This window comes from Bos javanicus, chromosome 22, assembly GCF_032452875.1.
Source record: "Bos javanicus breed banteng chromosome 22, ARS-OSU_banteng_1.0, whole genome shotgun sequence".
NCBI classification, from domain to species: domain Eukaryota; kingdom Metazoa; phylum Chordata; class Mammalia; order Artiodactyla; family Bovidae; genus Bos; species Bos javanicus.
The window spans coordinates 43,636,576-44,555,665 of NC_083889.1; the positions used below are offsets into that span (position 1 = coordinate 43,636,576).

A 919,090-nucleotide genomic window follows, 5' to 3' on the forward strand; every position below is an offset into this window, starting at 1 on the left:
AGTTGCCGCGGCTGCCTCGTGACGTGGCACAGCCGAAGATTTAACGCCGGAGCCGGAGCTGCCCCGCCAGTCCTGGAGCAGGTCCTCATCCCGCTGTCCGGGAGCTTTTTCGGACACGCCGGCTAGCGAACCGTCCTCGCAGCCGTCTTTCTTCCTCAGCAGCTCTTTCCTCGCTGAGTTTTCTGGGAGCGTAAAAGGAGAAGGCCCGGGGACGCCCCAAACCCCTTTTGCTCCTGCCCATTGCAAGTGCCACTACCGCCATGGGCCTCACCATCTCCTCCCTCTTCTCCCGCCTCTTCGGCAAGAAGCAGATGCGCATTTTGATGGGTGAGTAAGGGCCTGAGGAAGGAGAAAAGGCCCGGGTGGGGCGGACGGGTCTCTAAGCTCGGGGTGGCCTCGGGGCCTGTTTTTTTTTTTTCCCGGTCCTCTGTGGTGGGGGAGGGGCAGTGAGCTGGGGGTCGGGAGGAATTCCTAAAGGGGAACAATGGGGTGAAGGGTGGGGTGAAGGGTGGGCTGTCGCCGCAAATGTGTTGAAGAGGATGGAAGTGGGCCGCGGGCAAGGTTTCCTCTTTCTGAGTTTGGCGTTTTTCTGCTTGTTTTATTGAAAGCCCGACACAATTGGGCGGAGATGTGAGGGTAGCGAACTCTCGGATCTTCCGAGCCCGGAAGAGGCTGGCGAGGCCCATTCTGAGAGAGCGATCTGGCTCCCTTCTTCCCGGGTGTGGGCAGCGGTCGGGAAGGAGGGGGAGGCCCGGCGACTCCAGCCTTCCTCCTCCCCCTTTCCGCCCCGTGTACACACTCTGCACACTCCCAACGCTGTGTAAGCGAGCAGTCGCCGACTGCCCTGAGCCGGCCCGGGCAGGAAGTGGCCAGGCCCAGTGCGGTGGCCCGGGAGCACCTAGCTTTCCGTGGAGTCCGGAATCCTCAGCGCGCTGTCTCTTCGCTAAACTTTGCTTCGCTCTGGATTCTGCCTCATATATATGTATACATATTCTTTTCCTTATTAATGTCCTTGAAAACTTGAGATTATCATGAATGTTTCTTTTGGCCAGTCTCAAGGGCTAAATATATTTGGTTTACCAGAGAGTTTTCAAAGTACGTAATTTTTATTCATCTGGCTAAAGTTTAATGGGGTGGGGGAGAAGGCTTAGAAACTTTTTTTTTAAGCTGGTGACAAGTTTTCAGTAAGTGAACATCATGACGCATAATTTTAGGGAGACCTTGTTAAGTAGTAATTACACGAGTGTTTTAAAAAAATCTTATGGAAGGTGGGCTTTTAAGAAATTGCTCTTTAGGGTCGGTGTTTTGCTCTGCTGAGGGAGCAGGGGCTTGTCACTTGAGTGATGTAAGCAGCGTCTCCCCGATGGTACTGTGAGTAGTTTTTACATCACAACTTACGTCTGTGAACCTAAATAATGCTATGAGGAGCCTCGCTTAATTTAAACATTGAGTTTTGTTGGTTCATTAGCTTGTTTTCTAGAGAAGTGGAGTTAAGGGGAGGTTTTATTTGAAAGTTCCCGGAAGCAAGGTTCAAGATACACCACGGTTAAGGGTATGCACATTTGGTTCTTTTTTCACTTAACTCTAATTCCAGCTTACTCACAATCCCTGAAACAGTTGTTGATAATTTATTCTCAGAGATAAGTGAAAGTGTTTTCTCTTTCAAAGTTTATCAGATTTCAGTTATGAAAAAATTATTTTTAGGAGGGTAAGTAAGCATAATGTTTGAGCTTTAAAAGTACCTGAAAATCGACAGTCCGAAGTATTTGAAGTCAATGGGAGACCTTTGGACTGTCATAAATGAATTTCCAGCGTGTTCTTTAAAGAGATTACCTAGTATGTGTTTCTGTTCTTGGAAAGTGTAGTGTGTTATATTTGATAAGATTTCTTCTAACTTTTTGTTTTTCTTTTCTTTGGTCTTTTGTAATGACTGAAAGTTTCAGAAAAGAAAGGTAGAATTATGTATGGTCTAAGCACTTTCAAATATTGATATGTATTAGGGGAGCATTTCTCTCCCTTACTCCCCAGAAATGAAAGAAAGTGGAAGAAGAAAAATAACCGTGTCTTTGTGCAGGGAATAGAAGTCATGATTTGAAATTATTTAAATCATTTGATGTTAAATTTTCTACTAGGTTTGCTATTCTTGTTTTGCACTTTAATTCATGATAATTAGGTTTCCTTGATTAAATATAGTGAAATCACAAGGTCAACTTTTACGATAACTCATCAAACGAAGCATTAACCATATGGGGAGTATGTGTATGGATAGTGAAATAGGTGATTTGGAAGTTTGATCACTCATAGATTTTTATATCTAGCTTTATGAGTGATAGCATAAATAATCTTAATGTGTCTGCCCCATCCAAGTTTAGAATTACCAATTAAAGATTATTTTTCCATTATTAATGTTCTCTGACAGGCATATGTTCTTCCTTTTCCTTTATATGGCTTAGATAAAATTCATGCTTTCTTGAAGAGTCAGTGACTTTTTCAGATTTTACCATTTTAAAGTATTATTGAAAGATAGCAGGTAGCTAATGAATCTGGTTTGCCAAATTACTGTGGAGTTTTACATTTTATTCGTACACATGCTTTCCTGAAAGCTAAAGTAATTTTAAAAGATGTTTGAAGTTGCACTTTATGTTAACTAATTAAAAAATTTTAAATAACACAGTGTATTGAATGTAACATCAAACTATAGATTGATAGAAATTATTTAATTTGTCTCCAAAGGGAAAAATCACATGTGATTGAGCTTAAATTCAAAGTCAGTTACCACCTTAGATTTTTCATGTAGTTCCTTTATTATCCTGTGTTCAGTATGATCTCCATATTTTAATTTGTGATGAGATGTAATTTTGGTAAATGACTCCCTAAATGTTGTTTATATTTGAAAACAATATGTTATGTAGAGGAGTTATTAATTCTTCTCTCTTTAAACTTGCAAGTTATTGCCTGTTGAAAAGCTGAAAAAGTGTTGGCTTTCAAAAAATTGCTAATCCAGTGTAGATTTGTGTTATTTTACATGTGATTGGCTTTTTTGGACCATATATTTACTATGTAACTTAAAAATTTTGGTCTTGATTCTAAAAATAAGGTCCTTTTTGTTAAATTTAGAAGATGTGAAAAAGAATATTGGTATCTTATAATTCCACCATTCCACTCTATTTGTTATATTTACTTTTAGCCTTTAAGAAAAAGTTTTTGTTTCTCTAGAATTGTAGTTGTGGTATATAGCCTTGTGTTCTTTTTGACTTAGTTTATTATGACTTTTTCCTTAGGTCATTAACTGAAAACATAATTGCCAGCCTTTAAAAAAGGGGGGAGGTCTTCTGATTAGTTATATGATGGAGGGAAATGATAGAAGAGGCAAAAATCCTTAGCTTTATGCCATTAGATGTTGATGAAGCCACCCTTAGGTGCACCCTCATGTATTATTATGAGGTATTTCTATCAGAGACTGATAATTTGCTACTAATTAATAGCACAGTAATCAAAGTGCTGACATCCCTGAGCTGTTGGGTAGAAGCAAAACCCAAGCTCATTATAATTTTCCTGTACACCTGTTCGCATCAGTGTCAGTTTTGATAACTGAACCTCTGAGGAATTAGATAAAATATTAATGTACTCTGGGTCCACCAAGCAAACCTGAGGGAAGAATGTTGATATATGAGTACTCTGGCATCAGACCTAAGATTGTTTTTAATTAAAAAAAAATTGAGATGTAGTTCACATAATACTCATTGATTTAAAGTGTATAATTCAGTGATTTTTAGTATATTCACAAAGTTGTATAACCATTAACACCACCTTTTTTTTGTTTGTTTTTTTTGGTGGCTGTGGGATCTTATTTCTCTGAGAGGGGATCTAACCTGGACCATTGCAGTGAAAGCCCCAAAAACTAACCGTTAGGCCACCAGGGAACTCCTACCACTGTGTTAATTCTAAATCATTTCATCAGCCCAGAAAGAAACGCCACCACTTTAGCAGTCACTCCTGCTCCTCATCGCTCCATCTTGCAACAAACCATTTTTCTGCTTTCTGTTGCTGTGGTCTTGTTTGTTCAGGATATATGTGGACTTCAGTGTCTGCCTTCTTTCACTGAACATGTTTCCAAGGTTCATTATACTGACACATTATAGCTTGTATCAGTACTCCATTTCCTTTTTATGGCCCAATAGTAATTCCATTGTATGGATATATTCCACAGTTTGTTTATCATTCATCAGTTGATGGAAATGTAGTTTTCACATTTTGGTTCTTACAAATTATGCTACTATGAACATTCATGCAGTTTTTGTGGAGGCATATATTTTTAATTCTTGTGGGTAAATTAGCTAGGAATGGGACTGTTGGGTTATTCTTAATTATGTTTACATATTGAGGAACTGACAAACTTTTTCAAAAGCAGCTATACCTTTTCACATTCCTGCAGCTATGTATGGATCTAGTTTCTCGAAAAGATCTTGTGTTTTAAAATCTGTTTTACTACTCCTGTGACTCTGAGAACATTTCTGAATTTCAAAAATGGAGAGTTATTGTGAGGGTTAAATTACAAAATGTATGCAGTCACCTGGTATTGTGTTTGGAACACAATAAGGACTTGATTTTTAATTATTTAAAAATTATTATGAAGTTTATTTTAAGCTTCCTTGTAGAAAATCTGAAAGAAAAACAAAACATGAAGAAAAATATCCTAACTGAAACCTGACTTACTGAAAATATACTTGTTTCTTTTCAGTCTTTTTTCTTTTTTGCATTTGGTTTTTTCCCAAGTTGAGGTAATTGCAATCTATTTTCTTTGACTTAAAGTATTTCTAATGATTGCCAAAAGATTTGGGGGACAGTTTTGCTGCTTTTGACTGTTCCGTCGAAGTGTAGGTCCAGTCAAGGAGAACAAGTAATTCCAGTATATCTTTCAAAACAGTGACTTGTTTATGAGGGTGAGAGGGAGGGGGAGGACATTACTGGCCTGTACAGATTAGAGTCTTATCTTGGCTAGTTGAGGATTGGTTATAGCTTCATTTCGTGGAGAAATCTCATTGCCAAATATTGCAACATTAAGAAAATACATACTTAAGAAATCACTAAAGTGGCACAGAATTGTTATACTAACATTTTTTTGAATATAGAACTATATAATGAGTGATGATATACATTAATGCATCTTAAACTTCATGATAAAAATACCTCAAAACTTATGGCTTGCATTTATACACACTTATTTTAGATGCAACTCAAAAAAGATAATCTTTGTGATTTTAGAGTCTTGTATATGGCTGTGAGTCACTTAACTCTTGTCTTAAAATTTTAAAAATAGCTTACAGATGCTTAAAAAAACTTTATGGATGCACTATTTTTGTAAATGCTTTCCTCTTTTTTCAATTAAAATAAACATATAAAATATTGTCTCTTAAGCAGTCATCCTGATGAGTTTTCACTAGTCCCAACAGTTTTTAGTAAAGGAAAGACATTACTTGGGAAATATTTTCTTTTTAATGAAATCAATACATGTTTATTGTGTAAAAAGGCTCTATACTCTGTATAGAGTAGAAAGATATTAATTATGCATACAAACAGGTATAAATTGTCATTTAAAGAAAAGTTTAATTACCTGAATGTTTTGTATAACCTAAAGTAGTTATGTAATCATTATTTGTTCTGGATTTCTTTCATTCCTTGTCAATATTTTTGGACTAACATTGTTTTTAAACTAAGACTTGAGGTCCAGTTGGACCTCCAGTGAGGACAGGTGTATACATGAGTTCTCCAAACTAAACACAAATTAAAAAAAAATTTTTTTTTTGTTAATTAATTTTTGGCTGTGCTGGGTGTTCACTGCTGCCCGTGGGCTTTCTCTAGTTGTGAGTGGGGGCTACTCTCTAGTTGTGGTGCACATTGCAGTGGCTTCTTGTTGCAGAATATGGGCTCAGTAGTTGTGGTGCACGGTTTTAGTTGCCCTCTGGCATGTTGGATCTTAGTTCCTGGACCAGGGATCAAACCCCTGTCCCCTGGGTTGGGAGGCGGATTCTTAACCACTGGACCATCAGGGAGTCTCCCTACAAGTGTTTTTTCTAATCAGCATTTGTTTCAGTTCTTCTGACTTGGGCTAATGGTATTTGGACTTAGCTAAAGGTGAATTTTGCTTTATTTTAAAATTTGATAAAAACTGCCTGAAGAGGATTTAGACTCAAGATACTTAAAGCTTTTTCCACCAATGAAAAGATACTGTTGTTCATCCCTTCGTCCTCTGTATTTTTATTGAGAATGCTAAACTAACGTAGCTGCTTGTGTTTCCTTGTGTATCTTTTTAAAGTTATGTTTTCTGATATGTTTGCTACTGTTCCATAGTTAAAAAATAAAACAGGGGCTTCCCTGGTAGTCCAGTGGTTAAGACTCTGCCCTTGCTCTGCGGAGTAACACGGGTTCGATCCATCCCTAGGTGAGAATAAAGCAGTTCCTGTTAATGGTTTGTTTTTCTTATGTCCATAAGTGAGGGCTTAGAGTGTGGCTCTGAACTTTAAGTGTCAATAATATTTTGCATAGAATAAACAGTTTCAGTATGAAGAAGTGGGGAACAGTGATTAGAGGATACAGGAGTAAGACAGCATAAAATGCCTGCATCTCCATGGAGATTGTTTTTTAAACTGCCTTTTATTTAATATGTAGTTGTCTTTTACCTGGCTTCCCTGGTGGCTCAGATGGTAAAGAATCTATCTGCAATGTGGGAGACTCCAGTTCAAACCCTTTCTTTTTTTTATCTTCTACCAGTGCTCTTTATTTCTCCATATGGATTCACATTATTATCTAGAGTCCTTTCACGTAAGTTTGAAACTCCGTTTAGTATTTTTTTGTAGGATAGTTTTACTAGTAACAAATTATCTTAGTTTTTATTTGGAAACGTCTTACTTTCTCATTTTTGAAGGATAGTTTTGCTGGACGTAGGATTCTTGATGGATGTTCTTTCTTCCATTACTTTGAATATAACATCCTGCTGCCTTCTGGCTTCCATAGTTTCTGATGAGAAATCAGCATTTAATCTTATTGAGAGTCTTCTGTACATGATGAATCATTTTCTCTCTTGCTGCTTTCAAGATTCTTTCTTTCTCTAGCTTGCAGCACTTTGTTTACAATCTAAGTGTTAATTTTTTTTGTAGTTCATCCTACTTCGAGTTTTTTGGCTTTTGGGGTGTGTAGATATTAGTGTTTTTCATTAACTTTGGGAAGTTTTCAGTCACTGTTTCTTCAGATATTCTTTCTCTTTCCTTTTCTGGGGCTCTCATTATGCATATTTTGGTATCCCTGATGGTGTCCCTCTGGTCTCTGATACTCCGTTTACTTCATTATTTTTTTTTCCTTTTCCTCAGTGTGAATAGTCTCAGTTGACCTATCTCAAAGCTCATTGATTACTTTTTTTTCCAGCTCAGATATGCTGTTGAACTCTTAGTGGTGTTTTTCCATTTCGATATTGTACTTTTTAACTCCAGAGTTTCTGTTTGATTGTTTTTAATAGTTTTCATATCTCTTTAATGACATACTTTCTCATACTTTCCTGTAGCCCTTTTTTCTTTTTAAAATTTTATTATGTTTTATTAATAAAATAATAAAATATTATATTAATTTTGGGGGAGTATAATTGCCTTGCAATTCCAAGGAGATCTTAAAGCTCTCCCCATTGTAGGATACAGAACAGATAGGATTGTTATATAGGTAGAAGGAATTTGAATAGCCTACTGTAGTCTTTGATTTCATTTTGGACTAACTGATAAAAGTTAAACTACTTACACAGGAATGTAAATTAGATACATTAGGTGATTTCAGTTTTTTTTTTTTTTTTAACAGCATGGGTTTCCTTTGTTAAGTCATGCTCTGAAGTAAAATATCCTTGCTTAAGTCAATACTTAGTTGAATTGATTTTAAAATCTGTGATAGTGTTCATGTAGGTGACCAAATGTGATTGCTTAGATGAAGAATCCATTCAATGAGGTTATTAGGTATTGACCTTCCATTTTTGAAGGCTTTAGCAAATAATGTAGTATGTGCAGATTTTCAAAGATTCATGCTTTTCTCAGAAGCAAGTACATTCCTCCCTACCTATATCCACCTGCCTCAAAGGAATTTTAAGAATTTAGGCATTACTTACATTGGAGATGAGCATGACAGGGCAGTTTTAACAACCCAAATTAACCAGTCTTTTGTATCACTTCTGCATATTTGATGTTGAAATGGATTAAGATACGGGTAAAGTTGGCCTCATCTTTATAATTTAAGAAGGGCATAGTTATATACAGTTTTTCCTCTAACATTAAGACCTTTACTTAAAATTTTCTTGTTATATTAAAGGGAATTGACTTTGTCAGTCTTAAAGATTGCTCTTAATTTGTTCTTATGTGTTCTCTGATCCCATTTCTAATTTGTGTTTTTTAAAATGGTAGTATTTCATAGAATTAATGAGGACTTGAAAGAGATCTTAGATTACTTGATCAGGTCCCTTTATTTTATAGCTAATTTCTCTGACCTCTTTTCCTTAAGTGACCCCATGCTATCTCTCTAGGTCTAGAAAGGAAAATGGAAATGGCTTTTTTAGGAAGTGTAGTCTTCGTGAGCTAGAAATGAGGTGATTTCATTTCTAATTCATTAGTGCCTTGACGAGTCAACTTTTGCTTTCAAACTAAAAATTTGTTGTAAAATTGTATCTTGGTGTGTCCTTTTGGTCCAGATTTAAAATCTGTAATGTCTTTTTCTAGTTGGATTGGACGCTGCTGGCAAGACGACCATTCTGTATAAACTGAAGTTAGGGGAGATAGTCACCACCATTCCTACCATTGGTAAGAAGGTTTACAGTGACTTTTATTTATATCACAGTAATGTATTATAAAGTGAAATAGAATACAGTGTAATTTTGACTTTTTTTAAGAGTAGTTTTTGGTTCACAAAAAAATTGAAAGGAAACTACAGAGATTTCCCGAATGTCCTCTTCCTCTGCACATGCATTGCCCTCTCCATCATCAATATCACTTATTTTATCAATTAATAAACATACATTAACACATCGTAATCATCTGAAGTCCATATACTTAAGGTTTGGTACATTGTGTGGGTTTGGACAAATGTACCATTAATAACATATATGCATCATTGTATCTGTCTTGGGTTTTTACCTTTGTTGATTATGTATTCAGTCAGTTCAGTTGCTCAGTCATGTCCGACTCTTTGCGACCCAATGAATCGCAGCATGCCAGGCCTCCCTGTCCATCACTAACTCCCGGAGTTCACTGAGACTCAGGTCCATCGAGTTGGTGATGCCATCCAGCCATCTCATCCTCTGTCATCCCCTTCTCCTCCTGCCCCCAATCCCTCCCATCATCAGAGTCTTTTCCAATGAGTCAACTCTTCGCATGAGGTGGCCAGTACTGGAGTTTCAGCTTTAGCATCATTCCTTCCAAAGAAATCCCAGGGCTGATCTCCTTCAGAATGGACTGGCTGGATCTCCTTGCAGTCCAAGGGACTCTCAAGAGTCTTCTCCAACACCACAGTTCAAAAGCATCAATTCTTCGGTGCTCAGCTTTCTTCACAGTCCAACTCTCACATCCATACATGACCACTGGAAAAACCATAGTCTTGACTAGACGGACCTTTGTTGGCAAAGTAATGTCTTTGCTTTTTAATATGCTGTATTAGGACTTAAAAAAAACCAAAAACCAATTCTGAGGGAATTCCACAATCAAAAGGGTTGTTTTCTGAATGACACTGTGCACAATGGTCTTCTCTTTTTTTCTTTTATGTAGGTTTTAATGTGGAAACAGTAGAATATAAGAACATTTGTTTCACAGTATGGGATGTTGGTGGTCAAGATAAAATTAGGCCTCTCTGGAGGCATTACTTTCAAAATACCCAGGTAAGTAAGGAATGCTATACATTTTATAACTTCTCTTTATATGTTTCATGTTATAAAGTTTAATAAATACTGTTTATTTGGATATTCGTGTTCACTCTGTGAGTTGGCATTCTTATCAGTGCTTCCGTGTTCTTCAGTGGACTCTCTCCTTCGTGCCTTTGTAGACTAAATTACCTAGGGTAGAAAAGTTAAATAATTATCATAGTAATATTTTGGAAGGTGAATTGGGATGGCTCTCAAGATTGAATTAGATGTCTTATCAGTAGTTCTGTTGGTTTCATTCTTAGTGTAGAATCTTAGAAGTAAGATCTTTCTTCTAAAAGTATAGCTTTCTGTCTTTGTAGTTTTTAATGAATGTACTGCAGTGAGGGCACTAAGGCTTCACCAAGTACACGAGCTCCAAGTAAATATAATATGCCCAGTCGCTGTTAACGGACAAGGCAATGGCACCACACTCCAGTACTCTTGCCTGGAAAATCCCATGGACGGAGGGCCTGGTGGGCTGTAGTCCATGGGGTCGCAAAGAGTCGGACACGACTGAGCAACTTCACTTTCACTTTCATTTAACTCAGTGAAGAGTTTATTAAGATACATGAGGAAAAAATATAGAAGCTCTAACTTCTCTGTTGATTTGTGAAGTATTTTTGTATTATCATGTAGTATGTATGATACTAACATGGAAGAGACTTTAGTGATCCTATGGAGCAGGAATTCTGCAATTTGATTGCATATTAAAGTCACCTGGAGAATATTAAAAGCCTCAAAAACCTAAGCATAATACCTGACCACTTGATTCAGAATCTCTGGCAACATAAACTAGACATCAGTAGTGTTTCTCAAACTTTAACCTGCCTATGAATCACCTGGGTATTTGTTAAAATATAGGTCAGTTCAGTGGGACCTGGCTGAGTAAGGCTTGAGATTCTTCATTCCTAGCATATTCTCACATGATGGTGCTAATGCTGCTGGTTTGGGACCTTAGGCTCCAATCCTGGGTTTTTCAGCAGTAGCATTTTTGACATTTCAGGATGGTTAATTCTTTGTTAATGAGTATAGAGAGGGCTCTCCTTTGCATTCATTGTAGAGTGGTTGGCAGCATTATTGGCCTTTATCCACTAGTTGTAATCTACCCAGTCATAGTCTCCCCTGCCCAGTCCAGTTGCAACAACCAAAAATGTCTCCACGTATTGCAAAATATTTCCTGGAGACAAAATTGCTCCCTCTTAAGAACCACTGTGGTAGTCTTAACTCTTATATATGAGGAAACTGAAGCTTGGAATGACAATTAAGACTGGAGAGCTGGTTCTTGTTTTACATTTTCAGTTAAGTAGGTCCCAACTCTGGTGATTTCTACCACATGAGGGGTTTCTTACTAGTTTTTGTTTACTACTGGAGTTGATAAAGGTTTGTAAAAAACAGTAATGTGTGATGTTACAAGCACTTCCTATGTTTACCATGTGCAAATGTCATATTTGATTCCACTTCTTATAACATTGTATACAAGTGAGGTTTATTGCCACCAGGTAGCAGTGAATACTCCAGGTGAATGGCTGAAACAATCAGGTTTAAGTAGCACGTCATGTTAAGTAAATGACATACTTTTATTAAAAAATAAAAGTATTTCTGTTCATTAACATGAAAGTGAAAGTATCAGTTGCCCAGTTGTGTCTGACTCTTTCTGACACCAGGCACTGTAACCTACCAGGCTCCTCTGTCCATGAGCTTCTCCAAATAAGAATACTGGAGTGGGTTGCCAGTCCCTTCTCCAAGGGGAATCTTTGTGATCCAGGGATCAAACCTGGTTCTCCCACATTGCATGCTGATTCTTTACCATCTGAGCCACAGGGAGGCCTATTCATTAACATAGCTGTGGTTAGAAAATGTTTTAACGTGAGTTATATTTTAAAACTTTGTTGTGGAAGTTTTCAAATATATACAAATGTAAAGAATAGCATAATACTCCCACATATGTATTACTCAACTTCAGTTATTAGGATATGGACAGTATTGTTTAATTGATATTCCTTTATTATATATTCTGCCTTCTGGATTGTTTTAAAGTAAGTCATAGGCATTTTTTAGAGAACACACTTTTGAAATAAATTTGGTATGATATAAAACTGGTAATCCTAAACCTTTAACTCTTTCTAACTTAATTTTTATAATTTTATTGAAGTATAATTGATTTATAGTGTTTTAATTTCTGCTGTACAGCAAAGTGACTTAGTTATATAGACATATATTCTTTTACATGTTCTTTTCCATTATGGTTTGCCACGAGGCATTGAATATAGTTACCTGTGCTATACAATAAGACCTTGTTTATCCATTCTATATATACTGGTTTGCATCTGTTAATTCCAGGCTCCCAGTCACCCCCATCTATCAACCACAAGTCTGTTCTCTATGTCTGTGAGCCTGTTTCTGTTTTGTAGATAACGTTTGTTTATGTTCTATTTTAGATTCCACATGTAAGTGGTGTCGTATGGTATTTGTCTTTCTTTTTCTTGACTTCCTTCACTTAATATGACCTGTAGGTCCTCCATGTTGCTGCAAATGGCATTATTTTATTCTTTTTTACAGCTGAGGAATATTCTGTTGTATATATGTGCTACATCTTCTTTAATCCTTTCATCTGTTGATGGACGTAGAGATTGTTTCCATGTTTTTAAGCCTTTAACTCTCGACCAAAGGTAATCCTGGTCGTATTCCTTGACTTGTTTAGACTGCTATTTAATTTTCTTTTAACTTGTAATTAGACTCATTCCTGGCCTCTCTGGACCACCCTAGAATTGAAAGTTCAAGTACTTCTTCCCAGGGACCTCCAGGCTGCTGGAGAAAGCTTTATGATTACCTGATGTAATCACCACTATCCTTTTAAAGCTATCTTTTGCAACATTCATGATAAGTTCTTTTAGAAGCTAATTATTCCATTTAACTATACTTTCTCTAACTTATATTAACAATCCATGACACGTTGTTTATTGCAGTAAATTCCTCTTTGTATAATTGAAATTATTTTCCTATTCTAAACAAATAAGTAAATATTTGGCTTTTTAAGTAGTCTTTTCTTAGACTAGCCATTTTTAGAATCCTAACTTTTCTAGCCTGTTGATTCTGTGCTGTCTCAGGAAGTGAATAACTTAAACTTATTTCTAAAATAACCTTCCCTCTCAAGGTTATGTTGGGACTGACAGTGTTATTTGCATTTTAAACAATAAAAATAGATTGTTAGTAGTCCAGATAAAATTAGATCCGTTTAGAGGCATTACCTCTTCTAGAGAAGTAGGTTCTAAAAAGGACTAACTTTCGGGATAGGAGGAAAAGGAGACAGTTACTAAATGCCTGTGATATGCCAAATACAAATGTTAGATTCTTTTATACCTCTGTGATTATGTTTAATCTTTAATAGGCTTAAAAAGTTAGTATTTTATTTTATAGAATAGGAGGCATGTTCAAAGACTAGGTAATTTATATAATTAATAACCAGTGCTTGGATTTGAATTTGTTATTTTTCCACTATGCCATTGTTGTTTGAGTTGCTAAGCCATGTCCAAGTCTTTGTGACCCCATGGACTGCAGAACACCAGGCTTCCCTGTCCTTCACTATCTCCTGTAGTTTTCTCAGACTTAGGTCCATTGAGTCTATGATGCCATCCAACCATCTCATTTTCTGTTGCCCCCTTTTCCTCCTGTCCTCAATCTTTCTCAGCATTAGGGCCTTTTCCACTGAGTCAGCTCCTCACATCAGATGGCCAAAGAATTGGAGCTATAGCTTCAGCTTCAGCATCAGTCCTTCCAGTGAATATTCAGGGTTGATTTCCTTTAGGACTGACTGGTTAGATCTCCTTCAGTCCAGGGGACTCTCAAGAGTCTTCTCCAACACCACACTTCAAAAGCATCAATTCTTCGGTCCTCAGCCTCTTTGTGGTTCGCCTCTCACATCTGTACATGACTACTGGAAAAACCCATAGCTTTGACCATATATGGACCTTCGTCAGCTAAAGTGATGTTGCTGGTTTTTAACATGCTGTCTAGGTTTGTCATAGCTTTTCTTCCAAAGAGCAAGCATCTTAATTTTTGGCTGCAGTCACCACAGAGATTTTGGAGCCCAAAAAAATAAAATCTATCCACTACGATATACTGGCTCTCAAAGCACCAAAATTTTTTTCAAAGGGTAGAGTGTTTAAAATGATTTCCTGCAGAGATAAAGGAAATGGGCTTGAAGTTTTCTAGACCAAAAGAAGGTATGTGTCATTTAATGTCCGTAGCCTGAAATACTTATTGGCATGGTGCTTAGCAAGCTTTATGATAATACCGAGAGGATTAATCCCTCAGTGAATTTAATGTGATGACTTACACAAATAATAGCACAAGACAGTTTGTGATAAAGTGACAGAAGATTAAAAATACTTGGGTCAGGTTGTGGGGAGAATAATAATACTTGGTACAATAGGGATATATTTTAACAAATCTGCCCTGTCTCTCTCTACCCTAAAATTGTATACTTTTCCATTTGAAAGTTTTTGGAAGAATCTTAATTCAGCTAATTCCTTCCCAATTAGTATAAAATTCTAATTCTTTTGTAGTATAAATTTCTAATATATGACTATCTTTTAAGAATGGCTACTGTCTTCTTTTTTGTTAAGAATTTATTACTTGATCAAGTCATTCTTGAATTTTTCTTGATATAGTTCGCTTAAAACTTTCTTGCCCTGATTCTGGAACTGGCAGGCAGCATTCTAGAGTAAGACTTTCTTTTTATATGAACCATATAAAAACTACTGAAGTGCCCTCCTTCCTCTTTTTTTAGTTTCATTTTGTGCATGCCTTCGAGTAAGCTAATTCAGTTAGTAAATTGAATCTTTAGGATTGTCCTTTGATCTAAATTGGATTGTCCTTCCTTTATACTTCTGTGCCCACTTTGTGGCCATTTTGTTACTAATACTTACCTGCACTTAAACTTGCAAGGGCAGGGGAAAGGGATAAAGTTTATTCTTTAGTGTGGTTGGAAAAAGAGTAAGGGTTTGTTTTTTTTGGAAATAGCATTGATAAGTTAAAAATCACAAATAGTGCTCAAATCTGTTTTTAGTTTTTATTGCTCTGTGTTTTCTTTTTTTTTTTTAAGTAAGAAAACTTTCTTCCTAGCACTTAACTCTTGATATAGTCTTGCTGCCTGTATATTTAGGTTTCATGTTTATTTTGTGTTTTAAATTTAACTTATAATTTATTTAAACAATTTTTCTTCAGGGTCTTATTTTTGTGGTAGATAGCAATGATCGTGAAAGAATTCAGGAAGGAGCAGAAGAGCTGCAGAAAATGGTGAGAATATTTTTTAAATTTATCATTTATAAGATAACGTTATTTTCTGAGTGACAGTGGTGATATTAGTGGTCAGTACATTTTTACTGTAATCTGATTACATTAGTGAGCTTAGAAAGAACCTTGAGGAACTATATTCACAGGTTCTTAAGACTGCACATGAAAATTTATACTCATGAATGAGTGACTGCTTCAGCAAATTGGGAGGAAAGCCCAGTGTGTAGAATGCTCTGTGGATGACTCTCCCATTTTGAAGTGTTTGTGACCTTGGAATCCTTGTTCCCAAGGTCATTGGGTTCAGTTTTCTCTATACTGTACCTATAATATATAACTTCAAAATGTTTTGTAATATCAACCATGATAAAAAATTCCAGCTAAAGGATATAGCATTTTGGTTGATGGTGGCATTTTGGCCTTGCCATATATTAGATTAATATTTTCGTATATTCATATTGTTAAAAATCCTGGGGGGGCGATTGTTGAGGAACTTTGCCATGGTTTCAGACTTACAGCTGTGAAATATTTACTGAAATATTATCATTCATTGCTCCTAAGAATGTTGAGTGAAGTTTATAAAACCCTAGTGCTGTTTTATGTGTAACTGGTGCTTTTTATGTCTCAGTCAAATATTACCCCTTCTACTCTTTTTTTTTTCCCCATCTTTTTTTGGTAAAGTTTTATTGATATAATTCACATACCATAACTTCACTCATTTGATATATAGAAGTCAATGGTTTCTAGTATATAAAATTGTATAATCATTACCACAGTTGAATTTTAGAACATTTTCATCACCTCCAAAAGAAATCCTATAAAGATTAGCATTCGTCCCCCATACCTTCCCTCCACTCCACACTCCCCTGTATATATGCATATGGTCTTTTGTTAACGTTTTAAAAGGTTCTTTCACTTTGTACTTAGCATAAGTTTCCGAGTTTTGTCTCATATCAGTATTTGATTCCTACCAGCTTCAGCTTTTGGTATTATTCTTATATTTTTCATGATACTACTATGCCCTAATCACTATATTATTTTCCCACTGTTTGATCCAGCTGACTAGAAAGTATAAAAGTCCAGAAAGACTCACCATGTAAATAAGTTTACAATTAAATACCATAAAGTTCTCCCATAAATGTTTATACCTATGTGTGTTTCTTGTCCTTGCCAGTCCTCGTCCTCTGTGGGTAACTGTCAAGACTGAATGAATTATTTACCTTAACAAAGTATAGGATGATTTACTTAAGAGAATAGTTTTGTTATACTTGTAGGTGTATGATTATTGGTTCGATGTTTGATAATGTATGTAATGTTGAATAAATGATGTATATATGTAGGAAGACAGTGTTTTACCTAGTTTGTACAACAATTGAATTTTGATTTGATAGTTGTTAAAGTCTTAGTTTTCATTTTTAGCTTCAGGAAGATGAGTTGCGAGATGCAGTGTTGCTGCTTTTTGCAAACAAACAGGACTTGCCGAATGCTATGGCCATTAGTGAAATGACAGATAAATTAGGTCTTCAGTCCCTTCGTAACAGAACAGTAAGTATTTGGAGTTTCAATTATTAGGATAATTTTTTAAGCTAGTATTTAGTTTAAATATTTATAACTTACTTGTCCTCTTTGAAACGGGTAGTGAGCACATCTTTTTAAAAGCTACAGGGACTCCCCTGGCAGTCCAGTGGTTAAGACGCCACTCTTCACTGCAGGGAGCATGGGTTCAAACCCTGGTTGGGGAAACTAAGATCCCTCATGCCTTGCAGTGCAGCCAAAAAAAACCTATAAGAGACTCTTATATAAAAATGAGCTCTTTTAGGCTTTATTTTAAACCTATCTTTTATATAACTCTGCAGTACATATTTTGTGGTTAGGTTTTCTTTTTAAAACTCCTATATTTATGAGCTATATTTTAAATACTATTTGGAACTGTTTTCATGGTAGCACTAAACTTGTGCAGGGACTATAACTATGATATTAAACAAGTTTTGAGTTTTGAATTATAACAAATATTTATTTTCTCTCCAATAGCTTATCATTTTAGATCAGTTATTTAAGTATCAGCAAAATACAATATACTATTTTATATATAAAAATATCACAAACTGTTTTTGTAGTTTGTGCTTTACAATAGTTTTTCATTAACTTGTCAACAAGGCAAATACTGTGGTATGACAATAACTGTATTCACGGTTTAACATGCCCCAGGCTAATTTAAATAGGACAGACTAAACGATGCCAGTTTTTCACGCTGCTGCTGCTGCTAAGTCGCTTCAGTCGTGTCCGACTCTGTGTGACCCCATAGACGGCAGCCCACCAGGCTCCCCCGTCCCTGAGATTCTCCAGGCAAGAACACTGGAGTGGGTTGCCATTGCCTTCTCCAATGCGTGAAAGTGAAAAGTGAAAGTGGAGTCGCTCAGTCGTGTCTGACCCTCAGCAACCCCATGGACTGCAGCCTACCAGGCTCCTCCGTCCGTGGGATTTTCCAGGCAAGAGTACTGGAGTGGGGTGCCACTGCGTTCTCTGTTCCATGCTGAGGAGATATGAATTCATGCTTTTTCCCAGCCTTCTAGGTTATTAGGGTCTTTGGTGTTCAAGTAATAATTGGCAGCATATGGTAGACTTGAAGTGACTTTGCAACATTAAAAGAAGGTCTTTATTTTAAGCAAAATAAAACTGGTCAATAAAGAAAATTAATAAATCATCCCATAAAGATAATTAAATTACTTTCTAGGTCTTCTTCTTGGTATTTGTAAATTTTCATGGCATTTGATATAGTTACTGAAGATAACATTCGTAGACATTTTAAAGAGTGGAACTTTTGGGGTGCATGAGACTAAAGACAGTGAAATTCTTGGAAAAGCTTGCCTCTGAAATATCAGCAATCCCTACTCTTTGAAAATTTTGCTTCCTCTACTCTGAACTTAGTTTTATGAGAAACAAGGACCAACTGGGTATTATTAGTTATTAATACAAATCTTCCTGTGAACATTCAGATAATGTAGTAGTTGGTTAAATGTAATGAATGAGTAGCAGAACTTCTTTTCCTCTGCCCATTATTGATTCCTAGCTTCCATCAGCCTAGCTTACCTTGGTGGGTTTGGATATGATAGCTAATTAGTTCTGTGCTAGATGTAAAGAGTGCATATGCAGATGATTTATGATTTTTAACCCTCAGCAGTTACATGCTTTTTATATTTTATTGGATATAAAATTAGTCATTTGTGAGATATAATAATACTTTACCTCACTGACAACTTTAGTTCCTATGACTTTATATATTTTATCCCTTTTTTTCTATTTATTTATGGTACCTACTAATTCCCCTGAAAAATAATTTTCTGAATAAGAAATTTTAAACATTGATTATATAATCAAGCATTTTCTTGTTGTCCTTTCTTTACAGTGGTATGTTCAAGCCACTTGTGCTACACAAGGAACCGGTCTGTATGAGGGACTTGACTGGCTGTCAAATGAGCTTTCAAAACGTTAAATGAAGCTGGATATCTAACCAAGGACATGTTTGATAGAATTGGTCTAGGCTTGTTACAACAAAATTAGTTTGCATCTTGGTTATTAAACAGTATCTGGGACTGGTTTGGGCAGAATATTACTGCGTTTAAACTTATTTTGTTGCCAATTATTGTTTACCAAGTGTAATGTTGCCATTTAGCAATATGCTTGGTTTTAAAGAGATTCTCCTTAACTTGGGAAAAAAAAAGTGTCCTCTTTTAATTTTACTTCCCTTAAGCCTAAATGCCTGGACTTAGCTAATGTGACACCTTTTAAATAAATCCATTTTGAATGTTTTTTTTTTTTTGAGCCCACAGGAATAATGTTTTAAAGTTACCCCTTGCTACTTTAATGATACCTTTATCATTCCTGGGACAGTCTGCTGATTTAAAAAAATGTAGCATTCCATTTGTATTTATTTTCCCCCCTTGCCAAAAAGATTTTTTAATACTGCTTGTACCAGCCAGGGAAATGCTCCAAAACACTATTCAGATCTTGCACTGAGGAACTTCTATTTTTACCCCCATTGTTATTGACTCCTGGCTTCCATCAGCCAAGCTTACCTTGGTGTGGTTTAGATTTGATAATTAATTCTGTGCTAGATAAAAAGAGTGCATATGGAGATGATTTTTAATCCTCAGCAGATTGTCTTCCTTTATATTGTATCTTTTTTATGTTGCATGTTGCTTTTGGTATCAGCCTGACTCTTTGCCCAGTATATGATAGTTCTGCTGATGTTTTATTGTTTATTGGTGAACATATCTTCATTAAGAGTTTTTGGAAAACTCATCAAACTCAATGAATAAGTTTTCTTCATAACCCATTTGGAATTATTCCTAATAAAATGATAAAAACATTTAATGGTGTTTGTTTTTCCTGAGTCTTGAAGATGTTTGAAATGGATTTTTCTTATTTAGCAGAGTTGATTTGCATTTATTACATACTGTGAACAGTCATACAGATCCCACTGAGTTTATTGTTTGAATTGGAAGTAAAATACGGGTTGCTAAACATGTGTATAACAGAGTGGGGAGCAGCTTCAAAAATTTAGTGTTCTTTGATAAAATGCCATTTTGATGCTGTACATTTCTAAAGTCAGATCAAGAGTAAAAAGCTGTAATAAAATGAACTACCCCCAAAGTATATATGCACGTATTTGTTTCACAGCTCACATTAGTTAAAAAACATCCAAGTGTTGTTTGCATGGCGTAATACATAGGTTGTTAGTGATGCTGCTCCCCTATGTAGGAGAACAAAGTTCACAAGCACTTTTCTTTTTTAGTTGTCACAAATTTCAGAACTTCTGCAGAAAGTGACTAATTCTTTGCCATAAGGTATGTACCTCATGAACTTAATCTGTGAAGTTACTAAGAACTCAACTTGGTAACCTAATGAGTAACTTGGTTTTTGACTATATATATTTTATAGACCTTGCATTTATGATTATTAATGGCTTAGATAAATATATGTATTGGAATCTTACTTTCAAAACCAAATACATGCTTGTAAAATAATGTGTATTTTTGAATTGTAAAAAAAAAAAAAAAACCTGGACAAAGTGAAAGAAAATTTAAAAAGTTGTCCAACGGGTTGCCGGGAGAAAAATGTATGCTAAACTTGGGTTATTTAAGTTTAACTTCTCTTAACTTATTCCCTCTGAATAAGAAAGGTCTTATTTCTTGAATAAAACTTGGATAGGGTAAATAGTGTGAGTGGTTTTATGGGCCTCGACTAGGAAATGCAAAACTATGGTAGGTTTAGTGATGGGATCATAGTTAAATTAACACTGTTGTATTAATTAAAAAAAACTAAACCAAGTTAAGTCAAGGGTGCTTTCATGAACTCTGAAGACAGAATAAAGAGAATCCATAAAATCTTACTTTCAGCATATGGCAGCTCTTACTACACCATTGTTGGAAATGACTGCACTAGGAATGTAAAATCGCCTAGTTTTCACTAAATGGGCTTTATAAAGATTTGCATGATGGCTTATTCTTATTTATTTTACTTTTTGACTGTGCTACTTAGCATGTGGGGTCATAGCTCCCTGAACAGGGCCAGTCTGAACCTGCACCCCCTGTGTTGGAAGTGTGGCGCCTTAACCACTGGACCATCAGGGAAGTCCCCTTTTTTTTTTCAAAGAAAGCATTAAGTTGCCAACTTGGCGTATTTTTACCTCAAGAAGTACTGTTTTTCTTCAGTCTTGTGGTAGTTTCTTGGTTTTGTTTTTAAATTAAATTGAGAAGTTTTTTTTTCCCCCCCCACCACGTAGAAGTGAGTAAATAATTGGGAAGAAGTGTAAATTGAAAGAATCCCTAAAATGCCTTTCACTGTGCTAACATTTTTTGAAAACAATGCAGACTTACAAAATCAGACTTACAAAATGCAGACTTACTTTTCACTGTCGTGGTTTACTGACATGATCAGTACCTATATTCAGTGCTTACTGTTTATATAGATTTTAAACTTAGTGTTGATCGATCAAAAAGAGGTCTTTGTGACCCTCATACAGAACAGTTGATAATTCTGTCTAGTAATTGTTAAGTATGTTAACAGAGAAACTGAAGAGGAATTGTGGTTCTTTTAAAAGCTGGCTAGCTGCATTAGTTGAGGATAGAACCATTTTCTCTGTCCATAATATTCCCCATTGTCTTTTATCTTAACCTGTCATTCACTTGCTTTTCTGTGGTGATATTGTTATTTTGTTGCAGATTTATTTCCATGGATTTCCCCCCTTTATGTATTCTTCATGGAAAATAGTGAACATTTAAATTTTCCAGATTATCAGTGTCTCATTTACTGAGACTTCATTTTATTTAGTGTATATACAGAATTATCTCATATGTAGTAATTATTTCCAGGTACTTGCTGGGAAGTAATGACCACACTTTGATTTCTGATAGGTAATATGTCCGTCTCAGTCTGGCTAGAAAATTAACAATTTTATTCATCTTTTCAAAGAACCAGCTTTTGGTATAGTTTTTCTGTCCACTGACTTCTTGTTTCTAATGTCATTGGTGTCTGTGTTGTTTGTTTTGGGCTGCACCATGTGTGTCATGTGGGATCCTAGTTGTCCAGTCAGAGATGAAGCCATGCCCCTTGCAGAGGAAGCAAGGAGCCCTAACCACTGCATCTCCAGGGAATTCCCTAGCTTAACATTTTTAATCTCATTAAAGTAATTAAAGATACGTTACTTTAAAGTCTACATTAATATGAACATTAATAATTGATTAGTTAGGACTTAGTGTTAAAATTTAGCCCTGAGAATTATTTAAGCTCAGACATTTATTTGATAAATTTCTTCTAGCATATACATTGTGACATTGTATTTAGGTACAGAAGTTACTATAGTGGAAAGTTACTTGGCTGCTTTTGTTTCTCACTGTGTTACTTTTGGACAAATATCCCTTTATCTTAGTTATTTCCACAAACTATATAAAATGCTATATTCTAGTAACAAAGATTGTGGGAAATCAGTAGCAGAAGCAATAATCTGAACTCTTTGTAAAAAAATAAGCCAGCTGTATGAGTTAGTTGATGCCTGTGTGGGGTTTTTGCCTGTACTGGGTCTTCATTGCTGGGACTGTTCTCCATTTGTGGTGGCTTCTGTACACCGTGGGCTCTAGGGGTGCACAGGCGTCAGTAGTTGTGGCTCCTGGGCTCTAGAGCACAGACTCAATAGTTGGGGTACTGAGGCGTAGGGCTTAGTTGGCTCTGTAGCATGTGGGATCTTCCTGGATCAGGGATCGAACAAATTCCTGTCTCCTGCATTGGCAGAATTCTTTACTACTGAGTCACCAGGGAAGTCCTTGCCTGTGTGTTTTAAAAGGACAGTGGAGGCAGGTACCTTCTTGTCAGGGATTTCTGTGCTGTTCTCGTGGTATGCTTTTTCTGTTAGAATAGACTGGTGTCGTGGGGCTTAGCACTGCCATTTGCAGGCTGGGAGCTAGCTCTCAGGAACTGACCAGGTACCTTGATGGCAGTATTTCTCTTTAAGCTGAGTTGAGTGCCATTCTACTAACAGGGATATATTAAGCACAGACTGAGCAAGGTATGCCTTCTGTATAGGCCTTGAGAAGTGAGATACGATTTTTTTTTTTTTTAAAGAAGGATGATCAACAGAAAATCAATTCTTGAAAATGGGCTCCAAAGACAAAAAAATGGCCAGTAAACACATAAAATGATGCTCAACATTATTAGCCATTAGTGAAATGCAAATCATAATCACAATAACATGCCACTCACTTAGGATAGCTGTTAATACCAGTGATGATGTGGAAAAATTGAAATCCTCTTGCATTGCTGGTGAAAATACAAAATGTTGCAACTGCTTTGGATAGCAGTCTGACAGTTCTTCAAAATGTTAAAACACTTCATAGGATCCAGCAGATCCCCTTCTAGATATATGTCCAAGAGAAATGAAAACATGTCCATTCAGAAACTTGAATACAAATGTACAGTATTACTCATAGAAGCCAAGATGTAGAAGCAATCCAAATATCCATTAGCTGATGAATAGATAAAATGTGGTTATGTCCATTCAAAGCAAAAAGTAAATGAAGTACTGATAAATATTACAACTTGAAAGAACCTTGAAAATAAGTGAAGCCAGTTAAAAAAAGACACCTGTTATTTCATCTATGTGGAATGTATAGCATAGGCAAATCCGAAGAGACAGAAAGCAAAGTGCTTGCCAGGACCGGAGGGGATGGGGATTGGGAATGTCTGCTGATGAGTATGGGGTTTCATTTTGTAGCCAGTCCTTGTCGATTGACTTGACGTGCAGTGACCAAAAACTCTTCAAGAGAAAAAGATCACTTTTGTATTGGAAGAGCAAAGCATTGTGGGATTCTTTCGTTTAGGATGAAAAAAAGGGACCCAAGGCAGGATGCAAAAAGCCAGATTTCTTTAGGTATGTAATGATATAAAAAGGGGTAATATAATTACATTATTTACAGTACTTAAAAATTCTACAGCTTTAGCAGGAATATTCTTTGCCTTATTTAAAACACCACACTTAAAGCTGGTTTTCCTCCAAAAAGTGGGGTTATTTCTAAATGATTTTATCCCTGATACACTGTTTCTTCAAATTTGCTTTGCTAAGTCACTTCAGTCGTGTCTGACTCTGTGCAACCCCATAGACGGCAGCCCACCAGGCTCCGCTGTCCCTGGGATTCTCCAGGCAAGAACACTGGAGTGTGTTGCCATTTCCTTCTCCAATGCATGAAAGTGAAAAGCGAAAGTGAAGTCACTCAGTTGTGTCCGACTCTTGGCAACCCAAGGGACTACAGCCAACCAGGCTCCTTGGTCCATAGGATTTGCCAGGCAAGAGTACTGGAGTGGGGTGCCATTGCCTGTTTCTTCAAATTACTCTATAGGAAAAATAAAGTTTAAATGCAATATATTATTTTAGAAGTATGTATACTGTTCATTCAGTACAAGAAAGCCAACTAAGTAAAGCCTATCCAATTCCCTATTGAACCATGTTCAGTTATAAAAGAATACAAATGAAACCAGCAAAAATGCCAACTAGAAATAATTAAGTACCTTAGGGAAATATACAACAGTAGTGTAACATCATTAAAGTGAGTTACTGGGCAAAGAATGGATTACATTATATAAAACCTTTGACCTACAATCAACACAAAATGGGCAGAAGATGGAGATTAGTGATTCAGCTTATTTTCTAGTGAAGTTTCTTAAGCAAACTGAAAATTGTGAGTAAAAGCTTAACACAATGTTAACATCAATTTTGAATGACCTAGAGTTTCATAGAATGAATTCAGCTGGCAATTGCTGTTATTTTGAGGGTGGCATCAGCCAATAAGCTGAAAGATACAGTATTTTTAAGGCCTACATTTTAAAGATTATATGTAAAATACTATTTTATCATCTGGCTTCAATATGATTCAATACACTGAAGATGGCCAACTTGCAAAGTAGATTTTTGCATATAATTTTCAGTGTCATATTAGCTCAGTGTCTTTTTTATTGTGTGTTTAAAGCTTACCTTGAATTTAAGGTTTTCTTTTCAAAACTTGAGATTTTTTAATAAGAGTTTTTTAATGACTATATATTATAAACTTGGTAAATTACATTTAGCAATGGCTATCCCAGTTTCTCAGGAATTGATATTTAGACATTATTGCTATCTACTACTGTGAACCAAAACTGGGATTTAAACAGCAGTAGGTAACAGTGGAGCATGGCTAAACCATTTAAATGACAACATGAGAAAGTCAGTTCATTCTCTGAACTTACTGAAGTAGACTCATTTCTCAAGTGAATTTTTTTTTTTTGGTCATCTTAGGCTTCTTTTTTCTAATTTATGTATACTCCAGACTTTTTTTTTTAATGTTTTTCCAAATTTCTTCAAAAGAAATAATGAGATTGATCTTGCTTGCTTGACCCAAGCTTGTAAGTAAAAAGTTCAAGATGAGTCCTCTGGGAAAAAATTAGATTGGGTAATACACTTGTGATTAGTTTATGACTGAAACATCATCATTAGACTAAAGTTAAAAATGGTAGAGATACCAATTCACATCCACTTGCATGACTAAAAAGTGAAATAGGTTGATGAATGTGGAGAAACTGAAATTTGTGTATTGCTGGTGGGAATGTAAAAAACATTGCAGCTGCTCTGGAAATCATTTTGGCATTTTCTCAAAGTTTCTAAGTAGAACCTCCATATGGCCCAGCAGTCTACTCATAGGAATATAACCCAAAGAACTGAAATAGCTGTTGAAACAAAACTTCTACACAAATGTTTATAAGCCTTATTCACAATAGCCAAAATGTAGAAATAACCAAAATGTCCATTTGTACAGACAAAATATGGTGTACCCATACAATGAAATATTATTCCACTATACAAAGGAATGAAATGTTGATGCATACAACATGGAGGAACACAGGCTAACTGAAAGAAGCCAGACAAAAAGTCATGTAGTGTATGATTCCATTTATGTGAAATACCCAGAATAGGGAAGTCCAGTGAGGCAGAAAGCAGATTAGGCCAGGGGTTGGAGGGTAAGAGTAAATTAATTGGTATGGAATTTCTTTTGGGGGTGATGAAAATGTTTTGAAAGTAGTTAACAGACGGTAGCCATACAACATCCTGAATGTACTCAATGCAATGGAATTATATACTTTAAAATGGTTAGTCTTACATGAATTTCACCTGTTTAAAAAATGTTTTGGTATCATCTCAGAATATAGTATTGTAATTCTGAAGTTAGTGCCTAAAAAAAATCACCCAAGTTAATAACAGCTCTTAAACCTTCAATGTTAAAAGCATGTACTTTCTAAAAAAGTGGGACAACAGAATTTGAATATTACCAAAATCAGTTAATCCTCTTAATATTGTTTCCCTTTCCAAAATGGAATCTAAATTGCATTTCCTTAGTATTACATTGAGCAAAATGTTAAAATTTTCAAAACTTTCAAATTTTTTCTTTTTGTTGTCTGGCTTGTGAGATTTTAGTTCCCTGACCAGGGTTAGAACCCAGGCCCTCAAGCAGTGAAAACCCAGAATCCTAACCACTGGACCACCAGCAAATCCCCATGCTCAAACGTGGGGATTTAAATTTTGTATTACGTTTGGAAAACTAGTTGGCTCTTACTTTAGAGAAAAGATTTTCCCTGTTTAGTTGTCATGTGGGTCTTGACAATAAACTAATAGTGCAATTCTGTCCTTCATTATATATGGGTTTTGCTTTTGTCTCAAACTAGTTTGTAAGGAATTTCTGCTTGCATTTCATAGCTGGAAAATCTAAAGCTATCCGTTTCTCCCAGGGAGATTTCCCCACAGTAGCATTCTTTGGACTTCTCTACCTTGAGTTATATTCCTCAGAGATCCACCTTGAGCTGAAACTACATTTTGATGACTCAAATCACGGATGAGTAAAATTCTTAAAAATTTTAACTGAGTTTATAGAATTTAAAGAACATCACATGATAGTCAGAAATGGTTTGTTTGCTAATGAATTATAAACTACCAGTTTGTATGTCTGAGTGGCAACTGTTTAAGAATTCATTTAACAGGAATAATGTATTCTATAGTGTTCTTAAGTATTATAGTTTGTAATCAATAATATAAAATTTCAAAACATTAATTCCTATAGCAAAACAAGTTCTTGCTAGTACATTGTACTTTGCTGGTTACATAGTACAATCTGATTCACCAGAATCGCTCGACTTGCCATATTTAATTACATATACTGCTGCTGCTGCTGCTAAGTTGCTTCAGTCGTGTCCGACTCTGTGCGACCCCATAGACAGCAGCCCACCAGGCTCCCCCGTCCCTGGGATTCTCCAGGCAAGAACACTGGAGTGGGTTGCCATTTCCTTCTCCAGTGCATGAAAGTGAAAAGTGAAAGTGAAGTCGCTCAGTCGTGTCCAACTCCTAGCGACCCCATGGACTGCGGCTCACCAGGCTCCTCTGTCCATGGGATTTTCGAGGCAAGAGTATTGGAGTGGGTTGCAAAAACTCAAATGTAATAGAAAAATTCAATCACAGAGATGGCTTTTAAACACTTAAAACTTTCTGAAATAACACTTTATTCTAACTCACATACAAGGACATTTTGGTATGCTATTTACAGTTTTCATGAAAGTGAAAGTGAAGTTGCTCAGTCGTGTCTGACTCTTTGTGACCCCATGGACTGTAGCCTACAACGCTCCTCTGTCCATGGGATTTTCCGGGCAAGAGTACGGGAGTGGGGTGCCATTGCCTTCTCCAGGGGATCTTCCCCACCCAGGGATTGAAACCGGGTCTCCCGCATTGTAGGCAGACGCTTTACTGTCTCAGCCAGTTTTCTTAGTGTTTCCTAACTTTGGGCTTCCCAGGTGGCACAGTGGTAAAGAACCCACCTGCCAATGAAGGAGATGCAGGTTTGATCCCTGGGCCAGGAAGATACCCTGGAAAGGAAATGGAAGTCCAATCCAGTATTTGTGCCTGGAAAATTCCATGGACAGAGGAGCCTGGTGGGGTACAGTCCATGGGGGTCAGAGTGGGACATGACAGTGACAGCACAACTTTGGACAAACTGTGTGAACGTAGCCGTGTACTAGAGATCTGACCAGAGTATATGGCACTTCAAAATAATACTCTATATTCTAATATTCTGAAATGCCTGTGTGATCATTGTCTAGTCAGCAAACACCAAATTTGAAGAGTCAGGATGTGGATGTTTAACAAGTATGTAGAATTTTTGTGACCAGAGTTCAATATAGCTAGCTGTAGTGTTATTAATAATACAGGACTTGTATGTTTTTCTCATGGGCACGAGGAAGTCATATTACACTTTGTTTCTCAGCTTTTTGTTTTCTCAGCTTACTGTCAAAGTGTCAATATGTATGAAACGAAATCAAAACCAGATTTTAAATGGAAAAAAAAATTGCAAAAGAATCAGATTCTGGCTTCAATATATTTTGTATCTGTAAACTGATGTTAAAATGCTTTTAAAATGCTATTTAGGAAGGCACAATTTGGTAGCTTCAATTTTTCATTTATAGCTTTTAGATCCCAAAAAACTGCCACCTTTTTTTTGCTTCAAGTACTTTTAAGCACTTCAAAGTTCAATCTGAAGTGCAGGTAAAACCCTCTCATTTTCAAAATTACTAAGAGTAAACAATACACTGGATAGTGAGCAGAATATGAAAATAAATGCAGGCTACTTCATCAAAAGAGAAAAGTTCTTACCAGGCTTAGAGATTAAAGAAGATGGAACAAAGGGCTTCATGACTGGAAAATCAGAGCTCTGGTTGAAGTGAGCTCTAGCTATCTAAGCTAGAAGTTAAATGCAGAAATACAAGATGACATTATGGTTATCCTGAACATGAGGCTGCAGCTAAAGCATTACAAATAAAGTATGGTGATAACTGAGTTAGAAAACCTTAGTCACTAATCAGCTAGACCTAATCAGTAAAACTATAATTTGTAATTTTCAAGAATTTGGCTTCATATTTTTTAAAAATTTTAGTGTATAAATTACATATACAATGTTTTCCTATAACTCAAGCTATAATATAATGTTCAAGTCTATAAGTTTATTCCAGAGATGCTCAGAAACCCCATTACTACTCTCCCTTTCTCCTATTTAGAAAAACTAACAATTTCAAAAATACTTGCAGCACAGAAATACTCCATGGTTCATCCACTATTTCAAGCCCGTATCAGTAGGCAGTCTTTCAAAAGTAATGCATTGTGCTATTCTCCTAATACCTAATACTACAGGGTCAAATACCCTGTTGATTTATGAACATTTTCCATGGGCAAGAGTGTTACAGACAATAGGATCAAGTTGACAATGTTACTGTTCACTTTGAATACTAAATTGTGCTTGCATCCTTAAAGTTAAGATGAGCTGCAGTAAGGATGGGACCATAAATATGTCCATTTATGCCATACACTAAAAATTAAATCCTAAAAATAAGACGGTGAAAATACCTTATGTTAATTGAAAATTAAAAGATGAAAACCAATAGGAATTGGTAATGGTGTACTTTTTTGTTAAAGCTCTGAAGTTGTATGAAATTGCCATCCACACTGAGGTAGAGACAGGCCCTAATGTTATTCCTTCCTTGTGTTAGAACTTAAGTCCTCTCACTTCCAACTTGTATGTGCTCTCCCCCTAATTACATATACATCATTTAATTTGAAGTGTGTTATGATAGAAAAATTACAAGACCATTCAGGTTTTTTTTTTCTTTACAAAATTCTTAATTAGCAAAAAAAAAAAGTACTTATAAAATGTACACAGTGTTCTTCCTGCCAGTCATAAATATTTTTGTTTTTCCTCCAAGTATAGAAAAAAAGGGTAGAGAAACTGTATTATGCAAACATTATGACAGTCATGTAATGAAGACACTAGAGCATAACTAACAGATAAGAATATTTTACCTTAGTGTCTAATTATCCTCTTTGAAAGTTATACATAAACTCTGATTCATATTAAATCTCCTACTAAAGCAGATTTAAATTCTATTAGACACAAATCTACTTCCATTTTAAATCACATACAAGTGCTATGTGGTCAGAGGGATGGGAAACACTAGGTAAGGCTTGGTGGGTGGTAACTTCTTCATGACTAGGTAATGGAATCACTTGTTCAACTTCTAAAGCATGTAAGTCAATGAAAATATAATCCAGACATCCATGAAAGCCACCAACGTAATTTGTGTAAGCAGGTTCACCACAAGCACTTTTCAGTTTGAAGAAATGGCTAAGAGACATGTTGCATCGTTCCTCTTCCCCATTGGAGGTCCAGTCTTCATGATCCTCAGCAATGCTGCCATTGATGACAAAGTGATACATTCCTGTGGATGGGGTACTATTAAAGTCCCCACAAAATATAACTGGTATGCCGGGATACAGATCACAAGAGACATGTCTAATGTGAGCCAAGGCTACTGCCATTTGAATGAGACGAATGTACCCACCTAGGAATATAAAAAACATTAATGTTAACCTGCCTTAAAAAAAAATTAAAAACCCACAAATTATAGTATCTGGGTAGCATTCAGGATATTTATTTGTATGTGTGGGGAGGAACTGGAGGAAGGTGGTTAAACATAAAATTTCAAGTTTCAAGATTAATGATATTGGGTAATTAATACACAACATGATGGCTATAGTTAATAGCGCTGTATCTGGGTGAACTCCGGGAGTTGATGATGGACAGGGAGGCCTGGTGTGCTGCAATTCATGGGGTCGCAAAGAGTCGGACAGGACTGAGCGACTGAGTTGAACTGAACTGAAGGGAGTAAATCCCAGAAGTTCTCATCACAAGGAAAAAAAAATTTTGGGGGTGTTATATGAAATTATGGATGTTAACTTATTGTGATAATCACTTTGCAATATACATAAGTCATTATGCCATATACCTTAAATTGTACAGCACTGTGTTATAAACTATATTTTGACAAAACAAAGAAAAAATGTATTTGTGTAAAACAGCTTTTACCAACTTTAAGTTACCATGTTTAAGCCACTTGTGAAAATCAACAAAACCTACCTTTGGGGTGCCAGTAGAGATGGGTATTAGCAACACATATCTTTTTAGAAGAGTCCTTTGTAGACTGAAGAACAGAAACCTAAGATAAACAGAAAATGCTGACTTCAGTTTCTATTTCCCGTTCTGAAAAAAAATTTTTTTTAAATCTAACACTATATGATGAACTGACATTTTATTCCAAAACCTTCCCTGCTGATGAAGTATGATAGAAATTATGCAACTTAACTTTTAAATTTTGGAGTATACATGAATGGGATTCAGCGTAATATTTTAATAACAACCTAACATATAGAGGAAGATGAATACAGTTCAGATGGTAACACTAAGGTTGGAGATGGTGTTTTTAAGTGGTAAGTATAGGCATAGGAGTCAGGCAGAAGTAGCTTTGAATACCCACTGTACCATTTATAGCAGTGTGACCTGGAAAGTGACATTTCTTTTTCCTAAACCAGCTTCATCATGAGTGAAAAAGAAGCAATATCATCCACTTCAAAGAGAAAATTTAATTGTGTGAATTAAATGAGCTTACTCAGAGGTGCATGATACACAGTAGGTGCTCAAAAAAATGGAAGCTAATTTTTTTAATATGAACAAAATCAGTTACCTAAAAAATGGACAGAGTTTTAGAGTAACATCTATAAAACGGGAACTGCAGGATTACTATGAGCCAAAATTAAAAGCTAATATTTATGGAGCACAAAGATGCTGGAGGCTTAAATTTGAAGTTTTTCAAAATGTGTCACCAGTGTTTGGTAAGTAATAATAAAATATTAACTACTAAATTTTCTTATTTAGCTAAATACACGAAATCGTAAGCACGTCTTTTTTCAAGGTAACCTGAAGCGTACAGGGCGCATTTCAGGTACTCAGTATTTGCTCAATGAATGAATGAAGGCTAAATGACGTGCTTAAGATTCAAGAGTAAACACTTTTCAGTAGAGTCTGGTCTTCATCTTTACTATAAGCACCCCCACCCCTGGCACCCCTTCCAGAACGAGTATGTACAGAGACTGGCGAAGTCACTTTACCTGAACGACAGAAGACCTCTGGAGCACCCTTTCTTGCGCTGATGGATACAAAGCTAGTTTCTCCAGCAGTTCTTTGTGAAGTGGGTCGGACTGCAGGGCTTCATGGAAAGCAATGTCATGCTGGCTTAGGAGGCTGAACTTGGACTTTCGGTAGAAAGTGGCCAGGCCTTCATGCTGCTTGATTCGAAACACGCCCTCCAGCCCAAAGGCCTCGAGGGCCGGCATCAAGCTGTCTGTAAACACGCAGCGGTCAACTTCCTGCAAACAGATGAGGTCGGCGTTGTAGCCCGTGAGCTCCTTTTGGATAAGGTTCTGGCGGTAGTCGAGTTCCAGAGCGTAAGGGGCACAGTATGGGTACAGGACCGTCCGCGAGAACTCAGTCTGGGCGTATGTGTCAGCCAGAATGTTGTAGGAGACTGTGCGGATGAGAGCGTCATCCGTCACCTTCTTTGTGTACAGATGCCGGTGGTCAAAGGTGCAGGTGCCGGGCCCAGCCTCCACTGGACACACACTTTCCAACTCCCGGCTTGGCCCGAAGCGCTGCCCATTGCCCGGAGTGCAATGTAGCTTGAGCCGTAGCCCGATGTCGGCATTAGACGGGGTGTAGACGCGCTCGTCTACACCCGTCTCGGTCCAACCAGGAGAGGGCGAAGAGGGAGACGATGACGAGGGGCCTCCGCCCTCTGGCTCCGCCGCTCTGGGTTTGGTTTCCTTGTACCAGCGAAAGAGGGAGCCGGTGGGATCCCCAAATTCGACGCCGAGCTTGGGGCATACCGGGAAGCCGGCCATGATGTAGCGCGGCAACTGTAGCTCGGTGAAGGCGGGTGGGTTACGCTCCACCTTGTACTTGACATCACCAATCTGCAGCACCGCACCGTCCTGCCAGGCATCCACATTGAGCACGTCTTCAGCTACTGCCTCCTCTCGGTAGTACAGCTTCACCACGGGCTCACAGGCTGCAGCCGGCTCAGGCCCAGGCCCAGCACAAGCCACACCACTGCCTGCGTTTGGCCGGTTCTTCCTGCTTTTCTTGGCGGCAGCGACTTTAGCGTGGCCTTTAAGGGCATTGGTAGCGATCCGGCTGAGAGCCCGACCCAACGGCTCGCTCTGGTCGCGCTGCATGTTCTTGTGGCTGCCGTCGGCCAGGGCAAATGAAAGGCTTAGCTTAGGCTCGGAAGGCACACAGCGCACTACAGCGCGCTCCATCGCGCCCACCGAGGTCTCAGACGCCGCCTCGGTCCGACTGCGCCGCTCCACCGCCGTGCGGACCCCACGAAGCGCGGCGCGGACGCCTGGGAGCCTCCACATGAACTTGGTGGCCCAGTAGCTGTCAAGACCTGGGGCTGACCTGGGGCTGAGCAACCGCCAAGTGTCAAGTAGAGACAGAGACACCGCAGCCGCCGGTTCCGGGATCCATTCAGTCCCTCAACTTCCGGCCGGCGAAGAGAAAGTGCACTGAGCTACCGCCACGCACTTTCGCCAGGCAGCTCACCTACTCCTTTTCTCCATAGCCACGCTTTTTTCGAATCCATCTGGCTTAATTTTATCTTTAACAAGAGTCATAAGGCTGGAAAAAGAGAAGAAAATATAGAGGTTCCAGAAGGAAATATTAGACTCCACGATTTTAACGAAAGTGCAGTTGGCGGGCAGAAGAGAAGGCGAGCTCAAACCGGAAGTGATGGGGGTGATGTCACGGGTTTCGCTTCTTCGAAGGAGATAGACGTGGTGCCTGGGTTTTAAGCGCTTGCCTTCTGTTGCTGCCTTGTGCTAGGGCGTAGGGAACTCTACCCAGATTGCCAGCCTTTGTGCAGGTGTGGAAAGTGTTTCTTAGTTGTCAGCATTATTCCCAACGTTGCTCACCTTCCTCTGAGGTGTGGGTTCACCTCTGGCCGAGCCAGCGCCGACGCGCGAAGCAGAGCTTTTGTGGTAGTAACTACGAACGATATATCGTGAAGTCGCTCAGTCGTGTCCGAGCTCTTTGTGACCCCATGGACTGTAGCCCACCAGGCTCCTCCATCCATGGAATTTTCTAGGCAAGAGTACTGGAGTGGGTTGCCATTTCCTTATAATAGCTCCCAATTAGGGAGCAGTGACTGTGCTGAAAACATACAAATATGAGGTCCAAAGAGATTAAGTTACGTGCTCGAGGCCAAACAGACGTGGCTGAATGAATGACAGGAGACAGAATAGTCAATGAGTAAAAGGAAATGAGAAATGCAGTTTCTTTGAAAACCACATGAAAAATATTGCAAGGGACAAATTTTGTGTTAAATATAATTAAGTGATTAACTGAAGAAAAAAAAAAAAACAACTCTTGAAGTTTCAAAGAAGAAATTGAGAATTCTCTCGTCACGGCAAAGGATTTGTTTGCATCTACTTTCCCGTCTCCTACAACTAGAATGTTTACTGAGTGTCTAATAATAAGCCATACTGTTTTCCCCTGGCTTACAGTGAGGAAAAAACAAAACTTTTTTTCTAAAAGAAGGATGAATTTTGCAGTCGTTTGAAATTTATATTCTTGTCCTCCCCTTTCCCAAGGCAGCAAGCATTTGCCGAGGTGACTGGATACCTGATGGTATGTAATGTGGGGCTACACTGAAGGGATAAAAGTCATTACATTATATCAGCTGACTGCCTGAAGAGAGTCTCAGTACTCCAGTTCATAGCACCCACATTAGCAAATATAAACTTTGAACTGGCATTTTTGTTCATACAACTTTGCAGAACTCAATCTTAAAGAAAGATGTTTAAAGAATGTCAAGTCTATTTAAAGAAAGCTAAGAGCCCTGTTAGAAAATATGGGAATTCCCTGGCAGTCCAGTGGTTAGGAGTCCACACTTTAACTGTTGGAAGTGAAAGTGAAGTCGCTCAGTCGTGTCCGACTTTTTGCGACCCCATGGACTGTAGCCTACCAGGGTCCTCCGTCAATGGGATTTTCCAGGCAAGAATACTGGAGTGGATTGCCATTTCCTTCTCCAGGAGATCTTCCCGACCCAGGGATTGAACCCGCCTCATAGACAGACGCTTTACCGTCTGAACCACCGGGGAAGTCCTTAACTGCTGAGGGCCTGAATTCAGTCCCTGGTGGGGGAACTAAGGTCTTGCAAGCTGGGAGGTGCGCAAAAAACAACAACAAAAATAACCCTGAAACAAAAACCCTATTAGAAAATGGGACTTTCTTTAGAGTAATCTGATCTACTTTAACTCTGTAGCAGAGTCTTAATCCCAGTTTGAGACAGATACTTTGAACTGTCATACTTTCAGGGGTTTTTTTGGCTTTTGAGTTAAAAAAAATTTTTTTTCATGGAGTAAAAACATATCCGCAGTGAAAAATGGTAATATTCCCACTCTGACTCCTATACATATGCAAACATTTATGAATTTATACCCTTTCCCCCACTTTTTTTACACAAAAGTAGTATACCCATCGTTCTGTATCTTTGCTTTTCATTATCTGCTGTTATTTCTTTCAAGAGAAAGTTTCTGCAAGTTTCCTGTGTCTCAAATTCACATGGAAAGTTTAATTTGAACTCAAAAGACTTGAAAATAATAAGTGGTGTGTTTGAAGCTAAATTTTTATGAGGCTAAATGGTAGCACAGTTATAATTACATAATTGAAATTTGAGATTGGAAGACTGAACCAATACTTTGTTTTCCCTGATACCAAAAGAAATGTAAAAAATAACATTTTATTCATGCATTCTCAATTCATACCAAGAAACACAAGCTAACTTTTACTAATCAAAAGCTATGGTTGATGGAATTATTTTTGTTACTTATAAATATATCTGCAGAGATTAGCATGTGAAGACAGTTTCTGGTAATTACCTTCAGTTAATAAATTGGCATAGATCATTAATATACTTCCATTTTTTATAAATTTGAGGTCAACATGAAACTGTAGTTTTGAGTGATAGCACTCAGAAATTTTGAGTGGTACTTGGTGATAATCACTACAGGGTAATTTATTTTCTTATATATTCAAATTTTAATAATTTCTATTTGTTTTCTAACAGATCAGTTTCTATTTGTTTAAAATTTTTTTGAGTTTTATTGAGATATAATTGATGTATAAGATGGTATTAGTCCAAGATGTACAACCTAATGATTTGACATATGTATATATTGCTGAATGATTACCACAGTAAGTTTAATTAACATTCATTTCCTCAGTAGTTACAATTTTTTTCTTGTAATGAGAACTTTTAAGGTCTATTCTTTTATAATTTTCACATATAGTGTAGTCACCATGCTGTACAGTCCATTCCATTCCAGAACTTGCTTATCTTACAACTGGAACTTTTTACCTTTTTGATCACACATTTTCTTCATCCAACACCCTCCATCTGTTCTCTGTATCTGCGAATCAGATTTTTTTAGATTCCACATATAATTGAAATCATACAGTATTTGTCTTTGTTTGACTTATTTCTCTCAGCATAATGCCCTAGAAGTCTATCCTTTGTTGTCACAATGGCAGGATTTCCTTTTTTATGGTTGAAAAATATTCCATTATGTATCTGTTAAATATATCTCTACATCAGTATCATATATACATATCTTGCATTTCCTTTACCCACTCATCCATTAATGTACAGTTAACATTTAGGTTGTTTCCATGTGTTGGCTATCATGAATAATGCTGCGGGCATGCGTGCTAAGTTGATTAAGTCATGTCCAACTCTTTTCAACTCTATGGACTGTAGCTTGCCTGACTCCTCTGTCCATGGGAATTCCCCAGGCGAGAATACTGGAGTGGGTTGCTACACTCTCCTCCAGGGGATCTTCCTGACTTAGGGATTGAACCCGAGTCTCTTATGTCTCCTGCATTGGCAGGTGGGTTCTTTACTACTAGCGCCGCCTGGTCAGCCCAAATAATGCTGCACTAGACGATAAACATGCAGGTAACTTTTTAGGATATTGATTTTGTTTCCGGCAGTGGCAACCCACTCCAGTACTCTTTCCTGGAGAATCGCATGGACAGAGGAGCCTGGTGGGCTGCTGTCTATGGGGTCGCATAGAGTTGGACACGACTGAACGACTTCACTTTCACTTTTCATGCATTGGAGAAGGAAATGGCAACCCACTCCAGTGTTCTTGACTGGAGAATCCCAGGGACAGGGAGCCTGGTGGGTTGCCGTCTATGGGGTCACGCAGAGTCGGACATGACTGAAGCGACTTAGCAGCATAACTGGAAGTGGAATGCTGAATTGGTAGTTCTTTTAATTTTTTGAGTAACTTTTATTTCTGTACTGTTTTCTAGAGTGGCTGCATCATTTTCAGATCAGATCAGATCAGTCGCTCAGTCGTGTCCGACTCTTTGCAACCCCATGAATCGCAGCACCCCAGGCCTCCCTGTCCATCACCAACTCCCGGAGTTCACTCAGACTCACGTCCATCGAGTCAGTGATGCCATCCAGCCATCTCATCCTCTGTCTTCCCCTTCTCCTCTTGCCCCCAATCCCTCCCAGCATCAGAGTCTTTTCCAATGAGTCAACTCTTCGCATGAGGTGGCCAGTACTGGAGTTTCAGCTTTAGCATCATTCCTTCCAAAGAAATCCCAGGGCTGATCTCCTTCAGAATGGACTGGTTGGATCTCCTTGCAGTCCAAGGGACTCTCAAGAGTCTTCTCCAACACCACAGTTCAAAAGCATCAATTCTTCAGCGCTCAGCCTTCTTCACAGTCCAACTCTCACATCCATACATGACCACAGGAAAAACCATAGCCTTGACTAGATGGACCTTTGTTGGCAAAGTAATGTCTCTGCTTTTCAATATGCTATCTAGGTTGGTCATAACTTTCCTTCCAAGGAGTAAGCGTCTTTTAATTTCATAGCTGCAGTCACCATCTGCAGTGATCTTGGAGCCCAGAAAAATAAAGTCTGACACTGTTTCCACTGTTTCCCCATCTATTTCCCATGAAGTGATGGGACCAGATGCTATGATCTTCGTTTTCTGAATGTTGAGCTTTAAGCCAACTTTTTCACTCTCCACTTTCATCAAGAGGCTTTTGAGTTCCTCTTCACTTTCTGCTATAAGGGTGGTGTCATCTGCATATCTGAGGTTATTGATATTTCTCCCGTCAGTTTTGATTCCAGCTTGTGTTTCTTCCAGTCCAGCGTTTCTCATGAGGTACTCTGCATAGAAGTTAAATAAACAGGGTGACAATATACAGCCTTGACGTACTCCTCTTCCTATTTGGAACCAGTCTGTTGTTCCATGTCCAGTTCTAACTGTTGCTTCCTGACCTGCATACAAATTTCTCAAGAGGCAGGTCAGGTGGTCTGGTACTCCCATCTCTTTTAGAATTTTCCACAGTTTATTGCAATCCACACAGTCAAAGGCTTTGGCTTTTCCTATTTGGAACCAGTCTGTTGCTCCATGTCCAGTTCTAACTGTTGCTTCCTGACCTGCATACAGGTTTCTCAAGAGGCAGGTCAGGTGGTCTGGTATTCCCATCTCTTTCAGAATTTTCCACAGTTTATTGGGATCCACACAGTCAAAGGCTTTGGCATGGTCAATAAAGCAGAAATAGATGTTTTTCTGGAACTCTCTTGCTTTTTCCATGATCCAGCGGATGTTGGCAATTTGATCTCTGGTTCCTCTGCCTTTTCTAAAACCAGCTTGAACATCTGGAAGTTCACGGTTCACATATTGCTGAAGCCTGGCTTGGAGAATTTTGAGCATTACTTTACTAGCGTGTGAGATGAGTGCAATTGTGCGGTAGTTTGAGCATTCTTTGGCATTGCCTTTCTTTGGGATTGGAATGAAAACTGACCTTTTCCAGTCCTGTGGCCACTGCTGAGTTTCCACATTTGCTGGCATAGTGAGTGCAGCACTATCACAGCATCATCTTTCAGGATTTGGAATAGCTCAACTGGAATTCTATCACCTCCACTAGCTTTGTTCGTAGTGATGCTTTTTAAGGCCCACTTGACTTCACATTCCAGGATGTCTGTCTCTAGGTCAGTGATCACACCATCGTGAATATCTACCAATGCTATTTTTTTATTTTAAAATATTTATTGTAACTTATAATGATTATATTATATATTAATAATACTATACAGCATAGTATGTATAATACATAATACAGTTGTATCATTTTTTTCAGTTTTAAAATTGAGATGCAGCTATATCAATTAATGTAAGTATAGTGAAAGTGATAGTCACTCGGTTGTGCTTGCTTCTTTGAGACCCCACAGACTATAGTCCGCCAGACTCCTCTGTTCATGGAATTCTCCAGGCAAGAATATTAGGATGGGTAGTCATTCCCTTTGGAGAGGGTAATGGCACCCCACTCCAGTACTCTTGCCGGGAAAATCCCATGGACGGAGGAGCCTGGTGGGCTGCAGTCCACTTTCATGCATTGGAGAAGGAAATGGCAACCCACTCCAGTGTTCTTGCCTGGAGTATCCCAGGGATGGGGGAGCCTGGTGGGCTGCCGTCTATGGGGTCGCACAGAGTCGGACACGACTGAAGCGACTTAGCAGCAGCAGCAGCAGTCATTCCCTTCCCCAGGGGATCTTCCCACCCAGGGATCAAACTTGGGTCTTCCATGTTGCAGGCAGATTCTTTACTGTCTGAGCCACCAGGGAGCCCCTAATATAAGTATAATTAATCTTAATGTAACAGTAAAGAAAAACTTATTTTGAAGGGAAAAATCAAAGAACTTACATAAAACATAACACAGTTTAGCTCCATAAAGAACTCTTCAGCATATAAGTTCTTTTCTTTTTCCTGCACACCCATTTTAAATTTTGAAATGAACAATACATAGTTTAAAGCATAGTACGTTAGTTTCATATGTTCTCTTAGCATCATTAACATTTCCATTAAGAAATAGAAAACAATTTTTTTGTATAGTATTAGAGAATCACATTTTAGTGTCATTACACTGGTGCTTTTAAATAATTAAGGTTTTGTGAAATATAATTATCTGGTTATAAATAATATTTCTAACCCCTAGACTCAGAAATAGAGCCTTTAAAGGAAGCATTTTAAGCTGCAAATTAAATATGTTTAGATATTTTTTCCTTTCTTTCAAAGCAAAATAGGTAATAAAATTCCAGATGTATCTTTTGCAAAAATTGATAGGCTGATCTTAAATTTTATATGGAAATGCAAAGTATCTAGAAGAGTCCAAATGACTACTTTTTATAAAAGAAGAACAAAGTTGGAAGACTAACACTACTCAAATTTAAAACTATAGTTGACCCCTAAACAACATGTGGAATTAAGGGCATCAGTCCCCCTCCCTACCCCATTACAGATGAAAATCCATGTATAACTTTATAGTCGGTTCTCCAGATCCAGTGTTTAGCATCTGCTGATTCAGCCAACCGACAATCGTGCATAGTACTGTAACATACGTTTAGTGAAAAAAATCTGTATATAAACTGGATAGTTCAAAACTGTCTTGTTTAAGAGTCAACTGTATAACCGTTTTTCCAAGACACTGTAGTACTGGAATAAAGATAGACACACAGATCAAAGGAACAGAATTGATTGTCCAGAAATAAACCTTTATATTACGGTAAATTGATTTTTCAATAGAGGTGTCAAGGTGATTCAGTGAGAAAAGGACAGCGTTTTCAACAAAGGGTACTCGAACAACTGTGTATATATATATATATGCAAAAAAATAAACTTGAATCGGCATCTCTTACCACATACAGAAATTGACTCTAAATGTATCATAGACCTAAGTGTAAAACCAAAAAGTAGAGGACACAGAAAATCTTCATGATCTTACCTATCTTTCATAGATAACAACCTTAAAATCATAATCTATTAAAGAAAAAATACCTTGTTTGACTTTATACAAATGAAAAAATTTTACTCTTCAAAAGACATGATTAAGAAAATGAAAAGACAATCTACAGACCAAGAGAATATATTTGCAAATTATCTGATAATGTGTATCCAGAATATAAAGAACTCTTACAGCTTCATGATCAAAAGCTAAATAGTCCAACTTAAAAATGGATAAAGATTTAAATAGACATTTCATTAAAAAATATGTTAATGGATAATAAGCACACGAAAAGACATTCAACATTATTTGTGTTTAGGAAATGTAAATTAAAGCCATAATAAGATACCACTGTATGCCCATTCCAATACTTGTAATAGACAATATCAAATGTTGACAAGGAATGTGGAGGAATTAGAATCATTGTATTGTTTTTTTTTTGATAAGTAAAATCTTTCAGCCACTTTGGAAAACAGTTTGACATTTTCTTAAAAGATCAAATAATCTTATTATTTATCCCAGCAATTCCTACCAATGAGAAATAAAAGTGTTCATCCAAAGATTTGTTCACAAATGTTCATGGGAGGATTATTCATAGTAGCCCTAAAGAGGAAACCATCCAAATGTCCATCAGCTTCTGAATGAATAAACCAAATGTGATATCTTCATTTAATGGAAGACTGTTGTTGTTTGGCTAGTTGTTAAGTTGTGTCCAACTCTTTTTTGACTCCATGGACTATATAGCCCACTAGTCTCCCGTGTCCATGGGATTTCCCAGGCAAGAATTCTGGAGTGGGTTGCCATTTTCCTCCTCCAGGTAATGGAAGACTATTCAGCAATAAAAAGGAGTGAATTTCTGTCACATATTATGTATGGATGAACCTCAAGCACATCATTAAGTGAGAAAAGCCAGACACAAAAGACCACATAATATAAGATTCCATATATATGAAAATTTTCAGAAATTGTAAACCTATAGAAACCAAAAGCAAATCAGTGGTTGCCTAGGACTGGAAGTGGGAGTGAGGATTGACTGCATATAAGCTGAAGGGAATTTTTGCAGTGATAGAAATGTTCTAGAACTGGATCCTGTTAATGGTTGCACAACTATAAATACACTAAAGTACCCATTGAATTATATACTTCAAAATGGTGAATTTTATAGTATTTAAATTATACCTATAAGAAGCTGTTTGACAAAAGATATGCATTGTATTAGTCAAGATTTAATGAGGGAGGCAAAACTCTTTTAGTCTTTGCCCAGCTTCATTCCATATTCCAAGGCCAAATTTGCCTGTTACTCTAGGTGTTTCTTGACTTCCTACTTTTGCATTCCAGTCCCCTAAAATGAAAAGGACATATTTTTTGGGTGTTAGTTCTAAAAGGCCTTGTAGGTCTTGATAGAACCGTTCAACTTCAGCTTCTTCAGCATTACTGGTTGGGGCATAGACTTGGATTACTGTGATATTGAATGGTTTGCCTTGGAAACAAACAGAGATCATTCTGTCGTTTTTGAGATTGCATCCAAGTACTGCATTTCGGACTCTCTGTCGACTATGATGGCTACTCCATTTCTTCTAGGGATTCCTGCCCACAGTAGTAGATGTAATGGTCATCTGAGTTAAATTCACCCATTCCAGTCCATTTTAGTTCGCTGATTCCTAGAGTGTCGACGTTCACTCTTGCCATCTCTTGTTTGACCACTTCCAATTTGCCTTGATTCATGGACCTAATATTCCAGGTTCCTATGCAATATTGCTCTTTACAGCATCGGACCTTGCTTCTATCACCAGTCACATCCACAACTGGGTATTATTTTTGCTTTGGCCCCATCCCTTCATTCTTTCTGGAGTTATTTCTCCACTGATCTCCAGTAGCATATTGGGCACCTATTGACCTGGGGAGTTCCTCTTTCAGTATCCTATCATTTTGCCTTTTCATACTGTTCATGGGGTTCTCAAGGCAACACAAGAGAAGATTCTACACATAGACATCACCAGATGGTCAACACCGAAATCAGATTGATTATATTCTTTGCAGCCAAAGATGGAGAAGCTCTGTACAGTCAACAAAAACAAGACCAGGAGCTGACTGTGGCTCAGATCATGAACTCCTTATTGCCAAATTCAGACTTAAATTGAAGAAAGTGTGGAAAACCACTAGACCATTCAGGTATGACCTAAATCAAATCCCTTATGATTATACAATGGAAGTGAGAAATAGATTTAAGGTCCTAGATCTGATAGATAGAGTGCCTGATGAACTATGGACTGAGGTTCATGACATTGTACAGGAGACAGGGATCAAGATCATCCTCATGGAAAAGAAATGCAAAAAAGCAAAATGGCTGTCTTGGGAGGCCTTACAAATAGCTGTGAAAAGAAGAGAAGCGAAAAGCAAAGGAGAAAAGGAAAGATATAAGCATCTGAATGCAGAGTTCCAAAGAATAGCAAGAAGAGATAAGAAAGCCTTCTTCAGCGATCAATGCAAGGAAATAGAGGAAAACAACAGAATGGGAAAGACTAGAGATCTCTTCAAGAAAATTAGAGATACCAAGGGAACATTTCATGCAAAGGTGGGCTCAATAAAGGACAGAAATGGTAATGGACCTAACAGAAGCAGGAGATATTAAGAAGAGGTGGCAAGAATACACAGAAGAACTGTACAAAAAAGGTCTTCACAACCCAGATAATCACGATGGTGTGATCACTCACCTAGACCCAGACATCCTGGAATGTGAAGTCAGGTGGGCCTTAGAAAGCCTCATTACGAACAAAGCTAGTGGAGGTGATGGAATTCCAGTAGAGCTATTTCAAATCCTGAAAGATGATGCTGTGAAAGTGTTGCACTCAATATGCCAGCAAATGTGGAAAAGTCAGCAGTGGACACAGGACTGGAAAAGGTCAGTTTTCATTCCAATCCCAAAGAAAGGCAATGCAAAAGAATGCTCAAACTACCGCACAATTGCACTCATCTCACACGCTAGTAAAGTAATGCTCAAAATTCTCCAAGCCAGGCTTCAACAATACGTGAACCGTGAACTTCCTGATGTTCAAGCTGATTTTAGAAAAGGCAGAGGAACCAGAGATCAAATTGCCAACATCCGCTGGATCATGGAAAAAGCAAGAGAGTTCCAGAAAAACATCTATTTCTGCTTTATTGACTATGCCAAAGCCTTTGACTGTGTGGATCACAATAAACTGTGGGAAATTCTTCAAGAGATGGGAATACCAGACCACCTGACCTGCCTCTTGAGAAATTTGTATGCAGGTCAGGAAGCAACAGTTAGAACTGGACATGGAGCAACAGACTGGTTCCAAATAGGAAGAGGAGTACGTCAAGGCTGTATATTGTCACCCTGCTTATTTAACTTCTATGCAGAGTACATCATGAGAAACGCTGGGCTGGAAGAAGCACAAGCTGGAATCAAGATTGCTGGGAGAAATATCAATAACCTCAGATATGCAGATGACACCACCCTTATGGCAGAAAGTGAAGAGGAACTCAAAAGCCTCTTGATGAAAGTGGAGAGTGAAAAAGTTGGCTTAAAGCTCAACATTCAGAAAACGAAGATCATGGAATCTGGTCCCATCATTTCATGGGAAATAGATGGGGAAACAGTAGAAACAGCTGACTTTATTTTCCTGGGCTCCAAAATCACTGCAGATGGTGACTGCAGCCATGAAATTAAAAGACGCTTACTCCTTGGAAGGAAAGTTATGACCAACCTAGATAGCATATTGAAAAGCAGAGACATTACTTTGCCAACAAAGGTCCGTCTAGTCAAGGCTATGGTTTTTCCAGTGGTCATGTATGGATGTGAGAGTTGGACTGTGAAGAGAGCTGAGCACTGAAGAATTGATGCTTTTGAACTGTGGTGTTGGAGAAGACTCTTGAGAGTCCCTTGGACTGCAAGGAGATCCAACCAGTCCATTCTGAAGGAGATCAGCCCTGGGATTTCTTTGGAAGGAATGATGCTAAAGCTGAAACTCCAGTACTTTGGCCACCTCATGCGAACAGTTGACTCATTGGAAAAGACTCTGATGCTGGGAGGGATTGGAGGCAGGAGGAGAAGGGGACGAAAGAGGATGAGATGGTTGGATGCCATCACCGACTCGATAGACGTGAGCCCGAGTGAACTCCGGGAGATGATGATGGACAGGGAGGCCTGGGGTGCTGCGATTCATGGGGTCACAAAGAGTCGGACATGACTGAGCGACTGAACTGAAGTGAATGAGGAAGGCAGAACAAGTAGATTATATATATGCCTTATACATATCTAGTATTTGTATGTTTATATATATGATTTATTACAGGAAACTAACTGGCTTATGCAACTTAGGGGGCTAGTGAATCAAGTCTAAGATCTGTAGGGATAGGCTATCAGGAAGGGGAGAGCCAGAGAGGGGAGAGTGATGGTAGACCAAGCTGCTGTTTGGAGTCTAACTCAGGGCATGTCTAAAACTTTTAAAAAGTTCTTCCACTGATTGAATGAAGCCCTCATAATCTCCGTAGTGTAACATCAGGGCCTTGAATTACATCTGGAAAATCTCTTCATCACAGCAGTAGATTAGTGTTTGAATAACTGGATGAAGGTGTGTGCAGAATATAAAAAGCTACTCTTCTCCTTTCAGTCCCTAACCAGATTGACATGTTTAAAAACCATCACAGAGGGGACTTTCTTGATGGTCCGATGGCTAAGACTCTGTGCTCCCAATGCAAGGGGAGTGGGTTTGATCCCTGGTCAGAGAACTAGATCCCGCATGCTGCAACTAAAAATCCTGCATGCCGCAACTAAGACCCTGAGCAGCCAAATTAAGAATGAATGTAAAAACAATACTGATAAAACAAAAAGTCTTTCCCAACTAAAAAAACCACATGAAATTAACCAGGTTTTTGTTTAAAAAAATACATATATCATATGATAGTGCTTGTATGTGGAATCTGAAAGATGACACAAACGAACTTAGCAAAATATAAATAGACTCACAGATACAGAAAACAAACTTATGCTTACCAAAAGGTAAAGTGGGAGGATGAATTAGGAGTTTGATTAAAATATTCACATTTACTATATATAAAATAGACAACCAAAAAGGACCTACTGTATAGCACAGGAAACTGTACTCTTTATCTTTTAATAACCTATAATGGAAAAATATCTAAAAAAAGAATATATACAGATATATAACTGAATCAGTTTGCTGTACACTTGAAACTAACACAACATTGTAAATCAACTATATTTCATTATAAAATTTTTAAAAAGACTGTGACAAAAAAAAAAAAAACAAGTGTTTTGTTTTCTACAAAAAGATAGGCTGCTTTTACAAGGTCTGAGGAATTTCAGTTTGTTCATTCACTGACTCAAATGATGTTTTTTAGAGGAACTATTGTGTGCCAGGATAGGCTGTACTCTCATTTAAAAAAATTCTACATACTCACTGGCACATAGAAGATGCTCAAATATTTATTGAATGACTATGCCATCAATGCACCACTAGATTTTATTCATCTGCTGATTTTATTTATGCATATGGTATTTGTGTAGGCCATCATCACTTAGATGGAGTATCCATTGTGCAGTCTCAAACAGCAACGTTTCAAGTTTCTTTCTCCAAGCATATTCAAAGCATGTACACACTTAACTTTTTCTGCCAAGAATTTCCTGAAGGAAATATGCAGTCGAAACAAATAGCAAGTAGAGAAACAAGATAAATTAAATTCTTGATTGGTTATAATATTTACAGGGAAGTCGCTAGGGGACACTTGAAGACTTGATCTGCCTTGACAGTGAGTGTTTTACATGAATCTGTTTCCAGCAATTCCACCGTCCTCATTCACCCACCCTCCATTTACTAGAGTAATGAATATTATTGTTATGATAATCCTAATCTGTCGCAGCTCAGCAACTGCCTCTCCAGGCAACATTTACTGTTCTATCCAGTTGCGACCGCGACGGTTTCCATGGCGACAACTTTGTTTCTACGCGGCGACCGCCCAGCTCGGCAGGAACCTGTGGGGTTCCGGATGTTTCCCCATCGTTTTCTTTTTGCCTTTCACCACTGGAGTTCTCTGAACGTTTCCCTCTTATCCGAGCAGCCGGAAAGAAGTGAAAGCAATCAGACAGGTACTTTCTTGTCCTCAACTCTTCTCTTTACCCCTCTCCCAGGGCAGGAGATTTTGAATTGGATACCCGCCCAAATCGTCTCTTTTTCGAGGCACGATTCCCCGAGTTTTGTGGGCATCCGCGGCAAATGCAGTTGCTATTACAGTTCATTGTTCAGTACTTATATGACATTTCAGATTTCTTAGGCATTTAGTATGCCTATGTTTTGCTTGATCTTAGTGTTGCTTTCCAGGAAGCTGGAAAAGCTAAGATAAAATACTGATGTTTAAAAATATTAGCGATGTAAAGTATCAGCTTTTGGGGGAAAGGGATTATACCTCGACAGCTGGATTATGTTGTTGTGATTTGCATTTTAGGGAAAATTTGAACTCAAAATTTCAGAACTGTGAGGGTATTTAGAGAGCATCTAATCCAGTTTCATAATTTCATCCATGAGGAAGCCCTCACTCACAGGCAAGTGACAGCTTCATTTCTTTACAGCAGTGAATGGTGGGACTCCTAACAGGAATCCCTATCCATTTATCTCAACTACCATTCTTGGGAGGAAGATATAAAGAGACCTAGAACTTTTGATATTGATATGTAAGATACATTATAAATATATTGAGACTAGCTTTTACAATAATGGCTTTATGGACTTTTTCTCTTCACAGTACAGAGAATTTTAATCTTTAGGGGACCAAGATGTCAGATCCAAACAAAGCTGCTATTGCAGCAGAAAAAGAGGCCCTGAACTTGAAGTTACCTCCCATTGTTCGTCCCCCTGAAGACATAGGTGTTGACACACCAGCACAGAGTAAGTTGCTGAGTTACAGACGATCCAAGGAGCAGCAGAAGACAATTAATCAGTTAGTGTAAGTAGCATATTAGTAAATAATCCTTGTTTGGAATTTGAGTGAAATAATCAGTGTTTTCACACATAAAATGTCTTATCTATTTTGGTTGTTCATGAGCAAAATACCATCTTCAAATTCACTTAGGAAAACAATTGAAAAAGTAATAGTAATGAGAATAAATGTTGTACAGTGCTTACAGTGTTTATTCTAAGCATTGTTTTTATTGTTTTACGTATACTTCTCACAACAGCCCTATAAGATGGGTACTGTTGTTACTGCTATTTGTAGATGAGTGAACCGAGGTGCAGAGAAGTAACTTGCCTGAAGTTCTCACAACTTGGATTTGGACCCAGACAGTCTAGTCCTAGAGTTCACATACTTTGAACACCACACTATTCCTCCTTATGATATATGATAACCATACTGGTCCCTGAAAGTAAAAGCAAGTAACTGCGCCTCTTAATTGTCCTTGAGCAAACACTTAGTAAAAAATGTTGAAACTACTTGTACTTAAAATTTTTTTCTGTACAGAAGAAAATAGAGTCTAACATCCTGCCCTTTCCCTTCCAATTTAGTGGAAATTAAAACTAATTTAGGGACTTCCCTGGTCTTCCAGTGGTTGAGAATTTGCCTGCCAATGCAGGGGACATGGGTTTGATCCCTAGTCTGGGAAGATTTCACATGTTGCAGGGCAACTAGGCCTGTGCGCCACAAGTACTAAGCCCGCTCACCAAAACTACTGAAGCCAAAAAACAAATGAACAGAAAAACACAGATAATGTAGGCACCAGCTACCAAAGGCTGTGATAAGGATGGTTCAGTCAATTCAGCATTTACTGGGATTTCCCTAGGTACCTGACTCTGCTGGGCTATGGGAATAAATAAGAAAAAGACATTGAGCTCACCTGTCAGATTTGAACTTAACACTTAACTACAAACAGGGAATTTCTCTCTGGTGGATTTCTGCTTATCCTTCTGCATTCTCTTTCCCTTTTTGGTCTGCCTCCTTTATATATATTTTCACAACTGACTACATTTTTCTCTCTGTTATATTGTTATGATCATTTTGTTGCTAGTTAAAATAAGTTAGGGGCTTCCCTGACGGCTCAACAGATAAAGAATCTGCCTGCAGCATAGGAGACACAGAAGACTCGAGTTTGATCCCTGGGTCTGGAAGATCCCCTGGAGGAGGGCATGGCAACTTACTCCAGTATTCTTGCCAGGAAAATCCCATGGACAGAGGAGCCTGGTGGGTTACAGTCCATGGTGCAAGAGTGGGCTACAGTCCATGGTACAAAAGTTGAACACAACTTTTCAACTAAACCATCACCGCCATTAATCACATAACTTCTTTAGAATTACATTTTTATTAGTCAATCTTCTAATCATTTAAATCCAAATGTATAAGGTATATTAATGGTAGTATAGATATTGTTAGATACCTTTACCCCTTTCATTTCTAAGACTCTGATCAATGTTTCAGTAGACTTAGACTAGAGAAAAAAGGAGTTCCTCAAATAATCTCAAGAGTGTCATATTGAACTACTTGAAGTTCCATGAATATATTATATTTTTTACATTTAGTGAAAAAGGAATTTCACAGTTGTTTCCTCACATTTTATTCACTGGAGATTATTTTTCTGCCTGAATACTTATACTGTTTATTCAAGGCTTAGGTTTTGAATCACCTTCTCTGGAAATCCTTATCCTAATCCCTTTTGTGCAGCTTTAACCCTTTCTATAATACATATTTCTCTTACATCTGTTTAACAGATATTAAGTATCTACTGTTTCACAGACACTGCTTGTTACTAGAAAGACCATAGAGAACACAACATAAAGGACTGTAGTCTTCTCAGAAGCTTATATTCTGGTGGGAGGAGGCAGATAGTAAACACAATAAAAATGAAAAATAAAAAGATTATATTAATCCTTTAGATGGTAATAGATACTGTGAAGAAATAAAACAGTGGGATAGTGAAAGTGTTTCTAGGAACATTGCAGGTAAGTCTTGTGGACATTATATTTAGAGATTTAAAGAGTAAGAAGCTTGTCATTTAAATAAACACAGGAACACCACTCCAGCAAAGGGGGTAGCAAGCATGAAAGCCCTGAAATGGGAATGCTTTCAGTGTGTTTTAGGAACTGACAAATAGTCAGTGCCACTAGAGTATCAGGGACCTGGGGAAGAGTAGAATCAGGTGAGGTCTGTGGATAGAGTTCCAGGAATAAAGTGGGATATAAGGAGTCCTGGGCAGAACTGGGCCCCCTGCTGGGAGCAGGTCCTGGGAACACTTGACTGAGCAAAAATAGAAAATTATTCTGTCGCTTTTCAGATTTCCAGGGATGAGCCACTTCTTCCTTGGCCACTGCCTACCTCTTGATTCAGACCAACATTTCTCTTCTTTACCACATGTAGTCTCTCACACAGTCCTTTGAAATTATCCAGTTTTATTTATCTGCTTTTGATTGTTAACACAAAGAGGAAAAACAGGGAGTGAAAAGGCTCCTTCTTATATTCTTCTCAGCTCTTTTTTAAATTGATTATTTATAGCAGAAGGAGAAAACATACTCCAGAAAATTATTGCTATATTAAAGAGTGGTATTTATATATAAAGAGCTCAAGGAAGTTAGACATATTTATGTTGGGATTGTTACAGTGCAAGGTAGCCTGTGCCAACTGGCATACCAAAGGATAAGGCAAAGTCCTTGAAAGTATTGATTACTGAGAGCAAGGCTGCTTAGGGAGATAGTGGCAGATAAAGGGAAGTCTGGCCTGGCCTGACAATTAACAAAGAAAATAGGAAGAAAGATATTCCAAGTATGTTTTCTACTCCATGTGAGAAAGCCTTTGGAATTTAATTTAGTCAGGCTTCATAAGACTCAACAGGGAAATGAAGCTACTCAATAAATCTAATTCAGTCTTATACTGTTTTAATAAATGAAGAATGTCTAGAATGTGGAAGAGAAAATTTTTCACTCTGCACTGGTTAAGCAACATCTGGAATTCTTGGCTTATATTTTAAGAGGGACACTGATAAACCATTATAGCTACTGAGGAGAGTGAGAAGTCTTGAAACTGCTTAATTTGAAGAGAACTGACTTGTTTAATGGGGAAGAGTATAGACTCTGGCATTACAGGCCTGCATTCATATTCCATCTCTGCAGCTTATTAGCAATGTAAATTTGGCAAGTCATGTAACTTTACTTATCTTATTCTTCCTATCTGTAAGATGGGAATATAGTGGTTGTCTTGTAGGGTTTCTATGAGAGTTAAACGAGATCCACTCTTATAAAGATCTTAAGTCAGGGCCTGTTGTTGCTGTTCAGTCGCTAGGTTGTGTCCAACTTTTTGTGTCCCCATGGACTGCAGCATGCCAGGCTTCCCTGTCCTTCACTGTCTCTGAGTTTGCTCAAATTCATGAGTCGGTGATGCTATTTAACCATCTCATCCTCTGCCACCCTCTTCTCCTTTTGCCTTCAATCTTTCCCAGCATCAGAGTCTTTTCCAATGAGTCGGCTCTTCACATGAGGTGGCCAAAGTATTGGAGCTTCAGCTTCAGCATCAGCCCTTCCAATGAATGATCAGGGTTGATTGCATTTAGGATTGACTGGTTTGAACTCCTTTCTGTCCAAGGAACTCTCAGGAGTCTTCTCCAGCACCAAAATTCTAAAGCATCAATTCTTCAGCACACAGTCTTCTTTATGGTCCAACTGTCACATCTGTACATGACTACTGGAAAAACCATAGCTTTGACTATACAGACCTCTGTCGGTAAAGTGATACCTCTGCTTTTTAATATGCTGTCTAGGTTTGTCATGGCTTTTTTTCCAAGGAGCAAGTGTCTTTTAATTTCATGGCTGCAGTCACTGTCTGCAGTGATTTTGGAGCCCAAGAAAATGAAATCTGCCACTGTTTCTACTTTTTCCCCATCTATTTGCCATGAAGCAATGGGACTGGATGCCATGATATTAGTTTTCTTAATGTGTTGAATTTTAAGCCATCTTTTTCACTCACCTCTTTCACCCTCATCAAGAGGCTCTTTAGTTCCTCTTCACTTTCTGCCATGAGAGTAGTATCATATGCATATCTGAGGTTGTTGATATTTCTCCCAGAAGTCTTGGTTCCAGCTTGTGATTTATCCAGCCTGGCATTTCACATGATATACTCTGTATATAAGTTAAATAATTAGGGTGATGATATACAGCCCTGATGTACTCCTTTCCCAGTTTTGAACTCCTTTCCCAGTCCTTTGTTCCATGTCCAGTTCTAACTGTTGCTTCTTGACCTGTATACAGGTTTCTCAGGAGGCAGGTAAGGTGGTCTGGTATTCCCATCTCTTTAAGAATTTTCCACAGTTAGTTGTGATCCACACAGTTAATGGCTTTAGCATAGTCAATGAAGCCAATGCCTAGGATGTGATAGTCATCATAAATGGTAACTTATTGACAGGAATGGTCAATGGAACTGAATAGATATCACTAAGTTTTAGAGAGGGGTAATATAGAAGAGGAATGTGATTTTTTTTTTGTATATATAGCTCCAGAGTATAGAAATTAAAAGCATACAGCTCAATATAAGAAATTTGTTTCTAAGAATATGGCAATAAGTTGGGCTACCTCAGAAAATGATGAGTATCATCTCTCCTCAGTCATCCTGGGGTACAGATTGATATTTTTGAGAGTATTCACACAGCAAATAAGGTACTGAACTAGACATGCAGAATCTTTACCAAATCCACTATTCTGATCATCCGTTCTACAGATATTTATTGACCTTGATGGACACTAAGTGGTATGGATAGAGCAGTGAGCATAACAGATATTTATCTATGGCGTTTACTAGTTTAGGCTTATGTGGTTCTGGTGGTCGTCCTTTCCTTCGATTTCCAGATCTCCTTTTGCCTCTGACCATGACTGCTTTGCCTCCTTCAATTGTTCTTCATCATTCCTGTCATGCTTGGCATCCTCCAGTCTTCTTTTTTGGGTCTCTTTTCTTTTCCTTGTATAATTTCTGCTTTGGCCCTCTCTTCTAGTGTATTTAGCCTTTATAAACTGGTAAATTTGTCTTCCTAAATATGTTCAGATGCTTTTAAAAAAATCTCAGTAACTCCCCATTGTCTACTAAATTAAAAAGCTTGCTATTTGATACTCTTAGCTAGATATTCCAATCCACTTCTGCAAACTCATCTCCATCTGTTCCATAACTTCTGGGCAGATTGGACAACTCCTTATTCTCAGTTTTTGCTTTTGATTGATGCCTTGTCTCCCTGTTTCTTAGGGTCTTTTTTGTTCAGATCTGTCTGCCCAAGAAAACTGCATCACCTATGACCCTCTTCTTCATTTCAAGCTTATAGCAGATGCTAACTTGTTCACGTAGCCCTCATAGATGCCTTCTGGTAGAGTGAACTTGTCCCTCCTCTGAACCATCAGTGTCTCATACTTCCCCCAGCCCATACTTTTTATATGGTGTCCTGATCTTATCCTTCTACCCTTTCAGTTTATAAATTCCTTGAAATTTCTCACTGCAATATTTTAATAAAGCCTAGTAGGATATATTGCATATATAAACATTCAGTAAGTATTTATTTGATGACAGATGAATGGATTATATGATAATATAATTTCATTTAAAGAAGTTATATTTTATGGATAATAAATTGTTACATTCAAAACTATTTATTGAGAACCTATTATGTGCCAGGGATCAAGACCATCTCCAAGAAAAAGAAACGCAAAAAGGCAAAATGGTTGTCTGAGGAGGGCTTACAAATAGCTGTGAAAAGAGAAGCAAAGCACTCAAATAAATAAATAAATAAATTTAACAACAACAACAAAAAAAGGGCAAAGGAGATAAGGAAAGATATACCCATTTGAATGCAGAGTTCCAAAGAATAGCAAGGAGAGATAAGAAAGCCTTCCTCAGTGATCAGTGCAAAGAAATAGAGGAAAACAATAGAATGGGAAAGACTAGAGCTCTCTTCAAGAAAATTAGAGATACAAAGGGAACGTTCCATGCAAAGATGGGCACAATGAAGAAATGGTATGGACCTAACAGAAGCAGAAGATATTAAGAAGAGGTGGTAAGAATACACAGAAGAACTATACAAAAAAGATCTTCATGACCCAGATAATCACGATGGTATGATCACTCACTTAGAACCAGACATCCTGGAATGCGAAGTCAAGTGGGCCTTAGAAAGCATCACTCCAAACAAAGCTAGTGGAGGTGATGGAATTCCAATTGAGCTATTTCAAATCCTAAAAGATGATGCTGTGAAAGTGTTGCACTCAATATGCCAGCAAATTTGGAAAACTCAGCAGTGGCCACCGGACTGGAAAAAGTCAGTTTTCATTCCAATCCCAAAGAAAGGCAATGCCAAAGAATGTTCAAACTACTGCACAATTGCACTTACCTCACATGCTAGCAAAATAATGCTCAAAATTCTCCAAGCGAGGCTTCAGCAATACATGAACCATGAACTTCCAGATATTCAAGCTGGATTTAGAAAAAGCAGAGGAATCAGAGATCAAATTGCCAACATCCGTTGAATCATTGAAAAAGCAAGAGAGTTCCAGAAAAGCATCTACTTCTGTTTTATTGACTCTACCAAAGCCTTTGACTTTGTGGATCACAACAAACTGGAAAATTCTTCAAGAGATGGGAATACCAGACCTGCGTCCTGAGGAATCTGTATGGAGGTCAGGAAGCAACAGTTAGAACTGGACATGAAACAACAGACTGATTCCGAATAGGGAAATGCGTACGTCAAGGCTGTATATTGTTACCCTGCTTATTTAATGTATGCAGAGTACATCATGAGAAACAGTGGGCTGGATGAAGCACAAGCTGGAATCAAGATTGCCAGGAGAAATATCAATAACTTCAGATATGCAAATGACACCACCCTTATGGCAGAAAGCAAAGAAAAACTAAAGAGACTCTTGATGAAAGTAAAAGAGGAGAGTGAAAAAGTTGGCTTAAAGCTCAACATTCAGAAAACTGGCATCTGGTCCCATCACTTCATGACAAATAGATGGGAAAATAGTGACAGACTATTTTTTAGGCTCCAAAATCACTGCAGATGGTGACTGCAGCCATGAAATTAAAAGACGCTTGCTCCTTGGAAGAAAAGTTATGACTAACCTAGACAGCATATTAAAAAGCAGAAACATTATTTTGCCAACAAAGGTCTGTCTAGTCAAAGCTATGGTTTTTCCAGTAGTCATGTATGGATGCGAGAGTTGGACTGTGAAGAAAGCTGAGCACTGAAGAATTGATACTTTTGAACTGTGGTGTTAGAGAAGACTCTTGAGAGTCCCTTGGACTGCAAGGAGATCCAACCAGTCAAATATAAAGGGAATCAGTCCTGAATATTCATTGAAAGGACTGATGCTGAAGCTGAAACTCCAATACTTTGACCACCTGATGCGAAGAACTGACTCATTTGAAAAGACCCTGATGCTGGGAAAGATTGAAGGTGGGAGGAGAAGGGGATGACAGAGGATGAGATGGTTGGGTGGCATCACCGACTCAATGGACATGAGTTTGAGTAAACTCCGGGAGTTGGTGATGGGACAGGGAGGCCCAGCGTATTGCAGTCCATGGGATCGCAAAGAGTTGGATATGACTGAGTGGCTGAACTGACTGATAATGTGCCAGATACTATTCTGGGTATTGAGGATAAGGCAATGAATAAAATGGTTTACAACACCTAGTATGTCAAATGGTGCTAAGTAGTACGAAGCAAGGAAAGTGAGGATAAAATGGATGGATAGTGAAGGACGTGCTACTTAGTATAAAGGGTAAGGGAAATCTCTGACAGGTTGACGTTTGAATAGAGATAATACATATAAGGGCCCATATCAGATTAACTTAAAAATTGTGATGTTGTTGAAGTCGCTCAGTCGTGTCTGACTCTTAGCGACCCAATGGACTGCAGCCTACCAGGCTCCTCGGTCCATGGGATTTGCCAGGCAAGAGTATTGGAGTGGGCTGCCATTGCCTTCTCCTAATTGAAAATTATGGGCTATTATTTATAGTCTCCTTTTATATTACACATGAATAATATGAAAATTAAGGACTCATTGATAATGGTAATTGAGATTTATTTTTTATAGAAAATTAAGTAAGATGAACCCTTGAATATCTCAAGTATAATTGAAAAAATATTCAAATAATAATGTTTTAATATATCTTAATGTTATATTCAAGAGAGTCATACATTTTTCTAACTGTAAATTTCAGAATTGAAGGAGCCAAAAGGAATTTAGACAGAACACTGGGTAAAAGAACACCTTCATCACCAGAGCCAGATTATCCTCCAACTGTAGGTTTATATTTTCTCTTTAAAAACTGTAATGATATACTATTTTAACTATTGTTTTAAGTCAATCTCAATATAAGTAGTATTTTTAAAGAATAATGCATATATTTAAAACTATTTATGCTTTTATTAAAAATGGTAAAATTACTTTAAAACTTTCTTGATTTAATTATATCTTATTTGTTTGCTTTTGACAGATGACCAGTGAAATTAAAAAGAAAGCAGTGAGTTGAATTTTTATATTTCTTGTTTTGAAAATGTTCAAACTGTTGCAAAGTAGTTCCTTCTAAGACCACCTGCTATATTCCATCCTAGAGAAGAAATTTAGAAGCAGATTATTTCCTCTGCCTAAGGGAACAAGCATGTCATGATGACAATGCAGGTTTTACAAGTTACATTCTTGTTGCCATTCATTATTTGAGGATTAATTGTAAATATTTTCTGTTCTTATCCCAAATAAAAAAATATTCAAAGTGGTAGTTATAAAGGAAATGCATTTCCGTTTTTATTGTGCTGATATTGATGTAATGATGACTGCTTATTTAGAATCTGTTGTGTGCTACTCACATGCTAGATGATAGAAATTAAAAAAAAAAAGACACTGAGTGCATGGGTGACAAAGTGGAACCGTGACGTGCTTGTTGCAAAGATGATAACATGTAAAATTTATTTAGCAGTAAAGGATATGGAAAGTTATGGAGCTGGTAACACAAAAGAGAAATATATGAAGCATATTCCCAAATGGGGCTACAGGCTTCCTAAATCCCTTAAATATCCCTCTCAGGGTAGAGGACTAAGGGTACCTTCCTACCGACTGCATATCTTTGGAAGAACCTCATTTTAGCTATTTCAAGTTTTTCTGTCTTTTAAAGTTTTCTTCTCCTCCCTCTGCCTCCCAACTTTTCTAGAGACTTTGGTTGTGGATTTGTCCCTTTACTAGGTGTAAGAACCCTAGTAAAAACAACTCCAAAACATTTATAAATATTTAATGTGGGGCTGGGTGAATGGCAAGTTATTTTTGGGTGTATGTGTTTAACATCCTCATTTTTTCATCTACAGTTTTTGCCTTTAGTGTCTTACAATCCGAAGTAGGTAGCTGGGTATAAAATAATCATTCACGCTTAAAGCCACTGCTCTTGGCAATCTGGCTTCTAGGAACTTCACCACTTCATCACTAATTTCACTAATGACCACTAGTTGCCAAACCGAAAGGATGTTTTCCAATATTTCTCTCCCTAGACCTCCAGGTAACTTTTAAAAACCTTTTATTTTTACATAATTGAATACTTGTTATCAATGTAACAGAATAGATGACTCAGAAATAGACCCACACAGCTATAAACAGTTGTTTCTGACAGAAGTGCAAAAAATCAGTTCAATGGAAAAAGGATAATCTTTTCAACAAATGGAGTGGAGCAATTGGACACTCATTAAAAAAGAAAACAAGGAAAGAAATAAACAACAAAAACCTTCAAACCTCAGCCTAAACTTTGCACCTTGAACAAAAGTTAACTAAAAATTGATCATAGATTTAAATGTAAAACAAAACTATTAAAAAAACTTTTAGAAGAATATCTAGGAATAGGCAAAGAATTCTTAGACATGACATCAAAAGCACAATTCATATTAAGGCCCTAAATGTAAGACTGGAAACCATAAAACTCCTAGAAGATAATATAGGCAGAACACTCATTCATATAAATAACAGCAATATTTTTTAGGATCTGTCTCTTAAGGCAAAGAAAGCAAAAGCAAAAATAAATAGGTCCTAGTTAAACTTAAAAACTTTTGCACGGCAAAACCATCAACAAAATGAAAATATTCCTACTGAATGGGAGAAAATATTTGCAAATTATGTGACTGATAATGCATATAAACAGCTCATACAACTCGATATCAAAAAAATAAACAGCCTGGCACTTCCCTGCTGGTCCAGTGGTTAAGAATCTGCTTTCCAATGCAGGGAACACGAGTTCAGTCCCTGGGCTGAGAACTAAGAGCCCGCACGCAGTGGGGCAACTAAGCCCGCATGCCACAACTAAGACCTGATGCCACCAAATAAATAACTATTTTTAAAGACCTGATTAAAAAATGGGCAGAAGACCTGAATGGACGTTTTTCCAAAGAAGACATACAGATGGCCAATAGGCACATGAAAACATGCTCAATATTTGTTCACTCATCAGAGAAATATAAATGAAAACCACAATGAGATAGCATGCCATACCTGTCAGAATGGCTGTCATTAAAAAGACCACAAACAACCAGTGTTGGTGAGGATGTAGAGAAAGGGAACATTTGTACACTGCTGGTGGGAACATAAATTTGCGTGGCCACTATGGGAAGCTGTGGCGGTTCTCCAAAAAACTAAAAATAGAACTACCATGTGACCCAGCAATTCCATTTCTGGGTATATGTCCTAAGGAAACAAAAACACTAAGTCAAAAAGATAAATGCACTCTAATGTTGATAGTAGTATTATTTACGATAGCCATGTAAAAGAATGAAAAATTTCCATTTACAACACCAAGTGAAATGAGTCAAGCAGAGAAAGATAAATATTGTATGTTTTCACTTATATGTGGAATCTAAAAAAATAAACGAAGGAACATAGCAAAACAGAAACAGAGTCACAGATACAGAGAACGAACTAGTGGTTGCCAGTGGGGAGAGGAAAGGGAGGAGGAGCAAGACAGGGGTAGAGGATTAAGAGGTACAAACTACTGTATATAAAAAAGCTATAAGGATACATTGTACAGCACAGGGAATATTGCTAATATTTTATAAAAACTTTATATGGAGTGTAGTCTATAAACATTTTTAATCATTATGTTGTACATCTGAAATTAATATATATTGTAAATCAACTATATCTCAATTTTAAATAGCACAATCCATGGAAAAAGCACTAAATTATATGTCATCATGGAGAAGAAAATGGCAACCCACTCCATTATTCTTGCCTGGAGAATTCCATGGACAGAGGAACCTGGCAGGCTACAATCCATGGGGTTGCAAAGTAGAACGTGACTTAGTGACTAAAACAACAACAATATGTGTCATCAAAATTAAAAACTATTCTATGTGAAAGACTCTGTTAAGAAGATGAAAAAACATGCTACATATTGCAGTAACTTTTTGACAAATCACATATCCAACAAACGATTTGAATTTAAAATATTTAAGAACTCTCAAAACAGTATAAAAGTAATCCAATTAGAAAATGAGTAAAAGACATGGAGAGACATTCTACCAAAGACGATATATGGATGGCAAATAAGCACACCAAGTGCTCAATGTCATTAACTATTGGGGAAATGTAAATTAAAGTTATGACAAGTTAATCACTACGTACCAGTTAGAATGGCTAAAAAAGAAATAGTGACAATTCTAGCTGACTTTTTGACACTGCTGAATATTCATTTCTTTTAAATGCCCTTATACTTATTTTTCTGGTTCTCTAAATATTGTTTCCCTGTCGTCTTCATGGATTTCTCTTCCTTGTCTCTCTGTGGCTTGCTATTCTTTCCTTGAATCTTCCTGGATGATTCTCTTCTTATTTCAAGTACCTTTCATATTTTGATGACTCCCATAGATTTTGATGCACAAATACCTCAAATTCAACATGTCAGAAAAAATGAACTTACCAGTTTCTTCCATAAGGCTTCTATTCCCCTTTATTCTTTATTCTAATTATCACTATTTATCCATTCACTCATGACTGAAGCACCAGTGTCTTAACTTCTTTTTCCCCCTTTCCCACTGCTCACCTGCCATATAGTTAGTCCCTGAATGCTATGAATATTTTTCCAATTAGTCCTCTTCTTGCCCTAGCCTTAGATTGGGCCTTCATCTTTTGCCTTGACTATAGCAACCATCATTGGCTTCCCGTAACCATAGAATTAAATCTTAATGTGCATGTAAAGCTTTCTGTAATGTGACTCCTACCTATTCTCTTGCCTCTCCTCTTGCCACTCTCTCTATCATATCTTATGCTTCACCAACACAGACTGGCTTATTCATCCTTGAGGAAATATATCATTTCTCACCACACTGCTTTTGCCTGGCACATCCTCTCACCATCCATGCTTCCTTTTACCTGGCTGTATCTACTTCAGCTCAGTTATCATCCCCAGGAAGTCTACCTATTCCAATGAGTTTGGATAGATGACTTCTGATTTGCTCCTATTATGTTAATACTCTGCTTATTTTTGTTATTTTACTTAGCACATTGTTTCAGGTATTCCCTTGATCTTTTTATGTATTACAGTGATCTATTTTCTAGTTTTGAGGCTAGGAATTGCTTCTGTTTGAACATCTTTGTGTCTTTAACAACTATGTTATTGAGTACCAATAGTGAATACTCAATAAATGCTTATTGAATTAAAAAATATAAATAATTATGTTCAATTAAATACAACAGGTATTTTGACAGAAGTATGAAGAGACTACAGTGGGGACCTAAAGTAGGAAGTTTTCAAAAGAAACTTTGAAACACGTGGTTTCACTTAGAAAAATCGGATATCTTTTTGCTGAAGGAAGAATGTATATTCCAGTTGTAAGCATCAAATATATATTTGAAAACTGAGTTTCTGATCTGTTTTCTAATCTGATTAGAAACTAGGAGATGAAGGGATGTCTTTTGGCTATTCTGAGTATTTCAGAAAGAACTGAATTCTAGAGATAAAGATTTAGAACACATCAATATATACAGTTTATATTTATGGTCATGAGACTAGGTGAAGTCACCTAGGGAGAGAGGAAAGAGAAAGAGTGAGGAGAAGATCAGTTTCATAACTAGACAGAGTCAGTCTGTTAAGAGATTGGGGACCACTGCAAGACTTTTAAGATCAAGCAGCGTATTAGTGGAATAGACATAGAAAATAACTCTCTAGAAAAATTTTGAGCAAGCAACTAATTGAAAAATAATTTAAATTAGGTGAAAAAATGTCCAACCAGGCCATTCCTTAAAAACTTCTTATTTTGAAATAATTTCAGACTTATAAAAAATTGTAAAAAGAGTACAAAGTATTCTCCTGTATATTCACTTGTTCTCATAATAGTAACATTCTTGCCTGCAACAATGATTTCTATGGTGGTTGCCAGATAGTAATTTTCTCACCATTCTTTGTATATTTTTTAGTTGGAATTTTGTATTAAGGAAGAACTTGGTCTTTTTTCTTTCTTCACTCATTCATTTATATATCAGTATATGGGCTATGGTTTCCCAGGTGGAGCTAATGGTAAAGAACCTGCCTGCCAATGCAGGGGATGTAAGAGACGTGGGTTCAGTACTTGGGTTGGGAGGATCTCCTGGAGAAGGGAATGACTACCCACTTCAGTATTCTTGCCTGGAGAATTCCATGGATAGAGGAGCCTTGTGGGCTACAGTCCAAAGGGTCGAAAATAGTTGGACACAACTGAAGCAACTTAGTATGTGTGCACTATGGAGTCTTATTTTAGCTATTGAATTAATGTGTTGTTATTGTGGTCTATTTTGATGTTCAGCTGCCCCAGATTTGGCCACTGGGAGCACATCAAGTTGCCTCTTATGTTCTTTTTAGCTTATCCCATCAACACAATAAGATGTTCTGGCCTTATACAGTACTTTTCCTGTTCTAATCCTGAAATCGTCATTTCTCCAAGGATTCTTGGATCTTTTTTAGTAGAGAATGGCATTTAGAAATTGGGGCATAAGTGTAAACTATGTAACTGAGATGTGGTTGCTTCTTGGTTCCTTCAACAGAAAGAGCCAGGAAATTATCTATCTTCCTATCTACCCATCCATCCTTCCCTCTGTCATCTATCTTGAAAGCCTTGAATTTATGCTGATGCCTCCTATTCCAATTCAAAATCACAGAGTTCTGGCCTTCCCTCTTTGCATGTTTGTTACTCCCTTTTCTCACATCCAGAAACATGAATTTTATGAACCATAATATATTTACTTATTTTACTAAATTCTATAACACAGGTAAACAGTTTTTTTTTTTTTAATGATTAATTGATTTATTTGAACAATAGGACAATATAGACATCATTGTCAGACTTAATATGAGATGTTAAATGTTCGATCCAATTTTCCTTCCTGGATAAGTTTTTCTTTCCTATCTCTGTCAGTTTTGAAAACATAATACTAGAAGATGAGGGGCCCAATTCCAAACAGAGCTCCTAAGAGGGAGGTCTTGGTATTGGGTCTGAAATTAGGATAGATATTTGCTGATCTTGCCTAGGTCCAACGAACCAAGGCAGGATCTTCGATAACCCCTCGGCGACTAGGGTCGTAGTACTGAAGCTGGTACTCCTGTTTAAGCCGGGATCTTATGGCCAACCGTTCAGCTTGTGCTTTCCGGGTTTCAGAAGATATGTCGTATTCAGCTGGGTCGAGGGTAGTAGGTAGGCTGGCCAAGCGCGATGGCTTGTACTTGGGGAACGACATCTTGATGACCCGGCACCTAAACAGTTTTTAAATTGCTAACTCATGTGAGAAATCTACTCACTGTAGTTCAATATTTGTCTATAGTTTTATGTACTTAGCTTGAAGGCATATATCAAAATACTGTGTTCAAAAATTAGTTTGGTTAGTTCTATACTCCTTTCAATGTGGCTGTGTTTTTAATTTGAAATCCACTTAGGTTCATTTGTTTCTTTTTCATTTTGGCTTTTTCCTCTCATCCTTACTAATTTTCTTTATTCATGTTTTTGAGTATGTGAAACAATAGCATATTTTAAAGTCAGAACTGCATCCAAATCTATACTCAAAGACGCATCCTTCATCCTTCTACCCTGTTCCTCCCCCCAGTACTTTCTCTCTGTTACAACCTACTCCCTTTAAAATAACTGATGATGTTGATTTCTGGTTTATCCTTTCTGTGTTTAATATTTCATGAAGAAACAGATAAATGTTCTTGTTTTCCTTTTTATCTTACACAAAATGCATCATACTATATTCTTTTGCATTTTAACTTCACAGTACACCCCAGAAATCCCCCCATATACATTTATAGATCTACATTTTCTCCCAGCTTTATTGAGATGTAATCGACACGTAACATTGTGTAAGTTTAAGGCTTAAGATGTGCTACTTGATTTCCTCATTCATTTTTATTGCTGCACAGAACACACCAGTGTGTTATTTATTCAGCCGCTCTCAAATATTTCTAGCATTCTGTTGCAATGAATAACCTTGTGTAAGTGTGTTTTCATATTGTTGGATGTGTATTTTCAATTTCTAGAAGTGGGACTTCTGGATCAATATGTAGTTTAGTTAGAAACTGCAAAATTTCTCTCAAGAAGGTTTGTGCCGGTTTGTGTTCCTACTTGCAGCTTGTGAGAATGCTTGATTCACCATAGTCTTACCACAGAATATAGGGGTCATATTTTTTATTTTGTGTCAGTCCTAAAGGTGACAAATGGTATCTCAATGTAGTTTAAATTTGCTTTCTCTAATTATGAAGATCAAACACCTTTTCGTATGGTTAAGAGCCATTTTTGTTAATATTTTTATTGTGAAATTGTGGTTCATATCTTCCTATTTATTTTTCTATGTATTTTACCCTAACTTTTATTTAAAACTTTAAAAAATTGTAATAAAATACGCATACCACACAATTGCACTCATTTCACATGCTAGTAAAGTAATGCTCAAAATTCTCCAAGCCAGGCTTTAGCAATATGTGAACCGTGAACTTCCTGATGTTCAAGCTGGTTTTAGAAAAGGCAGAGGAACCAGAGATCAAATTGCCAACATCCTCTGGATCATAGAAAAAGCAAGAGAGTTCCTGAAAAATATCTATTTCTGCTTTATTGACTATGCCAAAGCCTTTGACTGTGTGGATCACAATAAACTGTGGAAAATTCTTCGAGAGATGGGAATAGCAGACCACCTGATCTGCCTCTTGAGAAATTTGTATGCAGGTCAGGAAGCAACAGTCAGACCTGGACATGGAACAACAGACTGGTTCCAAATAGGAAAAGGAGTACGTCAAGGCTGTATATTGTCACCCTGTTTATTTAACTTATATGCAGAGTACATCATGAGAAACGCTGGACTGGAAGAAACACAAGCTGGAATCAAGATTGCCGGGAGAAATATCAATAACCTCAGATATGCAGATGACACTACCCTTATGGCAGAAAGTGAAGAGGAACTCAAAAGCCTCTTGATGAAAGTGAAAGAGGAGAGTGAAAAAGTTGGCTTAAAGCTCAACATTCAGAAAACGAAGATCATGGCATCCGGTCCCACCACTTCATGGGAAATAGATGGGGAAATAGTGGAAACCATGTCAGACTTTATTTTCCTGGGCTCCAAAATCACTGCAGATGGTGACTGCAGCCATGAAATTAAAATACGCTTACTCCTTGGAAGGAAAGTTATGACCAACCTAGATAGCATATTGAAAAGCAGAGACATTACTTTGCCAACAAAGGTTCGTCTAGTCAAGGCTATGGTTTTCCTGTGGTCATGTATGGATATGAGAGTTGGACTGTGAAGAAGGCGGAGTGCCGAAGAATTGCTGCTTTTGAACTGTGGTGTTGGAGAAGACTCTTGAGAGTCCCTTGGACTGCAAGGAGATCCAACCAGTCCATACTGAAGGAGATCAGCCCTGGGATTTCTTTGGAAGGAATGATGCTAAAGCTGAAGCTCCAGTACTTTGGCCACCTCATGTGAAGAGTTGACTCATTGGAAAAGACTCTGATGCTGGGAGGGATTGAGGGCAGGAGGAGAAGGGGACGACAGAGGATGAGATGGCTGGATGGCATCACTGACTCAATAGATGTGAGTCTGAGTGAACTCTGGGAGTTGGTGATGGACAGGGAGGCCTGACGTGCTGGGATTCATGGGGTCGCAAAGAGTTGGACACGACTGAGCGACTGATCTGATCTGAACATAAAATTTACCATCTTAACTATTTTAAAGTATACTGTTCTGTGGTATTAAGTATTTTCACACTGTTGTGCAACCAATCTCCAGAATATTTTCATCTTGCAAAACTGAAACTCTACACTCATTAAACACTCCCCATTTCCTTCTCCCCCTAGTCCCTGCCAAGTACCATTCTATTTTTTGTTTTATGTATTTGACTACTCTAAATACCTCATATAATTGAAATCATAAGGTATTTTTTTTTATTTTATTTTTAAACTTTACAATATTGTATTAGTTTTGCCAAATATCGAAATGAATCCGCCACAGGTATACCCGCGTTCCCCATCCTGAACCCTCCTCCCTCCTCCCTCCCCTACCCTCCCTCTGGGTCGTCCCAGTGCACCAGCCCCAAGCATCCAGTACCGTGCATCGAACCTGGACTGGTGACTTGTTTCATACATGATATTATACATGTTTCAATGCTATTCTCCCAAATCTCCCCACCCTCTCCCTCTCCCACAGAGTCCATAAGACTGATCTATACATCGGTGTCTCTTTTGCTGTCTTGTACACAGGGTTATTGTTACCATCTTTCTAAATTCCATATATATGTGTTAGTATACTGTATTGGTGTTTTTCTTTCTAAAGATCTAAACGTAAGACCAGAAACTATAAAACTCCTAGAGGAGAACATAGGCAAAACACTCTCTGACATACATCACAGCAGGATCCTCTATGACCCACCTCCCAGAATATTGGAAATAAAAGCAAAAATAAACAAATGGGACCTAATTAAACTTAAAAGCTTCTGCACAACAAAGGAAACTATTAGCAAGGTGAAAAGGCAGCCTTCAGAATGGGAGAAAATAATAGCAAATGAAGCAACGGACAAACAACTAATCTCAAAAATATACAAGCAACTCCTACAGCTCAACTCCAGAAAAATAAATGACCCAATCAAAAAATGGGCCAAAGAACTAAATAGACATTTCTCCAAAGAAGACATACAGATGGCTAACAAACACATGAAAAGATGCTCAACATCACTCATTATCAGAGAAATGCAAATCAAAACCACTATGAGGTACCATTTCACGCCAGTCAGAATGGCTGCGATCCAAAAGTCTACAAGCAATAAATGCTGGAGAGGGTGTGGAGAAAAGGGAACTCTCTTACACTGTTGGTGGGAATGCAAACTAGTACAGCCACTATGGAGAACAGTGTGGAGATTCCTTAAAAAACTGGAAATAGAACTGCCTTATGATCCAGCAATCCCACTGCTGGGCATACACACTGAGGAAACCAGAAGGGAAAGAGACACGTGTACCCCAGTGTTCATCGCAGCACTGTTTATAATAGCCAGGACATGGAAGCAACCTAGATGCCCATAAGGTATTTTTTGTCATTGCCTTATTTCATTTAGCATAATGTCCTCAAGTTTTACTCATCTCCTAGATTTTTAAGCATTCTTTCCATTTTATTTGAGATATATGTTGCAAATATTTTCTCCCAGATTGTCAGCTATCTTTTGACCTATTTTATTATGATGGGTTTTTGTCATGAAAGCATTTTAATTTTATGCAGTCAGAATTTGTTAATTATTTTTTTCTTTTCTATACCTGGAATTTGAATCATAGTTATGAAGTTTTCCCCTACACTCAAATGTAGAAGAATTTTATCAATTTTTTCTAGGCCTTATATAGTTTTATTGTTTCAGTTAATTCCTAATCTATGTGGAATTTATTCTTCTGTATATCTGTTAATCTTTTTCCAAATGGCTGACCAGTTGTTCCAGAAATATTTATTAAAATCATCTTTGCTTCAGTGATTTGGGGTGCTACATTTATTATACGCTACATTTTCCTGTGTGTTGTATCTATTTCTGGACTTTCTTTTTTTTTTTTTCCAGTGGTCTATTCATGTGCCTATATCACACTATTCTCATTAGGGAGACTTTATAGTATGTTTTAATGTCTCCTAAGACAGGTTCTTCTTTGTAAATTTTCTTTCTCAGGGATTTCTTTGCTATTCTCACATGTTTATTTTTCTACTTGAACTTTAGGCTCAACTTGTCCAGTTCCTTAAAAATGTGTGTAGATACTTTTATTGGTATTGCATTAAATTGGGGAACAAATTAAAATTTTTGTGATGTTAAAACATCTTTACCAAGCTCAGGTACTATCTTTCCATTTGTTTATGTCTGTTTTTGTCAGACAACTCTTTCTTATGGGAGAATTTATGAAATTATATTATGATGCTATTGTACCAGAATATTATCTCCAAGAGATTGGGGCTTTGTTTACTACTATATCCTGAGCATTTGGAACAATACCTTTATATTTGTTGAATTAATGAATATTTGTTAAATGAAGGAATAGTAAGTTAGACAAAGGATCTTTGTTTTGCCTTGAAAAGTGAAGAGTATACTAAAAACATTAGTTTGGAGAGAACTCATCATAAATAAATATATAACATAGTTTCTTTGTAGGTCGTACTTTGGGGTAAAATATTTTTATTCTAAAAGCATGTTATTTTTTATAATATTTTTATTCCAAAGTGCTACATTTGCACATATATCATTGAAAGGGTACGCCACTTAGAACATTTATGTTTTTCTTATTATATTCTCAGTTCAACTATATTTATTTGAAGCAATGTGTAGAGAGTAGTCCGATAGTACCTATTCAGCAGGAATGGCTGGATCACATGTTAATGCTGGTACCTGAGTCTTTGAAGGAAGGGAAAGAACAAGAAGAACTTGTTCAAAGTCTCATAAACGAGGTGTCACGTGATTTTGAAAAAAGCATGAAGAGATATTTGGGTAAGTAGCATTTAACACACACCAAGCTTACTTGTTCCCCTGCCTATCCCAATCAAAAGCAGAAATATGTATAATAAACATATGTTTAGCTGAATGTATTTTTAGAGTTTTAATTTTGAGCCTATAATCTAATCAAATCTTTGTAATTCATGGGCACCGTTTTTAAGGGCACTTTTTGTGTTCCCTCGTGGCTCAGATGGTAAAGCGTCTGTCTGCAATGCAGGAGACCCGGGTTCGATCCCTGGATTGGGAAGATTCCCCTGGAGAAGGAAATGGCAGCCCACTCCAGTATTCTTGCCTGGAAAATCCCATGGACAGTGGAGCCTGGTAGGCTACCGTCCATGGGGTCACAAAGAGTAGGACATGACTGAGTGACTTCAGTTTTTTGTGTGTGATTTTTAATGTGCTTATTAACTAATAGTTTTTTAACTTTTTACTTTGTCTTTATGGTTGTAGTTTTGCTACTTATAGGATTGTAAGAAATTATTAGTGTGTTTGGGGAGATTTATTAGAGAAATAACCTTTGAAATTTTTAATTGGATTTATTTTTTAAGTTATGCCAGTGACCTTGGTATAGATAAGATGAAAATAGTTGAGGACTTATTAAAGCTTTACTGTATTTAAATTCACATTCAAAGTAGGGCCAAAATACCAAAAGCTTAATTTTGTTTCAAACAAGGGACTTTTTTCTTATACTCATTTTGATGTATATTAAACTATACTACTCATTATCAAAAGTTGAAACTTTGATTTCAGTAGGTCTTGCAAAGATTTTCAAGAAGTATTTATCTATCTATAAAATACTGTTTTTCTTTTTTTTTAGTGAGAAGTGTTCTTGTGAGACCTGATATTAATTGGCTTGAAGATGAAGGTGGCCCTATACCTGAATCCCCTGTGTGAGTAAATCTTTTAAAAAACAGTTACTGCATCTAGGTTTTGATAACAGACTGAAAATAAACTGATCAATCTTACATTCAAGGCTAAAATTATGAAGCTCAAAAGTGTTTTGAAAACATGTAAAAGAACTGTAATACTGTTTTTCCCTCCCCTAAATATATCCTCTACATTGGACTTACCTAGTTGTTGATGATACACTTATGAGAACCTTTATAGGTGTATAACTCAACTTGGTCTTTCATAAGTAAACCTTGGAGTATGCCAGACAGATTTCTCCATCTCATCTCCCCAATTCTAAGGACCAAGTTTGTTTATGTAGGGTGACTGAGCCAGAGCGCAGTGGAAGTTAAGGAACTCATGCATGGCCCATCAGCCTTCCTTAGGCACCAATGATCTCTTTATTCTCTCTGAAGATAATGAACTCTCAAGACCTTGATCATGCTTATCTACTAAGTTTCCCATTGCTGACCCCATTTCTCTCTTCTCAATCCCCTCTTCTCACTTTGATACTAATTCTATGCCATAAGTATTACTTACTAAAATTTAGAATGTGTCATTTGAATTCTGTTTGATACAGTGTTTTGTTTTTCCAGAGGCCTGGATTATTCTAAGCCTTGGCATTCTAACTATCTGCAGACAAGAAACCAAATATTAGCTAATTTGCACATTGTTCATCCAACCATGAAAATGTTACTGGACCTTGGTTATACAACATTTGCCAATACAGTTTTGCTAGACTTAACTGGAATTAGGTAAAAGCCCATATTTATTAATTAACATTTAAAATTTGAATGTCTTCTGCTTGAGTCTTTATATTTTTGACTATATAAGTTTTATAACTGATAAATATTTAGGAGTTTTTACATTTAAAAAGTTTTTAGCTTATCTTACTTGCTTCACTCATTTTGTATCATGACCAGTTTGTTTGCTTTAAATCATTTTTTTTTCTCATAAATAGAGGTAAAGGCCCCATTGATTGTGAATCACTAAGAAATGATTTATCAATACAAGCTAGAAAGGCAGAAGAGAAGATAATGAACACTTGGTATCCAAAGGTTATAAATCTCTTTACCAAGAAGGAGGCACTAGAAGGCATTAAACCTGAGAAACTGGATGCATTTTATAACTGCGTTTCCACACTTATGTCAAATCAGGTAAATAGATTATGTATATTTTAAATGATAATGTTATTAAAGTTAATTTAGCATTTTATGAGGTATAGTGCTATATAATTATTTTGAAATAAAGTAAGAGAGACTTTTACTAGTTTAACTAAACAATACTTCATTTCTGGAAGCAGTGTAAAATGAGAGGTAACTCTAGAAGTATGTGTCAATATTATAAGTGATTACTGGACTCATGTTTAAAGGCTATAAGCTAATTATCTATAGCTTTATTAAAGAAAATTAATAAAAGGATTATCCTAGAGAATGTATTTTTGAACTTATGAAATTCTAGGTTAATTTATTATCATTTTGTTCTTAATAAAATCTTGATTTGAAATGTTATTGATCATTTTTAAATGACAGAGGATATGAATTTTATACAATTATTTTATTGGCTCCTTGAATTTTTACTATTGTAAAAATATAACCCTAGAAAAATAGTTTTTAATAAAAAGTTTTCCTTTTTGTAAAGATCTCCAAAGATTCCATAAATTTTGCCTTTTTAAAGGCATATATATACATGTATACACATATATATATATGAATCTGGTATGTAACACTGTAATGAATATACATGATTTCCTTTTTACCTTTATCCTCTTAAGAGGACTATGATTAAATGATAAGAAGTTAAGAGATGAAAAATGTTGTGAAGGTTATTTAAATCTATGTTTGTCTACTTTGTTTACATTTCTAATAATTGGTTATATATAAGAAAGTATTATTCATCCTTTAGTAACTTATAGTGCACATTTCTAAGTTCCAGTGGCTTCAGTCTCAAGTAATGGTATGCTGGAAATCTGATGCTCCAGGAGAAGAACCCCTGATTTGTAGTGTTTGCCAATTTCCATGGTATAAATATTCCTACCATGGTGATTTTCAGGCATCCAAGAGTTTAGTATCTGGCTCACAGAATTCTTGAATGTTTAACAATTAGCTCTTGTAATTGTAGGAGCTAGCATTAGTACGTCACTCTCACTTGCCCCAAATACATATCTCATGAAAGTAAAAGTGAAAAGTGAAAGTTGCTCAGTCGTGTCTGATTCTTTGTGACCCCATGGACTATATAGTCCATGGAATTCTCCAGGCCAGAATACTGGAGTGGGTAGCTTTTCCCTTCTGCAGGGGATCTTCCCAACCCAGGGATGGAACCCAGGTCTCCTGCATTGCAGACAGATTCTCTACAAGCTGAGCCACAAGGGAAGCCCATCACCTCATGACACTCCCCAAAGTGGGTTTTAGGCCCCTCCACCCCTCAGTCTTTACCATGCTGTTGGGTCTTCTGGAACTTTTTTTGTACCAGGGACAAAATTACTGAAGAATGTGGAAGATTCTAAGTTGCCATTTTAAGACTGTTGATATTCTATAGAAAAATTAAAGTTTTCATATATTGTTCTATTTTAAACTGTATTAAGAACATATTGTGCTGAATGAAGATAATTTTCAGGACTAAATGGATTGGTAAAATGAATTAATTATAGGCAATTGCTCACTGGTTTAAACTTTTAGTTAAAGGTTTGTACTTTCTGAAGTAGTAATAACTTATGGTATCATGCAGCTAAAAGATCTCTTAAAGAGAACTGTAGAAGGATTTGTAAAACTCTTTGACCCAGAAGATCAACGAAGGCTGCCCATATTTAAGATGGAATTGACTCTTGATGATGATAAAATGGAATTTTATCCTACTTTTCAAGATTTGGAAGATGTTGTCTTTGGTTTGGTTGAGCGAATAGCTGAAGCTCTGCAGGTAAGTCTTTATCCTTATTCATTGGGTTTCTTTTTAAAAAAATGTTTTATTGGAGTATAGTTGATTTACAATGTTGTTAGTTTCAAATGTACAGCAAAATGAATCAGTTATACATATACGTATATGCACTTTTTTTTTTTAAGATTATTTCTCCATGTGTATCATTACAGAGTACTGAGTAGAGTTCCCTGTGCTATACAGAGGTCCTCATTAGTTATCTATTATATATAAATATATGCATATACATACATATTTGTATTAGTGTGTATATGTCAATCCCAACCTCTTACTTTATCCCTCCTTACCCTCTAATAGCCAAAAGCTTTTTTCCTACATCTGTGACTCTACTCATCAGATTTCTTTCAGTTCAGTTCAGTTGCTCAGCCGTGTCCAACTTTTTGCAACCTGGTGGACTGCAGCACACCAGACTTCCCTGTCCATCACCAACTACCAGAGCTTGCTCAAGCTCACGTCCATCGAGTTGGTGATGCCATCCAACCATCTCATCCTTCATTGTCCCCTTCTCCTCCTGCCTTCAGTCTTCCCCAGCATTAGGGTCTTTTCCAGTGAGCCAGTTCTTCGCATCAGGTAGCCAAAGTATTGGAGCTTCAGCTTCAGCATCAGTGCTTCCAATGAATATTCAGGACTGATTTCCTTTAGAAGTGACTGGTTAGATCTTCTTGCAGTCCAAGGGACTCTCAAGAGTCTTCTTCAACACTTCAGTTCAAAAACATCAATTCTTCAGCACTCAGCCTTCACAGTCCAACTCTCACATCCATACATGACTACTGGAAAAACCATACCTTTGACTAGATGGACCTTTGTTGGCAAACTAATGTCTCTTCTTTTAAATGTGCTGTCTAGGTGGTGGCTCAGACAGTAAAGTGTCTGCCTACAATGTGGGAGACCCAGGTTAATCCCTGGGTCAGGAAGATCTCCTGGAGAAGGAAATGGCAACCCACTCCAGTATTCTTGCTGGAAAATCCCATGGATGGTGGAACCTGGTAGGCTACAGTCCATGGGGTCACAAAGAGTCAGACATGACTGAGCAACTTCACAGGTTAGTCATAGCTTTTCTTCCAAGGAGCAAGTATCTTTTAATTTCATGGCTGTAGTCACCATCTGCAGTGATTTTGGAGCCCAAAACAGTAAAGTCTGTCACTGTTTCCATTGTTTCTCCCATCTATTTGCCATGAAGTGATGGGACCGGATGCCATGATCTTAGTTTTTTGAATATTGAGTTTTAAGCCAGCTTTTTCACTCTCCTCTTTCACTTTCATCAAGAGGCTTTTTAGTTCTTCTTTGCTTTCTGCCATAAAGGTGATGTCATATGGCTCTTCTTAAAACTTTTTAGTTGAATATAAGCTCTATAAACTGTATATGTACATAACTTGTTGTTTTCTTTTAATCCTCCAAATTTTTGTAAGTTAAAAGTGCTTTCTCTTTGAGAAAGTTTCCTGGCTTGAGATGACATTTTTCTTTTTAGAACTTATTGTAGTTATGAATTAATATATATATATTAATTTTTATGTTGTAGTATGAATATATACATATTTACAAATCGATATTTTATGTGTTTCATGTTCCCTATTGAGTTGTGAACTTCTTAAGGACAAGATCCAAGTGATGTGTGTTCTTTCTAGAGCTTTCTAATATAATCACTTCAACATTATAATTCCTTATAGAGATTTGGTGAATGATAAAAAACTAAGTCAACTAAGGTTTTATATTTTAAATCATTATTTTGCATCAAGTTATCTTTTCCTGGACCATTGAAACCTGAAATTAATTTAAGTATAATATAAGTGAAGAGGAACTAAAAAGCCTCTTGAGGAAAGTGAAAGTGGAGAGTGAAAAAGTTGGCTTAAAGCTCAACATTCAGAAAACGAAGATCATGGCATCCGGTCCCACCACTTCATGGGAAATAGATGGGGAAACAGTGGAAACAGTGTCAGACTTTATTTTTCTGGGCTCCAAAATCACTGCAGATGGTGACTGCAATCATGAAATTAAAAGACGCTTACTCCTTGGAAGGAAAGTTATGACCAACCTAGATAGCATATTGAAAAGCAGAGACATTACTTTGCCAACAAAGGTTCGTCTAGTCAAGGCTATGGTTTTTCCTGTGGTCATGTATGGATGTGAGAGTTGGACTGTGAAGAAGGCTGAGCACCGAAGAATTGATGCTTTTGAACTGTGGTGTTGGAGAAGACTCTTGAGAGTCCCTTGGACTGCAAGGAGATCCAACCAGTCCATTCTGAAGGAGATCAGCCCTGGAATTTCTTTGGAAGGAATGATGCTAAAGCTGAAACTCCAGTACTTTGGCCACCTCATGCGAAGAGTTGACTCATTGGAAAAGACTCTGATGCTGGGAGGGATTGGGGGCAGGAGAAGAAGGGGACGACAGAGAATGAGATGGCTGGATAGCATCACTGACTTGATGGACGTGAGTCTGAGTGAACTCCGGGAGTTGGTGATGGACAGGGAGGCCTGGCGTGCTGCGACTCATGGGCTCGCAAAGAGTCAGACACGACTGAGCGACTGATCTGATCTGATAAGATCTACATATAGATCAACTGTACAGATATTTATTTCATGAATTGTCATTTTTATATCTGTTAGAATGTCCAAACAGTACCCTCTTGGCTATCGGGAACTTCAACACCTGTGAATCTTGACACAGAACTTCCTGAACATGTGTTACAATGGGCTCTTGATAAGCTGAAGGTGGCGGTGCATTGTAACTTAGAAGGCGCAAGAAAACATTATGAGACATACGGTATATATGACACAAATATTATATCTCTTTTTTTGTGATAAAAAAATGCCATTTTATTTTTACTAGAATTTTGTCAGATATTTGGTTGTCTGGATCTGTTATGAAAGACCAGAGAGAGCAAGAAGTAAGCATAGGCATGGTTTCTGACAGAGTCATGGATCAAACGCAAGAAACTTGAATTCTGTTATTCAGTCCAAAGGGTGAATATTAACTGGAGCAGAGTCATAAAGTCAAAACATAGAGAGAAAGGATGTTGATATAAGCAGAAAGTTAAATCAAGGGCAAAAGCAAGGTGCTGCTAAGTCACTTCAGTCGTGTCCGACTCTGTGCGACCCCATAGACGGCAGCCCACCAGGCTCCCTCATCACTGGGATTCTCCAGGCAAGAACACTGGAGTGGGTTGCCATTTCCTTCTCCAGTGCATGAAAGTGAAAAGTGAAAGTGAAGTCGCTCAGTCGTGTCTGACTCTTAGCGACCCCATGGACTGCAGCCTACCAGGCTCCTCCATTCATGGGATTTTCCAGGCAAGAGTACTGGAGTAGGGTGCCATTGCCTTCTCCAAAAGCAAGGTAATTTCTAACAATTTCAGCTTAATCATCTCAAGTATGTTATGGGGTCAGTATGTTATGGTGTCAAGATAAATAGTTGTTATTTGACATTCTATTAACCAGAACCTTTTATTAACTGGCTTATCTGTGAAAGTGTTAGTCACTCAGTCACGTCCGACTCTTTGCAAGCCCATGAACTGTAGCTCTCCAGGCTCCTCTGTCCAGGGAATTCTCCAGGCAAGAAAAATGAAGTGGGTTGCCATTTTTTACTCCAGGGAATCTTCCTGACCCAGGGATTGAACCTGCATCTCCTGCATTGGCAGGCAGATTCTTAACTACTGCACCATCTGGGAAGCCCTTAAAAGCATTAGTTCAGAGTAGTGTTGAAAAATGTTATTCACTCAGTTGTGTGCGACTCTTTGTGACCCCATGGACTGTAGCCCACCAGGCTCAGGCTTCTTTGTTTATGGAATTCTCCAGGCAAGAATACTGGAGTAGGTAGTCATTCCCTTCTCCAAGGGATCTTCCCAACCCAAGGATTGAACTCAGGTCTCCCATATTACAGGCAGATTCTTTATTGTCTGAGTCACCAAGGAAGCTTTATCTGTACCTCTAAGTTATTTTATATAAACTATTATTTTTATTTTAAAAGTCTACTTTTAATCTGGTTTGCTTGTTAGGTTTATTTTATGTTATTACATCTATTCATGTTAATGTATGTTATTAGTCTATTAATAATATTTAATTAAGTAGGCTACTTTAGTCTATGACTATATAAAAAGTACTTTATCTTTTTAAAAGAGTGTAACTGAGATTTAAATTAGATTATTAATTTTCAGTTGAAAAGTACAGTTGGCTCATTGATGGGACTGCTGTTAAGCTGATAGAGACTTTTCAGGCAGAGGATCATACTTTTGATGAATACACAAAGGTATGTGTTAATTCATTAATGCTTTTTTGAATTTATTTTTAAAGTTAAGATTTTTTATTCTAAAAAATAAATGCATCGGTCTGAGTTAATAGGATTTCTTATTCAAAACATCATTCTAGTAAACTCATATGTTCATCTAATAATTCCCTTATTCATTTAGCTCATTCATTGATTCAACAAAAATACTTTTCATCACATTCAGACATACAGCAATATTTTGGTTATGCAAAAATAAATAATATATAAACATTATCCTCAAGAGCTTATATTGAACATGGAAACCAGACATAGAAATAACAACTGTGAAAGTGAAAGTTGCTTAGTCGTGTCCGACTCTGCCACCCCATGGACTATACAGTCCATGGAATTCTCCAATCCAGAATATCAGCCTTTCCCTTCTCCAGGGGATCTTCCCAATTCAGAGATTGAACCCAGGTCTCCCCTCATTGCAGGCGGATTCTTTATGAGATGAGCCACAAGGGAAGCCCAAGAATACTGTAGTGGTAGCCTATCCCTTCTCCAGGGGATCTTCTCGATCCAGTAATTGAACTGGGGTCTCCTACATTGCAAGAGGATTCTTTACTAACTGCGCTACCAGGGAAGCCCAACTGTAATATATTGAAATTAGTACTAGAATGGAGATAGGGACAAAATGGTATGGAACCTCAGAAGAAGGAATGGCTACTTTTGCGTCAGTAAATTGATGAAGATTTCTAGAAAAAGTGAAAAGTGGGCTGGGCTTTGAAATAGTTTATAGGTGAAGAAGAGAGGAAATGTAACATACTGCTACTGCTACTGCTAAGTCACTTCAGTCGTGTCCGACTCTGTGCGACCCCATAGACAGCAGCCCACCAGGCTCCCCCGTCCCTGAGATTCTCCAGGCAAGAACACTGGAGTGGGTTGCCATTGCCTTCTCCAATGCGTGAAAGTGAAGTCCCTCAGTTGTATCCGACTCTTCTCGACCCCATGGACTGCAGCCTACCAGCCTCCTCCGCCCATGGGATTTTCCAGGCAAGAGTACTGGAGTGGGGTGCTGTTGCCCTCTCCAATGTAACATAAGACAGGGCCAAAAGTATTTAGAGGTGTTCAGAGAACGTTGAATAAACCCCAAATGGCTGAAGAATGAATAGAGGAGCCTGGTGGGGCTACATTTCATGGGCTGGGAAAGAGTTGGACACAACTGAGTGACTGAGTACACATGTACAGCTGAAGAATAGGTAGTTAGGAATACAATATCTAGGTATTTTGTGTTTCTGTACAAATTTTAGAATAATTGTGTTCTAGTTCTGTGAAAAATTCCATTAATATTTTTACAAAATATTTATTTTTATTTATTTATTTGGCTGCTTTGGGTCTTAGCTGTGGCACATGGGATCTTCAACCATCCTGTGGGAATCTTTCATGGCCTCTACATTGGAAACTCAGGTCTTAACCACTGGAACGCTAAGTCCCTGACTGTGTTTTTTTATTTTGTTTTGTTTTACCAATGTATGGGTCCTGCTTTCTTGTTTCTTTGTATATCTCATAATTTTCTGTTGGAATCCGGACATTTTAGGTAATATACTGTAGCAACTCCAGGCACTGGTCTCTCTTCCAGTTTGCTATTTTTATTAGCTTGTTTATTTGTTAAGAGACTGGGCAAATTATTTTAGTGAAGTCTGTTTTGCTCCCCACAACCTCTAAAGTACCAAGTGTTGCTCCTCAGGGAGCCACAGTGTTGGGTATGCCGAAAGTCATCCTGGAAAGGCTATGGTTTCAAATGTCTTTCTTCTCTCTTTCTCTGGCTATACATAGCTGTTAGTCTTCACATACTGCTGGTTAATTGCTGTATTGTTTTCAACAATTCCATAGAGGTATAACTTGCTCTACTGTAATCAAATTCAGACTCCCTTGAAAAAGCAGTTGCCAGAGTCAGTGTTTGGTGGTTATTCTATCCCAGGAGGGATCGTACCAACAGTCTCCTTCCCTGGCTCTTTCTCTCAAACAAACTAGCTGGTGTATGATTTAGCCGGAATCTTCACCAAATCACTGAACCTTCCTCACAGTTGCTCCTTGCCACAACCTCCACTGTTTTTGAGGGCACAGTTAGGCTTGAATTTTTCCATGTTCTATTGCAACTGAAGTCAATTCCTTTGGGAAAAGATTAGGAGCTATCTATTTTATGACATGCTTCTCCTTCACTTCCAGGCAAAATATCTGAGCCAAGGCCTTGGAGCTGGGAATGGGGATAGTGATAGGCTTCTCTCAGTGACAATCCCACTGAAGAAGTCGAGCACTTAATGGAGTGTGTGCATTCTAAGTCACTTCAGTCATGTCTGACTCTTTGAGACCCTGTGGACTGTAGTCTGCCAGGCTCCTCTGTCCATGGGATTTTACAGGCAAGAATATTGGAGTGGGTTGCCATGATGTTCTCCAGGGCATCTTCCCAACCCAGGGAACTGAACTCGAATTTCCGGTGTCTCCTGTATTGGAGGCAGGTTCTTTACCACTAGTGCCATCTGGGAAGCCCAGACTCAGTGGAGTAGAGAGTACTAACCTGAGGTTAGCCTTGTCTCTTTTCTGCTATGGAGCTGCCACCTTCCCAGCGAGGGCAAGTGTGATTGGTGTCTCAGTATTCTCAGTGGTACCATGACCAAGATCGACCCTCCCTTCCATGAGTGGTATTTGTGTGGTACAAGGGAGTTCCCACCTTCCAATTACTTTCACCAAGAACCTAGCTTTAACAAAACCAGTTAAGCCATCCAACTGAAACCTGGGTGGTGAGGGAGCCCTCTGTTCTTGACTGCACTTGTCTGGAGTGGAGTTTCCACATTCTGAGCTGGCAGCAGGGTGGGAGGGAGAAATCCAGGTTTAAATACCACAGATTCTCACTTTTCCTTCTAAATTTTCATAAAGTTTCACCAATAGATGTTTGTTCATTTTCTGTATACTCTTATGACCATTTTCAGTGGTTTAAAATTAAATCTTTGTTTTTAAAATAATGTGTTAGTCACTCAGTTGCGTCCGACTCTTTGCAATCTCATGGACTGTAGCCCGCTAGGCTCTTGTCCATGGAATTCTGCAGGCCAGAATACTAGAGGGGATAGCCATTCCCTTCTCCAGAGGCTCTTCCCTGGTGACCCAGACAGAAAAGAATCTGCCTGAAATGCAAGAGTCTTGGGTTTGATCCCTGAGTCAGGAAGATCCCCTGGAGAAGGGAAGAGCAATCCACTCCAGTATTCTGGCCTGGAGAATTCCATGGACAGAGGAGCCTGGCGGGCTACAGTCCATGAGATTGCAAAGAGTCGGATGCAACTGAGCAACTAACGCACTTTAATATTCACCACTTTCACTGGGGACCATGTCCACAGAACTCCTCACGTTGTCATGTTGGAAGTCTTCTCTGGGTTTCTTTCTGTAATTTTAAAAATATGACTTCTTTTAAGATTTTCTCTTTTTTGTTGCTTCTCAGCTATTAGATTGTGAAGTGCTTTTTTGTTGTTTCTTTTATATTCCTTCCTGTTGAGAAGATTGAGATCCTTAGATCTGTATAGTTGTTATCAAACTTGGAAAATATTCACACATTATTGCTTCATTTTAAAAAATTTGTCTCCTTCCTTCAATTCTGGAATTCTAGTTTTATGTATTTTAGACTGTTTAGTATTACTGCAAAGGTTACTGAACTCTGTTCAGACATTTGCATTGTTTCCAATGTGTCATATTTTCTTTGATCCAGACCTTTTATTTTCCGTATCTGTTAATTACATCCCAGGAAAAAATGGGTGATGGCCTTTGAGGATAAAGGGCCATCTGTTCTCCTTATTCTGGTGCTGTCAGTTCAACTGACTATTTGGTATATTTTTAACCAAGACTACTCAGTGTAGCCTTTGAACCAATTCATTAATACCTTCAGTTCCCTTAAACATTGAAAATTTTAAGCACAGTCAACTAAATACTGGAGACTAGAAAAATAAAGTAGCCTTCAGAGCGAGGAAAATGAAGAAAAAGTCTCCTTAGGGGAGAATAAAAGGAATATGAGGCATTTTGGTGGGGGGTGGAGGTGAGGTGAGGAGGAAGGTAAAGAGGCAACATTAAAGATGGATTGTGAAATTAAGTCGAAGTTGACAGGTATGTTTCACTTTCCATAAAGCTTGTCAAAATATAACGTGTCAGGTTTTCTTCCACACTACTTTGCTTAAATAAAAAAAAATTACCCCAGTATGTCTAGGTATTAAGAATTTGTATAAAGTGCAATATCTTGGAACTTTAGTAACAGCAGGGCACAATGTTTCTCTCCTGGATTATTTTGACCAATACCAAAAAGTTTCTTATATTTATTTTCCTGAAGATTGAACTAGAATTTTCAGTGAGGCATTAGTAATGGCAAGCAAGTATTAGTGAGCTACACAAATCGTCACATGATAAAGATTTGCTTTTAAACTGAGAGATAGGTGGCTTTGATCATGTTCTTTTTAATAGTTACTGAGGGGAATTTCACCTTGTGATATGTTCAGATATTTTTGATGCTATAAATGGCATTGTATTGGATGTTTACTGTTAAATTGGTAAATTCCTTAATGAAAGGACAGGGGGGAAAAAGTTGGTGCAACAATGGAAAGAAATTTAATCCCTTAGCAAAAATAAATGGATTTATACTTATAGCATATAATTAAGAATTTCACCATAATACTGTACTGTCAAATCAGAGGTTAATTTGAAAATTCTAACCATTTTTGTTTTAAATCCTTTTTTAAAGTTTATAGGAAAATTTTTCAATCTTGCTTCAGAAATAATGCTTTTGCCTCAGTGGGTTCATTTCCCTATGGTGCGTTTGGATTGTGAAGATTTGAAGACAGGCCTAACAAACAAAGCAAGAACCTTTGCAAACATGTTGCTAAATGATATAGCTTCAAAACATAGGAAAGAAAATGAAAAGTAAGTAGAATCAGTTGCCAAACTCAGAATTTTAGAGTAAAAGAGATATTGGGTTGTCAAAAAATAAAAAATTCCACTGGCCTTCTTACAGGAAAACCCAAATGAATTTTTGGCCAACCAGATAGTTTGCTAATAGCAATTCTTGTTTAAAAATATAAGATTAAAATATAAGTGCTTACAATGTTTTTTCTCCAACTTCAATAAGGATTAAAGCTAATATTTATATAAAGCACTTAGCACAGTGCCTAGAACATGGTACTCAAGAAACATTAGCTGTTTATTTTCCCAGAAGCAATATGAGAAAATTATATGCTTTGAAATCAGAGAGACTTGGATTTGAATCCTGGCTCTACCATGAAAATGACATGAAATGACTCTAGGCGAGTTATTTAATTTCCCTGAGCCTCAATTTCCTGCTGTGCCAGTTATGAAAAATAATACCTTGCCTTGCAGAACTGATGTTTGGATCACAGATAACATTTGTAAAGGATTTAGCACCATGCTTGACAGAGAATAGGTACCCAAGAAAGGGAGCTATCACATCAATAAATATTTTCAAGTCAATAAAAAAATATGACTGTCAGAAAGTTACGTATTGGTTAGCCATCTTTTGTACAAAATTTTATTACACAATGATATGGTAAAGTATTAGACACTTCCTTTCAACAATCCCATTGAGTAATAGCAATGACAATACCATAGTTAATTTTAAAAATGATTTATGTTTGACACGACTTTTTGGTGTTTACTTTTGTAATATTGGTCACTTTTCTGGAAAATTCTACTACTTTCAACAAGCAACTGTCTTATTATAAACTCATGGCAGAAGAGCAGTTGAAAAGTTGTCCATTGTCCTCTGCCTCGTTCATGCTTTGGTTTCTTCCTAAGTTCCTTATGTGAATTAGGTAACATCAAAAGAAGGAAATGGGAACTTCCCTGGTGGTGCAGTTGCTAAGACTCTCTATTCCCAATGCAGGGGGCCCAGGTTCGATCCCTGGTCAAGGGTGCTAGATCCCACATGCCACAAATGAAAGATCCCGCATGCCACGACTAAGACCTGGTGTAGCCAAATAAATAAATAAATAGTCTTCTTTAAAAGGAGGAAATGTGTACCACTATGTTAAGCATAATTTATTAAATAAATTAATAATAAAGAGCAATTTTCTTTTTTTTTTTTTTAGTTCTACCAGTTTATTGCTACCAACCTGTCACCCTCCACCCTCATGCACATATGCTCAGTCATGTAATCCCATGGACTGCAGCCCACCAGGCTCCTCTGTCCATGGAATTCTTCCAGGCAAGAATACTGGAGTGGGTTGCCATTTCCTTCTCCAGCAATTCTCTTACTTCACAGTTTGGTTTAGTATCTGCTTGGGCAAACTTGCTCTCTCTAATCTTATTTGCCCTCTTTCCTTTTCTGTTTTGTTTTGCTTTTGGCCGTGCCACAGAGTATGGGGGATCTTAGTTCCCTGACCAGGGATCGAGCCTGTGCCTCCTGCAGTGGAAGCATGCAGTCCTAGCCATTGGACCGCCATGGAACTTCTACCTCCTTTTCTTTTAATTGTATTGTTGCTCCAAAGGGACTCAGATTCTGCTCTAATAAGAAGAAAGCACCCACAGTAGAATCATCTGCTTATTTTTTGCATTATCAACATTAATATATCCTTCTAAAAAACTTTTTCTAAATAATTTTAAAGATTTATTTATTAATATTTATTTTTGGCTGTGCTGAGTCTTTGTTGCTGTGCACAGGCTTTCTAAACTGCAGCAAGAGGGTACTATTCTTCTTTGCAGGGAGCAGGCTTCTTACTGTGGTAGCTTCTCTTGTTGCAGAGCACAGGCTCTAGAGCTCAGGCTCAGTAGTGGTGGCACATTGGCTTAGTCGCCACCTGGCATGTGGGATCTTCCTGGACCAGGGATCGAACTTGCGTCCTCTGCATTGGCAGGTGGACTCCCAACATCTAGACCACCAGGGAAGCCACTCTTAAAATATTGATAATCAAAAATTAACCGTTGAACTTCCGTGGCGATCCAATGGTTAAGAATTTGCCTTCTCATGCAGGGGGTGTAGGTTGGATTCTTGCTGAGGGAGCTAAGATCCTACATGCCTCATGGCCAAAAAACCAAAAAGTGAAGCAGAAGTAATATTGTAACAAAGTCAATAAAGACTTTAAAAATTATTCAGAACAACAACAAAAAAGCTTTAAAAAAATACTGTCAAGCCCTATGTGATCTGATTTCTGTTCATCTCTACAACTTCATGTTCTATCCTCTTTTTTGCACTCACACTGCTCTGCTTGCCATTCCCAAACTATCTGAAGCTTTTTGCTACCTCAGGCTTTTATCTTTGTTATTTTTCTTCCTTGAAAGCTTTTCCCCTGACATTTGTATGACTCTTCTTTTTCTTTCTCTCATTTTAAATTATCACCTCTCTTGAGAGATCATTCCTGGTCACTTTAAATAAAATACTGGTTCCTTTTCTATACTCCATTATTCTTTATCCCTTTACTGATTTTTTTTCTTCATAGAACTTTTTACTACCTAACACTGTGTTACGTATTTATGTATTTTTTGTCTCTCTCATCAACTTGAATGTAAGCTTTATGATGATAGGGACTTGATCTATTTGGTGTTATATCTCCAATGCTTAGAACTTTGCTTAGCACACTGTGGGTATTCAGTTATTTATTAAATGAATGAATAAGTATAATTACATAGTATAAATGAAATACCTGCATGAACTAAAATTTATTTTAAAAATCACTTACCTTTTTTGTACTTTGTTTTTGCAAGGAGTTTTTCTGATATTTCTAGCAATGGCATGACAATACTGATACTGCAAAGCATAGGGAAAAAATTCTATGAAATATATCTTAGTTAAATAATGGGTATAGATATAGGGTATCTATTAATAGATTCATACATACATAGACTTTCTGAAAGAATCAAGGATTTTAAAAATGTATGCAGAGATTTGATCTTTTCAGTTGCCATGTTTCACAAGGGACATTATTACTACTAACAATAATTAAGCTGATGATTATACTAACACCATAGTTACCAGTAATTGAGAGTGTACTATGCACTGGGCTCTTTTGCATTCATTATTCATTATTGTATTACAACAATCCCACAAGATGAATTTAATAACTTCATTTAATTCACAAATATTCAAAGCTAGTAGCAGCTGAGGCAGGATTTAGATATAGAGCCGCCTGATAGATCCAAAGCGTTCTCTATTTCACACTGAAAATGTTGCCTTAATTTTATAGATTTTATAAATCTATGGTGTATCCTGAGTTGTGTCAGTTAAGTTATACTTAAATATTTTAAGATGCATAACTGATTGTTTTTAGGATCACAGTGCCTATTTTATAGTAATTATAATTGAGTGTAATATAGCATTAATTACTGTACCTATAATAAAACAAGGTATTATGTCAGTATTTGCAGTGAATTTGAAGCAGTTAAAGAGCATGCATTAAAAGTTCCTGAGACAACAGAGGAAATGATGGAGCTTATATCTTATGTAGAAAAAGCCCGAACTGTAGGAATTCAGGAGTTGGTTTCACGGATCAAGGTAGGAATTTTTTAATCTACATATTAAAAAAATTTTTTTTCATTGTGAAATATGGTACACATATTGAAAATGAATAACACATATGGTTAAACACAGTTATAAAGTGAACACCTATGTTGCCACCACCCAGGTGAAGAAGTAGGATATTGCCAGCACCCTAGAAATCCTTTGCATATGACTTTCTGACCATAATTACTTCCCTTTCTGCACCTCCTAGCGGTGTCAACCTGGTTTCTACAGTAATCATTTTTTTCCTTTAGTTCTTCCATATGTGCATCCTTAACAAAGGTTTAAAAGATATTTTCTTTTATAGTTTCTACATTTAGTAGTACATATGCTTGTGCCTTCCCCTACACAAGGTTATATACCTATTCACCTATATTATACTCTAATTTTTGTTTAAAAATATGAGATGCAGGGGGCCTCCCTGGTGATCCAGTGGTATAGAGACTTGCTATACACAGGAGACTAACACAACATTATAAATCAACTATACTCCAATAAAAATTAATTTAAAAACATTATTATGATTGGATGTTGAATTTTATTTTTTGCACCTATTGGTATGATCTTATGCATTTTCTCCTTTAATCTATTAATACAGCTAGTTATATGAATCAGGTTTTATTGGGTTAATTTCTATGTGCAATATAATACATATATAATGCATTCTGAACATTATGTATATTATATACATATACATCCTATGTGTATCTCAAACAAAAACTCTTAAATTAGCCTTTGAATCTGTATTTCAGTTCTTAAAAATTACAGCACTGCATACAGAGCAATGCAGGTTATAAGGGGTAAAGATATTTAATGTCTTATTCAGGTAAATCTCTTGGTTTTAAAGATTTTTTTTTTTTTGCCAGTCACTTCTAAACTCTTTCTGGACAATTGCTATATGCTAATGGTAGGACTTCCCTGGTGACTCAGACAGTAAAGCGTCTGTCTACAATTCGAGAGACCCGGGTTCAATCCCTGGGTGGGGAAGATCCCCTGGAGAAGGAAATGGCAATCCACTCCAGTACTATTGCCTGGAAAATCCTACGGACGGAGGAACCTGGTAGCCTACAGTCCATGGGGTCGCAAAGAATCGGACACGATTGAACGAGTTCACTTTCACTTTCAATGGTAGTCAAAAGAAGTGGTACTGTTATTGAAGATGCAAAACAAAATAAAAGATGTTAAAATCTTTGTCACCAAAGATTAAAAAATTAAATATATAAGAATAAAACTGTAAAATCCTTTAAAAAAAAAAACAACAGAGTTGCTGGAAAAACGCATGTTTGATCACCATTTTCAGCCATATACATGGATAATCAAGTACTTTTATCTTAAGTCAATTGCAAGTGAAAACTATTAAAAAGCTTTAATTTTGGTATGTGTTTGTGTGTGTTAGTCCTCCATTCGTGTCCGACTCTTTGTGACCCCATGGACAGTAGCTTGCCAGGCTCCTCTGTCCATTGTATTCTCTAGGCAAGAATACTGGAGTGGGTTGCCATTCCCTTTTTCAGGGATCTTCCCAATCCAGGGATCAAATCTGGATCTCCTGCATTGCAGGCAGATTGTTTACCATCTGAGCCACCAGGGAGCAAACTAAATGCTCTTACTATAAAAGTCTTCAATTGTGTGCTATGAAGCCAGATAAATAATCCTATAGTTATTCAAATACCCATGTGATTTGGGTGATATGAAATATCAGTTAATAATCTGAGTCAGATTGAAATTTGAAAAAGTATTAGAAATTGTTGTTTCTCTTTTTCATAATGCTTTAGGGCTTCCCTTGTGGCTCAGCTGGTAAAGAATCCACCTGCAGTGCGGGAGACCTGGGTTCCATCCCTGGGTTGGGAAGATCCCCTGGAGAAGGGAATGGCTACCCACTCCAGTATTCTGGCCTAGAGAATTCCATGGACTTTATAGTCCATGGGGTCGCAATGAGTTGGACTTGACTGAGTGACTTTCACTTCCATTCTACATGGTTTAACATATCTGGAATTTCTTCTGTAGGAATCCAAACGCCGGATGAGTTACTTTTTAGATGTATTTCTATTTCCTCCAGAAGACTTAGCTTTAAATTCAGCTGTCCTTATGTGGCCTTGGAAAATTAATCCCATCTTTGATGAAAATGATGAGGTAAATATATTTTTCCTTATATATTTTTGTATTCTGATGTTTTAAGTTCAATGTTCATTGAATTTTCATACATACTTGCCATCTCCTGTTTTTTTTTTTTTTTTGACGTTACACACTGCTGTATTTGTTTATTTGTTTCTGGCTGCATGTGGGCTTTCTCTAGTTGCAGAAAGTGGGGGCTGCTCTCTAGCTGTGGTGGCTTCTCCTTGGGTGGCTTCTCTTGTCGTGGAGCACAGTCTGTAGGGCTCACAGGCTTCAGTCGTGTGGCACAGGATTAGTTGCTCTGAGGTGTGCAGAATCTTCCCAGACTGGGAATCAAACCCACATCTCCTGGCAGGTAAATTCCCATCCACTGTGCTACCAGGGGAGTAGTCCCTTGCCATCTACTTTTAAAAAGTAACTTCATGTGTCAGTATGAGTTTGGGATTAGCAACATTTATGGCCCTGCAGGCTTAAGACAGGCTTAATCCACAAGGTTTTAAAAAGTGGGACTGACATTAAAAAGTTAGAACTATTATCAAATTAATAACAGGGGGGGTTCCTGGTCATCCAGTGGCTAGGCTTCATGCTCCCAATGCGGGGGACTGCGGTTTGATCCCTGGCCATAACTAAGAGTTCTCAAGCTACAACTAAGAAGTTTGCATGCCCCACTGAAGATCCCTTGAGCCACAGTGAGGACCCAACACAGCCAAAATAAATAAATTAAAAAAAAGGAAATTACTAAAAGACTAATAATCATAAGCACTGTGCTCAGTACTCTCCATTTATTAAATCATTTAATACTGACAAAAATCCAGGTGCTTCTATTTCCCCCATTTCATAGCTGAGAAAAATGTGTCTCAGAGAAGTTAAGCAACTTTCTCAGGAGGAAGTTGCAGATTCAGGATTTTATATTAATACTGAATATAGTTCAAATTTTGTAAAAGTCCTAATTTAAGCTAGCTTTCCCTAAATTGGGAAGTGAGATAGTATAGTAATGGAAAGCATAGACTTCAGTCAGATAAGCCCGAATTCTAATCCAGATTTTGACTTTCATGATCTTGTGACATTGGACATGCCTCTGAATCTCTATACGCTTAAATTTCTTCATCTCTGAAATGAGGATATAATACTTGTGGTAACGTAGGTAAAGTGTTTAATAATTCTTGACATAAGAAATGCTCGATATATGGTAGGCTTTATTATTTCCCCAGAATCTGTTAAACAGTTAAACTATGTACTTAAAATAAGAATTATTATGGTCACTTTGGAGATACAGAAAATTTTTTCTGTGTAATTTATTATTCTTTTCCTTTCATATCAGTCAATGTTTTATTTTTATACAGTGTTTTACTTTTACTTTGCTGATGTGTTTTGTTACTGTACAGAGCATTCAGATTTCTCATTTGATCATTCTTTGCTTTGTAGCAAAATAATTAACATGATTAAATTGTTTTCTTTTAAAGCTCATTGAGAATGCTAAACATAGAAAAGAAAATGAACTAATAGCAAAGAGAGAGAAACTGATTTTGGAAGTAGAAAAGGAATCACGGCGCATGGAAGAGTTTGCAGAATTTGCAGAATTGGACCGCATGCAACAGGTCTGATAAACATAGACAGTAGCTGTGGCAGGCTGGTAGATGAGTATAGGACGTGTCTGTATAGGGCTTCCCAGGTGGCTCCAGTGGTAAAGAGCCTGCCTGCCAGTGCAGGAGACAGAAGAGATGCGGGTCTGATCCCTGGGTCAGGAAGATCCTCTGGAGGAGGGCATGGCAACCCACTCCAGTCTACTTGTCTGGAGAATCTCATGGACAGAGGAGCCTGGCAGGGTACAGTCCACAGAGTCGCTAAGAGTGAAACACGACTGAGGCAACTTAGCACGCTAGCAGGCATGTTTGTATAATATAGAAAAGCATGTGCTTACTAAGGCAAAAAGGGGCCTGGAACTTCTGCTAATTATGTAACCTTTTTTGTGGGTTAGTTTTCTTTTTGTAAGTAGACATAGCCATTTTTTGCTTTCTGTCATAATATTGCTGTGCAGTTGATATATAAAGCCGCTATATATATATATATATATATATATATATATATATATATATGAAGTATTGTTTAATCTTATTTTTATAACATTACTTGGGTATTTCTTGAAATGAAAAATGCTTTGCTTTCAGTATGTGACAGATGTAAGACAACTACAAAAACGTATTCAGGAATCTGAAGAAGCAGTTCAGTTTATTAATAAAGAAGAGGAACTTTTCAAATGGGAACTGACAAAATATCCTGAACTGGATAAATTAAAAGTTAACATTGAGCCCTATCAGAAGTTTTTTAATTTAGTTTTGAAGTGGCAACGAACAGAAAAACGGTAATTTCTGGTAATGTAATAAACAGTTCAGCAAAGATATAAAAAGATTTATAAAACATACATTGATTTTTATTGCTGTTGTTGTTGGCTAAGTGTTTAAAAGTAGGACTTACCAGTCCATTTGATAGAAAAACCAAATATCATATAGGAGAAGCGTGAAATGTTGCTAGGGTACCACCTAACCTTATTAATATAATATCTAATTAAGTCTCATTTGGGTTTTCCAGATTTGATTCCATTTTTAATGCAGTTAGTTGATTTGACTCATGCTTAACACCAAAAATTAGAAGTATAGAGTCAAATCAGCATTTTATTTGGGTACCATTAATTGTCCATTGACAATCTGATTCATATTTTAGCACATGCAGCATAGCTTAAGTGGTGGATTTAGTATTATCTTTGTCATAGCTCTGTGTGACTGAGAAAAATGGTTAGTTAACTGCTCTTGCTCAGGATGCTTGGGGCTGGTGCACTGGGATGACCCAGAGGGATGGTACGGGGAGGGAGGTGGGAGGGGGGTTCAGGATAGGGAACACGTGTATACCCGTGGCGGATTCATGTTGATGTATGGCAAAACCAATACAATATTGTAAAGTGATTAGCCTCCAATTAAAATAAATAAGTTTATATTAAAAAAAAACACAAAATGAAGGACCTAGCCTAAGGCCTCTTAACACACCAAAAGTCTCTGAGTTTAATATTATTTTTTCTTTCAGGTGGATGGATGGAGGGTTTTTGGACCTTAATGGCGAAGCCATGGAAACTGATGTAGAGGAATTTTCCCGGGAAATTTTTAAGACTCTGAAATTTTTCCAAACAAAGCAAAAGAAGGAATTACAAGAAAAAAGAAAAGCAGCAAAAAGACGATCTCTGGAAGAAGAGAAACTTGAAGAGGAACCAAAACAGAATCCTACCATTACTATGTGCACTACAGTAATGGAGCAGATAAAAGTTTTTAAGGTACGAACACATGTAATGACATTTTAGAAAGCCCTGCTGGAACTGTTTGCAGCAAGTGCTAATGGAGAGAAATGGAACAACTGGAAAGCAAAACCAAAGCCGACTCCAGAAAACTTGATCTATTTCTTAATATATACTTATTTCTGTCCTGAGGAAGTCCTCATAATCAGTCCCTTCACAGAACATGCGAGAACATGCTTGACAAATAGAAAAGACTATAATGACCAGGTACACTGATATGAAGAGGATAAAAAAATTACTGAATAAACAAGTTAGCCTATACTATGAGCAGCAGCACAGAGTCCCAGTTACCTGAGAAAGCTTTGAAGTCATACTACCTAAGTTTATATCACAATTCTGTGCTTAGTAATGGCAATATGCCCCTTGTGTAAGATATTTAACCTCTCATGTCTCAGTCACCTCATTTATAAAGAGAGGATAGTAACAGTTTTTGTGGCAGTAAATAATGCATCCAGCTTCCCAAGGCAGTGGTGGCAGTGGTTCCTACGAGTGGTAGAGCCACGTTTCCACTGTCAGCATGCTCAGAGTGCAAACTCTGATGGGATTTTCAGCACTGTTCCAGCCCATGTCTAGCACTCTCAGAGATTCTGTGAGCTGCCTGAAAAAAATTTTCTTTAAATTATTTTTAATCTTTAATAAATATCATGGCTTAAAAATATTAAAAAGATACACCTGAACAATCTCCTTGCTATGTTATTACTTTCTTTTGTATACTTAAGATTTTTTTTTAACACATATAACAATATGATTATATTTTCTAAACCTACTATCTTTTTACATAAAATTAACATACTGTATGTATTATTTCCCCCATTGTTTTGGTTAATTTATCTTAGAAATCTTTTCTTGTTGTATATAGAGTTTTTTCATTTTTTTACACCTATAAATATTATATATTAGTGTAAAAATTTCTAAGTATGAAGTGGGAACTGCAAGGTAAATTGCCAAAGAGTAAATTTCAGGTTCAAGTCTATAGTTGAATTACCTTCTGTATGGGTTTTACCAATATATATTTACACCAACCTTGACAACAGAGTGTCATCATTCTTGGGTTTTTGGAAATCTACTAGTAGAATTTCATTTTTCTTATTACATAAAGTGTTAAGCATAAATTAATATATTTAAGAATATTTTGTATTTCTTTGCTTGTGAACTATTTGGTCTTATCATTTTCTATTTTTTTATTTAATAGTTGGTCTTTTTCTTACTGATTTACAGGACATAAATAGTTCTGGAAACAGGACTAGGAAGACTAGACTTTGTATGTTAATATTTTATTGAGGATTTTTGAGGTTATATTCAGGAGAGATGTTGGTCTTAATTTTCTTGTAATATATTTGTCAAATTTTGTTATCAGGATTATGTTGACCTTATGAAACAAACAGGAAATTCTATCTCTATTTTCCAAAAGAGATTTGAGTGAAATTGTTATTATTTCTTTAAAAAATATTTTAGAGAAACATTTGCCAGTGATACCATTGACTTGGAACTTTATGGGAAGGATTTTGAAAGCAGTTTTATTTTTTCAAAATAGATATAGGAATATTCAGGTTTTGTGTTAATTTTATGTCAGTTTTAGTAAAGTGTAATTTTCAAGGAAATCTTCCATTTTTGAAAACTTAAATTTATTGCCATAAAGTTGCTCATAACATTTATTTATTATCTTTTAATGTTTGTGGAATCTTTAGGAGTAACTCCTTTTTCATTCCAAATATTAGTAATTTTTATTTTCTTTCTTTTTTTTTCAGCTAGAGATTTAGTTATAGTTTATTGTTAGCATTTAAGCCTTTGGTTATGTTTTAAATTTATCCAGATGATACTCCTCTTTTCCTTTCTTATCAGCAACATCCATTATTCCTGTCTTCATAGCAGTGCACCATCATAATCTTTGAAAGTCATCTTGAGATGGAAGATAAACTGTCCCATACCACTAGTAGTATCAGTAATTTTTTTCCCTGCTATTTTCTTTCTTTATTTTTGGCTGGGGCACGTGTGATCTTAGTTCTTCAACCAGGAATCAAACTCGCGCTCCCTGTTGTCACTGCTGCTAAGTCACTTCAGTCGTGTCCGACTCTGTGCGACCCCATAGACGGAAGCCCACCAGGCTCCCCCGTCCCTAGGATTCTCCAGGCAAGAACACTGGAGTGGGTTGCCATTTCCTTCTCCAGTGCATGAAAGTGAAAAGTGAAAGTGAAGTCGCTCAGTCGTGTCCAACTCTTAGCGACCCCGTGGACTACAGCCCACCAGGGTCCTTCATCCATGGGATTTTCCAGGCAAGAGTACTGGAGTGGGGTGCCATTGCCTTCTCCTCCTGTTGTCACCAGGACTTCTAATACTATATTGAATAAAAATGGTTAGAGAAAGCAACTTTGTCTTGTTCCTGAACTTAGAGGAAATGTTTTCAGCTCTTCACCATTGAGTTTGATGATAGCTGTGGGCTTGTCATATATGGCCTTTAATGCATTGAGGTATGATCCCTCTATACTCACTTTGTTGAGAGGTGTTTTTTTTTTTTTTATTATAAATGGATATTGAATTTTGTCAGAAGCTTTTTTTGTATCTATTGAGATGGTCATATGATTTTTATTCTTTAAAATGGTTAAAATTGATTACTTTGCAGATATTGAATCATCCATGTATCCCAAGTGGGATCAAGTGGGATAAATCTCACTTGATCATGATATATGATTCTTTTAATTAATTGTTGAATTTAGTTTGTTCGTATTTTGTTGAGGATTTTTAAATCTATGTTCATCAGTGATGTTTGCCTGTAATTTTCTTTTTTGTGTGTTTTCTTTGGTTTTGGTATCCAGGTGGTAATGGTCTTGTAGAATAAATTTGGAAGCATTCCTTTCTCTGTAGTGTTTTGGAATAGTTTCAGGAAAAGTGTTAACCCTTCTTTAATTGTTTGGCAGAATTCACCTGTGAGGCCATCTGGCCTGGGCTTTTCTTTGTTAGGCATTTTTTATTAATAATGCAATTTCATTACTGATAGTCTGTTCATATTTTCTATTTCTTCCTTATTCAGTCTTGGAAGATTTTACATTTCTTGGGATTTATTAACTTTTTCCAGGTTGTCTATTTTATGGTGTATAATTGTTTGCAGTAGCTTCTTATGATCCTTTGTATTTCTGTGGTGTCAGTTGTAACCTCTTTTATTTCTGATTTTATTTATTTGGGCTCTCTTTTTTTTTCTTAATGAGCCTGGTTAAAAGTTTATCAATTTTATCTTTTAAAAGAACTAGCTCTTAGCTTCATTGATCTTTTTCTTTTTTATTTTTAGTTTCTATTTTATTTATTTCCACTCTGGTCTTCATTATTTCCTTCCTTCTACTATCTTTGGGTTTTGTTTTTTCTCCTTTTCCTAGTTCCATCAGGTTAAGTTTAGACTGAGAATTTTCTTATTTCCTGAGGTGGACTTGTTTGCTGTAAAATTTCCTCTTAGAACTGCTTTTACTGTGTCCCATGGATTTTGGAATATTATGTTTTCATTTTCATTTGTCTCATGGTATTTTAAAATTTCCTATTTGAGGTTTTCAGTGATGCATTGACTCTCTCTTTTTGTGGTAATGTTACATGGTTTTGGTTTGTGGTTACCAAGAGGTTCATTTATAACAACCTATTATAGATGTCTATTTTAAGTGGATAATTTCTTAAGTTTGAATACCTTACATTTTCACTAACCTCCCCAAATGTTTTATCCTTTTTACATCTGTTAATTTTTGCCTAAACTGCAATTGCAGATAGAGGTGATTTTTACTGCTTTTGTATTTTAACTTTCCTCCTAGCTTTATGAGTGGTTAATTAACTACTTTTTCTCCAGGTTTGCCTTGACCAGTGAGATTTTTCCTTTTACAATTTTGTTTATTTATACTTGTTATTTCTTTTAACGTTTGTTGTAAGATGTTTTTGGTGGTGATAAACTCTTTTAGCTTTTTGCTTGTCTGTGAAAGTCTTTGTCTCTTCTTCAGAGATAAAGATAAATCTGAAAAATAACCTTGCCAGGTAAAGTTTTCTTGGTTGTAGTTTTTTCCTTTCATCATTTTGAATATATTGTTCCACTTCCTTCTGCAGAGTTCCTGCTGAAAAATCTGCTTAAGGTCTTATGGGAGTTCCCTTGTATAATACATAACTAGTTGCTTTTCTCTTGCTGCTTTTAAGATTCTCTCTTTATCTTTAATTATTGTCATTTTAATTTTAATGTGTCTTGGTGTGGACCTGTTTGGGTTCATCTTGTTTGAGATTCTCTGTGCTTCCTAGAGGAGGGTATTTATTTCCTTCTCTAGGTTAGGGAAGTTTTCAGCTAATATTTCCTCAAAGAAGTCTCTCCTCCTTTCTCTCAATTTTCTCCTTCTGGAGCCCCTATAACATGAAAGTGAGTACACTTGATGTTGTCTCAGAAGTCTCTTAAACTATTGTTGTTTTTTAAAATCCTTTTTTTCTTTTTTCCTGCTTAGCTTGGGTGATGTCTGCTACTCTGTCTTCCAAATCACTGATCTGTCCTTCTGTATTATCCTATCTACTGTTGATACTTTCTAGCAGTTTTTCATTTCAGTTAGTATATTCTTCACTTCTGACTGGTTCTTCTTTATATTTTCTAACTCTTAGTTGAAATTCTGTGTTTGTCCATTCTTCTTCTGAGTTCATTGAGCATCTATATATTACCTTGAACTCTATATTGGGTAGATTGCTTATTTGCATTTAATATAGTTCTTCTGAGGTTTTGTCTTGTTCCTTTGTTTGGAACATATTCCTCTTGTCTCCTCATTTTGCCTAATTCCCTGTGGTCACGTTTGTATATTGAATAGGACTGTTAGGTCTCTTGATCTTGGAGAAGTGACATTATATAGGAGACATCCTGTATGGCCCAGCAGCACACTAGTTCTGGCACTAGACGTGTCTGCTCTAGGGGTGTCCCCTATTCATACCACAGGTTCCTTATGTTGTGCAAGGGCTAACTGTTGAAGGTATAAGTGGGGCTGGCCCTTGGCCTATCTGGCTGCAGTGCCGTGACTCATGCAGTTGCTGTCAGTGCCCTGGTGGGCATGGCAGTCTCCTGGTGAGGCTGGCGTGCGGCTGGGCAGTGCTGCTTCAGGCTCATTGTGGGTGGGGCAGCCTCTCTCTGTGTTTGACTGTGGGCCCTCCAATGGCAGGGCAAGCCCCCAGCACTAACAGGCCAGAGGGAGAATTCCTAAATGGTACTTGCTGGTGATCCTCACAATGGCTGCCACCAGCATCTCTGTCCCCAGGGTGCATCCCAGAGGCCTCCTGCCTCTCTGATAGGCTCTCCAAAACCAGCAAGCGGGTCTGACACAGGTGCCTGTCAGACTTCTGCCTCTTTGCTGGAACTTGGACCATGTGAGCTTCTGCCTGTACCCTTTAAGGGTGTAGTCTTTGTTTCTTGTAACCCTCTGTCTCTCCTGAATGGAAGCCCAACTGGCTTTCAAAGCCAAACATTCTGGAGGCTTGTCTTCCCAGTGCAAGACCTCCAGGCAGGGGAGGCCAGAGTGGGTCTTAGACCCGGTGCTCCTTGGAGAGGAACTCTGCAGTTGTAACGTTCTTTCCATTTGTGTGTCACTGACCTCAGGGTTTGGTTTCTGACTAGATTGCATCTCCACCCCTTCTACCTGTTTCATTGTCGTTCCTTCTTTGGCCATCGGAGGAGGTGAGTTCAGGGTCTTCCTACACTGCCATCTTGATCCACCCCTCCTCCATAGCTTTTATTTATTTATATTACCTCCGTGGCTGGAGACTCAATACAGTGTTGATTAGAAATATTATGGGTGTGCTTATGTTGTTCCTGATTGTAAAGGAGATGTTTTAATATCAGTATCAAAAGCAATGAATTAAGTGTTCTTGTTGAATATTTTTTTATTTCCAGATGGTTATATTTTGGTATTTTGGAGCAGGCTTTTTTCCCGTTTATGCTATGTATGTGTGTATATAGCTATATATTATGTTATACTATGTATTTCTCCATTTAATTATAGAATAAACATGACTTTGTATTTCTATAATACTGTGACAGTTTTAATTATTGTAGTTCTAGCATATACTTTAATATCTTATAGAACATTTTCCATCACCCCTCCTTTTTTCACTGTTTTAGTTTTCTTGGTTATTTCTACATGTTTATTTGTGCAGATGAACTTTAGAATAATTTTGTTAGTTTCTCTCCCCTCCTGAATCTAACTCATTAAATATTAAATGGGCTTATTAAATATATTACATAATTTCAAGTGTATGGGTATGAAAGTCAAGTGAGTGACTCATTTTTTCCATTTTCATCATTAGGATTACATCCCTACTGTCTCTATCCTTTGTAATCCAGGAATGAGAGCACGTCATTGGAAGCAGTTATCAGAAATTGTAGGCTATGACTTAACTCCAGACTCTGGAACTACACTGAGGAAAATTTTAAAATTAAACCTTGCACCATACTTGGACAAATTTGAAGTGATAAGTGCAGGTGCAAGCAAGGTAAATATGCAGATCTACTGAAATACCTTATTTGATGAGCTTGTTAATTAAATAACCATAGTTTTAGTTGTGGTTGAATGTATAGTTTGGGATAGAAGTGGGAGAAACTGGGGAAAAGTGGCAGAAGGCCACTCGTATTTTTCCCCCACAAAGTCTATACTTCTGTATGATTCCCTTGTCCTGAATCCAGAGTACAGATGGTTCCTTTGACCTCTTCTTAATTCTGCCACACTGATATGCATGGGTGATATGCTGGTTTTGAGATGTATTTTTTTCTATTAAGAATGGAAATGGATGCCTGTGTATGTGGCATGTGATGTGTATGTATTCTAGGCAGAGTAAGTATGGCCCTGTAGTCTTCTTGAATACACTGAAAACATCTTCAGGCTGTAGACTGCAAAAAGGCACCTCAGGGAAAATCCAGCAGGTCTTTCATACTGTTGTCTGTTTTGATACTGACAGCTTTGACAACAAGTGAATTTTTAAAAACTACATTGTCATTCACCATAGGAATTATGTAGTTGTTTAAAACCTTTTCTAACTTAAAGACAGTTGCAGAATATCTTACAAAAATGCACCAAATGCTTACTAAATTTATTAGGGAAAGTCCATACGTATAGTAAATAAGATTCCTTATTCATCATCCCATTCTTTCTTTTTTATCCTGTGTAGGAATTTTCATTAGAGAAAGCCATGCATACAATGATGGGAACTTGGGATGATATTGCTTTTCATATAAGTTTATATCGTGATACTGGAGTCTGTATTCTTTCTTCAGTAGACGAAATTCAGGCTCTCCTTGATGATCAAATTATAAAAACTCAGACAATGAGAGGCTCACCATTCATCAAACCATTTGAAAAGGAGATCAAGGTTTGTTAAATATGATAATCAACTCCTGGTCATTTATAAAGATTGACATTTATTACATATTTACTCTTGTGGGAATAAGTAAGTTTGTTGGATAGCTTTGTTGAAATACAGAAACAGATATCTACCTTAAAATTAATGTGAAAATGTATAGAACAGATGAGACACTAACTCTAATGATTTTGAAAAGAACAAGTGATGTTTTAGTAAGAAAAATCTTCTCCAATGACAGTGACAGATTTGGAAGGAAAACAGTTGGTATTATTTAATCTAACTGTAGATGCCTAGGCCCTGTTTCATAGTATATTCTTGTAACTTGTAGTGAGGTTCTATATACTGTACTTTATATTTGAGAACTAGCTTGAGAACCCTTTAGAATAATTAATGAATTATTTTCCACTTAAGAAAACAAGTGATATTTGAGACTGTAAGATTATTTAATGTCATGACCTTATAGTTGATGTGGGTAAATACAGAAAGCAAATAATTTATAATAATGAGGCGCTTTAGTATCAGTATTCTAACTGGAGACTATATAAAGTGGAAAAAAGATAAACAACAACTGGATTTTCTCCCTAGTATTTATTGACTTCTAAATATGTGCCAGATACTACTGTAGGAGTTTTACATTTACTAACTCATTTAATCCTCAAAGCAGACAACCAGGATAGGCAGATTATTATCAGCATTCATAGATAAGGAAACCAAGGATAGAAAATTTACCAAGTGCACACAGCTAACAATGACAAGCTGAAATTCAAAATAAAGCAGTCTGGTTTTAATTTAAGCATAGTGTTGTTATGGGGCACCTTAGCTTTGAATATTTGGAGAAGACAAAGAGTTATGTTCTTCTAAAAGGACATAACGCTGCACATCTTGCCTTGAGTCAGGCTGACTTAACCCTTTCCTGATAAGATGTATTTTGCAAGTACTTCTTTGACAAAGGAGAATTTCTAAGACAAATTTGAAAGCTCTCTTAGAGGTTTTCAAACAAAAATGTGAGGCCAATCTCTTGATATATAGGATCTCAGGCCATAGATTTAAGAATCAAAGAGAGATTATATACATGATCCTTGGCTAATGAAATATCTAATGGATTCTTGGAGATGTGTGGTAATAAGATTCCCCCCTCCAAATTGTGTTGACGTAGAGCAAATTGTGTTGACATTTCTCAACGTGGCACTAATGACGTTTTGGGGTAAATAATTCTTTGTTGTGGGAGTTGTCCTCTACTTAGCAGCATCCATGACCTTTGTCCATTTGATATAAGTAGAACCCTCACCCCACTTGTTGTGACAAATGAAAATGCCTCCAGACATTGTGAAATGTCCTTTAAGGTGAGGGCAAAATAGCCCCTAGGTTGATAACCACTGGTGTGGGGCAGGATATATTCCTGGATGCTTTTTAAACTTGAGACAGTTCACCTAGGGAGTAGGAAATTGGTCTAAATAACTACAGTCATTTACAGCTGTGAGTTTTAATGATTTAGGAAAACTTCAGACCTCCTAGTTTTTCAAAGCGAGTGTGAGACACCCACGAGTGACTTTGAGCTGTTTTGTGCTGATTCAAAAATAACAGTGAATTTAAAACGTGTAGCCTTTGTTATAATTTATAGGGTTCCTTTAATAACTGGAATTCAGTATAATATGCTTTCCATTAAGGCGTGGGAGGACCGTTTGATTCGAATACAAGAAACGATTGATGAATGGTTAAAGGTACAAGCTCACTGGCTATACTTGGAGCCCATTTTTTGCTCTGAGGATATCATGCAACAGATGCCAGAAGAAGGGCGTCAGTTTCAGACAGTAGACAGACACTGGAGGGATATCATGAAGTTTTGTGCAAAAGATCCAAAGGTGAAGTATTTGTTTTCTCTCTTTCAAATAAAGGGGAAACCTTTATTTCTGGCTATTACAAAAGGCATTTCACTTTTTTTCAACTACAGAAATAAAACCTACTCATTGTATACAAACTGGAAAGCTCAGGGAAATAAAAGGAAGCATAAATAATTTTACTTTTCCGTTCTTAAGATACACTATTCATAACCCTTTAATATGTATAGTGGAGCTGCTTCAAATGTGCATTTAACTTACTTGGCTTCTAGAATGTATACTCCATGCTTCCTCTTGTAAAGTAAACAGTAAAGGGGACTTCCCCGGTGGTCCAGTGGCTAGGACTCCATACTTCCAATGCAGGGGGCCTGAGTTCGATCCCAGGCCAGGGAACTAGATCACACACACCACGACTAAGACCCAGTACAGCCAAATAAAGAAATGAAAATAAATATTTAGAAAAAAATAAATAGTAAAATAAAGTGAAGGAAGCCAGAGGGTGGGGGAGAGAGAGGGAAAGAGAGAGAGAGAATGAATATGAATGAATATGAGTCATGCAGGTGACTCACCTGACATTCTACTCGGTGACTCTGTATGCTTGGGGTGATGGGAAAAAGAGTCAGCAGTTCTCGCAGCTGGTCTCACTTGCTCTGTGTCTCTCCTAGTGAGTATAGCACCCTGTTGAATGTAATTTTAATGTTGAAAGGCAGGCCATGTATTTTTTATACACATAGATATATATGCACTTAAAAAAAATCTGGTACTCAACTTAATAAATAACAATCTATTTCAATGCTGGATGAAAAAGTAGCTGTGCTGGACTGTTGAGAATCAATAGTACTAAAATTTATGTTTGAAAGACTTCCCTTACTTGTTGATTTTAGAACCTTTTTAAGACAGTATTTCTTAGAGAACTGAAATCAGAAGTTTTTTTTTTTCTGCAAAGGGCTGCATGGTAAATACATGATAAATACTTTATGAGACCTACTGTGTTTTTTATAACTACTCAATTCTGCTATTGTAGCAAGAAAGTGGCCAAAGACAATATGTAACTGAATGGATGTGTCCATACAATAATGTAACTGTTTATGGACACTGACATTTTCATGTGCCATGAGATGGTTTTCTTCTTTTAATTTATTGAACCTTTTAAAAGTGTAAAAATAGACTGTTTATAGTTGACAGTTGTAAATATAAAAATTAAATCACAAACAAAACTAGCATATTCTTCTCCTATCATTCAAAAGAATACAGGAAAAATGAAAATATATATGACAATGATAATTTCTCACAACTATCAACTTTGGGTAAGAATACTTATGATTTACTTAGTTTTACATTACAAAAAACTTCCTGACAATTTTCATAAGTCTTTTGACATCTTAACATTTTTAATGTATAAGTTAATGTTGAGATCTTATCATTATATCTGGTCTATAAGTTCTGACCTGAATGAATGGGTCTCTTTTAGGTTCTTGCTGCTACTTCTTTAACAGGTTTACTGGAAAAACTGCAGAACTGCAATGAACTTTTGGAGAAAATTATGAAAGGCCTTAACGCATATCTTGAAAAAAAAAGACTTTTCTTCCCTCGGTATGATGAATAATCAATTGTGCTATCATTAAAGCATTTTCTGAGGTGCAATGAATTATAACTAAAGCTTTTGTATTTGTATGGTTTTCCCTAGTTTTTTCTTCTTATCTAATGATGAAATGCTAGAGATTCTGTCAGAGACCAAAGATCCACTTAGAGTTCAGCCTCACTTGAAAAAATGCTTTGAAGGCATCGCCAAATTGGAGTTCCTTCCCAATTTGGATATTAAGGCCATGTATAGCTCTGAAGGTGAGCGAGTGGAGCTGATTGCACTAATTTCCACATCTGCAGCTCGAGGTGCCGTGGAAAAGTGGCTCATTCAAGTAGAAGATTTGATGCTTCGAAGTATTCATGACGTGATCGCGGCAGCCAGGCTGGTGTGTTTCCTAGAATTTAATGTATATCCTATATTCTGTAAATGCCTTTTTTTTTAAAGGAGATTTTTGAATGAGTACCAGTAAATTCACACTTAAGGGTCTTACTCTTTTAAGCCATTTATTATTATTTTTTACTCCATTCCTAACATTATTATTAAAGTAATAATGGTAGTAAGAATTTATAATAATGTGCGATTAGGTACTCCAAAAAAAAAAAAAAAGGTGCTGTAAGAAAGAATAATAAGGTGTATCTAATTTGGAGTGAGGAAGGTAGGTTGCTAGTGATAGGCTCTTAGAGAAAGTAAAATTGAAACCAAGACCCAAAGGGTAAGTAGGAATTAACCAAATAGAGAGCAAATGGAAGACCATCTAGGGTATCCTGTATGAAGGCCATGGGGTCAGAAAGAATCTCAGACATGGGTGTTAAATGTGTGATACGGTTTACTTATTGCTGTTTACACTCAAACAATTACTTAAAAACTCATAATGAGATAAACATTAAAGGAGGATCTATAATATTTGAGAGAAATATAACACGTAGGCACTACATGTATCTCACTTAGGCTAATTCAATAAACCTGATCTTGAACGATAATAAATTTCAGTATATTTCTTCCTCTAGGACCACAAAGGAAGAGTTGTATAGTAAAAATATCATTTTAAAAGGCATTGCAGTCTTCCCTTGTGGATCAATGGCTAAGACTCTGAGCTCCTAGTCCAGGGGCCCTGGGTTTAATCCCTGGTCAGGGAACTAGATCCCACATGCAGTCTTACATGCTGCAACTTAAGTCCTGGCTCAGTCAAATAAATATATGTTTAAAAAAAAAAAAAGGCATTGCAGCCTTATATCCAGCAACTCACTTTGAGTAAGAATCCTTTTTCCTTTTTCCTTCACAAAGAGCCCTATGAGAATCATCTTGCAGTGTCTATTCTGTTCAGTTTCAAAGTTCCTGCAGATAAATCTTGACTTTTTCTCTCCATTTTCCATCTATGGTTCCAAAGCACAAAGGAAAGAATCAACATTATCCGTGAAAGTATTTCCTTAATCCATATAGAAATTTACCTTCTGTGTACCTAGCAATGGCTCATCCATTCTTTGAAACTTAGCCTTCTTTGAAACCTAGGTTAGTTTGTTACTTGCATTTATTCATAAATATTTATAAATATTATAAATGTTTGATATTTTTAAAATGTCATGGACTGTCCTAGTGTGGCGCAGACAGTAAAGAATGACCTGGTTCAGTCTCTGGGTTGGGAAGATTCCCTGGAGAAGAGCATGACTACCCACTCCAATATTCTTGGTTGGAGAATTCCATGGAGAGAGAAGCCTAATGGGCTACAGTCCATGGTATCACAAAGAGTCAGACAAGACTGAGCTACTAACACTTTCACTTTTTCCATAAATATTACTAAAAATGAATTTTAATAATTAATATTTATATCCTTATGCTTCCTTTGTGGCTCAGCTGGTAAAGAATCTGCTGCAGTGTGGGAGACCTGGGTTCAATCCCTTGGTTGGAAAGATCCCCTGGAGGAGGAAATGGCAACCCACTCCAGAATTCTGGCCTGGAGAATTCCATGGTCTGTGTAGTCCATGGGGTCACAAAGAATCGGACACAACTGAGCGACTTCACTTTCACTTTCATCCTTATGCTTAATATTCTTATATCCAAGATGGTGTCATTGTATTAAAAATATAGTTTCCAGGGAATTCCCTGGTGGTCCAGAGGTTAGGACTTGGTGCTTTCACTGCCATGCCCTGGGTTCAATCCTTGGTCAAGGAACTAAGATCCCACAAGCTATGCAACACAGCCAATAAATAGATAAATATGTGTATACATATAGATATAAATTCCATTAGTATCAGCTTTATACTTTGCTCTGCATTTTTTTTTCAGCTTTTAATTTAGTTCTATTATCATTTACTTTAGCAACAAGTTATTTTAAAATTTTTATTTATTTTTATTTTTTAATTGGTGGAAAATTGCCTTAAAATCTGTTGGTTTGTGCTGTACGACAACATGAATCAGTCATAATTATATTTATATCTCCTTCCTCTTGAGCCTCTCTCCCCTCCTCCCATCCCACTGGTCTAGGTCATCACAGAGCACCAGGTGGCAACAAGTTATTTTTAAAAAGGTTACCTCTCCAATAAATCCATTTAAATGCATTTTGAGCATAAAAAATTTTAGAAGAAATGAAAGTATACTTTGAACTCATAGCATAGATTGTTCAATTGTGTATAACTGGACAAATATATAATTGTTCAAATTATATACACTGGTCATACAAGTTTTTAGAAATAATACAAGGGTTCTAGCTACTAAGTCAGTCTAGCTACAAGATGGTGTAGTCTTCTTTTCAGTTAAATCTTGGCATCAATATATGTAAATTGCTAGACTGATTTATTTTTTAACTTTAATAAACCTTCATATCTCATTATAATAGAAGTAATGTGTATATTATTCAGAAAATTGACAACTCCCCACAGCAAAGAAACATAAAAATCCTATGGAAAATAGCTTTCCAAAGAATCAACAATCATATTCTTCCAGAGATAACTGATTATTGAAATATGGGTGCTCATCTTTCTATTCTTTTATCAATAAACAAATATTTTAAAAATATAGCTTGTAAAAAAATTTCAGATCTTTTAAATAGTCATCTGAAATTTTTCATGAATATATTCTAGCCTACAAATGTAACCAATATCGTACTTACTTATTGTTAATCGTTAAGCTTTTTTCCTCTTGTCACCTTTTAAACTTAGAAATACACTTCAATTATTCAGGCTTATCCAGAATCTGCAAGAAGAGACTGGGTTCGAGAGTGGCCTGGCCAGGTGGTACTTTGTGTTTCTCAAATGTTCTGGACCTCTGAGACACAGGAAGTTATAAGTGGTGGAACAGAGGTAAAGTGTATTTTAAGTAACATTCTTTTCTACATGCTATATATATATATATATTTTTTTTAGTTAGCTTATTTATCATTTTCAAGGGCAATCTTCCCCCACTTTCTACATATAGCATGAAAATCGCACAATTATTTAAAAATTTGTTCTTAATTTTTATTATGCATAGACAAAAGTTATTCTGTTCTAGAATTCATTTTTATACTGAACTACATTGTGAAGTTCAGAATCATTTTGTTAAAGAGTGAACGTATAAAATGCACAATTTGGCTAATGTTAATTTAATTGCTTTTTTATTTTGTAGGGATTAAAGAAGTACTATAAGGAACTTCAGAATCAACTAAATGATATTGTGGAGCTGGTAAGAGGAAAACTATCAAAGCAGACCAGGATTACTCTGGGGGCTTTGGTTACTATCGATGTCCATGCTAGAGATGTGGTCATGGACATGATTGATATGGGTATGTGACTTCTTTTTCATATTGAAGATAAAATATTGATAGTTTCTAGAAACAAGAACTTGTACTATATGTCTTTTTCTGTCTCAGCAGAATTTATTTTATATGATCTTTTCTATAAATTAGAAAATGTGAATTATTTTAATGTTAATACTTTTGTAAACAATGATAAAATATCTAGTTTTCAAATTATTTCCATTTCAGGATTATGTGTCTTGTTTTACTTTATTCCTTCCAGGTGTCTCACATGATACAGATTTCCAGTGGCTTGCTCAGCTTCGTTATTATTGGGAATATGACAACGCTCGAGTTCGTATCATTAATTGCAATGTAAAATATGCTTATGAATATCTTGGTAACTCACCTCGACTTGTCATTACTCCTCTAACTGACAGATGTTACAGAACATTGGTATGTGTTTAAGTTATTTTAATTTACACATTAAAGATTACTATTTGATTTGGTGTCATATTTTCTTGTCCAAATTTAACATGGCTATCCTCATTTCATTCTCTTATCTGTATAGTTGACTATAGAAAGGAAGGATAGCTTCCTTTTCTAATCCCAAATTCCCTTTATGTGAAGTTATAATAATGAATATTTACTTCTGAGTGCTTTAGTAGAATATGAGTGTGTTTGAATTCTAATGTTTGAAAATCATGAGCCACTCCCTTTGGGGATAATTAGAAAAAGTAAGGTACTGGAGATTTAAAGAAAAAGCCAGAGCTTCAGAAAATGACATCAGTTTTTTCAGTGGAGTTCTGGGAGAGATGACGAGATGAAGGAAGTACATTTGAGCCTTAGAACTCCAAGTTAGTGTTGTTGAATGGGAGAGGGAGAGCTGAAGTGTAAGCAGGTGATGCTGAGGGCTGCCCTTGGTGGGAAGCTATGGAAGATAAAGCCATGACTACAAAACAAACAAACAAAACACACCTGGGAATAGTGTTGTCAGATAAAATACAAGACTTTCAGGTTAATTTGAATTTCAAATCAACAGTGAAAAATTTGTTAGTAGAAGTATGTCCTAATTATTACATGGACATACTTATACTAACAATTATCCATTGTTTATCTGATTTTCAAATGTAACTGGGCATCCTGTATTTTTATTTGCTAAATCTGGCAAGAAACAACCTAGAGGGGCAGGATGGGATGGGAGGTGTGAGGGAGGTTCAGGAGGGAAGGGATATATGTAAACCTATGGCTGATTCATGTTGGTGTATGGCAGAAACCAACAAAATATTATAAAGCAATTATCCTTCCATTAAAAAAAAAAAACAACAATCCACTTGTACTAAGTAAGTTAAAGTGTCTTTGAGTTGTCTGTAAGCAGAGATAAAACAGGGATTATTGGGCAAATGATTGTCTAGGGAATGTTCTCAGTAAAAGCCTGTAAGAAAATGGAGAAAGCAGAGGGGGAAGCTAAGCAAGGATGTGGTTTCTGTGGATGTAGGGCCTAACCTGATCTCACAGGGAGCTTTGGAGCATGAATGGCATCACAGACATACTTCACTTTAAGGCAAAGAGGTCTAACTTTTCTATCCCTTCATTGTCACTGGCTATGGGTCCCTCCTGAGGCTAGGGGTGTGAATAAGCATTCAGATGTTTGTGAATGAGGGAGCTCCTGACTGAGGGCAAATCTCAGGAGACGGGACAGTTGTGAGCTATTTGTAGATGACACCCACAGCAATCGGAAGGACGGAAGCAATGACCAGTAAGAGAATCTGAGTAAGATTGTAGTGCATCTATGATAAAATATTTCACCAAATCCTCATTCTCAAGAAGCTACCTGAAGGCCAGACTGTGTCTGTCTTATCCTCTACTCTAGTGATAGACAAGTAGATAAGTTACTCCCTAGGATTTGTTGAGTAAATGAATCTCAAGCTGCTGTGTGCTATCTCAGAGCTCACTGAAGTGAGCTGTGAATATTTGTAAGGTGGACCCTAGCAACTTTGAGGTATAAAGTCAAAATCACATTAAATACTTGTATAAAACACTAAACACTGGAAAAATCTCCTACTGTAGTTAATATCCATAATAAAGAGAACACATTTATAAGCATTTTTTGAAAATTTTTACAAAGAAAGGAGAGACTGAGGTTTCTAGTAGTCACATTAATGGACATTAACAGTATAGCATTTACTACAAATTTATGATGGGTAAAGTATCATTGATATTGCATGTATTTAATAAGCTGTCTCTGTTATTTGATTTTATTAAAGGTGAAAATATTTAAGGTTTTCATAGGTTTATTCATTATTTTTAAAAATGTTTAAAAAATTTTTAGTTTCTTAGAGCAGTTTTAGGTTCACAGAAAAATTAAGTAGAAGGTCTATTCCTTCTATTGAGAATTCTCTATTGAGTTCCTGTATACTCCCTGGCCTGCCATATGTACAGTCTTGGCCCTTTAATCCTATTTTATCTAAAAGCAGTTAAGTTTCACAAACTCTCATAGAGTTTTTCATGAAACAAACTTCATAGTTAGAGTTGACTGTAACTTGTATGCTTCTAAAAATTTCCAGCCATTGTTATAGTCTCTGTGCAGACTCAGAAAGAATTCAGATACTGCTGATGTTACTCTTAAGGAACTTAAAAACTAATTGGGAGGGGGAAAAATGTACTTAGTTAACTGTAATGTAAGTGTTATTGAACTACGTTCATTTGCCTAACTCATCACAGCAAGCCAAACGCTGAAATGCTGAGGTTTGCAGCAGAGAGTGTTTATTCACAGAGCAGCCAAGCAAGGAGACAGGAAAACAAGTTAGAGCTCCCTCCTTGAAGGCGAAGGGCTCAGGGTATTCATGGGATAAAGCTGAAGTATGGGAAGCATGGGGAGGCTGTTGTCACTCTGCTCTCATGCAGCCAGGCCACAGGCTTTTTTTACATTTGCTTCTTCTCAGAAGGCAATGGCACCCCACTCCAGTACTCTTGCCTGGAAAATCCCATGGACGGAGGAGCCTGGTAGGCTGCTGTCTATGGGGTCGAACAGAGTTGGACATGACTGAGCGACTTCACTTTCACTTTTCACTTTCATGCATTGGAGAAGGAAATGGCAGCCCACTCCAGTGTTCTTGCCTGGAGAATCCCAGGGACGGGGGAGCCTGGTGGGCTGCTGTCTATGGGGTCGCACAGAGTTGGACCCGACGGAATCGACTTAGCAGCAGCTTCTCAGCAAAGCTCAGAAAGGAGTGGAGTTAGCTTGCTTTGAGGGTGGAGTTTTTGGCCTCTGACATCAAAAGGTCACTGAGCTGACACTTGCCCCTGTGCAGATGGAGGATCGGTGGTCTTAACCCTCTTAATCAGCTCAAGCTTGATTTGACACAGAAGACTCCAAATCTGTAAAAGACAACTTGGGCAACCACCCCAGTGCCCAGGCTACGCTTGGAGGATACGCCAGCTTATATAAAAACAATAAAAGTGGAGTCCAGTAGGCAAAGACAGGTAGCAGTTTGCCATGCATCAGTGAATAACTGGTAACTGGTTTCACAATGAAGGTGATACTACTGGTAAGAGAATACAGAGCGGTGCTATGGGGATGGAGAAAATGAAGAACATACCAAGAGTGGAATGCGACAGCCAGGGTGAATCACAGACCAAAGTATATAGTAGGGCATCTCTTTCCCACTAACGGGCCTCCATGTATTACCCTCAGTTTTTGGTGTGTTCTCTCTTTGCAGCTAGCTATCAAGATTGTCATAACTGGTCTCTACAAACATTTCTGTAAGCACTTTTTTTTTTTAAGTGACATGTTATTTTTAATGTTTATTACTTTATTTTTGGTGTGCTGCACAGGCTTTTTTTCTAGTTGTGGCAAGTGGGGGCTACTCTCTAGTTGCGGTGGTGACATGTTATTTTTAATGTTTATTACTTTATTTTTGGTGTGCTGCACAGGCTTTTTTTCTAGTTGTGGCAAGCGGGGGCTACTCTCTAGTTGCGGTGCACGAGCTTCCCACTGGTGTTGGCTTCTCTTGTTGCAGAGCAGAGGCTCGAGGGCACTCAGGCTTCAGAAGCTGAGGCTCCTGAGCTCTAGAACACAGGCTGTAGTTGTGGTGCATGAGCTTACTTGCTCTGAAGCATGCGGAATTTTGCCAGATCAGGAATCACCCCTGTGCCTCCTGCATTAGCAGGCAGATTCTTTACCATTGAGCCACCAGGGAAGCCCTCCATAACCACTTTTAATTAAACATTTCTGGTCAAATGTTAACACTTCAAGGCTGGATTCTCTTTGTTTTTAAAAAGGCAAATGGAATACATATGAAGTATTAGACGATAAGGAGATTTTCATACATTTTAACTTTTTTTAGATCCTTTAAACCACTTTTTCTTGTTGCAGCTACAGAAATGAGTTCTAAAAATCAATGATGTATGTAATTGCATTACTGTCTCTGAAGCTACAAATAAGACTGAGTCCATTTTATTAATATAAGCAATTGTCCTATTATAGAGTTTTTGTTTGTTTTCAGTTAAGCATGGATTTCTTTTCACATTTATTTTTCTTTTCAGATAGGTGCCTTCTATTTAAACCTTGGAGGTGCTCCAGAAGGGCCAGCAGGCACAGGAAAAACGGAAACCACCAAAGACTTGGCTAAAGCTCTTGCTGTACAGTGCGTGGTGTTCAACTGTTCAGATGGGCTCGATTATCTAGCAATGGGAAAGGTAAAGTTACATATTAAATATTACAAGTAGTTTATAGTTAGGGCTAACTGGATAAGCTGAAGCAAATTCATATTTAAAACACTGATTGTGGTTTATGCATTATTTGAGCTCTTTTTTTTAAATGGGTAAAGCCATTGTTTTTATCCCTTTGGGGTTTTTATTGAGCTTAACTTACAATTTTGACTTAAAAGGTTCGCAGGTTTCTCACACGGTAAAGAATCTTCCTGAAATGTGGGAGACCAGAGTTCGATCCCTGGGTCTGGAAGATCCCCTGGGGATGGAAATGGCAACGCTGTCCTGTGTTCTTGCCCGGAGTACTCCATGGACAGTATAGTCGACTCGCAAAGAGTCAGACATAACTGAGCAACTAACACACACACTTCAGTTTTGACTTAAAAGGTTAAATATTTGTTTTAACAAAAGATGCCCTTTCCTACGAAAATCATCGTTTTTCTTGTCCTTAGTTTTTTAAAGGATTGGCTTCTTCTGGTGCTTGGGCTTGCTTTGATGAATTTAATCGAATTGAGTTGGAAGTGCTGTCAGTGGTAGCTCAACAGATCCTTTGCATTCAGAGAGCCATTCAACAGAAGCTGGAAGTGTTTACTTTTGAAGGGACAGAACTTAAGCTCAATCCAAACTGTTTCGTAGCTATTACCATGAACCCTGGCTATGCAGGACGTTCTGAATTACCAGATAATCTTAAGGTAATATATATTTTTTAAAGAGTGTAAATTTGGTAATCAGCATAATCTACTCAAAATGGTACACTTTTCTCACATGTATTTGTAATCTCCCTTTTACCTTTTCCATTTGCTGTAAGGTTAACCTGTAAAGACTTTTTTTAATGGCTAAAAAAATATTGGAATATTAGAGTACATAAAACTGCTAAAATGCTTCTGAACAAATTAAAGAGTTAGTGAAAAGGTGCTGCGCTGGGGAGTAAACTTGAATATCAGCCCGTTGTCTTTGGGTGCTTATGCTCAGCTTTAAAACCTGTTTCCTTTATGTAAATAAAATGTTTCACTTGTTTTATGCTTCAGGTGCTTTTCAGAACAGTGGCTATGATGGTTCCAAACTATGCCCTCATAGCAGAAATCTCCCTCTACTCCTACGGATTTCTGAATGCAAAACCTCTGTCTGTGAAGATAGTAATGACCTATAGGCTCTGCTCAGAGCAGCTCTCATCACAGTTTCATTATGACTATGGAATGCGAGCAGTAAAAGCAGTTTTAATAGCTGCTGGAAACCTAAAACTAAAATTTCCAAATGAAAATGAAGATATCCTTGTAAGTATTAAATATATATGTTGTGAAAGTTTCCATTAAAAGATAATTTTTTTTAGCAAGGTTGATTGTGAACTATAGATAGGCAGATAAGAGTTGTAGCTTTGAGCCTTTTTATGTGGGGTTGAAATGACAGTTTTGAGGTTCTGGTTTTCATTATAATTTGTAGGAATCCAAGGATCTTTCTGTTTGATAAGTGTAGTATTGGCTTTTTAGTATAGAGATTCCATGAAATATAAAACAAACTTTGACTTTGGTGAGGTGGGGGCAAGAGGAGGGCCAATACTGGCAATTAATCTGTATTGCACTTTTTGATTGATTTTTAGCTTCTTCGATCAATTAAAGATGTAAATGAACCAAAGTTTTTATCACATGATATACCCTTATTTAATGGAATAACTAGTGACTTATTTCCTGGTGTTAAACTTCCTGAAGCTGACTATCATGTAAGTAAACCTCTGAGAGTGACTTGTTCTTCAAATAAATTCATCTGGTGACTCAGTAGTTTTTTGAGTTTTATTAAATGAGTGAATTATTCTATTAGGAATATAAACCTCTATTTTGGCCACTCTGATTAATAAAGAAGAGTAAATTTTAGTGTGTGTGCTCAGTTGTTCGGTCGTGTCTGACTCTTTGCAATCCCATGGACTATAGCGTACCACGCTCCTCTGTCCATGGGATTTCCCAGGCAACAGTACTAGAGTAGGATGCCATGCCCTTATCCAGGGAAATTTTAGTACTTTATTATGATACCAGGATTAACAAGTTTCAGGTCAAAGATAATGTTACCTATAAAAGAAACACATTTTATTTCCTGTATTCTTATCTTGTGATTTATAATATTTACTACTAAATATACCTCCCTGGTGGCTTAGATTGTAAAGAATCTGCCTGCAATGCAGGAAACCCAGGTTCGATCCCTGGGTCAGGAAGATTCCCTGGAGAAGGGAATGGCTCCCCACTCCAGTATTCTTGTCTGGAGAATTCTATGGACAGAGGAACCTGTAGGGTTACAGTCCATGGGTTTGTGAAGAATTGGACACGACTGAGCGATTAACAGAATGTCAATCTCAACCTGATAAATGTGTCTCTTAGTTTTTCAGGGTTCTCTGAGAAACTGCCAGATTTCTCCTTGTAGGTTTCTAGGTCCCCCAGTGAGAAGGGGGCATGCACTCCCGTGTTCCCTCTGTTCCCATCAGTTACCTCCCGGAGAGGATAAAAGCCTGGTTGGGCAAAAGTGGGGGCTAACTTTGCACCTGATTGGAGCACCACTGGGGAAAGCAATGGTGCTTGTTAACCCTGGTATCATATAACATAAAGTACTAAAATTTCCCTGGAGAAGGGCATGGCATCCTACTGGGGTAACTGATTTGGGGGTTTCTATTTTGACAGGGTAAGGTGAGGGGACAAAAGCTGAAGAAGATGGTGAGAGGAAGAAACGGAGTTTGAAAGAGGGAGTCCATGAGAAGATGTAGCTCCAAATCTTTTGGGGGCAACACAGAAATAGAGGCTTAACACAAACAAGACTGACTCAGACTTTTTTCTTCCGTAATTTAATTTTATACTGGAGTATAGTTGATTTACACTGTTGTGTTAGGTTCAGGTCTACAGCTAGGGCTTTCCACGTGCTGCTAGTGGCAAAGAACCCCCCTGCCAGTGCAGGAGACACAGGAGATGCAGGTTCGATTCCTGGGTCTGGAAGGTCCCCTGGAGAAGGAAATGCCAACCCACTCCAGTATTCTTGCCTGGAGAATCCCATGGACAGAGGAGCCTGGCAGACCACAGTCCATAGGGTCGCAAGGAGTCTGACGCAACTGAAGAAACTTAGCATGCATATGTACAGCTAAGTGATTCAGTTATATATGGATACGTATATCCGTTCTTTTTCAGAGTCACTTCCCATATACTTTATTACAGAATATTGAGGAGAGATCCCTGTCTACATATTAGTTGGTCCCTCTTGCTCATCTATTTTATATAAAGTAGTGTCTAAAGTTAATCACAAATCCTAAATGATCCCTCACTTCCACGTGTCTCTCTCACTTGCCCCTTGAAACCACAAGTCTACTTTCCAAGTCTGTGACTCTGTTGTTATTTTGCAAAGAAGTTCATTTCTATCATGCATTTTTTTTGAAGGATCCACATAAAAGAGATATCACATGATATTTGCCATTCTCTGTCTGATATTTGCCATTCTCCTTCACCTAGTGTGACCATCTCTATATCCTTCCATCTTGGGGCAATGACATGATTTCATTCTTTTTTAAGGCCAAATAATATTCCATTAAATATATGGACCACATCTTTATCCATTCAGAGTTTGGTAGACATTTAAGATGCTTCGGTGTCTTGGTTATTCTACATAATGTTGCAGTGAGTTTTGGGGTGTGTGTACCTTTTTGAACTATGGTTTTCTCAGGGTATTCTCCCAGAATTGGGATTGCCAGATCAAATGATACCTTTGTTTTTCCTTCTTGAAGGAACCAAAATACTGTACTTCACAGCACTACCAATTTGCATTCCTTCCAGCAGTGTACAAAGGTTGCATATTCTCCGTGCCCTCGCCAGCATTTGCTGTTTGGAAACTTTCTGATGGCCATTCTAACTGGAGTCAGTTGATAACTCGTTGCAGATTTTAATTTGCAATTGTCTAATAATTGGCTTTTCATTGGCTTTTTTCATAACAACAGTATAAATAAAATATACCTCTTGAATTTTCTTCTTGAAAGCCAGCCCATTCAAAAATTCTTTTTCCATGATCTTTGTGAGGACATTTCTTCAGGGGCAGGTATTATTTCTTTGCAGCAATGCAAATCTTGTGGATGTTAACTATGATAGCAACAGGGAGTCAAGTTGCTATTATGAGAAACGGCCACAAGATGGGAGTACTTCCCCATTCCCAATCTGGAAAATAGACTGAGCCTTTTAGACAAAGTCATGTTCCTGATGGTAAATGAGAACGGAGCGGGGGCGGGAGAGGGGGGAGGAGAACAAAGACTCAAGGGCTTGTGTCTCTTTACCTCTGCCCCTCTTCCTTACCTATTCGCCTCCTCCCACCCCTCTCAGCCAAAGCCCAAGCCCTGAAAAAGCATTTTGCCAAGAGTATTAGGGTCAGTAGGTAGGGTGACTCTAAGCAAACTGGCTTTACCTGGGACCACACCACGAGGAGCTCTGGAGGGCCAAGGTTCTGAGAGATCTTCCTGGCATGCTGCTCCACTGTCCTTTGGAGGCATGAGTCTTGGCTTACCTGAAAAGGGCCCACCTGCATGCCGAAGCAGTGGTTTTATTCAGAGGGACCCGGCACTTTTGGTAGAAGTGGGGATCATTTGCTGGCATGACCTCCTGAGCAGCCTCAAACTCACACCACTCCTGCTTTGGGAGCCGAGTCTACTTAGGTCTAAGAAACCAGCCTGGGTGACTCAGGTCCAGGAGAATAGAATAGACATTTTTTGCTCTTATGACTGTTTTGTTTGTTTGGATGGTCTGTTGCAGTGGAGTTGACATGCATCGTTCTCTTTGAGTTCTTCACCTCCTTGATTCACTTCTACATAGGCCTGTACCTATAATTTTCAGATTCTCATCCCATGATGGTATTGCAGAGTGTTGAGTTAAATTTCCTGGGCCCTTCTGTGGGTCTTCGGCTATGATATATTTTTATGTGCATTTCCAGTAGTTTGGGGCCTCCTCATTGATCCTGCTCCCTGCTTCCCCCTGCCAACCTCCCCATCTATGCCTTGGCAATGGTATGTTTCATGTGTAAGCCCGTGAGCCTGATTTTTGTGTGGGACACTAATGGGTTTCGATCATGTTTTAGATATCACCTGTAAGTGAAATCAGTCATACTTGTGTTCTGTCTGCCTCACTGGACTTGGTGTGAGCCTCTTCTGGTCCATTGAGTTGCTTAAAACAGCACAATTTTCATTGTGTTTCTGGGCTGAGTGACTGTCCACTGAGTATGGGTGGCATGCTTTCTTTCTCTGTTCATCTGTCCTCAGACACTTGGGTTGTTTCTCTGCCTTGGCTATTGTAAATAATGCAGACACGACCATTACAGTGCCTGTGACTTTTGCAAGGATGTTTTTCGCTGGGTATCCTTCCGGGAAGAGATACACGATCTTGTGGTAGCTCCGTTTTTCTTTTCTTAAATAAACATCCACACTGTTCTCCAGAGTGACTGTTGCCAGTTTACAGTCCCACCTCAGCATTGGAGAGTTCCCTATTCTTTCCCAACTCCACTCCCCAGACCCGGGGAGCCTTTTTCGAAGTGTTGATTTTGTAATGATTGCTGCCAGAGGATGCCTGGGTGTCTTTGTCTTGGGGTCTTTCTCCTCCTTAGAGATCCTGAGCATTTTCATTCAGGTGATTTTTCTCTGTGACAAAGAGAATGTGGCTGTTGAAATATGCATGTGGAGGGTCAGCTCTGTTTTGAGTTAGGTTTTCATTAGGTGCCTCATTAGGACCTTTCTTGGTGGGGGAGGTCATCTGCATCCCCAATCCTGTGAACCTGAAGTACTCTGAGGCCATGTCTTCTCATTGCAGTTCCAGAAAATGTCCACAAGGCGGCAGCACTTCTTCATGCCCCACTTTGTTCACTGGGCCATCCTTCCTGGGTTGTCAAGGAGAGTGGAAGGTGCCCAAGGGCTTGTGTCTCTTTACCTCTGACCCTCTTCCTCTACCCCTTCGCCTCCTCCCGACCACCTCAGTCAAACCCCAAGCCCTGCAAAAGTGTTATGCTGAGGGTCCTGAGTGTCAGTTGGTGGGGCGACTGTAAGCAAGCTGGCTGTAATCAGGGACCAGAGCCCCCCTGGAGCCCTGGAGCCCTACGCCTCTCAGAGCTCTTCCAGGCACGCCTCTCCACGTCCTTTGGCGGCTTGAGGCTCGGCTTAGGTGAAAAGGCCCCACCTGCATCCTGCGGTGGTGGTTTCATTCAGAGGGCACGCCCCGCCAAGTTCTGATGGAAGCGGGGCTCATTTGCTGGCACGTCCTCCTGAGCAGCCTCAATCCCACTCCAGTCCTGCTTTGGGAGCGGACTCTGCTCAAGTCTAGGGTTGGTCCAGGTCCCAGGGGAATTGCTATGGTTAGACGTCCACTATTTTTTCTTATTTGTGTCTGCTGAATGTACTGTGTTCTTTCTCCTTTGGTTGCTTTAAATGTTTTCTCTGTTTCCGTTCTTGACTCTGTGCCAAGTTTTGTTCATTTTGTACTTATCCTGCTTGGTATTTGCTGCACTTCTGCTATCTGTGTATTACTTTCTTTCTCCAGAAAATTCTTATTGTCTTTTAAAGTATTTGTTCTACCCAATTTTCTCTCCCCTGGGGCTCTAGTTACATGAATTAATATTTTTGACTATTTTATATTGTCTCACATGTCTCTTACAATCTATTTCTGTTTTTTCATTGCTTTTATTATCTGTGCTTTAGTTTGGATACTTTTATTGACTTGTCTTTAAGATTCATGATCCTTTCTTTGCCTTTGTTCAGTCTACCAATAAGCCTCTCCAATGGACCATTAATTTTATCAATTTTATTTTTTTCAGCTTTATTTTATCCAGTTTGACTTTATTAAAAGATCTCATTTCTTTGCTTAAATTCTTCATCTTTTCATCTATTTTTGTAATATTGTCTATGTTCTTTTATACATTTATAAAAGTCATTTTATTTTTTTGTCAGCTAATTACGACACCTGAGTAATCTGTGAGTTATTTTATTTACTATGTTTTTTCCCCCTACTGATCAACAGCTATTTTTTCTTATGACTGTTGAAAATTGAGTAGAAAGTAAGAGGGTGAACTGGTAGTATTTTCCTGTAGGAAAACCATGTTTTTTTCCTTTGTAAGATAGCTAGGTTGAGCTGCTGATCTTTTCAACCAAGAGTTGACCTGAGCCAGAGTCTTATTGCACAAGTATTGATCATTAGTCTATCTCTGATTTCAAACGTCTTTAGAGTGAGAATTGTCCTAGTCTATGATAGGATCCTTCCTCTAGCAGCATTTTGGGATAAAAACATCCGAAGACTAAGAAAATCTCTTTCTGTGGGGGGTTTGTAGCTAAGTCCTTGATTTCTTGTGTCAGTTCACACTCAGCAAAAGCATAGGCAGTGGAAAAACCAGCTTTATATTTGAAGCTCCTCCAGATTTATACGTCACAGGAGCCTACATGGTCATTAAAATATCTGTCAATTTCTCCTTACTTCAGCAAACTCCCTCTGCAGTATAGCAGGTCAGACCAATGCCTACCTGTCTGTACTTGCTTCTAGAAGTAAAACTAGCAGCTGGTCTGTGTGAAAGGCTCATCCCTTTCTGAAATTTAGTTCCTTTAGACTTGTGCTCAGTGCTCAGCTGCTCAGTCGTGGCCAACTCTTTGCAACCCCTTGGACTGTAGCCCACCAGGCTTCTCTGTCAGTGGAATTTTCTAGGCAGGAATATTGGAATGGTTTGCCATTTCTGAAATTTAGTTCCTTTAGACTTACGTGTATCTAAAATGCTCCTGTGTGTTTACAGTTTTTATAATTTTTGTAACCTCTGTGCGTTTCTGTTTACCATAGTGTGAAGGATTGTTTGGCATGTCCTTCTATATCCTAATCAAAAGTGAAATTCTGGAAAAACTAATAAGACAAGTTGTTTTCATGAAGCATACACCCAATGCTATGATGCCATGATCATTGATAACTTATAATGGGGAACACTAATTTTTTAAAGTATTTTAATTCTACTTTTTCCTTTCTTAAGTAAAAAAAGATTTAAGAAATAGTTTACAAATATAAGAAGATACAATTTTATTATTTCTAAATGAAAAATCTATATTTATAAGACATGAATGATATGACTTATAATAGCATTTTGTAGAAATGCATTCCATTTTTCTTTTCTTTTAGGAATTTTTGGAATGTGCTCATGAAGCCTGCAAAGTACATAATCTTCAGCCTGTTAAATTTTTTCTTGAAAAAATGATTCAGACATATGAGATGATGATTGTTAGACACGGGTAAGATTATAGATAGTTAGATGCCATAGTTAGCTGTTATTTTTTAAGTTAAACTATTAAAACAACTAAAATTTGTAAACCAAAAGAGTCAGCAGATCTTGCTAGGTGCAGTAGGGAGCAACCCTCTACCCCCACTCTACCCCAGCCAGTCTCCATTCCAGTAACTTAAAAACAACGCTGTATTTCTCTCTCATGCCACATGTCTTAAAAAGATTGGAAAGGAGTGCTCATTCAGTCAGTGATGTAGCACTAATGACCCTCCACAATTTTCCCCTTTGATCATCAAATATGTTATTTGTTCTACTTCATGAATATTAAATACACTTTTACTTTCCCAGGGAGGCAACCTGAAAGTTCCAATCAATGAACCAGACTCAAAGTCTGGAATCTCTAGATGATGTGTGATAGTCTCTGTATCAGATTTGGAAGCTGTTCCTCTTGCTCCAGAGATCTAAAAATAGAAAAACAAGTATCTGCCCTGCACACATCCAGTATTAGAATAGTGGGTTTACCAGAACATGATTACCACAGCAAATACTCACATTCAGAAACTGAACAGACAAAGCCAATATTTGGCAGTAGCAGTTCTGAAATTCAGTAAGGCATGTTGGACCCTAATCCCAGAGATAGACTGACTGTGAGAGTACTTCAGTAGTTTGTACTGAAGGCCCTTCCAGGGAATCAGAATCATTTTATACATAATTTATTGTAAAGGGTATCACTAAGTGGCTCTGGCCATTTTGTATCCATAATTACATATATATATATATATATATATATTTTTTTTTTTTCCTCCTGAGACAGCCTCTCCTACCAATTGTATAAACTGAGATCCCCATAAAACCTGGGTATACTTCTGTTTGGCTTTGCTCCCCAAGAGGGGTTTTCTGGGAACCTGTCCTCTGTGGACTTTGGTTCAACCTTGTGAGGGGTCTCCCATCTCCATTTTCTTCCCTGGTCACATGTGAGGTGGATAATAGAGAAAATTTCCTTGAGAGCTGAAAAATGTTTTCAGCCAGCTCTCTACCTATAGAAAGGTCAAAGATCAAAGGTCTCAAAGGTCATGATTTTTTAAAGGCAGATTTTTTTTTAAAAGCTCTTTGTATTATATAAATTTTCACATATGTAAAAATAGAGGGAATTAGTACAGTCAACCCTCATGCATTCAGTAACTAAGAGTCTTTTTTACATCTTAAACATTCAAATTGTTTTTTAGCCTAGACTCACGGTTTCTTTGTCCGTCAACTCTCTCAGAAATTTAATAAGCTTTTTTTTCCATTTGATTCCAGGTGTGCCAGGAGCCACCAGAGTGGTCCTTATTAAGTCATACCTTTCTAAACGTCCTTGTAGTATCCTCGAACCTATCTGACTTAGTTGGTGGGCCCACATCCTTAATCTGTTTTCCCTAAATTATTTCACCATCCGGAAATGATTGCTGGGAACCATATTAACCTTTCGTATCTTATAATGAAGTGATACAATGGCCCTGCTCTTGATTTGGTCTTTGATACTAGGCTAAGTTGATCTTTGTTGTTCAAAGATTTTCTCAACTTATCTCTTACTAGTTGCAGATGAGAATAAATCACCTCATTCAGTCTCTCAAGTCTCTTTTCTCAGCTTTTCTCTACTTTCATACCAGCTTGCAAACTGGCCATATTTTCCTGAGCTCATTTCCTTTTGTAGTTCCTTGTTAAATGCATCCCTCAGCTGCCAATATATACTAATAATTTTCTGTTTACTATCTTTCCCCCCTAAAACCACAATTTCAACAGATTTATTTATCTATCTCCCAGATTATCTCAGGGGATAAATTTACCAAATGTTTGATCATTCAGTTCAGTTCAGTCGCTCAGTCGTGTCCGACTCTTTGTGACCCCATGAACTGCAGCACGCCAGGCCTCCCTGTCCATCACCAACTCCCAGAGTTTACGCAACTTCATGTCCATTGAGTCAGTGATGCCATCCAACCATCTCATCCTCTGTCGTCCCCTTCTCCTCCTGCCCTCAATCTTTCCCAGCATCAGGGTCTTTTCAAATGAGTCAGCTCTTTGCATAAGGTGGCCAAAGTATTGGAGTTTCAGCTTCAACATCAGTCCTTCCAATGAACACCCAGGACTGATCTCTTTTAGGATGGACTGGTTGGATCTCCCTGAAGTCCAAGGGACTCTCAAGAGTCGTCTCCAACACCACAGTTCAAAAGCATCAATTCTTCGGTGCTCAGCATTCTTTATAGTCCAACTCTCACATCCATACATGACCACTGGAAAAACTATAGCCTTGACTAGACGGACCTTTGTTGACAAAGTAATGTCTCTGCTTTTAAATATGCTGTCTAGGTTGGTCATAACTTTCCTTCCAAGGAGTAAGCGTCTTTTAATTTCATGGCTGTAGTCACCATCTGCGGTGATTCTGGAGCCCCAAAAATAAAGTCAACCACTGTTTCCCCATCTATTTGCCATGAAGTGATGGGACTGGATGCCATGATCTTAGTTTTCTGAATGTTGAGCTTTAAGCCAACTTTTTTTTTTTTTTTAAACCAACTTTTTCACTCTCCTCTTTTACTTTCATCAAGAAGCTCTTTAGTTCTTCTTCACTTTCTGCCATAAGGGTGGTGTCATCTGCATATCTTAGGTTATTGATATTTCTGCCAGCAATCTTGATTCCAGCTTGTGCTTCCTCCAGTCCAGCGTTTCTCATGATGTGGTCTGCATACAAGTTAAATAAGCAGGGTGACAATATACAGCCTTGATGTATTCCTTTCCTATTTGGAACCAGTCTGTTGTTCCATGTCCAGTTCTAACTGTTGCTTCCTGACCTGCATACAGATTTCTCGAGAGGCAGGTCAGGTGGTCTGGTATTCCTATCTCTTTCAGAATTTTCCACAGCATAGCATTAATTCCCAGTCGTTAGCCTCTGTTAACAGTTAATTTGCCACCCACAACTTAGCCTGTAAGCCAGTGCCCCTTATTTTAGTCTCTCTCTCTCTTTTTTTTTTTTTTTATCATGGCAAGAATACCTTTCTCCCTTCTAGGTACCAATTTCTATCAGTAAGGATGGACTACAGAGAAACAATCTGTACCCAAATCTTAGTGACTTGAGAACAAAGGTGTATTTCTCTATCATACTGTTTTCAGTATAATTTAACAGGGAGGTTCTGCTCATCATAATTATTTAGTTCCCAGGATGTTGGAGCAGCCAACGTCTCAACATTGTGGGTCACAGATTGCTAGAGGGAAAAGAGAGAGCTCTGTAGGGTCCCTTATGGGCAGTTATCTCTCCTCTACCAAGTAACACTCATCATTTCCATTTATTACACCTTAGTCACCTAGTAGTCCTAAAAGAGAGCAAGGAAGCCTACTATGTGCCAGCAGAGAGGAGAGTCAGAGGTATTTGACAAAGAGCACTGTAGCAAGTGAAAATGAGGAAAAGTGAATCCTCTCCATCTCCCTGCTTAGGAAACCTCAAGTCATTAAATTTTTTTTCTTAAGTATGCAGTTGTTTCCATTTTCATTTGGAAAATTTTTATTCTCTTTTGTAGATAAAGGTATTAATATTGAGAACTTGATTTAGAGATCAGTTAAATATAACCACCTTATATCTAAGCCAAAGTAATATAATTTCAAAAATTATATGTAGTAATTATAGGGTGAAAATTTATATACAAATATATAGGTAAATAATTTAACTTACCATTATTTTTGATATAATGACTTCTTTTCCTTCATAGTTTTATGTTAGTAGGAGAGCCTTTTGCTGGTAAAACAAAAGTTCTGCATATGCTGGCTGATACTCTAACTCTTATGAATGAACGTGGCTGTGGAGAGGAAGAAAAAGTCATTTATAGGACTGTAAACCCCAAATCCATTACTATGGGCCAACTTTTTGGACAATTTGACCCAGTGTCCCATGAGGTAATCCACAGTAGAAACATTCTCTACTCTTACTGACAATGCACATTAAGCCAAGAAATTTGAAATATTTTTATGTTATCACTTTATAGTTTTTTAAGGGAAGCTTTCCAACTCTTCCTTTTTTTCCTCCTCAGTGGACTGATGGTATTGTGGCTAACACTTTTAGAGAATTTGCCTTATCAGAAACACCTGACCGGAAATGGGTTGTATTTGATGGTCCCATTGACACTTTGTGGATAGAGAGCATGAACACAGTACTGGACGATAATAAAAAGGTAAGCCATCACGATTAAAAGTGAAACAGATGCACAGTGTGAGTATACTTAACGCTGCTGTTAAGTCATGTCAGGCTACTGAGCGGTAAACCTAAAATGGTTAACATGGTAAATTTATGTGTGTTTTTTTTTTTTTTACCACAATTAGAAAAAACAAAGCAGATACAGACATGGTTAAGCATGTTATATGTCCAACAACTAAATCCCAAAATTTTAAAATGAAGGATGCAGCAAATTGAAAAAGTTTATAAGTTATCTTTTCAATGAAAACTATGCTGTGGTAAATTCTTTGCTTAGTTTTTTTTTTTTTTTAATTAGAATACAAGTATATTAAAACTACTACATTAGCAGGAAGGCATGGTAATGTAATGGGTGATAATAAGTTATGTGACTATAGTCTTAAGGCTTCTTATAGAACTTTAATGTTTTCAGTTCAGTTCAGTTCAGTTCAGTCGCTCAGTCGTGTCCAACTCTTTGCAACCCCATGAATCGCAGCACACCAGGCCTCCCTGTCCATCACTAACTCCCGGAGTTCACTCAGACTCACATCCATCGAGTCAGTTTAATATTTTAGAAGGAAACAAAAACCCTTCTTTTTTGAAAACATAGACTGCTTCAGTGTTTATATGTGGTACATAACCTTAGAACCTGTGAGATTTAAAAAAAATAAGAAAATGGAAGTCTTATATTTAACTGAGAGATAACATATATAATGTGTAAAATGAATACCAAAGTTTAGAATCTATGATTTTTTTTACATACGCCTACACCCAGATGACCATAATATAAATAAAAATACCTTAAATTTATTGCTCCCTACAAGGTTCACTTAAGTCCCTATGCAATCTGTACATCTTCCCAAAAGCACAATCATTATTCTAACTTGTGCTGTGATAACCTAGTTTTGCCAGTTCTTGAACTTCATGTAAATAGAATCACACCATATAATATTTTCTTTCTTTTGGTCAATACAACAATCTATGATATTAATATTGTAGTTCCATTTTATTTCTTTATTATTCTTTTAATATCTGTATTAGTATTCTACTGTATCAATATACCACAATTTATTTTTATATCTAAATGAAATAATTATACTACTAAGTAAGCAAACTAGTTTAATTAACATTCAAACATATACTCCAGTACTTTATTATAGGTGGTTAGTCATTTGTTTATTATTCAGTCATATTGATTGGACTAACCGGGAAAGCAAAAAGACAAGAAATAGTGATGATTCAGAAGAGAGGGTTAATCAGTTTAGTTGAATCCAAGGTAAGAGAAACCCCAGTAAGACGGTAGGCACTGAGAGAGGGCGTCAGAGGGCAGACAGACTGAAACCATAATCACAGACAACTAGCCAATCTGATCACACTTGTCTAACTCAATGAAACTAAGCCATGCCATGTAGGGCCACCCAAGATGGACAGGTCATGGTGGAGAGTTCTGACAAAATGTGGTCCACTGGAGAAGGGAATGGTAAACCACTGCAGTATTCTTGCCTTGAGAACCGCATGAACAGAATGAAAAGGGAAAAAGATAGGACACTGAAAGATGAACTCCCCAGGTCAGTAGGTGCCCAACATGCTACTGGAGATCAGTGGAGAAATAACTCCAGGAAGAATGAAGAGACAGTGCCAAAGCAAAAACAACACCCAGTTGTGGATGTGACTGGTGATGAAAGTAAAGTCCAATGCTGTAAAGAGCAATATTGCATAGGAACCTGGAATGTTAGGTCCATGAATCAAGACAAATGGGAAGTGGTCAAACAGGAGATGGCAAGAGTGAACGTTGACATTTTAGGAATCAGCGAACTAAATGGGTGAATTTAACTCAGATGACCATTATTTCTACTACTGTGGGCAAGAATCTCTTAGAAGAAATGGACTAGCCATCATAGTTAACAAAACAGTCTGAAATGCAGTACTTGGATGCAATCTCAAAAACGACAGAATGATCTCTGTTCGTTTCCAAGGCAAACCATTCAGTATCACAGTAATCCAAGTCTATGCCCCAACCAGTAATGTTGAAGAAGCTGAAGTTGAATGGTTCTATGAAGACCTGCAAGACCTTTTGGAACTAACACCCAAAAAAGATGTCCTTTTCATTATGGGAGAATGGAATGCAAAAGTAGGAAGTCAAGAAATACCTGGAGTAACAGGCAAATTTGGCTTTCGAGTACAGAATGAAGCAGGGCAAAGGTTGATAGAGTTTTGCCAAGAGAATGCACTGGTCATAGAAAACACACTCTTCCAACAACACAAGAGATTCTACACATGGACATCACCAGATGGTCAACATCGAAATCAGATTGATTATATTCTTTGCAGTCAAAGATGGAGAAGCTCTATACAGTCAGCAAAAATAAGACTGGGAGCTGACTGTGGCTCAGATCATGAACTCCTTATTGCCAAATTCAGACTTAAATTGAAGAAAGTAGGGAAAACTACTACACCATTCAGGTATGACCTAAATCAAATCCCTTATGATTATACAGTGGAAGTGAGAAATAGATTTAAGGGACTAGATCTGATAGACAGAGTGCTTGATGAACTATGGACTGAGGTTCGTGACATTGTACAGGAGTCAGGGATCAAGACCATCCCCATGAAAAAGAAATGCAAAAAGTAAAATGGCTGTCTGAGGAGGCCTTACAAATAGCTGTGAAAAGAAGAGAAGCAAAAAGCAAAGGAGAAAAGGAAAGATATACCCATTTGAATGCAGAGTTGCAAAGAATAGCAAGGAGAGATAAGAAAGCCTTCCTCAGAGATCAGTACAAAGAAATAGAGGAAAACAACAGAATGGGAAAGACTAGAGATCTCTTCAAGAAAATTAGAGATACCAAGGGAACATTTCATGCAAAAATGGGCTTAATAAAGGACAGAAACGGTATGGACCTAACAGAAGCAGAAGATATTAAGAAGAGGTGGCAAGAATACACAGAAGAACTGTACAAAAAGATCTTCACAACCCAGATAATCACGATGGTGTGATCACTCACCTACAGCCAGACATCTTGGAGTGTGAAGTCAAGTGGGCCTTAGAAAGCATCACTACGAACAAAGCTAGTGGAGGTGATGGAATTCCAGTTGAGCTATTCCAAATCCTGAAAGATGATGCTGTGAAAGTGCTGCACTCACTATGCCAGCAAATTTGGAAAACTCAGCAGTGGCCACAGGACTGGAAAAGGTCAGTTTTCATTCCAATCCCAAAGAAAGGCAATGCCAAAGAATGCTCAAACTACCACACAATTGCACTCATCTCACACACTAGTAAAGTAATGCTCAAAATTCTCCAAGCCAGGCTTCAGCAATATGTGAACCGTGAACTTCCTGATGTTCAAGCTGGTTTTAGAAAAGGCAGAGGAACCAGAGATCAAATTGCCAACATCCGCTGGATCATGGAAAAAGCAAGAGAGTTCCAGAAGAGCATCTATTTCTGCTTTATTGACTATGCCAAAGCCTTTGACTGTGTGGATCACAATAAACTGTGGAAAATTCTTCAAGAGATGGGAATAGCAGACCACCTGACCTGCCTCTTGAGAAATTGTATACAGGTCAGGAAGCAACAGTTAGAACTAGACATGGAGCAACAGACCGGTTCCAAATCAGAAAAGGAGTATGTCAAGGCTGTATATTGTCACCTTGCTTATTTAACTTGTATGCAGAGTACATCTTGAGAAACACTGGACTGGAGGAAGCACAAGCTGGAATCAAGATTGCTGGCAGAAATATCAATAACCTCAGATATGCAAATAACACCACCCTTATGGCAGAAAGTGAAGAGGAACTAAAAAGCCTCTTGATAAAAGTGAAAGAGGAGAGTGAAAAAGTTGGCTTAAAGCTCAACATTCAGAAAACTAAGATCATAGCATCCAGTCTCATCACTTCATGGCAAATAGATGGATAAACAGTGGAAACAGTGGCTGACTTTATTTTTGGGGCTCCAGAATCACTGCAGATGGTGACTGCAGCCATGAAATTAAAAGACGCTTACTCCTTGGAAGGAAAGTTATGACCAACCTAGACGGTATATTAAAAAGCAGAGACATTACTTTGCCAACAAAGGTCCGTCTAGTCAAGGCTATGGTTTTTCCAGTGGTCATGTATGGATGTGAGAGTTGGACTATAAAGAAAGCTAAGTGCTGAAGAATTGATGCTTTTGAATTGTGGTGTTGGAGAAGACTCTTGAGAGTCTCTTGGACTGCAAGGAGATTCAACCAGTCCATTCTGAAGGAGATCAGTCCTGGGTGTTCATCAGAAGGACTGATGTTGAAGCTGAAACTCCAATACTTTGGCCACCTGATGTGAAGAGCTGACTCATTTGAAAAGATCCTGATGCTGGGAAAGATTGAAGGCAGAGCAGGAGAAGGGGACAACAGAGGATGAGATGGTTTGATGGCATCACCTACTCAATGGACATGAGTTTTCATAAACTCCAAGAGTTGGTGATGGACAGGGAGGCCTGGTGTGCTGCAGTCCATGAGGTTGCAAAGTCAGACAGGACTGAGTGACTGAACTGAACTGAAGGACTCAGAGCCTGGTGGAAGGATTGTTTCATATCAGATGAGAGGGGAGCAGGAAAGGTGAATGTGTGGCTTTAATAGTGGAAATTTTGAAGGCAAATTATTTTTTTCTCGATGTCCTCATGGAGTGATTTATTAGGATTCCATCTCAAGGCAGTGGGTGGGTGGCAGGGACTCCAAGCCCCTAACGAACCGTTTGCATGTGGAGCATGCCAACAGTGCACCTGGTCAAGGGCAGACATGGTGCTATAGAGGCGACCTGGACACAGAACGTGGGGCAAGGAATGAGGCTCGGGTGATGGATCCGTAAACAGGGGCCTAGTCTCCCCAACCCTCGTAGGCAGAGGAGGAAAAATAAGGCTCATACTTTTCATAAAACACCCATTTGCTGGGTACTTTCTTTCTCCTTATCTTGAAAAATAATAAAAACACGGGGGAAAAAAATCTCAAAAGAAAAGAAAGGAATAAAACGGTAAGAAGGTGAGAGATGGGAGGCCAGGGGGAGCCTGACCACGGTAGGGCTAGGGCGTCTGCCCACTGCGCCTCAGCCTCCTCCCTTCTTGGCCCCGGGGCCTGGCTCCCAAAGCCCCACCAGTGGGTCCCTGAGAGAAGGTGCGGGGCCTCGGCGGAGTCTCCGGGGGCCAGAGGCAAGAGGCCCACTGGCCTGCTGCTGGGTTCAGCTCGGGTTTGGGCCCAGCGAGTGGGGGCGCTGGCTGTGCGGTCTATCTGGGTTCAGCCCCCACAGGTCTGGGCCCCAGCAGACGCCGGCAGTCCCAGGTGCAGCTCGTGGGTTTGATGCGCTCCCGCTGCTCTCGGAAATGCGGGAAGGACGGCCGTGCGAGGGCGTCCGGGTGCCCGCAGTGCATCATGGCCTCGTATGGACGGGCGGGCGGCCGTCGGGGGCGTCTGTCAGTCTGGTAGCCCTTTCCAGCCGCGGGGCCACGTCCTTCAGGGATGGATTCTTGGGTAAGACACTCGGCCGGAAGAGTAGATTTTTCCCAGAGAAGGATCTCGAAACGCCACACGTCCGACTCGGTGGAGAACTTCCTCTCTGTCAGGGCCTCGGGGGCCTCCCTCTGGATCGGCAGCTTGCGGGTGTCCTGGGTGCTGGAGGCCGCCTCGGTGAGGCCGGAGCCGCTGACCTGGGCCACGTGGTCCCTCGGACACCAGCACCTCCAGGTGTCCCACGGCCTCGCTGACGTCTAGGAAGAACTCGAGGAGATAGTCTCCTCCCAGTACCGACCGAGCCCTCACAGGTAGTCCCCCAGGACCCCTCAGCCGTGTTCTCGGCGACGATGTAGACCCGCCTTCCTCCTCTCCGGTCAGGCCCAGGAGCTGCACCAGGTGTACGCTGAAGTTGCGTCAGGACCCAGGCTTCAGCCCGGAAGGCCCGGACAGGAGCGTCATTCTTAACGGCGACCTTGTTCGTTCCCTCGGTAGTTGCCCAGCATCACGCCTCCAAACTCTCGGTTCCCAGTGGTCTGCACCAGCTTCAGACCCTTCCTGTTTAGCGCCTCCGTGACGTCTGGCCTGTCCCTCTGATCTGAGGTGCAGTGCTCCTCCAGCTGCCTGAGGTCCTCGTGGGTGCTGAGTTTGCTGGCTTGGTCCAGGATGCGGTGGCGTGCCTGGGGCTAGCTGGTGGTCTCCCGCATCAGGACAGGCCTGTCTGGTGGGCACAGTGGCTCCTCTGCCTGCTCCGCACGGTCTGGCCGTGGAACCAGGCCGTGAAGCTGAGTTCCATGCCTCTGCCTTCATGCCCTCCAGCTTCGGGACGTGGTTGTCTGGGGCGATGCCCTTGTGGCTCGCCTTATTCTTGGCTTTGTACCAATTGGGGTCCTTGGTGACAGCCACTTGCTGAGCACGTCTTCTTTGCCTAAGGGAGGGTCTTTCTTGGTAGCGCAGTGAAAGTTGTACTTGGCAATATAGTCTGTATGAGAGGGCCAGGCAACCTGAGTTGCTGACATCTTCTCATTACATCTGGCGTTCCCCCAGTCACAGGAAGGTGGACCTGTCACTTGGTACCATAAGAGCGCTGCCGTCCCGGCCCCCTCATTGCGGGCAGCATCAGTGGCCTGTGGAACAGTCCATAGTGTGGGGAGGGGCACAGGGGTCCTGGGGGCTGCGGTACAAAGAAGTCTGTGTGCGAAAGAAAGGGGAGGAGAGACAGCCAGACAGAGGCAGGGGGATGGCTCTGTGCCCTGGTGGAGGAGGGAAGAGAGGTGCGGGGGTGGGGACGGGGGTTGGGAGGGAGTTCGGGTTAGTAAACAATGTAGCTGGGCCGCAAACCACAGTGGTTGGACTTGGGGACATCGCTCTGGCAGCCCAGGGCTGCCCCCGGCATCTGGATGAGGGCCAAGGGGCCCAGCCGCCATAGGCTGGCTGGGATGTGGTAGACAGGAAGCCCGGGTGTGGCCCTGACACCGCGGCAACCTGAATTGCCGACGTCTTGGAAGATTTGACAAATCCTTTGGACGATTTATTTTTTTCTTTGTGAAGCGGTAGACCGTGGTTCTTTGTACACTGGAGAAAGGGGAAGATTTAAATTAGCCATCAAGGAAAATGGAAAAGAGAGCTGCCTAGGAAAACGAAGACGCATATCTGGGTGTTATGGAGAACCCGATAGACTTAAGACCATGAATTCTAAGTTTAGTGCTGACATCTGCCTCTGTGAGATTTTCTCTACCAATCTAAGCACTTTAGATGTAGGTGTAGTTCAAGTTGCTAGACTGGAAATACAGAAAGACTTTAAATATATTGACAGGAGAATGCTAGAAATGCTGACCATAGAACAGAAGCTACCTAATGAAAGAAGTGAAAACAACAGGGGAATGAAAATCTCTGAAAATAAAGAGCAAATTTAGTAGGAGTCAACGAGTGAGAGAGCTGTATAGATGGGAGACATTATTAAAAGTTAATGACAATAACAAACATGGAAGCCAAGGAGACTGAGAAAATAGAATAGCTTTAATAATAATGAATAAGATAGTTATTTGGCAGAAAAGACACAGTTGATAAATTCAGTTTTTTACATATTTGACTAAAGAGGAATGTTTTAGATTAAAAGAGACCCAGAAGTGAAGTGAAGTCGCTCAGTTGTGTCCGACTCTTTGCGACCCCATAGACGGTAGCCTACCAGGCTCCGCGGTCCATGGGATTTTCCAGGCAAGAATACTGGAGTGGGCTGCCATTTCCTTCTCCAGGGGAATCTTCCCAACCCAGGGATCGAACCCAGGTCTCCTGCATTGCAGACAGACGCTTTACTATCTGAGCCACTAGGGAAGCTATCAGATCAGATCAGATCAGATCAGTCGCTCAGTCTTGTCCGACTCTTTGCGACCCCATGAATCGCAGCACGCCAGGCCTCCCTGTCCATCACCAACTCCCGGAGTTCACTCAGACTCATGTCCATCAAGTCAGTGATGCCATCCAGCCATCTCATCCTCTGACGTCCCCTTCTCCTCCTGCCCCCAATCCCTCCCAACATCAGAGTCTTTTCCAACGAGTCAACTCTTTGCATGAGGTGCCCAAAGTACTGGAGTTTCAGCTTTAGCATCATTCCTTCCAAAGAAATCCCAGGGCTGATCTCCTTCAGAATGGACTGGTTGGATCTCCTTGCAGTCCAAGGGACTCTCAAGAGTCTTCTCCAACACCACAGTTCAAAAGCATCAATTCTTCCGTGCTCAGCCTTCTTCACAGTCCAACTCTCACATCCATACATGACCACAGGAAAAACCATAGCCTTGACTAGACGAACCTTTGTTGGCAAAGTAATGTCTCTGCTTTTCAATATGCTATCTAGGTTGGTCATAACTTTCCTTCCAAGGAGTAAGCATCTTTTAATTTCATGGTTGCAGTCACCATCTGTAGTGATTTTGGAGCCCAGAAAAATAAAGTCTGACACTGTTTCCACTGTTTCCCCATCTATTTCCCATGAAGTGGTGGGACCGGATGCCATGATCTTTGTTTTCTGAATGTTGAGCTTTAAGCCAACTTTTTCACTCTCCTCTTTCACTTTCATCAAGAAGCTCTTTAGTTCCTCTTCACTTTCTGCCATAAGGGTGGTGTCATCTGCATATCTGAGGTTACTGATATTTCTCCCGGCAATCTTGATTCGTTTGTGTTTCTTCCAGTCCAGCGTTTCTCATGATGTACTCTGCATATAAGTTAAATAAACAGGGTGACGATATACAGCCTTGACGAACTCCTTTTCCTGTTTGGAACCAGTCTGTTGTTCCATGTCCAGTTCTAACTGTTGCTTCCTGACCTGCGTACAAAGTTTATACAAAGGCCGGGCAAGTTCCCCATAACCCTGAATCCAAATGCAACAGTAACCTGTGATTCCCTAAAATCTTCTCAATTGTCTTAAAGTCATAGGTAGGGGATGATTTAGTATAGGTTTAATTCTCTCAGGGCCTATGGCCCTAGTTCCTTCTGATATGATTAGGTCCAGATATAGGTGTAGTTCAGGTTGCTAGACTGGAAATACAGAAAGACTTTAAATATATTGACAGGAGGATGCTAGAAATGCTGGACCATAGAACAGAAGCTACCTAATGAAAGAAGTGAAAACAACAGGGGACTGAAAATCTCTGAAAATAAAGAGCAAATTTAGTAGGAGTCAACGAGTGAGAGAGCTGTATAGATAGGAGACATTATTAAAAGTTAATGACAATTATAAACGGGGAAGCCAAGGTCTCTCTATAAAGAGACCCAGAGGAGACTGCAAATCCAATGCACGGTCCTTGATTCAATTTTGGTCTGAATAAATCAGTTGAAAAGACATTCCTGACACAACTGAGAACATTTGAGTATTGGCTAAGTATTAGATGATATTAAGGAATCATTGGTAATTGTGTTAGATGTGATAATGTTATTGTGGTTATACAGGAAAATCCTTATTTTAAAAGATTAATATTGACTTATTTGGATGTGAAATGCCATGATATTTGTAATGATCTTTAAAATACTTTTTAAAAAGACAAAGCAAATATGGCAAAATGTTACCATTGGTTAACTCTACAAGATGAGTATATGAATATTCATAGTATTCTCTACTTTTTATATTTCTCTTTTATTAATAAAAAGTCTTACAACTATAAAATCTGTAGTATTTCATGTAATTTTTAATAACAAAAACTGACATTAGTATAGGATTTTGTAGTTTTTTCAATATATCATGTAGTTCCCGTCTCCCCTCCTCATATGAGAGAAGACAGAGCTAGACTTAGAATTTAGATTTAAGATTTTTCTGGCTTCCATCCTAAGACTTCCATCCTAAGACTTCCTCCTAGGGTTATATCCTAGGAGGTACTTTAATAAGTAGAATAAACTTCTATCTGAGAAGTTTTAGATTTTTTAAAATAAACTTTTGAAAAATCATTGCCTTCAGCTTTGCCTTATGAGTGGAGAAATCATTCAGATGTCCCCTCAAATGAGCCTCATCTTTGAAACAATGGACCTTTCCCAGGCTTCAGTAAGTTCATAATTTATTATAATACTAGTTTATTCGTTTGTTCACTGAGTCATAAGTCTTTTGTTCTGTATTGTTTCTTTATTAAATCGTAAAAAATTATTGGAGTGTAGTTGATTTACAGTGTTGTGTTAGTTTCAGGAATAAATCGTTTTTATTATGTGTCAGAAAGTGAGTTAGGCACAAAAAATACAAAGATGAATAAGACAGTGTATGCTCATTTAGAGAGGATGAGAAGCATGCTAATATATTATATATATATATATCTCCTGATATAGAGGTACATGTTAGTGCTCTAAGAATAAGGAGGGGGCAAGTGCCCAAGCGAGGAATGGGTAGAGGAAGAGGATGTGGGACAATGTTTGAGCGTTTGATCCAGTTTTGAGGGGTAAGACTTCTCTGTGGAGATTGGTTGGGGCTTGGCACTCCAAATCATGACAAGATGTCTTGAAAGACTTGGAGCCATGACATATCTGGGGATCTGTAACTGCAGAGAGTTTCATCTAGTGTATGTGATGCTATAGAGGAAGACAGGAGCCAGATCATGAAGGACCTTATAAGTGATGCAAAGAATTGTTTAATAACTTCCAGATTGGAAAATGAAAACTTGTCTGTTTTCCTGTAGCCTGCCACTGTAAGCCGCTGTGGCATGATTTATTTGGAGCCCTCACAGTTGGGATGGAAACCACTTGTGTCTTCATGGTTGAATTCACTGAAAGGACCTCTACAGGAACCAGATCACCAAGCTCTTCTGAGAGGACTTTTTGACTGGTTAATAAAGCCCACTTTAAAGCTCCGTAAGAAAAAATGCAAGGTAACATTATAATTCTCTTATCTACTCTAATTTCTTTACTTTCCATTCAACTCGACTAAGTTTAAAGTCAGGATGGTAGGATAAATAAATCTTTTCTACTTAGACATATAATATCCACTTTTTTAAAAAATCAAAAGATTTATTATGAACATCCATGATTCATATGCAGTTGTAAGAAATAATACAGAGAGATCCCACATACACTTCACCTGATTTTCCCCCATGGCAACATTTTGCAAGACTGTATTATAATATCACAACAAGGATATTGACATTGATAACACCTGCTGATCTTATTTACATTTCCCTAGTTATCCTTGTACTCATGTGTCTCTGTGTGTGTATGTGTCTCTATTCATGTGCATGCGTTTATCCAGCATTTATGTGTTTTTAATTTTAATATGTATGCTTAAAGTGTACAAGATGATTTGATATACATACATGTAGTGAAATGAATGGGCTTCCCTGGTAGCTCAGCTGGTAAAGAATCCGCCTGTAATGCAGGAGACCCTGGTTTGATTCCTGGATTGGGAAGATCCCCTGGAGAAAGGAATGGCTACCCACTCCAGTATTCTTGCCTGGAGAGTGAAATGATTATCACAGTCAGGATAATTACCATACCTCCTCAAATAGTTAACACATTTGTGTGTATGTGTGTGTGATGAGAGCAGCTAAATCTGCTGTCATAGCAAATCTTCAGTATTGATACATATTGTACAGTATTACTAACTGTAGTTATCACACTGTATATTAGATCTCTCAGACTTATTCATCCTGCATAACTGTAACTTTGTACTGTTTGCCCATCGCCCCATTTCTCCCACCTCCTTCCCACTTGTAACCTCTGTTTTACTCTGCTTCTTTTTATGTATTCAACTTTTAGATCATGCATATAAGGGAGATCATGCAGTTTTTTCCTTTCTGTATCTGGCTTATTTCTCTTAGCATAATGTCCTCAAGTTTTGTCTATGTTGTTGCAAATGGCAGGATTTTCTTTTTTAAGAATGAATATTATTCTATTATATATCTACCACAATATCTTTATCCATTCATCCACCAGTGGACAGTTAGGTGTTTCCATATCTTGGCTGTTGTGAATAATGCTTCAGTGAATATGGGAGCACAGATATCTCCTTGAGGTACTTATTTTATTTCCTTTGAGTGTATACCTAGAAGAGGGGTTGCTGGATCATACGGTAGTTCTATTTTTAGTTTTTTGAGGCCCCTCCATACCTTTGCACTAATAATGACTGGACTAATTTACCTTTCCACAGCCAGTGTGCAAGGGTTGTTTTTCTCCACATTCTCACCAACTCTAGTTATCTTTTATCTTTTTTATAATATCCATCCTAACAGGTGTGAGGTGATATATCATTGTGGTTTTGATTTGCATTTCCTTATTGATTAGTGAGGTTAACTGACTTTTCATATACCTCTGGACCATTAGTATGTTGTCTTTAATTTCAGTATCACTTCTTTGCAGAGATAATTTGTTTTATTTTCATATCTCCTAGCTCAATATACAGGTAGACTGTATTTTTGATAAATGTTTGTTGAATAAATAGATGAATAAATAACTGTTATAAACTTCATTTCTACTGTCTCTAGAGCACTGTTTATTCTCTTACTAATTTTCATTTCTCAGAGAATTCAGAAGAAGAATATGTTTCACACAATTGCGTAACGTATTATGCTAGACTAAAATATTTCAGAGGCTTTTTTTATCATGGCTGCAATTTAAATTCTTTAACTTTTATAGAGACTGTGAAAAGTATGTTTTTTAAAGTGAAACACTTATTTTCTTTTATTATGTATATAAGATGAAAGTAAAGTATCTTATCCTTTTCACTTTGAAGGAACTGATTCCAACAAGCGATAGCAATGTGGTTGTCTCTCTCACACGCCTCTTTGAAGTACTGCTCTGCAACGCGGTGGAGAACGATCCTACCAGCAAGCATATTCGTGTTTGGATTATGGTTGGTTTATATTTATTGTGTTTTTTAAGTTATAGAATAAAAGGTGCCTCTGGCAAATGTTGCTTGTCTTGAGAAAGACATTACAAGACCCAGAGCTATTTTTTGATAAGCACCAAAAGAATACCAGAAGACATTAAAGTTGCCTTGATCTGGTATTCTAATTTATAAGACAATTTAGAGAAAGTAAAATATGTCAGAATAAATCAAAATGCCCTATTATTTATGAAATATCATAATTTGATAGACAGTAGAGTGACTTAATATTAAACCAATATGGCCTTTAGGTGAATTGATCTTGTCTCAATGTTAAGCTAGAGTGTAAGCTATAACAAAGTGACGACAAAAGACTAGGAGCAGGCATCCAACCAGCTGGGTGGCGCATTGCAGGCCGAATCCAGAGAGCATGTAGGTAGGAAGGAGTCAGTGGTCCAGGTTAGTTAATGTCTAGAGAGCAGAGAATGGCAGAGAATCAGGCTCTCAGGGAGCCAAACGAAAGAGGTGTTCTATTCTCTCCCCTGGCCTACGCTACTTTCCTGCCCACCACCAATTCTCAGATTCCTTAACCTCCTCTATGCAATCCATCTACTCTTCTACCCTGTGATAATAGCAGTTCTCTCTCATTGTTTTCCCTTTACTTTGTTGCCACAGAAAATTTTCTCTTAAAACGTATTTGATAGACTTTTCTATCTAGATAAGGCATGTACCTAGAGCAAAAATCAAGACAAAAGTAGGTTTTCCATCCACACCAGTCCCCCAGCCACCCTCCAGCAGCCACCATTACCAGTGCCTCATGTAGCCTGCTAGAGACATTTGGTACATGTCCTCTTTTACATTGGCTCAGATGGTAAATAGTCTGCCTGCAATGCAAAAGACCCAGGTTTGATCCCTGGGTTAGGAAGACCCCCTAGAGAAGGGAATGGCTATCCATTCCAGTATTCTTGCCTGGAGAATTCCATGAACAGAGGAGCCTGGTGGGCTACAGTCCATGGGGTCACAAAGAGTCAGACACGACTGCGACTAACACACACACACTATTTTATACGTGTTAACATACTATGCATACTGATTTGCATTTTTTCTCACTATGTATTTTGGAGATCATTCCATATTAATATTGTGGTACCTTTTTTCCCTAAACAGCTATACATATTCCAGTGTATATAGCTTATTCCAGTTAAGTTGATCTCTATTTGAGTTGCTTCAAATATTTTGCTACCGCAAACAGTGCTGCAGTAAATATTCTTGTACATTTATCATTTTAACCAGCAAGAATATATTTAAAGATAAACCCACTAAAAGAGAAACCCCTAGGTTATATGGCATGAGCATTTTAAATTTAGACACATTGCCAGAGTAATGATTTTTTATGTAGCTGAGATGTGCTCCATTCCACATTATTTGTAAATCTGATCTTTTCCAAGTAGGTTAACTAGAACTCAATATATTAAATTTTAATCTGTTAAAAGTCTCTTTTAAATAATTAGTTTAAATTAAACTTTTTCCTTTTTAAACCAACAGGCTTGCTTTATATTTTCTTTAATTTGGTCCATTGGAGGAAGCTGTGATACAGATGGTCGCATTGTTTTTGATGTTTACATACGAATAGTCTTAATGGGAAAAGATGAAAACAACCCAATACCTGATTCTGTGGGTAAATGGGAATGCAACTTTGATGAAAAAGGCCTAGTCTATGACTACATGTATGAGGTATGATGTAAGATGCTTGTTATGATAAACCATAGAACACAAGGTCTTAGATCAGTGGTCAAAACTGGGTTCCCATCCTAGAGTTCTCTGACTCCTGTGGTTAGCTTTTAGTCCCTTCTCTTTCGTTTCTCCTCCTATAACTTCTTCCCCAGTGGCTTCCCCAGTGGCTCGGAGAGTAAAGAATCTGCCTGCAATGCAGGAGACCTGGGTTCGATTCCTGGGTTGGGAAAATCCCCTGGAGAAGGAAATGGCAACCCACTCCAGTATTCTTACCTAGAAAATCCCATGGACAGAGGAGCCTGTAGGGCTCCTGTAGCGGGCTACAGTACATGGGGTTGTAAAGAGTTGGACACGACTGAGCAACTAACACACCAACTGATAACTCGTGGACAGTATAGATCCACTTGTTTGAAGAATATTTTATAATTTCAGATTTATGTTAAATCTGTTTTCTCTAATTTAAAAAAGAATTCACAAAAATATCCTTTTAAACAGCAAGCATTTACATAATCATTGATTCATGCAGATTTTACTTCACAAAGCCATAAGGTCTGGATAGAGCCTTATTACAATTTTACCTGAATCTCAAAGTCTGTAGATGAAAAAGCAAACCTAGAAAGGCTACTGGCTAGCACAGCCAGGACTTGAACCCAATTCTCCTGATTGCCAGTGTAGAAAGGTCTCTCTAAAACCCTGCTAACACAGAATTTTAAGAATAAGACCAAAAGGATAGTTTCATTCACATTAGTCACACTGAGAAGTCAATAAAATATCGCCTGAAACTGAAAAATCAAGAGATGATAACCCAAGCATATTCTTTAACAGTTGAAGGTAAAAAAAGAAAAATAGAGTTGAAGGTAAATATCAAAATATCTAGCTGAAAGAGGCAAAGGTAAGTTGCTGTTGGAGAGGAGAAAATGAGTGGGAAACTGATCTTTTTCCTTACCTTATAAACTTGGGCTCTAAAATATGTACACATATAGCTTTGATAAAAATAAAAGATAAAACCTCAGAAATTAAGAACATGAATTACTAAAGAATCATTTACCCAGACTTGCAAAATTACCATAATCCAGACACAAACCATATACATATACAATTTGTTAGAAAATATTAAAAAATTCTTAGATGCTCGCCATAGCCCTGGAGTGGGCCCAAGAAATCTCCTTCTTTGCCAGGTGTTAACTCTTTTGTTGCTTGATGAAGGTGAAAAGTCAGTAAGAGACATTTAGGATCTCCAGGGAAGTGCAGGACAACCTGGAGAGGAGGGGAGGGTGGATTCCCTAATCAGGATCACTCAGGGTGTTAAGAGAGCAGATCTTCATTCAACCCATGGTTCAGAAGAAGTTCAATAATGTGTCAATCGGTTCCGCCTTTCTAATATGTCCTGGTTGAATATCAGCCTGGATCAATATGCCAAACAGAATAATTTTAGAGAAACAAATATAATGAGTTTATTTTATATTTTGTTTCTCTTGAGATTATTGCCCATTTCCTTTAAAATATGAAAACAGTATGGGGAGGGAGGAGGGAGGAGGGTTCAGGATGGGGAACACATGTATACCTGTGGCGGATCCATTTCGATATTTGGCAAAACTAATACAATATTGTAAAGTTTAAAAATAAAATAAAATTAAAAAAAAAGAATCACTAACTTTTAACTTTAATTAAATAAAATGTTATTCTCCACAAAACAAAACAAAAAAAAAATAAATAAAATATGAAAACATCAAGCCAAAGTCCTATTAATTGTAACTTCAGCCACATCAGAGTGGCTCTCAAATAAATTCTTGATATATGCACAAGGACATCTTCAAGGCATTTTGCAAAAATTAGAGTGTTAAGAGGACATAGAGGCAAAAATATCTGAAATTTTATATATGTTGAATTTGTGATAACTAGGTTTCATTAAGTTCATCAGGTTACCGTTGAAAAGCAAAACTAAAACTAAATGCGTTATTTCTTACATTGGATGGTGGATTCATGGGTGCTTGTCAGTCAGAATTAAATACATTGTATACATTATTTTGGATGAATCTAGTATTTCACAACAAAAAGGAGGAAAAGACTAAATACAGTTTTAAAAAGCATATATGATTGCTATGTTAAAAACAGCCTGTTAGATAGCAAGTGCATGGTTATAATGTTTTAAAATTTATGTTCTCTTATAGTTGAAAAACCGAGGTCGCTGGATCCACTGGAATGAACTAATTAAAAGTACTAGTTTAGGAAATAGACGTGTCAAGATTCAAGATATCATAGTCCCTACCATGGATACAATTAGATATACATTTCTAATGGATTTGAGTATTACCTATGCAAAGTAAGAAACGGTTATAACATGCATTTTAAATATTGCAGTACCTTTCTTATAGGATCATAGGATTTTTAAAGTGAACCTCAGAAACCATTTTCAGATAACTGAGACACTGAGCCACCCACTAACATTTCCATAGTGACGTCTGATACTCTTAGTAAACCTGAAATCCAGACTTCCTGTCGCCCACTCCAAATCTTTGCCATCCTACTTTGTTGTCTTATAAGCCATCTTTTATTTCTCTTATTTGTAATAGTGGACTAAAAGTCAATTACAATGTTACTGTTAAAAATCTAGACATTTTACTCACAGGCTCACCATACTCCTTAGGAATCAGACTAACAATGATTCTCTCATTTGGTATTATTCAAATACATCCTGTACCAGTTCTTCATCATTTAAGATGAACATAAAAGAATCAGACTTAACTCAGAAGAGCCCATCAAAAAAGATGAACAGCCTAGCACATACCATAGGCATATCCATACCAATTTTCTTAATAACACTTTCATAGTTATTTTTCTCTTAAAACATTAGCACAATTTATCATTAATTTTATAATGTTTAAGTTAGACAAGTTTACATAATATGCATGATGTCATGGTTTGTTTGTTTTTGATGAAGAACCTATTTCTGAGTGGATTTTGTCACAGTTTTATCTTACGTTATTAAAAAAAAAGAGAGAGAGAGAGAGCGCTTATGAGGGAGCATAGTTGTTCAGTTGCTAAGTTGTGTCCAACTCTTGGCAACCCATGAACTATACCACCGAAAGTCCTCTGTCTTCCACTGTCTTCCAGAGTTTGCTCAAATTCATGTCTGTTGAATCAATGATGCTATCTAACCATCTCATCTTCAGCTACCTCCTCCTCCTTTTGCCTTTAATCTTTTCCAGCATCAGGGTCTTTTTCAATGAGTCATCTCTTCGCATCAGGTGGCCAAAATATTGGAGGTTCAGCTTCATCAACAGTCCTTCCAATGACTATTCAGGGTTGATTTCCTTCAGGTTGACTGGTCTGTCTCCTTGCAGTCCCTTGGACCATGATTCGAAAGCATCAATTCTTTGGCACTTAGTCTTCTTTATGGACCAACTGTCAACTTTAGGAATGAAATAGGGAGGAACATTATTTTGTCTGTATTTTGTCCCATGGTTGCATTTTTGCATTTAGAGGCTAATATTAAAATCTTAAAATATTAACAGCACCAAAGAATAGATGCTTTTGAAGTGTGGTGTTGGAGAAGACTCTTGAGAGTCCCTTGGACAGCAAGGAGATCGAACCAGTCAATCTTAAAGGAGATCAGTCCTAAATATTCATTGGAAGGACTGGTACTGGAGGTTGAAACTCCAATACTTTGGCTACCTGATGTGAAGAACTGACTCATTTGAAAAGACCCTTATGCTGGGAAAGATTGAAGGCAGGAGGAGAAGGGGATAACAGAGGATGAAGTGGTTGGAGGGCATCATTGACTCAATGGACATGAGTTTGAGCAAGCTCCAGGAGTTGGTGATGAACAGGGAAGCCTGGTGTGCTGCGGTCCATGGGTCACAGAGAGTCAGATACAGCTGAGCGACTGAACTGAACTGATTAAAGTCTTCCTTAGACACGTTGGGCTTCCCTGGCAGTTCAGCTGGTAAAGAATCCACCTGCAATGTGGAGACCCCAGTTTGATTCCTGGGTCGGGAAGATCTGCTGGCGAAGGGATAGGCTACCCACTCCAGTATTCTGGCCTGGAGAATTCCATGGACTATATAGTCCATGGGGTCACAAAGAGCTGGACACAACTGAGCGACTTTCTCTTTCACTTTAGGCATGTTAGGTATTTGTCAATTCTCAGGAGTTCCTAGTATAGGAATTCTTTTATTCCATGAACGATTTGTCAGAATAATGCTTTCAAATGAATAAGTAAAAACATAGGATTACAAAGGAAACCACATATTAAAATACATTTATTAACATTTTGAAAAATTTGAGCTCCAGTAGCAATATGTGTGCTTCTTTGTTAACATGTTAAATAATAAGATCTAGCAGTGAGTCTGATGATGATCATAATTTTGAAGAAGTAATAGGCATAAGTGATATTTTTGAGATATCTAACAATTATATTTGGAGAAGGCAGTGGCAACCCACTCCAGTACTCTTGCCTGGAAAATCCCATGGGCAGAGGAGCCTGGTAGGCTGCAGTCCATGGGGTCGCTAAGAGTTGGACGTGACTGAGTGACTTCACTTTGACTTTTCACTTTCATGCATTGGAGAAGGAAATGGCAACCCACTCCAGTGTTCTTGCCTGGAGAATCCCAGGGACGGCGCAGCCTGGTGGGCTGCCGTCTATGGGGTCGCACAGAGTCGGACACGACTGAAGCGACTTAGCAGCAGCAGCAACAATTATATTTAGTATAACATCTGTGATGTCTGTTGATGACAAGCACACAGGTACTATTATAAGTTGCTCCATTTTCGTAAAGGGTAATGAAAGTAAAGATACAGCCTTTATGTCCTCTAAGTTCTGAATACTGTAAGAATTTCTTCAGTTTGGCTCACGGACCCTAAGTCAAGAAAGGTTTTTTATTTTGTAAATTATTTTAATAAGTAGTTTTTCAGAAGATGAGTGTTACTCAGACTGAAAAGTGTAGATGAATTCTCAGGTATCACTGTAATTCTAAATGATTTGTGTTTTGTTTGTAGTATTGATTTCATGTTTATACTTCAATGATAATTTTTAAAATTAATATTATCATAATTTGGGTCATATAGATTACTTTCTGTATACTGAATACTGCTGTTCAGTTTTAATGCCAGGCTTTGTGTTTGTCTCCATGTAGTGCATGGTGCCAAGTTATCACTTAAAGTGATCGTATTTAATTTTTATTTCAGTGTGTCTCAAACTGGAGTTCTCCAGGTTTCTGTGAACATAAACTCAGGAGTTTTTTCCCTTTAAATTAGTTCAGACTACTCAAAAATGAGAAACTCTACTTGAAGCTATTAGAGAATTCCTTAGAGTTGGCTTTTAGACCGGTATTTTCGGTTAGTATCAGTGACTTGATTTAAAGATGCTATTGATGGGTAGATACAGCTGTTACTTTTTAGAATTCATTGCCATTTACTTTCTTATAGAAAGAAACCTTGTGGTATTGAGATAACTGCACAACAGCGTCAACCTCTGTTTTTGTCATCATCCTAATATTCCATACTCACCTGTATCTCTATCTAAAATATAGCACTTTCTGAGGAGACAAATGCTGGCTTTATTTTTTTTCTGAAAAGTTAAGCATGTGATTACTTGTTTTAGCATATAACAATGTTACATCTGTCCAAATAATAGTGTGTCACTATTTAAGTTTTGAAAGTAAGCAGAAATGTGTGCTAGTTGTTACTTTTATCAGTCTTTTATGAAATGACAATGATAAATTAAAATGTGAGTTTTTGGGTGAAGATGATTTGATTATTATTTATGTTTTCAACTAACTCCAGCTTTCTCTAGTTGAACTGTATTCTGACTTTTTCTCCTTCTGATGATATGTTCATTGTTTCATTAAGGCCACTACTTTTTGTGGGTCCAACGGGTACAGGAAAATCAGTGTATGTGAAGGATAAGCTGATGAATCACTTGGAAAAGGACCTGTACTTTCCTTTTTATGTTAATTTCTCTGCACGGACCAGTGCCAACCAGGTTCAGGTTAGTTAGAAGTTAGAAATACTGGATGCTTGGGGCTGGTGCACTGGGATGACCCAGAGGGAGGGTATGGGGAGGGAGGAGGGAGAAGGGTTCAGGATGGGGAGCATGGGTATACCAGTGGCGGATTCATTTCGATGTTGGGCAAAACTAATACAATATTGTAAAGTTTAAAAATAAAATTAAATTAAAATAAATAATTAATTTAAAAAAAGTTAGAAATATGGATCTATCATTTAAAATTTTTTTACTTATTTGATTAGCATTTAAAACTCTTTTTTTCTGTATAAACAGCTTGCTAGTTTTAAAATTTTTTATTGGTGTATAGTTGATTTATGGTGTTGTGTTAATTTTAGGTGTACAGCAAGGTGAATAATAAAACTATATTTTAGTAAATCTTCTATGAATTTAAATAAAACTTCAAACATTTTATTTTTGGCTTTAAAGTAATTTTTAAAAATTAAATTTTAAGGACAAATTTCAAGAGAACATTTTTGCATTAATACTGAATTGTTGAGCTTTGTCAGCTTTTTTTCTCTGCAAGCCCAAGAAGCAACAGTTGATTTCTTAACTGGAGAAGTATGAAGTATAAGAAAAGGGAGGGAGGGACGGAAGTAGAGAGAGAGGTTTTTTACTTGTTCTTTCAATACTCTCCCAGATGGTCCTTATAGGCATTTGCTGCTTACCGAAGTTCTGTCAGTGAAAGATCTTTCAAACCATGGACTTTTTATTGTGTGATCTACCTTTTACTCCTAGAGGTGCCAAGATGGAAGTACTGCATGAGATATTTTCTAATTACCATTTTTATCTTCCATTCCTAGAATTATATCTATCCAATCTCTTCTGACCTGTGGTGCTCATTTTCTTTGCTATAAGCTTATATAATTCTCTAATTTCAAAATACTACAAGTATAGATTAGTGCTTTTAAATATTAAGTTAAATTAAGTTAATAGATATGTTGGGGTATCTATTGCAGAAAAAGTTTTGTGTGTGTGTGTGTACCATGTAAATATATAAATAGGTGTGTACATAAGAATTCTGAGCACATAAAAGGGTTTCAATATATGCTCTTTGAATGATGTTGAATATGAAGTTTGGTATAACCCTAATGAATAAATTTAAATGAATAACATGGTAATGTTTGACATTATTACCTTACGTAATTAGACTGTTAATTTTTTTCTGGTGTTAAGTATGGCTTTAAATATACTACACTTTCTTCTTTATGTTTTAGAACATTATTATGGCTAGACTGGATAAAAGACGCAAAGGAGTTTTTGGGCCACCTATGGGAAAGAAGTGTATAATTTTTATAGATGACATGAATATGCCTGCATTGGAGAAATATGGAGCTCAACCTCCTATTGAATTATTACGACAATTTTTTGACTGTGGGAATTGGTAAGTATTTACCTGAAGTCTTAAGTAGCCGCGTTGAAGTAACTTCTTGTTCTCTTTTTCTGTTTTTATTTTTTCACATCAAAATAATACATTTTTGCAAATTAATTAATGGGAGAAAATGGTTGTTCAGATTTTCTTATATGGAAAATTTTGGAATACCTTCCTATACTTTTTTATATCATGGAAGAATAATCCACAAATATATTTATTTAATAATATATTAGTTTTTGCCCTTTTAAGCTACTACTTTCAGTTATTAAAAATAACTTACCAATTATATCTTTTACTATCACCCAGCACTGAAAATTTATGGATAGTCTCCAACCTAAGTAACCATAACCAGCACCCTATGTTTCCACCATTTTAAATTCCTTATATTATCTATGATTATTTGGGACTACCATATCTTTGAGATGGCTTAGTTTTGACACCAATTTCGTGAATAACTCTTCCACTCCTTCCACCTTATTTTACAATAATATGATTAGTTTCTAACACAAATGACATTGTATATTTTAGTTAGGATTAATAATTCTGCATTTCCTCTTATTAAAATATTTCCCTAATCCCTAATATGCTATGATTTTTATCTCAAGGCAAAGATAGATTACTTATGAAACTAAATGATATTTTGGGATTATATATTTTTTTGTTATTGCATGCCCTGAAATCTTGCTTTCAGGTGATAACCACTGTTGATAGTGTATTCTCTATTCTTCCAAGGTTATTTTTCTATATAAATATATTTTTATTTTAAAAAAGACCCATGTTGCACATAATGTTTTATAACTTATTTGCGCTTAATATATTTAACTATATTATTTAAATGTTTCATTCACCTATCCATATTATTGGGCTTCCCTAGTAGCTCAGATGGTAAAGCATCTGCCTACAATGCAGGAGACCCGGGTTCAATCCCTGGGTTGGGAAGATCCCCTGGAGAAGGAAATGGCAACCCACTCCAGCATTCTTGCCTGGAGAATTCCATGGACAGAGGAGCCTGGCGGCCTATGCTTTGCTGCTGCTACTGCTGCTAAGTTGCTTCAGTCGTGTCCGACTCTGTGCGACCCCATAGAGGGCAGCCCACCAGGCTCCCCCGTCCCTGGGATTCTCCAGGCAAGAACACTGGAGTGGGTTGCCATTTCCTTCTCCAATGCATCAAAGTGAAACGTGAAAGTGAAGTCACTCAGTTGTGTCTGACTCTTAGCGACCCCATGGATTGCAGCCCACCAGGCTCCTCCATCCATGGGATTTTCCAGGCAAGAGTACTGGAGTGGGGTGCCATTGCCTTCTCCAGGCCTATGCTTTATGGGGTCACAAAGAGTCAGACACGACTGAGCGACTAACACACACACATAAGCATCCATATTATTTGTCTATCTCATTTATTTTATTGGCTTTTGATACTCTTTAGTTTTGTGAATCTTATATAATTTATTTAAACAGTCCCTTATTGGCAGTTATTAGAGTTGCCAAAAACCAGGTCATATTTTCATACTTTCTATGGTGCTTTTTGGAGAAGGCAATGGCACCCCACTCCAGTACTCTTGCCTGGAAAATCCCATGGATGGAGGAGCCTGGTAGGCTGCAGTCCATGGGGTCGCTAAGAGTCGGACACAACTGAGCGACTTCACTTTCACTTTTCACTTTCTTGCATTGGAGAAGGAAATGGCACCCCACTCCAGTGTTCTTGCTTGGAGAATCCCAGGGACAGGAGCCTGGTGGGCTGCCGTCTGCGGGGTTGCACAGAGTCGGACACGACTAAAGCGACTTAGCAGCAGCAGCATGGTGCTTTTAGACTAAAGACTGGCTGTATAGATTTCTCTCACCATCACCCCCCTTTGTTGCAAGAACTTCAGTGTTAAAGGACTTTATAATTTATTTGAAATAGGCACCGTTTCATTCTGAGCAGTTCCAACTAAACTGAGTCATTTTCATACCCTTTTTTATATTCCCTAATGGGTATCTTTTTATGTAACAAGAATGTATAGGTTCTCTTTATATATCCTTCTGTGCTCTGAAGATAAGATTTGAGATGAGAAAAAGGAATCAGAACTTAGCTGTAAGTAGAGTAAGTAAGTAGCTTATTGTCTAAATAAGGACATTTCTGAGAGAAAAGGGAAGCTGTTAATAGTTACTACAAGACAGGCACAAACCAGAATTTTCTAAGACAAAGTGGGACATATAGTCATCTTACCTATAACCAAGATTGATCTCTCATCCATACATCTGGATTTGGAGTGTAAGACACAAAGCAGAGAGTTAAATGGAAAGAAGAATTGGAAAAAAGAAAGGCAAGAACAAGAGGAAGGGACATTCTGGACACCCAGAATCTGGACAGCGTTATCAGTGTCAGTGAAAGGAAAAGTAGAGTGCTGCTTTAAAACAAGTTTTCTCCACAGATTATTGGTTGCCTGAAGTGGGGCGGAACGAAATAGGTAAAGGGGGTAAAGTAAGTCAGGGGGCTGCAATGTACATCATGTTGACTGTAGTTTAATAAAACTGTATCACATATTTGAAAATGGCTCAGAGGATGAATCCTGAAAGTTATCACAAGAAAAAAAAAATTTTGTAGCTGTATCTGGTGACAGATGTTAACTGAACTTATTGTGGTGAACATCTTGCAGTATATGCAAGTATCAGATCATTATGTAGTACATGGAAACTAATGTTATGTCAATTATACCTCAATAAAAAAAAGAAGTAAAAATTATATGAATCCTTAAAAACAAACTTCTCTTTTACTCCAAGTAATATCTAATCTTCTTCCTTTTAGAAAAGCTAAAATCAGATAAAGTTTCAAAGGAGCTCTACTTTTCAGTCCATCTTGTTGGCTTTATTACTGACTGTTTTGGGATTTTTATGTGCTTTCAAGGTATGACCTGAAGGACACAAGTAAAATCGCATTGGTTGACATACAGTTGATTGCTGCCATGGGCCCTCCAGGTGGTGGAAGAAATCCAGTTACTCCCCGTTTTATTCGGCATTTCAACATCTGCACCATTAATACTTTCAGTGATGAAACTATGGTCCGAATCTTCTCATCAATTGTAGCATTCTACCTTAGGACTCATGACTTTCCTCCTGAATACTTTTTAGTTGGGAACCAGATTGTCAGTGGGACTATGGAGGTGAGCAAAGAATGCAGAACAAAGTCTTTAATATTATATATATCTGCATTTGATCCTTCGGTTTTTGTATTTTTTTCTTCTTTTCCCCCCTAGCCATCCACTTTTTGTCTTCACTGTCAGAGAAGCTGTGAGGAAGGTTTGAAAACAGGAAGATTGTAGGCTTTGAAATTGGGGAATCTAGCTGGATTTGAGTCTTGACTGCTATTTGTTAGCTACCTAGCCTTGTGCAAGCAACTTAACCGTAGTTTTTTAATCACTAAAATGGGAGCTAATGTCTATTTCACAAAGGTTGTTACAAGGAAATCATCCAGAACCAGTATCTGCCACATTGTAGGTGTTGCCTTAATTGTTTGGTTCCTACTCTAGTATTTATTAAATTTCGCTTCTCTCTCTCTCTTTCTTCATGTTTATGTAAAAGAAAAAAAAAAAAAACTTAAGCAGCTTATGAATCCCTTATTTTTGCCAGACTGCATAACTTAGCTGTGGAAGTGAAAAAAAAAAAGGTGGGACACAGGGGTGGGACTAGAAAACAAGACTGTCCTATGGCCAAAGACTAGCGCTTAACTTACTCATTGTGTGTTACCTACCTCTGCTCAGAGACCAGAGCCAGCCTCATAGCCAATGGTAAAAGGGGGAAAAAATGTATTTAAGGTAGTTTAGTGATAATCTCATTGAACTAGGCTTTCTGGAGGTTGAGATCACTGCAACCAGCAGCAAAAAGCCCCCGAGAATCATTCCATCAGTTCCAAAAGCATTGGGTCTTTCTAAAGTTCTTCTGCCCCTGTTCTGGTGGAATGGTGTGTTGTTAAAATAGAGAAACTAAAATAACAAAGAGATAGTCTGTTGTAATCACTATACTTATTCTGATACAGAAAAGTGCTTCTCTTTGTAAACTATATTTGTATTTCTATTTATAAAATATGATCTTTTTATTATGTATTTATATATCCTGGAAAGAGAACAGAGTTGGTTAGGCAGAATAGAATACAGAAAGGATTCTCTGGGTTTGTTTTTTTTTTCTGTCTTTGATACACTTGATAATACCTACCATGTGTGGAGATTAGGGGCAGGAGATAAATTAGAAAAGATGTAAATTAAATAAATTTATAAATTAAAAAATAATTTTATTTGGATCTTTTTCTATATTATCAAAGGTTTAATTTATCTTTCTTCAAGAGCATAAGCTTAATGAATTCAGCATTTAGTAAAAATAAATAATTCATTTTGATATTATAGCCAATTAAGATAGAAGGAATAGAAGGGAGAGAGAAAACAAGAGAGAGAAGGGAAGGGAGAGAATATGTTGATTTGAAGTCAGTGGTGGTCAAAGAAAATTGTTTCATCATCTTCTTCATTTCAAATGCTTCAGAATACATTGTCTGATTTCACTTTCTATTGAAGTTTTTGTTCACTGTTTAATCCCAGGTCATTCACCTTTAAGTGGAACAATTATAATTACTGGGAAATAAAAGCATTGTCACTTTTTGGGCATGGATGGAATCAGATGATATTAAGTTCCCTCAACTCAATAATTCCTGATGAAGTTCTGTAAAGCAAAATAAATAGATATATGCCATGCTAGACTCAGAACTATACAATTTTCCAAGCCAATATAATCTGATAGGATAAATAAAATATTTTATATAATATACTCTTCGTTACAGCATATTATATTGTTGTTGACTTTATAGTACAGTGTTGTTGGCTTTGCTGATTATAAGCATTTGACTTTTTGCTTTGTTGCTTTTTTCATATTCAGATATATAAACAGTCCATGGAAAATCTTTTGCCCACTCCCACAAAATCTCATTACACTTTCAACCTGCGAGATTTTTCACGTGTCATCCAGGGCTGTTTGCTGATTGAAAGAGATGCTGTGGAGGGCAAGCACACGATGATCCGTCTGTTTGTGCATGAGGTTCTCCGAGTGTTTTATGATCGCCTCATTAACGACAGTGACCGATTCTGGCTGTTCACTTTAACCAAAAATGTTGTAAAGGACCATTTTAAAGAATCATTTGATAGTATCTTTTCACATTTGAGGAAGGGGAATGCACCAGTGAGTATATTTAGTGTTTAAAAGCAAGTCAAAACAGTCTAATAGCAGGAATTATTACAGTCAACTTATCTTTAAAAGAATGCTATTACTCCTTCATGATCACATTCTTTTTAACTTTCCTTATATATCGATATTTAGCTTGAGAAGATTTGATTTCAGAATAGTTATATATACATAACATAGAAGTTATATGTTAGGGATTGAATGATAGTAGTAGATATAAGGTGCTTAGCATGGTGACTATCCCTTAGTAACTACTCACTAAGTGGGTGCTTAAAATGACTTTTCCAGCTTCCAGTAGAGGGGGGAAAGGGGGAAACTTCTATGACAGAAAAAAGCTCTTTTCATTTCCTCAGGATATAATGTAGTTGCAGGTGTTAATTATACAACTATATTAGTTATTACCCGGATGTTTAAAAGAATTGTTTATTTTAGAAAAAATTTTAACTTTTGTAATTTGTTGATTTCCATTTTATAGATATCTGAAGAGGAGCTAAGAAATCTCATGTTTGGTGATTATTTGAATCCTGACCTTGAAGGAGATGACAGAGTTTATATTGAAATTCCAAATATTCATCATTTTAGTGATGTTGTGGACCAATGTTTAGATGAGTATAATCAAACTCACAAAACAAGAATGAATCTTGTCATTTTTAGGTACCTGTATTTGGTGTTGATGCTTAAAATTACTATTTGTAAAATTTTATTGTGAAATGTTTAGAATGTAAAAAAAGATTTTTTAAATTTGAATTTATTTGAATATTTATTTAAATTAATTTATTTGAAATCTCTAGCAATTTATTTGAAATCTCTTGTGTAGCCAACCCTCCTTCACTGCATTCCCATTGTTCCTTGCAGGGGTAAAAAGAAACTCATGTGTTTCTTTAGATTTTAACTACATGTGTGTGCTCCTAAGTGCTTCCCAGGTTGCTCAGTGGTAAAGAATCCACCTACTAATGCAGGAAGCACAAGTTCAATCCCTGGGTTGAGAAGGTCCCCTGGAGGAGGAAATGGCAACCCTCTCCAGTATTCTTGCCTGGGGAATCCCATGGACAGAGGAGCCTGGTGGGCTACAGCCCATGGAGTCACAAAGAGTCGGACAGTTAGTGACTGAGCATGCCCACATGTATGTTCCTAAACATACAGGCAGTCTTATTTTGCATGTTTAAAAATCATATAAGTGGTATCATACTGTGCATATTCCTTTGCAAGTTGGTTTATTCCAGACCGTGAAATTCACAAAAAACAAAGTTTTACTACTGTATTGCATTCCAATGTATAATTTTAACACAGTGGAATCATTCTTCTGAGATAGACTTCTGTTTCAGATACTAAGGACTGTAACTAGGTAACTTCTAGTTTTTGTAATTATGAAAAAGGTTTGAATATTCATGTCTCCTTGGTTACATGTGTAAGGATTTCTCTAGGCTATATTCTTAGAAGTGGAATTATTAAATTTGGAAAACTCAGCAGTGGCCACAGGACTGGAAAAGGTCAGTTTTCATTCCAATCCCAAAGAAAGGCAATGCCAAAGAATGCTCAAACTACCGCACAATTGCACTCATCTCACATGCTAGTAAAGTAATGCTCAAAATTCTCCAAGCCAGGCTTCAGCAATATGTGAACCTTGAACTTCCTGATGTTCAAGCTGGTTTTAGAAAAGGCAGAGGAACCAGAGATCAAATTGCCAACATCCACTGGATCATGGAAAAAGCAAGAGAGTTCCAGAAGAGCATCTATGCCTTTGACTGTGTGGATCCCAATAAACTGTGGAAAATTCTGAAAGAGATGGGAATACCAGACCACCTGACCTGCCTCTTGAGAAACCTATATGCAGGTCAGGAAGCAACAGTTAGAACTGGACATGGAACAACAGACTGGTTCCAAATAGGAAAAGGAGTTTGTCAAGGCTGTATATTGTCACACTGTTTATTTAACTTATATGCAGAGTACATCATGAGAAACTCTGGACTGGAAGAAACACAAGCTGGAATCAAGATTGTCGGGAGAAATATCAATAACCTCAGATATGCAGATGACACCACACTTATGGCAGAAAGTGAAGAGGAACTAAAAAGCCTCTTGATGAAAGTGAAAGTGGAGAGTGAAAAAGTTGGCTTAAAGCTCAACAATCAGAAAATGAAGATCATGGCATCTGGTCCCACCACTTCATGGGAAATAGATGGGGAAACAGTGGAAACAGTGTCAGACTTTATTTTTCTGGGCTCCAAAATCACTACAGATGGTGACTGCAGCCATGGAATTAAAAGACGCTTATTCCTTGGAAGGAAAGTTATGACCAACCTAGATAGCATATTCAAGAGCAGAGACATTACTTTGCCAACAAAGGTTCATCTAGTCAAGGCTATGGTTTTTCCAGTGGTCATGTATGGATGTGAGAGTTGGACTGTGAAGAAGGCTGAGCGCCGAAGAATTGATGCTTTTGAAGTGTGGTGTTGGAGAAGACTCTTGAGAGTCCCTTGGACTGCAAGGAGATCCAACCAGTCCATTCTGAAGGAGATCAGCCCTGGGATTTCTTTGGAAGGAATGATGCTAAAGCTGAAACTCCAGTACTTTGGGCACCTCATGCGAAGAGTTGACTCACTGGAAAAGACTCTGATGCTGGGAGGGATTGGGGGCAAGAGGAGAAGGGGACGACAGAGGATGAGATGGCTGGATGGCATCACTGACTCGATGGACGTGAGTCTGAGTGAACTCCGGGAATTGGTGATGGACAGGGAGGCCTGGCGTGCTGCGATTCATGGGGTCGCAAAGAGTTGGACACGACTAAGCGACTGATCTGATCTGATATGTTAGCATCTTCTATTTTACTAAGTTTTGCCAAAGTATCTTCAGAAATGATCATTGTTTTTAAGAACTCCCATTGTTTCTCACCCTTGCCAACACTTAGGATTGCCAGATTTGGTTAGTTTTGTCAGTATCACACTGTGTCTTTAGTTTTAATTTCCCTAATTACTAGCGTGGATACCTTTCCTGGATGTATTATTTTGTATATAACTGACTTTCTAGTTCTCACATAGAAATCCTAGTATTAAAATGTTGAATACACTTTTTCTTTTTCTTTTACCATGCTTGTGATATCTTAGCTCTCTGACCAGGGATTGAACCCTGGCCCTTGGCAGTGAAAGTCCAGAGTCCTAACTAGTGGACCACCAGAGAATTTCTGAAGAAATCTTTTAGATAAAAATAATATGCTCCAGTACAAATAGTTAACAATTTCATTTTATTTTTGTAGCTTACATATATTACATTTCCTGAATTTGTACTTCAAATAGTTTTCCTTTACATCAAATGGTTGAATTGTAACTGCGTTTGAAATATCACACTTATTCATGATTACCTCTTTAAAATTGAGATAGTAACATATGGGACAGCAAAGTCCATCCTTCTAGGAAAGTAAAGCAATAGTTATGGGTAAATAAACATTTACATTCGTATTTTGAAGTATAATAATATCTATATATCATAGGTATGTTTTGGAACATTTATCACGAATATGTCGGATTCTGAAGCAGTCTGGTGGAAACGCTTTGCTTGTCGGACTTGGAGGAAGTGGTCGTCAATCTTTAACCCGTCTGGCTACATCTATGGCAAAAATGCAGATTTTCCAACCAGAAATTTCAAAGAGTTATGGTATGAATGAGTGGAGAGAGGACCTGAAGGTAAAATCATGAGGAAATCTAGTGTCTAAAATAACATCTGTGCATTCTTTTATCTCTAAAGAGAGAGCCAACCTGTATAGCTAGCTGTGTGCTGAATGCAATGGTGATAATAATACTATCCCTAGGCAGTTACTGCATGTGCTGAGCACTGTTTGAAGTGCTTTACATATGTGCTTTCTTTCTACAAGTATGACAATTCAGTGTAGCAGGTATGGTTGTCTCTGTGTTTTACTGATAGGGAAACTGAAGTTGAGAATAGGTATGCACAGCAGAGTGGGATTTATAACTTAAGTCTTATCCACTGTGTTCTTACCATGTTGCTGCTGATTCTATCTTTATTCTAGTTCAGAAAGGCCTTATTTCAGACAAATGTGTTTTTTCAGTAGACTGTTAGATATAAACCTCAGTGGTGATGACGATGTCATCAAAGCTGTCAAATCTTAATAGTTTCTTTAGAGCTGCGCTGCTCTTCCAGTAACCAATAGAATAGTGGAGGGCATAGCTGGGGCTTCATACACACGTGCCTGTGGTTCTGCTGGCCCTGGAAGACAGATGACCCAAAGTGGAAAAAAACAAGAGAGACTTTGCTGGACTTTTTAAACTTTTTCTGACTTTCATGTACTAAATAAGTCTACATCTTAAAAGTGAGTGTGGAGAACTGGCTTTTATATCTCCATTCTTAGATGAACAGATTCTTTCTCTTTTCAAATCCATCTTAGTTCCTGAAGTGAGACTGTGAATGGGCCCTCTTAAATCATAAGCCCACCTCTGAATCAATGACTGTGCCTTGGGGCTTGGAAAACTGGCCAGATGGAGTCTCCCACTGGAGGGATGGGTAAAATGGAGGCCCAGATCGACAGTGCCACCAGAATGGGAGAAGTGAAAGTGAAAGTTGCTTAGTCATGTCTGAATCTTTGTGACCCCATGGACTATAGTCCATGGTATTCTCCAGGCCAGAATACTGAAGTGGGTAGCTGTTCCCTTCTTCAGGGGATCTTCCCAACCCAGGGATCAAACCCAGGTCTCCTGCATTGCAGGTGGATTCTTTACCAGCTGAGCCACAAGGGAAGCCCCAGTGGGAGAGGTATTAAAAATTGAGATTTTTTTTTTCATCCAAAACATGTTTTTTGGGATGGTTTTCCGTTCATCTTGATACAGGGTACTTTCAGTGCTGCTTCTGTTTGAAAGAGCATCCTTTTGTAAGTCTTGCTTTTCCTCCTGTATGGTGGCAGAGGACAGTAGAGCAGCCAATACACAAAACTACTGTTGTGCATGGCTAAAGATGGTGGTGATCTTATAGCAACCTGGGCGTTTTGCATTCATGAAATAGGAACTGGGGCTCTGCACCAGGTGCTTCTTCTTGTGTTTCCTCTTCTCTTCTGGAGAGGGATGAAGAAGATCCTTTGCAAGAGGCATGTTCTTGTGAGGAGATTGACACCGCCAGAAAGGGCGGGATGTTGTTATCAAAAGAAAGGAAAGGGGAAGGAAAGCAAAAAAAACACGATTTCCACCAGATTCTGATTCTAAGTACATTTTTATTTTAAGGCCCTTTTAAGGAACGTGGGCATGAAGGGCCAGAAGACAGTCTTTCTAATCACGGACACTCAGATTAAAGAGGAAGCTTTTCTAGAGGATATCGACAGTGTGCTCAATACTGGAGAAGTACCTAATATTTTTGCATCAGATGAAAAACAAGAAGTGATGGAGGTAAATGCTTTTCAGGGAGTGCTGCTCCCAACTCAGAAATGTTACCTTGAAACTTTTCTGTTCTTCAGTATAAATATGGCTTGTGCAGAGAATTTTGGTAATCAAAAACTTAATGTATATTTTAATACTTTTTTTGGTGAATTTTAAATAGTTATAACTGTAAAAGTATAGTTATGAGACAGAATTTTAATTATTTTAACCCAGCTTTTTCCATAATGATGACAGTGTTTCATCCATTTGATCTTATTTAGCATGTTTTATGAATGATTAGAGATTTAAAATCATGTCTTTTTTCCTTACCTGGAGAGTAGGTGCTTTACACTGCTGTGTCAGTCTCTGCTGTACAGCAAAGTCAGTCAGCCATACATATACATATACATGTATTCCCTCTTTTTTGAATTTCCTTCTCATTTAAGTCATCTCAGAGCATGGAGTAGAGTTCCCTTTGCTATACAGTAGGTTCTCATTGTACAGAGTAGTGTGTATATGTCAAAAAATAAAATAATGTCTTATGGTTATAGTGATATGAGAAAATATAGCTTTAAAACACTACTTGATTCACTTTTATAGTTTGCCGCTAGTTAGTAAAATTTCAGTTTAATAAAACTACTTGTATTGATTCTGGTACATCTGGGAATCATGCTTTGTGATTTAGTTGACAAAGAAAAAAATATATTTTGTGATGCACCTCTACCTCAGATGTCCTGACCTTCGACCACCATTTTTCAGATCTTCCCATACAAGATTTCAGCTAGTAGTTTCCCCTTTCCTGTTATCATAACTACTTTTACCCACAGAATACATCACTCATATCAGGATGCTTCATTCCAGCCTCCAGTGATAGCATCTGGAGTAAAATGGATCCCCCCTGGTAGTTCAAGCACCCTGCTTTTCTCATCTATGGAACGGAAGTATTATATACACAAAATAGTTCCTCCTATACAGCATCATCAAATGAAATAAGGTAGTTATGGAATGTCAGGCACTTAGAAAGCCCTCAGTAAATGTGATGCACCACCAGTTCATGGCCTGGAGTGGGGAAGGAGAAAGGAAAAAAAAAATTCCAAGTTCTCTGTTTGTATCTGGGTAGCATCAAGGTTGTGGCTAAAAGTTCCTAAGAATGGTGATTCTCCTAATCCATAGGAAAAATATATTCCCTACACTCCTTTCCAGGGAATGAGACCCTTTGGGGAATGGGATTTTCTAAACTTTGCAAGGCTTTTCCGCTCACTTTAGTGGTTGTTTATCTTTTTCCTCTTATCACTTTGCTACAAAAGCTTTTCCATGGCTTTACTATTTTATGGTATGATCCAAGAATAGCCTGAAGAACTTATTTCCTTCATATTCCACCCAAACCTAGGAACACCATATCAATTTATCCACCAGGAAATAGCCATGGTCAGAACTCACATGTACCAAAGTGCATCCTTTTATTTTTTTGCTTGCTTTATACCAATATTTAAAAATATAAAAGATATATAAGATAAATTATATTAATTTCTTTGCATACCCTGCACTTTGAAGACCAGGTCTTGGACTTTGCTTATTTCATCCATCTGACACAGATCACTGATAACTGATCTATAGAGCTTGGGCCTGGTCCTGCCTACTGATCACCTCTTATAGACTCAGCACAGTCTCTGATGTCAGCATTACAATTGTAGCTTCAGCCTTCCATTTCCAGGCTACTTTTCCACTGTTCTGTTCACACTCCTTGCAGAATTAAATTGCTGCAAAGTTTGTCTCAATTTTGCAGTGACTTATTTACCGTATTTAGTGATATTTTCTCAGTTCTCTTTTAAAATTATCATTCATCTCTGAAATAACTCATCATTCCTCTTTTAAAATATGTTTTTCTTTGACTGCTGTGAAAGTTCCCTCAGTTTGTTTCCTTTCTCCTTCAATATCTACTCTTTTTTTTGCTCCCAGAATCAGTTGTGCTCCCAAAGTATTAGTATTTCTATGTGCATGTAGATGTTACTCCCTACTTCTACTCTAGAAACATTGACCTTTGTTATTGTTGTTTAGTTGCTGAGTCATGTCCGACTCTTTGTGACCCCATAAACTATAGCCCACCAGGCTCCTCTGTCCATGGGATTTCCCAGGCAAGAATACTGGAGTGGGTTGTCATTTCATCCTTCAGGAGATCTTCCTGACCCAGAGGTCGAGCCCACATCTCCTGCATCAGCATGTGGACTCTTTACCAGTGAGCCATAAGGGAAGATCACGTTAACTATTATTTCTGTGTAAATAATGCCTATATTTATATCAATATCTTGGCCCTTTCTTGAACTCTTGTTCTACAGTTACAACCATGTAACTGTATATACCATGTAGCTTTCTATATCTGAATGTCCCCCTGTTAACTCAAGAGTTAATGGAGGTAGACAACCTGAACATAATTTCCCAGATTGACACTGATCATAATAATCTTAATATGAGAATTACTGTCAGGGTGAATAAACAAAGTTGATTTACAGTTTCCCATAGATCTATATCTGTCACATATCTAGAGTAGAGAGGCCATCTAGAAATAAATTCACTATCATCATATTGGAAATTGTATGATCATTGTGATCACTTCCTAAATTTGCTATTAAAAAATGTAAATCTACCTTTTACAATTTTATTTTCTTTTAAAAATCTGTTTATAAGATAATTTATTGAGTATGAGACCTTTTCTACTTTGAAGGAGAAAGTTAGGATATTAAAAAGCTGAAAAGTACTTACCTGTGAGACAAGAACTGTTTTAAGTGTTCACATGTAATAACTCTTTGATCACTCAACAACCCCTTGATATATTGATAAGTACTCTTGCCCCCATTTTATGGATAAGGAAACTAAGTAACAGAGAGATTAAGTAACTTGCCTCAAGGTCACATAGATAATCAGCTGCAAGCTGGAATTTGAACTCAAGAAGTTTGATTCTAAAGCCATTATGCCAGACCTCACGTAAGAAGCCTTTTTCATATAGAGATATTAATAGGTTGACCAAAAAGTTCATTTGGGTTTTTTGTACACGGTTATGGAAAAGCCTGAAAGAACGTTTGATCAATCCAACATAAGGAAAAAAATTAGAAGTAATGTATAATCTCATTGGGCTTCACTGGTGGCTAAAGAATTGGTAAAGAGTCGACCTACCAATGAAGGATATGTATTGGGTTCAATACCTGGGTTGGGAAGATCGCCTGGAGAAGGAAATAGTTACCCACTCCAGTATTCTCCTCTGGAGAATTCCATAGACAGAGGAACCTGGCAGGCACAGTCCATGGGGTCACAAAGCGTCATACATGACTGAGTGAATAATCTCATTACCAAACTCTATTATCATTTCAAAAAATACAAACATTATAAGAATAAAGTCAGATAGTTCAAACAGCGGAAGAATGTCCAAAATGAAAAAAATTATATAAGCCAAGAAGAATATACAAAATAAACATAAAATCCCCTTTCATTCTCCTTTAAGTCCATCTCACCCAAAGGAACCACTGTTAATAGTTCTTTGTGTTTGCTTCCATAAAAAAGTATATGTTTACACATATGCACCTATGTATTTTTTAATTTAACAAAAAGGATCATATTATGCATACTCTTGCACAATTTGACCTTATATTTATTTTTTCTTGCTCATCTTGCCATAGCACATGTTGATGCATCTCATTATCTTTAACAGTTGTTTAAAATTACAGTGTATGGATGTTTTATAATGTTTTTAACTGGATGCTTTAGTTGTTTCAATTTTTTCCTCTTAAAACCAGTGTTGAATTATATAATGTCCCATATGTTTATCTTGGTGAACTTTTTGTGACTATTTTTATAAGTTAAATCTTTGACAGATACTTATTTTTAAATTATAGAATTATGGAATTGAAAGTAGTCTTCTAAGTGCAGACTATATCAAAGCCATTATATTGATATAAAAACAAAAATTTTAAGATATTTATAAGAGGAGTAATACAAATTCTTAATATTTTAATATCTACTAATCTTTTATCAGCTTATGTGTTTCTATTTACGAGGCTTTTTCTGGTATTCCCTAGGGTGTTCGTCCTGTGGCTCAGGCTGGCAATAAACACGGTGAACTCAGTCCCTTAGCCCTGTTTGCTTTCTTTGTGAATCGCTGCAAAGAAAATCTTCATGTTGTAGTGGCCTTTAGCCCCATTGGAGATGCCTTCCGAAATCGCTTGAGGCAGTTCCCATCCCTCATCAATTGCTGTACCATTGACTGGTTTCAGGTTTGTAATTCGCAGTGTGTGTGTGCGTGTGTGTGTGTGTTAATTGCTCAGTTATATCTGACTCTTTGCAACCCCATGGGTGGTATCCCACCAGGCTCCTCTGTCCATGTGATTCTCCAGGCAAGAATACTGGAGTGGGTTGCCATTCCCTTCTCCAGCAGCTCTTCCCAACCCAGGAATCAAACCTGGGTGTTGGTGCATTGCAGGCAGATTCTTTACCATCTGGGCCATCAGAGATAATTAAATCTTTTGGACTGTTACAGAAATCTTACTCAACTTCTATTAATATGCATGTATCAAGTGCTTTTTGGTTACTCACTCTAATGGCAGCGCCAGGGACTTGGAAAACTCCATGATCCCCAAAATGATCTCATATACTAGACTGGAAGACAAAAAAGACAGCTAGCAAATGAGCAGTCAGTTACATAAAAGAGCCATAGTCTCGACGTGCAAAGGTGCGCTTATTAAGACAGTGTCTCTCTGAAGCATGAAAATGAATCCATTATATAGAGGAGGGTTGTATAAGGAACCAGAAGAATGTATCTTTTATATATATATATGATCTTTTATATATATATATATTTATATATACATATATATCATATATATATGATCTTTTATATATATATATGATACATTCTACTGGTTCCTTATATATATACATATATGTACATACATATATATGTATGTACATGTATGCTGCTACTGCTCCTAAATCGCTTAGTTGTGTCCGACTCTGTGCAACCCCATAGACAGCAGCCCACCAGGCTCTCCCATCCCTGGGATTCTCCAGGCAAGAACACTGGAGTGGGTTGCCATGTCCTTCTCCAACGCATGAAAATGAAAAGTGAAAGTGAAGTTGCTCAGTTGTGTCCGACTCTTAGCGACCCCATGGACTGAAGCCTACCAGGCTCCTCCGTCCATGGGATTCTCCAGGCAAGAGTACTGGAGTTGGGTGCCATCGCCTTCTCCTGTGTGTATATATATGTACATGTATATATATACACATCCATCAGATAAGATTAGATCAGATCAGTCGCTCAGTCGTGTCCAACTCTTTGCGACCCCATGAATCGCAGCACGCCAGGCCTCCCTGTCCATCACCAGCTCCCGGAGTTCACTCAGACTCACGTCCATCGAGTCAGTGATGCCATCCAGCCATCTCATCCTCTGTCATCCCCTTCTCCTCCTGCCCCCAATCCCTCCCAGCATCAGAGTCTTTTCCAATGAGTCAACTCTTCGCATGAGGTGCCCAAAGTACTGGAGTTTCAGCTTTAGCATCATTCCTTCCAAAGAAATCCCAGGGCTGATCTCCTTCAGAATGGACTGGTTGGATCTCCTTGCAGTCCAAGGGACTCTCAAGAGTCTTCTCCAACACCACAGTTCAAAAGCATCAATTCTTCGGGGCTCAGCTTTCTTCACAGTCCAACTCTCACATCCATACATGACCACTGGAAAAACCATAGCCTTGACTAGACGAACCTTTGTTGACAAAGTAATGTCTCTGCTTTTGAATATGCTATCTAGGTTGGTCATAACTTTCCTTCCAAGGAGTAAGCGTCTTTTAATTTCATGATTGCAGTCCCCATCTGTAGTGATTTTGGAGCCCAGAAAAATAAAGTCTGACACTGTTTCCACTGTTTCCCCATCTATTTCCCATGAAGTGGTGGGACCGGATGCCATGATCTTCGTTTTCTGAATGTTGAGCTTTAAGCCAACTTTTTCACTCTCCACTTTCACTTTTATCAAGAGGCTTTTTAGTTCCTCTTCACTTTCTGCCATAAGGGTGGTGTCATCTGCATATCTGAGGTTATTGATATTTCTCCCGGCAATCTTGATTCCAGCTAGTGTTTCTTCCAGTCCAGCATTTCTCATGATGTACTCTGCATAAAGATATATTTAGAGATAGATATATCTTTATCTATTTATACATATATTTATTATAAGGAGTTGGCTCACATCTTTATGAAGGCTGATGATTTTCAAGATTTGCAGTTGGCAAGCTGGAGACCCATGAGAGCTGATGGTGTCATTCCAGTTTGAAAGCCAGCAGGATTGAGACCTAGGAAAAGGTGTTATGCTTGAATTCAAAGTCAGGAAAAAAACTAATGTCCTCACTCGAAGGCCATCATGCAGGAGGAATTCTCCCTTATTTGAGGGAGGTTCAGCCTTTTTGTTCTATTCAGGCCTTCAACTGATTGGATGAGGCCCACTTACATTAGGGAGAGCAATCTGCTTTATTCAGTCTATTCATTTAAATGTTGAACCCATCCAAAATGCACCTCACAGAAACAACTAGAATAATGTTGGACCAAATATATAGGCACACATAAAATTAACCATCATAAGAGGATAGCACATGCAGAGGTGCGACAGTGGGGAAAGTGTGGCTCATTTGGGCAAATAGTTAAATAGTTTGGTGTGGCTGACTGGCAATGAGGGCAACAGGAGTTAAGTTGGAGCTTTGAGTGGGTGCCAGGCTATAAATGAATGTGTAAATGTGTCTAGGAATTTGGTTTTATACCAAAGACATTTAAAGGCAATTAACATGTATATAGCTAATCTACATTTTAGGAATAACCCACAACTCTTGGAAGCTTTATGGTGGATGATTTGGAATTGGGCAAAACAAGAGACAGGAAGACTAGCTGGGTGACAGTTTCAGTCATGCCAGCAGCGAATGATACAGGCTATCACTTCATTTAAACAGGGTAAATCATCACTGCCTGAGTAAAACCATTCAGTATTTATGTTTATGAGAAGGGTAGCTCATGGTGCCTTCTGTTTATTTGTTTTATGCCTAGTAAAGTTATGACCAACCTAGATAACATATTGAAAAGCAGACACATTACTTTGCCAACAAAGGTCTGTCTAGTCAAGGCTATGGTTTTTCCAGTGGTCATGTATGGATGCCAGAGTTGGGCTGTGTAGAAAGCTGAGCGCCGAAGAATTGATACTTTTGAACTGTGGTGTTGGAGAAGACTCTTGAGAATCCCTTGGACTGCAAGGAGATCCAACCAGTCCATTCTAAAGGAGTCAGCCCTGGGTGTTCTTTGGAAGGAATGATGCTAAAGCTGAAACTCTAGTACTTTGGCAACCTCATGCGAAGAGTTGACTCATTGGAAAAGACTGATGCTGGGAGGGATTGGGGGCAGGAGGAAAAGGGGACGACAGAGGATGAGATGGCTGGATGGCATCACCGACTCGATGGATGTGAGTTTTAGTGAACTCCGGGAGTTGGTGATGGACAGGGAGGCCTGGCGTGCTGCGATTCATGGGGTCGCAAAGAGTCGGACATGACTGAGCAACTGAACTGAACTGAATGTATTGTGGACTATAGCTTGACCCCGGATAGTTTCTTTTAAAACTAATTTTCTAATACTAATGCATTTTGTTCTCTTTCATCTTTATCAATTGCATGTTTGAAAAACAGTAATTCTTCCCTTTTGAGGACTGTAGTGTGTTTCAGCTATTGGATGTTTTAGAATTTATACAACAATAAAAGTCATGTGAAACAGTTTTCCTTTATGCAAACTGTATCTTAATATTGCTTTCATTAAGTAGCCCCAAACCAAAACCAAACAAACAAAGCCTATCCAGTTAAAAGTTTTCTTTTGTGAGATCTTATAAGTACAATTCTATTTCTGAATATGTTTTTTATAACCATGAGACTTTCTGTTCTATTGTATGTGATTCATACTTATTGGGGGAAATTTAAGAAAGAAAGAACTAGGAGGTGCAAATGGATAAGGGAAGTTAAGTGGATAACAGAGAGGAACCGATATTTTACAGTGAAACAGTGGGGATACAGAAACTGTGTCGGGGTACTGATGGCTTTGTTTGAGGCCTGAGTCTTTTGAGGATGGAAGTGAGTGTGAACTACTGTGTGTCACATAGCTGAGAAGTCACTGACTTTTTGGATAGATTTCTGTTCTCCAAAATAGGGTGTAAACTTACCAGAGGTGCCAAAACAGTTCAGAAGATAAGGGTAGAATTTACTGAAATACTCACTTGTGTATGAAATATCTCATGTGAATTGACATTGCTTCTCTGGTGGCTTAGGTGGTAAATAATCTGCCTGCAATGCAGGACACCCAGGTTTGATGCCTGGGTTGGGAAGATCCCCTGGAGAAGGGAATGGCAACCCATTCCACAATTCTTGGCTGGAGAATTCCGTGGACAGAGAAGCCTGGCGGTCTACAGTCCATGGAGTTACAAAGAGTTGGACACAACTGAGCAGCTTGCACTTTTACTTTCACTTTCCCACTCAGTTTGTATGTCAGATGGACATATGTCATAGATAGTGTGCAAGGGACCCTAAGGGAGTCTTGCAATGAACTGAAAATTGAAGATGGACAATGCGGTTATAAGTGGACAGTAAAAAACTGTCATAAAACTAGCAGGAGCTAGCTCAAGCCCTGTGTCACCTACATTTTAAGACCAAAAACAATGACAGTTTAACAAGATCTGGTGAGACATTGGTTAAAACCCTGGAGGCTCAGATCTACCTGCAGTGTGGGAGACCTGCCTTCAATCCCTATGTCAGGAACATCCCCTGGAGAAGGAAATGGCAACCCACTTCAGTATCCTTGCCTGGAAAATTCCATGGATGGAGGAGCCTGGCAGGCTACAGTCCATGGAGTTGCAAAGATTTGGACATGACTGGGTGACTTCCCTTTCACTTGGAATATGGATTTATATCAACTGTTTAAATAATAAAGGTTATTCCCAGGGTGTGTCATGACTTTGCAGCATTAGCTTATGATGTCATGGTTACCTCTCAACAGCCATTTTCTACCCACTTCATCTTTGCTAACAGAATTCTGATTTTGTTTGGGAAATTGCTACCCAAGTAGGCAAAGTCTAATAGGGATTCATTCCTGGTTGGCCTAAGTCAGCATTGGTGCTCTCACTCCTCTTATTGTTGACTGTTTACACATGAGCCTTTTCGTGATGTGTTTCTTACCAGTGGATCTGGATTTAAAAATCTGCCAGGGAGCTTTGGGGAGAAGCTTTTCAAAATAAAAAGAGTTACATGATCGGAAAATGGTGCTTATCTTGACATTTTACAAAAATTCGTTTATGTTAATAATCTTTAAAGGCCTTTTTTTGGGTTTAAAAATATATTAGTACAGTAATACCATATGAATATAATTAATAAATATGTATATACTGGTAATGGTTGCCTAACACTTTTTTTAATAATTAATGGAGTATTTGATCAAAAAGCTTGATTTTTACTAGAGTAGAGGGCCAAACAGAATGGGAAAGACTAGAGATCTCTTCAAGAAAATTAGAGATACCAAGGCAACATTTCATGCAAAGATGGGCTCGATAAAGGACAGAAATGGTATGGACCTCACAGAAGCAGAAGATATTAAGAAGAGGTGGCAAGAATACACAGAAGAACTGTACAAAAAATATCTTCATGACCCAGATAATCACGGTGGTGTGATCACTGACCTAGAGCCAGACAGCCTGGAATGTGAAGTCAAGTGGGCCTTAGAAAGCATCACTACGAACAAAGCTAGTGGAGGTGATGGAATTCCAGCTGAGCTCTTTCAAATCCTGAAAGATGATGCTGTGAAAGTGCTGCACTCAATATGCCAGCAAAGTTGGAAAACTCAGCAGTGGCCACAGGACTGGAAAAGGTCAGTTTTCACTCCAATCCCAAAGAAAGGCAATGCCAAAGAATGCTCAAACTACCACACAATTGCACTCATCTCACACGCTAGTAAAGTAATGCTCAAAATTCTCCAAGCCAGGCTTCAGCAATATGTGAACCGTGAACTTCCTGATGTTCAAGCTGGTTTTCGAAAAGGCAGAGGAACCAGAGATCAAATTGCAACATCTGCTGGATCATGGAAAAAGCAAGAGAGTTCCAGAAAAACATCTAGTTTTGCTTTATTGACTATGCCAAAGCCTTTGACTGTGTGGATCCCAATAAACTGTGGAAAATTCTGAAAGAGATGGGAATACCAGACCACCTGACCTGCCTCTTGAGAAACCTATATGCAGGTCAGGAAGCAACAGTTAGAACTGGACATGGAACAACAGACTGGTTCCAAATAGGAAAAGGAGTACGTCAAGGCTGTATATTGTCACCCTGCTTATTTAACTTATATACAGAGTACATCATGAGAAACGCTGGACTGGAAGAAACACAAGCTGGAATCAAGATTGTCGGGAGAAATATCAATAACCTCAGATAGGCAGATGACACCACCCTTATGGCAGAAAGTGAAGAGGAACTAAAAAGCCTCTTGATGAAAGTGAAAGTGGAGAGTGAAAAAGTTGGCTTAAAGCTCAACATTCAGAAAACGAAGATCATGGCATCTGGACCCATCACTTCATGGGAAATAGGTGGGGAAACAGTGGAAACAGCGTCAGACTTTATTTTTCTGGGCTCCAAAATCACTACAGATGGTGACTGCAGCCATGAAATTAAAAGACGCTTATTCCTTGGAAGGAAAGTTATGACCAACCTAGATAGCATATTCAAAAGCAGGGACATTACTTTGCCAACAAAAGTTCGTCTAGTCAAGGCTATGGTTTTTCCTGTGGTCATGTATGGATGTGAGAGTTGGACTGTGAAGAAGGCTGAGCGCCGAAGAATTGATGCTTTTGAACTGTGGTGTTGGAGAAGACTCTTTAGAATCCCTTGGACTGCAAGGAGATCTAACCAGTCCATTCTGAAGGAGATCAGCCCTGGGATTTCTTTGGAAGGAATGATGCTAAAGCTGAAGCTCCAGTACTTTGGCCACCTCATGTGAAGAGTTGACTCATTGGAAAAGACTCTGATGCTGGGAGGGATTGGGGGCAGGAGGAGAAGGGGACGACAGAGGATGAGATGGCTGGATGGCATCACTGACTCGATGGATGTGAGTCTGAGTGAACTCTGGGAGCTGGTGATGGACAGGGAGGCCTGGCGTGCTGTGATTCATGGGGTTGCAAGGAATCGGACAAGACTGAACGACTGAACTGACTGAACTGAGAGGGCCAAACACTGAAAAAATTGATCTTAAAATGCATATTGTCTACTATAAAGGAAAAACATGACAAGCATCTTGTTGAATCTAAATGGAATGAAGTTTGGAATACTGTATTGAGCAAGTGAAGATTAAGTACTCATTTAACATAAATTATTTCATTGAGTAAATATTTCAAATATTTAGCAACAAGAGCTGTTTAAGCACTGACGGTAACAGTAGTGAGGTAAGAGTCCTTGCTTTTGTGGTTTTTGTATTTTAGTGGTGAGTCGGTGAGACAGACAAAAACAAATGAATAAATATATGTCAGATATTGCTAAGTGCTAAGAAAAAGTTCAAGATAAGGGAACGAGTAATGAGGGAAAGAATGCTGTTTTAGAAAGAGTGAGTGCTTTGGGCAGACCTCCCTGGTAGGTTTGCGTTTGCACAGAGGTGTGAGGGAGTTGAACCACATGGAGATCTAGATTAGGAGGGTTCCAGTCAGAGGAACAGCAAATCCAAGACCCAGGGCCAGAAGCACCCTTGGTGTATTCTAGGAAAAGCAAAGGAACCATCTCACTGAGGTGGGGAGTACTGGAGGGAAAGTGAATCTGTGGGGAAGAAAATCAAATGTTCAACTTTGGATGTTGTAGCAAGTAGGAATTATGACGAGCTGCTGGTAACAGAAAGTGAAAGTCGCTCAGTCATGCCCAACTCTTTGCGACTCCATGGACTATACAATCCATGGAATTCTCCAGGCCAGAATACTGGAGTGGGTAGCCTTTCCCTTCTCCAGGGGATCTTCCCAACCCAGAGATCGAACCCAGGTCTCCCGCACTGCAGGTGGATTCTTTACCAGCTGAGCCACAAGGGAAGCCCGCTAGTAACAGAAACCTAAACTAAACACATAAGGGTTTTTTTCCTCTCTTATATAGAAGAAAAATCTGAAGACCTGGACTTTGTGACTTAACAAAGTCATCAGAATCCCATATTCTTTCTTCTTTATTATCCTCAGCATGTAGTTTCCATCTTCAGAGTCATCATATGGCCTAATGTAGCTGCTAGAACTCCAACTTTCACATATGTGTTCCAGGCAAGAAGTAGAATAATAGAAAGTAAGGCACAAAGAGCCATGCCAGCTCTGTGTAACTCTCTAGAGAGCTTTCTCTGATGTCTCCACCCAATAGATGCTCATATGTCATTATCCACTCTGAATTGCAAAGTCTAGGAAATGTAGTATTGTAGCTGGGATATTGCTATCTAGAATAAAATTGGAGTCTTAAGGAAAGGGGGCTGATAGGTATTAAGAGGGCAACAAAGCAGCCTGTACCATTATCATACTACATTTGGGATGCCTACTAGACATCCAAGTGGAAGAGATAGGAAAATGGTACGCTATATCTTTGATATGTAAAGTATTATTGACCTTTCCTATATTGAGTTATCTTTAATTTTAATGTATAAAATACTTATATCTTTCGTAGACTTACTTGTGACCTTAGTCCCTCTAATTCTATTTTCCCTACTAAGATTTTAATTTTCTCAATCCCAAGTTCTTCTCTCATAGGAAGACAATTTATATAATTTGAGTGTAACTAATCATTTTAAATTTCACTTGTTTTTCTTTTTCTTATTTTTAGCCATGGCCTGAAGATGCTCTTGAACGTGTAGCTGTGAAATTCTTAGAAACACTGGAGCTCACTGACGTTGAACGACGAGAGATAGTTCCAATATGCAAACACTTTCACACTTCCATTATGGAACTTTCAGAAAGGTTAATATTAATAAATTTTTAAATGACAGTAATGCCTTGTATGTTAAAGCATCTCTTTTAGGAGAAACTGCAAATTTTAGTATGATTTCTAAGTCTTATAATTCTCTTTACTCATTTAATTAGTTATGGCTTTTAAGTATTAGAAAGCTACTTGATCTAGGTTTAACAAAGAGCAGGGTATCTTAAGGGAAAGAATATAGCTGCATCTTAGAAATCACTAGAAGCAGGAGTTAAGAAGCCACCAGAAACCCAGAAATTCTTTTTCCCTATTTCTTATTCCTGTTTCTCTGTGGCGTCTGCTTTCTCATCTTTTCTCTTTGAGGCTGAATTTTCTGCTTTCCAGTGTATATGGAGGAAAACTATCAGCCTCTCAATTCTCAAGTTTACTTCTTGCAATTCTAGCTGATTAGCTCTTTCCAGCTTTCTAGTCCAAGTTCGTTCCAAAATGTGATTTAGCTTTCTTTGTGTCTAGTGCCCAGTCCTGGCCTGAACTGCTGTGTATAGTGTGGCAGGTTTCATAGAACAAGCATTGCTGCTGGGGCACTTGTTGGAAGTCCTTAGACAAGAAGGAAGATGGTTGGTAGGCTGTGGATACCTTAAAAGTACCAGTTTTACATCTGTTCATCTTCATGTCATACATGCTCATTGTATATTGCCTATCCAGAGTTTGACAGCCAGCTAGCATGTTTGGCTTGGGCAGGAACACCACGAAGGGGGCTCTAGTCTACATACTCAGCATGAAACATCATTGCATCCATTGTTTTTATGTGTATGAGTAGTAGTCTTATATTTGTGGCCGAGCTCCATTTAACCAACATGTGACACATGTGCAAGGAATGACGACTTTTTCTTGCTGTCCTGTCTGTAGTCCTCTTTCCTTGTGTACAGTCTCTTGGGTCTGCTACAGGATTAGATCCTCCTGGCATATGAAACATATAAAAAGGCCTCTATCGTTCTTGCATAGTTCTCTCTTGAGACAAATCTTTGTTGATTTGTGCTTTTTTACTACATCATTGCTATTTGATACTAATATTTTGCAGACTAGAAATTAGGACGTGGTTCTGTGTAAAGTTAAGTACTCAGCAGCTTCTGAGTAAAATCAACCTTTATTCTTAAACATTTGTTGTTAATGCTATGTTGAATTTACTTCTTGCTTTGTAAAACCCATTATTTATAGTAATACTGTCTGCCTCTCTTTTAGGTTCTTGCAAGAGTTAGGACGACATAACTATGTTACTGCTACTTCTTACCTTGAACTCATTGCCTCATTTCGACAACTGTTGACTAAGAGACGACAAGCTATAATGGAAGCAAAACAGCGCTATGTGAATGGACTTGACAAATTAGCTTTTGCTGGGTCTCAGGTAAATTTGAGGAGCTGCTCAAGTGGAAATATAAGAGATACAATTTATTGAGAATGCAGGTACTATGTTATGTACTTCATTTGCATTAGTTATGTACTTCATTTGCATTACTCTAATTGTTCCTCATGATAACTCCATAAGGTAGACGCTTTTATGATCCTCATATTACAGATGAGTAAAGTGAATTTTAGAATTTTAGAGAAGTTCATTCAGACTGCGCAGACTCAAATACATCCAGTTTTATTCTTAAGTTTTTGGCATTTGGAGAAAGTACAGTGTCAGGGTTGACTTTTTATTATAATAACTGGTTAAATATAAGACTTTTCTTCAAATGAGTCAAGTAATACTTATTAGCATTATTTCAACATAAGCAGCAGAGTGGGTGGTCTGAATGAATTGTACACCATACACATAATATAATAGGGATACCCAGAGCTGCTACCATTTTTCTATCTGACTTTTCTTCCATGACAACTGCATTCTTCCATTGCCCTGTCATACTCAAGAAAGATAAAGTCTTTTGTGAAGAAAACTGGCCACACTCTCATGGCTTTGTTCATCATGTAAAGAACTGGAAAAAAAGTTAAGCTTTTCTGGTCCTGATTTTAAGTTTCAGTTTTCTCTGCTTGGCTTCTATAGCTATTGTAGTTATGAAAACTAATGACAAATTGTCTATTTAGGTTGGTGAGATGAAAACAGAGCTTGTCCAATTGCAGCCCAAATTAGAGGAAGCAAAAGTTGAAAATGCAAATATGATGCAGGTAAAGTGTCCTGAATTTTTTAAAAATTGATGACAAAAGACAATTGAAATACATAAATTCAGCTTTGATAATAAGCCTTAATTCATTTGCGACAGGATCTTTGGGACGTTACTCTTTTCAGTTGATTCACTGGGTTCCTTGTGGGTTCTGTTGTTTTTGAAGAAAGATGAGAAGCCCATCACTAAATTAGGTCTCATATATTTACATTTCTCCTCATTTTATCCTTTAAAATTATATGTTTGGTGTCCTACTTTTCAAATATTCTTTTGTCTCTAGGATAGAGAAAACAGTTGGATGTTTAAGCATGTTTAAGATGTCTTTATTTTTTTCTCTCTTTTGCTTAGCTTATCGAGATAGAATCTGCACAAGTGGAAGCAAAAAGAAAATTTGTGAAATTTGATGAAGAGATAGCCAGTGGAAAAGCTGAGGAAGCCCAAACTCTGAAGAATGAATGTGAAAGTGATCTAGCTGAGGCAATTCCAGCCTTGGAAGCAGCCCTGTCTGCACTGGATACACTAAAGGCAAGTGTTGGAATGAGCTTGTGTTTTATCAGCAACTGTAACTGTGTAACAGACTTGGTTAATTCCGTGTTGATCATTTTCAGTGGGTGCTATTATATTGTTATCATCCAGTCAAATTAAATTTGACTCTTAACAGTTCCTCTTTGATATATTGTTATCTTATGTTTTTGCTTTTGTATATTTATTTATAATTTTCATTCAGGACATTCCAGTAGGAATGGAACAATCTCCAAGAGGCCAAAGTGGTTCTGTACATGAGCCAGGAGGCATTTGTTAAATAGAATATGGAGTCACCTCTCTGCAGCCTTCTGGTCATGCATGTACAGAAAAACCTAAAGATCATTCCTAATGTAGATGTGGGTTGCACTTGTCTGCATTAGACTGTTGCTTATTTCTCTTTACAGGGTCTTTAGGCAAAACCAGAATAATCTCACCAAACAGGTCAGAGAGATGAGCTTCTATTAGCTAGGGAGGCCCAGTGTAGTATGGGAGTTCAGGATATCCAGTCCCCACTCTATGCCTTTTTTCCTAATCAGTGCCCTGACTTTCATGTAAAATATCTGACAAAATGGTAAGCTCAGCCTGTCAGTAGTTAAGCATCTTGCAGGATCACTGAAATGATCTGATGGTAGAACCTAATGACCTCCTGCAGCTCCAGCTGCGTAGGAAACTAAGATCTATTGTTGTTAGCTTTCCAGCAATTGCAAGGGAAGTCAGAGGATATTGGAGAGGATAGTAAATAAATGGATCTGTTGTGTCTGTCATAACAATATATGCCTTTTTAGAAAATAAACTTGGAATTGGAAACTACCTCTTCTTTCATTTTTGGTGGGTAAAACTAATATGTAAGCAAAGGTGGAATTAAGCCTTTATCTAAATTAGGGTTCTTAAGATGGATTTAATGCTTGGTATATCGTTGTATAAAAATTTTGTGTATGTGTGCAAAAATATTTTATTAGAAATGTTCTTAGTTGACACCATGTTCTCATAAGGATCTGTGAACTCTCAAACACTTGGGAAACATTAATTTACTGGCTTCAATTTTTTTGTTACCTTTTTTATAACCACACAGAGCAAAAAACAATTACAGTTTCAGATGAAAATCAGTGCTGTTATTACTCTCCAGCATTATAAAATAACTGTCATTATTTACAAATAGGCTGTCCTAAAGGCATCCTGTTTTCTTTTGATTTAGCCAGCTGACATTACGATTGTGAAGTCAATGAAGAATCCTCCATCTGGTGTTAAACTAGTTATGGCTGCTGTTTGTGTTATGAAAGATATAAAACCAGAAAAAATTTCGGATCCTTCAGGAACTGGAGGCAAGGTAATAACTAGACACAGATTTATATTACGTTCATGAATGTCCAGAACACTTTACAACAACTATTATCAAATTAAATGTCAATAGTACCCAGTCCAAGGAAGACACATTGTATATGTACTCCAGGGTAAAGTGAAGGCAGTATGCTGTGCTGTGTTGAGTCACTTAATCGTGTCTGACTCTTTGCAACCCCATGGACTATAGACCACCAGGTTCCTCTGTCCGTGAGGATTCTCCAGGTAAGAATACTGGAGTGGGTTACTTCTCCCTCCCCCAGGGGATCTTCCCAACCCAGGGATTGAACCCAGGTCTCCCACATTGCTGGTGGATTCTTTACCTTCTGAGCCACCACAGAAGCCCGAGGGCAGTATAGTATCAGAGAAATGTAGTCCCAGTGGTTTCCACCTCCTTTTCTGGCTATGCAGGATTTGCCACTCTATTGGGGTGAATGAACAGGGAGATAGCTGTGATTTTCTTGCTAAGAGCCTCAAGAATGTGACATGGTTATACAGGTGTTGTTTCCAAGCATTCAAGAAATTCTGCTGAGGTAACTTGTACTATGATGTCGTTAAAACTATGTGCTTGGGAGCCAGAATGTCTGTATTCAGAAATCCTGACCCTCCCAGCAGTGTGACCCTGGGGAAGATGCTTAACCTCTGTGGAACTCTGTAAAAGGAGCATTGTCAAAGTACTTTCGTGACAAAGTTAACGTGAGGATTGGGTTAGTTACTACATACCAATCTCTTAACATATAAGGCCTTTCACACAGTAAGCTGTCTGTGATAATAAATGCTACACATTTATTAGTAAACGTTAGCTGTTATTATTGCAATTGTTATTCAAAGGTATATCCCTTAAAAAGAAAGGTATAACATCTATCCTAAACTAAATTTATAGACTTATTTTCTTTTCAGGGTTTTTTTCTTTTTCTTTTCAAGTTTTTACAATACCTAGGTTTGAATCCTTGAATTGGAGAATTGGGATTTTTGTGGGGGGCCCATTCTGTCCTCCCTTGAGATAATAAAGATAAAAAATAGGCTCTTACCTTATCAAGTTATTCTCACACACACACACACACACCATGCTCACACACCCCTATCAAGCTTCTGAAATTAAGAATGTTCAGCTAGTTATTTAACATATTTTATTTTATGAGCGTGAGCACCATGTGCTTTATCTTATAACTGACTGAGCAGTGTATAATCTTTGTCTTACCGCTTTCTTTTCTGTATTCCACTTGGGAAAATCTAGGTAGGTGAGGGGATTTTCTGTAAGAAAAATGTTTGCTACCCGTCCTAGTCCATTTGGGCTACTCTAACAAATTGCTTATGAACAAACATTTATTGCTCACACTTCTAGAGGCTGGTAAGTCCAAAGTCAAGCCTGCAGTAGATCCAGTGTCTGGTGAGGGTCCAGTCCTGGTTTATAGAATACTGTCTGCTTGCGGTGTTCTCATGGTGGAATGAGAGGGAGCCCCCTGCCCTCTGTTTTATAAGGGGACTGATTACATCCATGCCTTAATCACGTTCCTAAAACCCTACCTCCAAATACTATTATACTGGGAAGTAGGTTTTAGCATAGGAATTTGGGGAGAGGACACAGACTTTCATTTTATAGCACTACCTTTATGATTTGAAAGTCAAGATTAAAGAAAAATAAAAGTTGAAATAATAAAAATATTTTGCTTAGATGAAATTTGGATGTTATTTGTACTAGCTGCTTTTCTTAGTTTTCTAAAAAGAAATGATCATATTTTTTGCCTGTCGATGTGTTTTTTTTATTAAACTTTTAAAAAATTTCCTCATTTTTTGGACTGTGCTGGGTCTTTGTTGCTATGCACAGCTTTTCTCTAGTTCTGGTGCACAGGCTTCTCATTGCAGTGGCTTTTCTTGTTGTGGAACAAGGGCTTCAGAGTGCAGGCTCAGTACCTGTGACGTGGTACATGGTCTTAGTTGTTCTGTGGCATGTGGGATCCTCCCGAACCAGGGATCTAACCCCTGTTCTCTGCATTGCAAGATGGACTCTTAACCACTGGACCACCAGGGAAACCCTCAATATTTAATTTTTAATAATAAGTTAAATATGTAAATTAATATGCATATTTAAAATATTTGATATACTTACCTTGTTCTCAGAGAGAGGAGTCTCTTTATTTCATTTCCAAGGACATATAAGTAGGTATTTTGAAAGTTCAGTGTATAGTTTCTCTGGATTAGTATACCTTAAACCTCAAGAAGAAAAGTTTTATATCAAACATATTTAACTGTACATATAATGTTTCTGTAAATTTTATTTATAGATATTAGATTACTGGGGACCTAGCAAAAAACTTCTGGGAGATATGAATTTCTTAAGAGATTTGAGAGAATATGACAAGGACAATATTCCGGTGAGTTTCATTGGACTTTTTTCTATAAATGTAATTTTGCCAAGATATATAAAATCTTTAACATTTTTCAATATTATATAAAATGTAAGCAAATAGAGTGTCAGTAGAATTAAAATAGTAAAGGAATATTTATTAATGACTATATTATGAATTCTCATAATGCATAAAACCACTTCTCTTTCAGACCATCCAAAGTCATTGAATAAATTAACTGTTTTAGTGTATTACTGACATGCAAGAGTTCTCGAAGTGTCTTCTTAAAATAGTTTATTTCTTAACAAGTTGGATACACAAATTTCTGAGATTAAAAGTATATACTTTTTCGTCCAAACTTCTATTTATTTATGTTTAGTTGTTCTTTTTCCTTGTTTACACATGTTTTCCCAAACTGCAAAGGTCTTTTTAAATTTTTTTAGAAGACATATCTTGTCTACCTGTAATAAATTTGCTGCAATTATGCTTATTTTAAAAATATCTCAAAGTACTGACTTTGGCTTTTAAAGACAACACAACTGTTTTATATACTCTTTTTTAAACTATATATGATCAATTTTTCATCTAATGATTGTGTGGTACATGTTGAAATTTTAAGATCTAAATCTTTGTTTCTCAGGTGACTGTTATGCAGAAGATTCGTGGTGAATACTTAACAAACCCTGAATTTGATCCTCCTAAGGTTGCTAAAGCTTCCTCTGCAGCTGAGGGTCTGTGTAAGTGGATCATGGCTATGGAAGTGTATGACAGAGTTGCAAAGGTATTTTGAGGATCAGCACATCCATTTTCTATTGAAATATTCCCATAAATTAAAATCTATGCCTTTGAAATGGAGAAGGAAATGACAACCTGCTCCAGTATTCTTTCCTGGAGAATCCCTTGGGCAGAGGAGCCTGGCAGATTACCGTCCATGGGGTCATAAGAGTAGGACACAACTTAGGAACTAAACCAACCAATGCCTTTGAAAACTCTAAGGTTAGCTTCTGTTGAGTTCAGCCTAACTCATTTCCCCTCATATTTAATAAAAATGTTTGTGATTTTTAATCTGTCATTTTAGGATTGAGGTTCTTCAACTGAAAAAAAAGTGGTGTTTTGAATTCACTGTATTAACAAATATTTGGTGAAGAAAGGAAAATTGAAATAAATTTGTTCATAATAAAAGATCTATGCCCTTATTTACTAGTTCAGAAGTTTCTAAAAGTGATCCCACAGAGAATTTGTCCTGCTCCAGCATAATCAGTTCAGTTCAGTCACTCAGTCTTGTCCGACTCTTTGCCACCCCATGGACAGCATAATCAGACGTTAATTGAGTGTCTAGTGGATGAAGAGAATGCTTACGTATGACATAACCTGTTGGGACCAGTATACATGAGAGCAGGGAGATCAACAGAACTGGCCAGACTGACCTATAGTTACAGGGACCTGGGGCAAAAGAGAATTAAGTTTTATGGGAGACAGCAGAAGCAAAGAAAAATCCAAAACATCAAAGGCCAAGTGGCAGATGAAAATCTTGATGCAGAGGTCAGAAGTAAGAAATTCCAGTCGGGTTAAGAGGAGAAGGATGGACTCAAGCAGTGATAGGGAGTTTTTTTGGAGACTCCCTGGGGCCAAATTACAGGAGAGCAGAGAATGGTTAAGAGCATTTTGTATGGGGTAGGAGAAAGCTTCAAGAGAGAGGGGACATATGTATACCTATGGCTGATTCATATTGATATATGGCAGAAACCAATATTATAAAACAATTATCCTTCAATTAAAAATAAATAAATTTTTAAAAAGAGCACTTTGCAAATTTGACTAGCAAAGGACCAAGGAAGCACTGGTCTTGCCCTCTGTAACTTGCAAAATTCTACCAAGGGGAGCAGAAAATATAAATAAAAATGCCCATGGAAATACATGATATTATGTGTTTAGAAAAACCTTAGAGTACAGAATGAGTAATCAGGCTGTAACAATTGAAAAGATATTCCTAATGAGGCATACATGCTTGTAGAGAGGTATGGATTTTGTTCATTTCAGAGGAGTAGACCAGTATACACCTGGTATAAATAAAATTAATTCTGTCTGAATGTTCTTCCATTTGAACATCTTGTCCCTCCCCATAGTAATCCCAGCAGGTCTGCAAGCTGTCAACTCAGCCTGTTTCTACATAACCCACAAGACAGGTGGAATATTCTGGATTCTTTCTATAAAGCAGAGAATCTAAGGTATTCAGGTTCTTTTCTGACTTCCCACCCTGTTCAGTTCAGTTCAGTCACTCAGTCGTGTCTGACTCTTTGTGACCGCATAAATTGCAGCACGCCAGGCCTCCCTGTCCATCACCAACTCCAGGAGTCTACTCAGACTCATGTCCATCGAGTCGGTGAAGCCATCCAACCATCTCATCCTCTGTCGTCCCCTTCTCCTCCTGCCCCTAATCCCTCTCAGCATCAGGGTCTTTTCCAATGAGTCAACTCTTCACACGAGGTGGCCAAAGTATTGGAGTTTCAGCCTCAGCATCAGTCCTTCCAATGAACACCCAGGACCAATCTCCTTTAGGATGGACTGGTTGGATCTCCTTGCAGTCCAAGGGACTCTCAAGAGTCTTCTCCAACACCACATTTCAAAAGCATCAATTCTTCGGCTCTCAGCTTTCTTCACAGTCTAACTCTCACATCCATGCATGACCACTGGAAAAACAATAGCCTTGACTAGACGGACCTTTGTTGACAAAGTAATGTCTCTACTTTTGAATATGCTATGTAGGTTGGTCAAAACTTTCCTTCCAAGGAGTAAGCCCTGTACCTCCACATTATTTTAATTCCAATGTACCTGCCTCGTGTTGTTATAGAAAGGTCGAAGGGAGATATCCAGCAAACTCTTCTCTAAAGTCCAAAGTAGGAAGAAAAGCTTCCTAATTTCTGTTTAACACATTCTGCCTTCAGGATTTCTGCCCTGAGGAGAGAAAGCAGGTCAATCGTATCTGATTCTTTGCTTCAGTCTTCCTCTTAGCCTTCAGCTCACTCATGGCAATGTGTCAGTAGACTTAGGTCTCCCTTCTTTCAAATGGACATATACTCTCTTTGGTCATTTTGTAAGTTCCTTATACTGGTGTCTTACAGTATACTCTAACCAAGTTGGCCATACCCCATTCTTCATATACTTATGAGCATAATAAAATAAAAACTTTAGGAAATCGTTTTTCTCTCAATAAAGCATCACTTTTCACAATTTGTTGAGGAAAATTCAATTTTGATAGTGAAGCTAAATACCAAGTCTTTATTTCTCTTTGTATTACTGCTACTGTCTTAATCTCCTCAAGACAAATGTAATCCTCAACTGACTGGGAAGGAAATCAAAAGCTTGGAAATGCTAAAAAAAAAAAAAAAAAGGCAGCACATTCATGTATTTTTAAGCGTTTGTCATTTCTGTTGCATGTTTTTCTGTTTTGCGACAGTTCAAAGGCAACTCCTGATTGTATTGAGATGTTTTGCTACATATTATGCTGTTGTGCTACATATTGTGACATATTATTAGAGTAACTTGCCTATTTATAGATGAAGTTTGCTGGTCCAGGATGATTTTATATATTTTATAAGATAAAATATATTTTACTTTATTTGCATATGAAAATATAAGATTTAAGGCATTTAAAATTTGCATGGTTTATTTTTATAAGTAATAAGTGTATTTATAATCATAAATAAACATTTAAAATTCACGATATCTTAAAGGATTATGTTGATTGTCAGTGTTATATATAGTACATGTTATAGCTGTGTGTACTGTTCCCAAACAGGTAGTGGCTCCTAAGAAAGCCCGCTTAACAGAAGCTCAGAAGTCCTTAGCTGAGACAATGGAGCTTTTGAATCAGAAGAGAGAAGAACTAGCAGAAGTAGAACATCATTTGGAAAATTTAGAAAGAATATTTCTTGAGAAAACTGAGGAAAAAGCTCGTTTAGAAGACCAGGTGGAACTTTGTGCTAAGAAACTTGAAAGAGCCTCAAAACTAATTGGAGGACTAGGTGGAGAAAAATCGAGGTCAGATTTCTCCTCATTTTAACAATGTTTTAAAATGTCTGGCTTGACTGTGCAGCTCTCTTTGGGTATTATGATTGCCATGCCATGCCATGCTCAGTCACTTCAGTCGTATCTGACTCTTTGTGACCTCATAGACTGTAGCCTGCCAGGCTTCTCTGTCCATGGTATTTTTCCAGGCAAGAATACAGGAGTGAGTTGTTTATTTTGATTACTGATTTTTAAATGGCTAGTTGAGAATATGGGACTTTCTATAAAGCACCTGGCTAGGCTTCTCCTAACAGAATTTCAGTGTCAAGGATGGTGTTTGCAACTTGCTTTCAAATGTTAAAAGAGAGAGAGAAAGAGAAAGAGGCAAATAAGGCTTAAGACAAGTTTTAATCTTAGTGGTGAGTATGTGGATGATCACTGTGCAGTTCTTTCCAATTTTGTGTTCAAATGTTTTGTAATAAAGTGGAAGGGAGTAGTGAATATATGGTTTATTTTGTTAAATTTATTTTAAATAACTGACTTGATGTAACAAAGCCAGTTAGCTTTATTCTAATCTATTTATACTAGTCAGCCAACTATCATAGCTATTAATTGTATTTGTTGAACGAATAGCATGATAAAGTAACATTCTTTTGACAATACTTCATAGTGCAGATCAGATGGTTTTGAAATGCACTTTTTATGATAAAAGTTTCATTAAATGGAAAAAGATACCAACCTTAGCTATAGTATGCCAACTGCTATACAACTTAAAAGTAATTTTTGGTAATGAATTACAAATGTTCCTGTGTTTTTCAGAAACAAATAGCAGGGCCACTGGGCCAAATCATCCTGAATAAAATTATTAGACAAAATTCTGGTGATTTTTTTTGTTTGTTTCTGTTTTCCTATCCTGAAAGAACAAGTCCTATAAGAAATGCATAATATTCTAATAATGAATAGTGAATTATTGTTTATAAAACATAAATGTATATTATAGCACATTAGAGCTAGAAGGGACCTAACCTCCTCATTTTATAGATAAGCAAGTACCCAACTTTTCATGGCATTTTGTTATAGAATTTGGACTAGAAACCCCTGGCTGTTTCATTACTGCCTTAAATCATTCTCTTTGGTGAGGCTATTTTGCCTTTGATTGGTCTCCTAGATGGTCTCAAGCTGCAGATGACCTTCAGATAGTATATGAAAATTTGACTGGTGATGTCTTAATATCAGCAGGAGTAATAGCCTACCTTGGTGCTTTCACTTCTGGCTTTCGACAAACATGTACAGAAGATTGGAGCATGTTGTGCAAGGTAATGGTTTTGTATTTTCTTAAGAGTTTATTTTTAGAACATTTAAAATATATGTTGGGGTATTTGGGGGGAAAGGTTGATAATAAAAATAGAGAAGGAAAGAAATGACTGAAAATATGAAGTTTTTTTTCTTATTTGATCAGTAAAATATTTCCATAGTCTAACTTTTCATTCAGTTTTTTCAGTTGTTAAGAATTATTAAATACTGTCTAACAACAAATAATATATTAATTAAAAAGATTTTAATCAACAAGATAAGAGAAAATGTCAAAAATAAATATGTGTATTTCTAACAGGAGAAAAAAATCCCGTGTTCAGAGGAGTTCTCACTGAGTAAGACCCTGGGTGATCCAGTAACAATCAGAGCCTGGAATATTGCTGGATTGCCTACAGATACTTTCTCCGTAGACAATGGAGTGATTGTTAACAACTCCAGGCGCTGGTAAGGAAGATAAAGTGTTTATTTTTCAATTATTTTATTTGAAACTTTTTGAACATAGAGAAAAATTGAAAAGATTTCAGAGTCAGCACCCATATAGCTACTACTCCTAGATCCTGCAGTTAACATTTCATTATTCTTGTCCATCCCTCTATCCATCCATCAACTCATCCTTTTTTATGTATTTCTACATATGTTGCAGACATGGACGTACTTCCTCCCATATACTTCAGCATGCATATCATTAAGTAAAGTTCAATATTTTTTTTCTTTTGAGGTAAAATTTACATACGATGAAATATATACAATTTAATACAAATACACAAAAATACACAAACCTGTGAGTTCTAACAAAAGTATGCACTTGTGCAGCTCAAACCTCAGGGTTTGAGTCAGGGTATAACACAGTCTTTTTTGTCCCGTCCCAGTAAATCCCCTCGTTCACTGCATAGGAAATTATTATTCTGATTATTTTCCATCACAGGTTAGTTTTGCCTATTCTAGAACTTCATATAAATGGAATTGTACTGTATGCTGTCTTTTGTGTAAGGCTTTTTCCACACAGCATAGTCTTACTAATTTTTATTGCTGAGTATTATTCAGTTACATGACTCTGTAATTGTTTATGTGTTTTCCTGTTGTTGGACACTTGGGCTGTTTCCAGTTCTTAGCTATTCAGTGTATTGATTTTAGCTAGGTATCTACTTATTTTCATGATACTGTAACAGTAATTTATGCAATTTCATGTAAATCTTTTATAGCTGCTATCATAGTGTGATAACTGTATGAGCTTTGCAGATGGTTTTTATTATCTTTTTATTTATATTACTTTTTGAAACTTGGGAAATTATTCTCATCTGAAAGATATTTTCTTGTAAATAGTTACTAGTCATATTGCCATCTAATATAAAATTCTTGACCTTATGTCAAACAAACTATGATGGATAATACTGAGTTCTTATATTCATGAGATACTATTTTAATACCTTATATTCTCACAAATTCCTATGAGTGAGTTCTTCTTATTATTCCATTTTATAAATGAGACAGCTGAGGCCCAGAATAAATTAGTAGTTTGAAATTTAGTGAGATAACTGAGCTAATAAATGGTGTAATCAGAATTTGAACCCAGACAACTTAACTTCCAAATCCTAATTCTTACTTACTATGTTAAGTGAAATGTGAAATAGGATATCACATTTAACTACCTTTAAAACTGTAATGGAAGTTTCAGTCTTCTTTTGGGATATAAGATATGGTAAAGATACAAAGAAATCTTATATTCTGAAAGTTTGAGGTATTGTTTGTTTATATTCTTTGGAAACCTTACTAGATACTTCAAGACATCTAAGTCTCCTTTATATTGATAGTATTTTTTACTTGAGAGTGAACATCCTTAGGTTGAAATGTCTAGGCAATTGGTAAAATCCCTGGTAGCTCAGTGGTAAAGAATCTGCCTGCCAATGCAAGAGACATAAGAGATGTGGGTTCGATCCCTGGGTAGTGAAGTTCCCCTGGAGGAGGGCATGGCAACCCAATCCAGTATTCTCGCCTGGAAAATTCCACGGACAGAGGAGCCTGGCAGACTACAGTCCATGTGTTGCAAAGAGTTGGACACAACTGAAGTGACTTAGCAGCAGCATTATAATCTGAGGAAGTATAATTAGCTATTCCCAAAAATGTGTTCTCTTGTGGAGCAGGGAATGTTCTAATTAACAGAATATTAGACCCTAAGTATTAATTTTGTTTTAGAACTCTTTTTTATGCATTTGGTGCCATTTTGATTTTTAAAATAGCAGTTTAAAATGTTAGCAGAATGTCTATTAGGCTTAATGGAAATCCAGAGAAACCAGAAGTTTCAGAGTTGTATGTAAATTGAAGAAAACAATCTGTCATTTTCTGGCAGAAAGATAACTCTTCTAATAAAGTAATCTTTCAGTGGTGTCACTACTTTGTACCTGATATTTTTGGGCTGGCTGATCAACAGGTCATGGATTGTGTCAGTTTTGAAGGATAAGTCTCCATCCTTATAGACCAGACTTCACTTCTTGGCAGTTGGGACCAAAGTGGTCATCTATGGCCATCATCATTCTTGACATTAGGCTGAGTGATGACAGAGGCTTAATCTCCTCTCCCTACCTCCTGACAGCAGAATCCAGTAATGTAACTTATGTTCACTCTTTTGGTTACTCACTTTTGAGTATCTTAAGTATGAAAAGTGTGTGTGAAAGTATTACTTGCTCAGTCGTGTCTTACTCTTTGTGACTCTATGGACTGTAGCCCTCCAGGTTCCTCTGTCCATGGAATTATCCAGGGAAGAATACTGGAGTGGGTTGCCATTTCCCCTTCCAGAGAATCTTCTTAACCCAGGAATTGAACCTTTGCCTGCTGCATTTCAGGCAGATTCTTTACTATCTGTGCCACCAGGGAAGCCCATCTTAGGTGTACCTCAGAGAAAAGCTGGGCTATCAGACTTTTGTAATGTGAAAATTGGTATCTCTCTCAATCATTCTCTCTCTCTCTCCCTCTCTTACTGTCTCTCTCAGGCTGTAGGACCTACCTTCCTTGTTTTTCTCCACTGCTTCATTAATCTGTCTCTGATTATTTGCTGACTCTGTTCTTCTGTACACATGGCCATTCCTTAATGAAGCCTTAGTTCCTAAGTTCACTAAACACATCTGTTGAATAATATACAAAAACCCAAATCATTAAGTACAACTGCAAATCCCATGAGAGAAAAATCTGATTAGTCTGGCATGGGACAAATATCCACCCTAGTCTTATCACCTATGGCTGGGGGCCGAGCCATTATGGTTAAACACATTGGTATAGGTCAGGAATATAAAAGTGAGACAACGAAAAAGTGAAAGTGTTAGTCACTCAGTTATGTCCAACTTTTTGCGACTCCATGGACTGTAGCCCACCAGGCTCCTCTGTCCTTGGAATTCTCCAGGCAAGAATACTGGAGTGGGTGGCTATTTTCTTCTCCAGATCTTCCCGACCCAAGGATTGAACCTGGGTCTCCTGCATTGCAAGCACTTTCTTTACCATCTGAAGAGTCATAAACTGGGAAAGCAGTTTAACAATAGGACCCTATTACATTTATTGTATCTTTGGATGTGATGAAAGGTAAGGATCTAATTTTAATTATTTTATAATGATAACCATTTACCCTAGCGGTGTTTATGGAGTTATCCTTCCTTTCCTCACTGATTTGTAATGCTGTCTTTGTCCTTTAGTCTTTCTTGTGCACTGGTCTGAAAATGTCTTTTTTTCCTCTATTTTTTCTTTAATTTTATGTCGGGCTTATTGAGGCTTATTGCATATAATATATGCAATAAAATTCAACCTTTTTAGAGCACTTTTATGAAGTTTGACTCACTCCAGTACTCTTGCCTGAAAAATCCCATGGACGGAGGAGCCTGGTAGGCTGCAGTCCATGGGGTTGCGAAGAGTCAACACAACTGAGCAACTTCACTTTCACTTTTCACTCTCATGCACTGGAGAAGGAAATGGCAACCCACTCCAGTGTTCTTGCCTGGAGAATCCCAGGGACGGGGAAGCCTGGTGGGCTGCCATCTATGGAGTCGCGCAGAGTCAGACACAGCTGACACGGCTTAGCAGCAGCAGCAGCAGCATGAAGTTTGACTAAAGCCTGTGGTCATATGATCCCTGTGACAATCAAGATGCAGAATATTACCAACCATCTGAAGCTTTTATGTATTTATTTTTGGTTGTATTGGGTCTCATGGCTGCACCGTTTTTTCTCTAGGTGGGACGAGTGGAGGCTGCTCTGTAGCTGTGGAGCACAGGCTGTAGGGCTCAAGGGCTTCAGTAGTTGCAGTTCCCAGCTCTAGAGCAGAGGCTGGCTAGTTGTGGCCCACAAGCTTAGTTGCTCCATGGCATGTGGGATCTTGCTGGATTCGCACCTGTGTCTCCAGTGCTGGCAAGTGGATTCTTTACCACTGAGCCACTAGGGAATACCCGTTTGAAGCTATTAAATGGGAGGGATCATATGACTCTTTTCCCCCTATTTTTTAAAATAGAGATTATAATTGACATAATTTTCACTTGTAATCAAAGTATTTTGATTATTTGTACTTAAATGGAATTATTGATACATTTAGATTTAAATCTGCCATCTTGCTAGTTCTTTTCTGTTTATCTCATCTGTTATTTTTTCCTTTTATCTTCTTTTTTTCACCTGGCTTTGGATTAATTGAGTTTTTTATGATTCCATTTTATCTCCACTACTTGCTTACTGGTTATACATTCCTTACTTTTAATGTTTGCTCTAGAGTTTATAATCAGTTCAGTTCAGTTCAGTTGCTCAGTTGTGTCCGACTCTTTGTGACCCCATGCCAGGCTTCCCTGTTCATCACCAACCCCTGGAGCTTACTCAAACTCATGTCCATTGAGTCAGTGATGCCATCCAACTATCTCATCCTCTGCTGTGCCCTTCTCCTCCTGTTTTCAATCTTTCCCAGCATCAGGGTCTTTTCCAACAAGTCAGTTCTTCACATCAGGTGGCCAGAATATTGGAGATAATTTACAGAAATCATTACTTTTTGTAGGGGAATGAACAAATACCATATTTTTTTCCAATAATAAAGTTATGTCAATGTATGGCAAAAATCACTACAGTATTGTAAGTAATTAGCCTAATTTTTAAAAAATATATAAATAATAAAACTAAAAAATTTTTTTAAAAAGGAGGGGAAAAAATGTTCCTTTAAACAGGACTTTGAAAGGTACTAAAAGCATCTAGTCTAACTACTAGCAACTTTTAAACAGTTGTATGCAAAATAACTTTCTCATTTCTAGAACACTTTTTATCTGTTTGCTGTGATAGCAAAGTAAATTTTAACTGGTATCTGAACTTCTTGTGTTTTCAATAGGATTTCAGCACAATTTGAGTGGAGAAAGAAGACAACCATACAGCTGTTGTTGAACTGTTTTGTCTTTTGGAAAGGAAAGAAAATAAAAGAACAGAGTTATCTGGGATTAGTTGATTAAAGAGCTTATTTTTAGGCTAAGGGAAAGGGGATTTTTATCCCTAGAAATTGTTGAAATAGAAGGAGAATGTCTGGGAAAGCCAAAGTAACATGAAGTGAAAATTCCCCTTTCTGTGTTAATATTAATATTTTAAAAAATAATTTAATGCATTGTACCGAATACAAAAGGAACTCAGGACAGTCAGTATCATCACGGAGAAGGAGGAAAGCACCTCATATATTGATTCTCTGAAACTACGAATTGTATGTTCTTGAACACAAAGTCTTTTACCATACTTACATAGAAAAAATTTCCTAAATAGATCTCAAATATATACGAGACTAAACTTGGAAACTTAGTTTATGTTTCTACTCATAACTTAAGGAAATCCATTATAGGCCAGTAGATCTTTTATTTTAAATTCTTATCCGATACATAGGATTATTTTTCATATTATGTTAACAGATGATATGTGTTATAATTACTATGAAGACCATGTGTTACATTGGAAAGAGCACAGCTTACATATTCATAAGATCCTACTTCTGACATTAAACTAGTTTCTTAACCTTAAAACCTTGGGCAAAGTACTTAATTTCTTCATTTCAAAAATAAATGAGAATGAAACTCGTTTTTCCTTTTCCTCACAGAACTTTTGTGAAGATTTATCCTGATAATGTATGTGAATATTTATTATTTAAATTATATAATTTTAGATAAATCTCAACATCTATTTAGTCCCCTGAAATTTTTTCTTATTGTATTTTAGGCCTTTAATGATTGACCCCCAGGGTCAAGCCAATAAGTGGATCAAAAACTCTGAGAAAGAAAATCAACTTAGTGTTATTAAGCTATCAGATGCAGACTATATGAGAACACTGGAAAACTGTATTCAATTTGGAACTCCACTTCTATTAGAAAATGTTGGTGAAGAACTGGATCCATCCTTGGAACCTTTACTACTTAGACAAACTTTTAAACAAGGTAGAAGTTGATTGGTATTAGTTGCTAAAACTGAAAGATGATTGGATTATCTTTGAGGCTTATCTTTGAGGGAAGAAAACTACTACATAATTTTTTTTTTCTAATTTTATTTTATTTTTAAACTTTACATAATTGTATTAGTTTTGCCAAATATCAAAATGAATCTGCCACAGGTATACATGTGTTCCCCAACCTGAACCCTTCCTCCCTCCTCCCTCCCCATACCATCCCTCTGGGTCGTCCCAGTGCACTAGCCCCAAGCATCCAGTATCGTGCATCGAACCTGGACTGGCAACTCGTTTCTTACATGATATTTTACATGTTTCAATGCCATTCTCCCAAATCTTCCCACCCTCTCCCTCTCCCACAGAGTCCATAAGACTGTTCTATACATCAGTGTCTCTTTTGCTGTCTCGTACACAGGGTTATTGTTACCATCTTTCTAAATTCCATATATATGCGTTAGTATACTGTATTTATGTTTTTCCTTCTGGCTTACTTCACTCTGTATAATAGGCTCCAGTTTCATCCACCTCATTAGAACTGATTCAAATGTATTCTTTTTAATGGCTGAGTAATATCTTAATAATGCAAAACTTCTGTGTCATTGTTATGCATGAAAGGAAATTTGAACAAGTATCAGATATTCTAAAATAAATACCTTGCCTTCCTTTGATTGCCTTAGTCACTGTTATTTAGATTGTTGTTCTCTAGAAAACACACTTAAGTTGAATCCAGCCTGAAATTTCTTTATCTTATGACCAAGGGCCCCACAAAGTCCATTACTATGAATAGCAATGGTTAATGTGGACCAGAGTTGACTTTAGGTAAACATTGTCCACCTTGTATATCTTTCTGCTTTTAAATTTTTTCTCTGTCAAACTCTAGTACTTTTAAGAGCTTTAGTCATTTATAAATAATTTTGGAACCATTATTGAAAATTAATAGAGGAAGTAAGATCAAAAGGAATCTTAATTTAGAAGGCTCCATGACAACCAGAAAAGACATCTTATATTACCCCAGAATTAATGATTCATGCTATATAATTGCTTACTTGCCTCTGTGTCTTTGGCTTTTGCAACACTTGTATTCTATTTGAAATTACTTTATGACATTTTACTTATAACCTAGGATGGGTTTTAACAGAAGGGGAAAGGCTATGTAACTTTGGCTTATTTATTATGCATTTGTCTCTGAAATACAGGTGGCATTGATTGCATCAGACTTGGTGAGGTCATTATTGAGTATTCCTTTGATTTCAAGTTTTATATCACCACAAAGTTGAGAAATCCACATTATATGCCAGAGCTGGCTACAAAGGTATCTTTGCTCAATTTCATGATAACTCCAGAAGGACTTGAAGATCAATTACTTGGTATTGTTGTTGCAAAGGAGAGGTATGTATTTTCTTAGATACTTTCAGATAGTCTAGAAAAGAATATTTGTAGGCCATAAAGTTGGCTTGAGGCTCAACATTCAGAAAACTAAGATCATGGCATCTTTGCTGATCATGACAAAGATGATCATCATGGCAACTTTGGCCACCTGATGTGAAGAACTGACTCCTTGGAAAAGCCCTGATGCTGGGAAGGATTGAAGGCGGGAGGAGAAGGGGACAACCGAGGATGAGATGGCTGGATGGTGTCTCCGACTCAACGGACATGAGTTTGAGTAAACTCCAGGAGTTGGCGATGGACAGGGAGGCCTGGCGTGCTGCAGTCCATGGGGTCTCAAAGAGTTGGACACGGCTGAGCGACTGAACTGAACTGAATACTTCTGTTATGTGATTATTCTGAAACCTTGTCTAAATTTTATTGTTGTTCATTCGCTAAGTTGTGTCCCACTCTTCGCGATCCTGTGAACTGCAGCACGCCAGGCTTGCCTGTCCTTCACTATCTCCTGGAGTTTGCTCAAATTCATGTCCACTGAGTCAGTGATGCTATCTAACTAACTCATTCTCCTCTGCCCTCTTCTCCTTTGCCTTCAGTCTTTCCCAGCACCAGGGTCTTTTCTAATGAGTTGGCTCTTCACATCTGGTGGCCAAAGTACTGGAACTTTAGCCTCAGTATCAGTCCTTCCAGTGAATATTCAGGATTGATTTCCTTTAGGATGGACTGGTTTGATCTCCTTTGTCATTATAAATTAAATAAATACAGAATTCTTTAAAACAATCATTCTATAACAAATAAGTTATAAGCCAACCATGTTATATTTATGGGTAATAGGATTTAGGTGATGTGCCATGACTTTTGACTTGTATCTGATTGTTTGAAACAAAAATTTTTGTTTCTTGAAATGTATGTTTTGGACAAAATCAGAAATGTGTTCAAAGACATATACATAATATTAATGAAATAAAATACTTAGGACAAGAATGAAAAAGCAGGATACAAAACTATATATGATAGGGATAATTTGTTTTTCAAAGTTAATACATGAATGGATATCCATATATATGAAAAAAAGATTGAGAAAGAATACACCAGAATATTAATAGTGATAATCCTTAGGAGTAGTAAGATTATGGATAACTCATTATTTTTCCATTACTAGCATGTGTTTTTTTTTTTTTTTAATGAGAAAAAATATTATGATCCCTGGAAGGGCTACTAGTAAAGAATTGCTTCCTGGGATTTCCTTTAAAGTGGCTAAGACTGTAAGCTCCCAATGCAGGCCCATCTTTTATTCCTGGTCAGGGAACTAGATCCCACATGCCACAACTAAGACCTAGCACAGCCAAATAAATAACTATTTTTTAAAAAAGAATTGCTTCCTGAAGGAAATCTTTGACTCAGCTTTAAGCTTAATATAATACTATCAAGTAGTCAATTAAATGAAATCAATTTATAAGTGAAAATATGTACCATGAGGTACTTTAGTTATTTTCAGTATTTATCCCACTTGCATAATATCTAAGACAGAACTATGTCATAACATATTCTATAACATGAATTATGTTATTTGAAGTTTCATACCATCTTTGTTAAGGTATTAAGTGCCAATTCTATCTTTTCCTTTGAGCCAGTTGTATAAGTCATCTTTTCTGTGTCTGCTATTATAGAAGAAATGTTGAAAATGAGACTGAATATGATTAAGCCAAGGAATAGAAGTTTCATATTCTGAGTGTCTTTTCCAGTTCTTATTCTCACACAATGAGCTAAGCCAATGGGTAAACTTAACATATTTTTAGACTTAACATAGTATATATTATTGCTGCATTTTACATATTTATAATTAATGCTTTTTTTTTGCTTGAATTTCTCAAATTATCATTTTCATGGAAATGTTTTTTCCTTAAGTTAAAGAGGTTAATCATCTTAATTTGTGTTACATGTCTACAAAATTGTTATATTTAAATGCCTACAAAATGGTGATGTCTAATATTTAGATAAAATACTACAAATTTAGATCAAATGTTTTTATCTTTTTAGACCAGAGTTAGAAGAGGAACGAAATGCTCTTATTCTTCAGTCTGCAGCTAATAAGAAACAGCTGAAAGATATAGAGAAAAAAATTTTAGAAACATTATCATCTTCAGAAGGAAACATTTTAGAAGATGAAAGTGCGATTAAAATCTTGGACTCTGCTAAATTGATGTCCAATGAGATAACCAAGAAACAACAGGTAAAAAAAGAATCCTAGAAATTTTTTTGATTCTTTGGAGTCCAGTTTGCTCCCACTTCCTAAGTAAAGTGCTGTAATAGGCTTATGGGAAGAGGAAAATAATTCATAAAATACCACAGCATATAAACTAGTTTTAAACTTATAAGAATATCTCTTACTGTTGAATCATTCAAAACCCGTGTCATCTATGTGGTACCTATAAATAGAAGAAATAAATTTGGAGTGAAAAAAAGTTTTAGTATAATTTTTGTTGTTCCATAGGTAGGGTAAGCGAGTCAGGTTCTTTCAAGTTTTGATTGACTCCTCAACTAAAACTTCAGTTTGAGAACTTGGAACTTAAGATGTATGAGGTCATTGCTGGTTATTTGGACAGTACGTGGTTCTAGGAGCTAATGAGGATGTTCTTCTGGTGTTGCCTCGTCATCTGTCTGAGAGGGAGGAGGTATGAGAGTTGGGAGCGGCAGGTGGAGGAAGAAGACTCACACAACAGCATACTTGGCTGCAAATTAATCTAATGCAGCCAAATGGTATTTAAAAAATTTTTTCAAATGGTATTTTTATATTGTCTTAAAAAAATATAATCCTAGTGTTACAGGTTAAAGGGGCCTTAGCTATTAGTCATTTTAGCATTTCATAGTTGAGAAGAGCAGGGCCCAGAAAAAATAGTTAAGCCCCAAGTTTACACAATGAAATGATAATACAGATTGACTTCAGTAGGCTTACTTTAATGATTTTCAGACCCTTCTATCCTCTTTAGCCCACCCAATGAACTAAACATATCTTTAGTATTGGGATAATTAAAAAATAAGGAGAATCCTAAGTAGAAATTTCACTAATTGCTTGGCATCCTTCTGTTTGCACCCTACCTCACTCACCCGTTTTTGGGGGAGAGGACTTCCCTTTGGGATGGGTTTAGTTTATGTGAATGTGAGGGAAACGACTCTCTCTGGGTGTACTGTTTTGTTTTGTGCTTGTGTTTTTCATTTCAGGAGAGCCAAAAGGAGTAGTGTCTCAGAGTAGCCTCTCATCTGGGGTCCATGGCTGAGATATTCGATAATGTCTACCTTCCCAATTACTGTCTATCAAAACAGATCCCATTCCTCACTCTCCTCTCACCACATGTTTTTTCAAAGTGAAAGAAAAGACAGGAAGCATTTATCAGCTTATTTTCTATTAGGCTCAAAGAGGAAAGTAGATGTCAATATTTATTTGTTCAAATACTTTATCTTACAAAGAGAGAGAAATTTAATCTTGTCTTTTTGACTGGGTCTCGTTGATCTTTACAAACATAATTTAGAAATCTCTATATATTTTGATTCAAAACTTGCTCTGTATATGGCCATGACTTCTGTTCCACCCACTCAACGTCAGAAAACACATCTTCACAGCAAGTCTTTGCACGTAGTCTAAAACCCACCTTCCTTTTTGTCCCAAACCATAAGATTAAACAAACACAAGTGAAACTTTAAGGATTTGTTCTATAGGTTCCAGAGGTTTCCCCCCAACAAAAGTTGTCATGACTAAAATACATTCTAGTGGATTCTAGGGAAGTATAATATATATAAATATAAAATATATAAATATTACTGTATAAATATATAATATATATAAATATCAGGAAATTTTTACAGATAATAAATTCTCCTCCTAGTGAATTTCACACTTCAATTTTTTAACATCATATGCTCACAATGTTTATTTGTTAGAAAATAACAAATTGTTTGATTTTAGGTAATTAATAATAATTAATAAAAAATCTCTATGTGTTCATACTAAGGGTTCAAGTATATGTAAATGTAATGCTATTTATAAATATACTATAGAGCAAGCCTTGGAACCTGAGTTAAATTATTATTTACTCTTCTTACTGTTAATGGTAAATGTAATGTAAATTAACATTTACCATTTACAGTAAGCAAACTGAACTGAACTGAACTGAATGGTAAATGGTTCGGTTCAGTTCAGTTCAGTTCAGTTCGGTAGCTCAGTCATGTCTGACTCTTTGCCACCTCATGGACTGTAGCATGCCAGGCCTCCCTGTCCGTCGCCAACTCCCGGAGTTTACTCAAACTCATGTCCATTGAGTCGGAGATGCCATCCAGCCATCTCATCCTCTGTTGTACCCTTCTCCTCCTGTTTTCAATCTTTCCCAGCATCAGGGTCTTTTCCAGTGAGTCAGTTCTTCCCATCAGGTGGCCAAAGTATTGGAGTTTTAGTTTCAGCATCAGTCCTTCGAATAAATATTCAGGACAGATTTCCTTTAGGATGGACAGGTTGGATCTCCTTGCAGTCCAAGGGACTCTCAAGAGTCTTCTCCAACACCACAGTTCAAAAGCATCAATTCTTCGGTGCTCAGCTTTGTTTATAGTCCAACTCTCACATCCATACATAAGTACTGGAAAAACTATAGCTTTGACTAGACAGACCTTTGTTGGCAAAGTAATGTCTCTGCTTTTTAATATGTTGTCTAGGTTGGTGATAACTTCCCTTCTAAGGAGCAAGCATCTTTTAATTTCATGGCTGCAGTCACCATATGCAGTGATTTTGGAGCCCAAGAAAATAAAGACTCTCGCTGTTTCCATCTATTTGCCATGAAGTGATGGGACTGAATGCCATGATCTTTGTTTTTTAAATGTTGAGTTTTCAGTTCATTTCAGTTCAGTTCAGTTGCTCAGTTGTGTCTGACTCTTCACGACCCCACGAGCTGCAGCACGCCAGACCTCCCTGTCCAGCATCAACTCCCAGAGCCTACCCAAACTCATGTCCATTCAGTCAGTGATGCCATCTAACCGTCTCATCCTCTGTTGTCCCTCTTCCTCCTGTCCTCAATCTTTCCCCCATCAGGGTCTTTTCAAATGAGTCAGCTCATTTGAGTTTTAAGCCATCTTTTCACTCTCCTCTTCCACTTTCTTTTAATGTTTTTAAAATTTTATTTTATTTTTAAACTTTACAATATTGTATTAGTTTTGCCAAATATCGAAATGAATCCGCCACAGGTATACCCATGCTCCCCATCCTGAACCCTCCTCCCTCCCCATACCCTCCCTCTGGGTCGTCCCAGTGCACCAGCCCCAAGCATCCAGTATCCTGCATTGAACCTGGACTGGTGACTCGTTTCATACATGATATTATACATGTTTCAATGCCATTCTCCAAAATCTCCCCACCCTCTCCCTCTCCCACAGAGTCCATAAGACTGATCTATACATCAGTGTCTCTATTTCTGTCTCGTACACAGGGTTTTTGTTACCATCTTTCTAAATTCCATATATATGTGTTAGTATACTGTATTGGTGTTTTTCTTTCTGGCTTACTTCACTCTGTATAATAGGTTCCAGTTTCATCCACCTCATTAGAACTGATTCAAATGTGTTCTTTTTAATGGCTGAGTAATACTCCATTGTGTATATATGTACCACAGCTTTCTTATCCATTCATCTGCTGATGGGCATCTAGGTTGCTTCCATGTCCTGGCTATTATAAACAGTGCTGCGATGATCATTGTGGGTACACGTGTCTTTTTCCCTTCTGGTTTCCTCAGTGTGTATGCCCAGCAGTGGGATTGCTGGATCATAAGGCAATTCTATTTCCAGTTTTTTAAGGAATCTCCACACTGTTCTCCATAGTGGCTGTACTAGTTTGCATTCCCAGTCTTTAGTTCCTCTTCACTTTCTGTCATAAGGGTGGTGTCATCTGCGTATCTGAGGTTATTGATATTTCTTCCTGCAGTCTTGATTCCAGCTTATGCTTCATCCAGTCCAGTACATTTCATATGATGTACTCTGCATATAAGTTAAATAAGCAGGGTGACAATATACAGCCTTGATGTACTCCTTTCCCTATTTGGAACCAGTCTGTTGTTCCATGTCCATTTCTAACTGTTACTTTCTGACCTGCGTACAGATTTCTCAAGAGGCAGGTCAGGCAGTCTGGTATTCCCATCTCTTTAGGAATTTTCTGCATTTTGTTGTGATCCACACAATCAAAGGCTTTGGCATAGTCAAGGAGATGTCTTTCTGGAACTCTCTTGCTTTTTTGATGATCCAACAGATGTTGGCATTTTGATCTCTGGTTCCTTTGTCTTTTCTAAATCCAGCTTGAGCATCTGGAAGTTCTTAATTCACATACTGTTGAAGCCTGGCTTGGAGAATTTTGAGCATTACTTTGCTAGCGTGTGAGATGAGTGCAATTGTGCAGTAGTTTGAACATTGTTTGGCATTGCCTTTAGTTTGAACATTGTTTGGCATTGCCTTTCTTTGAAATTGGAATGAAAACTTATCTCTTCCAATCGTATTGCCACTGTTGAGTTTTCCAAATTTGCTGGCGTATTGAGTGCAGCACTTTAACAGTATCATCTTTCAGGACTTGAAATAGCTTACCTGGAATTCCATGACCTCCACTAGCTTTGTTTGTAGTGATGCTTTCTAAAGTCCACTTGAATTCAAACTCCAGGATGACTGGTTCTAGGCGAGTAATCACACCATTGTGGTCCTCTGGATCATGAAGTTCTTTTTTGTATAGTTCTTGCTACCTCTCCTTAGTATCTTCTGCTTCTGTTAGGTCCATCCCATTTCTGTCCTTTATTGTGCCCATCTTTGCATGAAATGTTCCTTTGGTATCTCTAATTTTCTTGAAGAGATCTCTAGTCTCTCCCATTCTGTTGTTTTCCTCTATTTTTTTGCACTGATCACTGAAAAGTAATCATTTTTTTGCATTGATGACTATAAAGTAATCATTTATTTGCATTGATCACTGCAGTGGTAAATAGTACTTGGCTGAAAAATTAAGGGTTAAATAACAGAAGATTTAAATGAGAATACTAAAATCATACTTTCTTTTGTAAAGGTGTCATTCATTTCCATTGTTGATAACTTTGTTTTAGTTATAGTCAAGGTGGAGCTTCAAAACTTACTTTTAATTGTAGTTATACTGTAATTTGGGGGAAAGTTTGCTTGTAAGGAACACAAACCCACTCAAATTGGGGATATTTTATTTTCCCCAGTGTAGGAAGTACATGTAGGCCTCAGGAATGAAGGGAAAGTGTTAAATTTCTATGCTCTTTGTCTCTCCTTTTCTCTAAGGTTGTATGGTCCTCATACATGCTTCATTCTGCTCCATCTGGAGACCAAGTTCTTTTCTGTAAAACTTCTGTACTGTTACTTTGTACTTTTATCTTGCACATATAAACCAACTCTGATACCATTACCTTTTAGCTCTAAGGCTGAGCACCACCTGATTTCAGTTTTTGATGCTCCTGAAGATCTAATTCTCTGGAGGGAAAATGTATTAGCTAATATTGGGTCCGGTTCTGTCCCTACCACCTGATTGAATCAGCTTAAAACAGGATCATTAAGTATAAATGTGGCTACATAGGCAACTTATTCAGCAGAGTTTGTGGACAGCATGTCCAAAGAAGGGAGAGTGGGTTGGAAAAGTGCTCTATACGTTTTTCCTATAGAATATCACCCTAGCATACTGAGTTGTCATTGGAATGACTATTGTCTTGAAGAAATTTTTTTTTCTTTTGGAGGTTGAATATCTATCTATCTATACCCCTCTTAGAAAAAAGTTAAAATTATGAGAATCTCACTGAAAAAAAAAGATGTTCTTAATGTAACAAGAACAACAAATAAAAAGCCAACAAATACTTCCAGATTCTTGATTTGCTAGACTTTGTGCTGGGTTCTGGTAACATGTTGGTGCCTTAAACTATACACATATACACACTTTCTCTCTCTCTCCTTCTCCCTCTGTCTCTGACCTATTAAAAGAGGGTGTTCAGTCACTAAGTCATGTTGGACTCTTTGCAACCACATAGACTGTAGCACACCATGCTTGCCTGTCATTCCCTATCTCCCTGAGTTTGCTCAAACTCATGTCCATTGAGTTGGCGATGCCATTCAACCATCTCATCCTCTGTCACCCTCTTCTCCCGTCCTCAATCTTTCACAGCATCAGGGTCTTTTCTAATGAGTCAGCTCTTCACATCAGATGGCCTAAGCACTGGGGCTTCAGCTTCAACATCAGTCCTTCCAATGATTCAGGGTTGATTTCCTTTAGGATTGACAGATTTGATCTCCTAGCTGTCAAAGGGACTCTCAAGAATCTTCTCCAGCACCACAATTTGAAAGCATCAGTTCTTCCGCACTCAGCCTTCTTTACGGTCCACCTCTCCCACACTTATGTGATTACTAGAAAAATCATAGCTTTGACTATACGGAACTTTGTTGGCAAAGTGATGTCTCTGCTTTTTAGTATGCTGTCTAGGTTTGAAAGAGGGTGAGTGACAATAGTAGATACATGTCAGATTAAGGCAAAGAATAAGCAGAGATTGACAGCTTTGTCGTCGTCAAATAAGAAAGAGATAATTGATGGGTAGTTACACCTTTGATCTGTAAAGATATTTTTCTTTCTTTTACCTTCCTTCTTTCCACTCTCTCTTTGTTCTCTTCCCTGTCTCCCTAGTTCTTTACTTCCTTTCTTTCCCTTTCTTTCTTTATAGATGTTTGCATAATAAAGCCCTTTCATGTAATCCATGCCCGTATAATTTTGTCATTAACTTAGGGGATATTTTTAATATAAATTTCATTGTATGAAATATATATAATTAAAACACATCTCCTATTTCTTCATCTTGATTTTTCTCTTCTTCCAGATTGCAGAAAAAACAGAACTCAAAATAGCAGAGTCTCGAGAAGGTTATAGACCTATTGCTAAACATTCATCAGTGTTATTCTTCAGCATTGCAGACCTGGCTAACATTGATCCCATGTACCAGTACTCTCTCATCTGGTTTGTGAACCTTTATATCAACTCTATTCATGACAGGTAAACATTCTCTAGCATCATTCATTCTCCCTAGGTTGTATTTTCACCATCCTTTCTATTTAAAATATATAGCTTTTCTTATTATTTATATATAATACATATTCATTATTGATTACAAAATATGGGAAAGTGAAGGAATGAAGGAAGAAGTGAAGGAAGGAAGGATGGGAAAGAAGGGAGGAAGAAAGGGAGGAAGGGAGGGAGCAAGGAAGGAAAGGAAGAAGGAGAAAGCAAGCAAGCAGACCTCTCTTCTATTCTAAGTTTTATTTCACTCCTACTCAAGATTTAAGCATAGAGGGATTAGCTTTAGTCCTTTCCCCACCTTTCTTTTAAATATTTTGCTAAGGCAATAACCTATCTTTGCTAGCAACTCCAGTTTATCTTCCTCCAGCCTTGAGGTCCCTAAGTTTCAGCTCCACATTTCTAATCATTTGCTAGATGTTTTCACTTTAATCAATTAATGAATGTACACAGATCTTGGAATTAGACTGGAGTAAGGGATTAAATTTCAGTTCTTCCAAGGGAGTAAATTTCAGTTTAACTGAAGTTTAATTTCAATTAAATAGCTACATGAATATAGGCAAGACAGTTAACTTTTCTGTAATTGCCTCAATTTTCCTTATCTGTAAAATAGGGATAATAATAGTACCTACCTTTAAGAGTTCTTTTGAGAATTAAAAGATAATATTTGTAAAGTATTTTTAACAATGTCTGGTATTAAGTAACTTGTTAAGTAGGAAAAAAATATGATTTGAGCCTAGCATATGTGTTCTACATGGGCTCTTGGTGGATCAGTCTTTCCTGAGTGATTGAAATCCCTAAGCTTTCCCAGCTGGGATTTGGAATTTGAATTAACTCACCGTACATGATGGAGGATATTCAAGCTGAAGAATTGACATAAATGTCAATAGCAAGTCGACGAGGATGTGAATGGAACCCTCGTAATATAGTGCATCCACTTTGGAAACACTTTTAGAAGTGTATATATCTGAATTACTGTGCTGTACTTCAACTATACTTCAGTTAGGAAAACAATAATGCTGTAGTAAACATAGGGGTACACATATCTTTTGAGTTTGTGTTTTTTGGAGTTTTTTAGGGGTAAATACTCAGAAGTGGAATTGCTGGATTGTATGGTAGTTTTATTTTTAATTTTTTTGAGAAACCTCTGTGCTGTTTTTCATGATGGCTGTATCAATTTACATTTCCACCAATAGTGCACGCGGGTTCCCTTCCAACGATAACTTCTTCTATAACTATATACAGTATCACAACCAGAAAATTTATATTGGTACAATCCAGAGAGCTTATTCAGATTTCACCATTTTTTAATATGCACTCATGTGTATGTGTGTGTATGTGTGTGTGTGTAGTTTCATGTTTTTAACAGTGGTTATTTTGATAAAATAAAATGTGTATGTTAATTCATGTGTAACTTATTTTTTCTTAGATTTACTTGACTCAATATATTTTCTTTTTTTTAACATTTCAGTAACAAATCCAAAATTTTGGAAAAGCGCCTAAGATATTTAAATGACCACTTTACATACAACTTATATTGTAATATATGCCGGTCACTGTTTGAGAAGGACAAGCTATTGTTTTCCTTTTTATTGTGTGCCAACCTCCTTTTGTAAGTTACTTGCTTTTTCTTTATTTTAAAAACCTACCCTGAAAACCTAATCAGTGGCTTCTCACAGAAGGATATCATGTTTTTTTACTCTGTTTTTCAGTCGTGAATTTATGTTCGACTTTTAAAATTTGGGTTATACAAAAGAACTCAAAAAATGTTCAACAGTCTAGTAAATTCCTACAAAGCAAAAAATCTGTGTAACTACCATTCATATAAGGAAATAGTTTTTTTTTCAGGGAATTCCCTGGCATTCCAGTGGTTAGGACTTGGCACTTTCACTGCTGGGCCTGGTCAGAGAACTAAGATACCACCGTGCGGTGTGTGGCATGGCCAAAAGAAAAAAAAATAGGGTTTTTAGATTGGCTTCTTTCACTTAATATGCATTTAAGCTTCTCTGTGTATTTTCATGGCTTGATGATTCATTTCTTTTTAGCACTGAGTAACATTTCATTGTCTGCATATACTACAGTTTATCTGTTCACCTACTGAAGGACATCTTGGTTGCTTACAAGTTTTGAAAAGTATGAATAAAACTGCTGAAACCATTTGTGTGCAGGTTTTTGGATATATGTATGTTTTAGCTTATTTAGTTAAATACTAAGTGTGATTGCTGGATCATGAATAAGTGTATTAAGTTTTTTTAAAATTATTTTTTAATTGAAGGGTAATTATTTTACAGAATTTTGTTCTTTTCTCTCAAACATCAGTATGAATCAGCCATAGGTATACATATGTCCCCCCCCTTCTTGAATCTCCCTCCCATTTCTCTTCCCATCCCAGCCCTCTAGGTTGATATAGAGCCCCTTTTGAGTTCCATGAGTGTGGAGACAGTAACATGGAAACTTACATTACCATGTGTAAAATAGATAGCAGATGGGAATTTGCTATATTTGGTTTCGTAAGAGACTGTCTTCCAAGATATTCCATGTGGCACCTCAGCTTTTTAGGAATCTTGGCTTGTGGTCCTTGGGATCCTGAATGTTGATACTGACCCACATTCTGGAAGAAGCAGGAACTCAGAAGCCAGCACATATTGAGCAGAATAAAGTGCTGGAGGAGTAATTTACTTTCTTACTTATGGGACCATTAAATTATTAAAAGATTTTCCTTCTTGATTCATATTTTCTCTGTGAAAATTACTTTGAAAATGGGTCCTAAGTGGAAGTTTAAACCCGTTTTACATAACAGGTCCCAGAAGAGACCCAACAAGCATATAGTGCACATCTCATAATCCATTGCGTTCTATCAGCAGTGAATGAGATTTCCTGTTACTTCACAACCTTGCTAGCATTTGGTCTTGTCAGTGTTCTGGATTTCACCAAATAGATGTGGAGTGTTGTTTTAATTTTCAATTCAATGATAATGATATATCATTATCATTTTCACTAATGATATATGATAATGAAGTTTGCTTATTTGTTATCTTTTTGGTGAGGTATTTGTAAGGGCTTTTGTCCATTTATTAATTGGTTTGATTGTTCATTTTTTATTGTTGAGTTGGATGACAGTCCTTTATCAGATACATCTTTGGGAAATATTTTCTCCCAGTGTGTGGCTTGCTTTCTCATGCTTTTGACAGTGTCTTTCATAGAGCAGATGTTGTAAAGTTTAATGAAGTCCATCTTATCAATTCTTTCTTTCATGGATCATGCCTTTTGTATCGTATCTAGAAAGTTATTGCCATACCTAAAGCCTCCTAGATTTTTTCCTATGTTCTAGGAATTTCATAGGTTTGCATTTTACATTTACGTCTATGATCCATTTCAAATAAATTTTTGTGAAGGGTATGTATATATCTGTATCTAAATATCTGTTTATATAATTTGTATATGGTTTTCTACACAAAGGGAATACACTGTTAATGTTCTTTTGCACCTTTTTCTATTAATGTAGATGGAAGTTACTCAATAGAGATATCCTTTTGTTCTTTCAGCTTTATTAGATATAATTGACATATCATGCAGTCTCCCCATTGTAAGAATACAGGTAGATGATTTTTTTGTACACTTATACAATTGTGCAGCCATCACCAAAATCCAGTTTTAGGATACTTCTATCATCCCGAGAAGTTTCCTTGTGGCAATTTAGTCAATTCTTGCTCCTACTACCAGCCCCAGTAACACTCATCTGCTTTCTGTCTCCATAGTTATTCCTATTCCAGAAATTTTATGAATGAGATATTAGATGGCCCAGAATATGATCTATCTTTGTCAATGTTCTATGTGCTCTTGAAAAGACTGTAATTTTGCTGTTCTTGGGTGGAATGTTCTAAAACAGTCAAGAAGGTTAAGATGGTCCATATATCTTCTATATTCTTGTTGCTTTTCTATTTGTTCAATTATTGAGAGAGATCTGGAATCTCTGCAGAGATTTCTCCTGCAGTTCCATCAATACTACTTTGTGTTTTGACGTTTTGTTATTAGATGTGTAAATGATTAGGACTGTTATATTGATCTGATAAATCTATTTGACCTTTTAAAATCCCTGGTAATACCATTGCTCTGAAATCTACTTTCTATGATATTACTGTAGCCCCTCCGGCTTTCTTTTGAGTACTGTTAGCATCGTATATATTTTTCCATACTTTTAACCTATTTGTTTTATATTTAAACTAGATTTGTAGATAGCATGTAGTAGGGGCTTACTTATCCAATCTGATAATCACTGCCTTTAATAAAATCATTTAGACTATATATATTTAATGAGATAATTGAGTTATATTTAAATCTACTGTCTTATGATTTTATTTTCTGTTTTGCCAATCTGTTCTTTATTGCATTTCCTCATTTTCTGTTTTTCTTTGACTATTTTTGTGATTCCAGTTTATCTCCTTTGTTCATTTATTAGCTATAATTTTATGTTTTATTATTTTAGTGATTTGTTAGGGTTATAGTATATCTTTTGATTTGCATATATATATGACAGGTATAAGGTAAAAGGTATAAGGGGAGAGAGAAAAGTATATATATATATGTATATATATTTTTGTGTGTATGTATATATATATTATATATATATATTATATATATATATAAGACCTTAAAACAATATACTCTCATCTCTCCCTTGTAGCTTTTGTTTTATTGTTTTATATTTCACTTGTACATATGTTATAAAGCCTGCAGCACATTGCTCTTTTGCTCTAAATAGTCAATTATTTTTTAAAGAGACAAATTATAGGACAATACTTTTTATGTTTATCTTCTAGTTAACCATTCCTGATGCTCTTTATTCTTTTTTGTTGATTCAAATTTGCATCTCCTTGAAGCTTCCTTTAACATTTCTTATAGTATAAGTCTTCTGGTAATGGATCAGATCAGATCAGTCGCTCAGTCGTGTCCGACTCTTTGCGACCCCATGAATCGCAGGACTCCAGGCCTCCCTGTCCATCACAAACTCCCAGAGTTCACTGAGACTCACGTCCATCGAGTCAGTGATGCCATCCAGCCATCTCATCCTCTGTCGTCCCCTTCTCCTCTTGCCCCCAATCCCTCCCAGCATCAGAGTCTTTTCCAGTGAGTCAACTCTTCGCATGAGGTAGCCAAAGTACTGGAGTTTCAGCTTTAGCATCATTCCTTCCAAAGAAATCCCAGGGCTGATCTTCTTCAGAATGGACCGGTTGGATCTCCTTGCAGTCCAAGGGACTCTCAAGAGTCTTCTTCAGCACCACACTTCAAAAGCATCAGTTCTTCGGCGCTCAGCCTTCTTCACAGTCCAACTCTCACATCCATACATGACCACAGGAAAAACCATAGCCTTGACTAGATGAACCTTTGTTGGCAAAGTAATGTCTCTGCTTTTGAATATGCTGTCTAGGTTGGTCATAACTTTCCTTCCAAGGAGTAAGCATCTTTTAATTTCACGGCTGCAGTCACCATCTGGTAATGGATACTTTCAGGTTTTATAAACCTGAGAAAAATTCAGTGAATTTTTCTTTCAGATTTTAATATTTTATCTCTGGAAGTTTCATTGATTATTTTCTTTATATTGCCCAATTCTGTCTTCATTATGTTCATGTTTCACTTTCACTCCTTCAGCGTATTTATAATAGCTCTTTTAACATTCTCGTTGGCTTGTTATATCATCTCTACCACTTCTGTGTCTGTATCTACATACTGATTTTTCTCCTGGTTATGGATGCTGTGAAGTTTACTTTGGTAAATGCTGGGTTTTATTATTATTATTATTATTAATATTTCTTTAAGAGCTCTAGATTTTATTCTGCTCTAGACTTTACTTTGCATGTGTTTAAATTATACTGAATCATTTGACCTTTTCAGGCCCTTTTCTTTTTACACTTTCTTACAGCAGTTTTAGAATAGACTTTATTCTACAGCTAGGTTAGCTCTACTACTAAAGTATAATCCCTCCAGTGTCACCACTGAACTGTCCTGGTGTTCAATCAAGATTCAAGTCTAGTTGGCAATAACTCATATCTTAAGTCCTGTGTGAGTTTCGATAGCTACTTAGTTTACAGCTCCCCAGATATTCTTTGCCTGGGTTCATAGAGTTTTACCATCCACATACATAACTTGGAATTTAATAAAAGAATCAAGAGGATATGTATGCAGATTTCTGGAGCTCCTTTTCCATGAATCTCCCTCCCTCTGGTACTGCTGCTGCTACGCTAAGTCACTTCAGTCGTGTCCGACTCTGTGCAACCCCATAGATGGCAGCTCACCAGGCTCCCCCGTCCCTGGGATTCTCCAGGCAAGAACACTGGAGTGCGTTGCCATTTCCTTCTCTAATGCATGAAAGTGAAAAATGAAAGTGAAGTCGCTCAGTCGTGTCCGACTCTTAGCGACCCCATGGACTGCAGCCTACCAGGCTCCTCTGCCCATGGGACTTTCCAGGCAAGAGTACTGAAGTGGGGTGCCATTGCCTTCTCCCACCTCTGGTACTCTGCCCACAAATTCCAGTCACCTCAGCCTTCCTTAACTCTGACCTCTTTCTCTTCAACTCCACAATACTCCTAGTTTCTGATTTTGATTTCCCCCTCCCCTGTTTTATAGTCTGAAAGGTGCCTCCAGGCAGATAGCTGAGGCAAGCATAGGGATCACCTTGTCTCCCTTTTTTTTCAGGTACCACAGTCCTTCATTGGCTATTACAATTTCTAAAAATAATTGTTTCTTTGATTTTTTTTTCTGTTTTTTCTAGTTGTTAATAGCAGTAATATAAGTCCATTCTGATTGTTTTATCCATGCTATAGAAGCAGAAATTGACTTCATTTAATGTTAAAACAATTTACAACAGTCCTTATTTTGGGAACACAGGGCAAAGAAAGAGATTGAATACCAAGAACTGATGTTTCTTTTAACTGGAGGAGTAAGTCTTAAGAGTGCTGAGAAAAATCCTGATCCAACTTGGCTGCAGGATAAAAGCTGGGAGGAAATTTGTCGTGCAAGTGAATTTCCTGCCTTCAGAGGACTCAGGTACTTGTTTAAACATGATGACTTAGCACTGAATGGTGATGGGTAAATCTGTAATCTAGTGATCTTTAAAAAACAGTTATAAAACTGTCTTGATTCATCTCCTCATTCAATGATCTCTTTCAGTTTTTCTCAGTGAAAGGATAATTGTTAAGCTTTTCTTTCCGTTAGGGATCATTTTTATGACAATGTATCTGAATGGCGGGAGATCTATGACAGTAAGGAGCCACACAATGCTAAATTTCCAGCACCAATGGATACAAGGCTAAATGAACTACAGAAAATAATCATTCTTCGGTGCTTAAGACCTGATAAGGTAAAAAACAGATGGGTTCTATTTGGAACCCAGATAATCTGCCATTTATAAAACACTAGGTTTAAAGTTACTATTATTTGGTACTTTAACCTTCATTTCAGATGCTCAGATGGGTTCACTGAGGTCCTTGGATCTGTAAATTTATAGTTTTCTTCAACTCGAGAAAAACTTTGGCTATTATTTCTTCAAATATTTTATGCCCATGATTTCAATTAAATATACATTACACTGCTTGATGAGGAGGGCATGGCAACCCACTCCACTATTCTTGCCTGGAGAATCCCCATGGACAGAGGAGCCTGGGGGCCTACAGTCCATAGGGTCATACAGAGGCTGACATGAGAAGTAACTTAGCATGCATACTACTTGATATTATACCACAGTTGTCTGATATTCTGTTAATTACTTAAAAATTTTTTGTATCACTTTGCCTCAGTTGGACAGTTTCTATTGTTGTCTTTAAATGTGGTGATTTCTTCTTTTGTAGTGTCGAATCTGCTATTGTTGTTCATTCGCTAAGTCGTGTCCGACCCTTCTCGACCCTGTGAACTGCAGCACACCAGGCTTCCCTGTCCTTCACTGTCTCCCTGAGTTTGCTCAAACTCATGTCCATTGAGTCAGTGATGCCATCCAACCATCTCATCCTTTGTCTGCCGCAAAGTAGACAGGCTCTAAATGGCTAAAAATCTGCTTATTTAGGCTATGTGTAAAACAGTTGAATATGTAATATTTTGAATTTAGTGCCAATGGACTTTTGAGCTAACAGGTTTTAGCCTACTGTGAAAAATAAACAATCTAGGGATGAGTACACAGAGGCTATTGATGTCCCATTTATTTAACCATCTGATAAGGATGGCTCAGATGGTAAAGAATCTTTCCTGCAGTGTGGGAGTGCTAGGTTAGGAAGATCCCCTGGAGTTAGGAAGATCCCTTGGAGAAGGGAATGGCTACCCACTCTAGTATTCTTGCCTGAAGAATCCCATGGACAGAGGAGCCTGACAGGTTAACAATCTGTGGGGTTGCAAAGAGTCAGACACAACTCAGCAACTAATTATAATCTGTATTTTTCTTATTTTTAAGTATTAAGGTATAGACTAAGCTTCTGTAACAAAGAGACCTAAAATACAGTAGCTTAAATGAAATAGAAGTTAATCTCCATCTTTCCTAAGAGCCCTGAGCAAATGCTTGAAAGCTGGCAGGGTACAGAGATTCTTAAGATCATCCAGGGACTCAAGTTTCTTTTCTCATGCTAGAGAAGTCTCCTGAAGTTTGGTCCTTGTCAGTGAGATTGAAGCTAGCTCATAAACACCACTTCTGTTGAACAGGAGAAGAGAGTGTTGAAAGCAAACAGTTTCCTTATAAAAATAGAATCTGGAAGCTCCATATATAATTTCTATTTGTATTTCTCTGACCAAAACTTGGCCACATCTTGCTGCATGAAAGGTTGGGAAAACTTGGGGTTCTGTTACCAATAGGAGACACAGAATGGGACAGTTTGCAGTCTCTGCTATACTGAATGAGATTGAACATCCTTTCACATGTTTAAGGTCCATTTATATTTCATTTTCTATAAACTGTTTATCTTCTTTGCCCATTTTCTCTTGGATTGTTAGTCTTGTCCATTACTTTATAGGTACTTTTTGTATATTAGGAAAACTAGTACTTTGCCTATCATATACTGCATGTTTTTCTTGTCCATTAGACTCAGAGTTTGCTCTTTGTCAGTTTTCAGGAAAAAAGTTGTTTTGTGAAGTAAAAATTACTCTAAAGATTGTATTTTTTCTCTCTTCAACAGATAACTCCAGCTATAACTAATTATGTAACTGACAAACTAGGGAAAAAGTTTGTAGAGCCTCCACCATTTGATTTGACAAAGAGTTATTTGGATTCAAATTGCACCATTCCCTTAATTTTTGTGTTGTCTCCAGGAGCAGATCCCATGGCCAGTAAGCATATACCATCAACTTTTGTTGTTGTTTAGTCACTAAGTTGTGTTTGAACCTTTTGTGACCCAATGTACTGTAGCCTGCCAGGCTCCTCTGTCCATGGAATTTTTCCAGGAAAGAATACTGGAGTGGATTGCAAGTTCCTTCTCCAGGGGATCTTCTGACCCAGGGATCAAACCTTTGTCTCCTGTGTTGGCAGGCAGACTCTTTATACCTGAGCCACCAGGGAAGCCTACTGCCAACTTTAAGAAATTATAAATAAATCATCTTGTTCAGTATCTATTTCCTGGATGATTATAAATCACTTAGTAAATTTGGTATTTATAAGGAAAAGTAATAACTAGAATTTTTCACAGTTAAATGCTTGTTATATACTGAAACATAAAGCATATTTTATAATTTTAGAATAAGCAGTGAAACCATTTATTTTTATGCCCTCTTAGGCCTCCTAAAATTTGCAAATGATAAAGCTATGTCTGGAAATAAATTTCAAGCTATTTCACTGGGACAGGGACAAGGACCCATTGCAACAAAAATGATTAAAGCAGCAATAGAGGAAGGAACTTGGGTTTGCCTACAGAATTGTCACCTCGCTGTCTCCTGGATGCCCATGTTAGAAAAAATATGTGAAGATTTTTCTCCTGAAGCCTGTAACTCATCCTTTAGGCTTTGGCTCACAAGTTACCCATCTCCAAAAGTATGTTTATTTCTTATGGATTTTAGTACATTTATTTGGTTAACTATTACACTGTATATCTTAAATGCTTAACATTACGAGGTTTTAAAAAATATTTCTGGAGTCCTCTCTTATACCTACTTTTAATCCACTACTGTATGCATTTTTAAGACTTGAGTGGTTATCTAGAGTAATGCTCTTTGTTTGTTCTGTCTCAGTTCCCAGTAACAATTCTACAGAATGGAGTCAAAATGACTAATGAACCTCCTACTGGTCTTCGGCTAAATCTTCTCCAGTCTTACCTCACTGATCCAGTTTCTGATCCTGAGTTTTTCAGTGGATGTGAAGGAAAGGAACTGGTAATATTCAGCCTCTGGAACTTTTAAAATGTGTTTTACAGTGAAAAATATGAGAACATAAATATTTTATTTAATGCTAAACTTTACGCATTTCCTAAGAAGACAGAAATTGTACCTATCTTGCTCATCATTTTATTCCCAATAGTTTGTGTTCTGCTTCACGTGTAGTAGATATTCAAATAAATATTTATTGAGTGAATAAACTGTGGAAAATTCTGAAGGAGATGGGAATACCAGACCAGCTGACCTGCCTCTTGAGAAACCTGTATGCAGGTCAGGAAGCAGCAGTTAGAACTGGACATGGAACAACAGTTTGGAACAACAACTGGTACCAAATAGGAAAAGGAGTACGTCGAGGCTGTATACTGTCACCCTGCTTACTTAACTGATATGCAGAGAGTACATCATGAGAAACGCTGGGCTGGAGGAAGCACAAGCTGGAATCAAGATTGCTGGGAGAAATATCAATAACCTCAGATATGCAGATGACACCACCCTTATGGCAGAAAGTGAAGAAGAACTAAAGAGCCTCTTGATGAAAGTGAAAGAGGAGAGGGAAAAAGTTGGCTTAAAGCTCAACATTCAGAAAACTAAGATCATGGCATCCAGTCCCATGGATGGATGGCAAATAGATGGGGAAACAGTGGAAAGAGTGTCAGACTTTATTTTTTTGGGCAAAATCACTGCAGATGGTGACTGCAGCCATGAAATTAAAAGATGATTACTCCTTGGAAGGAAAGTTATGACCAACCTAGACAGCATATTAAAAAGCAGAGACATTACTTTGTCAACGAAGGTTCATCTAGTCAAGGCTATAGTTTTTCCAGTAGTCATGTATGGATGTGAGAGTTGGACTGTCAAGAAAGCTGAGTGCCAAAGAATTGATACTTTTGAGCTGTGGTGTTGGAGAAGACTCTTGCGAGTCCCTTGGACTGCAAGGAGATTCAACCAGTCCATCCTAAAGGAGTTCAGTCCTGGGTGTTCATTGGAAGGACTGATGTTGAAGCTGAAACTCCAATACTTTGGCCACCTGATGTGAAGAGCTGACTCATTGGAAAAGACCCTGATGCTGGGAAAGATTGAGAGCAGGAAGAGAAGGGGACGACAGAGGATGAGATGGTTGGATGGCATCACTGACTCAATGGACATGGGTTTGGGTAGACTCTGGCAGGTGGTGATGGACAGGGAGGCCTGGTGTGCTACAGTTCATGGGGTCGCAAAGAGTTGGACACGACTGAGTGAACTGAACTGAGTGAATGAATATACCTTAGTTTGTACAAAAGTCCAACAGTGCCTTTAGTAGTCTGTTTTCACATTATTTTTTATTGTTTCAACAATATGTGTGTTAGGTACTAAATATAAGGCAGTGAGAATAAAATAGACACCACCACCACCAAAAAAAATCTGTCTTCATGGAAATTCTAATAATAATGTTTTGACATATTAATAACACTCTTCAGTGTTGTTGTTCGGTCACTAAGTCATGTCTGACTGTTTGCGACCCCATAAACTGAAGCATGCCAAACTTCCCTGTCCTTCACTCTCTCTCTAAGTTTGCTCAAACTCATGACCATTGAGACAGTGATGCCATCCAATGACTCATTCTCTCTCACCTCCTTATTCTCCTGCCCTCAATCTTTCTCAGCATCAAGGTCTTCTCTAACAAGTCGGTTCTTTGCATCAGGTGGCCAAAGAATTGGAGCTTCAGCTACAGTACCAGTCCTTCCAATGAATATTCAGGGTTGATTTCCTTTAGGATTGACTGGTTTGATCTCCTAGCTGTCAAGGGACTCTCAAGAGTCTTCTCCAACACCACAGCTCAAAAGCATCAATTCTTCAGTGCTGAGCTTTCTTTATAGTCCAGCTCTCACATCCATACATGACTACTGGAAAAACCATAGCTTTAACTAGACAGACTTTGTTGGCAAAGTAATGTCTCTGCTTTTTAATATGCTATCTACATTGATCATAACTTTTCTTCTAAAGAGCTAGCGTCTTTTAATTTCATGGCTGCAGTCACCATTTGCAGTGATTTGGGAGCCCAAAATAATAAAGTCTGTCACTGTTTCCATTGTTTCCCCATCTATTTGCCATGAAGTGATGGGACCAAATGCCATGATCTTCATTTTTTGAATGTTGAGTTTCAAGCCAGCTTTTTCACTTTCCTCTTTCACTTTTATCAAGAGGCTCTTCAGTTTCTCTTTGCTTTTTACCATAAATAAGGGTGGTGTCATCTGCATATCTGAGGTTATTGATATTTCTCCCAGCAATCTTGATTCTAGCTTGTGCTTCATCCAGCCTGGCATTTCGCATAATGTACTCTGCAAGTAAGTTAAATAAGCAGGGTGACAATATATAGCCTTGATGTACTACTCCTTTCCCAATTTGGAACCAGTCTGTTGTTCCATGTCCAGTTCTAACTGTTGCTTCTTGACCTGCATACAGATTTCTCAGGAGGCATGTAAGGTGGTCTGGTGTTCCCATCTCTTTATGAATTTTCCATATTTTTTTGTGATCCACACAATCACAGGCTTTGGTGTAGTCAATAAAGCAGAAGTAGATGTTTTTCTGGAACTCTCTTGCTCAGCCTTCTTTATTTATCTTCTTCAGTGTGTCTGTTTGTAAAACAGTTTTGCACATGGTATTGAGGACAGTAGCAGTTCCAATAAATAGCACTCCTCTTCTCTACCCAAATTCTTAACCAGTCAAGAAACAGGAAAAAAGTATAAATATATGGGAACCAAATTATAACCTTAATTACTGATATAGACTAGGTTGGAAGATTTGGATTATATCTGTGAACAAATGAACTTAATATTACAGAACCCAGAATGAAGCAGATTTATCTACCCAGAGGAACAGAGGAAAACTTCCTTCCCAGCAGGAAGCTCACATCTAAGAAAGAAAAGGGAAAAGCTGAGCAAATCTTATTTGCTTAACTTTTCCCAAATTTACCCATTAGATAGGTACTCCTCTCTCTACCATTGAGTTTAAGAACATAGAAAATCCAGGAGTGTTACATTAATTGATGTTTCCCTACATGGAAGGAAGCATCAGTACTAAGAGAAAACCATTCTCTCCCTTTACACACAATGCATACTATGATATTTATCATACTTGCCTATTTGAACCGGAAAAAGAATGATATTGCAGATAAAGGGTCAAATTCTTTGGAAGCCAGCTCATTTCTTTCTGCTTGATGATGCTCTGTGTGACCCCAGTCCTGAGCAATAATTTTGTTTGTAGCTCTGGGACAAAGGGAGGATATTTGTGATTTTAGCTGGAAAGAGGACTTAGTAGAGTGGAGAAGGTGGTATGGTGATCCTCCTACCCATCTTATGATTGCTTCTTTATGTCTTCGGTTGTGGAAAATCTTTTCTGCTATTCCTCAGGTTGTTCTCATAGATAGCTGCTCTATAAGCAGTGGTAACTTTGGTGTGTCAAGGAAGGAAATGAGTTCAGGATCTTCGTATTCTGCCATCTTGGCATGTCTCTCCAGCACTATTGCATTTTAATAATGTATAATGTTATTGCAGTTTGTCTAGCTTTGGAGGGTTTTGTTAAGTCATAAGATTTTTGTTTGTTTGTTTTAATATAAAGTGCCCACTGTTGACACTCTGGCTTCTTCCCCTCAGACTGTTCCCTGAAGGCACAATTACTCATTCTTTTCAGTGCCACAGTCCTGATCAGATTCTGTGTGATCCTTGCCCACCTGGCTAGTTTTCCTGCCAGATTACAAGCCCCTGGTAATTTGAGGCCTTGTTCATTCTTTTCTCTGTCCCCTCTGGTGAATGGCTCCAAGCAGACGCTCTGTTGCCTTTGGTGGCCTTGAACCCAGACAGATGTGGTGAGATCCATAGTAGGTTCTTAAAACATGGAGTCTGTTTAAGCAGGGTTTGTATCTGTGGCTGATGTAGGGGGTGCTGAGGCAGTGTGGGAGCCGTTTGCTGTGTGGACACAGCAGTGAGGTCTGCTTAGGCCTCTATCCACAGCCTTCCAAACTGTCAGTGTACAAATGCAGACTAAGGGAAATGCATAAGTGTTTGTACAAGATGTAGAAGTTGTGAGATTAATATTTTTTATAGTGAGCATTGTTTTAGATAGTCTTTCTAAATAAAAGTTTGTAGAGATATATGATCATAGAATCTCACAATGAAAGGTCATCAGTCCCCCTCATTTTAATAACGGAAATCTGATCAGAATTTTCTCTTGTTGCATATTTTTGTCTTAAAGGCTTGGGAGAAGTTGCTGTTTGGAGTTTGCTTTTTTCATGCCCTTGTGCAGGAGCGAAAGAAATTTGGTCCTCTTGGGTGGAATATTCCATATGGATTTAATGAATCCGACTTACGCATCAGTATTCGACAACTACAGGTAAAATTAGAAAGACTAATGTTGATGGGGGATTACTGTGTTCCAGGCCCTAGGCAATTCCCTTTGCTTAGAATAACATTCATTTCTCCCAACAACACGAATAGTTGGCTGGATGGCAGTAATAATTATAATTTTGGCTTACAAAGGATATTTTTCCATCTGAGTTTTTCTGCCGCAAATAATGGGAACCTTGATTCAAACTGGCTTAATCCATAATGAAACTTTTTATCTCACGTGAAAAAGAGTTGCGGAGGAAAGACAGACTCTGGAGTGGGTTTTTCAACAAAAGTGTTGCTATCAAAGACCCTAGTTCTTTCTTTTGGCAGTGCCCTCCTCAGTGTTGGCTTTGTATAGGTCCTCACTATACGCTCCTCTTAGCTTCCTCTCAGTTAAATCAACAATTTACCTCTATCAGTCAACAAAAACAGTAGAAAAGGAATCTATTGAAAGAATATTGTGTAGGTCGCAGAATCACCAAGATGGCTGGACAGCCATGGCATGCAGTGTCATATCTAGAATCGTACCATATCTGGTGAGAGCGTTCCTTCTACCCCTGTTAAATATTAGACACTGCAGCTCTCATAGGTGCCACTGAGACTTTCATCTGCTATGAGGTCATCAAAAAAGATCTTTTGCTGTCCCTGCTTCTTTGCACACTAAATTCCAGTTCAGTCCAGCACGGCTGCATCTGAGATTCCAAGCCCAGGTCACAGGCCTAGGCTTTAGCCAAAGGGGACTGAGAAAGTGAGCGATTGGTTGTTTTCAGTTTCTGTAGACTTGCAGTGAAACATGAGACGCATGAGATGGTCAGCATCCTCCAACAAACAAACAGAGGAACAAATGTCCACTATGAGTTCCTGCTCACTCAGACTTTGAACTAGGCACATTACTTACATTATCTGCATGAATTCTAATCCTCACAGCAACACTGTACGGTGGGTATTATGCCTGTTTTGGAGAAAACCAAAGCTAAGAAGTGAATTTACCCATTGAGGTAGGATTTGAACTTCAAGTCTGTCCAACTCCAGTACTTTCCCGTCATTTCTGTCATGTTTTACCAACCATATCAATCCAACTAGAGAACCACAGGATACTGTATATTCTGCCTCTTTGCTGTGATAAGGACCTTAACAACACGAGGCTTTAAAACAACCCTGATGATAGTTCTTCCAGCCCCACTTCCATGTGTATAGACTGATCAGTGATTGATTGATTGATTGAATGGAAATGAAGTGAAATACACTATGGTTTTTCTCATTTCATTTTTGCTTTGTTTCAGCTATTTATCAATGAATATGATACAATTCCATTTGAAGCGATCTCTTACCTGACTGGGGAGTGTAACTACGGAGGAAGAGTGACAGATGACTGGGACAGACGTCTCCTCTTAACCATGCTGGCTGACTTTTATAACCCACACATAATCGAAAACTCTCATTATAAGTTTTCTCCTAGCGGAAACTATTTTGCCCCTCCCAAAGGCACTTATAATGAATACATTGAATTCATTAAGGTAACTGATGTCACTGAAAATAGGGTTAGATTCAAGTGTGATTTTCTTAAAAGCAAATAGTGAAGTAGTCCCCCGTAATGTAAAAAATTAGACAAGTCTTAGGTACAATCAGCTTTCAATACAGTGTTTTTGTTTCTCGTAGTTACTGAGACTTGGAAAAGTTTGATCCCTCTGTTTGATGTTTAGTTGATTTTTAACCCTTTTCGGTCTGCACATGTCTACCTTATGAATTAACGTACCCAATTAAACTGTAATGCTTGTTGAATTTATTTTCTGGTAGAAACTTCCTTTTACTCAACACCCTGAGATATTTGGATTACATGAAAATGTTGATATCTCCAAAGATCTTCAACAAACGAAAGTCCTCTTTGAGTCATTGCTCCTCACCCAAGGAGGCTCCAAACAAACAGGATCCTCAGGAAGCACTGACCAGATTCTACTAGAAATTACCAAAGATATTCTCAACAAGGTAATATTTAGCTTAAAATGTGTTTCTTGGAATATAACATAAATCAAAATGGGACTGAAATGTCAATCTGAAAACTCCAGGTAGCAACATTATGCCTGAGTGAGATACTTTGCTTTTCTGAACATTAGTTTCCAAACTAGAAAAGTGGTGATGACAGTGCCACCTGTGTAAGGTTCTTGTGAACATTCAGGGTATCGTTAATTTGAAGCGCTTTGCATAATGCCTGCAAATATTAAGTTCCTAGTAACTAGAGTTGTGGAGCTACTGAATATATGATTTCTTATCATTTCTAAATAAAAATGGTGGACCTACTCTTTTTTTAAATGAGGGAAACTGTCTGAACTTGCTGATTCAAGAATGGAATGCTGTTTAATCTATACTTCAGAAGTGAGGAGGCACAGGGAGGTAAGAGCAGCACTAAATTAGCAGCTACAGCTTCTCCTCCCATACTGCATTCCAGTGTACTTAGCCCTGGGAGAATGAAATGATGTTCTCTTTCCTCACTTTTTTCTGCCTTAAATTGAATAAGGAACTACTAAGAGGACTTTATAGCCCCAAGCAGAGATCTTCACAGCTCCTCTCCAGGATGAGCACTATAATTATCCCCATGTTTCAGCATCAGGCACTCTGACAGAGCACAGCCTGACCCTGCTTCATCTGCCTTGTAAGTCCTCAGATGGCACCTAGCCTCCTCTCCCAGTCAGTGCCCTTGCCTTACACCACTCCTTAAGTAGAGCCTACTCAGACCTAGAAGCTTCAGTCTGGCTGTGGTCACTGGAGACAAGTAGTGAGCATCATTGCCTGCTGCCCTAGTGTGAAAGCACACCAATGTTCTCCCGCCTCTACCTATGGACTGCTACTTCTCACCCCAGAACCTCCTGCTTGTGTGATTTATGTCTTTGGGGAAAGGTTCTTGTCCTCCCAAAATGGTGGCTCTTACAAGACCCCGGTAAGAAGTTACCTGGCGGTGGCATATGGGACTTAGTTGGTATAGAATAGTTGTGCTGACCAACCACTGGTGTCATACTTTGAATGATGCTGCCTAGTGTGACTTAGAATTCTTTTGCACCACCAAGGGCCATCACCTGGGGACGGTCTGGATGCTCAACTTTTTAGTTTGGCACCTTCCTCATAGGGAAATTTCTCGTAGGGAAATTCCTCTAAGAGTGCAAACGCCAGTGTCAGGGGGCTTGCTTATACCCCCAAAGTCCTCGTTATCACTTCTTCTCAACCGTCTCTGAGATGCCTCATTAAAATCAGATACTCAGTGACTTTCTTTCTCCCTAAGCCCTGGAACCTTGCTACACTTACACATTAATTATTTGGTAGTGGTGTAAACAAAGCTATTTTGAGCCTGTTGATAATTTGTTGAAATAAATATAAAACAGTTGTGAAATGATATATCAGTTTTATTAATGGAAAATAAAATCCAATTTACAAAAGAAAATTACACAGCTTTTTAGAAATATATATCTTCTACTCAGTGCTATATCCTATAGGAAAGAGCATGGGCCTTAGTGTTAGAGACCTATGGATTTGAACAGACTGCTTCTGAATTGTGTACCTTTAGGCATTTGCTTTACCTCTCTGTACTTAAATGTTCTTATCTGTAAAATGGAGATAATAATGGCCACCTGAAACTGTATGGCAAGGATTACATAATATTTGGAAAGCACTTAACATAATTCTTGGCACATAGTAAATGCCTAATGTTAACTATTATTGATATTATAGCCGAATGACACTGTTCATTTTGAGAGTAATACGTGATCTTCAAATTTTATTCTCTTAGCTACCAAGTGACTTTGACATTGAATCAGCACTGCTCAAGTATCCTGTGAGATATGAAGAGAGCATGAATACTGTGTTAGTGCAAGAAATGGAAAGATTTAACAAGTAAGGAACTCTACACCCAGTGATTCAGAAAGCTACCAGCCAAAGTTGATAAAAAGATACACCAGTATTGAATCAAAATTTTAAGAAAAAATTATCAAAACTTGCCATTTTGTTAGAATTTGTCTCCTTTTTTAGAGTTGCATACTGCTCCAGAAGGGAGCATACCTTTTCTAATGTAAAAATGATGATGAAAAAAGAGATCTGGTTAAAAATATTCATTAATCGTAATTTTTCATCTATCCATTGCTCTTCTCCTCAGGAAATAAAGCTGGAATGACCTTTATCTAAGCCTATGTGTAGATACATATTTAGTCATTTTTCTGCCCACTTTCTTCCTAAGTCTAATCTAGATTGGTAGGTACCCTAAAATAGCAAGCAGATTATTTGCTTTAAATTTTTAAATTGAATTTTCTAAAGCTCAATACTGGCTTAAGGAATGGAGAATTGTTTTGGTTATGAATTTTCTAGTGTTTCCAAGTTTAACTTTCCAGACTTTTTAAAATAAGACATATTAAAACCCTATGATGCCTTAATGAATTTAGTATCTCTTATACAAAGACTTATACATCTTATACATCTAGACTTGCCTGGTGGCTCAGTTGTAAAGAATCTGCCTGCCAATGTAGGAGACATGGGTTTGACCCCTGGGTCAGGAAGACCCCCTGGAGAAGAAAATGGCAACCCACTCTAGTATTCTTCCCTGGCAGATGCCATGGACAGAAGAGCCTGGCAGGCTCCAGTCCGTGAGATCACAAAAAATCAGACACGACTGAGCAACTAAACAGCAACAACAATACAAAGACCATATGTGTTTGTACATAATAACATATTGTCTCTCAGTTGTTTAGGCTTATAGCCCAAAACCCTCACTTGAGGTATATTTATGATGTTCTTAGAATTTGGGATCTAAGTGAGAAGCAAAGTACTTATAAGGGTATGAATGAATATACACTTTAGATTTTTATGCAGTGTTTCCAAAGTTTCAACCATTGCATTGTGCCTTTATAACTCTTCCCATATTTGCATGTCACCTGTAACATTATTTACCTGATACTTTTCCTTAAATAATTCTCTGTTTAAATTAGCCTGGTCTTAAGCAATATTACCCAGAAAGCAATTTTGATGTGCAAGTTATATTATTTTCTATACTTAAAATGCATATGTAATAATTAAAATGAAAAATGTTCATCCAAGTATCACCTAAAATTACCTTACATTATGAAGTGGGAGGTGACCAAATTTTGGGAAATACTCCCATAAAACCGTGAATGATATCCTACTCTTTCTTCTGGATGGACTGTATATTGATATTTATTATCATATATATGATGATGACACAATTGCTTTCCTTGCAGCTTAATTAAAACTATACGCAACACTCTACGGGACCTTGAAAAAGCTATTAGGGGTGTGGTCGTGATGGATTCTGCGTTGGAGGCACTGTCTGGCAGTCTGCTTGTTGGAAAGGTTCCAGAAATATGGGCGCAACGCTCATACCCCAGTCTTAAACCCCTAGGAAGTTACATCACAGATTTTCTAGCCCGGCTGAACTTTTTACAGGTTAAAAGTTATATATAATTTATACATACGATTTCATTTTTCTGCTTGACTGGAGAGATACTAAAAATTGCCCGTGGTCACTTGAATGTCTCTGAGTTAGATGAAATGGATAAGTAGTTTCATGGTAATCTAACCGAAATTTTAGAGTATTGAGAAGTACACGTATTTGAAAGTGATTAAAATGTTATGTTACCCAAACTCAAGTAACACGTGACAGTTATATTTCTGAAGATTCTGTTTGTGGTTTCTGTGACCACAACTTGGTCTTATGATTTTGATGCTGACAGTAAATTACAAAAAAAGCCTGAGGCTTGGATTAATCAGTAATTGGCCATTATATAGAAATCAGTGCATCTTATCTCTTATCTCATAAAGCCAGGGAAAAGGTGAGTGCTTTGAAATCTCTAAGCCCTTCACCCCCCAAACTCACAGGTAAAGGATATGTGGGCAGCACAGTGTTTTCCTCCACAGCTCCTCTGCTTCTCCCCACCCTATGGTTGATGCTTACATGGGGCTAGTTGGTGGGGAGAGCCCCCAGAATACGTTTTGGAAATTCATATATATGATCTTTCAGTTTTCAGTTGCCGCTTTATTATATGAAAGCTCTATTAGTTTTACTACAGAAGCTAATAATAAAACAGCCATATTTGTGAAGATGTGGATAGAGAGGCTTTCTCATACACATCCCTTTTTAATTTTTGCCAATCTGATAGGTCAGTCATATCTTATTGTTTCAAGTTGAGTTTCTTTGATTTTTAGTGAGTCTGTGCTTCTTTTTGTATGTGTACTTGCCATTTTTATTCAAATCTTCTCCTGTGAATTGCTGTTCATCTCCTTGATCAATTTTTCATTGGACTATTTTTGTTTCTTTTTATAAAAATTTTAAAGGTCACTTTCCATTTACAGTTATTACCAAATGTTGGCTTTATTCTCCACGTTGTACCAATATCCTTGAGCTGCTTAGCACCCAATAGTTTGTGCTTTCCAGTCGTCCATCCCTATACTGCTGCCCGTCCCTCCAACTGGCAACCACTAGTTCTCTATTTTTGTGAGTCTGCTTCTTTTTTTTTCTGCTATACTTACTTAGTTTGTTGTATTTTTTAGATTCCATATATAAGGGACATCATACAGTATTTGTCTTTCTTTGTCTGACTTATTTCACTTAGCATAACGTATTTCAAGTCCATCTTTGTTGCTTCAAATGGCAAAATTTTATTCTTTTTAATGGCAAGTAGCATTCCATTGTATGTGTATACCCGGTCTTCTTTATCTATTGATGGGCACTTAGGCTGCGTCCACATATTAGCAATCGTACATAATGCTGCTATGAACATTGAGGTGCATGAATCTTTAGTGTGTTTTTTCCCCCAATATATATCCTAGAGTGGAGTTTCTGTGTCATATGTTAGTTCTCCTTTTTAGTTATTTGAGAAACCTCCATACTGTTTTCCATACTGCCTGCATCAATTTACATTCCCATCAACTGTGTACAAGGGTTCCCTTTTCTTCACATCTTCACCAACATTTGTTATTTATGTTCATTTTGGTGATAGCCGTTCTGACAGGTGCAGGGTGGTATCTCATTGTGGTTTTGAATTTGCATTTCTGTGATGATTAGTGATGTTGAGCATCTTTTCATGTACCTGTTGACCATCTGTATCTGCTGTTTGGAAAAATGTCTCTTCAGTTCTTCTGCCCATGCTTTAATTGGGCTGTTTGATGTTGAGGTGTATGAACTACTTATATATGTTGGGTACTAATCTCCCATTGGTCGTATCATTTGCAAATATTTTCTCCCATTCAATAGGTTGTCTTTTCATTTTGTTTATAGTTTCCTTTGCTATGCAAAAACTTTAAGTTTAATTAGGTCCCATTTGTTTATTTTTGCCTTTATTTCTTTTACTTTAGGAGACAGATTCAAAAAAATCTGCTGCGATTTATGTGCAAGCCTGTTCTGCCTGTGTTTTCCTCTAGGAGTTTTATACTGTGTGGTCTTACATATAGGTCTTTAATGCATATTGAGTTTATTTTTTTGTATGGTGTTAGAGAATGTTCTAATCTCATTCTTTTACATGTGGCTGTCCAGTTTTCCCAGTAATAATTATTGAAGACACTGTCTTTTCACCTCCTAATGGTTCTTAGAATTAACAAATTAAACAAATGAGTGGTCTGGAGTTTTTTTCCCCCCTTTTCTCATTTCTCTCTCACCGTTCACCCTGCTTATCTTCCTTTCCTCCAGCCTGTGCCTTTTTTTTTTTTTTTTAAGTTTTTTGCACACTGGTTGGCATCTCAGATTAAATCCAGGATCCAACATTTAGTATGTATGTGACTTTGAAGAAGATACTCATCTTTTTGCACCTTGATTTCCTCATTGGCAAAATGGGAGGAATAATACCTAACTCACTGAATTATGGACTAAATGAGGTGATGCATGTAAATCACCTAGCTCCTGGCATGCACTAAACAATAAATGGTAGCTAGTTCAGAGATTTTATGGATATGTAAGTAGCTGACCCAGACATTCATGACATTCTTGGCTAAATGAAGACCTGAAGTGAGCAAGGGAATGTTCTATATACTTGCTTTCTGGGTTCTTACAGCTTTCTCTGCATGGTGCTCGTTCTGCCTGGCTTGTACCCTTACTGAGCTCCATCTCTTTCTTTACCTCTTCTTGATCTGGCAGCTTGTACAGTTGCAGCATCTCCAGCAGTGGTTTGTTCTCTTCTTCCCAGGAAGCAAAGCTGACTCCTTCCCATAGTGTGCTGCTCACTCAGAGACAACGTTCATTTTATTGATTCATCTGTTCATTCAGATGTGAATTGAGACTCACTTTGCCAAAAGCATCTTGTCATTAGACAGGGTTGCCAGGTTGCCTTCAGTTTGCCAATAGCCCTCAGATGATAACCTATGTAATTCAGTATAGTAAGGGATGTGTCATAAAAGACCAACATGTAAAATGCTCCGGGAATTCAAAAAAGGGAGAGAGTTTTTTTAACATAAGAAAGCAGATGGTTTTTGGATGAGGTAGCATGTGAGCTGGTCTAAAGGATGAATGGTTTTGAACACTGCAAATAAAGGAAGAGGGCTTAGAGACACCTGGATGATGAAAGACAGTATATCATTTAGGATTGATTATTTAGTAAAATTTTTGATAAAAGCAAAAATTAAATTCATTCCCTCATGTAACTGAAAAATCCAGGGAGTAAAGTGACTCCAGGCAGCTTTTTACCTGGGATGCAAATGCAGTTACCTGATCCTGGCATCTTGCCCTTCATCGCTTGGCTTCATTCTCTGTGGGTTAACTCCACTCTATGTTCTTGTTTGATGGCAGCAGGATAGCAATAGAAGCTCTGGCATCATATCCACAAAACTGTTTAGAGTGAATCTTTTCCCCCAGAAGTCCCAGCAAGAGCCTGTACATCTCTGGCTTTGATTGGGTTACATGTCCATTCCCGAATCAGTCACTATGACTGGAGTATGATCAGCTTGGCATGAATCACATGCCCACTCCAGAAGGTAGAGCTCCACCACCAGAGTGGTGTTCCCGTTGAAATGTTAGGAGGATTCATCCCATAGAGGGATATAAGAGTCATACCACTTTCAGATAAACAGAAAAAACAACAGAAGTTTACCAACTGCAGAGAAGAGGTCACCATTTGATCAGAATGTCAGATGTTTAAAGGGGAACTAAAAGGCATAGATATATAAATACAATCTGGGACCAGCTTATGAAGTATCTTGAATGGGAGACTTGAGGTGTTTTAGGCTTTACTTTGGTAGGGTAGTAGTAGATCACTGAAGTATTGTATGAGATGTTGAGCCATCCAAACCATGCATGGAGAGGTGTACTCTGGCAGCATCATTATAGATGTATTGAACAGAGAAAGGGAAGAAACAAAAAGAGGTACACATGATTGGGAAAGAAGACCAGGGTATCTAAAGTGGAGCCAGAATCGTTGTGTGGAGGCAGGGAGGTTAAGAGAATCAAGGAATTGGAACCAATACATGAGGGCTGTAGTTAGACAATATATAGGATTTCTAAAGATGGCTGCTTTTGAGTGGGATTAAGTAATATAGTAAACCCTCAAATAATTTAATTTGTCTTTTTACAGAAGATTTTAATCTTTCACAACAAGTAAAGTTTGTTTTATTCAGGTTAATGTTAAAATTAGTTTGAATTTCCCAAGAAGAGTAACTAGAAGGGATAAAGGTAGGAGGGCCAATAAAGGTTGTATGTTTGGTGTCAGGAAAGAGAGTCCCGTGATGGAAAGTGTGGGCAGCATACACAGAAACCAGAATCAGTAATTGTATGTCAGGTAATTCTTGAGGAAGTAAAAGGAACATAATGTTTGTTTTTCCTTTATAGGACTGGTATAATTCAGGAAAACCTTGTGTGTTTTGGCTCTCAGGCTTCTTTTTTACCCAAGCCTTTTTAACTGGAGCAATGCAGAATTATGCCAGAAAATATACCATCCCTATTGACTTACTGGGATATGAATTTGAGGTACAGTAAACTCCTTAAACTCCAGAGCATATCATTACTTCAACGGCATGTATTTAAGCAAGGAGGACATGAAGAATTCATATTTTTATTGCCCATTGCAAATAATTCTTCTTCTTTCCATTCTTTGTATTTATGAAGAAAGTATATAGTATTTGCCTTGCTGTCTCCATGAGAGAATTTTTATACATCTCAATATTCAATTCAAATAATCCAACACTGCTTTTCTGTTTTAGCAGAAATCAATATGATGTACAGTAAAACCAGATAAAATACTTTAAAAAGAACTGTATTATTTTAAAATTACATTTCACTGAGAAAAAAGTATAGTTTAAGAAGCTATTATATGGACAAGTTTCTCTGAACGTGTTCTGAAAATTTAGGTAATACTTTCTTTATGAGACATTTACCTAGGGAGGAAATCTCTACTAGCATTTGTTTCTGCCTTCAGGTTATTCCTTCTGATACCTCTAAGGAAGCACCAGAAGATGGTGTTTATATCCACGGATTATATCTTGATGGAGCCCGCTGGGACAGAACAAGGTCAGTAGTTTCAACTGCAAAGACTCTTTAGTAGTAGCTGAATCATAGGTGAGATAAGCTGTCTGCTGCCCTTCACCCCTGCCATCCTCCACAGCCAAAAGGCTTCTTCTAGAGAATATGACAAGTAATAAGTAATATTAGAATTCTTGCCATAAATCATTATTCAGGCTGCAGCAATTAGTAAGTGAGTAATTTTAGATTCTGAACAATTTTGAGTTAATATTTCAATGGACTTACCAGTAGAAAAGTTAGTTGAATTTATTTTCCTTCTTCTGTTTTATGAGTTAACTTCTGTTTTGTAATGTGTAGGAGCACCTCACTTTTAAATAGTTTACAGTTATAGTAAAGTTCCCATTTCTACGGGTGAATGGAAAACTTTTTCTTATATTTTGAAGACATAATAAATAAATATTTAGAATACTGAGGGAATACCCTGGCTGTCCAGTAGTTAGAACTTGGCACTTTCACTGCAGTGGCCCAGGTTCAATCCCTGGTTGGGGAACTAAGATCCCACAAGACATGTAGCACAGCCAAAATAAATAAATACTGAATTTCCAGCATAGGAAACTAATCAATGCTTAGATTTGTGTGTGTGTCTATGTAGACAGATAAGAGAGAAAGGGAAAGATTATTTCCCTTGGAGCTCTGCTCTTTAACAGTCCATTGCTATTTCCAGAGTCAGGGTTAGACTTTCCTATCAAGGAGGGGTTAAAAGTCAAGGCAGGGAAAGTTGCTTAAGGAGCATGAAGTCAACATCTTTATTAGAGAAATGCAAATCAAAATCACAATGAGGTACCGTCTCACTCCAGTCAGAATGGCTGCTATCCAAAAACCTACAAACAATAAATGCTGGAGAGGGTGTGGAGAAAAGGGAACCCTCTTACACTGTTGGTGGGAATGCAAACTAGTACAGTCACTATGGAGAACAGTGTGGAGATTCCTGAAAAAACTGGAAATAGAATTGCCATATGACCCAGCAATCCCACTGCTGGGCATATACACTGAGGAAACCAGAATTGAAAGAGACATGTGTACCCCAATGTTCATCGCAGCACTGTTTATTATAGCCAGGACATGGAAGCAACCTAGATGTCCATCAGCAGACGAATGGATAAGAAAGCTGTGGTACACTATGGAGAACAGTGTGGAGATTCCTTAAAAAACTGGAAATAGAACTGCCTTATGATCCAGCAATCCCACTGCTGGGCATACACACTGAGGAAACCAGAAGGGAAAGAGACACGTGTACCCCAATGTTCATCGCAGCACTGTTTATAATAGCCAGGACATGGAAGCAACCTAGATGTCCATCAGCAGATGAATGGATAAAGAAAGCTGTGGTACATATACACAATGGAGTATTACTCAGCCATTAAAAAGAATACATTTGAATCAGTTCTAATGAGGTGGATGAAACTGGAGCCTATTATACAGAGTGAAGTAAGCCAGAAGGAAAAACATAAATACAGTATACTAACGCATATATATGGAATTTAGAAAGATGGTAACAATAACCCTGTATACGAGACAGCAAAAGAGACACTGATGTATAGAACAGTCTTATGGACTCTGTGGGAGAGGGAGAGGGTGGGAAGATTTGGGAGAATGACATTGAAACATGTAAAATATCATGTAAGAAACGAGTTGCCAGTCCAGGTTCGATGCACGATACTGGATGCTTGGGGCTAGTGCACTGGGACGACCCAGAGGGATGGTATGAGGAGGGAGGAGGGTTCAGGATGGGGAACACATGTATACCTGTGGCGGATTCATTTTGATATTTGGCAAAACTAATACAATTATGTAAAGTTTAAAAAAAAAAAAGCTGTGGTACATATACACAAGGGAATATTGCTCAGCCATTAAAAAATACATTTGAATCAGTTCTAATGAGGTGGATGAAACTGGAGCCTATTATACGGAGTGGAGCAAGCCAGAGAGAAAAACACCAATACAGTATACTAACACATATATATGGAATTTAGAAAAATGGTAACGATAACCCTGTATGCAAGATAGCAAAAGAGACACAGATGTATAGAACAGTCTTTTGGACTCTGTGGGATGATCTGAGAGAATAGCACTGAAACATGTATATATGTGAAACAGATCGCCAGTCCAGGTTTGATGCATGAGACAGGGTGTCAGGGTTGGTGCACTAGGATGACCCTGAGGGATGGGATGGGGAGGGAGGTGGGAAGGGGGTTCAGGATGGGGAACACAGGTACACCCATGGCTGATCCATGTCAATGTACGGCAAAACCCACTACAATATTGTAAAGTAATTAACCTCCAATTAAAATAAATAAATTTTAAAAAAAAAAAAGGAGCATGAAGGTGGTTCTACAGAGATGGTTCTAAGACTGGGATATGAGGAGAGTTAGCTACACATAGCTCATGTGATTATTTCTCTTTTCATTTTCTTCATTCTCATGATGTTTCTCTTAACTTACTTTTTCTTATGTATGTATTCATCTTTTCATTTCTTTCTTCCTTCCATCTTATAAGCAAACAAATACGCAATGTAACATAAGAAAGATAGACTACATTTTCTATATAGAAAGCTCTATATTTGAATCCTGACACTGGTACTTAAGAACTCTGTTACTGTGAGAAAAGTACTCAGCCCCTCTGAGTCTCCACTCTTCATCTGTGAAATAGGAATTGGAATGGGGCCAAGACTACTGTGAAGGTCAAATATAACAGCATAGTGTCTGCCTCATGGACATTACTTTTAAAGTGGCAGTAATATTTGTCTACTATTTAACACATTACCTTTCCATAATTTTCTTCTGTTTTTCTCAATTCTTCATTGCCTTTTACTTGGTTTTGTTTTGACATTTTTTTCCCTGCATATCTCTGGTCCTCTCTTGTATTAAAAGCCAATGTCTAAGTCACAATTTCTAAGATGCAGATTTTGTTTTACTTCTAATAAACATCTATCAATTTCTCTTCACAGTGGATTGCTTGCTGAACAGTACCCCAAACTTCTGTTTGACCTGATGCCCATCATATGGATAAAACCAAGTAAATATATTTCTAACAAAACTTTGTAGAGTTGTATGGAGCATAATGATAGATATTTTTAACTGCTTTCCAAATAAGTCTCTGCTCAGACCTATTAGAATTTGTTCAATTATAGTAAATATTGATTTAATGTTTATATTGGAAATACATTATTCTCCCTTTTTGTGTTGCATTTTTATTATTTTATGACTATTATTTCGCCCCTTTTTGCTCTTATCACATGGGATATAACATTTTCTTTGCCCCTCCCCTTCACTTCTCCTTTTTCCAAGTCTAGAGCTTCCCATCAATATTTTGATCCTGAAGTGCCTTTGTACACATCTTAGAGACACAAACAGGTTTGACACATAGTCTCCAGTTATTGACTAGAGTCATCTGGCTATAAGAAACTCCTAGGCCTAGGAACCAGCCAGGTGACCCAAGCCACTAGGGGTGGAGACCAGCTTTGCCCCCTTTAAAACCTACTTGCTTCTTCCTTTTTGCCATCATCATTTTCCCACCAAATGTGAACAATTGAGGCTCATTCTTTTGTCCTTCCTCTCTATTTTTTTAAAATTTTCAAATAACTGTAAATGAAAACATTTACAAATCACCCAATTACCACTCAACCTATTAAGTGTTTTTATTTCTAAAGCAGTTCATTTTATAACTATGATGAGGCCTCAGTTTAGAAAGATTTCTAATATCTCATATCTGGCTTTGCAAGGATTATGTAGAGATTCTTTTTGTGAGTTAGTGTATATTTCTGAATAATAACCTAGTGAAAACCAATAGTAACTTCAATTTCTTCTAATTTATGGATTTCTTATATTAGAACTCTAAGCAACTGTGTTTCTATTTTTGCATCTCCCCCATTACCTATGCTGTGTTTTGTTTCTCCTTCTTATCTCCTAAGTCCTCTTGAGTGATCAAGAGGACTAAGTGATCAGGTCTTTAAAATCACGTACCATATTGAAATCACTTACGTTGTTTCATAACCATAATTATATGCCAACTATGAAAAAAGAAAAGCCAAAACAACTTTAAAATATTCAAATATCATAATCATGATCTGAGATTTAGTAGTGGTCATTTTATTACAAGATAAATAGTTGTTCTTTTAGTAGCAGTGACTGTTTTTCCTTTATCAAATGACTGTATTTCCTTTTTTTCAAGCTATAAAGTCTAAGATCGTGAAGTCGAATGCCTATGTCTGTCCTCTTTACAAGACAAGTGAACGTAAAGGAACTCTTTCCACCACAGGACATTCTACTAACTTTGTCATTGCAATGTTGTTAAAAACAGACCAACCTACTCAACACTGGATCAAACGTGGGGTTGCTTTGCTTTGTCAATTAGACGACTAAATTGGACAACTTCATAAAACATCTGAAAGAAGTTACAAAAAAATTGCCTTTGCTTACTTGAAAATATATACATTATAAAACCCAAGTATCTTGGTGTAATTCTTTTCAGTGATCTTTGTGAATGGTCTTTACATTGTTCTCGTCCGTGATATACCACTCTCGATTGCAGTACAGCCCTCCAGATGGATTCTTGAGACCACAGACAACTGTGAAGAAAAACATGAAATGTGTATTTGGAGTCATATGGAAAATCTTTGAAACTTTTATTTAGTTCCTTTTTTTAGTTTGATATATATGTGAAAAACAGATTTGGGAAGGCTAGCTGGATAAAATTTTAACTAATATCAAAAATTAACTTTTTCACAAGTGTTAAGTCATTTCATCAGCTTCAGTAATAATTTACTTTCTACTCAACTATTGTGATTATACACAAACATTTAAAATGCATAAATTATAAATAAGGAAAACGCTGAAACAATTTCAGAACTAAACCTCTTCTGTCTTACTCTTAAAACGTCAGATCCATATTTCTCACAGTACCCCTGTGACAAGGAAAGGAAACTCAAAGCGCTGAGGCTGACGCGCAAAGGCAGTAAGACAGCTGGAGGGAGATCCTGTACACTGGAGGTGTATCATGCTTCTTGGCATTTGCTTCACATTTAACTGGAAATGCCAGGTGGGCTCTGTGTTATTTTTAATAGTTATTATTATTTAGTGTGTGTTCATAATACTAGAGTACATTATCCATTTTTAAACATTTCAACAAAACAAAATTATAGTCAAAATTTTATTATCTTGTGTGGAGTTAATTCCTTCTTTAAGATTCCCTGGATATTTTAGGCTGCAGCTCTATAATTCAAAGAAAATGTAGGTGGAGCTTCCCAGTGAATCAGAACCATAGGGATAGTCATTTTTGATAATTAAGTCAGAGCAAAATGTTTGGCCTCTCTTACATGAAACATTGGTTCTGGTTTGCCATGGCTATGTGCATGAGTTCTCAGAGGAAGAGTTCACCTCACACGGTCAACCTCCTGCTAAAGCATTTTATTCCAGGAATGAAATGTTTCATCTTTTAAATTTCATGAATACAGCAGTGAAGTAAAGAGACCATGTTTCCAAACAGAGCTAAACCACATGTAAAAAACAAGGGGAATGTGCCAGACTGTCTTATGATCAAGTATTTATAGTAAAGCTATTAATGGAATAGTCACTACTGGGGAGTGGAGATCCTAAATATAAATCAAAATTCTGATGTGCTAATCCTTAACAGTGAAAACTTCAGTGCTGTCCTGGAGGATATCACAAAAGGTAAAACGTCTTTGGTATGTGATCAAACCTATTCTATGTTAAACCTGAAGTGTTCTTTTAAAGCCATTGAGATATTGCCTAATAAAATATACTGGGGCTTTCCCCCACTATTCCAGTTAAATGTTATATTATGAGAGCACATTTATTCCTATAACATGTTTATTTTTAACATTTACTAAAATATTTTTAGCATAATACTGCATGTAGGAAAGATATTCTTTTGAGTGAATGCTATAATCACTGAGAAAAACGCATAAGCTAAGTTTAAAATAGATCAATATCATTTTCATAGTTACAATGGTACTGACTTAAGTTTTATGTGAAAACTTGTGTTTCCTGAGTAAGCTTTTAAGTAGATGGTTACTCATGGAAAATTTCTAATTTATGTTGAATCTGTGGCAGTTCAGAAAACTCTTTGGAGTTTTCGAAAAATTTGTAAATGAATATTTTGTGTTCTAAATTTTGCATTTTTTCATTTATCAATCCTATGATTTATTTTAGTTTTCTGAATTTCATTTATAATTTTTATCAGTTGATAATCTGTTTCCACAACTGGAAAAATATTTTTAATTCATTTTGACTTTAAAGTAAATCTGTCTGCATTCCACATGGATAATTACACCAGTGATGAAGACATTGATGATGACTTTGACACCCAGCTCATCATTCAACAGAGTTTACAGGATATTCACAAGCCAGGAACTGGACAGCAGTCACCTGAGGATGAGAGGTAATGGTATCTCTTTGGCAATGCATTATAGGTATTCAACAGTTGAGACTTGTCATAAGCATGATGCTAGTGTTATGACAAAAACAGAAGAGAGAGTCAGAACTCAAGGAGCTATCGTTTAAATAGTATCTATGAGACGATGTCTGACCAGACAGGAGAAATTAGAAAATAATTCAGAATTTAATTAGGCAGTAAAGAAAATAGTTGGAGGAGGTTAGTTACAAATATGGGTGAGGAGAGGCAGACTGGAAATCAAAAAGGAGAAACAGATGAGAATTTGAAGGGCTAGAAAACCCTAATGCATCAAGGAAATGTATAAATCGAAGACACAAGTTGTTGTCAGTCTTAGTGGGGTGGGTGGGATAGGGTAAAGTCTTTATTCAAATCAGAAGGAATAATTGTGTAAACTTAAACCCAGAAGAGACTACCCCTTCGGAAGGGTGCCGATTCAGAGTTCTGATATGACAGCACTAGAAAAGGACTCCATGGACCCCTCTTCTTATTCTGTCCCTTTCAACTTGTGGTAAGATGTGATGCTGACAACTAGAGACTTGCCCTGGATATTGCCTTTGGGATCTGCAGCCAAGCACACCTCGTCAAATGCTGTCTGGCTGGTCAGCAGTTCAAGCCCCTGAGTAGTTATCAGGGGTGATAAACCGTTTGCTTGGGATGGTGACCTCTATTTGCCTGCTGGAGGTAAAATGGGATAAATGTGTTTTAACTCCAAGAGATTTTTAAAATTAAATGTAGAGATGTTGAAGTTTATCAAACCTACAGTTGGGTTTTTTTATTTTTTAAAGTAACACTCGGAGTGATTGTGTGCCACACTTTTGAGCATTTCTCATTTAAATTTTAATTCTCATTACCTCTCTATGTGGTAGGTAGTATTATCCCCACTTAGAGGTGAAGAAACTGAGGCATAGAGAAATTAAGCGACTAACCCAAAGTCACAGAGCTAGTAAGTAAAGAGCCTGGCTTCAGAGTCTTTGTTCTTTATCACACTATACCTACACTTTTGTGTTAAATTTAGAAACAATCTTTAAAATAATCTTTAAATAGTTAAAAGTTTTGTAAAGAAATTGGATTTCATTGGATTACCTGTTGTATTAACCTTGTGATTAACTTTGAAGTCATGATTTTACATTGAAAGGTAAAAGAGATTTTAATTAAGAGTATTGAAATGTTTCAAAGAAATTAAAATTGACTATAGTTATATATTTCAGTTATTAGATTTGAAAGAATTGTATGATACTTAGCAAGGTTTACTTATTTGATCAGGTACTTGAAGGAATTAGGAAACAAGCATATACTTGAGACAGGAGCAATAAAGCGCTCCCCCCCTACAGAAAGATGTCCAGTCCTAATCCCCAAAATTTATGACTATGTAACCTTACATGGCAATGGAGAATTAAGTTTGCAGATGGAATTAAGATTGCTGATGATAGGGAGATTATCCTAGGTTATCCAGACAGGCCCAGTGTAATCACAAGGGTCCTTAAAAGTGGAAGAGAGAAGCAGAAGAAAGAGATCCTGAGAGATGGCTGGGTAGAAGGACATGGCCCAACATTGTTAGCTTTGATGGTGGAAGAAGGGGTCAGTGAACTAAGAAATGCGGGTGGCCTCTAGAAGCTGGAAAAGGCAAAGAAGTGGATTCTTCCGTAGAGCCTTCAGAAGGAACACAACACTACCAACACATTGACCTTGGTCCAGTAAGACCCATTCTGTACTCCTGAACTGCAGAACATAATAAATTTGCCTTATTTTAACCCACTCAGTGTGTGGTAATTTCACACAGCTGTTATAGAAAACTAATACAATGCTAAATCAATAACTACAGTTTTAAATGTTTAAGAGAATTTGGTTGACCAGATTGTAAGCAGGACAGATTGTCTAAGGGAATTTATTATCTTCAAGCTAGGTTCATTGAATAATCAAAGAAAAATGGAAAGGTGATCATTGTTATTTTCTAGATTTAAAAAATAATGCAAGATCCATAAATTGTTCTTTAAAACTTTAAATATTTTAATAAAAATATTACTTAAAAAAACTGCTAATAGTGTTTTTTGAGCACAGATTCTGACCATGAATATTTTTTTGAAATCTTACACCATGATTATTTACTTTTTTAAAAAAATAATTTTTGCTAAACTCAGTGACACTATAGAGTGGCCATTTAAATTTTAATGTGATAATATGACATTTCCATCCTGGACAGCTTTGATTCAGTTCAGCAAGTATCGACTGAGGGCCAACTGTGATCTGTGTTCTCACAGTTCTTGCCCTAAAGAAACTGATGAGGAAGACATGAGAAAGGAGTTTCTTTGGAGCACATAAAGGGTTTATACTACGTTTTGAAGTATTTCTATTATGCCTCAGTTATGGCCTCATTATAAGTTTACTCCTGGTTAACTACTATTGACTTTACCCTTTCCTTTTGCTTTATATCCTTAACTTTTTCCCTCAGTTTTGGAATTTCACATATATTTTTTTCCCCTGCAGCTTTCTGAGTGCTTACTATAAGAAGATAGTTGAAACAATAGAGACAGTTAAGTACTCTTCTTATTCTATCCCTTTCAACTTGTGGTAAGATGTGATGGTGACAACTAGCAGCATTTTCCCTCTGAGTTCAGGAAGCCTAGAAACATGATCTCCCAAATGCTGAACACTATGGAGTCCACAGCTGATTGTCAGGAGTCTGATACGGGCTTTCCTGAGAAAAACTACTTCAGCACAACTTAGCAAAGAACTCCTGGGCTCCTCGGTGAACAGAACTGTTTTCTGTATGTAATAAGATGACAGGTATTCACAGACCCAGGTGATATGGAATGCTAGATGAAAGACCTTACCGCTTATTTCCCTGCATGTGTGTTAGTCACCTAGTCATGTCTGACCTTTCGTGACCCCATGGACTATAGACTGCCAGGCTCCTCTGTCCATGGAATTTTCCAGGCAAGAATACTGGGGTGGGTTGACATTTCCTTCTTCAGGGGATCTTCTGTACCCAGGGATCTAACCCAGATTTCCTGCATTGTAGGCGAATTCTTTACTGTCTGAGCCACCAGAGAAGCCCTTATTTGCCCTATGCGATTTACATTTGTCTTTCATAAAAGGTGGTGCCAGAATTTCATTCTCTCATGCACTAACCTTGATGATGGAATTCAGAAGCAGTATGGGCTGCCTTGTACGTGTGCCAAATGTGAATATGTCCTCATTTGACATACTAATAGGTAAGGAAGATGTATTGTCACAGTTGACCAAGTACCATTCAGCTTTTGATGAAGCAGATGAGATAGGCTGGCTTCCTCTCCATAAGGCTGCAGTACAATTAAATAAGAACATTTTGGAAATCACCCTGAAAGGTAAACTCCCTTTACAACTCTTCTTTGATGCTTCTGAGAAATAAGTTTAAAATTTATTTTCATATTTTAATCTGTGTGGTCTAACTGGATTTATTTCAGCCTCAAAACTCAGTGTATGGGAGCAAACCACCCACAATGGTGAGACGCCACTGTTTTTGGCTGTCAGCAATTGCCTCTTAGAAAACGTTAGTTTTCTCCTTCTCAATGGCTGCAATCCAAATACCAAGAATGTCGAAGGCAATTCACCTCTTCTTACAGGTAAATTAACACCTTGGCTCTGGAGAACAGTCTGTGGCCTGTGTCTCCTCTAGACCCAGGGGCTTCACAGGCAGTCTTTTGGTGCATAGTTGCAGCACTGTCACTAATCCCAGCTGACCACATGTGGTATCTGACTCCCAAGAAGCTTTGTATAGACTGGCTTGCGAGGTGAGGCAAAGTGTCTGCCCAGTTATGAGCTGGTTGTTTGCCTGATACCCCAGCTGAACAAGTTAATCTTGGTATAAGAAATATAGAAGAGGAGCAGAGTAGGAAGAAGCAGCCAGTGTTTGGGTAAAGTCGGCAGATTAAATATGAATGACTAATTTTGCTGCCTCCTGAGTCTTCAGGAGAAGTACAGTTCATTAAATGTTTTAAAGGGTTAAGATACAGAAGAATGGAAAGACTGGAAGAGGAGACAAGAGTAACATGATTTTTAAAAATCAGAAGAGCAGACAGATGAATGATTAACAAGTGACAAGAAAGCCAAATCTTAAATTGGAGTGGGGAAAGCCAAAAACCAGTGCAGCTGTATCAAAAGGCCTGGAAACTGTTGGCTACAGTTACCTCCTGGGACACAGGGATGAAGAACAGCAGCTAAAATAGAAAAATTGATTGAAAACTATTAAGAAACCAGTACTCAGGTATCTAGATTACTTCTCCCAATCTGCCCTGCTGGGTCAGATTCCTCCCCAACCCCAGCAAAATTTTGGAGGTTTATTCTCTGAATAGTGTAAGCAAAGGTTCTCAGGACTGGAGATTATTAGGCAAGGGCAGGAATACTGGATTTGAAACACTGGAGGAATTAAGCAAACACCAGCTGAGATCCCCCAGCTCTCCTCCACCAAATTCTAGAAAGCTGGTAGCTAGAACTTCACCCTCCAAGAGAAGGCTTCTCCGATCAGCTCAAGGAGAAAGAACTAAAAATAGTGACATTGGAGGTTGCCCAACAAATGGCCCAGGCATATCAACCTTCAGTTAAGTCAGTGTTTAGAATTTCCAGTCAGATTTTTAGTTTCCAATTCTTAATCATGAGCAGATATCCAAGGACTATCTGAGAAAAGTCTCCAACAAGCAAAGATAAACAACTTGGAAGAAACAGATTATTTAGGGAAAATAAAATGTAAGGGAAAGTTATCATTAATTTTCTCAGAAAAATCAATGAAAGTTAATAAAATATCAGGATACTACTAAAAAAAGAACAAATAACATTCTTGAAAATTAAAAATATGGTAGAAATTTCTTAAAATGCTATAAGATAAAGTTATGTAAGCTTTATCTTACATAACTGAAAAGAAGAAAAGAAATGAAAAATAGGAAAGAAAAATAACTAAGAACTAGGATGACCATTGAAGAAGGGCAACATGTGAATAACAGAAATAGCAGAAAGAACACACAAGGCGGCAGTGTGCCATCAGTGAAACAGGTCAAGAGAGTTATTTCCTAAAACAAAGGATGTGTGTTTCTAGAATGAAAGGGCACAAAGTGCCAACTCCATGATTTAAAAAAGACCCAATACCCTTGGGTACTCCGTATTTCTAGTCTTAGAGCAATTATAGCTCTTTATATCGGAGAAGGCAATGGCACCCCACTCCAGTACTCTTGCCTGGAAAATCCCATGGACGGAGGAGCCTGGTGGGCTGCAGTCCATGGGGTCGAGGAGTCAGACACGACTGAGCGACTTCACTTTCATTTTCACTTTCATGCATTGGAGAAGGAAATGGCAACCCACTCCAGTGTTCTTGCCTGGAGAATCCCAGGGACGGGGGAGCCTGGTGGGCTGCCGTCTATGGGGTCGCAGAGTCGGACACGACTGAAGCGACTTAGCAGCAGCAGCAGCAGCAGCTCTTTATATGGCATATTATAAACGGTGGTGAGCAGAATTCATCCTGATTCAGTGTCTGACACCTAGCAAGGTTCCTCAGACACAGTTGGTGCCAACAATTAGTGAATGGATAGGGAGATGGATAAATTAAGTTCTAGAATCTTAAAGGACTAAAGATTATCATCCAAATGTGAATTAACAGCATAAATGCATAAATACCAGTTAGAGAATTTGGTTTACAAAGTGTGAGGTTAAAAATTATTTCCTAATTATAGCTTTTTTTGTTTTTCTTTATGTAAAGCAACTACAAACATTCCTGGGGCTGTACTGGATACTTAAGTTCCTATTTTCTTGAGAACATAAAGATGATACATGAAAACCTTGTTTTTCAGCCCATAAGTAGCCAACAGACAATGAATAATTGGTCATGACTTAAAAGCAAGTAGCCCATATTGATTAAAACACTATTAATATTACTTAATATGTACCTCATTTTTTTCCTAAGCACAAACAAATTGTTGGCACATGGAGGGCAGGTAGGAAGAACTCCTTAAGAAGCCTCAGGGAAACTAGCTGATCAGACACTCTGGCCTGAATTTCCTGTCGAACATGACGCCTCCCTCACTTCCAATTTCCCAGCTGTTCTACAGGACTCCTACGATATGGCCTCCTTGCTGATCAGCCATGGAGCCAATGTCAATCTTTTGTGTTCCAACAAGAGGACAGCGCTCCACGAAGCAGCCAAGCTGGGCAGACGGGACATAGTGGCACTCCTGCTGGCTTCCGGGGCATACCCTGACCCACAGAGCTCCTACGGATTCACTCCTCTTGCTCTTGCTGCCCAAAGTGGACACACTGAAATCATGGAACTCTTACTGCAGAAAGGCAAGATTTTTCTATACAGTCAGCACACTTTTACTAAAGGGTAACATGGCCAAAGTGTTCTCCTCTTCACTGAGAGCTTCAAAGTAATAGAAGTTAACATTTCATTTAAGCTTAATATTCATGAAAGTACATGTTAATACATTAGCTACTGAAAAAAACCTAAAATAGGGATTGAATACTTCTTACTTGCTCTGAAGTAGATTCCCTGAAATTTCTCGGCTGCAGTTTACTCTTCTACTTAATGTTCCCTGACCATGTTAAGAGGATGGTTGCTTTCTGTTTAATTTTTGTGTGTGACTGTTCTTTTTTAGATTCATAGAATGAAAGGCTTCACAAAATCCTCTATATGTTTTCTCTGCTTGAGCTAAGTGATGAGGCAGTCCAATTTGTTACCAGATGAATTATTAGGAAATTCTTCCTGATTTCTTCTTTGTGAGTCCCAGTTCTCCTCTCTAGTAATAAATAAAACTCTGAGAGAAGGGGAAAGAAGGCAACTTACATATGTTGACTACTTTCTCAGCACCAGGTATTAAGCTGCTTATTTTACCTCAGACAGTCTTCTGCAAACCCTGTGAGGTAGGCATTATTCTCATTTTACCCTTGAGAAAAGTGAGGCTCGGTGATGGTACCAGTTGCAGGACTTCCCTTCAACATATCCTCTCCTGCCACCAGTGCTGTAGCTATGGACATCTTAGATCCTGGTTTAACTCGCAGAGACCCTGGCTCAGAGAACGTTGGCATTTACTGTCTTTGAGGAGATTCCCCACCCCCCCCCCCCCGCCACCACCATTGATGACACTGTGAGACGAAGCAGTGTATTATCTAAAGCTTTTGTTCAAAGAAGCAAATCTTTCCCAAGATTTCATAAAGTCCCAATATTAGAATTATCTTCTTTATTCTCCTCCCCATTTGTGTCCAGAAGCCTTATTTCTTTCTCTAACAACAGATGGTCCTGGTTTCCAATTTTCTAGACTGCACAGAACAACTTTATGCTTTTTAGACTTACCTAAATCCTTCCTATCATATAAGGAGAGGCTAGTTCCCAATAAATGGCCATAAAACATTTCAAGTAAAATGTTTTGAGTGCTATCAGAGATGGCTCAGGTCATTAGCTGGAAAAACAAAGTAAACACTGGATCCTTCATCTGCAACCTTTTGTGCAGATCATTGATTAAAACATAAAGAAACAAGAGAAGCAACAAATTTTAAATCCTTAACCTTAAAAAAAACAACAACAAACAAGTATGGGTTGACCTCAGTGAGGGGGCGTCTCCCTTAGGTAAGCCCCTTTACAGTCATTTGCTCATGGCTACTAAATAACAGAGCCAGGCTTTGACCCCCCCAACTGTCTCATTCCAAATCACATTAGTTTACCACCCTGCATTGCTAGACTGGTAACATAGCATCATCATAGATATAGGCCCTGGGTCTGGTCCACCTGGCATGAATCCTGACTACCTTGCTGACTAGTTGTGCATCTCTGGTGAAGTAATTTAATCTCAATGAAGCTGAGTGTCTTTATCTTTAAAATGAACATGTTAGCATCTACCTCCTAGGGTTGTTGTGAAGTTTAGAGATTACTATATACATAAAGGAACTAGTACCTAGTGAGTACTCGTTACATGGGGACTTATTAGACACTTCTTGAGTGAACTCTGGGAGTTGGTCATGGACAGAGAGGCCTGGCGTGCTGCGATTCACAGGGTCGCAAAGAGTCGGACATGACTGAGCGACTGAACTGAACTGAACTGAAAGCATTCTAGAACTGGGGTTCTGAAGCAGCCATTTTATATTCTAATGATTATGGAGTCCACACTAAATTAAAGTCACCATAGCTTTTTTTACATGAGCTATGAACGGGACCAGAGTGTCCTCCTTTTCTTTTGTCCATTCAAATGCTACTCTTTGTTGAAAGCCCATTTACTCAGAGGCCTTCCAAAACTGACCCAAAATTCATCTCTCCTTCCTTCACATCCTAGTCCCACTTACAACCCCAGCCCCACTCACAGCCCCAGCCCTGAGATCTTCAAGAAGACAGCCTGTGTCTATACTCTTATTCCCCACACCATTCACAGAGCACTTAACTTACAGGGTACTGTACTATATACCCTTTTAACTATCAGCAGTCTCCACCTTCAACTAAGAACAGCTAGTGTCTCTTAGTATGCACAGTCTCCTAGCAACAAGTTAAAACAGAACAAATACCCCTTTCCACCATAAGATCTTCATTAGATTCATGGTGACATAGTTCAACAGGACGGTTAGTGCCATCTTATATGTGTGTTATGAGGTAAGCAAGCTTTTGTATGCAGGTCTGAAAATAAAACCTATAAAATTATTTCTCCTGAGATCCTTAAGTTAGAAACATGTAGCTTATAAAATTACTCTGAAAGCCAACACGTGTATTTATACTTGAGAATACTTAAGCAATACAGTGAAAAGACTCTGCATAACATCACTCTTTCTCCTCCTAGGAGCTAATGCTCTTGGTCAGGCCTCTGACTCTTCTTCCATCTTACTTGAAGCTGCTAGCGGAGGAAATCCAGACTCTGTGACTCTCTTGCTAGAGTATGGAGCTGATGCCAACGTCCCTAAGAATTCAGGTCACCTGCCCATTCATGTAGCAGCTGACAGAGGTCACTTGTTGTAAGTTCAACCACACTATTGCAAATAGAAATAGTAATAGCTATGGGATTGGGGGGTGGTTTCTGGGAACTTGATATTCTTCATCTCTGATCCTCCAACTTCAACACCACTTTTTAAATTAAGAAACTCTTGACCAGCTAGGAATTGGTAAATTCAGATTCCTCTGTAGCCACTGAAGAGACATAAAACTATCTTATCAGGTCACTTGGCAATGCAGGGAGCCTTGTGTCTCACTGACTGGGATAGTTCTGAATTTTTTATTTAGACCTGTAACTTTACCTGGTATCAGAGATTTTGCATGCAGGAACTATGCCTTTTTTTTTTTGGTTGGGGTGTCTAAATATTACCTGATACTAATACCACCCAGTGCTAGTATAAAACAGGTCAATGCTGCATCTTAACAAAAAAATTTTAATGCACTTTGAAATTCTGTCTCAGAGCTCTGAAGACTTTGGTTCCCGTTACTGATTTTGCTGCCATTAAGCGGAGTGGCATCAGTCCAATTCACTGTGCAGCAGCAGGAGCACACCCCAAATGCCTGGAACTTCTCATCCAGGCGGGATTTGATGTGAATTTCATGCTCGATCAGAGAATCCGCAAACACTACGATGACCACAGGAAGTCGGCTCTGTATTTCGCTGTATCAAATGGTGACCTCTCTTCAGTTAAGCTGCTTCTGAGTGCTGGAGCTATGCCTAATCAAGACCCGGTTAACTGCCTCCAGATAGCCCTCAGGATGGGCAACTACGAGCTGGTAAGTCTGCTGCTACGGCACGGGGCGAACGTTAATTACTTCTGCAGAGTCAACCCTTTACATTTCCCATCGGCACTGCAATACACACTGAAAGACGAAGTCATGCTCAGGATGCTGCTGAATTATGGGTATGACACAGAGCTATGCTTTGATTGTCCTCATGGAGACAAAGTTCATCGTTTCTCTGCTTCTGAAGGCTGGACATCTACAGTTATCAAAGATACAATGGTAAGTACACACCATAGCAGCTGTCACCCTGTGTCGTTATTATTGGTGGCCCTGAACTACAGCAACAGATAAAATTCCATTCTTTCCAGAAGCTCTGGTTGGAAAGATTTTAATACGATAAATATATGATAAACCTGATGACAGAAAGATGAAAAAAGTACAGAAACAGTTTGGAGGAAAAAGTGATTTAACTCTACTCAGGGGATTTCACAAATGAAGCAACATCTGCACAGGTTGCGAAAAATGATTGCAGCCTTACATGATCACAGTTATGCTTTTTCTTTGAAGAAGTGAGTTATCTAGCTAGAATGTTTCTGGGTTCCCTGTACTCTAGGTTTTTGACTCTAAACCATTTGATTAATGATTTTCTTTTCTGTCACTTTCTGGTGAAAAAAGAATCCCAGTAAATGTTGCTGACTTCCCTCTTCTTGAGACATTTCTCTCTTTGCTTTCATCACACCAGTCTCCTACTTTCCCCCTGCCTAACTGGTCGCTTCTGTTTTCCCCAACTTGAGCCTTTCCCCTGATTTTTCAAATAGCTGCCACCCTTCAGGCCTCATCTCAAGTGCTACCTCTTCAGAGGCCCTTCCCTACCGATCTTATTTAAGGTAGTTCTGCTTCTTAATCATTCTCTTTAATGCTTTTATAAACTTTTACCAGTTTCTGAAATTCTTTAATATTTTACTGATTATCTGTCTTCCCTACAAATACATAAATGTAAGCTTTTGTTCACCACCTTCATCAGCTTACAGATCTATGCTCAGATAGATGTACTATAAATACTTGAATTCATATTGTTAAAATCTGAAAATATAATGAAAAAATCTTTGGATCAATTCTGAAAAATAAAAAGCAAATATTTTAATATTGTATGTTACTTTTAGGTTATAATTAATGAATGACTTGGTTAATTTAGGTAATATGTCAGCTTGTATGGCTTCCTGACTTTTCATATAGTATTATTTGCCTTCTTACATGGGCATCTTGTCTGCTGCTGCTAAGTTGCTTCAGTCATGTCCAACTCTGTGCGACCCCAGAGATGGCAGCTCATCAGGCTCCACCGTCCCTGGGATTCTCCAGGCAAGAACACTGGAGTGGGTTGCCATTTCCTTCTCCAATGCATGAAAGTGAAAAGTGAAAGTGAAGTCGCTCAGTCATGTCCGACCCTTAGCGACCCCATGGACTGCTGCCTACCAGGCTCCTCTGTCCATGGGATTTTCCAGGCAAGAGTACTGGAGTGGGGTGCCATTGCCTTCTCTGCTTATTTTGTCTAAGGACATATAAATCACTTAAAGGTAGAAACTATCTTACGCTTCAAGTATCAGGGTGGGACTATGTTATGAATGATAGAAAACCCCAAATAAAGGTGGCTCTAATAAGATGGCTTATTCCCCTTTCAAAAAATAAAGGCAAATGTAAATAGAGTTCTAACTGGACAGTTCCATGATTCACAGGAGAAACCCACACCCACACTGCAGTGAGCAGGATGGCTGGCAGGAAGGAGCGCACACTTTGCTCTTCTGTAACATTCTGGGAGTTGCTCACACTTCCACTGACATCCCATTGGCTGGGACAGTCAGGTGGCCACATCTAGATGCAAGTGAAGCTGGAAATATAGTCTTTATTCCAGACAGCAGTGTGGGCAAACAAAGGGGTAATAAATATTATCTAACAGTCTCTTTTAAATCCTCATTGTATCTTACAAAGTTCAGGAGAGTTAGTAGTAAATATTTTTCCCAATGATCCCCTGGAAGAGGAAATGGCAACCCAATCCAGTATTCTTGCCTGGAGAATCCCAGGAACAGAGAAGCCTAGAGGGCTATAGTGCATAGGGTTGCAGAGTTGGACACAACTAAAATGACTTAGCATGCATGTATGCATTTTTCCCAGTGTTAAGAGTCAAGAGATGTTTTCATGTTCGACACCTTTGTTTGTAAATGAAGAACCTGAAACCTTTGGTTCCTGACTCTGAGTGTAGTGTTCTTTTGATGACTATGTTAAAACACAGATACGTAAGTTTTTCATTTACTTTCATGGTTCCGATTTTCTTCCTCAGTTCTGTGAAGTAATAACTTTGTCGTGGCTGCAGCATCTCTCTGGGAAGGTTGTTCGAGTGATGCTTGATTATGTTGACCAAGTTAGGATCTGTTCAAAGTTGAAAGCTGTGCTCCAAAAACAGGGCCTCTGGTCAGAAATCCATTTTATCTTGAGTAAGTATCTTTCTTGAACATTCTTACCAAAAAATACTAATTGAACTCTTGTTTTGCAGAACATTGTTCTCTTCAGTTAAAAGCTTGACCTGAAGAAACCAAGAAAAAGACTATTCCTACCAAAAAAATGTTATTGTATATACTTAATGTGTACTTATTAACCATTTCCCAATAGATGAAATCTGTTACATAATTATTTATTATATAGGCAGATAATAATTTCCTTTTGATCCCATGGAACACCATAGACACAGGAATTAAAAACTATGAAATGGGGCTTCCCTGATGGTCCAGTGGTTAAGAATCAGCTTGTCATTGCAGGGGACATGGGTTCAATCCCTGGTCAGGGAACAAAGATCCCACATGCCGATATACTGCAACTACTGTGCTACAGCAAAATGAAGATCCTGATAGTTGCAAAAAAGACTTGATGCAAGCAAATAAATAAATATTTAAAAAAAACAACTATGAAATGGCACTAAAAACAGGGATGAGAAAATGCTAAGATCTAAGACTCTAAAGGATAGTAAATGACCCTTCAAACAAAATTGTAGCACCTAAATCAAACTAAGAAGAATTTCTTTTATCTAATTTCCCCACAGAGTCTTTAGTTTTTAGTCTGACCCCAAGGGGCAGGACAGGGGGTTAATACATGTAGATGTAGGAGCTTTAGGTCTCACAGGCCAGACCTACAATTGATGCCAATCTTTGGACTCTAACATGACGTGGTCTGAAACCATAGCTACAAGATTTGCAATGAGAAGTGAAAAGCTACTTCCCAATTTGGTCACAGCAAAGGAAAATCTTGGTGGCTAAAGTATAAAATACATTGGCTAAGATCACTGAAAAATCAATCAATTCTTATTCCTTTTGGATAATGTGCCTCTTTTGCATTTTAGCAAACCCTCGCTCTCTTAAACATTTGTGCCGCCTCAAGATCCGGAAGTGTATGGGGCGTTTGCGTCTGCGCTGCCCCGTCTTCATGTCGTTTCTTCCACTACCCAGTCGTCTAAAGGCATATGTACTTTACAAAGAATACGACCTTTATGAACAAGGAATTTTCACAGGAACCTGGTAATCAAACTATTCTGGATGAAAAGGTACAGATCTGCAGATGTCTTTCTTAAAATTTGACTTGTATTTCTCACTTTACCTGGCGACTAAAATCTCAATGCAGTCTAGGTTCTTCAGAGAGTCACTCTGAACATAGCCTCTCAATAGATGGCTAGCATTCTGAAAGGCAGTTTTATAAAAATAAAACCCAAAGTAAAAATTTCAACTAAGATTATCAGTTCTAATGCTATATTGATCTTACATTAAATGTATGAATTCATATTTTTATATGCCCAAAATAATAAATGCGACCTCTGATAATTCAAGGTAATTCTTAATAGTAATACTTTTTATAGAGAAATACATATATAAAATGCCTTAGTGCCTACAATGGATAAAGTATTGACCCAAGTACCTGATCCTAGAAATTAGCTGTTCCTGTACATAAGTCCCAAGACCAGCTTAGTGTCTGTTTATGTGTAGAGTGCAGTACTGAGGTAATTCAGCTGAAAGAGAATCTTCAATTGCAGTTTCATCATTAACGGGATACATGTATTCCTTCTTTCCACAAAACCCTGGCTAAGCGTTACCATTTATTGGTTCATGTGATCACTGGAATAAAAACTAAAAGTATTTTCAAATGGATGATGGTTTATGATTTCTACACTGAGTCCAGTCCCATAGACAGAGAGGAGTGGCTCACTGGTAAAAGCAGTTATAGATATTAGTTTACAATTTTGTTTCTGTATATTCTGTGTTGCATTTAAATACAGGTTTCTGGATGTGGAAGTGAGGAAAGAAACTGAGAAGACATTCATTCAGCCGCACCTGGGATCCATCATATGGCACATCAACACAGAGGACAGAGGGGCACGATTAAGGCCACAGGCCCAGTCAGTTATAGCTTGATGTTTATGTGTTCAGTCTTAGCATACATTTTTTTTTTTTTTGGCATAATACAGTCCTTCTTACAGAAACTGAAGCTGTATGATTTCTTTCTGATGTAGGGATTCATGGCTATATAAGACTATTTCAGTAAGTACAGACTTAAAATTACTTTTATAATATAGTTTTCACATAGAAAATTTGCAAAACTAGCTGGCATGAATAGTTTTTTAATTTTTTTTTAATCAAAGTGTGGTGTCTGTTTATAAATGAGTGCTAGATTATATGTATGTTCATATGCAAATATATTTAGGATATACATGCATCTAGATAAATTATATAATTCTAATTTCATCTACTCCCTGGACCTCCTACGAATGTATACATTTCATAAAATTAAAAACAAATTAAAACAGAAACTGCCAGTAGAACAGAACTTGGTGAATGTTATAGGGAACCACAGAGAGCACAGCGGATGTATTTTCATTAGTATTACAACTACAGGCCCAACCCACATAAGCTGGCATACACAATAACCTGGTCCTTTAAACTACAGGAATTCCTTTGAACAGGACCAAGCACAGCAAGTATACACTGTAACATGTCTACGGTAATTACTGAAAAGTCCCTTAATTTTTCTAAAAGGAAAAAAGTCACTAGATTTGATACTATTTCCCCATGAGTGACATTTTTTCCCCCATTTTAGTTGTTATGGGATTGCAATAGAGTTAGATGTGTAGTAGTATCTTAAAAGATTAAGAAAAAGTCCATTTGTTTTATAAGCATCATTTGAAATTACTCGGAGCAATAAAATTCAGAGTATATACCAGATATTTCATACAAAAAAGACTATAAAAAATCATGGACTTTATTATACATTAAAAATCTCCTAACAGCATATTTCCTGAAGCCTTATCAGGAATACTTATTTTGACATAATGAAAAAATAAGTTCTCCACTCCACATGTATACCACCATTACATAAAGTCAGGTTCTTCAAATTTAATTCTAAAGAGAAATGTAGCGTAATTTTTAATTGCATATACACGATTAATAGTATCAGTGAAATAAGAATTAACCAATTCACTAACATTACAAAATCACCAAATATACAAAGCGGTCTTGCACATTAGTTATAACTTACTCCCCGGTTCTCATATTAACCTAAGTAAATTACATATGAGTACAGCCACAAGAGATTAGTTAAAAAGTATAATATAGTTCCAGTTTCAATTTTTTATGTAGTATTAATTACTATGGAAGAAAAAAAATCTCATGAAAGAAGAGTAAGCCAAACTTGCTAAAAATAAAGTCAAAGACTTGCTTGCTATAATCAGTGTGTTTGAATATTTAAAGTACAGTTTGAATGCTTGGGAGACTGTTATCAAAGTCAATGTTAGTATTTTCATTTTTTTAATTTGGGTGACAGATTTTGCAAAACATAGGCTCTTAGTCTGTCAGCATGTATAAGAGGATTCAACTCAAATACTTGCAGTTCCTATATATAACTCAAAAGGAACTCAGATGCCTTTACCACACATGATTACATGTGACATAGAATGGTATAAACACCCCAATATCTTTTTCTCAAGCATAAAAGTAACATAAATTTACAACCTCTATACTGTGGGATCTGAGAATTCTTTTGAAATTAAACACAAGGAAATTGAAATTAAACACATGACTATAATCATTATAGTCATGGCAAAAACTAGACTGGGGACTATGTTCAAGATAACAGTTTCAGTTCCTTGTTAGCAAGTTTTCTCAATTTTACAAGGGGGAAGGAATAATTAGTTTGCTATCTATTGACTTCATTACCATAGTTATAAAAGTACGGTTGACACAGGGAGCACGAGTGCCTAGCAGAATTAGGTAGACTTAATTTCTTTCCTTTTAAAGAATCCGTTTTGTTAATGTCTAAAAACCATTAAATGCAAGGTTGAATCCGAGAAAGATATCCCAAAATCTAATGCTGTTACCACCAAGAACATCCAAAAGCTTGAAGGGATTTCAAAGGGGAACAAAGGTCGGCTTGAATGAATGAAATGAAGTCGCTCAGTCATGTCCGACTCTTTGTGATCCCATGGACTGTAGCCCACCAGGCTCCTCGGTCCATGGGATTTTCCAGGCATGAATACTGGAGTGGGTTGCCATTTCCTTCTCCAGGGGACCTTCCCGACCCAGGGATCAAACCTGGTCTCCCGCATTGTAGGCAGACGCTTTACCGTCCAAGCTACCAGGGAAGCCAAGAATCCATGGGGAGCCTTCTTTAAACAGAACATAGAATTTATTAAAGTTGATGCTTAAGTATCTGCCATAATGGAATAGTTCACATGGTTCTACAGCAATGAAACAGAAGTTGAATCATCTAACATTGTTAAGCCCACACATGACTTCTGATTGGCATTGGAATGCGCTCTGGTCTGATCTAGGGGCATGAGTGTGTTATTGTAGAAATTCCTAACAAGATATGACTTAAGAAAAGCCACAAGTTTGTCCAGCATGCCTAAGTCTCAGTACCTTTACCTTTCATCTACATTTTGCCCGAGAGCGCTTATCAAGGGCAACGCTTTGCTACCATGCAAAGCACCAGCCTGGTTAACACTGTCTCCTGATGCTGACCATGTTCCTTGCATGGTGGCTGACAAGTTACACCTGAACTAAGTGAGGTGGCAACCTTATAGTATAAACAAAAGACTTACTGAGACAAAAAGCTTACTAATCCTCAAAAACATCTTAAAAGCAGGATGTGCCATGGCTAACCAAATGCTGATCAGAGAAGAAATTTCAATTTCTACAAAAAGGAATGATGCACAAACTACTGTGAAAGCGTTCCCTTTAGCAAGGACAAAATAAACTCTTTTCAAAAAGTATTCCATAAATTTCTACTTTTTGACTGTATGTTTTGGTAACATAAGGCTTCAAAATAATGATTATTAAGTAATCATTATTCCCATTTGGTACATGGCTAAAAAAAACACCACAATCCTATATATAATTATCTATTCCATTCCTACAGAAAACAGTGTATATACATTGTGAAACAGCTAAGAACTATATGCCATTTCTGAATCAGAACTAAGAAGAAAAAACTATATGTCAAATAACAAAAGGCTTTTTTTCTTGTAAAATTAGTGGCTAATCTCTTGAAAATTTTAAATATATGACTATGTAAAATATTTTGTTCAATATATTTAACGTGGCTATATGTACTTTTACATGTGAAACACAGGAACATAATTTCTATCAGCAATGTTAAAAATCCGAGTTAAAAAAAAAAAAATCAAGTTCTGTCATAGAATTAGGCAGTAGAGAAGTGTCATTTTAACCTTGGCACCAGGTTAAAATCCTTCCTGGGTTGACTCTCCTCGACCAAGCACTCAATTACTTTTCAGGCTTTCATGGAATTAGACCTTTTACTATACTCATTTAAAGAGGATAAGTATTTACAATAATTAGTGCAAATTATTCTCTGCTCACATATTATTTGCCTACACGGATATAAAGTGGTGATCAGTATTTTATAAAAACATGGAATTATGAAAATACTGTGGGTATCAGTCTGAAATTTAAAAGATTACATTTTTAAACTAAATTCTAGGAATTTTTACTTTAAGCAGGAAACATAATTGCTATAGAACTTCTTTCTAAATGTCCCTTGATTTTCAATAAAAATTATTTCACACAATGCAGAAAATACAATGTATTTATCCTGTAACAATCTTTACATGTTAAATCCTAATCTAAAACTTATTTGAACAAAAAAAAATTCCCTTTAGTAAATTCCAAAATCTTATTTTAACCATTACTGCTCTGCAGCAATAATTCAAGTCCCAACCTGAGAACTAAGAATGTGATAATAAATGCCGAGGGCTGTAGCAATCTTGAAATGAAGACACTTAAGCTTCTTTCCCACTGGCATCAGGTATAGTCCATCAGAGAAATGCGAGCAATCCAAGAAAACGCCCTGAAATCTACAGTACCACCTGCCACAATTTGAAACTTTAAGTCTAAAACCTCTACTTTGTAAAAGTCCTATTGCACACTGTTAAAATATTGGCAAACTTGAAAAATCTTCTATATAAGGATTTTAAACCTATTCAGTCAAAAGCTTCCTCACTGCCAGCAAAATGTTCCTAATGAAAGAGAGGGAGCATATCCATGAATATCTGAAGCTGAAGAATAAATGATTTCTTATGGTCATAGCCAATTACGATGCAAGGTAATAAGTTCACAATTGGAAGGAAGAAAAGGCTTGAGCAACTGTAATTCCTCAGCAGTCTACTTCAGGGATATGAACAGGTTTCTTTCAGACATGTGGAATTTAAAATTACTGCATAGTATATTACTTCTCAGGGGAAAAAAAATCAATGCAAACCTGTTATCAAGGTTAATATTAGTTTAAAAAGTGAAGTTAAACAAGCAAATACAAATTTTAGTCTCCTTGATAGTTCAACATTGTTGTTACCTTGTGCCATTCTACCACAGAAATTGTCAACAAATTCCAAGGGGGGAGAAATATCAACCAAAAACCAAGGATAAGTTTATGCTTCTGACTCTCTCTTCTTTCCTTCTTCTCCCAAATCACTCTCTTCTGACTGGCTACTGCTAAGGACAACAAACTGCCCCTCGCTACTGGCTTGGTTTGGTCTACTGGAAGCAGCTATCAACCGACTTTGTTCTTCTAAGTCCTATTGGAAAAGACAGAAAAGAAACTGAGTTAATTTAATTTAATTTTTCAAATGGAAAACTAAGCAGTTAAATACATACTTGAGAGCAACTCCCATACTTTTGTCATAAATATGTATGCATAATTCTGGCAACTTACTGAAAACAAAGACTACACAAACCAATGTTAACACCAACGTATATTTTGACACCATTCCAGAAATCCTATCAAAGTCAACATTTTATCATCTGCATTTTTACAGTTAACAACTTACATTCAGGCCATTATTATCTCTCACTATAAACTAGAGAAAGTATATACAGACATACATACTTTAACTACCCTTGATGAAAGCCATATATATCTCCTCTCAAAAAACCTGCTTTGAGGAGACAACCTTCCAACCTTCACTGGAATATTAGTTTGTTTGCTAAATAGCAAGTCACACTAGAAGAGGGTGATAGAGGATGAGATGGTTGGATAGCATCACTGACTTAATGGACATGAGTTTGAGCAAACTCCGGGAGATAGTGAAGGACAGGGAAGCCAGGCATGCTGCAGTCTGTGAGGTTGCAGAGAGTGGGACATGACTTAGCGACTGAAGAACAAGAAGTCACACTACATGTCAATATAACTATAATGTAAACATTGTATCAGAAGACGGATGTCAGGAATTCCCTGGTGGTCCAGTGGTTGGGACTCTGCGCTCTCACAGCTGAGGGCCCGGGTTCATTCATGGTGGGGGAACTAAGATCCCACAAGCCGAGCAGTGAAGCCAAGAAGACAGATGTCATCCTTTTCTGCTATGCTGTGAATCATGTTTATGACGTAGCTAAGCGAGTGGAAATGGAACCTTCACTTGAAAATTCCAATATGAAAGTCACAGTGCTGAATTAAGGAAACTCTCTGTAAACATCATACCTGGTCAGAGAAGATCTAGACATTAAGACTGCATACCTTCTCAATTTGTTTTTGTTTACTGAGTTCTTTCTGTTGCTTCTCTTTTACTCTCTCTATTTCTTTTTGTTTTTCTGATGCCCTGCGATCCTGAAGAATAGATGAATACAACTGATGAATTAAATATGAAATAACTAACTTTTCAATTAATATTACCTTTGTAACCTTTCAAATTATTATTTGCATTTATATGAGAAAGCACACCAAAAATTTACATCCTAATGTTAGCCATTTATCCAAATTCTAAATGCTATATATCAGCAATAGCATCTATTGTTAACTTTGTATAGCAAAATCATTTTTATTTACTTGTTAATATGAGAGCTCTTGTATTACTTGAGTTAATATTCTTGGATAATTAAGTATCTTAGATTCTTACCAGTTCTGCATGCAATGCTATCTGTTTTGCCAATCCAACAGAATCACAAATCTAAAGAGGGAAAATGTAAGAAAAACTCAGACAGTTCATACATCAAAGTGATAATTTCAAGTATCCAAATGGCTGATATAACTAGTTTCATAACTCATTATAATACACTTTTTCAAACAAAAGTTGATTTAAGAATGTTCCAGCCCCAAAACCAAGCCTCTGTGTATTTTCTTCAGTCTGTGAGCTCCTACCATTGGCTCTCACATTTTTCAAGTCCCTCACTTCTTATTATCTCAGATTCATCACTAAGATGGTAAAGCTGCAAAGAACAAAGCAAGCAGCTACTGCTGCTATTCTAAGCTGGAGATATTTGGAAATGGCTGATTATGGGAATATTTTGGATTCCCAAGACAAGTTAATGAAGCCAGAAGATTGCACCAGCTCTCAATGGCCAGGAAGACACAGGTCTGTGGAGTCAGATAGCCTAACCCATCAGCTCAGCTCTCTTCAAAACAATAGGCTTTGGTGAAGCAACTCAGTTGGACTAGACAAAGTTTGGGAGTTTTATCCAGAAATCTTAGTAAGAACTTTGACACATATTTCACAATAGAAACACATTTTGAAAAGCCAAGTACCTTTTCACCCTCGTTGTTTGATTCAAATATGTAACAGACTGATGACAAGTTGCTTTCACTTCTCCCTCCTGATGTCCGAAGAACAAATCCAAAAAGCCTCTTATTTTCCTGATGTGTAGCATACAGAACTACACTGGGTAATGGAAACTGCACAGAAAACATCAGAAGCAAACATGAGATTTTTTCAGACCATTGTAACAGCACTTCTATATATGACAAACTCACGTACTTAGTTATCAAATAGCATAAACAGAACATTAGAGTCAATCATTTTTCTTAACAGAATGGTAATCCAAGAACAAACAATCTCACATTTGGTTTGGATTGCCAGGAACATTAAAAGGTTGTTGAATACTGAATTTATTAGTCATTTACACATTTTACAAAGTCAAATTCAGTAATAAATATGGTCTCTGTTATTAAATGATTAAGCAAGCACACACCTGCAGCTATTTCAAAATAGATAATTATAAAATAAACTCAACCATGCTGGCCTTTTAATTCTTTAATTTGTTAGTTTCTTTGTTAGTCACTCAGTTGTGTCCAACTCTTTGTGACCCCATGGACTGTGTAGCCCACTAGGCTCCTCTGTCCATGGGATTTTCCAGGCAAGGATACTGGAGAGGGTTGCCAGTTCCTTCTCGGGGGATCTTTCTGACCCAGGGATCTTCCTGACCCAGGGATCTTCCTGATCCAGGGATCAAATCCGGATCTCCTGCACTGTAGGCAGATGCTTTACTATCTGAGCTACCTTCTTTAGTGTATGCTATATGTTCCCTAACTGACGGATAAATATAAATAGTAAATATTGCACCAGACTGCACTGATTCTTTCAACTACATGGAATGTTACAATTTTTTTTGGAGAGATGGCCATAAACTCAACTATAACCACCTAAAAATCAATCATAATTCATGCTTCCATATCCAAATATACAGAATCAGGATTATCAGATGTAAGATGTGTATATGTACAAAGAGACTTAAAGCTTTAAACACGCAGAACTCACCGTGAGCCTTGTAACTTGTGTCTGTGGATCAATTAACCTATAAATAAATAAATAAAATTTAGGGGAAAAATGTTAATTATGCTAAAATTATGTAAATATTTTTCCCCACAGTTTTTTGAGGGACAGGTTACTACTTACTTTAAACAATCACAAGTGACTAATAAATGTGATTCTGTCATACGAAAGATGTTATGGATGGCCCGGGCAGCTAAAATTTGGCGCATTGTTTCATAAACAACATCTGGATTGTCATCTGATTTCACCTCCATAGAACCAAGGAATCGGACAATAAACAACTGATGAAGAATAGACTCTACAACAAAACAAGGTACATTATGTAATTTTAAATCCCACATTTCTTTTCCTAGGGAAAAAATACACTGCCTTCTTTAGGTTTTCCAGTGAAATATTCACTCTAGCAGAAGCACTCAGAAATAACTCCTAACTACAGTGTTCATGTTACAGAAAAAGTAAGATCTCAAATTCCAACAGCAAAAGATTATGCTTAAGCAACCGGTGATTCTGAGTTAAAAGAATTCCTTTTACTATTCTGACAGCTTTACTGTTAGTCTGAAATTATATCAAAGTAAATAAGTATGGGAAAAAGAAAAAAAATAATTATGCTCCAGAACCAGAAGAAAATAGCTGTTAGGAAGGTCAAAGGATATCTTATACAATGAGAATCTGACTATGAGGTCAAAAGTATGATATTCTATAATTTTGTGTGAATAATGAAAACTTAAGTCTGAGTAAGTTCTGTTGCTTTAAGTGCACTATGAGTAAAAAGAAAAAACTGTGAAGATACCGTTAAAACATACAGCAGAACAAATGTAAACAACAAATTCTTCTCGCAGTTTACTGCTCTGAGAATCTCTAAAATATAAGAATACTACACTTATTTTACCTTCAGTTTCAGACTTTGTACCTCCTCCAGATTCTCCAAATGGATTTGTACGCCTGAAAAGTATTTTAAAAAATTATGATCCAGTGGTCAGTCACCATGAGCCGCAGGGAAGCAATCTCAATCACTGAACCCAGAGTTAAAAACTAACAGTCAGAAAACCTTGTACACACATTTTTTAAAAGCTCAAAAATACCCCTTCCTGTTAAGGAACACTACTGATGACCAACTTACTTGTTACAAAGGCCCCTGCCCTCACACTAATAGGCTGAACTCAAAGCTGCTATATTTCAGAAAATGTAGACAGATAGGATGTGTAGCCACAAACATACAAAAATCAACATCATAATAAACCATGTTGCAAGTTCCTGAATTTAAATAAACCAGGACAGAGAAATGGCTGATTTAGCTTCAACTTTAGTTACATGAGAAAAATGCCAGGAATTTCCTTGGATTGGGGGGGGGGGGGGAACCTTTTAGGTCCTCTAAGTAAGTGACGCAAATTAACTACAATAATTTGAACATTTTCTAGTATTAGACCTGATTTCTCAAGGCACCATAACAGAATGCAAGAAGAACAGCTAACCAGAGATGGAAGCAACTTCCTCCCTAATTGTGCTTGGGTCATGACACACCCACAATAAAGGAAGAAAAGTACAATCCAAAGTAGGATTTATAAGCAAACAGAGAGCTAAATGGTTCTAAGATAACACTGGCTTTCAGATAACATGAAATTGATCTCCCTAAATATGTATCTGACCTATTATATCAAATGCTAAGTATATTCCTATGATCAAATGTAAATTATTCTTTCTTTGCCTCAGTCACGTACACCCAGTTACTATATTATCAATTTATTAAGTGTCCAACCTACTTAATAAATGATTTGCCTTAAGCCATATTTCCCTCATCCATAATAAAGTTTTAACTACTCTGATAAGGATTTATCATTATATAAATAAAGATAATTCACTAATAATTCATAGCATGACAATGTCTTAGTACCTTGCTGGAGATTTCTTATTCTAACACAAGATAACATTTTCCAATAAACCTATGGCACATATATATTACTCTCATACATTAAAATATTGTCATGATATCAACTGTATTGTCACAGGACTGTCACCTTTATTCTGTAATTTTAAGAGTAAATACCTTAGAAGTAGATCTGATAAACCATTCAGAATTGAATATTTCTAAAACTAAATTATCTGAACTCATTTAACTGAGGCAAAAACAGAGAAAAGCCTTCATGATTCCTTTTCAACTATCAAAATTCTGTTAGGTAATTACAGAAAAAAACATAGCTGCTGCACAAGATATGTGAGAGATGGCTCTCAACTATAGAACTGGACTCATAAGCCTTACAGCTTTACAGACCTATCACCCACCTGCCTCCCTGGCCAGAGGCTTTTGCCTGGCCAGACTGATCTTCACACACAGGAGAAATGATGTCAAACTGTATTGGGGTATCTGGGGCAACAAGAGAATCTAGAGAGAGGGCAGCCAAATTTGTGGACTCAGATCCTAAGGATCCTGAACTGCTGGTTCGAGCTGTGGGTGGCCGAGATTGTCTAAGCAGAGAAGAAAACAAGAAGGCATTGCATTTAGTTTTTTCTTGGAAATTAAACACTGAAACCATGAGAAAAAAAAATAATTTTATAAAGCGATGAGAAGAACAAATTTTAATAAATACAACCCCAAATCACAGCTACTTGATCAAAAGATTTCTTTCCAATTACTAAATTCAGAAAAATAAATCATTTTAACCTAGGGATAAACACTAAGGAAATTTGGAATCCTTATTTATTTAGTGCTCTTGCTGGTGAATTCACCAATTTGAAAGTACATTTTCTAGAACTATTTTGTACTAATGTAACTAGCACTGCTAAAATCCAAGTGTTTGCTAACACTTTCAATAGCCCATATAGTTCTTTTTAAATAACCCACAGTCCGGTAACTCACCCTGCCGGCCTCAGGCTCTCGTGCCTCTGCTGGAAAGATGGGGAAGGAGTGACAGCTTCCAAAGCTGACTGATTTACTCGTGCAGCAATTTCCTATTTTTTTAAAAAAAGGACTAATTAGTAAAGCAAGAAAACCAACAGTTTAAATATAACTCTGAATTCTCAGAGTGGTCTTAAGTTATACTTAAGTTGTAAACTTAAATTGTACTTTTGTAAAAGTTACTAAAGTAGTTCCACATTTTCTAGCCTTAGTATTAAGATACATAATTAACTTCACAACATTATAACTTAAGTTTCCTCTTTCTTCCTATAAATCTAAGGGAAAAGCCTGATTTTTTTCTACTAGTATGCTATGGTAAGTCACTTCAGTCGTGTCCGACTCTGTGCAACCCCACAGACGGCAGCCCACCAGGCTCCCCCGTCCCTGGGATTCTCCAGGTAAGAACACTGGAGTGGGTTGCTATTTCCTTCTCCAATGCATGAAAGTGAAAAGTGAAAGTGAAATCGCTCAGTCGTGTCCGACTCTTAGCGACCCCATGGATTTCAGCCTACCAGGCTCCTCTGTCCATGGGATTTTCCAAGCAAGAGTACTGGAGTGGGGTGCCATTGCCTTCTCCTTCTACTAGTATACATAATAGGAAATATTGTTTTTTCTTTAAATTTTAACTCCCAGATTTTTTAGATTAAGGTTTGTATTGCTAGCACCTGGTACAGTGCCTAGCATATGTGCACTCAAACTTGCTAAGTATAGAAATTTAAAAGGAGTAAGAAATAATCAAAATCATTAAGTATATGACTATGATGCTGAAGTTTACATAATTTTACAGAATGTATTTATGCTCAGAAATATCTGTGTATTTACTGATAAAGTTAATATGGATATTTTTAGGCCAGATTTGAAAAAAGTTTCCATAAGAAATATTTTAAAACTTATTAAATAATTTAAAACTTATTTAAAACTCAAGCTAAATAAAACAGTATGTACACTAGAAAAAATAATCACAAAACATTTTTGCACTTCTGTGTCTTATAGTTAGGCAAAAATTAATGAGAGAAGAATTATTTAATCACTTTGTGACACACTGTCACAAAGTGATTAAATAATTCTTCTCTCATTAATATAAATAATTCTGGATAATATCAAAAATATTAAAACTTTGACTTCTGATAAAAGTACAATAAGTCTGAATTATTCAAATCCAAACTCTGTATTCACTTTATATTCCCTAGATATTAACAAGTCATCTAATTTGCATTTTAATTTTTTGTTGTTTCCCAGGGACATAACAGAAAGAAAAATCTAGATTGGCAGGAAATTAAGTTAGTGAAAGCAAAAGACTCCTCTACAGTTAGCACTGATTTTCTTAAATTCATAAGATCATTATAAAACATTCAGGAGCAAGTTAAAAGATTACAGAACTTGAGAAAATGTAATAAAAGCCATATAAACCACCAAATTACTAAATTTTGCCAGATCTGGATACCATAAAATAAAAATATTACCTCTGGGTTTTCACTTAAATATATTTGTTTAGAAATGTTATTTATTGTACAGATCCACTGCAAGAGGAAAAAATAGAAAAATATGATTAGCATTTTTTTCTACAGTGCTTCCCTTCTAAAAGAGAGTATTCAATATTTAACTAACATAGAAGTTTTAGTAGAAGTAACATATAGCCTTTCTTATAAGATACCTTCCTATATACAAAAGCATATGTATGTATAATACTTGAAGGTATAACAGAACACTGAAGAGATTTGTTATTTTTAAATCCCACATTTAATTAAAAATATAGCCGTCATATTAAATTATAATTTAATAGTCTGTATTTATCTTTGTAATATCACATCCTCCTCTACTGCTGCTGCTACTGCTAAGTCGCTTCAGTCGTGTCTGACTCTGTGCGACCCCCATAGACGGCAGCCAATCAGGCTCCCCTGTCCCCGGGATTCTCACATCCTCCTCTAATCCTGAGCAAATAAAACAGTCTGAACTCAGATATCATGATTAATACCAATGTAAAAAAAGTTAAGAGCTAAATATATTCCTTGTGAATGTATTTTACATACTTCCCTTTCAGGTTTATAAATAACACAGAAAACACTCGCTGCCCCACATCCTCTGCTTCACTCTTAAGGATTCTGGTGCCAGAGGAGCCTCACAAAACTAACCTAATATTTACTGTGTTTGGTAAAAACCCTGCAAAGAGCAGACATATATCTGTATTCCTCAGAGACCAAAAGCAGGTTTTAATACCTACTCTTTTCTGTAAGAAGTAAATAAAAGTTGATCTCTACGTAATTTCCAACATTGTCTTCTACCAAGACAATTATATAATACCAGATAAAATGGCTCATTATCAACTTAAGAGTATATTTTCATTGAAGATTTCTCAAGACACAGTTTTTCAACTGTCAGTTCTTAGTAGTAACTTACCTTCCATATTTGGTGTACTACAAGTAAAAGTGGAGCCAAAAACAAAAGAGTCGTGAGGAAGAATAAACACTCCCAAATTTTTGTTTTTCTTTCTTTCATTTCCCTAAGGTTTTAAACTTTAGTTGCTTACTGCCATGCTACATCTGCTGCTACTATGTTTTTAATGCAGCAAATACTGTCTCAGAGGGTTGGTAAGAGAAGGGAATAAACTCAACTCTAGCCTCATGATACTAACAGCCTGCCAGAAAGCAGCAGTCACAAGGCTATTTCTGAATCTGAGCTTCTAAAAGGAGAGCAAGCAGTGATCTCTAAGCTCTCTACTTATAGGTCCACTTATAAAATTCCATGTGAAACTTAAGAATGTTGCTTGAGGGACAATTGACTTTTATGAAAAAATTAACCACGATTTCCCAAATTTCTAAAATGAACACATCAATATATCTTGTCATCAGAAAAATAGCTTAAGGTGATGATAAAGAAATTAAATATGAATAGATAAAATTTTACCTCTTCATGGTCTTTTTTACTCTCTGCTTGCAAAATTGAAGACCTGAAAAAAAAACAAAAAAAAAACAAACCAAAAGTCTGACATTCAACTTTTTTCTAAAGTACTTTTAACATGAATGAGAAATTTTTACCTTTAAAGATACACATAAAACCAATCAGTATCAAAAACCAAAACACAACAGAAAACATGTAACCTAGGAGACTAACTACCAGAGGTATCAGGACTTAGATTTTACCAACTCTTCACTTTGTCGATCTATGCCAAGATGTACCAAAAAAGAAATGTGCTGGTTTTCAGAAGGCAGACTATAGAAAAGGACACTGGCACTAAGACAATGCATTTCAACTTTCTGACACTCACCACATATATTTCAAATATAAATCAGTGGTCTTAATAGAAAACACTAATTTTACTTATTTTTTACTATTTTTCCTTGAATATTGTTAAGTAAAACTTTTCAATATATTAATCACTAACATAAGGAGATGTAGGTTTATATTTTCTTCTTTTTTGGAGAATACAATATTGTGTTGGCCTCCGCCATATATCAACATAAATCAGCCTCAGATATACATATGTCCCCTCCCTCCTGTACCTTCCTCCCATCTTCCACCACCCCATCCCATCCCTCTAGATCGTCACAGAGCACTGGGTTGAGCTCCCTGTGTCACAAATTCCTACTGGCTATCGATTTTACATATGGTAATGTATATGTTATTTAACTTATATGCAGAGTACATCATGAGAAATGCTGGGCTGGATGAAGCACAAACTGGAATCAAGATTGCTGGGAGAAATATCAATAACCTCAGATATGCAGATGACACCACCCTTATGGCAGAAAGTGAAGAGGAACTCAAAAGCCTCTTGATGAAAGTGAAAGAGGAGAGTGAAAAAGTTGGCTTAAAGCTCAACATTCAGAAAACTAAGCTCATGGCATCCGGTCCCATCACTTCATGGGAAATAGATGGGGAAACAGTGGCTGACTTTATTTTTCTGGGCTCCAAAATCACTGCGGATGGTGAGTGCAGCCATGAAATTAAAAGACGCTTGCTCCATGGAAGGAAAGTTGTGACCAGCATAGACAGCATATTAAAAGGCAGAGACATTACTTTGCCAACAAAGCCGTCTAGTCAAGGCTATGATTTTTCCAGCAGTCACGTATGGATGTGAGAGTTGGACTATAAAGAAAGCTGAGTGCCAAAGAATTGATGCTTTTGAACTGTGGTGTTGGAGAAGACTCTTGAGAGTCCCTTGGACTGCAAGGAGATCCAACCAGTCCATCCTAAAGGAGATCAGTCCTGGGTGTTCATTGGAAGGACTGATGTTGAAGCTGAAACTCCAATACTTTGCCCACCTGATGCGAAGAGCTGACTCATTTGAAAAGACCCTGATGCCGGGAAAGATTGAGGGCAGGAGGAGAAGGGGACGACAGAGGATGAGATGGCTGGATGGCATCACCAACACAATGGACATGGGTTTGGGTGGACTCTGGGAGTTGGTGATGGACAGGGAAGCCTGGCGTGCTGCGGTTCATGGGGTTGCAAAGAGTCGGACACGACTGAGCGACTGAACTGAACTGAGCTGAGCTGAATGTATGTTTCCACGCTATTCTTGCAATTCGTGCCACCCTCTCCTTCCCCCACTGTGTCCACAAGTCTGTTCTCTATGCTGCATTGCCATTGCTGCCCTGCAGGTTCACCAGTGCCATCTTTCTATACTCCACATGCGTGCATTAATATATAGTATCTGTCTTTCTCTTTCTGGCTTACCTCACTCTGTATTATACGTGCTAGGTTCATCTATAGAGGTTAATATTTTATGAGTTAGGAAAAAAAATTGTTTTCGCTAATTTTGCATCACACTGGGAATATGAAATGGGAAATCATGTTAAGCATTAGCAGAAAACTGAAAATATAAAAATGTAAATACATCCAGAAACATTAACAGTTTGGTAATTTGGACAAATGAACACAGGGACTCCCAACATCTAGTGTCATAAGTGGCACACAGTAATTGACATCCATTATATTTACAGAAGGACCATGAAATAAACATTCAGTATTTTCTTAGCTATTTAAAAAATGTACTTAGAATAAAATATAAAAACTGTAAGGCAATAACCAAAAAGTTAATTGTTGCTTCTGGTTAGTGAGGTTATAACTTTTTTTCATACTGCCTTTTATATTTTTTCTGTGCTTCTCAAAAATTTGTTTTAAAAGCTATTTTATGGAATTCTTGTTTAATGCAAAGGTAATAGAAGTTTTTAACATGGCATATAAACATTAATGGCCTAAATAATTAATATGATCAGAAATATATGATTAACAGTTTAAAATATTATTGTTAGCACCTACTACACACTGGGCACGTTACATATGTTAGATTTCTAGTCTTCATAACAATTTATAAAACAGAAATGAAGATCCTCCCTCCCCCCTTTTTACAAGTAGAAAAATGAAGCTTAGCGAGGTTAGGTAACTTGTCTAAGACTATAAAGTAGCTGGTGGATCCAGAATTCAAACTTTCTGACCCCATGTTGAAACTCTTTATACTAACTTGTGCTGCCTTCCCGACACCATGCTGGACTTTCACTGACCAATCTTTTAACGAGAAATCACACGTCTTTACCGCATAAACTTGCTTTGACAGCCTCAAAATATTAAGACATCATTTATGCAAGTCAAAAAGGAAAATTCAACTAATTTCTACAAAATTAAAAAAAATTATCCTAATACATAATAATTCTAAAACATCTACACAATGTCCAAATGCAAAGGAATTATCCTACATTTCAGTAGTTTAAGATATGACAGTTTTTTTTTTAATAGTAGAGAAATATACTAACTTTTTGCCATCAAAAGAAGTGATCTGAAAACAGTACCGCCTGTCTTCACAGTCCACAGCCATCACTGAGCAGTTGTCTATGTCCATGGCCAGGCCTCCTGCTACGTCCCCACGGGCCTGACTCATTAGGTTTCCACCCTGCGTGAAGTAAAACTGTCTGTCCCAGGTAGATGACACCAAGCCTGTTTTACTAAATGAAGAAAGTACATTTATTCTTTAATAACAAGCCAGGTAAAAAGGCACCAAGGTGCCTAAAAAACATAAACATCAGTTTTTCAGTCATAAATTCATATATGCTGACCCCCTTGCATGAGTGTGCATGTATATATTTCCAAAACAAGATTAGAAATGATCAAATTATAGCTATTATAATGATGCTCCATAAAATACTGTCCAACATTCATGGAAATAAATTCAAAAGAATTTATTTTACTTTGAGGGTTAACTTGCTTTATCCTTTCTTCTGGTAAAAACTAACATTTGACTTGATGGTGTGATTACATATATTTTAAATTATGATAATGATTATCATAACATTCACTTGTTATGCCATTTATTTAAACTCTAATTGGTTTCACTGTTTAAAATAATTCTAAATCATTTGATAAAAATCTAAATAGAATTTTACTTTTGAAAATTACTCATGTACCTAATTTGTCAAAAAGCTGACATAAATACTAATTCCATTTATTAGTAAAAAGATTCTACATTTAGTAAAATCAAAACAATTTGGAGATATCAATTATACATTATATTGACTTGCTATTGCCTTAACTGATACACAATATATGAAAACAACAATAGTTTTCTTACTTCCTAGCATTAAGGTACCCAGCCTTTCGGGTTAAGTTTCGATGAACAGGAAATTTTGTGGGATCTGGGTCAGGCACGTATAAGGGGTCACTGGCTACTTCCAAGTCCTCTATTGTCTGCTGCATGGTCTCTACATCACTGTCCATTTCCCTGCGAACACTAACAGAGAGAACAGATTATTTACTACCAACCACAACAAAGAACACCTCACCAATCTCATTTATCTGTATATTTGTTCTGTATGTTTTCCTAAAGAACAGCAGTAGCGTGGCTGATTAAAGTAGCATGCTTATAGCAGCTTTACATTTTGAAACTTTAGATATTTTGAAAACAATACCAAATTCCAAAGCTAGTGAATCCTCACCAAATGACTCACTTTGGAGGAATTTTCAAACTGCTCTGTCCTGTGCCTTTAAACAGTAATCATTTTCATCTCTCTCCATATCACAGTTTAACCACATGACTGCTAGGATTTTGAAGCTGATTAGAACTGCTTTTTCTCTCTTTAAACTTTCATGGCTTGGAAAAGCAAGATTTATTTAATAATCTCCCATCCATACTCTACAATTCAGGTAACTGTGAAGATAATTCACTTATGGATAATTACTATTAGGTGCCTATTATATTCAGACACAAAACATAGTTTCAAATCAATAAGAATACCATCCGATTTGACACTGTTATGAAATTCAGAGTTCAAATGCTGTGGAAAAGATGGTGAGAAAACCAAGAAGCATCCACAAGCCACTCAAGAAACACTCCCATGGCAGGGAAAACAGCCCATCTGAAATTAAGTGCTAAATATTTTTAGATTATGGTATTTAGCTGTTAGCTTATTCTCATAACTTCATTTTCAGTTTTAAGGAAGAAAATACTTACTTCTGTACACTTGTTCCAATATTAGTTAAGAATTCTTCCAGTTGGTCATTGAGATTTTCAGAACCCATCTTAAAGAAACTTATCTGGAGCAAGAGGGTGTGGGAGTGGGAAGGTTAACAACAGAAACACACACACACAAACAAAATACTTAGAGTGAATCATATACACAATCGCCAAGATACATAGGTAAGAAAAAAGCGCTATTCCCATTTGTGTAAAAATAGGTTGCAGTTTACAGTGATTTTTACTGAGCATAGAGTCACTGAAGAGACTACACTTAAATTTCACCATGCATCCTCTTATACAGTAACACATACATATGGTAAGTTTTTAAAATCAGAAAAGGTATTTTCAAACATTTCAAGTAAGTCACACAGATAAACTATTTCATGTTTACTACAAAGGTAAGTAGGTTTTATATCAGAGGAATAATAAGCACTCATTTTCAAAGGAATATTGAAATTTCATAAACTCTTCCTTTTAGGGCACTGCCATTTTGTCTTATGTTACTCAAACTTAATTTTCTAGCCTCCTTCCTGATGTACCACTCTTGGAATACTTAGGAGTTTATCCAGTTTAACTCAGGAGGTATGCAAGGAACATGAGACAAACTCAAGCATGTCCATTCTCTTTCAGATTTATTATAAAACAAGAGTGACTGGAAGCTTGAGCAATAGGAGTAGCTCCGGAGTTCCTTTAGCTTTCTGTTCCCTGTCCTCAGCTGAGATGGACAAGGTCTAAATCCAAGGTAAGTGTGTTTAATTTACCCTAAAATATCTGAAATCTTCATTTGCAAAGAAAACCCTTCTAACTTCCTTAAGCTAGCACACTGACGACATTTTTAAAAATGCTTTAAAAACAGACAAAAATGAGTATTCTGACCTTAGTTTGTAATATCTTTACATTTAACATAAAAATCAAAATTAAAAGAAAGTTCTTAGGACAGTTACAAACCAAAACACAGTACATTATTCACCTGAGCTTGCATATACCCAAGTAGAGGTTCCAACAATGCTATTTTCTTTTTGTACTGAAGAGTATTTAACGCACAAAAGTAATGCATCATGGTCTGATGTTGTTTTTTTCTGGAAGTGTAGACATCTTCTGTTACTTCATACTTCACCTTTGAGTGAAAAGATTAAAAATACAATTATTTATTTGATTTTAAGTTACCTTTAGTGGTGGCCAAGGGGAAGAGACTATCCAAGGAAAAAAGTGCATTGCCAGCAATTGTACATAGCTTTCTTATTTTCTGAGATAAAAATCCGGCAGAATATTGGATAAGATAGTTTTCCTGTTTTACTATCAACCATTTTCTTTTTAAAATGCACATTAAAAGCAGAATTCTGCAAATAACTGAGAATGGTATAGTGACTGAACTAAAGCCTGGAGGAAAAGCAAACAACAGTCTGGGTTTAGCTTAGCCATTAATCTTTGACCTTTTTGAGTTCACAGCATACCATTCTCCTCCTAGTTCTCTGGTTCTCTCCCTACTGTGCCTCTTTTCTTATATTTGTTTTCCTTCACCCACACTTAAACCATGTCCCTTGTTGTACTCAGATGACAAATACTCATTGAGCACCTGTTTCATAATACATTCTGTCTCTTCTCTTTTCCTGCTTTCCTTAGAATACCAAATCAAGTACCAAGAATATTCCAATACACCAATGACTCCCCAGCTTTTATCTCCTGCCCCTCATTCTCTCAGTTGTCAGACGAAGCAGATCTCCCGGGGGGTTCTTTATGTGTGTGTGTGCTAAAAACGTATACAACTGAAGACAGTATGCTCCCTATAAAACTTGCTCCTCTACTTAGCTCTCTTAATTTTTCCTGGATCCATCCCATCATCCAAGAATTTTAGGACTCATTTTTCGTTCCTCCTCCTACCATAAGTCTTGTCAATTCTACTTACGAAGTATCTCTGAAAAGTATTCCTTCCTCTCCACTTTCAATAGCAACCTTATCTGAAGCTCTTCTAATACCTTTGCAAACTATTCCAGTACCTTTTCATTGGATTCCCTCTAGCTTTGTCCCCTTCATATTTCCATTAGTATTTTTTAAGTCAATTGCATGCTGTTACTCATTCGTTTAAAATCCTTTGGTGGCTGCCTACTCTAGATAACACATATTTCAGTCATTAACATAGTAACCTGGCCCCAAACTACTTTCTTGCCATTTAGTCATACTTCCTCCCAGTACAGCCTGTACTCCAGATGCACTGAAATGATTACCTTTCCATTCTCATAATTATTGCAAGAAATAATAATAATTGCTAGAAGTCAGGTAATCTGTATGCATTCTCTTTCATCTTCACCACTACTGAGTTTTTTGAGAGAGAAATTTTGAAACCGGTCCCGCATTGTAGGCAGATGCTTTACTGTCTGAGCCACCAGGGAAGTCCAACCAGTGCATGCCCTCAGGCAAATAGGCCACAGAGCTGAGATTAGTCCCCAAGCAGTGTGACTCCAGAGCCAGTGCTCGTTACTTTTACACTCTCCAGGCTCTACCATGTGCTTCTGCAGAGGCTGTTTTTCTTCCAGAAATGCCCTCTCCCATAACCCCAAACCACTGATATCTGCTCATCTTCAGTGCAAATGGCACCTCCTGAAAGTATAACCTTTCCCAACTTACCAATCAAAAGATATGCTGCCCTGTCTGTGCTCTCCCAGCATTTTGTTAAGACTTCTTTACTGCACTTAACTACGTGTTGATCCCTGTATTCTGGCAGCTGCTCTAGCCACCTGCATCTGCTAGTGGGGGCACAGTGACCACTTGTGGGAATCCACAGTTGTGTATGATTGACAGCGTAGCAGCCACTGTGACACAGAAAGGGGGTAGTTCTCTCACAAAATCAGTACACAGGCTTGCTTTCTTTGACTACTCAATTTGGTGCAGATATTAATAAAATATGTACATTTTAAGATCTACATTTGTTTGTTATTTTGACACAAAGAAGTAATTAAAGACTCTGAGGATGAATTTTATTTTACATTGCCTCTAGCTTCACACAGGAAGCCTTTAATAAGTGTGGATTATACACTCACTGAAGACAGAAGTGGAGCCTGTTCACACTGTTTCCCCATAGTCACTAATATGTAGTAGGTGCTCAACAAATTTTTCAAGTAAATTAGTGGAAATATTTTTTAAAAATTGCCTGTAACAGCCAGAGGCAATGTAAAATAAAATTCATCTTCAGAGTCTTTAATTACTTCTTTGTGTCAAAATAACAAACAAATGTAGATCTTAAAATGTACATATTTTATTAATATCTGCACCAAATTGAGTAGTCAAAGAAAGCAAGCCTGTGTACTGATTTTGTGAGAGAACTACCCCCTTTCTGTGTCACAGTGGCTGCTACGCTGTCAATCATACACAACTGTGGATTCCCACAAGTGGTCACTGTGCCCCCACCAGCAGATGCAGGTGCGGCTGCAGATACAATTCCCAGGCGCACAGAGACGACCTCACTCACAAATACCTAGTGGAGGCCTACTCATCCATCCATCCATCCATCCACACGTAACATACACATTCTCTGTAAAGGAGGAGGTCCTCATGGCAGAATTTCATTCAGTTAAGTATGTAACAGTTCAAGGTTTCCACCACAGTATCTCAGAACACACTTTTGAATACATATATGTAACAAAACAAATGCAATGTGATCAAAATACAAAGAGAAAGGGGGCGATGTTTCACCTGGGCATCAATTATACTTTTGGAATAGTTATGTTTACTTATTAAATTCTATCAACAGAAAAACATTTTGTTTAAAAAGACAACTATTAATTATCTGATAATTAACAGTTAACTGCTACTGCGAAGTCACTTCAGTTGTGTCTAACAGTTAACAGAAAGGCTCTAAAATAACTGCAGGAAAGAATAAACTAAGGGTAATACAGCAAAATGCACGAAGTTACTGTTGGCAACCATTTTTAAACTGGAAAAAGTAGACCATCTAATGAAACAGTTGTTAATTAGGATTTGTTGTTGTTGTTTAGTTACTAAGTTGTGTCTAACTCTTTGTGACCCCATGGACTGTAGCCCACTAGGCTCCTCTGTCCATGGGATTTCCCAGGCAAGAATAACAGAGTAGGTTGCCATTTCCTTTTCAGGGGATCTTTCTGACCCAGTGATTGAACCCACATCTCCTGCACTGGCATACAGGTTCTTAACCACTGAGCCACCAGGGAAGCCCGTTAACTGTGATACTGAAGGAGGAATATGTACCAAACCTTGTCATTTTCTCTCTTTTTGGACAATCTGCTATATCTGTTAATTGCAGCATCATGATCTGGAAAACAGAAATGACTATTAACAACAATGCAATAATACTTTGCAAAACTTGTAAGTGCTCTAATGGGTTTCACATGTGCATCTTTCAACAGATATACTGAAGCAAAATAAGAATTCTCTACTATGTGATCAATGAACCCTTATGTTCCTCACAGCCACACAAAAACACCCTAAAGTATGTTTCTATTTATTAAATTGGTAAAAACATTTAATTTCAAGGAAACAGTAGTCTACTAAAAGTTTTTTTAAAGTATTTTTAGTACAAAAACAGCAAATACTCATTAAAGAAAATGTGAAATATACAGGAAAATAAGGAAGGAAAAATATATACCACCTTCTCAGGTACCATAATGGTAACAAACCACAAGATTTAACTTCCTTTAAAATTTTTCTTCTAGGACAAACAGTGCAACTTAAATAACAATAGATTTAAATAATATTCACTTAAGTTTTTAATTAGATTCATTTCTCTTCGATTATTACATAAAATCTAGCTACAGGTTTGTGTTGATAAAGAAATGCATCATTTGCATCATTGTAAGAAATAACTGTACAAAGTAATCAGAGCTTACCATTACTAGCAATCTGAAACACTTCCTTTAATGTCAATATTTCTGGAAAAGTTCAAGAATAATTTAAGTTTAGCATATTTATGAAGTATCTTAAATTATGTTTAGAAATTTAAGCTACAATTAAAACTCCAAGTAATATTTCAAACTTCAACGTTTAAAGTGAAAAAGTTACTGTGTTTCAACTAGCCCTAGGGAACATTTACTTTCATTAGCAACTGTTACACCACCAGAATGGAGAAGGCGATGGCACCCCACTCCAGTACTCTTGCCTGGAAAATGGGCTGCCGTCTATGGGCTCACACAGTCGGACACTACTGAAGTGACTTAGCAGCACACCACCAGAAACTGTACTTGCCACAAATTATAATATGACAGAAAAATAAATTTTAAAACTACTGCAAATTCTCAAATATACAAATATCCTGATTTAGTACCAGAATCCAACTTACTGATCTTCTGATATTGACTCTAATAAGTTCAAATGCTGAATGAGAAACATTTTATTGACAAGATTTTGATATTCAGTCCCCTTAGACTGAGAAAAGAGGTCTTGTTTCTTGATCTTGGAAAAAATTATTCTTGAAGATTACCAAGACATTTTAATTCCATCTCTAAAATACATCTGTTTTTATTGCATGTATCATTAAATACTTTATCATCACTGATACATTAGCTCAATATTTTTATTCTATCTATGTATTGTGTAGATAAGTCTGTATGACTGTCTGAGATTGTAAATTGTAAGAAAGCAAAGCTAAGTCTATAAAGCTCTCATTTTATCACCTGATAATATGCAATGGGGGAAAAAAAAAACCCACCACAAGGTACTGAGACATGAGGTGTTAGACGGGCCAGCCCCCATACCTCCCATCACTCCAACCCACCCACATAGCTCATCTCCTATGCCACTGTCCCAGCAGAGGCCTTGGTCACATCTAACTGCACTCTCTCAACTTCTGGGTCCATTCTCCTAGCATCAAATCCATCCTCCAAAAACAGTTAGAATAGGTCCACTTCTTAAAGACCTCCATTGTCTTCTCTTTACTTATAAGCTCAAGTCCAGCATCTTTGGCATGATCTGATCTATTTCTAGAGGTATCTCCCACCATGCCTCAACACATCCAACACTGCAGCCACTATGAATTTCTCAAAGCAAGCCATGTATTTCTACAACCTGTAACTTTGTGCTTTCTGGCCCCTCTCATCAAACAATGACTCTCTTCTCTTGGCAAATTCTTCTTCATTGTTCAATGCTCATGTCACATCTGTGGTGAAGCCTTCCTGATACCCTCCTCTGAGCCAGCCTTCACTGCACCATGCTCATCCCAAATTACAAGAGACAGAGTACCATAATTATGTTTACCCATCTCCTTCTCTGAGCTTTTTCAAGGGAAGTGGCATCTTAGTCATATCAGTACTCCTCAGCTTAACATCTATCAGGAGCCCCTATAAATGTTTAACAACTGAAGTAAAGGTGACACTTGCTACAGTCAGAAATGGGTAAGGTGTACAGTGATATACATTTTATAAGCAGTGATCTTCTGACAGCTAATGAAAGTAATCATAAGCTTAGTTCAATACCTTTCAGATCTCTTTCTTTAAACTGGGTAATGGGGAACATCATGGCATCAGCAAGCTGTGTTGAAAGTACCGCGTGACAAGAGCTAAGCTGATAAAAGAAAGATCAAAAAACCCAAATAACTAAAAAGAGACAATCAACCAGCATTATGGAAATTACAAAAAATCTAGTAAGAAGGTATTGATACAGGGACTTCTATGGCATCCAGCAGTTTAGAGTCTGCACTTCCACTACAGGGGTCGGTCGCAGGTTTGATACCTGGTTGGGGAACTAAGATCTCACTTGCTCTGTAGTGGAAGCATAGTTTAAAAAAAAAAAAAAAAAGATGTTGATAACATTTACATAAGGGAACACTAACATCACATAATTCTGTGACAGTCAAAAAAATTCCATTTAAAACTCTCAGAAGAAAACGTGATAATCTTGGATTTAGCGATGGTTACTAAGATATGACACAAAAGCACAAGCAAAGCAAAGAAAAGAGAAACTGGACTTCATCAGAATTAACTTTTATGCATCAAAGGATACGATCAAGAACACAAAAAAACAACCCGCAGAATAGCAGCAAATATTTACCAGTCACATATCTGATAAGGAACATGTATTCTTTAGAATGAGGAACTCCTAAATATAGTACTAAAACAAAACCCAAGTAAAAAACAGGCAGGGAATTCCCTGGCAGTCCTGTGATTAGTTAACAGCTTAACTCCTCTCTCCCTGCCTACATCAAACAACACAATGAAAGGCTGAATGTTACATGAGAGTAAAGAGAGCACAATTACACACTTATTCCTTGAAAACAATTTGTTTTAATCAGACATATAAAGTGTTATTTTTATAAGACAGTCACCAAGATTTGGAAACAAGGTCCTTCTTTAAATAGTAATCTTTTATAGTTGAGATTTACTCATAAAAATCATAATAAAAGTTCCCAATAAACGCTAAACAACTTGACTAACTTAATTATAAGATCACTTATCCAAGCAAAATAAAGTAAGCATTTACCTCATCTATAACTTTTGAAAATTGCTGCAAAGTAGAACTCATAACTTCATCATCACCCCCCAGTGGAAAACGCTGAAAAGTGAGAAACAGAGATGAAGTAAAGGTCCAATGCTCTATGTCTTTTGTGAGTGGCATTATAATTTTCATTTTTAAATAACTTCAGAAAACTTCACAAATTTTGAATAAGCTCTAAAAACACCATTTTTATAAAATAGTGTAATTCATAGAATTAGTACACATTAATTGTCTGCTAAGTAACCAATCAACATGATATACAGGAATGCACACCACACTAGGAATTCAGAGATTTAAAATTAGCTCCAGTTCCTCTGCTAACCAGCTGTGTAACCTTGAGCAAGCCTCAGTTTCTTCATTTGAAAAAAGAGGCAAATCAGATGACCTCTGTCTCTAACATAAAGTCATTAAAATTAGACATAAGTGCATAATAGAATTTCAATGGCGTATCAAAATTACCTTCTATGAGTTCTAAAATGCTTAGAATTACTGAAAAGAAATTCTGTTTATCTATATAGATACTGTATCACTACACATTTTAAATCATATTTTTAAAACTTCCATATACGGTACCTGTTTTTCATATTCTTTTAAAAGTTTTGAAGTCAGGTGTGTTGCTGCACTTAATTCATTCTGGAAAAGATGAACATTCAAATTAACACAATAGTACAGACAAAGGAAAAAACTTTAATTGAAGATACCTACGCCACTTTTATTCATCACTTAAATACTGTACAACATGTTCCCTTAAATCACTGGAAAGGGAACTACAACTAAAGCACTTTAAAAGGAGACTCAAACCATGAACAGACACCATCAAGGAATTTAGCAGTGTTTCAGACGTGTGCTTTTTCTTTTCAGCTAATAAAAACTAATAGTTAAAGCTAGAAGTAAGCTGTATATAAGGTTATTCAGCAAAATCTTAAGACAGTCTACAGTGTTGACTGATTATCCCTGTTCTCTACATGCTGATAATAAGCCATGAAGCATTTAATAACATACAACCAAAATGTGGTCGACCTAGTCATATAGTACAGCAACACAGCCATATGAAGGTAATACTTTTTTTTAAAGACTTTTTTCAGTGATGAGTATAATGACAAATGTAGTTTTTCTTTTATACATTATGTAGTCAGAAATCAAATTCTTGAGAGACCTATCACTAAGCAAAATAAATAACTATCACAGTAACTTTAAAGTACCTAATGAATATTTGAGTTCAGAAAGAAGAGAAATTAAGGAGGAAAAAAAAGAAACTGGTGCTCTTAATTAATCCCAAAGAGAGTTTATCATAGGACCAAGGTTGCTGTTAAAAGTTTATAATTAAGGTGCCTAAACACAGGCTCAAAGCTTTTGTCTGTTCAACTAAAAAATCTGGTTGCCTCCTTTTAAAATTCATCTTCTGATACCTGGGAGCTATATCTCATCTTTATTACCTTCTAACTAGATAGAGGCTAGCTACTTTCAAGCCCTCTGCTCAAAAAGGGGAAGTATCCCATAAGATTAAAAACATGATTAGAGAAAATACTGGTGACAATATGGGGTTTTCAGTCAAATCTTAGGCAAAGATCACTATCAATGAGTTTCGCTAAGAAAGTCCTTACTGTGTTTGGGGAAGAAGAGCAGATGATTCATCACTTTTGTAGTGCTACAAACTATACACCAGTAATGGAAATGTGAGCTCTGTAATACAAAATACTTAATCTTCATTCATCTATTCAACTCTGCAACACAGACAGGGCTAAACACCAGTAAATAAGAGACATACTATTTCTGTCCCCATGGGCTTAAAGATTCATTTTATAAATGCACTGAGTCAGCCTTTAGTTCTTTACCTGTGCATCATAAATCCGACGCATAGCCTGATACAACTGGTTCATATAGTTGGAAATAGCTGTGGCATCTTCTTCAAATACACCCAGTAAAGACCTTGTCTGTATAAAATAAAAGCAGTAAGTTTGTGTTAACCATTATATAAATCAAGTGGAAATCTTTTTTTTTCCCCCCTAAAGGAAGGAAAAATCATAGGATACTAGAACTCTTTAACAGTTCTGAGTTTTAATCTATTTTCTCTCTTTTGATAGAAATGCCAAGATGTCAGAGTTCTTTATTCTCAATTCTACTTCATTAAAACAGAGCGATTTTCCAACTATGTCACACAAACCTCAGAAGGAGCAACAAAGGTATATTTTTATGAATTAGAAAGTCTGCAATTAAACTAAGACAAAATCTACAGACTCAGATAAGAGTAAATTAACATTACTGCATGTATAAATATTTTAAATATCTCTTCTCAGGATAATTTAGTATGATTATTTCTCTTTTTCCAGTCTCTTCTAGTTCTACTGATATCAAACCCCTCCCCACTGCAATCCAAAATCACACCACAGTGCCCCTTTCCATCCCCAACATGGCCTATAAAATGCTAACAAGATTTTTTCTGAGTGCAGACTTTGGGGTTACTTTTTCTTCTTCTTTATACATTTCTATATTGTTAGGCTTTTCTTTCTTTTTTTTTTTTTTTGCACAATGAGCATGGGCATGTAAAAATTACCTGCACTTTCAGAGTAAAAACTTGTCAGTCAGTAAATGTTAAGACTGTTAGAGATAAGGAAACAGCATATTAAGGTAAACTATGATCACTTTTTTATATCCCATAGGCAGGCGAAGAATTAAATTTCAACAATTATTGAGTTAATTACATCTTAAAATCTAAAAAGCAACTTTGTACTTTTATTGTCAGTCAGTTCAGTCGCTCAGTCCTGTTCAACACTTTGCGACCCCATGGACTGCAGCACGCCAGGCTTTCCTGTCTATCACCAACTTCCGGAACTTGCCCAAACTCATGTCCATGCAGTTGGTGATACCATCCAACCATCTGATCCTCTGTCGTCCCCTTCTCCTCCTGCCTTCAATCTTTCCCAGCATCAGGGTCTACTTTTATTGTACAATTAGCTAATTTAAACCTTAGCCTTAGAAATTGATTCTTAAAAATCAACTTCTTCCTTAGCTTCCTATTTTCAGAAACAGCAGCTAAGACACTATGATTTAAAAAAAAAGGCAGCACAAAATCATGCCAGTATATGAATCCAGTTTATCTCAGTCCTGTACTTCCCAATGCCCCAGAGATTTAAAAATGAAAACAACTTATACGCTCTGAAAAGAAACCAAAGTATGCCTCAGAGATTTAAATCTAACAGAATTTTTTTTTTTTAGCTCTAGTGCCCTACTCCTATTCCCCAAGCGTTATTTTAATATGTAAAAAAGAAAACGTTATGAAATCTTGTTTAGGTAGTTCCATTCTGAAGAAGAATCTGCCACTTAGGTTTTTCTTTTTATCTTCAAAAATGATCATTCTAATTCAAGGAATAAAACATTATGCAAAAACATGTAGTAAACTTAAAAGATGTTCTTAGCCTCAAACAGGGTTGAAACAATGTCCCTGTGTTTTTAAGTTCATAATATCAAGTTCAAAATTGTATAATGACTGTTTAAAGTTAGCAGCTTACACAAATGCAATCAGTATGGTACCATTTCATAGAATCTATGCTGACATCCACTATGAGCTGCACCAGCTTTATGGTGGCTCAGACAGTAAAGAACCCGCCTTCAATGCAGGAGATCCAGGTTCGATCCCTAGGTCGCGAAGATCCCCTGAAGTAGGAAATGGCAACCTACGCCAGTATTCTTGCCCGGAGAGCTCCATGGACAGAGGAGCCCGATGGGCCACAGTCCATGGGGTGGACATGACTGAGCAACTAAGCATGCGTGTATAACAAACAAAATAATGCTGGCAATTAAGCTATGAATTGAGATTTTCTTATGTTTTGAAGTTTTTACTTTATATTCATGGGAACAGATCTTTGGCAGAATTTTATATATAACTCTCATATAAACACAAAAAAAAGAAAACACAAATTGCCTAAATTAATACAACTCTAAAATTTCAACTTTTTTGTTTTTGGCTGCACCATGCTGCATGTTTTTCCCCTGACCAGGAACTGAACCTGCGCTCCCTGCATTGAAAGTACAGAGTCTTAACCACTGGACCACCAGGGAAGTCCCTATAATTTCAACTCTTGTATTTTTTTGACATAAGAGTCATCACTAGCCATGGTTTCACATCCAGTATTATTCTGTGCCACAAGCAGGTGACAAATATTTCTTAGAAGCGCTCCACTTTTATCTCCAGTATTTTCTTTCAAACTATTGATATCCAGTCAGCAAGTTTTGATGGCAACACTTGCTTCATTTTTCCAGCTGTCAAAGAAATATTTTCAGACAAAAAACAAGACTGATAATCCTTCAAGTGGTTGTTAAATTGATTTGTTGGCTGAACACTGAAAAGTTGCACTTGGTGCAGCCATGTCACTGGGAGAAATAACCAAGTGTGTACATTTGCAGGCAATTTACAAGGAAAACAACATCAAGTATAAGAGGCATCTCAATATAAGAGATACCAAAATGTGAATCAAAAAAAGTACGCCTCATAATCTATGAGTATTTCACATTATGCCAAAGAGAAAAGCCTTCATTTGGGACTAGAGTTTGTCTTCCCAGTTCTAGCTTGGATGAATCATTGATATTTATCTACACATAAAATCAATTATTTTTTAAAGATCATATCTGTTCTTACTAAATAGAAAGTTTCTGACTTAAAAACAATATGTAAACATGGATAAGGTATCTAGTATAGGCTTCAGATTTCCTACTTCAACAAATGATATCTTTTGCAGAATGGTACAGTTTGAGCAAGATAAACCTAAAAATGTTTTTGTTCAATTATCTGGATTTGGACTTGCAAATATACCTCTATTTTAATACTTAGTTACTGTAAAGTAAAACTAAAAAGAGGGGCTTCCCAGGTGGTGCTAAGTGGTAAAGAACCCGCCTGCCAATGTAGGAGACATAAGAGACCAAAGTTTGATCCCTGTGTCGCTAAGAACCCCTAGGTGGCATGGCAGCCGACTCTAGAATTCTTGCCTGGAGAATCCATGCACAGAGAAGCCTGGCAGGCTACAGTCCATAGGGTCGTAAAGAGTTGGAGATGACTGAAGCAACTTAGCGCACACAACAAAACTAAAAATAATAACTATAATTCAGGGTAGTCCTTCACAACTTCCAAGTTCTATTTTATATAGCAGTTGGCAGGCCACATTTGATTATGATTAAATAATCTAAAAAATACATCTATATCAGGAGCTTTAAAAGTTTTCCTCCTTTCTATTATCATCTTCTTAGACTCTATGCTAGATAAATCCTGTAAAATGACATTGTATAGGAGACAGGGATCAAGACCATCCCCAAGAAAAAGAAATGCAAAAAAGCAAAATGGCTCTCTGACGAGGCCTTACAAATAGCTGTGAAAAGAAGAGAAGAGAAAAGCAAAGGAGAAAAGGAAAGATATACCCATTTGAATGCAGAGTTCTAAAGAACAGCAAGGAGAGATAAGAAAGCCTTCCTCAGTGATCAGTGCAAAGAAATAGAGGAAAACAATAGAATGGGAAAGACTAAAGATTTCTTCAAGAAAATTAGAGATACCAAGAGAACATTTCATGCAAAGATGGGCTCAATAAAGGACAGAAATGGGATGGACCTAACAGAAGCTTCCCTGGTGGTTCAGATGGTAAAGCGTCTGTCTACAATGTGGGAGACCTGGGTTCGAGCCCTGGGTTGGGAAGATCCCCTGGAGAAGGAAATGGCAATCCACTCCAGTACGATTGCCTGGAAAATCCCATGGACAGAGGAGCCTGGTAGGCTACAGTCTATGGGACTGCAAGCAGTCGGACACGATTGAGCGACTTCACTTTCACTTTGACTTAACAGAAGCAGAAGATATTAAGAAGAGGTAGCAAGAATACACAGAACTGTACAAAAAGATCTTCACGACCCAGATAATCACGATGGTGTGATCACTCATCTAGAACCAGACATCCTGGAATGTGAAGTCAAATGTGCCTTAGGAAGCATCATTATGAACAGAGCTAGTGGAGGTGATGGAATTCCAGGTGAGCTATTTCAAATCCTGAAAGATGATGCTGTGAAAGTGCTGCACTCAATATGCCAGCAAATTTGGAAAACTCAGCCTGGAAAAGGTCAGTTTTCATTCCAGTCCCAAAGAAAGGCAATGCCAAAGAATGCTCAAACTACTGAACAATTGCATTCATTTCACACACTACCAAAGTAATGCTCAAAATTCTCCAAGCCAGGCTTCAACAGTACATGAACTGTGAACTTCCAGATGTTCAAACTGGATTTAGAAAAGGCAGAGGAACCAGAGATCAAATTGCCAACATCCACTGGATCATCGAAAAAGCAAGAGAGTTCCAGAAAAACATCCATTTCTGCTTTACTGACTATGCCAAAGCCTTTGACTGTATGGATCACAATAAATTGTGGAAAATTCTGAAAGAGATAGGAATACCAGACCACCTGACCTGCCTCTTGAGAAACCTGCATACAGGTTAGGAAGCAAGTTAGAACTGGACATGGAACAACAGACTGGTTCCAAATTAGGAAAGGAGTACGTCAAGGCTGTATATTGTCACCCCGCTTATTTAACTTATCTGCAGAGTACATCAAGAGAAACACTGGGCTGGAGGAAGCACAAGCTGGAATCAAGATTGTTGGGAGAAATATCAATAACCTCAGATATGCAGATGACACCACCCTTATGGCAGAAAGTGAAGAAGAACTTCAAGAAAGAGCCTCTTGATGAAAGTGAAAGAAGAGAGTGAAAAAGTTGGCTTAAAGCTCAACATTCAGAAAACGAAGATCATGGCATCTGGTCCCATCACTTCATGGGAAATAGATGGGGAAACAGTGGAAAACTTTATTTTTCTGGGCTCCAAAATCACTGCAGATGGTGACTGCAGCCATGAAATTAAGACACTTACTCCTTGGAAGGAAAGTTATGACCAACCTAAACAGCATTTTAAAAAGCAGAGACATTACTTTGCAAACAAAGTTTCATCTAGTCAAGGCTATGGTTTTTCCAGTAGTCATGTATGGATGTGAGAGTTGGACTTTACTGAGCACCGAAGAATTGATGCTTTTGAACTGTGGTGTTGGAGAAGACTCTTGAGAGTCCCTTGGACTGCAAGGAGAGCCAACCAATCCACCCTAAAGGAGATCAGTCCTGGGTGTTCATTGGAAGGACTGATGCTGAAGCTGAAACTCTAATGCTTTGGCCACCTGATGTGGAGAGCTGCCTCACTTGAAAAGATCCTGATGCTGGGAAAGACTGAAGGCGGGAGGAGAAGGAGATGACATAAAATGAGATGGTTGGATGGCATCACTGACTCAATAGACATGAATTTGAGTAAACTCTGGGAGTTGGCGATGGGCAGGGAGGCCTGGTGTGCTGTGGTTCATGGGGTCGCAAAGAGTTGGACATGACTGAGCGACTGACCTGAACTGATGCTAGATAAACAGTCCAGATAAGAACAAAAATTTATGTCCCAAAGCATTAATCTCAGCTTTCTATATAAAACTACAAAAGTCCAACAATAGGACAACCATATTAAGTCAGTGAAGGAAACACGCAACCTTTGAGTTGTTTATTCAGTATGTAATAATGTGTGAAGATACTTAAGTTATCATGTGTAGTTAAAGCCAAATAAAAATCATTATGCACAATATAATCTCAATCACATTAAAAGGTGTAAGAGAAAGGAAAAAAACCTACAAAAAAGAAAGCAAACTATTAACAGAGTTTGCTCCCGAGTGCTGGACAGGTAACTCTGTGCTTTCTGTACCTTTAATTTTTCTGAAGCAAACAACTATTATTTTTATAATCAAGTACAAAGATTAAAACTTTCACTATCTATAACAGCTGAAATTCAGAGAGTTAAGTGACTTGCCATAAAGTAGAAGGTACCAACTGGCAGTAAAGACTAAAACCCTTATATCCTAAATCCCAAATCCAGGGCTTTCATTCTTGCCACAAGTTTTCCCCTAGAATTGCTTCCCTATGTTTTCCCTTTCTAAATCCCAGTTGTCCCAATTAACTTTCCCAAATAAATATTAACTAGTTCAGATTTATTACTTCTAGAAATTGAAAGACTATCAATGTGGCTATTTCATTAAAAATTAATACTAATATAGCACATGCTTGTAAAAAACAGAAAATACAAAAAACTAATGCTCAAGTTGTAAACTTACTGTGTGAAAAACTCAAGAAATTAGATAAATTAACAGATTATACCCTCCTCATAAGTCATGGCTAAGGGCACTGTGTAACCCATTCTGAGCAGTCTTTATGAGCAGCTATAAAAGCCAGGCTAGGTAAGAGAAAAAAGGTAAGGCAGGCTGTTGAGTCTTATAAAAAAGTAAAATGACTAACTGTACCTGACCAATACATTCCACAAAATTTTTGCTAAACATCTGAAACAAATGTAGCTTATAACTTTATACTACAGAAGTCATTAAATATTTGAACTGGCTATTATTCTGGCAGTCAAAATAAGCCAAGAAGTCGGTCTCTCTTTGTGTCAGTATAGGCTGATAAGAGTACATTACCGGGCCTGTGAAGATAACTTTCAGCGTGAAAAAAAGCCCAATCAATTCTACAATCAGAGCCCAACTCCAACTTGGCAGTCAAAACTGGCACCATATCCATGGCAGACAAGTCATACAGGAAAGTGGGATCTAGCCTCTCCCTCCTGTTCTTCTGGAGTCATATTAAACCATTAGGACACATGAAATATGTGCAACTGTAGTTCTAAATGAACATTTCAGACAACTGTCTTCATTCTAAGTGGTAGCCCAACAGCAACATTGTCTCGAATCCCTTATTGTGTAAGAAGACAGGCCCAGGGATGAAGTTTCTCAGCCCAAGTTCCAGCCCCTACCAGCATGTTTTTTTTTAACATAGCTGATTTCATTCTTCAGTACTGAAAACATAAGTCCCTGTTACGTCTTCCTTTCTTAAGGAAGAGACTATCTTAAGCCAGAGCAACCACACCAGCATCATCCCCAATGCACAAAACAAGGGGCTTTTATTTTGATGAGTTTACTAGAGCCAAGTCTGCAACCCGGGCGCAGCAGTCGTGGAGCCGCAAAGGCGCCGTCCACCTCTCGGCATGCACGGCCCGAGTGACAGCGACTGCACTCAGGGTCACGACACTCGGCCGGGAGGCTCCAGGATCAGTGACGGACTTCGCCGAGGGATTTCCGCACGGGCTAACCGACAGACTTTCAGTATTCCCCCCCTCCCCCCAAATTGTCCATTTCCTTCCCTAGCTTGATCAGAAATCATTAAGTCTACAGGGTCTTTTCTCCTCCTGCATTTCCTCCGAAGAGGTTTTCGAAAAGAAAATTCCAGGATCTGGATTTATCACCTCACATCACGGCAATTAAAAAGCATCTTTTGTCAAATACAAGGGAGCCCCGCGCGCGTAGCGACCGCCGGGCCCATCAGCCACGGCGGCGGCGGTTCGGTCGCCGCCCTCCGACTCCCAGACCCCGAGCGCGGCTCTCGGCCCAGCGACGCAGGCCCACGCGGGCCTCGGGAGGGCGGCCCGGCCTCGGCAGCTCCGGGCGCCGCCCGCGACAGGCAGGGATACTGGGGGGCGGCGCCCACCTGGGCCAGGGCGGGCACCTGCGGCCGCGGCGGCGCCAGGCCTGGAGTCGGCCAGCCCCGCTCCTTCCCTCGCCTCCCGCCGCCTAACCTGTGGGCTGTCCTCCAGCGTCTCCTCGATGGGCAGCTTGTCGATCCCCGGCATCGTGGCAAACGGAGGGCGGCGGCAAGAGACGAGGCGGCCGCCCACAGCTCCCCGCACCCGCCCGCCTGCAGCAGCTGACCCCGACCCGCCCTCTCTCGCTGGCTCCGCCGCCCTCGCCGGGCGCCGAGCGGCCGGCGCGGGAAATCCCGCCCCGCCGGCCTGCCTGCTCCGCCTCTCTGCGCGCTCATTGGCTCACGACGACGCCCGTCAGCGCAGCGGGGCTGTCCCGGAGGTTCCTTCGCTGCCCCCGGCTCCGCTGAGAGGTAGGGACTTGGAGAAGGCGAAGGCGAAGGCGTCTAAGGCGGCCTTCTTTGCGCACCTCAACACCTACCCTTCGCGAGCGGTTGGCTATAAATCGTAGGGGACCGTCTTACCTCAGCAAAGCGTGCGTCTCCTGGAACCAGAGCTTCGAGTGAGGACCGTTCTGGGGAAATTGGGACGGTTTTACTTCTCCCTCAACATTTTTCGTCAGAGACCACGAAAGAGGCCTCTCTGCAGGCGCCTTTAGTTTCCTCAGATTATAACCTTCCCAACTGCCCGCAGCGTCCAGTCTCCCCTCTCCAGCAAAATGGTGCTGGCTAACTCAGATGTCTGCGAGATTAGTTGTGTTGTTAACTTGGCTTTCTGGTAAATTCGTGGATAGTAGACTCGAAAAGATTTTTTTCTAAGCATTTAGGTATCAATATATTCATTAAAAAACCCGACTTTGCTGCCAATTCATCAGTTCTTAGCTTGAGAGACTGACATGCCACAATTCACACTTCCGTATTTCTTATTAATCATAAGTGAAAATATCTTTTTAAAGTCAGGGTACACTGATTTATTATGTTAGTAACTGATTGGCATTTCTGTTAAAGTTTTGGAAGAATATTTAAATAGCTTCTTCAGCATCTAACTTTTTTTTAATAAGAGAAAGTGAGCTCTACTTCTAGAATTTGATCTGGATTAGAACTCCTGTCTCTTTTGTCCATCTTTGTGTCCTTATACAGAGAAAATGGCAGAATTACTAGTGTCTTCTAAATACCTAGCCATTAATCCCACTAGTCCATCCCATTTTCATTCAAGAAATATAAGAAATGCCGAATAAAGACTATTAGTTGCCCAGTTCCACAGATAAATTGGAATGAATCCAGGTACGGTGGAACAAATCCAAATACAATAACTGGAATGGAAGTTACTTACTTTAAACTAAAATACTAGATTTTCCCAAGATCTCGTAAAGGAAAAATCAAATTTTAAAAGTTTTCCCAAGTAGACTTGGAATGTAGTTTCACGGGATTATTCATAGCTTTCAATAACTTTCAGTAAGAGCTCTCCCCTTAAATTGTTTATCAGCGAGTCACCCTGTATATGAGATCTTTAGTTTCTGAAAGGTAGTTTGGAATCAGTTCCTACAGTGTTACTGGTTGCCAGCTGCTTGAATGTACCCGGCATCAGCATGGTACAGATCTCAGCAACACAACTCTGGCCTTGGACATTTCTTGTCTACTCTGTCAGCACAATGGCATGCAACCTGACTCTGAATTAAGAAGACTTTCACAGTAAGTGACATTCTTGGTTGAACTGTGATTAGATTGTAAGTGAAGGAAAAGAAAGTTGGTGACAATTGGTAAGAATCAGGAGTAAGTGACAAATGAAAACAAAGTGTAAGAAAGAAGAGTAATTATATGGTGTAACTGAAGTTTGGCCTGTTAACTTGGCCAAACTAAATAATTCCAATGAAAAATTATCTTAGGTATCTGAATTACCTGGGTAGGGTATTATCATCAAGTTAAATGGTTTCTTTTTTTGTATGTTCCATGCTTCTAAACTGTATTTTTGTAAAGGGTTCTCAAGAGGCTATTATCAGAGAGGGGCAAGGAATTCTTCCTGGGTTCAACTGATTAAAAAACAAACAAAAACAAGTTGACTATCCAGTTGTGTGGAGAGGCAGTTCAGTCAAATTATAAAACTAGAAAGATTCTTAAAAGGCTTTCTACTTGGATTCTGTAGCTTTAAGCTACTGTTCAGTCTGCTCATCCAGAAAAATAATTGTATTTCCTATTTTAAAACACGCCTAAAGTTGCAAGATTGCAGTTTCCTTTGATAGCTAGTATAAGTTTAATCAGCCTAAGTTCTGTACAGTTGATCAAACTCGATTTCTTTTATAGAGGAAATGAGGCTTGTTCAGAGTATGCCTCAGGGGTTCCTAGAGACTCACGTGTGGGTAGCACAGTAAAAAAAAAAACTTTGGCCAGCTAGTTAATTTTATGGAAGGTGAGGCAGGATTAAATGACATCCACCAAAGAATTCACTGAGACGTTTCACACATATAATTTACAACAAAAAGGTGTACAGTTTGTTAAGTAGATTTGTTAATTATTAGTCTCTGAAAATTATTATAATTAGGTTTTTACATGATACTTCTTGAAGTTCTGGTCTGTGGTATTATAGGAAAGGATCCAATAACCAAAATGACACTGGTGTTTTATTTTTTTAAATGATCCCCCTAGGTTAGTGGTGACCAAACTTAGGCACACATAAAAGTCATCTGGGGGAGGTTGTTAGAATACAGATTATACTATCTTCAAACCCAGCAGAAGAGTCTGATGCCATTGGTCAGAGGTAGAGCTGGGAATCTTGCAGGTGAGTCCAAAGCAGCTCATCCTCAAACTGCATGTTGAAAATCTCTCTGCAGAATGGAAGATAACCATTTCCCTTACCCAAATAACTGTGTGTTTTAGACTATTAAAGAGTCAAGTAAACATTTAGGAAAGAGTCTTTAGTTCCAGCTGAAGGTGGTGAGAGGGACACCATTTCCAGAATCATCTAGAGAGCTTGGGAATCCTACTTCTTAAAAATATCCCCTGAAAGACTCCATCAATCTCAAATTCTGGCGTAATTCATACTCCTTTCAAGAGCATAATGTATACTTCAAATAATTCTAGATGTTACCTAATAAATCACTCCTTAATGAGGCTCACTTTAACAGATAATCCAGGTTTTTTTCTTACGTCTAACTGAGTTGAACAAAATTCAAGAGTATATTAATTGGTAACTGGGGATCCTGAGTCACTTCCATCTACTCTAAAACATTTGAACCAGTGGTAGAGGTGGGAAAAGCTTTGGGCAGTTGGGAGTAGAATAAAATGTTCTGAGGATGTGTTGCAAAAAGAGGTAGGTGGGCAACCAGGACTATCAGATTCTTCATTGTGCCAGTGCAAGCCACCCTCTGGCCTATCTTAATATTAATACTATTGTTGTTTTTGCTGTTTGCCACAGCATCCTTAGATTGTATATATATGGCTAAAGCATAAATCCTTAAAAAGGCAAATTCTATAGCTTCTGCTTCTTGACTCTGAAAAGAATGAAACTTTATTTCTAGGATAATTGTATATGGCTGTTTCTTTTATGGTCACCTTGATTCATTTTTGGAAGATGAGGACATTGTAAACCAATTTTTTTGACCAATCTGAGAACCTTGAAACCAAGCAGCATTATTCCTGTTTCTTTGGGAAGGTGAATAAAAACATGAGCATGAGCTCATGGACATGGACTGTGGAGCCAACCTAGCTGACTTGGAATCTTAGCTTCAGTCTTTACTAGTTTTGTGACTTTAGGAAAGTTTCTTAATTTCTCTGTGTCTCCATTTTTTCATCTAAAAAGTGGGGCTTAATGTAGATAAATGTCCTTTATCGAGCAGAAGATATTAAGAAGAGGTAGCAAGAATACACAGAACTGTACAAAACAGATCTTCACGACCCAGATAATCACGATGGTGTGATCACTGACCTAGAGCCAGACATCCTGGAATGTGAAGTCAAGTGGGCCTTAGAAAGCATCACTATGAACAAAGCTAGTGGAGGTGATGGAATTCCAGGTGAGCTATTTCAAATCCTGAAAGATGATGCTGTGAAAGTGCTGCACTCAATATGCCAGCAAATTTGGAAAATTCAGCAGTGGCCACAGGACTGGAAAAGGTCAGTTTTCGTTCCAGTCCTAAAGAAAGGCAGTGCCAAAGAATGCTCAAACTACCGCACAATTGCACTCATCTCACACGCTAGTAAAGTAATGCTCAAAATTCTCCAAGCCAGCCTTCAGCAATATGTGAACTGTGAACTTCCAGATGTTGAAGCTGGTTTTCGAAAAGGCAGAGGAACCAGAGATCAAATTGCCAACATCTGCTGGATCATGGAAAAAGCAAGAGAGTTCCAGAGAAACATCCATTTCTGCTTTACTGACTATGCCAAAGCCTTTGACTGTGTGGATCACAATACACAGTGGAAAATTCTGAAAGAGATGGGAATACCAGACCACCTGACCTGCCTCTTGAGAAACCTATATGCAGGTCAGGAAGCAACAGATAGAACTGGACATGGAACAACAGACTGGTTCCAAACAGGAAAAGGAGTACGTCAAGGCTGTATATCGTCACCCTGATTATTTAACTTATATGCAGAGTACATCATGAGAAACGCTGGATTGGAAGAAGCACAAGCTGGAATCAAGATTGCCGGGAAAAATATCAATAACCTCAGATATGCAGATGATACCACCCTTATGGCAGAAAGTGAAGAGGAACTAAAGAGCCTCTTGATGAAAGTAAAAGTGGAGAGTGAAAAAGTTGGCTTAAAGCTCAACATTCAGAAAACAAAGATCATGGCATCTGGTCCCATCACTTCATGGGAAATAGATGGGGAAACAGTGGAAACAGTGTCACACTTTATTTTTTTGGGCTCCAAAATCACTACAGATGGTGACTGCAGCCATGAAATTAAAAGACGCTTACTCCTTGGAAGGAAAGTTATGACCAACCTAGATAGCATATTGAAAAGCAGAGACATTACTTTGCCAACAAAGGTCCGTCTAGTCAAGGCTATGGTTTTTCCTGTGGTCATGTATGGATGTGAGAGTTGGACTGTGAAGAAAGCTGAGCACCGAAGAACTGATGCTTTTGAAGTGTGGTGTTGGAGAAGACTCTTGAGAGTCCCTTGGACTGCAAGGAGATCCAACCAGTCCATTCTGAAGGAGATCAGCCCTGGGATTTCTTTGGAGGGAATGATGCTAAAGCTGAAACTACAGTACTTTGGCCACCTTATGTGAAGAGTTGACTCATTGGAAAAGACTCTGATGCTAGGAGGGATTGGGGGCAGGAGGAGAAGGGGACGACAGAGGATGAGATGGCTGGATGGCATCACTGACTTGATGGACGTGAGTCTGAGTGAACTCTGGGAGTTGGTGATGGACAGGGAGGCCTGGCATGCTGCGATTCACGGGGTCGCAAAGAGTCGGACATGACTGAGCGACTGAACTGAACTGAACTGAATGTAGAGAACCTACATGGTAGAGTCCGGAAGATGTTTAATGAGTTTTCAGGATAGTGCTGGGCACAATAATTTTTCAGTAAAAATAAGCTAAGTATTCTTTTCATTTTAAATGTTTTAATGCTTTTAAAGCAGCTTTCATTTTCTTCATTTCCCCCTCTTTATCATAACTAAAGAAATCATTATTTTCTAAATCAGAAGACTCTCCTCATTGTTGTAGATAATTTGGATAGTATTTTAAATAATATAACCATTATCCTTGCTAGTGTTTTACCACTTTGATTTAGAGACTTTTGCAGCCAAAAAAATATATATATATTAATATATATTGTGTTATTCTGGAGAAACGGTGTAGGTACAAAGCCAGCAAGGCTTTGTTTTTTGGTCTTTGTTTTTTGGCAGTGGGGAGAGGGGAGATTCCCAAAGCTTAAAAGACACAGACCTACATGACATTACTACTCCCCAGAAGTTCTCGGGAGCAATAGGCAAGTCATTGGAAAAGAGATTGCTGTTAGAGAAGCCAATAAATCCCATGACTGGTAAAGTATTGAAATCATTTTACTTTTTGTTTTTTAACTTTTTATAGTACTACAGAGGGCAGTAAAAAGAGTTACTGAGAATTGAGTATACCAGTACTGTTCATAGATCAGTTGGTAAAGAATCTGTCTGCAATGCAGGGGATCTGGGTTCGATTCCTGAGTTGGGAAGATCCCCTGGAGAAGGAAATGGCAACCCACTCCAGTACTCTTGCCTGGAGAATCCCATGGACAGAGGAGCCTGGCGGGCTACTGACCGTGGGGTCACAAGAGTCAGACGCGACTTAGCGACTAAACCACCACCAGTGTAGTTAAGTCTCACAGTAAATCAGCACGTCCTTCCAAAAACACTAGGTGGTGCCCTAAATTTAGTTTTGGGATTTTAAGCTGCCTCAGGAGCCCTGGGATTTCTTTGGAAGGAATGATGCTAAAGCTGAAACTCCAGTACTTTGGCCACCTCATGCGAAGAGTTGACTCATTGGAAAAGACTCTGATGCTGGGAGGGATTGGGGGCAGGAGGAGGAGGGGACAACAGAGGATGAGATGGCTGGATGGCATCACTGACTCGATGGACATGAGTCTGGGTGAACTCCGGGAGTTGGTGATGGACAGGGAGGCCTGGCTTGCTGCGATTCATGGGGTCGCAAAGAGTCGGACACGACTGAGTGACTGATCTGATCTGAATGAACAAAATGTTAAAAATCTCTGCCCTTGTGGAGCTACAGTTTAGTGGCAATGGTAGGAAAAAAGACAATGAAATATAAACATAATATGCAGTATAAGAAATAAAGTATATTAGAAAGTGGGGAGTGCTATGGAAAACAGGGAAAATGAGGTGAAGAGCAGTTGCAATTTTAAATAAGCTTGTCAGAGTGGAGTTCATTGAAAAGGTGACATCTGAACAAAAATGTGAAGGAGTCACTGGAGTGAGCAATGAGTACATCTGAGAAAAAAGTGTTTCAGGAAGAGAAACAGCCAGGGTAGAGGCCCTATGCCCTAAGGCAGGAGTGGCCTTTCTATTTGAAGGATTGCATAGAGATCAGAGTGGCAGGAAAGGGGCGAGCCAGGGTGGAGGAATCTGTTGGGGAGGAGGAAGAGAAGATAAAATCATGTAAAGCCTAATGGCGTAAGTGAGGATTTTGACTTCTACCCTAATTTTGGATAAAAACACTTTTAATTGAGGTTATGATTTGAAACAAATACTAGAGAAGCTAAACTACTGATATGAGATATCATAAATTATACACAAATTAACATTGTCTTAAGTAAACTCAGTACTTTATGAAATATACTGATTTAAAGGAAAAATTATATGAGTGATTTAGCTAAGTCATGATCAAAATAATATAGGGGCAAAAATAATGTCTTAATAACAGAAGACAGTGAGTTCATGTAAAAACAAGTGTATGGTTTTTTCCTCTTCCCTTTCTAAATAATTCAGCCCTAAAGCCATTGTTTGCATGCCCAGTTGCCCAGTCACATCCAGCTCTTTGTGACCCCATGGTCTGTAGCCCACCAGGCTCCTCTGTCCATGGGATTGTCCAGGCAAGAATACTGGAGGGGATTGCCATTTCCTCCTCCAGGGGATCTTCCCAACCCGGGGATCGATCCTGTGTCTCCTATGTCTCCTGCATTGGCAGGCAGATTCTTTACCACTTTAGGGGCTTTAGGAAAGCCCTTAAAGCCGTTAGGTGGAACCAAATAAAGTAGGAATTTATGCAGGGTGGTGAGACACGGGGGCCCAGAATGAGGTGTTGGAGTCCAGCAAGCGGGGTAGGGCATCCTCACAAAGGAGCGCCCTGGTGTGCAGTGCCAGAGCCTGTTCAGGGCGTCAGGGCAAAAGATGGGCAAAAATGGCATTTTGGTGGAGAGACAACCCCCAGGCAATAGGATGTTGGAGCAAACATGGGGTGAGGATACCTGAGAGGGCTGTTTTGGTGTTCAAGCATGGTGAGGGCTTTTGTGCATGTTGAGAGCTGGCTGCATCTCTGTGGGGAAGGGATGGTAGCAGTGGCAGTTGGGTTACATAGGGGGATACATGCAATAGGTAAATATATCAAGGATAAAAAAAAAGCCAGGATTCTCATTGTCAGAGAAGGGAATTACAAATACTGTATGGAAAGGGGGAAAGTTAGAATGCGCCCTCTAGTGCTAGCAATGGCACCCCACTCCAGTACTCTTGCCTGGAAAATCCCATGGACAGAGGAGCCTGGTAGGCTGCAGTCCACGGGGTCGCTAGGAGTCGGACACGACTGAGCGACTTCACTTTGACTTTTCACTTTCATGCATTGGAGGAGGAAATGGCAACCCACTCCAGTGTTCTTGCCTGGAGAATCCCATGGACAGAGGAGCCTGGTGGGCTGCCGTCTATGCGGTCGCACAGAGTTGGACACGACTGAAGCAACTTAGCAGCAGCAGCAGCAGTGCTAGATTGGAATTAGAGGTATCCATGGTTGCTAAGAGTTGGACACGACTGAGGGACTTCAACTTTTCACTTTCATGCATTGGAGAAGGAAATGGTAACCCACTCCAATATTCTTGCCTAGAGAATCCCAGGGATAGGGGAGCCTGGTGGGCTGCCATCTATGGGGTCGCACAGGGTCGGACACAACTGAAGCAATTTAGCAGCAGCAGCAGCAGCAGCAGCAGCAGCATGGCTTCCCTGGTGGCTCAGACGGTAAAGAATATGCCTGCAGTGAGAGAGATCTGGATTTGAACCCTGGGTTTGAAAGATTCCCTGGAGGAGGGCATGGCAATCCACTCCAGCATTCTTGTCTGGAGAATCCCCATGGACAGAGGAGCCTGGCAGGCTATAGTCCATGGGGTCGTAAAGAGTCGGACACAGCTGAGTGACTAAGCACAGCACATGTGAACTCACAGGTTTCAATACATGTATGGGATATAAAGTGTGTATATGTCACATACCTGCATTTATTTCCTACCTTTTTCATTGAGAAAGCCTTTGAGAGAGATGCCCCAATAACAGTGGATGCACATCTGAGTCTATATCTTGGCTTCCAAACACTATTGTTCATTAAAAAGAAATAGGACTGGTCAGAGAAATGGCTGACTCTAGGTCTGGAGCAAGAAAAGAATAAGATATACCTGAGACACTTTATGCTAGGAGGTAGAAAGTGCTCAAAAATGATTTGTCAAGGGACTTCTCTGACAGTCCAGTGGTTAAGACTTCCCCTTCCAATGCAGGGGATGTGGATTCAATCCCTGGTCAGGGAGATCCCACATGCCTCACAGCCAAAAAACCAAAACATAAAGCGGAAGTAACGTTGTAGCAGATTCAACAAAGACTTTAGAAATGGTCCACATCAAAAAATGATGTGTGGAAAGAACACAAGTCAGCTTGAAGGGGGCTTCCATTAGCCAAATCAGGGGAAATTTCAGCATCACAGTAAGTAATGAGATTATAACTCCTTAAATAAAATAGAAAACCATGAGTTCATATTGATATAAATAAATGAATAAAAACATTTGTTGCAAAGTATTTGCATAGGCTTAAAAATAACCTCACCAAAAAAACCCACTACATTATAAAGGGGGAAAGAGTAACTTTCTAGTGGGAAAACCTGGCAGACACCATCTTAATCAAATGCTGAAAGTTGAAATCACCAATAATGAGACTAATCAAAATTATATGCTACCTGATAGGAAATAATGAGAATACAGCATCAGTTCTGTGTCATCCCCTCAGAGATCACAAGGAAACATGAAACAAATCCTAACTGAAGAAGTACTGAAAACACTGCTGAAATGACAGCTGCCTTTTTAAATTATAACCATTTAGAAATATATATTTACTTTAAGTCAATTCCACTAATATCTGAGTTGCTAGATGGTGGAAATGTTATTTCCAGTTATCTTCTAGTACTAAAATGAGCTCATTTGTTTAGGTTATATGTGTGAACTGTATAACAATAATGTTTACAAATCCAGATAAATTCTCCTACAGTATTTTTAGAACCTGTATTATTTAAATTGTATGCTGCCAATTTTCATTAGTTTTTTACCTTCTCAGTCTGGGGAACTATATTTTCATTCTGAGGTAATTCAGTTTGCTAAATACTTTGTCACTTGTTTATATGATTAGAAACACAATTTTCAAGTGGTAAACTCTCTTTCACCTCTACTCCTTCTGTTAATGATGTGTGAGTGCATGCTAAGTCACTTCAGTTGTGTCCAACTTTTTGCGATCCCATGGACTCTGGCCCGCCAGGCTCCTCTATCCATGGGATTCTCTGGGTAAGAATCCTGGAGTTGCCATTCCCTTCTCCAGGGGATCTTCCTGACCTAGAGATTAAACCCCCATTTCTTGGGTCTCCTACATTGGCAGGCAGCAGATACCATCTGTTTGGTCACAGAAACTAGAAATGTGGCAATCACAGTCACTTTCTCCCTCTTACTCCCCTCAACAAACAGACACACACACAGACACACACACATACCCCTATAACTACACCTAATTGGCCTTCATTGTGTTGCTTTTCTCTGACGTTTTCTTGAAACATCTCTACCTAAAGACATATCTGAAAAGCCTTCTAGTAACATTGATAATGGTAATAAATGATAGCAAATAATTTATGTAACATTTACTATGTGTCAGGGATTATTTCAAGGGCTTTGCAACTATTAATCTCACTTGATCCTCAATTATCCCCATTTAATTATAGAGGAAACTGAGGCACAGAGAGGCTAAGTTACATAGCCAAGGTCACATAGTTGAAAAGAGTCAGTGCTGGAATTTGGACCCGGGTAGTGTGACACCAGGGTTGGGCTCTAGAACTCATCAGTCCTGTTCAGTTTCACTCAAGCTGATTTGGGCCCCTTTTTGCTCCCATGCACAACCTCTTGTGCACACATCTTTAAAATTTTGTATTTATTTATTGGTGTTCCTAGAAGAATAAGAGAATTATGCTACTTATATTTACAAAAGTAGAGAGAATAATGAACCCACGATATTATATTTTTATTCATTAGAGACAATGAATCTACATATACCCATCACTCCAATTCAGCACTTACCAACATTTTACAATACTTGCTTCAATTATCTTTCTTTTCTTTCTTGTTTTCCTGAAGTATTTTATTTAATAATTTTATTTAGTTATTTTTGGCTGTGCTGGGTCTTCATTGCTATGCGTGGGCGTTCTCCAGTTGGGGCGAGTGGGGGCTCTTCTTCCTTGTGGTGGACAGGTTTCTCATTGTGGTGACTTCTCTTGTTGCAGACAGAGCACAGGCTCTAGGTGTGCAGGCTTCAGCAGTTGGCACATGGGCTTAGTTGCTCTATGGCATGTGCGATTGTTCCAGACCAAGGATCGAACCAGTGTCCCCTGCATTGCAAGGTAAACTCTTAAGCCCTGGACCACCAGCAAAGCCCTTCTGAAGTATTTTAAACTAAAACCCAGACATTCTGAAATTTCACCTATAAATATTTAAGTAGAATCTTTTAGAGGGACTTTCAGTAAATGTAACCATAATCACATCATGACACCTAACAAAATTAATGTTAATTACTACCTTCTTAATCATGAGTTTCTTGAGGGCAGAAGTCATTTCATCTCCTGGTTACTTAGTACATCCCTGTACATGCTGGAGTTTAATAAATGTTTGTTCTGACTTAAAAGTTTGTTTTTAAGTTGATAAGAAAACCATGGCATTTATCCTCCAGAAACAATGTTATAACTGACAATCAGGTTCTCAAGTTAACTGACAACTCTAATTTAATCTACAATGATTAGATTAAGTAACACTAACGTGTAGGCCTGAGCCCCTGGAAGCCTTAAATCCTGAACTATTTTATTTTTGATTACTGAGTCTAGGGAAATCCTGAGTCTAATTTAACCTAGCCCTGAATTTTCTTGTCCTCAATGTCAGTCTGGGGAGGACATAAAGACGGGCTATACTGGGTGGGAGCGTTCATTGGTAAAGATTTCTTGGAATGAAATATGGCAGAATTCACAAAAAGCATATTATTTTTTTCTTCATAATAAATTCTGGTTTATTTTGGGGTGACAAAAAAAAATATATTCTTCAAAGAAACTTTTTCATGGAAATACTCCTGCATATGTGCTAAGAAGGTATTCATTGTTTGTTAGAGTTTAAAAAATTGGAGACACCCAAGTGCCGTTATCAAGAGAGTAGTTCAGTAAATTGTGATTCTTCCGCTTACTGTAGCATCAGGCAGCTATTGAAGCATGGGATGGAGCTGTATGTGCTTATGTCATGTCAGTGTAGGGAAACCACATTGCAGAACAGTACGTGTGTCTGGCTCCCTGTGGATAAAAGCGTGTGTGTGCAGCTACCTATTTATGTCAAGGCATTCTAAAAAGATAGGAAGGAGCACTAAAGTGTTAATAGTGGATGCCAGTGGGTTGGACAGTAAAAATGGGGTAGAATTGAAGGAAACTATCATTTTACTCATGTACCATAGTAAATATTAAATGAATTTTTTAAAATCAAAAGGCATCAGTGTTTTAGATAATTTTATATCAAATTTTTAAAACCAAGAACTTGATATATACAAGAGGCACTGTACAGAAAACAATTTTGACTGGTTTGAAAATGTACAAATATGAAACTATAATCTTTTGAGATTGAGAAAAGCCTAAAATGTTTTCTAAATATAAATAGAGTGAACTTTTCTACAAATCTTTATTTAATATCTTATGTTTGATGAGTACTGAGATGGTTGCCAGGAGAGACAAAAGTATGTGTGAAATAATCCCAACTCCCTGGTGGCTCAGATGGTAAAGAGTCCACCTGCAATGCAGGAGACCCGAGTTCGATCCCTGGGTCAGGAAGATCCTCTGGAGAAGGGAAGGGCAACACACTCAAGTATTCTTGCCTGGAGGATCCCATGGACAGAGGAGCCTGGCAGGCTACAGTCCATGGCGTCGCAAAGAGTAGGACACGATTAAGCGACTAAAGCTTATTCTTCAACCTTGTAACCACTGAGGATTATACCATATGTTTCAAGTAATAGCAAAGGCTAATGGCCTTAGGAATGACAGAGTATCACAGACATGAATTGTGCCTCAGGATTTTAAAATTGTAAGCTCAGATTTTAAATGAATCCCCCACAGGTAGCTAGTGGGAGCCTATTGTACAGCACAGGGAGCTCATCTTGGTGTTCTGTGATGAGAGGGATGGGAAGGAGGTTCAGGAGGGAGGGGATATATGCATACATACAGCTGACTCACTTCTCTGTACTACAAAAACTAACAGAACATTGTAAAACACCTCTATTAGTTCAGTTCAGTTGCTCAGTCATGTCCGACTCTTTGTGACCCCATGAACCACAGCACACCAGGCCTCCCTGTCCATCACTAACTCCTGGAGTCTACTCAAACTCATCTCCATTGAGATGGTGATGCCATTGAAGCATTTCATCCTCTGTCATCCCCTTCTCCTCCTGCCCTCAATCTTTCCCAGCATCAGGTCTTTTCAAATGAGTCAGCTCTTCACATCAGGTGGCCAAAGTATTGGAGTTTCAGCTTCAACATCAGTCCTTCCAATGAACACCCAGGACTGATCTCCTTTAGGATGGACTGGTTGGATCTCCTTGCAGTCCAAGGGACTCTCAAGAGTCTTCTCCAACACCACAGTTCAAAAGCATCAATTCTTTGGCACTCAGCTTTCTTTATAGTCCAACTCTTAAACCCCAATTTAAAATAAGGAATCCCCCATCTCACTTTTATTGAATTATAGTTACAGAATGTCATAATGTCTAATCTGTGGATTACCCTGGAGTGATATATAAGTAGTTCATAGAAAACTGGGAATACTTTTACACATTAAGAAGCAATGGCAACAAGAGCAAACACACAACATTTACGTGTATTTACAAACGTCTCCTCCTCCTAGTCTCATCTATCCATCCATCCATTTATTTATTCATTTAAGAAATATTAATTGAATGTCTACTTTGGCATTTTTCTAGGAGATACTGAAGGTGTTAACAGTAAAATCTAAAGTCTTCTATATATTTTAGAAAACATATTTAAAAATTCTGAGGGTCTCAAATAGAACAGTGTTATTCTTACGCATAAGTAAGAGGCTAACGTCATGAAGCTTTGCTTATTGCATTTCTTTCTTATCCTCACAGCCTGGTTTTCTTTCTTATTATACTCACAGGCTGATTTTCTTTCTTATTGTGCTATGACTGGTTTTTTGAAAACTCTGCCAAAACATCTAAGACATTGGGCATTTTTCCTGGTAGTTAATGATTTGAGGTTTAGTTGAAATACATAATTAGAAAATGTTAGCAAAGCCTGAGTTGATTCACAAGTTACTAGAGCAAAATAAAACATACACATCTCATTTTTACTTCATCTTGTACATACAGATGTCTAAAATACAGACTTCCAATTTTACAATTCCTATAATCTCTTCTCTTCAATGTCAGTGTGTCAGGCTTTTATTTCTTATTTCAAAATAAATGTTGAAAGATATCGAGGATTGATTATATGGAAGGTTTCACAACCCTTTTCTTGGTTGATTGGTATATTTTGATGTTTATATTTTGAAATCATTGGGAAAGATGTTATAGTGGCCATTAATTAGCCATCGTGTATTATCCTTTTTATATGTGTCAACCTTCAGTTTGCTAATATTTTAAAGTTTTTGTGTCAGTGTTCATGAGAGATATTTGTCTGTAATTAAAAACAAATTTTTTTGTTATCAGGGTTATTCAGACCTCATAAAACAGATTTAGAAGGGTCCTTCCTCTTCCATTTTCTGAAAGAGTTTGTTTAAGATTGGTATTTGTGTAAGATTTTCTTTAAATGTTTGATAAACTTCACCAGTGAAGTTATCTTGGCCTGAAGTTTTCTCTGTGGGAAAGAATTTGATAACCAGTTCTGTTTCTTTAATAGATATGTAGCTAGTCATATTTTCCATTTCATGTTGTTTCAGTTTTTGTAATCATATAGTTTTTAAAGATTCTTGCCTATTTCATGTAAGCTACTGAATTTACTGGTATAAAGTTGTTCATTATATTCTTTTTTTTTTTTAATGTCTGTATTCTCTGTAGTGGTATTACCTCTTTATTCCTAATATTGGTAATTTGTGTTCTGTCTTTTGTTCTTGTCTCCCTACAGGTTCCCCTTTCTCAGTTTTTTATGATGGAGCTTTTTAGATAAATTATCTAGTGCTGCGTAAATCACCCAAAACTTGGTGGTTTAAAACAGTAGTGTTCATTTAATACCTCTCACTGTTTCTTTATGTCAGGAATTCAGGAGTGACTTGGATACCCAGTCCTGTCTTGTAGTTTCCATTAAGATTGTGGTCAGATGTCATTTGGGGCTTTAGTCATCTGAAGGCTTGAATGGAGCTGAAAGATTCACTTGCCAAGTGGCATATTCACATAGCTGGCAAGTTGATGTTGACTGTTGACGGGAAACTTCAATTCCTCTCCATGTTGGCCTCTATACCTATCATGGTGGCTGCTCACATGTGCTTGCTTCTCTTTGATTGTGAGATTATATTTGCTTAGTTTTAATCTGTGGGAATTTTGTGACCTAAATTAGGGAGGCTTTCTCCCAGAGAGCGTTTGGTCTGCTTTTGCCGGGAACCAATATTAAAGTGAAAATGGGGAGTGAAAAAGTTGGCTTAAAGCTCAACATTCAGAAAACGAAGATCATGGCATCCGGTCCCATCACTTCATGGGAAATAGATGGGGAAACAGTGGAAACAGTGTCACACTTTATTTTTGGGGGTTCCAAAATCACTGCAGATGGTGACTGAAATGGCAGCCATGAAATTAAAAGACGCTTACTCCTTGGAGGGAAAGTTATGTCCAACCTAGATAGCATATTGAAAAGCAGAGACATTACTTTGCCAACAAAGGTCCATCTAGTCAAGGCTATGGTTTTTCCTGTGGTCATGTATGGATGTGAGAGTTGGACTGTGAAGAAGGCTGAGTGCCGAAGAACTGATGCTTTTGAACTATGGTGTTGGAGAAGACTCTTGAGAGTCCCTTGGACTGCAAGGAGATCCAACCAGTCCATTCTGAAGGAGATTGGCCCTGGGATTTCTTTGGAAGGAATGATGGTAAAGCTGAAACTCCAGTACTTTGGCCACCTCATGCGAAGAGTTGACTCATTGGAAAAGATTCTGATGCTGGGAGGGATTGGGGGCAGGAGGAGAAGGGGACGACAGAGGATGAGATGGCTGGATGGCATCACTGACTCGATGGACATGAGTCTGGGTGAACTCCGGGAGTTGGTGATGGACAGGGAGGCCTGGCGTGCTGCGATTCATGGGGTCGCAAAGAGTCGGACACGACTGAGCGACTGAACTGAACTGAACTGAATATTAAAGTGACCTCAAGTGAGAATCTTCTGTTCAACTCTCCTACCTACTACTAGCCTGAGGGTTAGAATCCTGGTTTCAGTGATGCTAAGGATTTTTGCTCTTGTGGGTGACCTCTTATTTATCATTTGTCTGCTGATCACTGCTCCCAGTTCTGAGTTCAATTCTTGGTTGTTGTGTTTTTACTGTTTCGTGTGGTGAGGAAACAAAATTTCCCTTACGTGTTCAGACCTCAGCATTGCACTTGAAGATATATTTTATACAAGATCTAATTGTTTTGTAGTGGAAGAGTCTTTCAAGGAATATGGCCCAGCGTATTGCTATAACAGAAATATCTCATTCATTCTCCAGTTTACTTCAAATTTGGCTTTTTTCCTCTACCCTTCCAGCTTGCCAAAGTTGACAGTAACTCCCTTGTTAACAAATCTGTGGATACATTTTTGTCTTCTTTTTACCCAGCCTCTTAGCATTGACACAGCTGATCATTCACTTATTATTTCATCTAGTTTTAGCTGAGCACTGTTGTGGATACTAGAACAAACAAAAATTCTAAAGATAAGAAACAGGCAATAAACAGGAAACAAGATGAACATACAATAAGACAAAAGGGAGGAGAGAGGGCATCAAGACTCCTGAAATTTTTTAAGGGACTGAAAGAGTAAGCCTCGTTGGAAAAAATTGTATTTAAGGAAATACTTGAAGGAGGTAACAGAGTAAGTAAACTGTGAGAATATGTGAGGGAAGAACATTCTAGGGAGTGAAAACAGCCAGTGTACAGGCCTGAGGCAGAACTGTACCTGTGTTTTCAGGAAGAGGAGAGGTCTCATGTAGCCAGAACAAAGTCAGCATGGGAGATGTGATGAAAGATAAGATCAGATCGGGAAGGGGAGCTGGCAGATCATGTGACACTGTATATAACACTAAAAAGACTGACTTTTACTGAGATGGGAAGCCATTTTTTGAGCAGAGTTGTGACATGAACGGATATGTTTTTAAATAATCCCTCTCGCTGGCTGCTGTGTTGATAGAAAACCATAAGGGATCAAGGATGGACGCAGTGAGACCACTTAGATATTGTTGTAGCCATCTTTCTCCTTGATCCTCTTTCCTCTCTTGGGTTGATTATCATTTCTCCACATTTTTCCCTTGGCTTACTACCTGTTTCCTTCTCTAGTTCTTTTTTCAGCACATCTTTTCCAATTTCTAAATATTGAAATATCTCAGACTTGGTCTTAAGATCCTTCTTGTGTCTAGGGTCATTCACTGGGTGATCTCATACAAACCTCTGGCTTTTAATGCTTTTAATACATATGATTTGTGCTAGTGATGCACAGACTTAGAGATTCAACCCTGAGCTCAAACTCAGAAATCCAGTAGCCCACTTGCAATCCAAACTGAAACTCTTCATTTCTCCCCAAACCTTTCCTCCCCTAGTCCAGGCTTCCACACCCCAATAAATGACACTGTATTTGCTCAAGCCAAAAAAACAGTCATCCTTAATGCCTCTCTTTCCTTCATTTCTCCTAATCCACCAGCAAGATGTGTTTTTCTGTTCCCACATGAAGGAGCTGTTTCCTCCACAATGCTGTATGTCAAATGACCTCAGAAATCTCAGTAGCTTAATAAACAATGAATATTTATTTTTCTCACCCATGAAACTGCAGGTCAGTTGGTGTTTGGCTGAGTTTGCCTGGGCTTTGCCTGCTTAATGGCAAGCTGCAGGATAGGGTGGGGTCTCCTTCACGTGTGTTCATTCTAGGGCTTAGGCTGAGAGGCAGCAACTGCCCCACGGATGACCACACAGTGATGTCAGAAGCTCAGGAGGGCAAACCAGTCATATTTCAGGCTTCTAGTGTGTTGCCCTTGACTGAAGCAAGTCACATGGACAAGCCCAAAGCTGAGGGGTGGAAAGTACACTGTATCCACGATGAAGCCACAGCAAGGGGATAGCTATATAATATATTGTGGGGATGAAAGAATTGAAACTAATTATCCAATTACTTCATCTCCCACAACCTCCTAAAGAATTGTACCACTTCCCAGATCCACTGTTAGCCATCATCTCTTGCCCCTGGACAGTTATCTCTCTTCTCATCATACCTCGAACAATGCCTTGCATTAGTATATGCTCGGTAAGAATGTAGTGAATAAACAACTCTCAGGTGATCTTCGATTTCACTGGTTGCACTCATCACTCTTCAGTCTCTTTCTATGTAGCAGCCAGGATGGGATTTTAAAACTGTAAATCCTATCTGTGCTATAAAGAGAAATATATCTGGTCTCTGTCCCTGGTTCCAGGCACACAGCTACTAAATTTCTTGGAATTTCCTGAGTAATAAGAGTGATAGGAACATCTTTTATTCTAATGACATGACTCTTGGTGGGCTTCTCAATAGCTTCAAGATGTGGGCTGGTTACAGGAAAGACCAAACCTAGATTAGAGGCTTATAACTTTCAGCCCCACCTGCCAGCCTCAGGAGAGGGTCACCAATAGCTGATGATTAATCAATCTTGTGTATGTAATGAAACTCCATAAAAAACCCACTACAAAAAGATCAGGATTCTGAGAGCTTCCAGGTTGGCAAACACATTGAAGTGCTGGGAAGGTGGTGCCCAGAGAGGGCATGGAACCTCTGTGCTCCTTCCCCACACCTTGCCCTACACATCTCTTCCATCTGTTCCTGAATTGTATCTTTTCTAGTAAACGTAAACAGCATGCCTTCTTGAATTGTGTGAGTTCTAGCAAATAATTGAACCTGTGAAGGGGAACTCTGAATTTACAGTTGGTTAGTCAGAAGTGCAAGTGGCAACCTGGGACTTGCAAGTGGTAACTATAGTCTTGGTGGACTGAGCCCTTAACCCGTGGGGGTAGTTGGGGTCAGAATTGAATTTTGGATACCCTGTTGATGTCTACAGAGAACTGGAGAATCGCTTGGTGTGGAAAAGCCCATATACATTGGGTGTCAGAAATGTTGTGAGTAAAAACAACTCAGACTGTCACATTAGTCCCAGCTTAAAACCCTGCCCTGGGTTCGCTTTGCACTTGAACTCCTTACCACGGTCTTTATAGGTCTTCATAAAGGCATCCATTATCCAGCCAGGCCTGGCTCTCCAAACACTAGCATCTGGTACCACTCACCGCTCTCTGGCTAACTGCCCTTTTCCTCCTCAAATATTCCAATACCTTTCAGCTGCAAGACCTTTGTACTTGCTGTTCCTTCTGACTGGAATGCTCTTTCTCAAAATCTTGGCATGCTAGCATTCTCTTACCCTCAGCTAAAATGTCACCTCCTGAGAGAGGCCTCCCTGACCATCAATACTTAAAGACCCTCTTTGCACCACACCTCCACCCCTGTTATGTTTCATCACCACCACTTTGTTTATTCCTTTCAGTGAGTTTATCGCTCTCTGAAATTACCTTGCTTTTGTTCATTCCTAATCCTAGAATGGTGTCTGACACATGTTAAGTGCTCTGTAAAAGTCTGTTGAGTCGATATATGAGAAAACATTGCCTGCACATTTTTAAAGAAACTCTTTGCTATCTTTTATTTTCATACATACTCATCCAGATGTAAAATGGTATTAAGTCCACATAAAATCAACTCAGGATAAATAAAAATATTGCAGTGTCTGTGTTGATAAAGCAGAAATTGGGGACTGCCTCTAGGGCCCTGGTCTATGGGATCGAAGGTCTCAGTCAGGCCGCCTTCTACCTCCCTTACTGAGGAGCCAGCTTTCCTGGCTCATCTTTCTCCTTTTTCCCTCCTCATCATGGTTAATGTACAAGATTATTTATTTATTAATATTTACAGTCATTGTTTGTGGGCTGTCTCACTGCCCCCCACCTCTGCTACCACCACGAGCTTCATGGGCAAATGAAGGCAAGGATCCTATTCGGTTTTTTAGGTACGCAGTAGATGTTCTTCCATTTGTGGGATGAATCAGTGAATGAATGTTTCAAAGGAAAGGAAAGAATCTGGAAGGTCGTGAATCAATCTCTTTCTCCAGGTCGCTCCAGAGTAGGGGAGCCCCCACCATTGACTGTTTACCTTCCAAGACACTGTAGGCAAAACCTCCATGAGGATATATGTTTACTAGTTTATTTATTGTCAGAATGGCTTTGCTTATATATTTATAACTCCATCTTGTGTGCATGTTTCGTTTTCTGTGTGAATTCTTTGTTCACATTGGAGCTCACATAATGAGGAATTTAGCTTAGTATTTATGACATCGTGATAGGAAGTGACATCACGACAAGGCAAAATCTGATAAAGTTCGGTTCCATTCTGTAGAGGCTGTTTCCTCCTTGAGCACACACTTCTTTTCTTCTTCCCACAAGGAAAGCCCAGTAGTTGTCTGAATGCTGTATAAAACTGAGCACTTAAATTTATCATCAGGAAGGTATTAAAAGAAGAGGAGCAAGAGAGTACAAGAACTAAAAGTGTTACAACTTTGGTGAGAAGTGGTCACTTCAGAATCGTCTCATTTAGCAGCTATATTTCTCTTTTAATTTCACATTTTCTTAGGATGATGAAATGAAAATATTTTGTTCTTGGTTATTTTTCACAAGTCTTCTTGTCCTCATGAGAACCATCCAGTCTCTCAAAATATCAACAGAAATTTTTCTTTAAAAGATAAATTATGTATTTTTCTTTGAAACAACTGATGGCAGAGAAATTCTTCCTTTAGTTTGAATAGGCATACTTTTAAGTTGCTTGGAGGTAGTTATATGTGAATCTTCATATTAACTTGTATCTCTCTCATTTAAAAGAAAAGATGAGAGAAGAGGATTAACTCATTAATTATTTAAAATACTTGGTGCAACTGTTCCTTGTTAGTTAATCCAGGCACTTGGAAGAAAATTACACTCAGTGTTAATAACATTGCCAACCTTTTCCAGTATGCTGCACTCCAAATACTATTGTGTTTTCATTGACAACAGTCACTATTACATATGCATGTGAAAAACGGGCATTTTCATCAGAATTACTGTAATAGCATTAAGAGATTATTATTTTTCCAATTTCTTTGGAAGAAAATTCACTTAAATTAGATTATTTATTACTTGACTGCTCTTCTGTCTTGCCGGTATGTTTAGGTAACTGGAGTCCATGAAAGTATAAACTTCAGAATAAAAAGCATGATTTTATACATTGATGATTTCAAATAAAAGAGGAGTGCTAGTCTGTGTGCATCATTTCTTTTGAGAAAGTTAAGTCTGTGTTCTGTTTAGGAGAGATAACACTTTTTGTCCCTGTAGGTGGCCCCCGTGGTGTAGCCATTAGTTGCTAATTACTTGCAAACAAATAAACAATTAACTCCTGGAGCTGCTGGCTGGGCCAGTGTGCATTGACATGCTAAAACTTTCTGAAACGGGATTTTAATTAGTGACGTTCTAAATCCAGCCCCCTTGTCTGCGGAGCAATAAGGTGAACTGCAGGAAGGTCCAGCCCCGGACACGTGGGGCAGAGCCAGCCTGGGAGGCTTGGAGCTGTTGCTCTGTGCAGCCCACGCAAGGATGTCTCCTAGTCTTCAGGAAGGTGCTCGGCTTGGGGAAAGCAAACCCTCACCCTGTCCCTTTTCAATTGAGAGTATCTTAGGACTGGACCAGAAGAAAGACTGTGTTCCATCCACGAAACCCCACAGGCCCTGGGCGGACACCTGCGGCTCTTCAGGTACGCCACAACTTAATTTTTTAATTTCTTTGTTAATTTGTTTACAGTGTTTAATTTGGCCTTTTTTCTTTTTTCATATTACATAGACTTACAGAAAAACTTTACTTTCATCCAAGTACATAATTGAAATATCTAGCACTTTTAATGCCTCCATCTGAGTGTTATGGGAAATAAAAAGAACATTGGCCTTAGATCCGAGTAGGTATGAAGTGCACCCATGAGAAATGCCAGGAGCCTTCATTTACTTCAGAAGAGCTCTGGGTTTATTTGCCATATCATATATTCTAAATCTTCTCACTGAAGAATAAATGACATTCAGAGGCCAGAATGTGTTCTCTATCAGCAAGACAGGACTCTCATTTTTGTTTGCTTTTTGGATTTTGGTCTCCTGTGAAACCCAGAAGAATTCTACTAGGAAAGTTAGAGACAAGTTTCTGAAGTTACTTCTTATATACAACTTTGTAGAATATAGAAATGGACACCTAAAATGTTACTTCTTTTTTCTCTTTTTAGGGAAAGAAGTTAACCTATGTCTACATGTCCCAACTCTTCCCAGTGGGATCTCATTACCTCAAACTGTGGATCACTCAGTCCCGGAAGAAAGTGTTTGGAAATACGAAGATTACTTTGCACCCTCAGAGAGACTTTCTTTGAAAAGAGAGTTGAGTTGGTATAGAGGCCGAAGACCCAGAACTGCTTTTACTCAAAACCAGGTGGGAAGTTTTTTCAGCCAATAATCTTAATACAAAGGCTTTAACTGATGCCCTGTTGGGCAAAAAGCCCATCCACTTTGGGATCTCAGTTTAGAAGCCTTATTAATGAAACAATAGACCGTATCTCTCTCTCTCTCTCTCCCCTTTAACAGTTTCTGGATAGTCATTAAAAAAAAGCTTACAGATTAATTGCCCAAGATTTGAATGCAATTATTTTGCTATACAAATTAAAGTCTATTTTATGATGAGAGACCAAAGATCAACATTTTAAATAACTATTTCCTTATTCTTAGATTGAAGTGTTAGAAAATGTCTTTAGAGTAAACTGCTATCCTGGCATTGATATCAGAGAAGACTTAGCTCAAAAATTGAACCTAGAGGAGGACAGAATCCAGGTAAATTTTCAGACTTAGTTATTACTTGTAGCAATGAAAATGTTAATAATAACATTTCTGAGGTCTGTTTTTATCTTCCCTTAATTTTAGATCTGGTTCCAAAATCGGCGTGCAAAGCTGAAAAGGTCCCATAGAGAATCACAGTTTCTAATGGCAAAAAAAAATTTCAACACAGATCTTCTGGAATAAATAGAAAACTAAACATGTGGAATTATCTTCCAGTTGCAGAACATGAAGAATTAATGGAAATATCAAGTATTGAAAATGTTATGTTTTCTGTGTTTAATCTGAGTATTGTCATTTTTATTGGAAAATATATTGTAAATAATTACTATTATAACATGGCACCTGTTATACTTGGGCACTGTTAGTTACAATAAAGGCCTTTCCTATATATTTTAATAAACATTTGCAGAAAAAGCCAGTTATTTTTGGTGAGCAAATTTAATCAAATAAATTTGTTTATTAAAATCAGTAAACTCATAGCTAATTGACTCTACAACTGGATTCCATTTACAAAATAATTCAAGTCAAATAGTCTGAAGAATGGCACAAAGATGTGATTTGTTTCAATAAATTCCCTTCAACTGCATTTTGAAATATGATTATATTTAATATAGCATATGATTTATTCATGAATCTTTTGTTTCTCTATTTCTGGCATAAAGCAGTGAGATTTTCTTACCATATATCAATACAAATTCTTATAACACTCTAGTTTCAAGTTTTTTATTCAGCAAAGTTATTATGCCAAAGTAGAGATGTAAAATCATCAATCGTCTTATTCATTCGATTAGTATTGGATTGCGCAAAAGAATTGAGCTACAAATAAATGCAAATTTTAGTTATTTTTCTAGTCCACTCAATATCATGCTTTACTTTGATTCATCAAAATGAGAATGATCATCTGGCTTATATCTATTTCCAGTTAATCATCTGTATGTTTTGTTACAAACAATACGTTGACTGAGGAGGTAGGATAACCGTCCTATCTTTTGTATGTGTTCTGACATTGTCACGAAATAACCAGGGCACTTTCTGGGACAAAAACTGTATTTTCTCTGCATTTGCCATGGTTCCTGTCAGTTCCCTACTGGGAATCTGGGGATTTGCTTTCCATTTAATTAATGGAAGGCCAGAGTGGATGTTCTGTTTAGTATAAGCTGGAGGACGCTGGCGTTGTTTCCTGGCAGCTGTATTCCAACTTCACCTATTTGGATTGAATTCTCCCTTGCTTCCCTTTTCTTTTCTACCTTTTACCTTCTCTTTCCCGTGCTCTTCTTTTCTCTCCTGGTAAGGACCAGAATAGAAGGTTCTTGTTGAATTACTGTATCTATCCTGGTTTTATCTATATTTTTTTCTTTCATTTTTAAATTGCATGAGAAAGATTAGAGGAGTTTGCATTTTCTGATGAGGAAAAGTAGCATGACTCAGATTTTAGAGCTTTTAAAAAAGCATTTACTGAGAACAGTTTGGAGGAAAGACTGTTCTGTGTCCCAGTAAGCTCTGTGTCAGCAGTAAGCTGTGCTTATCCTGTTTCACTATTGCTGGATGGAGAGCAGGGAGGAAGAGAAGGGCAACAGGAAAGTAAATGGAAGAAGAGAGGCATTAAGTGTTTTCCAAGGAAGTCTCTGCTGTCAAACTGTGGAGCCGCTTTTTTTAACATAAAGAACTGTGTTCGGTAATATACAATTTGGAGCCCTATTTATGAAATATGTTAGTCACAGTTTATCCACCGGGTACTTCTTTGCTCTTCATAGGTTCCTGTGAAAGTGGAGGACTAGAAGTCATCAGGAATGGGTTGGAGGGGAAAGGGTCATGTGGTGGGTAAGCTTTTTCAAATAGCCATTTAATTTAATCCCTAAAGTCATATTTACATATTGTAAACAATTCAAGCAGTATAGGAGTTAAACCTCTCTCAAATCTCCTCCTTCACAGATAACCATCATTAAACATTTTTATACACCTTTTTGTGTATAAAAGCATGTGTATATGTATACATATATATATACACTCATATATGTATTTGTTGTTTTTGCTGTTATTTTTTAAATGTCATCACAGTTGACAGTCTATGCATCTTTCCAACATCTTGCAGTTTCAGACATACAGTTCTGTTTTGTTCTTAATGTTTGCTTGGCTTAGCAAGTCCTATGGATAACAATTTCACAATGTTAATATTTTAAGTATTTTTGAACTAGAGCTTTTCATACATTGAGAGTTATCATAGTTTACGTAGAATTTATCTAAGATTAAACCTAACCCCCAAGTCTGAGAAGTATGAGGATTCTTTATAAACCTACAGACTTTAGAAAAAATGAAACAGCATCACAAACCTTGATAAACAACTAATAATATATTTAAATTATTTTTTACTTATACGAACTTATACCTATAAAAAGTCTGGTGAGGAAAGAAACAGTATTTTTCAGTGACAGTTTAATATAACAGATTAATGTGCTTTTAAAATTCAATTTTGTGTATAATTGAAATAAATTATGTTAAATGGAAGTTACATATTTATAACTGAAATCGTTTATAATAGAAATTATGCACTTTTAACTGAAACAAGTAGCATTCAGAAGTCAGAAAAAAAATACAGAAATTGTCATATTGAAGAAATAACTCTGAATATAATATGTGCATACTTTTATATTTTCAGATACTAATAACAGAATATAATAAAATATTGTGAACTGAGTTCATAATATGTGAGAATATTCAAGAGATAAGATAATATACACGGTAACTAGTATATTTCCCCCAAAATCATTTCCAAAAACCTAAAAGATAAAGGCTGTTCTTGTTAGAGGAAATAATGTGTTGGTAAATTTTTTTTAGTAATTATAATTGTCAGTGTATTGGAGAGAATATGATGATATTCGGGAGGAAAACAAGGCTTTAACTTTGAGGAAAAATCAAGCAAGATGGAAATGGAAATGAAAGCCGAGATAAAATTATCTTTTCCTCGAAACACGCAGGCTCTCTCTAATCCATAGCTTAACTCTGCTCCTAGTAATTCCAAGCCTTTGTCTCCATTAATGCCAGGACGAGGTGAACAGTAGTAACAAATCAAACTAATGCAGTCAGGCTAATACCTGGAGCGTCTCTATTATCTGTTGACTGCTTAAATAAGGTTATTTGGTCTCCTGTAATGGCATTTGTCTCTTGTGAAGCCAGCCAGCCAAAGCCCATCACTAACGAGTGCTGGTGGAAACAATGGCTGTGTGTGCTGGTGGCCAACTTTTGAGTTAATCAGTATTAATAGCTGCTTTCACCCCTTGCATCTTATCACACACTTATGTGAGTGGCATAAATCTCCCAAACACAACACAAGAGAACACAGCACACAGAATCAACCTGGGCCTTGTGTTTTTAGTCCACTTGCAGTATGCTAGCCCACTTACTCAATGTGGAATCCAAATCAAAGTGTGACAGATAGTGACTTGCTGACTCCATTTCACTGAGCCCCATAGGACTAAAAGTTCCTCCACGGTTTTTGGCTAAATTTAGTCCTTATTTTGACTGTTCTGCCTTCTCTTGGGGCAAGAACCCATAGCAGCAGAGCAGCCAAGGCAGCTCTTGGGGGCTCTCAGCATTCCATTAGACTCACCTTTTCCATTTTCCGCCCTCCTATTTTCTCATTCCCACCCTTTACCTTTCTCCCTGCTAATGCCTTGGTAAGCTTGTTGGTGTCAACAGGCTTTACTGAGTCCAATAAATATGTTTATTGCTCTATGAGTTACCAACATTTAGGAACTTAGTGTTCTTTTCCTCCAGGCCTCCATGGGTGGCTTAGTGGGCTGTCTCCCTTAGCACTTTATGACTGAGTGATTTCAATGAAATACATGATATCATAGTTTATGTTCTATTACTGTATCATAAGCTTGCAAAAACTAATCCACCTATTACAGCTGGAGTCAAGGAGTTGTATAACGATTTGTTGTTTTTCATAAAGCCCAACCTCTTTGATGGTTACTTATGGGTTTGTGGTGCCACCAGCCCTTCTCTTCCTTCAATCAAGTCAGTCAGTCAAAACATACTCACTGGAGGCAGCATAGCCATGTAGTCAAGAAATTGGAATATTGTCTGGTCATCTGACTTCAAACCACAGCAGCTGTTTGACTTTGGGCCAGTTAGTCAATCTCTTTAGGCCTCAGTTTCCTCATCTATAAAATGGGGATAATAATGGGACCTATTTCATAGAATCATTGGGGGAATTAAGTGAGATGATAGGTAAGACTTAGACTAATGCCTGGCACATATAAAACAGTCAGCTCTTGTTATAATAATGTGCTGGAGATAATGTTCTAGGAAATATAGAATAAATGAAGTTGTCTGGAACTGTGTTTTCATGTCTGCAACAATGCATGGCACATAGTAGGTTCTCAATCAACAGTCTAGAACAAATGAAAACAGTTCTTGGTCTCTAGGAACTCACCATGTGGTGGAAAGAAAAGACTATTCAATGATTATTTAACAAATATTTGTTCAGTATCTGTCTGCCATGAGCCAGTGAGCCACTATGTGAATCTCTAGGGTTGGAGTGATGAAGAAGTCACACAAGATCTCCACTGTTTGGGGACTTAGTATACCCAGTACCTAGTGCAGTTGGGGAGGAAGGGAGGGAGAGAGAGAGTGCCCGGTCAAGGCAAATAGTTGACCCACAATAGATGGTGAATGAATGACATAGAAAATAACACAGGGAAGTATATAATTAGGGACAAAATTAATGTGTGTAAATGGTTAGGACTACTGTAGGCTTCAGGAGGGGAAGGACCAGAGAGATGTCTAAAGATTAGTCCTCAACTTGTTGCCCAACATGGATGCAATGGGAAAAGAGTAAGGCTTAATGTGGGAAGGAGCTGGGTGCTGGTGGAAGGGTGTTCCAGGTGAGGGAACAACATGTAAGAAGACTCAAAAGCTGGACAGCACGAACAGTGTCCTCATTAGGGTGGAAGGGGCCAACTTCATGGCCATGCAACCCCATGCAGTTACAAGTTACACAGGGCCCTGCCTGCCTTTGGTTTAATGCTCTTCTTTGACCAAGAGGTGCCACATTTTCATTTTGCACTGAGCACCTAAAATTTTGTAGCCAGTCCTGCCTGTTGAGGGTAGATACAGAAAAAGCCCAAGGAAGTTCAATTTGATATGTTGGTAAATAGTGAACCATGTTTGGCTATAGAATTAGGGTTGCAGCTTGGCTTAGGATGATAGAAGCAGGACACAGGTTTAAAAAAAACAAACAGCTGGATTGAGGGAATCAACCTATCTACAGGTACAGTATGTGCTTTTGAAATTGAGGGCCTGGGTGAGAGTGGGGGCAAGTGGAGATGAAAAGAGAGAGGGAGATTATAGAGTAGGGAAAAGCAGAGGAGAGTGAATTGAAAGTGCTGCATGCTTTGGAATGTTTGAAGATTACTAAATATGTGAGAACCGGATCATATTTAGCCTGCAACTTACGCACTCCAGCAAAGAACTTGACTTGCCTCCTGTTACTTCCAGTGTTATGAAAACATTTTTTCTTAGCAATTTGCAAAGTAATCCCTGCAAATAATAGTTTGGCAAGTAATAATCATCCTATGAGGAATAACAATAAGTCCGCTAACAGGTTTTTCTCATAATCTACACTTCTTTGATTGCTTCATCATTTTCCCACTGTGCTCTAGCTTTTCAAGAGGGTACCAAAGCTTTAAAATGTTTGGAAACGATTCTTACTAAGAGATGAAGAATAGAGAAAAATCTTAGAGCTGTTTTAACAAGGCAAAAAATTCCTGCAAAGTTAAATGAAATCCAAAATGGTTGTGTGTGTGTGTGTGTATTCGATATAATAAGTTTGGAGATTGAAATTTAGGGAAAATTTTATTTTTTTGATGAATTATCTCAAAACTTCAAACTGTATTCAGAAATTTAATAACAAAGCTTTGAAGTACCTTTATTTTTTTTAATTTGGTTTTAATATTTTGTCAGTTTTTGGCTGTGATGAGCTTCGTTGCTTCATTCCGGCCTTCTCTAGTTGTCATTCTTGGGCTTCTTGTTGTAGTGGCTTCCCTTGCTGCAGGAGTGGGTTCTTTCTTGCTCTAGGGCATGTGGGCTTCATTTGTTGTGGCTCGTGGGCTCAGTAGTTGTAGCTCACAGGCTCTAGAGCGCAGGCTCAGTAGCTGTGGTACACAGGCTTAATTTCTTCATGGCGTGTGGAATCTTCCCAGAGCAGGGATTGAACTCATGTCTCCTAAATCGGCAGACAGATTCTTAAACACTGGACTACCAAGGAAGTCCCCTGTAAGTACCTTTAAAGATGACATTGGTTCTTTGCACTATTACTGCAAAAATAAAATTTTTTAAATGATTACTTGTTTTTCCTTCTGTATATCTTCTTAGGAAAATATCTACTCAGTTCCTCTGTCCATTTTTTAATCAGATTGTTCAATTTTTTTGCTATTGAGTTGTATGAATTGTTTATATATTTTGAATATTAACCCCTTATCAGATATTTGATTTGCAAATATTTTATCCTATTCAATAGGCAGTCTTTTCATTTTGTTAAGGGTTTCCTTTGCTGTGCTGAAGCTTTTTCTAATTGAATTCTCACTTACTTAGGTTTGCTTTTGTTGCTATTGCTTTTGGTGGCAAATCCAAAATGTCATCGTCAACACCAGTATAAAGGGGCTTACCAACTGTGTTTTCTTCTAGGAGTTTTTAGTTTCAGTTTCTTAAACATTATGTTTACCGTATGGTTCAGCTATCCCATTTCTAAGTATTTTCCTAAAAAAATACTTTTTTATAGAATTTTTATTCATAATCAGCAAAAATTGGAAACAATCCAAGTCTTTCAGTGGATAAATAGATAAGCCAGTTGTGGTGCATCCATACATTACTGCTGCTGCTATGTCGCTTCAGTCGTGTCCGACTCTGTGCGACCCCACAGACGGCAGCCCACCAGGCTCCCCTGTCCCTGGGATTCTCCAGGCAAGAACACTGGAGTGGGTTGCCATTTCCTTCTCCAATGCATGAAAGTGAAAAGTGAAAGTGAAGTCAGTCAGTCGTGCCCGACTCTTCATGACCCCATGGACTGCAGCCTTCCAGGCTCCTCTGTCCATGGAATTCTCCAGGCAAGAGTACTGGAGTGGGGTGCCATTGCCTTCTCCGATCCATACGTTAGGATGCAATAAAAAACAAACTATTGGTGAACACAATGACATGGATGAATCTCAAAGACATCATTTAGAGTGAAAAGTAAATCTCAAAAGGTTACATACTGTATGACTCTTTATGACAATATGTATTTATGACATGGACAAGTCATGACTACAGGTATGGAAAACAGGTTAGTGATGTCTAGAATTTATGCGTGAGGAGTGTTTGACCAAAAAGGGACAGCATGAGGCAATTTGGGAAGTGTTCTATATCCTGACTGTGGTTAAACAAATCTATACATAGATTAAAGTTCGTGGAATTATATACCAGAATTTATTTATTTTTACCAAATAGAAGGCAATGGCACCCCACTCCAGTACTCTTGCCTGGAAAATCCCATGGATGGAGGAGCCTGGTGGGCTACAGTCCATGGGGTCGCTGAGAGTCAGACATGACTGAGCAACTTCACTTTCACTTTTCACTCTTATGCATTGAAGAAGGAAATGGCAACCCACTCCAGTGTTTGTGCCTTGAGGATCCCAGGAACAGGGGAGCCTGGTGGGCTGCCGTCTATGGGGTCGCACAGAGTCAGACACAACTGAAGCGACTTAGCAGCAGTATCAGCAGCAGCTGAGATAAAATTTCTTCCTTGTCAGATTAGCAAAAATTTTAAAGTTTGACACAGTATTCTGGTGGCAAGGCTAGAGGAAATAGGTACTTTCATATGTTGCTGGAAAGTGTGCAGATTAGTAGAAGCCATATAAAGGGAACTCTTAACAGCTTCTAAGAAAATTACATATTTGTTTAACATTTGAGGCATCTATGCAACTTCTAGGGATTTACTCTCAAGAAACATTTCCAACAACATAATAATCCTTATGCATAAGATTATTCTTTGAAGCAGTGTTTGTAATTGCAAAGTATTGAAAGCCACCCAAATGCCCACACGTGGGAGAGTGGTTGAATAATGTATGTAGTATACATACGTGGTGGAATACTACACAGTTGTAAAAAAGATCAAATATCTCTATGATCTGATGAATGATGTCCAAGATATATATTATTAGGTGATATTATACATATTATATGTATATACAATATTAATTATTATACAATAATACATATGAACAAATAAACATGGTAAGGAGTATTTATAGTGTGAAAAGAAGAAATAAGAAGACACAGATGTATCTACTTATTTTTAAAAAGAGAAACACAGGAAGGATAATCCAGGAAACGAGATTGGTTACCTTCAGAGAGTAGGGGTGGCTGGAGGGGATGGGAGCATAAGAACAGAGTGGAAGGAATGAGAGCAGGAATTATGCTTGCCTGAGTATACCATTATGACTTTTGGCACACTGTGTTCTGACTACATCCCCTCAGACTATTGATAACAAATTATAAACAAATAATGAACTAGTACACTTGCTTTTTGTAATTGTGTGAGTTAGCAATTCTGAAGCTATTTTCTGTGCATTATAGGTTTAAGAAAGTAAGTATATTGAGGATAATGGGAGCTGGGTTTCTCACTCTTGGGGAAAGGAGTTACAAGTATGGAAAGGAGGAAGGCTGAAATGATGAGTTCTGTGGTGTTGAGTTAGAGAGTTGGAGAGCAGAGCATTTGGTCAAAAGAGCCAGTGACACTCCCGCACAGGAGACCAGCCTCGGAGAGCTACTCATGGGAGGACTGTGCTTGGCCCGGTTTTTACAGAAACCCCCACTCTGGAGGATTGTTAACATTGCCCATCTTTGTTCTGAGATTGGCTTTCACTATCACATTACAAAGACAGTTTTCTGCCAATAGCACATTTTTTATTTGGAGACTTGGAACAATAACAAAAGAAACAAAGGCCTGTGAGTGCCTGAGTCAGGCCTCTTTCTATTAGAAGAGAAGAGACTGAGCTCAAACTAACTGGAGCACTAAGGAGATTGATTAGTACCTATGGTGAGAAGAGTAGGAGTGGATCCAGCTTCAGGTCTGTCTGGATCTAGAAGCTTGTATGATATCACTAGGATGCTTTCTCTTCACCACCTAGGCTTTCTCTGCTGGGTGCCATAATGAATCCAGATAGTACAGGACTCATTTTTTTAAAATTATTTTTTAAAATATTTTTGACTGTGCCAGCACAGCACATGGGCTCTTGGCTCCCTGACCAGAGATAGAACCCACACCCCCTGCAGTGCAAGCACAGAGTCTTAACTTCTGGACCAACAGGGAATTCCCAGCACAAGGCTCATCTTGGGCCAGGTTAGCAGGCCCAGTGAAAAGAGTGCCTGCCCCCAAAGATTTTGGTGAGAAGGCCCAGGGAGAGACAGGACCACCTTGAACCACAGGGAGGGTGGGAGAGGGTCCCCAAAGGGAGCACAGAGAGAATAGGCCAGCAAAGTAATGACTCTCCATTGCTTTTCCTGCCACAGCCTCCTTGTAAAGTTCTGATTTCTGTTTGTGCCTGCCAGGTAGGACTAGGTAAATTCCTTGAAAATAATAACAAAACAACCCTAACCACTTTGCACCATGATAAGCTCCTCTGAGGGGCTGTAAGCCCTCTTAGGTGGGTTGGGCAGACCTGGACACATCTTCCTGTGATGTCCTCACCACATACTGAGCCTGTCTCAGGAACTTGTCCTAAGTATAAGCTCAGAAAGCATTTGTTTAATTTTCTCAGTACCTTCTGAGGGTTTTCCCTTCATGGGCCCTCCAGAGTCCTAGTTCTAGTTCTCAGGTAGTAAGTGTCTGAGGCAGGTGTCTGAACAGACTTGCTTCAGAACTCTTCCTGGCTCCATCGCCAAGCACACCTTAAGTGAATTTATTGCAGGTACTTTATGTTTAATTTACTAATTGATGAGTAAATAATAGTCACCACTGCAGAATCTTCCTAGCTATAATTCTGGCTGTAATAGCTTTAGGTGGAGGTACTTTGAGACCCTAAAGTCCCATCCTTCTGCAAGTAGACACACCCAGGTCCTTCTTGAGGAATATCTGAGCACAGACAACCCTCGTGGCCTCACAAGGGGTAGAGAGAGTCTAGCTGTACTCCAGGTATATGTCAGAAGTTTGTTCTTCAGTTCCCTGTCCCTTGAATGCTCATCAAAAGCCAGAACTTTTGAATGTACATACATACAAAGTTGCTTCAGTCATGTCAGACTCTTTACGACTCCATGGCCTGTAGCCTGCCAGGCTCCTTTGTCCATGGGATTCTCCAGGCAAGAACAGAGTGGAATTAATGAGAATACGGAGGCTAGGATACTGGAGCGGGTTTCCATTTCATCCTCCAGGGGATCTTCCCAACCCAGTCGAACCCACATCTCATGTCTCCTCCATTGGCAGGCAGGCTCTTTGCCACTCCCACCACCTGGGAAGCTATAAGTGTGCATGAGAATTCCGTGAAGTACATATTTAAAATGCAAATTTCTGCCCCAGAGACCCTGAGGAGCAGGACTTGACCATGTGTGGAGCTTAGGGAAGAGTTGTCTCAGCATCATTTCAGTTCAGTTCAGCTCAGTCATGTCCGACACTTTGTGACCCTGTGGACTGCAGCACGCCAGGCTTCCCTCTCCATCACCAACTCCCGGAGTTTGCTCAGACTCATGTCCATTGAGTCGGTGATGCCCTCCAACCATCTCATCCTCTGTCGTCCCCTTCTTCTCCTGCCTTCAATCTTTCCCAGCATCAGGGTCTTTTCAAATGAGTCAGCTCTGTGCATCAGGTGGCCAAAGTATTGGAGTTTCAGCTTCAACATCAGTCCTTCCAATGAACACCCAGGACTGACCTCATTTAGGATGGACTGGTTGGATCTCCTTGAAGTCCAAGGGACTCTCAAGAGTCTTCTCCAACACCACAGTTCAAAAGCATCAGTTCTTCGGTGCTCAGCTTTCTTCACAGTCCAACTCTCTCATCCATACATGACCACTGGAAAAACCATAGCCTTGACTAGGGACCAGCAAATGCAGAGGCCCTGAGGCACGAAAGAGTATTCCTGGGAACTGTCAACAAAGTGAGCAAAAGGACAAGGGGCAAAAGGCCAGAACAGTCAGGGCCTCGAGGTTGTGACAAGACTGGGTTTTTAATCTAGTGTGACTGGAGACCACTGCAGGTTTTAAGCTGAGGGGACTACAGATCAGATTTTCACCTCAAGGACATGACTCTGTTATGTCCTTAAATAACAGAGTTCTCTACAGAATATGGCTGTTCTATAGAGAACAGATTTTTAAAAGGCAGGAGGATGAGACAGAAGGCTCCTGGAGGAGGGTGTAGGCCAGAAGGCATGGTGGTCTGGCAGGGGATGGATAAGGAACAGAACAGCAACTGAGGCTGTGAGGATTCTGAGGGTGAACCTCAGTCCGACTGCATCCTGTTGTTCCTACTTGCATTTTCTTCTATTCCAGTTATTTTATTGCCTACCCTCCATTTTTATTGCCTCAAAATGAAAATATTCTTTTTAATTATTAAAATTATATATTCTCAATATTTAAACTGTTAACCATACAGAGAGTACAGAGAAGTTAATTGCCAGCCATCCCACCACCCCGAGATACTCCTCTCCTTCCAGACATCCTCCACATGAATAACATGCCCTTTGCACAAGTAGAATCACACCACGCACGCTGCTTTATAACGTGCTTTTCCCTGTGCATAAAGAGCATGATTCCAGGTGCTTAGATGATGTGCATTCGGTGGGGGAGTTGAATCTCTCTTGGCCTGATTTCTCTGCTGTTTGTGCAGATTTTCTAAGTCAAAGAGAGGCTTTCAAAAGGTACAGCTTTGAGTCTATAAAGTTAGAAAACACAATTTTCCTAAAAGGCAGGAGAAGGACTAGGGGATTTAAAAATTAAAATACCAGAAAATATACTCCAAAACAGAGGAGCTGAAACGCCAGTATAGTAATTTCCTCCCAGAAGGGAATGTGACGCCTGGGCAAGATTCCATTGTTTATTTTGCACGGTCTTAAGTCAAGCTACACAAAAAACCAGAGAGCAGTGGCAGGAAGTGCCTTTCTGTGTCCCAGCTGAAATGCAGCTCCCCATGCGAAGCCTCTGGAAGTCTCAGGATTAGCCAAGAATCCTCAGAGCAACTTGCCCAAAACACTAATTGTATTTGTGTCTCTGTCTTTGATTAGTGACTTAGCTTTCTGGCTCATTATCATCTTAATCTTCTTTTCCCTTTAAAGTTATAAGGCCAAGACTCTAGTTTTATTTTTATTTTTCCCCATAGGAAAATAGATACAAACTTGAAGGTATTTTATATACTCTTTGTGCTGTGTCTGTGCAGTATGCTTAGTCGCTCAGTTGTGTCCAACTCTTTGGGATCCCATAGACTGTAGCCTGCCAGGCTCCTCTGTCCGTGGGGATTCTCCAGGCAAGAATACTGGAGTGGGTTGCTATTTCCTGTTCTGGGGCCTCTTCCCAAGCCAGGGATTGAACCCAGGTCTCCCACATTGCAGGAGGATGGATTCTTTACCGTCTGAGCCACCAGGGAAGCCCTGTATACCCTTTACCTTTAGTTACACATTTAACAACCTTGATACAGAAAGACTGTCTCCTTTCTCACCTCAGTCATCAAATGGTTGAAATAGAAAGCATAGGCCTTGGGATACCTGGACTCTGTCCTCAGCTATTAGTTGCTTTCCTCAGGTTGAATATCTATCCTACAGCTCAGCAGAGAAAAGAATCAAAGCAGCAGGGTATTCTGGGATTTTACACTTTAGTGATGTAATGTGAGAGCAGGTCTGGTCAGACGTTAAGTATAGAATACAGGTCAGGGGGGTATATGGTACTCACTGTGCATGTAGATTCTAAGTTATTACATTACTCACCTTACTTGCTTTTATTAGCAGACAGCAAACCTTAGTTTCAGGCAACTTTTAGAAAATAATTTGTATTTTATGGGAGAGAGAGGGGTAGCTCCTTGTCATTTTCCAGAATTTTCTATAGAGGGGCAGATACTGACTGTTTAATTGTGCCATCTGTTTCTACTGTAGGTTGTAGGCCCTTTTCAGGGGTTTTCTGATTTAGTTACTATAGTCAGCGTTTTGTTTGTTTTTAATTATACAAATAACACATGAACACATTATTATTGAAAAAGTGAGCACAGTAAAGATCAAAGTACCTTTTAAAATCCTGTCCCCTGAATATCCAGTCCCTCTATCCCAGACCCTGCCAAATGAAATCACTTTTTCAGTTTGAAATGCGTGCTTCTAAATATTTTCCTTACAGATTTATATAGATATATATATGTACCCACATAAAATATGTGGTATTGTTTCATTTATGTGTTGGTTTTCATAAATGACACTCTACCGTATTTATTTTCCTGTAATTAGTTCCTCCCCTCACTCATCAGTATGTTTTAGAGCTTTTTCTAAGCTTCTCATACTCTGTTAAAACAAACAAACCCATTGCATTGTATTCTGTGCCAGGTTGGCTATCCCCATTGTATGTTTCTAGCCAAGTCTCTATTGATAGATACTAAGGATGTTTCTGGTTTGGTTTTTTGGCATGAAAAATACTGTTGCAGAAAATAAGTCTGTACACATCTACCTGTGCACAAATGTGATTTTTTTCTCCAAGGTTAAATATTGAGAAGTGGAATGGCAATGTGGTAGAAATGAGAAATTCATTAAAAAAAATTATTTATTTATTTATTTGACTGTGCTGGGTCTTTGTTGTGGCATGCAGGATCTTTAGTTGCGGCATATGGGATCTAGTTCCTGACCAGGGATTGAACTTCAGATCCCCTGCATTGGGAACATGGAATCTTAGCCACAGGACCACCAGAGAAGTCCCTAGAAATTAATATATTTTAATAAAAATGACCAGTTTGCACTCCAACATGACTTTCAGTGGTAAGCTTCAGCAAATATTTCTTTTTATTAAGCTTTGGGATGAGCGCCCCTTAGCCTTCAAACAAAGCAAAGACAGGAGGAATACGAAACTAAGTCTTTGCCCTCTAGGGAGGCTGAGACTCATCTATAGTCCCCCATATATCATCTGGCAAAAGAATTCCAAGAAGAGTAAATCAGAAGCTGAAAAGACTGGATGCTTATAGAAGGTGTGTGGGTGTGAATTGGATGGAAAGGAAGAGATGGAAACGGATAGAGGGCACCACAGCACTTACAGAAGTATGCTTCTGTGCATACTAAGTCACTTTAGTTGTGTCTGATTCTGTGCAACCCCATGGACTGTATTCCGCCAGGCCCCTCTGTCCATGGGTTTCTCCAGGCAAGAATACTGGAGTCGAGTGCCATGCATGCCCTCCTCCAGGGGATCTTCCCGACCCAGGGATCAAACTCACATCTCTTGGGTCTCCCGCATTGGTGGACAGATGCTTCACCACTGGTGCCACCTGGGAAACCCCTTATAGGAGTATACCCATACCCTTTTATGGAACCAGGGTAGTGGTTCATACAGTCCAAGAATACGTGAATAATTCACATCAACCAGGATGAGGAGAGAATTCCAAATGAAACACTGGCAGTAAGGAATCTAAATGTATTACAAGTAAATAATATGACCATGGGAGGAATAGGGAAGAAAAGACCTAACATAAGTAACTCTGAAAAACAATATTTTGACTGAATACTGGAAGACTAAAGATGAAAAGAGCTGTACATAAAGATCATAGTTTAATTACTGAGTATTTCTTTCTATGATTCTTAAAAGGGAATGAGTTAGCAAATCTGAAACTATTTTATGTGAAGACCAGTTGGGTCCAACTAGGAGACAGAAACCGCACAGTTACTTGAACAGGGAAAGGTTAATATAAAGTATTATTAACTATAGCAAGAGGTTGGAGAAATGACGAATTGGCTGCTGAGAAGTAGACCTAAGAGAGAACCCTAACGAATACAGGAAAGGGCTCAGCTATACATCACTGAATGGTGAGTGCTGCACTGTCAGAACCTGCTAGAAACCCATCCATTATGGTCCCAGGAATACAGTTCACGGGGAGCTGTCTCACTGGAGACATTCTGCTATGAAACTGCCCAAAAGGGGTGCCAGGGGAGGCTGCTGGGCACTGGAGCTTCTGACTGCCGTGCACTGCAGGAGCCCAGCTGCTCCAATCTGGTATTGGGGAAGGTATCTACACAGTGGGGAGCTGGAAAAGCCATCTATGCCTTAGTAGCTGAGTGCTAGGAAAAGCAGCCCACATCGCAGGCGCCTGCCAGAAGGAACACACCAGACTAGGCCTTCCTCCTCTTGCTGTAGCCCTCCACTCTTTAACATGGTGCCAGCTGATGAAAGAAAATAAATCAGCTCCATTTCTGCATGTCAAGTCATGAAAAATGAATTTCAGATTTGAGAGGCAACAAATTGATAACTGGCAGAGTCCACTCCTTTGTCTGCTCACCTTTCATATGCTCCTTTTTACACATATTTGAACTCTCATGCAACAAAACCTTTCTGTAATTTCACCTAACAAGAAATAACTTTTTATCTTAGAAATGAAGAAGTGGGACTTCCCTGGCAGTCCAGTGGTTAAAGACTCTGCACTTTCACTGCAGGGGTCACAGGTTTGATCCCTGGTTGGGGAACTGAGATCCCATCCCGTATACCTGCACCATATGGCCAAAAAAAAAAAAAAATAGAAGAAGCTTTCATGCTGTCTACAAATTGAAGACACACACAATCCCAACAGTTTTTGTATCCATTGCTGGCTATGTTATTTACCCTTTAAATTCAAATTCAGTCACAGTTCCACTGAATATACAGTTACTTAAAGACTGAACTGGAAACTTCCCTGGCATCCAGGGCTTAGCATTTCATGCTTCCACTGTGGGGTATTCAGGTTCCATCCCTGGCTGGGGAACTTCACAGACAACTGTAACATTAACTTCAGTAACTTGTATATAAAATAAAAATGGGAAAGTGAAAGTCTGAAAAAACTATCACAGCCAAGGGGCATCTAAGAAGGATATGAAACTAGATATAAGGTAATGTGATATTTAGATGGGATCCTTGAACAGAAAAAATTAGATAAAAGAAATCTGAATAAAGCATGCTGCTGCTGCTGCTAAGTCGCTTCAGTCGTGTCCGACTCTGTGCGACCCCATAGACGGCAGCCCACCAGGCTCCCTCGTCCCTGGGATTCTCCAGGCAACAACACTGGAGTGGGTTGCCATTTCCTTCTCCAATGCATGAAAGTGAAAACTGAAAGTGAAGTCGCTCAGATGAGCTATAGATAATAAGGGGCTTCTCAGGTGGCACAGAGATAAAGAATTCACCTGCCAGCGCGGGAGATTCGGGTTTGATCCCTGGGTCAAGAAGATTCCCTGGAGTAGGAAATGGAACCTACTCTAGTATTCTTGCCTGGAGAATTCCATGGACAGAGGAGCCTGGTGGGCTACAGTCCATGGGGTCACAAATAGTTGGTCACAAATAGTCACACTAAGTATGCATCTCTAGTCTGTCTGGTCTTTATTTTATAATAGTGTACCAATATTGGTTTCATTTATGGTTGCAAATGTATCACACTAATATATGACGTTTAAAAAAGGGAACTGGGTGTGAGGTATATGAGAGAACTCTATAAATCTATAAATTTATTTTCTATAAATCTAAAATTTTTAAAAATTTATTTTTTAAAAGAGAGGGACATTAGTAGGAAAATTGGAATTCCATTAGCATCTGTAGATTACGAGGTAGTGTTGCATCAATGTGAAGTGTCTGATTTTGATAATTGTGCTCTAGTTATACAAGAGGTTATCGTTAGGGGAAGCTGGGTGGCAAGTATACTGGTACTATTCAAACTAATTCTGCAACTTTTCTGTAAGCCTAAAATTAATTCAGAAACATTTTTTTTAATGTTCCCAGTTTTTTTTTTTTTTTGAAAAGGAATCCAGTCTGGCAGTGTACACCATTCTCAACATGAGCCTTGATAATATATGCATACTTTTAAAGGTACAAGCTATGTCAAGAGTAGCCAATGTACATGTAGCTCAGTGTTATGGAAAGCAGCTTGGAAGTCATGAACAAAGCTGGAAGTCATGAACAAAGTCGTGAACAACACTAAGACAATAACTGAGACTGCCTGGAGAGTCCCAGGGAGACACTGTGAAACATTATATAACAGCAGCCAGCAGGGAGGAAAGAATTTATCTTAGGTTTCCATGTCTGTGCATATACACTGGAGAAGGCCATTGGAAGCCATCGTCTGACCACTGCAGAGAACCATTCTCCCTCCCGCTTCTCCTCCCCTGAGCCCCAACCTGGGCTCACCTGCAGGAGATTCCACCAAGGGGCAGGGATGCCAGAGGCTAGTTGTCTGACCTGCATCCTCAGGGCGGGGCTCACACAGGAGGGGAAGACCCCTGGCAGGGAGGGTGTGAGCAGGCCTCTCAGGGCTCTATGTGCTTTTTTGTTGGTGGTGAGAGGCTGACTTCTCTTGCCCATGAACTTGGCTCAACACCTTGCTCTATTGCTGCTTTTGCAATCTATCCCTTTCTTGCTCCATCTCTAGTGACATTTAACTGTAGAATTTCCTGCTCCATGGACTTAGGTTGGGAGAGAGACCAGAGAGTCAGGCTGCATTGTGTTTTTTCACGACCGAGGAGTGCTGATTGGGCCTCCCACGCCATGGAGGGCTCACCAGATAGACCGACACACTGGGTGGCCACCGCTGCTTCCAGGTGTGCAAGTTACTCAGTCGTGGGGATTTTCTTCCACTGGGGTTAACTTCAGAGGAGCAGAGAAGATGTTCCCAACACCTGTAAAAGGAGCACATTGTGTCTCTTCCTCCTCCTCCCTCCTGTTTCCCCAGATGCCTCCAGCCCCAGTTCCTGGCTACTTGCCTGAGCGAGTCCCTGCTAAAATGTAAATGGGGTGTCCCCCTCAACCCAGGGGCAGCAGGGAGAGGGTAGGGCTCATTTCCTCTGTCAGCTTGATTAGACCAAGGGAGGCCCAGATGGCTGGTAAAACATCACTGGTTGTGCCTGTGAGGGTGTCTCCAGAAGAAATTACCATTCGAATTGGTGAACTGAGTACCAGAGATGGCCCTCCTCAGGGTGTGGGCATCAGCTAATCTTTTCAGGGCCCAGTTAGGACTGGAAGGTTGGGAAAGGTGAATTCTCTGTTGGCCTAGGTTGAGAGGTCACATCTCCTGTGCTTTATTTAGCAAGGGCTCTCCTGGTTGCTGGCCTTTCAGATTCAGTTTGGGAGTTAGCCATAGTTCTCTGGCCTTCAGACTTGTCCTGAACTGCCCCACCAGTTTTCCTGGTATTCCAGCTTACAAAGGGCAGGGCGTGGGACTTCTCGGTTTCCATAACCTTGTGAGCCAGTTCCTACAGTAAATCAATCTCTCTTTCTCTCTAAATGTATCCTATGGGTTCTGTTTGTCTGGAAAACTCTAGCACAGCTTCCTGTCCTCTGAACTCTCCTTTTGTGGTTTATTTTCTCCAGCTTCTCTTTATACCCCAGGCTTTGAAACAGACTGTGAGAGAGGAAGATTTAGTTTCATGATGCAGCATTGTCTCCAAATAGCCGCGTATCATGGGCCAACCAGGGAACCTCCCTGAGCCTCACATCCTTGATCTGATGAGGAGTGCAGTGGCTGCTACCAGGCTCAGTGAGCTCTGCTAAGCGTGAGGCACTGCCCTGGACAGTAAGTTCCTGCAGGGCAGGGACCTCAAAGCCTTGAGCGTGTTCTTTTCCACTGCCTTGCACACAGCACTCAGTAAATGCTTGCTAAATAAACAGTTGAATATTTAAATGCTGCTTGTTTTGATAATGTATTCATATGTATCACAAGTCATATCATTTAGGTTCAAGATGGTACTAAAGAAAACAAAATTCCAACAGATCTGGTGGTAGAAGGTGAATGGGGAGTTAAAAATTCTAGGTACCATAATTTGAGAAATAAAATGACGAAGAGTTGGCGTGGTTGCTCCAGGATGTGTATTGACCATGTTTCATTTGAGTGGCTCATGGGGGCCTCTTTCCTCTTGACGTATGTGACCTGTTGGGGATCTTTGTTTCTGGATGCTGATGGCCCAGTTTAAATCTGCTGACATAACATGTCCATTTCCTTAAAAATGATTTTAGAGAAGCCAGGAAAAGCGGATTCCATTTGAAAAGTTCAAACAAACTTTAAAAAGACATTTGGAGGAAACTGAAGAAAAAGCTATGTCTCAGTGAGATAAGAGAACAAATTACCTTCTTTAAGCAAGAACAGGATGTTCTGAAAAAGGGACAGTCACTAAATAAGAAAGAACTACTAAGGGATATCAAAAAATGCAATAATTGAAACATTCATGAGAGTTTGAAGATCTAGTTGAAATGTTCAAAAGCATGGAATAAAGTGACTAGGAGATGGGAAATAGTTGATAATGATGAGAAGATTGGAGGAAAGGAAATTCCCTGGCAGTCTAGCGGTTAGGACTTGGTACTTTCACTGCCGAGGGCCCAGGTTCAATCCCTGGTTGCAGAACTAAATTAAAGAAAGAGAAAAGAAAATTGGAAGATAAACTTAGCATATTTATCTTCCAACTGTAGGGTTTCCAAAAAGAGAGTAAGCAGAGGGAGAGGAAAGGAGGAAGATAGCAAAGAAATACTCAGAAAGGGCTTCCCCGGAGGGCCAGTGGTTAGGACTCGGCTTCACTGCCAAGATCCCAGGTTTGATCTCAGGTCAGGGAACTAAGATCCCACATGCCACAGGGCATAGCCAAGATAAATAAATAAAACAAAAAGAAAATAAATGCTCAAAAGAATTTCGCAGAAGCCAGGGGGTACAGTGAATGAAGAGACTCACCCCTGTGGTACTTCTTGACAAAGGGAATAAACAGAGCCACTTAATGCTCAGAGACAGACAGAATGACTTTCGAAGGACCAGGTATAAAAAAATGCCATCGAATTCTTAAACCGCATCCTCAAGAGCCAAAAGACAGAGGAGTAATGCCTTCAATAGTCCAGGGGAAAATCACTTTCAACACAAAATTCAATACCCAAATTATTAATCTGATTCATTTGAAAAGACCCTCATGCTGGGAAAGATTGAAGGCAGGAGGAGAACGGGACGACAGAGGATGATATGGTTCAATCACATCACTGACTCAATGGACATGAGTTTGGGTAAGCTCTGGGAGTTGGTGATGGACAGGGAGGCCTGGCGTGCTGCAGTCCATGGGGTCGCAAAGAGTCAGACACGACTGAGCGACTGAACTGAACTGAATGTTTAACAAAGATGTTTTTTAGATGTGCAGGGTCTCACAGAATACCTCCACACCTTTTCTCAAGAAGCTAATGAAAGATATGTCCACCAAAATGAGTGAGAAAACCCAGAAAGAAAAAGTATCTATGATTCCAGCATGAGAGAGAAGGAAGGAAATGACAGCTGGGCAGCCAGCCTTGAGAACACCCACGCCTGACTGGGGCAGGAACATGGGGACTCCGTGGGCAAGACTCCTGGAATAAAATAGAATTGGGAGAAAACCTCATGCTCTGGCCGGTGTGGAAAGCAGTATGGGAAGATTTAGTAAGGGGGGCATTACACAAAACAAATGCCTTTAGGTAAATACTAAGTGAAAGTGAAAGTGTGAGTCATTCAGTTGTATCTGACTGTTTGCGACCCCACAGACTATAGCCCGCCAGGCTCCTGTGTCCATGGAATTCTTCAGGCAAGAATACTGGAGTGGGTAGCCATTCCCTTCTTCAGGGAATGGTCCCAACTGAGAGATTGAACCCTGGTCTCCTGCACTGCAGGCATATTCTTTTCTATCTGAGCCACCAGGGAAGCCTAAATAGTAAGTACCCATACAAAACCCCAAGGCAGTTGTATCAAGAAAGGAAATTCTATCATCAAACACTATTTGCCTTAAAGGTGAATAATGCTTTCTATGGTCTTCATAATAGACACACTGAATATTGATTTAACTACAATAGTAATCCCCACAAGAAACAGCTCTTAAATGGGGATAATTTGAGGAGAATTTCAGAGAAGAGACTACCCGAGCAGTGAAAAGAGACTCCAAGGGAGGGCCATTACCCCCACCCCGCCAAACCCAAGAAGGCAGAGTGGAGGAGCAGTTGTCAGAAACCGGAGTGGGGGTGGGGGAACTAAATGGAGAGGGTGCTGAGAGTGGAGCCAAGGATGCAGCCCCCCGAAGCAACCCCACAGAAGCAACTGGAGGCACACACACCTCTGCTCACTCTCCCTGTCCCCCAGTTGCCTACCTGTGCCCCACAGTAGCCCAACCCACCCAGAAGCCCTGGAAAAGAGAGCCTGGTGATGTGGTCAGAGTGGATCTGAAAGGGCTGGGGAAAGATATCCAGCTCACACCTCAATGGGCAGCTAGAGGAAGGGAATTTAAAGAGAGCAGGATTCTCAGGTGTCATGAAGAGCAGGAAGTTAGTTAGGAGCCAGTGTCTAAGCTGGTCTGTCAAGAAAGGCAAGATCATACTTACAAAACAGAAAGAGACTCACAGACTTAGAAAACAAACTTATGGTTATGGTTGCTGGTGGCGAGGGGGAGCGGAAGGATGGAGGGAAGGGATAGTTAGGGAGTTTGGACATGTACACACTGCTGTATTTAAAATGGATAATCAACAAGGACCTGCTATATAGCCCAGGGAGCTCTGCTCAGTGTTACGTGACAGCCTGGATGGGAGGGGGTTTTGAAGGAGAATGGATACATGTATGTGTATGGCTGAGTCCCTTTGCTGTTCACCTGAAACTATTACACGTTGTTAATGGGCTATGCACAAAAAGGTAAAAAAATATACAATATGTATAAAAAAAGGTAAGATCAGCATAGGATTTAGAAGTATGGCAGCAAATGCCAGAAAACAGCTGAAATTGTTGATGTGGAGGGTGCTATGGGGTTTCCCAGGTGGTGCTAGTGGTAAAGAATCCGCCTGCCAGTGCATGAGACACAGGAGACGTGGGTTCTGTCCCTGGATTGGGAAGATGCCCTGGGATAGGAAATGGGAACCCACTCCAGTATTCTTGCTGGGGAAGTCCCATGGACAGAGGAGCCTGGCGGGCTACAGTCTATGGGGTTGCAAAGAGTCGGACACGACTGAAGTGACTTAGCACACATTCATGCTTTCAGGAGTGGGATTGGCAAGGGACAGTTCAGAGGACTGCTTTTTCATTATACATCTATTAGTACTGATAAGATGTTTTAAACTTTGTACATGTATAATTTTGATTAAAGAGAAAAATAATATTCAGTCTAATCTTGAGAAAAACAGCAGGCAATTCCCAATAGATGGGCCTTCTACAAAATACCTGATTGATGCTCTTCTGAATTGTCAAGATCATCAAATACGAGGAAGTGTGAGAAGCTGTCAGCAGTCAAGCGGACCCAGAGACAAAGCAACTAAATGTGTGGTATCCTGGATGGAATGCTGGAACAGACAAGGGATGAGAGGTAAAAGCTAAGGAAATCTGAACAAAGCACAGACTTTCGTTAATGATACTTTATCAGTATTGGTTCACTAATTGTAACAAATGTCTCATGCTAATGTATCAATAATATGTTAATAATAAAGGAAACTAGGGTCAGGTGGCATCTGGTCCCATCACTTCATGGGAAGTAGATGGGGAAACAGTGGAAACAGTGGCTGACTTTATTTTTCTGGGCTCCAAAATCACTGCAGATGGTGATTGCAGCCATGAAATGAAAAGACGCTTACTCCTTGGAAGGAAAGTTATGACCAACCTGCTGATGCTCGTGCTAAGTCACTTCAGTCATGTCCGACTCTGTGTGACCCCACAGACAGCAGCCCACCAGGCTCCCCGTCCCTGAGATTCTCCAGGCAATAACACTGGAGTGGGTTGCCATTTCCTTCTCCAATGCATGAAAGTGAAAAGTGAAAGGGAAGTCGCTCAGTCGTGTCTGACTCTTCTTGACCCCATAGACTGCAGCCCACAAGGCTCCTCCATCCATGGGATTTTCCAGGCAAGAGTACCAGAGTGGGGTGCCATTGCCTTTTCTGATGACCAACCTAGACAGCATATTAAAAAGCAGAGACATTACTTTGCCAACAAAAGTCCATCTAGTCAAGGCTATGGTTTTTCCAGTGGTCATGTATAGATGTGAGAGTTGGACTATAAAGAAATCTGAGCACCGAAGGATTGGTTCAAAAGCACGGTTCAAAAGCACCGAAGCTTTTGAACTGTGGTGTTGGAGAAGACTCTTGAGAGTCCCTTGGACTGCAAGGAGATCCAACCAGTCCATTCTAAAGGAAATCAGTCCTGCGTGTTCATTGGAAGGACTGATGTTGAAGCTGAAACTCCAATACTTTGGCCACCTGATGCAAAGAGCTGCCTCATGAAAAGACCCTGATGCTGGGAAAGATTGAGGGCAGGAGGAGAAGGGGACGACAGAGATGAGATGGTTGGATGGCATCACCGACTCAATGGACATGGGTTTGGGTGGACTCCAGGAGTTGGTGATGGACAGGGAGGCCTGGCGTGCTGTGGTTCATGGGGTCGCAAAGAGTCGGACACGACTGAGCGACTGAACTGAAGCAAACACCTAATGTGTATTGGAATGCTTTTTATTTTTATTTATTTTTTTTTACTTTACAATATTGTATTGGTTTTGCCATACTTCAACATGAATCCGTCACAGGTGTACATGTGTTCCCAATCCTGAACCCCCTCCCACTTCCTTCCCCATATGTATGGGGAATGCTTTTTTAAGATTCAGTTCAGTTCAGTCGCTCAGTCGTGTCCAGCTCTTTGCGACCCCATGAATCGAAGCACGCCAGGCCTCCCTGTCCATCATCAACTCCCGGAGTTCACTCAGACTCACGTCCATCGAATCAGTGATGCCATCCAGCCATCTCATCCTCTGTCGTCCCCTTCTCCTCCTGCCCCCAATCCCTCCCAGCATCAGAGTCTTTTCCAATGAGTCAGCTCTTCGCATGAGGTGGCCAAAGTACTGGAGTTTCAGCTTTAGCATCATTCGTTCCAAAGAAATCCCAGGGCTGATCTCCTTCAGAATGGACTGGTTGGATCTCCTCGCAGTCCAAGGGACTCTCAAGAGTCTTCTCCAACACCATAGTTCAAAAGCATCAATTCTTCGGTGCTCAGCCTTCTTCACAGTCCAACTCTCACATCCATACATGACCACTGGAAAAACAATAGCCTTTTTAAGATTAACTTAATCCAAACCTATATGCAGGTCAGGAAGCAACAGTTAGAACTGGACATGGAACAACAGACTGGTTCCAAACAGGAAAAGGAGTATGTCAAGGCTGTATATTGTCACCCTGCTTATTTAACTTATATGCAGAGTACATCATGAGAAACACTGGGCTGGAAGAAGCACAAGCTGGAATCAAGATTGCCGGGAGAAATATCAATAACCTCAGATATGCAGATGACACCACCCTTATGGCAGAAAGTGAAGAGGAACTAAAAAGCCTCTTGATGAAAGTGAAAGAGGAGAGTGAAAAAGTTGGCTTAAAGCTCAACATTCAGAAAACGAAGATCATGGCATCCGGTCCCATCACTTCATGGGAAATAGATGGGGAAACAGTGGAAATAGTGTCAGACTTTATTTTTGGGGGCTCCAAAATCACTGCAGATGGTGACTGCAGCCATGAAATGAAAAGACGCTTACTCCTTGGAAGGAAAGTTATGACCAACCTAGATAGCATATTGAAAAGCAGAGACATTACTTTGCCAACAAAGGTCCGTCAAGTCAAGGCTTTGGTTTTTCTGGTGGTCATGTATGGATGTGAGAGTTGGACTGTGAAGAAAGCTGAGTGCTAAAGAATTGATGCTTTTGAAGTGTGGTGTTGGAGAAGATTCTTGAGAGTCCCTTGGACTGTAAGGAGATCCAACCAGTCCGTTCGAAAGAAGATCAGTCCTGGGATTTCTTTGGAAGGAATGATGTGCTAAAGCTGAAACTCGAGTACATTGGCCACCTCACGTGAAGAGTTGACTCATTGGAAAAGGCTGATGCTGGGAAGGATTGGGGGCAGGAGGAGAAGGGGACGACAGGATGAGATGGCTGGATGGCATCACCAACTTGATGGACGTGAGTTTGAGTGAACTCTGGGAGTTGGTGATGGACAGGGAGGCCTGATGTGCTGCTGTTTATGGGGTTGCAAAGAGTTGGACATGACTGAGCGACTGAACTGAACTGAACTGATGTCTTACAAATGTTATAAGTAGCTGCTGCTGCTGCTGCTGCTAGCAGTAGGTTCTCATTAGTTGTCTACACTGAACATAGTAGTAGTGTATATGTGTCAGTCCCCATCTCCTAATTCATCCCTGCACCTCCTTCCTCCACTTGGTGTCCGTATGTTTGTTATCTACATCTGTGTCTCTATTTCTGGTTTGCAAATAAGATCATCTGTACCATTTTTCTAGATTCCACATATATGCATTAATATATAATATTTTTCTCTTTCTGACTTACTTCCCTCTGTATGACAGTCCCTAGGTCCATCCATGTCTCTGCAAATGGCACACATTTTTTTCCTTTTTATGGCTGAGTAATATTCCATTGTACATCTGTGCCACATCTTCTTTATCCATTCCTTTGTCATTGGACATTTAGGTTGTTTCTGTATCTTGGCTGTTGTAAACAGTGCTGCAGTGAACACTGGGGTGCATGTTTCTTTTGGAATTATGGTTTTCTCCAGGTTATATACCCGGGAGTGGGATTGCTGGGTCATATGGTATTTCTATTTTTAGTTTTTTAAAGAATTTCCATACTGTTCTCAGAGTGATTGTATCAGTTTACATTCCCATCAACAGTGTAAGAGGGTTCCCTTTTATCCACATCCTCTCCAGCATTTATTGTTTGTAGATTTTTTTGATAAAGGCCATTCTGAACAGTGTACTGTGGTACCTCATTGTAGTTTTGATTTGCATTTCTCTAATAATTAGTGAGGCTAAGCATCTTCTCATGTGCCTCTTGGTCATCTGTATGTCTTCTTTGGCGAAATGTCTATTTGGGTCTTGTGCCCATTTTTTGACTGGGTTGTTTGTTTTTTGGTATTGAGCTGCATGAGCTATTTACGTATTTTGGAGATTAATCCCTTGTCAGTTGCTTCATTTGCAAGTATTTTCTCCCATTTTGAGGGTTGTCTTTTCGTCTTGTTTATGGTTTCCTTTGCTGTGCATAAACTTTTAAGTTTAATTAGGTCCCATTTGTATATTTTTGTTTTTATTTTCCTTACTCTAGGAGGTGGATCTTTCTGAGATTTATGTCAAAGACTGCTAAGTGTATGTTTTCCTCTGAGATGTCTGGCATTACATTTAGGTCTTTAATATATTTTCAGTTTGTTTTTGTTTTAATTATTTTTGCATGCAATATATTAAGTCCCAGAATTTCAGCCATGATCCTGGTTATTCATTCATTCAACAAGTATGTGTCAAATGGTGAAAACATGCCAGGCAGTACCCTGCACTCAGCACTTGGGATACAGGGACTTTTTCAAAATACAGCCCCACCATTGCCCTTAAACCTTTTGGAAGTTACTGGGTACTCTCAGGTTCAAAACAGGGCATGAAATTGCATCTGCATATCCCTGCTGGTCATCTTCCCATACCTCCCTGCTCTCCAACAACACTGGCCTCTTTTGGTTCCTTGAAGATGCCACATTCTCTGATACCCCAGGGCCCTTGCATGTGCTGTTCCCTCTACTCAGAATACTCTTCCTCTTCCCTCACCTTTGCCCATATTCTTCTTCCCTCACCTTTGCCCAGGTAACTCTTATACTTGGAACCTCAGCTTAGGCATCACTTCTTTAGAAACAACTCACCTACTTGTAATTTTCCCTGGGCATGTGACTATTTTAATAGCGCCAGTGTCCCCCATGGAATATTTGCTTGTCAGTTCTATGACACCTGGAGCAGTGTCTTGGGGACAGTGTCTGTGTTGTTCACACCAGTCTCCAGCTTCTGGCATAATGCTTGACAAGGGGCAGGGACTCCATGAACACTTGTTGAATGAATGAATAGTAAACAGGATATGGTGCATAGCCTTCCAGTCTAATGCAGAGCCAAACCAAGGTGTGAGTTCTGGAAGGAGACAAGAGGTGGCCATCTGCCCTAGCTACTTTCTGGTTTGCAGCTTCCCCTGGGCCTGCCTCCATCAGCTCCTGGTCTACAGCCATAGCTGCTGCAGCAGTAACACATTCAGGCACCCTCATAGCCATGGGCTTACTTCAGATTTACAAAAACCCACTGAAGTCTGCTTCAAAAAAGCCAGATTTATAAAAACCCACTGAAATCAGATTGATTATACTCTTTGCAGCCAAAGATGGAGAAGCTGTATACAGTTAAGAAAAAACAAGACCAGGAGCTGACTGTGGCTCCAATCATGAACTCCTTATTGCCAAATTCAGACTTAAATTGAAGAAAGTAGGAAAAACCACTAGACCAGTGAGGTATGACCTAAATCAAATCCCTTATGATTATACAGTGGAAGTGACAAATAGATTCAAGGGTTTAGATCTGATAGAGTGCCGAAGAACTATGGGCGGGGGTTCATGATATTGTACAGGAGGCAGTGATCAAAACCGTCCCCAAGAAAAGGAAATGCAAAAAGGCAAAATAGTTATCTGAGGAGGCCTTACAAATAGCTGAGAAAAGAAGCGAAAGGCAAAGGAGAAAAGGAAAGATATACCCATCTGAATTCTGAGTTCCAAAGAATAGCAAGGAGAGATAAGAAAGCCTTCCTCAGTGATCAATGCAAGGAAATAGAGGAAAACAATAGAATGGGAAAGACTAGAGATCTCTTCAAGAAAATTAGAGATACAAGGGAACATTTCATGCAAAGATGGGCACAATAAAGGACAGAAATGGTATGGACCTAACAGAAGCATAAGATAATAAGAAGAGGTGGCAAGAATACACAGAAGAACTATTCAAAAAAAAATCTTCATGACCCAGATAACCATGATGGTTTGATTACTCACCTAGAGCCAGAAATCCTGGAATGTGAAGTCAAGTGAGCCTTAGGGAGCATCATTGCGAACAAAGCTAGTGGACGTGATGGAATTCCAGTTGAGCTATTTCAAATCCTGAAAGATGATGCTGTGAAAGTGCTGCACTCAATATGCCAGCAAATTTGTGAAACTCAGCAGTGGCCGCAGGACTGGAAAAGGTCAGTTTTCATTCCAGTCCCAAAGAAAAGCAATGCCAAAGAATGTTCAGACTACCACACAATTGCACTCATCTCACATGCTACTTAAGTAATGCTCAAAATTCTCCAAGCCAGGTTTCAGCAATACGTGAACCGTGAACTTCCAGATGTTCAAGCTGGTTTTCGAAAAGGCAGAGGAACCAGAGATCAAATTGCCAACATCTGTTGGATCATCGAAAAAGCAAGGGAGTTCCAGAAAAATATCTACTTCTTTATTGACTACACCAAAGCCTTTGTGTGGATCACAACAAACTGGAAAATTCTTAAAAGAGATGGGAATACCAGACCACTTAACCTGCCTCTTGAAAAATCTGTATGCAGGTCTAGAAGCAACAGTTAGAACAGGACATGGAACAACAGACTGGTTCCAAATAGGAAAAGGAGTACGTCAAGGCTGTATATTGTCACCCTGTTTGTTTAACTTATCTGCAGAGTACATCAAGAGAAACACTGGCTGGAGCTGGAATCAAGATTGCTGGGAGAAATATCAATAACCTCAGATATGCAGATGACACCACACTTATGGCAGAAAGTGAAGAACTGAAGAACCTGAAGATAAAAGTGAAAGAGGAGAGTGAAAAGGCTGGCTTGAAACTCAACATTCAAAAAACAAAGATCATGGCATTCAGTCCTATCACTTCATGGCAAATAGGTGAGGAAACAATGGAAACAGTGACAGACTTTATTTTCTTGGGCTCAAAATCATTGCATCTGGTGACTGCAGCCATGAAAGTAAAAGATACTTGCTCCTTGGAAGAAAAGCTGTGACCAACCTAGACAACGTATTAAAAAGCAGAGACATTACTTTGCCAACAAAGGTCTGTCTAGGCAAAGCTATGATTTTTCCAGTAGTCATGTATGGATGTGAGGGTTGGACCATAAAGAAAGCTGAGCGCCGAAGAATTGATGCTTTTGAACTGTGGTGTTGGAGAAGACTCTTGAGACTCCCTTGGACTGCAAGGAGATCAAACCAGTCAATCTTAAAGGAAATCAGTCCTGAATATTCTTTGGAAGCGCTGAAGCTGAAGCGCCAATACTTCAGCCAGCTAATGCGAAGAACTGACTCATTGTAAAAGACCCTGATGCTGGGAAAGATTGAAGGCAGGAAGAGAAGGGGCCAACAGAGGATGAGATGGTTGGATAGCATCACCGACTCGATGGACACGAGTCTGAGCAAGCTCTGGGAGTTGGTGATGGACAGATAAGCCTGGTGTGCTGCAGTCCACGGGAGTCACAAAGAGTCGGACAGGACTGAGTAACTGACGTCTGCATCCTTGTCATTCCCACGTGACCATTAAGAATAGTGACAACCAGAGGTTTAGCGAATTGCCCAAAGCCACATGGTTACTGAAAACCAATATTTAACCTTGTTTTCTTACCGCCTCCTGAACTCTACTTGCATCCATACATAGCCCCAGCTTTACGTAACCCAGCGAGTATTTGCACCTGCACCGCGGCTTTGCCCTAAAACATACCGTCCTCGCGGCTACGCGTCCGGGATTGTTTGGGCGTCTCCAACCTGCACCACGCGCGCCCTCTTGCGGCTACAGTGCAGACTGGGCTCCCCGCGCTTCAAAAGAAACGGGAAGTGGCAGTGGAGGAGTGAACTCCTTGTAGTGGCCGCGGCACTTAGGATGCGTGTCCGGGGACTTCGGAGCGCGGGGTTGGGTCGTCCGCTCCGGGTCCTCCGCGCGTCCCAGCCCCGGGCCTCTGGGCAGTCTGAGCGGCGCCAGTGCCGGCTTGGGAAGAATGCGGACCAGCGCCCCAGGCAAAGTTTGGGGATCAAATGAGTCTGGGAGCTCCTGGCCGAGTCTCGGCTTCCCCATCTGTGAAGTGGAAATGATGACAACTACTCAGTTCTAGCCAAGACTGTCCGGAGTCGGACTGGCATTGGTGGGACTCTGAGGAGGGCACCAGAGCTGCTCCTACTGCTCTCCCCAAAGCCCAGAGAAACTTGCGCCTCAGCCTGCCGGGACATGGGGTGGAGCACACACCTTACTTTAATGCCTGGATTGGTGCACATACATATACATCACAATACCAAAAATACGTTAGAATTTTGGCCCTTCCACTTCTAACCACCGTTTATTAAAATGGTTTCTAGTCCTTCTCAGCTGAAAATGACTCAGGATACAAATTGTTTGCATGATCACTTTATCCTTTCTTATGTTTCAAGGGGTAATTTGACTCCTAACAAAATCCAATCCTCCTGTTAAGGGTTTTTATTTTTTTCCTTAGCTGGTTAGGTTCTAGGTATACTGGGAAAATATATTTATTTGCATTTCATCAACAGCTTAAGGTGATTTAATCTGTTTAATCCCCAGCTTTCATTCCAAGCAGAGATGGAGGCAGCCACAGTTCTTCGCCCACTGATGTGTGTCAGGCAGAGTACAGGGCACTGGAGGCAGAGAGGTGAAGCAGACGGGATGGTGAGGGGTGAGGGGCGGCATAAATTGTGACTGGGCCACAGACAGCCCTAGCCGTGGTGGGTGATACCAGGAGACCGTGTGTTGTATTGTTGGGGAGGAGGGCTCTTCATCCTCTGGTCACCTACAAAACTGGGCTCTGCTGTGACCTAGAGGAAGGATGTCCCATGGAGGCCTTGAGGGGATCCAGCCCCCCTCATTTTATCTGTTTCTAGTATAGAGACTCATTTCCTGCAGCCACACAAATATTCTAAAGGGTCAGAATAAAAAGGGGATGAAAGGAAAAGAATCACTGAAGAAGACCAGTACTGGCGGATGTTGCCAAATGCCAATTTATTGCCTTTATTTCCTGACCAAATTTGACCGTTTGATGTATGTGGTTCTCCTGTCCCGCCCCCACCCCCAACATGCATGCTTATGGCCTCCCTAGAAAGCAAACAGAAGGGCCTCTCAGGCCCTGGTCTGGAGGGATGTCATTCTAACCATATTCTAGAGTAGACACTTAGGCCTTTTCTTTCTTGCGTCCTCTGTTCTCCTTTAGAAAAGTTAGAGCACTCTCTGAATTCTGTAGCATCTTTTCAGAGGGCATCAGTTGCCAGATTGGGCAGTGAACTGTGGGCAGGAGGGAACTCAAAAGTCAGCGGGTGTGGAGACAAGAAAAGACGAAGACCCTTTCCCAGTCACTCAGTCATGTGGTGATTGGTGACGTGAGTGAAACTCGGGAAGAACTGCTCTCTTCTCCCCTACTCCCCACTTCATAAGACTCCCTCTATCATAAGCTCCAAATACTGATCCTCATTCTGGGGTCCAACTCTGGAAGAAAGAAAGAAATGGAAATGGTCTCTAAGTACGTGAGAACATGGTTCACCTCATTAGCAACCAGAAAAGCCTTGAAGACTACTGTGAGATGTTGAGCAGTTTGGCAATTTAAGAAAAAGTATTTGGCTGTGCACTGGGTCCTAGTTTTGGCACATGGGGTCTTCAATCTTCATTGCAGCCTATGGGATCTTTAGCTGTAGCACTTTAACTGCGAACTCTCCGTTGCAGCATGTGGGATCTAATTCCCTGACCAGGGATTGAATGCAGGGCTCCTGATTTAGAAGGGAAGAGTCCTAGCCACTGGACTACCAGGGAGTTCAGTTCTTTTCAGTTCAGTCGCTCAGTCGTGTCCGACTCTTTGTGACCCTGTGGACTCCAGCACACCAGACTTCCCTGCCCATCACCAACTCCTGAAGCTTGCTCAAACTTACGTCCATCAAGTTGGTGATGCTATCCAACCATCTCATCCTCTGTCTCCCCCTTCTCCTCCTGCCTTCAGTCTTTCAAACCAGCGTCAGGGTCTTTTCTAATGAGTCAGCTCTTCACATCAGGTGTCCAAAGTATTGGAGTTTCACCTTCAGCATCAGTGCTTCCAATGAATATTCAGGACTGATTTCCTTAAGGACTGACTAGTTTGATCTCCTTGCAGTCTGCATGAGGTCTATTCAGAGAAGGCCACCCTGGAGTTAGTCTTCTGTGGATCCTGGTTCTTCTGGATGACCAAAGAAGTGTGATGCTGGGTTTGGCTGAATTGCTAAATATCCTGGCAATGAGATGAAAAATAAGACATTTCCCTGTCCAGTGATGCACATGAACAGGAAATCTCAGCACCTGAGTCTTCTGGTAGATGTTGTAATTTGGGAACCCAGTACCCATCCTCCCTTTCTTTCTCTGGTGGCAACACCAGGTTCTCCTTTGGGCAACCACTGTCTCCCACTTCCAGCCTCCAGTTCAGGTGTTGCTGGCTCAGCCCCCAGGTTCCAAAGGCAGTTGCTAGGAGTTCTGCTAGCCCACTTGTCTCCATGAGGGTAGCTTACAAAGCTGGGAGGGCCACCCTGCCTCTGCAGAATTTTAAGTTCAAGGTATGGGCAGGGTGTGGTGGAGCCATAATGGAAAATACAGGGACTAAGTGTTAGCAGCAGCTGAGCTGTCTGTCACCACATGAAGGCCAGATATATAGGAGACTGGGGAGATTCTGGGCCCTGGAAGAAGGAGAGAGTCATGTAGAGGAGACTGCCTTGTTGGACTGGCAGAAGTGAGAGTCTTTAAGGTTGACTGAGACAGGAAAACCAAGATGGGGTTGAGCGGGGAGGTCATTATAGCTGGAACCAAGTAGTGAAGGCAGAGTAGGAAGAGATGACACGGGAGAGGAAGAGGTCAGGACAGATTTTATTCCAAATGCCATTGAATAAAAACCACTGCAGAAGATTTTTGATCAGGAGAAGGCAGTGGTCTGACACCTTTTTAGGGCTCACTCTGGATCCAAGGTGGAGAAATGCATTGTATTTGGGACAAAAGTGGAAGCAAGAAAAGCCCTTTGGAAGCTGTTGTGGAGAAGAAGGGGGCGGTGGCATATATGAGGGACAGGGCAATGGAGAAATGTGAAGAGATGGGATTCAAGGGCACAGAGACAAGACAAAGGGGGAGGAGGCTTGTGGCGAAGTCAGGTGATCTTGGTTACTCCACTTCTCCCAGCCTCAGCTTCCTTTTCCAAGCAGAAGTACTACCCACTTCACAAGAGTTAAAGTCTGACAAGTGTAGTGGTAAATAGTACTGTTTTTGCTAATCTGGATTTGAATCTCATGTCTGGCAGGTACCAGCTGTGCGACTTTATCCGAGTCAGTTAATAGTAGATTGTAGCATTTGTTGAATACTTGTTTGTATTAACCAATAGAATCTTCCCCAGCATAAGACACTTACTCTGTTATTCCAGTTTTTTGGGTGAAGGAACAATAATGGGGAGAGAAGAAGTCATTTGTCTGAGGTCTCAGCCAGGATTTCTCTAACCGCCACATTCATTACCCTAGCTTTTGCATGCTGAAAACTGGGATAACAGTAATACGCTTTTAGGTGTGTTTGAGAGGATTCAAGAGGTGGTTGTAAATTATTATTTAAACATTATTATCATATTTTGGGGGGGTTTCCTGAGTTTTGCAGGGAGCAGGTATCACATGGAAAAAAAAATCTTTCGATTTAAAAAAAAAAAAAAAGACCTTTCAGGTGAGGGGAAAAAACTGCAGCTGTTGGCTCCTCAAAAGTCAATTGGAGATTGGCTGTAGGGGCATGGCTTAGAGATCCTGGTGGGGCCGAAAAGGAGAGTTGTTCAGTTGCTAAGTCATGTCCAATTCTCTGCGATCCGTGGACAGCAGCACGCCAGGGTTCCCTACCCTTTACTATCTCATGGAGTTTGCTCAAACTCATGTCCATTGGGTCATTGATGCCATCCAACCATCTCATCCTCTGTCGCCCCCTTTTCCTCCTGCCCTCAATCTTTCCTAGCATCAGGGTCTTTTCCTGTGAGTCAGTCGGCTGTTCTAATCAGGTGGCCAAAGTATTAGAGCTTCAGCTTCAGCGTCACTCCTTCCAATGAATATTCAGGGTTGATCTCCTTTAGGATTGACTAGTTTGATCTCCTTGCTATCCAAGGGACTCTCAAGAGTCTTCTCCAACACCACAGTTCAAAAGCATCAATTCTTCCACACTCAGCCTTCTTTATGATCCAACTCTCACATCCGTACATGACTACTGGAAAAACCATAACTTTGACTATACTTTGTCGGCAAAGTAATGTCTCTGCTTTTTAATATGCTGTCTAGGTTTGTCCTAGCTTTTCTTCCAAGGGGCAAGCATCTTTTAATTTCTTGGCTGCTGTCACCAAACCAGGCTTGGAGGGGGGGGCGGGGGGGGCGGGGCCAAAACCTGAAGTACGAGCCTAGAGGCGGGCCCCGGGGGGAAGGGGCGGTGCTAGGATCCGCAGCGCATGCCCAGTGGTGCTGACCGCTCTGCCGCTGCTGCCGGCGCCACCGCCCACTCCGGGCTGGCCAGCGGCAAGCGGCCCGGGAGCAGAGTAGGGCCCGGCTGGGCGAGCGCACGGCCATGGCTCCGTGGCTGCAGCTCTGCTCGGTCTTCTTCACGGTCAACGCCTGCCTCAACGGTTCGCAGCTGGCCGTGGCTGCAGGCGGCTCCAGCAGAGCGCGGGGCGCCGACACCTGTGGCTGGAGGGTAAGGAGAGGACAGCTAGTTTCTCGCTGTCCCCCAAAGCTCGGGGGCACAGGTGCTCGCGGGCAGTGGAGCCCACGCCGACTTGCCTGCTCTCCGTCCGTGGCGTGCTCGACAGGGCTGGGATCCCGTCTGCTCCCGCCCTCCTGCCTCCGTCCCGGGGCGCGCGTCCGGCTGCCCCCGGCTGGGTTGAAAGAGGCCGCCCGACCCCCGGCTTTGTGTTGCTAATGAGGCGCGGCCACGGGCTGGGGTCCGGCTCCAGGCGGGCGGGCGAGAGGGGCGCCCGGCGGCGAGCGGGAGGAGGGCGCCCCACCCTTTGTTCCAGGCCTGGGACCTCAGGGCAGCGCTTCCCCGGGATAGGATCCTCCGCGCTGTCCGAATGGGGGGCGCTTTGGAGCGGGAGTCTGAGGAGGGGTCTTCCCCCGCACCTCCGGTCCTCAGCTCTGCAAAGGTCTGGGACCGCCAGGCAGGGGACCCTGAATGTTGGGCAGGGGTGCGCCCCGTTCTCGGGACTGCTTTGTTCCTTCTGGGCCAGGCCATCTTACCCCACTTTCACCCCAGCTCAAGATTCCTGTTTGCTTTTGCATTCAGCCCTTTGCCTAGCGGATGGTCTCTCAGATGACCCTCTCTCACCCACGCACACCCCGACCCCGCTTGAGTTGCGGATATTTCTCATGACCAAAGGGAGTGAGATTGTCACCTCGGTCAGGTGTCTGAGAGCAGAGGGGCACTGTCGTTCGTCCTGTGTTTGGAGCCGTCTGCCCCTAACCATCTGAGCGATGGGACATGCGGTTGTGCTTCGGCAGCTTGCCTTCCCAGCTCCTGAGCAGTGCTCCTGGGCTTGGGGAGCGCGAGGACTTGGAGACTGTATCCATCTGACCCCGGCTCCCCTCCCACCTAAGCCAGGGTCAACCTGGCGTGTGGGCACTCACCGCCTTCAGCTTTGTGGAGAGGACACTGGCTTTGCGATCAGGCAGCCACGAACATGACCTTTCCTCTTTTCCTGAGCAGCAGCTTTAAGCCTCGATTTCTTCACTTGGAAAATGGGAGTAAATGGGGATTTCCTAGTTTACCTAGCACTGCTTCTCTGAGGGAAGGGTAGGAGGTAGATCTCTTAGAGCAGTGTTCATCCACCTCTTGTGGGGTACTGTGAATGGGCCTCAAGCAGTCAGGGCCTAGAACTGGCACCCCTTTAGGAGCACAGGCTGGTGCCTTCACCTCACTTGCCCTGCCTTAGGAGAAACACAGCAAGGAAGACTAGGTACCAGCTGGGTAAGCTGAAATGTCTTCAAACCCAGTAGCTGCAGTGTAGACAGCTATAATCCACCTTCTCACGAAACCCATAGTGAACAAAACCTCCTTATTTGAGTAAAACATCGCATTTTCCTACTTTGCCTCATTTTAGTAAAATACCACTATTCTTTCTTTTTCTTTTTTCCCCAATAGATACCAAGTTTTCCTGTTTTTAGGTTTAAAAAGTTTTCCTTAAGGCTATCCCCACATTGACTTACCAGTCTTTAAATTTTTTAGCTCTAAACTGGTATGTTGGTGTTTGAGTGAACAGCATCACAGGCATTTTATTCTGTTTTCATAAGATGGCATAGGTGGATCAGTGTAATTTGCTGTTTTTCTGCGGTTGCCCAGGTGGCTTCATGTGTCCATGCACCAACTGTGTTGAGTTTTAATGCTGTGGGTATAGCAGGTCCCTAAAGGAGCCGAGCTGGTGGCTTTGTGCTCTCAGTGAGAATCTGTTCTCCCCTTAACCTGCACCCACATAGTTTTAATGGTGGCCCTCGCTCCAGTGGCTTCGCATTCATGCTGGAGGTAACCTTCTGAACAGCTCTTAACCTTGGTCCCACAGTCCTTCCCTTGGGGTCGTCTTCACCTACTTTGTAAATAAGCATGGAAGTCTCAGGGTCACCTCCTGGATTCCGGGCTCTCCCCAACCTAATACCTGGTACCTTCTTTCCTGGACTTGTTCTTTGATGCACGGAGCCCAGCTCACCCACCTGCCTCACATACTCACCTTCCCAGCCTCCACCTGCCCCTCCCACCCTGCTCCCTAACTCCTGTGCCTATGATGCTGCCGAGGGCACGCTTCTTCCCTGCTCCTGGGGTGCCTTTTCCTCCCCTGAGAGCCCCGTGGGCCCAAGACTCAGCTCAGGTGATGTTTCTTCAAGGAGGCCCTCTCTGAATGCTATTCCCCTTGCTTCGTGTTGTCTTGCAGGTCCTTGCCTTTGGCTCTCACCAGACTGCATTGTCAGTATGTGTTCCCATCTGTGTCTTCAGACTAGTTTCCTTAGCCAGGCACTTAACCTCTTGTTGGTGGGCTCAAGGCTTGGTGCACTGTAAATCTTGGCTGAACCCAATTAGACCCCGCAGTCTTCCTGCTAAATCCTGTATTAAGTGATAGATTTTTAAGAAGGGGGCGAGGGAGGGATGAAGATCAGAGAAGTGGGCTGCAGTGTCTTCCCTGAGGCAGGCTTTTGTACATGCTGTTCCCGCCTGTGTTCCTTCTCTTTACACCTCAGCCTCCCCTCTCAGCTCCAGCTTCCTTCAGCTCACTTCCTGCAGGAAGCCCCCTCTCCCCCTACCTCCCTAGGTAAATTTTTCCAGAAGTTGCTTTGTTAGAGGGCTGGCCTAGTAAGTACTGATGTGCAGCTACTTGGGTGTCTGATTCATGTCGGTGTGACCTACCTGACAGTGGGTGTTCAACCTGTAGACCTTGGTCTCAGTTCTGAGGTTGCTTACCGTCTATTTGGGGTCACGCTCACATCTAACAGTAGGGATTGATGCTGTGTGATGCGAACAAGTGAAGGCTTCCTGTGGGTCTAGGTCACACAGAACCTGGAGGGTAGAGGCACAGCAGGGCAGAGAAGTGAGCCCTGAAGGAGGTGCAGGATCTGGGTGCTGGAGAGGAACTGAGCGATTGACCCCTGCTCTCGAAGGAGCGGGTGTTCCAGGAACTCTTGCCCCTGCAAGAATGTGTGTTTTCCCAGGACTCACAAGGTGACTGGAGCCAGCTAACCCTCAGCAGCTGTAACCCTCCCTTTGGGGTTGCTCTCAGAGGAGCCAGCCTGGTTTAAGTGGTCAGATTTCACAACCTCCCGTTATTAGTGGGGCAATTAAGGGGCTGATACCATCTCAGTGTTTTAGAAATGAGTTGTGGGCACACTTCCTCAACTGCTTTAAAAACAGAGTCTCTTAGGGCACTTGCCAGGTAAAGTTGCCCTTTTTGAGTAATACAGTTTTCTCAAAGAAGTAACAAGTTGTAAAACTTCCAGAGGGGCCAGCATCCTCCTTGAGAGTCTTAACTGCTTGCTTCTTGGAAGTGGAGTGGTTGTGTTTGTGATGTGTAATTATATCAGTCACTTGCACAGAGGTTCCCCCCACCCCGCCCTCTCCTTGCCTTGCTCATTGTTTTAAGAAGCCTATACATGGAACAAGGAGTTAGAAATCTATTCCCACAGGTTTTTATTCAGTGGCTTTTCCTGCAGTGGAGGAGGAAGGAACATTTCTTGCCTTCTTACCTAAATGGGATACCCCTTCCCTGGTCTATTGTCCCTGAAACTCAATTTCCACTGCCTCCCCTCCCAAAAGTCTGCTTCTTCAGGAATTCAGGAAGCCAGAATGCTGGCATCGTCTTTACAATGAAGTGCAAGTTTCCCATTTAAGGCAAATACTTCATCTCAAAAGGTAGGAAGAAATAGGGTGGTACTTGGAAAAGAAGAAGTTGCAGCTGATTAAAATTTAGGTTCTTGATAAAAGTCCAATCCAAGAACTCCCTTGGCCGCGAGCCCAGCCATGTTTATTTAATTCTGAATTGGATGTGTTTTCATTCACTTGCAGCTCGTGGCTCTCAAGCCTGCATCTGATCTGCCTGTCCTGTGCCTGTGTTGTCCATGTTACACATTGCGTCTCTAAGTTAAAAATGACTCAGCCCTGGTTGACACATTTTCAGAGAAACATTTTTATAAGAAAGAAGCGTGATGCTTTCTTCCAGCCTGCTTTGCTGTGTTAATTGGGAATCCTCTGGCTGGGGTCCATCTTTTTTGAGCAGCCCTCGCTTCCCATCCCTCCCCCATCCGTCCAATGGACCCAGAGCCCCTGCAGTGCCTGAGGCATTGCGCTAGTTATTAACTGGGTGGGTGGGGGGGCTGCGGCGGGGGGAGATTGGGAGGGTACAGCTGGGTGAATGAGCCCAGCAGCTAAGTACTGGCTGAGGCACTATTTCCTTCTAGACATTTCTCAAAGTGAAGTCCAGAGCCCTTCCAGTATCAGGATTGCCTTGGGAGCTCATTAAAATGCAGATTCAAGGCCAGTGAGACCAGAATGGGCATGAGGTGGGTGGGGTCCAGGAACTGATATTTTAGCAAGTTCCTCTGATGCTCTCAGTGGTAAGAATCACTGCTCTAGTAGAGAAGACTTCTGTGATGGCAAGAAGGAGGTGAGAAGCCACACCGTAAACATTTAAAATCAGAGCTTGACGTTAAATTACTTCACTGGACCTTTAGAATGGAAAGTGGAGACTTTGTCCGAGCCCTGGAAAATGGCAGGGGTGAGGCTGGCTGAGGGGACCTGGGGAGCCAGTGGTTCCGGGGGTGCCTCTGGTGCTGGGGACTGAAGAGGAGGCCGGGGGTGAAGGGGACTGACGCCTCCACTGGATTCCTCCCCAGAACAGCTGGGCCTGTCTGGAAAACAGTCTCAGGAAAGAGTCGAGTAGGGTCCAAATCATATTCTCAGCCGTTCAAACCTTTCAGACAGCTTCCTTACGAAGGAAAGAACTGCTAATGCTTTTTTAAGTCTTTATTTTAAGTTGAGTATTTCTCATGCTTCATTTGGCTTAAAATGTATTGGTTTTTTTTTTTTTTTTAAAGCTTTCAAACTCTCTTTCCCTCATCAGTCCCTAAACTTTTCACATACCATGCCCAGCAGATGTCTGCTGCTGCTGAGGCCATCCCATCAACAGTTAGTTGTTCCTTTCATTCCTTGCTGCCTCTTGTGTCTGCCCCTGATGGATGGGTTCTTAGGCTTCTGGAAGCTCGGGGCCCCTCACCCTCCATCTGTAAAAAAAAAAAATGGGATGAAGCAGGGGTTCAGGTACCCTTAGAACTTAACAGGCTGGGCTGGGGGACAGGTCTGTCTTTGGAGCAGACCTTTGTCCAGCCACCCGAGACTGGCAGCCAAGACCATTTCTGTTTCACATCCCCTGCAAATCTGGAAGTTTTCCTGACCTCAGCGGGCCCCAGGGACCTGTCTGTGCTGGTGCGGCAGGCCCCATCTCCAGGCAGCCTGACTTGCCTGGGCAGTGGGGGGCAGTGTCCTCCTGGGCAGTGTTTGTCTTCGCTGCTGAGATGTTCTGAATGGGCCTGACACATGATTAGGTGACTGATGGCCCCACAACACATTGTCTCCTCCAGGGCCTGGGGCCTTTGAAGCTCTTCCCTGTGGGAAGTAAAGAGACTATTTGCTCTATTAAAATGCCTTGGTATTTCCTCTGTTTAACCACAGGCCACTTCCTCTCTGCCACTCTAAACCCGGCAGGGCCACCGGCTGATTGAAAAGACACAAGCCCAGGAGTGATCACATCCTATTGAAACAGATAGTCTTACTGCAGATTAAAGCTGGGGCAAGAAGAGACCAAATCTAAGAGGGATTCCTTGAGATGCTCCTTATCTTGCTCAAATTTAGCCTGTTGATATCATTCACACTTAAAGTCATGAATGCATTCTTTTTTTTTTTTCCAGAAGGCACTCCTCCTAAGTTGTAACCAAATGAGTTAGTGTGTGTTTCATTTACATAAAGCAGGTTAAAGTGACTTGATCCACTGAATTTCTCATTGTGTGAGTTGGGAACGCTTCAGTGTCTGGGAAGGGCATGATGTCTGTTCATAGGAAACCATACTTGGCTTATTCTCTGCTTGTAAATCCTGCCTGTTTGTTCTCATGTGCTCAGAAACCCAAGTAAGATGTTTATAGCTTAACTAATACCAAGAATATATCTGGGGAGACTGTCTCTCCTGCTTTCCCGAGCAGTATCTTGAGAAGGTTTAATTAATAACACCAGGCATGAAACTAAAAATTGAACAATTGAAAAATTACCTACAGTAAACAAAGACTGAAATTTAAACTCCATCCGTACCCTGTTTCTTTTGAAGGGGCCTAAAAAGGGAATGACTAGTGAGTCTCTAATGAAGACTATTATTTTAACATTTGCAACTCCATTGTTCAAAGCATCCATGATAAAAACAGCTTTCCTTTTCTTTGGTTCCTTGTTTGGAAATGTTGGGGAAAGGTGGATGTAGCTAATTAAGGCTACAACATTTAAAGGGGGGAGCTTAATAAGTACCAGCTGTCCTCAACAAATCAACCGGGTGGATGACAAAATAAAGATGTGATGTGAACACACATGTAATTCTCTTCTAAAACGGAAGTTGGCCTATAAATTGTCTGATTTAATAGGGTAAATGAAAACTACCTCTACTATGCACTTTTAAGAAGCATTTGTTTTATAGTAAACCTCATGTCTTATTTGCATAAAGCCTGTGCATTAAAAGTTGTAAGGGCAGTAGATGGCAGGTACTGTGGAAAGTTTAATACACTGTAATTCTTCTGTCCGTTTCTTCACTCTAAAGCTGATCTTAATAGACATTAATCATGAGGCTTTTCATTAAAATTACTACATCATAGGGAAGCTTGCTTGAACTTATCAGAAATGCCTATAAAATTGTAGCCATGACTTTGAAAAGAGAATTTGGAAATTGATAGCATTAATGAAAATGTTCAGGTGGAAATTTACCTTTTACACATTAAATGAATATTTCAAATGAATCCTTTTAAATCATAAGGGATCAGGCTTTAAATATAGCTGTTTTTCAAATTTGAAAGTCCTTTACTCCCTAAAAAACCAGGAGTTTTTCCAAGTGTTCTGTTTTGTCAGTTTTGTAGATTTTTTCCCCCCATTGAATGGTAACCCTTTAAAAAAAACGCTGGCTGTGGCCCCAGACTTCTGTTCTGAGCTGGACTGTTTGACTTGCTAGTGGGAGGTTGATGGGGATAGAGGGAGGGTTTCCTTGGAAAGAAGAGGTACGTTTCCCTGAGACGGGCCATATGGTTCTCTATGATTTTATTCTGTCCAGGTGATTTCTGGTTTCTCTTCTGAAAAGCGTTTCTTTCCCTTTTATCTGAGGAAAATACAATGCAATCCAGACGAAACGCAGGAGCGAGCGGTCAGCCTGAGCGTGATCCCAGCTGAGTGACCGCACATCGCCTCCATCCTCTGGAGGGGGCACATTTGCCCTGGGTGGAGCCCAGGCACCCACACGGTTATAGGATTTGCTGTGACTGCTTCCTGTCTGCAGTTCACAAAGACATTTGGAGTGAGGCGGCAAGAGCAGCTCCTCTGTGTCAGGCCATGGTGTAGTACTGTGGTTACATTTTCTGGGGAAGTACAAAGAGGAGTGGGACCAGGTGCCTGGCTGCAGTGGCTTCCTACCCAGGCGGGGCTGCGAGGCCTGGGGGCTCAGAGACAGCGAGATGCAGGGAGCTCCCCCTCCTCGCTCTGCCTGGCGCACTCCCCCCAGAGTAGTATGAACCAGGGTTCCTGCTCCGCATCCCAGAACATTCCGCCTGTGCATTTGCCTTGGCAAATGCCTTGCCTTGCCTGTGGCAAGCAGGGTGATGAGGGGCTTGTGTTTGAGGTGCTGCTTGGCGCCTACTTTGCAGACTCTGGCTTTGTAGCTCACGTCTTGGTTGATTCCAGGAACTCTGGCTACTTGTTTTGCCTCAGTTTCTCCTGCTTTGGAGGAGACTCGCCTTTCCCTGGGAGGCTTCTCCACAAAGGCCCCCCAGCCTCCCTCCATGTGACTTTCACCTTTGCCAGGAAGCCTACCTTAAGTGAAATCAGACCACTCCCCCTCCACCGCCGGCCTCCCATCATGGCTCCAGATTTAGTGAGGGTGCATCCTGCCTTCTGCAGTGATGCAGTCAAGAAGGGGAATCTTGATCTGTTTATGAAGAAGACACTTAATTTGGATGGTTCAGAGGAGGCTTTGAGGAAGAGATTAGATGGCTAGAGAAGACAGACTTTGCCCAGGGGACTTTTGAGCAGGGCCTCTGGCAAGTGGAGCCCGGAGGTGAGGGACAGTTTGGGCAGAAAGAAAAATGTGAGTAAAGCTGGAGGAGGGCGGCTCCTTGGAGGTGGTGGGGACAAGAAGGCTGAAGACGGAGCCTGGGACTAAAGGGGTGTGCTGAGTTTTACCCACATATGCACCTGTCAGGAATGGTGACACTTGGAAGGTTTCTCCAGCAGCCAAACAGCTTGATAGAGGTGACCCTCAGCGACCTTCATTCCTTCATTCAGCGTGTATTTGGTGCTTTCTATGTGCGAGGCCTGGTTTCTGGAGCTTAGATTGTAGTAAGGAAGACAAATAGGATAACAAACTGCCAGAACCTGACCACTGTATTTAAAATAGCAACCACTACTCTCTGTTGCTCACCATTTTTCTTCACTTGAGTTTTCTCCATAGAATTTTTTTTTTTTTTTTTTTTTACCATGAAACACACAGTATTTTCTGGTCTGCCTGTGCGTTTCCCTTGCTCCCTGAGGGCAGGGCCTTGATCTGTTTTGCTTCCTGTTGTAGCAGGAGATCAGCAGTGGCACACAGTAGATTCTCCCTCTGTGTGACCAAGTGCCCTGCAGGAAACCAGGGGCCATGAGAGCGGGCGATCTTGGTGGCCTCTCTGAGCAAGTGTCATGTAAGGCGAGCAGTTGTATTAATAATGCCAGTGTCCTCTGAAGTTTTGATTTTCTTTTTCATTATCTTTTAAATGTTATTTTGACTGGAGTATAATTGGCTTTATTTATATTTTCTTAACATTGGTGCATCATGTGGCATTAGGTGCTGAGCGTCGCATAAAAATACACCCGACTTCATCCACACTGCGGATGATTGGCACCGTGTCCCCAATACTGGCCAACTGCTGGGCTGCAGGACAGGTTCTCAGGGAACAAGAGAGGCGGGGACCGGGGCTGGTCCTGGATGGCAGTCACACTTAGGGAAGGGTTGGATTCTTGAAGAGGGGGTGTTTGGACTGTCCAGGTTACGCTGCACGGTGAATGGAAAAAAAAAGTAAACGAACGAAAAAGGACTAAGGGCTAACTAAGCATCCTGGTTTTGGACTTCATGAAACAATGTGAACGAGATGACCCTCACTCCCTGGCAGCAGCCCTTAGTGGTATGTGAAAACTTGGTGGTTTTAACAGAGAATCAAGCCTCATTTTCTTTCGGTCCCCTTGGGTTGTGAATGCCTTTCATTTTCTGAAGTCACCCACCAGTCCATCCAGAATCAAAGATGCTCTTTGCCTTCTTTCCAGGGCTGTGGGTTTGCCGGCCAGCTGTGGTAATGAGTTTCTGCCCGGCTTTGATTTCCATGCCTTGCCTCCCCGTGGGAGGAACTGGATATTTCTGATCTTACCTCTGCTTATATTCAGATCCAGCCAAGCAATCAGTGACTTCCCGGGCTTTTTTGTGGGAGACTGTGGGAAAAGTCCTGGTTGGCTGGCTATGAATTAATGAAATCCTTAGAAGGCTTCCCTAAAGATAGCTCCTGTGGTTTTAAAAAAATAGCATTGCCTTTTTTAATTTGAGCAAGAGGTCATGGAGTTTTACCGAAATTAAGCAGGGAAAATGTAACATCTGGTTGTGCTGCCTGAAGACCGCTGTACGGGGGCGGGGGCGATGGTCTCCCAGTGTCCGGCGTGCCAAGGTGCGCGCCACCCAGGCCTCTCAGGGCCACTCTGGACACGTAGCCTGCCCCTTTGTTCTCCTCCCTGCGTTTTGAACCTCAAGACACAGAAATGCTATCCTGACATCTTTTCAGTTGAGCACATTTCCCGTCTACTGAGCTTTATTCCTTTTGCTTAAAGGGTCACACTCCCCTCCTCGCCCCCACCGCCCCCCCCCCCCCCGCCTTTTAAGTGCATAGTTTTCAAGTTGGAGATTAGTATAATCATTGCCTTTATCTCATTAAAAAAAGATGGGGTAGATAATGGGAGAGAGCTTGGGCGGAAGGCAGGGGAGTTTTAAAGAGCCGTTCTGAAAACTGGAATTCTGATAAGAGGAGGAAGAGAATGATAAATTGCAGACAAGTTTTAGGGAAAGGCATAAAGGCATTTTAAAGGGACTTATGCCTTTTATAAAGGCAGAAACCTAAATTATCTTATATGTCTGCTGTGTGTATATACGCCCCCCACCACCCAGTTAAGTGAATAATAAGTCACATTACTATGTTTTTAAACAATTTATGTCAGTTCTGAACCTATTCTGTATTAAGACTTTATATTTGGGAGCACACATTTTCTGAAACTAAACTGAAAGGTGAAATCGTTGCCGCCCAGCGCCCATGCAGACCAGCAGTCACTCGTGCCTGGGGCTTCCCTTTACTGTACTCTCTCCCACATATTTTGGATTGTGAAAATTTCAAACCTGTAGAAAAGTTGAAAGATCAGTGGGGTGAACACGCATTTCCCCTTAGCTGAGAGTCACCAGTGCTTTGCCCCCGTGTACCCCAGTTGTCCCCCAGTGTCCTTCATGATTTCTTTCTGAATCACATTCCAGGATTCAGACAAGAGCCATTCACGGCTTGTAGACATACCCTGTCTCTTTAGTCTCCTTGCATCTGATGGAGTCCCTACACCTCTTTTTTGATCTTTTGTAACATATACATTCTGAAGAGTCGGGGTCACTTGTGGTATAGACGGTCACACAATTTGAGTTTCTGATTGTTTCCTCATGATTAGGGTCAAGTTAAAATTTCGCAAGATCTCTCTAAAGGTTCAAGTGCGACGTTGTTGGATTTTAGGTATCAGTAGGTAACAAAGATTGCTCTAGCAAAGAGCAAAATGTGTTTTTTCTACTTGAAATTATTGCACGTAGAGACCTTTCTAATGATTTAACCCAGTTTGGTCTTGTATTCATTCTTTTTTGTTTGTTTGTTTGTTTAATTCAGTGCTATACAGAAAGACTTCTCTTTTACTTTACTGGGAGTCCTAAGAAATGGCAAGGTGTCTTTTGCACTATCTTGTGATTTAACTTTTTTCCTTGAAGACGATCTGGAATCAGCAGCTGTGCTCTCAAAATTGGGAGTGTCACATCCCAAGAGTGCTTAAGGTTTTTGCCATTCACTGGGGCTTGTTTCAAAGAGTTGTAGATGTCACCCTCAGCGACTGACCAGGAATGAGTTCCTATTATAGCTTCCGCTTTGGCCTGGGTGAGTGCATGGCCGAGTGCTCCCTCACACCAAACTCAGCCACTTCTTTCCTTTGTGCTGAGAAAACATTGAGCTTTATTTCCAGAAAAGGCCTTTTCCTTCTCCACTCAGAACATGTCCTTAAAGTCAGTTTCCAGCCTTCTCCTTCTGTGAGTACATGTTGCCTGAATTATTTTATTAGAGACCCTTAAGAGAGTTTATTTGTTTAACGTGAATTACTATCTTCTACCTCATGGCATGCTTTTATTTTTTATCCCTACTCTAGATTTCAGGGCCAAAGACACAGAAAATTAATATTGATTATTTTTAAAAGTAAGTTAAAATGTCAAAAAGCAACAAGTTGTTATTCTCCCAGGGTACCAGGGAGACGACAGAGACAAAACCTCCATCTTTTATTCATAAGTACAGGGAGCTGGCGAGAGCGCAGGCAGGCCTGTGTGCCCAGCATTTGTTCAGCTTTCAGGACCAGGCCTCCTCCCCTGCTGGCCGTGAAATGTCATGCCGAGACGCAATAGTGGGACATTCAGCGTCCAGAGAATGGACTGCAGAGATTCAGTCGCGCTTTTCATTTTATTTTCTGGCGCAGAATCCACAGTCGCCTCTGTGGCCTGACAGCAAAAGGCCAGAGAAGGATGGCTTGCGGTGCTGTGCTAGAGTACACGCGGGGCACCGAGGCGGCCAGGGTGTACCTGGGGAAAGGGCGGCCGGCCGCCTGGCTGAGTCTGGTGTGCTCTGCTCAAGGAGAGAGAATGCTAGTTTCCATGGCTCTGCTCCCTTTGGTTTTGGTGGGGGAGGAAGTGCAGAGTGCTTTCCCGTTGAGAAATCACTAACCATCTCTGTGTAGAGGGCAGCCCTGGGGCAGGGAGCTAAGGCTCGGAGGCTCTTTGGACTCTGATGTTTTCTTTAGAAAAAGAGAAATTACGCAGCATTTGCTAAACAGGCTTTAGAGCAACAGTTTTCAATTGAGGGTGATTGGGGTATCTCTGGCAACACTTTTGATTGTACTGGGAGGGGTTTTGCTGCTGGCATTTAGTGGGTAAGGGCCAAGGATGCCATTAAACATCTCAAAATGCACAAGTCAGCCTTCCCCAATAATGGCCCAAAAGGTCAGTAGTGCTGAGGTAGAGAAACTCTGATTTTGGAGTCCCTTTTTAGTATTTGAATTTCGCAGCTCACTTAGCCTTATAACACTTTTTAACTTCCTTTCTGTTTAATAGAAGCTGCTGGTTCTATAAATCTGCACTCAGGATGAATTTCCATTAAAGTCTCTAAGACATTTGATTAAACTATTGTGGTGCTCCATGAAGATACGCCCTGAATGCAACTACTATTTAAAATGCAAAAAGACGGTGGGGTTTTTTTTTTGGTCATAATTTGATCAAAGTAGCATAACCTGTGCCTCTGTTTTTGTTACTCACTGATGGTCTGTGGATAACATTACATTTTTTCAGCATGAAACCCAACACTTCAAATCCCTAAAGCAGTCTCAAATTTATGGTTAATAAAAGCATTTATTGTACTGGATGTCATCTGTTATATCACTCTGGGGCTAGAAACTGGCAAGCAGTGGACAGGAAATATTTTCATTTCAAATCGCTTCAATCTTATGGTCTAGGGGCAGAAGTGTCTGATTTCAGGAAAGCCGCGGTGAATAGCATAGTAATGAATGCATTTTTAGTTGATTAAGCAGGCATTCTCTCCCTTTCAAACAGTCTTCTCTCTTAGGCTTGGTGGGGCTAAATAAACATGTGATCTTAAATGATAGCATTTCTTGGGTTGGCCATTCTTCTCCTTTGATCATCGTAAACTTTGCAGAGTGTTTTCCAGGAATCCTCAGCAGGGCAGGAGAAAGCCGGGGAGAAAGGCTCGAGTCAAGTGTTGACCCTCCTTGTAATTGTTTACTTTACGAGCAGAGGGGGTTTTCTGAGATGATGCTGACTCTTCCGAATTCCTCTTTAAAAATGGAATCTCGTACTCTGCCCTCAGGATCACGAATTTAGGAGGAAAAAAAAAAGCCTTGTTATTACTTTTTTTCTTTCTTTTCAAAGGCTGCAATTTTATTGTAACTCGAGTCTTGATCCCCCCACCATCGCCAAGTAAACAGGGTAAGGAGAGTTCCATTCAGAGGCAGCTCTGGGTGGTGATGATGTATCCAGGGTGAGAGGTACCTTTGGTCCCTGCTGCCCAGCGCCTTTGAACGTGTTATGTAAATCATTGCTTCCCCTGAGCCTTGGAGGTAGACGGATTATTTCTGATGTGGTTCCTTTTTTTCCAGATGAGGATTCCAAGGCACAAAGAGCCAGGAAGGGATTAGGATGGGAGGCCACGTGACTCAGAGAGGCCTCTCTCCGCCAGAAACCAGTTCTTACCCTGCCCCCTGCCCCCCAGCAGGCCAATTTGCCCTGCCTTCCCAGCACCCAGCCTGAGATGGACATCAGCCATGTGCTGCAGAACAGCTCATGGGGGTGGGAGGAGAGCAAGACTAGATACCAGCGAGTGCTTTGCAGAGAATTAAACCACGATTCGGCATTTACCCTGGAGGTTCCCAAACCTGGCTGAACCCCAGAAGCACCGGACGGAGGAACATTCTTGGGGGTAGGCGGGGGTGGGAGATTCCGGGACTCACCCCAGATCTGCTTAAGTGGGATTTCCCGGGGAAGGCTGGGAATCTGAGTTTTTTTTTTAAAAGCTGCCAGATCAGTGATTGCCAGGATTTTTGGGGGGTTGGGGTAGGGGTGGATAGAGGGTTTGACTACAAAGGGGCAGAACAAGGGGATTTTTGGGAGATGATGGAATTGTTCTGTGTGCTGACTCTGGTGGTGGATACACTGATGTATGCATTTATACACCTATTTATATATTTATACACGTGTAAATGCATGAAACATCTTCCCGGGCAGCACTAGCGGTAAAGAACCTGCCTGCCAGTGCAAGAGACAAAAGAGATGGAAGTTTGATTCCTAGGTCAGGAAGATCCCCTGGAGGAGGGCATGCAACCCACTCCAGTATTCTTGCCTGAAGAATTCCATGGACAGAGGAGCCTGGCATAGCGTCCTAAGGAGTAGGACACAACTGAAGCAACTTAGCATTCACTCATGCATACATTTATATGTGTGTAAACTCCTGGAACTGTACACCAAAAACGTCCATATTTACATGTAAAAAAAATGCTGCTCCAGTGACACTAAGCTATCACTGAGGTGTCAGGTGACGAGTTTTCTAGCTGTGGGAGAATGCTACCTGGAATTGCAGAGGCAGGTAGTCAGATCCTATCGAGTAGAACTTTGTGTAACAATGGACATGTTCTTCTCTGCACTGTCCATTTCAGCAGCTGTTCACCATGGTGGCTGAAGTGTGGCCAGCACAGTTGTGGGCCTGAATTTTAAATTGTACTCAAGTTTCAATACCTGCACATAGCTAGGGGCTGCCCCTTGGGCAGCTTGCTTCAGAGGCAGACATTGCCATAATGGGGGGCTTTGGCTTTGTGCCAGCTGCACACAGGGCCCTGTGGTCCTTCGTGCTTGAGGAACAACAGTAAGTCATCCCAGGTAGAGGGAAGAACAGGCACACAGGCCAGCTGTCTGGGTTGGTAGGGGCAGAGGAAAAAGGAACTTTGGAAAGAACAGTGATGTGAGGTGGGCCCAGGCAGGGAACAGTCTCGCCAACTGGAGGAATCAGCTTTTCTTCCCTTATGTGCAGAAGTCTGGGCCAACTGTGGGCCATTTCCTGCCCCAACTTCCCAACCTCGTTCATCTTAAAAAGACACAATAGTTAGCATGTTCCTTAATTGAGCTTTTCTGTTCCCTGAGATGCTGGGAGGTACAGGAAGCCATTGGAGAGTTCAGGGGAATGATGTGCGGATAGGGTTAGGGGGTGCTTCTAGCTTCACAGGGGATTTGCTGGGTCCCCGTGTCAACCTGGATAGGGTGTGATGAAGAACCTGCATGGGCATATCCTGCTGCTGTCTGGGGACGAGATCCTCTGAAAAGGCGCCTGGGCGCAAACCTCCCACCTTAGGCACCCAGTGCACGGCTTCCGTCTCAGTGTGTGTTCAGACACTCTTAAGCCTATCTCCCCACCCGCATGTATTTATGCTGTCTTAAATAGCGTTACTTTTCCAAATGCATTATAAGAGTGAGATTCTGAGAGTGTGACCTTTTATTAATGCAAACCAAATGGGGACAGAAATAATGTTCCAATTTGTCAACATATTTGTTCTTAAATTGGCTAAATGGCTAACAAAAAAATTCATGAGCCACAGGTTTTTATAAATAAGGAGGTTTTGTTAATCTTACATAAAAGAGGGCTTACTCGAGAGCCTAAGGGGGTGGTCTTTTTTTTTTTTTTTTTAAGAAAGGGCTTTAAAATTACAAGAGCTATTTTCTTTATTTTTATATGAAAATGTCACATCTTTGGATCAGGAAGAGAAGGACATTCTGGATCATAATGTCTTTGAGCAGAGGTCCCTTGTGTTGCTTTTATTAATTGGTAACTTCAGTTTAATGCAAAAAAAAAGCATAATGAGCATTAAATGATTCTTCTTCCATTCTTGAATACATAAACACATCTTGATGCAGAGTTGTAATCACTGCATTTTTTAATGGCTAATTTCACTTTGTTTTTTACTTATGTTAGTTTTCTGACAATCTTCCCATGTTTCGATGTCATGGAGTTCACAGACCTGTCGCTCTTTGTGGCCGTATCTTTCCATGCTGTGTGCCCCCGCCCCTTTTATTGCTCCTGTCCCCCGGTAGATGAAGCACCCAGGCTGTTTCCAGGTTATTGCTGTTATAAAGCTGCTGTGCATGCCTTCATGCAGATTGCTTTCCTGCCCTCCCACCCTTGCCATTTTGGTTTGTTTCCTTGGCACATAGTGTTTCCCAAAGTGGAATGACCGGGGCAGAGGTTTTATAGCTCTTACTACACGTTGACCAGCTTGCCTTTTGTAACGACTGAGCCAGTTAACAGTGCAGACTTGTGTTTTGAGAAGAGGACAGATTTGGTCCACAAATCCCAGCTCTGCCTTTTGCTACCATTTATTGTGACCTTGGGCAATTTTCTTCATCTGTAAAATGAGTTAATAATCGTTTATCTCCCAGGATTGTTTTGAGGCTTGAATAAGATACTGTTTTAAAAACATTTAGCTCTGTGCCTGGCCACGTAGTAGATACATTTATAATGATTGGTGGCAGATGGCTTTCAGTGAATAAGTGTGCTCGTTTTTCCACATCCTAAAAAACGTTGACATTTATAATTTTTATTTATACTTTGTTATTTGAATGGCACTGTGTATTTGTTTCATTCTGAGTTTACTAGAGTGGGACCCAGTCTTTCCACCTTCTTATTTACCTTCGGAGTAAGTTTTAATGCTTTGTGTGGGTGAAATACTGCTCGGTAAAAGTATTAGGGAAAATGTTGAGTAAATGAGGGTTTTAAAATAAGAATATCGATTGAGTGAATCTTTGGGCTTAATAGCTTATTACGAAAACAGCTGAATCTAAGCACTAAGCATTTTCATGGGAATTCTATCTGTACCAGTAATTTGGCTGGCAGACCTTTCTTCAGACATAGATTTTTCCCAGGTTGATTTTGGATTCATCACACATTTCCTGTGAATCGAATATAAATGAATCTTGTTTTACTGGAACTTTTGTGCATCCTGATCTTGGGCTAGAAGTCACTCTGTTAGACGGTCTCATATCCGTGTGATCTGCGAGATGAGGGCCTCTCAGGCCAACTATGACTGTCGACAAGGTGGGTGACCCTCTGACTCACAGTTTCTTTACTTACACAATGGGGCGGTCAGACTAGAATTATTCTGAAGAATTTAGGGATTGCTTTTATTGAGATAACTTGAACTTTTAACTCAGAGGGTGTAATTTTTCTATCCTTCCCATTCCATTTCCTTATTGAGTTGGTCCCTTCTGTTTCCATCTGGATTCTTGCCTCTTGCACCTGGGTGTCTGTTTTTGATCTCTTTTGAGAAAGAAACACCCAGCCTGTGGCCATTTTTGCAGCTCTTTCTATAATAAAAGTAGCATTTGTCCTCCACAAAGGTTTTGTTTTGTTTTGTTTTGTTTTGTTTTGATTCATACACAGGGAATTCCCCAGCAGTCCAGTGGTTAAGACTCTGTGCTTTCATTGCCAAACACATGGGTTTGATCCCTGGTCAGGGAACTAAGATCCCACAAGCTGTGTGGTAGGGCTAAAACAATTTTTTTTTTGTATCCAGGTTGCTTTATTTCTACAAAGTGTGCCCACCCCATCAACACCTCTGTCATTGTTGATTTGTGTCTGTTGGTGTTTACCTGAAAGTATTCAGTATGTCCACCTGCCTCCATCCTTCACATTTCCTGTATACTTGTCCACATGCCCAAAGACCCCCTCGCATCTCTTGGTTTTTTAAACATTACACTGTTGTTAATGATTGCTTTCAACCTACTTAGTCTTCTGGCCCAGGAGCTTTTAGGGTCCAATCAATCACTGAGTCCATAAACAAGGGCGCTGCCTCAGACTCCCCGTGAGCCCTGAATCCCATCAGGGTGTTGACGGTCCCGGAGGCCTGGACTGCTCTGTCATCGACTGTCGGGGGAAGAGAGGATTTGGGTCTGTGCATAGTGGTGGCGGGGGTGGGAGAGGGCAGCTGCAGATAAAAACTGACCAGAGATAAGAAATAGTTTGTTTGGCAGAAAGTCTGCCTGTGGGTAATTGCAGAGCTGAGAGATTAATTTTCCGTTTCCCTTTCACCCCCATTTGCATTGAATTGCCTTCTTTTTGAAGTATAGTTGATTTACAATATTATATTAGTTTCAGGTCTACAACGTAGTGATTCAGTATTTTTACAGATTTTAGTCCATCTAAAGTTATTATAAAATAATAGTTCTCTTCCCCGTGCTGCGCATTACATCTCTGTATCTTATTTTATACCTAGCTGTCTCATTAGGAAAGCTGAAGATGGGAAAATAGTCACATGCACATGCATGCCCTCACCAAGGGATTGCTGTCCACTTGGTTTCCATCCAGGTGCTCTCATCCTGAGTGGTTGCCACCTGCCCAGGTTGAAGTGGTGTTGCTTTAGTGGGTCCTTGGTGAGGGTCCCATGGATAATGATAAAAATATTTGTGGAAGAAGTAGAATTTAATGTCCATTAAGCTCCCCCCGCCCCACCTTTTTTGCATTAGGCTGAAATTACCAATTCATAAGAACAACACAAGGAAACTCTGCTTGTCAGTGCTAACGGGCAGGCAAGGAGACAAGAATGCTTGATAGGCTGCTAGGAAGCTGGTCATCTCCACAGGGGTCTATGATGCAGGTGGAGGGAGGAAAAGATGGGGAGAGATTGGGGAAGAGGTCACCCATGCAGAGACCAGAATGGCCTACTGCTTGAGAACAGTGAGAAAGCTTTCTTGACGAAGAGTCTTATCTCCCAGGGTCATGCCCTCCGGAAGCTCTGAGCTTAGACAGGAATGATGACAGGATGCCCTGGGAAGGTGCTGGGTGGTTTTAAACCACTTGCAGCAGTGATAGCTGCTGCTGCTGCTGCTGCTGCTAAGTTGCTTCAGTCGTGTCCGACTCTGTGCGACCCCACAGACGGCAGCCCACCAGGCTCCCCTGTCCCTGGGATTCTCCAGGCAAGAACACTGGAGTGGGTTGCCATTTCCTTCTCCAATGCATGAAAGTGAAAAGTGAAAGTGAAGTCGCTCAGTCGTGTCCGACTCTTTGCGACCCCATGGACTGCGGCCTACCAGGCTCCTCTGTCCATGGGATTTTCTAGGCAAGAGTACTGGAGTGGGGTGCCATTGCCTTCTCCTCAGCAGTGATAGAGCAGTGTCTTAATCCCCTGCAGAAAGGACTGAGATGTGCGTGATACATGCCGCTTGCACCTCTGAATACCCTTACCCCAAGAAATACAGCTTGGTTGTGAACACTTCCCCTGAACCTTTACCAGCACCCCATGATTTCATGTTTCCCTTCTGTAGCCTGTAACTTGTGGTACTCTGCCAGAAAGGCACTGGACAGGATGGCCTGTGTTTGGGTTCACAGGCACTCTTGACGGTCTCCCCAGTGCCACCAGCTGGTTCTTCACTGAGTGAGTTGCTGTGCTTTGCTGGTGAGACTGAGGATGAGGAGAGGCATGGGAGGAAGGGGCCAGTCTCCTCAGGATCTGCTCCTTAATGGGAACTAGTTCTCTTTGTTCCACTCTGGGCTGGTTGAAGCTTCAATCCTTGTAGAAAGCTCTGTCTTCGGTGAAAAACATCTTGAGATAGGCTTCATACCTATGGAAATTGAAAAGGAGATTAATCATAGGGACTGTTTCTCCTGTTCTGATGTGCCTCCTGCCCCCTGTAAGTACAGACATATTTGAGAAGCACCACTGTTCTAATTTGGAAACGTGAAGCTGGCCGCTCCCCAAAGGTGCTCCCTCACCCAGTCTTCACTCAGGCAGGCTCTTCCACCTGAGTGTCACTTCCTGGCCCCCGTCTGAGTCGATTTTAGACCCTTTGCTGCTGCTGCTGCTGCTAAGTCACTTCAGTCGTGTCCGACTCTGTGCGACCCCACAGATGGCAGCCCACCAGGCTCCCCCATCCCTGGGATTCTCCAGGCAAGAACACTGGGGTGGGTTGCCATTTCCTTCTCCAATGCATGAAAGTGAAAAGTGAAAGTGAAGTCACTCAGTCGTGCCCGACTCTTCGAGACCCCATGGACTGCAGCCCACCAAGCTCCTCCATCCATGGGATTTTCAGGCAAGAGTACTGGAGTGGGGTGCCATAGACCCTTTGTGCGCTCTGCAAATCCTGGGTGCCCTGTGAATAGGGCTGGATTACTTACTGAGTAGATACTCAGTCTACACACATTAGGGCTATGGGTTAAAGGGGTTTGGGGTTTTTTTCTCCCATTTTGGAGTGTGTGATGCCAGGAGGATCTTGGTGACTTGGCTCATCTGCATGGAGGTGCCACCCTGCCTATTTCCATAGGGTTGCTGGCAGCCTGCGGGGACTAAGGCTGTTCATCCCGGACCTGTCCCCCTGACTCCTGGGAGGCAGTGGGAGAGTACCCCAGGGCCACCTTTCTGCTGGGGTCACTTGACTGGGGTCACTTTGCCCTGTCAGGATTGTCCAGGAGCAGCGGAGATGAAGTCCGTCTAGCTCAGACAGTTCCGTGCCTTTGCAAACAACACATTTCAGAAAGGATCCCACCACCACCCCCATGGCATTGTAAGGTGGCGGAAGGAAGCGGTGGCTGACAGCGGAGTTAAACAAACTTGAAGGTAGGTCACATTTTTGACATACCATTTTCCTCCGCCGTACCAGCAGCTGCCCTCTGCTTTGAAAGGGAGCTTAGCTGCTCACATAAACTTTGGCTTGTGATAATGTAAACTATTATTAGGATTATCTTTTTATTCATAATATATGCCTAGCTCTCTGTCTCCCTTATTTATGCTGTACTTGAAACACTCATTCACTCTCAGGACCCAAAGCCCTCTGAAAACCAAGAAACACTTTATATAATAGACTATCTATTTAAATCTCTCTGTGGTTAGAAAGAACTCTGGGAATGAAATCATTGGGTTGAGGAAGCTTCAAATCTCAGCAAATGTCCAGATTGGAACTGGGATGTGACGTTGATGAAACATTTCAGTTATAAGACATTTTTTTTTTTGTTTTTTAAATGAAGGTTTGTCCCAAGGGTGGTGGTTTTGATACAAAGATGCTTGATTTTCATTTTGAGAATCTTCAGCTTTCAGAAGAGTCTCTTCTCCCATTTCATCACCACCTGGTGGAACCGTCTGTCACTCGGGACATTCTGGAAGTTAGAGAAGGTCCCCAGGCTCCCGCTGTGGTCAGCCGGAAATACCTCCCTGCATCTTTCTAGGGAGGGAAGCCCCAACAGTCTTGCCTCAGGTGCTCCTGTGTGGTTTGTCAGCAGAGGACAGGTTAGTCTGCAAGCCAAAAAAAAAAAAAACAAAACCCAAACTAATAAACTTTTCAATTTTTCATAAGACGACTCTCCCACCCTTTTGTTTTTCCCTCCACTGCACCCCAAAGGAAGAAGCAGACTGAATTTTTAAGCACATCTGGACACTGTTTTTGTAAAGCTCTTACCCTGAATTCCCAGAAGGAACGTATTGGCTCCCATCTTTCCAAGCAGAAACTGAAACGACTCCTTTGTTTATAAGTACCGGGCTTGCATCTGTTAATAAATCTGGGAAGAAAGAAGTTGCACTGACATGAGGGTCCTTAGCCAGGCCGACACACTGTCCTCTGCTCTCTCTTGAAGTCTTTGAGAGGTGCTAAAGTCTATGTTTGGCCCTTTTCGGTGGGAGTTGGGAAGCAAGGAGTAAGGGCTCCATGTGTCCCGTCTGAAATGACGTTTTCTGCTTTCTGTGACTATAACAGTGTTGGGGCAGGGGTGCTTAGAGCCCTGGTCTGTCTGCTCTTGCTACCATGCAGGCCCCCTTGGTGAATGCCATGTACAAGCAATCAGATTAGAATGCTCCAGGTCTGAGAGTCCAGAGGTTGGCAATGGAATCCACCTTTCCCTTATCAGATAGTGTTTGTTTTCCTCTTAGGCAAATCTTCTAGAAGGTGATTGTTGCTGAGGAAAGTGAGGCTAATCTTTCTTTAATATCAGTCAACAAGATGTTGGCCTGGAGTTCTTCAAGTATGGGGAGAATTTCAAAACAGCGTGAAACTTTTAAAACTGAGATAGGTATTTGCTATGTTGGGTAGCTTGGAAGTTCCTTTTTTTTTTTTTTGCCCTTAAAAAGTATGTTTACGAATTGAAGCTGTACCTTCTGGAAGACATGAGTGTAGTCTGGTTATGAGGGTCATAGTTCTGTTACTTCCCAATAAATGTTCATTAGCGATAAGCATTTAACCAGTGTAGGAGTTACTTTTCTTAAAATATGCCTCTCTTCTGGGTATCTGGAAATAAACTCAAGAGATGTAATTTTCCTACAGGCCTCTTCTCAGAGATGAATCAAATTTCAGAGATGACCGCACTTCAGCTTTAGTCCCCTACTTTTGGGGAAAAACTTGTTAGCCGCAAAACCAAAACTGATCCACTTAAGCTTGGCAGTACTATGGATATCTGCCTGTCTAATGGCCATTAATGATGAATAATGTCCAAAAGAGGATGGTCTGAAAATTAATATTTGTATTTGTGCTTTTGTGCAAAAATTCATTTCCAGGAGGTTTGGACAAAAAGAATATGCTTGAACTGAAATTTAGGTTGATAACTTTGAGTTGTATCAATAATGTTCTAGCTTATCTTTCCATCTTTTTAAATTTCTTGTTGAATTCTGGGGTATTGTTGTTTATTCTGAATGCTATTAGGTTAGTTAGTTAGAAGTATTTGGCTAAAAAATGCCCTGAGTGTTGGTTACCTCTACATTTCCAAGATAGTATCATTTCAAAACTGCCAAAAGATTGTGTTTTTTTTTGTTGTTGTTGTTGTTGTTTTTAAAACTAATTTAGCAGTAGCTCAGACTATAAACTGGTCTTCCTTGGTGGTTCAGTGGTAAAGAATCCACCTTCTACTGCCGGAGATGCAGGTTCGATCCCTGGATCAGGAAGATCCCCTGGAGAAGGGAATGGCTACCCACTCCTGTTTTCTTGCCTGGAAAATCCCATGATGGACAGAGGAGCCTGGCAGGCTACAGTCCATGGGGTTGTAGAAGAGTCAGTCTTGGTTGAGCGACTAAACAACAATAAAAGTGTGAAGTGCTGAGCAGAAATTGGGAGTGTCATGACTTAGGGCCCCTGTGCTCTTCTCCTTAATAACACAGGAGATTGGATGGCTCTCCTGGCAGAATGCAAAGCTCTGATCCTGCACACAAAACCTGACAGTGAACCAGATTCTTTTAAATGCCTTTTCCAGTGCTAATGTCGTTTGTTTTTCTTTTTAAGTTTGCAAACGTAAGAAAAGATTTTCTTTAAGTAGTATTTATAATATGCTTCCTACTTTTTTAGAAAACCAGAGGATGGGTCTGAATAGCAACAAAAGACCTAGGAATTTATTTATATGGAGAAGCTATTTTAAATGAGCCATCAATATACTTATTTGCTCAGGGATTTTTGTAATCAATAAGGTGGTTTTCATGTAGAAAATATCCATCCTGACATTCTGTTACATGAAACCTATTTGACGTTCTTTCTTTTTTTTTTTTTTCCATTCTCCTTTACCTAATGGTCTTTCCTGGCTCCTCTTCTACTTTACCAACCCCCTTTTTCTATCTTCTTTTCCTCCTCATGGGCCCTAAATGTGGATAGTCCCATCCCACAAAGCCCTGTTCTTAACCCTTGGTCCTTTTTTGTACCTCCTTTTAATTAGCCCATCTGCTGTTAAGATTCTGTTGCTTTGACCTCATGCATGACTTCCTGCCTTATAATCCTGTATTTCCAAAAAAAAAAAAAAAAAAAATGTGGTATTACATCGAAGATTCCCTGTCGTCACCTCACCTTCACTTTTTTTAAGAAAAAAAAAAGAAAAGACTCCTTCCCCGGGGTTCTCTATATTGCTATAAAATCACTAACCTTCCAGGTTTCCCAAAAGAGGAGCCCTCAGGTTGCCTTTGAATTCCATCATCACCTCTCTATCACATTTGTCACAAAGGCCTGCCGTTTTTTTTTTCCCTTAAAACCGCCTCAGACGGGTCCTTTCATCGTCCCCCCATCATCTCCATCCTTCTCACCTCACATCTGGACGCCTGCAGTGGCCGCCTCTCCCACCTCCAGTTGTCCCCCTTCCTAATTCTTCCTGCAAACATGGCTACAGCACCGTTTTAGTAATTCCTTTCGTGCTCGGAATCCTTCAGTTCCTTTCTTTGTTGTTGTTTTTTCCCCCCTTTTCAAAAATTGTGGTAAAATATACATTTCATAAAATTTGCCATTTTAACCATTTTAAAGTGACATTGAGTCCATTCACATTGTTTTACAGCCGTCACCACCATTCATGTCTAGAGTTTCATGTTCCTGAATGGAAACTCTAAACCCATCCCCCACCACCCCCAGCCCCTGGCAAACCCCTTATTCCACTTTCTGTCTCTGTGGAGTTGACTATGCTGGGTACCTTGTGTGAGAGGAATCACACCGTCTCTGTCTGTTTGTGCCAAGGTCAGATTTTTAAAGACTGTTTTTCATCATTCTGATCTTTAGGAATTTTGTTGAAGAGTTGGTAGAGGCTAACAAAAGGGCCTTTGTCCCTGAGTCACCTTCTTTCTGTCTTTAGTGAGCTCTGCTGGGAGCCTAGCACTGGTTTATCCCAAGTATAGATAGGACGGTCAGGGTGGGTGGGATCGAGTGGGAAAGATTAGAGAATGCAGATATTGACTCCCACCCTGAGTGTCTATAGCGCTGATTCCAACAGTTAGTGACATTTTTGGCCGTGGAGGGAAGATAGGTGAAAATTGGAAGTTGATGGTGCTCTGAACTCCGCTTCCTCCTTCTAAAATGCCTTCCATCTGTATCAGGCAGGAAATCAGGCCCATGTTCAAAATAGGAGGACTCTGGAATGAGACCCCAGCTCTAATCCTTCTCTTCTGTCAGTGGCACCTTCGGTCCACAGGCCCCAGGATCTGACTCCTCCCTTTGATTCAGCTCTCTGGTCCTTTTGGTTCATCTTTTGAAGCTGCTGTTTTACTGTTTCTTGCTCTTCTCCACCCCCAGCCTAGCCCGCTGCCACGTCGACCCAGATCGGAGGTCCCTGCACCCTTCCCCTGCAGTCCCGCCTGCCACGTCAGGCTGTGCTCACGTCTATTAGGCCCTCTCTGTTTAGGTCTTGCCAAACTCCAGGCTGTGCCACGTGCAGAACCCAGCCCACCTGTCCATCCCAGCCCTATGGCGCCAATCCTTTCAGGCTACTTTGGGGTGTTTAACTCGAAAGAGATGGGTTTGTTGGGTCGGTCACTCCAGCTTGCCAGTGTTCGTTCTGGCTGGTGAGGGAGGCTCCTCCTCATCCCTGGGGACTCAGGGCCATTTCCCGAGTGTTCACCATGTGACCACATGCTTCTCTGTCTGCCTCTGCTTGGAAGGGTCTTCTCCCCACGCCCACCCTCTCCCACCCCTCCCCACCCCCGAAAGTGCGACATGCTGCAGGGTCTGGCCAGAGACCTGCCTCCTCTGTGAAAACACTTCTCTGGTGGCTGGTGGGCCTTCCCCTCTTCACTTCCCTGTCTCTGGGCTTCTGTTACTTGGAGCTCAGTTATATAACTGAGCACATTCATTCCATAAATACAACATTACTGCCTCTAATTTTGTGTCTTTTAGCTTTGTTTTCCAAGACAGATGGTAAACTCCTGGAGGAGCATTGTTCTCCATCACTCAAAAGACCCTCCCACTGTAAAGTGTATCTCTAGCCCTCAAGGCATCTGCTGATAAATTCTGGGGCACCAGCTAAGTTTTTGAGGCAAGATCCTTTTTCCTCCTTCATGCTACATGTCTGTTGTGATTTTAATCACAAAATGGAGTATACAGTTTTTATTGGCGAATTATTTTATCTCCTCAGCTTGCTCTGGAGAATCTGCCCACAGTGGCCTTCCCCCAGCCCCCCGGGCTCTGAAGCGTTGGCGCTCTGAGGTTTCCGAGCCTCTGTAAAGTGATTACCGTGCAGGATAAAGCTGTTGTCAGCCGCTTCCTGGATTTGTCCATTTCCCTTTTAATTTTACACAGTTCTGTTATTCACATGAGACCAGCCAACTAATCATAAAATCCCCTAAATTTGTGTAATTTTCTTTTAAACACACAGTGTAAATCATAGTAATTTGGTTACCCTACAGAGCAACATTTAAGGTACCCACATCAACAGGCAGCCTACCGAAATATTAACCTGTGTGTGTTGCCTTCTCGATGAATCTGCCTTGTTGCCTTTTCCATATACACAGCTGCGTTCAGAGCAGGTGAAAGGGCCCGCTACTTTTTAATAGTGATGGCTAATTAGAGCCCACTCCAGTACTCTTGCCTGGAGAATCCCATGGCTGGAGGAGCCTGGTAGGCTGCAGTCCATGGGGTCACTAAGAAGTCGGGCACAACTGAGCGACTTCACTTTCACTTTTTATTTCATGCATTGGAGAAGGAAATGGCAACCCACTCCAGTGTTCTTGCCTGGAGAATCCCAGGGATGGGAGAGGCTGGTGGGCTGCCGTCTATGGGGTCACACATTGTCGGACACGACTGAAGCAACTTAGCAGCAGAACGCTTAGAAATTTGCCAGTGGCCTTAATTCTCACCTCATTAGGATCTTTTTGCTATTTTACCCACATGGCTCTCCCAATAGGAACTACATCAGCTAGTAGAGCTACATTAGCTGCTGCTGCTGCTGCTAAGTCGCTTCAGTTGTGTCCGACTTTTCGCGGCCCCTTGGACTGCAGCCTACCAGGCTCCTCCGTCCATGGGATTTTCCAGGCAAGAGTACTGGAGTGGGGTGCCATTGCCTTCTCCGCTACATTAGCTAGTAGACATTTATCATAATAAATGGTGTGTGTATTAGGATCCTACTTAAGTTAGAGTCCTTGTGACACATGCGACAGAGATCATTTAAAAGAGTTTCCAAAGAGATGCGGAGGGGAGGAATTTTAGGGACACTTTTCTTTTTATTGAGATATACACATATATTGACCTACAGCATTGTGTAAGTTTAAGGGATAACATTGTGTATATTTAGGTTGATTGGATACATCTATATTGTAGTATGATTTACAATAGCTTTAGCTGACACCTCTATCATATTACATAAATTATCAGTCCTTTTTTTGTAATTATGATGTTTAAGATCTAGTCTCTTAGCAATTTTGAAGTGTTTGAGTTTTTCCAAAAGATGGAAAACCCAAATAAACTTTTTGGCCAACCCAATATACAGTACAATAGTATTGACTAGAGAAGATGTTCACATTCTTGCCTTGAACTTATTATATTTACAAAAGTAATAAAGCCCCTTTCAAAGAAAAGCCCACTATTTTCCCAGAAACTTGAAAACCCACGCCTAGGGTTCTCTATTTGAGAACCACCGAGTATTGCGCCCCTCGTGGACAGTTGGGGAAGCAGCCGATAGGACTTGGTTCCTGGTCCCACCCGGCCTGGGGAGGAGGGGACTTCCTCAGTGTCCCCGCTTCCTCGGTGCTCCTATGGCTGACGTGGCTCCATGTCCCACAGAGCCTGACAGCTTGGCCTCACGTCCACCCAGCTGCTCATTCTCAGCTTGAAATCATGTTAGCCAGAACCTTCGGACCTCCCTTTTTTATTTGCTTAAAAATACCTAATCACTGCTTCTTTTTTTTTTCTGGTAAGTGTCTGTTTCATCCTAACTTAATGATAAAACCCACTTCATGATAAAAAGCCACTGCAGGCTTCTAATCTAGTTCCACCATGTTGCTTTGATTCTGGAAGCACTTCTCCACAGAACGCTGATGAAGGGGCTAAGGTGCATTGCGTTCTTTCTGTTGGCGGGTCAAGGAGGAAGGTTGTGTGTGCCATTTGCGTGCTTCACTCCACCTTGGGGGAGTAGGGATCCACCACCAGCACCACTCCGTCAGTGCTGTGCTATTTGCCTTGTCCGCCTCACACGTATTGGCTAATTTACCTCTATACCAATCTGTGCCAAGAGTCCCTGGGGAGGTGAGGCAGGGAACTCTAATTCCTGGGAACTCTGCATGCTCTCCTTCACTGACAAGGAATATTTATCTAAATCTGAAATCAACTGAGACATTGATACTTATTTTTTACCTTATGCTTTGCCCTCCTTCTCAGAATGACATTCTGGCCATTCAAGGAAATTAAAACAAAGTTGAATAGTTTTTGGCAAACACAATTGTTTCCTGGCCTAAATCACACAATGATTTAATTGGTATGTCATTGTGTGTGTGTTTGCATGGGAGTATTTTAATGGGAATTCCATGTGGTATCAATGGAAAACTAGGAAAGAGAGCCTTCTGGATTTATTGCTTATAGTTTAAGGGCAGACTACTGGCTTCCATCCAAGAAGTAGGGAGACTTCAAGTTGCAGGGATCATTAGTGTTTGAATATATCCTTCCGCTCACCTACTATTTAGAAATTGGTTTGGCAAAAGGTAAAAACCAGAACCAAAGGCGAACTGATTTACTCTTTGAAACTTGTAGAGTTCATCAGAATCAACTTGTGGGGGTCTTGGCATCTTGGTGGTGACAGTCTCCTTTCTCTGCTTTTACCGATCTCTAACTTTTGAATCTTGAATAAGTTTTGGTATGTCTGGAGTAAGAAGTCTAAATTGTAGATTATTCTTCATTTTGGGAAACTGGGGTTTGAGATTATCCTCCCTAGTGGTTCTTCGGCAAATATTTGAGAATGTGTCCCAGACCTAACCTAATTTTGTGTGTTGACAACAGATACCAAAGATAGGAAGAAGCAGTTGAGCAGGAGTGGGAAACTCAGCCATTCTCTCCTTCTTCTGGACACTATGAGTGTGTTCCTTCCTATTCAGCCAAAGGTGGGCGGGGTGGGGGGAGGAATAAGAATTCACATAGTATTTTATGTTTTAAAAAAAAACTTGTACTCAGTAAAAAAGATTTGACTGCAAACGGGACTTGTCACCTGTGATCTTAAAAGTGATAGAGGCTCTTCGTGGGTTCAGGTGGTTAACAGCAGAAATGGTTGCTTTTACGTTCCCACTTTAAGTTCATGAGTCCCAGAGTCTTAGACAAAGCCTTCAGTTACTCAGTTGGAACAAATACTGGCTACAAAGGATAACAGCTGAGGCATTAATCTGGAGTTTTACTTAAAACTGAGATCTTACATTTAACCACCTCCCTCCCTCATTTGAATTTTGTTTTTTTTAATTGCCAGAGTTTCCCCCTGGGTCCCTAAACCGCTCCCCCTGTAGACCTGGTGTTAAGCTATCAATAAGGCAGGCAGGTGAGAGCCTGGGTGGCTTTCAGGAATCCTCCTGAAGAACTCACATGCATACACGTGGACCACAGCTCTCCCCAAATCCTCAGACATCTGTGTCCCCAAATAAAAAGCTGGAACACTCTGTTGGGAAGGATAAGGGTCAGTGAGAGGTTTTTAGTGGTTTGAAGCTATCAAACAACTCAGACTCCCCCCTCCTATCCATTTTTCTGATATGATTAGTGTTTGAAAGCCTCAGGATGTTACTCAAACCTTCAGCACATCCTTGTATCTTGAGACCATCTTGCACTTCAGCCTATGAGCATGCTTGAGTGGGACACCTGTGCTGAGGCAGGCTGCAGGCTGGGGGTCGGACAGTCCCTGTCTTATGTTGTCTGAGCACTGTCATCTTTATCCGTTTTCAGCCTCCTTAATGCAGGGCTGCTGCTAAGTCGCTTCAGTCGTGTCTGACTCTGTGCAACCCCATAGACGGCAGCCCACCAGGCTTCCTCATCCCTGGGATTCTCCAGGCAAGAACACTGGAGTGGGTTGCCATTTCCTTCTTCAATGCAGGAAAGTGAAAAGTAAAAGTGAAGACGCTCAGTCGTGTCCAACTCTTAGCGACCCCATAGACTGCAGCCTACCAGGCTCCCCAGTCCATGGGACTTTCCAGGCAAGAGTACTGGAGTGGGGTGCCATTGCTTTCTCCGTAATGCAGAGCAAGTAACAGGTACTCAGCAAATTCGAGTGGCCCGCCTGTAGGGAAACAACTCTAGGAAATCGACATGGAGACTTCATACTGTTCTCAGGAACTAAGATTTCCCCCAGTTGGGAGAACCAAGACTGTTGAGAATTGCCCCGGGAGTGTTTGGTGGGCTGGAGGAGCAACTGGGGTGGGGGGCGGAGGAGAAGCTTGTTCACATGCTTGTTAACATTTGAGGGTCTTTGACAAAGGAAGTCTAATGCCCTGCCCCGGTCAGCCGGCGATTGCCCCCTGGGAGGCCCCCGTTGTGCACAGGAAGTCAGACACTAATGATGTTAGCAAGGGGACAAAGGCGCCCGGCCCGGGAAGGGCCTAATTGCTGTGTCCGGCTCCCAGGAGGCCAGCCTCAAGCTGGTGGGGGCTGGGCAGGATGCGCTAAGTGTTAACACCTGGAGCCACACTGCTGACTTCCTGGTGCTTTTTTTTCTGTGTGACTGGGTTCAGGCACACGCACGAGAGAGCACACACACATACACACGCAGGCATGCACACACACACACTCCGGCTGCATCTCAGGGACACTTTGGGATGTGGTATCTAACAGACTAGATGAAAGTGTTGTATCGGGAGGTCACAGGGCTGAGAACCAGGAAGCCTGAGTCCCCTCAACCCACCCGTGGGGCTTGGCGACTATTGTTTCACCTCTGGGTGGGCTGACTCTCTTCCTCTCCTCCGTGAAATCTGAGAAAGGCCAGACCTTGCAAAGAGGCAGATACATATTAGGAAGGTCACTGGAGTTTTGGCTCAGGGCATTCTAGTCAGTACAGATGGAAGAGTGCTCCCAGGGAGAAGAGAGATGAGGGTCTTTACCCCTGTTCTGAGCCTGTTGTGGCCCTAGGGAGGCAGATGAGGGACGATGGGAAGCACCTTCCAGCACCTATGGGGTGTGTGTATATCTGAGCCCACACCCGGAGGGGTCAGTTGTATGTGGGGGTTGCTTCCCAGAGAAGGAGGAAGCCAAGATGCACCCCCTCATTTCTAAGTGGAGTCTCTGAATTCTTTGTGTGTAAACATGACTCTGGAAAGTGCTCAGTGGTCTCTCCAGAGCTCTGGGAATGTCCCAGAATTGTTTCTGGGGGGGAAGGTTTCCCCCAGGAATGTTTCTGGGGGAAGTGGGGTGAGGAGTGTTTCTCACAGGCTTCTCCTAGGGGCTCTAGAAACTCTTTCCCCTTAACAGCACAGGGGTTATCAGCAATTAAGAGAGAAGACCTCCTGCTATGGCAGGAGCGCTGCTGGGATGGCCTTAGTGGCTCATTTCCGGCAACCGGCCAAGCAGCCCTGGATCCTGAGCCTGGTCCCTCCCTAAAGCAGGTGATGGGAGGTGGCCCGGAGCACAGGGGACTGCCTTGGATTTTTGCAGCCAGAGACAGGAAAGTTTAAAAAGGATGCTTGATGGCTGCGAAGGAGGGAAAGCCGCAAGTAACTTATGAAAAGGGGTATAATGTTGACTTGCTGCTTCCCGCTGTTATTTTAAGTTTTTTCTGTCCAAGACCACCATGTGGACAGAAATAATAGGCCGACAAAAGGGGTCGCCTTGCTTTATAGAGCAGCCTGTGATGTTTCAATTAGCACTAAAACCTGAGAAGGCAGCCTTCCATAATTTCCGAAGATGTGAAATCCACCTTGAGGAAGCACATGTGTGGGGCATCCAGGGGACCGGCCTCGCCGGAGGAGGCTGGGTCCCCATGGCAACGCCACGGTTCCCCATTTCTGCAGGCATCTGTGCTGTAAAAACAGAATTCCAGATGTGATACAGCATTTGGAGGCTCCGTCCCCCGGCCTTGGAAACTGTATTTGAAGTCAGCACAATTCAGTCCTCGCTCTCTGTGTGGTCCTAAGGCTTTTTATTAGTAGTTTTGTTTTGATCCGAACATTTCCTCTGAGCTTAGGCATAACAATCATGTTTATAGCTTTAATTTTTTCCTCTGCTGTCTAATCACTATTTTGCCCTCGCAGAAAGAAACTTTTCTTGGGTTTCTGGAGTGAAGTCTTTGTAATCGCCTTTCCGAGTGAAGTGAGAGCGAGCCTGTAGCCGACTGGCCGGGTGTGTGCTCGGGTGGCTGGTGTTTGCTTCCCCCTCGTACCTGGTATTTACAGAAAACCAGGTCATGTGTGTCCATGCGTTGCCCATGTGTGCTTTTGAAACTGCAGATATGTTGACAGTTACCTTAAGGATGCTGGCACTTTAACATGCGGTTCTCATTTGCGTGGATGGGAGTGGTGTGTGCAAGTGGAGGGGAGAGGCCTGGCTCTTCGTCCAGAGGCATGTTTTATAGCTTGCTTTTAACATTCGGGGAATTGGAAAAATGGAACAATCCTGTCTATTTGCGAGTATCAGCCACGAGAGAACACACCGCCCAGATTCTTAACAGACTCATTGGAAAAAGTACTTGGGGTTTTGCTTTGTGAAAACCAGGGCGGCTGCAGAGTTTTGTTTTGTTTTTAAACAAGAGGAAAAAAGTCAGCGTGCACGTGTGTGTGTGTGTGTGTGTGTATTGATATCTGGGCTTTTACTGTATTTGCATGTTCCAGGGGCAAGGTAAAGAGAAAATTATGAAGTCTGTAGCAAGGAAGGTTATATTAAAATGTATTAGATCCCATTTAGGCCACCACCATGTAGAAAAGTTGCTGTCATACTGCAATACATAAATGTATGAAGTCAACACTTTGTACACTTTAAACTTACACAGCATTATATGTCAATGATATCGCAAAAAAAAAAAAAAAGATAAAAAAATTTCTGAGAAATAATGCATACCTTCCCACACTTCTGTCTTTAGTGAATGGATTTCTTTTTCGAGGACGGGCATGGAGGCAGGGCGAAAGAGTGAAAAGACGCTCAGATGAAAACTAGAGCTTTCAGTTTGATAAGCAGGACACATGGTAACTTGGCATAGGTTGGCTCCATGTTAGAGCTCAGAAACAATTGTCCCTTCAGCTTTCCTTCGGGGAGCGTGAAATTAGGAACATGTGTGCAATGATTAGCAACATGTCAGAGATGAATCATGATTACGGCTTTGGTCTGGTGCACAGGCGATGCTGTGGAGAAGTTATTTCCTACCTCCTCCAGCAAATCTCTCTAATTAGCTTAAGATCTCCGGGTCTTTTTGGGCCGACGTGGTAATTGCTGGTGGGAACCCACCAGCACTACCCCCACAGAGCTTGTGTGTTCCCCACTAGACAGCTGGCTGGCACCCCGCGTGTCTGAAGTTGGTCGCTTCTAGATGGGGAGTGGGAGAGAACAGTTCCTGGGAATGTGGCGTGAATATCTTGGATAGATAGAGCCGGGCCCAAGCTGGCTTTGTGATTTATTCTCCTTATGTTTGGGGTTTGCCAGCATTCTCCTCGGCTTACATCACCTGGGGCTTCTCTGCCTTTGCTGTTTTTTGTTTTTTGTTTAAACTAAAGGTTTGAACTGAAGTAAGTGGGATCTGTCTTCATTTATGAAACCCTCTGAACCTGCATGAACTACATTGACCTCATGTTCTGCCTCTTGCCTCTTGTTCTGCCTCTTGCCCCAGTGATGTCCATTGGTCACAGGCAGAAACGTCATTCCCCTTGTGCATTTTAAGCTTCACAAAGCTGTCTGCTATCTTTTTAACCTCATTGACATGCTTGTAAACTCAAGGTGAAGGAAATGTTATGTACAATAGAATGTTTGAGTTGCCCATAATTTTAAGTAGTTACTTGGTTGGTGTGCCTTAAAAAAAAAAAAAAAATCTTTTCAGGGACTTCCCTGGCAGTCCAGTGGTTAAGACTTCACACTCCCAAGGTTCAATCCCTGGTCAGGGAACTAAGATCCTGCATGCTGTACATCGCGCCCCCCAAAAAAAAACATTCTTTCAGTTCTCCCTGACAAATGCTCTTATTCAAACTTTCCCCCAGTCTCAGTTCACTGAAACTTCAGTGGCTTTCTGAAAGTTCTTTCACCACAGTTGATTTGAAGGCAGTCTCATGTAGGCCTTACTGTTTGGCCTGTCTTCCGTTGGAAAGGGGGCACTATAATCAGCATGGTCCTTTTAAAAATGCGTTTTTCCACAGTGGCACTTACGCTGTTCTGGAGCTGGAATGGGAATGTTGCTCTGGAAAGTTGGTGTTTTCAAAAGGCCTAGAGTCCCCCAGGTCCCCCAGGAAACTGGCCGGCTGTCGGCCCCTGGTGGCAATGCTGGCTGCTCTATATGGGATCCCACCCCATGGCTGAATTTTGTTCCAGGCCTTTGCCTTTTTTTTGCCATCTGGGTGGAGCATGGTGTAGGTTTTTGCCTTTTGAATTTTATTCCTTTCGAGCACTTAAGGGTGTTCCTTCCCCTCCCGCTTCCAGAGTAAAAGCTATTTTCTCCATTCTCTTTGCGTTTGCTGCTTCTTGCTCTGCTTAGCATAGAGGGATCACAGCCCAGCTAGGGTGCCCCGGCTTTACTCCTTAGCTCTCATCGGAACAAATTAAAAGCTGCCGTTAGTGCAGCAAGTGGGGGTGGTTAATTAACTAAGAATGTGACACCCTGAGGTCACAGCGCTGGCTTTTTTAAGTAATAGGCAACAAGCAAGTATTCTTAATTTTCAGCACATTAAATATCAAAACGTGTGTAGTAGGTAAAAGCTCAGAATTGTTTCCTGAAGAAATAGCTTCCAAAGCTGTTGACCAGCTTTGTGAGTGGCCTTCTCTGTGTTCTCTAACGGTGGACCCTGACTGTAAGCCCTTAAGGCTCCTCTGTCACACCAAGCTAGAACTTCCTGGGTTCCTGGTATATAACTGGCTCAATTGTACATGCATTCATTATGACAGAAAGCTAATAATTGTCAGGGGCAAGGGCTGACCGTGACCTCGGCCCTGGACTGTGGGGGCCGACCTAGTCACTTTGCCTTGAGTTTCCCCCGATTTGAGCAATTTGCAGGAACGGAGTCTCTGGGTCGCCCAGTTCCCACCACAAGCAACAGCAGAACACAGTCCTCAGTCTGCTGGTTGGTGCCTTCTTCCACCTTGCTCTGACCTGCACGGCTGCCGCTTCTCCCACTGTGCCCCCAAGGTCTGGCTGCTGGAAACGTCATACCTGGAAATGCCACTTCCTGTGGGCATCCCCTGCCTACTTCATGTGTCCCCTCATAGCATACCTCTCACTGTGTTTATTAGGGCAGGAGTCTTCTCAGGAATCATGACACAACCATTGCTGAGAAAGGTTGAGAAGCTTGCCCAAGGTCACACAGCTGGAAAGTGAGGAGATCTGCACACAGCTCTGGCAGTCCCAGAGCCCATTCTCTTAACCACTCTTCTACTCCAGATGAGCCCCAGCATCACCACGAAGAAGCGTCTGTGTAGGATGGCAAAATCTACAGTCGCGGTGCTCGTGGATCAGCGTTCCACGTCTGCCTGAAGCGGGGGTGGGAGAGGGCGCAGTGAGAGTGATCGGTCAGCCGGAGGGGAGAATGACAGCACAACTCTGTGTGTGTGTGTGTGTGTGTGTGTGTGTGTGTGTGGCTTTGAGATGCAATTCATCTACGTGGCAGTTGAAATTATGTAAGTAATTAGCTTTCAATTGCTGCTGTAATAAAAAGTTACCACTGTACAACAGTGTAACCCAGCCATACTCCAATATGAAAAAGGAAATGACAACCCACTCCAGCATTCTTGCCTGGAAAATTCCATAGATAGAGAAGCCTGGTGGGCTACAGTCCATGGGATTGCATTCGGACATGCCTGAGCATGCACGTATGTTCACACATGCATACTCCAGTAAAAATTAATTTTAAAAAGTTACCACCAACTTAGTGACTTGAAATACCACAAACTTACTATTGTATAGCTCTTGACATCAGAACTCCAAAATGAATCTTCTGGGGCTGAAATCAAGGTGTCGGTGGCCTCTATGTGGAGGCTCTAGGGGGAGAATCCATTCCTTGCCTTTTCCAGCATCTAGTGGCTGAACTAACTGCATTCTTCAGCTGATTAACCCCTTCTTCCTCCATCTTCCAAACCAGTAGTATAAGGTCTTTAAATCGTCTTGAAACCATCTCTCTGCCTCTTTGCCTTCTATGTCCATTGTCATGTCTCCTCCGACTGACCATCCCATTTCCCTCTCCTAAGGACCTTTGTGATTATTATTAGGCCCACCTGGATAATTGAGACTACTTTCCCCTACATTTCAAGATCCTGAAACTTATTTGTATTGCCCCTTTGTTGCTCAGATGGTAAAGTGTCTGCCTGCAACCCGGGAGACCCGGGTTCAATCCCTGGGTCGGGAAGATCCCCTGGAGAAGGAAATGGCAACCCACTCCAGTACTCATGCCTGGAAAATTCCATGGGTGGAGAAGCCAGGTGGGCTACAGTTCATGGGGTCGCAAAGAGTCGGACACGACTGAGCGACTTCACTTTCACTTTGTTATGTAAAGTAACATATTCATGGATTCTGGAGCTTGTATGCAGACATGTTGCAGGGGTGGTGGTTTTTCTGTCTGCCACCAACTGTAAAGAAAACCAGTGCTCTGTGGGTCAGCCTGGGCACACTGCTTCTCAGGTGGGTCCTAGGACTCTGGAGCAGCTGAACATTACTTGGGTGTGAGCTGCGGACAGCCTGGTAGAGTGTCTGTTTGAGGCACGTGCTGAGAAGCTGTGTACTTGAAGACATCCCAGCGTGAAAAGTCTTTACAGCGCACACAGGAGCCCGTGTCTCTTGGTTGCACGATCAGCCTTGGTTGATCACATGGTCTTTTGGTCTCTGATCTTCTGTGGAATTAGGATGACCACCTTGCCTCTGCATTCAGAGAAGTGCTATGCTGGTCAAATTGTGGGGATGGATCACTGTGCTCCCATCAAGTGAAGTGCACAGGCAGGGACTTCCCTGGTGGTCTGGTGGCCAAGTCTCCGAGCTCCCAATGCTAGCAGGCCTGGGTTCGATCCCTGGTCAGGAACTATATCCCATGTGCCACAACTAAAAGATCCTACATGCTGCAGCTAAGACCCAGAACCTGCCAAGTAAACAAGTAATTAAATAAGTATATTAAAAAAAAAAGTGTGTAGGCAAGCTGATGTGTTAGGAACACAGTGTGAGAGGGACTAGGCTAAGGTGAGAAGCTCACAGAGGAGCAGGCCCCGGGTGAAGAGAAGGGCCTTTAGGGAACATGTGTGTCCCCTGAACGTATACTGAGCAGTCGTGTAGGCCCAGGACAAGGTGGGAGGTGGGGAGGGGAGTGATTGACAGGGTAGGCAGGGGCCACGTCAGGAATGGTCTAAGTGGGGCAGGGAGCCATCGGTGGGCTTGGAGCAGAATGAGGGCAGATTTGCACGTCAGGAGGTCACCTTGGTGACCAGAGGCCATGCCCTACCCCCTGCCACCTGCCCCAGGTCAGGACCCAGGACTGGTTCTTGGCCGAGTGCTGTTTGGGGCTTGGATGAAGGTGGAATGCTCAGTTGGTGGTGAACATGCTACAGGCAAGCCTCATTGCCCTTTGAGGCCAGGTCCCTAGGCCTGCCTCTGAGCAGCTTCGCCTACATCACAGAGCCCTTATTTACAGTGATTTTGGTTCCTGTGTGCGGAATATAGCCCCTCTCACTCTCTTGGTCTCTTTTCCATAGTGCATTCATGGCAAGTGCCCAATGAATATCTGTTAAAAACATGTTGCAATAGAAATATAGGGAGAACAAGAGCAAAATGAAAAGTTGATGTGATTGGTCATCAGAGTCCTACACGCCTCAGGGCATGCTATTAAATGGAATGCATTTCCTTTTTGAAAAATGCTTCCTCTGCATGGCTTCTTGTGGCCCTCCTCAAACTCCCATCTCAGAGGAAAGAATTGTCTTTTAATCAAAAGACAATCTGAGGGGACTCAGACCCAGTGGAGTGAAGTGGTTTGCCCTTGGTCCCAGCTAGAGGATGAAGGATTACCGTACTTTCATTGGCCCCTGGATTACATTTTTTTCTTTCCCTCTCCTGAGACTCCCCTTTCCTCTCCATTCTAGCCCAGTTATTCTTCCCTCTTTTAAACTTCTGGTACGCAGTGTTCTTACCCTGGGTTTATCCTTTCTGACGTACTGTTTGTGACATTTCATACTCTGAATGCTTATTTATGGCCCTGTTACCATAGTTACATAGACCTTGTATGCCTTCTATAGTGAGAGTTCTTGGAGGGTCAAGGTGTGATTTGAGATTTGTCTGTATGTGCTATGTGTGATTTGCATTCTTTGAATGAATGAACCACTTTGCTCTCAAGGGTAGGGATAATGTACCACTGTACCTCGCATAATGTTTGACACGCATAGATGTGTGTCAGTCGCTCATTCATGTCTGACTCTTTGCGACCCCATGGACTATATAGCCCACCAGGCTCCTCTGTCCATGGGATTCTCCAGGCAAGAATACTGGAGTGGGTTGCCATTCCCTTCTCCAGGGGATCTTCCCAACCCAGGGATCGAATCCTGGCATCCTGCATTGCAGGCAGATTCTTTACCATCTGAGGCACCAGGGAATCCAAGTGAATTTTGGTCCTGGGGTTTTGTATGGGAGGCGAAGGGTATGGCTTGGGTGTCTTGGGGGTCCTAAGACTTAGGGGTCATGGAGGTACTGTATCCTCTCCTTCCTGGTCTCCTTCTGGTTGTGGTGCTCTGGTTGTGGCCATCTGTAGCTTGGGCATCCTCCAGTTGCAGACTGTGGGCCTATCCCTAAGCAGTAATAGAGGCATTTAAGGTTTGAGTAAGGTATTAACACTTTGCAAAGTGTTTGAACTCAGGTGAGGAATTCTGGAACCTTGTATATACGTGGAAGGGAGGATGGAAGGAGGACAGCTGGAGAAGGAAGGTGAACCAGGAAGAAGGGGAGGGGAACCCCAACTGATTGTGGAGCTAATGCACCATGATGATTTAGATTTTCTGTTAACCATTTCTTCCTCACTTTAATTAGAACGAGGTGTGTCCATCCCTTTCTGCACAGCTGTGCGTTCCCAAGGTTTGTGTTTATCTGAGCCCAGGGATACAGTTTCAGTGGGTGTGCCTGGCCTCAGGATAAGCCGAGTGAACATGCCTGTACCATATGGATGTGCTGGGACTGTGGCCTGAGACCCCGGGCTCCGTCAGAAGGCTTCCGCACATTGCGTCTCAGTGTAACAACTGCCCATTAAATACCAGACTGCCAGCATATGGTTTTCCCCAGCATCCTCCTTGTCGGGTGGAAATTGTAGCTGTGTGGTTAGAATATTTTCCCATCAGTTAGCATCTAAGAATTAACATTTTGTATGGGGGGAAGAATCCTGCAATTCATGCTGAATGGTGCACTTGCTGATGGTTACAGAAACAGTTAAACCAGAGTCTTAGCTGATCTTTCCCATGGTGGATAAGTGGTGGGTCAGGAAAAGGCGGGGCCACCAGGAGGATGCCGGGGGCTCCCGTGTGGATGCTGTAATTAAAGTGGGAAGTCTGGCGGAGCTGTTAGCCCTGCTATTAGGAGTGCAGATGGCTAGCGGCCACATCACTGAGAGTCAGAGGTAGACCTTTTAAAGTCCTTTCTTTTTCTTTTATGACCCACCGTCTATGCTCCAAGCATAGGTATGGAGGCAGTGAAGAATTTTCTCATTAAAAGTAACAGCTTATTCCCACACTCATTCCCGCTCTTGGAATGAAAAACCTGTTTCCTCGAACTTTAGGAATTGCCTATCTGTCGTGGCTTAATAGGGCTTTTGGACAAGAGTGTCTGGTAGGCAAATTTTATAACCAATCAGTGCTCAAAGTGGATCCAACTGGAAGGGCTCCAGCTGGCAGCTCATGGTCTCTCTCTCTCCCAATTTTACTGTTAATGAATTATTATTTAACCCCCAAACACAGAGCAGACTGCTGCTATTGTTTCAGGGGAAGTGAGTACCCCTGATCCCCGTGGCCTGGCAGTTAGGAACCTCCTGGGCTGGAGGGAGTTGGGTGGGGGGGGACCGGGGGCGGGGGGCCATGAAGAGCGTGGATGTTGCTTGGTGACTGGCATGACCCTGGGTCTCTGCGATCATGTGTGCATTGTGACTCCATGGGGATCTGGGCTGGAAAAGCAAATTGGCTTCACTCTTCCTCATGTTCTCCTGTTTTCCCGCAGGGAGTGGGGCTGGCCAGCAGAAACAGCGGGCTGTACAACATCACCTTCAGATATGACAGTAAGTAAACGACTTGACCGCTGAAGAACAGAGCCCCTTCAGTGATCTAAAGCTTGCATGGTCGTGCTTAATCGGGGACCCTGCAGGTCCTCGAGTTGGGGGGTTTCCTGAACTTGCTCAGGTTTATCAACAGAGCCGAAGCACCTCAGACTCATGTAAGCCACCCAAGTATTTCAGAGCTTGAACAGGTCGGTTGTCCCCCAGAGTGCTGAGAGAAGCTGTGTGGGGAGACCTCCCCTGCTTTCTTCAGGAGATAGCCGTATCCTTAGGAACAACCCAGATGCCCTTGGGCCCAGCAGGGGTCACATGAGCAAAGCACCCCAAGCACAGGATGCTTGAGAGTGATGGGGACGGTGGTAAACTGGACAGCCCGTGTCTAGTCCTAGAGGAGCACTCAGGAGCACTCTGTTCCAGCTCAGTCAGATGTGGTTTCCAAGAGGAGTGGGGAATTTGAATTTTTTTAGTTTGAGCATTCTCGCGGGGGAGGCATGCTGTGTGGCATTCAGGGACCTTAGTTCCCCGACCAAGGATTAAACCTATGCCCCCTGCATTGGGAGTACAAAGTCTTAACCACTGGACCACCAAGGGAAGTCCCAGCACAGATTTAAAAATATATATATTGTATATTACCATATGTAAAATAGATGACCAGTGCAAGTTCGATGCATGAAGCAGAGCACTCAAAGCCGGTGCTCTGGAACAACCCAAGAGGGATGGGGTGGGGAGGGAGGTGAGAGGAGGGTTTCAGGATACGGGGGACACATGTACACCCAGGGTTGATTCATGTCAATACATGGCAAAAACCACCACAGTACTGTAATTATCCTCCAATTAAAATAAATTAATTAATTTTAAAAATATATTGGCGTTTACTTAAAAGTTTTCACAAACACAGAGTGGGCCGAGTTAATCTGTGTCTCAGATGGGCCTGGGCGTCTCCAGTCAGCCATCTCTGATGGGGGCCTGAGTTCTCACCCTGTCCCCCACCTCATCAGCCGTGAACGATGGCCAACGACTCCACTGTTCGAAACCTCGGTTTTCTCATCATGTGAAGTAATGATTAACTTCCTCAGCACCATTTTGAGACTTAAGTGAGGTAATGCTTGTAACTGCTCATCTCGGGATCTGGCCTTCAGTGTGCCCTCAGTGACTGATACCTGTTACTATCAGAAGTCATTCCAACTGGAGCTGGAACCCAAGCACCTTTTTGGGCCCTTCTGTCAAGGAATTGTGACTTTTTCTGACCAAATTGTTTCCTGAGGGCAGGTTGGTTTTTTTTTTTTTTCTGATGAAGCATGTAGAACCCCCTCTGAGCATCTGCTTTCATGCCCTAGAAGGTAATTATATAGAATTATGAGCAATTTTAGCCTTACGAGCCATAATTTATAGGTAAGAATGTTGACAGGAAGGAGATTGATTCATATTAGTGACTCCTGATGTTTGATTCGTCTCTTGGGGAGAATCACGAGTAAGGGCTGGAGGTCACACTGGGCCTTTGGAATCAACACGGCTAAAGCAGGGTTTTTGAGGTCATGTGTGCAAACTAACAATTTTAAATACAAGTACGGATGTCAAGTTCATGCCCACAGTTGCTGACATGGGTGCTTTCACTGATGAGGACTTAACATGGGAAACTTAGATACTTCACGTCCATGAGGCGTGCATGTTCTGGGTAAATGTTATGATGGTAAGAAAAGATTTGCAAGTCCGTGAGACTTGATTCAGCTAAGTAAAGACACGTGTAAGGGATCTTTCTTTAGATTAGAAAGTTAATTTCTAATAATATGTTCTTGGTCCTGTGAGATCTTGTATTACGTTCAAAGTTCAAAACTTTCCGGTCAGCTGCAAACAACTATTTGCATCTCTAGTTTAATGTGGGGTTTTGTGAAAGAGGATCCATACCTATAAAACTTAAAAGTGCCTTAGTGTTTCCTTCATGGGACTAGATGCGTGGCACCCATGTCAGTGTCTGTCTCTTGGTCATTATTTTCTTTCTGATTCTTTGGCATTTAATTAGAATTTAATTCACAACTCAACTCCTGAGACATCTGAAGCTAGGTTGCATTTTGGCCAAATGTCATTTGGGCATAATTATTTTGTAACCAGAATCCAAAATGTTAGAGTTGCTAATAATTGGATCCAGGCTGTGCAAAAAAAACTTAGTTATTGTTTTCCATTGAAAAAGATAATTTATTTCTCCCACAAGGAAGTTCCTGTTACTGCTCTGTTGACTGGTTACTAGTTCTGTTTGAAATAGCTAAGAACCAATTACCAAGTTTTCACCAAAAGTATTAAAGTACAGAAATGTTACTTTTCTATTCCTTTTCCATTTAATGTTACGAAGAAAGAAAACGTCTTGCCTTTAAAATCTTGCTCTCAGATCTTGCCTCCTTTCACATTGGATTTCTTGTTTCTCCTTCAGGCTCTGAGGGGGTAATGCCTGAATAGATAATAATACATTTTTTTAATTCATAGACTTTATATTTGCATAATTGTATTTGCAGAAACCCAGAGAATGCCAATTTTGACATTAGAAATGAAAAAAAGAGTAAAGAAAAAACATGACTTACTTTTGTCCATGAATCTTTTCCTAAAGCTGTTTGAAGTCAAAGGTTTCTTTCATTATGTACTGTGCTGTGCTAAGTTGCTTCAGTTGTGTCCGACTCTTTGGGACCTGTAGCCTGGCAGACTTCTCTGTCCATGGGACTCTCCAGGCAAGAATACTGGAGTGGTTTGCCGTGCCCTTCTCCAGGGGATCTTCCTGACCCAGGGATCAAACTTGTGTCTCTCATGTCTCCTGCATTGGCAGGCGAGTTCTTTACAAGTGCCACCTGGAAGGCCCCTTCTTTCATTATATATCTCAATAAATGAAAATATCTGAACTTTATACATATGGTGGGATTTTGTCTTCTTCTTTTTTTTTTTTTTACTGGGAAGCTGGTCTCAGCCAGGATTTCTGCAGGTTAATACCTCTGACTCAGAACTTATGTTTCAGTCCAGCTTTGTGCTGGAGATAGAATGGCAAGAGCCTTTTGTGTGAGCCCTCAGAGGTGGTGTTGTGTCCTGGCCCTGGGCTGGTCACTGGTGACACTGCAAGCCCACCCAGTCGATCACTGTAGCTACAGTTTCCTTGTTTGTTCAATGTGTGTGTTAAACCAGATGTTTCAACATTTCTTCCCCCTACTTTAAAGTTCTCGTCTATCTAGAGAACACATGTAGAACACTTTGAGAGTGAGTTTTCATCAGAAGTAGAATTTGGTTTTATTAATCATTAACATCTTTTCAAAAGTAATACTGAAATGTAGAGGTGATTGTTTCTGAAGCAGATGGAGTTTGCAGAAGGGAGTGTGCCTTCTGTAGGAGTTAGGCAAAAAAGCAGAACACAGGGCAGAGTGGAAGATGGAGTTTCAAAGAGGAGGGGCACGCTTTCAGTACGTGTGTGTTGCACCCTTAGAAGAAGCTTTAGAAGAATATCATGTGCACGTTAAAAGGCTTGCAAAAGTATCCATTAGATGTTAGCAGTTACTTCTGTGTGGTGGGAGGTTATGGATGACTTTTATGTTTTTCTTATGTTCTTTTGCGACTTTCAGATACCTTGTGAATGTTTTTCGTCATAAAAAATGGGAAATGTGTGGTGTAGTTTATGGGGAGTGGGGATGGGAATGCCACAAACTCACCAAGCTTCTTAGAAAATACCTCTGAATGCTTCACCCCCAAAGCCCCCTGACTTCCGAGAGGGTAATGAGTAGGTTTGAAATCTGATGGAAGACCTTTTGCATCAGATACTAAAGAAAGTCTTCAAGCTTAATCACTGAAAAGAAATAACGATAAAGCAACGTAATTCTGATGTCTGTAGTGAAGGCTGGCGGCTCTCCCTGCACGCGTGGCTGAAACAGCCTGCAGCCATCCTCTGAGGTCCCCACCTGGTCTGGCTGGATGCTTCTGGCAGCTTTTTTAGGATCGTGCAGACTTTGAAAGTGTACTTAGCAACACCAGGTGGCACAGCTGCTGCTCTGGCGGGTGGCAGTGAGTCATGTCCTCAGACAAAATCAAAGAATCAGTGGTTTTCGTTTTTTCAAGCACCATGGGAGAGTTTGGATTCAGTGGGTGTTGTGGGTGTCTTTGATGAGGTAGTGTTGGGAACAAAAGTTGTACCTTTGTCACGCTGGTTAACATCCAAGGTGCTCTGCTTATCACTGAATCTCTTGGTCCCTTTGGCAGGTCCTAATTGGATTCTTTAACAGCCTGGCTGTGAATGACGCCCCCTCGAGTTCACATCCTCCTAAGAGTTCCTCTTCCGCAGTCACCTTGCCCTCTAGGCTTCTTCTGAAAAAGAATAAACCCCAGATTACTGGGTCATTGTTTGGTTTCAGATCACTCTGTAACATTGGAAAAAATTTTGAACTAACCTGAGTTATTACTGATTTAGGTAAACTGTCAGAGTAGTAAAAAAGTGAATGTCTGATACAGCAAACTCCAGACCTTACATAATCCTCCAACCACTTTAACTCAAAAGCGAGGGGGTGATAGTGTTATACATAAACCCTACTGCAGCATCTTAACAGTTTTCCACACAGCTAACCTTTGATGTCATCTGTGGGCTTTGAGGCACACATCTTTAAACAGAGTAGATTTGGCTAACTCCGAGCATGCTCTGTATAATTTGAGAAGATGAACTTGGAAAAAGAAAGAAACAAATGTTTAAATCTAACTGTCCTGGTTCTCCCAACCCTCTAGACTGCACCACTTACTTGAATCCAGTGGGGAAGCACATGATCGCTGACGCCCAGAACATCACCATCAGTCAGTATGCCTGCCACGACCAAGTGGCTGTCACCATTCTTTGGTCCCCCGGGGCCCTCGGTAAGTGGTCCAAGTGGAGTCTACGATGGTGGGTGGTACCCAGTACAGAGGTCCTAAGTGCAGTGGCCTCCTGGGGCCAAGTAGGTCTTGACACAAGTGTAGCTTAGGTGTGCCTCTGCACAGACACTACTTGATTGTAACTCTTGCTGCTTCATGCTGTGCTTCATGGCTCATCTTTTGTTCCCTTGGCTGTTATCGAGAGACATGTAGGTTTGTAAAATAATAGTGTGTGAATGGTAAATGTCACTGAGGTCTTTGCTTGTGTGTCTCAGCAGGAGTGGGGGGATGAGTGGCCTAGCCAAGAATGTAATGGATTCAGGATCCAGCATTTCTGTGGCCACATCGAGATGCACCAGCCTAGCCTTGGCACATTTTGTGAGTTGTCAGGACAACCCCAGTTTTCAGGAGAAATCACGGAATCAACAATTTTTAAATGTTGGAAATGAACTGAATTTATATTTAAATTGTATGGACTGAAAAAAAAGCCAAACAAACAGAAAAAAAAAAAAAAAACAAACCAACAAACCTACATTATCTGGCCAGATTCAGGTTACGGCTGAATCTGCTTGTCCTCTTTAATGAATTGATGATGCCCAGGATAGGATGAGGTAGTTGAGTGTGGGACATGGAGAGGGCTCATTTGTTCAGATGGGCCTGGGTTTGAACCCAGGATGAGCTACCCAGGTACACTTGTAGTAAAGAATCTTGTGGGAGATGCAAGAGACACAGGTTCAGTCCCTGGGTCAGGAAGATTCCCGTGGATAAGGAAATGGCAACCCACTCCAGTATTCTTGCCTGGAAAGATCCCATGTGAAAAAGAGCCTGGCAATCTACAGTCCATGGGGTTGCCAAGAGTCAGACACAACAGTGTGTACTCACACACACACAACCTTTAGAAGAAACATTTAAACCTATCTGAGCCTCAGCTTCCCCATCTGAGGCATATGACTTTCTCCTCATTTAAGAGTTAGAAACAGAGTGGATACATATATATGTATAACTGATTCACTTTGCTATTCAGCAGAAGCTAATACAACATTATAAATCAACCTAGACTGAGCAACTTCACTTCACTCACTTCATACTTTCTCATTGGAGAAGGAAATGGCAACCCACTCCAGTTTTTTTGCCTGGAGAATCCCATGGACAGAGGAGCCTGGCGGGCCATGGTCCATGGGGTCACAGAGAGTTGGACACGACTGAAGTGACTGAGCACGCATAATCAAAAAAAAATTGCAAAAACAAAAGATTATTGAGTGGAAATGTACAATGGGATAACTACTTTGGGAAACCTTTTTGTATTCTCCTGAACAGTTACATGTGTATTACCACATGATGCAGCCATTTGACTACTATTTACCCAAGAGAAAGGAAAGCATATATCCACACAAACATTCACAGCAGCTTTATTTTCAGTTGTCCAAAACTAGAAACATCCTGAACGTCCAGTGCATAAACTGATACACCAGCTGTGGTGCGTTCACACAATGGAACAGCACCCAGCAATGAAGGAATGAAATCGTGATATACTTAACAATGTGGATGAATTTCAAAATAGTTTTTCTGAGTGAAATCAGCAAGACAAAAAAAAAAAGCGTTGAGCATTGACACATTCAATAAAATACAAACAAAGCTGTAGTGGCAAAAAGCAGGTTCCTAATTGCCTGGGAACAGAAGTGAGAGGGAGTATAAAGAGACATGAGGAAGAATTGGGAGGTGATGGGTAAGTTCTTGGTTTTAATGACAGTTTCATGGGTATACACATAAGTCAAAGTATATGAAAATGTTCTCTGTAAAATGAAACTAATTGTATGCCAATTATGCCTCAATAAACCTGTTAAAAAGTAGAAAAAGAATTAAGGACAACATACACACAGAGTACATTTCTAAAGAGAACTCTTAAAAACAGTGTCTGTTGTTATCATCATCAGATCCCGGTCCTCAGGTTTCCTAGGATATTGCTACCCAATCTTAGAATTTAAAAAAAAGTCTGACCAAGGAAAAAAAGTAAGATAAAGTCTAAATTTCTTAATCTAAATGGGGTAAATCTCAAAGGAACCAGATTCAGAAAAGGTGAGCACAGAGACAGGGAGAATGGATCAGACCTGTGGGCCTGACTCACTTCTCTGTGTAAATACCACTGGGTCTGAATGCAACAGGTTTTCCAAAAATAACATTATCTTAACATTTAAAAGGAAAAACATCCTCTGTGGATAAAAGAGAAGTGGTCATTCCAACATAAGGCTAAAAATGGTTAAAGGGTTGGCCTGACACATTGCAGGCTCCCTCTTTAGAATGAAAGTAAGAGATGTGAGGAGAACTGACATGCGGAACCGTGAGGGCAGAAAGATGAGCTTTTTCTGCATGACAGTGTGTGGGTGGGGATGGCTGGATAGATTCTAGCAATTTCTATGAGGTTCTATTAAGGAGACTCCTTGGGAGATAGACTCACTGGAAAAGACTCTGATGCTGGGAGGGATTGGGGGCAGGAGGAGAAGGGGACGACAGAGGATGAGATGGCTGGATGGCATCACTGACTCGATGGACGTGAGTCTGAGTGAACTCCGGGAGTTGGTGACGGACAGGGAGGCCTGGCGTGCTGCGATTCATGGGGTCGCAGAGAGTCAGACACGACTGAGCGACTGAACTGAACTGAACTGAACTGGGAGATAGAAAAACACATGCGTTAAGAGCACTCTGGGTTTGATCCCACCTGGGCCATTTCATCCCTGTGTGACTCTGGGCAAGTCATCTAGTGTCTGTACACCTCTGTTTCCTCACCTATAAAGTGGGGACAATACCTTCCGCTTGTGGTTGTGAGAAGGATTCAATCAGTTAAATGACAAGGAGTAAATAAGTCCCTTTATTTTACTGCCCTATAAAATTATAAACATGATCTAACTATGAGATGTTATAATATTTTGATAAACCAGTTACTATAAGATTTACATTTACTCCCAGACTTGGAATAGTGGTTTTCCAGGCAAGTCTTTTTAAATATAAGAACTGGAATCACCCACTCCCACCTCCAACTGATGAATTTGTCTGTAATTGTGAGAGGTACAGTCTTACAGTCATATCAATCACCTGGCTTTTGTTTAAACAGTTCTGGCAACAATGCATGAATTAAATCTTAGTATAAATAATAAGGATTTGTTCAAAAATATTTGGAGGGGAGGAATGGGAGGATTTCAAAAGACAAATTCTTGTGAGATCTACTGAATATTGCTGGTCAGAAACCTTGGATCTGGTCAGCATGTGTGAATCTCTGGCTGTGGATCCACCAGCCCTCACTCCCGCAGGAAGCTTTGTACTCAAAATACTACAACACGGCAGGGTCCAGACTTGTGCCCTCTGTGCTCCAACCTCTTAAGTCGTGAAGCTCTAATTGTAACTCCTTTGCCCTTCCCACCATAAATATGTGCTCTTCATCAAATAATTACAGGATTGGAGAACCTATTCGAAAGAGAAAAAGATTTCCTTGGCCTTTGCCATTGATAATTTTCCCACCTGCTTAATTGCATCCTGTGTAATTACTCTTGCCCTGGAAAGGGGAAGGGTTGAAAATGTCTCCTTGTCTGGTGTTTCGAAAGAATGCGAAATCGATATCTTGCCAATTGAGGCCTGCTTCGGGTTGCTCCAGCTGCAGTTGGACCTCTCCAGTCTCCATGGGATACGAAGCCCTAGTACTGGCTCTCGTGGCCGTCAGAGCTTAATCCTTTTGAAAGCAGCTAGTTGGACGTGCAGCGGGGGAAGCTCAGGTGGCAGGAGGCTGGGCCAGTCCCTTTCAGTGGCACTGTGGGCGTCCCGGGGGCCTCTGAGGGCAGCATCAAGAGCACACACTGGGCAGCTCTTGGGTGTCTGCCTTTCAGGCGTGATTAGAGCAAGAACGGCTTTGTAAATCACATAGGCATTCTCCTAAGCTATTTAATCTCCAGCCCAGGACCCCCTTGGGTGCAGACACACACTTTGCTGGGAATTTTCTACGTTTCTTAGTGAAACATGCCAGCAAATATAGGACTAAAACGGAAAGTACTTGAAACATGGTTTGGGGCAAGTCCCTAGTCAGCACTGGAAATGATTGTCAGCTGAATACACCTTGTTTAATGACATAGAAATTATATATTCCACTGCAGATTTTTATGATCAATTGTGACTTGGGTCTAAATATTTGAACCCTAATGTCGTAGAGCAAACGGACGTTCGTGAAATGGCTGGCAGGATTAGAGATTTATTCATTAGTAATGGTGGGACAGAAAATCACCTGGCCTGTACGAGAGGAATGCAGGGTATGCCTTTTTCCTTTCTGTAAACCCAGATATTCCTGCCTGACTTAGAATGCCTTTTACTCTGTTGTGTAGGGGGAGAGGACGGTGATCTTAGAGGAAGGAAAGTGTGTTCAAAGGTAATTAGGTCCTCTTTTCATATTAATAAAAGCATTCTGCTTTGCTCAGGCATCGAATTCCTAAAAGGATTTCGGGTCATACTGGAGGAGCTGAAGTCAGAGGGACGACAGTGCCAACAACTGATTCTAAAGGACCCGAAGCAGCTCAACAGTAGCTTCAAAAGAGCTGTAAGTCGCATGCAGGGGAATACACCCCTGAAGACGTGCCATTGTTCTGGGGACTGAATGGTCTATTGAGAGCCTGCGAAACTGCAGGAGGAGGGGCTGCAGACTCCAGCCCGCCTGCCCAGGTGGGCGAGCCTGCTCCACACTGCCAGAAACCCTCCAGCACGTCCCAGTGGTAGACAGACACACCTCTCAGGTTACAAGCTGAGGTGGAGCAGCCATCCCGGAAGGTGGCTTTGTGCCCTCAGGAGAGGATGTGGGCTCTTCCCCACCAGCTTGGAGCCTCGGCTTCACTGTCGGAAAAACAGACAGTGTTGTCCATATTCCTTTTCACTTAGGGGTCTAAACCTAAACTTAGTCTGGAAAAGAAACCTGACTTCTTCCTGCCCTGGGACACCCCCCACCAACCCTAGAACTGTGTCTGGGGGACCATCAGGATGGACTGGAACTCTTGCACGTAGGTAGAGGCGGGGGTGATTTCTCCGTGACATCACACATGTTTTTTGATCCCTTTTAGGGGATGGAATCTCAACCTTTCCTGAATATGAAATTTGAAACAGATTACTTTGTAAAGATCGTCCCTTTTCCTTCCATTAAAAATGAAAGCAATTATCACCCTTTCTTCTTCAGAACCCGCAGTGAGTATGGTCTTTCCTGCCTACTTTCCAGGGGGAGACATTTCTCCTGCTTTTAAAGACATTTTGACAGAGATATGTTCAAGAGTACATGAAATACTAGTGTGAAACTAGCATGGAGAAGAGAAAAGCATCCAGAAAAGCAATTTTTAAAATTAAGATTTGACCCAGGCTTCCGTGGCGACTCAGTGGTCAAGAATCCTCCTGCTAATGCAGGAGACATGTGTTTGACCCCTGGGCCAGGAAGATCCTCTGGAGAAGAAAATGGCAATGCACACTAGTATTCTTGCCTGAGAAATCCCATAGACAGAGGAACCTGGCAGGCTTCAGTCCATGGGGTCACAAAAGCGTCAGATACAATCGAGCAACTAAACAACTGTTCATCTAACCAGAAACACCCGTTCCTGGCTTGTTATAGAGCAGACATGACAGTTGACCTTTTTTGAAGGTGCTGCAATATAGCCATGTAGTAAAATTGTTTAACTTAAGAAGAGGAAAAGAAAGTATAAGTTTATCTTAAGGTGAAGGGTAAGCATGAAATGATTCCATTCTGTACCTGTCCTCAGGAGGGTGGCCTCTGTGGGTGGCTGCCTGTCATTTTTTTCAAGATTAGGTTAAGAAAATCAAGTAGTGTCCCTGAGGTCACCTCATTCTAGGAAGTTTATTTATTTAACATCTCTGTGCCAGACTCCATTCTACATACTTCCCAAATATTAATTCAGTTGACCTCCATAACAGCCCTACAAAGGATTTAATCTTGCCATCTCCACTTAGCAGAGGTGGAGCCACACATAGAGAGGTTGAAGGGGCTGCTGGGGGGCTGGGATTTGAATGCCACGGAGCCCGACTCTGGAGTCCTCACCCTGCAACCAAGCACTGGCTGTACAGGATTCCCCTCTCTGTCTGCCTCTCCTTTTCCACCTGTACTGCACACAGTGTGGTGTGTCTTTCAACAGCCCAAATTGCTGCTTTAGAGTTCTTACTCTGCTCTGCAGAGTTCTTACCCTGATTGTTTTCTTCTTTTAACACGGTAGTGGTTTTCTACGCAGAGATGTTCGTTGTCTTAATGAAAATAAGATTCCATAGGACAAAGACCATGTGCATTTTACAGTATCTCTCAGTGCCTTACATGTAACAACCAGATAGAGGATTCAAAGAACGTGTTTATGGAAAGCTTGCCTAAATCAAAACTAGCCTACTTTAATTTTCTTCATCAGAATCAGAGTCTCTCTGGGGGTGAGGCGGGACAGAAGGTGCATTTATCACCATTTCAGGGCACCGTGACCTCAATGCAGCCTTTGATTTTCTTGGCATTGTAAGCATAATTTCCAGAGGGTCCTCCTGGGTTAGCAGCATGGCATATAGGGCCTCTGTCATGGTGTTTTGTTTTTTTTCTTTAATCACATTTAAATCCGATTTCAAAGCTCCTCGTTTTCAGCACTGGTACTGCTTGCTACCTAGTAGATGGCTGGATGTCATTTTTAGACTCCATCAAAAGGATTTTAAGTTGGAGAGCCAGCAAAAGTTAAAGTAACCTCAAGAAAAGTTGCCAGGATCACTCCAGTGTTCTCTTATGCCTAACCACTCTGCAGTTGGGTAGGGGCTGGCATTATTTCTGCCTACAGCTAAAACAGAGCCCCTCCATAGGACAGAAACATGAACACAGTCCTGCTGCCCTTGGGCATGGCCTTGAAACTATGTAATACCTGACAAGCTTTTAAAATGTAGGTGACTTCATATTGTTTCCACTTAAGTGGCATAAAATGAACTGCATTAATATCTTTATATTATACAATTCAAATTTTCACAAGATACAACTGGGCTATACTGAAAAGCATTGTTGAATCGATGCAGTTGCTATGTTTTACATTCTTTCCAGAAACGTTCAGTGCTGAATATTTATATTGTATTGAATTGTTAGATGAGGAAGATGTCAAACTGTCCTAAAACTAAAAACATGTGTCTTTCTTAATAGCGTGTGACCTGCTATTGCAGCCGGACAACCTGGCTTGTAAACCCTGTAAGTATAGCTGTCCTTGGTATTCCCAGGTGGCACAGTAGTAAAGAATCTGCCTGCCAATGCAGGAAACATCAGAGAAGTGGGTTTGATCCCTGGGTTGGGAAGATTCCCTTGAGGAGGAAATGCCAACTCACGCCAGTATTCTTACTGGGATAATCCCATGGACAGAGGAGGCTAGCGGACTACAGGCCCTTTGGTTGCAAAGAGTTGGACATGACAGAGTGACAGAGTGACTGAGCTGTCTTTGTCCAATCCCAAGTGGAGTCAGGGTGGCCTCAGGGTACTCACTGTGGTCCTTCCTCCCCCTAGTCTGGAAGCCTCGGAACCTCAACATCACTCAGCACGGTTCCGACATGCAGGTGTCTTTTGACCATGCGCCCCACACCTTTGGCTTCCGTTTCTTCTATCTTCATTACAAGCTTAAGCATGAAGGACCCTTCAAGCGAAAGACCTGTAAACAGGTAAGCTGCTGGGTATGCATAAAGAAACCACTGCATGTTTTAAAGTGACCCCAGAGCCTCTGGAATTTGGATGGTTCAGTGTGAACATGAGGCTCTGTGGTCTGTGAGCAGTAAGTAGCTATTCCAGAATGTTATCACTGAGTTCATCTCAGGGTCATCCTGAGTCACCCCTCACTCCCTAATTATCTAATTATCTCTACCCTATCTGGCCCAGTGCTGATGTAGCCAGTGAAGTTTTACCAAAGGAACCGAAACAGTGACGTAATTGTCAGTTCTTAAGTATTTCAGACCTGAATCAGGTGCTCACTGTGTGCCGGTCAGCAAGCTCTGTGGTCATTGAGTCTTTACAGCTCAATGAAACCAAAGCTGCTGTTACCCTTCTTTTAGAGATGTGGAACCTGAGGCCCATGGAGGTTGCCTGGCCTGTTGCTTAAGGCCTCACAGCTAATCTGGGAGCCAAGTCACTAGCATGTCAGTGGCTCATAATTTATACAGAGGCCAAGGTTAACTTGAAATTCAGTAACCAAGTCCTTAAACTTGAGATAGTCAGAGGGAGTGGACGGTATTTCATGGAAGTTCACGAGGCTGCTCGATGACCCACAAGAGTACCAAGAGAGGCTTTTGGTCCTGGTGGCAGAAACCAGCACCCTTATAGATGCATGTGCCGAGTTTGATTTTCCTGCCTGCTCTCACCTCTGTCATTGACCTTCTACTCAAGTCAAAATTATGGCAAATAAAATATGCACAAACAGGGGAGGGTAATTTTTTCCCGTTTATTAAGTAAAAGGTATTCTAACTAGCTGCTTTGTCTTCAAATAAAAAACTGCTGCTCTGGGCACTACCAGCCAAGCATAGTCTCTGACAGGGGTCGCAGGTTCTCCTGGGCCTTTTATCAGAGTGAAGTTCAGATATGCACAGTTGCTTTCTAATTGTCATCTTCTGAAAACATAATTGAAACTGGTGGGAAGTCTCCTTCATTCAGTTCCAAAACAAAAGAGGGGTCCTGGTGACTTTTATCTGAGAAGAAAGTTTTAAAGTGTTGTTTCTTTGCAGGAGCAAAATACAGAGATAACCAGCTGCCTTCTTCAAAATGTGTCTCCTGGGGATTATATAATTGAGGTACACACAACTCAAGAAAGCCCTATTATTTTTATTAAAAAACATTTTTTTTTTTTTTTGCTGTACCATGTGGCTTGCAGGATCTTAGTTCCCCAACCAGGGACTGAACCCAGAGCCTTGCCAGTTAAAGCACTGAGTCCTAATCACTGGACCACCAGGGAATTCCTGTTTTTTTAAAAAGTTTTATTGAAGTATAGTTGATTTACAATGTTGTGTTAATTTCTGCTGTATAGCAAAGTGATTCAGTGATACATGCACACACATATATATTTCCTATTTTATGTTCTTTTCCATTATGATTTGCCACAGGATATTGGATGTAGTTCCCTGTGCTATACAGTAGGGCCTTACTATTTATCTATCCTCTGTATACTCATTTGCTTGGAAAAGCAGAGATGTATCTGACCGTTACTGTCTAATCTCGGCTTGAAAATGGTCACAGGCAACAGCAGCTCTGCCCTCCCCTTGCCCCACTGACCACAGATGGAAAAATGAATGGAATCTGTTGAGATGCTATCACTTAAAAAAAAAAATAACACAGCATCCTCTGCTTTGCAGCTGGTTGATGACAGTAATACGACAAGAAAAGTGATGCATTATGCCTTAAAACCAGGTGAGATTTTGTGTGTATGTTTGAAATGTTGCCTCTAGACTACAGAGTGGACCAAGGTATTTGATACTTTCCTTACTTCATGGTTTAGGAAAAGAAAATACTTCAGCTCTTCACTCTTACATGATGTTCCATCAAATCTGACTTTCCTTCCACCCTAATGTTGATGCCTGGAAGATCAAAGCCAGTGTGTTACATGTGTCACTGGGATTAAATAAGTAGTCAATTGTCCTCAGAAGCAAAGTGGTGGGAGGGGAGGTTTCCTTAGGCAGATTCTCACTCAAAGGTATTCAGTGATCTCAGCAGATTCTAGCTGTTAAATTGTATTCTACAGCCTTTTAAAGTGAATCCTTTTATAACTACTGAATCATTACTAGAGAAAGGTGGTCAGGGAGTCTTGGAACCTGTTATGTGGCTTATTTTTAAAAAGAAAAAAATGTTTCTCTTTGAACCTGTTACACTGCTGACATCTAAAAGCCTTCCCTTTGAAACTTCCCAGTGCATTCCCCGTGGGCTGGGCCCATCAGAGCCGTGGCCATCACTGTGCCATTGGTCGTCATATCGGCATTCGCGACGCTCTTCACGGTGATGTGCCGCAAGAAGCAACAAGGTATTTGTGTGGTGTGCCCCCCCAATCCAAGTTGGCAGGACTGGGGCCAACAGAGGGAGACTGGGAGCACTTGGTCCCTCCAGGCAGGTGACTGGGAAGCCACACAACTCCTATAGTCAGTTCCTTGGCTGCTGTAGTTCCCAGAATTAAAATACTTGACTTTTAACCTCAGGAGCCACTAAAAGGACAGGTGTACTTCCCTTCTCAAACTGAGGATGATAAATTCAAGAGCATATAAGAAGTCCAAAGGTGTGAGTAAGGGAAGAGGTAGGGCTTTATCACTTATAAAAGTCCGATGACAGGAGAGAAACTTGTGGGACACTTGGAAATGTATCCTTAGTCTGAGCGGTGGTTATAGAGGTATATACTTAGATAAAAATTTCCTGAGATGTACTCTTAAGATCTATGCACTTTACCTTTGTAAGTTGTACAGAAAAACTCCCCCAAACCTCAATGAAAGTTTTAAAGAACGTCAGCTCTTTATTGAAGCTTCCATTGGTCAGGTAGCTTCACTCAGTTGGAAGAGCTGGTTCGAGATACTGCTGACCAGAGTGGAGGGTGGAGGTGAGTGGGTGGCCCCTGCAGTGTTTTTGGCTTAACCAAGCTCAGTTTCTGGTGAAGAACAAATTTTGGCCATTTTTGGCTCCACTGGAGCAATCAGCTGTCCCGTTCCCTGAGGTGACCCAAGGGGCTGGTAGAGTTAGGGAGCTGGGAGTATTCCAGGTGATATGGCGACTGTTGTTTCTTGAAGACAGCATTACATCTCGAGTCGTAGGGAATAGTCAGAGTGTTGCTCATGGGCACCAACCTTATCTTCTTGTCCCCTTTAGAAAATATATATTCACACTTAGATGAAGAGAGTTCGGAGTCCTCCACATACACCACAGCACTCCCCAGGGAGAGGCTCCGGCCTCGGCCCAAGGTCTTCCTCTGCTATTCCAGTAAAGATGGCCAGAATCACATGAACGTCGTCCAGTGCTTTGCCTACTTCCTCCAGGACTTCTGTGACTGTGAGGTGAGGAGTCTAAAGTCTCTTCTTTTATCCTGGGTGGGATGTGTGCTAATAGACTCTTAGCTTCCAACCTAGGGGTTAGCCGTGACACTCTTCTTTGAGCCTGTCATAGCCATCATCGAAACTAAGTGTTTGCTGACACGTAGTTCTAACCCCGACACACTGCTGCTCAAAAGCCTTGAGTGGCACCCACCTGGCAGGAAGTTTTTTAAGCTTTAAAGACTTGTTGGGTGTATGGATGGTGGAGGAGATGGCAGTGTGCAATGAGGGTGGTGGGAGGAGGTCATCATGGCATTGGAGGGTCAAAGAGAAAATGGTAAGTAAAGAAGGGGGTTTAGACAATTCTTTGGGGGAGCTTTGCTAATAAGGGAAAACAACATGTTAAGTGCTCATATGGTCTACTCTGGTTTCTCGCCTATTCTTTTGAGTTAAGCTATTAACATGTAACTTTTTTATAATGTCATAGTATTCATTTTAGAGTGAAGTTTGAAGCTCTCACGGAAAACACGCTCTGTTTCTTACAGATGCAAGAGCTGTACAATAATTCTGTTTTTTGTTGTTGTTTACTCGCTAAGTTGTGTCTAACTCTGTGACCCCATAGACTGCCAGGCTCCTCTGTCCATGAGATTTCCCAGGCAAGAATACCAGAGTGTGTTGTCATTTCCTTCTCCAGGGGATCTTCCTGACCTAGGGATCGAACCTACGAATCTGTGTTTCTACCATTACAAGCACATTCTCTTACCGTGGAGGCACCACATAACAAATAACACCCTTGGAAGTTACTTGTGCTTTGAAACGGAGAGCTCAGTGAGTTTCTTAGACTTTCTCCACATGGTGAGGCTGCCCCCTAGTGTCAGTAAAGCATATTTACAAGGCTGGCAGGGTTTCCTAATGTATGAAGGTTCTAGAGGTGGGCTGATAAGCCTGAAAGACCAGCAAGTGGCACACAGTCTTCAAATACAGACAACCCATCATTTGCTCTACTTTGTGAGTGAGCAGCCTGGGGAAAGGTGGGCTAGTGTAACATAAATACAGGTGTATGTCATAGAAAATTTGGAAACTAGAAAAGAATGACAAATTTAAAAATGAGTGGTAATCTTAACTTGGAGAAGAGGAACCACAGTTAGAGTTGCTGCATTTCCTCCCAGTCTTTTTCTGCATACATGAACTCATACATGCAGTTTTGCATTTTGGATGGATTGGAATTATTTTTTTCTTTCTCTTCCCTCATTGACTTTTTATACTATTAGTAGTTCTATGTAAACTGAAGTTTTAAGTAGACACTTGGTTCATATTAATGATTCACCATAATTGAGTTTTTTCAAATTGTTAAACATCTCTGGTTCCAGTTTGCCTTATTTCTGTTGATTTTCCAAAGATAGATACCTGGAAATGGAATTGCTGGGTCAGGCAGGAACATTTTTTTAAGTGGTTGGTCAGTTAGCTTTTAGAACATAAAATGTTAGCGAGAATTAAGGAAAGTGTAAGACAATTTTCTAGGGAAAACCACTAGAGCATTCAGGTATGACTGAATCAAATCCCTTATGATTATACAGTGGAAGTGAGAAATAGATTTAAGGGACTAGATCTGATAGATAGAGTGCCTGATGAACTATGGACTGAGGTTTGTGACATTGTACAGGAGACAGGGATCAAGACCATCCCCATGGAAAAGAAATGCAAAAAAGCAAAATGGCTGTCTGGGGAGGCCTTACAAATAGCTGTGAAAAGAAGAGAAGTGAAAAGCAAAGGAGAAAAGGAAAGATATAAGCATCTGAATGCAGATTTCCAAAGAATAGCAAGGAGAGATAAGAAAGACTTCCTCAGCGATCAATGCAAAGAAATAGAGAAAAACAACAGAATGGGCAAGACTAGAGATCTCTTCAAGAAAATTAGAGATCCCAAGGGAACATTTCATATAAAGATGGGCTCGATAAAGGACAGAAATGGTATGGACCTAACAGAAGCAGAAGATATTAAGAAGAGGTGGCAAGAATACACAGAAGAACTGTACAAAAAAGATCTTCACGACCCAGATAATCACGATGGTGTGATCACTCATCTAGAACCAGACATCCTGGAATGTGAAGTCAAGTAGGCCTTAGAAAGCATCACTACGAACAAAGCTAGTGGAGGTGATAGAATTCCAGTGGAGCTATTTCAAATCCTGAAAGATGATGCTGTGAAAGTGCTGCACTCAATATGCCAGCAAATGTGGAAAACTCAGCAGTGGCCACAGGACTGGAAAAGGTCAGTTTTCATTCCAATCCCAAAGAAAGGCAATGCCAAAGAATGCTCAAACTATCACACAATTGCACTCATCTCACATGCTAGTAAAGTAATGCTCAAAATTCTCCAAGCCAGCCTTCAGCAATATGTGAACCGTGAACTTCCAGATGTTCAAGCTGGTTTTAGAAAAGGCAGAGGAACCAGAGACCAAATTGCCAACATCCGCTGGATCATGGAGAAAGCAAGAGAGTTCCAGAAAAACATCTATTTCTGCTTTATTGACTATGCCAAAGCCTTTGACTGTGTGGATCACAACGAACTGTGGAAAATTCTGAAAGAGATGGGAATACCGGACCACCTGACCTGCCTCTTGAGAACCTATATGCAGGTCAGGAAGCAGCAGTTAGAACTGGACATGGAACAACAGACTGGTTCCAAATAGGAAAAGGAGTACATCAATGCTGTATACTGTCACCCTGCTTATTTAACTTATATGCAGAGTACATCATGAGAAACACTGGGCTGGAAGAAGAAGCACAAGCTGGAATCAAGATTGCCGGGAGAAATATCCATAACCTCAGATATGCAGATGATACCACCCTTATGTCAGAAAGTGAAGAGGAACTAAAAAGCCTCTTGATGAAAGTGGAAGAGGAGAGTGAAAAAGTTGGCTTAAAGCTCAACATTCAGAAAACGAAGATCATGGCATCTGGTGCCATCACTTCATGGGAAATAAAACAGTGTCAGACTTTATTTTTGGGGGCTCCAAAATCACTGCAAATGGTGACTGCAGCCATGAAATGAAAAGACGCTTACTCCTTGGAAGGAAAGTTATGACCAACCTAGATAGCATATTGAAAAGCAGAGACATTACTTTGCCAACAAAGGTCTGTCTAGTCAAGGCTATGGTTTTTCCAGTGGTCATCTATGGATGTGAGAGTTGGACTGTGAAGAAAGCTTAGTGCTGAAGAATTGATGCTGTTGAACTGTGCTGTTGGAGAAGACTCTTGAGAGTCCCTTGGACTGCAAGGAGATCCAACCAGTCCATTCTAAAGGAGATCAGCCCTGAGTGTTCTTTGGAAGGAATGATGCTAAAGCTGAAACTCCAGTACTTTGGCCACCTCATGCGAAGAGTTGACTCATTGGAAAAGACTTTGATACTGGGAGGGATTGGGGGCAGGAGGAAAAGGGGACGACAGAGGATGAGATGGCTGGATGGCATCACCGACTCAGTGGACGTGAGTCTGAGTGAACTCCGGGAGTTGGTGATGGACAGGGAGGCCTGGCGTGCTGCGATTCACGGGGTCACAGAGTCGGACACGACTGAGTGATTGAACTGAACTGAAGACAATTCAGGATTATTTTCAGCAAGTAGGTAGATATTGGGGATTTTCTTCCGTTTGGTAATACCTTAGAGCAAAAAAGGAAGTCAAAGTCATTTCAGAACCCTTTCCTCCATAAGAGACTGTGGCTGCCACAGTTGGGCATAGGCATTGGGAATTAATTTCTGAACTACAAATGAAATTGCCAAAAGACTTTGCAGCAGAATCAGATGAAGATGGTCTGAGAAAGTGAAGCCCTCTGAGGGGCCACACATGTCCTGTGGTCTTACTTTGTCAGTGCTCCACTCCCAACTCCCTCCCAGACCTCCCCTTGGGTTAAAGGCCTGGTAGGGCTGTGGTCCTGTTGATTGCTGAGAAGTCATGGTGAGAGATGGCAGTCTCTATGAGTGAGTGAACCAGATGGCGGTGTTACTGCAGCTCCTCACCCTTCTCTCCATGTACCAATCACCTGGTAAACAGCAGGGCTGACCTCAGGGTTGCGAGAGTGGCCAGGGAGGCCCTCTTTGTCACTCATACTATCTGTTGTTGAGTCAGCTGGCAGCATGAGTGGGCTGTGTGCAGTACTCTGGCATCCAGACATGAACTCCATTTCCAAGCCTACTTTGAGATCCCTCACCCACACCCTTCTATTACCACCTTCCAGTTCTCTCTTCAGGATCTACCCCCATCCAGGTGGCCTCACTCATTAGATAGAGCCTCCCTCATTTCCTCTGTTTTCCATGCTCACCATCACACTCTAAGTCCACTGGAGGCCTCACATGTGATGTGTGACTTAGGCAGGTTGTCAGATACTCTGAACTTCTGTCTTCACTTGTAGGGTGGGAATGGTAATGAGCCCACAGTATGCGAAAATGAGGACATGATGCAGAGGGCCTGGTGCTTGATGGTCGGTCACCCATGGAATGTTAGCTGTTTCTTGGAGTTGGGCGGCCTGGAGCCTGCACATAGCAGAGATTTGGGGCAGACGATGAGCCCTTCTTGTAACATTGCCCATCTTGTCACTCGACTCTCCAAGCTGTACAGGTGAGTGAGGTTACCTGTTCTCTTTCCAGGTGGCTCTGGACTTGTGGGAAGACTTCAGCCTCTGCAGGGAACGGCAGAGAGAATGGGTCATCCAGAAGATCCACGAGTCCCAGTTCATTATCGTGGTGTGTTCCAAAGGCATGAAATACTTCGTGGACAAGAAGAACTACAAGCACAAAGGAGGCGGCCGAGGCTCGGGGAAAGGGGAGCTTTTCCTGGTGGCGGTGTCTGCCATCGCCGAGAAGCTCCACCAGGCCAAACAGAGCTCATCCACGGCGCTCAGCAAGTTCATCGCCGTCTACTTCGATTATTCCTGTGAAGGAGACGTTCCCGGCGTCCTGGACCTGAGCACCAAGTACAAACTCATGGACCATCTGCCCCAGCTCTGCTCCCACCTGCACTCCCAGGACCGCAGTCTGCCAGAGCCCGGGCTGCAGCCGGGACGGGTTAGCCGAAGGAACTACTTCCGGAGCAAGTCGGGCCGCTCCCTGTACGTCGCCATTTGCAACATGCACCAGTTTATCGATGAGGAGCCTGACTGGTTTGAGAAGCAGTTCTCTCCTTTGCATCCGCCTCCTCTCCGCTACCGAGAGCCAGTCTTGGAGAAGTTTGACTCGGGCTTGGTTTTAAACGAAGTCCTCTGCAAGCCAGGGCCCGAGAATGAATTCAGCCTCAAGGCCGAGTCGGCGGGCCCTGGGACACCTGCTGACTCGCACTCTGAGGGCCCGCAGTTCGGGCCTGACGAAGACGTGGAGGCTGGACCCGTTGTTGCAGGCGCCAGTGCCGTTCTGCGGCCCCTGCTGCATGCGGGGAAAGCTGCTGGGCCCTCGGACATGCCGCGGGACTCGGGCATCTATGACTCGTCTGTGCCCTCGTCTGAGCTGTCCCTGCCCCTGATGGAAGGGCTCTCCGCGGATCAGACGGAGACGTCTTCGCTGACGGAGAGCGTGTCGTCCTCCTCAGGCCTGGGTGAGGCGCGGGGAGCGGGAAGCTGGTGGTTCGGTGGGTTGGGTTCCTGATGCAGGCCACAGCCTTGCTCTAGGATTCCAGAATCCAGGAGAAGCTTTTTGCTAATTTTGCTGCAGTTTTGTCAGTCGAACGTTATGGGAAGTAACAAAACTACATTGGTAGCCTCCCAGGTAATGGGACTGTTCAGGTGTGTGAGCTACAGAAATACTGATAAGAAATTATGGTGAGCTGCCTGGTACCATGTTATGTAACATACAGTATGTGCATTAGCTCGCCTTTCTAAACTGAAAACGTGTAGATACTGAAACACATTGGGTCCCAAGTGTGTTGGATGAGTGTCTGTGGACCTGTAGATTTGTAGAGTTCACCGCTCCCCACCTTGCCAATATCTTTAAAGCCACATGTATTGACCCAGGAGTTCATGCGGCATAGTATTCTCTCCATTCTAGCTCAACACAGGCTCTGGTAGAAGGGCCTGCTTCCCCAGGGAGCCCCCCACAGGATGCTGTCTGGAGCTGCTCTTACTGTGCCTATAACCCTTTGGAGTCCATGCATGCATACCTGGCCCCTCAGCTGAGGGAACTGGAATCTAGTGGCAGGATGATAATGCCCAGCCTTGAGCCGGTGGGGATGCCTACCTCACTTGTGCAAAGTGCATGGTGCAAACCCAGATCCAGCCTCATTCTGGCCTGAGCACCCAGGAGTAACATGCGACTCTGCCCTCTCTTCTTTTCTTAGGTGAGGAAGACCCTCCTGCCCTTCCTTCCAAGCTCCTTGCCTCAGGGGCCTGCAAAGCAGAACCTGGTTGCTGCAGCTACACTGGTGAACTCCACACGGTCGCCCCTTTGTAACAGAATGGAAGAGTCTAAGCATTGCCACTTTAGCTGCCGCCTCTCTCTGGTTCCCCAGCTCATCTCTCTGGGTATGTGGCCCACTTGGAGCTGAGGTCTCTTACAAGGATATTCAGAGCGAAATCCTGGCCAGTACTTGCTCTCCTTGCCTCTCTATTCTCTACCAAATATATTGGCAGAGTCTCCAGTTCTCTGAAACCATGTGGAACTGTGAAAGTCATGTCCATAATGTCTGACAACAGCTTGCCATGTTAGGTCAGACTTTGGACTAGAGCCAATTCTGGGAGGTAGGGAAGAAACAGGAAAATACCCGCACTGATCATTCAGACTTAATTTATCTGTGCAAACTTTGCCAGTTAGCTATTGGCTGCTTTGATTTGAAATGCTTTGTGGAAAAAGCACTTTTGATGCCACTACAGCCACAGAAGTCAAGTGCCAGTCTCTATGGAATCCATGTAGTTAAAGATAATGCCTCTTTCCATTGTTGGTATGGAATTTACAGTGCCATTTACAATGCCATGGGTGTTTAAAAAAAAAGCTCTGGAGTCAGAGGTCAAGAAGGTAACTGAATATACAGTCATTTTTCATAAAAATGAGTCTTATATATTAGTGGGGGACATGTCTGGCCAAGGAGGGGGCTTCAGGGTCAGGCCAATGACCATCTAGACCATTCTTTCTGAGATGGGTTGGTCAATTTGCAGAGGGCACTGGGGCCACATCTTGATCTGAGTAGGCATCACGCAGGGGCCAGGTCTGCCCACCAAGTTTCCCTGGCTTATACTTACTTTGTTGAATCTCAGATGTTGGTGCCTAAATGTTTATTTTTAAGAAACTGATACCTAACTGGGCTGTATTCACCAAAGTTGTAATTTGTGTTTTGGTTGACCTCTAGTCTAAAGCTCTGAACAGAAAATTAGGGATGAGAATCCACTGACAAAACAGCAGTATGTGGAGGTGGTAGCCAGTTAATCTGCTGAACTTGTTTTGCCTAATGACAAACCTCTTTTTAAGAAGGTGAAAAGGAAGGTATTGTTACAAAGATGAATGTGCTCTTTAAGTATTGTCTAGAGAAGACATGGGACCTGAAATCATTAAATTCTTGAATCTTAAAGTACTTCCCTCACAACCCTAGCCTGTGAATAAGGTTTCATTTTCTTTTTGTTTGACTTACCCAATTAAAAATTTCTCTCTTATACTTCACTCTACCAAAAATAGGCATTGAGAGCTTAAGAGGAAAGAATTTGCTTTAAAAGGGAGAAGTAATATGTTCTGTTTTTATGAGTGACTTCTGTACAGAATTTTTGTTTCCAAAGGGAAAATAGTTGTTCCTTTTCCCTCTCCATGACCTTAAGGGGGAGTGAATATCTTTTTCTACCTTTTTCATAAATGCTGTTGGATTTTGGCACCAATACCAGGGACCCTGATTTTCACTCCTTCACAAAATAGGACCAATATTGACGGGGGGGGCGGACACTGAGAAGCATCCTAAGGTGGGGTGTGGGGAAGTGGGGAGGGGAGGACTTTTCCTTCGAGGTTCACGCCCAGCAGGTGGGGAAGCGAAGGCTTGCACCCTTGCTGGAAAGAAGAGGTTTGTGTGTATCTTTGATGCAAATACCACACTGCCTGCTCTGTAAAGGCAGCTGGCAGCTTCTTGCGAGAAGAACATGCTCGTCTGTTCTCTGGCATCGAGTTTCCTGCAGCTGCTCTGAGGGAGAGACAAGTGGGCTGGAGAACTGTCTCCCCTGTAAGACCAAGCATCTTGTTGGAGGAGAGATGTTCCATGCTGTCACTGTGGAATCCAAGATGAACATAGTTTCTGGCCTCCCGTGAGTGTCCTGCCATTCCATTGTTGGCATCCATTCTGTGAAGGAGATGGGGCAGTCTTATTAATGTATGAAAATGCACTTGGAAACATTTTCAGAGTGATTTCTTACTGAAGTCAAGAAATGGTGCATGCCCCAGAGGTGCCTTTAGGAGCTGCCTTAGGATAGATGTTCAGCTTTGTATGTGAAACAAGGCATCTCTGAGAAACTGGCCCCAGTAACAGAGTGAAAGACCAGAGAAGAAGCATCAGCTGAGCTCCATGAGCATGGGCAGAGAGCTTGCTAAGTAAACTCACTGTGAAAATGGAAAGGAAAAACTGCTTGGCCAAAAATCAAGTGATGCCTTAGTGTGAATTTAGGGTTTAGGTACTTATTTTGAAATACTAAAGACTGTGATGTTCAGCAAAATCAAACTTTTGTACCAAGTAATGAAAAGGACAGTGTGAATGCCCAGCTCTGAATAGTTGAGAAGTCCAGCTTTTCTAGTGTTGTCTTATTACTTTCACTTTTTTTTTTTTAAACCCTCCCCATCTCATGCTGGAAGTGGGAATGGTTGCTGTATAGATTAATGCAAAACGTTTTATGCAGAGGTGCTTTTGACTCACGAATGGTCCTGGATGGTGGAAATGATAGGACAGAATTCAGATAAAGGTTCAGAAGTCACAGGCTTTCAGATGCTGGGGAACCAAGAATTCGAATATGGGATTGAACTCAATGAAGGGCCTTTATTCCTAGAGTAAAAGGCTCTGTAGCTCAGATAGGTGGTATCCTCTGTACTGGAGACCAGAGGTAGGTCCTGGCTTCCTTCAGCTAACTGGGAAGAGCAGGTAGTTGAAATGAGGGAGCCAGTTGTTTATCTCGACTCACCGATGCACTACACGTCTGACACACATGACACCTTAGCATTTGGCACAGTTGGCTTTTCTTAGAGCATGACCAGGTGGGTGAAGGCCCAGGCAAAGGTGTGTTCTTCTCTGAGATGAGCTACAAGCAGTAGGGACTGCCTGGATGGGCCCAGCCCAGTCATACAGGGGCAGGAGTCTTTTGGAGAACTGAGGCCTGGGCCTGTGAGGGACGTTGATCTCCAGATAATCAGAAGTCATCCAGGCCCACGTCCCAGGACTTCAGTGAGTGACCTAGCCAGGTAACAGAATTTTGAGCCCAATGTGAGAGAGGCCATAAAAGTCATGAAACAAAGAGTTTTTGGTTGACACAATAATAATTGAGATAGTCCCAGATCAGAAGTTCAGAGTTGAGTTGTCTTTTCCTTTAAAAGAAGCAAAGGAAGAAAAAAGCTTTTTTTTTTTTTTTTTTAAATTCCTGGTGAAGAAATGACACACTTTCCTCCCTAAAGAGAGAAAACTCTGCAGTCCGCAACCAGCTCAACACTAAGTGGGTTCTCTTAAGGAGAGAGGAATTACCCTGTCTTTATTGGAGAGAGGTGGACAATGGCAATGAGAAGATTATGAGCCTTTTCTAGTTGATATTGTTGGGAAAGAGTGTTCTTATTTAACAAATGCTGTTCCTTCAGGAGGCCCACCTGTAGCAAGTGTAGTGATAAATAAGGTATGGTGACAAACCCTTCTCGGGCTCAGAGAGACAGTGGGGCCTGGTGGAGACTGTGGCCAGCAGACACCCTTGTGCTGTACTACAGGGAGCAGCCACTCCAGCCAGTTGTGACCATATAGTGTTTCCTGATTGTCCCATTTTTTCAAGAGAAACTGGGAATCTGGGAGTTTTACATGAAAAAAATCTGATTATTTTTTTTAGTATGGGCAATAAAATTCTTAATTGAATTCAGGAAACCCATGGGTGGACCTGATTTGGCCCACTAGCTATCAGTTTGCCACATCTGCTTTAGAAAATTTGAAAAGAAAGGCATCCATGGTAATTACATATGTCTGGTGCCACAAGAAAATACTCTTGCTAAATGCAGCCAGAAGTTAATTACTTTTTTTTTTTTACCCATTGCTTCCCTAAAGAAATTTGCTATGATTGTGAATACATTTGAAATCTTTTGATTGCTTCTTCATACTTCATATGTTTTAAGAAAAAGGCAAAGCAATTGTTAATTTCAAAATCAGATTTCTCCTCACTTAAAAAATGTGACACTTGGAATAGTTTCATTTAAATTCCACACCTTAAAGGTCCTTATTTATAGTTTTAACTCTTGGCTTAATCACTTTTTTAGATGAATTAAATCACTTTTTTAATGCTGAGCTTAGGCCAAGCCCTAATGAGGAAAGCAGACATTGTGGAGAGCAGGGCAAGGAGTCCTGAGTATCCACTAGAGCCAGGCATTTGCTCCGTCTTCAGTTTTAAATAACTTGTGAATTGATCTGTTTTGGAGATATGTGACAGAATACGGAGATACCAGTCAGGAGTCCTCATGGAGTTGGGTCATCCTTGCTATATCACCTCCTTTCCAGGTTTAGGGTTAAAATAAACAGAAGGAGATCACAGACTGTAAGCCAATAGCTTTCATGCTGATAGCAGAGCTTTGGGGGTGAGAGAAAGTTTGGATTATCTGGCAGGTGCCCATCTAGTGTCAAACAGAAAGGGTTGTGCATGAATTATTTCAGTCATTTGGCTGTGGATGTGATTCTGGATTTTCAGCGAAGGAGCTTCTGTAACCTCCCCTGCTGATCAGATAGTTCTTTGTACATCTTCCTTATAGAAATTCAAACCAGCCTTCTTTTGTTCAGCGTGTAGTGGAAAAAGAACAGCTGCTCACCTTCCATGTATTTGAAAACCACAGTGAAATCATCCCTCTAGTATTTTTATTCCAGTGATAAATAATCCCACCCCTACTCATTCTTCACAGCTCTTGTTTTCCAGGGGCTTAATAATTTTCACTGCCCTTCTGTTTCTCAGCTTCACACTCAGTTTAGTTGCCCAAATAGAATGTGCTGCCTTATTCACATTGGTGCCTTGTGAAAGCCAAGCTCAGGATGGGGATTAACAGAAATTCTTACGTACCCAGCTTCTTTTACTGTTTAGAAGTATAAAGACGCTTTTTAAAAAGTGGTATATCACCTGTGTTCATTTTGAAGGTTGCTTACTACATTTTTTTTCTCAGCAGTAGTCCTCTATCATATGTGGGTTTGTTATTTTTTTCCCTTGTGTGTTCAAACACTTGGTGCTTATTCTTGATGTGTCTGATGTCATTCCTGGGCTGCTTCAAGATACCCTTCAAGACCAGCTCTTACAATCTGAGTGGCAACCACCCCTCCCTTCCAATTTTGGATTCTATTTTTATATATCTGTATATGTCACCTTTAATTCATGACTCATAGTATTATTAAATGGTGCAGACTTTAGCCACAGACAAGATAGCAGTTGCTAAGGGCTAATTTGCTAAGAGGTCGAGTGAGGCCCCTTTGGGCAGTTGCCTTCCCTCCTGCTCTTCGACTCCTCTCCAAAATTCAGTGAGGACCACAGACTCTGCAAGGAACATGTCCGTGTTCTAAAGGGCTGGAGCCATGGCTCCAGGTCGACCAAGCACTGTGGTTTGTACAAGCCTGACAAAAGCAAACCATTATGACTGTGTATCTGATGTTTTTATCAAAGAAAATTTCAGTGGAGAAGATTCAAAGAAGCTATCTTCTGTTTGTATGTGACAAAGACAAAGTTGGCCGCTCCTGTCATTAGCCAAAAAATAATTACCATTGGATGACGCTAATGTGTAAGCATGTTATTTTTAATAAGTGGTTATTTTCTGTCTCAAGAAAAAGATGTAGTGAGTCTGGAGAGAGCAAAAGCTTTTGTAAAAACCAAATGTATTCATTTAGAGAGTAGATGACTTTTATTTTCACTGTTTGTTTTTCACTGCAGAAGCTCCCTATTTGTCTGGGGGGAAAGCCTGTGGAACAGTGGTTATTGCCATTGTCTTTGTTTCATCTTTAAGTTTCTCCTTTGTGAGGTTTGGTGGAATAGTGAGCACTGACCAGCAGACTGTAGCAGCATGCTGTGTTTTTACATTGAAGATGTTACTGTCTTATTTGATTTGTACATAACTGTAAATAGGTGATAGTGTCCACAGGCGACATCTGCAGAATGTTGTTTTTGTACCCTAGCATCTCTGCATCAAATAAAATGTTTTGTTTTAAGATTGTGGTGGCTCATTATTCTAGGTCATGTTTTCTGTTTCCTGAATAGCTGGGGTTCCTAGCACAATTTTCTGTGGGCCCTTATTCTGAGAGGGAGAGAGATTACCCAGGGTGAGGAGGCCAGGATGGCTGGTCTGTCTTATACTTGCAGGAAAAGGAACCTGCTGCCCTTGATCGTTTACTCCACCCTCCATCGGTCAGATGCCTGTTGTCTCATCGGTGTCTGGAACAGGGGCAGGGACACTTACCTCAAGGAGAAATATGACTCTCAGAACAATGGACTTTCTTTGAAGAAATTGGAAAAGAAGTTGATGGATGCTGAAATTTGGGAGCCACAAATTTCCTGTCATTCAGAAAGAAAAAGGTGCCTGTTCATTCTTCTGATGTGAGGTGTCTCATCTTCTGTGTGCCATGTGCTCTGAGTTACATCCCTGGTTTATGTCAACTTTGGGGCCTCATTTTTGAGATTCTGACACCCAGAAATGGGGTAGCTTTGCTGAGGGCACAAACAAGAAGTCAGCAACATTGGGATTCGTACATCTGATTGAATCATCCTCATTCCTAACCAATGGGCTGTACTGTCTCTCAACATAATTTCTAAGAAGAAAAAACCTTGAGTGGCAAGTTATGGCGAGTTGGTTCCCTCCTTAGTCCACATATTGAGAGTACAGCTGGTTCAGAGGTTAAGCAGATGGATCTAAAAGGACTCTATTGGAAGGATTTCATTAGGCAGATGCTGCAGAATACCTCTTTCCTGTTAGTGGTGAGAAAATCCTCTTTGGACAGCATGAGAAGCCCTAATTTTTACCATGGTATTAGAAAGCAAGAGTCCATTTTTATATCTGCTTTGGGTTCATACAGTTGCCAACATCTGTGGGACCTCACCACTGGTTTTATTTACTTTGTTTTAGAAATGCAAACTTTAGGTAGCAAAGACCAGCTTCCCTTTGCAGGCTTTAATTAGGAAACACTTAATTTAGGTTTAGTTGAATAAGAGGCTACAAGCAATAAGCAGGTAGATGAGGAAGGAGATGTAAATTATACCTTCACTGTCTCAGGCATGGGTGTCCCTGGTGGCACAGTGGTAAAAAATCCACCTGCCAATGCAGGAGACGGGTTCGATCCCTGGGTTGGGAAGAACCCCTGAAGGAGGAAATGGCAACCCACTGCAGTATTCTTGCCTGGAGAATCCCATGAACAGAGGAGCCTGGCGGGCTACAGTCCATGGAGTCGAAAAGAATCAGACATGACTGAGCGTGCATGCACGTCTTGGGCATAGTGAGCCCTTAATAAAGGACTCAATAAAGATATTTTCCTCCCCTACCTGCTACCCTGTCTTCTCAGTTGAGAGGAACAAAATCAGAAGTGGTTCAAGAATAGTGGAGATAGAATGAAGGGCAGGACAGACAGAAACAAGGTGTAAGGCCTTTTGCAAGGAGATAAAATTCAAATGGGGTCTTTGAGATTAAGGAAAAATAATGCAAGATCACTAGGCTTGGCTCCCTGGCCTCTTTCTAGAGGGTTTTTACACCATCTTTCACATTTATAGGTAATAAAATCTTTTTACAATATTTATTTGAAAGCCTAAAATATGTATTGGAGATGCAGTAATGAATAAGGTATACATGATCCCTGCCATCTCACTTCTACCTCATTCTCAGTATGGGACTGTGGGCAAACCACCTAATCGTTCTGAGCCTCAGTTGTTTGATCTGCAAGATGGGACTGATACCTGCCACACTGGGTTATTGTGAGACTTAATGAACTGGGGTTTATAAAGCACCCACAGCCACACTTGGCAAGTTCTAGCCGTGTGGTTGGAGAAGGCAATGCACCCCACTCCAGTACTCTTGCCTGGAGAATCCCAGGGACGGGGGAGCCTGGTGGGCTGCCGTCTATGGGGTCGCACAGAGCCGGACACGACTGAAGCGACTTAGCAGCAGCAGTAGCCGTGTGGTAAATAGTGGCTCTTATTCTGTGGAAGAGCAGGTTTTGGACTACTTGTGGGCCCTATGGATATGGGTAAAGATAGGAGCTTCAGCCCAGGAGGTAAAGCGCAGCACCTTTGTTAGGTGCTGTGTTAAATCATCTCTTTGCCTAAGAGAAGAGGGTGGGTTTACATGTGACTGTTGTGGAAGGAAGGCACGGGGCTTGTGGAGGGGGCGGTGCTCCTCACAAAATCAAACTAAGGCAGGATTCTTAAAAGTTGACTGTACATAGCCTGTAACAGTTGACTGGGTTCTCAGATCTGCCTACGTCCCATTTACCAGACTCATTTTCCCCTGATCATCTGTCAGCTCTGATAGAGATACAGACATTTTTCTGAATTTGTTGCTTTAAGGTCCCTGTGCTGGATTACCACACTCTGCTCTGGCTGTGAACAAAAGCAGTGATTGTTTCTCTAACCGACGGCCAATTCATGGTCGGGGGAATTTCCCAAGTTTTAGAAGCTGGAGGGGACGCAGAGACCAAGTAATGGTCCTCAGGTTGAAGACTGCTCTTCCTGATCTCGCTGGTTAAAACATTCCAGGGAATGGGACAGGTGGCAGCTCCCAGATAAAGCATGGATGTTTCTCACCAGGCTGGGCAAGGCCAGGCCAGGCAGGACTCAGCAGAGAAAGGCCGAAGCATGACTGGTGACAGAAGGCAAAAATAAGCAGGACCTGCCTTTGGTTTATGGGGTCGCACAGAGTCGGACATGACTGAAGCTACTTAGTAGCAGCAGCCTTTGGTTTATGTACCTGAAGTTTGAGGTACTTGAAGATCCTGCACACAGTTATATAATTGTGCATTCTTGATGAGATTTTTTAATCATTGTGATTAAAGTGGGGCTTTGGTTTCAGGTACCCGGAACTTAGATCTCAGTCTGCCACTTTTGGGGGGACTCTTAAGCAGGTCACTTGAGCCAATCACGACTGTTTCTGCTGCTGCTGCTGCTAAGTCACGTCAGTTGTGTCCGACTCTGTGCGACCCCATAGACGGCAGCCCAACAGGCTGTGCCGTCCCTGGGATTCTCCAGGCAAGAACACTGGAGTGGGTTGCCATTTCCTTCTCCAATGCATGAAAGTGAAAAGTGAAAGTGAAGTCGCTCAGTCGTGTCCGACTCTCAGCGACCCCACGGACTGCAGCCCACCAGGCTCCTCCGTCCATGGGATTTTCCAGGCAAGAGTACTGGAGTGGGGTGCCATTGCCTTCTCCACGACTGTTTATACATCTGGGAAATAAGTAATAGCTCAGTACCAAATGGGGCTGAGGTGAGGCTTGACTGTGAGCCCAAGCAGAGTTATGGTCACAGAAGCCAGTACACAGCCCCCTTGCCTTTGGGGATGTGGTCATCTGGGGCAGGTTAAGGGATGTACAGTGATAAAGTATGATCCCCTAGAGATATCTGGTTAGCCCTGGTCTGGGTAGCAGAGGGCCTCAGTGATCACAGTGGAGTCCCTGTCTCCTGGAGGACTCAGTTCTGCAGGCAGTTGGCTAGGACCAACTACAGGAAATGGCTACTTGTAAATTGCCGATAGCCCAGAAGTGAACCCCAAAGTTATTACCTGGCTCCTAGCCAACCTCTTTTTCTCTGTTTCTCTTTCTTCTCTGCCACCAAAGCAGAATTTGAGGGTCCTCTCTGGTGTGGTCCTGTCCCAGACCCTCTGTGCCAGACTTTTCCTTCTCCCTCTCGAAGTCTCCAGCCATCCTTTGCAGTCAGGCCTTCCTTGACAACTGTCCACCCTCATTCAGGTCCTGCTCCCGCGTTTATGTGCTAGACCCTCTTAATCCCTAGTCCAGCTGCTCCTTGAGGGCAGGCTGTGCCCCTTGCTTATGCCTTCCACCTGGGCTGGACTTGGACTTTGCTGCTTTAACCAGCTTGAGACCCCAGCCCTACCACTGATCAGTCAGCAGGGCACGTTACCTCATCTCCGTGGCACTCAGTTTCCTCCTCTGTCTGATGGGGATGACAGCGCACCTGCCTATGGTGTGGTGGTGAGGATGAAGCGGATGGAGGGGATAGTCCGGGTAGTCCAGTGCCTGGCACACAGCAAGTGTGCACAGCCGTCATTTGTCTCAGTTGGCATCAGGGTCAGCGGTAACAGTTGCTAGTGAGTTTCAGGAGGCCTCCCAGAGGAGTTAACTGCATCCATTCCTGCTTTGCAAATTGGGGTGAGACCCCCATTCGCTTACCATGGTCTCCAGAGCTGAGGGCCACTGGGGTGTCCCACATCCCTCCCGCCAAGTGGCTTGTATTGTCTCAAATTTGCACTCCCTGTGGGTCCGGTCTCCAGACTGTAGACTTAGGGCTGGTGATGACCTGTTGTGTCGTAGAGTCACCCCTGTGAGTTGGACACCTGCTACCACCTGGGCGCGTCCCATACTCCCAGCAGGGTTTATGGCTTAGGTAACGTCCCACCTTCAGGGCAGGGCGACGTTGGATTTGAACCCAGGCATTTCCTGCCCTGAAGTACCTGTCTACCTTTCCACCCCACCTCCCGGTCTTGCTTCTCAGGTCTTCCTCAAGCCTAGATTATGAGAGCAGATGGGACTTGGTTTTAGAGAAAGAAGTCTTTTACTGTATTAGCTGCTTGCAGAACATTGCTTAGGTCTGAACACTGAGATGAACACCTTATTCCTTCACAGGTGTCACCATCTCCTGGGGGAGAAGGTTAGTGTTGCTTCATCAACTGGATGCTCCACACTTTTCAAAAAGAAAGTGTGTGTGTGGGGGGGAGGGGCATCTGAATACTGCTAAAGGCAGAAGACTTGAATATTCCTTTCAGTAATCCACTTCTAGCATTTTCTCTGTAGGAAATAACCAGAACTGTGTATCAAAGTTAGTTATGCAAAGATTTTCATCACTAAGCATTATCCCTGATGCTGAGAAGTGAGGATCAAACCAGGTACCAGTCAGGACTGCTGATAAGAAGAGGCACATTCATACCATAGACCAATAGGCGACTCTTAACAGTCATGTTGTAGAGTGTTTTATCACAAGGAAGAGGCTCACAATATGTTAAATGGAAAACAAAAAAGCACACAAAATAACAGTAGATGTTGCTGGGTATCAGTAACCTCAGATACACAGATGACACCACCCTTATGGCAAAAAGTGAAGAGGAACTAAAGAGCCTCTTGAAAGTGAAAGAGGAGAGTGAAAAAGTTGGCTTAAAACAACATTCAAAAAACTAGGATCATGGCATCTGGTCCCATCACTTCACGGCAAATAGATGGGGAAACAATGGAAACTGACAGACTTTATATTTTTGGCTCCAAAATCACTGCAGATGGTGACTGCAGCCATGAAATTAAAAGATTCTTGCTCCTTGGAAGAGAAGCTATGACCAACCTAGATGGCGTATTAAAAAGCAGAGACGTTACTTTGCCAACAAAGGTCTGTCTAGTCAAAGCTATGGTTTTTCCAGTAGTCATGTATGGATATGAGAGTTGGACTATAAAGAAAGCTGAGCATGGAAGAATTGATGCTTTTGAACTGTGGTGTTGGAGAAGACTCTTGAGAGTCTCTTGGACTGCAAGGGGATCCAACCAGTCAATCCTCAAGGAAATCTGTCCTGAATATTCATTGGAAGGACTGATGCTGAAGCCGAAGCTCCAGTACTTTGGCCACCTGATGTGAAGAACTGACTCACTGTAAAAGACCCTGATGCTGGGAAGGATTGAAGGCAGGAGAAGAAGGGGATGACAGAGGATGAGATGGTTGGATGGCATCGTCGACTTGATGGACATGTGTTTGAGCAAGCTCCGGGAGTTGGCAATGGACAGGGAACCCTGATGTGCTGCAGTCCATGGGATCGTAAAGAGTTGGACACGACTGAGCAACTGAACTGATTACTGGGTGGTGGTGATTTGTGGGTGGATTTTATCTTATTCTTAATATTTCTCTCAGCATTGGTCATATGAGTGGTATTATCAGTGGGTTTTAAATGTGTGATCTCCCAGGACGAGTGTTAAAGGTACCTGGTGGGTCCTCGATGGCCGGGTTGGTGGTCTCCATCTTGCCCTTGCCCTTGCGCCTTCTCAAGAGATGGCTTTCTCCAACTGTGCTCCCTGGTGCCTCATCCCAGCCCCTCACCCCTGCTTCCCTACCTGGCACCGGTTATAGCTCTTCACTCACTCTTTGGTGTGGAGACCTGCAGTAGACACCCCAGCTTTCCCAACTGATGACTTAGGTGACAGCCTTGGTCCTATTCTGCCTTGTCTTGCAAAGTTAGGGGAGATGGAGCTGAATTCAAGAATGAGCCCTCATGAACTGATTGTTTCAAGGAGAAAAGGTGGCTGATCATCAGTATCTTCTGGTTTCTCCACCAGTTTTCAAACTCCATGGATAGTGACCCACATTTCCTGCTTATTCTCTCCACACACCCCATGACAGGACTCCCTTTCGGTGTATCACCTCTTCCCCAACAGTTTCCTAATCTGAGTCCAGGAGCCAAGTGCTCCTTACCCTCCCCCTAGCAGGGCCAAAGCATGAGTAGGTGGGAGGTGATGGGGCACTGCATATAAACTGTTGTGAGTTTACATAGATTTGTTTCTGGTCTACATATTCCTGAGGATCTGTTCTGATCTCTGGACACCTGGAATTGAAAAACAAAGGAAATTGAGGAGTGCATCCCCAGTAATAGTCCACATGCACATTGCCTTTGCTGTGTCCAGGAGACTTTGACCCGCTGCATCCATTCCTCACTCAGCAGCTGTGGAGTCCCATCACCTCTGCCCAGACCTTTCCATGGTCAAGGTCTAGTGTGTCACCTTGGCCATCAAGGCCCCTTTCCATGGGCTTCCAGAAGTGTGTCCTGTGTTCTCCCACCTCTGGGCTTCCACGTCTGTCCTCTCCAGCCCTGTCGCCCCACATCGAACAGGAAGCCTTCCCATGCTTGAATCTGGGCCAGCACTTCCTGTGTGTCTCTCACCACGTCCTGCTCCCTAACCTGCCCAGTGATGGCTCTGACTGTTCCCACATCAGCCGTGAGCTCCATGGGGTCAGGGACTATGTCTTTCTGTCTTGTGACAGAGTCACTGCTGAAGTTCAGAGTCTGGCATGGTCTGTGGCATGTAGCAGATGCTCCAATCATTAAATGGAATCTAACGGAAATAGAAATTTTATCTCCGACAACGCCGCCTGAGTAGAGCACCAGGTGTCGACTTGAGGGGTGGAAGTGCCTGCCGAGCTCTGGGTTGCTGAGGGAGTGGAAGCCCTTTATTATTACCTAATAAACATGGCTGGCTGTAGTAAGTGATCTTCCACTGTGTGGAGGAGGGAGAGTAACAAAAGAGGCCTGGAAGAAAAGGTTGAGGACTAGGGACCTGGATATAGGTTTTGGCCTTGGAAATGGAGTCGTGGACAGGGTGTGTGATCCTTACACAGGAAAGGGATGGGTCATGAGGCACTGGGTTTGGGGTCAAGGTGTGGTGGAATGAAGTGGAATTGTAGTTGGAATGAAAGTTCCTTTGCTCAACATTGGTCAGTTTCTGGCCCAGAAGGTGAGCTGTGGGCTAGGGAGAGGTCACACAGCCCTAGGAGGCTGTGTGCCTGCAAAGGAGAGACAGGAGTTTGCAATAAAGGAAGTCTCAGCTGTGCCAGATGAAGGTCTGAACGCCTGGTGCTGGTGACGGGTGTGCAGGCGATTGGTGCCTGGACTGGAAGATCTACATCTCAGCGGCTGCTGCCAGGGAAGGTCCCTCCTGGGAAGCCCTAAACATCCCCCTACCCCTTGTGAGGTGGAATGAGGGGGTGGGGGGTTAGAGCTCTCCCCATGGAGAGAGAGTGAGGAGGTCCACTCAGAGCCTGATCCTCCATGTACTGGAGGTATGGCTGCGGAGAAATGTAGCCCTGGAACTGGAGCTTTCTCCTCTGATCTGGGGGCTGGCTTCACCTTTCTAAGCTTCAGTTCCTGAGACGGCCCATACAAGCCCTACACCTCACAAGGCAAGTAGATGAAGCACCTGAAGTCCTCACCAGGCACATGAAAGCAGCTGATGAACTTTTTCTTTTTTATAATGGTTTGTACTTTCATAAGAGCTCATAACTAGTGTGTAGGGACTTTTTTTATTCCTGACTTTATGGGGTCCTGAGGACTGGAAGAATTTAATCTGTTGAACGGATGAATGAGTACAGAAAATGCTTTTAGTATTTAGATTCTCATGTCTATTTCTGCAGGAAAGACTCAGGCCACACTGCTGGCTGCTGCTCTTTCAAGCTCAGCATCCGCCCACAAACGTATTTCCTGAGAACCTGCTGGGCGCGCGGGGATTCGTCCTTATTCTCACTCCCACAGTCGGGGAAAGTGAGGCTTGGGCAGGACTAGACAAGCCCAAGGTCAGCCTGGTAGGCGAGGCTGGGGCTCCAAGAGCCTGACCCGGGCCCTCGCCCGCCCGGGCAGCTCCTGCTGCCCATGGCTCGGGAGTCGCCACAGCCCTCTCCCGTTGGGATACAGATCCCCGGAGCTGCCCTCGGGGGAACGGGATTCGGCAGGCTGCGCACCCTTTCCCGGACCCAGTAAATTATCTCCCAAATAGGTGCTGGGCATGCCCCGGGGGCCAGGTCTCCCCTTCTCCGTCCCCAGCCTTCCCTGGGACCCCAACAGGGTGCGGAGTGGGAAGTGCTGAGCAGCAGCCAAGCGTGACCGAGTCCAAGTTCCCCGACACCCGGCCTGGCGCCCGCTGGGGTCCCCGGCCCGCCTCCGGCCCACGTGGCCGGCCCGGCCTCTCCGCCCCCGGCCCCGCCCCGCTCCGGGGAGCCGCCTCCGTAGCCGCCGCTGCCAGAGTCGTAGCCGCTGCCAGAGTCGTAGCCGCGGTGCGAGCCGCAGCCCGGCGGGTCGATCCCGCGCTGGGAGCCGAGGTGAGTGTGGGCGGCTGGCCTGGAGCCCCGCTACTCCGCTAGACCTTCCCCGCTGGAGACCCTGCTAGACACCCTGGGGCGGGAGGCCTTCCCGGGCTGATTCCTCTCCACCTTCACCCACCAAGCCGGAGCTAGACCCCACCTCCAAGCCGCCCTCGTTCCATCCCGGTGCCCGCGGCAGAGTGTGCGCTCCTGGCTCCGGGCACCCTGAACGGTCAGGGGAACCCTGGAGGCGGCACAGGTAGGCAGTGCCACCACCAGCCCCGACCGGCCGCCGCTCCGCCGGAGACCCTGACTCCGACCCTCTGCTAGCTCTTGGGCTAAAAGTTCCCGGACCCACTTCCGGGGACGGAGGTGCCACCTGTCTTGGGGTGCGGCCCCTTTCCCTCCGCGTATCTTCCCGTCGGGCGCTGTTTGCCGGGGCTCGCAGGACCACCAGTTATTTCGCGGCGGGGAACCTGGCTTTGGGCGCGCGGGGCGGTGGCTTCGGTTTCGGGCCCACTCGGGCCCCTGTGCTCCTTGCTGCTTAAACTAAGCGGCTCGAGGATCCAGGGAGGAGGAGGGGGAGGCGGACACCATGGGGTTAAGGCGAACTTCGGTCCCTCGTAGCTAGAGACGGGCAAGCGTCTTCCGAGTGTGAAAGTTTCTACTGAGTCGAGTTCCCGTGGGCTTTGCCACGAGGAAGAACCGCTCTTGCAGTATCAGCGGCCTCATCAAGGGCTTATACGTTGATGAAACTGAGTGGCTTGTTCCTCGAGGGCTCTCACTCCATTTAATGCCCAAACCAGGCTTGCCTCCAGCACTGGGCAAGGATGCGAGAACTGCCAAATGGTGGTTGTCCTGGGTGAAGTAGCAGAAACGTATTTTTAAGCAGTTCATGCACTGCCCAGGTGTTACCACCTTCTACCCTGGGTGTGGAAGAGTTTTGCTAGGTCTGAGTGTCAGCTGTGTAGTCTTGCGCAAGTTACTTCACCTGCTCATGCCTCAGTTTCCTCATCTGTAGAGTGGAGATGATCATAGTACAAACCTTAAAAGGTTGTGTAAGATTAAAGTTTTTATTGTAGTGCCTGGTACAGGCCAAGTTCTCCCTCGGTTAACTGTCCTTCTTGTTACTATTTTAACTGATATTAACAGAGCACCCCCATCCCTAACTCCACTGTGAGCTAGGTGAGCAAGCTCTCCGCACTTCTCCGTTTCCTGATAAGGACCTGAATTATTTACACAGTAGCCCTGGTGTCCCCTTCCGCCTTGAAACACGTGGGCTTTGCATTAACACTTCCTATGCTTAACCGGCCTTGTGTGAAATGTTATCTTAGAATGTGAGACTAGAGATGACCTTTGTCAAGGACAATCCTGGAAAATGGGGTCTTGTACCTTCTCTGGAGGCTCTGGGGTGTTGTGGGATGTTTCCCTCACTGGAGTGGAGCGGATAAGGTTTCATTAGGACCCCTTCAGGCCTTGGTCCCCCTGACAGGCTGACATCTTCTATCAGAGCTAGAAGAGGTAGTGTGGGAGTCTCTTTATGGGTCTGAGGGCCTGATCTTGCCCCCTCTCTTTCATTTACTCACCTCTAACAGGTTGTCCGTTCCATCAGTGGGGTGCTCCTGGGCTGAAACAGTTTAGTTTTTTCTTGTAGGGGTGGTAACCAGATAGACGTTCTGAACCTGGGGCTCTAAGAACCTTCTGAAATACACCTGAGATGCTTGGAGCACAGGTGTGTATTTTTTCAGAGGGTTCTCTTTACATCGTATTCTACAAAAGGCCCGCATCCCCCAAATATGGGACCTGAATGCCAGGTGGGAGGATGGGAGTTATGGTCCCCTATACAAGACAGGCCCACTTTTTTATGGAGTCACGATGTCAGCATTTCCTCTGTCCCTGTAGGTAGAGGTGCACACATGTTCCTTTGTGCCCTTGCTCAGAGCTCACCTGCCAGTGGAAAGTTCAGAGTCAAATCAGCTCTGCCTTGACTTGAAAAAATCTGATAAAGAAGTCAGTGGGGAAAGAAGGCAGGCGGGGGTCGGGCGAGATGTGTGTTTAGGGCCTGTGGTGGGGCCTTTAGGATAGGGTGCAACTGATGAATATTTGAACTCAACTTGTCAGGAGACTTCTCAGACTTCTCTTTTGCACATGCTTTTCCTTCTGCTGAGCACACTCTCTCACCGCCTTTTCTCATGTCTGGTACTTTCATGCCATTTAGCTCAGATGTTTCCTCTGTTGAAAAGTTTCCCCTGACAACTTTGTCCAGAGCATCCCCTTCCCTGTCAGTTTCTGTCATGTTCCCCCATTTTTAAAAATTAATTTTATTTTTGGTTGGTTGCACTCGGTCTTTGTCGCAGAGAGAGAGGGTTCTTCTCTAGTTGCAGTGTGCAGGCTTCTCATTGCGGTGGCTTCTCTTGTTGCGGGGCACAGGCTCTAGGTGTGTAGGTTCAGAAGCTGTGGCACACAGGTTTAGTTGCTCTGCAGCATGTGGGATCTTCCCAGGCTAGGGATCCCTTGCACTGGCAGGCGGATTTGTATCCTCTGCACCACCAGAGAAGTCCCGAATTCCCCCATTGTATTTTACTCTTGGAGTTTGCCTCAAATGGTTTTCCTCATGTGTCTGCTCAAGGGTTTATTGTCTTTGTCCACCCAGAAGAATGTAGAATCCTGTTACCCTTGTCCCTGCTCCACTCTGGCCCCTGGCACACAGTAAGTGCTCACTTAATGTCTGTGAGGCACAGCATGTATAGTATCCACTGAGGGAGGCTCCTGGAGGCTGGAGAGGTTTAGGAGGAGTGAAATGCAAAGGAACTGGCCGATAGGAATGCCAGTCTACAGTGTGACCTTTGAGGTCACATAGTTCAGCCTGCAGTTTAAACCACCTCCACAGCACTTCCTCCTAGTTACTGCTTAACCCAAGCTCGGATCCTCCAATGAAGGGAACTCGTTGCCTCCTGAGAGAGCCTATTCCTGCCAGAGAAAGATGTGGGATGCAGAGAATGGGATGTTGTCCCCATACTCACTCTGATGACGGGGAGAGGTGCGTGCTGCTGCTCCAGTTTTTCTGGTCCATGTTGCATCCTGAGCCTTTCATCCATCACCATCCATCCCAGTGAGCTGCCTCTATTTCTCTGCCATCTCCAAGGTTCCTGAGCCCCTGACCAGAACTCAGTGTGCTCCTGAGTCAAGAGTCATTGGAGGGAGCCTGAGGCAAAGAGGCATCAAAGAAAACTGCAATTGTTTAGAAACCTTCGAGGCCAAGCTCTGTATCGTTCAGACTCCTGTAACTCATTGGGCAGCAGGGGTGGTGGCCATGAGGTATGGGGCTCTGTTTCTTTCATTCTTTTTGTTCTTTTTTGAGATTTGTCCAGTTAATTCCTCAGTTTATTAATTATAGTCTTATTTATATTTTTAAAAGATTAATCCTTGGACCCATTACCTTAATGATTTGTAAAGATATCGCCTGATTCATATCACCTCGCACAAACGGGTTGAAACTTGAATGAAAACAAAATGTTTATATATATGATTCTAAGTTATTGAGTCAGTTCCAGTTTCTGTGGGAGGTCACCAGTGTGGTGAGTGGAGCGGGGTCCACTGTGGAGAGGTTTAGAGGAAGACTTAGCTTTTTTTCCAGTGTACCTTAGCCACTTAGCTCAGCTAATTTACTTCACTTATTCAGGAATCACTTATGGAGGGAGTGCCCTGGCACTGGACACACAGCCATCAAGGAAGCCAACAGCGCACCTCCCTTCAGAGTTCACATCACAGGGGTCAGGCTGGGCGATAGACAACTAGACCTATAACAAGATGCCAAGTTGTATGGTCAGTGTGATGAAGGAAATGAAACTGGGTAAGGGGATTCAGAGTAGCTGGGACGGAGGCAGGGTTGGTTTAAGTTAGGGAACGTCTCTGCTGCTGCTGCTGCTGCTGCTGCTGCTAAGTCGCTTCAGTCATGTCCAACTCTGTGCGACACCATAGACGGCAGCCCACCAGGCTCCCCCAGGATTCTCCAGGCAAGAACACTGGCTCTCAGGAAGCATCATTTGAGTGGAAACCCATTTGAAAGAGGGAGCAGCCTTGTGGGTGGCTTGGTGAAGACCACGCTTTACATGTGGCTATGGTCTGTCTCCCTGGGGAAGGGAGAGAGGAAATGAGGCAACATAGGCAGAACCTCCCTCACCCTCTCTCCAGATCTTAGCAGGTGGCTGGCATAAGATCTCAGCATTGTGTGCACTCCTGGTTGACCAGAAGGCTGGTGTCTTTCCTTTCCAGGAGGTGGGGCCTGGGGCAGTGATGTTCCTGAAACTGCTGCCTGGAAGTGACCATGAACCTTGGGGGCTTGATGCAGGATTCTCATTGGTTATAGCTGTGTGTGTGTGGCGGGGGGTGGAGTATACTGTGGAAAAGGAACAAAGTAGCAGCCTTCAGTAAATGCCAGTTAATCTGAATGGCTGTGCCTTGTGCGGCTGAGCCCTGCACCAACATCTTAACATGTCTATGTGTGTCACATACCCTCATTTTCCAGACCAGAAAACTGAGGTGTGTAGTGATGAATAACTTGCCAACTGTGTGTCTTCTTGGGCCTCTTGTCAGTTGTGCTGAGAGAGGTGGAGGTGAAGAGAATCTTCCCTGAATATCTGTTCAGTGACATGAAGAGAGATGGGTGTTTGAAGTATCTTAGGCCTCTCTTGGGTGCACATCCCTGTGGAATGTCAGCCCTGGGAGGCAGAGAGAGTGCTCAGCCCCTGGCTCAGTGAGGGCTTGTTGGGACATTTGGTGGGTGTCCCAGGGTCTCTGGTGGCTATGGAGTAAGAAGGCTAGAGGAGGGGATCACTTTCATTTCCCAGGTGTCTCCTGACTTTTCCAAGGTGAAGCACAAGTTTTCAGGGCAGAACTGGACATGGGGCCCAAGTCAAAACAGGAATGCACAGAAAGAGACGCTGGGGCCCGCAGCCAGAGTTGGAGGACAGAGGAGGCAGCTTGGTGTCTTGCCTGGCTCAGCCAGCTAAAGAGCAAGCTAGTTAGTTACCGGTCCAACTTGGCTCCTTATCCCAACACCCCACCTCCACTTCCAGCCAGCATATAGTAACTTTATGTGTCTGAATTTGCTGGTAGAACCCCAAGCTCTGAATTCAACTCCAATTCTGAGCTCCATAATATTTTCCTGGAAACTGGAGGAGAGTACTGACCTGGCTTTGAAGCAGATTGAAGTGTCTGTAGGTTGTAGAGATGGCAGTTGGGGTCTTGTGTTCCAGTCTCTGCTGCAGTGTTAACCAAGGGAGTGACCTTGGACAAGGTGCTTAACCTCTCCGAGCCTGTTTCAGTGAACCAGTGAAGTTGCTCAGTTGTGTCCAGCTCTTTGTGATCTCATGGACTGTAGCCTACCAGGCTCCTCCATCCATGGAATATTCCAGGCAAGAGTCCTGGAGTGGGTTACCATTTCCTTCTCCATGGGATCTTACCAACCCAGGGATTGAAGCCAGGTCTCTCACATTGCAGGCAGACACTTTACCATCTGAGCCACCAGGGAAGCCCCCAGGCCTGTTTGTCCATCTGTGAAGGGAGGTAGTGCTTGCCTGTACCTTGGAGTTTTGCTCTGAGGATTAATTGAAAAGATATTTGCAAAGTGCTTACCCCCATCACAGCCTGCATGCTGGGGGCCTTGCTGGGGTCATCATCTGGTACTTAGGATTGACTCAGGTCACTCCATCACTTCCTTGTGCTCCTATCGAAAAGGTGTGCTCAGACACACTGGAAGTTCTTCATTCAGATTTGGGGACTTCAGTGGTGTGGATGTTATTCTTTTTGGAGACCATCTTATTAGACAAATCTGGATAATGGAGTTGACGATCAGTTTATGGTGAGACAGAGGCCAAGTTGAACTGCTGCTGAGACCTCTTGCCTAACTGTAGCCCCCGTTCTCTCCCAGCAGTGCCCCTACATGCTCAGGGCCGCCACTCCCTAAGGGGTACATGACACCTTTGGAACTTGGCTGCTTCAACTCACAGTTCTGATGCACCTTCACCCCAGGTCCCCACTGGTTCCTATAACAGAATGAACCTGAGAGCCCAGTGAACCTGACATCCACTTTCAAATCTTTGCTCCTGGTGTTCCCACTACCTGGGATGCTCTTTTGCTCTTCTCCACTTTCACAGCTTCTCTCACTACCCAACTCCAGTGGCCTCTTCCTTTTTCTTCTGTTTTGGCTAGAGAAAGAAATTATCTTTTGCATGGCATGCCCTGATTGTTTCTTAATAAACAGAAAAGCAAGCAAATCAGAAATTGTAGAGTAAATAATGAAGTTCCACCTCCCTCATCGCAGGCTTACATCCAGAAGGAACATTTATGATCAGCTGGCTGTGTATTTCTCTTACAATCTTACATAACAAGTTTGTGTACCTGTGCATATATATATTTTTAAGGCTAACACAATCATCACTTATTTTGTATGTATTCTTCTCCAGCCTTGTTCTTTTTTTTCCATTTAACCATAGGTCCAAGAGCACCTTCTGTGTCCATATGCTCTCTTGTTTTTACCTGCCCTGGCTCTCACCTTCCCCTGGAAGAGTGTACAAATTTATGTGGAAATGCATTTTCACTTAGGTATATACTGAGCAGTGGAATTGCAGGTTGTGTGGTGACTCGATGATTAACATTTTGAGGAACTGCCAAATGTTTGCCTTGTGGCTGTTCCATTCTGCAATCCCACAGCAGTGTGTGAGGGGTCCAGTTACTCCACGTCCTCACCGATGCTTACCACTGTCCATCTTCTTGATCACTGCCAATCTAGCCCAGGTGAAGTGATCTCATTGCGGTTTTGATTTTCATTTCCTAACGGTTAGGGGTGTTAAATATGTTTTTTAACTGTATTTTTTAAAGCAGTGTTGGGTTTGTAATACAATTGAGAGGAGGGTACAGAGATTTCCCCCTTGCTCCCACACATGCCTCGCTCACCGGCATGCTACATTCATCACCAAGGATGAACTTGCAGTGGCAAATTCTGTAGTTTGCCTAAGGGCTCCTCGCTTTTGGTATTCTACTTTCAGTGGATTTGGGTAAATGTACAATGCCATATACCTGTCTTAACAGTATCATACAGAATATTTCACTACTGTAAAAACCCTCTGTGCGCTGCCTGTTCATACCTTCTTCCACCCCTGCCGTATTCACCGGTCTTTTTGTTGTCTCCACGGTTTTGCCTTTTCTAGAATGTCATACTGTTGGAATCATACACCGTGTATCCTTCTCATTTTGGCTTCTTTCACTTAGTAATATGAATTTAAGACTTCCCATGTCTTTTCATGAATTGATAGCACATTTTTAGCACTGAATGACATTCCATTGTCTGGGTGTATCCCAGTTTATTTTTCTCTTTACCTACTGAAGGCCATCTAGGTTGCTTCCAAGTCCTGAAAATTATGAATAAAGCCTCTATAAACATCTATGTGCAGTTTTTTGTCTGGACATAAGCTTTCAGCTCTTTTGGGTAAACACCAGGGAGTGGATCATATGATAAGGGTGTCCTTAATTTTTGTGGGTTTTTTTTGGCTGTGCTGGGTCTTTATTGCTACATGTGTCCTTCTTTCTTTGCAGTGAGTAGGGGCTGCTCCTTGCTGCGGTGCATGGGCTTCTCATTGCAGTGGTTTCTCTTGTTGTAAGCATGGGCTCTAGGCATGTGGCCTTCAGTTGTCTGGCTTCAGTAGGTGTGGCTGGTGTGCACAAGAGCAAGGGCTCAGGAGTTGTGGTGCACGGGCTTAGTTCTGTGGCATGTGGGATCTTCCCAGACCAGGGATCGATCTCACATCCCCTGCACTGGCAGGTAGATTCTTAACCCCCAGATCACCAGGGAAGCCGGAGTGTGTTTAGTTTCTTAAGAAACCTTCAAACTGTCTTCCCAAGTGACTGTACCATTTTGCACCCAGCAACAGTATATGAGAGAGTGCCTGTTGCTCCACCTGCTCGTCAGCATTTTGTTGTTGGTATTTTGGATTTTAGCCTTTGTCGTAGGTACTAATGGTATCCGCCTTGCTGTTGTCCTGTGATGATACGTAGCATCTTTTCCTACGCTTGCTTGCCATGTGTGTATCTTCTTTGTCGAGGTGTCTTTTAAGGTCTTTGGGCCATTTTTCATTCAGATTGTTTCTTCTTATTCAGTTTTAAGAATTCTTGGTGTATTTTGTATAACAGTCCTTTATCACTTGTGTCTTTCACAAATTCTGTCTCCCACTCTGTGGCTTATCTTCTTTTACTCTTGGTATTATCTATTGCAGAGCAGAAATTTTTTTAATTTTATGAAGGCCAGTTTATTATTTCTTTCATGGGTTGTGTTTTTGGTGTTGGATCCAAAAAGCCATCACTAGGCTTTCTGCTGTTTATTTTTTGGGAGTTTCAGGCATTTGCATTTTACAAGGTCTGTGATATATCTTGAGTCAATTTTTGTGAAGGATGTGATGTCTGTGTCTAGATTTTCTTTGTGTGTGTGGATGTTCAGTTGTTCTCAGCACCATTTGTTGAAAGGATGGTCTTTGCCCCATTGTATTGCCTTTGTCCTTTGTCAAAGATCAGTTGACTGTATTTATGGGGGTCTGTTTCTTGGCTCTCTGTTCTGTCCATTGATTTTTTTTTTTTTTTTGGTCTCATCTTTTGCCAATACTGTGCTGTTTTGATTACTGGAGCTTTATAGTAAATCCTGATGTCTTGTAGTGTCAGCCCTCCAACTTTGTTCTCCTTCAGTATTATGTTGATTGACTATCTTTTAATGTGTTTATTAGCCATTTGTATATCATCTTTGGAGAAATGTCTGTTCAGATCTTTTGCTTATTTGAAAAACTGGGTTGTGTTTTTACTATTGAGTTATAAGGTTCTTTATATATTTTAGATTCAGTCCCTTATCAGATAGATACATAATTTTTCAGTATTTTCTGCCATTCTTTGGGTTGGTCTTTTTACTCCTTTGATGGTGTCCTTTGAAGCCCAAGGTTTTAATTTAGGTGAAGCCAACTTTCCTATTTTTCTTGTGTTGCTTCTGCTTTTGGTGTCTTAACTAAGAAACCTTTACCTAATCTAAGATCATAAAGACTTATGGCTAAATTTTCTTCTAAGGATTCTACGGTTGTAGCTCTTATATTTAGGTCTTTGATCCATTTTGGGTTAATTTTTGTGTGTGGTGTGAGGTGCACCAGTACAGCTTCATTCTTTTGCATGTGGATACCCTGTTGCCCTGCACAGTCTGTTGAAGAGACTATTCTTCTATTTTATTGTTTTGACATCCTTGTCAGAAATCAGTCACAAATGTGTTTATTTTTGCATTCTCAGTTCTATTCTATTGATCTATATGTCTGTCCTTATGATCCTACCATTGTCAGTACTGTCTTGATTATTATACCCTTGTTCAGTTCAGTTCAGTCGCTCAGTCGTGTCTGACTCTTTGCGACCCCATGAATCGCATACCCTTGTAAGTTTTGAAATCAACAGTTATGAATTCTTTCAAGTTTGTTCTTTTCTGTGATTGTTTTGGCTCTTTTGGGTCCCCATATGAATTTTAAGATCAGCTCGTCAATTTCTGCAAAAAAGTCAGCTAAGTATTTGACAAGGGTTGTACTGAGTCCGTAGTCAGTGGAAAGTTTGACAGTCTCATCAATACTAAGTCCAGTCCTGAAATACTTTTCCTGGGTGCGTCACTCACCTCCACAGGTCGTTGTCTTACGGGGACACACTCAGAGGCCCACCCTTCAGGCTGCACAGACAAAAATCCAGGAACATCAGCATCTTTTTTAATTGTTGAAGAAAGTGACACCATATAGTGTAGTGTTTAAGGCTGAAGACCTTGGATAAAACATTTAACACCCGATTTTGTGGAATGGAAGTGCATCTGGCACTGACCAAGCATATGACCGATCTGCTGCCTTTACTCTGAGGGTGTGATGAAGATCCCTAAAGATCCTCCCCAATTCCCCCGCCTCCATGCCTTGAGAAGTGTGGTGAGAACTAAGGACCCCACACCCTGGAGGTACCAGGGAATGGTGGAAAGCATTGGAGTAAGGCTGCATTTTAACTTGTTTTATCTACTAGGCAAATAGATTGCATTTAATGGGAGGGTTTTTGCTGCCAAAGCAATCCCCCACCCCACATCATAGTTTGAAGAATGGAATAAAAATAAGAACGGAATACTATCACATATTAAAAGATTAGTTTACACCCCTAACGCACTTATGTGTTCCAGATGTAATGCCTTGGCACAAGTCCAAGGTTGTATTCTCACAGAAGAAGAAACAAGAAGCACAGCACCTACACGTGCATCTGTAGGAACCTGGTTTTCTGAATTTAAGGAACAACCTGGGGACTCCATTGGAAACTGCAAATCCACTCACACCTCAGCTTACTCTAAGCTGGGACAAAGAGCTCCATTTTAAACAAAACAGTGCTAATGCATGTATGTGTGTATTTGTGTTTGTCTGTGGTGGGGGATTGGAGTTGTTTATCACTGTTGTTACAAAAAAGTTGGGCCTGAGTTTTTCATTTTTGGAGGGGAAAAACTTAGAGGCAATAGACATTATTTTGAGATCTTCAAAATCTAAGCTTCTTTGGTTTAGCAGATTCCCTTTACCTAAACTGTAAGAACAGTTCCTAGGGATTTCATTTCCATTCTTAAGTGAGGGGTGTGTGTGCCTGCATGTGCGGCTGGAAAGTTAGGGGAAAACACAGTGACATAACCCAGCCCCCAAACAAGGAAGCGCATTACAGAGCTGAGGTTCCAGCCTCAGAAGGTGCAGCTTAACTGACCTTGAGTAACCTCTTTTTATGACACATCTCCGGCGGGGCGGGGGGGGGGCAGTGGGGGAGAGAACTGTGTCTCTCCAGCATGGCTTTAATTTTACAAAAGCCCTATGCAGCCTTGCAGACTCAAGTGGTTTTCTTAGCAAATCACATTTCATATGTTCTGGGCTGGGCAGGGCCTCACTAATCCTTGGCCAGCATTGTGAGTCAGAAAATATTTAAATGACCGCCTGAGTCCTTTGAGGAGAGAGAGTTGGCAAGTTATCTTAGGGAGCTGAAGTGACTCTTAAGCAGCATTGCAGGAAAACAGGCTTAAAGTTGACACCAATGTTAGCAGCTTTCTTTTACTATTACCTCTTAGAGTGAGATAATAATGACAATGCTACCAAATTTTATTGAGCACTTACTATATGGTGGAATCTGGCTTGTTTAACTCTATTGGTTTAAATGTTAATTTTGTCTAAAAAAAGTTCCTGTACCTTCACAGAAACATCTTGAATAATGTTTGATGAAATATCTGAGCCTTAGGGTCTAGCCAAATTGATATTTAAAATGAAGTATCACAGAGGTTAAGATACTGTTTGAAGTTGTTCAGCAGAAAGGAATAAGGCGATGGAAGCAGAAGCGTGGTACTGTTACAGCTGGGAAGACTTTCAGAAAGAACTCCGTCTGCCATGACTAATTGCAAAATAAGATCATCCCTCTGCAGTTACAGAGCGACAGACAGTATGGATTGGCAGATGGGGTGGGGGCCGAAGTGGCTCAGATTTTCTGCCTTTGAGTTGAATGGATTTTTCTTACATTTCACTTTTAGATCACAGGCCTGAAAATTCATGGCCCTAACTGAGCAGGGCCTTTTATCTGCAGCTACTGGGTGCTTGTTCAGTAGTTTGATCTCAATTGCTTTATGTGCTAATGAGTCATTTGTGTTTTAGCCTAAACTTGGGAGACTGCTCCTGTCTTCTGAGCCACCAGCTGCCACACAGCTGTGGTGGCCTTTGGGTCACTGGCCACAGGAACTGTTGGTGCCTGGGGCTGTCTGGGGGGGAACTCAGGCTGCATGTGTAAATGTGGTGTCCCAGACAACATTATTATAGTTTTAATTGTATCTTTTTTTTTAAATTGAGATATGTCACATACCATAAAATCAACCACATTAAAATACACAATTTAGTAGTAGTTTTGGGTATATTCACAAGGTTGTGCAGCTGTTACAGCTGTCTGATTCCAGAATATTTTCATCATCACAGAGTACATTTATTTTGAAATAAATATTCAATAACACTGTCCCATGATGAGGTCTGTCCCATCAGTACATAAACACGCATGCTGTTATTTTTTCCAATTTAAAGAAAAAAAGAAAACAACCCATGCACTTCTTTCCTTCAGCCAGACTGCCATTTCTTTTCATTTGAGAGCAAAATTTCTTGAAAGAATTGTCTGCACTTGCTGACTCCCAATTATTTGCCCCCTGCGCTTTCTCACTATTTTTTAATAAAAAAAGTGATAAACTATACATAACATGAAATTTACCATCCTAGACATCTCTAAGTGTTCAATTTAGTGTTAAGTATGTTCACACAGTTGTGCAGCCGTTTCCTGGACTTTTTCATCTTGCAGAACTAAAACCCGATATTCATTAAATGACCGTGGTCCATTTCTCCCTCTCCCCAGACCCTAGTAGCCACCACTCTGTTTTCCGTCTCTATGAATTCACTACTCTAGATGCCCCCTACAAGTAGAATCAATACGTGTATTTATTTGTGAGGCAGTATTTGTCTTTCTTGGTGACTGGCTTCTTTCGTTTAATGTCTTCAGTTTACATCCAAGTGGTAGCATTTGTCAGAATGTGCTTTGTTTTTTCCCTGAGGCTGAATAGTATTCCATTGTATGTAAAAGATCACATTTTGATTATCCATTCATCTGTTGAGGAGGCCTTTGGTTTGCTTCCACTTTGGCAGTTGGGTAATGTTGCCATCCCAATTCTCTATCTCTTTCTTCTTCTTTTTTTTAATATTTTGGTTTTGCTGCACAATATGTGAGATGTTATTAGCTCCCCCAACCAGGGATCGAACCTGGGCCCCCTGCATTGGCAGCGAGACGTCTTAACCACTGGACCACCAAGGAAGTCCCACAATAGTCTTGAGCCCATTATTCCTCATGAATATCTCTTGCCCAGGTCTGCAGTGACTGCCCTGCTCTTCATCCCAGTGGCCCATTCTCTAGCCCCATCCTGCTTGGCTATCAGCAGTGTTTGACAGTTGGTCATTTTCTCTTCCCCGAAGCTCTCTCTTTACCTCGCTTCCAGGACACTGGTCTTCTTCCCACACCTCAGTTGAGGGCAGTTCTGTCTCTGCTCGTCACCCGGGCTGCTACCACCCTTGTCCAAGCCCCTCTTCAACATAACGGGGTTTCTCACTTCCTTCACCTTTACTGAGATATCACCTTCTCTGGCCATCATATCTAAACTGTCAGCACTACCCCCACACTCCTCTCTACCTTTCTAGATTTATTTTGTCTCTTAACTTCTGTCACCGTCCAGTGTAGCGTGTATTTTGCTCATTCATCTTATCCGTTTTCTGCCTCCCCTACTAGAATGGAAATTCCATGAAGGCTGGGGTTTTTCTTCTGTTTTGCTCCCTACCATATCCCCCACACTTCGCCTGGCACTGAGTAGATGCTCAGTAAATATTTGTTGAACCAGTAAATAAAATTTTGGAAAATAGAGATTAAAAGCGGCATGCTGCGATTCATGGGGTCGCAAAGAGTTGGACACGACTGAGCGACTGATCTGATCTGATGATTCTTTCATTATGATACAATTCTTGCCATATTTTCTTACATGTGAATTGTTACATATAAGTGGGTCTGTATTTGTGTGTCCTGTTTTTTCCCACCAGACATTACTCCATAAGACTTCTTTTTTTCTTAAGTTGCTACATAATCTTCATGATTACTTGCTGAACAGCTGCATATTGTTTTCACTGAATGGATGTAGCAATTTTATTTAACCTTGTTGTTTTGTTTAGCACTATTGGGCAGCCTCCAATTTGTTGCTATTGGAGATTACACCGCAGTGTGTGTCGGGCATTTGCCCTGCCTCCCTCCCTCTCTTCTGAAAAGAGTCCTCATTCTTTTGATCCCAGGAGGGGACTGCAGCCCAGGCTGGGCCTGTCATGGTTCCCCAGCCACTTGGCTGTGGTGATTGGTCCAGGGATGCATATAGGCCCAGCCAGGATAGGCCATGGGCTTCCCTTGGGTCACCCTGACTCAAAAGTGGCAGAATAAATGCTCAGAGGCACCAGAGCTGTAAGGGGGGGCCCCTTCCTCAGAGAGAATGGAGTGGTGACAGTATAAGGAGGGAGATGAGCCCATCACTTGTGATCCAGTGCCTGGGCTGAGCTGTTTCGTTATGCTTCCAACAAATTCCCCTTTTCACTGATGTAGATGGAGTTGGATTTCTCACTGCAAAGAGAGAGTCTAGAATAATCCAACTCAATGAGCATCCCCACTCACTCCTACCCCCTGCCCCCATTCCCTTTTTTAGTTCTTTAGTCCAGAGCAAGAAAAGAGGTTACAGGGTACCTAAGGCATCTTTCGGGACAGAAAATGCATTTTAGCAGAAGAGCTCAATTATTATTATTATTTTTTGGTCATACTGGAGAGAGAGTGTGAAAGCATCATCGATCTGTATTCAGATGCTGGCACTGCTATCCCGTAGGGGTAACCTCAGTTTATTTGTCTGTAAAATGGGGGTGAAAATAATCACACCCTACCTCAGGGAATTGTTTTGAGGACTAAATGAGTTAACACACACACACAAAATCTTCAGAATGGTGTGTAGCAGAGTGAAGGAACGCTCACTGAGCATTAGCTGTGGCAGCTGCTGGGTTATGATGCCCAACTCTTAAAAGGGTGTGCGTGCTCAGTCATGTCCAACTCTTTTTTCAGCCCCATGGACTGTGGTCCGCCAGGCTCCTCTGTCCATGGAATTTTCCAGGCAAGAATGCAGGAGTGAGTTGCCATTTCCTCCTCTAGGGGATCTTCCCGACCCAGGGATCAAACCCACATCGCTTGTATCACCTGCATTGGCAGGCGGATTCTTCACCACTGAACCTTGGGAAGCCCATCTTAAAAGGGCAAGAGGAGTTAAACAGAACTCCCATGTGATGTACTAACAGCAATTCCATTCCTGTGTGTACACCCATAAGAAGTGGGTGTACCCATACGTGTATCCAGAGATGCTTGCACACACAGATTCATACCAGTGTTATTCACAGTAGCTGAAAAGTACAAGCAACTCGGGTGTCCGTTGGCACATGAATGGACAGAATATGGCGCATGCATACAATGGCACGTTACTCAGCCACAGAAAGGGAGGAAACAAGCCACAGCTTGGATGTACCTTGAAAACACAATGCTAAGTGAAGTAAGCCAGGCACAAAGGGACAGACATTGTATGATTCCACTTCTATGACGTATGAATAGGCAAGTTCATATAGATAGAAAGTAGAATGAAGGTTACTGGGGCCCAGGGGGAGGGAGGCCCCCGCTATGTATTAAGCAACTCGTGTTTAATGAGTATGGAGCTTCTGTTTGGAATGATGAAAAAGTTTTGAGATGGATAATGGTGATAGTTGTACAACATTGCTAGTGTACTTAGTGCTCCTGAATTGTACACTTAAAAATGGTTAAAATGGTAAATTTCATGTTGTAAATTTTTCCACCCCCCCCCCTCAAAATGTAAGAGTAGTTAGAGGGTGTGAATGGGTGTGAACTATGGTGGGTCTCCTGGACTTTTTCTTTACATTCTCAAGTTAACTCAAAATGAAGCAAACCACAGTGGAAAAAACGGCACAGACTGAAACAGGATGGGTGGTGGTGGTGGCAATGGGGTGAACTACCCAGGAGCCCACAGCGTCCTTCCAGTGTTTGACACTGCAGGCTGGGACCTGGCGTGGGACGAGCAGGCCACCAGGCCAGAGGGTGGGAGAGGAGGGACAAGGACAGGGTCCAGATGAGTGTTCCTAGTGACTATGTCAGTCCTGTCCTGGGTCAGATGGGCCCAACCCAGAGCTAGAGACCATGTGAGTCACAGCTCACCCTCCAGGGAACAAAGGGATGTGGCAGGGAGGGGCTGGGCTGTGACTCAGAGGCCATGGCCTCTGTGAGCTTCCCACCAGGTGCGTGGAGGCCCCCTCCGACTCCCTGATTGGCTTCCCCTGTGGGGGTGGTAGCAGGGGTACCCACTTCTGTGCAGGCGTTGAGAAGGCTCCCCAGCAGAGCCTTAACGTTGTCCAGAGTTCTTTCCCTGCTCGTTTTTGGAAATACAAACACAATAATAATAGCAGCAACATGGCTTGAGCAATATGCTCAAGCTCAGGGCTCTGTGCATTTAATCTTCAAGCTTCATCTCACCTTGTCAGCTAGTCTTATCAGTCCCACTTTACAGAAGAGAAAATGGGCTTATAGGGATGAAGCAACTTGCCTGAGGCCACACAGGCTGCACGTGGCAGAGATTCAGGAGGCTGGACTTGTAACCATGACGGCACATAAACACACACAGACACACACACATTCGCGCAAGATTAGACTCCAATACGTGACTTTATCTCTGGGTCTTAGTTTTAAAGACAACTTTAATACTTTTTTCTTTGTGCTGATGAAAAAAAGTTGGAAAATACAGATAACAAGTATATTCAACAACAAAAAGATCATTTGGTCTGGTTGCATTTTAGCATTTCAGTTCATTTTTATTGGTTCCTTTGGGATTCTGAAGAGTAGATGACATTAAACAAACCCGGTGAGTACTCAGTGCCCCTCACTCTGCAGGGCACTGTGAGTATCACAGTCATGACAGTTCTGTCCAATGTTTGTAAAATGGTGATGGTATTTCAGAAGGACCAGGCTCCTTTGGAACAAATTTCTTTAAATATTCCAATAAATAAGTGTAGTATAGTTTGCCCCGGAGGGAGCAAGCTATAATATAATACTTGTTTCTAAGGCATTGTTTTTCTGTGTGTAAAAGGCTACATGTCTTGTTTAATGAAAAGAAACTTGTTCCTTCAGTATTTTATTTGAAAGAGATTGTGGGAAATACGTAATTTTTCCCTGCTTACTGCCACTTCTTAATGAATGTGGCAATGATGAGAACAGGACCAAAAGGTTAAATCCAGTGAACAGGGGGGAAGGGAGATTCATCTTAGCCCATAGTTTAAATCTCATCTCCTGAAATTTTATTGGAGTTAACCAGTTGGTAAACTGACTCATCCAGGTGGCCCATCCTCGACTTTTTTCCTGTCTGTCTAGTATCAACAGAAAAATCAGTAAGAGTAAAATTAAGTACCCGGTTTTTTGACCATTACAAAAAGACATTCATTTATACATTCATTCAACAAGTACATACTGAGTGATATGACGGCTGGGGTTTCGCTCATTGGGAGGGGTATAGAAGAGAAACGTTAGGAATGACTTGACTATGGGGGTTGTATGGTGGTTCTATTTTTTTCTGCTTTTGTATGTGTTTGAACTTTTGCATTCAAAACTGTGTGTTGTGATATTGAGCATTTTAGCCTTGGGCCAGGCCATATACTAGGTGCTGGGGATGCCTTGATGGTCAAGACAGGCTCAGATTCTGCCGTTTTAGAATCAGAAGACACTCATTCAGGAAGCAAGTGCTAATCAAATAGTCACATGAATGTAAGTAAAATTACAGCTGTGGTAAGTGTTGAGAAATCACCAGTTGAGATGCAAAAGTCTGCAGTGTCAACTCCATTTCACCCAGTACTGGTGGAGGTACGAAGTCCTCAGCTTGAGGTAGCATGAAGGGAGCAGGTGTGTGTGTATGTATGTGTGTATGCTCATGGACATACACGCAAGCGTGCATTTGTGTGCAAGCTCAGTAAAGGCTGAGAGGCTGTGGTTCGTTGTCTGTCTGAAGCATGGTGTGATAGAAGGAATCCAGAGTAGACCAGCTAACTGAATGCTCTTCTAGAGAACTTCTGTGTTCAAGAGGATAACAGAGCATAATCCTCCAGTGAATTCTGATTCTGATTAGAAAAAAAAAATCTGAACTTTTTCTCACCTTTCACTGCGTACTCTGCCCCTCCCTGTCATGCCTTCTAATCCCCATCCCTGCTGTTTCTCAGTCTGTGTATGCCATTCCTCCTGTCTAGAATGCTCTAACCCCTGCTCTTCTCAGGGCCAGCTCCTTTCCATATATAGGTCTTGGCTCAAATGTTGCAAGGGAGTCCTTCTCTTAGCACTTCCCTCTGTTTACTTTCTCTTCCCCCATTTTTTCTTAGTCTCTTCCCCAGGCTTTGAGCATGGTGACACAGGGGTGTGTCCCATAGCGTCACTCACCCCCAGCTGATACATGCAGACAGTGGGTGCTCAGCACATCTGACAGCCGGATGCTATCTTACATCATCCCTGTGCATATTCCTACTTGATTAGTTTGCATTTTAAAAGGATTTTGACCCATGGAGAGTTGTCAAAATGGGCTTAAGGGAAGTTACGGAAGCTTAATATGAGATGAGAGTACTTTGTGTATGGTCTGTGTCCAGAAATTCAAACAGTAGGGTCATGTACATCTGAATTCTCTTGGGCTGCAGGAGGTGAGGTGAAAAGAGATTCTTCTGCCGGCTCCAGTTCAAGGAAAGGGGTATTTGGGAAGCCCCATCTGTCTCGCGGAGAAGGCAATGGCAACCCACTCCAGTACTCTTGCCTGGAAGTACTTGGATGGAAGTACTTCCATCCAACCCATGGATGGAAGAGCCTGGTGGGCTGCAGTCCATGGGGTCGGTAAGAGTCGGACATGACTGAGTGACTTCACTTTCACGCATTGGAGAAGGAAATGGCAACCCAGTCCAGTGTTCTTGCCTGGAGAATCCCAGGGACGGGGGAGCCTATTGGGTGGGGGTGGGGGGCATGAAGAAATGAGGGCTATAAATGTTTTATAATTTGATTTAGTTGGTGGTTATGCTGCTGCTGCTGCTAAGTCACTTAAGTCGTGTCCGACTCTGTGTGACCCCATAGACGGAAGCCCACCAGGCTCACCTGTCCTTGGGATTCTCCAGGCAAGAACACTGGAGTGGGTTGCCATTTCCTTCTCCAATGCGTGAAAGTTGGTGGTTATATTGGAGTATAAATATCTAAAAACATTAATAACTTGTACACATTAGATTTGTGTAGTTTATGTTGCAAACTATTGTGTTATGTATGCATACATTTTGTTATGTATGCAAAATATATGGCAGTCTTTCTCTAGAGTTGGTGAAGGAAGGTTGGGGAGCTGAAACAGTGTCCGAGGCCAGGGCAGGCTGGAGGGGAGGCGAGGTTGGAGCCCGTGAGAGGCCGGATTTTCCCCTGCCATGGTGCCCTGGTGTGTTCCTCCTCGTCCTCACCCACCTCACCCTCATAGCATGTGAGCAATAGCCACCATCCACCAGTCCCTAGCATGAGGCTCCCTTTGCAGAAAGGGTTGGCGCTTGGGAAGGAGGGCGGTTGGCTGTTCCTAACTGTGGTGCTGTTGAAAGGAGAGAGGTATCTATCTGCTGTGTCCTCGGAGTCCCTGAACATCCCATCCTGGAAGGGAGAGAACCTGCCCGTTGGCTAGCTTTACCTGAAGCTGATGGTTAAATGGTGATGGTGGTGGTTGGTGTTACTGGGTAGGTTGGAGGGGATCCAGTGAGGAGGTGGAACCTGCTTCTGTCTGCCTGGGCCTGACGCTTGGCACCCACACCTTGGGCTGATCCTTTGTAACAAATTAAAGTGTGTTGTGTAGATTGCCCAGGGCAGCTTTGTGGGTCTGCTGGGGCAGATCTCCAGGCTGAATGGCCTGAGGTTCCCTGGGCTGCGGTTGGTGCTCTAGAGGATCCCTGGCTCCATGCTTGGCTGCCCTTGCTGGTGTCTCTCTGACAGGCCTGGCTTCTTGAGAGAGAATAAGCACTCTGGTTATGGATCTGAATGCTAGCATGGTTTGACTTGTATCTGTTTATATCTTTGTGGTCTGCCATGTTCTGTCAAAGTTTTAAGCTACTTCACCAAGAGGAGGTGAGGAAGGTGCAGGTGTTAAGAGTATCCGAGGCTCTGGAGCCGGAGTTCCCAGGTTCCCAGGCCTGACTGTACCAGAGACGGCTGGCAGCTTGTGCACCACTGCGGCGCCTTGGCGGGTGGCCTTGAGCGAGTCGCTCTGTCCCTTTGCGCGTCAGTCTCTCTGTTGGATGATGGAGGATGCATTTGCGATGAATCTGGATAACATGAGTAACAGTGCCACCTCTGGGTTGTTGTGTGGATTTAGTGGGGTAATTAGTGTAAAGCGCTAAGACCTGGTACACAGTCCGCGCTCCTGATGTTAGTGGCGGCGGCGGCAACAGTGAAGAGCACTTAGGCGGGCTGGAGGAGTAAAGGGCCCGGGGCCATCATGGGCCCAGTGTGTCAGCACTGGAGCGTACTTGACTTGTCAGGGCTCAGGGTATGTTTGATCACTTTCTGTTTTTTATTTTTCCTTCACCTGACCACAGGTCCTCCATCCCTTATCCACAGTTACAGAATCAAGACACAACTACATGATTTTTTAAAAAGTTTGATGCAAACTCATTGGATGCCCAGATCTGAGATAATAGGAGCCTCTTCAGAGTGTGTGGCAGAAAGTCACATGTTCAGCTGCAGAAATATTTACGAACTTGACCGTGGATGCTCCACTTGACCCTGCTGCAGCTGTATGGAACATACTATACGTACTTCCTGTTACCTTTGTAAAATGCAAATGTTATGAGTTCTGAAATGCATTCAGCTCCAAGCGTTTGGAGGAGTTGTGGCTGTGGTTTATCCTCTCGGTGGCCAGTGAGGCCAGTTTCTCTTTTTCACTAATATGAAGGGATCCTGCAATGAGTATCCTTGATAGACTTGGAATTGCTGGGTCAGCGAGCAGGCAGATTTTAAATTTTTGTTAGCTCTTGGCAGATTGCCTTTCAAGGAGATCAGAGAAAATGGCGATTCAGCCCACCAGTAGCACGTGAGTGTGAATTTGGCCCCACTGCTTCCCTGCTTCCGTGAGCCTCCTCAGCCACGCGTGGTCCCAGGCTTACATCCTAGCTCCTCCCTGTCACGTTCGCAGGCCTCCCTTCCCAGTCTAGCCCTGGCCTGTCTGCCCAGACTGACTTTCTGGCCCTTCTGCTGCCACCTCACCGTCCTTGAGCCTCTGACCAGCTGCAGAGTCCCTTGGTCAGTCAACCACCATAGTCCACCCCACCCCACACACCCCGGACTTAACCCTGGACTGGACAGAACTCTGTGGCCTTGTCTTCTGGGGAGAGCTGAGGGTCTGAGCTGAGAGAAGTTAGCCTGGAGGAGTGGAGGGGAAGCTCTGTGGGAAGTCCCGGAGGCAAACTTGGGAGGAAGATTTGTGTCTTCTGGCTGGTGGAAAGCCCTTGCAAAGGATTAAGCCAGGGAGTGACCTGGCTGACGGGACTCATACTTTATGCATGTGCTCAGTTGCTAAGTCATGGCCAACTCTTTGAGACCCCATGGACTGTAGCCCGCTGCGCTTCTCTGTCCATGGATTTTCCAGGCAAGAATACTGGAGTGGGTTGCCATTTCCTTCTCCAGGGGATCTTCTCGACCCAGGGATGGAACCCGTGTCTCTTGCATCTCCTGCATCGATTGGAAGATTGTTTACCACCAGCGCCACTGGGGAAGCCCACAGGCTATAATGGAAGGTTAAAGTGGTGTTAGCAGTTGATTTGGAGAGAAGGGGGTCAGGCCTTGTCACTGACTGTTGATGAAGAGTAAGACAGGAGAGAGAAAGGCCAAGGTCATAGAGGTGGGGCTTGAGGAGGGGATGCCAGTGAAGAGGGCACGTGCTGCCAGGGTTCGAATCCCAGCCTCGGCTCTGGTTGGCAACAGGACTTTGGGCCAGGGCATTTCACTGTACCATATGCCTCACTGTTCTCACCTGTGAGGTGGGGCCTCCAGCTCCGCTACAGGGCTGTGCTGAATGTGAGTGGTGTCAGCAGTAGTCAGAGGGATGGCCCATAGCCGGTGCTGTGCAAAGCCGTCCTTCATGCTGTACCCTCAGTCTCCCCAGACTTGGCTTCCATCAGCTTCCAGATTCATGTTCTTGTCTGGCCCTGCTTTCATTTTCTTGCTGGATTGAGTCCCTCGAACCTGAATCACAGGCGGTGGATGGAGCTTGGACACCTGCGTTTCAGAGAAGTTCCCCAGGTGGACCCAGCTCTTCCCCGTAGGGCAGGAACCGTGTCTCCTCAGAGCCAGTCCCCTGGGCAGCCCTGGGTGGATGCTCTTGGAATGAATGAACCATCGACCACTGTCTGGTCTCATTTGCTCACAGACAGACCCAGCAGGCTGGACCGATCCAGCTTCCAGAGCAGCCTGCTGTGGGGCTGGCTGCCTCAGAGTCACCCTGGGGGTTGTTGGTGGTGGTGTGTCATCAAAGGGCACATTCCCAGGCCCAGCGTCGCAATTCTGATTCGGGAGACCCGAGTTGGGGCCGAGTGTGAGCCTGTGCGTGGACGATTCTGTGTTCTGCCTCCGGACACCTGAGGGCCCCGAGCACCGTGTCCTTCTGGCTGTGACACCCTGTGAGTCTGTTAGGGAAACACAAGGCCCTCGGCCTCAGCCACAGGCCCTGGCATGTCCTGCCGTGTTGGGTGAGGACACCTGTGGGCCCTGAGCACCGTGTCCTTCTGACTGTGACACCCTGTGACTCTGGTAGGGAAACACAAGGCCCTCGGCCTCAGCCACAGGCCCTGGCATGTCCTGCCGTGTTGGGTGAGGTTGACTTTCTCGCTGCCAGGTCACCAGGTGTGGTTTCTGGGTAGTGGCAGCAGCTGCTCCCCTCCTGCAGTCAGCAGGAATGAAAACACCTGGGTGTTTTGAACTTGAGTGTCCCTCTGCTGCTACCCCAGATTGCACAAGAGCTAGTGTCTTTGTCACAGCTGATGCCTCAATGACTTGTGGGCCTCTGCCTCCAGTCTCCTTTGGTTTGTGGTCTCATTCTCCCTGCCAGCCCCTTGGGAGGGGGTGATGGGGAACAGCTGCTCTCACCACAGCAGAGCACAGGGCTTGGGTGCCAGGCTTTGCGTCCGGAAGCATCTGCCCCTTCCCATTGTCCGCGCCTTTCTGGACACAGAGGAAGGCTTATAACCGGGCAGAAGGGCCCTCCTTCACTCCTGTCTCCCTGCCACCTGCAGGCTTTGGGTGAGTTTGTGGAAGGTGCGTTCTTGCTCTTGACCTCTGCATCCTGCTGAGCTGTAAAGGTCCCATTGTGGTGTTGCAGGCACCTCCTGGTTACTTCTGTGCCTGAGAAGTGGGTGAGGGTTCAGCAGCTGGCAGAGCCAGGCCGGCACTGGACACGTGACTTGGCTGGCCCAGTGCAGCTTGCTCACACCTCCTTGTCATTTCTTGTGTGCTTTGCGGGCGTGTGCCTCTCGGAGAGGAGGGCAGGGATTTGGAATCCTGGAGGGGATTTTTCAGAGCAGATGCAGGTCTCAGCCTCCAACCTGGGAATCAGTGGAGGGGCCAGGTGGGCTGTCAGCAGGTTGGGGCTGGTGGAGCGGGTGAGGGTGGCATGCTCAAAGCCTCATTTGGGGTGACCATCACTGGCAAGGTCATTTTCTTTGTGACTGTGGTCGAGGTAGCCAGTTTACTGGCTCCTGAGGTCTCTGTGTCTGTATGGTCTTGCCTTCTGGGTGGGTCTGGAATGGTTCCTCACCAGGTAGTTTTATATTCTCTGAAAGTGTTTCTCCCTCCTCGTTATCATGCTCCTGTTTGCTCAGTAGCCCAGTTCCCCACACTTCAAGTTCTGCCTCTCAGGCCTGTTAACCTAGCTGCCCCAGGCTCACTCTGTTCCAGCAGGGACCCTCTCTCTTACACCTTGCTCCCCGAGACCCCCAGTGCTAAATACAGTGTGGATTCTGGACTCTCTCACTATGGGACCGCTGACAAGTTGCTCACCTCTCCTCGGGACCCTCTGCTTTCTTGTCTGTTTCCTGTGGAGGGGAGGGGATGTCCACCTTTGTGGAGCACTGTGCTCTGCTCTTCGCTGGCTCTGTGTTATCAAATCCCCAAAAAAGCGCTGTGGAGCTGACACTATTACCATCTTATTTTGTAGTTGGAGTAGTGCTTTGAAAATGCTCAGCTGCTTCAGTCATGTCCAACTCTTTGTGACCCCATGGACTGTAGCTGGCAGGCTCCTCTGTCCATGGGGATTCTCCAGGCAAGCAGACTGGAGTGGGTTCCCATGCCTTCCTCCAGGGGATCTTCCTGACCCAGGGATCAAACCCGAGTCTGAGTCTCTTACATTTCCTGCATTGGCAGGCGGATTCTTTACCACTAGCGCTTCCTGGGAAGCCCATAAACGGGGAAACCAAAGCACAAAGTAGCCCTTTCTGGGCTCTCGAGGCCACCAAGTGGCAGAGGTCAAATTAGAGTCCCTGTAGTCTTAACTTCAGAACTGACAGGCTTGACTGGTTCTCTGTAGTGTGAATGTTTTCAGCATTTATAATATAGATCTTTCAGCACCTTATGGTACATCATGCTGTTGTGGAAATACGGTATCATGGAATCCCACCTCTCTTGCATTTGACTTATGTTGACTGAGCTGGAAGCTCTTAGAAGAAAGAAACAACCATTGAGGGATTCCCTGATGGCTCATTGGTAAAGAATCCACCTGCCAGGAGACACAGGTTTGATTCCCGATCTTGGAAGATCCCACAGGCTGTGGAGCAGCTAAGCCCGTGTGCCACAAATATTGAGCTTGTGGTCTAGAGTCTGTGTACCGCAACTACTAAAGCCCTCATGCCCTAGAGCACATGCTCTGCAACAAGAGAAGCCTCTACGAATGACAGGCTGGCACACTACAGCTAGAGAGTAGCCTCCACTCACTGCAGCTAAAGAAAAGCCCACGCAGCAATGAAGACCCAGCATCAGTTCAGTTCAGTTCAGTTGCTTAGTCATGTCCAACTCTTTGCAACCCCATGAATTGCAGCACGCCAGGCCTCCCTGTCCATCACCAACTCCTGGAGTCTACTCAAGCTCATGTTCACTGAGTCGGTGATGCCGTCCAGCCATCTCATCCTCTGTCGTCCCCTTCTCCTCCTGCCCCCAGTCCCTCCCAGCATCAGGGTCTTTTCCAATGAGTCAACTCTTTGAATGAGGTGGCCAAAGTATTGGAGTTTCAGCTTTAGCATCAGTCCTTCCAAAGAACACCCAGGACTGATCTCCTTTAGAATGGACTGGTTGGATTTCCTTGCAGTCCAAGGGACTCTCAAGAGTCTTCTCCAACACTACAGTTCAAAAGCATCAATTCTTCGGTGCTCAGCTTTCTTCATAGTCCAACTTTCACATCCATACATGACCACTGGAAAAACCATAGCCTTCACTAGACAGACCTTTGTTGGCAAAGTAATATCTCTGCTTTTCAATATGCTATCTAGATTGGTTGTAACTTTCCTTCCAAGGAGTAAGCGTCTTTTAATTTCATGGCTGCAGTCACCATCTGCAGTGATTTTGGAGCCCAAAAAATAAAGTCTGACACTGTTTCCACTGTTTCTCCATCTGTTTCCCAAGAAATGATGGGACCAGATGCCATGATCTTCGTTTCCTGAATGTTGAGCTTTAAGCCAACTTTTTCACTCTCCTCTTTCACTTTCATCAGGAGGCCTTTTAGTTCCTCTTCACTTTCTGCCATAAGGGTGGTGTCATCTGCATTTCTGAGGTTATTGATATTTCTCCCGTCAGTCTTGATTCCAGCTTGTGCTTCTTCCAGCCCAGCGTTTTTTATGCTGTACTCTGCATATACGTTAAATAAGCAGGGTGACAGTATACAGCCTTGACGTACTCCTTTTCCTGTTTGGAACCAGTCTGTTGTTCCATGTCCAGTTCTAACTGTTACTTCCTGATCTGCATATAGGTTTCTCACGACCCAGCATAGCCAAAAACAAATACATAAATTAATTTAAAGAAAAGATACAATCATTGAATCCTGCTCTTCTGCTTACATGAGTGTATATTCTGGAAGGGGTGGTGGGTAGGGCTGTCCTGCATGGGCTTCCAAGGGTTACATGACTGTGTGTTCCCTCTGCCCCAGCTACCGACTTTACCTGGAGTGCGATTAAACACACAGTCACCTACTCAGCACTGGGCTCTTTGAGGGAGGGGGCACCCCTCTCCAGAACCCACCTTCTCCAGGGTCCTTCCAGGGGAATTCTGGGTTCTGCAGGGTTTCCCCACTAACACTAGAAGTTGTCCTCCCGTGTCAGAGGCCTGATTGGTCCTTTCCTCCATAGGACCTTTCTCAGCTGATACCTGGGGGTAAGAGCACAGAGAAGGAGCTAAGATTTAGCCAGAGCGTTTTCTTGGGGGAATCAGGCTGCGTATTTATTCAGGTGCCCGTTGTGGGTTTGGGAAGTTTGGAGGCCTCGGTCCAGGAGTCAGATCCAGCTGTTCAGTCCCCGTGGTCCACTTCCAGCTGCTGGAGCTTGGCTGAGCTGCTGAAGCCCGTTTCCTTCTCTGTAGCATGTGGCCAACAGTGTGCATCTCCTGGGGATGTCATGTGGCTATATGCAGGTAAAGAGTGGGTCCTTGATATATTTAATTCCAGGGAATTTTATATTGTCTTCAAGTGCCTAGATGTCATGAAACATTATTTATAGTTGAGCTTCTCAGAGAAATCACCCCCTTTTTTGCAGGTGTTTTGAAGCAGTCTTTGGGCATGAAGTATGCTGTATGTAAGCATTCGTCTCTGCAGGAAATGAATGATGGTGAGGCAAACCAGACTACCTTCCTTGAGCTGAGTTAGTGAGTGTGACATGTGTCAGTTCTACGAAGTTCACATTAATAAATGCCCTGTTTGGTGAAAAATCAGGTGAGGAAAATGTTGCCCTGACCAAAGGATCCAGTTTTATTCCCAGATGGCAACATGAGCACAAGGTCTATTCTAGGGCCATTTTACGAGAATCATCTCCCTTTTGGACTTCTGTTAAGTAGGGTGTGGTGGAGATAAAGCACACTTATTTTTATGCTTGGCCCTGATTCTTCCACTCACTAGTTCTGTGGATGTGGGAAAGGCACTTAAACCTCTCTGTAAGAAGGAGGTAAGAGTCTTTATCTTACAGCGTTGCTGAGAAGGCTAAATGGGATCAAGCATTTGAAGCCCTCCGCAGGGTGCCTGGCGTACAGGAAGGCTGCTGTCACCGTTGCCTGTGGTGAGGAGGAGGGCAGAGACGACAATGGTGGCAGTGCGGACGTGGTGCCCAGATCCTTGGGGAGCCTGCATGCCCTCCCTTGGATGAACCGTGCTTGGGCAGTGTCCGTCCTGCAGTGGGCACACTGCTCTGTCTGACCTGTGTCTTACTCCCTCCTACCGTTGTGTCCTCTGTGAATACACGAGCATGCTCTCTGTGTATCAGCAAAAACAAACTGAGTGTCCATCAAAGACATTGTTGGAGAGGCTTAGAGGTTTTGTGAAAAGCACGTTTTTCAAACTTTTTTTGTTGTTGTTGCATTGGAACTATTTTATAGTGTGAGAACTTACCCAGGAACCCTGGCATATGGATCCTCTAGGACAGGAGATGCCCTGGTTGGAATCGCAACACCCTCAGGCCTAAGGACAGGCAGCTAGGAGCTGGACAGGACTTGAGCACTGGTGCTCTCCCCATCAAACCCTCCTCCTGGGATCTGGGATCCAACCTCCCACTGGGAAGACTGAGACTTGGGATGAGGACCTGAAAACTGAGGACCAGTCTCCTCTCCCTGTCTCCCCAAAGGAGCATGTGATGGAGGCCACTCGATGAGAACTGGAACTGTGGCTGCCACCAGGGCATGCTCAGCTCAGCCTCTCCATGCAGTTAAGCCATGTGGGGAGCCAACCACCGAAGCTGGAGGCTGCCTGGCCAGGGGCGAGTCCAGGATGCTTGTTGGAACATGTGTGATGATGGTGTTCGTTGGTTGTACCCATTCCATCACTGGGGCATCTTGACTTTGTGTCTAGAAATGTAACCCCGCGTCCTTGGGTCCCCAGCCTACATCTTCCTGAGAGAGTGACTTGAGGGCTCAGGTGGGTACTGAGGGAGCTTGCCTCTTGAAGCCTCATTTTATCGTGATGCTGGGGGTGGCCAACTCCCACGAGGGCCGCTTCATATCTTCAGGTGCGTGGCAATAGCCTCCAAGGTGCCCTGGTCCTGCAGCAAGTTTGTGTTGTCTTCCGTGAGAGTGGACAAGTGCAGTTGGTTGGATTTGTTCTTTCATCCAGGGAACTTGCATTTGTCAGCGTGCTCACAGTTGGCCTGCCTCTGCACCCAGTGTGGTCGAGAAGGCATGAGCACATATCGGGATTTGGGTGAGGGGGGAACATGGCAGGAGCACCAGGGAATCACTGGAGGACTGCGAAAGCCTGTGGGGATGAGAGTGGTTGTTTACAAAGTGTCCCTCTGAGGGTGGTAGTGGAGACCTCATTCCTAAACTCTTGGTCTCCGACTCTCTACCCTCTAGGACCTCACAATGTCTGGCTTCCAGGAAGGATGGAGTAAATAAAACTTGATAACACTGATCTCTAACTGAGTGCATCTTCTTGGCTAAACACTCGGGGTAGATTGTCTCATTTTGCCCAGAGGCGCAGAGCTGGCTGAGACCAGATCCCATCCGTGGTTCCCTCCTGCAGCCATGGCTGCGGCTCCCCTTGTAGCTGTCCGTCTCTCCAGTACTGCTCCACCACACTGTGCTGTAACCATCAGGGTTTGTTTTTTAAACTTTGAGACAATTTTAATAACCCCCCAAATACGTCAACTCTTTGTTTTTGTTCTTGTAAAACTAGTGGTCCAGATGTAACCGAAGCCCTCCCTAACCTCCAGCCAGTCCCACGCCCCTGCTCAGAGGCAGTGGTTTAGAAATGCCGTGTCCTGGGTAGTCTGCACACCCCAGGTGTAGGCACTCCCATCCATATCCACTCGGATGCTGCGGGCCAGTCTGTGGGAGGCTGAGGGCGTGCCGCCGTGTCTGCGCCGCTGGACAGAGCACCGTTTGGTATCTGAGTGAGGGGCCGGCCTCTAAGGGACAGACTGCACGGGCTCGAGCCAGCGGCCAGCACTGAGGGTCATGGCATGATGTCAGTGTCATTATCTCCACTTCAGTTTATCTCTGGCCAAAGCAGCCCTCGGGGGCGGCGGCCTTGTTTGCAGTCAAGGCCTCTGGGCCACATTCTTTGGCCATGTGAGAGGTGAGGTCATTGAGGGCAGGTGGCTCAGGGCGTTGTGGTCACAGCCCCCGTCGTCCAGTCTGTCTTCAACCCTGACTTTGGCTTTGGTCCTGAGGTTGGCGGACAAAAGAAGAAAAAATGTATCCAGCTCTCCGTTTTGATAAAAGCCTGGAGGACAGACCCTGACTGTGTGCTGATAAATGTTTATAACGCTCCCGAAAGCCAAGCATGATGCAGAGGAAGGAGCGGGTGGGCTTCTTCAAATCTCTCCAGGGGGTGTGTTCCCTTCTGAGGTCTGAGACTGAAAAATTATTTTGTGATGAGTCTTGATTTGTTACTTGTGTTCTGTGAAAGTTTTTTTTTTTTCTCCTTCTTAGTATATCTTTTTTTTTGGCGGGGGGGAGAAATGTCACATATTTATTAAGCACCAGCTGTATGCCTAACCCAACTTGGGTGGGATGTTAAGCAGAGTGGGGTCTTGGTCAAGGGCACCACGGGCCCTGGGGTCAGATCACATGGACTCAAATCCCATCCTCTAGTGATGACTTCTGGGGCCTTGGGCAAGTTAATTGGCCATTCTGTGCCTCCAACTCAAAAGAGGGATCGTGGTAGCACCCCCTTCATTGGTGGGAGAAGAAGAAATGAGGTCCCACTTGAGGAGTGCTGAACCTGATGCATGTTAGGTGCTCAGCAAAGGCAGCTGCGTCATTAGTTATTATGAACTAGCATTAGGCACTCACATGCAGCCAGAACTAGGAGGAGGATTGAACAGGCAGTTCCTGAACAGGAGAGACCTGATTTCCGTTCTTGAGAGTTTGTAGTCTGACTGGGGAGACTAGATTAAGGTGCTTGTCACTGTTAGCAATTACTGTGTGACAGTAGCAATTAAGAGCAGATGGTATGGTTTGTACTGCAAGTCCTGCAGAGGTTTAGGGGGAGTTCGGGGGGCAGGGGTTGTCAGGTGGGTGACAGGAGTGAAGGGGAGACGGAGGACAGTGCAGCAGGGGTCAGGGGGACATTCCAGGTCTGTCTGGTGAACAGCTACTGGCAGGATTGGGTATGGTCAGGAAGTCAGCTGGGATCTGCTTCTTCCAGAGGTGAAGTGGCACACACCTGTGGAGTGGAAATGTGAGAGAGGCAGAGACACTTGCTGCTGCATTTGCTCCTCCTTCTTCTTCCTCGCCTCCTCCTCTAGTTCTAAATGCATTCATTGGATTTTCATAACTGTTGACTCCAATGGTGGGATGCAAAGTTGGGGAATTTAGCACGTCTGTGTCTATACTGACTTATAGAAAATAAGCAGTGACCTTTTTGAGAGGACTATGGAAGACTCTGAGTTGAAGGAAATGGTAGAGTAGACAAACTTGACCTGGTTCTGCCCTCTCTGCAGACAGACTCATACAGCAAGTGCTCCTGTGTTTGATGTCATCGATTCAGTGTTGTCTCGTGAGCGTCATCCTTGTTGTGGGTAGCTGTAGACTGTACACTCTCATATGCTGGGAATTACCACCTTTTATTTCATTCATTCTACTGTTGATGAGCATTTGGATTTGCTTCTGATTTTGGGCTGGAGGTGAGGCAAATAATGGCCCCTCAGAAGTTATCCATGACCTCACCCCTGGTTACAGGTACCATTCCCTGGTAATACATAGGACTGTGTTACGTCATCTGGTGGAGGGACTTTGTAGGTGTGATTAAGTTAAGAGTCTTTTTTTTTTTAAATATTTGTTTATTTATTTGGCTGCTCTGGGTCCTTGTTACAGCACACGAAATCTTTGATCTTCATTGCAGCGCACGGGACCTTTAGTTGTGCCACGTGAGATCATTTAGTTGTAGCATGTGGAATCTAGTTCCCCGACCAGGGATCGAACCCAGGGCCCCTGCACTGGGAACGTATATTCTTAGCCACTGATCCCCCAGGGAAGTCCCGAGTTAAGGGCCTTGACATGGGGAGATGATTTTAAAATCTCTGGGTGGGCCAGTATAGATACAAGGATCCTTGTAAGAGGGATGCAGGAGCATCTGGTAAGAGGATGAGCTGTGACGATGGAAGTGGAGGTGAGAGAAGGTGCTCCACTGTAGGCTGTGAAGAGGAGGAAGGGGCCATGAGCCAAGGAATGCATGGAGAGCTGGAGAAGCAAGGAAGTGGATTCTCCTCTAGAACCTCCAGAAGGAGTGCAGCCCTGCTGACCCATTTCTGATCTCCAGAACCGTAAGATGACAAATAGCACCAAGCTGGTGATTGTTACAGCAGCAGAAGGAAGCTAATACAGGACCATTGTGCTGAGAACAGTACTGCTGAGAACATTCTGGATAATGTCTCATGGTCCCTGTAGGTACCTGGGAGCAAAGGCAGGTTGAGTAGATATTGCAGCCATCTTCCAGGGTGATTGGACCAGTCTGTGCTCCCACCAGCAGCAGGCTGTGTGAGTTCTGGTTGCTTCACATCCTCACCAACACTTGGTCGTCCTGAAAAGAGATGTTTCTCAGAGAAGAATTAGCCAGATTTGGTGTCCAGTGGAAATCTTGTAGGAAACTGATGCTGAGGAGATGCTGGTCACCACTGATGCAGGCCGTGGAGGAGGGGAGGTGGTGGTGCCAGTTTCTAGCTAGGGGGAATTAGGACTCCTCTTCCATGAAGGGACTGGCATAGCAAATGCTCAGTAGCTTTAGATTAATACAGAGCTTTCCAGCTAAAGAGTTGAAACAGCACTTACTTTCATGACTTGCTGATTACTCAGGGTGAGTGGTGGGTCTTGTGAGGTGGGGGAAAGGCCTGCGCTGTTCTACCAGCCCCTCAGAGTTTGAACACTGCCCTCACTTAAGTGTCCAGACCTTAATCACAAGCTCATCACAATCTCTGTGAGCTCCAGTTGTGCCGTCCCTCAAAGGGGTGTGATCCCACCTTCCCTGTGCGGCCGTGGGTGGATGAGAGGAGCCTTTGCATGAAAGCCCTGAGCTTCCTGCCCACAGGTAGGAGGTGCTGAGTCAGTGGTTGCCCTGGCCATTACCAGCAGCAGTACTGAGCACATACATTCCTGCAGAAGTTGACAATTCTGGGTTCAGAGTAAGTGTTCAGGGGCCGAGTAGACGCCTTGGGAGGGATCTGAGAATATCATCAGGGCATCCAGGGTGGGTGGGGGCAGTCCCTCTAGAGACACTGTCTCCCCACAGCCCTGAGACTGCTTTTGAAAGTATTGTTTATTCATTCATACATTCAGCCAGCACTGAGCTTTCCCTTGCACATTATAATACCATGGTTAGGAACCCCCGGAACAAATGCTTTGCCATTTGCTGTCTGTACAGCCTTTGACAAATCTTAACCCAGTTTTCCAATTCATAGAGTGAGGCAGCACCTGCTTCCTAGGGCTGGTGTGAGAATTTGCTGAGATAATCCATGTCAGTGTCTGCGCCTTGGGAATCCCTCAGGGCTGGGGTACAGAAATGGGTGTCCCAATCCCTGTCCTTACCTGCAGGCTGAAGAGCAGTGGTTTCTTGATGGCTCTGTACAGAAAACCTTCTCTAACACCAGGAGGTAAAGAATAAAACCTGACCCAGAACTAGCCAGTGGGCCCATGGAGGGCAGGCTCTGACCTCAAAGCTGCTGAGGAAATGTGACTTGGAGGAGAGTCTTCTGTTGGCATCCTTTGGGATGTAGGTGTCAAATCCTCTTGCAGCAGTTACTGTGCTGCAGAAGAGCTTGCCACGCTGAGCAGATGTGGCTTCCAGGCCAAGGTGAGGGGGACTGAGGTGTCTACAGCTGCAGAAGCGGCCACTGCTTTCTGCTCTGTCCCCTCACTGCAGGGATGCAGTGGCACCTCTGGGACTCTGAGTTCAAATCCCACTACCTTCCATCCCTCCTCCTTCCAGGAGCCATTATCTTCCTTCTTGCCTTTTTCTGGGTCCCTCCATGATGCACAGGCCTTAGCTGAAGGAGTTAAACTCTGAGGGAAGCCAGCCTCAGACAGGGGTCCAGATACTAAAAATATCTCATGGTGTGCTCTTTGCAAGTTAAAGAGCAGGGTTGAAGGCTGTGACTGTGGATTCTCCCCCAAACTGATTCTCCAGTGCCTCATAGTGCCGAGGTCCCAGGTATCTGGTCCTGTTCACCTGGATCTGAAAGTTGATCCACACGGTACTTTGATCTGGGAGAAGGCCAGACTCAGAGTAGAACACTTGGAGGAGGGTGGCACAGGGGGTGGGGAGGATTTGGCCAAGCGGCCTGTGATGCTCAGGAGTCATCGCAGCTGATGCAGTGGAGCTGGCCCGTGACAGCACAGCATGAAGGTCATGGGTGTCAGAACTCTGCCTGGACCCCCTTTTGTCTAGGAGGCTCCAGGCTAGGGACCCACACACCATCCCTCAACATGGCTTACACGGCCAGCTCTTACTGTGTTGAAACTGACAGCTGTTTCTTTGGTTACAAAGGAAGTAGCTGCTCAGTGTTCTGGCCGTGTTGTAGAAAGAGAATGTGTCTTTTAACGCTAGAGCCACACCTGGAGTGGTGAGGGGTGCAGCTCCTGAGACTGGAGAGGGAACCTCTGAGCTGTATCTCAGAGTCACCCTGGGGCAGGTGCTCAGGAAGTGGAATAGTGGGTGGAAACCTCCACCATCGGAATGTTCTCCCCAGGTCTGTCTATCCCTATCGGTTAGCCTCTGTTGCTCCTCAGCCCAGGCTAAAATCCTTAAATGCCGGTATGGCGCACATTCAGATGGCGTTTTACCATCCTGAGCAGTTGTTTTATGAAGTGAAGCTCACAGCTCATACTTGTGGGTCCCAGTGTTCCTGGCTCCAAACCACCTGCTCTGCCTTCAAGACATTTCACACAGGAAGAGATTACATGCTTATTAACACTTCTTCATCCATCAAACGCTGATGGAGTACCTGTTTGAAATGATGTGTGGTTTTACCAAAATTGTGACCCAGAGTAATTTGGCCTCACCTGTCTCCATAGACACACACTGTCCCAAGCTCCAAATAACCAAACTCACCCTCCGAAGGACCCCAGTGAAAATATTTAACATAGAGTCAACTTGATGAGAGTTTATCAGCCATAGGAACAAGAACCAATAGAACTTAAAGTTTTATTAAACTTAAAGTGACTTAAAGAACAAAGACATTTCTCTCGAAGATAGTAGTTCCAAGTTCAGAGGGCACCTGTGCTCCATGCAGAGTCACAGGCCCAAATGCCTTTTATCTTGTTGTTTTGTTATTTCCAAGTGCATTGTCGTCATCTGCGTGGTCAGAACTGAGTTCCAGCCAGTGGAAAGGATGAACAAGGCTTGCCCATGTCTTGAGACCTAGATGGAGAAGTGAAAATATCACATCCTCTCATATTCCATTGGAACTCATACCTGGCTGCATGTAGCTGCAAGGATGCCTGGGAAATGTAGTCCCCGATAAAACTCAAATAACCCGTGGGTGAAAGGGAGAATGGATTTTGATGGACGCTGGGCAGCCTTTGACACATTCCTTTTGTATGTATTTAATGCGTCTCTGTGTTAACATAAGTGCACCCAGGTTATAAGTGTTGGTTATTTTGCTTTTTCAGAAAGGAGACCTGGATCTGTGACACAGCGTCCGTGGACAACTCCAGAGTAATGAATCAGTGTGCCTTTAGAGGAATGGAAGAAAACACAGAAAGGTAAAGATTTCTTTAAAAATTAAAAAAAAAATTCTTACATGCAACATAAGTGCAGTTCAGGACTTTTTATGAGTCAGTGGAGGCCATCAAGAATTTGGAGATAGCAAAACTTCCATGCATCCCCTTTTCAGAGCTTGAATTCCTGACACCAGAGGAAGGATACGTTTGTCAAGTATGAGGGAATTTTTTCCAAAATTTAGAAGGAAGAGTTGGTATATAGAACTGATATGGTCCAGAATTAAATATCTGATTCTAAAAACCAAGGACGCTCATTCCAAGAAATAATGGGCTTCTGCGTAGATGTGTTGTTTCTGCGTTTGCTGGTGGTGAAGGCAGACCCTTAGCGCTCGGCAGTTACATCTTCTCTTGAAGTCATCAGCTCTTCCTCTTCCTTCCACCTCCTCTTTTTTTGTCCCTTATAAATACATACATTAGTTTAAATACTCAAGAAATGCATGCATAAGTTTTCCTAGTTAATAAAAGTGAAGTCTCCATTGAGCCTCCCCCCGGCCCCGCCATTTCATTTCTTGCACACACTCTACTCCTGTCTTTCCCAAAAGTAACCACTGTGACCTACCTTGTGAATTTCCTTCTAGAACTTTTTCGAGGTGTCAGTGTGTGTTAGTTGCTCGGTCCTGTTTGACTCTCTGCGACCTCATGGACTGTAGCCCTCCAGGCTCCTCTGTCCATGGAATTCTCCAGGCAATATGCATAGGAAAAAAAGTCATTCTTTCCTTCCTTCCTGTTCTTTAAAGACAGTCCGTCATGCAATGCTTGCTGGTCTATTCTGTACCCTTTGTAAAACATTCAATACTATGATTTTAAATGTTTTCAAGGCAGTACATGTGAAACTACCTTGTTTTGCTGCAAAGTGAGTATTGGGTCCATGGCAGGAGAATCTCAGTGTTTTCCTGTTGGTGGTGGGTGGGTGGATTCTCTCTTTTGCCCTTAATATTAATCGCAGTGCTTTGATGCACTTTCTGGTTTATGCCTCCAAGCACATGGGCAGACATGTTGGTTACTGATGAGTGAAGTTGTTGGGCCACCCCGTGAATGAGTTTAAGATCTTCATAAATATTGCCAGTTCATTCTCTAAGAAGCACCACTTACCCACAGATACCAGATTTCCCCTTTGCCCATCTCTTGCCACACCTCAGTTCTTCATGCTTTTTGATTTTTGCCAGTCTGATGGGTGAACAGTGGTATCTCTCCATAGTTGTAATTTTCTCCCCTTTCTCTGGGAAGTTCATCTTCTCAGGTCTCTGCATTTCCCAGTGGCCCCGGCAAGTGTCAGTTCTTACAGGACTCAGTGACTATCCTGAGGCCCAGGCCCCTGGGCAACCCGGGTCTTGCCCAAGAGTGGACACCTCTCTGTTTCTCTTCTGAAAAGCACCCAAGTCTGCTTTTCCAGGATTGGTCATCCCAGGATCACCTGCTTCTCTCCAGATCCTGGCAGGGGTTGTTGGGAGAGCCTTGCTTTGGATTTCTCTACTCAAACGGATTCATCCACTACCGTCACCATCATCCTTGGCAACAGTCAGAGTGTTTAGTCTGTGTCAGGCTCTGGGTGGATCACTTGGGTTACTCATTTAATTCTCACCACAGCCCTGTGAGATAGGGAGTTGTGTTGTTACCCCCATTATGTTTGTTAGGTGACATGAGGACAGAAATTGATTCAAAAACAATCCAAACAACAAGGGAAAATTAACAAATAACCTGTCTTGCCATGGAGCCCCAGGTCCTACCTATTGCTGTCACTTTGAGTGACAGACAGACGCATGCTTGCTCAGTGACGAGTTCTTCTGTGGTCATAGCTTATGGACCACATGGAGCCATCAGGCCCATGTTCATGGTGGCCTTGACCACACTCAGGGGCCTTCCCAGAGGAGAGTGTAGACGTGGAGAGTGTGTTTTGGGTTTTGTCTGCCTCCAGCATATGAACACGGGCTCTTGCATTTCACCAGCCCCTCTGCTCTGGTGCACAGTTGGGGTGATGATCCCACTCTTGCATTTCACCAGCCCCTCTGCTCTGGTGCACAGGTGGGGGTGATGGTCCCACCGGTGTTCGTCCAAAACACCTCCCTGGTAAGGGGCTTTCAGGGCGAGCCTATTTGTCATGGGAATGAATCTACTTGATTAGGATAAATAAGCCCACTGAGCTGTAGCCAGAGAGGAGGTTCTTCTCTTGCCCCCATAGACCTGATTAGTTATCCTCCCTTAAATGTTTAACTTTAGACCTTATTCTTAAAGCAGGCAGAGTGCAGTTTCAGAGGTCCTCCTGAGCCCTAGCCCCTGCCCCCAACTCCCCATAATGTTTCAGACACATAAACATGCACAGCCGACAGAGGTCCTAGGCTCGCTGTCTGGTTTCTTCTTCATCAGGACAGTGTGGAGCAGTCAGGCCTGAAGGGGAAATGATTGTCTGAGTTCACACAGACAAGCCTGGTCTCAGGCCTGCAGGGGCTGGGGCTCTGGCTCTTTACACAACATTGCAGCTACTTCTCATGTGATTATTAGGAGCACTTGTTCCCAAAATTGATTTTATTAACTGATAATGCCTTGAAGGAAACCAGCCCATTGATTAGTTAATTATTCATTCAGTGGGGATTTATGAAATATAAATGTGCAACTTAAGTAAGATGAATTCTCAGGGAATTCAGGGTTGGAGGGAGTAGGCTTTTGCACACACAATGAGCAGTGGTTAAGTGGAAAATTTTAATTCATCATTGGTCGATGGGGATAATAATAGTACCTCCTGCAATGGCATGTCCTGAGTTAGTCATAGTCAGGCACCTGGCCTGGAGTAAGCCCCCAGTTAAAGCATCTGTTTTCATTTTTGTTTATTTATATTTAACCCCACATAGAGTGAGGAGCCTAGGAAGATTTTTCCATCAGAAGATTGATACAGCCAGACTTGTGGTTTAGAAATGATAATCCATTGACATGATTTCTTATCCTATACATTATCACCTTTTTAGTGTCTACCTCACTTAACGGACTGTGAACTCCATGGGGCCAAGTCTTGGCTGTTTTGTTCACAATTGTTTCCCCAGTGCTTGGCAGGCAGTAGGTGCCCGCTGATATTTCTGGACTGACGGATGTAGGGGTCAGGTAGTGGTAAGGGGTGGACCCCGGATCCTTGAGGTGAGGTGCTGTGACAGAACCTGCCACTGAGAAGGACCTGAGCACCTGGAGCCAACCCCAGGTCCCCAAGGAGACCTGGAGGCCCTGCCCACAGACCTCACTCCTTTCTGAGGGGATGTCATTTTGCTCCTGAGCTTTATGGACATTTTGTCTTCTAAGCAAGTGACTTTATTGTGGGGAGACCTAGTCCCAAAGCATTTATTAACTGAGCAACCATTACTTGTCGCTTGTACTTCTGGGTGCCAACTCACAAGAACACAAGCTTTCTAGAAGAGGAAGCCCTGGGAATGCAGTTTGCTGCCACTATCAGTGATGCTGGTGGGATAGCGCCTCTGTTTCCTCAGCTGTGCAGTAGCGGGGTTAGGCAATCGGAATGTCTGATGTTCAAGAGGATTTTGAGGGGAGAACTCCTTGCTCTTCACGTAAGTCCCTCATATATATGGACTTGTGATAGCTCCTTGAAATGGATAGAAGGTTAGGACTCAGCCATGCTGGAGAAGTGGAAGGTTTTCATTTTCATTCATTCATTCGTTCACATGTCAGCCAGCCAGTCAGCCAGTGAACCTCCCATCCTTGTTTAGCAGCCCTAAGCACTTTGGTAAAATGTTCAAATACAGGGTCACTCTTTGCTTGCCGGGCCTGTCACTCTCAGGTTGTACAAATGTGTGTCTCTTTTATGAAAATAAGGCTCGTTTCCGGCTCCCTCATTTATTCCAGGGTGTTTTGAGCACCTCCTTTGTGCTGGCTTGGCTACTTTACTGACTTGTCTGGTGCAGCGACACTCCACGTCTAGTCCAGAGCCCTGTGCACAATAAGTTCTCAACCCGTGAGCGGCTTTAGTAGGCTGAACTGGCTAGAAAACAGAATGGTTTTTCTTTTGTTGTTGACTGCAACTTGCGGCGGGATCTTAGTTCCCTGACCAGGGATTGAACCTGTGCCTCCTACAGGGGAAGCATGTGGTTCTTAACCTCTAGTGGAAGTGGAAGTGGAAGTGCCAGGGAAGTCCCCAGGGTGATTAGTGGATGAGTCACAGCATGAAGAGCCGTATCCAGAATTGAGGTTTGCTGGGTGCTATGTTCTGTTTGCACGATCTAAGGGTAGGCTGCCTCAAGAGCCCTCACCTTAGACAGGCTCGTTTCACCGTTTGTTGTCAGTTGCTATCTTCTTGACCTGCTTATCAGTTTCCATCTTGTCCTTTAGGCAGGAGCTGTTTTGGTCACTGATTTTTATGAGCTTTTTGTTCACCGCCCAAGGGCTGTGGGGGCCTGCTCAGCTTCCTCCACCTCCGAAGTTCAACTGCTGACCTTGAGCAGCTGGCGTCTGCACTGTGCATGTGTGCATGCTCAGTTATTAAGTCGTGTCTGACTCTCTGCGACCCTGTGGACTGTAGCCCGCCAGGCTCCTCGGTCCATGGGATTCTCCAGGCAAGAATACTGGAGTGGGTCGCCGTTTCTTCCTCCAGGGGATGTAGGTCCTGACCCAGGAATCAAACCTGTGTCTCCTGCATTCCCTATATTGGCTGATGGATTCTTTACCACTCATGCCACCTGGGAAGCCTCTGAGAAGCTGGAGACCCAGCAAAAAGGAGAGTAACCCCTCCTGACCAGAGACACTAGCCTTCAGTCTCAAACTCAGCAGCCCTGTGACCTTGAGCAAGGCACTTCACCTCTCCAAGGTGTCTTCTTGGAGTTTCTCAGCATCTCTCACAGTCTGCTCCTCAGAGCATGATTGCCTCCAAACATTAATAAGCACTGAAGGGGAAAACGGGGCCTGTTGCCAAACTTGTTCGGCCATTGCTGACTTCGGCTCAGACAAGTGTGACCTTCCTCACAGGACCCAACAGAGCCTGTAAAAGGTCAGTGTGCAGGGAGGGGTCTTTTAAGGGAGGGCAGGGTGTGTGGTCCCCCACCCGCCACACCTGCTGTTGCAGGGATCACACCGGGGACATGCCCGACTGGAAGATCTTGAAGCTTCTTCCCAGTTCTGCACTGATGTCCCTGGGACAGAGAGGCATAGATGCTCGATATTTGAATGCTTTAGTGTTTTTTTTTTGTTGTTGTTTTTTTGATAGGAACTTTAAAATAATATTGTAGGCAAAAGATGGAAGAGGTCTTCCAGTCTCTGTCAAAACCTGCCAGTGATTGAGTGGAAAAGTGGAAGGGTCAGGTGTTTTCATGCCTGTGTTTATTCAGGCAGAAATTTTTCTGTGCAAAGAACACTCAGCTGCAATTACTCAGCCATTAAAAAGAATACATTTGAATCAGTTCTAATGAGGTGGATGAAACTGGAGCCTATTATACAGAGTGAAGTAAGCCAGAAAGAAAAACACCAATACAGTACACTAACACATATATATGGAATTTAGAAAGATGGTAACAATAACCCTGTGTATGAGACATCAAAAGAGACACTGATGTATAGATCAGTGTTATGGACTCTGTGGGAGAGGTAGAGGGTGGGAAGATTTGGGAGAATGGCATTGAAACATGTAAAATATCATGTATGAAACGAGTCGCCAGTCCAGGTTCGATGCACGATACTGGATGCTTGGGGCTAGTGCACTGGGACGACCCAGAGGTATGGTATGGGGAGGGAGGAGGAAGGAGGGTTCAGGATGGGGAACACATGTATACCTGTGGCGGATTCATTTTGATATTTGGCAAAACTAATACAGTTATGTAAAGTTTAAAAATAAAAAAAAAAAAAAAAAGAAAAACGAGTGTGCAGCATCTGCTCTGCCTCTCCTTGATTGTGTGACCTTGGGTGTCATTCTTCTCTCTCATATCGCTTATTGGCTTAAAAGAACGATTGGTTGATTGACGACTTTTCCTTTCAATCCTAAAATTTTAGATGTATATATACCTATGTATATATATTTAATTAAAAAATTTTTTGGCTGCCCTAGCTCTTTGTTGCTGTGTGTGGGCTTTCTCTAGTTGAGGTGAGTGGGTGCCGCTCTCTAGTTGGGATTCGCAGGCTTCTCTTTGCAGTGGCTTCTCTTGTTGCAGAGCACAGGCTCTAGAGCGTGGCTCAGTGTTTGTGGCACCTGGGCTTAGTTGCCCTGCTGCGTGTGGAATCTTCCCAGACCAGGGATCAAGCCCTTGCCCCCTGCATTGGCAGGTGCATTCCTAGCCACTGGACCGCCAGGGCAGTCACTGTAAGTCTTTGTAAGTCACTAAGGGCAGACGTGGTCCGTGTTGACTCCTCAGGGCAGTGCCTGGGATAGCGTCATCACTCACTAAACATTTGTTGCATAAATATGAAAACAGAAAGAATGCACTCCTCATTACATTCATTGGCATAAGCCCAGAGACAGGTTATTATTAAACGAGTGTTAAGGTAACTGAGTGAGTGATCTTCTTTGAGATACATGAAGACCCAGGGATGTTATTTTACAGATAAGAAACTGGTACTTTGGAAGGCAAAGTGCTGGGCTGGGGTCTTGTAGCCAGAATGGAAAAGCCAAGGCCCAGATTCAGCCTCCTAAGCCTCAACTTCTGCTTTGTTGTGGGTTTTCCCCACTAAATCATCTGTGTCCTTTATGTGGTTGCTGCTGCTGCTGCTGCTAAGTCACTTCAGTCGTGTCTGACTCTGTGCGACCCCAGAAACGGAAGCCCACCAGGCTCCCCCGTCCTTGGGATTCTCCAGGCAAGAACACTGGAGTGGGTTTCCATTTCCTTCTCCAATGAATGAAAGTGAAAAGTGAAAGGGAAGTCACTCAGTCGTGTCCGACTCTTAGCGACCCCATGGACTACAGCCTACCAGGCTCCTCCATCCATGGGATTTTCCAGGCAAGAGTACTGGAGTGGGGTGCCATTGCCTTTTATATGGTTAGAGGCATTAATTAGGACGATGTCCTGAAAGATCTGCTGTGAAGACACTGAAAAAGCTCTTCAGTTCTCCAGGGAGCCTGGCTAGCTCTCTACATGGAAAATTATAATAATGTCTTCCAATTCTGGGCACCTCCTGAGGGGCTTTTGAGCAGAATGCACATTATCTGCCTCCGTTTTGCAGATGAAGGAGTGGTTTTAAGTAGCTGCCCCAGTTCAGTTCAGTTCAGTCGCTCAGTTGTGTCCGACTCTTTGCGACTCTGTGAACTGCAGCACGCCAGGCCTCCCTGTCCATCACCAACTCCCAGAGTTTACCCAAACCCATGTCCACTGAGTCGGTGATGCCATCCAACCATCTCATCCTCTGTCGTCCCCTTCTCCTCCTGCCCTCAATCTTTCCCAGCATCAGGGTCTTTTCCAATGAGTCAGCTCTTCACATCAGGTGGCCAAAGTATTGGAGTTTCAGCATCAGTCCTTCTAATGAACACCCAGGACTGATCTCCTTTAGGATAGACTGGTTGGATCTCCTGGCAGTCCAAGGGACTCTCAAGAGTCTTCTCCAACACCACAGTTCAAAAGCACCAATGCTTCAGCGCTCAACTTTCTTTATCGTCCAACTCTCACATCCATACATGACCACTGGAAAAACCATAGCCTTGACTAGATGGACCTTTGTTGCCAAAGTAATGTCTCTGCTTTTTAATATGCTGTCTAGGTTGGTCATAGCTTTCCTTCCAGGAAGTAAGCATCTTTTAATTTCATGGCCCGCCCCAGTGTCACAGGTAATTGTTGGGATACCCGTGTCTTTGATGCTCTTAAGGGAGAAAGCCCCTGGCCTTCTAGCCACTCCCCACTGTTTCTTATCCGACTGGGACCCTCGTCTTACCTTGTCCTTGCAGGTGAGTGCTTGGAGCCCCTCTGCAGGATGGGGAGGGGTTGCCGTGGCTGCCCCAGGGGTGGGACTGGGCTTCAGCCGAGGGAATCCATAGAGGTGCAGACGGTGGGCGTTCGAGTTTCATTGGGAGCCCATCAACATGTTTCTTATTCCAGGCAGTCTCTTCATAATGGGTCCTGGTGATGGGGGAACTGCCAGGAGGATGTTAGACAAAGTGGTGACAATCCTTGGCCCAGTTGCTGAAGTTTTCCTAGTCTCGGTTTGCCATCCGTGAAGTTAAGTAACAGTGGCATTTAGGTCATCAAGTTGATGTGAAGGTTCAGTCTGGTAAGAAGTCCCTCACTTGAGGTCACTGGGCACCTGGTTAACACCTGGCGCATGACCTTAGTCTGTTATCAGCCTGTAAATCATTCTCCCACCAACTGCAGAACCGAGGAGGAGATGTCAGAGTTTTCTATGATGATCCTTATGGTGATCACCTTGGAAAATTCATGTAGCCGTTATTTGAGTACCCACCGTGTGCTCAGCTCTATCAGCACCCTGGGGAATGCAGTCAGATCTGGGCCTTGCTTCTGACATGGAAGGGGAGATGAATGTCTGTAACAGGAGACAAGCAGGGTTAAGGAAGGGCCTAGAGAGTCTGGCACATAGTGTGCACCTGGGAAGTGCTTAGAAACACTCCAACTGAAGGGGGCTTGGACGTGGTGCCAGGAAACAGCGCGCAAGCCTGGCAGGGGACGCTCACCCAGCCCCCGCCCTGCAGACAGGCGGTGACACGTGAAAAGCGGCACCCGTCCTGATGCTGAGTCCTCGCTCGGTGGGGCCATGTGCGTCAGTCTCCCTCCTGGGAATCTGATTAAAAAAAAAAAAAAAATTCCTCCCAGGCAAGAGCGTGGCACATTTCCTGGAGGAAAATTGGCCAAGAATTAGGCTTGGAGAGCTGTATGAAGCTAGGGGTGGGGGCATGTGAACCCGCAATGGTTGAAGCGCTCACTGTACCTCACAGAGGTACAGAACTGTCATGATGCATTTAAGAAGCACTGGCTCGTATTGGATGTCCTCTGGGTTTTGAGTGGAGGGAGTCTTAAGACTGTCTCTAGATGGGGGAAGAGGGTGGGAACTCGAGCAGGCTCCCTGTGTTCACTGCTTGGGCTTGAGCTGCTTGTAGCCTTTGTCCCACCCTGTGCAGTGCTGTGTGCTGTGTGCACACGAGCAGGAGCCAGTGTCTTCTGTAAGGATGGGGGTGGATCGAGGGCCTGCTATGTGCCAGGCGCTGCCCTGGGCTCAGGGCTAGATCTGGGACTGGTCGTTTTGCCCGTAAGGAAACTGCCCGGGGAGGTGATGTGCCTGGAGGTTACACAGTGAGTTTGTAGCAGAGATGGAGTTAGAACCTGGGTGTCCTGTAGCCGTGGATGCTGGCAATTAATGGGGCCGGGTCAGTGCCCAGTTGTGCTTTGGGAGGTTGTCCTCGTGATTAGGACTGAGGACCTTTTTTACCCGTCTGTCCATGTGAACAAGTAAGGAAAGTTTTCACCCTTTGCCTCGCTTCCCTCCTTGCTTTCCTCACTGTCCCCATTTCCCCAGGTCCCTGTGGTCCTTCCTCATTCCTTCGGCACCTCCCATACGCTTAGGATTTTTCCAAGGCAGCTCATTGTCTTACCTCCCCCGCCCCGTCTTGCTACCACTTTAGTTTTGGTAGTTGATGGGGTTTTGCCAAGTCTTAGTTTTCCACATTGTTGTAATCATAGTAGTTTTATGATACTTCTCACTTGGGTCAATCATTTTTTCGTTACATGGTCTTCCTGTGCATTCTTTTTTAAGGGCTGTATAATAGCCCATTCATGTAACAAATATTTCTTGAGTGGCTGCTTTGTGCCTGGCCCTGTCCTACAAATGAATGAGCAGGAACTCGATGCTGCCCCTGCCCGCATGGAGGTTCTAATTAGTGGGAAAGTCGGCCGTTAATCTCACAATCACTTGGGCAGAATGTTCTGTTACGTTACATAATGGTGTTGTGGGTGAGTTTTAATAACCTGTTTTGTACTCCCTAAAGCAAGTAAAGGGGAGTTTCACCTTTCCAGTGACATCTGAAAACACTTCCTGGGGTAGAGGAGGTGAGCATTCCAGGCAGAAGGCACGCTTTCACTGTTGTGGAAAATTTTAAGAAAAGTATAAAACTGTTAGTCATGCAAAAAGAATATTGTGCTTTGGATAGTAGGCATATTTTAGGTTCTGAAACAGTGAAGATCTAATCACTTGTGAAAGACCTAACAACTCCTTTCTTTGTGTTCTTTATCTTTTTATTATAGTATGTTATCAAAGAAACTAAGTTTTATCTTGTATTTTTTCCACCCAACTGTATATTTGGAAAATTTGTAAGAAAAGTTAACAGATTTTTTTTAAACCTAGATTTTATTTGAACGTTTTGCATCATTACTGTCTCTCTCCGTGTGTGTATATGTGTACACATATGTACTTTTCCCCCCCACTTGGAAATCCATTGCAGATGGATTACCTCTAAATACCTTGACCTGTAACTCTTAAAATAGGGGCAGTCTTCATATTCACCCACTGTTGCCCACCTCTGCAAATTAGCAATAATTTTAAAATGCCTTTTTTTAGTGTCAGTTGTTCTCTTTATTACATGTTTTCTGAATTTACATAAGCTTATTCCAGTGTTTGGGCTTAGTACATGATTCTAAAATAAGGAAGTGAAGATTTTCCCTGTGTCAATGGGGCAAGTCCCAATAGTTTAAAAAATTCTATCATGAGGTTACATTAACATTGCAAACAAGAAAATAAATTCTATTTCGAATACCAACTTGAAATCCAAGGAAGTATATAAATTCCAGTAAGTGGAATCTATTCATGGGTGTTTACGAATGGCAGGAGATCCAAAGGCCGGCAGTACTTCATAAATGCATCTAGTGAAGTGTGTAGAAACACAAGACAGATGATCTGCGTCCCATCTTCTGTTCATGTGGTTTTGTCATTTAGGCAAATGTGAGTCTAGGATGTCCTTGTCCTTTCAGTGGAAAGGGTAGTGCTGTCCAGCACGAGGTAGAGAACCCAACCTAGGCAACCTTTCACCTCCAGGTGAGCCGGAACACCTTTGCCCTCCTTTAGCACCATGTCATCGGAGAAGCTAATGGCACCCCACTCCAGTACTCTTGCCTGGCAAATCCCATGGACGGAGGAGCCTGGTGGGCTGCAGTCCATGGGGTCTCTAGGAGTTGGACACGACTGAGTGACTTCACTTTCACTTTCATGCATTGGAGAAGGAAATGGCAACCCACTCCAGTGTTCTTGCCTGGAGAATCCCAGGAACAGGGGAGCCTGATGGGCTGCCGTCTCTGGGGTTGCACAGAGGCAGACACGACTGAAGCGACTTAGCAGCAGCAGCACCATGTCATAAAGAGACATTGGCTTTTATCAGCTGTATTTCAGAAAATTTTTTTTAAAAGCTGATACACTTTCTTCAAGGAGGTTCATCTTCAGAAGCCTTGTGCACAGAACCATTTTATGATTGAGGGAAGAGGTGGGAGTGGATTTAGGGAACACAAGTCAGATGTCACTATTACCATTCAGAAATGAACTTGGTACTTCTCTTATCCTTCCAAAGACATCTCTCTCTCTCTTTTTTTAAAAATCTGTGTTCAGTATTAATTTTACTTCTTTGATTATTCAAGTCTCCTTTTATTTACCTGAGGCCTATAACATCTTCGGAGAAGGCAATGGCACCCTACTCCAGTACTCTTGCCTGGAAAATCCCATGGATGGAGGAGCCTGGAGGGCTGCAGTCCATGGGGTCTCTGAGGGTCGGACACGACTGAGCGACTTCACTTTCACTTTTCACTTTCATGCATTGGAGAAGGAAATGGCAACCCACTCCAGAGTTCTTGCCTGGAGAATCCCAGGGACGGGGAGCCTGTTGGGCTGCCGTCTATGGGATCGCACAGAGTCGGACACGACTGAAGTGACTTAGCATAGCATAGCATATAACATCTTTAAATATCCAGACCATATTCAAATTTCCTTAGCTTTTTCAAAACATTTTTTATAGCTCATTCCATTTCTCCTCCTTCCCACCCCACATCCAGAGAGCATTCCTGGCTGAAGCACTGCATTTTGTTCTTATGTCCCTTTAGTCCTCTTTAATCGTGGTGCTAGTAGTGAAGAATCCACCTGCCAACACAGGAGACATAAGAGACGCGGATTTGATCCCTGGGTTGGGAAGATCCCCTCAAGGAGGAAATGGCAACCCACTCTAGTATATGTGCTGGGAGAATCCCATGGACAGAGGAGTCTGGTGGGACATCGGGGACCTACAGTCCACAGGGTCACAAAGAGTCAAACACGACTGAGAATCTGAGCACAAAATCCTTTGGGAAGGTCATGTACACACTGCTATATTTAAAATGGATAACCAACAAAAACCTATTGTATAGCACATGTAACTCTACTCAATGTTATGTGCCAGCCTGGATGGGACGGGTTTGGGGGACAATGGATACATGTATATATATGGCTAAGTCCCCTCACTGTCCACCTGAAACTATCACAACATTGTTAATTGGTGTACCCCCAATACAAAATGTTTTTGGTGTTAAAAAAAAATATTCAGTTTATAGGGTTGGGAAAATCCTTAAAGAGATGGAAATACCAGACCATCTGACCTGCCTCCTGAGAAATCTGTATACAGGTCAGGAAGCAACAGTTAGAACTGGACATGGAAAAACAGGCTGGTTCCAAATCCAAAAAGGAGTACGTCAAGGCTGTATATTGTCACCCTGCTTATTTAACTTATATGCAGAGTACATCATGTGAAATGCTGGGCTGGATGAAACACAAGCTAGAATCAAGATTGCCAGTAGAAATATCAATAACCTCATATACACAGATGACACCACCCTTACGGCAGAAAGCGAAGAACTAAAGAGCGTCTTGATGAAAGTGAAAGGGGAGCGTGAAAAAGTTGGCTTAAAACTCAACATTCAGAAAACTAAGACCATGGCATCTGGTCCTATCACTTCATGGCAAGTAGAAACAATGGGGAAACAATGGAAACAGTGAGACTTTATTTTCTTGGGCTCCAAAAATCATTGCAGATGGTGACTGCAGCCATGAAATTAAAAGATTCTTGCTCCTTGGAAGTAAACTATGACCAACCTAGATAGCATATTAAAAAGCAGAGACATTACTTTGCCTACAAAGGTCTGTCTAGTCAAAGCTATGGTTTTTCTAGTAGTCATGTATGGATGTGAGAGTTGGATTATAAAGAAAGCTGACCACTGAAGAAATGATGCTTTTGAACTGTGGTGTTGGAGAAGACTCTTGAGAGTCCCTTGGACTGCAAGACGATCCAATCAGTCTATCCTAAAGGAAATCAGTCCTGAATATTCATTGAATGGACTGATGCTGAAGCTGAAACTCCAGTACTTTGGCCACCTCATGCGAAGAGCCGACTCATTTGAAAAGACCCCGATGCTGGGAGGGATTGGGGGCAGGAGGAGAAGGAGACAACAGAGGATGAGATGGCTGGATGGCATCACTGACTCAATGGACATGGGTTTGGGTGGACTCCGGGAGTTGGTGATGGACAGGGAGGCCAGGCGTGCTGTGGTTCACGGGGTCGCAAAGAGTTGGACGTGACTGAGCGACTGAACTGAACTGAGGGTTGGGATTGGATCTGAGAACTTAAAGAATCTGTTTTTCTATCCATCCATCCATCTGTCCATAAAACCAACATTTTTTAATTGAACCCCTTCTGTGTCTGAGAAGGGGGTGTTAAGGGTGTGGGAGACAGCAGTGAACGAAGCAGACGTCGTGATCCTTGTCCTGATGGAGTTTACCTTTTGGAGAGAAAGTCTGTATAAACAGATTATAAACTGACAAGTGTGAAGCAACATTAGCTGATGACGTATTCTGTGAGGAAAAATAAAGTTAAATAAAGGGATAGAGAATAAGACGAAATTTTAGACAGGGAAACTGGGAGGGATTTTTTTCAGAGAATATCATTTTAGCACAGACCTGAGTGTTGAGACAGCAAGCCCCATAGCCTCTTTAGGGAAACTCTCGTCAGGCGGAAGAGAAGCATGCACAGGCCCAACGGCAGGACAGGGGCAGAGCTTTGTGAGGAACAGCATGCAGGTCAGTACCAGTGAATGTGTGCTGGTCAGTGTGACCGGCCTTGTCACTGTGAGGTCACATCTTGAAGCATGGGTCTCCTTGCTCTGTGCTGGATGGGAGAGGGACCCACTAGGCTTGGCTAGGTGACGAGTAGGCCGTCTCAGGAGATGGGTTCCCAGTCACCAGAGATCGTTGAGCCAAAGTAAGATAAGCATCTTTTTGACAAGGTCCTGGTTTGGTTAGGGCTGTCTGTGTATTTCAGACATTCCACCAAAATCCACACAAACAGAGAAGGGGGACTACGACAGCACAGAAGAAGGAATCTTTGTTAGAATAATCATTTACTTTGGCCAGGTCACCATCATATATTCATGGATTTTTTTTTTTTTTTTTGGTATGTAGGAAAGCTGTTGATTAATAACATCTTTTATTACTGTTGACTAATATGAAATAGTCCTACTTTTAAAATAGTTTTTTATAGGTTTTAATAGTTTTTAATAGGTTTTTAAATAGGCTTTAGATCTTATTTAATTTATTTTTTTTGCTGTTATTATTGGGAGGAGTTTTTCCAGGCATATAATCACGTTGTCTGTAACTCAATAGAATTTTGCTTCCTCTTCCTTTCAAATTGGTAATTTTTTTTGATTGTCTGACTACGTTAGCAAGTGCTTCCTGAGTAATGTTAAACAGTGGTGAAATCTCAGGTCCTTCTTACCTTATACTTCAGTGGCGGAGCTCTAACCCTTCCCTCAAAATGTAATGTTGGCTTTTGGTTTGACCTGTGGAGCTCTTGAGGAAATTCCCCTCTTTTCCTATTTTGTTAAGAGGTTATTTTCCCCCTTAAAAGTCAGGAATAAATGTTGAAATTTAACAAGATTGGCATTTAAGAAGACATTTTTTTTCTTTTGACTCTGGTAATGAGATGAATTATATTGATTTATTCCCTAATATTGACCGATCTTTGCATTCCTGTATGAACCACGTTTCTTTTCATTAAAAAGCATTTTAAGTTACCATCATTTAAAATACTGTTCCATGAAGATGCGGTTAGTTGATCTTGTGGCTTAGAGTAATGCTGTCAGACTAGCTTGATTTCAGTTTGAGAAGTTGGAGCTAGAGTCATGAGCAAATATTCACTGGCCAACGTACCATTGTTGAATGCTTGATGTGTGCACAATACGGCTGGGTGGCCTCCAGTGCCTTCTTGTGTTAATAACGTGGAGGTCTTGTGATTCTGTGCAGTTGGTCCCGTTAGTCAAGGTTTGTTGTTATTGCAAGTGACAGAAGCCCAGTTCGGTCTGGAGTAAGCATCATAGGGACTGCAATGATCATATGAATGGAAGGGCCAGGAGTATATGGCTTCAGGCATGGCTGGACGCAGGGTTCAGTGTTCTTAGGTCTCAGTCCCTTTTTCTTCTTCTCTTGGCTCTGCCTTTATTCTGTATTGGCCTTATTCCCAGGAAGCCTTCTTCCACAGGGTACCTCCCAGAAGCTCCAGGCTGACATTCTCCCACAGTGGTGGAGTGAGAGTTTATCATTCCTACTTGTTCTAACAGGACTGCCCAAGTAGACTCATATTTGTTCAGCTTGTCCATGCTTTCTTCCTGACCATGCGGGTGGGGGGATAGGGTCAGCCTCACTTGGACCCATTAACTCAGAGTGGGGAGGGGTGGTTTCCCCAGTGGAAAGGCCAAGTGCTATTACCCACAGGCAGGGAATCAGTTGCTGGGTAGCAGAAACACCTCATGTTCACGACTCCCAGGCCAGTGATGCCCTTTCTTCTGCGTCCTCACTGTCCTTTCTCACAAGTGGGAGGGGAAGCTGCCAGGCACTGGGATTCCTCACCCAACCTGAGGCCCAGCCAGTCAGTGACCGAATCAGGATTCTAAGGTCTTACCTGAAGTTCGAGGACTTACTTGCTCCACTGAATGATACATAGAAATAGAGTGGAGAGTCAAAGCGTCAGATGGGCACCTTGCAAGTTGGTTGTCCAGTAAAGGATTGCCCTCACCCTTGCCCCCAACCCCACAGAAAAACACAGGGGTCATCTTCATTGTTCTTTTGTTGCCTTTGGGGTCTCTGAGGGTCGGACATGACTAAGCGACTTCACTTTCACTTTTCACTTTCATGCATTGGAGAAGGAAATGGCAACCCACTCCAGTGTTCTTGCCTGGAGAATCCCAGGGACGGGAGAGCCTGGTGGGCTGCTGTCTATGGGGTCGCACAGAGTCGGACACGACTGAAGCGACTTAGCAGCAGCAGCAAAGAACTTAGAAGGTAGATACTTTTAAAGGGATATCTTTGGTGGGATAAATATTTTTTGGAGCGTTTATAGTAGCAAAGTTTTAATTTGATGGACTCTTCTTGCCTCGTCTGATTTGCCATCTCTTCACATACTCTACGTGTTTATTTTTTTAACGTTTATTGAGTTCTAAATATATATGCGATGTATGTGCCAGCTTACAGGCAGAGCTCAGGGGTTTCTACATGTTTTTACACTGTGGATGGAGGTCCAGCACTCATTCAATTTACTGTCCCACCCCAGCTTCTTCCTCTCTCAGCTTTCTCCTCCTTCCTCCCAGAGGAACTGTGGGCTCCTTCCTACTGCCTGGCCTCGGGCTGTACCTGGGAACTCTGCTCAGGGCACGGACCTGAGTCCAGGGAGAGTTACAAAGCTGCCCCTGGAGGTTAGTGCCAGGAGCAGGGAAGTTACCCGCCAGGGAGGGGAGACAGCCACCCCTCTAGCCCTCCCTGCTGCAGGTGACCACGTGCCCTGTCTAATCCTGGGCTGGCAGGGCCCCTTGACGTTTCTGCTCTTCCTGCACAGACTAGGAAACTGAGGCTTGGAGAGAGCAGGGATTTGCCGAAGGTCCTGGTGGTGCAGGGCGGAGGCCGGGTGGATGGTCCTCAGCTACAATTCAGCCTCCCTCTGCCGTCTCTCCCATTCACTGAGTCCAGGGGGCTTGGTTGTTGAATTTGGTCATTCTCACCCCTCATTTCATGACACTCTTGATATTTTTTTTCTGGGAAATCTTGACATTCTGTGAGAGATGGCATATATAATAGAATGTAGGCACTGAAATCTGACATTTTGGATTCAAATTCCTGCTCTATGTTATGACTCTGGGCAAGGATGTGACCTCCCTGAACCTCAGTGTCTCTGTCTCTGAAGGGGATAATATTAATGCCAACCTCATAGACTGGTTCTGAGGATTAAATGTGATGATATATAACTGATGCTCAGCACACTGACTGATACCAGCAGTTTTTATATCTGAAAAACCAGGTTATGGCATTTCTTGGGAGGAGAGTGAGAAGTGACATAAAAGTGAGTTGAAAAAATCACAACCTCCCCCAAATGTGAACACTTTAGCATAACTTGAAGCTCACAATTCTAAATTAGTTTAGTAATTCATGATAGCACGGTATTGAAACACACACGCTCTGGAGATGAACTGCCTTGGTTCCCAGCCTGACTGCCACCATGTAACCTTGGGTTGATCACTTAACCTCCCTGTGCTGGAGTTTCCTGGAATGTAAAATGAGGCTAATCGTGGGGCCAACCTTCTAGGGCAGTTCCGAGGATTAAGTGAGATGAGGTGTGTAACATACTTCCTTAGCCCAGGGTCTTAGTTCATGTACAATAACTGTGGTGTTTTTATTGCCAGCATATTGGCCGGTATTTCTCTGTACCTTTAAATGTCTCAATGGAAGTTTGCCTTGAGTTTCAGAGTTCATACTCTCTTTGTCCTGGCACTTCTGAAAGTTGTCTCCCATGCCCGTCTCTCTCACGTTTGCGTTGGCAGTTGATTTTGGAAGAAAAGACTGCTCGGGTAGCAGCATCCTCCAGAGACCACAGGAGGAGATTGGATCTTGGAGAAGTGTGAATGCGCCACTCTCTGGGATTGAGTGTTTCTTCTGTTGGGACAATGGGTGGCTTTCACGGGTGACTCATTCCCGGGTCAGCGGCGACCACAGCATGGGAAAAGTGGAGTGGAGTTCAAGTTCACGTTTGCCAAGTCGGTGGTTCGGTCACTGCACAGCGGCAGCTGAGGGGGCCGGGGTGGGCCCCCTTGATTTCTCCAAGGACTGAGGACTCTGTGCAGCCAGCAGTGGGTCACGTTGAGCAACTGAAAGGATGTGAGAAAATAAAAGGTGCTGGCTTGGCCTTTTTAGTTTGAAAAATGCTCCTTTCGGCTCTGAATCGGTCCCTTGAGCTGTAAGGAGCAGTGCCAGTTAACCCACATTTAATTAGAAACTGGGTTAGTGGACATTCAGAGCGGGTCCTGCATGTTGGACCCCTTCCAGGGGCTGGTACAGTAACAGCCATTGACACAGCCCTGGCTGTCTGTACGATGGAATCAGCTGGGTGAACATACATTCATCTCCTCCCACCTCTGCCAACAGTTTTCCTGATTGATTTTGCCAGCTCCGCAGACAATGTTGACTTTCCCCTTGATTTTCCTCAAAACCCATCTCCTCAGTTTATCTTTGCCTACTCTGCTGTTTGGGAAACACTTCAACACATCTTTATGGTCAGATTTTTCTTTTCCTCTCAGTGGAAATTTTTCCTCTCCCGAGTGAAATGATGTGGATTTCCTTTTGTCTGGTGACTTCCCCCCGGTGTATGAAGTAGTGGTGGGGGGAGCAGGTCGGGGGCGGTGTGTGTAAAAGCTTCCCTCCCTTCCTCCCTCCCTCCCGCCTAGGCCTCACTGTGTCTTGTTTCTGGGACTGGGACCCTGTGGACAGCGATACAGAGACTCCCTTGTCTGCCTGGTTCCCACCAGCTGATGGGCAAGGTCATGTTCAACTCCCTGACACCTGCTTATCAAGACCGCCAGCTGCACTCCACAGAGATGCCCCCTCCCCCACACCAGGGAGAGGGGGATAAGAATAGACCAGGGAGGGACACTCTCCACCTGACCTTTGGAGGGGGGAGGCATTTGATTGGACAACTGGACTCCGGAGGCTCCTGACTGATGTAAATGCCCCACCGTAACGGCTGTGCTGTGCGTTGGAGAGTTCTTTTAAATAGACAGTTGTCCACTGTTTGCACGCACACTGTGTGATTTGATCTCCCCTTTCTTATTCTTCCAAGCCACGTTGCTTTTTTAGAAAGCAGTTTTAGATCATCCACCTGCCACTTATTTGGAAGTGCTCTGATTACAGAGGCTCTGTAATTGGAGAGTACAGATTACGTGTGTCATGAAAATACATAAATATCATTGGATGGTGAGATTTCAGTGGAGCTAAGGAATGACTGAAGGACAGCGTGTGTGAGCAGGCGTTCCTCTTTCCTTTCTGTGGATGCGGGTGCCCTCAGGCTCCTCTCAGGACTGGTCGGCTCCATGAGCTTCCTGGTGGATCCTGGGTGTCTCTGGAAGGGCAGCTCCTCGGTCCACCAGAGTTGCCATCTGGGGATTGGAAATCAAACTGCTCGTCATGGCTAGAGTTGCTTAGGGGTTGGTGGGACAATACCCTTCTTGCCGCTGAATGTGATGTGGTCTTGAACATAGAACTAGGTGGGGAAATGTCTGGGCATTATGTAGGGGCAGATCCAGTTTTGAAGAATCTGAAAACGTGTATAATTTGTGGGGGCTTCAAATTAGAAAAAGAAAAAGATTTCAAAAATATCCCTTTCCAAATTTTATTAAAATACCTTTTCCACATTTTATAAAAATACGAAATCATATGGCTACCTCTCTAAGGAGGGGCTGTAGTTTCATGAGCTTCCTGATTCATCCATTGCGGGCTGGAACAAAAAAGACACACATTGTGAGGAGAAATTTAGAGGTGGGAAAGTAAGAGGTCCATCTCTAGGCTGCATCGAAAGCAGGGTGTGGTGTTCCCACGTGTCTGCATGCTGCTCAACTTGCAGGTGTATAAGAGTGGGCATTAGACATTTACGTAAGTGATGAACATGGCTGTGTTCTGATGAAATTTTATTTTATTAATTAAAAAAAATTGAAGTATAGTTGATTTCCAATGTGTTAGTTTCAGGTGTACAGCAAGGTGATCAGTTGTGTGTGCGTGTGTGTGTGTGTGTGTGTGTGTATTCTTTTCCATTACAGGTTATTACAAGATAGGAATATAGTTCCCTGGGCTACGGAGTATGTCCTTCCCAAACTCCTAGTTTATCCCTCCCTCCTTTCCCCTTTGGTCACAGTAAGTTTTTTTTTTCTATGTCTGTTAGTCTGTTTCTGTTTTGTAAGTAAGTTCATTTGTATCATTTTCTTTTTTTTTTTTAGATTCCACAAGTAAGTAATATTTTTGTCTGACTTGCCTCACTTACTGTGGTAATCTCTAGGTCCATCCATGTTGTTGCAAATGGCATTGTTTCATTCTTTTTTTTTTTTTTTGTGGCGAATGAACATTGAACAATGAACATTCCATTGTACTACTTCTTTGTGCATTCATCTGTCTGTGGGCACTTAAGTTGCTTCCATATCTTGCCTATTGCAAGTAGTGCTGCTCTGAACATTGGGGTACATATATCTTTTCCAATTAGAGTTATCATCTTTTGTGGATATGTGCACACGAGTGGGATTGTTGGATCATATGGTGAGTCTGTTTTTAGTTTTTTAAGGAACCTTCATACTGTTCTCCATAGTGGCTGCACCAACTTACATTCCTGCCAACAGTGTAGGAGGTTTCCCTTTTCTTCACATCCTCTCTGGCATTTAGTATTCGTAGCCTTTTTGATGATGGCAATTCTGACCTATGTGAAATGTGAGGTGATACCTCATTATGGTTTTGATTTTCATTTCTCTAATGATTAGTGATGTGAGTATCTTTTCATGTGCCTGTTGACCAGCTATAGGTCTTTGGAGAAATGTCTGCTTTGGTCTTCTGCCCATTGTTTGATTGGGTTGTTTGTTTTTTTGTGTTGATATTGAGTTGTATGAGCTGTTTATATAGTTTGGAAAGTAAGCCCTTGCTGGGTGCATCATTTGAAAATCTTTTCTCCCATTCTGTAAGTTGTCTTTGTATTTTGTTGATGGTTTCCTTTGCTGTGAAAAAGCTTTTAAGTTTGATTAGGCCCTATTTGTTTATTTTTGCTTTTATTTCTTTTGCCTTCAGAGACTAATCTAAGAAAATTTATGTCAGAGAATGTCTTGCCTAAGTTCTCTTCTAGGAGATTTATGGTGTCATATCTTGCATTTAAATCTTTAGTGATGGTAGATAGATAGTGAAGTCACTCAGCCGTGTCCAACTCTTTGTGACCCCGTGGACAGTAGCCAACTAAGCTCCTCCATGCATGGGATTTTCCAGGCAAGAATGCTGGAGTGGGTTGCCATTTCCTTCTCCAGGGGATCTTCATGACCCAGGGATCGAAGCCGGGTCTCCTGCGTTGTAGGCAGACGCTTTACCATCTGAGCCATCAGGGAAGGCCATTTAAATCTTTAAGTACCAATAAAACTTTATTTATACAAACAGACAGAGGGCTGAAGTTGGCCCTTGGACTACAGTTTGCCAGCCTCTGGTCTAGACAGTAATTTCAGGTTTTCTGATAAATTTTTGCAAGAAATTGATGTTTAAAAAATTAAAAACAAATTTTATAGCATTCTGCTTTTATAAGTTTATTTTTATTTTATTACTAGCTATTACTTTTTATTTATTGCTAAAATTTTTGAGGATTCTAGAAAAATATAAAGAGGAAATTTAAAAATCACTTGTAATTCTACTACTCATCAGTAAATACTGTTTAATCAGTGAATACTGCAGGAAATTTCCTCCTTGCCTTGGCATGCATGTACACACACATTGATTATTGTAGTTGAAATTGTGCTGTCTGTGCCGCCGAGTTTCCAGCTTTCTTCTAGAATGGAAATCCAGGTGGTGATGTAAGTGGTATAGTTTGGAGGATGGTGCCATTAAGGCTGTGGACTGTGCTATCTGAGTCCTGGGTGTGGAGGCCAGTTTGTTTTGATCTGTGAGGCCTTGGACAAGTGATTGTAGTTCACCTGTAAAATGAAGGTAGTCAGCCTACCCCCCTCCCGTGGTAGTTGTGAGGATTAAATGAGATAATCCACGAACAGGGCTTAGTTCTTGAGCAGTATCAATTTTAAGCATCATCTTCATCATTATTGTTGCTGTTATTGTTGTGTTGTGTTGTGTTGGAGGAGTGTGGTTCCTGGCTTGTGAGGCAGGTCGTGGAGCTGAGGCCCTGCCCTGTAGACCCCAGCCCATAATCAACCACACTCTTCCCGGCTCCCCTTGAAGGGGAGCAGGGCTGTTCAGGCCATCAGGTTCTCTCAGGATGCATTGTGCCTCACGGGCGCTCCATGAGGGAATCCTCGTGCTCAGTGGGTGCTACACAGGACCCAGGACCAGTCTGTGCGGACTCCTCCCACCTAACCAGATCCCACTCTTCTCTCTTCCCTCAGTCAAGTCAGAGGCTCTGCAGGCAATGGGAGAGATGACGGTGGAGGGAGACCTGTGATTAACAAAGCACTTTGAAAACCTGATTCCCAATAGAGCCCAATAAGGTTTGGGAGTGATTATCCCCGAGTGCAGGTGAAGACACGAAAGTCTGCAGTCACATGACAGTGACGAGGCACCTGCCACCTTTGCCTTGGTTTAGATCCGGGTTTCTCAGCCTCGGCGCTACAACATTTTGGCCAGGGTTGTTCCTGGTTGTTAAGGATTGTCCTGTGCGCAGTGGGGTGTTCAGCATTGTCTATCACCTCTGCCCACTAGATGCCAGCAGCACTTCCCCCTCCAAGCTGTGACAACCAGTAGTGTCTCCACACAATGCCAGGTGTCCTCTCAGGGGGGCAGAGGAGGAGGCATAGACTTGCCTGCAGGTAGATGGGGTGGAGGGCGACTCAGTGTCAAACTTGAAACACTGTCAGCAGTGTGTCTGAAGGAGCAATCTCCAGGGAGTTCCCTGTTAGAGCAGAAAACCATGAGATTCTTTGTTCAAGATCATGTGCTTAGACCCAACATGTTCACATCAGTTCCAGGTGGTTGAACTTTACAACCTATTCCTAAAATGTTTTTGTTTTCATTGACGATGCCAGTAAGTGTTTCTTTATGAGGCTTCATGCCTCCCTGCTTTATGAAATGGGATGCCCGCCCCAGTTTCACCTTCCCCCTCAGACTTTCCATGTTGCCGACTTAGAGCTTCATCACAGAGCCCTGCACACCGCCCTGTGCCTTTAACCAGGGGGTGGGGCTGAGACCTTTTCCCTGGTGCCACATCCTGCAATTTCCTTTTGGTCTCCTTTCTGGAAATCTATATCACCTGTTACCACCTTCTTCTTTTTCTCATTCCACTCTTTAGGTTTTGCTGCTTCTAATCTGTTCTTCCTAAGTTTAATGATGTCTGTGAAAGTAAGACTGACAGACAGTGAGTGAGGGTCCAAACATCTCTTCCTTGGAGCACAGTATCAAGATATTTTGTCAAACAGCCCCGTTACTATCTTTCAAGAGAACCGCCCCCACCCCCCATCAATTAGGCTTTTTCACAAACACTGGGCACCTTTGTTCTGGGTGATTGGGGTGCTGGGAGTCAGGTCTCTGAAGGGGCAGACACTTCACTGTGAACAAGGCCAGAGACACATGCAGTGACTTGCACACCTAAAGCTGGCGAGTAAGGTGCAGGTTGCAAATGGTCAGAGTTCATTTTAAATGTCCTCCACGCCATGCATAGAGAGGAGCGTGCACGGTTCTATGTGCAGAGTGATCTGTGCATTTAGATGTCAGTGTAAATAGCATCATTATTTCACAGTGAGGAGCACGCGTGCAGATAGATTGCACTGTGATTTTTAGTCACTGAATCCTGAACACGAGAGGCACAATGCACGAGGCAGCGCAGAGCCCCGGGATTCAGGAAGCAGCTGCCTGCGGTCAGGTTCCCGCTCCACCACCTGTTGCCCCGTGATCCTGCGCAAGTCTGTGACCTTGCTGGGCCTCAGTTTCGTCATCTCTAAAGTGGGGATAATGATGATAACCCCAGCGCCCGACAGAGTAAGAGCTCGCTGAGTGTTAGCTGTCCTGCTGCTGACAATCCTTTCACTGTTGCTGTCATTACATCATTATTACCAATGAGGTGTGGCTGCCCTGAGAACTGGGTTTCCACTCCTGCACCTCCTGGCTTGTGTGTTTCCTTTAGAGACGTGGGTCCAGGCCCCATCTTCCTGGCCCCAGCCTCTCATCCCCGACGCACCTGCGTCTCTCTTCTCTGTGCCTTTTCCTCGCGTCTGCCTGCAGCGCGACTCACTTGTTGCTTCATCCCCGCCAGCGACTTGGCAGGCCCACAGGCAGCGTTGCAGATGCTGGTCTGTCCAGAAGGATGACAAAATGCAGATGTGGCCCCGACCTTCTCAGAAACCCGCCCACCTCTGACCTCACTGTCCTGGCTCCCAAACATATGTCCCTGGCTGAGGGGCAGAGGGTTGAGGAGACAGCCCATGGAGGTCAGAGAGTCAGAGAGGACTTTTAAACCGCCCTGGGTCCCTGGACCGACAGTGTTAGAATTGCTGGCAGGCTGGGATATATGTCCCCTGCTTTATGGAGCCCCATGTAATAGATTGTTTGTACTGGTTCTTGTGAAGTATTTTGACTACAAAGCTTATTCATGAGTGTTCCAGTTGAAGTGGAAAATGAAAAAGTTGAGCAATATGTTAAAGGAACAAAATAAGGCAGACTTATGAACTGGAGTCCTCAACTTAGATGCTCACAGGGCATCAGCTTGGGGTGGTTCATTCCCTTTTCTGGGAACTCTTTCTGTTTCCTAGTTTCTGCCTCTTATGGGTAATGTGGGTCCACTGTGGCCAGGTCTGCTGATATCCCAAGAGAATCCAGAATTTGGGATTTTAAAGTAAAATCTCTAAAGTCTCAAGAGCCCTCCAGATTTTGAAACGCTGGCAATTAATTAGAAAAAAAAAATTAAACAAGTCTGGTGGGCTGGAATTGAAAAGCCACCAGCACTCAGGGGACTTGAGAGATGCTGTGCTGATGTCTTTGAGGGGTTTACAGAGGAGGAAGCCCACGTCCAGAGAGAAGTGACTCGTCCATGGTCCCAGAGCTGGATTTGAATCCAGATCTCTGGGGTCCCCATCACAGGCCTTTTTCTCCCAGTGCTGTCTGGAGTCTGTTTCTGGTTGGCTTCCAAGAGGGCCATCAAGTGAAGTTTTAACACAGGTGTCAGCATCATCCAGGCTCAACTGAGGAGCTAGCGGAGGAACCTCAGGGAGAAGGCGCCCCAGGAAGCATGAACCCTCTCCCCGGCTCGCTTGGCACTCATGCATTCCCAGAATGGGCTGTTCCTGGCAGGGCGGCCTCCTCAGGTTCATCATCCTGCAAAGTGCACAGGTTTAATTTTACTGAAGTTTGATCTGTTCTCGGAAAGTACATCCAGTATAGCTCAACAGAGACTTTTCTGCCCAAGAATCTATGCAGTGTAAAATATTTTGGAGATCTCAGCCTGCACAAAGCTAGGCTAGGATAAGCCCCCAGGTCTCAGGCCAATTTTGCCTTGTCCTCTGGCCAGCAAAGACCAGGCTGCCCCTGGACCGTGGCGTCCCACCCCAGCTGCCCAGCAGAGCAGCCCTGCTGGAGTAAAGTGATGGGAAATTCACCGTTGCTAAATGCTAAGTGACCAAATGACTGTCTGACCAAGGGACTCAGAAACGAGTGTTTCCTGTTACACAGGAGGGGAGGGGAAGTCTTGAGGCTCATGTATTCATTCATGTGCTGCTCAGTCTGCTCATGAAAAAGACATTTTATTTTTGCAAGTTATTGCAGTGTGAACCCCAAACACCCAAGCCAGTCTCTTGAAGGAAATTGATCAGGATCCAGGAGCAGCCGTCGGGCCCTGGGAGGGTGACTCATGAGCAGTGAGTTCCCGGAACACACCCATCCCTGGCCAGCTCGGAAGAGGCTGAGAGGGGGAGGTGATTGTGAAGGGTTGGGGCAGGCGCTGCTGGCATGGCCTCTGTTCTCAGAAAACAATGCGTGTTACAGTCAGAGCATCCATCCCCTGTGAGCACTCATGATTTTACAAATAGGACGTTCTGCAGAAAACCATGCTGGCTGGCTGTTTTCTTCTAGAAGGCCAAGTGGTCACTGTGCAAGTCCCATCATGGACCAGACAAAATTGGTTCTGGCTCAGCAGCCACAGGAGCCACGTGCCATGGCAGCATGTCTGTGGCTGCCTTTCCTTCTGGGCTTTTGGAAGTTTCTGAACCCAGTGTGATCTGTGGGTCTCAACCACAGGAACAACTGGTTTTTCAGGCTGTTGAGAAACCCTGTGACTTATGAGGATGAAATATGGTGTAATTGACCCCCAGCTCCAGCCCCTAAAGTTCTAGAACACACTGAGAATTCATGTAAATCAGCAGTTTTATTTGTGAACCTTCTATAGATGAATCCGGTACATGCAGAGAAGGCTACAGATAACCCATGTGGCTCTCATGTACTGAACATGCCTTTGCAGTCAGCAGCACCCAGATCAAGAAACACAGCATGACTGGTGCCAGCATTCCCTGTGTTCCCTCCACAGCAGGAATCACATCCTGACTTCTTAGTATACATGGAATCACCAGGATGTTAGGCCAGTGGTTTTGAACGTAGAGTCTGAAACAAGTTGATGCCATAAAGCTGAAGGAAAAATCACCCAGGGAGGGTTGTTCTCTGAAGGTCAGGAGGAAGATTGTTGTGGTGTTGAGAGTCTGGGGGCAGTGTAGCTTAATTGCCTGGAATGGAGATGGGTGTGTGGGCCCATCTTTGAGAGGAAGGGGGCACAGGGAAATCGAGACCATGTTGGGGGGTTTGTCAGTGGCAGGCAGAACACTGGCGAGGTGGTGTGTACCACTGATACAGGGCCATATCCTTAAAGGCTTGATTGTTCAGGAAGTATTAGCAGCCCTTGAGGGGAGGAGTGGCATCTTGAATGGGCGCCAGAGAGAAGTGCCATGTGTCGGTACTGATAGAAATCTGATCATCTCCGGATGCCGCCTGTTAGGCTGTGGGCTCCTGAGAGCTGTTTGCAGATGGCCTGGAAGATGTCTGTGACAGTGGAGCCTGGAGGCTGCAGCTCTGCCTACTGAGCTCCTTGTTTCTTGGCCGAAGGTGTGGGGTTTCTTCGAGGGAAGCCCCGAGCCACTGTGATGGTTTGTTTAAAAACAACTACAATCTGTCTCATCAGTGTGGAGGTTCCATGTCACTTCATGCCGGTCCTTGACACCAACAGCTGGGAGCTCCCCTGGCAGGTGGACATAGCTGGCTTCTTCATGATTTGCTCTCACGTTACTTGAATGTGCGGCTGGTGTGGTTTCTATATATACACGTGCTCTGTGTGGCTCAAGGAAGCTGGGAAAGTGGCAGATCCTTTTAAAAATGGTTCCTGTGCATTCATGGTTCATTCGACATTTATTAAGCACCAACTGTGCACCAGGTGCTGGGGATGACTTTATTTACAGTCACTGGGGTGATGGGCCCTCATGCATGCACAGTATTCCAGGTGAGTTATTTATTGGTTTGAGGGCTGTATGTTGTGCATCCATCTCTCCTGACCCGTGTTTCTTTTCTCGTGTCCTACCAAGAAATTAATCCCAAATGACATGATATCTTGGTACACTGGATAATTTTTGGTAAGTAAATCTGAGGGGTTATTTTTATTCCAGGGCCCACAGTCTTCTGTTTCCATGTCAAGTTGAGTGGGCCTTGTGCTGGGTGCTGTAAACATTACTCTTCACCTTTTATGTATTAGAGAACAGAGCCTCACAGAGGTGGTGCCTTCGCTCCTTGAAGGACCTGGTTTGCAGCTTCAGATCTTCACCCTCAGCTTCTCTACAGGGTCGAATACAATCTGGGTACAGAGCTGCTGGGACGGGAGGAACAGGCTGTCCAGCAGTTGGAAGGCAGGTCCTGATTACAGGACTTCTCTGGGACTCTGTGATCCATGTTGGGGTTTCCCTGCTGTGCAGTGTACGGACCTTGGTAACTCTCCTCTAGCCTTGTAATCCCATTTAACTAGTTGTGTGAGGGTGGGGACAGGTGACACTCAGGTGACAGGTGGGTTACGGCAAACACTTCCTGTTGAAGTTAGCGTTTGCCTCCTGGGGCTCTTGTTCTGCTCTGCTGCTTACTGGCTGTGGTTGTGGGCAAGTTACTAGACCCTCTGTGCCTCAATTTGCTCATCTATCAAGTAGAGTTAATAGTAGTACCTCTGATGTAGGGTTGATACGATAATCAGGATTAAGTATTCAATAAATACTCACCTTGGGCTTCCCTGCTGGTTCAGCAGTAAAGAACCCACCTGACAACGCAGAAGATGTGAGTTTGATCCCTGGGTCAAGACGATCCCCTGGAGAAGGAAATGACAACCCACTCCAGTACTTTTGCCTGGAGAATCCCATGGACAGGGAAGCCTGGCAGGGCTATAGTCCATGGGGTCACAAAAAGACTGAGTGACTGTGCGTGCTTCAGTCGGGTCCAACTCTTTGCAACCCCATGGACGGTAGCCCCGCCAGGCTCCTCTGTCCATGGGATTCTCCAGGCAAGAATACTAGAACGGGTTGCCATACTCTCCTCCAGGGGATCTTCCCGACCCAGGGATCGAACCTGTGTCTCCTGTATCTTCTGTATCGCAGGCACATTCTTTACCGCTGAGCCACAGACCAAATAACAACAATAAATACTCATACCGTTTCTCTATAATTATTCCTGGATATTCCCATCTCCCAAATTCTGTGTGTTTCGTGTATTAAGATCAACAGAAGCTGAATCATTTTGCCCAATAGTGTAGCTTACAACTTTGGCCTTGTACATTCTGCATTTTAGGAAGGGTTGGACTTCTTTTAAAAGAACATCATATAAAGAGAGGAGTCTGTTCCTTTTTGCACCCCCATTTATTTTAAGGATTGCTTGGATGCTGCTGTTATTTAGGTACACGACAAATCTCAGTTTGTTGGTCTGACTGGGGAAGACTGTGACGCTTGTGGAGACGAGTGCATGTGGGAGGCGTTTCCTTGAAAGGGGAGCTGGGGATTGAAGATGACTCTGCATCTCTTACCTGAGAACAATCTGTTTATGAGCCTGACTTTGGCTGGGGAGAAAGGAAATGTCAAGCACTACTAGTCTGGAGGTGCAGGGGGCCCAACTGGAGGGAAGGGCAGGAAGGCCGGACTGGTAAATCCAGACAGGCCACCAGAGGGTTCCAGGAAGGAAGCTCTGTGAGGGTGTTGCCCTTTCCCTTGCCAAGTTTTGTCTCACACAAATGTGGAAACATTATCAGGGCGGGTTCATTAGAAGATGAATTCCCTGAAAAAAACCGTTAGCAAGTGGCTCCAGACTCTCATGATCTCCCTGGGCTTTGTAGGCAGTTGTGGATGACAAAGGCATTCTTCTGGGATGGCCAGGGGCCCATGCGTATGGACCAGGCACTTTCCCCTGGGAACCCCCAGTACTTCATTGTGGGGTTCCTTGGCCCCTGTGGCATCTGGGGTTAGGAGCAGGTGGGGGCTTACCTTTCCAGATGGGCGAGCTCCTGGAGGACAAGGACTCAGGAGGGTGGGGTTGGGGGTCAGAGTTATCGACTATTCATTTCCCAGGGCTGCTGTAACATTATTGCAAACTTAATAGTTTAAACAACAGACATTATTTTACAATCCTAAAAATCTTACGTCTGAGATCAGTCTCGCTGAGCCAAGGTCAAGGTGTCGATGGGCCTGGGTGCTTTCTGAAGGTTCTCGGGGAGAATCTGTTTCCTTGCCTTTTCCAGCTTCTACAGGCTGCCTGCATTCCTTGGCCTGCAGCTCCCTTGCTTCCCTCCACTCTCTGTTCCCATCATCGCATCTCCTACTACTGCTTTGACCCTCCATCTTCCTCTTATAGGGCCCCTTTTGGTCATCTGAAAGGTGATTGGGCCCAACCAGCTAATACAGTATCATCTCCCCATCACAGGATCCTTTACTTAACCCCACCTGCAAAGTCCCTTTTGCCACATAAAGTAATGTATTCACGGGAATCAGGTGGGTGTCTTTGAGGGGTTGTTGTTTAGCCTGCCACACCAACACATGCCCTGAAATGCTAAACTCACAGATCCTGGCTCTCTCACTCACTGTCTTGGTGATGTTGGTGTTACTTAATGTCTCACTATGGAGGCTCCTAATCTAATGTGGGAATAATGATAATAGTTTCCTTCTTCTGAGACTTGATTGAATACATGCGAAGTTCTTAGAACAGTGCGTGGCATGTGGTAAGTGCATTTTGAGTATTATCTATTAACGCTGTCACCATCTCATTCTTAGTAAGCACTGGAAGAGTTTAGATAAGCGTTCCATTTCCTTATTTGCTTATTCTGACTACTGACATTTAAGAACAAAAAGTTTTGTCTTTATATACATTTCTAATTTAAGAATCTCACTTTAAGTTTTATGATAAAAGACAACAAGGCTAACTCACCATTTTGGGGGGAAAGGTATTCCATTTCTTTATAGAATGATACCTAAGTAAAGTAGTGGTAAAGGTTAGGAAGAGATTAATGTGGCAGCTGAATAAACAGTTCTCTACAAGTCAAGTTTTGGTTTTTTTTTTTCACTTTGCCACGCCCTTGGCGAGGTTTTGTCCTGATGTTCACACCATGGCTGCCTGTCTCCTGCCCTCAGATCTGCGTTCTAGCAGGGGAGGAAGGAGGGCCGTCACTATATCAAGGGAAGCAAAATCTTTTTGGAATCTTCAGTAGATTTTTATCTTTGGCCAGAACTGAGGTATGTGTCTTCCTGTAGCTACAGGGAGGTCTGGGAAGGTGATGATGTTTAATTACAACCTAGAACACACGGAGTTCTGTTAGTAAGGACAAAGGATGCATCAGTGTCTGCCATGATTCCCTAGAGAAACTCTGGCTGATGCTGGTCCCCAAGGAGATCTGAACAGGAATGGCTGCATACTTACTACCATTGTGTTTGTAACAGAAGAAAATGGTAAAGACCCAAGATATCCATCAGCAGGACAATGCACAAATGCCTATTATATCCATACAATCAAGGACTCTAGTTACAACCTGCATATATCAATATGAATCAATCTTAAAAATATAAAATATCAATAGAAAAGAACAAGAGATTAAGTATAACGTGATACGATTCCACTTATAAAGCTTACGTATAGAAACACTGTTGTTTATAGTTACATAGTAAGGGGAAAATACAAGTGGACTGATCAGTGTCATGTTCAGAAGGGAGAAAGTGGAGGAATGGAATGGGGGAGGTGAATGTGAGCATCGCTTGTTACTTGTCATCAGGGAAGGATCCAGGTTTTGTGGGGCCTGCTGCGTATATAATTTGAGGGGATACATTTTAGTAAAAAAAGGATCCTTGCTTTATTGTAAATCTGCCTCTAACTGGTCATTGTAAGTGTGTATGTGATGTACTGAGAGTAATTTGTAAAGTTAGGTAGGAAGCTCTTTGTAGACGAGTAATTATAACATTCATAATCATATTAGCTAATGATTTTTGAACCTTTTCTGTGGGCCAGCCACTGCACTAAAGATTTGGTGGGATTTTTTTTCACTTACTCCTTACAAACAGCTTATAATACAGGTTGTGTTTTGAATTGGACCATATGTTTTTTTAGTGGTATTTCTCAAAGTAATTGACTTGATGAGTAGGTAAGAATAAGTTAAATGTTTTTGATTAAAAGACTTTTAATTAAAAAAAAAAACTTTGAAATCCTTGTTGCATTTAATATATTGGCTGAGCTAATGCAAACTCCAGTTGTAAATAATTAAGAAGTCAGTATGCGAGACAGCAAAAGAGACACAGATGTAAAGAACAGTCTTTTGGACTCTGGGAGAAGGCGAGTGTGGGATGATTTGAGAGAACAGCATTGAAACATGTATATTATCATATGTGAAACAGATCGCCAGTCCAGGTTCAATGCATGAGACAGGGTGCTCAGGGCTGTTGCCCTGGGATGACCCTGAGGGATGGGATGGGGAGGGAGTTGGGAGGGGGGTTCAGGATGGGGAACACATGTACACCCATGACTGATTTCTGTCAATGTATGGCAAAAACCACTACAACATTGTACAGTAATTAGCCTCCAATTAAAATAAATTAATTAAAAAATAAAAATTAAAAATGTTAAAAAAAAAAAAAAAGGTCAGACCTGATGATTTCCTAGTAATAGAATTCAGTGAGGTTCTCACCATATGGAGGCCCCAGAACAAGGTGCTTAAATGGGTACAGGGATCTGTTTCACGGTATCTGCTGAGGATGGGACTCTGTGTGTGCCCATGGGTGTACACACGTGGACGTGGCTTCCTCTGGATCCCGAAACGACCAGTTCCACAATGGGAAGAGAGGATGAAGGCAGGCCAGATTTGAACTGGCCATTCCTTGAAACAATGTGAGTTAAAAGCCAAGTCATGAAAACTGAAATGGCTGGCTGCCGGCTTTCCACTGGAGTTTGGCCAAGATGGCTTGAGGAATGGTCTATGAGGTCCCTGGGCTACAGGGCTTGGCCTGGGGGCTTGGCTGTGGCTACCTCAGTGGATGGCTGAGACCCCGAAGGGGCTCATGGCCCCCTCAGGGCCCTGGCCATGGTCTTTGCTCCAGGGAGCCCTGCAGCAGCTCAAGCCAGGAAGTGCCCCGGGTCAAGCCAGTGTTGCTCTTGGCTGCAGGGAGAGAAATTAGAAAAGACAGGGTGGCCGGAAAGAGAAGGAGCCAGGTCACCTACTTGGTCACATTTAATGAACATTGAGATTTGTAAATATTAAGCAAGTATCTGTAACCAAGGAACGGCCTTGGCAAGGGATTGAGCGGAGGGCCCCCTCCTGTTTGATCTCACAGGTTTGGGGTTTCTCTGTGCACAGAGCATTTGGCATCTTTTTCTTTTGTATGGTTCTGTGGGTTGAATAAAGGGGTGGTTGTTTTTCAACTGTTTATGTGCAGGCTGACAGTAAAAATTTGGTACTGGAAAGTGAGCAGCAGTCTGTGATGAGATCAATTTGGTGTTTGCATAAATAACTTGAGAACCTTAAAAACAAAACTGTACATCATAGACTAAGGGCATCAAAGGTAATTAAATCTCACCTACCTCATTTTGCAAATGAGGAAACAGAAGAGCCTGCTTGCAACATTGCTTACAACTGTATACAAGCTTGTAAGGAGTGTGGCTTTTTGCAAAATGATTTTTTTAGAGGTTCCTGCTAAAGCATCTCCAGGAATTCTAAGTTGGAACATGGGGCCGCTGGAGGAGGGATAATGGAAAACCATTTGAGTTTCCTGGTAATTACAGGGGGAATGACAGGGTGGTGGGGCAGGGGTGCAGGGGGAATGCTGGGATCGTTTACTCCACCCCCGCCTCCTGCTGGGGTCTCTCGTTGGACTCCCAGAGTGTCCCTCTCTGTTGAGCAGGACAAAGGCACATGTGGATGTGGAAAAAGCCCCTACAAACAGCTCCTCTGAGTTCCTGTGACAGCTTGCCCCGAGGGAGGCACTGTGTGGAGTCAACCCTGTTTATGGAGAGGCTTCCAGACCCCACTCTCCCCTCGTCTTTCTTGCTGAGACAAGCCCGCCACTGAGCTGTCAGGGGAAGAGTTTCGTTTTTAGCACCTCCCGCTCACTCGTGAGCTGCTCTTTCTGTTGGTAGCAGCTCCTTTCCAATAGGTCAGTACCCTCAGGCCAGTTCTCTTTCAGGCCATGGACTGGGCAGAAGTGACCACAGATGGATCGTGCCCTGAAGGGACTTGTAATAGGGTACACGGACAGGTAGGTACATGGGGGAATCGAGAGGAGTGGTCTGTCTTGACGGAGGTCCCTGGGGAGGAGTGGTCTGTCTTGACAGAGGTCCGTGGGGAAGATCTGTCAGGAAGTCTCCTTAGAAAGGGTGCCCCTTGCCTGACTCAGCTGCTCAGAGAGAACCAAGCGTCATACCCTGGATGGTGTCTTGAGGGACGGGTCCCTTTTCCAGGGCTGGAGGCCTGGTGGGGGAGGCTGGAGTGGGGTTCCCAGGAAAACAGGTCCAAGCAGGTGGGGTGAGGATGGGTGTAGTGGTTAGAGGGTCTACTAAATTGTACTTTTTTTTTTTTTTTTTAATATATTGGGCTGTATTTTATGAGAGATATGGACCCTTTCAGAGATTTGAAATGGGATGCAGGGGTGAGGAGGAAATGACTGGATTTGAGATTCAACAGCTTCTTGCTGGTTGCAGTGTGCAGGGGGAGCTGAAACAGGGGATTGGGGAGGAAAGGGTCTGAACAAAATAAATGCAGAAATGAGGGAGATAGAGGGGATCTCTGAAGACTCCTTATGGGGTACAACGTGGATATAGGGGGAATGATGATGCTATTCATTGAGTCTCTTCTTTAACTTGGGAACCCCAGTTTCTAGATCTACTTGATAGGGATATGGACAATGATGGGACTAAAGAGCTCTTGTGGGCCTGTACCTACTGGGTACCAGCTCCTGTCTTCCTCTTTTCTTCTACACTGAAACTCACCCAGCCGGCACCCCATCCCCCAGGGCCTGGCCTTTTGCTAGTTCAATTGAGGCATTACCATGTATCACGTGTGGGACTTAATGACTGGTGGGTATTAATATGTTACCCAGTCCTGATAACCTATTTACATTTTAAACAGAATCCTCAGGGCCTGGACTGAAGGAGTCCTTAGTGCTGTTACATTAGCCCTGAAATTTTCCTCCCAGTTTTACCAGAAAACCTTTAATTGTCCAATTTTAGCTTCAACTTCTATTTTTTTTAAGTTTCTCTCTGTTGGAGTTTCATATTGAGACCAGGTTTTTGTTCTTTTTTTAAGTTGGGGGGTGGGGTGGGGTCTTGTGCTGCTGCTGCTGCTGCTGCTGCTGCTGCTGCTGCTGCTGCTGCTGCTAAGTTGCTTCAGTTGTGTCTGACTCTATGCAACCCCATGGACGGCAGCCCACCAGGCTCCCCGGCTCCTGGGATTCTCCAGGCAAGAACACTGGAGAGGGTTGCCATTTCCTTCTCCAATGCATGAAAGTGAAAAGTGAAAGTGAAGTCGCTCGGTTGTGTCTGACTCTTTGCAACCCCATGGACTGCAGCCTACCAGGCTCCTCCATCCATGGGATTTTCCTGGCAAGAGTACTGGAGTGGGGTGACATTGCCTTCTCCAGGGGTCTTGTGCAGTTAAGAAATTTTACTCTCTTTTGCCCCCTAGTGGCAGCCTGTTGAACACGTCTTTTCAATTCCAACTACTTTGGAAGTTATTGATTCAAGAAATACCTCCTATGTGCTAGTGCCACAAAGATCCTCACTCTTTGATCTTATGAGGGCTGTTCATTCATCTCCTAAACATATAAATTTTAAATGTCTGGGAGAGTTTGTTTTTAATTTTAAGCATTTCACATTACCCTTCGATACAGAAATATCCTGAGGTGTGACGAACCCGAGGCTGAGAATAGATGCTTTGTGCGCTAGCCATAATTCCTGGTACATATATTGTTTTCTTCTGTTATCCTGGATTCAGGGGAATGTGGGAAGTACTTCATATGTACTAATTATTATAGGTCTAATGAGAAAAAATTATTTAAAAGATGACCTGTCCAGATGAGTGCTAGTATCTTGAGACTAGTATCTTATATCTTGAGGCACATAATCATGGAAAAATACGAACTCTTTCATATTCAGAAATGTGAAATGAACGGGACTGTCAAAGTTCTATTCCCTTTCTGGCAAACAATTTTAGAAGAATTTTCATATTCTCCGCCTAGTGGTCTCTTTTGAAAAACCTGAACATGTTGACAAATGGACCTGCGTTCTCTGTACTTTATCATTTTAACACCTGAGTAGAAGCAAGAGAGTGCCCGGCTCTACGCCTGATGCAACGTCACTCCAGAAACACGCCTGTCAGCCTTTTGAGATGAGAGCTTGCTTTCTGCCCATGTTTCTATTAGTTTGTTGTTTGGGGCTTTCCATTTTTATGTGGAAATTTTGCTCAAGTTCCACATAGAGTTGTATTATGTACTTAACAAACCCTCGTTATATTTTAAAAATAGCATCAGATAATTATAACAACTATGAAAATAAGACCCATTTATATTGTGTTTGTGTCCACGAACACTGAGTCTTCTAATGACACATGAGTATTTCCCCTTCCAGAGGAGAACACCAAGGCTCAGGCAGGTTAAGCAACTTGTCCAAAGTCACATAGTTACTGGCCTCTGGCCAGAGTCTTCTGCCCCCAGGGCTGGTGCTGATTAAGCTGTGACAGAGAGAACCCCTGTTCTCAGGAGGCGGATGAACGACTTGAGTGTAGACTGATGTTTTAGTGGAAATGTGCAGAAAGGATCATCCTGTTGTAGGTTTTAGCAAGCCCCCTTGAGCAGGGGTTTGTGCCATGCTGGCTTGGTGAATGAGCAGCCTGTGGAGCTGGACCCACCACAGAGCATGGGGTTGACAGAGGGCCTGGTGTAGAGCTGTTGATGTCTGGGATCTCTGTTTTCCTCTGTGCCACATACTGAGGCTGGCATCCGAGGGTGTAGTCCAGTGCACAGGAGTCCTCTCCCCCAAGAACTGGGACCTCGCCAGCTGTCCTGTACCTGGCTTCTCCCCAGTCATTTGAGAAGGGTGGCATGGAGTTACAGTCAGTTGATCCAGGGAACACAATTCATCTCCCACCCAGTGGGGCCAGTTCTGTGTTCACAGCCATTGCGTGTGGCTGGGACAGACAGGAGGGACTCAACAGTCCCGTCATGATGTTGATACAGCAGGTGTTGGTTGAGAGGATCGGTGGCAGATCGTGGAGGTCACACGACCGTCTTCCCAGGTCTCTAGTGTGCTGTCCTCCCTGCCACTGGGCCTTTACACACGCTGCCCGGTTTGCCTGGGATGCTTTTCCTCCTGTTATTCTTCAGATCTCACACAAAGGTTGCTTTTCTCTGAAAACCTTCTTTAACACTTGTATAAATATATACTTAGTCTGGGTAAAATATCTGTTTAACTCATTTATGAGAAAACTAGAAGGATAAGGAAGAGAAAGCTGGATCTAGGAGGTATCCAGGAAGATATATGTGATATATATGCATGTGTGTGTGTGTGCATATAAGTGTATATAGTATGTATATGTACACATGTACTCTCATTTGTGTGTGTATATATGTGTACAAATATATACATATATTCATAGAAAATTGTGAAGAAAAGAATGTTGGGATAAGACGGCAAATTTAGATATAAAACTTGTTAAGGTTCTACAGAAAAATAACACTGTAAAAAGAGCTTCACAACCAAGATAATCACGATGGTATGATCATTCACCAAGAGCCAGACATCCTGGAATGTGAAGTCAAGTGGGCCTTAGAAAGCATCGCTACAAACAAAGCTAGTGGAGGTGATGGAATTCCAGTTGAGCTATTCCAAATCCTGAAAGATGATGCTGTGAAAGTGCTGCACTCAATATGCCAGCAAATGTGGAAAACTCAGCAGTGGCCACAGGACTGGAAAAGGTCCATTTTCATTCCAGTCCTAAAGAAAGGCAATGCCAAAGAATGCTCAAACTACCACACAATTGTACTCATCTCACACGCTGGCAAAGTAATGCTCAAAATTCCCCAAGCCAGGCTTCAACAATACGTGAACCGCGAACTTCCTGATGTTTAAGCTGGTTTTAGAAAAGGCAGAGGAACCAGAGATCAAATGCCAACATCCGCTGGATCATGGAAAAACATCTATTTCTGCTTTATTGACTATGCCAAAGCCTTTGTGTGGATCATAATAAACTGTGGAACATTCTGAAAGAGATGGGAATACCAGAGCACCTGACCTGCCTCTTGAGAAACCTGTATGCAGGTCAGGAAGCAACAGTTAGAACTGGACATGGAACAACAGACTGGTTCCAAATAGGAAAAGGAGAACATCAAGGCTGTATATTGTCACCCTGCTTATTTAACTTCTATGCAGAGTACATCATGAGAAACGCTGGGCTGGAAGAAACACAAGCTGGAATCAAGATTGCCGGGAGAAATATCAATAACCTCAGAAATGCAGATGACACCACCCTTATGGCAGAAAGTGAAGAGGAACTCAAAAGCCTCTTGATGAAAGTGGAAGAGGAGAGTGAAAAAGTTGGCTTAAAGCTCAACATTCAGAAAACGAAGATCATGGCATCTGGTCCCATCATTTCATGGGAAATAGATGGGGAAACAGTGGAAACAGTGTCAGACTTTATTTTTTTGGGCTCCAAAATCACTGCAGATGGTAATTGCAGCCATGAAATTAAAAGACGCTTACTCCTTGGAAGAAAAGTTATGACCAACCTAGATAGCATATTGAAAAACAGAGATATTACTTTGCCAACAAAGGTCCGTCTAGTCAAGGCTATGGTTTTTCCAGTGGTCATGTATGGATGTGAGAGGTGGACTGTGAAGAAAGCTGAGCACCAAAGAATTGATGCTTTTGAACTGTGGTGTTGGAGAAGACTCTTGAGAGTCCCTTGGACTGCAAGGAGATCCAACCAGTCTATCCTAAAGGAGCTCAGTCCTGGGTGTTCATTGGAAGGACTGATGCTGAGGCTGAAACTCCGATACTTTGGCCACCTCATGTGAAGAGTTGATTCATTGGAAAAAACCCTGATGCTGGGAGGGATTGGGGGCAGGAGGAAAAGGGGACAACAGAGGATGAGATGGCTGGATGGCATCACCGACTCGATGGACATGAGTTTGAGTGAACTCTGGGAGTTGGTGATGGACAATGAGGCCTGGTGTGCTGCAGTTCATGGGGTCGCAAGGAGTCAGACACGACTGAGCGACTGAACTGAACTGAAGTGAACCTTTGGAATTATCTTTAATACTTGGCAGAAATTACTTTTACAACTTACCAGTCTTTTACAAGTTCACATCATAAATTTACAGAGTCTGGGACCTAATCAAAAGCAAATCGTAAGTCAGAAATCACCTACCCTGTAGGCAGGTGCTGACTGTAGATGATGTTAAAGAGGCATGCTTTATTTCCTAGTTTGGAACTTTTTTTTTAAGTAGCATTATGTCCTGAGTGGCTAGCACAGTGCCTGGTATAAGGTAGAAACAAGTGGCTATTTGGTGAATCAATGAACACATGGGAAGAAGATCACTTCCTCAGGCAGGCGCAGGAAAGTGAAAGGAAGTCACTCAGTTGTGTCCGACTCTTTGCGACCCCATGGACTGTAGCCTACAGGTTCCTGTTGTCCATTGGATTTTCCAGGCAAGGGTGCTAGAGTGGGTTGCCATTTCCTTCTCCAGGGGATCTTCCCAACCCAGGGATCGAACCTGGGTCTCCCATATTGCAGGCAGACGCTTTACCATCTGAGCCACCAGGGAAGCCCTGGCAGACACAGGGCCGGGTGTTTAATCCGGGAGAGAGAAACAATGTCTGTGAGAAATTGTGCCTCTACCACCCCACTGGAGGAATTTGGGGTCAGAACGCACATTGTGAGCAGACCTGGGGGAGGCCAGTAGCAGGGCACTTGCCAAATCGGGTTTGGGGCAATAAAGGACAACAGGAATCCAGCAGTGAGGGTGGGCGTTCAGAACCAGGGCGAGCTCAGAGATTAGGACACAGGAGGGAAGGGAAGGAACTGGTCCTTCTGACATCACTGACAGTGTGCGATTCGTCGTGGAGGTTTTCAGTCCCCATGGTCTGTCTCATGTCTGCCCCTCCCCTGGCCTGTTAGGTGGTCGTCTTTTCCTTCTCCCAGAGGCCTGAGCATCGCCGAAGGAGCAGTGGAGGAGGATGCACTTGGATTTGCATTTAGGCTCTGCCACTTATGGGCTGTGTGGGCCTTAGCAAGGTGGTGACCCTCTGTCGGCCTGTTTCCTCACTGGAACGTTGGAGTGTAACCTGGGCAGATACCAAAGCTTCCAACACTCCAGACCTCAGGTTTTGCTATGTCCAAAGGTTCAAAGTCTGTTGGTTTCTCGTCTTCACCATGTCTCTCAAAGAAGTCTCAAAGGGGATCCATTTTATACCAAAGAGCAGCCCTTCTTAGGAACTCTTCTCTCTTCTCATTCCCTTCAGTCCCCAGCTCACCTGGCCTTGCAGGCACCCTAGGACCTCTCTCCTCCTCCCCTTAGACTCCCCCTATATGCAGTCCGGAAGACTTTTTTCCCCCTGCCCCCCTCAGTATTCCCTCATCTCTCCATATCCTGCCTCTCTTCCCTCTGATTCACTCAGTTTACATATAGAGACTGATGCACTCAGATCGAATAACGGCGGCTGGGGAGGGGAAGGCAGACAGGACCAAGTCATTCCTTAGCTGTTGCACAAGAAGCTGAGTAGCCTCAAGGTTTAAATAGCTCTTGCCCTCCATTCAGAAAGAAAAGCCCCCCAGAGGTGCTCAAGAGGTCTTCTCTTGAGGTCAGGAGGATTCTTTTAAAGTGGTATGTGTCAAGTTTCTGGCAGTTAGTGGACCTCCAGTCAATGGCAATTCCTATTATTGTTACAGAGAAGGGAGCTCAGTGGGGACTTTGCAACAGCTGTGAGTGATGATGAAGGGGCAGTGAAGCTCCGCTGGGTGGGCTCTGGCGTTCTGTCTGAGTGAACACAAAACCCAGAGGGTGAGAAGTCACCCGCAGGGTCAGGCTTGAGGGAGAGCGGGGATGGTGCTCCAGCTGGAGACTGAGGCGGTGGGGGCCCCAGCTGCGGGAGCAGCCTGGCAGAGAGCTGTGGTCTAGTCTTGAGGTGGGAGGGTGTATTTTTCGAAAGTTCCTGGATTCTAGAGCAGGCCACCCAGAGTCATTTGGGTCTGAGCCAGAATCAACCTGTCCTCTGTGCCACTGGGATCTCCTTACCTGCAAGCCGACTCCCCCACCCACCTGCCGCCCCGCCCTCCCCCCCCCCCCCCACCCGCCTCGGCCCAGAGGTTCTGGGAGGAGTCAGGCGGCTTTGAGTCAGGGTGTCTGTCTGTGAAATTTGGAATCTGATCAGGTCTTAGGATGGAAATTGGATGGTGCTGTGGACCACCTGAAGACTCAAGTTCCACAGGGGCCATTTTTAGGTGACATTCACGTGCTCCAAGCAGGAAAACGTTAAGTGAGGAGTGGAAGGAAATTCTATTTGACCTTGTTCTTTCTCTCTGTTTTTCTCCCTTTAGGAAAGGAAACATTTTTGTTTGCAGTTCAGATTAATTAAAAAGACAGGAAAGGAAAGAAGAGAAAAGGACTCGCCCCGCCCACCCTCACCCGCCCCAATCCCGGCGCAACCCCTGAGGTTTTCTCATTGCTGGCCAGCAGAGGGCACTCTTCACCCACATACTGTGCTGACTTTTTTCTCTTGGTGGAGGCAGGAGTCTTGTTCGCTCATGCAAAAGTCAGTCCTGGAAAAGATTCACTTCCAACCCTTTCTGATACAACTCTATATTCTCACGGAGGGAACTTTCCTCTTTTAGAGCTACAACATCTGTCCTGTTATTTTAAAATCTGTCTGCTGTTGTCTGAGTATTTGAAGCCTCTTAAGAGGAAGATGTTTTTTTCCCAGCTTCTTAGAGCACAGATTCAGACAGAAATGGGGCAGATGGGGCAGAGTGGGTGTGTGTTAGTCTCTTCAGTCGTGTCTGGCTCTCTGCAGCCCCATGGACCGAAGCTGCCCAGGCTCCTCTGTCCATGGGATTCTCCAGGCACAGAATGTTGCATTAACACCAATTAATAAACACTTGGCTCCAGATGAGCGTGCCTTGCCAGTCTCATGCCTTTCACACCCCCATGGTCCAGGCCCTTCCTCCCAGTGGTACAAAAATGATAGAGATGGTTACAAAAACCAGAGCATTCACAGGCCAGTCCTGGGAGGGAACAGCTTTGGGTCATGCAGAACGTTGTACTTTCCATGGGGACATTTTAATTCCTTCCACTGGATTTTCCCCCCCCATCACACTTTTAATCCTATTGATGTGATTAATAGGTAACCCTTATCACACTCTAACCAGTGCTGTTCTAAGAGCTCTTACAAATGTCCACTTGTTCAACTCTTTTAAAATCCCAAGAGGTGGTGGAACTGCTGGGGCTTCTGAGGCTTTGTGAGGGTTGGACGCTTGTTGAGAGTCACTTCGCTGGTGAGGGAGGATCCAGATTGGACCCTGCACAGGTGCTGTCCAGACTTATTCTTTTGTTGAGTCCCAGTTGGATCCCAATACGGTGCAGACACAAAACACTGCAGTGCAGCTCTGGCTAATGTTAGTTTTGAACGTGCTGTTGTTTGTGTATTTGAAAGAAAAAGAGAGGAAGGAAAGGAAGGGAGGAAGCAGAGAGAGCCAGCCCTCAGGGAGCATGCATCCGAGAGTGGAGCCCTAAGGAGTCCCGAGTTCCACCAGGATGGAGGTGTAGGGGTGGGGGAGGTTGGTGGGTCTAGTTCCTCCTCCTCCTTCCCTTCAAGCAGAGCAACTCTGCTTTTACCAGGTTTATTATGTCTTGGGTTTTGAGTATAATCAGGTTTGGCACACGGGTCCTACCGCTGAAAGAACAAAACAAGCCTCTGGTGCAGCAGCCTGTAGGTACAAGCATGCCCTGGGGTCCCTTCCTCTTCCAGTTCCCTTTCCAGTGGCTCCCTCCCTCCTGCCTCCGTCCTGTGCCACACTCTTCCTTCCCTGGCTCCTGCCCAGCCTTCGCATCACCAGCAGCTCAGCTCAGCTCTAGTTGAGACAAAGGCGAGGCTAGGAGGGTGAGAACCGCTGTCCGAGCTCAGCCTCGCCCCCTGCCGGCACACTGTGCACGCTCCCTGTGCCCCAGGCTCCTCAGCTGTGAGATGAAATGTTACCGGAGCCTGCCCATCACCTTGTGCAGATTATACGAGAGGACGGCTGTAAACATCACCTGGCCCAAGTGTAAGAACTCGTGGCCCCTGGGCCACTGTGATGATCGTTACTAATACTGTGACAGCTGCCACCACCCTGTTTTTTCTGTTTCATTTTCCTCCCAGTGTTCTCAGGAGAGTTCATCCTCTCTTCAGCCTCCACTTCCTTCTCACCTGTTCACTCTTCCCAAGAGGTTGGGCAGCCAGCTGCCCCCACACCCCCAGTGCTGCCCTGAAATAGCACCGCAGCTTGTCAGCCATCTCCTGACAGCCAGTCCTGCCCCCTGATGGTACTCCACTCTTGAGGAAGTTTGGGTATTGTTGGCCATTTTGCAGATGAGCGACCCCAGAAAGAGGCTGTGGGGGGATGTGCACAGAACTCAGAATCTGGGTTACAGACACAGCCAGGAAGGGTGATCTTGGGCTCCCAATTCACTGTTACCTCCCAGGCTGTGGTGGTTCTAGAACATTGGTGGCTACGTTGCCAAGGGATGTAGCAGGCGGCAGGTCCATTGTTGTTTTCGGTTGAGTGAAGAGATTTCCTTTGGGGAGAAGACAATAAAAAGGAAGGAACCGCCACTGCACGCAGCACCGCAGGTGACTCTCGGCGCATTGCGCAGAGGGAAGGGAGCCAGGCGTAAAAGGTGACGTGCCGTGTGAGCCCACTTACTGATGTTTCGGAAAAGGCAAAATTATCGGAACAGAAGGCAGATCAATGATTGCCAGGAACTGGGGTGGGAGGAGGGTTAGATCACAAAGGGGCTGCCTGAAGGACTCTGGGGGTGATGGAGCAGCTCTGTGTCTATGTGGTGGTGGGTATACACCTGTGAATGTTTGTCAGAACTCACATCTGCAAGTCAAAGAGTGACTTTGTAGTAAAAGTGTATTTTTTAAAATGAGGCAGTGAAATAAAATGAAAGGCTGCAGAGCAGGAAGATAGAACACGCTGCCATCGCCCTGTAGCATGGGGTCTGATCCCCATTTACTGGTGTGGAAACCAAGGCTCAGGCTCCTGAGAAATGGAGGGAAGATCTCTTTCTCTTTTTTTCCATCTATTCACCTTGGCCCCTCCAGGCCCCGGGTGCTGCTCTAGGAGCTGAGGATCAGGTCCTCAGGAGGATGGGATGGTTTCCACCCACACACAGCTCACAGTATAGAATTCTGAGAAACAGATGTGGAATAAGTAAGTCTAAGAAACGGTGGTGTGGAAGGGAGGGTCAGGGTGTAGGGCCAGACCAGGGTCAGGGAAAGTCCAGGCTTGTGGGGGTTGGTAGGAGGTGAGGGCCCAGCATCCCCACTGTGAGGCTTGGAGCAGAGAGGATAAGATGGGGAGGGGAGAGGGTGAGCTGTGACCAGTGGGGGCTGACTGAGGGCGGCAGGGCTCTTAATTTAAGCAAAGGAGGATTCACTCTGAGGGCCCTGGGAAGCTTTTGTAGGTTGAAGCAGGACTAGTCCCAAATCTGTCCATCTCCCAAGACCAGGCCTGGTCCACGCCCTGCACTTCCTGCCTTGCTGCTGAGTCTCAGGGTGGCAGGGACGCCTCCAGTTTGCGAGTGTTTCTTTTACAGTTAATCCACTCTGCTGGTGATTCATGCCTCTCTCATAGACTCCAGTGCTCAAATGCAATCTGCTACTAAGTTGCGTCTGGCGGAACCCGAGGGTCGGTGTAACTACACAGTGCTTAATAGCCAGTGTTGTCCTGAGCAGCCCTGGGAAGCCAGAAGTAACTTTGCATCCTTTGCTTTTGCTTCCCACTTGCTGACCCACATCTGTGGATATCTTGGTCACTCACTGGGTTGTTTCTTACGGTTTCTTCACCCCTCTCCCCAACTTGCTTGCAGTTTCCAGGTTTGCAGGGTTCAGTCTCCCCAGCGCCTGGTAACCTGGGAGCACTCAGGAGGGGTTTGTGGGATGAACGCGGGAGGAGGAGGCAGGAGGCAGGCAACTGTTCTCCCCTGTGTCATCACTCCTCCTCTCTGAAACCTGGTCTTCTTGTCTGTCTTTACAAAGTCGCTGGCCCTGAGCTCTTGCTGCCCACCCTGTGTGTCAGTGCAACACGCCCGGAGACCAGCCAAGGGGGTAGAGGCCACCCGGGGCTCCTGGGAGCAGCACACATCATATCATCAGAGGACCGTCGTCTGCTGCAGCCTGTGCTGTTCTAGCCTCCCCACAGCGATGGTACCAGAGCAGCAGTGGTGCTTTTCAGGATTGCACATCTATTTTAATTTAAATTTATGTGTTTGTGTCAGAAGATTTCCTTGTTTTTCTTGGGACGCATTCAGAGGCCAGTGTTGAACAAATTACCACCCTTCGCTCCAGAAGAAATATACTTTCCCCTAACATTCTGGGTTTCCAGGATCGAGAAGGAGAACTGATGTTGCTGCTGCTGATTGCAGGTGTATGTCGGGGTTGGGAGGTGAGCTGGTCACCGTGGGACCACTGAGGAGTCTTAAGGGATCTCTTTCCACTGTGGGAGGCCAGGCTCCTCCCCCTTCAGTTCTGCTCTGAGAGCCAAACTAATCCAAAATATTATCCTTACCTCCATGGGCCCTTTGAGTTTCAGAATCTATGAAAGTCTACAGCAAGAATCCTTCTAATCCAACTCAATGGACATGAGTTTGAGAAAACTCTGGGAAATAGAGGACTGCCAATGGTGACTGAAGCCATAAAATTAAAAGACATTTGCTCTTTGGAAGAAAAGCTATGACCAACCTAGACAGCATATTAAAAAGCAGAGACACTACTTTTTCAACAAAGGTCCATGTAGTCAAAGCTATGATTTTTCCAATGATCATGTAGGGGTGTGAGAGTTGGACCATAAAGAAAGCTGAGCCCTGAAGAATTGATGCTTTTAAACTGTGGTGTTGGAGAAGACTCTTGAGAGTCCCGTGGATTACAAGGAGATCAGAGTAGTCAATCTTCAAGGAAATCAGTCCTGAATATTCATTGGAAGGACTGATGCTGAAGCTGAAACTCCAGTACTTGGCCACCTGATGTGAAGAACTGACTCATTGGAAAAGACCCTGATGCTGGGAAAGATTGAAGGCAGGAGGAGAAGGGGACGACAGAGGATGAGATGGTTGGATGGCATCCCCGGCTCGAAAGACATGAGTTTGAGTAAACTTCGGGAGTTGGTAATGGACAGGGAAGCCTGGCATGCTGCAGTCCACGGGTTCGCAAAGAGTTAGACACAAGTTAGCGACTGAACAACAACAAGGGCGAGAATATTCACTTGGTTGTAGTTCAATGCTGGCAGTTGAACTAATGGAAAGTACACAAAGGGATAAAAAAATTCTACCACAATCAATGTTAGTGTTTTCCTTTTTTTTAATATATGAGTTTATTTATATATTTTTTAAATATATGAGTTTATTCAAAGATGTAACTTTATACCACACTTTTTAATTTAATATTTTAATATAAACACTTCTTCATGACATTGGCAAATTAGAAAGTTTTAGTTAAGGGGCCCATCCCCTCTCTCCATACTTGTAACATGCTCACCTACCCGTCATGAGTGAGTCTATGCATTTACTGTCTACCCATCTTGGGTTGAGGACCTCCTCAGTGAGGATGAGTTGCTGTTGTTGTTCAGTCACTCAGCCGTGTCTGACTCTTTGTGACCCCATGGACTGCAGCACACCGGGCCTTCCTGTCCCTCACCATCTCCCAGAGTTTACCCAAGTTCATGTCCATTGAATGGCTGATGCTATCCAACCATCTCATCCTCTGCTGCCCTCTTCTCCTCCTGCCCTCAGTCTTTCCCAGCATCAGGGTCTTTTCCAATCAGGATGGGTTAGGTTCTAGGAAAACACAACTCCCTGCCCAGAGAGAGTTGTGATTATACAATGAAGCAGAGCAGAAATAAACAGAGGAAGATACCAGACGGTGGGGTCTATGGGCAGAATATTCAGAGCTGCAGTGGCGGTCCAGTCTCTTTGGCTGTTCCACGTCGCGGAAGACTACCCACGTCATGGGGACTGAATTTAAACACCAAATTGGGAGTCTTCCTATGGGAAAGGCAGCGCAGTGGGTGCTCAAGACGTGGCCCCTCCCGTGTAGGCTTAACTGAGGGCCGCATGTTAACTGGGACAGTCAGGCTGAAAAGGAGTCACTGAATCTGACCTGGCTTGCTGAGCCTGCCGAGGAGGGCTGGGCTGCAAGCGCAGGATTCTCTGACACTGGAAATTAGGTGGTTTTTGGAGCATCCCAGCCACTGTTGGAGGCAGAGGGACGTTTTCAGAGGGGCTTCTTTCCACAGACCACGTGACCTTGTTGTTGTTTAGTCACTAAGTCACGTCTGAGTCTTTGCAACGCTATGGGCTGTAGCCTGCCAGGCTCCCTATCCATAGGATTTCCCGGGCAAGAATACTGGAGTGGGTTTGCCATTTCCTTCTTGAGCCCACTCTTAGTTTTCCAGTCTCTAAATGAGGGTGGTAGATTAGCTGGTTCTCTGAGGATCCTTCCAGCTCTTACCTATTTGAATTTTAGGCACATTATCTGAAAATAAACAATTAAATAGACACTTAATTTAAATGACCAGGTTTGAAACAGTACGGGCTTATGAGTTCTGGTGAAACACATGGGTAGGTTTTGTTTTGTTTTGTTTTGTTTTTTCTCTCTCCAACAGCTAGTTCTGATGAATTGCTAAGGAAGCTGTGAGAAACACAGAACAGCCCCAGAGACGGTGTTTCTCGGTGGCCCCTACCTGTAGCTCTGGCCATCTGGTTTGCAGGGAAGCTTTGTCAGCTTTTTAGTCTGGTGATGGGAAATGAACTCGCTGCCACACATCTCATGCTCCAAAGGCTGGAATGGCCCGTTAAGGACGATTTACCCTGGTCTCACCCTCCAGTGTTAACTTGTGAGCAGGCCATAGTTTAAATAACACATGACCATCAATAGCTGTGGGGAAAACCAGCCGTGTGGATGTCAGCATGCGTTTCCAAGACACCGGTTACGTGTCTCGGTCCAGAAGTTTGCTCTAATGCTTATGTCTCGTCTCCAGAGTTGGACCCATACCGGGAGGATAGGGAGGGATGATGATGATGATGTTGGCCTTGCTCTTTGGGGACTGTGCTGGTGTGACTTACCCATCTGTTCATCAGGCATCCCTGGGGCCAGTGTTCGTGTGACACAGTAGGGGGCTTGATAGTGAATCATCTCGAAGCTCAAAAGCAATGCATCACCCTCCGTAGGAAGCGCTAGTAGGCGCATCACCCTCCACAGGAAGTGCTAGCAGGCATACAGCTTTGCAAGGAGGTGGCCTGGGTTATGTGAATGTCAGGCTGAGCAGTGCAGGGGGCAAGAGTGCTACATTCTGACTGATGTGGTTTGAAGCCTGGCATCATCGATGCTTCCTGGCTGTGTGATCTGGGGCAAGTTACTTGAGCTCTCGGTGCCTCTGATTCCCCATCTATAAATCTGAAAAATAATCTTGTGTTGTCAGCATTAAATAGGCGATCGCGTGTTAGGTTCTTATCTCCTGATGGATGACTTCTGTTGGAGGTGGTGGTGTACTAGCCGGTGTCAAGTTCAGAACACCTAATGTGTATTGTGTGCCTCACATGCAGCCACTACAGTGCATGACAGACGCTGTTCCTAGCTCCCCTCAGTACATCAGCTCAGCTAGAAAATGTGAGTATTCATGTCAGCTCAGGAGGGTACTATTATTATCATTTCACTGATGAACAAACAGAGAGGTAAGTGACTTGCCTAAAGTCACAGAGCCAGTGAGTGGTAGATAAGTGATTTGAAACCCAGGCAGCTGGCTCTAGAGTTCTTGTTCTTAACCACTACTCTATACAGTCTCCATGAAATAATAAGAGCTGTTCAGAGCACTTCCCATAGGTCAGGAAACATTCCAGGCATTTTCTATAGATTGATTCATTTAATCTTCACAAAAAACCCTCTGAAGCGGTTGCTATTTTTCTACCAATTTTATAGTGAGGAAACTGCTAGAAAGGGGTGAGAATGTGGCTGAGTGGAGTTCACATCCTCATGAGCTGGATGATGTAAGACAGAGAGGCTGATGTCTATGAGCCTCGGGGTGGCTGCGGGCTAAGAAGGGATTGATGATAAGAATCGCCTGGAGACCTGGCGGGGTGAGACCTTCTCAGAAGGTGGTGGTTTAATTATTAGTGAGAGGGCTTTACTCACAGACCCCAGCTTTGTTCTTGTCTCCTGGTAGCTGGGGCAGGGCGGTGAGCTCCTGGCTTCTTAGGGGGAAGAGGAATTTAAAGAAGTGTCCCCACCCCCGGCGTGGGCCTGCTGTGGACTAGGGCACAGCTTGGCCCCACCACAGAGGCTGTGCTGGGCCTTGAAGGTGACAGTTCTGCCCTTGGGGAAGTGAATACACTGTGAACCTGTCCCAGCCACGTGGGGGCAAGCCGTCTAATAAGCCTGGGTCTCAGTCTCCTTGGGCTTTCCTGGTGGCTCAGAGGGTAAAGCGTCTGCCTGCAGTGCGGCAGACCTGGGTTCGATCCCTGGGTCGGGAAGATTCCCTGGAGAAGGAAATGGCCACCCACTCCAGTACTCTTGCCTGGAGAATCCCATGGACGGAGGAGCCTGGTAGGCTACAATCCACGGGGTCACAAAGAGTCGGACACGACTGAGTGACTTCACTTTCACTTCAGTCTCCTTAGATGCAAAACCAAGTGTGTCTGGGATCAAAGCATGTGATTAAAAGCACCCAATGCAGAAACTTTATATTTTCACCATGTGGAATAAGCAAGTCTTGTGGCCTTTATTTTACACACTGAACCTGTGGAACTTTGCCAGACACCTTCTCAGCAGCCAGTCCCTCTTGTCAGCTATGTGAGCTGTGCTGTTTCTCCCTCCAAAACAACAGTGGGAGCTATATTCTGGTTGTTGAGCCCAAGTTTGTGGGTTTTTTTTTTTTTTTTCTTTTTTGGTCTAAGTAATTATTGTAAGCATGAAGTTCTGGGTCATTGTAAGGTTCTTGGAAAATGCTGCCAAAGTATCCTGTGGAAACATTATACCAATTTATTCATTCATCATTGTGAGGCAAAATGTCTGCTTCTCTGCATTCTTGCCCACACTGGTTATGAGCATGTCAAATCTGCCGATTTGAAAGGCAAATGTGCTCTTTATTTAGATTTCCATTTTGATAGTTACTAAGGAGGGTAACATCTGCTGGATCATCGAAAAAGCAAGAGAGTTCCAGAAAAATATCTATTTCTGATTTATTGACTATGCCAAAGCCTTTGACTGTGTGGATCACGATAAACTGTGGAAAATTCCGAAAGAAATGGGAATACCAGACCACCTGACCTGCCTCTTGAGAAACCTGTATGCAGGTCAGGAAGCAATAGTTAGAACTGGACATGGAACAACAGACTGGTTCCAAATAGGAAAAGGAGAACATCAAGGCTGTATATTGTCACCCTGCTTATTTAACTTCTATGCAGAGTACATCATGAGAAACACTGGGCTGGAAGAAGCACAAGCTGGAATCAAGATTGCCGGGAGAAATATCAATAACCTCAGAAATGCAGATGACACCACCCTTATGGCAGAAAGTGAAGAGGAACTAAAAAGCCTCTTGATGAAAGTGAAAGATGAGAGTTAAAAAGTTGGCTCAAAGCTCAACATTCAGAAAACGAAGATCATGGCATCTGGTCCCATCACTTCATGGCAAATAGATGGGGAAACAGTGGAAACAGTGTCAGACTTTATTTTTGGGGGCTCCAAAATCACTGCAGATGGTGATTGCAGCCATGAAATGAAAAGACTCTTAACTCCTTGGAAGGAAAGTTATGACCAACCTAGATAGTATATTGAAAAGCAGAGACATTACTTTGCCAACAAAGGTCCGTCTAGTCAAGGCTATGGTTTTTCCATTGGTCATGTATGGATGTGAGAGGTGGACTGTGAAGAAAGCTGAGCTCTGAAGAATTGACGCTTTTGAACTGTGGTGTTGGAGAAGACTCTTGAGAGTCCCTTGGACTGCAAGGAGATCCAACCAGTCCATTCTAAAGGAGATCAGTCCTAGGTGTTCATTGGAAGGACTGACGCTGAGGCTGAAACTCCAGTACTTTGGCCACTCATGCGAAGAGTTGACTCATTGGAAAAGACCCTGATGCTGGGAGGGATTGGGGGCAGGAGGAGAAGGGGATGACAGAGGATGAAATGGCTGGATGGCATCACCGACTCGATGAACATGAGTTTGAGTGAACTCTGGGAGTTGGTGATGGACAGGGAGGCCTGGCGAGCTGCGATTCATGGGGTCGCAAAGAGTCGGACATGACTGAACTGAACTGAAGGAGGGTAAACATTTTTTTGTTTATTGGCTGTGTGGATTTCTTCTTTGGTGAACTGTCTATGTTATGGCAAAACATTTTAGTGTTCTTTTATTAAAACTATTTTCTGATTACAGAATTCACTTATGCATATCCTGAAAGTTCAGATCGTGTAGGAATGTGTAGCATTGCAAGTGCAGGTTCCCAGGATCAAACCTAACCCCAAGAAATGACCACAGATGACAGTGTGAACCTTATGTTTCTTGTGATTTTCTAGACATTTCTGAATGCCCTCATTTCACCTTAAAGATTTACAAAGGTTCAAAAAAAGGTCTTTTGCTGAGTGGCATTTTTATTGAATAAAAGTAGCAGATTTATTTTGATAAATTGATTTTTTCTGAGAAGCCATGCAGCCTAGTGGAGGGGAGCATACTGAATTCGGGGTCCCCACTGACTGCTCTCATGTCTCCCTGTGCTCAGCTGGGTGTGTGCAGTCTGTGGGCCTGTCCAGCCCTGGGATCAGTGCCCATGAGCTGCCCAGAGGAGCACTTTCTGTTTTGAATGTCAGGCTGCTGATCTGTCAAGGCGGCAGCAAGAGGATGAGGGCTCCTGACCTCTCTCAGCATCAGCACCGGGCCAGTGCATGGTGACAGTAGTTGACAGTAGTCATCGGTAACAGCCAGCATCTCCCCTGCATGGCCTTTACATGCTCCAGTCTGCTTAGACCTCACAGCAACTCTGTGCAGTGTAAAATCTAATATTATCCCTGGTTTTCACACATAAGACAGGTTCCTAGAGACCACATCATTTGCTGAGGATCCCCAGAAAGCAAGGGCCAGAGAGCCAGAACTCAGACCTAGCCCTGCCAAGCACTGAAGCTCCTCGGGAGGTTAGCCACTTGCTCTGCAGCTCTGGATAGCCTCATGAATCCCACCTCCCTGTCCACCTTCATACATATTAGTCTGGTCCAGATGTATCCAGGGACCTGAGGAACCCCCAGGAGGTTATCATTTTGGTAAAGTCTTGAGCAAGTTGGAAGCAGGTAGAAAGATGAACTCAGGAGCTGCATCCCTGAATCAGGGCTCCGGAGCAAAGATGGGGAGAGCACCTGTGCCTGGGTGGCAGGATGCGGTTGTCATGGCAGCAGCTATGGTAGCGCTGATGCAAGTGCTGGCCCTGTTCCCACTGGAGACCAGCTGGTGAGCTGGAAGATGAGGTGCCCAAGAGAATGGGCTGGACCATCTTTGATAGAAATAATTGATAAATAGCACATAACTGATCAACATGGTTAATTTTTCTCTCCCAGTTTATGGCTTTTGTGGATTAGGTGGCCAGAAAATTCTTTTTTTTTTTTTTCCAGAAAATTCTTAGGCAGTTTGGTGGGACTCTGGCTGAGAGCAGGCATCCTGGAATCAGGCTGTCTGTCCCTGACCTCTAACTCTGGGGCATTTCCAAGGCTAAGTTCTCAGTGCCTCAGCCTTCTCTTCTGTTATGGCCCTTATTTCTGTTAGAGCCCCCATGAAAATGAAATGAATTAAGCCACAGAAAAGGCACAGCAGCGGTATTACTATTATTCTTATTATTAAATTGGTAATAATAGTTCCCACTTTTACTCAGAATTCCCTTCCTCTGAGTAATTCTCTTACTCAGAATTCTCCCCTCTTACTCAGAATTTTGGGGGTGGCTTGCTGTGTGTCATATGATGAAATTATCTCAGTTTGAACGGTGCCCTTAGCATCACCTCTTTTCTGCACATACGCTGCAGCAAGTCTGATGTGGTCCCACCCCCTGCCATATTTCACTGACAGTTTGGGAATAAACATGTTTTAATGTGTGGCCCCAGTCAGTGCCAAAAACAGCATTTATGGAGCTTCTAATTACCTTGGAGACTGTGGTAGGTCCTATATTAGAGAGTCAATAAACTGCTTTAAGTGATGCTGGCTAATTTAAGAATTTTGGGGTGTTTTTGGAGTTGGAATCAACAGAACATTTGTTAGAGATGCTCAATTCTGAAGACTAATTTTAAAGGTTGCGATTTTCAATTTGGAAAATTGGACCACCTGCATACTGATTTATTAGCATTTGATCAATATATTACTAAAAGAAAAAAACTGTGAGGACTTCCTTTTGCTCTTCTCTAGGCAAAAAGCCCTTGTGGAGCCTCTGTCAGAGAGGAACTGGTAAACTATGGTGTCTGTAAATATAATTTTTGAGTTGGAGCTTTCCAAGATTTGAAAAACACGAATTTATCCCCCTCCTTTTTGTTTCTGGTTTGTGTATAGCTAATTAGAACAATTCTAAAGGCTTTTCTTAATTTTGTTAAGACAAAAATTGGATAGTTCAAGGTGATTTTTTAAAACATGTCTTCTAAGGATTATTTGATCCAAATCCATTTAAAACATTAAGAAAATTCAGCCATTAACTTTTTTTTTTTTTTTTAGAATGTTAACATTGTACTCCATTTGTTTTTTTCATTCTCTCTCACCATCCTAAAGAGAGGAAGGATTGATGCTTAGATATTCTTTATTTATTAGCTGCACTTGGCTTTTTTTCTGTGCCTGGGCTTTCTCTAGTTGCCGTGAGTAGGGGCTACTCTCTAGATGCAGTGCGGTGGCTTCTCTCGTTGCAGAGCACAAGGCTCTCGGGCTTCAGTAGTTACAGCTTGCGGGCCTTAGAGCTCGGGCTCAGTAGTTGTGTTGCATGGGCTTAGTTGGGATCTTAACCAGTCCAGGGATTGAACCCTGGTCCCCTGCATTGGTAGGCGGATTCTTATCCACTGTACCACCAAGGAAGTCCAGCCACTAACTTTTTCAAGCTGCAACTATTTTTTTAATCAAAGCATAATGTGCACACAGTAAAGTGTACCAATTTGAATGGATTTTTACTTGCAGATGTAGAAAAACTGGTAAGACTAATCTCTGATTATTTATTATCATTATTTAAGATTAATTGCATTTCACAGAAAGAGGAACCAACCCTGTAACACTGGCTCTGGGTCTGGTACGTAGTAAGCATCTTAGTTCCCATCTCCTTTCCTCTGTTGTCACTGGTTCTGCGGTGGTTTTCACATCCGTTTCTCTGTCCAGGTTTTCTGGAAGCAGGCTGCCTGGGTTTGAATCCTAGCTCTGCACCTCCTGGTTGTGTGATTTGGGGCAAGTCACTTAACCTCTCTGAGCTTCGTTTTCCTCATCTATGAAGTGGGGATAATAGCAATGCCTACTTGTAAAATCGTTTTGAGGACTAAATGAGTTAATATTTATTAAGTACTGAGTATAGTGGTACATAGTAAGTGTTAAAAAAAATAAATAAACCTTTAAAAGTGTCATTTTCATGACAGAGAAGTTGAGTATTCTCCTGGTCCATAAGGCAGAGGTCAATGGTGTTGATAAAGTGGGGTGACCGAGACCTGATTCCACATCCTTGGAGTTGCGGGCCATTGACTCATCAGTGGAGAGCTCCAGTTTCTTATTTCAGATGAGGGGTCGGGGTCAGTGCTCTCACTGTTGGCTCATTGGAAGGTAAGGCGCGTACAAGGAGTCCTGGTTAGAAAAACACACGCTCGGGAAAGAACAGGCTCTCCCCAGGCAAAACTTTAGAAAAACAACAATCTGCTGCTCCTTGATTAAAGGGTAGAAAGCTAATTATCCTTTCCGGAGGGACGTGAAGCCGCTCTCTGCCGGGCTGTGACCTGGAGAGGCAGGATGTGGATTGCCTTAGGAGGTAATGAAGCCTTTCCCGTTGACAGTGTGCCATCATTCAGACGGTCACAGGCGGGAAGAGGGAGAACCAGCCCCGTGCTTTTAAAAGCAGCCCCCAGACGCTTTAGAAACAGCATTTGCAGGTCAGTGCTCAGAGCATATGAAAAAATAATTTTCTTCAATTGGATTTCCGAAAGACCTTTGTTACAAAGCGTCCCTTCAAAAATATCCTGTAATTTCTGCTAACTAGACTAGCTCATAATTAGCTCGACTATTTGAAATTTAGCACTGCCAATGAGAAGTCATCCATGCAACGATGATGCGGGTCAGGATGCCAACAAGGGGTAACCAGGAAACGTTATTTTTGTGCTGAGTAAATGCCAAGAAGTATTAAGTCTAGTTTCTTCAGTCAAAGGAGGAGACGGTGATTCCATCTTGGACATTTGTGTATGTGTTTTCTCACTGTCTTCCATACCATCCTGTTAGGAATAGGAAGTTCCTGTTGACCTGTACTCTTTGGCCAGAGATGTCAAGAAAGTTCAAAGAAGTCTTACAAATATTTTTTGAGCATCTTCCATGTGCCAGAGGCTGGGGATGAGGCATTAAAAAGACAGGAGTGCCTGTCCTCAGGGAGCTTACACTTTTTATTTTTCTTTTTTAAGTTTCCAGTATCACTGTTTTTATAGCATTTTAGTTGAGACATTAAAATGTCTTGTCAGGGATCCCAATGGGACAGCCATGCCTTTTTAAATCTTTTAATGCTTATAACTGAATTATTTGTGCATAGGGACCAAAAGTGTTTATTTTTTAATCTGTTTATTTTTAATTGGAGGGTAATTACCTTACAATATTGTGTTGGTTTCTGCCATACATCAACATGGATCAGCCATAAGTATACATATGTCCCCTCCCTCTTGAACCTCCCTCCCACCTCCCAGCCCATTCCACCCCTCTAGGTTGTCACAGAGCACCAGGTGTGAGGGGAGCTCACATTTTAATGACTCAGTGGACTAGCCAATACCTAAGATCCTTGTCAATTTGTATTTTCTATGAATAATGCTTCTGGGTAATCTGCAGACATATCCCTCTCAGCTCTTGTCCCCCCAGCTCCGCTTACTTCCTTGATTTATCAAGTCAGCAGGGATTTCTGCTTTGCCAAATTCAGTGAGCATTTCTCCTTCCCATTCATAATGACATAGTAGAGCACCCCTTCCCCTAAACACTTTCTTCTCTGGCCTCTGGGATGCCCCCACTCACTTTGTCAGGACTCCTCTTCTGTCTGAAGGCTGATGACTCTTGAATACAGTCTCCAGTTCCTTAAATTCAGCTGCAGATTCCACATCTCTATTTAGAGGCCCGTACCAAAACACTTGCCATATTTCAAATGCAGTAATGTCCGCTCTTGATTTTTGTCCCCAAAACTGCTGCTCTGATAAGTCTTCCTCACCTTCGCAGTTGCTCAGCCTAAAATTCTTAGAGCATCCTTTATTTCTTTTTTATTTCACTCCCTGTGTCAACCCAACAGCAAATCCTGTTACCCTACCTTCAAATATGTACATAATTCTAGCACTGCTCACCAACCCCACTGCTACCATCTTGGTCCAGGTCCCTGTTGCCCTCATCTGGGCCACCCTCTCCTTCTCCCTGCCCTTTGTCCTGTCTCTCTAGCTATTATCTCCATGCAGCATTGAGAACAGTCCTTTTAAAACTTAGACCATATTTCCTCTCTGTTTAGAATCCTTTGTGGCTTCCCAGCTCACCCAGAATGAAAATCCAAAAGACCTGGCCTTCTAGTTCATCACCCAGAAGGAAGATAACTCTTAAAGTGGACCTTTTGTGTACCAGGCACAAAGAGCTCTACATATATTAACTCATTTAATCCACACAGTGGCACGTGTTATGAGTGTTCTAACCTCCATTTTACAGAAGGGAGAAGTAGGAACAGAGAGGTTAGGTCACTCGCCCAGTGTCACACAGCTGGTGAATAGCAGAGATGGCTCCAGCATCTGCGCTCTTAACCACTGTGCCCAACTGTCCCTTGATGGCTCCACCTGAGAGTCACTGAAATTTGTCAATAGCAGTCTGTCTTCTGGAAGATTGCACTCATGAAGAATTGTCCTGAAGAGACTAGCTTTGCAGGAAGCTCCAGTGTAAGAAGCAGCACAGCAGAGTGGCTTGTGAGCTGGGAGCAGAAGACAGAAGGGGTAATGCTGCAGAATCTCTGAGCACAGACACCCAGCTGGGGGTGGAGAGTGGGAGGAAGCACAGAAAGCCAGAGGCTGTGGGAATTTTTATCATTGTTGAATAATTCACGTAAATATGTGCCTCAGAAACAGACTAGTAGGGCTGGCTTCTCACAGTCCCAGTAAAACTTCACATCTAAGCCATTTCTGTCAGTTCCCAAGCTGTACAGAATGGTCTCCTGGCTTTTATTTACATATTTCCCTTTTCTGGAATAGTTAATATAGTAGCATTTTACTTTGCATTGTTATTCACGAGCATTTTTTCCATGAGATGTATATCTTTTATTTTGCCTGAAAATTGCAAACAGGGGAGCCTGGCGTGCTGTATTACACGGGGTTGCAAAGAGTTGGACATGACTGAGCAACTGAACAACAACAAGCTTTACTTTCCCCTCATTTTTTAAAAAATTGTGGTAAACTACACACAACGAAGTATTAGCAATGTGAAGTGTTATAGTAATTGAGTGGCATTAAGTGCATTCACAGTATTGTGCACATGTCACCTCATTCTGGACCTTTTTATAAATTACCCTCAAAGGAAACTGTACACGAATTGAGTAGCCATGTCCATTTGCTCACTTACCCTAGCCCCTGGCAACGCTTGTCTGCTGTTTCTGTGGATTTGCCTATTCTGGGTATTCCATGTAAGTGGAATCATACAGTATGTGGCTTTTTGTGTCTGACTCTTTTCACTTTGTATAACGTTTTCAAGATTGTTACATGTTGTAGCATGTATCCGGATTTCATCCTTTTTGTGGTTGAATAATACTCTATTTTATGCATGTATATCACATTTTGTTTATCTATTTTCATTATTTGATCAAAATTTTATATATTTTCAGTATGGTTACTAGAGTATCAGCTATGTGCTAGACACTGCTTCATCCTGTATGCTGAATATATAAAGAACCTTTACATATCAATAACAGAAATGAGAATCCCTTTATATAAGTGAGTAAATAAGCCTGAACAAACGTTTCACAAAAGGGGAATTATAAATATAATAATTTCATGAGTTTAAAAATCATTTCAGTCTCTTCTTTTTAGTTAATTCTGGAATTAGTTTGGTTAGAGCAATTCTTAATTATTTAGCAACAGATCATAAACATTAGTTTGAGATATGCTCCATTTGGGAAAGAATTTCATTTGTTGCTCCATTCAAGTAGACATGTGACCTAAAGATCATCTCCATTGGTTTTTCTAGAGACTATGTCTCTAAAGCCTTTGTAAAAATACTTTGCACCTTTGAATGTTTCTGAATTCAGATGGATACAGATATCTTTTTGGAGAATGTCCCACTTTATGTGGGTCTCAACTTACACATTTTGAGTGGTCACTAACTGCTGAAACATAGAGCAGTGAATTTTCAAAGTTTGAGGGTCTTTGAAACTGTTAAGTGCTGTTTTTCTATAACTGAGCTGTCCAGTAAGGTAGACACATGCCACCTGTCCCTGCTGAGCACTTGAAACATGGCTAGTGCCAATTAAGATGTGCTGCAAGGGTGAAATAGTGGATTTTGAAGATTTGGTATAAGAAATGTAAAATATTTCTAATTTTCTCCTGTTGATTGCATGTTGAACTGATAATACTATCTGGATATATTGGACTCAGGAAACTGTATTATTAAAATTAAACTTACCTGCTTTTCTTTTCTACCATTTTAATGTGACTCATAGAACATTTTAATTTACATATGTTGCCCACATGCTATTTCTATTGAACAATGAGTGCTGTTCTAAAAATAACAGGCGCATGGGTGGAGAATGGGAGAGAAGTCTGAACAGACTTGACTTCTTTGCCTTCAGAATCTTGAAGATGTCCCACGGGGGAGGCTGCAGTGGATCTGTATGCTTCCAGGAGCCTCCCTGTAGGTCTCTGCCTTCACCCTGGATCCCCCTCAGCTATCTTCTCCTCTCTCTAGCCTGATGGATCTTTCTTTTTTAAAATAATGTTTTTGGATTGTAGTTGATTTACAATGTGTCAGTTTCAGGTGCACAGCGAGGTGAATCAGTCATACATACACACATATCCACTCATTTTGTTTGTTTATTCTTAGATTCTTCGGCTATACAGGCTATGCAGAGTGTTGACTAGAGTCCCCTGTGCTCTACAGCCCTTTCTTATTAGTTATCTATTTTATGTAGTGTGTATATGTCAGTCCTGAGTGAGTGAATGAGAGTTGCTCAGTTGTGTCTGACTCTTGTGACCCCACGGACTGTAGCCTGCCAGGCTCCTCTGTCCATGGAATTCTTCAGGCAAGAATACTGGAGTGGGTTGCCATTTCCTCCTCCAGGGAATCTTCCTGACCCAGGGATTGAACACATACCTCCTGCATTGCAGGCAGGTTCTTTACCATCTGAGCCACCAGGGAAGCCTACTATTAAAAGACATTTTTAAGTATAAAGACAGGTCAGCTTAAAAAGTATCAGGAGATACATGCTTCACTTTATCTTATAATCTATAGACAAAACGTAATTAAAATCTGTACACCTTTTCCAAGGAATACCCGAGACAGAAGTAGCAATCAAGTTATAAATGACAACCATCAATCAGATGATATAATTTAGATGAAGCTTATCTCTCTCAAAGAGTTGGGGACAGTCAGTCCTAGTCTTCCAGTTTATCCACAGGGATCTTTCTAAAGGCAATCCTCATCATGTCACTCCTCACTTTACAATTTTAGTAGCACCCCGTTACCCCCAAGCCCAGCTTTTAAGGCTCTGCCTTGGCCACCTGCTCTGCCTCATCTCATGTGTCTCTGCTGCCTCCTCCACCTGTCAGGGCCTTTTTATAAACATCATTATGATTTCCATTATAGGCACAATAGGTTCCCATAGTAATGATTTAAAAATACATAATGTAAACGGTAATGTCCACATTTTGCCGCCTAACCCCCACCCCAGCTATGTCATCAGTCACTGTCAACAGTCAGGTGTGTGCTCTTCCAGGGCCCTCACCCTGCACACACACTGCTGATTCTGTGTGTGTGTGTGTGTGTGTGTGTAAACCTTGATGGGTTTACATGTTGTCTTGTGTCTTATTTCACATATTTTAAGGTTTCTGCTAGTGAGGATTTAGATTTACCTCACTATTCTTAATGGATGCTTGAGATTTTGTTATATAGCTTTGCCGTGATTTATTCCTGTTTATTACTATTTTTAATTCTACAATTTTTCACCCATATAGCAAAATATCAGCTATTATAGTATCCACCTCTGTATCCCCATATAGATTGAATAAGCAGCAACATTTTGCCCTGTTGGCTTCAGAATTTTTATGTGAATAACGGAAACATTCCATGCAGAAAGGAAGCCTTGTGTGTGCTCCACCCAGTCGCTCTCCCCTCTTCATGCCCAGAGGGAAGGAAGCTGCCTTCTGCAGTTGATACAGCCTGTTTAGTCTTACATTTCTACTACATGTGGCCATCAACAGGGTGTTACTTTGTGCATTCCTCAATAGTATCATTACCATATGGGTATCTCCTGTGACTTGAATTTTCATTCTTTTTTTTTTTTTTAAGATTTTTCATTATTATATAATTCTATGTTGTCTTCCATTTGATAAGAATGAATACAGCTAATGGATATAGCTTCATTTAATCCATTTCCTTATTCACAGAATTTGAGTTGTCATACTTTTAATTCCAGTTGTTCAAATGTGTTGTCTCTGCTCCTTAATTCTGGACTCTTTTTTATCTTCTGTGGAACAGCCTGTCTAAGATTGGAATGATCTGTTTTGAAAGTTTTGTAGAATTCATCGATATAACTGTCTGGTCTGGTGCTTTCTTTCATTTTTTTTTTATTAGTTATTGAGGTTTTTAGGTTTTGTATTTCTCCTTGAGATATTTTTGATAGGTTCTATATTTTGAAGGAATGTATGTTTTAAGTTTTCAGATTTAGCAGTGTCAAGGCGTTGTTAGCAGTCTTTTGTCATTAACTTGATGTGTGTCTATAGTGCTGTGCCTCCATCCATAAGAGTATTTGCAGTGTTCTCCCTGCCCCCTTTTAACGTGATCAGTTTTGCCAGTTTTGTCTGTTTGATTAATCTTTTCAAAGATCAGTTTTTTACCTCCTGCACTTTGAACATGCATTTCCTGGGGCCTGGCCTGCAGTTCCCTTGTCTCATCACCTGGCCGAGTCTTTCTTCTAGCTCTGTGGCACTGTGTGGGGGTATAGTAGGTGCTCAGGAAGGAAAGGGAAAGAAATTAATGAGAGTCTATTATACATAAAGAGCTACAGATTCATTCTCAAGGAGAGAAGGCCCTCTTTCAGGGTGTATTCCCAAAAGGACTGTTGTAAAGACGACGTAACTGGTGTTGAGTGATTGAACCAGCTGAGCAATCTGAGGTTCTGTAATTCTTTTTTCCATAATTTATCAGGAAGTAAAAAGCTGGACTTGCAGCCATGGCGTGACTGGAGTGAGACTGAGTGTGAGTCAGTGAGCTACAGAAACAGGTACCAAGTAGTGCCTTTCTACTTATATTTAAGAGAAAGACAAGCCGAAGTGATGAGATGTCCATTTTGCAAACTCTTTCCAGTGGGCTTCTCCAGGAAGACTTGGGTCTTTACTGGGGTAAGTACCTGCCAGTCCATCCTTGATTATATACTCAAAACAGAAACTAAAAAGACATTTAAGTGAAAGAAATCACCACATCTTCAGTGGTCCAACCAGAATAAGAAATACCTGGCTTTAGTTTTTCTTATAAAGTGTAGCTGTTTTCCTAGTAATTCTACAGCTTCTCATGGAGAGAGAGGTAAAACAAAGGAGAAGAAATTCAAGGAAAGTTTTGTTAGCAAGAGGCTCTGGACTGATAGTTAAGATATTAAAATATTTGCAACACATAAAACATGCTGGCAAAGGTGGTAATCTTTGAAAAGGAAGAGGAGAGTGGGAAACCAGGAAATATCAGTAGAAAGGCAGGGCTCTTTTCACAGTTACATTATGTTCATATTTATGACCATGTTATTGTCACCTAACAAAATATTCATAGCATGTTAAAGCCTTTGTTTTATTTTACTTACATTACACAATTTGTAAGACTGAGTTGTAAATTTCATTGTCTCTCTGGCAGGAGCCTTGCCAATGAAAATGGCAAGTGATATCTTCCTTACTGGTTATGTTGACTCAATAATAATAACAGCAAGTTTGAACAGCTATTAAATATCAGACTCTCTGCTAACATTTGTATAATACATTGTTATTTTAAATCAACTATTTTTATTCCCTTATATAGCACATTAATTTTTCATTTTTATACAAAGAGATTATTATCCCCATTTTTCAGATGAGAAGATAGAGGCTCAGGGGGAGTAGAAAGTAGGTGGCCTGGCTGAAGTCCTCCAGCAAGAAAGGGAGGGAGGCACTCTTGGAGCCCCAGGTCTGAGCACCAGACTTCGGCCCCCACGGAGCCGGCGGCAGCAGCAGCCAGACTCCCAGGCACTTGGGAGATGCTGTGGGTGCAGTCATCATTCTCTGCTGGTGGGAGAGAGTCACGTTTGTTTAACGTGGTGGGAAAATGCGTTCTGTTTCTAGCCCTGAGGCCCGTCACTCCTGACCTTATTCTGATTCCAGCCACGCACACTCCTGAATCTGAGATCTTTCCCTAGGTGCACCTTGACTCATGACTGTTCACTCTTACCTTGGGCATTTCTGTATCTACTGTGAGCTCTCCCTAGTGTGGAGAGTTTATAACTTTTCTTTCCAGTCTTTCCTAAGATTGTAACCTCCTTCCAGTCAAGAATCTGCGCCTCCCGTCTCTGCAGTCTCTATCCTGCCGCTCGCCCAGCCCTGGCTCACATCACCCCCTCCCTCTGTGGAGGGTGGAGGTGATCCCTGGTCAGCACTGCCCTCCTGACATCCGAGGGTGGGCTGTGCTTCCTAACCACGTGTGCACGTGCCGTGCACAGACCTGGGTCACTTAGGGGCCTGAGGACCCCGTATACAGAGAACTCCCCGCAGTGCAGCTTGGATCTGAGAAGCCTGTAAAACCAAGTGCCATTTTCTCCCTTGGACTTTTGCTGACAGTGCAAAGAAGTTGCCTGTAAAACAAAAGAAACATACCCAGGACATGCCCCTTCTGTGGTGCCCATCTGGCCTTGACTGGCTTCTGAGATGCTGTCCTTCATGCTTGCCAGTTCCCCTGGGCTTCCTAAAGGAGCCTTCTCAGGAGGGTGCCTTTTACTCCCCGAAGCCATCTTTTGAGGCCATGTGGGTGGTAGTGTTTGGCTGGAGAGAAGGAAACTATCAGGGGACTCTTGATGCCAGATGAGATTGTTAAAAGGGACTGCAGCCAAGGTGAATGATCTGGAAGCTTGGCTGGTGGTGGAATGCAGGGGTTGGGGAAGCAGCATTTGGAGACAGCTGTCTTCTAGATAGGTTTCCTGGCACTTTCCCCAGCCAGTGGGGGTGTGATCACGTTGCCCAAAAGTCTGGACTGATGGACTTGCTCTGATGCATTGTCTTTGTCTATGAGGCCTCTTAATGTGAGGCCCCACTAAACCGCTGCCCTCCCACAAGGAACCCCCAGGCTGCATTCTTCCAAATGCGTGGAAGCCCTCTTTGGTGGGGCTTCTGTCTGTTTGAGAGGGGCTACATTCCCTGAATCTGGAGTCCGGGACATCTGGGTATGAATCCCACTTTGGCCACCTACCAGCTATGTGACTTCTGGCGTCTGGTTTAGCCTCTCTGGACCTCAGTTTACCCTGTCTGTTAAAATGTGATAATGGTAATATCCCCATTATGCCATAATAATATACAATATTATATGAAAACATATTATGATACGAAGTTACCATTATTGTATATTTAAATGTATGTAGTGTTCTTGCCTGGAGAATCCCAGGGACAAGGGAGCCTGGTGAGCTGCCATCTCTGGGGTCGCACAGAGTCGGACACGACTGAAGTGATTCAGCAGCAGCAGCAGCAAGGCCATACATGTAAATGTATAAAATACGATAATATGTAGTGCCATTGTGATGTATTAACATTACAGTATAGCAGAGCAGAAGAACCCGTCTTCCTGTTATTCTAAGATTTAGATTATGTAGGCAGAATACTTAGAACAGTCCCTGGCACAGCATGTAACTCCGTCACTGTTAATTATCATGACTGTCATTTTCTGTGGACTGCAGCGTGTGAAACAGGGACATACTGATTCAGAATGTTCTGGTATATGTTGTTGCTTTGGAAGCAGTGAAGCTCATCGGGTAATTAGAAGAGCAAAGCCCAATTATAACCTGGGAGGAGAGGGAACGGTAACCAGGGAGAAGTACTGTTCAGTTCTAAGTTTGTTTGTGTGTGTGCTTTTTTATTTAAGGGAGAAATATCTTTTCAGAAAAGCTGAGACCAACATGGTACCTAATAAGAGAAGAGTATTAAATCTAAATAACCGCCCACATTTGCTCTGTTTGTCTTGCGAGGTTATTAGCCTGGGTTTCCATTGTATGCGTGGGTAAGGAGGAGGGTGAGACAGAAGAAGGGGGTTAGATGCAAAGACACGTCGGGCGGGAGTTCCCATCTGTTTCAGCCCGTTGTCCCAGCTCTGCTGTGGGCACTGGGCGGACATCTGCTGAGAACTTAGAAGTGACAACACTGGAGTCAGAGCCCTCCTCTCGTCTTGGCTCTGTGTGCTGGGTATTATCTCTCCTGGTTTGCACATAAGAATATGAAAGCTCAAGAGCTTCAACCTCGGGCTCAGGGTCACACAGCTAATAAAATGCTGTGGGATTTGAGATCACACACTTGAGACCAGAATCCTGATTTCACCTGTGTGATGAGAGTCAAGTCACTTAATATTTTTTTAGGTCCCTGTTTTCTTATTTATGAAGTGGGTCCAACAGTGAACCCCAGCTCCCAGTGGAGAGTAGTGACTATAACTGCTCAGCATAAGCTGTTTTAAGTTCTCAGTGCCTGTCAGCTGCTGCTGTTATTATAATTACCTTGTGTTTTGTTTGTTTATGTCTTTTGCCTGATTCAAGGGGTGGACATGATGCGTTCTGGTATGGTAGAGCCAGCCCAGGTTTTTATCAGGCCTGACATTCTGCAGAGCCTGTGCTGTGGTCACCACAAGCATCCTGCCTTGCGTTCCTGCTCACTGTGGCAGGGAGGTCAAAGAAGAGGGGTGAGTATCATGTGAAAAACCAGCACCACCGCCCTTCAGCACATCAGTGACTAACCCTCAGGGCAAGTCCAAGGGGACCTCCTTCAGGGATGCTTTTCAGTGAAGTGGTACTTCAAGCAAACACAGCATTTGACTATTCATATAGACAGATATAGCATTTTGGGGAGGAGTCATCTATCTGCTGCTGCTACTGCTAAGTCGCTTCAGTTGTGTCCAACTCTGTGCGACCCCATAGACGGCAGCCCACCAGGCTCCCCCATCCCTGGTATTTTCCAGGCGAGAACAGTGGAGTGGGTTGCCATTTCCTTCTCCAATGCATGAAAGTGGAAAATGAAGTCGCTCAGTTGTGTCCGCCGCTCCATAAAAACGTCATAATACATGTTCCTGTGGGTATGTTGCAGTCACAAAATTAAATTCACTTTACAAGACAGAAGTAAGGCATTCCTGGCGTGTCTGCGGCCTCCCAGCCCCCTTCCCGCATCTTTCCTCTTTTGTACCGTTTACCTGCCACTTGTGTGGACCCGACTTGAACCTGCCTCTGTTGCATCTAGGGAGATTGATTAGTGCGGAGAGATTAATAGGCAAGGAAGCCAGTTCTGACTTGTCAGGCAGCAGCTGCTTAACAGTTGCCCTGTCAACCGTCCCTTTAGAAGTCCAGGGAGCCCAAGTGTGGCCTACGTGGAGGAGCAGGGACTCCCCAGCGCGCGAGCAGCAAGGGAGGGTTCCTGGCTGCGCCCGAAGCTACACACATCACCTGGGGGCCTCCCTCTGGGAGCCTCCGTTTGCAAAAAGTAAAGACTGGAGTTTGGTCTGGCTCTATAATTGCATTCAGTTTAGACTTTTGGTTTTCTTTTAAATTTTCCTGTTTTTAAAGGTGAGGGATTGACTTTTCTCTGTGACTTTGGAGCTTTCCTCCCGGGGGCCTGGGAAGGAGTCTAGAGTGTGTTTGGCTGCTCAAGATTGCTGAGCTGTAGAAAACTCCAGCCACCTCACCTTGCCTGGACCATTTCTGCAAGCATCTCTCCTTCTGATGAAACTCCATCTGAAACTGGTGATTTCCTCTGAATAATGAGTGCATCTCCTTTTTTTGTCCTCTTCCAGGCCTAAACGGCAGCGGCAGAACAACTTTCCCATGTTTCCATCTCCTAAAGACTGGAATTTCAGAGGGGTAAGTGCTTTCCCCTGAGCAATCCCACCCGTTACTTGTCCTCTTCTGGGTGCTGCAGAGAGGACTCAGCTGAGGTGGACTTTACTAGCCAAGTCTCCACCAAGCTTCTGTGCTTTACCACCTGGGGAAGTCATCTTTGCATCAGCGCCTGTGGTTTAATTAAAAAGCTCCAAGTGGTTCAGTAAGTACCCAGTGAAGTTTGCCTGCTCTGTAGGTGTTGGGTTACAGGAAGCATCCTATGAAGAAGCCAGGAGATGTCAAGGTTGATGAAGTGGGCACTGTGGCTGTTTCGGGGGAACAAGAAAGGTGCAGAGTGAAGGCAAAAGAAATCAGAAATATACTGTCTGTACATATGTAGTTTTATGACTGTGGGGAGCTTTACTTTACAAAAGGAGAGAGGTCTGTAAGCTTTAAACATTAGATGCTGAAGGGAATCATGGAATTCTCTCAGTCACAAAGCTCTTAGACCCTTAGAGGTGTAGGGAGGGTCGGATTTAACCTTTGCTTGATGCAAAATTCTCTTCCTTTATGTAATAGTGATAATAATAGTAGTCAAAGTGTCCCATCTGTGTGTCAAATTGAATTCTAGCTCTGACTTCAGGAACCGGACTCTTGCCTGTGTAGAGTACGCTCTGAGCTCTGTATCACCAACAGGCCTTTGCATACGTTGTACCTTATGCCCAAAACAGCCTCCTGCTGCATGATACCACACTCCTGCATACACTGGACAGGCCCACCCACTTCACCCATTGGGTCTAAGCTTTGACATCACCTTCCATGGGAACGCATCGTGTCCGCCCCTTAAATCTAACCTAGAGGCATCTCCTGTGGATCCCTGTAGTTCTTTTTCTCATTGTTAAAAGATTGTTAGTTAACATGTAGTGACATTTAAGATTGGAAGCCCCAAGCATTGGAGACCTTATCAGTCTCTCTTGTTACTGCATAATCCCTGGGCCTAGCACAGTGCCTAGAACATACATACTTAAGGTGAATGAATAAATGGAATGAATGAATAAATAAATCTCTCACATATATCTGACACAAAATTCACTTCAGATTATGTTTCAGGTTCTTTAGTCTTTCGGCAGTGTTTTTACTGGTTCAGTTCACCTTTAATATCCTACATACATCTCAGTCATTTTCCCCAAATGTCTTTTTAAAAATACAAATCATGGCTCTCTTTTAGCTAAGTTTTCAGTATGCTTTTAACTGAATACAAAGAGAAATGTGTTGGCCTCTTAAGTAGGTATGTGTGTCTTACCGAGTCTAAGTCATGTACCTCCTCGGTTGGTTATGGTTTTGTGAACAAGACCCCCATTTCTCAAAGTGTGTTCAGTTGGATGATCATAAACATTAAGTGAAAAAAAAAGGCTTGTGTGGTACAACAGGCTTGGGACACCCTGAGAGCACCAAATTAAAGTATGTTCACCATGCAGGACTTCTCAGAGCCTTCAGTGTGTTGATGCGCATGGAGACCACGTGAAGGAGAGCTGATGGAGTTTGCATGGAGCATCTCCCAAAGTCATTGGCCATAAACCTTTGTTGAAAAAATAGTGTGTACACACTTTGACAGGGTTGACATCTGTAGTTGGTTTTGAACTAAAGAGAAGTTGAAGTGTTTTGAAAGTTTTTATTTTCTCTCCCTCTCTACCTTCCCTCGAGTGTACCACCCACTTCCTTCTGATTCAACCTCTACTAGGGTTGAGGTCCATCTAGGATTTGCCTGGAACTGTCCTGGCTTTAGCACTGAAAGTCCCATGTCTTGGGAAACTTCAGTCCCGGGCAAGCTGGGACAACTTGATAACCCTACCTTTGGCTAAAACTTCTTCAACTGTTTGTCCTTGAAAAATGTTTCATGAATTTTTAAGCTTGAGTCTGATTTGTAGATCTTACTGCTGAAAAGGGAACTGTTAGACACATACTTGGCTTAAGGGACGTTCTGTCTGTCACAGCCTTGCAGGGGTAACATTTAACACTAGTAATTTGCTGCAGGGGAGCAAGCAGACAACTGGCCCCTGGCTAATTAAAACCACATAGGTAACAGAATCTAATGCTTTGTTGACTTCAAAATCATCCTATCAGCCCTCAAATTCATAGCCAGCTCATAAGATTTCCCCCAAGAGTTAAAAGTGTCGAAATGACTAGAGTCTATTTAGGTGGTCAGGTCAGTTGTGTTTTTCTTGGTCTCTTGTCTTTGTTTTGATTCTTCTGGCCCCTGTGGCTTCCTGGTAAAGTTAGACAAACTGACCTCAAGACCACACCAGAGAGAGATGGTTCAGGGCCTGGCCAATTGCCAGATTCCTCTGTGGCCAAAGTCATCCCTCTGTCCCTTGGAGCATAATATTCCATGGCCTAAGGGGCGTGGAAGAAAACCCAAGCCAGTGGGAACACCGTCACTCCCAGCTCTGTAAGCATAGTTATGGTAATTGGAACTAAAGAATAAGAAGCATCCAGAATGCCAGGAGGAAAACATGGGAGGCGTTATCTAATTGATACATTTTCTATAATGAAATGTGACACTCAGGCCTGCTAGACTGTTCTAGGGCAAGACATGTGTTCTATGAACTCTTCATTTTCTTCTTTGTTTGGAAGGAAAGGGTTTAGAACCTCTGTGATAGCAAATTTCCCATTTTTATATATGTGGCAGAGAAAAACACTAGAAGCATTTGCATTTCCATTCCTTTTCAGCTCGTGAAGCAGAAGGAGCCTGTGTTACTTTCTCGCGTCCTGGACATGTGTGGGGTTTGGGGATAGGGGTGCGGGTAAGAGATGGTGAGAAACGGATTGGAAAAGGCAAGAGGAGAAAGAACCACATGGCTCTAAACGAGAAGTGAGATGGAGACACATGAGGGCCAAGGAGGGAGCATGGGACAGGGTGCAAGGTGGGGAGAGGGAGTGGTCAATGTCTTAAGAAACAGACATTTTGGGAAAAGAGAGATGTTTCAAAATGTCAGTAATTTTAAGGAAGATCTTGCTGAGGGAGTGTATGGTAACCGCCTCCTTGTTGTTCCCTTTAGATCCACTGCAGATCTCATGACTTCTTAAAGCCTTAGGAATTGCATTTATGGTTTTCCTCTTTTTGGCTGGAGTTTCTGGCCGCCAAGAGCCTCAGGAAGGGCTGGTGACACCTGGATGACACATCTTTTCTATGTACCAAGCGGTTCAGTCCTTTCATGAGTTACTGCTGCTAATTGTTGGCTGTGTCCTTTGATTCCCATACTCCTCTAAGGAGACAGAGGCCCTGGGTGTTACAACTGCCTGGAATTTCTCTACCCTCCCTGGCCAGGGCTGGTGCTGTGCTCTCACCAGAACATGAATGCTACAGATACGTTCAAGGAGAGAAGCCAGGAGCATGGTTGTGGTTGGGACAGTTATGGTAGGAAAATTACAGGTGAGACCCGAACAGGATGGGGAGAATAAGAAGGCAGGACCCTCAGAGAGGTGGGACCCTGGGGGTGTCTCACCCTGTGTCAGCTCCTCTGGATCTGGTTCATTTCAGTTTAGTTCAGTTACTCAGTCATGTCCGACTCTCTGAAACCCCATGTACTGCAGCATGCCAGGCTTCCCTGTCCATCACCAGCTCTCGGAGTTTACCCAAACTCATGTCCTTCGAGTCGGGGATGCCATCCATCCATCTCATCCTCTGTCATCCCCTTCTCCTCCCACTTTCAATCTTTCCCAGCATCAGGGTCTTTTCCAGTGAGTTGGTTCTTCGCATCAGGTGGCCAAAGTATTGGAGTTTCAGCTTCAGCATCAGTCCTTCCAATGAATATTCAGGACTGATTTCCTTGAGGATTGACTGGTTGGATCTCCTTGCAGTCCACGGGACTCTCAAGAGTCTTCTCCAACACCACAGTTCAAAAGCAATAGAATGGGAAAGACTAGAGATCTCTTCAAGAAAATTAGAGATACCAAGGGAACATTTCATGCAAAGATGAGCACAATAAAGGACAGAAATGGTATGGACCTAACAGAAGCAGAAGAGATTAAAAAGAGGTGGCAAGAATACACAGAATAACTATACAAAAAGATCTTCATGACCCAGATAACTACGATGGTGTGGTCACTCACCTAGAGACATCCTGGAATGCGAAGTCAAATGGGCCTTAAGAAGTGTCATTACAAGCAAAGCTAGTGGAGATGATGGAATTCCAGTTGAGCTATTTCAAATCCTAAAAGACAGTGCCATGAAAGTGCTGCACTCAATATGCCAGCAAATCTGGAAATCTCAGCAGTGGCCACAGGGCTGGAAAAGGTCAGTTTTCATTCCAATCCCAAAGAAAGGCATTGCCAAAGAATGCTCAAACTACCACACAATTGCTCTTATCTCACATGCTAGCAAAATAATGCTCAAAATTCTCCAAGTCAACTTCAACAGTACAGGAACCGTGAACTTCCAGATGTTCAAGCTGGATTTAGAAAAGGCAGAGGAACCAGAGGTCAAATTGCCAACATCTACTGAATCATATAAAAAGCAAGAGAGTTCCAGAAAAACATTTACTTTTGCTTTATTAACTACACAAAAACCTTTGACTGTGTGGATCACCACAAACTGTGGAAAATTCTTAAAGAGATGGGAATACCAGACCACCTGACCTGCCTCCTGAGAAATCTATATGCAGGTCAAGAAGTGACAGTTAGAACTGGACATGGAACAACAGACTGGTTCCAAATAGGAAAAGGAGTACGTCAAGGCTGTATATTGTCACTCTGTTTATTTAACTTGTATGCAGAATACATCATGAGAAATGCTGGGCTGGATGAAGCACAAGCTGAAATCAAGATTGCCGGGAGAAATATCAATAACCTCAGATACGCAGGTGACACCACCCTTACGGCAGAAAGTGAAGAAGAACTAAAGAGTGTCTTGATGAAAGTGAAAGAGGAGAGTGAAAAAGTTGGCGTAAAACTCAACATTCAGAAAACTAAGACCATGACATCTGGTCCCATCACTTCATGGCAAATAGATGGGGGAACAATGGAAACAGTGAGAGACTTTATTTTTGGGGGCTCCAAAATCACTGCAGATGGTGACTTCAGCCATGAAATTAAAAGACGCTTGCTCCTTGGAAGAAAAACTATGACTAACTTAGATAGCATATTAAAAAGCAGAGACATTACTGTACCAACAGAGTTCCATCTAGTCAAAGCTATGGTTTTTCCTGTGGTCATGTATGGATGTGAGAGTTGGACTATAAAGAAAGCTGAGCGCTGAAGAATTGATGCTTTTGAACTGGATATGGTTGGGCATTGTAAAGTTCAGAATTCTGACCCTTTATTGTGAGAATATTCGCTGCAGCTCCTCCAGTAAGCTGAGACAGAGAGTCACAGAGACAGAGTCAGGGAGGAAACTCATCCTAGAAATGTGAAAATCTCTGGACCACAACACCTGGCATTGCCTATAGTAAACTTGAAAATATTTAACAAGACCTTCCACCTCATGCGAAGAGTTGACTCATTGGAAAAGACCCTGATGTTGGGAGGGACTGGGGGCAGGAGGAGAAGGGGTGACAGAGGATGAGATGGCTGGATGGCATCACCAACTCGATGGACCTGAGTTTGGGTAAACTCCGGGAGTTGGTGATGGACAGGAAGGCACGGTGTGCTGTGATTCATGGGGTGGCAAAGAGTCGGACACGACTGAGTGACTGAACTGAACTATGTATGAGACATTGTTTTAGGTACTAGGTCTGAGATTTGAAAGAAATAGCAAGCAAATTTCAGGGCCATACTGGTCTTGTCTCTTTCTCCAGTGCTTGGCCTTTATACTTGCCTAAACCGTTTGGTAAGAAATGTCTGAAGCTTTGGAAGGGACTTTGAACATTATGTGTGTGTGCCTGTGTGTGCTCAGCTGCTAAATCCTGTCCGACTCTTTGCGACCTCATGGACTGTAGCCTGCCAGCCTCCTCTGCCCATGGGATTTCCCAGGCAAGAATACTGGAGTGGGTTGCCATTTCCTTCTCCAGGGCACCTTCCCAGCCCGGGGATTGAAACTGTGACTCCTGTGTGTCCTGTATTAGCAGGCGGATTCTTTACCACTGAAACCACCAGGGAAGCCCTTAATGTCGTACCCCAAACCTTTTCATTTTCAGTTGAGGAAAATAAGGTTTAGTGTATTAGTCAGGACTCTTCTGGCTACTAGTGATAGAAACACAATTATAACAAGCTCAAGTGGAGAGGGAAATTTATTGGTTCATGTAACCGAGGGAAACTGATGGATAGGCTTCAGGTACAGCTGTATCCAGGTATACTCTCTCAGCTTTGTCACTTTTGAGGTTTTGGTCTTATGTTCTCCTACTGCACGTGAACTGTTTTAGAAGGAGGTGATGACCACAAATAGCCACACGTTTCCAGACAAAAGGGAGTTTTTGCTTCCAGAATCCTGATGTGAAATCCCAGCATAGGACTCTGATTGCCCTGGTTCCACTCACATAGTTATACTTTGGCCAGTGACTGTGGTCAAGAGCACTGGACAGAGCTTGGTCATGTGCCCCTCTGAAGGAGCTGGGTTGACAGAGTTTCATGATTGGCAGTTCTACTGGAGCCATTGAAAGTGGGGAAGGGACATTCGCTCCAAGGAAAAGGTTATTGTTGTTAATAAAAGGTTAAAGGGCATTCATTCAACAACAAAGACACAAAATTGAATAAGACACAGTCTTCATCTCATGTACCTTAACATCTAGTAGATGTGTAGGTAAACAAATTATTTTATCATAGCAGAATGTCAGAGTAGGAGACATATGACAGAGCTGCTTAACAGGGATTGAAAACAGAAGGTCACTAGGCCAGATAGTAAACACTCGTATTTTCAAATGATCCCTTTTTTACATGGCATGGGTAACATGCGGCCATCCATGGCTACAGCCCCTGGCACTGTTGGAGGTGAGTTGGGAATCCCTCTGGGTGTGGGAGGTCCAGATGTTTGAGGGGTCACTGGATGCCTGAAATTTAGTGCAGGGTTTAGGAAGTATGTCATATGTTTTAGGGCAAAGGTCTTCATTTATTTTTAGCCACACTTTCAGAGTTCTGTGGTCCATGTATCTATGGCTGTAGTTCTGATGGTAGAAAGTACAGTTAGGTATGTGAGACATTTGTAAAAAGATTGATTTGAAGGCCCTTCAAAACCAGTAGAGGTTTATTCATCTTGCTGGGGTTGAAAATGGATCTTATTGGCCTTTGAAAGCGATGCTTGTTACATAGGCTTGCTGGCCCGTTGTGAGCCCCTTCCCTCCAGCCTGCCCCTGACTTCTTTCTGCATGGACTTTGGGCCTTCTCTCCCATACCCTGAGTATCTACAGTTGCCTGTTAGTCTTCTCTCTTCTTTGGCACTTTCTGGGTACATTCCTGGCACAGTTAATGCTATTTTAACTAATAACCTCCTACTCCAAGGAAGAGTTTGGTACCATCACCGAAGAGAGTCCAGTTTCTAGACAGACAGGAAATAATGCTGGTGAGGCTCAAAGCCAAGAGAATTAGGAGTAGAGTCACATCTCCAGGCAATAGGTCTGTGCCTGCTCCAGGCCGCCTGACCCACCCCCAGGCCCCATGTTTGGAAGGAAGTTGGCAAACCCTAGATGAATGTTTCTTGAAGATCAGGCTGAAATGCTGCCAAATTCACAACTCATTAGAGTGACAGTCTCTAATACTCAAAACTCCCCTCGCCCCTTCAGCGTTTACCATAGCCTCACCCCTCTTTTGCCAAAGAAGGTGGCATGGCTTTTTCTTCTCTCGCAGCCTCGGTTTGTACATTTACCTACATTATTTAACATCAGCTCCAAGCAAGGCTGTGGCAGTGCTGCGTGGTAGATAGTACCTGTCCCATTTCGAATATGAGGAAACGGAGCGCCCACCTGCTCGCTGCCTGAAGTCACAGCCATGGTGAGTGGCAGAGCCAGCTTGAGAGCCTGGGATGGGCTTTCCCCAGGCAATGGGAGCCTGTTGCCCTTCTAAAAGAAAGCGGATTACACATACCTTGATTTCAGAGAAAGTTAGGCATGACCATCTTTTTAACAGTGCTAGAAACAAGGGACAATTCTGTGGTAAACTTGTCATCACCTCAAATCCTTTTTAGTTACCTTCTGCTCCCTTGAACTTTTTTGTTTCTGTTTATTTTTTTGTTGAAGTATGTGTGTGCTAAGTCGCTTCAGTTGTGTCCGTCTCTTTGCGACCCCATGGACTGTAGCTCACCAGGCTCCTCTGTCTATGGAATTCTCCAGGCAAGAATACTGGAGTGGGTTGCCATGCCCTTCTCCAGGGGATCTTCCTGACCCAGGGATTCAACCTGTGACTCTTATGTCTCCTGCATTGGCAGATGGGTTCCACCTAGGAAGCCCAAAGTGTTGAAGTATAGTAGATTACAATATTGTGTTAGTTTCAGGTGTATAGCAAAGTGATTCAGTTATATATATATTCAGTTATATATATATATAAATCTAAAAATTATATATATACGTTATATGTATTATATATAAATATATACATATATATGTATATATAATTATATATATGTATATATATGTATAATTTTTAGATTTTTTTCCTATTATAGGTTAGTATAAGATGTTGAATGTATCTCCCTGTGCTTATAACACTAAATCCTTGTTGTTTATCTACTTTATGTAGTATGTATCTGTTGATCCCATGTTCCTAATTTATCCCTGCCTGCCTCTCTTTCCCCTTTGATAACCATAAGTTTGTTTTATATGTTTGTGAGTCTGTTTCTGTTTTGTATATATATTCATTTGTATTATTTTTTAGATTTCACACATAAGTGATATCATATATATCTTTCTCTGACATTTCACTAAATACAGTATACATTTCACTAACTATAGTATTTTCTAGGTCCATTCATAATGCTGAAAATGGCAATATTTTATTCATTTTAATGACTGAGTAGTATTCCTGTGTGTGTATGTTCAGTTTTATGTATAAAACTGAATTACTGTACACCTGAAACTATAATCAACTATCTATATCTATATCTATATCTATATATATATCTCACATCTTCTTAAGCCAATTGTCTATTGATGTGTGCTTGGGTTGTTTCAATGTCTTGTCTATTGTAAAAAGTGCTGCTACGAATATTGGGGTACATGTATCTTTTCAAACTAGAGTTTTTGTCTTTTCTGGAGTGGAGTTGCTGAATTGTATGATAGCTCTATTTTTTGTTTTATAAGAAGTCTCTATACTGTTTTTCATAGTGGCTGCACCGATTTACATTCCCACAATAGTATGGAAGGTTCCCTTTTCTCCGTATTTTCTCCAGCATTTATTGTTCATAGTCTTAAGTGATGATGGCCATTCTGACCAGTGTAAGGTGATACCTCATTGTAGTTTTGATTTGCATTTCTGTGGTAACTAGTGATGTTGAGCATCTTTTCATGTGCTTTTTGGCCATCTGTGTGTCTTCTTTGGAGAAATGTCTATTTAGATCTTTGGCCTGTTTTTTATTGAGTTGTTTATTTTTTTGATATTGAGTTGCATGAGCTGCTTGTATATTTTGGAGATTAAGCTTTTGTTGTTCACACTGTTTGTAAATATTTTCTCCAATTCCATAGGTTGTCTTTTTGTTTTACTGATGGTTTCCTTTGCTGTGCAAAACCTTGTAAGTTTGATGATGTCCCATTTGTTTATTTTTGCTTTCATTTCTATTGCCTTGGGAGACTGATCTAAGAAAATATTGCTACGATTTATATCAGGGAATGTTTTGCCTGTGTTCTCTTCTAGGAGTTTTATGGTGTCATGACTTATATTTAAGTCTTTAAACCAATTTGAGTTTATAATAGATGCCTTTTGATGTGAGGTGCCCCTTCGAAACAAAAAACTGTCTCTCATTTCCGCTTAGTCTTCTTGTCTCATTTCCCTTCAGACAGTGGAGAAGCCACCCTGTGAAAGACACCTGTGAGGAAAAGCCCGTGTCATCTTCAGTGTGCTGACACCAAAACTATGCCAGGCACGTTGAAGCTCATTTTTAGACTCAAAAGTGGTTTCTTTTTTGGCCGTATGTGAGGTCTATGGGGACAGCGGCTTGTGCACCACCTGTGCAAGCTCTGTACTTCTGAGACAGAATTTATAGATGCCTTTGTTTATTTTATACAGCTGTCAACTCAGTTATTCCCTTTTTGTTCCAGAATTATACAAGGTAAAAGATGCGTTTGACTGTGGTCTTTTTGGTTACTTAGGAGATCTTTCGGGTGATAGAATTTGACTCAAATTAGCTTAAACAAGGAGAGTTTCAAAAATTATAGAGGTCTCCAGATATTTCATGGAATGCAGCAGGATCTCAGAAATCCCTGGAAGCAGCACCTGAAGCCCATGAGGGTTCCCAATTCCTCTGTTGTTTGCTGCATTTTTTCTGCAGACTAACTTCCATACTGTGGAAATGCAGCCATCTGCAGAGTGACAGCTTTTTCTCTCTCAGAGCCAAAATTACTGGTGGGGAAGATTTTGATTGGTTCAGCCTGGGTCAGGTGGATACTCCAAGCCCAATCAGCTGTGGCCACAGTGTGGAGTCTGCTCTACTGGCTCCTGTGGTAACCATAGTAACAAGGGAGGGAAGGGGCAGTTTCCATAGGAAGGGGAGACAACAATTCTTGTCTACAGCAGTCTTTCCCATCTCTCATCCCATAGTAAAGGGTAATCACCCTGATGCCCAGGGTCTGACTGTCAAATAAACAAAACTTCTAACCCCTTTTTTTCCCATGTTAGCTAGAAGTAGTCCTTTTGGTTATTGTTTTTTTTTTTTTTTTCCAGTCCTCAGAATCTGAAGTGGGAGCAAGAATAAACTGCTCATAAGACATAAGGCATAGTAGTCCTCTGGATTAATTGAAATAATAGCAGATCCTGGACAATTGCATTCTGAAATGGCTGTTATTAATTCTGTTACCATTGGGTAACATTGGAGCTAGGGGTTTTATTTTTATTTTATTTTAAAAAAATGTTATTGAAGTGTTATAGATGTACAATGTGTTAATTTCTGCTGCACAGCAAAGTGATTCAGCTATATATATATATATATAGTCTTTTTCGTATTCTTTCCCATTGTAGTTTATCACAGGATATTGATTTACAGTTCCCTGCACTATATAGAAGGACTTTGTTGTGTATCCACTCTGTATATAATAGTTCGCAGCTGCTAATCTCAAACTACCAGTGCTTCCTTCCCCATCACCCATTCTTTGGCAGTCACAAAACTATTCTCTATGTCTGTAAGCCAGAAATGTTTCTATGTTTAGTTGTGTTGCATTTTAGATTCCATGTATAAGTGATATCATATGGTATTGGTTTTTCTCTTTCTGACTTACTTCACTTAGTATGATAATCTCTAGGGCCATCCATGTTGCTGCAAATGGCATTATTTTGTTATTTGTATGACTAAGATTCCATTGCATATATATATACCACATTTTCTCTATCCGTTCATCTGTTGATGAACATTTTGGTTGTTTCCATGTCTTGGCTATTATAAACAGTGCTGCTATGAATGTAGGGGTGAATATATATTTTCAAATTAGAGTTTTATCAGAGTATGTGCCCAGGAGTGGGATTGGTAAATCATATGGCAACTCTATTTTTAGTTTCTTGAGGAACCTGCATGCTGTTTTCCTTAGTGGCTACACCAATTTACACTCCCACCAACAGTGTAGGAGGGTTCCATGTTCCCCATACCCTCTCTAGCACTTATTATCTGCAGACTTTTTAATGATGGCCGTTCTGACTATGGTACCTCATTGTAGTTTTGATTTGCATTTCTCTAATAATTAGTGTTGATGAGCATCTTTCAGTGTGCTCATTGGCCATCCATATGTCTTCTTTGGAGAAATGTCTATTTAGGTCTTCTAGTCAGGGGTTTAAAATAGAAGGTGGCCCAAGGATCAGTCTCAGTATTTCTTTGTGTTTTGTTGCATTTATGACTTTTCATGGAGGTTTTTATTTTTTGTTCCAGTCAAATTTAGCATTCATTATGCAAACAATATCATGGCAGTGATCTCATCACCTCTGAAAGGCCATCTTGCTATTTGAAGGCATGGGAGGGGATGGTGATGTTGAGAACTGAGGGGATGCACCAATTTGGAACATTGATTTTCTGAATCTGAACCTCTCCCTTCACATTTTCTTTTTCCCTCCACGATAGATTTTACATTCTGTTTCCTGCTCACTTCAAAAGCTGCTGATAGGAGTTGAAGCCTCACTTTTCTTCTTTCCCATCATCTTCCTCTTCAAAGTAACGTGGTACATTTAATGGATTGGATGACGTTTAACTCATTGTGACTCTAAACAGTGCCTTCTTTTCTTTTTCATTTTTGTCTGCAAAGCTTGGCAGGTGGGATCTTTGTTCCTTGACCAGGGATTGAAGTCGAGCCCCGTGCATTGAAAGCATGGAGTCTTAACCACTGGACTGCCAGGGAATGGCCCCGGTGTCCTTTAAATGCTCAAATCACATTGTCTGTTTAAAGCAGTTGAAACATAGAAGCAAGGTGGGAAAATGGAGTAAGTTAACTCCCAGCAGAGAGGATGCAGATGGGAAGGAAGGGTCCCTCCAGTATCCCAGGGTTCACAATGCTGGTGTGTCCCCTCTCTCTCCACTGCATTGGCCTTTCTCTCTGACATGGTTGCAGGACCAGAGTTGAAGTGCAGGCAGGCAGTCTACAGACTGAAGGTGCCCTGGGCCACTGACACACACTTGCTTTATCATAAAACCTCAGAGACAAACATAACTGGTCAGCAGTAGCAGCTTGCCAATTAGCTAGCTGAACAGCTGGCTGATTTCTATTTCATTTGTGTTTCTTGGGCAGAAGGGATGTGGGGTCAGGATGAAGTGTTTCCAATGGGCAGCCAGACTAAGACCTCATGTATTTTAAGTGCTCATATATATTTAGTACCTCTGTGCAGTTAGTACCTCAGAAGTCTCACGCATATTTAGTGCATAACAGACATTCAGTAACCAAGTGGCTCATGAATAATCGGTATCTTTTGATCCTTTCACCGTTTCATATCTTTGTTTACCACACACATGTTCTACTTGGTGACCACTTATTTATACTTAAGATATTTCTATTATTGAAGATGAATAAGTGTTACAAACTTATTCATTTTTAGTAATTAAAATAAATATTCTCTAAAAGCAAATGCTCGTTACAACTTGATTGCCTAGAGCTCATTTTTAAATGGTCTATTTTCTTTAGGCCTGATGATGAAAATTCTTCCCTTACTTGATTTTTGGGCCTCCCAGCCTTGTCCTTCCTTATGCAAACTCTCCTTATGCAAACGCCATCTGACACTGGAAATCTCAGTGAACACACCTCGTGAATGAGCCTTTTTGACCATGACTTTCACATGGTCCAGCTGGTTTAGACGCTTTAGTAGCAGCATGGCCCACCCCTGCCATGACCTCCTGGTTAACACACGTTCAGGGAAAAGAAAAACATACCATACAGCAGAACGGTGCTAATGTATAATGTGTTTTTATATCCTCAGGGCTGGTTTGACCTTTCATCCATTTGGGAAAAGACAGGGAATTAGGCCTATTACTTTTTTATGGACAGATGAAGGCTTGCTTAAGATCATAGTTCTGATTTGAGGAAGTTGTGATAGAGGTGTATCAGATGTGTATTTCATTTATGTAGGTTCAGCTAAACCTGCTCATAGAAAAGGAGTGTTGGATGGAGTGGCAAACCTGCTTTTTCCTCTGTTGATCCTAGTAGGGTGATGGTGATTCTAGACCTTGATAGGGATTTATTGTGCTGCATTCCCCCTGAACACAAGCAACAGCTTTGTCAGGAGCTCAACTGGAGATGTATATACAATATTTGTTCTAGCAGTAAAGTAGGAACTCTTAGGGCTCACTGAAATCATTCCTTGGATATGTGCTTGCAAAGTCTCTTCAGTCATGTCTGTGACGTGACTGTTTGGGACCCCGTGGACTGTAGCCCACCAGGCTCCTCTGTCCATGGGATTCTCCAGGCAAGAATACTGGAGTGGGTTGCCATGCCTTTCTCTAGGGGATCTTCCTGGCCCAGGAATCGAACCTGTGTCTCCTGTAGCTCCTGCATTGCAGGCAGATTCTTTACCGCTGAGCCACTGGGGAAGCCTTAAGAACTCTTAAGTGTGGTTTATTGAGAGAAGGATGGTCAGGCTTCACCTGATGTCTTCCTAAGGGGTTTCCAAGATGGTTATTTTTACTATGTGTGCTATTTTTTCAACTGTTTGTTATGAAAAATTTTAAATATATGGGATGTTGAAAAGTAAGTACAATGAACACCCACCATCTAGAATCAACAATTGCTAACATTTGGCTTTAGCTGTTTATCTATCTCTAACTGTTTATGCAATCTGCTTAATTTTACAAAATCTTTTCAAAGTATGACAGTCATGACACTTCACTTCTAAATTCTTTAATACATGTGTACTAAGAATATGAACATTTTCCTACATTATCAGACCTAAGAAAGCTACTATTAATTCCCCAACATTCAGTCTGTATTCCTATTTCCCCAACTATCTTTTATAGTTGATTTCCCTGAAGACATTCAAGGGCCTTGCATTGCATCTGATTGGATTTTTTGTTTGGTGGTTTTTTAATCCAGTTGAGGACCATGACTTCATTTTGTAACTGTGTTTTTTAGTCCTTTTAAGTCCTTGAATAGTCCTCTCATTCCTCTTGTTGTTTTTTTTTTTTTTTATGAAATTGATTTTTTTTAAAAAGACCAGACTAATTGCTTGTAGAATGGACTTCACATTTTAGTTTATCTGATTGCTTACCTAAGATGTCATTTAACTTGCTCTTCTGTCCTTTATATTTTTTATAACACTGGTAATTTATGTCAAAAGACTTCGTTTGTTTCAGATTAAGCACTTTTGGGCAGGAAGATATCCTAAGGGATGCCAGCTACTTGCATCTCATTAAGAGGCACGTGGCATTGGTTGTTTGTAATAAATGGTGCCGACTTGCTGCACAGGAGAGTTGCTGCTGACAGTCCATTCGAGTGAGGAATGACTCCGTTGTAGATTCCTTAGTGGTTATTTCAGACTGAGTTCTTGTCAGAAAGCAGGTGCTTGCTCCCATTACGAGACAAGTGCTATTTAACAAGAGAATTATAGCTGCAGAAACCAAGGATTTCTTTGTGTGGGTTGGTTTCATTCTTTCTTTCTTGGCTATGGTCTTCTGATATGTAAGTCCTGCTCCCAGTGTCTTCTCCTTGCATGAGCTACTGTTGGGTTTGTTACAATGCCAGCTCTGATCCAACCTCACGTGATCTTTTAGCATCTCTTTTTCTCAAAGGCCAGGGTAGTCTCGATTGCCCTGTCCCCAGATACCTAAGAAAACACTGATTGCTTCAGATAGTCTTTCTTGTGTTGAGCCTCACGGGTGGTGGGCAGCCTTCTGGCTGGCTCCTAGAGGGGCTTCCCTCCCCCTTGGTCCAGTCATCTGCAGCCAGAGAGTCAGGGTCAAAGGGGTCTGCTGTTCACCAGGGTGGGCAAGTAAGGGAACCTACTGGGACTCACATTTCTCCCCATATGAAAAATGTATCTAATTCACAGCGTTCTTAAGAGAATTACATTAAATAATTCATGGTAAGTGTTTAGCACTGGGTTTGTGACATACTAGATGCTCAGTAAATACTTTTTTACCCCCTTGCTATGGCTACTGTTATACCTAGTTAGCAGGAGCTGTGGACAACGTTGGGGAAAGTGGGACACATCTCCTGAAAAGAGAATGAGGGGAAGATACTCCAAGCCATGTCCAGCATGGTAGAAAAGGTTTCCATTTATCTGATATTTTTCCATATTGTAGGTTGATCAATTCAGGCCTTGGATTATAAGAGACTGAATCTGGACCATTTGCTCTAGCATATATGTGCCATTAAGTTACAAAAAAAAAAAAAAAAAGAAAGAAACAACTTACTTGATGTATATGGGAATGTGCACCAGTTTGGAGGGAGGAAAGAAAATTTCTTGTGGAAAAGCTATTGCATGAATTTTAAATGTAATCTGGATGTATTCCTGAACATTCTGATGTATTCCTTCTGATAAGTGTGACTTATGGTAATTCAAATCTTATGTACCTTATGAAGTTTGGCGTGGATTCAGTTCTGAATTTATTTTGCTCGTGTCTCTCTGCGCTGGGCGTCTCTCCGTCCTGTCACAGACTGGTACCTCGTACTGGCTGTTCTTGGCTTCTTAACTACAGCACCTTAGCTGCCCAATGAAAACATCCAACGAATGACTACATTCTTTTCATGTTTGTGGTTTTGTTTGCATTCTTGTATGTGAGAAAAATTAACATTGTATTCTGAAGGGTAAAGATTAGTCTGATACTGAGGAAACATTTGAAATCGTTGACCTCAGCAGGTCAGTCTAAGAATTGGAAATTTTTTAAGGTATTGTTTTCAGGCTGCAGAATCAATCAGCCTCTTTTAAAGTGATAACTTTAATGCTCATAGGATGGATGCTGTCACCGATGTTTAGTGACACTGTTACTTCTTCATCTTTTTGGAAAGCTATTTGTGTCAAGATCATAAATATATTTATGGCTGTTGATCTAATAGTCCGACTTCTAGGAATTTATCCTAAAGAAGTTACCAGAGATATGGATTAAGATTTGTGGACAAAAGTGTTTAGTGCAGTTGTCATTATAGTGACAGAAAAAAATGGAAAAAGTGTACATGTCCGATAATGTGAAACAGCTAGTATAAATTGTGTTTTATCCGTATGAGTTCATATTATGCAGCCATAAGGGGATGTTGAGGAAGAGCGCTAATTCAAGAAAAATGTTTATTGTTATGGCTTTAAAAGTAGGAAACAAAATTGTATGTATAGTGAGTAATCTGCTATGAAAAAGTTCACTTAAAGGACTGAAAGAAAGTATGCCAAAATATTAATAATGACTTCCTCTCTGTGAGGTTATAAGTGACATTTTTTTCTTTGTTTTATTTTGACTTTGCCAAGTTTCTACAAGATGCATACATAATTTTTATAATTGAAGAGAAGAAAAATCGAGGTGAGAAGACAAACTATAATTTTTAAGTGGAGTTTTAGGTCTTAAAGTTTAAGAATAAAAATCCATCGCAGGAATAAATCTGAGTCAGAAACTCAATGAATTGGCCTAAATCCCATGGTTACTTAAGATGGAATTTTAAAATAATGGCATCTGTTTGTGGAGGAGTTTTAAATGTGAGAACTTGATAAAGGTGAAGTTGGAGGAATTTTGTCTTCCTTTTCTAACAACAACTAAAAAAAAAAAAATCCATAAATCTTACTTGAATATTTGAGAGGGGAGGAATGCACCTTAATAAGAATGAATACCATGTACTCAGCCAAGAGAGAAATCGCAGTCCTAAAACAGTCATCCCCAAGAGTTAATATTCCAAAGAATTAATAGGTAACTCAGTTGTATCTTCCTCAATTGGGGCACATTATTTTTGATGGGTTCCGGATGATAGCTTGGGACAGTACTATAAAATAATATCACTTTATTATAAGTGATGTTAGCATTATAGAGAGAATTAGAGAAAATTACATAATGTGGCATGAGTTTAGTTTATTATTGAAACTCTGAGGACAATCGATTGCAAACTTGGCTTAGGAATTTAGGAGTCAAAAAGAGACTTGCCTTTTAAAAAAGGCCTCTTGTCCCAAAGTATGTTTCCCGTTGTAATATTTGTGTAGTGAAAATCGAAGGTGTTTTTCTCGGGGCTGATCTTTGCCAGACATCACCAAGTTCATTGCCAAATTCTAAAGCTTCTCTCTCAAGGAAGGAAAAAGTTTGAGACTGCAGTGGTCTTTTCAGGCCTACAGAATCGGTACAAATGGACAAGATTTGCTGCTCCTGATCCGTAACAAAGCCTCTTGCTGCATATTCTAGCAGTCTTGATGTCTTTTTTCCTTCTTTTAAAAATATACTCATCTCATTACGCAGAGTGACTCAGAGGCCTGCATGTGTGCCACTAAGCAGCTTGTCCTCACTTTGCTCTTCATTTTCTCCAACACCCATTGCTCAGGAAGTGGCTTCTCCATCTTGTTTATTAGTCATTCTGACGTGGTCCATCACAGCTCCCTCCCTGGAGCCTACCTAGTCTCTGAACATCATCTCTCTACTTTAAGAAATGTCCATTTCTCTTCCCTTGTCCACTGGCATTTTTTTTTTTTTTTCTATTTTAGGGTTTTGATTTAGAGACTAGTGTTGCCTCTTATATCTCTATTTTATGTTATTTAATGATATTAAACTTATTTAATATATTAAGAAATATTTCTGCTAACCCAAGTCAAAAGGCTAATGCCCAGAAGTGCAGGGGGCAAGAATAGGGAAGAAAAATCCTTACTGTGAGGCGAGAAACAGACGATACAAATAAGTTAGTTGATTTAGTGGTCCAAAAATCTGTGTCTATGTGTGTTTGTGTAGGAAACACAGAGTTGGCTTTCCGGGTGTTCACCACTCACCTGCCTTCTGTTCTCACATTTGACATTTGGTTTTATTTCCAGAAGCACTCAATTTCAGAAGTCTCTGGTTTAGCAATAGGAGGAGATAAAACCATTTTCACCTGTTGTTAGTTGTGTTTATGTAAACAAACCCCTGCAACTGTTGTTGCTTAGAGTCACCGGGCTCATTTCTGCCGGCCTGGCAGGGTTTATGTTGGCAACGGTAAGGAGATGCTATCAACAATTCATTGTGTACTGTTTGCATAACGGGACAGGGCAGCCAGCTCCAGCCAGTTAAAAAAATTAAAAAAAGAAAACATGTGTTGAATTAGTTGGATGATTTTATTAGGGTGCCTGTCTGGTTGGGATGGTGTAACCTGTGACTGGGGAGACAGTGCTGAAGCTCTTAAGAGGTCCCTATAGCTATGCTGGTGGGCTAAGGGGGCAGGTGGCTGAGCCTCTAGAACATGGTGGACTGGCCACCCCTCTGACAAGGAGAGAAACCTCAGTGATGAGAATGCTAGTGAAAGCAGTGTTCAACCGTGTTGCCCTCTGAACCTCAGAGAACCCAGGGCTTTTCCAGAAACTTGGGCCAAGGGACAGTCTGCTGGATTTTCCTTAGTTAATAGCCTTCAACAAGGTTTTCCTGCAAGGACACTCATCCTATTCACCACCACTGAGATAACTTGGAAATACAAACTTTAAAGATGCATGCTGCTGCTAAGTCGCTTCAGTCATGTTCAACTCTGTGCGACTCCATCGACGGCAGCCTCCCAGGCTCCCCCATCCCTGGGATTCTCCAGGCAAGAACACTGGAGTGGGTTGCCATTTCCTTCTCCACTGCATGAAAGTGAAAAGTGAAAGTGAAGTCGCTCAGTCATGTTCCACTCTTTGAGACCCCATGGACTGCAGCCTACCAGGCTCCTCCATCCATGGGATTTTCCAGGCAAGAGTACTGGAGTGGGGTGCCATCACCTTCTCCGTAAAGATGCATAGTGCTTGAATTTACTTCTTCGCTCATGGTCTTAGAACAAAGATACCACTTGACATCGTGACTGTGGAAACATAGGAAATACTGAATTTTTCTTTGTTTTCTATCTGCTTAAGCCACTAGCATGTTACCTAGCAAAGGTTCTTGGCGTGTGGTCCATGGGGCAGTAACAGGAACAGCACCTGGGAGCTCGGGAGCAATGCCGAATCTCAGGCCCCACCACAGACCTGAATTGGCATCTGCATTTTTATCAAGATGCCCAAGGGATCTGAGGGCACATTAAAGTGTGAGAAACACTCTAGTTTTTTGGGCAGTCTTGGAGATGCAACGTCACCTCGGTAGAGGTTCCACATGCCAGTCTTCAGTCAGGATCCGGGGTGACGGAAATGGACGTGTGGCCTGTCTGCTTTCTCTAGTAAAAGAAGGTGGAGCTACGGTGAATCCCGGTCAACAAGGACCCAGGACTCTAGAAACTTACCCAGGAGCCATAATTATTAGTACAAATGCCTCTGTGGTTCAGATAAAAGTAAATGAAGCCACAGGCAGGGTTGAGAATTCTGAGATCTTCCACCCCGACTTTTCTGGCCTCACCCTCCTTTTCCACCCCGGGGGCACCCAGATCATAGCAGTCTGTGTTTGTGGAAAGGTTCTCTGGGAGCTCTTTGTCCAAAGCAGAGGTTGTATTTTTTCTCGCAGTGTGCATATAATATGCACTTCTGCTGAGCCTGTGGGGGCCCTGTGGTGGGAAGGCCCCTCACCCTGACAAGGGACTCATCGGCAAGACAGCAGGTTGTGATAGAGGAGGCATGGGTGTCCATGTGCCTGGCACTGAGGCCCACGTGTTATGTAATGTGTTTCCTGCCTCCAGTTATTTACCGGTCTTGCTCAGTGTGTCCACTGTCCTGGTTGTTGTTTTCTTTGTTCTGTGACAGAGGAGGAATTTGTCCTCTCTGGGGATTTGATCCCGCCCAGCCTTGGCCACTTTTTGGCATGGTTTTTCCTCAGGTGGCAGTTTGCTGGGGGCAGAGGCATATTTTCCAACAGACACCCACCCCCGACCATGTCTGTTTCTTGAGTAGGTCTTCATTTCCAGAGAAATTTGGGGAGAGGCTAAACTGATTACAAGACTCCAGTGATGCCCTGAGTACATTTCAGATTTGGAATGCAAATTGTTGTCTGTAGTAATTATAGTTTGTGCCATGGCCCTGCTCGGCCCCCATGGTCATTATCTTGGTACAGAATAAGTAGCTCTGTGCTTTCGGAGTAGGAGGTAATGAGGAGGAGAGGGGCATGTGAAGGACATTAAGGGGTGTTTTCAGAACCTGTCTCCAAGCCTGTGTGAAAGTAGGACAGACACAGATGTGTGGTGGGATGCTGCCACTGACAAGCTCAGTGACCGTGGGCCAGGACCTCAACCTCTCTGAGCCCCACTGTCCTCCAGTCGCTGTCTCAGAGCGTTGCCATGGTGATGAGATGTCAGTGATGCGATGGGACATTCAGCAAGATGCCTGGAGAATAATAGGTGTTTAACAGCAGGGAATCTCATTGCCTAGCAAATGCCTGAAGGGTAGGGATCTGGAGTGGAAAACACACACCCTTCTTAAGAGGTAATTCCTGTGCACACAGGAGTTTCCTCTCTCGTCCTGCAGAGGAGCTGTGGTACATCCTTCTCATGCTTCTTGCGTCTGCAGAACTTGAGGGCTGGCTTAGGGTGCTGGCTTGTATCAGACTTTCTGTGTGTCCTTCAGTGATTCCATTAACATCTCAGAGCTGTGGGTCTTCTCACTTGTAAAATAGACATCATAATTGTATATGATTCACATGACTGTTGGAAAGACTTTCTGTGAAAACATGTAAATTTCAGCACCAGTGCTTGGTACAAACTCTAAGAATTTAATATTGTTATCTCCTTTGCAGAGATGAAAAACTCAAGGTTTGAAGGACTAAGTAACTTTCCCGAGCCTGTAGTTCATGGGTGGCAAATCCCAGACTCTGACCCAGCAAATTGGCTCTGGAGTCCACATTGATGTCATTGTTACTTTACCCGAAGGGGATCAAAGTCTACTGAGGCTCCCCTCCTCAGACCCTTCATTTTTGTTGACACATTCTTTCTTCAATTAGGTTACAACCAATCGTAATAAAATAATTGTATTATTATAGGTAATAATTACATGTTCTGTAGCACAGTGTTACGTAATATTGGGTTAGACCCAAAGTTCATTCAGGTTTTTCCATTACGTCTTACAGAAAAACTCAACCGAACTTTGCGGCCAACCCAATATTTAAAAATAAAGTTTTATTCAAGATACGTGATTATATACTATAATAAATATTATATATTTTAAATAATGATAGTAGTAACAGCTATTTGCATAGATTCGCATTCTATTGAAAATGTCCTAGCCACTGTCAGAACTTATAATTGCTTTTTGTTGTCCGGTGTGGGTGTTTAGTATCCATGATCCTGCTGTAAATTTCACTGTTTATCATACATAGTCTCCAAAAGCTGCTACAGTTACTTAGCATGTGCCAGACACTGATTTGTTTGATCCTCACACCGATCTGTGGTGGGTGTTCTTAGTATCCTCATTTAACAGATGATGAAACAGAGACACAGAGGAATTAAGCAAATTGCCCGAGGCAACACAGTAAGTAATGGAACTGAGATTTGAATCCAGGTTGCTTGGCTTAGAAGTCCTGTTCCTAGTCCTTTTGCTAAACTGCCTCCACTGATTTCCGACCTACTTTCCGGATGCTGGGCCCTTACCATCTTGGCTGGCCTTGGTGCTCCCAGACCTCCTCAGCTGCAGACTTAGATCCCATTCCCCGTGACTATGTACTGGTCTCACTGAGCCTCAGAAGGTCTCTCTGGGGACTCTTCCTGAATTCCCCAGAGGCTCCTTCAGCATAGGAAGCTCTCTGTGTGGACTCAAACATTCTTAAAAATAAATAAGAGTCAGTCTTTCATTTTAATGATGACACAACCCAGAGGTGAGGTTCTTGTTATCCCATTGGGGGAATGAGGGCAGAGGTTGTTGGAGTTGTACAGTCAAGTAGCAGGGGAATTCCTTCTTTTCTTCATAAATTACAGATGTAAAAGCTCTGTGTAGTTTCACAGTTCAGGAGGGGATGGCTGTGCTTAACTCCCATTAGAAGGGCAAATTTATCTCACTTCTCATATAACAGACGGACAGAGTCAGGAAGCATAGACATGGAATTCTTGGTGGTGTTTGTTACAGTTCCTGGCTTTTAGTTCATGCACATGTACTTTAAATATGTAGCAAATAGAGTACCAGAACGTCTCACCCATGTTATATAGCCATGGCCACTGTTACTGACAGAAAAAGAATTTTTATCTGGTCATGTCTGTTCTTGCCAAAAAACACTCGTGTTGCCCCATTTTCTACAGGATAGAGTTGGCATTCCTACCTTGGTTCCAGCCTTCTGTCTCCTGGCCTTCCCACCCTGTCCCTTCCACAGGCCCTTTGAACATGTCGCCTCTTCCTGGATGAACCGTGCTGTCCCGCCTCCTTTCCTTTGTTCTGGTCCTCCTCCTTTCAGCCTGGCAACTCCTGCATGTTCCCAGCACTCCGTTCAAATGGTGCTTTCACTCAGGGGAAACGTGAGACTAGTCCCTGGTGATCCCTCTGTGTGACTGGTGCTCCAGGGCTGTGGAAAGTGGCAGGGTGAGCAGCCAGCATTGCTGGCAGGCCTGTGTCCCCGGCCTGTGAGCATCTCCGTGGTGTTTTTGTATGTTGACTCAGCACAGAGCTAGGCTCTTCTCTGTTGAGTGAAGGACTTCCTCACCCTTTTTACACACCTGGCTGCATTTCTTTCATAAGGAGGATCCACGGAAAGTAGACAGAACATGTGGTGTAAGAACTGAAATGTGAGGCTATGGGCTCCATGAGAGCTGGGTCAGCCCTGTGGCTCCAGAGCCTGCACTGTGGTCATGTCTCATTCCGTTGCTATCAGACAGCTGCTTGAATGAGCCCTGTGGTAATGATCCCATACTGCAGGCCTGGGTTCAAAACCTCTTTGCATCATTGCCATGCTTGAACAATTCCTTAACCCCTCTGAGCCTATTTCCTTATCTGTAAGTGAAGGTGAAAAAAAGTACCTATCTCATAGGGTGACCATAGAATTGAATGAGTTTAATATAATGTGTGAAGCCTTTGACTGTGTGGATCACAACAAACTGTGGGAAATTCTTAAAGACATGTTAGAATACCAGACCACCTTATCTGTCTCCTGGAAAACCTGTATGCAGGTTAAGCAGCAACAATTAGAATTGGACACGGAACAATGGACTAGTTCAGAATGGAGAAAGGAGTACGTGAAGGCTGTATATTGTCACCCTACTTATTTAACTTATATACAGAGTACATCATGCAAAATGCCAGGCTGGATGAATCACAAGCTGGAATGAAGATTGCTGGGAGAAATATCAACAACCTCAGGTATGCAGATGATACCACTCTAATGGCAGAAAACGAAGAGAAACTAAAGAGCCTTTTGATGAAGGTGAAAGAAGAGAGTGAAAAAGCAGGCTTAACACAATATCCAAAAAACTAAGATCATGGCATCCATTCCTGTCATTTTCATGGGGAATAGAAGTGGAGACAGTGGAAATAGTGACAGATTTTATTTTCTTTGGCTCCAAAGTTACTGTGAATGGTGACTCCAGCCGTGAAATTAAAGATGCTTTCTCCTTGGAAGGAAAGCTATGACAAACCTAGACAGCATATTGAAAAGCAGAGACATCACTTTATCAACAAAGGTCTGTATAGTCAAAGCTGTCGTTTTTCCAGTAGTCAGGTACGGATGTGAGTTGTACCATAAAGAAGGCTGAGCACTGAAGAATTGAGGCTTTTGAATTGTGGTGCTGGAGAAGATTTTTGAGAGTCCCTTGGACTGCAAGGAGATCAAACCAATTGATCCTAATGGAAATCAATCCTGAATACTCATTGAAAAGACTGAAACTCCAATACCTGGCCACTGAGATACAAAGAGTTGACTTATTGGGAGAGTCCCTGATGCTGGGAAAGATTGAGGGCAGGAGGAGAAGGGAGTGACAGAGGATGAGATGATTGGATGACACGACCAACTCAATGGACGTGAGTTTGAGCAAACTCCAGGAGAGAGTGAAGGGTCGGTAAGTCTGGTGTGCTGCAGTCCATGGGTCACGAAGAGCTGGACGTGACTTAGTAAAACTGAAAACAGCAAGAGCACATCTGGCTGTAACAAGCCTCTTGATCAGTGGTGGTGGTTATTGCTATTAATAATGAAATAAATTAATCACAGGGGGTCTGCTGGAAAGGAAATTAACAGGGTGTTGTGATAAAGGATAAGATGATGATGTGTGGGATGTGGTCTTTTAGACAGAAGGCTTCCTGTAAGCCGTGACTGAACTATGAGGAGGACGCGGCTGCAGTGTGAAGAGTTGGAGGAAACAGTTTGCGGTAGAGAAAGTGCAAGGGCCCTGAGGCAGAAAAGAATCTGATGAGGAACAGCATATGTGCCTGGAGCTTAGGAGGAGAGTAGAGTGAGATTGGGGTGCAGCAGGGAGACAGGGGCCGAGTGATACAGGGCCTAGCAGGCTGAAGGGCAGTAATTGGATTGAATTGGAAGTGTGAAAGAATATATTCAGTCCTTATGCTCAGAATCGTTCTTTGGGATTGGTTTCTGGATTCCTCTGGCTTTAGCCCATCCTGTGTTCTGTGCACGTGAACTATCCCCTAGCAAGGAGACCCAGTTGTGATGGATTAAGCAGAAAATGAATTGACTAGATATCAGAAGCTCAGAGAATTTAGGAAGGATCAGGGAATCGGGAACAACGCAAATTGTACTACCAAACATTTCCTGCAGGATTACCACTGCTGGGCAGGGGTGCATACCATGGTTTGCACCGCCAGCACCGGTTACAGGACACCTCTGCGAGCTGCCCCCACCCTCACCAGAACAGTCTGCAGTATCGCCCCTACTTTCCCTGCCAGCTTCTCCTGCCCAGTCTTGGGTAGGAGTCTCTGATTGCCAGCACCTCACTCGTGCCCAGCTGCCAGGGAAACTGGGAAAGCAAGTATATGGCGCCCTGTCTCCTCTGGTAGAATGTGGGCTCGTTCATGAAGTGGGGCTTCCCTCAACCTGGGGTGGAGGGGTGAGCTGCAGAGCATCCCGAGGGTGATGAACGTCCCTCACAGAGACACATGGAGTAAGTGACTCCCGGTCCCATGGCCTCAACAGTGTGCGTCTAATAGGCAGTGGCACTTTAAGTAAGACCTGATTGCTTTTCTCTTAGACACTGATTTTTCAAAAAGCAGTGCCAAATTTGGAAGCAGCTCTTTATCACTCTGATGAGGGGCTAGGGGCTATTTTTTTCTTTTGAAATTAGTTTCATTTGTGCAGGTGTGTGGGGTAGCATGTTTCTCCCATGTTTATCACAGATTTGCATTCCTGTTGGAAATGCCTTGGCCATTGTCAGTGCTTATAATTGCTTCTTGTTATGGCCACGTGGGGCTTATTGTCTAAGATTTTGCTGCAAAGTTTATTGTTTATCTTATATTGTCTCCAGGAAGCTGCATGCGGAAATCTCTGAGTCTTACCAGGAAGTCTGGTTTAAAGGGACAGCCTGCAGGGCAGAGCCCTAACTGGGAGGAGGCATTGAGCTCCCACCCAGAATCAGCTTCCTTCTTTGGGAACTGGGAGGAAGGAAGGCTTTTCTGACTACCTCCCACTTGGTTTGCCGGTTTCCAGTGTTTGGGTGATTCCTTTCTGATTTTGGATGTAAGGGAAAAAGTAACAATATTTATTCCTCTAGTATACAGATATATACCAAGCAAAAAACAAACAAACAAAAAAACACTTTCACTGTTGTGTAGGCAGAATGAACGCTCTGAGTCACGTGTGTATACATGCTTTTCAATCTCTTGGTATTTTGTTGGAAGTGTTTTCATCAAAGCTTAAATTTTTTTGATGGACACAAGGATTTCAAAGAAGTCAGCATTATAACATCTAAAAAATAAATGGGACTTGAGTTTTAACCACCTTCCGATTTTCCCGCCTATTGGAAGGAAGAGGGGAAAAATGAGAAATTGCCAATTTCCTTTGCCTTTTTCTTACTCTCTTTCAAATCAAGATGAAAATGAAGCTATCTTAGATTTGGTAGCAACTTTTCGGTGTGCTCAGAGGAAGACCTGAAGCAGTATCTATAATGACACCTAAAGCCTTCCTTTTCTGCTTGAAAAATCATTATTCCTGTTTTACAGATGAGGAAACTAAGAGTCAAGGAAGTTAAGAAGTGACTTACCAGATCATTCAACTAGTAAATGGCAGAGCCAAATACCACAGAGCTCCCCTATTAATTTACTGTCCATCATTCCAGCCAGCCAGTTGTTCCCAGAAATTATCCCTAAGGAGATATCTGGAGTCAAAATACTAGTGAGAAACTTTTTTAAAAGAATGATTTCTGCTTTGGTTATGCATTTTTAACTCAGACATTCAGTTTGTTGCGATGTATTTTTTTTGATATAAGCAGGTTACTTTCCAAATGCCTCCTGAGTATTCAAATGGTAGGAGTACCACCCTCCTCATATTTAGATTTTCTACTTCTAACCACTTTTGACAGTTTAATGCCGAACAGTAAGTCTCATTTCCAAGGAAGGAAGCTCTTTGGCTGATAGATATCAGCTAATCAGTTTTTAAACCTTTTTTTTTTTTTTTCCTAAGAATTGGTTAGAGGTCAGCAACCTGCTGGAGTTTCACTTTTAACTGATAGTTTAACAAAGAGGACTTGACAGTCCTTTGAAAAAACTGTATTCAGGGTATTGACGTTTCTAAGAAATTGAGTGAGCTTCTTGGAAGCACCCCAGTCTGCTCCATGCAGAAATTCTTCAGGCTTCCCTGCTCATGTTCTTAAAGGAAGTGGAACCCCAGGGACCAGCCTAGGTTAGTGGCTGTTTCACAGGGCACATCAGAAGGTGGCTCTCCTTATTTTTCATTTGCTTTTTAAAATAGCTGTCTATGTATTGGTTGCCAAAATCACGTGAGGAATGTGATAAATAACAGTTCAGATTTGTTTAGAGAAAAAAACTGATTCAAGCTATTGCTCGTAACAAAACAAGCAAGATAAGCCCTCAGGATTAGCAATCTGTTGAGACCTCCGTGTTCAAGCCTCATTTATTTTTAGTTCTTGAGTTGCAGCAATAGATGAAGACATTTCTCTTTATTCATTCTTGACCCTGGGCAGCCAGGTCTGCACCCACATTCTTCGCTGCATGCTGTTATCTTGTTGAGCTGAGGTGTTAAGGAGGGCTGTAGAAGAACATCAGCATTTTCAAATGGTGAGTCTCTTAAGTCAAACCATCTTGCTTCCAACCAACACTGGCCTGGTGTGGAGTCTGGACCTGCTCCTCCAGGATGCCCCAACTTGTTCAAGTTTTGCTTAATTTAACCACACTTCCAGCACCAAGGAGTAGATACGAAATTATGCAATAAAAATGTGTGACCACAAGTAAACTCCCAGGCTCTAAATTACATTGAAGTTCTCTTTATTTCCCACTGGCTTTCCATGCATTATGCCTTCCTGCTAACCTAGTAATACCAAAGAGTATTACTGTACCTCCCCTCTCCACCACAGCATAAATTTTGTTTCTTCCTAGTCTTAATTTGAATTTGACAACAGCCTCAAAAGATCTGTGATGTAACACTTTTCTAATGTTGGAAACTTGGCTCAAGCAAGGTGCAGTATACTATTTTAATTTCATTACTGCTTCTACTCCATTTTAATGGGATTGTTTTACTACCTATTTTTCAATTCAATTTGTGGAATTATTTTAAAATGTAAGGCATCAACTGGAATATGGTCACAGGCCCTGAAATTCCCAGAGAACTTCTGAACTTTTGTGAAATCTATGGCTTCTTGGGTGCAAATAGGAAAGAGGTTGAATAAAAGAAATCAGAGTAAAATTTTGAATGGAAACAACCACCATTAGTTACCAGCTTTTAATGAAGAAATAATTCTGCTGAAATCTCACCATTTTGTTTTATGTAAATGAACTTATGACAGCCCTAGTGAATTTTTTTAAATAATATTTTTGGTGAGAAAGTGGCTTGAAACCTTGCAACAGAACTTGCTATAAGTTAATAGGCTAACAGCATAAGAAACACATCACTTTGAGCTCTAGTGACACAAGGAGGTGGGGGAGGGGTGCGGTCTTAATGAGGCCCCACCTGGTGCTAGTCTCTTTGCAGTTCAATGAGAAGTTGCTACCACTGCAGTCATTCACCAAGTGTGGAAGAACAGGGACCTTTATTGCAAACCTAAAGGTGCCTTCTAGGTAGTTTCCTATTGATAATATATAGTGATTCAGGTGTCACATATTTAAAGTATCATACCCTGAGAACTGCCACCCCCAGAATTTCATAGTTTTTTCTTTTTTTTTTTTTTCCTTTTTAACATCTCCCTCTAATTTATGTAGAATATATTTTGACTGAGTATGAAGTAGAACTTTAAAATGAGGCTTTTCTTTGAATTGTCCTGTTTGTTAGTGGTCCTTCTCTCCTCCAGTAGTTTGCAGTCAACATCTGCCGTATGTCAGATCCTGGCTATCCCAGGGCAGGCTTTGGGCAGTCTGTCCTAGGGCTGTGTGCAGAGAGCAGGAGCTCTGAGGTCAGCCCACCTGGCTCCCTGCCCAACCCTGCCCCCTGTAGGCCCTCTGGGGCAGGCTTACACCACCGGTTTGAGTCTCAAGTTTTTAAAAAATCTATGTGGTAGAGACAATAGTAAGGCCCCACCTTGAGATAGTTGTGAAGATCAAATTAAAAAGTTCTCATATTAAAACATCGAAAATCTGCAGTTACCATTAATGGTTTCAGTAATTGTGGCTTTAGGACATTTTAATATCTGTGCACAGGTGCACTTTCATCATGAGTTACATTGTCAGGAATGAGCAACTGAGAGGTGACATTTCACGTGTGTCTCTTAACGCTTGCTGACTGTCCACAGGGCAGGAGCTGATGAACAAAGGTGCTCCCGTACCATGGAGTGCTATGCAGAACAGTCCAAGATGTGAACAATGTGGAAAGAGGATATTAAGTGAAGAAAGCAAGTGCTAAAGTAATGTTAGCTTTGCATTTTTGACGAATATTTTAAAGGTGATAAAACACAAGTTTACGTGTGTTTAGATGGAAGGAAATGTCTAAAGGATCACCATCAATGGTAGCAAACTGGTGGCCCTTGGGTCAAATCCACCAGCAACTGTGCTTTGTGTGGCTTGTACAGAATTAAAAAAAAAAAAAAAAAAGATAGTTGCCAGCATTTAAAAATTGGGAGATTTCATGTAAAATCCAAAATTCCCAGCTTCCCTTGAAAAATTAGAATGTCTGTTCACTTGGGCCATTAGTCCCTTGGCACTCCAATAAGCTGGAACTTTTCTAAGGCAAGTGCTCTCAGTGGTGTCCAGTACCTGCCAAGCCACTTCTTTCCCATCCCTTACCCCCTGGTCCTAAAGGCGTTTAGGTTTGTTCACCCCAAATGGCAACCCACTGCAGTATTCTTGCCTGGAGAATTCCATGGACAGAGGAGCCTGGCAGACTGTAGTCCATGGGGTCGCAAAGAGTCGGACATGACTGAGCGATTTTCACTTATCTGCCTCTGGTTTTGACACAGTGCCTCTGGCACGTGGGATTGTGGTGAGGCAAAAAGCGAGGCCTTTGGGAAGCTTCACTTGTTACACTATATACTTCTGTGTGGTTCAAATGTATTATAATGACACTATGGTACTTTTAAAATGTAAAAATCAGTAGAAAAACGTGTTTGAATAGTTCATGGTATCTTAAATGCCACGTGGAGAAAACCCACATCCCATATCTTTATAAGCTCTCATTATAATGCTCAAAATGAACTTAAGCCTTCCAGAGCAGGAGCCTCTCATTGTGGAAACGTTCCTACGAGGTGCCTTCTGCCCAGGCAATCTCATTACTGGAGTTGTTCTTCCTGTCAAAGCAGGGGCATCAGAGGGAAGGGCCGCACCCGGCTCTTCCCTTCCCTTTTGCAGGCTGTGCCCTTTTTCTCCTGCCAGGGGCTCTGCTGGTCCTCCCGCCCTCCCTCCCTCTGCTGTGGCTACCTGCCCCGGAGCCCACTCAAGTTTCACCTCTTCCACAAAGTGCTGCAGCCCACAGGTTTCGATTCTTCTTTCTCATTCACAGTCAGCAGCCCGGAAGTTAGGCTTAATCATTCTAGGATTAGTTCATGTGAATGTACCCTTCCTCCCCCAGGAAAGAAGGAAACTCCAGTGCCCCGTGGTCATCTCACATTGCCTTTGGCTCCTGCCTGGAGTGGACCCTAGTCTTGGTGGCTGGGGCCCCTGCAGAGGGAAATTCCAACAGGATTCAAGTGCCTGCGCTTATGGGAAAGGACCCTTGGTCCTTGGTCCTCAGAGAATTGACATTCTTCATTAGTTGACCTACTGCCAGGGCTGGTTAAGATTAGCTTATTTACAGGCCTATACAAATCAGGACCTTTTCTATGCACGAGGCCAGAGAAGGAAGCCTTTTTAGGAACACTTCCCTTTCCCCCGATAGCACTGCTCACCCCAGGTTTGCTTTGTGGGGAGTCTGGCTTTGGAAAATAGAGGATCCTGAGGACAAGCTGAAGCCCATCTTTTGTGGACATCGCTGTTTGATTTTCACACTTTACTGAGTGTTTCCTGGGTGCCTGGCCAGGGAGGTACCACATATAGGCCTTGAGGTGACCCACACGCTTGCCTGAAGGGCTTGAGCCTTTTCACAGCGATTTCACTTCCCTCTTTCCCCAGACAGATGGGACCCCCGTCATGCTCTCTGAAGCAGGATGCAGGCCCATCATAGCAGTACTTTCAAAGTATTTGCCTTGCTTGCTAAGCACTCATATGGGTCTGCACGCCACTGCCCTTGCCCGTTCTGCCTAGAACACCCCTCAGAATCTTGCCCATGTGTCTCTGGCTCTAAGAAGCCTTCCCAGAAATTGTCCCTATGAAAAATGCATTTGCCAGGCTTAGTAATTTCTTGGCTCCCTCAACACTTTTTGCAAATTCCTGGCAGCATTTATTTTGTTTCTGGTCGTCTTTGGTTCATCTTTGCACTGCCAGAGCCTGGTGCATCCTTCCATAGCATGCTTATGTAATGCGCTCTTCAGAGACCAAATGTTAGCACCCGGCTGCTGGCCCAAGAATGGATGGGGAGAGCATTTCTGTTAAGCTCGGAGGTTGAGTCTTGGATCGAAGCTTATCAAATGAACCCCTGTCTTTGATGAGTCCCCCCATTGTACTCAGGGCTGAGACAGGCAAAGGCTTTTAAAAATCTGTGCATTTATAAGAATGTCTTGGGGAGTCCTGGGCTCAATCTTTCTGCTGAAATTTACAATTAGAAAGATGGTTGCAAATCGAATACCCACCCTGTTAGAGAACTAAAAAATAGTAAAGTTAAATAAAATAAAATTAAAAAAAAAAAAAAAGAATTGAAAGCTACCCTGGAGTTATGTCTCCTTGGGTTCAAGTCCCTCTGCCACTGTGCTGGGAGGGTAATGTGGTGAAGGGTTGAATAGGCACGGTTTCCATCTGAAACCTTGTAGTTCACGTGACTGTCTGACCCAATAAATCTGGGCCTTGTCAAAGGCAGGGGACTAGGGCACGGTGTTCATTGGTGAGATCCCCAGTTCATAAAATGAGAAATGTCAGGCACGAGTTGTTTCCATAAGGACTCGGAGGCAAGCAGTAAGGCCTTTTGTTAATCCTGTTAAAAGCTCAAAGAGAGGTTTCCAGAAGCAACTCTTTTCAAGGGGCTCTGAAGAGAAAATTTGTCTAGGAAAAAAAGGAACGGATGGGTGGGGTGTTTACCATCACTCTCATTTGTTGAGTTGCTATGAAATTAGGATTCAGCGTAGACTTTGCATGCCAGGCAGGGCCCTGACTCTTGGGTGAAGTTCAAGTGGACTGTTGATTCCTCTTTGAGCACACACACAGTTCTCCTCCCAGTGTCCCTTCTCTATCCATTTCACCCCAACGTTTGGGTCTACAAAGCATGGTATCCTGGCAGTGAGCCCTTTAGAGCTGCCGGAATGCCCAGCATGGCTTTTAGGTGGGGACCCACTTAAGCATTGTTGTTCCTTACAGGCTGGGAGTTGCCAGCCAGAAACTGAGTTTCTGGTGTGCCTTTGAATGCCAGGAGGCAGGGTGCTCTGCAAAAGCAGCAGCCGGCAAGGAAACCGCTGGAGGTGGGGAGCTCTGGGCTGGTGTGGTTCTCGGCTTCTGACAATGTAACTGATGGCCCCCTGTCACTTCCTGTCATACAGCCCAAGTAGTGGGGAGGAGTTCCTTGAGGGAAACCATGCTCTGCTCTGCTCAGAGAATCCTGTCTGAAGGGCGCCGCCGCAGTTAGGGGCGGGGGACTCTGTGTGGATGAGGTCGGAGCGCCCCATGGTGTGGTGCTGCTTCTTTGTTCGTACTCAGGTAAGCTCCCTGCAGCAGGACCAGGGGTAGACGGGCTCTCAGTTGCCACCCGAGCCTGGCTGGACCATTCCAGGAGCTGAGGTGTGGGAGGGGGCAGCCGTCTGCATCGCCCAAGAAACAGATCAAGGAGCTGCTCAGAGCACCTGGGACGATGGAGGCACACTTCTGCCTTGCTGAAGTACATGAATCAGAAAAGAGCTGTGTGGTTGTGCTTAAGACCACAGATGTTTGTGCTTGGTGGGGACGGTGAGTTATGTGGAGTGTCTCACTGTCAGCACTTCCTTTAGCATCTGTGATTGGAAGAGAGCAAGGGGAGCGGGGCTTTCGTTCTTTGCTCCACCATGCCAGTATTTTAATTTTTACAAGACACGGGTTTTCATTAAATGGGAAGGAAAAAGTAAGTGAATGTATGTGTGTATGTGTTTAATAGCAAAGGGGATTTTCATGACCTTTTCTTCTTTGGATTGGAAGATGCCTAAACTCAGTTTGGGAAGTTCATTCTGTGTGGAGCAATTTTTTTTGTAAGTTTCTTTAAAATTCTGGTGTTTTGAATGTGTTCATCGTTGGGAAGATGAGGCCAGATAATACCAGGGGAGACTCAGGCTCACTGGTATTCTCATTAGTAGTAGTGGTGCCTGTTTGAGTAATTTCAGAAGAAGTGGCTGGAAATGTTATGTTTCCATGGGCAGAAGAGTGATTAGGAGCCCTGAAGCTTACTCTCTCTACTCCTTTTGTTTGTTTGTGGCTAAGTGTTAAAGCTTTGGATAAGCCAAAACTGTGTTTCAAAGAAAATCTTCATTGCTTTTTCTGTTTCTTTGACCAGAATTGTGTTTCTAAGACTGATGTTTGTAATACTAATTCCAAGTCTTGTACATGGCCATTATAGACATACATTTTTAATCTTTTCATGTGATACGTGTAGTTTTGCTATCTTTTTCCTTTCCCATCTCACTCACCTCGCTATTCACTCACCCTTTAAGCCTTTGAGATATGGAAATTAGTAATACAGATATGGATAGCAGTTATTAGATATGGAAATTATTTTGTAAGATTTACTACACTTCAGGGATAGTTAATATAATGTTAATAAAAATATTACAGTAATAGCTAATGTGTATTAGACTGTGTTCACATTACTTGCATCAGCTCATAAAATTCTTACATCACTGTAGGGGTTGGCTGTTATCATCATCCCTGCTTTGCAGATGGTGAAACTTGGATATGGCGAGGATAAATACTCTGGATCTCCTTGATGGTTAGCGGTGGGTCATGCTTCAGGGTCAGGCAGAATGGATCCAGAAATGACATTCCTGGCCATGGGTGCCCTTGATGATTTTAATGACAGGGGCCTTCATATATCTCCTATCAAGTGTGGCATCTTCTGTAACACTTTGCTCTCCAATCCGTTTGCAATAAGCTCATTTTGGTGGATGTTTGCCTTGGTCCAATTAGCACCTACATAAGAGGCATCTGCAACAAGTCACTGCCTTCCCTGGACTCAGTTTCACACCTGTCAAACAGAGATGTCTCTAAACTCGTTTCAACTCTGATATGAATCTAAGGTATGACTTTTAAACAAACAATGAAAAACAGTTCTCCTGTCTTTCCTGTTTCGAAGTCAAGTGATTTAACAGATGGTTTTACATACACATTTTCCCAGGTATATGTACTGGAACTCAAAATGTAATTGGCTGCCTGGCTATTGACGTTTATTCCGCTCTTGAAAATATTATTTAATGAATTTGTATTTCTTGGCTCTGAGAGTCTCTAGAGCAGGGATCTTGAAGAGTTGAATCTGGGTGTGGGAGAGGCAGTTGGGAGCTGGATGTGAATAGAGAGAAAGGGAAGTGAGAAACCCTTGAAAGGTCTCATAAATCCATCTTCTGAGGTTTGGCCAAGGGAGCTGTGAGTCTGTGCAGGAATGGTAGCGTGTAACAGTTAAGGGCAGGGTTTTAGAACCACGTAGTTGTAGGTTTCAGTCCCAGATTTGCCTCTTGCTAGCCGTGTAATCCCAAGCACATTACCAAACCTATCAATGTGTTTTCTCCTTGTAAAGTGGGGGTAATCAGTAGTGCCCACCTTATAGGATTGTCTTGAGGAGTAAGTGGAGTGACTCATGACAATGCCGAGAACAGAGCCCACACTCAGCAAACGTGACCCATGTCCCAGCTCTTGCTGACCATAGGTGTCAGTGGCTCCCAGAGAAATGAATCCATAGTGTCTAAGAGCTCAGCAACCGTAGGGCTGTAAAACATCGTATATCTCAAGTGAAACGTGGTCCTGACTGGATCTTGTGGAGGGAAGGAAGCAGCGCGTTACACAGAGAAGTCAGTACTTCATTTTAGAGCCCCAATTCCAGCCATGCTTTTACACCTTTCCCAGAACACCAAGTGGGTGCCATGGAAGGGGAAATTGACTCAAGCCAGATCCTAAAAAAGGCCTGTCTTGATGGAACACTCAGCAGTATGACTCGGAGAGGGCAAGGTCAGGGTGGTGACCCTGCATGTCCATTGGGAGAGAAACAATGGGTGACTTTAGTGCCTAAATATAGACTACGTGGATGTTACTTGGGGAAGCCACGGTGGGTGGGTCTCTTGGGAGGAGCTCAGAAAGCAGCCTGCGTGTGCCAGCCCTCTCTTTCTGAATAATTTTGTCTGTATTCTAAGTGTTCTGCATCCCTTGAGTGTCTGCCTCTGTCAGCCTTATTTATGTCCCTATCTCTTCCCTCCCAAGTCTTCCTTGTAGCATTTACTGTCCCTCTCTCCCTTGTTTCGCACAGACCCCACCCACCCCTGCCATAAACCCCCAGTCTTCTCACTACCTGCCAGTTCTCATGGAGCTGGCGTGAGAGCACTGGTCTGGGAGTCAGGAGTTTGGGGTTCAAGTTCAAGATTTTGCAGTTAACCTTGGCCACTGCTGAACGTCCCTGGCTGCCAGGTTCTCCAGTGACATAATTGGATCCTGGAAGGTAACACTCTGAGTTCACATCCTCACTGCCACTTGACCTCAGGCAAGTTCTTTATCTCTCTGGGCTTTAGTTACCTCACCTGGGAAATGGAGATGATAGTATCTGCTTCTGATACTACGAACAGTTTATAAAATAGTGTCTGTGAAACTCTTGAAACAGGGCATCCTATAGGTGCTCAAAAATGCTGACTATGATTGTGATTTGCAGGAAAAAGGAGACTTGAATAGGACCAGTGTTTTCCTAAACTGCAGTTACATGTCCCGTATCCCCATACCACTTTCACTGTTATTTTTCACTTACTGTTTTTCTTTAAATTATCTAGTTGTTCTTTGGTTTGGTTTTGAGCTTAGGTTCATCCTGAGCAGTAGGAGTGCTAAAGTCTCCAAATACCATGATGTGTTTCCTAAAACACATTACAATAACTTCCCCTTGGTCTGCTGCACATGGTCTGAAATGATCCTGGGTCACCACCAGCTCCACTTCCCACACTGGGGACTGCAGAGCCAGTGGCTTTGAGCGTCTGGGCCCAAGTTGTTGCCTGCTGTGATTTTTGACAGTGCTCCTCCCACCAGAGCGAACAGCCAGCCCATCCTGTCATACATCAGATGCTGCCCGAGAACCAGCGTTGTGCTTGACTCTGTGCCAGGTGTCAAGATGGCTAAAATATGGGTCTCTGTGTCCCCTGCCATCTTCTCCAAATGGGACATTAACAGCTTAGAGAAAGTGTGCTAGAGAGAGCCACAAAATGACCTAGTTGCTGAAATCCCACTGTAAGAGAAACCAGGGCCAGCCACTCTCTGCCTGAAATTTCTGGATATGGGTATAGGAGTATGTCTCAGTCAGCTTTTGCTGAATAACAACTACCCCAATCTCAGTGGCAAGCAATATCAAGAACTTATTCTCATGCTCACAAGTGTGCAGGTTTTCTGTGGATCTGGCTCATGCAGGTCTGTGAGCTAACCCACATGTATGTTCTCCTGTGTAAACCAGAAGATCCCAGAGGAGCAAGCAGAAATACACAATGTTTCTTAAGGTCTACACTCGGAAGTAGTACGTTGTCCTGTCTACCCTGTTCCATTGGCCAGAGCAAGTGACAGAACCAAGCCATGGAGGTCAGGAGAGGGGATAGAAGTTTGCTGAAGAATAAATTAGTATACCACAGAGACCATCTCTGTTTACTCACTCAAATAGCATTTATTGGGGGCCTACTATGGGAGAAGGAAATGGCAACCCATTCCAATATTCTTGCCTAGAGAATCCTGTGGACAGAGGAGCCTGGTGGGCTACAGTCCATGGGGTCGCAAAGAATCAGACATGACTGAGCAGCTAACACTTTTCACTTATGTGGAGTACTGTGCTGTGTTGGGGAGATAAATATGGTACCAATAAGTGATGAAGATGAGAACCACCAGCCTAAGGCCAGGCTTGTATTAGGTCCTAAATACATATACGATGAATGAATATCTGCAAGAATTTAGCATGGTACTCAGCCTCTCATAGTTCCTTTACATCACTAGCTCCCTGCCTTCCTGAAGTCACATGCATCTTGAAATGTTCTCTTTGGAAAACTGCACAAAGTTGTGAAAATGTCTGTGCAGATTGCTGGCCCAGGTGAAGAACTCTGGTCTAATGATGCATTTCACTTCTGTCCTCTTCTCTTTCCTTGCACCTGTTAAGAACATCCAGTGGAAGAAGCGTTTTCCCACATTTGAATGCCAGTGTCAGGCTCAGGGTCTAAATCATGTTAGTTGCCCAGTAAGTGTCTTAATGCCGCAAGAAAACGAGACTGAAGGTGTGGGTGATAGTTCTTTTGTATATGCATGGAGTCGCAGAACTTTCTGATTGGATGAGATAGGAAAGTTCATATATTTTATAGATAGTAAAACTGAGACCCAGAGAGGTTATTTCGTTTGCTTAAAGGCACAGAAGCTAATAATGATGATGATGATGATAATAAATTAATGTTTTCCCCTAAGCAGATAGGGGAAAACATTTCTATCTATGTTCAGTTAGAAAGCAGATGACTTATGCTCAGATATAATTAGGTCTTATTCCCTCAGTACATGGTTAGAAAATGTTCTGATCTATCAAGTTCGTGGTTTATGTTGCAAAATTGAGTTTTCTTCACCTTCCTAGCTAAAGACACAGGTGACAGAAACATATACGCCATGTCTCAACCATAGAATCATTGTGGTGGCAGCCCTTTAGGGCAGCCCTTGTCACCCACCTCTTTCTCTGGGTTTCCTCTTTCTACTCCGTCCCTCCGTCTGTGTGTACAGACTTGGGACTGCAGGGAGGGCGGGGCTGGGACAGGCCATTTGTCAAGCCAGGGGTGGAAGGTGGGTTAGGGCGGTGCAGGGGAGGAACTTGTTCCTGCAGAGTCCTGGAAATCTTATTTGGAGCCACTCTTCTATTCTTAGTCTCGAAGGCACTTTGTTCTCTGGTGCATTGTTTTAACAGGCACCAGGAAATCAGGCTCTGCTGGGGTCAGCGATGCCACTGGTTCCTGCCTGCAGCCACCCAGGTGGGAAGTCTACTGGTTTGTTTCAATTTGTTCGTCATCAAGATCTTTGCTGCCCTTTCTCATTTTGCTGCCCAACCTATCTGCATGAAGCAGGGAAGGGCGAGGAGGAGAAAAGAGATTCCAGTGAGTCTCTTTTTCTTTATAAGCAATAGTAACTGCACTTATTTCTGTGTAAAAGGAAAAATGCTAAAACCCACATCTTAAGAAAGCAGTGTGCCCATTGAAGCAGCATTGTTCACTAGAAATAGAGTGTGAGACACATATAAATTTAAATTTCCTAGTTAGCCACGTGACAGAAATAAAAAGAAACAGATGAAATTAATTTTAATGATTTGTTTAATCCAGTATATCCAAATATTAGCATTTCAACATGCAATCCACATAAAAATTATTAAGGAGACGTTTTACATTCTGTTTTTACAATTCTGAGTCTTGGAATTCCAGCGTGTATTATCCACTCAGAGCATATCTCACTTCACACGAGCCACATATTGAATGCTCAGTACCCACATGTGGGTTCCTGGTGGCCATTGGACAGCGCAGGTCTAGAGCAGTACTATCCAATAGAACTTTACATCATGATGCTCATGTTTTGTGTCTCCTCTGTCTCACACAGAAACCAATCGCCACGGATGGCTATTGAGCACAATACGTGGCTGGCGCAGCTAAGGAGCTGAGTTTTAAATGTTATTTGGGTGTGTGTGTTAGTCACTCAGTGAAGTCTGCCTCTTGGCAGCCCATGGCCTGTATAACCTGCCAGGCTTCTTTGTCCATGGAACTCAGGCAAGAATACTGGGGTAGGTAGCCATTCCTTTCTCCATGGGATCTTCCTAACCCAGTGATCAAACCCGGGTCTCCTGCGTTGCAGACAGATTCTTATCATCTGACCCATTAATTTTCCTTAATTAAAATTTAAATTTAAATAGCCACATGTATCAAGTGGCTATCATTTTGGATAGTGTAACTCTAGAGATTTGATCTTCTTATAGAAATATCCATTTAAACTTAACCAAGGTATCATTTTTCCTCTACCGTATTGACAGAGATTAAAAAGTTTGGTAACACTGCTTGGCAAAGATAATCGAACCTCTCATGCATGGTAGTGGGAGTATAAATTAGAACAGCTTTTACAGAGGACAATTTGACAATGTTTATCAAACTTACAAATATACATTCCCTTGGACCCAGCAGTTTCATTCCTGGATATTAGTGCTGCAGAGTCTCTCACATGTGTAAACTGATCTGTAGAAGGATATTTGCTGCAGCAAAAGATTAGAAACCGCATATCCAGTGAATGGGGGGTGGGTGGACAAACAAGCTTTATTTTTAAAATATAATTTGCAACTATTAAGAAAATGGGGTCTATTTTTATTTGATAGTGTGGAAGGCTGTCTAAGCTATAATGTTAAGTATAGAGCAGTGCATATAGGAAATCAGTCCTGATAATTCCATTGGAAGGACTGATGCTGAAGCTGAAACTCCAATATTTTGGCCACCTGATGTGAAGAGCTGACTCATTTGAAAAGACCCTGATGCTGGGAAAGATTGAGGGCAGGAGGAGAAGGGGACAACAGAGGATGAGATGGTTGGATGGCATCACCGACTCAATGGACATGGGTTTGGGTGAACTCCGGGAGTTGGTGATGGACAGGGAGGCCTGGTGTGCTGTGGTTCATGGGGTCGCAAAGAGTCGGACACGACTAAGCGACTGAACTGAACTGAGTGCATATAGTATAATACCATTTGGGTAAAAGAAATGATATGCTTATTTATGTCTAGAGCAACTCTGGAATGTAGAAGGAACCAATCACAGTGGTGTCCTCTTGGGAGAGGAAGGGATAGATGTGAGAAAGAAGTCTACTTATCATTGTATGGTATACCTTTTTGGAATTTAATCCAATGTATTTCAGTTACTTATTCAAACAATAAGTATTTAAAACACAAAAAAGTAAAGTCCAAAGGAAGGGTGAATCAGAGAAGGCTTCTGAGAGGAGGTGACCTTCAGATGGGGTTGCAAAAGATTCATAGGCATCTTAGCAAGAGGAAAGTTGAGCCTCAGAGACATCAACAAGCAGAACAGGTCAGGCGTGTATGTATACCTGGAGGTGGTCAGGGTGCTGGTATATAAGACAGAGCAGTAATGGAGTTTGGACAGACAACTGTCTGTCCAGATGGGAAGGGGTTTTGTGCAGTGTGGACTCAACCCTGTGAGCCATAGGCAGCCATTCATGATTTGAGGAAAGTGGGAAATGACATGACTGTGTTTGTGTGAAAGACAACTTTTGGCAGAATGGAGGGTGATTTAAAACAGTGGTTCTAAAGTGTGATCCACAGAGCTCCCGAGGCCTAGAAAGTACTAACTGCATAACTTCAGAACAGATTTCGTTCATATGTGTCAACAAAAATAGCACCCCACAGCAGACTGATTACGGAAGCAGATATGTGAATCCAGCTGTCTCCTCTGCAGCCAGACATTAAAAAGAGTTATAAGAGTATGAAACAGTCCTGCTCTTCTCACTATTTTTTTTAACAAATAGTTAATTGTCAAATGTGATAATTAGATTAAGAAGTAATAATACACTCATTTTTAAAATAAGAAAAATTTTAATTCTCAATTTTATTTTCTAATACTGCAAATATTAATAAAACCAACATAAGAAAATACTCTTTGGGACCCTTGATACTTTTTAAAAAAATGTAAAGGGGTCCTGAGACCAAAAATTTTGAGAACCACTAGTCTAGAAACAAGGAGGTCCTGTGTGCTTATAATTCTGGTTGGATCAAAATAAATTTTCGGGAAACAAATGCAGAGCCCGGTAGGAGGCAGGATCCACCAGTGCTGGAGTTGATGTGTTTTGCATATGCGAGCACGATGCAGTGGTCTGGGCAGGGATGTGTGAACGAAATAGTCCGATTGATGGATGGGTTTTGACTGACAGAAATGTTGGTGCATGTCGTATACTCCATTTATGCACTAACAGATATTTCTGTTGTGTCCAGTCCTTTGCTGTTATAAACATCCTGAGCCTCCCTGTGTGTGTGCGTACTCAGTCGTGTCTGACTCTTTGCAACCCCATGGACTGTAGCCCGCCAGACTCCTCTGTCCTTGGGTTTTCCCAGGCAAGAATACTGGAACGAGTTGCCATTTCCTCCCCCAGGAGATCTTCCCAACCCAGGGATCAAACGCACGTCTCTTGAGTCTCCCACATTGGCAGGCAGATTCTTGACTACTGGTACCACCTGGGAAGGCCTGTGTGGGCCTCTACGTGCTCACCACCTGCAAGAATTATGCTAGACTATGTTCTTAAAAGTTAGGCTGTTCACTGATGCCTTGTTCATGGAGATTTACCGGATCTTGACGAACTCAAATAACAAGAGTTGACTGTATGTCTGTCTGTCAGTATGTGAGTTGACTGCATGTATGTCTGTCAATATGTGTATCGTTTCTTTTCCCTTCCTTTCTCCCTTGCCCACTCATTTTGCCCTCTCTTTCTTTCTTCTGCTAACCCCGTGATTTTCCACTCTTTTTCACTGATCATTCTTCCTTCTGTCATTAGCCTTTTTAAAGAAAGTTGAGGTTAAAAACTGGTTTACAGCACTGTGTGTTTATGTGTATAACTTTGTACTTCTGTATGCTCACCACCAAAAATGTAATTTTCATCCATCACCATATAGTTGACCCCTTTGATCCATTTGCCTTTCCCTGCCCCTTCCCCTCTAGTAACCACAACTGTGTTTTCTGTATCTATGTGCTTCGTTTTGGTTGGTTGGGTCATTTATTTTGTTGTTTGTTTCTTGTAGTCTTCATATGAGTGAAATCACGTGGTATTTGTTTTTCTGTGTCTGACTTAATTTCACTAGCCTAGTACCCTTAAGTGGAGAAGGCAATGGCAACCCACTCCAGTACTCTTGCCAGGAAAATCCCATGGACGGAGGAGCCTGGTGGGCTGCAGTCCATGGGGTCGCTAAGAGTCCGACACGACTGAGTGACTTCCCTTTCACTTTTCACTTTCATGCATTGGAGAAGGAAATGGCAACCCACTCCACTGTTCTTGCCTGGAGAATCCCAGGGACGGGGAGCCTGGTGGGCTGCCATCTCTGGGGTCACACAGAGTTGGACAGGACTGAAGCGACTTAGCAGCAGCAGCAGCAGCAGCAGCAATACCCTCAAGATCCATCTATATCGTCACACATGGCAGGATTTCATATTTTCATGGCTGAGTAGTATTCCCCTATGTGTGTGGATGTATGTTATATATGTGTTCCATATATATGTATGTATATATGTGTATACACACACACACATCTTCTTGATCCACTCATCCATTGATTAGTACTTAAGTCATTTCCGTATCTTAGTTGTTGTAAATAATCAAGCATTAGCCTTGAGTCTTTAAAAGATATCCAGGGAAGGTGCCTTTGTCAACTAATTTAATACACATTGGTGGATCGCCTTCTTTGTGTAGAGCACTGGGTTATGCTGGAATCCAGACACAGACATTGTGTTTCAGAAACAATACAGCTAGAATTATTGTCATCTGTGATTTTGAGGCCAATGTAGAATATCATATTTGTTTCTAGAAAGTGTTCCCCAATCTCTGCTATTCTCATTGCCCATCTTCCCACCTTCACCCAGCAGTCTCCTTGGCTACATGTTGTCATCCACCAACACACTGTTAGGAGGAGACTTTGGAGGACACCTGGACCAGTGAGTGGTCTTGCCTTACAGACAATAAACCTGAGATCCAGAGCGAGAAGGTGAGATGCCTAAGGTCATATAGCTAGTTTGAGGACCTTAAAAAGTAGATAATAACTAGGTAACTAGGTAATTATTCTCTAGTTGCTCCATCTTACTACTTATACATCAGATAAGAGAAAGGTAATAACACTTGAAAGTCTTCCCTGGTGGCTCAGTCAGTAAAGAGTCTGCTGCAGTGCCGGAGACCTGCAGTGCAAGAGACCTGGGTTCAATCCCTGGGTCAGGAAGATCCCCTGGAGAAGGAAATGGCAACCCACTCCAGTATTCTAGCCTGGAGAATTCCATGGACAGAGGAGCCTAGCCGGCTACAGTCTATGGGGTCACAAAGAGTCGGACACGACTGAGTGACTAATACACACACACAAAAACACTTGTGATCTGGCAACTTCTCATAACCTTTTATAGAACAGACTTCTGTAAATTGTTCACATTGTAGTAAAGCTAGAGGATGTACACAGATGTAAGTTTTAGAACTATTTAGGCTTAAACTTGCTTTTTTTTTCCTTCACAGAACCATTTTGTATCTGTGGCCAAGGTATCCGGACATTTTCAACAGAGAAGGTTTTTAAATTCCTCATTTGGGTTATTTTCGTCACCAAAATATTTTTTATAGTATATCCTAAAGTGGGCATCACTTGGTCCCCCTGATACACAGCAGAGATTTGAGAGCCAGCACTGTGACAACAGAGAGGGGAGACGCCACCCACAAAGCCAACCAGGAAACAGATTCAACAGGCCTCACTTCCCACTCACTCCCCAAAGCTGAGCCTCCACCCCTCCCCTCCCAAAAAGGGGCAGGAAGAAGGTTCAGAAAAGATAATGTGCCCATCCTTCAACAAAGCTTGGCTCACCCTTTGGGTCCTCCACACTCTCCCGTTTCCTGTGGCTAAAGTTAGACGTGTTAGATATGAATTTCATTTTTAATCCATGACTGGGCAGACAGAGGGCAGACAGATCTCCAGAAGGGATGGGCGGGTGTTGAGAGGATGGATGGGTTAGAAGTCTCTTCTCACTCATTCCGGGGAAGAGGGCAACAGAGTGTCACTTTTTCTGTGCTTGTCAGGAGCAGCAACATCGTGCGCCAGTTACTTTGTGTGACCATTAGGAGAGGGAGTTTCCATAAAGAAAGTGTTTCCTAAACCTCACTCAATTATGAATCATCTTCTGCCATAGCCTTTAACATTGTAAAATACTTAATAGCTTTCTGCAAAACAACCATTTTTCCCTTAGAGTTATCTTTAATGGAAAGTTTATAATAAACAGAAAACCAGTATGCTGGCTCAACTTTGAATACTAGATACCCACAAAACAATGTAACTAAATTCTGGCTAGCTCTGTTGCCTGAGTCTCTCTCCTGGAGAGAGAGTAAAGGTTGAGGTTGGTAAGCATTGAGTATGTGTTAAAGGTGAGGTAGCCCCAGTCCGGAGAAGGCGATGGCACCCCACTCCAGTACTCTTGCCTGGAAAACCCCATGGACGGAGGAGCCTGGTAGGCTGCAGTCCATGGGGTGGCAAGGAGTCGGACACGACTGAGCGACTTCACTTTCACTTTTCACTTTCATGCATTGGAGAAGGAAATGGCAACCCACTCCAGTGTTCTTGCCTGGAGAAGCCCAGGGACAGGGGAGCCTGGTGGGCTGCCGTCTCTGGGGTCGCACAGAGTCGGACACGACTGAAGCGACTTAGCAGCAGCAGCAGCAGCAGCCCCAGTCAGATGCTCCCCTGGTGGCTCAGCAGTAAAGAATCCACCTGCCAAGCAGGAGACCCAGGTTTCATCCCTGGGTCGGGAAGATCCCCTAGAGAAGGAGATGGCAACCCACTCTGATATTTTCACCTGGAGAATCCCATAGACTGAGGAGCCTGACAGGCTAGAGTCCACAGGGTTGTAAGAGTCAGGCACAACTCAGCGACTAAACTACCACCACAGCAATCTGATAGACTGAGAATGGACAGTGACTTGAAAATGGTAACTTTCCTATTGTGTGATCTGCCAAGTAAAGCCTGTCAGAGCACTGTCCCAGTGTTCCACTCGTACCACCTAAACTGCAGGTATCACCTCCAGAGTCCCCTGGACCCACATATGACTTCCTGTGTCCTTCAGCTTGTAGGAGTTTCCAGCCAAGGGGGTTAACATCCTGAGGGGCCCCTCCCCATCAGTGAGGGGGTAGATTGAATGCTTTTACCTCCCCACCTGCTAGTGGAAAATTATGAGCTGTGTCTTATACGGTCCCTCACGGGTGTGGGAGGGGGCCCAGTGGGTTGTTCTCCAGCTCCAGCTGCCCACAGCTGAAACCTGGTGGCTTTACATCTTTTTGGGGCCTCCCTCCTTTTACCACCTCACTGTCTTACTCCTCACCAGTTCTTCGTGGGGATTACCACCCCTGCATGTAAACAGCTTATACCTAAATCGTCACCCAGGATCTGCTGTGGGGGGAGCCCAAATCACAACAGCTGGTAAGCATACCACCTAAAATAATCTTACAAACCACCATGACACCAGACCCATCCTTTGGGAAACAGTAGCCCAAGGTATATGTCCAAATGGTGCAAAGAAACTTATCACTTATTTTTTTTTCTTTAAAGTTCAAAAATGTATTAAAATTCTTGGTGTTCAACTCTTCCATTTTCCCTAACATTTTAGTGATACTCTGTTCTGATGAGTAACATCATTTTCCATTTTTGCCGTTCCTCTTTCAGTATAGTATTACAGCTTGCTAACAAACTTAGTGTTCCCAAATTTGCTTATAAATTTAATTTACTGGGTGACATTTGTCAGTTATTTGCCAGTCTGAGACCTCCAGTGAGCGGAGCTGTGAGTGTCGGTCTGTGGTTACTCAAAGTGTTTGTTTATGCATAAGTGATGAGCCCAGACTAAAATGCAGCAGGCAAGTGTTGCCAAACTCAGAGAGCCACTTTCTAGCAAGCCTTTTACAATATCCTGAGGAGAAACAGGAATTTAAAATTAGGGAGATTTTAAAAAGTGCTTTGTTGTTATTTAGTTGCTCATTCGTGTCCAAGACTCTTTGTGACCCCACAGACTGTGACCTGCCAGGCCCCTCTGTTCCCAGGCAAGAATACTGGAGTGGGTTGCCGTTTCCTTAGGGAGATTAGAAAAGTACTTCCGCAAGATGAAGGTTCTATTTCGGCCTGAGTCTTATAGGCAGATTGAAGGCAGGACTGAAGTTCTAATGGGGAAAGGATTTCTTATCTTTAGGGGGTTGGGCCCATGCCAGCGAGGTCCTGTCATGTGAAACCTAGATTGTTGAGAGAGTGGTGAAGTCCAGGGTAAGATATACCTCGCAAGAAGTCAGAAGCATCTGTAAATGACATGAGATCAAGAAATCCAACAGGAAAGCAGAAAGAGGGCCAGCTTCATGGCCAGGGCTCTGTGCTCAACAGGGCTTCACTATGTGGGCACATAGAGTTGCCCAATAAATATTTGTTTAATATTTGAAGGAGTCAATGCTTGGTAGTCAAACTTGCTTTGAGTTTTCAAGGATGATGGCCTCAGAATGGGTACTCATCCCAGAAGAGTCCCTATACATTTTTTCCTTTCCAGATCTCACTGCATAATTTGCAGGGTCCAGTGAGAAATGAAAATCCAGGGTCCCTGTTTAAAAAGTTACTAAGAGTTTCAAGATGGTGACCGCAAAGCATTATTCTCTATGTGTTCGCATAATGGAAGGTGCTAGAAGTGAACTTGAACTGGCTTCTGCATTCATTGACCTTAGCTTGAAGGAGGAGACAGACATTAACCCAGTTATTACACAAGTAAAGGGTAACATTTTAATAAGGTGAATACAACAAAGAAGAGGCGCAATGAGGCTGAGAGGCCGTAACTGAGAGATTTTTTTTGGTTTGGAGCTATCTTAGAATACCTCCATCATGAGGCTGACATCTGAAGAGTAAGGAAGAATTGGCTGGGAGAAAAGGGGAGGAAAGAAGGTTCAAAGGCAGAGGAAACATAGAGAAAGAGGAATTGGGATTATGGGAGGGAGGTTGGAGCTCAGAGCAAAGTGAATGAGGGTGGAGATGAGAATTGGAACAGTCCTGACTTTGCACGGGATCTTCTGGACACTAACAAGTCTTGAGAAACTCAGGGCTGTTTTCATGACTAACAGTAACAGAAAGATGAGTAAAATTATTCACCCTGAGTTTCCCTTCCTGGCTTCCAGGGCTTCCCTGCTGGCTCAGACGGTAAAGAGTCTCCCTGCAGTGCAGAAGACCAGGGTTCAATCCCTGGGTTGGGAAGATCCCCTGGAGAAGGAAATGGCAAACCACTCCAGTATCCTTGCCTGGAAAATCCCATGGTTGGAGGAGCCTGGCAGGCTACAGTCCTGGGGTCACAGAGTTGGACATGACTGAGCAACTTCACTTTCACTTTCTCTTCAAATAAACTGAGAAAGAAAATTACTCCAGTACAGTTCTCATCCTTATAAATGGGAAATAATGTCAGCAATCATGTTCATGGCCACTGGTCAATCAGAACAGTCATCAGGTACTGTGTGGGAGACTTGTGGAAAGGGAGAAGTTGAACTTTTAATGACGAGGGCCCTTTAGGAGCTCTCACTCCTCATCTATCCCTATCTATGCTTGGTTGGCTTCATCCCATCACTAAAATGTCATCTCAGCTGTTCCTCCTCTGAGAAACCTCCCTGACCTCTCTCTCCAATAGCTTCACCCCTCACCCCCTTTGATAGGCTTTCCTATCGCCCAGGTTTACTTTCTTTATAATTCTTGTTGTTGTTCAGTCGCTAAGTCGTATCCAACCCATGGACTGCAGCATGCCAGGCTTCACTATCTCCCAGAGTTTGGTCAGACTCATGTCCATTGAGTCAGTGATGCCAGCCAACCATCTCATCCTCTGCCACTCCCTTCTTTTGCCTTCAATCTTTCCCAACATCAGGGTCTTTTCCAATGAGTTAGCTCTAAGCATCATGGGGCCAAAGTATTGGAGCTTCAGCATCAGTCCTTGCAGTGAATATTCAGGGTTGATTTCCTTTAAAATTGACCGATTATTACTCTTAGTACACCTTAAAACTAGCTTGTTTATTTGCTTATTATTTTATGATCTCTATTCCCTCTGAGGGCAAGGGCTGTATCTATTTTGTTAACCAGTTTATCTCCAGCAGCTTGCACAGTGCCTGGCATCTAATAGGCACTCCATAAAATAGTTATTGAATGAATGAAACTTCAGAGTGAAGGTCGTTCATCTGAGTCTCATTCCTGGATTTCCATTACCAAAAAATAAAAAAGAGGAATATTGTGGGTCACAGAATCAAAAATGGAACTCTATGGATGACACATCTTGGTGTTTTAGTCTTCATGAAAAGAAATTCTACAGCTTTATATGCACTGTTTGGGAGCTAGTGGGTTTATTTGTTCACGTATGTCAGTCAACACACATTTATTGAGTTTTCTGTGTGTTGGACTAGGCCTTAGTAATGTCCAGCAAAGTTCTAGACATGAAAGAATTCTACTCTTAGTAAAACATGGATTTCCTGGGAAATGGATTAAATGTTGGATAAATGTGCTTTGATTCTGCAAAATCCAGACCTCAGTTTCAGACTTGAGGATAAAAATGACTGGGATGGGCTTTAAAGCAAAAAATCAGGATTAGAAAATGTATCACAAAGTCCTTCCCCCTCCCTGTAGCCCCCGCTGTGGCTGAGCACTACTCCTGCTTTTTACTCAAGACTTGACAGGACATGATCGTGCTGCTGAAGGAGGGCTTCCCTGAATACCTGCCTGTCCCTGGCGTTTGGGGCCCTTTACCTCTCGCCTATAATTTGGTCTTGTGGTGGGGCCCTCCTCCCCTTTCAGAAACAGCTGCAGAAGGAAAATGTCCCTCTTAATCACAGTTGACATCTTTCCAGACACCGCATCAGGAATGGTAACTGGCTTTCACATTACTGTTCTGACAGGTTCTCTGCAGACTATTGCCAGGAGTGTTTTCTCAGGTTAGTCAAGACTGGTCTGAAAACTGGTGGTCTGCTTTGTGCTAATGACTCTAGTCAGACCAGGAAAGGGGTCCAGTCCTTCCAGAGGCCACATTCTGCAGAGCTCCATTGAGAAACATTGTTGGCATATTCAAGTACATCATTTTGAGAGGAGGGGAATTATCTGTCACACAGTTATTTTCCTTTTAGCTGTTTCTTTCCTACTGAGAAACATCTTTAAGAATAGGCAGCTTCTTGTGAGAATTTCAAGTTTTGTTTGGAAGACAGCTAAATATTTTGATCAAATAATCCTTAAATTATATTCTTCTCAAGCCTAAGGGATTGTGTTCCAGCTAATGCCCAACCAAAGTCTGCTGAAGTACCTGTGCAGACTCACTCCTTTTTAGGTGCTCAGGGGCTTGCAGGCACCAAAGGTTAGCAGATACTGCAGAGTTGAGCCCTGAGGGCCTGAGGGCTCCTGGAGTTGGGCACTGGGTGAATATTAAATGCCTCCAAAAGGAATGAGTGTTTATGGGCTTGTTTTGTTTGTTTGTTTTGAGGACAGGGGAGAGTGTGCAGGTTATTTGTGAACTTCTTTCATTTTACTTTTGGCAACTTAATATTTAAGACTTATGAAAAAGTTGCAAGTCTAGAAAAAGATACTCCTGAATACCTTTTATACACTTCACTGATTGTTTAAGTTTGCTCTCTCTGTTTCTCTTTCTTTGTCTCTGTATCAGTCTTTCTCCAGAGATACATGCTTGCATGCTAAGTTGATTCAGTTCAGTTCAGTCGCTCAGTCGTGTCCGACTCTTTGCGACCCAATGAATCGCAGCAAGCCAGGCCTCCCTGTCCATCACCAACTCCCGGAGTTCATCAGGCTCACGTCCATCGAGTCGGTGATGCCATCCAGCCATCTCATCCTCTGTTGTCCCCTTCTCTCCTGCCCCCAATCCCTCCCAGCATCAGAGTCTTTTCCAATGAGTCAATTCTTCGCATGAGGTGGCCAAAGTACTGGAGTTTCAGCTTTAGCATCATTCCTTCCGAAGAAATCCCAGGGCTGATCTCCTTCAGAATGGACTTGTTGGATCTTCTTTCAGTCCAAGGGACTCTTAAGAGTCTTCTCCAACACCACAGTTCAAAAGCATCAACTCTCAGCGCTCAGCCTTCTTCACAGTCCAACTCTCGCATCCATACATGACCACAGGAAAAACCATAGCCTTGACTAGACGGACCTTTGTTGACAAAGTAATGTCTCTGCTTTTGAATATGCTATCTAGGTTGGTCATAACTTTCCTTCCAAGGAGTAAGCGTCTTTTAATTTCATGGCTGCAGTCACCATCTGCAGTGATTTTGGAGCCCAGAAAAATAAAGTCTGACACTGTTTCCACTGTTTCCCCATCTATTTCCCATGAAGTGATAGGACCGGATGCCATGATCTTCGTTTTTCTGAGCTTTAAGCCAACTTTTTCACTCTCCATTTTCACCTTCATCAAGAAGCTTTTTCGTTCCTCTTCACTTTCTGCCATAAGGGTGGTGTCATCTGCATATCTGAGGTTATTGATATTTCTCCCGGCAATCTTGATTCCAGCTTGTGCTTCTTCCAGCCCAGCATTTCTCATTATGTACTCTGCATATAAGTTAAATAAGCAGGGTGACAATATACAGCCTTGACGTACTCCTTTTCCTATTTGGAACCAGTCTGTTGTTCCATGTCCAGTTCTAACTGTTGCTTCCTGACCTGCATACAGGTTTCTCAAGAGGCAGGTCAGGTGGTCTGGTATTCCCATCTCTTTCAGAATTTTCCACAGTTTATTGTGATCCACACAGTCAAAGGCTTTGGCATAGTCAATAAAGCAGAAATAGATGTTTCTCTGGAACTCTCTTGCTTTTTCCATGATCCAGTGGCTGTTGGCAATTTGACCTCTGGTTCCTCTGCCTTTTCTAAAACCAGCTTGAACATCAGGAAATTCACAGTTCACATATTGCTGAAGCCTGGCTTGGAGAATTTTGAGCATTACTTTACTAGCATGTGAGATGAGTGCAATTGTGCGGCAGTTTGAGCATTCTTTGGCATTGCCTTTCTTTGGGATTGGAATGAAAACTGACCTTTTCCAGTCCTGTGGCCACTGCTGAGTTTTCCAAATTTGCTGGCATATTGAGTGCAGCACTTTCACAGCATCATCTTTCAGGATTTGAAATAGCTCCACTGGAATTCCATCACCTCCACTAGCTTTGTTCATAGTGATGCTTTCTAAGGCCTACTTGACTTCACATATCAGGATGTCTGGCTCTATGTCAGTGATCACACCATCGTGATTATCTGGGTCGTGAAGATCTTTTTGTACAGTTCTTCTGTGTATTCTTGCCACCTCTTCTTGATATCTTCTGCTTCTGTTAGGTCCATACCATTTCTGTCCTTTATCCAGCCCACCTTTGCATGAAATGTTCCCTTGGTATCTCTAATTTTCTTGAAGAGATCTCTAGTCTTTCCCATTCTGTTGTTTTGCTCTATTTCTTTGCATTGATCGCTGAAGAAGGCTTTCTTATCTCTTCTTGCTATTCTTTGGAACTCTGCATTCAAATGCTTATATCTTTCCTTTTCTCCTTTGCTTTTCGCTTGTCTTCTTTTCACAGCTATTTGTAAGGCCTCCCCAGACAGCCATTTTGCTTTTTTGCATTTCTTTCCATGAGGATGGTCTTGATCCCTGTCTCCTGTACAATGTCACGAACCTCATTCCATAGTTCATCAGGCACTCTATCTATCAGATCTAGGCCCTTAAATCTATTTCTCACTTCCACTGTATAATCATAAGGGATTTGATTTAGGTCATACCTGAATGGCCTAGTGGTTTTCCCTATTTTCTTCAATTTAAGTCTGAATTTGGTAATAAGGAGTTCATGATGCGAGCCACAGTCAGCTCCCGGTATTGTTTTTGTTGACTGTATAGAGCTTCTCCATCTTTGGCTGCAAAGAATAGAATCAATCTGATTTCGGTGTTGACCATCTGGTGATGTCCATGTGTAGAGTCTTCTCTTGTGTTACTGAAAGAGGGTGTTTGTTATGACCAGTGCATTTTCTTGGCAAAACTCTGTTAGAGTTTGCCCTGCTTCCCGTATTCCAAGGCCAAATTTGCCTGTTACTCCAGGTGTTTCTTGACTTCCTACTTTTGCATTCCAGTCCCCTATAATGAAAAGAACATCTTTTTTGGGTGTTAGTTCTAAAAGGTCTTGTAGGTCTTGATAGAACTGTTCAACTTCAGCTTCTTCAGCGTTACTGGTTGGGGCATAGACTTGGATTACTGTGATATTGAATGGTTTGCCTTGGAAACGAACAGAGATCATTCTGTCATTTTTGAGATTGCATCCAAATACTGCATTTTGGACTCTTGTTGACCATAATGGCTACTCCATTTCTTCTGAGGGATTCCTGCCAGCAGTAGTAGATATAATGGTCATCTTAGTTAAATTCACCCATTCCAGTCCATTTTAGTTTGCTGATTCCTAGAATGTCGATATTCAATCTTGCCATCTCTTGTTTGGCCACTTCCAATTTGCCTTGATTCATGGAACTGACATTCCAGGTTCCTATGCAATATTGCTCTTTACAGCATCGGACTTTGTTTCTATCACCAGTCACATCCACAGCTGGGTATTGTTTTTGCTTTGGCTCCATCCCTTCATTCTTTCTGGAGTTATTTCTCCACTGATCTCCAGTAGCATATTGGGCACCTACTGACCTGGGGAGTTCCTCTTTCAGTATCCTATCATTTTGCCTTTTCATACTGTTCATGGGGTTCTCAAGGCAAGAATACTGAAGTGGTTTGCCATTCCCTTCTCCAGTGGACCACGTTCTGTCAAATCTCTCCACCATGACCCACCCGTCTTGGGTTGCCCCACAGGCATGGCTTAGTTTCATTGAGTTTGTGGTCCTAGTGTGATTCAGTCATGTCCAACTCTGAGGGTTATGGACTGTAGCCCACCAGTCTCCTCTGTCCATGGGATTCTCCAGGCAAGAATACTGGAGTGGGTTGCCATGCCCTCCTCCAGGGGATCTTCCCAATCCAGGATTGGACCCGAGTCTCCTGTGCTGGCAAGCAGGTTCTTTACCACTAGCACCACCTGGGAAGCCCCTCTCCATAAGTAAATAGTTAGATTTGTTGTTGTTCAGTCACTAGGTCATGTCCGACTCTTTGTGACCCCATACTGACTGCAGTATGCCAGGCTCCTCTGTCCTTCACTATCTCTTGCAGTTTGCTCAGATTCATGTCCATTGAGTCAGTGATGCAATCTAACAACCTTATCCCCTGCTGGCCCCTTCTTTTCCTTTCAATCTTTCCCGGCATCAGGGTCTTTTCCAATAAGTTGGCTGTGTCACATGGCCAAAGTATTGGAGCTTCAGCATCAGTTCTTCCAGTGAATATTCAGGGTTTATTTCCTTTAGGATTGACTGGTTTGATCTCCTTGCAGGAATAGAAGGAATTCTCAAGAGTCTTCTCCAACAGCACAATTCAAAACCATCAGTTCTTTGGTGCTCAACCTTCTTTATATAAATGTGTGCATGTGTGTATATACATATGTATTAAATAAATTTATATATCATATATTTAAATAAAGATTTATGTTATATATTATGTAATATTTATATATTATATATTTAAATAAATTTATATATTACATATATATTGAAATTTATTTTATACATTTATATATACATATATATGTATATACTAAATACCTACAAGAGTACTTATTTTATATATTTATATACACATAAATATGTATATACTAAATACTTAACTATGAGAGCAATTACAATTACTTTCACACAAGTATAGTTGTCAGAAGAAAAAAGTTTAACATGGCAAAATATATTAACTCCTCCACCATTCATAAGCTTGCCAACTGTTACAACAATGTATTTCATAACTGTTTTGTTTTTTTTTCTGGTCTAGAGTCCAGTTCAGTATCATGCATTGCACTTATTGCCACTTGTTCTTTGGTCTTCTTTAATCTGGAACAGTTTCCCAGGCCTGTTTGGTGTTTCTTGATTTTGACTCTTTTGAAGAATAGAAGCCAGTTAGGTTGTACAGTTTCCTTCTCTGTGGGCCTGTTAGATGTTTTTCATGACTAGATTCAGAATTTGCACTTTAAAAATATCTAGAGTGATGGAAGAATGCCTTTTTTAGGCTGTGCATTTATTTTTCACAGTTCAAGAGGTTTGGAGGACCAAGATCAAGGTGCTGAACTATATGGTGTCTGGCAAGGAGCTTCTTCCTGATTTGCAGACAGCCACCTTCTTTCTGTGTCCGTAAATGACAAAGAAAACAATCTTCTCTTTCATGTCTCTTCTTATAAAAGCACTAATCCCATTCATGAGAGTTCTGTCCTCACCACCTAATCACCTCTCAAAGGTCCCACCTCCAAATACCATCACATTGGGAGTTAGGGCTTCAACAAGGGAATTTGGGAGATTCAAACATTCAGTCCGTAACAGGAGAGGATCAGGTGCAAGTGAGGGTCCTCATCAGACAGTACCAGGGAGGCCTGAGCCTTTGCTTCCACAGTTAGTCTTAATGAAGCCTCTGGACTGAGGCTCTGGCTATTAAATGGGAGGTCCGCTCAGTCCTTTCTGTGTCTTGTACAGGGGACAGCCAATGCAAAGGTCATTCATCTTTAAATTTTTTCCCAGCTTTATCTTTAAAAACTCATGTAAAATGACATTCCATTCTTGTTAAAGTATATAAATAAAGGCTTACCTGGCTTCCCACAAAGTTAGGTTGATGGACCGTTTTTATTCCGTGGCTTAAACCCGCCTCCTATTCCACTACTCGGTTTTAGAAGCACAGAGTTGTGTTCAGCATGTCTTAGGTTCAGTACCCTAGAAGCAGACCTGGGTACAAGTGCAAGTAGTTTATTTGATCACTAGAAACACTGGTGAGGGACTGAGGAAGAGAAACAGGGTACGGGGTGTGATCATGAATAGGTTAGCTCTGTGAACACCTGGGGCTCAAACCTGCTGGGGACTTCTGGGAGACTGCACGATATGGGAGACTACATGAAACTTTGCTGCACGATCGACTCAATCTGGGGAGCTTCTGCAAACTCCTGAGGTTCAGAATCTGCAGATGGCAAGAGCCAGTCCCTGGGAGCTTTTTAAACTCCTCTAGTGTTTCCAGTGTATGGTCAAAACTGAGAAGACTGTATTTCAGAGTTGTCCCCTCAAGCTTTAGGAAGCTGGAGTGTTTACCTGCCAACTGCAGTTCATCGCAGGTTGAGGGCTGCTCTTGGTGACATTAACAGCCAAGCATTTCTGGCCTGTAAAAAGCTGAGGCATGCCAGGGAATGGTGATTGCCCAGGGGACATGGGCCAACAGTATCAGCTACTAGCTGGATATGATATCAAATCCTGGCTTTGTCCAAGCACTCTTAGAGCAGTTTTAATCATGTCATTTAAACTCTTTAAGCCTCAGTTTCCTTCTCCTGGTGGCTCAGATGGTGAAAATCTGCCTGTAGTGCAGGAGACCCAGGTTCGATCCCTGAGTCAGAAAGATCCCCTGGAGAAGGGAATGGCTACCCACCCTAGTATTCTTGCCTGGAGAATTCCATGGACAAAGGGGCCTGGCAGGCTACAGTCCATGGGGTTGCAGAGTCAGACGTGACTGAGTGACTGAACACTTTTCCTCGTGTATAATAACTTCTTTGTCCAAGCTGTGAGGATCAGATATAATATATGGAAAGCACCCAGCACGCAGTGAATTCTTAACAGATCTTTGTTTTAAACCCAGCAAGTGGAAAGAGGGAGGGGAGGAAGGGACTACTTGAAGCATCCAGAACATGCCATAAAGCAATACAGATTGTGAGTTCTAATCTGGTATAACACCAGATAACACCAAATAGTTCTACTAGGGAAATTTTTCTTTATTTAAAGGAATGCTATGATGAGTTGTCAGGATATACACAGTGGCTGAGCAGCTGCAACCCATTTCTCTGGCATGTTCCATCTCTGCTGTGTGTGCCAAGTTGTCCCCAGGAGTAGTGGATGCAGAAACCAGTAGTCGAAGGGAAATTGCTCTTCCTATAGATAAACGCCTGCCTGCTAGTATTTGGGGACACCACTCAGGAATGCATGGGGTGCTGTGGCTACAAAGGCATTACCAGCACTGAGGTCTGTCCTGATAAGAAAAGGCAGGAGTCCCAAGTGAAGAAGTGAGAACTCTTCTTGTGAAATCAGATTCCCAATATTATCATGAGCAATAAGCACATTTGAGTCTGAATTGTACAGTTGGACCATCTGAGTTCCTTGGTTATGTGGAGTAATTCTCTAGAAATTAAGCAATTTATTGGGACATTCCCTAAACTATATGGGTTTCTATTTTTGTTGATAAGGGCTTCAGACAGTTCTGTGCGGGAATAATTTTAATACATAAGAGTTCTTTATGCTGGTAAAAGTAAGTGAATTAACAAATAACGGAGGAATAGGGAGGCACCAGTGATAACAGTGTATAATGAACCACAGATTGTGGCTAAGCCACTTCAGTGCCCCTGAGAGCAGAAGGAAACAATAGAAAACAATTACAGTAATTGTTAGAAGGCTTAGGGGGAAAGTGCCCTGTTTAATTAGGTTTTGTGCTTCTTGTCAGATTCCATCATTGGCAACCTTTATGAACATGAGCCTCCTTTCCCACCTCAGATGGGTGCGCATAATGGAGTTTGTCTGGAGCAGTCTATCTGGAAAATATATTTGCCAGTGCTCTGCCCTGGACAGACAAGTTTTCTGTCTTCTCTCCTGCTCCTTTGGCCTTGAATGTTTGGAGAGAAAAGTGGTCTGTAAATGTTCATGGGATGATCGTGAAACTGGCTGCTCTCAATTGTCAGGGCTGGTGGTGACCCTGGCAGGCTGTGACACCTGGTGGTGACCCCTGACCTCTCATCTGCCTGGTTGAACATCTTTTCCTTCCCTTGGGAGAGGAAGACCTTTCCTTGGTCAATGTGACCTTATCTCTGCTTCCCAGCAAGCTAAAGGCCAGGTGTTCTGGGGCCAAAATCAATCTTTGGGGGTTTTCCTGATTTGCCAAAATCAAGTCAGTGGGTACACTCTTGTACATGAGTGGAATTTTATCCATGTTTCCCATTCCCCCCCAATCCCGGTGCCATTCCTGCTGTTACTGCTGCTGCTACTAGTGATAACCAATGTTGAGAAGTTGCTGTGTGACAGGCATTGTGGTGAGCCCTTTACTCACACTGATCTATTTGACTCTCATGATATCCTTAGTTATTTTATAAACAAGGAAACTGAGGTTGAGAGAGGAGAAATTATGTGCTTAAGGTTCTATACCATGTGGCATGACAAGGACATGAACCTACCAAATCTAACTTCAGAGCCCACAGTTAATGGCATCTGAGCACAAAATCGTATATTATGTTGTGCTCAGTTGTATCCTACTCTTTGCTGTGCTACGGACTGCAGCCTGCCAGGCTCCTCTGTCCATGGGATTCACTGGGAAAGAAAACTGGAGTGGATTGCCATTTCCTTCTCTAGGGGATCTTCCTGACCCAGGGATTGAACCCACATCTCCTCCAGCTCCTGCGTTGCAGGTAGATTCTTTACCACTGAACCACCACTTAGTTAAGATTTATTTACCAGCGGCTCAGGGAGCACCATGATTTCCAGGTTTTCTACCCCGTGAGCACATTAAAGAGTCTAGGGAAAAAAAGATCATGGTTCCTGGATGCTGGAGAAGGGAGGCTATTTTTTAAAATAAGGTATTAAAAATTGAGCAGGGATTCCCTCTCAGTTTTTTTGCTCAGCCCTGGAGCTGAGACAGAGGAGAAATGAGACGTGGATCCTCTCCTGCTCAAACTAAAGTTTAGTGAGTCAAGTTCCAGCTAAGGACAAGTACAAGAACATAAAATCCTTTTCTAATCTCTCCCTAAAGAAGGCGCAGATGAAAGGCCTCATCAAAGCCTCTGAAACCACCAAAGCTGTTTGCCAGAAAAGAGATAAATCAGAAAGGTTTGAGATCTGGTTTGAATTTAATAATTACAAATGACTAATCAGGGCACATTCGCTGTCAAGTCAGGAGCTGTACTGCCTCCACCAGTGCATTTCTGCTGCTCTGGTCACTTGGTTATTAAATAGAAAAGCCCTGTGATTAAATCACAGGGCTGTTCCAACACTAATCAATTAAATCTCAGTCATTTAAAATTAAGTCAGGCCTTGCACTTGCCTTGCCTCTGTGACAGAAGTGGGAACCACACACTGCAAACGTGACTGAAGGTATCCAGAGAGCATCCGTTTATAGCCCTATGTGATGTGGGTACTTAGAGGAGGGTCAGGCTGCATCCCAGGTAGGATTGCCTCCTCCACCATCTCTAATACCCACATCTTCTTTGCCTGCCTCTCAACATCCAGTAACAACAAATCAGCAGTGACAATAGTAGTAATAGTGATTATGATAGTAACCACAGAAGCAATAATAATTACCATTTTTTAATCTCTCGCCATATGCCTGGCCCTGTTGTAAATATTTTATCTGCTTTAATCCTTCAAATAAGCCCGTGATGAAGAAATCAACGTTTATGGAAATATATCATGGACACTTCCATATCTCACACACCTGGAACCTGCCTGGCCCATAGTTCATCCTCTATAAATATTTGTCGTGTGACTGAAGTGATAGAGAGCATCAGTATCTGTGATACACATCAGTTGCTGTGATAAGATCAGAGCAAGGAGAAGTGATGGATCCTGAACTCAATCTGTCTCATTTATTCTCTTTGTTTCCTTGAGGTATGTAGGTAAATGTCTTATGAGCCTTTTTATATTGTTCTAAGGCACATATTGTTTTAAATGTAAATTTACTTTATGTGCTTCTCTGATGGCTCAGGTGGTAAACAATCTGCCTGCAATGCAGGAGACCCGGATTCAATCCCTGAATTGGAAAGATCCCGTGGAGAAGGGAATGGCAACCCACTCCAGTATTCTTGCCTGAGAAATCCCATGGACAGAGGAGCCTGCCAGGCTATGCTCCTGGGGTCGTAGAGTTGGACATGACTGAGCGACTAAGACTTTCACTCTTCCCTTCACATTTTTTATATTAATTTAAATAAATCACACTTTGTTTTTAAACAATATAAAAAGAGAACTAGCACTGGATGGCGAAAGGATCAGTGGTTTGGGAACCAGCAATGGCACCTAACTCCAGTACTCGTGCCTGGAAAATCCCATGGATGGAGGAGCCTGGTAGGCTGCAGTTCATGGGGTCTCGAAGAGTCGGACACGACTGAGCGACTTCACTTTCACTTTTCACTTTCATGCATTGGAGAAGGAAATGGCAACCCACTCCAGTGTTCTTGCCTGGAGAATCCCAGGGACGGGGAGCCTGGTGGGCTGCCGTCTATGGGGTCGCACAGAGTCAGACACAACTGAAGTGACTTAGCAGCAGCAGCAGCAGCAGCTGGTATAGAGAAAACTCCCCTCTCCAGCATTTGCTAGTTTTGTGACCTTGAACAAATCCCTGAAGCCTTCCCACGCTTCAGTATTCTCTGTAAAATGAACACCAGCATGCTCACTGAGGCCAGGCTGAGGAGAAGCTGGAAAGGAACAGTTCTTTAAATGGTGAGCACAGTGAGTGGCTCATAGCAGACACCCAGTTCCTGCACCCACTTCTTTCCACCCCCACTGTATATCTGAGAGTGATTCTCCTCTGCTTCCAAGACTCAAAACCTCAAAGGATCCCAAGATTTGGGTCTAGAGAGACTGTAAGCTGAGCCTAATAAGAATCAGACAGGCTTAGACCTGGGACCAGCTCTTCTGCAAATCCATCAGCTGAGGACAGGTAGGGTCACTGCTCTTGGCAGAGAGCCTTACCTGGAACCACAGAAAAACACTTGTTCCCAGATCATTTACTGATGAGATTTATGTGTCTGCCTTGTGCTGTCAGAAGGTAGCCAAGCCTAAGAGGAGGTGGTCAGAGAGAGGCCTGGAGAACAGTGATGTGCTGTGAAAGTGGATGGTGTCACCAGGAATGAGTCTCAGAGTCCTCCCCATCTGTCCAGAGAGACCTGTATCTCCATTAGAACTCAGATCCACATGTACAGAAGACTTTGCCCTGTTGCAGATTAACAGAGAGCCTCCTGGTCGGTTTTTGAGCCAAGAAGCATGAGGTTTTTCCAGCACCCGAGCACCTCTAGAAAGCATCTCCATGAAATATGTAGCCTGCAGGGTTAAGGAATCAGACGGTATACGCTAGCCCTTTGTTCCCGTACATTCCCTTCTGTAACTGCTTTTCCTCCCTGACTCAGATAGGTGTTCAGAAAAAGGGTTCAGATGCCAAATCAGGTCGCTTATGGTTGGATTCAGCCAGCTGTTTCATTTCAGTTGGGCTGTTACCAATCCTGGACTCGTTGCTCCTGAAGCACAGAGCCTGGGTGTGCATGGTGTTACTCAGGGAAGTGCATGCTTGCTGCCTAGTCATGGGTGTGCCTCACCCTTGAACAGACCTGACACTTCTTCTCACATTAGGAGTGAAAATCACCAGTGTTCCACTTGGACCAACGTCTGAATTTTTTTTTTAACTTATTGTTAAAATTGTAATTGTTAAAAGTTGTCATTTTTTTTTAACTTATCTGTATAATTTAAGGAAAATAAATGCCCCTGCTGGTTAAGAAAAAGAGTCTCTTATTTGAAAAGCAAAAATTATAGCATGAACTTGCATGTTTTGAGTCCCCAAGGAAATTTGAGGTTGAAGAATTTTAGCCTTCAGTGATCTTTGCTTTTGAGGTTTTGATTTAATTTTGGCAGCCAGGTGGTTAGCGGAAGGGAAGGGTGTCGCCCCAAGAACACGGGCCTCCTTTATTTATTCTTTTTTTAGTCACTCATTCAGAGATTATTCATTGACCTGCTGCTCAGCACAGGACGCTGGGGTTTTAAGTTATGCACTCAAATCAGAGAGCCCAGACTCCAGCACAGTCCCTGGGCTCACCCACGGTGCACTGTTTTTCATAGTTGAAAGGGAAGTGGACTGTGCATTCGCCTCAGTGACTGGGACGAGAATAACAGGGTGGGTCTCTGGCTCTTCAAACAGGCTGAGAACCCATGAGACCAAGTATGTAAATGCAGGTGTTTGAGACACAGAGTTCTTCCTCCCTCGGAGCTGCCCCGGGTCATGTCTCCATGACTTCTGACACGCACGGAAGGGTGGTGCTGGGCTGGTGGAATGGGTACCCGTTTGTTCCCCTCCACCGTGCCCTCCTTCCCCGAAGTTGGATAATAGTGAAGACGACAAGCTTCTCAAAGGCAGCGGGGTCAGAAGTATCAACAACAATAAGAAATGAAGAAACACTCTTCTGGGGGAGTTGGCTAGGTACCAGGTACTGTAGCCTGTTCTAAGAATGTGATCATGACAGACCAAATCCTGCCTCTGTGTGCTTGCGTCTCATGAGAAAGTCAACCCGAAAACAGAAAATTAAAGTATCTCTCTGAAGTGAGTCTCTCCTGCTGGTCTCTGTCTCTGCAGCTTGTCTGAGTCATTCACGGCAGAGATCACAGTCTAAAATATGTTGTTTTCTTTTTATTCCCAGTTAGTGGGAAGGGAGCATGCCTGGCTCGTTCGCTGCTGGATCCTAGCACCCAGAGCAGGGCCTCGCACATCGGAAGTGCTCGGTGAACATAGCGAATGAGCACATGACCTAGTGACCCTTTGACGTGTTTGCACTGGGCCCAAAGTTTAAACTGCAGACTCCTTCTGTGTTGCTGACTGTGGTCAGTTAACACCCTGTGCAGTGGAAATTGAAAAGAACACCCACTTTGATAATCCATGCAGATATTACTTTGTAAAATGGGTGGGTTTCTTAAGTAGATCTTTCTATCCCAGGTTAACCGGCTGTGGCTTACTTTAAAGGCCACTAGAGGACTTTTGTCTTCTGCATTTGGCTCTTGGTACATAGAAGCATCTGGGGTTAGTGATGCTTAGGAGGCTGTGTTCCAACCCTCGGTGGTATATTGAGTTGGTCTGGAGAGGGCTGCATGCCCATGAGAGAAAGAGCCTCTGTTAGTGTCCTCTGTCCTTCACTAGGGTGGGATTTTGGGGGTAACAGGCCACTGTAAATGTGTCATGTTGACAAAATCATTGAGCCCTCAAAATGGACCTGCAGCATCATAAAACTCTGTAATCTAACAACACCAGGTAGCGGCACACATCTCTGTAGCTTACAGTTTGGGTAAACCCGGGAGCCAGCATTTATTGTGCCGTTACCATGTGCCAGCCGTCATTCCAGGTCCTGTATACATATCTTCTGTAATCCTCAGGACAGCCTGACCTGGTGGTTAATGACCACTTTACAGATAACACCCCAGAGCCTCCGCCCTCTCATGGGATTTCCCAAGATTGAAGGTCTAATTCTGTAGCCTCCCAAGTCAAGAGAAGCCAGGCTCAGGAAATGGCATAGGTTGTCCTGGGTGGCAGGGCACCAGCGCAGATTTCCCTACTCTTTTACCCCAGCACACGTTACTGATTGATTGCAGCCTTCCCTCACTTGCTGTGCTGTGAAATCCTTCTCAATACAGCACTCAAGGGAGACACTGCCAGGCATTCCGAATGGCAAATGAGTCATAACCTGTTTGCCAAGTGTGCTTTAAATGGGGTGTGTGCATGTGTGTGTGAAGGGTTTTGCCCTAAGAATTAGAATCTTGGATTCAGGGTATTATACCATAGCCGTGTAACTTGGGAGCCATTTGTTTGTCTCTCCTAACTTCAATTTATTTACCTGTAGAATGGTAATACCTTGCCATACTCACCTCCAAAAGTCACCATATAAATACACCATATAAATACTCAATGACACCACAGTGCCGCTTTTAATTGTAACTGAATGATGAATCAGTATGGGTCATGTCCCTACACAAACATGAAGCAGCCCCCCCTCCAAATGACAAGCAGCTTTCAGCATCCTCTTGGGACTCCCCCAAAGCCCATGAGTGGAGTATTTGGCTCCCTAACAATCACCAATCACATGGTGAACTTGTTAGGGAAGATTCTTGGATATTATCTCAGAATGGCTGATTGAGGATCCTGGCTCCTAGCACTGGATCTCTAAATTCTTCCACTGCTCAAGTGGAATGATGTATGGGATCTAGCACTCCATACTCTGTATGGAACCATGTTAACCTTTAGGATTTGAAACATCTAGGTAGCTGGTGACGGAAAAGAGGCCCCAGTCTCCTCCCCATCTGTGTCAGGCAAACTCTTAATTCATTCATCAGACCTGTTCAAATGCCTCCTCCTCTGAGAAAACACCCCCAGCTCCCACCAAGGCCAAGCTGATTACTGCCTCACTGTGCTCCAGAGCCCTCTAGCCCACAGGCTGAGCACTTACTGTGCACCAGGCACTCTGCTGTGTGCTAACACACATCACTGTATTTACTTCTCCCTGCTGGAGAATAAAAGCTTATGTTACCACCTCCATCTTAGAGTTGAGAAAGGGTGACTCAGGCAAGTGAAGTGACTTTCCCTAGGATAATTGGATCTTACTGCCTTATAATCACACCAGAGTCTGTGTCTCTTACAGGAATATGATAATTACGTGAGTTAATGTGAGCTCCTTAACTAGGGAAGTTGCCAATCTCGGCATTCCTGGGAGCAAACACAGGACCTGGTGCATAATAAAGTGAAAGTGAAAGTGAAGTCGCTCAGTTGTGTCCGACTCTTTGCGACCCCATGGACTTTAGCTTATCAGGCTCCTCCGTCCATGGGATTTTCCAGGCAAGAGTGCTGGAGTGAATTGCCATTTCCTTCTCCAGGGGATCTTTCTGACCCAGGAATTGAACCCTGATTTCCTGCATTGCAGTCAGACGCTTTACCGTCTGAGTTACTAAGTCGTGCATAATAGGTGCTCAACAAATCTTTGTTGAGCTAAAGAAATAATAGAAGAGTTATAGTGAGATAGCCAAGGACAGATAAGGACTGGGTGCTTTCCAGCATCTGCCTGTGTTCACACTCATCATCTAATAGAGGAGAAAGGGCAGGAGGTGATAAACTTCTCTGAAGGCTGAAGGCTCCAACTGTCTCTCATACCACTCCACTGTAACCTCATACCAGGGATTCCGGTCAGTCGGCAGCTTTCTGCCAAGTAGGGGACTTAGCAAGTCACACATTAGAGACTCGAGAAATACTTACTTGATTGGTTAGGCTAGAGATGCAGAAGAGAAGTAAATGTGTCTCTGAAGAGCTTGATTGTGTTTGTGAATGGAATTTCTTTTCTTTTTATACAGAGGATAATACATTTTTCCAACCCCATAGACTTCCATGGTCATAAGTTCATTTCAAATATAGTTTTCTTCAGTTCCAATAGTGACTCTTCTGAGTCTTAGTGTTTATGGCTCTAAAATGGGAAGGTTGGAGATGTCTAAGGTTCTTTCCAACTTTCTGGTTCTGTGATGACATCAGCACCCTGGATGAAGTTTAGAACAAATTTAACTTACACAAGTACAAAGCAGCGCTAAAAATGGAATATCTTTAAGTGAATTAGATTATTTCCAGTCTCATGTCTTCTTCCATGTTAATAAAAATCTGAACTCTGTGTCTAAATTTCTAAGTCTTGTTATACAGAGACATTTAGAAGAAAAGAAACTATAAAGAGAAACAAACTGTAGCAGCTTGACTAAGAACAATAATGGAAACAAGTTATCCCAGAGCTTAATCGTTTCCTGTAATTTCTTAGGCTTTCTTAGAACTCGGTCTAAGGTTTTGCGTAACATGGTAGAAATGATAAGGATTACATGTGCTATTTGATTGCATTTTTTTCTTTCCTTAATCAAAGTCATAATCCTTGTTTACATTTGAACTTTGTTTTATTATTTGTTTCACAGCGGAAACGGAAGCAGAGCACCCAGGATGAAGATGCGGTTAGCCTTTGTAGTCTCGATATAAGTGTAAGTACAGTCCTTCCTACATCCCCTGCCATGGGAACACCTCTCATCTCTGAATGTATTTGTTAACATGCTATGGGCTTTAGGTGGGCTCCCAGGATTCAGTTACAGAGGTTGGGATCTTGCGGGGAAATGTTAAAATTTTTTTTTTTCATTTTACTGGAAGAAGCTGTGTGGCCAGCTTAAACTTCCAAGCCACTTGTTTATTGCTTGTCTCATAAAATGAACGATGAAATCAGTGCATCTGGATAGAATCTAGATAAAGGCCGCTGTGCCGCGTTAGAGACTGAGTACTAAAGGTGTGTCCCCTTCGGAGGAAGTTGGCAGATTGGCCTGACTCAAGCCACTGCATGGCTCAAAGGCCAGAAGAAGTGTCTGGCAGCATGGCTGAGGGAATGGCTTTGGTTTCAGCAGCTTAGTTTGAATGAAGATTCTATACTTAGATTTGTATGACACCTATCTTCTCCTGTTTTCTCATGAGGAAAAGACTTAACAGAATTGTTGTGAGGATCACACAAAACAATCAAAGTGAGAGTACCAACTGCATAGCCTGGTACATAGTAGACACTCACCAAATGTTAACCTCACTATATTTTCCTTTAAAAGCGGAAGTTTGCAAAAGATGTTTGAGTGACCTAGTAACTGTGCTAGTGATGACAGAAGTCAAAAGCTTTCTTGGATTTTTTCAGGCCCACATCTTTGGGTGCTGAATTTCAGTAGTTTTCTTTGTGTGGCCTCCTTGTCTCCCCAGTGACACAGTTGGGGAGGCTCCCCGGGCAGCTGGTGCTCTCATTGTCTAGGGCCGGGGGGTCAGGGTTCTGGCCTCCGCTGTGCTCCCCATGTCTGTTCATCGTTCACACTCCCTGGAACTTTAATCTTCATGCATGCATGGTGGATCCATCTAACATTAGGGCCTGGTCCTCCTCCTCCACAGACACTGCAAAACCCACTGTTGTGAGATGAAGCTTCTATGCTAAGAATTAAGAACTGGATCATGGTGCTGGCTCTGTCTGTAACTAATGATGTAATGTTGGGCAAGTCAGTTCCTCTCTATGGGCCTCATCTGTTTAAAAACAATTTTGAGATACAGTCTTTAAACCATTGTAAAAATGTGAAGCTCTGTTGAACACAGATTACTGGGTTCTCACCTGATAACATTTGTTTACCCATATAAGCAATGCTCTCTTAGTTATTTTTAATTGCGGCAGAGTTTTCTATGATGAACATAGCTGTGGTGGAGGGAGCCTGTGCTAGCTAGGTAAATGTATTCACACATCTTTATTTACCACATGGAGTTTGTTCCAGTCTTTAGCCCATCATATTGGTGGGTTGGACCAGTTTATTCTGTTGCTATGGTAATAGGACAAAAAAGACGATGTTATTCTTGCTTACTGGAAGAAGCTGTGTGGCCAGCTTCTTCTTACTCATTGAACCTTTTATTGTTGACAAGTGAAGTCTTTGAAACTTTCTTTATTGACAACGAGTTTTTTGGTGTTAGCAAATGTTTTTAATTTTGTGGCAATTATTAGAATGATTGGTGTTCAGAATATATAGAGCCCTTAGCCGTCATATATCCAGTCCCCTCAATTTGAAAATGAAAAAGTAGAAGCCCAGGGAAGTGTAGTGATTTAATAAGACTTTAACCTAGATCATTTCTAAGATCATTCCTCATCCTATGTTTTTTCCTGAACTATGTTTATTTTTCAGAAAAACATGTCTCTAGAAGCTTTATTCAAAGAACTACTAAACTCTTTTATATGAAAGGATTATTTGCAATCATGAGTTCTGATTTGGTTTTCATGTTGATCGGCATCCATGAGCTTACCTTCTGATCAGAGTCATCTAAGCTCATATAATGAATTATTTGATGTCTTTTCTCCTTATGCACATAGAAGGCAATGGCACCCCACTCCAGTACTCTTGCCTGGAAAATCCCATGGACGGAGGACCCTGGAAGGCTGCAGTCCATGGGGTCACTAAGAGTTGACACGACTGAGCGACTTCACTTTGACTTTTCACTTTCATGCATTGGTGGAGGAAATGGCAACCCACTCCAGTGTTCTTGCCTGGAGAATCCCAGGGACAGGGGAGCCTGGTGGGCTGCCATCTGTGGGGGTCTCACAGAGTTGAACATGACTGAAGTGACTTAGCAGCAGCAGCAGCTCTTTACACAGCCACAAAAGATACATCTCCCTCCCTTGCTGTATCTCTTAACCATATCGTATCATGTTTTGTCACAGTAAAGAGACTTTCATGGAAGAGTCTACCTTTATGCTTAGGGATTCACCTGTGGCCAAACTCCTTTCTGATTTCTCTGTTATTTTTTCCTGTTTCTTGGCAAACAGATTCCAGAACCTGGACAGTTTCCTCCAAATATTATCATGTGATATTATAATCATTATAAAGCTTAAAAGAATCCTAGAAGCTGTTGGAGGACATGAAAACTGGTGTTTTGCAAGTTTACTGACAGTCCAGGCTGTACAGAGATGATGGGGTATGTGGCAGATACACATGTGGCCATAGAGGAAGTACTACTGATTTTCAGTGCCTTGCACCTAACAGGTATTTGGTAGAGACAAGTTGAATGAACTAGTGGATAGAGCCACTCATGAGAAAATTGTAGCCATAAAGGCTGCAATGTCTGAGTAAATATCTGAGTCCCATAAATTAATAAATAAATGGCTTTGTAGTCTCCCCAAAGGTGCTTTTTAAATGGTGATGTTCAGTAGAGTCACAGCAGCATTAATGAAGAGTTGTTTTGAGCCTATTTCTATGTGTAGTGGAAAGTATCTGAAAAAAAGGTGGGTTCCAGTGGATGACTCACACCGGAAGATGTGAGGGCTTGAGAAAGTAATATTAGTAACTCTCAATTTTGATTCCACTTCATAAGTGGAAAGACGGTCACCAGATGTATGCTTGAACATGAAGTTGCTTAACTGGGGACAGGGATCTTTGGGGGTCAAGTTTCCATTGAGTCCTAGCCCAATGCTGTACAATGAGCTCTTCATAAATACTTATTGGTTAGTGAATTTTAACAACAATGAAAAGAGTGGATCTTCCCAGTGTGTATGTGGAATTCAACACATGTACCCCCGTTCTAGAAATATATCTGTGGCCTAAAGTTGGGAAGTATTAACACAAAAACTTTTCCCCTTTTGATTAAAAGCACATATTGGTGTCTGAGTGTGGATAACACCAAATATTCTCGTTGATATCTTGCTTTATTTTAAAGCCTCAGATGACAATTCTGGTACGTGCCTGCGAAAGGGTTTTCCTTTTGAACTCCTCTGCAACCTCCTATTGAACTTGAACTTAGAGACCAAACAGGAGTGGGTAAGCTAAGGAAAGAGTGTCCCTTACAGAACAGGGATCCTGTTGTTTGAGGGCCGGGTGTGTCATGGACTCTTGAGAATCTGATGATAGCACTGGGCTCCAGACAATTTTACAAGATTGACATGATTTTATGGGTCTCACAGAGCCCAGCCAACACCCCAAGTGAGGAATTCCTCTTAAAAAGGAAACTGGAAGGGTCCTAAGGCATGGTGACGTATCTCCGCAGAATTATTCTCCCACCCTCCACTTCCAGCACTTGGTGAAAAATGAATTGTGACTGGAGAGTCCACACTATTGGACAGTATAATTGGTCTCTATTTTTTTCCCACCACTTTACACAGTCCACTGGCTGAGCCCCCAGCTTCCTGGCAGGATAAAACACAAACTATTCCAGAGGGGGGGAGGAAAGCAGACTATATTTTTTAACACTTTTGAGAACAATTTGCAGAGTGGAGAATGCTCCCAGAAGCCGCCTACAAATCTTCTCTCACGTCAGAGGATATGAGTGGGATGGTTTCAGGGACATCGCTTCCCCCACAGCACTTTTCTCATTTGAATTCGAGGGGGCGAGAGACTCCCGAGTAAAGAGCTGGGTTTCATGGTCCCTCAAGCAAGGCACTTGGCCGAAGAGCCAGGTGTGACCCTGATGCAGGGCACTGCTTAGCATCAAACATCCTTTATCAAAAAATATACAAATGTTGGGATAGGCCTAAGAACAGTTTCCAATGAAGAAACAGTGTAAAAGATAAAAAGGAGTATATGTTCTTTGTTGCAGATTTGGAAAATGTGAGCACTAGAATTCACTATACTCTTACCTCAAAGTAGTGGCTACATTTTAATGTATTAACTTTCTAGAGTTATATACACACTCACTTAAAACTTTTCAATTATGAAATATTTCAGGCAAAGTGGTATAAAGGATAATGTAAAATTCCAGGTAGCTACCAAATGCAACTAAAGACATGTGCCCTTAACGACGCCACAGGCCCTTAAAAAAATCCCTTGCTTTGCTGTGTTTAATGTTTATTGTTGCCTTCCCTTTCTATAAACTTGCTATGTACAAGTAGCCCTAAATAGCACATATGTTATCAACTGACTTTTGAAGTTTATGTAAGCATGCAGTTTTAATGGTGATCATAACACATATTAATTTATTCCTGTATTTTCCATTTACTATATTGAAATCATGTCACCACAACCTGAAACATTCTTCAATAACATTATTTTAAATAACCATACTTTGTCAAATGGATGCACCAGGTTTATTTAGCCAGTCTTTTCTTGGATAGTTAGATAAGTTGCAGTTTTTTACTATTACAAATACCACTGATGGGCATCCAAGAATATCTTTGTGTGATTCTTGTATCAGTAGGATAAAATATAAATTTCCTGGCTAAAAGGGAATGAATATGTTTTAAACCTGTTCACAGGTTTATACTCCTTCTGGCAGTGAGAGGTAGAAATTCAGTTCAGAGCATTTGCGCCTCTCTCGTGTGGAAACTTGGAATGGGAGATTGTTCTCAGTTTTCTTTCCCACATTCTCTTTCAGCTATATCGCTGGTCCCTTGCTAAGTGTGGCTTTATGTGGGACATTTGCTAACCCCACTCTTTGGCAGGAGCCCCTCCTGTTGCCCTTTCAGAGCCCAGGATCTCTCTAACCTGGCAGGGAGGGACTGGTAGTGGTGGAGTTGGTGGTGGGGCATCCTTTCCATGTGGCGGGGCTTCCCCACAGGAGCAGGTGGCTGAACTATAACTGGGGTTGGGATGAGACCCATTTAACCCCCACAGCAGTCCTCTGATCATGGATGTTATCATACCCTTTTTGTAGATGAGAAAACTGAAGCTTGGAGAAATAAGAAATTTGCTCAAAACCCCACGTTCTTGTAGATTCAAGGCCGGAAGAGCTGGCTCCCACAGCTTCTCCATGCTGCCTCTAGCACAGGAAGGAGAAAGCATTTGACTCCAGGGCTTCTGGTGATGGATGATGGACAGGACGTTGAGCTGGTGTTTTTGGCAACCCAGCTTTGAGGTTTATGACCATGCACCTTCAGAGTACTATAACCTGTGCTTTCCAATTACTGACCCTGTTACATGGATGCTCAGCGCACAAGAGTTGACACATGAGAAGGGGGAAAAGCTTTCCTATCTCAGTGAAGCTAAATGACGTTTCTTTGCTAGGACGTGTTAAACCAGACACGAAACAGCAGCAGGATTATTTTATCTCTGCTCAGCAGAGTCCAGATAATTACAAAAGATACCATTTCTGTGGTTTTGTTTCTCTTGGTCTGTTCTGGAACTTGCTAACTGGGGAGATTAGCCTTGCCCTGACCAGCATGAGGCCTTGATGAATTATGTGGGAGATTTTAATAATGCTCTTATCACCGAGGAGACCAGGCCTGCCCCCGAGACTGGGTTGTCAATAGCGCATATTTATATTTAACCTGATGGATTTTTTTTTTTTTCTGTTTTGGAATTACGATCTGGTCTTGCTGCCTGTGAAATTATCTGGGCCTACAGTAGTGGAGATCCTGTGTTGAGTCTCAACCCAAATCTCTGATGGCAGATCTACTCATTGTTGACATAGGCACATTTTGTTTTGCTGCTGTTACTGTTGTTTAGTTGCTAAGTCGTGTCCAACTCTTTTTGTGACCCCATGGACTACAGCCCGCCAGGCTCCTCTGTGCATAGGATTTCCCAGGCAAGAATTCTGGGATACATGGGAATTCCTAGGCATCTCCTCCTCTAGGGGATCTTCCCCACCCAGGGGTTGAACCTGCGTCTCCTGCATTGGCAGGTGTACTTACCTTCTTTATCTTGCCTTTGGCCTAATCGATTAGGCTGTCAGTGGTTGTCATTTCACAGTGTATTCACTATGGTCTTTTGTCTTTGATCCACCTCTTGAAAAGCACAGTGACAAAGGAATTCCTGGGAGCTTCAGGACATGCTCTCAGAAGCTGATCATGGGACAAAGTGTCAGTCATCATCTTTTGTCCCCCTTCAGTGACCCCCATGGGGCCTAGGATTATTGAGGGATCCTGTATTCTGAGTATACCTAGTTGTTTGAATTTGTCATCAGAATTACAGACTTTGGAAGTTTAGAGATTAATCACATTCAGTTTCTCCACCTGTAACCTGAAATCATAGCAGTGTCTTGCCTTAGAGTTATAAGGATTAAAATAAGTTAATTCATGTAGAGCATATAGTATCTCGCCCTTGGTAAGCACAAAATACACTAGCTATTGTTGCTGTTGATTTCATAATACAATATTGATTCTGTGGTTCAATTTGAAGATGTCATTGTCACAAATGTTCCATACATAGAACTGATTATGAAATTAAAAAAAAAAACAGAATATAAAGAGATGTATACAAGGAGTTTTATTACAGTGTTTTAAAATAATAGCCTTAAGCTGGAAACAGCATGAGTGAGTAAATTATATAGAGACTTGTAAATGTATTGCAAAATAGAAGTGTAACACGTGATTACAGAGCACATAACTATGTAAGTTACACCTCTAGATGGTTATGTATATGTGTGTCCACTTGAAGGAACACTCAGGGAGGAACATACACTACATTGTGGGTAGTGGTTACGTTGGGAGAATGGGTTTACAGGAAGGGGTGGTTGAGTTCCAGGGGTTCTTAACCTTTTGCATCTTGTGAAACCTATGAACCTCCCCCCACCACCAAGACTGTTTAGATGTGCTTAAAATACAATATATGATTAGAACAAAACCCACTTTTACTGAAATATAGTTATCAAAATATTTAAAAACAAAATTGTGGTAAGAGTTACATATGTGCTTAATTAGTGCATTAAGTAACAAGATCTGGCAACAAATCCAACATCTCATACACCTTCCATGAAATGATAAGAGTAAATGATATTTTGAAATACCCTCACCAGCCACACTGTGATTTGAAAACACAGTGATTTTTATGGTGACCACGTCATGGGTCTGCTAGTGCTTCTGTGATTTGTGGTCTCCATTCATAAAGGAAGTGCTAAATTTCACTTGTTAGTAAAATTGATCTTTAGTGGGGGTTTTTTTCCATCCAAGCTCACAGATGCTCTGAATTGAATCCGTGCAATCCTTGGGCTTCTGAGGATTTTAGATTAAGAATCCCTGTTTAAGACACTCAGTCTGTTATGATAAGCTTTGTACTGTATTACTTTAGTACTTCAAATGACTAAAATTTTTTTTTAATATAATTGATTTTGACCTGCTGGTATATGAGGTTGTTAGTGTTTTAAAGGAGGGAAAACAAAACATTACATAAAATTAAAGGATGGGGATAATGATGATAATGTTGTTTTTAGAAAGACTTTGCTGTAAGCATTAAATCAGTTCAGTTCTCAACTCTTGGTGTTTATTTAGGTTTTTCTTTGAGACCAGCTTAGCTTTTTTAAATAAATGACTTAACTCACCCCAGTACTTTGGTATAAGACCTTTTATGCTTTTTCTGCTATTGAAAAACAGTTTTAGGGTAGAAAAATGTCCTTGTTTTTAAAAGATGAATACTGAAGTATTTAAAATGTCATTATATCTGTAATTTATTTTTGAATATTTTATTATAAGTTGTAAAGTAAATATTTTTAAATAATTTTATTTTTAATTACACATGTAACACTGCTTATATATTCCCACAATTAAAAAAAAAAAATCAAACAAGAGAGGTAGAACTAACAACCCATTAACCATCCATGGTCCCACTTACCTTCTTAGGTATAATCTGGTTATTAATTTAGTCTCCTCCCAGATATTTAGATATATAGATAGAGCTACAAAAGTGAGTTTGCGGTGGCTTTGTAAAGATGTGTTGTCATTTTTTTGTTTTACTTTGCAATTTGCTTTTCTTCTTTTAAATTGTCTGTTTTTTAGAGCAGTTTTAGGTTCACAGCAAAATGAAGCAGAAAGTGTATGTCCTGTGCCCCTACACATGTGCAGTGTCCCCCCGGTGTCAACATCCCCCACCGGAGCGGTACAGTGTGACAGCAGATGACCCTACGTTGGCACATCAGTATTAGCACAGTCCACAGTTTACATCAGGGTTCACTCGGTGTATTTTCTCTGGGTTTTGACACACTTGTAGTGATGTATCCATTATGGTATCTTCAGAATAGCCCTGAAGATGCTCTGTGCTCTGCCTATTCATCTCTCTCTCATCTCAGCCCCTGGCAACCACCCAACTTTTTACTGTCTCCATAGTTTTACCTTTTCCAGAATGTCATACAGTTCTTTTCAGACTGGCTTCTTTAACTCATTAATAGCCATTAAGGGTCCTCCAAGTCTTTTCATGGCTTGAGAGCTCTTTTTTTTCTTTCTTTAATCACGGAAATAATATTCTGTTGTATGGATGTACCATAGTTTATTTATCCATTCGCTTAGTGAAGGGTATGTCTCATTGTTTTAACTGCTGCTTATTTTTGCACGAGACAAATGGGTCATAATTTATTTTAACAGCATTCTCCATTGAGGGGCATTTTTGTTGTTTCCAGTATTTCCCAGTTACAATGACCATCCTCATATTCCAGAGCAAGTAGTAAGGTAGATGCAAAAAAGTACCTGTGTGCACTGGTTACTTTAAAGTTAATATGAATAATATAAGTTTCCATTTTTATAATTCAAATTTTTGTGCACACAGGTAAAAACCAAATTGTTTCCAAATGCAGAACTGAACAGGCCATGAGAATTAATAGAGAGGAAAGGTTCTTTTGTCTCCATCATGAGGGCTTCATTTAAATAAAGGCTGTGCAACTATTAAACTTGTGTATCTCCAGAAGTGTATTCCTTTTCTGTCATCCATGGTTAAAAATACAAAACTACAGTTGTAAATTCAAAGGAAAAGTCTTGTTATATTGACCAAGATTACATCTCAACTGCTTTTAAATTTTTGTAGTTTATCATTAATTCTATTTTGACAGATTATTTGCAGTAAAAAGTCACTAGAAAATAATTGTTTACAAATACCTTTCTTATAGTTTATTTTTTTCTGAAACATAGTCTGGGTCTGTCCACCTGAAAATTACATAAGTAATCTTGGTTAGAAAGTACCATCCGGGCTTCTATTCCCAGCTAATTGAGTTTTTCCTCTAAATGACTTATGTAATTGCATCAAGCCTCATCTTTGATCTGGTTATATAGTCCTAGTTTCAGTAACAGAAGCTGTTTCTCTTTCTTCTTTCTCTTCTTATTTGTGTCTGCTGCCCCTTCTCTGTGAAGAAAAGGTGGTGGGTTGACTTTGTTCCCTAAACATTTATTGTATATAAACTTTTTACATTATTGGATTAGTACTTGTATTTTGGAGGAACTTTTGAAAAATGTAAAAAGAATCCATGAGATTCTTTTTACAAATGTAAAAAGGATCCATGAGAATACTCAGGATTTGCATGTCTTCCTCCACCCAGCTCTCTAACTTAACACTGCTATGCCTGGCTCATTTTGTGGAGAGCTGAGGGTGAAGTGTTTGAATCACAGGTTTATTATCTTCAGTGATCCAAATGCAAAGTTTTGGGTTAACTCCTTAGAAATCCTGCAGGGAATTGAAAGTGTTTATTTTGTTTCTTTCTTTAGCAGACTAACCTTTTTTTTTTTTTTTTCTCGTAGTTACATAAATGAGATTTCTTTTACTCCCACACACCTCAAAACATCAGCCTCTAAAACTGAAATCTTCTAGTGAACACAAAAGTCAATAAATCTAAAGTATCTTCTTCGCCTTTATTTGCCAAAGTGATGCTTTTGCTAGCCTGGTCTGTATGAATTCTATCCAAGGAGATATTTATTTCTATAGAATTAATGAGTTCACTTGTTTATTGTTTAGTGCACTCATGGAAGTGATTCATGCACTAATTCAATTGACTGGTATTTATTGGACTGTACAGTATGTCGGCACAAGGACACTGAAGAAGAGAAACTTAAAGATCCATTCATCTGCAGACAAGTGGGAATTGCATACTGTTTTGTTACAAGTTAACCAATCGCAGAGAAAGCACATTTTAGCTTTTTACCCAGGACTGGTTTTCTCCTTTCTGTAAGGAAATAAATCCAATTATCAGGATTTGTTTTGAAAGAAAGAAATTTTGCTATGTATTCTGCTTGCTAACCTTTTTGTCCTAGAGAGTATCCCTGAAATTGACTTATTTCTTGCTGATTAGCCCAGAGGTTCAACTGTGGAAGTACTTCACTTTATTTTAGGTAAAACCTGACCCTGATAAGTTATAGTCTTGCAGGTGAGCTTTGCATCTGTGCTCTCCACAGAGTGAGCCAGCATTGGGTTTCAAAGCAAGAGCCCTGGAAGGAACCTTAGAGATTATCTAGTTGAGTATATTTCATTTTGTAGATGTGGCAATGAAAGCTGAGACACGTTGCATGTCCAGCCCAAAGTGATCAAGGAAGAACAAGAATCTAATTTTGAGGATTTGTGTTCTGGATTATACCTTAAACTCAGGAGGAGGTAGAAACTAAGAGTTCTGGTTCACCACTTCCTAGCTGTGTGACTTTGCACAGTGTATTCAACTTCTCTGTGTTACGGTTCCTTGGCTGGAAAATGCAGGTGACTAGGGTTGCTGTAAGAATTCAGTGAGATAGCGCAGGTAGGGCTGGGGCACGGTGCCTGACACAAGCAAGCACTCAGTTGCTGTTGAGAATGCAGAATATCCAGGAGCCATGGGACAAGACACAGGCAGAGATACCATCTATTTCTGGCGTTGCTGCAAAGAGTGCTGGTATGTACCCAGCTCTCTATCAAGATTTTGTTGAGTGGATTTTTTCCCAGTGGAAACTTGGTAATTCTCATAGAGAATAAATGACACCAGGAAGGGGAAAATAAAGATTCTTAGGGGTTTCTTAAAATAAGAGGGCTGGGAAATTCTATGCCTTTTTAGGGGAAACAAGTTTGTTTTTAAATGTATTTATATTTTTAATGTATTTTTGAGATGTAATATGTATTTAAATGAGTAAATAATAATATCAGTAGGAATATTTAACTAAATGCCTCAACTGTTGATTTCATTCTGCAAAGCTTTGTTCCGAGCCCAGCTGTCGTCATCAACAGGTGACTGGTGGTAACACCTCTGTCAGCTCTGCCTCTCAATAGAGCCACAGCCACACCATTGTCACCTCCTCCAGCTGGTCCACCTTCATCCAGCTCCCATTATCTCCATGAAGTCTGCATGATTCCAGGGGCTTCCCTGCTTCTACCCTTGACCCTCTGTTGTTCATTCTCAGCACAGCAGCTGGATGGGTTGTCTTAAGGCTAAATAACACGCTGTTTCTCTCATGTCCCCCTCCTCGCTCAGCATCATCGCCGTGTCCCGAGGCCCTGCCCACGAGGTCGTGTTGCTACTCCTGGACCTCGTCGCCTCCACACACTCTTTTCCCTGTGCTCCCACCACTCTGGCCTTTTCCTTCTTCTACACTCACACCCAGGGCCTCTGCAACTGCAGTTTCTCTCCATTTGGAAAGCTCTTTCAGGCACCCCTATGGCTTACTTCCCATTTTCCTTCAGGTATCTGCTGAAATGTTCTTAGACTGGCTTTTGTGACCCCCCACCCTACCCCCTACCTCCGTAGAGCAGCATTTCATTCCGCACCCCCACCCCACCCTAGCACTCCCTGCTCTTCCTACCTGACTTTGTATTTTTTCCTTTATGGTATTTATCATCACCTGCCACATGTTTTTTTTTTAATTTATTTATTAGTATCTGTCCATACTACAATACAGCTTTCATTTTGTTTTCTGACATATTTCTAACATAGGGGGTGATATCTGGCACAGAGCACATCTACTTGATACTTGTTGGATAAATGAATGAGTGGCTGCTTCAGTTCAACATGAACACTGAAGTGGCCACTCATTCATGTGCTGTCTTTGGAAGGTTACTGTAAACATGAGCTGGATTTATCTTGTTGACATTGTAAGAATATCTGTCTTCCTCTACAAACATATTTGCATTCCCTCCTTTTGCAAGAAAATCCATAAAACAAGAGGCAAAACCAAGGCCTACCTGAAGAGACCATGTGGTGTACAAAGCAAGATAAGTGAACGTAATGCCAGGCTTTTATGAGCTAATGATATAAGTCAGTCTGGAGATAAGAGGATATAAGTGTGGAATGTACATGTGATTTCTACAGATGTGGAATCGTTGATGCCAACGCTTTCATATTTCACTCACTTTGTGCTGCAGGAATCTCTCAGGATAATGGTAGGAATGGAAATTTTCTGTTACAGTGTAAAGCATTCCCTTTCGAAGTCTCGGTTCCTTTCCATCTAACTGGTATTCATTGAGTGCAAGGCCCTGTTCCTGGTGCCCACCACGTGGGGAGAGGAGGAGAGATACATTCGAGGACTTTGTCAGGTGCACTCATCTCTGGATGATCCCAGTTAATGGAAAGAAGTGTATTCTGGGCCAGTTAGAACAGTGGGCTACTGGACATTAACTGCAGCTCAGCCTGGACTGTGTTCGGCGATGACATAGAAACGTGAGCTTGTCTTGCCTTCCTGAGCATTCTCTGTATACTCACGCTCCTGCTCAGTTGCTCAGTTGTGTCCGATTCTTTCTTGGACTGCAGCCTGCCAGGCTTCTCTCTCTGTGGGATTTCTGAGGCAAGAATGCTGGAGTGGGTTGCCATTTCCTCCTCCAGGGGATCTTCCTGACCCCAGGGATCGAACCCACCATCTCTTGTGTCTCGTGCGTTGGTGGGCAGATCTTTCTACCACTGAGCATTCTCAATACTGTGAAGAAAATAAGGGAGCCACTTTGGAGAGACCCGGCTTTGTTAGACCTGGGAATGGGCCAGGTTAACCCAACTGGACTTGGGTGGAATTCTGTCCCACTCTCCCTCCAGGGTTAGTGGAGGAGCCTCACCTGGCAAAGTGATGCGGGCCACCTGCTGTACTGACCTACCCCCTCTAGCTTTGTGTGTTTAGCTTATCTTACTTGGAAAAGGTGAATACAGTTGTGGTTTAAAGTGCCTTTTATTGACTATAAACTTCAAAGACAGTGGAAAACTAAATAAGAGGTGCTGAATGGACCCAGAAATGAACCTGATGATCTGTTCAGCTCATTCATGCTAATAACTTGAAAGGTGGCTTTTTAAAAAAAAATTTGCAAATAACCCAAAAGGCCGATAATTTATCTGTGGCTAACAGAGGTGACTGCGCTTTGAGGAAGATTTCCAAGTTCAGTGGTGCCTCATCAGCCATGGGAACTGGCTAAATTTCACAGAGGAGATAGAAGAGAGAACACCTTCTTTACCATGGTTTGGTTTTTCACACATTTGATTATTATGTCTAGCTGAAAAATCCTGGGCTTTAAAATATTGGACATTATCTTCCTTTGCTGCGTCGCTTCAGTCATGCCCGACTCTGTGCAACCCACCAGGCTCCCCCATCCCCAGGATTCTCCAGGCAAGAACACTGGAGTGGGTTGCCATTTCCTTCTCCAATGCATGAAAGTGAAAAGTGAAAGTGAAGTCATGTCTGACTCTTAGCGACCCCATGGATTGCAGCCCACCAGGCTCCTCTGTCCATGGAATTTTACAGGCAAGAGTACTGGAGTGGGGTGCCATTGCCTTCTCCGTATATAGTCACTGCTGCTGCTGCTGCTGCTGCTAAGTCGCTTCTGTGCGACCCAGAGACGGCAGCCCACCAGGCTCTGCCATCCCTGGGATTCTCCAGGCAAGAACACTGGAGTGGGTTGCCATTTCCTTCTCCATTATCTTCCTTTACTGCGGTTATTTCATGTTGTTTCGCCTTCACAAGAGAACAGGGTTCTCTCATAATTATGTTTCTGAAGTGCCTTTTCTTCATCACTGTTGACACCTCGCCGTGTTTGCCCTGCTCTCTTTTCCATAGCAGAACACTTCCTTATGTCCAGCCCAGGCTTTACCACATCATGTTCTCTGCCTTGCTGCTGCTTTAAGTTTTGCTCTGTCCCTCATGATGGTCCCTCTCTGGGATACAACCAGCAGTTAAGGCTGGAGTTTAATTTACATTGTTGTCTGATTGCAGCAATAGGCCCGTCATGTGCTCGCTGTCCCCGCAGGGAAGTGGAGAAGTGTCTGAAATGAGAAATGAGCCGGCTGTTGGCGACAGGCATGAAGAATGTGTCTGAAAACAGGGATGGCATGAAGGGAGGGTTATCTCTATGTGGTATATAATGAAAGCCTTGATTTATGGGGTCTCGGGAAACCACAGTAAGGGGCAAAATTGCCATTTGGGACCCCAGAGGTTTTGTTTAGTTTGGGAGTTTATGTTTGACTGAAGGTCTTAGGTTGTTGGCAGAAGAGGGACATTTTACTGAGCAGATTTTGAAATGTTATTATATTTTATGTGATGTGGTCCTACAGACGCAAGCAGGCTTCCCAGAAAAGGCTCCTGAATCACTTCCCTGTCTCCTAGAAAGGTCTTCCATAAGTGGCATTGATCATTGACTAGCTTCCTGATGTACAGGTGACTCAGAAGCCATTTCTAGACTCTAAGTTCTTGAGGACCTTACACAAATTTTTAAAATCTTTTCCTCACTTATTCTTTTATTCATAGTCATGTTGATTGCGCATCTCTGACACTCACACTGTGGTGGAGATGAGAGGATAAAATGGGGAACAAGCAGGGCAAGGTGACTTATACCCCAGTGATGAGGTAGATATTAATTAAAAATCACAGTAACAAGAATAATAACAAGTGGAAATAAAAGCACAGGAAACATATAGCTATGAGAGCATTTGACCAAGGACCTGGATCTAGTCATGAAATGTCAACAAAAGCTTCTTTGGGGAAGTGAGATCAGAAAGAAGGGGGGTGTTAACTAGGTTAACGGGGAGAGTAGAAGAGGTGCAGCATAGTAATAGCATGTGCAGAGGTCCGTAGCCGTATGGGGCATGCTGCGTTAAAGGCATGTGTGGCTAGTGGGTGGTATGTAGTAAGACTAGAGCAGTCAACAGGAGCCAGACCATGGAGAATCTCAAAGAACTTGCTCGCGAATGAGGCTGTTATCCTAAGAACTGTAGAGAATCACTAATGGGTAGGGGAGAGGGTAAGCAAGGGCATGAGTTGCATTTTGAGAAGACTCCGCAGGCCGCTGAATGGAGAATGGCTCAGAGGAGGCCAAGGTTAGATGCAGACGACCAGTAGGAGGCTGCGTCACTTTTCTGATGATGATGATGATGATGATGATGTCATCATTCGCGACTTAGTTGGTTGTGGAGCAGATGCGTTTGAGGGACATGTGGAGAGCTTTGCATCTTTACTGCCTTGTCTTGAATGGGCACTTCTCAGCGTGGATTAGGGGACTTAGATTTTATTTTGACTTCTGTCATTGTGTAGTGATCAGGCCTTGTACTTGTTGCTTCACCTCTCTCGTCCTGTTTTCTCATCAATAAAATAGTAAGAGGTAAGAGTATGTAATTTACAGTGCCAGAATGCCCGGGATCCATGATGTTTTGAGTACCATGGGTTTTTCAGGTAGTTGAATAGAAAGTAAATACATTAGATATCAGTTAATAATAAGAGACTGATATCTAGGTTCACTCATACAATCATGTGGCTCCAAGTCCTTGTATGATGGAAGAATACATAAGCAGTTAGAGGCACTAATGCATAGTTTCCTATTTCTTACCATGGCAAACACTAGACTCTTCTTTAATTAGGACAGCTCTTTAATTAATCTTAACTCAGGCTAGTATAACAAAATACCATAGTAGCTTAAACAAAAACATTCCTTTCTTTCTCACATGGCTCCCCAAGGTGGTTCTGGGTCAGATATTTATTTCTTACAGTTTGGGAAGCTGAGAAATCCAAGATCAGGTTTCCAGCAGATCTGTTCCTTAGTGAGGGTCCTTTTCCTGGCTCACAGAGGACTGCTTTCTCTCCTCTGTGTCATCACAGGGTGGAAAGAGAGAGCTCTGGTCTCCCTTCCTTTTCTTATGAGGACACTAATCTGCTTGTGGGACCTCCCACCCCCAGGACCTCATCTAAACCTATACCTTCCCATAGCTTCACCCCCAGACATCATCATGTTGGGGTTTAGGACTTCAAAATATGAGTTTGAGGGGACACACACATTCAGTCCATAGCAGATGGCTTTTTAAAACACACCAGCTGTGATTCCCAGAAAAACAAAACAAAAACCTTCATGTGAGTAGGAGTGAAAGCAGAGGTTCTGATGAAGCAGCCCAGTGTACACAGCCTAAATGAAGTGGAAAAAGCTAGAGGAGTTTTTGCTAAGGGGGTTCGTTTATTTCTCCTGTGCCTAGGATTTTTGAATCCTTTGTCAGCAGTTGTAACAGGTCCTTAGCTGCAACCACAAACATTTTCCAGTGGAGGAGTGGTGATAACATTTTCACTGACCTAAAATAATAATAATAATAATAACGGCAGGGCCAAAGGAAAGGCAGGAGATGTAATTTGCTGGTCAGCCTTGGTCAGCTGCCCACAGCAGCCTTGTCCTGCATGAGTCTTTAAATGAATGATGCACATTGCCACGGAGATCCCTGGAGGGTGTAGAGCAGGGACAGCCAAGCCTTGGCCTCATAGAGGAGCCACACATTCAAACAAGAGCAGCACTGTCAACCTTCAGACTGCAAGTGGTGGACTGCTTTCTTTGTGCCATGTCGCCCAGCAAAATAATCCTAAGAAAAGCTTTTTGTTCAGCCCCTGGAACAAGAGCAGGGATTTGGGGAGGGAGTTTTTCCCCAACCTCTGTAAAAGTGTTTTGCAGTTGGCCCAGCAGTAGCTGTTTGGCAGATATAAGTTCAAAGTGAGCACAGGAGAGGGGGGTGGGATTTGTGGCATATAGAGGTTCTCAGTGGTTCTTGGTCATTTTCGGGGTTCTTGTTGCATCTCTCACACTTAAAGGAGAGCTGTTTGTGGCTCCCAGTCCCCTCCCCACATCTTCGTCTCTGTGCTATCCCTTATAAATCCCCGAACGGTGGATGGGTGAGAAGGTCAGGGACTTGTACTTTCCCATTTCAAGCTATGAATGAGCATCTGTGTTTCTTCATTTGCATTAGCATGGCTAGAGGAAGCCGCCTTTCCAGCACACCTGATGCCATGTGTGGGTTTCAGGGGCCACTTGAGAAATATTATAGATATAGACCAGTGGAAGTAAAGCTGTTGCTGCTTATACTGGAGCCATTTGGATGAGAAAGTGCAAAAAACATAAACAGACACAACCCACAAAAACCAGGTTAGGAGGTTCCAGTGACCCTTAGAAAGGAGAGAGGAGGAAGTGTCTGAGTGAGGCACATTCTCTGGCTTTGAGGGAAGAGAGAGAGAGCCGTCTGGCAGAAGCTTCTGGGCTGAGCACAGGGCTGGGCAGCGGTGGTCTCCACACCTTGCTCCCTGCAAGGCTCCAGCAGCCCCCCTCTGAGGGCCCAGCAGGTCTAGGCCTGTCCACACCGCCCCCAGCCTCACTGCGCTACAAACACCGGCACCCTTTACAAAGTGGGGGGTGCCCCATGGCCCCCTTGTGCAAATCCCTCAAGAGAGGAAAACTGTGAAGCCCCTGCTTCCGCCATTGCCTTCTGGTCTCAGCATTCTTCACTTTCCCTGTTAGGAAGATGGTTTCCTTTGCTTTGTTTTCACCTGGATAATCTAGGTGTTTTTATTTCATAGTATTTGAGGAGCTCGAGTTGGTTCTGTTCCAACTCTGGATAATGGAATTGGACTCCACTGCTTTCTAAATCATCTGTGGCCATCCCTTACTTGTGCAAGGTGAGATGGCCTCTGAGACTGCTCTCTGGTCCACCCTCCTCTGAAGACGGTGACCAAGGTCCTAGACTGAAGTCACCAAAGGGGAAGGCCCCACCATTTACTGGGGCCCTATGGGTGCCAGGCACTGCGGTCGGCGGCTCCTCTCATCTGCAGAGCTAGCCTGTGGAGTCATCATCATCAGTCCTGTCTTACAGGAAACCTGGGCAGATGTGGTGTCTTTTCCCTGAGCCTCACTGACTCTCACAGGGGTCTTTCCTGGCCAAGAACCTCCTGTCTTTTCCTGGTGGCAGAGGACCAGAGGCACTTTATTTCTGCAGTATTAGTTTTTTGTTTCCCTTTGTGAGCCCAAGGAGTGCTCATGAAGACAGATCTTCTATTCGTTAGCATTCTCCTGGCAGGAGAAGCCATGGTGTGGCACTTCCCTGCAGCTGGCCAGTGCCAGCTTCCAAACAGGAAATTGCCTTGGTGCTTTTTTCCCCCCCCTACATCCCCCACCTTCCATTAGGCTTATCTTTTCAAGAACATAAATCAGATCATATTACTTAGTCAAACCCTGCAGTGACTTCCATGAGGTCTATAAATTAGAACTGAAAAAGAGTTACACCCTCATTTTAACTCACCTCCAACTGAAATTTACATTTCCTCTTGTTACAAATGAGGGCAGCAAACCCCAGAGGTACCTGTGACGTTGTCACCTAAATAAACCCTAATATCGTTTTTTCACATCACACTGGTTCCATACATCCCTAGATATCCTATATGTCCATGATTATTCTAGATGACAGTAGTTATTAGACCCAAAACCTGATCTTGTTATTTAAAGCATGAACAAAGAAACCATGTTACCATAGTTACATAAATTAGTTTTCTAATATGTTGATAACTATATTTTTATATGGTATTCTTTCCTGGGGAATTCCATGGACAGAGGAACCTGCTGCTGCTGCTTCTAGGCTGCTTCAGTCGTGTCCAACTCTGTGCGACCCCCTAGACGGCAGCCCACTAGGCTCCTCGTCCCTGGGATTCTCCAGGCAAGAACCCTGGAGTGGGTTGCCATTTCCTTCTCCAATGCATGAAAGTGAAAAGTGAGAGTGAAGACGCTCAGTCATATCTGCCTTTGAGCGACCACATGGACTGCAGCCTACCAGGCTCCTCCGTCAATGAGATTCTCAGAACTTGGTGGGATACAATCTATGGAATCACAAAGAGTCGGACATGGCTGAGTGACTCACACACACATATTTTTATATAATGGGGTCCCTTAATCAGAAGTGTACCAAGGTAGAGTTGTGGGGGAGTAATGGGAAGTCATCCAATTTCAGGTGATGCATTGGCTGGAGAATTTAAAAGCAACGAAAAGCCAGTTGCAAGTCTATCTGCCTTTAAAAATTTTTTTAATGTATTTTTGGTTGCTCTGGGTCTTTGTTACTACACACGACTTTCTCTAGTTGTGGAGGGTCGGGGCTGCTGTCTAGGTGTGGTGCACAGGCTCTTCATTGCGACGGCTCCTCTTGTTGCAGAGCACAGGCTTAGTTGTATCTGTGCATGTGGGATCTTCCTGGACCAGCGATCAATCTCATGTCCCCTGCATTGGCAGGCAGATTATTCTTAACCCCTGGACCACCAGGGAAGTCCCCAAGTTGGTCTTCTTTTTCTTAGCACTGTATGCTGGCAACTCGAAACAACGTCAGTGATTGTGTACTTCTCGCTACCAGGATAAACCACCCACATTGTCCCCCTGCCTCCACACCTACACCTGTGCCTTTTCATATTTCTAATTTGTTGGGGGATTTTTGTGTCATTTAAAAATATTTTGTAAAAAAAAAAAAAGTCCACAAGCTTCAGGAGGCTGATCAAGAGATCCATGGTGCAAAAACAATTAAGACTTGGACAAAAATACAGATCCACTTTCCTTGGCCTACAGGGCCCTGTATACCTGCCTGCCTGCCAACTGTGTTTCTCTCTTGGGACTTTATAGCAAATCAGAATTTTCTGATGCTCCTCAAGCAAGCCAGGTTCATTCCTGTCGTTCATCTTTCCCCAGACTTGGCTCCCACCTTTTCCTGATCTCAGTTTTCAATGCCACCTTCCCATAGGGGCCACCCCTCATATCCCTGGCTAAGGTAGGCCAGCCCTCCTGCAGTGTTTCTTCTTGTAAGTATTGCTATGGAAGCGCCCATTGTTCTTACTTACTGTCATCCTGAAAGGTAAATCCCTAAGCACAGAACAGAACTCCCACTCTCCTAACCTCCGCTGTAGCCCCTAGCCCTTGGCACCTTGACGGGTGCTGACAGGGACTCAGTGTCCTTTGGGCTGAATTTGCATCTCTTGAACTTCCCACGGTAGCAGCCAGTTGATCATGTATGTTTTGTTGTTGTTTGGCCATGGCCATGCTGTGCAGCTTGTAGGATCTTACCTCCCTGATCAAGGATCTAACCAGGGCCCACAGCAGTGAGAGCACTGAATCCTAACCACTGGACCACCAGGGAATTCCCTTTTGTGTATAAGTTTAATCACTAGACTTGAAGACTAAAATAGTTCCTTCAAAACCTAGGAAAATGTAGTCAATTATAAAAGTGCACATGGATACAGTGAATGTGTTATGTAACAAACAGGGAAGGAAAGAGGAAACTTCTCAAATGTAATTCATAGGTGAGAAAATGGTACCAGATTTTTTCTCCCACCTTCTTTGGTGTTACATTGGTTTGGAGAAAGCAGCAGAAATCTTGACTCAAAGCACCTTAGACAGTGGTCTCCCAGACTAAGAAGGATAGATATAGGATGGTTCCTGATTGATTCACTCAGTTATTCCACTCTTACTCAAAACCCAGAATCCACACTCTTTAGGTTGATGCCCCTCATGGCTGCAAAGTGGTTGCCAGTTGCCACTGAGGCAGTGTGCTTACATTTTCTTCCCTTTAGTATGATTGGGTTTATTAAGTCACATGCTTATCCCTGTGCTAGTAATAACCCCCAGAGAGATACCATGCAGACTGATTCAGATTATGCAGTAGGTGTGAGGTGAATACTTGTGTTATACAGGGTTTGCAAAGGGAGCGAGAAAGGGGAGACAGATGTTGGGAAGGCAGTATCCTTCCTATTGTGGATCCCGTAGTGTCCACTACAGTATAGCTCTTTTAAAAATCAAATTTCATTGTTGTTTCAGTGTTGAGGAATAGCCACTTAGAATGCGTTCTGATGGAGACAGTTCTAATCTTTCTATTTTTTTCAAATGCATGGGCCTTTTTCCTTTGAGAAAAAACATTTTTTTTAAATTACTGCCTTTATCTTGGCCTTGTTTATCAGTCATGTGACCTGGCAACTGCAGACTTGGATGCTTATGTAAGAGGCTTTGGTCTCCATGGTTTTAAAGGGAGCGTGTGCACCAGGGATTTGGGAAAGCTCTAATATAAATTTTCAAAGAAATAACATTGCTTAGACCTTACTTAGATTATGAAGAAGCAAGTTAGTTGATCTTGAAAGGCAGAGCAAAGCCTCTAACCGAGCTCTGGAAAGCCTCTGTTTTTTTTTTGTTTTTTTTTTTTAATTCCATTTTTATTACAGCAGAAGTGTCAGCTGCTCTTGTGATGGATCCTAAGAAATTTAAAAAAAAAAAAAAAAGAAATCTCAAGGTGGAATAGAAGTTGGTTCACTTTAGGAAAATTATAAGACAAAAGATGCAAGTAAATGAGGGCATATGTTTATATATTATATAAATATGCAGATGTGCAGAGAAAGGTCTGAAAAGTGAGCCAGTGTGCAGCAGAGATGGAACGCCCCAATGGTGAAGGGAAAGAATGGGGACTGGGGCATAGTGGAGAGGAAGCGCGTGGGGGATGGGGAGTCTGAGGGGACTCAAGTCATATTTGTAAGGAGGTTATATATTCATGAATTACTACTGTAGTAAAGCATTAATAAAAAACTGAGTCAGTTTATTAGCAGTAGCTAGACAAGTGAAATTGCAGTATTAGATCTGATGGCTTAAGAATCCTTCAGCCCCATGGTGGTATTTGAAGGCTCTGGGGTAAAGACTAGAGAAAGAAGTTGAGATTTCTAAAAATGTTGAGTTATTGTTCTTCTGGAAGAAAGTGAAAGTGAGGGTCTCTCAGTCGTGTCTGACTCTTTGTGATCCCATGGACTGTGCAGTCAATGGAATTCTCCAGACCAGAATACTGGAGTGGGTAGCCTTTCCCTTCTCCAGGGGATCTTCCCAACCCAGGGATGGAACCCAGGTCTCCCACATTGCAGGCGGATTCTTTACCAGCTGAGCCACAAGGGAAGCCCTAGTCTTCTGGACCGAGGTTATTTTCTTCCTTTTCCTCCTCCCCTCGTTTTCCCTGAGCTTCCTTTATCTTCCTGAGTAATGTGTATTTCATGCAACTTGGTGCTCTTCAGTGGTGCCACCTCCAAGGATTGGCTGGTTACAGATTCAGAGGTCCAGTACCCCAGTAGACCTCCCCAGTCTACACTGGATCAGGCCCCCACCCCTATATATCCTGCCTCAGCTCCAAGCCCCTCGGCGATGGTCTGTGGGATTAAAACTTAATGAAATGACACACTTGGGACCAGGAAAGAGCCTTTGAAAAGCCAAATAGTGAAACTGAAAAATGACACTTGTCTCTTGGGGTGTAAGCTTTAGAAGTTAAATTTCCTTTTATTTTAGGGTTAAGGGTAAATGATTCAGAATGCCTTTACCGATGGCAGCTTTCATCCATCATCTGTACGACGTATATCACAAATAAAAGAGACGTGCGATTCAGCATTAATTACAGCTTTTCCCCCCCTTCATTGTCTGTGGTTTATGCTGCAGTCATTTAAGGGACAGGCAGCCGAGTGTACTTGTTTTTGTATCAGTAAAGGTCCATTTATTGCTACCAAGATGAGATATTTGTAAAGAGACAGAGAATACATGTCTGGATTCATATTCCTCCACTTTTGTGGGAAAGTCATTTTATCCCCTGCATAAAAATGGGGACCGTAATCTATCTCGACAGCCTTAAGTCTTTCTTATTGCAATGAAAACCCTTCAGTGACTGCCTGCGGCCCTTGCTCCTGCCCCTCACCTCCATCTCTCTCCTCCCCACTCTGGTCAGCCCCATTCACTCCTGGATCCACTCCAGTCTGATTCCTCCCTTAGCCCTCCTCTGACCTTGTAGCCATACAGCATATGTTGCTGTCAAATAAATGACCCAACTGCCTTGGCCACTGGGTTTTGTCATGGCCACATCTAACGGCTCTTTTCCCATCTTGACCTCTGCTGACTGTTCCTGATTCAGCTCCCCTTCTGCATGGCCTCTGTGACCTCACATTCTCCTATTTCACCCTCACCTTTCTGGCCACTGTGCTTGGATTCCTTCACAGGTTCCTCTTCCTGTGGCTAACCTCTAGAAGGGTGGGGGCAGGGGGCGTCCTCCTGGGCCCTGAGTTAGGCTTCCTGGACAGCTGCATTTGAATGTCTCCCCAGACTTCACACTTACTGTGTCTAAGACACAACTCCTCCACCCGCCCCTGCCCCATTCCACCAGATCCACAGCCCGTCAAGGTATTTCTGTCCCTGACTGGTACCTCTCAGTTCCACAGCCAGGAACCTGGGTGGTAGCACAGCCTTCCACTCCTTCTCCTAGTTTCCCCACACTGAATCTGTAGCCAAGTTTCAACCTGTCTGCCCCAGTACCTTTTTCTTTGCTGAGGCCACTCAATCTTTGACCTGCATGCCTGCTGCCAGCTAGATCAAGCTGCCTCCTTTCTCCCCGTCATATCCATTCCCCACATGAAGCCAGAAGGATCTTCCTGAAACACAAGTTGGGTTGTCACTCTGCTACTCTACACGTTTTGTTGCCACTTCCTGTTCCCTTTAGAGAAAGCTGGACGATAAAGCCTGCTTCTTAATGTGGCTTTCAAGACCCACTCCCTGCCTGCCTCTTCATCTTTCCCCAGTTCCCTTCTTCCTCTGAACATCTTTAATCATAGTCCTGTCCACTTGCTGGTCCTTCTGCCTGTACTCTTCTTTCCTTCATCCTATCTTTGCCTGATTGTCATTCAGATCTCAGCTTTCACTGTAACTTCCACTCACAAGTCCTCCCTGACCCTCAAGGAGTGTGGTGTGCCCCTTCTGGAGGCTTCCATAGGAGCCTGTGCTTTCATTTACTATGTAAGTCCCTGCAGTGCCCAGCAGAACTCTTGGTGCACAGGATGTGCTTCACAGATACTCAACAAAGAAAAGCAAAAGTGAGGATTCATAGCATGTGAAAGAGGCTCTGAAAATTCTAAAACATTAATTTCAGTTCATAACAGAACTATAATAAAAATTTGGCAAGAAAACCTTGTATAATGAGGTAACTCAGTTATATTTTTGAGGATGGAAGATGTGAGCTTTCTTCTACACAATCACCAGACCCTTTTGTTGGTAGATTTCTGATTCTCGTATTCCCTGGAATTTCCTCTGATGATATTCTGTCATCCATTCTTTTCTCTCTGCACCCCTTGCTCAGGTGCTAAGAGAAAAGTGCTGCATTGAAAGAAATAAGAAGCAAGGTTCATAATATGTACAGATTTCCATCTTTGGATCAAACTCAGTATTAAAAATCTGTACTGTTTCAAAGAGGTCTTATTTTCTTAAACACAAAATCCCTTAAACTTCAGACAGAGACTCTCAGCTGAAGCCGTCTTTGGCTATTCTTAGCCCTTGCTCTTACTGCTTTTTCAAGGCTGCGCGTGATCTATACATCCATTGAGTCGTCTGGCTTCCTCTTTGGGAAGTAATAATTCTGGTGAGTCAAGGGGATGGTTGGTAGGATAAAGTGGACATTTCAGATCAGGGTTTGATGAATCAGTCAGCCGAGCCTGAAGCTGGAAAGATTACCCACTGCATACTTCACATTTTCTTCTCCAAGTTGACCATTAAGAATGGCATATTGTACAAATGGGTTTTTTTTGCAGCATGTGAATCAGCTTGTGACAATTCTTTAGGGTTTTTTCCTTTAATCTCATGAAATAAAAGAGAACCAGCCATGATTTTAATCTGTAGAAGTAAGAAAGGGGCCCAGGCCTATTCCTTTCTGCTGATGCATTTGAGAAAATGCATGTCACACAGCGATTTGTGTTGCGTGTGTATGCATGAGTGTGGATGTAGGATCTCCAAAGGGGAGAGCAGAGTGTTTGGGCTCATGTGACTTGCCAGGCTGTGCCTCCCAGGGTCAGGTCACTGATGGTCAGTGTGGTAGGTCCAAAGGTCCTTTTTTTTTCAGACTTCTGATATCTATGGGCTCTGATTCAACCCAAAGAAGCTACAAGGGGAATAACCAGAAGGATACTTAGATTCTTTGTCCTCTGAGATAAAAGCCCTTTACATGAAAAACAAAAACAAAAACAATGAATAATGAAATAAGATTAGGGCCTGCAAAAAGCCATGGGGCCCCCAAGACCTCATCCTGGAGTGTACTCAAGAAGATGTTTCTTGTTTCCACACTGGAGCATTTTTGATGTAGTGACACACACATCTCTCTTGCAGTGGGCTTTTCCTGCACAAGGAGGAGCCCTAAGGAAGGCCTGGGGTTGGGACACGCTGGGGTATGAGCAGAATGAGTCAGATGGTAGAGAAGACTCACAGGTGTCCACGGCCAACTCCAAGGGTGAGGGTCCAGTGACAGAAGGCCATGGGCCAGACTGACAAGGCTGGACTCTACCCAGGAGCCCTGGAGTTTTCTGTCCTGTGTGTCATACAACTCAGCCTAATACTATTGAACCATTGTTAAAAAATAGATTTTATAGATACATGATGGACAGACTGATGTTAGTATATATAGAGATAGACAAGATCAGAAATATATAGAAAACTATAAAACACCTATTAAAGAAATCAAAGATAACACAAACAGATGGAGAAATATACCATGTTCATGGATCGGAAGAATCAGTATAGTGAAAATGAGTATACTACCTAAAGCAATCTGTAGATTCAGTGCAATCCCTATCAAGCTACCAACAGTATTTTTCAGAGAACTAGAACAAATAATTTCACAATTTGTATGGAAATACAAAAAACCTCGAATAACCAAAGCAATCTTGAGAAAGAAGAAAGGAACTGGAGGAATCAACCTGCCTGACTTCAGAATATACTACAAAGCCACAGTCATCAAGACAGTATGGTACTGGCACAAAGACAGAAATATAGATCAGTGGAACAAAATAGAAAGCCCAGAGATAAATCCACACACCTATGGACACCTTATCTTTGACAAAGGAGGCAAGAATATACAATGGAGAAAAGACAAGTGGTTCTGGGAAAACTGGTCAACCACTTGTAAAAGAATGAAACTAGAACACTTTCAAACACCATAAACAAAATTGAATTCAAAATGGATTAAAGATCTAAATGTAAGACCTGAAACTATAAAACTCCTACAGGAAAACATAGGCAAAACACTTTCTGGCATAAATCACAGCAGATTCCTCTATGACCCACCTCCCAGGGTAATGGAAATAAAAGCAAAAATAAACAAATGGGACCTAATTAAACTTAAAAGCTTTTATACTATGAAAGAAACTATAAGCAAGGTGAAAAGACAGCCTTCAGAATGGGAGAAAATAATAGCAAATGAATCAACTGACAAAGAATTAATCTCAAAAATATACAAGCAGCTCCTGCAGGTCAGTTCCAAAAAAATAAATGACCCAATCAAAAAATGGACCAAAGAACTAAACAGACATTTCTCCAAAGAAGACATACAGATGGCTAACAAACACATGAAAAGATGCTCAACATCACTCATTATCAGAGAAATGCAAATCAAAACCACAACAAGGTACCATCTCACGCCGGTCAGAACGGCTGCGATCCAAAAGTCTATAAACAATAAATGCTGGAGAGGGTGTGGAGAAAAGGGAATCCTCTTACATTGTTGGTGGGAATGCAAACTAGTACGGCCACTATGGAGAACAGTGTGGAGATTCCTTAAAAAACTGGAAATAGAACTGCCATATGACCCAGCAGTCCCACTGCTGGGCATACACACCAAGGAAACCAGAATTGAAAGAGACTTGTGTACCCCAATGTTTATCGCAGCACTGTTTACAGTATCAAGGACAAGGAAGCACCTAGATGTCCATTGGCAGATGAATGGATAAAAAAGCTGTGGTACTTATACACAATAGAATATTACTCAGCTATTTTTTAATGCATTAAAAATTAAATTTAATGCATTTAATTATTTTTAGAATGCATTTGAATCAGTTCTAATGAGGTGGATGAAACTGGAGCCTATTATACAGAGTGAAGTAAGTCAGAAAGAAAAACACCAATACAGTATATTAACACATATATATGGAATTTAGAAAGATGGGAATGATGACCCTATATGCGAGACAACAAAAGAGACACAGATGTAAATAACAGACTTTAGGACTCTGTGGGAGAAGTCGAGGGTGGGATGATTTGAGAGAAGGGCACTGAAACATGTATATTACCATATGTGAGATAGATCGCTGGTCCATGTTTGATACATGAGACAGGGCACTCAGGGCTGGTGCACTGGGATGACCCTGAGGGATGGGATGGGGAGGAAGGTAGGAGGGAGGTTCAGGATGGGGGACACTGTATACCCATGGCTGATTCATGTCAATGTATGGCAACAACCACTACAATTTTGTAAAGTAATTACAATTAAAATAAATTAATTAACTAAAAAAAAAAAAAGAAATGACTTGCTGAAAAGTTTATCTCTGGAGACAGGCTTTGGGAAATCACAATTTTGTTGTTTTTGCTTGTCTTCTACTTTTTCTGCAAAGATCATATGTAACTTATACACTAAAAAACAAAAAAATAACAAGTTTTTGTTTTATTTTCGCTTATTCTTTAAGAAAAGAGAGTATTGGAGGGAAAACTGAGGGGAAAAAGCCCATTAGGAGGTTATTGAATAGTCCAGGGGAGGAGACAGGTTTCCCTGGTGGCCTGGTTGATGAAGAATCCACCTGCCAGTGCAGGAAACGCAAGAGATGAGTGTTTGATTCCTGAGTCAGGAAGGTCCCCTGGAGGAGGAAATAGCAACCCACGGCAGTGTTCTTTCCTGGAGAGTCCCATGAACAGAGGAGCCTAGTGGGCTACAGTCCATGGGGTCACAAAGAATAGGACATGACTGAGCATGCACGCTAGACGCAGGGGAGGAGACTAGGGCACAGACAAAGAGCAGAAGAGAAGTGCTGATGAAGTGAAACCTGTGGTGCTAGAAGCCAGGCAGGGGAGGGAGGGGATATGGGAACTCTATCCCCTTGTTTCAATAAGTGGAGCGGAGGTAAATGGAGGAAGAAAGTAGAGACAGACTGCCCTTGGACACAGAGGACGTGGAGGCCTGGGGGACACAGGCACTCTCAAGCACACAGTTGGGGCCCTCATGTAGATTCTGAAGGCATTTTCCCTTCAAAAGGCAAGATGGTGAACAAGCAAATAGGCGATCTTGGGAGCCAGACTGCCTGGTTTTTGGTCTCTGCTCTGTTGTTTACTAAGTGCATGACCTTACACAAGTTACTTGACCTCTCTTGTGCCTCAGATGCCCCATCTGTATGTGGGCATCCAGGTAGTATAATAATACTATCTACCTCATCAGACTGTTTATATGAATTAGATGAGTTACTGTGAGTGAAGTGGTTAGCACAGAGCCTGACATTTGTAATCTCTATGTAATGACTGATGGATAAAGACAGAAACCAGAGTTTGAGTCCTTTGAGCTCCTGGAATGTGTGTTTACCTGGTCTTTATGCAAGTACCTCACAGTGTAGTCTATTTTATACACTATGGTATGTACTATATTGAGAGTACCTAGCAGTATAGCGCTAGACAGCTATATTACAAGAACAATATATATACTTCTCAAATGAATACACATGGCAATTAGGCTTTTAAATAATTATTTTGGCTATGTCATGAGTTAAGTAGATCTCAGAGGGCTTTGTTTTTTAATGCATAGAAGAAGAAACTCATTTCAAGTTCCAAATAACCACGTTTACAAAGAAGTTTTGGTACACTATTTCATCAGATGGGGACTGCTTGCATTTACAGAAATTCCAGGAACTGAAGTGCCTTGTACATACATAGGATGGATGATGTTGGAAAGCATCAATTAAAGAAATAGGGCTTAAAAACATTAGGTGTTACTATGAAGGGGAGGAGGACTGGGTTTAAGAAGTACTGCTTAAAATTTAGAAAATGCATAAAGCAACTTAGTTTTGTATCTTGAGCCAAAATTGATAAGATCTAAGGCACAGGGACTACATTTTTGTGAGGTATATTTTCCAAAAGGCCCTTTCAGCTGTCATGTCCTGGCAGGAGCATGAAGGCAGAGCTCCAAGGGGGGAGACCGGGGAAGACATAGGCACAGTATTTTTAGACTTCATTGTTCTCTGAGCTCTCGAACAGCCAACCAAGATGAAAATGTATTTTCAGACACACTCTTCCATTCTTTGTGGTACGTTAAGATTGGTATCTAGAAAAATAGAAAACAGAGTATGTTTTCTTTGGTAATTAAATTTCTTGCTATTTTGCCCAGAGATCAGGGTGTGGGGGACCATCTATTTTGGGCTATTAGAGTTGATAAAACATTAAAACGTCATCTTTAAGGCAACGGGCCACAGGATTCGTGGGTGGGCAGTGTGATTTCAGTGTGAGAGCTTTCTGGATGAGGTCATGGCACTCAAATAAGAAAGGCAACTACCATTTATTGATCTTTTACCATGTGACTTAACTGTGGGGTTTTCTCACTTTAATCTTTCCACAACCCTGGGAAGTTAATTTTATAATATCACTGTCCCCATTTTACAGATGGAAAAAAACGAGGCTGAAGGCAGTGAAGAAACCTGACCAAGGCTGTAACTCTATTGCTAGAATGAATCCAGGGATTGTCACTGAACCATATCGTATATACATATGGAAAAACCTCCCCAGCCTGTTTTGTTTTTATTTTAAAATAACCCAGAGTATGAGCCTCTCATGCCAACTTGGAACGAAAAGTTATGTAAGTTCCTGGTGAAAGGCCGTCTGAGTCTGTAGGGTAGAACACCTGGGTGCGATTTTGTGATCTCCAGAAATACAGAATGAAGAGGCTTTCACAAAAGGCTGGCACTCACATTGGCAAGAGGTGAATGAGACTTGATTCACTACAATTAAGATAAAAATAAAGCTCTTTTAGTGGTTTTACTAAATAAAGAACTAGATACCCGCTGATCATAATTAGTGTTCAGTTCAGCCTTTAAAAAAAAAAAAAAAGCTACCAGCATATCAAGTGTATTAGATGTCTTAGAGGGACAGGTGAATGGATACTGTATGTATATGTGGGAGGGTATTCTTTTCCATAGTCTGCCCCCAATAACTCTTATCATGATAACAATAAGCTACCTTTTGTTGAACACCTACATTTTCTCAGAAACAGTACCAAGCCTTTTACATACATTTTATCATCACTGAAGTCTCAAAAAAGCCTTCTAAGGAAAAGGATCTCATAGCCATTGTACACTTGGGGAAATTGAGTCTCTGAAGAATTAATTAGATTTCCCAAAGCCACAGAGCTAGCAAATGGCACAGCTTAGAATTTTTGATGCCCCCAATATTTTATTTCTGTTGATTGTAGAAATGATCAAGCAATTCAAGAGATCAGTATAATGAAGCATGCATATACCAGTGTGCCCAGCTCTAATAGTTCTCCATCATTTACCATTTTTCTCTTACATATTCCCCCATCCACACACTCTTTATCATTATTTGTGTCTTAAAGAAAACTCCAGGTATTGTATCATTCAGTCTATAATTTTTTAAAAGGTAGTTTAGAATGTCACATTAGCATTTTTTGCTTTAAAGCAACTTTCTACTCAGCTCAAGGCTTGCTTTGCTCCACCATGAACTTTTTCTCTAGTTCATGGTACTTGGAACCATTGCAATATCACGGTCTCTGTGCAGTCATTTCCTGGGCCTCATAAACTCCAAGGGTGCAGCAGCTGTGCATCCCTCCCCTCTCACTCACCCACACTTTCTGCACTGAATCTATGGGGCTGAGCTACTGCTTATAAAATTAAGGGTAAATGCTCATAGAGACTTCACACTTTTAAAAAATTAGAGATTCACTATTTTCAAGCAGTCCTAGGAAGGCAAGAGAGTCTTTGAAGGAAGAGGTGAGAAAATGCTCCTTCAGAACCCCATGCTCACTGCTTCCACCTTGAAGGCATCTAACAAGCACGCCTCAGTTGCCCAGTAACTGCGTTGGGAACTGGATTGGAGGTGTAAAATGAGGCTGAGTTCTGGCACAGGTTTACGAGTTTGATTCTTAGACTTATGTCTCATTTTGGGCTGAATTGGCTCCAGAGCAGAAGAAATTGCATTCATGAAGTAAATTCTGGGGAGTTGGGAAGACCACCTTCCCACAAATTAAGGTTATTCTTGTGAATCTTTCTGTCTGTAGTTTATGATGTGTGGGGCTAGAGGAAGGTTGAGATGTGGAATCAGCCTGTGTTCTCTTCCCCTGTTCTGCCTCAACTTCATGTGTGACTTTAGGCAGGTAACTTAGCCTCTCTGACCCTCTGTTTCTTCATCCATGCCTTTAGGAAATACAGCTGAGCCCCTACTGTGTGCTGGGCACTGGGCATCAGAAAACATGGTGTACGTGAAAAGTATTCGTAAATGAATTCTGTAATAATTATTGATGTTTTCCTTGTTAAAAATGCAAGTTCCTTTGGAAGGGTCCACTTTGAATAGGAATCTGTCCTTTTGAATAACGCTTAGCTTTTTAAAGCTTTGACAGGAGGGGAAGGAGACAGGATTTAAGGCCATGGGCTTACTAAAGATACATTTCGTCAAAGAATGGATCTCAAAAGGGGCAGTTGTATGGAGGGAAAGTCGTGAAGGCAGTCCATGAGCAAGCCCTGTTTTCAAAAAGCACTGTGTAATTTCTGGTGTACAGATGAGCATTCAGAGCAGCAAAAACAGCCATTCAAGCAGCTTACACATACTTTGAGCCCTTTCACAGCAGTCTCTACCAATGTGTCCCTTTGGAACAAGCAACACTTGGGCCTGGAAGTTCTTTAGTCATTTTTACCCTCTCTAACATTAAACACTTGCCAATTATTGCTGAGCCAGCAGTCCTTTTGCAGTACTGACACATCTCCGTAAGCTGTAAGACTATTACCTATCTTTTAATTCAACCCCCATTTCCCCTACCCTCAGTTTCTAGTGTCTGCATTTCTGTACAGCTGTGTTTGTGTTTTTGTGCTCCTTCAAGGATGAAGTAGAGTGAATTGTATCGATGAAAGACATAGACAAAAGTCCCTTGGATTGGAGTGAGGAAGGAATTGTCATGAACCCAAGTGGGAATTTTAGAACCTTTAAACAGATGATACGTTATATCGGTCCTGTTGACCATTCAGTTCAGTTCAGTTGCTCAGTCATGTCCAGCTCTTTGCGACTCCATGGACTGCAGCACGGCAGGCTTCCCTGTCCATCACAAACTTCCAAAGCTTACTCAAACTCATGTCCATCAAGCCGGTGATGCCATCCAACCTTCTCATCTTCTGTTGTCCCCTTCTCCTCCTGCCTTCAATCTTTGGCAGCATCAGGGTCTTTTCCAATGAGTCCATTCTTCACATCAGGTGGCCAAAGTATTGGAGGGAAAGTATTGGAGTTGATCATTAGACATTACTATATAAAAGACAGATTGTTTGACCTTGGGAAGCCTGTGTTCATTTTCACAAGTTACCAGAACAAAGGCCACTGAGGTTACACAGAGATCTTAAGAGCAGTGGAGAGTGATGCTTCAGTTTTATTCTAGCATCACAGCAGAAGTTTAGGGGCAGATGCCACATGGCAAGCACTATGCTGGGAACTGGGGAGATGAAGATAAATGAGACACAGTTTTTGATGCTGATCAATCACAACTTCAGGGCAGTGTGGTAAGTGTTCTACCACATGCCTTTATTCATTTCTTTATTCACTCAACAAACCTGGCCTTGGGGCCTTGCTAAAGATTTTGGCTGCAATTCTCCAGGAAGTGGAGGTTTTGGAAAAGGGATGTGACCTGATTGGAATGGTCTTTTCAGAAGGTCAAGAACTGAGAGAGCAGGTTAGCGAAGTCAGGGCCTGGCACCTGGTAAATCAATTAAGAAGTCAGGGAAATTTCCCAGGAAGATCATCTGCTTGTGGAGTTCTATTATATGTTAAGTGGATGTTGTTCTCTTTCACTGCAAACAGAAAAGGAAAAGTCGGTGAACAGAGAAACACAAAATATAGCACCAGTTTTTGGAATAAGGCCCATTTTAGTTCAGGCATCATCAAATAGACCTGGTAGCCCAATGCTGCTGTAGATTTTTGCTCTCTCATTACTGGTCAGACTGGGATATATATGACTTCTTTCCTTGGTTCAGGTGGAAAAATGGAAGCAAACATGATATATTAGTTATCTATAACAATGTTGGCTTCCCTTGTAGTTCAGTCAGTAGAGAATCCTCCTGCAATGCAAGAATATCTGCCTATGATGCAGGAGACCTGGGTTCAATCTCTGGGTTGAGAAGATCCCCTGGAGAAGGAAATGGCAACCCACTCCAGTATTCTTGTTTGGGAAATCCCATGGACAGAGGAGCCTGGCGGGCTACAGTCCATGGGGTTGCAAGAGTCAGACATGACTTACCTATTAACCACCATAATAATGTTATCAGAAATTCAATAGCTTCAAACAACACAGGTTTATTATTTTACAGTTTTTAATGGGTCAGTAGTCCAACTTGCCTAAGCTGGCCCTCTACTGTGGGTCTCACAAGGCTTTAATCAAGGTGTTGGCCAGGGCTGTGGTCTCATCTGTGGTCTGACTGGGGCAAGAATCTGCTTCCAAACTCATACTGTGTCGGTAACATTCAGTTCCTTGTGGTTGTAGGACTGAAGGCTTCTTGTTGGTGATTGGCAGAGGCTGCCCTCAGCTCCTAGAAGCTGCCCTTAACTCCTTGCCACATGGGTCTCCCAACATGACCTCTTCTTTCTTCAATGCAAAGGAGAGAACCTCCTTAAAATATGGATGTTACAATCTTATGTAATCAAGTACACATACATACTCATGCATATCCTGTCACTTTGCCACGTTATATAAGGCTAGACGCAAATTACTAGGCCAGCATATACTCGAGGGCAGGAGGTCTCTAAACGGCATGAATACAAGGAGGCAGAGGTCATGGGTGCCACCCTAACAGGCTGTCTGCCATGACATTCAGTGACTTGGTAGAGGTGATGGAATAAATACAAGGGTGAAGAAGACCGTAGTCTATAGGGCTCCCAGAAAAATTGTTGCCTCCACAAAACTGCTCTGTTTTCCTCTTATTCCATGTCCTCTTGGAAAATTGATCCGCTGTCCCCACGGAATCCTTCAGGCTGATTATTTAGTCCCTCTACAAGGTTAAGGCAAAAATCTGTTCCGTTTTCTGTGTCCTGGAATCCTGGTGGCAGCAGCAGTTTGTGCTGGTTTTATTTTCCTATTCCTATTTTGCTTTGTTTTGTTTCATTAAATATTCTTTGCCTGAAAGATTTTGTTCCTTCAGGTGGATTTTAATTTAACTTGTTCAGCTCAGTTGATTTGAATAAGAGTCATTTGAGGCAGGCATGATGTCTCACAGCATGCTTAGAAGGTTTTAGCAGCAACTTCAAGCATTTTTCTTATTAATTTAATGATAAATCATAGATATGGAGCTTAATGACTCTTAGAAAAGCTAATCCTGGTACCATAATGGATCTACCTTGAGCATCTCTCTCTCTCAATTTCCCTACCTATAAATCTACAAGAGGCCACATCCATACTAACAAGATGTTCCAAGAGGAACCAATAATGTTTTTTTAATATAAATTGGAAATCTTACACAGTAGAAATTGATTTGCATTCTGCACCATTGAGCATAACTGCACCATGAGCTTTAAATAACTGTCGTGCACTAAATGCCTACCATGTGTCAGGTATTCTGCTTGTTGTCTTCATTTCCTTTTCTTACACAGTCTTGACAGTGACCTTGAAAGGTAAATATTATCTTCATTTTACACATGATGAGCCTGAGATTCAGAGATGTTGCTTAACAAGTCCAAGGCCACACATCTATGAGTTGAGATTCTGCCTGGAGTCATTGCACCAGGAATTATGGAACTATGGTTGATCCCTCACTCAGATTGCCATTCAAGCATTGTATTTTTACTGAAATCAGTGGCAGCCTTCCAGAAGCCCAGAAAGGGCAGAACTTAAAGGGGTCTTTCAACTTATGTGTCATCTCTCCCAAAGAAAAAGTGTTATAGAAAACTAAAGATTGATTTTCACTGTCTAAAATACAAAATATATATCCACAGTATGGAATACAATACAGTGATTTAAAAAAAAGAGAGAAGAAAGTGGAAAAAGTGAGGTAGGCCTAAGGTGAAAAGATGATGAAGATATAGTGTTAGATTTTAAAAAGCAAGTTACAGAAATTTGGTGTGCTATACTAAACTATATAAAAAGGAATTATTTATTTTTCAAAGATACACAATTGCATTGAAAGCAGTCTGAAACAATAACACCCTAAATTTACTAAGATGATTCCCTCTGAGGATGGGGTGTGGTACTGACCATGTGGCAGTCTGGAGGAACTTAAATATTTAAAATGTTAAGTTTTTACAAAGAGAACATATTCGTGTGTTACTTGTGTAATTAGAAGTTACTTTTTTAAAAAAAGTAAAATATGTAACACAAAGTCAGCCCGCCTCCTGAATAGCCACAGCCAAAACTTGCAGTTATTTATAAGTCATTTCAACAATAAAGAAAAAGGATGAACTAAAAATACCATGTCACCAAGAAAACTTTTCCCCCTAGAGATTTCTAAATCAGCTAGGACTTTGATGTCTGGCCTTTGTCTGAGTAAGGTACTTGCTCAGGAGTCAGCTATGGCCACCCTAGGGAGAGTTCCGTGATGAGCCATGTTGGGAGACAGAGAGATGAGTTAGCAGGTCTGTTTCCTTCCAGACCTCTCTGTTCTTCATCAGTTCACCTCATGTCGGGTAATCTTCCAGGCCCAGAAGAGTGTCAGAGGGGCAATGGGAGAGGAGGAGAGAGGCAAGGGAGTTAGCTGATGGGGAGGAAAGGGGTAAGAAAAAAAGAACACCTCTTTGAAGGTCAAAGCTTTGGAGTCTAGGCATCTACTGGGAATCTTTAATGTCTAGGCTGTTTAACTCTGTTGGGTCTAATGAGACTGGTATAGACTTCATCCTTGGTGTGCCAGATCATCTAACTCCTAGGAAAAATGGCATGACAATTCTTGAGTATTTTTCTAGTTTTTGCAAAGTATGTTACTGATGCTGAATTAGCCAAGTCCTCAGCAGTAAGATTCAAATTAGATCAGGTAGTTGAGTGATTTTTTCCCCCTCGTCCACATTAAAATAAATAAATATTAAACTATTAAAAATAACTAGTGAAATAAAAACTTATCTATCCATGTTCATCTTAAAATCTCTACTCGTGGTGCATGGGCCATGCTTGGGGAAACACTGCTGGAAGTGTGATGAGCTTGGGCTTTGCGGGGGAACTGGGTTAAAATATTGTCTCCACAACTAAGTAACCTGGGGACCTAACCTTCTTAGCATCAATTTCCTCACCTTGAAGTGGGCTTACTAGTAGTTCCTACCTCATGGGGCAGTTGTTAGGATTATCTGAGCTAATGTCTCTAAATCATAATGTGTAGCTTTTTCAAATTGTTAGTGAAAGAAAAAGATCTTTTAAAACAAGCGGTCAGATCTTGATTGAATGTAACATCTGTAAAAGATGCTGTCATCCTTGGGTGATGGTTCAGTGTTCAACTTCTTGTTTTAGAAATTTGTGTGTATCAGTGGGGGGGGGGGGGTTCCCCCCTAAGCTACTGGGTCCTCTCTTTATTTTATAGTCATTTGGCTATAATTCATAAAATTACCTATTTCAAATCAATCTGATGTCCGGAAAAGGCAAAACACAGAATCAAAGTGATTACATAGCTACTCTGAAATGCATAGAAATCAGACCCAAGGATTTTTCTTATTAAACAGTCTTTGTGGGGGTGAAGTCTCTAGCATGAAACTATGTAACTAAAGCCTTAGAAACATCTCATCAGATTGTGGGTGCTTATGTTTAAATTTTGTATCCAATACATCTGTTCTGGCTGTAGTGCTTGCTAGTTAGCTTGGTAGTTAGAAATGTGAACTCAGCTCCTTGGCATTTAAGTAGCAGCCTTGATGGAGCAAGTGAGACTGTGAATCGTGCAGCATTGATGGCAACTGACTGGGTAAGTTCTGCCTAACTGGAGGCTTTTTAAAGATCTCATGTCACACAACAAGAGTGTGCCATAGCTGAGAAGGCGATCCGGTTCGGGAAGCCTATCTATCAGGAAGCAGCCACATTCTCCTTGTCACTGGTTTAGAGTTCCTGCTGGATTTACCTGGATGGGTCAACTAAGCTTTTTCAGCTGTTGCCTTTGCTGCTGCAGGCAAAGACTCAAGCCAGGGTTGAACCTTCTTCTCACTCCTACCTTGAGATGCCAAGTGAGTGTATCCAGTGATCTTAATTTGCCATTCTGTTTTACTCTGAATATTATTAGTACAGGTAAGGAGCTGAGGTACTCATGTTTTGCAGATGAAGAGAAGAGAAGCAGTTTTATATCCTGGCGTGCATAAACATTGTTTAGATTGGGTAGGTGTATTCTGAGACCAAAGGCTTTCTTTGGCTTAACTGTGTGTAGGCTAATAAATGGAACCTTTAGATTTCCTTTCATCTTACCATTTTCGAAAACCTTTTCTATCTCAGTAAATCTTGCTACCCATGAAACTTAATACAGCAGCACCCTGGAAGTTCTTACCTTTAACAAAAAGGGAAAACATTTTAATATTTGATGAAATAAGTGAAAAAATAATATTTAAGCAATTTGAATACATAGTATTACTTTTGTAAGAAGCCAGGAAGTGAATTTCCAGTGTGCTCCTGGCTTCTCTGTCAGCCTTTCAGAAGTGGGATTTGTCTTCTCAGTTTTAAAATCAGGAGCAGTGAAGGGGTACCAGGAAACATGAGTCAGGGCAGAGCTGGCCTTCCATTCTGGTGTCTCAAACTTTTACTGAACACTTATGATGCTCCCTGGGCCAAGTCCCTCAGCAAATAGACACTTCTAATCATATGTGAGAGACAAATGTGTAAACAATGAACTGTGCCTCTGGGAATGGGTGTGGTATTAGTGATACTTTGAAAAGGAGACGTTTGATGGGAGTATACTTGGAGCCTCAACCTTCTTATCTGTAGAACATGGGAACTGGACAGCATCTCTGCTCTTTTCCAGCTTTGAAATGCTGTGAACCTATAGAAACACAGACTGTGTCTTGTCCTAGAACATTTGTTCTGCTTGATCATTGAATAGTAAATACACCATCAGACGCAGTAAATATTTACAGCCCCCTGAAACAGAGTTTTTTTCCTGTTTTGTGACGTGGTTGGCCTGCTCTCCTGGGCACAACATAGGTTTTTTCATTAGAGTGTAGCAGGCTGTCTCCACCTCACCTTTATAGAATATCTGGGATAGTCTTCAAGAGTAACCTCTTTGCCTCAAAGTGCTAAAAATATCTGCTTCAAAATGCAGTGAGCTGCTAGAGCTGTGTCTCTCCCCCCATTTCCTCTTAGTAGCTTGAGGGAAAATGCAGAAGATGACACGCTGCCAAGATGAGATAATGCCTGGGATCTGCTGGTTAAGTCATCCCCAAGGGCTTCCCGTCAGATGAAACACTTCCGGTCCTCAGAGCTTTGCATCCTGCGGGGTTGTACCAGAGTTTGCAGACCTAGGGACCAGGCCACTTTCTTACTACTCTTTCTCAGGAGGATAGAGAGCTGTCAGATTCTAAAGGAAGGTAGCCTTCTAAGGTCACTGTTGATGCTTGGCAAACCCAATCAGTAAAAGCTCAGCTGTCAGACTCCTTGAGATGTAAGTTGGGGGTACACGGTGTGGAAAGTATGTTTAAGTAACCAAGCCCTCATTCTTATAGGTTTGCTTTCATATGTTTCATAAACTTCCATTTCAAATTGGTTTTAGATTTATAGAAATATTATATTGCAGAGAGTTCCTTTATATCTCACTCTCAGCTTCCCTTAATAATATCTCACAATCACTATGGCAAGTTGGTCAAAATCAGGAAAGTAATATTGGTGTAGTACTGCTAACAAAACTACACTGTTTTTGGATTTCACTACACAGGCCTCTTTAAAAACCAAAGTTAAAACAACAACAACATTAAATCATACACATGCATACACCAAAAATAAATATATATAAAACCTCCCACTTTTAAAATATATATGTGCAAATACACAAATATATCTAGTTATGTAAGCAGACATTATGTTCTCCTGCCTTGTAACAGATTATACACATTGTCACTTGCCACTCTCAGATGGTCATTAACCATTATGCTTTGCTATATTGCGTTGATGTTTAGGGCTGTGTGGCCCCAGGAATTTGTGCTTTCTGAGTCCTCAGTTCAGATCATCACACTTTTTTCTAGTTCTCCTTACATTACCAAGCTGCCAGCTGTTACCTTTCTCTACCATCAGCATTTTTGTTTGTGGCAGACCTTCACCTCACATCACATCTACACTTGAACTGCTAACCTGTTAAGGTTTTATCATCATGAAATAGGGCTTCTTAGAATTATGGAAGGCAAAATACCTGTAAAGAAAATACGTGGGTTGTATTGCTGTATGGGTTTTATGACATTTTTACAGAAGCCTTTTTATTATTTCCCTGCTATTTACCAGATTTTGATAAGTAGCAGTGTAAAAATTCAGGGACAATATAAGAAATAGAATCTAGATTTTAATAGCTAAAATCCTAAGACAAGACTACTTGTGTTAGGGCCCTGGTGGCTCGGTGGTAAAGAATCCACCTGCCAATGTAGGAGACAGGTTCGATCCCTGGATTGGAAAGATCCCCTGGAGAAGGAAATGGCAACCCACTCCAGTGTTCTTGTCTTGGAAATCCCATGAACAGAGAAGCCTGGTGAGCTACACTCCATGGGGTCGCAAAGAGTCAAACATAGTAACCAAACAACAACAACCTGTCTTATGTAGAGATTTTTACCAAAAAGTTCAGTCTACTGGTCTGCTCTTCCAGTATATTTAAATTAATACATATTTTTTTCTAAATCATTATTTTGAAAGGCAGCATAATATTCTGTATGTAGCTATACTTATCACATATAAAATGTTGCTTAGGGTGTTTATATATATATATAGATAGATAGATAGATATATTCGTATAAATAGTTCTACGAAGGACAGTCTTAGCTACACTTTTGCATATGTCCAAGAGACTGTCTTCCCAGGAGTGAAACTATTGAGTCAAAACATAATACCTGGCACCAGACTGGGCTCTCTCTTATATAGCAGCTTCCCATTAGCTATTGGCACCCCACTCCAGTACTTTTGCCTAGAAAATCCCATGGACGGAGGAGCCTGGTAGGCTGCAGTCCATGGGGTCGCTAGAGTCGGACACAACTGACCTACTTCACTTTCACTTTTCACGTTCATGCTTTGGAGAAGGAAATGGCAACCCACTCCAGTGTTCTTGCCTGGAGAATCCCAGGGACGGGGGAGCCTGGTGGGCTGCTGTCTATGGGGTCGCACAGAGTTGGACACGACTAAAGCGACGTAGCAGCAGCAGCATTAGCTATCTATTTTACACATGGTAGTGTGAAATGCTGGAAGGATGGAATTGAGGAGTGGGAAGGAGGTTCAAGGGGGAAGGAATATATATACACACACATATATATATAGTTATGACAACTTGCATTGTTGGTTGGCAGAAACCAACAAAACATTGTAAAGCAATTACCCTCCAATTTAAAATTTTTTTTAAAAATTAAAAAACTTGGCTTTTGATGACTGTTCTTGCAGTTAGCAGAGTTATATGCAGTTAGAAAAATACATGGTTTTCTGGCTGCTGAAGGGAGCTTATAATCCTGAAGTTCTAGAGTGAGATTGTTTGCCAGGCTGTGCATGCACAATAGCAGAGCAATCAACTCTACTCTGACCGCAATCACAGGTCGAGTATTCATGCTGGGGTGAATTCAGACGGTCAGTACTTATAAGCAAGCCTTTTCAAGTGACTTCTTAACTCCTGGAAGGAAAGTGTTTGTCAAGATGTGTTGCAGTTTGCTCATCCACTGGAGGTGATGGCTTTGGAGTCCGGGGTTTACGAGGGACAGGCTGCCACAGGCTCTACCCCCTGCAGCACTTCCTTGCCCTGCAACTTCAGGTAGCTTCACAAAATGGCCTCTTTAATGAATAGTCTTCCTCTTTGATTCCCATTGGTAGTCATTGGACCATCTTTTGTCTTCATGTTTTCTGCCTGGTGGGCTGTCAGGCAAAACTTGTTGGCAAGTTTTCTAGCCAGTTAAAAATGGAAGACTTGTTCCATTGAGCAGTCAATTCCAATGAGCTTGGCTGGTGACTGTGGCACTAACGCTGGGCCAAGGAGGAAATCGTGTGGTTCCCCAGGAACTCAACTGGCCCGCTCTGTTCAGAGCGTGGTAGCAAAGCAGGAAAACATCTGGATTCTTCGCTTGCCCCTCTCCTTCCTTTTAAACGAGGTCTCTTTTAGTTAGACTCTTTTCGGGGTTATAAGCACCTCCATTCTTTTTAATCAACCACTTACGACTAGTCTTTTCAAAAGGGAAAAATAAACTTTCTGAACCTTCTGATTCTGATGGTGACTCTTCACTTTCTTTAGGAAACTATTAAAGTGCACTTTCTGCAGGCTCTGAAAGCCTGAATACGTGTTGAATATTTAGAGGATGGGCCGTCTGGGAGTGAGTGAAGTAAAAATCATATCCTGGAGACTGATTCTTTCACATCATTGTTGGTTCTTACACAATTGTCTATTTATATCTTCTCTGCTTGTTTTATAAGTGTCTTCAGGACTGGTTTGGATCATTCAGAATAGGTCAAAATAAGAATGGGCTGAAATCACCTTTGTTTCCCTGCATCTTATGTTGGGTCCATGTAGGGACTCTGGGTGAGTAAGTGAAGGAATTAGCAAATAAATGAATCCCTGAATGAATTGAACCAATAAATGAATGTATGGCACAACTAATTAGAATAATCTTATAATGGGATTTATAATGTTTCTCAACTTTTAATTTAAAATGTCAACTGTTCCAGTTTCCACCCCCCCCCCAAAATAGTGGGAGATAGAAGTTTGTGTAACATTTCTGTGCACAAAATATGAAAGAATACTTAAAAAAAAAAATAAAGCATTCTGAAGAATGCTTCCTTCCCCTTTTTTCCTTTAGAAATTTTTCATCAACTACTGACCAAAAACAAACATCTGTGTTTTTAACCTATTTCTTCCTAAAATTGCTAAGTTGGCCTTGTGCGATTATCAGGTGTTATCTCTTAAACAGAGAAGATTCAGGGAGAGGACAAGGAGAAGTGATACATCAGCTTGCATCAATCAGGTGTAAATACATTGCTTGCTAAACGGTCACAAAGGTGATTTCTGCTGCAGAAACACTCCTGCTTAATACCAGCAGTTTTTCTAAGAGATGTGATGTTCTTTCCTTTGGGGAAGCTGGGGAAACACGGACTTCAGTCATTTCTTGACCCTCAGAAATCTTTGCACAGAAGTCCTCCTGGAGGTGTATGGCTCAGCTCCTCTGTCCTCTTTCTCCCGGAGGTCAGGAGGGAGCTGTGGGTGACTCAGCCACAGGGCACTCTATCAGGCCGCAGGTTAGTCATCTGGCCTGGGAGGTGCTGAACTTTGCAGGTCATTTTCTTTGTGTATGAAAAGAAGGGAGAGAGTTTGTGCATTTAAGCCTTTCTGCTACAGCCTAATAGTTCTTTCAAGCGAACAATATGATCCTTCCATGTGGCTGAGACCCTTGGAAGGACAAGTAGCAATTAATTAAATCTTACATTTAATACTTTTATGTAACATTTCCATGTCTTTTATTTCATTTTAATGCACCAAGTCTGGGTGAACATCTGTTTTAAGAAACCTGATGTTAAAATTGTGAAAAGAAAGTGAAAGTGAAGTGGCTCAGTTGTGTCCGACTCTTTGCGACCCCACGGACTGTAGCCTATCAGGCACCTCCGTCCATGGGATTTTCCAGGCAAGAGTGCTAGAGTGGATTGCCATTTCCTTCTCCAGGGCATCTTCCTGACCCAGGAATCGAACCTCGGTCTCCCGCATTGCAGGCAGATGCTTTACCGTCTGAGCCACCAGGGAAGCCCCCTAAAATTGTGAACACGAAAACAAATAATTTATTGAACTAATAGTCATAATACTTTTAGGTAAGAATTCTTTGCAGTCAACCTTTAAATGAAAAGTATCTCAACATGTCTATTTTTCACATTTTTCAAACTTTAGTATCTTTATTGTACTGGCATTACAAGGATGTTGTAGAAAATTATAAGATAAAGGTAAACATAAAAAAGATTATTATATTATAATTTTACTACTGGGAGAGAGCTACTCTTCATATGTTGACAGAGAGCTTTTCTAAATGTATAATTATGTATATTTGCAAATAGAGCAACATGATACACATATACTGTGTTGTGGCTTGTCTTACTGTCTGGTATGCAAGACCATTGCACTTGTTCTTACATACATCTGGACCTTATCATTCTTACTATCAATGTAGTATGAAATTGTTTAATTGGGACATAGCTTTACTGAATTAATCCACTACTAATCCTGAATTGATCCACTATTGAACATATAGTCTGCTTCCAGTTTTTCTTATTGGAAACTTCAACTTTGTCAATAATGACAGCTACTTTCCACTTCACACCCAGTGCTGTGTGAAGCATTCACTATATAACATCTCTTTTTATATTCAATTCTGGTAAAAATCACATAACATAAAATTAACTAAAGTGTACATATTTCTGTGACATTTAATACAGTCACAATATTGTGAAACCACTGTCTGTATTTAGTGTTCAAAATATTTCCATCAGCCTAAAGAGAAACCCCAGGCCCATTAAGCAATTACTCCCTCTGCCCCCATCTCCCCTTTCCCAGCCCCTGGCAACCCAACCACTAATCTGTTTTCTGTCCCTATGGGTCTACTTTTCCTGAATATTTCCTATAAATGGAATCATAAAACGTGTGACCTTTCATGTAACATTTCTTGTAACCCTCACACATCCTGTATGGGAAGACCCAGGGAGGTTGAGGGTTTTGCCAGGGACTCCCGCCCTGTAGGATCAGAACCTGAATGCTCATCTCTCTGTCTTAAAGTCACATTCCATCCCTGTGTCCCGTGCTGTCTTTCATGATCTTCTAAACTCCATTATACAAAAGTGCTCACTCCTTTCTTAGCCTCTTTACTTTAGCATCATGATTAGGTGACTGGTCCTTTTCCTCTGCTTCAAACTGCACAATGCTCCTAAGTCGCTTCAGTCGTGTCCAATTCTGTGCTACCCCATAGACGGCAGCCCACCAGGCTCCCCTATCCCTGGGATTCTCCAGGCAAGAACACTGGAGTGGGTTGCCATTTCCTTCTCCAATGCATGAAAGTGAAAAATGAAAGTGAAGTCGCTCAGTCGTGTCCAACTCTTATCGACCCGATGGACTGCAGCCTACCAGGCTCCTCTGTCCATGGGATTTTCCAGGCAGGAGTACTGGAGTGGGGTGCCATTGCCTTCTCTGAAACTTGTACAATAGGAAAGAGCTAATACAGCAGTTCTCACATTTTAACTGCAGTCAGCATCACCTGGAGGACTTGCAGGGTTTCTGACTCAGGTCTGGGATGAGTCTCAAGAATTTGGTTTCCTAACAAGTTCCTGGGTGAGACCGATGCTACAGGAAACACACTTTGGAAGCCACTGCTCTGACAGTTATGATGCAGAAGAATTGTTTCACTATACTACCCTCTGATCAGAATGCTTGCAATTCACTTAAGAATATGGAAAATTTCAGGAAAAGTGTGCATTCATCCCACTTGAGGAACATGTGAGTGTGATATACACTGGAGGCTGAGGAGCCTCCTGAAATGTGATCCAAAGTTGCATTTGATTTTCCAAATGCATGTTTAAAAAGAAACTAAGCATCTGGTAAGATTGTAAATGTGCATATCCTACATTGGAATATGTAAATGTGCGATTTACACACACATTATGCCAATCTACATTTGAACCTTTAGAAAACCAGTCCCAGGAGTGCAAAAGGAGGCATGTACAGGGAAGTGAAAGGCAATGCTTTTTGTAACATAACAGTAAGAAAAGGAAAGAAAAGAAAGAAAAGTCTAACTCTCCATAAATAAGAGAACAAGTAAAATGTGGTGTAGGGAAGGCCAAATGCAATTAAGCTTTGATCTAGATCTATACAAAATAACATGGAGGGAGCTCAAAAACAATGCTAAGTGGGGAAAAGATTTAGATTTACACTCAGAAAACAATAATATACATTATTTGTGGGTGCCTGGAATTTTTTAAAAAGTGGTCAAAGGTCTCCAAATAGCCAATAAGAACATGAAAAGATTCTCAATATTAGTTGTCATTCAGATCAGATCAGATCAGTCACTCAGTCGTGTCTGACTCTTTGCGACCCCATGAATCGCAGCAAGCCAGGCCTCCCTGTCCATCACCAACTCCCAGAGTTCACTCAGACTCATGTCCATTGAGTCAGTGATGCCATCCAGCCATCTCATCCTCTGTTGTCCCCTTCTCCTCTTGCCCCCAATCCCTCCCGGCATCAGAGTCTTTTGCAGTGAGTCAACTCTTCACATGAGGTGGCCAAAGTACTGGAGTTTCAGCTTTAGCATCATTCCTTCCAAAGAAATCCCAGGGCTGATCTCCTTTAGAATGGACTGGCTGGATCTCCTTGCAGTCCAAGGGACTCTCAAGAGTCTTCTCCAACACCACAGTTCAAAAGCATCAATTCTTCGGCACTCAGCCTTCTTCACAGTCCAACTCTCACATCCATACACGACCACTGGAAAAACCATAGCCTTGACTAGACGGACCTTTGTTGGCAAAGTAATGTCTCTGCTTTTGAATATGCTATCTAGGTTGGTCATAACTTTCCTTCCAAGGAGTAAGCGTCTTTTAATTTCATGGCTGCAGTCACCATCTGCAGTGATTTTGGAGCCCAGAAAAATAAAGTCTGACACTGTTTCCACTGTTTCCCCATCTATTTCCCATGAAGTGATGGGACCAGATGCCATGATCTTTGTTTTCTGAATGTTGAGCTTTAAGCCAACTTTTTCACTCTCCACTTTCACTTTCATCAAGAGGCTTTTGAGTTCCTCTTCACTTTCTGCCATAAGGGTGGTGTCATCTGCATATCTGAGTTTATTGATATTTCTCCCGGCAATCTTGATTCCAGCTTGTGCTTCTTCCAGCCCAGCATTTCTCATGATGTACTCTGCATAGAAGTTAAATAAGCAGGGTGACAATATACAGCCTTGACGCATTCCTTTCCTATTTGGAACCAGTCTGTTGTTCCATGTCCAGTTCTAACTGTTGCTTCCTGACCTGCATACAGATTTCTCAAGAGGTAGATCAGGTGGTCTGGTATTCGCATCTCTTTTAGAATTTTCCACAGTTTATTGTGATCCACACAGTCAAAGGCTTTGGCATAGTCAATAAAGCAGAAATAGATGTTTTTCTGGAACTCTCTTGCTTTTTCCATGATCCAGCGGATGTTGGCAATTTGATCTCTGGTTCCTCTGCCTTTTCTAAAACCAGCTTGAACATCAGGAAGTTCACGGTTCACATATTGCTGAAGCCTGGCTTGGAGAATTTTGAGCATTACTTTACTAGCGTGTGAGATGAGTGCAATTCTGCGGTAGTTTGAGCATTCTTTTTTTTTTTTTTTTTAATTTTATTTTATTTTTAAACTTTACATAATTGTATTAGTTTTGCCAAATATCAAAATGAATCCATCACAGGTATACATGTGCTCCCCATCTTGAACTCTCCTCCCTCCTCCCTCCCCATACCATCCCTCTGGGTCGTCCTAGTGCACTAGCCCCAAGCATCCAGTATCGTGCATTGAACCTGGACTGGCATCTCGTTTCATACATGATATTTTACATGTTTCAATGCCATTCTCCCAAATCTTCCCACCCTCTCCCTCTCCCACAGAGTCCATAAGACTGTTCCATACATCAGTGTCTCTTTTGCTGTCTCGTACACAGGGTTATTGTTATCATCTTTCTAAATTCCATATATATGCGTTAGTATACTGTATTGGTGTTTTTCCTTCTGGTTTACTTCACTCATTCTTTGGCATTGCCTTTCTTTGGGATTGGAATGAAAACTGACCTTTTCCAGTCCTGTGGCCACTGCTGAGTTTTCCAAATTTGCTGGCATATTGAGTGCAGCACTTTCACAGCATCATCTTCCAGGATTTGGAATAGCTCCACTGGAATTCCATCACCTCCACTAGCTTTGTTCATAGTGATGCTTTCTAAGGCCCACTTGACTTCACATTCCAGGATGTCTGGCTCTAGGTCAGTGATCACACCATCGTGATTATCTGGGTCATGAAGATCTTTTTTGTACAGTTCTGTGTATTCTTGCCATCTCTTCTTAATATCTTCTGCTTCTGTTAGGCCCATACCATTTCTCTCCTTTATCGAGCCCATCTTTGCGTGAAATGTTCCTTTGGTATCTCTGATTTTCTTGAAGAGATCCCTAGTCTTTCCCATTCTGTTGTTTTCCTCTATTTCTTTGCATTGATCGCTGAAGAAGGCTTTCTTATCTCTTCTTGCTATTCTTTGGAACTCTGCATTCATATGTTTATATCTTTCCTTTTCTCCTTTGCTTTTCACTTCTCTTCTTTTCACAACTATTTGTAAGGCCTCCCCAGACAGCCATTTTGCTTTTTTGCATTTCTTTTGCATGGGGATGATCTTGACCCCTGGGAGATGCAAATAAAAATCACAATAATATACTATTTCACATCCATGCATTAACAAAAAAAAGATTTGAAAATAACAAACGTTGATGAAGATGTGGAGAAATTGAAACCCTTATACTCTGCTGGTGAGAATGTAAAATGGTACACCACTGTGGAAAAGAGTTGACAGTTCCTCAGAAGGTATAGACTTACCAATTTGTCCAGCAATTCTATTCCTTTAAGTAGAATTCTTTTTACCCAAAAGAATTGAAAACAGGTGCTCAAAGGCTTTCGTACAAATTTTCTTAGCAGCACTGTTCACAGTAGCCAAAAAGAGTAACAACTCAAATGTCCATCAGCAGAGGTATGAATAATCAAAAAACATGGTATATTCAAACACTTGCATATTATTCAGCCAGAACAAGGCATGAATATTGATACATGCTACAACACGGATGAAACTTAGAAACATTAAGTGAAAGAAGCCAGCTCCAAAAGATCGCATATAGTATGTTTCCATTGTATAGGAAGTGTCCAGCATTGGCAAGAAGTCTGTCTATAAAGTGGTACAGATTTGGGAGGTACAGGATTTCCTCTGGGTGATAGAAATGTTCTGGAATTAGACAGTGGTGGTGGTTGCATGACATTGTAAATATACTGATCACAGCAGAATTGCATATTTTAAAATGGGTAAAATGGTGAATTTTAATTCAATAAAAACATTTTTTGTACTGATAAGTGGACTGGTAGGATATGTACCCAATCCATGGCAACAGTTGCCACTTGGGGGGTGGGTTGAGTTAGGATATGGGATTATGGTTGTGGGGAAGAGATGTTAGGTATTCTAGTGATGTTTTGTTTCTTTTATCTATTAAAAAAAAAAGTACTGGAAGCACATTTAACAAAAAATTGAGTTCATAGTTTTGGATGGTGGGGATATCAACATTCATCATATATTACCCATAGCATTTGCTTTGATTATTTTAAACTGCTTTTAAAAAAGAATGAAACCCCATTCTAAAGGCCCAGTGGAGTCGCCTTCTTGTCTAACTCAGACCTTCGCCTGCCTTCTAAGACCCCCTTAGACCCTGGGCCTCTAGTTTGTACACTCTTTCCACGGTCTCCACTGGCCCCTCTTAACCCAAGGCGTCATTACACTCCTAATTTAGTAAGAAAAGCAAGTTTCTTGATTCCCCAGTGACTCATCAGCAGATGTCTGTCCTCCTGACTCCTCCCTGAGCCTAGACACAAATCTTTCCTCTTGTTAGAGAGCCCCCTGACACCAGGCTCACCAAAAGATTGCTCCGGTTAGGTCCAGAAAAAGCAGAAGGGTGTCCATTTCTGCTTCTATGAATATAATAACTGGTTAATGCAGTTGCATGGATAAACCTGAACCTTTCTTAAAACACTGATATGTCTTCTGAATATACAGACCAGTGTCCTGGAGATAGGATCTTCTTATCTGATTGGTGGTATTGTTCAGTCACTAAGTCATGTCTGACTCTCTGGAACCTGATGGACTACAATCCACCAAGCTCCTCTGTCCTCCACTAACTCCTGGACTTTGCTCAGATTCATGTCCATTGAGTCACTGAATGATAGATGAAGACTATAGACTTCTTCCCTGATGGTTTAGTGCAGGTATCTTCAAGTTAGGGCCAACTGTACTGGCCTGCTGTCTGTCTGTTTTACTGGAACACAACCACATTCTCATTGTCTGTGTCTGTTCTGTACTGCAGCAGCATAACTGAGTAGCTGCAACAGAGGCTACATGGCCCACTACGCCTAAATAATTATCTGCCCTTTACAGGAAAGTTTGCCAGGCTCCGGTATAGTGGTTAGGATCATGGGCTCTTGAGCCCAAATACGTTTGGAAGGCAGGTAAGAGACATGGGAGATCTTCTGATCATCTTATTTTAAAAAGAGAATAACACTGAAATGCAGAGAAATGGTGTGAAAAGTCAGGGTCACAGAGCCATTTACTCATGGAGGTGAAGAGTGTGGACTCTGGAGTTAAGTACCACTTCTAGACTTACAGCCTGAGGTACGTCATTAAAGGTTACAAAGCTGTGCTTCACCTCTAAAGCAGCATTCTTGAGAAGAGTAAATGAGACGACTCAGTTATTTCATGAATAAATTTTACTGGGCTCCATTCAGTGCTGGGCACTGTTTGACGTGCTGGTGAGAAAACGGCAAACATGAGGGAGAAGAATCTCTGCCTTCACGGAGTTGTAGCTTAGATGGGAGATGGTCAATAACAGTAAATCAGCAGAGGTGCAGTTGGTTCTGAGATGCCAGGTCAGGCGGAGAGGGAGAGAAATGGGGGTTGGTTGGGGATCTCCCATAGGTGGGAGATCAGGAAAGGCCCCTCTAAGGACCAGCCTTGTGAGCTGATGCCTCAGTGACAAAAAGAAGCCAGTCCTGCAGAGATTTGGCGGCAGAGGACATAGCCAGTAAAAATGTCCTGGCATGGCAGCAGGACAGAAAGGAGGCCGTACTGGAGCCCCATGGATGAGGAGGAGAGATGCAGGAAGATGAAGTCTGACAGGTGGACACGGGTCAGATCCCTCAGGGCCTCATCATTTGTGGCAAGGAATTGGGATTTAAGTCTAAGTGCGGTAAAACCACTGGAGGATTTAGGCATGCATTGAGTGCTGGGATTTGAGATGACTAAACAATCCTGCTCTCTGTTGTTCAGTTGCTAAGTTGTGTCCAACTCTCTGTGACCCATGGACTGCAGCACGACAGGCTTCCCTGTCCTTCACTGTCTCCCGGAGTTTGCTCAAACTCATATCCATTGAGTCAATGATGCTATCTAACCATCTCATCCTCTGCTGCCCCCTTCTCCTTTTGCCTTCAATCTTTCCCAGTATCAGGGTCTTTTTCAGTGACTTGGCTCTTCACATCAGGTGGCTGAAGTATTGGAGCTTCAGCTTCAGCAACTTCCCTTCCATTGAGTATTCAGGGTTGATTTCCTCTAGGGTTGACCGATTTGATCTTGCTGTTCATGGGACTCTCAAGAGTCTTCTCCAGCACCACACATCGAAAGCATGGCACTGAGCCTTTGTGGTCTATTTCTCACTTTCATGCTGCAGTGAGATTGTAGAGACAAGATTTGCAATTGGGAGAACATTGAGTGGACTTCTGCACTAGTCCAGGTGAGAGATGATGGCTGGGATAATGGTGGGAGATGGGGAGAAGTTGACAGATGTGGTGAAACTGACAGGACTTGCTGGAAGATTATATTTAATGTGTTGATGTATGGGAAATGCTCGACATGGGGCCAGGGACATAGTATCTTCTTAATTTTCTTTATCGTTCCTACCACCACCACCATGGCCATCTTGAGAAACAGGGTAGCGTTATGGTTCAGAGTATAGGCTCAAACCACATTACTTGAGTTAAACTCTAGCTGGTGGCTCAGGCGGTAAAGAATCCGCCTGCAATGCAGGAGGCCAGGATTGAACCCAGGGTTAAATCCCTGGGTTGGGTAGATCCCATGGAGAAGGAAATGGCAACCCACTGTAGCATTATTGCCTGGAGAATTCCATGGATAGTGGTGGGCTACAGTCTGGTGGGCTACAGTCCGTGGGGTTGTAAGGAGTCAGACATGACTGAGCAACTAACGTTTTACTTTTCCTGCCATTTGTAAATGTTGTGACCTTGAGTAAATTACGCATCCTCTCTGTATTTCAGTTACCTTCTCTGTAAAATGCAGGGGGAATCAGAGTACCTTCCTTACAGACATTGTAAAATAGTATAATATTCCTGCCAGAGAGTAAACCATAAACACCATTGCTGTTATTTGAAAACTGGTAGATGGCCCTATACTTGATAGAAGTTTGGTGACTATTGCTAAAATCCAAACATTCTGTGGAAATCCTCATTAGAGGTCCGAAAGTCCCTCTTTATGTAATCCATCAAGGGGTGGTGGGTGGGCTCTCTTCTTGACCTCTGAAAATCAGCACTTCCAGGGAGACAAGACAGCCCCACGGTTTGTTAGACTGTTTTAGCTGCCAATGTTTGAATCAGCATTCCAAAAATGTAAAGGCAAAAAAAAGTATGCACTGGGATTTCCATAGAAAAAGGTGTGGGGCTCTGTGCTTGTTTTGAAAAGCTGTGTCTGTGTGGGGGTTGGCAGAACTATCATTTGAGAGACATCTCCTCGTAGAGGGAGGCTTTCATTTCTCCATATTAGGCAGACCCTATTTCAGCTGTGGGGCCTCAGGGGCAACTAGGGCTCCCTGAGTAGGCAGCTATGGTCTTTGAACAACCTGAGCCAAAGGCAGGGCATTGTTGTTCCTGCTATGCCTTAGTCAGGCTGCTGGAACCAGGGGACCAGTCTCTGGGGGGTGGGAAGGACCCCGAGGTGTACACTTACCCAGACCTCACACAGATTGCCCAAGAGCTCACATTCCCTGCTAGCTGCAGACATGTCCTTCCTGGCCCCAGGCAGCTGGCACCTGCACCCATGCAGAAGTCTGCCCCAGAGAAACAGCAGTGTGTGCACCCCTTCACCACAACCACAAAAGGGCCTCTTTAAACTTTCTGTCTTCTGAGCAATAAGCAGCAATACATGGGAAAGGTGTGCTAAAAACCCAGTATGGGCCTTCTCCCTCCTGCTCAGAAACAAGCTTCCAGAAACAGACGCTTTTACTCCTGGACCAGAGTCTGTTCTTATCACTGAGGGCTTTAATTTAGAACTTTGGGGGCTCTGAATATCTTTTTCTGCACCTGCTTAGTTGGACAACTTGTTCCTTAGTTTTTAAGTTAGGCAGATTTCTGTACAGCCATGTTCGTAAGATAGAAAAAAGTAGGCTCTTATTAAGTGAATAATAATGTTGATGTTTGTTTTGTTAACTATGCATCACATGGACCTTACATTCTGAATATCTGCAAGATCTTGAGGTTAAATTATGGTCTCAATTTTAAAATCTCTACTTGAATATTAACAGCTCACATTTACTGAGCACTTACTATGTGACAGGGAGTCACTGAGCGTATTTACATGAGTTTAATCCCTGAATCCACAGTTGGAACAGCTTGCCCAAGTCACAGACAAGAAAGTGGCAGAGCTGGGATTTGAACCTGGAGCACCAAGTTCAAGCCCTAACTCACCCCACTAGCTCTTAAAACACTCGTGCATCATAAGCAGCTTTGCTCCTTGTTAATGTTTTCATACCAAACATACAGAGATGGTTGTTGGTCCTGAGCCTCTTGCTTTCTGTTTTCTAGGAGGTCTTCACATATTATGCAGATTAGAGTTTTCTGATATAAGTTATGAATATATTTTCCTACTTTGTCCTTTGTTTTGTGACTTTGTTTATGATGTTTCTGTTGTTTTGTTTGCCATGTAGAAGGGTATTTTTTTTTTTTAATTTAAACTTTAAATTTTACCTTTTATATTTTATGATAGGTGAAAGTCGCTCAGTTGTGTCTGACTCTTTGTGACCCCATGGACTGACTATACAGTCCATGGAATTCTCCAGGCCAGAATACTGGAGTGGGTAGCCTTTTTCTTCTCTAGCGGGTCTTCCCAACCCAGGGATCGAACCCTGGTCTCCCATATTGCAGGCGGATTCTTACCAGCTGAGCCCCCCGGGGAAGCCCATTTTATGACAAAAAGATCTCCAAATATTTTCTTCTGAACTTTGAGTCATAGTTAAAGTAAAAAATCTTTACACCAGGAAATTTGCCCATCTTCTTTTAGTACTTTTATGCTTTGCACATTTATATTTAAATCTTTGATCCATATTCTGGTACACAATGTGAAATATGGGTTAAGAAAAAAAAAAACTTTAAGAAACACTTTAAAACGAATTTCCCTGTCCAAATGTAGTCAGAGTTTGTGTATAAAGAGTACTTGGGGTGGTGAATCCTCCTTCAAAATAAAGCAGGCTTATTAGTGTCTTAGGTGATCAGTGGGGGAAGTTGTCTGTGGTTCAATTAGACCTCTGACTAGCCTGCAGCTTTGGTAGGGGTTTTCCCGTCTGAGTCCCTTGGACTGCAAGGAGATCCAACCAGTCCATTCTGAAGGAGATCAGCCCTGGGATTTCTTTGAAAGGAATGATGCTAAAGCTGAAACTCCAGTACTTTGGCCACCTCATGCGAAGAGTTGACTCATTGGAAAAGACTCTGATGCTGGGAGGGATTGGAGGTAGGAGGAGAAGGGGACGCCAGAGGATGAGATGGCTGGATGGCATCACTGACTCGATGCACGTGAGTCTGAGTGAACTTTGGGAGATGGTGGTGCACAGGGAGGCCTGGCGTGCTGCGATTCGTGGGGTCGCAGAGTCGGACACGACTGAGCGACTGAACTGAAGATGGTCCAAGTGCAAGGTGATAGGAGATCAGACAAATCAAGGAACTGGAGGTGTCAGTAGCTTTGGATACTCATGAGACCCCTAACTCCTCACGCCATCAACTTCCAAAAGCTCACCTATGGAACAACTTTAACCTTTTTCTACTTTCTTTGGCATTATTAAAGAGTGATTGTTTGGCCAACCTAAGTTTGGTTTTGACAAAAAGTGTCACTTTATCAGTAGGTTACCATACTTGTCTCCTAGTGTCAAGAAATTCACAGTCTCATGGAGGGAAGCAAGACTTAGATATATAATACAAATCCTGAATAATGCGAGGGAGTAAGAGGACAAGCACTCATTTATTTGGTAGAGGCCCTTCTGTATGTCTTTGAGTCAAAACTCTTCCAGCTCTAAGAGACAGAAACACAACTCAAATTCCTTTAAGCAAAAAGCAGATTTCTGCTTATATAATGGAAAAGTCCATGGCTTATTGGCCTAAGGAGTGGCTGGATCCAGGTGCTTATTTTTCCCCAGGAATTTGCCTCTCTTTACCTCCCAGCTTTTATTTCTCTCTGTTGCCTTCATTCTTGGATATGGTCTCCCCTCCTGGTGGAAAGAGAGCCACCAGCAGCTCCAAGCTTACCCCACTTGTAACTTAGAGGTCCTCTCTTACCTAGTTCTTCCTGCAGAAATCCCAAGCCTGGTTCTTATTTCCCCTTTCTGAATCAGTCACTATGGCCAGAAGGAGGGGTCAGTTGCTGATTGGCCAGTCCTGAGTTACACATACTCCCAAGGGGACTGATGGTGGGCTCAGTACCACTGAAACCTCAAGCACTGAGAGAGGAGCAGTTTCCCAAAAGGACTGTTATAAGAAGAGGGATGAACTGATGCTGAATGAGTCAAAATCCCAGAGTGCCCTAGAGCCTGAACTTCTTGTTCTCAGAGCTCTTAAAGGAGCAACACAAGCAAAGAGAGTCTTGAATGGAGCAGTTAGACTTGGTTAAGCCCATAAAAAATGAAGGCTCCCTGAGTTGCTGTTTTGTGATAAGAGCAATAGCTTTTGCCCATTCTCACTGACATTGCAAAATAAAAAACAGATGGCGTCACTGTTACTGAGGATGGGTTTCTGAGATTCTAGTGGAATTTGTTGGAAAAGCTACCACCCTGTCATCGGTGTTTGTCAAATCCCAAAACCCAGCAGAAAAGAACATACATAGATAAGTGTTCCCTTCTCTCAACTATGGACTACGGTTTGGGAAAAGAACAAGGTCTCAAATAGGGTGAGATTCTCAACTGGGTGCTTTGGCAAATGTCATTTACTCATTCCACACCTAACAGTCCATAACTTGTGGGGAATATGGCAGGAAATGCAGGAGTCTTTGTAAATGAAATGGCCTGGCTACTTGGTTAATTGTGCTGAAACACTACCTAACCTTGCGTCTGGCACGGTGGCTCATACTGTCTGTGCATCGTCTGTTCAGTTCTTATCATAGCCTTATGTACTGTTCTTATCCCCATTTTACAGGTGAGGAAACTGAGGCTTGGAAAGGGTCAGTCACCCAGGGTCCCAGAGCAGAGGAGTAGTAGAGTCAGAAGTGAGCCTCACGGTGCTCAGTTATCAGCTGGCCATGGGACCCCGACCTTGTTAACAGGGTTTCCTCATTCCTTTTTGCAGGTGAATACTTGGGTTGTTAGAAGATTCTTTAGGCAGTGATGCCACTAAAGTGTTTTACTCTGAGAATCTTGGTGCACAATTAGCTTGTAATAATGATAGACCACAAAGAAAGAAAGATCCCCTAAATTTTCAAACCAGTTTCCTCCTACCTTTCCCAGAAAACATCCACAATTGCTAACATGGACTGGATAGCATTTCATTCTTTTCATTTTTATCTCTAGGAAGGAAAGCAAGGAGCCACGGTACTGACCACGGTACTGATGGTATTGGCCATCAGCTCTGAATTTTATAATTACCAGTAATCTTCAGAAATGACAGTGATGGTCTTTGAGATCTGGTAATTATATACCTGTGTGTGAATAGTTCAAATGCTGGGCTTTTAAGCAAATCTGAGTTTGAATCACAGTCTTGCCATTGTGACCTCGAAGAAGTTGTGGAGCCTGTCTGAGCCTCAGGTTCCCCATCTATAAAGGAGGGAACTAGCTGATCTGAGCTAATACAGGGTGTTATGGGGATAAAAGAAGATGCTTACAAAATGCTTAGCATAGCGCTGCCCCGAGTGAGTGATCAAAGCAGGCCACCTGCCAGTTTCACTGTCATTTATTATTCCAGTGACTTGCTATTATTATTTCTTGTCCTCACTCCTTCCCCCTCCAAAATAAACTCCACTGTACTGATGCACCGCACCGCATCTCCATTTTCATCACTGACATTTAATAGTTAAACATGCTTTTCTTTACTACAACGGTTTGCAAAGCACCTTGCAATTTCCTCTCCTAATTCCTGGAATTTTGTTTGTTTGAACTTGAATTGTTTAAAGCTCTCTGTTCGGCAAACTCTCTATTGTGTGTTTTCCTCTGATGTCCAAAGGCTTTGAAACAGTAGCTTTTCCATAATCTTCACCAAAAGTTGCACTAACTCCCTAAAGGGTCGCTGCCTTTTGCACAGTCTCTTCCAGCTGGCTGTCTGACTCGTTCTGTTTTCATTCTTTTCCCCAAAATCTTTTCTCTCTGTTTACCTCTTTTGTGGGGAATCTGTTGCAGGGCATTCTGTGAAATATTCTTGCCTCCTCCGTTCAAGATGAAGCTGTTATCTTGGTGACAGGTACTGACGAATACCGTGTAGGCGCATGTATGATCACATGGCCAGCCTTACAGATTAGCACCTTTTTCAAGGGATGATCATCTCCATGGCTGTTGCAGAAGCTTTGTCAGAAAAAGTTGGACATTAATGGCAACCCTGGTTCTGGCAGTTAAATGAATGTGGAATCTAGCTAGTAGTTTTTTTCCCCTCCCCAAGGAACATCTCTGGAACTCACTGAAACACACAAGAGCACCAATCAGATTTTTAATCAGGATAACCTCCCACCTGTAGAGCATTTTATAGATTCCGAAGCACTTGGGTGTTCATTATCAGTGCACTTGTCTGTGGGAACCCAGCAAATGTGTCTGTTCCAGGGAAGGGGAGGAGGAGGATGAAGAGAGTAGATCCAGGATGCTGAGCTGAGGGTTGGGATTTTGAGGATCTGCCTGGGTCGGACGGTAGTCAGATGGAGAACGGGATCCCCTGCTTTCTGGTGCTTTTCTGAGTCTTGCTAATAACAAGTGACCTGTGAGAGAATTTCACAAGACTCAGAGGGCACTTCCATTATGAAACAATACTTTGTAGATTCGTTTAAGCTGTTGTCCTTTTTCCTCTTGTGGTATATTTAGAGATCCATCTTACAGTGTAACATTTTACTTGGCATCTAGTGCAAAAGGAAACTGTGGAATAGTTCTTGCTCTCTGATCAAACTAGATGAATTCCTAGTAGAGGTCATTGGAAAAATATTTGGGGGAGGAGAAGAGGAATATTTCTTCTTTTAGTTTTGGAAGACATCCAAAGAGGAAGGGGGAAAAAAATGTACATCAAGAAACTGATGGTTTACAATGTTTATGGAAACACCATTACGCAGATGCCTTGGTTCCCTCTGCAGTGTTAGACACCTCAATTCAATGGCCTCCCTTTTCATTTTTTTTCATTATAAAAATAACATATCCTCATGACCCATAATTAGGAAACCTCCCTTCTGATGCAGCCATTTTCATTTTATGTATTTTCCCTGCCAGCCTTTTCCATATTTATACATATTGCATAGCTACCCTAATACATGGTTTTCATCCTGTGGTGTTTTCTTTTTTTTTGGTTGGAGGCATGCAGAGGCTGTGCCATGTGAGTTGTGGAATTTTAGTTTCCTGACCAGGGATCAAACCCAGGCCCAGAGCACAGAGTCCTACATGACTGGACTGTCAGGGAATTCCTCATCTTGCTTTTTGTTTAATTCAGCATTTTTCATGTTGCTTGACTTCACAGGTATACTTGTTAATGGTTACACAGTGTCATCAGTGGATGTTCTGTATTTTAAGTAAACATCTCCTGTTGTCTGACACTTGGATTCCAGGGTAACTTAGTGCAGAGTTGTAAAAACGTGGGCCCTGGAGCCAGCCTGACCTGGATTTCTTGCTCTGCCAATTCTCAGCTGTACCATCTTGCTGGGAACAACGATGATACTTTTCTTAGAGGATTGTTTGAAGGAAAATAATGTATTTGAAGCACTTAAACATAGCTCCTGGCAGATTGTCTTCTCCTTATTTAGTAGCTAGTCTGTTATTATTTCCAGTTCATCACTATTAAGCAACAGTGCACTAACAGTATTTTCTTTTGGTAAATTCACACACGTAGGAATATTAGGCCAAGATAATTGCATATTTATACTCTTCTTCCTATATAGACTGACATTTCTTGATATCCCAGTTTTTTTTTTTTACTCTTATGAACAATTCTTTGCTATGCAGCTCAGCCAGGGGAAAAAAAAAAAAAAGATCTAAGGACTTCTCTGGTGGTCCAGTGGTTAAGACTCCATGCTCCCAAAGCAGGGGGCACAGGTTTGAACCCTGGTGGGCAACTAGGGATCCCACACTGGGGAACTAGCTAAGATCCCACATGTCACACTGTCCAGCAAAAAGGAAAGTTCTAAGTGTGTCATTTTCACTCTACCCTCACTGGCATTGGAAACTATAATTTCCTAAGTTGGGCAATTTAGTATGTTAAACACGATACCTTGTGATCTGCCCACATTGAAAAAGTAGAGCAAATAGTGTAATTAGTACCTCCACTCACCCAGCATCCACAATGGTTAACCTCTTCCCTGTGTTTTTAGAACACCTCAAGTCATTTCATCATTTCACTCATCAGGAATCCGGTACACAGTGCTCCCGGTGAGGACATTTTATTATTTTTTTTAACATAACCATCACACTGTATCTCACTTAACAAGACTAACAAGAATTCCTTAATATCAAATATTAAGTCCAAAGTCAAATGTCTCCAAATTCACATTTGTCTTTGGGGCCTCATCTTAGGTAATACTAAAGAATTTTTGTTAATTTGTGTCCAGAAGGTCCTTGTTCAGTTGATCAGTGTGAATCAGGATCCCAACATGTTCTACCCATTTCTCATGGTTGACATTCTGTAAAAGTCCCCCATTTCTCCTTCCCCCCATGCTATTGATTTGTTGAAGAATCTAGGTCATTTGTCTTATGGACTGTCTTCTGTCCTGGAGTCTGAGTGTGGCTTAACTTTCCCCTTTCTCCTCCTGCTTTCTGTAAGCTGATGTGTAGATCTGGAGGTTTAATAAGTATCTCACTTTTTAACAGGGATGTTAGTTTTGATTTTTTTTTTTTTTAAGATTTGTTTTTTATGTGGACCGTTTTTAAAGTTTTTATTGAATTTGTTACAATATTGTTTCTGTTGTCTGTTTTAGTTTTTTGTCTAGGTCACATAGGACCTTAGCTCCCTGACCTGGGATCAAACCCACACTCCCTGCATTGGAAGGCAAAGTCTTAAACACGGGGGTGCCAGGGAGGTCATTAATGGGGTGTTTTGAAGGGAGAGCACATTGTTACAGTCCTTCCCTGCGTAGAATCTTGTGCAGTTGACCAGATGCCAATGGTTATTGGCTTCTCCTGGCAGTAGGAGGACAAGCAGCATTGAGATTCTAGTAAACTAGTTGGAAGAAATTGAATATAAAAATAAGTGATTATATTAGCTTAAAAAATACTCCAGTATACTTAGTTGTTGCTCTGGAAGTCACCCTTTCTTTGTTTCAGTGCCCTAAGAGTAGTTCCAGAGGTAGGTGTGGACTGGCCCTGCCCTCCAGGAGTTCTAGGTGGGAAGATAATCAGAAAAGTTACGTGGCTCTAGAATGTTCATTTCAAAAGTTGTCACCTGGCAGAACATGGTTGATGAGTGGCAGATAATAAGAATGGTTAGATGTCAAGAAATGAAACCATCTCCTGTGGGTTGGGTTGGTCTGGGAAGATTTCTCAAAAGAAAATCTTGATTGAGGAACTGTATAATAGGTGATATTTGAAAAGGCTGAGAAGGCGGAGGAATGGGCTGTTGTGGATAAGAGTTCAAAGATACAGAAGACTGTCACTGTTAGCCAGTTGATCCTCTCCTGTTGATGGCCTTTGGTATCTATCTTCTGAACTTTTTTCTTTCTTTTGTTCTTTAATTAATTCAACAAATATTTTTGGAGCATTAATTAAGTGCCAGTCTTTTTTGTGGCCTGGGAACATGACTCATCAGGCAATCTGATTTCATGAAAGAAACATGAGCTGGGAGTCAGAAGACCCGAATTACTCTGTTTTTAAAATAAAAATATTGAAAGAACTCCTTGAGATTATTGTTAACCCTCGTATCCCCAGAGGGAGATTTTAGCAGGTCTGACTGAGATTGTGGCAGGCTGTCATCTTTCCTGAGAAGAAAAGCCTCTACTATTTGAATGAAGGATGGTGGGGGAAATAGTGAAGGAGACAGGGAAGTCTGGCATGCTGCAGTATATGGGGTCACAAAGAGTCAGAGAGGACTTAGTGACTGAACAACAACAATAAATTAATTTTTTTTTTTTTTATTATTCTCTTACCTTCTTTCTTCTCCTTCTTTCTTGTGGAAGCACTTTATCCTTTGAGCTCTAAAGCTAAGCTGGAAACTCATGAAACAATATCTGTCACTACCCTGGGCAAGGATACAAATGAGAACGAGAAGAATTCTTTAGCTCCCAGACAGCTCAGCTCACCTTTGTTCAGATTCCAATCGTGTGGGATGCAGGCTGGGGAAGGTTTACCTGTGGTTTATCCCGCTGGAAGACATGGGCTCATTCACATGAAAAAGCATTGATCTTGAGATTGAAAAAGGCTTATGGGGAGTGGGTGGCTGAGAACAAAAGGAAGACATTGTTAGCATTTTTCACATAGTCATACATCTTCTGCAGCAGCTCAACTTCTATCAATTTGATCTAGGTCTGTTTTCCTTTAAACTCAAATCTACCAGCATCTGTGGAGAGCTAGCTGTATGCAATAGTGGTTATTTAAGAGAGACTTAGCTTCCAGCCCCATCATATCCACCAGCTGCCCCCAGCCCAAAGCACCCCAGATAAGCTTACGAGCTAGGTATGTACATTCGTTGCTATGCAAACAGAGCCTCAAGATGAACACCACCCCCAGCCCTGCTACCTCCCCCGTGATTCCCGTTAAGTCCCTCTCTTCCCCTTTCTCTTTCCCTATCACTTAACATTCTGTAGAATTTCTGAATTTTCAAGATGAAAGGGAAATAAAGAGTCACCCAGTTCTGTGTTTGCTAACAAACATGTCCCACTCCTTCCCCCAACCAGGATACCACACAGGGGGTTACCTCATGTTTTAGGCTCTTTTATCCCTTACCATCTGGGTATAATATGTAAGTGGTTAATGTTCCACACAGTTTGCATTGAAAAATTTGGATGCAGTATATTCTGTTTGATCAAAACAGGATCCAGGAAAGTTGAATGATTTGTCCATGGCTGCTGGGAGTTGGAGGGTAAACAGGGGCTGAAACCCAGTGCCGCTTGAGCCCACACAGGTCCTACCTGTAAAGCCACCCCATGGACAGAGACTGCTGCCCTGTGAACCTGAGCATGTTCAGAAGGGGTTGCAGCTGTTGGGCAAGACCATCAGTGTTCTGGGCAGACTAAATGAGGATGTGGCTCTTTAGTAGCTGTGTGACCTCATCTATAAGACAGGGAGAGCACCCTCTTCAGCAAGTTGTGAGGACTCAGTAGGTGATACGTGTCGTGTGCTTGTCACAGCCCTAGCGATGGAGCTGATGGCAGCCTCACAGCATTTTCTAGCTTTACAGCATTCACATGCCAGGGCCCTCATCCCAGCAGACCCTTTTGGTTCTATCCAAAGTTAATTCAAACCTGTACACATCACTCACTTTTGGAAAGAGAATTCCATACAGAACTTTGCTCTGGGGATGTGGCAGATACGTGTATTCCACTTTTAGAAATGACTTAAAACATCTTTGTTTCAGTGTGGTCTTTTCGATTGGTTGGGTGGTTCCTGGGCTTTGAGGAGATTCTTTCTTTCTCCAGACTTACCTCCCAGCTCTCTTCGGAACCACCATAAACCAAGCTACTGTTTATGAAATTACTACTGTATGTCAGCCCCTTACCTGGCTTCTCTCTAATCTTCACCTCCTCCCTTTGAAGTGGGTACTATTATGTTCTAATTGCAGATCAGGGCACTGAGGTTCTGAGAGATTAACGTGCTTGATTATTTTAGATATTTTGGTGGTTCTCCCTTGTTGAAAGTTGCAGGAGCACACTTGTGTGACCTGCAGTAGTCTGGATGGATAAGAAGATTACATCTAGAATGACTCCAGTACTTAGGAGTTATAAGTGTCAGGGACCTGAATGACCATCTAACCCCTTATTGACCAGCAGGGGAAACCGGTGAGCAAAGAGGTCACCAGACTTGATCAGACTCAGGGCAGGAGTCCAGGGCTAAGATCTGAACCCAGATCTCCTGACTCTTGCTTAAGTGTTCTTTCTTTAATTGTATCATATTAGGCTCACATCCTTGACCCTCAGCACCATCAGTGTTGGTATCAAGACACCAGCTAAGTTGCAAATGGCCTGCAGATAATTAATGTTCCATTTCATTTGTGGAATGTCAGGTTCTAGAAGCAAAGTACTAGCATTTGAACCCAGCTCTGACCCTTACTAGCTCTGTGACTTCAGGGAAATCAGTTGAACTCCCTGTGCTTCAGTTGGATTGGACTGTTATAAGGATTACCTGAGAGACAGCATGGAAAGTGAAAGCATGTGCCTGGAAGAGCTGACCACTGGTCTGTGTCAGCTGTGGTCATCATTTGCCAAGCCCCTGTCACTCGCTAAGCACCTTTTGGTACTGGAGCTACAACACTGAACAAGAGAGTCATGTTTCTCACCTGTATGGAGCTTACTGTCAAGTGGGAGACGCGGTTGTTCAAAAATAATAAAGTGTATGATTTGGTGAATTATTCTAGTTCCATTTGTTCTTTGTAGAGCATTGTTTAAAAGTTGCTGCAAGATATCTTTAGTTGCAATTGTTTTTTATAAATGTGTGACATTAGTGTAAATATTTTGCATCAGAAGTTTGGTCAGGGGTGCACAGAGCCCTCAGCCTTGAGGAGTGTTGGTCCTCAGCTTCCTGCCAGCATCCATCTGTGTGTCACCTCCAGAACAGAACTGGCTGAGGTCCTCCTCCTTAGGCAGCCTAGCCAAAGGGCAAAAAGGAAGTTATGGCTGGGGAAAATGCATGAGGCAGCAGAACTTGCTCTCTGAGGGAACAGACAGCTCTCATAGTCATAACAGGCCTGTAGGCAGGCCTGTGTAGACACAGTAGGAACCAAATGTTGTCATACAGGTAACACAGACACCATGCAAGCCAAGTACCTATTTTTGAGTGACAGTGGTGTATTTTAGGACAGTTCCATCCCATGCATAGATGAACTCCATCTTCCTTTCAGTTTCTCTGTTCATGGTTAATCTAACCTCTTTTCAAGCTTGTTTTCTTGGCCATTTGATATTTTCAAGAATCTATATTCCCCATTGCATTTCCTGACAAATGAGAACATTGAGCTGAACTTTCTGATGAACTCTTATAAATATTATCATACTATCAGTTCAGTCGCTCAGTCATATCTGACTCTTTGCGACCCATGGACTGCAGTGCGCCAGGCTTCCCTGTCCATCACCAACTCCCAGAGCTTGCTCAAACTCATGTCCATCGAGTCAGTGATGTCATCCAGCCATCTCATCCTCTGTCGTCCCCTTCTCCTCCTGCCTTCAATCTTTCCCAGCGTCAGTCTTTTCCAGTGAGTCAGTTCTTCACATCACGTGGCCAAAGTTGGAGTTTTGGCTTCAGCATCAGTACTTCCAATGAATATTCAGGACTGATTTCCTTTAGAATTGACTGGTTTGATCTCCTTGCTGTCCAAAGGACTCTCAAGAGTCTTCTCCAACACTGCCAGTTCAAAAGCATCAATTCATTGGTGCTTAGTTTTCTTTATAGTCCAACTCTCACATTCATACTTGACTACTGGAAAAGCCATACCTTTGAGTAGGTGGACCTTTGTTGGAAAAGTGATGTCTCTGCTTTTTAATATGCTGTACAGGTTGGTCATAACTTTTCTTCCAAGGAGCAAGCATCTTTTAATTTCATGGCTACAGTCACCATCTGCAGTGATTCTGGAGCCCCCAAAAATAAAATCTCTCACTGTTTCTCCATCTGTTTGCGATGAAGTGATGGGACCAGATGCCATGATCTTCATTTTTTGAATGTGAGTTTTAAGCCAGCTATTTCACTCTCATCTTTCACTTTCATCAAGAGGCTCTTCAGTTCCTCTTTGCTTTCTGCCATAAGGGTGGTGTCATCTGCATATCTGAGGTTATAGATATTTCTCCCTACAATCTTGATTCCAGCTTATGCTTCATCGAGTCCAGCATTTCGCATAATGTACTCTGCAAAGAAGTTAACCAAACAGGGTGACAATATATAGCCTTGATATACTCCTTTTCCAATTTGGAACCAGTCCATGGTTCCATGTCCAGTTCTAACTGTTGCTTCTTGACCTGCACACAGATTTCTCATGAGGCGGGTAAGGTGGTCTGGTATTTCCATCTCTTGAAGAATTTTCCACAGTTTGTTGTGACCCACAGAGTCAAAGGCTTTAGTATAGTCAATAAAGCAGAAGTAGATGTTTTTCTAGAATTCTCTTGCTTTTTCTATGATCCAACATAGATGGATGTTGGCAGTTTGATCTCTGGTTCCTCTGCCTTTTCTAAATCCAGCTTATCATGCTAAAGTAATCCAAAATGTGGGCTGCCTGTACCCAGTGTGCTAATTTTAGACAAGGATACTTTCATCAGCAAGTTATATTATCACTTTCAGATTCCTTGAAATAAAGTAGCATAAATTTGAGGCAATACTTTATATATAGCTTAGTCTTTCCTGTTTTATAGGATTACAGAAGATGAGCATTTATGTTTGAAAGTGAAAGTTGCTCAGTTGTATCCAACCCTTTGCAACCCCATGGACTATATAGTCCATGGAATTCTCCAGGCCAGAATACTGGAGTGGGTAGCCTTTCCCTTCTCCAGGGGATCTTTCCAACCCAGGAATGGAACTGGGGTGTCCTGCATTGCAGGCAGATTCTTTACCAACTGAGCTGTCAGGGAATTTTTAATTGCCGTATTTTACAGTTTAAGAAACTGCACCTCGGAGAGTTTAATTGACTTGCTCGATGTCACATGGCAAATTTAGTGGTAGAACCGGTGTTGGATCCAATGTTTTCACATTTAGGTCAGTTCACTCTTCATTGTGCCTCTTCTTTTATACATGTCCAATAGTTGAATCAATATTTGAAATCCTGCTTTAAAGAATTAACCCCTTTAAGGCAAGGTGGGTGGAAAAGATCCCCAAATTCCACCTTTCCTCTCTGATTCTTTGAGAAAAGAGAGGGTAGGATGATACCAGAAAGGTTAATAACAGTATAGACTGTGTGCTTGCCTTGTGCCTTGAATGCTGACATATAGAGGAACTCATTAAACTATGGGCTTCCCAGATAGTGGCACTGATAAAGAATTCGCCTGCCAATGCAGGGGATACTGGAGACATGGGTTTGATCCCTGCATTGGGAAAATCCCCTGGAGAAGGAAATGGCAGCCCACTGCAGTACTCTTGCATAGGGAATTCCACGGACAGAGGAGTCTGATGGGCTGCAGTCCAAGAGGTTGCAAAGTGAAGTGAAGTGAAGTTGCTCGGTTGTGTGTGACTCTTTGCAATCCCATGGATGGTAACTTAGCAGGCTCCTCCATCCATGGAACTTTCCAGGCAGGAATAGTGAAGTAGCTTGCCATTTCCTTCTCCGGGGGATCTTCCTAAGCTTGCAAATAGTAGGATTCAACTGAGCACCCATGCATATATTTTTTCTTATCAAAGCCTTTAAACTCTCATATCCCCATTTTCCAATTGATTAAGCTGAAGTTATTGTTGTTGTTCAGTCGCTCAGTTGTGTCCAACTCTTTGCAACCCCGTGGACTGCAGCACGCCCGGCTTCCTTGTCTTTCACCATCTCCCGGAGCTTGCTCAAACCTATGTCCATTGAGTCAGTGATTCCATCCAACCATCTCATCCTCTGTCATCCCCTTCTCCTCCTGTCTTCAATCTTTCCCAAAATCAAGGTCTTTTCCGATGAGTCAGTTCTTTGTATCAGGTGGCCAAAGTATTGCAGCTTCCACCTCAGCATCAGTTCCACCAATGGATATTCAAGATTGATTTACTTTAGGATGGACTGGTTTGATCTCCTTGCAGTCCCAGGGACTCTCAAGAGTCATCTCCAACACCACAGTTCAAAAGTATCAATTTTTCAGGACTCAGCCTTCTTTATGGTCCAAGCTGAGGTTTGGCATGATTAAATAAAGTCCAAAGCCATATAGTCAGCAAGTGGAAACCTTGGTGTTTGCATTCAGGCTTCTTATTCTAGACCTTGTATTCCCCAGTGTTCTCCCAGGTACTGAAGGATGAGGTGTTACATAGTCCATAAAGTTTTACTGTTATTGTAGAAGGAGGGTGGAAGGGAAATACCTTATTCTTCGAAAATTTATGTCAGGAGGTAGTGCATTTATAATTATCAGTTTACTGGAGCAGTCTGTAGGAATTTTTTTTCCTTCACTTTGAAATTTTGCACTTTCCATATTAAAAGCTTATTTAGGAAATGAAAATTAATTTGAGGGAAGGAAGCCTGTGTTATTCCTGCTTCCAGCTGGAACAGATGCCTGGCCTCCTCTGGACAGGTAGGAGGGGCAACACTGGCCTCTGCTGAGCTCGTAAACTGGAGAAGTGTCTAAATTCAGGAACGATGCCAGGTGGGGTGGGGGCACGGAAGGGAGGAAAGGGATGTGGTGTTTGGAGCCCATAACTCAGGAAACGTGATGGCACCTAATTTCAGAGTGGCATGAGGCAAGCGTTTAGGAAAAGAATAATGAGCTATTGTTGTGGGCTTTTTTTCTTTAATGGGTGGGTTGTTTTTATAAAGTTTTATGAACAGGAAACTGAAGCAAAATGCTGACCCCTTTGGTTTTTGAGCTCTGCCAGCATCATTTTCATTTTTATTTTTGACTGTTGGTGACAGGCACTTCCCTTAACATTTTTGAGGGTGAAGTGTAACCCCAAACTGCCTTTTTATAACAACAGCAGAATCCAGATGAAGCGTTGTGGTTTCAGATCTTCTTGATAATATCATGAGACCAAAAAAAAAAAAAATTACCCGCAGCCCAGGGAGAAAGACAGCTCTTTCAGAAACCAAGGCAGACTATAGAATGTTTTCCTTCTGAAGACATTCTAGAAAAATTGCCCAACATGTGGGAAACCTCTAACAGGTATTAAAATGGGACTTGCTGTGGTAAAGAAAATACTGACTGAATTGTTGAATTCCCCTCCTGCCCTGAGAGCCTGAGAATCATAAAAACTCGGCCTCCCCAGCTGTTGTTTCCTCTGGAAGATGACTTAATGTTGAAGGTGGTCTTATCTGTTGTGCATTGATGATGCACAGAACCAAGGTTTCAGGCATCTATCTGGCTGCCAATTTCAGAGATGTTAAAGGCTGTTTTGTTCCTGCAGGGTGTTTATTCATTGCTTACCTTATAAAAAGTTATGTCTTACTGCATTTTCCTGGCACCAGAGCAATCCTTGTACCTACCCATTGCATATGGCTTTTCTGAGCCCGCAGGCAGCACTGGGTTATTAAAGTTCAAGGAGGAAACCACGTGATGTTGGCTTTACCATTTTAATTCTCTCTTACCTTCCTCCCACCCCCAGACAGATGAGTTTTGTTCAGCGCACACTGTGTCTAAGCCAGAGTGAGCTCTCAAAGCGCCTCTTGTCAGACTCCAGGTGAGGAGGCCCAGGCAGGGAGGGCACAAGCAGAGCAACCAGCAGAGCAGCCGGAAGAGAAGTTGCCTTCCTCTCTGACTGGCTCCCTCAGACAAAAACGTTTTCAAGTCCATAATTTCACATCAGCCTGGAAACATTAGACCAGAACCATGTTTGATCCTGCAGAAACAATGGGCAAGATCTCCCCTTCCCCTTGAAAGTCAGCCACCCAGGGCCCCCTTCAAGAGAACAAAGTCTCTGTATTAATAGTACTAGGTATGAACATGGCAAATTGCAAAGAAAAAAGAAATATATAGTTTAACCTGGAATCAGACACTTAGAACAGGAAAGGGAAGAAAGAGCCACCACAGGGAAGAAAAAAGGAAGATGGGGTTGTCACTAGGAATCTCTGAAAACAAACTATTTGACATCTCTTTGCCACCAGAGTCTCAATCTCCCTGGCAAGTCTACCTTGTTCAGAAATTAGTGTAAATTGCTGAGAGTCTGTAAAAAGCTGGAGGGAACCAAAAGCTCACAGTAAAATCCAGCAGGGCTCCCGTAGCCTTACACTGCAGGTGCCATCTCTACAAGCAGTTTCAGTGAGTTTGGGACTCTTCAAGAAGCTTATTAAGGGACTCATGTCTCCTTTCAAATTTTCTTTTAACAGCCCATGGTGGTATTCTGCATGTGATTTCTTGGTCCTATCTTAGAAACTTTTGAAGTTGTTTTTTTTTTTTTTTTTTTTTATGTAGACCATTTTTAAAGTCTTCATTGAATTTGTTACAATATTGCTTGTATTGTATGTTTTAGGTTTTTGGCTTCTCAAACCCACACCCCCTATATAGGAAAGTGAAGTCCTAACCTCTGGGACACCTGGGAAAAGTCCCCCATCTCAGAAACTTTAGACAGCTTTCCTCATTGCACAAAGTCTCTGAATTTACCTTCTCTATGACATGTTCTACTTAATTTTTCCATTTAATTTAATTTCAATTTAATTTTTATTTCAACAAAGATGGATCCTTCTACCATGCGCCAGCCAGAATGATAGAAGGAGCTAGAGCTGTTGCGGTGATTGAGAGAGTTATGGTCCCTGTGCCTTTGTAGGTAGAGACATGCTGAATCAGTCATTATGAGCGCGATGAATATTAGGGAGAGGTAATCAGTGCAGTGGGCTTCCCTGGTGGCCCACATGATCATCTGCCTGCAGTGCAGGGGACCCAGGTTCGATCCCTGGGTCAGAAAGATCCCCAGGAGAAGGGAATGGCAATCCACTCCAGTATTCTTGTGCCTGGAGAATTCCATGGACAGACGAGCCTGGCGAACTACAGTCCATGGGCTCCCAAAGAGTTGGCCACAAGTGAGTGACTAAAAGTTCCACTTTCACTCAGCACTAGGGGGGTACAAAGTAGAGGTTCCCCTTGCTGGGGGACTGAGGACTGTCTTGGAGGAGAGGAATTAGCCAGGAAGCTATCTGGTTGGTGGTTCTTGTCTTGCCGAAGAACTAAACGATCATGCGCTAATAAAAGTTGGTGAACTAGAAGCTGGTGCTTTTCTTCAGCCTTCTGTTGCACAGGCTTTGGGTTCCGTCCAAATTGCAGGCATGTGGGACCTGTATTTTCTGAGCTTAGTTTTAGGTGTAAGATGGAAAAATTCAGAAGCTCCTGTACCTCAGCTCACTCAACCAACCCCCTCGCATGCCCCTGTAGTGTTATGGGATGCCCACAGCACGAGGAACACTGAGCTAATGAGCTGCTTTCTACCACACAGCAGCTGACTTCCGCTCCCACCAGAAGAATGAGAACCAGGCTTGCTAGGAGTCCCAGGGTCTGTCTGTGCTGGTTAAACTCGTTCTGTAATTAAGGTCTTCTCCTCACGCTGCTGGCCCCTCCCCACCCCCACAATAAACCCCAGGAGCTTTTTCAAGTAAACATCTCAAGCCAACCGCCCTCCTCCCATTCTCTACTGCTGCCGCTAATTTTTTTAAAATGTAAATGCAATCATGCCCCTTGGCTATGAAGAGATAAGCATGATTTTAGTTGGAACTTTTGGATAGGAGACTGTAAATCAAAGTCCCAAGAGCCAGAACCCATCTCCTGGTGGGTGGCTTAGTTGGTAGTTCACTGGGAGTGTGGAGTTGCGTATTTCTTGCTGTGGCCCTGCTGCACCCATATGTTTCTAGTGGGCTGTGCAGTGTGTATGGTTCCTCAGCACAGCCTGAGCAAATAAGCAGCGCGCTCTGTGCCTGTTCTGGATTGCAATACTACAGCCAGTGGGCTCGTTGCCCCCTGGGCACCAAGGATCTGTGGTCTCCTGATAATCCTAACTCACACTGTCTTGAAGGGAGTTTATCAAAAATTCAAATTTCTCGAGTCCACTGCTAAAGAGTCCAGTTCAGTTAATCCAAAGTGGGGCCCAGTAATCTGGATATGGTAAATTTCTCAGTTGATTTCACTGCACGTGCTCTCTAGAATTATTGTCCCTAAATCCCCACAATTCACTTTTCTATAAATGTGTAGATTTTCAAATCCTGGCCAGAAGATATGAATAGTGCTATATTTCATTGTTACCCAAACTTTCCCCACATTTTTAACTTCTCTGGAATTGGGATGTATCTTACAATTGATCATGTGTTATAATTTTTTTTCATTTTAAAAAGTATTTACTTATTTTTAATTGATTGATAACTTTACAATATTGGTTTGACTTGTCATACATCAACATGAATTAAACATAGGAGTACATATGTCCCCTCCCTCTTGAATCTCCCTCCTACCTCCCACCGTGTGTTATAATGTAATGGGCAATTTTATTTTCTTTCTTAGCTGTACATAATATAATAGAACATATTTCAGTCTTTGGCATCTTAGTTTGATGAAATATGGTACTTTGATGCTGAGTTTGTAGTTGATGGAAAATAAAACATTTCCACTATCCAAAGCTAGAATTGATACATTTTAGATTCCAGTGTCTCCATGCAGTGGTTAGTATTAAAAAAAAAAAAAAAAAACTACTGATACATACATTGCTGTAGTCTAAAGAGAATAAATAGTTTTGGAATATAAAAAGTTTAGTAAATTTTTGGTCAAAAATATGAAATAGTTTCAACTAAATGCAGGCTCTCCATAAAGTTCAGTGTACAAAAAGTGTTCTAACAATTGGCTTAAATTCTATAAGCAAAGCAAGCCTGCTGATAGTAATCAGCTGAGATCAAAAAGTTAGCATTCTTATTACAAAACCTTGAGTGAGGACAGATCTCTGACTGCACAGGCTGTGCTATGTATCACAAACACAGTAAGCCGAACCCTTTGGGGTTTTTATTTTATCACCACATTTGCATTTCTGCCACCTAAAATAATTAAATATACTGGTAAAGTTTGTCCTGTAGAGTTTGACTATAAAGAAAGCTGAGTGCTGAAGAATTGATGCTTTTGAACTGTGGTGTTGGAGAAGACTCTTGAGAGTTCCTTGGACTGCAAGGAGATCCAACCAGTCCATCCTAAAGGAGATCAGTCCTGGGTGTTCATTGGAAGGACTGATGTCGAAGCTGAGACTCCAATACTTGGGCCACCTGATGCGAAGAGCTGACTCATTTGAAAAGACCCTGATGCTGGGAAAGATTGAGGGCAGGAGGAGAAGGGTACGACAGAGGATGAAATGGTTGGATGGCATCACCGACTCAATGAACATGAGCTTGGGTAAACTCCGGGAGCTGGTGATGGACAGGGAGGCCTGGCGTGCTGCAGTCCATGTGGTTGCAAAGAGTCAGACACAACTGAGCAACTGAACTGAACTGAAAGTTTGTCCTGGGAAAAACATTTCCTCCCCCTTTCCAAGTTCTTCTTAAATTGTCTGTTCATTTTCACTGGTATTTTCAAGTACATTTTCATATCTTAAACAGGTTAAGATAATTTTCTCTTCCTTTCCCCCTTACTCATGTTCTTCTTTATCCTTTTCTCCTTTCATGCTTTATGAAGTCTGTTATTCTGTTAAGGGTCAGGTTTGGGCATGAAGGAAAGATTCTAGACATGTCAATATTCTAAGGCTTCTTGGCACTCAAACATTTTGTTTGCAGCTCCACTGTGCCTAAACTGACATTTGACATCAACCAACGATCACGGCCTAAAGCGAAAATATCCTTGAGGTCAAAACCAACAGGTTGTCCTGGCTCTGATGCCGTGTTTCAGCTCTACTCTTTAATGTAGGGTCTGTCAACTGTGACATTATAAGCATTTTGAACCTGTTAATTCTTTGGTGTGTGTGTGGGGGGGGGTGGTGTCCTGTGCATTATAGGATGTCTACCAGTATCCTGGGCCTCTACCCATTAAATGACACTAGCTCCCTCCCCCAGTGACCATCTAAAACATCTAGACATTGCCAAATGTCACCCAGGGAACAAAATCGTACCTCTTTGGGAATCACTGATATAATGACTGTACCTATCTGTGTTATATCAGAGCATGACACATAGTATTCTTGGTTTTTCACCATAAAATCTTGATTGTTTTTGAATTATAGCTAATAAGTCACAAGATAAGCTCATTACTGGGATAAGATGCTGTCACCTAACCAGTTTTTCAGACTTGTTTTAGAAAATGAGATCTATGAGAGAAGGCAAGAATGAAGTCTTCCAGCTTTAGAATAGCCAGGTATATACATTCGTAAATCTAGCCTGGAGCCAGTGGACATATCCCCAGGCAAAGGGAGAGGTTTTAGATGATTTTATGATTTTAGATATTATCAGTACTTGATTTGTGCTGTTTTTACCTGTCTGGTAGTAAACCACACTTCTGATCTCTCAGAATTCACTACAAGAACTTCTTCAGGCTTTTAACTACCCTCTCCCATCAAGACTGAAATTACTGAGAGGAGAGGGAACTTGGTCATTAGCTGGGAATGTCCCCCAAACAGAAGGGGAGCCACGTGTTGGTACACATGTGTGTCCAACATGTACATACACGACTGTGTCAGATTAGCACAGGTAGACGAGATGGCTCCAGATGCCAAGGAAGCAGACAGAGGTGCATTGTGTTTGAAGGCTAGGCTTTGGGATATCTGCTACCCTCACTTGTGCTCCTTCTACAAATGCACACCTCACAGCAGAGGTTACAGGTGAAAGGCCGTGTTTCAAACTCAGCTATATTTCTTGAGCAGGTGTGTATTACTCACCTTTCTGCCATAGAGATTCAGGAATGGGTGGAAGATATTTTAAGTATAATGCTGTCAGGACAACAACAATATAATGTTGTCCCATTGGCTGAGAAGACTGTCACAACCACTTTAACTTGTGAAGTTTTAGCCTCATGCTGGGCCTGTTCCACTCAGTCTTGGCATTTGGGGATTTGGGGAGCTGATTGATGGCCTCCCAGTCATGCCTGGCTGTCTGCTCGTCTAAAAGGAGCTAACAACCAGTGCCGGGCTTGTGGGTAGAAGCCCACCACTCCATCAACAGCACAAATGTGCCCTGCTTAGCCCAGGCGAGAATGCAGGCTCTGCTCTTGGCACCGTTCCTGGAAATGCAGAACAGGCTTCTTTATTCCAGTCTCCAGGCTTCTGGCTACCGAGGAACACTGCCTGGCTGTGAAGCATTTACAGGATTATAACGGGTTGTGCCGAAGGCGAGTTCTGAAAGGCACTTTGTGCCGTTGCTTTGAGTGAAGCTGACTGTTCAGGCAGTGTTGTTCTTAAGCCCATAAACACACACACAGGCAGAATGGGGAATGCTGGGCTCCTGGGGCTGCTAAGCTGGGTAGCACTGCAGAGTTGGACTGACTTCTCTCCACTGTGGCACCAGCTTCAGGGGGTGTGCTTGGGAACCCTCCTGTAGAGCAGCCTACTTTCTGACCAAGGCTTCGACCATAAACGCTTCCGGTTGGAATACTAGGCAGATTGCCCAAACTCCACATCTGCTAATGTTGGAGCAGTGTATCATGCACACATGAGGGAGGTTCTGAAAGTGGAAATTGCGTGGACTCAACAATACCCTTGAAAAGCCTCTGAGTGTCTCAGGGACCACATCCCTGACTTGCATATAACCAAAATTGCTGGTTTCAGTTTATAGGCCTTATTATACCAAAAATATATGTCTTTAAACATCAAAATCTTTATGGTGGTGAGACACTCAAGCTGTGAGAGGCTTGGAAATCCAAGCCAAAGGAAATCCACCCAAAGGAAATCCAGATACCCATTTTCCCTTTCACACTTATTTAAATTGTTACTGGCCATTAGCAATCTCTCTCTCACTTTTCCTCTTTCTTTACCTCTGCCTAGCATAGACAGTGGAGAAGGCAATGGCACCCCACTCCAGTACTCTTGCCTGGAAAACCCCGTGGATGGAGGAGCCTGGTAGGCTGCAGTCCATGGGGTGGCAAGGAGTCGGACACGACTGAGCGACTTCACTTTCACTTTTCACTTTCATGGATTGGAGAAGGAAATGGCAACCCACTCCAGTGTTCTTGCCTGGAGAATCCCAGGGACGGGGGAGCCTGTTGGGCTGCCGTCTATGGGGTCGCACAGAATTGGACACAACTGAAGCGACTTAGCAGCAGCAGCATAGACAATGGGAAAAACATAAGTTTGCTGCACATATATTGTACCATGTATATTGATTGCTTTTTATGGTTCCATTCTTTGAAGAGGGGCAAAAAAAAATGTTTTAAGAACAAGTGGATATGGCAGCCTTTTCATCAACCATTATGAATATTCTTCACTCTACAATACTTGTAGTTGAGATTAACGTCCCCTCTCTTCCTTAGGGTTGACTTATTACTACACTGTGCTTCCCGGGTGGCACTAGTGGTAAAGAATTTGCCTGCCAATGCTGGAGACATAAGAGACATAGGTTTGATCCCTGGTTTGGGAAGATCCCCTGGAGGAGGGCATGGCAACCCACTCCAGTATTCTTGCCTCAGAAATCCCATGGACAGAAGAGCCTGGCAGGCTATACAGTCCACAGGGTTGCAAAGAGTTGGAAACAAGTGAAGCAACTTTAGCACGCACATGCAGATTTACATTACCCAGACTTCCTCCTTGGTCCTGAGAATCCTGCATTGAGTAGCCCAGCCCCAGGGCTGGCATAATTTACCAGAGTCACTCTCTTCTTCACCAAGTGCTGGCTGTACACTCCCAATTGGAAGTCAATGCCAAGCCAGCTCCACCAGGGTTCAAAGCCCATCCATGAAGGGACAATTTACTGGCCAGGCCACCTGCCTAGTTGAGGCGGTGGGCCTGCAGGGGCCAGAGGATCAGGGAGGGAAAGGGAATGAGGAACAAGCTTCAGCTCAAATCCTTGACAGCCAGAGGAGCCCTGTGTGAGACTCTTGGTGGCAGGATTAATCAGGGGCTGCTTTGGTTGGTTGCCCTTGGATACAGGGTTGTCCCTCACTCCCCACCTCAAACTTGACCAGACTTGCAGTGAGCCTCGATGAAGCTCTCCATCAGCACCGTTCAGGCTAAAAGGACAAAGCTGTGTTCAAGAATACAGGTAGGAGAAAGATCAGTAGTCCTGAGGTACTCTTTCCCATTCCAAACCTCCTTTTCAACCACTTCCTTCCTACTGCTTTAGGGTGTATATTCGAGGAGGAAGAAAAATCAGGTGCTCTCTTCAATGTCCATTGAACCTCACTCCTTCAACAGCTTCCTTTACATGGTTGGCAAGAGTGAGACTGGCAGAACTGGGCCAGATTCTCTTTGCTTCTGAAGGCAGTTTGTCCACACTGGCTGGGCAGGAAAGCAGGCACATTTAGTGCCAGCATGTGGGCTTGGTACCTGGGATGAAAGGGCTGTATACCATGAGGTTTCCTGCCTGGAGAGTGGGAGTTGCTGGATTCTGGCCTCAGCCAGAGCAGAGAACACTTAAGCAGGGACTGGATATTTCCATTCCCACGACCTCCTGCACACCTAAGATGTCTGAAGAATAGACCCCCACTTGCTGTGACCATGACTTTGATAGGAGGGGAAGAACACTCAACAGTGCAGTCTACAAAATAACTTTTGAGATAATGATCATTTTAATATTTTAAAAATTAATTTCTAAATTCCCAAGTAACAATTCATGTAAAAATTTTAAGAACACATTAGCTATAAATGTGAAGTTCTCCTTTGTACACTACCTTTAATTCCCCTGGAACTGGCTGCCTCCTTTCAGCCCCATAAAAATTTGCTGTGCTGTGCTTAGTCGTTCAGTCATGTACAACTCTTTGAGACCCCATGGACTGTAACCCACCAAGCACCTCTGTCCATGGGGATTCTCCAGGCAAGAATACTGGAGTGGATTGCCATGCCCTCCTCCAGGGGATCTTCCCAACCCAGGGATTGAACCCAAGTCTCCCGCATTGCAGGCAGACTCTTTACCATCTGGGCCACCAAAAATTTGCTATGGGTCCTTCCAAATGGTTTTCAATGGTATTAACCTACATTTCTCTATAGAAAATATATGGTATTCATTTGTAGATTTTTTTTTTAACACAAATGGTATTATACTGCTTACTCTGCAATAGTTTTTTTAACTGAACCTGATACCTTGAAGATCTTTCCATGCCGCACCCAAAGGCCCATCTTCAAAATGACTGCAACTGAGTGGTGTTCCATAGTGATAAGAGTTTATTTAAGCACTCCCTAATGGCTGATGTTGCTTCCCTGGTGACTCAGTGGTAAAGAATCTGTCTGCGGTGCAGGAGATGCTGGTTTGATCCCTAGGCCAGGCAGATCCCATGGAGAAGGAAATGGCAACCCACTCCAGTAGTGTCAGCTCATCACTGGACAGCTTTGTCTGGACACACCCCGTCAGATTCCTCTTCTGAATGGCAGGCAGCCTCTTACCAGCCTCTTCATACTTAAAAGTGGGTGCAGAGGACAGGGCTCTAGGATACTTTTTGGAAGTGGTGGAAAGGTTTTGTGTCCCGATTATGGAGGTGGTTATTCTAGTGTTTACATTTATTAAGACTCAATTAACGGTACAGTAAAATGGGAGCATTTTACTCTTTGTAGATTACACTCCAATGACATATATATGTATACTCCATATATATGTATATGGAGAGACTGGCTGTGAGTAAGGCGAGGCAGAATACCGCTTCTTCTTAATATGGGCTTTTAAAGAGCTTACTTCCCCCAAGGCCGCTTGCCTCCTCCCGGCTTCGCCCCAGCCTCCATTCTGTCCGCTGCCTCTTCCACCCCACGAGGGCCAGGGAGCCCGAGCGGACCTGCCACTGAGGCTGCGCGTCCCCGAGTTCGGGGCCTGCGGGAGGAAGGGTCCAGCGGCCCGATACCCTCGCTGCTCCGGAGAGGGCTTCCGCGGGGCGGCATCTGAGCGCTCCCAGGACGTGTCGGGGTCGGGGCGGGCCCTCCAGGGCCCGCCCACTCCCCGCCCAAGATGGGCGGGCTCTGTCTAGGCTCCGCCCCCTTCTAGCCTGTGCGCCTTAGTCTGTAGGAGGTAGGCTAAAGAAGCCGGCTGTCAGTCTCTGTGTAGCCGCTGCCGCCGCCGCCACCGCCACCGCCGCCGGCACCACCGCTGGCACCGTGGAGCTGGGACCCCCTTTCGCCTGGGAGTTTTGTGGTCTTATCGGATCAGCGGTGACATCCCAACGGGCAGGCCCGGCAGCCGCCATGGTAGCCAAGGATTACCCCTTCTACCTCACGGTCAAGAGAGCGAACTGTAGCCTGGAGGTACCCCCGGCCAGCAGTCCAGCCAAGGACGCCGAGGTAGGACCTCCACCTGGACCTCTCTGGGCATCTCTTACTCTTTCCACTCCCTCTCTGTGTCACTGTTTCCCATCTCTCACTCTGTGTGTTCTTCTTTCTCTCTCTCTCTCCATCTCTCATACACTCTGTTTCCCTGTCTTCATCTCTAACTCTTGTCTTTATCTCATTGCCTCCCTTCCACCCCCTCTCTATGGATCAAAAGAGCGCCACCTCCTCTGTCCCCATCTCTTTGCCCCTACCTCTCTCTTGCATCCTGCAGAGCTCACAGACTGTAGATCCACTCCACAGAGGGACTTTCTCATAGTGCATCAGTGGGCTCAGTCGTCAGGGAAGAGCTACCCTTTAAAAGCACAGGTTTCCTCTTGCAGGAGGTTTGGGGGAGGGCAGGGGAACATTCTTGAGGACCCCTTGGGACCTCTCACCTGTCAGGCTTGGACTTGCAGCTGTTTGGCAGCAAAGACAGGACATGGCACCTCTGCTTGTCCCTGTGGCCAGTGGGAGTCATTCAGTTGGGGGTCTGGGAGCTAAATGAGTAATCTGAATGTGTCGCATGTGGATTCTGAAAATGAATTAAATTCCCTGGGGCAGTGGGAAGCTGTCTTGGAAGACTGGAAGCATTTCTCCTCCTGGTAACTTTCCTGTACCGGGAGGGTGAGGTGAGGGAGTCCTCCTGGCTGGTGTTTAGTCTGTCTTTTCCTCGGTGTGTTTTATCTCTGGCAAAGAGCTCACTGGCCTTAAAGGTTGGATTCAGGTGGAGGAGAAAGTGTCTCTTTCTTTGAGGGTCTTGGGGAATACACTTGCTTTCATTAGACTGCACTTTTGCTGTGACTAAGCTGTAGTGGGATCCACAGGACCCAGATCATCATTTCCGCTGATGTGTTTCTGGGAGATCTCCACTCTGCCCCCACCATGAGGGGGAAAGTCTGGGGGAAGGGGTGCTTCCGGTCTTATCACAATGCTTTTGGGGGTCCACCCACTTGCCACCCTTGGGTTTGCTTAGCTATGTGCAGTTGGTTCACTGAATTATGTATATTTGGGAGAACAGCATCAAAGATTCATTGCCTCTAACAAGAGCTGCTCCACACTGACAAAACTCTATAAACAGTTTCAGGTTATAATCAGCTTTCTATAAGTTGAGTAGAGACTAACTTCTCACCCTTGTCCCACACCTCATTTCACTTGTATATTTTCACAAAGGGCTTTTGTTCCCAGCAGCTGTAGAAGTGTGATGGTCTTAGTGGTGTTTGGGCTCTTACTGAAGTTTTGACAGGACAGCAACTGCACAGAATTCAGGTTGTTCAGGCTTAGAATAAATATATGATCTTTTCAGGGGGAACTTCACAATTTAATGAATGTAGGAGCAGTGAAGCTAATGTCTGCTCAAATTCCTTTTGGAAGGAAGCAAAGCGTAACTGAGTTTAATAAATTGAATTGAGTCAAAGAAAAGAATAATGAGGATAGCTCTAGACTCTGGTCCCTTCCTGCTATCACTTAGTCCTATATTTTTGTGCAGTTTGACTAAAGGTGTAGGTGTAAAACCCATATGCTTCATTTTTTCTTATTCTTTTCTTATATATATATATATATATATATATATATATATATATACACACACACACACACATATATATCTGTATCTCACAAATGGATATGAACAATGTATCACCAGAAGTCAAATACTAATTTTCTTCACGGTAGCTGGGTCCAGATTATGAAATGTGACTTAATTTCCTTTTATGGGGATGTTCTGGTATAGGAATAAGCGTGGGAGAGGAACAATTTTTTAAATAGTTGGTAATATTTTTCAGGTATCACTATTTAGGATTTTCCCCCTAGTGGTTAAATCAGAGTAGAAGTGTCTCGTGTACTGTATACTTCTCGAGTCCAAGAAGGCAAATCCAGTACATCCCCTAGCTTGATTAATCTGGCATTTCGCTTCCTGATAATGTCAATAGGCAGAGTTAGAAAAAGAAACCTAAGTGATGTGGGGGCTCGTTTTCTGTTTCAATATCAGCTCAGAAGACAGCCCTCCTTTGCAGGCTTCACTTCTCCATAGGCAGTTAATTAAAATATATTTGCTACCAGCAGGTGTCATCAGCATTTGTGTTTAAAAAACAGCATATGCTAGTTGGCCTTTTGAAAAACATGATTATATCCTTGTTTATAAGCTAGGTATGGACTGTTAGTTCCAATACAGGTAGTTTTTCAGGATCATTTTCTTTGTAGAAAGAAGGTGGTTATGCTGAAAAGAAGGATTGGCCAATCCAAAGTCCTTTTTAACCTTCAGGGGTAGCTGAAGCAAAGCACCTGTGCCCTTTAGCACATCATGACTATTCCTTCAGAATTTGCTGTGAGGACAGTGGGCACACAGCGATGCATGGGCAAGTGCCTTCCAGCATTTGTTTATTCTTGCAGCAAGTATGCTGGGCAAGGCTCATGGGGAAGGGGTGGGTGTCACTAATGTGCATTTGATACCATGCACTTGAGTAAAAATGTGCAACAACAGACATTTTCTCGAAAACACATCATAACAAAATTTCTACTCGGGATTAAATGCTTTGTGCATTTTAAAATTTCAATGATAGTTTTCAGTGATAGAGAAAAATGATATAGTTTAAATATTTATCTTCTTTAAATTATCTATTTTAAATATTAAAATTATTCTACATGGATTATGCTATTAATACAATGTAGCTCCTTAATCTAGTATTTCTTATGACATAGGTATATGAGTTTGGTTGCAGATGTTTAATTTTATTATGACAACCAACTTGATCCTTCCAGCTCTAATCATTAACCATGAAATCTAAGGAGCTTAGTTCATTTTAGTGCAGTAGCACTAGACTTTGACAGAGAAACAGTATCGCATGAGCATCATTAAGCTTATTTCTTCTGACTCATCAATGCAACTTTGTTCCATTGATCTTTTTATATATATATATTTAATGGGTACTTACTTCTCATGCCAGGAGGAACTGATTTTTCTAGGCATTATTAAGTGCTTTGAATACCTGATTAAGTCACTCAAAGAAAAGTTGTTAGTCCTCATGAATTACACCGATCCCAAGTCAGAAGTCACTGTTTTCCCATGGGGAGGTTTGCTTTTCAAGAAAGAAGGCTCAAATGCATGTATATGTTGGCTAAGGAAGCCGGAGCCTGGTGAGAAGGTTTTAGGTGTTTTGCAGTCCATTTAATGAAAAAAGTGGTGATTCTGTTATTTTCTTTCTAAGAATATATCTGACAATATGATGAACAGCTTACTTTTGGTTTTAGGATTCACTGTCTCAGATGTCGATCTAGTTTAGGCCAGGTTTAGTTAGTGATGTTTGTAGTCATTGCTTTTGTCTCTCTTGTATATGGTCCTGACTTGTCCCTTTGTTCTAACTTTGACTCAGCCAGTAACTTTATGTGGAACCTTGGAATGACCTAGAAATGATGAAATTCAATTCTTTTTCTAAGTACCACATTTAATGTCTCATTTGAGAACACAACCATGTTGTAAGAGTAACATAAAACAAGTATTATTCTGCTCACTTTATGCATAAAGACGCTGAGGGGAAGTGACTTGCAGAAAGCCACTGAGCAAACCAGCAGTTAAGCCAAGACCCAGTGCCAGGTTTCCTGATGGATTCAGTCTAGGTTTTAATACCAGTGTATCCTGTGGCATCTAAGGATGTTTACCTCTGTGAAGAAAAAGGGGGGATGCAAAACAAAAGCCATGTAAAGTGCCTTGAAACACATTCTTCTGAGTACATAATCTTGAGCACTTGATTAACTGAGGAGGTACCTTTAAAGTTTCTGTTTTAAAGGGCAAGGTGAACTCTGTGCCCCACCATAATTTATGCCCCGAGTCAGTCCATAAGTGTATTTGAAATATATGCATCTGGAGCTGTGTTCCTTACATGCCAGCTGGAGAGCTAAGGAGGTGAGCTGGCTTCTAGTGGTTTATACATTTCTTGGAATTTGTATCATACAGTGTGGAGCTGACCATTTATACAGCCAACTACATGGAAATAGCTCCAAGGAGTTATTGCAGTTGGAATCTTGATTTCATCAGGTGATTAATTAGACTTCATGAATCGTGAGACCTCAGGTGGTTCTGGATGGGAGCCTCATGGACAGTGAAGGTCTCTCACTTGCTGGCAAGAGCTGAGTATAGTCATCGTCCATGGTTCTCTTGGGGATCGGTATCTTGGGGGTCCTGGTCTTCCAAGATGCCTGTGAACTAGGAGTAGGTTTATTAGAGAAAAGATATGCTGATATGTACATTTGAGGCTGTTCAGGGCATCAGCTCTGGAATAAGACTGTCCAGGTCCCAGTGCCATCTCCACATCTGCTAGTGATGTGGCCTTGGACAGTCTCCTGTGCTTTTCTCAGCCCCAGTTCCCACAGCTGTAAAATGGGCATGGTGATGGCACTACCATAATGAGATGATTCGTGTACAGTGCTAAGCACACGGGAAGTGCTCCATAAACGGCAGCATCATCAAGACCTCTGTATCACAGAAAATTTCCTAAAACAATTTTAAGAAACATGATCACCATCCTTATTCCCCAAATGCTGTTTTATGCACATCCGTGCAACAGAGGTCTGACTGTAAGTCCTCTAAGCATCCTTACAATGATCCAGTGAGGTTGGTGTAACTGCCCCCCACCTTTTTTTTAGGAGAAACTGAGGCTCAGAGCTGGGTAGCGGCCCTTCCAGGATGGCTGAGCCGGTAGATAGAGGAGCCAGTATTCGTACCCAGTCTGACCCCAAAGTCTGTACTTTCCCAACCACATCATGTTGCCTCTAAATGACTAAATCGCCAGTCTCCTCACCACATAACACATGAAGGGTGAGAATCCCTGCCAGAGCAAATTGCCTCATGGTCAAAGGCCCATTTTTTCTCTGAGTGCCTGGAAGGGAGACCCCACCATTAGTGAGTGCGCCTGGAAGCCACTTCATCGAGTGGCCACGACCCACAGGAGTGAGTTGTACAAACCTTCACTTGGGAGGGCTCTGGTAACTTCCATTTTGTGTTTCTCAAGACCAAGGAGCTAGTCTTTGGCAGAATTCCGCATGCTCAGCACTGTGGAGGTGACACTGTTAGTTCTGCAATTAGTCATCTTGCTTATCTGCATTAACCACCAGCCTTCCACATAAACTAGTAACTTGGAAGCTTCTGACCACCATCTGGAATTTGCAAATTGTGTCATTTTCTTAAGATCCTTTGTGATTGCTTGTAAAATCCTGAACCAGTGCCACTATTTTCATAACAACCAAATGAAAATAAGTGACTGATCACAGGCAAATTTTACAGAGTCCTATGTACATATAATCGTTACTAATGGTGTGTGTGTATTTGGAAGGGCTCCTTCGTTTGTGGTGTGTGCACACAGTTGCCTTCCATAATTTGTCAGCTCCGGTGATGGGTACAGGGCTCACATTTTGTGATTGCAAATTGCTGTGATTGCACGGCCATTTATCATTGTTGTGTCGGCTCATGGACTATTAGGAGTAAAGGCCAGTGGTTTCTAATGCCTTCAATTTTTTATGACTTGACACTGGTTATTAGCTAAGAAGAGGCTATTAGTCAAGAAAGGCCTCCAAACCTTTGGCTAGAAAAGGAACGGATCTTTTAAAGTCTAGAAACACTTGTGCCTGGTCCTTCTGTGTTTGGGTCATTGTGTCCTTTTGCAAGAAGGCAGCTGATTCTTAGTCAACTCAATTAATGGGAGCTAAACCAGAAACCTTAACGGTAAGTTCACTTTTTAAAATTTTCTTTTTCTGGCTCTTAAGATGAGGAGGAAAGGAGTAGCAAAACAGGCTTTTTTCCGGGGATTTATGAAACAAATAAACAAAACCAGCCTCTAGGAAATGACCCGGGGTCATTGAATTAGAGAACCTGAGTTTTTGGGAAAGGCCTATTGAGAACGTGGAGCCCAGTTCTCGTCCACTGCTGGATCCTTTCAATCTCGGTTCAAACACTTCCAGGAACCTTCCAAGCCTATGCATTGCATCTTTGTTCATTGTGGATCATGAGAAAATCTTTTCTTAATTGTAACATTCCTTTCTCAAGCTGAATATTATACAATGACACTTTCTCTCTGTCAGTATTTTATCTCTCCCTACTGTCTACTCCTGTTCCACAAATGTATGCTCACACTTGCACACACACGTACCCACACCACACTTTTCCCCCAGGTGCCTGTCTTCTCCTGACTAGACATCCTGGTTCCTCTAACTTTTCCAAATGGGACATAACATCCAAACTCTTTCTCTTCCTTGCTTATTTCCATTGGACATCCTCAGTGACCTCTTGAGTACTGACCAGCCTAAAGACACTGTATGGTGTTATATCAACAAACAAGATTGTTTTTATATTTAGTGCACTTTTTAGACAAGGGGAGTAGACTGATACATTGAAAAAGACTTTTGAAATAGAGATGACAGACAAAAGATTAATCTTTGTCATCTACATAATTCATGGAGATATAAAAGAACACTCCAAGATGTCCGTTGACAAATGGGCAAGAAGATAATAATAGGCAGTTCACATTACAAAAGTAACATTATTTTAAAAGTTCACTCCAATAGAAATTGTAGAAATGAAAAGGCAAATAATTTTAAGATGCTATTTCATACCTAATTGATGTCACAAGTACTTTAAAGACATGATAAAACCCAAAGCTGGGGATGCTGCAGAGAAACAAAATACTTCTGTGTGCAGTGAGGAGACTTTTCTGTGCATATTAAAAGACAAAAATGGTTCTAATCTTTGCACCCAGTATTCTAACTCTTGTGGGAATAAAGCTGTGTGTCCACAGTTGTTCATAATGACGTTATATGCAATAATGTTCATGTTTTATGTTTATGCATTCTATAGGTTTCAAAATACTTTTATATTCTTTGCCTCACCTGAGTATAATAACCCTCATTTTAAAGATAAGACTACACCAGGAGTCAGAGAGATTCAATGATTTCCCCAGGATCACACAGCCAGGACTGGCAGAGCTGAAAGCTTTAAGTCTGATTGTCTGGTTCCAGGCGAGCATCCTTTCCTGCTTACTTATAACAGCCAGAAGAGCCAGCAACCTCTCTGACCTTTGAGAAGGAGATGGCTCCATGTGCCATGGCCTCTGGGCCAGGGATCAGTGACATCATTTGAGCCATTCCACACTAGCAAACAGAAATACCCTAGTGTTCCTGAGAAAAATGAAGAGGCGGAAAGTTGAGCATATTATATAGATGATGTAACCAATGTAACTATATATGTATGCACATGGCGTGTAGAGAAGTGGGGGAAGGGACCTTTCATCGGAGCGTCCCCCTTCTCGTCTCATTGTGATCACTATAGCAGTACTGCCGAGTGTTCTGATAACAGTCTGTTGTTTTCATGTGCACTGTCTCCTTTGAATCCTGCACCAGCTTAGGGACCTGCAAAAGGCACAGTCTGTCTTGGAAACAGATTCAGAGAGATCAGGAGGCAAGGCTAAAATGCTGGCCCCTCCTTGACTAGCCTTAACCTCTTGGCACACCAGAATGTTGGCTTAAGCCAGTCATGTTCCTGAGTGAGGTTGGTTGTAAGCAGCACTGTTTTAGGCATGTTCAAAGTGAGCCACATTAAACTTAACCTGAACACTGCATACCTCACCTGGGGGCCGGTGGACTTGTGGGCCCTTCTCTTGGCCCAAACTCCTACAGATCCAAGTGCAAGGTCTTGTGCTTAGTCACTCAGTCATGCCTGACTCTTTGCGACCCCATGGACTATAGCCCACCAGGCTCCTCTGTCCATGGGGATTCTCCAGACAAAATATCGGAATGGGTAGCCATTCTCTTCTCCAGGGGATCTTCCCAACCCAGGGATCAAACCCAGGTTTCCTGCATTGCAGGCAGATTCTTTACCATCTGAGCTATCTGGGAAGGCAATGTGAGATCCCTGTTAGAACAAACAGGAAACCCACAAAAAAGAGACACAAACTTCTCTGCATGTAGATGACATCCCTTAAAATGATGTCTTTCTGAGCTCTGCAGATGTAATTTGCATCAGAAGTGATAATTAAATGGTAATAACAAATAGAGTATTTCCCCAAGGGCACTGTTTCCATAGATACCACTAGACCTGGCAACCTGATTGAATTAGATAAAACTGAGAACCTATGTCAGGACCTTAAAAAAAAAAAGTTAAATGTTTACTGGTTGCCATACATTGTCAGATTTGAAATTTTGGAGTCTTGCTAGAGATAGAAGCTGCAGAGGGGAAAAGGGAACAGGCCAGTGGGCAGAGGGAGATGGAGTTGGACCCGATGGCCAAAGGGACTGAGTGATAAAGTTTCCCTTTGTGCTTCCTGGCCCTGACACAAGGCCAGTGCAAGCTCCCTCCTCAAGCATGTTATCTTATATTGTAGTGCTAACGTTTCATAATCCCCCAGTGACGTAAGCTTGTCAAGAACGACCCCCGGCAAACACAGGGAAGATAATTAAAGGTCACTGGTGAAGACGAGTGTTCTTATTTTTGACTTCACAGAGGTGGGGTGGGGGTGACCCATCTGTATCCTGTTAGGTTTGGCCGCCTTGATTCATTTTCTCACACCTCGGCAGCCATCCTCCTTGCTGGTAGGTGACTGCTTGGTGCTTCTGGGTGCGGTCTTGCAGAAGACCACTGTGGAGAAACCACTGTGAAGAAGGAAATAGACTGAAGGCGAAAAAATTGAACGGTAGATGACGTGTCAACCACAGATGCATAGTGAAGAGTCCTAGCCTTCCACCTCAGCTGTTTGATGGGGCCTTTTCAGAGAGCTTTGAAGGAGACAGCATCAGAAAAGATACCTGATTTTCTCCTGTCAGTCTCCAAATGTTTTGTGCCCAGGCTGTAACAATTTAGAAGAGTGAGCATTGTTCTGGCTCAGTATCAAGAAACCTTTGCTTTGTAGGACTCTTAAGTGCTCACCTGAATTTCTTTAGCAGCAATTATTTCTAAGCTGGTTCTTAGAAGAGTTTCACTACCAGCTGGGGTCAGGGTGCTAGCAGGCTCAACTTCTTGGAACCTCAGCATCTTTGTTGCTGAATGAGTAGACTGATTTAGACCATTATTTCCCAGAAGATGGGTTTCATAACATTTGTGGTAGCTCAAATGATATAAGACTAGGTGACCCGGAGACAAGATACAAAACAGTTTTGAATCACTTTCCCTTTCCAGTTCCCTTCTGATCTTTCTCATTATGTGGAAGAGAAAGGTTCCTTTGGAGCTGGTGTCTTTAATGCCTTTCTGGCACTTGCTAATTTCTCTTTTTAACAAAGCATAGGCCTCAGGCAGGCAAGCATCTCTAAAAGAAATTTAACAGTGGGGGTTCATTTTTTAAAAAAGTAGTTCCTATTTATGGCAGCTGATAGTGATTTTCTGTTTCAGACAATGATAGAGTTGATTTTTACAAGTAAGGAAACATTATGTAATAGCTCAGGGAACATGTACATAGAGCAAAAAACTGCTGTGATGAAACCAAGGGGGTGGAAACAGTGCATTGTTGAGTTCTGAGACCTTTCTAGGACTAGCACTCTGCCACAAAAATTTCCAAGTTTGGGTACAGTGACTTACAGACTAGAAACTTGGGCTTTAAACATAGAACCTAGATTTCAGATATTAACATTTTTAAATAGAACAAAGCTGGCTTAGAATGTGACATAGAAAATTATTATGAACTTGTTACTAGCCAATTAAAAAAAATAAAATTGGATTTCTATTCTAAGAACAAAAACCTTTTTTTTTTTCTTTTCAAAACTTCAAGTAAAAGTTCCAAAGTTCCAACCAAAATCATCCCTTCTTCTTCCTTTTCCCCTTTACCCTGAGGGAAGGGATGGAGCAAGATCACATTTTAATTTGGGGCAGCCATCGAGTGTCATGGTTAGAAAGTTGGATTTGAAGGTCAGACTGAGCTGCACTTGAATCCCAAACTTGGCCACTTATGAGCAAGAGACCCTGCACCAATGACTCATCCTCCAAGCCTCATTTTCCTCATCTGTAAAATGAGAACTTCCAAGGGAGTTGTAAAGATGAAATGGGGCATGCCGGGGGCATCCCCAGACTAAGTACTGCACAGACCATTAGCCACAACAGCATCTATTTTCCCCGTCCATAAGTTGAGCAGAAGCTGTGGATGAACATCCCTATCAAGTGATGTACTGGGAGGTCACTTCTTCCTTTTAAGAAACATCCACCCAGTTTCCCAGGGATCCAAGTTGGCACTGGGCGTTATTTTTGAAAAAACAAGATGTTCCAAGCACACTGGCAAGTTTCACATTTATCCCTGCCAGGTAGGATGAAAAAATTTAGTGTGGTTTTCTAGTGTTCCAATAACAACTCTCCCGCAGAGGGTGTGGTATGAGCTCTGGGTAGAGCGGGACCCTGCTCATGGGAGATGAGGAGTGTGGTGTTGTCTTAAAGGCCAGCCGCCACCTGACACGTTTCATCTGGGAACCTCACCCACGTTCAGACCACAGACATAGACCCAGGGAAGGTGAGGAGGATTAGGTTGCTTTGGGAGTTTTTCATGTCATATTCATTAACAGCACACTTTAATTATAAATAGGTCGTTTGTTAGAAGCTGGCGAAGAGTTGGACAACTAAAAATGACTCCCAGTGCTGTTTGATTGTTAGTAAATATTTGTTGAGACCAGACTCTAGCTAGCTTTTTTTTTTTTCCTTCTTTCTGGGTTTAAAGAAAAGAAGGGCATGCTTTGACCCTCAAGGAATTTTTCCCTGAGTTTGATGAGGTCATTCACAACCCTAAAGTACTGGCAGTGATTGTCAATCAGTGGCACACTGGTTGGAGATGTAGCAGCCTCGGTGGGGAGTTTGGCAAATGGGGAGGGGAGGCAGCACTGGGAGGGGTCATCTGATGAGCCCCCTGGTGCTGGATGTTAACCCACCAGTCCCCTGGCCTGCCCTGAACACCAGCTTGGCGCCTGTGTGCCTGGCCAGGCATTCTTAAGATGTGGGGGGAGCTCACAAAAGGCATGCCGATTCCTGAATTTTTCAGGACTTGGATGTCGAACCAACATTCCTACTTTTTCACCCCTTCCCTTAGTCCCTTCTGCCTCTACAGTCTTTGATTTCTTCAGGGCTCCTGACCCTTGGCTTAGGAAACAGCAGTGCTGTGGTTTAGAACCAAGCCTTGCAGAGAGTCGCAGCCTTGGGCTCAGTCTGGCTCCATAGAGCAGGTCATAGAGCAGGTCACTACCAGCTCTGTGACCTCAGGCAGAGTTTTTCACCCCTCTGAGCTTCAGTTGCCTGCTTTGTGAAATGGGTAAGTGAAATCAAGGAAATCACGCATGGAACATACTTTGACAAAGTCCGGCTCAAAATCGCCTGTCAGTATCGTTACTGTTGCAGGGTGCTCAGTTGTGTCCAACTCTTTGGGCCCCTGTGAACAGTAGCCCATCAGGCTGCTCTATCCATGGAATTTCCCAGGCAAGAATACTGGGTTGGGTTGCCATTTCTTTCTCCAGGGGATCTTCCCTACCCAGAGATCAAACCCATGTTTCCTCCATTGCCAGGCTTACCGCTGAGCCACCTGGGAAGCCATTTATTACTATTAATATAGTTGTTATTGTAAGAGGAATTTGCATATCCTGTCCGGGAAAGCTTTCAAGTTGAGAGCTGAACTTGAATTTCAGCTTTGCCAATAACTACTGGGTATGACTTGGGGCAAGACACCTCACTTCTCTGAACACCTGCTTCCTCTTCTATAAAATGGAGTGTTGGGATTGCTGTGTGGACTAAATAAGTGACTGTGTGTGCTGGCAATGGGCAGCAGGAGACCCCATGGATTTTGGTATCTCCTCCTCCCCATCCAGGGGTCTCCCGTTGGCTGCATAGTGCTTCCTTCTCTTCTTTTTTTTTTTTTTAAATTTTTTATTGTTGTCTTTATTATTTTAATCCTGGGGTATCTTTTTGTTTTTAAATTGAGGTTACGTTGGTTTACAACATTATCTAAGTTTCATGTGTACAACATTATATTTTGACTTCTGTATACACTCTTTGACTTCTGCATAGTCGCCAACAAAAGTTTCATCTCCATCCATCACCACAGAGCTGACCCCCTTTACCCATTTTGCAATCCTCCCACCCTCTTCCTCTCCTCCTCTAGACAAAATCAGAAGAGAATTACATCTGGGTCGGGGTGGAACGACCTACTTCCCTGTTTCTGGAAAATTGCTAGAAGCTCACAAAGAGTGACTGAACTAACTCAGTAGGTCGGTCGGGGCCCTGGCAGCATGTAGTTTACATAGCTGCAGTTCTGGAGGCTTCGCTGGGCCGGGGCAGCCCCTTGCCACCCCTCTGCCCAGACCTGCTTTGTAAATTCAGGAGTGGTCCAGAGCCTGACCTCTAAGTGGTGGGGCAGAAGGAGGGAGCACCTTCTGGTGAACGGGCCTTCCCCTCATCCCTGAGGGTGCTTGGGGATTGGGGGGAATCTGTCAGGTTAGACCCTCACCAAGTCTCCCAGAGGAGCCCTTCCCTCTAGAGCTGGCCAGTGCTGGCAAGCTCACGGGAACTTTGCCCCTTTCTGCCACAGGAGCACTTGACTTCAGGAATAAAGGACATTTTTCTTTTACCACAAAACTGCCCTTGTCTTTCCTGGAAACTTTTACTGGCACCCCTTACCACTGAGTCTCCAGTGGCAAAACTAAACAACCAAATCACAGATTTGTATTTACTTCTTTTAAGTCAGCTGCCCTTTTTTATTCATTGCCCTCATGTGTCTTTGTGATTGAAATGAACCGTGTGTGACTGGGGAACAGGGCTGGGGCTCGGAGGTTTTTGCCTCCTTTGTCAGTGTGATGCAGCCTTTTTCAAACGCACAGTCTTCTGAATTTTAATAGACTGTAGATAATGATACATCTGGTTGCATATTAATTACTGAGAGTTAGAAATAACACATAATCACTGTGTTTCAAGGTTGGAAGTGTACAGCAGTGGGAGCCAGGGTTTGTTGTGAGCCTTTGGAAAAATACATTGTTAGTGGGCATGATTTAATTCCTGTCATTAAAAACGTGCTACAGAAGGAAAACTCTCAAACAAAGTTCAGTCTTGTGTTCTGCATGTGTGCACCAACACACACACACACACACACACACCCACACACACACCCACCCACACCCACACCCACCCACCCACCCACCCACCCTACCTCCCAAGGAATAACATTGTGAAGCTATTCATCTGCCTGCTTGGGGAGTGTGGGAGCAATGGCGAGGCCATACAAATCCGTTACAGAATCCTCACAGTTTCCTGTACCTTATTTTCCTATAAACCATTGCTTGGTGGGCGGTAAGATGTCAGCTGAAAGCCAAAGCAGGTAAGTTTTCAATTTTAAGAAAAAACCTTTTTTCCCAATTCAGTCACTCCCCGGTGGCTGTGTGGCTGGTAGCTTTTTCCACTTTGAAGGATCAGGTTTCAGTGTATCCTGTTCCCAGTCGAGAGCAGGCTGTTCTGTAACACCCAAGTGCAGTGTTCCCCGGTTCCAAGTGGAGGCATGTGCCGCGGAGGATGCGCACAGACCAAACGGTTTGACGGGATAAATTGTGCCCAGAGGGACAGCATAGAGTTACCAGGGAGCTCAGTAACTGCATTTTATGTTTCTCTCTGGAAGTCACACCTCTGCGAGGCTTGCAAACTGCTCCAAATTGCTGTTCGCATCCAGAACAGAAACTGACCAGGCAGCCAGAGGAGGGGGTCCACGTTCTTTTCCTGCAGACCCAGGGCCCTTGGTTGGATGTTCCTTTTAGATTTCACCTAGCAGCTGAATATAGGATCCCTTACCCCAGCCTCGTCTTCCGTCAGATGGCAGACCCGGCTGTCAGCGTTGCTTGCCTGTGACGTGTTTGCTCATCTCAGATTCGCCTGGAACACACTGTGCTTCCTTTGGGACACTGAGATTGAGATCTGTGCATCCTTTTCCATCTCTGTGCTTCTTTTTCCTCTTCTGGGACGCTAAGATAATGCTGAGATTCAAGGGATGACAGGAGGATGAGAGAGAGAGAGAACAGGTCGGTGGATCTGTGCCTGGTGCTTTCTGGAAGCCAAAAGAAGCATGTTGTTTTTGGGAGTTCTACCTTGCACCTCCGACATGGCTTGAACACCCGGAATTCCTATCATTGCCTCATCCCAGATAGTACTGGGATCAGGCAAGATTGGAAGCCAACTCTTCTAGCCCACAGTTCAGCAGTGTGGGCTGGGGAGGGTAGGCTGGGAGGAGTTCCTTGTAGACTTCACAACCCACCCTACTTGGGTGCCCTTCAGCCCCTCAGGTTCTTATCTTGGGATTTCATGGCTGATGTTTTTTTCTACTTGGATGTAGCCTTGGATCTTGCCAAACCACTCCCAGTTTTGCTGTGTCCAGTCAGGGCTTGACTAAGCAGATGATGAAACTGCAAGAGGAAAGGGAAGTCAAGAATGTGGAATTAAAATGTGGTCTCCTAGCAGCCCAAGTCCTCAGAGAGCAGGGCATGTCATTGGTGAGACTGTGGCAGTGACCTGGAGTGACAGCTCTGTCCCTGGGCAGGGAAGAGCCCAGTGCTACAGGGAATGAATGAAAGCACAGCCCTGTGGGTCGGTAGGAGAGCCACCCCACTTCACAGGGCATGAGACCAAGCCTGTGGAAGTTACATTGTTGATCTGGAGTCAGAAGGTATGGAGTTCATAGGACATGGTCCTCTGGCCAGATAGGCTGGTTCATATTTTATCCTTAGAACCTTTGCAAAGAATCGTTTAGGGTGCCAGAGTGATAAGAACTTTGTCACTTGCAGCAGAGGCTTTCTGCTCATTCTTAAACACGGAGGAACCCTCAGCCAGTGTCCTTAAAGTGCCCTTGAGGTCTGTACACAGACCTGTACAGTTTCCAAACCCTGAAGCAGAGCTGGCACCCCCGGTGCATTCTTCTCCCCCTACACCTTCAACCCAGCCCACGGGGAAGCCAGGGAATCCCTTTTACAGAGATAAACACAGAATTTATATCCCACCCCATGGCTTCCAAGAAGTCAGTAGGAAACAACTGACTGAAACCCCAGACCACAGAGCCCTTCCTCCAGGCCTGTGGCCGTAATTAGGTCACCATGTCACCTCCGGGTGACTTGTTGGCATCTACCAGTAATGTGAGACTCTGACCCCATTTTCCAGACTTGTGGGCACATTTCTTCTGTGGCCTGCTTGGCAAAAAGACATAACCTGACACCAATCAAGAGAAAACATCTGTGCCCAAGGTTTGCTTCCCTGTAAGGGCCACAGAGGCTCAAGTCTGCCGGCAGCTCTCACACTGTTCGAGGTCAGACTCATAAAGTGCTTCAGCTCTAAACATCTGGCCCTTTCTCCTTGACAGAGTCAGGGCTTTGCTTGATGATCAGAAGGCGTATGTTGAGCCAGGGACCGCAGAGAGAGCTAAATATTTAGCTTCCTCTTTCTCTGAAGGTCTGCAGTGCCATGTCTGGGCATGACCAAAATGAGTTTCAGGCAGTGGGCTGGCATTTGCTTAAAGGAACCTATCGAGGTGAAGGTGTGCCTGTCTCCTTCTGCCCAAGGTCAAATAATAGTAACATCCTGTGTAAGAGAACTTGAATGTGGTTTTCTGCTAAACTCCAATCTTCTGGGGCTATTTATTAGATGTGTTTAATCATGGGCCAATTTAACTAGTAGCAGACTAATAAAATAACAAAATTGGGCTTGCTGCCAGGACAAATATTGACTTACCCTTATAATGTTGACTGAAACGAATAACTTTGAAAGTAATTGAGGAGTGAAACCTTAGCCAAAAATAGGGTGTCTGAAACAGTGGTTCTGTTTTATTTTACTGGCACTGCTAAGAGACTTTGTTTGTAACCTAGGCTGCTGCCCGGCTCAGCTCTTGGAGAGTCCTGTATTTTACTAAATTATTTTCCAAGATGTTGTTTTGGTTTTGTTTTCTTTATCCCATAGATCATCATCTAGAAAAAATTAATAGCCCCATTGCAGAGAAGAACAGGCTTCTTTTCCAGTGTGGGGGCAAACATTCAACGATGATAGGGATACAGATAATAACTTGCTTGAGGTCTTCTCTCAGAAACGAAGTGGTGTGCCAGGAACATTAACCCTCTCAGAGTCTGCAGTAAAATTAGTTGCTCCTGCAGGGTACTCTGGATGAAATCCATCTAACTTGCCGCACACTCTCCTTTCTTTCATTCTGCCATTAAGTTTATACGAACATTCAAGAGTGATAGTGTTTTTGCCAGCGTGTGTTTTGAACTTGAAGGAAGCAGGGGAAGCCTGGAGGAAATGAAGCCAGGATGACCACATAAGTTGTCCTAAACCTTGACTTCTTTCTCTTCTCATTTTTTACTTGCATTTGATGGGAGCTTTGGGGCTGGAACTGAGCGTACTTTCAGAGGCTCACGCCAGCAGTGTCTGAGAGTTCAGTCCAGCGTCCCCTGCTCAGGCTTTTGCCTTATGCATGGTTCCCCTGAAAGCAACCACCTCACAGGCTGACCTTGGCCAGAGGTTGTAGGTGCTGGCTGGCTCAAGCAGAAGTCAAGGTGTTGACTGACTTGACATACAGGGAATAAGGACCATCTCCCCATCCTTACTGTGTTCAGTTTTACAGCCCTGAGAGTCAATGGTTCAGTTTGTGAATTTGCGCAGACCATCTTCTGATGTCTCCATCATGTGCTTTTTAGCATTTCCTTGAGGGAAGACAGGAGAAATTATCAGATCCTCAACGCAGCAACACCCTGTCTACAACTTGGCCGTAAGACTAAGCTAACTGAGAGTGTCCTGTGGATTTCATTTATCCAGGCTTAGTCCCTAGTAACAACAACAAAAAAGAAACCACTTTTTTCTTTGAAAGAAGGAAATTAGGGTGTTTTGCTTGTAGCATCTGATGCAGAGAGAGTTGGGCTGTTTCCTCAAAAGGGAAATGTGATCTCCATTGGTGCACAGTGTGAGGTGACTAGCCTTGCACCTGGAGAAGATAAGCACAAGGGTGTGGCCTCCACCTTCGCAATTAGCCCGGAGGAAGGTGTCAGGAGTTCTTCCTAGAGCTGTTCCTGGTGGTTTGTCAGCGTCCACAAAGCCTGCGGTCCATCCGTTGAAATCACCGATAAGCGTCTCTAGGGGAAAATTATAGTTCCATGTCTGAAGACCTTTTGTTCACCTTGAGGGTTAGCAACCAATAATTCTGAAATGCATTTGGCCTAATCAATGAAGCCAGGTTTCCGTTGGAATTTGGCCCTCTTTATTTGCCTTTTAACTTCTGGTAATAAATGATACCAGGTCAGTTAGCTCCATGCCAGGGAAAAGAAAACATAACAACAGCAACAAAAATTTTTTATGGAAATTTTGGAGTTAGAAACCATTATTTCATTACTGCCTTTTTCCGTTTTGGAAGAAATAAGATGAAGTCCCTTGCAGACTCTGAAGAAGCTCCCTGTCTCATTCCTACAGCCCCGCCCCTCTCGCTCAGACAGCTCTGTGAAGGCCTCCTCATTGGCCCCCCGTGTCCTGCACACCGCTGTGGCCCACTGTGCCCTGCCTGCTGGCCATGTCGCCTGCCCACTCCTTGCCCACTCTCCCAGGGTTAACTCTCTCAGGTGCTCTGCCTGGATCAACCTTCTGGTTTTCCCTGTTCAGCCAGGAGACATTCCCCCAAGGGTGACACCTGTACACGTGAGTGAAGCCACTTTGCATATGCTGGGTAAACACTCACAGAACTGAGTTTCAAGGATGCACATAGTCCCAAAATATCTCTTTCATTTCTGTGCAATAATTAACAAAGGGAATAATAGTAACTTTACTATGGAGGAAATTTTCCAGCAAATACCTTTCGCGTGGCTGCTGTAACAGAGTGTCACAAGCAGGCAGGCTTAGAACAATAGAGATTTATTTCTTACAATTCTGCAGACTAGAAGTCAAAAATCACAGTGTTGGTAGGGCCCTCTGACTCCTGCAGGATAATTCTTCCTTGCCTCTTCCTATGGTGATTTGATGACAAAATAAAAGGGTGGGATGGCTTTGGCAACAGGAGGTGTCATAAGAAGTGAGACCAGAATATTTGTGGTGACCTAGAAGTTTTGAAGGGTGAGAATCTCGGGTATTAACTGTAAAACAATGTAAACCACAAGGAAAGGCGTGGTAAAGTCGAGACAACTGTAATGAGCGGAACTGATGATCAGCTGGCGGGAGCCCTCAGCCTTCTTAGTGGAAGACTGGGCTTTTGTATGAAAGAACAGAGTGGATTCAGGAGGCAGTTGTAGGGAAAGGAAAGCACCTTCACAAATTAAAACCAATACAGTGGAACAGAGGTCTCTTCTGATGGGCAGCCTGATCTTGAATGACCCCTGTTTTCTCTGTATATTTCTAAGACAAATCAGAGTTGAACTCTACCAGATTGTTTCGTGTTGTGGAGCTGAGTGATCAGGAGCCAGTTGATGGGTTTCCTTTCCTTTTTTTATTTTTTAAATCAATTTGTTTATTTTAATTGGAGGCTAATTACTTTACAATATTGTGGTGGTTTTTGCCATACATTGACATGAACCAGCCATGGGTGTACATGTGTCCCCCATCCTGAACCCCCCTCCCACCACCCTCCCTATCCCATCCCTCTGGGTTGTCCCAGTACACCGGCTTTGAGTGCCCTGTTTCAGGCAAATTGATGGGTTTCTTAGTGAGAGCAAATAGTAGCCCAGTCAGTAATCAAACAGACTTCATGGAATCTTGACAGCCATGTTGGTGCCTCTCCATGGGGTCTCCAGCCTCCTGGATCTGGCTCTGTTCTGGCCTATAGCAGTTGAGAATTATTTAAATTCAGTAGTGGGATTTTTTTTTTTTCTTCCATTTTACCAGGTTTCTTCTACTTACATCCAATTCTAGATGATGTCTGCCTCCTCAGTATCCTTTCTCACTAGACAGACCCTCACTAACAAGTAAAGTAAAAATCTCAGATGGCACCTGTCTGCTCCAGGTCAACATTCACTAGTACATCTGCAAAACTGTTTTCTGTCCATTGAAGTAAATCTTTGTATTATGGGGCATTTTGACCAGGCACCATAGGCAGGACTGTGCATACTACATCCTTCGCCAATCTAGGGTTGGCCCCTAGATTTGCCAGTTGCCACACAAACAGTCAGACACAACTGAGTGACTGAACTCTACAACAAAACCTGGAATCCATGCCATTTCCCACACAGACCCTTTCCCTGTTCCCATATCGCTTTGAAGCAGATCCCAAGCATTGTAACATTTTATGTCCCTTATTCATGGTATTAATGGTCCGGGAAAGTTTGTGTTATGTTCAGGATAATTTGTTTGGAAAGCTAAGAGAACAAAATGTAGTAGGATAGCGTTCATTCACATAAAAGGTGAGTCAGAGATACCCTCTGCTTACCAGGAGAGGACCTTGCGTCCCCAGCTGCAAGGAAGGGGGTACAAATCAAGCCTGCGCTGTCTGGCAGAGCCTGAAGACTATCTGAGTGTGCCTGTGAGAGACGCCCTGCTTGGGAGTGTCATCTCTGGGTATGTCTTAGCAGGAAGCTGAGGCTGAAGACCACTGGCCCAAGACATGACCCATATGAAGCCAGCAGTGGTACAGGGCAGTGGTCAGCCAGCTATGGCCCCTGCACCAAATACAGTCCACTTCCAATGGCCCTAAAGCTATTTGTTTCAGTGGCATGACATAGTATTGCCCCCCCCCATCTTAAAAAAATCAGATTTTTTTTTAAAGAACCAGATTTCTAACCCTTATTTTTAACTCAGTAGTACTTGGAAGTAGAGCTCAGGATCAAAACATTGTAAATGTTGCCTGGTGTACTAAAAATACTGTTAGAAAACAGTATTTTGGAAATTAATTTTCTAGAATCTTCTACATACAAATGGCTAACAAACACATGAAAAGATGCTCAACATCACTCATTATCGGAGAAATGCAAATCAAAACCACAACGAGGTACCATCTCACACTGGTCAGAATGGCTGCTATCCAAAAGTCTATAAACAATAAATGCTGGAGAGGGTGTGGAGAAAAAGGAACCCTCATACACTGTTGGTGGGAATGCAAACTAGTACAGCCACTATGGAGAACAGTGCGGAAATTCCTGAAAAAACTGGAAATAGAACTGCCGTATGACCCAGCAATCCCACTGCTGGGCATACACACCAAGGAAACCAGAATTGAAAGAGACACGTGTACCCCAATGTTCTTTGCAGCACTGTTTATAATAGCCAGGACATGAAAGCAACCTAGATGTCCATCAGCAGATGAATGGATAAGAAAGCTGTGGTACATATACACAATGGAGTATTACTCAGCCATTAAAAAGAATGCATTTGAATCAGTTCTAATGAGGTGAATGAAACTGAAGCCTATTATACAGAGTGAAGTAAGTCAGAAAGTAAAACACCAATACAGTATACTAACGCATATATATGGAATTTAGAAAGATGGTAACAATGACCCTATATGCAAGACAGCAAAAGAGGCACAGATTTAAAGAACAATCTGTTGGACTCTGTGGGAGAAGGCGAGGGTGGGATGATTTGAGAGAATAGCATTGAAACATGTATATTATCATATGTGAAATAGATCACCAGTCCAGGTTTGATTCATGAGTCAAGGTGCTCAGGGCTGGTGCACTGGGATGACCCTGAGGGATGGGATGGGAAGGGAGGTGGGAGGGAGGGTCAGGATGGGGGGAACACATGTACATCCATGGCTGATTCATGTGAATATATAGCAAAACCCACCACAATATTGTAATTAGCTTCCAATTAAAATTTTAAAAAATTTCTAGAATCTTCTGTAGTGTGTCCTCTACTGAGCAAAATACTTGATTGAAAATTGGAGAATCTCCAACAAAACTCCTGTTCCTTTTTCTAATGAACAGGGGGAGAAAAGGGGGCCTCAGGCCCTCAAGAACAGTTTCTCTATTTCTTAATGGTTGAAAAAAGCAGAAGAAGAATACTTTGGGACATGTGAAAATTATATGAAATTTGAATTTTAGTGTCTATAAATGAAAGCTTAATGGAACACAGCCACATTCACTTATTTACATACTGTTTATGGCTGATGGTAGAGATGAAGAGTTGTGACAGAGGCTAGACCGCCCTCAAAGTATAAAACATTTAGCCATCTGTCCCCTCACTGAAAAATATCACCAAACCCTAAAGTAGGGCATGAGCTCTGGAGCCAGCCTGCCTACATTTAAATCCTAGCCATCTTTTTTTAGCTTTCCCTGTCTTTAAAATGATGATCACAATAGTGGCTACCTTGCAGAGATATTGGGCTTCTCTAATAGCTCAGTTGGTAAAGAATCCGCCTGGAATGTGGGAGACCCCAGTTCGATTCCTGGGTCAGGAAGATCCCCTGGAGAAGAGATAGGCTACCCACTCCAGTGTTCTTGGGCTTCCATTGTGACTCAGCTGGTAAAGAATCCACCTGCCATACAGGAGACCTGGGTTCGATCTCTGGGTTGGGAAGATTCCCTGGAGAAAGGAAAGGCTGCCCACTCTAGTATTCTGGCCTGGAAAGTTCCATGGACAGTCCATGGGGTCTCAAAGAGTCAGACATAACTGAATGACTTACATTTTTGCAGAGGTGTTAGGAGAAATAAATTACTAATTATCTGTAAAGCATAGAGAAGAGTCCCTGCAATGCCTATGCACTCATTATTCTTAGTACTGCTAGAGCTTCTCCATCACTCATAGATCAAAACTTCCTGTTTAAAACATGAGGATGATGAAAGCCTCCTAGAGGGTTCAGGATGGGTGACACGTGAAGCCTGGGTGTGCAATCCCCAGCACATCTCCTATCTCACAGATGGAGCCCCAGAAAGGATTCCTGGTGTTTCTAAACATTTGAAGGACATTAAAAAAAAAAAAAAATCTCTCCATCAACTCATGGACAGATGCGCCTGCTAGCACAGTCGTTTCTCACCTCTCCCTAGCTCCTGGCCAGAGGTAGAGCATCCAAGAGCAGTGTTGCCCTGCGGTAGAGTGGTCAGTTCTGCATTAAAGGCTGCATATCTGGCCCCTCCTGGGCCATGTTTGTGGCTCAGTAAAACCAGTGTCAGGGAAGCTACGGAGGTGATGTGGAAGACCCTTCCACTGTTCTCCAACCCTACTCTGGCTGCAAAAATGAGGTGTAAGGAGAATGAATGGTTTCCTGTATGCTGTGTCTGTTAGAATGGAACCTTCTTATTTTGAGAAATAAAAATCGTCCCAAATTATATTGATATGATAGGCATTTTCTTACATTGCATATGTTGTGCTTTGGTTTTTATCTCTTAGAGGGAAAAATGAGGAAAGGACAAAAACTGTATGCCCTAGAGAAGGATTATTAAAATATATTTAATGAAATCTCACGTTAAAAATAAAATTACATGCAGTGCTTTATTTGCTTTTGTTTGTAATTCAAGCACAAGAGACTTTTAAAATTGCTGAATCAATTCCTTTATGAAAAAATGTGACTTGTATGTCTGTCTTCATCCTCTCCTTCCCTTCTTTCTACCTCGTCCTTCTTTTTTCCCCCTTCCTTGTCCTCTAGAAAGATAGAGAGAAAATATTTGATAAAAGTCAGTACTCATTCATGATAAAAATTCACAGCTAACTTAGCATGGAAAGGAACTGCCTTACTTGATAAAGGGTATCTCTTCCATGTGCTTAGCAAATATAATACTTAATGATGAAACCTTCATAATAATTACTTTATAATTAGAAATTAGACTATGGTACCCACTCTCTCAGCTTGTAATCAACAACGTGCAGATAGTCCTAGCCAGTGCAATAAGATAAGAAAAAAATAAAAAAGCTGTGAGATAGGGAAAACATGCAACAACACTGTTATTCAAGAAATACTGCCCACACTGCATTTTTCTTTTTTTTAACCTCTTTAGTGAGATGCCCTCCTGTTCTGTCTTAAAATTGCAGGGTGAGGGTATAGTCTGCACTTGAAAGTGGGTTTAGCAGTGACCTTGCCCAGCTTGGTTTGGCAGCTGAGTTGTTGGATTAGGGAGCTTCTGAAGGTTGTGTTCTGTCATCTCTCTATAAAGCTGAAAACATCCCTGGAATTGTATTTGCTGGTTCTCAGTACAGCTATTTAACTGGAATCTGGAAACATTTTCCCTGAGGGCTCTTTTTAGACAGCAGTAAAATGTAGCTGGAGACATACGTAGTAAATGGAAAAGAAAAATCAAATTAGGCCAAGAATGTTTTTAATCTCCTATTCTCACTGAAGCCCTCAAGGAGAACACCATAATGCATACTTCACTCATGTGGGTCAGGCATAAAGCCCTCTCCATAGATCTAATAACCTGTAAATGTTCTGGTTTGAAATTGCACCTGCCCACTTTGCTGGATCAAGTACATCATGCAGCAGTGGTTTCTGTTTCGACTGTTCATTACTTGGGAATGTCACATTACCAGAGAGCAGCCCAGAGTTTACTTCCAAATGGGTGAAGCCTTAGGAAGGGAGTTTTAATTACAATCTCATGTAGCAACACAGGCACGACCTGCGGAGGGGCCGCCACTTGCACTGTGCATTCATGTCACAGCAGTGCAGAAAACGCACAGCGGACTGGCTCATGTGAAATGGGCAGCAGAGTCAGCAGAGCCTCAGAAAAATGACACAGCAAGTGAAACAAAGCCGAATCTTCCCTCATCCCACCAAGCGTGCAAGGCTCCCTGCTCCCTTTTTAAAGCAAGATAACCCAGTTGGCATTTGCCCTTCAACCTCCCCAATTTGATACGGAACCTGTGACCCAGGAGCTTTAGCCATTAATAAGAGACCTGGGAGTCAACGGGCTCTGAGGTGTGTGGCAGGAGTACATGAGACCAAATCCTGCTCCCCTAGGAAAGCCCTCTTCTTCTCACTTGCTGCAATGCAGTTTGTGCCACCAAAGGTGCTGTATCAAAACTCGGGCATTTCCAGCCAAAGCAGGAGCCATTTAGAAAAATTCAGGGGATGCTCAAGAGGCTGTGCGTGCGTGCGAGCGTGCGTGTGTGTGTGTGTGTCTCTCTATTCAGTAAGCCTGCTGGTGGTGCAGCTCTGACGTAAAAAATATTTTAAAAATCCTCCTCTGGGCACAGATACTCAGGAGCCAGGCACTGGACAGGGAGTATCCTTGAAGGGCACTGTCATCTGAAATCAGAGGGGCAATCGGATCTTTGTCTTCAGCGTTTACATAATTATGATGTGATATCTCTCGTGTTGAGAGATTCATCCTGTGCATTTTGGAACTAAACCTTCCTGGTGTTCGGAGAATTGCCTTCTGTCTGTTCAGCTCAGTATGCCAAGAGGCTGGAGAGGTCCCCAGCAGCCCGGATGCATTCTCTGTTTTGGAAAAATATTTGCTTCAAGAAACCATGAAGTCACTCCTGGCCACATCGTGGAATTGTTTTGTGCTTTTTAAACAGCCTTTAGATTTTTTTTTTTTCTATTTGCCAGAAAGGTTGGGTCTGTTTCAGAGGACTCTTCTGTTTTCTAAGGCTAATCAAGGGCATAAAATGACATGAGAGTGTCTTGGCAGAACTCCAGATTCAGGCAAGATTTTTCCAAGCACCTACTATGTTCAAAACACCTTGCAGGGATATTCTAGAGAATCTTAACTCTCAAAACTTTGAAGGCAATGGCTGAAAAAGAAAGATGAACACCTTGAGGCTCCCTCTGGAAATGGTCGAGTTTCACCACAACCACTGGCAAGTGTGGCTTTTTCCATCAAAATTTGGTGTCTTCATGCGCTGTCCAGCATCTCCCGCGCGTCAGATGGAGCTTAGGAAGACAAGGGTAACTGTTCTCTTTGTCAAGTGTTTTGTCTGTCGTCCCTCTCTTTTCCACAGCCTCTTGTTTTTATTTATGTAACTCTAATCTGCAGAGTCATTGGTTTAGGTATGCTCCCCCACCCATCAGCTTGCTTTGGGGTAACTTGCAGATTTGTGTATGTTTTATATGGTGATAATTTTCATAACTTGTGGCTAGGTATAGTATAAAAACTAGTGCTCGAGGTAGGGTTTTCTCTCTGTATATTTTCTTTTTGCTGCCTAGTTGTTATTTATAAGTATTAATATGTGCATTTCAAATATACTGTGGGTACAAAGAGGCTTTCTTAACAGCCTAGTAATAGAATAACTTCTTTAAAATGTTTTTTTAATTTGGTGTACTAAAAGGAACAGTCTTTGTGCTTTAGAAAAGCCATTGCATATTAGAAATTTGGACAGTGGCTTCAGGCAAGGTGGAGAAAAGGTTTTTTTAAAAAGATGAAACCAGAAGCATCAAAAGACAACCGCCCGACAAGGTCATTGGATGGGAAATTGGAGGCAGCTTTTGTCTGCAAGAGGGGTTGGAGAGAGAGATTCTCCTGTGGGAGCCTCTGATTTGAAAGCCGTCAGACACTGTTGGGGTGAAGGAATTTGCCATTTGCTGTCTGCTCAGAGACTGCCTCTGTTGACCCCACCCCCCAACCCACCCCCACCCCGACTATTTACCCTTCCCTGGCTCACCAGTCACCTTCACACAGCAGGAGTGAGATGGGTACCATTTCCGTTCTACAGAGTGGTGTGCAGCCAGCAGCTCGTGGAGTGAGACATGACTGTGTGGTGGAGTTACATTCTCTTTGGAATTGACCTTGACAGTTTCCTTTTTTTTTTTTTTAAACCCTAGGAGCCTAGTAATAAACGAGTCAAACCTCTTTCCAGAGTCACATCTCTCGCCAACCTCATCCCACCTGTGAAGGCCACACCATTAAAGCGCTTCAGCCAAACCCTGCAGGTAAGGACACGGTGGGCTCATGTTTGCAGAAAACCCTGTTGTGTGGGAGGACACACCTCTGTCCTAGCCAGAACCTCCCCTGGTTTCAGTCTGACCTGAATCAATGCTTATTATTTGAATAGAAGAGAGCAAGTGAGCAGACTGGAAGAGAAAGAGATGTTTTAAAGTTGGTTTCAGACAGAGCCCTTCAAGAGGTAACTGGAGGCATCATCCCTGTTGGGTCTTTCCTCACAGTTTTGTTTCAGAGACCCCATCCGGATGTACTTTCATAGGTATCCATTTGGTCCTAAAATATCTATGGGCCTCCCAAGAAAACCAGCGCCTGACCTCAGATGGAGGGCAAGAGAGCCTAGTGGCTTTGACGAGCGGCTTAGAGCCTCGCAGCATGTGAGAAGAAACTCAGCCCACCCACTCATTTCTTATGGCCGTGGAGCTGAGAATGATTTTTGCTTTTTACATTGGCTGCGGAAAAGCAATCCAAAGAGTAGTATTTCAAAACCCATGAAAATGATTTGAAATTGCAGTGTCTGTAGCTGCAGTTGTGCAGGCACACAGGCGTGCCTAAATGTCAACGTGTTGTCTGTAGCTGCCGTGGCCCTACAAAGGCAGTCAAGCAGTTGTGACCCCGACCATATCGCCCACAACACCAAAAATATTTACTCTTGGACCCGTTACAGAAAATGTTTGTTGCTCCCTGACTGAGGACATGGGCCTGGGAGTAGAAGTATCTCACTTCTGGCCTTGGCTCTGTCCCTCAATGAGTTTGTCCCCTTGAGCAGGTAACTCTGCACCTCTCTAGGTCTTGCCATTATTCCACGTGGATACACTGGGGATGGTGCTGCCAGCTCCTCTAGAGAACCGCTCTAAAGACTTACAAGGTAGTACATTTAAAGAACCTAGCATGGTTCCTTGGCCCATGGTTCATAATCACTGACTTCCTAACTAGCTAAGGTGTAAATATTAGCTACTGTAAACATTCTTTGGTTAATTCAGGTGGTTGTAGTTCTTGTTCATAAACTCCTGAAAAAGTTTATCTTTTAAAGTGAACATTGAGGTTTTTTTTTTTCCTTTCCCCAAAGGCCTTGGGCACCCAGTAGGATAAAAATCCTTTTCCTATCATGAAAAGGCTCGCCTTGTTCAGCTGAGTAGGCTTGAATCTGCCAGTTCCTTACACTTCCTGAATACTTCTGCTTAGCAATATTTTTCATCTTGACTTTCTGAGCCATTAAGAGAGTTGTGGGTCAGCACCCAAGGCATATCCCAAGCTATGGACACCAGTGATTTGAGAGCTGTTCGAAGTCTCCCTCACCCGCTCCTGTCCTTGTTGCCACACCAAGCAACCCAAGCTCTTCCCCCTCTTTCCTGTCCACCCCTCAGTGCTCATCCCCTGCCCTGCGCGTTCCTCTGTTAGCTCTGCTAATATTTCCCCTGAACGAATCCTCGTCTCATTAGCGGTAGGCTTGGCTCTGTGCTGGAACCTCTGGGCTCCTGGCTGTCCCCTGAGCCCCTTTGTGGGAGAACAGAGGAGAAAAAAAAAAAAAATAAGGTCATCCTGGGGAGCCAGATGAAGGGCTTTGAAGCTCATGAAGAAAAATGTGTTTACCTTCTCTCCCTGGTGACCAGTCTCAGCCCTCTGGCCAAGTTCATCACAGGCTTCCCCTGGAAGATTCATCACCGCCCTAGCCCCGCACATCTGGTCTTTCGCTGAGTTCTGCTTTTCAAACATTCTTCAGCCTGTCGATTGCCATTTCACCCTTTCCTTTCCATCTCAGTGGTGGTGGCTCGAGGTCACCGTAGTTACTTCTCCCTTGATTACAGTCTCCATGTTGCCCGCCATCTCTTCCCCTTGTCTCTCCGAGGACAGCCCACCCTGTGCCCCAGGAAGGGCCTTGCTCACTCCGCAAGTGTTCAGGCGGGCTCTACTCCCTGCCCTCATGTCACTTACATCCTAGATAGGGTTGCCTTCTAGTCACATCTGGCCCTCGGTTGTGTTTTGTTTGGCTGCACGTTGTTTTGAGCTCACATTTAGAAATCAAAAGAGTCCTTGTAACAATCTGGACTTCTGGCTTCTTTTGAGGAATTGGAATGCCTAGCAGTGCTGGGCCTGTGTTCTCACATGGCACTTATGAGCCGTACCTAAGTAGCCAGTCAGCATTCACCTACGGATGTCCCCACTTCTCCCAGCTATCCTCCCAACACCTGGCCTCTTCACTCAGTGTCATCAACTTGCCTGGCCTCCAGGCTCCACATTTCTGCTCATGATTCTAGGGACAGTGCTGTCTATGCCTCCTCACTGCAGCCCAGCCCCAACACAAAGTGCATCTTCCATTGTCTTTCCTTCAGAATCTTTCCTTTGGCTCCCCAGGAAACCTTTAATTTTTTTCTCTTGTTTCTACCCTACACAGATCCCACACAGGGAACACTGCAGGAAATATTTAATCACCTTGCAAATTTGCCCTGACCTAGAGAACTGGGGCAAAGAGAAATCGAGCCTTGTCTGAAACCCAACAGACTGAGGCCAGACTTGAGGGGCTGGATCTGACATGTGGATATTGGTTTCTAAAACATCAAAGATTTTTTTTGGCAAAATAATTTTTAACTTACTTGTTTAAAATACCAGGATAAAGAGCTAATCCCGGGTTCTGTTTATTGGGCAGAAACAACCAGACAGAAACACAATAATTATTCATAATGGTTATGTCCATGAACATAGAGAAAACTTGAACAGTGTTTTTATGCTGTGAGTGTGTCTTTGGTGGGGGTCAATAAATGGAAATATGCCCCTGAGGTTGTATGCAGTTAGACAGCCTCGTTTGCAGGATGATCCGCAAAGCTTGGAGTATGCCATCTTGCCCCCACCTATCTCCCTGTAAGTCACCTTGGCACATGCAGTGCAAATTCTGCAGAATTACTTCCAGTCCTAGCATCCCAATAATTGCCTCCTGGCTTTATTGCTTCCTTCCCCACAGCTAGAGCGGGATAGGTGTTAATGTAGCCTGAGGAGCAGGGAGGATGGGGGAGGGGGCCCTAAAGGGAGTACTCAGTGTGCCAAGTTCACTACCTTCCTCATTTTGCCTCTGGTGCTCCTGATGCCCCTTCTAAAACGGGAGAAACAGAAAAAGAAGCCACAGGGCGGCTCCAAACCTCTCAGCAGTCTTTCATTTCTTTCCCATGTGTGTGTGTGCTTTTTCTCTAACTTCCCGAAACAGCACAGTGCTGGAATGGAGCAGCTCGCTTCTCTGTGGCAGTATCCTTGCCCCTGGCTCCTGGTCTTTAGAGATACCCATTCGGCCTCTCAGGGTACATTCCTTTTATCATAGGAGGAGATATGACTTAGGCCCAAACCCAATGCTTTAATAGATAGTAGAACACTTAGACCCTGATGCTGGGGAAGATTGAAAGCAGCAGAAGAAGGCAGCAGATGATGAGATAGTTGGATAGCATCACTGACTCAATGGACATGAGTTTGAACAAACTTCGGAAGATGGTGATAGACAGGGAAGCCTGGTGTGCTGCAGTTCATGGGGTCGAAAAGAGTCAGACATGACTGAGTGACTGAACAAGAACAGAACATTGAGCAGGCCTTCCTCTGGCTTCCCGGGAGGGTGTCAGGAGAGCTCAGGGCTGGCAGCCTCTTCCAAAAAGGTCAAGGGCTGTGTTGCAAGTGTAAGTGGTCCTTGGAGCCACAGTTCAGGAAGACACTGCAGGACTTGTTCTCTGTGGCCTCCTCCCTACCCCCACCCATGCCCCTGTGGACCGGGGTCTTGGGCCCCAGCACAAAGGCGGCATTTGCAGAGGTCAGAGAGGGAGCGCCGACTGCATGGTGCTCCGTCTGATTCTGACCAGGGAGATTAGCGCTGCTGGTGGACTGGAGCACAGATATCCAGATCCCTCTGTGCCTATAAATCCCCTCCCTGGGCTGCCCAGATCTGGAAGGGGCTGGTGTGCTCTCCTCATGTGGAGTGAGGAAGGCGGAAGGCAAGCTGCCTTGCAGGCGAGCGGCCTTGGCCGGTCAGTCGCTCGCCGAGGCCGCCTCCCCCGTCACAGCTGCGCGGCTGGTGGACTCATTTGGGCTGAGTCCAGGGCATGCTATGGGATGCTGTGCTCCCTACACAGCAACTGAGCCCTCTGTTCTCTTTGAACTGTGTTTCTTTTCCCTTATAAAAGTGTGTGTTCATTATGGAAGAATACAGAAAAGAGGAAAGAGAAAGATTCCACTCCCAAACAACCCGTTAATATTTTATAGTTTCCTTTCAGTGTCATTCTAGGTCTGTCTATGAAGCTTAAACACTCTGAGCCTAATTTGGGGTTACTCGCAGTCTGCCAGCCTTATCTTTGTGTTATCTGTTTACCTTTGGATTTATTCCTCCCCCTTGCTACCCCCAGGGACTGTGGATGACCAGTTTCTCTTGCATCTCTATTGATCTTTGCTTCACATATTTCCAAGCTGCACAGTTAGGTGTATAAAGGTTCCTCTTCATCTCCTGAAGGTTTTGTACCTTTTACTAAAGTTAAATATTTCTATTTATTTCTTTTAATGCTTTTTGTATTTGATTTTCTTTTTTGTCTTTTTATGCATTTTACCTGCTGTTTCTTGTTCATCTCTTCTTTTCCTCCTCCCTTTGTCATTTAGCTAGATGAAAGTTTTATTATGGCTTAAGGGAAATGTTATATCACAGTTAGAAAATATGATCTTAATTGACTAAGTATATATTATTCCAACATGATGCTATTTATTTTATATAACTAGTCTCCTATTAATGGATATTTACGTTGTAAATATTTTATATCATTAAGTACTTATGTTGAATTTTTTAATGAACTTTCTATTTTTTAAAGTGCCTTCTATTTTGCTTTCTTTTCTGATTATATAACATCATAGTCAGAAAAGGGAATAAAAGTTCTTGTAATCCCATCTTTCCATCACCAAAAAACTTTTATTAATATTTTGGTATACACTTGGGCAATCTTTTCTTTTACTATTAATATGTACTGCATTTATACTTTTTAAAAACAAAATTATAATCATACTATTTTTAACTTGCTTTTGTCTTAACCATATAAAATAACTCATGGTATAAGGACCTTTTTTCTTGTCATTAAACATTTATCATTATCTCTAGTTTTAAGAGATAATGGGTTTATATAGTGTTTTGTCAAAAGGATGTATGTTTATTCAATCACCCTTCTATTGTTGAACATTTCAGTAGTTTGCATTTTTCTGCCATTATAGATAATCACAAATCTAAGCCATCTGATATCAGTTAGACCTCCGATTTTTTTTTTAATTTTATATAAGAGTGTAGTTGATTTACAGTTCTGTATTAATTTCAGGTGTACAGCAGAGTGACTCAGTCATACATACACATATATCCATTCTTTTACAGATTCTTTTCCCATGTAGGTTATCACAGAATGTTGAGTAGAGTCTCCTGTGCTGTGTGGTAGATCCTTGTTGATTATTTTATATGTAGTAGTGTGTATATGTTAATCCCTAACTCATAATTTATCCCTGCCCCTACCCCCACATTTCCCCTTTTGTAACCATAAGTTTGTTTTTGAATTCTGTAAGTCTGTTTCTGTTTTGTAAATAAGTTCATTTGTATCATTTTTTTTAAGATTCCACATATAAGTGATACCATATGATATTTGTCTTTTTCTCTCTGACTTAAATCCATCCACGTTGTTGCAAATGGCATTATTTTATTATGGCTGAGTAATATTCCATTGTAGCACATCTTCTTTATTCATTCCTTTGTTTATGGACATTTAGGTTGCTTCCATGTCTTGGCTATTGTAAATAGTGCTGCAGTGAACATTGGGGTGAATGAATCTTTTCGAATTCTGGTTTTCTCTGAGAGTTTGCCCAGGAGTGGGATTTCTGGATCATAGAGTAGTTCTCTTTTTAGTTCCCACTAGCGGTATAGATGGGTTCCCTTTTCTCCACACTGTCTCCAGCATTTATTTTTTGTGGACAATTTGATGATGGCCATTCTGACTAGTGAGAGGTGATACCGCATGGTAGTTTTGATTTGCATTTCTCTGATAATTAGTGACATTGAGCATCAAGCCTCTACTTTTGATGTATATCTGTCTTGGACAGAATGGCTTCTCCATGTTCTCACATACTAATTCTAAACTCATAGTCATATTTCTCTCTGTCTTGGAGCAAGGGTTCAGGGGCTCATGTTGGGTCTGAAATGGCTCAGAGATGATGAGGGTGAAGGGGAGAAAGGACATTTGAGGTTTGAGGAAGAAGTGTGGGAAAAAAAACAGAAACCAAACCGCCTGTCTGGAAGGTAAGAATGTAGATGAGAGCAAACTTGTATTCCATGTTAAAGGGAACTCCTGAGTTTCTGCTGTTCCTGGAGTGAAAGTTTGACTATTGTAATAGTTGGCTATTGCAATTTAAAGCTTGTCATTTTAAATTTCGTCCTAACGTCTTTCATTAGCTCAGTATTTACACTGAACCAATTTCTGTGCAAGGTCCTTTATATTCATAGCCTCATTCTCAACTCTGCAGGGTAGGTTTCATCAGGACTTTATAGGGAAAAATCCTGAATGTGCCCAAGGTCATGCAGCCAGTCATGCTAGAGCTGGATTCTGTAAGGTTTGGCAATGCCTCTGCTGTGGTAGGCTTTTATAAAGTCAGTTTGGTCCTAATAAAGCCTGCAGTTTGCCAGGATCTAAAAGTAATAGCCAGATTTTCAGTCTGGAGCATCCTACCTCACTGCTGTTCCTCATGCTTTGTTTGCTGATGTGGTAGGCACAGTCGTCATTCCATTTCAGCCTGTGGAATATTTTACCATTAGCGTTATTGTGTGCAGATGGTGCCCAGTGATGATGGTCAGGCTGCTTGCCCAAGGCTCTGGAAGACTTCTAATTCCTAGCTGGCACTAAGCAAAGTGTACGATATTTTCTCCACACCTGAAACAAATATTTTCTTCAGCTGTCATTCACATCTACTCAAAATGTCTCCCAACTAAAAAAAGGTTTGTCCTCCTACTAGATCCTTCAGGTTTGACATTTATTGATTGTGAATTGGTCTAGTGCCGTTTACCATGTTTTCAATGTGCATTAATCTGAACTGGATACCATACTGTGATTTTGTTGATAGCACCACTTCTGACTCAGTGTTCATGGTCTTGCACATTTCTGTTCTGATTGTGTTTTCCCTTCATTACTATCTCTTTATTATGGAAAATCTGGAAAATAAACGTAGCTGCTGCTGCTGCTACTGCTGCTGCTAAGTTGCTTCAGTTGTGTCTGACTCTGTGTGACCCCATAGATGGCAGCCCACCAGGCTCCCCTGTGCCTGGGATTCTCCAGGCAAGAACACTGGAGTGGGTTGCCATTTCCTTCTTCAATGCATGAAAGGAAAAGTGAAAGTGAAGTCTCTCAGTCATATCTGACTCTTAGCGACCCCATGGACTGCAGCCTACCAGGCTCCTCCGTCCATGGGATTTTCCAGGCGAGAGTATTGGAGTGGGTTGCCATTGCCTTCCTCAGAAATAAATGCAGAGAAGTGTGAAAATGAAAATAAAAATTCTCCATAGTCAGGGCTTCCCTGGTGGCTCAGTGGTTAAAAAAAAAAAAAAAATCCGCCTGCCAATGCAGGAGACACGGGTTCAATCCCTGATCTGGGAGGATCCCATATGCCTCAGAGCAACTAAGCCTGGGAGCCACAAGCACTGAGCCCTAGAGCCCATGTTCCACAAGAGAAGCCACCAGCAGATGCCCTCACACAGCAACTAGAGAGTGGCCCCCACTCGCCACAACTAGAGAAAAGCCCAAGCAGCAGACCCACCGCAGCCAAAAAGAAAAACAAATAAATAAAATAAAAATCATCCATAGTCCCACCATTCAGGGGTAAACCCTGTTATCATTTTGTATTTTAAATAGGGATCTTTCTTCTCTTCCTTAACACTACTTGTGAGACTTTCCTATTTTCATTAAGCATTTCTAAAAAAGAATGTTTTTTCCAAGTTTTATTAGCATATAACTTGACATACGGCTGTACTGTGTAAGTTTAAAGTATACAGCATAATTTGATTTGTATGTATTGTGAAATGATTACCACAACGAGTTAACATTCATCATCTCATATAGATACAAAGAAAATAAGACAGTATTCTCTCAGGAAGAATGCTTTACAGATTTGCATGTCATCCTTGTACGGGCCCTTCTCTGCATGGCTCTGCCCTTAGTAAATGAGCTGCCAAAACGAGCACAGAGGAATGCTTTTAACAACCGTGCAATATTCCATTGTGTGATTATACTGTAATTTATTGAACTAATCCCTATTGTCAGGTATTTTAGGCTCTTTGCACATCTTTTGCTTTTATAGTGTTTTCTCCTCCTAAAAGTTACCTTAGTGGAGGTCCCATGTAGAGGTATTTAGTCCAAATAGTTTAGACATGTGTCTGCTGTTTGCTGATAAATGAAGTCATATAAACAAGTATTAATGGCAGCAGAGCAGTCAGTGGTGTAATAACAGTGGTAGGTCATACCCTTTTCCTATTGATCACCTACCAGGCACTTGGCCAAACCCTTGATATGCTTTATCTTATCAAATCCTCACTACTACTTTGTGAGGTATTTATTACTATGTCCCTTCCCTTTTACAGATAATCTGCCTCCAATGCAGGAGATGTGGCTCCATCCCTGGGTCAGGAAGATCTCCTGGAGAAGGAAATGGCAACCCATTCCAGTATTCTTGCCTGGGAAATCCCACGGGCAGAGGAGTCTGGCAGGCTACAGTCCGTGGTGTCGCAAAAGAGTCAGACACAACTGAGTGGTGACTAAAACAATTTACAAGTAAAGAAACTGAAATCCAAAGAGATTTCCAAGGTCCCTCAGCCACTGAAGTGACTTGACACCAGGTCTGTGTTACTCCACAGCCTGTGCTCTTAACTCATGTTTTGTTGGAGTTTCGTAGTTGAAAAGCTAGACTCAGTTCTCTTCCAGCGTGTACCTATGCCAGTCACTTAATCCTCTGGCACTTGGATTTTTTATCTATCAAAAGGGGGCAAAATATGAGAACCTGTCCAATGCCTCTGTCAGGATTAGTATGTGAATGTGAAGTCGCTCAGTTGTGTCTGACTCTTTGCAACCCCATGGACTGTAGCCTACCAGGCTCCTCCATCCATGGGATTTTCCAGCCGAGAGTACTAGAGTGGGGTGCCATTTCCTTCTCCAGAGGATCTTCCCTACCCAGGGATCGAACCCGGGTCTCCCACATTGTAAGCAGATGCTTTACCATCTGAGCCAACAGGGAAATCCTGTCAGGATTAGAATGAGAGGCAAGTGTGATAGAGGCTTCATAGCTGATAAATGTTATTTCTCCATTTAAGTTAATTACTGTAATCAAATTTTGTAAAAGAGTCTCCTCCAGGACACTGAGAACATTTCCCCATTCCCTACCACCACCACTGTACTTTCTGGTTTAATCCATTGTAGTAGCAACACAGACACGTTTTCCTCTTACAGTCCCACCCTAACCTCCAATCCATTAAACAGTAAGCTGTCTGCTACAAAATAGCAATGGTCAGTGTAGAGGATTTCCCTGGCTCTAACTCTTAATTGGAGTGCGTTATCTTTGGCCATAGAGACCTTCTGTTTTGGGAAAAGGACAAGGGAGTGCCCCACTGAACAGGGAGCATTAACAAACCAAATCTGTTCCATCATGCCTATCATGCCGGGTCTACATTTCCTCTGACACATGTAAAGGCGGCAGCTTTTCCCCCACCTCCAGCATCTTTTCCATATACCCAGGCCAGGCATAAACATGAGCACCCACTTCCTAAATCTGCAGTATCTGCGCCTGCTATGGCCATTGTTATTGTAGCTGCCAGTAGTTATGAGCTTTGGGTTTTTGACTGATTTGCTGGGCCAGTTTCCCTCATGGAAACTCTTGCTTGTCCTGGAACATTTTTCATTCCAGGCCCAGATTCCCCACAATGAAGGGTATCGCCATGCATGTTTCTATTTTGTATCCAGTCCCTCCCAGGGCTGAGTCCCTTAGTTTGAAGTGAGCCTCTCCTGGTCACTTGTACTCCTGGCATCTAGTGGTTAGAGGTGAGGATCATATTAAACATCCTGTGCTACCCAGGACAGCCCCTCACAAAAAGGCTGTTCTGGCCTAAGACGTTAGTGGTGGCAGGGTGGGGAGTCTCTGCCGCAGGCCAAGAAGTAGCCTGATCCTCATCTGTTTGGGCGCACACATCCCATCATGCTTAAATCTTACCCTAGAGGAAGCAGGGTAGGATATTGGTTAAAATTTGTAATGTGTTGGGGGAGCTGGACTCAAATAGACCAGATGTGGGTTGTCATCCTGAATTCACTGTTGACCTGGTTTAAATTCTGGAGCACAGGTCAGCTACATGACCTTCAGCAAAGCATCACCCTCTCTGAGCCTCAAGTTCCCTTATCTATAAACATGGGTAAGAATCCTCACCTTTTGGACAGAGAAGGAGATTAAAGCCCCCCTCACAGGCAAGCAATGACATTCCCTCATTAAGCAAGATTGTTGAGGACCCACCATGTGCCAGTGCAGATGAATCCATCAGTGAATAGAACAGATGGAGACCCTGGGCCTTCAAGGAGCTTACCTTCTGGGAGGAAACAGACATGTCAGAATCAAACTAGTAAGTGATGTCACAGAGCACATGGTGACGCAAGAGCCAGAGCAGGGGGGTGGGCGGTGGTGGGACTAGAAGGCATGTGGCTGTTCTCCTCTCTCAAGGCAGCCTCCTCTTTGGGTTTTTCCTCCCAGCAGCAGTCACCTTGTTCTCCCCTAGCTCCAGTCCTTTCGTCTAATTGTGCTGAGCTGTACTCCTGACTGGTGAGGGTGTGGTCAGCCCCACCCACGAGCATGGCTTGGGACTGGTTGGCTGTGAGCTGCCTCCAGGGCCAGTCAGCCACTGACCACACACCAGCCTAGCATTCTTTATTTCTTGGGGATTCTTTCTTTCAGCATCCTTCCCCCTTCGAAGTGGAGTTTTAAAAAGACAAAATGTTTGTTTTAATCCATCCTAATTAAATTACTGCATAATTGCGCTTATCTCACACACTAGCAAAGTAGCACTCAAAATTCTCCAATCGAGGCTTCAACAATACTTGGACCAAGAGCTTCCAGATGTTCAAGCTGGATTTAGAAAGGACAGAGTAACCATAGATCAAATTGGCAACATCTGTTGGATCATCGAAAAAGTAAGAGAGTTCCAGAGAAACATCTACTCTATTGACTATGCCAAAGCCTTTGACTGTGGATCACAACAAACTGTGGAAAATTCTTAAAGAGATACCAGAACACTTTACCTGCCTCATGAGAAATCTCTGTGCAGGTCAAGAAGCAACAGTTAGAACTGGACATGGAACCATGGACTGGTTCTAAATTGGGGAAGGAGTATATCAAGGCTGTATATTGTCACCCTGTTTGGTTAACTTTGCAGACTACATCATGTGAAATCCTGGACTGGATGAAGCACAAGCTGGGATTGAGATTACCGGGAGAAATATCAATAATCTCATATATATGCAGATGAACCACCCTTATGGCAGAAAGTGAAAAGGAACTGAAGAGCCTCTTGATGAAAGTGAAAGAGGAGAGTGAAAAAGTTGGCTTAAAACTCAACATTCAAAAACAAAGATCATGTCATCCAGTCCTATCACTTCATGGCAAATAGATGGGGAAACAATGGAAACAGTGAGAGACTTAATTTTGGGGGCTCCAAAATCACTGCAGATGATGACTGCAGCCATGAAATTAAAGGACACTTGTTCCTTGTAAGAAAAGCTATGACCAAACTAGACAGCATATTAAAAAGCAGAGACATTATTTTGCCAACAAAGGTCCGTCTAGTCAAGGCTACGGTTTTTCCAGTAATCATGTATGGATGTGAGAGTTGAACCATAAAGAAAGCTGAGCACCAAAGAATTGATGCTTTTGAACTGTGGTGTTGGAGAAGACTCTTGAGAATCCCTTGGACTGCAAGGAGATCCAACCAGTCAACCCTAAAGGAAATCAGTCCTGAATATTCATTGTAAGGCCTGATGCTGAAGCTTGAAGCTCCAACACTGTGGCCACCTGATGCAAAGAACTTACTCACTGGAAAAAATCCTGATACTGGGGAAGATTGAAGGCAGGAGGAACAGGGGACGACAAAGGATGAGATGGTTGGATGGCATCACTGACTTGATGTACATGAGTTTGAGCAAGCTCTGGGAGTTGGTGATGGACAGGGAAGCCTGGCATGCTGCAGTACACAGGGTCGCAAAGAGTCAGGTGCAACTGAACTGAATTGAATTAAAGGTGTAAATCAGAAGTTTGCTTAATCAAAGAGCCACTCAGTCATTATTCCTAAAACTGAGCAAATGCATGCCCTCTTCTTAACTTGAACTCTGAGAAGGCTGGTTCCCATCTCACCAAAACCTCCTCATGATGCATGATTTGCCTGTAAACAGCAGGTGCATGCATGGTAAGTCACTTCAGTCATGTCCAGCTCTGCAACACTATGAATAGGAGCCCAGTAGGCTCCTCTGTCCATGGGAGTCTCCAGGTAGGAATCCTGGAGTGGGTTGCCATTTCCTCCTCCAGGGGATCTTCCCGACTCAGGGATCCAACTCAAGTCCCTTATGTCTCCTGCACTGGCAGGTGGTTTCTTTACCACTGGCACCACCTAGGATGCCCAAACAGTAGGTACAACCCCTAAAGTGGAAGGAGCTCGGGTTTTGGACTCACACAGATCTAGTATTGTATCCTGAACCTTAGCCTTCCTGAGCCTCGGTTTACTCATAAAATGGGAATAAACTCCCACCTTACAGGGTTCTTGTGAGGACTGGAGAGAACTTGTGAGAAGTGCTAAGCAGGGGCAGGTATATAATGGTCCCTCTGTGATCTATGGGCTTCCCTGATAGCTCAGTTAGTAAAGAATCCACCTGCAATGCAGGAGACCCCAGTTCGATTACTGGGTCAGGAAGATCCCCTGGAGAAGGCATAGGCTACCCATTCCAGTATTCTTGGGCTTCCTTGGTGGCTCAGCTGATAAAGAATCCACCTGCAGTGCAGGAGACCTGGGTTTGATCCCTGCGTTGGGAAGATCCCCTGGAGAAGGGAAAGGCTACCTGCTCCAGTATTCTGGCCTGGAGAATTCCATGGACCCTATATATAGTCCATGGGGTCGCAAAGAGTCAGACACAACTGAGTGACTTTCACTTTTCTGTGATCTATGTGGTGAACTTCATCCCTGCCCCTTCCCCTTTAGCCCCCGAGCCTAGCATCGGGTACTAAGGAAACACAAAGCCAGGAATTCTTAGAGATAGGATTCACCTAGTATAGCTCACCTGTCTGTTTTTTTCCACAAAACTGCAACAGTAGAAAATCTCTAACTCTGGGAAATTTTTCAATAAAAACATAAAAATATGTTCAATCCTATGTTCAGAACATGAAACTGAAATTAAGATGTATTTTTTCCCTGTCAGACTGATAATAATATCATGTTGATGAGTGTGTAGGAAAGGAAATATCATATGCCTTTCTGGGGACTATCAAGTTGAACAGATTATTTGAAGGTCAATTTGGCAGTACATATCAAACGTTAAGAAGTGGCTACTTCTCAGACCAAGGAATTCTATTTAAGGAATCTGCCTTACAAAAATACCAGCACGAATACCTAAAGGATGTTCACTGAGTCAATTTTTATAATAGCCGGACACTGGAAACAATGTTAATGTCCATCAGTTGTAGGTTGCTTAAATCCATGTGGTTCATCCAGATTATGGGACACTAACACTGTAGCCATTAAAAAGAATGGGTTGACTTAAGAGGTACAAACTATATAAAATAAATATGCTACAGGGATATATTGTACAGCACAGGGAATATAGCCAATATTTTATAATAACTATAAATGAAGTCTGATCTATAACATTTTGAATTACTATGTTGTATACCTGAAACTAATACAATATTGTAAACCAACTGTACCTCAGTTTAAAAAAAAGATTGGGTGACCTCAGGGTGATGAAAATGTTTTCAAACTAGAGGTGGTGGTTGCATGACACTGTGAATGTACTAAAGTCCACTGAATTATTCACTGAGCTGCTAAGTCACTTCAGTCTTGTCTGACTCTGTGCGACCCCAGAGACGGCAGCCCACCAGGCTCCCCTGTCCCTGGGATTCTCCAGGCAAGAACACTGGAGTGGGTTGCCATTTCCTTCTCCAATGCATGAAAGTGGAAAGTGAAAGTGAAGTCGCTCAGTCGTGTCCGACTCTTAGCGACTCCATGGACTGCGGCCTACCAGGCTCCTCCATCCATGGGATTTACCAGGCAAGAGTACTGGAGTGGGGTGCCATCGCCTTCTCCGAATTATTCACTGTAAAAGTGGTTAATTTCATATGATGTGCATTGTACCTCCATAAATTCTTTTTTTTTTTTTTTAAAGAATGAGTCTTATAACATGGAGAGACATGTTGAGTAAAAAGAGAAGACGTGTTTTCTATGAATGTTAGCAAATGCATAGAAAAGGTTCAGAAAGATCTCAAACAAACTTACAGCAGTTACTTCTAGAAAGTGGACTTAGAAAAATGAGGGGATTTGTACTTAATTTTATGTACTTTTATATGAAAATTCAAAGTTAGCATACAATACTTTCAACCTGGTGGCGGCTAGGGGAAATTTGAAGTTGGTCAGGGACTGAAACCGTAACAAAGAAGGCGGTTGATGCTCTCAAGTGAAAGTGGAAAACGTCTTTCATTTTGAATCCTCCTTTTCGTGTTTTCCTCTCTTTCTGCTCTTCAGTTCCCGCCCCAGCTGGCATCAGAACTGCAAACTGAGATGAGAGAGTCTCTTGATGACTCACTTTGCTTGTTTTGACCTTTCCGTGCCTGTAGCTAATTGATTTTTAGTGCTGGAGGGATCTGGATCTGCGAGCATTAGTTTGGTCACTGTTTATTACAAGGGCTTGTTTTCAAGAGATCCCAAGGATTTGTGAGGTACTGTTAGTGAACTGTATTTGGAGCAAGTGCTTTCTTGGCCAGCCCTGGGCTGGTCCAGTGATCGTGAGCTCATCCCTGAGCCCAGAAGCTCACAGACACCTGTGCCAGCCTGCAGAGCTGTGTTGCTGTTTGAAGCTTCCCGCTTCCAGGAAGTTGTGGTTGTACTCTGAAGCCCCTTGGCAGTCTCTTTTTAAATTTTTCATATTTACTCATTATTCTTGATTGATGAAAAATTGTAAACCATGGGTAAAAAAATACCCATAATATAATCAGATTAAAACAATAGAATTTTGTGGCATTCCTTCTGTATCTTCACTCATGTGCACTTTTTCATAATTATAAAGTGTTCATGTACAGATTTGAATTCTGATTTTATTTTGACTTACAAAGAAGGGATTTTTAGCTGTTAAAACTATATCAAGAAAAAAAAAAAAAACCACACAGAACTCTCAGAAGTGTCCTAATGGCTAGATAACATTCTATCAAGCAGATATGCGTGTGTGTGTGTGTGCAGGCTCTTTGTGACCCCAAGGACTGTAGCCCGCCAGGCTCCTCTGTCCATGGGGATTCTCCAGGCAAGAATTCTGGAGTGGGTTGCCAGTCCCTCCTCCAGAGGATCTTCCCAACCCAGGGATCATACCCAAGTCTTCTCCTCTGTCTCCTGCATTGACAGGCGGGTTCTCTACCATAGTGCCACCTGAGAAAGCAGACGAATTCTAATGTACTCAACAATGTTATGGATAGTTCTTTTAAAATATACTTTCTTAAATTTTATTGTTGAATCTCAAAATATTTGAAAGCTACCTTAGAAGGTTTCAGTGATGATGACTCATATTTAACATGCAAAATCAGTTCCTACCCACAGAAGTTTCTAGTTCAGAGTAGATGACTATAAGTATCATGAAGTGTGATCATCACTATATCAGAGATATGTCCAGATGGTTCTGGGAAAGGATGGGAGAACATTGGTACAGGCTCCCTAGAGGAGGTGTTTGCATTATACCTATCCCAAGGACAGTTAGGAGTTCGCCACCAAGGCAAGGCAAGAAAAGCATTCCAGAAAAAAAAGACTGCTTGAAGGAAGCACAGCAAGTGGCAGAGCATTACATTTTAGGCACGTCCGGCAGATAACCGAGTAGAGCTGGAGAAGAGGGGGCTCATGGTTGAGTGGTAGGAGGTGATCCTAGATGTACAGACTGTGGTCAGATTACAGGAGGACTTCAGTGCCCAACTAAGGAGTTGGAACTTCGCATCGAAGGCCATAGACATGTGGCCACAGCTGTGGCAGGGAACACTTGCTAAATAAGAATGTGACTTTTGAGCACAGCAACACCTCACTGCTTTGGCAACATTTCCAGTATGTGTGTTGAAATCTTCTAGGATGAAGGCTGAAGATGATACACTCAGCTTTCTTCTTGATTATTTGCATTTGTCAAGAGAAAGCACTGTGCTAGCTTGTCTCAGCTACATGGGAAGACTTTGGATGATTAGACCATCCCAAAGTCTACTAGAACCTCTTTGGAAAATCAGAAAAATAAGGTGAGAGTGGTGTCCTTTGCTGCCAAGATCATAACCGACAGGGGAATGTGTCAGCCCCTTAGTCTTTGCGTGGCTCTTCCTGGCTTCAATCACACTGAGATCCAGGGGCTCAGATGGTGTTGGTAGAGCTTGCTGCTCCCTTCCCCCCACTGTGAACTCTCTCCTTCTTCCGCTCTGTGTGTCCCTTTATGCTCTCCTGTAACATACACAGTCTTCTTTGTAACCAGAGTGAGTTGCTGCAAGAAACTGCTGCTTTAGGTTATCTCTTGAGCTTATGGTCCTGAAGAAACAATCGTCCGTTCTTTCTCCCATGGAGCACACAGCAAATTCCAGGGAATTAGGTCCCCTCTCTGAAGCAGGGTGGTGGGGTACTCTGATTGGTCAGGTCTGGGGGAGTCTGCCCAAATGAAGTGAGAGGGGTTACCCAAGGAGAGTGGGCTGTGTTCCCAGAAGGAGGAGAGTAGGCCTACTAGCCAGATGTTGGGTTGGTTTGTTTTTTGAAGAACATCCACTTCTGTTAACCTTTGTTCTTCTCGAGAGCGGAGGTGTCCACTGGAAGAAAACAGAGCCCATCCCTTGACTGAGAGCCGCCTGTGTGCACGCATTTGACCTGAAGTGCTCTTATGCTATGGTACACAGGGTTAGCCCAGTCTCGCAGAACGGATACTCCCAGCACGTCTCTGAAAGCGGCCCCTTGCCCAATTTTCCTTAGCACGTAGGCGAGAGACAATGCCCTACTTCCCACGAGCCTCGTGGCATTTTCCTCTCCTCCTTGCACATGTCTGATTTATGTTCTGTCAGTGACAGGAAGCCGCTCACATGATCCACCCAGTCCTGCTGCCGTGCCTGTGACGGTTTGTTTTTCTCATTGTTCAGCGGTCCATCAGCTTCCGCAGTGAGAGCCGTCCCGACCTCCTGGGCCCCCGACCCTGGTCCAGGAATGCTGCCCCCTCGAGCACAAAGCGGAGAGACAGCAAGCTGTGGAGTGAGACCTTCGACGTGTGCGTCAATCAAATGCTCACATCCAAGGAAATCAAACGGCAGGAGGTAGGCTGGGGCCCCTGGAGTTGGGCGTGTGTTTGGAACAAGGTGCACTATGGGTGAGAGCCAGGCCGCATCTATGCCCCTGTCTCCACATGAGTTCTTTACCGCATCGTCAGAAGGAGGGTGGATGGGGATGTCAGACCTTGTAAGGAACTGAGAAGCCAGCATCCATCTGGTTGGGTATGGCCCTGACTTAAAAAAAAAAAAAAAAAAAAACTGATGTGGGGACTTCCCTGGTTGTCCAGTGGCTAAGACTTGGTGCTCCTAATGCAGGGGGCCCAGGTTCCATCCCTGGTCAGAGAACTAGATCCCACATGCCGCAGCTAAAGATCCCACATGCTGCAACTAAGACTGAGAGCAGTCAAATAAATAAGTAAATATTAGAGAGGAAAAAAAAAAAAAAAGTGATGTGAAAATCTGATTTCATAAAGAAGATGAATCAGGAAGTATCTCTTTAGGATCCTAGCGTTCACAGAAATAATCACATTAATTATATCTTAATAGCACCTTCTGGAATATTTTTAAATATTCAGTTTATGAAACTTTGATCCAGTTTTATGGAAGACTTTAGTATGGAATGCAGTTAATTTCATTCCCTATAAATTTTATGCATCTGTAGCTCTAGATGGCTATGATAATATTACTTTATAGGGAACTTGTCATGTGCCAAGCTGTGCTAAACACTTCAAAGGTGTATCATCTAGGGAAATCCTTGGAATATCTTTTCTAGTAGAAAACGTGACATTGGCGAAAGGAGTATTTGAGAACTTTCTAGGTTTTTGACTCAGCAGTTCTTTTCTAGGACTTTATCTGCCAGGCATACTTGCACATAGATGAAACAAAGTATGTGTAAGGTTATTCATCACAGAAACATTTAAAACAGTGCCAGAAAGAACCCAAACATCTATTATCAAGGCCTGGTTCCATAATGAATGCCCATACCTTCTGTAACTATAGAAACACAAGAAGTGTTGGCTAAGTAGATAAAACAAGACACAAAGTAGGGTGTTATAGTATGGTACTATTTATGTAGAAGAAGGAAAAATGAGTGTGTGTGTATGTGTGTGTTATTTGCATGAAAGTGAAAGTCGCTCAGTCATGTCCGACTCTTTGCGACCCCATGGACTATACAGTCCATGGTATTTTCAAGGCCAGAATAATGGAGTGGGTAGCCTTTCCCTTCTCCAGAGGATCTTCCGAACCCAGGGATCACACCCAGGTCGCCTGCATTGCAGGCAGGTTCTTTACCAGCTGAGCCACAAGGGAAGCCCAAGAATACTGGAGTGGGTAGCCTATTCCTTCTCCAGGGGATCTTCCCAACCCAAGAATCAAACCAGGGTCTCCTGCATTGCAGGCAGACTCATTACCAACTGAGCTATGAGGGAAGCCCTGTATTTGCTTATAGACGCATAAAATATTTCTGAAAAGACGTATAAGGAACTGGTAACGTTGTTGACTCCTGATAGAAGAACTAGATGGCGGGAAGGAGGCGAGAAGGAAGTTTTCACCATGTGGCCATTCCTATGCTATGAATTTTGAACCATGTCGATGTATTATCTATTTTAAAAAATAAATAGGCAATTTAAAAATAATATATACACTAATAATATCATTTGCAGAAATATTAACAGTGGCAAAATTTTAACAGTGGTTAACAAGATGATATTGTGGATGATTTAAATTTTTCCTCTTCGTATTTTTCTGCGTTTTCCAAAGTGTGAGTAGTGTACATATGTAACTTGGACTTTGTGATAGTAGTAAGGAAAGATGGGAGGACTGGTTCTGCAGATGAGGAGATGATTAAGGTACAGGGTCACCCACCTAGAAAGTTGCAGAGGTGGGATTTGAACCCAGGTCTGTCCTACTCCAAAGCCCGTGGTCTTCATGCTTTCCACCCACACAGATGCCTGCCCACCGTGTACCCCACTACAGCTTCTGTGGTCCTCCTCTTCTGGGGGCCACACTGAGCTCTGGTGAAACAGACATACAAGGAAATCTGAGGAAGGTCCAGTTTCCTCCTCCAAGGGGATCTCCCCAACCCAGGGATCAAACCTGAGTCTCCTGCGTTGGCAGGCGGCTTCTATACCACTGAGCCACCTGGGAAGCTCCCAGGGTCCAAGTAAAAATAGTTCATTATTGTGCCTACCCACGTCCTGGACTTGATAATGCTGTATAGTTATATAAGATGGCACCAGTGCAGGAGGCTGAGTCATGGCTATACAGATCCTCTCTGTATTATTTTTGTAACTCCTCGTGTGAGTCTATAATTATTTCAAAATAAAAGGTTAAACAAAATATAGAGTACCAGGAGGTCATGATGTGGAAACTTTACGGACCTTGAGAGGGGTCGCCATGCACCGGCCTCCAGCACAGCGTCCAGCCTTCACCTGTTGCCAGGGAGCACGTTCATCACCCCACTGTTCAATAGGCCCAGGGACGCAGGTGTTCTCCACGCCTGCTGCCTTCTTCCCTCTAATTCAAAACACACGCCGTAGTCCCTGAACTATCACCACAAACATGCAGTCCTTTAATAACATTAAGTTTGCCAACAGTTTAGACTCTTAGGTGAAAGTAAAAGACTGTTCTGTGCATCATAGCTCTTAGATTAAGATGGCTTAATAGAGCCAAATTAGAGATGATTCATTTACACACATTTTCACACAGCCAGCTCCTTTGGTTTTATTTATTGTACAGTGTGAAGGTGAGAAGTAATTTAGAATGAATTAACTTCACCAGACATTTAAAGTGATAAAATATTGGATTCTTCCTACAATGCAGCCTTAACACAAGTGGCTGATAGGAATAAAGCTCTCTGTTGAGATTCACCTTCTGTTGAATAGAAGGAAGACAAATTGTGATGGCCCAGTTAATAATAATTCCATATCCATCACTGAGAACAGGCCCTGTATCATTTATTATGATTGCCATTCACAACCAAGACACAGACTCACAACCATGGCTCAAATTCTAATTATTTCACCTAAAATAACTCTGTCTTGTTCAGCTGCATCAAAATTCTGTAAGTGAAAGATGACTTGTTGGATTGGAAGCATAAATGGAAACTCTTTTTCCCACAAACAGATAAGCACATTACACAGAAGTTTTGCATAATTGTTTTTTTTTGTAGGTTTTAGTCACTAGATACAATTGCTTTGGGTTAATTTAATATTTTAAGAATCCTGTAAAAATCCTGAAGAAATAAGTAGATTTGGGGCTTTGCACACTGGCACCAGCATCATTTGAATTTGGTCTCATAAATGAAAGTTCAGTAAATGTGTGTTATCTTTCCTTGCAGGCAATCTTTGAGCTTTCTCAAGGAGAAGAAGATTTAATAGAGGACTTGAAATTGGCAAAAAAGGTACATTCAAATCCAGTGGTCCTTTGAGTCACCTCCTGCTTATTTTCCTCTGAGTAATTTCACAGTGCTAAGACTGTACTTTATGATCACTCTTTTTATGACTAAGACAGGTCATAAAAAATTGAGAGGAACCTACAAACCAAGTAGTAGGGAAAATGGCTCAAAGCAAGCAGGCTCTAGACCTGACACCTTTAGGGCTGGCACCCATGCATGTCTCTAACGCACGCCAAAGAATACCTCATTTTAATCAGAAAGTGTTCATGAGGCCTGGCTTCTCATGCATTTCATTGTCCTAGAAGTCTCACAGGCAGGACTCCCTCAGCCCTGGGAGAGAATATGCAGACGTCTGAAATTGGAATGGTGTCTTAGAGAGAAAGTCGTTTGAGTCCCGTAAGTGGGTAAAGTCATTCATGGAGGCAGATGAATACTGTCTTGTAAGTTAGGGTCTTTCATATGGAAAATTGTCTGTAATCACTTTGTGTGTGGGAAGGGAAAGGAAATTCATGCCTTGTAGTCTGTATAATCTTGACAGCCATCCTGCCTCAAAAACCTTTCCATTCCATTGTCTGCCGTGGAGGCTAAAATCCAGACTTCTTCCTGTGACTCTCTCAGCTTTCTCAAAAATTAACAGGGTTGGAAAGATGCTTCCCTTCTCCTAAGTGTCCCTGTGTGTGTGCATGTGCTCAGTTGCTCAGTCATGTCCCACTCTTTGCGACCCCATGGGCTGTAGCCCACCAGGCTCCTGTGTCCATGGGATTCTCCAGGCAGGAATACACATGTGGGTGCCATTTGCTTCTGCAGGGGAACTTCCCGACCTGGGAACCTAATTTTATGCTAATATCAAGTCCCATCCGTAGCATTCCTGAGAGATGGCCATCCGAGCTTTTGTTGGATACAGTCAACAAAAACTGAGTTTTGGGCAGGGCTGAAGGTGAAGAACATGGGGAGGACAGAGGAGGCATTTAACTCTAGGAGACCTCTTGCTGGTCATAAGTTCAGCTCCTCCTTCCTCCTCCAAGATCAACCTCCTTACCTTTTTCACTTGTATCCTTTGCTTTGCTGGCCCTGCCTTCCAGCAAACCCCTCTCTTTCATTTCAACCATCCATGTCCACCTGTCCTCCAGAAGCAAACTCAAATCTCAGTTCATTCAACAGTATTTACTACCTCTTTCTCTGTGCCAAGTACCTCATCTTTAAAATATCCCATAGCCAATCCACCTCTAATTCTCTGATCTTCTAGAGCAGTTATCATCTGGTGAATTTTTGCTGCCATGTGACATCTCTCCTATTTTTAACCATAAACTTTTTTTTTTAACATTAATTTTTCCACACCTTTTTTTTAAATCTTCCCAGTGAGCTTTATAAAACTTGAACGCAGGGACTGTGCAGTCTCAGTCTTTGCAGTGCCTTGGGTATAATTGTGTATACATGTATTATTCATGGTCAACCCAGTCAATCCTAAAGGAAATCAGTCCTGAATATTCATTGGAAGGACTGACACTGAACCTGAAACTCCAAAACTTTGGCCACCTGATGTGAAGAACCAATTCATGGAAAAGACCCTGATGCTGGGAAAGATTGAAGGCAGGAGGAGAGAGGGATGACAATGGACGAGATGGTCAGATGGCATCACCGACTCAATGGACATGAGTTTGAGCAACCTCCAGGAGTTGGTGATGGACAGGGAAGCCTGGCGTGCTGCAGTCCATGGGGTTGCAAAAAGTCAGACACAACTGAACAACTGAACTGAACTCTGGTTTACTTACCATTAATAAGAGATGATAAGATTAGCAGAGATTTTGCCCTCTCTGCTTCAGTTTCATAGTAAAGGATACCAAGCACCTTTTTCCCCCTTCACAGTTTAAATACAGACTGATTGAAAAATAACCTAGTGGTAACTAATTTTGTACACAGTGAGAATTTTTCAAGCTGCTGGACCTTCAGTAAGGTTAATTTTTAAAACATTATACAAATCAAATCTGCTCTATATTTAGAATTCTTGCCCTTTCTGAGACGTAAGATATACTAGGAGGGAAAAAAAAGCTTGAAAAAATCAGCTTTGGTTTATCAGCAACTGCAAAGGCTGAAGGCAATACCGGATTCTCATCTGTTCCAACCACACCCATCTGCTGTTTGTGCAGCATTATGGGAGAAGTCACTGGGGAAAGCCAAATACTCTGTTACTCCATAGGGCCTCTCAGAAGCCATTTACGTTAACAGCTTACTTTTTCTGATTGTAAATGCGTGCTTCTATCTCTTGCCCTTCTTGTGCAGGCCTATCACGACCCTATGCTGAAACTCTCCATAATGACAGAACAGGAGTTGAATCAAATTTTTGGAACACTGGACTCCCTGATTCCTCTCCATGAAGGTATAATTTTGTTCCCAGGATGAGTCGTGACTTGTAGCATTAACTGAGTTGTCTTATAACAAGTCACGGTTATGTAATAACGTGAGTAACCCAGACTTTCCCAGCCCTGTTCATATTTTGAGTGCCTAACAAAATAAGGACTCTTGTTTGTTTCTCACCAGACCTCCTTAGTCAGCTTCGAGATGTCCGCAAGCCCGATGGCTCGACTGAGCACGTCGGTCCCATCCTCGTGGGCTGGGTAAGAAAAGTTCTCTGGCTTTGATTGAAGATGATTTTCAGTAATGTCAATGGAGTTTCATTTTTAGCTGGACTTTTTTTATAGGCAAACTTTTGGTTTCACATCAGAAAAATTAAAATGGCAAGTTTCTAGTATAATTTATCATTATATTTATTAGCCTTTATCGCCTCAGAGCATAGAAACAGTTTTTTTTCTTATTGTAAATGAACTGCATTTAAAGATAACATGGCCTTTGTGCAATAAAAGAAGTAAAGGCACACATGAAATTGTTACTAGTTTCACATCAAATTAAGTAAAACTAATTAATATTCACATCACACCAAATATAGCTATTACCTCTTTCATTCTAGTGAAAATTTAAGGACAGCTTCCTGTCCATCACTAAAAATGCTTTATTGATGCTACCAAAAAAAAAAAAAAATTTCCTTATGGTCAAATGTTATTTCATAAACAAGGTAATGACTAAATACTGTTAATGTTTAGCATATATCTGATCCTAAGTAACTTCTTACGAGAGCTGGGTGTTATGCTGATCTGTACCCTAATATAACCCATACCCTTTCATAATTGAAGAAATCAGTTGTGACTTTAGATGATGGTGTCTATAGATTTTTGGTTCTGGGGCTGAGTTAGTGTTTTACTAAGCGCTTACAGTGGTGGTTCAGTTGTAGTTTATTTTAGACAAGGTATGCACTTTCTGTTTTGCCACAGGCCCCACTGCTCCCTATTATGCATTTCTATTTCCCTCTGTAAGTCCTTGAGTGTTCCACCCCTGCCCCAGGTGTTTTTCATTTGTTATGAAGCAGATAATGAAAGCAGATTACTGTGAAGACTTCTTCCAGGCAGTATTAGGTCCCTCTGATCCACACAGTGTTCCAGAACAGGCAGGAAGTGCCATAGTAGCACTGCTAGAGTTATTCCGCTATTTGGAGAGTGTGTGAAGATTATAAATCCTATTACCATGTGATTTCTGTTTATCCAGTTACACTTTATTTGTATTTTAACCTTCCTAAACCTTCCAGCAAGTAAGCTTTGTGGTTGATCTCTTTTCTTACCTTAATGCTTCTCCATTACTGCCTTGATCAAGAAACTTTGACGGTTTCATGACTTAGCTTTAGTCCAGGAGTCAGTTTTAGCACTGAGGCTGAAATATCCCAAGGGTATCTGAAAGTCAAGTAATGTTCTAAGATGAATAATTTAGAACATGTGCCTTAATATTTCAAGAGAGATCATTCATCTTATTTTTTTTTCTAACTTTCATTTTATTATGAGCCCTGGTAGATGTCTTAACTTCGTTAGCCCACAAAGAAATTTCTCTAAAAAGAGTCAGCCAGCTGGAGACAGAGGAGGTGTAATGAGATGAGAGAGTCTGCCTTACTGTTTCTTAAACTTCTTCAGTCTGTGGACTGCTTTGGTGGGAGAAGGAACAACTTCAGAATGGCATGATGACTCCTCTGTTTTTGATGAGACGGCAGTGTAGAACTATAAGGTTTCCTTAGACGTCATATACAAATTGTCTGTTCATATGAGAAGCAAAAATGAACGCAATCTGCTTTGTTACTTTTCTTTTTCTGAAATAAATGCACTTTTGTTAGGAAATTGGTTTGATTTGAGGGTGGGTTTTGTAGTCCTTTTCTGTACTTACACCAGAGATGTTTGACCATGCCAGTCCATTGCTCTCTGGACACTTAGACATCAAATGGGAGCTTGCAGCTTGAAGAGCAGCCTGAAATTACACAACTGGCCCATTGTTACCAGATCTCATGGGAAATGGTCCTTATTTATCAGGCCTGATGAGCTGTTAAATGTTTTCCCTCTCTTCACTGCAGATGTGTCCGTGCGAGTGGGAATTGTAAACCAAGGGGTGCATCTGTTTGAGTTCTGGTCTTTTTAACAGAACAAAATAAACATCTTAGTAGACTTTGAATGAGAAAAGTCAAAGCCCATTCCACCCATGAAAAATTGATTTATTTCCCCCCAAAGGAAAAAAGTGGGCAAAAAAGCTCTTTTAAACAAGTAAACCGCCCAAGTGGGATTGCCCTGACCAGTCCTTTTGACCTTAGAATGAATCAATTGCTTTTACTTTAAAGACCTTAAAGAGAGTGGTGGGTTTTTTTCAGGGAACCACCTTCTTTACTGGACATCAGTAACCATGGGCTGGCCTGTTCTCATAAACCTCCCTTTCTCATAAAGAAACAACTTCCCAAATTACATCTTCATGCTAACATTTTTTCAGTAATAAAATAATTTATCAGAGCTACAGAGCAGCAAGTTCCCATGTTAATTTGGGTTCTAATTAAATTTTCATTCCAAAGAGAGAGTCAGGGTACACGGAAGCAAAAAAAAAAACAACTTTATTCTATCACTTTTCATAATGTTAGAAAGGTAGAAAGACTTTCTTTAAAAAAAAAGAGAGAAAGCGTTTCCCTTATAAATTCTTGATAGTCTAAATGATGGGGAATACTTCAGAACTCTCAGGGTGTGGGAAGGACAAACACACTTCAGACTAGTTTTGTCTCCAGCTAAGCAAGTAGTTTTGCTTCTCTAAACCATAATTTCTTCAATAAAAATATTTTTGGAGTAAATAATAATAGCTAGTAGCTACCAATTCTTAACTGGGAACCAACCTCTGTTAACGCTTTTTATCTGCCGTATTTTAACGTCTCACTAAAAGAGGATATTAGTATGTGCATTTTGTAGGTGAAGAAAGGCTTCTGAAGGGTCCCTTGACTAGTCACTGAGTTAGGCTTTGAATGTGATTCTCCCTGTTCTAGAGTTATTGCACTGTATTTGGAAACCAAGATATGTGTATTCTTCATTCCCTATCTGGTTATAGATCACTTGTGGGGTTTTTCTAGCCAGTGAGCTGTACCAGATAGCTTTTCATGTTATGCTCAGGAAATGAGGACCCTGTCAGGTGTGAACACAGGACCAGAGCCAGATTTGGTTGCCATGGCAGCAGGGCGGCATGGTCAGAGAGGGTAACGGCCCATTGGACTGCAAGCGGAGCGTGGTCGGGGTGCTTCGCTAGATTACATCTGATGGTTACTACTGATTTGTTTCTCCATAATGAAAACATTGGCCATTTCCAAGTCTTTTTAAAAGGCAAGGAAGTGGAAATGAAGTTAAGAGGGCCTGAGTCTCTTTCTAATTAGCTCTGAAGATCTGAATTACAAGCCACAGTGCCACATGTGGGGGGGGTGTGTGTGTGTGTAAGTCCCAATTATTATTACTTTCAAACACAACATAGAGAAAAGAATTTCTGCAGCCCTTTTAAATAGACAGGTTTTTTTTGTTTTCATTACATGTAAGGAAGGTAGACATTTCCAAGAAATGTTAAACTCAACAGTGAACTTTTTAAACATGACACATCTAGGATGTTTGTGTATGTGTGCATGTGTATAGGCACCAGTTGTCATTACTTCCAAATATAACATTGAGAAAGGAATTTCTGTAATTCTTTTTAATACAAATAGAGATTTTTAATAACATGTAAAGAAAGTAGACATTTCCAGGAAATGTTAAACTCGACAGTAAACTTTTTAAACTTGACTTCCATGGTATCTTGTCTGATGTCAGTCACTGAGAAAATAATTTCAATAAAAGGTGCAAAAGAAGCAGCAGAACACTTAAACTTTGACCCGTTTTTCAAATGCCGCTGCAGCTTATTTTTAAGCTGAGTTCAAAAACCATCAATTATCATCTAATCCAGCAATCCATTAAACATTGATTTATTAGTTCTTTCAAAATACAAACCTTGTCTGCTGTATGGTGGGCCTAGTGCACAGCACTGAGGATGCAAAAACGAAAGACCCTCTTTGCCACCGTCTCACCCTGAATCCTCCTACAGAACAGGCATTGTGGTAGGTGTGACTCCTAGTCCAGGGAGGGGAGCAAACACTGCAGGACCGATGGCTGCTTTATCGCCTCTGATGACCTTCTGGAAGCTGACAGCTTGCACATGAGGGTGCCATCACAGGAAGGAGTGGAAAGGCGAGATGAGCGGCCCTTGCACTGAGCCTTTGACCTTGTGTTTGCATCTTGTGACTCATGGGATATGTCAGGGAAATTAGTATTTGGCTGGAAGGAAGATGGTGGACTCAAAAGTGTTCCAGCGTCTTAAAATGTATTCTTTGCAGAGGGCTTCCCTGGTGGCTCAGTGGCAAAGCGCCTACCTGCCAATGCAGGCGATGCAGGTTCAATCCCCGGGTCGGGGGAGGGCTGGAGAGCCCTGGAGAAGGAAATGGCAATGTTGGCCCTCCAGTGTTCTTGCCTGAAACATCCCATGAACAGGGGAGCCTGGCAGGCTACAGTCCATGGGATCAAAAAGAATCAGCCAGGATTTAGTGACTAAACAACAACAACAATATTCTTTGCATGGGACCGTGATATTAACCATAAGGTATATTCTGGCCTGTCAGAACTAATTTAAAAGATGTTTGTAAATGCTTTCTGCATCTAACTTTTTACTAATTCTACTTTTAACTTCTTGGATTTCTTTATAATTGGTCTGCTTTGGAATCAAGTACTTTAAAACTAATGTAGGTAGAGGTGCTTGCTCTGGGCCATGCAAAGGTCTGGGCTGTGGGGTCTGACTCCTTTCTTTTTGTCCCACCAACTCTTCTAGATTAGTTTCTTATTAATAATTTTAAAAGAACCCTTATTAAAAAATATTCTTTCCTCTCACCAGATACTTTTGAAAGTTTAAGACAATTCTGAATGCATATGCAGTAATCCCCGTTTAGGAAAATTGTGAATTGTGGACATATACAATAATTCCAGTTCTTCTGTGTCTAGCTTAGATTGACAGAAATGCAAACAAATTATTGAGGTCTTAATAATCAAGAAAGTAAACATGCCGCTAAGAAAATAACTGCAAGCAAGCCGGAGCCTAGAGAGCTATCTGTCTATTGCCTGCCATTTTGAAGATTTCATGTGTGTCTCCTCCAGCCTTGCAAACAGAGAGATGTTGGGCAGGCCTGGAGAGCAGTTAGGCTTTGTTCAGTCCCAATGAGTGATGTCAGCGTGTAGCTTCAGAGCATGCTTATTTTAATGCTGCACCCCTCCTCTCATGTTCCTTTCTCAGCTACCTTGTCTCAGCTCCTACGACAGCTACTGCAGCAATCAAGTAGCTGCCAAAGCTCTGCTGGACCACAAAAAACAAGATCACCGAGTCCAAGATTTCCTGCAGCGATGTTTAGAATCCCCCTTTAGCCGAAAACTAGATCTCTGGAATTTCCTGGATATTCCAAGAAGCCGTCTGGTGAAATACCCTCTGCTTCTTCGAGAAATCTTGAGACACACACCAAATGATAATCCAGATCAGCAGCACCTGGAAGAAGCTGTGAGTTTCTTTCTTTCGCCCCTTGGTATTTCCCCAGTGGCTGTAAGATTGGGTAAATGTGTGAATGAAGGGTCCCTGGGTACTAGGACACAGGAATCTTGGATTCAGGGCTTGACTGAGGGTGGTGGTTTATTAGGGAATAAAGCATACACATATCTTGGTTTCCAACATGACTCGACCATGTTTTGATTTTGTCAATCAGTACTATTCTTAATCTGTGAAATGCAGTATTTACATGAAATGCACTCTAAAGTCCCTTTGATTCTAAAGTTTCTTGATTCTGAATAGGTGACTCTGTAATCTGTTCGTTGCAATTCCTGATTATTAGGGTAAGATCTCTGTAGAGATTTTAAATTGAATAGCTTTGTTTAGTTAGCAAATGGAAGTTGCCTTTTGCCTTTTACCGAAGCCCATTTGTGAAATCAGCACCCATTTGAAACCCAGCTGTCCTTGGCCCCAGATTGACGCATAAAGCCTAGTCAAACCTACTCACCAGCGACTGCATTGGGTATGGGGCTGGGTGGTTTGGGAAATATGGATTCTTGCCTAGCAGCAATGTAAGACCAAGAAAAATCAGATCCATATCATGGGATGTGGTGAACCATGACATTGTGCTCAGAGAGCTCAGTTCTGGTTGCAGTGCTCTGCAGGACAGGGCAGAGGAGATGACAGGCCAGAGGAGCAAACAGCCAGGGCAGAGGTATAAAGAAATGACAGGGTGTGTCATTCCAGCGAGTGCCATTGGTCAGTTTGCCTGGGGTTGATAATAGTCAGAAAACAGCAAGAGAAGGGACTGAGGGTGGTGGTTCACATTGGGAATACAGTTGTAAATATCAATTTGAGACCCTTTTCCTTTCTTGTACTTTTGTTTCTTAAGTAGCTTAGATTCAGGTTCGAATTCCAGCACCATCACTGACAAGCTGTGTGATCTTGGATATGTAACATTGCATCTGTAGCACAGGGGACAGCAGAGACTAGGGGCAGGGAATCAAGTTGGGAGGATGTTGCAGTGGTCCAGATGCATAGTCTTGGAAACCTGCTCAGGGAGTTAGCAGTGAAGATGCAGAGACCAGTTCTAATAGTTCATTCCCTGACTGGATCTGGGAAGTAACAAGCTGATAAACAGAGGTCATTGGAAAATCAATCAAAAGCCTTGAGTCTGTGGAGCAAACTGTCTCTTCCCAGAGAGGGGCTTAATAACATCGGGTTGGCCAAAGAGTTTTCTGTAAGATGGTACGGCAAAAACCCAAATGAGCTTTTTGGCCAACTCAATAGTAATTAGTAACAATAACAGTAGTAAATAGTAACAACAACAACAATAACAACAATAACACCTGCTGACATGCATTGAATACCTAGTAAATCATCTTCATGTGATTGTCTAATGGCTTATGTAGCTCATTTAACCCTCATACTAACCTATGAGAAAGCTGTTCATGTTAGGGCCATTCTCCTTTTCCAGATAAGGCGTGGGGGCACTAAATAATTCGCCCAAGTCTGGGCCAACAAGTAATCCAAACCTTGTCAGTGTAAACTGCCACTTTTATGACTTCTCCACTTCTTTATGCTCCTCTGCCACAGAGCTGAAAGCCTGGCTACTTTTTTAAGCCCCTCTTGTCTCTGGAACTGCAGAAATCTGTCTAGCTACCAGGCTTTATGGAGGACCTCACCAATCCAGAGCTAGGCCAGTTGTCCGTGTAGGGACAGAGAAGAACAGGAAAGACTCTCCTGAGGTGTTTGAGGTGTCTGGCAGGCCTAGCATACAAACCAGGCTCCCAGTCCAGCACAATGGGGAATGCAGGCCCAAGATGAGGCCCAGCTCACTTCTTCATGTCTGTTTTTATTACTCAGAAGAGCAATACTGTGGCCTCCTCTCCATATTTCATCCCAGCAAGTGTGTGGTCTGTAGGAAAGAGAACAACAGGGAACTCGAACTAGTCTAAATAATTACTTTTGTGAAGAACACAAGCCTACTCTGAGTTTTCCAGTAAAGATTTCTTCTTTTTAAAACGCAGCATGAAAGAATAATGCTTTGTTTAAAAACAAGAAGAAAAAAAAAAAAACCAGTAAGCTAAAGTTTGAATTTAAAAACAGATAGATAAGAATATGATTGTTTGCAATACACCAGTTTCCTTAGTGTGTAAAATTCTTCAGGCAAATTTGCCAAGTTCTTCATGCAAATTTAGGTGTGAAGCATGGTATACCTGCATTTGAAAATGTCTGCAAAGCAAGTCTTCTAAATGTCCATTTACACTGTATAGGCACAGCAGTTTTTTTTCCTCTTCTTTACAAAATCCTTGTGGCATTATCCTGGATGAACAGAACTGTTTAGCCCTGTACTCTTGAATGCATCATGAATGTTTGATAACCATAAAATCCACACTACCATCGTAGCTTAACTAATATGTTCCCTAAATAAATTTTCCTCCTATGACAATTAAAAATCAGGGAACTCTAAATAAATTTCTTCTACACCAAGTATTCAGTCTTATGATTAGATCTAAAGAAAGATCTTCCTTTTTAATATAGTGTGTAAACTACCACATCTGTATTAGAATTGCTTAATAGTGCTTTGAAAGGTTGATAGAAATTTCCCCCCGAAGAGAACATCTTAAAATAGGACTTTGGATACTTGTATATTCCAGATCTGGTTGTTTAATATTTTGTATTCTAAGGATTGTTTCAGTCAGAAAATTATCCTGTAAACCATCTCTTCCCTCTGCCTGCCACTGCTCCAATTCCCTAAAAAAAAAAAAAAAACACCACTGGAATCAATGGAAAGAATAGTCCTTTTTTTTTTTTTTTTTGATGCAACTACAATGAAACCTGCTATTCTTGGTCCATGTCAGGAGCCCACGAGTAGATGATACTGCCTCACAAGGGGCCAGACAGACAGGGCTTTCAGAGTCTACTTTGAGCATGACGATTCCAGCATATGGGGGTTTAATCCTTATTCTGTTACGGATATCTTTCATCATGTCACTTTACCAGCCCCTGCCCTTCAGCGTGAACCCAAATAAGAAAGGCAACAATAAATTTAAATGCACAACTACCATGACGGTTGGTTATTGGCAATATTCTATGTGTAACTTTATTCCTTGCTGCAATTCTGCAAAATAAATTCCTCTCGAGAACCAGTACAGAGACAGTAGACATGGCATGCAGGTGTATTAGTCATGTGTACAAATGAATATAAATACAAAAGCAGTACTTTCAATAAATGAAAGCAGACCCAGAGTCACTACAGTAAATACAGATACAGAATATGGAATAACACCAAATGTTTCCATTCTTTTGTCTCTCTTCATTTTTTTTCCCAAACACCAGAGAAAGAAGCAGCATTTGAGAGTAGTCATAGCTGCCTAAGGAAGCACTGTGGCTTTTGAGTTTATTAATCTTCATGTGATATGCCAGCTGTTCAGTTCCTGAGTTAAATTAGGAAATGAATGTCGCTTTATGCCTATAGTACATCCTCTTCTGGTTTCCTGGATTCTTGCAGGAAATTCAGAAAATTGACTCAAATACTGATTAATTCCAGCTGCCCAGGTACACCTAGTAATGTCTGATTAGATGAGCCACAGCACTTAATGCTCAGTCTTTAAAAACAAGGAAAAAGTATGAGTTTCAATTCACATTAAAAATGTAATAAAATAGAAAAATAAGGTAGACATAGAACAATTGTTCAGATACTACCCATGTATTTTAAGCTTCTTGAGGGCAGGGACCCTGTCTCATTTCCTTGAATGCCACCACCTAGTCAGACACTGAACAGATGCTCATCAAACATTAATTGAATTAATTTGCAAGATGACTCATAGCTTCAGTATATTTTGTGAAATTTATTTTTTGTTTGTTTTTAGAAGCAACAAATAGTCATCTTTGAAAACCAACGAGGAGAGAAGCAAGGAGAAAGTTTGGGTACCAAAGTGTACCATTTATTACTTGTTTTGTGTTACTGAAACTCAGATTAATTTCACAGGACTTGTACTTAACATTAGGTTGACATCAAAGACCAAAAAAATTCTTTATATGAAGTAAAGAACCTATACTTTTAAAAATAATGTTTTTTTTTTAAATTATCAAGTAGCACTACACTCAAATTTGGAAAACAGAGAAAAGAATAAATAAATGATCTTTGAAACTGTTAGTAGCTAAAGCATGTAGAGATTATACCTCTGCCCTTAGGATGTAGTCACCAGACATCAGCTCAAAGCTAGAAGATCTGTTGAACTGCATGGAAGTGCCAAAGCTATAATTGTGTAGAAGTTTTTAATCCAGTTTCTTTGGGCATAAGGCACGTGAAAAATAATTACTTAACAATCTTAGAATTCACTGCCACTTGAACAAGGTCTGGTAGCTTTTTGCTGAGTAAAGGCCTCTTTTGAAACCTTGCTTTTCAAAGACTGGTCTGTTTTCCATTTAATCAATGCAACCAAGAAGAGGCCTTACTCACATTTCTCATCTGTTGTTTTCTATTAATCCCTCCGCAAGAAAGATGGGACAGTTCATCTTTTCACTACTAAGGGACAGAAGTCTCTGCTGAGGAAGTCATTCCTTTGCCTTGGATTGGTGTCTTTGAGTTTTTTTCTCAACTAATTTCTTGCTCCTTTTTTCTAGAATTTTCTAATTTTTAGATATATCATTCATGTGCTAAAACACCACCACATTGGGATAAATGCCCACGGAACACGTCTCAGTGTTGTTCACTTGTTTTGTTTTGCTTCATTTTGTATTTAACCGCAATGCATCCACCATTGCTTTGAAATCACTCTTCCCCTGTCTTACTTGAGTGAGCTGTAGGAATGGGCGTGCGTGTATATAGACAGATCGTCTCCATTCTTACTCCTGGTGTCCTTTCTTTGCATTCCTAGTTCACTGCCCTTCATAAATGAGTTATGTTTTGTCACTAAATGATACCCAAACTATTTATTCACACCCCATTTAGATGTGTTGTTTGTAGGTTAAATACATGTAGAGAGACCTTGAAGCTGGGTTTCATATCCGCAAGGACCATCCCTTTTCTGGACTGTTACATTCTGCTTTGTTTTCTCTCCTTGGCCGCATTTTTTGTGTGTATGCCTACATTTTCTACTGTGTTGAGCATACGTTAAGAAATGCGTGATACGGAGCCTAGTGGCTATAAGTCCTGCACATGGAAAGCAGTACTTCATGTTTCTTTCTCTCAGACAGAATTCCGCATCAACATTAATTTTATATTTAATACAAATATAGATGTGTGTGCGTGTGTACAAATGAATATATATGTACATATTTGTATGTGTACATGTATATAGATGGCATATGGATAGATAGATACAGTATGTTAAAAGCATTTTTCCCCCTTTTCCCAAAGCAGCAGCTTAGATAATGGGATCTCAGATCCAAGTGTATCTTAGCGACTTTCTAAGGTTAAGTCTCTGGGCCTTGTTGATGTGAATGGCTTGCTTACTTTCCCCATACTTCCTTTTTGTTTTTACAGATAAACATCATTCAGGGAATTGTGGCAGAAATCAACACCAAGACTGGAGAATCTGAATGCCGCTATTATAAAGAGCGACTTCTTTACTTGGAGGAAGGCCAGAAAGACTCCCTAATTGACAACTCAAAGGTGCTGTGTTGTCATGGTGAACTGAAGAACAACCGGGGCGTGGTGAGTAGTTGCTCTCCTTCAGTAATTTCATCCTGAGCCTCCCTGACCCCTTCATCCATGTGATAGTGAGCCTCTGACTACAGTGCCTTCCCTAGGCAGAGTCGTGTTCTTTAGACAAAAACTTTCTCTAGTGTCTTTTATATCACAGGATCATATATTATTAAATTTATTATATATATATATATTTTTTTTTAATTTCATCACCAGTACATATTCAGAAAAATTTTGGAAACCATCATAGAGTTGTCAGCTTTTTATGTTGTTTGGTCATGTTGTTTGTTTTTGACCCTCAAAAACAAACACAAAAACAATTACTATCTCCTCCCACTTTGCTATCGGCAAGTAATAGATAATTTTAACAGGATGTTAAAATATATGATCTCAGAAAAATAGATAGTTCTTTAATTGAATTCATTTAGCTTTATGAGACATTCTTCTTACGAGTTGGTGCCTATCCACAAACTGACATTTTGAGACCAGTTTTTTATTTTTGTGTTTTGTTTTAAATAACAACCTACCCACCATCAGCTCTACATCTAGCTCTGACTTGTAAACACTCCATTTCCTGGCTTTTATTCTTCTGTATATATTGAAATTGTTCCTCCTCTCCTATCATAGCAACTTGCACAAATCTCCCCTGGAGGGCTTACTACAGTAGGTTGTGATTCTCCATTTATCTGTTAGTATTTCCCACTTTATCACGCTCTTTTAGGGTGGAGACTGTGCCTTGTCAGTCTCTTTCATGGGGACCTGACATATACTAAGGCACTGAGTAGTCTTAGGTCAATATCTGAGTGAATGAATGAATGAATGCTTACATAAAGGAAAAATGGACATGAATTACAGAGAGATCAAAATTGAGTCAACTCACCAGGCTTTTTTTTTTAATATGTAACAATAGAAAATAATGCTAATATGTAGTATTTCTATGATTTTTATACATTTATATATAACATGTTTTATATATCAATTGTACTATATATAACATATGTGCATATTTTAACATTGAGAAAGCCATTGAGACAGTCTCCACTTCTCTTTTGTTTCTTCTTTAGTATCTGGTCAACCCTTAGAATGAAAGCCAAAACTTGATGGAAAAGCTCCTAATAAAGCTTTGATGATTCAGAGGCTGCCTTTTTGACCTGGGCTATAAAGTGGCATTTATGAGCAGGCTCGGAAATGGTATTTGAAATCACTTAGGACATGTCACAGCATCCATTATCAGTGCTCCTGTAGATCTAACCAGCTGATGTTGCAACGAAGGTTGTGAGACCTGTCACAGGCCACTGCTTGAAGAGATGTTTCTGTTTGACTGGGAGTAACTGATTGCCAGGCAACTGCGTTCTGCTTTTTGCTGATTTTTGGAAAGCACTGGTAGACTGCTTCCAACTCCTTGAACATTGTTCCTCAGAAGCCCTGTGACAAATAGAAAGGAGCATCGCTGTATGGAATGGGGGCCTGTCTTCCTTCTGTCCATCAGTCAAGGGCTGAGACTCTGGTTGGCTGTGCCTAGGTCATTAAAGATAACCCCTCCCTAGTTCATGTTTCAGGCAGATTGATTTTTGAAAACAAAGATTTTAATTGGAGTGGGGCACTTATTTTTGTGTTTTTTTGTTTGCTTGTTTGTTTTTCCCCCCCGGAGAGGTGTAAAAGTCATTATGAATAAAGTCATGAGTCAGGGGGAAAAAGTCTCAATAGCTTGAGGGCAGGAAGGAGCTGCAACTAAGAATAGGAACTCTCAGTGAACATTTATAAACAAGGGATTTTTTTTTTAAAGTTGCCCAGATAATCAGTGTTCAAACCTCCTACCTTAGCTAGAAGAGCGATTGAAGTAGAAGCAGTGTAAAAATCTCTAATTATTTTTAGTATATGAAACAGTGACTAACACCTCCCCCATTATCATTCCCTCTACTATTCCCCTCCACCACCAAAGAAAAAAGCTCTGTTATTTTGCGCTTTTCTCTGTTTTTCAGTCTTCAGACCTCCCCCTACCCAAATACACACCAGTACAGAACCACCATCCTTTGTTTCCACAAGCCAACATTTAGTTGAGCTTCAGTTTCTGCAGTTTTTGATGTATATGTGTGTGTATCTGTCCATCCATCAGTCTGTGGCAGGGTGGGGGTAGATGGCCCACAAGTATCTTTTCTTCCAAATATAAAATTATTTGAAAACACTGAAAGTGCTTCCCTGACCCCAAGACAGGATCCTAATGTGAATTTCCAGCCCTATTCTTCTGGTCTCCTCCTTGAAACTCCTGGGCTGACATTCCCAAATATTACTGCTGGAAAACCAGAACCTAGCTGCAGTCATGGATTGTCTCACTTCGGCTCCTAGGCATTTCCAAGCTGTGGGAAGAGTCTGGCACTTGGAGTTGAATGGAGCCAATTTACCCCAGCTCCACTCAGGAAAATTGCTTTTGTAATGTGGTTTTGAGACAAGCCTTTATTTTCGAGATTCTTTTTTTGCCCACAACACACACATCAATCATCAGCCTTTTAAGCACAACCTCTTTGGAGAACTGAGGTTCTTATGAACTTTACCAAGAAGGACAACTGCTTTGATCGTCTCTCTTCATGGCTACAGCTGCATACTCTGGTTTCCTTGGGAATGGGCAGTGTTCCGAGCCGGGGTGCCTGGGTGAAGCTGATAATCAGCTCTGTGGTGGAATGAACGAGTGTTTTACGGGTTTGAGAAGCAAAAGATTAATATTAGGCTCAGATATACCAGTCTCATCCTTTATGGACTGTTACTCATTTTGATCTCTTAGAATTGTACTGGATATAGTAAACTAAAGCCAGGAAAGGACTGACTTTTTTTTTCCTTCATTACACCCTTTGTTCTATGGGGTTTCTCTCTCTCTCTTTCTTTTTTAATGTTCCTGTAATAAGAGTACAAGAGACCACATATGCCTGCATGTGTTGTAAATTGTGAACACCCCTGGAGCTGGCAGACCTGAATGCAGGTGTCTGTAGGCAGAAAGACCTTCTTCACTGGGGCCCTAGGGAGGTGCTCTTACAGGATAGGCAATGGATGCATCTGGAAACGCCTCCAACCCCCAACTGGTGTTCTCCTGGAGGTAGATTTGAGCTGAAAAGTTCATAGGTCAGTTTGAAGCTGGTACCCAGGGATCTGTTATCCCCATAGGTCTACTTATCAACTCCTTGGATTATTGCTTAAAGGAATCCTGTGTATTCTTTTCTTCCAGAAACTACATGTTTTCCTCTTCCAAGAAGTGCTTGTTATCACCCGCGCCGTTACCCACAATGAGCAGCTCTGCTACCAGCTGTACCGGCAGCCTATCCCCATGAAGGACCTCCTGCTGGAAGACTTGCAGGATGGGGAAGTGAGGCTGGGCGGCTCCCTGCGTGGGGCGTTCAGCAACAATGAGAGAAGTACGGATGGCTGTCCTTCTTGACCTGTGGAATGTCTTTGGTAGTGGTGGTTTGGAGGGAATGGCCGGCTGGTGAAAGAGACGAGCCATGGCCTTGGAGTCAAATTGCATCTCAGTTGTGTTTCATCACTTAGAGGTTGTGTAACCTTACTGAACCTCTAGGAGCCTTAGTTTCCCATCTGCAAAGTGGGGATGCATGCATACCTACTTCATAGGATTGTTCTAAGGATTAAGTGAGACACTGTGAGTTGACCTCTGTCCAGCATGACTGGTTCCCCCTATGCTCCTTTTCTCTGACCGCTTCCACTGGCTAAAAGCCTTCTTAAGACCACACTGTCCCTGTGTGACTGCAGCTGCTTAACAGTGGGTGTTCACATAGCTGACTTGTGTCTAAAGAGGCACAACTATGGTCAGCTGGGCCGAGGGTTTATCTGTAATTACTTGAATGGGCTTCTCTGACTTGAGATTTAGTAAACAAAGGAATTAACCAAGAGAAGCTTAGATAGCAGTGTCTATCTAGGGTCTTCTATGTGTCAAACACTGTGCCAGGCACTGGTATACACTGGTCTACCACACAGGTCAATTTTGGGGGAGCCCTGTGGAATTTTCCTTGTGATGGAGGAAATAGATGAGAAATAACTAAATATTCTGGGTATGTTAAAAACAAAACTAAAACCCCTTAAGGGGATAGAGAATAGCAATAAGAGATCTGTTTAAGATGAAATGATCAGGGAAGTCTTCTTTGAGCAAGTAACATTTGAGCCTCTTGGGTTAATATTGGTGTCATATTGTCCAAGTAGTTAATATACGCTGCCTCTTAGCGCCACACCAGCCCCTCCGCCCTAGTGGTAGTACTGGTAGCAGTAGTAGTACTTACATTTCTCCAGTAGCCATGTAGGAGCATTTACATATGTTATTATGTTTATCCCTCATAATAGCCATCTAAGGTTGAATCTCTTTGTTTTCCCCATTTTACAAATAAACTGAAATGTAGAGGAGTCAAGGCATTTGTCCCACAGAAAAGAGTGGAGCTTGAATTTATCTGAAGCCAGTCTGTTGACCTCAAGGATCTTGCAGGGGGACTGGACTGACTGAGCTCAGACATGTCCATGCACCTCATGCATGTGACACTCAGGGCCCATGAAATGCCAGTTAATGTTATTAAATTAAATCAAATGTCTTCCATATTGTGCACTATCGTTTTTTAAATGCACGTAGCTCCAGGATTTCCCTGGCAGTCCAATGGTTAGGACTACATACTTTCACTTCCGAGGGCCTGGGTTCAACTCCTGGTTGGAGAACTAAGATCCCACAAGCCACAGGGCATGGCATAGCCAAAAATATATATAAATAAATAAATTTTTTATAGAAACAAATGCATATAGCTCCTGTTGGCAGTTATTAGAATGTCATTGCATTTTAAAATGAATCCAAACTTATAAGAGTTGTGTCTGTATCTTGGGACTTCCCTGATGGTCCAGTGGGTAAGGCTCCGAGTTCCCAGTGCAGGGGGCGCGGGTTTGATCCCTGGGAACCGAGATCCACATATGGTAGCTAAGCCCACACGTGCTGCAACTACTGAGCCGTGCACCCTAGAGCCCACACGTAACAACTAGAGAAGCCTGTGTACCACAGTGAAGACCCAGCACAGCCAAAAAAAACCGATAAAAAGAATTCTATCTTTACATGTCTTCTCAGTCATCGGACACTAAATACACAGGTACTATCCTGTGGAGGATCTTGGACTTGTTTGATGTTACAAAGAGCTTCTTAAACTTGAAAAAGCTTTAGCTTGGGGCAGTTGTAAAAATGACAGATTATCAGCCTCTCCTCCCCCACTCCAGACCTATTGAATCCAAATCCCTAAGGGGAGAACCCCGGGGTCTGTATTTTTACTATGCTGTTTGGAGATTTTGACATACGGCCAGGTTTGATACCCAGTACCCTGGGGTCCCAGAGAGAGTTGTTCTGTACTGATTTGATAGCTTTGGAAGGCCGCTGAGTGCCAGATCTGTGTCAGCACCTGTTGGTTGATGGAGGCTGCAGGGTGGAGCCGAGCCATGTCCTGAAATAGAAGGACATTTAGTTATCAGTTAGTGATCTCTCCATGAATGCCAGGGTTAGTGTCACCACATAGATTAGCTTTGGCCTGCGGAAATACCTGTCCACTGACCTTTTTTGTGTGTTCTTCTTATTTCTAGTTAAAAACTTCTTCAGAGTGAGTTTCAAAAATGGATCCCAAAGTCAGACCCACTCATTACAAGCCAATGACACATTCAACAAGCAGCAGTGGCTCAACTGTATTCGCCAAGCCAAAGAAACAGTTCTGTGTGCCACGGGGCAGGCTGCGGCCCTTGACTCTGAGGGACCATTCCTAGATCCTGCCACCAGGAGCAGGGAGCCACAGGGAGAAACAAAACTTGAGCAGATGGACCAGTCAGACAGTGAGTCGGATTGTAGCATGGACACAAGTGAGGTCAGCCTCGACTGTGAGCGCATGGAACAGACAGACTCTTCCTGTGGGAACAGCAGGCATGTTGAAAGCAACGTCTGACAGAAGCGTGTGCTTCCTGGAAGTCGCCCTGTGTCTTACCTGTACAGTATTCGCATTCCACACGTGGAACGGTTTGGAGAAGCACTTTTTAATACTTTTGTGACCGTGTTGACCCAGTCTCTTCTGTCTGTACTTTTTTGTCTCTAGTACTGTAACTGCCAATTTGTGTCAGCTGGAATCTGTGGCGACTGTTACCCTGTATTGTTTTTCCCAAGTGTCTGGATGGGTGGATATGTACTTGAACAAGTTATCAATATTTTCACTGGTCCTGCTGGATTTTAAAAAATAGAGAGAAAACAACCTCTAAACTGCTGTTTCATATAGATTACTTTTAAAGGATCCTTCCGCATTTCTCTAGTACTTTTCTAGCTCTTTGACAGAGTAGCTGAAGGCATGAATTTTCTTCAAGGGCCTTGCAAACAGGGCATGAGGTAGTTACCTGTGTAACCGTGATGGTGTTTGAAGGAAACCGGGAAAGATCATTGTTTCAAGTTATCGGTCAAGATATTGGTCCGATATCATCCAACCAAAAAGCAGGAAAACATCCCTGGGGATTCTGAAGGTTTACTTTCGCAAAGGAAGAAGCACTGTCTTGACCTTGCAATTTCATCCAGTACAAATCTGATGCAATAATTTACTAGGACATGAAATAGAGTCTGACCTTAAAAGGATCAGCACAAAAGCAGCTGTCAGCTCTGAATCTTGAACTGAAGTGTATATTGTGTCAGGAGGTCTCTGCGATAAATGCTGGCTGGCCTTAGGTAGGCATTTCTAGCCTAAAACATCAGAACAGAACTCACTGGGCCTGGGAAAACCTGGCAGGAATAGCAGAAAGGCCCTCTTCACTTTGTTTCGTCTGCCTCAGCACACTCATATTTTAGAGCATGAATGAAGAGATGACGGAGCGGCTGTGGCTGCGTCAGTGACTCTGTTTACAGAAACATGTGAGAAGAAGAATTTGGAAGAAGTCCTCCATCGTGACCTTGTGTCGGAAGCATTAAAAAAGAAAAGCAAAGTCCAGTGTCCTTCTGGGAAAGATCAGAGCCTGGGGTTTTCCTGCTCCACTTTCGGGTCATCATTTGCCATCACTGGCTCTGTGCTGGGATCAGAATCATAATTACATTCTCCAGAGGCTGACTCAATTAACTCCGTCATCAATCAGCATCAGTTGGCCAAACTAGTAACCTCTTTGTCCAGCCTTGATTTACAATGTAGGGTGAGCCGCAGACCTTTGGAAAAAAGTTAACTGAATACACAGAAAAGCTCTGAGCGAGTGTAAATGTTAAAGATGACTTGTGCAAAATTGTACCCACACCAGCACTAGTAGTAATGATTCTAAATTATTGCCAAAAAAGTTTTTTTTTTAATCTGTGTCTTTCAAGTTTACACAAAGGAGAGCAGTAAATACTATGTTGTCATTTTATTTACATCTATCATGTTCATTCAGAAAGCTGTGTGATGAGATTTATCAATGTAAAAACAAGGTATAGTACTTATTTTTCAAAAATAAAAGAAGTTGTCAATTTTACCCTGTAAAACATATTTCTGTATTTATAGATTTTAAACTTGGTGAATTTTTTTTCTATTACAAGTTTATTTAAAACTGCTTTGTTTCTTAAGTTGTTATTGATTTACCAACTGACTGACTGAATCTGCTGCAGATAGAAGCAGAGAAAAGCCAAGAATAGTTGTTTGATGGTGAAGAAAAGAATGAATCATTCTCTGAAGGAGCCATCGGCCACTTTGGCCAGCATGTTGAGAAAAGAGATCTGTCAAGGACTGGCCTATGAGAAGAAAGTCAATGAATGTTTTCATGAAATGAATGTTTTTGTATAATGGCCTTAAACTTTTCTGGAAGCATTTCAAATAAATTACATTAAAAATGTCATTTTCTTGGTGTATAGTGTTTGCCCTACAAATACCAAACTTCAGTTGTCTTCCTTGGAGCTTCTTTCCAAAATTGTTGCTGCTGCTGCTAAGTTGCTTCAGTCGTGTCCGACTCTGTGCGACCCCAGAGACAGCAGCCCACCAGGCTCCCCCGTCCCTGGGGTTTTGCAAAATTTCTGCTTGTACCCAAATACACATTACGATAGGGTGCAGGATGAAATAAATGCTTTGATTCGATCTACTAAAGCTCTTGTAGAACTCATATTTCTAACATCTGTTTTTTCAAGGATTCTCTACTCTTCTTTATTTTAATTTAATACTGGAGTATAGTTGACTAGCCACATTGTGTTAGTTTCTAGTGTATAACAAAGTGATTCCATTATACATGTATACCTGTATCTATTCTCTTTCAGATTTTTTTCCCATTTAGATTACTACAGAATATGGAGCAGAGTTCCTGTGCTGTACAGTAAGTGCTCATTGGTCATCTGTTTCATGTACAGTAGTGTGTACCTGTCATCCCCAAACTCCAAATACATCTTCCACTGCCCTTCCTCACCCCCGTAACCGTAAATTCATCCTCTACATCTGTGAGTCTGTTTCTGTTTTGTGAATAACTTCATTTGTATCTTTTGTTTTTTAGATTCCTCTTAGAAGTGATATCATGATATTTGTCTTTCTCTGACTGACTTAGTGTGATAATCTCCAGGCCCATCCACGTTGCTGCACATGGCACTGTTTCATTCTTTTTAATGACTAATATTCTGTTGTATATATGTAGCGCTTATGCTTCATCCATTCATCTGTCAATGGACATTTAGGTTGCTCCATGTCTTGGCTATTGTAAACAGCACTACAGTGAACATAGGGGTGCATGTATTCTTTCCAGTCACGTTTTTCTCTGGATATATGGGATTGCTGGATCATATGGTAGCTCTATTTTTAGTTTCTTAAGAAACCTCTATACCACTCTTCATAGTGGCTGTACCAATTTACATTCCCACCAGCTGTGTAGGAGGGTTCCCTTTTCTCCATACCATCTCCGGCATTTATTGTTTGTAGACTTTGTGATGATAGCCTTTCTGACTGGTGTGAGGCGATGTCTCATAGTTTTGATTTGCATTTCTCTAATAATAAGTGGCATTGAACATCTTTTCATACGTTTCCTGGCCATCTGTATGTCTTCTTTGGTGAAATGTCAGTTTAGGTCTTCTGCCCATTTTGGCGGGGGGAGGATTTTATATATATATATATATTAAGCTGCATGAGCTTTTTGTAAATTTTAGGAATTAATCCCTTGGCAGTTACATTGTTTGCAAATATTTTCTCCCATTCTGTAGGTTGTCTTTTCATTTTGTTTATGGTTTCCTTTACTTTGCAAAAGCTTTTTAGTTTAATTAGATCCAATTTGTTTATTTTTAGTTTTGTTTCCGTCATTCTGACAGATCCAAAAAGATACTGCTGCAGTTTATGGCAGAGTATTCTACCTATGATTTCCTCTTAAGAGTTTTAGAGTCCAGTCTTACATTTAAGTCTTTAATCCATTTTGAGTTTATTTTTGTGTATGATGTTAAAGAATGTTCTAATTTCATTTTTTAACATGTGGCTATCCAGTTTTCCCAACACTGTTTCTTGAAGACACTGCGTTGTAGATTTATCGACCATAAGTGCATGGGTTTATTTCTGGGCTTTCTGTCCTGATGATCTGTATTTTTGTTTTTGTGCCAGTACCAAACTGTTTTGTTCACTGTAGCTTAATAGCGTAGCTTGAAGTCAGGGAGTCTGATTACTCCAGATCCATTTTTCTTTCTCAGGACTGCTTTGGCTCTACTCACTTATTCACTTATTCATTTTTAACAACTATATCTTGAATCTGTACTGTGTGTCAGAGGATGTCATGATTGTTATGGAAAAGAAGTGTAATATCACTGTTAGTATAGGTTCCTATTGATGAACTTGACGCCAAATAATAGCAGGGAAATTTCACTTTGAAATTCTTCCTGGAATTTTAGTCTACTTTAAAAAAGAATTAAAATGGTTAGGTTAAGGTTCAGCAGTTTTAAGTACTTGACAGCCAATTCTCAGTAGCATATTGGCCCAGTAAGGCTGGTATTTAATCTTATCTTTATAATAAGCAATCACCATTTTTGTCAACATGCTATTAATTCCCAGATTACTCAAGATACTCACATAAATAAAAGTAAGCCCAAATTTTTTCCCAAGTGAAAACTCACTCCTTGCTCTCTTTTTCTTACTCTTCTCTCCTTTCCATCTTCCTCATCCTTCTCCAGTACTACTTTGGATGTTCCCTCCACTTTTGATTCCCTTGATTGTACTGACTTTATTACTAGAGAGTATGTCTCTCCTAGTCTATTAGAAGATATTTGTACTGACATTTTGTGGGTTAGTACAAATGACTGAGGGCTAAATGGTTTTCTTCAGTCTGTTTTCAAGATGTTGTTGGTCACACAGCTAAATATAATTGTCTCAGAGTAAATGAAAGTCATAAGCAAAGAGAAGAGCCAGACCTAGCAATTTTGTGCAAAATTAGAGTGTGGTTTCAGCTTCTGGTTAGTGGTCACCACCACCAGCTTGTTTCATTTCCATTCCTAGCACCATCTGCAGCAGCTGAGCATGCAGAACTCTTCTTAACTACAATCCTGTTTTAACAAAGTCTCTGTGGTTCCAGAAAACTGCAGCCCACCATGTTGGTACACAGGCTGTTGAAGTTCCCATTTACATTAGGTCCACATCCACCTTTAACTAATTCTCCAGAAGCCTGAGGATCCCTTGGAGATTTAATAAAGAGAGCGGCTCACCACACAATTTGACTTCGGTGTGTTGTCTCACCTGGATCCCTTCGGCTTTGTGGAAAAAGTCATTGATTATCACCTGTCACTGATGCGGTTGACTGATTTAATTCACGCTATCTCATTTATTGACAGAATTCTAGAATTACAGTATTGGGAACTTGAAGAGGATATCTCAAGCCCCAACTCACCAGAAAGAATCTGAAGACCACGAAGGTTTGAAACCTTGCCCATGTGAACACACAATGAGAAAAGTCAACTGTATTGAATGTACCTAGAGGGTACTCATGCAAACAAGTTTGCAAAACAGTAGTCAGTGCTCGCTGCATCTTATTTCCTTCTTCCAGATTGGTTTGCACATCAGTCAGCTACATAGATCTGCCCACAGGAAGCAGCAGTTCATCAGTTGACCTGGAGGTTAGTGAGGAATTAGAAATGGCACTCTATCTTTGAGAACTGATCATCTAGTTCATAAAACTGGACCTGCTTTCTAGATAACTTGCCCAAATCCCCATACATGTTCACACACAAACACACCTAAATGTCAGTGAACTGTCTCACCTGTGATGTTTTGAAAAATATCATCCTCAATATTCTGTTCAGCCGATGTCTAATGAAATGGAGATACCATAAGCCTGAGGCCATTTGAAAAGTGAGACGTTGTTTGTGAGGTCACTTTGAAAACTAGTAAGAGCCAGTAGTTTTCATCATTGTTATTTAATAATCACGTTTAATTTTGCACATGGTGTTTTGAAAATTCTCAAAAGTGTGGCCTTGGCTGGGATCTTTTTCATTCATCTCTGCATATTTGGGGGGTAGGGTAGAGAGGTCTTCTCAATCCACAGAATCTGGAATGTTTTCTTGCATTTTTTTTTTTCATCAGTGTACTCCTTTCCACAATTTTCTGTTTTCTTTTTCAGGAATTTTCCAGTAAGAGAGATGTTGAACCTCTGGATTTGGTCTTTTCACTCCTGGACTGGTTTTTATATATTCTTATCTTTTTTATTCCTACTTTTATTTCCTAATAGTTTGTTCTTTCTCATGGGAATTTCTTCACCTTTATTTTCTAATGCTTCTGTTAATTTGGGGAGACATTTGTTTTTTTTTTTTAATCATTGTTCCTATTCTTAGAGCATCCCTGTTCTTATGTAGTGAAGGCCTTATCTTTGCTAAACTCTCAGGCTATCATAGTTTTGTTGTATTTTTCTTCTTGCACTGTTCATTTATGTGGGGATAATAGTAGCTTATGGGATTGTTTTTTGCTGATGTTTCCAAGCTGACTACGCTAATCTGTCATTTTATGTGCCTGTGGTGTACATGTACTTCATCAGTGAACTCTCACTTGTCGCCTCTGGTTTTATTTGACCAAAAGGGAAGTCCTTGCATAATACCAGAGAGAGGGAAATGAGTGAGGTCGGAGTATTTATTCTCCCGTTTCTTGGACTGGCTACCTCTCTCACATGAAGTCACAGGTCCTCTCGAGGACTTCTCCCTGAGTCCCAGTAACCCCTCCATCCTAGAAGAAGAACCTCTCCACTGTCAGTAGCCCCAGGATATTGGCTTGTCTCCACATCCTGCCCACAATTTGTATAGAGTCCGTTTTTACACCACGTTTGAATAAGCCTAATTTGAATATGCTGCTGAGCCTGCTGGGCCTCTGACGGGTACTGGGACCTGACATGATAAACAACATAGCCACGTGCTTTCTGCGTCTTTGTCTCAGCGATCATCCCCACTTGCATTCTGTTTTCATATGTTGTGGTTCAAGGATACAGCGGTCTTCTGGAGTTACCAAAGGCGGATTTCATGTTTCGGTTTCTTGTTGTGATGGCTAATTTTCTGAGAAAAGACGTGAAAATATCTTTCAAAGGAAAGGCAAAATAAACTTATCTCAAGCATTTAGAAAAAAAAAAAAAAACAACTCAAAGAGTTCATTACCAGCAGGCCTATACTACAAAACTGTTAAAGGGTTTATTTTGATAGAATATGCACCAGATGGAGGCGTGGGTCCACACAACAGACTGACAAGCCCTTAAAATGCAACATGTAGAAAAATAGGAAAGAGTTTCCGTATTATTTAAATGTCTTTGATAAGTTCTAGCCATGATGGAGTAACAAGGAATAGGTTTACCCTCCACCTAAAGCAACCAAAAAAAAAAGAAAGACAACACATGTGAAACTCTGGTTTTAGAGACAGTGGGCACCAGGCAATGAAGGACAGTGACCCTGAGAGAAGAGAATGAATGAGTGTGAGCCCTGCGTTTGCTCCAACTTACAGCCTTGAGAGGGTTGTCAGGAAGCAGGGCAGGGAGGGAGGCCCATCTAGTCCAGTGAAGTCCCTGAGTGGAAGAGATGTGACTGAGAGGTCAGGGAGACCAAGGCAGCTCTTAGACAACAGAGGAGAGCACTACATGGGGAGAAAACCTTGGAGACCTGTGAAGAGGGCCTGCTGCCCCCTCCACCCCCACCCCACCTGCCCCAGGTACTCAGCTGAATGCTTATAAGTGCACAAGCGTGAGAAACTAGCCAAGGGCACGAGAATTATCCAAAAGGATTAGCAGGAAATCACTCAATGCTGGGAATAGTGCCTGTCCCCACCCCTCCCCACACCAAAAGAATATCATAGTTGGATAGCGTATTCAGGAGGGCCTGAAAAGTTGTGGAGAATAATTAGCCCTAGTGTGAACACTTCTTTGCTTCTACCTAACAAGTCCTATAGATCAAAAAGGATGTCAGACTATTTTCAAGTAGCTCAACTGCATTCCAGAACAAAGCACAGGAATATTTACAAGGAAAAAAATATATATCCAACACCTAATAGGGTAAAGTTCACAGTGCTATTAGAGATAAATCTGAGAAAAGAAGTGCAAAACATGTACACTGAAAATGGTAAAATGTTGGAAAATTTAACACCAAACTAGATGGGGAAATGTACTGTGTTCATAAACTGGAAGCCTCAGGACTATCAAGGTGTCAACTTTGGCCAAAATTAATCCACAGATTTAACACAATCTCTATCTAGGTAGACTATTTTATAGAAGCTCAATCTAGGTAGACTATTTTATAGAAGAGCTTCCCTGATGGCTCAGTGGTAAAGAATCCACCTGCAATGCAGGAGACACAGGAGATGCAGATTTAATCTGTGGATTGGGAAAATCCCCTGGAGGAGGCAATGGCAACCCACTCCAGTATTCTTGGCTGGGAAATCCCATGGAGGGAGGAGCCTGACTGGCGGCAATCCAAAATGTTGCAAAGAAAAGAGAAAAAAAAAAAATGTTGCAAAGAGTTGGACACCACTGAGCAGAGAGATTGGGGGCAGGAGGAAAAGGGGACGACAGAGGATGAGATGGCTGGATGGCATCACTGACTCGATGGACGTGAGTTTGAGTGAACTCCGGGAGATGGTGATGGACAGGGAGGCCTGGCGTGCTGCAGTTCATGGGGTCACAAAGAGTCGGACATAACTGAGCAACTGAACTGAACTGAACAGAGAGCACAAGCTGGTTCTAAAATTCGTGTGGAAACCTGAGACAGCTGGAATAGCTAAAACAACTCTGAAAAGGGTGAACAAAATTGAAAACCTTACCTAAAACTCACTATGACTCTGCAATAACCAAAACAGTGTATTACTGGCATGGTAGACAGTCAACAGTCCCAACAGAGCGCAGAAATACGAGACATATGGTCTGTTGATTTGTTTTTTTTTTTTTTGGTCAGTTGATTTTCAACAAAGTTACAAAGGCACTTTAGTGGCAAAGGATAATGTTTTCAACAAATATGCTAAAACAAATGGGTATCTGTTTTCAGCAAAAACAAATTAAGACCCTTATGTCCATCTTATAAAAATGCAAATAAATTGGAGACAAAAATATAAAACCTAAAGCTGTAAGACTGCTAGAGGAAATCAGGAGAAAACTTTGATACCTTGGGTAAGGCAAATAATTCCACAAATAATTCTGAGATATGACCCTAAAATTGTAATTCATAAAAGAAAACAATGGATAAATTAGGCCTCAATAAAATGAAAAACTGCTCATTAAAAGACTAAAAAGTCACATACTGGGAGAATCATTTCTGCAAATCATGTCTCTGATAGATAAGTCAAAGTATATATTAAAAAATCTGAAAATTCAATAATAGGAAAACAAACAGCCCAATTTAAAAATGGATAAACAGGGCTTCCCTGGTGGCTCAGAGGGTAAAGAATCTGCCTGTAATGCGGGAGACCCAGGTTTGATCCCTGGGTTGAGAAGATCTCCTAGAGAAGGAAATGGCTACCCCCTCCAATATTCTTGCCTGGAGAATTCCATGGACAGAGAAGACTGGTGGGCTATAGTCCATGGGGTTGCAAAGTGTTGTGGACATGACTGAGCAACAAACACTTTCACTTTAAAGGTACGTGATATTTAATTTTTTTTTAATGGACAAAAATTTAGAAATATTCAAACATCACTAGTTGTAAAATAAATGGGAGCTATATCACAGCGAGATACCATTATTTACCTATTATTTGTCTAAAATTTAAAAGATTAACCGTAGCCAACAGTTATGAAAAGATGAAAAAATGCTCAAAATCACTATATCACCTTATTGTTCAGTCACTCAGTCATGTCTGACTCTTTGTTACACCATGGACTGTAGCACTCTAGTCTTCCCTGTCCTTAACCATCTCCTGGAGCTTGCTCAAACTCATGTCCATTGAGTCCGTGATGCCATTCAACCATCTCATTCTCTGTTGACCCCTTCTCCTGCCTTCAGTCTTTCCCAGAGTCAGGGTCTTTTCCAATGAGTCAGCTCTTCGAATCAGGTGGCCAACGTGTTGGAGCTTCAGCATCAGTCCTTCCAATGAGTATTCAGGGTGGATTTCCTTTAGCATTGACTGGTTTGATGTCCTTGCAGTCCAAGGGACTCTCAAGAGTTTTCTCTAGCACCACAGTTTGAAAGCATAGTATGGATGGAGGTTCGTGGTACTTTGGACTATGAACCATTTACCACTAGATAAATGCAAATGAAAGCACAATGATACCACTTCACCTTCATTAGGATGGCTACTCTTGAAAAAAAAAAACAGAAAATAAATGTTGGTGACAATGTGGAGAAATTGAAACCCTTGGGCACGATTGGTAGAAGTAGGAAAATGGTGAAGCTGCTGTGGAAAGCAGGGTGGTGGTTCCTCAAGAACAATGAAATAGGATTATCATTTGATTCACCATACGAAAGGACTGATCCTAAGCTCCAATACTTTGTCCACCTGATACAAAGAGCTGATTCATTGGAAAGGATCCTGCTCTGATGCTGGGAAAGATTGAGGGCAGGAGGAGAAGGGGGCAACAGAGGATGTGACGGATAATGGACATGAGTTCAGGCAAGCTCCAGGAGATGGTGAAAGACAGGAAAGCCTGAAGGACTGTAGTCCACGGGATCACAAAGAGTCGGACACGACTCAGCAACTGAACTACAATGATGATCCAACAGTCTGATTTATGGCTATATATCCAAAACAATTGAAAGCAGGATCTCAGAGATAGTTGCACATCCATGTTCATGGCAGAGTTATTCACAATAGCTAAGATGTGGCAGCAAGACAAGTGTCCATCAATGGATGAATAGATAAACTGGTTTATACATACAATGGAATATTATTCAGGCTTAAAATGGAAGGAAATTCTGTCACATGCTGCAATGTGGATGAACCTTGGGGGAATTATGCTAATAAGCCAATCACAAAAAGACAAACACTGTATGATTCTACCTTTATGATATACTCAGAATAGTCAAAACCATAGAAATAGAAAGTCGAATGTTAGTGCCAGGGGCTGAGGGAGGGAAATGGGGAGTTGTTGTGTAATGATATAGAGTGTCAGCCTTTCAAGATGGAAAGGGTTCTGAGGATTGTTTATACCTAATGTGAATGTACTTTACTAGGCTATACACTTAAAAATGGTTAAGATAAGTTTTCTATTATATATACACTGCTGTAATTTAAAAAAAGGAAAACCGTGTCGCACTCGCTTTATATTTCATCTGCGCAGCAACCCCTTGAGGCTTTAGGTTATAATTATTATCTCATTTTACAAATGAAGAAACCTAGGTGCATAGTTAGAACATATTCTTAAAAGAATCCCATTGTACCTTAAACTATGTAAAAGAGTTGGCAAACTACCAGCAGGTGACCCCACTAAGCCATCGAGATGTTATGGCCCACCTTTGTTCCCTCTCATGAAATAATTTCCTTAGGAAATAAATTTCCTAAGGTCCTGTCCATTTAAGAGCCTTCAGCAGCCAGAACTTTGGGAAGAATTCTGTCCTGCCTAAATGTAAGTGCTGCAATTCCATTATTCCTATAAGGCAAACATAATACATACACATATAAATTACATATGTTTACATAACTCGTATCCTGAATATTTTAAAGAATAATTTTAGAATGTGATACAGAAAAGTGGCTGGGTTTTGAAACCTGTTTCATGAGCTTTTGCTCCCCTCTGCTGGAAAGTTTGTGTATATGCTCCTGAGGATCTTTTTGGCAAAAAAAAAGTTGACTTTTGTTTTCATTGGTGGTGGTAGTTTAGTCACTAACTTGTGTCTTGCAACCGCATGGACTGGATCCACCAGGCTTCTCTGTCTGTGGAATTTCCTAGGCAAGAATACTGGCGTGGGCTGCTGTTTCCTTCTCCAGGGGATCGTTCCAACCCAGAGACTGAACCCATGTCTCCTGCATTGTAGGCAAATTCTTTTCTGCTAAACCACCAGGGAGAAGGAAATGGCAGCCCACTACAGTATTTTTGCCTAGAGAATCCCATGGACGGAGAAGCCTGGCAGGCTACAGTCCATGAGGTCACAAAGAGTCAGACACGACTGGGCGACTAACACACACACACACACACACACACACACACACACACAAACCACCAGGGAAGCCAGACAAGTGTTAGATTCTGCTCTCCAAACCTAGATTTTTCAATGAGGTGTCTCAGTCTACAGGTGTCTGATTCAAAAATTTCTAAATACACTTAAGCTATTTTTACAATCAAAACAATATTGTGGGGGACTTCCCTGGTGGTTGTCCAGTGGTTAATGCAGGGGGCTCTATTTCGATCTCTGGTTGGGGAACTAAGATTTGTGCTCACATACATGCTCAGTTGTGTCTGACTCTTTGCAACCCTATGGACTGTAGCCTGCCAGGCTCCTCTGTCCCTGGGATTCTCCAGACAAGAATACTGGAATGGGTTGCCATTTTTTTCTGCAGGGGATCTTCCTGACCCAGAGATTAAACCCCAATCTCCTGCATCTCCTGCATTGGCAAGCAGATTCTTTACCACTATGTCACCTGAGAAGCCCAAAATTGTTAAGTATTATTTTTATACTTTATATATTTTGAGGTTTTGCAAAGCAAAGCAAAACAGGCTTTTTTTTTCTTTTTTTCTTTTATTTGTAAATTTGACTGGAGTATAATTTATTTACACTGTTGTTTTAGTTTCAGATGTATAGCAAAGTGATTCCATTATACACACACACACACACACACACATTCATTCTTTTTTAGATTTCCTCATATAAATTATCACAGAATATTGATTAGAGTCCCCTGTGCTAATACAATAGGTCCTTGTCTTATATATAATAGTTTGTGTATGTTCATTCCAAGCTCCTAATTTATCCCTGCCCCACATTTCCCTTTTGGTAACCGTGAGCTTGTTTTCAATATGTGTAAGTGTGTTTCTATTTTGTAAATCAGTTCATTTCTATCATGTCTTAAAATTAGATTCCATATATGAGTGATATCATATGATAGTTGTCTTTCTCTGACTTAGTACGATAATCTCTAGGTTCATCCATGTTGCTGCAAATGGCATTGTTTCATTTATTTTTGTGGCTGAGTAATATTCTGTTGCATATATGCACACTACATCTTCTTTATTCATTTGTTGGTGGACATTTAAGTTGCTTCCATGTCTTGGCTGTTGTAAACAGTGCTACTATGGACACTGGGGTGCGTGTATCTTTTCAAATTAGACCTTTCTCCGGATATATGCCCAGGAGTGAGATTGCTGGATCATATGGTAGTTTTTAGTTTTTTAATGAATCTCCATACTGTTTTCCATAGTGGCTATACCAATTTATATCTCCCCCAATTGTGTAGGAGGTTCCCTTTTCTCCACATTCTCTCTGGATTTTATTGTTTGTAGAATTTCTGATGATGGCCATTCTGACCCGTGTGAGGTGATACCTCACTGTAGTTTTGATTTGCATTTCTCTGACAATTAGTGATGCTGAGCATCTTTTCATGTGCTTTTTTGAACATCTGTATGTGATCTTTGGATAAATGAGTGTTTAGATTTTCTGCCCATTTTTTGATTGAGTTAAAAGTAAATTTTTGAACATTCCTGTATTCTGTCCACAGAAAAGCACATTTAGAGTCTCAAGAGAATGGGCTAATCACCAAATGGCACAAACCACAAGTAGAATTCCTCTAGAAGGGTAACTGAACACCACATTTTCTTCAATTAGATAAATGTCTGGTGTTATGTTTCTATAATTTATGTAAATTGCAACCATAAACCTACCAATTATCCCATTTAAACTTGGCTGGTTCCCCAAGGAGTTCTTAGGGGAAAACTTATGAGAATTATTGTCTATCTTTTCAGAGCCACTGGGGGTTACTAAATCTCTAGATTGCTTTTTTTTTTTTGTCTTAAAGTCTACTTTTTCAAACCTCTTCTAAACAGGGATTGTTTTTTTAGTGGAAAAATAATGTAAAAACATGATTTGGGGTGTGTTTGGAAATATGGAAAAGAATATTTGAAATAAGGTATTTAGACGCAACCAATAATGTTTAAAGAATTTGGAATATTTTATGTTGATAGTTCACGATCCTCCAGGCCTTCTATTTAAGATTCTTTTTTAGAAATAGGTTAATATTAGGTAACTATTGAGAAATCTTTAAAACATAAAACTCAAGAAAAGAGCAAGCGCTCTCATCAATTGTCAATGTCAATTTACACATTGACATTCTGTAGTAACGGATATAGACATACAGTAGGGTGTAGGTGTCAGTTGCTGCTGTCTTAATTGACTAAGGATACATCTCAGCTGTTATATTTAAATTATGCTGCTCCAGTGTTTGGGGTTTTTTTGTTTTTCCTTTTTATTTGGAGGGAAAAAACATTACACAAGTTTAAGCACTGGTGATAGGGCACAGAACTTCGTGCATCCTGCTGGAACACTATGTCAGTTTACTTTTTTAAAAAACAATTTTATTGATATAATTCACACAGTCATAACTATTGACATGTACAATTCGATGATATTTAGTATTATCACAGAGTTACGCAACCATCACCATAATTCATTCTAGAGTATTTTCATTACTCTAAAAAAAAAAAAACTAGCTTTCATGCATTGAACCTGGACTGGTGATTCGTTTCATATATGATATTATGCATGTGTCAATGCCATTCTCCCAAATCAATCCAAATTCATCCATTCATCAATGGACATTGCTAATTAATGTTCCTTTAAAATCAGCTTTTACTATGTAGTTACTAAGAATTCCTGCACCCAGGCCCAACACGTGCATGTGCATGTGGAGGCTTCCTCATTGTTGTCGTTACTCAGTCGCTCTGTCGTGTCCAGCTATTTTCTACACCATGGATTGCAGCACACCAGGCTTCCCTGTCCTTAATCATCTCCTGGAGCTTGCTCAGACTCATCCTCTGTCATCCCCTTCTCCTTCTGCCTTCAATCTTTCCCAGCATCAGGGTCTTTTCTAATGAGTCAGCTCTTCACATCAGGTGGCCAAAGTATTGGAGCTTCAGTTTCAGCATAGTCCTTCTAATGAATATTCAGGATTGATTTCCTTTAGGATTGACTGGTTTGATCTCCTTGAAGTCCAAGGGACTCTCAAGAGTCTTCTCTTGAGAGAAGTCTGAACACCACAGTTCAGGTAAGGTAAGGTGGTCTTATATTCCCATCTCTTTAAGAATTTTCCAGTCTGTTGTGATCCACACAGTCAAAGGTTTTAACATAGTCAGTGAAGCAGAAGTAGATGTTTTTCTGAAATTCTCTTGCTTTTTCTGTGATCCAAAGGAAATTGGCAATTTGATCTCTGGTTCCTCTGCCTTTTCTAAATCCAGCTTGATCATCTGGAAGTTCTCAATTCATGTACTGTTAAATCCTGGCTTTGAGAATTTTGAGCATTACTTTGCTAGCATGTGAAATGAGTGCAATTGTGCAGTAGTTTGAACATTGTTTGGCATTGCCCTTCTTAAGGATTGGAATGAACACTGATCTTTTCCAGTCCTGAGGCAGGGAGGGAACACAGCCCCACCCATCAGCAGAAAATTGGATTAAATATTTACTGAGCATGGCCCTGCCCACCAGAGCAAGACCCACTTTTACCCACAGCCAGTCCCTCCCACCAGGAGGCTTCCACAAGCCTCTTATCCTCATCCATCAGAGGGCAGATAGAATGAAAACCACAACCACAGAAAACTAACCACACTGATCACATGGATCACAACCTTGTCTAACTCAAAGAAACTATGAACCATGCTGTGTAGGGCCACCCAAGACAGACGGGGCATGGCTGAGAGTTCTGACAAAACGTGGTCCACCGGAGAAAGGAATGTCAAACCACTTCAGTGTTCTTGCCTTGAGAACCCCATGAACAGTATGAAAAGGCAAAAAGACAGGACACTGAAAGATGAACTCCCTAGGTTGGTAGATGCCAATATGCTGCTGGAGAAGAGTGGAGACATAGCTCCAGAAAGAATTAAGAGGCTAAGCCAAAGTAGAAATAACACCCAGGTGTGGAGGTATCTGGTTGTGAAAGTAAAGTCCAACGCTGTAAAGAACAATGTTGCATAGGAACCTGGAATGTTAGGTCCATGAATCAAGGAAAATTGAAAGTAGTTGGCAAGAGTGAACACGGACATTTTAGGAATCAGTAAACTAAAATGGATGGGAATGGGCGATTTTAATTCAGATGACCATTATATCTACTACTATGGGCAAGAATCCCTTAGGAGAAATGGAGTAGCCCTCATAGTCAACAAAAGAGCCTGAAATGCAGTACTTGGGTGCAGTCTCAAAACAACAGAATGATCTCTGTGTGTTTCTAAGGCAAACCATTCAATATCAAAGTAATCCAAGTCTATGCCCCAAACACTAATGTCAAAGAAGCTGAAGTTAAATGATTCTATGAAGACCTCCTAGAACTACCACCAAAAAAAAAGATGTCCCTTTCATCATAGGGGACTGGAATACAAAAGTAGGAAGTCAAGAGATATCTGGAGTAACAGGCAAGTTTGGCCTTGGAGAACAAAATGAAGCAGGGCAAAGGCTAACAGAGTTTTGCCAAGAGAAGGCTTCCTCATACCAAGCAGCAGTTCTCAGACACCAGCTGGGTGTCCAGTGATTCAACTCAATTCTGACACTATCTACTCAGAGATAGAATCAGATTCCACAGTCCCACCACGTTATACGGCAGCAGCAAGCTCAGGTTGTTACATGTGCTTCTGACTGACTGAATACAAATCAGAAGTTCCCATGGGTTTCTCTCTGGGTTTGAGTAATTGCTAGAACAGCCCACAGAACTCAGGGAAATCTATTTACTCATGAGATTACTGATGAACTATGTTGTTGTTTAGTCGCTAAGTTATGTCCTACCCTTCTGCTACCCCGTGGACTGTAGCTTGCCAGGGTCCTCTGTCCACGGGATTTTCCAAGCAAGAATACTGGAGTGGGTTTTCATTTCCTTCTCCTGGGGATCTTCCCAGCCAGATATCAAACCTGAATCTCTTGTGTCTCCTGTGGATTCTTTACCGCTGATTCACTGAGGAAGCCCTAATTTATCATGAAAGGCTATTTTAAAGATAAAAATCTACAGCCAGATGAAGAGATATACAGGGCAGGTTCTGGAACAAAGAAACTTCTGTTGTCTTGGAATTTGGGACTCGACAAGTTAGCATGTAGAAGAGATCTTTGTCCCCGATGTAGTGGCTCCCCAGCAAAGGGTCAAAAAGCTATCTTTTGAGGTTTTTATGGAGGCTTCTTTACATAGTCATGACTGACTAAATCATTGGCCACTGGACAATGATTCAACCTCAAGCTCCCCTCCCCTCCCTGAAATCAAGAGGTGGGACTGAAATCAGGAAAACCAGCCAGTCACTTGGGCTGACAAGGAGCCCACACCCTGGGGTGGAATCCAAAGTCATCTTTGTTAACATATACCCAATTGTGATGGAAAGAGATTGTTGTAAATATCAAGATACATATTCTGCCTGCAGCATTTTCAGGAAGGACAAATAATATAGCAAAAGATCCTCCATAATTCTAAGGGTTTGGGGAGCTCTGAACCAGGAACTGTGACTGAAGCCAAATATACCTGAGAAATATATCTTGGTCATCTGAATGCCAAATATATACATATTTCTTATAAATCACAGTAGCAAAAGGTCATGTTAACTATATCTTTTATTGCTAGCCTCTTGTTTTTTAAAGGCAATTTTAGTTTTTCTTGTTGGGCTTTTATAAATTGGAGAGAAAATGTCCAAAATTACAGTAAGTCTGAGTACCTTTCTGGTATTACGAAGCACCAAATAATACAGCTGTAACCTGAATCATGTCAAAGGGAATGCAAGCTCTGTGTTCAGTTGTTAGTCCGCCAAGGAGACTAGATGACTGATGACTGATTTGCTTCTGCCTGTCCACAAATCCTCTAGAAATTGTTCAGTGCCAAAAAAAAAAAAAAAAGTAAAAATGAAAAGACTTGTGTTTGTAAGGGAGTTGGCGGGAGGTTTCAGTGGCTCACTGGTAAAGAATCCACCTGCCAGTGCAAGAGACTCAGAAGACATGGGTTCGATCCCTGTGTGGGGAATATCCCCTAGAGAAGGGAATGGCAGCCCACTCCAGTATTCTTGCCTGGAAAATTCCATGGACAGAGGGGCCTGGTGGGCTATAGTCCATGGGGGTCTCATAGATCCAGACACAACTGAGCATGCACATACATCCACGCATGTTCCTATTCATTCAGAATAATAGAGGGACCAAACAAGGGATAAGAAATGACACACAGGGGAGTGATGGGAATGTATTATGGTGTGACTTCATAATTTTTCTTTATTTCTGTTGAGAGCCTTGATTAACACACTAGAGCTCCTAGAGGCCTACAAGCAAGTAGAATTTCATTTACTTGCTGGAGACTGGAGTCAGAAGACAAACGAATTCGAGTCCTGCTCTGTCACTTATTGGAGCTATTCCTTCGAGCAAGACAGTTAAGCCACCATTTCTTCCTCTGCCAAATATGGCAATGTTTCTCTGGCAACTGCTATGAAGATTAAAGAGTTTATAGCCTGGGAAGCACCAGACTATAAACCCAGGGTCGGGATGCATCTGTTTATTTTCAGTCCCCAGAAGCCCAACCTAGGGCCTGGTAGCCGACAGGGTCCCGAGAATACTTTTTGAGAGAAAGAATGGTAAAACATCTGTGTTATTATTTCTTTTCCTCAAGCTTACAGTCTTCCAAATTGAGGAGTGAGATTTGTTAAACCTTCTGAATTCCTACAACTTTCTTTTGCTCTCCTTTATTATAAAAGCATAAAATCAAAAACACTCTGAATTTTTTTTCACACATTTCACCACTGTTGGCACTTTTGGAATATACCACTTGCTCTTGAATTTTTTTTTTTTGCTTTGTGTAACTCACGCCCTTGGCAGCATCCTCGTCTTAGAAAACTTCACCAGCCACCACGTGAAGTTATTATAAACTTAATTCTTTCTTCAGATGAAAACAGCAGTGGTGTAAATGACCTTATCCCTGGAACTCTACTGGTCACCCAGCTGATAAAAACAGAATCACTCCCAATTGTTAAATCCTTTTTATTTCAACAAATCTTGGATTTGGCAAATGGTGTTCATCTATCTTCTCAAATGCAGTAAAAGGCATTTTGAATTTGCATTAGTCATTTCAAGGGCATTTGATAGACACACCGTAATTTATATTTTGGGAGTCTACATTTGCACATAATGAAGTTTGCTTAAAGCAAGATATACCAGTAAACACTTAATGGGTAAACCCGAATCAGGTTATGTGAAATAAGGATATTCTTGCCAGAAAAGAGAAGATCAGATAGCCACTCTATCCTTGGCAGTCAAAACACATTTCATAAACACCTATTGTATTCCAGGCACTGTGTTCTAGGCACTGCGCCAGGCTCATTATGGTAAGCAAACACAGACATTGCTCTTCAGCCCATGGAGTGGAGCATACATAGGTTCTAGCGGGGGCGGGGGAGAGAGAGAGAGAATTCCACAAATGAGGGAGTCATTACAAACTGAGGGAAGTGAAAGGTAAATAGCGTGAAAACAGCAAGGTTCTGTGAAAGCACACCGCACTAGGCGAACCAACCTTGAATGGGAGGAGGGTGATCAAGGAATTTTACACCAGGAAGTGAAGCTGCAGCCAAAAGAAGCTCAGGAGGAGCTCATGAGGATGAGGGAGGAAGAGCACACCACACTGGGGAAGCAGTGTGTGCTGAGCCTGATCACATGGCCAGGGGAGCCCAGCTGGGGGGCCAGACGGAGGAAGCACCCAGGAGCTTAGGGAGCAGGAGTAGAGAGGAAAGTAGAAAAGGGTCAGGATTAGCAGGACTCTCTAAGCCCCATGAAGAATTCTTATCTTTGCCCCTTGAATAATGAGACCCTGCAGAAGCGTTTCTGGTTTTTTTGTTGAACTGAAAAACAACATCATACAGTAACACACGCAACTTTCAAATGTAGAGTTCAATATTTATATATATATCTTTATATATATATATGTGTACTGCCCTTATAACTATCACCTAAATCAAGATGTAGAATATTTTCATTGTTTCAAAAATTCTTTCATATCCCCTTTGACTCAGCACCTCCTCACACACCTCCCTACTACAGACACATAAGGGAACCACTGTTCTGACTTTTATTATCATGGACTATTTGTGTCTTGCCCTTGTACTTCATGTGAATGGAATCATGCAATATATACTCTTATATCTGACTTATTTTCACTTAACATCATGCCTATGAGATTCATTCATGGTATTACATGTAACAGAAATCTTAGATGGGCTTGACTCAAATGACAAAAGTGGTGATCGTTTTCTAATGTATAGAAATAGCAAATCACTATGTTGTATACCTGGAACTAACATAGTGTTGTAAGTCAATTGAAATATGTTCAATTAAAAAAAATATTAGAAATGAAACCAAAACAAACCTTAGTAACAGCTCTTGACTCCTGGGTTTAGTTGAGATATGTAGTTACCAGAGTCAGCTGTGTAACTGAAGGGCTACTCACTCACATGCAAGCTCATCCCTAAGCTTACTCTTATTTCTAACTGAGGATTCCTTTTGTGCCTTCTCTTCTTTGCATGGACGTCTTTCATCCCAGACATTAACCATGATGAACTTCAACCCAGTTTGTTGTCAGGGTCTTATACTTCCTTGGGACACTCCCAAGAAATACTTGCTCAGTGAGTAATATAAATTCTTTGCAGGGAAGAAGATGACTCCGTGGAAGAATTATTATTTTTGTAGCTCAACCATAAGGGAAAAAAATGGCAATTTCATATGTTTGTAATGCCTCTGAATAGGCAGTGGAGTTGTAGGCTTATAGCACTGACCTTATTCATAAAATGAACGAATTGAACTGATTTAATCTCCTTAAGGTTCTATGAGTTGGATTAGTGGTGGTTTTGTTGAATGGCCTTTATTTTTCTTGTGGATTAAAAAAATTTTATTTACTTTTTAATTGAATGATAATTGCTTCATTTTGTTGGTTGACTGGCCTTTATTATCTTTCCCTGCTGCTGATCAATGGAAAGCTTTAAAAAAAAAAAAAAAGGTCTCCTAGCTGTATGCTTGAAGCAGGTACTTGTGAGCATCAAATAACATCTTTTACCTTGAAAAAAAATGTGAAATTGTTTACAAATGTTAAACGCTGTTATTACAATCAAATCTTTTTAGTGGCTTTGTTCACTTCAAAGGTATTGTTATTAATGCTTTTGTACATCAGGGAGTTTCTGTTCCGAAACATGGGGATCCTTCTAGAATCTCTGTGTTGGCTTTCTGGATGATTTTTAAGATACTGCTGTTGCACTCTTGGTTGAAATATTGGGTAATAACAACAGCTTCCAGCATGATTTTCTATATATATATTTTTAATGTTTTAATTAAAAATTTATATTGAAATGTTTTTGATTTGCATTGTTATGTTAGTTTCTGGTGTATAGCAAAGTGATTCAGCTATATATATGTGTGTGTGTGTATGTATATATATATATATACACATATATGTATGTATGTACATACACTTTATTTTATATTTCTTTTCCATGATAAATTATTATAAGACACTGAGTATAGTTCCCTGGCTATACAGTTGATCCTTGTTGGTTATCTGTTTTATATAGTGGTTCTAATGTATTTCTCCCCTTCTCCCTTCTTTCAAAAATGTATTTTTTTTTAGTTAAGTGGTGCATTTTTAAAAGCTGTTTATTTATGTGGCTGCACTGGGCCGGGTCTTTGTTGTAACCTGAGGGATCTTTTAGTTATAGCAGCCTACATTCATCTAATTCCCTGACCAGGGATGGAACTGGGGCCCCTGTGTTGGGAGTGCGGAATCTTAGACACTGGACCACCAGAAAAGTCCCTCCTATTTTTAAAATCAAGAGTTGAACTGGTTTTGGGTTTTTTTTTTTTTCTGTTTTCAATGTAAAATAGCAATTGTTGTGTCTGCATATTTAGTTATATACTACCTCACCATTCTCTAGTTTACTTCTGCAGTGGTGTTTTGTCTGTTACTGAGGGTAGGGGACAATGTAGATTTTATGTCTTGTAACCTTCGGTAGCTCTTGCTTCAAAACCTTATGTATTATGGTATTACCCTTAACCCCCCAGCCCCATGGACATACTGGGTATCTACTGATATATGCATATGGTTTCCTGGTGGCTCAGATGGTAAAGAATCCGCGTGCAATGTGGGAGACCTGGGTTTGATCCCTGGGTTGGGAAGATCCCTTGGAGAAGGACATGGCAACCCACTCTAGTACTCTTGCCTAGAAAATCCTGTGGACAGAGGAGCCTGGTGGGCTATCATCCATGGGGTCTCAAGGAGTCCGATACTACTGAGCGACTTCACATTAATGAACCAACAACAAAATTACCTTTTAGGTACCCTAACACCTGAGTTTCTGATCTCCTGTAGCCTCTACTATCAAGTAAAGCCTTTTCTTCCCAACTTTAAGGGTAACTTTTAACTTAAAATAACGTAGCATTTTTGTGTCAGCTTGGCGCTAGTATTTTTATCAGTATTTTAAAATGTTTTTACGTTAACTATTTACTAAGAGAAATAATTGTTTTATATTATACTCACTTTCCTATGATATACCGAGCTTATTCAAATAGGTTGGGCAAGTCATGAGCAGCTTTTCTTATAAGATGTGAAACAGATATGATATTTATCACAGGACATTGGAATCCAATTTTGCTATTGTCCTTAGGAATGCTCTTTAAGTAGCAGCCACTGGCAAGGCCTAGGGTTTTATTATCATTACATATTTAGTCAGTCAACTCCTGGAGTTTGAGCATAGAGATATGGGCCCCAATCCTGATCCTACTGCTTGGAGATGGAGCAAAATGTCAATCCTCATTTCTCCATATATAAAATGCATAAAGATACAGAGCAGCTGTGAATGTTAGATCTTAAGAGAAGCAGGCAGTGGGAGGGTTGTTCAAGAGGGAGGGGACATAAGTATACCTATGGCTAATTCATTTTTATGTATGGCAGAAACCAATAGAATATTGTAAAGTAATTATCCTCCAGTTAAAAGTTAAAAAAAAAAGGCAGGCAAGGGCTAGTACTTTATTTAGAGTTAAATAGACCTGGCTTCAGATTCTCATTAAAATTTGTTCTGTCTTGCAACATTTTATCTCTTATCTATATAGTTGATTTACAACTGTAGTAAATTAACTGTAGTTAATTTACAGATTCTTCTCTATAATGGGTTACAAGATATTGAATTCCATGTGCTATACAGTAAATCCTTCTTGTTTATCTATTTGATATATATAGTAGTGTGTTTCTATTAATTCCATACTCCTAACTGCAACACTTATTTTAAATTGTGCATAATAGCATCTCCCTAACATCTGTTGTGAGGATTTAATGTACATAGTATATATAAATCGCTAGGTACAGTGCCTAGCATATACAAACAACGCAAGAAATAATTTCTGTATTCACCATTGCCCAAATAGTTTCAACATAACCAGCATAAGCTATTTTAAAGGCCTTCTAACTTGACTGTCTAGTTGTTTTAAGGTAAAACGATCGCTTGCTGTATATCTTTTAACGTAGCTGCAAATGTTTATATTTTTCTTTAATATACACTAGCTATAGGAAAACTGAAACAGCAATGGAAAATCTAAAAGCTAGTAGCCCTTCTCAAGCTCCCCAGAACCAAATTCTGTTAACATTAGGCTGTGAAGTCAAATCAAAGGACCAAGGAATTTACAGCTTTCTGGAGGCGTGCCACTGGTTCTAACCCTTCTAGATAAAAATAGGGGGGCGGGTGGGAGTAATCTGTTGTAAAAATGTAAGATCCAGTGGGAATAACAGGTCATTGAAGCGGGTCCCGTGGCTTTCAGGCTCTTATCGATGCAGTCACTATCAAATCACCACTTCAAGCCTTTATATATGCATGCAAATATTTCACAAAGCCAGGATCATCCCACAACCACTGCCTCTATCCGGTTCTGGCCGATGCAAGTCGTGCGCGGAGAAGCGAGGTAATCTTGCCCGGAAAAAGGCGACGCCTGCGTTCCCAGGACTTGGCGGCAGCACGCCTCCCTCGCCTGCAGCACTGGCCGAACGCGCTCCGGGATCTCGCAGCTCGCCATGAGACCCATCTAACCCGCAGCCGGAGCGGCGTCGAGGTACTCGTCGGGCGTTGCGGTCGCCCCTTTTGGCGGGCTCGGGCGCTCCGAGACTCCGCCCCCTGGCGCCGTCTATCCGCACCCGCGGAGGCGGGCGCCGCGTCTTCATTGGCGGAGCGCTCCGTGATGGCCACGCCCCCTCCAGGCCCCGACGCCAGCACGTTGAGTGGTGGGGGCCGGCTGAAGAACTGCCCGAGCAAGGAGCGGCTCCCGGGGCCGGGAGGCACGGTTGGGGCGCCCGCTTTAGGGCCCCTGAGAGGCTGCTGGGCGGGGATAGCGGCCCGCGGCCACGGGGGGAAGGGGGTCGGTGGGCTGAGAGCAGCTTGGCGGCGAGGCCGGCCCGCCGCCCCTTCCCCCCACCCCCGTCGACCTTGTCGGCCGAAGCTTCCCGGAGCTCCTCACGCCGGCGCGATGGCGAGTGCTGCGGAGGTGGAGGTCTCTCCGCCGACGGACGCGAACTGGGAAAGTGGCGGCGGAGACGACGAGATGAAGCAGACGCTTCCGGAGCTTGAGTCCTCCCCACAAAATGGCGGCGGCCTCAGCATCGCGGAGCCCGGCGGCGGCGCCGGGCCTGAGGAGACCGCGGCTTCCGAGGCCGCCCCGAGCCTCTGCCACGAGCAGCTTCAGGACTCCCCTGAGGCGGGCGCGGCTGCACTGCCCAAAGGCCCCGAAGAGCCCGAAAGACCCATTAGGAGGAGTTTTCAGATCCCCAGGAAGAGCAGAGAAAAGAAAGGTTGTGCTTCCCCTCTTTCCCAACCCCTCTTTCTCTCTCCCCTCCATCTTTTCATTAGAACCTCTCTGTCTCCTTCCCACACCCATCCGAGACACGTAAACACGCATGCAGCGCCAGCCGCCTCTCCCCTCACAGCCTCGGCCGCCCAGCTGCTGCGCTTGGTGCGAGAGGAAAGCGGTGGAATCACGCTCCCTGCTCCCCCTCTCCCCGTGGAAGTTGGAAGTAGCTATTTTGAAGCTTGTCCGTAAGGCTGCAGCTCCCAGAGAGGAAAGATGGTGCTCGGCGCCCCTCCTTCCCAGCCCCTGAAGGCAGAGAAGCTGATGTGTCCTCCTCTAAAGATGCTTCTGAGAAGTCTCAATGTGGAAATAACCCGTGGCCATGGATTCTGGGGCTTTCTCCAAGGCCATTGCATTGCGAGGACCACAAGCGCTTCTCCCTGTGGAAATTCTTCAGCTCTATGTCTACTTGAAATTTGATCGATGTCAGCGTCTTCCCTTGTTTAGAAATCTCCGTTAGATGTGATTCATGCACACTGCTGTTTTCCATCACACTTCATTTCCATGTAGTTTTTTTTTTCCCCCGCCCTGTTTTTGAAGCGCTAGATAGGGCTCTCTTTAAATCCAAGCCTTAGTTTGTTTTTTGTTGTATTCGAAAAGATGGGGAAGGTAGGTTCTTGGTGCAGTAATTTCCCTATGAAAAAAATAGAGGTCAGCTTTTGCCCAAGAGTCTCCGACTTGATTTTGCAAATGAGAGAACTTCAGCAAAAATTTTTTTGAGAGATCCAGTCTGGTTCGTGGAACAAAAATGGAAACAGTTACATTAACAACGTATTAACAGCATTACGTTTCTAAAATTTTATGCCATATTGTGACACCTTTCTCATGGAGGAAATTACCGTTTTCTGTTTTTAGAATACAATTTTTGACCATCCAGTGATTTTGGGTGCTCTGCCTGGATTTAGTCAATTTAAGCAGGTTCTTTTTCTTTGTTTTAGTGTGTGGTTCCGTTTTTCAGATTGAAAAGTAATAGGAATTTTCTTATTTGTAGGAAACGTTTTTTACTTGTAGCTTGAGTCTTGGTAAAGAGAATCTTGAATGAAGCATGTGCTTCCTCTCTGCACGTGCACAACCGCTACATTTGCACAACTGAAATTGATAACCTTGTGTCAGTAAGATACGGACAAAAAAGTCAAGTTGTTCATTTCTGTTTGGATGAGAAAGCCAAGGGAATTCTTGGTGTGAGAAACCAGACTGAGAAAGATGAAGTTAAATCCGCTAGCATGAGGACTGTTTCTAGAAATATCTTTTGAGTTAATGTAATAGATGTCAGGGTTCAAGAGGATTCTTTAAGGGTCAGGATCATCAGTTCTTTTGGTTTATTTAGTTAAGATGTATAGTCAATATGAGGAAAATATATTTCAGCCTAAATTATAAATTGGTAGAGAATAGGTTAAGAGTAGATTTAGATGGGCTCTTGATTGTAAGTTTGAAATAGCTTGAACTTTTTTTGTTTTTAATTTTTTTTTTAGCTTGATACAGTTTTGCAGTCCGTTTTCTAAAAAGTTTTAACCAAAACATAAGGCACGATGTACCTCATTTTAACTTCTCATAGGACCAGAAAATTGGCCTAAAACCCCTGTTCTGTTTGAAATGTGGGATGGCACTAGGAACTGTTGGCTAGTGTGTGTGTGGTTTTTTTTTTTAAAAATATGTCCAGAGGCTGCTCTAAAATAGATTTCATTTGAACACACTAAAAGATATAATTGAGGAATTAAGAAGTATAAAACCTCATTTTCTCCCCAGAGTCTCATGCTCCCTTGGGGAAAATTGATAGTTTCCATTTTCACTTAGAGGCAGAGGCTGTTACCTTTCTCCTCTCAGGAAGGTTTTGGTAAGGAAAGTATAACGTAAACTTTTTTCATGTTTAATGAAAATGAATAATTTTTAACTTGTGTAAATATTTTTACACCCAGCAGCAGCTGTTCAAATAGTGCAATAGCAATTTAAATAGAGCTTTTAAAACTTAAATTAGTTTTTACCATCATGGACTTCATCCTGCCCAACATGAAGGGAGTTAATACTTGGTGATGGAATTTCATAGAAAAATTCAACTTCTCATTTAAAAAAAAAAAAAGCTTTATCAGAAACAGTGCAGTAGGTTCTGCTAGTTTCACGCTTGATCCCCAAATAATACCCTCTTGGGAGACTTGAAAGGTAACACTTATGTATAGAATTTGGCTAGGTATTCATGCTGGTCATCTGAGTCTCTTATCATGAATATTAGATACCTCTTCTTTTTTTTTTTTAATTTTTTAATATTTATTTTTCTGTTTGGCTGTGCCAGCTCTTAGTTGTAGCATGTGAACTCTTAGTTGCAGCATGTGGGATCTATTTCCCTGACCAGGGATCGAACCCAGGCCTCCGGCATCGGGAGCCTGTAGTTTTAGCCACTGGACCATCAGAGAAGTCCCTAGATACCTCTTCTTGAACTTTTCTGTATCAAAGATTCTGTTGCATTCGTATTTTAATATGGCAGGACTTTGCTTGTGACTGCTTTTCCAGTAAAAATAAAAATTAGGACTTGTATTCTTGGTAACTTAAAGATAAACTTTTTTAAGTAGAACTTACCTTTTCTTGGTCTTCACAGTAGCAGAACATTAAAATACTGCCATTCTAATTAAGTGATAATATTGCAAACACTTCATAGTGCTTAGTAAGTTGTAGGCGATGTTCTAAGCAGTTTATATGTGTTAATTAAGTCTAAGTGATCCTATGTGTTAAGTGCTGTTCCCATTTTACAGATGAGGAAAGTGAACTACTGAGGTAAATAACTTGCCCAAGGTCACATAGCTAGTAAAAGGTGGAGTTGGAGTTTGAACCTAGGCATAAAATACTTCTTTTTCATTATAGAAAAGTTATGGTTTTTTTTTTTTAATTAACAACTATTAAATTTAGTGATGTTTAGTATGTCTTCATCCTGGGAAATTTTCAGATTGACAGATTATGTTCATTAAAAAATTAACACGTAATCAGTGCTGACAGATTAAGTGATCTGTTGACTAGAGTAAAATTTTACTTTATGATTATTTGTTAATCTCTGCACTATAAGGAGGCACTGTTAACATTTTAACAAATTGTAGAATTGCATTTCCTCAGTGGGTGTTTCACTGTTGGCTTCTTTTACTCTAGAATCTAGTAGTGTAAGTCCTCAAAATCAGTAATTGACATAATTTTTCCGTTCAAAGTTCTTGGGAAGTGACGTAGTGATGATTGACTTTCTGGAAGATGTTTGTTGGTTAGTGCTATGTGTAGGGAACAAGATTAACAGCCCTCACGCACCTGCGTCTCTTGCAGGTGCATCACAAACTAAATGATCTCATGCATTTGTGTCCATACTGGTCTAGTTTAGGAGAATTAATACCCAGTTCTCCTCCCAAATCCCCATCTTTTCCCACAAAATTTGGAATTATCTTTTTGAAGACTTTGGGATTAAGTGTCTTAAGGAAATTTGCATAATGTTTTTAAGTTTTATAAGAATGACTTGGTTCCAAGTACCACAGGTTTCCATAGGTAGAAGTAAATCCGAGCAGTAAAGTATAGGCAGAATTCAGTCATCCACATAAAACATTTGATGCTGCTGCTGCTAAGTTGCTTCAGTCGTGTCCGACTCTGTGCGACCCCATAGACGGCAGCCCAACAGGCTCCCCGTCCCTGGGATTCTCCAGGCAAGAACACTGGAGGGGTTTGCCATTTCCTTCTCCAGTGCATGAAAGTGAAAAGTGAAAGTGAAGTCGCTCAGTCGTGTCCGACTCTTAGCGACCCCATGGACTGCAGCTTACCAGGCCCTTCCATCCCTGGGATTTTCCAGGCAAGAGTACTGGAGTGGGGTGCCATTGCCTTCTCCGAAAACATTTGATAGGAGCATACAAATTCTAAGTAATGGAGGTAAACTCTTTGACATATTCCCCAGTCCAAAAAGGTCAAGTTTCATCTTTGTTATCTCTCTAGAATCCTGCTAGAATGTTCATTCTTAATTCTACACTTAATGTGTCAATTGTGATTTAGAGATGAATCATCCATTCCTACAGTATTATGTCTGTAGTAGTTTTATTAGACTGGAGAAGTGTGATTTTTAAAATGTGAGGAACAAATGGATATTCATTGTATTGTAGTCATTAGTAGACATCAGAGATGGATTCAGAGAGAATTGCAGACCAGTGTGATTGCCAGCCTACTCTTATTTCCTTTTCTTCCATGAATTACTGTAAGTTGAAATGTATATTTTGTATTTTCCATTGGTATATTTTTATAATATTGGTCCATCTTATTTTAAAAGTTTAGCTTGTTTTTACACTTAGGTGTGTGTGTGTATGTGTATATATATATATAATTTTTTTTTTTTACATTCACTTAATACAAACAAAGATTGGCATTGATACTAAATAAGTTAATAAAGTAGTTGAGGAAAAATGTTTCTTTGGCTGAGGAACAAAGCTCCTATTTGATGATCTTAATTTTATGCCTGTTCCAGTTACTTAAATTTAACATTGAATTCTTAGTATGTTTAATATGTTTTGTATGCTGCAAATAATATAAAATATTCTAGTTCTGATATGATGGTATAATCAGTTTCCTTATTTGAACTATGTATCTCCAAGTACCTTTCTAACTCTTTCCTTGAATCCCATAAAAACACATCTATAAAAGGGACTTCCCTGGTGCTTCAGTGCTTAAGACACTGCATCCACTGCAGGGGGCACAGGTTCAATTCCTGGTTGGGAATGTAGATCCTACATGCCACGTGGTGTGGCCAGGAAGGAGGGGAAAAGAAATGATGAAACACATTTATAATCTGTTTTGTCAATAGAGAAACCTTGTTAATATCAGAAGTCAACTCAGTAACTTATCTTTCTGATAACAGATGGTTGGAAAGCCTGTATATGAGCAAAATTATGTATTCCTTAATGTCTAGAAGAATTATGACTGCTGTTAGTTAACCTTTATAAACCAAACAGAGGGTGTTAGTTATGGCTTTTGACCCTGTTAAATGCATTAAATGAGAAAAATATTAAGAAATAAGAGTTAAAAGTAGACAAGAGGGTAGAAAGAACATGCTAGACATCAAATTCTTTTTTTCTTACAGCTAGTATCCATATAGCTAATACAATTTCTTGATCTAAAATAAGGAAATAATTGTGTTTTTCCAGCTCTTGGAATGATTGGTTTCAGCTCTTATATACCCATTTACATCTTTTCTTGTACTTACAGTTCAGGATACAGATTTGCAGCTAGGGAGCCTATTTTGGATTCCACCTGCCCTATTTATATATTAACCTTGGGCCAAGTTAAGTGTTAGCTCAGTTTCATTTGTGAAATAGCCATATTGAACTTCATAGGGTGATTTTGGTGATTAAATGAGATAATGTATATAAAGCTATTAGTACATACCTGAAAAGGAATAATGAGCCATTACTGGTTAAACTCAAAAATTGTCAGAATCTAGAGAATATTATATGAGATACTGACTTCCTAATGTGAAATGGGTGATTAATATAGAAAATATTCTGTTCCCCATTTGGGTGGTCAGATTTATTATTGCCTCAGATGATGATACTGTGACATCTGTATGTTTTCTTTAAAAGAATTGACAGGATGTGTTGATCACATACATACTTCAGTGGTTATTAAGGACAGATAGACCACCAGGGAATGTACTTTCAGAACATTTTATATTTCTGAACTGCCATTACTAGCATATTGACTTGAAATCTTTAAAAATAGTTATAGCAAAATTTTATTCTTCTGAAAGTGATAATTGGGAATAAAAAATAGAAATTATAACTCTAGCCTAAGTACTAAAGCCAGTTGAGACATTTGAAATACTTAGGATACAAGTATTTCTTGTTAGATCTAAAATCTTGCACATTTTTCTGTTTAAAAAAAAAATTCACTAGTGTTTTCACATTGGCAGACTACTTGAGTACATTTGAGGTGACTCTAGGACATTGCTTTGGAATGAAACAAATGTTAAGTAGTTTTGTAGAGAGTGATTTGAGAGTTAGTTTCTATATACATTTTTATGATTTAACTGATATCTTTCGCTTTTGGTTAGATTGATGGTAGAAATAGTGTTGTAATATCTTTAACTAAAAAAAATAATTTCTTTTATGTAGATTAGTAGAATATCACAGAATTTTAAAGCCACTTGATACTTCTTTTTATCACATTTTTAAATACCTGAGGGCACTTGTTAGTTTAGAAACATAATCAATCATGTATAAAATCCATCTTTAAAAATCATGCTTGGCTTATTTTGGATGTGAAAGCCTATAAAAACTACTCCACATGCTGTTTTTCCTCACAAGTTTTTCCAGTTTAGTTGGGGATAGACACAAAGATAAAACATTTTCTCCTACAACATTCTGTAAAACAGATTTGAATTGAGAGAATGGATTTCTCGCTGTTTTTTGAGCTTTCATTTTGCTTTATAAATCACTGAATTGTTGAATTTGTGAGACCTAATTTACAATGAAAACAATCATATTTTGGTAGTTTAGAACATATTTGTATTTACTATAAAAAAACTTGACAAATTTTATTCTCTCTCTCTTTTTTTCTTTACTCACTTCCTCATTCATTCAACTTGGGGCCAGTGCCCCAAGTAAAGGGAGTGAACAAGGCAGTTATAGTTCCTTCTCTCTTGGAGCCTGCAATGAATAGATGATTGAGTATATCCATCTGCTGTAAATTTGATTATAGGACACTTTTTTGCATGTAATAGTTCTTTTTGAGTGTCCCCCTGCCCCGTTTACTCCTGGTGTCTTTGTTGCATTATTATAAGTAATGTTGATTTTATACCCACCTCTCGCTTTTTTAGTGTGTAATTCTGAAGTAGTTGGGATCGTTTGTTCTGCACACATTCTCTCATTGAAAACTACTGCTTTTACAGAAACTTTTGTAATATATACATTGTTTGGTAAATGAATGGATATATCCTTTGACATTATGTCCTTTAAAGCTTAATAACTGAATAGAGAATACAGTAGAAACAGCTACTCTTTAGTACAAGTGGAACACTGTTTCCAGTAGTGGCCTAAAGGAATTTTGATTGACATTTATTGATTCTTTATAAGTAGTATCTTGAAAGAAATTAAGGTAATAGCATGTAACATCTGTTCTGTGAATAACAATGAAAGTGGTTATTTTTGGTTTGGGGAAAATGTATATATATATGTAGACTTGATGTTTGAAGTTTATAAGTCACATTATTTCATCCACAAGGTGGAAATTTGAGGTTATTAGCCTCCTGATTGAAGAACAGATTGAATATTTAAGTATTTTTTTTAAATTAAAGGGAGTGTGTAGTAGTTGGCCAAGTGGGGAGTAAAAACTTTTACCATGTTACTTTGCACCAGATGCTGTGCTTAGAGCTTTTCCAAGTGTTGTCTTATATGGGTGTATGGCATTGTAGTGGTTATTAGGATAGCTCGAGTTCTCCTTTTTGCTGAAGAAAGTAATGAGCTTACTTGGTTAAGTTGGTTTGCCTGGGGTCTCTCACAAAGCCAGTAAATACTAGAGCTGATATTTGTGTCCAGGTTTGACTCCAAAATCCCACATCTTTCCATTTCACCAAGTTTTCATAGTAAATATCCTCCTACTTTATGTTGGTAATTCAAGAAGCTAATGGATCCAACATGTTATTCTAACGTTAGTTTTAAAAACCAGGTAGAATAATTTTATTCTATAGACATCTAAATGGCTTAGGTGTTTTTATGCTTTTACTTATGGTGTAAGCATTTAATTTGCTGAAATAAATGGTCCTAGACATACTACTTATGTGTAACATAAAATAAGAGTTGAGGTAATTTGAGTTTATGCACAGCTTCTTATGAGTAATATACACAGGCGTCTTTAAGTAGTTTAGGTTGCCTAGTGTAGCATCTGCTAAGTTTTGCCAAATTGTAACTTCCTTTTCTGCATGTGTAATGCCAGATGCTCATTCCTATAGAGTTTTTTCTTCAATGAATTAATCAGTGTTTCTTTTACATGTCACAAAACACCCAAGTAATAGGCAGCTAGACTTTTTCTTCAATTAACTGTCTTTTGCACTTCACAAAATAGGATAGCCCTGATAATTTTTTCACTATAAGTTATATAAAAGCCACAAAAATGTAAGAAACTACTTTTAAGATGGAATTTTAAAATTAACACTGTTTTTCATTTTAGCACTTTTTCAGCCATTAACTCCAGGCTCTCGGGAATTTGAAGATGTTTTAAATATTCTCCACTCATCTTACCTTGAACCAACTTCAGTAGCAAATTTTAACTACAGGCGTGCTTGCTTGATACATAACGAGCTTTTGGAAAAGGAGGTATGTTTTCGATTGTGCCTTTTGTAAGATTCTTCAGAACCAGTTAATAGCTTGGTATTGTTTTACTTTTTTTAAAAAAGCTGAAGTTCTTAGGAAAGCCAAATTATGAAAGGGAAAAACAAGTTTAAATGACATGTTTTTTCCCCTAAACAGTGTTGATATTACACTGCATTTTATCTGTGTGTTAATGTGTGATTGTATAAAATAACTTCTTTTACTAAAAATGAATCTTAAACGTTGTGATAACTTACTGTTTAATGGCTTTATTGTAAATTCATCAGGAGGCTTTTTGATCTTTCAAGCACATGTTTGTTAAGTGGAATCTCTAAGAGTGTGTTGTGTCTTAAGTTCCAAGGTTAATGAAATTTCCCTTAATTATTGCCAGGTAATTGAATTGAATTTAATATCATTCATAGAAATTCTTAGTGAGAAAGTGAGAACACGGGGAAGTATTTGAGCCTTTTAGGTAGTCAATTAAAGTTTCACGTACAAATTAGAATACTGTTTGAGTTTTGGTTTAGGAAAAGCCATAATAATGTTGGAGTTAATACAAATGATATGTTTGGAAACATTTGATGTGTATACTGCTTTCTCATGTACATGAAATGCTATTAATTTTGTACTTTTAAAATTGGTTAATCCAGTGCTATCAGTATTTAACTTTGAAAGGATCCCTAAAGTAGCTAAATGTTACTGGCTCCCAGAGAAAAGTAAAACCTTGGTAGTTTGATGTAGTTTCATGATATGATAGGGATTATTTGTTAATTTATATGAAAATTTAGTCTAAAACTTCATTATTGAAGATCAGTAATAGCCTGAATATTGCATGTACATCTGTTAGATACAGGCTCCATATCTATATGTGTCTAAAAGTGAACGCTAGCAGTTGAGGGTGACTTACAGTTCAGATGTACTTAGACCAAGTTACTCTTATGGGTATGAAGCATGGCTTATGTACTTGGCACTGAGAATACAGTTGCAAAGAAATGAAACATTTTTCCTTGTTCTAATTGAGCTTATAGTCTAGAAGTTGGTCATGAAACAAAGATTTATTAAGCCACCTACTATATGCAGTGGGTCATCCCTGGTGGCTCAGTGTTAAATAATCTGCATGTTAATGCAGGAGACGTCTGTTCGATCCCTGGGTCGAGAAGATCCCCTGGAGAAGGAAATGGCAGCCCTCTCCAGTATTCTTGTCTGGGAAATCCCATGGACAGAGAAGCCTGGCAGACTACAGTCCATGTAGTCATAAAGAATCAGACACCACTCAGCGATGAAAACAACAACTATATGCTATGCACCATGTCAGATAAAACAAGAAATCCAAAGATAATCAAAATATGAACGTAAAAATCTATGGGAGGGACTTCCTGGTGGTCCAGTGGTTAAGAATCAGCCTTCCAGTGCAGAGGGACACAGGTTCAATCTCTTGTATAGAAAGATCATACATGCCATAAGGCAGCTAAACCCATGTGCCACAACTATTGAGCTGCTCTAGAGCTGGAGAGCCACAGCTCCCGAAGCCTGAGTGCCCTAGAGCCTGTGCTCTGCAACAAGAGAAGTCACTGCAGTGAGAAGTTCCACTAGAAGAGTAGCCCCTGCCTTCGCCACAACTAGAAAAAGCCCGTGGCAGCATTGAAGAACCATTGCAGCTTTTTTTAAAAAAAGTGTGGTAAGATTTTAATAGAATTTTAGTTAAAATTGTTGAGCTCTAGAGGCTTATTTGACTATATTTTAAGACTAAAGAGCCAATTATAATAAGGGAAAAATGAAGTGCAGAAATTTCAGGGAGAGAAAAGATAATTTCCATTTTGGTAGGTTTGAAATTTTTTTGCTGTGCCTCACAGCTTGTGGGATCTTAGTTCCCAGACCAGGGATCATAACTGGGTGCCCAGCAGTGGAAGTGCAGAGTCCTAATGACTGGGCCACCAAGGAAGTGCTGATCTGGAATTTCTGAGAAATAAAATTCCTGAAACTCTTCACTTGAACAACATAGGCATGTGCTAAGGCATTGTTACAGATTTAATTTCATTTAGTTTACAGAAAAGCGAAGAGAACTGAAGTTTGATGGTCGTTTGGATAAAGAACTTTCAGAATCCTATGCATTTCTGATGGTTGATCGGTATAAGGTAAGTGAACTCATTTTATAAAAAGTAATTTGAAAATGTTTACATTGTAGGTTAATAATTTGCAATTATTCAGTACACTTGATTTTTATAAACTAACAATTTGTTGATATATAAATGGAAAAAGTGATTTAGTAACGCAAAGTATTTCATTGTTTTGTGATTTGTTTTTCAGATACGTTCTTTTCTTTGATCAGAGCTATTTTTCCCCCCTGGAATGTGCTTGATAATAAATACTTTTCCTTTTATTAAAGTAGATTATCAAGTGGGAGGTGGGGGGTAGATTTGAGAGGGAGGGGACATATGTATACCTGTGGTTTATTCATCTTGATGTATGGCAGAAACTAACACTATATTGTAAAGCAGTTATCCGCTTATTAAAAATAAAGACCAAAAAAAGTAGATTATCTTCTCTATTGCTGATTATATGTGCTGAGAACTATTTTTTCTCCTTTGATGTTTAGATGGAGTTACTGTCTCTCAAATATTTTGCCAATTCCAATTCTCCCTAAAAGGGAATGTTTATATATATGAATGTCGTGAATTCTGAGTATCTGTCCAACTTGGCATAAACAAAAAATAGATTTCAACTGTGGTTACATTGGAAATGTAAACCAGTTGTACATTGATATTTAGTTATGAGTAAACTAGTATGTATATTTATAATTTCTGTAATGTTAAAATATAGTTTAGAAGCTTGGATTTTACTTAAAATGAGTTTATAGACTATCTTTTCACATTTTTAATGTTATGTGACTACAAGATGACATGTTTTGTTTATTTAGGTTCAGAGCATATGTGAAAAAGGACTACAGGTGGGCCAGTCCAAAATAACAATTCTTGGCAATCCTTCCATGGGTAATCTTTTGTTCTTTTATCATATACCTACTCCTAAATTGCCCTTTAAAATATATTATCTATTTTTGCTGCAGTCCTAAAAATTACATTCATTTATGCTTTGTCATGTTCCCAGAAAAAGAGACTAGTTTCAGGTTCTGCAGTATAAAACCTGTTTTATCCTTTGTTTCTGATTTTGCATACTTCCAATTGAACAAGGGTTATCTTTTTTTTCTTTTAATGTCTTAGTCTAGTCCTAGTGATACTGAGAAATTTGATTAGTTTCATGTTTTTTCTGGTTTTATTTTTGCTTTGGTTCAATATCAGCTATTTTTACCATCATTACATTTTTTTAAGTGTGATACCTTTTATCTCTTGTAATTATCTCTTTATTTCTTATTATAATCGTATAATAGCTCTTATAATTTTATCTATTAGAATATTATATAATTGTAATATTAGGTTAAGTATTTGGACTTTTTATATTTGTCTTAATAATTCTTTCATTTGTCTCTTTACTAGGTGTCTATCTTTCTAGGTATGCTGATTTACTACAAGCTAATCCTTTGGAAGCTGGGGCAGTGGGTGATGTGGTTATTTTTAAAATAATGAAGGTAATTTTGACTTTTATATTTCAGTATATCAAAGATGACATTTGATTTGGATTAGGAGTTTGATTAAAAGCCAGTACTTGCTTGTGTTTGGTATATAAGATACTTTTGAGAGAAGTTCGCCATCTTTAATCTGAATTTACTGAACCTTAAAGTTAGCTTTCCTTTCCAACGAAAAGAATGAAAGAGGGAAATACATTGATAATGTCACTTAAGCAAGTGAAGAGTGTTGTGAAGAAAGTTTTTATTTCCTTGTATTAAATTCAAAACTTTTTTCTGGGGCGGGGTAACTTTTTCTTACTGTTTCAATATTGGTAAAAGTTTTGGCTATTACTTTATTACCAAGTATTAAAGAAAAAAACTGTTACAAGTTTTTTTGTTATAAGTTTTTTGATCTGTATTCAGAGGTATACTATCATATTAATGTCATACAGTCAATGATAAGGTTTTGATGGACGTGAAAGATTTTCTCTATTTTAGGGTAAAATAAAGAGTGTATATGACACCATGGGTGTAAAAAGTTCAGAATCTGTATTAAATAAAAGTGCTTCGGACCCAACACCAAAGCATGAATGTCATATGTCGAAGAATGTTAATAGAATTACATCACTTCTGGCTTACAGAGCCTATGAGCTTACTCAGGTAGGTGCCTGGATCCACTTTAGTGTTATGACCTCATATCTCTTTGTCAATAAATGCTTTAAAATATCTCCCTTTTAGTTCCCTCTGCGACCACACTAGTGTAGACTTAGCACTGCCATCGTAGAGTGATTCGCACTGCTGTTTGTTCAGTGTTCCCAAGACAGCTCAGAAACATACAGTGGTCCTCCTCAGGGTGATATTCAGATTACTTAGCCTTGCTAGTTCTCCCTGCTTGTAGATTGACCTCCAGCCTGTTTTTTTGTATGATTACTGCCCTCAGCAATCTCATTTCATCTTAAAGTCTTGGTTTCTTATGGCCTGAAAATTCCTGTCTGATAAAAATTACTCAACCTTTAAGCTAAAGTTAAAGCCCCCTAAATTACCTTAATTCTTATCACTTTGTGTTACTGATTTGATAGATTCTATTTTTATTAGTATTTTTCTAAAATTCAAGCAGTTCATTTTTTAGCTTTATTCAGATATAATTGATTTATAGTAAACTACAACTGAGTGACTTTACTTTCACTTTTCACTTTCATGCATTGGAGAAGGAAATGGCAACCCACTCCAGTACTCTTGCCTGGAGAATCCCAGGGAGGGATCCTGGTGGACTGCCGTCCATTGGGTCGCACAGAGTCGAACACGACTGAAGCGACTTAGCAGCAGCAGCAGCAGCAGCAGCAGCAGCACACATACCTAAAAGTATAATATTTGATATCAGTCATGGTTTTATATGGTGTTTGACTATAAAGGAATGTTATTCTTTTTTTAAAAAAATGTGCATATCTAAAGGGATTGTGTATAAAAGTGGTGGTGCTACCCTCCCTGGAAATGTTCTCTTTTTTTTTCTCCCTTCCTTTGATGTTTTACTTTATTTACATTGAAAAAAACTTATACTTTCTCCTTTGTTTTTGAAGAATCTCTGTGGGTAAGACCTTTTAACAAAAATTATATTCACCAAAATCATCTGGACTAACTCATTTCCTTGCCTTCTGGACAGTAGTAGTATGGTCACCTGTGTTTGTAATCTCTACCACCTTCCCTATATTGCCTTGTCTGTGGTTGGTATCAAGAATCTGTTTTTCCTTTGAAATAATGAGCATAGTGGTAGGTTTGCTTGAGATTGTGTTTTTACTATTTTATTTCCATATCAGTGGCTTTTGTGAGCTGACCTGGAAGTTACGCTCCATTTGTTAAATTTTTTTGAGGAGATTTGTTGCGTATTCCCAGTGGTCAGCTCTTCAGAAGTAAACTTTTTTAGTATCCTGGCACTTGAGATACATATATACCTACAATACGTGTGTGTGTGTGTGTGTATAAGCACAATATTTTTATATTATGAAATTAATATAAAGTACAAAGTATTTTAAATAAATTGACAGGCAGTGCTTAAAGATAACTTCGTTAGAGGTACTTCAGTTATATTGTGTTTCTCAGATATCAGGCAGATAAATATAACATTCCACTCTAATTCTTGCCTTCTTAAGAGAGGTGACTCTGCGTTTTCTTATTTTTAGTATTATTTTTATGAGTATGTCTTTGATGAGCCAAGGCGAAGACCAAGACACGTGTGTCCATATGCAGTTGTGTCTTTTGCTTATAAAGACGATATACAAACTCAGAAGTTCATACCTTCATCAAGGTAAGACTTGTGAATCTTACATGTCATTTAGAATCTGTCGTCACATATGCTACACTGCTGAGTTAGGAGTACTTTCCATTTTTTTTGCTTCTCTTGAAATTCATTAAATACAGGATTGTTCATGACAACTTTTAAGGAATAAATTAGAAAGACAGATGTCTGGAAATAAAAACTAAAATTTACTAAAACCTCATCAATTAACCTTTTTTTTCCTGATATTGAAAATTTATATAGTTGGTACCAATGCCATTTTTTTTGTTTTTGGCTGCCACACAGCATGAGGGATTTTAGTTCACCGACCAGGGATCAAACCCTGGGCTTTGGCAGTGAAAGTGCAGAGTCTTACCCACTGGCCTGCCAGAAATCCCCTCAAATGCGTTGTTTTTGGAGGTGGGGGGGCTGCCCTGGGTCTTGTTGCTATTACAGTAGCTGCTGCAAGCACCTCTGCAGTTGAGGTACACAGGCTTCTTGTTGTAGTGGCTTTTCTTGTGGAGCACAAAATGATCATCCACTGGCAAACTATACATTTACTTTTTGACTGTTTTCTGTCTTCCTTATGAGATTGTAAGCTCTGTGAAGGCAAGGGTTTTGTTCCTCCCTGTAATTCTGTTATCCAGAACTGTGCCTAATAATTGATAGAAGTTTACAGTTTTTGGGCTTCCCTTGTAGCTCAGTCGGTAAAGAATCTGCCTGCAGTGCAGGAGACCCGGGTTTGATCCCTGGGTTGGGAAGATCCCCTGGAGAAGGAAATGGCAACCCACTCCAGTATCCTTGCCTGGAAAATCTCATGGACAGAGAAGCCTGGTGGGCTGCAGTCCTTGGGGTCGCAAAGAGTAGGGCACGTCTGAGCGACTAACACTTACTTACACTCAGTAAATATTTATTGAACGATGAAACTCCAGTACTTTGGCCACTTCATGCGAAGAGTTGACTCATTGGAAAAGACTCTGATGCTGGGGGAGGGATTGGGGGCAGGAGGAGGAGGGGACGACAGAGGATGAGTTGGCTGGATGGCATCACTGACTCGATGGACGTGAGTCTGAGTGAACTCCGGGAGTTGGTGATGGACAGGGAGGCCTGGCGTGCTGCGATTCATGGGGTCGCAAAGAGTTGGATATGACTGAGCAACTGAACTGAACATATTTAAATATGATTGAGGCTGTTTCTTCAAATCTCATCACTATAATCAAGTAATTGACAGAGACTTTAAAGGACTATATTCTCTCCTGATGGGTGTTTTTGGGAAAATTTTTGAGGCAAGTAAGTAATTCTGATTTTTTTCACGTAGACTTGTGTTTATTAAATGTTATAATAAGTAATTTGTTCTTCATACTTGGAGGGAAGGATTTATTTTTTTTGTACAGTATGCCATTAAAAATAGCATTTCTATCAAGGCCCTGAATGTTAAATGTTAACTTTCATGTTGTTAGTAATCAGTAATATTTCTCTTTTCTTTTTAAAAATTTATTTGTAGATCTAACAGCTTTAATGCAGATAGAAACACAGGTAAGATTCTTGTATTTCTTTCCTTTAGTTTTATAAATCAGAAGAATTATGTTGAGTAAAAAAAATAAGTGCTTTGTTTATTTTTATAATGAATGAGACTGCAAAGTATGGAAAAACTCGAGGCCATGTTAAGATGTAGCATTGACACTTGGTCATCCAAACATATGGTCTCCTTTGAGAATCTGCTGGTACTGTGAATAGTCCAAAGAATTGTAGCGCTTTGATTGATAAAGGTAAAAAAAAAATAAAACAAGCTTCACAACTCAGACATAAGTATTAATTTCATCAGAGATTTAGAATTAAGGAGAGAAGATTAAAAGCAATACTGACATTTTCTACCTGCAAGTTTCTCCACAATGAAGAGAACGCAAGTGGAACCTATATGACATTGTGTGGAGTTCATATAGTTGACTGGATTTAGTGTCGTCTCCTTTGGGGGGAAGAGGAGGGCATTACCGTATTGCCTTTGCTCCTCAGCATTCTGATAGGAGGACATGTAGGCAAATGAATTTGTTATCTTTTTCATCTGGAATAATTTTGTATGAAAAGAGATACCCAAAACAAAAATTCGATTGTTTGAATTCTCTGTAAATAGAAATGTCAAGACTTTGTGTGTGTGTGTGTGTGTGTGATTGTTCTACTTAAACTATGTTTCTCAATTATTTTCCCCCTTATATCTAGTAAACATGTATTTGCTTCTGGGCTGCTGAGAGTCTGAGTTGTGTCATTATTCTTTTTATTTAGATAAATTTAACTACACATTGTGGAAAGGACAGCTTTTAAATAAAGGAAAGCTTTTGTGTTACATTTCTCTGAGGTCAGCCACTCGTGCTTTTTTGCCTGTCAAGCTGTAAGTATGTTGTATTGTAAGAAAGTAGAATTAGTTGCTAATTATTCAGTTCTTACTTACATTTAAAATTTGCTTTTGTTTTTCTCACATTTAACTTTTACTTTGATCCATAAGAACTTAAATATAAATACTGATTGGTTTTTTAAAAAAAGATTGATTTGAAAACTTGGAAACAGGTTTAAAAAAGTTCTCTACTTTTCTGTTTTGATTTGCAGATAGGCTAAATAGTTATATACATTCATGGCATATAACTTTTTCTTAGTGATTTAAATATTAAAAGTGATTTTTACAAGTTTTGTCCTAAGTAGATAGGTTTTTTTTTTTTTTTAGCAATTTGAACATAATAGACTGAAAACAGCTTGATGTGTGAGTTTAGTTAAAATTTATAGGCTGTTTTCAGTCCTTTGCAACATAAGTTGGAATTGAAAGATTTAAAACGATCTTTTGCTACACCACAGTAAATGTTATGAGCCCTCATAAATGGTAGAAGAGCAATTTAACTGTTCATACTTGAATTGCCTTTAATTAAATGATGACTTTTTATCCTTTGTGGCTGATAAAATTGGTATTAGCTTCTGGCTTAAAGAAAGGTTGGTAATATTGCTGGGCTATTTAGCTACCCGTATATACATGTGAACTTCACATATCAAATATCAAGTATGATACTAATAAATATGCTCATTTGTATTCCATCCAGATATCTGTGTCTGAGAGACAGAGAGAGTGACTGAGAGAGAGTTATTTTACTAGAGTTAAAAATACAGATAAAGCAAATAAGCCTTTTCAATTTTCTTTCAGTCCTGAGAAGTTAGATGTTGAAACAGTTATGAGTATGGATCAACTGAAACAGAAAATCCCTCCAGCACTATTTTATAAGGAAACTTACTTTGGTCCAAATGAAGGTAGAGCAATTTAATTTTATTACAATGTATAAGAAGCAGACTTGACATGAATACTAACTGTGTATTTTTTCTTATCTCAGTTTTGAAGAATGGAATGTATTGCAGCCTTTATGAAGTTGTAGAAAAGACAAGGATTGGAAGTAACATGGAGAGTTTGCTGCAGAAACTAGAGAAGGAGAAACTTGTGAGTTAAAGGTTTTCAGATGTTCCTCCTTCCTTAGAAACATTCATATTAACAAGTGATTATGATAATATTTCAGTTTATTTCATTTTTGCCTCTGAAAATACCACGAAGTCTCTGTTGCTGCCATTTGGTTAAAAGTGTTTTATTATGGCCTTTGGTGCTATTCTTTTTTAGCCATGACACTAGATCCTCTATAGACTTAATCTTTTCCATGAAGTATCTTGATTGTGTTTTGTGACTGTGATATTCAGCAAGTACTTACTATCCCATTTTTATGCAGGGTATATAGTTTGGTAAAGAATGAGACAGGAGACTATTTCCCTGGATTATGTGGTGAATGGAGTTGCTCATTTGTTTCAGTAGAGACTGCTGTATTTGAAGATTGAGAAAGAACAAGGCCCTTGATGAGGTTGAAAGTATAAAAATATTAGAGGGTAAAGTGGTAGAAAATAGGGCTAGAAAAGTGTGTAGGGGCTATGTTGTGCTCAAATGTTTGTACATTTGGACTTGATACTATAGAAATAGATTTTAAAGAATGGGATGAGGTTTTGATTATGTAGTGTGATCAGAGCTCTGTTTTGAAAATTTACTTAGGTTTCTCTGTAGAGAATTAATTGAGAGGGGAGATGAGGTAGGAAACTACCATTTAGAGTGAATGGTAGGTGTGATGAGAAAGGATAAAGAAGAGATCAGTTTAAGGGATATTTACTAGGTAGTATCTAATTTAGTGCATATTGTGTATATTGAGTTTGGGTGGAGGGATTACTAGTTCAGGCATCAGACTGTGATGGATTCAGAAATGAATAGAAAATGGTTATGTGATGCTACTATGTATAGGTTAGTTGAAGGAGAGGAGGTGATTGCAGGAAAGAGTGGCTATTCCAGGATTTCTGTTAACATGAGGTAGGTGAGCTTGTGTTCAAATGTTTAAGGGACATTCCAGTGGCAAAGAATAGAGAGAGGTTTTTTTACACAAGTATGCTGTTTAATACAAAGTTTTCAGCAGTCGTCTTTTTACTCCTCATTTTTTGAGCCTCGGTTTCCCAGTAGTCAAATGGAAAGTTGGATCAGTGATTTTTTTTAGAACTTGTAACTTTATAGATGACTACATAGAATTTCATTATATGGTTATACATTTGCTTAATCAACCCATCATTTATAGGTGGGAGAGTCAAATTATGTACAGAACTTATAGGCAGAGTTTGTACACTTATTAGCAATAACTGTTTGAGACCAGCTATAAACCTGTAGGTTAGGCATCTTTGAACACACGCATATGCACATTTACATATATATGGGCATTCGTTTACATTTATCTTTGTGTTTCTTATCCCCACCCCCCAAGCTCATCTGTGATACAAGCTTTCCTCATGATCAAAATCTATTCAGTTCCTGAGTTCATTAAGTTTAAGTAGTAAGTTTGGATATAATAGAATATTGAGTTATCCAAATCTGTTCAGTTCTTGAATTTCATAGAATGCATATTGTGAATCTTGACGTTGAGGAGTTTATCACAAAAATACAACATCTGTTTAGTGCCTAATAGTGAAAATCAGGATAGGAAGGATACTAGCATTTTGTTCTTCACCTGAGCAAGTATAAGGTTAGGTTTGTGGAGGACTGGGTCTTCCCAGAATCAAGAAGTAAAGTAAGATCCTCTGTCTTAGAAGGCACAGGCATTCCATAAGGATACACCACATGAATCTAATGAACTGACATTTTGTATAGCTCCCCTCTTTCCTGCAAGCCCCATTGGGAATTATTCTAATTATAGCTATATCCTTCATAGTTGTCGTAATAATGGGAGGTACATTGGGGACTCTTGGGTTCTAAATAATTTTATCCTGAATATATACAGGAGATATTGTGGATCAGAGAGATTTAGTGAACACCTCACAGTAGGTAATACATGTGTTGGCTCTCCTTTGCTCTATTTCATACCCTTAGGGCAATGCATCCAGACTCGGGTCAGTTACTCTATGCAAGTAGTTGGACACTCCATAGGCAAGGGGTGAGATGATTTTTCCTTCATAAAGCGAAGGAGGCAGCTATTTCCCTTCTCTCCTAAGAAGATATCCTTGAAATGTAATGAATGTTAACTCCAACCTTTGGTGAATAAAAACTCTTCTGGAGCCAGTTAGCCCTCTTGGACCTAAATACCTAGGGAGATAGCTAGCTCTTCAGTCTTCCAGGCACCTTGGGACTTAATCTAGGAACCTAATCTACTGTAAACTTTTGTGTGCTCACTTAGCACTTTTAGGGAGATAGCAGAAATGTATCCTTTTGGATCAGAGTAGTTAACTAGGTAATTGTCTATAGATGTAATTCTTAAAATGTGTGAAGAGTGTAATATTTCTGGGGCAAATGAAAACAAACATTCTCTATGTACATTTCTGCATGTCAGAAGGCTAGGGCTTTTTGCAGGGACACAGAATTCAGCAAAGTTGTATTTTCCCACAGGGATATTTATAAGATAAATAAAATACTAAATTCTCTTTCAGTTGATGGTCAGTGAAATTAACTCTTTCAAAAAAAGCTATTGAAGTATACTTGATTTATAATGTTGTGTTAGTTCCAGGTATACAACGCAGTGAAGTCAAATTCTTAAAGTTGACTTTAGTATAAGAAAAAACATGAGAGAAATGTTCCTAAATTTGAATATTGTCTCTGATATGAATATTTTGAGTATCTTGGTGTATGTGTACAGGGTAATTTTCTCTCAGGTATACATGTAGTATATTCGATTTATTATTTAGAAGTAGAATTACTGAATCATAACATATGACTGGCTGTACAAAATAATGCATTTTAAGTGGTTGTACCAGTTTATACCCTCAGTACCAACAAATTCCCATTAACTTACATCATCATAATTGCTTGATATAGTCAGACTTTAAAAGTCTTTTAATGTTCCATTGCCAGTTTTTCCTTTTCAGTGTCTTGTGGTTTTTAGTATGGTTATTTACAGTATTGTGCAAGTTTCAGTTATATAGCATAGTGATTCAGTATTTTTTGCAGATTATATTCCAATATAGAGTGGCTTGTGTTTTTTTTATTAATTTGAGGAGTTTCAGATTTATTTTGGGAACTAATACTCAGCTGTGTGCTGTAATTTTTTTTTCATAATTTATACTTGCCTTTCTACTTTATTCAGTGTTTTTTGGAGAATAGATGTTCATAACTGTAATGTAATTGAATTTGTCTGTCTAAATGTTAAGTACTGATAGTGACTTGTTTTAAGAAATCTTTTCCTTGCTCCTAGATCTTATAGATACTATTATCCTACATTTTTTTGAATGTTATGATTTTTCCTTTGGTACTTAGCTTTTTTTTCTTAATATATATGTATTTTATTGAAGTATAGTTGACTTACGGTGTTCCAGAAGCACAGCAAGGTGGTTCAGTTATACATATACACATATATTATTTTTGAAATTATTTTCCATTATAGGTTTTTATAAGATACTGACTACAGTTCCCCATGCTATACATTAAACCTTTGTTGCTTGTTGCGTATCTGTTTTTTTTTTTTTTTTTTTAATTAGAAATCTAGCATTCTATTCATCGGAGAAGGCAATGGCACCCCACTCCAGTACTCTTGCCTGGAAAATCCCATGGACGGAGGAGCCTGGTGGGCTGCAATCCATGGGGTCGCACAGAGTCAGACACAACTGAAGCGACTTAGCAGCAGCAGCAGCAGCATTCTATTCATACTAAGTCAAACAAGTGGAATCAAAATGTCATAAATTTTTTGTTAGGCAAAAATTCTTAAAATTTCTTGAATATATATATATGTATATAATACGTATTATTTATATACTTGTATACAAAAGTTTTTCTACTACACTTGATAAAGGCTTGAGAAAGAACATCAAAAAAAGGGGGGAAATTGGAAAACATAAACTAAATGAAATGGGAACACTGAATATGAAGTAGAAAAAGTGAAACTAGGTAAAAAATAAAAGATTATAGTCCAGGTGTTTTTAAACATAACTGCTCATTAGAAAAATATCTGGAGGGAAAAAAAGCAATACCTGGGCATTTGTATTTTTCAAAAAATTGCAAGATAATTCTGATATGCATCTGACACATAACTTTTTAAAAAATATATGTATATGTATTTTTTTTTAACTTTTGTGTGATACAAGACACAAAAGAAATCCAATCTCATTTTTTTCCCCAATATGAATCTAACAAGTTGTTCCTGAACCTAAAAATTTACTGAATAGTGCATCCTCTCTCCACTAAGAAGTCTTGATATCAGGTAGGGCAAATTGCCCACTGTTTTCATTGTTTTTGGAGTGTTTCGCTATTTGAGATTGGGATTTTTTTTTCTTCCCCCCAAAATTTAAGAATTGGTTTACTTTTTTCAAAAAATCTTAGAATAAGCTTGTTAGTTCCTCACCTTTCCTGCACAAGAAAAAAAATCCCCATTGGAATTTAAAAATTGAAATTGTATTAAATTGGTAGGTCAAATTCAAGAGGATTGACATCTTTGTGATATGGTCTTATCCATGAACAAAGACCATATCCATGTGATATGGTCTTATCTTCTCTCAGAAGGGTATTCTTTTAACAATTTTATAATTTTCTGAATACAAGTCTTGCTCATTTTTTGTTTTATCACCAGACATTTTGCTTTTTTTGATGCTGTTGTAAACAGTATATTCCATTTCAGTACATTTTATTGTGTATTTAGAAATGTAATTGATATTTATGTACCAAAATCATATTTATGTCAGATCAGTATATGAAATTTGAATAATTTGTTCATTTTTGTTCATTCTTTGGGATTGCTCTATATGTTTCATTTTCCAGGAGCACCATTTTTTTTTCCCCCCCTCTAATCTAGGATCTCTAGTATGATGTTGAATAGAAGTGATTACTGTAGGCATTCTTATCTTGATCTTCAGAAGAACACTTCTAACATTAACCATTAGGTTGGGACTTTGCAGTAGGTTTTTCATAGTTACCTTTATTAATGTTTTTCCTTCTTTATTTTTTAACCTTCAGTGGGTTTTGAATTTTATTGAATTTTTCTGTATTTATTTATTGAGATGGTTACATGGTGTATTAGAGTGACACGAGAGGAACAGAACTGATAGGATATCCAGTTGATACTTTTAACAGCTTTGGTTTAAACTATGCAAGTCTGCTGCTACTGCTGCTAAGTTGATTCAGTTGTGTCCCACTCTCTGCGACTCCATAGATGGCAGCCCACCAGGCTCCCCCATCCCTGGGGTTCTCCAGGCAAGAACACTGGAGTGGGTTGCCATTTCCTTCTCTAATGCATAAAAGTGAAAAGTGAAAGTGAAGTCGCTCAGTTGTGTCTGACTCTTAGCGACTCCATGGACTGCAGCCCACCAGGCTCCTCCGTCCATGGGATTTTCCAGGCAAGAGTACTGGAGTGGGGTGCCATTGCCTTCTCCATATGCAAGTCTACTTGTGTGCAAATTTTTTCATTAAATGTGTACTACGGTACTGCATCATCCATGGTTGCTTAGATCTGCAGATGCAAAACCGTGGACTTGGAGGGCCAACTATAAAGTCACATGCATATTTTTCAACTGCATGGGGGTTGGTTCCCCTAACCCCCACATTGTTCAGGTATCAACTGTATACAGATAGAGATTTATTATAAAGCATTGGCTTTCACAGTTATGGTGGCTGAAAAGTCTTAAGGTTTGTAGTTGGTAAGTTGGAGACCCAGGAGAGCTGATGTCATAGTTTACAGTCTGAATCCAAGTGTTTCAGAACCAGGAGATCTGACCGTTTCAATCTAGGGACTGGCAAGCTTGAGGCCAGGAAGAACTGGTATTTCAAATGTAGGAGAAAAACCAGTGTCCCGACTCAAAGGCAGGCAAGCAAGAAGAATTTCCTCTTATTCTAGGAAGGGTAAGCATTTTTGTTCTAATCAGACCTGCAACTGATGAGACTCACCCACATTGGAGAGGGCAGCCTGCTTTATTCTATATGTGTACCTATCTGTGTACAGTTAACCCATCCCAAAACATCCTCAGAAACACCCAAAATGAAGATTGACCAAATATCTGGACACCTTGTGGCCCAGTGAAGTTGACACATACAATTTATTGTCACACATAGTATTTATCATATAAACTTAATAAGATGCATTTATCTATTTTCTGTGTTAAACTGTTCCTGTGCTTCTGGTTTAGAATACCATCCCCTGCTCTTTAAAAATACTTGGCTTATTGTGTGAATGTTTTGTTTAGGAGTTTTGTACCTGTGATGATGGGTGAGAGGTGTCCACAATTTTTCTTTCTTATATTCTACTGATCTACTTTTTGTAGCAAGGTTATGTAGCTTCCTAGAATTGTAGGTAGTGTTTCCTCATTTTGCAAAAAATGGATGTATATATAATGAGAAGAGTCTGTTCTTTGGATGTTGGGTGGCACTTAACTGTAAAACTGTGTAAAATGTTTATGGGTTTATGATTCAATTTTTTTTAAATAGAAAATTCAGATTTTCTCTTTCTTCTTGGGTCAACTTGGGTATATTATGGTTTTATTTATTTTTAGGAAATGTCTGTTTTCTATTTTTAGAAAATGTACCCAGTGAGGATTATTTTTATAGTCTTTTTAATAGCCACTGTGAGCATTTTTACAAATAGTATTTTATTATGCTGTCTCTTACTAGTACTTTCACCAAAGGTCTGTTGCCTTTATTCATCTGAAGAACCAAATTTTGGTTTTGATCCTCCTTTGTACCTTTGTTTTCCTGGTTTATTAATTTTAGCTGTTAGTTTTAGTCTACTTGGGACTGGTGGTGGTATTTAATTATTTCTGACTTCTTACATAAGAAAAAATGGTCAATGAACTTTGAGTTCCAGGTACTTTTTTAGTTACTTTCCACATGTTTTAATATGTAGTATTTTTGTTACTATTCAATTCTAAGTGTTTTTAAAGTTTCCATTATGACTTCGTTTGTCACATGATGTAGAGGTATATTTTTAAAATTTCAAATGTATCTGAATACATTTTTTCTTTGAATTGCGTTGAAATCAAGATAGGTAATTATTTGAAATTTTTTTGAGATTTGACTTTATAAAACTCTGTGTTCAGTTTTTGTACATGCCCCCTCTGGATTTGAGAAAAATGTGTGTTATTTAATTGTTAAATCCTAGGGACACAATTCTGGTTGACAGCTATTTTCTCTCAGCACTTTGACTGTATATGCTACAATGTCTTCTTGCTTCTGTTTTTGTTGAGAGATCTAGTTGTATAGTCTAATGATGGTTTGTTTGTAGGTCATTGTTTTTTTTCTGGTTGCTTTTTAAATTCTTTGTCTTTTTTTTTTTTTTTTAATTCTTTGTCTTCGATGTTTTACAGTTACATTAAATATATCTAGGTGTAGATTTCTTATTTATCCAGCTTGGTGTATATTTTTTCATATTTATAGATTTATATCTTTATTTCTAATAACTAAGAATGTTTTAGTCATTATCTCACAGACTATACTTCTCCTTCTTTCTCTTTTGATTGACTTCTTAGGACTCTGAAACATCATTCTGTTCTCCCTGTCAGTCTTTCTTGTGTTTTTTGCCTTATTTGTACTGCATTTCTAGTAATTTCATCATAGGTACATTCTAGATTGTAAATTCTATCTTTAGCTGTGTTTTATTTGCTGTTTAATAAATTCATTGAGTTTCTAATTTCACAGAATTTATTTTTAATTTCTATAAGCTATCTTAGATTCTTTTTGAGATCTACCTTTTTATTTTTTCTTTTTTAAACAGATTTTTGTTAATTCTTTCAGAAAGATTTATTATGTGCCAAAGACTCTTCTAGGAGGTAGAGATTATATTCTGATGTTCCCTTGGTTATGTTTCTTAATTGACTCACTGTTTTAGCCATTTTAAAATATATAGTTAAGTGATTTTTAATGAATTTGCAGGGTTATGCAACCATTGCCACCATCTTTTTCCAGAATATTTTCATCACCCCCAAAAGAAACTTCCTATTCACTAAGCATTCACTCCATATTTTCCCTCTCCCACCCTCTCCCCCGCAACCAGTCTCTGGCAACTAGTAATCTACTTCTGTCTTTATGGTTTTTTGTATTGTGGACATTTTATATAAATGTGATCAAGTAATATGTGGCCTTTAGTGCCTTCTTTCACTTAGCATAGTACTTTTAGGATTCATCCTTATCATGGTATGTATCACTGCTTCATCTCCTTTATTTCCCTCTGGATAGGCCACATGCCGTTTGTCCAGTCACCAGTTGTTTCCACTCTTTAGCTATTAAGACTATTGCTGCTGTGAACATGTGTATGCCAGTTTGTGTGTGAACGTGTTTTCAGTTCTGCTACAATGTTTCTTTAAACATTCATACATGTTATTTTATATATTTTATCTGATGATTGGAAAAGTCTGTTGTCTTTGCTGAATCTCACTTAGGGTATGTTATTTTTTCAGAAGCTTGACAGTTTAAGATTCTGAGCTTAATATTTTATATTTTTAATACTCTTTGTTTTTATTCCTGTAACATTGTCTGGAAAGCCAAAATGTCAGAAGTAGAATCTGGTAATATAAATTCACCGACTGGGTTAATAATGTTTTCTGAGTGCGGAGGAAGCAGTAAGGTGTAATAAATAGAGGCATCAGTACAGAATTCACAGGGGCTTCCTTTTCTGCAGGATTGAAAAGTGTTTCTTTTGGTTGATGCTACAGATGTTATTGCTGGGGCTTCTGTCTGCCTGAGTTGTTTCTGAGTGTAGAGTCCTTGTGGTTCATGGGTCTCTGGGGACGTTGACTCCCTTTAGGGAACTAGAGTCTTTAGGCCACTAAGCCAGCGGGGGTTAAAAAAAAAGAAAAAACCTTGGATTTGCAGTGGGTCAGAAGTTAAATAAATCTAATTGTGTTTTTTCTCAGCAACCACAAAACATGAAGCTGTTATTCACGTCTCCTAGTTTTCTGTTCTGACAAACCAAGAGTTTGGGCAAAATGTTAAAAGGGATACAGAAAACATTTTAAGGTTTTAAATCGGAAACAGATTTTGCAGATGCGTTGTCCCCTGTACTTCTGGGTTTTCAAGCAGTGCTTTTATTAAATGTAAATGGTAGCATAGTCACTTCAGCCCTTTAAATTATGGTTCTTACACAGACTTTGTTTACTGGAGTTGTGTCATGGAAATTTACGTAGCACAAGTTTTCTTCTCGAATCCAGAGTCCCTTTGCGTTCTGCTGCCATACTCAGTTCTTCCTTGACTGAGTATACCCTTTCTTTAATCCAAAAAACACTGTGAACTATTGCAGCAGTCTGTGAACTGAGTTATTCGCATTATGTTGTTTTCTTTCCTCCAGTGCTATCAAGTTTTCGGTATTTTTTAGGGAAACACTTCAGCTCAAAAGGGTATACTCTCCAGGGCATTTCTGGCTAACTTGGCGTTTTTGTCTTCTTAAAATCTAGCCCTTGATCTTTCTTTCTAGATTTGTCTTAATGTTTCTTCTAGTCTCTGCTCACCCTTGGCCAGTCGTAAGTACTCTGATGCCTGCAAACTGTCCATCCATCATGTTGTAACTCTGCCTTTGCTCGTGATGTAGCCTCTATTGAAATGTCTTTCCCACAATCTTAGGCTGTTGGCAATGTACCCATCCTTTGAACTCCACCTGCCATATACTCTAAATATGTTTTCCCTTTCTGTGCTTTGTAAAACTTTTGGAGACCTTTCCTGTCTATCTAATTATTGATATTTCTTGTGTTACTTTCACCACCCAGTTATAAACTCCTTTTGATCAAGGATCTTGTGCTGCTTGTTTCTCACGTTATCTCTGGTAAGGCAGGATTACTTTACATGTGAAAGATGTTCATTACATACGTGAAGAAAGAGATTATAGCAACACTTCGCATTTGAAGTTAGCCTGAGCTCTTGAAAGGCAGCATTTGGTCCTGCTTGTTTCGTATCTCTAACATGTAGCACACCACCTTGGCAATTTTTAACATGGCTTCTGAATTGCTGAGGAAAATATTTGAAGTTTTAGTTTTTGTTTGATTCTTTTAGTTTCAAGGAAAAATGAGCAAGTTGATTTAACAGTTACTTAGAATTCTTTCAGTAATATTTTCTCATTAAAACTGTGAAAACTTAAGGAATTCTTAATTAGTTGGAATCTGGTTCACAGAGAATTGGTAGGGTTTTTATCTAAATCAGTAGCAGTACTTTTCCTTAAAAAGATAAAAACTTTTTGCTTTCCTTACAATTAGTAGGAACTGCTTGCTATGTTTCTGCCTTCTGGTGAATAATAAAGCAAATTCAACTTCTTCTTCCTTCTAAAAATGCAGGTTCTTGTTAAACCTTTGGGAGACCGAGGATACCTTTTTCTTCTCTCTCCTTATCAAATGGTTCCTCCATATGGTAGGTGGTCTCTTTAATTTTTTCTGGTTTTCCTTTAACTTTTTCAAAGTTAACACATATTGCTAATGAATTTCTCTTGTTTTTTTTTAGAACATCAAACTGCTAAGCCTCGAGTTTTACATGCTTTGTTTCTATTTCAAGAACCTAGAGGAATAGTTCCTTGTAAGTTCATTGGCTATCTAAATCTAGTTACATATAGATAACTGCATTTTAGTGCAAATTTTCAGGTAACTTGGTGAGCATTTTGACTTTCTTATACCATGTTTTGGGAAATAATGGAGATATTAAGAGGTATTAACCATATAAAACACAAATTATATGGCTTTTTTTTTTCTTTTTCTATGAAAAATTATTTTGGTTTTTATCAGTGTTTTCACTAAACATTGATTGAAATTGTTACAGTAATATAGCTTAGGTTTTCAGGGTTTCTATTTTAAGTTTTTTTTTTAAGCTTAGTTCATTTTTGCATTCAAATTTTAGTAACGTTAAGTGCGTCATGCACTAGCTTACGTATTGAACCATTCAAAATTAATAAGAATCTTCACACTATTTTAGGGAAATTTTTCTAGTCACCATTTCTAAGAATGAACTTTAATGCAAAAGTGAGATTCATGGGAATTTCCTGGCAGTTGACTTGTCAGGACTCTTTCTCTCCCGAGAACCCGGATTCAGTCTCTAATAGGGGACCCAAGATCCTTCAAGACCTGGGGCATGGCAAACAAAAAAAGAGAGATTCTCTATTGTAGCAGTGCAGCGCCTGCCTATCTGCTTATGGGGATAGAGTTCATGTAAAGTTAAGTCTGTTAACATTAAAACAGGAAGGAATGACATCATAGTCTTTCTAGGAGCCTCAGATTTTGCCCTTTTTCCCTGTTTCTCCTTATATTTTGCTTGCCACTAGTTGATGCCTAGGGACATGACAAGGATCTTCAGTGGGCAGGTGTTCTTCCCTTTAAAAATAATATTCCGTAATTTTCATGTTTTAGTTTCTTATTGGCCCATTTTATGCTCCTGGGCTTAGAGGCATGCTATTTGTGTATTCTTATATAACATACATGTATTAGGATACATATTCCTGGTAGCTCAGTTGGTAAATAATCCACCTGCCATGCAGGAGACCCCGATTCGATTCCTGGGTCGGAAAGATCCCCTGGAGAAGAGATAGGCTACCTACTCCAGTGTTCTTGGGCTTCCCTTGTGGTTAGGCTCCTAAAAGAACCCACCCGCAATGTGGGAGACCTGGGTTTGATTCCCTGGAGAAGGGAAAGGCTGCCCACTCAGTATTCTGGCCTAGAGAATTCCAAGGACTATATAGTCCATGGGGTTGCAAAGAGTCAGACATGACTGAGTGACTTTTACTTTTCATTAGGGTATATATTGGTTTGGTCCACCTTTAATGTATGAGTGTCATTACACTGCTTTGACAAAATGTAGACCTGTACTTGTCTAGTTTCTTGATTACTAACATGGTTTGCTTTTTTTGTTTGTTTACAGCACAAAAAGGTTCAACCAGTGCAGTACCTCAGGAAAAACATGAGAGCATGTCAGATGTGTTAAAAATAACTCAATTTTTACAATTTGCTTTGATTCAGTGTCGAAAGGAATTCAAAAATATAAATACTATAAATTTTCATTCTGTTGTTGAGAAGTATGTAAGTGAATTTTTTAAGAGAGGTTTTGGTTCAGGTAAACGAGAGTTTATCATGTTTCCGTATGATTCACGATTAGATGATAAAAAATTCTTATATTCAGCTCCAAAAAATAAATCCCATATTGATAATTGTTTGCACACCTATATTTTTCGACCTGAAATGTATCAGTTACCTATTTATAAATTAAAAGAGCTATTTGAAGAAAATAGAAAACTTCAACAGTTTAGTCCACTTTCAGATTATGAGGGCCAAGAAGAAGAAATGAATGGTACAAAAATGAAATTTGGAAAACGAAATAACTCAAGGGGTGAAACTGTTTTATCTGGAAAGCAGAAGTCATCTCATTCTTTGGATTATGATAAGGACAGAGTCAAAGAATTGATTAATTTAATTCAGTGTAAGAAAAAAAATGTGGGTGGGGACTCAGACACAGAAGATATGAGAAGCAAAACTGTCTTGAAGAGGAAGCTTGAGGATCTACCTGAAAATACGAGAAAGCTTGCCAAAACCAGTAATTTATCTGAAAATTGCCATCTGTATGAAGGTAAAATACCAGAATTGCTTTTATATAGTGTAAAAGTAACAACCAAAAACATAGTTAAGTAGTTCTATCTTTTCTCCTCATAACAAGGGTTTGCAAATTATAGGTTGAGAGCCAATCCAGCCAGTCCCCTGTTTTTCTAAAGGATATTTTACAGGAATACAGCCTTACCTATTTGTTTCTGTGTATTTAGCCGTTTTTACCCCATAATGGCACAGTTGAGACGGATTGTGTGGTCCACAAAGGCTAAAATACGTACTCTCTGATCCTTTACAGAAAGTATTTGCCAGCTCTCGTGTTCGTATGTCAGATTTCTGAATTGTGTCCCTTGAGGCTAAAATAAGAAAATAAAGTATGTTCAGCTATCACCTTCCTAATTGGAGCTGCTTCCCTTTAATATTTCTTTACTTTTATAATTGGAAAGGTACAAAATTGAATATTGAGTTCTTTTAGAATGTTGATTAATGAAGAGCCTTCTGAGCTTTAAAATTTCTTAGATGTACACTCTTTTTCCTACCCTAGGAGTCCACTAATTTGTTTGGGTTTTTATTTTTTCTAGTTTTCTTGTTTTTAGGTGACAGAAAGAGACAAATTCTTCTTAAGTGTTTCAGTATTGCTAGTAGTTTTAAGGATCTTTTCATCTAGATTTTTAACACTGCTAGTCTATAGGCATGAAATATGTCCCTTTGCATTCAGTATATTTTGTACTGCTGCTGTTTCTGTTAATTACAGTAGATATGACTGTCCTCCTGTTTCTTACTAAGCAGCTTTACTCATGTGTTTTCTAATTCAGCATGTCTCAGAACTGACTGGTTAGTGCCCTTATTATATTGTTCTCTAATCAGTCTCTGCAACCTCAGTTAACTTTTCACTCCTCTGTTCCAGCACTATTCAGTTTAAGATTAAATGATTTAAATTTAAATTGATTAAAATGAAATAGAATTTCATTTCCTGTATTATATACCAGCTACATTTCACCAGCCACACTGCTGCTCTGAACAGCACAGGTAGAAGACATTTCATCACTGCAGAAAGTTCTATTTGACAGTGCTCTTCTTTTCAGTAACTTTCAGGGTTTTTTCTTCACTTGATCTGTTTTCTCTTTCCAGCGTTTCATCCTTGACTCTGTACTAGGTGGCCTTCCTTGCTTCTAACGCTAATTTCTGTATCATGTTCTTCTCAGTATTGTTTTACTAATTTGCGAACCAACTCAGCTTTCAAGGCTTTGTTATAGCCTGGCCATGTCCAGTCTGAGTAGCCCTGTTTCCCACTCTCCCCAGCAGGCACATAATGGTCAGCCTGGTACTTCTTTCTTTTCCCACAAAGCATCTTTCATTTCTTTCAAGCCTTGTGTCTTTGAAATTGCAATCCCTCCTTAGCTTTCTGGCTGTGTTCCTTGATACTTTTCATCTCTTTTCCCTTCTCCTGGATTTCTGCTGTTCTGAGCCTGATGGTGTTTACTGATCCATACTATCATGTACTGTTGACTTCTATCTTGAGAGTTAAGTGCTTACTGTTTGCTAGCTGCTTTATGTGTATAGACTTAGTTCTTGATTGGTAGATATTATTATCCTTATTTTACAGGTAAAGAAAACCATCTTAGAAGTTAAATAATTTTATCTAAAGTTATGTAGTTCACTGATCCATGTTTGAAGTCACTTTCGACCGACTGTTAAGCATCATTCCTATTTCCTAGCACTGAACACGTAATGGGCAAGATAGTTAACATTTGGCACCATTTTAGCGGATAAGTGGCTAATTTGTAGACGTGAAGAAATACTTGCGGGCGGAAATCGGGCCTTATCAAAAATTAAAATGGTGGGAAAGCCATGCTAGTTATAGTGGACCAACTGAGAAACAGGGAAGAGAGGGGCTGGGGAAACGGATAGAATGGTTAAGGCAGAACTAGTGACATCAGACGGGCATGGCTAGGTGTTCCTCACTTGTGTTCATTTACAGTCATTTTTCACACTTTATTTCTGAGTCTGAAAGTAAAGATTTAAAAGTTGGATTCTGACTTTTAAAATATGCTAGTCTTGATTTGGTGGTGAGCTTACTTTATTTTTTAAAATTTTATTTATTTGTTTATTTTTGTTTCTCTATTTTTGGATGCGCTGGTCTTTCATTGCTGTGTTCAGGCTTTCTCTAGTTGCGAAAGCAGGGGCTGCTCTAGTTGCAGTGTGGGCCTTCTTGCTGTGGTGGAGCTCAGGCCCAGGCGCATGGCTTCAGTAGGTGCAGCGCGCAAGCTCTGTAGTTGGGGCATATGGGCTTAGTTTCTCCATGGCGCGTGGGATCTTCCCAGACCAGGTATCAAGCATGTGTCTGCTGCTTTGGCAGGCGGATTCTTATCCACTGTGCCACCAGGGAAGTCCCCCACTCACTTTATTAAGAGATGGCCTTCTGTTTCCCCTATCCCCTCTAATATCAACTTGTTAAAGTATGATTTACATACAGTGTACTCATTTTAAGTGCACACTTTGATCAGTTTTTTATAGCTGTTGTTACTCCCACTCCAATATATAGGATATTCTCATTATCTCCAAACATTGCCTTATCTTTCTTTGAATTTGTCTCTTTGCACTCCATTGCTGGTCTGCTTTCTGTCTCTCTAGATTATTTTACCTTCTCTTTAATTTCGTATAATTAGGTACAGTATGTACCCTGTTTCTAAATTTGGGGGACTGTGGTATATTATGCACTACCTAAATTGCAACATCCACCCTAGCTTTACCCTCCTTAAGTATTAAAGCACATGACTTTCTGAATGTCTACTGTCTTTACAAGTTTTTAAATATATCGGTGGTGCATATAACCCACATTTATACTTGCTTGAAGCCATGTCTGATATGTTTTCTCTCCTAATACTTTTTGTTCTTACTGCAAGATTGGTGTAGATTTCTTTGGGATGATTTTGCATCTCTTAATACCTCAGCTTTGTTATGATTTAAGTAATCTAGTCATTTAAGATAAAGTTTAGGTTATAAGGTTAGTACAAAATGTTACTGGAGAGATCAAAATCAAAGTCATGGGTTTTTGTTATTTCTTTAGAACATTTAAGTGTATTCTGCATACCCTTCTTGAACACTTTGCAAAACAGTAAGGATAGGTATTTTTCTGTTGTCAAGTATCTCGTTGATTTTTAGGATTTTGGTGGTAGAGTTTAAGGTAACTACAGTATAGTTATTTATATGTATTATCCACATTACCAACATGATATCTGAGCTCATTTTGTAATAGAATTTTCAAGATATGATGACAATAAACTTCATTTAATGGGAATTTTTACCTGTGTGCAAAATTTTAGAATCAATCATGTTTGGAAAGTAAGGGGTGGATATACTTGTAAACTCACAGCAGGTGATTTGATTGAGTTCTTGCCTATAAATGTCAAATTATAATTAAATTTTAGGTGTATGTATCTGTATATATTTATTTTTTTTAAAAATTTATGCTTGGCTTCCAAACTGTAAGAGATGGCTTTCTTCTTCCCTTCAGAGTCCCCACAGCCTGTTGGCTCACTTGGGCATGAAGCTGACTTGAGACGGCAGCAGCAGGATACCTCTAACTCTGGCGTTGCTGACATCCATAGGCTGTTTAATTGGCTGTCAGAAACACTAGCAAATGCACGTCATTCTGATGCATCCCTGACAGACACAGTCAACAAGGCCTTAGGATTGAGCTCTGATGTTGCCTACGAAGAGATGAGGCAAAAGCATGAGTATGACTTGAGCTCTGCCCTGGATAAGAAAGAATATGAGCAGCCTACTGGTGCAAAAATCGAAAACGCACGTTTTAAGGATACTCAGAGCCCGTTGCTAGACGTTGATCCATCATCTTTAAAGTATCCTGTTGGTGTTTCTACCAATGAAGTAGGCACTGACCATAAATTCCATTTGAAAGAAGTAAGCCTCTATCATCGGATTATCTTTGTTTGCTTTTGTGAATATTTATGTGAAAGGGAGCATGTGGGTGTGCTTGTTTTTCTTTTTCACAAAGACATGATACACATTTCAGTAATAGTGTCTGTGCCAGATAGTATTTGTAAGTTATTCCTTGTTACAAAGAGATGAATGCAAGTGTTTTTCTTGCTGCTGCCCATACAGTCTAAGATGTACCATTGTGATAAAAAGTCACAGCAGGACAACTTGTTTTGTCAGGAGCTGCTTGAAAGTGCTAGTCATTCACTTGTATTTGAGATGAGAGTATAATGCCTTTATCATGTTAATTTTACTCATTTGTAATGTTTAGATTGAGGTTTGAGCATTTGCTGTGAAAAAAGGTGTTCATTCTTGACTTTAAAATTAGTTGAAAAGAAAGGTATTGAATCTGTACTCTTAATTTTTAGGATCCAAATTTAATTAGCATGAATAATTTTGAAGATTGCAGTTTGTGTCCTACTATTTCCATTGAACATGGATTCCATAGACAATCTAAGTCAAATAATGTTGAAGAGACTGAGATACATTGGAAACTGATTCCAATTACAGGTAAGAACAAGTGCACTGGAACTTAGGTTTGCTTGGTTTTACTTAGGGAGTAGTTTTCTGAAGGGTTTCATCTGGGAAATTCTTGGGGCTTATTTGGCTCTGATATCTTCAGTGTCTTATTTTGAGCAATGTGATATTCATCATTGAGTGTTGCTGTGTTCTTGGTCAGTATCTGCAAAAGAGCCTATTGAAAAGAGAAAGATTTAAAATATACTTTCTCTATCGAGTTGAACATGCAACTTGCAAATGAAAATTGTTGGCAGAAATTGGGTTTCTAATAAGGTGAGGTAGCTACAGGGGTCAATGAGAGTCTTTGGGCAGCCAATTAAATGCTGTCTTTGCAAATTATTAAACTTCAAAAACTATCATCTAAGAAGTGTTCATGTTAAGGTTCATCTTTTAGAATGAAGTGAATAAACAGTTCTTGCTTAATATTGGGTTATTTTCAAGAAATTGGATCATTGTGGAGAATGCCCTGAAATGATTGAATGTAAATATCCCTAGAAAGCTTATAGAACCTTACAAAGCTTATAGTGGGGCAAAAATAGTTTGTGAGCATGCTACTACTACTAAGTCACTTCAATCGTGTCCGACTCTGTGTGACCCCATAGACAGCAGCCCACCAGGCTTCCCAGTCCCTGGGATTCTCCAGGCAAGAACACTGGAGTGGGTTGCCATTTCCTTCTACAGTGCATGAAAGTGAAAAGTGAAAGTGAAGTCACTTAGTCGTGTCCGACTTTTAGCGACCCCATGGACTGTAGCCCACCAGGCTCCTCCATCCATGGGATTTTCCAGGCAAGAGTACTGGAGTGGGGTGCCATTGCCTTCTCCGTGTGAGCATGCTAAGTCGCTTCATTTATGTCCAACTCTTTGAGACCCTATGGATTGTAGCCCAGCAGGGTCCCAGGCAAGAATACTGAAATAGGTTGCCACGCCTTCCTGTAGGGGATCTTCCCCACCCAGGGATTGAACCCGTGTCTCTTACATCTCCTGCATTGGCAGGCGGGTTCTTTATCACTAGTTTAGCAGATATTGAAAGATCATTTTGCAGTGTTCTAATTTCTCTATGCAAACACATAAACACACCCACACATACAGATACTGTTAGTATTCCAAGTTCTTATTCATCTTTGTTAGCTAAGCATTTGGGGAAATATGTCCAGGGCACATGTATTCCATTCCTTGATCTTTATTTAACCTTTAAAAAGAAAAACAAAAACCAGTTTTTGCTTGAAAGCAGACTGGCTTATGACCTAAAAGCTACTGAGACCTCCAAGGACTCTGAAGAATTTCTAAAAACTTGATGAGTTTCTGTGGGCTTCAGCACCTTTATCTACTTGATACCTTATTAGAGAGGCACAAGGCCCAGAAGTGATAGTAGAGCAGCAGCTGGAGAAGTTGGTTTGAATTGGGCAAACTGAATAAGGAAGTAGTCTGTACAAGGTGCTTATCCTAACTTTAATCATTTAGACACCTTCATAGTTGGTTTCAGAGTCATTTGAAGGCACAGCATCTAGGTGTCGATACTCCATCATCACCTGAAGGGAAAAGAAAGCAACTTCCCATTTCTTAATGACCCTTCAGGATTATTTTAGGTGCACGAAGGAATACTTGGATTTGTTAGCATTTGGGGTTATTGGAAGGGTGCTTTGAAAGGTTGTCACCAGTATCTGAAGAGAGTGTACAATTCTAATGGTTGCTTTCCCTCAGGGGGGAATGCCAGAAGCCCAGAAGACCAGCTGGGAAAACATGGTGAGAAACAAGCAGCAGGTGAGAAGGCTCTCTTTGCTTTTCGTCGATGTGCCCTTCTTCAGAATTGCTACTGCAGTTCTGGTCATCTGTCAGGAGGGCGTCAGTTTAAGTCTGTTAATTACAGAAAATTTGGACACTATTTATTGTATTTAAAATATTCATTCATTTATATAAAATATTCTTATATAAAGAATATATTCCAGGGAGTCACTGAATATTCACAGATTAAATTTTTTTCACCTACAGTAGGTTCTGTCTGATATAAGGACTTGGAAAGACCAGAATATTTTTCTTAATCCACTTCTACAGAAGCAGTCTTCAAGTTTCTCTTAAATTAAAAAAAATATGAGGAGGTGAGGCCATTGTATCTTTTAGGTACATTATTCCTAGTCTTATATTTCTTTGACTGAATTCTTCTTCTATTTGTAAAACTAATTTCTACAGATAGTAAGAGAAGCATGTACATATATTACTGATTCGCTTGTTGTATAGTAGGTGCCTGGAAGACAGTCTCTTTTGTCTGAACTCAGTTCAGTATCTTGGCAGCTGGCCACAGGCTGACTCTTCTTGCTTGGAATTTGGTCTGGATTTTTTTTGTTTCTGTTTCATTTTATCTTACTCTTTCAGAAACCTTGTGTTGTTTTTTCTGTTTGGAAGAAGAGCTAAGTTACTTTAATTTTAGGAGATCTTTGTGGTTATTCTTGTCTTTGAGGGTGGAAAAAAAAAAAAGACTGAATTAATAGTTTTCTTCAAGATCTTTTTTTCCTCCTAGGAAAAGACGATTGCGGGTGTGGGGGGCAGAAAATGGGAAGAATAGATACATGACATACAGGAAAATGCATAAATCTTTACAGCTGATGAAGTTTTACATATGTAAACACTTAGGTGACTGCCTCCCAAATCAGTATGTAGAACATTTTCAGTACCCCAGAAGGCTTCCTTCTGCATCCTCCCGGTCAGTATTCTCCCTGCCCCAAACAATAACCATTAATGTTCCTTCTTTCAGCATAGATTAGTTTGACCTGCTCTTGAATTTAAGGTAGATGGAACCTACACTCTTTTGGTTTTGGCCCTTTTACACAGCTTTATGTCTGGGACTCATCTATATTTTGCTTCTATCAGTAATTCTTTTTTATTGGGAGAAGTCAGTAGTTTGTTTATGTCTCAGAATGATCCATCCGCATCTGCAGTCTTTATTTGGCATACCATCTTCATATTTTGCTGTTAAAAGTATAAAAATACAAATGATGTTACCTTTAGCAAACTCACTGCTGTCCTTGCACCTAGAAGCCACAGTGCCACAACGCTTGAATGAGAGTCAGTAGGAAACGTGCTGTTAGGATATTGACGTGTATTTCTTTTAAACCATTTATGAAGAATTTTTAAAATAATGAAATTTTTGATCTTAATAAAAATAGGGAATCTGTACAAAATAGATGGTGATCATTTGCATTTTCAAAAGGGAATTTGGTTTAGTTTTTGAATATGGAAAATTCCCCAAATGAATTTAAGTTATAATTCAATTTTAAAACGTTTCTTTTATCCATGGCCCTTTAGGAATAAGCTTCTTGGTCTTAACTATAGCAGAAAACTCTGGGAGAATGTATTTCAAGTATTTTTAATAGTAAACCATTCAGAAGCCTTTTTTTTTCCTTCAGAAGTTTTTAAATGTCCTCCCTAACTGATCTGTTTCATGAGATGCAATTAAAATTTTTTATTTCACTAAATCAGATATTTGACATGGTACATGTCAAAGAAGTACAAAAATACTTCAAAAAATGTCTTCCAGCCCTGGGCCACACATGTAGTTTCATCCAATCAATCAACGTTAGTTACAGACTTATTTGTTGTTTGCTGCACTGCACAGCTTGTGGGATCTGGACTTCCCTGACTAGGGAGGGATCCGATCTGGCAGTAAGAGTCCTAACCACTGGATCACCAAGGGGTTCCTTGTTACATTTTCTTAAGTATCCATCCTGACATTTCATATGTCCACTAAACGCCATACTGCAGATTTAAGAAATGTGTTCAGAATTCCTATGGAACTTGAATTTTTTTCTGGTGTTCAGTTTCATACAGTTGTGATTCTGAACTGGTACACTAGATATTTTGTTCCCCTTCCCTTTTACCTACAGACCTCCTGAATGGTCTTCATATCCTGCTGACAGGTGCCTTTGCAGTACTTAATGGGTGCAGTGATTCATGGTAACCACTGGGGTTGGTAGAGAAATGTCATAAACTAAATGCTGAGCTGTTTAAACTAAGTGCTGAGCTGTTTAAACATTTACAAAAGTGTGAATGTGGGGGAAATCAAAACTGAGTTTTATATAGAGAAAGTTACACTGCTATACCTGGGTATAAACTTTAATAGGGATTCCACTATATCTTAAAAGTACTACAGTTTTGAAAACTAAAACTATGTGTGGACTTTCTGGTCTAGATGTAACATTTTATATACTGTAGTAGCAATTTGTTAGGGAATATTGGCTAAGATTTAAGAAAAATTAGTAATATTTTGAAAGATAAAATTATGTAATAGGAACTTGAAGACAGAAATAACAAAACTTTGTCTTTACTGAAATAAAGTTTTACTACAAATTGCTGTAAACATATTTTCCCCTTGTTTTTTACAGAGAGATTTAGGGTGCCTGTTTTGAAATGCAGTTTCAAAAACATACTGTGGTTGAATTTAGGATTTGTGAGGGGAAGAATTTAGGATTTATGTTCTAGTTGTCAAGAATCAAAAATTATAATTCCATTAGCATTAGCTAGCTTAATGATCTCCTCATCTCAAATGGGGAAATAGCTATTATGATTTCTCTTGGAATTATTTCCAAGCAAAATTTAAAAAGTGCTATCAAAAAGCATTACTGTTAATGCAGCTATGAAATATGTTCTCTTCCTGTATTATTGAGCCTTTCTTGCCCTGATAAGTCGCTAACATTGTAGCAAATCCACTATGCAACCCCATAGGTAAACAGCCCTATATATGAGAGCAAATATGAAAACAGATAAAATTATCCTAGATCCTGAATGCAACTTATTCTCACAGCATTTCAGCTTGATGTTCTTTGACTTGCCTTACACTCAAAAGTTTTCATATTAAGAAGGTGTTACCACAGTAGTGGGCATTACTTCGCAAAGATTATAGGGGTTGAACAAGCTGTTGCAACTATTCTGATTAAAACATGTCTGTTAGAGTCAGGTGTATGGAAAGGTAGGGAAGCAGAAGTAAGCAAATGAGTTAATGTGTAGTGATGTTAAATTGGCATTTGTTTGATTACTTCAAAAGTAATCAAAGAAAGTAACATTCAGACTTGTCATTTAAGCTACTGAAATACAAAAAGCAGCCATAAAATAAGGGCACATAGGTGATAGGATCATACCATTATTTGAGATTTTTACTCCACTTTTCAATACATAGTTTGTTCTAAATATATAGTTGACCTGGCCTCCCCCCCCCCCCTTATTTATGAGTTTGTATTTTCAGATGAGATTAATTTCAGATTAATATTGGATTGCATTTGTAATAATAAACTCTTCCTGTATAGGTATGAAATCACCAGAAGAACAGCTGGTGTGTCTGCCACCACAGGAGGCCTTTCCTAATGACCCCCGGGTAATAAGTAGACAGAGAAGCTCTGATTACCAGTTTCCATCCTCTCCATTTACAGACACACTGAAGGGCACCACTGAGGAGGACGTGTTGGCAGGTCAGGTGGTGGCAGTGGAGGAGCAGTGTGTGCCAGCACCAGAGCCGCCCGCAGCGAGCGAGACCACAGAGAGGACAGTGCTAGGAGAGTACAATCTCTTTTCTAGGAAGATAGAAGAGATTCTGAAGCAAAAGAATGTTTCATATGTCAGTAGAATTTCCACACCTATCTTTTCAACGCAAGAGAAGATGAAACGGCTTTCCGAGTTCATATATTCTAAGACTTCTAAAGCTGGTGTGCAGGAGTTTGTAGATGGCTTGCATGAGAAACTAAATAGTATTATTATCAAAGCATCAGCCAAGAGTGGGAATTTGCCACCAGTCAGTCTTAATGATTCTTGTCCTAAGATAGCACTGAGTCCTCTGGCAAGGCATGTCATTCCAGTTTCTTCAGGCGACTTCAACAGTAAACACCGTCCTGAACTACTTGGTAGTGACCCTTTGAAAGACGCCAGCTCTCATGAGCAGCATTCCGCTTCAGCTTTGGGTTTAACTGAAGTAGCGGTGAGCCAGCCATATCAAGCCACAGAGCCAATGGTGACTTCTGATCATACTGTACCTGGTGACACTGCCCGGGAACCAATAGAAAAAGAAACAGCAAAATCACCCAATGATGTAAACATTTCTGCCCAGCCAGCTCTTTCAAATTTTATAAGCCAGTTAGAACCTGAAGTATTTAACAGTTTGGTTAAAATCATGAAAGATGTCCAGAAAAATACTGTGAAATTTTATATTCATGAAGAAGAAGAGAGTGTGCTCTGTAAAGAAATAAAGGTAACTAAATGAGAAGGTAATCATAATGCTATCTAAACTTGTGTTGTTGAGTCTGACCTCTATAAAATGGATTTTTTGTTTGTTTTTTAAATGCTGACCATATTATTTTTTATAACTGAATGCAGAGTGGAGTCAAAGACTAGTAAGTTCAACTAAGTTCAGAACCTATGATCTATACATCTTAGAATTTTGAATCTTATTTTGCATAGTGTCACTTTAAAGACCAACTGCATACATATTGCCATACCTTTACAGTATTGATTCAGAGATTTTAAATGTTTCTTGGGTTTTTTAACAAAGCAGAGGGAGAGATGCAGAGAAATGAAGTTGTCACTGTTTACCTCATGGCGTTTTATCAGTCAGATAGAAAACCAAAACCATCCGGGATGACCTAATGATGGTGTCTTTTGGTGTTTATTGATGTCCTGGTCATGCCAGGGTTCCCTGTAGCCCTTATTGATCAAAAAACATAATTCTGAAAAACGTACCCAATCATGAAAGATTCTTTATTGCAGGGAATCGTTTTTGTACTCAACCTGTGGAGTGGACTAGCATTTCAGGCAGTTGATTTAAAAAAAAAAAATACACAGAGACAGATAAAATTCATAACACATGGGACAATTATATTAGTGGTTAGTGATTAAATAGTAATAGTAGTTAGCCAATTAGTATTCACTAAACTGTATAGCATTTTAACTCCTTAAGGGAATGCTTTGTTTGTGTCATTGTTTCTGTGAAAGTCGCTCAGTCATGTCCGATTCTTTGCAACTGCATGGACTGTATAGTCCATGGAATTGTCCAGGCCAGAACACTGGAATGGGTAGTCTTTCCCTTCTTCAGGCGATCTTTCCAACCCAGGGATCAAACTCAGGTCTCCCGCATTGCAGGCGGATTCTTTACCAGCTGAGCCGCAAGGGAAGCAAGCCCTAGTTTTCCTTAGTAAGGGAATGCCTTAGTTTTTTAAATATGCCTGCTCTCGTTTATGCAATTTACTTACCATGATGAGCTTCTGCTTTTTTAGTTAGAGGAAGCAGAAGGGACTGTAAGTGACTTACAGCCCAGAGTGCCTCAGAAACTCCATGCTTTGACACTCCGTGAGCCTTTGTCAGTTTGGGGATCTCTGATGTTGGCATACTTGACATGATTGCTCAGGGGAAGGTGAAGAGCATGGAAGTGGAGGCAGCCAAGTGCTCAGCATGTTGCCTTTACTCATTCCATGTAGTTCCTTGGGAAGATGAAACCAGATTTTTCAGGAATTTCTTGGTTGCATATTTGCCCTGTATGTTGAAGCATTGAGCTTCTCCACATTTTTTCACCCCCAGCAACATGTTTGCACGTCTTTGGGGGCATCACTGCACGTTGGCGTGGAGCTCAATGAGAGTGGGTCTGGCACGGTTCCCAGTGCGCTCAGCGTAACTCCCATCTCCCACTGTATTTTAAAGATTGTAAGACACTTAAAATAAATGTGTTTACTTATGAATGGTGGTTTTAATCATTATGGCTTAGAGTAAATCATATTTGTTATTTATTTTATATAGAAGAGAAAAAGGATGTTTATTTTAAAAATAAAAGGAAATTAGACCAGAATTTAACTCTTAATTAATACCCATTAGAAATTTTGCAAAATGTTAGAGTATGAATAAATAAATGAATAAAATAATAAAATTTATTATTATAAAGTTTTAAACTTCCTGAATATTTATGGAACCAAAATGATTTGTTGCTTTATGAGTTATACTCTTATATAAAACAAACTTGCATCTAAAGCTTCTTAGTGTAAACAGACCAAAAATTATAAGCTGCTCTATTAAGACACTTACTTCCTTTTTCATACCTTGACGGTAAGCTGCTCTGGGCTCTCTCCAGAGGCTTTAGCGGCTAGAGTGAAATGAAACAACATAGATGCTTCAGGGCTACAGAAACAACTTCTGTGGGTGTGACACTTGGAGGCAGCTCTTAAAAACTGGTAGGGGCAAGCTTGGTTTAGATTTATGGTTATCTAACCAGCCTTGCCAACCATGAGAAAATTAATCTTCTCCTGCGTCTGAAATGAGGAATGTGACCTTCAGAATCCTGCCTTTTGCTTCAGGGTTCAGGATTCCCCCAGCAAGCAGAGAGAACGCTGCCGGGACTGCTTACCTTGTGTCCTTTGAGGTAGTTCTGTGTCACCAGCATGGTAGGAGGCGTTATTCCGAGAGTCTGTTTTGTTTGAAGGTGTAGACTTGACAGGCAGGGCTAATTAATATGAAGTACCACTGTACATATTGAAGCTCTGTATGAATGATCTTGGGGTGGTTGTGAATTAAATGAGCTTCAGCAGTTGGAAAAATGCTTTGTTACTTTGAAGGAATGTACTGGTAACTGCTGCAGAAAATCAAGGGCCTGCTTTAAAAGGAAGGGAAAATGGAAGGGAGGGAGTGGTTGCCCAGAATAAGTACTAAGTTAAAAACCTGGGCTAATCCATTCTTTCCGTTCTGTTACCCCAGCTGGCATTTACTTGGCTTTGACTGCATAGGATTTGTAATGCTGTGATTGTGACCGTGAAAGCTCTGAGCTTCAGAGTCTTCTCTAAGAGTGGCCTTGATCTCTGAGGGCCCTGGTATAAAGGTCATCATTAATTATAGTCCAGTAGTAGTTAAATATAACCAGTTTATCTTGCATTTCTGGTGTTAAATGGATGTTTGCAAGAAGACTTTCAAATGTTGATTGTGTTTTTTCTTTTCAACAGGAGTATCTTATCAAATTAGGCAATACAGAGTGTCACCCAGAACAGTTTTTGGAAAGAAGATCAAAATTAGATAAACTATTGATTATTATTCAAAATGAAGACATTGCAGGTTTCATTCACAAGGTAGACTATTCCACTGAATTCCTTACTTTGGTTGTAAAAAATCTCTACTGTCTTTGAGACTGAAGCTGTTGGTTTTTAAAATATTAAGTTTTAAAGGAGATAAATCCTCGCGCTTGGGACATCTAGGACCTGCACTGTGCTCTGTGAATTGACTTGTGGGATTCCTGTTTGCACCTCTGCAAAATCTTCAATTGTGGCCTATCCCATATCTTCCCTATTGCTTAGTCAAGAGTAAGAACATTGACTCCTTGAATGCCACTGGGTCTGCTGACTCTGTTGTTACCACCTTCATTCATATGTCCTTGGAAAACCTGTTTATACCTGCTGTTTGCCAAACCAGTTTCCCTGCCCCTCGGGTTTGGGGGTGCCCCATCTAGTCTTAGGAGCCTATGTCAAGCACCACTGCTCTCTGAAGTCTTTTGTGACTGTTCCAGGCTCTTGCCTCATTTGAATTCTCAGTACTCGCAGGGCAGGACAAGTTAGCATTCATCATTCTGAATGATGAATTTCCAGGTCTGTTATAAGTGCCTCTTCCTTAGAGTGTTCTGTCAACATAGATGCCCAGTACATGCTAGTTTGTATATTTGGAAAAAATGTAAATATTTTTGCATTTGACTTTTCAGAGGCAACACCCTAGCTAGTTAGTACAGGTGAGCCACAGTACGTTTCTTGTACATTTCACAGTTTAGTCTATCCTTATTTCTATTTTTATTTTTGTATTTAAATAGGTACCTTGTTTGGTGACGTTAAAGAAGCTCCCTTGTGTTAGTTTTGCTGGTGTTGATAGTCTGGATGATGTTAAAAATCATACATACAATGAATTATTTGTATCTGGAGGTTTTATTGTTTCCGATGAATCCATTCTAAATCCAGAAGTAATCACAATTGGTAAGATTTATTCTCTTAAGCATGTAACCTCTGTCTTCTCTGGTTTTTCTCATAAGTGGCCCACTCGTACTTTTTTCATGTATTGTCCATTCTGCCAGCCAGGTAATTTCCACCATTTTTTGGAATGTTTATTACTACACATTTCTTTGCCATTCTTTTACTCTGTGAATAACTTCCTCTAAATCTGGCATAAAGCAGGGCTCTCTGCACCTGCTTCACTTAGATTACTTTTGGTTTTTGTTAACTTGTTTTTTTGTGTGTAGATTTTATTTTATTAGATCTTAGAGAGATTGCTAGATCTGTCTCCCTTTGAGGGGAGAAAAAAGAAAATACTACATAGGAAAGTAGGTGTTCCTATGTAATATCAGCAAACATGTTTTCCATAATTCAGTTGTGGAGTGACTTATTTATTGAATTTAAAATAAACTTCATTATCTCTAACAGAGAACCTTAAAAATTTTTTGACATTCCTTGAAGAACTTAGTACTCCAGAAGGAAAATGGCAATGGAAAGTCCACTGTAAATTTCAGAAAAAACTAAAGGAACTAGGCAGGTAAGGTTAGAAAAATAACTATATTGGTTGTTGACTTTAACATTTTGTTCACAGAATTTTGTTCTCTATGTTTATAGATGATAGATGCTGCTTGGTTGTCATAGGTATCTTTTACCAGCCGAAATGGTATTCTTATTTATGTAGAGGTTTGCCAAAGTTCTAGATAGGTGTATGACCTTTGCCATTTGGGTTTAGAATTATAAAATGAGATAATCAGCATTTTTTTTTTTTTAAATGAAACTGTATATATGCCAAGGAACTGTATATATGCTAGATCAGGTCCTATCCCAGTTACTCTAATAATACTACACATGAGACAAGGATTATTTTTGACATAAGGGGTTCTATGATTAGTTCATAAATTTGTGTAAATAAGTGATTTCTAACACGTCCAGAAGTCACTTCTCAAAGTGTGATTCTTGGAATAGTAACTAGTCCCTTGAGAGGCTCTGCAAATGATTGTTGTCATCAGATGACTGCTAGAGTCCATGGAATGTCCTTCCTTACACAGTTAAGGGTCTGAGAAACTGTGGTTAAGGATACTGTTTACGTTCTGTCAGTCAGCATTTCCAAAACATAGGCCAAACAACTTTTTTTTTCTTCTTGTACCTGTTGAAGTTCCATGGCACATAATTAGGGAAATTCAGGCCTAAATAATTTTAAATTTTCATTGAATTTGATTTTTTAAAAACATCAAATCATGTGAAGTGTAGGCATTGGGCAAGTCTTTTATAACAGATACCAACACTGAGGCCCAAAGGTATAACCTGTTCAAGTTAGTACCCTCATCTTCTGACAACAGCCAGTAATTTCTGCCACAGGTTGCCTTGTGTCCGGAGGTAGAGATAGCTTAGAGCCATGTTCTTTTGGAAGGAAAGATTTATATCTTTCTGTCCTTTACGCCTTTCATTACATTTCTAAATTAGTGAAGCTGAAGAGAAGTGAAGTTTATTTAGTAAGTTGAGATTTTTGTCTGAACTGAGTAACTGGTCTTCAGGCTTTGGACCCAGAGAAAGCCTTTAACCATGGGATTGCACAGTTTCTACTCAACTCAGAAGCACCCATACATCAGGCAGTGAGCTAGGCAGTGTGGTTGTGATCAGTTGCCTCTATTGAGAAATTATGCTGTTAATTTCAAGCGAAAACATCCATACTAAATTTTAGAGATGCAGATCAGATACTGAACCTACTTAATTTCACAGATTGAATGCTAAAGCTCTAAGTCTGCTGACACTACTGAATGTCTATCAGAAGAAACATCTGGTTGAAATTTTGTCGTACCACAATTGTGATTCACAAACTCGAAATGCTCCAGAATTGGATTGCCTTATCAGACTTCAGGCTCAGAACATACAGCACCGACACATAGTCTTTTTAACAGGTAAAGCAAATGCTCTTAAGTTTTCTACTATGAATACAGGAATGTGGATGAAAGGATTTTGTGGTACTGTGTGGGGTGTTTATGAAAATGTGGAGGAGGGTTTTTTGAGGGCTGCGGACAGGCATTATAATATTTTCAAGTGTTTTATATTCAACATTTTTTCCCCCAAATAGAAAAGAGTATCAAGATGATTTCTAGTTATACTGATAATGGAATAGTGGTTGCAACTGCTGAAGACTTCATGCAAAACTTTAAAAACCTTGTGGGCTATCACAACTCAATCACAGAAGAAAACCTTCCATTGCTTGGTGCTAATGAGAATCTTGAGTCACAGTCAGGTAACTTTTCAGTAGTTTTCATTTTCTTTAAGGTAGACAGAAAAAGAATGGTTTTGTTTTGATTTCATATAATGAAAACTTATTTTGAAACTGCTCACCTCAGTGTAAACAGCTTCAGGGGAAGTGTTTCAAGGCGTTTATCATTCTTTTACTTAGAATATACAAAAATCTCATTTATTATACTGTAGTCTGTGTAAGCTGTTAATGGTAGACTGCATACTATACTTATATAGAGTAAGCATTTTCTTTGGAGGTAATGTAAGTATTACTGGCTTCTGTTGTGATTTAAAGCAGTTTAATGATAAAGTAGTAGAGAGATCCATAGCTTTAGTCTTTTGTGAGATGGCCTCTGCTTTGGTTCCAGGTTTTATGTAAAATGAAAGATGTACTTTTTGTTTTCGAGGAAAAGCAGAGATGATCGAACATTTGATAGAGCTAACCAGTTTAGTAGTAATCCAGTGAAGCTAGATGTCAGAATTTTTATTTTATATTTGTCTTGTCAAATACTGAATTACCGTATAACTTTAGATGCTGTTTTGACATTAACCCCTTTGGAGCTGGGAGTTGGGATTTCCCAACATTAAACGTGAACACATTTCGCAGAAGCTTTTAGCATCGGATTATCTGGACATTCACACCTAGTGTGAGTGTTGTGACTAAGTGAACTTGTGGCAGAAGACCAAGCTTTAAGGGATTGTGGACTTGCAGACCCTGACGCGTTATATTGTGTGAGTAGTGTATAATTTTAAAACTTAAACAAATTGTGTATTTCAATAGAGGAGGACTTTTTGTTTTTTAAATGTAGCTCTTATAGAAAACGATGAAAAGGATGAAGAGGATATGTCTCTGGATTCAGGGGATGAAATCTCACAAATAGAAGTATGCAGCAATTTTCATTCAGAAATATTGGAGAAAGAGACCAAAGGATCACGTGGAACAGATCAAAAAAACAATATTCACATTGAGTTGCAATCGTCTCTTGACTTGCAAAAAAGTTTATTAGAAGATGAGACTTACCAAATTGATTCTGCAGAGAGAGCTTCTATTGATAGAGTATGCTCTGAAGGAGAGAACAGTAATTCAGCTGAACAAGATTCATATAGCAGCTTTCAGGTTTATCACAGTCGATTAAATATGTCCCATCAGTTTAGTCATTTTAATGTTCTCACTCATCAGACATTTTTGGGCACACCGTATGCCCTTTCATCAAGTCAGACTCAAGAAAGTGAAAATGACTTTTTATCTGCTTATACTCAAAGCTTGGATAGAGAGAACTCTCCATCTCCATTAAGTTGGTGGAAAAGTGATTCTTGCAGGCCGTTTTCAAAAGAGAAATAATTACAGTAATTTTTAAAAATAGGTTGTTATGGACTTTTTCTGTTTCTTAAAAGTGAATTAACAATTTATATTTCTTTAAACAAAAGGTTTTTCCTTTCTCATTTTTTTCCCCCTCTTATTTAAATCATGATGGCCTGTAACAGTTGAAGCCTCTGAAAATTGAAATAAATATATATATTTTTAACATATATTGTACTTGAATTATCTCATGTTGGCACTTCTAAGTTTTACACTTTATATGTCATCTGTACTTTGGCTTCAAATTGAAGCTTGTTTTATATATAAAACTAGGATATTTGCAAAAGGATAGTGCACAGTAGTGGCTTTACTTTTCTTCCTCTAATGTCAGATTATCCCAAATACTTTTGCTGAAATGATGTATCAACTATTGTATTTATTTAAGCTTTTGTATAGTGTTTTTACACAGGTATAAGCCAGTGATGTTAATAAATATTTACAGGATTTTGGCTCGATACCTCAGGATTTATCGAACAAAGCAATTTCATTAGGTTATAAAACTATGTACTTAGGACTTAATACCAGGCAGCATTATTTTTTATCTTTAGACTTAACCATGTAATTTTGCCTGTTACTAAAATTTTGGTCAAGCTTTTATTTTTTTCAGTGCTTGTGTGGTCCTTAGACTTAACCAAATTCAGTTTCATATTTCAAAAGATAGGTTTCTGTTACTACAGGCACTTACAGTTTGAAACCAACTTTGCTACAGGTTTTTAAATTGTTAGAAAAAAATACATGTATATTTTTCAGGTGGTATGTAAGCACTTAAGTGCTGTACCAAAGTACATGGTGGAGATAAAAATTTTGAATCCACATGTACTGGTTAAAAAAAATGCTTCTTCATTACTAATACAAACTTGTAGACGTTTTTAAAGTCATCAAAGGACTTAAAAAAACTTCCTCATAAGCCTAAGCTGAATCTGGGCTATTTTAGTAATGTTGGGACATCAGACCTTCCTTTGGCCACTAAAAGAACTGTAGGTCCTACTCTTCAAACTCTTTTTATAGACTATAATAGATACGTGGTGTTTCAATTAGTAAGCCTACATGTAAAGTGTGGAAGAACATAATCTGTAAACTCCAGGCTGTGTTAAGGTAAGTAGATAAATACCCACATTGTGACAGAGCAGGTAACTTTTTCTTAACTGAGCTTTTATGAAACTGTTTTATTGTTTTAAATACATAATATACATACACAGCATTTTTCTACATAATGTACAAGTTTTAAATAAGCATTTAAAAAATAAATTTAGGCTACTTGTAAAAACAGTTAAGCAACAACCACATTTTATAATTTGGAACACAAATGAAGGATTTAATTTTCTACATTTAAAATGAAGAACTAAAATTCTCTTCTTGATTTGCAGCTAAAGGCATGAGATTAGTTTCCAACTCCCTTTGCTTCTGGAGAAGGCCCTGAAATCACATTGATTTGTTAGTAAGGTGTGCAAATTAACCCTATTCTATATTTACTTTCAAAACATGTTTTCAATTTTTATACCAGACTTTCTCACTCGGATACTGTACTTACTATATATAGCTATTATAGATTTGTAAGACTGTCTTCATATTTTTAGCATAAAACCAATATGGATGGCTTTCCTTAAAGAGGTGCCACCCCCCCTTACCTTTTCCTCAAATGTCTTAAAAAGATCCTGAGTCTCCCTTAACATCCAGTGTATATGTTGACTGCATTAACCTTAGTGGCTGGCACAAGGCCCTGCTGAAATACGACATGGTCACTATACAGGTGAAGGTGTATGTGTATTACATTCTTTCTCTTAACCTCACAACTTTTGTCTCCTCTAAGCTAGACTATGCTTGTCATTTTGAAAGGTAATATAAGTAAAATCTGTGTGAATTTCCAAGCTTGAGTTACAAAACTCAGTCTAGGTGTAACCAATGCTAACGTGTAAAAAAGCTAAAGGATTCTTGATAATCCTGTATTAGTGGGGGTGATTTTCTAGCTTTATAGAAAAAAAATTGTTAACACTTGAATCAACAAGTTTATACAGAGGCATTTGTAAATGACTGGACATGGAAAAAGTACTCCTAAAACTACAGTTTGTTTTGGAAAAGTATACTGTGAATCAAAACTAACTGCAAACACAGTTTTGTATGTCATTATTTTCTAAAGCACAGCAACAGGTGTTTGTTTCAAGGCTACCTGATAGAGAAAAGTTATAGACTTAAATATTGGAATTTTTACCTGAGCAAGGTAATGAGTCACAGTTGGTCTGGGATAAAAAGTCTGGTAAGACGATACATGTAATTTCACACTGAGTATATAGTGCTCTTTGGGTCTTACATCAATGCTCTGTTCTAAACACAGCCAACACATGCATTTTAAAAAATTTGTGAACTGCATTACTAAGAATTAAACCACAACTGTACTTGTTTTCGGGCCTTATTGATCATGCTTTGCCATTTCAAATGTATGCATTTTCATTCAATAAAGTTCTTTTAATATTCATGTCTCATGATTTCATGCTGGAAAGAAATACTCTTAGAGATGGCAATGTGAATCAAATAGAAGAAAAGAGGTGACCTAAGTCATGTAATCATCAGTCTGGCTTAAGTAACTGCTTAGCCATTCTAACACTCCTCCACCAGAATATGGTCACACCTACACTTTTGAAAGGCTCATACCTGTCTCAGATCTGATAGTCCCTTAAGGATTGCTTGTTGTCGATCCCTGTTTTTCACCAAGTTAGGATTAAGAAGTGGGTCCCTGAGATGGTCAGAGGCAAACAGCTCTTGTTCTCGGTCTGAGGTGAGACAGGATGTAAATGACAAAAATCAAATACATTTTTGATACTATGAAATAGCCCTATGCTATAATTTTCTAGGGATTCATTAATTTATATCCTAGGAAAGCACCAATTTAAGTAATACATATTCAATACAAAATTTTACAGTTGACTCCAAAAGAGTGAAATCCTACCCCTCCTGGGGTAAAACTTATTAGTATTACTCAAATACTAATTTGGATTTTGAATTTAGGGTGGGGATACATTTACTTACCATGTGCATTTTGGTACTGAGGATTCTGAGTTACAGGCCTAGACAATGGTGCATCTGGATCCAGGTAATAGACCTCCTTGGTTCGGACATACGGAATAAAATGAAATGGATCAGAAATCCCAGGTGATAATTCTGTTTGACTATGTCCCGATATCAGATTCTCTCTTTCATAATTACTATTTTTTAGTGTCTGAGTTTGTTGCGTTCTGCTTTTCACTGCCGGAATTGGTGGCGACTGAGACCTGTATTTTCCCAAAACACAATAAAGGACTTAGAGCATTAATCAACTATTGTGTCTTTTATTTTAGATTAAGCATTTTCTATTCTTCAGTCACTTTTCAGTTTATTCTAAATGTACTTATAACATCTTAGGGAACACTGTGTGTAAAAGGCTTGAGTTTTATGATAATTTTTCCTAAAATAAGCCAATAAAATGGGATTAATTTGGGAGTTATTACCACTTCCTGAGGATATACATATACAGACACACTTTAGAACAGGGAGAAAACTTAAATTTAACAACTTATGCCACCTGAAGTAAACTTGCTATTAGAGCCACATTCAGAGACAACTCTAAACCAGATGGTTCATACCCAAAAGCAGAGAATAAAAATCTAACGATTCTAAATTTACCATTGGTTATTTTCTATTGCTAACCAGTCATTTCCCTCTCCTCTCAATCCAAGGAGAATGTCTATTCCACTGTTGACATCTGGAAAATCAACACTTTAAATCTGGAGCTAATAGAAAATGTCACATTCCTGCTTAGGCTGACCGTTATATCACATAAAAAGCGCTAAGTAGCAATGAAAACCATAACATACCTTTCCCTGCTAAAACAATTAGTTCTCAGAGGTTCTTCTTCCTATATGATGGATATACAAATGTAGAAAGGAGTAAATAACAGCATTTCCATATATCCCCACAAATAACTGTAGTGGTTTACTTGTTACAATGTTTCTCAATGATTTGAGCAACAGATACTAGGTAATAATAGGCTAGGTATTTCTCCAGAGAAACCAAACCAGTCATTCCTGACCTTGCCCATTATCCTCTGGATATATGGGTTATATTTCTCTCAATGAGTGTTGGTTCAAATATTCATTGTCACTGGTTGTTTTAGTCTTTAAATTGTGTCCGATTCTTTTGCAACCTCCTGGACTTAGGCTCCTCTCTCCATGGGATTCTCCAGGCAAGAATACTGGAGTGGGTTGCCATTTCCTTCTCCAGGGGATCTTCCACCCCAGGGATTGAACCCAGGTCTCCTGCATTGGCAGGTGCATTCTTTACCACTGAGCCACCAGGGAAGCTATGTACAGACTATAAACGAGTTTTGAATGGGTATTTGAATACAGAAATCTATACAGGGTTTAAGTGTAAATTTTTTCTGTAAAGGATAATAGACTCAGCTTTGTAAGCCACGTGGTGTCTGTTGGAATTACTCTGATAAAACTTTTCTTGCGGCGTGAAGTTAGCCACAGACACAAGAATGAGCATGGATGTGTTCCTAAAATACTGCATGTGCAATAGCAGGCGGCAGTTACTACATTTGCAGCCTGCTTCTGCACATACAGTATTTTGCTCGTGGGCCATAGTTTGCTGACCCCTGGTATAAAATAAAGCAAATTTCTTGTCAAAACATGCATGTGAGGAACTGTAGTCTCATTCTACAAACTTTGATGCATTTTAAAAAGTATTTTTTAGAACAGCTTTACCTTTCTGACTAGCTGTCGCCTGAAACTTGGATCAGTTTCTTGATGAGCTGAAAGAAGAACTTCTGGTGAAGTGCCTCTATTTTGAGAGATTTGTCCAGGATTACTTCTTTCAATCAAATGAAGCAGTTCCATCTGCCTTCTTACCTTTTTTTCTTCTCTCAGCTTTTGAAGTTGTTTAGGGTACTTTTCTGACGCGGGAATATACCTTCTGAGTGGCTTATTTATGTTCCAGTCAGGCCTTTTAGGGCACTTCTTCATATGTTTTGTTTGCTTCTCTCTTCTTGTGATCTGATTACACTGGTCATTATACCAACTGTTTTCTTTTTCTAAGTTGGCTCCTTTAATCTGACTTACTAGTTCTTGCTTGTTATTCTTAGTGTTAAACTGTTCATTAAATTCTGCAGCAATCTCAGGGGATGAACAATTTATAATTTCCCTCTCTGACACCGATCCACAGCGTGATTCTGTATTGGTAAATACTCCTATATTTAAGTCATCTAAAAAAAAGTTTCAGGTGATTAATTTTTCTTAAAATTGTGGTAAAATATACATAATGCAAAACTTACCCATCTTAACCATCTTTTCAAAGGTATTAAAATTGCCCTTAAAAACTTTGTTTTGAAAATAAATTCCAAAGTTGTTGTAAAGCAGGGAGTTCAGCTCAGTGCTCCGTATTGACCTAGAGGGGTGGGATGGGGGAGGTGGGAAGAAGACGCAAGAGGGAGGAGATACCTACATACATATGGCCCTTTCACCTTGTACAGCAGAGACTAATGCAACATTGTAAAGCAATTATATTCCAACAAAGAAAAACCTCTATACCCACTAAACAACTCCTTCCCCCTTCCTGCCACCTGGTGGCAACCACCATCCTACCTTGTATGATTCTGACCACTATAAACACAAGTAGAATCTAAGGTATTTGTCTTTTTGTGACTTATTTCAGTTAGCATAATGTCCTCAAGGTTCATCCAAGCTGTAGCATATGTCAGCATTTCCTCCTTTTTAAAGTGTGAGTAATACACCATTGTGTGTGTGTCTGTAGACACATACCCCAAAGGATTCCATTGTGTATATACCACATTTTTATTCATTCATCTGTCAGGGGACAGCTATTCAAGACCTCACTTTTTGTAGCTGTTCTGGGTAAACGCCCATAAGTGGGACTGCTGGACCATACAGTAATTGTACTTTAAATCTTCTGAGGCAGTGTCACAGTTTGCCATAGCAGCTGAACCATTTTACATTCCCACCAATAAGGCACAAGTGTTCTAGTTTTCCTAAATCTTTCATTAAACCCTTTTTAAGTGCACAATTCAGTGGTACCAAGCACACCCATGAGGCCACACAATTCTAGAACCAATCAACACCTCCTGCAGAAACCCTGCACCCACTGCAGTAACTCCCCACTCCACCTCCTTCCCAAACCCCAGCAACCTCACTCTACTATCCATACGTGAATTTGTTCATGAACCCCAGATTCCTTATACCAGTGAAACTATTAATATACAGTATTTGTGCCTCCATGCACAACTGCCCCCTCCCCTCAACTCCAGCTTATTTCATTCAGCATAAGGCCTTTAAGGGTCATTCAACTTGGAGCACATATCAGAATCTTAGATGATTCATTCTTACCATCACATAATAGAGATCACTTTTTAAACCCAACTTCCAAAAAAGATTTGTCCTGGTTTTCACTTAGAAATGCAAGATTATAATTTTTAGGGAAATGTTGATTGCTCCTGATAGTGCATTTCATGTATTTGTTTTAATGTTTCATGTACCATCATGCTCTGCCAGCAGACTATCCCTGAATTGCATATAACCTTTCACTTTTTTCCATTTTGAAAACAAGAAAAGTTCACCATTGGGAAAAAAGACATCTGAAATTTCCTTACAACTTATATAATGTTCATGATTATACATATGCTCTACTGTCACAACAGCTGGTAGCCTCAAAATTACAAAGGCTATTTTTCCACATATGATTGAAATTTTAAACTCACAAGTAGCTAAGCAAAGGAGGTCTGGATTGCCCATTAAAAAAAAAAAAAAAGTCCACCTATTAATCTAAATGTGTTACTCCAGGCTAGAGCTGCCCCAGGCCTAATCCCTACTAGTAAGGCTGCCCAGCCCACATCCTCATACTGGATATTGTTTGCCATTTTAGACCCATTTATACCCTTCTCTCCCCTGCTCTCAGGCTGATGGGTAAGAACCTTATCAGTGGTTTTCTGGATCCTTGGGCTTCTGTTTTTATCAAGAGTGTTCATATGTAGATTACAGGAAGGGAAAAGACAATTCAGGGTATTTATTCCACTGTCTCAGTCCCTATGAGCTAACCTCAGGCTGACTACCTTTCCCAAAGGTCACAGTTCCCCTCAAAGTTACCTCTATCCAACGCTTGTCTTCTAGATTCCAATAATACTCCAGTTGCTACTAGCACCAAAGCATTACTGCTATATTCCCGCACATCCACTCCTTTGAAAATAATCCCTTTCTAAATAAGTCATCTTTAATTACTCTACTGATATTTGAGGACCCTGATGGATTACATTCCCTCAGAGTCACCCAGTGATGATATACATAATTTCACGGTCTTAAAAACTTAATTTGACTTTAGTTGAAGTGTAGGATTTATATAACTTTGTTATTACTCTGGACATAGAGAAGGGACCAAACTAGATTTCACACTAAGAGCTAACTATAAAAAAAATACCAAGGGCTCATGAGCAGGATGATTTCAGATAACTAAGCAGGTTGCTTTAACCCTCTCTTCCTTTTTCAAATTCCTTTCTACTTTCCTGTCATAGGATGTGGGTAATCTCGTTATACTGAAGAAAGATCTAAGATTAACTGGCAGAAAATAGTGTTATGTAGAGAATGGATTTCTGTAAGACAGTACCAGCCAACTCCTATTTCCAGAGGAATATTATCCCCTACTTAATGGCAAGGCAAATTGTTTTTTGTCTTAAGTTACCAAGACCACAAATACCTGATAGCAGGGTCTACTGGTAATTAGTTTAAAGAGTGAAGGGCTGTAGTTCAAGGTGGTGACCTATGAAGATACTGAACTCACCTCCGATGGACACACTCAACCTACACATACATATGGAACAAGTTCCTCTTAAAAAACCTAAAAAACTGGCTGGGCGACCCCTACATAACTGGGCAAGTGAGAAAGCCCCACTATCCAAGCAGGTGTGAGAGGCTGAGCCACCATCGAGCTATAAACCCTGTCTCTGTGCTACAACCCACAATTGGGAGGGAACTCACGACTCAGGAGCTTTCCTCCAAGGAGCGAATAGATAAATAGATAAATAGACAGAATAGATAAATGCCCCAAAACATCTAACATGAAAACCAAAACGACTCAAAGCTACAGCAGAAGGGAAAAAGAGCTCTTCAAGGGTCACCTACTCCCGGGCCCAGTGCAGAGGCAGCCAATCACACCGATACGAAGGAAGCTCATTTAAAATTAGGTTGAAAAAAAAATTAGTTGAAGCATTGCCCCAAGGGGTAGGCATGTAACAACACATCTACCGGCTTGCTGGAATTCTCTCTCTCACAGTGGGGGTGTGGAAAGAGGCTGGTGGGCATCACCTTTTATTTTAAAAAAAGAACCACCACCACTAGGCCTGTTATTTCCACCTTGCTGCCCCTGCCCTGTCACACTCCGGAGCTTCCAGGGGAGTGGCGGGAGGCATCTTAGCACTCTCCCTCCCCCTTATTCTAGCTGGTGCCCGCCATCTTCACCCTCTCCCTTTACCCCAGGCCAGAGAGCCAGTATCTCCCGGCAGGGAACTTCTGCGAGCACCTGGTGCCCTGGTTTCTGCAGCTGTTGCCCAGTGGCTGCCCCCTGACAGACTGGCTCTGGAGGCCAGGGTCCCATGGCCTTATTCTTGGGTCCCATGAAACTGTAACAATCAGAGAAATAGCTCTTGACAGAGTATCAACCCCAAGGACACTGCATAAGCAGCAGGCTAAAACAAACCACCAGTCTTTCTGAAAAAGATCCCTACTTGCTTTTCCAAAAGGTTTAGCCTGAAGGAAAGGCTTGAGTTTGGCACACATCGAGGGGCCTATGGATAAGCTCTCAGGGAATGGAGGTCATTAGATGTAACCTTTGCATTTTTCCTCTGCCTTACGCCAGCAAGGCAGTGTTTCCGCAGAAGTTTATAGGCTTGTATGGTGTCCCAAGTTTTGCAGGTGCCGCTAGGGGACACCCTACAACACCTGGTCCCAGTGGCCAAGGGCTTCTGCTTGCAGGTTCCACAGGACTCTAACCAATGGGGCGTGTGTTCCAGGTCTCATGAGACCAAAACAGTTGAAGAGACAATTACTGGCAGGTTGCCAACCACAGAGCACCGGACAAACAAAGCTGAAACACACACTCTCATCTTTCCATGAGAAAGGTCTAGCGGCAGGCCTCAGGTCTGCATTCACCCAGTCCTGCTGCGTTTCTCAGAGCAACCCATCTCACAGTCACCTCTGCTTCACTGCAGCCTGCTGCTATCTCCCAGAAAAGAGCTTTACACTTGTTTGGAGCCCCAGTCTGTGCCACTGACAGTATAAACATCACGGTATATACCTGAAACTAATGTTATGCATCAGTTATATCTCAATTTTACATTTTAAAATAAAAAGTTACTGGAAGTTATTTTTTTTTAATTACTTTAAAAAAGACATTTCCTGGACATATAGGTGGAGGGCTGAAAGGATTCACAGTAAGCCTATGATAATGACACCCAACATGGGTATTACTTAATTACTTATGTAAAAATTTAAAAGAAGCACATGAAAAGATGCTTAATGGCAGCAGTCATGATGAGAGAGCACTTTACAACCATGAGAATTAGCACGAGTGAGGCTATAAAGAAATTGGAACCTTCATACATCACTGGTGGGAATGTAAAATGGTATGGCTGCTTTGGAAGACAGTTTAGTAGTTCTTCAAAACTTTAAACAGTTACTCCATGACTTTGCAATGCTACTCTTCTCCCCCAAGAGACTGAAAATCTATGTCTATGTAAAAATTTGTACAGTAATGCTCACAGCAGCATTATTTCTAATAGCCAAAAAGTGGAATTAAATGGAGGAACAAAAACAAAATATGGTGGTATATGCATAAAATGGAAAACTGTTCAGTGATAAATAGGATGAAGCCTTACTGTCATATGTTACAATAGAGATGAACCTTAAAACATGCTAAGTGAAAGAATCCAGACAGAAAAGATTTCAATCATATGGAATGTCCAGAATAGACAAATCTAGAGACAGAAAGTAGTCTGGTGGTTGCCCAGGAATAGAGAGGAAGGAGGAAATGGAGAATGACTGTTGATGGGTACAGAGTTTCTTTTTGGAGTGGTAAAAATGTTCTAAAAAATAACTATGGTGATGGCTGTACAACTCTGAATATAAAAACTGAATTGTATCCTTTAAAAAACACTGAACTGTATCCTTTAAAGGGGTTAATTTAATGCTATGTAAATTATATCTTAATAAAGGTGCCATAGTGAAATTAAAAACCAAGAGATATCTTCATTTTCTCTTACTTGAAAACCTTAAATTCCTTTAAATTTTAAACTTTAAATTAATTTAATTTTAAACTTTAAATTAATTTAACTTAATTTTAATTGTGATTTTAAGTAAACTTTAAGCCAAATCACAATTTATCAACCAATACCTGTCTGCACACCAGTGTCCTTCCTGGGAGAGGTTGTAGAGTTGATATATGTATTCATTTTACCACTCACTTTATCCAAGCCATGTCTTGAGTTTCCAGTGTTGTTAGTAGAGGCGTTATATTCCACTTGTATTGTATCAACTGGCAAGAGAAGTAAGTTTTCTGATAAAATGATACAGCAGCAAGTAAATGCATATAAGACTTTTAGTTTAATCAAGTAGTGTAAACACTGCAATAAAAATTTAGAAGGGCTAAAGTTTCTTATAAAAAGTTATCAGCATTTTTGTCCCTTACTGAACTTAGGGAGATTACTTAATGGACAACTCTGTACAAATGGGTACAAAAGTATACATTTTACCTATTGTGAGGGAAATGTTAAGAAAATATATGTGAAAAGATACTGAAAAGTTCAGCATTATTTAGTTCTACTCTTAACGCAATTTCCCAAGTAAGCATTATAAAATTACATTAGTTCAAAGTCTGAAATTCCTTAAAAAGTACTTAGTTAACAAGTGTTTAAAGGTATTAAAAAGAGGCAATTATTCTCAATCTTAAAAAAATACTATATAAATAAAATTCTAGTTGTGCTTACTGCCTAGATTTTGAATCAACCTAGAAGTGTCATGTCCCTTTTGAGCCAATTCTCGGATTCTCTGTTCTTGTTTCAGTCTCTGTGCCAGCTCCTGCGCTCTCTGCATCGTCTGGAACAGCTTATTCGTCTGCAGAGTCATCATTTCCTATCAATGTTGAAGTGCACAAAGTTATAAGTACAATTATCAAACATGTACAGACGTGACTATTCTCTCTCAGTAATAATAATTTTCTAAGTTCCTACTATATGCCAGGCACTATTCAAGAAACTGAGTAGCGCAGCCAACAGAACAAAGTTCCTTCCTTTTTGGAGCTCATATTTTAGTATCTTTTTCTACAGCTGATTAGACCACAAACACAAAAACTCTTTCACCCACTCAAGATTATACTAATAAAGTTTCCAAAGCTTCTAAAACCAATGGTCAACTACATAATTTTATTAAGGTAAAAGAAAACTAGAGAGGCCAGAAAGTTTTGAGTTTCCGAGACAGCAAAAGAGACACTGATGTATAGATCAGTCTTATGGACTCTGTGGGAGAGGGAGAGGGAGGGGAGATTTGGGAGAATGGCATTGAAACATGTATAATATCATGTATGAAACGAGTCGCCAGTCCAGGTTCGATGCACGATACTGGATGCTTGGGGCTGGTGCACTGGGAGGACCCAGAGGGAGGGTATGGGGAGGGAGGAGGGAGGAGGGTTCAGGATGGGGAACGTGGGTCTACCTGTGGCGGATTCATTTCGATATTTGGCAAAACTAATACAATATTGTAAAGTTTAAAAATAAAATAAAATAAAAAGAAAAAAATCACAAACTTTTTTGCCAACCCACTAGATAATTAAGAACTAATACTCAAGATTTATGGTCATTTTTTATAATTCAAGCAAATGACATTCTTTTTTCATGTACGTAGTTATTTCATAGATGTAGTTGGCTCAGAATATTCTATGTATCCAAATCGAAAACTAAACCATTTGTACATTCATCAGCTAATTCTGAAGCAAAGGTTGCAAGCGGGAACTGGCAAGTAAAGGCGAGCTCTCGACGCCACCACGCTGCCTCCAAGCTCCAGGGCAAGTGCTGTGTTGTCTCTTCTGTAAATTTCATGAACCTTTGGCGGTCGAACGTCACTGTATAATCTGCTTTTTGTCAGGTCCACTCAAACACAGCACTTGGTATCACCATACCTATGCAGTCTGTACCACTTGCTACAGAGGTTCTCCTACTCTTTTTAACAGATCTTTAATTAGCACAGAGGAATCCTCTAACATAGCAACAGAATCTATGATCAATCCCAGCCAGTCATTCTGCAAGTAAATGCTCCTATTCACAAATGAATACAGACAGAAAGCCCAATCATTTCTCTTAACATATCTAGAAATGTATTAATAATCATTGCTTAGGAAACACTTCAAAATTAAGCATATGGAAAATTTTTGTTTTATGTTGTAATAACTCATCTTGACCTCCCCTCTCCTCAGAGAAAAAAAAATAGCATCTGTGAAAAAATCTTTTGAAAAAATAACAGCTCCAGCTTTCTTCCTACTTACAAAACCTTTACACAAAGCTTTAATGCTTCTGTATACAGCTTCACTATTTCAAAATACATGCAAATATTCTGTTTATTTTTTCTTTAAAAACAAACCCACTTTTACTTTAAAATGTCACAGTTAGGATACAGATAACCTACTTCCTTTTGTTTTTGCTTAAGTATGTCTTCTTCATACTGTTTCTGCATCTCTTCTCGTTCCCGGGCTAGGCGACGCTCCTCCTCTTGTTCCTCCTTCTTTCTCTGCTCTTCTTCGAGCTGCTTTTTCTTGCGCTTCTCTTCTACCTGAGCAGTGATAGCTTTCTAGCTCATAAACAGTAAGATAAATCACTGTCATAAATTTAAAAAATTCACACAGCATTTTTCTGGTGTTTCAAAACGTTCATCAAATATAGAGAAGGTAGTATGTACATGAGTTAAGTTAGAATGTCAAGTTAAATTAGAATGTCAGGTTTTCCCCATCTCCCACCTGTCAAGTTCTACGTGCCTTTTCTTTAACCCCAGGAGGGCTCTTAGAAGAACCAAGAGAAAACCAACTGAGGAAAGAATCTCAGTGTTTAACATAGTGCCTGGTAAAAAGAGCAGATGCTCCATAAATGTCTGTTCACTTAATTGACTATTAGCTACATGAACTAAGCCAAATCTTCACACAGTAGACATTTTAAAGAATTATTAGACATTCAAGTCCCTTTAGTATTAGACTAAAATTAGGGTAGAATTTTAATCTTAGTTTCCTTTCTTATATTATCTGCTAGATTTCTTAATCATAATTTTACCTCAATCCTTTATATATATTTCCCTTTCAAAGACGTAATTCTCACCCTGAACAGAATTCAGAAGAACTGGAGGGAAAAACAAAAAAACAACTCAATACTAACTTAAACAGATTCAGTATCATTTCAGATACACAACCTATACATTAGAGACCTTCTCTCTTGGAAGGCAGGTGGTTGTAGCATGTGATACGACCTAGTTCTCAAAATGAGCATGATTCTAACATAACGCCAGTTGGGGTAGAAATTAGATGTAATCACAGGATTGTACAGGCTTGTGCTATAAATTTATAGCAAAATTTTAATTTCCATTCACTTAGGTATCTAGGCCACGACTACTAACTATTAAGGCAAAGAACAACATGTTACAATGCAATACCTGATGTTCTAACTGCTTTTGTCGCCTCCTGTCTCGTTCCTCAATCTGAGCTGGGTCCAAAAGAGCAGTCATAGAACGGAGAAAGCTGCCAAGAGAGACATATTAGCTATTTAAAACCCACAAAGCTGGGTTTAACAAACTACTAACTCATTTTTGTTTGAAATACATCATTTCTACTTTTTTTTTTTTGATAGGCAAGAAGTAGATTAATATAGGACAGCTGAAAGAGATGCAAGTGGGAAGGCAAGGGAGCTCTACCGAGTCATTTCTACTATAAATAAAAATAGGAAACTGAAAACAATTAAGATATAAACAAACAACAGCCCTAAAAAAAAGCACACAGACTTTCTTAAACATCAATAAATACTGAAGAATGAACTTACTTTGTTTTCTGAATGTTTGCCACAGCCGTATCTCTAAAAGGTTTCACTGTATGTTCCTCCTCTGAAGGTTCAATCTGGCTTCCAACTGTAGGTGTATAAAGACTGCTGATATCAGCCAGCTCCTGAGTGTCCGGAGAGACACAGAAGTACTCTGGTTGTTTTTGCACTGACTGAGAAGATAGTCGAGACTGAGAACCAGGATAGTTCTTTAAGGAATCAAAATGCATCGCCCATCTGTCATGTTCCTCAGCCTAATCACGACAAACAAGAACTGCTAAGAACTTTAATAACTCTTCTTACATTTAAAATCCCACATGACAAATAACACAATTTCTAAGAGTCACCACACAGCAAAACAAGCATCATGAAAATTAACAAAATTGCATTCTGTATTGATTCCACATACGTTGAGACAGCTAAGCCTAGAGAATATGAAAAACTCAAAGAATTAGGAAATGTCTAACAAGTTACAAGAAACTAAGCAAAATCGCACTTACTAAATTCATTCAAAAAAGGTTCACAAGAGCAAATGTGGAAAAATTTAAATATTCCAGTCTTGTCATGCAGTTTTAGGATACTTTTAAGTTTATGATTAAAGATGTTTAATTTTTTTTCCCCTGTGTACCCATGAAACTTTATAAGTTACCATTGAGGATATAATTTTCTCCTCTGCTTTTTTTTGCCGGTCATCTTCTAGTTGCTTGTTCAACTCTTCAATCCATTTTCGCTGCTGTTCTTGTTTCACAGCACTGAAAGGCTGCTCCAGCAGTACTGCTTCCTAAACAACAGTCACCAATACCATTAAAAGTTTACATTTCTTTTCCTAATCACTTTATCTTTTACAAATCTTTCCGAAGAATTTATGTAGATTTAATGTGGTAATATATTTATTTCTAAGAGATGCAATAATTTTAAACAAAAAAACTCAAGTATACAAGGAGCCCCCATAGTCAACAAGAGTCTGAAATGCAGTGAAGTGAAGTGGCTCAGTCATGTCTGACTCTTTGTGACCCCACAGACTGTAGTCTACCAGGCTCCTCAGTCCATGGAATTTCCCAGGCAAGAGTACTGGAGTGGGTTGCCGTTTCCTTCTCCAGGGGATCTTCCCAATCCAGGGATTGAACCCAGGTATCCCGCATTGCAGGCAGATGCATTACCATCTGAGCCACCAGGGGGACAGTACTTGGGTGCAATCTCAAAAGGGAGAGGGTGGGGAGATTTGGGAGAATAGCATTGAAACATGTATAATGTCATGTATGAAACGAGTCGCCAGTCCAGGTTCGATGCACGATACTGGATGCTTGGGGCTGGTGCACTGGGACGACCCAGAGGGAGGGTAGGGGAGGGAGGAGGGTGGAGAGTTCAGGATGGGGAACGTGGGTCTACCTGTGGTGGATTCATTTCGGTATTTGGCAAAACTAATACAATATTGTCAAGTTTAAAAATAAAATGAAATTTAAAAAATAATAATAATAATAAAAAATAACAATATATATGCAGAGAAAAATTAAGCAAATATTAAATAAAGTTTATTAAAATTAAAAAAAAAACAGAATAATCTCAGTTCGTTTCCAAGGCAAATCATTCAACATCATAGTAATCCAAGTCTATGCCTCAACCACTGATGCTGAAGAAGCTAAAGTTGACCAAATCTATGAAGACCTCTAACACCTTCTAGAACTAATACCAAAAACAGATGTCCTTTTCATCATAGGGGACTGGAATGCAAAAGCAGGAAGAGATACCTGGAATAAAGGCAAGTTTGGCCTTGGAGTACAAAATAAAGCACAGCAAAGGCTAATAGAATTTTGTCAAGGAACACGCTGGTCATAGCAAACATCCTTTTTCAACAACAGAAGAGAAGACTCTACACGTGGACATCACCAAGTTAAAATCAGAATGATTATGTCCTTTGCAGCCGAAGAGAGAAGCTTTATATAGACAGCAAAAACAAGACCCGGAGCTGACTGTGGCTCATTCCATTAGCTCCTTTGCAAAATTCAGGCTCAAACTGAAGAAAGTAGGGAAAATCACTATGCTATTCAGATATGACCTAAATCAAATCCCTTATGATTACACAGTGGAAGTGAGGAATAGATTCAAGGGATTAGATCTGTTAGACAGAATGCCTGAAGAACTGTGGATGGAGGTTCATAACACTGTACAGAAGGAAATAATCAAAACCATCGCAAAGGAAAAGAAACACAAGAAGGCAAAGTGCCTGTTTGAGGAGGATTTACAAATACCTGAGGAAAAAAGAGAAGTGAAAGGCCAAGGAGAAAGAGAAAATTATACCCAACTGAATGCAGAGTCCCAGAGAATAGGAAGGAGTGATAAGAAGGCCTTCTAAAATGAACAATGGAAAAGAAATGGAGGAAAACAATGGAATGGGAAAGACTAGAGATAACTTCAAGAAAGTTGGCGATATCAAGGGTACATTTCGTGCAAGGATGGGCATGATAAAGGACAAAAATGGTATGGACCTAAAAGAAGGAGAAGAGATTAAGAAGAGGTGGCAACTATACAAGAAAGGTCTTAATGACCCAGATAACCACGATGGTACGGTCACTCACCTAGAACAGGATATTCTGCAATGTAAAGTCAAGTGATCCTTAGGAAGCATTACTATGAACAAAGCTAAAGGAAGTGATGGAATTCTAGCTGAGCTACTGTAAATCCTAGAAAATGATACTGTTATAGTGTTCTACTCGGTATGTCGGCAAATTTGGAAAACTCAGTAGTGGTCAAAGGGTTGGAAAAGGTCAGCTTTGATTCCAATTCCAAAGAAAGGCAATGCCAAAGAATGTTCAAACTACTGTACAACTATGCTCATTTCACCTACTAGCAAGGTTATGCTCAAAATCTTTCAAGCTAGAGAAATTCCAGAAGTACAAGCTGGGTTTTGAAGAGCAGAGGAACCAGAGATCAAATTGCCAACATTTGCAGGATCATGGAGAAAGCAAGAGAATTCCAGAAAAATATCTACTTCTGTTTCATCAACTACACTAAAGCTTTTGTGTGGATCACAGCAAACTATAGAAAATCATCAGAGATGGGAGTACCAGACCACCTTACCTGTATTCTGAGAAACCTGTATGCAGGTCAAGACACAAGAGTTAGAACCAGACATGGACAACAGACTGGCCCAACAAGGAAAAGGAGTGTGTCAAGGCTGTATTGCCACCCTGCTTGTTTAACTTCTAGGCAGAGTACATCATGCAAAATGCCAGGCTGGATGAATCACTAGCTGGAATAAAGACTGCCAGGAGAAATATCAACAACTTCAGATATGCAGATGATACTACAATAATGGCAGAAAGTGAAGTGAAACTAAAGAGCCTCTTGATGAGGGTCAAAGAGGTGAGTGAAAAAACTGGCTTGAAACTCATCATTAAAAAAACTAACATTATGGCATCCAGTTCTATCACTTCGTGGCAAATAGGGAAAAAGTGGAAACAGTGGCAGATTTTATTTTCTTGGGCTCCAAAATCACTGCAGACATTGACCACAGCCATAAAATTAAAAAGAAGCTTACTCCTTGGAAGAAAAGTTATGACAAAACCTAGAGAGTGTATTAACACAGAGACATCACTTTGCTGAAAAGGTCCATATAGTCAAAGCTATGGTTTTTCCAGTAGTCATGTACGGATGTGAGAACTGGACCATAAAGAAGGCTGAGCGCCAGAGAACTGATGCTATCCTATTGTGCTGAAGAAGACCCCTGAGTCTGCAAGGAGATCAAACCAGTTGATCTTAAAAGATATCAATCCTCAATATTCACTGGAAGAACCATTGCTAAAGCTGAAGTTCCAATACTCTGGCCATCTGATGCCAAGAGCCGATGCACTGCAAAAGATCCTGATGCTGGGAAAGAGTGAAGGCAAACAGAGAAGAGGGAAACAGAGGTTAAGATAGTTAGTTATTATCACCAATTCAATGGACATGAATTTGAGCAAACTCCAAGAGATAGTAGAGGACAGAGGAATCTGGTATGCTACAGTCCATGGAGTTGCTGAGTTGGACATGACTTAGCAACTAAAAAGCAATACAAGTCAATTTTTCAGAATGATATTTTTAACACATACTAGCAGAAGCATATAACTAACAGTAAAGAAATGAAATTTTCTAATGAAAATTCTAAATTTCTAATGAAAATAGGAAATTCTCCAAAACAACTACAGATTTTAAAATTTCTAGCCTAATATAGTCTCATTTACTTTGAAAGGAAATTACTAATATTCTGAATAAATGACTACTGTTTACATCTGGCTTCAGAATACAAAAACACTGCTTTTGGGCCAAGAGTCAGGAGGATATAACAGAGCCAGCTGCTTTCTCTTTTGAATCATGTCTCTCAGTGTATTTTCCCCCCCATTTCTGCTGTGACAGCTCTATCAAGATCTATGATACTTCAATAAGAAAAATACACTGTGTCCAGAATAAGTCCCTGAATTTTATGAAAAAACATAAACAAAAAACAGCAGCATAAACGTTTACCGTTGTTCTAACCTAGGAGAGTTTACTATGCCTTAACAAATAAGAAAAGGATATATTCTACTCAAAGTGTCTTGAAAGGCAAGTTATGCAATGAAACATTCTGTTACATGACATAACTTTAAAAACAGTTTGACAGAATAAGGTAATAGAGATATACCTTACAATATTACTTTGTGTCCATAGTTTCATCAGAAATAATGGCAAAGCTCAAAGTTTACAACCAAGTGCCTTGATCAAAGGGAATACTTAAACAAAAAGGAAAAATCTTAGTATCTCAGATGCTCCCACACATTTTTAAACAGAAAAAAAATCATCCATTTAAGTCTAAAAAAACTACTCAAAAGGAGCTTTATCTTCAGGTAAGTGATTTAACAATTCTATTTTTAGAAATGTTATTTTAGAGATCAAACTGGGGGTTGGGGGAAGGACCCTTTGAACTCTTTAAAAAATTCACAGGGTGGTCCAGTGGTTAGGACTCCATGCTTTCATTGCCAAGGGAGCAGGTTCAATCCCCGGTCAGGGAACTAAGATCCCACAAGCACAGCAAAGTGGCCAAGAAAACAAAAACAAAACAAAAAAATTCACAGCAAATGGCATGAATCATCACAGAATCCTATAATCTGTTTCTTAAGTCTGATGTAACTAGATCTGATTTCGAATTTTGGTGAAGTCTCAAATTATTCAAAAATAAGACACAAGTCAAAATACCTTTGAAAATTCTTAAAATCCTCACTAAGTGTTTCATATATATGTCTTCTATTTACAAGCCTGTAGAAGATTTAATCATCAGTTCTTCTAATTCAGTCTTCAATGTCTTACTCAAGGATGTCTTACAAAGCCATTACCATTCACTTGCTTCCCAACTAATTAAGTCGTTTCACTTCTTCAATTGAGTAGAAAACTCTTTATTACTTTCTTGTTTGCAACTTTTCCCCAGTGCGCATTCAGGTAGAAGAATGAAAGATAAACCTGGGGAATGGGAGAGGTGGTAGGTAAATGCAGTCTTTTTTTTTTTTTTTTAATATAGTTATGGCTGCACTGAGTCTTTGCTGCTGCATGCAGGCTTTCTCTAGTTATGGCAAGTGCGGCCTACTCTCCGTTGTGGTACACAGGCTTCTCATTGCAGTGGCTTCTCTTGTTGTGGAGCATGGGCTCTGAGCACACAGGCTTCAGTAATTATGGCCTACAGGCTTAGCTGCTTTGCGGCACGTGAAATCTACCCAGACCAGGGATCAAACTCCTGTCTCCTGCACTGGCAGGCAGATTCTTAACCACTAGACCAAAAGGGAGGTCCTCAAGTCTCACAATTACTGAGCTCATTTTAGTTGAAATTGAGTAAGGCTGCTGCTGAGTCGCTTCAGTTGTGTCCGATTCTGTGCGACCCCATAGACGGCAGCCCACCAGGCTCCCCCATCCCTGGGATTCTCCAGGCAAGAACACTGGAGTGGGTTGCCATTGCCTTCTCCAATGCATGAAAGTGAAAAGTGAAAGTGAAGTCGCTTAGTCATGTCTGACTCTTCGCGACGCCATGGACTGCAGCCCACCAGGCTCCTCCGTCCATGGGATTTTCCAGGCAAGAGTACTGGAGTGGGGTGCCATTGCCTTTTCCAATGCATGAAAGTGAAAAGTGAAAGTGAAGTCACTCAGTCGTGTCCGACTCTTCGCGACGCCATGGACTGCAGCCCACCAGTCTCCTCTGTCCATGGGATTTTCCAGGCAAGAGTACTGGAGTGGAATGCCATTGCCTTCTCCGATTGAGTAAGGCAGATAAATGTAAAATACAATACACACTGTGTAACAAATGTGTTATGATTATCTAGCACCTCCCTTCCATTAATTCTTCCATATATCTAAGGAAAGAAACTTCTTTTTCTAGGCTTATCCACTTTTTCAATTTCTCTCCTTCACATTAATGACCTGAGATTTCCCTTCCTTCCCCTACATAAAAACTCCTTTTTAAAACACCTATTTTGAGCCTATTCTTAACTGACAGCCTTGAATGAAAACTCATTTTCATAGGTACTCAATACACACTTCCTCACAAACAGTTCCTAAAGTAAATTTTTAGCCACCTTCAAGTCATTCTATGTTAGAAAATGTTAGTCTTACTATAATAAATGCTGTATGAATGGCAGGTATATCAGAACTGAAAGTAGTTTCCCAATGGTCACCGAGACACACCCAGTGCTGTTTCATTTAATTCTCTCCTTAAAGCACGTCTGGGAAAGAATAATCAGCGGTGACTTTGCCAAAGGAGTCCTGTTTGTTGTCAGTGCATGATTCCAAGTCCAGATACCAGGAGCCTCTTACTTTAGACACTTCTGTTCACCTACTCATCTTGTCTAATCAGTAGGCATAAAAGGCATTCTTCTGCATGGTGGGTAGTTTCAGGACACTGAGCTAGAAAGAACCAGATCTTCCAAGAGGAAGAGCAGCACAACTAAGAGCTACATACAATCATTTGGGGGGCAGGGCGGGGGCGGGGGGCGGCGGTGGAGCACTTTGAACTTCAAAGTTACTTTCAGTTCAGTTCAGCTCAGTCGCTCGGTCGTGTCTGACTCTTTGTGACCCCATGAATCGCAGCACGCCAGGCCTCCCTGTCCATCACTAACTCCCGGAGTTCACTCAGACTCACGTCCATCGAGTCAGTGATGCCATCCAGCCATCTCATCCTCTGTCGTCCCCTTCTCCTCCTGCCCCCAATCCCTCCCAGCATCAGGGTCCTTTCCAATGAGTCCACTGTTCGCATGAGGTGGCCTAAGTACTGGAGTTTCAGCTTTAGCATCATTCCTTCCAAAGAAATCCCAGGCTGATCTCCTTGCAGTCCAAGGGACTCTCAAGAGTCTTCTCCAACACCACAGTTCAAAAGCGTCAATTCTTCGGCGCTCAGCCTTCTTCACAGTCCAACTCTCACATCCATACATGACACAGGAAAAACCATAGCCTTGACTAGACGAGCCTTTGTTGGCAAAGTAATGTCTCTGCTTTTGAATATACTATCTAGGTTGGTCATAACTTTCCTTCCAAGGAGTAAGCGTCTTTTAATTTCATGGCTGCAGTCACCATCTACAGTGATTTTGGAGCCCAGGAAAAGTCTGACACAGTTTCCACTGTTTCCCCATCTATTTCCCATGACGTGATGGGACCGGATGCCACGATCTTCATTTTCTGAATGTTGAGCTTTAAGCCAACTTTTTCACTCTCCACTTTCACTTTCATCGAGAGGCTTTTTAGTTCCTCTTCACTTTCTGCCATAAGGGTGGTGTTATCTGCATATCTGAGGTGATTGATATTTCTCCTGGCAATCTTGATTCCAGCTTGTGCTTCTTCCAGTCCAGCGTTTCTCATGATGTACTCTGCATATAAGTTAAATAAACAGGGTGACAATATACAGCCTTGACGTACTCCTTTTCCTATTTGGAACCAGTCTGTTGTTCCATGTCCTAACTGTTCTAACTGTTGCTTCCTGACCTGCATATAGGTTTCTCAAGAGGCAGGTCAGGTGGTCTGGTATTCCCATCTCTTTCAGAATTTTCCACAGTTTATTGTGATCCATATAGTCAAAGGCTTTGGCATAGTATATAGTTAGAAATGATTAATACTGTATTTTTTTGGCCATATCACATGTCTTGAAGGATTTTAGTTCCCCAACCAGAGACAGAACCCAGGCACACAGCAGTGAAAATGCTGAGTCTTATTAACTGCTGGACTGCTAGGGAAGTCCCAAAATGATTAATTTTATGTTATGTATATTTTACCACCGAAAAAAGGGTGAAAAATTAGAAGAATATTTTGTTGTCCAACTGCAGAACTACAGTCTGGTGGTAGCAACAGGAAGCTAGCAGAATGATAACCACACTTTCTATCCCATGTTAGAGAGTATGAAAAAATATACTCTTCTTAATAAAAGGCTTCCCAGGGAGGGGTATAGTCATTAGAGAAAGCCAAGGTTTCATGAAAGTGAGGTATTGTCAAAAAGGCTGAGGCTGTAAGTGAAATATTTCTTAGAAACACAAAAAGAAATTTTAAGTTGCAGAGTGTAAAAGAATGTTTAAGTTGAACAATACAGGAAAGAGAATACAGGACCATTCAACTGGGAAAGGAGGAATAAGATTGAGAATCAAGAGGAGGAGAAAGGAAGATGGTGGGAGGACTAACTTCTAACACCCTCAGGGCTCAGAATGGTCCTGTGCTTTGTAAATTGTAACCTCAGCAAACCTTCATTCAACGCTTGTTACATTAGTCACTGTCCTACACACTTTATATGCATTACCTCCTGTTTTAACTAAACTGGCCTTGATGATTCTGCCTGAAAGTGAATTTCTCAGTTACATGAAGATGTTAACTTAATATTCATTCAAATAAAAGAAATGCTTGTGGCTATGGCTGCAATTTGTGAGACCAACATCTTTCAAGTATTTAAAGGGGGATTTTTTTTTGTTACCCAGTTAGTTCATGTCCCCTCAGTAGTACCTCTCCATTATCTTAACCACATTTATACTAAAATACATTGAAAACTATATTTAAATAGTAAAAATACGCAAACATAATCATACCCTAATCTTTGGTTGTTCAGTTCTAGATTTAGTATATGTTTTCCTTTCTAGTCTTTCTCCCACTCCCAACCCGTATCTCTGACTCCACAGTATAAATAACTTTACTGGTTTTCTAGATTACAAAAGAAAAGACAAACGTTATCATTAAAAAAAAAAATGCAAAATCACCTCAAATGGTTAACTCTTTATTTGCATTAATATAGTATGGATTACTCCCGGATAATAAATGACCTAAAAAACCATGCAAAATAAGCAACACACTGACACTTCAACCAACATTTCAGTAATAGAAGTACTTAATATTTTTAGCATTAAAGTTCTTTTCAATCCTAATGTTGAAAAGTAAACAAGCTTGCAACTAATTCTCAACAACTTCATGAATAGTTTTATTTGTAGTTTTTAGTAGTAAAACAAAATTGTCATTCAAAACTACAGAATTTTCCAAAATTACTGCCAGCAAGACCAATGGATTGCCTTTTAACAGCTAGTCAAAGTGCTTTTGGGAACACAGAAAAATGTAATTCATATTAATAATCTGAGTAGCCTATAAAATCATTTTATGTAGGGAAGTCAGTCCCACATGAAGCAGAAAAAAGCTGCCATGCAAACAACCTAAACAGATGTATTCTGTAAGAAATCTACCAGTATTGAAAATTTCTATCACCAGAATGATACTTTTAGTTTACTACCTTATTTTCAGAATGCATTTGTTAAATGTAAATTGTTCACTAGGAAGGAAAAAAAGAATAGTTGATAACTTTTTAAAAAAATTTAAGGAGCATACTGTACTCAGTAAAGTTAACAGATAATTTTTTAAAAAAGAGTACTGAGATTCACTTCTTCAAGGAAATACATTATATAGCAATCGATGTGAAAGGGTTTATGTATTTACAATAATGACACTTAGAACTTACCTGTGAGGTCTGACTAGCTCGAGGCAGTGAGGGCCCATCAGCATGGATCACCATTACCTGACTGGGAGACTGTGACAGAATGCTAGAAGAGCAGGCAGAAGTCTAAAAATAAATAGAAAAACAAGGGTACTTTTTTGTCTAATATTAAACACATACTGAATTTAAAGTCCCTGAAGTACTCCCTGAGGGACACACAGTATATACTTCTGTTTGATCAGCAATCACTTATGTTTGACTTGATAACCTTGTAATGGATACCACATGGTCAGTGGTAGAATTTTGTGGTCATGTAACACATCATGGCCAACAAAGGTCCGTCTAGTCAAAGCTATGATTTTTCTAGTAGTCATGTATGGATATGAGAGTTGGACTATAAAGAAAGCTGAGCGCCAAAGACGTGATGCTTTTGAACTGTGGTGTTGGAGAAGACTCTTGAGAGTCCCTTGGACTGCAAGGAGATCCAACCAGTCCATTCTGAAAGAGATCAGCCCTGGGATTTCTTTGGAAGGACTGATGCTGAAGCTGGAACTCCAATACTTTGGCCCTCTAATGCGAAGAACTGACTCACTGGAAAAGACCCTGATGTTGGGAAAGGTTGAAGGCGGGAGGAGAAGGGGATGACAGAGGATGAGATGGTTGGATGGCATCACTGACTCGATAGACATGAGTTTGAGTAAGGTCCGGGAGCTGGTGATGGGACAGGAAAGTCTGGCTCGCTGCAGTCCATGGGGTCGCAAAAAGTCGGACATGACTCAGCTGAACTGAAAACATCATGGAGATCTCTTAGAGGAGCCTCAAGGAGGTGCCAGGAACGTCTATACTCACCTACAATATAGTAGGTTTATATTATAGTATATAGTAAGATTATTTATAGGATACAGAGTAGTTGAGGTCATACTTAAATTCAAAATAACATTTTAAAACATCAAATGTAGCGTGAGTTTTTTAAAAAATGAATAAGCTTCAAAAATAAGCTTTATGATATAAACAAGGCTTAGCACTAAAAAACTGCAGTTAAGGTATCTTACATTCCATAAATGCCTGATTTTGATGCTCTTACCTTAGACTGGTCCACAATTTGAAGTTTTTCCCATTCTATTTTATCACTTTCAGATTTTTTCCATGGATTATTCCATTTTTCAGAAGCTTCTTTTTCTTTCTTCTTTAAAGCAACCTGTTCATCTGTAAATAATGTCCTTTTTTAAAAAATATGTAAAAACTGTAAAAAAAAAATCACGTAAACAAATCATGACCTTCTTAAAGAGTGCAAATGTTTAAGAAGATCTACTCAAAACTGTTTTTGAGGAAGGAGGTTAACTCACAAGACAGAGAGAACTCTAAGATATATAAAATAAAACATTTAATCAGAAACAAATTTAAGTATGGCATAAATGAATGTAAAATGTTTGTTTTACTATGATTATAAACAAGGAGGAATTTTTCAGAATAACATATTTTATATTATGCTAATTATGTGAGCTTCTATTCTTTGGTAATGTTCATTCAATTATTACTAAGATTCTTAAAGGCTAGAACTGAAGTCAGAAAAACCTGGGTTCAAACTGAAGGTCAACCATTTCCCTGCTGTGTGACTGTGGGAAAACTGATGTTTACTCCTCTAAACCCCCTTTTTCACTTTGCAAAATGAGATTAATAATAGTGCTTATTCTCAGTACAGGGCCTCATACAAAGTATTTTAAAAATGTCAAGCATTATTATTCATAACTGCTGAAAAGTAAAATATATAAAATCATGTGTCCAAATTTGTATCGAAATATTTCAAGTTGAATTATGATAAAAACACACATTCAATCTCCAAACCTTCTGATACAGTTACTATACATTTATTTAATTCCTTCACTCTTCTATTACTTTGACTTCCAACAGAAATTCACTCCCAGTTTCTTCTGTTTATCTTTTTGTAGATCACCTGTCCCAGCAGGGCTATGACTAACTAGAAACTTTCCAGTTCAGTGGACAATGAATTCCATCTTTATGCTTTTAGTAGTACAACTATTCCTAAGAAGTACAACTATTACTGCAGTATTTTTCAAGCTCTCATACCTGGACACTAAGTCTAGCCCAAGAAGTAACAAGAGTTTCTTAGTTATTGTCTTCGTTACCTTAAAATCCAACTTAACACAAATTATAAATTATTTTATTATGATATCCACAGACTGAAAAAGAGAAATAAGCTTGTTTTTACAGGGGATATACTGATTGGTATCCTACTGATGATTGTTGATTAGAAAGTTTTAATTTTTGAAATGAAATATTTTTAAATAAAACCATTTTCAACCTATAAAATTTCTGTAATGGAAAAATATGAAAATGGATTCTCAGGAAATGAGAAATGTTTAGAAACCTTTGTTTGAGCTCCAGAATGACACTGATATTAATGTTCATCTGTGGCTTTGGATGAACACCACAGAGCACTAAAAAATAAAAGACTGTTGAAAGGAATGTGAAATCATAAAGTTTATTATGCCATTTGCAGAGAACTACTCTAGATGATGGATGATATAAAACATGATTTTGGATAATATACTGAAAGATCTATTTCATCCTCAATATATATTCCTTAGATAACAAAACTATTAATATAATAAAAGGTGCAGTAATTACCTACCAAGCTCTTTCCTCCACTGGGCTTTTTTTGCTTCCAATAAACTTCTATCACGTTCTCTTTCTCCCAGAGTACTGAATATGTCAGCTGGTTTCCATACATTCTCTCTAAGACAAAACATAAAAAAATAACAAAAACCTTATTATACATTTCTATAAACTTCAGTTCAGTTCATTCGCTCAGTCGTGTCCAACTCCTTGTGACCCCATGAATCGCAGCACACCAGGCCTCCCTGTTTATCACCAACTCCTACAGTTCACTCAAACTCATGTCCATCGAGTCGGTGATGCCATCCAGCCATCTCATCCTCTGTCGTCCCCTTCTCCTCCTGCCCCCAATCCCTCCCAGCATCAGGGTCTTTTCCAATGAGTCAACTCTTCCCATGAGTATTGGAGTTTCAGCTTCAGCATCATTCCTTCCAATGAACACCCAGGACTGATCTCCTTTAGAATGGACTGGTTGGATCTCCTTGCAGTCCAGGGGACTCTCAAGAGTCTTCTCCAATACCACAGTTCAAAAGCATCAAGTCTTTGGCGCTCAGCTTTCTTCACAGTCCAACTCTTGCATCCATACATGACCACTGGAAAACCATAGCCTTGCCTAGACGGACCTTTGTTGGCAAAGTAATATCTCTGCTTTTTAATATACTCTCTAGGTTGGTCATAACTTTCCTTCCAAGGAGTAAGTGTCTTTTAATTTCATGGCTGCAGTCACCATCTGCAGTGATTTGGGAGCCCAGAAAAATAAAGTCTGACACAGTTTCCACTGTTTCCCCATCTATTTGCCATGAAGTGATGGGACCGGATGCCACGATCTTCGTTTTCTGAATGTTGAGCTTTAAGCCAACTTTTTCACTCTCCACTTTCACTTTTATCAAGAGGCTTTTTAGTTCCTCTTCACTTTCTGCCATAAGGGTGGTGTCATCTGCATATCAGAGGTTACTGATATTTCTCCCAGCAATCTTGATTCCAGTTTGTGCTTCTTCCAGCCCAGCATTTCTCATATAAGTTAAATAAGCAGGGTGACAATATACAGCCTTGACGTACTCCTTTTCCTATTTGGAACCAGTCTGTTGTTCCATGTCCAGTTCCAACTCTTGCTTCCTGACCTGCATATAGGTTTCTCAAGAGGGAGGTCAGGTGGTCTAGTATTCCCATCTCTTTCAGAATTTTCCAGTTTATTGTGATCCACACAGTCAAAGGCTTTGGCATAGTCAATAAAGCAGAAATAGATGTTTTTCTGGAACTCTCTTGCTTTTTCCATGATCCAGCAGATATTGGCAATTTGATCTCTGGTTCCTCTGCCTTTTCTAAAGCCAGCTTGAACATCTGGAAGTTCATGGTTCACATATTGCTGAAGCCTGGCTTGGAGAATTTTGAGCATTCCTTGGCATTGCCTTTCTTTGGGATTGGAATGAAAACTGACCTTTTCCAGTCCTGTGGCCACTGATGTTTTCCACATTTGCTGGCATGTTGAGTGCAGCACTTTCACAGCATCATCTTTCAGGATTTGAAATAGCTCAACTGGAATTCCATCACCTCCACTAGCTTTGTTCATAAACTTACTCCATAAATATTAAGTAATAAAACATTAAATAGCTCTAGTCTTCAGAATAAATATTTCACATACAAATCAAGGAAAAGTAAAGTCATATTCCCAAGATGACCCCACAGTAACAGATGAGTTACATACGTGGAAATTTTCTGCTCACACTGATTAGATGTCACCTGATTTTTATTTAAAACAGATTTGCTTTCATCCTGAATAGATGAAACAGTCTCAGTATTTTGGAGAAGTCCCATGATGTTCTCATCCTTTGGCTGATCAGGAATATTGTTTAGACTATACTGACCTACAAGGCAAAATGCATGTTTTAAAATTAATACTAAAATTGCATCTATTATAATACCTTATCTTGATATACTGCTATACAATTTTTTTTAAATACTGCTTTACACATTATCTAATTACTTACTTCTTACAGCAGTTCTTGCAGTGGGTATTACAATTCCCTTTTTGTTAAAAACGGAAACTGAGTCTCAGAGGTTAAATGGCCCAGAGGTATGGCCATAGCCATACAAACTTTTATTTCAACTAAGAAAACAAGCGACAACAATGAGGGAAAAAACCTCCATTTACTCTTGCCAACATTACTTTTACAAATAGTATAAATAACACAAATCACAACTTAAAGGAAAATAAATGCAAACAGATTTAGAAAAAAACTCATTACCTTGTCCTTATTTTTCTCATTTAGCTGGGAAATCAATCACTGCAGAACTTTTCCATGGACTATTGTATATTATCTATTCCAAATATTTTATATAGGGCACATATGCTTGGCTCAAAAAATTCTTTACCACTGAGCCACCTGGGAAGCCTTCAAACCAACTATACTCCAATAAAAATTAATTTATTTAAAAAAAAGGACTTCCCTGGTGGTCCGGAGGCTAAGACTCTGAGCTCCCAAAGCAGGGGACCCAGGTGCAATCCCTCCTCAGGGAACTAAATCCCACAGCCCAGCTAGAGATCCTGCACTCCACAGCTGAAAACAGATGAAGATCCCATGCGTCACAACTAAGACTGCAGTGCAGCCACATAATTACACAAGAATATTTTTTAAGTAATAAACTTCTAAACTTTTAAGGATAAAAGCTAGCACTCTCACTTTACAAAGAATAATCTACCCCAAGAGGAGGTAAATTACTCCATTATGAGCCCTATGGGAGTGTTAAGGACCTACCTGGTCCCCAAACCAGTTGTGGGCCCTCTTTCTGGTGACTGTTGATTTTATTTTTATTTATGTCACTGTTGCCTAACAAAATTTTAATAGTATTTCTACTCCTAGTCACAAATCCTTAGATTAAAGCTGAAACTAGAAGGCTTTTAAAAATATAATCAATGCCCTAATTAGTAAAATAGAAGGCATATAATACTCTACTACTTCCAAGTGAGTGTTTTACATTGGTTACAAAGATAGTGCTGTCAAGTCTTAGCAAGGACTGAAGGTCAGTAAGAACAAAAGCCAGGGCCAGGAAAATAATCCTTTTCAGCAACTCGTGTCCAATCTCTATAGCAAAATTCTTGTCATTTTTCACTAGAAATACTATAGTAATTTTTTGAACATTTTATATATTTATTTTTCATCTAAGTAAAGGCCTTCTAACATTCTAAAATGAGCACAACAGCTTTCTTTCTCTATGACATCTAGATGCACAAAGCTGGATTTCTTAAGTCTATGGTACATGAGAATAATATTCTTAGCATTAATGTTAAATAAAACATGGCATATTTTAACTATAAGAGTAATTTTGCATATGAGAGAATGTCTTCTAAACAAATATTTATTTTAAAAGTTCATGCGTTAAACTAGAATTTAAGAGGCAGGTAAAATACAATGAAACTGAAATTCTAAAACACTTACATATTGATAAAATATTAAAATTTTAGAAAAATCTTACTTGTTTCCTCCTTTTCATTCTCAGTCAGGGTAATAGATTTATTTCCTTGGTTTACAGTCATCAAAATTCGTTGTAGTTGGTCTTCTGTTAGACACGCCAAACCGCTCTTTCTATTTTCAGCTGTGATGTGCTTTCTACAAGGCTTCTGTTTAGCTACTACAAATGGATTCATGGTGTTTCTAGTCTTCTGTATATTAGGGGGTGCAAATGAAATTTCTTTCTCGGTATGAAGACTGTCTTTGTCTACAGACTGTTTGCATAAATCCTTAGTGGGTGAAAAAGTCATACTATTTTTTTCACCTTTTAGCAGTGAAGTTTCTGAACCAATTCTTTTCTTTTGCAAAAATTTTTCACTCCTCACACAAGTATTTTGTGATTTTAGAATGTATCCAGTTTTAGTTCGTAAAGGATATTTTGCAATCTTGGTTTTATTTCCCATCTGTTAAAACAAAATAAATTTATTATTTATAATAGCATATGAAAAATGAACAATTATCTCTATATAATCAATGATAAGCTAGGCTTCAAAACTTTTTTCCCTCCACTTTGCTAGTCAGGTAATACATCCGTAGAAACTCATACTTAACCTTTGCAAATCTTCACTTGAAATCTTTAACAACTGGGGATTATTATTTTATTTCAGAATAATGAAGATTACAAAACAATTTTAATTTTGGTTGTTACAGTCCATTCCACTTCAGCTTTGAATCTCATGTCAGCATTGTAACACGCACAATACCTTTGTCTTTACAGACCTTTAGGTTACCAGCCCTTATTCCTTAAAATCTGAGCTGGTGGGTCACCATCCCTCTCTCTAACCTAACTCCTATCTTAACTACTGGTGCTTTTACATTGTTTGAATAACCTCACTTCCCTGGACTCTGCTCTGCTTATCTTCCATGCTACCTCAGTTACTTATTCCCACAGTGGTATCTTATACTGACCTTGTAACTACCCATAACTGTAACCTTTCAAAATCACAATTTCAACAAGAACCTCCAGTCATAGACCTTAACACTTGTTAATCCCTCTACATTGGACATTATTCCTTCAAATTTTACATGGCTCATTCACTAACCACCTTCAAATCAGGGCTCCAACATGACTGGCTCATGGAAGTCTTCTCTGAACACTCTATTAAAAACTGCAGGCTTCCTGCTCTGAACTCACTCCCACCTTCCTACTCCCCATTTTCCCAAGCTACTGTGCCCAACACCACCCTTGTGGCAGAAAGCTCCAATACTTTGGTCACCTGATGTAAAGAACTGACTCACTGGAAAAGATCCTGTTGCTAGGAAAGATTGAAGGCGGGAGGAGAAGAGGATGAGAGAGGACGAGATGGTTTGGATAGTATCATTGACTCAATGGACAAGAGTCTGAGTAAACTCCAGGAGTTTGTGATGGACAGGGAAGCCTGGCGTGCGGCAGTCTGTGGGGTCACAAAGAGTCGGATACGACTAAGCAACTGAACTGTGCCCCCTTCTCTTTCTCTCCTTTATTTTGCTCTATAGCACTTTTGGTATTGTAATATTCTATATTTATTTTGATTATTTTCTGCCCATCCCACCTTTGTCTAACTTAAACTCCACAGTGCAGATTTTTGTTTGCTTTGTCCACTGCTGTGTCCCCAGTATCTGAACAGTGAGTGGAACAGGGTAGGTTTAAGGAAATTTTGTTGAGTGACTATCTTCGACTACACCATTTAAAGACCAAATTCTTTATCTCTCATCCCCAAGTTAGCATTCCTTTTCAAAATATCTAATTTTTGTAGCACTGCTGTCCCAATCTTTCAGATCAGTAACCATGGAGTCAACTTTGACTCTTTATTTTCCTTCAAGGTGTTCTTTAGTTTACCAGCAAGTACTGGTCATTTCTTCCGTCCAAATGTCTTTTTCTCCCCTTTTATATGACCTTAAGTCTAAATTCAGGTTTTCATTACCAAACTAATACAGCTTGCTTTTCTCAAATCTACCTCTTTTTTAACCCACTGTACGTTTCTGCAGACACATCTAACATAAAGTAATTGAACACTCATTCAATCAATATTAACTGTAGCTCTTTAGGTGATCAACACTATGGAAAAGATGCTGAAGGCATAAAATGAGTAAGACAAAATTCCTGCTGTCAAGGAGTTGGGTAGATACCATATGGCTTTCATCTGGCTTATCATATCTCAAATCTCCTTGCTTTCAGAAATTACATAATACATAACCACACTTGGACCAATTAATCAACCTCATTTTACCCTACTTTTCAAAATGTGCCATATCATCAGCAGCAAAATCTCTTTATTATCCTCTTCATCCCATGTACACCCTTTCATCCCAGGCTTTAAGACTTTTGATAATACTGATAGCACAACCTAAGGCAATGGCACCCCACTTCAGTACTCTTGCCTGGAAAATCCCATGGATGGAGGAGCCTAGTGGGCTGTGGTCCATGGGGTCGCTAGGAGTCGGACATGACTGAGCAACTTCACTTTCACTTTTCACTTTCATGCATTGGAGAAGGCAACGGCAACCCACTCCAGTGTTCTTGCCTGGAGAATCCCAGGGACGGGGAGCCTGGTGGGCTGCCGTCTATGGGGTCACACAGAGTCAGACACAACTGAAGTGACTTAGCAGTAGCAGCAGCAACACGCTCTCTTTACCCTCCTATCCTATGGCTATTTTTATATAACTAATTCTTTCAATGAAAGGTGACAAATTTAAATACCTACTGCAAATTAGGCTGGGTGGCAACTAGGATGAACTAAAGAGCACTTATCCATCTAAAGCAGGCAGCCAGCAGTCAGAAGCAGCTTACACTGACAAACAGGAATTTGGGCTCAGCTGGGATAGTGGGTCTCTCTCCACAGAGTCTTTTATCCCAATTTCTTTATTGGATGGGTTCCAAGAAGGTGACAATGGAAGCTGAAGGCCTACTGATGCCTTGGTTCTAGAATATGCATAACACCACTTCTGCCACATTCTGTTGGTCAAAGTGGGTTTACAAGGGCAGTCCAGATTCAAGGAGTAGGAAAGCCTGATCTTATTGGGAAGAGCTGCAAGGAGTTTCACATTTAACCTATCAGACCAACATAAACTAAGCTCCCCCTGCTAATCCCTCCCCATCCATGCTCGCCTTTTCCTCTGTGGTTCTTACCACAATTTGCAATCATGTTTATTGGTTTTAGTTTTTCACCACTATACTCTGAGCTCTGAGAGGATAGATAGCATGTTAGTGTTTCTTCACTTATCCCAACTGCCTAGTCCAGTGCCTCACAAATAGCTGGTGCCCAATAAATACTGGTTGAATAAATGAAAGCAAATTCCATCTCAGATCTAACATGCTATGGATTTTGATAGCTTGGTAGTAAAAAAAAAAAAAAAAAAAGTGGTAGAGCTGAGTAATTCTACATATCTCAGAGTGATGATTCTCAGAGTACGGTCCCTGGGTCAGTAGTAGGAGTTTCTAAAAACTCACAGACATCCAAAACCCAGACCTACTGGATCAGAAATTCCAGGGGAAGGCTGAGAAATCTGTTTTATCAGGCTCCCCAGGTGATTCTTATGAACATGAAAATTTGAGAACCATGGTCCCTTCTTTGGAACATGAGTTTCACGGGATTTAAACAAGTGTTAAAGTACAAAAGGATTTCATGGAGCAATAACTGGCGAATACCCAATTAAATACAGACAAGTTTATAAAGTGCAAAACTTCATTTGCTCACGATCATTGGGATTCTTTGAGATTTATGGTATCCAGTTCCTCTTCCAGGAGCATGGGGCTAGCATTTGATGGAATGCATTTTGACTCTTGGGGGAAATGCTACTCTAAGAAGCAGTGTATTAACTGGTAAAAACAAAACCCCCAAAGCAGCCTCCCCCCAAAACCAATCACTATCGATAATTATCTACTGAGAAAGAATTTTATAGCTGATCCAGGCCCCAAAGAACTTTTTGGTTTAAGTTACTGTGTTGTGTGACACTGTGTCAGTTAGTTTGTTGTCAGAACCTTTTCTCGGTGTTTTCAAAGTTGTGTTCTTTCTGAACACAACTTTTTTTTTTTAAACAATCACAGCTTTAATATTCAGAATTAGCTCCAATTAGGGCACACCTGAGGGCCCCACCTTTTTTTCCCAAACATCATAAAGGTTGCTTCTCTAATGCCCGCATTAGAAACTGCCAAATTCAGGTGATAATGACTGATTCCCTGCTGTATTAAACTCTGAATTAACAGCTTCTGCTTATTCTCATTTGGGTGGTCTTCACTGATTTCCACACAGTGAAAAACAATGTTCCTGCTTGATTGCCACTTTGGAAGATTCCAGAGTGACTGTTTCACAAACAAAAACAGATTCAACTACTGCTATTTTCAGTGGCTGATTCTTCTCAGTAACTTGAGCCTAAGCAATAATTTGTCCTGCTGCTGCTGCTGCTAAGTCACTTCAGTCGTGTCTGACTCTGTGCGACCCCATAGACGGCAGCCCACCAGGCTCCCCTGTCCCTGGGATTCTCCAGGCAAGAACACTGGAGTGGGCTGCCATCTCCTCCTCCAATGCATGAAAGTGAAAAGTCAAAATGAAGTCACTAAGTCATGTTCGACTCTTAGCGACCCCATGGACTACAGCCCACCAGGCTCCTCCATCCTAGTTTCCAACATATACTCTATATTCCTTATCCATCTTTATAAGCACCTATACAGGGGCAACTCAAGTCCTCAGATATATTATTTAACACATGGTTCATATTATTAGGTAATCTCTCATAATACTTTGGAGAAGGCCATGGCAACCCACTATTCTTGTCTGGAGAAGCCTGTGGACAGAGGAGCCTGGTGGGCTGCTGTCCATGGGGTCTCACAGAGTTGGACACGACTGCAGCGACTTAGCATGCATGCATGCACTGGAGAAGGAAATGGCAACCCACTCCAGTATTCTTGCCTGGAGAATCCCAGGGATGGGGGAGCCTGGTGGGCTGCCGTCTATGGGGTCGCACAGAGTCAGACACGACTGAAGCGACTTAGCAGCAGCAGCAGCATACAGTTATTTACTGAACTGACAGTCCTGCTTTTAAGAAACATGGACTAGGTTTTACTTTTTTTTTCTCTCAGAGTCACAGAACAAATACAGTCAAGAACGTAGCTATACACACATAGTGGAATTTCACAGCTGCAGTAAATTCTTCTGAACAGAAACCTATTAATTGCTGCCCCAATTTAACTAGAACTATTTTGCTACAGTCTACTTATACCAGAAATAAATTCAGAAAAAATCACCTAAAGGTATTTAATGAAAAAGGGGGGTAGCGATGTCTGGCATGATAGCAATATACACTCAGCTCAATCCTGAATATGTTTGTAGCTTAATGCCTGAGAAGAGTAATGAGTGGAAGCAGCAAAAAATCATGAATTATGAAATAAATATTCAATTATGTTCAAGTTACTTAATAGGAAAAAGCAATCTAGCCCATATCATTTTCCAAGTATTTACTGGATCAGATGAATTTTAATTGATCAAGTAGGGTATTAATGTCATAAACATTTCTATGTAGCATGTTGCTCTTTACCTAAAAAAGATATAAAGACAGGGTCCAATGTATTTAATGCTGGTCGACTCAGAATTTATATGGAACCAGGATCCCAAGGTCAGAAAGATTCAGAGAAAATTAATATTTTAAAATATAAAACATGCTGCTGCTGCTGCTGCTAAGTCGCTTCAGTCGTGTCCGACTCTGTGCGACCCCATAGATGGCAGCCCACCAGGCTCCCCGTCCCTGGGATTCTTCAGGCAAGAACACTGGAGTGGGTTGCCATTTCCTTCTCCAATGCATGAAAGTGAAAAGTGAAAGTGAAGTCGCTCATTCATGTCCGACTCTTAGCGACCCCATGGACTGCAGCCTACCAGGCTCCTCTGTTCATGGGATTTTCCAGGCAAGAGTACTGGAGTGGGGTGCCATTGCCTTCTCCATAAAACATGCTACCTAGCACTAATACTATATGCATATTTTAGTGTGGGATCATTCTGATTTTCACACGTAGAAATATCTGCAAACATTTTTTAATGTTTCATATTTCAACTAATTGTGAGATATTAAATTTACAAATTACCCATGACACTGAATCATTAATATTTCTCTCATTTCTCTTCCTATAAAAGCTAAAGATATTACACTGGCAACCATATTTATTTCAAATTCACTCCCACAGATTAAAGAAAAATGCAGGAGAGATTTTGAAAAACTTAAAGTACTCAGACCACAGTATTTTAGACTTGATGATGAGCTAGAGCTCACAGTGTTTAAACAGCACACTATGAACATGACAGTAATTCAACTGGTGAGGAAGATGAAAAAAAGAACTGGAGGCAGGATGGTCACTTAGGAGCTTACCCTCGTAGAAGAAAAGAAAAGCACTATAATGAGTGAATTTATGAGCAACTTACAGAAAAGAGAAACTCAATATATAGCTGCAGAATTGAGATTCAGGAAACTTAGGCTGCATCAGTACTTGCTTCCAGCTTTACTGAGGTTTAATAGGTGTACAATTTGATATAGGTATACATTGTGAAATAAACACCACAATCAAGCTAATTAACATATCCACCTCACAGAGTTACCATGCATCAGTATTTTGGTGCCCCCAAAGCAAGAGGAATAAAACAACCTGCTTTAATTCAATAAATAAATATCTAGACCCCTAAAAGAATTTTGAAAGGATTTTACCAAAAGTCCAAGACTAGTAACTTTATTACAGGCATAAAAGGGGATCTCCGGATGTCCTAAGTTGGTTAAAAAGATAATGAAATGTCTTCACAAATGTACTGACAATAACAAACCCATTAAGGACACAATTGAAGAAGAAATATGTGCAAGAAAATAGAGGCCAGGGGAAGACACAAATCAACTATTACAGGTAGTTTTTTGTTTGTTTTTAAATCTAGGAGCTTGAAAAGGAGTACTGTATTTGTTACTGTGACTCAAATAAAAACAATTGTTGCAATATTTTAGGGCAGAAAAATATTTTTCAATTAAGGGGACACACAAGGTATGCATATACTGTGTGTGCATGTAACAATTTTTCTAGGTAGCTTGTGGAATTACTTAGACCACTGTCACCCATTTACCAAGTAACTGATAAGCTGGGAACTCAAGCATCGTCTCCACTTGATTAAACCTGGAAACCAAAGCCATCAAGGGTTCAGAATTGATAAGTGCCACATCACCCAAACTGGGCTCTACTCAAGATATGGAAAAACAGACTTTAAGATGCTGCAAAATAAAGGAGGCTACAGAAACTTATGGAGGAGAATAGAAATTTCTGCTGCTTAATGGGAAAAGAAATGGGAAACAAGAAGTGGTATCAAAATCTTGAAGTGGCAATATATTCTGCAGAAAACGGCACTGTGGGTTCCTGATAAGGAAAAATAATTGAAAAGGAAAATTATCATTTAGCTTAAGTATAACCTCTAGGACTAAGAAGCTAAATGCATTTAAGATTTTGTCAACCAAATACATCCATTTGGTGTGGGAAAATGGAATCTGAGTATGAAAAAAGAAGTTTGTTTCTAAAGTCTGTTTTTAAAGATCTCAGGAGTTACACTGTCCAGTAGTTACTAAATTGAAATTTAAAATAAAATAAGTGAATTAACAATTAACTTCCTTAATCATACCGATCACATTTTAAGCCCTTAACAGCTACACATGGCTAGTGGCTGGCTGTCATATTGGACAGCACTGATTTTATAACATTTCCATCACTGCAGAAAGTGTTACTGGACAGAACTGATCTGGAGAAAGAAATTCTAGAAGTCTTTTTGAACCAAAAAATTATGATTCCATTTTTGTGAAAGAACCAGCCTGAAAGCAAGCAAACAGCAACTTATAATCATCAGTCCAAATCCTTTATGATAGTTTGACAGGAATTATTTTCAAACCACTGTAAAGTGAATTGCATTTCACATTTGAAAATAAGTCAGGTCAAAGTCATTTGGCTTACCTTTCCAGAAACTTTTGATTTATGATCTACAAAAGAAAAAAAAATTTACTAAACTATCAACCAAAAACATACTAAGGCAGTCACAAAAGAAAACTTTAATTAGCATTGTTTTAAGAAGATATTAACTAAAAATATTAACCCCCGCAAGCATCAACTTTAGATATTAAATGTTTTAACTTTTACAGTGTGGTTCAAATAGTTCTATTTCATTTTTGTTCACTTTCCAAGGTAAAACTATAAACAGTTTAAAGAAAAAGAAAATAATCTGAATGAGAAGAGTACCAAAGCATACTCTGAGTTTTAAAACTAATACTAAAAATGACTTTAAAACTATGGTCTTATTATAAATTGAATGTTCTCAAATAATACATTGTTTACATGTACGAATGTAAATACATAAATTTCACCCATATTACTCATTAGACAATAAGCATGTTTGCTATACACAAATATAACAAAGAGATGTTACATATGAAATATACTGGAACATTAAATTATATGAATAAATACTGACAGTGGTAAGCAATGATGTGATTTGACTCTACTTGGCTAAAAATAAATTTGAGAAAATTAGGGAAACCAGTTTTTTTCAAAGTATCATTTAAATATTCCACTACAAGCAAAAAACCTGTTACAAAATAATACATTTTATGTAGGAATCTAAAAGTTTATATTTTAGATTTCCAGTAACATAGCATACCATATGGAGACAATATAAGCTTGGTTTTTCCATTCAATAATTCCGTTTCAAGCTTTAAACCATCTCTGCAAAATAAAAGAAAGTTGTCTATCATTTTTAAGAAATAGCAACATTTTAAATAGCCAGAAATGTTCATTTGAACCTTGAAAGTAAATTTGTTCTTTTGAATTAATACAAGAACCTTGTAAATATTAAACCATTAAAAAAAATGTGTTTATTTTTTTTAATTGAGGTATAGTTGAAATCATTCTTTTAATTTAAAACATTTTTCAAGATAAAATTTAAAACTACATAGAAAAAATTCTTGAAACTTTCCTACAAAGAATTTATCGTATTCAACCTGAAACTTCTTTTTGTTCAGTTCAGCTGCTCAGTCATAAAGGAATAAATTAATCTGGTTATTCTAACATCATTTAATTCTTTTAACTCCAGACTGGAAAAAAAAATAATGCTGTTAGGAAATTCCTCACCTATGTTAAAGGAGCAAAACCTCTAGTTACTATTTATTAATTTCATAATGGTCTCATGACTAATACATTCTATCGCCTTAGTAGAGCAGTATTTGGAAGTGAACCTGTAAAAGTGCCACTAGGGTTATAAACTGCTTGAGCATGGAGTTTTATTTTGAATATTTCAACTAATACACATTCAGACTTAGTGACACTTTTTAAAGTATCACAGTAATACACCTATATTTTCCTCTCTGTACTTTATCTGTGCCTGTTAAATGCAAGAGAACAAAGTAACAGTAGTTACTGTCAACGAAAATTGCATGTTTGTTAAAGTTCTAATAAAAATTTCACTAAAACCAAAAGCAGCAGTACACACAGTTATTATACTATTTTAGTAAGGTGAGGGGAGCAGGAGAGAGGAAGGGAAAAAGTAGGTCAGTAAGTATCAACAGGGACAAAAATGACAACCACAGTAAAAAAAAAAAAAAAATTAAACCCAGCAGACCAAGAAAAAGGAATATGAAATTTGCTGTGATGCTAAAGGTGGGGGAAATCAAACGACCTCAACTTACGATTAAGAAAGAACACTGGAAAGAATGGGTTTTAAGGGTTTTCCGGTTGCACAGTTATAAACAGTCCACGTTTACACTGGTGAAATTTAAACAAAAGACTTTGAATGAAATTGTGAAGTACCTTTATTCAGTACTACTGCATTGCAACGCCTTCAGGGGCTGTCTTATTTATTTGCTATCCCTGGATTCTATTTGCTAAATGAGGTGCATGTGTGTAAGTTTGGTGACTTTTCATCTTCTTAAAATATCAAACTTCCCAATCAAGAAAACTATGCAACGGTCCTTTTTATTTGGTTTCCCCGATGGCTCAGACGATAAAGAAACTGCCTGCAATACTGGAGACCAGGGTTCAATCCCTGGGTCAGGAGAGTCCCCTGGAGAAGGGAATGACAACCCACTCCAGTGTTCTCGCCTGGAGAATCCCATGGACAGAGGAACTCGGCAGGCTACAGTCCATGGAGTCACAAAGATTCGAACCACCACCACCATTATCTAATGAGGGCCTGCAAGATGTCAAACACAAATGATCCACGGCTCCTCGAGAAGCCTAGGCTCTTTGCACTGCAGGTGCTAAGCTTCTCTGGGCGCTCCAACATTGCAAAAACACCCCACGACAGCGACGCAAAGCACCAGAACCTGGGCCATGATTTCTCCCCGGGAAGCTGCTAAGCTTTATCTCTCCACCTGCCCTCACCTTTTACCTCCTCTCACGCCTCTCCTCCTTCTCCCTCCTGAGATACAGGAGGAAGCGAAAAGGAGAGACGGCAGTTTTCACGCGAGTTATTAATTTGAAAAGTAAAGGGCCGGCCAGCCCCTTGTCCCTCTCCACTTCAGGGAGTCTGCACTGAGGCTTGGGACGACACAGGACTGGAAAGTTCCCCGCGAAGGACTCTAAGGGCCAATTAAACCTCGCCCTTCCACAGACTACCACCTTTCTCTCCCCAGCTTACCCCAAGTTCATGGCTTGACCTCTCGCGCTCTCCACAGGACGCTCAAGCCCCTAGTGTACGCCGGTTGCTGCCGTCGCTCAACAAGCACCACACCGATTGGATACAGTGATGCCGGCGAGCTAGGAGAGCGGGCCAATCAGGATTGAGTATACTGGCGCCTGCGCTTGGGGGCGAGGCTATCCTTTCGCTCCACTTGGGATTTGTGGTCCTGATTCTGGAATGGTGGTAGTTCTTACCTGGGAATTGCAGCCCCTAGAGTTCACAGAGAGCACTCAGAGAAGTGCGTTAGCTCAAGTGGAGGTGGCAAAAGTAGGGAGAAACAAAAAGCAATAACATTGTTTGGAAATTAACACTTGCTATATTGTACATTTGGGAGAGAGGCTAATTTTAGTGTAAAATAAGTTAGGGAGGGGGTACTGGATGGGGAAGATCCTCTGGAGAAGGAAATGGCAACCCACTCCAGTATTCTTGCCTGAGAAATTCTATGGACAAGGAGAGCGGTGGGCTACAGTCCATGGGGTCGAAAAAGAGTCAGACATGATTTAGCCACTAAACAACTGGAGAGAGACTCCTAGGGCAGGTATATAATATATCTTATTTCTAGCTGTGGCCACGGCATGAAGCCCAGTACACTGTAGCTCTTCTTAAACAGCAGCAACAACTTCAAGTGCTAAATAGTGCCATACCTGGATAAGGGCCTTTTGTGTCTTGTTTAAGCTTTACCACTCTATCCCTGAAGCACGGAGAGGTCCAGGAACTTGCCTAAGGTCACTTATCAAGCATTGTAACTGGAGAGCCCTCTTTTCAGTCCAGTGTTAGAGGAGTCTCCTATTCATCCTTCAAATCTCAATTTAAATGTCACTTCCTCCACGGAGCTGGAGGACTTCTCTAGTGGGTAAAATTAGGAGCCCAGTCTTTGGACTTCCCAGTCCCTGCCCTTTGAATCAGGGTACTAACACGTTTTAGATCCTGTGTCAGGGAGAGCCTCGGAGGAACACAGTTGGTTTTTGACTACTCTATACTCACAGCACTTAGAACTGAACAGTATAGAAAGTAAATATTTAAGTGAATAAACAGCATAAATTTTTAATGGCAACAAAAACTTTATTAAATTTGGCAATGCTATTTCATGATGAAGATGCCCCTAGACATAATGAAGTAACTAAAAGTTTATGAATTTTTCATCTATCTTTTCTTAAATGATTTTTACAAACATAGTTATAATAAATGTGGCACATTGAATTCTTATAGTACATTCAATAAAAACTGAAAGACATCCTTGAATATTCATTTATGTATTGGGTCTGTGGAAAATAAACTTAGAAACATTTGATAATTTATTTGATTAAATGAACAGATACCCATGAATATTTGATCCTCTGTTGTTTTTGTTTTAAGTAAAAGTCATCTGTGCATAGGGGGAAAAAAAGCTAAAAGGATTTAAACCAACATGTTAGCAGAAGTATTTCTGGGAGCTAACATAGTGTGACTTCTAAAATTTTGTTTCTAACTTTCATTATTATGAAAGTGTTTAAACAAAAACAAGAATAGTTCAATGAACACCCTCTACCTAGATGTTACAGTTGTTAATATTTTGCTACATTTGCTTTTTCTCTCTGCACATAGACACACACGTACACCCACGTCCTCACCAGTTTATAGGTACATGCATGTACATACTCACCTTTTTTTGCATCACTATTTGCAAGTAAGTTACAGACATTAACACTTTGCCCGTAAACCTGAAAGCATGTATTACTAATAAGATATAGCCGCAGCACTATTATTACACCTAAGAAAATTATCAATTTTATGATAATATGGAATGTTCCAATTCCTAATTTTCCCCATTTGTTTTAGGAATATATTCTATATAGGTGAAGGGAATTAAGAAATAAAACCCTCTAGTTATAAAATAAATAAGTTACATGGATATAATAAACAGCATAAGGAGTATGGTCAATAATACTGTAGTAACTTTTAGTGGGAACAGATTGTTACTAGCCTTACCACATTGATCATTCCATAATGTATGCAGATATATAAAATCACTATGTAGTACACTTCAAAGTTATAGAATATTATATAGGAACTATATCTCAATAAAAAGAGAACATTTTAAAATGTTATTATGTAGGGTTTCCCTGGTGGCTCTGTACTAAAGAATCCACCTGCTAATACAGGAGACACACATTCGATCCGTGATCTAGGAAGATCCCACAAGATGTGCAGCGCCTAAGCCCCACAAACCAGAGCTACTGAAGCCGGTGAGCCCTAGAGTTTGTGCTCTGCAACATGAGAAGCCATAGCAATGAGAAGCCTGTGCACCTCTTGCACTTCAAATTGGTACAAGACTATTTCAGTCCCCAAGTGTATTGTGAGGCAGGAATGAAGGATCAGTTTCCCAGTGTAGCACCGTTTAACACTCCATCCTTCTTTATGGTCTGCCTGAGATCCACTCCTCCAGGGAAGAGAGTTTAGTTAAATACTTTGAATTGATTGTGTAAGGGTATGTGAATTTTGGAGGTACTATAAGCATACCTTGCTTTTATATGCAACAGACTTGCCTCAGGTCTTACTACCCTGTGGGTGCAAGGAGTGTCACCTTGGCAATAATCATGCTCCAAACTGCACTGGTGGCATCTTGGCCAAGGCTAACTACTTCTGGATTTCACCACCAGTGCATTGGAGCCCTGGAGGTATCCAAGTCCTTTGTTCTGTTTGGTGCACAGCATAGTTTTCCAGCGCTTTGGATCCAGGCTGCCTGGGGTCAGATCCCAGCTTTGTTGCATACTAGCTGTGTGATCAAAGGAAGTTATTAACCTGCTTCAGTTTTATCTTTGAAACAATGAAGATGAATACTACTATTCTACTTCATAGGGCTGTTATAAAGGTTACATGAGTTTAAACACATGCATAAGTCCTCTTGGAGGAGGTCACCATTAGCCCTACCATGGAGACATCAGACTCCAGGACTGGGCTGCCACAGGCCAAACTACAGGGAGGGATTGCAGCACTAACTATGAGCAGAAAATTTAATTAAAAGGTTTACTGAACATGGCCCATGCTTTGAAAACATTAACAGTATGAAAAGGCAAAAAGATATGACACTGAAAGATGACACCTCCGTGTCAGTAGGTGTCCCATATGCTATTGGAGAAGAATGGATAAATAGCTCCAGAAAGAATGAAAGGATGAGACAAAGCAGAAACAACACCCAGTTGTGAATGTGTCTAGTGGTGAAAGTAAAGTTCAAGGTTGTAAAGAATTATATTGTACTGGAACCTGGAATTTTAGGTCCATGAATCAAGATAAGTTGGATGTTGTCAAACAGGAGATGGCAAGAGTTAATGTGGACTAAAATGGACCAGAATGGGCAAATTTAATGAGATTACCATTTTATCTACTGCTGTAGATAAGAATGCCTTAGACGAAAAGAAGTAAACCTCAAAGTCAACAAAAGAGTCCTAAATGCAGTCAGTCAGTTCAATTGCTCAGTCATGTCTGACTCTTTGCAATCCCATGAACTGCAACACACCAGGCCTCCCTGTCCATCACCAACACCTGGAGCTTGCTCAAACTCATGTCCATCGAGTCGGTGATGCCATCCAACCATCTCATCCTCTGTCGTCCCCTACTCCTCCTGTCTTCAATCTTTCCCAGCATCAGGATCTTTTTCACTGAGTCAGTTCTTCCCATCAGGTGGCAAAAGTATTGGAGCTTCAGCATCAGTCTTTCCAATGAATATTCAGGACTGATTTCCACTAGGATTGACTGGTTTGATCTCCTTGCAGTCCAAGGGACTCTCAAGAGTTTTCTCCAACACCACAGTTCAAAAATATCACTTCTTCGGTGTTCAGCTTTCTTTATGGTCCAACTCTCACATCCATACATGACTACTGGAAAAACCATAGCTTTGACTAGAAAGACCTTTGTTGGCAAACTAGTGTCTCTGCTTTTTAATATGCTGTCTAGGTTGGTCATAGCTTTTCTTCCAAGGAGAAAGCGTCCTTTCATGTCATGGCTGCAGTCACTATCTTTGGTGATTTTGGAGCCCAAGAGAATAAAGTCTGTCACTGTTTCCATTTTTACCCCATCTGTTTGCCATGAAGTGATGGGACCAGATGCCATAATCTTAGTTTTTGTAATGTTGATTTTAAGCCAGCTTTTTCACTCTCCTTTCACTTTCATCAACAGGCTCTTCAGTTCCTCTTCACTTTCTGCCATAAGGATGGTATCATATGCATATCTGAGGTTATTGATATTTCTTCTGGCAATCTTGATTCCAGCTTGTGCTTCATCCAACCCAGCATTTCACATAATGTACTCTGTATATAAGTTAAATAAGCAGGGTGGCAATATACAGCCTTCCAATATACGGTCTCCTTCTCCATTTGGAACTAGTTCATTGTTCCGTGTCCGGTTCTAAGTGTTGCTTCTTGACCTGCATACAGATTTCTCAGGAGGCAGGTCAGGTAGCCTGGTATTCCCATCTCTATAAGAATTTTCCACAGTTTGTTGTCATCCATACAGTCAAAGGCTTTGGCATAGTCAATAAAGCATAAGTAGATGTTTTTCTGGAACTCTCTTGTTTTTTGATGATCCAGTGGATGTTGGCAATTTGCCAGTTTGAACATCTGGAAGTTCTTGGTTCATGTATTGTTGAAGCCTGGCTTGGAGAATTTTGAGCATTACTTTGCTAGTGTGTGAAATGAGTACAATTGTGTGGTAGTTTGAACATTCTTTGGCATTGTGTTTCTTTGAGATTGGAATGAAAACTGACCTTTTCTGGTCCTATGGGCACTGCTGAGTTTTCCAAATTTGCTGGCATATTTCTTGCAGCCCTTTAACAGAATCACCTTTTAGGATTTTAAATGGCTCAGCTGAAATTCCATCACTTCCACTAGTTTGTTTGTAGTGATGCTTCCTAAGGCCCACTTGATTTCGCACTCCAGGATGTCTGGCTTTAGGTGAATGAACATACTATCATGGTTATCTGGGTCATTAAGATCTTTTCTGTACAGTTCCTCTGTGTATTCTTGCCACCTGTTCTTAATATCTTCCGCTTCTCTTAGTTCCATACTGTTTTTGTCCTTTATTGTGCTCATCTTTGCATGAAATGTTCCCTTGGTATCTCTGATTTTCTTGAAGAGATCTCTAGTCTTTCCCATTCTACTGTTTTCCTCAATTTCTTTGCATTAATCACTTAGGAAGACCTTTTTTTAAAAATCTCTCCTGGCTATTCTTTGGAACTCTGCATTCAAATGGGTATATCTTTCCTTTTCTCCTTTGCCTTTCACTTTTCTTCTTTTCTCAACTATTTGTAAGTCCTCCTCAGACAATCGCTTTGTCTTTTTTGCATTTCTTTTTCTTGGGGATGGTCTTGATCACTGCCTCCTGTACAATGTCAGGAACCTCCGTCCATAGTTCTTTAGGCATTCTGTCTATCAAATCTAATCCCTTGAATCTATTTGTCACTTCCACCATATAATCGTAAGAGATTTTATTTAGGTCATATTGAATGGTCTAGTCGTTTCTCCTACTTTCTTCAATTTAAGTCTTTATTTAAATGCAGTACTTGGGTGCAGTCTCAAAAAAACAGAATGATCTTGGTTCATTTCCAAGGCAAACCGTATAATATCACACTAACCCAAGTCTATGCCCCAACCACTATTGCCAAAGAAGCTGAAATTGAACAGTTCTGTGAAGACCTACAAGACATTCTAGAATTAACATTAAAAAAAGCTGTCCTTTCATCATCAAAAAAACTGTACTTTCATTGCAAAAGTAGGAAGTCAAGAGATACCTGGCAAGTTTGGCCTTGAAGTACAAAATGAAGCAAGGGCAAAGGCTCACAGAGTTTTTCCAGAGAAAGCACTGGTCGTAGCAAACAATCTCTTCCCACAACACAAGAGATAACTCTACACATGGACATCCTCAGATGGTCAATACCAAAATCAGATTGATTATATTCTTTGTAGCTGAAAATGGAGAAGCTCTATATAGTCAGCAAAAACAACACCAAGAGCTAACTCTGGCTCAGATCTTGAGCTCTTTATTGCAAAATTTGGACTTAAATTGAAGAACGTAGGGAAAACCATTAGGCCATTCAGGTATGACTTAAATCATATCCCTTATGATTATACAATGGAAGTGTCAAATAGATTCAAGGGATTAGATCTGATAGAGTGCCTGAAGAACTATAGATGGAGATTCATAACACTGTATAGGAGGTGGTGATCAAAACCATCCCCAAGAAAAAGAAATGCAAAAAGCCAAAATGATTATCTGAGGAGGCCTTACAAATAGGTGAGAAAAGAAGAGAAGTGAAAGGCAAAGGAGAAAAGGAAATATATACCCATGTGAATGTAGAGTTCCAAAGAATAGCAAGGAGAGATAAGAAAGCATTCCTAAATGAACAATCCAAAGAAATAGAGGTAAACAGTAGAATGGGAAAAAATAGAGGTCTCTTCAAGAAAATCAGAGATTCCAAAGCAACACTTCAAACAAACATGGGCACAATAAAGGACAGAAACTGTATGGACCTAATGGAAGCAGAAGAAATTAAAAACAAGTGGCAAGAATACACAGAAGAACTATACCAAAAAGGTCTTAATGACCTGGATAACCATGATGGTGTGATCACTCACCTACAGCCAGACATCCTGGAGTGTGAAGTCAAGTGGGCCTTAAGAAGCATCACTACGAACAAAGCTAGTGGAGCTGATGGAATTTCAGTTGAGCTATTGAAAATCCTGAAATATGATGCTGTTAAAGTGCTCCACCCAATATGTCAGCAAATTTGGAAAACCAGCAATGGCCACAGGACTGGAAAAGGTCCATTTTCATTCCAATCCCAAAGAAAGGCCATGACAAAGAATGTTCAAACTACCACACAATTGCACACATTTCACATGCTTGCAAAATAATGTTCAAAATCCTTCAAGCTAGATTTCAACAGTACATGAACCAAGAACTTCCAGGTGTACAAGCTGGATTTAGAAAAGATAGAGGAACCAGAGATCAAATTGCCAACATCCATTGTATCATAGAAAAAGCAAGGGAATTCCAGAAAAATATTTATTTCTGCTTCATGACTTTGTTAAAGCCTTTGACTGTGTGGATCACAACAAACTGTGGAAAATTCTTAAAGAGATGGGAACACCAGACCACCCTACATGTCTCCTGAGAAACCTGTATGCAGGTCAAGAAGCAACATTAGAACTGGACAATGAATATCTGACTGGTTCTAGACTGGGAAAGGAGTATGTTAAGGCAGTACATTTTCAACCTGCTTATTTACCTTCTTTGCAGAGCACATCATGCAAATTGCTGGGCTGGATGAATCACAAGCTGGAATCAAGATTGCCAGAAGATATATCAATAACCTCAGATATGCAGATTACACCACCCTAATAGCAAAAAAAAGAAAAAAAAAGAAGAGGAACTAAAAAGCCCCTTGATGAGAGTGAAAAAATTTGTCATAAAACTCAACATTCAAAAAACTAAGGTCATGGCATCTGGTCCCATCACTTCGTGGCAAACAGATGGTGCAAAAATGGAAACAGTGACAGACTTTATTTTCTTGGGCTTCAAAATAACTGCAGACAGTGACTGCAATCATGAAATTAAAAAGAAGCTTGCTCCTTGGAAGAAAAGGTATGACAAACCTAGATAGCATAATAAAAGCAGAGACATCACTTTGCTGACAAGGCCTATATGGTCAAAGGCAGCCCACTCCAGTATTCTTGCCTGAAGAAACCTGTGGACAGAGGAGCCTGGCAGGCTACAGTCCCTGGGGTCACAAAAGTCAGACCCAACTGTGGAACTAACATACACACACATGGTTTTTCAAGGAGTCATGTACGGATGTCAGAGTTGGACTATAAAGAAGGCTGAGTGCTGAAGAATTGATGCTTTCCAATTGTCATGCTGGAGAAGACTCTTGAGAGTCCCTTGGACAGCAAGGAGATCAAACCAGTCAATACTAAAGGAAATCAACCCTGAATATTCATTGGAAGGACTGATGCTGAAGCTGAAGCTCCAATACTTTGGTCACCTGAGGTGAAGAGCCATCTTACTGGAAAAGAACCTGTTACTGGGAAAGACTTAAGGCAGGAGAAGAAGGGGGAGACAGAGGATGAGATGGTTGGATGGCATCATTGACTCAATAGACATGAGTTTGAGCAAACTCCAGGAGACAATGAAGGACATGGAAGCCTGGCGTGCTGCAGTCAACGAGGTTGCAAAGACCTGGACACGTCTGAACAATAACTGAGCATGGCCCTGCACACCAGAGCAAGAGCCAGTTTTACCCACAGCCAGTCCCTCCCACCAGGAAGCTTCCACAACCTCTTATCTTCATCCATCAGAGGGCAGACAGAATGAAAACCACAACCACAGAAAACTAACCAAACTGATCACATGGATCCCAACCTTGTCTAACTCAGTGAAACTATGAGCCATGCTGTGTAGGGCCACCCAAGACAGATGGGGCATGGCGGAGAGTTCTGACAAAATGTGGTCCACTGAAGCAGTGATTGGAAAACCACTTCAACATTTTTGGCTTGAGAACCCCCATGAATGATATGAAAAGGCAAAAATATATGACACCGAAGGATGAGTCCCCCAGGTCCATAGGTGTCCAATATGCTTCTGGGGAACAGTGGAAAAATAGCTCCAGAGAGAATGAAGAGGCTGAGTCAAAACAGAAATGATGCCCAGTTGTGGACGTGTCTGGTGGTGAAAGTAAAGGTCAATGCTGTAAAGAACAATACTGCATAGGAACCTGGAATATTAGGTCCATGAATCAAGGTAAACTGGATGTCATCAAATAGGAGATGGCAAGAATGAACACGGACATTTTAAGAATCAGTGAATTAAAATGGATGAGAATGGGTGAATTTAATTCAGATGACCTTTATATCTACTACTGTGGGCAAGAATCCCTTACAAGAAATGGAGTAGCCCTCATGATTAACAAAAAAGTCCAAAATGCAGTACTTGGGTCCAATCTCAAAACGACAAAATGATCTAGGTTCATTTACAAGGCAAACTATTCGACATCATAGTAATTCAAGTCTATGACCCAACCACTATGCCAAAGAAGCTGAAATTGAACAGTTCTATCAAGGTTTACAAGATCTTCTAGAACTAATACCAAAAAAAGATGCCCTTTTCATCACAGAGAACTGGAATACAAAAGTAGGAAGTCAAAGAATACCTGGAATTAATAGGCAAGTTTGGCCGTGGGGTACAAAATAAAGCAGGGTAAAGGCTAACAGAGTTCTGCTAAGAGAACATACTGGACATAGCAAAGACACACTTCCAGCAACACAAGAGATGATTCTACACATGGAAATCACCAGATGGTCAATACCAAAATCAGAGTGATTATATTGTTTGCAGCTGCAGGTGGAGAAACTCTGTATAGGCAGCAAAAAAACAGACCAGGAGCTGACTGTGGCTCAAATCATAAACTCTTTATTGTGAAATTCAGACTTAAGTTGAAGACAGTAGGGAAAACTGTTAGACCATTCAGGTATGACCTAACTCATATCCCTTCCACTCATACAGTGGAAGTGTCAAATAGAGGCAAGGGATTAGATCTGGTAGACAGAGTGCCTGAAGAACTAGGGATGAAGGTTCGTAGCACTGTACAGAAGGTTGTGACACAAAATCATTTTGAAGAAAAAGAAACGCAGTACGGCAAAGTGGTTGTCTGAGGAGGCCTTACAAATAGCTGAGAAAAGAAGAGAAGTGAAAGGCAAAGGAAAGAAGAAAAGATACACCCAACTTAATGCAGAGTTTCAGGGAGAGATAAGAAAGCCTTCTTAAATGAACAATGTGAAGAAATAGAGGAAAATAATAGAAAGAGAAAAACTAGAGATCTCTTCAAGAAAATTGGAGATACCAAGGGAACATTTCATGCAAATATGAGCACAATAAAGGACAGAAATGATAAGGACCTAACAGATGCAGAAGAGATTAAGAACAGGTGGCAAGAATACACAGAACTGTACAGAAAAGATTTTATTGACCCTGCTAACCATGATAGTGTGGTCACTCACCTAGAGCCAGACATCATGGAGTGTGAAGTCAAGTGGGCCTGGAATATGAAGTCAAGTGGGCCTTAGGAAGCATTACTAAAAATCAAAGCTAGTGTAGGCGATGGAACTCCAGCTGAGCTATTTCAAATCCTAAAATCTGATGCTGTTAAAGTGCTGCGCTCAGTATGCCAGCAAATTTGGAAAACTCAGCAGTGGGCACAGGACTGGAAAAATTCAATTTTCATTCTAATCCCAAAGAAGGGCAATACCAAAAAATGTTCAAACTACCGCACAACTGCACTCATTTCACATGCTAGCAAGGCAATTCTCAAATCCTTCAAGTTAGACTTCAGTAGCACATTAACCAAGAACTTCCAGATGTACAAACTGGATTTAGAAAACACAGAGGAACCAGAGATAAAATTGCCAACATCCATTGTATCATAGAAAAGGCAAGGGAATTCCAGAAAAACATCTGCTTCATGACTACTCTAAATCCTTTGGTTGTGTGGATCACAACAAGTTATGGAAAATTCTTAAAGAGACAGAAACACCAGACCGCCCTACCTGTCTCCTGAGAAACCTGCATGCAGGTCAAGAAGCAACAGTTAGAATTGGACATGGATGAATGGACTGGTTCCAGACTGGGAAGGGAGTACGTCAAGGCTGTATATTGTCACCCTGCTTATTTAACTTCAATGCAGAGTATATCATGTGAAATGCTAGGCTGGATGAAGCACAAACTGGAATTAAGATTTCTGGGAGTAATATCAATAACCTCAGATATGCAGATGACACCACCCTTATGGCAGAAAATGAAGAGGAACTAAAGAGTCTCATGATGAAGGTAAAAGAGGAAAGTAAAACAGCTGGCTTAAAACTCAGCATTGAAAAAAACGAAGATCATGGCATCCGGTCCCATCACTTGATGGCAAATAGATGGGGAAAAGATGGAAACCTTGACAGATTTTATTTTCTTGAGCTCTAAAATCACTGAAGAAGGTGACTGCAGCTTGCTCCTCAGAAGAAAAGCTATGACAAAACAAGACAGAATATTAAAAAGCAGAGACATCACATTGCTAACAAATGTCCATATCATCAAGGCTGATGTTTTCCCAGTAGTCAGGTACAGATGTGAGAGCTGGACCATACAGCAGGCTTAGCACCGAATATCGATGCTTTCCAACTGTGGTGCTGAAAACTCTTGAGAGTCCCTTGGACAGCAAAGAGAGCAAACCAGTCAGTCCCAAAGGAAATCAACCCTGATAACTCATTGGAAGGGCCGATGCTGAAGCTGAAGCTCCAATACTTTGGCCACCTGATGCAAAGAGCCGACTCACTGGAAAAGACCCTAATACTGGGAAAGACTGAGGGCAGGTGAAGGGGGTGACAGATTATGAGATGGTTGGATGGCCTCATTGATTCAATGGACATGACTTTGAGCAAACTCTGGGAGATAGTGAAGGACAGGGAAGCCTGGCATGCTGCAGTCCATGGGGTTGCAAAGAGTGGTACATGACTTAGCATCTGAACAACAACCATGTTGTTGTTAAATGCCATGTTAGTGTTAGCAGTAATCAATACTGTTACAGAAAAAGTGCTATTTGAGTCCAATAATTTGCAAAGTTTTAGATCACTTACTTTTTTTCTACTTCAAAAACTAAGGTAAAAATTACAGACGTCTTCCTTTCCCAGAAGAGGAAACTGATTGACAGAGATTTAATGTAACTTGCTCATGATCTTAACTGCTGTACTGTGTTTCTCTCTTTTATAGAAATATTCTCCCTGAATTCTACTTAAACAATTAAGAAATGTTTCCCAACAGATGATAGTAGGTTTTGAATTTTTCATTTTAACTGAAGAAAGAAGTTGTAAGTCATTTGGTTGTCTATGACTCCCTTGAATTTACTTTAGATTAAGCCAATTTTAAGTATCTCAGCATTGCAGAGACCCTACTATGATAATAAAATTTGCACATCTTGCTCATCCTAAACAACATGGTTACGATTATTTGAGCTATTTATGTCAGTAGAAAAGCATAAGAAAAAAATCTCTATCTGTGCTTTTTCTTAGCCAGCTAAATCCCAAATGTGTAAATCATTTCCTTTTTTCTAAATATGGTACTTCAATTCTGAGTAAACAATTTTTGTCATTGCAAACTGCTGCCTTTATCAAGTACCTGATAAATATCTTTAAGTGAAAAGGGTGTTTCATTTTCGCTTTACTTCTAAGTGTTTGTATCAACCTGGATCCAATCAGGAGAGAAATGCCAGCCACAGAGAAATTTCCACAGTGAAAGTTGAAAACCTAAGGAGATACCACTTCACGTCCACTAGAGTGGCTAACCTGGAAGGTTGACGATACCAAATGTTGGGGAAGATGTGATACTACTCGAACCTTCATCTTTTTAAACTGGAAGTGTAAAATGGTACAATCTCATTGGAAAACACTGTGATAGTTCTTAAAAGAAATATTTACACATCTGCCCTATGACTCAGCAATTCCTCTTGGAAGGTTGCACCCTGAGCCTTTAGTTTACTGATTTCTGAAGCTTTGCTGCAACTGTTCAAAGACTTTTTCAGGAATACATAACTGGGAAGGACTTGCTGATGCCTCCATTCATGGATTTCATTTTCTCCTTACAGACCACCACTGCGGAGCAGTGTTGGTGCTCCATTTGGGAGTGCTGCTCTACAGAGCAAGTTAATGAGCAGTCTTCTTGGCTCCAGGAGCAAATGATACAAACCAAAAGACCAATACATTAGACAAATGCAAAATTAAATTAAGTAAATTGTTCAGGTGTGAAGAGATGAAGGTTTTAATCAGGCAATTATGAGGAATGTCTCAAGAAATACCAAAAGAGCAGAGGAAAAAGAAGAAAACCTCTACAGGAGTTAAGTCAATTAACCCTCTTTGACCTTGGATTCTTCATATAACATATTAGATGGGTTGTCTAAGATTTGTTCAGTTTGTAGATGGATGAGTCTAATCTCTCTCCATGCCTGCTCCTCTACTTGGTTTGGGCCCCTCCCATCTCTCCACAACGGTATTCCAACAGCTTCCTCGTCTCTAGCCAGAAAGATTTCTCAAATGTGAGTCTGCTTAAGTCACTGTGCTGCTTAAAATCTCTCATTTATTTAAAAACTCTGTTGCCCCTGATATAAATAAATAAATAAGACTTCGAGGCAACCAAGACGGGGGAGCCTGGTGGGCTGCCGTCTATGGGGTCACATAGAGTCGGAAACGACTGAAGTGACTTAGCAGCAGGCAACCAAGAAGCTAGCTGGACAGCACTGGCTCTTAAATTTGGGGAAAATACTCTCGGGCACGAGAATATCAGAACACAGTGTTCTCTACTAACCTCCCAAGATGAAATGCTGCTAGCTCAGGGACTTTGCCAATGGTAAACCTTAATAAAGGACACAATGGTAAAACGTGAACATACTTACCTATTAAATGTACACTTTTGCCTATTAAAACTTTTCCCAGTGATAAACATGACGCTGCTGCTCAGTCGCTTCAGTCGTGTCCGACTCTGTGCGACCCCATAGACGGCAGCCCACCAGGCTCCCCCGTCCCTGGGATTCTCCAGGCAAGAACACTGGAGTGGATTGCCATTTCCTTCTCCAATGCATGAAAGTGAAAAGTGAAAGTGAAGTTGCTCAGTCATATCTGACTTTTTAGCAACTCCATGGACTGCAGTTCACCAGGCTCCTCTGTCCATGGGATTTTCCAGGCAAGAGTACTGGAGTGGGGTGCCATCGCCTTCTCTGAACATGACGCTAGAGAGTGATTTCTTTGGCGTGGAGGTGGGAGTGGTGGAGAATGGGACCAGGAAGACAAACAGGGAGCATCGATAGCATTGATAATATTCATTTTTAAATATAGGTTGTGGGGACACAGGTTTTATTATGTTATTTTCCATTTTTTTATGTTGTATTAAAAACACACATACATAAAGTTCTTCTCCATGCTTCCAGTACAAGTAACCACAAGCATATATTTTCCCTTGCACTCATTTTCCATACAGCAAGGTGATGTAAGTTTTTCATACGTATATTTTGCATTCTTCAAGTCCAGTTTATATGGGTGATTTTGCACCTAATCTTGACACAGCAGATGGCAGTGTAGGTCCAGTTTCCTATAATAACATGGACATGTTCATAGATGAAATTTATTTTAGCTGGAAAACTATGGTTTTAAATGGTTAATATGGCAAAAGTAAAATTATAGAAACTCATGACTTTCTTCCTGGGGACTTTGAGACGTATTTTCTAATTATATTAAACTCATTAAAATATTTCATTAATAAAGTAAAAGCTAATTCTTAAGCAGGAATAGGAATCATCACTTCCAAAGAATACTGAGCAATCCTCATTTTCACAAGACTGGAGCAATGGTCTGAGTGAGAACTTCAAGTTTGTCTTTGACAAGTAAAACCCCTTCAAAACGTTATTTATGAATATCCAGGTTTTCTTACTGTGGTGTAGGATTACATTTTCGGCAAGATTTTTTAAAAAATATCAAACACAAAGAGTTGAATGAAATCAATTTTAAGAATGGCAGATATGAGGTAATAGCCAGTACATTTTCTTTGCATCCCCCTCACCTGTTTTCCAGATTTTTCCAGATTCTTTTGAATCTGCTGCTTCCCTTGAAAAGTGTTAGCTGCTCAGTCGTGTCCACCTCTTTGTGACCCCATGAACTGTAGCCTGCCAGGCTCCTTTATCCATGGATTTCTCTAAGAATACCTGAGTGGGTTGCCATTTCCTACTCCAAGGGATCTTCCCAACTGAGGGATTGAAACTGAGTCTTCTGCATTGCAGGCAGATTCTTTACCCTCTGAGCCACCAGGGAAACCCATCCCTTAGCAAGAACTATAAGGGAGCACAGCAAGATGGAGGAGAGCCCAAGTTCTAATTAAACAGAACCAGATTCAAATTCCTGCTTTGATGCTGATGCCCGTGTGACTTAGGGGAAGTTCACTGGCCTCTATGAGTGTGTTTCTTTTACTGAAAAATGGGGGTAATAACAGAATGTAGCATTTGGGGTTATTGTGATAATGTGTTCACAATATTAGCACAGGTAACTGTTTTGTTTTAATTTAGGTATTTATTTACTTGGCTATGCCCAGTCTTAGTTGCTGCGTGTGGGATACCTTCTGTTGTGGTATATCGGATCCAATTCTCTGACTAGGGATAGAACTTGGGCCCCTTGCTTTGAGTGCCAAGTCTTAGTCACTGGACCACCAGGGAAGTCTCCATATGACTGTTCTCGAAGATTGCTGGGTTCTACTACCCGTGTTATCCCCATGTATATATTCTCTCCCTCTCGCTGCTTCTATAGAATGTGTAAAAACAAATACCCATCACGAACATTTTTTTCCCCGGCCTTTGGAGTGATGTGTGTTCAGTACACTGCTCTTCATTAGGCCCTATTATGGTTTTTTTTTCTCTCTTTCTTTCTTCTCGTTCTCTCTTCCATTTGGAAATTCCTCTTTTCTCTTATTTTTCTCACCAGTTCTTTTTCATTTACTCCTAATTTCCAAAGAAATTAGTAACAGACCTTGTTTACTCCTTCCCTGTTGGAGACACACCATCTCCTCTTCAAGTCCATGCACTTTTCCCTGGGAAAGGCCCAGAAGAACTGAGAACTCCTTGCGTTAGCTAGAAGATTTGCCAGATGGGCTTTTCTCCCAATATTAGAAATATTTGAAAATGGGTCATGTTACAAAGACACTTGAAAGTGTTAAACCACTGTAGAATTTTCTTTCTGTAGCAGAGATTTCTGTGATAATTTAACTTTGTATTTTACTTTGTACATATTTTTGAAAACTTCATGGATTTGCAGAGCAAGAATTACCTTTTATTTCTATAGAGAATTGTTGGATGTGAACAAAAATTTTAATCATGATATTCTTGAACACAGAACAACAAAACAATCAACTGATTATTTCACTAGTAATATATTGAAATAAGCTCAAATTTATTGAATATTTGCTATATATTAGGCATAGGAATAAGTATCATGAAGAGCATTATCTCAATTTATTCTTTTTAAACAATATTTCTTTATTTGGCTCTGCTAGGTCTTATTCAGTCAGTGCAGTTCAGTTGCTCAGTCGTGTCCGAGTCTTTGCGACCCCACGAATCACAGCACGCCAGGCCTCCCTGTCCATCACCAACTCCCGGAGTTCACTCAAACTCATGTCCATCGAGTTGGTGATGCCATCCAGGCATCTCATCCTCTGTTGTCCCCTTCTCCTGCCCCCAATCCCTCCCAGCATCAGAGTCTTTTCCAATGAGTCAACTCTTTGCATGAGGTGGCCAAAGTACTGGAGTTTCAGCTTTAGCATCAGTCCTTCCAAAGAACACCCAGGACTGTTCTCCTTTAGAGTGGACTGGTTGGATCTCCTTGCAATCCAAGGGACTCTCAAGAGTCTTCTCCAACACCACAGTTCAAAAGCATCAATTCTTCGGCACTCAGCTTTCTTCACAGTCCAACTCTCACATCCATACATGACCACTGGAAAAACCATAGCCTTGACTAGACGGGTCTTACCACATGGGGTCTAATTCCCTGTGTGTGTGTTCTCAGTTGCTCAGTCATATCTGACTCTGCAACCTCATGGACCGTAACCCTTCAGGCTCCTCTGTTCATGGGATTTTCTGAGGCAAGAATACTGGAGTGGGTTACCATTTCCTTCTCCAGGGGATCCTCTCAACCCAGGGATTGAACTCAAGTCTCTTGAGTTTCTTCAATTGGCAAGCAGATTTTTTTTTTTTTTTAACTGCTGAGCCACCAAGGAAATCCCTGATCAGGGATCACACCTGGGACCCCTTGCCTTGGTAGTGCAGAGTCTTAGCCACTGGACTACCAGGGAAGTCCTATGAGCTTATTCTTAAAAAAGCCAAAACTCAACTGTAGATATAGTATTATCCTCGTATTATAGATGATAAAACTGAGTCTTAGAGAAGTTACATAACTTGAGTGTGATTAAACAGTTACGTAAGGATCAAGCCAAATCAATCTAACTCTGGAGTCTAACCTCAGTGTTACTATTCATTTTTTTAAATTATTGAACATATAATTGATGTATAATGTTATATTAGTCTCAGATGAACAGCATGATGATGCCATATATGTATGCATTGCAAAATGATCACTACAAAAAGTCTCATTAACATCAATCACCACACAGAGCTAGAGTTCTTTTTCTTATGATGAGAACTTTTAAGATCTACTCTCTTAGCAACTTTCAAATATACAATAAGTATAATTAGCTGTAGTCACCATGCTGCACATTAGATTTCCAGGATTTATTTCTTTTATAACTGAATTATTGTACTTTTTGACCACTGACTATCACTCATTTTACTCAATATTACTAGTCTACAGTCATTAGTGAGTACAAGGCAAATATTCCTGATGAAATTGGCCAGAGTCTAAATAAAATTCACTGCTTCATCTTACTAAAACTAATTTTCAATTACCAAGAAACTTATCCATCCACAAATTTATTAGGAACTTTATCTGAAAGCCATCCTTAATTTCTCCTTTTCCTTCCCACTCCCAATAAATCCACCTATAAATCCTACTGACTTCACTCCATAGGGTCTAGTTCTCTTCCTCCTCTTCTCCTTCATCCTATTCTAAGCTAATATCTCTGTTTCCTGTACAACAGCCTGTTAACTGGGCTCTCTTCTTCTGATCTGTACACATGCTATACACTTATATGTTTGTTTCTACCTCTTTCACTCCCATGTAAATGCCACAAGAGCCAAGACTCTGTCCTGGTCAAAGCTGTGTACCCAGGACATAAAACTTGCCTGGTACATCGTGAATAAATATCTGTTGGTTGGATAAATTTAACACTTAGTGCCAGGACCCAGGAGAAAGGAGCAGTGACCTCACAAGAGACGGAGTCAGACTTGACTGTGAGTATTTGGGAGTCTCTGGTGGAGGCATGGATCAACAGTGGCCTGAATAAATATTTATTGATTGGATAAATTTAACACTTGCCAGGGAGCTCAGTGGTAAAGAATCTGCCTGCCAATGCAGGGCATGTAAGACACATGAGTTCAATCCCTGGGTCAGGATGATCCTCGGGAGAAGGAAATGCCAACCCACTCTAGTACTGTTGCCTGGAAAATTTCATGGAGAGGAGTCTGGCGGACTACTGTCCATGGCATCACAAAGAGTTGGACATGATTGAGCACACACACACACACAAATTTAACACTGGGCATACAAAGATGAAGAAAAGCACATTCTGTATCCTCATGGACTGTACTATATATTAGTGGAAACAGATACATAATGCTGTGTGATTATTGTTCTAAAAGAGGCATACAAAAGATTTAGTTCATAGTGCAAAAAGGCAGAGTGAGCAATTCTACTTGGTGGATGCAAAGATCTGGGGAAAGTTTACAGATGCTTCATAAGATCTTCTAGATTAAAGAAGAGTTAACTGGGTGGAAGAGAAGAAAGAATATTCCAGGAAGAATAAACAGTGTGTGCAAAGACAGGAGGGTCAGTTTTGGTAAGTGCTGCTTAGTGAGATGGAGAAGATGCCTATAAATGACTTGATGTGATTAGAGCCAATGGCCCAAAATACAGTAAGCAGATGTACAGTGGTACAATGTGCAATGTTACAGTTCATACAAAGCCAAACAATGGTACATATTGAGGAATGAACAGAGTCTGATCATGAAGACATGAAGTTTGCTATACTAAGCAGCTCAAATTTAATTCTATAAATATTAGGGGTGCTGCCAAAGAGCTTGAGGCAGGGGAATAAAAATAGATTAACAGTTTAGGAAAAAACTAAACTCTGGTGATGTGAGAGGAATGGATTGCAAAAGTTTGAGATATGTTGACTCATTAAGACTCAGTAGTAAGACCTTCTCTCTGGTCAATATGGAATAAGAGGGCCTCCTACCTGAACCATCTGACTTTGAAGGTCAGTGGGATTTGATTACAGAATTTCCAAAGGAATGGGGAAACAGAGACTCTTGGAGAATGCAAACAAAACCTTGTGTGCACCAGGACCCAGAAGAAAGAACAGTGACCCTACGAGAGACTGAGTCAGGCTTGGCTGTGAGTGTTGGGGAGTTCTGGTGGAGGCATGGATCAACAGTGGCCTGCTGCAGGGTCAGGGGCACTGACAGAAGTCCTGGGAGGTGCAGTATGCTGGCATAAGTCCTTTTGGAGGAGGTCACCATTACCCTTACAAGAGTTTGGCCTCAGGCCAAACTACAGGGAGGGAACACAGTCCCACTCAGACTTAAATTGAAGAAAGTAGGGAAAACCATTTAGGTATCACCTAAACCAAATCCCTTATGATTATATAGTGGAAGTGTCAAATAGATTCCAGGGATAAGACCTGATAGTCAGAATGCCTGAAGAACTATGCATGGAGGTTCATAACACTGTACAGAAGGCAGTGATCAAACCATTCCCAAGGAAAAGAAATGCAAGAAGACAAAGTGGTTGTCTGAGGAGGCTTTACAAATGGCTGAGAAAATAAGAGAAGCGAAAAGCAAAGGAGAAAAGGAAAGACATATCCATCCAAATGCAGACTTCAAGAGAATAGCAAGGAGAGATTAAAAAAAAAAAACCAAAAATACTCTTCTTATGGGAACAATGCAAAGAAATAGAGGAAAACAATAGAATGGGAAAGACTAGAGATCTCAAGAAAATTGAAGATTCCATGGGAACATTTCTTGCAAAGATGGGCACAATAAAGGACAGAAATGGCACGGACCTAACAGAAGGAGAAAAAATTGAGAAGAGGTGGCAAGAATACACAGAACAACTGTACAGAAAAGGTCTTAATGACCTGGATAACCACGATGGTGCGGTCACTCACCTAGAGCCAGACATCCAGAGTATGAAGTCAAGTGGACCTTAGGAAACATTGCTACGAACAAAGCTACTGGAGGTGACAGAATTCCAGCTGAGCTATTTCAAATCCTAAAAAATGATGCTGTTAAAGTGCTCCACTCAATATGCCAGCAAATTTGGAAAACTTGGTAGTGGTCACATGAATGGAAAAGGTCAGTTTTTTTTCCAATCCCAGAGAAGAGCAATGCCAAAGAATGTTTCAACTACCACACATTGCACTCATTTCAGCTCCACAAATTGCACTCATTTCACATGCTAGCAAGGTAATGCTCAAAATCCTTCAAGCTAGGCTTCAACAGTATGTAAGTCAAGAAATTCCATATGTTAAGCTGGATTTAGAAAAGGCAGAGGAACCAGAGATCAAATTGCCAACATGCGCTAGATCATAGAAAAAGCAAGGGAATTCCAGAAAACAGCTACTTCTGCTTCACTGACTACACTACAGTCTTTGACTGTGTGGATCACAACAAACTATGGAAAATTCTTCAAGAGATGGGAATACCAGACCACCTTACCTGCCTCCTGAGGAACCTGTTTGCAGATCAAGAAGCAACATTAGAACTGGACACAGAACAAGGGACTGGTTCCAAATTGGAAAAGGAGTATGTCAAGGCTGTATGTTGTTACCCTCCTTATTTAACTTATATGCAGAGTATATCATGTGAAATGCTGGGCTGGAGGAATCACAAGCTGGAATCAAGACTGCTGGGAGAAATATCAATAACCTCAGATATGCAGATAACACCACTCCAGTGGAAGAAAGTGAAGAGGAACTAAAGAGCCTCTTGATGAAAGTGAAAGAGGAAAGTGAAAAGGCTGGCTTAAAACTCAATATTCAAGAGACTAAGATCATAGCATCCAGTCCCATCACTTCAAGGCAAACAGACGGGGAAACAATGGAAACAATGATGGACTTTATTTTCTTGGGCTCTAAAATCACTGTGAACTATGACTTCAGCCCTGAAATTAAAAGACGTTCGCTCCTTGGAAGAAAAGCAATGACGATCCTAGACACCGTATTAAAAAGCAGAGACATAACTTTACCAACAAATGTCTATCTACTCAAAGCTAAGGTTTTCCCAGTAGTCATGTACGGATGTGAGAGGTGGACCATAAAGAAGGCTGAATGCCAAAGAATTGATGCTTTTGAACTGTGGTGCTGGAGAAGACTCTTGAAGTCCCTTGGACAGCAAGGAGATCAAACCAGTCAGTCCTAAAGGATATCAATATTTGGATATTGGAATATTCATTGGAGTAGTCATTGGAAGGACTGATGCTGAAGCTCCAATACTTTGGTCACCTGACGTGAAGAGCTGACTCATTGGAAAAGACCCTGATTAGGACAGGAGGAGAAGGAGCCGAGAGAAAATGAGATGCCTGGATGGCATCACTGTCAGTGGATATAAGTTTGAGCAAACTACAGGAGATGGTGAAGGACAGGGAAGCCTGGCGTGCTGCAGTTCATGGGATTGCAAAGAATCAGACATGACTGAGCGACTGAACAACAACCTGAACCGTAACCACAAACTATATAACAATGGTTTTCAAAACACTGAACATCAGCATCAGGAGAAGGCGATGGCACCCCACTCCAGTACTCTTGCCTGAAGAATCCTGTGGATGGAGGAGCCTGGTAGGCTGCAGTCCATGGGGTCGCTAAGAGTCAGACATGACTGAGTGACTTCACTTTCACTTTTCATTTTCATGCATTAAAGAAGGCAATGGCAACCCACTCCAGTATTCTTGCTTGGAGAATCCCAGAGATGGAGGAGCCTGGTGGGCTGCCGTCTATGGGGTCACACAGAGTTGGACACGACTGATGCGACTTAGCAGAACATCAGCATCAGGCAACAAAGGACAGAGATCCTTTTGAAACAGGAATCGAATGAGATGAGCCCTACAATAGATTGCTCCAGGTTACTGCCTTGGGAAAGTTTCCATTCTGTGGTGCAGGGAGGGGAAACCAGCAGGGTCCCTGACTGAGGAGACAGAGCTGAGTCAGCTGAGTTCCTACAGCACAGCACCAGAGATGAGAGGGTTAATAGCGAGGGAAAGCCCGGAGATCTGCAGAAACTCTCCCTCCAGGATTCAGGAGAGTACTGAGGCCAGGGAAAGAACATTCAAAAGGATTGGACTGACACCCATGCAAGGCCATGAGCAGTACCATTATCACCAGCCAAACTGGAAAAATCAATAATTCATGGCACTGGGTAGATCAATCAGGAAGGTTTTGTCTCAGTATAGAGGAATACTTATCCTTAGACTCAAGAGTGCTCTGGACTTACCTAGCAAACTAAAAGCTAGACCTGAAAGGATCAAACTGTTTACAAGTTACCTACCTGCATTCCAGGACAAAACTCCAGAAGATTTATAGGAATACAAAAATATTCAGTCCTCAACAAGGTAAGATTGACAACATCTGGTATCTAGTCAAAAATGACCAGACCTACAAAGAAGTAGGAAAGCAAAATAATAATAAGAATAATCGATCAATTGCAACTGACTGGGAACCGACACACATGTTAGAATTAGCAGAGCAGGGCATTAAAACAGTTACCTGTACTGCCTATTTTTAAAAAGTTGCCGTAGAGATACAGATGATATTAACAAGATCCTAATTGAACTTCTAAAGATGAAAAATTCTATCAGGATTATCTGACCATTGGATAAGAGTGTGGAGGCAAAAAGAGAGAGGGACATTGGGTGTCATATGCTGCCATTGGGCTTCCCTCATAGCTCAGTTGGTAAAGAATCTGCCTGCAATGCAGGAGATGTGGGTTTGATTCCTGGGTCAGGAAGATCCCCTGGAGAAGGAAATGGCAAGCCACTCCAGTATTCTTGCCTGGAGAATTCCATGGACAGAGGACTCTAGAGGGATACAGTCCATGGGGTCACAAGAGTCAGACACAATTTAGCGACTAAACCAACCAATCACCAACCATGCCACCATTAACATGAACAAGGAATAAGGATGGGAAGATGTGAATTGGGGGAACTGAGTTTCAGGCTTATTAACTTTGAGATACTCCATGAGAGAACTCTGAGGAAGTCCAATGTTTAAGGGGTTGACAGAAAAAGAGGAACTTATTGGGATTCCCCTGGTGGTCCACTGGCTAAGACTTCACGCTTCCAATACAGGGGGCCCAGGTTCAATTTCTAGTCAGGGAGCTAGATCCGACATTGCCACAACCAAGAGTCCACATGAGGCAACTAAAGGTCCCACGTGCTGTAACAAAGATTCCGCATGTCACAACTGAGACCCAGTGCAACCAAATGCATATACATACATACCTATATTTTAAAAAGAAAGAAAAAGAGGAACTTAACAAACTGAATGTGAAGGTATTGTCCCTGAAGGAGAAGAAGGGCAAGAAGCCCTGTGCAAGCTAAAACAGGCTCAAACTTCAAGGGGGGAATGTTGGCATGATCAGTGCTGCAAGAGTTCAAGTGGGAGGAAAACAGAAGTGGCTGAAATGGCCCCTGGATGGCAGGTAGGAGATCACTAGTCATCTCACACACGTTAATGCTGTGTACCCACTGCATACTCCACAGTTTCTGGAACAGAGTGGGAGCTCAAAATCACCTGGTGAATGGATAGATGAATTCCATAGCGTTACGAGGTACCCTGTGCCTAGCAAATTAAATCAGACCTGCCCTTTGTGATCAGAATTGTAGCCGATTTAGTGGAGTCAGAAACATGAGCTAGACTATAGCGGATTCAGTGAAGACTGGAAAATGAGAGGAAGAAAGCCACAGGAAGATGTAGGAGTGAGAAAATATTTTATTTGGGGTGTGGTGCAGGTTTGAACAGTATTGAGAAATCTGAAGAACATGGAGGCAGAAAAACATGGTGCTTCAGATCACATGCTCAGGAGCTGAATTGTCTGAGTGGATTCTTTACCAGCTGAGCCACCAGAGAAGCCCCAAATGTTGTTTACTTGCAGAAACTGACTTCTCTGAGCCTCATTTCCCTGATCTGCTAGAGTACTCCCTACCTTAGAAGGCTGTTTTCAGGATTTGATATGATAACTCATGCAAAGGATCTGGAGCTGTCCCTGGCTCAGTGAATGCTGGCTGCGACTACCAAGAGGATGACGGGACCAGAAGAGACAGACAGGTAGGCACAGGTGGCAGGATGTCTAGAAGGAGTCTCATCCAAAGAGAGAAGAGGGAAGGAGGAAGGATGGGATGGAGGCAGGTAAACTTGAGAGAAATGAGGGACTCTGTGGGACTGAAGTATATTTATGGGATGTGGGGCTTAAAATTGGTTTGAATTTTGAGAGAGGTTCTGTGGGATTTGAAAGGAACCATGCATCACAGGTCAGCAATGGAAAATGAAGGAGCATTCAGAGAAGGTGGTTAGAGATTCACTGGAGGAGGGGCTGGAAAAGGGCGTGGCCTGGGTCAACTTGAAATGATAGGTGGGAAGAGGCATTTACTTTGAGCATCTGTGTTGGATAAATGTAGAGTATTCATTAGCTGTAATTCTAAAATATAAAGCACTAATCCCTAGTCTTGAGAGGTACCGCAGTATGGAAGTCTTTAGTCTGATTAGGGGAAAAAGAAGTCTGGAAAACATAACAGTTTGGGTTCTTTGGTTGTGGTTAAGAGAAATGAGCTCTGGCTAATTTAAGCAAGAGTAAAATTTTTGGAGTAGCTCACAAGATATAAAGGCAAGTTGAAGAACTGTGTCTCAGAGAGCACAGAGCCAAAGGCTGCTGCTCCAGGGCTCCTATGGAACAAAAGCTGACATCTATCTTCATAGGGCCTCAGGCCTTCCAGGTGACAACCTCACCTCCACAAGCTGCTGTTGCTACTGCTAAGTCGCTTCAGTCGTGTCTGACTCTGTGCGACTCCATAGATGGTAGCCCACCAGGCTCCGCAGTCCTTGGGATTCTCCAGCCAAGAACACTGGAGTGGGTTGCCATTTCCTTCTTCAATGCATGAAAGTGAAAAGTGGAAGTGAAGTCGCTCAGCTGCGTCCGACTCTTAAGAGACCCCATAGACTGCAGCCTACCAGGCTCCTCCATCCATGGGATTTTCCAGGCAAGAGGACTGGAGTGGGCTGCCATTGCCCTCTATATATTTACCTCCAAATATTTGCCCTCTTGTGTAAATTCCAGGGAGAGAATGGGTCTGATTGACTTGCCTCCAGGCACACAGTCACAATCAGACTGCTTTCTGAATGTCTGACTTGAATCACTCCCCATTCACTGTCAGTAAAGTTGGTTGGACCTAAAGAGGGATGGATCCAGGGGAAAAAAATCTAGTGTGTTTTTCTTTTCCTTCTCCTTTTTCATTTGCTTTGTGCCAGGCACTTGTTAGGAGAAACAGATGACAGTCAATAAAGAGCAAAACCAGATATGGGCTTCACGTCCGTGGAGGGTAGGATTGCGGGAGATGGATATTAATTCAGCACTAATTTAATGATTATACAAGATATGCTCTTTGGAAATGCATATCATGGAGAAGGCAATGGCAACCCACGCCAGTACTCTTGCCTGGAAAATCCAATGGACAGAGGAGCCTGGTAGGCTGCAGTCCATGAGGTCGAGAAGAGTCGGACACGACTGAACAACTTCACTTTCACTTTTCACTTTCATGCATTGGAGAAGAAAATGGCAACCCACTCCAGTGTTCTTGCCTGGAGAATCCCAGGGATGGGGGAGCCTGGTGGGCTGCTGTCTATGGGGTCACACAGAGTCGGACACGACTGAAGTGACTTAGTAGTAGTAGTAGTAGTAGGAAAGTAAGAGCCTGATCTGGCTTAGGGGTTGAGAAAAGACTTTCTAGAGGAAGAGATGCCAAAACTGAGATCTGAAGGATGAATGAAGAGCATGGCCACCCCTGTAAGCAGCATGTGCAAAGAGTCTGTGACCGGAGGGAGCCTGTGTTATACCCTAGTTATCAGTTCATCCTGAAAATAGGACTTCTGTCTCAGCACCTGTCAAGTGTGACATACGCACAGGTTTATAGATAACTCCACTTGTTCCTATTTGTGATATTGGTACGCTTCAATTAATGAAAAAAAATGTTAATGTAGGTTAATGAGGTTGCCTACTTTTCTGAGGACACAAATAATTAACTTTGTATTTCAGTGATACCTGTCTGTTGCTGTTTAGTTGCTCAGTTGTGTTGGACTATTTGCGACCCCATGGACTGCAGGACACCAGGCTTCCCTGTCCTTCACTATTTCTGGGAGCTTGCTCAAACTCATGTCCATTGAGTCGAGATACGTATCTAGAGATTTAATATAAATTTTGCAGTAAAAATTAAGTCACATTTTATCAAGCTGTAACTTTCCAGGTGGCTCAGTGGTAAAGAATCTGCCTGACAAACAGGAGATGAGGGTTCAATCCCTGGGCTGGGAAGATCCCCTGGAGAAGGAAATGGCAACCCATTCCAGTATTCTTGACTGGTAAATCCCATGGACAGAGTAACCTGGTGGGCTACCATCCACGGCGTTGCAGAGTTGGACGTGACTGAGCAACTAAACAGCAACAGCAGCCGCTTTCTCTGGTATGCTAATCAGGATCGTGTTATATAACGCACAATAAAAAAAAAACATAATTTAAAGCAAGTTTAAGAGTTTTATTTTAAATGGACTATTCTCTGTGGAGAATAATTATGTGAAATTTGTATAAACTGCAAGAGCCAAGATAGATGCTTTCATATCTGTGTGTAGTCATTCATTAAATATGACACCTTAAAATGTGTCTACTAAATAAAATTAGATGTTTATCATAGATGTAATTATTTTGTTTCCACTTTAAAAATTCTAGCAATACTACATTCATTATTAAATGTAAAATAAAACAGTCATGAAAACACAGATCAAATTCCATAACTGTTCTTTAGAGGCATTCATCATGCAAAAAACCTATTTCACATAAAAGTTGGTACGTGTAAGTATTTTAAATATTAGAACAAAGTTTCCGTATCACATTGGGCCTTATATTTTAATTCACAGGATTTGGGGGAACCTTTTGCAAACTCATTCACCAGTATCAGTTTTAGACACTACCATTACTCCAAGAAGTTAGCCCTAAAATTTACGTGTTTTTCTTTTAAAATAATCATAACCTGAAAGAGAGAGTAGTTATATGTAAATGACTAGACTTTAAAATGTTTGTTGCTGATTAGGCAAGCCAATCAATCTCAAAAATCCAATTTCAAAAATAAATGACATCCAATTCACTCTCCCTCCCCTGCCTTCAGGCAACCACTGATCTACTTTTTCCTCTCTCTGGAGAAAGTTTTGACCTAGTTAAATTCAAATGAACCAGAGACAAATGTGGGAGACGCTGCAAGTACTGTGATTTAACGTGTAGTCCATGGCAGTATAGTAAGTGCTCAATAAATCGGGTCCCTGGTACATACCATGTATAAGTGTCAGTTAAATGTACATATTGAAATCATTTTTAAATATTTCTTTCTTTCTTATACCAGTGTGCAAAGTACTATATCCTCAAGAGTTACAAAGGGGAGAAATATAGTCTGATTCTATCCTTCTGGATGCTTTCTTCAAATCTTCTAAAATGACATTTCCATTGTCAATGAGAGCCCTCTGCATCTGTTACTCATATATTGTCCCTTTTTGAAAGTATAAATACCACTAGCTAGTAAAGTACGAAAACCTTGTGGTTGTCTCTCTTCAAGTTGGTGTGAGTCCATTTGGATTTAATATTATTGCAATAACTAAACTAGTTTCATTTCACTGTATGAATGTCTTCACTTCTTTTTTCTTCATAAATTTATTCCCCCTGAGAATAAGAATTTGATGCATTTTCGAGACTGGATTTTTGAGATTGATTGGATTGTCAATTCAAGAGTAAACATTTTATCATTGCTTACACATAATTACTTTTTATTCAGCTTGGAGAGGTCTCAAAAAGGAAACAAATGTAAATTGTAGAATTTGGTATCTAATTATGAAGTGAAGTTACTCAGTCGTGTCCGACTCTTTGCGACCCCATGGACTGTAGCCTACCACGCTCCTCTGTCTGTGGGATTCTCCAGGCAAGAATACTGGAATGGGTTGCCATTTCCTTCTCCAGGAGATCTTCCCAACCCAGGGACTGAACCCTGGTCTCCCGCATTGCAGGCAGACGCTTTACCATCTGAGCCACCAGGGAAGCACTAATTCTTATAAGAAGAGCTAACATGGAAGTGTGATATCTAATTGCGGCAAAGTACTAATTCTTAGAAGATGAGCTAATATGGAAATTTCACAATTAATACATGTTCAGAAATTTACTCTCTACGTCTTTTATAAATTTAACCACGTATTCCAAAAAGACAAGACTATGAACCCCAGGACTCTACTATTACTTACAGTTTTCTTTTCAGAAATATTGTCTGAAATGAATTAACTGTGGAAATAGGAAAACCATAACTTGAAATGTTCTCTATTTATAGATGTAAAAGTGGTGTGGTATACAAATTTAAAAGTTTATCCAGTACACGAATTTACTACTTCATTTTAAAGAAATCCAAATAATATAAAGGGGGATGATAATTTCACAATGAACAACCTTCAGGATAACTGAGCACATTTTATGCTCAAACACAAAGGTATTTCTTTGGCTTCTCTGTGGGTGGAAGGAAGGAAGTACCCATGAGAGGAGAGAATGAGCAAGTGAGGAACCTGATGACAACAACGGAGTCCTAGGAACCATCTATGTTTAAGCCATCTTGACTTCTATTGGGTTGGCCAAAAAGTTTACTCAGGAAACTCGAAAGAACTTTTGGCCAACCCAATACATTCTCAGATATTGAGCGAATAGATTCCCCTTGCACTTCAGCTAGTTGGCTGGATTTCTGTTGCATGCAACCAAAACTATCCTGAAATATATTTCTTCTATTTTTCTTTTAAGTGCATTATTACAAAACTTTCAAGCACACAAAAGAACATATGTAAGGGATATACTACACTAACATCAGAGTATTTACATAAGAATTAGAGCTTCACAAAAAGCATTGGCATCTCCCATGAGATCCTTTCTGGGCTCTGCTTTCTCCCAGCCCTCAAGAAGACCCACTATTTTGATGTTAGTTACCTTTTTTTTTTTTTTTTTTTGCTTTTCATTATTCCTTTACCCATATGTAGGGTACCTATTATGGGATAAACTGTTTCTCCTAAATTCATATGTTGAAATCCTAACCCCTAGTACTTAGAATATTATTCTAATTGGAAATAGTCTTAAAGAGATAAATTAAAACAAAATCATTCAGATTGGCCTTGGTGCAATATGATTGGTGTCCCCATAAGTGGAGGAAATTTGGACAGGGCCACGTACAGAGGAAAGACCATGTGAAGACAGGGAGAAGACCGTCATCTGCAAGTCAAGGAGAGAGGCCTCAGAAGAAATCAACCCTACTCACACACTGATCATGGACTTCTATCCTCCAGAATTGTGAGACAGATAATGTCTACTTAATCCATCCAGTCTGTGGTACGTTGTTATGGCAGCCTGAGCAAACTGGTATCCTTAACAATGCGTTTGTTATTTTGTTCTTCAACTTCATATAAATGGATTCATATTCTAAGTAGCCATCTGTGACTTGCTTCCTTCACTCAGTTCACATTTCTAAGGTTCATCACATGTTGATAGGTGAATATTAGTTCACCTTTTTATTGCTGTATAAAATTTATTTGAATATGCCACATAAAAAATTCATTTACCTTTAATGGACAATGAAGTTGCTTACATGGCTTTTTGTCTGTTATGTTTTATTTTTTCTCTTGTAAATAATGCTGCTATACATAATTTTTCACTAGTTTGTGGTCATATAGACCCAACTAATTTACCAGACAGGGAAAAATGTTTTTTCAATTATTTCCAATTACACTCCTACCAGCATTTACCCAAGCACTCTTGCTGTTCCAAATCCTCACCAACATTCGGTATTTCAGATGTGTTAACTTTTGCCAATCTGGAAGAAATACAATGGTATCTCATTCATTTTAACTAGCAGTTTCTTGATTACCCATGTGGATTTTAATCTTTCTATATATATATTATTTGTATAATCCCTTTTGTGAAAAGTCATTTGTATTTTGTTCCTTTCTATTCTAGACTGTGTATTCTCTTAATTGCTCATTTTTACATTGGGTTGTCTTTTTCTCATTGATATTTTTATGTTGTCCTAAATACTAATTCTTTGTGACTTACATGCATTGCACACATCTGCTTTAACTTTGTGACCTATCTTTTCACTTCTTTTATGGTGTTTGTTAATTGAAATTCTCAATCTGAATGTACTAAAAATAAGTAAATACTGTCCTTTACTATGGGCTTCCCTGGTGGCTCAGCTGGTAAAGAATCTACCTGCAGTAGTCCATGGAATTCTCCAGCCCAGAATACTGGAGTGGGTAGCCATTCACACTGTATTTTATCTTACCTAAGAAAAATTTCCCTACCTAACAAAGTTTCCAAGTTATTTTTTTTTTAAGACTTTTTAGAGCAGTTTTAGGTTTACAGCAAAATTGAAAGACAAGAATAGAGAGTTACATCATATACCCTATCCACATATATGCATAGCCTCCCTATTTTTATCTTCCAACGAAATGGTATATTTCTTACAATTGATGAACCTACACTGATACACCGTAATCACTGAAAGCTCATAGTTCACATTAGGATTCACTCTTGATATTATGCATTCTATGTGTGTGTGCTCAGTTGCTTCAGTCGTGTCCGACTCTTGTGACCCAGTGGACTGTAGCCCACCAGGCTTCTCTGTTCATGGGATTCTCCAGGCAAGAATATTGGAGTGGGTTGTCATTTCCTTCTCCAGAGGATCTTCTTGACTTAGGGATCAAACTCCCGTCTCTCGCATCTCCTGCATTGGCAGGCAGATTCTTTACCACTAGGGCCACTGGGAAGTTCATTGCACATTCTGTGTTGATGATAATTGGTGTTCAGTCGCTGTTAGGTTTAGTCAAATGTAACATGCAACCATTATCATAATATTATAACAGAGTATTTTTATTGCCATAAAAAGCCTATCTACTCTACCCATTCATCTCTCCCTGTCCCACAAGTTGTGATTTTCACATTAAAGTCTTTAATCCACCTGTAATTGATATTTGTGTATGGTGTAAGTTTGAGATCCTTTTGCTTATCTACAATGCCACTTCACTTATATACCAACCTTTTGATGTGTGGGGGCCCTTTTTTTTTTAACTATTAGTATATTTGCTTATCCTGTGCTAATACTTCATTGCTTTAATGACTAAAGCTTCAAGTATTGATCCCCAGCATGACAAGCCTTTCTGCTTTGATTTTCATCTTGGAAGGTCTTTCCTAGTCTGCATATACTTAATTTTAGCTTGTCAAGTTCCTCCAGTAGAATTGCCCTGAATCTATAGGTCAGTTTAGGAAGAACGGAAATCTTTATAGTACAAAGGCATCCTATTCATGAACAGAGAAAATACTTTTATTTGAGTTGTTCTTAAGTGCCTTCCAAAAAATTCTGCAGTTTTAAAAACTGAAATCTTGGACAATTTTTCTCATATTTATTTTAATAAATAAATCTATCTTTATCTTCATAGTTACTTTTGTTACTATAAAATGGTATCTTTCTAAAAACAATGGTGAGTACTTATTAATTCATATCTGTTTACTAATCTTATGTTATATCTCATAATTTATTAATTTCAGTAATTTGTATACCCCTTTGGCTTTTCTATGTAAACAATTTTATCATTCTCTTTATTTTATACTGGAGTATAGTTGTTGTATTAGTTTAACAATGTTGTGTTAGTTTCAGCTGTATAGAAAAGTGATTCAGTTATACATATACCTATATTTATTATTTTTCTAATTCTTTTCTCACTTAGGTTATAACAGATTTTTGAGCAGAGTTCGCTGTGCTATTCAGTAGGTCCTTGTTGGTTATCCATTTTAAATATAACAGTGTCTGTACATGTCAATCCCAAACTCCCAATCTATCCCTCACTCCTACCCTTCCCTTGTTATATCATTTTCAAATAAGCACAGTTTGCTTTTTTCTATTCAAGCTCATTAACTTTTGCTTATTTTTCATCTCTTATTCTTCTGGCTAGGAATTCTGGTTAGGAATTGCTTTTATTTGTTACAAGAATGGTCAACACTGGTGAGAATGGCCACCATCAAACATCTACAAACAATAAATGCTAGAGAAGGTGTTGAGAAAAGGGAACCCAACTGTACTATTGGTGTGAATGTACATTGATACACCCATTATGGAGAACAGTATGGATATTTCTTAAAGGGAAACTAAAAATAAAACTATCATATGGTCCAGTACTCCCACTACTGGGTATATACCCAGAGAAAGACATAATTCCAGAGAAAAAGACACATGTACATCAATACTCATTGCAGTACTATTTAGGATAGCCAGGACATGGAAGCAACCTAAACATCCATCTACAGAGGAGTAGAGAAAGAAGATGTGGTACATATGTAAGCAGAATATTACTCAATCATAAAAAAGGAATGAAATTGGGTCGTTTGTAGAGACGTCAGTGGACTTAGAGACTGTCACGAAGAGAAGAAGTGAAGTGAAAGTTGCTCAGTTGTGTCCAACTCTTGGTGACCCCATGGACTATACAGTTCCTGGAATTCTCCAGGCCAGGATACTGGAGCGGGTAGCCTTCCATACAGAGTGAATAAGGTCAAAAAGAGAAAAACAAATATCATACATTAACACATATATGTGGAATCTAGAAAAATGGTATAGATTATCTAATTTGCAAAGCAGAAATCGAGACACAGAAGTACAGATCAAACATATGGATACCAAGGGGTGAAGGGGCAGGTGAGATGAATTGGCAGATTGGGACTGACAAATACAGTGTGGATACTATGTACAAAATAGGTAACTAATGAAAACCTACTGTATAGCTCTGGGAACTCTACTCAGTGCTCTCAGTTCAGTTCAGTGGCTCAGTCGTGTCCGACTCTTTGCGACCCCATGAATCACAGCACGCCAGGCCTCCCTGTCCATCACCAACTCCTGGAGTTCACTCAAACTCATGTCCATCGAGTCGGTGATGCCATCCAGCCATCTCATCCTCTGTCATCCCCTTCTCCTCCTGCCCCAAATCCCTCCCAGCATCAGAGTCTTTTCCAATGAGTCAACTCTTCGCATGAGGTGGCCAAAGTACTGGAGTTTCAGCTTTAGCATCAGTCCTTCCAATGAACACCCAGGAGTGATCTCCTTTAGAATGGACTGGTTGGATCTCCTTGCAATCCAAGGGACTCTCAAGAGTCTTCTCCAACACCACAGAACAAAAGCATCAATTCTTCGGCACTCAGCTCTCTTCACAGTCCAACTCTCACATCCATACATGACCACTGGAAAAACCATAGCCTTGACTAGACGGACCTTTGTTGGCAAAGTAATGTCTCTGCTTTTGAATATGCTATCTAGGTTGGTCATAACTTTCCTTCCAAGGAGTAAGCGTCTTTTAATTTCACAGCTGCAATCATCATCTGCAGTGATTTTGGAGCCCCCCAAATAAGTCTGACACTGTGTCCACCGTTTCCCCATCTATTTCCCATGAAGTGATGGGACCGGATGCCATGATCTTAGTTTTCTGAATGTTGAGCTTTAAGCCAGCTTTTCCTCTCTCCTCTTTCACTTTCATCAAGAGGCTTTTTAGTTCCTCTTCACTTTCTGCCATGAGACTCAGTGCTCTACCTTTACCTAAATGGGAAGGGAATCCATAAAAGAGGGTATATGTATATGTATAGCTGATTCACTTTCCTGTACAGCAGAAATTAACACAACATTGTAAAGTAACTATACTCCAGTATTAAAAAAATAAGTGATTCTAGTTCACTTGGGAAAAAAGGATGTTCAATATTATGCCATTATGAAGGGTATTTTGTAATTATCCTTTTGCAGATTAAGGAAGCTCACTTTCATTTTGAGGCTATGAGTATTTTTGTTGTGTGTGTTACGTTTCATCAAATACTTTTTCTGAACCTGAGCTGACTATATGATTTTTTTCTCCTTTAATCTATAAGTATTATTAAATACACTAACAAATTTTTCTAATGTTAAACCAATCTTACGTTCTTGGCTAAATCCAACTTAGTCATGATAGTAGTGTATAATTTAGTTTATATTGATTAAAAAGTAAATGATATTTTGTTCAGGATTCTTGTTTTAATGTACATGTGTGTAATTGGTCTGTAACTTCCTATATACTCATTTTATTTTGATATCAAGATTATATTAAGTTTATAAAATAATATGGGACTCAGTTTTCATTTCTTTTTAGTTTTTGTAAGACTAGAATTATTTATTCAAAACTTTAATATATGTATCTTTATCTTACCTATAACCTTCGAATTTAGGTATGGAAACAGACACATATGGGGACTGACATTTGCAAAGCTGAATAAATCAAGATTAAAATAATTAGTGTTAACAACTCAGTCTTCCTACAGTACTCACAACATGTAACTAACAAGGAGAAAAAAGAGAAAGTTAATTATGAATTGTGAAACTCTTCTCTAATGCTTCATTGGTGAGAGTTTATGTAGATAGAAAAGATAAATGAAAAGCTTTGAATTTGCATTGAACAGAAGAGAATTCTTATTTACAGAAGACAAATTGAAGCTGATTGACACCTTTCTCCAGATACACATTTAGCTCTTTTCTTTTGCTATCAGATAGCACAGATTGATGTGTCCTGTCATTATTTCAAATGTTGTGTTGCCATAGACACTGGCCAGTTCTCAAATCCCCTGTATCTCACACATTTCCTTCACAAAAAGTGCTGATTGAGTTCAGATACATTTATTTCCCCCCTCAAAAAAAAGCATACATAGAAAGGAAATGAGAATCTGACAGAGTTTCTTCCCTTTCTAAACCCCTACCTCCAGATTCTTTTCTTAGTTAATGGAAAGAGCAGCTTGCTTAATGGCACATACATATATACATTTTGCTACTCTTTCTAAACACATCCAGTAATTTTTGAAATAAAACTAAGCTGAAAAAATAAAGGCCACATAAAAATTAACTGAAACTTTTCTGTCACAATTGTCTTAAGTAATTGCATCACTCTCCATTTGTTGAACTGGATGGTACTAGTAAGTTTCACTTTGTATTAATTTGCATTTCATAGATTAGAACTACCTTACTATATATTATCTCTCTGTCTTCCCAATATTATCTAGGGATATTGACAAGATGGGTATCATTCCTATTTTGCAAATGGGGACTTATACTCCCAATAGTCATGTATTTCCCAATGGGAATAAGTCTATAGGTCACCTAATTTTTACTAAGTTAAATCTACACGGCACCATGTACTTTAAAAAGGTATTACAATTACTGAGAACTTGATTAGGTACTACTCCACTGTAGTACACTTGTAGATACAAGTAGGTCCTACTAGAGAAAGGAAAAAAAGATTAGACCTTTGGAAAGCAAAAGCATGAAGCTGCCTATCTTTGCCAGTGGTAAGGTTCAGTCTACTTTAATGTTGCACTATTATTTGAAGCTTTGATAATCTGTTGGGTCAGTTTATATACTGCCTGTTATGGGCTGAACTGTGTGCCTCCCACCCCCAAGTTCATATGTTGACGCCCCAATCCCTGAAACCTAGAAAGTGACTGTATTTGGAGAAAGACCATTTAATGAGGTGAATAAGTTACAATCAGGCTGTTAGGGTGAGTCCTAACCCAATGTGACTAGTGTCCTTATCAGAAGAGGAAATGTGGGGACACAGAAATAGTCAGGATGTTCACACACAAATGAGGACACAGCAGGAAGGCAGCATCTGTGAGCAGGGAGAGGCCTCAGGGGAAACCGAACCTGCTGGCACCTTGACAGTGGACGTCTAGCCTCCAGAGCTGGGAGAGAATGACTTCTGTTGTTTAGGTCATCCAGCCAGTGGTATTCAGTTATGGCAGCCCTAGCGAGCTATTACACTGGCTTAAAATCCTGGGCTCTGAGGAGGAGGAAGGATCAGTCATCAACGAGAAGCAGGCTTAGGCTCCTTCAGCTACTCGAGTCACAAACTGGGGCTTTCAAAAGGAGTCTTCTCATAAACCGGAAAAAAAACCCCCACAAAGATTGGCATTTAACTATAAATACTCCAAGAATCAGTTCATGAATAGCATCCCTATTTTGGAAAAACGGCTCCAAATGAACTGCTCATTACCACACACTTGACTGAACCATATTATGCAAAAGCATGGCAAGGATTCAGCAGCATTTCAAGTTAACAATGAGTTATAAACAGCTCTATATTCTTTTCCTGGGCTTTTCTCCAGAAGGAATTATTTAATTTGGAATTATTTTTTGTATTAAAATAAATGTTTAATAAAGTGGTTTTTTAAAAACAGCACATTCACAGGAAAATATATTTTAGGTGTTGTCTGCTTTAAAAAATAATTTATTGAGGTGAAATTCATGTAACATAAAATTAACCAGATTAAGTGAACAATTCAGTGGCCTTAATTACACTCACAATGGTGTGTAACCATCATTTCTATCTAGTTACAAACTATTTCTATCATCCCATAGTAAACCTCCTTAACTGTTAAGGAGTTTCTCTCCAGTACAATCTTCCCCAAGTCCCTGCGGGGAAGTCTGTTCTGTCTCTATGGATTTATTTATACTGGATATTTCATATAAATAAAATCACACAATATTTGTCTTTTTGTGTCTGACTTCTTTCACTTAGCATAATGTTTTCAAGGTTCATTCATATCACAGCAAGTGTCGGTACTTCATAAATTTTTATGGCTGAATAATACTCCTTTGCATATACCAAATTTAGTTTATCCATTCATTTGTTGATAGGTATTTTGACTCTCTGCTCATTTTGGCTATTGTAAATAGTGCTTCTGTAAACATATATGTTTATATGTGGTCCACTGGAAAAGGGAATGGCAAACCACTTGAATATTATTTCCTTGAGAGTCCCATGAACAGTATGAAAAGGCAAAAAGATATGACACTGAAAGATGAAGTCCCCAGGTCAGTAGATGCCCAATATGCTACTGGAAAAAAAGAGAAGAAATAGCTCCAGAAAGAATGAAGAGGCTGAGCCAAAGTGAAAACAATGCTCAGTTGTGGATGTGAATGGTGATGGAAGTAAAGTCCGATGCTGTAAAGAACAATATTGCATAGGAATCTGGGATGTTGGGTCCGTGAATCAAGATAAATTGGAAGCGGTCATACAGGAGATGGCAAAAATGAACATCGACATTTTAGGAATCAGTCAACTAAAATGGACCAGAATGGATGAATTTAATTCAGATGACCATTATATCTATTACTGTGGGCAAGAATGCCTTAGAAGAAATGGAGTCGCCCTCATAGTCAACAAAGGGCCAGAAATGCAGTACTTTGGTGCAGTCTCAAAAACGACAGAATGATCTCTGTTTCCAAGGCAAACCATCCAAAACACAGTAATCCAAATCTATGCTACTTATGGCGAAGCAGCAGAAGTTGAACGGTTCTACGACCTATAAGATGTTCTAAAACATCAAAAAAAGATGTTCTTTTTATCAGAGGGGACTGGAATGCAAACTAGGAAGTCAAGAGATACCTGAAGTAACTGCCAACTTTGGCCTTGGAGTACAAAATGAAGCAGGGCAAGGGCTAACAGAGTTTTGGCAATAGAATGAACTGGTCATAACAAACACCCTCTTCCAACAACACAAGAGACGATTCTACACATGGACATCACCAGATGGTCAATACCAAAAATCAGATTGATTCTATTCTTTGCACCCAAAGATGGAGAAGCTCTATACAGTCAGCATAAACAAGACTGGGACCTGACTGTGGCTCAGATCATGAACTCCTTATTGCCAAATTCAACTTAAATTGAAGAAAGTAGTGAAAACCACTAGACCATTCAGGTATGACCTAAATCAAATTCCTTACAATTATACACTGGAGGTGTCAAATAGATTCAAGGGATTAGATCTGATAGACAGAGTCCCTGAAACTATGCATAGAGGTTTGTAACATTGTACAGGAGGTGGTGATCAAAACCATCCCCAAGAAAAAATATGCAAAGAGGCAAAGTGGTTGTTTGAGAAGGCATTACAAATAACAGAAAAGAAGAGAAGCAAAATGCAAAGGAGAAAAAGAAAGCTATATCCATTTGAATGCAGAGTTGCAAAGAATAGCAAGGAGAGATAAGAAAACCTTCCTCAGTGATCAGTGCAAAGAAATAGAGGAAAACAATAGAATGGGAAAGACTAGAGATCTCTTCAAGAAAATCAGGAATACCAAGGGAACATTTCATGCAAAGATGGGCACAATAAAGGACAGATGGTATGGACCTAAGAGAAGCAGAAGATAATAAGAGGAGGTGGCAAGAATACACAGAAGAACTATACAAAAAAGATTTTAATGACCCAGATAACCACAATGGTGTGATCACTCATCTAGAGTCAGACATCCTGGAGTGTCAAGTCAAATGGGCCTTAGGAAGCATCACTACAAACAAAGCTAGGGCAGGTGATGCAATTCCAGCTGAGCTATTTCAAATCTTAAAAGATGATACTGTGAAAGTGCTATACTCAATATGCCAGTAAATTTGTAAAACTCAGCAGTGGCCACAGGACTGGAAAAGGTCAGTTTTCATTCCAATTTCAAAGAAAGGCAATGCCACAAAATGTTCAAACTATCACACAATTGCACTCATCTCACATGCTAGCAAAGTAATGTTCAAAATTCTCCAAGCTAGATTTCAACAGTACGTGAATGGAGAACTTCCAGATGTACAAGCTGGATTTAGAAAAGGTAGAAGAACCAGAGATCAAATTGCCAGCATCTGTTGGATCATAGAAAAAGCAAGGGAGTTCCAGAAAAACATCTACTTCTGCTTCACTGACTATGCTAAAGCCTTTGACTGTGTGGATCACAACAAACTGAAAAATTCTTCAAGAGATGGGAATATCAGACCACCTGACTGCCTCCTGAGAAATCTGTATGCAGGTCAAGAAGGAACAGTCAGAATCGGACATGGAACAACGGACAGGTTCCAAATTGGGAAAGGAGTACGTCAAGGCTATATATTGTCACCCTGTTTATTTAACTTATATGCAGAGTACATTATGTGAAATGCCAGGCTGGATGAAACACAAGCTGGAATCAAGATTTCCAAGAGAATTATCAATAACCTCAAATATGCAGATGATACCACCCTTATGGCAGAAAGTGAAGAGGAACTAAAGAACCTCTTGAGGAGAGTGAAAAAGCTGGCTTAAAACTCAACATTCAAAACAACAACAACAACAAAAAAAACCCAAGATCATGGCATCCAGTCCCATCAATTCATGGCCAATAGATGGGGAAATAATGGAAACAATGACAGATTTTCTTTTTTGGGGCTCCAAAATCTTTGTGGATGGTGACTGCAGTGATGAAATTAAAAGATGCTTGTCTCTTTGAAGAAAAGTTATGACAAATCTAGACAGTATATTAAAAAGCAGAGACATTACTTTGCCAACACAGGTCTGTATAGTCAAAGCTATGGTTTTTCCAGTAGTATGTTGAATAGTATGTATGAACCCCTGAGCACTGAAAAATTGACGCTTTTGAATTGTGGTGTTGGAGAAGACTCTTGAGAGTCCCTTGGACTGCAAGGAGATCAAACCAGTCAATCATAAAGGGAATTAGTCCTGAATATTCATTGGAAGGACTGATGCTGAAGCTGAAACTCCAATATGTTGGCCACCTGATGTGCAGAGCCTACTCATTAGAAAATACCCTGATGCTGGGACAGATTGAAGGCAGGAGGAAAAGGTGATGACAGAGGACAAGATGGTTAGATGTCATCACTGACTCGATGGACATGAGTTTAAGCAAGCTCCAGGAGTTGATGGACAGGGAAGCCTGGCACGGTGCAGTCCATGGGGTCGCAAAGAGTCGGACTTGACTGAGCGACTGAACTGAACTGAAACGTGTATGTACCTGTACTTGCTTGAATGGCTGTTTTTAATTCTAACCTAGGAATTGAAGGAGGAAACAGAATAGGTTCTATCTTGAAAGCAGGACTTCATCTTGGGCCGGACTGTGGACTTTGAGCTATATGCCCAGTATCTATGGACACAACATACAATCTGGAAAACCAGGCCCCTGGAAGGAAGAGCCCCAGGGCTCTCCATCACCTGAAAGAATACCCTAATTATCTGTGTAACGGAATAGAATCATACATTCTATTATGCTTATTGGGATATGACTACAGGCCTATTGATAATTGTTCACTGTTAACTACATAGGCTTAAGGCATATGATCACGGATTAACTTTGATTGTATCTTTCTTTTTCCTTTGTTCAGACTAGTTTCAGGGAACCTTTTACACTTAGGGTATATAAGGTTTTCACAAAAACCAGTTGGGGTTCTTGGCTAAGAGGAGAGTCTACCTTGGGCCCGCCGGTGTAATAAACTGCACTCCACTATCTGCATTGTCTTTTGAGGGAGTTTGTTTCCCAGAACTCATGGCTACAACAGAATGAAATTGCTCAGGCAAATGGCATTCTATGTTTAACTTTTTGAGGAACCACTAAACCATTTGGCGGGCTACAGTACATAGGGTGGCAAAGTGTCAGACATAACTGAAAGGACCTAATAAGTACATAAACTGTTTCATATAATGGCTACACCATTTTACATTTTCACCAGCAAAATATGAATACTCCAGTTTCCCCACATACTCTACAACTAAACCTTGTTACTTTCCATTAAAAAGAAAAATAGCCATCATAGTGGGTGTGAAGTGGTATCCAATTGTGGTTTTGATTTGCATTTCCCTAATAGATGGGGAAACAATGGAAACAGTGTCAGACTATTTTTTTGGGCTCCAAAATCACTGCAGATGGTGACTGCAGCCATGAAATTAAAAGACGCTTACTCATTGGAAGGAAAGTTATGACCAACCTAGATAGCATATTCAAAAGCAGAGACATTACTTTGCCAACAAAGGTCCGTCTAGTCAAGGCTATGGTTTTTCCAGTGGTCATGTATGGATGTGAGAGTTGGACTGTGAAGAAGGCTGAGTGCCGAAGAATTGATGCTTTTGAACTGTGGTGTTGGAGAAGACTCTTGAGAGTCCCTTGGATTGCAAGGAGATCCAACCAGTCCATTCTGAAGATCAGCCCTGGGATTTCTTTGGAAGGACTGATGCTAAAGCTGAAACTCCAGTACTTTGGCCACCTCATGTGAAGAGTTGACTCATTGGAAAAGACTCTGATGCTGGGAGGGATTGGGGGCAGGAGGAGAAGGGGACGACAGAGGATGAGATGGCTGGATGGCATCACTGACTCGATGGACGTGAGTCTGAGTGAACTCCAGGAGTTGGTGATGGACAGGGAGGCCTGGCGTGCTGCAGTTCATGGAGTTGCAGAGTCAGACACGACTGAGCAACTGAATTGGACTGAATGACTACTGACTGAAGCAACTGAGCAGCAGCAGCAGCAGCAGCAATGTCTACTGATTTTGAGCATCTTTTCGTATGCTTATTGGTCATATGTGCGTCTTCTTTGGAGAAATGTCTTTTCATATACTTTACCCATTTTAAAGTTGGGTTGTCTGGGTTTTTTTTTTTGACCTTGCAAGAGTTTTTTTTTTTAATATTCTGGATATTAAGCCTTTCTTATACATGATTTTCTGTAGGTTGTCTTCTCATTTTTTAAACATGCAATGCTCTTTGATGCACAAAAATTTTTCATTTTGATGAAGTTTAAATTATCTATTTTTTTCTTCCATGTGCTTTTGGTGTCATATCTACTAATCCATTGCTCAGTTCAAGGTCATGATTATTTAATCATATGTTTTCTTCAGAGAATTTTATGTTTATCCATCATATTTAGGAACTTGATTCATTTTAAGTTAGTTTTCGCATATGGAGTGAGGTAGAGGTCCAACTTTATTCTTTTGCATGCAAGAAGGCAGTTGTCCGGGCACCAACTGTGAAAGAGGCTCTTCTTTGTCCATTAAATGGAATCGGCACCCTTGTAAAAAATTAATTACACTTCTGGGTAATTTCTATCCTTTTGGTCCACATATTTATCTTTATGGTGGTATCACAATGTTCTGTGGCTTTGTAGTAAATTTTAGAATTGGCAAAGGAGAGTCTTTCAACTTTTTTCTTTTTTCTCAAGTTTGTTCTGGTTACTCAGAGTCCCCTGCCATGCCATAGGAATTTGAAGGTAAGCCTTTCAATTTCAACAAAAATAGCTGTTGGAATTTTGATAGAGATTACTGTAGATTGCTTTGCATTATTGACATCATAAGAATATTAACTCTTGGGGTGGAGAGAGGGAGACTTGGATGACGTGGGATAGCTAACTTGGAATGCAGTTTCTAGTTATGGTTTTTATGGAAGTCATAATAGGATGGTAGTGTTATCCATATCAGAGATGTGGGAAATATTTTTGGATGTATAATAACAATTATGTGTTATTATAATACATCATTGGGATTTTATAAAAACTTAAAGAAGCAAAATGAAAGGACTGATCTTGGCTTATTTTTTAAGATTTATATCAAGTCACCTCTTTCTAAGTTGACTAAAGACTCTAGTCATGTTTTCATAAGGTCTAAGAGCTGCCTCTTAGAGGCATTGGAGCTGGCTTTGCTTTTCGTTCCTCCAACAGATACTTATCAAGCAATGCAGGTTGCTGGGGTCTCAGTGGTGGACAAGGGAGGCGTGGTGCCTGCTCTAGAGAAACTGACAGTCTTGTGGGAAAACAGCTGATTAAACAATCACGCTGTTGACTATAAAGATCAAACTCGCATCTCCTGCATCGCAGGCAGATTCTTTACCATCTGAGCCACCAGGGAAGGCCAATAAAGAGTGGTAAGAATCTCAACAGCTGAAACACATGCCACAAACCCTCTACTCCATTAGAAAGCAGAAGGCATTTTGCTTACTGAGTTCATACCTTCTACTTTACAGGCATGGAAACAGTGCAGAGAAGGAAAAGGAGTCACTTTTGTTAGTAACTAAACCAGGATTAAAAGTCTTATTCTTTCTTATTTCTGTATTCAGCATTAAAAAAAATTCTGCTATTGCTATCTTTCTTGGTTGGAAAACCTGACCTTTGCTTTTGATTTTCTTTTACTCACATTTTGATTGTTCAGGAACCAGAGAGTAGTACTGGCAAATTGTGTAGGCTCTTCACCATGCTGGCTTCCCACAGTGCTCTCAAGGCAGCCAGCCCTCCCTGGTTTGATCTGTGGGTAGGACACTCCTCATCTGAGCCAGCTCCTGGGATGAAGTCTGGAATGGTTGAATGATGTGAAAATGCTTCCAGCAGGCACTGGGTCACTTCAACCCCACTCCTTTCTTTTCAGACCAATCTTAAACCTGACACCCTCAGATTCACTTATAAACTCAGCCTCTCTCTAAACCACAACTGAATTTGAAACTTGGCAAATTTTTATGGCTTAACTGTTGGTTATGTGATGACATAAAGAAAACCATATTTTAGTTTCCATCATGCATTGGGTCCAGACCACACTGCAACTGGTAGTCCATTGGATTTTTATTTCCTGTGACATGAGTAGGGTGAGCAGAGACATGACTAGTTTTATATGTTAAAAAAAGGAAAGCCACCAGCAGATCAGAGCTTCAGTTCAGTTCTCAGTCATGTCCAGCTCTTTGTGACCCTATGAACCGCAGTACTCCAGGCCTCCCTGTCCATCACCACTTTCGGAGTTTACCCAAACTCATGTCCATTGAGTCAGTGATACCATCTAACCATCTCATCCTCTGTCACCCCCTTCTCCTCCTTCCCTTAATCTTTCCCAGCATCAGGGTCTTTTCAAATGAGTCAGCTCTTCGCATCAGGTGGCCAAAGTATTGGAGTTTCAGCTTCAACATCAGTTCTTCCAATGAACACCCAGGAGTGATCTCCTTTAGAATGGACTGGTTGGATCTCCTTGCAGTCCAAGGGACTCTCAAGAGTCTTCTCCAACACCACAGTTCAAAAGCATCAGTTCTTTGGCACTCAGCTTTCTTTATAGTCCAACTCACACATCCATACATGACTACTGGAAAAACCATAGCCTTGACTAGACGGACCTTTGTTAGCAAAGTAATGTCTCTGCTTTTTAATATGCTGTCTAGGTTGGTCATAACTTTCCTTCCAAGATGTAAGCATCTTTTAATTTCATGGCTGCAGTCACCATCTGTAGTGATTTTTGAGCCCTCCAAAATATTCAGCCACTGTTTCCACTGTTTCCCCATCTATTTGCCATGAAGTGATGGGACCAGATGCCATGATCTTTGTTTTCTGAATGTTGATTTTAAGCCAACTTTTTCACTTTCCTCTTTCACTTTCATCAAGAGGCTCTTTAGTTCCTCTTCACTTTCTGCCATAAGGGTGGTATCATCTGCATATCTGAGGTTATTGATATTTCTCCCAGCAATCTTGATTCCAGCTTGTGCTTTTTCCAGCTACAGCATTTCTCATGATGTACTCTGCATATAAGTTAAATAAGTAGGGTGACAATATGCTGCCTTGACATACTCCTTTTCCTATTTGGAACCAGTCTGTTGTTCCACGTCCAGTTCTAACTGTTGCTTCCTGACCTGCATACAGGTTTCTCAAGAGGCAGGTCACGTGGTCTGGTATTCCCATCTCTTTCAGAATTTTCCAGTTTGTTGTGGTCCACACAGTCAAAGGCTTTGGCATAGTCAATAAAGCAGAAATAGACATTTTTTCTGGAACTCTCTTGCTTTTTCAATGATCCAGCAGATAGTAGCAATTTGATCTCTGGTTCCTCTGCCTTTTCTAAAACCAGCTTGAACATCTGGAAGTTCACAGTTCATGTATTGCTGAAGCCTGGCTTGGAGAATTTTGAGCATTACTAGCATGTGAGATGAGTGGAATTGTGTGGTAGTTTGAGCATTTTTGGCATTGCCTTTCTTTGGAATTGGAATGAAAACTGACCTTTTCCAGTCCTATGGCCACTGCTGAGTTTTCCAAATTTGCTGACATATTGAGTGCAGCACTTTCACAGCATTATCTTTTAGGATTTGAAATAGCTCAACTGGAATTCCATCACCTCCACTAGCTTTGTTCACTGATGCTTCCTAAGGCCCACTTGACTTCACATTCCAGGATGTCTGGCTCTAGATGATCACACCATCATGATTATCTGGGTCATGAAGATCTTTTTTGTACAGTTCTTCTGTGTATTCTTGCCAGCTCTTCTTAATATCTTCTGCTTCTGTTTAGTCCATACTATTTCTGTCCTTTATTGAGCTTGAGGGATCTCAAAAGATTTTTCTAAGAGGTCAAACAAGTTGATCATCTTCCTTTCACACCTCTTATGATTTCTTTTTGTCCATCTCAGACTTCTCCAGTAGCTCCAAGGTCTCCAGGATTGGTTCTAAGGATTCTCACCTGATGTGTGGAATTCAGGTCTGCCCCTTGGAGGCTTGAGGACTCCCAAGCCACTGCCCAGAATACTGTTTGCTCCAGAATTTTCTGCTCCTTTCAGAATCAGAAACGTGCCATCATCTTCTAAAGAAATCCGGGCAGTTGAAAAGACACACCCAAATGGCCAAATACACCTGCTCTTTATGACACTCTTATTCATACTGCTGCCATCAAATCAGCATTTGATATATCTATCTGTAGTTAGAGATACGGCTTGAGCTGAGCCGGGCCTACTGACTTTTGCTGCTGCAGATCCAATTCAGGCATCAGAGTCTCCTCAAGGGAGGACACGCTTTCCCTCTGAGTTAGGGAGCAGTGCTCTTTGCCGGATCACTGGGTCTCAGGGTTATAGCTTTCTAGATCCCGTTACACTGTCTGTCCACCACTAGGAAAGATGAATGCATGGTGCAGGTTCTGGTTTGGCTGTGGTTTGGACCTACACTGAAGACTTCCTTCCACCTAATTCCTCATACAGAGGTCACACACATGTCCCTTCCCATCTTTATGATATTTCCTCCTAAGACCCTCTTAGTCCCATCTTCCAATCTCTATTGTTTTGTTCAGTTCCCTGAACTGGACCAGGCCATAAAAAGTAGACTGAACTTGGATCCTAGAGAGAAGGATGATCAGACTTGGTTTAAAACTGTCCTGTTTTTGTTGCACCACTTAGCTAGCAAATATTCAGTGCAAAGGACACACATGCAGGACTCAGTGAGTGGACATAGCTTCCTCCAAGTTATAGAGATTCTCCATTGAAAGTGGAAACCTTAGCAATGTACATGGAGTGAGAAGTCTGCATTGGGAAGAACCCTGATCTCTGGGTTCACTTTTATCACTTGGCTCAGAGTAGGGTCATGTCAGCTGTGAAATTTCCACTCTTACCATATAAGGAAACCCCCTTGTATCAGTTACATATGTACCTGATATATTTATCACTGTGCCATCGGGCCCACAGTAGGTCAACTGTGTCCTATTTTAAACCTAGGCTACCAGGTAAGTTTCAATAGCTCTGAACTTAAAGGGCCAGGGCCTTAGTTCCAGCCTGAGCAGGATTTTCTGGTTGCAAGCCACAAAATCATCTATTCTGGTTAATTTAAGCAAAACATAAAGCAAAAATAAACCAAGATTCAGTGGAAAGATATCAGATAGTTCGAAAGAAAACTAGACAGGTCCTGCAATCTCAGGGTCTGGAACCACTGAATGTCAGGGGGTGCTATTGGAATGATTACACTTCAACTTTTTTCTGTCCTCTTGTTTTTCAGTTCATGATTCAGATTCTAAACAGATCATCTAACTAAGTCACAACTGTGTCTGGGCTAGGTGGGCTCTATCTGACACTCTACCAAGACTGCTTTCAATGGGTCCTGCAAATTCAAAGGAAGGTCAGGGTGCTGTTATTTAACGAAGCAAGAATGCTCATTGGGCAAGACCCCAGATATCCATATGGTCCCTTTCTTCCCAGGTAACTATGAGTGCAAATGAATAAGCAGGCCTGGAAATTAGGTACCATTCCCTCCTCAGCAGCTTTTGCTCTAAGGATCACTGTGTTGGGAGAGGGGTAGCCAGAACCCATTTTCCTTTAGGGCTGGAGCCCAGGATTTGGTCAAAATATGCTATTTTCATCAAATTCTTCTAGATTAGATTACATTTTATAAACACGGTCCTTTATTTATTGTAAGTTTGAAATATAAAACTAATATGTAAAAATTTATTTTCAGGGTTATTGTTGTTGTTTAGTCACTAAGTTGTCTCTGACTCTATGACCCCATGGACTGCAGCCCACCAGGGTCCTCTGTCCATGGGATTTCCTGGGCAAGGATACTGGAGAGGGTTATAATACCCTTCAAAGCTGCAGCTAAGTCTTTTCCCCCAACACCAGATTGAAACAGTAGAACATGTCAGAAAGAAAACTTCCTAAACTTAGGAATGTCTAGAGAAATAGTTACGCACAAAGTGTATTAGAGATGGCCCTGGAGCAATGCAATTTTAAATCAGATACAAAGGTAAAGTGGGGACTTCCTGGTGCTCCAGAGGTTAAGAATCTGCCTGCCAATGCAGGAGACACGGGTTTGATCCCTGGTCCTGGAAGATTCCCACATGGGCCAGGCAAGTAAGCCCGTGCACCACAACTACTGAGCCCACACTCTAGAGCTTGATTGCTCAAGTACCAAAGCCCACATTCCCCAGAGCCTGTGCTCTGCAACAAGAGAAGCCATCAGAGTGAGAAGCCTGTGCACTGCAACTGGAGAGTAGCCCCCGCTCACCGCAACTGAAGTCCACACAGAGCAACAAAGACCCAGGACAGCCAAAAAAATAAATAATAAAGTACAATTTTTTAAAAGGCAAAATGAACATGATAAATATAGAAAGTAGGATCTATTCATTATAACTCTTGAGCCTCCGGATGAACTGTTTATTCATGTATTCATTCTTTAATTGTTTATCAGATATCTGTGCTGAGCACTGTGCTGGGGACAGTCCCTACCCACGTGGAGTCTGCACTCTAATGGGGATCATCACATCCCAGTGTTATGTTAATTCAGAAGGAAAGTAACAGTTTGAAGATTTGAGTATTTCAAATATCCAAGGCATAAAATTATGCCAAAGTTTACTTGAGAGACCAAAAGAAGAATTCACACTTTGCATTTGGAAATTAATAGACAGTATTTACTCTTCTTCCTTCATCCTACCTGTAACATACAAGCCTATTTCCCCTAATTTTATTTCTTTCTCTTTAAAATAAAACAGAGAAATTATTGAGAGGAAAGATTCTCTTTGGATATTGGCCTGTTGCCCTCAATTTAGAGTGAATAATTCTTTCAAGAAAAGATATTGGTGCGTGAAACAAACCAGGTTTTTCTCAATACTTGACAGAACGTATTTGTGTTTAGGGTTTTGTTTTTTCTTGAGATATAAGTTGGCTGTCAAATGCTCCCTGAGGTTCAAAAAGAAGTATCAGGAAGCTTCTGGAGCTACTTGGAGCAGTATCTCTAGATAAGCAAGATTGGAGATGCATAAGCCTCCTATTCCTCGGTCCTACACTGAATTGCCCACAGGTGGGGCTGCTTCCCGGGAAGACAACTCTGGGAGGACAGAGATCCCCTCTAACGCGGTCTTGTTAGCATCTCCAGCACCGAGACTGGCTGGTAGCGCTGGCACTCAGCAAATGTTTGTTAAATAAACAAATAAACATAAAAAAGGTTCTTACAGCAAAAGAGAAATTTTAATCTCTCTAGATTTCTACTCAGATAAGTTTTTACAACTACTTTGATTGGTTGTTCCAAATTTTCATTTGATATACCAGAGATCTAAGGCCTAATAAAAGTAGACAAGTAGCACCAGATGCTTCTATGATTACATTTGAAGTAATGGGTTGGCCAAAAAGTTCATCCAGATTTTTCTGTAAGACTGTATAAAAACCTGAACAAACTTTCAGTTCAGTTCAGTCACTCAGTTGTGTCCGACTCTTTGCGACCCCATGGACTGCAGCACGCCAGGCCTCCCTGTCCATCACCAACTCCTGAGCCTGCTCAAACTCATGTCCATTGAGTCGGTGATGCCCTCCAACCATCTCATCCTCTATTGTCCCCTTCTCCTCCTGCTTCCTATCTTTTTCAGCATCAGGGTCTTCCCAAATGAGTCAGTTTTTCACATCAGGTGGTCAAAGGATTGGAGTTTCAGCTTCAACATCAGTCCTTCGAATGAATATTCAGGACTGATTTCCTTTAGGATGGACTGGTTGGATCTCCTTGCAGTCCAAGGGACTCTCAAGAGTCTTCTCCAGCACCACAGCTCAAAAGCATCAATTCTTCAGCGCTCAGCTTTCTTTATAGTCCAACTCTCACATCGTACATGACCACTGGGAAAACCATAGCCATGACTAGATGGACCTTTGTTGGTAAAATAATGTCTCTGCTTTTTAATAAGCTGTCTAGGTTGGTCATAGCTTTCCTTCCAAGGAGTAAGCGTCTTTTAATTTCATGACTGCAGTCACCATCTGCAGTGATTTTGGAGCCTTCCAAAATAAAGTCTCTCACTGTTTTCACTGTTTCCCCATCTATTTGCCATGAAGTGATGGGACCGGATGCCATGATCTTAGTTTTCTGAATGTTGAGCTTTAAGCCAACTTTTCCTCTCTTCTCTTTCACTTTCATCAGGAGGTTCTTTAGTTCTTCTTTACTTTCTGCTATAAGAGTGGTGTCATTTGCATATCTGAGGTTATTGATATTTCTCCTGGCAATTTTGTTTCCAGCTTGTGCTTCATCCAGCTCAGCATTTCTCATTATATATTCTACATATACAAACTTTAGGGCCAACCAACAGAGAAGGCAATGGCAACCCACTTCAGTATTCTTGCCTGGAAAATCCCATGGACGGAGGAGCCTGGTAGGTTGCAGTCCATGGGGTCTCTAGGAGTCAGACACAACTGAAGCGATTTAGCAGCAGCAGCAGCAGCAGCAACAGGGCCAACCAATAAAAATCCAGGGAATGGTGATCTACGTGGGGAAGGAAATCCAAAAGGGAATACGGATAAGAGTCCACCTGCCAGTGCAGGGGACACAGGTTTGATCCCTGTGCAGGAAGAGTCCATATGTCATGGAGTGACTAAGCCCATGCACCACAATTACCGAGCATATATGTCCCAACCATAGAAGCCTCTGCACCAAGATAAGCCATCACAATGAGAAACCCATACACTGCAACAAAGACCCAGTGCAACCAATAAATAAACAAATGGACAAAAAAGAGGGAAGACGTGTATTTGTATAGCTAATTCACTTTGCTGCACAGTAGAAACTAACACTATAGTAAAGCAACTAAACTTCAATAAAAATTCAAAAATACTTAAACAGTAAAAATCAATGCCTATTTGGCGAATGTTCTGACTTACTTACAAATTCTTTATAACGAGCTATATTCTGACTTATGTAAGACAATTTGATTTCCATATGTGAATACTTGGGTATTATTATTTTTGGATAATTTTTGGTTATTTCAAACATTTTAGTAATTAACAAAAGTTTCTGCATCTAGTAAACTTAAGGGAGGTTTTCTTATATTGGTGATGGCAAATGAAATTCATTTCACTTGCCAAATTTAACTGATTCATTTGCCTGAAGTGGCAGATGGAGAGGATTCTGAGGCCAACCCTGAATCCTATAGGGAAACTACCACACCTAATCAATTATCAATGTCTTCCTTGGCTGACAGAAGCAGAAGATAGCACATATACTACATAATTGCCATCCTTGTTCTATAAACTATAATGCAAGATCAGAAGGACTTCTTCTGTGACTAGAGACAGAATGCAGTCTAGGTCTGCAAACCAGGGGAGGGATTAGCAAATATATCAGCATGGTTTTGAGGCAGGAGGTAGATGGGTCCCACCCAAGGTATAGCAATTGGAGATTCATTCCCTATTGACATTGGTGGCTTAGATAATGAATCTGCCTGCAATGCAGGAGACCCCAGTTCGATACCTGAGTCAGGAAGATCCCTAGAAGGGACTAGCAACCCACTCCAGTATTCTTGCCTGGAAAATTCCATGGGTAGAGGAGTCTGGCCTCTACAGTCCATAGGGTCCCAAAGAGTTGGACATGTTTGAGTGACTAACACTTTCACTTTTCCCTATTGACTAAAACTCCAAGACAAGAATAGCAGGTCTATTAAGGGAGAAGATTGGGCCCTGCCCAGACCACATATTTCACGTTCCCAAAGTTAAGAGACCTCCCTGATCACACATGCATAGAAAAGAATCCTTGGTGGCCAAAGGGGAGTGATGCCAAGGGATGTTCCCTATCCAGATGTTATCTTGGCTAAGAGATGCTTGCACACACATGGGAGGATCCTGAGATATTCCAAATATGGACTGTGAGCCGGGCAAATAAAAATGATTGGCCAAAGGAAACCTGGAAGAAATACCCCATAAAAGTAATTCAAACTGCCATGAGGGTGTGATTCATGGACTCTCCCTCTGAGTCTGCCCATGTGTCTATCCACATGTAGTGTACTCTAGTCCTCTTTAATAAAGACCTTTCACTACTTTCTGTCTTTGTGGAAATTCTTTTCTGCAAAACTAAAGGCCAGGGCCCTAGTCACTGACCACTAGTCTAGCGGCTAGAATCTGGTGCTTTCACTGCTGCAACCCAGCCTCGATCTCTGGCTGGGAACCCAAGCCCCACTCTAAGCCACTGCAGGCCGTGGTCACCCAAGATCAGTTCCATCTGAAGGAGAGTCATCTGTTATCTCAATTTCAAATAGCCTGAAATGAAATTATTGTGGGAGTTTGGTTCCTTAATAGAAAGATGAAGACCTAAATGAACACAAAGTTGTGAGTCTAAAGAGTCTGCTGAACCCGGAAAAAGGTTAATAAACTTGGTGAGGGGAAAAAAACAGCCCAGGGATTGGTGCCAAATATCCATGGTTCAGTGGCTAGTCATCAGCTGTATGCCTTTGGGCATCACAGCCTCTCCCCCTGGGACTGTCTTCATCTCTGTTGATAACAGGTAGGGGTGTGTGTGTGTGTGTGGGGGGGGTGTATGTGTGTGTGTGTATTAATTAAAAGGGCCTGACACAGAGAACAACTGAAATAATAGTCCTTTCTGCATCAGAGTGTAAATTGATGGATTTCTTCAAAAATTATTCTTTCATACAGTGTGTTAACATGTTTTTGGGACAGAGTCTATTCTAAAAGATCAGTGAGTGCATCAGCTATAGATTGCTTTGTGGATATTTAAATAAAGCAACATAACTCCCATGTGATAGTTGGCATGCAGTTTATCTGGCAACTCTATGTAAAAGGGGACTCTGTAAGGAAGACAAATTACCAGTAAATGTGAATCTACTCATTTTTATCCTTAAGACGTGATACAAGCTGCCCATTGATGCTTCCACTGCCCAGTTCTATCAGTTTTAACTGCTGTATGAGTAAAGTATTACAGATCAGAAGAAATTATTCCGAACAGATGCATAGCTCAGAAAACAGACAACTCTGGGTTCGGGGAAAGATGGTGTTTTCGGCACTCTTTCACATGACTCTTGAAATTTTGGCTGCTCTTAGAAACAAATCTCTTTTAAGTGGAAGTTGCCTTTTAAATTCAATTTAGGCTTAGACTTATTTCCAGAGGAGTCTTAACAAGAAGAACTATGCAACACTGTGTATTGAATGGAACTGTTTTCTGGCTCCCTTAAGAATTTTAAAGATGAAAATTCAGGTAGGAAATGATCATTATCAAAATGGCTTGTCTATAAGAGATTTTATCTGTGTTTACTTGTTTGCAGGAAAGCAGTCTAAATATCTTCCTATGACTCCACAAGGAGAGAAAGTTGGGCAGCAGGTGAAACTTTGATTACGTGCCTATGATTTTAAAATATTAAAAAAAATTCCAGCTGGGCCCAAAAGGTAAAAGCTTCTGTGGAAAAGCATTTGGATACAGGAAGAGCTAAAAGAACAGGACAGAACAAGACTGAGTTATTTAGACAGCCTGAAAATCTTTACTATGGAGACAGTAGAAAGAAAACACACCACATACACCGTGCTGATTGCTGAAAAAATGGTGTACATGTACATCCGAATAAAGAAATTTACTTAGAAATAGATTTTAAAATGTCCAGAACCACTTAATATCATTTGCAGTCTCTGGGAGGCATACAATTCAGTGGTTATACAGTTGGAGTAACGGTCCTGGGTGCAAGTCTTAGCACTCTCCTCACTATAAGAGCCTAGAGAAGGTACTTCACTCTGTTTCGGGTTTACTAGCTATAAGTTAACACTGCTACTACTTTCAGTCACCGTGGGAATTGACACACTATTCACAAAGTGCTCACTATGGTGCTTGACACTAAAAAGAGAGGTCTGTAATGTTAGCTTTGATTATTTTTGAAGTTCTGAGGCAGGTGCAATTGAGAGGAGGCTCAGAGCTGACACTGAGCAGAAAAATCAACACTTCCCAAGCGGTTTCTGCATTGGAGGTGGTGGTGGGGGATGAGGTGTTATCCCGATTGAAAAGTTTTTCACAAGTAACTTAAAGGTACTAGTTCAGGAATATGGGTTTAGTGTTACTATTCTTAAACTGTGTAAGTGACATATACCATTGTATATATATTTCATAACTTTGCAGCATACCAAATTTTACTACATTAATTGCTTTAATGGTGTTACATATTCTTAGACACCCACAGTTCATATTTACTGTTTATAAATGAAATTAGTGACTAAAGTTAAACATTTCATATAGTCTGCTTGAATAGTGTGGCCATATACCTGTGGCAGATTCATTTTGATATATGGCAAAACCAGTGCAATATTGTAAAGTTAAATAAAATTAAAAAAAGCAAAAAAAAAAAAAATCATCTTTTAAAGAGATCCAGTAAGGGACTAGTATTTGGCCCTTGTCTCTTCTGTCCTTCCGTATTCAGATTTAACTAGGTAAATTTTTAAATGTGCATTATCAGAGTCTAAACTAAAAGACAAACATCAGATTGGGAGAAAACATTGCCTCTACTCACCCTTGCAAAGTGTTATGTTTAAGAGGCATCAAAGAACTCTGGAAGAAAAGATTAATGTTCTGGATAAACGGTGTACTACCGTAGCACAACTTTATAAATTTGGTAAGAGTCATTGAAGTATGCCCTTACACTGGGTGAATTTTATGGTATGTAAAATACATTTCAATAAAACTGTAAAAATAAAGTCCTTCATATATTAAAAACTACGAAACAGCTGGGGAAAAAAGTCAACAGCAAAATGTGAGAGAGATATAAGCAAGAGAGTCACAGGAAAATAAATATGGGTGGTTAATAAGGACAAAAATAAGTTTGATATGATCAGCCAAACTGCACTGCAAGGAGCAACAAGAGCACTTTTCACCTATCATTTGGTAACTTTCAAAACTTCATTTCAAATTATATAAATTATATGAGTAGGCAGTACATTTAAAGAGTTCAAAGGTAAAAATGAAAAAGGGTATAAAAATGCACAGCAAAGTTTCCCTTTCTGCCTGTTTCTCCTAGATCTCTAGTTTCTCTTTTTCCCCAAAACAACCAATGTTATCAGTATCTTGAGTAGTTTTACAGAGATAATTAATATATATATAGGAAAATATGTACATTTACTATTGCCACCTTATGAACAACAATCAGGCCCTGAATAAACTGCTCTTTACCTTACTCTGTTCCTTCAAGAGCTTCCTCTATGAGTACCCAGAGAGCTTCCTCATTATCTGTTTTACAGTGTATAGAGTTTCATCATGCAAACATACCACAGTCTTTTGAGAGTCCCTTGGACAGCAAGGAGATCAGACCAGTCAATCCTAAAGGAAATCAACCCTGAATATTCTTTGGAAAGTTTGAGGCTGAAAGCTCCAATACTTTGGCCACGTGAAGCCAACTTACTGGAAAACACCCTGATGCTGGGAAAGATAGAGGGCAGGAGGAGAAGGGGATGATACAGGATGAGGTGCCTGGATGGCATCAATGACTCAATGGACATGAGTTTGAGTAAACTTAGGAAGATAGAAAAGGACAGGGAAGCCTGGCAAGCTACAGTTCATGGGGCTGCAAAGAGTCAGACATTACTTAACGACTGAACAATGACAACCACAGTCTATTTAAACATTTCCCTCGTAGTGGAACGATTTTTTCCCCCTGTATTTTCCCATGAACATTGCCCTGTATATTTGTCATTTCACTTGTGTGTGAGTACGTCTCAAGAGCAGATTCCTAGATGTAGTTTTGATAAATACAGCAAAACTTTTAAAGACTGTATACAACATCACTGACAGTTTAGGAAATGGATAGCTCATACTCTGCTTTAGGGATGTAATCCTGCTTTGTATCAAAATTAGAAGTATGTGCACACTCTAACCCAGAAATTCTATTTCTAGGAATCTCCCCTACAGAAATTCTTACAAAGGAACACAAAGTTATATGTTTCAGTGTTGTTTAAAATGACAAAACATTGGAATCAACTTAAATAGACAGCAATCTTAGTAAACAAATTATGGTACCTCCATACTATGGAGTATTATGAAGAGGTTAAAGACAGACAGATAGAACTGACATGGAAAAGCAGCCCTCTAAGATGTGTTAATAAGAAAAGCACATTGCATGAGTGGAGTGGTTGCACATAAGACAGATGGAAAAGTTAGATTTAGAGATCTATATACAGATACCACAAGTCTCTCTTCCTCAACCCCTTTGTCCTTCCCTCCCTTCCTTTCTACAAATGCATAAAGATCTAGATGAATAGACACTAACATTCACTGTAAGTTGAGAAAAAGGCTGGAAACAATACAAGGGGAATGTCTAATCTTTATTATATTTCTTGTATTGTTGGACAGTTTTTACAATGAGGACATACATGTAGCTTCTGTAACTGAAAAATGACATTTGTAAATACCAGTAAAAATTCAAATGAAGGGATCACAACCATTCCAAGGCTTTTTCTTTCTTCTCCTACCCCTGTTTTTCATTAATCACGAAAAATTTCAAGTAAACATAAGGCACAGAAAATAATAGAACAGACATTCCTGCACCCACCATCCAAATTTAACAGATGTTAACATTTTGCCAAATTTGCTTCAGAGTGTGTTTTAAAAAAAGAATGAAAATGTTACTGCTATACTTAAAGCTTTGTGCCCTACCTTCAAGGTGGCAATTTTTTGGAAGTTGTGCATCATTTACAATCTTTTATCATAAAATAAGGTGCCCATAGATGATTAAAAAGAAAAAAAAGTCTTAAGCTTAGTTTTCTCACATTTTGCAGAAGACTGCTTGTAAGAGTGATTACAGACTGCATCTTTTTCTTTTTTTTTTGGACCACCTGAAGAGTATTCCATTTCCTATTCATCTCCTGTCACCTCCTACCCTGGTCTTAATGCTATCTCCCTGAACGACCATCTTCTCTGGGCTCTGTGTCCATCCTCTTCCCTCTGTTCCATCTTGACAACTACTGCCAGATTACTTCCTAAACTACAGTTTCTCAGCTTCAGCATTACAGACATTTGGGGTGGATAATTCTTTGTTGCAGGGGGCTGTCCTTTCCATTGTATGATGTTTAACATCATCCCTGTCCTCTACCTACTAGATGCCAGTAGCACCTTCTCCAGTTGTGAAAACAAAAAGTGTATCAGGGGACATTGCCACATGTCCCCTGCAGGGAAAAGTCATCCTGGTTGAGAACCACTGTCCAAACTATGACTTTTGATATCATGTCCATGCCCAAACTGCCTCCCATTTTCCTATCATGATATAATCAAATTCTTCCTTCATCTCCTCTAGCTCCACCTGATTTCAAGGCCAGTCACAATCTGCCCTCACTTTCATTTCTCACTTCTTTGTATCATTCAAGTAGATCAATCTTCCTGTTCCACTGACTTCTTGAAATAGGCTAATTCTCACCTCTGGGCCTGTGTGCATCCTTTCCCACATCTGAAGATGCGTCTTAGCTGCTAGTTTTGGTCTATTCAACTTGTTTGCCCTTCAAGGTCAGACTCAAGTCCCATTATTTTTTATAATGTTTTCTAATGACTTTGGCCTCTAGCTGTATCCTCCTTTGGAGGTGTGAAGTCTGGTAGTTTAGTGGATGGGTTTCGGAATCAGGTCAATGTGGGGACAGCTCTGATGCTCCCACAAAAAAGCTATGTGTGTGGGCTCCCTGGTGGTCTAGTGGTTAAGAATCTGCCTGCCAGGCTTCTGGTTCAAGAAGGCAGAGTAGAAGGACGTGTGCTCATCTCTCGCTATGAGAGCACCAAAACTGTACCTAGCTGTTGAACCACCATCAACAGGAGGCTGCCGGAACCCACCAAAAAAGATGTCCCACGTAAAATGACAAAGAAGAAGCGGCAGTGAGACAGTAGGAGGGGCGCAATCACGATAAAATCAAATCCCATACCCACCAGGTGGGTGACCCACAAACTGGAAAACAATAATAGCAAAGAAGTTCGTCCATTGTTGTGAAGGTTCTGAACCCCATGTCAGGCTTCCCAGCCTAGGCATCCGACAAAGGGACTGGGAATCCCCAGGGAATCTAGCCTTGAGGGCCAGTGGGATTTGATTATAGGCCTTCAGAGGACTGAGGGAAACAGAGACTCCAGTCTTGGAAGGCACAAACAAAATTTTGCACACACCAATACCCAGAGGAGAGGAGCAGTGACCCCAAAGGAGACTGAATCAAAACTACCTGCCAGTGTTGGAGGGTCTCCTGTGGAGGCGTGAGTCTACAGGGGCTCACCACAGGGATGGGGGCACTGCAAGGTTTCCCTCGGCATAAACCCTCTTGGAGGTCACCATTAACCCTGCCATAGAGCCCACAGACTCCAGGGCTAGGTTGTCTCAGGCCAAACAGCTTTCATGGAGGGAGTGCAACCCCATACATCAACAGATAAATGGATTAAAGCTTCACGGAGTAAGGCCCTGCCCACCAGAGCAAGACACAATTTTTCCCATCACCAGTCTCTCCCATCAAGAAGCTCACACAACCCTCAGAATGGGAGAAAACAATAGCAAGTGAAACAACTGACAAAAGGTCAATCTCCAAAAATATACAAGCAGCTCATACAACTCAATACTAGAAAAACAAACAACCCAATCAAAAAGTGGGAAAATGATCTAAACAGACATTTCTCCAAAGAAGACATACAGATGGCTAACAAATACATGAAAAGATGCTCATCACCACTCATTATTAGAGAAATGCAAATTCAAACTGCAATGAGGTATCACCTCACACTGGTCAGAATGGCCATCATCCATGGGATTTTCCAGGCAAGAGTACTGGAGTGGGGTGCCATTGCCTTCTCCATCACAAAGACTACAAACAGTAAATTCTGGAGCGGGTGTGGAGAAAAAGGAACTCTTTTGCACTGCTGATGGGATGTAAACTGACACAGCCATTATGGAAAATGGTACAGAGATTACTTAAAAAACTAGGAATAAAACCACCCTATGGCCCAGCAATCCCACTCTTAGGCATATACCCTGAGGAAACCAAACTTAAAAAAGACACAGATACCCCAGTGTTCATTGCAGAACTATTTACAATAGCTAGACCAGGGAAGCAATCTAGATGTCCATCAACAGATGAATGGATAAAGAAGTTGTGGTACATATACACAATGGAATATTACTCTGCCATAAAAAGGAACACATTCAAGTCAGTCTAATGAGGTGGATGAACTTAGAGCCTATTATAGAGTGAAGTCAGTCAGAAAGAGAAAGATAAATATCATACACTAATGCATATATATGGAATCTAGAAAGATGGTACCAAAGAATTTATTTGCAAGGCAGCAACGGAGAAACAGACATAGAGAACAGACTTATGGACACAGGGAGAGGGGAGGAGAGGGTGAGGCATATGGAGAGAGTAACATGGAAACTTACATTACCATATGTAAGATAGATAGCCAATGGGAATTTGCTGTATGTCTCGGGGAACTCAACCAGGGGCTTTGTATCAACTTAGAGGGGTGGGATGAGGAGGGAGATGGGATGAAGGTTCAAGAGGGAGGGGACATATGTACACCTATGGCTGACTCATGCTGATGTTTGACAGAAAACAACCAAATTCTGTAAAGCACTTATCCTTCAATTAAAAAATAAATAAATTAAAAAAAAAAGAAGAAGCTTACACAAGCCTTGTAGCCTCAGCCATCAGAGGGCAGACAGAAGAAGCAAGAAGAAGCATGGTCTCACAGTGGCTAAAACAAAACCATATTACATAAAGTTAATCACAATGAAAAAGCAAAAAGTCAAGTCCCAGAAGAAGGGACAAGATAAAATCCCAGAAAAACAACTAAATGAAGTGGAGATAGGCAACCTTCCAGAAAATGATAGTGAACATGATTCAGGATCTTGGGAAAAGAATGGAGGCAAAGATTGAAAAGATGCAGAAATGCTTACCAAAGGCATAGAAGAACTAAAGAATAAACAGAGATGAATGGTACACTAGAAGGAATCAACGGCAGAATCAGTTCAGTTGCTCAGTCATGTCCGACTATTTGCAACTCCATGGGCTACAACACGCCAGGCCTCCCTGTCCACCAACTCCCAGAGTTTACTCAAACTCATGTCCATTGAGTTGGTGATGCCATCCAACCATTCCATTCTCTGACATCCCCTTCTCCCCCCGCCTTTAATTTTTCCGAGCATCAGGGTCTTTTCCAAAGAGTCACTTCTTCACATCAGGTGGCCAAAATATTGGAGTTCCAGCTTCAGCATCAGTCTTTCCAATGAATATTCAGGACTGATTTCCATTAGGATTGACTGGTTTGGTCTCCTTGCTGTCCAAGGGAGTCTTAAGAGTATTCTCCAACAACACAGTTCAAAAGCATCAATTCTTAAGCACTCAGATTTCTTAATAGTCCAAATCTCACATCCATACATGCCTACTGGAAAAACCATAGCCTTGACTAGATGGGCTTTTGTTGCTAAAGTAATGTCTCTGCTTTTGAATAAGCTGTCTAGGTTGGTCATAGCTTTTCTTCCAAGGAGCAAGTGTCTTTTAATTTCATGGCTGAAGTCACCATCTGCAGTGATTTTGGAGCCTCCAAAAATAAAGTCTGTCACTGTTTCCACATCTATTTGCCATGAAGTGATGGGACCAGATGCCATGATCTTAGTTTTCTGAATGTTGAGTTTTAAGCCAACTTTTTCACTCTCCTCTTTCACTTTCATCAAGAGGCTCTTTAGTTCTTGTTTGCTTTGTGCTGTAAGGGTGGTGTTATCTGCATATCTGAGGTTATTGATATTTCTGCCAGCAGTCTTGATTCCAGCTTGTGCTTCATCCAGCCTAGAATTTCTCCTGATGTACTCTGCATATAAGTTAAATAAGCAAGGTGACAATACACAGCCTTGACACACTCCTTTCCCGATTTGGAACCAGTCTGTTGTTCTGTGTCCAATTCTAACTGTTGATTCTTGACCTGCGTACAGATTTACCAGGAAGCAGGTCAGGTGGCCTGGTATGCCCATCTCTTGAAGCTTCTCCTTTGCCCTTGGACATGAGGTATCTCCTCAAAGCCACTCCAGCACTGCACAGCTGCTGCTCCTGTGCTTACCATCTTGCTGGATGTTGGGTATCTCCTCAAAGCCACTCCAGCACTGCACAGCTGCTGCTCCAGTGCTTACCATCTTGCTGGATGTTGGGTATCTCCTCAAAGCCACTCCAGCACTGCACAGCTGCTGCTCCAGTGCTTACCATCTTGCTGGATGTTGGGTATCTCCTCAAAGCCACTCCAGCACTGCACAGCTGCTGCTCCAGTGCTTACCATCTTGCTGGATGTTGGGTATCTCCTCAAAGCCACTCCAGCACTGCACAGCTGCTGCTCCAGTGCTTACCATCTTGCTGGATGTTGGGTATCTCCTCAAAGCCACTCCAGCACTGCACAGCTGCTGCTCCTGTGCTTACCATCTTGCTGGATGTTGGGTATCTCCTCAAAGCCACTCCAGCACTGCACAGCTGCTGCTCCTGTGCTTACCATCTTGCTGGATGTTGGGTATCTCCTCAAAGCCACTCCAGCGCTGCAGAGTGCCCAATAGCAGAAAAACTGAGGCAAAAGAATGGATAAATGACCTGGAGGACAGAATGGTGGAAACCACTGCCACAGAACATAGAAAAAAGAGTGACAACAAATGGAGACAGCCTAAGAGACCTCTGGGACAACCTTAAATACACCAACATTCGGATTATACAGGTCCCAGAAGGAGGAGAGAGAAAGGTCTTGAGAAAATATTTGAAGAGATAATAGCTGAAAACTTCCCAAACATGGGAAAGGAAACAGTCAACCAAGTTAAGAAAGCAGGAGAAACCCAGGGAGGAACACACCAAGACACATAGTAATCAAACTAACAAAAATTAAAGACAAAGATAAAATATAAAAAGCAAGAAGGGAGAAATGACAAATAACATATAAGGGAATTCCCATCAGGCTATAAGCTGATTTTTCAACAGAAATTCTACAAGCCAGAAGGGAATGGCATGATATATTTAAAGTGATGAAAGGGAGGCAACTACAACCAAGGATGCTCTATCCAGCAAGACTTTCCTTCAGATTTGACAGAGATATCAAAAGCTTTCCAGACAAGCAAAAGTTAAGAGAATTCAGCACCACCAAGGAGAAGGCAATGGCAACCCACTCCAGTACTCTTGCCTGGAAAATCCCATGGATGAAGGAGCCTGGTAGCCTATAGTCCATGGGGTCGCTAAGAGTTGCACACGACTGAGCGACTTCACTTTCACTTTTCACTTTCATGCATTGGAGAAGGAAATAGCAACCCACTCCAGTGTTCTTGCCTGGAGAATCCCAGGGACGGGGGAGCCTGGTTGGCTGTCGTCTATGGGGTCGCACAGAGTCGGACACGACTGAAGTGACTTAGCAGCAGCAACTAGAATCAATATCTTGTAATAACCTATGATGAAAATAATTTCAAAAATAATATATGTATATATATATAACTGAATCACCTTGCTGTGCACCTGAAACATTGTGTCAATTATACTTCAATAAAATATATGTATTTAAAAAAAAAATCTGCCTGCCAATGCAGAGGACATGGGTTCAATTCCTGGTTCGTTAAGATCCCACATGTCGTGGAGCAACTGCGCTTACTATGTAGTGTGCCACACTACTGAGCCTGCACTCTAGAGCCCCAGCTTCACAACAAAAGAAGCCACCGCAATGAGAGGCCTGTGCACCACATGAAGAGCAGCCCCTGCTGCCGCAACTGGAGAAAGCCCACAAGCAGCAACGAAGACCCAGCACAATCAAATAAATACATCTTTAAAAAAAAAAAAAAAAGAAAGAAAAGTGGCCTAAGCCATTCTTGCTTTGCTGAGGACAGAAAAGCATAAGCATAGATCTTGGATCCTTGATAATGCCTTTTAACCCCCAAATAAATCATCTTGGGGTCAACCACCTCCAGATTTATTGAATAAGATTAGACAGCTTCTTTGGACTTCCCAGGTAGCGCTAACGGTAAAGAACCCACTTGCCAATGTAGGAGATATAAGAGACAAGGGTTCGATCCCTAGGTCGGGTAGATTCCCTTATTCTTGCTTGGAGAGTCCCCATGGACAGAGGATCCTGGTAGGCTACAGTCAAACGGGTTGAAAAGAGTTGGACATGACTGAAGCAACTTAGCACATAGCACACACACAGTTTCTTTATTTTCAAGCCCCTTGAAGTTTGTTTTCCCTTACTTGCAGCCAAAAGCATTTTAATTGGTACAACTGAAACCCAGAACAAAACATATTACAGCGAAATGGGTTCAATAAACACTTGAATGCTTACAGGTCTGTATCTGAAAGCATGAACTCCCACATCTAAGAAACCTCTCCAGCATAAAATAGCTTTCTTTTGATTGAAGCCCAAGGTCCTAGTGAAGGACTCATTTTTTTCCCTGAAAATCGACACCTGTAGAATATACATGCCTCCCCTTTCATCTTCCCATGTCACTGAATAGAGTGAGTACAAGTAGCCAAGTGACATGTTGCATAGCAACCTCAAGGATTATTCAATTGGAACTGCAGTCACATCCCAGTCGTTAACCTTCAAGTACCCATGGAATGCCTAACCGAGGACACTATTCCAGTGAGAAGCTGGGGAACTGTGCAGCATAAGGAATTAAGCCTCGCCTGTAGAATGGTTATGTTCAAGGTAAGGTAAGACAGATGGGGGAAAAGTCCCAAGATAAAGACCATGTGTGGGTAAGTGGAAAGGTTGTAAAAGGGTGGATACAGTGTTTGCTTTCACTGGAAGATGTAAGAAAAGAACCAGAAAGTCAGGACTGTTTTTTGGTCACACATATTTGTAAATCATTTGCTGTTAGTCATTTATTTCATTTAGGCTAATTAGCTAATTCCCTTTGCTAATTTCATCCCCATAGAGAAGTCCTTGTTAATTACCCAACTAAAGTAGGATGCCCCACCTGTCATTCCCTCAGTCTCCCTTCTATGTGATCTCACTGGTTTGTTTTTTCTTCCTAGCACTTAGGCCTATATTGACTTGTATCAATCTAGGGGAGATGGTTTCTTCATCTGTCAACATCACTGTGCAAACCAACCAATTATATGTACTCTAGGAAACTTTGGATGTTAACTGAAAAGTTTTCACTCTCCTACTGGAAACAGATCTTAAAGAATTGCTTACACACAGGCATGGAGACATATATACTAGAGTGTTCATTACAGCATTATTTGCAACACAGGAAAACTACAAAACAAGGGGAATGTTCATCAATAATGGAGCCATAACATAATTCATGATATAGCCATACTTTGTAATTCTGTTAGCAGTTAATGAGTAATTAATAGTAATAATACTAAAAGCAGTTAAGAGTTGTTGAATGCTTACCTATATTTTATCATTTTTTCCTCTAAAACTCCTCTGAGATACAAACTTTTATTACAGATGAGTGAACTAATGCACACAAATGTTAAGTGATTTGGCCAAGGTCAGACAATAAGGCAATGGCAGAGTTAGGATCCTTGATTAATTCTTCCCTAGGACACCACACTTTCAACCACTCCTGTCTTCCAGCAATATGAGAAGATATGTGCGCTCAGATAAAAAATCCTGGAAATTCTATTAGCTGAAAACAAAAGCAAATGGCTGTACAATGAATCTGTTCAAAAAGCTAGAGTTTGGTAAGTAACTGTGTATATGTATGGATGTGAGAGTTGGACTGTGAAGAAGGCTGAGCGCCGAAGAATTGATGCTTTTGAACTGTGGTGTTGGAGAAGACTCTTGTGAGTCCCTTGGACTGCAAGGAGATCCAACCAGTCCATTCTGAAGGACATCAGCCCTGGGATTTCTTTGGAAGGAATGATGCTAAAGCTGAAACTCCAGTACTTTGGCCACCTCATTCGAAGAGTTGACTCATTGGAAAAGACTCTGATGCTGGGAGGGATTGGGGCAGGAGGAGAAGGGGACGACAGAGGATGAGATGGCTGGATGGCATCACCGACTCGATGGACATGAGTCTGAGTGAACTCCGGGAGTTGGTGATGGACAGGGAGGCCTGGCATGCTGCGATTCATGGGGTCGCAAAGAGTCGGACACGACTGAGCGACTGATCTGATCTGATCTGATGATATGTGTGTGTGTGTGTGTGTGTTATTTATTATTAGTGCTTACCTCTGAGGAGGAGAGGGCAATGAAAACTTGCAAATTTATTTGTTATAATCTTAAGATGTTTGGGTCTTTTATTATTACCAGAGTAATTAAGAAACAGTTGTGCAGAGACAAGATGGCACAAGAGAAAGACATGAACTCATCTTTTCTTATGGCAACACCAAAATCACAACTAACTGCTGAACAACCGTCAACAACAGCACCATCAGAAACAAAACACCGGAACCTACCACAAGAGATACTCCACATCCAAAGAAGCCACAAGATAGTACGAGGGGCACAACTGCAAGAAAATCAAATACCATACATGCCAGGTGGGCTGCCCACAAACTGGAAAACACTTTTACCACAGAAATTCTCCAATAGGAATGAAAATTCTGAGCCCCACATCAGGCTCCCCAGAGCCTAAGGGTCTGGTAACGAGTGGAGGAGCCCCCAGAGAATCTGGCTTTGAAGGCCAGTGGGATTTGATCACAGGAATTCCACAGGTCTGGCGGAACCAGAAACTCCACTCTTGAGGGGTGTAGACAAGGTCTTGTGCCCATCAGGACCCAGGGGGAAAAAAAGCAGTCACCTCGGAAGAGATTGGATCAGACTTACCTGCTCATATCAGAGGGTCTCCTGTGGAGGCAGGGGGCGGCTGTGGCTCATTGCAGGGACAAGGACACTGGCAGTGGTACTTCTTGGGAATATTCGTTGGAATAAGTCCAGAGCAGATGGCTTCACAGACGAATTCTATCAAACATTTTGAAAAGAGTTAACACCTATCCCTTTGAAACTCTTTCAAAAAATTATAGAGGAAGAAACACTCCCAAGGTCATTTTATGAGGCCAACATCACCCTGACACCAAAATCAGACAAAGATACTGCACAGAAAGGAAATTACAGGCCAATATCACTGATAAACTTAGATGCAAAAATCTTCAACAAAATAATAGTGAACTAAATCCAACAATAGATACACCATGATCAATTGCGATTTACCCCAGGCATGTAAGGATTTTTCAATATCTGCAAGATGCTCAACATTGCTAATTATTAGAGAAATGCAAATCAAAACTACAGTGAGGTACCACCTCACACAGGTCAGAATGGACATCATCAAAAAGTCTACAAATAGCAAATACTGGAGAGTGTATGGAAAAAAGGGAATCGTCTTACACATTTGGTGGAAATGTAAATTGGTACAGCCACTATGAATAGTATGGAGTTTCCTTAAGAAACTAAAATTTGAGCTAACATATGATCCAGCAACTCCATCCCTGGGCACATATCTAGAGGAAAACATGGTTTGAAAGGATTCTTGTACTCCAGTGTTCACTGCAGTGTTGTTACAATAGCCAAGTCTTAGAAGCAATTTAAATGTTCATCTACAGAGGAATGAATAAAGAAGATGTGGTGCATACATACAATAGAATATTACTCAGTCATTAAAAAGAATGAAATAATGCCATTTGTAGCAATGTGGCTAGACCCGGTACTAAGTCAGAAAGAGAAAGACAAATACCACACGATATCACTTAAATGTGGAATATAAAAAACAATGCAAATGAACTTATTTACAAAACAGAAACATACTCAGACTTACAGAATAAACTTATGGTTACTGGGGGGAGGGGAGTAGGGGAGGAATAGACTGGGAATTTGGGATGGACATGTACACACCGCTGTATTTAAAATAGGTAACCAACAAGCTCCTACTTTGTTGCTCCTATTGAGCAGGGAACTCTGCTCAGTATTCTGTAATAATCTAAATGGGAAAAGAATTAGGAAAAATAATAAATACATGCATATGTATAACTGAATTACTTTGCTGTACACCAGAAACTAACACAACATCACTAATCAACTATACTTCAATACATGGTGGATTCAACACATGGATATAATATATGGTGGATTCAATACAAGGAGGTTGAAGCTGGAGCCTATTATACAGAGTGAAGTAAGTCAGAAAGAGAAATACCAATATAGTATATCAATACATATATATGAAATTTACAAAGATGGTAATGATGACCCCATATGCAAGACAACAAAAGAGACACAGGTGTAAAGAACAGACTTTTGGACTATGTGGGAGAAGGCAAGAGTGGGACGATTTGAGAGAAAAGCACTGAAACATGTATATTACCATATGTAAAACAGATTACCACTGCAAGTTCGATGCATGAAGCAGGGCACTCAAAACTGGTACTCTGGGACAAACCAGAGGGATGGGGTGGAGAGGGAGGTGGAAGGGGGATTCAGGATGAGGGGACACATGTACATCCATGACTGATTCATGTCGATGTATGGCAAAAACCACAGTACTGTAAAGTAATTAGCCTCCAATTAAAATAAATTAAAAAAAGAAAAAGAAAAAGAAAAAACCCAACGAACCAGTTATGCAACAACCAAAGCTACCACTAGAGGGCTCAAGAAGATGATTACCAAGATCTCCCTCTAGAGGTGGTGCCCAGAGAGCTGTCCAGGTGCTGAAATACACAGGCTAGGAAGGACATGGCAACCCACTCTGGTATTCTTGTCCGGAGAACTCGGTGGACAGAGGAGCCTGGTGGGCTATAGTCCTTGGGGTTGCAAAGAGTCGACCTGGCTGAGTGACTAACACTTTCCTTTTTTCAGGTAGCTCATTGGAGGGACACTCAGTTCAGTTCAGTTGCTCAGTCGTGTTCGACTCTTTGCAACCCCATGGACTGCAGCATGCCAAGCTTCCCTGTCCATCACCAACTCCTGGAGCTTGCTCAAACTCATGTCCATTGAGTTGATGATGCCATCCAACCATCTCATCCTCTGTCATTCCCTTCTCCTCCCGCCTTCAATCTTTCCCAGCATCAGGGTCTTTTCCAATGAGTCAGTTCTTCACATCAGGTGGCCAAAGTATTGGAGTTTCAGCTTCAACATCAGTCCTTCCAATGAATAGTCAGGACTGATTTCCTTTAGGATCACCTGGTTGGATCTCCTTGCAGTCCAAGGGACTCTCAAGAGTCTTCTCCAACACCACAGTTCAAAAGCATCAACTCTTTGGTGCTCAGCTTTCTTTATAGTCCAACTCAGAGTCACACTGGGGGAGTCTAAATAGCCTCTTGGAGCTTCCACTGACAAGCTCTGTGGCTAAGAAATGGTTGGAGTATGGGAATACACTAAATTATTTCATCCTCTATGTCATTCCAGCACAAATCAACTCTAGTATGTCAGGAAAAGATAGGCAAGTGATAGTATTTCAATATGCTCCTTGTCAAAGAAATGTCACTTTGTCATCAGGAATTCTAGTGAGATTGGCAGTCCAGGAACTCAGGGTGGAAGCTTCAGATAACATAGAAAATAGGAATTCCTGCCTAGTTCTCAAATAATTGGGAGAGGATACAGCCTAGGAAGAGAATATAAGCTTTTTTCCTCTTTGAAGATTTTATTGCTTTAATTAACTTAAAGAACCCAAGCTTTAAACTTCTTTGTCACATAGTTTAAAAACAATGGCCAGGCCCTTCATTTTACTGTTTTCTTTATAAGAGTTTGCAAACACAAATGTGGAAATAAGAACTTTGTAAAAACTGAAAACTGTCTACAGTGCTCAAAGTTGTTGAAGGATTAAGGAAGTGAGCATGAAAACAGTATACACTCTTCTTCAGTTTAAACTTTGCAATCCTTTAAAGAATACCTTGGCAGAACCTATCAAAATATCAATGAGTATTGCTTTTGGTTTAGTAATTTCACATTAGGAATTTAACCTAGAGAAGTATTAGTAAGTATAGAGTATCTTTGTATAGCAATCATACAGATATTATGCCATTGTTTGATGTAGTGAAAAGTAGTACTAACATAAATACTATTGACAGGAAATAAGGTTAAATTATGGTTCAGCAATTAACATGCAGAATTAATAGGAAGATTGATTTATACCTATATTTAATAGGCAAGAAAAAATACCCATAACATTTTGTTGGATTAAAAGACATAGGGTAGGAGATGGTATGCATGGTATCCATTAAGATAAAGAATTTGCCTTTGTGTAGGTAGAAGAATCTAAAAACACATACACTAAAATATTAATAGTTTTATTTAGAGACTGAGATGACAGGGGGAAAGGTGAGGATATTTTTATTTGCTGTTTGATACACATTTGTATTATTATTCACACATACAATGAGTATGTACCATTTATACTTTGAAAAAGAAAAGATGAAAAGGAACTCTATAAACCAAAATATTGAGGTAGAATGTTTTACTATTCCCTCTGTTTGTATCCTTTTTAATTTTCTATTTTTTTTTCAGTTTTATATTTAATGTCACTAGAACATTTGATTCTTTTCAGTTTCTTTTTTTCATTTTTGGTTTCCAGCAAGGGACTTTTTGAGAAGGCTTTTAAAAAGTGAAATGGATGTTGCCCTAGAAATTTCCCACCAAAATCAAATCACCAAAGTCCCTTGGCAGCTCAACAGATCAGTTCACATCTCCATTTAGCAACAGTTATGGTAACAGACAGCTAAGGATGTATAAGCTACTCACCAAGGTTCTTGGCTGTGAGGTTTCAGACATAGCTCTATCAAATTCAAGGATCTAAGAAAACATGGCTTGAGTCTGTGCTATTTTATAAGACTCAATTTTAAACTTCCTATGCCAAGTTCACTTAGTACAGATTAAACTTTTGACTTTAGAAGGGTCAGTGAGGTTTTGGGGGAATGGCAAGTCTTTGGCATTGGAAAGACTCCTGAGCCAACCATAGAAAGAATCATTTGAGAAGATTCTAAATTAAAGGATGATTATCACAACAGAATCTTCATAAAAATCAGCTAACATGCCAGATTCATCAATGTTTGCAAACTGTACAATTGCAGGATAATTCCTCTGACTTGTTTCAATGGGGTGGGGGAAATGAATCATCACAAAGACTGAAATCCCCTGACAGATTACATCCCCATCTGCATGTGGGTAATCAGAAGTTTTCTAATAAGATGTTAGTACAGTTAAGTTTTCTTTCTGTGCAATCTGTTCAGAATTGTCTTTGGAACACTAGAATTTTTAAAAAGTTAAAGCAAAAAACCAGGGTCTTCAAGTTTTAGTAAGTCCATTTGAAATTTTAGTCATTCTTATGTTTAATGTGCTCAGTAAATAGAGTATATTATAGCTGATGCTTTAGCTGCATCAAATTGCTGTTTAAATTGAAACATAACTAATAGGGCTGGAAAACATTACTGAGGCAAAAAGCATTCCATTCTGGAGTGCCAATGGGGAAAGTGGGAACCTGGGTTCTATTATTTATCTCTTCCAACCAGTAAAAATTGGTCTGGTTCATCTCAAAACAACAAAAAGTGAAAGGCGGGAGACATGTATTTCTTATATGAAATCTGTAGTGATTCTGTGCCTCCTGGATGAGATAATTTTCCTTTTCTCACATGTGCCTTTAGAACAAAATAACAATAATAGTTCTTTTCATGGAACACTTATGATATGCCAAACAGTTTTGTCTCATTTTGTCTTTACTACAACCTCAGGTTAACTTTATTTAGGAGATAGAATTTATTTCCTTTTTACAGATGTGAAAGCTGAGGAGTGATTTATCCAAGGTTACAAAACTGGTAACCAGCAGTAGTTTTACCATCATTTATTTAAGCAATTTTAGAATAATTCAGGCATTTTAGAATAAAGGAGGTGTGTACAACCTCATTTCCCCCCCATAAGTTAATGCTGTGCTTTGGGAAATAAGACACATATTAATGAAGTAATTTAGGAATAAGAGAGCATTAAACAGAATAGACTTAAATCTGACATAATGACCAAGAACAGGTGATATAAGCTGCCATAGAGGCAGGCCAGGTAGAAGGCCAAAAAACTCCACATGTGTTGTCATCGACTCGGGTAGCCATAACAAAATATTAATGACTAGGTAGCTTAAACAACAGAAATTAATTTTCTCAGTTTTGGAGGCTGGAAGTCCAAGATCAGGGTGTTGGCAGGATACAATTCTCCTAACATCTCTTTTGGCCGGGTGATAGCCACCTTCTCTCCGTGTTTTTACATGGTCTTTCCCCTGTGCCCTGCACTCCTGGTATCTCTTCCTCTTCTTAAAAGGAGACCTGTTCTACTGGATTAGGACCACATCCTTATGACTTAATTTAACCTTAAACATCTAACCTTAAACATCTCATTTAACCTTAAATATCTCTGTAAAAGTCCAATCTCCATATACAGTTGCACCAGAGGCTAGGGTCTTCAACATACTAATTTGCAGGGCGGGGGCATAATTCAGTTCATAATCAGGTCAGTGTGAGCTGCTGTAGTCAGTAAAGGATTCACAGCAGAGGAGGGCTATGAAAGATAAATAAAGTAGGACAAGGGACTTTTCTGGTGGTCTAGTAGTTAAGAGTCTGCCTGGCAATGCAAGGCACACGGGTTCTACCCCTACTCTGGGAAGATTCAACATGCTGGGGGGGCACCTATGCCTGTTACCACGACTGAGCCCACACTCTAGATTCCACATGGTGCAACTAAGCCCGCTTGCCCTAGAGCCTGTGCTCTGCATCAGGAGAAGCCACTGCAGTGAGAAGCCCGTGCACTGCAACTAGAGTAGCCCATGGAACAACAAAGACCCAGGACAGCCAAACAAAAAAAGCTTAAAAAAAATAAGGTATGGACAAATGAGGAAGGCACTGAAGTACTGGGTGCTAGAACAAGTAAAGAGCTAGAAAAAGAAACATAGAGTAGAGCAGAGGAAAAACTTTCCACAGTCAAAGAGGAATGGCTTCCACTTGGGCTGAATGTTTAATCCTCTTGCCACCTACCTTGAGTGGATTCAACACCTTTGAGAGCCAATTGAGTGGAGAAGAATCAAGGCACCAGGTTGTCCCAATAGTCAGCAACACAGGAAAGAGAGCTCTGGTTGCTTTGCAATCACATGAAGGGATCTTCATGCAGAGGTGTTGATGCCAAGGATACTTAAGACATGCCCCAAAGTTCTTAGTGGATATATCTCTTTCCCCTTTTATTACTAACCCCAAATATTTTCCATACATCCTCTGCTTGGATTGCTCCCAAGCTCCACATCAGTGCCTTCCTGCTCCTGCAGACTCAAGATCATAAAAAATATATAGACTCTGTTTTCATTATACCTCTTCCTTGGCTGGGCTGAGGTCTTGTATTTATCCACTTTTACTGACAATGCATTCTATTTCTACCAACAATCTTATAAAAAGCAAACTGGTTCTAAATACATGTTTACACAGTCATATCTTTCTGCATATAGAACCTCTTTCAAGTCTGAGTTCTCATCAACATCACTTGATTGAAGAATTTTAACTTGCCTCAATACAATATACTTTGAAAGTGTGTTAGTTGCTCAGTCATGTCCTGCTCTTTGCGACCCCATGGACTGTAGCCCATCAGGCTCCTCTGTCCATACAATTCTCCAGGCAAGAAGACTGGAGTGGATTGCCATTTCCTTCCCCAGGGGATCAAACCTGGGTTTCCCACATTGCAGGCAGATTCTTTACTGTCTGAGCCTCTAGGGAAGCCCAGGATATACTTTGCTTCCTGATTATTAGTTCTCATCAGTGTAATTCTAGAGAGAGAGGGGGAATTTATTGAGATTCAGGATTTGAGGCTTTGGGAAAACAGAGATACAGGGACGTAGCCTACTCAGTAATTATTACTGAGACCCTACTTTGTGCAGTGAACAGTGGTAGGGACTGGAGATTAGAAGGGAAGTAACTCCAGGAGTTGGTGATGGACAGGGAGGCCTGGCGTGCTGCGATTCATGGGGTCGCAAAGAGTCGGACACGACTGAGCAACTGATCTGATCTGATCTCTGAACATCACGTCGTTCTTCAAGAAATTTGGTATCAATGGAGAGGAATCATAGGAGTACAGAGCAATTCCAATATGACATGTTAACTGCTGTCTGGGAGGGGAAACATGGAGAGGCAAGTGGGAAATAGGCTCGAGATCCCTCATACCTCATGTGTCTCTGCTATTTGCTAACTTTGTGATCTTGGACAAGTTACTGGAGAGCAGATTTATCCCATTTCTTATCTGATGCTGCCTATCAGGCAGTATTATTTTTATCATATTAGATACATATTAGTGCCTCATGCATAGTAAGTGCCCTGTAAGTTGCAACTATTTTTATGATCACCATAATCATAGCATTTGTGATGTATAAAGTGTTATAGAGACTCAGCGGGGTATCAGTAAATTCTGAGCAAGTTCAGGGGAAGCTTGATGGGGGAGATGGTGCTTGAGTCGTGCCTGCATCTGCAAACCATCTGTCAGGAATGTCAGGGAGGAAGTTCTGCACTAGGAAAGTGTTTGATGAGATGACCTTAAAAAGACCATGCAAGTATAAGATTCTGTGAATATTAGGTCAGAGAATTCTCCAGCTGGCACAGACCTTTTGGGAAGAGTGCTGCATATACACTCTTGACAATGTGGAATGAACTGCTGAAGCTAAATTGATCCTAAATATGCATGAATACGTAATTCTTTTCCCCCTTTTGTGCAGACAGTATAGTATGTAAGAATCTAATACTTTAAAGGACTTCTATAAACCAGAAGGTCAAGAGTTTGTTTTCCTGGATTAGGATATTTATATCTTTAGAGGGGCATTCATTTTCAATTGGATCTGATTTTAAACTTCTTGAAACTTTGGAACACAAGATTAATGACAGGTGCTTAGCAACCTAATATGGGCTTAATTACCTACACCAATACACTGATCTCCTCCCCCAGAAGGCTTTCTACTTCAGTAAATATAAAGGGTAAAAATATATACTATGCCTTCTGGATGTTAAACATCAGTTTTTTTTTTTTAAGTAAAAAATCTGGATGTTTCTCAGTATGAGTCTCCTCAAGATAAGCTCTCTTAGAAAAGTACAACTTTCCAAAACTCGACCAGGAAGAAATACAAAACCTTAACAGACCCATCACAAGCATGGAAATTGAAACTGTAATCAAAAATCTTCCAGCAAACAAAAGCCCAGGTCCAGACGGCTTCACAGCTGAATTCTACCAAAAATTTAGAGAAGAGCTAACACCTATCCTGCTCAAACTCTTCCAGAAAATTGCAGAGGAAGGTAAACTTCCAAACTCATTCTATGAGGCCACCATCACCCTAATACCAAAACCTGACAAAGATGCCACAAAAAAAGAAAACTATAGGCCAATATCACTGATGAACATAGATGCAAAAATCCTTAACAAAATTCTAGCAATCAGAATCCAACAACACATTAAAAAGATCATACACCATGACCAAGTGGGCTTTATCCCAGGGATGCAAGGATTCTTCAATATCCGCAAATCAATCAATGTAATACACCACATTAACAAATTGAGAAACAAAAACCATATGATTATCTCAATAGATGCAGAGAAAGCCTTTGACAAAATTCAACACCCATTTATGATAAAAACTCTCCAGAAAGCAGGAATAGAAGGAACATACCTCAACTTAATAAAAGCTATATATGACAAACCCACAGCAAACATTATCCTCAATGGTGAAAAATTGAAAGCATTTCCTCTAAAGTCAGGAACAAGACAAGGGTGCCCACTTTCACCATTACTATTCAACATAGTTTTGGAAGTTTTGGCTACAGCAATCAGAGCAGAAAAAGAAATAAAAGGAATCCAAATTGGAAAAGAAGAAGTAAAACTCTCACTATTTGCAGATGACATGATCCTCTACATAGAAAACCCTAAAGACTCCACCAGAAAATTACTAGAACTAATCAATGATTATAGTAAAGTTGCAGGATATAAAATCAACACACAGAAATCCCTTGCATTCCTATACACTAATAATGAGAAAACAGAAAGAGAAATTAAGGAAACAATTCCATTCACCATTGCAACAAAAAGAATAAAATACTTAGGAATATATCTACCTAAAGAAACTAAAGACCTATATATAGAAAACTATAAAACACTGGTGAAAGAAATCAAAGAGGACACTAATAGATGGAGAAATATACCATGTTCATGGATTGGAAGAATCAATATAGTGAAAATGAGTATACTACCCAAAGCAATTTATAGATTCAATGCAATCCCTATCAAGCTACCAACAGTATTCTTCACAGAGCTAGAACAAATAATTTCACAATTTGTATGGAAATACAAAAAACCTCGAATAGCCAAAGCGATCTTGAGAAAGAAAAATGGAACTGGAGGAATCAACCTACCTGACTTCAGGCTCTACTACAAAGCCACAGTTATCAAGACAGTATGGTACTGGCACAAAGACAGAAATATAGATCAATGGAACAAAATAGAAAGCCCAGAGATAAATCCACGCACATATGGACACCTTATCTTTGACAAAGGAGGCAAGAATATACAGTGGATTAAAGACAATCTCTTTAACAAGTGGTGCTGGGAAATCTGGTCAACCACTTGTAAAAGAATGAAACTAGAACACTTTCTAACACCATATACAAAAATAAACTCAAAATGGATTAAAGATCTCAACATAAGACCAGAAACTATAAAACTCCTAGAGGAGAACATAGGCAAAACACTCTCTGACATACATCACAGCAGGATCCTCTATGACCCACCTCCCAGAATATTGGAAATAAAAGCAAAAATAAACAAATGGGACCTAATTAAACTTAAAAGCTTCTGCACATCAAAGGAAACTATTAGCAAGGTGAAAAGACAGCCTTCAGAATGGGAGAAAATAATAGCAAATGAAGCAACCGACAAACAACTAATCTCAAAAATATACAAGCAACTCCTACAGCTCAACTCCAGAAAAATAAATGACCCAATCAAAAAGTGGGCCAAAGATCTAAATAGACATTTCTCCAAAGAAGACATACAGATGGCTAACAAACACTTGAAAAGATGCTCAACATCACTCTTTATCAGAGAAATGCAAATCAAAACCACTATGAGGTACCATTTTACACCAGTCAGAACGGCTGCGATCCAAAAGTCTACAAATAATAAATGCTGGAGAGGGTGTGGAGAAAAGGGAACCCTCTTACACTGTTGGTGGGAATGCAGACTGGTACAGCCACTATGGAGAACAGTGTGGAGATTCCTTAAAAAACTGGAAATAGAACTGCCTTATGATCCAGCAATCCCACTGCTGGGCATACACACTGAGGAAACCAGAAGGAAAGAGACACGTGTACCCCAATGTTCATCGCAGCACTGTTTATAATAGCCAGGACATGGAAGCAACCTAGATGTCCATCAGCAGATGAATGGATAAAGAAAGCTGTGGTACATATACACAATGGAGTATTACTCAGCCATTAAAAAGAATACATTTGAATCAGTTCTAATGAGGTGGATGAAACTGGAGCCTATTATACAGAGTGAAGTAAGCCAGAAGGAAAAACATAAATACAGTATACTAACGCATATATATGGAATTTAGAAAGATGGTAACGATAACCCTGTATACGAGACAGCAAAAGAGACACTGATGTATAGAACAGTCTTATGGACTCTGTGGGAGAGGGAGAGGGTGGGAAGATTTGGGAGAATGGCATTGAAACATGTGAAATGTCATGTATGAAACGAGATGCCAGTCCAGGTTCAGTGCACGATGCTGGATGCTTGGGGCTGGTGCGCTGGGAAGGCCCAGGGGGATGGTATGGGGAGGTTGGGGGGGAGGAGGGTTCAGGATGGGGAGCATGTGTATATCTGTTTTATTTTTAAAATTAAAAAAAAAAAAAGATAAGCTCTAGCTGTGCACAGAGTTAACCAGTGATGTCCAGGTAATCCGGACTCATGGGAACAAATATGCCTCACAAAATCTCTTCCATTCCCTGCTGCTGCTGCTAAGTTGCTTCAGTCGTGTCCGACTCTGTGCGACCTCATAGACGGCAGCCCACCAGGCTCCCCCATCCCTGGGATTCTCCAGGCAAGAACACTGGAGTGGGTTGCCATTTCCTTCTCCAATCCATGAAAATGAAAAGTGAAAGTGAAGTCGCTCAGTTGTGTCCGACTCTTTCCGACCCCATGGACTGCAGCCTACCAGGCTCCTCCATCCATGGGATTTTCCAGGCAAGAGTATCGGAGTGGGTTGCCATTGCCTTCTCCGCTTCCATTTCCTACTTGATTCTAATGCCTACAGAGTTAGGCCCTGTGAAATGTTTTTCTTTGACCTTGAATTTCTCAACGTAACAGTGCATTAAAGCAAAAAGTCGATATCTGAAGTTCAAGGGAAAAAAAGAACAGAAGGTACAGAAAAAATTGGAGTTCTGCAACCCAAGAAGGCTGGCGTGTTGTACCAGCATATCAGGCCACAGCAGCACAGTAAGCCAATTCTTGAAGTGAAAGCCACAGGGAGGGAATTAAAGCAACTCCAAACCTCTTATTCAGCACATGCTGTTATTCACGCAGAAGCTGGGATACCAGAAGACTCAACCTGCTGACTCAGCACCAGCCTATGATTCAGATTATGAATATCTTTGAAAGGGCTAACTCTTAAGGGATGAAACACTCGGAATACTTTGGGTGAACACACCCAGATGTGATTTTTGCTGTGGGCAATGGAAAGGTGATTTGCCCCATCAAAGGCACAGCTGGAATGGAGAGAAACACTTCCACTTATAAATTATCAAATGCTGTGCCCTTGAAGCACTGGTGTGGAGGTAAATGACTTTTGGCTGTACTACAGGGCAAAGGGCTTACTTTCCTCAGTTTCCTTACCTGTGAAATGGGGAATTGGGAAATGCTTGCTTTGTAGGTGGCCCGGAAGATGAAATGACAAAATGTGTGTGATGAGTTTACCCCAGCGCCCTCACATTCCCTCAATAAGTGTTAATGGTAATCCAGACAGTACCTCATGGTGCCTTTTTCCCATTTGGAACAGCAAACATTACGAGTTGCTTTGAAGCAACTGGACATTATCCCTCATATTTACATTTCTAGACTTAGGTTTATACAGATTACTTAAAAAAAAAAAAAGTATATATGCAGAGAAGATCGCATGTGTGTGAGCTCAGTAGCTCAGTCAGTTGTGTTCGACACTTTGTGACTCCATGGACTATAACCCTCCAAGGCTCCAATGTCTGTGGGAGTTTCCAGGAAAGGATATTGAAAATTAGAGAAAATAAGAAAACTCGTTTCAGAAATAGAACAGGAAATTCTCATCAGTATTCTGAAAAATGTGATCAATATTTCTCTAATATCTTAAAATCAGAATCTAACTCTTAAGATTCTATTGATGGTAAGTGTGGACACATCAAAACACTATGTGTTTCAATATATTGGCCTGAAATATTTAACTTTCAAAATAACCATGTGAAATATGATAGTATCACTATTTCATAGGTTAAGAAACTGAGGCCTTGAGAGATTAAGTAAATGCTCAAAGGCCTGACAGCTGGCACACTAGTTATTGCTGAATAACAAATTATTGCAACACTTATTGTCTTTAACCAATAATCATTTCCCAGGACTAAGATGAGAGTGAGGTGATTAAGGTATACGTCTTTAGTGCAAGAATTAAGAAGGTGTCAAAAAATTTACCAAAGAAAAATAACATTTAAAAAAATCAAAATTAGTGCAAAAAACCCACAATGAACAAAATACCAAGATTTTAAAGCCAAGATTAGTATTACTGACTTTTCCTTTTGCCTTGGGCTTTAGTAAGGCTCACTGTGGCACTATTAGTAATCCTGTTTTGCTTTCAGTTTCCCCATTTCTCAAATAACCACATATTTTCCAAGCTCTACCTCTTCATCTCAAATTTGTCTGCTTATCTCCACTCCCAAAGCCACTATGATTAATGTACACTAGCTTCTTCTTTCTCTTGTGTTACTGAAATAGTTCCCCCAGATGGCCTTCCACCTATGCTCTGGGTTCCCCAGGAAGGCAACTCTGGGATGGAGCTGGCAGGTAGGAAGTTTGTTGGGGGGGTGTGTGGCATCCATACAGATGGCGAGGGAGGGAAGCAGCAATGGTCAGGTGCAGCAAAGGGACTGTGACGCAGTCACAACAAAGGTCTCACTGATCCCCCTGGAAATTTTGGTGTTGTCTGAAACTGCTGTGGCAAGGGGCCAGCCTTTATACATCTGTCCTGCCCTCACATACACGTTTAGACTTGTCACGGGGTGCAGGATGGCCCAGGAGGGTCATGACCTTAGGCCAGGCAGCTCTCTCCGAAGCCAAGTCAACTCCCAGAGAGGGATCAGCTGAATGCGGTCAGTCATCTTTGCCAGCAAGAAGCCAGGGAACTGAGTGCTTCAGTCTTGAAGACGTGAAAGTGTGTGGACAGCTCACCACAGAAGCTACTACCCCTCCGACCTACCCACTCCTGTGGGGTTCTCCCTTCAGTTCTTGGGAAAGCTGAGAGCTGCCCACTCTGAGCCAGGACTCCACCATTCTTAGCTGGGAATGCTCTCTGCTCTTCTCCTTCCCAAGTTCTACTCAGTCTTCAGTCTAAATGACCTTTCTCCCAGAGCCCTTGCATGGTTCCCTACTGCTTCATGTCAAAGCACCTCTAAGCTTAGAGGCTTCAAACAAGTGTTGGGATTCCCTGGTGGACCAGTGGCTAAGCCTTTGTGTTTCTAGTGCATGGGGCCCAACTTTGATCCCTGGTCAGGGAAGTAGATGCCACATGCCACAACTAAAAAAAAAAAAAAACAAACAAACAAGTATTTATCATTTCTCATGATTCTGTGGATGGGCCGAATGGTTGCTCTGCTTGTCTCAACTGAGCTCACTCCTGTGTTGGTAGTCAGCTGGCAGGTGGACTTGGGCCTGGGCTCAGCTGGGACAGTGGGTCTCTCTCCACAGAGTCTTTTATCCCAATTTCTTTATTGGATGGGTTCCAAGAAGGTGACAATGGAAGCTGAAGGCCTACTGATGCCTTGGTTCTAGAATATGCATAACACCACTTCTGCCACATTCTGTTGGTCAAAGTGGGTTTACAAGGGCAGTCCAGATTCAAGGAGTAGGAAAGCCTGATCTTATTGGGAAGAGCTGCAAGGAGTTTCACATTTAACCTATCAGACCAACATAAACTAAGCTCCCCCTGCTAATCCCTCCCCATCCATGCTCGCCTTTTCCTCTGTGGTTCTTACCACAATTTGCAATCATGCTTATTGGTTTTAGTTTTTCACCACTATACTCTGAGCTCTGAGAGGATAGATAGCATGTTAGTGTTTCTTCACTTATCCCAACTGCCTAGTCCAGTGCCTCACAAATAGCTGGTGCCCAATAAATACTGGTTGAATAAATGAAAGCAAATTCCATCTCAGATCTAACATGCTATGGATTTTGACAGCTTGGTAGTAAAAAAAAAAAAAAAAAGTGGTAGAGCTGAGTAATTCTACATATCTCAGAGTGATGATTCTCAGAGTATGGTCCCTGGGTCAGTAGTAGGAGTTTCTAAAAACTCACAGACATCCAAAACCCAGACCTACTGGATCAGAAATTCCAGGGGAAGGCTGAGAAATCTGTTTTATCAGGCTCCCCAGGTGATTCTTATGAACATGAAAATTTGAGAACCATGGTCCTTTCTTTGGAACATGAGTTTCACGGGATTTAAACAAGTGTTAAAGTACAAAAGGATTTCATGGAGCAATAACTGGCGAATACCCAATTAAATACAGACAAGTTTATAAAGTGCAAAACTTCATTTGCTCACGATCATTGGGATTCTTTGAGATTTATGGTATCCAGTTCCTCTTCCAGGAGCATGGGGCTAGCATTTGATGGAATGCATTTTGACTCTTGGGGGAAATGCTACTCTAAGAAGCAGTGTATAAACTGGTAAAAACACCCCCAAAGCAGCCTCCCCCCAAAACCAATCACTATCGATAATTATCTACTGAGAAAGAATTTTATAGCTGATCCAGGCCCCAAAGAACTTTTTGGTTTAAGTTACTGTGTTGTGTGACACTGTGTCAGTTAGTTTGTTGTCAGAACCTTTTCTCGGTGTTTTCAAAGTTGTGTTATTTCTAAATACAACTTTTTTTTTAAACAATCACAGCTTTAATGTTCAGAATTAGCTCCAATTAGGGCATACCTGAGGCCCCCCCCCTTTTTTTTTTCAAACATCATAAAGCTTGCTTCTCTAATGCCCACATTAGAAACTGCCAAATTCAGGTGATAATGACTGATTCCCTGCTGTATTAAACTCTGAATTAACAGCTTCTGCTTATTCTCATTTGGGTGGTCTTCACTGATTTCCACACAGTGAAAAACAATGTTCCTGCTTGATTGCCACTTTGGAAGATTCCAGAGTGACTGTTTCACAAACAAAAACACAGATTCAACTACTGCTATTTTCAGTGGCTGATTCTTCTCAGTAACTTGAGCCTAAGCAATAATTTGTCCTGCTGCTGCTAAGTCACTTTAGTCGTGTCTGACTCTGTGCGACCCCATAGACAGCAGCCCACCAGGCTCCCCTGTCCCTGGGATTCTCCAGGCAAGACCACTGGAGTGGGCTGCCATCTCCTTCTCCAATGCATGAAAGTGAAAAGTGAAAATGAAGTCACTCAGTCGTGTCCGACTCTTAGCGACCCCATGGACTGCAGCCCACCAGGCTCCTCCATCCTAGTTTCCAACATATACTCTATATTCCTTATCCATCTTTATAAGCACCTATACAGGGGCAACTCAAGTCCTCAGATATATTATTAACACATGGTTCATATTATTAGGTAATCTCTCATAATACTTTGGAGAAGGCCATGGCAACCCACTAGTCTTGTCTGGAGAAGCCTGTGGACAGAGGAGCCTGGTGGGCTGCTGTCCATGGGGTCTCACAGAGTTGGACACGACTGCAGCGACTTAGCATGCATGCATGCACTGGAGAAGGAAATGGCAACCCACTCCAGTATTCTTGCCTGGAGAATCCCAGGGATGGAGGAGCCTGGTGGGCTGCCATCTATGGGGTCGCACAGAGTCGGACACGACTGAAGTGACTTAGCAGCAGCAGCAGCAGCAGAATACTTACTTGTATTTTTATTTCTATGTTTCCATGTGGATTTCAATTTACCATCAAAGCTAACATGCTAAGAATTGAACTATATCACATAAGGACTGACTTATTTGTAGTTTGTGTCCACTTCACAAGGAACTTACTATTACTAAAACTAATGTCTTACTCTTACTATAACCAATTTATAGATAAGACCATGGCTCAGAGAGGGCAAAAACTCCCCTGAGGTCAGGAAGATAATGTGAAAATGGGATCTTAAACCTGTATAAGACATATATCCACAGACAAGTTAACAGAACACTAATGTACCTGGATGTAGGCAAGCAGAGTTTTTCTGTTTTCTTGAAGGATAGCAGCCAGTCCTAGCTTCAGGACAGTTCCAACAGCCTTGGGGGCCAGTCAGCTGGAGCTGCTGCTGTTTCTTCCTGAGTAGTGAGGGTGCTCAGACACTAGAGGCGCCCCCAGCACTGCCTACCATTGTTCCTCACTTAAACAAGAAAGCCTATCCCCCTCACCACTTTGTATGCCGTGCTCCAACATCATTTTCTTAAATGAAGAAAACCTGGTATCTCCTGCATGGTCCTTATTTGGTGCACCTGCATTGCTGGTTTTGTAAGAAGAAAGGTGCTAATAAATCATGTCTTTCTACCCTGCTGTTGATGCTGTCCTGACTTTCTGTTTTCCTAGCAGAAGCAGTCATCATTGTATGACTCCTGAACCCTCCCCACCAAAGTCACAAATCTAAGCTTCTAGGGGAAAACACCAATGAAACACCCATCAGTTAGAAATACTTATTAACAAAAAAGAAAATAAAAAGTTACAATCTGAAATGAAAATATTTTGCTTATTACAGTTACTTCCCTCTTATTTACTATTACCAATATCATTATATTACTATGATAAGATAGCAGCTGTGTTTCATTGAGTACCCACTACTTAACAAGAGTTGTACTAAATGCTTTATATATAATTCAATTCTCACAACACTGTGAAGTGGTATATTATCTCCATTTTACTGATGAGGAAACTGAGGCTTAGAAAAGTTCTCCTGTTTTAAAATCAGCCAGAATGCTTAATTCCTCCACTGTGCTATGAGTAGCAATGGGAAATGTACAAATAATTTGAATGCTCCTTAAAAGCATGTGCCCAATTTTTCTTTTTAGCATGCAAAATCTTAAAACGATGTACTTTTAAGGTTCAAACCACTGAATTACTTTAATCAAGTGCCTTTCCTTTCTTCAATCCACCAATTGCCATCAGGTGGCAATATGGTGTTTTGGGGAGCAGTGATGGCTTTGCTGTTAGAAATGACCACCTGTGGGGAGAGTCACTTTGTGGGATATGGTCCCTCATCTTGCAAGTGGGGACCACTAAGTCCCACCTCTCAGGATTGTGGTGAGTGCTCATGCTTAGTTGCTGAGTCATGTCTGACTCTTTGTGACCCCATGGACTGTAGCCTGCCAGGCTCCTCTGTCCATAGAAGTCTCCAGACAGGAATACTGTAGTGGGTTGCAATTTTCTTCTCCTGGGGATCTTCCCAACCCAGGAATTGAACCCGGGTCTCCTGCATTGGCAGACGGATTCTTTACCACTGAGCCACCTGGGAAGCCCTGTGGTGAGTCCTAAATGAGGACATATACGTATGTAATGCACTTGGCCCAATGCTGGGTGCAGAACAAGTGGTCAATGAATAAGGAGTCCTCCAAGTGCAACACCCAGTCCTCCCTTGTTAAATCTTCCCCTTCCCTGACTGGTAAAGTGAGGTGAAGCTTTCATATGCATTTTTATTTAGGCTCATATCCCACCTACTTTCAAAGAGTGTTCAAGACAGGAGCTCCAAGTCAGTCCAAGCTTGTATAAACATGGTTGGCTATGAATTTATTGGAGAGATCAGAGGTCCTAATTCTACTCCCAGCCATGTAAAGCTAAGTAAGCACTGTGCCTCCGTTTCCTTATTTGTCAATGGGGATAAAAGCAGCATTCTGTTCCTCAAAAGGTTGTAAGGAGAATGACACGTTAGATAGATGGAAAGCTAAAATGCACAAACAGCAATCATTAACGTCAAGTTCCAGCGGCTTGTAAATGCCACAATGGACAAGTTCTGCAGCAGGGAACAGCCTCAGACCATAATGAAATCCAGCAATAGAATAAAGCTTTATTTATCTTCATATCTTCCTCTGTGGACGGCCACTATGAAAGGGTCTGCCATCCTATTTTCTGCTTTCTCTAATGAACCCCCTGTAGTACAATTACTTACCTGTAATTGTACAGGTAAGTACACATAAAAAGATAAGTCTTGAAGGCAGCGATGAGCCAGAAATCTCATTGTCTTCTCTGGTTTTCTTCTGACATCTACATGCTTCAGTCCCTTGAGGTGAAGGTGCTGTGAATAGGGCTACTTTAATTTTTAAATTTTATTTCAATATTTTATTTTTTTATTTGGCTGCAACAGTCTTAGTTGCAGCACCTGGGAGCTTTGCTGTAGTGCATCAATCTTCATATGAGATTTTTGTTACCTCTCCTGGGAACTTCTCCATGGCAGGCATGGATCTTCACATGGGATTTTGTTGCATCTCATGGGAACCTTTTTGCAGCGCTTGGGGATCTTCCTTGAGGCCCTGGGGGCTTCTTTCTAGTTGTGGCAAGGGGTTTAGTTGCCCAGTGGCATTTGGCATGTGGCATCTTAGTTCCCCAACCAGGGATTGAACTCATGTCCCATGCACTGGAAAGCAGATTCTTAACCACTGGACTACCAGAGAAGGCCTGAATAGGGCTACTTTTAATTATGCACTTCCTCAAAACTATGAATCCAGACATGGAAGACCAGAGATACTCAAAAACATGTCACAGTTGTTGATAACCTGGAAAAAGTTCCCACTGTCTAGAAGCTGAGGTTTGTTTGCCATTTTATGTTTTAACAGAAGCTGGGAAGAAATGTATACTTCGATTTTTGTTCCCAACTGAGACTCTCTCTCCCTACCCTCAGTCTTTAAGTGTTTTGCAGCATTTGCTTTGACAGACTGTAAGCTGCCTTATCTCAGACAAAGTAGGTTGAATGGCCAGAACTACTTTAGCACTGCTGTTGACAATTAAAATTGGAACACCCAACTACAGCCCACTTGGAAGAGGTTGGTACAAATTTATATCCTGCAGCTATGTGGGCAGCACCTTCTGAGAGGCAGTTGCTTATTTGAAGGCTAGGATGAGCATTTCAGAGCTGTAGAGAATGTGTCAGAAGGTGGGTGTCTTCATTGTCTAGCAGTTGGTCAGGAGCTTGGAAGGCAGACGACCCAGTGAGAGCCTGACCTTATAGCTATGGGAGACTCGGTAACTCACTTGACCTC

General features: G+C 41.1%; 10 protein-coding genes, 1 long non-coding RNA gene, 1 other non-coding gene and 3 pseudogenes across 61 annotated transcripts; 8 read left to right on the forward strand and 7 right to left on the reverse strand.

The window, feature by feature from the left end:
• Positions 1 to 238: 238 nt before the first annotated feature.
• On the forward strand, positions 239 to 19,034 carry ARF4 (ADP ribosylation factor 4). Of its 2 annotated transcripts, XM_061396573.1 has the most exons (6): positions 239 to 327; positions 8,748 to 8,828; positions 9,789 to 9,898; positions 15,149 to 15,220; positions 16,634 to 16,759; positions 18,621 to 19,034. In XM_061396573.1, the coding sequence occupies exons 1-6, from the start codon at positions 261 to 263 to the stop codon at positions 18,705 to 18,707; spliced, it is 543 nt and encodes a 180-aa protein (XP_061252557.1). In that variant the 5' UTR covers positions 239 to 260; the 3' UTR covers positions 18,708 to 19,034. The 2 variants fall into 2 exon arrangements, with proteins under 2 accessions (XP_061252557.1, XP_061252558.1); XM_061396574.1 differs by lacking the exons at positions 15,149 to 15,220; positions 16,634 to 16,759; positions 18,621 to 19,034 and adding an exon at positions 12,482 to 15,142.
• A 3,874-nt stretch (positions 19,035 to 22,908) lies between these two features.
• On the reverse strand, positions 22,909 to 33,080 carry PDE12 (phosphodiesterase 12). Its single transcript, XM_061396591.1, has 3 exons — positions 31,773 to 33,080; positions 30,745 to 30,823; positions 22,909 to 30,169 (listed from the first exon to the last, which is right to left on the reverse strand). The coding sequence occupies exons 1-3, from the start codon at positions 33,078 to 33,080 to the stop codon at positions 29,727 to 29,729; spliced, it is 1,830 nt and encodes a 609-aa protein (XP_061252575.1). The 3' UTR covers positions 22,909 to 29,726.
• Positions 33,081 to 33,347: 267 nt separating this feature from the next.
• On the forward strand, positions 33,348 to 224,791 carry DNAH12 (dynein axonemal heavy chain 12). 15 transcript variants are annotated; one of them, XM_061396577.1, is made up of 74 exons: positions 34,267 to 34,347; positions 46,432 to 47,511; positions 55,741 to 55,822; positions 56,017 to 56,043; positions 67,317 to 67,506; positions 68,330 to 68,402; positions 68,997 to 69,155; positions 69,362 to 69,557; positions 71,128 to 71,316; positions 73,939 to 74,095; positions 75,483 to 75,574; positions 80,310 to 80,488; positions 83,933 to 84,068; positions 86,079 to 86,204; positions 87,650 to 87,784; positions 88,355 to 88,548; positions 89,265 to 89,508; positions 95,824 to 96,009; positions 96,682 to 96,882; positions 98,541 to 98,735; positions 100,183 to 100,304; positions 100,399 to 100,681; positions 103,473 to 103,592; positions 103,897 to 104,053; positions 104,289 to 104,461; positions 108,554 to 108,706; positions 109,171 to 109,410; positions 109,747 to 109,992; positions 110,316 to 110,435; positions 116,863 to 116,972; positions 120,700 to 120,883; positions 121,018 to 121,158; positions 131,073 to 131,156; positions 131,779 to 131,967; positions 133,824 to 133,943; positions 135,462 to 135,650; positions 137,822 to 137,973; positions 141,501 to 141,639; positions 142,872 to 143,038; positions 145,914 to 146,169; positions 147,929 to 148,228; positions 148,707 to 148,885; positions 151,719 to 151,911; positions 153,457 to 153,618; positions 157,659 to 157,853; positions 166,462 to 166,595; positions 167,797 to 167,959; positions 168,640 to 168,720; positions 169,065 to 169,245; positions 170,441 to 170,568; positions 172,865 to 172,954; positions 173,568 to 173,708; positions 176,727 to 176,968; positions 178,104 to 178,251; positions 178,548 to 178,693; positions 184,455 to 184,669; positions 185,874 to 186,066; positions 188,101 to 188,293; positions 194,949 to 195,121; positions 196,614 to 196,754; positions 202,028 to 202,186; positions 202,355 to 202,499; positions 204,295 to 204,445; positions 204,889 to 205,142; positions 205,340 to 205,480; positions 209,714 to 209,851; positions 211,131 to 211,364; positions 211,645 to 211,833; positions 213,626 to 213,729; positions 215,085 to 215,289; positions 219,656 to 219,793; positions 220,242 to 220,333; positions 223,293 to 223,360; positions 224,516 to 224,791. In XM_061396577.1, the coding sequence occupies exons 2-74, from the start codon at positions 47,342 to 47,344 to the stop codon at positions 224,704 to 224,706; spliced, it is 11,883 nt and encodes a 3,960-aa protein (XP_061252561.1). In that variant the 5' UTR covers positions 34,267 to 34,347; positions 46,432 to 47,341; the 3' UTR covers positions 224,707 to 224,791. The 15 variants fall into 15 exon arrangements, with proteins under 15 accessions (XP_061252564.1, XP_061252561.1, XP_061252567.1 ...); XM_061396576.1 differs by lacking the exon at positions 34,267 to 34,347 and having other exon boundaries at positions 46,235 to 46,657; positions 47,014 to 47,511; XM_061396575.1 differs by lacking the exon at positions 34,267 to 34,347 and having other exon boundaries at positions 46,235 to 46,657; positions 47,311 to 47,511.
• Positions 61,850 to 62,286, reverse strand: LOC133235287 (NADH dehydrogenase [ubiquinone] 1 beta subcomplex subunit 4-like; annotated as a pseudogene).
• Positions 126,416 to 127,647, reverse strand: LOC133235638 (tyrosine-protein kinase CSK-like; annotated as a pseudogene).
• TRNAC-ACA (transfer RNA cysteine (anticodon ACA)) lies at positions 143,897 to 143,968 on the forward strand. Its single transcript has one exon. It is a non-coding gene; the product is annotated as a tRNA-Cys (tRNA).
• Positions 152,695 to 153,348, reverse strand: LOC133235288 (small ribosomal subunit protein eS27-like; annotated as a pseudogene).
• An 88-nt stretch (positions 224,792 to 224,879) lies between the features above and the next one.
• On the forward strand, positions 224,880 to 256,071 carry ASB14 (ankyrin repeat and SOCS box containing 14). Of its 7 annotated transcripts, none has more exons than XR_009732511.1 (14): positions 224,880 to 225,382; positions 225,977 to 226,028; positions 226,603 to 226,744; positions 229,244 to 229,288; positions 229,970 to 230,103; positions 230,203 to 230,361; positions 232,823 to 233,068; positions 235,543 to 235,714; positions 236,153 to 236,696; positions 238,753 to 238,906; positions 239,806 to 240,006; positions 240,733 to 240,994; positions 248,599 to 248,815; positions 255,034 to 256,071. XR_009732511.1 is itself a non-coding variant. In XM_061396592.1 (11 exons), exons 2-10 carry the CDS (start codon positions 226,623 to 226,625, stop codon positions 239,982 to 239,984), a joined length of 1,755 nt encoding a protein of 584 aa, XP_061252576.1. In that variant the 5' UTR covers positions 225,416 to 226,028; positions 226,603 to 226,622; the 3' UTR covers positions 239,985 to 240,006; positions 240,733 to 242,359. The 7 variants fall into 7 exon arrangements, 2 of the variants coding, with proteins under 2 accessions (XP_061252576.1, XP_061252577.1); XR_009732512.1 differs by having other exon boundaries at positions 225,977 to 226,014; XR_009732513.1 differs by lacking the exon at positions 224,880 to 225,382 and having other exon boundaries at positions 225,416 to 226,028.
• APPL1 (adaptor protein, phosphotyrosine interacting with PH domain and leucine zipper 1) lies at positions 241,692 to 276,058 on the reverse strand. Its single transcript, XM_061396590.1, has 22 exons — positions 275,975 to 276,058; positions 268,139 to 268,237; positions 266,877 to 266,936; positions 266,289 to 266,360; positions 265,286 to 265,373; positions 263,705 to 263,746; positions 263,072 to 263,130; positions 259,816 to 259,962; positions 258,840 to 258,922; positions 257,961 to 258,119; positions 257,149 to 257,337; positions 254,300 to 254,342; positions 252,859 to 252,915; positions 251,357 to 251,448; positions 250,783 to 250,965; positions 249,392 to 249,444; positions 248,626 to 248,800; positions 248,488 to 248,524; positions 247,479 to 247,625; positions 246,853 to 246,903; positions 246,474 to 246,563; positions 241,692 to 245,538 (listed from the first exon to the last, which is right to left on the reverse strand). Exons 1-22 carry the CDS (start codon positions 276,026 to 276,028, stop codon positions 245,392 to 245,394), a joined length of 2,127 nt encoding a protein of 708 aa, XP_061252574.1. The 5' UTR covers positions 276,029 to 276,058; the 3' UTR covers positions 241,692 to 245,391.
• HESX1 (HESX homeobox 1) lies at positions 259,493 to 299,821 on the forward strand. Of its 10 annotated transcripts, none has more exons than XM_061396595.1 (8): positions 276,280 to 277,573; positions 278,526 to 278,653; positions 281,734 to 281,870; positions 287,105 to 287,221; positions 297,596 to 297,865; positions 298,379 to 298,578; positions 298,872 to 298,973; positions 299,064 to 299,821. In XM_061396595.1, the coding sequence occupies exons 5-8, from the start codon at positions 297,709 to 297,711 to the stop codon at positions 299,160 to 299,162; spliced, it is 558 nt and encodes a 185-aa protein (XP_061252579.1). In that variant the 5' UTR covers positions 276,280 to 277,573; positions 278,526 to 278,653; positions 281,734 to 281,870; positions 287,105 to 287,221; positions 297,596 to 297,708; the 3' UTR covers positions 299,163 to 299,821. The 10 variants fall into 10 exon arrangements, with proteins under 10 accessions (XP_061252583.1, XP_061252585.1, XP_061252578.1 ...); XM_061396596.1 differs by having other exon boundaries at positions 276,280 to 277,569; positions 278,521 to 278,653; XM_061396594.1 differs by lacking the exons at positions 278,526 to 278,653; positions 287,105 to 287,221 and having other exon boundaries at positions 276,274 to 276,440; positions 277,417 to 277,569; positions 297,791 to 297,865.
• A 33,534-nt stretch (positions 299,822 to 333,355) lies between these two features.
• IL17RD (interleukin 17 receptor D) lies at positions 333,356 to 401,933 on the forward strand. 2 transcript variants are annotated; one of them, XM_061396605.1, is made up of 14 exons: positions 333,356 to 333,681; positions 373,629 to 373,686; positions 378,424 to 378,549; positions 383,004 to 383,122; positions 383,637 to 383,757; positions 385,730 to 385,774; positions 386,084 to 386,235; positions 387,289 to 387,354; positions 387,913 to 387,967; positions 388,464 to 388,574; positions 389,405 to 389,589; positions 393,976 to 394,044; positions 394,211 to 395,150; positions 395,889 to 401,933. In XM_061396605.1, exons 1-14 carry the CDS (start codon positions 333,556 to 333,558, stop codon positions 395,999 to 396,001), a joined length of 2,286 nt encoding a protein of 761 aa, XP_061252589.1. In that variant the 5' UTR covers positions 333,356 to 333,555; the 3' UTR covers positions 396,002 to 401,933. The 2 variants fall into 2 exon arrangements, with proteins under 2 accessions (XP_061252589.1, XP_061252590.1); XM_061396606.1 differs by lacking the exon at positions 393,976 to 394,044.
• An 8,733-nt stretch (positions 401,934 to 410,666) lies between these two features.
• Positions 410,667 to 722,674, forward strand: ARHGEF3 (Rho guanine nucleotide exchange factor 3). 9 transcript variants are annotated; one of them, XM_061396607.1, is made up of 14 exons: positions 410,725 to 410,778; positions 437,253 to 437,324; positions 445,309 to 445,401; positions 511,562 to 511,628; positions 576,587 to 576,649; positions 680,189 to 680,296; positions 697,710 to 697,880; positions 701,173 to 701,235; positions 703,510 to 703,606; positions 703,768 to 703,844; positions 708,931 to 709,188; positions 714,668 to 714,838; positions 718,047 to 718,233; positions 720,434 to 722,674. In XM_061396607.1, exons 3-14 carry the CDS (start codon positions 445,358 to 445,360, stop codon positions 720,784 to 720,786), a joined length of 1,659 nt encoding a protein of 552 aa, XP_061252591.1. In that variant the 5' UTR covers positions 410,725 to 410,778; positions 437,253 to 437,324; positions 445,309 to 445,357; the 3' UTR covers positions 720,787 to 722,674. The 9 variants fall into 9 exon arrangements, with proteins under 9 accessions (XP_061252594.1, XP_061252591.1, XP_061252593.1 ...); XM_061396610.1 differs by lacking the exon at positions 437,253 to 437,324 and having other exon boundaries at positions 410,667 to 410,778; XM_061396609.1 differs by lacking the exons at positions 410,725 to 410,778; positions 437,253 to 437,324 and adding an exon at positions 410,806 to 411,019.
• On the reverse strand, positions 676,905 to 690,993 carry LOC133235292 (uncharacterized). Of its 2 annotated transcripts, none has more exons than XR_009732515.1 (3): positions 690,907 to 690,993; positions 687,023 to 687,223; positions 676,905 to 677,073 (listed from the first exon to the last, which is right to left on the reverse strand). It is a non-coding gene; the product is annotated as an uncharacterized LOC133235292 (long non-coding RNA). The 2 variants fall into 2 exon arrangements; XR_009732516.1 differs by lacking the exon at positions 690,907 to 690,993 and adding an exon at positions 690,753 to 690,832.
• Positions 722,675 to 744,574: 21,900 nt separating the features above from the next.
• TASOR (transcription activation suppressor) lies at positions 744,575 to 796,000 on the forward strand. 5 transcript variants are annotated; one of them, XM_061396619.1, is made up of 24 exons: positions 744,575 to 745,194; positions 753,420 to 753,565; positions 755,602 to 755,694; positions 756,477 to 756,549; positions 757,051 to 757,142; positions 757,620 to 757,781; positions 759,299 to 759,423; positions 760,898 to 760,929; positions 761,674 to 761,779; positions 762,578 to 762,681; positions 762,762 to 762,865; positions 773,170 to 773,242; positions 773,333 to 773,404; positions 774,737 to 775,438; positions 778,931 to 779,337; positions 779,781 to 779,922; positions 781,633 to 781,692; positions 785,226 to 786,160; positions 788,889 to 789,011; positions 789,740 to 789,899; positions 790,344 to 790,452; positions 791,655 to 791,833; positions 792,007 to 792,171; positions 792,700 to 796,000. In XM_061396619.1, exons 1-24 carry the CDS (start codon positions 744,588 to 744,590, stop codon positions 792,753 to 792,755), a joined length of 4,827 nt encoding a protein of 1,608 aa, XP_061252603.1. In that variant the 5' UTR covers positions 744,575 to 744,587; the 3' UTR covers positions 792,756 to 796,000. The 5 variants fall into 5 exon arrangements, with proteins under 5 accessions (XP_061252603.1, XP_061252605.1, XP_061252601.1 ...); XM_061396621.1 differs by having other exon boundaries at positions 744,576 to 745,194; positions 785,349 to 786,160; XM_061396617.1 differs by having other exon boundaries at positions 744,578 to 745,194; positions 792,977 to 796,000.
• CCDC66 (coiled-coil domain containing 66) lies at positions 792,002 to 834,438 on the reverse strand. 6 transcript variants are annotated; one of them, XM_061396623.1, is made up of 19 exons: positions 834,334 to 834,438; positions 832,360 to 832,424; positions 831,660 to 831,685; positions 823,683 to 824,121; positions 821,914 to 822,073; positions 820,225 to 820,328; positions 818,656 to 818,777; positions 817,596 to 817,697; positions 808,275 to 808,406; positions 807,629 to 807,879; positions 807,246 to 807,330; positions 806,235 to 806,378; positions 804,545 to 804,689; positions 803,953 to 804,093; positions 798,267 to 798,763; positions 797,376 to 797,416; positions 796,552 to 796,793; positions 796,177 to 796,295; positions 792,002 to 794,943 (listed from the first exon to the last, which is right to left on the reverse strand). In XM_061396623.1, exons 1-19 carry the CDS (start codon positions 834,342 to 834,344, stop codon positions 794,857 to 794,859), a joined length of 2,913 nt encoding a protein of 970 aa, XP_061252607.1. In that variant the 5' UTR covers positions 834,345 to 834,438; the 3' UTR covers positions 792,002 to 794,856. The 6 variants fall into 6 exon arrangements, with proteins under 6 accessions (XP_061252607.1, XP_061252606.1, XP_061252608.1 ...); XM_061396622.1 differs by having other exon boundaries at positions 806,235 to 806,396; XM_061396624.1 differs by lacking the exon at positions 831,660 to 831,685 and having other exon boundaries at positions 806,235 to 806,396.
• Between the last annotated feature and the right edge of the window lie 84,652 nt (positions 834,439 to 919,090).

Bases quoted from the DNA above. Each gene is read 5' to 3' on its own strand.
- DNAH12 (XM_061396577.1), top strand. From the start codon at position 47,342: ATGTCAGATCCAAACAAAGCTGCTATTGCAGCAGAAAAAGAGGCCCTG. The intron at 135,651-137,821 runs GTATGATGTAAG...GTTCTCTTATAG, and splicing joins TCTATGACTACATGTATGAG to TTGAAAAACCGAGGTCGCTG. The intron at 215,290-219,655 runs GTTAAAAGTTAT...TTTCCTTTATAG, and splicing joins CCCGGCTGAACTTTTTACAG to GACTGGTATAATTCAGGAAA.
- HESX1 (XM_061396594.1), top strand. From the start codon at position 277,535: ATGCAACCTGACTCTGAATTAAGAAGACTTTCACA. The intron at 277,570-281,733 runs GTAAGTGACATT...GTTTTTTGGCAG, and splicing joins GAATTAAGAAGACTTTCACA to TGGGGAGAGGGGAGATTCCC. The intron at 298,579-298,871 runs GTGGGAAGTTTT...CCTTATTCTTAG, and splicing joins CTGCTTTTACTCAAAACCAG to ATTGAAGTGTTAGAAAATGT.
- ASB14 (XM_061396592.1), top strand. From the start codon at position 226,623: ATGGATAATTACACCAGTGATGAAGACATTGATGATGACTTTGACACC. The intron at 226,745-229,243 runs GTAATGGTATCT...TTTCCCCTGCAG, and splicing joins CAGTCACCTGAGGATGAGAG to CTTTCTGAGTGCTTACTATA. The intron at 233,069-235,542 runs GCAAGATTTTTC...TTCTCCTCCTAG, and splicing joins GGAACTCTTACTGCAGAAAG to GAGCTAATGCTCTTGGTCAG.
- PDE12 (XM_061396591.1), bottom strand. From the start codon at position 33,080: ATGTGGAGGCTCCCAGGCGTCCGCGCCGCGCTTCGTGGGGTCCGCACG. The intron at 30,824-31,772 runs GTAAAGTGACTT...TGTTTATCTTAG, and splicing joins AGAGGTCTTCTGTCGTTCAG to GTTTCTGTTCTTCAGTCTAC. The intron at 30,170-30,744 runs GTAGGTTTTGTT...TTATATTCCTAG, and splicing joins TCTCTACTGGCACCCCAAAG to GTGGGTACATTCGTCTCATT.
- ARHGEF3 (XM_061396610.1), top strand. From the start codon at position 445,358: ATGAATCAGTGTGCCTTTAGAGGAATGGAAGAAAACACAGAAAG. The intron at 511,629-576,586 runs GTAAGTGCTTTC...TTTGTTTCACAG, and splicing joins AAGACTGGAATTTCAGAGGG to CGGAAACGGAAGCAGAGCAC. The intron at 703,845-708,930 runs GTAAGAAAAGTT...TTCCTTTCTCAG, and splicing joins GTCCCATCCTCGTGGGCTGG to CTACCTTGTCTCAGCTCCTA.
- IL17RD (XM_061396605.1), top strand. From the start codon at position 333,556: ATGGCTCCGTGGCTGCAGCTCTGCTCGGTCTTCTTCACGGTCAACGCC. The intron at 383,758-385,729 runs GTGAGTATGGTC...CTTTCTTAATAG, and splicing joins TTTCTTCTTCAGAACCCGCA to CGTGTGACCTGCTATTGCAG. The intron at 394,045-394,210 runs GTCGGTCACCCA...TTCTCTTTCCAG, and splicing joins AGAGGGCCTGGTGCTTGATG to GTGGCTCTGGACTTGTGGGA.
- APPL1 (XM_061396590.1), bottom strand. From the start codon at position 276,028: ATGCCGGGGATCGACAAGCTGCCCATCGAGGAGACGCTGGAGGACAGC. The intron at 266,361-266,876 runs GTACCGTATATG...CTCACTTTTCAG, and splicing joins TAAAAGAATATGAAAAACAG to CGTTTTCCACTGGGGGGTGA. The intron at 245,539-246,473 runs GTATGCAGTCTT...CTTTTCCAATAG, and splicing joins AACAAAAACAAATTGAGAAG to GACTTAGAAGAACAAAGTCG.
- CCDC66 (XM_061396622.1), bottom strand. The intron at 824,122-831,659 runs GTAAGCCAAATG...TTGTTTTAACAG, and splicing joins AATCAAAAGTTTCTGGAAAG to ATGGGAAATAAAACCAAGAT. The intron at 807,331-807,628 runs GTAAGTTCATTC...CTCTCTTGGCAG, and splicing joins GCAAACATTCAGAAAACAAA to CTTTCTCCGTTCTATGACTG.
- ARF4 (XM_061396573.1), top strand. From the start codon at position 261: ATGGGCCTCACCATCTCCTCCCTCTTCTCCCGCCTCTTCGGCAAGAAG. The intron at 15,221-16,633 runs GTGAGAATATTT...TTTCATTTTTAG, and splicing joins CAGAAGAGCTGCAGAAAATG to CTTCAGGAAGATGAGTTGCG. The intron at 16,760-18,620 runs GTAAGTATTTGG...CTTTCTTTACAG, and splicing joins AGTCCCTTCGTAACAGAACA to TGGTATGTTCAAGCCACTTG.
- TASOR (XM_061396617.1), top strand. From the start codon at position 744,588: ATGGCCACGCCCCCTCCAGGCCCCGACGCCAGCACGTTGAGTGGTGGG. The intron at 745,195-753,419 runs GTTGTGCTTCCC...TTTTCATTTTAG, and splicing joins GAAGAGCAGAGAAAAGAAAG to CACTTTTTCAGCCATTAACT. The intron at 790,453-791,654 runs GTAAGGTTAGAA...TTAATTTCACAG, and splicing joins AAACTAAAGGAACTAGGCAG to ATTGAATGCTAAAGCTCTAA.